At 38.6% G+C, this 1,153,433-nt stretch overlaps 7 protein-coding genes, 2 long non-coding RNA genes, 1 other non-coding gene and 3 pseudogenes across 37 annotated transcripts; 6 read left to right on the top strand and 7 right to left on the bottom strand.

Moving 5' to 3' along the window:
- Positions 1-7,946: 7,946 nt before the first annotated feature.
- LOC147915733 (serine/threonine-protein kinase MARK2 pseudogene) lies at positions 7,947-36,226 on the bottom strand (annotated as a pseudogene).
- Positions 36,227-36,302: 76 nt separating this feature from the next.
- COL21A1 (collagen type XXI alpha 1 chain) lies at positions 36,303-201,421 on the bottom strand. Its single transcript, XM_087438735.1, has 30 exons — positions 201,384-201,421; positions 153,631-153,756; positions 149,713-150,264; positions 135,293-135,461; positions 134,986-135,202; positions 133,875-134,048; positions 132,709-132,786; positions 130,973-130,981; positions 130,574-130,657; positions 123,628-123,690; positions 110,516-110,569; positions 110,371-110,424; positions 95,434-95,487; positions 94,905-94,959; positions 94,235-94,287; positions 94,058-94,111; positions 76,042-76,095; positions 58,028-58,072; positions 55,790-55,843; positions 54,027-54,080; positions 50,959-51,012; positions 49,272-49,343; positions 47,291-47,326; positions 44,659-44,703; positions 41,380-41,412; positions 40,646-40,792; positions 40,503-40,557; positions 39,766-39,966; positions 38,904-38,981; positions 36,303-37,571 (listed from the first exon to the last, which is right to left on the bottom strand). Exons 2-30 carry the CDS (start codon positions 153,716-153,718, stop codon positions 37,384-37,386), a joined length of 2,874 nt encoding a protein of 957 aa, XP_087294861.1. The 5' UTR covers positions 153,719-153,756; positions 201,384-201,421; the 3' UTR covers positions 36,303-37,383.
- Positions 65,142-65,309, bottom strand: LOC147915734 (U1 spliceosomal RNA). Its single transcript, XR_015554180.1, has one exon. It is a non-coding gene; the product is annotated as a U1 spliceosomal RNA (small nuclear RNA).
- A 13,804-nt stretch (positions 201,422-215,225) lies between the features above and the next one.
- On the top strand, positions 215,226-223,623 carry LOC147915735 (uncharacterized). The gene is made up of 2 exons (XR_015554164.1): positions 215,226-215,774; positions 223,417-223,623. It is a non-coding gene; the product is annotated as an uncharacterized LOC147915735 (long non-coding RNA).
- A 182,629-nt stretch (positions 223,624-406,252) lies between these two features.
- DST (dystonin) lies at positions 406,253-838,601 on the bottom strand. 21 transcript variants are annotated; one of them, XM_087438737.1, is made up of 103 exons: positions 838,228-838,575; positions 837,608-837,642; positions 792,913-793,113; positions 753,630-753,837; positions 657,949-658,010; positions 624,705-624,794; positions 622,356-622,433; positions 620,620-620,712; positions 597,484-597,650; positions 579,521-579,633; positions 579,319-579,425; positions 576,995-577,114; positions 574,313-574,408; positions 574,098-574,225; positions 570,863-570,956; positions 570,404-570,558; positions 568,936-569,398; positions 568,722-568,850; positions 568,490-568,567; positions 568,245-568,406; positions 568,052-568,156; positions 565,623-565,718; positions 564,891-565,016; positions 564,095-564,247; positions 563,752-563,906; positions 563,435-563,561; positions 562,758-562,941; positions 561,428-561,585; positions 560,765-560,943; positions 560,095-560,233; positions 558,858-559,051; positions 557,058-557,220; positions 556,269-556,352; positions 555,675-555,782; positions 555,061-555,159; positions 548,384-551,116; positions 544,727-544,855; positions 542,376-542,464; positions 541,222-541,357; positions 534,620-540,130; positions 534,320-534,469; positions 533,960-534,175; positions 533,624-533,773; positions 532,517-532,750; positions 531,242-531,394; positions 529,105-529,338; positions 528,379-528,645; positions 525,183-525,731; positions 524,001-524,177; positions 517,228-517,351; positions 512,841-513,049; positions 511,889-512,206; positions 511,228-511,394; positions 509,245-509,401; positions 508,208-508,334; positions 506,084-506,146; positions 505,247-505,488; positions 504,228-504,357; positions 501,053-501,252; positions 499,122-499,617; positions 496,134-497,605; positions 481,653-481,814; positions 479,976-480,146; positions 478,263-478,429; positions 475,867-476,026; positions 475,335-475,661; positions 474,742-474,826; positions 473,071-473,312; positions 471,907-472,113; positions 461,745-461,864; positions 461,447-461,554; positions 459,528-459,746; positions 455,462-455,665; positions 453,975-454,206; positions 452,855-453,081; positions 451,356-451,478; positions 451,117-451,218; positions 448,933-449,034; positions 446,816-446,989; positions 446,314-446,469; positions 443,051-443,248; positions 442,570-442,698; positions 439,703-439,873; positions 438,707-438,862; positions 438,296-438,502; positions 435,605-435,724; positions 432,743-432,912; positions 431,338-431,497; positions 428,714-428,908; positions 428,093-428,221; positions 424,932-425,075; positions 424,061-424,249; positions 422,395-422,524; positions 420,578-420,741; positions 419,618-419,780; positions 418,153-418,307; positions 417,905-417,979; positions 416,993-417,010; positions 414,120-414,237; positions 411,788-411,987; positions 411,274-411,384; positions 408,380-408,503; positions 406,253-407,519 (listed from the first exon to the last, which is right to left on the bottom strand). In XM_087438737.1, exons 1-103 carry the CDS (start codon positions 838,406-838,408, stop codon positions 407,257-407,259), a joined length of 26,040 nt encoding a protein of 8,679 aa, XP_087294863.1. In that variant the 5' UTR covers positions 838,409-838,575; the 3' UTR covers positions 406,253-407,256. The 21 variants fall into 21 exon arrangements, with proteins under 21 accessions (XP_087294863.1, XP_087294877.1, XP_087294865.1 ...); XM_087438751.1 differs by lacking the exon at positions 548,384-551,116 and adding an exon at positions 624,072-624,170 and having other exon boundaries at positions 838,228-838,567; XM_087438739.1 differs by lacking the exon at positions 411,274-411,384 and having other exon boundaries at positions 838,228-838,576.
- Positions 838,602-839,018: 417 nt separating this feature from the next.
- BEND6 (BEN domain containing 6) lies at positions 839,019-889,255 on the top strand. 3 transcript variants are annotated; one of them, XR_015554165.1, is made up of 8 exons: positions 839,019-839,277; positions 859,111-859,330; positions 865,067-865,244; positions 879,580-879,800; positions 881,377-881,569; positions 882,728-882,864; positions 887,576-887,688; positions 888,001-889,255. XR_015554165.1 is itself a non-coding variant. In XM_087438758.1 (7 exons), exons 2-7 carry the CDS (start codon positions 859,211-859,213, stop codon positions 888,028-888,030), a joined length of 879 nt encoding a protein of 292 aa, XP_087294884.1. In that variant the 5' UTR covers positions 839,019-839,277; positions 859,111-859,210; the 3' UTR covers positions 888,031-889,255. The 3 variants fall into 3 exon arrangements, 2 of the variants coding, with proteins under 2 accessions (XP_087294884.1, XP_014638073.2); XM_087438758.1 differs by lacking the exon at positions 887,576-887,688; XM_014782587.2 differs by lacking the exons at positions 887,576-887,688; positions 888,001-889,255 and having other exon boundaries at positions 882,728-882,992.
- On the top strand, positions 859,889-860,412 carry LOC106800856 (large ribosomal subunit protein eL34 pseudogene; annotated as a pseudogene).
- Positions 879,382-896,062, bottom strand: LOC147915736 (uncharacterized). Its single transcript, XR_015554166.1, has 4 exons — positions 895,917-896,062; positions 885,602-885,678; positions 880,600-880,771; positions 879,382-879,829 (listed from the first exon to the last, which is right to left on the bottom strand). It is a non-coding gene; the product is annotated as an uncharacterized LOC147915736 (long non-coding RNA).
- A 4,079-nt stretch (positions 896,063-900,141) lies between these two features.
- Positions 900,142-901,187, bottom strand: LOC101392340 (ras-related GTP-binding protein D pseudogene; annotated as a pseudogene).
- A 5,197-nt stretch (positions 901,188-906,384) lies between these two features.
- Positions 906,385-913,845, top strand: KIAA1586 (KIAA1586 ortholog). Of its 2 annotated transcripts, XM_087438756.1 has the most exons (4): positions 906,385-906,644; positions 907,149-907,232; positions 910,351-910,431; positions 911,333-913,845. In XM_087438756.1, exons 1-4 carry the CDS (start codon positions 906,624-906,626, stop codon positions 913,496-913,498), a joined length of 2,352 nt encoding a protein of 783 aa, XP_087294882.1. In that variant the 5' UTR covers positions 906,385-906,623; the 3' UTR covers positions 913,499-913,845. The 2 variants fall into 2 exon arrangements, with proteins under 2 accessions (XP_087294882.1, XP_087294883.1); XM_087438757.1 differs by lacking the exons at positions 906,385-906,644; positions 907,149-907,232 and adding an exon at positions 907,239-908,877.
- A 42,226-nt stretch (positions 913,846-956,071) lies between these two features.
- Positions 956,072-1,050,162, top strand: ZNF451 (zinc finger protein 451). Of its 5 annotated transcripts, XM_087438759.1 has the most exons (15): positions 956,075-956,264; positions 956,769-956,852; positions 964,476-964,556; positions 992,818-992,943; positions 998,251-998,362; positions 1,002,078-1,002,228; positions 1,003,456-1,003,582; positions 1,012,164-1,012,317; positions 1,012,811-1,012,958; positions 1,016,305-1,017,914; positions 1,020,494-1,020,637; positions 1,021,686-1,021,816; positions 1,022,730-1,022,916; positions 1,030,677-1,030,742; positions 1,048,368-1,050,162. In XM_087438759.1, exons 1-15 carry the CDS (start codon positions 956,244-956,246, stop codon positions 1,048,412-1,048,414), a joined length of 3,189 nt encoding a protein of 1,062 aa, XP_087294885.1. In that variant the 5' UTR covers positions 956,075-956,243; the 3' UTR covers positions 1,048,415-1,050,162. The 5 variants fall into 5 exon arrangements, 4 of the variants coding, with proteins under 4 accessions (XP_087294888.1, XP_087294887.1, XP_087294886.1 ...); XM_087438760.1 differs by lacking the exon at positions 1,030,677-1,030,742 and having other exon boundaries at positions 956,074-956,264; XR_015554167.1 differs by lacking the exons at positions 998,251-998,362; positions 1,002,078-1,002,228; positions 1,003,456-1,003,582; ... (6 more) ...; positions 1,030,677-1,030,742; positions 1,048,368-1,050,162 and adding an exon at positions 966,052-968,449 and having other exon boundaries at positions 956,072-956,264; positions 992,818-992,944.
- Positions 1,050,163-1,052,714: 2,552 nt separating this feature from the next.
- On the top strand, positions 1,052,715-1,066,082 carry BAG2 (BAG cochaperone 2). Its single transcript, XM_004423995.3, has 3 exons — positions 1,052,715-1,052,893; positions 1,061,400-1,061,509; positions 1,064,629-1,066,082. Exons 1-3 carry the CDS (start codon positions 1,052,781-1,052,783, stop codon positions 1,065,039-1,065,041), a joined length of 636 nt encoding a protein of 211 aa, XP_004424052.1. The 5' UTR covers positions 1,052,715-1,052,780; the 3' UTR covers positions 1,065,042-1,066,082.
- Positions 1,066,083-1,069,004: 2,922 nt separating this feature from the next.
- RAB23 (RAB23, member RAS oncogene family) lies at positions 1,069,005-1,102,145 on the bottom strand. Its single transcript, XM_087438763.1, has 7 exons — positions 1,101,904-1,102,145; positions 1,091,697-1,091,916; positions 1,089,693-1,089,778; positions 1,078,076-1,078,232; positions 1,076,133-1,076,215; positions 1,074,896-1,074,985; positions 1,069,005-1,072,585 (listed from the first exon to the last, which is right to left on the bottom strand). The coding sequence occupies exons 2-7, from the start codon at positions 1,091,849-1,091,851 to the stop codon at positions 1,072,446-1,072,448; spliced, it is 711 nt and encodes a 236-aa protein (XP_087294889.1). The 5' UTR covers positions 1,091,852-1,091,916; positions 1,101,904-1,102,145; the 3' UTR covers positions 1,069,005-1,072,445.
- Positions 1,102,146-1,153,433: the final 51,288 nt, after the last annotated feature.

The raw sequence follows: 1,153,433 nt of genomic DNA on the forward strand, positions 1-1,153,433 counted from the left end.
TAAAGTTTTCCCAGAAAAATAAAAATATGTAACAAATATTAATATTTTTCATATAATATCCTAGGCCTTGTGAAACTCCTGTAGTTTATCCAAGCACCAGAGGCCATAGACTTCAGGTTAGAAATCCCTGATTATATAGCTTTGATGTTCTATAGTTTTGGGGCCAGAAGAAATCGTAGGTTATTGTAAATTTTATAGAATTGAAAGGTCATATTTTGAGAAAATCAGAATATACTCTAATTCTGTTGACTATAAACCCTAATCTATTTGTAAACATACCAAAATATTCCATAGAGTAAACATAAATGAATGTATTAAGCATTTGTAATACATGAGAATTTAAAACTCATTTAATCTACCCTGAGTTATACTTCATTTTCAGAAATACTGGTTGAGCCATCTCAACAAAAATGTTCTTTAGACTGAAGCAAGTTTGCTAAACTGCTTTTGAACTTTTAACTCATTGATTGGGCCTATGAGAACAACAAAACACCTGGTGGTCAAGCAGTGTGACTTCTGTTTCTTTTAAAAAATCTTGCCAGATCTGTCAGACTATGAGACTTCACATTCTCCATTAAAAGACAGAGAAGACTGTAATAATACTGAAATGAAAAATAAAAGAAGTATTGTTTCATTTCTGTTTTGAAAGAACGGAAAAGAAAACAAATCAAGAACAAGAAATACCCAAAAAGGCCAAAGAGTAAATTATTTCTGTTTAGGACACAATTTTATCCGTCTCAATTTATAGGTGAGATCTGTATTGCTGAAGTTTATACTGATAATCATTACAAAGCACATGAAAATAGATGAGAAAATACTTTAGCTTAAGAAAAGAATATTATTTTCTTGTTTGTAATATTTAGTTAGATTCGGATAGTTTGAAAATTACAATTTTGGATTTAAAAACAATAAAAATATACCACATAAATTTTCTTAGGGTTTTTTTAGAACAAGGCAGGAAGCAAATAAATAAGACACAATAAGATGACTGAATGACACTGTAGTAATCAGAGTCCCAACATTCAAAATAGAAAAATTCTAGGAGCGTTTATTTACAAAGGAACTATTTTCAAAAGCGTAGGCAGCGTGTAGGGGAAGCCCAGGAATACCACAACACTTAGAGTTAGCAACAGCAGAGCTTTACGGCGTCGAGGCTCAAACGACAGGTGAGAGCCATTAATGCAACGCAAAAGAGAGTCTTGTAGAGAAATCTGTCTGGAGAAGAGCAAGGACCTCTGATGGAAAGACATGTGATTCCCAAGACGACCCCCTAGGGAGGAAGGGATCAACACCCTGACCTTACTCTCCTGCCTCCCTCTGATCTGCTGGGGCTTCCCATCAGTAAAACATAGCTTGAAGAAGCCAGAAATCAAGGAAACCATTTGATGCTGGGAGTGGATCTCAAGGGGCAAATAGGAGGAATCTGGCCCAAATACGTAAGCACAGAATTGGATGATTTTGAGAAAATTAAATAATATGATCATATGAGTGGATTATACTCTAGATATCTTTTAATTGCAAAATAGCATGAAGTCTTGTTTCATCATTATTTTCCTCTACTCCTCTCATAGGGGAGAGGGAGGGGTGAAGAGGGGGAACAAATGTTCTCAGAGACTTCTACTCTCCATGGTCTATAAATTCCTTGCAGCAGGATGCCACATCTTATAAACCTTTCTATCCTAAGCACCTAGCATGTATTTAGCACACAATAAATATTTATTGATTAAATTGAACAAATATGTGAATGAATCACTTAAATGAGAAGGGATTGATGCAAATAAATCCCAACGGTAAAAATGAAAATCTATATAAAGCAGATCGTTAATCATAAATGTAACTCCCCGGGGGGTTTCTCGTAAATCGGTGTGAAACTGAGATGCTTTTAATTCTGTAACACTTTGGCCTAGGTTTCAAAATTATTCCTTTAGGTAACCTCATACAATTCTCTGCATATCTAAACATATGACAGGCCCTATGTTTTCAATTTATTTCATGGTAAGATGGTTCTCAAAATATTACTAATTCCTCCAGTTTTCTTTGGGTGTTATATTGTAACATATTAATCTCTAATTGAAAACAGGACGATCTGTTGGAATGAATCAGTGCTTACTTAGGCCACCCCAGAGAAATAAATCTCAACACTTTCAGGAGAGCCAGGGGAGCCTTGTTCTTTTGGCCTCAACTTGGCTCACGAGAGAGTGATCATCTTTAAATAGCATACGTCAAAATCAAAGTCCCTTAGAGACTTAAAATGTGTAGCTAAATCCATTTCCAAGTGAGTTTTCACTTGACTGAAAACACTGCTCCCCACGCAATTCACACTCTGAAAGCCTATATCCTCACGCTAATTACGAAGTCATTCTTCTCTGTCCTTTCCTTTCCTTCTTCTATACCAGGAGACATCTATAAAACATTCCCTGGTGACATAGGCAACTATGCGGAAAAGGAGGAGGGCCACAAGTATACGTATAATTTGCCAACTTCTTTTTTTTTTTTTTTGAGGAAGATCAGCCCTGAGCTAACATCTATGCCAATCCTCCTCTTTTTGCTGAGGAAGACTGGCTCTGAGCTAACATCTATTGCCAATCCTCCTCCTTTTTTTCCCCAAAGCCCCAGTAGACAGCTATATTTCATAGTTGCACATCCTTCTAGTTGCTGTATGTGCGACACGGCCTCAGCATGGCTGGAGAAGCCGTGCATCGGTGCACGCCCGGGATGCGAACCCAGCCGCCAGTAGCGGAGTGCGCGCACCCAACCGCTAAGCCGTGGGGCCAGCCCGCCAACTTCTTTATATACTCTATGATAGAAGCTGAGGGGTATTTTTGTTCAAAGTTTGTACATTCTGCCTTGAACATAGGCATGACAAAAATATCACAGATATAATAGATGGTGGAGGAAGAAACTGAAGAAAGAGGCAGAGGACAAAGGGAGGAAAGAAGGAAGGGAAGGAGAGAGAGAGGGAGAGGGAATTTTCTTCTACTTATCCATTCATAATTCTTCAATCAAATTCTTTACATCAAAGTAACAAAGAAAAAATGGAGAAAATGTGTAAGAGAAACAATAGGTGTCACCCCAAATCTTCCAGATCCTTAAATAGATCATGGTCACAGTCTGATGGCCTCTAAAGTAGAAAGGAAAAGGGGCTTTTATAATTCAATAATATCTTATTGACTTGGGTGAACTTTAAGATAAAGACAAAGGGATTTAGGGAAAAAGACGTAAACGCCATACAAAAGAAAGGTCATTGGAGTCAGAATATGTAGGTTTCTGTTGCGGCTATGACTCCAAATGCATCTTTTGACTAATAAAACCAGGATTCTGATCAGTTACACAATTAATTGTACATAAGATGAGCTAAAAACAATTACTGGAGAGAAGCCTCTCTTGGAACTAAGAGAATTTCTTCCGTGGTTGCTCAGTAAGAAGACATTATGTGATGCAGAAAAGAAAAAAAAAACTAAACAATAAATAAATGAGATTGGTATACATAACCTATAAGGTTCCTTCCAGCTCCTCCAGAGTGTTCCAAGCACCCTGAAGTCTAGTTGAGTTACTTCTTTAAATCAAAACATTAATCTTCGGAAGGCTGCTTTCAACAATCAACCAGCATGCAGCTAACAGTCCTATAAAGCAATTCGGTGCAGTTCATTATTTAAGGGTACATTTTTACAACTAGTTTATCTTTGTGGTCACAATATGAAATTATGTTGTTTAAAGATAAGACATTCTTTGGATGGTTGAGATTTTAATGGGAATTTAATGATATAATTTTTTAACTTTTTAAAAAATCTTTTCAAACATACACGTATTGTAGGATTGGTCAGATGCTAAGATGGGTAAAGCATAGTGGAAAAATGGGAGAAACACAAGATGAGAATGTCAAAGCGGGAAAAGACAGATAACACAGGTCCTGTTGAGCCATGTTAAGAAACTGTACTTAGTCTCACAGCAACAGGAAGCAATTAAAAAGTTTTAAGCAGAGGAATATGTGATCTGAGCTATTATTTCTACATTGTTTTAAGAGTCTATTGACTCATGTACTAGACGACAAATATTTTATAAGGGCAGGAATCTTGTCTTTTTTTTTTAATCCCCAATTATCCAGCATAGTGCCTGATACATGGTACCTGGTGAACTAACTAAAATGCCTTTATGGTTGACTAACAGTGCTTATGAGGTGTGCGGCAGGCACCACCCTTCAATGATCCCTCTCTCCTAGTATTCACACCCTTGTGTAATCCTCTCCCTTTAAGTGTAGACAGAACCTGTGACTGGCTTCTAACCAACAAAATATGCCAAATGTGATGGAATATCATTGCCATGATTAAGTGAGATAAGATTATAACTTGCATCTTGCTATCAGACTCCCTATGTTGCCTTCTTGGCTTGCACACTTTGATGAAGCAAGATGCCATGTTGGAGAGATCCACATGGCAAGTTATAGCCAACGGTCAGCTCAGAACTGAGGATTTCAACCCAACAGCTCTTTAAAAAATTAATTCTGTTAGTTTTTCCAGTTGAAGGTAAATCCGCCGTCAGTCGAGCCTTTGGATGAGACACCAGCCCTGGCCAACATCCTGACTGCAGCCTCATGAGAGACCCTGAAGCAGAGGACCCAGCAAAGCCACGCCCAGACTCTTGGCCCACAGAAACTATATAATAATGACTGTATGTTGTTTTAAGCCACTACATTTGTAGCAACTTATTACATAGCAAAATATGATAAGTAGTATTTCAAGGAGGGGATGCTCACTTCACTCTAATTCATTCTTCTCTGAGAATGAATTTTACATAGAGGTATAGGTGTTTGGGCTAAGATAGCGGGCACCCTGGTCACACTATTAATTAATCCATAGGTAGTCTCCTGACATGAACTGGCCATTCAGAATCTGTCTCTCAATAATGTAACTCTTGGAAAAGAGAGAGAATGGGGTGGAAGTAATTCACATTACTAGCGTCACTCTAGAAAAAAGGTTGAAGAACTCCTAATGCTGAGGGTACAAGTCAACAAACCATATTTCTGGCAATGGCAATGGCAAAGTTGGTATATTTCAAAGAATCTCTTACAGATTTAGATAAAAAACTAGAATTTATCTATACAACCTTTTAGATCACAACTCAGGTTATGGTTATAGTCCTATAACCATAGCCCTTCCTTTGTATATTAAGAGAAAAGTTGAGTTAAATTTGCAGACAATGATTTTTTTTATTGACAGTTTTCATCGTGGACAATGAAATTTGGGGATATAGGACGTACATTGCTGATCATGGAACCATGGTTAAAGAAAGTAAAGAGTGAAAAGAGTTTAAGTTGGAAGTGGAAGATGATTGAAAGTACTTATAATTTTGAGAGAATAATATGAAAAATGCAGAGGTACCTTCTTTCTTCCAAGAGATGGAAAATAAGGGAAGGATAAGATGTAATAAAAATCCATTCCTCTATTTGTAAAATAAATAGATTAGACAGAATATATTCCTAACCTCCCTTGAAGTTATAACTTTTTATGACCCTACAAAGAACTCTCTATAAGGAAAACAAAAGAAAACTGAAAAAACAGAAGCAAGAAAACTTCCATATCTATGCTGCTTCCACTCCATCCTCCTCCAGAAGAAGGCAGCACGAAGGAAGAGGATGGAAGACACGACTCAGTAGGCCTTTTAAGTGGTTGGAAATCCAGTTACAGTGAATATTATAAATAAACCAGGTTAAAGAAAGAGATGCTTGGATTAAAGAATAACTCAGATAAAACATTTAGAAATCTATTTTTTTGGCATAATACAAAACCATAAGCTTGAATTATTATTTACTATGATTTATGATTAATCCTGCATCATTCATCAACACAATTGCTAGTACACAAAAATCACCAACAATCTAATGGAGACTTAATATCAGTTTCCTTTCTAAAAGAAGTAGTATTCTTGGTTCACAGTTAGGCATAAAATGATACTCAAAACATCAATGCTAATTCAAGGCACCAGGAGGCAGCAGTCACTCTGCATCTAGAGTTTGTAATCTCATTAGCACGGCATTCCTTGCTGGGTGGTGAGAGCATGGAAATTTGAATGGCCACTTTCCCTGTCTTAAATGTGTATGCATTATCACAAGAGATGGAGAAACTGACTTGTAAAGTTGAAATAAGATGCAAGATTGTTTTTTTGTGTGGTCTTTCTTCTTGAAGTCTAATTCCAACTATTTACAAAATCTACCAAAAAAAGCAAAGAACAATGGTGGAACTCTGAATTATTTCAAGCCCTGCTTTTTTCACCCCTCAGGCTGTACACAGACATAATCACCCAGACCTAAATTGTGCCCTTAATTGTAGAGAGGATGCCTTAGAGAAAGTCTCATGTGTGGGTTTATGGTAGAATTTGGCCCAATATCCTGTCTTAGGCGGATCCAGTTTTGTCTGTTTGTCACATTTTTCTGGTTCAACAGCCATTACCTTAACTGTCCTTTGTTAGTGTGTCTGTTAGAAAATTCTGAAAAAGAATAAAATTATGCAAAGCATTCTGAAAATAGGAGATATTAAGAATTTATTCAGTTCAGGGACATTTTTTATAGTGTATGGGTGTGTATGTATTTTAATCATCAATATCTATGTTTATGCAAATACATTTTACATGTAGGTAAAGATTTTAGGATATCCACTTATTTAAGGGATCCATTGTTAAAATAACTCAAGAAGAGAAAAATAATGCAAGAACAAAATAATTCAAGTGTAATAGAATTCAAGTGTAAAAATTGCGAGGCAGAATTCTGAAATTTATGACTGCTACTTAAGAAAAAAATTAAAATTTCTATCAATGAAATAATTGTGCTTTGGAAAAGTATGAACAGCTGGCTATAGAGATACAACAAAAGTAGTTTGATTTATATAAAAAGTTCATAGACTCTGCACTGAAATAAAATATCTAAATAATTTGTATAACAGTGAAAATTACAGTATAGTAAACATAAAGATACCAGACTAGAATTCAAGAGACAAAGAATTAACCTAGGACTGCAAACAGCTTCAACTCAAGTATCAATTCCAAATAACAAGACCTACCTAGAACACTTTGTTGAGAATGAGTTATGGATCATAGTCAGGTTCAGCAGGAAAAATACTAATAGCAATTTTTACCATAGATAGGTATGAAAAGAAGTGTGTTTGGTGGAGGAAGGGAGTGGTGAATATGCGGTATCCTTGTCCTAAGTAATATTGCCTACAGCTTCAGCTATGTGATTTTTTCCACAAGTCCTTTTTATGCTTCATTATTTGTAAAAACAACAAGGCTGGACTATATCATATCTAAGACTGTTTTCAGTTTTATCATTTTAGATCTGTGCAAATTATACTCAAGCATTTTAGGAATAAACACAAGATTATTGATAACATGCAAACATTGCAAATATGTAATTCAATTGATAATTTTTGTAGAAAAATTGAGTGAAGAGACATAATTCAGGATTGTCATAAAATCTGATTCAAAAGCCTGTTAGGAGTTGTGCTTACTGGGTAACATCACCACTATAATCCACATATGGATTTACTAAAACAAAATGTCAAAGTGTTTCAAGAAGAAATCATTGTTTATTGTTTTCACACTAGTAGCTAGAATAATTCCATAGAGAAGTCTGATGACATTAACAACATGAAACTCTGAGCACAGTTTAGAGAACTGCCTAAGAAGGGTCTACCTACTCCTCAACTGTTAAGGACTACATACTAAGTGTAACAATTTGGAAGGCACTATTAACAACAGATGATTTTTAAAATCTAAATCCATCAATATCTTGTCTATGTTCAACCTTAAAAAGGAGAAAGAAGATGTTATCAAGATAAGAAAGGAAAGAAAAGCTGCAGTGATTATGGCAAGACATCTTAATATGGATTGTTCTAAACCAAACCGAAATCCTTGCTATTGATCTGTGTTAACCCAAACCTGAAATTATGACTCCAACTTAAGTCCCAACCTATTACTAGGCGAATTGGGGGTGGGGGTGTGGGGGGTGGGAACTCTATTACTTTGATCTTCTTTTTCCTGGCTCTTTTATAGCTGAAAAGAGCAGAGTATGTGGAAATAACCACATTTTTCTACCTAAAAACTGTTTTATTCATAACTGGTTTTAATATTCCAAGAGAAATCCAAAAATGTTGAAAGAGAAATCTGTGCTGAATGCACAAACTAATTTGTAAAACAGCTAGAATTCTGCTTCAGCAAACCGTTGCTTTTATTTAAGCATGGACAGGAATAAGGATTAGTTAGTTGGAGGGAATAATTTAGGCACACCGTTGCCAAGGTAACCTTTTCCTAATTTGGGGGAAGATCTTCACAAGTTCTAACACATACAAAGGAACTAATTTTCCCTTTTCTTCATTATTTGTTATGAGAAGACAAGTGAGAACATGCAATTGAAAGGTGAATTTAAAACCAAGCCAAACAGAGCAGAGAAAGACTTGTGCAGCAGAGAAGTAAGTGTCCTCATAGCGAGCGTTAGTAAATAATCGCAAGAGATCCAAGGAGGAGAATTACGAAAGCTCTTAATTATTTTCCACTTAAGTCGTAAGTTATTTCTCACATAAAGTCCTTGAGCCCACTAAGAGCCAGACAAGGCATATTCTCACAAGTTATTCTGACTTGAAGATTCAGAATTTTACCTCTCAAGTAAGATTAAAAGGTAACCAATAATATTTGTAGATTTGCGAACCGGAAGAAAATTGTACATAGGTATTTATGTCTTATTAAATCATGCTTTATACAAAGTTTTCATAAAGTTCCTTCGGAAAAGACTATTAGTTTTTATCAAAATCCATTTCCTTTCTTTCACAGCAAGAAAGTTGTAGCTGGACACATCATCTGGCTGGAAAGACACCTGCCAGCCACTCTTACAGCCTGGTCTGGCCATGAGTATCAGTTCTCTCCACTGCAAAGTGAACAAAAGTGATGTGAGCCACTTCCTGGTCTCAGGCTTGCTTTAACCTTGGACATGCATGATCTTTTCTCCCTTCCCATGAGCTGAAACGCACACACTTGTGACCCAGTTTGTACTATGCACGTGAAGACAATGCCCTTGGTGAAGATGAAGTAATAAGGGAGTTGGAGATCTGGGTCCCTGAATGACCGTACGGAGCAGAGATATCCAACAACCTGGATTGTTTCCTTAAGCATTCTTATGTGAGAGAGGAATAAATTAATGTTTCTTTAAGCCACACTATTCGGGAGGCCCACTGTAGCAGCTAAAGTTTTGCACTAAAAGATTTTCTGCAGGTATTTTTATATATATACATACAAACATATATATATATATATATACACATGATAAAACAGTGACTATCATAAATGTATATATATGATAAAACAGTGATTACCCCTGTACCCTTCACTCATAATAAATAAAACATTACCAATATGGTTATGGTTCCTGTGTACTCTTTACCAATCAAAATTCTTCCTTTCCCCAACCTCCCAAGTAACTATCAGGTAATCCCGAATTTGATGTTTCTTATTCCTAGACATGTTTTTATAGTTTTACTAAATATGTATGTTTCCTTAAACAATATATAGCTTTATTTGCATGTTTTATTATATTATATAAATGGTATCTTTATCAGCTGGGAATTTTGGTTGCAAATGCAAAAAAAAATCTACTTTGGTTAGTTTAAGCAGAAAAGGAATTTATTATAGAATATGAAGTAGTTCATAGAATCTCCAGAATTCTCAAAAAGGCAGAGTCTGAAACTACATAGTTCAACCACATCACACAAGCTTCTTTAATGAAAACGTCAATGCTTCTAATCAACAACTGTGATGCTGTGGGATGTAGAGAAAATATTTTTGTGTTTCTGCACCATTTGGGCTTTCTGAATAAATTTCGCTGAAAACTTGGGACCTTGGAAAAAGATGGTGAGAGGATTCCAGAGAGATTTACCTAACTCTGAAGGTATGTGTTTACATTTCAAGAGAAAATGAGAGCCAGAACCTTGGAGACATCTGTATGTCATAAAAAGCCAGAGAGATACACAAGGCTTATGGGGCCCCTGGAAAGAAGTGTGTACATTCCAAAAGGTTAGAGTGAGAACCTAGGATCCTTTCCATCCCATCTACACGGAGCAAAGGTTTTTCTCCCTCATTCCAGGAGAGGAAAGAGGAGGCAGCTGTCCTGTATGTAAGGAAAGAATCAATTTTTCTCTGTCCCTCACCTGGAGTGAGTGTCCAGCTGCATATGCAGGAGATTTTTCCATCTGGCTTTTATCACATCACCTCAGGGGTAAGAACTCAGGTGAGGGGGAATCACACACTTATTAATTAAAAGGTAATAAATACGAAATCTGTCTCTGATCCAGAACGCCTCTTGTACACATTCAGAATGAAATTAATAAAGATGAATGTTAAAATCCCAACAAATGCCTGGGACTAGATGCTAGAAATTCCAACACTACTTCCCCCAAAACACTGTACACCACCACTGTACTAACCAGATGCCTTGTCAGCTTACTGGGGGCACAGGCCCTGAGGCAGAGACTTCTATGGAGGAAGATGATCAAGAATACTCTCAGGAACAACACCTATAAGAGAGTGAGGAAGAAACACTGGGTGGAAGGAGAAGTTGAACTGTCATAAAATTGTAACAGAGGCCTCCGTCAATCCCTTAGGGAGCTCTGGACATTTAAGTTGTCCCAAATTTAGACCAAGAGTTTAGACCTCTAGAATCGACCAATCATTGCATACAAGCTGTCTCTGGGGAGGGGCCAGAGGCAGCTCCCTCTGGCTGCCCTCCAAGGGCAATGCTTAGAGACAGACTCAACTGAGAGCTCTCAGCAGCAACTTCTTGGCAACTTCGACATGAGTGCTTTAGTCTTAAAGGGGAGCTCGGAGCAGTGCACCATGCCACCTGCCACCGATCGCTTCCTCCAAAGGTAGCCACTTCTTTACATTGGTCACTTCTGAATCCAAGGCCTACATGGATGTATCTGACAGGAGGAAACTTTCAGAAGTGTGGTGGTCAGGAAGGCCTTGGATCTATATCCAAGTGTGTGTTCCATTCAGGAGAGGCAAAGTGCTTTCTTATCCATGACGGAAGGTGTCCATTATACTCAACCTGACATCAGTTGGCTGCCAGTCCTCCATAGTACGCAGCTGCATTTTGGCAGGGCAGAGGTGGGGGGGGGGCGGGTGTGTCATGGTTGGGTGCTGCTGCTGGAAATTTAGGCACTTAGCAGTGGTAGTGGCTTGTTCAACTTTATGAAGGAACATGGGTGTTGAGCTACGAACCATATTAGCAAATATTAATAGTCATTTCAGATTGATGGTGAAAGCAGACAGACATGATGTAGGGATGTAAAATAAAGTAAGGTTTACTTATCTTACTATAGAAAGAAGTTAGTGCAATCAGAATATTGCAAATAAGAATATTGCCATCAGAATATTGGAAAAATAAACAACATTATCCTTCAACAGATTTCGTATGAATTTCCATGTTTTCCTAATAAAGGGAATAATCGCAGGTGAAAAATCTGATTGAAAGTTATATCAAACTTTCTGGAAGCTCAAATGCTCTACTTATAGCCCAATGTCATATATTTAAATCTGGAAAAGTTCTTCACACAGGCTAATCCGGATATGTGCCAGTAACTGCATCATGTGAGCCAAGTAGATTTCATCAATCCAGGTGCTATACAACATAAAATAGGATAACGGAATAGAGTACAATTCAATTAAAGGGCTCATTATCAAGGGTTCATTTATCACCTGGTTTAAGTGCTCTCCTGAAACGAGAGCTAAGAAACTGGGGCAACGATTACATCTGGGAGTCGTGCTAACAGATCCCATTCCTCTTGACCCTGAAGGTGTACTGCTGTCTCTGGTCCAATTATTGAAATGAGGGGGAGAGAGATGTATTTTCCAGATCAAAGTGCCATATGGAGTACCAGAGGCTGTGTCGATTTGCTCTAGTAAAAAGACTATGTCTTCCATGGAGTCATCACTTTATTAAGCTTTCTTTCATAACCCTTCTTCTCGAAGGCCCAAGTGCAACAGGTAAGGTAAATAAGCCTGTGATAAGGATAGCCCCATCTCTATCTTTCAAGTCTTTGATAGTGCATCTAATCTCTATGATTTCCTAGGGATACAGTATTTCTTTGGCTTATAGTTTGGTAGACTCTAGACTCTTCTCCCATGATAGTCTTCATACCGTTCTGGAAATTAGCTGAGTATGTCTAATGCAATAATATGCTTAGGGAATACAATGAACAATGGGAAGGCTGTGTTTTCACATCTGATAGGCCCACTGTGACATGGTCTTGAGCCAAAATTCCGTGTACCACCTAACCTCAACTCCCCTTAAGCCCACCATGACTGGTGAACCACAAAAGTGTTCTGGGTATCGGTATCAGTTTTCTCATGCTGATGTGACAAATTACTACATATTTAGAGGCTTCAAAGAATGCCCACTTATTATCTTACAGTTCAGTAAGTTAGAATTCCAACAGGGGTCTCACCAGGCTAAAATAAAGATGTTGCTTCCAGGCTCAATCCAGTTGTTGATAGAATTTAGTTCCACACATTTATTGGACTGAGGTCCCCACTTGCTTGCTGGCTTTCATCCAGGGGTCATTTTCAGCTTCTAGAGGCCACCTGCATTTTCTGGCTCATGACTCCCTTCATCTTCAAAGCCAGTAATGGCTGATCAACTCCTTATGCTATGAATCTCTCTGATTTTCCCTTCTCATTCATCTCTCTTCTGTCTTCCTCTTATGATGGTCTTGCAGTGTACTTTCTCAAAGATATCTAATCTTTTTTCATGCAAGACACTCTGAGTTTGTGAGCTAACTATGGGTTGGGAAATTGGTAAGATGCCAAGCCTACATTATGTGGCCAAAAAGAAGTTAGACTGTTGGAAAGTGACATAAAATAAACTTGGCTTAAACAAATCTCTAATCCTAACGAAGTTTTTAAACATCAGCTCCCTGTAATGAAGTAATATCTCAAATAATGTTTATAATTTATAGTAACTTAACTTAATTGCACACTTTAATTGTCTTACATGGGGGTTGTATGGTATCAAATAGAGAAAGATAAGACTATATATAAGCTATTTTACATTTTGATGCATATATGTGTGATACTCTATGATGTGTGTGTATGTGTGTGTGTGTATGTGAGATAACATGAATAACAAGCTATAGGTACTACAGTGGACACAGAAAATGTGTTTAGCGTCATACGCAAACTAAATAAAATAATGACCTGTATTGAAAATATGCACATTTATTGTGGCACTTCATATAAAAATACAGTATGGTTCACATAAAAGAATAATTAGTATTATTTGTATATTGACAAACTGAATATTTTAGTAGTTAACTTGATGTTTATTAGATAGAATATAGATTCAGTAGGATATAATAGATTTCTAAACTAAGCTAGAAATTTATTTCTCTGTCTTATAACAGTCTAGCCATGAATGATCCAGGGCTGGTGTGAAGAATCTGCTCCACCAAGTCATCTTGTTGGTCTGCCGTCCCTAGCATATTGCCCTTATCTACATGGTCTAAGAGGACTTGCTACCATGTCCACAGTCCAAGAAGCAGAATCGAGGAAGGGGACAAGAGAGGACATGTTCTCTCCCTCTGTGAGCACAACCTATAAATGGCCACATCACTTCTGACCACATCCCATTGGGCAGAACTTAGTCACATGACCACACAGAGCTGCAAGAATGCCTGTGGCATATAGTCAACACTAAGATAGATTGCATCTATTAAGCACCTATTTAGTTACTGTACTTGATGTAGAGGTTCGATTATTTTCATTTATCTTCACAACTAATATTAGGCCTAAATGTATTACAATTGACTTGTCTGAAGTCACAAAGTTGGAAAACTAGGACCAGAACTCAAGTTTCCCAATTCCCAGTTCTTTTCTCTTTTCACTCTATCATGCATTAGTGATAATATGATGACTTCTGAGCCTAGGGCAGAAGGGACATAGACATGGAATATGAAGTAGTCTTAAGTACCAGAAAAGCCAAAATGAAATCATGTCTTTTCCAACAATTGCTTTAGGCAGAACACTCTTTTAGATGTCTTTAGACTCTTCCATTGAGAAGAATAGAAATGGGAGGCCCCTCGATGGGAGGCCATCTATAAATGAATCTGTCTGAAGATTTTTGCAACTAAATTCCACACATGAGAATGAGCATCTCTAAATTTCATGACTAGATGTAGACTTGATGATGCCAACTGCAACTGTGCCTTTTCCATCTCTGTCTGGGGCTTCCTACCCAGCACAACAGGTACTTGCAAGCTCCCTTCTGGGAACATTTACCCCAAAGATTTCCCTCCTCAGTGCAAAATAAAGTTCCACTTAAGCAGCTCTATTTTGGTTGGGATGTTTAACGACAACAACAACAAATACTTTCTTAGCAAGTATCTTGTAATAAAGAAAGAACTATGGTACAGAAAGACACGTCATTTATGGGAAGCATGGAGTAGTTCAGGAGTTGAAATGGGACAGAGATGACAGTTTATAAAAAGTGATAATGGATTTTAAATATCTTTAAAAAAAATCAACTTGAGCAACAGCAATTTGCTAACCTTGTATCTTTCATGAGAACAGAAAATTTAGCCAAACAGCAAGGGTCAAAAACTCACCCAGGAAAACTTGGTAGAAGAGAAATAGAAAATTCCTGGCTCTGAGTAGGAAATCTGACGTTAGAAACACATTCAAAAGCAGACCATTCTGGTAATAGAGCCCTATCATCTTAGATTCTGTATCATCATACAGAAATGATTCCATATTTCCAAGGGGCTCCATTCTCCACTTTTAAAAAGAGAAGAGAGCGGGCCAGCCCTGGGGGCCTAGTGGTTAAGTTCAGCACACTCTGCTTCAGTGGCCTGGGTTCGGACCCCAGGTGAGGACCTACACGACTCTTCTATTAGTGGCCATGCTGTGGTGGCAGCTAATAGGAAAAAGGAAAAAAAGAGGAAGATAGTCAATGGATGTTAGCTCAGGGTGAATCTTCCTCAGCAAAAAATAAAAATAAAAAAAATGAAAGATAAAAAGAGAAGAGAGAAAGGAATGGCAAACTTCTATGCAAGCTGGGACAAATTCCTTTCCTGTGAAGGAACGGTTGCCATGTGACATCTCATTGCAACTTTAGTGGCCCTTAGCTCTCATGGCAGAAGGGAATGTAACTAGAAGCAAAAACAAAATTTCTACTGCTGTAGCTACTCGTCACTCCATTTCGTGGGAGCAATTCTCTCTTTTACAGCACTTCACCCTCAAGTAGTAATCATAAAAAGTGGTGCATGGGGTTAAAAATTCATCCAGGGACACAAAGAGCTTGATCTGAGCACAAAAGCCTTCTAGAATGAAATGGAAAATGGAACATTTCATGCCCCTGGCTCGTCAGAGTTTATTGGCTTCTTGTGTAAGAGGCAGAAATAGACTGAAGAGATTTTGTGGTCTCTAACACAAGGTCCAACAGTTTTTAAGAGAGGAAAAAAAGGGGGCTGATTTTGTCATGAGCAGAGCATGCTGGAAATCTTTAGATACACAAACGGCTACTCAAAATCCTTGCGTATTGTGATTTCACATTTTGAATTATAATGTAAGTTCAGAATTCATCTTCAGAGGACGGGCATGATCTTCATCCCACACTTCCGTGGCAAACGTTCTTCAGTGGAGAGCAGCTGTGTGGGCAAATGGTGAAGTGGTAAAAGGCAAGACACTGTGATATTATGGAGATATTTCTTATTCCTGTGCCTCCTTTCTTCTGAGGAAGTAGGAGACCCTTTTCTCTGGCAATGACTAGGTGAATCATTTTGTCATGAAGAACCATCTCCCCTTCTGGGACAAACACAGAAGAAAAGAGGGAGAAGGGCAGTGGGAGTGCAGGGGAGGGGGGCCAACGTGGGGAGAGCATGCCAGGAGAAACACACCAGTTGTTTAGTTGCCGCGACTTCACTCAGGTCGGGGTGGAGTGGCCAGCAGGCAGCTAGGCCTCCTCTTGTCTCGGAGGCGGCCCATGGCAGCCTTAGAAAGCTGACGTTCTTGGTTATTTTGGAAGCAATGCTTTTCAAGGCTATGGCGATGCTGATACTCACTTAAATTGAACCGGGTTGAGAGACCTTCGTGGCAGTTTTCACACCTCTTCCACTGCAGGAGGTCCTCTTGGCCCCGTGCACCGTGCATGCACAGCTGCACACATTTCTGTTTCAGCTCACACTGGCAGCTGTCTGCTTCCAGCACCTGGCCGATCTCCCACATCTTTTCATTGGGCTCCAAGAGCTGGTGATCTTCATATTCCACGTAAAGTGTAGTGAGCACAGCTAGCCTCTGGAAATTCTTTTTTATCACTGTCTTGGCTGCCCATGATGTGAGGTTGGAGCATCTCCAATCAGTGTTTCCTTTCAGGTTCATTCAGGTTCCTTCTGGCAAACCTGAAACACAGATTTCTGTGTCCAAACTTGAAGCTTAACTTGTTGAAGAAGCTCCCAATGGCCCCCTGCCAGCCCTGGCTGTTGCCAGAGGGAGAGGCGGGGGTCGCACCATAGGGCAAACCCTGCTGGTCACGCACGTGTCCCAGCTGCCAAGCGTGGAAAGAGTTTCCTTTGAAAATACCCACGTGGAAGTTGGTTCCACCTGGGCCTCTATCACTGCTGCTGATGTGGTGGAAGGGGAGGCACAGGGGCACCCACGGGGCCCCAGCCCAGAGGCCTGGCTAGGCTGCATGAGGCTGATTTGGATTCCTGGTGCAGGTGGGCTGGGCCTGGGGGACTGTGGGGGCAGCAGAAGCCATGGAAGCCTCAGACCCTGGCACAGCTAGGCTGTCTTTGCTGTTCTGGCTGGAGGTCTGGCCAAGGCTGACCCTCTCCAAAAGCAGGGATTTCCTGCTTTGATTTGTGCTAGTGGAAAGGTCACTGTCCCTAGAGGGAAGAGAGGTGGACTTCTCCTCCTCCAGGCTGGGTAGGGGACTGGTAGGTACATTGGCTGTGCTCCTGGCCTTCCATCCAGACTCTTCAGACCGCTTATTTTCTACATTACTACTCTGAGTAGTCTCAGAGTAGGAAGTAGAAGTGAGAACAGTAGGCCGGCTGAAATTCCGATGCTTGGAGTTGGCAGAGACACTCTACTGTACCTCGTGGGATGGGAAGGAGTGAGCTTCAGGGTGATGGCAGTCCTCCGGTTCAGATCTCTTATAGCCCAGGAGCGGAATAGCGGCCATCATCTTCTTGTACTTCTGGCTCCTCAGCCAGTCCTGGATATCTTCCTATGTATAACCCATGGACACCATCAACTCAGTCTGCCCGGGGTGCTTGTAGTCAAGGAGTGGCTCCATGTAAGTCTTTAGTTCCTCATTTTCATGACCCACATTCATCTATGGATCTTTCGTGATTTGCTCTAAAGTGCCTCTTTTGCTGGGATTGAGAACAAGAAATTTCTAGAGCAGCTTTTCCCACTCCACTGACATGCAGAATGGAATATGGTATTTTTCTGTTCAGTACTGGCTCTTGTAGCTTCTTGAAATTCTGTCCATCAAAAGGCAGGGATCTGCTGACCAGTGTATATATGATGACTTCGAAGCAACACATATCTGCCGGGAGTGCAGCATCCTACTTTTGGCCCTGGAAGAGTTCTGAGGAACCATAACGGGGACGGCCACAGGAGTGGCATCTTGTTGCCAAAGGCGAATTTCTTGCTAAAGACAAAATCTACAATCTTGATGTTCATGTTAGCATCCAAGAGCAGGTTTTCTGCCTTTAAGTGTCTATGAACAATAGACTTCTGGTGACAGTACTGCACAGTAGACACTATCTGGTGGAATTTGGCTCAGGTCTCTTTTTCTGTCCTATTGCTGTGAGCCAGTAGGTACTCAAACACCTCTCCTCCACCAGCATACTCAATGACAAGGTAGAGTGCTTCCTCAGTCTCCACCACCTCAAATAATTTCCCTGTGTCTGGATGATTCAAAGCCTTCATGATTCTTACTTTATGGGATAGTTTCTGGAGGCTGAGTTCTGCTGAGTCTTGTCAATGATCTTCAAAGCTACCTCTTTCCCAGTCAGAACATGCTGGGCCAACTTCACCTTGGCAAAATTACCCTTGATGAGGTTACCCTCAGCAGTGTTCTTAAGACTCCGGTAGCTGCCAATATGGGTCTTTTCCTCAGTAGATATGGAGGCTGAGAGGCACTGCAGCATATGAAACTTACTGCCGGGCTTTGAGTCAAGATGCCCCAAAGTCAGCTTAAAATCTGGAAAAGCTGGTAAGAAACTTGACCCGAACCACCTCAAAAGAAAATCACTTTCAAAGCCCACCTGAAGAACTGATCTTTATAATGGAATCAAAAGAATGCCAGACCAAAACAAAAAAACAAAAGAACAAAAAAAACTACCAGCAAACTAAGTTTTTAAAATAAAAAAATAAATAAAAAATGAGAAAAAGAACAAAGAAAAAGAATAGAGAAAAATTTTAAAGAGTAAAGAAAAAAACAAAAACACAAAAATAATAATAAAAAAAACAAAATAGGCAAGAAACTCACAATGCCAAGGCAGAAACAAGCTAATTTTAATCCAAGTCCCTCAGGTCACTCAAAACCAGCTTCAAATCCAGAAGGACAACAAACCTAGGCCTAACCAAGGACTCAACGGGGGGGCTTAGAATTCCATATCATTGGCATAACAGTGAGGAAGGAATGGACCTATCAAGGATGAGGATAATCCACAGTGGTTTTCTCACATTTTGGTCCTGAGAACCCTTTACTCTTTCAAAAAAGAGTAACCCAAAGAGCTTTGTGTTTATGTGAGTTCTAGCCATAGATATTTACTTTATTGTGAATTAAAATCTGTAGGATGCTTCGTGGCATTTTCATTTCTGGTAGGAAAAGCTGTAATAATTTTTGGCTTTTAAAGAGCTTATAATGCCTACACTTAAAATATACAATTCTTTTTTCTTTAAACTCTGAGTGAGTGATCTCAAAATGATGCTGACATTTAGCTGGCAGCATGATGCTATACAAAAACGTTCTATTGCATAAGACACAATAAGGTACATTATTAACATCCATAAAGCTGAGGGTAAGATGGCTTTCATCATATTTTCATTCCTTATTTATAGTTTTGCCCAGTTGCTTTGGAGTAGATTTCTCCTTTCCATGAGCCAAAGAACTGGCTATGTATGTAAATTTCAGTATCTTTAAATACAGAGGTTACAGCTGTAGGTTGAGAAAGCAAGTCTTCTACTCTTTCTTTTTTAAACCAGTAATCCATTGCGATCCATGTCCCATTTATTCAGCATGGGTAGCGGGGTCTGGGTGCTTGACGTGGCATCAGTACCTCGGGGGTGGGAACCAAGATGCTCCTACTTGTGTTTTAAAAAACTGCTTAGTGAAGCATAATCTAGATTCAGAACACGCACAAATCATCAGTGTACAGTTTGGAGGCTGTACCCAAATTGAGCTCCGTATTTAACTAGCATCCAGATCAAGAATCAGAACATTGCCAGCTCCCCAACATCCCCCATCCTCCTCTCCAGTCACTTCCTCCCCAAGTGTAGACTATTCTGTCTTCTAAGAGTAAAGATTAGTTTTGCTTGTTTTTGAACTTTACATAAATAGAATCATACAGTAGTAAGTCCTTTGTGTCTCCTTCCTTTGTTCAATATTTTGTGAGATTTAGCTATATTGTTTACTTTGTTATTCTAAATGCTATACAGTAGTCCATTGTGTGATTATAACACAATTTGTGTATCCACTTAACTATTACAGAGCATTTGGGTAGTTCTCAGTTTTTGGATGTTTAAGAATACTACTGCTCTAAACATTCTTGTTCAGCTCTTTCAGTGAGCACGTATACACTTTTTTGTTGGACATATACCTAGAAATGGAATTTCTGGTTATAAGGCATGCATATTTTGAATTTTATAGATACTGCAGTTTGTACCAATTTACACACCCAACACCAGTGTATAAGAGTTCTGTTTCCTCTCTAATACCTAGTATTGCCTGCCTTTTAAATTTTAACCTTTCTGTGGGTGTACAGCGGTGTAGCATTGTGGTTTTAATTTGCATTTCTCTGATGTCTAATGAAGTAGAGTGCCTTTTCATACTGTTATCGGCCATTTCCTTTCTGCGATGTGCCTGTTCCAGTCTTCTGCCCATTTTTCTATTGGGCTGCCTACTTTTATCTTATTGGCTTGGAGATACGCTTTATATTTTTTGGATATGAACTCTTTGTTGTATATGGTCCTGCATGTTTCCTCTTCCCTCCACCCATCATCGTTAACTCTCTCACACCACCTCCTACTATTTTACCCATTGCTCATTCCTTTCCAGCCATTGGACTTCTTGTTCCTTGAAGATGAGAGGCACCCTCCCACCTCAGGGTGCTGTGCTAGCTCCCACTTCTGCCTAGAACATTCTTCCCCAGAGATCCACAAAGCTCTGTCATTCAAATCTTGGCTCTGATGTCACTTTCTTAGTGAGGCCTCCCCTGGTCTCCCTATTTGGTCTTGGAACACCTCTTACACATCCTATCCATCACCCCTATTCATTGCTTTCTATTTTTTTAAAAAGCTTTGGATTGTGGAAATTTTCGAACATATACAAAATTAGAAAGAATAATATAAAGACTCTGCCTCATGTATCTATTATCCAACATCAATAATTATCAACATTGTTGTAATCCTTTTTATTTAATCCATAAATACTTTATTCTGCATCTTTAAATAAGTACTTTTTTTTTTGAAACACAGACACCATGCCATCATTAAATTTAACAAATAACAGTATCATATAATCCAGCCCGTATTCAAATTTCCCAGTGGTCTCAAAGTTTTTTTGTTTCAGTTGATATGTTTGAATAAAAGGCCAAACAAGATTTGAAAAAGTAATAGATTATTACTTTTTATTCTAGCCTTCAAGCTCTATTCATAGTATCTTTTAATTTTGTTTCAAAAACCTGAGGAATTATATGCATTTCAGAGGAATTGTGAATACATGTTCTGTAAAAGCAGAAGCCAAAGTAAAATTACTTCCAAATATGATCTTCCTTCAATACCGTGATTATTCAGATTATTTATTGGAAAGCAGAGCTAGACAGATGACGAGCCAAGATTCTCATATCTTGAAAATCCAAGTAAAAATATATTTGTAATCCCCAGAGTGCATAGCTTCAAAGTTCATACAAATGTACTACATTATCAAAAATATGTCAATAAAAATAATCAAATATGCTCTAATCCTCATATTAAGAATATAATAAAGTTCACAATTGGGAAACATGATTATTTCAAGAAATCAACTTGCATACCAACCTATTAAAAGAAACGTATTAAATTCTTATTGTTAAAATCCAGTGTCTATAATATGTGTTGCAGTTATTCAAAGGCTATTAAAACTAAAATGTTTATTGATATTATCTTAGACTCCAATGTCCACATAGATTTAAGCAGAAGTTTTTAAGGGTTTTTTGACGTGGGCATAGAATGAGGCAGCAGAGTTGAGAAGAAAATATATTGCACTGAGAATTAAGAGATAAAAGTTCTGGTATATTCTCTATTTTTAACTGGATACTTGATATTGAGGAAGTCAACAATTCTTTGCTTCAGTATCCTTCTCTAAAATAAGATAAAAATACTTGTCCTATTTAGCTCATAGGGTTGTGAGCTTTCTTTGTAAAGTGAGACTTCTCTAAAAATACCAATAACATTCTTCTCCCAAACAAACCATCTTTTTGACAGGCTGTTTTCAACAAATATAAGTGTTTTATAACTTACTCTTTTCCTGCGCAGAAATTATAGACATACACATTTAATGTTGAATTTAAAATAAAGCAATTGTATTCTGAAGCTCATCAGGTTGAGTTTTCAGTGCATGATGAATTTGGTGGCTATAAACATTGAGGGAGCCGTGGTCTTCTACAATGGACTAAGGTCATTCTTTCCAGTCACAGCCACATCCAAGTGCATTTCACCACTCCCTCCACACACTGATTGAAATGTCATGGTGCTTGCAGCAACTTTAGAGACACCCACTGTCCTCATTTCAAAGTTCAGCCAACTCCTGTGCTCTTTACCGAAGTCCACAAATAGGATGGTACTTAACTTGACTCTTAAAAGTGCTTCCATGTAAATCTTACTCTCTCCCCCTTTTCTTTCACAATCAATTTTCTCTCTCCTCTCTCTCTCCTCTCTTTCTCTCAAAATAGCTATATGAAAACAAACAGCTGGCTCTTCTACAGTCCTCTTGGAAGTGTCCTGAAGGACACTGTGGAAGGACAGGGTTGTATCTGATTATTCTCGTGTCCCTTTACAATTCCATCTTTCTTTGAAATTTTGTTTTCACTATGCACCATCACGTTGGGGTAATGGTTTTTGTAGGTTTATAACCTGCTATGTAGTGTGATACCATATTTGCTTTCATTCAGTCAAAAACCATCTCTTCTTCAAATGAGGAGATGAGTTTTGCTAGAAGTAGGCACAGAGACTATGAAAACTTAGCCAGGCTACGATTTGGGGTAGCTGAACCAGAAACTGGGCTGGAATGGAGTGCAGATTCAAGGGAAGGAGGGCATTTGAAAATTCAGCTGCCAGGGCTGGCTAATTTGGTGTGATGCTGTCACCTGCTTATACAACAAATCCAGGGGTCATTTCAGAGGAAACTCTGAGAGCTTTCCTTCACATTGTTCAAAGAGTCAGCTGAGTCTCTCTGCTACTTCCTTTTCACTCCTGACTGTCCACTTTACAAACACCACCATCAAGGAGTCTTACTGGGTTTGGTATCAGATTTCACAGTTTAATATATACAGGGAAAGTTTTCCTGATCCTTGTAGACTCTCTTAGATTCCTCTTTGTTTCTTTAATTTAGGATTGCAACAGCCTTATGCTTTGTGAGCTTCTCTAGCTCTTATTAATATAAGCTGTTAGTCATTTAAACAATATTTTATTATTGCTTTTCCGTCGTTGCTTTGCTATGTTTAAGTTTTTATTTGCTACCAACTGTGTTTACTAAATAGTCAATAACATATTTTGAAACTGTAAGCTTGCTGCTCGTTTTTTTCCCTAATATCTACTTTTTAATTTTTCTAAAATCAAATAACTATAAAATGAATTCGACTTTTTTTACTTTAAGTAAACTAAAGAATATCAGTTTTTAAAAAAAGGTAGTGTATATACAGACAAATACATTCTTTATGAAGTGAACACGATATAGAAACTAGGCTTTTTTTTGGCTTAACAAAAGAGAAATACAGATAAGTGTATGTTGTAAACCCTAGAGGTACTACTACAAAAATAAAATACATAAGTACAGTTAGTAACTCAATAATGGAGATAAGATGGAATATCAAAATATACTTAATCCAGTAGAGAAAGGCATAAACACAAAAATAGTAAAGAATAGATGAAACAAACTGAAAACAAGTAGAAAGATGGTATACACTCGACCAGATTAATAATTACTTTAAATTTAAATGGTCCAAACCAGGGGTAGGCAAACTATGGCCTATGGGCCAATTCGAGCCTGCCTCCCGTTTATGTAAATAAAGTTTTATTGGAACACAGCCGTCCTCATCCGTTTATGCATTGTCTATGTATGCTTTCACACTACACTGACAGAGTTGAGGAGATGTGCGCAGAGACTGTACAGCCTGCAAAACTTAAAATATTTACTATTTGGCTCTTTACAGAAAAGGTTTGCTGACCTCTGGTCTAAACATTTCAATTGAAAACAGAAATTGCCAGACTGGATAAAAAGCAAGACCCAACTATACCCTGCCTACAAGAAATCTTTACACTTTTGATGCAAAGATGCAGATAAGATAAAAGTCAAAAGATGAAAAAAGTATCATCATGCAAATTCTTTTCAAAAGAATGCTGGGTGTCTATAGTAATGTCAGACAAAGTATATTTCAGAACAAGGACTATTAACATGGATAAAGATGAGTATTTATAACAAAAAAGAGATCAATTCATCGAGAAGACATAACATTCCTTAATGTGTATGCACCACGTAAGAGAGCTACAAAATACATGAAGCAAAAACCCACAGAACTAAAAAGAAAGACAAATCCACAATTATGGTTGGAGATTTCTATATTCTTCTTTCAGCAACTGAGAGAACAAATAGGCAGAAAATCATTAACAGAGGAAACTTGAACAATGCTATTATGGCTTATTGCATTATGGCTTAATTTATAGAACACTCCATCTGATGACAGCACAATATACATTCTTTTCAAGTGCAAATGGTATATTTCCAGAATAGAACCTATGCTGCTCCATAAACTAAGTCTCATTAAACTTAAAAGAATTGATAGAGTATTTCTGACAATAAAATTAAAGTAGAAATCAATAACAAAAATAAATCTGAAAAAATATCCAAATATACAGAAATTAAATAACACAGTTTAAATAACCCATCTATCAAAAAAGGAATCACAAGAGGAATTAGAAAATATCTTGAACTTAATGAAAATTAAAAACAGCATATCAAAATTTTAGGATGCAGCTAAAGCAATGCTGAAGGGAAACTGATAGCTCTACATGCTTATTAGAAAATAAGAAAGGTCTAAAGTCAATTAAACAGTGTATACCTTAAAAATCTAGAAAACAAAGAGCAAATTGAATCCATAGTAAGTCACAGAAGGAAACAATAAAGAGCAGAAATTCATGAAATGGAAAATGGAGAAAAAGTACAGAAAATTTATGTAACTTACATCTGGTTCTTCGAAATTGTAACAAATTTACAGAAAAGCTACTTGAACTAATAATAACAAGTACCTTTAGTAATGTCCCTGAATAAAAGGTCAGTATACCAAAGTCAACGGTATTTCTATAAACTATATTAGCAAGGAACAAATGGACATTGACTTTTAAAACATTGCATTTACAATAGCATCCAAAAACACGAATTACTTACAGATAAATTTTGCTAAATAACGTGTATAAGATCTGTACAATGAAAACCACAAAACGCTTCAGAGAGAAGCAAAATAGAGAGATAATTAAATGGAGAAATATACCATGCTCAGGGATGGGAAGACTAAATATATTTTAAATGTCAATTTTCCCCAAAGTAGCCAGTAGATTCATTGCAATCCCAATCAAAATCCCAGCAGGCTTTTTTGTAGAAATTGACAAGTAGTTTCTAAAATTTTATGAAAATGCAAAGGATTTAAAATAGCCAAAACAACTTTGGAAAAGAAAAATAAAATTGGAAGACTCATACTATCTGACTTCAAGTCTTGCCCTAAAGTTAAGTAATCATGGTAGTATGGTCTTGGCCTAAGGATAAACATAACATCAGTGGAACAGAACATACCCTACATTTATGGTCAATTGATTTCTGACAAAAGTGATTTAATGGGGAAATGACAGTCTTTTCAACAGTGCTTTACAGCACTTTTGGGGAAAAATGTATCTTAAACCTCACCTCACACTTTATATAAGACTTAAAGTAGATCATAACTTGCCTGAACCTAAAAATATAAAAACTTCTAGACCCATGGTGTCCAGTATAGTAGCCACTAGACACATGTGGCTACTTAAATTTAAATCAATTCAAATTAAATTAAAAATTTAGTTCTTTAGCTGCAGTAGGCACATTTCAAATGCCCAGTAGCCATATGTGGCTAGTGGCTACAGTGCAGATATAGAAGTTTTCCACCATTGCAGAAATTTGTATAGGACAGTGCTATTATAGCAGAAAACAAGAAAAAAAATCTTTATGATCTCAGGATAGGCAAAGGTTTCTTAGATGGAACACAAAAAGTACAAACTATAAAAAAATTAATAAATAAAATTGTACTTCCTAAAAATTTGAAACTTCTACTCTTTGAAGAACTATATTTAGAAAATAAAAATGCAAGCCACAAACTTGAAGTAAATATTTGCAATATATATCAAAGGACTTATATCCAGAAAATACAGTCGCTTACAAAGTTAAGAATATAATAACAATACAATCCAGTAAGTCTACTCCTAACACCCAAGAGAAATGGAAAGATATCTCCATACAGAGTTGTAAATGAGTGTTCATAGAGGTTTTATTCAGAATAGTCCCACACTAGAATTAACCCAACTTTCCATAAATAGGTGAATGAATAATCAAATTGAAATACAGTCATACAAAGTAATACTATTCAGCAACAAAAAGGAATAAACTATTGATAGACACAACATCATGGATGAATCTCAAAAACACGCTGAATGAAAGAAGCCAGAAACAAAAGATTACATAATGTATGATTCCATTTATATGGAACTCAAAAAGAAAATTCTAATCTATAGTGACAGAAAGCAGATCAGGAGTTGCCTGGAGCTGGAAGAGGGATAAATTATCCAGAAAAGGCACAAGAAAACTATTTGAAGGTGATGGAAATATTCTATATCTTAATTGTGGTGGTGGTTTCATGGGCACATACATTTGTCAAAACCCATCAAAATATGGATGCATTTTACTGTATGTAAATTATGCCTCAACAAATTTGGTTTTTGTTTTAAAGTTAGCCAATTACATCTAATAAATATATTAGATTTATTTAGAATAGCCCCACACTAGAAGACAGTAAACAAAATCAAGTTTTAGTTTATATTTTGGGCTTTATGTAGGCAAAAAGGAAGGAAAAGAGAGCAAAGAGAAAGGCAGGATATAGAACAAACAGAACACAAACCCATTTCAGGCTATTTCAAAATTGTGAAGTGAGGAGGGAGAAATAGTTATTTGATTTATTTGGACTTATTTATTTTTACTTGAAGTACCTTTTGTGTAATCAGAAGTACAAAACCACTGCAATTATTTTTGCCCTCAGAATTTTTTCCCCTGAGTAACATTATGTACAAATTTCATTTCATAGGCGTTTAGACAAATCTTCATGTAAATACATATTTGGGAAAGAATGTTTCCTTGCCAATTTCCAATGCAGAAATTAGATAATACTAGGCATAAAAAGTTATGTGGTTGAATACTTTTCTTTAATTCCCATGCCAAAAGACCAGAATCTCTAATATTCAACAAGCTCTTCCAATTTCATCGGCAGTTAGTCTTGTGGAATACAGAAATTGGCACCAGAAAACCACATTATTCCACTGACAATTAGATAATGTGGTGATGTCCTTAGAAAGCACCAATATTAAACTAGTGGAACATCAGAAAAAAAGAAACTGTGAATTATGATTTTCCTTAGCAACATATGTATTTTTTTCCTATTACCCACTCCCCTCACTTTTCCCCTAAACTGACTAATTTTCTATCTAGTGTTTAGTGTTTTCAAAGCATTAAATTAGCTTGAATGCTTAAAATTCTTCAAAGTCTTATTTTCCTATTTACTATACAACAATATGAGATTTAGGGTTGTTAAAAAAGACATCACAGTGCTTCTTGTTTTTCACAAATTTTAAAATGGTAAAAAATATGTTTGAATACATCATTTGCTATATAGACACAGTAAGTTTCATTCAAATAATAAAAATCAGTTTTGCCAGAATCACAGAAGAAAGTAAATACTTTCACTTATCTCCAAAGAGTTAATGAATGAGTTTAATGAGTGAATAGATAAAATAGGAGTAATAATTTACAAAATATACCCCAAAAAGTACTAAAAATTCACCACTAGTTGCAGTTCTCAGCAACAATGAGGCTTTATTCCACACACTCTTAGTCAAGTCAAATGGATTTATTCACATATCACATATGTCAAGGAGCAGAGGAACTATGCAACACTCCCTACTGGCACTGCTAATCCCAACCATAGAAGCCACAATCTAGATTGCAGGCAGCCTGTTTAGTTAACGTAAAAGGACGGTAGTTTCCTAGCTGATCTGGGGTTACTGTGGCGCTGCCAGTGGTGATGATGGCATTAAAGTAGCAAGGACGAAAATACTGAATCCTACTTTACACATCCACAGTGAAGTGATGGTAGGATATTCCAGCAAAGAGCCTTCATTAACTCTGTTATATGGAAGATCAGAGAAAGAGTTAGGATCAAAGTTTGAGATGAGATCTGGTAATTGTCTGTATGGATCAAACTTGTCCATACTTTAGCAATTAGCCACAAATGACAAGTTGGTGACTAGCCTGAGACCTCCAGCTCCACTGGTAATTGTAACAGTTCACCTCTAATGGGTGCCTACCCTGTGTCGGGGCCTTGTTCTGTATTTGAAAATTATCACATTTAAAAACAATTCCCTGAAATATTATCACTGTTCTCTTTTCAGAGATGAGAATATTGGTACTATCATGACTAAGTTTAAGGGCACACAGTTACAAAATGGTAGCAGCTCTGTCCAAAACCTGTGCTACTAAAGAACTTGCTGGTTCCCTGTGTGGTTCTTCTCCTCATTGGGGGAAGTTTAATAGAAGCCAATCATCAGAAAGTTGTAATGATGATAGCTAATAGTTATTGAATACGTATTGTGTTCCAGGTACTCTACTAAGAATTTTGCTCAACTCAGCTTATAAAGGCACCACCATTACCCTCCTTTATATGATCTTTACACTAACAAATATAGTTCAAAAGAATTTCAAATCAAGCCTTGGCAAGAGCTGTACTTGAAAACATATTTTCAAACACTGCATGAAGCTTGCCCTTAAGAAGCACACAGACTCATGAGGGATAGTGACAAAAAACAACTGCAAAACAGAGCTAAAAATAGAAATGCCCTCATGGGAGGATGCTTAGGATGTTAGTGGAACACTTGAGAGAGGTCCCAACATTGACCTGAGATAGTCACTCTGAATGAAACCTGCAAATGACATTCCAAAGGACAGAAAAAAAAGGCAGTACAATGCCTTCCAAATGAACTAGATAAATTGTAGGCAGTGAAAAATTCTACCAGATGAACACAGCAGTAGAATGATTAGATGGGCTCCAATCACCAACTAGGCATTGCATTGCAACGTGGACTATATAGAAAGCACATTTTAGTTATATTAAGACTGAAAACATGAACTTTGGAGCCTGGCAGATCTGGGTTTGAATCTTGGATTCATCACTGCTAGTCATATGAAGCTCAGTGTTTTCATGTATAAAATGAAAATAGTATTGCCTACTCCTAAGGGAGCTGTGAACACTAAAGGAGGGACGTTTTTGAAGTCACTGAAGCAATAGTAGCTGCTGTTATGAATGTCTCTCTTCTGGCTTCCTACTGTGACTGTCGACAGAACTCAAGAACTCAGCAGGTCTCCTTTTGGCTCCTAGGACTCTAAAACCTGCCTGGGGCCATTAACATTTCACAGGGACAGACAATAGCATTCATCTTTTACTCTCCGGTGTTACTGGCGACAGCGATCATTTCTTATGTGAGCTAATGCCTCTAAAATTTTAACGAGTTTGCCTTAAAATGAACAATGGGATCGTGGTGTGATGTGGCATAGAACTAACCAGACTCAACTGTCTTTTTTCCCTATTTTTCCTTCATGGATGCCGCTTATTCCTATGAAGACTTAAAAATTTCCCCAACTTCCCATTTCTTAACGCATGAAGGAGTCTTCGTCAGTTAAATGAAAGCCAGAATAGCTGTTGACACTTCAATTTAGAGAAGCTGAGAAGGAAAAGTAAGTTTTCTTAGGTGAACTTAAATATATTGTTATCAAAGGGATCCCTGGGCAGGTAGATTAGAAACAAAGAATCTTAGATGTTTCTGAAATTTTAAAGAAAATAAATTCAGAAAATGTCTGACCGATTCTTAACATTCTTTCCTTTTATCCACAACAAACACCATCTTTAACCAAAGACTTTTTCTTCTGCATTACTCATTTGTATAAACAAAATGCTAATTAGCATTAACATTTTGCATCTAAAAATGGTAAGTTAACTCACAAGATCTGTGATGAAAGCAATCCTCCAACATTACATTCTGCTCCTTTCCCTTCGTTATTCCTCCAATTTTTTTTAAACTAGACCCATTGTTTCCCTGGACCCATAATTACAGAAGCAAAACATGAGAATATTAACTATATTTCAATCTTTTCACTTATGTGGGCATCAGGAGGTCTATCCTTTGAACACATGCGAGTCCACTGCTATGAGGAAAACCTCTTCTCCATGGCAAGGCCATCCCCGCCCCAGTCTCTACCGTTGCGTTCTCACGGGTTCCTGTCTGAATACTATCTGAAGTATACTTCCTGACTACAGTGAAGCCTCGCCTGAGCTACCTTTGAGGATGTGCCCTTTCTACTGAGCCACATCCCACCAAGCAAGCTTCCCCCTTTCCATTTTGCCTCAGTCTGTGCAAGGACCAAACGATTCCTTTTTTTCCAGAGCGCTAAGCAATCCTCAAAGGCTCAATTGTCCAGTGAATTCTGTCTAGTACAGAAGTTTAATGAGTCTCCGAGAAAAGACAATACATTTCTGACGGCATTTCTGAAATTACATCTAAATACTCCTGATTTTCTTAGTTTCTATCACTTCTTCACATGTCATTTAGAATGAGTTATTAAATACATTTCTTAAGCTCTGGATCTGGAAATATTTGTTTTATTGCATATTGCCAGAGAAAGAGGTTTCTAGTAGGAGCCTTCCAGGGTAACCACTGCTCAACTACTTAAACAGGGAGGCCATTAGACTGAGGCGGCTTTAAGGCCTTAGCAGCTACATAAGCAAACCCAAACCTAAGCCTGTAGCGCCTCCAGGTTAAGAAATTGAAACCTAAGGACAACCGATCACAAACAGCCAACTAAACTTCCCCAATGAGGCAACTGCTTAAGCTGTAGCCAATCAAATACTTCCCTTGCTTTGCTTCTGCCTCTTCTCTATAAAAGTCTCTCCCGCTCCTGTCGGTGGAGCGCTCCTAACCACGCCCCGTTTTGGCACCTGTAGGGTTAGAATTTATTTTTCCTCAAGTAAACTCTCAAAATTTTTACTATGCCTCAGTTTACCTTTTAACACCACAAACGACTGACAAATGAGTTAGACACTGTGGCCCAAGCTCCTCCTTTTTAATAATTTTTAAGGAAAGTTCAGAACTTAATTTTAACGATTTCTGTTATAAAATTCATCATGAGGAGAAATAGAGGAAATCCCTTAAATGGGGAGTAAAAGATATAACATCCTACTTTGTTTTCAGTTCTCACAGGAGAGGACAATGCGATGGAACGTGGCCTAGTCTCTGGAGACAGAAGGATTTAGGTTTGGACTCTTACTGTTCCCCTAATTCCTGTGTAACCGTGAAAAATCTGCACCTGAATTTCTTTAATATGTAAAATACATACAAGTTACATACTTCATACAGTTAATTCCAAGATGAATAAAGCTATTATTAAAGTTTACAGAATCAAGTTTGTTGCTGGAAAATCCCTAGGAGAGGTCACAGATGGAAAATAGTTTCAAATTGATTTCCCTCTAAATCCAACCCACATGCTCAGATCCTCGCTTTCCCTGTCTACTCCCCATCCCCTTAATCTCACCACTTCAGTCTAAGGCAAAGAAAATCACATCTAAATTAGATTTCACATTCCTCCCGGCAATCATTAACAATCGCTGGGATTTGGCTCTAAAAACTTTTATTCATCATTTCTGATTTAAGGGCTTCTTCCCCTTAAAGATGTTTCGTCCTAGAATTTAGGCCAACTGCAGACGATCTGGGGAGACTGGGGTATATCCTTTTATTTAATCAGCTAATTTGATTTATTGAGCGTTTCCAAACAAGAGGACACCCATTTCATAGACTTTTAGCTCCTCATCAAACATGGTCTGCTTTACCTCAGTGTCCACGTCATATAATTAAAACTTACCCATCACGTTCTTACACCTGTGCAGGTGACAAATGCCCATTGCATTTATACCATCAGATGTTCTTAAAGGATCACAGCACGAGTAAAACGATATTTTTTTGAATCTTAGGCATGGGGAAATTAATAAACAGAAACCTCATTAAATTGGAGTTCCGACGCCAAAACGGGGGGAGCTCTGGCCCACTACACTGAAACCAGAGCTCAGTGGAGGAAGAAAGACTTCCTCTTCTTGACGGGCAAGAAGCTCAGCCAATGACACTGTGACAATTCAGCCAATGAAAAGCCACTACACATATGTTCCTCCAATGGACACTTTGTTTACCATAGCCCTTCCCACTTCCTCTTTCCCTCTATAAAACAGTTTCTCCTTCCTTCCTGTTGGGGGACTTGCGTGTGGCTTCCCGTGCTTGCAGCGCTGAAGTTGCAATTCCTGGCTAATCCTGAATAAACTCATTCTTGCTAGAGAAATAACTGGCTATTTAAGGTCAGCAGGCATCAGCGAGAAAGAAAAACAGATACATTTCATAGTTGTTATTAGTAAAAGGCTGGTGTGAATAAGACTTGGCAGTGGAGATTTCTGGTTACTATCGGAGCTAGCATCAAAAAACAGGCTGGCATGCTTTGCCCCAGAGGAAGCCTGAAATAAATACCTTCCCGTTTGCATTCCAGACCACGGTTCTCAGGATGACCATACCAACATTTTCAAGAGAGGCCCCTTGAAGACACAGCCATGAGCCCTGCACAAGCTCATCCTGTGTGCAACAACCAGGTGGAAGCCTAAAACGTTTGGTTCATACTTTATCTCACACTCTAACAGTAAGCCCTCACCTTCCTGGAGCCACTGAGGACACTGCGGGTACATTCTGGAAGTTATCCATGATTTTAGTAGAATCAATAGGTGGTCCTTTATTTTCCTATCCCTTCTGCCTCTGTCCTATCCTCTTATATCTTCACCTTCAACCTCAGTGCCACTGTAATGACACTTAGCTTCTCCACTTCCAATCTTGCCTGGTTTCATCTATGCTCACTGTAGCCAGACTGATCTATCTGCAGGGCAAATCTCTTCCTGCTATTCCCTCCTTCAAATCCTGTAAGATTCTTGGATATCTCCTCATTCCATCTCCATCCCTTTTCCCATTCCAAATATCTCTACCCTTATCTTTTGCCACCCTCTACGACCAGCTTTCTAAAACCTAAAAATATAGAATTACTTTCACTTCCATTGAGCTGTGTTCTCTGGCTAAAGGCCTTTGTATAGCTATTTTCTCTGCCTCTAAGGCAAGCCAAGCACACCAGAATCTGTGGTGGAGCCCAAGCAAGGGAATGTTTTTAAAGCTCCCTCGTGATTCTAATGTACAGCCAGGGTGGAAAAACACAGTAACTTAAACCCTTTTGTTTAGAGATAAAGAAACAAATTCAGAGACGTTATCAGATTCATCCAAGGTCACATGTCACATGACTCTACCTTTTTTGTTGTAAAAAAAATTTCAAAATTTCATTTTGAATTTCACTCTATAAGAGCTGTAGACACTTTTCAAATTTTATTTTTTAACACTATTTTGAAATGGCAACTGAACTGGGGGCATGATGGAAAAGCACTGTCACTGTTTCTCAGTTCTGCCTTATTCAAAATGACTCTAGTGAGCTATTTCAAGTTGTCATTTTCATCTAAGATATCAATCCGAGACTTTTGAAATCTATTTATTCAAAATTCCTCTGTGAAACCTACTTTGGGGAAGGCAGAACCCAGAAATACTTTAGTGAGTAGGAACAGTAATATTCCTTAATTCAAATGTGCTATTTGGGTCAAAATTAAATTTTTCTATTTACCTTTTAAAGATAAAGTTTTGTTAAAACATTCCAGAGAAAGCTTTGCAGCTCAATTTAACTAAAGTATGGGTTTATTTCTGGTCTTTTCTCTTAAAACTAGACGGACTCAACATGAGTTTCCCTCTGTGCTCCCATCGTGCCCTGCAGCCCTCAAGTATTAGGCTCTCAGTGCTTTAGCCAGAGAGCTGCTAATCTCTTGTGTTGACATTTTATACAATCAACTGTCCCAGGATGATAGGATGTGTGGTGTGACTCTTCACTGTCATCTCTAGGTAATGATAAGGACAGCTTTCTGCCTCCCAGAGGCACAACACAGCCAAAATACCAACAGGCCAGATCAGTAACTGAGGAAGACCAGGAGTGAGCTTCAAACCTCTCCTTTGACAATAAATTTATTAATCTGAAGAATTAATCAAAGCTTCTAGCCAGAGCACTTTAATTAAACAAACTGAACTATTTAAAGATAAAGCTGATAGGCAAGACATCAAAATATAAATGGCTTCATTAACTGGGGTTTAGGAGTTCAACTTATGAAAACCATGTTTTTTTTCTTCTTTGGAACAATTAAGTTTTAAGGATCTAAGTCTAACCATACTTACAAAACTGACAAAATGTTCAGGCTAAATACATATAGTGATAGTTTATATGATTAATGTAATGAGAAAAAGGTTACCAAAGCTTCTTTGTGTGTGTTTGTGTGTGTGTGTGTGTGTGTGCGCGTGTGTGTGTGTGTCTGTGTATTTTGCTGCCCCCTACTGGGGATCAAAGAATGATTTGTAGCTCCATCCCAACTGAAAACTTCTTCAGATTGGAAATTTACTAATTACCTGGTAAAGTTCTAAGAACCAGGGATAAAATATAGTTAATAAAATAAATACAGATAATAAAATACCCCAAGACTATAAATCCCAAGGATTTGTTAGTTTTTTTCCCTAAATTGTTTCTACTTTACATTTTAGACCAAGATGATCAAAATCTGGCAAAGACTGCCTTTACTAAGAATTGTTTTTGCCCTTAAAACAGAGTTTCATTCTGAATGGCAATCAACCAGATTAAGTTCATCAGTATTAGTTATACAGATATATAGTGTTTTAAATAAGTTTTTTTAAATATTTCATCTCAAGATTCACTAATCCCATATTTTCCGTGTGGCTCTGGTAAACTGATTTTATTCCACTGATTAATTTTTTTGTTTCATCTCATTTAATCCTCATAATACTATTAAGTACTATTAATATTCCCCATTTAACATATGAAGAAATTTAGGCACAAAGGTAAATAAATGTTCTGAAGACTTATAACTAGAAAAGGAAAGTGGGGATTTGAAGCCAGGCAACCTTGCTACAGAGGCCGTGCTCTTATGAGTCCACTAAAAGGCCTTGCCTGTCACATGGTGCTAATGTGCCACTATGGTGCAAAATGTGCTCACAGGACAAAATCATTCACCTCTTCATTCTGAAAAATCAGTGGATTATGGGTTAGTCTCAAATTTGTCTAAGGCAAAAGTATGTGAGGACGTAACATACTGTGATAAATTATAGAAATATTTCATCTTGAGATACCAATTTTAAAAGCAAGGACACTGAAAATAAACATGGTTTATATTCCAGAGGTTTGTTTTTCTTGGAATTTTCCATGCTTTTTCTCACCCCCCCCCCAAGCTTTGCTCATTTTCATTATCTTGACATGACTTAGTTATGCTAATGCCTCCTACCCTTTCAAATCTCAGTTTATGATCTTTCAGGAAACGTTCCCTACCCTCATCTGTTCTGTCAGCTCAGTCTGTTATAACAAAGTATCCTAGATTGAGTGGCCTAAACAAAAAAAATTTATTTTCTCAAAGTTCCAGAGGCTGAAGTCCATCAGGGTGAGCTCTCTTCCTGGCTTATAGACAGTAGCCTTATCACTGTGTATTCACACGGCTATTCCTGCATGCAGGTGGAGAGAGAGAGATCTCCTTCTTCCTCTTTTTATAAGGTCACCAATCCTATCAGGTTAGGCCCCTGCCTTTATGACCTCATTTAACCTTAATTCCCCCCTAAAAGCCCTATCTCCAAATATGGTCACATGGGTTAGGGCTTCAACAGATGGATTTGGGAGCAACACAGTTCAGTCCACAGCATTACCCTATACATTTCTATAGCACTTTCTCCTTTCTTAGAATGGATGTAATGGAATCACCTGTTTACTTACCTGTGCCTCATTAGACACGAGTTCGCTCAGGCCAGAATCTGTAACTATATTGCTGTTATCTTCCTGGCACAGTCCTGGCACTTAATGGCCATGGGTCAATGCTGATTGAATGAATGAAGAAATGATACCAACTACTCCATTCTGCTCCTTTACCGGCTCTTAACAGCAAATACCATAATTAGCAGGGGCAGTATTCTTATGCCTAAGCAGATACCTGGGGCCTGCTGGAGATAGAACATCAAACTAGGCCTTCTGCTAATTCCGCTACTAGACGTCATGGACTTCAGTCTCCTCCAAGATCCTCATCAAAGTGGTAGAATGGCATATGCCAATAAAGCTAAACACTGATCAACAGCCATTCCTGGGCCAGGAAGCAGGCACTGCACCTGTCTAGCTGAGTAGCACACCAACTGAATTTCTAAATTCTTATTTCATATGAACCTGTTATTTAAGAATAGGGTAAATAATTTACTAAATTATATCCATTGAATAAATGACGATGTGATATGGATAATACACTCAACAATCAGTTAAAATTAAATATAAAAAGACACTGCAATCAGGCCTGTACAAAACTTTATTGTACTTTGAATAACAAGCATGTAACAAAATTTAGAGCATACGGATGAAATATCTCAAATTATGCTCCTTATAAAAGCATTAAGTACAGTACACAGAAACTGTTCATAATATTTTAAAGTCTGCTAAAAGTATCAAGACATAATAGGATCTGTGTAGTTACCTTTCCTTTCAACTAGAGCATTTATTCCCATTAGCTTTGCTACAATGAAAGATAACATATATGAACATACACATATAATAAATGAAATGGAAAATGAAGGCACACAACAAACATTCCAATTACTAAGCAAGTATGAAGAAAAACGTCTTTTTAGTACCTCTGAACTTGCACTTCCTTCAAACATATTGACCGGGTACAATGAAACTTTTTTCCAAAATGTTTTTAATGTTATATAATTTTGACCATTCTCAATGTAATCAATACTCTTCCTTCGCATCATCATTAATCAAATTTGAGAATTTGCAAATGTAATAAGAAACCCATTAATCTCATTCAGAGGTGATTATTCAAAGCATTGAACAACTAGCAGTCCATTGCCCCTATACAACAAGCACAGATACTGGAGTAAATGATATGGCAAACAGTCTGTCCCAGCTGAATATCAGCCCTGATCTTATTTCCAATGACCAGATCCATGTTTTGGCTAATGTAGAAGCATAAGCTATGAGATATGAGACATGAAATTCACACAGACATGAAACTGAACTCAAATACTCTGCTGCATGGAGGCTGAATGTGAAATATTTCACAGTGACTGAAATTGGCTAACAGGCAATGGTGGTTTTTTTATATCCAACTTTGATTAAAACAAATGGACTTACAAGAAACCCTTGAGATTTAGTTAATGCTACTAATCTAAAGGTTCTGAATTACTGAGGAGCCTTTAAAATCAGTACATGTGACCTTTTATATATTTTTCCTTAAGGAAAAAAATAATAATAAAAACACCGAGGTACTTTAGTTTCTTTTCAAGGGATTACTGTTATCATCTTCCTGAGATGCAAAAGACCACAGAAGAAAAGCACCATGCCTAGGTTGCTGAATGAGGCATCAGACACTAATAGTTTGGTCCTTTTCTGAATGGATCCCTTCCGACAATTACACTAAAACATAGTGATGGATCACAGATGCCAGGGGGGCCTGGTTGCCCTTGAATTCCAGGTTTTCCATGATCTCCATCTTTGCCTGGGAGACCTGGGTCTCCTGGAGGACCTTCTTTGCTTATTCCAGGAGGGCCCTCCGGACCTAAGAAGGGACATTAGCAATATATGAACAGAGGAGTTTGGTTTTTGATGGTGATATAGTTGATTCCATAAGAAATTTAAACTGAAAAAAAAAATCTCTTGAAAATTTTACATATTTGTACTAATGTGAAAACAAGAGGCAATCTCTTGGTTATTCTGTATACCTTCCATTTGGAAAAGAACTATTCAAAAGTAATCAGTAAATTTTGTAAAACGAGTCTAAGCTATATTAATATAGCAATCATGCTGCTGATTAAGACAACGAGCTAACATTCTAAAATTTCAGTTTTTTGGTTGTCCAAACTTATTTCTTCCTTTCGGTATATTTTTTTGCCAATATTATTATAAATTAACAGGTGATACATCAGTAAGCTAAAACTCTAATGAAGTCATTTTTGTGCCATATTTGTAGTAAAAATGACTATTTCCATTATACATATTTTTTAGTTTCCACATCTAAATACATTGTCATTACCATAGTATAATAGTGATCAACACATAAAGGTGTTATAGCACTAATTTGTGAACCATTGCACAGTTAGTTCAATTAGCATGCTCAAAGAAAGGAGAGTTAACTTAGGATACTAGCCTTTAAAAGTTGATTACTCAAAATCACAAAAACAAAACATTCAGGTTTGGGATGGAGCAGAGTGGTTTGGGGCACTTCCTACTATTAATACTTTCACTACTACTACTACTAAACATTTATTTAGCACGTTACTACAACTGTAGGCATTGTTCTAAGTGTTTTACATAAACAATATTAAATCGCTTGATCTACCCAAAAGCCTCATGAGGTAATAAGATCTAAAACAATAATAATAGTACATCTTTATTGAAAACATAACTATGATTGTCATGCACTGTTCTGAAAGTGCTACATGTATTAACTCATTTAATCTTCCCATAATGTCACGATGCAGATAACATCTCATCACCATTTGAAAAACGAGGAAACTAAGGCACGGCAAAGTTAAATAACACAGCTGGCAGATGTTGACTTAAGAGTCTGTTTCAGCATTATTCTGCTTCCCTGAGAATCGTGAAGATGAAACAGTGACATCCACTAGATAAGCATGGGTGACTAACACCATTCGAGAACTATTCTAAGGGGTAGTATTCTAAGTCTAAATGATAAGCCAAAGAGAATCATGAAGGACTCATCAATATAATATAGGAAAAAAATTCTAGTAGTTAGAGCTCAATGTGTTGAATGTGAATCACTCAAAAAAGGAAACAAATGTCTTGGTTTCAAATTTTTTGACGTAGATTTATAGTGATTTTCTTAAAGCAACCCGTGCAGCAACACTTCTGAGCATAGACCAGCTCTTACCTGGGGGACCAGGAGGACCTTGCTCTCCAGGGTACCCAAACCCTTGGTTCCCCTTTGCCCCATTTCTTCCGGGTAGGCCTGCAGAGCGTCAAAGATGGGAGTAAGCTTACTTTTTCTATAAAATCACTTCCTCTCAGATTGTTTCTTTCAAAGATGTTAATACACACACTGAAAGAAAAGTAAATCTTTTGACACCTATTTATTATTACTTATGGGAAACAGAATTTTTGAAGCAAAAATTTCTAAAATTATCAGTGGTCTACAAAGATTTAATGGGGATTAAATATCAAAAAAGGAAAATTGTTTGGGATTATTAGCCCTTTCTTTTAATCGTATTTGTTCTTTTATTACTTCATGAAACATCTAAATTGCTTATATAATATTAAATAAAAAGGGAAGAATTACCAACTAACATTTCACATAAACATTCAAAGGCAAAGAGAAGTAAGTTGTGGGCTATTTAGAAGTTCGGCCACAAAACATAATTTTTCCTATAACATAAACAAAAAATTGAATAAGGTAACAGAATTTACCCAGGCAAAATAAAGGAAATGGTGTCTGTAATTTTCTGTTTAACGACCTTATTGGACTCAAGCAAAGTTTCTAAATGCATTATCAACATTTTCTAATTTGTAACTTCACATGCTTCACAACTTTGACTTTTATTTTAGAATATTGTTTCAAGAAAATAGAATAATTGCTCTTTAACTCAGTTGACAAATTATTTAAAGGCATGGGATACAAAAATTTTTTGTCAACATGAAAATAAAGATAAACTCTTGCCTATGAAATCAATGTAGGGTGTGAACACAAAAAATATTCTTTTTTGTTGTTCATTTTCTTTTGCACACAAATTAAGTACCTTTGAACCCTCTGGCACCTGGGCGTCCAGGAGCACCCACTAATCCAGGAACACCATCTCTTCCTGGCAGACCAGGAAATCCTCGGGGACCTTCTGGGCCTATGGGACCGGGTGGCCCAGGAATACCAGGGGAACCATGTTGGGACTGGCAATGATCACAATTATGAATCCTTCCACTCTGAAGTAAGACTGGTAGCTGGGCTTAAAAACAAAGAAACCCCATCCCTTATGTTTAAATGGTGACTGGGTATTAATAATATCTTTAATATTTTTTTTCAATGTACAGGTGCATACTATTGGCCAATAATTTCACTTCTAGGAATTTAACTGTGGAAATATTCATTCATTCATTTCCATAACTATGGAAATATTCTGTGCAATAATTTTATTGTAGCAATTGCTTAAAATAGGGGGGGAAAGTAAAAGTACCCCCCAAAAAGAAATTGGTAAATTATAGACATCCATATTTATGAATTAAATTATCAGAATTATGTCAGAAAAGAAAATTTAATTAATGGTGAAATAATTATAAATTGCTTTATTAAAAAGATTACAAAAGGGTATGTATATATTTCATTTTTATAAAAATACTCATCTAGGAAAAAAAGATAGGGTTTTATAAATGCCCTTTATTTTCTTCTTTATCTTAAACTACATCTTTTATAATTTCTACCAAGAATTTGTATTACTTTTGTAATTTGAAAAAAGTTATTAAAGTCTCTATGTTTGAGACTTACCTCTTAATACATCAGTGCAAACTTGTCGGATAAACTGTTCTGAAAATTCTCTCCCCTGCATCAAAGTATTAGGAGTTATAACATGTACATACTAAGAAAAAGCAATGCAAATCTGAAAACTATGAAAGAAGCAGAATACCTACAGGCTTCCCATCCAATCCCGGAGGACCCTGAGGACCTGTTTCCCCAGGTTGCCCCTGGGGACCTGCAGGCCCCATCAGGCCATCCACTCCAGATTCTCCTTTTGGTCCAATGGCACCTCTGACACCAGGTTCTCCCTTTTCACCGCTCTAAAACCAAAAGAAGTCTTCAAAAGTTCTATTTAAATATTTCAGAAGGTAACATTGCATCATTAAAGTGCTTTAGGATATACATATGTATATACGTAAGTTATATAGGAAACAGATGGGAAATATTGTTATTGATCAGGAGGAAAATTTCTTATCATATTAAACTGTCACTTATCCATCGATCCATCCATCCATCCAATCCTACAAATATTCCCTATTTATTGAGTATATCGCATAGGCAATATGTATAGTGCCAGAGATACAACAATGAACATGACACAGTCCTTTTCTCAAGGATTCTAAATTCTAGAGATAGACAAATACGGAAACACACAATATTCTTCATGGAAAAATGTGTAGAAAAAGCTTAGCTCCTAATCTAGAAGAAAAGCCAATAATAATGGCAAATTCATAACATTTCATAGCTAATTCAATGAATCTACATAGTCTGGAAATCATTATTTAAGAACTACTGAAGAACATGAAAGACATTTCTGTTTGCGATGTCAATAGCTAGATTTGCACAGTATTGAAAATTCAAGCAATAAACACTGAACAGAGGGAGCATAACACGTGCAGAAACATACCTCTCCTTTTGCACCATGATGCCCTGGAATTCCCTTTGAAAATTAAGAGCAAAAAAAAACTATAATAAATGTGCAAGCTACAGTACTAGTAATGTGGCATGCACCTTTTCCCACATATTTAATTGAACTTTAATTTTCAGTTTGGAAAATATTGATAGAATAGTGACAGAATTACACATACAAGAGACCTTCTTTTGCCTTTTTAAAGGAGAGTAATGACTAGACAATATGCTAACTGGTCATATAAAAATGTTAATTTTTTTTTTTTTTTGTGAGTGTTGATAGAGATAGAGTTGATAGAGAGCCAAGAGGGAGAAATGAATATGGAAATAATATACGATTATTAGGTTTATTTTTAAAAAAACAGGGGCTGTATGGTAGTAAATATTAGAAGGTTATTGCTAAATAGAAAAGTAGTTAAGACATTTATAAAAATCTGAGCAAAAATCAAACTGCGAAAAAATGAAGACGTGGTCCCTAGGAAGTACTGGCTGGAGGTCCAGGGGATTGCTTAAGGCTGGTACTGAAGCCACAATAGCCAGCACTTTAAAAATGTTAATTTACATAACTGTTTCATTCTTAGATATGAATAGTTTCATACGCTGCAGGTCAAATATATAGGTTCGAATGAGATTCTATCTGAATTCTATTTAAATTCTCTTCTGAATTTGAAATATATTACTATTTTAATGAAAATTAAAACTGAAATCAGGTAAGATAAGGCATTTTATTCTTTTATTCTATGATTAATATAAGTATTCTATTTTCCCAAGTCTATGTTCTGAAAATTAAATTTTGATTGAGTACTATTGATAAAAGATGAGTGAAAGCAAAGATACCATTAAAAGTGATTAATAGGGAAGAAAAACCTATTTGTCCTATGCCTAAACCACTCGCTGCTGGTAATTCAGAGATCAGAGAAGCAGTATGATGTACAGCATCATATTTTTTTTCCAGTGATATAAATACTAGGGAGCCCATACATGAAGATCGCTTGTCATTACAATCACAGGATACATCTGGATGGTTCTATTAAATTATTTCCCTCGTCTCTTTTACATATGCATTCCAATGACATATATTAGAGATGATAAAAACTTTCAGGAAAGGCATTAAAAGTTTGTATTTTTGAAATTCATGGTACACTCAGACTCTAAGATCAGTTCAGGAAAGATTATAGCTCTCACAACACTGGTAGGATTTCATTATTCAAATTTAAAATTTAAAATTGATGTTCTGCAGTTCAGTATGAATTTAGTGTATAACATGTCACACAATGAAGTTTGAGTATTTATTTTGATTTATTTCCAGGTTCCTTAAACATAGATATCCAAATTAGACAGAAGGGAAGAAAAATTAGGTAAAATCATTGCATGGCACAGAGAAAGGTAGATTCTCAAAATTGGAGCATCAAAACACTAACTTAGTTTTCATATAAAAATCTATTAATGAGGAAAACACTCTCTGTAAGCCCATTCTTTAAATATTAAGGTTTCTGAAGAAACGCAGGAGTGTTTCCTAGCAGACATAATCCTACAACTGGAGCCAGTGTAAGAGGAAAGATAAAATAGTAAGTTCTCTGGACTAGGACTGAATTAGAGCTGAAACTGAAAACAGCTGTCATCTGAGAATCCACCAAGATCATTTCGTGAGAGAAACAGTGACTTGGACTCCATTCACAACATGCAGGCCAACAAGTTACACACGTGCAGGACTTGGTAGGATGATAGGTAACGAAGACTTTGTTTACTGAAAGAGCTTGGCATGACTATTCAGCTGCCGAAAAGCAACAGCTGCTCTGCTCCCCAGGTACTCAGTACAGGCTTGGTTCCTGGGGTGGGGGTGAGGGGGCGGGGTGGGAATGAAGCTTCCAACAAATCTAGGGCAGAAGCTTTCCAGGGAACCCAAGGGAGCAGACTCACTATTTTGCTTGAGAAGTGAGAAAAAAAACAAGGGAATCTTGGAAAGAGTGTCTTCTGCAAGCCAGTGAGCTAGCTAAGTCGTGACTCAAATTCCAAAGGAAATATCCTTCTTTTCAGAGAGTTGCGAGTTAACAATTTTTGGTGAAAGGCCTGGGTTGTGGAGGTTGAATGGATGAAAGGGTGAAGGTCCTCCTATGAGAACAGCCATTTATAGATATTGTGTGATTAACTTAGGGCAACAGAGGGGGTCAGTCTGTGTTGCCAGGGCGGGGAACAGGGACAGAGTTGGTTGTGTCATCGAGTGGGTTTGAGTTGAGTGGAGGAGCACAAAAATTAAAAGACTTTTTTTATTGAGCATAATTGTACACAGGCAAACTCAGTCCAATTCTTCTCTCAGTTACTTCTACTCTCATTGTTAGCTTCTAAATTGTCAACTTCTTAATATGTAGCACTCAACTTCCATCCTACAGACAACCTTGGGCTTTCAAACACTCTCCCCCGTGGTTTCTCAGATTCCTCCACGTGAGGGACACAGAGACCCCTGTCCTTGGAGATGTCACTACACAATCTTATCCCATCTCCAGAGTTGGTGTAATTACTGAATCTTTCTCCCACCCACACTAGAAAGAGATCTACCCCATGGGAGGACTCGTATGTACAGCCTGCCCTCTCCGTGCAGGCCAAGTTGGAACTGAGTTTAACTATAGGCAGTGCAGCAGCAAACACGCTACATACGCACTAATCACTATGCGTTTTTTGGTCCAATTTGGCTCTGACTGAACTTACATGCCACATGGCAATCCCAGTGAAACTCTACTTCACGAGGAGAGTTTAATCAGGGAAGAAGCAAAATAATCTTATTATGTATCTGTTCCATAACACAGTCCCTCAAGATAGCATTTTAATAAGTCTCTGGCATAGTAACTTATATCTCTGAACAAACTAGAGGAAAACAAGCACATTCCTCCTCTACATATGGCCTCAACTGCTCACATTTCAAGAAGAAAATCAAGACCAAACAGTAGGTATGGAGATGCTGCAGTGTACAGCTGCCTTTGGCAAATAACTACTCCAAGAGATGAGTAGAATTTTCCACCTTCAGTCATTTACTTGGCAAGAAAAAAGCATTGAAAAGCAAGTTTCATGGCCACTAATAGTATCAGTATGGGAAAACAAAATTACAAAACAATTAAAGCAAACTATTATCACTACCACCACCTCGCATTTTCATCCTTGTATGCTTAAATGCACATTACATCTACCCTTCTCTCCACCCATTTTTACTTGCAAGTAACCCTCTCTCAGCATGTCCAGTTATGTGATTCATTATTTCATTTTCCATCAAAGAAAAAAATACCTGTTGCCCTGGAATTCCTTGTCTTCCATTTTCTCCCTTTTGACCCTTTAAAATTTAATAAATGTTATTAATTAGTTTGCACACCTAATATGCAATCACATATACAACACAAACTCTGTATTGTCCTGTAGTCTAGAAGAAATGTCACAAAAGCAGTGACGCAAATATGTAAAATGATGTAAGAGATGAAGAAGTTAGTTTCTCAGAGAAAAAAAAAGTGACAGGAAAGTCAACCTAATTTTATAGTGAAAATGGATAGAGACAAGAAACAAACTACTAACTTTGGGAGAACATGTAAATAATTCTAGGTTGTTGAGGACATTCTGCTGAGTCCACATTAACAGCATAAAAATAATTTAAAAATCCAATGGCTGTGGACATTTTATTAATTTCAATAACATAATTATGTTCAGTGTTGACTACACACATGTGAGGACAAGAAGATCTCTTTAAAGGAATTTTTAAAAATTAAATATATACTATGAAAAACATTGTGAATGATCTTTAAATCAGGACAAATAAGAAGAGAGAAAAATAAATAAACACCATTTTTCCATTCAGTAAATAGTTTTGGATATCCACCATATATAAGATATTGTGCTAGACCCTGAAGAACTACTTCACCCTTGTGTTGAACAAGATAATTAGCATTTTCTAGGAAAACATACGCCTAGATAATATAATCCATTAAAGATTTAGTGACTAAAATTTCCAACCACTCTTGCATAGTGATTTGTTCCTTTACTTACATAAGTGAATTCTCAATACTTATTGAGAGGCCCCTATTTGCTGCCACTTAGGGACACTGAAACAAAGATACCATTGTTGCCTTCAAGTTGCTTCCTGCGTGGTGGGAAAGATAAGCAACTAAATCAAGAATGATGAAAATACTATCCGATAAGTGTACAACGTATAATTAAACATGTGGGCTCGATACTGTTGGAGCATAGGAAGGGGCGTCTGACAGAGAGGGTAGAGAAAATGACTCAACCTTGAGTGCAGCCTTTAGGGATGAGTAAGAGGTAGCCAACTGGAGAAAAGATAGGAGGGTGTACCAGAGAGAACAGACACTGGACAAAGGCAAATAATTCCTCTTGGCTAAAGCAGCAGGGCAGGAGTGGATAATAGTGAGCAGAGTGGCAAGAGCTAAGACTGACGAAGATTCAGTCAAACCAGGAGGCATTTTATGGGACAGACTTTATCTTGAAATGTGTGGGGCATCTTGAAGGATTCCTAAGCAGTGAGTAGCTTAGTTACTGCCTGCTGGTAAAAGTGTGGAGGGAAGGGAGTAGACTGGACTCAAGGACATAAGTTAGGAGGATATTGCAGTAATCCAGGACCCAGGACAAGAAATTATTAGAACAGTGGGGACAGAGAGAACGGGCCAAATTCAAAAAACATTTAGATGTGAAATTGGATGTGAAGAGAGAGGAAGAGATCGAGGTTTAGGATAGCTTCCAAGATTTTTTTCTTTTAAGTGATTGTGTGGTGGTACCAATTACCATGACAAAGAATCCATGAGTAGAAGATGGCTTATGGGGAAAGATGACAAATTCTGTTTTGGACATGTTGAGGCTCACAGGAAACATCCAAATGCAATACCGAGACGGAAATTGGAATATAGGGGTCTAGCCATCACAGACCTTCCTTACTTAAAATTTACTTCACTCCTAATTTCAAAATTACTTCAAGGAATCATAATAATACTGTAATATCTTCAGTAAAAAAATTGTGTGAAAAACTGTTCAGACTTGACCTGAGCAGATTTTGACTCTATTGTTACTTGGTTTGAAATTTCCTTTTATGCCTCCAGAAATTCTAGAGCTTTCAAAATTCTGTGAAATTTTGCAAGGTATTTTTCTTTTTATGTTACGCTTATTCTACATAGCGAAACTCAGCCACTATAACTGAGCTTTGTAATCTTAAAAACATTGTTCAAGTACTATCTGGACACTAGATTTGTAATTTATGGTTGGAAAAGTCTTATATTTCTAAAACTTAAAAGATTGAAAGACCAACAGATATCATTTATTCCAGATAAGTATATCATTGATTCAGCTAGTGGCATCCTATTCAGAGTCAGGGTTCAGTTAACGAAAAAACCCCTTTGACAGCCTCTTAAATTGAGGTGGAACTGTCCTCGTCTCCCATAGTCATAGCCTCTTTGCCTTTGTTGCTAAGACACCTAAAACCAAATGTCCTTCTAAATCACCCTAGATTTCCTCAGCCTGGTATAATTCTTCTTCCCTTTATTAGTTTGAATGTGTTTGATATTTGGTGTTAAGGTTTCTTATCAAATTTATTTGTGCCATAAGCCATTTCAAATCATTTTTGGAAAAATACACACTATAAATATACAAATAAATAGATATTACAAGTATAAAATAAAATCTCTCTCTTTATTTTGTTGAATTACTTGGTTCCCAAGTTTTCTACAACAGTGAAGTGGGGAAGAATCTTAAAGTTAGATTTGATGTGGTCTTAGAAGTTTAGTAGCAAAAGGAGAAAGCTGAGATTTAACGATTAGATGTTGATGGTGAAACAAAAAGGAGCTACAAAAGCAATACAAGAATTAAAAAGAACAAAGTCCTGATTTTATTGCCAAGCAAAAAAAAAAAAGCTAGGAACATACCTGAATGCCTTTTTCACCTTGATTTCCTTTGTCCCCCTGCAAAAAGGCAGTTTAATATGTATCATAATCTAGTATATCCTGTATTCTTTCAAATAAACATGTTTTTCTTCCAGAAAAATATATGGTCTCATGCAAATTCTATAAGTGCCTTATCTATAGAAGTTGACTCTAACACAATATTTGGGAAGAGAATAAAACCACATTATGTCAAAATGGTGTTCTAAATGAACACTTTCTTGTGCTGTTACATTTGAAAGAAAACTTACTAATTTCTCTTTTACCAGGAAGAAAACTTTTCTATATTGATCACAATCTGAGGTTAAACAAACAAAAGAGGACTTATTTTCACAAATGTTGTTTTATGAAATGAAACTGAAAATCTTCCATTAAGCTAATAGTAGCCACAAATTTATAGGAAATAATGAAGTAAAACATAATATTGAAATGATATTTTAGAAAACATTTGCTTCAAAAATGAACTCTTGGGGGAAATTCATATTGCATAATAATAAGTTTCCTAAAATTTCTCAGCTAGAAGAGACATTTGAGACCAACAAGTTCAAGGTCCTCCTCGTTTTTATAGATAATGAACCTGCAGATCAGGGAAGGTAAGCACTTGCCCAAGGTTGCATTTGGACACTTGTTTCCAAATTTCTTTTCTACCTCACCATGCTGTCTAAACAGAGAGATTACTCTGCTTACAGCAAACAAAATATAGATTTTCTTTTTGGTTTTTTTTGTGTGTGAGGAAGATCAGCCCTGAGCTAACATCCATGCCAATCCTCTTCTTTTTGCTGAGGAAGACTGGCCCTGAGCTAACATCCGTGCCCATCTTCCTCTACTTTATATGGGACGCTGCCACAGCATGGCCTGACAAGCAGTACATCGGTGCATGCCCAGGATCCGAACCTGGGCCACCAGCAGCGGAGCGCGCGCACTTAACCGCTATGCTACGGGGGTGGCCCTAGATTTTCTTTTAAATGGCAAGTTTTTGAACAAGGAAATTCTCTAAATCCAAACATATATTCACAGTAGATTTACTTAACTTTCACTAAGGGTCTAACATCTAATTGCTGCTCTGAGGGTCATCCCTGTGTCTGCAAGTGCTGCCCACTGCTCATCGGAACAGAAAGGTCAAGAATCATACTGGATATGACAATCGACGGGCCAAGTAGATAATACATGAGGGATAGAAACATGTAATGGTAGAGGAACTGAAACAGCAAGAGAATGATGATGGATCCTTTCCAGAATAAAAGCCAGTGTATTTACTTTTAACCTGAAATGTATATATTTGCAGTGGCATGGACTTCTTTGACAAATGGACAGTCAGTTGTTGCTTAAAACCTACAAACCAATAATAACACTTATACAAATATAGCTCAGGGTTCCTTTACTTGATGAGAGAGAGAAAGAGAGAGACACAGAGAGAGAATCCAAAGTGTTGCTGTCTTGTCTCGCCAAAACTTTTTATATGAGTATATGTGATTTGTATTTTAAACTCCTTAAATTAATTTTAAATGAACTTCTATGTAATATAATTGTTTCATACATAGGAACTTCATGGTAAAATGTTCTGGTTGTAATTTTTCTCCTTTCAGACTTTTGTCCCAGTTTTGATAAAAGTGATATTCATATTTTGGTAAGAGTGTCTGACATTGAATACTTTTCCTAAAAAATTCTTGACTCACCTGGATTGACTGCAAAACAATCTTAATTTACAGGATACTCCTTAATTGTACATTTTTACTTTCTGATGTGCATGCCTCATCCAAGGCCCTCATCTAGGAGACAGTAGTCATGCAGGGACATGCAAGATGCCACAGTTATTAGCACAGGGTTGAACACATTATACACACACTAAATATATAGGTCGGCTTATTAAAAGCATAAGCAGTCCTACTATGCTACTTTCACAAAGAGAAAACTTACATGATAGTATCTGATTAAAAGTGAATTCTGTCTCCTCAACAATGCATACCTTTTTTCCTTGAATTCCAGGTAAACCCAGGTATCCTGGTTCTCCTGGGGGACCCACTGCTCCTTGGTCTCCCTAGGTAACAGAAATTACATCAAGATTGCAGACCTACTGTTTTTATCTTTACATACATCTCAAATTTAAAATTGATGGTTAGAAAATTTGTTGACATTTAGAGTTATAACTACAGAAATAGTAAAGAATGAAAAGTTTACTGGAGTCCCAATAAAACTTCTTATATTTTTTCCTATCTTCGCTAGTTAAGAAGTTCTGATAGCATATCATATTTTAAAATTTTATAAATATTTGGTATTTTTATTCTATTTTATAACTTCAACAATAAAGTAAGTAATAAAGTAGTGAAAATAATAAACATAGGTGTCTCTTTTTTAGTTACTAACACTTTCTCTTCCTCCTTAAAACTTTTTTCTCATAGTGCTACTTTAAAAGCTTATCTTATTTTTACAAAACTGGTAAGTAAATGGAAGTAATAAAAATTATTAAAAATCTCGTTACCCACTATTTTTATTTTGTTATATATTTTCTACCTCTCACAAACACACACACACAACTTAGTTACTAAAATGTGCGATGTATGCATAATTTTATATTACTTTTACTTCAAAATATAATAATATTGTGAAGTTCTTTATATGTCATTAAATTTTTTTAACATGATTTTTAATTACAGAATAGTATTCAGGTATATTGATTTACTATATTTTACTTAATAAAATTCCTATTGTTAAACATTAGTTTTCACAATTTTTATTTTTATAAACAATATAGAGATGAACATCCTTGTAGTTAAATTGTATGCATATTTATATTTTTTCTTTATACATATAGAACATTATTTTTTTAGTAGTAAATTCTTGGGTTGTTTTCAGTATAAGAAATATTCTATGAGTTATCTTAACTCAATTTTTCTACTCTCTGTCATCTCATAAAAATTATTTCCTTTCTTTTAAAAGTCTTAAATAAGGAAGTTCTCTGAAAGTATATAGTGAAGATGTACCAACAATACTTAGGTTAAAACCGTAAGAGACGGGATGTGAATCTGAACATGCTTCTTGGGGTTTTGTTTTATGTTTTACCATTAGCCTGAAACTCTGTGACATTAACTAAAGACCACTCTCTTTTGTGGACACAGGTTTGGTCTCTTTGCTCACTTGCCCACTCCTGAGCTGTTGAGATATTACTCTAGATTTTTTAAGGCTGGAAGAAAGTTGAAAATCTCATTGAAATAAACATCAACCGTTTGGTTTGGAGGAAGCTGGGCAAGGCAGCTGTGAGGCCCCACAACGGAAATAATGTCCCATCAATCAGGAAACAAAGGAACGGCCCCGCTTACGGATTCGCACAATCTTGTTTTCAGCTGTGTAAGAACGTGATATTCTCTGGACCAGAGAGTATGTTCATACTAGCAAACAACTTTCACATTTCTAGAAAAAATCAAGCCAAAGCATATTTCACCTCTTTATTACCTAAACTATGATCAAGTATCCAAAAAACAGATAGAAATTGGCCCACTTTGGCCTTTTCCTGTCATGGACCTTAATTTTGTGATGGGGTAATCCTTAATTTCATGCATCTTTTCTTAAGGGAAATAAAATGTGAATCTCATCAAATAATGAGGACAACTTATAATTCTTTGAAAATATTCCCAAATTCATCAAATCATAATTACCTTGAGCCCAGAAGCCCCAGGCATCCCTTGAAGGCCAGGTTCACCTTTGTTGCCCTGTCAAGGCATCAAACCATTTAAATTTTTTTTTAAAAAAACGTAGTCACGATATATCTGATATAGACACTTAAGGGAATATATGTAAAATAATTTTTACATTTTCAGCTTTCCAATTGTTTGAAACATAGACTCTGTACATTAAGCCTACTTATTAAGAAAAACCCTTATAAGCAAGTGAGCCTGCATATTTATAAAGCTTCCTAAAAGCATATTGTAAAGCTGGCAGCTCCAAGTAGGGGAAGAGATCCAAATCTTTAGGGACCAGCACTAATTAGCTAGGTCTCCGTACTGCACAGGCCAGAGCCACGTATTTTCACAGCATCCTCTGGGCTGAGATGCTCCGTCTTCGCCCTGTTTCACTTTCTCAGTATGACTCACCTGCAGTATGCAATTGAAAGAAAGAAAATTAGCCTCAAATGTCCAGTGGCTTTTTTGAAGAAGTATGAACCAGAAAATGTTTTGTTTGTGCTTTTTTTTGGGATTCCAGTACCATTCTTTCTAAGAGACAGAAGAGCAAGCATGAGTTGACAGAGCAACACGTGTAAGAGAGGAAAAGAGGACTGGATACAGAGAGAGAGAACACACCTGCTGGTTCACAGGAAGACACTGTCACAGGTAGTTCTGGTTTTTAAATAGCCTTTGATTCCTGAAATCACAACCCAGTCGATGTCTGGCAAAAAGCCCTAATTAAACGGCTGGTGTGACACCTGGAAGGGGAGGGCAGTGATCACCCAGAGCCAAGTTGGGTTCACTAATAAATAAAGGGAACCAACTTCATTTTTATCTTTTGAAAAGTTTTCCAGGCTGCTCATGCTGAGAAACATGTGCACCTAGCATTTGGATTTAATTAAAATTTTTAGCACATAACATATCTATTAGGCAACTAACAGAGGTTCTCTCAGAGAAGTCCTGAGGTCTCTGTGCTCAAAAATCACCCCACCACCACGGCCTGGCCTGCCTCCTCTCCTTCCTCTCAACCTCCTTATCCTGCTTTCTTCTTTTTCTTTTCATGTGTCACCATCTACCATATTCCATGTTTTCTTTCCCCTCTTGTTAGGACGTTTGCTACATGAAAACATAGTATGGTAAAATAGACTTACAATAATTCTAAAGCTATTTTAAAAAGAGGCATTATAATCTGAATTAGAAGTTTGCTAAAGATCTACCACAGAGTTTCAGCCTCATCTCTACCCTCTTTGATATAGCTTTTTGTCCCACCCTAGAACTTCCACCAATGGTATTGAAGGCATAGTCCACAAACACATAGTTGACAAAACTGGCAGAGGTAAGCTAATATAGAAGTCAGTAAACTCTGGCTTATGGGTTAAATTCAGTCCAACGCATGTTTTTGTAAACAAAGTTTTTACCGGAACACAGGCAAATCCCACACAGTTTATGTTTGTCCATGGCTGCTTTTGCATTACAATAGCAGAGTTGAATAGTTGCAACAGAGACTATATGGCCCTCAAAGACCAAAATATTTGCTATTTGGCCCCTTGCAGAAAAAGCTTCCAACACTTGAGCTGATATACTGCATGAAAAGAAGTTGAAATGTTTCATTGAAAAGATTACATCAATAGGTATAATTTTAACATCTTGAATCTATTTTTAACAAAATAATTACACAAGTACAAGATGAAGGAAGCCAAACTTTATAGTAATTCACGTAAAAATAAACAAACTGTGATGCTGGAAACAGCCACTTGCCTCCCCAGCCAAATCAGCGGAATCTACTCAAGTGGTGCATGCCACAAATACATTGTTCTAAAATCCTTTATGGAAAATCCAGCAGATTTAATTGACAGCTCAGTGTAAGCCAACAATGTGAAGTGGCTAATTAAAAAAAGCTGATGGAATCTTAGGCTGCATTCTTAAGAATTTGAGCATCCAGAACAACATGGGAGAGTCCATTGTACCCCAGTTACTTAAGGAGTACACAACTATTCTATATCTTCTTATAAAATGACCTTGAGAACTTATGGAGAACCTCCACTTGGCAAGCCTGGTCATTCAAGGGTTTTATACCAACTCTGTGGACATTTACTACTAGGACACATAATACTCCTACAGAGGGTGATGGTACACAAGGGTCCACCACAGGTGAAGGGGCAGCTACTGGTGTCCCATGACATTTTATCCTGTCTTTTTCTTTAAGTACTTTAGAAATTAAAAGTAGAATAGATTAGCTCATCTACTCATCTACTCATTTTGTATGCCAGAACAAAGTCTAGCTAAAGATCGAATGCTTCCAAAACAGCAATTCCATCACTTCCTTTTGACAGGATGTTCTAGAATCTACTCATTAAATAATTGAAAGTAATTTCCTGAGTCTAGCCAGAATATACTTGACTTGATCCTCTAATTAACCAAGAAAAAAAGATAATTCTCTTAGGAAAGGATTCTATACACCTAGAAAATGGTCAAACCATGGTATTAAATGAGTTTCAGTTCTACCTTGAGAACATCCTAACCTGACATTCTGAATATATTTGTCATGTCTGCCTCATTTATTTTTTTTAATCTGAAAGTAAAAATGTAAAGATAATATGCTATCCTACTCACAGTCCTGAGGGAGGGAATGCCAAATAAAACTCACAAGGCATTTTACAAATAAAAATTCCATATGCATTCCACTGAATAAAAATACCAAGAACAGGACCTGGAAGTTGGTAAAAGTTATCCTCAAACATAACTGCTAATGCTCTAGATCGGTGGTATTGGCACCAGGCTCCATAGAACTCTACACATTCCTCAGTGCCCCCTGAGATGCCAAAAGGAAGAGGGGGCCAAATAGTGAGGGATTCTGGACTCTTTCCAGCTTAAACCAGACCTGCTTTACACTATGCTGTTTTAGATGCTTAGTTTTTGCCTAAGATTTCATTCTTACAAGTGACTGTTGATAGAATTAAAACCATATTCAAATAAAATCAATAAAGTTAACACTTTTACTAGAGTACATAAATGGTCATTTTGCACAAAGTTCTCAATCTTATTAATTTCATTTTACTTACCTTAGAACCTGGTGTTCCAGGCTGACCCGGTGAGCCAACACTTCCCATCAAACCCTACATTTTTAAGTGGGAAGTTCAAGAATAATTTAGAGAAGAATACTAAAAATATTAAATCCATTTCCAAGTTATATAGTTTCATAATAACCAATCCACTAAAATATAATGCAATATATGGGAAATTTCCCCCTACACATCCAAATAAAAGATAATAAAGCAAAGAATCTAACTTTGCAAGATGGCACGAAGGCCAGCAAAGCCCTTATAACCTGGTTTCTCAAATAACCTACAAAGGGAATAAATTACTGGAGTGCTAGTAAAAAATAAATGTAAAGAAAAGTTTATTTTTTCTACCCTCTTCATTTTCTTCCTTTTGTCATGATAGCTAAGAATTAGGTTTCTTCATAGATGTTACCTGGGTCAACATTTCTTACAATTTCTGTTTTCTTGAACAATATTTTGAAGTAGCTACAATCTTATGAATTCTCTGAACATAATAATCTCTCTTCAAGTTACAAAATGGCCATATTTGTAACTAACCATATGCTTCAAAATAAGACAACAATAACTACTCCAGCAAGAAGGAGCTGATTTAATTTAGATTCTTCTTTAAATACCATTATGTATATTAAAAACACTTGCTTTCTCTTAACCAGGGCAAAGGAAATGTGATGAGCAAAAAAAATTCAATTAATATCACCAGAAAACATAATCTCAGTATAGTCATATTGAAAATACCATGTTATCACTACTCTGTTTTGCTGTCAATTTAGGGTGTTATTACAACTATAAAATGTAAAATATACTAGTTCATAGCATAGTGTATAAAATATTAGAAACTTTAAATATAGGTATTCTTCAATTTCAATAAAGTTCTATTCAACACCCTCATTTTCTCCATTTTTAACTTAGATATTGACAAATATCCAAGTTTATCATTTCAGTGAACAAATAATTTGGTGGTGACGGTGGAGGTGGAGGAACAGTATTCCATTTTAAAAGGAAGAGTCTTCTCTTAAATCTCTCCAAAAGTTGAATTCATATTTAACAAACAATATTTTTCCTATTTACTCTGACATGCAAAAATTCACCAAATGTTTCACCAAGCACTGAGTAAAATATGTTTTAACTTACATAATTAAATGAATAGTCATAAACTGTCAAACATGAAAGTGATGTTTTACTTAAGGAAAGAGCTATTACAGGCAATTTTATTTATAGATTAAAGTCAACATCACTTCTGTTAATAAACTTAGACATTTTTATGGAATATTGCGCACACATGATAGGATTTTCATAATTTCTAATATCAAACTCATATGTCCCTTCCACTCCCCAAACTTCCAAAATAATTTGTTCACTAATTTAGGATCTTCCCATACTACTTCTTCTGAATGTATTCTCCCTCATTAGTGTAATAAATTTGTAATTTTTTTAAAAAATAAAAAAATGGACATTCATTAAGTTTTAGACTTTTTTATGGTACTTAGAATTTTTAATGAACAGCTAGAATGTTTGTTTGCTGGTTTATCTACAGTAAGGGTTCTTGATCTTTATTTAGGTGGCCAACTTTTTGAGGATCTGAAGAAATCTTGACTCCTCTAGAAAAATGGACATAAACATATTTTTTTATACAAATGGATGGAATTTGTAGACCCAAAAGATCTCATGGCTAGATCTCCTCAGTTTTGTAATCTCCAGAATAAGGACTCCTGGTATGTAGCAACAATGTTTCAAACATTCTCCTAATAATGACATTAACATACAGGTATCCCCGGAGCTCCTTTTTTTCCTAGTGGTCCTGGATGCCCAGTTTCTCCCTAAAAATCAAATACAGATCAATTTTAAAATAATAATAAATTATCAATTCATTTCCAGGAATTTCCTACTAAAGCATTATGGAATAAAAAGTCAATACCAACCAGCCCAATCTGTCTGCCTTTGCTTCCCCTACTGTGAGACAGGGGCCATGCAAGGGGGAAAACTCAGGAGTCTAACTCCTTAAACACTGGGCCCAGGGTCTGTGGAATTACTATTTCAAATCTTTTCATTAGGAAATCAGGAGTGACACTTGCCATTCTTTCAAAGGAAGACCTAACAGTTCACGCAGAGTTGGTGAGGTGAGACCATAGGGGAAAAAAATCAAGACAAAATGTTCTTATTTATCATAGAGTTTAAGAGCTATGATAGTAAACACAAATTAATAAAGAAAAATTAGGGCACAGAACAACAGCACTTAGATTTCAACTTCTAGGACTGTGGCTGACTAGGTGCTCCAAGGGATTCTCTGAATCCAGAACCAAAAACACTGGAAAGAACATCCTTTGCAAGAGAGTGCTAGTCTTATAGGAAGTAGGGGAGATCTTCAAAGATCCCTCATTTTAATAAAATATACTCTGGGTTGGGGCTATAATTATGAGGATTTGGAACTGTGCAGAAACCTTCCCAGAGGTAGAGATGCAGGAGCCAAGAGGGCTGGAGTGTCTGAGGGTACATGCTCAGCTCTTAGGAAACTGAACTTTGGGCCAGCCATGGGAAGAGGGCAGGAATCTTCAATACCTATGGTGACCTAGGACTCGCAAAGGGGGCTGAGATAGTACCCATGGCTATCAGCAGGAGGAAGCTCTCCATGCCCCAACTGGGCTGATAGGACTCCCACCAACTGAGATGAAGCAATGGGCTCCCCATCAACAAGAAAGAAAGAGGAGGCAGCAAGTCACAAGACTGAGAGGCAGCAGGAATATCAACGAACTACAGATACTGAAATTGTTGGAAATGGAATTTAGAACTATATATGAAATCTTTACAAATTAAAGAACGGAATCATGAAAGACTATTAGGACTGAAAATAGAACACGAGACTATCAAGAATAAAAAGATGTTATTAAAAATTAGAACTTCTAGAAATGAAAAATATGATTTTTTAATTTAAAAAAATCAACCGATGGTTTAAACAGCAGATTAGGCAGAGTAAAGAAAAAATAAGGACACTGGAAAATACACCCAAAAAATTTAACCAGATGTAAGATAGAATTAAGGATACAAAAATAAGAAGCTATTTACAGATAGAGAGGACAAAATTGAAGGAATAAAATATATCTAACTAAAATTCCAGACAGAGTGTATAGAGAGGATGGAATAGAGGTAATATGCAGCTAATGGCTGACGTCTTCCAGAGTTAATGGAAATAATTCTACAGAGCCAAGAAGCAAACTGAACACTCACCAGGATGGACAAAGAGAAATCCATATCTAGATACATCATAGTGAGTTTTAAGAACACTAAAAATGAATAAATTATCTTAAAAGAATCCAAAGGGAAGGGACAGCTATTATTTTGACCTTATGAATTAGTTTTTCGTTTTGTTGTTGTTTCATACAGATAATATTTGGATTTACATGCACCTTTCCATTTTACTTGGCTTTTTTTCCATCTTGTGCTCTTAGACCATCCTTTTTGGGATAATTTTATGCTTACTAAAGCATAATTAAAATGAGAGCAGATTTTTCATGGTTAACAATGGAAGCCAGGAGACAATAGAAGAAAATCCTCAAGATGTTACGAGAAAATAATCATCAACCTTGAGTTGTATATCCTAAAAAATTTTCTCAAAAACAATACCAAAATAAAGACATTTATAATTAAATAAAAACTGAAAGTTTATTACCAAGAAATCTGTACTAAAGGAACTTCTGAAGATATAGTTCAGGAAGCAGTAAAATTATCCCAAAAAGGATGGTCTAAGAGCACAAGATGGAAAAAAAGCCAAGTAAAATGGAAAGGTGCATGTAAATCCAAATATTATCTGTATGAAACAACAACAAAACGAAAAACTAATTCATAAGGTCAAAATAATAGCTTCTGAAATTATATTATAGTTAAACAGTTAACTGTTGCCATGAATGTGGTAGAAACATATTCCACGTGAAGACGATGCATCGACCACCCTGCCCTTTTAATAAGCAGCTCCAGGCCCAAATCTTTCCATTTTTGTTAATACTCACCTTTTGTCCCATTAATCCTTGGTTTCCAGGAAATCCTGGAATTCCCTAAAAATAAATAAAATAGATTTTTAATTAAAAAATTTGTAGACTATATCATTAAAGAAGAATCAATCATAATTGGATTTTTAACTTATGAATAATGCATAATTTCAAACATGTCATCCATATTACGGTATAACAGTGCTACTTAAAATAATCCAATTTTGGAGAAGAGAAAATTTAGGAGATTCGCTATTATGTAAATATCTACTGATATTTAAAGTTTTAAATAAAGGCTTTCAAAAAGGGAAGCTATGAAGATATTAACCTTGGTTCTTTCAGACCAACATAAGTGATAAAATAAGAAAGATATTTTGTTTGAACACATTCCTATATTACTTGTAATAAATAATGTAAGAAAAACTGTCAAATGACAGGAATCCAGATTCAGCACAATAGTTCCAAAGTTCCTCACAGTCTCACAACCTTAATTAAAAATTGATAAAAGTAAATAATTTCCTCCAAACCAGGCCTTGAAACAGCCAAGTTGAGACACCTAACTACTTGTGTAAAAGATGGTAATCTTTCTCCTGGTGATTCCCTTGCTGATAAAATCATGAAGAATATGCAGAACACAGTTTACGGAGAGACAAAGAAACACAGAGACCTCTTTCACATGGCTCAACCCAAATTGACAAGTTCTCTAGCAAAATTCAGAGAAAATTAATGTTAATTCTATAAATTTGAGAATAGTGTTAGCACATTTACTGATGGGAAAGCAGTTCTGTCGTCAGCCATTCAATATACTTACCAAAATGATCATTTATCACCCAAAACAAAAAGGGATGGTACTAATCAACTTTTATTTCCTATGCATTTTTCTTAGCTGCTTTCTTGATGACACCTCAGTTGAAACAATTATGTATATGTATATGTATATGTATATGTATATGTATATGTATATGTACATGTACATGTACATGTACATGTATATGTATATGTATATGTATATGTACATGTATATGTATATTGACTCTGGCAGAAAAGCGAATTTGAAAGACAAGGAAATTGGGGCCCATCAGTATTACTCTGAAAGCTCTCTGCATCACCAGGGCTTTCAAAGAATAGCAGTACTGGTAAATCAGGGCGGGTGGTAGAGACGCCACTATCGATAAGATCAAATATCTTCTATTCCAGGGAAAGTCTGCCATTATTTTGATTTTCACATCTTGAGTTTATTAATACAACACTGATCAATGTGTTAGCCACAATTATAGTGCAAGACACAAGCACACAGTTCTAGTTTTAAAATCCAAACTTGAATCATAAATTGGAAATCAATTTGATTTTATTCAGCTCAGTTCAGTTTGCCACACTGCTACGCCCTTTGCAGAGAACAAAAGTTGTATGTGAGCAATGACTATCAATAAGGATCACGGTCTAGTTGAAAACACAAGCCTTTATAAACATACTAACTAGAGAATAATATAAAACAATATAAATTTTTAAAGTAACATTATAAAACACGAGCACAGGATACCCTATAAACACTCTAAAACATAAAGCAAAAGTAAAATCATTGAGTTATGAGTATAAAGAAAACAGAGTGATACAAATTGTATCCTTCTAAGGCAGGAAGTGCATATTCTCAATGCTATCAATTAAGATCAATAGTGTTCAAAATAAAGGCCTCCATTTCAATACACCATGATTTGGTATGAAACCGCTCATAACCTCTTCCCAGTCACACACACACACACACACTCACGATAAGTTTAGATTAAGTTCTAAATTTAAATAAAATCTGTCTGTAAAATCTCATCAGGTGCAAGGTGGCCATACATTGTTCTATGCTGAAACTGGTGCAGCTGTGTCAGTGCAGTGTCCCTTGGCCCCAAGAATCCCTACAGGGGTCATGTAATTGCCCACGATACTGTCAGACTGGAGAAGCTGAATTTCTTGCTGCACAGAGTCCTTTCTTGCTTAGGGTTACATCACTATTCAAGTCCCTACGCCCTTACACAATCTATGATGTTAGTAGGAATCAGTTACAGATAGCCTGACTCTACTCCCATTTCTGAGGACAATCCCAGTGTCAGCAGTGCTACCTCCTGACTCGGGAGAAAACCGGACTTATGCCCAGGCATTCCTGAGCTGTACCCTGGCCTCCACCTCCCCAGAGTCCGTGAGAGCCGCCACAGCTCACAACCTGGATCTGATCTGACACCCTTTTTTCTGAGTAACTGTAATATTGAGCTTGGTCCATATAAGAAATAGTCACAAATCTTACATTATTTCAACATATCAGATATTGAGAGTATTTTGGAGAGATTCCAGATTAGAGGAAAAACGATTCCTTTTCCTATTGTCTGTCCTCTTAAATTAGTAAAAAATTAAAATACATTTCATAGATATGAAAGGAAATCGTAATATCTTCCATGTCCAATAATACCAAGAATTATTAAATACTTACTTTATAAATACCAAGCAAAAATATATAAAACTATATAATATTTAAAAACAAAATGTGAAACTGATTTATAAAAGCAATTCTTGGCAAAACTAATATAACACCATGAGCACACATGGAATAAAAGACTGTGGAGAGAGAGGTTAACCAGAAGAACTGAAATCACTCAGAGCTATATTAGCTAATAAAATTCTCCTAGATAATATTTTCCTGGGCTCCCAATACGTTTATTGAAATTGACTGAATTTTGCCAATTTTACATTAGCAGAAATAGCATTCAAAACCATTTGCAAGTTACCAGTTTGTTGATCCAAAAGTATTTAGTAACAATTACTTCATAAGCAATATTTTTCCAAGCAAACTATTTTATATTTCACTTTCGGCCTGTGGTTTGGGTTCAGGCAACTGTGAAAATGTATAAGTAAAGGCAGAAATGAGTATTTTATTTGGTAAGAGTAAATGGACATATTTCCTCCCCTTCTGTGATTTCAGTTTGGGTTTGAGGAAGAGCAGAAAGTCAATTGGAAAATCCTGCATAATGTTGTGGTGAAAGAATGTTGACATAAAAAATATTCTAGAAGCTTCTCTGTAACCATTAAACCATTGCTGTGTAACAAAAAAGTCGTTCAGAATAGAAATACATAATTTAGAATAAAGGGTTTGGCCCCTATTTCCTAGAGACCACTGTATAATGAAGGAAATGTGTCCATGATTCATTACTTAGAAAAAGCAAAATATCACATTCTACTTTCCCACATGCAGTGAACGCACATACATTACCCCTGAAATTAGAGCATCTTGGATCAAATCTGCTTTTAAGTAATGTCATATTTCAACGTACTAAAAACAGATCTAATTCGTTAATGGTATTTTTAAGTCAAAATTTTCAAGCTTTCTACATAGTGGTAGAGATACTTCATGTCACACAGTTATCAAAATATTAGAAGCATATTGTGTTTTTTTCTATTGTATCAAGAAGTGATTTGTTCATTCATAAAGAGTTAATGAAGGAAAAACATTTATGAAAATATCATTCTTATTAGTTACAAAGGTTACAGTGATTATTAATAAAGAGCATAGTGGAAGAAGTAAGAAGCAGTTCAAAGTTTAGATGCTGGAGTCAGCCAGCCTATTATCTAGAGGCGAATTGACTCCAGGCCAGTTATTTAAACTGTGAAATCTCAGCATCCCCATTTCATAAGTGGGGAAAATAGCAGAACCTACCTCACTGAGTTGGTACATTGTATCAATTAACTCTTACAAGTGCTTACCTCAATGCTGGCACTATAATGAACAAATATCCATGACTGTCTTTTCATAGCTCCTTCCTGCCCTTGGAAAGCTGTGAAGTAGATGAAGCCAATTGTCTTCCATGACTCAAAATTTGTCCTCTTTCTCCGTTTTGAGGATGTCTTTTTTTCTTGTCTTTCCACCTTGCATTTCTCTATGCTCATTCCCCAAGTTTCTGCTGTATCCAAGATGACGCTGGCAGTCTAAGACTTCCCACTAGGGGGAGCCAATAAGTTGGCATTGCCCCTCATTCATTACCTTGGCGTTTTCATGTTTGGCTGACTTGGATTATAGAAAACTATAATGACTTCCGCTTTTTAAACATTTTAAATATATTTCATCACTATCTTTTTACAAAGATATGACCAAACCTTCAAATATATTTGCAGTTGAACCCCACAATGTTTTTCAATCCTTTTAAATTCCACCCTGACGGACAGATCATTACGAACAGTCAACAAAAGATTACTCTGTGGTAAGATAATTCTGAAGAGAAGTAACTCACAATTACAGCTGCCAGACCTACAAGAAACCAAAATACAAGTACTTGCAATAAACCCTTAATAAGTAAATTACCAGTTTTACTACTCCGTTTAGGACTTGAATACATTTTTACTACTCCCTTTAATCTTTAAAGGGAATAAAAAGTAACCTAAGTAACATTGCATGAATTTTTCTCCCTAGCTTACAGACCAGGACCCACATGGGGCTGACCCAAATTTCCCAGAGATAAATCATTTCAATAGAAAATGCTTTGGTAAGTATTTTTGGGCTACTCATGTTTATATACAACAGAAAATGTCACCAGTTAGATATAATAAGTTACAGAAAGAGACTAAGGATATCACAGGAAGGAAAGGCTATCTGGGAGCCCTCTGCAAAGCTGCTTCATGTTACTGGCATTTCTTTTCAACACCTAAAGGTATTTCTACATTATTTTAAAGCCAAGAAGATATTTTAAACAATTCTACTGTTGTAAAAGTGTCATTTTCAGGACAAGAAAAAAAATACAAATGTTTAGCAAATTAAAATAGGATACCTGAAAACCCAAAGGAGGAGGAGAACAGGATTAAGAGACCCGGGGACGATCTCTGCCCTGCCACATCAAGGAAAAGTCATGTCATCGCCCTGAATCCAAACATCCAGAAAAATAACCTGCCCCTTTCTATCAGTGAGTAAAGTGAGGTCATGCATGTGACATACATCAGTGAGTTTAAAGGAACATATACATATAGACATATGTAAACTGAAACCAATTCCATTTGAAGGAAAGTTCCACAATAGTACCAGAGTTGTTCTAAAATGAGCTCTGATCCTCTGAAAACCTAAAAAGTGCAGACCATACTTTTTGGGTACATGGAATGTCATTGTATAACTCAAAACAAATGGTGGTGAATTTCTTATTAAGGAGAAAACTGAAACTATAGATGACTGAGCTGCTGAGTAGAAGTTACACACTATTTTCCAGAGAAATATGAAAATTGTATTTTTTTTGAAATTTCATATATGACAGAAGTCATCAAAGAAAAATATTTTAAAACACCAAATCAAAGGTGAAGCTAGTTTGATGAAGAAAACAAATGAATGAAGTTTTTTAATCTTAGCTAATTTATTTGGTAAAAAGTAACCAAATATTTGAAAATTATATCTAATTTGTTATCTTCTGTGTCATCTTTTATTTATAACCTCATATTTTTAAAATATTATGTATATACATCTAAATCACTGTATTATTTATCATGTAACTTAGCCCATTGTGAATTTTGTTATGTTTGTATAATGTATTGCATCATTTTTCTTATTAAAACATAATGAGATGATAGACTAATAAGCATTCACTAAAGGAAAAGATGTAAAGGAAATTACATTAGTTTTCTATTGACCCATGACAAATTACCACACACTTAGTGGCTTAAAACAACACAAATGTATTATCTTATAGTTCTGTAGGTCAGAAGTCCAGCATGGGCCTCACTGGGCTTAATTCAAGGAACCGGCAAGGCTACAGTCCTTTCTGGAGTCTCTAGGGAAGAATCCATTTCCTGCTTATTCAGGATACTGGCAGAATTGAATTCCTCGCAGTTGTTGGACCAAGGTCTCTGTTTTCTCGCTGGCTGTAAGCTGAAGGCCACTCCCAGCTTCTAGAGGCCACCACATTCTTTAGCTCATGGCCCCCTCCTCCATCTTCAATACCAGCAAAGGCCAGTCAAGTCCTTCTCGAGTCAAATCTTTTTGACCCATTCCTCATCCATCTTCTTCCACTTTTAATTACTCGTGATTAGATTGGATCCACCCAGATAATCCAGGATAATATTCCCATCTCAAAGTCATTAACCTTAATCACATCTGCAAAGTCTCTTTACCATGTAAAGTAACATATTCACAGGTTCTGGAGGTTGAGATGTGGATAACTTTTGAGGGGATGGAGAAGTCATTATTTTGCCTACCACAGAAATATTATCTAATATTAAAGGACAAGATAGCTTCTATGTTATTTAAACTTATCCAGGGCATTAAAAAAGATGGAGATCATCTAAATTCAAATTATGAGGACATCATAATCCTAATAACAAAACTAGTCAAGAATAATACCTAAAAAAAGAAATCTAGGGCCAGCCCTGGTGACCTAGTGGTTAAGTTTGGCAGCCTCCGCTTCTGCAGCCAGTGTTCAGTTCCCAGGCACGGACCTACACCACTCGTCTGTCAGTGGCCATGCTGTCAGAGTGGCTCACATACAAAAAAAAAAAGAGGAAGATTGGCAACAGATGTTAGCTCAGTCAATAGATGTAGCTCAGAGCAAATCTTCCTCAGCAAAAAAAAAAAGTCTACAAGCTAATCTAATTTGTTAATACAAATGCAAATGGCTTTATTATAATGTTAGTAAATCAAATTTAGCAGTACATTAGAACAAAAGTACAGCATGATTAAATAGGGCTTATTTCAGAATGCAATGAGTGCCCAACATTGAGAAATCTATCCATATATGTTCATGTAAGTTACTATATTAATAGTTTAGAGGAGCAACAATATAAAATGATCTCAAAAGATACTAAAATGCATTCTGTAAAATTTATCATGTATTATTTATTTAAAACTCTTACTAATCTAGGACTAGAACTCTGTAAACCTAAATCTGAATCAATCAGAAACTAACCGTAAACATCATATTTGGTGAAACACTAGACATTTCTGCTTAAAATCAGGAATAAAGCATAGGCTTTATTTTTCAAGTAGTAATTCCACCTACTGGAATACATCCTTCCCAAAAAATATTGCAGGAATATATGTAACATCAATAGGAGAGGTTAGATGAAATACATTCATGGTATAAATAAAATGAAATGAGATAGATTTTATATTTATTTACTTTTTTGCCAGGGGAGAGCACGAATGCAGTCCCCCACTGCCACAAATTATGCAGTCGAGTTTCCCACATTTGGGAAAATTGCAGGGGTCAGCACATTTGGAGTGCAACGGATAAGCCTCACCCTGCGAAAACCACCTTCGTGAGTGATCATGGTGTCTCCCCTGCCAGTTAAGTATATATATTCTCTTGTATAACCAGAAATGGCAAAATATCCATAATATTGTGAAGTTAAATAAAGTTTCAATGGACATGACTTTTATTTTAAAAATGTATATGTATTTTGTTTACGTATTTGTAAATGCAAAGATAAAGTTTGGAAAGAATCTCATTGAATGAATAACAGTTATTATCTTGGGGGATGGGAATGGGATTTGGGTAAGTGAAGGGAAATTTTCAAATTTACAACACAACTTCTATATTTTTTGCCTGTTTAAGAGAAGTTAAATAAAAATATATAATAAATAATATAAATAATGAATAAAAATAGGCATAAATAAATAATAAAATAGAGTTAAAATGTGCAATAAATAATAAATTAAAAGTTAGCCCTTGAATTTTTATATTCCAAAAAATTCTCAGAAAAAAAATCTAAGATGTTTTTCCTCACATTTAACTTATCCGAGGAGCTATTGTTAAACACTGGTTTTTCAAAATAAAAAAGTAAAGATATTAATGATCATGGCTATCATTTGGTTGGAATAAAACCCCCTACAATAGCAAGAAAGAAGTACACTGCAGGGCCGGCTCCGTGGCTTAGCGGTTAAGTGCGCGCGCTCTGATGCTGGCGGCCCGGGTTCGGATCCCGGGAGCGCCCGAGGCACCACTTCTCCGTCCAACGCGAGGCCGAGTCCCACGTACAGCAACTAGAAGGATGTGAACCTATGACATACAACTCTCTACTGGGGCTTTGGGGGGAAAAAACTGAATAAATGAAATCTTTAAAAAAAAAAAAAAAAAAAAAAAAGAAGTACACTGCAAACTCAGAGATCACCACTGGAAGGATCTTATGATGACCTACTGCTGGGCCCTCAGAGAGTAACAGATGCGCTTGGTTTTCCTGACTTGGTAGGTTATTCTCACAGATAATTTTCCACGTGTTGCCAAGGATACACTGTTAGACAAAGGCATCAATATTTCTTAGGGACGGACAATACTGTGTTTAAGAAGCAATTTCTTTGATAAAAGAGCTAGAAATTTGGTATTTGACAAGATTAGCCTTACCTGGGAGCATTTCTCTCATTTTCCCACAGTAATAGAACTTTTCTAAAATAAAAATGGTAATACATCTGATCTAAAGATTGTTTTATTTTTAAATACTATTATGTCTTTTTTTTTTCTTTGCTGAGGAAGATTAGCCCTGAGCTAACATCTGTGCCCAACTTCCTCTATTTTGTATGTGGGACGCCTGCCACAGCATGGCTTAATGAGCGGCGTATAAGTCTGCACCCAGGGTTCGAACCTGCGAACCCTGGGCCGCTGGAGTGTGCAATCTTAACCACTACACCACGGGGTTAGCCCCACCATTACATCTTTAAGGTAAATTTCCAGGAAAATTAATAACCTAAACATTTCACGTAAAATTTAAGATATAATAAAACAAAGAAATTTAAATGACCGAATTCCTATCTTTGTGAAGATCTATCTATCTTCATATAAACAAGTTTAGTTTTGTCAATTGCGTATAGATGCATCTTTGTTTTACAAGATAGATTTTTTTCTCAAATTTTGTCAAAAATTAATAAAGTATTTTAAATACACCAAGAGAACTGAATCCATTCAGAAATACACTTTCATATTATCATACATAGAAATATTAAATCTTATTTAGCCAGAGGAAGGTATTAAAAAGCACATATGGCCTAAAGGATGACAGGATGTCATACTTCTCTTTTCCTTTACCAATGTCACTAAAATTAATCGTTCTCCTCCAGTAGGTAACTTCTTACTACTACTTTCATATTCCTCTGTTTTATCAACCTGCATCATAGCCTCTATATCACTAGTTATCAAACTTTAGTTACCAGACTTACAAGGGGCAGCCATCGAAAATACCCTTTCCTGGGCTTCAGTCTCTCTGATTCATCAAGATGGGCCCAGGAAATTGCATTTTAACAAGCATCTCTGGTGATTCTGATTAAGGTACTTTGTGGATCACAGTTGGAAGAACAGTGCTCTATATGAGGGGAAAAAAAGAAGAAGACTGTCTTAAAAATTATCTGTATTGGGGGTGTTAAGCTGGGGCAAGTCATTAGGAAGTTTTTAATTTGATTTATGATTATCTACCAATTACATTTTCATATAATCCATTTTATGCCTCTCTGCTTAAAAACTACGATATAGAGATTATTTTCCCACCAATCTTTAACCCTTGATCAAAATTCTCAGTACTCTGCCTTTTATGATTAACTTCACTTGTCTTTAATGGCTTTTAAAAGTCTTAACCCACCACAAGATTTTTATATACACCTTCGTAGAGTATGTTTCTTGAGTGAATTTCCTATTTTCCTAACTGGAGAATAAATGTACCATTTAAAACCACCTAGCACAATGTTTACACTCCATGATTGCTCAGCAAATATTAGCACCCATGTTTGCATCTCAGTCAGAATCTGTAACAATTCCAAAGCTCTCTAATGGAGGTTTCTCATTTTGTGTGATTAGTCATTCCATTTTTTAAATATTGTTCAGAAGTTTTTCATGTTTCACCTAAATCCATCAAGTGCTTTCTTTCTTTATGTAGACAGCAGAAAGGAAGAAAATTCTATCACAAAAAAGAAATTATTCATAGTTTTCAGAACTAATAAATCATCATAAGACTCCTTTGCCCTGATTTAATCTTAATATTCATTTATCAAATTACTCTTTATACTTCATTCATTTGGAAGACAGAGATTTTCATCGGAAAAGCCTAGTCCCTAGGTTTTAATAAAATTATTAAAAGAAATTTATATTCTAATATCCTGTGTGTAATTATTTCCATAGGATTAAATTCATTGCAAACAATTTGATTAGTCCATGACTTCTGGAATGTATTCATAAATAGTAGTCTACTCATGATTAATATAATCTTTTGTCAAAACATACCCTGTGTTTTTTTTCCTACAACCTCCAAAGTGTGCATCTATGCCAAAAGCATTTCAAAGCCACAATCTTTTAAAGAAACAAAATTAAAACAGAGCATAAGCAGCTAACTGTGACTACACTAGGCATATCTATTTCAAACAACGGAACACTTCAGTATTCAAAATTACAAAAATCATTTTTATAAACCATTTAGGTACCTAGAACTATTGGAAATCAATTACCTAATTATTAGATGCTTAACTGATTATCAAAAATAAAAAAGCATACTGATATAAACAAAATAAATATTTTCAAGAGGTCTTTCTCAGATCTTCCTTATCTGTGTTTTAACATCCCTTAAACACACCCAGAACATAAATGATTTTCTGGTGTTAATTCTCAGAGGTATCAAACATTTGCCTAGTGTTCAACGTGGTGACCACATTCAAGCACTTCGAAAATATTTCTTAAACATAAAAAACAAGAAAGAGATCTTTAGAATGAAATAATCTAGTTACCGAAGTGTGTACTCTGGATCACATAAAAAAAGTAGTTGTTTCCATGCTCATTAAAAGTAGGATGAATGTAAACCTTTTTCACTTCATCTGCTAAAACAGCAGTTTATATGGATCATGAACTCAGTATTAAAGTAAATATGCCTTGTCCGGAACAACACTGTTTTGTTAATTCTGTATTCTTCATGATTTGAAACTGGAGAATGTATTTGGACTAATTCAAGAATCTCACATGAGTACCTCTTAGATCTCAAAGGTTTTTTAAGGAAAAGTATACAAAACCACCCCTGGGCCCCAGATAACTAAAGAATATATAATTTTCTTTTATTTGTTTATTTTTTGTGAGGAAGATCAGCCCTGAGCTAACATCCATGCTAATCCTCCTCTTTTTGCTGAGGAAGACCGGCTCTGAGCTAACATCTATTGCCAATCCTCGTCCTTTTTTTTTTCCCCAAAGCCCCAGTAGATAGTTGTGTGTCATAGTTGCACATCGTTCTAGTTGCTGTATGTGGGACGCGGCCTCAGCATGGCCAGAGAAGTGGTGCGTCGGCGCGCGCCCGGGATCCGAACCGGGGGCGCCAGTAGCCTAGCGTGTGCATTTAACCACGAAGCCACGGGGCCGGCCCCAAGAATACATAATTTTAAAGTCAAAGTCTTGAAAGCCTTGAAATCTAGACTCAATATCTTGTATAGATGGTGATGTCAGTTTCCTCGCACCCATTCTTTTCACAGCAGAGATGGATAGTCAATCCCCCTGCCAGTGAGAATACTGAGCCTACATAAGCAACAATGAGATTCTATTTACTCAGAGGATGTTACCCATTCTGAGAATTAATCACGCATCATTTCACTTGTCCAATTGCATTTATTGCTCTTGTCATTTCAGGGCTCAATAAAGCCTCTTTCTCCAAATTATAAAGATACGAATAAAGAAGAAGAAAATTCAAATAAATATATTTTATTTGAATATCAATCTTACAATGACCATATATAAAAAGATTTCTTCAGAACAATAACAACAAAAATGATCAGTACCATAGGCACAGAGCTTCTAAATTTAAGATCCTCAATGTTGCTCTATAAAGTTTTTTGATGGTGGTCTGGCTTTACCATGCCAATGATAATAGGAAAGAATCAAAGAGATCCATGATTAAACCTGGTGGGACTTTATTAACTACCTTGTATAGATTAAAGGCCAACATTTGCTTTGTAAAGTTAAAATATATATATAATATTTTCACAGTCATTACAATGCCAAATGCTATATTTAGGGAAACCAAAATGTTGTAGATATTGCTTACAAATTTAATCTTTCCTATATATAAATCAGCCATTTACATTATTTAATTTAGATAAAACCTACTTCAAAATGCATTCTAAGAGTAATTCTCAATCAGGTTTTAAAACATAACCTTGGAACTAGCAGAAGATTATTACAATAATAGATAAAACTGAATTTTCAAAATTTTCTGAATTGTTCAATGTGCGTAGCCTTCACACTAAAAGTCCTGTGTGAGATTCTTAACAGCAGATATCAGGTTAAAGTTGTTTGTCTCAACACATACCAAGGATGTGCCACTCCTGGTCCCTGAAAGATCAGTGCAAAAAAGTGTTACACATCTGTACAGAAGACTTTAAAAAGTTTACTATACAATTGCAAATCAAATAAGAACAACAGAACTAGTGGAGTTTTTTCCTCTTACCTTTCTTTTCAGGCTAAACAAAAAATGCAGTCAAGTGGGCAAACAAAGACACCTCCATATTACTGGTATAATAAGGTGGATTATTCCACATGGGAAACCACCATAGCAGTTCAACATTAACTTTCCCCAAGAATTTTATGCATGTCTTTGGCCTCTATGCATAAAAATGACATGTCAAATAATCACACCACAGAAAAGGTGATTAAACAAAAGACCTACTTGTCTCTTAAGTAAATGATGACTTGGACTGGCTCAGCATTTAACATTACACCATCAAGACAAGCATAACATGTGGTTAACAAGAATTCGAAAGGCATGAGGAAAGGAAATAACAAAAGCCTCTATAAGCCAATGTCCTCAAATAGTACAGTGATCCCCATGTCTTCATCCCTGGAAAAATGATACAGCAAACACGTCCAGAATAAAAGATTTAAGATATCCTTAACTAAGAAATAGTTGCTCACCTCCATGGATCCAGAAAATGTGGCATCCTTTCTCTCATCCTCATGGAGTTCCTGGGATCTCAGCTCAGAGTGGAACAAAAGTACTGCCCACAAATCTTTACCATGAGCTGTAGGCTCCCTGTGCATAATGGGCTGGCTGGTGTGCAAAAAACCACAAGCAAATGGCTCAAACTGCCTGGGGAAAATGTTACACTAAATCCAAGATGTAATCGGGATTGAGCACAAGAATAGCTATGACGAAGAAGCAAGGGAAACAAAGATAGTGCAGGAGATTTGGTCAGCGAGAACTGGCCAAAGCAAAGTAGCTGGTCAACATGATAATTTGGTCTAAAAGCTGATTTGGTCGAAAATGAATGTGTCCAGTTATCATTTTTCAACAACTAGTAAATTTGGTGAGCTGCCCCTGTTCTGCCGTGTCCCCAACTCCAGCTAACTGCCAAGATAAAATCAGAGGGATTTTGTGAGAACTTAGGAAAACACATTTCCAACAATTGAGAATTCCTTGAAGCAATCTGATTGTTCTTCATTCCTCGGCACAAAAATGAAAATGCAGTCTGACAAGCCTAACATCTTTTAAAAAGAAACACTGCAAGACACTCAGAAGCCAGGCTTAATTTCGGAAGGAAAATAAAATACAGACAAGCAAAAATGGAACATAACAGACATCAAAAACCAACCTGGGGGAAAAAATAAGCAAAGTAACCAAAACATGATTAAACCATGGTTACCAGGAAGATCCTTTCTTATGCATATATATATTCATATAGTATATTTTTAAACTGTGGTTTATATACATAATACATTAAGTATCAGACATTTAAGTTGTTCCAACTTTGCAATATGATGACTAGTACAGAGAAGACATATGGGCTAAAAGTTGCTAAATAGAAAAACTCAAAAACATAGAAAAATGAGAAGTGGACAAAAGTTTTTAAAAACACATTTAACAAAGTTTAACAAAATTGATGAATCTGAAAATGTTAGTGACTGAAGAGCCTTGCTTTTAACCAAATTGTTATTTAAACCTGTCTGTCTATTTGCTTTAAGCCCAAATGTTTTTGATGAATACATGTGCTACCAAGAGTTTGACAGATATCAGTATGTACTCACATGACTTTTTACACAGGTTCATTATATAAATGATTGTTAAGGATTAGACTGGATGAAAAGCCCACACTGTACTAGTTTCTCATGGCTGCTGCAAAAGAAATTACTACAAACGTGGTAGTGTAAAGCAACAGAATTTTATTCTCCACAGTTTTGGAGGCCAGATATCTGAAGTCACAGTCTTGACAGGGCTGCACTCCCCCCAGAGGCTCTAGGGGAGAATCCATTCCTCGCTTCTTCCAACTCCTGGTAGCTGCCAGCATTCCTTGACTTGTAGCGTCATCACTCCAGTCTCAGCCACCATGTTCTCACGGTCTCCTCTGAGAAATTCAGCTCTGCTCTTAAGGCCTTTCAGCTAACTAGATCAGCCTCCCCCGAGATAGTCCAGGATAATTTCCCCATCACAAGAGTCTTAATTTAATCACAGCTGCAAAGATCTTTGTTCAAATAAGATAACATTTACAGGTTTCAGGTATTAGGATCTGATATCTTGGGGGGAAGCATATTTCAACCTACTACACTTAGTAGTCAGAGAAATTCTTCTAAAATTTTCTTGAGTCTGACCTACTATTTCTTATTAGAACTGTATTAGTCCTCATTTTTACATGTCTATTCCAATTACCCAAAGCACAGGCTTTCTATTTAAATGCCTTTGCTGTTACCTAGATACGTCCCATTTGAAAATATTTTAGGATTACCCTTAAGACTGAATTACTCTTAGGATTGACCAATACTAGCCTTTAAATTTCAAAGTATTGGCATGTAAATGCAATTGTACCTTAAAGCAATAATCATTTCCCAATGAAATATAGCTTTTGTCCTTAATTTGAATTCCAGGAGTTAGTGTTCATATTTATCAATCTGCTTAAAGGGATGAATCATCATCCAGTTGCTGTAAGCTGTGTTTAATTAGCTTTAAAGCATTTTTTCTAAGAGCTTTTGTCCTTCCAACTTAAGCTCCATTAATTTTCTTGGCTTCCACATTACAGAACAAATAAAGTGAACATGCCGTTTTTAGTGGGGCCAAATCATTCATTATAAATACTTAAAACCAGCATCCACATGCAACGGAAAAGTCTTCATTTCTTTGTCTCACCAAATATATAAACTTTCATTTTTTTCCTGTTTTCAAAGCTTTTCCACAAACGGTAAAGATCAGTCTTCACAGGATGATATTTTTAACAACCAAGTTTTCATTAATCATCAAAATAACAGAATAGTTTGTAATAATATATGTTCTCAATTGGAAGAGAATAGAGACAAGAATTATATCTAGATAACATGGGCAAATTTTAGATGCGTGATCTATTAATTGCTTTGCTACCACAGTATGTTTCCTCTCTACCATTTAGCAGGAAAGAGAGAGGAGAGGGAGAGAAGGGGTAAGGGATGCTTTCTTGCCTTCCCTGATCTGTTACTATACGGTGGGGGAGGGGCTGAAGAGTCTCACTCGGTAACTCCCAGTTTTCTAACTGGCTGGTTTAGGAGGAGAGATTACATCTAAATAACCTCCAATATCCCTGGGTCATTATTCCCTGCCTCAGCACCTTGCTTGTCCTTTTCTAGAACTTGGTAATTTAGTTTCTTTTCTTATCCTTTTATTGTCTATCTCCCCCACGAGGCTGTAAACCTCTCCGGGGCATCCCTGTGTTTCTCCCCTCACTAAACTCCATGCTTTACACATTCTAGGAATGCAATCAATGTTGGGAGGAAGGGAGAACAGAAAGAAAAGGTTGAAATCTGAAAGGCCCTGCTGCCTGGGATGGACATTTATGCTGGTGCAGAAGCTCTAAGCCTTAAAAAAGTAGGAGTGGGCAGGTGCAGATGTAAATCAGTGTCAGCTTGCGGCTGACAGTAAGGAACAGGCAGCCTGGGGAGAGAAAACATCCCCTTCAAGCCCTCTTCACTCCCTACTTATTCTTTTCTTTGTTTGGTTTTATTAACAGGATCGCAGTAGCAGTATTTTCAAAGTAAATGTATGTTGCTTATATTGTATTATGGTTTACATAGACTTGCCGGTCAGCGTGCCCTTTATAACATTGTTTCTATGGAAAAATGAGTCACAAATTTCAGTAACTGACTAACAAGCATTAAGAACACAATCCACTCAAATTATAACCTGGCTCTCATGTCCATTATCTCTTATTTCCCTCTTCCTGTTCTTCCTTCTCTCTTCTCTTCCCTTTCAGCTTTCTCTCTCCTTCTCACTTCTCTGTCTTCCCCTCCCCAATGCCTATCCCTGTTTGTGTGCACACGTGTGTCATGCGCACACACACACACACACACACACACACTTTACATTATTTCCGAAACAAGAACATAAACAAACACACCTAGTCGCACATCCAGTTACCAAGTCCTAGAATTCTCCTTTAATAAAAAATTATGGGTCAGATATATTCAGCTCATACCATCCCTATTGAATTATCTTCATTCCAATTAACATTCTAGTTAAGGCCTTATTCACCCATGCCTGGTCTGTCAAAACAGCTAGTTAATTAGTACCCTGATTCCAGTCTCTTCTCCTTTCCATCCATTCTGCATATAACACTAGCTTATAACTGTCTCTAAAGCACTTCTTTTTATCATGTTACTTTTCTTTTTTACAAAACTTCAATGGCAAGTGAATAAAGTTTACTTCCCAAATTCATAGTCAAGGATCTCCATATGAGGACCCTAACCACCTTCTCCACTTTACTTCCTACCACCCAACAAGGACCCTTCACTGCAGCCCTAGGACCTCATTAACATCATTTCATTATTTCTTGGGCCCACCCTTAACCATCCCACCTGTGGGTCTTCACTGATATTAGTTCTCTCTTGTCTTCTTTTCGTTCCCAGTCATCCTTGCATGACCAGATCTATCCCCAAATCCTTGGTAAAAACTTCTCAGTCACCTCATGATACAAGATTCCTTTCCTCTACTTCTCCAGCACTTAGGATAACCCCACACATTTGTGCAATGTTTTCACATTTCCTATGTAAGCCTCACAACAACCCTATGGAGTAGGCATTATAAGTACGTACACTTTTCAGATGAAGAGAAAGGTTTTCAGAGATGTTATTTATCTAAGCTCATACAGCTGGAATATGGCAGAGACTACCTTCAAACCTTGGACTTCTGACTCCATGTTAAATTCATGTTTGGCATTTACTATAAAATGTCCCAGATTGGTAATTATTTGTATCAATTTTTGCTGATTTTCAAACTAGATTATAAGCTCCTTGAAGCAGTCCTTATGTAGAGAACTTGCCCCAGTGCCCCATCATAATATACAAGATGAGAATTCAATGAATATTTGATTGAGTGATTCTAAGAATAGTTGAATTCCCCACCCCATTAAAGAAGCCTCAGTGATTCCTCTCTCCTTCTTACCCCCAATATTTAGATTCTGAGCACCCAACTGAACACTTTGTGATAAACTGCAATATACCATGGCTATGATTTAATTTCTTGACTTCATTCCCCCCAAAACAAATTGCAACTTCCCTGAAGATAACTTACCTTGGACGAATAAAACCTGCTGGTATTTAAATGTTGGCCAATGTTGGCCATGAGTTGTACGAATAAAAGGTGGGGAAATTATTTCCAAAACTCATCTGAAGTTGAGTCATCTAGCATGCTTTCTAAAAATACATATATCCAGGATTCAAATTCAGTACCTTCTCAATCATATATTTTACTCCAATTTTTATTGAACACATGATCCCAGAGAGCATACTACCAAACAATGAACAAGCGACAAGGCGACATTGACTAAAGGCTTAGCAAAAGACGATGTTATTTGTGTTAACCACTTGCTTGTGTGGGCATGAGTGCTTGTGACTATAATTCATACCACACATAAATCTCCTGCTAACAAAATTCTTCCTGGTTTGCAAAAGAGGACTAAATATTTTAATATTTTACAGCATTCTAGAAAGAGCTTCAACATCTGCCAAATCTGGAAGTCACTGAACAAGAAGAGGGCATCTAGGAGGAGAACTTAAATAGTCAAAGGATTTCATGACGGAAAAGAACTTCATCCTTTGGAACGGAATCGAGAAGGTACTCACAGGCTCTCCCCGTGATCCATCCTGCCCCGGCGCCCCTGGAGGTCCTGCTTCTCCCTTTTAATGATAAAAAGAAAGAGAATTCCATTTTCAGGTATGCTTACTAAAATAATACTATATATTATAACATCACATATTAAAACACATTAGATACAAACAGAAAAATAAAAATTATTTCTGGATTATTGATATTAACTTTTCCTGACATCAAATAACGTATTCCGAAATTCACAAAGTGACTATATAAATATCAAATCTACACAGGACAGCACATAACTGAGTTAAGTTATAAAATAACTGTGGTACTGTATACTCATTCATATGAGAATAGAACATCATTCTTACCTTCAAAGTAAATGTGAGCAAGGTTTATATCAATTCTTTTCATATTTATTTTTACTTTAAAGTTGATCATCTTATTGGACCTAATTCGACCTTGCCTCCCAAAAGTTGTATTTTAAAACCAAAATAAAGCTTTCATTAAGAACGGAGTTATTTATACATTATTACTTGAAATTATTTGGCACTTTAGTATCTACATATTTAAAATAAACATCTAGAATGTATATTTGTAGGTAGCTGTCAAAATTATAATAGTTTTCAATTATATATCTTTAAATTACTTTGCTCAAATTATTTAAGCATCTTATTTTATATCCACCTTTTAGCATCCTAAAAGTTTTTCCCAAATGAATCAATTACTAGCGTACACAAAAGTATCTGACACTATATTTACTAACAATAAATATTAGCTGAATTTAATCCTAAAATGTATAATATCCACAGATCAATACAGCTATTAAACTGCACAGACAATAATAAAGAGCAGTGGGGGAGAGCCTCTTGAAATACACAGACACACCTTCAAACATTTAGCCTTTTTGAAACCTAACAGTCATTAAGAGCCTTGATTTTGTTTCTGTTTAGCAAAGTGCGGGGTCATAACAAGTCAAGTTCTTTGCAAACCAGAGAGAACATTTCTTCCTACACGAGAGCAAGAGAGAAAGTAAAACAAAAGCACTTTTCTGGTAAATACCTCAAATATCTGAGTTGAAATAGGTTTAAGGGGAAAGAGTCTCAGAATATATGCACTGAAGCATATGCCAACACTGTTTTCCACAGATTCACATTCTAATGATTTTCCAAAAACTGTAGAAAATGAACCACAGAGGGAAAAACCAATAAAACTTGGCTAACATAGCACTTAGAAAAAAATTCAACCATATCACATTATATAAACATTGATTCTCCTCCTTTTATGAATTCTTGCATTTCATCAGCACAGTGAAATACCAACTAAAGCCAAATATTTCATCTGTTCCAATTTTATTTACAAACACTAGATGACAGTTGAGGATAGAAGGAACAAAGAAGGTTTTCCTATAAATTAACCAAATTAGGGGGAGGGGAGGTCTGCTCACCCAATGGTTCTACAGAAAAGCTTATGAAAATATCAAAGAGAAACAAAGAAGTATGTTAGATCCCCAAAAGCTATAGTTTAAAAAGTCTCACCAGGGCCAGCCCCATGGCCTAGTGGTTAAGTTGAGTATGCTTTGCTTCGGCAGCCCAGGTTTGGTTCCCAAGCATGGACCTACACCACTCGTTGGTGGCCATGCTGAGGCAGCAACCCACATACAAAATAGATCAAGATTCACACGATGTTAGCTCAGGGCTAATCTTCCTCAAGCAAAAAGAGGAAGATTGGCAACAGATGTTAGCTCAGGGCGACCCTCCCTCAGCAAAAAATTTTTAAAAGTCTGACCAATTAGAGAAAAGGGACATGTCAGGTCATAATACAACAGGGAAATAATGCAGTAACTATACCTGAACACAACACTCATGTCAATAGTCAGGAGCCATACAAGTCAGCGGTTCTCAAGTGTGGCCCCCTCACCAGCCAGATCAGCTTCACTTGGGAACTTCTTCAAAATACAAAATTTCAGGCCCTACTGCAGACCTACTGGATCAGAAACTTTGGGTGGGGGAGCCCAGCAATCTGTTTAATAGGTCTCCAGCTAATTTTGATAATTTGAAAACCATGGCACAGCTCTAAGTCATTAGGCCACTTCCCCTCACTCCAGGTACCATCGTATGTGACTTGTTAAACAAATGTGTAGTTGAGATCTTCTGTGTATAAAATAAAGGGGGGAGGGCAGTTGTCAAATACATAGTAGAAACAACTAACTTGGGATTACATGACCACTTTGGTTGGTAAAAAATCTCTCCTTTTACTTCTCTGACCATTGACCCAATCTTATTATTTTATTGTAATTAGGAGGAGATTTTTTAAAAACGAATGAACCATCAGCAAGGTTTATCAATAATGAAGTCCCACAATCATTTGAGGATTTAGTTTATTCTTATTTTTCCTACTTCTTGTTAGCACAGATAGTCAGAATGATACAGAATTACATGAACAAAATATCACCTATTCTTTATAATCCACAGGAGTGATGATTTTACCTGTATCAGATGTATCTGGAGGGTTTGTTAGACTGCAGATTGTGGACCCCACCCCAGAGTTTCTGACTCAATAGGTCTGAGGTAGATCCCAAGAATTTGCATTTCTAACAAGTTCCCAGGAGGTGCAGAAACTGCTGGTCTTGGGACCACACTTTGAAAACCACTGCTCTAGGCCAGATCTCAAGAGAGATTCACACACCCTTCCCGCTCTTACCAATCCCTCTCTGGGTGAACTACAAGGCACTGTATAGCTTCAACTGGCACTGAGTTTTATGATGGCCAGGTTGATCAGCAGGTGTCTTATTTATGTAGGTGTTGTTTTCCTGACTTGCACATTCTTTAAAGGCAGGAAACATATCTTACTTGAGTCTTTCTTGTCACCTAGAATACTTAAAATAGTGCTGAACATAATGTAAGACTATCTGTAAGACAATATGTTCCCTTCTTTACAACCATTGGAGCATATCATGGAAGGAGGAATGGACTATTTATTCTTAAATGCTGGATTTTGAGAGGATAAAAGAAATGGGAAAAACATTTGTGGATAGGCATATGCTTTTGGAATATTATACAGGTTAGTTACCACAAGAAGATGGCAAGTAATCTTTACGTAAGAATGTTCTCTTTATTCTTTTAATAATGGTTCATTGGAAGATGAAAGGATGATTTCTGGTTATTTTCCATAAAACAACCAAATGCAATACACATCTAGACTATGAAATTCAGTACTGGTAACCAGAACTTAACCTAATCACTTGTTTTCTTTCACGACCTGGAGACCCTGTCTATTTGGCTGGGGAAAAAAGGCATACAGTATGCCTCTACCTCTAATTTATCACTTCGCTATTCTGTTATTAACCTCCTTCTTGGTATAAAATAATTGAGAAAATGTCATGCTAAACATTATTCCTCAATCCAATTTCTATAGCTAATGTCAAAGATGATTTATTCTACAACAAACCAGTTATTTTAATAAAAGGAAATTTAACCAAAAACAGACATATGAAACTTGCATTGCATGCGTATTTCCTTGCATGCTGTGGTCTTTGGTACTTACCCACAGAAAATAAAAGGATGGAGAGGAATTTAGTTTGCAGCCATAGCAACCCTCAAAATCAGGTGGAAGGTGTGTGACCATTAAAATATAATTTAATCTTGAGGAAGATCCTTACTTTGTTATTAAACACTTTATTTTGACTTTGATCTTACTGCATGGTTTATTCTGTGTATGTAAACAAATCTCTAGCATGCTAGAGGATATAGAAGACGTAAGACTGGGGAAGCTTCTCTCGGCTGACCAAACAGACAAACAAGAAGTTTGGAAGGCATCATACCTAGAGGGAATCACCCGAACTGGGCCTGGAATTCTAGCTCTGCCATGTAACTGCACTTTTCGGTAAACTCTTTAATCTCTTTTAATCTGATTTTAATGTCTAAATGACATTAATACTCCCAACTTCATAGATTTTTCTTTTTAGGAAAATAAAATAAGAGCCTTAGTGAAAGTGCCTTGCACAGCTCTAGGCACAGAAGGAAAGACCCATAAAAGTTAGCTACTCCACTGCCACCAAAAACGTTGGGGTTTTAACAATCTCTTATTCTTATGATTTGTTTTAGGCCACATTCTTTTCAAATAATCTGTTATTTTTATATTTGTACTGCTATGGCTTGACATTATAATTTAGGCAATAAGTCTTCTAAAAAATAAGGTCAATTTTTATTTTAATCTACTTAAAATGTCATATAAACAGTGGAGTCAATAGTTTCATCACCACTTTCTATATTTGGGAAAGATTATTTGGGTATAACATGATATTTCAACAATTTGGTGAAAGAAATTTTCATTGGTTATTAAATTATGGCTACATGATCTTGGACAAATGACTTAGTCTCTCATCCCTCAGTTTCCTCATTTGTAAAAGGGTAAATTTTTTTTTTTTTTTTTTTGTGAGAAGATCAGCCCTGTGCTAACATCTGCCAATCCTCCTCTTTTTTTGCCGAGGAAGACTGGCTGTGGGCTAACATCTGTGCCCATCTTGCTCCACTTTATATGGGATGCCACCACAGCATGGCTTGCCAAGCAGTGTGTCGGTGTGCGCCCAGGATCCAAACCGGCGAATCCCGGGCCACCGCAGCAGAGCGCGTGCACTTAACCGCTTGTGCCACCAGGCCAGCCCCCTAAAATTGTTTTTACTTGTAACTCATAATGATTTATAAGATTAACGTGAGAATGCACATAAAGTGCTGAGAAGGGAGCCTAGCACATAGTAAGCATCCAATAAATTATGTCTTTTGTTATAATCTGTCCTCTCCTGTGTTCACTTCTTTTCATATCCAGTTTAAACATCACCTTTCAGTATTTCAACTGCCCTCTAACTAAAACTCTTACTCCTTTACCTCACCATTCATCCACTGCACTTGGTTATGCAAACGCCAATACTGAGCAAGTCAAACTGAAAGCCTCCTCAAGCCCATGCTTGGGCTTCTAAGTAGGGCTATGGGAGGGAAAAAAATAGTACCATTGGGCCAGCCCCGCTGCCTAGTGGTTAAGTTCGGTGCACTCCGCTTCAATGGCCTGGGTTAGGTTCCTGGGCATGGACCTACACCACTCATTTCGGGCGATGCTGTGGCGCAACTCACATACAAAATACAGGAAGATTGGCACCGATGTTAGCTCAGGGTGAATCCTCCTCAAGCAAAAAGAGGAAGATTGGCAACAGACGTTAGCTCAGGGCCAATCTTCCTCACATGCACAAAAAAATAGTTCCATAGTCATACAGATTATAACTTCCAGCTTCAACAAGACTTCAATGAAGCTTCTGGATTTCCTTGATCTCCTCGTTGTCACATTTTCCACACAGCTATATAAAAAGTTCTAGAATCAACAAAAACTGCCTTTTCCCCCCCTTTCTCAACAGATGACAATTCCCACGTCCTTAGAGAAAACAGGTCGAAGATCCTGCCACCAAACCAACATATTTACCTGCATTTGCATCTATCCATTGCTAGCTTGTTTGTTTTTACACTGAAACAGGTGTCCTTCTTAAAACCTAAGATAATCCCCTCCAACTCTGTTCAGTCTCCCCTGCCTTCCCCTCTCCAAATGAGATGGAGCTCCTTATCTGGATCTAACTACTTGCCTGACATCTACTCCCGGGTGTGCCACAGGAATTTTTTTTTTTTTTTCGGTGAGGAAGATTCTCCCTGAGCTAACATCCGTTGCCAATCTTCCTGTTTTTTTTGCTTGAGGAAGATTAGCCTTGAGCTAACATCTGTGCCAGTCTTCCTCTACTTTGTATGTGGGACACCACCACAGCATGGCTGATGAGTGGAGTAGGTCCACACCTGGCATCCAAACCCATGAACCTAGGCTGCCAAAGCGGAGCACACAGAACTTTAACCACTTGGCCATGGGGACAGCCCCAGGAATCTTAAATGAACTTTATACTTCTCACTTCTCCACGTCTCCAACAATAGACATACTAAACTCTTCCCAATAAGTCATTCCATTAATTAAAGAAACATCTAATTTCACTAGACCTTAAAAAGGAGACACTCTAGCACTAAGAAGCCTAGTAAGCCGCTCAACTTTTACAACTCCGCCTATTATTGTAGATCTAAATATATATAAGACATTTCAAACTGAAAAAGAATTGGCAGACAATATCCAAACAAAACTACTAAAAGAAAAAACAGAAAATGAGAATCAAAACATTTCAGTAAATTTCCCTCACACAAAAATAAACATGAAGCAGAAGAAAACTGCAAATAAACGCTGTAACCTAGATCAACATTATACAGGTCGTTTCAGGTGTAAAAAAGGAAGACATGAAATAAGAATTAATTCAGGGAAAAAAAAGACAAAATCATCTCAGATATTATGATTAAATTACTAGAAAACAAGGGAGAATAGATTTAACTTATAATTTTAAAAGGCTGTGAGAAGAAAACGAAACATAACCAATAAAAATGAAATTTTAAAAAAGATAAAAAGGATCAAAAAGTGATAGAGGTAGAAGACAGTCAAGGAAGTTGCAACATATCTATAACTGGAGTCCTTAGATATAAACCAAAACAATACAAACAGAACTTCTATTTAAAACTACAATCCAAGAGAACATTCCAGAATTAAACGAAGACCTGGATCTACTGGTAACTGGAATTCTTAATTCTGAGACATAAATTATGCTACTAGACTTTAAACATTAAGGGGTTTTTTTTGACCCCCTGGGCTTCCATACAAAAAGACAAAGCCACTTACAAAGGAAAGACAATTAGGTTGGCATCAGCAATATACATGACAGCAGTGCAGTAACATTTCAAAGAAATTCAAAGAAAAACAGTGACAAGGGGTGAGACAAGGGTTTATAATAACGGTGACAAGAGAGCGACAGCCAAGCTGTCATTCAAGTAACAAGAATATAGAAAAACATGTTAAAATACAAGAATTCAGAGAATACTATATTCACAAGGAATATACTGGAGGAGAAGCTTCATCAAACCCAAATGACGAGTATGGAATATTGGTAAAGGGACTGGTGATGAACACTGAATATATTTAATTGCAGATTTGAAACAAAAGTGGAGAAAGAGTGGAAAAATAGTTTATAAATATTATATGATCTGAAAAGGTAGAAGTAATATTATTAAACAAATAAGAAGAGAAGGAGGAAGGAAAGGGGAAAATAGAATAAATTAATTGCCACAGAGATGAAAGGGTATCATTTAAAGTTAACAAAACAATCAATCAATGCCTAAGTAAGGCAAAGGGGGACTAAAGGAATTCTGAAATGTATTTTTATAGACTACTAAAGGTATTAGTATAAAACCATTAGTAGTTAACACAGCTTATGGTATACTTGAAAGTTGTTACGAGAGTAGATTCTAAGAGTTCTTATCACAAGGAAAAAAATTTCTTTCTCTCTTTTTTTTTTTTGTATCTATATGAGATGATGGATGTTAACCAAACTTAATGTGGTAATCATTTCACAACATGTGTGAGTCAAATCATTATGCTGTACACCTTAAACTTACAGAGTGCTGTATGTCAATTATCTCAATAAAACTGGAAGAAAAAAAGCCCCCTAGAAAAAAATACATAAATCTTACTAAATCCCAAAGAAAATGAAAGCAAAAAAGAAAAAAACAACAGACCACACTGAGAAAGAAGCCTAGTAAGTATAGCATAATGCACATAGTAAGTATAACAAACTTATAACACAGCATTATAACAGAGGTAAGACCAAACCTATCAGTCAATGAATAAAAATACACTTAATCTCTTTAAAAAAATTTAGATTACTTTAAAAAGCGAAGACCAACTCTACGCTTGATATGAGAGAAACAATTAAAACAAAAGTGGTTCAGAAAGCTGAAGCTAAAGAATAGAAGGATGGGCAAAGGTATAACAAACAAATAAAAATAATCAGAGAGCAGGGATGTAATCCTGACGTAAGACAAGGTAAAATTCAAGATAAAAACTATTGAAGGAGACAAAAAATGACATTTATAATGGTGAAGCAACAATTCAAAATGAAGATGTAACAGCTGTGAATATCTATGCAACGAATAACATAAAAACCACCTTCATAAAACAGAAGGTGGAAGCAAAAGTAGATAAAAACACACTAAGAAGCCACTAGCACATCACTCTCTGTCCAAGACAAGTGAAACAAATCAAAAATTAGGTATACAGAAGATCTAAACAAGAGATTCAGTAAAGTAGATCCTATGAATGTATGTTGAGTTTCACACTCTCAAAATAGAGATTTACCTTCTCATAGGTGCAGGGAACAATCCTGAAAGTTGAACATATGATAAGTCAAAAAAAAAATATTCAATAAATCCCATAAGGAAGAAATTATACAAATAACATTCATAAAACCAGAAATTGACAAGAGAATCAAAACAAAAGGCCTTTCAACCTAAAAAATTTTTTAATCTTTTAAACAACTCTTAGGAAAAAGAGAAATAAAACCAAAATTGCAGAATTCTTAAAAAATAGTATTAACGGAAACATTGCACATTAAAATCGAGGAGATATAATTGAAGCACTAATCAGAAAAATATAATTTAAATACTAGGAGCAAAAAATGGTAAAAGAATGAAAATAAATGAATTCAACTCCCAATTGTAAAATCTAGAAAAAATTTAGGAGAAAAGAAAGGAGGAAGGAAGTAATACAGATAAAAGTAAAACAAACAGAAAAATCAATGAAGTTAATTAAATTACAAGGTTGGATCTTTGAATAAAAACCAACATAATAGAGAAACCAAAAGCTCACATAATCAAACAAAAAACAGTAGAAAGCATAAATATTCAAAGTAATGACAGAGAGAATAATCATCGAAACAGAGACAACTTTTTTAAAAATCATGAGAGAAATTTGCACAATTCTATACAAGTCACTTGAAAAATCTAGATGGAACGGCTGATTTCCTAAGAGAATAAATTTTACTGTTATTGACTCTATGAGAGACAGGATGCTTAAGTCAGCCAGTTTTCATGTAAGAAATAAGAGAAAGTTATCAAGGAACTACTCAACAAAAAAAGCACCAGGCCCAGATGACAAACGAAAAGATGAGGAAAAACCCTGTGGTGTTTGATTTCAATTGAAACTAGCAATAATAAATTATTATTACAAAATATATAACATCAGGAATGAAAAATGGGACATTAAAAATCCTACATTAAAAGGAGAAGAATAATGCAATATTCTAAATAAAATATACCAACAAACTTGAAGATTAAATAAAATGGACAAATTCCTTGAAAGGCACAAATCACCAATACTTACTCAGGAAGAAAGAGAAATTCTAAATAGCCCGATATTTAGTAAAGGAATTTAATTAGTAATTAAAATCCTCCTCACACCTACAAAGCCCACGTCCAGATTGCTTCACTGGTAAATTCTACCAAATAAGGAAGAAAAGGTACCAATTCTACACAAAGTCTTTCAGAAAATAGAAGCTAGTATTACTTTGATACCAAAGCCATACAAAAATATCATAAAAAAAGAAAACTGCTGATCTATATCCCTCATGAACATAAACACAATGTCCTTAATAAAATATTTCCAAATCGAATCCAGCAATATACAAAAAGAATAACATAAGATGACCAATTGGGGTCTATTCCCATAATGTAAGATCAGTGCAACATACAAAAATCAATTAATGTTATACATCATATTAAGGAAATAAGGGAAGAAAACAATACAATCAACTCAATACATGCAGAAAAAGTTTTTGACAAAATTTAACACCTAATCTTCACTAAAAAGAGAAAAAACTCTCTGGGCTGGCCCCGTGGCTTAGCGGTTAAGTGTGCGCACTCCGATACTGGCGGCCTGAGTTCGGATCCCCGGAGCGCACCAACGCACCACTTCTCTGGCCACGCTGAGGCCGCGTCCCACATACAGCAACTAAAAGGATGTGCAGCTATGACGTACAACTATCTACTGGGGTTTTGGGGGGAAAAAAATTTAAAAAAAAAAGAGAAAAAACTCTCAAAAGAGTAGTAATAAAAAGGAATTTCTTCAACCTGATGAAAGATGTCTGTGTAAAACCAACAACAAATACTTACTGGTGAAAGACTGAATGCTCTCTACCTAAGATCAGACACAAGGCAAGAATGCACATTGTCACCATTTCTATTCAATATTGTATTGGAGACCCTGGTCAGTACAATAAAACTAATAAAATAAAGAAAAGTTATATAAATTAGTATAGAAGAAGAAAATCATCTTTATTTGCAGACAATATGATCATTCATGCAGAAAAACGTAAGGAATTTACAGAGAAAGTTGCGGGAACCAATAACTGAATTTAGCAACATTGAAGGATATAAGATTAACACACTAAAACTAATTGTATTTTTCACATACTAGCAACAACAACAAAAATTTTTTTAATCTATTCACAAGAGTATTAAAAAAAATAAAATACTTGGGTATGAATTTAACAAAAGACATACAAGATCTGTACACTGAAAACTACAAAACATTGCTGAGATAAATTAAAGAAAACCTACGTAAGTGAAATGATATACCATGTTCACGGATTGGAAGACTCAATATCGTTACAACTACAATTCTCCCCCAATAAATGTAAAGATATGTATATACTCTCTCCTCTAAGAGTTGGAGCTTAATCCCACCCTCCACCCCTCCATCTTGAGTAGGGGTTGGACTTGGTGACTCACTTCCAAAGAGAAGGTGGAAAGAAAAAAGTAATAACTTCACAGTGGAGAAACCTGACAAATACTACCATAACCAAGGGATCAAGGTTAATATAACCAATGATAAGCCATGCGGATAGTATATACTCTCTGATATAATGAAAAGGGCACTTCACCTCTGTGTTATCCTCCCCCCCCTACAAAAAAACCATAATTCCAATCTAATCATGAGGAAAACATCAGACAAACCGAAATTGAGTGATATTCTACGAAATACGTAATCAACCCTCTTCGAAACTGGCTAAGTCATGAAAAACAAGACTGATAAATTATCACAGATTAGAGGAAACTAAGGAGACACGATTTAAAAAAATGCAATGTCATATATCCTGGATTGGATCCTGGAACAGAAAAAGGACATTAGTGGAAAAACTAATGAAACCCAAATAAAGTATAGAGTTCAGTTTACAGAAATGTGCCAATATTGATTTCGCAGTCTTGACAAAATATTATAGTAATATAAGATGTTAACATCAGGAAAAACTGGGTAAAGCATACAAGGGAACTCTCTCAAATAGATCTACAACTTTTTTGTAAATGTAAAATTATTCCAAACTAAAAAGTTTATTTAACAAACCTAAGACAGCTTTCTGTAAAAATTTCCAGACTGATACTAAAGCTTATATGGACTTTATAGGTAACTAGACTATCCATTACAACTTAAAAAAAGAAAAACAAGTTTAGATACTGACACTACCTGATTTCAAGACTTATTTTAAAGCTATGGTAATCAGGAGAGTGTGTTGTTGATGAAAGGACAGAGGTATAGATTAGCGGAACAGAATAGAGGGTCCAAAAATAGTTTCACAAATATATTGATCAATTGAAATTTGGCAAAAATGCTCATGTAATTCAATGGGAAATGACAGTCTTTTCAATAAATGGTGCTGGAATAACTGGGTCTCCAAATAGAAAAAAAAAAAAAAAAATGAACCTTGACTTTTACCTCACACCATACATAGAAATTAAAATCATCAAAATGGATCATAGACCTAAATTTGTAAGCTAAGATGATAAAATTTTAGAGAGTATAATGTTCTAAATATGTGTTTGGAAAAGTTAAATTTTTTTTCTTTTAGAAGAAAAGGTGGGAGAAAAATCTTATAACCTGAAGTTAGGGAAAGATTCTTAAATAGGACACAAAAGGCATGAACCATAAAAAAGTTTAAGAAATTGGACTTCATCCAGATTAAAAACTTTTTCCTTTCAAAACACACACCATTAAGAAAATGAAAAGGCAATCCAAAGACTGGAAGAAAATACTTGCAAACACATATCTGATAAAGGACTTATATCCAGAATATATAAAGAACTCTTCCAACTCATTAATAAGAAGACAAACAACCCAATTTTTTTAAATGGTCAAATGTTTTGAATAGACACTTCACAAAAGTACACATACAAATGGCCAACAAGGCCATCAAAAGATGTCAACACTGTCAGTCATCAGAGAAGGCAAAATTAAAACCACAATGAGATAAACATTACACACCAACTAAAATAGCTAAAATATAAAAAAAGGTGATAACATTCACTGTTGGCAGGATGTGATAAAACTGGAATTCTCCGGAATTACTGATGGAAATAGAGAAGAATGCAACCACTTTGGAAAATAGTTTGGTAGTTTTTTAAGAAGTTAAATATACACTCCCCATACAGTCCAGTGATTCTACTAGGTATCAATCCAAGAGAAATGAAAATATGTCCAACTCGGATGTGTATGAGAATATTCATATCAACATTATTCATAAATGCCAAATATAGGAAACAATTCAAATGTTCATCAACTGATGAATGAAAAAACCAACTGTCATATATCCAATGACTAAATACTGTATGATTATATTTAATTGAAATTATAAGACTGGCAAAACTATAGTGACAGAAAGCAGACTCTCCATAATTGCGCAAGACAATTCATTCGAATGAATGAATCTCAATGTCTCTCTCTCTCTCTCTCTCTCTATATATATATATACCCGTAAAATATATACACACACAAAAATATAAATATTTATATATTTGATATATGTGATACATATAAATATATTTTTATATTTGACATATATATTATAAATACTATATATAAGCACACAAACACACACACGTCCATGCATCCTATTGGTTTTGTTTCCCTAGAGAACCCTAACACACCACCAAATGCAATGCACAAATCTTGATAGTATCCAGGTGTTTAGAACAATAGCTATTTAGGACATTTTTTGTACAATTGAAAAAATTTGAATACGGGCTCATATTAGAAAACATTATTGTATTGATATTAAATCTCTTGGGTGTCATAATACAATATAAAGAATTCTTAGGAGATACAGCTTAAGGGTTGAGGAGAGAAATGCACAGTGTCTACAATTTACTTCCCAGTAGTTTGACAAAAAAAACATTATAGAAATAAATATTCATATATTTATGTAATTCAATTTTCTGTAGGATTTAAAAACTTTAAAACAGAAAGCTGGATAGGAAGAAGAAAATAGGTTTTAAAAAGGTCAGAAAAAAATCAAGTATGATTCATTATTCAAAGATTCCAAAAAGGAAATATAAACTGGAATATTCAGACAAAAGAATATTATTCAGTACTAAAAAGAAATGAGCTTTCAAGCCACGAAAAGACATGGAGGAACCTTAAAAGCATATTACTAAGTTAAAGAAGCCAATCTGAAAAGACTACATACTGTATGATTCCAACTATATGACATTCTGGAAAAGTAAATACTATGAAGATAGTAAAATAATCGGGGTTTCCAGAGGTTAGGTGGAAGGAAGGCTGAATATGCAGAGCACAGAGGATTTTTAGGGCAGTGAAACTATTCTGTATGATACTATAATGGTGGATACATATCATTATATATTTGTCCAAACCCACAGAATGTACAATACCAAAAGCAAACCCTAATGTAAACTATAGACTTTGAGTGATAATGATGCATCAACTCTGGTTCATTAATTGTAACACGCGTACCACTCTGGTGTGGGAAGTTGATCGTAGGGGAAGCTGTGTTGGGGGTGGGGCAGGGGGTATACGGAAACACTCTGTACTTTCCACTTGGTTTTACTGTCAATCTAAAACTGCTCTAAAAAATAAAGTCTATTTTTAAAAAAAAATTAACTAGGCTTTTTAAAAAATTGCAAATGATTCCAGCAAAAAATTACAAATAGACAAGAAAGAATGAATCTAATTATTTTTAGGAGACCCACACTAATTAGAACGTGGGAGACATAACCAAGGTTAAATATGAAGGGTAGTATGAACCTATCAAGAAAGCAAATATCAAGGTGAAATGACCTTAAAATATTAAACATCGTTTTTGTTTTTTTTTTTTTAATTTTTTTTGTGAGGAAGATCAGCCCTGAGCTAACATCCATGCTAATCCTCCTCATTTTGCTGAGGAAGACCGGCTCTGAGCTAACATCTATTGCCAATCTTCCTCCTTTTTTTGTTCCCCAAAGCCCCAGTAGATAGTTGTATGTCATAGTTGCACATCCGTTTAGTTGCTGTATGTGGGCCGTGGCCTCAGCATGGCCGGGGAAGCGGTGCATCAGTGCGCGCCCGGGATCCGAACCCGGGCCACCAGTAGTGGAGCGCACACACTTAACCACTAAGCCACGGGCCGGCCCCTATTAAACATAGTTAGATGCTCCAGCAAATCCACTACTAGGAATATACCCAAGAGAAATAAAAACATATACGTTCATGCAAAACTTGTACACAAATATTCATAACAGCACTATGTATAACAGCCAAAGAATATAAACAACACAAATGTCCATCAACTGAGGAATGAATAAATAAAATGTGACATTTTCATACAATGAAATATTATCAGCAATAAAAAGGAGTAAAGCACTGATACAGGCCAAAACATAGATGAACCTCAAAAATGTTGTGGTAAGTAAAAGAGGTTAGCTATGAAAGACCACATATTTTATGATTCTATTTATATGAAATGTCCAGAATGGGTAAATCCTTAGAAACAAAAAAGTAGATTAGAAGTTGGGTAGGGCCGGAAGCTGAGGGATAGTGGCTGGGAGGAAATAGGGAGTGACTGCTAATGGGTACAGGGTTTCTTTTTGAGGTAATGAAAATGTTCTACAATTAGATTGCAGTGATGGTTGAATAACTCTTTTAGTAAATATACTAAAAACCATTGAATTGTACTCATTAAGTGGGTAAACTTATCAATAAAGCTGTTAAAAAGGAGTGAACTCAGGTTTATACTTGTGGGTATGTGCATGCGAACATGCTACCCAGATTAATATCAAAAAGAGCAAGGAACTAGAAAAAGAAGAACCAACTAAGTCCAAAGTTAACAGAAGGAAGGAAATAATTAAGATTAGAGCAAAAATAAATGGAGAATAGAAAAAATAGACAAAGCTAGAGTTGGTTCTTTGACAAGATAAAAAAAAAATGGACAAATCCTTAGCTAGGCTAACTAAGAAGAAAAGAGAGAAGACTCAAATAAATAAAATCAGAAACAAAAGAGGAGACATTACAATTGATGCCACAGAAATTTTTAAAAAAGATCATAAGGAGCTATTATGAATAATTACATGCCAACAAATTGGACAAACTGGAAGAAATGGATAAATTCCCAAAAACATAAAACCTACCAAGACCGAATTCAGAAGAAACTGAAAGCCTGAACAGATCAATAACAAATAAGGAGATTGAAACAGTAATCAAAAACCTCCCAATAAAGTCCCAGGACCAGATGACTTCACAGGTAAATTCCACCAAACATTTAAAAAAGAATTAATGCCAATCGTTCTTAAAAGTCTTCCAAAAAATAGAAGAAAAGAGAACACTTCCAAACTCATTTTATGAGGCCAGTATCAGCCTGATATTAAAGCCAAACAAAACACCACAAGAAAAGAAAACTACAGGCTGATATCCTTGTTGAACATACATGCAAAAATCAACAAATACCAGCAAACTAAATTCAATAGCAGATTAAAAGGATCACATACAATGATCAAGTGGGATTTATTCCTGGGATGCAAAGATGGTTCAATATATGCAAATCAATGTGACACACCACCTTAACAGAATGAAGATAAAAATCACATGATCATCTCAATAGATGCAGAAAAAGCATTTGACAAAATTCAACACCATTTCATGATTAAAACTCTCAAAAAATTAGGTATAGAAGGAACTTACCTCAACCCAATAAAGACCACACAGCCCACAGCTAACATCACACTAAATGGTGGAAAACTGAAAGCTTTTCCTCTAAGATCAGGAATAAACCAAGGATGCCCACTCTTGCCACTTCTATTCAACATAGTACTGGAAGTATCAGTCAGAGCAATTAATCAAGAAAAAGAAATAAAAGACATCCAAACTGGAAAGGAAGAAGTCAAATTGTCTCTGTTTATATGTGACATGTTCTTATACATGGAAACCCTCAAGACTCCACCAAAAATCTGTTAAAACTAATAAATGAATTCAGTAAAGTTGCCAGATACAAACTGAATATACAAAAATCAGTTGCAGTTTTATATGCTAACAACAAACTATCAAAAAAAGAAATTAAGAAAAAAATCCTATTTCTAATAGCATCAAAAATAATAAAATACTTCGGGGCCAGTCCTGTGACCCAGCGGTTAAGTTCCGCATGCTCTGCTCCGGCGACCCATGTCCCGGGCATGGACCCACACCACTTGTTGGTGGCCACACTGTGGCAGCGACCCACATACAAAATAGAGGAAGATTGGCACAGAAGTTAGCTCAGGGTGAATCTTCCTCAGCAATAATAATAATGATAATGATGATAATAATAATAAAATACTCATGAATAAACTAAACCAAGGAAGTAAAAACTACAAAACACTGATGAAAGAAATTAAAGAAGAAACAAATAAATGGAAAGACATCCCTAATTCATGGATTGGAACACTTTACATTGTTAAAATTTCCATACTACCCAAAATGATCTACAGATTCAATGTAATCCCTACCAAAATCTCAGTGGCATTTTTACATAAATAGAAAAAACAATCCTAAAATTCATTCATTCAACCCATGAACCAAAAGCACAGGCAACAAAAGCAAAAGTAGACAAGTGGGACTACATCAAACTTAAAAGCTTCTGCACAACAAAGGAAACCGTCAACAAAATGAAAAGGCAACCTAGAGAATGGGAGAAAATATTTGCAAGCCATATATCTGTTAAAAGGTTAAAATCCAAAACATATAAGGAACTCCTACAACTCAATAGCAAAAAACCAAACAACCCAATTTAAAAAATGGGCAAAGGAACTGAATAGTCATTTCTCCAAGAAAACATACAAATGACCAACAAATATACGATAGAAAAGGTGCTTGACATCACTAATCATCAGGAAATGCAAGTCAAAACCACAGTGAGATATCACCTCACACCTACTAGGGGCTATCATCAAATAAAAAAATAAAGACAGCAAGTGTTGGTGAGGATGTGCAGAAATTGGAACGCTCGTGCACTGTTGGTAGGAATGTAAATTGGTGCAGCCACTATGGAGATTCCTCAAAAAATTAAAAATAGAATTACTATATGATCCAGAAATCCCACTTCTGGGTATATATCCAAAGGAATGGAAATCAGGATCTTGAAGAAATATCTGCACTCCCATGTTCATTGCAGTATTATCCACAATAGCCAAGACATGAAAGCAACTTAGATGAATATGGACAGATGAATGAATAAAGTGTGAGATATAGATAGTTATAGATACACACGCACAGTAATATTATTCAGCCTCAAAAAAGAAGGAAATCTTGGCATTTGCAACAAAATGGATGAAGCTGCTAAGTGAAATAAGCCAAACACAGAATGACAAATACTACATGATCCCACTTATATGAGGAATCTGAAATAGTCAAACTCACAGAAGCAGAGTAGAGGTGGTGAATGATTGGCACTTTGCAGTTCCCCTTGCTCTAATTCTCTCATACCACACAACTGATAAAGAAGTTGTCAAGCTTAAGGGCACAGCTCCCTCCCACCAAAAACCTTAATTCCTTGGGAGACAGAGCTAAGTACATTTGCCCCTAACCCACCAAACAAACCCATCTGAATGGCTTATCAAAGAAGCTCAACTTCTAATATCCTGGGATTTTATTTCTAACACATAAGAATCAAAAATAGACTCAAAAGAAATTTAGTATCATTTTTAAATTACACTAAAACAACTCTTAGCTCTTTAATTTGAGGCCAATGCCATAATATCCAGACTCTAATATCAGTACATTTTTCTAACTTTCACTCACAAGTTACAGAAATCTTTTTTGTTGTTTGTTTTTTTTTTTTGTAAATACCTTGTAACCAGGACTACCCATTAATCCATCCTTTCCATGTCTTCCTGGTTCTCCCTGAAAAATAAATACATGTATTTTAATACATTTTTTGCACTCATTTTTCTTTTTAAAGGAAGGCAGTATAAGATAATTTTTATTTAAAGTAAAATACTCAAGAACTTTTTCTATCAAACTCACAGCACGTCCAGGAAGGCCAGGAAAACCAGCATTCCCCTTTTCACCTTTTGCGCCCTGTATTAAAAAACGAACATTTAAAAAGCAATCCTTACAATAATGTTTTAAAATTCCAACACAAACTCAAAGAGGCAAGTAAGTTAACCTCATCACGTAGTGACAGAATTCATGGAATTACAGCTGGTGTTGGCTCTGCAACTTTTGGCAAAGCATTATTTTACCAGGGAAGTAGACACAACATAAGACATTGAAAATATTGACGGATGCAGAATTATTACAAGCATCGAAACACAGACACTGCATCTTGGCAAAATTAAAAAGCAATGAGTATTTTAAATATACAGAGAGTATAATCTTCCTTCAAGGTGAAGAATTAGGAAGGCCCAAGACATCAATTCTCAATAGACAAGCCGTTAAGCAGCTACCACTCCCAAGGAATCTCTCTCTGTACATATTTTACAAGTTCAGAATGATCAATAACACAGTGTATTCTTATAGAATACCATGCATAACAGTCACCAGTTATTTTTCCATTTTTTCATTGTTCTGAATAACTCTGAGAAACACGAACAAAGTTAATTGTTATAATGGTGGGCTGGGACTGAAATGCAAGTTTTCTATTTCCATTACATTGAAAGTTCAATGTAATGCTTTGTTTTGTGATCCATACTTTCCTTTTTGCCATAAAATCCAGGTGATCCTTTTTCTCCATGGGGGCCCATTTCACCCTAAAAGACAAAATATAAATATTGAATTTTAGAGAAATATGAATATTTCTCTTATAGATTAAAGAAAAACAATACCAATTATAACCAATGGAGTTTAATATACCAACACCAAAATAAAATAGAAATTAAAAAGTTTGTTTACAAAAGTCCTATTTTCCAGACTTAACAAGGAAAAATAAGGACAGTTAGTACTATAACAGGGTCTATAGTATAGAGCTCATAGTTAAGAGAATTTCTATACCATAAAATGTACTCATCAATTTTTAAATATTACAAGATTTATGACTGAAAATTTTAAAGGAAATTTGTAAGAGCTTTATGTAAACTATGATATTAATCTTAATCCAATCATTACTTTAATATACTTTAATTTACATATGAGCATTTATTTATAACACATTTGTAACATAAAGTACTTTCAATTTGAAATAAAATATGACATTGCTGAATTTAAAAAGACCAGATTTCTTCAACCTTTGATCCTGGCATTCCATGAAGCCCAGGAAAACCGGGAAGTCCGCGGTCACCCTGAAAATAAAACTGAAATTAATTAAAGAAAACACAATTCAGCCTAACCAATATCATCATATATTCTTCAACCTCACGCTTGTCAAAATCCATTGAAATAAATCTGCAAATAGTTAAAAGCAGATCTACATTAAAACCTTATCTCTGTGAAAGATTAATCCTCATTTATTAGGGTTTCATTGGTGATCAGAGAAGGAAAGTATCTGGGGCCTAGGGGAGTCTCATCAGCGATCCTGATCGCAGACTTAGAGAGCAGCACCTATTCTGAAAATCTTTAGGCTCTTACAGTGGCAAGACATAGGAGTTAATAGAAATGACTTAGTGTCAACATTCTCTGGAGAGAGTCATCCTCTGAGGTCCCATCCAGCTCAGTAAAGACAGACCTTGAACTAAAAGTCTCAAAACACTCTAGGACTCCATGGAACCTTTTTTTTCTATTGCTGACCTTAAGAATTGTTCATAGTTAGGTATCTATTCAGATGTGTCTATGAAGATGAAAGGCGTTATCTCCAAAAGAGGAGAGATGAAAAAGAATCGCAACAGCTTGATATTTAGTGGACATAGTTTTAATACTTAGTTCTGTGGGAAATGTTGGGTGCTGTTGTCTTAGCTTCAAAATCTTAATTGTGAAGACACAGTTAAGAGAGGACCAATGGCTGGCATGGCAAAATTTGGGTCGATTCACTTTGATTTGGACAAATTAAAACACTACATACAAACAATTCATTATACTCTTAGCTTGTCTGGTAGGGAAAAAAGAGGATGTGACCAGTTATTTATGATTGATGTAATTCTTAAAATTCTTAACTTTTGTAAAGGTTATTTATTCACATGTTTTAAAGAGGGACATAGATTTAAGGCATAGAACCCCCCAAAGGCAACTATTTTTACTTTAAGCATCCATATCTCTATGAGTTCAAATCACGAAACCACATGGTTACATTACTACCACATTTTCAGTTTCTAGCATAATCTATTGCCTTCCCACTGTGAAAGAAGAGGATTAACCCCTCACAGCACCCAACACCCTCTTCCCATCTCCACTTCTAAGAAGGACAAATCCCCTTAACCTTCTGTTACAGCTTTGATTAAATCAGTAGTCAGTATTTATAATGTTAAGATTCGCAGCTAAGCCATAAATATGCTGATTGCCTGCCTTTTCCTGTCCAAACGTTTGTTTTCCCTAGAGTTAAAAATTGCTTGTGGGCCGGCCCCGTGGCTTGGTGGTTAAGTGCGTGCGCTCCGATGCTGGTGGCCCGGGTTTGGATCCCGGGCACGCACCGAGGCACCACTTCTCCGTCCATCCTGAGGCCGAGTCCCACATACAGCAACTAGAAGGATGTGCAACTATGACATACAACTATCTACTGGGGCTTTGGGGGGAAAAAATAAATAAATAAAATCTTTAAAAAAAAAAAATTGCTTGTGGTTTTTTTTTCAGGGCCGGGGGGGTGGGGGGGGGTGTTGACTGCTTAGTTTCCTATAACTTATTGCAATATTGAGCTCCAAATTATCTCCAATTGTAAAAATCACTTCTAAATATACTCAAATAAATTCAAAATTTCAGATTCCTTAATGTCTCTTTTCTAGAGCCTTCTCATTTGTCTCAGTAAAGACTTATTGTTCTTTACATCTGTGTTTATTCCCTTATTTAGGGGAACACACCACCCAATAGCTTCCTAAGAAACTTCAGTTCACCTCCACTTTCAGAAATGCTTGATATTACTATTTCCTGAGATTTTAGAGTGTGTGCATATGTGTGTGCATGTCTGTGTACACGTGAGTGTGTGTGTAAAGGCAGGGTCTCTCATATAAATCATATCACTTTTCATTTTAGGATTCAGCTTCCTTGGATCTTTTCAGCTTCTAAAAATGTGGAGCTGTTATCTTCTCTTTCATTCTCTGTGTCACGTTAGGTTTTATATTGTTATTATTCCCTTAATTGTTACTTTAATGGGAATTTAAGAGAGAGAGAAACTTAATGTGTGTTTTCAACCCTTCATCTTCGTCAAGCGAATTATTGATGCTTCAATAGTAACATCGAGGGCATCTTGTCCACTAGGGAGGTGGGTTCACAACAGTCCATTATCACAGGAGACAGCAGGACAGACACAAGAGAAGGAAGATACAAACTGAGAAGGTACACGCATGGTGTATAATCTCCAATTGTCCCTGTAGACACTTTCCAATGGGAGGCTTTTAACCTGCTGGACAGGGTTACTGTGACCTCTAGAGTAGGCGCCCAATATTCATGACCTGCTCTGTATTATGCTGAACCAAATTCATTCCTGATTCACTCTGGTTGATTGCAGGAAAATCTGAGAATGCACTTATCTGACTAGACCAATAAACTACTGGCCTTCTTAGTTTAAAAAAACTTTTGAGGCCAGCCCGGTGGCCTAGTGGTTAAGTTCATGTGCGCTACTTCAGCGGCCCAGGGTTCATGGGTTCGGATCCCAGGCACAGACCTACATACCGCTCATCAAGCCATGCTGTGGCAGCATCCCACATACAAAATAGAGGAAGATTGGCACAGATGTTAGCTCAGGGACAATCTTCCTCACCAAAGGTAAAAAAAAAAGAAAAAAACTTTAAATTTTAACACTGACCTATTCCATAGATAGAAATACTCCTTGATTTTCCATTAGTGAAAGAATAGCAGCCATTATAAGATAAATTTTCACAGAGAATGAAGTAAGGCCAAAAGTCCAGGAATTCCCTAATATTCTCCCACAAAAACCAATGGCAAATAAGAAACAAAAATTATATCATATTTCAGATCTATCTGTATTATTTTTGATTCCTTTAATTGATCTATAAGGCTATCTGGTATAAAAGTTATGCTAGATTGATGGTTATATCCAAAAATCTGTTTACTTTTTACCACCACAGAAAAGACTTTTATCTGGGCAGATAGCTGCCCAACTAGAGACTATATTTCCCAGTCTCTTTTGCAGTTAGGCATGGCCATGCAACTAGGTTTTTGCTAGCAGAATGTTTGTGGGACAATGGTGTGCAATTTCCACATCGTTGATTAATAGGTAAGTTATTGCTATGACTTCTCTTTCCTCCATCCCATCAGATTAGAATGCAGAAAAGATAGTGACTAGTGAGTAGTGATGTTGCCCTGACTATGTAGAAGAGAACAACACTCTATGGAAGACTAAAACAACAAAAGGGAAAAACATGAGTTCCCGAATGAGTTTGCAGACAACCTATTACATGAGAAAAATAAGCGTTTTTCTCATTTATGCCACTGCCTTTGGGGGTCAATTTGTTTCCAGTCTTAATAGGAATAATATTTTTATAGCTTACAATGAATGTCCTTCTCAAGAATAATAGCTTCCCCTTGACTACCTTAATTTTCCACTAAGGATTAAAACCAATCTGGGGTGCATGTGTGTGACAGAGAGAGAGAGAAGACCCACTAAAAGTTCACACATTCTGGGGTTTTTATCTCCAAAGTTCAACAATTTAACCAAACAGAGGATAAAAGAAAAAAACTAAGATTTAGGGAGAGATCAAGAAACACAACAAGACAACTAGATGATTTTCTTTCCTCTACTGTGTGGACTCTAATATAAGAACCAAAACTACCTTTTGAATATATTTTTTCCCTTTTGCTTGGGGCAGGAGGCAGTGGTAACAGTTCCTAGAGAGAGAAAAGGGATTAAAGTTAAGAGAAGAATCTGAGCTAACTCTTTAGAAGACTGAATTGAGATAATCAGTTGAAGGCTAGGCAAGGCTAAGATCCACTCTTGTTAAGATGGTATTTACTGGGCAATGACTACTTGACAAAACTACAGAAGAAAGGAGCAAACCAGGATTCCCTATTAAGGTTAAGCCAAGTCTCAGCTAAGACTTCCATTCTCTGGCTACAGGTTATAGAGGACACAATCTTCAAACTTTAATTTACTGGAGATGATGAACAAATCTCAGATGATGTGAGAAGACGACCAGGAATATTCACCCGTATTGGGACAAAAAAATACATAAAATCTGGACAAAGCTACCCTCAAGTGCATAAGCAAGATTTTTAAGTAAAATAAAAATGCGTGGCATCCATGTTAACATACAGCAGTTAAGGGGAGGGGGGAGCAGAGAAACTTAGTGAGCAAAATGGTTGGGAAATACTAAGACAATATCTACAAAATACAGATCACAAGAAACTGTGATCCAAACACATTATACTTGTCCAAGTTATGTCCAAGATCTTAAAGTAACGGGTAGCAAAGAAGTGGAAAGTTAAGCCAAAGTCTATCCACAAAGTGCACGTAACGTGAAAGACAAATAAACGCTCTTGTATTGGCCACTGAGCTATTAGGTCATCTCTTACTTTTCTACAGCTTAGCCTAAGTTAACTGATACAAAAATTGGTATACTAGAAACAGGAGGCTGCCATAACAACAATATTAAAAGATATACATGGCATTGGCTTTGAGGCTGAGTAGTGAGCAGTGAAAATCAATCATTGGAGGTTGGAAAAATGGTGATTCATATAACGCAGTGGTGAATATTTGATAAAAACTTTGCTTGTCATAACTTGCAAAGGCAAATAATGCATCAAATCAACTTATAGTTAGAGGTAAAGAATTGAAAAAACAGAATGTTGGTATCATGAATTGATTGGTATTGGCTATATTTGAGAAGTAACTATAAAAGAGATGAGCTCAGAAAAGAATTAGCCAGTCTGCAAGTAGTAATTAAAAGGAATAGACCAAGTCCAAAAATACTGGGATTGGAAATACAACTTTTTTCTCATCTCTAACAGGTAAACAATGAAACTGGAGAAGGCCTTTAAAAGAAGTTCCATTAAAACTCAGCCTCTGGGAAAGTCCAAATCAAGGGTGTGGCCATAAACATCATTCTTAAATCTTCTGAATCAATTAAGGTGGATCCAATAAATCCTTTTAAACTGGACATAACGGCTCAAGAAAAAGAAACTAAGAGTGTAGTGGATGTCTGATAAATTAATATCACTTATTATTAATAATTAATTAATGTAGAAAGGGCCATGACTAAAACAGGATTGTAGATGCTGCTATTGGCTGGAATCAAAAGTCAAAGATGTGAAATTACAAATATATATTTGCTGTTGAGAGAGTTATACTACCAAAAGAGCCACAAACCCAGACTAAAAGAGACTGTGATAGTTTGAAACTTAAAAGAAAACAAAGTTGCCCAGCATCACCAGTATTTTTAAAGTTTTTCTAGCCAGTTTTGACTAACTCATGAATCTAGACAAAATATATAAATAAGAGAGGTAAAAACTAGAAGGGAGAATACAAATCATCTTTATTTATAAATATACATCTAATATGCCAATATACCTAATATCTTACAATAATTAATAAATCAGTTAATTGCTTTTTTAAAAAATTAATATACAAAAATAGTTTTTTATATGTAAACAATAACCAATATAAAAATATATTGATGATAAAGTTCCAATTATAATAGGAATAAAAGAGGTAAAAATGCCTACATATATATGGGGCCGGCCCCCTGGCGGAGCGGTTGAGTGTGCGCGCTCCGGGCCTGGCGGCCCGCATTCCCATCCCAGGCGCGCACCAATGCACCGCCTGTCAGGCCATGCTGTGGTGGCATCCCACATAAAGTGGAGGAAGATGGGTATGGATGTTAGCTCAGGGCCAGTCTTCCTCAGCAAAAATAGGAGGATTGGCATGGATGTTAGCTCAGGGCTGATCTTCCTCACAAAAAAAAAAAAAATGCCTACATATAAACTTAGGTAATATTATGGACCAATACAAAAAAAAAACCTTTATTATTCCATTGAGTTTCAAGCCTGAAATAAAATAAAAAGATAAATCCTTGAAAAGGAAAACTCAGGATTGAAATTATGTCAATGATTCTAAAATTAACCCATAAATTCAAAGCAATCCTAATTAAAATATGAATAGGAACTTCTAAAAAATTGAAGAAAAGACACTGAGCTTTATCTGGAAAAAGAAGCACACAAGAATAGCCAGGAAAATTTTGATTATAAAGCATAATGGGGAAGGACCAGCCCTGCCAATATTAAATCATATTATGAAGTGACAATAATTAAAACAATTTGGCAGTGGAGAGGATGTAGACAGATAAATGGAACAAAATGGAAAGCCAAAAACACCAGACCCAAATAAAAATGGAAATTTAGCAATAATGATGGTTTTTCAATTAAATGGAGAAAAAAGTGATATTCCATATTGTTGTGGCAACTGGCTATCCATTTAGGAAAGGAGAGGGAAAAATATGAATGCTCATCTAACTTTACTCCAAACATCAAAATTTTAAAGGTTAAAATACAAAATAATAAAATTCTAAAAATAAAATCACAAGTAATTATATTCAAAGTGTTAGAATGTAGAAACTTTCTGTACAGACACAAACATAGGAGGAAAAAAAATCTATGTATACATAAAAATTTAAATTTTCTGTATGGCCAGAATTCCAAAAACCAAGTCAAAACACATAAGCTAGAAATAATATTTTGACACAATTTATGAAATGCATATAAAAATCAATTTTTAAAAGATGAACAGCCCAGTGGGAAAAAAAAGAATATAAATAAAAAGCAAATTACAGAGAAAATCCAATGTGCCCAAAAATCACATGACAAGGTACTTCACCTTACTCACTAACAAAGAAATGCAAATAAAACAAATACCATTTTTAACTTATACTAGTGAAAATTAGAAACTTGAATGCAACTCAGCACTGATAAGAGTGTGAGAAAAGATATTTTCACACACTTGTAGGGGGAGTACAAACTTTCTGGAAGGTAAATAGGCGATTTGTATCAAAGTTGAATTATGAATTTAACTCTTTGATCCTATAATCAATTCTACTTCTGGGAAATTTTCCTACGGATATATTCAGAAAAATTTACTGAGAAATATATACTGAGATGTTCATTACAGTCTTCTTGATAATACACACACACACAAAGGATAATAAAGAACCACAACATCCCTAAGTTACAGATTTCTTAAATTGGACAGGAATAGCATCTATACTGTGTAGCTTGATTAACTTCCTGCTGACAGTTTCTTTCACGAAGTCTTTTTGAATTTCCAACTTTTCGTTAAACTCCTAAAGAATTTTATTCAACTCTCTTCTTTGGCACTTAATAATGACTATCTTGAAATACAGTTACTTTGTATGTGTTATGTGCTTTATTAGATCCCAACCTCTTTGAGGAAAAAAATCCATTCTTGATTCATTCCTATTTTTCTTAGTAGATATGACCACTATTTATCAATATCCAGATTCTCTCTACTTCCAAGCATTTGGGGGAATCACACTTTCCTGACTCTTGAAGTTGATGTGGTTTATAAAATTTGCTCTGGTTAACTAAAGATGAATGGAAGTGATTTAATGGAAGCCACTGTTTGATTCTCCATGCACCTGCTACTCTAATCCGTTATAATCTAGATGGTGAAACTTCTGTTAGCCTGAGTCTCCATGTGAGGACAATGGGGGACCCCTCACTGCTGCTCACAAATGTGTAGTTTGATGAGCAATAAAGCTTTTCTGTTTTAAGCCATAGGCATTTGGAATATGTTTGCTATTGCAGCATAACCTACTCTATCCCAGCTGATACCTTGCTTGTGATTAATGATAATTTGCTGAATATACAAAATATTTTTATTTTCTAAAATATGATAAATATTCATGAGTCCTCCAAGAAAATTTCAATAAAACAATTATTTTGAGGAGTCACATTCTTGGTTCCATCCAAGCTTACAAGAGATTAGAATCAAAGACAATTCAAGATTTACAGTAAAATGGTTCCATTTCCCACAAGATGCCTCCAAAGCTTTCATGACTGATGAATATGCCTTTGATGAACCTGTCTATCTCATAAATTGATCTAGAGTCATAGTCTCCAAAGTCAGGTCAAGATTATTTATTTGAGTAGAGAGAGAGAATAAAAACTAGTATTTTTAAATCTTATTCTTTTAAAATTTCTTGGTGTACATGCTTTAAATGCACATAATGCTTTGTTCAGTAGCATAGGCATATAATTCATTCATATGCATGGGACTACATGCCCCAAAGTCTTTTACAGCAAAGATTTTGCAATTTAAAAGTTTTATGATCTATGATCTATAGTGAAGTATCCCACTTCCCTTGAGAGAGATGGAGACCCTGAATCCTCTCTCACAGCGTAATCAGCACAACCTAAAGTCATTCATCCAGCTCTCTCCTCCTCCTACCTACTTGGTTACTGACAGGCATTCAGGGATTCTTCTCACAGTGCAGGCAATAGAGTGAAAGAGGAACAAATCACACTGTTAAAAACTATTCTGGCCAAAGCAAAAAACTATAGTGAAAAGAAAGCCAGACTGAGATCAAGACAGTTTATTTCAACCCCCTGATCCTTAAGTAACTTAAGACAAATGATTTAAATTCTTCATTTCTCAGTTTTCCAAACTGTAAAATAGGGATAATTTATTTCACAATTAATGTAAAATAGGCATAGTATGACTTACTCTACTAAGCTCATTGGCCTTTTTGTGAGAACTGTATGTGATAAGGAATGCATATGGATAATACTGATGCACAATGTCTAAAAATAAAACAGAAAAATGTACACACAATAGTAAAAGCCTTCAAGCAGCCAATACATCAAAAGCCTTACACATCTTAGTTGTTTCTTCTCTCAGATAAAAACAAATGCTAAGTCTTACTCAGGCTCAGGCAGTAATGACTCATTGGGAACTGTTTAAATCTATTAAAATGGTTCCTCACTGTAACACAATGATGGGCAACCCCCTTGGCTTTGGGGATCACCACTGGACTACTCAGGCCTAGGAACACGGTAGATTCCTGACCTTCTACTACAGAGCCACCGGCATAGCTTCTCAGTGACCACAGAACAGAGTACACCCAAAGTGAAGATGAGACATAGAGATCAGAACCAAGAAAAGATGAAGCACTCCGTAAAAATTCAATAAAAGTTGTAAGTTTCCCAATAATGCCAGTAGGGAAAAAGAAAACAAGACAGAAAGAGGCATAGCAGCCAATAAATGAGGCGGGACATGGAAATAATGGTTCTTTATAATAAACCAAGATGCTGAATCCAGTACAAAGTCTTAAAAGAGAAGAGGCTGAAAGATCAGGAAACAATCAAGACTTTGCAAAAGTATCTACAGAAGTAGTGAAAACATGAGCACACATCAGTCAGCACCGTATGTACAGGAGGGACACTCAACAAACCCTGACTTCAGAGAATATTTAGGGAGGGCACAGCTAGTGCTGCTTTGGAAGAAAAGCCTCTGAGGAAAGGATGTAGGAAAGAAGGAAAATGTGGTACCACTCCTTCCATAAAATGTAGAACCCCTGGTTGTAACAACAATTCCACAGTTTCTCCAGATACAGATGAAGCAAAATATTTTATTAGAAAACAAAGTATCTATATACGTGTTGCTAAAAAAAGAGACAACAGGCCCCAAATTGAGTCACTTACGGTAGGCCCCATGGCAGCAAACCAAGACCTAATACCTAACCTAATTACAATTTCAACCTTCCCCAGGAATGTGACCTTGAACCAGCCAACTTGGAATTTCCTGGTCAGCACTAGGAGGCCATCCACTGATAGATCCCTTCTGTTCCACTTCGGAGGGCAATCTTGCCTAGAACAATGCATTCTTTGATAATAATTTCCTTTTTTCCACTCCCTCTCTGCAGCTCGACGGAGCTCCTTTCTGCTCACTAGATGCGATGCTGCCTGATTCATGAACCATTCAATAAAGGCAATTAGATCTTTAAAATTTACTTAGTTGAATTTTTGTTATTTAACAGTGTGTACTTATTTATTAATGTATTTGTAATATGTATTTATTTAATAATATTTTATTATTTATTAATTGTAACTATAAATATATTAATCATTGCTATACTCACCACCAATATGTATATTTACATATTTAATACATAAATTTATATTCATATAAGTTTATATTTAATACTATGATAATATAGACTCTATTAAGGACTCATTTGTGTCAAATGCTGCTGAGACATACAGCAAGATAAGCAGAGATAAACAAAAAACATTGACTACTGGATTTCAAAGATGGTAGCCATTGGTGATCTCAATATGCAGCAGAAAGTTGGGATGGACGTCCTACTGAAGTGGGTTAAAGAAACAGAGAAGTGAGAAAATGCAGAGAGAGTAAAGGCAGATTTATACTGTGATGGAAACAGAAATGGGGGGGTAGCTAAAAAGGCTATAAGGTGGGGGAAGGGGGTTTAGTTTGGTTGGCTTCGGATGAGTCATCCTGTAGGCTACTGGGAAAATTTAACCAGCAAAGAAAACACTAATGATACAGAAGAGAAGAGCTAATTAATAACACAAAGTAATGGAGAAGGATGGGCTCTACAGCACAAGAGGAGGGTTGGGCATTATATATGGACAGTTCATCCACATTAACAGGAGAGAAGGCAGAATATAGGTACATACACAGGTAAGAGGGTAGACGTAGTGGGAAGAAGTTTAGGGAATTCCTGTCTGATTGCTTCAGATGGGGCACTTCAATATTTAGAGAAATGATAAAGGATAAACCCACCGTATTTCCAAAACTTTTACCCTAGGTAACCAGCAGAATGGTGGTCCCAATAAGCAAATCATCACCATCATGATCATCGTTAATTTATAGTGCTCAATTTTGGCCAAGCACATGCCTGGCCTCATTTAATCTTCACAAAAAGGCTATGAAGTAATACTATAGTCCCACTTTCCAGATTTTGAAAACCAGGTTTAAAGAGATTAAGAGGCATGACTAGGGAGTTAAGCAGTCTGAACTCAGAGCCCAGCCTGTAACCTGTAACAGCTTAAGCCTCCCTCTCCCCTCCCTGCAACACACACACACACACACATACACACACACCCCGGTGTTTGGGCTGTGGTGCTGTCAGAAAGCTACCTGGGTGATGACTCTCCCTTTTTGAGAAAGCAGAAAAAAGTGGCAACTTTGCTAAGCCAGTTCTATTTCTCCTTCCTATGTCACTATTGGCTTTGTTTTAATTTTTTAAACTGTTTTTTGACTTCAGGAACACTGCAAGAAGTAAAACCACTAACACATTAAGTTTTAACATATTATTCCATAACACCCCTTTTAGCTTGGTCCTTTGTTACTGTTCTCTCAACATATACACCGTCATGTTCCACATAACAACGTTTTGGTCAACAATGGACCGTACACACAATGGTGGTCCCATAAGATTAGTGCCATATAGCCTAGGTGTGTAGTAGGCTATATTATCTAGGTGTGTGTAAGTACACTCTAGAATGTTTGCACGATGACGAAGTTGCCTAACAACGTATTTCTCAGAACGTATCCCCGTTGGTAAGCAGTGCATGACTGTATTGGAGTTTCTTGATTATGACTGATGTTATAATAGAAATCACTATAACATCACTTAGTCTTTTGACTTTGGAAGCCCAGATAATGAAAGTAAAGGACTTAGTTAAGTAGGAAGTCTCACTCGTCACGTGATACTCTGGAATGGATGCTGAGAACAATGGGAAAGTGAGGCCTTAAAAGAACCATTTAAATGTTACATGCTCTAACAAATAAATTAAACAAAATGTACAATTTGTTCCATAATGATATCTTAGATATAATAAACGTATTTCTTAAACCCAGAAAAACCAAGTGATGAGTTTGTACAAAGTCTGGATAGGTTAAAAAAATAAGTTATTAATACTTCCTACGTGTCCGAAATTGAATTTGCCATAAAAAAGTTTCATACACAATTCGAAAACCCGTAAATACATATCAATTAACTAACACAGCCTAATATAAGTTTTAACAAAATATATTTCTCCACACAATTTAAATATATTAGGTTTCCTTAAGGTTGAGGAAGTGTTTTGAGGCATTTAAAGTATTCTCAGATTCCCAAATAGCTTCAAAGCATGTTATAAAATGAGTTACTGATTGAAGACCATTTGGTGGATGTGTTCCTTTCGATTTTGTAAATTCAGAGAAAAAACCTGCAAAATCTACACACATTTGATTGCCTGAAGTGTGAAGAACAAATGTTCAAGTCAGCAAAAAAGTGCATCTAATTTTAATTATCTTAAGTGGAAACCCCTACTCTGAGAGTTGTCAGAGGAAATCTACCAAATGGAAATTATACCAGGAAAATATCCTAATGGAGAGCAATATTATATGGAACAGTCTCCCAAAGGCCACTGTGTAATACCTGCACTGCCACAAGTCAAGGCCATCTCAGGAGTATATTTTTTAACATTAACATTTCTGAAAATCAAGGAACCACATTGTAGAGAAATAACCAAAGGAAAGTCTTTAACTAACTTATTAAATTATTTTAACTCTAAATAAAGAATTCTCTGAAGTAACAGAGAATGTGAGGCAGGAACATAGATGGTAGCACATGGTGATTTTAGGCCCACAATGACTTATGCCCAAACAATGAATTTCAGAAAACAACCAATTCTGAACGAAATCATGACTGGACTAAAAACAGAGACCTTTGCATAAACATACATCTTCTTATCTTATCTTATTCAATAGAATGTATGGCTTTGTAAAATTCACATACATCTATTTCAAAGACAGCACAGTGACCCCAAACAATAGAGCAGTTAGTCTAAGATGTGATTAATAGAATTATTATTATTCCTTTATTTTTAAATAAGGCATGTTGGGGCTCAGAGCAGGCCACTGCAAAATATACCACAGTGACATATCGATTATTTTGAATTAAATTTACTTGAGAAAACACCTGGTGCAAAAAGGGCACTCTGACCCTCCTCTCTCTGTCTCCCTGAAAGGAGGAAATAAATCTTCCATGTGAAAGGTACCTTCCCTGTACCAGAAGGTAGAGAGACATCCTTATCACCAGAGACAGGGAATTCAGGGCCAAGAAGGCTGTGTAAATAAACCCTGCTTAGATTCTTCACTAATTAAGTACCCAAAGCCTAAGTTTCTCTGTCTTGTCTTCCTCACAAATTTATTGTTTGTCTAAAAAGTGTAAGACGCTTTGCTTTGGTCATTTCTTCAGGTCCCATTTCTATGAGACCTCTGTACATATGAACTAAATTTGTTTTTTTTTTCCTCTTGTTAATCTGTCTTGGGTCAATTTAAATATTAGATCAGCCAAAAGAACTTAGAAGTGTTCTTCCCCTGGCCCAACAGGCACATCTATTCCCAGGGAAATTTATTCCAGTTCTTTAAAAATGAATAAAAAGTTTCCTCTTCATATTTGGTCTCTAAAACCCAAGTAAAGTGAAAAATAAATAAATTTATTCATTCATCCATATTCACAGATACATTCATCCATACATGCATATTTTTATACATTCCCCCCACCCCAAAAATCAGGCTACTTGTAAGAATGTTAAAGAAACAGCAATAATCCTGTAAACTAGAATGTAAGTGAGGTGCCTGGCACATGGTCTCATCAGAACAGGTATGCTCACCTTCCCAGTGGAATCCCTCGTTCACCGGGAGGAGGTCAGGCTGTCTCTCATGACATCCCCAGAGCATGAAAATATAAGACATCTCCCATTCCTGTGGGCCTGGTCTGCTCCCTATCATTTTTTAAGATTCCTCCATCATTTAAAACAGGCAGAGATTGCTTAGCAGCTAAAAAGACTCATGGGGGCCCAGGACCACTCAGTAGACAAATGGATTTTATACTACTTCTTCAGGAATTGTATAGACTAGTGCTGCTGCTCTACTTCCTCTAACTCTCCCCGTATTATAAAGCTGCCCTGACCTATTCTATCTTCTCTGTTTCTTTTCCAGTCACTGACCCTCCTGTTTGCTCTGGTGACACTCTAATCCATGTCTTGCCATGACACATGCCAGCCCACCCTATGCTACATCTCAACTACAATCATGCTACTTGATGAACAAAACATAATAACAAAACAATAACCATTTATTTAAGAAAAATCATGTAACAGGAACCATATTATTTTGCATATATTAACTCATTTAATCTTCAAAATAAACCTATAAAGAAATCCCCATTGTGTCAATGAAGAAAATAAGTTTCACAGACATTAAGTAACTCGTCCAAGATCAAATAGCTTGAAAGCAACATTAGCAACCATAAAAACATAAAATGGATATAGTCTAGATCAGTGTTTCTCAGATGTAAATGCTGTGCACATTATTTTAAAAAGGTCATAGTTTTGCGAGGATCGTAGTTAAAAAATTAGTACAGGTTTTTTATCAGGAGCAAACAGCAAAATGCCTTCAAAGAACATTGTGCTTTAGGAATTAAGCTAACAGATCAACATGGGGAACTGAGAAAATACAAGTGGGCATCTTGGATGTGGACCAGGTATCAGGGCCAGTAGGCCTTGATTGGATCCATGGGGAGGTATTAACATATCGAGCATATTTAAAGAATATGTACTTCAACAGAAAGCTTGACAAATCTCAGAGCTGTGAAAAAGGAGAGTCAGCAATACAAACGTTGTCTCTACTCATTGAAGCCCTAAGGGAGAAGTCCAGTAATGCTAAGCCAATAGGCCAGCTGCCAGATAGGTATCTATTATGGAGACAGACCTGTGGGTATTGGGCTATCTGTGGCTAACACGGGGACACATTCCATTCACATAATTCTCTCCACTCTAAGAAGGTAGCTCCCCACAGAGTTTAGCCACAGGGAGAGAACACAGCATCAGGGCAATGCCAATATCTGTTCTATCTGCAGTATGACCACTTTCATCTGGTGATAAAAGACTTCTGTGAGCTTTATTAGCCAACCGCAATTGACAAATTTCTGAGCCGACATATCTTGGAATTCACCAAGATGAACACTATTGATATTATTGTTTGTCTTCTTCGAGTGACTAAAACAACTGAACACATTTTTGTTTTGTTTGTTTACCTTTTCACCATCTCTCCCTGGTTCTCCTTTGTAACCCGGTGGTCCTCGTGCTCCCTAAATTAACCACAAAATAAAATTCTGTTAATTATGTTTTTTCATTCACTAGAAAAGGTATTTCTAAAATGTGTATAAACGGATCACATACTTGTATTCCTGGGGATCCTGGAACACCTGGGGATCCTGCAATTCCCTGATATCCCTAAAGAAAAGAAAATAAGAAATAATTAATGTTTCATCATATTCACAAAGAACAGCCCTCCATTTCAGGATTTACTCCTGTCTCAAGTTTCTGACACCTAAGACTTCACTTAGTGACGGCTTAAGAAACCAAAAGAGCAAAGTGTCAAGTGCTTAATAAGGAACTCATATCCTTCAGTCTTTAGGAAATCCTTAAAAAAATGTATAGGGAAAAGGTCTTAAATATCTCTAGGCTAATAAAAATACCCAGAAACGCTTCAATTAAAAGGAAGGCTTGGGAATGGAAACTCAGAGCCAGTGTTCACAGCTCCTAAAGATATGTTCTGCACGTTAGAAACATATTCAACACGTGTGAGAGAAAAACACTAAGACTACAGGATTAAACAAATGTAAAACATTTTTAAACTACCTGATTAATGGCCATCCGAGTTAATCTCTGGAATAAATTAAACCTTGATGAATGTTACTCTCCAGAGTAAGCCTGTAACAGCCTTTGGATTGCTCATTTTAGAAAGCTGCTGATGTTAACCCCAAGAACGTGCCTGTGACGTGTCCCCCCACCTCCCAAGGCTAACCTGTCTGCTGAGCAGGGGGTCATTTTCATCTCCACTGCTTCTCACACATCCCTTCAGAAACTGGACTCTTGGGAAAAGAGCACAACTTTTTGCACAGAGGCAAACTATTCATTCTTCGCTCAGCACATGGCAACTAAACTCTAAAACAAACTTGCAGGCCCTGAACATTTATCTAGGTTTCCCAGGGTCAATGTCAGGTTGACTGGGACCACTCGGCACCTGCAAACACATTTACTTCTCTCATTCATATTCCATCTTTCTCTCACTCTATTCAGAGTCTGTCTTTCTGGGATCTTACTGTTTGGGTACAGTTGCTGTTGTCAACAGTATTAACACAGATCTCATTAATGTTTCCAATTACATCCTCATTCTAAAATCCAAAATCTTCATCTCCATGTGGCTATTCATGGATGTCTGCACTGGTCTTTGTTTTCACCCACTCACTTGTCATTACATTTTTAGCTGCAATTTTTAGAGACAGCATAATCCCCTGTTTTTCCACTTATATTTTCAAATATTCCTTTTACTATTCTTTGCTAGCTCTAATAGCGACCATGACAATAATAATGGTTGTCTCAGAAAGATGAGTTTTAGATTATTATTTTTCTCTTTTTACACGCACTTGCATTTCTTATTTTGTAAAATGCTCTGCTACTTCCAGAACGATGACTACATAATTTCTATCACCAACCATCACCCTTTCCTTCATACTCACCCCATTCAGTTCTTCACAGAGTGTACCATTATGCTTTCTCCAGGATTTCTCAAACTCAAATTTTTCTCTTGAGTCCTTTTGCCCAATCCTTAAACATTTTACTTCACTAATGAACGGGTCTCATAACCAACCTTTCCACATTCCATACAAAACAACCTGCAATTTTCAAACCCACCATATGTTCTCTGGGCTGGCACTGTCTCTGTGTCACTGGATTATGTGCCCCCTTGAGATAAAGGACCAGGTCTAATTCATTTCTATATCTCCAGCATTGAAGAGAGCATTTGGTACATTTTTTGTTGTTCAAAATTGGGAGAATTTATCTTCAAATCATCCATACTGCACACAAGTGTGAAAAATCTCTTTCCATAAAGAATCATTTTATGTTTGTGCTGCTTCCAGTGGCAAATTGAAACTTTTAGTAACACCATGTGGTTCATGTTCTCAAGATCAGTCAGCAGAAAGAAGAAAGTCAATCCACACAGTGTTTGCTCAGCCTTGTATCTCTACCACTCTAGTTATATCTGAATCTCCTTCCCCCAACCACTTTGGAATCAGATAGGCCTAAAGTTGCATTTCAACTCTGTCACTGCTAGCATATGCCTAAACAGAGCTAGATTACTCATAGATGCCACCACGAGGATGTCCTTTAGATCCTTCAAAACCCTGTATGCACTCTCTGGATATTCTGACGTGATTTATAACAGGCTATTGTAATTGGAAGAAATAATAATAGCAATGATTTCTATAGTACTTATCATGTTCCAGATTAAGTATTTCACATGTATTACTTCACTTAATCCTCACAACCACCCGTTAATGTAGGTTCTACATTATTCCCATTTTCAGATGGGGAAACCGAGGCACAGAAGGTTAAGTAACTTGCCCAAAGTTACATAGCTAGTAGGTTGACAGAGCCAGTGGAAACACCCTCTATCAGAAAATGCTTCATGGAAGATTAGATCTTATGTTTCTAGAATGATTAATCTGATTCAAAGAAGTCCATTTTGCCAGACTACTTTTAAACTGTTTAGAATTCTGAGTGCCCAGAGGAAAAGAATGTTCATAAAATTCCTCAAAAGAAAGTTACCACGAAGATTGGCTATTTATCAAAATGGTCGATCAGCTGCAAAGTTCACATTTTAAGGAATTACTTTTTTTTCACATTTTTTCAAAAGTTAAGCCAAATGTCCTATCTGCTTTATTACTTTTTTCAGAAAGTGAATCTTTTGTAGAAAATCAAAAGCTGTTGTGCTGTCTCTCCTCTTCAAAGAAGTAAGTTGATGTGATGCATTTGTTAGAGGGGACACATCGCATTTTAATGGATCAAAGCAACGTGGAGATGCCCCAGACTGTGTTCCCAGCTCACCTCTGACTCATAATCTGACCTCAGGCAGAGTCATCAAATCCCCAAATCCTGGGAGGCAACACAGTGAAGTGGAAAGACAATGAATTTTAAAATTGGAAAAGACCTCGGGCTGAATTTTTGCTCCTCCCCTTACTCTCTATGAGATTCTGGCTAAATCACTTTGCCTAGCTGAGCCTCAGTTTCCTACCATCATCTGGAATAATAATACCCACTTCACTTTTGAACAGAAACAAATGGAGTCACAGGTGAACACATCTGGCAGATGTTGGTAACTCAGTAAATAAGCGTTTCTTTCTTTTCTTCAGACTCAACGACACTGTTCAAAACCATGAGGACTCTTCTGCAGAGTGTTGTTCTGTGGCCTAAACGGCTACCATTAATGCATGAGGAATGGCAGGTCCAGTCATTATCATTATGACTTAACCCTTTTTCAGCATTCGTAGAGATCTAATGCTGAACACATGAACAAGGCCTCAGTGTATTCTATAATGGCCCTGTTTGTTTTGTTTTTGGAAGAACTATAATACAGGAATAACAAATGCTTCCACAATAGGATAACCAGGTTGTTGATGTTGTTTTTTCAACTTACAGTGAGAGGCATTCTTGATAACTTAGTTGTATAAAGAAATTCAAAGATTATTTTAGAAGCCAGAGGAAGCATGATTAGCAAAAAAATAAATAAAAACCAAAACCATATCTAGGCTGGGGGATCCCAGGGCAAATCACCAGAAGAAACTGGATGAAATTCAGAAAAACAAATTCTGGACAAAAAATCAGGAAAATAAAGGTTAACAGGAAGGAATATTACAATGCAGAACAATTTCCAAGAAGAACAAAAAATAAAACATTGGTTGAGTCATAGCAGGGTACATTAAAACAAGAAAAATGCCCTGAAACAGGAAAAATGATAAACTTTTCATATCACTTACTGAGTTTTTATTTTTCTGAATACACAAGTTTCTGCATTTTCTTATAGAACTGTAACTTTCACATAATCTTTGATGAATACTGTTCAACATTAATTTTGCCATTTTGCAATTATTAACAGATCCAAATATCCACCCAACCTCCATCTGCAAGATTTCTGACAGTATTTAGGTCTTTTCCATGTTCACAGAAAGTCTCTTTGTAAATGAGTCATTTTTTAGGAAAAAAATATTCTCACTGCCAAATTGCAGGGTTGAAGAATACAGAATCAATTTAATTTTCTTCCATGATTCATGGTTACAGTGCTCCAGGAAAGATGTATACCATTGAAATGGAAATTAAGGAAATAAAATCACCAAATGTGCAAGGGTCACAATCTCTTCTGAGGCCAATTCTAACCATACCATAAAACATTCTGCCAATCTAAATATATAGATTTTTTTAAGTAGTGAGGAGGATAGCGTAATTGGTTTCCTTTAAATACGCTAAACTTAAAAATGAGGGTAAAATCCAGAGAAATCATTTTGGATGTCACTCTTTTTAACATCTAAGAATGTGATTTAAAGGTTATTCTATTACATAATTTTCTTCAAAGTTTTCCAAAATTCCAACAGATACTCTTAGGTACACAGCCAGGGTAACCAGGTAACCAAAATCAAGTGTACATATACTTTTAATATCCACTGTGGATTCTTCTAGTCGTTGGCAGATTTTACAGCTCTATACAACTAAATTCTGAGAATATTCATAAATCTCTGTCTTTCCATATATAACTAATATATAGAAACTAGTTTGCCACCCAGCCCAACTATTAGTCAAGTAGTTTACATGCTTTAACTGATTGCTCAAATTACTTGATTAATAGATCACATTAATATATGTAAAACTATACCTGAGCTAAGGTCTAAGAAAGAACTGTGGTGCTATGGGAGGTGAAGAGTAGGCAGTCAGGGGAAGCTTTCTGAATAGACAAGCTCAAAGGAACACTAAAGGAAGCACAGTGCATCAGAGGACGCCCTTCAGTGTGCCATGCAGCATGACAGGATGAGCCTCACCTGTGGAGATGAAAGGGAAGAGAGCACAGGGAAGCATGCATCGAACCAAACCTGGAACGGTAGACGAGGTTACATGCACAGCTTGTGGGTCTTATGCAGGACTTTGGTCTTCATCCAAGTCACCCAGAGAGTCACATAATTAGACTTGAGCTTTGAAAAGCTCACTTGCTACACTGTGGAGGATAGATCAAAGGGGGCGAGGAAAAGCATGAAGACCATGTGGGAGGTCTCTGCACGGGAGAGAGAATGGTAGGTAGAACCTGATTCCACTCAAGGCGCATTTAGTCTAACCTGATGACGGGTTACAGGAGGTGAGGAATTTGGAGCTGTGGAATAACGCCCAGGTTTCTGGCTTGTGCAGCATGATGGCTGATGATATTACTAACCAAGCAAGGGACTCTGGAGGAAACAGAGTTTAATTGATTGCAAAATATGAAGTAGCACAAAGATTTTAAAAATATTTTCACGAAGTAAGACAAACAATTTATATTTGACAATGAGAAGTTATATGTTTCTGTGGGGAAAAAACTCCCACAGAATTTCTACTTCAAACTAAAGCAAACTATATTTACCATAAATGAAATTTCACCTAAATCTAATCCTCCTTCCCTTAGGTAAAGGTAGATAGGTGACAGATACAGAGCAACATCATGGCTTTCCTATAATAATCTGCCTTGAGCTAAGCACATGAAAGAGAAACACTGCCTGGCTTTGACATATCAACTCTGCAGATATAGCTCGGTTCTTAGATTCACAGAATTTAATTAAACTTAGGTAAACTGCCTCATTCCCTGAGTAAGGTTACATGTAAAGTTATACTAAGCTTATTTCAAAAGGAGAATGCATAGCTTTTTAAGGTAACTGATACCATTTTTAATAATTCTTACTTCCCAACCTAAATCTCAAGTAATTATGCTTTATATTCAAAGGGAGGTGACCAATAGCTAACCTGATTTCTTCTCTTGGGGAATCTGTCCTGTTATATTTTTCCATAGTACTTACTACCATCTGATATTATTTATTTATTATTATTATGGATTTATTATCTGTCTCTCCTCAGTGGAATGTGAGCTTCAAAACAGCAGGAGTTTCTGTTTATTTTGATCATTGCTTTAGTTTCTTAGCCTGGAAGAGTGCCAGGAACACAGCAAACACCCAACAAACACTGGGTATATGAGTGGATGAATGAAAGAATGAATAAATAAGCAAACAAACATATACATGTTCATTGAGTTCAACTAGTCACTACTACTGAGGGCTCTAAAAATAATAGTAGAAATAGCCTGTATTCGTACAGATTACAATCAAAAGGAAACACAATATAAGAGTGAATTTATCTTTAAAATCACAACTGCTAGATGTGTCACCAAATACTTCCTTGAGGAATTTAATATACAAATAACATTAGTACATATATAATGTCTATGCATACATTATCATTACTGTATATACTATTTATAATATATAAAATATAAAATCTATTTAAGAAACACATGAGACAAACATGGAAAGATCCATACATGAGATTTAAATAAGGGTAGTTATTTTTTTCAGAGAAAAATTAATTAGCTAGTCAACTAGGCTTTGTCTAGGAAAGCTTTATGGAAAAGACAAGTTTTAAATAACCTTTTGTTACAGTAAAGGAAGATAAACTGCCCAAGTATAGGATAGTTCATTCGAGGCAAATGGTCCATATTTTAGTTTATCACTGAGACTCTTGTGAGGGGTGTGTATGGTTTATGGAAGTGGGAAACAGTGAGACAATAAACTTTTTCCCTAAGGAACCCAAACTGAGGTGAAGTAAGAGTTCAGATAGAAACTGTTCTCTCTAGAAGGATGTTCATATGCTTCATAATTAAGCCACTTTTTGTAATTCTCTTTTCCAAGCTAACTAATAACCATTCCTTTGGCTGTTATCCTAATGTATCCCATTTTCCAGATCTTTAATCTTCATGGCACTTAGCCCCCAATTCCCCACAGCTCTTAAACTGTCGAGTCCACAGTTGGCACCATAAGCAATTACGAGTCTGAAAGGAGGGAAGCTTAAGAAGCTTGTCTCCTGGGGCCTATTGTTCTGCTACTAATTATTCACCCCCTGTCAAGCTTGTTCTACAAGCCTAGGTGCTAGTTTTTCCTCCCTTTCCTCCTGTTCTCTACCATCACTCTGGAGTATTTTCAAATAGCATCACTTGTGTGGATTACACCTGAAGTTCACTAAATCCTCCCCACAGGCTGTCTTCTGAATTCTTACTCTCTCCCAGTTACTCTCTTCTGAATGAATTCCAGATCCTACATATCCCTAAAGTGTAGTATGCTAAACCAAATCCAACACTTCAAAAGCAGGACTGTCATCTTTCTTAATATAGATATTATACATTTACTAACAATGCCAAAAATTGCATCAGCCTTTTAGGCAGCCTCATTACATATGTTGATCCCTTTTTCACCAAGGTTAAATTTAAACAACATCTCCCGGACAAGTAAGAGCCATATGTTTATTCCGGTTGAATTTCACTAGCTTACAACAGCCATTCTCCAAGTTCACCAAGTCTTTTTGGATCTTCATGTCACCACAAATGCCAAAATAAATTCCAAAAATGAAATCAAGAATTAAAAATTCTTAAAAATCATAACAAACTAAAAGAACATCTAGTAGAGTAATGCCCCAAAAAAGAACACTGGAAGAAATGACAAGAGAAAATATTTAATTGTGAGAAAATTTTACATTTCTAAAAATTAAAAACCAAATTATAAACCAAATAAATAGATAAGAAGAAATATTTACTACATATATATTAAAGGATTAATTCTCTTAATGCATAAGAAGCTCTTATTAATGGATAGGACAAACACCATCATCCCTAGAGAAAATGGGTAAAGGACAAGAAAGAACATTCACAGAAAGGGAGCTCACTCTGAAAGTCAGACTTCTTATTCTTAAATTTCTACTTGAACGTCTAATATAAAAATTTAACATATCCAAAATGAAACTCCCGATTTCCCTTGCCCTATTTTCTCTATCCCATCCTTCCACAGCTCATTGGAGTCTCCCTGGACTTCTCTCTCTCAAACTCACATTCAATACATCAGCAAATCCTGTCATCTCTAACTTCAAAACATCGCCAGAACATAAGCAGTTCTCTTCATCATCTCGCTGCCATCATCTCGCTTCTGGATTATTCCAAGAGACTCCTGACTGATCTCCCTGTATTTGTCCTCATGGCCCTAAAATACATTCTCAACTCAGAAATCAGAGTAATTTCTTTTAAAAATAAGTTACATTACATCAATCCTTACTCAAGACTCTCCAGTGGCTCCAGAGTCCACTCCAACTGAAAGTTATCACAATGACATAAAGAACTCTATTCCATTTCCCCTCCTTTCTCCTACACAACTTCATCTCCTACTAAGCTGTCCCTAGCCCTCCCTTTATTTGTGGTTTGATAAAGTCATGTAACTTTGAAATTCCCCATCTGTGCTGACGACCACTTCTGTAAGGTTTAACCCTCCATAGAAAGCTGGCCCCTTTCTGGAACCTCTAGACCACTCAAAGGCACACTGGGGGCGCAGGGACAGAGCGGGGCACTGCATCACTGAGTGTGACCCGTTGACCCATCCCCTCTTTTGTCTATTAGTAGCAGTGTGCTGTCAGTCTTCCTGAATCACTTCTTAAGGCCAATAAGGTGGAAAATCATCTCCACAACTCTACAGCTTAGTTTAGCTCACCTTTCTCTCTTAGCAAATGTGATGGCCTTCATGGAATCTTAGAAAATATGACAGAAAACAGACAGAAAGGAGCACTGTAAAAATATGAACTTCTATAAAATCATAAAATAGTCCTATTACATGTTTCCACATATGGCCTTCTTTAAAAAGATCAATTTCATATCAGTATAATGCCTTCAATAGCTGTACTACTCTGAATTACCTAGCAAGATATATAAATATTTCCCCTGCCTCTCTTTTTATAATGATAAAATAGTAAAATAATAATATGCTCAGATACTGTGCTGATATAAATTATAACTGATAGAGAAATGAGGAAGGATTTGAAAATAGCTCTTTAATTTTTGTTGAAGGCATTTTTCTTATGAAAATTAGTATTTCTCCAGAGTGGAATAATTTCCTATTTAAAGCTTCAGTTGACTTGGCCTGATTATAATGTGAAAGAGATTCAAAGTGCTTATTGAGAGGGGCCGCACAGGACCAAATCCAAACAAAGCAGAATTCCCTTCGAATTGTTCCATCCAAGTTTCCTTGGTCCAGATGGCTTCAATCGCCAGCCAGAGGCTCCACCCACACCTTCCCCCTCCCGCTGTGCGCTGGCCCTGGACACACACTAATGACCCTCAGCTGTTCTGGCTCCCAGGCTCACTTTCTCTTCCTGCATGGCCACCCAACCTCATATCTCCTGCAGAGAGAAAGAAACAGGGGGAAAAGGGGAAATTTAAGAAAAAATCAAAACTTTGGGTAAATAGGATTTGAGTTAATGTATCAGTTTCCTATTGCTGCCGTAACAAATTACCACAAACAAAGTTTAAAACAACACAAACTCATAGTTCTGGAGGTCAGAAGTCCAAAAAGGGTCTTAGGGAACTAAACTCATGGTGTCAGTTGGGGTGGCATTCCTTCTAGAGGCTCTAGGGCAGAATCTGTTCCTTCCCTTTTCCAACTTCTAGAGGCTGCCTACATTCTTTGCCTCAAGGCTGCCTCACTCTGATCTCTGCATGCATCATTGCATCTCCTTCTCTGACTCTGATAACTCCTGCCTCCCCCTTATGAGGACCCTTGTGATTATACTGGGCTACTCAGATAAACCAGATAATTTATGCATCTCAAGATCCTTAATTTAATCATGTGTGCAAAGTCCCTTTTGCCAAGAAAGGTAACATATTCACAGGTCTTGGAGTTTAGGACGTGGACATTATTCTGTCTACCACAGTTGGTTCGTTCTTTCTCTAATATCAGGTATCATTCAATATCATCTAACAACTAATATCAGACACTACATAGTTGTATCTATATCGATACATAAAATCACATACACATACAGAAAAACACACATAAACATGAGATGAGACAATAAGTTTATTATAGCTTAAATAAAGAGTCATAGAGTAATATCCATGATTATTGCATCAGGCTGATTATAACTAACTAAAGTACTTCATTCATGACAAGATAGTAACAAAGCAAAAAAAAAGCAAACCAGAGCTGATAGCCTGTGGAGGGCCAGCTCAGCACTCACCTCCAAACTCTGCCCAGGATTCTTCACCATGGAAAAAACAAAAGCCTGGATCACTGAGCAGTGCTGTCAGGGGAGCTCCATGTCATTATGAGGCACCAGCAGATGACACTTCAGCATGTGAAGTGTGTCTGCTATGGAGCTGGGACAGCACTGCAGCTACCACTAACACAAAGTGTACGTCCCAGGGAAGGGTCTCCACGCAGAAGAGGCTTCCATGTATAAAACTCATCCCACTCAGTGATTCGGGTAGAACTCACATAGGACCTCAGTCAGGCAGGATGTTCAGTGGGATTAAGGAGTTGCAGTGAAGGAATGCAACAAAGTCACATGACACTTTAAATTAAAGGGAGAAAGGGATGGATTATAAGAGAAACTACACAGCAAATGTTGGCACAGAACGGGAGTTAAGGATAAAGGCAAAAGGGGAGGTGTTAGGTTTGAAATCTATTCATTTCATTCAATTCAAATAGGACCAGTCTGATGACAAATTTCTCATCCTCTTTACTGCAAATACACTACCTACCTATTTCTGTACTGATTGGCTTGGTCCTTGAGCCCATATTAAAGGTTTAACTGCCCATACTCTCATCCAGGCCAAACTCTCTTCTTGCGACTACAATCAATGCCCTCCCACCTACCTAAGGATTTTCTTCCTGCAGATATCCCCCATCTCCAAATCATCCATTTTTTCCACATATGCCTCATTTTCATCATCATAAAAACTTGCTGTAACATCTCCTACCTTTAAAAAAAAGCCTCCTTTTATCCCACCCTCCCATGCTACTGCTTCATTTTTCTGCCCCCCATTATATCCCTCAGAAGAAGCATCTATGTTCACTGTCACCATTTTATCTCCTACTCTCTCTTGAATCCATGTCAATTCGGCTTTTGTACCCACCCTCCCTGAAACACCATTTATCAAGGTCCTCAATGACCTCCATATAGAAAATTCGATGTCCTAGGCATAGACCTCATTTTTCTCCACCTCTTAGCAACAATGACACAACTGATCACTTCCTTCTTGAAATGCTTTCTTTACTTGGCTTCTGGGATGCCACTCTCCTGGTCTTCCTCCTACTTCACTGATCATTCTCTCCCAGCTTCCTTAGCTGGATCCTCCTCCTCTTTTTTCTCCGTAAGGGAGACCTAAGCTCAGTCCACTGCCGCCTTCTCTTCTCCAGTTATCTGTACTTACTCTCTAAACGATCTCTCCACTCTGGTGCCTTTAGATACATCTACATGCTAAAGAGTCCCATCTGTGCATTTTCATTCTCAAACATATCCCTGAACTCAAGATTCCTATCTCTAGGATCCTGGGAGACCCTTCGGCACGTCCAAAAATGCATCCTCAATTTCCCCTACAAAGCATACATCTCTCTCAGTGTTGCCCAGCTCAGTAAAGACATCACAATTCACCCACTGGCTCAAGCTAAGACCCTCTGAGTCTTCCTTGACTCTTTCTCTCATGCCTCACATCTAATTTCACAGCAATTCTGGTCAGCTTTACATTAAAAAATAATCCAGAATCTGACCATTTCTCTTCCCTTCCACTACACTGCCCTAGTCCAAGCCACTTTTACTTCTCACTTCAAAACTTAACCTCCAAAATGGTCTCCTGCTTCCATTCTTGCCCGCATATAATCTACTCTCTAGATAAGATTCACATTCACCTTTCTAAATAGTAAGTCAGATCAAGTCACTTCCTTTCCCAAAATCCCCCAGTGGATTGCCATTCCACAGAATGAATCCCGGAGGGTCAGCTGAGCAGCACTGCCCCAGCTGCCCAGCAGCTCCTCAGCTCTCTGCAGCTCCCATTGGCCACCATTTTGTGACGTCTTCAGACACCCTTCTTCGACAATCTTTCTCCAGAGAGGTTAACCTGTAGAGTGAACCCCTTTCCCATGCAACACTGGTAGAAAAGGCCCCAGCACATCACTACTTCTTCAAAAGTTGGCTATATTTTTTTAATTAAATTTTCCAGCAAACCTCTCTCAGGGACATAACAAGCTCCTCTTCTGTCCTGATTGTTGGGATATTGATGGTTTAACATTAGGCCTGTGGTTCATTCATTCTCTGAACATTATTGACTCACAATACAAACCTTCCCAACCTTCATGGCAAGAGTTAATGTCTCATGATAAAGAAAGTCTCTTAGGAGATGCTTTTTTTGGTGACAATTATTTAACATTCAAAAGCTAATTCCTAACGTTTATTTACTGTTATAAACATGCTGACAGGAGACTTACCTGTAAATATTTGCCTAAAATGCTTTAAAGTGGATTTGCTTTACATCCTTAAAGTTCTCTTGAACCTTAGAGGATATTATTTTTTTAGTCAAATTATAAGTCTACTCCAGTGCATATATTCTTAGGAAAAGAGATCACCTTGAAAAAGATTTTTAACTTGAAATCTTCCATAGATGTGAAGTGAAGAGAAGAGATAGAAGGATTTCTGAACCTAGCTATTCACGGATACTGAGAACTCACTGGACAATTTTTTAAATGTAGCAAAGATGTACGCAATTTTGAAGTAAGAAATCTAAAATGTGACTAGAACATTGATTCCATTGACCATGCCAGCCTTCATGCTCCCCTCAGCCTGACTAAACTTTAGACAAGCTTCTTCCTGACTCTAGACCCCTCAGCTCCCTTCTCTTAGAGCATTTACTTTAGAAAATTTGTAATTGTAAATTCTTTCTCTGCCCCTTTCAGTCGTACATCTTTTTAAAAGCTTCTCGCTAGTTTTACAACTAACAAGGAATGTCCTTCTCAAGGACCTGAGAGCCATCCCTTTGAAATGTAATCATCAAGGAAGATAAGGACCCAGATCTCCCAGTCTCTGTGGGAGGGTAGGACCCTAACTTTGACATGTGCCAATTAGCAAACACAGATGGCCTAATCACAGAGGAAAAGAGCTGACAAACTCAGGATAACTCAATTTGCTCCATCTTATTGATCAACCTCCCCCTTAAAGTCCTCTAGTACTTTTCCATTAGCTCACCCCGGTGCTCAAGAACCCCCCCTCCCTTTGTTTCAGCTGAGTGGAGCTCAGTCTCTCTCCCTTATTACAATAGTCTTGAATAAAGTCTTCCTTGCCTAACTTTGCCCAGTGGAATTTTAACTTTGACACTAGAATCCCAGTACTGGAGATGACTAAGCTTCAGTACTCACAGGCTTACCATCTTGACCAGGCTGTCCAGGATAGCCAGGGTTCCCAGGCTGTCCGGGGTCACCCTAGAGAGGAAAAAAATTTCTCAGTGCAAAACAACCAACCATATTGGCACAGTCAGAGCCCATCCAGGTTAAAAGCCAATTCCATCATTTGCAGCTTTTTGTATAAAAAATAAACAGAACAGAAGTCCCAAAACAGGGTTAGAAAAATGATGCCACGTTTTAAATGCCTATCTTAACAAATAGAGGCTTTTTATTCTGTAAAACTTTCAATGATTGATTTCTGTGAGCACACCAAGTACAGCAAGTGAAGTACTTTTCACTGATGTAAAATGTCATTATTCACGGCAGGACTTATTTTTAGAATTCTGAACAAACTGTGAACTGTCATAGCAAATATGGATTCAGTGATAGCAATATTTCACTCATAAGTCTACAGACTTAATTCTATTCTAATTGTTACATTACAGATATCAACGACCTATGATATAATAATTCAATTCATAATTATTTATTTAAAAACACAGTCCACAGGCCATGTGATCTTATATATGGGACTCAAGTTGAAAGTTGCACAACAGCCATTTCTTTCAATCCAGTCAATCTGTCTCTTCGCCTGTATTTATAATCTCATTTTAACATGTTAAAATTCTAAAATTTGAATATTTTCATGAGAGCAAAGCCCAAGCCAAATAACTCTGCCCGAACCTGATAGTCCTTGAGTACATGTAATACCTAAGACGTGAAGAAATGTCATGTCTTTGTTCTCACAAACCAGAGATCTTCCAACATTATTCTCTACAACATGGCGATGAGCTCAGACACAGTCTATGGAACTCTAGTATGTTGCCCAATGGCCAGTAGTGACCATTCAGATGGTCACCACCCATGAAAAAAGCAATGAAAGCAACATTTTTGTGAAGTGAGGGTGCTTTGTAATTTAATTCTGAGAAATACTTCAAAAAATAATATTATATTCATCTATTATTGAGTCCATGAGGTCCATATGGGGCATCTTGCTGAAATACATGAATTCTCAGCCATCAGCATCAGTAACTCCTCCATAAAGGCAACTGATTTCATCTCATAATTCTTCATTATTTTTGTCAAGAAATCATTCACACAGGACCTCAGGGATTATACATTAACTAAACACCAATGCTAAGGATACATTCACAGAGCCAAATTTGCTGATCTGAAAGAATACTGCAGGCTACTGACTAGGGAGATTTGTTCCAGAAACATAACAGGAAAAATGGAAAGAACTATGTGAACTCAATTAAGGAGCCAATGAAGAAGGGATGGGCTTTTCACTTAGGAGCTGCCCAAGAGGCTTAGCATGAGGAAAAGCTGAGAAGAAGGCAAATGTCATTTTTAAAAGAGATAGAGAAAGAATAGCTGTAAATCCAGGGAGAAAAACAATGCTGGAACATGTAATGTCTTGCTGAAGAGATATAATTTGTAATTCTAATCCAAGGACTTCCAGTGTTAGCTGGGCATTAGGGAGCAACATTCTAGTTCTCTAGAGTGTTAGAATTTTTCTCTTCTTATTTTGAGAGGATCTACATTAATCTCTAGCCAACCTGCCATCCTTCTTTATCCGTGTTCAGATTGGACTTGCTATCTTTCAACAAATTCTTTTTTTCTCCTGGGAAGAAGATTTTCTTAGTTTCCATTTAAGAGTCAATATGACAAAATTTTCTATCACTGTACCTTCCTCACTACTTCATTTTATCCTGATGTCTTTTTCTATTGAAATGCTAAATGCCACTGATCACTTATTCATAACTAGAGTTTTCTTAAAGTTTTCCCTTGATTAGTTTTCATTTATTATTTCGATTGAGACTCCTTGAAAACATGGTCTATATTTTCTTTACCCTTTTTTTTTTCTTTTTTTTTTGGACAATGCTGGGTATCAAGTAGAGATTCAATAACTACTTGCTGATTGATTTATTTCAAATAAAATTATATCTCCTACTTATGCCCCCTTTACTTGCAGAATATTATTTATCAGCAAAATCTAGGACATCAAAAGGATCTGAGAGAGATTAACCACTACTGTGATGAGGCTGAAATAAAGCTTTGGCATAAGAAGAAACGGGATTTGTGTTTTCATGCTGCACAAAAGTACAAAACATACTTAACAACAACACTTTAAATGAATCAAAACTAAGTTTCCAGGGGAAAAACAATCACCCACAAGATAAATCCAATGTGACTTCATAAGGACCATAACACTGCTCAATAGCCCAGAGAGGGAAAATAATCTCTTTTGCAGGTTCTATTATTGCTCGTAGATTTTACTGGTTATTTCGACTATTGCCCTTCTGATTACTTGCAAAAGCTCAGGTAGGTTTGGTGTCATTTCCATAAAACTGGAAGAATAAAGTAAAACCCTAACTAATTTTGGAGAGAAGGCCAATTAAAATAAAAATTCTGGGCCAGCCCCATGGCGTAGAGGTTAAGTGTGCACATTCCGCTGCTGGTGGCCCGGGCTCAGATCCCAGGTGCACTGACGCACTGCTTTTCAGGCCCCGCTGTGGCAGCGTCCCATAAAGTGGAGGAAGATGGGCACAGGTGTTAGTCCAGGGCCAGTGTTCCTCAGCAAAAAGGGGAGGATTGGCACAGATGTTAGCTCAGGGCTGATCTTCCTCACAAAAAAATAAATAAATCAAAAATAAAATAAAATAAAAATTCAATTTTATTACTGCAATAAAAGCTGACACCCAATCTTAACAGTTTACTATATGCTAAGCACTGCTCTAAGAGATTTACACATATTAAACTACTTAATCTTCATAATAATCCAATGAAGCAAGTCATTTTATTATTCTTATTTTATATATGGGAAAACTGAGGTCCAGGAAGGTTTAGTAACTCGCCCGAGGTCACCCAGCAGTGGTGGAGATGGCATTCGAACTCAGCCAATTCAGCTCCAGAGTCCATGCTCCTCAACACTACTCTTCCTGCCCACATAAAATTGCATATGCTGATCAGAACCAGACCTGGAAATTGCTAGCAAATTTAACATGGAAAAAAATTTCCAAATACATTAAATTAAACATATGGCTTATTATTGTACAATTGTGATTATATTCCCAATCCACTTTCTTCTAATTTAGTTAAAATGTTTGCATATTTTGAATTTTAAAAAATATGTATTCAGCTGAAAAGCAATACTTACTTATGTTGAATTGAATTTGTGCCACAGGATTTTTGAGTTGTTGACAGGAGTGGAAATGTCATGGACTAAGCAAAAACATCTCTGAATATGGCCTCTCCAGTAGTGTAAATATGAATAATTAAAGTAAGAGACAGTTATGCTTGCAAAAGTAAGCTAATATTTTAAGTTGCTCATCTAAAACAAATTCTTCAGAACTCTTCACCTAGGCCCATATCCCACATTTTCAAGCCCTCTTCTCAAAATCCTTGTGCCCTCATGCTACCCTCTGAGCTACACAGGAGTATCTGACCTAAGACCTACTCCATTCTCCAAAATCAACGTCTTCCCTCCCTCAAAACTCAAACACCCACTCCTATGCTAGAAGGAATCCACTTAGCCTGGGAAAATTAACATAAAAATGTGAACACCCAGTGACCCCTGAAATTTTCCAAAGGCTTTTGTATTTTAGACAGAGGATACTTTGATCGTCCAGATGAATCTCTAATAGGTAGAATTATTAGGTTGAAGCAAAGGGGATCAACAGGAATATAGCTGTAGAGAGAGTGGTATTTCAGAACAAGGAATTATTAAGAAATTCTTCCTTCCTAAAAAAGAAAAGAAATACTTTCTTTCAGGGCCGGCCCTGTGGCTTAGCGGTTAAGTGCGTGCGCTCCGCTGCCGGCGGCCTGGGTTCGGATCCCAGGCGCGCACCCACGCACCGCTTCTCTGGCCATGCTGAGGCGGCGGCCCACGTACAGCAACTAGAAGGATGTGCAGCTACGACATACAACTATCTACTGGGGCTTTGGGGGAAAAAAATAAAATAAAAAAGAAAAGCAAAGTTCAAAAAAAAAAAAAGAAATTCTTTCCATTTCTGAACTAATAGATCTAACACCTAATAATTTAAGTTTAGATCAAATGTGGGGAGCTTGTCCCCACAAATCTTCCGATAGCTACTGAAGTAGAGGGAGAAGCTGCCATTTGCATGTATAGATCTTTTGAAAAGGAATTGTTTGTAAATTGGGGATTGCCTGGATCTTTCATATAGGTTAACTGAGAGGAGGGGTGAATCTTATTTTTTCAATGATTTCATAATTCATTAAATAAAAAATTATTACTATTAAGCACTATGGTAGACACTGGAGGTCCAAAGGAGAATTTGGTTTGTATTAACCTTCATTGTGAAGTGCTTGCATATAAAAATTATTCCAATAGTTTCATTAATTTAATCACTGCCTACTTTTGGCATTACGGATGCAAAATGAACAAGCTCTTCTTCAAGGGGATCACGGTCCAGTGACAGATATATTTTTCTACGCTTACTGAAGAGTTATAATGCCATAATAAGTCTAAGTGTGGGATACCATAGTTATTTTGATCTGGTTTGGCAATGGGGTTGTCATATTTTTCAGAAATTTAGAGCTTTGAACATATGACTTTATCTTAGAATAAGCACTTACCCACCTATCCACACAAGAATTTCTCCTCTGTTTCAGTCTCATGACTCAATACTCAGCTCCCAGAACTCTATTTCTGGCTAATAGAAAGACTAGATCTGTTCCTCACAGGTAACTCTGATGAACATCTGCAAAAACTTTCCACAGAGCATCTAACAAAAACGCCAAACAAATCTCAGTTGCATCTATAGTAAAATCGCCTCATCTGTTTTAGTTCAGGTTCTGTTCAACTAATTAAAACTCTATCGATTTTCCAAGCCAGAAATTCTGCAAATGCAGTACAACTCAGAGTGTTGCTAGGGATTCTATTTTTCACATACAGGTCCCTGATGTGGGTAAGGAACCACCTCCAGGGGAAAGAGTCCTAAAAGGATGGAAGAGTGTGTGTGTGTTCCTGTCCTTCTGCCAGATTTTCTGAAGAAAATGGAAAGCAGATCAAGAAGAGTCATGCCAACGTGAAGATTGGTGGAAAACTTCAATTTCACTTAAAGTAGTAGGTGGCAATGGGGTTAGATTATGACTAAGAAAAGACAGTGAAAATGAGGAACACATGAAACTTGGAAACATTGGAAATCAGAGGCTTTACTATATAAGACAAAGGGCGTGCTAAAAATTTGCTGTAGAAACATATGCAAATAAAAATTGCTGTCACTACAAGATGCCTAATGAACCACTAATGAAGAATCAGAAAATATCAGTGGCATCTCCCCAAAAGTGGACAGCCCGTTAAAGACTCTGGAGGTGGCCTGAACCTCACTGAGGGTCAGGGAAGCACTCTGGGCTTTGAGAGGTCAGACATCATGGGACTCTGATTTCCACATTATATCTCTTGAAGATCAAATCATTTTTATACATAATATTCCAAGTTGAATAAACTACATAAACATGTTTTAAAAAGAAGTCTTCTGGTAGGTCACACCAAGTTGTCTCACAAGGCATATTCTCCTAGGAGCAGCTTACATGTATTTTTCTCCTTTATGTCACCGCATCGTAAACAATATGCAGTTACTTTAAGTAAAGAACACTTGGATTAACTTTCCTAAATGCAATTTAAAATAGTTTAAACCCTAAATAGATCATAATGTGTTAAAGTCAAATTCCAAGCCAAATAGATTTACTTTGAATGAAATATTGAACGTATATTTTTATGCCTTAAGTTTCGTTTCTTTCTTGATTTTAAGAGCAAGGTTTAAAGCACGTCATGAACTAGCACATGAAAATGGATGGAAGAAACATGCACAAAAGATAGGAAGAATTAAATTATCTTAGATCAGCGTCCAAAAGCTAAAATTTTTCAGTCATGGTGATTGGAACACTGAGAAAATTCCATCTAAACAAACATTACAATTCATATTAACAAAAACTATTATGGTCACCTCAAGTAATAGATGATAAATCACAAAACATTCTTTTTAGCTAGGGAGTCATACTTGCTTTCAGTTTGACATTATTTTTATCTAGGTGATGTTTTAAAATAATATTAAATGAACAAGATTTATCTATAGCAGACAAACCACTTAACTTCTCAGTATCTTAGGCTGTGTCTAAGTGATGTCACAATAAGTATCAACTTACTTAAAAAGTTATTCATATTTAATAGCATAGGAACATATTCAGAATATTCCGTTGCGTAAAAAATAACTACTTACAAAATAGTATGCACATCATGGCTCCAATCATATAAAGATATGTATGCAAATAAATATGAAAATGTTTATACACACACACAAGTAATATATATATACATATACACCCACAAATAAATATATGCAACTGGAACATACGTACATATGAATATGACCAAAAGAATATACTCCCTAAAAGTAATTATTACATGATTAAGTGAAATAAACATACATGCCTCTATTTTTAGAATTAGACATCAACTACAACATTAAAATCAATTTTAAATTTTTTATTTCATTTTTCTATCTGAAAATCATTTTCCCAAATTAAAAATTTAGACATTTAAAAATTTAGAATATATCTTAACAAATGCCCTTTCTTCATTTTTTACCCGGCTGTAAGGAGATATCATTCTTGGGATCTAGCAGCAGTGTTTGGGGAGAAAACAGACAGATAAACAAGCAAACAAACTAACAACGTTCCTTCCCTTGACTGTAGGCTAGGGTGTCACCTTTAGTTTCAAAGGCAAGTACAGATTAGAATACGTTTTTTTTTAAATCACTAAAACTCAGGTTTTAAACTGTTCTAAGGCATTAGGTGGAAATTTCACAACAGGGTCAACGGTGATTAGGAATTTTGTGCGTTTGCTCAGCTCTTGTTTGCGTGTTTTAATAAAAATAGCATGTTAGGTATTACTCACTTTGGGGCCTTGTAATCCTGGTTTTCCTGGAGGGCAAATACAGGGAGCTAGAGTTGAACCTACATCGCTGGGTCCATTGAGGCACTACAGAGACAAAAATGGAAATCAACAACAAACATGGAAAGACGCATAGATACGTATATGTACATATACATATGCATGTGCATGTGTCTGTATGTTTGTGTGAAATGCCAAAGATATCTTACATTTACTTTCCAATTTTATTTAGCTTAACCCAGTAAGAAATTCTGAATCACAAAAAGCTATGAATACTAAACTAACCTAAACGACATAAAAATGGGTTCTGTTTGTCTAATATACTTACAGTTGATGGAAGGAAGCTAAACAGTCCTACAATGCAAATATTACCTTAAGGAGAATAATAGTATCCAGGCCTACCTCACCGTTCTGAAAGAAAAACAACAACAAATGTGTTTTAACACGTTTTTAATTAAATTTCTAAATTATCTTCCAAATTTAGAGGTATTTCATTGTCCAGGTTAGAGATACATAAAGTACCAAAACCAGCAAAAGCTAAAACATTTGCTTGCAACTATCCTAAAAAATGACTTATTTATATATGTTATTACTACATTTATAGTAGGATAAAGGAAGGAAATTAACAACGATGAAGAGTGGAAGGAGAAAATTAAAATGCCAAAGCTGCTTGATATAATTACCATGTAGGAACAAAAATACCTCTAAGTGGGATTTATATGCTCTCTCGAATTTACTGGAAACCATTTAAGAACCAGAGAGAAAAGCCAAAACACATCTAAGCAAGTCATAAACGGCATGCATTAACTTTTATGCACGACTTTAGGAGAGCTTCTCACTAAATCTATTTCTTATTGAATAACACAATTTTAAATAGGTTAAGAATCTTTCCAAACAATAACAAATTTGATCAGAAAATGAGACGGCAGGAGTGAAGGTACAAAAGGCAAACAAGCCACAGGCAGTCACAGCTGAGAGCGGGGAAACAGGCATAAAGACACAAAAAAGTGGTTGTAAGAGTTCAAAATCTGCCAAGGAATTCTGTGCTTTCATCATATGGGAGGGTAATGGTAACCGGCAGAATGTCGATGCAGAGATACCAATAAAGAAAGTATGTACAATGGATTCTCAAAATGCAATAATTAAATACTTTTAGGAGAGATTTATACCCCAAGTTATAAATATTTAAAATAAACGTTATAGTGTTTAAACAATTACCTACCTAGAAAACCCAGAATGAATTATTTCTAAGAGGTTCCATCTTTGATTTTATTATAGATCTTTTAAATGTGCTGCTCTATTGTCCTAAAGTTTTCAGAACATGTGGGTTCATAAGCTATTCAGTTTGATAGGAGTAAAGGAGATGATGATAGCATGACTATACAAACTAAAAGAACCAGGCAGGGTTCAAATATCACCGGTAAATGTACATTGCCATCAAGTTTTACAACATTCTACCTTATTTGCATTAGCAAACTATATACCATTAGCAACTATACCATTTTTTGCCCAGGGGAAAAGGAACTGATTGTACACCCACACGTGTATACAATCACACTGTAACATTTTAACTTGTAATCTTTTCCCTCTTAACACATTAATAAAAATAGCTAAATAAATAGGAATGTTGCTTCTATACTAGAAACATAAGAAAATCTTACTTACATAACAACAACAAGAAAAAACTATATGTTCATCATAGTTTGAGAAAACATGCTGGTGAACAGGAAAATGAACCATTACTCTTCAGAATTGTGCTGTGTGGGTATTCTGTCCACACATTTAATCAAGTACAGAAATATATTTTATACACTGGATTTTCAGACAAAGAATCCTGTTTTTCTAGAGCAGATCCAGTCCTCCTTCACTTGAGTATGGAACAATCATAATCCGAGATGATGTGGAAAAAATATTTCCTTGTGGTCTTTCATTCACAAATGCATAGTGACACATTATAATTTTATTTCAATCATGAACATCAAAATATGTTTCAATCTATGCAACTTTATTTCTACTGGCAATTGAAAAAACAAATTAACTCCATATATAAAGTTAAGGCTCATATATCATCTGCTTTTTATTTATTGCTTTGAAAGTACTGAAGCGACGCTCGGGAGAAAATAATCTATTCTACTTACAAATCCGGGAATCTCACAAGCCGTCTCTCGGTTGTTCTGTTCTGGGTCACAGTAGATTCTCAACTTTTGGACATCAAACTAGGAACATAAACCCAGTGGAGTTACAGTTGAGACACAATCTAATTGTTTTATGAAAGCCACTCAGATACACAGAAGCAGCCACTATAGTTAGCAATCGTGTAAGGTTTAGATCATGGCGTTTAGCTAACACAATAAAAATGCAAACTTTGAATACCTAACCTATGGTATAAAGATGTGATGCAACATAACTCCTCAGGAAAACTTCTCTAGCATCACAAACAAACCTCTGATTTCCTTCAGGAACACAGTGGAGCATTTGTAGTATCCCTCCAGCAAGAGCTAGTCTAGAGAGCATTCCCTAGGACACAAAAAAAAGCTTTCCCAGGATTTCTGTGTTTATTCTAAATCTCTACAACATTCCTGATTGCATCGGGTGGGCTCAAGAAGCCATCTTTAGTTTCAGAGATTTAGTTGCTGGCATGGAGTGTTGTGTGATGAACAGACCCAGCACCTGTTACCATTTAAATATTTACTACAATTTGACACGTAACATTAATATCAGAGACCATGTGTGTAATCACACACTCGAATGTTTCAGAGTCTTCCCTTAATAGAAACAGAGTGGGAAAGACATATCTTTCAAATAAAGGATTGTTCAAGAAATGGCTATCTTTCACATAGACACTTCTCAACACACCCATAGATACTCCAGTTTAAAGAAATATCAAAAAACTACAATTTTGTGCATGAAGAACCCTAACGTGCATTCATCTAATTTTATCCTCATAGCCGCAAAGAAATTTTTATAACCCCACTTATAGCTCTAATCCTATTCCCTTTTCCAAATTCATTATTTAATCTATTCCTCTCCTGAGAAATATGAAATTAATGTTTCACAGGAACGTAGAATTCAACCCTGAACCCAGTGGACCATTTTTCTAAGTATTTTTATAAAATAGATTAAGTCTAATTTTGCATGTTTATACATACGCACAATCACACTAACGAACCGACCATATTTTGATTACGTTTCTTAAAGGAATTCACAATTAAGTGAAACACAGTTAAACGTGGTAAATACTATAATGAAGGCCAGCAAAAGCTCCATTTTATACAAGGCAAAAAGCAAATCATTATTTATCCACCTGAACAGTTTCTTCTTTCCCAGAGTATTTTCCAATTTGGGTTTGCCCGCTGATGAAGATCCCTAAAACTGGATGTAAGGGCTTGTTTTCAATTTGTTGATCATCGATATACAGAGTTACATCTTGTTCTGTTACTAAGAGACGAATTTGATGCCAGCCTTCATCAAATAATATCTACAGGAAGAAAGTATAGAAGATTCATATATAAAATTCCTAACAATCTTGTATTTTCTTTGTTCCCATTCCTTTGCTGCCAACCATAAATCCACACCACACACACTGGTTGTATTATATACTAATTCATATTCATTGGTCATTTCTTATAGAACCTACCTCATTGCCTTTGGTCAAAATGGCAGACAACAAATTTTTTAAAAATTTAATCTGCTTACCAAGTGAAGAAAGTGTGTAAACGCATAATTTCATGTATGATCTTGTACATTTCCTTAATTATATAATATACTGTTAGACTATCACAATTACAATAATGATCAAAACTTAATTGCTTTTATCACTGCATCTGTATTCTGAACACATGACTTGGAAAGTACACTTTTATTTTTAGTTTATCGGTTTTATTACATATATATTCCTCTATAGGAAATAAAATGTCCTCCTAATTAACGTGAATTCTGCATCCATTATCTGCCTGCATTTAACGTTCTAACAAATAAGTCTTTATTTCAATATCCTGTAGGACAATGTAAAATAGACTAACATGGACTTTGAAATTGACCAGACCTAAATTCAACTCCTGATGTCACGGCTTGCTAGCTGTGTTACTTTGAGGGGGAACTTAATATCCTTGAACCTTGGTTTCTTTCTCTGTAAAATGGGAACAATGGCTTTTTCCTTGGGTGGTTATTATAACTAAATGTACCTCACACCTAGTAGCAGGCACTCAAAAAATGTAAATTCCCCTCACCCATTAATCCCATAAGAATTAAGAAACAATTTTCCTTCCTTTATTGCTTTTATTCAGTAAAGCAACATTAAAATATAAAGTCGATATCTTTTCAGTCATGTTAAAATCGTGGCTTTCTTCTCCCAACACACACAAACTTGATGGTGATTCCCCACAAATACCATAGTCATACCCAGGGGTCTTTACCTTAACTCGAGGGTCAGCAAAGGTGACCACTTGTGAGCCATTAATTATGCTGGTCGTCATAAACAATAACGTTTTATCTACACCATTTAAGGTAACTGCTATTTGTGGCCTTCCATCAATGGTTAAAATTCTCCATAAATCCCACATTTTCTTGACCTTAAATCTCTGAGTGGAGACAAATACATATGATGGTGGAAGACCTTCTGGGAACACATTGCTAGAAAAAGAAGAACACGCGTAAGCTTAAAGAATTCTCAACAAGTCTACAGACATACAAAAAAAAAGTTGTATAACACATAACATTTACCTTGTGAATTCTGATAAATCAACTTTTGATGTTACTTCATATCCTTTTATCTTTGTTGGTAAAAGCTGGATTCTTTTCTTAACCTTTTTCTTTACACCCAAGCCTAAAAGAATATCAAACCCCTTCTCATCGCGAGCTGCCACTGGAATTCGTGTTGGACAGACAGATTCTATAAATCAAAAGCAGAGGTAGTAAAAGTCGATTAACCATGGATTACTCCAACAAGAAAAGAAAATCAAGGGAGAAATATTAGACAATATAAGAATAATAACAGCTATATATGCACATAAATGTATATAAATCTATGTAAATGCATTTTCTGACAAAACATGTGGGAGTGTTTTTGGCATTTGAGAGTGAAGTCTCAATTGTCTTGTTTTCCCCTTAAAAGGGGATAAAAGTAAAACAGAAATGTAGGAGGAATATTTCTTAATGGATTGTTTCAAGAGCAACACTATGCTGAAGTTTATAATTCACTATTTTGAATAGGAGGCAACCGGGGCCTGGGGGATAGTAAAGCACTGGGACAGGATTCATGACTCTCATCCAGGATTTGCTATTAGTTACTCATGTGACCTTGGGTAACTCTCTTAAATTTCTTGGATCTAGAAGATAAACTCTAAGATTCCTTTCTTGCATTCCTAGCATTTTAGGGATAAAAATTAAGTGTTGTTCTTTATATTCTTTCCAGTTTCTAGCAGTTTATAATTCTACAGTTCAAATAACATTGGTTTTAGCACTCTGGAAAAAACTTAACCGTGAGCCTTTTCTGTTCATGAAAGTTCTTCAAATGGACCTATTATCTCACCTATGATTAATTATATTATATATTTATCATATTCTCCGTAAGAAGAATCATTAAGGTTTGCATTATCAGCCATCTACCCAAATTATAAAAATATGATATGCTTTTCACTTCACTTCTCTGGGAAACTAGTGTCTCAAATTATGTGGGAATTTTTATATGGTTGAAATGTTATTAAGCTGCTATACTGTAGAAATGTTGCAATATTTTCAGATTCTTCCAAGGCCCTCGTATAATATACACATCGTGCATGATTGCTTATATTTTACAAGGCAGCTAACAGAATAAAACAAGAACAAACTCCACTAAACACACTTTAAGATAATCACTTTCTTATATAACATTAAGGAAAGGGAAAGGTATCATATTTGTAGTACAATAAAAAGTAATGAGATGGATTTTATTAGTCCAACATGAACAGTCATAACTTATACCATAGAATATTGCAAATATAAAATAACGGTTTGATATAAATAAAATTAGATGTATTCCTGGGAAGGGAGGGGAATTTTTCTCTTCAGGTCTTAAGATGTTGAGTTTTGAAGGGACCCAATCAATTACATCCTTTTTCCTCTGGTAAGCCTGGAGCTAACTGATGGGGAGATATAGGAATCAGGCAAACAGAAGATGTTGGTTAGATGCATGGTCCAGTGAGTTTCATGAGACTGCACCCCATAAATAACCACACCCACACAACAATACAGGGCTGTTTTATTTCCCACCTGGAGCAGGTGACCACTAAGCTCATGCATGGTCTAAAGAGGAAACCAGAACACACCAGCTCCACAGACCTGCTGATCCAAAGAGAAAAAAGCCAAAAGCACTTTGCCAACCATGATCAGCTACTTTTATCAAACTTACTAATCTGAAAACCTATTTTTTCATTCAGCGGTAAGGAACGAGAGAAGGTGGAGCGAGAGATTAGAATAGTTAGTCTAGCTGAAGTCCCTCCACATGAAAACATGAGGAGCAGGAATAACTGTTCCCAGTAACACGATATTACACAATGTAAATCATAAGTCAATGAATAAAATTAAATCTTTCTGGTCTTATGATGTAGATTTCTTGTTTTTTTTTTATGGCAAGGCGTGTGGTATACAGCCATCTATGAAGCTTCAGTTCAAATGTATTTGATTTAAAACCACAAAAGAAAGAAGTTCAGATGAAAAGAAAACGTGTTAAATATTACATCATAAGGATATTCAGATTTGAATTGCTCCTTTGATTTGCTTTACAAAAGAAAAGTCATAAGATGTTAGACAAAGATCTCAGACTTAAGACAAGAACCTTAGGTTTAGACCCAAGCCTCTCTCTTAACCTCTTCTGAACCTCTGGATTCTCATCTCTGAAGTGAAAATAATGATCTCCTTCACAGGGCTTGTCTGCAGATCAGAACGGATGATGTATGTGAAGTGCTTTGTAACTCCAAAATGGCATGCAAGTGCAGGGGATAAAGCAAGGATTGTGTTCATCTTTTTTCTATAAAAAAATCCTTCACATTTATTCTAATCCCCCAAATTTCATAGGAAACAGGGTGGCACAGTTTGTGAAGTCAGGAATGCCAATTAATAGTCACAATATAGCCATATTTTCATTACTCCCAGCACATCTCATTAGAGATGATGTATTTAAATAATTATATTTTCTTGAAGGAATCATTTTTCTTCCCAATTTGCTCACCTACATGGAGAACAATAAGATATACTTACACATGGGAACTGAAAAGAAAAATGTAGTTACACTGCTGAAACACTGTTTGTTTGTTTGCATTACCTAGCCATAAGAAACAGGTAAAAGAGTTTCCTTATATAAAATGCTACTTTGATTACCAACAAACAATTTTTGCAAAAACTTCAGGGAAAACAGAGGTAAATAATTAACTTCCTCATTGTGTAGAAAAAGAAATATATGTATAAGCATACAACCACATCCAGAGAGGAGAATGGAAACCAGAAATAAAAACTGGAACTTGGAAGTTACCATTTTAAGTACCAGGAAAATCATATGCTAAGAGAGACTGAATTGGGAGCTTGCTATAACACCTACAACAGGTAAGTAGAACAATCTAGATAAACCAAGTTAGTTTCAAGGAGTGTATTCAGGAGCAAGGGAAAAACACAGAAGACTTAAGTTCACAAATGGTTTCCTACTCGGACTACAGTTATAATTTCATTTTATTCCAATATGTTCAGAGAGTACTTGGAATACGAATGCTTTCTGGGATGAGTCAAGATTATTCCATTTATTTTAAACACTGGGGTCCAGTAGTATTTGATTTTCTGTTAAATCTCTGGGCTTCCTAATAAAAGTAATTCAGTCTTATCAGGATCAAAAAAACGTGCTTTATTGAAAAACTTGCCATGGATGGGGACACAAAGTCCGTATATATCTTGAGTCTAGCCAGGGCAATGAAATGTGTCCAGCTACACCTTTCTAGTTATAAGTTAATATCAAGGGGCACTGATGAACGCATTATTCCAGAACATATCTAGCCTAGTTTATAAGTGCCTATTCAATCCAATTCCACATTGCCAGATAGTTTGTGTGTCACTCCTCTCCAGAAGTCACATATTTTATTGAGAACTGGGGAATTCTATCAAGGAGATTGTGGTCAGAGACCAAAAGTAATTTCACTAATCCAGACCTGATGGTCCAATAAAACAGAGTTGTCTATGGTGCCTCTGGTACAGCTCAGATCTGTGCAAGTCGACTTCTTCATACTCTCCTGGATTGAACTTGGTTTTAATGGTAAGGCAAACAGGAGTCTATGTGTCATTGATACAAACCCGTCAATGGTGTTCAGTGGCAATTTAATACATTTGCCTTCCTGAAGGTCCCTTATATCATCATGTAGTTTAACATCATGCACAAGTTCATCAAAAAAGAGGCACAGTCACCACTGTTTCAATTTAGTACTAAGATTGTGATAACTAAGACTCCATCACAACATACTGGAAATACAATAAAACAACAGTAGCAAAACCAAAATAAATTACCCAAGTAGAAATCCTCTTACCAAAGATTAAGTAAATAACAAAGGAAGCAGCCCCAACCTCACACAATTTCTTTTCTCATTACAGACTGAATGACCTCATCCTCATTTACCAGCAAGTAATCCCACTGTCTTGAAATCTAGGTTGATTTAGAGTCAACAGTCCTTCATCTGAGGAAGGTGTCTGCCAGATGCATGCTGACAGAGAACACGACATAGTAAGCATAGATTTCTGTAACATTCCATTCAGTGATAAGGCAATGGGAAACAAGACTCCAACTAGCCCTTAGTACAAGTTGTGCACAAACCAGAAAAGTCCAAATCTTTTGCACCAGTAACAGCCTCACTGATCATAGAATACATTATTTTTTGACAATAAGAAATATAAGAAATGGAACTCCATTTGGCTTAGAAAATAGTTAAGGAGAACGCAATTTTAAAGGCTTACAAGATTATAAAAATAACTGGTTTTGCCATTTTTCATTTTAAAAGCATTGATTATGTGATAAAACATTTTTGTTATTCTTTCTGGTGTTTGAATACTATAGATGGAGGAAAGGTAATGTGTTTTGCCTTTACAAGTATACAGACAATAGTATATGTCCAATTCCTTTACCTCATTCTTGTTTTTTTTTTTTTTCATTTTTCATTTGAATAGGAAGAACTCTGGTCAGATATTACAGTGATGTATCATTTAACATACAAACTCTATGGTTGTTTTTTTTTACCCAGACATCTAGGCATCTTAACATGTCCCTATGCTTCTTTAGCACCCTGATATTAACATTCATAAAATATAGTTTATATCACCAAGGTTGGAGTCAGTCACTTAGCCCAAGATCACACTTCAAGGAAGTGATGTTGAAAAGTCAGGAATCAAACCCAAATCTGGTCCTGACTCCAGAGATTGGGTGGGACCACCATACAATCTTATGGCCTCAGGTTGATAGAAAAAAACATTAGGAGATAGTGCTTTACTTTAATAGATATTGTGCTTACTGAATTTTTAAAACTTTTTTATTAAGCTACCTCCCATATTCAGTAAAATGTCCTAGTCTTAAGTATACAGCTCAATTGGCACATATGTGTACACTCATTTAACTAGCACCCAGACAAGACAAAGAACGTGTCTAACACCTTAGAAAGCCACTTCATGCTCTTTCACAATCACCACCACCACCAGAGGCCACCACTGTTATGATTTCTATCACCATTGATTAATTTAGTTTTGTCTGTTCTTGAACTTAATATAAATGAACCATACGGTATCTTTTTTCTTATTTGACTTTTCTTGCTAAACACAACGTCTGTGGAATTATCCATGTTGTGGCACATAACAGTGATTTGTTCTCTTTTTTTGCCATGTAGTATTCCATTGCACGAATTACACTATGATGAATTTATCCATTTTCCTGTGGGCAATCATTTGAGTTGTTTCCACTTTTGGGCTATATTTAATAAAACTGCTATGGACATTCTGGAATATGTGTTTTGCTGAATATATCAACTTATTTCTCATAGTCCAATATCTATGAGTAGAATTGCTATTTCACAGGGTAGCTGTATGCTTTGTCCCAGTAGATAGTGCCAAAAACATTTCCAAAGTGGTTGTACCAATTGTCATTCCTACTATCACTCCCCTTGCCACTTCAAAAGGACAGAGGTATTGTGAGAATAAAATATGTAATTAGATGATAGATATTATACATAATATTTCAGAGAGAGACAAAGGAGGGGAGAATGGGCTAGTCATACAATCTTTAAACATTCCAAATGAAAATTATTCTGAATGTTTTCTTGTATATTCCTTTCCTAGAAATAATTAACTTATACAGCTTCATATAGATCCAATCATAAACACTGACAGCAAGGTCTATACACTATAATTTGTGTATTTGCTGAATCATGCCATAGTCATTCTACTTTTTCCAATGAATACCTAAACATTGATTTTCATATAAAATACAAATATATCATGTTTCTTTATTTGAAACATAGTTCTAGCCTCTCTAATTAAATGAATGGAAAATTCATATTTTTGGATATACTACAAACCCCTGACAATGTAAATTGCCTTCAATTCAGATTAGATTCAAATTCTTTTAATCTGCAGGTAGAATACAGAGCAATTCCCCTGAATATTTGATGAGGTTTTATGAAATATCATACCAATCCTATCCCATCTGCCAAACTTCACCCCACTTCCCACCTCTCATTTCCCCCCACCCCACCACAGTGGTCGAGAACATATGCATATGTATACCAAGAGTGAAGAGGCAGAATGGAAGAGAATCGGTTTCCTGTGAGAGGAGATAAATTAATTACATATATGTTATGAAATCATGGAAGCTAAAATACTCACCACCTCCAAAAACATCTTGGTTGTCCTGGCCATGGCTCCTGATATGTTTACCCTTAACCTTTACCCTTACCCATTCCTATTGAAATGCAAGTTGAACTGAGTAGGGTAGGGTAATATGCCAGGCCATTATTACAAAGCATTATAAGGCTTGAATTAGATAGTCATATTATCTAGCAATCTCTAAGCAAAGAGTAGTACAAAGTATGAGTAATTTTAATGGGAGGAAAAGAAATTCAGGAGAAGTCCTGAACATCATTCCAAGTTAAAGTGCACCATGGTAGAAAGAACTGGAAGGAAAAAAGCTCCAAACTTTTTCAGGATGAAAGACACCAAAGTTCCACTCAGACAGGCAGTCTTTCTCTCTCCCTCTCTCAAAGAAGATAAGGCTAAGGTTGCACAACTAATTGCCTTCTGGTCTCTGGCTTTTAGCCCCTCTTGAGCAAGTCAACAGCATATACTCTTTTAAGAAATAGATAAATTTCCTGCTTCAACCAAAAGTCAAGATGGTGGAAAATGGAACAGTAAGAACACACAGGCAGTTTTCTAGATCCTGTTCTTTAACTACCCATACATGTGTGCAGGCAAGTTGAACACACCTGAATTAAAATATGAGTCCTGAAATCCAGTAATTCAAGCCACAGGCTGTTGGAAGCCCTTGAAAACACCTAAGGAAGGTATCTTCCAGGACACAAGCAGAAATTACTTTCTTTCTCCCTCCTAATTCTCTTGCACCAAGCCCATGCCTTGTTGACTCAAAAAAGGCACGCAAGAGTGATGTCAGCAAGACGGTGGAAGATGAAGTCCCAGCCCACATTCCGCTACTGAAATACTGATTTAACAATGATATATGGACCATCATACCTTTATAAGAATTCTAGATTCCAGTTAGGATGCTGAAGTACCCCATGTGAGCACAAAGCCAAGAACAGCCTCATTGAAACAGGTAATAAGAGTAATTTTACTTTACCCACATCAATCTCTCCCCCAAGCCTAGACAAATAAGCTTCAGGAGAGAATGCCCTAGCTTGTGATGTCTTCTCACAAAGAGAAGAGTGGAACATGCATCCAATGCTCCGGCTTTTCAGAGGGCTGCCCAAGAGACTGGTTTCTGTCTTGCCTCATTTGAAGCACTGAAGGAACTGGAATCATTTGGATGCCTGGAGACTTCTGAGAACAAATAAGAGTGGAGAGTAGCTTGTTGTGGCTGGTATGGCTCAGCATGATCAGAAGAAGACACACAACTTGAGGCTTCTCCTTCAGGAGGAAGAGAAAAGAGTGGAGCATGTATCCAGCATTTCAGCCTTTCAAAGGGCTGCCTGAGGGAATGATATTGGTCTTGTCTGACTAAGGATGCTGACAGGAAACCAGCATATTTTGGAAGCCTGGTCACCACTGAGAACAAGGGAGAGTGGGGAAGCTTGTGGTTACAGAACTAGAGAACGTGAAGGGCTGCAGACAGACACCAAAGGGAGTGAGATTATGAGCTCCTGAAAAAGAAACCACCAAGCCTCTCTAAGTAAGAAATTGCTATAACAGGCCCAAAGAGTTACATCCTCCCCAAAAAAGGTCTCAGAGGCCCCCATAATCTCAAGAAAGACTGACTGGTGAGGGATTTTCCCTGTACAAAGCCAGATGGTAAAGACTGGGAGAAGTAACTGTTTTTTCAAATGTGTGGATCCCAAAACAAAGCTATGAGATACACAAAGAAATAGGGAAACATGGCCCAATCAAAGGAACAAAATGACTCTCCAGATACTGATCCTAAAGAAAAGGAGATATATTATCTGACAAAGAATTCAAAATAACCATCATAAAGATGTTCTACAAGCTCAAGAAAATGATGCATGACCAAAATGAGAATATCAACAAAAAGAGAGAAAATATAAAGAAGAATGAAATCAAAATTTTGGATCTGAAGAACTACTGAAAAATTGACTAGAGGGGTTCAAAATCAGACTTGCTCAAGCAAAAGAAAGAATAAGCAGACTTGAAGATAGGTCATTTGAAATTATCCAGGCAGAAGTACAAAAATTTAAAAGAATGAGAAAGATTGAAGAAAGCCTAAATGACTTATGGGACATCATCTAGTAGACCAATGTACACATTATGGGAGTTGCAGAAGAAGGAGAGGAAAAGAGGCAGGATTTATTTAAAGAAATAATAGCCCAAAACTTCTCAAATCTAGGAAAGGAAATGGAGATACATATTCAAGTACTCCAAGAAATCCACATCAAGACACATTACAATCAAATTGTCAAAAACCAAAGACAAAGAGAGAATTTTGAAAGCACCAAGAGAAAAGCAACTCATTATATATATTATATGGTACCCCATAAGACTATCAGTAGATTTCTCAGTAGAAACCTTACAGGCCACAAGGGAATGCGATGATATATTCAAAGTGCTGGGGAAAAAAACTGCCAACCAAAAATACTATATCTGGCAAAATTGTTCTTCAAAAATGAAGGCGAAATAAACACCTCTCAGGTTTAAAAAAGCTGAAGGAGTTCATCACCACTAGGCCTGCCTTACAAGAAACACTAAGGAAGTCCTTCGAGTTGAAATGAAAGGACATTCAACAGCAACACAAAAGCATTGGAAAGTATAAAACTTCTAGTAAAAGTAAATATATAGACAAATTCAGAATACTGTAATACTGTAACAGTGATATATAAATCATATTTAATTCTGAAATAGAAGTTAAAAGACAAAAGTATAAACAATAACTATAACTGTAAAAGTATGTCGATGGATACACAAGATAAAATGATGTAATTTGTGACATCAATAACAAAGTAAAAGGGGGGCAGGGGGAAGCAAAAATGTAAAGTATTTGTATGTGATTGAAGTTAAGTTGTTATCAGCTTAAAATAGATTGTTATAACTATATGATGTTTTATGTAACCCCATGGTAATAACAGAGAAAATACTTATAGAAGATACACAAAAGAAAATGAGAAAGGAATCAAAGACGTCACTAAAAACTCAATGAAACACAAAAGAAGACAGCAAGAGAGAAAAGAAGGATAAACAAAGCTATAAGACAGAGAGAAAATAATTAATAAAACGGCAATATTAAATCCTTCCCTATCAGCAATTACTTCAAATATAAATGGATTAAACCCACCAATAAAAAAAAATAGAGTGGCTAAATGAATAAAAAACAAGATCCAACTATATACTATCTACAAGAGATGTACTTTAGAATTAAGGACACACACAGGCTAAAATTAAAGGGATGGAAAAAGATACTCCATGCAAATGGTAAGCAAAAGATAGCAAAGGTGGCAATACTTATACCAGACAAAATAGACTTTAAGTCAAAAACTGTCAAAAGAAACAAAAAAGGGGGGCTGGCCCAGTGGCATACTGATTAAGTTCATGTGCTCCACTTCTGGTGGCCTGGGGTTTGCAGGTTCAGATCCTGGGCATGGACTTAAGCACTGCTTATCAAGCCATGCTGTGGCAGGTGTCCCACATAAAATAGAGGACGATGGGGATGGATGTTAGCCCAGGGCCAGTCTTCCTCAGCAAAAAAAGGAGGATTGTCAACAGGCATTAGCTCAGGGCTAATCTTCCTCACAAAAAAAAAAAGGAAGAAACAAACAAACAAAAAAGGACATTATATAATGATAAAAGGGTCAATTCACCAGCAAGACATAATAATTATAAATATATACGCACCCAACATCATAGCACTCAAATATGCGAAGCAAACACTGACAGAACTGGAAGAAATAGAGAGCAACACAATAATAGTAAGGGATTTTAATACTCCATTTTCAGTAATGTGTAGAACACTCAGATGGAAGATCAAAAAGGAAACAGAGGACTTGAACAACACTATAGACCAAATGGATCTAACGGACATACACAGAACATTTCACCACATGGCAGCAGAAAACACATTGTTCTCAAGTGCAAACAAAACATTCTCCAGGATAGAGCACATGTTAGGTCAAAAAACAAGTCTTATCAAATTCAAGACGATTGAAATCATACCAAATATATTTTCCAACCACAAAGGAATGAAACTAGAAATTAATGGCAGGAGGAAAACTGGAAAAATCACAAATATGTGAAAATTAAACAACATGCTCTTGAACAACCATTGAGTCAAAAAAGAAATCAAAAGGGAGATTAGAAAATATCTTGAGACCAAAAAAAACTAAAAGACAACATAGCAAAACTTATGGGATACAGCAAAAATAGGACTAAGAAGAAAATTTATAACAATAAAAATTTCCATTAAAAAAGAATAAAGATCTCAAATAAGCGACCTAACTTGATGTGTCAGGGAACTAGAAAAAGAAAAACAAAGCCCAAAATTAGCAGAAGGCAGGAAATAATTAAAATTAGAGCAAAAATAAGTGAAATACAGAATAGTAAAACAACTCAACAAAATTGAGTTGGTTTTTTGAAAAGATCAATAAAACTGACAAACTTTTAGCTAGACTAAGAAAAAAGAGAGAAGATTCACATAAATAAAATTAGAAATAAAAGATGAGATATTACAACTGATACCACAGAAATACAAAGGATCATAAGAGACTACAAAAATTATACACTAACAAATTTGATAACCTAGAAGAAATGGATAATCTCTTAAAATATGCAACCTACCAAGACTGAATCATGAAGCAACAGAAAATCTGAACAGACATGTAACTAGTAAGAATATTGAATTAGTAATCAAAAACCTCCCAATAACAAAAAGCCCAGGACCAGATGTCTTCACTGGTGAATTCTACCAAACATTTAAAGAAGAATTAATGCCAATCCTTCTCAAATTCTTTCAAAAAATTGAAGGAGGGAATACTTCCAAACTCTTTTTACGAGGCATGCATCATCCTGATACCAAAACCAGAAAAATACACTACAAGGAAATAAAACTACAGGCCAATATTCCTGACTGACATACATGAAAAAATCCTCCACAAAATAACAGCAAATTAAATTGAACAGCATATCAAAAGGATCAAAAAGGATCACACATCATGACCAAGTGGGATTTATCCTTGTGATGAAAAGATGGTTCAACCTATGAAATCAACCAGTGTGATATACCACATTAACAGAATGAAGGATAAAAGTCACATGATAACCTCAATAGATGCAGAAAAGGTACTCGACAAAATTCAACATCCTTTCATGATAAAACACTAAAAAATAACCAACTACAGAAGAAACTGACCTCAACATAAGAAAGGTCATATATGAAAAGCCCATAGCCAACATCATACTCAACAGTTAAAAGCAGAAAGCTCTTCCTCTAAGATCAGGAACAACACAAGGATGCCTACCCTGGCCACTTCTATTCACATATTGGAAGTACTAGCCAGAGATTCAAAAATAATAAAATACTAAGGAATAAACTTAACAAAGGAGGTGAAAAGATTTGAATGCTGAAAACTACAAAAAAAAAGTTGCTGGAAGAAATTAAAGAAAATAACAAACAAATGAAAAGACAGCTCATGTTCATGGATTGGAAAACAATATTGTAAAAATGTCCATACCACACAAAGTGGTCTATAGATTCAACGCAATCTCTATCAAAATCCCAATGGCCAGTCACAGAAGGACAAATACTGCACGATTCCACCTCTATGAGGTATCTAAAGTAGTCAAACTCATAGAAACAGAAAGTAGAATGGTGGTTGCCAAGGTTGGCAGGAGGGATAAACGGGGAGTTGCTGTTCAATGGGCATATAGTTTCAGTCATGCAACATGAAAAATTTCTAGATATCTACAGTACAACATTGTACCTGTAGTTAACAATACTGTACTGTACACTTACAATGTGTTAAGAGGGTAGAGCTCATATTAGGTGTTTTTTACCACAATAAAAAAAAAAGAGAAAAATTAGACTCTCACACAGATGAAGAAAAAAATCATTGCCCATCACAAAAAGGTGGTCCTGAAATAAGAAATGTATTGCAGAAAACACCTCCAGGAAAATGGTCCATGAAGATGAAATAATCCACGTGGGAACAAAGAGGTAATAATATTTTGTTCATTGTGGATCAACCACAGTAGAGTATAAAAGTGAACAGTGATAGGAAACGGCAATCCTGCTAAGCACCTCACAGTAGAAGTTAACTATTAGTCAAAAAAAATGAATTTGTCAAATGATTCAAATACAAATTACATGATTTGAGGCTGCTGCAATATAGCAATGCATTAATTTAGTGCATTAATCACAATCTAATACAGTATAAAAAGTCAAGTGCAAAAATGTCCACATATTCCATAAGTACAATTTCAAAAACTACATTTTAAAAGATGGCCATTGTACAGCATATATGTGAACTGAATAGTCACAGACATCACTTATATTCTTTTTTTGGGTATGGATGAAGAAATATTTGGCAAGATTTCAAATTTGATTTTTCTTTTTTTTACAGATTGTATGTTTTAGATGAAAGAATTTTTTACCCTTTTTAAACACAGCTACTCTTTCTTGTGTAATTAGAATTTTTTAAATAGAGAGAATGCATTCACCAAAATACATGTGTACAGAAAAAGTCTCTGAAGCAAATACTGAACAAATGTATTCCACTAAATTTATATTTTAGGATAAAAATGAATGGTAAGTAAAATTTCACTATGAAAAGTCTATTTTAATAACGAAATATACCTAGCTTCAAAACCAAGGAATTCCAGCTAATTAGACTATTAAAAATCTAAATCCCTCTGCCTGTTCAAGATGACAAAAGTCAACACAGTCGTACTATTAGAGACATAAAAAGAGTGACTGTGATAACCATTTGTACTTGTTATAGTACCTTTTAAAAAGTTTAAAGAAAATGCTTAATTTTCTATGCTTTCTTAAATAAACAATCTAAAAAAACTTTAAAATGGTTTTCTCTTCCATAGCCCCTGAACAAATATGAAGAAAAGAGAGGAATTAATTTGCTTTCTAAGCCACAATCATTTGGAAATTTTTCTATCAAATGTGAATCAACCTATTTTTGGAGTTTTTGTAGGTAAACTAGGTAAAAGCCTTTCCATTTTACACGAATTTTTTTTTTAGGTATGTGGTAATATTAAATGCCTGTCATCTTTTTTTTTTTTTTTTTTTGGTGAGGACGATCAGCCCTGAGCTAACATCCACGCCAGTCCTCCTCTTTTTGCTGAGGGAGACTGGCCCTGGGCTAACATCCGTGCCCATTTTCCTCCGCTTTTTATGTGGGACGCCACCACAGCATGGTCTGACAAGCGGTACATTGGTGTGCGCCCGGGATCTGAACCCAGGCCGCCAGCAGCGGGGTGCACACACTTAACCGCTGCACCACGGGGCCGGCCCCAAAATGCCTGTCATCTTAAAACTAAAAGATATAAACAAATTACTCTCCCCCAAAATAATATGAACCTGAACATATCTATATCCTAACAGGATTAATGTTTACCAAAAATCAGAACTTTCCCACACCATGGAGTTACCATGAACGTGAAGTTAGATTTTATGGAATGATAGAAACATAAGTAATAGACTGGTAAGTACTATATTTTCAAATGTTCTCTCACAGCTAGTGGGAGTTTAAATCTCTCTCAAGTGCAATTGTTAACATTTTTCCAGAGCTTTAAAAATGTTAGTAATTTGACCTTTGTTTTCTGAAGGAATAATGAGAGATTCCCATTTAGAATTATGTCCAAGAATATTCATTTTATTTATATTAGAAAAACTTAGAAATGAACTGAACATACAAAAATAGGGAAATTATTAAAAGAATTATCTTAGGAGATTATCTGCTATCATGTTAAGAGTATGAAAATTATACACATAATAGAGTATACAATAATATGAAAATAGAGTATGAAATTACATATATAATATTATCCTTATGTAGGCACATGAGTAAACTCTCAGACACACAGAAATTAAAAAAAGACCAAATGAAAAAGACGGAAAAACTCATTAACAGGAATGGTATGATCATGTGTGGTTTACATATATTTTTATTCTTTATGTATCTTTATTTTCTACCATCTCCACTATAGACATGTTGTAATTGAAAGGAAAAAACAACAAATATAACAAAATATTATATTTTCCAATTGTAGATTTTATAAGAAAGTAATTGTTTCTAAAAACAAAATTTACCCAGAAAAAGTATAACAAAAATTTGTGCTCATCTCAATTCGAACATAATAAATAATTTGACATTAAATATAACTATCTACACCAGTGTAAATGAACATGTTATACCAAAATGTAAGAAAGTACAATTATTAATTATTTCCAAATTATTAAGGCTTACCTTCACAAAGTTTCTGCTTCATCACCTCCCTTATTTTGGATATTGCAATATAGTCTTCCACATAAAACACGTAAGTAGATGAAGGCTTGTTGGCAATAGCTCTAAGCTCCGCATCTTCTGTTTCTGAACCAACACCGATAGCAAACAACGTTATTTTACTGTCTCTTGCTGCTTCTGCTGCATCCTTGACTTCGTCTTGGGATTTACCATCCGTAAGTACCACTGCTATCTTAGTCAGAAATCGTGAGGACTTGGCAAAAAGGTAATCAAGTGCAAACTGGATGGCCTTTCCAGTCCTGGTGTTTCCTCCTAAGTAGTGTATGGATTCCATTGCTGCTATCAAATTCTCTCCAGAATGATGGCTGCCAAGGGGAATCTCCAGTACAGGGTAGTCACTATACTGGACCACTCCAACCTGAATAAACTTCGGTCCTATGTCAAAGTTTCTTGTGATATTGACAAGCCACTTCTTCACTATTTCAAAGTTTTCTGGGCCAACACTGTAAGAGCCATCTAAGATGAAAACTAAATCTGTCGGAGCAGTACGACAACCTAAGTGAAAAAGAAAACCATCAGAGCACATTTGTTGTATAAAACGCAAAAATTGGGAGGTTTTAAATGTATGATTTTTTAATTAACCAGATGGGGGGAATCTTTTCACAATGTATACCTATATCAAATCACCACAATGTATACTTTAAATATCTTACAATTTTTTATGTCAATTATACCTCAATAAAGCTTAAATTAAAAAAATAATAATAGTAACAAGTTCATAGGAGTTTTGTGAAGATTACATAAAATACACTACCCAGCTCATGAAAATTCTTTATAAATGACGACTATTATTTTTGTTGATATCCTTGAATTCTCTTGTCTTATTTTTAAGGATTAATGATTCAGCTTTAAAAGCAGGGATTAAAAAATGCATGCTGTATATGAATATGATATCTAGATATCTCTTTGTAGGGGCAGGTATTACCATAAAGCAACATTTTATTCTATTTCCCCACTGAGTAAATGAAAACACAAAAATTAAAAAAATAATAATAAATGTATGATTTTCAGCTATATACTAACATCGTTTCAAGTTATCAATGAAATATGTTTAGCTTAATGCTAACCTGAAATATTTACAAAAATATATATAAACCAATGAATGAGAGAAAGAATTAGAAACAAACTCTCTGCCAACTTCAGGACTCAACTAGCCAATAAAGACCCATATTCTTTGATATAGTTGATAAAAGTTAAATAAACCAAGATTGCCAAAGCAGTCACTCTTGCACTACACGCAACACAAGTTTTCAAAGGTCTGATCTCTCATCTTCAGCCAATAATGTGGTCAAAACATCAGCTTGGGATAAGTGAATCTATGTTCAAGGGTATAAAGCTATTTCTTTCTCCACAGAGATAAAGATTCTTGTTTCAAGATACCAGGAAACGTGTGATCAGCACATCATAGAGTTCTATTGGGAAAAAAGACTATCTTTGATGCAAGTTATACCTAGACAAGTTCTAAGCACTTGTAGAAAGAAAAAGAAACAAAATCTTCTTAACTCTTCCACTCCATTCTTTCAGTATATGTATATTGAACACCTACTCTGTGCCTGATATCATGCTAGGTACTGACTTCAAAGATAAATATCTCAAAACACTCACAGTCTAGCAGGACAGACAACTGGCTGGTTCGGGAAAGTATGAAGTATCATGAGAACACTTAGGAGGAGGTAGCAACTTAACTGTGGAAAGTCAGAGAAGGTTTTGTGGGAAAGCTGATGGGCAACCTGAGATGTGAAAGCAGAGCTTTAGCCAGGTGAAGAGGAGGACTCTAACAGCAAGTGCAAAGGTCCAGAGCTGAGAGACAGACACAGCCTACAAGACAAACTGGTTTGTTTGGGTAATTCCAACAGTTTGAAATGGCCAGCAGAGTGCACTGGAAGGAACAACTGTACTTGCCTTCTCTAACTCCTTCTCTAACTTCTCCACTCAAAGCAGGAAAAATACTACTCTTTATGGCCCATATGACAAGGATCACAGGTCCCTGGAGATGAAGAGTTGGAAGAGGACGAGATGAGTCAACGTAATATGATAAATTTTAAGTCTTGTGTTTTTACCCATATAAATGGTCTCTCTTAAGTAGTGATCAGATGCTCCATTTAAAGTTATAAAAAGGATGATGTATTTTCTGCATACATTGCAAATAAGATATCATAATTGCAAACAATAGCACTGGAGAAAAAACTGTTTAGTGACAATTAGTATTTCTGCATCTCCTTAGGAATCAATCAATCAATCTCTCTCTTCCTCTTCCTCACTTCCTCCTTTCCTCTCTATCCTTTTCCTTACCTTTGTCTACTTACATATCTGGGATGATAACAAGGCTCACATGAAGAGGCTTCAGTTTTACAGCTATCTCAACTCACCCATCACAGTAACCAGCAAAAATAAACACTATTGTCAGGAACATGTATAACAGTCAAGAGGTTACCAAAAAAAAAAATTGCCAAAACGTGGATTTATCTCAAAAATGTAACTTTGATTATGATGTTACTCCCAAGGTGCTATAGGGCAAGTGGTGATGAAGGGCAGAAGGACATGAGGGACACTATCCCAACAACCTCTGCCGTGGTGACCGCTGCCCGAGTTCACGGCAGGGAGAGCAGAAATGAAACTCTGCCCAGAGGCAAATTTTCTAACCCATGGGAATGCAGTTCTTCTGTTATGTTTGGAAGGTGGACTGGGATTCCAGGTCAGGCCTTTATTGGGGTTTTGTGGGAGAGACAAAAGGACAGGAAAGTTGTGTTTGCAACACTCCTCAGTGTTGCCCTTCCTAAATGCTATGAGACATATTATTGTCTGGACCTGCTAGTGTTTGTGTGCCACTTGATTCACTGGTTATAAACTTGTACAAGGTCATTTTTGCCCCTTCCTACCCCTTGCCAGAGCCATGGAGCACAGACTTCATAATTCAAGGTTAGACAAGAACATGGGTACAAAAGCAAGTATTGCCATTTATAAACCCCACACACAATACCACTCTAACAGACCTCCTCCTTAGAGAGAGAAATCACCAGCGTCATAGAAAAGGAATGGACTGAAGATCAAAAGCATAGTTCAAACACTAGTTACAGCTGTAACCAGCTATCTGACACTAGGTAAGCGTCCTACATTTTGTGAATCTCTTTTCCCACTCAAAGTACGGAGAAAAGAGTATTTACCTTGTAAACTGCTTAGGTGGATTAAACTATAAAAGAGTTATGCAAACATTAAATATCATTGGTTTAATAAAGTTTAAAGTTGAACCAAGTTGTCAAACCATCTGATTTAATTGTTATAGAAGCCATAATTAATTTATACTAGGGTGTTTATGAGTTTTAAAATATGAATATACCCAAACTTTTTTTAAAAAGTATGATATCCGTAAATGATGGCCTGGTAGCAAGTTTTTCTATAGGCAATCAGAATAATAGTGACATTTACTGAGATGTCATGGCACTAAGCCATTTACGTGCATTATCTCATTTACAAGGATTATCTCATTTTCTCTATGAGATAACCTATAGGATGGTTGTGATAACCATCCTATATCCTGATAACCATCCTATGAGGCAGGTACTTTATCTCCATATCATGAAGCTCATAAATGGCTGAACATGGACTCAGTACCAGACTGTTTATTTCAAAGCCTGATGGGTTAATAGAATAAACCATTACCATAGAGTTTTCTCAAAATTACCTCTGATAGAAGCTTTTCTTCTCAGTTAATGTGCAACATAGCAATTCATTTATTTTAGGGAATTACAGCATCAAAGACAATAAGAACAAGATTCTTAAAACCACTGCTTGAACTCCTCTAATTTGATTTCCACAATCAATTTGTTGGTAACAAAAAGGGACAATGCTGATAGTTCTTACTTGATCTTATTTCCCCATCTTCAGCTAATACAGAATTCTGAAGAAGCAGGACCAAAACTATCCAAAGAAATGTAATATGGTGAGCCATGTTTCTGTTTTCAATCTAATATTTTGGTCTTAGGATTCCTAAAAAGAAAAAAGAAAAAAGGAAAGTTAAATATATTAGAAAATAAGGACAAATACCTAGCCATTGTAAGTTTAAATTTTTAAATTGTAAAACCCATTTTGAGTACAGCTAATTTTTACTATCCTTAGAATTAAATTTATGTGTATAAAATGGCTACATTTTAAATATATTAACACAAGAGGACAAGGAATAGGAGCTGATAAAGACCATAAGTCTTTTAATTCATAATTATCTTGGAAAAATATAAAATTTTCTAAAACGTTGGGCTTTATGCAAAATACTTACTAGAATTCCTCCTTTTAGCATAGCCTGTAGAGCCTTATCAGATTCTTTTTATTAACTCAGTGGTAGTCAACATTCTTCTTTTAAATATGGATTTGCATTTAAGAAACACTCAAAGGGTATCTAGTAAAAATATATGCTAAAATTGAGGGATAGGATTTAATTTTTTTTCATGGGGTGTAATTATAAACATTAAGATCTATTTTACTTGATTCATAAGTACTCAGTTATATGACTTTAACGTCTTCTAAGTTAGTCCAAGGACTTCACTTCTGGTTAGAATGTGGAAAGTTACAAGAGACTATCACTCCCAACGATGAGAACAAGCCAGATAAACTATAAAACTGTAGTCTTTCTAAACCCAACAGAAAAGAAAGGATTTAAAAGAAACTAAATGAAATAAATTCCAAAAGTTATTAATCCTTTATAAGACAGAAAAGATTCAGGGCTGCTTTTGTCCCTAGCAGAGGAGGAATTTGCCACAGCACGGGAGAAACCAGTCAAAGCTGGTGTGACAGATTTAGAACCCTGAGGGGCCCAGCCACAGAGCAAGTATGCCCCCACCCATGCACTTAACTGAGTGCACCGGAGTAGACAAGTAATACAGAGAAAGTTGACAGCAGTATAGATATAGAAGAGCCTAAAGAGATCCACTACCACCCCCCACCCCCTCCCCCCATTCAAGTACCCAGGCAATTCCTCAAATACAAATCTTTGCCTTGCTAAAGGGGGAGAAGCAACAGAATGGAGAGAAGTCTCTCCAAGGCACTCCAGTCCTTCACTACAGTGAAGAGACATACCTCAAAAAGCAAAAAGCCAAAGGACAAAAGAGAAAAATAGACCTCAGAAATACAAAAAGCTGGAAACCATACTGCCAAGCTGAAAGAAATCTCCTATGGGTCTCCCAAGATATAAGAGCAAGAAAATTTAATTTCTGATCAGGAGAAAAACACTCAGTATAAGCAGATCCAGAGATGATCTAAATATCAGAAATATCCAACAGAGTTTGTAAAATGGCTATGATTAATATGTTAAAGGATCTAATGAATGAGATGGACAACAATGTGCAAAAACATGAGAAACTCCAGAAGAGAGATGGAAACTATAAAAAAAAGATACAAACCGAAATGCTTGTAATGAAAATATATCAAAAAAAGAAATTATGCAATGGGCTTACCTGCATAAATCAGAGGAAAATATCAGTAAACTTGAAGATAAATCAATAGAAATTATCCAAAATGAAATCCAAAGAGGGGTGGGGAAGAGTGACACAAGGAACAGAACATCTAAAATCTACGGGACAATATCAAGTGAGACTGATTCAGCATACAAGTAATTCACTCTTCAGATGGAAAGGAGAAAGTCAATGAAGAAATATTTGAAAATACAGTGGTCAAGAATTTTCCAAATTGACAAAAGCTACCAACAATCAGATCAAAGAAGTTCAATAAACCCTAAGCAAGATGCAAAGTAAGTCACACCTTGGTACATCATACTCAGTCAGTTGAAAATCAAAATAAAAGAGAAAATTCTTAAAACTAGCCAGAGATAAAAAGACATAATAAGAATTTTAGATGAAAATTTCATGGTAATAAAATGGGCAATGGATCAGAAATATATAAAAATCCTAAATGTGTAGACATCTGATAAAGCTTCAGGATATGCAAAGCAAAAACATTTTTAAAAAACTCAAAAAGGAAATAGATAAATTCAAATCATAATGTGAGATTTTAACATCCAGTTTTCAGTGCTTATTTGATTAGTCAAAAAAACTGGTAATGATACAGAAGGTTTGAAAAACATTATCAACCAACTTCACCTTGTTGACATTTATAGAACACTCCACCTAACAACAACAGAATATACATTCTTTTGTATTGCATATGAAATAGATCATATGCTAGAGAAAAAGCAAGCCTCAAATTCCAAAGAAATGAAATTACACAGATTATATTCTTTGACCTAAATGGTATTAAATTAGAAAAGAAAAATCCCAAAATACTTGGAAATTAAGCAACATACTTCTAAATAATACATGAGTTAAAAAAAAAAAAGAAGGAAAGAAATCAGAGGAGAAATTTAAAAGTATTTCAAACTGATCAATAATTTTTTTAAAAAAACAAAGTTTTATAATGCAGCTAAAGGACTGCTTAGAGAGAAAGTTTAGCTTAAAAAGCATATATCAGAGAAAAAAAATGAAAAATTAATATCTAAGCTTCCACCTCAAGAAGCTAGGGAAAGCACAACAAATTAAAACCAAAAAGTAAAAGAAAGAAAATAATAATCAGTGAAATAGAAACTTGAAAAACAATAAAAAATAAAGAGTTAATTAGTTGAACACATGAATATCAATCCTAGCAAGAATAATCAAGAAATAAGACAGAAAACAAATTTCTAAGTCAATATTGAAACAGGGGATGCCACTACAGATCCTACAGACATTAAGATGAAACTAAGTCTTAGAATACACTACTTTTTGAAACTGGTCTAAATTGAAATTACCTATTAAAGATATTGAATTTTTCACCAAAATTTTCCCCATAAAGAGAACTCTAGGTCTAGATGGTTTCACTGGTAATTTCTACGAAACATCCAAAGTAATCAAACTCTTTCATAAAATGAAATTAAAAGAAAATAGAGGAGGAATGAACTCTCCCCAAATTTTAGTAATGAGGCCAACATAACCGTAATAGAAAATGAGACAAACATATTACAAGATAAGAACATTACAGTCTATTACCCTTCCTGAATAAGGATATAAAAATCCATAATGAAATATTAGCAAATCAAATCCAGCAATATATAAAAGAGATCATGATCGACAGAGGTTTATCACAGAGATGCAAGATTGGTTTAAGATTCAAAACTCAACTGACATAATTTACTATATTAATAGACTAAAAGAGAAAAAAATCACATAAACATCTCGATTGATGTCACAAAGGCATTTAACAAAATTTGATACCCGTTCACGATAAAACTCAGCAAAGAATAGAAGGGAACTTCTTCAACCTGATGAATGCCATCTACGAAAAATCTACAGCTAACATCATAACGAATAATAAAAAACTGAATGCTTTTTCCCCAAAATCACTAAGAAGTTAAGGATATACTCTCATATCACTTCTATTCAAAAATGTACAGGAAGTCCTGGCCAGTGCCATATTCAAAATGAAAAATAAAAGAAAGACTACAAAGAAAGAAATAAAACTGTACTTATTTACAGACAACATGATTATCTACACAAAAAACTTTTTGAGGGGCCAGTCCCGTGGCATAGTGGTTAAGTGCACGTGCTCCACTGTGGCGGCCTAGGGTTCACAGGTTTGGATCCTGGGCGTGCCTGGACACACCGCTTGTCAAGCCATGCTGTGGCAGCGTTCCATATAAAGTAGAGGAAGATGGGCATGGATGGCAGCCCAGGGCCAATCTTTCTCAGCAAAAAGAGGAGGATTGGCATCAGATGTTAGCTCAGGACTGGTCTTCCTTGCAAAAAAAAAAAAAAAAACTTTTTGAAATCTACCAAAATACCAGCAGGACTAATAAGTGAATTTAGCAAGGTCACATGATGCAAGGTTAATAGTTATTTTTTAAATTGTATCTATATACTAGAAACAAAATTGGGGGGAAAATGTAATATCACATTCAGTAGTATCAAAATCATCATAAACCTAGAAATAAAGCTAATGAAAAATGTGAAATAACTCTATACTAAAACATATAATACATTGTTGAGAGAAATTAAAGAAAACAAATAAATGGAGAGATCTATATTCATGAATTAAAAGACTTAGTATTGGTTACATATCCATCCTCCTCAGATTGACCTATAGATTCAACACAATCCCAATCAAAATCCCAGCTGATTTTTTAAAGAAATTGACAAACATCCTAAAATTTATATAAAATGCAAATGATTTTGAATTAGAAGAACAATATTGAATAATGAATAATTTTGATTAAGAAGAGCTAATGGAGAATTTACACTATCTGATTTTGACTTACTATAAAGCTATAGTAATCAAGAAAATGTGCTATTGGTGTAAAGATAAACCTATAGAACGGAAGACAGTAGAGTTCAGAATTAGACCCACATTTACATGGTCAACTGATTTTCAATTAAAGTGTCAGGTAATTGAAGAGAAAAGGAAAGTCTTTTCAATAAATGGTGCTGAATCAACTGGATAAACAGAATAAAATGAACCTTGACCCCATTTCATTCAATATACAAAAACTTAGACGAAGCATAGATCTAAATGCTAAAGCTCACATTTAGCAAGGTTACAAGACACAAAGTTTCTAGAAAAAGACATGAGAAAATATATTTACAACCTTGAGATAAGGCAAATTTTCTTAGGACACAAAAACCACTAGCAATTTTAAAAATGGATACATTAGATTTCACCAAAATTAAACATTTCTGTTCCTCAAAAGACACCATTAAGAATACAAGCCTGGGGCTGCCCCGTGGCTTAGCGGTTAAGCGCACGCCGGGGATCTGAACCCTGGCCGCCCGTAGGGGAAGCACACCGACACACTGCTTGTCCGGCCATGCTGAGGCGGGGTCCCACATACAGCAACTAGAAGGATGTGCAACTATGACATACAACTATCTACTAGGGCTTTGGGGAGAAAAAGGAAAGAAAAAAAAAAAGAATACAAGCCAATATTCAGGATAAACTGCTTATGAAAAATGACTCATATCCAGAACATATATACTTTTGAAAAACTCCTACATATCAACAATAAAAAGGAAAACAATCCAAGTCCTAAACAGACACATTACATAAGAAGATACAGAAATGGCCGATAAGCATATTAAATGGTACTCATCATCATTAGAGAAATGTATGTTAAAACCACAATAAGATATCATTTTACACCACTAAAATGGCCAAAATTAAAAGAATGACAATATCAAATATTTATGAGGCTATGTGGAGAAATTGGAACACATACATTGTTGCTGAGAATGAAAGACGATGTAACCACTTTAGAGAACTGTTAGGTTCAGCTTCTTATAAAGTTCAACTACGACTAGCAATTCTTCTGCTAGGTATATAACCCAGAGATATGAAAACATGTCCCCACAAAAAGACTTGAATGATATTTATAGTAGTTTTATTCGTAATAGTTCCAAACTAAAAATAATTCAAATACTATTGACAGGAGAATGGGTAAACAAGTTGTGTGGTACATTCACATAATGGAATAATAATAGCAACAAAAAAATAATGAACTACTGTTACACCCAGCAACAGGAATAAATTTTAAATACGTTCTACTTAATGAAAGAAGCCAAACACAAAAGCATACACAAAGCATGATTCTAGTTATATGAAGTCCCAAAACGCAAAACTAATCCATGGTGTTAGAAATCAGGAAACATTTGCCTTTGATGGGAGGAGTCGACTGGAAAGTGGCACAAATAAACTTGCTGGTGATAAAAACATCCTACATTTGCAGTGATGATATTCAGGTAAATAAATTTGTCTAAGGCCGTTAAACTGAAGGATTGACAACTGTATAATTTGTTGTATACAAATTATAACTCAATGAAAAACAGTCTAATATCATTACTGTCATTTTTCAAATTAGGCTGGCCCCTCTGGACAAAGAGCTATAAAGGTCAAAAAATGTCAGTGAGAGGCATTTTTGGTGAGTCATCGCCAGGATGTGCTGTTTTATGGCAACAATGTGTACTAATTAAATATTGACTAACTCCCTCCCCAAAAACCTCAAAATTAAATTATTCTGTTCCTCTACCAAAAACTCCTCATTATTTCTATGTAGTACTTAATTTCTTCAGAACTATTGAGCCAGAGTTAATTGTCTGATTTTATTATATTCTTTTTGTGTGTGTGTGAGGAAGATCAGCCCTGAGCTGACATCTGTTGCCAATCCTCCTCTTTTTGCTGAGGAAGATTGGCCCTAGGCTAACATCCGTGCCCATCTTCCTCCACTTTATATGGGATGCCGCCACAGCATGGCTTGACAAGTGTTGCGACGTTCTAAGCCCAGGATCCAAACCTGCGAACCCCGGGCCTCCAAAGCGGAGCATGCGTACTTAACCGCTACACCACCAGGCCAGCCACTAATTTTAGTATATTCTTGACTGACAACCATTAGATGATATGAAACGAGCATGAAATACACATTACTACCATGTTATTTAACCATTGAAACATAACTGGTATGTTTCATAAATACATTTTGTAGCTATTTCCTCGTGTATATGCTTATGTACAACGCATATAAACCACAGCATATCAAGTTATAGCATTTGCTTCACTCACCTGGGGAGCTTGGTAAACATACAGATGCCCTAGCCCTATCCAATAGCTTCAGATTGTAAGGCAGAGGATCAAACATTAAAAAAAAAAAAAGATTCCCATATGCTAATGTACACCAAAGTCCTAGAAATTCTGGCATAAGGCAATGCAAAAATGATGAGGAAAAAAAAACTCCTATGCTTCCTATTCATCAGGTAGTGAAGTAAGTTAGCAACCCCAAAAAGAAAAACATAACTCAGAGAATCTCTACAAGCAAAAATTGCTAAAGATTTGCTACTCAAGGAGTGGTCACAGACCTTTAGCATTCTCATTTCTCAAATGTTGACACGCATACAAGTCCCTTAGAGCTCTTGGTAAACACGCAGATATTTTCCCCCTCTATTTGAGCTTTTTTTTTCCTTGAGGTAACATGGATTTATAACATTATATAAATTTCAGGTGTACATCATTATATTTTGACTTCTGCATAGACTATGCCATCCGAAGGCTAATTACCATCCATCATTGTACATGTTACCTATTACCCCTTTGGTCCTCCTCTCTCCCTTCTTCCCCTCTGATAACCAGCAATCTAATCTTTATACGTATGTGTGTGTTTGTTGTTGTTTTTATCTTCCACTTATGAGTGAAATCATCCAGTATTTGGCTTTCTCTGTCTGACTTATTTCGCTTAGCATAATATCCTCAAGGTCCATTCATGTTGTCACAAATGACAAGATTTCATCTTTTTTTACGGCTGAGTAGTACGCCGTTGTATATACACCACATCTTTATCCACTCATCCATTGATGAGCACTTAGGTTGTTTCCAAGTCTTGGCTACTGTGAATAATGCTGTAATGAACATAGGCGTGCAAATATCTTTTCAAATTAGTGTTTTTGTGTTCTTTGGATAAATACTCAGAAGTGGAATAGCTGGATCATATGGTAGTTCTATTCTTAATTTTTTGAGGAATCTCCATACTGTTTTCCATAGTGTCTGTACCACTTTACATTCCCCCCACCAGCTGTGTATGAGTGTTCCCTTTTCTCTACATCCTCTCCAAACTTGTTATTTCTTGTCTTTTTAATAACAACCATTCTGACAGGCATGAGGTGATATCTCATTGTAGTTCTGATTTGCATTTCCCTAATAATTAGTGTTGTTGAACATCTTTTCATACGCCTGTTGGCCATCTGTATATCTTTGGAAAAATGTGTGTTCAGATCCTTCGCCCATTTTTTAATTGGGTTTTTTGTTTTTTTGTTGTTGAGCTGAATGAGTTCTTTACCTAATTTTGGATATTAACCCCTTACCAGATACATAATTTGCAAATATCTTCTCCCAATTGTTGTCTTTTTGTTTTGTTGATGGTTTCCTTTGCTGTGCAGAAGCTTTTTAGCTTGATGAACTTCCATTTGTTTATTTTATTCTTTTGTTTCCCTTGCCTGGTGAGACATGGTATTCAAAAGGATACTTCTAAGACCAATGTCAAAGAGTGTATCGCCTATGTTTTCTTCTAGGAGTTTCATGGTTTCAGGTTTTACATTCAAGTCTTTAATCCATTTTGGGTTAATTTGTGTGTGTGGTGTAAGATAATGGTCTACTTTCATTTTTTTGCATGTGGCTGTCCAGTTTACCCAACACCATTTATTGAAGAGACTTTCCTTTCTCCATTGTATTTTCTTGGCTCCCTTGTCGAAAATTAGCTGTCCATAGATGCGTGGGTTTATTTCTGGGCTCTCGATTCTGTTCCGTTGATCTGTATGTCTGTTTTTGTGCCAATACTACGCTGTTTTTGGTTACTATAGCTTTGTAGTATATTTTGAAATCAGGGAGTGTCATACCTCCAGCTTTGCTCTTTTTTCTCAGGAGTTCTTTGGCTATTTGGGGTCTTTTATTGTTCCATATAAATTTTAGGATTGTTTGCTCTATTTCCAGGAAAAATGTCATTGGGACATTGACAGGGATTGCATTGAATCTGTAGATTGCTCTGGGAAGCATGGACATTTTAACTACGTTAATTCTTCTAATCCAAGAGCAAAGAATATCTTTCCATTTCTTTGCATCTTTTTTTGTTTCTTTCAACGTTCTGTAGTTTTTGGTGTACACGTCTTTCACCTCTTTGGTTAAATTTATTCCTAGGTATTTTATTCTTTTTGCTATGATTGTAAATGGGATTGTATTCTTAATTTCTCTTTCTGCTATTTCATTGTTAGCGTATAGAAACACAACTGATTTTTTTATGTTGATTTTGTATGCTGCAACTATACTGTATTTGTTTATTATTTCTAATAGTTTTCTGGTGGATTCTTTAGGGTTTTCTATATATAAAATCATATCATCTGCAAATAGTGACAGTTTTACTTCTTCCTTTCTGATCTGGATCCCTTTTATTTCTTTTTCTTGCCTGATTGCTCTGGCTAGGGCTTCCAGTACTATGTTAAATAAGAGTGGCAAAAGTGGGCATCCTTGTCTGGTTCCTGTTCTTAGTGGGACAGCTTTCAACTTTTCACTGTTGGGGATGATATTAGCTGTGGGTTTGTCATATATGGCCTTTAAAATGTAGATTCTGATTCAGTAGGTTTGGTTTATGACCTAAGAGTCTTCACTTCTACCAAGCTCCCCGAAGATGCTGATGTAGCATAAAGTCCATAGTTGCCTGCCTCACTGCTCGTGACTGGGCCTCTAAGGAATACAGGAATATACGGCACCTTTCAACATGGACAATTCTGTTTTGGAAAAATTTAACCTTTTAATGCTATATAAATAGTTCTTAATGGATCATGGAAAAAGAAGAAATTACTTTTAACAGAATGTAAGAATTTAAACTGAGCTAACCTGTTAATGTGGAATATACACTAGCCTAAATATACACCAGGCAATCCAGGTTATAGATTTAACACTGCCACTAACAATAACTTTTCTTTCTTACAGTGTTCTAATGTTCAAAAAAAAAAAGGAGGTAAAACTGGTGATGTGCAATTTTCCTTTCAACTACAAAAAAAATGACCCATACTCTCTGACCTCACAGGACTATTGTGCTAATGAAAATGTATAGTTTACAATGCTTGAGACACACTATTTCATTTAATCTTGAGAAGTGTTGAGGAAAATAAGTCTTCCTTAGGTAATATGGCTTGCCTGTCATATGCACTCTAATAAGCAACAGACCCAAAACATATTCAGGTTCTCTCAATCCAGAACTCTTTCCACTACATTCATTCAACAACAAATATTTATCAAGTGCCTATTATGTGGCAGATACTCTTTTAGGTGCTGGGAATTCAAACATGACCAAACTAGATAAGGAATCTGCTGTCATGTGGTTTATGTTCCAGAGACTAAATAACCAAGTGAGATAATTTCATAGTGGGAAGTGGTATAAAGAAATGAAAACAGTAGTGTATAACTTGGGGCCAGGAAGAGAGGAAGGGCTCATTTAGATTTGGAGGTCAGAGAAGGCCTCTGAAAAGGTGCCATTTGAGCTGACACTTGAGTAACGTGAAGGAGCCAACCTTGCCTGGAACTGAGGACGAACTTTCCCTTCTGCGGATGGAATAAGTTTGGCTTGTTCTAGGAACAGAAGGAAGAAGGAAGGCCAGTGAAGCATGAGTGTGGGAGCAAGAGGAGGAACGGCAGGCAGGAGCTAAAATGTAGTAGCGAGGACCACATGTAGTATATTCAATAGAGAACTCTTTCCCTAAATGCAAAGTGAATCCAATGGAGGGTTTTAACCATAGGTGCATGACGATCAGGTTTTCACACTAAATAGATCATCCCACTTTCAAAATCAAAGAGCTCTACAAAATCTAAGAATTATTTGATTCTCAGAGAAAGCAGGAGAGAGATCAATTGATCAATTATTATCCTCTCTTACTTTTCATAACTCTTCCATTTCCTTACCATATGTGTTGTATCATATTCCACTGTCATTGTCTCTAAAATTTTATTAAACTCAACATAAATACTTGTGAATAATTTCTAAGAATAGTGGATACAAATGAAAGCAAATTCCTTGTCTCTTTGCAATTAACATATCTTTCAGCGGATCTGCAGGAAAGGAATGGGAATTGGCATGAGGAACCATTAGAAATGTAATAAAAGCTTTCAAAATCAGGGACTGTCAGGAAAGATGCCATCTCAAAATGTGGTCACTGTGCTTGGCTGTAAAACCTTCAAATATAATTAAAGACTAAAAATAATCTCCTCGTGAGACACTAATACTCATGCTTATTTATAGGCTCTGTCTTTGAACTAAATTGTAAAACAGGAAAAGGTGGGGAAACTGAAATTCTGGTCCCCATGCTTTTATGCACACACACATATACACATATCTATTGTGTTCTATATTTCTGACATTAAGGTAGAAGGAAGCAACAATTGCGACAGATAGAATTTAGAAGAGCAAAATGCCGGCAAACTAGTAAAAGAATTAAGGATTAATTCATGTATAAATGTATGTATGTAGAGTTTGGTTTGAGTTATTATGAAAACAACAGAACTATAGGTATAACTTTTGGAATTTCATAGGTCAAATCATGCCCCCCAAGATATGCAACTAGTCAATGCCACCTTGATTGTGTATAACAATTAATGGTTAACTAAATAATTGACATTTGTTATCATATTTCTCTAAACAACAATCTAGTATGGTAGGCAGATGGGTATTTATAAATACCCATTTTATAGATAGGCTAACAGATTCAAAGCTATTATTTTACACATTGCAGAGTTTGATTTCTCATTGCAGAGTGGGTGACTGCTTTCTTGATTCATTTGTAGAGTACATTACATAGCATCCATTAAAGCCATGCAAGACAAAGTGAACTGCAGTAACTCGGCTGTCTGTAGCTTGGTGGAGTGGTTTAAAATCCCATCTGGCAATAGCAGCTTCTAAATATTCAAGCAGTAAAAGAATATACATGTCTGTATAATCATTCAAAATAAGACCAATAAAAGATAGCCAAGGAACATGGAGTACAGTGTATTTTATTTGCCTGTGCCGGAAATCCACTGAAACCATGCCATGGGATTCCATTGGTAATTTTAAGCTGTGTTTATAAATGTAGCCCCTTTTTTCCATCCCTAAATTCCTCTTACATTAACATATATTAGCCTAATTTTTATTTTTTTCTTAACTCAGCTCCAATTTTGACAGTAAAGTACCAGAAAAGTAAAGACACCAATTCCTAAGGGAAAGCTAATAAAATATTAAACATCTAACTCAGGTCAAACTGTTGTCAACCACCTAAACTTCCAATTCATCCATAATATGCCAAACGGGATGCTGGATAACAAGTCATGAGGTGTGAGTTGCAGTCTGAGATGTGCCTTGTTTGCCTAATTAGAAAATAAAATGTAAGCATATGCAAAGTTAAATAGCAATACCGGATAATAAATACAAAATAAATGGCTTAGACAAAGGAGGAACTAGGGTGAAAGGAAATGGGTGGAAATGAGCAATTTATGTTCAAGTGATAAGAGTACAGTCATCAATAAGCAACTCTAGCACCTCAACTGTGGTTTCTAAATACCATTTCTGGTTAAAAGGAAACAGGGCTTTTCTGAGCAAATGGCAGATTCCACATCTGGAGAATATGAGACATGAGACAAAGAAATCTTGTCATTCTGAAAATGAGGAAAGTCTCAAAAGCTACTGGGATTAGATCCAAAGTACCCAAGAGCTAAGCTGAGGGGCTCCCATTGGCTAAAGATGAAACCACCTGATCACTAAAAATAATAATAACTACAATGGATTGAAATATAACAATTTACTAAACCTATGAGTTCATAATGATAAGTATAAACAACACCATGGGTCATCTTTGGAGGTTGTTAGGGTACAAATAAAGAAAGAGAATCAGGCTTTTACCCTACTTTTCCTACATGGATGATATTGCAGGGTACTAAAACAGTTGATGAGGCAACAGTTAATAAATACCAGAATAATAATAGAATTAGAAAATCACATGTTGCAACTCCTAATGAAATAATGGATCTAGGCAAGTGCTGTTAATATTATTAGGTGAAAGGTTAGAGAGGAAATTAGGACAGATGTGTTAGGCTTGACTACACTGAACCCGCTCATCTCCTTTAGCATCACTAAAGTAGAATAAGACATATGTTCCTCCTGACATGACATAATAGGAGGAGCACGTTTCCATTGGTGAACTATTTTTGGCCAATAAAAAGTAAAACCTGAATTTACTCAACTCTCCATATCTACCCAACTATAAGCAATTTGGGAATGTGACACCAAAAGATGGAATCAGTGAAATCTAGAAAGTGAAAAATTATACAATTAATAAATAACTGGCATGAAAACAAAAGTAGGGGACTTAAGAGACACATCAATTAAATGCATTTGTGGCCTTTATTGGGATCTTGATTCAAACAACAAACTGTACACAGATATTTTTGAGACAATTAGAGAACACTGAACAGAGACTGGATATTAGATGATATTGACCATTTTAAAAAATTCATTGGGTGTGATAGTAGCATTGTCGCTGTGTTTGCTTTAGCTTAAGTACTCAAAGAAAAAAAAGATATAAAAATACAAGCCACACAGCAGGAGAAAATATTTGTAACACATATAATCAACAAAGAATTTGTATCCAGAACACAAATTTTCTATTCTTAATTTTTTCTAAGATGAATAGTACACCCAGTTTGTTTTGTCTGTCTTTTCCTTACTTTAAACCTTTTTAATTGCCAGGGTTTACTAAAAAATATGTCACAAACAAAATTCCTAGGTGTGGCTAACAGCCAGCAGTATATCCACAGAGCATGCGTGATATTAATGTAAACACTCATCTGGTTTGCAGGGTTTCTATTCTACACTAATTAACCAAATGAGGATGGAGCTCAAGGGTATGTGTGATATACATAATAATTAGTGCAATTATCCCTCCTTTTTTCAACAAATGCTATTTCACTGGGTCATTCTCTAAAAATTCAAACTACTTATTTTTCTTCATTAAGTTACCCCCCCTCACAGTTTCTAGTTTCAAATTAAACTAATTCAAAGCTGCCTAATAAATAAAATACCTGTATCTGTACCACTTGTATCAAAACCCAATGAATGCTCATGCCTATATCAGCAATTCTAAGCATGATGCTATATGAGTAGTTATTTTTCTGATTTTTCTAACCAAGTTTGATGAGTTTCAAAGATTGTGAAATTTTCAGGTGAGAACTGGAGAAAAAGATGGCACCAATTCAAATTTCTTGGAGAGTTTAAGACACTTGGTCTAACCTGAATAATTTACTCTTAAATCATTCTTAATTCTAAGAGGGCAAACAAAATTACTGCTAAGCATTTCATTAATATTTCTTATATTCAAATTGTAGCTATGAGACACTAGAGGGTTTCGTGGAAAAGCTTTATGGTACTTTCAGGCCTCATATAATTGATATGTACGGTGTACTTAAGTTCATTTTTAAAGGTTTGGATCATTATTTTCCTATTTTGAATTATCATGGCTCTATGATTCGATGCATGGCACTTACATGGAACTCAAGAGAAGATCTAGGGAAAAACTAAAATTTGGAGTCATTGACAAAGAACAAAATATCATCAAGGAAAAGGCAGAAAAAAGTAGGCAAAGGATGGATACAAAGCATCATTATCACCTAACTTAACAATGTACTTAAAGTTTTCAGTGATCTCTAAGAATATTTTGTACAAAGATGTGAAATGCATGGTTTCCACAGTAAGATATTTCTATAACAGCTTATGGAAGCATGAGAAAACAAATGATATATACTCAAAAATTATTAGAATTATTTTTATCCATTAATTATGTGTACTTATTTGCTACAAATCAATGAATGAAAGCATTATGTGGCTTAAGGAATATTAGACTGGGTGTTGGAGACTGTATTTAGCCTGATTCTGCTATCATATAAATTTAAACGAGAGAGAAAGAAAAACATCAGCTGGGACTGCTCCCTGGGACTTTTTTTCTTTTCTATAAAAAGAGAAGCGTTGACCAGTCTGACATTCTGTGAATCTATGATAATCAGCAAAACCAATCAACATGTATTCTCTTTGTTTTTTTAAACAAAAGTACAATTATGCCATTGTGTAGCTTGCTTTTTTAAAAAACAAATCCTAGACATTTAAGAAACAAGTCTAAGAGCCAAGACATTTTATTCCAGTGGATAAAATACAAATATGTAGTGGTGATTAGAAATACTGTATAGAGTTCATCAGATAGTAAATAGTGCTTTCGTTTACATTATCCACGATTACTCTCATCCACATAACCTTTCCTTGTCTGAACTCCTCACGACGAATAACATCTTCTACTTCGCTAATTGTTTTCTGTGTAGAACTCTCTCTCCAACTAATTAAGTGTACTTGTCAATGCAGGACGGGTATTCAAACCTTGGTCTACCAATCACTAGCCTGGGCAAGTTCTCAAACCTTGCTTAGCCACAGTTTCTTCATCTGAAAAATCAGTATAATACCACAGCCCTTCTATGACTATTGTGCAAGTCCTTTTACTAAGATGAAATGAGATAGTAAAGCTCTCGTTTATGTGAGGTTAAATAGTTAGTAGCAAGCACTTACATTTCATTCTTTACCCTTCCTAGATCCCTAATCACAAACAGGAAAGGATCTTATACACGTCTTTGGCATCCCACAGACCCCTTAAGGACGCCAAGCCCCCACAAGGCCCTGAAATATTTGTTGCATTATTGACTCAAACGTTGAGAATGAACTTGTGTCAGGCTTTGAGTAGTCATGGGGAGAAAATAAAAATGAAGAAGAATGTCACAGCTCTTTCACGGAATATTTTTAAATCAGCTAGATATCACATAATAAGGATTTTAGAAGTATGAAGTAATCTTAACATAACTTGGAATAATTGTGACTGGAGGTTGACCAAGGTATTTAAAAACACAAAACAAAAATAAGAAAAACACATAGTAGTACCTAAATAGGAAAGATTTTAGGCTATGGCCATTGTTTATCTCCCTGGATAAAAATGTCCCCTGGAATTAAACTTTAATGGGCAAAATGTGAATATTTGTCTAATTGAAAACCTGTTTTCTTTTTCTTGGATCAGGAATCACACAGGAAAAACACTGCAGAGATTCAAGTTCCATGATAAAGGAGAAAAAACAAAATGGGTGTTCATAGATAGGATGAAATCATGTTTCCATGGAAACCCTGAACTGGTTTGTTGCAGCCCAACTTACGTTGGCAATTTTGGCTAATTTCAACTATAAAAATAAATTTGGCAGCTTAAAAAAACTTATCCATCCTATCATGAATGTAATTTTCAAACGATAGCTTAATACATGCAAAGTATCTCTCTGGATTAAAGACATATTTTTAAATTTCTTTAATCATTACTAATTTCACCTGGCAAAGATATCATTTAAATTGGAAACAAATCGAACGAACTAAGTTGTGCCAGCATAAACAGAATCTAGAATATGGTTGTCCTCTGATTTTAATGTTGGAGCAGGAACCAGGACAAGGACTTCCTCTATTACAGACCAGCAGTCTGTGGGTTTAATGCTTTGATTGAATCATGATAACCAAAGATTCAACATCCTATCTCAAACAGGCAAGGCTACTTTTTTTTTCATTTAGATTTTTTTTCCCCCAAATTAGAGATCCATTTGATCACTGAAATTGTATCCATTTGATACAATTGTTAGACCACAGATAAGGTACCAAAATGTTTATGTTTTATAGTACCAATTTTAAAAATATTTTTGTCCTATGTTTTACATATATTAAAGGTTTTACCCCTATTTAAGGACCCCATTGTTATACAGGGCTTGGGTCTAGACTTTGAATTTGCTTCATATGAATTTCTTTTTGCATGACTTCATGCTTTTAGACACAACAAGAAGAGCCAAAGACCAGGCAAATATATACCTGAACAATCAACTCTGAATTAAAACCGTCCAGTCATACAACCTTGATCAGCTCATCACCACATCCAGTAACTATCTCACAATCACATTTAACTCAAGTGTAGCCTCCTATGATTTATCCACATGACAATTCCAAAACTGGGAAACTTACAATTAATTCTTAAAGGATCATTTTTCCCCTGACTCTTTTACTTGCACATTCCTTTCTCTCCTTCCCTTCCTGCCCAATATTCATGAGAGAGAGGTCTTCATTTGTCTTCCTCCATTGCCTCACCTCCTGCTAAAGCTTCATTCCACTGCAATCCAATGTCCGACTCTAGCACTCTACTGACATCGCTCTTGTTAAGGGCACCAGTGATTTCCTAATTGTCAAATTAAGTCAACTCTTTCTGGTCATCCTTCTTAACCTCCTTGCATTTGGCCCAAATAGATGGCTTTTTTCATCAAAACTTTCTCCCTAAGGCTTCCTTGACACCACTCTCCCTGGGAGTGACTTATTTTCAGACTTCTCTGCGAGTCCCTCCTACTGTCCTTTATCTGTTTAGGTTCCTGGGTTTTAGTCGGAGCCTCAACTTTTCCTATTCTGCAAACTCTCACTGGGAAACTTCATCCTCCCCTACAGCTTTAACTACCACTTTAATACAACCAAATCACAAATTTTTATCTCCAGAGCATACTTAACTCTTCTCTTTGAGAGTCCATTTTTAAATAATTATATCCAAAAGTCGGCTGAAAATCAACTTTTAAACAACCAGCATACATCTCAGTTTCAACAAATCTTGAAGTGAGCTCAAAATCTACTCCTAAAAAATTGCTATTCTTTCCACTCCCTATTGAAGTAAGGACACTACCATTTACCCAGCTATCCTGAATTAGAACCATGAGTGTCTTCCACAAGCTATTTTCTGTCCAACCTCTCTCCCAGCTAATAACAAAGTCCTCAAGATTCTATCTGTTTGCCCTACACTCACTGCCACTATCATAGGCTGGGTGGGGCGTCATCATCTCATACCCACCCATACTACTGAAACAGATGCAGAAGAAACATTTGATCATTTCAACACTCATCCATTACTTTGAAATATGCAACAATTCATTATTTCAAAATAAAAATACCTTTTTAATATGATAAACTAAAAATCTGTAGTAAATATAATAATTAATGGTGAAATGTTAGAAGAATTCTCTTTGAATAAAGCCAGAAATAATTCAAGGATGCCTGCATCAACACTGTTATTTAGCACTGTTATTTAGATACTCCAAGAAAACATAACAACAAAAATAAGGTGTGAGATTGAGAAAGGAATAAAATTATCCATATTATTAGGGACAATTATCTAAATTAAAAAACTACATAAAAATAATTCAAAATAATAACAGATTTCAGCAAAGTTGTTGCATACAAAACTAAGCTTTTAAAAATCAAATACCATTCCCTTATTCTAGCAGCAAGAAATTCAAAAATGTATTTTTAAAGATATCATTCACAAAGGCAATAAAAATAATGACGTCTAGGGTGAAGAGAACAAAATTATAATTGAAAGACCAAAAGTTCTAAATATACAGAAAAATAAATGCATTCATACGGCAAGACTTAATATCATAAAGGTGATAGATTTTTCTCAAATTAATCTATACATTCAATGCAATTTTCATCAAAACCCAGTTTTGAGTTTAAGTGTCGGTATGGAGGCAGAGAGAAGCCAAGACGGCGGCGTAGGCAGCTCTGAACTCACCTCCTCCTGCGGACACAGCCAATTTACAACTACTCGTGGAAAAATTACCCCTGAGACAGAACTGAAAACTGGATGAGAGGAACTCCTGCAACAACGGACAATCCTAATTGAGGGGTAAGAGGCAGAAACTCCCTTCTGGGGAGGAAAAACGCCGCCTTCACAAGCCGCCAGCTTCACGGCCTCCGGGAGCAGCTCACAGGTACAGGTACGCAGCCTCCCTGGAGGCGCGGGGCCCTGAGCCGGGAGCGCCCCTATTGTGGGCAATTCTGTGGACCCAGCACAATCGAGACCAGCGGCATAATATCTGACTGTGCCTGCTACTAAAGCATTGGGGAGCACCCCCAGAAAAGCTGGCTAACAAAGAAATTAAAACCGGCTCTTAAAGGGCCCACACACTAACTCACGCGTTTCAGAAAGCAACCTAAAATCACCACAAAGAAAGGTGCACAGTGCTTTGGTGAAAAGAGACTCACCTGATAGGCCCTGAGTGCATCTCGGTGAGGGGTGAGACCTCTCCAGGGACTGGGACATTGGCGGCGGCCATTGTTGTGGCCTGGTGTGGGCGTGCTGACACAGACGCCATTGGAGTTCTCCCTGAGGCCTGCTAGCCCAGGTCTGCCCCACCCGCTAGAGCACCGATTTAATCCAGCTCAGCCAGGGCAGGCAGCCCACCCTAGAGACTGGCCCCACCCGACAACAAGCCCTCAGGCAACTTGTGGGCCTGCATAGATTGGTGACTGGATTCTCTGCAGCCTGGCGACTGAGCCCACTTCGGTGGGGCAGGGTGTGCACAAGGAGCGGGTGGAGAGTGTGGGGTGGTGGCGGAGTGTGTGGGGCTCCCGCCATGGAGAGACTGGGTCCACTTCAGGAGGTCGGGGCACGTACACGGGGCAGGACTGTGTTGACTGTGTGTGTGGACCTGTGGGCGGCAGGGCTTGTCAGCTGCAGAAGACTTCTGCTTCTCAAAGACTCACATAGCGGGTTTGCCCCACCTTCCAAAGCCTGAAACAATTGGGTGCTCCTGTGCCTGAGGCCAGCCCCACCCAGCTGCAATCCTCAGAGACCTGACAAGAGACCTAAAGGCTGGAGGCTTACAGCAATTGTAAGCCCCTGAGTCTAACAACCTGCCACGCTGGGGGCCTACTCACTTAAAAGAAATACTGCAACAAAAATGTGGTATTAGAACTTGCAGCCAACTGTGCTGCGGCTCCCCACACCCAATAAAGAGACTGAAGGGCCCACAACAACTACAAACAGCTGAGCATTACAACAGCTGACCAGGAGCATAACTCAGCCTCCCTGGGCACCTACAGGGAGAGCAAACAGGCCACAACAGAAGGACACACGTAGCCCACATAGGGGTCACTCCTGGAACATTGAGAACTGAGGGAAGCACACTGTAGCCATCACTTACATAAGGTCACCTATCCAAGAGCAGGAGACGTAGCTGACCTACCTAATACGTAGACACAAGCACAGGGAAAGAGGCAGAATGAGAAGGAATACATTCCAAGTAAGGGAACAGGACAAAACCCCAGAAAAGGAACTAAATGAAACAGAAATGAGCAACCTGCCCAACAGAGAGTTCAAACAAAGAGTGTTAAGGATGCTCACTGATGTGGGGAGAAGAACAGATGAACTCAGTGAGAATGTCAACAAAGGAATGGAAGATATAAAAAAGAACCAATCAGAAATGAAGAATACAATACTGGAAATGAAAAATTCATTAGAGGGACTCAAAAGCAGAGTAGAGGATACAGAAGAATGGATCTGCGAGCTGGACGAAAGACTAGAAGAAATTACCCAAGCAGAACAGGTACAAGAAAAAAGAATTAAAAAGAGTGAGGACAGTCTAAGGGACCTCTGGGACAACATCAAGCGCATTAACATCCGTGTTATAGGTGTCCCGGAAGGAGTAGAGCGAGACAAGGGGGCAGAGAATCTATTTCAAGAAATAATAGATGAAAACTTCCCTAACCTAAGGAAGGAAGCAGACATCCAGGTACAGGAAGCACAGAGAGCACCAAACAAGATAAACCCAAAGAGGCCCACATCAAGACACATCATAATCAAAATGTCCAGAATTAAAGATAAAGAGAGAATCCTAAAAGCCGCCAGAGAAAGACAAGTTACATACAAAGGAAACCCCATAAGGCTATCAGCTGACTTCTCAGCAGAAACCTTACAGGCTAGAAGAGAGTGGCATGATATATTTAAAGTGCTAAAAGGAAAAACCTTACAGCCAAGAATACTCTACCTGGCAAGGTTATCATTCAAAATGGAAGGAGGGATAAAAAGTTTCCCAGACAAGCAAAAATTAAAGGAGATTGTCACCAAGAAACCAGTGCTACAAGAAATGTTAAAGGGACTGATTTAAGTGGAAAAGAGAAGACCACAAATAGGAAAAATTATCTATTTCCATGATAAGAGGGTAATGGATACAAATGCACAAAAAAGAGGTTAGATATGATATCAAAAACATAAAGTGAGGGAGGAAGGGAGTTAAAGAGTAGAGCTTTCAGACAGAGGTCAAACTAAAGAGACCATCAATTCTGTATAGAGGACTACTAAAACACTGAGAAAAAAAAGGTAAAAAATGGCAGTCAGTACATACTTATCAATAGCTACTTTAAACATCAATGGACTAAATGCTCCAACTAAAAGGCATAGGGTGGCTGATTGGATAAAAAAATAAGACCCATATATATGCTGCATACAAGAGACACACTTCAGACCTAAAGACACTCACAAACTGAAAGTGAAGGGATGGAAAAAGATACTCCACACAAATGGCAATGAAAAGAAAGCTGGGGTAGCAATACTCATATCAGACAAAATAGACTTTAAAACAAAAACTGTAAAAAGAGACAAAGAAGGGCATTACATAATGATCAAGGGAACAATCCAACAAGAGGATATAACACTTGTAAATATCTACGCACCCAATGTAGGTGCACCTAAATATACAGAGCAATTATTAACAGACATAAAAAGAGAAATAGACAGTAACACAATAATAGTAGGGGACTTTAACACTCCACTTACACCAATGGATAGAACATCCAAACAGAAGATCAATAAGGAAACATTGGCCTTAAATGACACAGTTGAACAGATGGACCTAGTAGATATATACAGAGCATTCCAACCAAAAACCGAAGAATACACGTTCTTTTCAAATGCACATGGAACATTCTCCAGGACTGATCACATATTAGGCCACAAAACAAGTCTCCATAAATTTAAGAAGATTGAATTAACACCGAGCATCTTTTCTGACCACAATGGTATGAAACTAGAAATCAACTATAGGAAGAAAATCAGAAAAGCAAAAAATACGTGGAGATTAAACAAAATGCTACTGAACAACAATTGGGTCAATGAAGAAATCAAAGGAGAAATCGAAAAATACCTGCAGACAAATGAAAATGAAAATACGACATGCCAGAATTTATGGGATACAGCAAAAGCGGTTCTAAGAGGGAAGTTTACAGCAATACAGGCCTATCTCAACAAACAAGAAAAATCCCAAATAAACAATCTAACAATGCACCTAAAGGAACTGGAAAAAGAAGAACAAACAAAGCCCAAAATCAGTAGAAGAAGGGAAATAATAAAAATCAGAGCAGAAGTAAATGGAGACTAAAAAAACAATAGACAAAATTAATAAAACCAAGATCTGGTTCTCTGAAAAGATAAACCAAATTGACAAACCTTTAGCTAGACTCACCAAGAAAAAAGAGAGAAGGTTCAAATAAGTAAAATCAGAAATGAAAGAGGAGAAATTACAACAGACTCCTCAGAAACACAAAAGATTATAAGAGAATACTATGAAAAGCTATATGCCAACAAATTCGACAATCTGGAAGAAACAGATAAATTCTTAGAATCATACAACCTTTCAAAACTGGATCAAGAAGAAATAGAGAATTTGAATAGACCAATCACCAGTAAGGAGATCAAAACAGTAATCAAAAACCTCTCCAAAAATAAAAGTCAAGGACCAGATGGCTTCCCTGGTGAATTCTACCAAACGTTCAAAGAAGACTTAACACCTATCCTTCTCAAACTCTTCCAAAAAACTGAGGAAGAGGGGAAGCCCCTAACTCATTCTACAAAGCCAAAATTACCCTGATATCAAAACCAGACAAAAAAAGAAAACTACAGGCCAATATCACTGATGAACATCGATGCAAAAATCCTCAACAAAATACTAGCAAATCGCATACAACAATACACTAAAAAGATTATACACCATGATCAAGTGGGATTTATTCCAGGTATGCAGGGATGGTTCAACATTCGCAAATCAATCAACGTAATACACCACATTAATAAAATGAAGAATAAAAATCACATGATCATCTTAATAGGTGCAGAGAAAGCATTTGACAAGATACAGCATCCATTTATGATTTTAAAAAACTGTGAATAAAATGGGTATAGAAGGAAAGTACCTCAACATAATAAAGGCCATATATGACAAATCCACAGCTAATATCATCCTCAATGGTGAAAAACTGAAAGCTATCCCTCTAATAACAGGAAACAGAAGGATGCCCACTCTCACCACTCCTATTTAACATAGTACTGCAAGTCCTAGCCAGAGCAATCAGGCAAGAAAAAGAAATAAAAGGGATATAAACTGGTAAGGAAGAAGTGAAACTCGCACTATTTACAGATGACATGATTTTATATATAGGAAACCCTAAAGAATCCACCAAAAAACTTTTAGAAGTAATAAACGAATCCGGTAAAGTTGCAGGATACAAAATCAACACACAAAAATCAGTTGCATTTCTATACACTAACAACGAAGTAGCAGAAAGAGAAATTAAGAATACAATCCCATTTACAACTGCAACAAAAGAATAAAATACCTAGGAATAAACTTAACCAAAGAGGTGAAAGATCTGTACGCTGAAAACTATAAAACATTTCTGAAAGAAATTGAAGACGACACAAAGAAATGGAAAGATATTCCGTGCTCTTGGATTGGAAGAATTAACATAGTTAAGATGTCCATACTTCCTAAAGCAATCTATAGATTCAATGCAATCCCTATCAAAGTTCCAACAACAATTTTCACAGAAATAGAACAAAGAATCCTAAAATTTATATGGAACAATAAAAGACCCCGAATAGCTAAAGGAATCCTGAGAAAAAAGAACAAAGCTGGAGGTATCACACTCCCTGATTTCAAAATACACTACAAAGCTATAGTAACCAAAACAGCATGGTACTGGCACAAAAACAGACACGCAGATCAATGGAATAGAATCAAAAGCCCAGAAATAAACCCACACATCTATGGACAGCTAGTCTTCAACAAAGGAGCCAAGAACATACAATGGAGAAAAGAAAGTCTTCAACAAATGGTGTTGGGAAAACTGGATAGCCACATGCAAAAAAATGAAAGTAGACCCTCACCTTACACCATACACAAAAATTAACTCAAAATGGATTAAAGACTTGAATGTAAGACCTGAAACTATGAAACTTCTAGAAGAAAACATAGGCAGGACACTCTTCAACATCGGTCTTAGCAACATATTTTCAAGCACCATGTTTGACCGGGCAAGAGAAACAATAGAAAAAATAAACAAATGGGAATACATCAAACTAAAAAGCTTCTGCACAGCAAAGGAAACCATCAACAAAACAAAAAGACAACCTAACAATTGGGAGAAGATATTTGCAAACCATACATCTGATAAGGGCTTAATCTCCAAAATATATAAAGAACTCATGCATCTCAACAACAAAAAAACTAACAACCCAATTAAAAAATGGGCAAAAGACCTGAACAGACATTTCTCCAAAAAAGATATACAGATGGCCAACAGACACATGAAAAGATGTTCAACATCATTAACTATCAGGGAAATGCAAATCAAAACTACAATGAGATATCACCTCACGCCCGTCAGAATGGCTGTAATTAACAAGACAGGAAACAAGTGTTGGAGAGGATGTGGAGAGAAGGGAACTCTCATACACTGCTGGTGGGAGTGCAAACTGGTGCAGCCACTATGGAAGGCAGTATGGAGATTCCTCAAAAAATCAAGGATAGAACTACCATATGATCCAGCTATTCCACTGCTGGGTATTTATCCAAAGAACTTGAAAACACCAATGGGTAAAGATACATGCACCCCTGTGTTCATTGCAGCATTATTCACAATAGCCAAGACTTGGAAGCAACCTAAGTACCCATCAAGGGACGAATGGATAAAGAAGATGTGGTATATATATGCAATGGAATACTACTCAGCTGTAAGAAACGATGAAATCCAGCCATTTGTGACAACATGGCTGGACACTGAGGGTATTATGCAAAGTGAAATAAGTCAGAGGGAGAAGGTCAAATACCGTATGCTCTCACTCATTAAGTAGTAGATAATAACAACAACAAACAAATACATAGAGACAGAGATTGGATTGGTGGTTACCAGAGGGGAAGGGGGAAGGGAGGAGGACGAAAGGGATAATTAGGCACATGTGTGTGGTGATGGGTTGTAATTAGTATTTGGGGGGTGAACACGATGTAATCTGTGCAGAAATAGATGTAAATGATGTACACCTGAAATTTATACAATGTTATAAACCAATGTTACTGCAGTAAATAAAAAATTTTTTTTAAAAAGTGTGGGTAGGGAACTTGATAAGCTGATCAAAAAATTCAAATAGAAGAAAAATGGGCCAAAATTAGCCAAGACAATTTTAAGGAAGAATAATAAGAAGGAATAGATTTATACTACCAGATATCAAGTTTTATTTAAAAACAATAGTAATTATAAAGATTCAATATAGACAAAAGCTTAGACTACAGGGGGTCTAAATAAAGATCCCAGAAACCAACCCACCTTTATATGGAAACTTGTTCTAGGAGAAGTGGCATTAGAAATGAGTTGGAAGAGATGGACTACTGAATAAATGTGCTTCGATAATTGGTAATCATATGGGGCAGGGGAAATATAGATAAAATTGTACCCCCATTCACACCATATACCAAAGCCAAGTACAGATGGATTCAAGACCTAAATGTGTAAAGCAAAACTTTAAAACTCTTAGACGAATATATTTTTAACATTAAGGAAGGAAGAAATTTATATTTTCATAACAAAGATCATCAAGTTAAAAGAAAAACCTAACCTGGAATAAAACATTTTCCATGTACATTTCTAACCAGAGATCGGTGCCTTGGATATATAAAGAAAGCCTATATTCAATAAGAAAAATATAAATAATCCAACAGGACATTGGGTAAAGATTATGAACAAGAAAATCAAATAAGAGGAATCCTAGAAGTCCAATATGAAAATATGAGCAATCTTGATAACAGGAAAATACAAACTAAAGCAGAATACTATTCACATTCACAAAAAATATGTTAACAACAAAAGCTAAAAAGGATATAGGAAAATAGGAATTCATGCTTCTAAAGAGATAAGACACTGGTACAGTCAATTGAAGAGCAATTTACAATGCTTAGTAAAGTCGAAAAAAGCATATCCTACAATCTCATGATTCTATTTCAAGGAGAACACTCTGAAAAGTATACCTATATACACAAGGAGACATATATATCACTGCAGCATATGTGTAACTGGAAAAAAAATGGAAACAGCCTAATTGTCCATCAATAAGAGAGTGAATTAACAAACCCTAGCTATTTCAAGACAGTAAAAATGGATGTTCTAGAGCTATGTGTACCAATATAATGTTAAGTGAAAACAGTAAGTTCTAGGAGGAAATAAACAATATGATGCCATCACATAAATTTTAAAATTTATAAAGTAATAATATATGTGGCTTGGGAGTACATATGTATATAGCAAAAGTACAAACGTATACACTGGAATAATATACAGCAACCTTCAGACAGTGACTATTTCTGGGTTTGAAGAGATAAAGAAAGACATGGGGGTAGATCTTGAGCTGTTTATCTGCAACTTCATTACTTTACAAAAGACAGAACTATCTAAAGTAAATAAATATGAGTGATGGGTTCACTGGTGTTTTGTATTATTTTTCTATGTGTTTACAATATTGTCTAGTTAAATTTTTTTAACTTAAATCTTTTAATGGCTTCCAGGACACAGCTCTAGCTGCTTCTGAAACAAGCCCGTTCATATGTGAGCCCCACCTACCACTGAAGAATCATCAGTGTTCACTCCTGCTAAACATCACAATCCTTGTGGAACCTTCCATGGTGCTATCTTTCCCACTGCCAGAGAGAATTAGGATTCTGTCTCACACTGAAACTTCAGAGGACCTCTGATGTAATAACTGCTTGTATACAGGTCCATCTTTTCTCACCAAAATGTGAGTTTCTTGAGCACGGGGATATTACCTGAATTTTCTCTCCCTCCCAGTGGGTTTCATGTTTTCATATATTAGAAATTCTATAAATGGGGGATGAATGGATATATATGCAGACATCCATTGCTGACTGTCAGCCTTATTTCCCACCAGCTTTTGGTTCTTGGAGAGATGTTCTTTGCCAGTAAAGTATTTGTCATAAACAAAAATTGTCCCACTCTGGGGTACTCGGAGAATCTGGCTGGCCTCTCTCTCTCCTCCTACAGGCTCACGTATCGCAGATTTCTAGTTTTCAAAGACCGGAGCTACCACTGACACTACACCTGTACTCTCTCTGGGCCTCCCATTCCTGACCCACAATCTCTACCTGCAGAAGTGTCCATCATCCTCACCTGGCAGTGCAATTACCCACAGATCAAGATGGAAACACTTTGGGAGATTTGCCCAAATCTAGGCACTTCTGTATTTTCCTGCACATACTGCTAGAAATCTAGTTGAAAGAGTACAGGCTTTCAGTTAAAACAGATTTAAATTCTTAATCTACCACTTACTGTGTGACACAAACAAGTTGCTTAATCTCTCTGAATCTTACCCTCCTCCTCTCTAAAATCAGGAAGAAATCTATCTACCTTGAACAGTTGTTGTGAATGCTAAACGAAATGGCATAAAAGCACCTTTAAAGTCTCTCACCCATTGTAAGAACTCAGCATTTTTTCTTTCCTTCTCCTTAAACTACTTAACACCAGGATTTGCACAAATATGAGTGGAAAAACAACTGATTGCTATGGTTGAAAAGAATCCCCCTTTCCTGAACACTCATAGTGCACTGTCTGCAAATTTTAAGCAGGCATCTACCACTCTCCTGTAAGGTAATGTACATTCATGTGTATGTGTGTATCTCCCAGTTGCCTGACTTGATGTGAGTTCCTAGAGGGCAGGGTTTAAAACCACTAATTTCCTGGGGCCGGCCCCGTGGCGTAGTGGTTAAGTGCACGCGCTCCGCTGCTGGCGGCCCGGGTTCAGATCCTGGGCGTGCACCGAGGCAGCCCTTCTCAGGCCATGCTGTGGCGGCCTCCCATATGAAGTGGAGGAAGATGGGCACAGGTGTTAGCCCAGGGTCAGTCTTCCTCAGCAAAAAAAGGAGGATTGGCATGGATGTTAGCTCAGGGCTGATCTTCCTCACCAAGGGGAAAAAAAAAAACACTAATCTCCTAAACCATGCTATGCTTTACGTGTTATAGGCAATCAATTAAATATTTTGATGGCTCACCTATCACTGGTAAGATATTCAGTTTTATGTTTTTAACAGTGGTGATAGATTTTTGCTAATCTATCTGCACTTTCCGAGATGACTTTTTTTGGGGTCACACATCAGTGGAATGATTGGCTAGGACAAAGTGTACAGAATGTAGTTGTGGAATGCTGTAAAGTCAAGGCAAATGGGACATATTCCCACACTAGTAGCCATGTTCCAACCAACCAACCAAGCCAGCCCAGATACCATCAAACCCCACATAGAAGACCAACATTATTATTTTTGGAGAAGAGTTTATTCTTAGAAAATCCATATTTTAGCTTGGAAATTGAGAACCAAGTAAAGACAACAGGTGATACAACCAAATACAAAAACAGCAAAAAGATATCCATCCCCTGCTCACACACAGAATTTCCTTTTTGGCCAAGGATGTCCTTTAAAGCCCAATCTACACTAGAATGACTCAAAGAGCGCTGAGAATCTCATTCTCTCTCCTTCTACTCTGTTCTCTGTTATCCAAATAATTCCCATTGCAATCATCAATAGAGCCTCTTGATTACGGCCAGCCTCACACAGAAGTGAGGCTCAACAGTTGTACACAGCCAATGCTAGGGCAGCATTATTCACTGCCTCTGACTAAGGGAAGACTCCAGTTCAATTCCTGTCCCTAATCACCTGTAGAGTCTTGGAGCTGTATTCTCTTAACACGTGTCCCTTTACCCAGGCCAAAACTTCTTAACACACGAGGGCTAAGCTGGGTTTTTCCACACCTGTTTGCATTTTTAAACAAACAATGAAAAAAATTATGAGATCCTTTGCCTCGACATCTTTCATATTTTTAAAATAACAAGATAATTACAGTTATTTCTTTCTGAAAATTAAGTACATGAGAAAATAAATTTGTATAGTTAGAAGGTGAGTCCTAATTACACATTCCAAAGCAACTTACAAGTATTTCCTGTATTAAGCAAACATATCATATTCAGTTGTACTCATATTCTTCAAATGTGTGAATTCTTATAAAAATATGGCCAGTCCATATTTTTAAGAAACTTTTTAAGGTGTTGAGTTTGAGTGCTACTTATAAAATATACTAAGTTTCAGGATAAGAAGAAATAATGTTGGAGAGTAATACTCTTAAATGTGATAAAAGTATGATACTAGCTTTTCAATTAAAATAAGATTTCTAAGAATGGACACTATCTGAGCTTCACTGAATGATGGCCTCTGTCTGGACGACTGGACCAGTGAATGAAGAGGACTCCACTTTGTGCGGTCCCACTGCTGGGTCATCTGAAGCCAAACTACCAGTTAAGTCAAGGTTTTATCTCACCAGGTTAGAACAGAAATCCAGTGCAACTGTGGGCTCCACAGTGGTGACAAGCAAGGATTGACTTTTCTCAGAGACTCAGAAGAGTATGCATTAAATACATTTAAAGAAAAAGAAACTCACTATGAAGAGAAAAATAAAGAGATTGGCCCTTAAGAAAAATGAACCAAATGACTGACAGGTACCAGAAAGTCCTTCCGACATAATTTCATTGTTTAAAAGATAAGAAGCTGGAGCCCAATGAGGTTAAATATTCTAACCAATATTAAATGCAGCGATAGAGCCAATATCAGAACCTAGGTCCACTGGTTTCCAAAGCAGTGTTCTCCCCAATCTACCATACTGCCTCCCTGAATGGGGAAAAAGGATTAATGTTATTGCTCTAGAAGCAACGTGTAGGGTCAGTCCATGGCTTAGAAATGAAGAAGGCTTCTATTCTCATGCAGTATCCCAGAAACCTCAAGAAAACTCCACCTGCTCCTCAACAGTGAGCAGAACCATCCTACTCCAGTCCCGGCTCTACAATGCATCAGATACATGATCTTCTTGGTCATTGGGCCCCTCTGAGAGCTGGAGGCCACACATGTATATAGGGATGGGAGGCCAACTCTAGTCCATCTCACTGTCATGAAGACCAAATGTGATAATGAAAGCTCAACAGTTTCACATACTGTGACATGCTATACAAAGTATTAAAAATTCTGTGTCCCCAAGAGAAGATACTCATTCCTTGATTTGTACTATAAAACCATCTGAATACAATTTAGTACCTTTTTCTTTAAAGAGGAATGCATTAAAAAATATTTATGGAACACTAGCTTGGTACAACATATTAGGACAGTACCCAAATTGTCTGAGGTACCTTGCTTTCAAAGTAAAAAGAAAAAGCATACTTGATGAATATTCTTATACTCCTACCTGTTCTCTAACAGTACTTTCAGGTGTAAAAGTAGTTCACTTCGTAAAAAAGAAACTATAAGAAAAACATCAGAATAACTTCATGAAAGTTGGGAATCATGTCATTATTTTGTTCTTAGTGCATTCCCCAACACTTCTTTTTTTTTTTTCTCCCTAAAGTCCCAGCCCACGGTTGTATATCCTAGTTGTAAGTCCTTCTATTTCTTTTTGTGTGTGTGTGTGGGGAAGATCAGCCCTGAGCTAACATCTGTCGCCAATCCTCCTTTTTTGCTGAGGAAGACTAGCCCTGGGCTAACATCCGTGTCCATCTTCCTCTACTATATACAGTACACCGCCACAGCATGGCTTGACAAGCGGTGCGTCAGTGTGCGCCCAGGATCCGAACCGGGCCACCAGCAGCAGAGCGCACGCACTTAACCGCTACACCATGGCTGGCCCCCTTCTAATTCTTCTATGTGAGCCACCGCCACAGCATGGCAACTGACAGACCAGTGGTGTGGTTCCACCACCAGAAATGAACCCGGGCCATGGAGGCAGAGAGTGCAGAACTTTAACCACTAGACCATCAGAGCTGGCTCCCCAAAACTTCATACAATCAAAAGCTTTTCCTTAACTGTGTAATAAAATAACCACGTGGATTGGCATTGCTGTAGATCTACAAAGCAACAGCTCCTCTTAGATGCAAATAAAATGCATCTGACATTCATTTCGATCACAGAGAAAACACCCAGTATATAGTACTCTGTAGTTCATATCACATGAACATGATGTTAAAATAATTTCTATTTTCCTTGTGTGAAATGAGGGTTATTACATAACTTCTTGAAATGCCTTCTAATTCTTGAAGTATTATGTCTCCTCTCTTTACATTTATATATTATAAAATATTAAACACACCTGTTTGGGGCTTTTGACTCAGATTTACTATTTCATATTTGTTTTTAAATCTTGGAATTGTATTATTTTCAGAAGTAAAACTAAAGGGATTCTCCTTCTTGTGCTGTCTTTATCTCAGACATAATTTTAGTATCTTTCTCTGTCCACATAAAGCAGGAAGAAAAAAAAATTAAATTGGTTTAAGTATATATTTAAGTATCCCAAGTGACTGACTAAATCAGTGATTAAGTTAATGCCACTGACACTTTACTCTTGGAGAAAAATTATTCTAGAAGGAGGTGGTCTGCATTATAATTTTGCATTGAAAAGCCAACTCACATGAGCAGAGTAATGCGAAGCTAAAGTGGTGAAAGCTGTTACAAATTAAAATTATTTAAAATGAAGAAAACTGATTTGGTTTACAAAAAATTAGCAAAAGTTGCAAAAAATGTCTACTGCTTTAACGAAGTATATCTATCCTTTGTGATATCATCAGGATAAATTCCATTTCATTACACAGTTAAGAGAGCATTTTGTCAAGCAGCTGATTTCTGTTGCAATGAGTAGTTTGCTGATCTAGCCACCAATGGCACTTTATTCATTTTTTGGAGCAAACACTTATTGAGTACCTAATTATTGAATACCTGATATTTATTAAATGCCTGATAAGCACTGAAGTATTACGAAGTAATTACATTTTAATCAGAGCACTTAATGTGTAGAGAAAGTTTACTATAAATATATCCTCTTTCTCCAATAAAACCAAGAGCTTTTAGGGTGTGAGTTGAAGATGTATTTTACATTTTTTGATTTTTAATAATAACTGTATTACTATATAATATATAGTAGGAGCTCAATTAATATTGCTTTCATTGTTAATATATTTGTCCATTTATTCATTCAAAGAACATTTATTGCCTGCCTGCCAAATGATATAATAGATGTACAGCACATTGCATGGCACCTGGCATACAGTGGTACTCAATAAATGTCATGCTAGAGAGAGAAATAGCTAGCCAGTCATGACTTGTATTAGGCAACGGGCACACAATATATGTACAAAGAATTTTGATGCTACAGACAGAAAATAGCCTTGGAGAATCCAAGCAAATTACTAACCCTGGTTAGCAGAGGGAACTAAGGGGACATGGATGCAAAAGAGTTAGAGTCAATGTCTTAGCATCAAAATACAAAGCAAGCTAAATATTACTGAAGAATATCAGTGTTATCTATGCTTACTTGATGTCAGCATTACCTAAAATTTTTTAGTTACTAAACGCTCAAAGAAAAGCATCAATCATTTATGTTTTATTTAGGAATGGTTTTGTATAACTAAGAAAGATGGAACTCATTTAAACATTTATTACAGAGTCGAAAGGAACTCAAGATGTTGTCCACACTCTGCTTAAACTTGTCCAAGAACAGGAAACTTGCTCTCTCCTAAACAAACCATCAGTCTTTAGACAGTTCTAATTGCTACAAGGCTCTTCCTGATAATACCCTGAATAATAGCTAACTTTTACTGCGATCCTATGTGAACCAGGCAATGGATTAAGCAATTACATACATTATTTCCTTTAATCCTATAAGCCCTTGAAGTAGCAACTATACCATTAGTTCTATTTTACAATAGCACAGTGAGGCTCAGAGAGATTTCAAGGAAGCTGGTCACACACAAAGGCAGAGCCAGAAGTTTTAGCAAAGTTCCTCTGAGGCCATATGACCCGTGCTTACTACTACACAATTCAGTGCTGGTCTTGAGGCAAAAATCTGCCTCCCATTAATTGATATTCTGTGGTTCTTCTTTATGCATTAAATGTACTACTGTGTATTTAGTCCAGGGTTTCTCAACTATTGACATTTGGGACCAGATAAGTCTTTATCATGGGGTCTGTCCCGCACATTTTAGGATGTTTGTGGCATCACTGGCCTCTACCCACTAGGTGCCAGCAGTACCTCCTTCCAGCTACGACAACAAAAATGTTCCCAGACATAGCTAGGGGGGACAAAATCAACCCACTGAAAATCACCAATTTAGTCAATAGAGGCTTGCCACAAGGATTGGCAATTAGAAAACTTTAATGAATGAAACCATATTTGAATTTTGTAAGTCTTAGATTTCATACTAGGAATCATGTGCCACGTTCATAGGCAATGAGGTAAAAAGTATTTGTTTAAAATATAAAAAGACTTGAATTTGTTGGTTAGCCTTTCTGTTTCAGACTTGACATAAGCTCTACTCTTTTACTATCAGTGTTTCTGAATTTTCAGAATCAAATGTTCTTGAAATAGTAGATTAGATATTTCCAAAAAAAATAATTTAAAGCAAATAAAAAACCTACCACAGGGGCTGGCCCGGTGGCATAGTGGTTAACCTCACATGTTCCACTTCGGCGGCCTGGGGTACACGGGTTCGGATCCTAGGTGCAGACCCACGCACCACTCATCAAGCCATGCTATGGCGGCATCCCATATACAAAATAGAGGAAGATTGGCACAGATGTTAGCTCAGGGCTAATCTTCCTCAAGCAAAAAGAGGAAGATCGGCAACAGATGTTAGCTCAGGGCCAATCGTCCTCACCAAAAAAAAAAAAAAAAGGCAAAAAAAAAGCAACCTACCACATACAATTTCATGGCTTGTACTTGCTTTTTATTCTTTGGCCATGAACAACAGAGTCATTTTAAAATTGAAAGTGTTTTCCTTCTATTTTATTCTGGTTTCACAGACAACTAATTATATAACGTTATAAGAATGTTGCCTATGAGGATTCTTATTACACTTGACTCACTCACAGGATAATGGTGGTTACATTTTTCATGTTTCTCAATCCACACATCTGCAGAGCTCTATCTCATACCTATAATTGTTATATTTTCTGAGTCTTCAGTACACTTGAAGAATATAATAAAAAAAAAGAGGGACTGCTTCTCTAGGGAGTACAGTTTAAGGCGTTTAATCCATCTCTACGATGAAATGCAGATTTCCCATTAGAAGACAAATCATTTCAGTAAGTTGAGCGGGATAGTACCAAAAGAAAATTCATCTGGTTACATTTAGGTTTCAGAAAAAATCATGTACAAAACGATTCTTTGGCTTTCGGCCTAGAGGATTTTCATGTGATTGTCAATCGGATATATTTTCATTCAGTTTAAGCTTATATTCTTCAAAAATGGACTCCCAGGGAGGTATTGGGAGAATTTCAAAGTGAATCACACAAATAGGAACTTCTTCATTCCAAAATATTAAGCCTACTTGATGACTTTGGCAATGGCAGGTGAGTGGGCTAACTCTATGTTGTTTACTTTTTCCATCCTTTACATTTTTGCTCTCATACCAAAGAGATTTCATGTGAGTGGTTCATATATTTATTTTTTAGTAAATGCTGAGAAGGTACATACTGAGAGAAGAAATATCCTTGGTCTCTTCAGAATAAAAGACTTCTGTAATCCCTGGCTAAGCTGTGATTGGACCAGTCACTTCTGGGATAAACAGTAGTCCTACCAAAGTTACTTTCCATGACAATCAGTCCATGTATTAGCTGTGTTCATCCAAGAAAGGCTGATAGTGACTAACAGTATTATCAGTAGAAACGAGGACATAACTTATTTTTCCTACATTCTTTGCTTCTTTAATTATTGTCTTTATTTTATCTTTCTTTCCATTGAAGAGTAAAAGTGTCCTCCATGAAGGCAATATGAAGAAAGTAAAGAAAAGGCCTTTACTTTCTTATTTCATATTTTTATTCTTTTTTTTTTTTTTTTTTTTTGCTGAGGAAGATTAGCCCTGAGCTAACATCTGTGCCACCCTTCCTCTACTTTATATGTGGGTCACCACCACAGCGTGGCTGATGAGTACTGTAGGTCCGTGCCTGGAATCGGAACCCACGAACCGGGCCGCCGAAGTGGCACATGTGGAATTTAACCACTATGCCATGCAGCTGGCCCCTTATTCATTCTTTATTTGGATGTCACAAGCAATATTCTTCATTCTATAACATGCCTCACAGATACACCAATTTATTTGCTTTTCCAAATAACTAAATCATTACATTTTAAAAATAAAAAATATATGAAATTCTTCTAAGAATTTAGGTACTAGGTTTATGTCATTTTCTATATATATTGGCAAAGTACATTAAAATTTTCTAGACGCCACCAGTTTCTGATGAACAATACAGTTATTACATTGGTTTTCCATAGGTGAAGGAATAATTTTAATTTAAAAACTATATGAAAAATTTAATCAGTGTAAAACTATATTTGCATTTGTGGTAAACTGCCTTTAAATCAAAGATGCTCAGGAATGGGATATAATTAGCTATTGCCATAGTAACAAAATACACCAAGGTTCCTCTTGAATCAACAAAAACGTTTCCACCTGATAAGAACTAAATTAATTGATATGCAATACATATTAAAATTTTGCATTCTAATTGATTTTTCAACTATCAAGTGTCGGAAGACAATTCTGCATGGAGTCTCTGTGCCTCTTAAATCAACTTTTGTTGTGGACTATTTCCCAGGATGCTGGGAGATATCCCAAACAGCCTTGAGAAACAGATAGTGTCTCCCTCCCAGAATGAGGGCAGATCTGTTTCCCAACTAGTGTAATAAAGATGATTTCTTCCGCTATTGCAAATGTTGCACAAGTTTGCTAACACCTTGTTCATAAAAGAGATTTCTTAAGCTCAGAGTTCCTCAGCTGTGACATAAACCACTGTGTTTGCAGCATCCACCTGGGTCCCTTAGCATCACCCTCATGGGACTTAGGGGGCAAGAGAAACCAAGGCAGATATGAAGCTCGTGCTGTCTGCTGTGTTGTGAGTAATAAAGTCCTTCATCTCTGACCCAAGAGTCTCCCGTCTGCCTGCCTAAAACTGTGGCAAACTAACTTGCTAGATTGCAAGTAGGGTAAAATCTCAGACCCTTCACAGTTCTTGACATAAACACAGTAGATGCATAATAAATGCAATAGATGTTAAATAAAGAGCCCAAGTCACTATATATAACTGAACTCCATTATTTATTATGTAGATTTACAATTTTCTTTAGCAAAAGTATACATTACAGTCTATACTTCGTGTTAGACACAACTAAAACAAAAAATACTGATTATTTTAGTATTTTCCATTCTGACATCTACATACCTTATTTCGATAAGTGACTGCTACTTAACAAGTCTCAATCTCCTTGGAACATGGTAGACATAAACAAAAAGTCATATTTAATACCCAAAAAAAGGATTGCATTTCTAAGAATCAGCAGATTTAACTGAATCAAAACATAAAAATAGTGACACTATGGGCTGTTGTTTTCCTGACATTGTTCTATTTTACCAAGTCCCTTCTGGAAAAAACACATCAATATGAGCCATTTGATGAAAATAATGACATATTAGATTTCATTTGGACAATCATCCTGAAATATTATAGTTGGAGAGTATCCCATTCTACGTAATCCCATTATTTAAATGTATTTAACAAAAAGCACTGCTTTAACTATCACAACTAGTGAACCAAATTACACCAACCACGTTTTCTAACTCTCTCGAAACTGATGATGACAGAGAAGAGCAAGGCTCTTGAGTAAGATACCACGCAATGTAAACTGTAACATAAAACAAATACTTAAGTCAATAAGCAGGAAAGAAAGACAAAATCCTGACCCTCCAGGAAAAAAAATCAGAAAGAGATTTCCCTTTTCTCAAAATTCTAAAAGTGATCACTCTAACCACTAAATTAGTTTCAACACCACTGACTCCTTCAAAGCCTCAATTTAAATTTTCCCCCCACAAAGCCCTTAAAATATTCCATTTTCCTTGAAAATTATGCAAGTTACAATAAGGCTTCTATCAAAGCAAACACCTTCCTCTGTACTAAACGGCCATTTCTTTAAATCATTTTGAGACCCATTTTGAGCTACCAGGAAACTAACCACTAGATCGACTGATCATCATTGATTCCAAACACCTGCTGCTGAGTGACGCAGTGACCCAAAATTTCTGAAACACATTACAGAGCTTCACTTTTAGTGGTTGCTACTGGTTCCTCAGTAAGGAAACTTGAAAGCTGTAAGTAACTAAGTTCTCTGCTCAAGTACAGAGGGAACCTACAGTCAGTGGTAGAATGACGGCAACCAAAACCTACTCTGACAGCAGAGACGTGGCATTTGGCTGCGTAAAGCTTGCCACTTGGGTGAGTTTTCAGCATATTCATGGCCAAAGGAAGTGCTGCTTTCAGGTACTCAACGAAAAAATAATCTACGTCATAAAAGAATCTGCTGAAGACTTTGGCACAAAAAGATCACTTTAAAGAAAAGGACTTCAAATGGCAAGGATGTGTCACTAACATGAATCACAGGCAAAATGTTGAAAATTTTAAATATATTCATGGCCTTTAATTTTTAAATATATTAATAATTTAACAGAGCATCTTATCTTTTATTTATTTTTTTTTTTGTGAGGAGATCATCCCTGTGCTAACATCTGCCAATCCTCCTCTTTTTTTGCTGAGGAAGACTGGCCCTGGGCTAACATCCATGCCCATCTTCCTCCACTTTATATGGGACGCCGCCACAGCATGGCTTGCCAAGCAGCGCGTCAGGGTGCGCCCAGGATCCGAACCTGCGAACCCCGGGCCGCCGCAGCAGAGCGCGTGCACTTAACCGCTTGCACCACCGGGCTGGCCCCTCTTATCTTTTTTAAGGTGCATATATTTATAGAAGTCACAATCAAGGGGGCTGGCCCGTGGCCTAGCGGTTAAGTGCACGCACTCCGCTGCTGGCGTCTGGGGGTTCGGATCCCAGGCGTGCACCGGCACACTGCTTGTCAGGCTATGCTGTGGCGGCATCCCATATAAAGCAGAGGAAGACCCGCACGGATGTTAGCTCAGGGCCAGTCTTCCCTCAGCAAAAAGAGGAGGATTGTCATGGATGTTAGCTCAGGGTTGATCTTCCACCGGCGCGTGCACATGCGCGCACATACACACACACTAAATAAATAAATATTAAAAAAAAAAAAGATGTCACAATCAGTATTATGCCTGCTAGTTTGTGATCTCCTTTTTTTTTTACCTTATTTCAAATACTCTTCCCAAGAATGAACAGAGTACAAACACTAAACAGAATTGTTTATAGAGTAAAAATGCTAAACAGAGTTGTTTAAAGAATCCATATGTCTTGAAGATTACTTTTAAAACCTAACATCAGAAATGTTACCAATGGTTAATTCATTCACTGAATAGAAAAATACTGAAACTATCAGGCATAACTGAATCCTCAGTCAGGTAGCTTTTACAGTCAAGTCTACAGTAAGATAAATCACTGTAATTTCCTCACTTGGAATGATAGGCACGCCATATTATTTCTTTCTAGAAAATAGAGAAAGGTAACTTTTTTACCAAATGTCCCTCAGCACTTAATTTACATAGATCCATCCACTAAATGATTCCACTTTTCAACAGAAAAGTTGAAAACTTCATAAGCCTGGAGGGAAAAGAAAACTACCATGAAATGTTTTAACTGCTTTTGGAATTAAAACAATATAAAATAAATCAGTTCTTCAATGATGTTAATATTATCTGGCTTTTTAGGATAGAATTCACTGGGGATGTTGAGAATATGAACAACACACCACAATGTCAGACTTCTAGTCTAACTAGCAGACTTGCTAACTACCAGGTTGCTTTGAGTCACACTGTGTTTGGAAAACCCCATTTTCCTAACTTAATTTAACTTGAATTGTTTTTGTGATGGTGTTGTTTGGTTTGCCTTGCTTTCATGGGACAATGTACTGCTTGGTATCTTCAGTATTGCAGTTTATATGAAAATCAGATGTTCCTCACTTTCATGAAGAACAGAAAAAGGTGACAAAACTAAATTAGGCAGGATTTAAGTTAGTATAAGAATGAAACTTTTGATGAGACTATCAGACATGAAAATGGATCATTGAGAAAAACTGGGAAACACTTTCTGTGGAGATTTTTTTTTTAAGTAGACAAGATTATCATCCCTGTGAGATGGCTTCTATAGGGGGAGCCCACAAACACTTGAATGGACTTTGAACCACTCAAGTGCTTTTGCAAGCCTATAATGGTGACTTGGAGGGTCTTCAAAGGAACTAAGAGCAACTTTCTCAATAAATAAAAGCAGAACACAGTTCCAGATCACCAAAACTCTGCAATGCTGGTTTTGTGACCTTGACTCAGAGTCACTGGGATGTACCAGGAAACCACAATTCTTGGCGGATGCACATTTTATGTGCAAACGTTTACCAGATGTGAAGTTCATATGATCTATGCTGCAACAGAAAAAATGAATTTGCTGTGTAATCTGACATGCCAGTTCATTCTGTGAGCCAGCAGGTAACAGGCCTGGTCTCATCTTTAGGCAGAGCCTATGAGGTAGGAATTTGTCGCAGAGAAAACTTCTTACACCTTACCCCCATCCCCAATTAAAGCCAATCCCATATGCTTGTTAAACCTGAAATTCCACCAAGAAAGATTTGTTTCTTTAGATTAAGAATTCTATCCCTGTTAAAATGCAAAGTCCCTTGGGAGACATAAACTGTTATCAGTTATTTATATTTCAGTGTAAATGATTTCAAGTCCTGTTTGACAGCTGGTTTTGATAAGAATATACGAAGCTTGGTTGTTTAGATTATAAGCGAGAGGGAAAAGTCTTCAAGAGATAAAAGTTAAGAAATGAATAACTACTTTACCACTATTATTTGTCTATTCATTCGACAATATTTATGACCACCTACTATTTTTCAAGCAATGTGCTACGTAAAGATGAAAAAGCATGTTAATGGCTTCAAGAAATGTAGGGGGGCCCGTCCAGTGGTGCAAGCAGTTAAGTGCACGCGCTCAGCTGCAGCGGCCCGGGATTCACCGGTTTGGATCCCAGTTGCGCACCAACGCACCACTTGGCAAGCCATGCTGTGGTGGCGTCCCATATGAAGTAGAAGAAGATGGGCACTGATGTTAGCCCAGGGCCAGTCTTCCTCAGCAAAAAGAGGAAGATTGGCATTGGATGTTAGCTCAGGGCTGGTCCTCCTCACAAAAAAAAAAAAAAAGAAACGTAGGGTCGGTGGAAAGATGTCCAACATGCAGTTACTATAGAAGAGCAGAGGTGGTCATGGAGGTGTGTGCAAGGTGCAAGGAAAGTTCAGAGAAATGAATACCCAAATCCACCTGGCAGAGAGGAGATGGGCGAGTTTTCCAAGAGGAGGTATAGTTTGACCTGCGACTTGCAGAAGAACCAGGGATTTGTGGGGAACCTTGGGCTAGGAAGATAGTACCTGATTTTGCCTGGAAACACTAAAGAGCAAGATGTGCTGAGTGAGACAGCATTTCTAAAGTAAAGATTTCTGGAGTGAAGTACCTGTGGGAGGTGAGGGGGGCAGTGTCTTAGCTCAGGCTGCCTTAACAAAATATCATAGACTGGGTGGCTTAAACAAAGGACATTTACTTTCTCACAGTTCTGGAGGCTGGAAGCCCTTGATCAGGTGCCAGAATGGTCGGTTTCTGGTGAGACCTCTCTGTAGGCGAGCCACCACCTTGCAAGCTGTGTCCTCATTAGGCCTCTTCTGTGTGTGTTGGGGGTGGTGCAGGGCAGCTCACTGGTATCTCTTCTTATAAGAACACCAATTCTATTGTATCAGAGCGCCACCCTTATAAACTCATTTAACCTTAATTATCTCCTTAGGGCTTAACACATGAATTTGGAGGAGACAATTCAGTCCATAGCAGGCAGTGAGGGAAATGAATGACAATGACACAGAGGGTACTAAAGAAACAAATCATGAAGAGCCTTTTAAGTCAAGTGAAGAGGAATGGACTTTGTCTTTAGAACTCATTCTAGGATTCCACAGAGGGCTTTTACGGAGGGAGTGTGACACATTCTGGTTCACATTTTAGAAAGCTCACAATGACAGCAAAAGGGAGAATGATGTACAGGAAATTAGAAAGATCACTCACTGACAGGCAGTGAGGGCCTGATGTAGGACAGAGGGAGTGGGAACAGAGTTGAGTTATTCAGGAGTTAAAACAGGCCAAGTTTGATTGATTATATTAGTGTGGAGGGGAGAAATGAGAATGACCCCGGCCTCTGGCTAATGCATCTAGTAGATGGCAATGTCCTTTCCTGAGGTAAAGAACTCAGAAGGAAAATCAAATTCGTTTGCTGGGAATGAAGGAGAGCAAATAAAAACTTCTTAGTTTTATAAAAATCAGTATAAGCTTCCTATGAGGTATGTACATATGGAACTGGTTATTTGGCAGCTGAATATATGGACCCACTATATGCCAGGAACGGGGTAATGGCGAGATGCAACTGATGCTTAGCAGAGTGAGTGGATGTGGATCCTACTCTGGCTTACTATTTGGTTTTGAGTGCCAAACACTGAGATTTCAGTCCATTAAAACTCTTTGTATTTGAACAAAACGTAAATGTCTAACAGTACAAGAGTAACTAAATAAATGCTGGTTCATCTATATGATGGAGACATGAAATTCATGTTACAAGAATATTTAATGACATAATGAAACAGAGACATGAAATTTATGTTACAAGAATATTTAATGACACAAAAAAACAGTAAGAGAAAAAGCGAAACACAAAACCATATAGCAAGCTCATTGTATAAAAATACATATCTTCCATATGTCAAAAATTGTTACCTCAGATAGTATTACAAATATGTAATATTTTCATTATGTTTTCCCAGTTTTTCTATAAACAGCACATATTGTTTTAAACTCAGATATAAACTTTTCTTTAAACTTGTACATGCTTTTAGGCAAAGCTAATATTTCAAAAGGAGGCTCTCTCCCACCACCATCAGAACACACAACTGAATTATCCTCCACCAATCAGGAGAAGTTAGGAGTATCAAATATATACAAAATTGTAGTGCCTTATAACAACAAAGGTTTATTTTTTGCTCTTACTATATGTCCACTATGGGCTGGCTAGGGCCTCTGCTCTACATTCCTCATTTTTGGACTCATTCTGAGAAGCGTGGCAACTTACCATGGCAGAAGTAAAGAGCTCTGGAGGGGGGGCCGGCCCTGTGGCTTAGCAGTTAAGTACGTGCGCTCCACTACTGGCAGCCCAGGTTTGGATCCTGGGCGCGCACTGACACACCGCTTGTCCAGCCATGCTGAGGCGGCGTCCCACATACAGCAACTAGAACGATGTGCAACTATGACATACAACTATCTACTGGGGCTTTGGGGAGAAAAAGGGGGGAAAAAAAAAAGGAGGAGGATTGAAAAAAAAAGAAATGCATATTGTCTCAGTTGGCAAAATGCTTACCACAACACGGCAGCAAATGTTCGTGAAGAATTAGCATTATAAAAAAAAAAAAAAGAGCTCTGGAGGGTCTCAAACCAGCAATTAAATGCTCTAGTCCAGAAACGTATGTCAATTTCCACATATGGTTCGAACTAACATGAGCCCAGGAAATGTAAACCTACCATGTGCCTGAAACGTATTTGGCAAACAGAGCTAATAATGATTACATATAACTACAAGTTCATCTCCTCCCCGCAAAAAAATTATGGAGGGATTTTTATGGCAGTGTTGTTCAAACCGCAAACCATGACTCATAAGTAGATTGTGAAACCGCTTTAATGGATCATGACCAGTGTTTTTTAAAAAATGGAATGGAAGGGGAAATGTCAGAACACAATGCATGTAGGAAAGGTTGTTATCATGCAACAATATTTAATATACATCTATCAAGTAAATGCAGACGTGTCACAATGTAAAATGTCTTCCTGTGGGTCCTGTAAAGAAATTTTGAAAGCCATTGTCCTATGGGAGCCCCAACTGAGCCAGATATATAGAAACATAACAATCTCCATACTGGGCTCTTCTAAGCCAATGATCTATGACATTCAAGACGGGAAAACTTGTCCTTCCTCTGCGGTATCAATCTCAAAGAACTGAGTCCAACTTTTACTCTTTCTTTAATATAATGCTCTCTCAATAATAAATCAATTAAGAAATATCATGAAGTCACTTATATGTTTAGCACCTGCCAAGTGTTAAGAGTTCCATGACTTTTTATCTCTCCTAAAATAAAAAATTTCAAGCTTCAAAAGATTTTCCTTAATTCTACAAAGCCTCATTTTATTGGTTTGTTAGGAACATACACAATTCTTAAGTTAATTTAAATGATATCCTTGACCAAGATGAATGGTAATAAAATTTTTTTTTTACTTTGTATTGCTATTAACTTATAAAACATTATCATGGATGATTTTTTATCAGGCTTACTTATGCTTCGATGTTTAAAGGAAGAATTCACATTTCAAAACAGCAAAATACCTATTGTATCCAACTCCTTGCTACAGATTTAACAGTCTCAATTTTCAATATTCTACTTTTTATCTTCAACTAAGAGAATACAAATCTCTTGAAATATGCACACTCTATACGTCTGTTTATGGGAAAAGTGCAATATTTATCAATCTCACTTTAAGCTTCTCATTTCCAAAATGAATTCATCTTAACTCTTAGTTTCTATCATCCATGTGAAATGTTTATAAGTGCTTACTTAAATGCAAGACTTTCAACCAATTTCAATGTTTTCTACCCTTCCCCCAAATACACTGCCATGCTTTTTCCTACCTACCCTTCATAGCACTGCCAGTTCAAAAGCCAGCCTTTTGTTTCTAGAGGGAAAATGCTTAGTAACAGCCAAGAACAACAAAATGTCTCATGTGGTACAATCCTCTTTTACCTTCCCGATGGCTCCACTGCCACTTACTAGGTATGCCAGAGAGGTTTCCTGAGGAAAGAGAGTCAATGTGAACTAATACAATCTACCACCCTGACATTCAACAGAACCAAATAAAACATGACTAACGGCATTTAAAAGAATGGAAAATGAAAAGACCATCCTCAAAAATAAACTAGTGTGCAATTTTTTACTATACAAAAGGAAGCTCTGGTATGGAAAAATGATGAACATCCTGCATTTGTTAATAAGGAAGCATTATATTCAGTTCAACAACAGTAACTTGTTTAAAAGTGATGAGTCACAATATTCAGTTCCTTCCTGGCCCTATTCCGCCCAAGGTGTGGGGAAAAGAGGATTGTACTGGCAGCTGGACCATCTCTGCCCCAGACCCAGCAAGGCCACGAAGATACTGTAGGAATCTGGGCAATAAAACAAGCCTGGCTGGACTTCAGCATCTCCTCTACAAAACCAGGGGGCGAGGAAATGAGTGAGTTGAAGGATCTCTTCCATTTCAAATTGGCTGCAGTTCTACTCTCTTAAATAATTTACCTAAAATTATTTATTCCATTAAATAGAGGTTACTAATTAGCTTCTTAAAACAAACCCAAAAAAAAAAGGGTCATTCTTTCCATTATTCCAAACCGGATCTACTAGATCTAATACCTTACGAATTTTCTATAAATTAACATTTTGTAATCAAAATTATCATACCTATAACATTTCTATTACATTCAAAGAGCTCCAAAGACATACACAGTATCATTCTGATCATTCTCTTTTCATGATAGTTTTTTTTAAATTGCCATCAGTCAAAAAATAACCCCTTGAAAATGCTCCTCCTTTTTAACAAATGACAAGCACTGCACAAATCTAACTGAATGCTTGCAGTATGGTTTTGATCCTAAAATGTAGGCTTCTAAAACTATTTTACATTGTTCTCCCCAACACACAAAAAAAATGCTAGCAAATAAATACCACAGTCAAATTTTGATTATCTGCCATCTGGGATGGCGAGAGAGAACCAGTACAGATATGCTTAAGTGGTGGAGAGTGGGGGAGGAAATGTACAATTGGGCATTGGAATCTGTTTTATTCTTATAGCTGAATAAAACTATGCCTGGCATTCTGGAAATTGACAATACTGTACTTCAAATTGAGTAAATAATGAAACTTTCCTAGGAAAAATCAACCCCAGAGAACTAGAAAATATTCTAGTTTGTAAATATTTGAGTTTACACCTTGGCAAATGAGAACATTGTGCAATGTTTAAAAAAGATATTTTTAAATCCCTGCTATGTGAGACTAGAGTGATAAAGAGTCTGAATTATAGGAGGTGACACTGTCATTAAATATTTATAAAAATTCTTGCAGAAAGGATCCCTAAAAGGGATCACAATAGTCAAACTCAACATAGTATTATTATTATCAAATTTGTCATCTATAATGCAAGAAACTCATGCGGTGGGAAACTCTCGTGCCTCATTATTCCCTCCAAAGTTGGTTGGTCACAGTCTCTCATACAGATTTTAAAATTCAATGATCTAAAGCAGAAACAGCTGCACTGGACTTTGTTCATGTTGGAAAACTGACATTGCTCTAGCAAGTGCCAAGTGCAATCTCAGAATTATACTGTGTCAGACTATATCCAAAAGGAGATGCTCTTATTTTCCTACATCGTCCAAATGCTGTTCAGAATAAATTGCAAACAAGATCCCTAAATCCATATTACCCCACAGCCCAGAGGAGCACTATGGCTGTCCACACATTGCTTGTCCAAAATGTTCACTTCATAGCAGAAGTAATCAAGCAGGCCCAAAATGACTTTTGTTCCTTTCTACCATTACAAGTGATTTTGAATATTGTTAGAGTAACACTGAACGTGATCCCTTCAAACTCCATGGCCTGTATAGCTGGAGAGGTCAGAGGAACAATATTACTCAGAGCTGGAAGACAAAGGATTCCCAGAGCAGGAGGAGAAAAGGACCCTGACAGAGGTAGATGCTCCTCAGACTGAGAGGGAAGTGGTTTGGTTTGCGCAAATGAGGAAGAACAGTGTCCTCTTGGACATTAAGCAACTCTTTTCCATTTGAATCCATGGAAGTCCATGAGTCTGGGCTCTTCGACTGGATGACAGAGCAGGTCTCAGGTAGGTTACCCACTGGTAAAACCCAAGAGGAACAGGAAGTAGCCACACCCAAAAGACGTATCACTAGTACATTTGCCCAACTCCACAATCATTAGGGGAAAGTTATGGTAAACAGAAAAAAAAGTCCATACAGCAGTAAGCATGAAATTGCAAACACAAAGATGTGAAGAAATACTCAATAAAAACCAGCATCATGGAGGAAGACCACAAACTTAGCAAACATGGTAACTAAAACCCATAGAAACAGAGTTAATAACAGTAAAAAGACTACTAGCTTAAATGTAATTAATATATTTAGAGATACATGTGAGAATATTTGAATATGGATATTAATATATTCAGACATATATGTGAGAATAGTTGAAGAGGGATGTAGCTAGATGGAAAACCAAGTTGTAGAATTCTACCAGATTACAACACAAAAGAACACAGATTTTAGGAAATATTAAAATAGAATTTTGAGAAGGAAAAAAATACCAATAGACATATGAAGAAATAATGGAAGAAAAGATAAAAGAAAAGCTTTCAGAGCTAAATAAAGATTTGAATCTTCAAATTGAAAGGGTCTCATAAGTACCAAATTGCTTGAATGGGAGGAAAAAGACCTCTGTTAGACAAATATTGGTGAAAAATCATAATTCAAAGGATAAAGCAAAAAATTCTAAGAGTTTCTATGGGGAAGGAGGGTGTGGGTGGGGATGGGGAGGATATCCAAAAGAAATACAATTCAGATTGTCTAGAGACTTGTTATCACAAAAGTGAAGCTAAAAGACAATGGATCAAAATCTTTAAAGTTCTGAAGGAAAATGGTTTTGGACCTAAGCAAAGAAATATTTATCTGTGAACATTTTGAATATTTGACCATGAAACAATTCAAAAGTTTACTCTCTATTCACTGTCCCCAAAAAAACTACTAGAAGATAAAACTAACAGCCAGTTGTGGGATGGAAATAAAAAAAAAAATCAACAAAATTTGTCACCTTCCCCTAACCATTCCTTCAAAATAAACTTCAGTCTAAAATTGTTACTGAAAAAACATAACATTCTAGAAGTGAAACAAAAGCTCTCAAACTAGGGATAGAGGGCAGTGAAGATGATACTAATGATGTAAATAGGATAAGTAAATTATCTTGAGAGGGATAGATACCAACTAGCTATTAGTAGGAAAATATAAGTTTTAACTGATATATAGAAATGTAATAGTAACCATTATTATATAAATAGGAATATAACTTCCAGAGATAACTGGCAGGGAAGAAAATTAAGCAAACTTAATTCCAAAAAAAGATGTAAAAATTAATAGTGACAATTATAAAAAAGAATAAGAGAGCATGATAAAAATAGAAAACACAGTAAAATGCAAAGAAAGAGTCTAAATATATTAGCAATCATAATAAAGTTTAATGGGTTAAATTTGTCTATTTAGAATTCAGAAATCTGTCAGATTGTGGGATCTTTTTTTTAAGTCCATCTATATGCTGCTTACGAGAAACCCACTTAAAACAGTGACAGCAAATATGGAAAATAAAGAGGCAGAAAAATCATTTACTAGGTAAATGCTAATAAAACAAAATAGGTACAGCATGTAGAATAGAATTCATGGCAAAGTATTAAATAGGACCAAGAAAGGAATATTTCATAATAAGTTAGGAAAATATATCCATTTTCCTTTGAATACTTTGACATGAACATTTTCCGTATATAGATTTATTTTCCACTTATTATATCTAAAGACATTTACTGTTAGATATCATTTTTAACACTGTTGCATAATCAATGCAAAATATCAACACTCTCTCTAGTATTGCACATTTAGGATGTGTTCAATAACTTACTTATACAAGTAGTATGATAATAAACACCTCCAGAGATATTCTCCCTAAAAATAGAAAGAATAGAGAGGCAGTGAAATTGATAACCCAAGTGACAGATCCACCAACCAACTGAACCTCAGACTCAGACCCTCAGACCATCAGACAGAAAGAGAAATTGATGCTGGGAGCATGGGAACTGAATGATCTTGTTTGGCTCAACACGGACACTTTTGAAGAGCTTAGAGCCTCAACATGCTCGACCAGTTAACACCTGCTTATGCTAGACACATGTTCTTCCCTGTTAAACGCATTATCTCTATTAACAAGTTGAAAACCTGAATAACGCATTACAAACCTTTGTCTTTCCTCTCAGGATTTCTTTTAATAAGAATACAAATTTGTAAAATAAACACGAGGCCCGTGTTAGGGGAAGAAAAGCACTCTAGCTCAGGTATTAAAGGCCATTAAGCGAGGTACGATGATAGGCTGCAACCATTCGTAAGGACTTATTTGAAATTCATAATAGTCCACAGAAAACTTTGTACAGCAATTCCAGTGGGTCTTTATACCCAGCCCCCTTTTTCCTTATGTTCAAAATCCCTTCCTTCACAGATTCAGAGATGGCCAGGATTGAATATTTTTAAAGTTGGAGGGGCACAAATTTTTGTACTTTTGCTTGGAGGATCTTCCACAAATTAATCAGTACTTTGGGGTTTTTTTTTTTTTGTTTTTTTTTTTAACAGTTTTATTTATTTATTTATTTATTTATTTATTTATTTATTTATTTATTTATTTATTTGTGAGGAAGATCAGCCCTGAGCTAACATCCATGCTAATCCTCCTCTTTTTACTGAGGAAGACCATTTCTGAGCTAACATCTATTGCCAATCCTCCTCCTTTTTTTCTTTTTCCCCAAAGCCCCAGTAGATAGTTGTATGTCATAGCTGCACATCCTTCTAGTTGCTGTATGTGGGACGCGGCCTCAGCATGGCCAGAGAAGCAGTGCGTTGGTGTTCGCCCAGGATCAGAACCTGGGCCGCCAGCAGTGGAGCATGCACACTTAACCGCTAAACCACGGGGCCAGCCCCTATCAGTACTTTGAATAATTGAGCTGCAATGGTTTTTCAAGCAAGGTATAGTACTTAAGGGGGAATTGTGCATTCACACTTAACATGTTAATTATTTTCTTTAAATCAAGGAATGTTTTCTAACAATGAAACTGTAATGATAACTAAAAAGGCAGAAAAGTTAAGTTTCTCTACTTAAATCTTCTGCCCCTTCTAGATTTTACCTTTTGTTTTCCATTGACCATACTTCCCAAGCAATTATTATATACCCCCTACAGCTTCAAAAGTTCATCATTCATTTTTTTCTAAAACTCAGTAAAATTGTACTTACATCTCCATCACCAAGGAAATACTCACCTGAATATTAATGACCTCTTTATTTCCCAAGAGAATAGCTTCCCTCACCCACACTGCCACACCCCTCTCCTTTATCTCCCTCTGCTTAAGATCATACTCTCCATGAGAATCATTCTTCTTTGAGACACTCTCCTTTTACAGTACACTTGGCAGTTTTTCTTCATTATCTCTTGAAAACTATCCCTTCTCTTGATTGATCTTCTTTTAGACTTGTTCTTTTTGGCCTGCTATTGACCACTGCCCCTCATTCAGAAAAGACCACATCCTCACTGCTTCAGTGACTGCTTCTATGTAAGGACTCCAGTTCCCATGTATCAAAATATCTTTTTTCTACCTCTCCACACACTAAATCCTCCATTCCCGTCAGGCAGGTCATATCGAGCCCTTCAAATAAGCCATACCCACTCCCAGATCTAAGCCTCTTTTCATGACATATCTTAATTCGTGAAATATAGACCAGTGCTCAGGGTCTGGTTAATAAACATCAGAAACCTACAGAAATTTGGTGTGGAGTTATCTGCATGTGCAAGACAGAAGGCAAATGAGAAAAGAAATAGCTCTGAAGATCAAGAGCATATACTCCTCTGGTAAACCCAAGGGTTGAGAGTTAAAAACAGTTGTGAACCCGGCCCATAACCAGCTGCCACAAAGCAGCATTGTTGTGCAGACATCTGTTCTGACCACGCCTGTGCCTGCTCTGGTTGGTTGATGCTCTGGGCTTTCTGGTTGTTAAATATTCTAAACCTCACTCCTGTTTGTGAGCACGTACAAAACTTACAAAAGGAATGAATCACTGAACACTATACAATGCTTGGTAAGTGCCAAGAGTAAATCACATAAAACTCACCTGTATTTCTTTGAAAGAGTACGAGGCTGCCATCAGGAGAATCCTATGCTCATGGTATTTCAAAAACAGAAACAGATCAGTATAATCTGGATATAAAACTAATTAAATGGCTCCCCAATGGAGAAGAGTACCTGATGCCAACCTGGTAGGTTTCTAGTGATATGTTTTAGAATTCTGCCCTTTGCCCTGTCCAGTTAATTGGTTATTCGTAATTTGAGTGAAGAAAATGATGACCTGCAAATCAAATTTCTAGACAAAGCAAAGAAATATTTCTGACTGAATGAATGAAAGACTTTGGATTTCAAAAGATCTCACCTGGATAAATAATGGGCCAACAGCAACAAGACAAAATTCAAAAGAAACACATGAAAATTGTTTCTGGATTGTAGAATGCTCAATAGGAATCAGTTGGCTTAACAGCAGGAGGTCTGAGTCGACAAAAAGGTCTCAGCTAATGGTAAACCACAGTCATTATTGTGAACTGGCTGCCAACAATTAGTTTGCTCTTGAACTACAGCGAGAAAAGAACACGGCTACACCCTTTCTAGTCAGCAATCAATGGCCAGAGAGAACCAAAACTGCAAGTGTCTGGAGAAGGCTGACCAGACTGGAGATGTAACTCCAAACTATTGTAAACGAAAAGAAGCAGTTTTAGAATATGATGTTCCACTTGTCTTTAAATCCTGGCAAGACTGCCACGTGGAAAAGAAATTTAGCTTGTCCCTGTCACTCCCAGAGTACAGAAATAGGACCAATGCCTGGAAATTCTAGGGAGGAAGTTTTCAGTTTAACTTAAGGAAAAAGTTTTTAATAAATGGAGATGTCCCTAAAGCTGAAAGTTTCCCATCACTGGAGGTATCTGGCATTGGGTAGTGTGCTCATTAGGTATGCTATAGGGAGAGGTGTGCTCATTAGGTATGTGATAGAGAGAGTTTAAGGCATCAGGTATTGTTGGTGCAAACAATATTTGTATTGTAAACAACACTTACCTGGAAGATAATTTCCAGCCGTATGATTTATGTTGACTAGAGTATGTGTCTAAACTGAACCATTTGTCCAGACTGAACCATGCTTCAGGAAGCAGGTTCAAGCCCCACCTTCTCTGTGAAGCAAATCATGACAAAAACAGACCCTATCTTCCACAGTGCCTACCTCCAGTATTAGACCATTTGGAGCTCAATTACAGAATTTTATTTTTCTTCCTAAAAATTAAATTTGAAATATTCCATCTCCCAACTGTATCATAAGCAACCTGGGGTCACAGTCAACTTCAATCTACTAGATACCCTGGTAGCCACTGAAATTAAACTTGCTGACTCATTGCTTCTCTTGGTTTTTTTCATATAGCACATATTGAATGTTTTTGTAGTTACCAACATCTCCCTGTTGTGAAAGAGAAGACACACACAGTAATGGCTTCCTTGGGAGTTCTGTGTCCCCCCTCCCCCCTTGATATATCAAAATTCCTGTATTTTTCCATTTAAAACTTCCCAACTCCCTAATGAGAATAATGATTCTTGCAGTTTCTACAGGTAATAAAACATGCCTTCTTCCTTTCTCCTTTAACTTTAGAACATAACAATAGATGGCTCTGAGAAAACAGAAATCCCAGGGGAAGAAAGATTTTGAAGGGAAAAAAGTCAAAATTTGAAATTCTCTAGTGTCTAGAGTAACAGACAGTAGCAAAGCCTTGCATCTAGAGAAGCAGGGGCGCATCTCCTCTCCACCGCAGTTTGGGAAGACTGCAGCTCTGTGTAAGTGGATTCCTTGAGGACACTGTCTTGGGTAAGATAGATTCGCCTTGCCTAAGGATTGGCAATACTAAAATAACCAAAGAAAGGAGACAGAACATTTTCTTCTGCAGCTAATTTGATGATAAATGCTCACTTTGGGGATAAACTGGAAAAGAGGATAAAGTAGAAAGCATGTACACATTTATTTATTTATTTATTTATTTTTGTGAGGAAGATCAACCCTGAGCTAACATCTGCCAAACCCCCTCTTTTTGCTGAGGAAGACTGGCCCTGGGCTAACATCTGTGCCCATCTTCCTCCACTTTATATGGGACGCCGCCGCAGCATGGCCTGACAAGTGGTGTGTAGGTGCGGACCCGGGATCCGAACCCGGGGCCGCCAGCAGCAGAGCGCGCACACTTAACGGCTACGCCATGGGGCCGGCCCCATACTTGTTTTTAAATTTAAGTCATTAGCATTCAAATCAAGTTTGAAAATGTGAAATTATAATTACTTCTCTAGTCTTACTTGGGCTGCTTTAGGCCCAAAGCTCAAAAACATGGCAGGTTACTAGAAGGGAGATTTGGAATTCAACTTGGCAGCCATATCCAAGATGATGTAGAAACATTTAAAATGCACAAACTCATTGCATTACTCAAGCTTAGCATGTAATAATGTAACAGGTCTGGCCAAAAAATGTCCAATGTGAAATTACACTATCCAGCTAAAAATTAAAAATATTTAGAGGCACAGTTAAGGAAACACAGAGGCACAAATAGCTCTAACTATCATATATCAGTAATTGGCCAGACTTAATTAACTAATTTAGAATGAATCAGAGATCAAAAATATTCACCCTTTTTTCCAGGGTTCTGACATGTGTAGTCTAAAAATAATTGATTCTGATTCTCCCAATGCTTGCATAAATCCCTTCTGTCAAGCCTTAGTCAATTCAATTCACTTCATCATGGTTCTTCGTTTGGTTTAGTTTTTGACTTAATAGACCACATGCTTCAACTAAATACTTTGTAGAAACTTACTGATGTACGTTACATATGTAGAACTCATCAGTTTTGAGGAGAATATAGATCCAACCACAGACCCTAAGAATAAATCTTCAGACTAGTGGGTATGGGGGCAATTAACATATGAACACAACAACAACAACCTTCCCAAAGCACTCTACTGTAAGCAGCAATGAATAGGGCTAGGAGCTTTGTGGTATGACAACTAACCCTGACATCTGGAGCATCCATGGGGAAATTCGCTAAGAGATTATGGGTTCTTGAGGACAGAAATCATGTCTTATTTATTGCTGCATCCCTAGGATTTAGTTTAACCTATAGAGAGTGCTGAAAAAATATTGTCTGAATGGATGAATTAATATCCTACACAGATGCACCAAAATCCAGGCTGCAGCAGCACAGAGGCACGTGGCTGAAGAGGCAAATGGATGCTGAAACCCAGGGCTGCCTCTGCCCAGAGAAAAGGCTATCTTCTGATTTTCACAAAGCCATGATATGGGTTATCTATGGCCCTACCCAAAGACATCTCTACAATTGCTAAATCCAGGAGCTCGTGACAAACCACCTGCAGCTGCAAGCAAGACCTGAGGATACCCTCAATCCCACCCAACAACCACAGCGACCTTCTGGAACCGTGCCACGTGGCAAAGGATGACAGCCTTGTGGGCTCCAGAATCAACATTTACAGTCACAAGGAATTGCTCTCAAAAGCCTGTTACTGCTGCTGGTGCATTGCTAGCTCCATGGGACACCCCTCCCCTGCAGCCACACTTTCCTCTCCCCCAGTGCAATGTGGATAATGGTGAAAATCTAGATTTGCCTCTTCTCCATGACCTAGGTCGTATGGAGGATATTCTCATCTAAAGAAGTAACACACTTTCCAAAAGATAGATATCCAAAGTGTCAAATCACAGTCACGAGTGTGAAAACGCTTAGAAGTAGGGAGAATATTATGCTTATGATAATAATAAATTTGAGCTAATTTGAGTACTTTTTATTAGCCAAGCACTATGCTAAAGTGTTTATTTGCATTATTCCATTTAACCTTCCTGACCACACTGTGAAGTAGGTTCTATGATCCTCACTTGACAGAAAGGCAAATTAAGCTTTAAAAGGTTAAATACCATGTACAAGGTCACGTAGATCCTAGTGTCTGGGCCATGACTACACAACACCCACAGTCTTAGCTATTATCTTATATGGCCTCAATGTATTAGAGTACACAATATTCTTTTGGCATTCGCAAGGAGTAATAAACTGATTTTCTGCTTTTAAAAAACTTTCTTGTGCCATTTCAGCCAAATTTTACTATCTGTAATTAGTGTGTCTGATATTTAAAAAGTACATCTGGCACAATATGTACTTTATGAATTACAGGAACATAATCACACTATAACATCATTATCTGTCATTTGTACAGGAATTCAAAACACAATTTCAAATGTTTCCAACTACAAAGCATGTAGTTATGCATTCATTTTTGCATTATAAAAGTAATCCATGTGTATTTAAAAAATAGAGAAAATAAAGAAAAGCAGGAAAGAAAATATTTATCATCCTACCACCCAAACACAACTGTTAATATTTTGGGAAACATACAATTTAGAGCTCAAAAATATAATTTGATTACTCATACAAACATGGTTTCCTTCTCAAAACTCAGAATTCAGAATCAGAAAAAAATTTTTCAAGTGTTAAGAAGACTAAGGAATATTTTTTATATAATTCCCACATGGAGGCCAAATAAAAATTTGTTTAGGCATCATGAAAAGGAATTTACAATTTTCTTGAAATAAAAAGATCTGTTATTTCATTATTCCTCATTTATAGTAACATTCATCTTCAGTGAACATTCAAGAAGTATTTGGATAGGAATTTTAGAAATGAATTCTACCTTTCTCAGTAGATAAATTTCCTAAAGAATGCTGCTCTACATTGACTTAAACTCTCTAAACTGCAATTCTTTACATGTTCCGTGATGGCCTCAAATGGTGATTTTAGCCAAGAAAGAGAAAAATACACCAACAGCAAAATTAAAGAAGACTTTACAATCACCCCTGACCAGCTCTCTCTTACTGCAGGCTTTTAAAAGCTACCAACTTTTCAGTAAGTTGGTGGCCTGCTGGGATGAGAAACCAGGTTTCCCAATTCCTGGTCTAGAGCCTTCTTGGAAATAATGAGAGTGTCTATTTATTTAGTACTTGATATATAAATATTATTATTGTTACTCAAATGGTACTATGGAAACAACATATAACTTAGATTGCAGGTACCTACTTGCTCACACTACACACTCACACACTTGCTGCCACTCCATATATAGGAGTTTGAATTAGGTTCCATGTGCTTCCGCTGCCCATCAAGACCTCTGAATCCCTCCTTCTCTTTTCATCCCTGCTTCCTCCACATTCCAAAGGGACCCAAGTAGGAACTCTGCTAAACCATTCTAGTTAAGACAGTTACCTTGTCATCCCTGCTCCCATAGTTTCTATTTCACTCTCTCTCATTTCAAACCCTATTCCAGGAGTGCGAGCTAACAAGCAATTTGAACGGAGAAAGAAGAGTCATGAACTGTGAAATGAGGAAAAGGCAGACTGCCAAAGGGAAGGGGTGAGTCTCGACAGGGAGTTGCCTGCCTTCTCAGGTCCTTGGGTGTTCACCTTCCCCCCAGGGCCTCTCTCTGGGATAACCTCTCCACCTCTTGCCAAGATAGAACTTCAAATCGTATTCAACCCTTTCTAAAGACTGATACATGGCATTATGCCAAGTGAGAATCAAAAATGGTTTGAGAAGAAACTAACACATCACGTGATGCTTGTTGATTTTTCTAAATTTAAATCAGGACTATTTTTGCCTTATACATTTTTTCACTTAAAGATATTTACAAAATATTACTTTTAGATAATAAACGGAAAGGGAGTTTTCCACTTAAAAAAAGAAAACTGCCAATTGGCTATTATTAGACTTACTAAACTGAGTTTAGCAAACTCTCTGAATCCCCCTGGGATAGCCAAGCCCTTGTAGGCACTTAATCGCTATTTGATGAAAGGCTGAATACTTACAAAGAATGTTCCTCCCTGTCTTTTCGTTAATATTCTATCTAATTCTGGGTACTACTGGAAAACACGTGCCTAGACACTCCCCATAAGGTGGAATCAAACTCTCTCTTCCTAATAAAGTTGCAAAATACATATATAAGGTCTAAACTTTTTTAAAATACATATTTCAATAAGTTGTTTCAATCATTGAATCACCTATGGATTTAAAAGTTACCATAAAAATATAATACATATGTTCTGAGTGTTTGTTTTTATTTACCCATTACAAAATAAAAACTTAAGACTAAATTTCCAAAGAATATTTTTAGAAGAACAAACTTTCTATGAAGCTCAAACTTCACTAGAACCTCTTTTTACTTTGAATTTAAAAAGGAAATTTTCTTAGTCCTTAAGCTTTTCTTCTTGACACCAATAACTGTAAAAACAAACAGTTAACGGGTAACATAACACTGCAGTCATGGCTAAATTGACCTAGATCAAAACAAGGCAAGTCAAAACAAAAACTAAACACTGAATCAAACGCACAAGCAAACTGGCAGGGTTCCCAGAAGGTCACCAAACTTGGACTGTAGAAAACTGTCGACGTTTCCTGAAATTTTCAAAGCTACCTCTGAGCTTTTCATTAGTAAAAACCACAATGCGAAAGAAACAACAAAGAGAAAAAACTAAATTGAATCCTTAGAAACGACAAACCTAGTGGAAAAAATCACCTTTCACAGTTGATAGCTATAGATTTATTTTCTTGGCATTGTGGATATGTGGTTTTTAGTGGTTTTTCATTAAGGAAATCTTTTTAATAAATAACCCTGCAATCAAACTGGGTATATGGGATAAACAGATCCACAATTCTCCAGTAGCACTCTGTCTCGAATTATGTGCCTCTGTCACATCATCTGCTTTTTCAGAAGGCAAGGTAGTTGAATGAAAAATGTACTGACTAGAACACAGGAAACCCGAGGTTCTCTGGTGCCACCACTAACTATTCAGGATGCCTGATGAGCCCTTAGCCAAGAATGATGTCTCCAACTCTCCATTTCCTCATTTATGTCAGACAAATTCTAGTATCCCTTATGGTTCTAAAAATTCTATGAGTACTTGTGAATCGCATGTCTATAATGTGTAATGTTACAGGGCCTCTCTTTATACAGGACATGATTACTCCTTTTCAAGATAAATTAACCCAACTGATTAATTTTTTAATCAGCTTGGCCGTGAACATTCTAAAAAACTGTTCTCAAGTGATTCCAATGTGCAGTCAATTTGGGAGCCAGTGGGTTAAAGCAGTGACTTGCAAAGTGTAGTCTCTGGCTAGCCTCCGTAGCAGCAGCTGGGAACTTTTAGAAATGTTAAAAATGTTGAATTATTTTCTGAAAAACTTGAAGTACTTCACTTATTCTGAAACAAATTCTCCCACCCCCTAAAACAGAAAACCATCAAATGAATATAACCTAAATGACTAATACTTTTTTAGGATCCAGTTTTTAGAGGTGAAAAGAGAAAAGAGAGCTTCAGTTTAAACCATTCATTAATGTCTCAGGTTAAAGAACAGCAAATACTTATGAAGCATTTACTCTGAGCCAGGCACTGAACTTTACATATGTTAACTCATTTACTCCTCACAACAACCCTGCTGAGGTAGGTACCACTACCCCAGTTCAACTAATGAGACAGAAGCAAAGAAAGGTTATGTAACTTGTCCAAGTTCAAACAACTAGTAAGTGACAAGAGTTAGGATTCAAGTCTAGGCAGTCTGGCTGAAGACTGTATGTCCTTAACCAGGAGATGGAGAAAGTTGGGAAACTCAGCCTTCATGGCTAAATCACTGAGTGAGACTGGACCACCTGCTAAAAATAAACATTTCAACTTTGTTTCTCGCAAGAATGATAGTGAATCAAGCTAAAGAATTACTATTGCATGCTGAGAAATATAACCCAAAGATAATAAATACAAAATAAAAACATGTATCCATTTCCTGTGATGTGTTTTATTCACAAGACTTTCAAGATTGGCCTTAATAGTAAAACCATCCACCTCAAAACGAACCTCAATGAATGCCAGGTAACTCTCATCAAAAACCTTCCTAAGTGAAGCCAGGTTACGTAAACAAGGGCAATTAAGCAAACTTCTTTACAATTCTCTCTCCTCCAGCCCTTACGCCTGTAAGTGGAGAATCATAAAATCACTGTGGGGCATTGCAATATTGATCATTCCTAATTAGCCACTCACTGCAAGCAGTGTTGCTACATCTTGTCACTGTGAATTGTGACATCACAGACTCTCTTAGCTCGTCAGTTAAATTATCCAGATCATATAATTTGATTACTGAGAGTTTGATTTTGCTTCCACATGCCTTCATTTTTTCCCATCAAGAGACGTGCCTCTGATCTCTCCTGTGCATCCCCACAGCTACTCCTCATTTCAAACACAGTGAGCCAAATAGAGAACTCCACTTACATTCAATTGTAATCACGTTTAATTTAATAACATTAATATTCAATTTAACAACATTAAATTGTAATTTCAAAAGTATTCTAATGAAGACCTGATTTCCTGAATGGAGAAGTTTCTAAAAGGCTTATATGCTGGAATGTGCATTATGTTTAGTTTTCTAGAAATCACATAAGATTGATAATAGACAGGGGATAACCTCTTGCATTTATAGATATAAGATGAGTCATAAAAAGGCACTCTAAGTTAAAAATCTAATGTTCAATTTATCATTGATTAAAGGAGAATCAAGACTAATTTCAAAGCACAGAATCATGTGGCATCCTTTTTGGAATTAATACCATAAATATTTTTTCACTAAAACTATTTGGTCCTAAGAGGATCATCCAAGATCAGTTCCAATCAAATAATGTAAAAGGAATTGCTTTTTTTTTTTTATGAGGAAGATCAGCCCTGAGCTAACATCCATGCCAATCCTCCTCTTTTTTTTTTTTTTTTTTTTGCTGAGGAAGACTGGCCCTGAGCTAATATCCATGCCAATCTTCCTCCACTTTATGTGGGACGTCGCCACAGCATGGCCGGACAAGCAGTGCGTCCATGCACACCCAGGATCCGAACCCGGGCCGCCAGCAGCAGAGCACGAGTACTTAACCACTACGCCATGGGGCTGGTCCCAGGAATTGCTTTTTGTATGTGGTTTGAAGCACTTTGAAATTTTTGCAGTTAAGGAGGAAAAAGATTCAAACTACCTCGCCCACCCTTTTTGCCAGTTTAGGTCTGTCCTTGCTGTGTGTGATCATTTTCCATTCTCTTATATTGTCTTGAACAAACCTTGATGCAACTGGATAAGGTTTCTTTTATTATCTCTCTCAAGAACCTAAGAAACACCAGATACTACTTCTCGACTGGTCGCTTGGAGGTCACAGCATGCCACTTTTAGATGTTCTCTCACCATTTGAATTTTCCTTTAAAAGGAATGATATTCTAGAGAGCCAAATTTTAAGGCTATTTAAATGTGAAAGTTAACAGACTATAAACTCCACCACATGGTGAAATCCTTCACCGTAGACAGTGAGTAGATAAAGACTAGGCTGTTGATTTGAAGCTAATCTACTAAAAAAAAAAATTCTAGAAAGTTCTATATAAAACGTGCAATAAAATTATGATGATAATTTGAGGCTGTCCATATGTTCACATTCTGGTAAAAAGCAAAACTGTAGGGGCTGGCCCAGTGGTGTAGTGGTTAAGTTTGCATGCTCTGCTTCCGTGGCCTGGAGTTCATGAGTTTGCATCCCGGGCGTGGACCTATGCACCACTCATCAAGCCACACTGTGGCAGCATCCCACATACAAAATAGAGGAAGATGGGCAACAGATATTAGCTCAGGGCCAATCGACCTCACCAAAAAAAAGAAAAAAAGCAAAACTGTAAATTCTAAGGGTGAGGTTGGCATGTAAATACAAAATCTGACCAGGTTATCAACATACTTTTCATTTCAAGGTGTTTGGGGATTAAGTTTTTGTTTTGTTTTTAGTTTGTACATGGGGTGTACATATTTTAAGCTAACAAATATTTAACTTACTATGCTAGACACTTTAGAAGCATTACTTCATTTAACTCTGACAGCAATATGAGAATTATGAAGTATGTATTGTATTACTACAGTCCCCATTTTACAGATGAGGAAAGTGAGGCTCGAAGAAGTTATGCAACCGTCCACCAGCACAGAGAAGCCGAAAAGCAGATCTTGAACCTGAGGACTGAGCCTCAGACCAAGGCTCTGTTCCTAACCACGACCTACATTTGCCCCAGTTCTCCAAACACGGGCTTAGTCACTGTCCCTTAACAACTCCATACACCTCAATCCCACATTGGCACAGAAAACAGCAGCTTGGAAAATAACCGTTCTCTGCACAGAAAGTCTTGGTACGGTCAGCACTGTGTACACCACAGAACATGTGTGCTGGGACTGGAGTCATGCCTAGTCCAGATTTTTATCCAACATCAGATTTTCTAATCCATTTAAGCCTATTTGCAAAGTCATTCTTTTCTGTACTAATGACTTAGAAACAGCTGGAATTTTTTTAGCCAAAGTTTTGAAATCTCAGATCTCTATGAAAAGAAACAAAAACGAGCCACTTCAGATAATCCAGAGACCTGCAATGCTGAATTCCTTTTCATTCTGGAGATTTGGCATGAATCCCTTAAACCTCCATTTGTTTAAAAAAAAAAAAAAATACTGCAAATGAGTCCTGTAACATGCACTGCTGACAGGGATGATCTGGGATCATCTCACTGGGGGCCAGAGATTCATGTTATTACAGCTTTTATGTACATTTCTCCTTTGGCTTCATTTCCACTCCAAAGAAAAAGAAAATTCCTATTCTCTCCTAAAGCAAGTATGCAAATTCTACTACATAAAAATTGGTCATGAGGATGGCTAAGTCTCTATCCTTCATAGGATCCTCCCAAGTCTATAGTATATATGTTTTTAATATGGGTAAAACCCTGGTGATGAATATCTAAGATTTTCTGAAAAGTGGTCTCTTCCTCCCCCTCTCTGGAGGGGAATTTGCAGTCTGCCTTTACCTAACTGAGGTCCAACCCACTACTAGCATCGCCTGGAGGGCTCATTAAAACACAGATGGCTGGGCCCTACTGAGCCAGGGCCCTAGAGGTTGCACTGCTGAAAGTTCCCAGGTGATGCTGATGCTGCTAACCAGAGACCACACATTGAGAACCACAGCTCTAACTCACTGGTTCCCAAACTACTCCACAGGGGAATCGCCTGAGAACAGTTCTTTTTTTAAAATGTGGATGCCCAAAGTCCCGCTCCAAGAGATTCTGATTTAATTGGCCTGAGGTGCTGCCCTAGCACCGGAATTTTTTAAAGCTCCCCGAGTGAGCTATCGTGCTGAAAGAACCTCTGATCCAGTCCTCACAGCCCACGGCCTGTGCGCTCCGGGGTGCGCCACGTGTGGACGCCCGCAGCCCCTTCCAAGAAGTCAGAGGCAGAGGAGGATGAGTTTAGGGGAGTAAATCACCGCACGTTATTCATTCTCAGGGCAGAAATCAGCCCCCAGCGAACCTCCCAAGATGCATTAACACCCAGTAACTTTGCAAGACAAACTCTGACATCCCAGCCTCCAGCCTGGGCGCGGAGATCACCTCACGGCTCACCAACCGCCCCCGCGCGCGGAGAAAACTGCACCCTCGGGACACCTCAGATGCCAAATTGCAGCCCCGGGAGGGCCAGCCCTGAAGCCCCTATTTGTCATTCTGTCAGGGAGAGAGGGGAAGGCGGTGTCACCTTACCTGGCGCGGCGTCCAGGGTCGGGGTTGCTGTCGCAACCAGCTGCGTGTTCCAGCAGGGGGCCGAGGGTGTCCCGAGCAGTGCCCAGCCCCAACCTGGACGGAATCTGGGCTGACACAGAGTCGGTCTCCCCGCAGCGGCCGGTGCAGCGCCGCGGCTGGGAAACGCGCTCCCAGCCCCCTGGAGGCGGAGCCCGGAGATAAGGTTCGCGCTCCCCACCCGCCCCCTTTCCGGGGCGAAGGCCAGAGGGTGGGTTTTGGATCTGGATCTCGAAGTGCGAACTGGTAGTGGAACCCTGGTAGAAACAGGCTCAGTTCAAATCCTGCAAGGCCCAGAAAATGCACGACCGGGCAGAGGCGGGATGAGGGACTACCCGGGACGCGGGAAAGATAGAGGTTGAAAGAGCAAGCACCAAGGGAGGCCAGGACTGGGGAGCGTCGCCTGCATGGATCAAGGGAGGCCTTCCTCCCTGTGCCCGTGAGAACGGCCCCCTCCCCGGGGCGCCAGGGTCAGTCCCCGTGGCCCGTCCAACCCCTGACTGATGCACCTGCCTTTGACCTAAGGTAAGAGCCGCTGGAAAGGCTGAGGGGAGTTCACTTTCAAATAGGTAGGCAGTTACCTCTGAGGACTTAGGAGTTATAGGGAAGTCCTGGAATAAGGTGACTGCCTTATGACAATAAAGGGATGCTCTGTGCTCTGCCCCTTTTAGTCCCTTACTCACAGCACAGCCAGAAAGCTATACCACATTTGTGTGCTTAGAACCCTGATGTGCTGTGGCCCCCAGCCACTCTCACCTGTCACTCTCCTCACTTCCCGAATATGGCGGGCTTGCCCTGCCTTATACACACCAGTGTCTTCTCCTCCCACTGGCTCTTCTGCCTCCAGAGCTCTGTCCCAGACCTCATCACAGTTGCCCACTTCTCCTCATTCAGGTCTCAAATGTCGCTTCCAGAGGGTCCTTCCTGCACACCCCATCCAAATGGAACTCCCACAACCATCCCCATCCCCTAAGGCCACTTCATTTTCAACAGATCACTTATTACTATTTGAAATTTTATTATTTGTGTGTTGTTCTTTTGTTTTGCATCCCTCTCAAGGTACAGAGGACAGAGAGTATGAGAGGTATGAGAACAGAAAATTGGGCTCATTCCCAGCTTTATCCTCTACGTCAGAACAATACCTGGAACATGGAAGGTGCTCAGTACATATCAGCTGAGTGAATGTGTAATTAATGTCTCCCCAGGGGAGAACCTTCACAAAGAAATGCCTTCCTTCAGTAACTGAATCCTACTGAATTCAGGTCAGATACAAACATCTTGGGATAATCATCGTTTCCCGCATTTCCTCATTCACTCATTCATTCATTCATACATACATGTTATGTATGTATGTATGTCCACCTGGGACCTACTATGTGACAGGCTCTGTGCTAAGCTTTTTACATATATTTTCTCATTTAATCCTCTCCCTAAATATGTGAGAAAGCTTAGCAACTTTTAACATTATTTCTCTGGTAATATTCATTGTCTGACGTACAAAGAACTGACATACAAACTTTTGACCCACAACCTCTTCACAAAATAGGGACGGCCTATACTAGCCCTGGAGCTCCGCTACCCTTGACAACTCTGCAACTTTGTTAGGACAGGAAACGGCTCTGTGAGCTGAGAGGCAGGATCCTCCTTGTGGGTCTCACTCAGCCCCCATACTCAGTCCTGTTGCATGAAAGAAAAAGCCCTGGTATGTGCCCAAGAGGAAAACATTCTCAGCTTCTCTCCCAGGTATTCTGAACTGGAAAATGAAAGACAAAGGTGTTAGAAATTTCTTCTCATTCCAATGCTATAGGTGGGTATGAAAACCCAGCCACCTTTAAGGGCAGACAGGTGACATAAGTGTTGTTATGCAAATATGTTTCTTCATGGGCCATATCAGTGAAAATATAATAATCCTTTTCCAATATGAAGACATAGACAGCAATTTCCTAATAATACTCTTGTTAATGAAGAGAATACATTCCAACTTCTCAGCAAATGGACTTCTCCCACTTTGCAGAGGAAATTGAAGCCTGACACATTCAAATCTATACCCAACTGTTTCTGCTTCGTATCTATTAGAATAGAAAAGGGGCCCCCCAACTTCTGCTCTGTGCCCCACCTCTTTCCGTCTCCTTAGGAACCACCCCATTCATGGTTCCATCTCCTCTTATATCTTGAACCTCTTCCTCTTAAATAACTTATTTGAACTTACTCCAGGCTCTCCTATCCCACATCATTACATTCTGGTATTCTTACCACTTCCTGAAACTGCTCCAGCCAAGTGCTAACAATCACCCATATTCAATGGACTAGGGGTACTATACCAGCTTCTGATTCAGGATGCCGGTGAGGGGGCCTAGGGATCTGTAGTTTGCAGAAGCTCCCCCCCAGGTTATTATAGTGCACACTTTCTGTTGAGAACAGTTCCAAAGGCTACATGTCAGTTCTTTCTTAATCTCTCAGTAGTTTTTGACCTGTTTGGCCCCATCCCTATCCTTCTTGAAATACTTTCTTCCCCTGCCCTTATTAACTTTTCCCCTACCTATCCACCTCTGCTACGGGTTCCTCTTCTTCTGCCCATCTCAAGGTGCCCATCCCTAAGCCTTCTCTTCTCCTAATGAATTCTCTTAAGCCATGTTATGCATTTCCATAGCTTCATTGATAGTTGAAGTTCTTAACCTGGGATCCACGTTTGGCCGTCAGGGAGTCTGTTAATCCCTAGAATTTCCATCCAGTATTCTGTGTACACATATATGTTAATTTTCCGGGGAGAGGTTTTTTAGGTTCTTTTAGATTATCAAAGCATGGCCCTCTGGCACCTCTTTTACTCACAAAAAAAGGTTAAGAGCCCTTCATGTACTCCCATTTCTACATCTCCAACCCAAGTCTCTTTCTCCAACTTTTGGCCAGTATCCCAGCTGTCCACTGGACCTCTTCACTCGTATGAATGACAGATACTTCAAATAAAATATGATCAAGCCCGAGCTTATTATCTTCCCGTCCCCTCCAAAAAAACCTGCTCCTCCTCTCTGCATTCTCTGTCTTTCCCAAAGTCACCACTGTTGATCCAATTGCTCAAGATGGGACTTTGCCACAGTCTTCACTCTAAAGTAAATCTGACCCTCTGCTGATTAAAACACCAACATGATTTTCTATTGCTCTTAAAATAAGCTCTGAACTCTTCAACACTTCTCCAATTCTCTTACCTGGCTTTACCTCTCCACCCTCAGGACGTAATACTGCCTCCCCACCTCCTCAGCCCCTTATCCTCTAAACACTAGCCATACTGAACTGCTGCTGCCCAGGCTTCCAACCTACAGCAGCTGCGAGACAATTAATTTGTGTTGTTTAAACTGCTAAATATGTGGTAATTTGCTACACAACAACGGAAAACTAGTACAGTGACCATAAGCCCAGCTGTTCTGGCAAGGTCTAAATTTCCTGAGCTATTTATTTAATAAATATAATATATTTTAACATGTAATTAATATTATTTAATTATTATATCCATCAATAAATATTTTATTAATCATTTAGCAAATTTAATATTCATTAAATATTTATTTAAGACTTGCATGTAAACATTTAAATTTAAAAATTAGTAAAGAAAATATGCTTGCCAAGTAAAATTTCCCAATTTTTGTTTTAGAACATTATTGTACCCCTAACTACAATATTGCCTCTTCCTCAACATCAGAGATCTAAGTCAGAGACCCCAAAACTAGAACAGAAGAGACCAAAAGAAACTTCATTTCCTTTACAGTCCTCCTCGTCTCATCTCAGCACCTGTGTTACAAAGGATTGCCTGTAATTAATATATTCCTCCCTTAGAAATGCCTTCTGCCTTGACTTTTCATGGCTCACTTCTGCTCAAGGTAATAATTCTTCCTCTTCTTCAGAAGAATAAGCCTATATTATTGCTATATTATTGCATTTTAAGTCTCAAATTCTCAACAACTAAAGTATGTTTAATCAATCCACCACTGCTGAGCCACACAGCTACAATTAAAAGTCAGTACCATTGAGAGCAAGTGCCATATCTCTATCGCTCACCATTCTATTCCCATGGTAACAATGAACAAATATTTATTGAATGAATGAATGAACCTAAGGTGACAAGACCAGAGGAGAATAACATCAATGTATATATACTGAATGCATTGATGTTATTCCAGGCACCAGGCTAGAATTTTGGGACATAGCTGTGAACAAAACAAGCCCCCGCCCTCCCTAAAATCCCTCTAAAATAATGCACCGTTCACAAAGGCAGGCAGTTCTCAAATGCTCTCTCTAGCATTGCAGGCAGCGTCATCCCAAGCAAATTTTATTGTTCTCACCATTTCCTCCAGTAGTGCTATGTAAGTGAAATGTAACTAAAATTTTAATCAAGGACATGTGTAAAGGAAGTGAGAAGTTACCTGGAAAGAGAAAGAATGAATTACCTGATGGCGTCAGAGCTGCAGACCACAGAAACCAACGCCGGATAAGTTCAGCAGCAAAAGAAAGTATTGGAATGATAGTGGCCACAGGCTTCATAGGAAGGCTAGAGAACCCGGCTGGGACAAAGACAGACTGGGTAGGGCCAGAGTCTCTGTAGCAGATACTGCTCGACAGTCTGGTAGAGGCACCGCAGCTCGAAAGAAAGGACTGCATCTATTTTTCCTGCCCTTGCAACACTCCACCCAAGACCCACGGTCCAGAGAGGGTCCAGTTAGCCCGGCTTCGGTTACATGCCCACTCCCTTATTAGGGGAGGGCAGGTCTGACCGTCCCAAAGCTGATGGCTGGGAAGTGTCTGACCAGAGAATACCACGTGACAACCAGGGACTGGGTATTATCTGATCAATCTGACCATAAAGTCAGCCCTTCCCAGTAGCACTCCTTCAAATACAGAGTGGACTTAAGTAGTTCCCGAAGTCATGAGGAAGTTACTTGACTAGGTGGCCAACCTTGAAGCAGTTCCCATGTGAGGGATATCCAGGATGCTGACTGCAGAGGCTTGGGTCACATGCTGCATCCTTGGAGCCAGGAGTGGAGCCCCACCCAGAGCCCACAGGCTGGAAGAGGGAGGTGGCAGTTCTTCAGATAGAAGCAAGGCTCTGTTAAACTAAAATGGAGGAAACAGACCTGAGAGATGGGGATATCAAAAAGCAACAAATGTTCACCATAGTTTGCACCTTTTGCTGTCCAGGTTCCAAGTACAATCTTTTCCCAAGTGAAAACCTCATCAGATTACTACATTCAGCTCCAAATCCAAGATGTGCATTTTTCTTGGTCAGGTTTAGATGGTCCAGCAACCTTTGGCTAAATGGTCAAATTAACCAGTATCAATATTGGAGAGAGAAAAAATAACTCAGTAAAGACCACCTACTTGGAAAAAGACAGAAAAATACACACCATCCCACTGCCATTGTCCATAATATATCCTGCTAAAAAGAGCCAAGACTAGTCCCTGGAAGAGAAGTGAGTGACCTGATCAGCCCACCGATAGCCCCTAATTCTGCCCTCCAGGAGGATCTCCTTTGACCATTGATCATAGGACATTTTTGACAAGGTTGAGGTTGTTACTGCCCAACATGGGGCCTTCTGCTTGCCGCAAGACATGCCAATATTCAAGAGGCAAGGTGGTAGAAGAAAAAGGACTTTTTTATTACAGCTTGCTAGCAAGAGGGAAGATGGCCAACTCATGTCCAAAAGAACCATCTTAAGGGGGCATGAAATCTTACAGCAGTTATATAGGCCATTGTGTTATTGGGGAGGGGGTTAGGAATGTTGACCTTCTGGTGTTACACACTGGGAGTGCCCCACCAGATCTTTCAGTTTTCACTGATGATAGCTATCAGCCTAGATTCTCTCTTTGGGGGTCATCACATTCCTAAGGAACTCAAAAAAACGAAATTGTCATCTTATCGCAACTGGGAGGTACATGCACAAGCAGGGGTCGGAACATCTACAGAGCAGGTAGATCTCCTGGAGGGTGCATATCCAGCTGGGTTAGTTAGTCAGAGGTCGTTCCAAGTTACAACAGAGTTTTTCTTTTCTACAATATGGCTTTCCTTATGTCAACCTTGTCTTGAGCCGGTATCAAGGTCTGTCTGAAAATATAATTCCTTTAAACCCTAGGAGGCTTCTGGTCAATTCCAGAGGCTAGAAACTAAAGACTGGTATCTTATCTAGTCATAGTCCTTGCATGCAGACATCTACTTGAGGATTCTGGTTTCCTGGCCGCAGTTTCATTGTTCTGCCCATTGCCCTAGCCTCTGCCTAGAGCAATTATAAACAGAGATGTGGGGTGGAGTGTCTCACCCAGTCTGACCTTTGACTCCAAACTATAGCCAAACTTCATTCTTGCAGTGAATTATCCTTGCAGTCATTATCCCCTTTGACAATCAGACACTGCATAACAACAGCTGCATGCAAGGGTACTGGGGAGTTGGCTTCTCCCGGAAAGCAATCTTATTTCTGTCTGTGGTTCCCACCTTCCTGCTTTTGATCACACTAACTTTATCACTAAGCAGAGAGCTTGACTCTTCCCAGCTATCCAAGGCTCCAGAGTACCAGGATTTAAGCTATCTCATTTTGCAGGCTGCAATCAGTGTCTCCAGAAAAGCCGTGTTTTGATTTTGTTTTTTTTCACTTTTCCTCTTTTCAAAATGAGCTTCAACTTAAGTGTATCAATTTCTTCTAGGGTCCTACTCAAGACTGCAAGATGTAGCCAAAAAAAGGTCAATACCTTCACTTTTTCCTTCTGCGTCTCTGAAAGACTCAAAGGGTCTGAGTCCCAAGTTCCTACAGGCTACAGCTTAACAAGCTTTCCCCTGTTATGTAACAATGATGGCCAACTGCCCAGTCCTGGATAGAGTTCCTTTTCTGCCCTCCATCCTCCCTCGCCTAGATAATTTTGCGTGTTAAGCTCTGTGACTCGTAGCACCCTACTCTGGCCCTGATTTCTATATCAATTAGGGCTCCTTGGTTGCAAGCACAGAAACTGTTTCTAATTTACACAGAAAATTAATCCTTTGGAAATATATGAGTAGCTCAGAGAAAGGCTGGAAAACTAAGTTTAGAAAAAGGAACCAGCTAAAGCTGCTGAGGTAGCAGGAACTACTTAGCATTCTTAAGAGGATATCACCAGTGGTAGAAATGAGCTACATTTTTTCCCCATTCATATATTAATCTACTCAATGTATAAGGACAGTGAGTTTCTTTGGCCTAGCTTAGGTCACCTACCAACCCCTTAGATTATGAGAGAACAAGGCATCCAATTGTGCTGGCCTGCTAAAACTGCCCACAATGGGGAAGAAGAAATCCTCAAAGGAAATCAGGATGCTGCTACCATAAAAAGGAGGAATAAATGCTGGGTGGGCAAAACAAAACAGAATAGCCACTACAGAGAGAGGAAAGCTATGCCATTTCCTTAGGGCTTCTTTAGATCCTACTGTAGGCGCCACCTCCTCTTTCCAACACCCACATCCTCGGATTGTACACGTACCTCCAGTTGATGGATAGATCCAAAAGGCCTAATATACAATAACTGTATTCTGTCTAAAAAGACATGGCAGGGCCGGCCCCGTGGCTTAGCGGTTAAGTGCTCGCACCCGGGTTTGGATCCCGGGAGCGCGCCGACACACCACTTCTCCGGCCATGCCGAGGAGGCGTCCCACATACAGCAACTAGAAGGATGTGCAACTATGACATACAACTATCTACCGGGGCTTTGGGGAAAAAAAAAGGAGGAGGATTGGCAATAGATGTTAGCTCAGAGCTGGTCTTCCTCAGCAAAAAGAGGAGGATTAGCACGGATGTTAGCTCAGGGCTGGTCTTCCTCACAAAAAAAAAAAAAAAAGTAAAAAGACATGGCATATAGTAGCCCTATCAGGGAAATAATTAGGAAGTACCTCAGATGCTCACTGCTAAACTATAGACCTTGGGCTGGTGTTTCCAGAAACATCACAGCCCAGAGGCCCATGATTTTGCAGGAGTGATTCTAGTGGTCCTTGGTTTTGGCTCCCATGATAACATCACTGGACCACTCAATCTGTAGAAGGCATCATCCACAAGGACTGGTTTAGGGATGGACACATGACCCAAATTGAGCTAGTAAGAGGTCTCTCTAGGACTTTGGAAGTGAGAGAAAGAGGGGTTTTTGATGGTTTTTGTTTTATTCTTAGATTTTTGAACTTCAAGATGTAAGCCTACATCTTCCTAGGAGAAACCCTGACTGAGAATGAAGCCAACACAGAGAAAAGCAAAACTACCGAAAGAGAACCATCTACTGACCTCATTTGAGTATCTACGTCCAGCCATTACTGAAACTAGGCCTACATCTGGATTTTTCCCTTACGTGAGCCAATAAATCCCTTTTTTATTTAAGCTTATTTGAATCGGGTTTCTGTTGTTCTCAATGAGAAGAGCCCTACATTGAACACCCAAAAGCAATTCTGAAGCTAAGACTCTTAAGAAAATAACATAAAATCCTTCAGTGTCTTAAATTCTTCTTAAATATATGGCTTTAAATGCTAAATATCAATGCTTAATATCATAGTTTGGCATCAATAATAAATATTTTTATAAGTCTCCTTAAAAGTCCAAAAGCGGAAGATAATTTGAGTTTATATTCTAATTTGGTTGGATGATATGCAGGTTTTATTTCTGAGGGAATGTTCTTAGATCCAAATGTGAGATCCCCCAAATTGGCAGGTAAAGATGAAAAAAATTACAAATATACATGAAAGTACAGTCAGAGAGATTTTGGAGATAATTCTTCCATTTCATAGCTTTTCTCTTTCTCAGTTTCAGAGTCCCAAATTCTTCTGGCCAAGAGAACACTGAATAAATTCAGGTTCCCCAGAGTTTGGGTCATATTTCTTATATTTTTTTCTTATGGCTGAAAGGCAAATTCAACTTTCCTCACATTTAAACCATAACATAAAAATGAGAACAGCCGATTTCTAACTAGCTGTAGTGATGATTTCTTATTAGGCTTCTTCCTACAGAAACTCTTCAAAAGATGCTTCATTATGGTTAGCCCAGCAAAGAGGGCAGACAAAAGGTGACTGGCCTTTCTGTTGAAGTCATTTATATACAGGCATCTTCAAAAGTAGAAGGAAGATATATTCATTGTTGGTTAATTCATTTATTATTGAAATATTGTATCTAAAGTGAAAGCACATATTCATACTAGTTTTCCTTTGAGTTACCGTTAAAAATTGGAAATAGAGTCCTATCAACAAAGATTCTACAAGTCCCTGAATTCTTTGTAGAAATGGTTAGTAACAGGCTGGGATAAATTAACAAGAGTCCAATTTTCATTAACTTTGAAGTTAACATATCAATACATATAACAAAATAATTGTTTCAAGTTCCTGTGTGTGTGTATGTATGTGTGAAAATGGGAAATATTTGAAGATATTAATATATTATATTAATTTAAATATATATATTTAATATATTTTTCTTAAAAAACAATACCAATTCCAGGTCTTTTAACTTTTCTTAAAAGTCATATCTTTATTCATCCAATAATTTTCTTAGCACTCCTCTGAGATTTCTTCAAGTGCTTCATAGGTCCCTGAGTAATAATAATTCTCACAGGAAATTGTCAGTGATCACCACTTGGAGAAGGCATGGCACAGTGTACTGCTTGCTTTAAAAAAGAAAATTCTATACTCTTTGGCTTCACAAGTTATGTTAATAATCTCTAGATTTTTTTCTGTCATAATAAGTCATTTATTATCCAACTTGCATTTTTTCCCCAAGTAAATGACTCAGCACTCATTTCCCTTAAACTTTTAATTCTGTTTAATTCCAAATACTTTTTTTAATATTAGCTGACAGGCAAAGGTCACTTTGACCAGATTTAAGAGATATTTCATCATATGTCCTATGAAAAATTAGGATGATGAGTGAAATCATGTCTATGATCCCTTTCATGTGCTTGAACCTCTGTGGGGACAGTCGAGTCACAGTTACAATCATACATTATAACCTGCATTTTTTTTCTTACTTCCCATGTTCTGTAATCATAGCTAATTAAATAAACTGTCTTCTTGATTCACAACTTTCTTTTCAATTCTGGGTATAAAATCTTTCTTTCCTAACCTTCTAGATTTATCATTGTCATCTTAAAAGGGAGAGACAGTGTGTGTGCACTTACTGTTTATATGGATTTTGCCCCAGTCTAACTGCATAGAACCCTGTGAAGCTAATCTTTTCTTAACAATGTATACAAGCCCTTTTTATGAGATGCTATTTCTAGAACTTGCCATCATAAATTAGGCCATCTGCCTGCATGATGTCCTGTTATAAGGAACAGGGAGAGAACTATCTCCCTTCTGCTCTGCCAAGGTTTTTCCCGGGCTTAAAGCATACTTGGGAAGCCTCATGGAGCAGCAAAGGGCGGGGATGAATGCCTCGCTGGCTGCACACCAGCCTTTCAAAGATGCCAAGCTATTCAAACAGAGCAGTCCCTTCACCGTGGCAGAGTCATCTCCCGGAATCCGTGTACAGTGGAGATGTGGCTTCCCCCTCGGCCCTTCCAAGAGCTCAAGTTGGATAAAGCCTTCAAGCCTGAATTTGAGCAAGATACAATGTACCTGATAAAAACAAGGTTTAATAAGGATCCAGCCCCACCTCTCACGACAGCTGGTCTCTGAGAGGAGAGACTGCACAGCATGATCTCTATAGGCTTCTTCCAAACCTGAACTGGGACAATTCTAGGAGGTCTGCTTGGCTCAGTTGAGATCCACATCCAAGGTTCTCATCTAGTGACTGCTGAACTCTAAGGATGTAAGAGGATACTTCTAGAGTCTCCCTATGAATTTTTCTGATTTTTTTTCCTAAGGAAAAGTTAAGACGCTCTAGACTATTTTTAGTAGAGACTTTAACCCATTAAATTATTGCTGAGTAAAGGAATGACGTTCTCTAGATGACAACTAGCCTAAAACCAGGCTAAAGTTATTAAACCGATTCAGTCTCATAACACTTTTCAGTCCCAGTTACTCGCACCTGCTCTTCTTTAAGAATCGGAAACACGTAACCTGAGGAGGATTTTATAAGGCTTCAGATCCAGCCCCTTTGTTTCTGGTGGATATAGCGAAGTACTCGTCTCATAAACAACCTTATGTTTTCCCTTCAAGTCCTAATAGAATGTATCTTAATTCCTGCACTTTCATTCTATGTGAAAATTTGTTTTGTGTCAGCAGAAGTTTCTTACTTAAAAATATATATATATTTTCTCTATGAATAGAAAAAAATAGAAAAGTTTTACATTACTGTCAAATTAGATCTTTGAAAACCTGACAAGCAAATATTCAGAATCAGGACCAAGGCATAACTTTTGTGCAGTATCAAAAGTAAAACTTCAAACAGGAAGAGATTCAAAACTGCATCCTCTGTAATGTAAGTTAGTTTCACATGAAGGAGGAGTAAAATCTAGACTTAAGATTTCAAAACCTAAATATCTATTCTCCCACTCCTCCAACCAAATAACATTAAGGTGAGGGGTACTAGGTGCTTTTCATGGGTACAGCTATATCCTTTTTAGTCCCACATGAGAGTGAAACTAACAATACTTCACTGTTCAGAAGGCAAATGTATTTATTAGTTGAAGCAGAAATGAGTGCGGGCAGGTTCAATTAGAGGTCGTCCTGCTGAATCTAAAATCAATCATGCAAAATACAGGTATACTCCTGTAGACAGGCAAAGGAGCCCTCATCTCAGACTCACACAGAATCAGGTGCAGACTCTGATGAATTTCATATTCTGCATAATATAGGGAGATATTTCTCCATAAACATGCCTATTTACAACGACTGAGGAGTAAGCAAGTTCTGTGAGGTCTCACAACAGGCTGCATTAAGAGGAGACGCTGCAAGATTCAGGGCTGTATTGAAAGAGAGAGAAAAATTATAAAGCGTGTAAAACTTTCTCCTCCAGCAAATCCTCATTACTAGCAAGATGGGACTTGATTAATAGTCTGTTTTATTATTAAATTTAAAATAGTTTAAGGCAGGATGGTCTGGAGAATATATTACCAAAAAGAAAATCTTTGTAGCTCCCCTGTGCTTCTTGTGGAAGTATAACTTAGTTTGAATTTTCTGGAAAGAAATCTGGCATTATGCATCAGGAGCCTTAAAATATTCATGTCCTTTGACACAGTAAATCTGTTTTTTGGAAAATACTCAAATAGAATATCAGAAAAGTAGGCAAAGATTTATGTGCAAAGGTATCAATTAAAACATTATTTATAATAGGCAACAGAATTTTTTAAAAAGCCCCCGAATTGTGGATTGGTTAAATCTGAGGTCAGCAAACATTTTCTGTAAAGGCCTGAATAGTAAATATCTTAGGCTTTGCAGACCAAGCTGTCTCTGTCACAACCACTGCTCTGCCCTTGTGGTGGAACAGCAGCACAGACGACAGTAAATAAGTGGGCGTGGCTGGGTTCCAGTAAAACTTTATTAATGGACACTGAAATTTGAATTCATAAAATTTTCAAATATCATGAAATATTATTCTTTTGATTCTTTTCAACAATTTAAAAATGTGAAAACCTTTCTGAGCTCATGGTTTTTACAAAAACAGGTGTCAGGCCAGATCTGCCAACCCCTGGATTAAATTATAGTATCATTAAAATTTTATGTTCATTATTTATTATCAGTCAAAATTATACAATTTGAGAGGGAGGGGGAGGAGAAAGGGAAGGTGGGGAGGGGAGACTGGAAGATAATATGTCAAAAGACTTATAGTAGTTATTTCTAGATTGAGCGATTATAGACAATATGGACAATTTTTCTGTTATTCTTTATTTTTAATATTTTTGGAGTTTTCTACAATAATATATGTTATTTTATAATAATGATATTTTAAGGAGCACTTTCTTAGCTAGAAAGATTCATTTCTTTCTTATTATTTAGACATTTCTCAGAAACTTTGGACTTTCTTGAAATTGGAATTTCTGAAAAGCTCACACTGTTTTTTAGCAATAATTTTTTTTTTCTTTTTTTTGCTGGGAAGGATTTGCCCTGAGCCAACATCTGTTGCCAATCTTCCTCTTTTTTTTTTTCTTCTCCCTAAAGCCCCAGTGCATGGTTGTATAACCTAGTTATAAGTCCTTCTAGTTCTTCTATGTGAGCCACCACCACAGCATGGCTACTGACAGACAGGTGGTGTGGTTCTAGGACCAGGCAGGAAGGGAACTCGCCGCCAAAGCAGTGAGAGCGCCAAACCTTAACCACTAAGCCATCAGGGCTGGCTCAGAAATAACTTTTAAACAACACCATTTTTTTAAACAGAAGCAAACAATTCGTTTATTTTCAGGGGCATATGGTTTTTAAAATGAAATACTTAGATCGTAGCCCCAAAGTCACAGTCTGTCTCCCTTGCTTTTTCAGTTCCCTCCCAGCTGGGTGCACCCTTCAGCCTCTCCCCAGCTACTTAGCAAGCGCATGCTGCCCCAGCTCCCCCGCGCTGGCATTGTAACACTGCCGACTACTTCACCTTACCTGCATCCAGCCACACGGCTCCAATGCACCCCTCGAACCCCAGAGGCTCACCACTCAAAGCCCACATGCACACTCCTCCTTCCCTCAGCTCCAGCTCACTTGTTAGTGGCTCACAGTCTGTTAACAAACAACCTCTTGCTTGCTGTGTCAGGGCTGTGGTGAGTACACCAGATAATGACTCACTCCGTAGGACCTCCAGAAATATCTTCATATTTATTTAAAAGGAGGTTTGGAATCTTAAAATCTTAACTCAATTGAATAATTAGCTGACAGGCAAATTTCAGGCATTCAACCCAGCATTTCCCAAACAGATTTCACAAACACTTGTCCTATGAGATATTGCAAGGGAAAAAAAAATAAGATCTGTGTTCAGATCATTTTGAGAGACGCTGCGTACAATATTCCACTTTTTAGACTCACGATTCATATTAGCATATATATATTAAAGGCTTTACAAAATCCAAAAGTAAAACTACCCATTTAATTTTGTTCAATTTATTGATCCTAAACTTATTTGCGGCCTCCCTCAGCAGCCCCCACACCCTGCTGCCCTTTGTTTTTATAGGAACACATAAATATCCAAAACATCCAGCAGAAGCAGTGTTCCCAAGGAACACTCTTGGGGATACCCTGACTTGGCCGATAGAAGAGCTTCTCTGGAAAGAGGGTGGGGGTGGAATAATATGCTCTAGCATCCCTCAAATCATTCTGCATTGGACTGTGATGGTCTCAGACTCTGAAGCTACCCATCTTGGCCTGGGGTCCACTGTATTCTCCCAGCGGCTTCAGCACTGCTGCCATTTGCATTTCTCCTTAGAGCACTGTGTGCCTTCAGCTCCCTCCTTCTCCTTCTCCGCTTGCTGCTTTTCTTTCTGTCAATCTCTCTGACTCCACACCACAAACACTATCACTCTAGTACGTTCCCATCATTGCAGAGTGCTCACTCACCAATTGTGTAATTAAATTTAAATTAAACTCACCATAACTTCCCTTGGCTGCTGCCAAAAACTAGCATATGTCTTCAGTATTTATGAGACACACACAGCTGACATTTTTAGAAAATTACATTCCATCTGGAAAAACATATGTATCCAACTGTGGTGAGATTAGATGTTCCCATATTTATTTTTCTAAGAATTGAGCACATTCAATATACAGTCTTCTCTGAATGCAGCTCATTGTTTCTTTTTTGGCAGTATCTTTCAAATATCCAATCACTAGGGACTGTTATCCACCAACCTTTAATTCAATTAATAGCTTCATAGAAAAACACATACTTTTCCCAAAAGCAAATTTCTACAGCCAATCTGCAAAGGATGTAGAATAGAATATTCCTGGTTTCACAAAATCAGTTATTTCAGATTGCAAATATGTGCCTCTTATAACAAGAGCTGAAAGAAACACACGGCCAGTTTAGTGTCTGTTGGTTTTCAAGCCACAACATGATATCCTGGATTTGTTCTGGGCATTTTCAGATAAGCCTCTTTATCAAGGAGCAAAAGCATGACATACTTTCTCACATTAACATCTGGATTCTAACCCAGACTATAGCATGACCCAGTACCACCTCACCACACACACAGCTTGTTTCAAATTCAACAACAGTAAAAAGTATAGAGAGTTGGAACCAAATAATGAGTCTGGTTTAACAGGAGAATATTATTCAGAAATCTAAGCTTAAGCTAAACTATTTTTTATCCTCCCTCAAGAAATGACTCTAAACTTGATAGAGTGGTTCTTCTGTAACCATGGACTTAACGTACAAGAAAGCCCCAGGTGGAAATAATTCAGTGAAAGTTGTGAGGTACTGTCATATTATTACAGACAACATGGAACCTCCAGTGAGGATCTTTTACAAAGTGGAAGTGGAAAACAATTTCTTTCTCAAAGAAGAAACTTTTTGGAGTACAATTTTGCTTTAAATAATAAAAGCAAGTTTTCAGTGTCTAAATGAGTTTTTTGGTTTGCTTGAAATTCCCTTGCCTTCACTCTATCAAAAATAAAGAGTTAACTATAGTTCCCTACAAACCAAAAGATCTTTCAATGGTCTCCGAAGCCACAACTCTCAGACCTCATCTTCCACCACTCTTCCTTCCACTCACTCTGCTTCTGTCATAACGTCATTCAACTTGCACAAACCTGGGAGTGACTGCCTCCTTTAGTTCTGCACCCCACGCACCTCTGTTGCCTCCCCTAGGTGTGAGCTTGATCCAGAAGCAAACATTGTAGTCAGGAAGATTAATCATTGTATTAGTAAGGATAAGCTAGGTTACGCTGCAATAACAAACCAATCCCCAAATTCTAGTAAGCTTAGCTCAACAAAGGATTATTTCTTGCTCTCACTACAGGCAGGTCAGCAGGAGCCTCTGCTCCACCTAGTTACTCAGGGAATTGGCCGATGGCAGGGGAACATATAGAAGGGACGGGGATGCAGAGCTGGCTGCAGCTTTGTGACAAGCTAGTGCTCACGGGAAATCAAGAGATACTCAGAGAGGCAGAAAAGTACTCTGAAAAGTGTCTCTAAAGAGTCCATCCCATCTCCATCTCTAATTAGACCAGCAGCAGCCACTCTGCGGGCTCCCAGGTCTGCGGTACTGGCCGCGGCCTGGCTGCGTGCCCAAGGAAAGAAGACACGCAGTCACAAGGACTCCAGCTAGACAGCAAGGCGAGGACACGGAGCTGGGAGTGTGCACAACCCGAAACCAAAAACATCTGGTTCAGGTGGGTGTGATTTATTTCCCATTTTCAGATGAACTAATGCACAGAAATATAAAAATTCGAACAAGAGTATACAGCTAGAAAGTAACATAAGCAGGATACAAACCCAGGAAAAATGGCCCCAAAACATGTGCTCTCAACCACTATACTGCCACAAGAATGCAAATTCCATAAAAGCAAGAACTGCTTTATCCCCAGCACCTATCACAAATATAGAGTCCAGCACACAGCAGACACCCAATAAATATTTATTGAATAAGTGAATACATTTTAAATAAGTGGTATTTCAAGAAAGGCTAAAGAAATCCAAAGGAAGGAGAGATTACGTTTTATTAGGGTGCTCTGGAATGGGTCCTACGGCAGAAGTGACATCTGAGCTAGATTTTCCAAAGATTTAGAGAAAAGTCTGACCCATGGCACAAAGGCCATATTTGGAGACTGCAGTTTTACTGAAGTGGAGGATTGAAACAGGGGAGTGGAGAGAAATAAGGCTTTAAAAGTACATTGGTATCAAATTGTGGAAGCTTTGCCATCCTCAATGTCAAGATGGTTAAGGCGGGGAGAAATTAAGAACTGTGCACATTCCAAAAACGCAGTCCCCCTTACAGCAATGACCACAGCCAGGAAAGCCAAGAGCATGCCTCGGAATACCCCCAAATCATGGTTCACTTAAGCCATGTTTTATTCTATACTCCAGGAACCCACCATTGTTCCATTTTGTTGTTACCCAAGTCTCCATGGCTTAAGATGAAGCTGTGTTCTTGTTTTCTAACAGGAGAAATGGAAAACAGCTGCTTAACATTATCTTTACAACAAGCTTCATACAATTCAGGAGGTTATTGAAACGTTTGCCTGATATTTGATCATTAACCCAGCACACAGTATAAGAGATACTATGAGAAATCTTAGAAGAAAGAACAAATGAAAACATTGGCTTTAGAAAGAGAACCACACACATATACACACACGAAGATTTTTAAAAATCCATAGAGAATGAAATTATATTCGTTTATAGGACAACTCTTCAGTTTATAATGTTTTCCTTATGATACATGAAGCATAAAGTCTTTATGACAAATGAAATCTCTCTGGAACTAATTATAACACACATGGGAAGCAAACTGCCGAAATAAATTTTTATTTAGCAACATGAACAGTTCAAATAAATCCACAAGAGTTTCATAATGCTTCCATTTGTATTTGCATTTCCATTTGGTTAATGTCCTCACGCCTCAGTAGGAGCAACGCAAATGGAATTAACTACAAGTCACTTCTGAGTTAAGCATCTTGTCCACCTTGAAAACCGTCTTCTGGTTTTCCTTCTACCTCTATGGCTGCTGCTTCTCAGTCTCCTTGGAATGCTTATTCCTATACACGCAACCATTAAATGTCAGAATTCCTCAAAGATCAATCCTAGATGCTCTCTTCTTTACATTCTATACTATCTCCCTAGAAGATTTTATTCACATGACTGACAAATTTATATCTGCTTCAAGACCTGGCCTCTGAAGTACATGTAACTAATTGCCAATGTGACATCTCCATTTGAATGCCTACACAGCACCTAGAACTCAACATATCAAAAACCGGATTTGTGATACATCAACCCCCAACCTGATCCTACTCTGCTGTTCTTTTCATTCTCATCTCCTTCTCCTTTACTCCCTACACCTAATCTAATACTATAATGATATAACCACCAAGCCCTGTAAATATTAACTCCTAAATATTTCTAATCTATCCACTTCTATCCTTCACCATCCAAGATGACCAAGCTACTGAAGCAGGATGTTGAGTGGGACTTTCTTGTTGCCCAGGAGTCATCAGTAGCTTTTGATGAAGTCTTTTCCCTTCTCTACCCACAGGGAAGGGAAGGATCTCCTTGCAATTCAGTGAAGGAGAGACTATAAAAGAACCCCTCAGAGATTTGAGATGCCTACACAAAGGGAACACTGGCATCTCATTCCACAGTGGATGTCTGCTTACACAGGGGTCTTGTGGATTTGCCCACAATTTGTGTTTATTTGGGCAAGAGGAAAAGACAGCTGGAGTGAGATAGAAGGGCTAAGATAGGGCTAGCAGTGAAATAGTCTACAAGCTGCTTGGAAAAATCAAGAATGTATGAGTTTGCCGTGGGTCAGGTGGATGTCCCACAACCACTGATGGGGCCCCCAGGCACAAGAGGCTTTAGAGTGGACTGCCCAGGGAAGATGCTAAGTGGGGAGTTGGAAGAGGTAATAGAATGCATACAAGTTCTTCAAAAGGAGCCAGAATTTGGATGAGTTTTTTGTACGAGTCACCAGAGATTAGCCAGTGTTAGCCTCAAAGAAAGCCGGAACCAGCAGCTCAAGGACTGCAACAGAGCCAACTAAGGAAGAGACACTGTCCCTTTCCCTTCCTTCTTCCCTACTCACCTACCACAAGGACAGACAATGATACTCCCCACCCCCACTGCAAAGTGAGTCTAAAGTCTAGTTCAAAAACATTTGTTACATAAACAAATGCTGGAGGTATCATAATTCCAAATCCTTTTACTTACAAAAGATTCTCTATCCCATGGTTCCCATATGTAGCAGATCATGCCATCTTATTTCAGTGGACAGTAGGCCTGCTTCCGCCTGTATCATTTAATTAGGTCTCTTTATGTGCACCTCTTCTGCGGGGTACACAGGGTTGTTTTCTATTTTTTAACTCTACTTGCTGATGACAACATTTTAGAAAACAATTTCCTCCTAGATAGTTTGAAAACATTAAATAAAATGATTGATGCTACTTGGAGTCTTACAGTGCAAAGCTTTTGAAGTAAGAAAATTAAATTCCATCTACCAGTGAGAAGAAAAATTAAGCAAATACACAATTAAATTTCATTTAAGACTGAATGTAATAAGAAAGGCTTTCAAACCCTCTTAGCAGTCACTGAAGCCTTTCTCCCAGGGCTTTTAATGAGGGAGTTTTGCTCTGAGGAACCAATACCCTTTACAGGCCTGTGATCTAACAAAACATGCCAACACAATTATGATTTATAGCTTCATTAATGCTGGTGACAAAAGACATAGTGAATTAGCCAATGTTATCTTAGGTCATGGTTATTCTTCCCACCAAAAATCAAAGTGACAGTAAAATTCCAAACTCCATAGAGACATCAGCTTCATAAATGTCTAAAACACGTAATACAAAATTAGAAAATATAGCCTTTTTAGAAAATACTGAACATTCTAGACCATGAGTCAGTAAGCTACAACACACAGACCAAATCTGTGTTGCTGCCTGTGTTTGTAAATAAAGTTTTATTGAACCCAGCCCCCATGATTTGTTTACACATTGTCTCAGCTGATTTCACACTAAAACAGCACAGCTGAATAGTTGTGACAGAGACTCTATGGCCTGCAAAGCCTAAAATATTTACTACCTGGCATTTTACAGAAAATGTTTGCTAACTCCTGCTCTATAGCTACAACATGGTATCTCTAGTTACGCTAGAATGGCTGCTCTCCTTTGAAAGAAAAGTACCTGAGTACCTGAACATTTTCTGGTAGGATCCATTTAGATAGATGATAGGTAGGTAGATGGATACATAGATACATATATACATACATACATATTTTCTGCCCTCATGTAACATTTTCATTCATAGCACTAATGGAAACGAAAGGAGAGCATTAGAAGTGCTTTACTTATTTTAAGAATTATTTTTGTTCTTTAAAGAATGTATTTGGTGAAAATTATCTACCTCAAACTATGTTCAAGGAAATAATTCCATTCTTATCCTTTGTGCAGTTAACTATTAATAGCTCATATTGACTCAGTCACATCTATATATTTTCCATAGCATACAGCTCAGGCCTGATTGTACATAGTTACTTTAAAAATCCGGTTAACTAAGCTTGACTTTAGTCTAAGGAAGAGGTTATAAGCATCCTCTTCAACTCCTCTTCCAAATAGGGGTCTGGATTATTAACCTTGATTCTCAGTATGGCACACATTTCACATCAGCTAAAATACAAGGAAGTTATGATAGCTGTACATTGACATTCAATATTATAATTTAAAAAATAATAATAATAGCCAACACTCATTGAGAGCTAACAATGTGATAGTGTAGCAGAGACTGTCTAGCTCTTCATCAAACCTGCTTCCTCCTCTTCCCAGGGACACAGCCTACTTTCTAACTAACAGATTGTTCCTGGTCCATAAAAACCGCCTGTGTTTGACTCTCCATGCTCTTTCCCTTTTCACTGATTTGATGGAGATGAGCCCAGCAACCTGGGAAACCACTGTTAACAAGGGGAGAGCCCCAAGATGGAAGAAATCTAGGTCCCCAGTCACAGGCTAAACGAGAGCCCCCATCAATCAAGATTCCTGTTTTGGACTGTGTGTGAGTGAGAAATTAACTTTTATAATACTTGACCCATTATACATTTGGAGACATGTTTGTTACCGCAGCTAGTGTCACTCTAACAGGTACTATCATTTAATCAAAACGTGTTTTTTATTATTTCTACTATGTATGTGTAATGTCTACTGTATACACTAGTCGTCTCTATTAAGATCAGCACAACAATTTATAAAAATATGACAACTCATGTAGATATTTTATAAATGTGCAGCAGATTCTTAAAATGTCCTGAAACTCCTTGATGTTAGAAATCCACATCGTATTTTTTATCACCTTTTAGGTAAGTCATTTCAGATGTTAAACATCCTTGTTAAAACCAGAGAACCCTGAATAAGTTACAGATAAGCATGTGAAATATAACATGCCAATAATGGTTTGCGAATTCAGAGGAGATGTGACGATAGTTAACAAGGCACAGACTCACAGTCACGAGTCGCTTAACAACTGGGATATGTTCTGAGAAAGGCCTCTCTGGGTGATTTCGTCATTGTGCGAACATCGTGGAGTGCACTTACACAAACCTAGATCATATACCCTGCTACACACCTAGGCTATACGGTACTTATCTTATGGGAACACTGTCACACATGCGGTCCATCATTGACTGAAATGTTGTTATGTGGCGCATGACTATACATTATATTCCTGACAAGGGAATGGTATTTGCACTAATTATACAAAGGCAACAGAGCTCTTACTTTAATTATTATTTGTTAATTCCCATAAGTTTTTATATAATTCTGCTCAAAATTAAAGATTTCTGGAGCATCTTTTATTTGTTGGAGCATGAAATAACAGTATTGTTCAACGTGGTAAATTATGTCCTTCGAATCTGGACTTTATTTCAAAACAATTTTGGATATTTTGTGCCACTTAGAATGCAGTTTCCTTTTGTGTATTTTCTATTTGGCAAGCACGGAATTAAACAAGCAGCAGAAACTCATCTTCCTTTTCCCATAGGAATTCCTATCACCACTATCCTCTCCCTTGAGCATTAGGTCCTCCTCATTCTGTTTATGTGAATAGGCTAAAACAAATGGTGGGATGTTTGAAAAACTCTGAAATAACTGCCTGGGGGTTACACTTAATGATCCCACAAAGCATTCCAGCTGACACAACCCTGTGTAGAAACCCAAAGCGAGCAGGAGGTTTGACAGTAGGGGCTTGGAGAGGGAGAAGAAAAGAAGTTCATTTTTGTAAGAACGTCATTCTTTGTCCTCTCATTCTCTCATTATGTGCTGCCTATTGACGGATCTGTAAACACAGCGCCCCCACCATCTCCCCCAGCGAACCCAACTCCTGATAATGGCCTGCAAGTCTTCACTCGCCCATTCCTTCTCCCCCTTCCTCCAGACATGCACAGTATAAAATATACACATTTGCGCATGCATACAGTGTCGTACATTTTACAAATGTAAAGCCCATTCACATCTGTTCTCACTGATCTCTAGGACAGCCCTGTGGCTGAACCGGAGCACAGTCACAATCCAAAAGAGGGAACTGAGGCTCAGGAATGGCAGCAACTTCCCCACATCGCACCAATCCTGGTGAATGACTGACCCTGCACGAGAACCTCCGCAGACCTTGCTAAACACCTTCCTGAACACCTAAATACTTCCATCTCCCTCAACACTTTCTCTCTTGAAAATAGTAATCCAATACTCTAATCTCCTAGTTCTTAGATAAATTATGCTCTTGCATGAGAACGAAGACGCTCGGCCCTGAGTTAGGAATGAGTAGTGGCAGAATGAGGCTGAAGCGGATTCAGTGACTTGTTTGTAGCAGTGTTGGCTGCTGGCGTCTTTGCCTGGGCCCCCTGCAGTTCCTGGAATCCTGATAGCAGTGGCCAGGAGTGTCTTTCTCTTGGCAGTGAAGCAGCAGCCACTCCTTTCTGATGAAGCCTTCATGAGAACCATTCAGATCTTATTGCCAGATTTGATAACTCCAGAGTTGTGCATGAAAAATACTGCAAATACTTAAGTGTGACTCACAAACCTCAGGTGCAAAATAAAAGCTGCATTCATTTAATTCCTTAAAAAATCAAAGGAGGTTCTTTTCTGAGTCCTGGTTTATGCGGGTTAGCAGTATTGTCTGCGAGCAGGTGAACCAGCAAGAGATATTAACAAGAACACTGAGATGCCCTTTCTTTCTCTGTCCACCAGGGTCAGACAGCTTTGTGTCAGATGAGAATTCTCCCTTGGTCTCCTTCAGTAATCTACATTAATGTTTAATAGCAATGAAAGGAAACTAAGCCTGATAAATCGTTCAATCCCTCAGAGGCTCATTGAAACACACTTTCCCTTTCTCCCCTTCCCTCCCCTCCCTTTCCCTTCTCTTTCTCTCTCTCTCTTTCTTTCTCTTTCGGTCATACAAGAACACACACACATACACAATGTAGGTGGCATACAAATGGTTACCACCTTCCACTACATACATTACCTTCCAAATAATGTTTTACTTTACTACCATCCATGAGTTAGTTGTATGTCTTGTATTTACTTAATTACTTTTTCATTGATTCAGTGAATATTTATTCAGTGCCCAGTACATGTCGAGCACGCAGCTAGGTCACCTAATCTCAATTCCGCATGCCTTTCCTGTGGCTCATTTACAAACGTTCCTATTAATATTATCAAGAGGTATTGACTAAGCCCTAAACCATCGAGGGATAAATTTGAGCAGGTGGCGCAAGACCAGGCTTTTATTGCTCTCTTCTACTTCCTTCCAAGTTTCTAAACTCATCTCCAAATTCCTGATATTATTGTGGCTTCTTTTGCACAATTGAATGCAGCTCAGTGTAACTGCCACTCACAGAGCCTCCAGTCTCTGCCAGGAACTGAACTGGTCAGTGGAGATGAAAAGTGAATGAGATGATCCCTGCCCTTGAAGTGCTCCCCAGTCTAGGAGGTGACTATACCATGCTGTGTGAATGGCTATCAGAGAAGCCCAATCAAAGGCTGTGAGCATATAAGGAAGGAGGAAGGAAACACTTGTGGCTTGAACACTGACTAGCCAGGAACCTAACACACATGACCTTGCATATGAAAGAGATTTTCTTATCATCTTTTATAGGTGAGGAAACTGAGGCTCAGAGGGGTAAAATAACTTACCCAAGTCTGTCTGCCTGCGAGGCAAAAGTTCTTTCCACCGCACCAAATTTCTCTCCTACGTCCTCGTAGCTCAACATCCCTGCCCTCTGTATTCCCTGCTGCTCTCATATCCCAGGTGTCTCAGTTGGGAAGACAGACTCAGGGCCACAGCCTGGACTATTGGGTCTGACATAAAGAAAGGAAACAGGAGCTTCTATGTGCTTTTGAAGATAGTTACCTTTTCATGGATAATGACAATATTAAATAATAGTTGTAAAGAATATCAAATAATAGTTGTAAAGTTACAGTTTACAAAGTCACTTCACATTTAATGCACACATGGTGAAAACTATGGGGTGGTACTAAGAAAGATTTTGGTTTTTTGTAAACAGTTAATGTCATAAGGAGAAAAAGCACAGAAGAAACTTAACCGCCAACCACCACCAATGTTGTCATCATCAACCCGGACAAGTACTCATGACATGTGTGACCTAGAAGGCAAGACTGCTTTCAGAATTTTACAAAAATAAAATTTCCAATTCTGCTGATGTTCCTCCTCATCATGGACCCAGTGAATGTTTTACCATTGCTGCATTAATTTATCCATCTCCCTCTTTACCCCAATTAACTTCATGCTGCTAATCTGGAGTGGCACCTCCAGGGCCTGTGAGTTGAGTGGTTGCCTCCAGACCTCAGGTTGAAAAATTAAGAGGTAAGAGATCTTTACCATTAAGGAAGTACCCGACCCTTGTATTAAGCACAGACTACATGGGAGGCTGAGCACAGGTGTGACTCAGATGTTGCCTAGATTTGAGAGATAGAGCCTATAACTGAATAACTCTAATACACTAAGAAAAGGTTAAGCATCATTAGAAAGATGTGGTAAAAAATAATCTGGGAATTCAAAAAGAAGAAATTTTGAAGTCTAGAAACTCTTAGAAAATCTTCTTCAATATACTGAATAACTTTGCTGCTGTTTTGGGAGATGACATGTCAAGAGTGGGTTTCTAGGACGGTTATTCTCTAAGTGGTAAGTTTCCATTCAAAATATTTTTGGAGGAATTCTAAAAGCCCTGGTGTCTTCGAATTACAGTTCCAAGCCTGTCAAATAAGCAACTGTCGACTGAGGTCATATACAAAAAGTCTGTGTTCCCAAGTAGAGAAGCCCCTCAGAAAGCCTTAGTATTATTTACCATCAAAATTGTACTACAAATGTAGGTATCAATGAGGATTTTGTTGGAACCTCGAAGGGAAGAAGAAAAAAGATGGAAAATTTTAAGCTGGAAAGGGTAAACAAGATATTACCTCCTGTTTCAGGATGGTGGTAAATTTCATTTTACAATAAGATTTTATCTTTTCTTACATGCATGGTTTTCCATAATAATAGAAAATAATTTTAGAGTAAATATTCCCAGAAAAAAAAAGAAATTACAAAAAAAGGTATACAGCCTAGAGGCATGTTTCTATTGTTCTATTATTACGAAACATGTGCAGTCAGAGAGAATAGCCCTGGATGCCAGACACGTGATATAAATGGTTCAAAGCCTGTCCAGCACAAGCTTACAATGGGAAAGCTCCTCTGTGGTCAGTCCAGAATGCAGAACATTGCACAGCGTGAAGACTTCTTCCAGATGCCTTGCTTGTGTTTTGGATTAAATAAACCAGATCCAGACCCTTGTTAGCCTCACACAATTTTCAATATAGAAAGGCTTCCCAAGAAATGTATAGGTTGATTTTAAATATCTTGCAGAGAAGGATGTTATCTCTGCACAAGTTACCTGGGTGATAGATTATGTTCCTCCAACAAAAATGATCTTTTCCTTACTCAGTAAGGAAGATTCCTTGCCATGCAAAACCATGTTGCAAACCTATTGCAGGGTCACTGAGTTAATGAACTCCAGTTCTTAAAAATTATTTGTCAATAATTCCTTTCATTACTATAAAATTAAAAAAAATAATATGTGGTATCCACTTACCAGGCTACATGATAGCCTATTTATGTTAACTTTCTTCCCACAGCTTCTTCAACATAGATGTACTTCTTTGGATTAATCCTTCTCATTTAAAAAAAATTTTGTTTTTTTTTTTGTGAGGAAGATCAGCCCTGAGCTAACATCCATGCTAATCCTCCTCTTTTTTGCTGAGGAAGACTGGCTCTGAGCTAACATCCATTGCCAATCCTCCTCCTTTTTTTTCCCCCCCCAAAGCCCCAGTAGATAGTTGTATGTCATAGTTGCCCATCCTTCTAGTTGCTGTATGTGGGATGCGGCCTCAGCATGGCCAGACAAGCGGTGCGTCGGTGCGCGCCCGGGATCCGAACCCAGGCCGCCAGTAGCGGAGCGCGCGCACTTAACTGCTAAGCCACGGGGCTGGCCCTAAAAAATGTTTTGATGTAGGTCAAAAGAAACTTCTTTTACAATTACGAAACTTTATAGAGATAAGCACAATACATTCTAACAATCAGTAAATATGCTCAAAATTTTTGAAAAGTAATTCATCAATCCATATAAAAGATCTGCAAAGATAAATACACTTTAACCCAGTAACCCCCTTTTAAGTATCTATCCTAAGGAAATCAGAACTTGTGTAAAAATTTATGAGCAAGGTTCTCAGTGTAGCATTATTTATAAAAGTGAAAAGAACAAAGTCCAACAAAGGAGCATAGTCAAAAAATTATTATGAATCTATTTATTGGAATAATATACAGTCATTAAAATGGTTTGTTGTTTGTTTTTTCTGAGGAAGAGTCGCCCTGAGCTAACATCTGTTGCCAATCTTCCTCTTTTTGCTTGAGGAAGATTGTCACTGAGCTAAGATCTGTGCCAATCTGCCTCTATTTTGTATGTGGGTCACCACCACAGCATGGCTTGATGAGTGGTGTAGGTCTGCACCCAGGATCTGAAGCTGCAAACCCGGGCCACCAAAGCAGGGTGCACAGAACTTAACCGCTACGACACTGGGCTGGTCTCCCTATTTTTTTTTAAACAAATATTTAATCATGTGGTGAAATTCTCATAATCCAAGGTTAAGAGAAAAAAAAGTAGATAAATAGAATAAAAATTTGTTGGGAAGCCATCTCGTAACTTTACAAATAAGTATAGGCATACTTGAAATATACCAAGATGCTAACAGTGTGAGAGAGCTCTCTTTTGAATAATCCTTTTTTTTTTTTTTTAAAGATTTTATTTATTTTATTTTTTCCCCCCAAAGCCCCAGTGGATAGTTGTATGTCGTAGCTGCACATCCTTCTAGTTGCTGTATGCGGGACTCGGCCTCAGGATGAACGGAGAAGTGGTGCCTCGATGCGCACCCGGGATCCGAACCCGGGCCACCAGCATCGCAGCGCGCGCACTTAACCACCAAGCCACAGGGCCGGCCCTCTTTTGAATAATCCTTAATCTCTTCTTCAGCTTTCTTACATTTGTAAGTATTTACAATGAACATGTACTATTTTTTTGTAAAGGACCACAAATAAGGAAATAAATCCTCTCTCCAGGAGAGGGAAGAAAACCACACAAAAATGTGAGTAGTTGGGGCTGGCCCCATGGCCTAGTGGTTAAGTATGCGCACTCCGCTGCTGGCGGCCCGGGTTCGGATCCCGGGAGTGCACCAATGCACCTCTTGCCAGGCCATGCTGTGGCGGCGTCCCACATAAAGTGGAGGAAGATAGGCACGGATGTTAGCTCAGGGGCCAGTCTTCCTCAGCAAAAAAGAGAGGAGGATTGGCATGGATGTTAGCTCAGGGCTGATCTTCCTCACAAAAAAAAAAAAAAAAAACAAATGTGAGTAGTCATCTGTAGGAGGAACCAATGTTTTAAATAAACCTTGCTGAAGAGTGTGCCACAACTCAAAAATTTCAATAGAAGTGATCCAGTCTCAGGAAGGCAGGGCAGGGACACACACACACACACACACACCCCTCCCCAGCTGGAGAGAGAGAGAGAGAGAGAGAGATCAAACAGTAAACAGAACAAGAGGGGCCAACCTGGAGCAAGCTTGCCAATTATTTTGATTTTTCTCTATCACCAGATACTAAAACTATAATTACTGGTATGTGGATGTCTAAAGTTTTTTAGTTGATCTTAAGTGATCTCTATACTTGAAAGCATAATCTGGAAAACTTAGTGCTATCTTGCAATCCTCTTTTTTTCCTCATCTAGCTCAGCCAATTGGTTAGCAAGACTATGTGAGTCTATCCCAGAAGTGTTGATTGAATATGGCTTTTCATCTCCATCCCCAGTGCCAAGGCCTTTATCGCCTGGACTAGTGCAATAGCCTCCTGGCAGTGGTGTCTTTCCCTCCCCAACAGTGAGCCCTATCCATTCCAGAATTATGATTCCAAAGTACAGATCTTATTATGTCCCTTCCTTACAGGTCTTTCTTAGCTCTCAAATGGATACAAATAAAATCCATCTCATTACTATGGCAACCCAGGCCTTCCGGAGCTGAACTCCACCAAACTGCCCATCTTCTGTCCAGAAGTGTCATCTTCTGGCTAAGGTCAGTTCACCCTACACTTTACCTACTCCACATCACTTATCCTTCTCCAGATATGCCTGGCTTTTCCAAGCTCCTGCGTCTGTGGGTATGGTTTTCCCTCCGCCCTTTTTCTTTGCCTTCAAACCAACTAAGGCAGACTCACTTAGGGTGGCATCTGGTCATTAGTATTTGTTTCAGTTCCCAGGTGATTCCAATGTGCAGCCAAATTTTGAGAACCACTTACCTAGTCTCTATTCATCTCTACTTTTGTGTCTGTCTCCCTAACGCCTTCCCTCACCCTCCCCCAACAAACTGAATCAATCAGTAGCAGGGACTTGTCCATTCATTCATTCATTCCTTCATCTAATGGATATTTATTATGTATGAGGCATTATTCATCTTTATATCTTACCTCCTTCTTCTCCTTCCTGCCCACCCAGCACCTAGCATATAGCCTGGCACCGAATAAGAACGCAATAAAAATGTGTTCTATTTCACTGAAATCACCTCTAGGGTTTTCCAGCTTTTAATCATGATCTTAAAGAGCTTCTTCTTAAAGAGCATCGGTTAGCAAAGGCAGCAGGCTCTTCTTTTTAACATTATACTAACTTTGTATATTTTAGTTCTGGAAAGGATCTTAAAATCCAATTTTCCTTAGGATAAAACTCTGAGGGTAGAGTTTGTTCTGAAGAGTCTACCTCATCCAACACAAGGAGTTCGTAGTTTCAAAATCTTTAGTTTCCAAATGGTTTTATTCTTGGTAAATGTGAGTAAGTACAACAATTCTTCCATAGAAGAATATATATACTTTAAAAGTGGAATGGAATCGTCTCATTTCTTTTTGGTTAGGACAAGAAGGCAACATGCCCAAAAAAGTGACATCTATTAAATTAGTGTAAAGTCTTCTCAAGTGCTCGTGTGATGCAATATTTAATAAAATGTTCTCAGCCACTACCCCCCTGAGGCTCCCTGTTGTCTATGGAGCAAATCCAAGTGCTCTTCCCCTCCTTAAACCCTCCTGCAGGGCTCTGCCACCCCTCCCCACCCTCCTTCCTCAGCCCACCTTCTCACTATCCTGAAGGCAGACTCTGCAATGTTTGCTAATCTCCCAAATGTGGTTGCCTTACTTTTTCCTTCCTGCCTACACATTATTCCCTTTTGACTCTCCCATGAAAAGGGAATAGTAATGCTGATTTTCTTTTTTTTTTGCCTTTGTCTAAGGCTTTTATACTAGCAGTTAATTAAATGTGGATTTCACTAGCTCAATCTGTTTCAGGAAACAGAAAAGTCAAAAACAGCAAAGGACTTAAAGTCTCCCTTGAGAAGTATTAATTAACTGGCCAATGAGAAATCATCCTAGTGTGAGGCTACTAACTAGGTGGTGTATCATTTTATGCTAAGTTTAAACAGGGCATGTTCCATACAAGTTAGAGAAAAGGACGTTCATAAAAGATGAATCGAGAAGAGGTCAGTTTGATTCAAAGCTACATGCGCTTGAGCACTCTGCTACCACTGACGTTCAGTTACACACACACATGCACACACACGCGCATGTGCACACACAAACACATGTGCACACATTAACACATGCACACATACATACACATGCCCCCATACACACGGAAGCACACATCCACATACCTGCACACACCTTGTATACACACATACACACACACACACACACTTACACATAGTTGCAAAGGCACAGATGCACACATTCATCCACACACACATATACAAACTCACACACACATGCACATGCCCACGAACAGTCATGCACCACAAAACAACAACGTTTTGGTCAATGAGGGACCGCTTATACAACAGTGGTCCCATAAGATATGTACCACAGAGCCTAGGTGTGTAGAAGGCTATACCATCTAGGTTTCTGTAAACACACTCTATGTTGTTCGCACAAGGACGCAATTGCTTAGCAATGCATTTCTCAGAATGTATCCACATTGTTAAGCGGTGCATGACTGTACATTCACATACACATATGCACACATACACACACTCACATCTTACCTCCCAAACAAGATCCTAAGTCCATGAGGCTAGTACCATGTCATCTACTTGTATATTCCCATAGCACTTGGCACTGGGCCGAGCCCATATTCAGTACTCAAGAAATACAAGTTTACTTAAAATGTTTACACAGTTTTCTACATTGCTAAATTTACTAGCCATCTGACTTCATTTAAATAACTTAATGTCTTATTTTTCCCAACTGAAAACTGTGAATAATAACCCCTACTTACCTCCTAGAGTTATAAGGAAGATCCTTGAGCACATGCACTTTGTAAAGGTGTATGCAAGTATGAGAAGGGTTCATAATCTCATAACATTCTCTGTAAAATAAGACTGGAGGTGAAAAGAACGTTCACAGAGAGAGATGGAATGATCTCAGGAGCAGAGAGTTTGGATTTTCTTTTCTGAAAAGAGTAGCCTTATTTTGTTTTCTTCTTGCTTTTATTTTGTTTAAAATTAATGCTGATTTACTTTAGTGTTCTGTGTTATGGTATCATACTAACTGGTCTCAGGGAGAGAATAAATAGAAAGTGGCAGGATTGCCACTGACCCTCAGTCCTGTGAATGGATTTCCACGTTAATAGAAACCAAAAACAATCCCCAGATTGAGGCTCAAAGACATGGGAGACATGGAGTTGAACCTGATCTATAAGCACTTCAAAGCTACTTGATATATTTGAGGCAGAATATTTTATGATAAGTCTGTATTTTTCAAACTCTTTTACATTGTGGCCCTGTGGTGGGAAGAATAATGACCCCCCAAAAATGTCTACATCCTAATATTCAGAACCTTGCATATGTTAGGTTAAACATCAAAGGGGAAATGGGTTCTAATCAGCTGACTTTGAGACAGGGAGACTATCCTGGATTATCCATGGGCCCAATATAATCACAGGGTCCTTAACAGTAGAAGAGGGAGGCAGGAGAGAGCTCAGAGTGATGTGCTGTGGGAAGGACTTGACTCACTGTTGTGCTCTGCAGATGGAGGAAGGGGCCACGAGCCAAGGAAAGTGGGCAGCCTCTGGAAGCCGGAAAAGGCAAGGATATGGATTCTTCCCTAGACTCTCCAGAAGGAACACAGCCGGCAGAATCTTGATTTTAGCCCAGTGAGACCCACGCTGGAGTTCTAACCTACAGAACTAAAAGGTAATAAGTTAGTGCTGTTTTAAGCCACGAAATTTTTGGCAGTGTGTTCCAGCAGCAATAGGAAACTAATACAAGTCCCATATACAAACATATTCATGAAGCAAAAGTTACATGAAATAACACTTACTGCATGGAATGCCCTCTGATATTTTTCATTCTATTCCAGTTTATTTCATTTAAACAAAAAAACAAAAAGGAAACGCTGGCCATTTGACTGCCTGGCCCACTAAGGGGTTTCACAGCCCTTCTGGTTAGGAAAACACTGCCACAGGGGGTGTAGGTAAGGATTGCCCTGGTAGACTTTAACTGGCAGTAAAGGAGAAAATTAGTTACGATTTTAGTGAAATCATCAAAATGGATGCTACAACCATGCTCAAGAGATGGATGAATTTTAAAATGTCTTAGCGTTTGCTGCCTTTGAAGACACGCTGCCTGTTTGCACACCACGCTCACTTGCCAAGGGCCAGCAGAACACAAGAGCCCGTGCAAGAGCCAAGAGAACAGCTGAGGAAGCAGATGCTCACCAGAGTCGCTCCGTCTCTGTTTTTGAGTTCAGTGTAATGTGCAAGCCAAGAGCTGAGTAAGCCTGAGGGAAAGCTATCTGAGAACCACTTAGTTCCTTCATGATCAGCCACCACCCACAGCTCCCAGACCCTGGGGATGTACGAAACAGAACCCTGTGCTAACAGTGCTGAGATAATGACACACACAGTCTAAAAGAGCAGTATCAGGACTCATTAGCCATCACTTTATAGCTCTGACATTTCTATCACAGTGCCTGCGTCATTGCAAATTACACAAAATCATGGTTGGGATGAAAATCCTTAGTGTTCTTAATGGAATGTATCTAGAGATATCTCTTTCTGAAGTGACAGAAATTCTGACTCTTATAAGCTATGTAAAATTGGCATGTTATTTACACTCTCTGAGTCTTGGTCCCACTAACTTTATAATAAAGTTAACAAATTTTCCCTCAAAGGATTAAAAATGATACATGTAAAGTATCTAACAAAGCCCCTGGCACATAGTACCAGCCCGGCCCATGGAAAGTACTACTCATTAGTGTGTACTCACTCATTCTTAATGAAGTTCACCAACCCCTCATTCTTGAGGACACGCATTGAGTACCATGCTAGCAGCTGAAAGGAGGCTCAGAGAAACATATCAGCTTTCTCTCTACTTTGGGCTGTCATTCTGGTTAGCAACCTCAAAGTTCCTGCCAACAATACACAGTAAGACAAAGTCATGACCTCTGTAGGGTTCTCGGAGAATACTAGTGAGCCTTGCTGTAGTTAACTTCCAGAACTTAAAATAAGTGACAAAGAAACAAAGCATGCGTCTTCACCCAACAAGCACATTATGGGACTATCTTCTCTTTCCTAAGGTTGTCTGATAATACTTGGCTTTCAAATCTTTTTGTAGCCTCCAACACCTAGAAAAGCCCATAGTAGATGTTTAATAAACATGTTTGAATAAGTAAATGAATACTTTTGAAAGCAAACAAATAAAGAGATGAACTGGGTTGAACTTGCCACATCTTCTAGATCAGGGCTTCTCAACCTTGGCACTATTGATATTTTGGGTGAAATAATCCTGTGTTGTGGGGGACTGTCTGTGCTTTATAAAATGCTTAGTAGCACCCCTGGCCTCTCCCCACTAGATGACAGTAGCACCCCACCCCCACCGCACACCCATACACACACCCCACACACACACACACACACTGTGAGAATCAAAAATGTCTCCAGACATTGCCAAATGTCCCCCTGGTGGAGGGGGGTCAAAATTGCCCCCAGTTAAGAACTACAGCTCTAGAACAGAGGTCCTCAGCTCTGGCTGCATATTAGAATCACTTAGGAAGACTTAAAAACCCAGTGCTTAGGCCACACTTCAAACCAACTAAATCAGACTCACTTGGGATGGCCCCTAGTCACTGGTATTTTCCTAAAGTTCGTAGGTGATTCAAATGTGCAGCCAAATGCTGAGAATCACTTCTCTATCTGATTGCTACTCAAACTGGTCCATGGACCGGTGGCTGGGCATCACCTTGAAGCTTGTCATAAATGCAGAATCTCAGGTCCTCTGCCCCCGCCCCCCAGCCCCGACTTACTGCATCAGTCAGAGTCCAGGCAGGACACAGAAACCACACCAATTATTTGAACAGTGAGAATTTAATATAAAGAATTGTTAACTAGGTATAAAGTTATTAACTAGGTGATTGAAAGGGTAAAAATAAAACTCTAATATATTAGGGAGATAGCAGCTGCAGAAAGTAGCTACCACTTGCAGAGTTAGAGGAATAAAGGAAAGAGGCTGGAACCCTCGACAGGGGAGTTGCTTGGCCAGTGCTGGGGTCTCTGAAGGGCTTCACGACGGTCTTTCTGAGAGTGATGGGAAAAAAGCAAACTTGAAGGAAAGAACTGCTTCTACTGGATGAAGAAGCATGGCTGGGGCAGGCCCACAGGAGCGGCTAGCAGACTGGTCCCTTCTCCCTCCTCTGGCTTTGCAGTCTCCCTTTAGCGCCCCCTATTGGAAAAGGCTAGCATAGAACTGGCAAAGCACAGACGTGGTTTGCAGAGTCCAGCCCGAGCCACACAAAGCCAGTTTGGCAGAGTGGGTTTGGAGTTGAGAGACAACAGCTTAAAGACGGGCACATCTACTGATTTAGAATCCGCATTTCAGCAAGATCCCCAGGGGATTCCCATGAACGTTATAGTGTGAGAAGTCCTGCTGTAGGGGCTGTCACTTTTATCTATCCTGACTTCTAAACAAGTTACCCCAAGTTAGTCAGTGGAGCAAGCCCTACTTTAAAATAATCACAATTCGCTCCCTAATGCCAAGGATACAAACCACTACTTTATTGTGGTTTATCGTCTTACATGTAAAGAGTATTTTCAGCGAGAGAAAGAAAAGAATTCAGTCTCTTAAAAGCTAAATATTTCCTTGGCTGCTTTTTCTCTTTTCTTTCAGAATATTAGAAACGAAAGCAAATTGTCATCCTTTTGTTTCTTCGTCCTTGCTGAAATGGCTGAGTAATTGAAAAACTGCAGTTGTGCAGTTCATATCGGCAAACAGGGACGCCTCAAGGAGACTCCGGGTCCGTGAACTCACCAGAGGACTCGTCGAGTCCGAGAACTCGGTGTTTCTTTCCCTCCCAGGCGCCTCAGCTTCTCCCAGAGAAAACCCTGTGGGCAGAGACTGGAGGGTCTCGCTCTCCCAGGCATCTGGCACATGTGCCTTGTTTGCCCTAAGGGACACGCGGTGGGAGAGCACGGGGGCTCAGTGCGCACACGTGGGCTCAGTGCGCACACGTGGACACAGCTGAGGACAGTAACTCGTCAGCAGGTGTCCTCGGAGCATCAGCGTGCGCTCCTCGGTAGCATCACCTTGGCACAGCCAGTACATTCCTAGGGCGGGGGCGCTGTTCGCGAAGGTTTCTGGTACGCTTCTGCCACCCAGTGGATGTCTCTAGCTCTTAAACTTAGACTTGAATGATCAAGTCTAGCATTTTGAATTTACTCAAAGCTTAAGTATAATTGTTCCTGAAAACTGCCAATCTCTTTAATAAATGTATTAAAAATTCATTTAAAATGGAGTACATTCACACGTGGGTTAGTATAAACTATATGAGCATACATATTCAATTTTATGTGAATTGGAAGTTCGTAGTATGCTTTTATAATGAGAACACAACTCACATGAAAGTGTAAATGAAAACAAAATGACCTTTTTTCAAATCTGGGGAGATTCTTCATAGTTTAAAGATACACTAAGAGGATCACAGTTTCCATATCTGTGTACATGTTCAGTTTTTGGTTCCAAACATATTATAAATCCTCTTTCAACGCTACATGAAGTAAAAAAATTAATTAACATAAAAAGTGTCAATGATTTAGAGTCAAAGGTTTGTATTTGTTTGTATTTGCATACAGACTTGCCAAAACAATTTAGTTTTCTAAGATTGTTTTGCTTGTGTATAGGATGATTTTCCTCGTAAGTTTTATCAGTCATCGATCTGAGGTTTTCAAGTTCTTTAAAATTATCCATGACATATGGCATCTAGGCATTCTTTTATTTGAGTATGGATGAGTAACTATGCTGATAAAAACATAACATTCTTCAGAGGACAAAAAAAGTGTAACTCAATAATCATATATTTACTATGTAAAAACTAGAAGAACATGTGCCCTATATAAAAAGGAAAACAATCCCAATGTTAAACCATCGTATAAATTTATTATTAATTTTTGATAATTATTGAAATAAAACATGCGATTATAGATAAAAACTCTTATGAAATTCTCATTCCCTTATGCAGCTCTGACTCAGTTGCTAACAAAAATATTATAGAAATCCTGGTCTTGATTTAAAAAGGAAAATTATCAGAGAAATCTAAGACTCATTAAGAAAAATTTAAGAAGAGAGAGAAAACACATGAAAGCCGATTATTTGGATTTTTAAATTTCATTAAAATAAATGAAAAGTTACATGACAATTTCCAAACAGTTGGCTAATTATACAAATGCATTCAGGCATGAGAAACTCTTATGAAACAGGGAAAGGTTTCTATTGTGTTAAGTTTCAACTGAACTTGAACTGTAACAGCTGAGGTGCACTGGCTGGCTCCTTTTGGAATTTATCCTGGTTCATCAGAAAGTGCATATGGTGAAATCTGCATGTGGTGAGTCAAACTCAATTAAAATAAAACCAGAAAATCGACTTGAAACGGCAACGTAGTTGAACCAGAACTAGACCTGAATTGTTTTGTCATTCTGCCAGCCATAATCATTCCAAACTCCCATCTTCACTTCACTAAACTAAATAAGGACATCATTACAATTATATTTTGATATTGAATCATACAAGAAGGCAAGATTAAGTAGCAAGTCTCTGCTACCTTTGTGAGTTTATTGCAGTGTGAGGGCTTAACTTTTTTGCTCTTTCAGTCAAAATAAAAAATCAATCAATAAATAAATTCCACCGAGCACAAACTTTTACAGGCTTGAGAAACAACGCATATCAGATGTATGGTTTGCAAATATTTTCTCCCATTCCATAGGCTGCCTTTTCAGTTATTTGCTTTTTTGCTATGGAGTTGTAGGAGATCCTTATATATTTTGTATGTTAAATGGGGAGTTGTTCAATGAGTGTAAAGTTTCAGTTATGCTAGATGAGTAAGCTAGAGATCTGCTGTACAACATAGTGCCTATCATACAGTATTGTGCACTTCAAAATTTGTTAGGAGGGTAGATCTCATGTTAAGTGTTCTGACCACAAAACAAAACAAAAAAAGGGACACAAGGAATCTCTGGGAGGTGTTGGATATGTCTATGACCTTGACTGCGGTGATGGAATCATGGTGTTTGCATGTGTCTGAACTCATCAAATTGTACACATTAAATATGTGCGGTTCTTTGTATATCAATTATACCTCAATAAATTGTTTTTTTTTAAATCCATAATATTCAGAAATTATATAATGCATTTTCAAATAGAAAGTAATTTTACATGCTTGCTTTTCACAGTTTTAGGTTTTTACAGAAAATTGAGCTCCAAGCACAGAGTTTCATCCACCTCCCTCCCCCTCCACACACACACACACAGTTTCCTCTGCATTAGTGTGCTACATTTGTTACAATTGATGCATTATTGATACATTATTACTAACTGGAGTCCATAGTTAACATTAAACTTCAGTCTTTGTGTTGTACATTCTATGAGTTTTGACAATTGTTTAACGAATGACATGTAGCCACCAGTACAGTATCATACAAATGACTTTCACCGCCCTAAAAAATCCTCTATATTCCACCTATTTATCCTTCCCTCCCTCCCCTTGAACTCCTAGAAATTACTAATCCTTTTACTGTCGCCATAGTTTTTCCTTTTCCCGAATGTCATGTAGTTGGAATCATGCAGTACGTTGCCTTTTCAGATTGGCCTCTTTTACTTTGCAATATGAATTTAAGGTCCCCCTATGTCTTTTTGTGGCTTGATAGCTCATTTCTTTTTATCACTGAATCATATTCTACTGCCTGGATGTACCACAGTTTATTTATCCACTCACCTACCGACAGACATCTTGGTGGCTTCCAAGTTTTGGCAATTATGAATAAAGCTGCTATAAATATCCATGTGCAGGTTTTTGTGTAGACATGAATTTTAATCTTTTTTGGGTAAATACCAAGAAGTGTGATTACTGGATCCCATGGTAAGAGTGTGTTGAATTTTGTGAGAAGCTGTCAAAGTTGCTGTGCCATTTTGCATTCCTGCCACCAATGAATCTGAGTTCCTGTTGCTCCTCACCAACATTTGATCTTGTCAGTGTTTTGGATTTTGGCCATTCTGATAGGTGTATTGAGGTATCTCATTGTTGCTTTAATTTACAGTTGTCTAAATGACAAATGATGTTGAGAATTTCCTCATTTGTTGATCTTCTCTGGTGAGGTGTTTGTTCAGCTCTATTGCTCATTTTTTAATTGGATTGTTTGTTTTCTTATTGTTGAGTTTTAAGAGTTCTTTGTGTATTTTGGATGCCAGGCCTTTATCAGATATGTGTTTTGCAAAATTTTCTCTCAGTCAGTGGCTTGTCTTTTCATTATCTTGAAAGTGTCTTTTGCAGAGAAGAAATTTTTAATTTTAATCAAGTCCAAACTTCTCACTTTTTTCTTTCATGGATCATGCCTTGGTATAGTATCTAAAAAGTCATTGCCAAAGCCATAGTTGCCTAGATTTTCTCCTATGTTATCTTCTGGGAGTTTTAGAGTTTCATGTTTTACATTGAGATCTATGATCCATTTTGAGTGAGTTTTTGTGAAAGTCTGTCTAGAATCCTTTTTTTTTTTTTTTTTTTTTTGCATGTGGGAGTCCAGTTGTTCCAGCACCATTTGTTGAAAAGACTATTTTTTCTCCAGTAAATTCTCTTTGCTCTTTTTTCAAAAATCAGTTGACTATATTTGTATGGCTCAATTTCTGAGCTCCCTCTTCTGTTCCACTTACCTATTTGTCTATTTTTTCACCAATACCCCATTGTCTTGATTACTGTAGCTTTATAGTAAATCTTGAAGTTTGATTGTGTCAAAACTCCAACTTTGTTTTTCTCCTTCAATATTTTATCGGCTATTCCAGGTCTTTGGCCTCTTCATATAAACTTTAGAATCAGTTTTTCAATATCTATACAATAACTTCCTGGCATTTTTGTTGGGCTTGTGTTGAATCTATAGATCAACTTGGGAAGAACAGACTTCTTAACAATATTGAGTCTTCCTAGCCATGTACATAGAATATCTCTCCATTTATTTAAATTCATTTATCACAGTTCTGTTGTTTTACACATCTAGATCTTGGACATATTTTGTTAGATTTATATGTATTTTTCTTTTCTTTTTTCCTTTTAGTGTAATATACATGGTATTGTGTTTTCAATTTCAAATTACAAATGTTCATGCTGGTATATAGGAAAGAAATTGCCTTTTGTATATTAACCTTGTATCCTGCAACATTGCTATAATTGCTTATTACTTCCAAGAATTTTTTTTTTATTATTTGGGATTTTCTACATAGACAATCATGCCATCTGTGAACAAAAATAGTCTTTTTCTTTTTTCCTAATTGATATACCTTTTATTTCCTTTTCTTGTCTTATTGAATTAGCTAGGACTTACAGTATGATGTTGCATAGGAGGAGTGAGAGAGACATCCTTGCCTGTTCCTGATCTTAGTGGCAAAGCATCCAGTTTCTCACCATTAAGTATGATGTTAGCTATTGATTTTTTGTAGATGTTCTTTACCAGGTTGAAGAAGTTTCCTTCTATTCCTAGTTTGCTGAGATCTTGATTTATTTTAATATGAATATTAGTATGTTTCAGCATTAAGCTAAATAAAGTCTGTCTTGAAACATGGTGGGTAATATGTCATCTTTTCTTGTCTAACCTAAAACTTTTAAAGCAACAGTATATCCAACATAAATCATATTTTTAAATGAAGATAAGAAATGCTCAATCCAAATAACTTCCAATGGGTCTAGTTAAGTAGCAATGGCATTTTCCAGTCTTCGATGAAAACTATATTTAAGCAAAATAACTCTCCAATCCTCCACTTCAAAATCACTTGTTTAAACTATTTTGTATACTAATGATTTTAAAATTTTGTCCATGGCACTTAGCTATGTCTCCAATTACCTCACCACACATAATGATATTTTAAAACTATTATTACATTCCCTCTAATTTTCTCTTGATACACACGTAGGTGCCACGTGTAATAAACATCCAAAGGCAATTTTGTAATTTGTTTCATTGCCTCTGGATTGTTGACAGATACACTGTATATTATGCCAAATTTCTCCTTGAGACAATATTTTGACCGTGTCTGCATTATGGTAAACCAACATTTGGGAAGGAATACTCCAACACATGGATGGGCAGATTGGAAAACTTCATGCAAAACTCCCATAATACTAACCACCAAGAAGAGTCTCTCTGGAACAAGAAACTACTTTTATATTTTGTCATCCGAAAAGCATTCGTAAGTGTCCATAGAATGCTTGAGAAATGCTTTACCTCAGGCACTAAATATACAAAACAGATTACAGGAATGAAAATATGGTATATTTTATCAAAGTGAGGATGGGTTTCCAAAATTATTTACTATCCTTAGGCTTTTGGTCACTGATGTGTCTAGAAATCTGAGGAAGGCTCAACCTAGGCTATTACCATCCATGAGACATCTGAGGCCCCTTCGACTATGCACTCACTTCTTGAATTTTCAGTCAGCAGAACTCTCGCTGTAGCTTTACAATATAAGCCACTGCCATATTAAATTGCTAATCTTCCATAAAGATCCAATATGGACTTCAGGTATTTTCTAATTTTTAAAGAGAGAGGGGCATTAAAAAGAAGCAAAATGACAACATACTCTGAAAGAAAAATTACTGAATACAGATCAAGTTACAATGAACTTGAGTTATGCAGAACGAATAAAACTTTGAACAACTGAAAACTGGTTTCTGTCATTCTCTGCCCCTCAAAGTAACCTCAGTAAATTCCCCACAAAACCTGCATATCTCAGGATTTCTTTCTACGTATTTAATTGTTTTGTTCACTCTCTTCAGCTTAAATCAGGTGAAACTTGAGATTACTTTTCACTGACCTTAAAATTTGATGAGTAGCCATCTGGCCTTACAAAGATGGGCAGGTCCCTGTACCTGGGCCAACATATATATTTTTACTTTGCTTAATGTTCTGTCATATCGCAAAATAATTCCAAGCTAGGAAAAGAGTAGTCAAGAATAGTTAAGATACTTACTATGTTCTTTCATTGATTGGAATTTCTTTTTATTTGACTCCAAGGGCAACTGATTGTTATAACTCTGACCAAAGAATAACTTTGTTTTTCATTTATGGCAATCTGAAAATTAATGTCCTTAAAAAGCAAGCATGATTATAATGATAATAAAATGACATATTGGAAAGTAGAAACAAGTTACTCACATTGAATTTATGGTTCTCAGAAGGTCACAACACTGTAGACTGATGGTATCTAAATGTCATTATTATGACTCAGAATTTGTCCTTTGAACAGCTGAACGTTATGTTACAGTTCGGGTTTAAAAGGTGAGAGCCTTCTATCATTTTATCTTGTGGTTAGGCCTCAGTTCTGCACTGTTTATTCTTCAGGGACGCACACATCTCCAGACCTGCAGAAGGGGTATCTGGAAGTTAGCAGAACCCTGGTAAAGAGTGTGAATATCTGGCTCTAACACTCAAGAGTTGTGTTAGTGTAACCTCAGTTTTCCTGAGGTTCAGTTTCTATTATGGAAGCAATATAGATGCTAAAAGAAAAAACACCTTACCCATGGTTGTCACCAATCAGATAAATAGATTGCACCTTTCCCTGTGAGCGTGAGCATAGGACGCGGAGGAGATTTGACAGTGGGATGATGGAGGGGTGGGAGGTGGGAACAGTCGAGTTTCTTGTGCCTCTAGAAAACCTACACGTACACTTGAAAGCTGGACATATGGTCCGAGGATGGAGGAGAAACGATCCGAAAATAGTAATGGAGAGTGAAAAGGACACCACCCCTCCCTCATCCCTCATCCCTGGTGGTACATTCAAGGTAGAACCAAGTTTTAATTAAGGCAAGCAGGTGGAGGAAGTCTTCAGGAAAAAGCGGAGGTTGTGGAGAAATTGCTGTTATTAGAACTCTTTTGCTCAGCACAACTATAAACATACCATCACCTTCACTCATACTAACAACAAAGACCAGAAGCAGATTCCTAACCCTCTCTTCTTTCCTCTATTTATATTTGATCTTATATTTATATTTGGAAATATTTGGCATAGTTTTATTAGATTAGTTTACACAAAAATATAGTGTTCAATCTTTAAAAATGCAAACCAGGACCTCTTCTTATAAATTCATCATCTTAGAGCTTGAAGAGACCTTAAATAACCACATAACTTCTTGAAACAACTTGTATTCAAAGTCATATTATTAAAGTACAGATTTCTATACTATCATAGTTAACAAAAGCAAATAATTTTCTTCATTTGTCATTTGAGATAAAAACTTCATCTTTTTGTAATATCTGGGAGGGGAGCACCATCCTGGAAGGCAAGGAAGTTAATTTCTTGTCTCTGAATTGGCACAAAAGTGTTAATTGGCACAATTAACTGTGTGACCTTTAGCAATTCATTTAATCCAGAGACCTCAGGGCCAAAACATGGAGCCGAATTAGATCATTTCATATATTCTATTCAACCAAGAATCTTTATGAGTCTATGAAAGGAACAATTACATAGAAACTTGCTGCTTTGAAACCGCGGCGTACAAGGAATTTCAGCTTGATGAATTTTACAATGCTAGATTTGGATTCGAAAAATTAGAGAATGATTTTACTTGTTCCTCCAAATATTCAATTTGTATCCTTATGAATAAAGTACTGTGACTCAGGCTCATTGAACGGATAAATTAACTCTGGTTCTTGGTAGTAGAACACAAGAAGACAGACAGAAAGAAATGGCAGAAAGACAGAGGCAACTGTAAATGATATGTGATTTTTTTTGTGAGGAAGATCAGCCCTGAGCTAACATCCAATGCCAATCCTCCTCTTTTTGCTGAGGAAGACTGGCCCTGGGCTAACATCCGTGCCCATCTTCCTCCACTTTATACGGGACGCCGCTACAGCATGGCTCGACAAGCAATGCGTTGGTGCGCCCGGGATCCGAACCAGCAAACCCCGGGCCCCTGCAGTGGAGCGCGCGCACTCAACCGCTTGTGCCACCGGGGTGGCCCCCAAAATGTGATTTTTAAATAATAAAATCATCATCTTCCTCCAGCACAGCCAACCCTGATAATGTGCTCTTTTGTTGACATATTTAATATATTGAGGAAGGTCATTTACAATCACTGTATACAGATGTATATGAAAAGATAGTATTTTAGTGCCCAAAAGAAACATTTCATATTTTCATATTTTATGAAACCATATTTTATATGGCTTCATATTTTCTGACCAGACTTTCATCTTCGACAATATCTTATTTATCAATTCTAGTTTTGACTTCACTTAATTATTCCTAAGAGAAACTTTCCCTCAGAATGTCCCTGAATCCTGGAAGTTCTGTATGCTCCTCCTCAAACTGGATTATATATGTCTTACCTTAATGTTATTTAATATGTTCCTAAAATAAAAGGGAGTAGAGCTTGGGTTTTTATTCATATTTCCCCTGTGGTTAAAAGTTCTCCTTTCTCCCCCTAAATAAAAATGCAAATATTGTTTTAACTCTACTTGCAATCTCATGTATTTCCACTTGGTAAGCTACTTTCTAAAACATGAATTGAAGTAATAGGAAAATTAAACAAGGCCGGCCAGCTTAGCATTTTCTATATTTAGTTGTTATGTTTTGTCCTTCAGGACAAAATACCACATAAGGTAAAGAAAAGACAGTAAACGACAGACAGATTATGGAGCAGCCAAAACGTGCAGGAAGCCAACATGAATATGAGGAAATTCAATAATAAATCTGCCCAAATGTGTTTATAAATGATTACATTTGTAGATAAAATGATATGATTCTGGGATTTGCTTGAAAATAATCAGGGTTGGGGTGGAAGTGGGAGGGGAGTATAGATGAAACGACACAGGCCATGGGAGGGTAGCTGTTTAAGCTGGATGATGGGTGCATGGGGCTTGTTATACGATCCTTTCTACTTTTGTCTAAGTTTAAGTTTTGTAGAGTAAGATGTCATTAAATGCTTAATTTATAAATAACTAAACTGGACATTGTCTATCCTGGAATGTCCTTTAAAAGAAAAAACTAGAGCAAATTGTTCACTCATTAGATATAAATGCTTAATAAAGTAATCATATAGATTTTCATATACTAACTTCCTTCATCAGATAATGTATTAATCTTAAAATGTTCTGGTGATGTTGTGGAATGCATTCATGAGACATAGGCCATTCATTGTCATTCCCCTCCTTTTTTGTTCTTGACTTAATTCCTAGAGAATCACGTAAATAGACTTTGGCTTTCATTGCTTGCATTAGCCCAAGACACATAATTAGACAAAATCAACAGACCAGGGTATAATTATTCAGTCTATATTTGATTGGTGATTGATAAATACTACTCCAAAATCTGTTCTATGGCTTGATCGATCGATTGGCTGATGAATATTTCCATCCATGAAGATGCTCAAAATCAATTTGCTGCATCAGGACCCACCTTGGTGCTTCATTTACTCAGTCAGCATCCATCAAATACTCTCTCTTCTTTTATTTCCTCTAATCAACTCACTCCAACAAATATATTTTGAGCACCTAGGGTGTAAAAGCCACAGCTTTAACTTAGGGATTAAAATCATTAAGACTCACTTGCTGCTCTCAAGCAGGAGGATAGAAAAGCACATGGGAAGCTTTAAGACAAGGCAGAATATTGGGGTACACTGAATAATGGCTCCCCATAGATGGCCACATCCTAATCCTGGAACCTGTGAATATGTTATCCCGCATAGCAAAAGGCACTTTGAAGACATGAGTAAATTAAAGATTTTGAGATGAGGTGGTTATCTGATTATCCAGGTGGGCCCAATGTAATCAAAAGGGGCATTATAAGTGAAAGAGGGAGTCAGAAATGTCACAGCCAGAGAGAGATTTGAAGATGCTCTGCTGCTGGCTTTGAAGATGGAGGAAGGGGCCACTAGCCAAGGAACACAGGTAACCTCTAGAAGATGGAAAAGACAAGAAAACAGATTCACTCCTAGAGCCTCCAGAAGGAACACGGCCTTGCCAACACCTGATTTTAGCCTCGTAAGACCCAGTTTGGATTTCTGATCTCCAGAAGTTAAGATCATAAATATATGTTCTTTTAAGCCACTAAGTTTGTGTGATTTGTTCTGCAGCAGGAGGAAACACACAGGTAGGAACAAGATTACATGTGCCTAGAGACATCAAGAACTGCTTTCTGGAGGAGATTAAATGGAAATACAACAGAGGTCACCACTTCTGCATCCTTTAGCTCTGTGCTGTCTAGGAGAGTAGTCACTAACCACATGTGGCTATTTAAATTCAAACTTTAACTACAAAGAATTTAAAATTCAGTTTCTCGGTTGCACTAGCCACATGTCAAGTGCTCAATAGCCTTGTGTGGCTGGTGGGTACTCTATCGGCCAAGGTAGGTATAGAACATTTCCATCACTGCAGAAAATTGTTTGGGGCAGCCTGGCTTCAGAGCCTTAAGAGTGGCACTAATTTCTGTTATTCCCTGGGATGTGATACGGTTTTGATTTACTATCTTGGCCAAGGTGGAGGGCAGAGGGACAGGGGAGATGCAGATGTTTCCATCTGACTTTTAATTGCTTGTTAATCACGCTCAGCCTTTTACTTTCAATCCTGACTGCACATTAAAATGCACTGGGGAACTTTTAAAAATATTAATGCCTAAGGCCATCCAAATCAATTGAGTTAGAATCTCTAGGAGAAGAGTTTGTGTATCAGTATTTTTAATGCTCCCCAGATGACGCTAATATCCATCCAAGATTCAGAAACACTGTCTTAAAGGCATACCAATGCCTGACAAGTAGGGAGGCCTGTGGAATAGAAATAAATTCACCATTGCTGAAACTATGCCCCATTATTATTTAATATCAATATCACTGACGAATAATTTTATTTAAATGTATGTGTTCTGGTATTGGAAAGGTCTTTCTCTTTATTCTCATAAAAATCACTTGAAGGCCATTTACAAATACATAAATGCAGCCAGAATAACTTGTCTGACTAGTTAAGTAAGTCTTATGGCAAAAGCCTGACCGTCCAATGCCAAGGAGTATGTCCAGAACAAGTGAAGAAATATTAATTCATTAATATATTTATGTACTTAATGTTAATATTTATAATATTATTATAGAATATTCAAAATATACTATGTAAACATATATTTATATTAGTATCTACATTAATGTATTTTTTTTCTTTCACCTGAAATCTGTTTGACTGTTTGGCCCATGAGCACACTTTAGGAATAGACAGTTAAAACATGAGTTTTAATCCCTGGCACAGATGTAGCAAATTAACAGATACTTAACTCACAAAAGCCAGGAATAATAAACAGCTATTGGTTTTAAAAAGATATGACACAGGTTTAACAATGAAATGCCAAAGTATTTTAAAAGCACCGTTTCCCTAAGGAGAAAACTTCTAAAACTCCTAATGCTAACCCATCAGACACTAGCTCTACAGAATACAATGACTCTTTTCCCGGCCAAGAGGAACGCACAAAGATCATGATTAAAAATAATAAAGCAGAGAATACAATTCTTGGATTAGTGAGCAGAAACTAGTTCCAGGATATGAGTTGTTACATTAGAACATTTGTTTGAAAACATGTGTTGCTGATACCACAATGGGAGCGGTCCAGATCGGAGCCCCTGGCAAGGAGTCAGTTGAGTCCCTGCAGTGCCACCCTACTTATTTTAATGCCTTCTCCAGTTCCTTATCAGATAAACATGAAAAGGAGAAAGAACACTGAGAAGAATGCTACTGGAACCCTTTACAGTGGGGGATAAAGAAAAATTACAATCCATATTTTCATGAGAGGATTGGACCTTGACAAAGTAATTTTCCTTCAAATGGATCTATAGGCTAGCTCTAGATGTTGATAACAGGTTTCCTCTACCTTTGAAGACAGCAGTTACTTAACACAGTTATAGCTGTATAAATATATACATTATATATACACATATGTATATATTAATACAATTAATTATATAATACAATGAACAATTATAATTTCTATAATATATACATATATATCTGTAAAAATAAATAGTGGGCCACAAGATATTGAAACTGAAGGCTTTGATTTAAAAAAAAACTTGTCCTTAAAAAATTTCAGTTTAACAAACACTGATTAGGACCCATTAAGCATTGGGCTGAGCCCTGATCCCACTCCCTTTGAGGAATGAATAAGGAAGACAGACCTGTAACTACAAAGTAGTAGACCCGATGGCAGGGGAATATTCAGGATTCTATGTTAGCATAAAGAAAGGACACCCAGCCTAATGCGATATCAAGAAGACTTCTTGGAGAGGATGACATCTCAACTGTGTCATGGAAAAATGAGTCGTTACAGGCATTATTCTTGCTGAGAGAGGATGAGGGCTGAGGATTTGAAAGAGTGGTGAGCTATGGACAGAGGAAAGAGCATAATGAACTGACAACAGAATTAAGTGAACAGGGAACTATAAAAAAATTAGCAAACCTGGAATCTGATATATGCTGTAAAGGTAAGTGGAGATGAGGCTGGAAAGAAAGGCAGTGACTATAAGGACTGTATGCACCTTTTTTAAGAGGCTGAACTTTCTCCTTTGAAACTGGTCATATTTGCATTTTATATTATTCAATCTAGCTGTAGTATGAGATTTAAGTGGATCAATAACGGAAGCAGAGAGATGAGTTAGAAAGTTAACGCGAGTAATAAAGGGATTGTAAACTAGGTAAAGGCAGTAGAAAAGGGGAGAAAGGATGGAGTCTGGGATTGTTTCAATGATAAAATAGACAGACTTGGATGATTGATGGATAAGGGAGAAGGGGTAGAAGAAAGAATTGAAACAGATTCCCAGCTTTCCTGCTTGGGTGGCAGGAAATATGTTGGTATTTCTGGGTTAGGGAATGATAAGTCTGAGTAAGAACATTCAATGAGTGAAAACTTCTAATTTCAGACGTATAATTTGCTTTGAAGTATCTGTCAGAGATTCAGATAAAAATATCCAGTAGCTACTAGGATACATGGATCTGAAGCTCAGCAGAGACTGCAGAACAGAAAAGAAAGAAGGAGAAAGCTACTTGGAAGCTCTAATAGAGGTGGTGGTAAAAAACAAAATAATACACAGGATACGAGATTGCAAAAGAAAAAGCATTGAGTGAGAACAATAGACAGACACCGTTTGGGACACACCAATGCCACAAAAGTGCATGTGGAGGAAAGAGTGCCCTTGAGGGGACAAGGAAGGAAGAGTGAGATAGGAAAGAAGACAGCCAATACAAACTGATATCACAGAAACCAAGGAAAGAGGAAAGAGAGCTTTATAAAGAGGGGATGGTCCGCAGTGGCAAAATCATCAGAGAAGTCAATAAGGAGGTGAAATCCACAGCCTCCTGTACCTGGAAGACTGGCCACGCAGCACATGTCTTTAATTGTTGTGACTACTAAACCATGCTTGGTAAAGGGGAGGAGGGTGCAGCTTGCAGGCAGCTGGTAAGGAACCGAAATGTCCAAAGCAGAGTGTGGTGGAATGACCTCGGGTTTCAGAATCACACAAACCTTGGTTTGATTTGTTGTTCCACTACTTACAAAGATGGTAAGTTACTCTCTGAGCCTTAGTTTCCAAAATTTGCAACATTAAAATGAAATAACGAAAGCAAGTGTGTAGCACAGTGACTACCATAAAGTCGGTGCTTATCTGGTAAGGGGCCAGGTATAGATTACCTGGTAAAGGGGGCACTGAAGAATCGACTCCTATGATCTCTCTCTACTGCTTCCAGATTGTGATAAAAACAACTCAAAATGAAAGCAACCACTTATCTGGAGATCCAAGCAGAGGAGCTTAATTCATCATATACTCCGCACAGAGCAGTCCTCCCTTATTTCTAAGAGTGATCCAATAAGGAGAGAGGTGGAGCAGTCAGAGAAGAGAACCACTACATAGCCTGTCTTCGTCAGCTTGAGATGCCATAACAAAATATCATGGACTGGGTGGCTTAAACAACAGAAATTTATTTTCTCACTGTTCTGGAGGCTGGACGACTGAGATCAGGGTGCCAGCTTGGTTGGGTTCTGGTGAGAGCTCGCTTCCAGGATTGCAGATGGCACCTTCTCACTGTGTCCTCTTCCTCTCCTTCTAAGGCCACAGTCCTATCAGATTAAGGCCCCATCCTTATGACCTCAATTAACCTTAATTATATCCTTGTAGCCCTATCTTCAAATATAATCACATTGGGGTTAAGGCTTCAACATGTGGATTTGGGGGGACACAATTTAGGCCACCCCATAGCCATTCAGATCCCTGATAGAAAGGGAACGGATGTTCCAGCCAAATCACCCTCAAAACCTATGCCTTGAGTAAAAAAGAGCACCTGAGGTCGGAAACAGAGAGAGGCACCCCTACAGACCCTCCCCCACTTGCCTCTGCCCTATTCAGCCTATTTTCTCCTCTCTCCTGCTTTGCCTAGAAGTAATGCTCTAGAATCAACAAAGAGGATAATGTTTTTTGTTTTGTTTTGTTTTGTGAGGAACATCAGCCCTGAGCTAACATCCATGCCAATCCTCCTCTTTTTGCTGAGGAGGACCCGCCCTGAGCTAACATCTATTGCCAGTCCTCCTCCTTTTTCTCCCCAAAGTAGATAGTTGTTTGTCATAGTTGCACATCCTTCTAGTTGCTGTATGTGGGACGCCGCCTCAGCATGGCCGGGCAAGCGGTGTGGCGGTGCGTCAGTGCGCACCCAGATCCGAACCCGGGCCGCCAGTAGCAGAGCGTGTGCACTTAACCGCTAAGCCACAGGGCCAGCCCCAGATAATGTTTTTAAATGTATTATTTTCCTAAAAGAGAAAGACCACGTATCCCCCCTTCCTTCAAAAAATTGATAGATAAATTTTCCTTTATAAGATATCACACCTCTTCTCTTGATAACAGCCCGGACTTTGGGGCCTCTCCCCACTGAATCATGTAATTGTAATATGTGGGTTTTGGGAAGGAAAGATTCCCTGCCTAGGAGTCAGGAAACTTGGATTCTAGGCTCAGTTTTACTGTAAATTATCTGCAGCACCTTGACCAAGATATTTCAATCTTGCAGCTTGTTTTCTCAACTGTAAAATGACTGGGCTGGATTCAGTGGTCTTAAACTTTGTTCCATTCCTAACATTATATAATTCTAACATTGAAGAGCTTGTAAGGTTCAAAACGCCCAGCTCCCATAGTCTCCATAGATCCAACTCAGGATCTTCTACTAGAGTTTGATGGGCCTGGTTTATGATTTTCCCATGATAAGAAATAGATAAATATTGTGATATTATGGCTCTTAGTGCATTCTTTAAGTGGAACAGAAGCAAAGAGTTTCCCTTATAACTTAGAATTAGTGCAGAAGGTTGCTTTCTACATATGGCAGTTCAATAATGTAAACCCAAGAGTAAACCACTAGAGGGCAGCACAGTAACATAGCTTCTCTGGTACTGTACTTGGGGATTTCACCCTAGAGTGGATCACCTGTAGACATGATGTAGTCACCGGACTATGTGAGCACTAGCTGTGTTATGTGGTGTCACTGCAAACACAGACTATCTGACAACAACAAAAATTCAATGCAACTGGGAATTATTTAATGACAACATGATAAATGTTGTAGACATTTTGACTGCCTATAAACAAGACAAATTCATAAATGTAAACTCAAATAACTGACTTTCTTTTCACCCAGACATCTGATTATACAATACAGGACAGTTACGGGATATCTTTTTTAAGGGATATTGCTTCACAAAAGGGCCCTGACTAGTTCCCTGAGCAGGGTGCTTGTGTCCTCCACCTGTGAGGGCCCTCCCCCCTCCTTAGGCCTACCCTCTTGCCCCTTGATTGGATCCCGCAAGGGGAGCTAACCCATAGACTGGCCAACCACCTACAAGGTAGCTTGATAAAAAATGCTCTGTGCAAACATGGCCAAGGATAACTGGTTGCACCAATAAGAGTCTCTCATGCTGAGATTTAAGTTTAGAACTATGGAGAGAATCAGTCTGTTAATTGCAGGAATATATATAAGAAGAAAATAAAAAGTGGTGATCTCTGATCCCTTCTCCTGAGAAACCATTAGAAAGGCCTGTCTTTAGATCTGGATAGAATCTTGAATCTTTCCCATTTCCAGACTACAATTCCTGTTCTCTCAAGGCTGCTCCTAGCTTCCTTGGAGATTCCTCTCTCCCTCCCTCTCTACCTTCCTCCCTTCTGCCCTCCCTTCCTTCTCTTCCCTTCTCTCTCTCCTCTTCCCTCCCTCACTCTCTATTCTTGTACATGGATCTTTCCAGTTACCCCTGAGTTAGGCTAATTGAGTCCTTGTCCTTTCTCCCTGAAAAAGTAGCTTAAAAGCACACTCATGGTAATTGTTATGTCACAGCTAACCCATTCTCTTTTTGCAGGTGGTACTTAATGTGTTACTATATTGCAATTGCATGAGCATATCCTTGAACTGCCATGGAGTCAAACTGCAACTTGATTACATGCTTGCTAAGAAAAACTACAATTAAAAATACACATTTTCAAGCAAATTATTCTTATTTTTTTTAAAGAATTATAGTTTTATAAAAATACTCTGTGAGATTTGACATTAAAAATTATGAGCAGCAGACTGCATTATAGGGCGTCCAAATTTCAAGCCCAGTCTACTCAGGGAGGCACATTACTTCTCCAGAAGTGTCATTTAGGACATGGAGACTGCAGCCCCCAGAAGTTTCTCACTTTCATTCTAGTCCACCCTCAACCTCCGGCAATTCTTCACAATTATCATTTAAGTGTTCCTACCAGTTTATGGCTCTGGGAGCTTCTGTTCCAGATGAGCTGATCTCAGCTGTGACTGTCTGAATTCACTCACCTGTGAATGTCTGAATTCACCTCTCTCCAGATCTCAGGTTGGTGTTTGCTCCACAACATCAATTCTCTGATGGGTCAAGAAAGGTAAGGATGGGTGTGAGGACTTCCAAGCTCTTTATGTGTCAGAACTAAATCTGGAAGATCAAAAATGATTTCTTGAGTGCTTACTGTATGCCTGGCACCATGCAAATGTTTTATAAGCTTCCACACCTTTAATTCTCCCAACAACACTATGGCTCTCTCCTGCAAACCCCTGGACCACCACAACGGCTCCTTGTTGCAATAAGCAACACACCCCTAGGTGATTCCTCCTCATTCTGTGAAGATTTTAGTTCCTTATATTCTAATTACTCCTGTCATAACTTTTAGAAATGTCAAAATCCGTGCATATAACTCTTCCAATATTCCAGACTCTTAATTCCTTGACCTCCCTTCTCTCCACAGTTGACCCATCCTTCACCCTATCTCAGTCCCCTACTCCCATGGTCATATCAATGGCATATTTGCCATTACAAATATGAATCTCTCCATAATCTCAAACACTGCATTTTCTGACGACCACCTCTTATCTCTCCAGCTCACTCTCTTTAGTTCTTCTTCCCCCTAGGTACCTCCATGACACACACGTACAATCCATTAATTCTGCTTTTCACTGTCCCTTGCCGCCTTCATGATCCACCTCGCTCCATATCCATGGTCCATCATTATAATTACTCCCTTGCATACAGCCTCAATCTCTTGCCTTCTTCATTATACTCTCTTAGTACGACTCCCACTCTGGTTAAATCCAGCTCCACCTAATCCTAACCCTGTACCTGTGAAGCTAAACATGAGTAAAGAAAACTACTCAGCTGTGCTGACTGATCTTCAGTTAAATGTGTCCACTAACCCTTAGCGCTTCCTGGAAACCCAACCATACTTCCTAGTACCTTCCCTCTCCCATTCTCCTAAACTCTCCCTCACAACTTTTCTCTCCTTGAACCTTCAACACCTTCACCCCGCTCCTTACTCTCAGTTGATGACTACACTTCCTATTTCTATTTCAGGAAACAAGAGAAACTATCAGGAGAAAATTTCCTTGCTCTCTCACAACCACCTCTACCCACTTATGCTGCATCTGTGCCCGTGTTCTCTGCCTTCAATCCTGTTACAATCCATCTTGTATCTAACTAAGGACAGTCTTCCCATGTATGTAATGATCCTTTCCCTCTTACCTTCTCATTGAAAAATGGATGATTTTTCCTTCTCTAACAGGTTATTCCCATCAACATACAAACTTGCTGTAAATTCTCCCATCTTAAAAAAAAGTATATATCCAATATTGACCCCACTAACTACTGTTCCATTTCTTTGGGCCTATTTTTCAACAAAATTTCTTGAAATTTTCTGTACCTATTGTCTGAAATTCCCCATTCCATCCCCCTACCCCACCCCCATTATCTCTTGAACCCACTTCATTGACGGTTTTGCCTCATCATCAAAGCTGCTCTTGTCATGGTCACCACCAACCACAATGTTGTTTAATCAAATAGTCAGTTCTCAGTCACCATCTCCCTTGGCTTTTCAGCAGTACTGCACATGGTTGATCTCACCCTCTCTCTCAGAATTCTTTCTTTACTTGGTTTCTGGGACACTCACAACTGTTTTAGTGGCTCTTCTCTTCTCTTCACCGTCAGTGAATAACTCAGAGATATTTAGATAGCTATGTGGCACTCTATCTATCTAGTTTTTTTGTTTGTTTGTTTGTTTTTTTGCGAGGAGGACTAGCCCCGAGCTAACATCTGATGCCAATCCTCTCCTTTTTTCTTGAGGAAGATTCGCCCTGAGCTAACATCCGTAGCCATCTTCCTCTACTTTATATGGGATGCCGCCACAGCATGGCTTAGCAAGAGGTCCGTCGGTGCGCGCTGGGGATCCGAACCTGCGAACCCCGGGCCACCTCAGTGGAGCACATTCACTTAACTGCTTGCGCCACCGGGCCGGCCCCTCTCTCTAGTTATTTTGCATGCAGAAGTTTTCACACATGTCTGGTGGGCAGAGTCAAGAAAGGGGATAGAGGGCTGGAAAAAAATGCAAGTATTCTGGGACAGTGGATCTTTTTACACAGTTTTGGGTAAAATGATTAGTTGGCAGATAGCATGAGATCATCCTGGGCATTATGTCTTTGAAGAAGCTGACAGAGAGCCGTTTTCAGTTGTTTGTGGATTCTCCATGAAACCTTGGGAGTGTAGCCACGGAGCACACCTGACAGGCTGTCTCAGATAATGTCTGTCGGGATCCTCAGCCAGTCCACCTTAATTAGACCAGGTCCGCACTATTTCCCTATTTGAATGTGCCCATATCCCTAAGCTTTGGAGCATCTCAGGGATCAGTCATTAGACTTCTTCTCTTTTTATCTAGTTACTACTGGTTTCCTCTGGCCTCACAGCTTTAAATACCATCTAGATACTTACAACTCCAAGTTCCCGTGTCTAACCATCCACTCAACACCTCCACTTGGATGCATAATAAGCCTCTCAAAGTAACACATATCCAAAACTGTTATCTTACTTTCCCTCTAAAATTGTTTCTCCTGTAGACTTCCACATTGCAACAAATGCTAACTCCATCCTTCCAAGTGCACGGTCCAAAACCCTAGAATCGCCCTTGAGTCTTTTCTTCCCCTCGTACTCTATATCTAATTCTTCAGTAAATCCTGTTCACTTTACCTTCAAAATACATCTAAACTTTAATCACTTCTCTTCGTCTTGTTCTAAGTCACCATCAGCTCTCTCCTAGATTAGTGCCATAGCCTCCTAAACGATCTCCCAGCTTCTTCTCTTGTAACTTCTCCACCAGGGTATTTTCAACCTATGATCTTATTTTAAAATAAGGCCATGGCACTTCTTAGCTCAAAGCCCTCCAATGAGTTCCTATCTCATCCAGAGTATATCTCAAAGTTCCTATGACAACCCCCAAGGTCCGACATAATCCACCTGCACACGCACGCGCACGCGCGCACACAGGCATGCACACACACACACACACACACGCACACCACTGTCTAACGTTATCTTCCACTTCTCTGCTCCTCACTCCCACCACACCAGACATAGGACCTCCATGCTGTTCTACAACTCATCAATCAGGACCTGCCTCAGGGTTTCACATTTTCTGTTTCCTTTGCCTGGAAATCTCTTTTCTTTAATATCCACATTGCGTATACCTTCGCTTGTTTCAGACTTCTGTTCAATTGTCATCTTATCAGAAAAGCCTAAAAAACTTTTCTAAAATAGAAACACACTCTCCCCCAACATTCTACCCAGGACTCTCTTCCCCTCTTCTCTGCTTTGTTTTATATTTTTCCAGAGCATTAAAATCTTTAAATCACTAATACTTTTTAAATTATCAGTATAAAAACAGTAAAATGTAAACTCCATAAGAGCAGGGACTTTTGTCTGCTTTATTTACTGCTGTATTCCAAATGCCCAGAACAGTGCTTGGACATGGGGAGCATTCAATAAATATTAGCTGAAAGAAGACTAAATTTTACAGGTGAAGAAACCAAATTTTACAGATAGCACATTAAACGGCTCATCCACTGGTAGTACAGAATTGATAGAAATTGCAAAACTTCTAATTAAACACAGACCTTCATCACAACATAGGTAGGAATCAATTCTCCAGTCCAATCATTCTCCAGTCTCTCATGTTTCTGTGCATTTTACAAGCAGAAGCACTGACTACCCTTTGTCCCAGACTATATGTTCAGGGATATTTGTATACTGATTAGTCCTAGAAATTAGCGATAGTATCGTCCTCCAGAACAAAGGGCAGGCATGCTTGCTGCCCATTATAAAAAATTTGGTTTTCCTGAGTTCAGGGTCTCTCTCCTGTAATGAAACCTCCCACCTGTGTAGGCACCAATCTTGACCCAACACATTGCCCCCATGGAACTTCAGGCAAGGGGCACCAACACAAACATGCTGCTTGCTGTGCCATGAGTAGTAAAGTCCTTTGTCTCTGACTCAGAAGTCATGTCGTCTGCCATCATCAAAACTGGGGCAAGCTGACTTGTGAACTTGCGAGTACAGAAGAATTTAGACCCTTCATAGTTCTTGAAAGACACTATACTACTGTTCCCAAGTGCACCAAGTGAATCCTAGCAGTTTCTACCCCTGATTCTTAGAAATCCTAAATTTACCAAAGATATTCCATTTAGTTATCCCTTACTTGAGTCTCTGTGTAACTTATGTAATTGGCTATAGAGGAAAGGTTTGATCTTTGTGTATGTTTATATTTAATCCAAGGTGCCAGGTGAATCCTAAGCAACGTGTGAGGCACAGATGATGCAATTCCTGCTGGACAAGCCAAGACAACACACAGGCTGCTCACTGGACTGCAACAAGATGGGAAGTGGGCACTGACCTGGTGTTTGTGCCTGTGGTGGCTGGAGACCTCTTGTCCTCACTCTGCTCCGTGCTAGGTGGCTTCTCTCCTCTACTCTACTAGCCTGTGATCTCTGTTATCTAGCCTGGGGCAGGAAAAGCTTGCTTTGAAAGTTTGCCTCAGAGTCCCTCCATCATACTATGCTGAGCACTCAAGAAGTTGCCACCTTTGTTTTCTGTCTCACACTTTCCTTAAAGCTGTGGGGACTGAACACTGACCATCTGGGTTAAAAGAAAACCCTCAGAGATTAAATGATCATGAACTTAGGGTTTTCTCCTTTAACCCAAACAGTCAGCGTCCAGTCCCTAAAATGGAGCAGAGTGAGGACGACACGTTGCTCAGCATCCCCCTAAGAGGGCAATCTCTCCATTCACGGGCCCTGAGCATGAGGTGGAAGAGGATCCTGGACACCTGAACAGGAAGGTGGCAGAAGCATGGGAGAGAGAACCTTCCATGGGCTCAAGGGGAACAAGGCAGCACCAGCTGTCCCTCTTCATCTGGGCAGCCATGGTACTGCACCCCATCTACTTCTATCAAATTTAGACACTCTATATGACTGTATCATTCTTCCAACAGACATTTAATTAACATCAGTTGTGATAACTGATTAAGAATTTTCACGCAAAGCAAGAGCAATCTGGGGAAACACATGGTTCTATTTTAATCTATTTGATGAGACACGTTGTCTTTCATTATCACAGTTCTTTACACACTTAATTAGGTGCATACATGCAAAATGAAAAGAGAATTAAGTTTTGAAGCTCTTTTGATCTTTCTGAAAGTAATCGATGGCAGTATGAATAATTGGATTCTTCAATTAGCTTAAATTTATTAGGTTAAAAATATAATTTATAATTTACATATATTAATTCAAACAAGCAGGGAAATTATAAAAATGTATTGAGTTAGAAGCAACAGGATACTCACAATTCCCCATTTCAAAAAGTAGCTGCAATGTAGGCTCTAGCACACACATCTTGTCTCCCTTATGTAAAACTACCTTCTTCCTAATTTCATTAGGCTCTCAAATCTTGCCAGAGGAAAGATTCTAAAAACTAATCTAATTGTGATTTAATGATATTGCATCACAATAATGTGATACAGTGTCACAAATCAAAATGACAGCACTGTTTTCCTCTCTGGTTGGCAATCTTACATGGTGATCAGTTGCAACAGTTCTTAGAATTCTTCAAAACATTTATTGCCAGCGAAGTAACTATTTTGATTGTTAGAGAAGAAATTCTGAAAAATCCTTAATAAAATAACTATTAATTCAATTCATCTGTTCAGTTAAAAGCACATATTCATTTCTATCTTGACTTGATTGGGAATGATGGTACGCAAGACAGGAAGGAGTTAGTTTCAATTGAGACTGGACACGCACACCTAAATCCATCCCTAAAAGTTACTTCCACTGGGTACCTGGACTCGATAAGAGGGAAATCTTAACAGAAAAGGGGAAATCTTTACACTCCAATTTCATATTTAGGAAATGATTTGTGGAGACACATGCACCTTCAGAATGGACTTTTTTTCCTTTTTTATATAAGCCAGTATGAGCAAGTTAACATTCTAATTTGCAATAGATGATATAAAACTTTGTTACTGTGATTTAATCCTTTTTTGTGAACCTCTCCTAATATTATGTATTATCTTCAAATGCTCTAAAACTCTATAAATATTTTAAAAATCCAACAACTTGGTTTTACATGAGCTCTAGATTTCAGAAATTTGGCCTTACATGTGAGCAGAAATGAAGAATTATTATCTCATTTCATTAAATAAAAGTAAATAAAAATGTGAGACTCATGCCACATGGTCTATAGCGAATTTTGACAATAAGAACAAAACAATTCAGCCTAAAGAATGGAAGAGACTAAGGTAATGGATTCAGAAATAAGGAAATGGGCATTTTTCCAGAAGCCTACACATGGTGACGGGGAAGATGAAGCATAAGAAAAATTATCAGATGACAGGTCAGCAGCTAGAAGCCCCCAAGTAGAGGAGTCCAAGGCAGGACAGGGGTGGTCTGAAGTCAATGAGGCACTTAGGAAACTCCAGAGAATTGTACCCACCTTGGCATAGTGGTTGAGAATGGGAACTCAACAAATCAAATCCTGGCTCCACCAGTTAGTAACTAGATACTCTTGGGCAAGTTACTGTCCTAGGAGCTTCAATTTCTTCAAATTTTAAATGGAGATGTTCACAGTACTTATCTCCTAGGACTATTGTGAGGAATAGTGAGACAATCCCCATAAAATTCACTTAAGCGCAAGGCCTGGCTATGAAACCATCTCAAACTGGGACTAACCCAGCTCCTGCAGCTGAAAAGAATCACGTTGGGAAGATGTAAGTTGGTAATCAGAACCAACTTGTTATCTTATGGAATATAAGTAAGACAGGGTACAAAGTCACTATCTTATGGACTATAAGTAAGGCAGGGTACAAAGTTGCTATCTTACGGACTATAAGTAAGATAGGGTACACAGTTGCTATCTTATGGAATATAAGTAAGACAGGGTGCAAACTCATAAATGTGGGGTCAGGCTGCCCATTGTGCAGTAGAGTTGGGTCATTTGCTACATGCATTAAAATGCACATTTTCCCATTTTACAAGAGGCAAGAGACAGCAAAAGTGACTTGAAAAATCAACCCAATGGTTGTTGACAATATAGAAATTTGTCCAACCCACTTTCTGGTTATATTCACATCATTACTCCAATAATTCATTTTCCATAACTCATAATCCCATAGGTTTTAGAAAATGACTGAAGAATTAGTGTGAGTCATCTTTTCTAACAGCCCAAACTTTGTATAATGTCTTTAAATCCTGCTTTGTCTAAACTACGCAGACTCATTGCTTTCCAAATGTCACAACCCTTCCTCCACCAAAGGCCTGAACATTTTCTCATTAGATCCTTAATTCTCTGCAAACTGCCCAGCATGAGTCATGCCGTTTAATAACTTCTCATCTAGAGAGACAATCAGGCCTTTTTCAATACAGATTAGGCTCAGCTCAATATCAAACTTTGCAAAATGCTCCTCTTTATCTTCTACATGTGAAAACTACCCTTTTCTCTCTTATCCCTCAACTTTCAACATCAAATATGGAAAATAATTAATTGAATAGCTGCAGACACTTGGCATTCTGATGAAAAGTATAGCCCATGTTTTGACTTTAGGAACAAACATTTTAAATATTTGTGTTTTGAGGGACTCATGATTTGCTATCCCAAATTCTTGAATTATTTCTCAGATCTTTAATGACATGAGTCAAAATAAATTGATAGTTTTATAACCAAGTATATAAATTTGTCTTCACAGTAACAGCTGCAAATAATTTTAAGGTCAACTATCTTTAAAATGTGAGTCCTTGGGCCGGCCCGGTGACTTAGTGGTTAAGTGTGCGCGCTCCGCTGCTGGCGGCCCGGATTCGGATCCCGGGCGCACACCGACTCACTGCTTCTCCCGCCATGCTGAGGCCGTGTCCCACATACAGCAACTAGAAGGATGTGCAACTATGACATGCAACTATCTACTGGGGCTTTGGGGGGAAAAATAAATAAATAAATAAAATTTAAAAAAATAAAATATGAGTTCTTTTTGATTAAAAACTCGTAAACGTCTTTAAATCTATCCCAATTCATTTATTTATTTATTTATTTTGGTGAGGATGATTGGCCCTGAGCTAACATCTGTTGCCAATCCTCCTCTTTTTGCTTGAGGAAGATTGTCACTGAGCTAACATTTGTGCCAATATCCCTCTTTTTTTTTTTTTTTTTTTGGTGTGTGGGATGCCACCACAGCACGGCTTAATGAGCTGTGTGTAATGATCCAAACCCGTGAACTCCAGGCCGCTGAAGTGGAGCATGCAAACTTAACCACTATGCCACCGGGTGGGCCCCCACAATTCAAATTTGATATGACAATATGCATACTGAACTCTAGGTATGACACAGAACAGTTTTTGTATACCAAAGCCAGTGTATAATTGTCTCTTCATTTGCCATTAGTTTTAAGACATATTCCCAATCACAAGAGTGGTACAGGGGCCGGCCCTGTGGCTTAGTGGTTAAGTGCGGGCATTCCGCTGCTGGCGGCCTGGGTTCAGATCCTGGGCGCGCACCATGCACCGCTTCTCCGGCCATGCTGAGACCGTGTCCCACCTATAGCAACTAGAAGGATGTGCAGCTATGACATACAACTATCTACTGGGGCTTTGGGGGAAAAATAAATAAAAATTATAAAAAAAACAACAAGAGTGGTACAGCATAAGACAGCACTTCATCTATACTAAACAACTGAAAACAATTCATCAAGTATTTGCCGATCATATATCTGTCTTTTGCACTGGATATAAATCAAGTAGAGACTCTGCTTGTCATGTTTTCCACAAAATCCCCAAAGCCCAGGAAATACCGTTGAATAAATAAGTCATATTGAAACATCAATATGAGTCACAGAAAGACCAAACTTCTTCTAAGCTGATGAAAGCTATATGTTTGCAAACATGTCAATGGCAGAAACACTTTAGATCCAACAAAATCATCTTGCAGAATTGATGACAACTATAAAAAGCTTTGTTTCCTCAAAGAACATTTTCAAATTCTTGAGAGAAAGGAATTACTTCGTCAATATTGATCTCTACTATTACAGTATGTTTTCCCACCTACTATTTTAAAGTACATACCTGAAAAGCACACTATCAAATGGGAAGTAGGGAGGAAAATGCTAACCAGCAAACTCTGCCTGTGTCTGTGAGGGTACAGCTGCTTCACCAAGGTCACTTGGCCGGCTGAATCCAAATCCTCCAGCAGCAGCACGACTCCTGCTTCATGCAGACAATTCTGAAAAGGAAAGGCTATATAGTTCAGAGTCTAGGTTTAGAACAAACCTGGGTTCAAATCCCAGCTTGGCCACCTACTAGCCGGGTGACCTAGAGCATGTGATGTAAACTCTCTAATCTCAACTTTCTCATCTTTAACATGAGAAAAGCAATATCTGTTTGCAAATTGCTTATAACAGCATGAGCCACGTAGTAAAGGCTAAAAGTGATAGCTATTAACATTAACATTATTACATGGCATGTATCTGCTGCTATGTTGAGTTTAACGTTTCTTTAACTTTAAGGACTACCTTATTAAATATTTTGTGTGTGCATATAATCATACACACACACACTCTCTCTCTCTCACACACACACACACACACACTTGATGATTATGAGCACCACCCTCACCAGTACCCTGGTTTTCAGAGCTCTACCCCAGATGAAGGGCTGTGGGGAGATAAAGGGAGATGGAGGAAGTCAGGGGTGGAGGAAGTCAGGAAACATAGTTCACATTTGTAACTAGTCAAAAGCCAAATCTGTATAACCACACTGGACCATTTCCTATCTTGATTTTTATATTACTGCCTGAATAATATAAGGCAGCTGAATTTTTTTTCTCTTTATAACAGTTTAGTTCAGAGGTGAGAGGAAATGAAAAGGGTTGTTTGTCAGGAAATAAGTTCTCTTTATTCAGCTGAGAACATGCGCCCAATAACAGCTGTTTTATGTAGCAATATGTCTATCTAGTTCCACAAACTTAAGTCACAGGTTTGGGTAGTGCTGCCACAAATTCAGAATGCACAAGAGTCTCAGAGGATGCTCAGACAGTCTCCTTCTGTCTTATCATGGGTATGGCACGTAGTCTCAGATTTCTGAGCTAAGCTTAATAAAGGTTTCACATTTCAGCCTGTGATTCTTAGGACAGTCTAGACCACTGTAATTCCAGCATGGAGAAGATATGGCATAACACATAGAAAATGCAGTCTTAACCACAAATTTAATTTTGTACAAGGCTAGAACCTTTTAAGAATCTTACTAATGAAACTTCTCCATAGATCATTTGACTATCAAACACCACAGCAAAATAATTTCATAAATTAAAAATTACTATCTTCGTTTTTAAAAGTTTTCATTCAATATAACCTTTTATTATATCTTAAAATCATTGGAAGTCTAGAAGGATATTTGGTTTGCTATATTTTAAAAACAAGTCAATTCTTTTGAATATATGCATGTATTGATCTCAAAATATACCATTCATGTTTAAGAAAATATAATTCATTTAAATTTAATATTAAAATTTAAAATTATTAGAAATAATTTGGAATTATTTGGGATTATTGCCAATAAATTTGGAAGTCATTAAGCTGGATTTTTAGTATAAACCCAGTTAACTACTGCATTGGGGAAAAAAGTGGCAATAAAGCTCTTTGCAAATGGACACAGAGAGAATACAGTGATAACATTTCTAAAACACTAAAAAAAGCATCCATTAGTAGTAACTATATAACTCATCAAGAAAAATAATATTCGGATAGCAATTATTCCTTCAGTTTTAGAAAACAAGCTCTTAGTTGGGATGGACAACACCAGAGGATCACTAATATGGTGGAATATTCAGAAGAAAGTTCAAAAAATCATTTAGTTATGGTTGAATTTATCTGCAAATTGAGTAAAATTTTTTTCCTCTATTAGAGTTATTTTCTTAGGATATATTACCGGTGTTGAATTTCTAGCTCAAGGGATTTTAATACATGCCACCAAATTGCTCTCCAAGACAGCTGCTTCTTTGCCATTCCATGAGCGGAGCAGGATAGGAGGTGTCTGTCCCTCTATCACCATTTTCAACATTGGGTTACATCAATTTTTAAAAGTCCATGCTAATTTACTTGGTAGAGAGTGACATCTCCTCGCTTAGTTTTAATTTGCATTTATGTGATTATGATGAGTGAAATTTTCTCAATGTTTCTTAACCATTTGTATTTTTCCTTTTACAAATTGCCTATTCATGTCCTTTGCTCCTTAATCAATTGATATGTTCTCAGTTATCTAATTACTTTGTAAAAACTCTTTATACCTTAAAAATTTTAAGGACATATGCCTGGACATATTGGTCAATATTTTGCCAAATTGTCATTTGCCCTTTAATTTTCTTTATGTTGTTTTTCCCTTAATAAGTTTTAAAGTTTCACGTAGTTAAATCTTTTAATCTTTTCTTTCCTTTATGGTACTTTTTTGTACTTATGCTTAAGAAGGTCTTCCCACTCTGAAATCAGAAATTGCCATACTTTCCCCAGGTTATTTTATGGTTTCCTTTTTTTAATTTTTTGAAATAGCTTTGTTGAGGTATAACTGACACACAGTTAACTGCACATGTTTAAATTGTGCAATTTGATAAGTTTTGACAAATTTTTACACCTGTGACACCATCACCACATCAAGATAATGAATCCATCTACCACTCCCAAAAGCTCCGTGTGGCCTTTTAATCCTTTATTTCCGATCCTCTTTGCCCCCTCCTCCTCCCATTCCAGGCAACCTCTGATCTGCTCTCTGTCACCAGATTATTTTGTACTTTCTAAGAACTTTATACAAGTGAACTCATACAGTAGGTACTCTTTTCTTACCTGGATTCTTTCATTCAGCATAAATATTTTGAGATTCGTCCATACTGTAGTTTATATCAATAGTTCATTCATTGCTTATTATTTATTGAGTCATATTCCATTATACGAATATACCACAAGGCATCTATCCATTTACTTGTTGATGGATATTTGGGTTGTTCTGGTTTGGGGCTATTACCGATACAGCTGCTGTGAACATTCATGTACAATTCCTTGCATGGACCTATGCTTTTTTTTCTCTTGGGTAAATACCTAGAAATAGAATGGCTGAATCTTGTATATTCAATTTCTTAAGAAACTGTCCATCTGTTTTCCAAAGTGTTGGTACCAATTTACTTTCCCACCAGCAGCATGTGAGAGTTCCAGTTCCTCTGTATCTTTGCCATTACTTGGTATTCTCAGTCTTTAACTAAGCCATTGTAACAAGTGTGTGGTAGGATCTTATTGTGGTTTTAATTCGCAATTCCCTAATGGTTAATGATGTTGAGCATCTCTTCATGTACTTATTTTCCATTTGTATATCTTCTTTGGTACACCGTTTGTTCAAAACTTTTGCCCATTTTTTATTGTGTTATTTTGAGAGTTCTTTATATATTCTGGTTACATGTCTTTTATCAGATAGATACATATGCTTTGCAAGTATTATATGACAGTGTGTGGCCTGTCTTTTCATCCTCTTAGCAGGGTCTTTTGAAGAGGGAGAAGTTTTAGGTTTGACGAAGTCTGTTTATTAATTTGTCTTTTTATGAATTATGCTTTTGATGTCAAATCTAAAAAAACTTGCCTAAGGTCACAAAGGCTTTCTCTTATTTTTCTTCTAGAAGCTTTATAGTTTTAGGTTGCAATTTTTTAGTTTATATTCCATTTTGAGGTAGTTTGTTGTATATAGTGAAAACAGTGGATGGAAGTTTAATGGCTTTGTTTTCGTTTTGTTTTTTGCATGTGGATATCCAATTGTTCCAGCACCATTTGTTGAAAAGAATATTATTTCTCCACTGAATTGTCTTTGAAACTTTGTAAAAACTCAGTTGTTCCTATAAGTGTGAGTTTATTTCTGAGCTTTTTTCTCATCATTGATCTATTTGTCAATCTTGACACAAACCCAGTCTTGATTTTGTTCTTTTATAAAATTGTTTGGGTATTCTAGGTTCTTTGCATTTCTATATGAATTTTAGAATCAGTTTGTCCATTTCTAAAAAAGGCCTGCTTGGATTTTGATAGGAATGATGTTGAATGTATAACATATATAATGTATAATTTGGGGACAATTGTCATCTTAGCACTATTGAGTCTTCTAACCCATAGACACATCTTTTCATTTACTTTAGTCTTTAATTTCTCTCATCAGTGTTTTGTAGTTTTCAGTATAGAGGACTTTCACATCTTTTGTCAAATTTATTCCTAAGTTATATTTTGATGCTATTTTAAATTGTATTGTTTACTATTTATTCAAAATCAATTTTTGATTTTTCATTGCTACTATATAAAAATATAATTGATTTTTATATCTTGACTTTGTATCCTACAATCTTACTGAAATCACTTATTAGTTCTAGCACCTTTTTTGTACATTCCATTGGACTTCCTACATAGACAATCATGTTGTCTTCAAATAATGATAGTTTTACTACTTAAACTCCAATCTAGATGTCTTTTATTTCTTTTCCTCGCACTGTTGCACTAGGTAGAACAGTACCATTTTGAATAAAGTAGTGAAAGTGAACATCCTTGGCTTACTACTGATCTCAGGGGTAAATCATTCAATCTTTCTTTATTTAATAGTATGTTAATTGTGTTTTCATAGATGTACTTTATCAGATTTACAGAATTCCATTCTATTTCTATTTTTTGAGAATTTTTATCAGGCATAGATGTTGGATTTTGTCAAATGCTTTTTCTGCATCTTTTGAGATGATAATATGGTTTTTCTTTTTCAGCGTATTAATTTGGTGTATTACACTGATCAGTTTTCTAATGTTCAACTACTTAGTCATGATACATTATCCTTTTTATAAATTGTTGGGTTTAATTTTTTAAAATCTTGTATAAAATGTTTACTTCTATGTCTATGAAGGATATTAGTTTGTAGTTTTCTTTTCTTGTTTTGGTTTTGGTATCAGGGTAATTCTGAATGAATTGAGATACATTAACTCCTCTTCTAAACAGAAGTTGTGTAAAATTAGTATTATTTCTTCCTTAAAAGTTTGCTAGGGGGCCGGCCCAGTGGCGTAGTGATTAAGTTTGCACGTTCCACTTTGGCAGGCTGGGGTTCACGGGTTCAGATCCCAGCGTGGGCCTACACCATTCATCAAGCCATGTTGTGTTGGCGACCCACATACAAAATGGAGGAAGATTGGCACAGATGTTAGCTCAGGGACAATCTTCCTTAAGCAAAAACAGGAAGATTGGCAACAGATGTTAGCTCAGGGACAATCTTCCTCACCAAAAAAAAAAGTTTGCTAGAACTCATTAGTGAAACCATATGGACCTGGAGTTTTAAGTGTAGGTAAGTTTTTAACTATTAGTTCAATGCTTTAGTAGATATAAGGCTATTCAGGGTATCTATTTCTTAAGTGACCTTCGGTAGTTTGTTTCAGAGAATCTGTGCATTTCATTCAAGTTGTTGAATTTAATTGGCACAAAGTTGGTCATAATATCCCCTTATATCCTTTTAGTATCTGTAGTCTGTAGTCTCTAAAGTGATGTCACATCTCTTATTCTTGACATTGGTCATTTATGTCTCCTTTCTTTTTTTTCTGATCAGTCTGGCTAGAGCTTTATCAATTTTATTAAACTTCTCAAAGAATCAGTGTTGGTTGCTATTCACTTTCCTTATTGTTTTACTATTTTCTATTTCACTGATTTCTGCTCTGATATTTATTATTTCCTCTTTTCTACTTAATTTGGGTTTAATTTGCTCTTCTTTTTTAGTTTCTTAAGGTGGAAGCTGAGGTCATAGATTTGAGACCTTCCTTCTTTTCTAATATATGCACTTAGTGCTACAAGTTTCACCACTAAGTACCGCTTTGGCAGTATCCCATAAATTTTGATATGCTATGTTTTTATTTTCATTTAATCCAAAACACTGTATAATCTCTCTTTTTATTTTATCTTTGACTCATGAATTATTTAAAATGTTTTATTTCATTTTTAAATATTTAGGGACTTCTGAGAGATATTATGTTATTAATTTATAATTTAATTCTGTTGTGGTTAGATAACATACTTTGTATGACTCAAATCTTTTTAAATTTACTGAGACTTCTTTTATGGCCCAGAATATGGTCTATCTTGGCAAATGTTCTGTATGCACTTGAAAATAGCACGTATCCTGCTGTTGTTGGATAGAGTGTTCTATACATGTCACTTGGGTCAAGTTAGTTGATAGTCTTGTTTAAGTCTTTTCTATTCTTTTCTGTTTACTTGTACTATCAATTACTGAGAGAGAGGTATGAACATCTTCAATAAAAATTGTGGATTTGTCTTTTTTTCTTTGCAGTTCTATCACTTGTATTTTGAAGCTCTGTTATTAGGTGAATAAACGTTTAGGATTATTATGTCCTCTTGATTAATTAACCACTTTATTATTAAGAAATGACTTTATTTATCTCTGGTAATATTCTTTGCTATGAAAAACTACTTTGTCTCATATTAATATAGCTACTCCCAATTTTTTAGATTACTGTTAACATAGTATATCTTTTTTCCATCCTTTTACTTGTAACTTATTTGTGTCCTTATATTTAAAATATATTTCTTTTAGGTAGCATACAGTTGGACCTTGCTTTTTATCTAATCTGCCAATCTCTGCCTTTTAACTAGGCTATTTAGATAATTTACATTTAATATAATTATTGAAATGGTTAAGTTTAAGTCTGTTATCTTGCCATTTATTTTCTCTTTGTCCCATCTATTCTTTGTTCCTGATTTCCTCTTTTTCTGCCTTCTTTTATTTTTTTTTTTTTTTTTTTTTTTTTTTAAAGATTTTTTTATTTATTCATTTTTTCCCCCCAAAGCCCCAGTAGACAGTTGTATGTCGTAGGTTCACATCCTTCTAGTTGCTGTACGCGGGACTCGGCCTCGGGTTGGACGGAGATGCGGTGCCTCGGGGCGCACCCGGGATCCGAACCCGGGCCGCCAGCATCAGAGCGCGCACACTTAACCGCCAAGCCACGGAGCCGGCCCTCTGCCTTCTTTTAAATTAATTAAATATTTTCTTGTGGTTCCATTTTCTTTTTTGTTTGTTTATTAGCTAAATGATTTTAAAATTATTTTAGCATTTGCTTAGCATTTATAGTATACCCCTTTAACTTATTACAGTCTATATTCAAATGACATTATACCACATATTATGTAAGAACCTTAAAATAGTATACTTCCATTTCAACCTTCTCAACCTTTGTACTACTATTAATGTATATTTTACTTTCACATATGTTATAAGCCTCATCATACATTATTTTATTGTTGTCTAACTAATCAATTTTCTCTTAAAGATATTTCATAAATAAGAAAAATATATATTTAGCCCTTAAGAGCTAAATGAGTTCAAATTCACTTAGATATTCCACAGGTATTTAAAAACAAATGATGGCTTCCCCACAAAAACCTGTTCCTTCTCCTTAATGTTTTCGATTTCAGTAAATGGTGTCACAATCAACTAGTTTCTTAAGTTAGAAATCATAGAATTAACTTAAGACACTCCATCTTACACCTCTTTTCTCCCCATGTTGTGCCATATGTAATTGAATACAGTCTTACCCATTCTTTTATGAATTATCTACAGCTGCCTCGACACCACAACAATATAGTAGAGTAGTTGCAACAGAGACCATATGTGGCCTGCAAAGCCGAAAACATTTACTATCTGGCCCTTTACAGAAACAGTTTGCCAACTCCTAACCTGAACTATTACAACAGCCACTCAACTTCCAAGCCTTCAGGCTCTTCTCATTCTAAATCACCCTATACACTCCTGCCAGAGTTACATAGCCTAGACTTCATGCCATTCTCTTCGTTAAAATGTTTATTTGGCTCCTTTGCCTACAAGGCCCTCCACAACAGGACCTCTTCCTGTCTCTCCAGGGCAGTGTCCAGTTGACTCCTCTCTAGCTGCCCTCCCTGCACTGTCCACGTCCTCACTGTGCTCTCCACACAGCTGATGTTTTCATGCTATTGACTTTTTGCCCAACATACCTTTTCCTCAACAACCCTCCCCAAACCACCCTGCTTCTCTCTTTTAGGAAAGGTCTTACTCATTCTTTAAGGCACAGATAAAATCTCACTCTCTCACCCACTGTGCTTTGGTGTATTTGTTGTTGTATGCTATTTATTTGTTTCATTTCCATCTCCCCAAAATAATGTGAACTCCCTGGGGAGAGGAATCATTTATTATTCATATTTCTAGCCTTCCCACCTATTAAACGTGTGGCATATAGTGGGTACTAAATTGACTTTTTTTTTTTTTTTTGTGAGGAAGATCAGCCCTGAGCTAACATCCATGCTAATCCTCCTCCTTTTACTGAGGAAGACCGGCTCTGAGCTAACATCTATTGCCAATCCTCCTCCTTTTTTTTCCCCTCCCAAAGCCCCAGTAGATAGTTGTATGTCATAGTTGCACATCCTTCTAGTTGCTGTATGTGGGACGCGGCCTCAGCATGGCGGAGAAGTGGTGCGTCGGTGTGCGCCCAGGATCCGAACCCGGGCTGCCAGTAGCGGAGCGCGCACACTTAACTGCTAAGCCACCAGGCCAGCCCTAAATTGACGGAGTAAATTTGTATAAATAAATTAATTCACAAATTAATGGATTCCACCCAGGGAAACACTGTAAATAAATCGTGTATACAAAAAGGCACTTGGGAGAAAAAAGTGTAGACCAGTTCCTAAAGAAAAGACTCACGCTGAGGCGTAATCAAAATGTTAGAGAGATAAATTGGGACAAAAATTAAAAACACCTTGAATGGTATCCTGCAATCAAAAGAGAATCTTTTTTAAAAAAAATTTACTGATATTACATCAGATGCTATTTCTCAGGGCAACTTTGGATGATAAGCTAAACATTAACTCTAACTCAGGAAAAGGTCACCATAAAAATATATAGTCATGGTAAGAATAAATGAATAATTATTTATTAGGTAACTACTTTGTGCTCAGAAATTCTTCTAGACTTTGCTTACCAATTTTTCTCTAATTCTTTTTTCAAGCTTTGTTCCCTGTTCTTCTTCCTCAGTATCAGAAGACCTTGACTCAGAATTCACTGAAAAAGGGGTCTTTCACATACGAGATCTTGCAGTTTCAACCCCCTCCCCACACTTCCAAACATATCCTAAACTATCCCTGGCCTTTCCTTCTTCTATCCTCATCTAGGTAAAAAAGTTGAACTTTCTCCTGTCCAAAAATAACCTCTCTACTCGTGTCTTAAATCCTAATTCTTCTCACCTCTTCAGGAATCTTCCTCTAGCAATCACGTGTTTTGTCTCCTGGATCTTCAACCTCTTCAATTCTGGATTCCACATGGTAAGTGCAAGTTGATGAAAAGACACCGTGTGTTTGGAAGTGTGGGACAGATGGGATGTAAAATGGAGATTTGGAAATAGAGATTTGAAAGCTTCATTTAAAATCACTGAAATGGAAAAGGAGTTTAGTTAATGTAACATGGAACCAAGAACTTAGAGCAGATCCTAGTGGGTACTCACTGTTAGGGAATAGGGTATAAAGACAGAGGAAAATGTAAAAGACGTAAAACACAATGAGTCAGGTGCAACATCATAAAATCCAATGGTAGAGAGAGTTTCAAGGGGGCTAGTCAATAACGCCAAACACTATAGAGAGATTTAAAAGGACAGAAATCCAGACAACACTTGAAAAAAGATTATTTGTGTCTACGGATCCTGAGAACATTCAAATGTAGAACCCAGTTTTAAATTCCTCAGTGTCATGAGTCCCTTCTGTTAGTTACCCTTTCATAAACGTTTTTAAAAGTGCCAGGAAATCATCACTAAGTTTTGAAAGCCCGGTGTCAGTAAAGTGTCAGCAGATCTCAAAGGGCTACAGAAAGAAGGAGTGGATAGAAAGTCACTTATTCAGAGAGGCCTTTCCCTGACGGCCCAATCAAAGTTGGATCCTCTCTGTTGTTTGCAGAATTCATGACAATTTCTAATTATATACAGACTTGTCTAGAACACTGGTCTCAAAGTTGGCCTCCCAGACCAGCAGCATCAACACCACCTGTGAACTTAGAAACCCAAGTTCTCAGACTGCATCAACCCAGACCTGCTGAGTCAGAAACTCATTAGTGTGGTAATGATACTACCCACCTATGACACTGTGTTTTACAATAAGAAATACATGTCTGTACTTCATCTCCATTTCTGGCACAAAGCTCCTAAAACCTTTAGAATTTCCTAAGTGATGAGAGCAGTAAAGGTGTCTCTTATTGTGTTAATGAGGTGACTTGTGGAAAGCACTTAAGGATGGGGGCTGGTGGCCCATGAGAACCCACTATGTGATTAGAGGGTTGGAACTTTCAGTTCCACTCCCTGACCTCCAGGGAGAAAGGAGGGGCTGGAGGTTGAATCAATTGCCGGTGGTCAATGATTTAATCAATCATGCCTATGTAATGAAGTCTCCATAAAACCCAAAAGAATGGGGTTCAGAGTTGGCGTACACATGGAGATTTGGGGAGAGTGGTGCCTGGAGAGACTATGGAAGCTCTGCACCCTTACCCCATACCTTGCCCTATGCATCTCTTCCATCTGGCTATTTCTGAGTTATATCCTTTTATAACAAACCAGTAATATAGTAAGTAAAATGTTTCCCTGAGTTCTGTGAGCTGCTCTAGCAAATTAATCGGATCTGAGGAGGAGGTTGTGGGAACCTCTGATTTATAGCCAGTTGGTCAGAAGCACAGGTAACAATCTGGGCTTGCAACTGGCATCTGGAGTAGGTGGGGAGAGGCTGTCTTGTAGGAATGGAACCTTAACCTGTGGGATATGAGGCTATCTCTAGGTAGATAGTGTCAGAATTGAGTTAAATTGTAGGACACTCAGCTGGTGTTCCTAGAATTGCTTATTAGTGTGGGGAAACCCAGCCCCCCATTCATGTTGGAAATGAGCGATCAAACCATTTACCCCCTTATAGCATTGCTGTGGAGATTAAGTGTAATGACATAAAGTATGTAAAGTACTTTTGTACACGTTAACCTGGCACACATGGAAAACACAATAATTTTGAATTATAATTGGCATTATTACTTCTAGACCCTGGTATGGTAGCTTGAAGGAGCTGTACAGAGCAAGACAATCATAAGTTAAACATAAATTAAAATGAAGTTGGGTTGTTGCCCATGAAAGAATGGCTGCATGGCCAACAAGAAGCTTGTCGAGTGGCATAAACTTATAACTTAGTAAATTATAGACTCTGTTCCTTGGTTTTGGTTGGCTCAGTCTTGGTTTGCTAGCGTGCCAAGAGTGGGTCATTTCCTTGGATAGACTAACGCTAACTCGGCTCACAAGAAACTAATGCAGAAGTGACCCAATTTGCAAGATGTGATAAAGTTTATAAGTGCAACATGGATCAAATCACTAGTCAGTGCCCTCGGAGCTTCCTCTCCTAGACTGTCTCTGCTCTGCAAGTGACTGGATATAAAAATGAACCCTAGCCAGACCATACATAAAAACTGAACTTTGACCCACAACCTGCAGCAATCTGCCCAGGAAACCAATCCCCTTATCTACAATAAACAACCCAGGAAGCCAGCCTGCTATAAATCAGACTTTCAGGAAGGAGATTGCTATCTCTAGTGACAATCCGGAAAGCTAAACAATACTTTCTGTAACAATCAGCCCCGAGTGGCCAGGATGTGTTTAATAACTGACAGCTTCCAGTTTAGGAACAATGAAAGAAAGCCAAATATGCACCAAATAGGCACCAATCACATAGGATGCCCCACTTCTAGTGAGCCCGCCTACAGCTTCCCCAGGCTAACAGCCTCCAATCAGGGCACACCTGAAGCCTTTCTGTTTTTCCACCATAAAGTTTTCCCACTCCTCTGTCTGCCTATGAGTCTCTGCTAAAACCAAGTAATGGTGGCTGACTCCCTTGCTACAGCAAAGTCAGAATAAATAGCCTTTGCTTTTCTCATCTGGTTAGTCTTGGTTTATTTCCACAGCTGTGTGGGTACCAGCCAGGCAAAGCTGCCCACAGGGAGGCCTGCCATGGATACCTGGTTTAGTATGTTCTGTGATAATTGCTCAGTAATGCTGAAAAACACCTCCATTCTGTGTTAATTTTATTATTTTAACCCTGAGAGTTTGGAAACTGCCTTGCTATTGACACATTTCACTATCATCTATTTGATGAGGAGGAGGAGGAGGAAGATGACAGGGATAACAGTTAACATTTATTGAGCACTTGCAGTGTGGTGGGTCCTCTGATAAGCACTTTAGGTACATAGTTATCTCACTGAATACCCCCAGACTTCTCAAAGTTTATCAGCCTCCCCTGAGGACTTTTAGAAATGCAAACTCTGTCCCCTCCCCCACCTACTCACTCACCCTCTAGGTGATTCTGATGCAGCTGGAACCCTGTGAATTCATTTTAATTCTTATCATTTTAAGATAAGAACATTGAGACACAGGGCAGCTATAGGAAAAGTTTCCAGTTTTCTTTTTTTGAGAAAGATTAGCCCTGAGCTAACATCTGTTGCCAATCCTCCACTTTTTTGCTGGGGAAGATTGGCCCTGCGCTAACATTCGTTCCCATCTCCCTCTATTTTTGTATGTGGGACACCACCACAGCATGGCTTTGATAAGCGGTGCATAGGTCCGCACCCGGGATCCGAACCAGCGAACCCTGGGCTGCCGAAGCAGAGCGCACAAACTTAACCACTACACCACCGGGCTGGCTCCAGTTTTCTTTATCTAATTAGTCTATGTAGATGCTATTCACTTCATGATATTTTAAGTAATTAAAATAGCAGAACAATAAACGAGAGGAAAATATTCTGATATTAAAGATTTTTTCCCCCAGAGCCCTGAAGAAGGGCCAGCCTTATGGATTGTATAAATTTCCAAGATTAACTATTTTCCCAGTAACCATTTTTTCCTCAAGGCTATGTAATAGTGAATTACCAAAAAACACAAATTGAAATCAGTCTCAATCAAATGAGATCACTTATGTGAAAATACTTTTTAAGGAATTATACAAATTCAAGTGACTGCCATTATTGTTAACTAGAACCAATAAAAGTATCTGTAAAATGATCTCCTTGGGACCTCTCCCTGCCCTGTGATTTGGGTTGTGTCTACTCAATGCCAAAATTTCTGTCAATGCAGGCGGAGAAAGAAATCTGTCAAACCAGTTATTTGGTTCTGTCTAGTCCAAAACAATGGGTGGATCGTTTTTCATCCAGTTATTTTGGTAAAACCAATATGGCCTCAGTTGCTTTGTTTTGACTAAGTAAATGCTTTCTATGCCTTTTTCCACATTTTTCCTCCCGTGATCCTTAATTGTTTCATGGAACTGTTCTTAGCTCAGACCTTAGCTTACTTTTCCAAGAAATTTGTCTCATTTCTTTTTCTCTTTTAAACATGCTCTGCAAACTCACTCTTCCTGGATGCTTTTCGTGATCCACAAATGTAACAACCATGAGTGGACATGACAATATTGGACATCCCCGGTTTTAAAAATTTCCTGGGCAATGAATCTCTTTGTTATTTAGAAGGCGTTTCTCGAGGGCTCCACTACATAATAATAAACATAATAATAGCAATAACAACTGCTATCAGTTATTGAAGGCCTGAGATGTTCCAAGATCTTCCAGCCCTCATTTCTACCCTGCAAGGCTGGAGGATGGAAGGATATATTCCTCTGAAAATAAATGATTTCTTCCAGGAGACCTGCCTATAAACAGCCCCTAGGTTTATGTGAAAGTGTTACACCACACTAAGAATTACGATTATCACAATGCTTTACCTTTGTGATTTTTGACTCTCATTCTCAATCACCAATCAGGATTCTGGTTAGGCCTCAGCTCGGGAGTCACACGTCCCACATTCTGCCAGGGAACCTGGGGCCTCTCTCTGTGCCTCAGTTTTAATATCTGTGAAATGGAGACAATATCTACCTCCCAGAGTTGTAGTGAGGATAAAATGGGTGAATGCCTGTGTAACCAGCTTATTGATGGGTCTAAACTCAGTGGGATACAAACATGAAATGGTTTTCTTTTTATCCGGGTGCAGCCTTCATAGTGCGCTACATAAACCTGCCTTTAACTTCATTTCAGAGATATCCCATCGATTTGGGATCATTTGCGGGTATTAAAATTAAAAAGTCCCATCTAGTCCAGACCAAATTAAAATTACAGTCTCACATTCACTTCAATGCCCACTTCTTCCCCTGAAGTGTCATGAACAGTCACCGGCTTTTAAAATGGTCATCTTCCGTCCCCTGTTCCAAACAGCATATGACTGAGTCCCACTGTGCACATTTAACGCCAAACAAAGTCCACTCTGGTTTGGAAGTTCTACATATACATTCTAAACTGTTGTTCTAGCTTTTGCAAGTAAAAACTTAAGGAAAGGAATAACTTGGTTTCTGCTGTACTTTGGGGAAGGAGAGAGGAAGTCAGGAGCAGGCAAACGTCTGCGAAAGTAAAAGTTTGATTCCAGACATGTATATACATGGTTTGTATTAGAAGAGCTACTGTAAGCATCCTGGATTATTATTACTGTGTAATTGAGTTTCATCTAGACCATCTAAGCATTTCTTAATTGACTTCCACTCATCCTAACGCCCATATTACTTCTTGTTGCAGGAATCCCATTGACCTGAGTATGAAACTCAGTCATCAAACTGCAGTTAACTGCTCCAAGGAAGTAAGCAAAAGAATCCTGAGGAAGAGGGCAGCTGAGTTGCATGCTGACTGCCCGGACATTACACTGACAAGACAAAATTGATGTGTGCACCTCACTTTAAACTTTATAAAACATTTTCACATATATCAGAATTTTACCATCTGGCATATATATCGGTTCTACTTTCATTTTACAGATAGGAAAATACTCTACCGTGTTTTGCCCAAAGTAGTTTGGCTAGTGAATCCTGGAGCTGGAAAACAGAAATTTTACACTAGCATTGTTATCTCCTAATAATGGTTTTAAAACGAAATGGACACACAGCAACTTTGTAAATCTCAAGTCACTCTGCAAGTTAATGAGACAAGTGGAACCACAATCTGAATCTCCTTTCTTCCATGTGCATCCTTTTGCCAACACATCACACTGAAAAGTCTGTGCCGATGGGGTTTTCCGTTCTCAGTTCTTAGCACTTGCAGGGTGGGAATCCTGCAGAACATGACCAACTAGAACTCTCCTGGGACCTAGTCAGTTCCTCAGCAAGAAAGAGATTCTCCTGGTGCTCAGGACTGTGGGACCCGCTGCTGACAACTCACAGCTGATCAATTCAAATGAAATTTTAAGGTGAAAAATTGCTAAAGGCAGGACTCCCTTGCCCATACAGGGACAGAACCTTGGATTGTCTCTCAAGACAGCCCCAGGAAAGTGACGCCCACCTTCCTGTGGACCCCCTGTGAAACAGCCCCAGGTGAGAGGAAGGATTTCCTTTAAAAGTAATCACCCTCAGGGCCACTCAGAGAGACAAGGCAGGCCTGTGCATAAGCAACTCAATGTCTGTGTCTGGATTTTGAAAAGGTCCACAATTCTGTGAGTTATATTTTGCTTTCTGCCTTAAGGAGCAGCAGTTCACTAACCCAAGTGAAGACTTGCCTCTCCAGTCCCATTGCCTGAGAAGCCATCCCCCTGCCTTCCTAGTCTGTCATTGTAATAATCTCCAGAATCCCCAATGATAATTAATGCCAAGCTTTTAAAAAATGCATTTTTTTGGCATGTGGAAACAAAACTGTCAACTTCCATCACGATTTAAATGCTGAAACTTCCTCTATTTTTGACCACGTTGCTCTTTCTTGTTGGGGGAGCCTCGCTGATCTGCTTTCGCTGTGGCTCCTTACGCATTTGCTGGGATGGAGGTGGGGGTTATTTTGCCTGGTCTCAGACACCTCCCTCTGCTTTAGAAGCAAGGTCACCTTCACAAAAAACAATTGTAAAGCAATGGGAAGATGAGAGAGTGGTGGATAATCATATTTGACTGTTGATTTCAGCCAGTTTTCATGGTGAAAACCAACTCCAATTTCAGAGCTCAAATTTGCCTTCAAGGTTTTCCTACATTCTATTTCTGTGGCTAAAGTTATTCAATAAAATACACTGCTAAATATCATACATATAAAAGGAAAAATTGTTTTTCCTATAGTCATTGACATGGGGCAACTGAATTCATTATCTTTCTTGTGTATTTCACCAAGGACATATTCCCACAATGCGCCTGCCTTCATACAATAGCAATAATTTTCTTAAAACTTACTATTATAATAAAAATACCAAAAAACTCTATGTACAGAGTTAATGTTTCCAATAGAATTACAATTTCCCTATTCTCTTTCATGACAATGCTATGCAAATAAGAAAAAGAAGAGAGATGTTTCACAAGGTTTTCATTTTATAAAATGCCACATTAAAAAAATTTCATAAAACTAAATTCTTCAGATATATAAGTAAAAATTTAAGAAACACCCATCCAACTACAAAACAACCTTTTCTGAACATTAATGAGTAACCATGTGTTATCATATGTATTTACATAACAGATTAAGGTTCCCATAGTTTGTTTATAATAAGTTGTCCTAGAGACCAATTATTAAGCAGCTTTCAAACTCATTTATTCATTTATCCCACAGATATTTCTTGAACATCTATCCTATGCCAGGCACTATCCTGAATCTGGGGATACAGCTGTGAACAAGTAGAGAAAAATCCTCCCTCAGGAAGCTTAGTCCATAGGAGGGTATTTTCTAATGTTTTCTTTTCTTTTTTAATTTCTAGTCTCCTTATTCCAACCCAAAAGCCCCTCCAAAGCTGGCCTTTCAAGGCCCCTTAGTGGGCCGCTTTGTTACACAACTCAAGAGGGCATACATACTCAGATGCCAACAAAACCTCCGTGGTTGTCCTTCACAACAGTCCTGCGAGTGGAATCAAATGCAGTACATTCCCCCGTCCTGCTGGAAGCATATGGAATGGATTCTAACTAATCTCTACTGCCAGAATATGGTGCCCACTTCCAAAACGGCTCTAATGACCCTCGCTTCATGGTGTTCATGCCCTCGTGTGGTCTGCTTTCACATTGAATCAGGGCAGCTTTCTGTGATCAGTAGAAAACGGGGGAAATGATGCTGTGGGACTTCGAAGGCTAGGTCATAAAAGTACAGCTTCTGCCTTGTTTCTTGAATTGCTCACTCTAGGAAGCCAATTGCCATACTGTGAGGACACTCAAGCAGCCCTGTGGAAAGGCCAACGTGGAGAGAACTGAGGTCTTCCCTAACAGCCAGGACTAACTCGACAGCCATGAGCACCTTGAAAGTGGAACCTCTAGCCCCACTCAAGCTTTCAGATGACCTCAGCCCCATCTGACACCTAATTGTATTTCATGAGAGACCCCAAGTCAGAACTACACAGCGAAGCTGCTCTGAAATTCTTGGCTATCATTGTCTGTAGGACATAATATGTGATTTACTGTTGTGTTCAACCACTGAGTTTGGGGGAGATTTTTACACAGCAAGAGATAGCTAACACACAGGGTTAGTATCAGCCAAAATCTTGTCAGTCCCCAGACACTACCATCTTCTCCCATAAAGTATCTGTTGGAATATCCTCTTCCTAACCTGAAGAAATGCTCTCCGTTAGTTAATAAGCAGTTGATATGAAAACTGTTAGAGATTACTGTGTAAAACATTGCAAATATGTTAATAGTATATATTCTCTCTGCTAAAACATTTGTATTTTTAAAGAATCTTTCAAGTTAATAAACATTAGGTGTTTTCCCATATAAGTCACTGGGCTGGACCCTCTGTGGAGTGCCCAGGTGAAGAGAAAAAGAACTCTTTCTTTAACACCTTATAAAGTAACAAGGGAAACAAAAGGCAAAATATGATTTGAGGCAGATAGCGTTTGAGTTGGGAATAGAATTTTGTTGTTAATGCCTGTCGAGTCAATTCTGACTCAAAGCCATCCTATGTACAGCAGAGCAGAACCCTGCCCGGTCTTTCTGAGCCATCCTCTGTCATCCTCTCACCTCCAGACAATGCTCCACTGCTACTCAAAGTGTTTTCATGGCCAATTTTTTCAGAAGTGGGTGGCCAGTCTTTCTTTCTAGTCTGTCTTATTCTGGAAGCTCCGCTGAAACCTGCCCACCATGGGTGACCCTGCTGGTATTTGAAATCCCTGTGGCATAGCTTTCAGCATCACAGCAACATGCAGCCGCCACAGTATGACAACCCACAGATGGTGTGGTGTGGTTCCCTGACTGGGGAAATGAACGCGGGCCGCAGCGGTGAGAGCATGGAATTTAGCCATGAGACCACCAGGACTGGCCTGGGAGTAGAAAGAGGAAGAGAATTCCAGAAGAACTCAACTGTGTGAACTAAGGTCCATGACTGATGGTGATTTTTCGGCAGGTGGCCTTTTGCTATCCTTTACTAACAATAATAATAAGTCCTCATTTGTTGAGAGTCTATCCAAGCACCTATAGAAGATCTAATTTCATCTTCGTAGCACATTTTGTAAAAAGTTATCGTCTTTTCCTTTCCACAGGTAAAGAAACAAAGTTCTGAAAGATCAAGCGGCTTTCCCAAGATCACCCGGACAGGAAACGGTGAAGTTGGGTGCTGAACTCACACCTTTTTGACGTCGAAATCAAGGCTCTTCCCCCCCACCACGACGAAAAGGAGCAGTTTTCCCAAGGACTCAGAGCGTACACATGCGTGATCCCCGCGTCTTCCAAAACCACTTACGTCACCAACCTTCCCTCCAAAAAAATGCCATTAGGATGTGTTGACAGCTTAGTTTTGATTTTAAAGGAGCCAGCATGTCTTTAGACAAATCAATTCCAGGAGGAGAGTTTTGGAAAAATGCTGTGGGAACATACTGGCATCTAAAGATTTCCAAGGGAGAGAAAGAAGTTGTCAGAGGAGGCCCAGGGGCCTTTTGGTGAAAACACATTTTCCTCATTGCTCACGTCTAAACCTTCTGTCTTCTCACTCTACTATTCCAGAGGCCTGAGTCAGCCTCTGGCGAATCTAAGCAACATATATATTTTTATCTGGCACCATCCACTTTTCAACACTTGGCTTTATATTCTGACAATTTAGCCCAAGTCTTCGGGTGAAAAATGAGTAAGATTGTTTTCTTCATTTACCCCCTACTTTTTTTAGTACTTTTTGAATTATAATTTATATGCAATAAAATATGTAACTCTTAAGTGGACAACTCAATGACGTTTTACACATGTATACATCTACATGTCCACCAGCCAGATTAACATATAGAATACATCCATCACCCCAGAAAGTTTCCTCATGCCCTTCCAGTCAATAACACCATCTGCACCCCAGAGATTGCCACTATCCTGACATCTATCACCATCAATTGTTTTGATTATTCCTCAGATTCATATTAATGGATTGATACGGTACACATTCTTTTGGGTCTGGCTTCTCTTGTTCATTGTTTTTGCATTTCATTCATGTCATTGTATGTATCCACAGTTTCTTTTTTATCATTGAGCACTATGACATTGTACTGAAAGCTAATCTATATGAAATAGTACTGAGAAATTTATAATTTTTCCCCCCAAAGCCCCAGTAGATAGTTGTATGTCATAGCTGCACATCCTTCTAGTTGCTGTACGTGGGATGCGGCCTCAGCATGGCTAGAGAAGCATGCGTCAGTGCACACCCGGGATCCAAACCCGGGCCACCAGCAGCGGAGCACGCGCACTTAACCACTAAGCCACCGGCCTGGCCCAGTAGTGAGAAATTTAGATCTACTTGGTCAATATCTGAGTTCATCCTTTATATTATTTGTCATCTCAAAAATTTATACATCAGAACCCAGACATATAAGAAACACAACTTTATTATCTATAATTGTTCTCATCTTGCCCTCCTGTTCCTACTTTCACTGGTAGCAGAAGAAAAACATGGATATGACAATTAAAAATAACTCAGTTTCTTCTGGCTTAAAACAGTATTTATTGGTTTAAATTGAAGTGAAATGAATATTAATTCAACTCAAAGTTCCAACTCCCAATGAGGGCTATTGCATCTTCTCAGAGTCATGGCTGGATGGAGGGGAAGGTGTTCCTACCCTCAGGATAGTGGGAGATGGAGTTTCAGACAAGAACCACCCTCCAGGTTTTTGCTCGTCTGTCGCCTACTGAGGGAGCCTGGTTCCTCCTGGTCTCTTGTTTATCATGATGCCACTCACTGTCGAACTCAGTAGTCCCTGCCAGAGCCTCTTGCAAGAGGTTCCTCACTTGGCAGTCTCCCCATCTCAAACTTGGGCCTATCTAATCAACCTGTTCTGTTGCTACTTCTGCATCCCCCTCGGGTACCAGGAACTCGCAGTCACCTTGGCTGCACCAAACTGAAGGGTGATGGGCTTTTCAGGGCTTCCTTCTGGCCCACACATTTAGTCACATTCCTAAAAGATCATTTGACAACCTCATGCTCAGCACCATGTTGAATACAAGGCTTCCCTACGTGGCTTGGGATTCTCCTGTGAAACATCTGAGAAGCTCTGACAAAGGCCCACACCAGGCATACCCCAACCTTTCTTGGTGTTCCTACCATCCCTTGCCTACCCCATGCCAGCGTTCAGCCCTCAGGAGGGAGTCATATCATTCCTGTCTGACCTGTTTGCCTTGCTCTCCTACTTTTCCCTCTCCTGTGCAATAAGGTCTTGCCATAAGTCATATCATCCAGCCTTCAAACATACACTTTACAGAAGCATTCACAACTCGACTGCAAGTTAGAATCACCTGGGAAACATTTTTTTTTTTTTTTGAGGAAGATCAGCCCTGAGCTAACATCTGCCAATCCTCCTCTTTTTGCTGAGGAAGACTGGCCCTGGGCTAACAACATCCATGCCCATCTTCCTCCACTATATATGAGACGCCGCCACAGCATGGCCTGACAAGCGGTGCTTCGGTGCCACACCGGGGATCCAAACCGGCGAACCCCCGGCCGCCACAGTGGAGCGCACACACTTAACCGCTTGTGCCACCAGGCCGGTCCCCAAGGGAAACATTTTTTTATAACAGTAGTACTTGAACTCTATCTTAGATCAAATAATTGAATCAGAGTCTCCAGAAATGGGACCCGGGCATTACTAGTTATTTAAGGCTCCCCAAGTGATTCTACTCTGCAACCATGGTCAGAACACACTGGTGACAATAAAACTCTTTGATTTGGGTCAGCCAGGCTTAACTCTTGATGAGTAAAGGGAAACTTCCGGGATTTAGAAAATCTCATTGTGATGATAAGACATTGTATTGCTCAAGACCAAAGAATGTCAGCTGAGAACAAAAACGAATAAATGACTTCTCTGCTGTAAGTTAAGAATATCTATTATTTCCCTAAAATAACAAAACCCATTGATTCCATGTTTGGGGAGCTGAGGGGCATTATAAATTAAGGGAATTTAAAAAAACACGAGTTTGCTCTTTTCAAAATATCATCCTCATATTTGAAATTCATGTTTTTTTTATTCATTCATTCACTAACTGTGGCCCACATCATTCCACAGAGGAGTGGTGGGGACCAGCTCTATCTAGAGGAGGAATGAACAGTCACTTGCATGTTATGATTGGAGCGACAGGAGAAGGTCGTATTCATTTATTCATTTGTTGAACAAATATTTAGTGAGTGCTTACTCGGGGTCATGCACTTTAGCACATAGAAAGGACAGAGTGGAGAAACCCGCTCTCTTCCCTTAAGAAGCTTAGAGTCCAGAGGGGAAGGCGACAATATTGAACTAGGGACCTAAGGATGCACAACTGTGGCTGGGTGAGTAGAGGAAGGGTTCTCAGTGACAGTCCTGAAATGAGATATGGGAACCAGCGGGGGGCACACCCCACATTGCCTCTCCCTCTCTTCCATTTCACTTTCCCCAATACCCCCACTCCTGCTCCAGGGCACAATTTCCACATGACTACTGTGTGGGAGCCCTTGCCTCAGTCACTGAAATGTTTCCAGCCAAAGAAAGATTTCTGGTAGAATGAGGATAAGGAGGGAGAGATCATTTTTCAGCAGGGGAGAGTGAGCTGGGTGGAACTCCAGGGCGGTGAGAGAGGCCAGTGGGAAAGGCCAGCTCGCCGGGGGACCAGGAAGTGTCGATCACTGAAGACAGCCAAGAATCGCAGTCAGAAAGATGACAAATGTGGTCTTCCTTACAGCCCAGGGCCAGCCTCCCTCTGGACACTTTGGGATTAGATTACAGGGAAATTTCCCTCCTTTGGGAAGACGGGGGGGTGGTCTTTTACATCCTATAATTTCTTCTTTTGTGGACTTTTCTTGTTTGAATCAGAATTTACCATAAGAATTCTCACATCATGTATCTATGAATTTCAGAAAGGCAAAAGGAACCGGTGTTTTCACTTAATTTACAGAGGATGGGGCAACGTAAGGGATACAAAGTCAATGTGAAAGTTTAGACCGGTTAAGTCAGAAGATAAAGCTGTGACATACATTTCTATCACTAAGAGAGAAAGGGGAATAGACTTTCATTTACAGAGTGTCCTGCAGGGGAAAAATGTCCTTAAAGCAGAGAAAAGAGCAAAGAATAGATTCTGAAGAAGAGAGATTAAAAAGACTTTCTTTCTAATGCTTGGCTAGGGCACTAAGAAAATAAGCCTTGACAATAATCCACGACACTGATAATGATCAGTTTAGTGAGACAGGTGTTTTGTTGCACAACTTAATACTAAACACCGCAGAGAAAGTAAAATAAATTGAGGTAAGAAATGGAACTATAATTCCTTTAATTTCATGCTTTTTGGAGACAGAGCTTGGTAGTTCACAAAGACCCCTGCCCCTCTCCCAAAGAAGTTAACCACGTGGACTGAGGAGCTGAGTCATCATAAATCAAAATAACCTTGAGAAAACAAACTCAGCACACAGAGCCATAATTACCAAGTTGCATTATTGCCGGCAAGCAGTTTTTGACCAAAGATATTGGAGATGCTAAGAGCTAACACCAAAGTGGCAGTAGATATCCCTTCATGATTAAATTTTTAAAAATCACCAATCAGAAATAAAATAACCAAAAATTTCAGGACACTAATTTTAACTTTTATTCTTAGAAACGTGAGGAGGGGGAGCGTAGCATGGCTGAAATCTGAGAAAAGGAACCTTAATTCTGTACACAGCGACACAAGCCCTAGGATCACTCTCAAGCTACACGTGCATGTAATACACTCAGAGAAGCAGAGCAAAGGCACTGAGAACTGAACTATGACATCATAGACCATCACTCAGTGCCAGACTAACCCTGGGTGTCCAGGGGCAGACCTCAGAGCATGGCAAAGCCTTTGAATCTTCACCGACAGTGGAACCACCACCAAAAGAAGGTGGGACAGAATTTGCAGTCTGACCCTCACCAGGCAGATTGCCTGCCAACACAAAATAAAACAAACAAACAAAATCCACATTCTCCAGATGATTTTAACAGGACGCAGAGTCTTGCAATATAATATTCAAAATGTCAAGGCTGGGACTAGGGTGAGGTAAATGAGGCACTCACTCCAGGTACAAAATTCGAAGAAGGGGAGCCGAAAACTCAGTAATCAAGATGAATGATATTTTAACACAATCTTAAAAAGTCAAAATTGATGCAAAAAAATTCCACAATGAACAAAATATCAAAATTTTAAATAAAGTCAAAATCAGTATTACTGACTTTTCCTCTTGTATCAAGCTCTAACACGGCTCAGCACAGCACGGTTACTGATGCTGGAAGCAGAACATAGGGAGCCCAGAGTGTAATCCATACAGTCAGCCTCCCAAGACCCTGAGCAGGGTAGAGAGAAATGGAAAGTAAATCCAGAGAGGCAAACAGAAGATCGCCAGGACACCTAGAAAGACTCAAGATTTGCAGGCACCAAGCATCACAAAGGAGGACAGGTGTACGTCTAAAAATGGGGATGTGTTTACATGGAGCAGTTAGATGCCCTGGCTCCACCCAGCAGGAGACCAGAGCTCCCAGGGAATTTGAATTAAGAGAATGGGGCTAAAGAAAAACAAATGCATTTGAAGAAGGGAGGATTAAATGAAAATCTGTATCCTGGATCATGGGACACTCAGACAAGCAAACTACAATCTCCTTTCCTTCCGCACCCTGGTCTAAGAATGCCGGCAGACAGGCATGTCCAACGCTTACCTACCTCGCATCCTCACCCGTAGATGGGAGAACTCGTCTGAGGAAGGACCCAAGAGTCCTAAAGAAAAGACCTGCAGATATTAACTGTGGCGGCTTTAAAACACATCTTCAAGTTATTTGGCATGCATCCCATCAAGAAATGGAGTCTCATTCCCCTCCCTTTGAATACGGACTGGCCTTAGTGGCTCACTCCTAGTGACTACAGTGCTGTAGAAGTGACCTTGCATCATTTCCCAGGCTAGGTCAGAAGAGGCCATTTCTACAGCTTCCGTCTCACTCTCTCTATCTTGAGACACATGCCTTTGCAACTCTGAGCAGCCATGTATAAAGTCCAACTACTCTGCAGCTGCCACGCTGGAGAGACCGCAGAGAGATGGAGAAGCGTCTGAAGAGCCCCAGAAGTTCCAGCCTCCAGCTATTTGAGTCTTCCTAGCCCAGGACTAGACATGTGAATGCAGAAGCTTCTAGATGACCCAGCCCCAGACACTGACAGCAACAGCGTGAGACCATGTGAGAGACCCTGAATGAGAACCACCTATCTGAATCCATCTAGTCCCCAGAATCATGAGACACAGTAATAATAAATGATAATAAATGAATATTGTTGTTTTATGCCACTGAGTTTGGAGTGGTTTGTTACGAAGCAATTAGGTAATCAGATCCCTGATATTTGGAGTCCTCCCAATTAAAAATGTGAATTTTCATACAGTTATCCAACAGCTGCTTCCAAATGGCTGGTTAATCCTTACATTTATATACGAAAACCCAGAGTCACAAATCACCTCAGGAAAGCCTATAAAATAAAAGGCAAAGGCCAGAACAATCAGATAAAAGGAACCATGAGCAAACAGAGACAATGCAGGGAACGGAATAAAACTTCAACATAAAGTTGGGAAAACATACCAAAAAGTACAACAAAAAACTTAAAACATGAGGAATGCAGGAGAAAAGAATTAAAAAGGTAGAGAATTGGTCCAAGAGGTCCAACCTTTTGATATTAGAGAATCACTTCACACAACAACATAGATGAATTTCACAAACAAAACACTGGGTGAAAGAAACCAGACATCAAAGAAAACTTACTGGATGATTTTATTTATACAAAGTCAAAAGCAGACAAAATGAAGTCTATGGGGCTAGAAGCCAGGCAGTGGTTCCCTGAAGGGGTGATGACTGGGAAGAGCCAAGGCATGCTGATAATTTTCTGATTCCTGATCTGGGCACTGGCACACAGGTATGTTCACCTCATAAGAAGCTGAGCTGCACATTCATGAATCGTGCATTTTTTTATACACATGTTACACATCAATAAAAAGTATATTTTAAAAACTGAGAGACAATCAATCCATACATTTATATTACATGGTAACACTAATGATAATAGTGTGCATTTTAGAAAGGAAGTCAAATAGCTGTCTACGTTTCTTTTTTCAAAAGACTCAAGAGCTAACTGGAATAGGTTCCCACCGGCCACAGATGTGACACCTTGACTTGAGCACAAAGGATAATAGGAATAATAAACACAATGGAATAAAACATATCCGGCACGTTTAAGTCCGTGATAATAAAAAGCAGTCCTCATTGATCACCACTGGACAATGATGGGAAACTAATCCATTATTTTAAATGAAGGGAAAGAATCAGGCCTTCATGCTGCCATTCCCGTACAAATTAAACTTCAGAGGGACTTAAGAGCTGATGAGGAAATTTCTCTTTATAGATCCCTCCAGCTAATCAATTAAGAAGGAATGATAGAATTAAAATGTCACCACTTTGCAATCCCTAATAAATTAATGGCATCATGTTTACTAAGATCACAAAACGAGAGACAGGTAGTCATTATGGGCTCATGATGGAAGCACCCACCGCCACCTATGGAATGATCCTGCAGCGGGTACTGAACCTGGATCTGATCACACCTCTAAATATAACCGCCAATTTCCAGAAACACAGTGGACAGAGAAGCTCATCAATACCACAGGGATGCAATCAGCAAAATCCAGACTGTGGGAAACTCTACAGAACAAAAAACCAAATTTTCAATGAAAAAAATTGCAAGGAAAAAAGAAGAGAGAGAGATGAAAGGGGAGCCTACAGATTAAAAGAGACTTAAGAGGCATATCAAACAATTGTAATGCATGGACTTTCTTTGAATCCTGACTCCCCCCAAATAATTGTAAAATTAGATAGATGATAGATAGAGATAAATGAATGAATGAATGAGGCAATCAGACAAATGTAAACCCTGTCTGGCTATTAGATGTTATTAATTATTGCTCATGTTTTAGACATGATAATGGTATTGTGATTTTTTTTGAGCGTCCTCATCTTTCAGAGAGCACACAAAGTTCAGATAAAATTTGCTTCGGCGTGATGGGTAAAGACGGATGAAGAGGATGGTGATATGAATGATGCGGTATAAACCAAGAGCTGATGGTGGTTGAAGTTGTGATGGGTCCAAACGGATTATTATACTACCCTCCCTACTATCATTTGTAATTTTCCATTTTAATATAAAGGACTTTTCTCATCTCATGTATTATATTTATGAAGGAAAAAACAAGTGATTAACCTCCTAAACCTACAAGCCATCAGCTGAGGCTTTGGCATCAAGTTTCAGCTCCCAAAAGTAGAAGAGCAGGGATGTAGAAGCTAAGGGAGAGAAGGATGCAGAGGGCTCTGCATAATGATCCGTCTCCCTCCTTCCCTGGCCTATTGGCACCAGGCTCCATAGTCTCGAAAAATTACATCAAAGCCAAAGTGAAATGGAAATTGTGTAAGACTAAGTAATACTAACTAAAATGTCTACAATTTTATTAATATTATTTATACTTAGTAAGCGGTCTTTATTTTTTATTTTAATAAATAATAGCTTCCGAGTTATTAAGTTTCTTTCTCCAAAGTCACATGGGTAATAAGCAGTAAAGAGACACAGTCAACTACGATAGCTGTATTTTTGTCTCTCTATCATGCTTTCTTATCTCCCTTCTTCCACTTCCTTCAAGAAACTCCTCTGTGACTCTTGTGGCTACTGGTGGGCTGTCATTCACATACTCAGTTTATATCACAAGAGTGGTCATGAAATGCAGATGCACCAGTCAGAAGTTCCTATGCTCCTAACCACAGGAATTGATCAATGTTGGGCTGTTGACCCGAGAAAAGTCAATTTGAGTCTTTTCAGTTACTGACACATGCGACAGTTCTCTTTGTCATGGCTACACTGGGAAGGTGTGAGTCTAGGGCTTCCTGTGGTCATCTTTCCCAATACATGGAGAGAGTCTGCAAACAGAATTAGGCCAAGCAAAGACAGAGTATAGATTGTTCGAGATCCTGAATCCAGTTGTGCCTGCAGCTATCTCCAGACTTTGGAGTTACATGAGCCAAAATGTGTCTGTTACAGTTAAACTAACTTGAGTAGCGTTTTAGCCATTTTTGGCCAAAGACCTCCAATTAATAGAAGACTTCCTTTAAACACAGGCTTCCCAAGCAACCATACCACCTCTTATCAGAAATTTCATTTCACATTAAAAGTAGAGGTCCCTGGAGGCTATTCTAAGTAGCTCGGCACATTTTACCTTCCTCTGGGCTTTTCCATGTTCAGTCACTAAACAGACCATCACTGAGCATCTACCATGTTCCAGGGCAATGGACACCTATGTTTTGTCTGCTCGGTACTCCTCATTTTCCAGGAACTGCTCCTGCTCTTAGCTTTATCCACAGTGGATTAGTTCAGGGTGGACAACTGACCCAAGGTAGCCAATGAGGGAACCTAGCCTTTCCCGAGAATTTTTGAACTAGAGGCCCCAAAAGATGGGCCTATTCCTCTTCAGGGGAGGCAGCCACGAGACTGAACACTCAGGAGCTGTCCACGGCGCGGAGGACTAACGGTCACACAGAGAGAAGCAGAGACAGGAGACAGAGACAGAGCCTTGCCAGCTTTCGTCGGTTCCTGTCATTCCTGAACTCCCACTATCTCCCCGACTTGGGTGAAGTTGGGTTTTTCAGCGTTTCCTGGGATTCTTTATTTTGCCTAAGCTAGCTCTAATTGGATTGCTGTCATTTTTTTTGCAATCAACTTAATGTCCTCAGGCACAATGCCAGTTTCCAAGGGCAGAATGTGACCAAAACACAGTCCCTGTCCTCAAGGAGCTTAAGGCATAATGTGAAGACAGGTAAGAAAATGGAGTTGCTTTCAGAACAGAGTATGAGCACTGGGAAGGTAGTGAGCACAGAGCACTGTGTAGCCCACGGAAGAAGCACCCAGAAAGGCTTTCTAGAAGAGATGCTATTTGTGCTATTAGGGGCTAGGCCAAAGAATCTCGACCTCAGCACTATTGACATTTGGGACCCGATAATTCTTTGTTGTGTGGGGTTTCCCTCTGACTTGTAGGATATTTAGCAGCATCCCTGGCCTCTACCCACGAGCACCACCACCACCTGGCGTGCAAATCAAAAATGTCCACAAATACCACCAGATGTCTCCTAGGGGACAAAAAGATATCCCTTCTACCCAATGTCTTCAGAATAACAACAGAGGAGTCCCAACATAAAATAAGGATGGCCTCATGGAATAACAGTGTGATTTCTTCAGAAAAGGTATCCTTTGCCGCCAGATGTTGACAGCCTGTAAGCAGCTTAAATTCCTAAGCAGTACCTTGGAGCACATCTTGGGAAATTTGCTGACACGTTCTTGTTTCAATAGGATGAATCCCTTAGCCACCAAGTCCTGCCATGAATCACTTCCTTCTCAGGGGGCTTTTGCGTCTTTGTTGAAGATGATTAAAATCTCTCCACGGAGGATCCCTGTTGCCCATTTACAAAAATAACATTAGTCTCCATGATCCTGAAGCAAACATGGCAGCTTCAATGATTTTGGTTAGGGATATGATGCAAAAATATTATGGAATGCCTCTTCATTTTTCAGAAATCACAGCCAAAGACCACTTAGATTTTATCAGAGCTTTTGCAAATTCTGCAGGGTCCTGTGAATTTTTTTCTGGGTCCTCTGAACACGACATACATAATAAGCTTGCTTCTTTGTAAATAGGGTACCTGATGCCAGGTAACATGAACTGCTACAACCAGTTTCCATTTCTTCTAGTTATGAAAGGACGCACTCGAGGCAGCCATCCCGCTTGCAAAGTCTGCTTTCTGTAATCTTGAATCTTTCTTCAGTTCTACAGTTTCACTGAATGCTCTGTCAAGTAGAAAACAAGACCCGCCCCACAGGGTTATAACGGAAATTAAATTAAAGGATGACACACCACACTTCACAGATTTGAAAAAGCATGTTCCCCCACATCTGAGCATCACCAGAAGGGGCATGCATCTCACAATCTACTGCATCTTAAATCACCTTCTGTGAGGGAGAAGCCATAACCCAGCTGCCATCGCCTGCCCACGCACACACTTGTTAACCCTGGTGGCATGACGGACAACTCCTCAACTTTCAGTCGACACACAATTTCAGAACCAGTTGAGGAAGGAGTGTGGGTCCTGGCTGTCTGAAAACCTTCTGCTGACACCTGAAGAAAGCACCACACAGAACCTTCCAGAATAGGTGTCAGCAGCGTGGAAGGAAATCCCAGCAGTCACGAGGGAGCCTCTTCTAAGAAACGCTGTGTTATCTACATTCTCAAAGGTACAGAAGACGATATTGGGTAGAGAAATGAGAACCTCAAGAACACTGACTCAAAAAGTGATTCAATAAAGACAGACTAAATGCAAAAAAAAATCTTTTAGGAATTCTTTAACCAATTGAATTTGCTTCTGTTTTCCTTCCTATATATGCACAAGAATACTAAATGATGAAAAAGACCAACATGTAGCTAAGTCCAAAACAGTTCTTTCCATCTGTACAGAACAAAAAGTCTGTGTGATAATAAGGCATTTAGTAGTACTTTAATGGCACATTTTCTTTCTTCCTTAGTGATACATAAAATGATGGTGTACTTCACTTTTGTTTTAGATTTGAGGGAATATAATATAGAGAAGACCAAGTTCAGTGGCTCCCACCTCGTCGGCTCTCAATAAACTGTAGATGTTCTTGTTGTGAGGACTTTATTGTTGTCAAATCTGGTTCAATCAACAAGCAACATTTGAGGATAATCTGCAAATTCAATATGTAAAAAAAAAAATCCCCCAAATCATCTGTGACAGATGATGCTACATTATAACTTAGACATCAATGTCCTCTGTAAGCTATGGATTTCATTTCCAAATTTGAATCCGCACATTGACCGCAAACTATAATTTGAATCACATCCTCCCTTTTCTTCTTTCTTTGGATGTCTTGTCTCTGTGGTAGAGTGCCCAGCAGCATGAGGAGGCAGGCAGAGCAAAAGAACTAGAAATTGAAACAGCTCTAACCCACTGGCTCACACACCCATAACTCAATCCTGAAGCTTCTAGCACTTTTGATTAAATCTCACTGGAACTTAAAGGAATTCAGAAGAAAGGAATAGCACCTGAGTATGAATTTCACTAAACATGGCCCAAGTCAGGAAACATAATCAAAGAACATAAATTAAAGAAGAAAAGATCTAAAATCTCCAAATATTCCGGGGGGGGGGGGAAATCACATTTATTAATAACATTTTAAATTGCATGAAAATACCTGTTACGGCCAAATGGATAAACAGAAGTATAGGAAGGTTCGTGGAACCTCTGTTTTATACAAATAGTAAAACGTGGAGTATTTTCCCTTCTGAATGGCAAATGACTTCCATTTAACAGATGTTTACCTAAATCAAAGCACATTTTATACTCTTTCGATATTAAGTTTTCTTCCTATAGTATACTGAATAATTTTTCTTAAAACTTTCATAGAATTTAACAAGAATTGTAACTATTAATTCAATTCCAAAACAAACCTTTTTGTCAAAAGTTATCAGAGAATACATAAGGTCGTTGTGCATCAGAGTTACTCTGCAGAAGAATTTTCCTGATAATGGCTATTTTCTGAAAGCTAGTTCGGCTATATGAATGTATATATAAACATTCAGAAACCTTAATAAGAAGGCTTCAGGTTAGACCGCTGCGGGATTATGTATGGTTCCCTGCACTCTGGGCCGGTCACAGGACCCCACGGGCTCGGTTTCCTTCCCTACGAAGCTTGAGGATGGGAACAGTTGGCCAAGGCCCCTTCAAAACGAGCCGCTAAACCTCGTCTGTGTCGTTGAGATGATTAACCGCCAGAGGGCAGCAAAGCACCTCATAATATCTTTTCTTCAGCTTTTAGTTCACCAAGTCATGGAATTAGGGTGCGTTTGGTTTTTCTTTTTTTTTTTTCTGTTTATGTCTTGCAAGTCTTTTATTATATTAATTAATGAAGTTACATTTTTAAAACATGAAAATATGAGGTATTAGGACATTTGTCATCGATTTTTCTAAAAGATATGTCTGAGCACACCCCCAAATTTCTCTTCATGAGTAATGTTCCCATTTTGTTAAGAGTGCTTAGGATTGACGTAATACTGTAGGATGGAAGATAAAGACTTCCAGTCTTAACCAAGTAGCCTATTAAATTAGACCGGGTGATTTTGGCAGAAGGGTCCTTTGCAAGATTGATGTTCCATTATGTGAGGCTGAAAAGCAAGACAAAGGAGAATTGCTGGCACCTCTGAAGTCCCATCCAAGTCCTCCATCAAAGGAAATGAAACCTACTCCTTAATCTGATTTGTGATCCTCTTTAAGTATAGTCATTGCAAACCGAGGAACAATAAACTAGAGAGATATCATGTGCTCAGAGTCCTACTGAATAATAACTTTATTTGCACTACAATCACGTAAATAAAAGAACGTTTATTGATTATCTTAAAAAGAATGACAGACAGTGTTATTGTAGCACTGATTCTCTTTCATAGGATTTTACATCATTCTTCCAGAATTGGAAGTCCTTATAGATACAATGGTGGTGAGAAAGCAGAGGGCAGAGACTAATAAAAGCGACGAGGGAGAGGAGAGAGGATGTGCGTTACATGCACAAAAAGGAAATAAAGCGGTTGCATTGTGCCACGGCATCTGTTTCGGCTACACACTGGGGTGGTGCCGTGGACCACTTTGAAGGTTACAATAGTGGAATTCAAAATTGCAATGTCGGGGAGAACAGATGCTGTAGACCTAGGGATGTGCATGAGATTATTGCAACCTGATGAAAGACATGAAAAGGTCCTTTTATTAAATGCAAAAAAAAAAAAAAAAAAAAAATCCCTGCCACAATAAGTATTGTGAACCTGAGAACTAATAGAGGTGATATGGCGGCACGAGTTCACAGAACTAGAAATAAAAATAGCAAGAGATGGGACAATGCGATAGCAACAGTTAAAAATGTCTTGGCAGAAAGTTGGCAGCATGAATTTAAAAGGCATTTAAAGGTTTAAAATAAAAATGATGTAGGTGGAAGAGAGCAAATACCATGGTACCTTCTCAGGGTACCAATTCTCAGAAATAAGTGGAAACGTATTTGAATAACAAAAACATATTTCTCTAAGCCTCAGGTAGATGGAATGCTGGAATTATTAGCAGCAACCCCCACCTTATTCTTCTCTTATTTATTTAATTTTTAGATCTAAGAATATTGAATTTCAACATTAACCAGATAAAAGATATAAGACAGGAAGTCAGAGAGCAGGAGCTTGTATAATTTGCTTCTTCAGTGATTGGGACAGGCAGTTTAGCTTTACTCACTCTCAATTTCCTACAGTGTAAAATAAGAGGTTGGACTGAACTACATCCTTCAAAAGCAGAGCAGGCCAGCTCCTGAGTTTCCTCCATTTATGCCCTGTCTCATACATGAATAACCAGAGCATTCATTACTCACGATTTTGTTTGCAGGTTATACAATTATTTGCTTACCTTTATTTTTTTTTTATTTATTTTTTTTTTGTGAGGAGATCAGCCCTGTGCTAACAACTGCCAATCCTCCTCTTTTTTTTGCTGAGGAAGACTGGCCCTGGGCTAACATCCGTGCCCATCTTCCCCCACTTTATATGGGACACCGCCCCAGCACGGCTTGCCAAGCAGTGTGTCGGTGTGCGCCCAGGATCCGAACCGGCGAACCCCAGGCCACCGCAGCGGAGCGCGTGCACTTAACCGCTTGTGCCACCAGGCGGGTCCCTGCTTACCTTTATTTTTAATACGATAAACATTATTTGAAAACAAGTCTAAAGTTGGAAATAAGCTAAATGCTCAATGACAGGATATTATTTCTCATTATTATGATACATTCAATGGACTAGCATGTATCCATATGAAATGATGGAGAAGATTATCCAGTGGTTGGAGGAAAATGCTTGTGCTGGTTTGTTATGGGAAGCAGAAGAAGCTGTAAAACAGAATGATCACACTTTTGTTTTAAAAAATAATGACACCTAAATACTAACAATGTTTATCTCTGGTTGGTAGGATTATTTTTAAATAAGAAGGAAAGATTAAAGCACAACAATAAAGAAGTTAACAGCAGTTATTTCTGATTTGTGGGATTATGGGTGGTTTTGATGTCTTTTTTGTGTGTGGGCGTGCTTTTCTACAACATAAACAACACAAAGACAACCAACATCGTTTTGAAGACTCCAAAAGTCCCATTTCTCCTGAAGCCAGTGACGGACCCAAAGCTCAGAGCGCCGAGGGTCGTCCACGGGGACACTGAGCATTGTTTTCAAGCAGACATAACCTTTTCCCTTAGCTCACTGGCCGATTGACCTCCCATCGAGAACAACCACCTTCCTGGTCACTGACAGGATATGAATCAGGACTCCCGGTTAACAGGACACAATGAGCTCTTGACCCTGGAAACCCTCGCCTGACCCGTCCACCACCTCACACACCACACAGAGGCCTCCTCGGATTTGACCAGATGACAAAACACTGACAAGTGGCGAATTCACCCAAACTAGAAAGATGCTCACAGTCTAGCAAGTGAAAAAACAAGTATATACAACGAGATCTCATTTTTTTTATTTTAAAAATTTATAGTAACAGTAATAACATTGAAAGGAAATTCACCAAAATGTTAATCATGCTTATCTCTAGGTGGTGGGGCTGGGAGTGCCTTAAATTTTCTTATTTTCACTTATCTCTGTTTTCTAAATTTTCTAAAATAAATAGCATTATTTTGTGATTTTAAATAAAATGAGTGAGTTATTTTGTCAATTTAATCAAGCCAATATTTTGGGATCACATATTTGTAAATAGACCAATATAGGTAATAGATCTCTAAAGGACTGAATGGTTTAAAATATTGTCATTTTTACTAAATTTAGTCAAATCAATTTTACCTAATTTATTCAAAGTAGCAGTGGCCCTGTGTTTAATGGTGGCCAGGTTTGGCTTTAACCCACCGGCAACCCATCCGGGGCCTTTCCTTGAAGAAAATGCTCCTCCTCCCATTCACCCACCACCAAGACACGCTTCTCTACTTTCCATTTGGGGTCCAGCTCCTCCCCAACTTTTATATGTGATGTTCATGGATTGACCCTCCCCACTCCCAGCCCCCAGCCCCCAGATTCCTAGCCCTTCCATGAAGGACCACGGCAGCCTTCCCTTGTTGCTGTGCAAGTCCCTAGGTGTTTGCATGTTTAAACAAAGACCCCAGATCAGTGCCTATAGGGAAGCTTTATGATTCTTCCACTTGGCAGAACAGCCTCGAAACTCACCCTGCCCTATATTACGCCTTGAGTCCCTAGGGCTTATTACAGCTCTCTCTCTCTCTCTCTCGTTACAGCTATGTCTTTCTCCCAACTCCTTTGAAACATCTTTGCCCTGAATCTCTATGAGGGCCAGGCATGACCGAAGGCCAGAGGAGACTATCAGTGGCTCATTAACTTCTTTGGGGCATTGTTTCATGAAATATGAATGGCTGACATCTGTTATTTGTAGCCCTGAACGGAGAAACAAATTGTCATCCCTAAACTAATAAATGAACACATGCTTTGGGAAACCAAAGACTCACTTCCTTGACCTTCTGGGGACCAGGCTTAGGCCTCTTTTCCTTAAGTGTCCAAGACAGCAGAAGCATCCGGCCATGTGGACATAATGGGTGTCATGTATATAGAGCTTTCTTATCGCAAAGTGATCACACTCATCTTCTACTTTAATGCTCATAGCTGTGGGAGGTAGGCATTTATACCTTGATTTTACTGTTCTGGAAACTGAGGCTTACAGAGGTTAAGCACCCAGCAGAGGTTACTCCACTGGCAAATATTAGAGGGAGACTTAAGTACAGGTCTTTTGATTTAATACTGGCTGGTCTCCGTTGTACCATTGTTCATTGTGGGAGCTGTTTTGAGGTTGGTTACCTGTGGCATTACCACAGGAGATTTGCTTCAGATGGAGACAAGTGGAATTCTTAGAAAGAGCCAACCTGGGTCTGAGAGATAGAGATCAGGCAATATTTCTCAATTTGTACTCACCTTGGACATTTTGAGTGAGGCAGTCCTTCACTGGATGGGTCCATCCTACATGTTTCAGGATGTTTAGCATCCCTGATCCCTGCCTACTAAAATCTGATTGGGACAATCCAAAATGCCCCCACACATTTCCAAACACCTCTGGGGGAACTGTGCCTTCCCAGCGTGAGAACTACTGCAGGAATCTAAGAACCTCTGATTTAAAAGCAATGCCTATATTGCTAATAGGTGACAACTCAGAACAATAATTATATCAATAGGAAGATAATTACTGCACAGGGCAGATAATGTGAACTGGAGTGACCTGGACTAACTCAGAATTTGTACTGAACATCGGATTTGATGGTTGATGTAATCAACAAGCATTCAATAGGTTGGCTGCCAAGATAAATGCATTATGAGCATAATGAGTGTTGTATGATTTCATTAAAACGGAAAAAACAAATATCTACGTCTTTGACGGAGTATGTGTCTCTCTCAGTTGTTCCTTGAGTTGGTGATGATGACCTCTTTAGTGTCCCAGACCCTCATTAATGTTAAATTCTTTCTAATTGGCAAAGGGAGCCATCGAGACGATACTAATGGATCCTGGCAGAAGTTAGCCATGTCAGGTGCTGTAAATGAGAAAATCTAGGCAGCGACCTTTCAGAATCCAGGCAGACAAGAATTAGAAGTCTCGATGGTTCCTCCGCCTCCATGGAAACAAGTAGTTTCTTTTACCAGCACACAATGCTTTTTCATAGATACCATCTTCAAGGGCCATTTTCTCCTGGATGATGTTAACAGATGAATGAGCTTTCCTGTTTGACTAGGAGAGGGGATTGTGTGCTAGACTCTTTGGGGAGACCCCTCCCATAAATCCAACTTATCTCCATCCATAGCAAACCGTCTGACTCACACAAGCAGCTGGTGAAAAGGGCTTTGTGATGTGCGGCTTTTCCCATCACAAGCCTTCCCTGGTTCTCAGACAGATGAACTTGGTGTCTTTCATTTTCTCTCGGATGGCTTTAGGGCTACAATTTGCTTTTCCCTGAGTAAAGATTACATGGCAAGAGCAGCTCTGATCTTATTTTACCCAGTTTGCTAGATGTTATCTCTCTCTTTAAAGACCCCAGAAACAAAAGATTTAGAAATTCAAGCAGTCTGCTCTCTCACACAGAGGGACACAATCATTTGCCATAGCTATTATTGGGCACGTTTGCAGGCTTCTACAAGAGAGGCTATACAAGTTTCGAGAAAGTATTTTGATTCTATTTTTGTTTCTGAGTCACTGGTGAACTGAATACGTCAAAAGCCCTGTGAGCTTGTGTAAAATCCTTTCCCCCACGGGGGATGCTGGGGTGCTCGTGTTATCTCTCCAGAATCTTGCTTCCTATGTAGTGATTCCAGAAAGCATATTTTTTGAGGTTCTTAAAATAGATTCAGGTACCTCCTTTAATCTCAGGAATCCTAAACAGTCAGGAGTGAGATTTATCAGGAGAAACCAATTACAGCTCACCACAAACCGCTATCTCCCCAACCTTCTCAAATCTCTAATAATTTTAGCTATCTACATTTGACTAAAATGACTCACCGGTAACAAATCCTCTTATCTTCTGTATTGTTCAATGTTCCCCATATAAAAACCTACATGATGGACTCCTTCCTGAGTTGAGAGCTAGGATTTTTTTTTCTCTCCTAAGGGATGGAGAAAGAAGATAATGAGACCTGTGAATCCGTCAACCATCTCTTGAATCTAAGGTCAGCGCTAAGTTTTATGCTCCAAAGAATAGTTTAATATAAATAATTTCCTGGTATAAAACTACTCTTACCATTTAACTTCTTGGTTCTTGAATCTTTTTTTTTTCTCTTGTTGTAATGCTTTGCTATTTTATTGCTTGAGATGTTTTAATGTAAGCAGCCTCCCCTCTGCTTTGGCTTTCGGTAGGATATACATATGGTATTTAGGATTTTCTAAGATATTCCTAATCTCAAATTTATTCCCAATAGTCTAGTTCACCAAAGCCAGAAGAGTACCAAGTTTATAAGACCATGAGTTCCAATGAGGCGGTAAAATGTTCTCACAGTTCTCATTTGTCAAAGCCTCACAGACGGGGAGGGTGGTGAGCTGGTTTGCCACTGAGTAGTTTCACTGAACTGATGGATTTGACTCCGAACCTTTATATCGTCTGTAACAATCATCTCTGTCCAAGTCTGTTTTCATTTCCCCGCATCTCCCTCTCTTACAGTAGGAAGACACCTCAGTATATGGGAGGATATTAAGGTCCCCAGGAAGAATTCCAACTCCTAAAAAAAGAAAGCAGGAAAGTAAGAAAACCTTTCTTATTGGCTTTTGTTGAAGACTAAAATGTCACAACTAGAAATGTATCCTTTGACTTATAGATTTGTCACTTGAAAATTCAAGGGAAAGATTAATGCAAATGTGTCTCTAACCTTATAGCATTTACCCTTGTACGTTACTGAGTTTATTGGACTCCTTTTCTGAGACCACATTTTGATAGGAGGAAAGGGATAAAAAAGGATGCAGATACAAAAGCTGCAATGGGCGGCAACACGGAAGTGCAAAAAGGACTACAAGATGAGACAGTCTGGCTCGACAGAGAATCCCTTATTACTGCACAGGCTTGCGGAGGCTGAGCCTACAGGAGGCTCACATTCCTCCCAGGACACCTCTCTCTGCAAGTCAGGGAGACGCTGGACCTGTACAGGGGCAGGCTTGTAGCTCTGACGGCCAAGTCTTACAACAGGAAAATCTTACGAGTGTCTGGTTGAGATCATGTCAATTCTCAGAAGCTGAGTATCAGGAGTGCGAATGGGCCTCTCCCACTTGAAAAGAAATATGTTTTTAAAAATGCAGCAACATCCAAATGTATAATCAAGCAGTGCCAAAAAAGCAACTAACCAGGAGGAGGATGTCATGTAAAGTCATATTTCTCTCTCTTCTTGCAAGCCGTATATCTTGTGGAGCTCTGCCCCTCTGTCAGGTTGCAAACAAAGGGAGAATTCTTCACTCCTGAGGCCGTGTGGCAGGAACAATTAGGTTGATGGGATTTGGTTTGAACTCTAGGCCAACACTTCACAAAAGGACAAACACAGGTTTCTTCCAGATGAGAATTTCCACAGTACCACAAGCGGAAAATTGTTTCATGGCTAGAAAAAGAGCCCAGTGATTTCAGCAACTGATGAAGCAACAGCTTGTAAGAGGTTTCATTCCCACTGGGCCAATCTGTGTTTGGAGGGAGAACTGGTCAACCACGGAAGACTAATGGCACTTCTAAGGTTTTGGGGTATTCTCTGTTTTATTAAAAACACAGCTGTATACACTCTAGCTTAATTTAATTAACAAAAAATATAATCTCCTCAAAGTTGCACCTAGTTTAGACGTTTAAAATTTCAAGAATATGTAAAGTCTGTGTGATCTTACATATAAATACAAATTTTAATAGCACATCAGAAACATGTAAAATTAGCAGCTTTCCCTTCTTACTTAAAATCAATATTAAAATAATAGAAATATTTAAAATATTTAGGCACTTTAGAATTGATTAAAAATGGCTTTATGCATTGATGACTCTGCATGGATGATATATGGGAAATCACTCTCTAATGCTGGTTGTTCATTTAATAGTCTCCTCCTTCCTTCTTGCTGGTAGAATCCCAATTTCATTTGCTTGTTCATCACTTTCCCATGTGACTCAGAGAGTAAATCCTGATTAGTCTAAACCCACAATGGTCATTTTATTTCCCTTGCCAGTGATTAGTTTAAGAGTGAGTATGTGGCCCAGATCTGGCTAATGAGATGTGAAGCGAAGTCTTCTGGGGACTTCTGGAAAAAATTTCCTCCCTCTCAAAAAACAGAAATAAAAGAGAACAGTCACATTTTCCTAAAGGATAATTTTCTGTCTGAAAATGATGCTTTGAGACAATGAGAAGAGATGACCAATCCCTCACAATGCCTTGAGATTGCCAGAGCAGACAGAAAGAATCCAGATGATCAAGCCAATGAATTAGCGTGCTCTGGAGCATCTACCTCTGGACTTCTTGTTACATGAGATAATAAATATCCTCATGGTTTAAGCCCATTCATCTAGAGTTTTCTACTACTAGGAAGTGAAATAATTCTTATAGGTACATCATAATTACTCATAAGCACTTGAGTACAATTGCTTCAGTTATAAAACTATACAATGAAATCAAGTATTTCAAATTTGTACTAATCTCAACACTCTAATCAAGAATTGCTCAACAATCTCTCCTTTAACTCAACAAGGTGGGGATTGCAGAGGATTTGTATTTTTGCATTTTATAAATGATTCTAAAAATTAAGATAAATAAATTATTCTAGAAGAACTCTACCCCTTTTCAATTATTCCCTCATTTGTTGATCTATAATTTATAATTCATGGACTAGACAAAAATAAAAATTTAAATCTCTTCATCTATAGACTTTAAAGGCATGTTCTTTAGGTATGTGAATTAATCAGGAAGAAATAAAAGCATTTTTTCATAGTGATTTTAGATGGATGATGAAATACACGACTTGACTCATTGTAGTGGAAAAAACCTAAATACTAAATGGTTTGATTTTTCTGTAGCTGAAAGGAAATCTAGGTTAAGAGTGCAGAAGTGGACATGCAGGGCACTGATCACTTTGTTACTTGATTAAAACTCCAGTTGGTCATACTTGGAACCAGGTCCTCACTCCACACTCTCTTCTTCTCACTCCCATTAAATTCATTTACACTTTCCTTTGTTTTGGATCAGTTGCCAGGGAAAGTTTGTTTATAATTCTTGAGAGTGAAGCTTCAAGGTCACTTCCTACCATTAATTCCCTGTCAGCAAGTGTCACTGGGGGCATTTCCTGTCCCTATTCGCAATAGTGCTGAGGAAGAGAAATTCTCAGTGGTCTCTAAGTTTTAATCCTCCACCATAGTCTTCAAATATGTGCTGGTAGACCGTTCATTTCACTTAACTGTGATTATTTGGTAGAAAAATTTCAACATAATTTCTCTAGGGTAGATCTAGTATGTTCCTTGCTGAGACTCTATCTGTAGAATGGGCAGCACAGTATTTTCTTCCATCTTTGGAAACAAATGAGATTGAGTACAGATTGCTTAGAAATCAATGCAAATAAGCACTACGTATGAATCCAGAATATCTACTCTTAGCTGAATATCAATAAACAATTGCTTTGGTGATCTTTATTAACTAAAGCCAATATATTCTTTGATTCAATTGAAAACATTCAATTAAGTAAAAACAATTATTTTAATTATTGATGGCTTTGTAAAGAAGGAATACTCAGTTAATAGAATGATTGTTTTCTCTTTCTGACTGGATACGCAAGAGCATAAGGTGAAAACTTATTGAAATTTTCCAGTAAACACATATTAGATTATAGAGAGCTTTAAATATCTGATCTTTTTTTCCCCCCAAAGCCCCAGTAGATAGTTGTATGTCATAGTTGCACATCCTTCTAGTTGCTGTATGTGGGACGCGGCCTCAGCATGGCCGGAGAAGCGGTGCGTCGGTGCGCGCCCAGGATCTGAACCCGGGCCGCCAGCAGCGGAGCGCGAGCACTTAACCGCTAAACCACGGGGCCGGCCCTAAATATCTAATCTTGTTTGACATATTTTATAAAAAGAAAAATCTTCTAAAACTCCTCATTTGACATTATTCAGATATTAGAAATAACTCTTCTCTACTCTACGAGTGCTCAGAATATCTCAATAGTGCATGAGTGGCCTGTAGAATAGGAAAGTATCAGCTATTGTGTTTTAGTTTCATCCAAAGTTGATTTTTCTTCTAAACACAAAATCAAGCTGTTTTTCCCCCCCACAATCTTACCTGTGTTAAGACTCTGGTGAGAAAAACTACAAAATATCAAGGAAGAATATAAAAACTATTTAAATAAATGGAGAGAAACATTATGTTCCTGAAGGAGAAAATTTTCCAAAGGAAATTTGACAAAATGATTCTAAAGTTTATAAAAAAAAAAAAAAAAAACCCAAACAACTAGATTGGTATAAATAGCCAAGCAAATTCTGAAACAATAGTAAAAAAGAGGGAAGACTTCTCCTCGGATATGAAGGCATGTTATGAAGTTATAACAGTTCCATCACTGTGGTTATGGCATGAGAATAGACATAAATCAACTTAAAACAGAAAAGAACACTCAACAAATGCAAGGACAATTAAAAACCAGCCTGCACATCACACAGCAGAAGAAATTCCAGATGTAAGAGGGAGTTAAATGTAAAACTGTGTCCATGAAAGAACGGGAAAAAAACAGAGGTGAAAAGTACATGACCTTGGGACCCAGATACTTTTCTGGGCATATAAGTAGAAGAAAACATAAAGAAAAAAATTGATGTATGCGACTGCGTAAGAATGTAAGTCTTACTATCTTAATTAAAAAATTCTGGGGCCGGCCCGGTGGCACAAACGGGTAAGTGCGCACGCTCCACTGCGGCGGCCCGGGTTCACAGGTTCGGATCCCGGGCGCGCACCGATGCTCTGCTTGTCAGGCCATGCTGTGGCAGCGTCCCATATAAAGTAGAGGAAGATGGGCACGGATGTTAGCCCAGGGCCAGTCTTCCTCAGCAAAAAAAGAGGAGGATTGGCAGATGTTAGCTCAGGGCTAGTCCTCCTCACACACACAAAAAATTCCTGAACAAAATAAGAAGGCAAACAACTGTGAAATAGGTATTATTATTATGTATATATACATAAACAGAGACATCTTTCCAGCCAATTAGGATGAATTCAATGCCCCTTCCACCTAATAGAAATATGGGCAAAGGACATGAATAGGTAATTCACCAAAGAGGAATTATATAAATGGCCATAAATATATATTTAAAAAATTGCTCAACCTCAATGATGTTCAAATTAACACAAATTAAAACAACCACAGTATATATTTACACAAAACCTTCTAATATTCAGAGTGATTGCAGAGCTGTTAAATGTAATTATATCTAGTCACTAAAACTTGTTTCCTTGGAATTAATTGCAAGGGAAATACTCATGATATATTTTAATTGAAAAAGTATCTCACAGAACAGTTTAGTTGAATATTTATAATTATTCAAAAATAAATATTATGTGTAAATATATGCAGAGAAAAAGAATTGAAGGCTCACAGGAATTATCTCTAGGTAGTGGGATACTAGGCTATTCTAAATTTCTTTTCATGCTTTTCTGTATTTGTCTTTTACTGTATTAATCAAAAAACAGAAACAACAAACGCCCCTCATGGAGTCTGATTTCAGACTCTCTCTTGCCTGCGCTGACTCTCCTAGCATCGGCCACTCCAGGATACTTCTGCTCCTGGTCTGCCTGATTCAGACCCAGATCTGAAAAAGAAACAAAAAAAAACCCCATCTCTGTTCCCAGCCTTCTTCACAGGGTTCAACTTCCCTGGCTTTACGTCCCTCACTGAGCACATACAGTGAGAACTAATCAGAGTCTTTCTATAAAATGTGAGATTTGTCAAATATATGAAAACTAAGCAGTAAAATTTGACACACCAGCTAAATATAGGTGGTGCTAACATCCAGTTTAAAATAACTTCGGTCCTTCGGATGAGGGCACTGCACATGATTAACACAGAACTTTACCCGATGGCTGATGTTAGTCCTGCATTTTTCAAATGCTTTTACTTGGACCTTTTCAAAATAAACCGTAGAATTAGGCTTTATGTGCTTATATGGCAAGGTTGCTCCCTGTGACATCGTCACAAGGCTGAAGCATAAAATCTAGTTCAGAGTTCTTGCCAAAACATGAATCAGTTGCAGCACAGTATTCTGAACTCTGTTCTTCTTTTTTTCCATTCTCTAATATTTCTTCACATCGAAGCCCAAACAATCGCTCATAATTAAACTGAGTGAAGGAGCAGGCCCTGGCAGGAAATGGACTTGGCAAGGATCCCATAGCACTTCATTGTCTTCCACACAGAACAATTACATCAGTTCCTTCCATTTCCAGAGAAAGAACGGATTTTGCAGAGCAACAGATGAAAATAAGAGGAAGGAGGTAGCTTATTTACATATTCCTAATCAAGTTAATATATAATTTTTTATTGTAAAAGGAAATGCCTTAAAGAATTGAACAGTCATTTTAAAAACCCACTTTCACTTCCTCCAGGATCTACACCACAGGCTGATCACTACCTCTGCTCACCAGTTACTCAGGTCTGCTGAAAACCTCCAGGTTCAAAGGGAAATCCAGCCAACAAGTGTGATATATTCCAGAGTCTGGAAGCTGCAAGAGAAGTTAAATGCCATCCATGTTTGAAAAGTTAAAAATGTATCGTCACCCAGCTCTTCAACATCTGCTATTTACAACGTAGATTCACTGCAAATCTTAAGGCAGAGAGAGGATTTAGAGTCTAAATGTGTACACTGTGATCGGGCAAGATAAGGGGTGTCTTAAGAGCTGTTTGGCTTCAGCTCAGCTGAATGACAGAGCATCAGAGTCAACCTGCTGCATCCTGATAACGAATGTCTTATCGGCTTACAGGCATTACAGGGGTCAGGCGCCCCACCCACCTCAGGGTCTACCAGGTGAAGAGAGGTCAGGTTCAGTCTAGGTTTACCCCACCCACCTGATGGTGCTTTCCTCTTCTGCCTGTTTACCAGCTCTTGGCAGCCTGGAATTTATCACAGTTCCCTAGGAAAGGGCGATTTGGGTTGAGAGGCCAGTTCTCACAAACCCAAGTGCCAGAAACATGCAGAATCTGAGGTCCAGCCTCCCAATGAGATCAGATGAGAGAATCATGATTTCCATAGGAGTGTCTCAGACATTCAGGAGGAATGAGTACCTTTTGGGAGGCCAAAAAGATATTAGATTTCCCTTTCTTCCATTCCTTCAATTCCTGACTCCTCACTCATTTCTCCTGGGCTAAAGCCCCAAAGGCCCCAGGCCCCCTGGGCCATCAGAGAAGAGATCAGACAAGCAGGAAGGAGTGTCCAGCACCCACCCTCAGGTCCCTGCTCCACAGACCTGGGGTGAATCTCCCTGTGACCAGAGTGAGCCCATGAAATAGGGAGGCCAGAGAGTGAGGGGAGATAACACAACAAGCGCTCTGCTCTGGGAATTGAGAGGACAACTCAAAGGTATTCATTCCTCCCGAGGATAAATCCTCCACCAGAAAACTAATTCCATGGATCCCCAGATATGCCAGTTCCTGGAGGGAAAGGATTCAATGCCTGATCCTGTGCTTACAAACAGATTCCTGTACAAATCCAAAAATTTTAGAGACAAAGTGGACATCTTGACCTTGCAATTGGACACAGAGCTGGCTCTCACAGTCTCTCCAGCTGAGAACAATACTCTTTAAAATACAGGAACAGGAGCAAAATTAGAGAAAAGCTGGGGGGTTTTATCTGAAGGGGCATGGGCACAGGATAAGGCAGAGGCTGGCCCACCTACAAGGCTGGCAGACAGGCCTGGTGGTTCTTTCCCTCCTCACCCAGGTTTGTCCACTTGCCAACAAGTCAAGAGAATTCAGAAAGTACTGGCAGAGGAAACTCAGTAAAAATGCCCCAATAAAGAAGCAAGAATATGATTTCAACACTAATAATGAAAGCAGCACCATATAAGGCAGGAGTCTCTTGTTTACAAGTGACAGATGCTCAACTCAAAAGGGAGTTTGTAAAGTAAGCCAAAAGGGGAATTTATCAGCTTACATAAATAGACCAGGGTTTAAAAAAACAGCTCAGGCACATCTAGATTCAGAGGCTTCACTAATATCATCTGGATTTTGTCTGTCTCTCCATTTCTTGGCTTTTCTTCCCTCTCTACCTTGGCTTAATTCTGCAGACCGGTTCTCCCATGACTAGGGAAGGTAGCTGTTGTAATGGTATTGGTCACTCTTTTGTTCCGTAGCATCTGGAACTCCTCTCTCTGTTTAGGGAATTTCCCACCTCATAAGTCTTGGTGGAGCACATGCCCTCCCATTGCAGAAGCTGGAAATGTCAGAGGCTTGATTTCCCAAACTCCTCTGCAGCGGGGCATGTAATCCAGACAACACCAACCAAACACAAAGGGCCTAAGTTTGGAACTAGACACAGATAAAGCAAAGAAAAAGAAAAAGAAGCAGGAATTTGGAGGCCTTCTCCCTGATGAGCTCACATTCCTGGGGTGGCGGTGGCAGTGGCGGTGGCAGCACTGTGTGGGATCCCGGTTCTGTGCTCACAGTGTCAGCTCTGTAGGCTGGAGAGCTTGGCGCTCAGCCACCATGACAATGTTGTCCTCATTGGACCTGTCCCAGGGCATAATTGGGGCCATATTCCCATTGTTGAACATAGTACCTGGTTGTCTGGCCACCCTAGGGAGTCCTTCTATTACCCAGTAACATTTTCATAAATTTCTTTTCTGCTTAAGTCATCCAGAGTGGGTTTCTATTGCTTGCAAATAAGAACCTGACTGCAAACATCTGCCCCAGAGTCACACCATCCCAGCTTAATAACCCCAGATGAAGAGGAACATCTCTCTTCTAAGTGTGTATATCAATCCAGGCAGGGATTCTTATTGATCTTTGGGGGCTCACATGCCCACCCGTACCCCAATTATGTTGCTAGAGGAAGGAGCCTTGATGATTGGCCCAACCTTTGTGAAATGTCCATTTCTATGGCCAAGGACTGTGGAACTCATGGAAGACAGCCTCACAAGGACCTTATGGAACAGAGGAGGTGACATTTCCCAAAGGAAATAGCTGTCTCTGATAAACGCTTTCCTTTTATATGGAATTTTCCCTAATTATTCACCAGTCTTAAAACTCACAAATATCAAACTGCAAAGAATTGAAAGAACAAGGCATGTTTGCTAGTTTCGTCTCCTCAGAAGAACAAAATAGGATACCTTAAGTGAAGAAACCAAGAAACATGGTAAGTAGAAGGGATCCTGTGTGTGGAATTTCTCAAAAGAAGATATTTTGTTTTCTTGTCTCCAAACTTTGGAAAGTCTGTAGAAAAGATTTTCAGTAACATCTAAACACTATTAGGAAATCACAGCTTCTAAACAGAATTCCCACCCCACTCTCTCCTAATTACTATCCGTTTCTGGTCACCTAGCACATAATGAGATTCTTCAGAGTCTTATGAGAAAATGATTCCCCTGGTGAAAGTTTACCAGGAAACCAGTCTTTGCTGAGGGAAGTAAATAGCTTCAACCATTACATAGTGTCACTGTGCCCCAGAGAGCAGGAACCCCACCACATGCTGAGGAGAGTCGAGCACGATGCCAAAACTCTTGGGAAGTACGGGCTCAGCCAGAGGCAGAAAGCCAGTTTAGAAGAAAAGTGGGAGAAAACCAGAGCCAAAGAGAACGAGATAGAAAGAATGCTAAAGAATGAGAAAGGGAACATGTATAAATTGCATAAAGGTCAGCAAAACCCTAATATAAATAGTAACAGCCGTGTGCTGAGTCCCTGCAGAAGGAGTCTGTGCCGGATATTTTCCCTTTGGCTCTCCAGATTGTTCTCCATGCTTCTCCACTTTGCTCACTGACAGAAGCCTGAGCTACTTGGACTGCATCAAAGGGCTCTCTGTCTGCAAGCCCCCAGTCGGGTTCAGCCAGTGGGAAGGCCCAGTGGAAGACAGAAGAGTAGGAGGAAAGTGAGGTCTGAGATTTTACTTCCCTGCTTCCCTCCCCAGAGCGCACAGCTCCCATCAGGCAGTCTTTTCTCTACAGTCCCTCTCTCCAGGTCCTGCTCGCTGCCCCTTCCCTGCGCCCTTTCAGGACCAAGATGGAAGGCACTCTCTTCTGTTCTAGCCCCAGTGCACTGCTCCATCCCTTGCTAGTTTCCCTAAACCATGCCCACACTTAGTGGGCACGGTTTTTGAACCCGTGTCTTAGTCACATCTTTTGAACGTGCCATCAGTTTCCTGCTGGGACCACGACTGATGCAAAATCAAAACATTCTTTGAAAGATTTAATCATTGACCACATGTGGCTTGGGGTGGGTGGGTAGGGGGAACAAATGGATAAATTCAAAGGCAGGAAGAGAGCAAGCAGAATGGGAATGAGGATAGGAGAGGTGTTGCATTCAGATCAGACATGCTCCCACATTGCATCCAAGCAGAGATATCAAATATGCCTGTGCCTGGGGGTGGAGGATTCACTTTTGGAGATGGAGGTTTAGGAGTTACTCACATGTAGGTAGTTAATAAAAGTAGGAAAATAGATGATGTTGTACAAGGAACAACAACAGGGTGAGAAGACATGATTGCCACTTAAAAATACTAATGAAAGCCTCAAAGAGCTTAAACTTCTAATGGGTAACAGAAAACCCTACATTTCATTTATCAACTTTTATAACCGAAATCCCTATAAATGTTATGTACTGTTTCTTTGAACCAGGGAAGTGCTTTGTCAGAGGACTTCTGGTCTACTTATACATAAGCATGCATTTCTACAGAAATATTCATCGTTGCTGCCACCAGAAGGACAAAATGGCCCAGAGACAAAAATTGCCTCTGCAGGAAAAGATTACATATTCTTAATTAGAAGCAATTTCCTTTGGGAAAGAAGTCATTAAGAACCCAAATTTTTTTTTTTTTTTGTGAGGGAGATCGGCCCTGAGCTAACGTCCGACGCCAATCCTCCTCTTATTTTTGCTGAAGAAGACTGGCCCTGAGCTAACATCTGTGCCCGTCTTCCTCTACTTTATACGGGATGCCACCACAGCATGGCTTGACAAGCAGTGCATAGGTGTGCGCCCGGGATCCGAACCTGCAAACCCTGGGCCGCCGCAGCAGAACACGCGCCCTTAACCACTTGCGCCACTGGGCTGGCCCCAAGAACCCAAATTTTTTAAAAATCCCAAATAATTCTACTTAAATATACATGTCCTTTATATACTTTTAATCGTATTTTCATTTTCCTGTAGTATATAGAGAAACTATATATCCAAGCAGTATAGTAAATGACAAAAGATGAATGAAAGTTAGTTTTAAGGACATGAAACAATTGGCAGGTGGCACTAAGAACAAGATTTGGTGAAAAAACATCACAACGGCGTTTAGAAAAAGCAAATTTCCATCAAAAGATGAATGGACAAACAAAATGTGATATATCCACACAATGAAGTAGCTCTCCACAATAAAGAGAAACCAACCGACGATATACTCACAAACGTTACAAATCAAAACATCATGCTGAGTGAAAGTAGCCAGAAACAAAGAGTCCGTAGTGTATGATTCTATTTATATAGAATTCTAGAAATTGCAAACTACTCTATAGTCACAAAATGGAGATTTCTTTGGTTGCTAGAGTCAGGGATCGGATGGAGGGATAGAGAGAAATGGAAACCATGGGTCTGATGGAATTATTCTGCATCAGGATTATAGTGGTGGATTCATGAATGTATACATTTGTCAAAATTCTCTGAGGTGTCCCTTCAAGAAGATACCACTTATTGTACAAAACTTATATCTCAACAAAGATGATTCTAAAGGGAAAAAAAACCAGGGCGAGAATTGCTGTGGGCAGCTGATGTATTCCCCAGAACACAAGTGTTTAACGGCTAAAAGGAAAAATGGCTACTGACAAGGAGCAGTCAAGAAGCGGGAAAAAAACCAGTAGAGTAACGTCACGCAAGAAGCAGGAGTAGGGGTTTTTAGAAGAAAGAATTGGCTGGTTAATTCTCAGAGGAGATCTCTTAAGATAATGACTGAAACTTATCCGTGGGCTGCAACGTTTCAAGAGACATTTACAACCTTTGGCAGAGCAGTTTCCAAAGTGCGTGACAGTGGCCTCCAGTTGCCTGGGAATCCCACAGTGAAGAGGGAAGGGAGGAGGTGGAGGCAGGATGAAGAGACTTGTGTTTAGGCATCTTGGATGAGAAAAGGAGACAGAGTGAGATACGGCAGTTACGGGGGGGAAAAGGGTAAGGGGAGAGAATTTTTTTAAAGACAGAAAAGTGAGGATCTGTATACGCAGAGGGAAATAAATCAGCAGAGAGGGAGAGTTTTGACTTATAAGAAGCCAAGGAGAGTCAGGTTCCAGAAAGCTGAGCTTGAGTAGAATGGACCTCGTCCCTCACATATAATGGGGGAAAGTAAGGATGAGCGGATGTGCAGACAAATCTTTTAGAGAGGGAGAAGGAGTTGAGACATTTTATACCTTATAGCTTCAAATTTCTCAATAAGCTAAGAGGCATAGGAATGTGATGCGAGGCATTGAAATAAGATAGGGGTCTTAGGAGATTTTGACTAGTTACAGAGTAGAAAAGGAGGGGTATCTGGAAATACTCTGAGGCTGGTCTAAAAGGGGGATGAAGCATCACCTAGATTTTTTATAATTAAAGACCCAGGAGGAGGAGCGTGTGGTGTCCAGTAGCAGGAAGAAAGAATTAAATATAGATAAGATATAGATGAATAGAGACAATACATAGATAAGTAGGCAAAGGCAAGATACTGCCTCCTCATCAATCTCCTACCTTCTCTCCGCCCTACTCTCCTGCCCAGGAATTTATATTCATAAAAGTTAAAACTATCAGTTTAGAGGAAGAGAGGACGGGGAAAAGAGTTCTCCAGTAGCTCAAATACCCAGATGTGATCATGTAATAGTGTACCTGACCTTGACTAAAATAAAATAAACTGGAGGTCAGAAGAATGCTAAACTTTGTATGTGATTTAGACTGTAAACACATACACATATGCACACACAGTGATAACATAGTTTTTTAATTCAATACATCTCAATGAGCTTTCTCATTCTGTTATACAACAACATTTCATACTCTGGATGTATCATCATCCCGTTAACCACAGAGTTATTGATGGACGTTGAGATTGTTATCAAGACTTTTGCCTTTATAAATAATGCTGCAGTGAATAACGTTGTATGTATATCATTTTGCATGGATACAAATATGTCTCTGGAATGAATTCCTGAAAATGGAATGCTAGGTGAAAGGGCATGTGATTTAGTATTTAATATCATATCATTTTACATTCCCGCAGGTAAAACATGAGAGTGTCTATTTCCTCACAACCGATCCAACACGATATTTTAACAAAATTTTCTATCTTCACTAATCTGATAGGTTTTAAAATGGCAACTCAATGTAATTTTAATTTAATTTGTATTTCTCTTAATATGAGAGAGGTTGAGCATCTTTTCATATATTTAGAAGTCATTTGTGTTTCCTCTTCTGAGATCTGTCTATTCATTGCCTTTGCTCATCTTTCTACTGGGCAGCTGGTCTTTTTCTTATTGATTTTTATAAACTCTTTAGATATACAGTAGATCCTGATTATTCACAAATTTCATATTTGTGAATTCACCCATTTGCTAAAATTTATTTGTAATCCCCATACCAATCCTTGCAGTGCTTTTGTGATCATTCACAGATACGCACAGAGAGGTGAGGAATGTGAGTCACCCAACATGCACATTCCCAGCTGAGGTCAAACAAGACCACACTCTGCCTTCTTTCAGCTCCCAAACTGTAAACAACCGTCCTTTTCATGCCTACTTAGTGCCACATTTTTCACACTTTTGTGGTTTTTTATTGGTGATTTGGCTATTTAAAATGGTCCCCTAAGAGTAGTGCTGCAGTGCTGTCTGGTGCTCCTAAGAGCAAGAAAGGTGTGATTTGCCTTATGGAAAAAATACGTGTGTTTGGAAAGCTTTGTTCAGGCATGAGTTACAGTGCTGTTGGCTGTGAGTATATTAAAGTGTCTTTAAACAGAAATACACATAAAACAAAGTTAGGTACTGACTTGTTGACAAAAATGTTGTGACCAAAGGCTGGCAGGAAACTACCCCTGTATTTCCCCTAGAAGCAATGGTTCAGTATTTGCTAATGCAGTGTGCTTGGTGACTTTATAGAACATAACTACTGCAAATAATGACAACTGTTCAGGAAATTAGCTCCTTGTGATATACGTTGCAATTATTGTGTCCAGCTTGTCATTTGTCTTTTAATTTCACTTTTTCTTTGGTTATTGTGATTTAGTTAAAAAGGGAAAAAATGAATGAGTGGAATAAACACCTGAATCCAGGTATTACCTGCCATCTGGTCTGGGACCTCTGCCTAAGCAGAAACAAGCTCTCTCTCCATCTGCTCAAATAAAGCCCACCTGACAGAGAGGAAAAGAGAGATTATATGACTGTCACTTCAAAGGGGAGCAATTAGAATCCCAGGGGTACTATTTCACTTTATCCTTGAAATATTAATTTGGGGATGGCATAAGGCTATGGCCTCAGTTACATGCATGAAAACTTTCACTTCTAGTTCTACAAAATTTGCAATAGGACTATTGTTATATTTTTAGAGTCACATTAACCTTCACCCAGCATAAGCTATAAGAGTCGCTTTGGGCAATCACAATAAAATGTCTCCTTTAATCAATTTTGATGGGGATTATCCCCCAAAAGAATGAAGAACTACCTTCTAGCAAAGTGAAGAATATTCTGTCAATTGTCAGCTAAGAGAGTCCACAAGTTGTATTTTAACAAAGCTGAAAGTGACAAACTGACTCTAAATTGGAAGTCACACTTCCGGCACCTCAGCTTGTCAAATCTCAGGTGATGGCTGATTTCAGACTCTGATAGCAACACCCTTACACAATGGCATCGTGCAAAAGCTTCCTCTTGCCCACAGTCCTCTTTGCCAGTAATTTGACTTCAGCAACAGATACGAATCTGTGACCTACACGCAAATTATTCCTAATGACGTGGATACGGAACTGTGAAAAGGAGACTAACAAAAGCATCTGATTTGACAAGCAGTCAAGTTTACCACCACTGAGGCAGTAAGCAGGCCACACCGGTCTGAGCTAGGAAGTTTGTTGTGCATGATCTGCACAGTAGTACCACTGAACGCATTTTAGCACCCTAGAACTGCATTTGGAATGCCCAGGGCCTCCCTTCTAATTCATGGTTGGTTATTCCAAAATATTTGTCTGTTGTGTGAAACAAAAGCACTGCATTGTCTCTACATTCCCATAATTCCACAGAAAAAATCAAGTGGATTGATTGTTGCTGTTCTTAAAGAAGACAGCCTTATAAAGAAGTAGGTATTGCTGGAGGTGAAGTTGGGAGATAGCTTCTCTGCCCACCCTCCCACCCTCCTTCCCTCTCTGCCTGCAATAAACTGAATTGTGTCCCCTCCCTCAAAACTCATATATTGAAGCCCTAACCCCCAAGCTGACAGTATTTGGAGATGGGGCTTTCAGGAGGCAATTAAGGTTAAACGAGGTCACAAGGATGGGGTCCTAATCGAATAGGATTAGTGGCCTTATAGGAAGAGGAAGAGCTCACTCACTCTCACTGTCTTGCTCTCTCTCCATGCACATGCACCGAGAAAAGACCACATACCACACATCGAAATGGCAGGTATCTGCAAGCCAGGAGGCGAGCTCTCACCAGAACCAGACCGTAGCACCCTGATCTCCGACTTCCAGACTCCGGAACTGTGAGAATATCAGTGTCTGTTGTTTAAGCTCCCCAGTCCGTAGTATTTTGTTACAGCAGCCGGAGCTGACTATGACACTGCCTCTCTTTGACTCAAGGGGCTGGTGCTTCCATGTTGGTTCTGAGCAGCCTGTGTGCAGCCACACATTTCCCCACACAGTCCTCACCTTTCCAGAAACTTCCTCTTCCTCCCAATTAGTCAAAATCTCTCCCTTCTGACTACTGTTCCCTTGGAGCACTGTTGTCTTAGGTGACTGGATAATCTGATAAACTACTCCACGCTACAGTGTCAATGTAGCATGTCTGGTAATAATCTCATGTCACATTCTTTTCTCCCCTCTCTCCGCACCCAGGTTTCTAGAGGCAGAACACACCTCCTGAAATCTGCCCAGGTTCCTCCCACAGATTGTGATAAGGGCAGAACAAGCGTGACAGCCCTGAGCTTATTCTGGAGCTGGGCAGAGGCAGGGGGCCAAAGAAGTTCCATCCGAAGGGTTAATATCAAGGTAAACCACTTCCTTCATAATCGTGTCTCATGCTCTTGGGAAATGGCCCAAGTCTTGGGCTTTGTATTTAACAGTCCTTCTAGGATACACTGTTGCTTTCCTCAGTGACTTTATGACAATAGTAATATTTAAAAAGCTAGAAGGTGATAATTTCAGACGCTGAAACAGGTTGCCAGAAGAGATATTAGAGGGCAAGGGGATGTTTTAGACTACCTCCCTGTAGCTCGATGCTTTTATTCTATTTATCCATATTTGAGTATGAATCTTAGTCCACAAATTCAAATATGCAAGAAACATCCTTTTTAAAATGCTTTTCCTTAGATTAAACTAAATACAACTCCTAGCCCCTTTCCTGCTAGGGACTGTGGGGCATCAGTCCCTCCATAGCCACTTCCCATCATGCATTCACACCAGAATCCATAGGCTATGTAGTGCATGGAAATTGGAGGAAAAATCCTTAATGATCAGTTTCTCCTAGGTGCCTCTGATTTCTCACTGGTGAGCCCACAGAGCTTCCTTGAGCAGGCATCTCTCTGCGTCTGCAGCCAGGGTGGGGTACAGCACCTAAGGCACAACCTCCACTTTCACCCCACTTCTCTTCTTTGACCTTTTGATTTGATCTAAGAAAAAAAAGCTCTTCTCTGATTGTCCTTAAAAGAGCTTTGCATGAACTTGTCAAAGCTGAGGCTTTAGAAAAACAAAAGACAGGAAGAGAAATATCTCACTGACAACTTCTGCTTCCCGCCCAATAACAAAAACCTCCTGTAAGCCAAATGAACATCAAAGGCCTTGGTTACACTTGTGGAACTGGGAAAGGGAAAATACAGAGAGAAAAAGTAACATTTTCCCAATTATCCTGGTCTGCAAACAACAGGTCCTGAATAGAAATATCTGATACAACTACAGGTAAGTTCTCCTTGCTGAATATTACAAGCAGGTCGTAACAGCACTAGCCTGGGAAGAAGACTCACTCCCAGTTCTGTCAATAATTCCCTATAAGCCACCTCACCTCTCTGGTCTAAATTTTGTCCATTTATGCATTCAACAAACCTTTATAAGCGCTACTCCCTGCAGGAATTTGGGGAGAATGTGGTATAGGTCTTGGGCTCACTGATATGCCTTGACGTCAAGTGGCAGATAATCAGTACATAAGCCAAAGGATGCAACTGCAAGAATAGAGACATGTCCAAGATGTTATGAGACTACCAAGGAAGGGACCTTAACGTGGTCTGGAGGGAGCAGTCTGAACTGAGTCTTGCAGAATTAGATGATTCCCAGGCCAAGTGTGCTGGAAGGGTAGCACTAGCAATAGGAGTGATGTATGAGGCTCCTGGAGAGGTTGGCAGGGATCAGATCTTAGTGCAGCTTACTTTCCATGGTGAAGAGCTTATATTGTCTCCTAATAGCAATGAAGCATCTTGGATGAACATTGAGGGAAGGGGTTATATGCTAAGATTTTTTTTTTTTTCTAGCAGCTTATACAATACAAATTTATTATCTTACAGTTCTGTAGGTCAGAAGTCTGACACAGGTCTCACTGGGCTAAAATCAATGTGTGGGTAGGGCTGAGTTCCTTTCTGGAAGTTCTAGAGGAGAACCCACTTCCTTGACTTTTCCAGCTTCGAGAAGCTGGCCACATTCTTCAACTCATGACTCACTTCCTCCATCTTCAAAGCTAGCAAAGGCAGCATGAGTCCTTCTCACATTGCTTCTCTCTGACCTCTTTTTCTGCCTCCCTCATCCACTTATTTTTTTCATTTTCTTAGAGGTGAAATTTACATAACATAAAATTAATCATTTTAAAGTGCGTAATTCAGTGGCGTTTAGTACATTGACAGTGGTGTGCAACCACCATCTATATCAATTCCAAAACATTTTAATCACCTCAAAAGAAAACTTTGCAGCCACTAAGCAGTCAGTCCCCTCCACTCCAGCTCCTGGCAACCACTAATCTGCTGTCTGTCTCTAGATTTACCTATTCTGGATATTTTATATAAATGGAATTGTAGAAATTAATAAAAGAAACTTTAAGTAAATTGGGGTTGAGAAGGCCTGTAAGGGGAGCTCTCACACCCTATCACATATTGTCAATTACACCAACCAGATCTACCTTGCATCTTCCACAGGGAATAAAACTACTTTACTACTGAAGGAAGATTTCTCTCCCCACCCAGCAACAGCCCAGCCCATGAGAAATGCCACAGCTCAGCCAATGAGAAGCCATTGCTGCTCTGAGCTTTTACTTTCCTCTAATGTACTCTCATTTAGAACTGCCCCTCCCTGCTCCTCCCTTTTCTCTATGAAACCAGTTCCCCTCCTTTGTTTTCTGGATTTGCCTGTGGTTCACCATAGCGTGCATATCCCGAATTGCAATTCTTTGGGGCTATTCCTGAATAAAATCTTTTTGAGGATGAAATAACAGGCAAATTTGCTTTTTAAGTTGACAGAATCATACAATATGTGACTTTTGTATTTGGCTTCTTTCACTTAGCATAATGTTTTTGAGGTTCATCCATGTTGTAGCATCTATCAGTATTTCATTCCTTTTTATAGCTGAATAATATTCCATTGTATAAATATGCCACATTTTACCTATCCATTCATATTTTGATGAACGTTTGGGTTGTTACCACTTTTAGCTAATGTGAACAGTGCTACTATGAACATTTGTGTACAAGTGTTTGTTTGAGTGCCAGTTTTCTGTTTTTTTGAGTATATACTTAGGAGTGGAATTGCTAGGTCATATGGTAACTGAATGTTTAACTTTTTAAGAAACCATCAGTCTGTTTTCCCCAGCAGTTTCACCATTTTTTATTCCCACCAGGAATGCATGAGGGTTCTATTTTTCCACATCCTGTCAACACTTGTTATTTTCTGTTTTTGTCAGTTTGTGTGTGTGAATGTATCACAGCTAGCCTAGTAGGTATGAGGTGGTATCTTATTGTAGTTTTGATTTGCATTTCCCTAATGAATAATGATGCTGAGTATCTTTTCAAGATTTAGTTTTTAAATAAAGTAAAATGGTCAGAATTTGGGGACCATTTGAATGTGGGGGTTGGAGGAAGGGGAGAAGTCAAATCATCCTCATCCATAAAATGAAAGGGTTAGGCCAGAGGACCCACAGTGCTTCCCAGAGCTAACACTCTTTCTCAGAATGACCTTACCTTGCAAATATCAAAGAGGTTTATGTGGTGAAATTTATTCAGGGCTCCTTAAAATTGACGTTGCAAACATACGTTTCCTGCTGCTAAGAATAAGCCCTTCTCATTGTGGGGACAGCTGAGATGGGATGAAATTTAAATCGAAACAACTTAATTATTAAAAAATTAATTGTTAATTAATTTAAACCAATGTAGCCTCTAAATATCAGTCATTGTGTTTTATATAACATTCTACAAGTCAAGTGCCAGGGATTTGTCACCCTGAGTAAGCCAATTGCTCTAACAAAATGGGAATATGGATCCTACTGGGAATTATTTTTTAAAGTCTGTGCAATGAAAATGTCAGTGCTCCAATTCCCAATCACAGGTGTAAAAGTTTTATTTAAAAATAGCATAACTCCCTGTTAAGAAGGGCCAATGTTATATTACGATTAGCAGATTTTATAATGGCAATTTCCTTGATTTGGGTTCTGGTTTTCTCCATTCTTACAGAAAAATGCCAAAGTTGGCACACTTCAAAACCTACCACAGACATGACTTGATTAGAGAAAAAACAGTTTCAGTAAGACTACTTCTTCAAAGTGTAGGGAAGCAGAATTTGCCACTTCAACATGTGTCTCCTTGGCATGAGGATTATTTTTGCTGATTATTTTTTTAAAAACTGCAGACATGAGAGAAGCTCTGAAAGCCAAGTAGAAGTTACCCTTTGTAAGAGACATTTACATTTGTAAGAGAAATCTCCATTTGTAAAGATGTCTCCCTCTCTGTACCAGGAAGAGGGTGTATGACCTCATCTCTAGAAACTCTTATCAATGCAGAAGGCAAGGACTTAAATCTGCATAATAACCTTAGTCTTGTTTACTGTGCTTTTCTGGTCATCTCCCATAACTGACTCCCTCCACCCCAACATCTTTAGCTAAAGATGCTATTTAAGGTGGCAGTTTTGGCCATTCTGGTAAGTTACTCAGTTTTCCTGGGCTTCTTCTGTGTACACATGTTATTAAACTTGTTTGATTTTTCTCCTGTTATTCTAACTCATGTCAATTTAAATCATAGCCCAGCCAGAAGGACTTAGAGTGGGTAGAGGAATTGTCTTCCTCCCCTACAAAAGCTATAAATAAATTCAGAGAATATTGTTCATTATACAATTCTTGTCTTAAAAATTTAGGAACAAAGCTAATTCATAAAATAAATTTAAGTGCTATAATCTCAACAAGCAAGAACTGCACCTATTTTTAAAAGTTAAAAGTAATAATTTTATCATATGTGTTAATGCTAAATAAATACAATTCGATAGTGCTATGGGGGACACATGAGATTACACCCTAAAACTCACTATAAAACTGTCTTTTTTGAAAGATTGATGAATCCTTTGGTTTTATTATCACCAGGTCATTAAGATAGCAAAAGAATTGAAGGATGTGGCCCTTCATAAATTATATTAAAACATCTTTCATTTTCTCCAATGCTTTTCTCCCATTTGTTCACAGTTCTTCATCATTTCTTTTTCTCAGCTTAGCCGTCTTCAAGGCACACATTCCATTCAACCATTAAATTGAATTACCATCCTACTGAGTAATTTATATTCTCTCAGTCTTATTCCTAATAATATATAAAATGCACATTTTTCTATGACTCGACCTGATCATGAAATCATTTCCACTGAGAGTTTATAGGGGGGCCATGATGAAAGTTAAAGGTGACACTGAGGATTGTGAGGAAAGGAATTAGAGGAACTGGCTTCTTCCCCTGATCTTGTCTTCCCCAGCTCATATCCCTGCAACTTTTTCACCCTAATGGGCCCTGCTCATATTAAGGCCTGCCGCATTCCCTGAACCAATCCTACAGGGGTAAGCAAGCACCTTAACTTCTCACCCCCCACCCCCACCCCACCCCTGTCTTCCCAGCCACCAATTCCTCTTGGCAGAGTATTAGGGAACTATAAAATGTCCCTCTTTGTCTCTAGCAACATTCTTGTCTTAGAGGCTATTTTGTCTCATCTTAGTATAACTACTCCAGCTCTCTTATGGTTGCTGTTTGCACGGAATATATTTTTCCATCTGTGATATAATAAAAAATAAATATTAGGTCTTCGTCCCTGGTCCCTGGCACAGCTCACTTAAAACCCTTGGAATTTACTGTCTTTTGTATGCTGATGAGATGATTCAGGTAGGGGGGCTCTAAATAGCTTCAGAATGGGGGCTGGTTGCCAGAAAACCATATCATATGGTTGATATGATTAGGCAGTTGGAACTTTTAGCCCTAACCCCCAACCTCCTGGGAAGGGAGAGGAGCTGGAGATGGAATTCAATCACCAATGGTCAATGACTTAATCAATCATGCCTATGATACTGGCTCAAGACAAGGTTGACATGAGGGAATCCATATTGTAGAAAAGAAGCCCCATTGTAACTTTGTTTTTTCTTTTTTTTAATTTTTAATTAATTAATTTTTTTATTGCAGTAACATTGGTTTATAACATTGTATAAATTTCAGGCATACAGCATTATATTTCTATTTCTGCAATGATTACTTCATGTTCACCACCCAAATACTAATTACAATCCATCACCACACACATGTGCCTAATCATCACTATTGTAACTTTGAATGACCTCCGACAAACTAACCCAGCTGGATACGCACCCTCCAGGAGATCTAACTGCTCTGTAGATGTTCCGACCCCTGCTTGTGCATGTACCTCCCAGCTGCGATAAGACCATAACTTTGTTCTTTTGAGTTCCTTAGGAATGTGATGACCTCCGAACAGAGAGTCTATGCTGATAGCCATCCTCAGTGAAAACTGAAAGATCTGGTGTGGTGCTCCCAGTCTGTAACACCAGAGGGTCAACGTTCCTAACCCCCTCCCCAATGACCCAATGGCCTATGTAACTGCTGTAAGATTTTGTGCCCCCTGAAGATGGTTCTTTGAGACATTAGTCAGCTATCTTCCCCCTTGCTAGCAAGCTGTAATAAAACGCCCTTTGTTTTCCACCATCTTGCCTCTTGATGACTGGCTTTTGTCTCAGGGTGAGCAGATCCTGCCCTTTGTGGGGTAACACCTACATAATGAAATCTCTGTAAAACTCCCTAAATGATGGGTTTTGGAGAGCTTCTGAATTGGTGAACGTGTACATCCACATGCCAGGAGGGTGGCGCACACTCAACTCCATAGGGACAAAAGCTCCTGTGCTTGGGACCCTTCCAGACCCTACTTTATGTTCCTCTTCCTCTGGCAGTTTAGTTGTATCCTTTATAATAAACTGTAATGATATGTGAGCACTTTCGTAAGTTCCATGAGTTGTTCTAGCAAATTATTGAACCTGAGGTGGGGGTCATTGGAACCCCCAAATTTGTTGTCAGCTAGACAGAAGTGTGGGTTATCTGGGAATTCCACTTGCAGCTGGTGTTTGACTTGGGGGCAGTCTTGTGGGACTAAGCCCTTTAACTTGAGGGATCTACCACTAACTCCAGGTAGATAGCCTCAGAATAGGATTGAATTGTTGGACACCCAATTGGTGTAAAAGAATTAGAGAACTGGTGTGGAAAAACAACACATATTTGGTGTAAAAAAATGCACACTATCCTTTAATTTCAACCTAGTTGTATCTTTCAACCTAAAGCATGTCTCTTGTAGACAGCAGATAGTTAATCTTGTTTTTTATCAGTCAGACAATCAATACCTTTTGACTGGATTGTTTTATTCCTTCACATTTAATAATATTACCAATATAGTTGGAATTATGTCTCATTTTGCTTTTTAGTTTCTATATGTCTCACGTCATTTTTGTCCCCCTATTTTTCCTTTACTGGGTTCATTTTGTACTAAGTGGACATTTGCTTGTGTATGATTTTAATTCCTTTAATAATTTTTTAGATTTTTTGAGTTATTTTATTAATGTTTGCTCTAGAGTTAGTAATATCTTAACTTATTAGAATCTATTTCAGATTTATACCAACTTAATTCCTATAAGATATAGAACTTTGCTATAATATAGCTCCATTCTCACTTCCTACTTTTTGTGTTATTATTGTCAAATATATTAAAGTTATGTATCTTACAAACTCAAGAATACAGTGCTATAGTTATTATTTTATATATCAGTTTCTGTATAGACTGCATTATGCTCACCACCAGTAGTCTAATTTTTATCCATCACCATATGTATGTGCCCCTATACCCCTTTTAACCACCCCCACTCCCTTCCCCTCTGGTAACCACTAATATGTTCTCTCTATCCACATGTTTGTTTATCTTCCACATATGAGTGAAATCATATGGTGTTTGTCTTTCTCTGTCTGGCTTATTTTGCTTAACATAATACCCTCACAGTCCATCCATGTTGTTGTTAAGTGGGACGATTTTGCCTTTTTTATGGCTGAGTAGTATTCCATCCTATATATATACCTCATCTGTATCCATTCATCCATTGACTGGCACTTGAGTTGCTTCCATGTCTTGGCTATTGTGAATAATGCTGCAATGAATATAGGGGTACATGTATCTTTACGCATTGATGTTTTCATGTTCTTTGGATAAATACCCAGTAGTGGGATAGCTGGATCATATGGTATTTCTATTTTTAATTTTTTGAGAAATCTCCATACTGTTTTCCATAGTGGCTGCACCAGTTTGCATTGCCACCAGCAGAGTAAGAGGCTTCCCTTTTCTCCACATCCTCTCCAACACTTATTATTTCTTGTCTTGTTAATTATAGCCATTCTGACAGGTGTAAGGTGATATCTCATTGTAGTTTTGATTTGCATTTCCCTAATAATTAGTGATGTTGAACATCTTTTCATGTGCCTGTTGGCCATCTGTATATCTTCTTTGGAAAAATGTTTATTCATATCCTCTGCCCATGTTTTGATTGGGTTGTTTGTCTTTTTGTTGCTGAATTGTATGTGTTCTTTATATATTTTGTAAATTAACCCCTTGTCCAATATAAGATTTTGCAAATATTTTCTCCCAGTTGGTAGGTTGTCTTTTCATTTTGTTCATGGTTTCCTTTGCCTTGCAGAAGCTTTTAGTCCGATGTAGTCCCATTTGTTAATTTTTTCTTTTGTTTCCCTTGCCTGAGTAGACATGGTATTCAAAAAGATGCTGCTAAGACCAATGTCAAAGAGTGTACTGCCTACATTTTCTTCTAGGAGTTTTATGGTTTCAGGTATTACTTTCAAGTCTTTAATCCATTTTCAATTAATTTTTGTGTATGGTATAAGATAATGGTCTACTTTCATTCTTTTACATGTGGCTGTCCAGTTTTCCCAATACCATTTATTGAAGAGACTTTCCTTTCTCCATTGTATGTTCTTGGCTCCCTTGTCGAAGATTAACAGTCCATAGGTGTGTGGTTTTATTTCTGGGCTTTCAATTCCGTTCCATTGATCTGTGTGTCTGTTTGTGTGCCAGTACCCTGCTGTTTTGATTACTATAGCTTTGTAATATATTTTGAAGTCAGGGACTGTGATGCCTTCAGCTTTGTTCTTTTTCCTCAGGATTCTTTTTGCTATTCAGGGTCTTTTGTTGTTTCGTATAAATTTTAGAATTCTTTGTGCTTTTTTCTGTGAAGAATGTCATTGGGATTCTGATTGAGATAGCATTGAATCTGTAGATTGCTTTAGGGACGTTTTAACTATGTTTAGTCTTCCAATCCATAAGCATCGAATATCTTTCCATTTCTTTATGTCTTCTCCAATTTCTTTCAATAATGTCTTATAGGTTTCAGTGTATAGGTCTTTCACTTCCTTGGTTAAATTTACTCCTAGATATTTTGTTCTTTTTGTTGCAATTGTAAATGAGATTGTCTTCTTGAGTTCTCTTTCCATTAGTTCGTTGTTGGTATATAGAAACGCAACTGATTTCTGTAAGTTGATTTTGTACCCTGCCACTTGGCTGTAGCTGTTGATCATTTCTAATAGTTTTCCAATGGATTCTTTAGGGTTTTCTATGTATAAGATCATGTCATCTGCAAACAACAAGTGTTTCACTTCTTTGTTGCCTATTTGGATTCCTTTTATTCCTTTTTCTTGCCTAATTGCTCTGGCCAAAACCTCCAGTACTATGTTGAATAGGAGTGGCAAGAGTGGGCACCCTTATCTTGTTCCTGTTCTCAGAGGGATGGCTTTCAGTTTTTCACCATTAAGTATGACATTCACTGTGGCTTTGTCATATATAGCCTTTATTATGTTGAGGTACTTTCCTCCTATACCCATTTTATTGAGAGTTTTTATCATAAATAGCATTTTTGTCAAATGCCTTCTCTGTATTTATTGAGTTGATCATGTGATTTTTATTCCTCCTTTTGTTAATGTGGTGTATCACGTTGATTGATCTGTGGATGTTGAACCATCCCTGTGTCCCTGGTATAAATCCCACTTGATCAGGTGTATGATCCTTTTGTTTTGTTTTGTTTTTTTGTTAAGGAAGATTGGCCCTGAGGTAACATCTGTGCCCATCTTCCTCTATTTTGTATGTGGGATGCTGCCACAGCATGACTTGATGTGCAGTGTGTAGGTGCAAGCCCAGGATCTGAACCTGTAAACCCTAGGCCACCAAAGCGGAGCACACGAACTTAACCACTACGTGCCACCAGGCTAGCCCTGAGGTATATGATCCTTTTGTATTGCTGTATTCAATTTGCCAATATTTTATTGAGGATTTTTGCATCTATGTTCATCAGCGATATTGGCTATAATTTTCCTTCTTTGTGTTGTCCTTGTCTGGTTTTGGTATCAGGGTAATTTTGGCATCATAGAATGAGTTAGGAAGTGTCCCATCTTCTTCAATTTTTTGTAATACTTTGAGAAGGATATATATTAAGTCTTCTTTGAATGTTTGGTAGGATTCTCCAGAGAAGCCATCTGGTCCTGGACTTCTGTTTTTTGAGAGGTTTTTGATTACTGTTTCAATCTCTTTACTTGTGATTGGTGTATTCAGATTCTCTCTTTCTTCTTGATTCAGTTTTGGGAGGTTGTATGTCTAAGAATTTATCCATTTCTTCTAGGTTATCCAATTTGTCGGCATACAGTTTTTTGTAGTATTCTCTTATAATCCTTTCTATTTCTGTGGTATCCATTGTAATTTCTCCTCTTTCATTTTTAATTTTATCTATTTGAGCCCTCTCTCTTTTTTTCTCAGTGAGTATGGCTAAGGGTTTGTCAATTTTGTTTATCTTCTCAAAGAACTAGCTCTTAGTTTTATTCATCTTTTCTTTGTTTTTGTTTTTTTAGTCTCTATTTCATTTATTTCTGCTCTAATTTTTATTTCCTTCCTTCTGCTGACTTTGGGCTCTGTTTTTTCTTTCTCTAGTTCTGTTAGGTGTAATTTAAGATTGCTTATTTGAGAGTTTTCTTATTTGTTGAGGTGGGCCTGTATTGCTATAAATTTCCCTCTTAGTACAGCTTTTGTTGCATCCCATAAGAGTTAGTATGTTGTATTTTCATTTTCATTTGTCTCCAGGTATTTTTTGACTTCTCCTTTTATTTCTTCATCCATCCAATGGTTGTTCAGTAGCATGTTGTTTAGTCGTCACATATTTGTGAATTTCCCAGCCTTTTTCTTATAGTTGATTCCTAGTTTCACAGCATTGTGGTTGGAAAAGATGCTTGATATGATTCCAGTCTTCTTAAATTTATTGAGGCTTGTCTTGTTTCCCAGAATATGGTCTATCTTTGAGAACGTTCCATGTGCACTTGAGAAGAATGTGTATTCTGCTGTTTTGGGATGGATTGTTCTATATACATCTATTAAGTCCATCTGGTCTAGTGTTTCATTTAAGGCTACTGTTTCCTTTTTAATGTTCTGTCTAGATGATCTGTCCATTGATGTCAGTGGGATGTTGAGGTCCCCTACTATTATTGTGTTCTTGTTAATTTCTCCCTTTAGATCTGTCAATAGTTGCTTTATATACTTTGGTGTCCCTGTGTTAGGTTCATATATATTCATAAGTGTTATGTCCTCTTGGTGGAATGTCCCTTTTATCATTATATACTGCTCCTCTTTGTCTCTCATTGTTTTTTTACCTTTAAGTCTGCTTTGTCTGATATAAGTATGGAAACACCTGCTTTCTTTTGCTTGCCATTTGCTTGGAGTATTATCTTCCATCCCTTCACTCTGAGCCTACGTTTGTCATTAGAGGTGAGATGCATTTCCTGGAGACAGCATATTGTTGAGTCTTGTTTTTTAATCCATCCAGCCACTCTGTGTGTTTTGATTAGAGAATTCAATCTATTTAGAGTGATTATTGATATATGAGGGCTTAATATTACCATTTAATCTCTTGTTTTCTGGTTGTTCTATATTTCCATTGTTTCTTTTCCCTTGTATTTCTGACTGCCATTTCAGTTTGGTGGTTTTCTGTGATGGTTTTCTGAATTTTCTCTTTAGTCATGATTTTGTACTCTACTCTGATTTTTTGTTTCATGGTTACCATGAGGTTTGTATAAAAGATCTCATAGATGAGATAGTCCATTTTCTGATAGCCTCTTATCTCCTTTAGCCTAAGCAGGCTCCATCCCTTTCTTCTTCCTCTTCTGAGTTATTGTTGTCACAAATTATTCTTTTTTGTGTTGTGAGTTTGTGACTAAATCGAAGTATTCATAGTTATTTTTCATGCTTTCCTTCCCTTTATCTTTTATAATTAAGTGTTACTAAACTATTACTATAGAGAGCTGCAATTTTTTTATTGCATCTGTCTATTTATCTCCTTGCTCAAGGTTTTGTAAACCTTTGCTTTTTAGTTTCAGATAGGAAGGCTCCTTTCAATGTTTCTTGCAAGACAGGCCTAGTGGCGATGAACTCCCTCAGCTTTTGTTTATCTGAGAAAGCTTTTATTTCTCCATTGTATCTATGGGTAGTTTCACTGGATAGAGTATTCTTGGCTGAAAGTTTTTATCTTTCAGTATTTTGAATATATCATTCCACTTTCTCTCAGCCTGTAAGAGTCCTGCTGAGATATCCACTGAAAGCTGATAGGGGTTTCTTTGTAGGTTATTTTCTTCTGCCTTGCTGCCCTTAATATTTTTCTTTGTCATTGACTTTTTCCAGCTTTAGTATTATATGTCTTGGAGAAGGTCTTTTGGCATTGATGTAATTAGGGGTTCTATTGGCTTTATGTAATTGTAAATCCAGTTCCTTCTCCAGGTTTGGGAAGTTCTCAGCTATTATTTCTTTGAACAAGCTGTCCACTCCTTTCTCCCTTGCTTCTCCCTCTGGATACCTATAATCCTTATGTTGCTTTTCCTTATTGAGTTGGATATTTCTTGAAGAATTTCTTCATTTTTTTTAAATCTTAGTTCTCTCTCCTCCTCCACTTGAAGTATTTCTATATTTCTATCCTCTCAATCACTAATTCTATCCTCCATAACATCAGCTCAATTTTTTATGGTTTCTAGATTATTTTTTATCTCATTAATTATGTTCTTCATATCCAGAATTTCTGTTTGGCTTTTTTAGAGATCGAATCTTTTTGGTGAAGTATTCCTTATGCTCATTGATTTTATTCCTGAGCTCATTGAGCTGTCTTTCTGAGTTTTCTTATAACTTGTTGAATTTCTTTATGACAACTATTTTGAACTCTCTGTCATTTCGATTGTAAATTTCTGTGACTTCAGGATTGGTTTCTAGAGACTTGTAATTTTCCTTCTGCTCTGAAGTGTTACTGTAGTTCTTCATGATGTTTGATGAATTAATCCTTTGCCGGCACATTTGCGGTAGTATCAGGCTGCAGATTCCACCTGCCACAGCTGGGGTGGAGGGGGCCGCAGCTGTGTTTTCTGATCCTGCCCCATCTGCTGGAAATTTTTTGGCAGGGCTGCTCTGCATTTGCACTGGCTAGCTGTAGCCACTAGGCAGGTCACATACACACAAGCAGGCAGGGCCTCTGTTCTCCGCTGGTTGGTCACTCTCAAGCAGGCAGGACTACTGTGCTTGGCAGGGGACCAGCTGAGCTGCTGCACTAGGCAGGAGGGGAGGGGTGCTTTCTTTCAAGCATGGGCTAGCTCTGCACTCATGGGCAATTTGGCTGAGCTGCTTCACCTGGCGTGTGGGGCTCCTTTGCAGATGCTGAGCTGCCACCACTCAGGGAGGTGTTCCCATGGGTGGGGCCACCATGGCACAGTGGGTGCTCTCACAGGCTGAGCTACCACTCCAAAAGCATTCACACACAGGCTGGGATGCACCCGCCTCCTCTTACAGTCATGCCAGCAGCTGTGTGAGGACCCACGACCTGGATCACTGCTGCCAGGGAGAGGGAGGGGTCTGCTCACCTGGTTCTACTGTATCCCAGGGATCCAGTCCAGCCACCTTAAGATGTATGGCTATGTGGATCTCTCAGGTGTCCTGTCATGCTATGTAGGGAATCCTCAGTTGGTGAATGAATGTCCATTTAGTTGTAGCTTAGAGGAGAGAGACAAAGGGAATAACTTACTCTGTCATGTTGTTGTTGTGAGAATTAAAGGAGGTAAGAAAGAAGAAAATGGGATAACATATTCAATGTGCTAAAAGAAAAAATTTTGTCAGCCAAGAATCCTATATGCAACAAAACTATCTTTCAAAAGTGAAGGCAAAATAAAGACTTCCCAGATAAGCAAACTGACATAACTCATTGCTAGCAGACTTGGCTTCCAAGAAATACTAAAAGAAGTTTTTGATGCTGAAAAGAAATTAAACCAGAGAGTAATTTGAATTCACATTTTTTTAAAAGGTGTTTTTTATATCAACCATCTTATTTACCAGTTCCATTACTTCATTTCTTCCTGTGGATTTGAGTTACCATCTGATTTCATTTCCTTACTCCAATATAGTTTCATTCCCTCTCCCCTTCCTTGTGATGTTACTGTCAAACACATTACACCTCTATGTGTTATAGGTCTGACAATAAAATGTCATAGATAATGTTCTATGTGATTTTTAAATAAGTTGAGAAGGAATACGAAATCATACTTTTCTTTATAGTTACCTACATAATTACCTTTACTGGCACACCTTGTTTTTTTTAATGTGAATTCAAATTACTCTCTGGTTTAATTTCTTTTCTGCATCAAAAACTTCTTTTAGTATTTCTTGTAAGTCAAGTCTGCTAGTAATGAATTATCTCAGTTTTTTTTAGCCGGAAATTCTTTGTTTTGCCTTCATTTTTGAAAGATAGTTTTATTGCATATAGGATTCTTGGCTAACCAAATTTTTTCTTTCAGCACATTGAATATGTTATTCCACTTTCTTCTGGACTCCACTGTTTCTGACAAAAAATCAGCTGTTAACCTTATTGGGATTCACTTGTACGTTTAGAGTCATTTTTCTCTTACTGCTTTCAAGATTTTCTCTTTTTGTTTGACTATTATGTGTCTGAGTGTGCATACTTTGTGCTTAACCTTCTTGGAGTTCATTGAGCTTTTTGAAGAATAGGTTAATTATTTTTTAAATCAAGTTTGAGAGATTTTCAGCCATTATTTCTTTGAATATATTTTCTGCTTCCTCTTTCTCCTCTCCTTCTAGTGTTCCCATTACACATATTTTGGTGCAATTATTGCTGTCCCACATTTCTCTGAAACCCTTTTTTTTTCATCATTTTTTTCTGTTTTGCAGATTGCATAGTCTCTCTTGATCTAGCTTCAAGTCTGCTTATTTTTCCTCCTACTAGCAAAAATATACTGTTGAATCCCTCTATTAGATTTCTATAAGAATAATTCTTGGGATCATTTCCTGATAATTCATTTTCCTAAACCCAGAAATTCAATTCTGCCTTCCAAAGGTGACCCAAGTCTGATTCCCAATTTCTGCCTCCTGAGAGGTTTCAGGACCTTGTCTCTACCAACTTTCATGGAAGTTTAGTCAGCATTATTGGATTCATGCTACCACCACCTACTGTCTGTAAGGCAAATGCCATCATTCCTTTTTTAAATAAATGATAAAATTTAAACCCATCATTGAGGAGTAATTTGTCCAGAAAATGAAGGAGTAGAACCTAGGTCTTCAGAATTTTAACCAAACTAGTTATTGAATGTATATAAGAATCACCTAGGGATTTGTTAAAAATTCAGATTCCTGGTTCCAACCATTCTGACTCAAAACAATTGAGGAGAAACTCAGGAATTTGAATTTGTAACAGCACTCCAGATGATTCTCGTATAGCGAATCTGAGAGGAGTAATACAATAGGCAACTAGTTACAGGTTCAAAAGCACTTGGGAGAGAACAGCTTAGCCAGGCAAATCCAAACATGGAAAATAAAAAGATAAAACATCCTCATTTTGTAACAGAGAGACTGTTACAAGATTGGAGTCAAGAGCAAGGACTCCAAGCCAGGACTTAGTGATCAGATAGTTCTCACCCTTAATAACAACTAAGTAAGAATATTATCCTGAATGTGACTAAGTTTCCCAACTCCAAATAGTTTTAAATAAAATTCTGACCTTTAGAACATTTTAAGCCTTTAGCAGAAATGAGAGTTTCAAAGCAATATCTTTATAACACAACTGGAATTGGACAATTTCCCTAATTATTATTTGTAAAAATTTTAAACTTCATCTTATTCCAATAAAGTTTAAGATTGTTTCTTGAATTTATTTTGGTACAAAATTTTATCAAGTGTCTATTACAGCAGGCTCTTTTATATAAAGGAATAGAACAAGGCCCTGCCCTCAATGACTCAGCAAACAGAAAGATGAGCACATTGACTCAAACATAGTTTGTGGAATCAGGCAGCCTTAGGTCTGCATCCCAGCTCCTTTCCTTATTAAGTGAAACTTCACATTGTTATTTGACCTCTTTAATCCTCAGGTTCTTTGTATAACAGAGAAAACAACATTATCTTCTTCACTGGATTTTGTGGGCATTAAATAGTATCATTCTCAAAATGTGAAAAACATAACTATCCTTCAAACCTATAGTGAACATGAAACAAAGAGTTATTTAACTCATTAATGAGTAAACCAGCAGGATGACAAAGCTGACTCACAGGAGATGGGAGAGACTGTTATGCATAATAAATGAAAGAAAGTGCTGAAATAAGAATACTAAATTATTTATAAAACTGGTTACTATCCTATTGGCTAATAAAATTTAACATTTGGGGTTAGCTTTTCTATAGAAATTATTTGCATCTCTATGATCCAAAAATTATTTGAAATGTATCAATCTGCTACAAGTTGGCATCTAATTCTATCTGGGTCTGAATCAATGGTAAATAGAAAGTCAAACAAAGATGCATCCTAGAGAATTAGATAATCCTTGGGTGGTCCTGTTACACAACGCTCCAGCGTGAAAAGACATGCAGTCATCATTTTGCCTTATTTCCAAGTTTCGGATAATTTTTCTTAATACTCATAAAGTGTTTAGCACCGAGCCTGCTACATAATAAGTGCTGAAAATATGATAGCATATTTATTACTTTTATCATTTATAATCCTAGCTCTGCTGCATACTAGCAGAGTGATCTGAGGCAGTATTCTCTCTTTGCTTTAGTTTTCTCATCTGTAAAACAGAGATAATGGTATTTTCTACCTCACAGGGCTATCATGAGGATTAAGTAAGGCTTTAATATGTATAAAGCACTTAGTGTCTGGCACATGGTAATCACTAAATAAGTGGACATGAATGCTGTCATTCCCCAGGACACTTGATGTCACACTACAGCCAATATTTTCACAGTATAAGGAAATGAAAGGGGGGAAAAAAGCATTGCTGTGATGTCAAAAGGGTGGGCACAGCTGGTCAGAAGACACCCAAAGACAATTTGCAGCTTGAACTTAGATTCAAGAACAAGCTATTTATAGCTGGGCTGGGAAACCAGCTCACCCTTGCCTCAAACATTATTAAAATGGACACATTCCAGGGTTCTGAAAGCAAAGATAAATTTTATAATCTTGTTTGTCTACTTTTTGCCCTCATCTTGACACAGTAATAATATGCAACACACTTCCACAGTTACTACAAGGACTGCCTAATGTTTCTAGACCAAATCTAGGCCTATTGTGTCCATGACATCCTTCCCCGGGGATGAAAATGTTAACTATTTTTTACTAAGAGCAGATTCCCCAGCATGTTTGCCTTATTTGATGTGGAAATAGAAAGCAAATGTCATCACCAACAAGACACTCTACACAATCACAGCCCAAATAGCCAAGAAGCTATGGCTATTTTCATATTTTCCCCTCTATGCAAGGAGCATCTGAAATTCCTGTAGAGAAGACTAATTATTATCTTCCCAGCGATCTTCTTCCGGCATTGGTATGCTGGGGAATGCACTTGAGACCAATGATCAGATTATGCTGACATAAATAAGACATCCTCTGAGCTTTGTGAACTTCTCTTTTCCGTGAGTCACTATACGAAGGATAAAGAGCATGATTATAAATACCCAGAACCCAGACAGTCCAGCTATTTTTTCAGAACACTAATATTGATGAAAATAAGTTTGATGGCAGTTCTGGTGGATACAAGTTACTGGGCGGCCACCTGGAGTAGTGTCTCTCTCCTCCCAGGTCATGTTTCCTAAGTTGAGGACGCAGCATCCATGAAACCAGAGAGTTTAACACACTGTGATTGTCACAGAAGACATGCATTTTAACAAGTATCTTTCAAGAGTGACATGGAATATAATGTGTCACCCTGTAAGCAGGTGATTAGTGTTAAAAGGTTACCACAGCCTTTTCAGAAGTGATTCATCATCCTTCCCTATTTATTTATTAAACCATCCACTTATTGATTTACTCTCTGATCATAGAAGTCACAAATATATTACTAATTTCAGATAATCTGCATATCATAGAAAAGAACAAAGGAATAGCCAAAAATTCTGTGTAATTTCACTACCCAAATGAAATCCTATCAGCATGTTCTTGTTTTATGTACTTCTAGTGTCTTTTCATGAGAGAGAGAGAGGGAGAGAGATCATACGTTTGTACATTTGTACATACGTTTGTAACTTGCCTACCAGGTAAGGGTTTGTTCCAGTTATCTAAGTCTGCATAACAAACCATCTCCAAACTTGGTGGCTTTAAAAACAGTGACAGTTATTTTGCTCACAAATCCGCAGTTTGGGCAGGGCTTGATGGGGACAGCTTGTCTTTGCTCTACTCAGCATCAGCCAGGGCAGCTCAAAGGCTGGGGCTGGCGTTATCTGAAGGCTCCCTCACTGGCGTGCCTGGTGCCTAGGCTAGAAGACTGAAACTGCTAGGGCTGGACAACTGGGTGTCCTCGGGCATCTCTTATTTTCTGTGTGCTCTGTCCTCATGGAGTCTCCAGCATGATAACTTCAGGTGAGCTGGACATTTTATATGTCAACTTGGGGTTCCCAAGTCTTGTGTACTGCTGGTGGAGGGCAGCGGGAGATGGATTGTATCACCTTTTATGACTTAGCCTTGGAGGTACACAGCAACACTTCCACCACATTCTATTTCTTAGAAACAAGTCACTAGAGCCAGGCCATATTCATGGGAAGGGTGAACTAGAATCCACCTTCTTGGGGTGGGATGGGGCAAAGAGTTTCTGAAGATGTTTTAAAACCACCAGGGAACTTAGCAATTAAATGAATAGTTGAATAAATAAATAAGGAAGGATGAATCACCTCTGAGAAAGGTTGTGAAAATCTTGTAACGCTAATCACCTTTTTCTACTGTGTCATATTATAGCCCATCTTATTCTTGAAATATACCTATTAAAGAAAATGCATACCTTTGTGGTAGTAAACATTTGTTGGCTGAATGAATTTAGCAAGTCATGAGTATTTTCCTGTATCAATGAATATTTTTACAGCATGTATTTTAATTGTTGCATTGTAGATATATCAAAATTTATTTAATCAATTTCCAATTACTCAATACTGATATGCATTTAGACTGTTTACTTTGTTGTATAGATAACTCTATGATTAACATCCCAGAAGTCTCTATTTTCTTTCAATAAATTCATGGACATAGAATTTCTGGGTGAAAAGGATATATATTTTTAAGGTTTTAGGTAGCTACATAAAAAATGCCCTGGTTTTTTTTAATAGACTTTATTTTTTAGAGTTGTTTTAGGTTCACAGCAAAATTGAAAGTAGAGATTTCCCATATACTTCCTATCCCCAAACATGCATAGCCTCCCCCACTATTAACATCCCCCATGAGAGTGATATATTTGTTACAATTGATAAACCTACACTGACACATCGTTATCACCCAGAGTCCATAGTTTACACTAGGGTTCACTCATTGTGTTGTATATTCTATGGGTTTGGACAAATGTATAATGACTTGTATCCATCATTGTGGTATCTTACAGAGTAGTTTCACTGCCCTTAAAATCCTCTGTGCTCCACCTATTCTCCTTCCCTCTTCTTTTTCTAGTTTCCTAAGGTGGAAACTTAGATGACTGATTTTAGATCTTTCTTCTGTTCTAATATATGCATTCCATGCTACAAATTTCCCTCTAGTCCTTTTGCTGCATCCCAGAGATTTGAAAAGTTGTGTTTTCATTTTCATTTGGTTCAAAATATATTTTAATTTCTCTTGAGATTTTTCTTTGACCCATGTGTATGTCATTTAAGTATACATCTTAATCTTCACATGTTTTAGGATGTTCCAATTATCTTTCTGTTATTGATTTCTAGTTTAATTCCATTGTGGTCTGAGAGCAGACATTGTATGATTTTCTAAAATTTTTTAAGGTGTGTTTTATGGCCCATACTGTGGTCTATCTTGGGGAATGTTCCACATGAACTTGAGAAGAATGTGTATTCTGCTGTTGTTGAATGTAGTCTCTAGATGTTCATTATATCCAGTTGATTGATAGCGTTGTTGAGATTAACTATGTCCTTACTGATTTTCTGCCTGCTATACCTGTCCATTTCTGATAGTGGCTGTTGAAATCTCCAACTGTAATAGTAGATCCATCTATTTCTCCCTGCAGTTCTATCCATTTTTGCCTCATGTAGTTTGACACTTTGTTGTTAAGAGCTTACATGATAAGGATTGTTATGTCTTCTTGGAGAATTGACCACTTCATCATTATGTAATGCCCCTCTTTATCCTTAATAACTTTCCTTGGTCTAAAGTCTGCTCTGTCTGAAATTTCTTTTGATTAGTGTTAGCATGGTCTGTCTTTCTCCACACTTTTACTTTTAATCTACATGTGTCTATATTTAAAATGAGTTTCTTGTAGACAACATGTTTTTTGATCCACTCTGGCAATCTCTGTCTTTTAATTGGTGCATTTAGACCAGTGACGTTAAAAGTAATTATTGATAAAGTTGGATTAATATTTACCATATTTGTTACTGTTTTCTATTTGTTGCCCTTGTTCTTTGTTCCTATTTTTGGCTTCCACTCTTTTTCTGCCTTTTGTGGCTTTAATTGAGCATTTTATGTGATTCCATTTTCTCTCGTTCCTTAGTATAGCTATACTTCTTTTTTTTCACTTTTTATAGTGGTTGCCCTAGAGTTTGCAGTACATTTACAACTACTCCAAGTTCACTTTCAAATAACACTATACCACTTCATGGGTAGTGCAAGTACCTTATAATAACAAAATTGTCCTAATTCCTCCTTCCCATCTTTGTAACATTTCTATCATTCATTTCATTTATACATAAGTATATAATATATATATGTATATAGACACACACACGTAATTGAATACATTGTTAATATTATTATTTTGAACAATCTATTATATTTTAGATTATTTAAAAATAAGAAAAATAAGTTTTTAGTTTACTTTCACTTAATCCTTCTTTGATGCTCTTCCTTACTTTATGTAAATCTGAGTTTCCGACCTATATCATTCTCCTTCTCACTAAAGAACTTTTAACATTTCTTGCAAGGAAATATACTGGCAACAAGTTCCCTCAAGTTTTGTTTGTCTTTATTTCTCCTTCACTTTTGAAGTGATAATTTCAATAATAATCCTTTTGAAGGATAATTTCAAAGGGTACAGAATTCTAGGTTGCTGGGTTTTTTTTTTTCTCTCAACACTTTAAATATTTCACTCTTCTCACTTTCCCGGTTTCTGAGAAGTCAGATGTAATTCTTATCTTTGCTTCTCTATAGGTAAGATCTTTTTTTCTGGCTTCTGTCAGGAATTTTTCTTTACCTTTGGTTTTTTGTAGTTTGAAAATGATATGCCCAGTTGTAGTTTTTTGGGTGTTTACCCTGATTGGTATTTTCTGAGCTTCCCAGATCTGTGGTTTGGTGTCCAACATTAACTTGGGGAAGTTCTCAGTCATTATTACTTCAGATATTTCTTCCCTTCCTTTCCCTCTTCTCCTTCTGGTATTCCATACACATATGTTATACCTTTTGTAGTTGTCCCACATTTCTTGGATATTCTGTTCTGTTTTTTTTTCAGTCTTTGTTCTCTTTGCTTTTTGGTTTTTGAGCATTATAATGATATGTCCTCAAGCTCAGAGATTATTTTGTCAGCTGTGCCCAGTCTGCTAATAAGCCCATCAAAGACATTCTTCATTTATGTTACAGTGTTTTTTATCTCTAGTGTTTCTTTTTGATTCTTTCTGAGAATTTCCATCTCTCTGCTTACATTCCCCATCTGTTCTTACATCATGCTGTCTGCTTTATCCATTAGCACCCTTAGCATATTAATAATAGTTGTTTTAAATTCCCAGTGTGATATTCCAACATCCCTGCCATATCTGAGTCTAGTTCTGAAGCTTGTTCTGTCTCTTCAAACTGTGTTTATTGCCTTTCGATATGCCTTGTTATTTTTTCTTGATAGCCAAGCATGATGTACTGGGTAAAAAGAATTTTTGTAAATAGGCCTTTAGTAATGTGGTGGTGAAGTGTGGGGGAAGGAGAAGCATTTTATAGTCCTATAATTAGGTCTCAGTCTTATGTTTGCCTGGATTATGATTACAATCTGATATCTAATGCTAAAACTGCAGAAAATATAATTTAAAAATAACTTAGGGCCGGCTCCGTGGCTTAGCGGTTAAGTGCGCGCGCTCTGATGCTGGCGGCCCGGGTTCGGATCCCGGGAGCACCCCGAGGCACCACTTCTCCATCCAACGTGAGGCCGAGTCCCACGTGCAGCAACTGGAAGGATGTGAGCCTATGACATGCAGCTGTCTGCTGGGGCTTTGGGGGGAAAAAACTGAATAAATAAAAAAAAAAATCTTTAAAAAAAAAAAAATAACTTAGAAGCACAGAGCCATGTCAAAATGATGTTTGTTCTGACAGTATTTCATATAAGTCATGCTTCTCAATTTAGCAATATTTAATTCCTTTCTCTATTAACTCCTTTGCTATGGACAATTTTTTTTAATTGTTTGCAATAATATCTCTTAACTACATTTGAATGATTATATAATTTTATCCTGTGTCTCTCAATCTGCTTCCATTCTTTGGAATGAACTCCTTTCTATTGATCTATTTCTGATTTTGTTTAAAATTATGGCCTATTCTTAATATGCAGTGTAAATGGTTTTTGTTGGAACCGGAAACTGTGCTTCCTAATCCCAGCTTTCCTCAAGCTCTGCTTTCAATTAAAGTTCAATTTCACCCTATTGTTGGCCATATTATGAGATGCATTATGTAAAATCTAATTTGCATATACTGAAACATTAGAGGCACACCAGAGGCACTTTTTAGTTATTAAATTCTAAAATTATTCCCTTACCCCACATCTGGTGGAATCATGTAATGTTCACTTTTTCTTATCCTTTGAAATTCCCCTGTGAGCTGTTAGCATTAGATGAAATCATCCTCAAAGGCTCTGAAAAGAACTTTATCAAAGATTTGTACCTCTAGAATTATGCTTTCTTGTTTTATTCACATATAAAAAGTCCACATTCACATAAACAATTAGGCTTTACTTACTTATAAAAGCATAATGGCGTTACATTTATACTTAAGAAAATGAGCAGGATCAATGATTCTTTTGGAATTCTCTCTCTCTCTCTCATATACACACACACACACATACACACAAGGCCTTGCATCTACTCTACTTTGGTTATGACTCCTGTGGTTGCATGTAGCAGAAACCCAACACAAACTAGTTTAAAAAAAATTTATTGGCTCAAGTAATCAAACAGTGCAAGGGCAGATTTTCAGGCATTGATAGATCTAGGTGCTCCAGCAGGAAGCAACATCATCAGTCCTCAGTCTCAATATCTTCTCTCTCTTTTTCTATCTCTCCCTCTCTCTCTCTCTTTCTCTTCATTCTCACACAGGAATTTGCCTACATGGGGGCAGGATGACCATCAACACCTTTGGCCTTACAGCCTACCAGCATAGTGACCACAGTGAGAAAGATCATTTCTGCCTACGGAGTTCCAATGAAAGTTCTGGACAATGCTACATTGGATAGATCTGGATCAAGTGCTCATTCCCAAACCAACCACTGTGGCCAGAGGGTGACACCTGCCTGTTGAACCAGCCAGGTCATGTATATTGCCCAGATCCAGGCCCATCCAAACACTTGGACAGAGTGAGGGAGGGGTAGTTCCCAATGGAAAAATCAAACTGATTGCCAGAAAATGGTGGCATGTAATGAGCAGGTACACAAAATAAATATCCACTACACTCCCTAGAGAGTTTGGAGAATCAAATGTCCCTCCAACCCAGATCTGACTCTCACCTTCTTACTCAACTACTGTACTTAAATAAACCATATGATTCAGTCAGCAACTCAGGTCAGTGAAAAACATTTGGAAACTTGCAGTGTGTTGAAATACAGAGACTTTAAGTATTTCTCTTTTCCAACAGTATGTTGTCATCATGCACACCAATGCAGTAGCTGCTGTAGTCATCAAAATGATAACAAGGTCAACACCACTGAAAAGAAGGGTTAATAATTCCAGTTAAAGTTAAAGAACCATATTTATCTCATGTATCTTCCAAAAGCCAACTAAAATGATGGTAAAAAAAAAATTTTTTTAAGCATAAACCCAGTAGCACAAAAAGAATCATAGCAGAGATGATAGAAAAAAGATTTTGGAATGTGGAAAGCAGATGGACAAGACTTGTGAAAGCTGGAAACTGGGCCAGCAGGGGGTGTGGGACCCAGAAGCAAGCCAAATCAAAGCAGAATGGATGAGAAGTTAGGGGCATTGAGCGGAGTTCAGGTGGGGCTGGAAGCAGAAGCATCTGATAAAAGCTGGGTGGAGGAGTAAAAAGACATCCAGACCTGCCTCCTGATCCAGAGTAGCCTGAAGATTAGCCTTACAGCACTCAGGGAGGTTGCAGGCTGGAGGTGCAGTCTCTGGACAGGTTGAAGGAGAGACACTCTGAATATGGGGACACCAGGCAGGGCTGAGTGTAGGGACATAGTTCTGAAAAACATGTGAACCTTAGTAGAGGTCTGTACTGAAAGTTGAGTCCCCAGTCCCCTTCCCCTAAGAATTCTAAATTTGATTTTTTTTATTGAGATAAAATTGACATATAACATTGTGTAAGTTTAACGTATACAACGTGTGGATATGATACATTTATGTATTGCAATATGATTACCACTGTCAATTTGAGCCTGGCTTTCCAAGTTATTATGAAGGTATAGTTGTCAAGGTAGAAGGATAGAACCTAGTGTATTGACAATTTGTTATGTTTATTTATGCCGTCAAGTTGATTCTGACTCCTAGCCACCCTATGTACAGCAGAGCAGAACCCCGCCCAGTCTTTTGAGCCATCCTCTCACTTTCCAGCACTGTAGCAGACAATGTTCCATTCATAGTGTTTTCATGGCCAACTTTTTTGGAAGTGGGTGGCCAGAGCCGTCTTCCTGGTCTGTCTTAGTCTGGAACCTCCACTGAAACCCGTCCACCAAGGATGACCCTGCTGGTGTTTGAAATCCCAGTGGCACAGCTTTCAGCATCACAGCAAGAAGTAGCCGCCATAGCATGACAACTGACAGACAATTTGTTAGTCTACTTATAATTTTTATGTTTATAGACCTGTAGTATGTGGGCCTCCATTTGTACTCTTGCCTCAGGTTCTGCAAATCTGAATTCCAAACAAACAAACAGGAAAAAGGAACCTTGAATAACACAGACAGTGCAGGGCACAGAAACAAACAAACAAACAAACAACAACAAGCCACACTACAAATGATATTCACATACAGACATGAGGAGATACTGCCAAGAGGTCTAACGGAGCTGGATTTCCTCCCAGGGACCCTGCTTCTCCCCTGGCCTACACAGCACCATTGGCTTGAGTGAACAGGGCTCCCTCAGAGTTTCTTGTGCTCCTGTAAGACCGTCCCCTTCTTGAGTGACTTCACATGTTCCCACTGGCACCACCTTCCGTACCACTGTGGATGGGACTGAAGAAGGGTCCCACAGACCTCTGCATGTTCATGGCAGAAACTGCCTTCCTCACATTCCACCACCTTTAGACCTGAGCCTGTGTCCCTTGGTCACTGAGAAGAACAAGATAAGATTCTCAGCCCAATGGCTCTGTATTCCCTTAAATTGGCCCAATCACACTCCGTTCCCTAGCCCCAAACCTCCACTGTGACCTCCAGAACATAGCATCAGACACAAACTCAATCACCAGCACAAGCCCTACATTCTCAACTTCTTTTCTGAAAATTCCCTTCACTTTCTCATCCTCAAAGAGACTTGGCTTTTCCTGAAGGTATAGCTTCCCAGGTACACTAAGCAAGTGGTGGCTGTTTTATCTCCCACGTCCCACGTCCCACAGGGCCTGGAAGAAAGGAGGTCACGTCTCTCTCTTTATCACCATTTCCATTTCTATCTGTTCCTCCCCCTAACACTCCTCTGAAGTTCCACTGAAGCTCAAGAGTATGCACACTCCATTATCCACCATCTTTATTAGACTTCTCTACATGTCTAGGTCACTTCCCCTCATTCCATGAAGATCTTAACATCTAGCTTGTGGTCACTTTCTCCAACATTACCCCAGTTATAACACTTGGCAATGTCAATATGTAGATGATCTATCTGATACCCTGGCTGCTCAGTTCCTTGAATTTCCCTCCTCCAATGATCCTTTCCTCAGCCCACCCGCCCCCAGAGTCCTTTATTACTATTTTGCACACACGATCATCTCTCTCACCTTGCCGTACTCTCTTAACCAAACCCCAATTCTGCCCACTCCACACATGCACCTATGCATTTGAACATGGCTGGAAAAAAATCAGGCAAGCATGCTGACTGGCTTTACTTTAAATTTGTGATCAGTGACCTCAAATGGGCCTTTAGTACTGATCTGCAACACCAAACACTTCTTTTCTCACTCCTCCTCTCCTAGTTGAATATTTCGTACCTTCTCCTTTCTCCTTAAATCTGCAACATCTCTATCCCCAGCCTTACCCTCAGTGGATGTCCTTGCTTCTCATTTCATAAAGTAAATAGACACAGTCAGAAGAGAGCTTCCACATGCTACTACCACCAAATATCCTGGTCTGCCTGCATCTGTACCCTCGTACTCTGCCTTTACTCCCATTAAAAATGGATGAGTGGTCCTAGCTCCACTCCAAGGCCAACTCCTTCAATGTTTACTGGATTCCACCAGTATCCCCACCTACTCAAGAACTGACATGCTACAATAGCCCATTCCCTGTACAGCATCATCAATTGTCTCTCTCAAGTGAATCTTTCCTATTGGCACTCCCATTAAGAGGGAGGAGGAGGAAGGGGAGGAAGAGGGAGACAAGTTGCTTAAACTAGTGTCTGTCTCTAACTTTCACTGCATCATTCTGCCAGCCTTTCAGCAAAACCCACAAAAGAACATCTCTCCTAGCTGTATCCAATTCCTCTCCTTCATTCCCCCTTGAATCCACTGCAATCAGACTCATCTGCCCTCATCACTCAATCAGAACAGATTTTTCTGTTTCAATGCAATGGTAAATTCTAGTCTTCATTTTACTCAATCTAGCAGCAGCATTTGACGGTTAATCCCTCCCTTTCTCCAGAAACACTCTTTTCTCTTGGTTTCTACAACACCCTCTCTCAGTTCTCCTCCTACCTTGCCACTCTTCATCAGTTTCCTTTGCTGTTTCCTTTTCATCTTCCCAATCTCTGAATGTTGAAGTATACCAGGATGCAGTCCTTGGAGCTCTTTTCTTTCCTTCTCTTTAAATGTCATAGGATATTGATCACTCCTAATTGATACCATTGGCCCAGACCTTTCCTTTGAAATCCAGACTCATATATACAACTGCCTTCTTGATAAGTAAACTTGGATCTCTAACATGTATCTCAAACTTATGATTAAAATGGAATTTTTGATTTCCCTCGCAACCTGGCTCTTCCTATATTGTCCTCATCACAGTAAATGGCAACGATACCCTTCCTGTGCTTGGTCCTAAAATCTTGGATTCGTTCTTGAACCCTCAATTTCCTCAGCAACTCTTGTCAGCTCTCCTTTTAAAATATATTCAGAATCTGACCACTTCTGACTCTATTACTCAGGTCCGAGTCACTGTTACCTCTCACCCGCAGTATTGCAAGAGCCTCCCAACTATTCTATTTCCACCGTTGCCCTCCTGTTGTCTACTTTCCACAGGGCAGCAGAGTGATATTTTCAAAGTGTAAGTCAGATCGTGCTATCCCTCTGCTCAAAACCCAACAGACCTCGCACCCCTGCTCCGTCTCTGACTTCATCTCTGACCACTCTCCCCTGCTCACTCTGCTCCGGCCATGGTGGTCTCCTTCATTTTCCTTAAACTTCCCAAATCCCTGCCTCAAGGCCTTTGTACTTTCCATTTCCTCTGCCGGAAAAGCTCTTCCTCCATATCACATCTGACTCCCTCACTTCTTTCTAGTCTGTTCACAGATATCACCTTGTCATTGAAGCCTTTCCTAACTCCCCCATGTTACACAGCAGTCCCTCTTCTGGTCACTCTCAGCCCTCCTTCACTCTGCTTTGTATTTCTTCACAGACTTATCACCACCTAACTGACACATTGAGTATGTTTTTGATTGTGAGGACTGAGATTTTATCTCTTTATTCACTGCCATTTCTGCAGTGCTTAGAATAATACCTAGGACATAATAATTGGTGCTCAGTTAATATTTGTTGAATGAATGATTGATTGAAATTAAGTTGAATCCCAAAAATAAGAACAGAGGGCTATAAAAGAGAGCATTTAGAAAATCAAGCCAAAATGCCTTTTCTAGCCTGGTGAGGGGTTTGTGTACGTAAGTTTGGGGTTCCTGACTGGAGTGCAAAGGTCTGGGTGGGGTTGGAGGATGGGTCTGTGTGGGAGAATGCTGAGACATATGAGGATGACATTATTGAAGAGAACACATTATCTACCACTGTTGAATTTATCAGATGTGTCGCTTTTAGCAAAACAAGATTTCCAGCAGATGTCCAGATGTTTGAAGACCCACATTATACCATTATTCTTTTTGTAAGCAGTGAATATGACAGCTGTGGCATAGTAGTTAAGTTTGGTGCATTCTGCTTAGGCGGCCTGGGTTCGCGGGTTTGGATCCTGGGTGTGGACATTAACCACTTGTCAGCCACACTGTGGTGGTGACCCACATATAAAGTAGAGGAAAATTGGCACAGATGTTAGCTCAGGGCTAATCTTTCTCAAGCAAAAAAAACAAAAACAAAAACAAAAAAAACAAGGAAGATTGGCAATGGATGTTAGCTCAGGGCTAATCTTCCTCAGCAAAAAATATAAAAACAGAGGGGCCGCCCAGTGGTGCAAGTGGTTAAGTGTACATGCTCCACTGCAGCGGCCCAGGGTTCACAGGTTCAGATCCCGGGCGCGCACCAACGCACCGCTTGGCAAGCCATGCTGTGGCGGCATCCCATATAAAGTGGAGGAAGACGGGCATGGATGTTAGCCCAGGGCCAGTCTTCCTCAGCAAAAAGAGGAGGACTGGCAGATGTTAGCTCAGGGCCGATCTTCCTCACACACACAAAATATATATATATAGAGAGAGAATAAAATAAACAAGAAAAAAATAATTTAGGAGACAGGTTTGAAGATAAAGTGGAGAAAATTCTCCCAGAAAATAAAAGGGAAAGTCAAAGAGATGGAAAACAAGAGAGAAAAGATAACAAAATTAAAGCATCAGACTGGAAGGGAAAATATCAAAATACTGGAAATTCCAGAAAGTGAGATAAAAGAAGAGAGAGGGAAAAAATGATCAAAGAAAGAATCCAATAAATTTTGCATAACTGAAAAACATGTGTTTCCAGATTAATGTTTGCGCCAAGGGAATTCAAAATTACATAACACTCATGTAAAGATATTGGGTTATATCTAGCAAAATATAAATGCATTTACCATTAGACCAAGCAATCCCACTCTAGGACTCTATCCAAAAGAGATACTTGCAAATATGCCAAATGACATATACACAAGGATATTTATTATAGTTATTTATAACAATAAAACACTGAAAACAATCCAGATGTCTATCAATAGGAGAATGATTGAATAAACTATGTGATCCAGTTGTAAGTAAAGTTTCTGAGCAATAGAAAAAATGAGACTATGAATGGAAAATTGGATAATATTAAGGCATTGTTATTTATTTTTATAGAGGTAATGATATCATAAATACAGTAAAAGAAAATTCATCTCTTAGAGGTACATATTGAAAGACATGTGGGTGAAATAATAGATGTCTTGTATTACTTTTAAAATATTTCATGGGCCAGCTCCGTGGCTTAGCAGTTAAGTGCGCACACTCCACTGCTGGCGGCTGGGGTTCGGATCCCGGGCGTGCACTGACGCACCGCTTCTCCGGCCATGCTGAGGCCGCGTCCCACATACAGCAACTAGAAGGATGTGCAGCTATGACATACAACTATCTACTGGGGCTTTGGGGGAAAATAAATAAATAAAATTATAAAATACTTCAGAAAAAATTTTGAAAAGGGGGATGGATGAAACAAGGCTGGCAAAATGTTTATAATTGTTTAATCTACAGTATTAAACATAATTTTATGTGGGTATTCCCTACACTATTGTCTTTACTTTTGCATAGATTTGGAGATTATCATAATAAAAAAATTTATCATCAAATACAATGAATGTTTTATTACTGTTATTAATGTACATTTTCCAGAAACTGGTCTACACTAAAGACAAAATGAAAGTCCTAAAGGCTGAGAGAGAGAGAGTGAGAAAATAGGTCTCATATAAAGGATCAAGAATTACAGTGGCCCTGGACTCCTCAATAGCAAACTTGATCCCAGAGGACAATGAAAAAGTACCTTCAAAATTTTGAGGAAACAACACATAGAATGGGAGAAAATATTTTCAAATTATGTAACTGATAAGAGACTTGTATCCAAAATATAAAAATAATTTTTACAATTCAACAATAAAAAGATAACCCAATTAAAATATCAGCAAAGAATTTGAATAGACATTTCTCCAAAGAAGATTTACAAACTGCCAATAAGCACATGAAAAGATGCCCAACATCGTTAGTCATTAGGGGATGCAAATCAAAACACTATGTCACATCCACTAGGATGGCTATAATAAAAAAGACAGACAATAACATGTGTTAGCAAGGCTGTAAAGAAATTGGAACCCTCATACATTATTGGTGGGATTGTAAAATGGTGCAGGCCCTTTGGAAAACAGTGTCAATTTCTCAAACTATTAAACATAGAATTATCATATGACCCACAATCCTACTCCTAGGTATACACCCAAGAGAATTGAAAACAAATAGCCACATAAAAATGTGTACTAAAATGCTCATAGCAGCATTATTTGTAATAGCCAAAAAGTGGAAATAATCCAAATGTTCATTAACTGATGAATGAGTAGACAAAATTGTTATATCTTTACAATGGAATATTATTTAGCCATAAAAAGAAAGAAGTAGTGATATTACAACATGAATGAACCTTTAAAATATTATGCTAAGTGAAAGAAGCCAGTCACAAAAAAGTTCATACTGCATGACTCCTCTTACATGAAATGTCTAGAATCGGCAAATTCATACAAATGTAAAGATGGTTTGTGGTTTCTAGGGGTAGGGGAAATGAGAAATGACTGCTAATGGTTCAAGGTTTCTTTTGAGGGTAATGAAAATAATTAGGAATTAGATAGTGATCATGACTGCATAACTCTGTGAATATACTAAAAAACACCCAACTGTGTATTCTAAATGAGTGAACTTTATGGTGTTTGAATTATATCTGAATGAAGTTGTTATTTAAAAAATTTTGAAGGCATGACTACGGATGCTGTGTGGGGTCTATGGCTCAGTCAGTTGGCACCCCCTCTTTGTCTTGTCTGCTGATTGACCAAACTTCATGAAAGATGTTCAAGCAACGTGCTTAATTTACTAATCCAGAAAAGACTGGCTGTTTTAGACTTGCAAATCTTCCCAGTCAAGTCTAGTAAAAATGCTTTCTGAGTTCATACTAATGATTGGAAAGCCATGCTCATAGACAGCCTCTTCATGACTGATCTCCAACTCAAAATAATTTTACATGACAGAGAGAAAATTGAAAAAACAGTCCAAATTGAGGCTTTAGAGTTAAGATTAAAGAGAAAGAGTCTAACTGTGACTTATAGCAGCAGTTACACCAAGATATGGTGATGTAATCAACTGCACAGTTTGTTTCAGTATTATCTCTGATATTAATGAGCAGTTTGAATGATATCTGCATGATGAAAATGGTTTGAACAGGTGGTCATATCACAGAGAACACAATGCATTATTGTTTTTACTCTATTTCACTTTTTGAGCATGAAATCCTTAGAAGCTAACTTTATGAAGATAATACACATTAAGATGAATTATTGCATCTGTAATTGCAAAAGTTGACAACCTGGCTCTGATGAAATGACAGCAATTGAAGAAATAGATTCTTGATGAAATTGAAAAACAACGTCAAAGTTTGACACTGTTTATCAAAGTTTATCAAAGTTTATCACTTACCTGAAGAAGAATCAGATGAAGATGAAGAGTTTAAAGATCAGACTGGGCCCTCTCAAGTTTAGGATTCCAGTTTTTGTGGTGGGTTCCAATTTATTGATGGAAGTGAATGGCAAGGGATTAGAAGTGATCTTTCTCCATGGGGCTTTGTGGGGGTGAAGACTCCAGAACAAAACGACTATGGCTGAAGACAGCACTCATCACTCACTTGCAGAGCTTGAGTGGGTAACCCAGGACTTTCATTATGAAAACTTTTACTCGGAAAGACTTAAAAAAGAAACAACAATGAAGCGAAAAGTAAAGATGTGAATAAAGAGCACATCTTACCGGAAAGGCTTGTCGTGTGCAAGAGATGAAAGTGCATGAATGACACGAATGCAGGCGTAGATGCAGATGCAAATGCAGGGCAGAAATGGAGACGGCAGTGTCCACCAGCACCTGTGTAAGAGAACATGCCAGAACAGGAACCCGATCCTGTGGTTTTCATAAGATTGTTGGAAGAATGCCCATCCTTTTAACAGTTCCCGTGGAATTTAATTTTGGTTTTATCTTTATAATTTTATTTATTTATTTATTTTTACCCCAAAGCCCCAGTAGATAGTTGTACGTCATAGCTGCAGGTCCTTCTAGTTGCTGTATGTGGGACGCGGCCTCAGCATGGCCGGAGAAGCAGTGCATCGGTGCGCGCCTCGGATCCGAACCCGGGCCGCCAGCAGCGGAGCGCGCTCACTTAACCGCTAAGCCATGGGGCCGGCCCTGGTTTTATCTTTACAAATCAGTTTTCATTGACTGCTCAGCAAGTATCATTAATAATGAATTTCTTTGAGGTCAACAGGCCTAACTAGCTAATCATTGATTAGGACTATTGATTTATACCAACAAAAAAATTCATTTTTCCCTAAGATGCTTTTGAGTGGTAGGACATCTACCTATTAATACAGAAAGACTAGCTGATGGGGCCAATGAGGAGGACGTTGCTTAGCACGCAGTCCCACTTTAAGTCTCTCACTTCCTTGTTCTTGTGGTGTACGTTTGAGCACAACACTTAAAACCAGTTTGCTGGTACCATTCAGTATAGATAATTTACTTATCTGCTTACCAAATAAAACAGTGGAAAATGATATGAGATATATGGTCATACTCAAATAGCTTTTTATTTATTTATTTGTCTATTTATTTATTTATCTTGTGAGCAAGATCAGCCTTGTGCTAACATCTGCCCATCCTCTTCTGTTTTTCACTGAGGAAGACTGGCCCTGGGCTAACATCTGTGCCCATCTACCTCCACTTTATATGGGACGCCGCCACAGCATGGCTTGCCAAGCGGTGCGTCGGTACACGCCCGGGATCTGAACCAGCGAACCCGGGGCCACCAAAGCAGAGCACGTGCACTTAACTGCTTGCGCCACCGGGCGGACCCCTCAAATAGCTTTTTAGAAAAACAACAGAGGCTTCTAGCAGGTAATTTTTTAAAGTCCTCTGGATTCTGATGCCAAATAACTTTAAAAGTTAAAGCAATTGCAGCAAACTCATTATAAACCATTTTTAGCTTAGAGTCTTCTCCCCAACGTTTATTCCTAGAAAGTTAACATTGGTTGCACTGTGCTACAGAGAAAGATCAAAATAGCCTATAAGATCCAATTGTTGGATTTTAAGTAAGATTCTTACCTATAAAATGAGAGAGTCAATAAGACTAAATTTTTACTAACTAAATTTGAAAATAATGTTTTCTCTTTTTCAAGATAATTTTAAAAGCCTTAATAGACCTGTTCAAATCCACTTTTAAAGATCAGCCTCAGCAAAAAAATCAGGTTCATTTGGGGATGGAGTCTTTGAGATCCCAGACCCGGGATTTGCTTGTGGCTTTGGCCAAATGGAGCCCTAGTACCTACCGGGCCTTCCTAACTTTGTTTCCTTTTTAGGGAACAGTTTTCTGATGGAATGTGGTTAGTAACGATAGCTGTATTGTGTTTAGATCATCTTATCCATTGTCATTCCCTTCATTTTGAGTAATACAAATTTTTTCATGGTGTACAAGAATAAAATGTATTTGAAATCAATGCCAACTGAAGGTGACGATCAATAGGTGTCAAAGGTCAAAGTTACTCATGTTCACCTATTGTGTGCAAAATGTGGCCTTTCTCCTCACTTTCTCCTTTCTAATGTATCGAATATTAATATGAGAGTTGATGTTCAAAGTGTTTGCTTTTTTTCAACATTTCTACTGACGCTTTGAAGTTAGTCCCCCAAAATTGCTATAGTAAAGGAACCCAATGGGAGAAAAGAGAGCAGGGGGCATTGGTTTATTTGTATTTTCATTTTCATCAATGGGAGGTATAGATATTGGAAAGAAGTTTAATTTAAAGATGAGGTGGGGTTTCTGTTTTATATTTGGTCAGACCAAAGAAGAATTAGTAAGTTAAAAAAAATTAGTTTTGAAGATATACCACTTCAAAAAATACTCAAGTTTCTCAATAATACTGTGCCTTTTCCGTTGAATGACTATGAATGGTCAAATAGGATACAGCTTGCTTTTAAGGCACATTTTTATCATTTACCTTTAGGAATTCTATTAATATGTTACATTTGAGTTATTCACATTCTTACCAGGAATTCTATTCACATTCTTACCAAGAAAGTATTCTATGACTTCAGTACATTATATAGAAGGTCAATTATTTTAATTATCTTGACAATTGTTAATTGTACAGGAGAAAACTATTTTAAAACATCTAGTTGTAAATTACCACTACAAACTAAGCCCTGTGATGTTTGAGTAAAATTATTACTCAGTGGTAGTTAACATTTAATAATGTTAATGGCAGGGGGGACCTATACTTTTTATATTACCTTTTGTTTTGTTGCCTAGATTTAGAAAAATGGTTTGGTAATGATATTTTTTATGTTATTTTACCAAGAGATTACTAATCTCTATCTATAAAAGTATATTTTGGAAACACTTGTTTTATACAATAATTTTACATCCACCAAACCAATTTGTTATCAATAAAACACTATTGTTTAGATATTTTCAAAAATTCTGAGTGAAAATTATTTTCAACCTGGAATTTTATAACAAGCCAAACTGTCAATCAATTGTGAGGGTAGGATTAAGACATTTTTGAACATGCAAATTCTCAAAACACTTATTACTCATGCAACCTTTCTTGGGAAGTTATCAAAGAATATGTTCTAATAAAATGAGGGAGCAAACCAAGATAGAGGAAAGCATAAATCCATCAAGAAGGCCTCAGGAGTTATTCTCAAAGAAATGATGAGAGTGACAGATAGCCTGATAGGTAAGGACATTTAAGAGAAGATCTACATCTCTGGAAGAGAGTTTGGGGATAAATTAGAAAAAGACACACCAAAAAATTATTTTAGGGGTATTCTTCTAGAACACTAAAAAAAAATTTATTAGCTCCAAGAGGAATAAAAGTTACATAAAATAAGAAATGTAATCATAGTACACTATGTGACCCAGCTCTGAATAAAATTTACTGGGGATAATAATGTGAGCAATGAATATTAAACTAACCAAATATTATTATATAAACATATTGGGGGAATAGAGAAGGGAAGTTGTGTGAGTGTGTGTATACCTGCATGTGTAAACCCCTGCAGTATCTCTGGCCTATTTGGGAGGGAGTTATGAGAGCTACAGCCTCTTCTCTAAATGGGAAGTCAATAGATAATAGCTAACACTGCAAAAACCAAGACTTGCAATATAATCATGTTATTTAGAAATATGGAGGTAAACTCCGAAAGAAATAGCTGAGAAAGTTTAAGTGGTTGCCTATATGAAGCAGAAATGGGGTGCAGGAGAGCTGTGTTTGTATAATAAGCATTGTGGAACCGTTTGACTATGAAAATATGTACAACTTTGATTAAAATGTAAAATTTTTTTTAAAAGACAGAAATGTAAGAAAAAAATATGCAGAATTCACTTAATTCTAGCTGGTATTCAATATTCAACTCTTCACAAGGACAGAGAAACCTTAAAACAGATGCTCAAGGTGTCATGAAAATAAGTCTTTAAGAAGTGGTAATTAATTTTTGAGGATGATCAGTGACTCCTTTCAGAATCTGATGCAAATTAAGATCTCTCTACCAAGAAAACTGAACTGAAAATTCCAGAGAGTTCCACAGACTTCCTGAAGCTCATTCTTGGATCCTCTGGACATCTTCATATCATGATTTAAGAACGCTTATAATGGAGAAAATAATAAATATGCAGACATAATGTCAAAGCCTTGAAATGAGCCACATGAAAGGGTTTCTTTACTCACCCAAGCGGCATTCATAAAATTGGCTGTGATCATGGCAAGGAGCGAGCCATTACCTCTTTTCATACAGGTCTACTGTTCCAAGTAGATCTCAAATAGAGCCAGACTTTGAGCTTCTGAAATTATTTCCTGCTCTCAGTGGTTTTAAGACCATAGGGCAGTGTTTCTCTCATGCATTAAATAGATCTCTTTGTTTCAAGAGTAAAAGAAAACATACCTTGGAGATTTGATTGCACAGGATCGCCAAACATTTCCTCTCCATTAGCAATGCTTTGTTTAGTTGGAAAGTGTAGGTCCACGGTTTCATCTTCTGGACCCAATTTGGCTGTAGAAGATTAAAGAAACCAAAACCGGATTCTTTTCACATTAAAAATGATGAAGGCCCCATGGAATTTGGTATATGAATGTTTGCACTTAGCATAGAAAGTCTTCAAAACACTACTGAGGCAAACCAGAATTGGCCAGGAAAGCATATTTTCCAGATTTTGAGTCATTTGCAGGGGTCCATTTTAGGGTTTTTGAGACATATTATAGAAGACATGCACAGGAAAAAAAAAAAAAGCTAAATTAAGAAGCATTAGGTAAAGTACTAGTTTGGAATGGCTTTGAACCAGTGAGTTTTCACAGTTGTACAATGACTATCTGTTGAGTAAGACTTTACACCAATCATTCCCTTCATTAAGTAACACACGGCCTGCTGCCAAATTAGAAGGATGCCAAATAACGTTAGTTGCAAAATGCAGAAGAAATTTAAGGCGCTCTTTTTCGCGTGCTGGCAGGCCTCCCCACCTGAAAGAAAGAAATTAAGTAAGATTTTGCCAGACACTCACACAAAAGAGAAGAAAGAAACGTCACTTATTTTTCAGCCTTTTTAGAACTGGTCAATTGCAAAGCTATCCTCTCTTCCCCAGCTGTTTTTTTTTTGAAAAGTATAAAAATCTACCCCAGAAAGTACTAATTTTCCATATTTGGGCCTGTATTCAATTGAATTTCACCAAAGCTCTCTCAGTTTCTTTGCTCTTTCCAAAAAAGGCCCTTGTGATCAGGAATATTTAATGAAATTATATTTCACTGTCAGTGAAGAGGTTTCCCTTACATGTTTTCCTACATTAAATAAAAAAATCCCAAAGGAATTAAAAAACAAGAATTAAGAATAAAATCAGAAAAAAAAGTATATATTAATCACATGCAGTGAGTCATAGGGATATGATAAAAGATCTAATAGTTTAGCACTGAAGAGGTGACTTCTCCAACAGCAGTTTGGAGGAGAGGACTTGAAGCAGCCCCCTCACCTGTAATCGACATGACCTCCAGAACTACAGGTCAGTGTCCAGCCATGCCGTATCCCCAGCCCACAGCCCACTTGCTCTTAATCAGAGGCAAACTAGAAGTGCATTTTTGATTCTATCAGTCATCTTTTAACTGATCTACCTCACTGGCCAGAACAGGATAATTTGCAAGTGGGTATTTAACAATACTTTCAGCTAACAACCATTGCCAATCCTCCTCTTTTTGCTGAGGAAGATTGGCCCTGGGCTAACATCCATGCCCATCTTCCTCTACTTTGTATGAGACGCTGCCACAACATGGCTTGACAAGCAGTGCATTGGTCCGTGCCTGGGATCCGAACCTATGAAGCCCGGACCGCTGAAGCAGAGTGCACAAACTTAACCACTACAACACCGGGCCAAGCCCTTTAACAATACTTTTTAAATAGTGGAGAACGGTGATAGGAAAAGTAAATGAAATCTTCCACGACCTCAGAAGCTCAATTTGCACTATTGTCGTTGGTGCCCCCAACCACCATAGATTTTCCCCTGCTCATCTCATTTACTGTTATGCTAACCTTTTAGAGTTAGAACTCTCTCCTGGATGACATGACCAAGAATACAAATTTATTTCAGCTCTGTAACCCCAATGCTTTAGTGTCTTGCCTAATTCCTCTTTACTTCAAATATTTAAGAGACTGCTTTGTGCCTTTTGGATCCATACACACACAACTGGAACAAGTTAAGAACTCGGTTTACGTTTCTTGCCTTACGAGAGTCTTCCCTCTATTTCCCTCCAAGGGCACAGCTGAAGTTCTTGGTTGCTGACACTAAATCCTGATTTTATCTGGATAATCTGCTTCCTCCAAAAAGCCAAGGCTTCACCAACCTGCCCCAGCAAACCCACCCTCCTTGCTATTGATTAGTTTAGGAGTAGTTCTATGATGCGATTTTGGCCCTTCACTCACCAAGAGAGGTCCCCTGGGGGTTACATGGGACGGATATGCCTTTAAAAGGACAGGCAGGAAAAAAAAAAGACCCACACTCTCTCTGAGAACATTGTCATGTCTGGAGGTGATACCCAGGTAATTGTTGCAGCCTCTCATTACCAGCCCAGGAATAAAGCCAACACTCAATGGATGGTAGGGCCAAGGAGTCACAGAGAAGCAAAGACAGAGCCTAACAAATTGTGCCTGAAACCTGCTCTCCCTCAGGATGTCTTGTAATGTGAATTAATGAATCCTCTCATTGTTCAAGCCGGTTGGATCCAGGTTTTCTGATCCTTTCAGCAGACAGCAGCCTAAATTTTCATAGGGTAAATCCCAACGACCTTCACCCAGAGGATATTCCCATTTGGTCTCTGCTCTGTTCTTTCCTGTATTCTCACAATTCCCACCCCCAGAGTGTAGTAAGTAGTTAAATAAACCAAAGGGAAAAATATCTCTGGGCCAGAACACTCATAAAATTTCCCTTAACATTATCTGAAATAGGCCAGATTTCCTGAAAAATCTCAAGACATATCTTTGGGAAAAGCTTGGAAACTAAGTTATAATAATTACTAATGATATAGAATAGTATCCTTACAGAGTAAGCTTGTGGGCAATAACCATTTGATCAATTATTTCCATTCACATTGAGGATTTAAAGGAAAAAAAATGACAATTAATTCTTAAAACAAACAAACAAAAAAAGACCTATCCAGAAGTCATAGAAATAAGGATAAAATAGGGAGGTATAAATTGAAGAAGCAAAGCAAAGCAAATGTAACACAAAGATATGGTTCTCCCCAACTAAAGGACGTTAATATAGTTTGCTTGAGAGATTTCACTTCTAAATAAATCATATTTTAAAATCACCAGTGGATAAGGGTAATAAACAACTTTATCACCAGTTGTATATTATTGGCATTAAAATCTACAATTCATCCTTCTTTAAGTGGGCTACTGAACATTGTAGGGATATCTACAGAGAGCTAGATCTCCTCAGCTTACCCTGATGACAAGGTTTTTAATGTGAACGAAACACGGACTAGGAGCCCAACATTCAGGTAGTGTGGGGCTGTTGTGAGCTCTAGCTAGTTGCTGGGGTAACACTCAACACGTCAAGCGAGGAATAGAGGACGGAGATCCAACTAGTTCCCTGCCCTTCTCTGGAACATCTGGTTGAGTGTCATTCTGCTTTCTTTCAAACAGACACAATTGGCTCTTCAGGTGGAATTGATAGAAAGTGAAAGACTGAGTCTAATGTGGTAAGAAGCTGTTAAAAGATTAGTATTGGCTTTTGGTGGAAAAACAATTATGCTGAATTACAAACACATCTGCCACACGCTCAGCAAACTATCAGAGAAGACAGATTTTCCTCACATCTTACTTCTTGGACCCTTTTCAATTTTCAAATAGAATACAGTTCTCTAGTTATTGCTTACACGCATTTTCTTTAAATAAACTCAGAACAAACTTAGAAAGCCTGATATTGTTTCCTATAGAACTTTTTTTTTTCCCAATCACTTACCCAGCAAGAAATAAAAGTTACACCCTCTGTTTCTGCAGCACTTGACAGTTTTCAAAATTCTTTAATAGGAATTCATTTGATAAAGAACATTAATTCATTTGATTAAAGAAACAAACTTAAGCTTCTTACAGCTCTGCTTAGAGCAATTCTACAAAGATAAAATGGTGTGCGTTCGTGTCTGCTGTTTCATTCACTCGTTCAATAAATATTTATTGCCTACTATGTGCAAGACATTGTTCTAAACTCTGGGAATACAGCAGTGAGAAAAAGAAATGGAAAAAATCCCCGCCCTTGTGGCACCTATGTCCTCATAAACACAATATAACTGTTTTACATATTTCCAATCAGTTATGCGTCCATCAACAGCAAATAGTTTAGTGTTTCTGTGCTGCATTAAGTATGGAAGGAGGTTTAAATAACTATTCGAAGGAGCAAGACCTGAAAACTAATAAACTAAGATAAGCTGCTGCTTAACAGTATGGAGAAAGTTTATTAATTCATGAAGGAAAAAAATCAGGCTCCTTTGAAGTATTTCTCAAGGAAGAGAGTGGATTTTCCATCCACCATAGACCCAGCGGAGAACAGCGAACGTCACAGTTCCTCTTATACCCACTTATCACACGCAAATTCACTATGTACTGCACCCATTACATTTGTTTTCACTTGAATACTTACATCAACTCTTAGATGTTAGCAAAATTATCTAAATCTTCCAGATTAAAACACACACACACACACACTCACATCTCAGAGAAGTGAAGTAACGAGACTAACGTTAAGTTTGTTGTGAGGTTTCAGTAAGTAAATAGATAAGACAGGCTTAAAACAGTGCCTGACAGAGTAAGCATTCAATAAATGCTATGTATTACTATTATTTCACCAATTTTAACAATGAGAAAACAATGAGGTGACTTGCCCAAGGCACACAGCTGGTTGCTGATTGGCTCCTTCCTCAGAGTGATTGAAGAGGGACCAGGGCCTGATCTGCCCTCTCTGGGGTTTGTCGTGTCCAGTTCATTCTGCACACCACGGACTTAGCCAGCCAGCACTAGAGTGCTGTCTCCGTATCATGTGAGAATACACTGAACTTGGGTAACAAAACTGGAGTAAGGTAATCCAGCACCCACTAGTCAGAGCCTGGCTACTTCCTACTTTAAAAACAGGAGAATAGGGTTCTGAAAATATTGGTCACCAGATGATCCTTTTATGGGGGAAGGGACAAGGTCACAGTGACAGCCAGGCCTGGGTAGGCTGAAGTTCTCCCCCTCACCGGGGCCTGGGAAACACCCAAGACAAACGTGCCTAATTTATAATTTGCCTGGAGTTTTCACTTTTTTTTTTAACTTACCAGACGTACTTCCTGGGTAGGAGACAAGGACAGGAGAACCCTCACAGCCACGTAACTCCTGATGGTCCGGTCCCCTTCTTGTGCACAGGTACCTGAAAGCTATATGTGAACCGGTCTATGGTGATGGGGCACAGCTGAGGCCGAGGGAGAAAGGAAGGGAAATGAGAGTCCTCTCTCCCGGAGAAAAACCTGTCCTTATCTAGGTCAATTCAACTTAGTAATCTAAAAAGTTAATTAACTTTAGCATTCTTCTCACCCTTCATATGCCTCACACTGCAAAATGTTTGTCAAAATGCTGATCCTACACAAGTCCGTTCTGCCAGGTTCGCTTTAATTACTAAAACATTTACCCAGGTAATAGAGTCGTGGTTAGCGTTATTGCTTCTTTAGACTGACCCTGCTAGATGATATAAGGGAGCTTTTTGGAGGCATTTTAATTTAAAGGCATCCCTTTCCAGGCTCAGCAACAGAGTTTTCATGGATGCTCCAAGAACAGAGCATATCCATATTTGCAGAAGCCCTCTGTGCTACAACCGTCCCCTCCAGAAGGTCTATGGAGAGAATGGACTACCTTGTCCATAGCGGGCTCTGGGGGTTACAGATGGAAATGATGGGAATCTTCTTAGTCTGTTAATTAAAAGATGCAAACACATTTAGCACCTTTCACATGATAAAAGCGTATAGAAAAGTTTAAGAGATTCTATTGCCCTTTGTCTCTAAGTCCACCCATGACTCCAGGGAAACTTTTGAACTCTTGAGAGGACTGTGTCTGGCTAATAACCCTCTGTGGATATGAGGCGACAGATGCACTCAAAACTCAAGAACCATTTTCCCCCAACAGCCAGGAATCACGGAATAACAGAGCCGTCCGAGGCAACCTTGGCAAAGACACGCAAGTCACGCTGGTCGCCGAGTTCAAGAGGAGGTCAAGAGTCGTGCAGTGCACACCACCCAATTACGGTCTATTTGTAGAAAGCTTAATGTGTATTTTCGTTCAAGGACGACCATATGCTGAGGAGAGTTAAGTCGGCAGTCTGGTGTTTAAAGGATCCGTATCATAAACAAATAAAGTAAGTGGAAAAGGAAAATTTCAGAAACAAATATTTGGCTCAAAGGGGGATGAGCTGAGATGACAGCTGAAAATGAACTATATATAGCAGTTAGGTCAAAGGGCCCAAGGTGACAGAAAAGTCACACGGCTTTCTTAAATGGACAGGCCCTGAAAACCAAGCCCCTGCTCAAGCAATTCATTTACTTTCCAGCCCACCAGAAACTTACCCAGTAAGCCATGAAATTGCTTCTCGAGGCACACTGCCGCCAGGCCCAGGAAGGCAATTCATCACTTTCTGGAATAGCTTTTAAAAATTAAAAATAGGAAAGAAAGACTCTCCAGGAAAACCTAGATGCTTCATTGTGTGACCAGTCTCACTGGACTAAGAAAATAGCACCATTTAATTTTCTATTTATAGAAGCATTGAAATGAGGATTATCTTAAAGGACCTCCAAAAGTAAGTTGAGACCCTTTTCCTTGATGTTTTCAGACTATGGTTTTGTGCAGCAAGAGGCCAGCCAGTAAGTGACTGAAGCATTGTGCAGTGATGTTCCTGTACCTTCTAGAGAGGAATTATACCCAGTCATAGAATGACCTCTGCTTCCTGACATCATCTAATCCAGAATAAAACCCTACTTCCTTGAACTCTCACCAAAGTCACTAGCACAAGCCCGAATCAAGTTACATTGAAAATCGGCTCCAGGGCGCCTAGGTTTTGCCCACACTCTAGCTCCCGTCCTCACCTCCCCCGCCAACCGTCTTATGTTTGCATCCACTATGGCACCCAGAGAGGGAGAGGCAGAACGGCCTACAACATCAGGCTGCTGCCATTTTTTAATTGTCAGGTCTGTCTCCCCTACTGAAATGTGGATTCCTTGAGAGTACTGGCTGGACCCTACTTATTTCATCCCTAGTAGGCAGCGGTGCCCAGCACAGGGTCATCACTCAGCATAGTTTTTTTATCAAGTGCCATCCCCTTGTTCTAGCATCACCACCAAACTGTCACTGACAGGGCATCGTTAACAGACCCACAGTAACTCAGCCAGCCTTGTCTGCTCCTGAACACTTCTGCCGCTTCTCTCTTTTCTTCTCCAATTCAGACCCTCTTTTAGAATAATGATAATTAAAGCTGTTTATGTACTGAGGCCTTTATATTCATTATTTACACTAATTCTCACAACAATTCTGTGATGTGGGCATTATTTTTCCCATTTTAAAGTTAGAAGTCTGAGGCTTGGAGAGGTTTCATGATGTGCCTAGGACACAGCTAGTAAGTAATGAAAGGAGGCCCTGAAACACAGGCCTTTTCGGGTTTCAGACTCTTTATTATTGTGCCATGAAGAACAAACTAGATCTCATGCAAAGCCCTTCAGTCGGGCCCTACCCTGTGTTATCAGACTTATTTCCCACCACCTCCCTGAACTCCAGCTCAACAGCACCACCAGAATTCTCTTCACGTGTCCCCACGACTTCGCTCTGCTGTTGCCTCCTCCTGAAGCCCCCTCTCATGTGACACTCTGTTCTACCCACCCATCCATGACACTCAAGTGTCTCCTCTATCATAAGGTCATCTCTGCTTTCTCTACCCCTCCACTGGATGTGATCTTGCTTCTCTTTCACATTTAGTTTGAACTTCTCTTATAACACATATTATATTCTGTCTCAAATTAGAGGGATTCTGATGCACATCTTTTGCTTTATCCTCCTTTCCCTTCCCAACAAGGCATAATAATAGCAAACACATCGAGCACTTACTAGGTGTCTGGGAGTAGTCTAAGCACTTAACATATATGAAGTAACTGAATCCTTATAATAACTCCATATGGTATGTACTATGGCACAGAGAGGTCAGTAAACTTGCCTGGGGTCACAAAGTCAACAAGTAGCAGCGACAAGGCTTGACCCAGGCACTCTAGCACTATTCCCAGGCCATGAACCATTGAGACAGGCCACTTGCACATAGCAAGATCACAGTAAGTGTTTGCTGAGTCAAAGAATGAATGAATATACAACTGAATGAATGCAAGGCCACCAATTCAGCATAAAAATAACCAAGCCAGTCACAGTATTGCATTTATTTGACATCCAGTTGCCTCAAATTCGTAGCATTAGAAAGAATGTTTATGTATTCATTATTCACTTTCTTCATTCATCCAACAAAAATTTTCTGCAGACGAGGTGCCAGGCCCAGGGCTAGAAGCTACCTGAGTTTGTACCCTCAAGAGCACACAATGATCCAGTGAGAGGAGCTGGCAGGTGTCCACCATTTGCATTGGGGTTGGTTGTGTAGAAATGCGATATCTGAGCCTTTATAACTACTTGGCTTTCTTCCCGGTGTGAACCGTGGACTAAAGCAGTGGTTCAACCTAGGATGATTCTCCCCTCCCCATTTGGCACCATCTGGAGACATTTTTGGCGTCACAACTGGAGGTGTGGGCGTTACTGGCATCAGGTGGGTAGAGTCCAGGGATGCTGCTAAACATCCTACCAAGCACAGGACAGGACAGCCCCCCACGACAAAAAGTTATACTGCCCCAAATGTCCATAGTGCTGAGGTTGAGACACCCTGTACCAAAAATGTAAAGGAAAAAAGCCTGTACCAAAAATCAAAGGCGCAACTAGTAGATAAATAAGTCCTGGAAACCTAATACACAGCAGTACAGTGATGACAGACAACAAAACTGTATTATAAACATTAAACTTGCTGAGAGACTAGATCGTAATTGCGCCAATACTAGAAGAAATGATAATTATGTGCCGTGATAGTGATACCAAACCAAGTGGGCTCAACTCCTGGTGAGTTAAATAAGACTCTACACCAGTGGAAGTTGTCTCACAAAGTGAAGTGTATTTGCAGCAAATAGGAGGCCATGAGGAATCATTTCCAAAATCATGGCGTCCCTGAACAAAGGAAAGCAGGAACTTTTATTTGGTTGGGGAATGAATTATCAAAAGGGAGAGGAGAGTATTCGCTCGCACAGGCTGAACTGGAAAACACGATTCCACACAATGAGGCCTAAGTTCCTCCTGGAGAGATCTTTGCATTAAAAATAAGACAAGGTTCAGGGGCATAGCTCTTGCGGTGAGGCTTGGTCAGTTTCAGGATGGCTGGTGGTTACATCTCCCTTGAGTGCCTCCCTTGGTCAGTTTCAGGATGGCTGGTGGTTGCATCTCCTTAATACACAAAAGGAAAAGAAACAACTTGGAAAAACAGTTAATTGCTTCCAAACCCACCTTTGAGTTTCTCGAGGCACCTAGTGGATGACAATAGACGTGTCAGCTAACACTACAATGGCAACCATATTGCAATGTAAATGTATCAAATCAATGTGTTGTATACCTTAAACTTACACAATGTTGTATGTCAAATACAACTCAATTTATAAAAATCAAAGATGGACAAAAAGGCTCTCATTTAGGGGGTTCCTTTCAGACTCCTCAGGGAAAAGGCCTGTGTAAAATGGAGAAAAATAATTAAACCAGAGCACTGATAAGGAAATAAACAAAGCATACACAGCAAAATAAAATCAAGTTGAAAATACTCCTTGAATCTGCAGTACTGGCAAATTAATCTAATTACCGGGAATTTTGCAAATGCTGTCTGGGGTGCTGGTGTGCTGGAAGGAGGAAGATTCAATTTCCATCCTCCTCCAGAAATTCTCTTAGGAAAATTTGTTAATGAGCTGTCCTTGTGTGCTACAGGACTGAGGTTCTAGAATGAGAAACTCCTTTGTCTGAGATAGAAGATGACTTCTCTGAGGTAGACAGGATGCCTGGCTCAGGAATACCCATTCTATTTTAGAGGTTAAATATGGACCCAGAGACCATCTCCTGCAGACCAGGTCTCCAGAGAGAGGGTGAGATGGCAACCCCTGTCCTGGCTGCGCAGAGACCCCAGCCTGTGCTGCTCTTGGACTCTTAAGGAGCTCATAAGAGGGGTCCTTTCCCCAAAATACTCCTACGCAACCCTAAGGGAGATGAAGCTCTCACTCATAGAGGACAAAAGGAAGTAAAAAACGTAGAATAGCACAAGAATGCCTGTATTCAAATCCCAGTTCTACTGTTTATTAGCTGTGTGATCTCAGATAAATTACTAGACCTCTCAGTGCCTCAGTTTTGTCATCTGTAAAACGGGGGACGATAACCCCCCCATTGGATTCTTGGGGGAATGAAATAAGTTAAAACAGGTAAAGCACTTAGAATAATTCCTTGCACACGAGAAGTGCCATATAGACCTTGGTTATTGTTAGAGTGTGAGCCCATTGAAGGAAGAGGCTGCACCTCATTTCCATGGATTTCCCTGGGCTTAGCGTAGCTTGACTGTGCTACTCCCAGAATACGTTACACTGATTCAATTCCCAAACCATTCAGCTTCGGTTTGACAGCAATATTTTATTCAAGGGGCTCTCTCAGCACTGTTAATATAATTTTGAGTTTTTGCCAAGTCACTAGATTATCTGAGGACTTTTTTGGTTAAAGTCTTATTTAGGGTTAAATAATTTAGGATTAAATTTTAGAACTTATTTAGGGTTAAAATCAAAGGGAATTCTCACAGAAACTTAGATTTAGTACTTTAAATGCTTTTAAAAAATGTTCTGGTCAGTACAGAAAAAAGGAACTGACAAGCGTCCACCTGGGGTTGGGGTTCGGGAGTGGGAGGTGGGAAAAGGAGAACAAATATCAAAATACTTTCTCATTTCCATTGAGATTTCTTTTTCACGCATTTGTTAATTTTTACTTCTACATTTTTACTGAGTAAAAAGCCCTAAACTAAGTGTAGAACATGATGAGTTGTACATATGCATAAACGCTTATAACCACCAAATCGTGATCGGGAACAAACATTTCTAGCACCCCAGAGGGGCCCCAGCACCTTCGTAATCCGCAGGCCCCTAAAGTAACCACTCTCCAACTTATATCACTATCAATCAGTTTTGTGAGTTCTTGAGTTTCACAAAAATAAAGATTTTTCTGTTCTTTTTTCTGGAAGCTTAATTGTTTTACTTTTCATGCTTAAGTCTATGATCCATTTCAAACACATTTTTGTGTATGGAGTGAACTACAGGTCAAAGTTTTTTTTTTCCTATACAAATATCCAATTGCTCCATTACTACTTATTGACGAGACTGTCATTTCCCCACTGAGTTGCAGAGATACCTTTGTTATAAAACAGCGGATCCTCTATGTGAGGCTCTGTTTCTGGACTCTATTCTGTTCCTTTGGTATATTTGATTATCCTTTGTCAATACCACTGTGAATTAATTACAACAGTTTTATAGTTTGATAAGTTTTGAAACGTGGTAGTGTATAAGTCCTCCAATTCCGTTCTTCAAATTGTCTTGGGATTCTAGGTTTTTTGCATTTCCATATAACTTTAAATTCAACTTGTACATTTCTACCAAAAAAAAAAAAACCCTTTGTTGAGATTTTGACTAGGATTGATGAATCTATAGATCAGTTGGGGAAAGTTGGGATAATAACCATATTTAGTCTTTAATGTACGAGCATGGTATATCTCTCCATTTACATACAACTTTCTTGAATTTTTCTCGGCAACATTTGGTAGTTTTGATGTAGAGATCTTGCGCATCTTTCATTAGTTTATTCCTAAGTATTTAATGTTTATTTGATGCTATTGTAAAAGGTACTTTTTTAAAATTTCATTTTCCAATTGTTTAGTCTAGTATATAGAAATGAAATCAGTTTTTGTGTATTGACTTTGTATCCAATAAACATAATAAATTTGTTAATTAAATCTAATAATGTGTAGATTCTTTTGAATTTTCTATGTAAACAATCGTGTCATGTGTGAATAATATGAATTTTACTTGTTCATTTCCTATTTTTATATCTTTTATTTCCTTTTCTTACCTTATTCCCCTGAATAAACCCTATGGAACAATGTTAAATGGAAGTAGAAGTAGGCATGATCTATTTCTTGTTCCTAACCTCTAGAGGAAAGCATTCAATATGTCACCATTAAATAAGACATTAGCTGTAGAGTTCTTGTAGACCTCCTATAAGTTTTAGGTTTTATCCCAGTCTTGCTGAGAATCTTTACCGTGAAGAGATATTGAATTTTATCAAATGTTGACTTTTCGACATTTATTAAGATGCTCATGCAGTTTTTCTCCTTTTAGCTGTTATTGTAGAGTACATTGATTCATATTTTTTAATAGTAAAACAACCTCTATCTCATAGAATAAACACCATTTGGTCATGATGCATTATCATGGGTCTCATTTGCTAATATTCTGTTTAGGATATTTTCTCTATGTTTCTGAGCTATATTAGCCTATAATTTTCCTTTCTTTTTTTTTTCCTGTATCAGCTTTTGGTCTCATTGTTACACTGTCCTCATAAAGTAAGTTGGGAAGTGTTCGCTCTTCCTCTGTTTTCTAAAAGATTATGCTTAGTATTGATATTATTTCTTCCTTAAATATTTTGAAGAATTCATCAGCAAAGCCATCTAGACCTGGAGTTTTCTCTGTGGGAATATTTTAATTATGGATTTAACTACTTTAATATATGTAGGATTATTGAGAGTGGCTATTTCTTGTTGGGTAGTTTTGATAAATCTTGTTTTCTGTCTTCTTTCTTTCTTTCTTTCTTTGATCAGTCTTCTTTAGGGGTTTATCAAATTTATTAATCTTTTCAGAGAACAACTTTTAATTTTGTTGATTTTCTCCGTTTACAAATGCTTTCTATTTTACTGATTCTTCTTTTATCTTTATTGTTATTATTATTAATGATTTTGTTACTTCTACTTTCTTTGGGCTTAAATTTGCTATTCTTTATCAAACATTTTTGAGATGGAAGCTTAGACTGTTAATTTTCAATCTTTCTTCTTTTCTAATATTGTGTTTGAAGCTTTAAATTTCCCTCTAAGCACTGTTTTACCTGCATTCGACATGTTATGGTATGTCATATTTTCACTATCATTCACTTCAAAATGTCTTCCAATTTTTATTATGATTTCTTCTTTGACTCATGAGTTAATTAGAAATATGCTGGGGGGGGGCGGCCCCATGGTTTAGCAGTTAAGTGCGCACGCTCGCTACTGGCAGCCCAGGTTCGGAACCCCGGGCGTGCACCCACGCACTGCTTGTCTGGTCATGCTGAGGCGGCGTCCCACATACAGCAACTAGAAGGATGTGCAACTATGACATACAACTATCTACTGGGGCTTTGGGGAGAAAAAGGGGAAAGAAAAAGGAGGAGGATTGGCAATAGATGTTAGCTCAGGGCTGGTCTTCCTCAGCAAAAAGAGGAGGATTAGCATGGATGTTAGCTCAGGGCTGATCTTCCTCACAAAAATAAAAAAAAGAAAGAAATATGTTGCCTAATTTCCAAAAAATTGGAGGTTTTCAAGTTATCTTTCTGTTTTTGCTTCTAGTTTAATTCCATTCTGGTCAGAGAATATATTGTGTATTATTTCAATCCTTTGTAATTGGTTGAAACTTGCTTTTTATTCCAGCATATGGTCTATTTTGGTAACTGTTCCACCATATGCATCGAAAAAGAGTTTTGAAATACTACAGTTTTGGAATACTGACTTTTTGTCTTCTTATTTTATTAGTCACCAAGAGTGGTGTTTTTAAATCCACATCTATGATTATGGATTTGTATAGTTCTTTTATTTTTGCTTTATATATTTTAAGTATATATTATTAGATACATATACATTTAGAATTACATTTTCCTGTTGAATTGACCCTTGTATCATTAGCAAATGTCCCTCTTTATGTCCCTGGTAATGTGCCTTGTCTTAAAGTGTATACTTTGTCTGACAGACATGGCCATGCCAGTTTTCTCTTGGTTAGTGTTAGCATAGTGTATCTTTACTATTCTTTTACTTTCACCCTATCTGTATACTTATGTTTAACGTGTAAATTACAAACAAGAAATATTTGGGATAATTTTTAAAATCCAGTCTGGCAATCTTGGTCTGTCAATCATAGCATTTAGTCAACAAATGTTTAATGTAATTACTAACATTTTGGGGTATAAGTCTACTGTATTGTTTTTTGTTTCTATTTAACCATCTGTTTTTTTGTTCCTTTGTTCCTGCTTTCTAAACTTCTGTGTAATTAATCAAATATTTTTCAGTATTCCAATTTATCTTTTCTGTTAGCTTTTATTTAAACATTTTTATGTTATTCTTTTAGTGGTTGCTCTAAAGATTATAAAATGCATCTCCTTCTTGACTAAGTACAAGCTACCTTAAATTAGTACCTTCACCACTTAATGAATAATGCGAAACAGTTTAACTCCATTTACCTTTCTCCTGCCTTTATATTATTGTTTTTGAGTTTTACTTTCACAAATGTTGTAAACCCCACAAGACATTACTACTGTTGTTGCTTTAAGTTGCAAATATTTTTTCCACATTTACTTCCAGTTACTCTTTCTGGGGATCATTTTTCCTTCTAGCAGATTCTTGGGATCATTTTCTTTCACCCTGAAGAACTTCCTTTAGGGTTTCTTGTATTGAAGCTCTGCTCGTTACAACTTTGCTCAACCTTTGCCTGAAAATGTCTTTATTTTGCTGTAATTTTTGAAGGATTTTTTTTCAGGATACAGAATTCTAGATTGGTAGTTGTTTTTTTCCTTCAGCACTTTAAAAATATTATTCCACTGACTTCTACTTCCATAACTTTTGTTGACAAGTTAGCTATTTGTCTGTGTTGTTCTTTGAAGAAGATCTAGTCTTCTTACATGTCTATATTTTCCATCTCCCTCCATCGCATAATATAAGCTTCTTGATGGCAGGGACCATGTTTGACTTGTTCATTCCCAGCAGCTAGAATTGTGCCTTGCACCTCTATAGTCAATGCATAACTTTCAAAAGAATTTATAAATGAACGAATGAATTGCATATCGTGAGTATGGTGCAATGCCTAACACAAGGTAGCTGCTTCACAAAGAGTAAATGAATTAAGTCATTGTTCCTTGATAAGATCCATACTCTTATTTCTCAGTTGACAACACCGTTCAAACTTTGCACAGACCTCTAGATTAAATTAAATGTCACCACTGCATAAAAATTTTCTGAACCATGTTAGTAGTTTTGATACACTCTATTTCTATATTATATATCCGGATAATAACAACTGAAAATAAGACATTTGTAGAGGTAAGATTCTTTTTAGATTATTTATTATATTAAAGATAAGCCAAGCCAAAATGTGTTCTTTTGGAATTAGCTTTCAGATAAACTGACTTCATAATGTAATTGCCAAAGAATGGAGATTTATTAGACACAGAGTTAAAAGAGGTTACAGGTGGTTTTAAGCAAATAAAGATGGTGCTCATTCTCAGAAATCATCGGCCTTAGCAACCAGCAAAGCCAGACCTACAGATGGAGAAATTTCTTCTCCTTGCCAAAGCAAAGGAAGACTCTCGTTTTTAAAGCAAATTGGTCTTGCAGTTTACTCTCAGCTACTTTTTGCAGACAAGCACATTCAGTCTTCTTCTCTGTTACAAATGGTGCAAAATCAAAATAAGTTACACCTAACCGATTAGTTAATGACTTCAAGATTTCCTCTACATCACTTTACAACACAGAAGGAAAGCCTTTGAAGTTCAAATGCTTATCCAACCTCTAGTTCTTTCATGGAAGGATGAAACAGATAAGCTGTGCATTAGTCAGAGGAACTATTGCTGTGCCATATCCAATAGAGGGTGTAGAAAGGAGTGGGGAAATGGAAAAACTGACCATTTATCTGAGTCAACTACGTGATCTTTGGATAATCCACACTCAGGAACTTCTCTATTAATAAGAAGAGCTGAGACCTGGCTATCTTTGTATTTTGAAACATTCATCTGGAACCAAGCTTTCTTAAAATCAGGAATGGCAATGGATATATTACTTATTGGTTCATTTAACAAAAATTTGCTGGACACCTATTATGTGCTTAGGTGCTTGGGATAGAGTGGTGAATAATATAGTCAAAATCCTGATGGTCAAGTAGCTGGCACTCAGTGAGAGAGTCTAAGAGGAAGAGTGACAGAGCCAGGAGAGTGTGAAAGTGCTGTGATCAGGAAAGGGCAGGATGCAAAGCTGGTAAGAATGGGATGCACAGGAGTTGACCAGATGATGGTGGGGAGGAGATGAAGAAGGTAGGGTGGAGATGAGGAACTCAGGAGTATTCATAATGAGGCAAGTGATTTTCTAGGTACTATAAACATGGAGATATCAGAACTTTCTGACTATGAACACGTTCCCCAGTGTGATGGACACCATGTGAGGCAGACAAGTGCCTATAGAGAGAACTGTTTTAGCCAAAGCTTTCAAGGAATTCCCGTAGAGCTGCTGTTAGTGGTAATTTTTTCTTACAAGTACCTATTAATATGGTAATAGCTGCAACTATTTGCTGCATTGCAAATATCAGGCATTGCACTGAGGACTGTGGAGGCTGCCTCACCTCCTCCTCTACTAACCGAATGGTGTGGACACTTTTTTATCCATATTATAGATATGGCCACAAAGACTTGGAAAGGATATTTTGCTCCAGCGCACAGAATAATAAATTGTGGAGCCACGGTTTTAACCTGGATTTGTTAGATGGCAGAACTATGGTGGTAGGTGGAGGTCAGAATATGTGACTCAATATCTAGACTTATTTAACAAGTATTTATCAAGTACCCACCATGGGCCGGAAACTGCACTAAAATTATAGAACGAAGTGGCCTTACACACCTCTGGCCCAATCCTCTCATTTTAGGTGTGAGAAAACTGAGGCTCACAGAAGTTGAGTGATTTTTATAATAAAGTGCCATGTTATCTTTGTCAACTATGAATGGGAGACAAAAGCTAAAAAGAATAATAGAAGCGATAGATTTACATATTTTTATTTTAAAACATTTAGGTAGTGACATCACCAAGATGGCAAAGAAGCAGGCCTCAACCTCTAGACCCCAACAAAAGATCAACAGTTAGACAGCTATCCGTGAACAAAAATAGCTCTGAGAGAGCACAGGAGTCCACTTAAGAAGGCGCCACTACCGTGCGCACGCCCCTGAGGAGATCCTGCAGCCACAGGAGTGCATGCAGCCAGCCAAGGCCCCTGCAGCTGCTCCTGGGCCTGGGTTCGGCCCTATCTCCTATCACTGGTCTGTATGGCTGGGCATGCTTGCAACTAGCCCCATCAGCTATGCAGCTGCAGTCTGTTGGCCTAACTCCCATCACCAGCCTCTACTGCAGTGTGTGCACCAGTGCCAAGACTCTGCAGCCACAGGGCCCCCTGCCCTGCAGCTTTCAGTGTGCTCAAATCAGAATGAAAAAGGAAGAAGTAAAATTGTCTCTGTTTGCTGATGACATGATCTTGTATATAGAAAATCCAAAAGATTCACCAAAAAACTGTTACAACTTATATTCAGTAAAGTTTCAGGATATAAAATCAACGTACAAAAAATCAGTTGCATTTCTGTACACTAACAATGAACTTTCTGAAAAAGAAATAATCCCATTTACAATAGCACCAAAAACAGTAAAATACTTAGGAATAAATTTAACCAAGGAACTACAAGACAAAAACTATAAGACGTTGATGGAAGAAATTGAAGAAGACACAAATAAATGGAAAGATATCTCATGTTCACGGATCAGAAGAACTAATATCGTTAAAATGTCCATACTACCAAAAGTAATCTACAGATTCAATGCAATCCCTATCAAAATTCCACTGGTAGTTTTCACAGAAATAGAAAAAACAATCCTAAAATTCATATGGAACTACAAAAGACCCCAAATAGCCAAAGAAATCCTGAGAAAGAAGGACAAAGCCAGAGGCACCACGCTTTGTGATTTCAAACCATACTACAAAGCTATGATACCACAAAGATATGATAATCAAAAAAATATGGTAACAGCATAAAAACAGACACATAGACCAATAGAACAGAATCGAGAGCCCAAAAATAAACCTTTGCATATATGGTCAACTAATACTTGACAAGGGAGCCAAGAATATACAATGGGGAAAGGCTAGTCTCTTCAATAGATGGTGCTAGGAAAACTGGATATTCACATGCAAAAGAATGAAATTGGACCCCTATCTTACACCACTTATGAAAATTAAATGTGAAAATTTAAACTGTAAACTGCCTAGAAGAAAACAGGAAAATAGCTCCTTGACATTGGTCTTGGCAATGATTATTTTGATATGACACCAAAAGCACAAGCAATAAAAGCAATAATCAAATGGTATTACATCAAACTAAAAAGCTTCTGCACAGCAAAAGAAACAATCAACAAAATGAAAAGGCAACCTACAGAATGGGAGAAAATATTTATCAATCATACATTTAATAAAGGTTTAAGATCCAAAATATATAAGGAACTCAAACAACTCAATAGCATAAAAACAAACCAATTAAAAATTGGGCAGAGAACTTGAGTAGACATTTCTCCAAAGAAGACATAAAAATGGCAGACAGGTACAGGTACATGAAAAGGTGCTCAACATCACTAATCATCAGGGAAACGCAAATCAAAACCACAATGAGGTATCACCTCACACCTGCTAGTATGGGTACTATCGAAAAGACAAGAGATAACAAATGCCAGTGAGGGTGTGGAGAAAAGGGAGCCCTCGTGCTTTGTTGGTGAGAATATAAACTGGAAAACAGTATGGAGGTTCCTCAAAAAATTATTAAAAATAGAACTAACATGTGATCCAGCAACTCCACTTCTAGGTATATATCCAAAGGAAATGAAATCACTATCTTGACGAAAAATCTGCACTCTCATGTTTATTGCAGCATTATACACAATAGCCAAGATACGGAAACAAGCTAAGTCTCTATCAATGGATGAATAGGTAAAGAAGATGAGATATATATACATATATGTGTGTATATATATACACACACACAGTTGCACATTATTCATCTATGAGAAAGAAGGAAATCCTGACATTTGTGATAACGGGGATGAACCTTGGAGGTATTATGCTAAGTGAAATAAGTCAGCCAGAGAAAGACAAATACTGTATGATTTCAATTATATGTGGAATCTAAAAAGATTGAACTCATACAAACAGAGAGTAGAATGGTGGTTGCCAGGCATCAAGAAGTTGGGGAAGTGTAGAGATGTTGGTCAACTGGTATAAACTTTCAGTTATAAAATAAACAATTTCCGGGGATCTAAGGTACAGCATTGTCACTATAGTTAACAATATTGTGTTGTGTACTTGAAAGTTGCTATGATGGTAGAGATTGTGTTCTCGCCATAACAACAACAAAATGATAATTATGTGAGGTGATGGAAGTGTTAACTAACCTTATCATGGAAAACATTTTGCAATATATATGTCTATCTAATCATCACATTGTACACCTTAAACTTAATGTGATTTTATATGTCAATGACTAAGTTCTGGGGATCTAATGTACAACGTGGTGATTATATTTAACAATACTGTATTATATATTGAAAGTTGCTTAGAGAGTAAATCTTAAATGTTCTCACCACAAAAAGAAATGGTGATCATGTGAGGCGATAGAGGTGTTAACTAACCATACAGTGGTAATCATTTTGCAATACATAAGTGTGTCAAATCAACACGTTGTACACCTTAAACTTACACAATGTTATATGTCAATTATATCTCAATAAAATTGGAAAAAAATTTAAAGATTAGACACGTAAACATTCCTTCCAAGTTACTCCCCTACTGTTCAGTTAGTCACTTAGAACAAAGATGAATTGACGGAAAATTTGAATCAAAAAAAATTAAGTGGCATTAATTATTTTCCCCCCAAAAAGTGCCTGCAGGGTGTGGCTTATATGCTTTTCTGTCTTGGCACTGTCACAGTATGCTGTTATGTACCTTTCCTGGAATTATCCTTCAAAGTGTTTATAATGACTTTTCTTAGACTGCTGGAGACTGGTCTAATTAAATATGGCAAACGAAAGAAGCAGGACCTCCCCAACGCAGGACACATGGCTTTTAACTGGAGTCAGGAAAACTTGAAACATTCCCCACTTTCGCCCACCAAAAACTTGGCATTTGCCATTGCCATGGCATCACACGAGATGCATTCACTGAATTAACATCTGGGTATGGTTATCAGTTGGTTTTCATAGGGAATATTCATTTTTAAAGTTTGGTCCATGCTTGCCATTTATTTTTCACAAGGTATATAAGATTCCAAATACTTGAAGTAACCTGTGGAAGGCGTCAACCTGGCTCAATTCTTGGAAAGGACTAGGAACAGAAAAACCTCTCTGAGCTAAGCCACACCCAAATAATTTGGGCAAATTGCCGTGGGAAGGGAGATGAGGCTGATGCTAATTACTTAGCAAGGGTATTCTTTATATAAACCACAAAGGTAATCTGGTTCCAGGAATTCTCATCGATTTCTGTGTGATGTAGTCTGACTAACAAGCCCCCATTTATGTGAGGGCTGTGGCCAGGATGATTCTCATCTTTGGCCAGTAAGAAACCAATACTCGTGAGAATGAGCAGCCATTCTCAAAACACATTCCACAGAAAGTTGATAGGAAATTAACGTGGAAAAAAATAACATTAAAAAAAGGTCTCGTAAGCAAATAGGTTTGGTAAATGACAGAAACTTTCGGTTTAATCTAAGGTAGATGAGTTTTTCTACTGATGATATTTTAGAATGTCCAATGGTCTATTGTGCCTCTCCAAACTTATTTGAAGACAGCAGACTATCTCCCCTTCATCTTTTCCTTGCTGTGTGTCCTCATGTTTCAGGCCTGGTCACTAACCACTCTAATATTCAGCTTTTTCATTTTCAAAATAGAATAACACTTCATACCATGGGGTTAATATGAGGATTAAGTAAAAGTTTATATACATGTATAATTGCCTTAGACATAACAAAGTATTATACAAATAGCTGTTTTTTAGGCATGTGCATAACTCTGGCAGTAATGATTAATATACGTGTCTCTTCACACTTTTTTGCTCTATTTAGACATGTCTATAGCCCTTCACAGCTTAAAAAGCATGAAAATTTTGTCTTTCTTGAGCAACCTCACCTATGATTATACTACTTTGACCTCTGTTTCTTAAAATTCTATCCACAGCCTCATTCTTACATCTCTCACTCCCAATGCTAATACATACACATACACAGCATTTTCCAAAATGTGAATTTGGGGGGAAACACAGGATTAGATAATGTTTAACAGATGTGACATGTTTCATTTCAGCAGGATGTCTCAGAGCCTTAGTTATGCATAACATTATGAATCTCCAAGAGGAAACTATAACTTGCAGTATATTTTCCAAATTTATTTTACTATGGAACGCCTCTTTTCCTGGAGTATCTATGGGTCCCAAAGGTCTGCAGAACACATGTTTGGAAATGCTACTGTATAGCCATGGTGGAAAAGAAATGGCTTCACTGCCGAAGACAAGGAGCATCTCAGGGACTGTATCCCCTGTAATCTCACACGGTCGTTTGATATTGATCTGTAGTTTAAGAATGACACTTAAACCTAGGTACAAAATTCTGGGAGCTAAATGTGTCTATTGCCCCCAGTTTAATTACATGATCATAAAAACGCTTGACAATGTCATAGCTAAACAACTTCATAGACAGCAAAATCTCAAATAACCAAAATTTCCAAGGTATGAAGTACCTGAATATATTTATTTCTTGTTAATTCAAGTTAATTTAGGCTAAAAATATTTATAAAATCTACAGGTATACTTTTTAGGCTTTTTCATTCAATAAATAAACCTAATTGCTAGCATGTTTTGATGATTTGCATTCTTTATTTGTGCAGGATGTTTATTTTATTTAGTGATAATTATACCACCCTACAGAAAAGTAGAGGGCTCTGGGAGTCTGGCTTGCATCTTTCCTGATCCCCAACATATCCTAGAAGCTCTTTTTTTTTTTAATCAACAAAATCTTGTTGTCTGGACATTCGTGTCACATCTCAGGGTTTCAGCCATGCCAATAATTAGCTTAACATCCATATCCTATTATTAATGAAGCTGCAGCATTGAAAGTCTTTGGACAGGACAATTCTCTGCACCTATGACCCTCGGTCTCTCCCACTCCACCCCAAGACCGTAGCCACAGATGATTGGACTTGGCTAGACAGCTGACCCAGGCTTGGCCCTTCAGATTCCTTTTCATTGGAGGCTGGAAATGGAAACCAAAAGTTCGAGTCAGTTGGATGATGGTGAGCACCTGCACTTAAAGGTAATATTTACTTGAGGCCAAGGGAGACCAAAGCTGCACAAGCCAATGAGAGAAAATGATTCATCTATGAGGACACAGATTCAACCACTTAATAAAGACAAAAATGAAATGTCTTAAACAAGATAGGAGACCTTGTTTTTCTCTTCCAGGTAATAGTCTGAACAGAAACAGTCTAGACTTGATATAACAATTCCTCAGGGCTGGGGGCCCAGGCTCCTTTGATCTTGTGGCCTATCCATCCTTAAAGGTGCATGGTCCACAATAGTTCACTCCTATAGCCATATTCCAGGCAGGAGGATGGAGAAAGGAGCATGCTCTTTCCTATAATCACAAAGTTGCATACAATGCTTCCACATCAAACCAGAACTCGGTCATGCAGCCACACCCAGCAGCAACAGAGCCCGGAAAATATCATCTTAGCTGGGAGCCCATGTGTCCAGCTCAATGGTAGGGTTCTGTTGTTAAAAGAAAAAAGGGAGAATGGGTATTGGAGAACAACTGTCTCTGTCACAGGTTGTGAGTAAGCTGAGAAAGGAGGTGCTCAAAGAGAATCAGTGGAAAGAAATCAACATGCAGCAAGAAGCAGAAATGACACACAGACAGAGAGAGGCAGAGACAGAATCAGAGACCAAGGGAGTGGTTATCCGTGACTTCCCAGTTCCTGGACACCCATCTGTCCTTACTGCAATAGAAACTGGGTTCTGTGAAATTCTGCAGCCTTTCAACGAGCCCCGTGGCTTCTAGAGCTAGATTGATCAGTTTACGTTACTTGCAATAGACCTAATGCAGATAACAGGTATTGCCTTTACTGAGCACTGGTGATGTGCCAAGCATTGTGCCAAGGGCTTTTGCGGATTGTCTCATTTAAACCTTGTAGCAATTCTATCAGGTAATTATCGTTCTTTCTCAATTTTTGCACCTGAGGAAAATGAGACTTGGGAAGGTCTCACAGATAGCAGGTGGCAGAGCATAATTTGAACTTGAATCCTAAAGCCTTGCTCCACATTGATGTTGTTCATCACCACCAAGGACAGGCATGAGCATGTGCACCTACAGCAGGATGAGGCCAGGGCAAGGCTGGGGACGGGGACTGGGCCTGGGCTGACTCGCTAAAACGAGGCGGGTACTGAGGAGCCACACACAGCTATGTGACTTGGGAAGAAGCTTAGCTGGAGGCAGAAACTCAGTGTTTGGGACACACAGGTAAGCAGTTGAGTATGTCTGACCTCAATTGACCTAGTGTCCACTAGGTATAGTGATGATGGATTCATGAGTAGGCAGGAAGGCTGGCACATGGACAGCAGTGGATAAGCTTATTAATAGGATTCCTAGACGCTGACGAGGTTAGAGCACAGAGAAGGGCTGTTATAGATCCATGTTTGTGTCCTCCCAAAATTCATATGTTGAAACCCTGGTCCCCAATGTGATGGTATCAGGAGATGGGGCCTTTGGGAGGTAATTAGATCATGAGAGTGGAGCCCTCATGATGGGATTCGTGCTCTTATAAGAAAAGACACGAGAGACTTTGCTTCTCTGCTCTCTGCTAGGTGAGGACACAGGAGAAGACAACTGTCTGTAGACCAGGAAGTGGGCCCTCACCAAGAACCAAACCTGCCGACACCTTGATCTTGAACTTCCCAGCCTTCTGAACTATGAGAAATAAGTGTCCATTGTTTAGGCCACCAGTCTATGGTTATTTGTTATAGCAGCCTAAGCAGACTAAGACAAGGGCCTCACAAAGACATGGCAGAGACTAGACAATCCTTTATTCCTTCCAGGGAAAGGTGGTTGAAGGGCTCCAGTTAGCAAACTAATTGCATCTTGGTTAATTGTGGTTTTTCACTGAACCATGCTGACCTCTGACTCCTGGGAGAGGTCTGTCCCAATGACTTGTTGCCTAGAGGCTTGTCTACCATGACAGCTTCTGTCCTTGTATGGCCCACATAGCATGAACCAGTGCTGCTGTTGGGACTTACAGCAAAGACAACTTCCACAAATCAGCTCATGTGACTGCAGAGGAGAAGCCATTGGAGAAGTCATTGGAGAAGCCATTGGTCTTCCCTGGCTCTTACCAGTAAGCAGATCAACACACACCCTAATTAACATCAAGGAAAAAATGTGTAATGTGCTTACTTCTTCACAGTGGAATAATCGCATGACTTACAACAACATCTTGACTTTAAGGAATGAGAGTTCCACCAGTCACCGATTCTAGAGGTGGTATACCTGAGGGCGATCACGCGAATTGACCTAAGAGCAGAAAATTCTGAAGTTTCCAAAGAGAGATAAATCGGCTTAGTTTCAAAGTGTTCAGGTTACCAATCTTCCTCACATATTATTTCTACCCATTTTTCAGCTAAACTCAGAAGTTTCTCGGCTTTCCAGCTGCATATGTATCTTTAACATAGCAGATGCCAGCTGGAAATATTTAGAAATAGGCAACTTCTAGTAGAATTCTAGAATCATAGAAATTATGCTCCAGAGATTTTCCAACAAGCCTTGAACCTCATATTTGTCAATGTATATTCCTGCCTGTAAGAGGGGTTCAGGATCGGGTAGGGAAGATGTTTTCTCTTCATTCCTGACAGGCTAGAGAGATATGAAAGATAAAAGTAAGCACGCTCCTTTTACAGTTGGAATTAGGAAAGGGGACTTGTGATTGGATCATAGAGGAAGCCTGGGATGCAAAAGATAATTAACAGAGGATGAAACCTCAGGGAGGTGACTATGGTAACTCCCCAAAAAGAGCCTGATCTAGGATCCTATTGAAAGATACAGTTAATAAGATTTATTAATAACATTCATTAGTAGGATTAATTAATTATTCATAAAATTTAGGTCAGTAGTTCTCTGCATGTTAGAACCCTGACTGCACATTAGAATCCCAATGCCCAGGCTACAATTAGACCAATTAAGTAGAAGCCTCCGGGGGTGGAACCCAGATATCAGTCGTTTAAAAATCTCCCCAGCTGATTCCAATGTGCAGCCAAAATTGAGAACCACTAATTTAGGCAGACTTGAGAAAGAAAGATTGAGAAGATGAGCTCCTGTTATTTTGAGCATTATTAGATGAGTTTCAGAGGGCAAGAGTTGGGGAGAGTGAAAATATTGATCATCTCAAGGGAACATGCCCAGGTGCAGGTGAGACCTGGCAGACAGGAAGCAGCAGGATAACAAGAGATCTAGGCCTGAGGGGTGGAAATCTCTTCAGTCCACAGGGTTCATGTGAACAGAGGTTTTCAGTAGACCCAGAGTGTATTGACTTCATCTCTTCCCCCACTACGATGCGTGCATAGTGCAGAATCCGGAGGAATGTGTCAGAAAGAACGTAAAGAGTTAAAGTAATGAGGACACCATGATTCAGCTAGTAGAGAAGGGCAAGAACTAACCTTAGAAGCAGATGAAGATTTTAAACATTCAGCTGAAAGGAGTAGAGAAATGAAACGTTATGGGATATCCCACTACTACAGAGAAAGATGGGGCCCAAAGAAAGTGGCCCAACTGTTTCTGTTGCCACTGAAGTTGGTAAGTTATTCAAGGCCTGGAATAGTCAAAAGCTCAGACAAAAGGGCCAATAAGCACAAGAAAATGTGCTCAAGATCACTGATCATTAGGGAAGTGCCGATCAAAACCACAATGAAATATCACCTCACACCCATTAGGATGGCTACTATCAAGAACAAAACAGAAAATAACAAGCGTTGACAAGGATGTGGAGGAATTGTAACCTTTGTACACTGCAGGTGGGAATGTGAAAGGTGCAGCCACCGCGGAAAACAGTATGGTAGTTCCTCAAAAAATTAAAACTAGAACTACAATATGATCCAGCAACTTCACTTCTGGGTATATAATCAAAAAAATTGAAAGCAGGGTCTTGGAGTGAGATTTGTATAGCGATGTTCAGAGCAGTATTATTCACAATAGCCAAAAGGTAGAAGCAACTCAAATGTCCATTGATGGATGAATGGAAAGACAAAATGTGGTACATACATGCAATAGAATACTATTCAACCATAAAAAGGAAGGAAATTCTGACATAATCTACAACACGGATGAGCCTTGAGAACATTATGCCAAGTGAAATAAGCCAGTCACAAAAAGACAAATATTGTATGATTCCACTTAGATGAGGTACCTAGAGCAGTCAAACTCATAGAAACAGAAAGTAAAATGGAATTTGCCAGGGATTGAGGGACAGGGGAAATGGAGAGCTGCTTAATGGGTACACAATTTCAGTTTTGCAAGACGAAAAGAGTTCTGGAGATTGGTTGCCCAACAATGTGAATGTACTTAAACCTACTGAACTGTAGGCTTAAAAATGGTTAAGCTGGTAAATTTTATGTTATATGTATTTTGCCACAATTGAAAATAAAAATGTATATATAACCAGATACTTTTAGGTGAAAAAAGCCAGATATAGTACAGTTTATGTCATATGCAAATATTTTTGGCTAAGAAAAGGGGATAAAAGTTTGCATAGTCTCTTTTATGGCTTGCTTTATTCGTGTGTATATATAGGTGTGTTTGTATATATTTATATGTATAGACATACACATTCATATCAAGAACTGTTGGAAGAATAAACAGGAAATTAATAAAATGGATGGAGGGAGTGAAACCGAGACTTCTTGGGTACACCTTTTTATAGTTTTGACTTTTGAATTATGTAAATGTATTGCCTATTAAAAATAAAATTAAGACGTTAAAAAAAAAGCTGGGAACAGAGAAGGGCAGTGGAGCAAGGCTTAATCCCCCCTGGGCTTCTTGGGGCCTCAGATTTAACGGACATATCAACAGTGGCTTCATTCCAAGTGTCTGCAGTGCCCATTTGTCTCCGGCTGAAACAAATGTGAGATTAAAGGGAAATGCTCCTAGGAGACAGAGTGCAAAGGCCTAAGAATTCCAGAGCAGGAGGCAGTGGAGTGCCACCCTGCACGGGGCTCCATGAGGCCCAGCGTCTTGCCGAGGATGGAGGAATACAGAGAGTTGGGGGACTGGATTGCATGTTACATGTGAAGGGAACCACAGTCCCAGGAGGGAGTGGAAGCCATGTCACCCTGGAGGAGCAGGGAACCTAGGGATCAAACGAGAAAGAGCAAAAAGAAGCTTTCAGTATTAGATGAGATTCAAAGGGGAAGAATCCTGGAGTGTCTCAACTGCCACTCTTTGCAAGAGGAGTTAGTGTAGATTGGGGTCCTCTCTCTCCATATGGAAATGTAGTGTCCCCAGCTAATGCCTTGATGGACTGGCTCTCTCTATGGAGATTCTATTTACAAACTCTATAGTCGCTCTAGACTCCAGCTCAAGCATCTTGGCAGGCTTAAAATCAAGGATGTGTTCCCTCTCCTCGGTGTTTCCCTCTCCTTCTCCCCCAGGCAATGCTAATTCACCACTTGGGTCTTTGGCCAGCAAAGCGAGGTGAATCTGGTGAGGGGAATATTATTTTTCCTGGAAATTGTTCTAGGGTAGCACACGTTCTTGTTGGATACATTTCCAGAACTAGTATTCCTGTCAAAGGGTATGTGCACTTAACACTGAAAGATATTGCCAAATTGTCTCCTAAAGAGGCCACTTCAATTTTCATTCTCGGCAACAGTGTGTATGAGGGTCTGCTCTGCCACCTTCTCACCAACACCGTGCACGGTCAGACTTTTCTGTATTTGCCAAACTACTGCGGGAGAAAGCGATCTCATAGCTCTTAAATTTAAGTAGAGCTAGCCATTTATATTCTTCTAATGTGAATTGTATTTTCACGTCCATTAAGAAAATTTTATCCTGTGCGTTATAATGTTTCCCCCAGTTTGTCTTTTGACTTTCTGGTAGTTTTTGATGGCCAGGCATTTATCCATCTTTCCACCATGGTTCCTGTATTTTGTGTCTTGCTTAGAAAAGCTATCCCTACTCAAAAATTATAGTTTTAAAAATTCTCTCTTGTATTGTCAGACTTGTTCAGTTTTGGTCTGGGTAGGGAACATTAACAGAATCTTATTTTGAGGAAAGGTAGGTTTCCACCAGTCAAAATACTGAAAATATTTCATAAAACTGGGTATTTTTCTTATATATTGGTTTCCCAAAGACATCATGGCTCTGGTCTCTGCCTTCTAGGGGCATTTTTAAGTATTACTCATAATTGTATCCTAAAAATATAGCTATAGGAAAAAAAAAGCATATGCGTAACTGATTTTTTATGCCTTGGGCAGCCTGCATTCTGGTCTGGCACCCAGACAGAGATTGTTTTTACACTCTTAACAACAGTCTCCAGTAAACAGATCACACTGCGTGGGAGAACCAAATTTGAAAGGGGCCTCAGTTAAACTTCCATTATTTGTCAATTATCAGCATGAAACTACTTAAAGATTTCATGTGACAGGTTGTTAATACCCTGGGCTATAAGATAACCATTAAGGAAGAATTCTCTTAAAGGGTTTTATTCAGAAACATTAAGAAATGTTTCCAAAGAGATGGTTTCATCAGCTTCAAAATAGGGCCAACTTTTAACTTATCTTCTTATGTGATTTAGAGGGTCTGCCAAAAGTTATTTATCCTAATCCCCACTCCTTTGGGAACAAAATAGAAAATATATTAGACATGCTGCATCTTGGTGGTGAAAATTCCAGAATTCCTGATAGGAACACAATCCTCCCTCTGTACAGTTGTGTTTCCAAGGATCTCCACCACTAAAACAGTTCAAGAAATATTAATAAGGAGCAAAATGTTTTACTCTTTTGCACTCTCCACTGTTCCCTGTACCTACCAGGAGCTAGAAAACAGTGAGATGATCCTGGCAAAGGAATAATAAAGAAAATGGAAAGACCATAAAAAGTCACTGTTCCTCAAAGTCTTGAACTGTAGAGTCATTTGGTTCTTCTCCAACACCTAGCCCAGCTCTGGACTCAAAGGAAACACTCAAGAAGGTGATGAGATCTGGACCCCACTCTCCATACAACCCCACTCGACTCCTTCTGACTCTCAGATCCTCAACACCACATCTCTATGTAACCGTTAGTGTTTTAATCTCCAGCACCTGGAAACACAATCTAGCCAGATTTAGCAAATAAGAATACAGGATGCTCAGTTAAATTTGAATTTCAAATAAACAATGAATAATATTTAATGTTAGAATGTCCTATACAGTATTTGGGACTTATACTAAAATAAATTTTCAGCATTATCTGAAATTCAAATTTAGCTGGTGTCCTGTATTTTATCCAGCAGCTCTACTCCCAAGGCAGCCACCTTAGGACACCTGTCATGAATAAGAACTTCTTTCTGACGATGAAATAAAAATCCATCTTCTATGCATTGGTGGTCCTTCAGATATTTAAAGAAAGCTATAGAAGCAGTAAAGTCAGACAGACTTGGTTTTAGTTCTGTTACTTCGTGACCTTGGGCAGTTTATTTAACCTCTCTGTTTTCTCATCTCTAAAATGAGATATTATTACCTGCCTTACAGGGAAACCATTATTATTATAGTTCTTATAAGCCCCAAATAATGTCATTCAGCCTAATTAAAGGGGTAGTTGTAATCAGACACAGTTCTGAATAATGTTAATGGAAATCTGGAAAAAACTGTTGTCACAAGGGTAAATACTAAGATTGCTGTTTCCCCTTTCTTGGGGGATGGGGTGGAATATCAGAGAAATGGTTAGAGGATGTTTACCTGCGGATTAATCTACATATATTCTGTATCTAGTCATCATGGAGTTGGGTTCCTAAGGCTGTTGTCTCAAACTTACTTAGAGGATTTAATAGTTATTTCTCAATGACAGTAACTGTAACCTTGAGACTATGTTTGTTCGTTATAGAGAATAAATGTTAGCTGTTGCAAAATCATTTTTGTTAGTTCACTTACAAGTTTAAGTGAATTTTTTCACCAAAGCTGTGATAAGTAGCCTGTTAACTGATTTCACTGATCTATTATAATTAAAGTAAGCAGTACACAAACTGTGCAGATTCTCTTGCAAAATACATTTCTAAGAAATAAATAACTTCAGAATAAATAACACATAACATAAAATCTTCTTCTTCTACACTATGATGTCCATGTCCAATATGGTTCTGAGCTGCATCCTGGTCCCTTACCTGTCGAAGCTGGCTAGTTGCCCACATCTTATAATGAGGGACCACAGTGGAACAGAACTTTCTCCTCCTCCCTTGTGCTGGGCACTATATTTCTATTAATGCAGCTCAAGATCATTTGACACATCACCAATGTACTTCCCTTGAGCTGTCAATTGCAACTACTCTTTTTTCTTATATGTGCTATGGATAAATTTCTGATATCCTGCATTTGGTTTCCTCATTCCCAAATTTATAAAACTTGTTAAACTTTAGCTTTTATTTGTAGGTTGTCAACCCAACATATCCAGATTGTTTTTGTACTCTTCTAAATCTTCATCTACCATCTATTTGTTTTTAAGATACTTCTTGATTTAGAAACTCAAGTTTTGAGACAAGATGACTGAGAAATCTTGGGTTTAACAACTAAAAGAGACCCCCATCTGTGCAGTGTTATATCAGAGTGAGGGGTTTTTCTTACCACCAATGGCTTGGTAACCATCATTCAGGTCAATTAACAGACAACATGGGTGACCAGATGGGAATTACTCTAGTGAATCTACCTTACAGGGATGTCGTGGAGGAAAGGTAATTGACAAAGATGATAGCAGGTCTTTGCAGTATTCTGAGCTCAGCAGAAAAATAGATAAGCTTTATTTAGCATTTTCAAACGTGTGTTCTAGAATGCGTACTAGAATCAGGTGATCATTCTTCCCTAAAATTTTTCCACAGACCTCTTGATAGTTGCATGTCACATAATGTTATAGTTCTGGCATTTATAGTCATACATCTAGGTTTGGAGCAGCTTTCCATCTGGCAGTGGGGAAGAAAAAGGCACTTCACTCCAAGGGCCATCTTTGATCTTAAGAGACCTCAGCACTACATGTCAAAGAGATAAGAGGCAACGATGAGCCAAGATTCTTGGCACAGAATATGGACTCCTCCACCAGTTGGAGCCATAATTCAGCCTAATCCTAAACGGTGTTTACATATTATCCTCTAAAGCCAAGGATTTCCCCACAAAGCTGAGCACAAATCAATGGTGCATTTTGAATATACATCAAAATGTCCAAGACCCATATTGCTTGTTGCTTCCCAACTGGCATTTTAAATCCTTCTGCCTCTCTCTTCCTAATCTCGACCCACATTTAGCTCTCAGATAAGTAATGTTTGTATAAACTAGGTGAATTCTATTTTTTTAAATATGTGCTTTATTTCACCTTTTATGTGGGAGGGAGAAGCAGGATGGGGAAGAACGTATTTTTAGGGTTTTTAAGTTGCTAAAGCACTCAGATTAGGAACAAACAAAGCAAGAAACTCATCAGTAAAATGTGGGCCAGGAGGCAAAACAATAAATCTAAAAAAATAACTGCTCACACAAGTAGCATGGTACAGTAGGAAGACCATGGGCTTGTAAACATGGATTCCTCTACCTGTTAACTGGGTGACCTTGAGCATGTAATTCTCAGAGCCTCGGTTTCATAAATTTCTTCCCAGCAATTTGGGATAACTGCTATCTCAAAGGGTTGGATGAGAATTAAGAAAACATGGTTCCTGGCACAGAGAGACCTGCGAGAGTCCCGGTTCCTTTCATCCTTTCACTATCTGTCAACAGTATGTGTGGGAGTGGAGGGATGGGGTAAGTCAAACTCTCCAAAATGGCTCCAGTATTCTTTTGGCTTTTCTCTAGAAGTAATAAAAACTAGAAAACAGCTCTGTCCCCTGAAAGCTGATGTATGTATATGATATGAAAAGTGCTATCTCAATTGCTTATGGATTGTTTAACAATAATTTATAGGCAAGCTGGCTAGTGGCTGCTGCAAAAAAAAACTGAAAGTAGTATTTCTTCTTTATACATAAAATTTCTTGGATTTTTTGTGATCATGAGGTGTTTTGTGCACTTCAGTTTTCTAGAGAACACGGTGAAGCAGTTCCTCTGAATATGAAATAATCTCACCGGCACAAACCAAATATCTAACCACACTGGGTACAAGGAGGGAGGGCCCATAGGAGTGTGTTTTATCTGTTGCCAAACTTATTTCCCCTGCTTCCCAAAAGAGTATGGGTCTTTTAAAATGCATGTGCTGCAAATGTGAGATTCCTTAGAAGAAAATTTGAATGATAAATTAGCCCTAACCAGCTAGTTAATTCCTGGGAGCTCCTAGGCCAGAACAGGAGCATTTAGGTGCCAATGACAACAAGCACATATCCCAGCCATGAAAATCAGGTGTTCCCTAATGGAGAAAATCTAATATTTCCATATAACAGCAACCTACGGCCTCCAAGGTTACAAAGGGAAGGGAGTTAAGAGAAGAATGAAGCAAGGCAACGTTTAACCAAGATGGGTTGAGGTGGGTTCCAGTGAGTTCCCAACCCACAGTCTTCACCTCATCAGTCCTCTCACTGTATTTGAAGAATGTTTGTTCATTGACTTCCCTGTGCCTCTCCATCATCCCTATTAGGGAGTTATTGATGCCTATTTGTACTCTAACCTGTTTGTTGTTTTGAATGTCAGACAACACTCCTGTGGCTTGGGATAGACAATCTTTGCTTGGATGTTACTCATTTCCCAATATTATAAGTAACTTTTTAGTAAAGTGAAGTTTTGAAGAAAGATTCCTTTTCCAATCTAGATTGTGTTGAACTAGGAATTGAATTTTGAAGTGTCATGCTTTTCATGTGGTGAAAAGGACTTTGAGATTTTTTAGAGATTTTTAAGCCCAGTTTCTTCATTACATAAAGAAGCTAAGGGATTAGAATACAGCTTTTCTGACTTAGTATTGTGGTAGTCAGCTTTCAAAGATGGCCCTCAATGATCCCTGCCTCCTGGTAATCATGCCCTTGTGTAATCCCCTGTCGTTGAGTGTAGGCTGGACCTAGCGATTTGTGCTAATAGAATAAGGCAAAAGTGATAGGGTGTCATTTCCGTGCTTAGGTTATGAAGATTGTGACTTTATCTTGTTGGACTCTTGGTTTGCACACTTTGATGAAGCAAGCTGCCATGCTGGAGGGGCCCACATGGCAAGGAACTGAGAGTGGCCTCCAGGAAACAGCCAGTAAGGAACTGAGGCCCTTTGTCCAACAGTCCACAATGAATGAAATCTTGACAACCAACCAACCAATGAGTGAACTTGAAAGTGGATCCTGCCCCAAATAAACTGTGACACAAATGACTGTGGCCCCAGCTGGTAATTCATTGTAGCCTTGTAAAAGACCCTGAAGCAGAGGACCCAGCTACGGCTTGTCCAGATTCCTGATCACAGAAACTGCGAGATAACTCATTTGAAATCACCAAGTTTTAGGGCAATTGTTGTCCAACAATGGAAAACAATACAAGCATCCTCCTATTTCCAGTTTTAAACTAAAATAACTACAGATAAATAACTTACAGTATCTTTGGCTTTTTTTAGTTTAAACATGTAATTGGAGATAACTAAATAAAATTACAGTATGACATAAAAAATTTAAAAATAACAATCACCCCAAAAATTTATCAATGATTTATTCTGAGTAGTGGGGTGAAGAGTGATTTATTTCCCTCTTTGTACTTTCTTATATTTACTAAATTTTGTACAATGAACAAGTGTAGTTTTATAATCAGAAATTGATAATAAAATGTATTACTGAATGTATAAAATATCCCTCATACACTGCTGGTGGGAATGTAAACTAGTGCGGCCACTACGGAAAATAGTATGGAGAGTCCTTAAACAATTAAGAATAAAACTACCATACAATCAGTTATTCTACTTCTGGGTATTTATGCAAAGAAACAAAAACACCAATGGGAAAAGATATTTGCATCCTTATGTTCACTGCAGCATTGTTCACAATAGCCTAAACTTGGAAACAACCTAAGTGCCCATCAAGGGATGAACGGATAAAGAAGATGTGATATATATACACAGTGGAATACTACTCAGCCATAAAAAGATGAAATCTTGCTATTTGCAACAATATGGATGGACCTTGAGGGTATTATGCTAAGCGAAATGTCAGGTGGAGAAAGTTGAATACCATATGATTTCAGTCATAAGTGGAAGATAACAACAACAACAACAAACCTGTAGATACAGAGATTAGATTGGTGGTTACCAGAGGGGAGGGGGGGTGAGGAGGGCAAAAGGGGTGACTGGGCACATGTGTACGGTGATGGATGGTAATTAGTCTTTGGGTGGGAACACAATGTAGTCTATACAGAAATTGAAATATAATGATGTACACCTGAAATTTATATAATGTTATAAACCAATGTTACCTCAATTAAAAGAAAAATTCCCACTCCCAAAATGCAGTCAATATGAAAGAAAGGAATGTACTAAATAAAATTTCTTCACTGAATTAACCACCTGTCAAGCATGGTTTGACAAAAGCAAATGATTCTGACACTGATACATTAAACTGATATTTAAAAGACATATTTTCAGTGCGAGAGTGAGCAAAAGAACACATGCATGAGAGTACTAAGATAATTTGAAATATATTTGAGTGAATAGAATCAGAATAAATGCCTAGGACCACCTTGTAAAGCACTGTAGTCAAACTGACCAAAAACGGAGCAGGAAAATCTCAATGTACATCATTCTTTATATATCCTTATTAGATATTTTTTGGTTAGGTCACATTATATACATCTCCACACTTGGAATAAATTTTTGAAAAACATTTGATTTGAAAATAACACACCATGACATAGTCAACGAAGAGTTCCAACATTTATTCTCGTATACTGTCAAGGAACTTAAGCAGAAGGTAGAATGTTCAAAAGTCTAATTCAGGTAAGTCATTTAGGATACCTACTTGGCAGCATGGGGAATCAGGACTCTTTGGTAGTTAAATGATATAGCAACTTTACAGAGGAACTCATTATGCATCTTGTAATGGTTGGAGGGAGGAAGGGTGTTAAATATTAGCCGCCTCAAATCAGACCATCTTACTCAGCAAACCAATTTTAAAAGGTTGCTACTTTTTTGAACTAGATAATTTGATGAGACACGAAACAAAGGAAAATTAGTCTAGTGATGAAACATATGGCATTGCCAACACTCCAAAGAAGAGTCTAAAACTATCTTAAGATGAAATTTGCTGCTCTGGAATATCCAATTGTGGTATGGTTTCTGATAGAGGTCACGATCATATCCTCTTCATGAAGTTACCACCTTTAGAAAAGAATGAGTAGGCTCCAGTATAACGGTGAGATGGAGTGGAACGATTATTGGTCTTGATACCAGCTCAACACAAAGTTGACATGAGGGAAGCCATATTGTAGAAAAGAAGCCCTGTTGTAACTTTGAATGACCTCTGACAAACTAACCCAGCTGGATATGCACCCTACAGGAGATCTAACTGCTCTGTAGATGTTACGACCCCTGCCTGTGCATATACCACCTAGCTGCAATGAGATGATAACTTTGTTCTTTTGAGTTCCTTAGGAATGTGATGACCCCCAGAGAGTCTATGCTGATAGCCATCTTCAATGAAAACTGAAAGATCTGGTGTGGCTCTCCCAGTCCGTAACATCAGAAAGTCAACATTCCTAACCCCCTCCCCTACAACCCACCGGCCTACATAACTGCTGTAAGATTTTGTGCCCCCTTAAGATGGTTCTTTGAGACGTTAGTCAGCCATCTTCCCCGCTGCTAGCAAGCTGTAATAAACTGCTCTTTCTTTTCCACCATCTTGCCTCTTGACGATTGGCTTTTGTCTTGCGGTGAGCAGATCATGCCCTTTGTGCAGTAACAATATCAGCATGAAAAGATCTACAGTCATTTTCTAGTTGTGTGAGCTTGGACAAATTACAACTTCTTTAGCTTCATTTAAAAATTCAAATAATACTTATCTACTATTTCAATGTCTGGTGAATTGGAAAATCTCAGTTTTCCACCTTCTGTTTCTTTCTCCTGTATAGGGAAAAACTCAGTTCTTCCCTACTGTGTGTTTCTTCCCTGTGAGTCTCCTTTACTACTCACACAAAACACTTCACTTTTGGTCACCAAATGTGTGGAGGCTTTTCCCCACACCAAGCTATCCTACGACACCAGCTAGCTGTCCTACGTTTTAACTCAATTCTGACACTATCCTCTTGAGATTGCGTCAGATCCCACAGGTTAAGGGCTCAGTCCCATAAAAATGCCCCCCTAAACAAACACTGCAGATGCCAGGCACAAGCCCAGGTTATTACCTGTGCTTCTGACCAACCAACTATAGATCAGAGGTTCCAGTGACTCCCCTCCTGCCCCCGGGTTCAATTAATTTGCTAGAATGGCTCACAGAACTCATGGAAACACATTTACCAGTTTATTAAAGAATATGATAAAGGATACAGATGAACAGTCAGATGACGACAGACATAGAGCAAGGTCTGGGAGGGTCCCGAGTGCAGGAGCTTGTGTCCCTGTGGAGTTCGGATGTGTCACCCACCCAGTGTGATTTGTTTTCCAACTTGGAAGCTCCTCGAACCCTGTATATTGGCATTTGATGGAGGCTGCCTCACATACGCATGATTAATTAACTCCATTTGCAGCCCCTCTCCCCTCTCTGGAGGATTCTCTTGGAATCCTCTCTGAGCATTCCAAGCTTCTAATTATAGCTTGGTCTTTCTGGTGACCAGCTCCCATCCTGCAGCCATCCAGGAGCCCACCCAGAGTCGTCTCAAAAGAACAAGAGATGCTCCTAGTGCTCTTATCGCTTAGGAATTTACACGAGTTTTACAAGCCCTGTGTCAGGGACAGGGTCAAAGACAAATACCAGAACAAGAGGTGCTCCTAGCGCTCTCATCACCTAGGAAATTATAACGGTTTCAGGGTCTCTGTGCCAGGAACCAGGCATTTATCCATGTCAAGCTGGGTGAATTTACAAAACAATCTTTACAAACTCCGGCTTAAATGGACCCCTGCAAAGAAACCATGGATTTAAGACACTTAAAATGCAAGAAACAAATAAGAAAATGGCAGAGATGATACTTCTAGGACAAGCCCTTCATCAGCCACATCGTAAGTTACATCAAGGAGGATCTCATCAGATTTGATAAGAATGTGGCCAAAAAACTTAAGACGATTTGAAATACACATGTACACCTGCACCAATGTTGTTAAAGATAAATCTCAGAGCCTTGAGAAATCAGCTGACAATAAAATATTTGCAAATAACATCTTAGAAGAAATTAATATACTTACATTGGAAGTGTTTGCTCAAAAAACTTTTATTGATGGAAATACACCACCAAAGAAGTCTAGAGACCACTGCATAGAAATCAGATTCTAAGGCTGATTTCCTAGTCTTTGCCCAGGGGCAAAAGTAGCTATACTTTAAGATTAGTAACGTTCTAAAATAATGTTTTGTCTTTATTCGAGAATAACTTTGGAAAACTTCTTAATCTATTTTATTCTCATCTCCTATGCAGTCTTTAATTTCCGATAAAGGAGTACAACAAAAGTGTGGGTATACTGACACGAAATTCCTTTGAACACATTTTGCTTTACGTATATTTTTTGTTTGTTTTTGGTTTTTTTTTTTTTTTTTGGTGAGGAAGATCAGCCCTGAACTAACATCCATGCTAATCCTCCTCTTTTTGCTGAGGAAGACTGGCTCTGAGCTAACATCTATTGCCAACCCTCCTCCTGTTTTTCCCCAAAGCCCCAGTAGATAGTTGTATGTCATAGTTGCACATCCTTCTAGTTGCTGTATGTGGGTCGCGGCCTCAGCATGGCCGGAGAAGCGGTGCGTCAGTGCGCGCCCGGGATCCGAACCCGGGCCGCCAGTAGCGGAGCACGCGCACTTAACTGCTAAGCCACGGGGCCGGCCCGCTTTATGTATATTCTTAATTTAGCACATTAGAGGTAGAAGCAAGGAAGAAAAACTCCCCATCTCTGTTGTCCTTCATCCTAACTAGATATTCAACATCTCCACAGACACAGGAATTACATAAAATCAGCCAAAGTCGTACAATTCAGTAGGTCAAGTCAGATATTTTAAATAGTCATCCAAACTATCTGTTGCACAAACATCTCACCCCTGACTCTTCATTTCCACGTAGATTTTGGTAACCATCAAGTCAATCCCTAACATGACTCAAGGGAACTTTTTGGTTACTAAAATACTAAAAGACAAAGTTAAAATGTCCTTGCCCTCTTTGTGGGACCCCAAGGGTAAGTTCACAGCCAGGTGGCAGTGTCATTAGACAGACTTAGTTTGGGCACTTGCAAACCTCCTGTTGGGTGGTATCAGATCACCCATTTGACAATAAAGCACATGCATTTCAAAGCACCTTGTCAAAAAGAGTAAGTAACTGCACCTCATTACAATTTCTCTTGCTGCAAATATTTAAAGCAAGTTTTAAAGTGATCAAAAAAAGGAAACGAGATCCTGTCCCAGGCTCTCTTTCATTTTTACAGGTCAATCCCCACCGGCCAATAGGGCACTTCCCAAGTCCTTCCACCCATATTTGCCATAAAAGGAGCCAGATCTGAGATTGGGCCAGGCCCATCTACTTCCGCACTGATATCAAAGACAATGATATTCATTTATTTCAAAAGAACCTGAGAATTCATGTTCAAAAGAACCTGAGAATTAGTAGTTTTGATTTTTAAGGCCAAAGAAGTCTACTCCATGATTCAGGTTTGCTAATGCTTAAGAACTGTTAAATTAAATGAAACAAGGAGGCTGTCAGTCTGAGGCGGCTCTAACGCTGTGGCTGCCTACCTAAGCAACCCAAAATCTCTACCTGTAAATGCCACACCTTAGGAAATCAAAACGCTACGGACAACCAATCACAAGCAGCCAACTAGGCTTTAGGCTGTAGCCAATCAGTACTTTCCTTGCTTTGCTTCCCCCTCTTCTCTATGAAGTCTCCCCCAGCTCCTGTCGGTGAAGGGCTCCTAACCACTTCCCGATTGGCGCTGCCCAATTCAAATCAACTTTTGCTCAAATAAACCCTTAAAATGTGTGATATGTCTCAGTTTGTCTTTTAACAGAACCAATCTTTCCATTAAGATTTTTAGAGCTGAGATTCATTCCAATGTCCTGTTTTTTAAAGAAAAAGAAGCAAAGAAGAAAACAAAAAAAGAGAAAAAGAAAAGGAAAAAACAAGGAATGTGTGTAGGGGAAGAGGTGTGTCTGTTGATTCCCTGAAATGTACAGGAGGACGCCTTACAAGTCAGCCTGAGGCTTAGGACTGTTAAAGAGGAAACAAATATCAGGCATCAAGGTTCGAAAAGCTCCCCATGAGGGCAGTTGCTGATAACTAGGAGCAGTTCCTTAAGACTTCTCTGAAATATTTTAAACCACTTATCTTTCTCCAAAAGCTTATTTTACTACTCAAAAAAAGCAAAATCTCTAGCTCTTTAACAGGGGTGGCATTCAAACAGGCTGAGACAAAATCACTCCCTTAAATTTGCCTTTGAAGTGGAAATGCGATCACATGCAAAGCACTGAAGGAGTAACAACCATTTCAATTGCCTCTCAGATGACATGTTTATAATCAAATGCGTGAATTAGAACCTGTGATGTCTTAGGTTTGAAGAGCCCTTTCCATCAAGGGCTCCCACCTGAGACGCATGTTGTGAGAAGGAAGGAATTTCTATCACTTCAAAGTGGCACTGAATTTCTGTCAGTGGAAACTCCAGACTCTTCCGTGTTGGCTTCCATGAAAAAGGCCACGCATGGAAAACATCATACTATCCCACTGAACCTGAATCCCACCACTGCCGTTCGCTGAAATCAATTTACAGTGTTATGGGGCAAGTCATGACCCGTCATGCCCAGAGTATCAATCTGCCATCCTTCTAATTACATTTCATGTCATTTTTACATTTAGGAAAATTCTATCATTTGATTCTTAAATGTACACAGGCCAGAAGGATATCACTCTATTACTTTAATAAAAATCAGTCACCCTGTCACACATCCCCTGGTTTCAGTTTATGTCTTTTAGTGACCTGTTTATTTGTTTACTATCTGTTTCCCCCTTGACTATAAGAGGGCAGGGACACTGTAGCCTCAGGGTCACTGACAGTGGCTGGCACATAGTACTTATTAAAGATATTTGTAGAATGGGTGGTTAACGTTATTTTTATTATATATTTCTTATATATTATATTCCTGTGTTTGATGTCTCCCAAACTTAGCCTGTCACACTATTAGTAAAAATGTATCATACACACAACCTTTATTTAAAACAAATAAGAGAACAGGTTCACTGTAAATAATCAGGTATTCCATATGTTCAAGTGAATATGTTTTATTAAATGCATACTAATCTTTCTATAGGATGTGAGTATACATAATAAATTAAAATGTATATATTTATTAAATATAGATATAATATAATACCAGAACACGATTATTTCAGATGAGAAATCAAAATAAACCCATTTTTAAGTATCTTTTGGTCACTCCAAATTGATATTGCTCATAAAAAAATACACTGATTTTTCCCTGGGGAAAAAAATTAATTCCATAGCAATGTAGTTAAGGGACATATTTTATTTCATAGCTTTCTGCAAGCAAAATTGCTTTGATACAAAATGAGTTCAATGATACAGGTGCTACTGTCCACTCAAGCAAAAGAAAACCTCACATTTATATGAATGCACTTTATAATTATATTCTTAAGTATAATAGGTCTAACACCCAGGACGCCTCTGGCTTCATGTGAAGCCATGGCACAGAAATGCTGCATGGTTCTTGAATATCAGAGCACTGGCGAGTGCTTAAAGGAACTTCCGGTGAACTATCTGGTTCTTAAAGAACTGTGTGTGGATGTATTTGTCTTTCTGCCCTCCGTCTTTTAGTTTACATTTAAAGCATCTTGGAATCTATCCCCTGTGTGTGTCTTTCGGCTTTTCAGAGTTTCCACAAGAGCAAGAGAATGTCATGAGGTATCCTTAACATTAGTTCTCAATGTAGTGCTGTGGCTGTCAGAGAGGATGTGGACTTACCTGTAGGTACAGTAACTGATTTTAGTGTGTACTCCACACGTTACAGTGCAGAAATGTTAGTGCATGTTAAACTCTTTCTTCCCCCTCACATACGAGGTGACGTTAATCCCAGAATATCTGACAAAAAATTATACAGAGAAAATAAAAAGACAAATACACAAATAAGGCCATCTGCAGGATTTTAAACTCACCTCTGCAATATTTCACAATAATTTCTACATTATATTTTACATCTTTCAAACTTAAATAATAAATGCTCAAGGAAGGGCCTTGGTGGAACCAACTGCACTATCTCTTTGAGGACTTGTCCAATTTTCTGGCAGGGGATTTCCTCTGGGGTGTGGGGATTTTGGAAGGCTTGGCTGTGGATGGCCGAGAACCTGCTCGGGGTGTAGGCCTGTGCGTCTGGGGGACAGTCTCCACGTCTGAGCACACGGACTGGATTTCTGAAATGTCAAAGTCTGATGCATCGCTGCCTCGGCGGCTGCTGGCCCTGCTGCCAGCTTTGCTTCCGGGTCGGCTTCCGGGTCGGCTGGGAGTCCTCTTGGCATCTGAGGAAAGAGGGCAGAGAGGGGTCACTCATTACTGGGTCCATCTGCAACAGAGTCTCGAAACCTAATGCCACCTTAAGTTCAATGATTTTTCCTGACACCTAGTAGACACTCAGAAGATACTTGCGGATTCATGGCCTTCCTCCATTCCACAAGGGTACGTAGCCTCACTCTAAGTAGACATACGATATGAAAAGCTAGATTTACAAACAAAGGGTAGGCTTGGGCTTACCCCACTTAAAACAGGATTCCATTTACTACAAATAGACATGGGGGATGTACCTATAATTTAAGATTAGGCTTTCCAAGGGTTACCATGTGTACCCAGGGATGTGGGCAGGGCAAACACGGAGCAAACTCTTATGTGTAAGTTTTGCCCGAGGATAAGTAATTCAAAGCATATAGGAATTTAAAAGATAAGACTTGAAACTTTCAAGAAGCTTCCTGCTTGCCAAGACCAGAACCCCAGGGGTTAGGTTCACTAATCTGTGAAGAAGTGTGACAAGCACTGGTATAAGGCCCAGTCTGGCTGGATTTTTCCAACCACCCAAAATAGAGCCCAGTGTAATTTCTAAGCAGGCAGAAGAGCCAAGACCTCCCAGCTTGAAGGGGCAGGATGCTGCTGTAGTTTTTCTTCTGTTCTACAGTCATTCGCTCATCTTTCTTTGGTACTTTCCAAAAGAGATTTTCTAGTGACTCATTTATCCCCTACCTTTGTTGGAGGACTTGGAGCTACGTGCGACTTAAAAAGAATACAGCATCGTCAATTTGTAATTTCTTCCCCAAAGAGGAAGAAAAAGGACTTTAATCTTCAGATCAGACTGCAAAAGCCATTAGAGAAAGAAATGCACCACACTCACCAGCAAATTGTGTTCGGACTCTGGCGGCTGCCGTTGTTATCAAGCCACTGTCATCCCCAGAGTGGAAGCCTTTCCCTGACAAATATCCTGGAAGTCGAAGCTTGCTTCCTTGTATTGGTGTTCCCTGTATTTAATCAGTGAAAGGACATGTCAAGACGATGCTCCTGTTCCATGATATTCCACCCACACCACTTTACAGAGGGGTGGAAACCCTCTGCTAGACCCTCTTCAGAAGGTGGAGAAACTTTCCCATGGAATGAGACATGGCGCTCTCACTCTCTCTTCTCCACTAATTTCTTATTCTCTCCCTGAATTCAAAGAGAATCTTCTAAAGAAAATGACTCCATGTTGAGGACAAAACACAAAAATGGAGATCCCCAGATGATGACAAGGAAAAAAAGACAAACTAAACTGTGAGTACATTAGTATCTTTCAGATTGTCAGTGAATATTACAGAGGCAAGAGAGTATTGCCAAAAAGATGGCGGCTGCATGGGATAGAGAAAAGACAGGGCCCTGAAAAATTGTGCTCGGATATTCTGCTGCTGGCCATGCTTCTAGGGAACTAAATAGAAATAAATAAACAGAAATAGAAAATACGTAAATAAGTGATGCCTAGATAGCCATCATTTAAACAAACTTAACTGCAAAAAAAAAAAAGAGAGACATTTTATAACCTGGTAAAATGTCACTTCATTTCTTGGCTCTATCACCTTTTATGGGCCTTATACACAAGACACCTAGGCAATGCTTGGGGATAATTCTTCTAAAATTCTTATAGGAGTTCGTAGAGAATGTCTCAAGCAATCACAACTATGAAATTTTGTTATAAGTCTAAAATCATTGCATTTTTCCAGATCACTACAACATTTTGAAAATTCTCCCACAGTTGAAAAAATAAACACATCTCCTGAGAAGTACAAGGGATGTCATTTTCCTCAATGAACTCAGTCAGAGATTTGGAGGAAATTAATCTGTATAAATTACACGTGCATTTTTTTTAAATTAATTTTTCCCTTATTAAACAGTTTTAAATGTTTAATCTAGCATATGTAAGACCTTTCGATACTTCAGAGTTGCAATATATTAATATTAATATAACACTGACAATTTTTTCACATAGGTATTCTACATATATATTTAAGGATAGAATTTATATATGATTTGTATGCATATAATACTTAAGTTTTCAAAGTACTTTCACACATATAACTACAATAATCCTCACTCGTACTTAATAACAACTTTTTTGCAAATGTGAAAAATAAGGGTCTGAGGAGGGAAGTGATTTGCTCAAGATCTGACAACTCTGATCTAGTTAAATTCCCAAAAATCTCAACAATCCATGAGACAGTGAGAATCCACAAATCATGAAATATATCACTCGAAGGTGACAGAATTCATTACCACGAAAGACCAAAATCATTCTTCTCAGAAAGCCTTGATTATTTTGATTTTATTGTCACAAACCCTACCTAGGACTTTAAAGACCCTTCCACAGAAGTATACTGTTGTTTTGTTTGTTGGTTGGTTTTTATCTGATGAGACTATTTGAAATAAAACATAGTTTTGTATTAGTCAAAATAACACACTTAGATTTTAATTTTGGGGAGTCTCTACTTTTAAAAAATTTGAACTAACATAGCAGCATAACCCTAAATATTTAAAACAAACGTGTCGCTTGAGGTTCTTTTAACCGTTCTCAGTTTTTGCTACAATAGATCCATCATAAGTGACAGACATCTCTAGATGTCGTATATAATACTAACATCTCCCACTTGAAGGAAGGGGTGGAAATGAGGAAGAGTTGAAGAATGGGTTGTTTCTGCCACTATCAGCAATAGTATTTCCAACTGAGTCATGAGAGTAATGAAATTTTCTCTGCCTACCTCTTATTATCGGTGTGAGGATTAAACGAGATAAGAAAGTGTTTTGAAAAGGGCTTTTTAAAGATACTATATCACTTTTATACAAGGATCCTGGCCTTTAACATACAATACTGCCTTCATTTCAAGAAAAGTTATTTAGGGATTTTCCCCCCCTAATTATTGTGATTCTAATGAAATATGTGATTATGTGGTGCCTGTATTTGTTATTTTACAGAGAAGTTTCTTTAAAAGATATATGGTTGACTTTCAACTGAATGTAAAGGAGTTAATCTTGGCAAATTTATATCACCTAAATATCTTGTCTCTACATATCATGCCATATTAAAAAGCTCGAGTATGCTTGAATAATAATATCATTAAAGTCTAATAAAGATACATACCTTTTGAAAATGACAGATAACTTTTTGCATATCTATGCCCCCAAGCCCCTGCTCTGATAAATCAAAGCCTTATACGTCTCACCCACCCAATGTTCTGGGGCAGAAATAAATGTAACCGACATTCAGAAGAACCTTACCCATAGAGAACACTCAATGAACATTCTTTTTAATTTGACTGATTCTCTTGCAAATGGTATCGCTTCTCACCTAAAGGGGTTTGTTGCATTTCTTGCCCAGATTATGTCTAGAAGCAAAAGCATACCACTGGCTTTAAAAAAAACTTTACTTCAGTCTAGATATAATCTCCTCCCTGTATTCCACTCTCCCAAGAGAGCAGAGTAAAATTATGTATGAATAAGAAAACAAAAACACACAGGAGGCACGGAGCCTGCAGGTGTGACTCCCTTAACCTGACACCAGTCAAGGAGCTATCAACTGTCTTTTCTGTTAACCCCTTACTCTCACGTCTTCCTGGAAATACTGGCTTGATGCTTATTTTATAGAAGTCCATAAAAAAACATAGTATTACCAAAAGCACATCTATGAAGGGAGAGGTGAAGCAGTGTTAGTGGGTGATGTTTCAGTGAAAGAAGACTGTTAGACTGGGATCTGGGGCCTTACAATACCTCTGCAGATGGCACGGACAAGTCTGAGCACTCTGCTGGCTTACAAGGAGTTGACATTTTGCTGTTTGTCAACCATGGTTTACCATAATTGCGTGTTAAAGGATGGAGAATCTGTATGGAACAATGGCAAATCAAACGTAAAAGACAGCAGATAAAAAACAAAGCCACAAAAAGAGATATTCACAGCAAGGAATCACATTTCACAGAAAGAATGATAATACTTAAAAATAAGTGGGAAGATTTGATGGCAAATCATATGCATCAAAAAAATGAATGAAGCTTTAAAAAGAAAAACCAATCTGAAACCAAGCCCCTAAATAGATAGCCTCTATATGGGCCACAAGGCAAAAGCATATATATTTAAAAGAAAAAAATCCTTCATTCACCATATTGTGAGAAGGGACACAAATGGAGAAAGGTGGTCCTACAAATTCTAGGGTCCTAAAACACTCCAAAGTACACTAAGGATATTGATTGCACAGGAGGAGGAAAACGTTTCATGCTCGAGTCCTACCTTGGGTGTGCTGGTGGCAGGGACCTGTGGGGAGGCCGCCTGGCCAGCCTGACTGGACACGGACGTTGATCGGTTGGGTGAAGCTCCTCGCGATGAAGGCCGCGATCTTCGGCCCCGGGGTCGGAAAGCAGCCATGCCCTGGCTGGCACCATCTGCTAAAATGAACTTCTCCCGAAGTTCCATGTTCGTCCTTCCTTTGGCTGCATCACATAACACACAACAATGGACACCAACAAAAGAGGGAGGAAAAAAAGAGGTGTTCAATCGTTTATAGGGAGAACAACCACCTGGCAGCACAGATCACGTTGAGGATTTCAAGAACAGCTTTTTGCCATGCCAACTCCAACTCCAACTCAGCATAACAAAAAGCTAAATGCATTCCTTTACAATGCATTCCTTTTGGATACAGGTAAGTTTGGGAAAGAAAAAAAAAAGTGTGTTTATTCTAACACTAGACACCAGCAAGAATAATCACTATTAAAGAAAGAGTCAGCATGAAAATGGAAAGCTCATGCTAAAATATTGTTAATCCACCAGCTACTGATGCCCACATGGTTTCAACAACCTCTCCCCACACCGAGAAGACAAGCCAGGAAGGCAGGGACTGTGTCTTTTGCATGTACTATTGAGGTAGGAAGAATGCCGATATTTTAACATCAGGATTAATTAAACAATAGAATTACACAGAATGAGAGATGGCTTGTTAATCATGACAACACATAAACTTTCAGGTTTTTCACTTAAATGAGGCAGCTAGTATTTTTTATTTTATGCCTTGAAAAACTCTGTTTTACCAACATGCAGTAATGAACACCAGACCCAAGGATACGTAAGGTCATCGGTGATGCGACACTCATACAAACACAAATGCAAATGGAGAACACGCCAGCAGAACCCGATGAGCAACGTGTTAGCATGTGTCCAATCACTTACACAACCCTACATTTGCCACACACTGGAGTGTGTCAAATTTTCACAATTTCAATTTGGCAGCACCAGCTCAGTTGGATATGGGTTAAGCCATACGCAATGGATGAAGCGTGTTATTTGAAAACAAATAATGAAAGCAAGAATGTAAAAGTAGGAAAGAGAAAATGTAAGAGAGGAGAGGCAAAGAGAGGGGTTGCCAACCTATAGGAGGCTGAGTAGTAGTAATTGAAGAGTTTGATTCCGAACGTAACATTTTACTCCCATGATGATGAACTAGAAAAAATGACACAGGATACCAATCACATTCAAGAATACTGTTAGCAGGAGAAGAAACAAAGTACAGTAGTTGAATATGCAAAGGGCGCTCAGATTGGGCCTTCAGCACACATTTTAGAAGAAAAGTTGCATCGGGAAAAGAAGCAGTCAAGGGTTTGACTCAATAAAAAAAACGTATTTGGAAGACTTGGCCACAGTCACGCTAACTTTTCTAAGCAACCCAACAGAACACTACATGTCCTAATTTCTTTATTTCATAAATGGAGCTACATTACCTGAGGCTGCATTATTTTCGAAATATAAAACACAAAGGGAGCTCTTGTTATTTTACTCCTTCCGCGGGCGTATTTTTGGCTTGCAGAGAGCAGAGCCACTGTGCACGGTTGTGTAGCAACCCATGGTGGCTGCATCAGAGAGGCCTGCTGATGGCACAGGAACTCACTCCGATGGACCTGTGTACTCAGACGCCAGCACTGAACAAAGGGGCCCCACTGGAGGAACCCTGGGCTCCCTCCCAGTTGGTGGCCTAATAATGCCAGCACAAAATTTGTTGCTGTCTCTGTTTACAAGGATTAAAATGAGCTCACAGGTTAAAGAAAATCACAAAAATTTTATTGTTTTTTTCAAAGAAAAATGGACTTACTGAGTAAATGGGACCTACCTAGAAAATTGCAATCAAATGACCAAGGTAAGGTAAATCAAGTAAGAATTTAAATACTGACTACAGGATCTGAAAAATAAGGGAAATTAAAAGCGAACCAAGAGAGAGCTCTTTCCTCTTACTTTGCGATGAGTAAGAATGAGAGATGAAATCCTTTCCTTGGTTGGTATAATTACTCGTTTTGAAAATTACAGATGGGAGCATCTCATCAAGAAAATCTATCCTAGTATTTCCTGCCTACCAGTCTCATATTTATCCAGGAGAAGTAAAAAAACAATGAGAAGAACATGGTTTACATGACTGCCACAAGTTCTTTGAGAACTTGAGGCTGAGAGACCAATGTGGAACATTCACTTTTGTATTAAATGACCAAAATTATACCCAGTATGATTTTGATGCTGGAAAATAATACAAAAATTGATATACTCTCAGGGTGTCATTATCCTGACACCAGCATCTCCTTACCCCTGCAAGGATCATTTTTCACTAAGAACTCATCAAGGGCCATCCATCCGCCTCCGACGCGCACCATCACAGTACTTCTCAAGATTCGAACAAGTCGCAGTTGCTGGGAGTCTCCAAACTGTGAAGATGAAGAAAGAAGCACCTCTAATTGTCAGAATGTAGGATGCAGTAACTCTACAGGAAAGGATGATGTGCAACCTGCAGCAGCTTAAGCAACCAACTTGAACGTCTTGCTTAGTTCACAGCGATTAGTAAAATCTCAGAAAAAGGGGTGTGTAATGATCTGCGTTAGACAGCTGCATGCTGATTTAGCCCAAAGGACATAGTATGAAAAAAGATAACAAAGGTTATCAAGTATAATATTGAAGCTTTCCTCTAAGAAATGACTTTTATTTCTTATGACAGAAACAACATTAGTGAGGCGGTAACTGAAAAATGTTTCTAGAAATTAAACACAGCCATGAAAATAACTCCTGGCCCACTTGCCCAGGGCTTACACAAAATCAGACGATTCTAAAGAAACTTTAATAAACTCTGATTCTTCTTCATTAAAACTTCCTCTTACACTAAAACTGTTTTCTACTGAAATCTGTGGGAGAAATCTTCACAAACTCATTTTGTTTTCTCTAAGAACAGTTTTGACTTAGGGAGATGAGGTAGTAAATGCACATAACCAATAAAAATTTCACAGTCAAATAAAATTTCTGTATCACTAATGATCTGGTAAACCAATTTGTTAAAGGCTGGATTAATCTGCCATTTTAGATTACTATAATATTAGAATAGTCGCTGACACATTATTAATGATACAGCTTTCAAATCTGAAAGACTTTCTCCTAAAGCTCTTTGTACCATAACTGCTGACACTCATAAGCAATCGTCTTTCTCTTGCCCTTTCAATGAATCTCCAATCTCTTGGATACGCTACAAATTCTGCAAGCCCTGAATAAATGTCTAGACTACAGGTAGTTTCTGATCATAAAGTTTATTTGTTTTGAAAGCCCATGAGAAATGACTTTATACTTTTAAATCATTTCTAATAGGCTCATGTCCAACTTATAAAATCCACCATACTGAATTTCACGGTTGCCAACTCAGCAGATACCACAGCTAAATGAACAGTCAATTAAACATAAATAGCTTCTTTTTAAGGCAAGTAAGATATAATTGTGACTTTGTCTGGGTCCATGATGGATAAACAGAAAACTGTATTTTAAGTAGAAACAATCTGCTACTTTTCAATAAGCTTCACCACTGAGTTTCAGGAAGAGAACCCTAAAACAAAGCCAACCATTCAAGACCCCGAAACTCAGAAGGACCTATAAAGCATGTAAAATGCACCAGCAGGAACTCATGCGTTTTACATCAAACCTTTTCATATTGCTATTTCCAAGGCCATTTTTAAGCCTTGAGATTTCAACTTCCCTATAATTGAATCTGTTCCTAAAATGTAAATTAAAATTTAAAAATCAAAATATATACTTATTTTGTTAGAAAAAAATTGGTGCTGCTAATAAGCAAAGGGAAAGGAGGGGATTTAAAGAAAATTACCCTTAAGGAACCAGATAATTAGACCAGACACTTTTGGTCCAAGATTATGTTCAAAACAAAAGTTTAAAGAAATAGCTAAAGTATATTATAGAGAAGATATTTCCATTCTAATAAATAGGAATGATTTTAAATTTTATTTTGAGAAGGATTCTCTAGACAACTAATACTGCCTTCAGAATTCTCTAATTTTCCCAAGAGCTAAACTGTGAGACAAGAAAAACAGACTAATGTTGTTCTTTGTTCTTTCAGTGAATAAAACCTTTTGAGGTGAGTATTTCATCCTTTCCACAAATAAAAGATGCTATCTCAGTTGCTGACTCAGAAAATAACAAGAAAGGAAAAGTTACCTTTTATGTCTTATAACAAATGTAAGGTTTAAAAACATTTATTCAAAGTAACTGAAAATTTCTATTTGAAAAAATTATGTGATTGCAATAAATGGGGATAATAGGTAATTTGAAACTTAAGATGTAATATGGCTTAAAAACTGAGTGGTAGAGTTTAATATCTAATATGATATGGTCAGGTACTATAAATAACACAGTTCTTTCCAAAAGCATACAGTAAAAAACTCTTCTTGTTTAAATCAAAACACGATTTCTCTTGTCTTTGGTTCTAAAATCTAATCAGGATGCGATGCCTCTGGACAGTTTATATGGACTTAAGTGTGAGGTCAAAATGGCATGAAGTGTGACTTTCAGATTTTGTGTAAGTTAAAAGAGATATATTTCCTTAAAAGGAATGACATCATTTAAAACCTCCAGAGTTAAAATTTCTACCCAAAGGATGCAAAGCCCTAAATCAATGACTCAGGACAAATGGACAACAGCAGCTTTGGAGAGAAGACATTACTTGTGGCTGAGTGCCACCGAGACCTCTCACTGCTCTGTCTTCCCATGTCATCCCCCGATGCTGATCCTTCTCTAGCTACCGGATACCATACATCCTCAATAGTTAATCACCAACGAGGCTAGACAGAGATGGAGAATCAAATTTGTGTTCCAACAAGTACTTGCGTAAAATATTGCAAACAGTATTATTAAAAATGGGATCTGAAAATTGCATTTGTAACACTGTAACCAGCCAAGCTACAATTCATTATCTGGTTTGCTTAAAGGTAATCTCCTCATTTGAGACACAAGGCAAAAAGCAATCCTGGATCAAGGACCCTTATAGCGTCGACAGAAACACCACGCCAACCAACAATGAGTAGCTAGGGGGACAGCATGGGAAAGACTGGCCATGGCAAGCTTTAATGATTATGAATTAAAGTTAAAAGAAAAATCATTGGGAACTTGAGAATACATTCCACTGGTTTATACCTGATTTCCCAGGAAGAACTGATGAAAAAAAAATGAAAAATGGAAGAAAGACACAATTAGTCCAAGAGGAAACTTACTATATGGCTCTAGAACACACACACACACACTCTGACACTCTGGGCTCCTGGATATAGTATCTAGTTTAGAGATGTGCAAGTACCCACTTGTCCCAACTTCAAACCAAATAATCAGAAAATTTGCTATACAAATTTTTTTGAAAATCTTTGGGTTTCAAATTTAAGTTAAAGATTCAAATGTGAGGATGAATATTTTTCAATGTGGAAATACAAAAAAATAAAAATGAATAATGTTTCATTTGTAAGGAACATACCGTATTAGGGAAACTCAGCACATTTCCCATCTAGTTACTACATGTAAGTGATGCTCCCAAAAAGAGAAAACAGAAAGAGTGACGAAGTCACATTGGTCTTCCAGTAACTGTTTTGAAGAAGGTGAACTGAATTACTGAGATTTTGAACAAAAGGAAAAATTACTATACAAGTGGAAAACATTGCCTTTTTTTCATATTTATAAAAATTAGTCAACATTTTTAACTTGTTGGTTCTGGCTTGGAATAGATTTGTTATTGGAAATGTGAAAACTTACCTCTAATCATAATAAAGTATATTACAAAGTAATATGAAGCTATCTAAATATATGATGTGTTTTCCTGTGAATATTTTTCCCCTTAAAAGTAATGTACATGTTGTACATGTCAAAGACATGTCCTCATATACAAAATGCAGGCTATTTTTATATAATTTAAAATGACAAGAGTTGGAATTTCATATACAATTAAATTTTCATGAGGTAAAAATAATTAGCATTCCTCGAAAACAATGCAGATCAAACTGCATACAAATTTTAATCTTTATCCTTTAAAAGAACTACAAAGTTATTTTGAAAACTTACCCTGTATTTGTTATCTCCAATCTGTTCAACTTGAAATCGTTTTGCACATTTACACTTAGCTACCTGCCTTGTTACCTGCCAAAAACAATGATGAAATAACCACTTTAATGTTATTGTTACATATTGGAATCCTTAAAACCTTGACACAACTACTAAACAAGGAAATAAATAAAATGGCTGCATGAATTGGGCATGATGTCCTGGCAGAACACTACTATTGCTGTAGGTGGTGGAAAGACAATGAGTACCTCATCTTCGATTTTGTCAGCATCGGTGATAGGCTTATATGCATCTTTATTTGGGTGAAGGGCTGCTACGAATTCATAGTAGTCAATATACCCATCGCCATCTCTGTCAAAGATGTCTGCAACCGCACTCATCTCCAGGCGACTGGTCGGGAACTCTAAAATTTTCAAAACAATAGTAAGCAGCATTATTGAGGTATAATTGACAAAATTGCAAGGTATTTAAAGCACACGCTGTAATAATTTGATACATGTATACATTGTGACAGGATTCCTTTCTAGTTAATTAACACATCCATCACCTGACATATTTATCTTTTTTTTGTGAGAACACTTCAGTTCTACTCTCTTAGCAAATTTCAATTATACAATACAGTGTTATCAACTACAGTTACCATGTTTTGCATTAGATCCTCAGACCTTATTCATCTTATAGCTGAAAGTTTGTACCCTTTTACCAACCTCAACCTCCCCCTATTTCCCCCATCCCCACCCCTGGCAACCACTTTTCTACTCTCTGTTTCTGCAAGTTTGACTGTTTATTCAGATTCCACACATAAGTGATAAGATACTCTCAGTATAAGGCATATTACATTCCCAATGAAAGTTGATAAGACCTGCCACTTACAATAAAATATTACAAAAAGATTTATGTCTCTAAAAAAAAAAAGTAAGTAGCATAACTTGTTAATTCTGCCTCAAGACATTCTTAATTGTATGTTTTAATTAATGTGGCTGATTAAATTATTAGGGTCATCAAATATATGAAAATCCTTTAAAAAAACTGATTTACATCATAAACGAAACCACTATATATGTGACCTAACTTTAATTACTACTAGGGTAAATCTTTTGAAATTGCTGTGTTTCTACATTGAAAATTGTTTAATATTAGCAAATTTCATATGGTTCAATCACCACTTTACTTAAGGAGTATATGATTTTTATTATATATGAATTCATACATATTCATATATGAAATTTACTTTATGAATGAGTTCTAGTAATATCGTCCAGAGAAATCATATCCACATGACTGAACCACCAAACAAGAAAGTGACACACACCTTAAGAATTTTTATAGAGTTCTAATTTCCTACTAATGACAACCTTAAATCAGAGTGTGAATTAGAACAACAAAGAAAGAGACTGACTTACATTTATTGACTTCCCATTTTATGCCGGGCAACACCAACAATCTAAGAATCAAATACTATTAATTTTATTATACTAGTGAGGACACAGATTCAGGGAGTGAAGGAATATATCTATGGTCACACACAGTAAGAGTGCCTGACTCCAAAGCCAAAAATTTCACCAAGGACACTTTTTTTTGAGGGTGGTGACTTCACAGCCAAGTTTAAAGGCAATGCATTATTGGTAAGACAAGATTCCCGGCTCCACAATTTCAAACTAGGCTCATTTTCTTTAAAAACGACATCAGTTACAGTCACCTCTTGAGACTTACTTGAGGAAAGAATTCCATCAATAAATTCTTGTCGGGTTATTTTTCCATCCTGATCTTTATCAATTCTCCTGAAGAAGTCCATCACTCGAGATTTCTTGTGATTCATCCATCGCATGTATTTTTTGCGCCAGATATCAAAATCAAAGTTAGCAAATTCCCTCAGCTGAAAAGGGCAAAAAGGTATTTTGGTTGAGCTTATGCTGTGTTCAAATTATATCTTATGCTATATGAATAATGTTATTTTTAATGATCCTCTAGATAATACACATGTCTTGCCCACTACAAAGAAAGGTATGATCTTGCAAAGGGGACTCAGAAAGATTTTTGCTGTAAAGTTTATTTCATTACTGTCACTGGTTTTTCTTTACAAATAGAGGAAACAAATAAAACTCCTCAAAAAGTCAAACTGAAAATTTCTGATAATGCCAAAATCACAAAGGTGGTCTACCCCAAAGTAACACCACTAGTAAGTTCTATGCCCACTGGGTAGCAGGCCCAGCTCAACAGGATTTATCCTCCCTGTCTCTGCTATCTGCCACTCTAAGTCCCCTAGATTTCTAAAAATTTCCCAGGTTCAGAATCTGAAACTCTAAATCTGAGATCACAGAATACATATAATTAAAATATCTGATGATAAATGGTTATATTTGCCAGGTAATACCACCAAGCAAACATATGGCAAGCTAGATGTTTTCTTAAGGAGTCAGCTTCTGATTATGTTAAAACATATTAGTTTTTCACTTTACTGATTTCCTAAATCCAAGCCCCATATATCAGATTTTCTTTTTATCCACAAAAATGTACATACTTGTGGTATTAATTTTAGAAGTAAAATATGCACTCAAATAGAAAGAGTTTGCTTATCTATTATCAGAAGACTTGAAAAATCAACATTTTGGCAATGTGTTATGGTGAATAGGGTGAATAGCGATATGGTACTGAATATATGAGTTTTCTGACCTCCTCTAGTCTGTCCAAGGCGTCATTAAGCTTCCTCCTCCTTTCCAGTGCGAGGAGCCAGACTTGCTGCCATTTGCTCACCAATAAGTTGACCCTGGGATTCTTAGTTTCGATTTGTGTCTGTGATCCAGAAGGATACAAGCTTGACGCTGGGAAGCGTTTTCCTGTTAAAACACAACTTCAGTTAGGATGGCAGTTTCCAGGGTTCTGAAACACAGTAAGGCTTGGCCTTTATTGTTCCTAGCTAAGACTGAATCTACTTAATTACTGGGTATTACAAATAGAAATATGCTTTTTAGATGATGCATAATGCCAAGGTCCAAATCTGTTTTACTTATTAAGGATCACATACTCTTTATGTAAATTAGAGAAATAGATCTTGACAGGGTCGTTTAAATACTGGAAAGCTCTCTCAATAAATTTATGCTTAAAACATTTTCCAGCTTAAAATTCGTGCCATTTCAGTGACAATGAAGTACCTGTGATCCTCCTCTTTGTTAAGGCATGATAAAAGAAATCTCCCAGGCCAGTGAGAGTATCTTAGATCAGTTACAGAAAACCCAGCTGCCCTTCTTAGAGAACAAGGCTGAAAGGAAGGCAGGAGACACTGGGCATTCATGAGAGTCAGAGCAAGATACTTTATAAATTCCAACCAAATATGGAAGTGTGTGGAGGATCCCAGCGTTCATCCAAGCCCGTCTTCCATTGAGACTGTGTTTCCTGTGCATAGTCTTACACCCCAATTTACTGCCTTACTCAAGTTTTCTCCCTCTTTCTGGCTATTTTTCACAAGTTTCTATAACTTGACAGAACAATTATCTCAATGCATTTTCCTCATCTAACTAAATAGTTAAATGAGGCCTAGAAAAATTACTGGCCTAAGGTTACGTAGGAAGTTAGCATCCAAGCCGGAATTTGCCCAGAATTCCTAATTCCCATAGGGCTACACAAAAATATCAACGGCTAATATTTATTGAGCATTTACCTATACGCCAGGAGGTATGCTAAGCACTTCATACACATTAGCTCATTTAATCCTCACCACAGTCCAACGAGGTTATAATTATCCCCTTTTATAGATGACGAAATTGGGGCTCAGAGAGTTTAAGCAACTTGTCCAAGGTTATGTTTCCCAGTCGGTAAGACAGCCAAGAAGTCTGTCTCCAGGTTTCTTAATCACTTTGTTACCTTGTCTCCTTGTGCAATACAGTAACTACAACAGATCTGAAACCATTTTTTTTATTAAGGCATCGTTCAGAAATATATAAAATGTATGATATAAATTGTGCTTCTTCTAAATCTTCTCCAAGCTAGCTGTTATTGTTTTTAATGACATTTGGTTGGGTCAAGGCAGTCTGAGAAGTAAGTAAATAGAGCCTGAAGTCATATGAACACAGGCAAAATCTATGAGATTGCTGGTCACTAATGAACAGTTAGGTCGTGAACTTTCTCCAGGTCATCATCATTTTAGTTATATTCTACTCCAAGGTTATTTATATAATAGAAGCAAAATGAGACAATTCAAAGGGGGTGATGATTTCCATTCCTGTTGCAAATTCTTCCAATTTCTTCTAGCTAATCTGAAAGATACACCTCAAGCAAACAAAGTTACATATAGAGACCTGGATATATCTTTTTCTTTATTTTTAAATAAGTTGCTACAATACTTGAGCCCACGTATTCTTTCAAGAAAAACTTCTATGACAGAGAGCTCACATAGAATCACCAATTGCTCCAAAATTTCAAATGATAACTCAAAAGAACACTAACTTCCTTGCTTAACCATCCTCATTTTAAAGAAATTGGCCACTGCTTACTTCCCGCTCGTCCCTTATCCAAGACGGGAATATGGGACTGTAACGAGGAAGGATCGGCTGCTCTCCTCTTATAGGTCTTGGTAACTTTATCCACATCAGGCTGTTTTCTGGTCATTTCCTCCATGAAGGTCTGAAATGAAAGAAATGATGTCAATTAAAAACAAGTATACCAGAGAAAACCACCTTCAGAAATGAACTAAAAACAAAAAGACAAAAGGACTATGTTAGTATTTCGGAACCAACAAACAAAACAAACCATCGCGTTTTACCTTTAGGGGAAAAGAACTCTACACCATCATAATACAGCACTTACTCATTTCTAAAGAATACACAATGTCATAGCTGGTATGTAACTACAGCATTACAAAAGTAATTTGTTTCAGATTGAAGACCGCATATGGGAGCAGCCGTATGAGTGACACAACCTGTCTGTGCACCAACCAGAATCAAGCTTCCAAGGGCTTCCTGAAGAACCTTAAAGCAAGCATTTGTCTGCACAGGAACTCGTTAACTGGGGTGGTCCCTAGGACTTTTCTGTGGCACATTTCACCTACATATTTCAAATATTTAATATTTAATAATTTGAAATATTAAATAAAAGCTATTTAATCAATAACTTTGATATACTGCAACATAAAGCATCCATGTTAAATGTGTTTATATTTTAAATATTCCTGTCAATAAATATACTCTGCCAAGGAGGGTAGAAGTTATTCAGGTTAAAGTTCATGTTTAAAAGCTTTGACTATCTTGCCATTTCTTATCTTGTCTCCTTAGGCTTATCGTTCTTGCTGACCAGGTACCCCTGTATCTGGAATACGAGGCAAAGGGTGAAAAGTGACAGGGAAAGGAGGAGGAGGCAGATAAGACTGAAAAGTGAAGGAAAACATTTCTGGAATATTTGTCACGCTGGAGAACGCTGATCACTTTAATACCTCTGATCACAGAGAACATGGCCTGAGACACTTCAGGGTGATCACAGACATTGATATCTTATACTTCTATTCACGTTTTATAGTATTGTTAACTGCTGAACCAACGAATCTGACACTTAATGTTTCCCTTCGTAAATGTATATTAAACAAACTAACAAGCAAATAAATAAATCAGAGCTGGCACAACTCCCATCATTTCAGAGTTTACAACAGGTAGTATAAACAGGAGAATTTTTTTGAGCAAGACGACATGTTCTCTTGTAGATATGATGTATCTGAAATACCGAGGGTCCTCTCGGCAGATGTTGAGCAGCAGACAGTAAAAAATGCAAACACAGAGCAATAAAACAAGGGAGGGTGAGATCACCAAGAAAGAGCAGAATGTAAAGAGTGGAGAGCTGAGGATAAGATGTAAGGAGAGTGGATATTTAGAAAGCAAGAGGTAGGGCGGGAGCCAATCCGAGCCAGTGCTGCATGAGTGTAACTCCACAGAGGCCAAAAGGGAAGGAGTTTTGGGAAGGTCACAGAGGGAGAGGAGAGACCATCCGAATTAAGTAACTGTGAAGAGAGATGTGTCAGGGCAGGGGCAGAATTAGAAATGCAGTTGGAAGGAGTTGAGGAGTGTGTCTGAGTATGTGATGGTAACAAGCACAAAGCAATCTTCTGAGAAGAACAGCGGGGAAAGAAAGAAAATATCCAACAAGACAGGGTTAGGACGACCTTTACCTTACCTGGTGTTCTGCAATGAGGGCTTTCACCTCTTCAATCTCCTGGGGGATGACTTCTTTATCCTTCTCAGTAAGTGTAGTTTCAGCCCACTGCAACCAAGCCAGCAAAGCCTCCAGCAATTCCTGTTTAGCAATGATCCCAGCCAGAGCACTTGCTAGTCTCTGCTGATGCTGCTTCGCCCAGGCCAGCACCTGTGGGAGAAACAGAAATTTCTCTGAATTTCTTCCATCTTAGTGAATAATTTAATTGATGTAAAAGACAGAAAATTTAAAAGCAAATTAGGATCATCCTGAGCTAGACCCATAACGCTTCTGGACTTTTTAGATCCCGTTAGTGGTACCGAGACCTAGGTTGTATATAGGAGCCCCCTATGATGTCTGTCGCCTTCAGAAGTTTAGAGATGATCATCAATCACCCAGGCTTTCTTTTGCTTTCTAATTTAAGTTCAAATATGCATTTTCTGAAGGATCAAGTATGCTTACTCCATGCAGCACAGAGTAGAAATATAAACAGCTAAGATCTTAAATAAAGAATTAACTCACTTCGTGTATGCAATTCATTCCACAAGCATATTATTCGACTGCCTCATTATTCAACAGACACGATGTGGAAGTGGGACAGAAAGTTATACAGTGAACCAAATATTTGCCTTTTCAAGTTTCAGGGACATAGCTGCAAAATTCCTTTAACGTTTGAAAGAAACGTGGGTTGCAGAGACAGGTAATACACACAGGAAGGGTATTTTAAGGAACTCTTTTTCTCTGCAGAGGCCTCATGTTCACACGGCCATAAGTGCATCTTAATTGCTGAGGTTTCCACACCCCCGACTCTCAAAGCCACTGCCGCTCTGAAGATCATCTGAGATGCACTGACCTCCTCAAACCTGGCCCGGATGATTGTGATCCAGTGCTTGATGGTGGTGATGGAGTCAGGGTGGCAGATGGCCAAAACGGCGTCCCCCATGCTGGTGGCTTTATTTAGAGCAGCTCGCTTTTCTTCCAGTTTCTTCATGAACTCCTACAGCAGCAAGAGAGACTTCAATTAGCTGTTGGCACTGGCTGAAAACAAAACTCTGGTGACGTTCACTTGACTGTCAGAGTTAAACAAACAAGAACTTCAATTGGTTTATTCACAGCTGGAAATACTCCACTAATTGGGGAATAAAGAAGGAGAGGGAAGAAAAATAGAAAACAAAGTACTTTCTAACATGTATTTCAAAACAGAAGTAAAGGATAATCTCTCACGCTTTACAAAATACCTTATACAAAAAACACACTCTCCTAAATTTGGATATACTATAATTATATTAATGGAGAATAGGATTGGGATAGTAATATCGAGATGGAAATAATATTGATTGCAAAACAAAAAATGTTCTAACAATTAAGACAAGGAGGTTAGTACTAAAACATAGTATTAACTGTGCCAAGAATGATAGGAATATACCCTAAAGAGGTGCCAAGGAAGAGAGAAAGCTGAGTGAGGAGCTATAAATGTTTAGGGGTGTGGGATACAGGACCCAAATGTCCAGGCAGGAAGGAGTCAGGGGGAGGCTGGAGGGAGTGGGCCTGACAGTGGGCCAGCCTGTGTGAGAACTGTCCCTTGCAAAGGCCAATAAGGGCCATTCTCTGCCCCGGCAGGATGAATAAGTCTCTACAGGCTTCCAAAGGCTTTCAAGTCAACCTTTTACAAATGTTTCACATACATAACTTTCTACCACCATGTGGTTAAAAAATGAGGACCTTTGCCCTACAAACGGTGACATGCTCCCAAAATCTCACGCTGAAATGTCAAGCATCCACCAGCACTCCAGTCTATCCGGACCCCCATGTTAAGAGGGATTCCTTAATCACAATGACCCGGGGTGCAAGAGGCTGCGGACACAGCTGACATGCGTGCTACTCCTGCCATGAGACCAGGGTGACCACTGGAAAACAAGGCGTTTACCGTAACGTCCAGTGACCTTTTGTTTTTAACCTCTCTGAAGCTGCTCTGTCACATACCTCAATACCTCCTACTCTGGCATTTTGCTATGTTAAAATAATTTGTCTACATACATATCTACCAGACGTTAAGGTCCACAAGACCAAAGGACTGTGTCTTACTCAACTTTGTGTCTTTGAATTAGTGCTATTTAACCTTTTGTTTGCACTTTTTTACTGCTGTGGAGTCAAGGTTCAATTAATCATATACTCTGCCAACATGACCTACTTTTTAAATATCATGACCTACCATTAAAAATATTAATTTCCCCAATATAGACCCCCTTAAATGAAAGAAAAAAACTTTGCTAGGAAGAGAAAACCAGAGGTAAGAACAGCTAGCTATGCTTTTCCAGAAGACAGGCGGTCCAATCACATTCTTCTAATCTCTCCTCTACTTGGATGAGCCAGGGTCCCACCCAGAAGGTTGTGGACTGACTATCGACTCCCCACTGCCTTCTGTGCTCCTCCAATCTCGTTGGAGTGCTAATTTGTGGTTTGTGAGCACAGGGGAAAGCTTGCCATTTTTAGAAACTGGATTATACTGAGAAGTCTCTAGTCCTGGGGCTAAGAAATTAAATTAGATATTCTGTTTTTCTTCTATTGGTGAATGTGTGAAGGGAAGCAGAGGAAATGAAAAAGAATAAATAAGGTTACTGCAAAATATTATTAGTAAGAAGCCCTTTATAAAATTACACGTAATTTTATGCTATTTAAAAATATTTAAAGATGATTTGTTATAAAACCCACTACTCCTGCTCTGGATACCTGCTTCCTGAAGTTTCTGGGAGTTTTCTGGTCCTGCTGTGAGGGTGGTGATACCACAAGTGTGCTTCTTTCTGTGGCATGTTAGATATGACCCTAGGCTTCAAGGGGCTACTCTGAGACCCAAAACCAAGTATGTTAGTGGAACTCAATGCTGGCTGATGGTCAGCCCACAGTAATATAATATAAACCAGATTTTCAAAATATTAAACTGAATCAAAAAAGAACAATAAATGTGATGTAATTTTCCTACTCTTACATTCTAGCTTCAACTTTAAATGGTATACGCAGCATTTCACTCCTCTAGATAACGCTATGCAAGCTTGCATCACTTACTAACGACAAGGCAATATTTCACTGCTATAGATTAGGCAACCCATCATTGAGAGAACACGGTAATTAAAATAAGAAGTCTCCATAGATGATGTAATCCAAGCTACACTGGAATTAATGATGTATTTCCAACTTGACCTTGAGGTTATTCAGTGGTGTTAAACAGATCTTTTAAAGTTAATAGGAAATACTACATTGAGTGTTAGCCACTGCAAATTCCTGAATTTTAGAGTCAAAGTTTTAAAACATCTGTTAAGAACTATCTGGATAACTCTCTTAAACGGTTTTGCCAGTTCTATGCATTGTCACAGGAAAGATCTTGACCTGAAAACTCAATTGCCAGATTTTTACTTGGTTCATTATTCAATAGTATATCTACTTCTTAAATTCATGTTTTAAATTTATAATTTATACAATGGGTTGCTTCTCAAAAGAATTTAGGTGGCTCTTGAGTAAAAACAGAATTGGCAGAGGCTTAAAAATAAAATTTGAAGACCATTTATTAAATTACTTGTCTTGGTTACAAAGGTCAAAATTACTAATTTACAATTTGAATGGTATAATTTTATAAATGCCAAACTGCTCATGAAAGAAGTTGAAATGCACATAGAAGTGCAACATTTAAAACTGAACAATTTTGGTCAGAAGCCAAATAACACCCTAGAAAAATCAACAAGCTTTCTAGAGATAGGAAACAGAGGGACTAATTTTAGACTAACCACCTTCTAGGTAACACAAAAACATAAAAATGTAACTACACATATGTGTGTGTAGGTGCACGGGACACACCTATGTAAGCAAGGAGGTTACAGGTAAATTCTCCAATGTACCATATCTTTAATTACTTCTCAGGAAGGAAAATATTCATGCAGTTGATATTTGCCATCATGAGTCTATTTTCTCTACTTTGTTTGATTTTCTCAGTTAGTTTTACTTAGCATTTATATAACTCACTTTATGCTGATCAATGAGAGTCCGAAGAGCATCTTCATCGTCTGGGAGAACGCCATGGAAACGAAGGGTTTGCTCCGCCTCAGCTAGCCACTCCAAGAGCGCATGAACCACCGAGTGAAATTCCTCTGCCTAACAGTTCACACACACACACACAAGATTCCCAAATATGCTTGTTAGTATAGCAGATTCTTCCTCTCAATGAAAAAATGGGCCTTAAATTTATATTAATTATACACACTATTCCCACTAAAAAGATAAAGATATATGCTGCTGCATTTTACAAATACAAGAAAACATCTACTACATCAAAAAGGCCCATATGAAGAATAATTCACCATTTTAACAATCCGATTTTAGATGTTATACATTATACATTCAAGCTGAAAAATTACTCAAGCAGTATTTTTTATGTGACAATTAGAAAACCTCCCTCTGTGAGTAATTTAAATTCTTGGGAGAGGAACTGGCAGGTGGAGGGACCAAGGCAATGATGCTATAAGAATTTCCTTCTCCATCACTATCTTGGTTAAGGAACGAGGAGCTTCACAACTCTTCACAAGAGCCTTCTTGAGGCTTCGAAACCTTCCTCACTATTCCCAGCTATAATTTACATGACTGTACCTGACGCAGAGCTGCTTCTAATCGTGTTTGCTTTGATACAGAAAGTGCACACACGGTCTCCCAGCGAGTGCTTAATTCCTGCATCTGGACCTTGACCCAGGAAGAGTCGTCTCGGCTGCCCTCTATGAGCTCTCGGGCTGAGCGCTTCAGGGCCTGCACGCTGCTGGTCCTCTTCCCCAATTCTTTTTGGAAGGCCTAAGAAAACCATATTTTTATAAAAATTAATTTTTAATTACAAAACCAAAACAGTAAAACATACTGTTTGAAATATATATGTGTACATACATCATGTACAGATCCCTAAGACCTACAGTTTAATGACTCATATTTTTCACAGAATCTTCAGAAGATAGGACATGACATACTGCTCCGCTTACAGCACTGTTAAGAACAAACACAGTCTTGTATAAACTTGTTCAATCTTGTAACTTTCTCCTGAGAAAATAACTGCATTTTTTAAATGACATGTTGGATTTAAATAATGGTAGCCACTCTTCTTTATTTCAATTTCACAAAAAAATGCATCAAATTCCTTTTGTTTCTGTGATTCTTTAATATGGTGTCCCAATTCCTCTCAAATCATTAGTGTGAGTGCCAAGTGTGTGCTGGCTACTACACTATTCTTCATTAGTAAATATATCTAACAGACTAACAAATAACTAAGCAGTCCCGGGGTACTTCGTGGGGTCTTAGAGATAACGGCAGGGAATCCCATAGGGAGTTGGCATGTAGTCTTTTTTGCCTATAACTTGCCTTCATCTTTCACAGCATCCTGAGTACTAACCTGTAACGTCAAATTTTAGTGGCTTACATGCTTATCTATTACCTTAGAGGAAAAACTTTTTTTTTCTCTCGTCTAATTTTGATAAACTTTGACTTGATGTGCCAGGAGTTAAAATGGCTTCTTTTGGCCACAGCCTTAATGTAAGAAATGACCCCAGGGTACTTCATTTCTGATCCAACAGTCTCTATAGGCAACTAGATCTTTCAAATAACCAACCCTATGTATAGAATAAAATTAACTTATTTTTCTAAAAAATCATCACAAACGAATATTACCAAGCACATTTTATAATTTTGGCTATATCCATGAGTTTTTATTCTGATAATCAGATCATTCATAAAAGTGAGCCCATTGCAAACAATGCAAACATAGTGTGATGAATCCTTTGCTGATTTCACTCTAATAGTGTTAAATGAGATGTGCCTGCAGACAGACAGATACCTACACACACACAGACACACACACACACACACACGCATGGAAGGTACAGTGTCTAAATATTCTATTTGTGATAAGACTGGTACAATAGTTCTGAGTAGACTTTCCAATGTACTCTGTATGCTTAAACTTCTTTTTGGGCCTTCCAATTGTATTACTAATGCTAAATGATTAATTCATTCTTGATGACCTTTAATATATAAAAAACCTGGCAAGTACCTAGGGGAGTAAATATTTAGACAGTGAGCTTATAAAAATGGCATTTATGTAAAAAGCAACATTACACTATTCATTACACGTTGAATGAACGCCAGGGAATGGAAAAGTCTATATTAATCATGCACAAAATATTTGTTTCAATATAGGCAAAGCAACATAATTTTTAAAGTTTTTAAATTTTTGTAGGCCTGATCAACGTTCTTCATTTATTCTTTTATTTTCTGTTAATATTCAAATGTAACAAACTCTCTTTTATGGATATAATGAGATAACAGAACCAAGAAAGGAGAAATAAATATGCAAAAGGACCAACTATTTAAAAAAGGATAGGTAAGATCAAAATAGCATCACCAGGGAAGTATAAAGAGAACACTGTAAAATGAAATAAATTTTCTGAACTCAAAACCTAGAGAGCGGAAATGCAACCTGAATTCAAGTACAGTGCTGTAAGGTATCTGTACATAAAGTCAACTCTGATACAGCCATTCTACATTAGTACTGTGCCTCATGTTGTTTTCAGGGTTCTTTAAGCTGTAATATGGCATTTGATCATAATTTAGGACCTGACACTCAGTATCAGCTGGACGTCTCAAATATTACCTTTGATTTGCACAGTAGTTTAACGTATGTATCAGGAGATTGCAAGGAAACCAGTTTTCTTGAAGTAATACTCAAATCCCTCCTAGAGTATGCTGTTGTCTCATGAACTTCTATAGTTCAAGGGGCAAAGTTAAAACAGTTTTTAAAAAAAGAAAAGTAGCAGATCATGACCCCCATAGATCATATCACACATCTATACACTTATACACTGACCTGGTTTCAGGTCACCGAATGAATGATTTTAAATTATACTACATAGTTATTTAAATGAATAACAAAAGATAGTAAAACATTCTTGAAACATGTTTTAAAGCACCAGAGAATGAAATCACTTTCCAAGTTCTAAAGGTTTTAGATCTGAAAATTTAAAACAAAACTATTGCTACTAAAGTAATTTTCCTGCATCACTTTTAAAGCTGGCTTCCTGATTCTGCTCAAATGTACACGTATTTCACTATTAAAGAATGTTATGTAGTATGATACACAGTCTCTAGATTTTAAAAGGCTAAAATAAGTGGTTATAGACCCCTCTACCCTCAGAATAATCAAATGAGATAAAATAAAATGTCCCAGATAACAATACCTTGTGATTATCGATCAGATTCATCACTAAATCAATGTCTCCATGGACTGGCTGGTCTTCTGCCAGCTGGGGTTCAACTCTATACAACCAATCAATGAGGGCTTGCAGGGCATCTGTGAATTGTCCAGAAAATAACAGGGCTTCTTCCAATTTGTTTTGTCTGGGGAAAAAGGTGGAAAAATCGATCTGAGCAACAAAAAAGCCACCCTAGATGCAAACATCTAAAATTCATTTATGAAGGTTGAGCAGCACTCAAGAGGAAAAACAATATATTGGTATTCACTGCTCTTTCTTTGCTTTCCTTAGAAAATAACAAAACTTTTCTCAAATTTTCTCTTTTCTTCCTTAAAAGGCATTGGTTCCAGGAAAATTCCCTCATCATCACCTTTGGAAATCAGTGACCCTTTGGTTTCTTCACAAAAATATGCATTTTTAATCAAAAAAAATTTTTTTTAATTTGTTTTAAATTATTATACAGTAAACTTGACTTTTTTGGGTATATAGTTCTATGAATTCTAACACATGGATAGATTCATGTAACCATCATCATAATCGAGACACATAACAGTTCCATCGTCCCCAAAATCTCCCTCATGTTGTCTCTTTACAGTCATAGCCTGTCCCCATCTCTAACACCCGGCATTCACGGATCTGTTTGCCATCACTGATTTTTTTGTCTTTTCAATAATGTCAGATAAATGAAACCATTTATAAACTAACACTAAAAAAAACTTACTGTGAAGTTCCCCAGAATTGAATATAATATTCTATTTAACCTTGATACTGACAAAAGTAACGGACTAAGGATCAATGGAAAATTTGAAAACATTTCTAAGATATTTGAACTCTTCTACTGCTACTGTACTTTCTTAAACACTTAAAAATTTTGAAGTACGTTTTGGGCCTTCCTGGTTGAAGTGTAATGAGAAAGAGGGAGATTGGAAAGGGGCGGACGGAAGTTGGAAGGGAATGCCAGGGTCAGATCAGTGGGACCTTTGCATGCCACATAAAGAGCCTATATTTTAGTCCCCACCCAATAGTGGTCCCTAAATGGTATGAATCAGGGAATGACAGGTAGTTGTCATGATGTATGTAGAATCTGGATTACAGAGACAACAGGAGACCTGCGAGACCAGTCAGAAGGCAGTTGCTGTGGTCAGGTGTGAGATGACAAAGGGCTGGAGAATGATATCACTTTTGAATGAATTGAGTAGTTAAAAATAAATAATAATAAACAGCAAAGCCTTTTCAGTCAGGCACTGTGTAAGTGGGGTACTAAGGACCAGCAGAAGTTCCCCAGGCAAAGGAGGTGTTTAAAGTTCCTAAAATGTCCCCGCAAATCACCCCTACTGTCTAGTTGAAAGAAGTCCACCACGTAACCAAACTGCCTTAAAGACCACTTTACCTTTCCACCGATTTTCCACAGATCGTGTCCCACTTGTCTCTGAGCTCACTCAGCATGTCATCCAGTTTCAGGTTGTCGTCAGCCAGGGAGGTTTTCTCCTTCAGAGAACGTCCAGTCCTGTTGGTGGTGTCATAGACAGCATGCTTGGCTCCCAGTGATTTCTGGAACTCCTATATATTTAACAAGAAAACAATGTTCATTTCTACTTGAGACTAATAAACAAATAGGTAAGAGCCATTAAAAGAGGCATCCCTAATAAATGAAGTCTAAACACAGGAAGACATCAGCAAGTCAGAGAGTGCAGTGCTGTACTCGACACAGGAACACACCAGAGTGGAAGAGAATCTTTCCATTTTCAACGTGAAGGATTTATTTTTCTCAGGGGTCTCTGAGCATAGCTACCGTTATCAAGAAAGTAATTTCAAAGCAAAACAAATCCTGAATCTTTTGTAGCTATGAACCACAAACAGTATACCAGTTATGATAAAATGGAATTGCTAAAAAACTACTGAAAAACCCAAGAGTTTGGAGAGGAAAATGTAGTCAACACTTTGAGTAACTATGGGTCCAGCATGGTCACAGAGTGACTCAATAATGTATAAATTTACTACAGTTTTTTTTTTTTGGTCAAACATTTATTGTCACACATTTTGGACATTCACAATAATGTTACATGTAATTTTATCTGAGCCAGGACGAGGGACAAATAAGAACACCATCTCTAAATTCCTATGTTTGGACCCACTGCTCATTCTATTCACACCACTTAGGAAGCCCACACCCCTCCTCTCCACCTCTATGATGCCCCACCAAAGTCCCAAAGGACCTACAGATTATTTTTCCAGTACCAAATAGCTATATTGCTAACATGACATCTATACTTTGCTACTTTACATTGTTAATCCTCATGTTTGTGTATGTATGTGCGTATGTGTGGGAGGGGAGAATTATATTCTTTCTACACAACTCAATTATAAGCTCTTCTAGAGCAGGGATATTGCCTTTGTAGGCCTCTCATTATCATTTTATATGTTGTGCGTGTTTATAAGTAGGTAATAGAAACAATGAGACAACTACTATTGAATACATAATCTCAGGGACAAGAAGAAAGAAAGGCCAACTTAACGGGCCACTTACAAGGTCATAAAATATCATGGAAACACTAATAAAGTGATTTTCGATTCTGGTAGCACATTAGAATCACCCCAGATTAGAAAATGCTATGCAAATGCATACTTTTCCAAAACAACCTCAGTCACAGTTATCTAATAAGTTTTTATTGCCTTTAAAAGCTAGATACTTCAAGTGTCTTAATATGACTAAGATATTTATTTTGTCTTGTAATAGGAGGCAACTACCTCTGGGAAATTTTTAGCAATAAACACTACTACAATATCACACTATTTCTGCAGTTTGTTTTCTGTAACTTTCATTTTTTCATGTTATTCTAAGCAGAATGCTAGTTTTAGAATCATGGTATTGACAGATTTCCCTCACACAGCAGACACATCATAAATGTTACAGCTGAATACAGCATAGATGAAAACTTTTTAAGGACAAAAAGTACCCAAATGATAAATAGAAAAGACTTCTTTTAAAATTGGCTTAATGTATCTTGTATCTTTATCTCAGAGAAATGGTGTCTTTGGCAATAGGTCACACTAGGAAAAATAGAGAATCTAACAAGGTTCTTCTCATATTCTTATTTCTGGGATTCTCTAACTTAAATATGCAATATATTTTCATAAGACCACATGACAGAACATCTATGTCCAAGTTCAAATGAGGCATACTATTTTGAGAAGGAGGCTCTCATGTTCCCATCAGAGGGGAAGGCAGGAAGGTCCTGCCCACTGTGACTGCGCTGCCAGTACTGGATGTAGCAGCTCACGAGCAGAGGGAGCCGGCAGACCAAGCCGTTCATAAGCCCTCATCTAGCCAAAGGACAGGTGCTTAGTATGTTTCCTTCCATCCTCCCAGGATCATGAAAGATTAGTTAGAACCACCAATGGAAGCAACCAACCTGTATGAAGATGATGGCTAGAATTTTCTGATGATGACAACCTGCATCCCCCAATTTTTTCCAGCCTTTTAAAAATTATCATGTTTCAAGCAACGATTTATGTGTCAATGCCTAAAATTGTAAAACTGTTTGCAGGAACCACTCTCCTTTTACCCACATCCTCACCCTGAGGGCTGATAATCACTTTACAAACAGAATGATAGAAAGACCCAAATTCTAAAGAGTTGAGGAGGACTGGGGGGGAATGGTCTTTGAATGCCATGTAGCTGGAATATAAAAAGAATATAAAGTACAACGTTTCTACATCTTATAGAATACACAAGAAAGCCAGTAACTATGTGTCTTTGAGAGTAAGGATGGAATTTCATATACCCACAATAAAATACCATTCAGGCAGAGGCAACCAATTTTTCCCACTGCACTGTTTAAAAGAACCTATATGGCAAAACCTGTATTACTTTTTACTATAGAATTATCTTTTATATGGCATTTGCTTATGAAAGAAATTACAAGACAAGACAGCTGTGAAAAATTGAAATGCCAATGTTCAAAGCCCTACAAATCCTTCATATGTTTTAGATTATAGAAGACTTCCAGTTTTAATTTTGTGCGTTTTCTTTTAACAGTTAACCCTGGAATCACAAAGGAACGTCACTGGAGAGTAAAGATACTACTGCCATTTGACTAATGTGAAGGGCGATTGGTTTTAAATTTAATGTCAGTCCACATTAGACAGCCTTTCTTCTCTAGTGATGAATACACACACAATCAAGTAAGAATTTAAAAGTGATCTTGAGATACAGAATGACACAATATGCTTTTCTTAATTGTATACCCACCTTATGCTGTGCAAGTTGTGTTTTTATTTTGTCTGGATCATTGGCGATTTCCAGTTCAGAATCCAAAGATTTTTCTGACTCTTGTAGCCACTCCATAAGTTTACTCCAAGCTTCATGGAACTGTAAAAGAAATTCACATCTTCGTCCAGAAAATTTTCTGGTATACTCACTATATTGGAAACCGAGTATATTTTTAAAACAGAAATTGATATTAATGGAAATCTGGAAAATTATTAATTCAGAATTTCCCATGAAAAGAAAAAAGTAATGGTTTCCTCAGTAGATTACAAAATGCCTTGTTAACGCTTGGCTTTTGTGGTCATGCCCCATGGTCACTTTGTTATAACTCTTCAAACACATAAACTTTAACAAAAATAAAAATGAGCCCAGAAACAGGTAGGGAGCACCAGCAAGAACTTCCCTCCCTTTCCTTTTGCTTAATAATTAACATTAATTCTCAGAATTTTATTTGCCCACTGCTGTCTCTTCACAGATATCGGTTTACTTCTAAGGTGTTTAATTCCTAAGTTAAGAACAAGGAACAAAAAGGGAGAGAGGGAATGATAGAGTTCACAAATTGGTTTTAAAAAGTAATGAGAACAAAAAAGAGGCCATTACATTCCTATTTAATGCAACTATAGTTCAATATTTTTACTGTTGCTATCGAAATCCTCAAATTAAGGCCTGTGCCTCACATATTGGTTTTATATGTAAGAGCACCCACAACGCTTGAGTTCTAACAAAATATAACTCTCTTTGGCGTCTACGACCTTGAGATGTTCTGGTGCTACGTAGACTTGATTTTAGCCACAGTCTCTTTTCTGTTTATCATGGAGAACTAGTAGGTACTATTTTTGGATACTAAATTGTTAAATTGGTTATAAATTATTTCTCATAATAAACTTAAGGGAAAGGATACATAACAAAAACTTAAGTAATCAAAATAAAATCTGTTTCCTATCAAAGCACATTAATAATGAAATAATGAAAAGATATTTAATAACAAGCACAATAAGAGCATGCATGGAATCACAAAGCTGCAAGGGCCCACTAGAGATCATCTCATTGTGAACCTCCTCTCCCTACACATTTCCCCCACAACTCTAATCAATTTAAACATGCAAACATGGAGGCCAGAACAGACACACTGCCAAAGTCAGAGAACTATAACGAACATCTGAGCCAAAAACTGAGATATTAGAATAAAAAGAAATAAAGAAACAGCTAGCCACTGTGCTAGGTGGTTTACTACAAATAACATAGGCTGCAACAGTTGGAGAGTAAATTTAAGATATAAACGCACAGGGTCTAAGGCTGGTCCTGTTTTCAAAACTATTTTTAAGCCATACAAATAGACGAAAGGCTATACTTTTGCACCAAAAACAGTAGGAAATCCTTATAAAGTTAATTAAACAAATTGAGGAATAAAATTGATTAAATGGAGAAAGGAGGAAGAGGGTGGGCAACCGGCTACTGGCACCCAAGACACTTCTATAAATTAGATGTTCATAACTCGAACACGCCTAGACCACAGATGACACTGCTACATACATGGAGACACAAACGTCAGGCTCAGCACTAACACTGCCTTAAAAAACATTATGGACCAATTCTATTTCAGAGACTCACTTATAACACTGAACATATCATATTTCCTACTCAAAAAGAGATTTATGACATGTAATCCTATAACAACGCAATTTGTCATTTCTGAAGCCTTTAGAAAATTTATGCTAACAGCTTTAAACACTGGAACACTTGCCTCCCATGACATCTTTTGCATCACCCAACTGAGCCTAGCTCTCCAAAACAATGGAGTCCAACATCAATGATAGAAAAATGCAACTGAATGGGGCAAAAAGAGTCATTATAAAATTCAGCCTCAATATTACACTAAGTTTCTAGGAAAAATTAAAGATCTATGCCGAGCAAGGTGGTGCATCCCTTTCCTCCCTGGAGTAAAGAGACACATAATTTCATTTCTTCTCTGTGTTTAGTCTAGAATGGAATATTAATAGCAAGGGAAGGGAGTAAGGAAAGTTCCTGTGAGATTCGTGACAGTCTCTAGATTAAAATAAAAACAAACAAAGCAGCCCCACAAGATTTAAAGAATTAACGTAAAAGTGGAACGGAGCTGTGTCAAACTATTAAGAGAAGACACGAGGGCTTGCCAACAAGTTGTAGAAATTCAGAGAGGTGAGAAGTACCAACCAAGCCAGACACAGAACCTGCCCTTTCAGAAAGCTGTCTGGAGGGCTGTCTGGCTCTCCGCTCGGACAGTTTATGAAGGAAGTTTGGCTTAGGAACTAAACAAAAGGTAGCAATATATAAAGCACGAGATCTCACTGAGTATGAGAGTGGAGGTTGAAAGGACAAAGAAGAAACAAACAAATCCAGTAACAAAAATTTTGAGCCTCTTTTTGGGCCTTAATGATAACAGTCTGTCTACAAAGTCAAGCTATAATCAGTCTTTTCAAGATGAGTCCCCGGGGCCTGAAGTCGCCGCCAGGTCAAAAAGTGATGTCACCATTCAAACTCAGGCCACGGCCCTTCTGGGAAACAAACACCGTGGCTTCATGCCAAGATTGTTACACCTAGTACAGTGTGCAAAGTACTTTAATAACGTAACATATCGTTCAACAGCTACAACTCACTTCTTGCCACGTTCAGAGAATTTTTATAAAGGTTTACCTGCTTGGCCCTCTTCCTTGCCTCATCCAAAGATCGTCCTCGTTCCACTAGCCGCTGAACCACTTTTTCCCACCGACTCTGTACACTGATCAGGAGATTCTTAATTAGGACAACATCTTGTTTCTGACTAAAATATTTCAGGTGGGTTCCAGTTTTGTCCAGCTCTATTATCTGCTCACGGTGAGAATTTACTTCATTGGCAAAGACCTTTCCCAAAAAAAAAAAGGGTATAATTAGAAACAAATGAAAAACTGACGTATCTTAAAGATGCTACTGGGGTCATAAGCTGAAACTGTTTCAAAGGATAGAGGAAAGTTTGCAAACTAGCAAATTCATGCTTTTGACATTAAAACAGTCTGTTGTTTAAAAAGATCTGAAACGAGAATGCTATCCATCTGCATTACAACATACCTTGTGTTCATCGATTTGAAACAAGACTGTGTCCAAGATAAGACTTGGCCGAGAAGCAACATTTAGGGTCTGTTCAGCCTGGGTAAGCCAGTTGATGAAGTCTTGGAGAGAATTGTGGAACTCCATTGCCAAGTTGAGGGCCTCTTCCAGTTTCGTCTGCGAAGACAGATTATTTAGTATTTGATGATATTTAAGGAGTTTGTTTTGTTCCCCAGTTTAACTACTCTCTGACAGATTTCCTTCCCATCCACTCTTTATTTACGCATAACCTATATTACCTAAACAGTTTATGAATGTAATGGGCCTTTGCTAAAATACTGGCAAACCAAACCCCTTTACATATAGTGAGAAGCATATCACTGCAGCTAAAAATGTTTTAATATACACTAGAATTGTGGTTTTGGGACAATAATCACAGAATACAATTACTAAGCAAAATCTGTAAAAAGAAAACTTGACATTCAGACAATTAATTTGGGGGGGTCAATACACTGTGAAATATACATTACACTCTGTCAGTGAGGGCATACAATCTAGTGTTCCTAGCTTATGATTTCTCTTATAGCATGAAACAGTAATATTTTTAATCCCTTCTCATGGACTTTTGTTATATAAGTGCTTATTATATATACAATTATCTCACTCCCTAGGTCTCCCTCCCTGCTACATACAGCCCTTTGCTTAACAAGTGTGATCAGAATAGAATTATTTAACAAACCCGAATTTGAGTGGCTCACAAATTAAAAAATACACCTAGTAACACTTGATCTATGATATATCTTTACCTATGTTTGAACAGATTCCTTGAACTCTGTTCTCCGGTGTTAAGACGGAATACTATTTTCAAATGACCCCATGAAACCTCCAAATGGATACCAAGAAAATTTAAATGTGGATTATTAAAAGTTCCACTGAAATTCTACTCAGAGATAAGGTAAAACCTATGAGATAAAACATCCGAAACCTTCATTCCATTATATTAACGGAGGCACATACTTTCCTTTCGTGGAGTTTGGCTTCCACTGATTCCCATTTTTCTTTCAAGTTGTTTATGTCTTGGTCGATATTTGTCTCTGCAGATTTGGGGCATCTTGCAAGCATCTGCTGGCCCTTCTGCATCAGGCTCTTATATGTTTCTTCTTTAACATCAAAGGCAGCACAGATTTCCTAAATTGAAATATCCCCCCCAAGTTACATCATTTTTAAGAGAATAAAATCTAAGAGTTCTTCCAGGTCATCAATCCCAAGCCCCTTACCACATATTCAGGACACATTCAAACGCCTCACTGCATTGAAGTGACACCATACCCTGTCTACCGAGAAATCTCAGAAACGGTGCTACCATTATCGACCCATTCCAGCAGGCTAAGGGTGTGAGCAATGTTTTAAATGTTCTCAAGAAAGGTTTTACTATACAGTAACCAATCAGCTTGACCTTGGGCAAGTCATTTAACCTCCCTGAACCTTAATTTCCTCCTCTGTAAAATGGGTTCTCTAAGCCTCTCCTCAGACTATGATATAATGACTGTAGTATTTTTTGGTATAATTTAATTCTGTGCTCAGAAGACATACAGTGGCTAGCAAGCAAAGACCCAGCAGAGTAAGCTATTTAATTTGATTATTCAGACTTTGGAATCACAAAAGCCAAATCTGTGGGTACTATGAATATTATTCTCATTTACATCATTTTTCAAGCTTCCAACTGGAATGCAGTTTTCTTCTATAGAGAATATAAAAAAATATTGCTTAAACAAATTCACAATTTAAGATCAATGAAACAACAGTTATAGTCATGTAAAAAATTAAGACCAGTTCTATTCCAATGATTCAATTATAATGTGGGTCAAATCATAGCTCCCACTGAAAAATTATATATTCTATGTCTAATATTTTCAACTTTATAATTTTTAAAATTGAGATATAGTTCATAAAATTCGCAATTTTAAAGTGTACAATTCAGTGTTTTTCATTATATTCACATCCAGGATTTGCAACCATCAATACTAATTTCAGAACATTTCATTACCTCAAGACTTTGTAATTTCTTAAGCCTTAAAAAAAAAAAAAAAAAAAAAAAACCCTTTCTAAACATATTTACAATGTCATCTACTAAAAGCTTTCAATCCCAAAGCAAAACTTTCAAATGTAGCTAAATCTCAGGGAACTGTAATATTCTAGGTTTTCTAGTTTCCTTCATTTCTAACACAACCAAATCAAAAGAACATTACTAAAACAATATTACAAATATCAATAACTCTTTAGAATTCCCTAAATCATGGAATTTCTATACTCTGGTAAATTACATCAGGATATACAGCAAATTCATTTTAAACACCCCACCCAGGCCAAATAAGCTGATAATGTAATATTTTTCTAAAATTAAAATATTTTAAAGATAAGGTCTTTGATTTCCAACTTTTTACTTAAATTCTTCTAAATTAACATTTAAAAAATATGTTATTAGAGAATAATCCCAAGCATGTATGTTCAAGAATTCATTCAACTTATACTTAATGGACACTGTAATAGCTATGCAGGTACTTTCAGGAAAGTAATGAAGTCTCTGGAAGTCAGCCAGGTTTCATGGAAAAGGAAGACAAGCACTCCCAAGCTATTATTTAATTACTTTTTCAGTGAAACAAATGGCTCTCTTGTGGCACCAAAAAAAACAACAGTAACAACAACAACAAAACCACACATGAAATAATTTTTTTAAATGATGAATATATATTAAAGGTTTCTAGAAAATTTTACATTGGATCAACAGGATTTATTTTAACTGCTCATGGCAATTGTGAAATGAATAAGATGTTACCTCTGTTGTACTTCTTCACAACACCTAAAAGACGGTTACTTCCTCACCAAATTACCAAACACAAAATTATTTCCAAATAAGTGCGGTTTTAATATGATCTTACAACAACATTAAACATCTACTAAAGAGTACAGACTTCAATGCACAATGGACCATTTATTTTGCCAAATCCCTAAGAACCTCTATTTTTATTTCCTAAGATACTAATTATCAGCATTTAAAGATCAAAAAAAATTTTCTGATGCAAATTCACAAGTGTAAAAATTAGAGGAATACGTTTCAAAATCTGAAACAGATTGTTTTCTCTTAGAACTTTTAGAGCTGAATTATAGTGGGAAATGAATAGGAAATGTCAACAAATCACAGATAGTCTATTTGTCAGTCCCTATTTCTAAGAAAGAAAGCCAGAGTCTCAAGTATCATTATTTTTTCTTCCTTAGCCTTAAGAGTTGACAGTGTCACAGAGTCTGGGTGGACCGGCCGGCAGGCATGATGCTCCAGACTGGACAATTAAACAGAAGCCTCCTCCTGTCCACACCTGTGTAGGTGTGGAGTTGAAGATATAGCCCTAGCACCATTAAGACAAATAAACATGTAACTCCATTTTACTAGAACAAGAATATATTTTCCAGCCTTCCATGTAACTGAGTGGGAATATCATACTTACAGCAATAATTTTTAAGTGAATTCTGATTGCTTCAGGGATTTTTCTTTTCACTCAAGGCACAACAGTTTATAATTTACACAATGTTACATTACTATCCATACAGGTTTATCACTTTATGGGAGAAGGTTTGCTTCTAAAAGATGTCTAGACATCTAAAACCTCTTTTCATATACTGTCATACTAACCTTTGAAATAAAGAACAGGTTCTGACTTGGAAAATTTAGTCAATAAATGGTGTTTCTAGCATGTATCCCTAGAGATTTCTGCTGTAAAACTGTATATCCTTTAAACCTTCTCCCACGGTTTATTTATCATCAGGGCCCACAGCAAACGGTCAGTTTCTTAATCTGAGGCTACAGCTGTCGGAAATAATATACTTACCATGTGGGCATTAAGCTGCTCCCTGGCTGTTTCTGGTAAACCTCCCAGGGGTCTGGATGCTAAGAGATGACGCTCCGTGTCAGTCAGCCACTGCTGCAAATCCTCAATTTCTCCATGGAATCCTTTGGCCTGCAGTCATAGAGAAGTTTTAAGTTTGGCCCACAGACACTGCCACTTTAAAGCAGAAGACGAGGTTTAAACAACCCCAGCCTGCTAAGCCTTTCTATGCATTCTCAAGAACGGCCAGGTGCCAAGCAGATTTCCCTTGTCTTTCTTCATCAGGAAAGCGCTAGCAGATAAGACTATTACACTAAGAACTGGAGAGCTGCCTTCTCATCAGCTCTGCTCTTTATCCCACTTGTTTTTACCCATCTCCTTGAGGTATAAAACTTAAACAGGGGTCTGTAAACCAATGAAAGAATTCCATGCTATCTTGGTCTTGAAGGCTATAGAAAGTTTCAGAATTTATTCTCTTATTCACCTGGCGCAAGGCACCATCCAGCTGCTGCTTCCTTTGTTCTGTTTTTTCCAAAACATTTTGCCAGCGTTGATTTAAAGCCTCGAGCTTGTTCTGAAGGTTGCTTGCTTCTTCTCCTGCACTTGATTCAATTAGATCATTTCCTGCTTTATTAACGGCTTCCACTGTGGACTGATGGGCTAATACATCATTTTGGAGCACCTGAAAATATTAAGATAACACTGTTAGCTTGTTTGTAACATGTTAACATTGCTTTTAATGCAATTGTTTTATTTCCTGGTTATGAAACATTCTGAAACGAAAACATATACATAGCATTGTAACACTAACGAAGTTTTAAAATGATGGAGTTATTTTCCCTTAACTTTGCAGCTTTCCTGGATCACCACCAGTCTACCAACACCCCCTGAAATGATTATGTGAGAACACTGGTAGTTCTTCCCATTAGAACAGCTTTGCAACTGACGATATTAAGTATCTACAGATGATAACTAAAAGGCTCTAAAAGCATTCAATCGATTCAAGCTTATTTTAATTGAACTTAATCTTCATGTCTTAAGGAAATCTAAAAGATATTTATTTCTATATATTCATTTTCAAATATAAAATTATTACATTTCTAGGATATACAGTGCCATGTTTTACAACTAGCACTCGAAAAGGGAAAAAATTTATCATAGAATATTCTTTTATCTTCTCTTGTTGGAAGGGTGTTAGAATTAACTGCTAAGTTGACAGGACTCTCGGGAGGCCTCAACACCAAAGGGAAAGAGATTTCACCGTATATCAGAGATCCTCAAGCCCAGCGTTCAAAGTTTAGCTGTTCTTTTACTAGAAAATACACATATGGAATGCTTACTACACATCCCACTAAATAATGCCTTCCTCTTCTCCTACACAGTGGAAATGAAATAACAGATTAACAAGACTCGCATGCACTGACACGGGGCAAGAGTGGTACGTGCAGAAAGCAACCACAAGGCTAAAAAAATCAATTTCTCATACTGAAAAGAATTACACTTTAAAGAACAAATATAGCTTAGTAATAGTTTCCTTTCAAGACTGGTCACGTTTTTAGAAACCAGGAGAAAGCTTCCTCTGATGTTAGTAAGAGTCCATGATAATCCTTCTCTACACTCACTGACTCGGGGTTGGCAATGGGAAAGAAGAGGAACATCATCTCTCACCCCGTGTAAAACATCCCACATCTGGAGGGAAATCCAGACCGGGGTGGTGGGTGCGGGTGGGGGGTCTTCAGTGAAGAGCACTAACCATCTGTCATCCCTGTTTCTCTGACTGTACTGGCTCATTTTCTGAGGCATCTGGTGAGGGAGTGTTTTTCAAAGGCTATAAAATCAACTGAGTAAGGAATGATCTTTACAAAAAGCATGGACTTTGATATGTTAACAGTGGGAATCACATGCAAAAGGAAAGAGTTAAATATTCTCATGGTCGAAATATAAAAGATAATTCTATAAAATTCATTCTTTTAAACGGTCCGAGTCCCGCAATAGAAGCCCCAGCCTGGGAGCTGGAGAAGCAGGCAGGAGAGGGCTGGAAACATTCCCTCCCTTCCTTCAGCAGCTGTGGTGGCAATTCCAAGTCCTTTAACTTTTGATCTTTGAGGAATGGAGGGAGAAAAGGAGCCATTTCTAACTGCTCAAAGATAAATAAATAGAAATAAAAGGTCCCTAACTCATCCCCCACAAAAATAACTGGATCAGGGTACCTCGTTTTCCCACCTCTTATGCATTCTACAAAGTTTCTGTCACTCAGGTATGTGACTTGTAGGACAACTGCTAAGTTTATGAAAACGTAAATGCTATCAACTCACACCACGAGATAAACATATTTTGTTTCTGTGCAGAGTTAGTCTGAACAGTCATTATTGCTCTTAGGAAAGGTTTAACGTAGACATTAAATAATGAAAAATATTAATGATGCAAAATAAGTTCTAATTGCTTAATCAGGTACGGTTGGGCAATGACTATAAATATATACAGAATGAGGTGAAAGAGGAAGAAAAATTTAAATTAGGAAACAATTACTGTGGGGAAAAGTATGGAAGAAGAACAAAATCAAGAATAGTCAAAACCTGTGTATCATGATCTTAAAGAGCTACAAGTCTACCTTTTATTTTAAAATGCTATTAAACATGTAAAATAATCAACATGTTTCTATTTGATAATCAAAGAAAACTTATTTAAGGTTGGATTTAGAACCTAATCATAAATAAGATGCCACTGTTACTGTGAATGTTAAAGTTCTACGATTGACAGCTGAACGCCAGGATAAACTCTACTGAGCATAACCTTTTACTCATTAAGCCTAGGGACTTAAGAGATAGAGAATTTTCTATTAAGAATTATCAACGAAGTGTCACAGAGATGACAACAACATAAAATTGTTTTGCATATATCTCAAAATTTTCAATTTATAAGCTTGAAATCAAGTACATGGCATATAAAAACTCATTTAAATATAACAAATGTTTTTTAAAACTAATTCAGAAAGAAAAGGATTAAGACACAAAAAGCCAGTGAAAAGTAAGAGGGAGACAGAGACAGCAGGACACACCCCAACATAATGAGAGACAGACAAACATACGTTAGACATGCCAAGAAGCAGCAATGACAGACACATGGAGATAAGGGTGACCAGAGAAAACACACACACACCTGCCGGGGAACAACACTTTGAGTCTATGACTTCTCAGACTATCCCCAACATCTTTTAAAACTCTGCTACATTAATCCAATGACAGGTATAATCAGGGATTTAAACCTTCAGCGTTGGCCATGCAGGCCTAATAAAATTTAGCCAGAAATTTCCCACCCTTGCTTTTTTTTTTTTTTTTTTTAAAGATTTTATTTATTCAGTTTTTTACCCCCAAAGCCCCAGTAGATAGTTGTATGTCATAGGTTCACATCCTTCTAGTTGCTGTACGTGGGACTCGGCCTCGCGTTGGATCCGAACCCGGACCGCCAGCATCAGAGTGCGCGCACTTAACCGCTAAGCCACGGAGCCGGCCCCCACCCTTGCTGTTTTTGATAATAACTGCCTTAAACAACGAGCAAAGTATTTTGATTATAATCTTTTAAGAAGTGTGTTTTAAGTAGTTTAAACTTTAGTTACCATCGTTAAATATGACCTTGTGTTAAAATCATAAACTTGAAAAACGCATAAAGAAGAAACATACCAGAAGAAATTTGATGACACTAGAAATGAACAGAGAAGGAACATAATATACAATAACAGCTACGTACATGATGCTTGGCAAGTTCAATTTCGATGACCTTGGGGTCTCCTCCAACAGGTTTCTGCTCACTTAGCAAGCCCTCGGTGTGTGTCAGCCACGCCAAGAGCTCATCCAGAGCGTGCTGGAACTGGCCCAGTGCTAAGAGAGCACCCTCCAGCTTATGCTACAGAAAGAGTGGAGAGGAGGAAAATCCACTTACATATTCAATATTAGGAACGACAAACACTTATAAATCAACGGCAAAAAATAAACTGTTTCATGCTGCATAAGTCAGTAAGCACATCCAAAGAAGCCCAATCATCATATTCTTCTAGATTTTAAGTTTGAAACTCTTTCTGGTTATAAAATAGCATGTGAGAAGCAGGATAAATTCCAATGAAATAAGAGAATTTAGGGGCTTCAAAAGTTTATGTACATAATCACCTAATTTTACTTTCCTTAATAATTATTTTACATTAATATATGAAACTGCAATTTTATAATTTCTGAACAAAAATCCTGGCATTTACCTGTCTGTTGATAATTCTCTCATCCAGACTGTCCCATATCAATTTCAGTTCCATTAATGGGTCTTGAACAGTGTGTTTGTCGCTTTCTTCTGTTACTTTCTTCAGCAAAAGCTCTGCTTGATGGTTCAGTCTTTCCATTTCTATCTGTTGTTGATAGGCCTCTGTCTTAAATTGCTATTTTTTAAAAAAAAGATATACAAGGCAAATTTTTTATAAATCAGTAACTTTAAACAAAAAAAAAATTCTATGGATTAGATCTTTATTCGAATTCACACTTCTTACGGGGGAGGGGGGTGAAGAGGAATTAAAATCTAACAGGGTCAACGATGAAAGAATTATAGATCAAAAAAGATAAGGAAAATCTTTTCTCTTTATTCAATGTTTTCTGAAAGATGTTTCTATTTATAATTTTGATACTTCACTTTTGGTCTCTATAATAAAAAAATTAACAAATTTGAAGGGTGAACTTATTCCAATGTCTAATTACATATATTCAATAAATGAGTTTTGACGTTATAGGAAAGAAGAAAATAAAATATATATTGACATATATGAAACCCAGAAAAAATATCGCTAAGAAACTCAATTTAATATTTCCTGCATCTACTGAACATTTTATGTTTTTTGTAGCTGTACTGTGTTCATTAATACTTAGTTATTCCTATGCCTCACCCACTGCTGACTCAGAATAACATATTCTCTCTCCCAGTGCTTAATGAAATATATTTAATAATCCTGGCATTGCCAACACACACAGGTTAGTGGATGATTGCCTGTAATAGGAAACTGCCCTTTCATGAAATATTTATTTTAATCTGCAATAGCAAATAATTAAATAGTAAATAAATAACGGCTAAGCAGTCCCTTAATTTTTCAAACGTATGAAAACAATAATTAAAAAATAAATAACTAAGGTATAGTGAACACTTGCTATATTCAAACTACTCTCAAAACACTTAAAGAAAAGAATTTTATCCAGTGTAACTAAGGACACAGAAGTGAGACCAGTTAGGTAACTTTCCTGAGGTCATCTGGCTAGGAGGTGGGTGAACCGGGACGTAATCGCAGACAACCTGTTTCAGAGAGAGCACTCCTGACCAGCCTGCCATATAAAAACCACAGAGATAGATGCAAACATCCTAAATAAATTCTCCACATCTGCGATTGTACATAAAGTATGTCATGTGTTTACTACATGATCAGATAAAATTTTAAACAAATCACAATCTAATGTTGGTAACAGTAAAATTCTCAAAAAGAAACATTTTTTTTCTAAATGAAATATTCTCTATCATACTTAGAGATGAAAATGCCATAGTTTCAAAGCCAGGTAATAATTTTATATAAAAATCTAGTAGAGTTCATTGAAAACAGTGTGTTGTCTCTGTGGATGGAGACTTAAAATTAGGAAGGAAACAGCTGACCCCACTTTGATAAATGATCATCAGCACAGAGGAATACTTTGAAGAGGACACAGTCCAGCATCTTCACAGCTGGAGATCAAGAACCATCAAAGAAAAAATTACAGAGGAAAGCAGATGGAAAACAACAAACATTTATAAGACAAACATTTTGGGAAACAGCATTATACCATGGATGCTTCTTTAGCCTGTTAGACTAAATGAATTACTCTGCACACAATGAAGAAAACAAAAACATTGCTGTATGTGTATTGATGACAATACTACACTACTGATTAAGAAAGCTATAAAAATCCTTACAGTATGATCTACACGTGTATAACACATACACACATACACACACCCCATACCTCATCCTGCCCCAACATAAGGATATAAAGAGTGGTTGCCTATGGGTATGTAACATTTTGGGTGGCTTTAAAAAAGCCACCTTTTCACTTATTTGTATTTTCTGATTTTTCTATAATGAACAGATACTGATTTAATAAGAAAACTACTAGTATTTTATGTCCTTTATTTAATGAGCACTTATATACTGCTTATTTCATGTAGGCACTATATTGAACCAGTTTCATAATCCAAATGTATACTTCAATTATAATTATGTAAAATAAATAGATTTGTGTAAAGAATCTCATGAATCAAGAATTTAAAAATGCAAAGGTCTCTGATAAATTAGTTAGCCCCCACCCATACCTTCAGCTCTTCAATCTGCTGCTTGACAGTTTCAAGATCTGTTCCGATTGGAGACATTGAAGCTAATTTACCACCTGCAATATCTACCCAGTCGAATATTGCCTGAAAAACACATTAGTCTATGTTATTATAACGGTACATCTGAAATTGCTACATCTCAAGTGTTATAGTAAAGTACAATCATAAATCTATAAAGATATTATGTAATGAGCCTATTTTACAAATAATTAAGATGGTTCACTTCAATAAGTAAAAGCAGTAATATACTGAAAAATTGTCCCAAATATGAAATGGATGGAACCTCCAATTCTGCATCCAAGTTTGCAAAAGAAGTTCTATCTTGAATAGAATCTGAGAATACTAAAAACTTTAAAAAAAAGTCCATTTGAAAAAAAATTTTATAAATTCAATCACATGAAATAAAATCTCCATGTTCTCTTACGCCCTCCTAAAAGACAGACTGTGTAAATATAATGAAAAAAAATATTTGAACCTATCTGTTTATTCAATTAATCAAGAAGTTGATTGTTTGACACTTGAGGAAAATATCTGGCTCAACTAAACTTTTACGTATTATTTAGATTAACACTAAAATCTTGCACATATGATGACTAATATTAAGGCCATTATTGCAATACAGACTTCAAAATCTCACTTGTTTCTTGTTCTTTTTAGGTAATATAAACATTCTAAAAAGGCTCAACTCTCATTTTTTTCAGGTACTAAACACACAAAATTATTTTTGCACTTTAATGAAGTTGCCAGACCATACAGTAGGGGGCAAAAAACCTTGGAAAGTATCTGGTATTTTAAAGTTAGCATGAGCAAACCCTAAGAACTTAAGCAGCAACCTCGGAAATAAAATTTATTTTACTTTACAATCAAACCTTGAAACCCCTGGAGCTTTTGACATCTAGCCACAGCTATTTAATACATCAAGTTGCCCTTCACTCCCAAAGGTGATGCTGCTAATCTAGCAGTGGTAAGGAGACTGTTTAAGTCACGGTGTCTAACCTGTGACCTCCTATGGTTAGTGTGGCTCCTGAGGTCCAATAGCTGCAGGTGGTGGCAGTACCATCTCTAGCCATGGAAGAGGGCACCACTCAATGACTCACCACAGGTACACGGAAATCATGATCTGGCCTCACAGACTGAGGGCTGGAGCCTAATTAAATATTGGCCACTGCTACCTAACCAATAAATTACCACTTTGGGTAAAAAAAAAAAAAAAAAAGGAGAGGGGTGAAGGGGGAGAGTTATAATAAGGTGTTATTTGTAGTGAATTTTTTCATATATTTCCAAAGTTCAAAACACTTTTCAGCTGGCATAATGCTTGGCTTGTGATATTTATTTTTATAAATATAGAAATGGAGTGGTATAATAAAAAGGAAAGATGTTCTCATCTGAGCTTTAAACATAATATTCACTTGGTGTTATGGAAATACTCAGAAAGGCTTTTTCCATATGGTAGGAGGGATGAAAGATTAAACTCTTGCCAGCCTGTTAGGAAATGGAATCAAGTTAAGGAAGGTAGGGAGAGAAATATTCCTGAGTTGGCCTCAACTAACAAGAAAATTTTTAATATTTAAAAAAAAGAAACAAAAAATGGTTAACGAACTGAATGAGAACCTTCAGGGATGTAAAAAACAACTATTAAAAGCAATTATATATATGGAAAAGAAGAAAATACTTTTTACACACCAGATTATGACCTAATAAAATAAAAATCTATTTTAGTTCATGGGGAACACTGGCTTCAAATCAAATTTCTTTACCTCTGACTTTAGTTAAACTCAGTGATATTTTTAGATAATGTTTACTCCTTTCATCCTATTCCACTCAGCTTGAGAACAGAACCCAGATTCAGTTCCATTTCACTGTCTGGTATTGAGCCATTTATGAAAAATACTGTGTGGGAATATTTATTTTCACTTAAAAAAAATTAAAATATTTCTTTTCAAATTAAATTTCACTGAATGTGTGTATAAAAATGTATTTATATGTGTACATATATCTACACACATCTCATGTGCCAGATATACATTCTAAAAGGCAAAACATGAATCGAGGGAGGTGAGGTAATTGCATACACACTTGTAGCCCTTGGGTGACACCACTGCATAAATCTGTAGACATCAAAGAGCATGATTCTTCCTTCCAGCAGACATGCCGTAATCCCCTTACCTGCAGTCCATCCTGGTACTGAACCGCAGCCTGCATCGCCTCCTCCAGTCTGTCCACCCGGTCTTTCCAAGCTTTATTGAGAGAATCCCATGCTGAATTTAACTATAATATAAATATTAGAACTCTTTTAGTGTCATATACTAAATTTTCAACTATTTCTATCAACTATGCTTTAGTTAAAGAAATCTTAAAAAAAAAACAACACGTTCTGAAGAGAGTAGAAAAGATGCTAGTTGTACCTCATCTATACTCTTCTTGACAATGGGTTTATCCGGTTCCCCACAGGCGGCGATGAGTTCGGAACCCAGGTTAATAACGATATCCAGCTCTTCCTGTAGTCCATCTATGTCCTCTCGTATGGCCTAGAATAAGAAATGGCAGCCTTAGAATTTTAAGCAAAATCACACCAATACTAAAAAGAGACACACAGACATTAATGGTAGCTATTTCTAGTTATGATCAATTATTATTTTCTTCTTTCTGTTTTCTAAGTTTCTGCAATAAATTTTTTCAACAAGGAAAGAGAACAGAAGAAATATTTTAAAGAAAAAACAGTGTCCTTTGAGTAACAAACATCAAATGTTTATTATAAAGATACTATTTAAGAAATAATTCTATGTAACAAATATGTTATTTTAAAAATAACAATACTGAAATGAATAGAAAGGCATTTTGTTTTTCAAACCAACTAGTTTGGCAATACACATTTAAAACAGACATAAGTAAAATATGAGTTCAAAGACTTCACACAAATTAATGTATTCATTTAGTAGATTCAGGATAATCCAGCTCTGCATTTACATTTTTACCCTAGGACATGTAAACTACCAAAAAACTACGACAGAAACGCAGTATTCTACCTTTGCTTTCACCTTATTGGTTAAATACATTTATGCATTCAAGAAGCATTTACGAAGCATGAACCAAGCCCTAAACCAGGCACTGCGGATACAAAGAAAAACAGACACGACTATTCTGCTCAAGGGGCTCTGAGACATTAGCAAAGACAGAGGGGTATTAATGGTAAGTCATACTGTGTGTAGAGTCCTTTACATGAGGAAAGTATTATGAGAACACAGACAGACGAACTCTGTTAAGAATATAGGAAAAGATTTTACATGGAGGGTAACAATCTACAGGAAGGACATTCTAGGGTGACGGAATAAAATCTGCAGAGATACAGATGCTAGAGACAAGAGCACAGCAGTTTTGGGGAAAGTCACTTTGTATCACCAGCAGAGGAGGAGCTTGGTAAAGGAGTGGCAGAAAAACATAGCTGGCAACAGAGACATGGGCGAGGCTAGGCTGGAAAGGGCCAGCCCTGGTCTGGGGAGTGTGGACTTGATGCAGTTGGCAGCGGGTGCCTTTGGGGGCTTTAAGCAGCATCACAACAAGAGCAGATCTAGAGAGACGACCAGCAGCACAAGGTTAGAGGCGTGGCAAGGAAAGAGACTCTGGAGCAAGGACCTCACTTTGGATTACTTTAGAAACCAAAAAGAAAAAAAAGAGATAACAAGGCCCTGAAGTAAGGCAGAGGCAGTGGGGATGAAGAGAATCTTTTAAAATATACACTCTCTGAGTGCATTTTGTGGGCGTACTCCATCTCCTATTATATATCACTATGCAGTCCACTTTCGGATATAAGTTTTCACAGACTAATTCTGAATATTTACCAAAGGAACCAGTTTTCATCATACTACAACTTATTTTTTAACTTTCATTGAGATATTCTGCTTACCTCTGCTGCTTCTTGCTGTTGTTTTACTACTGAGGGATCAATTCCAGGATCCTCCAGATCCCGGATGAAATCTTGAGTATCTTTAGTGGTGACCACCAATGACATGTGATCACACCAGAACTTTTCCGCTAATTCCATTACATCCAGTAGTTTGGCCTCCCTTTCTTCCACCAGCGTGTGTATGTTCTCCCAAATGAAAACCATTTGGTCAAGCTTATCCTGAACAGCTATGAAGCAAAACAATATCAAAAAGGCAATATGTTAGCCCCATTTAAGCAATAAACCAGAACACTCTAGTTCACACAGAAACAGTGATTCAATTAGTTAAGTATCTAACACTGGACCAAATTTTGGTTGACCCCAGTCCAGTGGATATCACTGGGCCCAACGACCTATTCCAGACAAATGCAAGATCTGAGGGTGTCCTGCTCCTCTTGAACCAAGGCTCTTCCAGACAAAAGTGGAAGCCCAAAGGCAAGCGAGCTCAGAGTAGACCTAAGTTCACCAGTTTCAAGTTCACCAAGGCTGGCCTCAATTCCAAAGAAAGTGAAATAACCATCTAAGTATATTCTCTGTACTCTCCAAATCAAGAATAAAGATGTCTCTTCAGTTCCAGGAATATAACAATGTAGGATATGTATTTTGGGCTTGTTTCTAGAGTACCCTTATCATAAATTTCCACTAACCTATGTGCACACTCTTCCTTTTGACCTCCAGCTCATATCTTTAAGATGGCTGGCTGTGGTCACGGCTGCCATTTCTGTGGCTATGGGATAGAGTACCCATTATGTAAGGTAGTGTAGTCAGTAATGAGGAAAAAAACATCCCTAGGTTTGGTTTTATTAGCATCATGCTTTAAGCAACTGGTTTAAAAGGCCTGGAGAACGTGTGGTTTTTGTAAAATGGCACACTTTGTATTTAACCGATTGATTTCACAAACACAGCAAGACATTAACAAGGGATTTATGTACACAGCCCTTCAACCCCAAACATGTCATATTTGTAATACCTTTTCTAAAATCCAGGATATTGATATGCAATTGGACTTAGTAAACAGCATGAACATTTAGAATTGTTTTAAAAGTCAAGTTCAATTCTTTCCTTATCCTGAAATTAATACCTTTGGCAGATACGTCTTTATCAGTGCCCCCGGAGCGAGCAATCATTTCCTCTCCCCTCTGTTTAAGAGTTTCATACAACGGTTGTAGCTTCTCCATGTCTACTGACACATTCTTGTTTTCACTGATCTGCTCCTTAATCTTTTCCACCTCAGCAGAGATAGAAGGCGGCTGCCTCAAACGCTCCACGATGCGTTCCAGGCTCTCAAGGATCTGGTCTATCTTGTCATGGAACTAACAGTAAAACAAGGGGATCACTTATGAGGAAAAGATCTGTGACACCAAATGTGAAATTCAAACAGAAAAACATCTACTTAATGTCATAGTCAAGAACTAACTCTTAGCCCTTTTGTTAACATATCCATTCAAAGAGTGATAGCCAGGTGGTGTATGAAGACATTCCTAAACCATGACTTATATGCCCCTCTCTGCCTCACACTACTGGTGTAGACTAGACTCTTTTTTGCAAATAATTGAGTGTATTCATTAAGATATGGTATATGTTACTCTATAATTGGACCACCTGACAGCAGCATCATACTTATTAATTTTGTTATTATAATTCAAATTAATTTTAAAAATTAAGTTCAATATAATCTGGGTGTTTGTCTATCAAAATGATTGTTTTACTCACTTTTACTGATTATTTTGGCATCCTAAAAAAGTTATACTACTAAATGTGAAATTCATGGGCAGTTTCGATTAGATTAAAGGGATTTCTTAAGTTATGAGTTTCCTGAACTGAAAAATATTAAAAAAATTAAACAAAACAAAAACTTCCTCCATGTTGTAACAGAAGTTTGTATTTAATTCGCGGCCAAACACATAACCAGATTCATGAAAGGATTTTACACTTTTGTTTGCGAAGGTACCACAGACAACGCAGCAAAGTTATGAAAACTTGTTCATTCATAGATTATACATTCTCCTCAACATTAAAGGAATCACTGGGGATTACAGAAAATGAACCACTCCAATGTCGGTGTATCTAATGACAAAAGCCAAACCTTGAAAATGGAAAATCTGTAGGTAATTTCAAATTCAACTTCTTGAAAAAAGATATTTTCTAAAAATGAAAGAAATCAATTTCCAACTTTGTATTTTTTCCTTCTTATTCAGTCCATCTTTCACAGTGTTTCTTTTTATTGCCTTCTTGGGAGTGTTCTATTAATAATAACACTTTCTTTTCTCTCTCTCCATGGCAAATACTGCATTCTACTCTGGATGGATACATTTAAATATTTGGACAATGATGACAACTGCATGTTCTTAAGTCATTGAAAATTATTTTTTATTGTATCTACAAGCAGGCAGAAATATAAGGACTGGACACAAGCAAATATCACCTCTGAGAGACAAAGACATCAATACTCAGAGTTAATATAGTGAAACAATTTTAGCTGAAATTTAATCAGGAGATCCAGGAAAACATCTCTCCATGCTCTGCAGTTCAGAAGAACCCAATCACATTTCTGGTGTAAACAATTACCTGAGTAGATTGAGAAATGGCTTCATCCAGCGCCACCGCTCGCTTTTTGACATCTTCTTTGATTTGACTGTAAAGGGTGTCAGCTGCCACATACTTCTCTTGGATAGAAAAGCCTTCCCCTGGGCTCAATTCCAGTAACTGCGGCCCAGTTTTGTTCATCTTATCTATATGAGGCTTGTGTTCGGCGATCAACTCTCGCAGTTGCTATAACAAACCAAACAGCTTCTCAGGATCTCAGGGTCACACCTCCGTATTACAGCTGTCTACACCCCTAAAGCATCCAGCTGGCAAGAAACTCCAAACAAACACCCTCCCCATCACCAGGCATTTAACACATGATGGCTCATACAATGCATTGCCAGGAAGAGATGCCCCTGACACAAAGATTAAACAACAGTCTGGTCATGTCAAAGTTCCTTTAAGGGTATACACAAAAATGCTGATTGAGTGAAATAACGAATCCCAGTTCATCACGCATTTCATACCCAGAGCAGTATATTTTAACAAGAGTATTAGCCAAGGGTCATGAACTCACTACGTCCCCAACCTACAGAGACCAAGCCATAATTCTTGGTGTCTCTTTCTGCACACTCATGATATATACAAAAATTATTTAAAAAGAAAGAAGGAACAAGGAAGGAAGGAAGGAAGGAAGAAAAAGGAAGGAAGCTCAGTAGAAGGACGACACAATGCTGAGAGAAAAAAACTATAGCTAAAGCTAAGTTAACAGGAATGTAAGCCCACAAGACGTTGTAATTATATTATATGTAAACCAATTAAAACATGTACGTATATATTAAGTTATATATGTATGTATGAATCTATTCTATGTACATATATATGATATGAATCTATTTATATTTATTTTAAAATGTTAAAGGCTACAAGGGTCATCAATCTATCAAATGCACAGCTATATACTGAGCACTATTTGTAAGGTGTATTTAAGGAAAAATATGTGACATATGAATATTTTACATAATATCATCTAATCAAGAGTTACAATGATATTTATACTAATGAATGAGTGTGGAATCCAAGTGGAGCTCCATCCCTTCCAGGGAGAAGAAAAATCTGGGCTATCTACCCGCCATGAAATCCAGAGCCTCCACTGAGAGTTTTTCATGGGCCAAATCCAAAAACCAGTCCTGGGGGGAGATCTGTCTTTGCCTGCAGGTTTGAGGCCGGCCTCCATGCAGCACTGAGGAGCCTTCCATTTGCACCACATTATTCACTAGGGTCCCCGATCAGCAGTTCCTTGTCCTCATCATTCCGAGGTACATCTCCAAACTGTTTGCTATTCAGCCCCTAATAAAAGCTTCTCTTATATCAGGAAATTATATTCAGGAAAGAAGGTTTGGAGAAAGGCTACCAATCTTTTCCAGAAAATATTTTAATTTCTATCATTCATCAAGAAGAATCACCAGGAAGGCTGCATACCTGGATTTTTATTGAAAGTGCCCACTAAAATAAGTCATATAAATTATTTTGAAAACTGTTGAGGAAATTGGTTCATTACATCATTAACAATCCCCAATATAATATACTAATTTTGAAGTTTTTCTGAAGGTTGTCTCAAAACTCTTTTGGAAAAGAGCTAAAAAAACACAAATTTGGGGCCAGCCCGGTGGCATAGTGATTAAGTTCGTGCTCCGCTTCGGTGGCCCACGGTCCTAAGGTTTGGATCTCAGGCACGGATCAACACGTGGCTTATCAAGCCATGCTGTGGCAGGTGTCCCACGTATAAACTAGAGGAAGTGGGCACGGATGTTAGCCCAGGGCCATTCTCCCTCACCAAAAAACAAAAGCAAAAACAAAAAACCCCCACAAATTCAACTCAGAAAAAAAAGAAGAGTCTAATCTAACATGCTGCACATAAGAACACGGGAGGGTCACTCTGCAATCTAGCTCCCGGGTGGTCCAGACTGAGATCTTCTTATTTTTGTTTCATATTATTAGATCATATCTTCAGACTGCTTCACAGAATGGAGGTGGTGATGGTGATATCAGCTAATACACAATCTCATGAAAAAGAAACATGTTAGACATGGTCTGGTTTCAATATTCTATAAGGCATGTTTATAAGACAACCTCACATTTTGAGTTATCAAGAGACTCTCGTGTAAAACGACAGATCTCTGCTGAGATTTCTTGAGTTGCCGGAGTCAGAGTAGATTTCATCTGTGCAGCAGCACCACCACGAGACACCTCGCCTTGGGAGGTGGTGAGAGACGCCTCTTTACACCTTTCCAGCACAGACAAAAGAACACCTACTCGACGCCTACTTGGGCGTGTGGGCATGGAGAAAGGGCCCCATAGGAGATGTCTCTTGCCTCAAATGTAACAAAACGATTCTTGGCAACATTACTGTCATGAGTCTAGTCATGCTGGAGATACTTCGTGTGACTTCAAGGTATCTACCATTTGGTAACATGGCTCTTGGAGCCATTTTTCATTCCTGGCTAGAATGAACTAGAAGAGGTTCCCCAAAACAGCTGAAGAGGACATTGTACAGCTGCAGAAGAATGCCATTCTAGAAGATTGCAAATATTCTGAACAATTTAGTTCGAACAATTTGAAGACTTGGCTATAAGTTTTTGTAGTTCCCTTTATATATAAAAGCATAAATTTGTTTTGAGAGCTGAAAGATTATGCAAAAAAAGAAAATTAACTTTATTTTATTATCTATCCAAAATTATTTATTAATTATATTATATTATTAAATTAATTTATATATTTTATTAATTAAAATAAAATTAATTTTGAAATTTTCAGTTCAATAATGATCCTTTCCATACTATTTGATGTTATGCCAGAAACATAGCTACTCAAATCTCACCTCAGAGAAGAAAAAAATCCATGAAACATTTTACATATTATATTCAGTGGGTAAGCACCAGGACTTCTGCCATAAATAAACATTTATACCAAAATTAAATTCAATTCTACCTAGTTTGTAAATCTTTCTCTTGCTGAATGACTTACATAGAACTCCATAAAATTTCCATTTTGCATTAAAGTGTTCTCCAAAACTCCTTTCTAAATAAGTACTTCAGTTAGAGATATTCTTCAATGTCAATACATCAAAAAGTAAACAAACAAGATTAATAAGTATGTCACATACTTCAAACAATGATGCAATTTACCCTGAGTTAAACCACACACACACACGTGCGCGTGTGTGCGTGCGCTTAGTCTCAGAGTACATCTTGTACAGATCTGGGAGAGTAATTAGGTTCACAAGTTCATAAATAGCAAGAACTCCAGATTTTTTTCTGACAGTCTTGAACCCTCTCTCACTCAAATCCTTGCAAAATTTTAAGCTACATTAACATTTAAGTGACTGCTGAAAGGAGGGCTTCATAATGCCATTTTAGATATGTTTAAAATATGATATATTTGTAGATGTAAAAATACTCTCTAGTTCACTCATATACGCTTATAGGAACAGGGAACTTCAAGAGTTCCATGGACATAAAGTGAAAAAAAAAAAGCGAAACCATTTGTCTTTATATTTCAGCATTTTTGCTTTTCATTGAGTTAGCTTTCATCATATTGCTGTTTTGATGTATTTGTTATATTGCATATTTTATCCAAGCTCAATGGCCTTGTCTGTACAATGTCGTTTCCATATATTTCTACTCTTCGCTTATACTTTAGACGGCTCTAACCACTACATATAAAGTACAAAACAGTCAGTACGTGTAAACTGAAAGCAATTCAACATGCATAAATTGAAAGTACTTTGAAAGCTTACTTCTCTAATGTTTTAAAATGGGAATTTTGTTTTTGTACCCCGACGGTTTATACGGCATACTATTCTATAAAAGCTGTGATGTAACTGATGACACACACAATATGGTCTGTCCATACCAGTCTTCTCACTGGGCACACTTCTCACTGTAACCCCGGGTAACAGGTAAGCAACTATGAGGGAAGCAAACTGTACAGACCAGAACACAATGTCCTAATCATGTAAGGTGTCTAACTGCATTCAAAAAAAATCAGAAAAATCATGATTCTCTTTTAATGGGAAATACAACATTCTCTTTGACACTGAGCTTACCCGATGTTCTTCCTGCTGCTGTCTTAGAGTTTCATATTCCAGGGCTGGGGCAGGAAGCTCAGAGATGATTCTTTGCGTTTCTGTCAGCCATGGCCACAGTTCTTCATATGTTTCCCAGAACTGGTTAACCAGGGACTGTGCCCGTTCTAGCTGCAGATACCTCTCTGAGTTTATCTGGCAGATGGTGTCATAGTTCTTCAACACCTTGTCCAGTTTTTTCTGGAAATTAAGATGATGAAATGGGTTTAACTGGTCAGGCAGGCCAAACAGCACATGCCCTCCAGAATGTTTTATCCAGCCCAATACACCTGGTGCAGAGTAGACACTCAAACGTATGTTAAATGCATAAATCAATAAAGGTTACTTAGATTTTAACTGTTTCTATGTACAAAAAAGTTCTTTTTAAATTAAAGAAAGGGCCTCCAGATTCATTCACGTTGTCGCATACGGCAGGATTGCCTTCCTTTTTAAGGCTGAATAATATCCCACTGTACGCTAATGTTAAGTGTTCTTACCGCAATAAAAAAAAAAATTATCTATACGTAAAAAATAGCAAAAATGTGGAAACATCTTAAAAGTACAACAATTGGAGATCAGGCTAATAAATTATGATATATTCATATGATGGAATTCTATGCAGTCATCAAAAATCATGGAATTTAATGACACAGAGAACTTCTCAAAAGAAAAATATTAGGTGACAAAAACTGAAACATAAATAAATAAGCAAGGTCTCAAGTTTTTATGAGTAAGACACTGAGCTCTCCAAAAATAATAAGAAAAATTCTCCAGCCATTCTCATAAGGTCTTCTTTGAAAACAAATCTCATATATGGAGTCTAGCAACATTTACATTACTTTCACGAAAAAACAAAGACTACCTTTCGCTAATGAAATCGTAAGAGGAAGTGCTAGTCAACAAAACTAATTATATATATATATTAGAATCAAAGTAGAATATTATGCTGTCCACTGATTTTATGGGTGGTCACAGTCATCTAGATTATGGTATAAATTCACATCATAAACTAATAGCAGAAGATAAAGCACAATAGTAATCTAATAAACCACAGAGTGACACAGATTATTTCATGGTGATCTGTATTTTTCATGTCAGAATCTTTGCAAAAATAATAAAGAAAAAACTGAATTATGAACAAGTAAATTGCCATTGTAGAGTGTAAATAAAAGAGGGAAAGTATCAATATATAGTGTACACTCAATTTCTTTGTCTATGGCATACCTTAAAAGCAGTGCATACCCTTTAAAACGTGATCTTAGGCATAGACATTTGTATAATGTCTTTTGCCATGGGGATATTTTCCTACCAGAAGCATTAATATACATTAATTTCTTTAGGCTGCTCAGATGTCTGAATATGAATTGAACTAAACATTTTTACTGTGGCTGGTTTTCTATCAATTTAAAGGATCATTAAAACTACATAAACTGGAGGCTTCCTTAATTACTCAGCTCATTTTTTTCCTATACAACTTACTTCATACAGAATGGATTTCAGCATTAGCGAGAACCACATATTTTGGTTTCTGTGTCAGTTCAAGAGGCCAAAATGTTCCTGAAGCATATAAACAACAGTTGACACACACAATAACAATTTATACTGATATTAATGGCAATAATACAGTTACCATTAATTGAATGCTTAATATGTGCCAGTTAGTCAAGGGCTCAAGCCTTAATAGCTTTTCTATTAAGAAAATTGTCCCCAGGATGATTCCCTTAAGGAATATTCCTTTCACTGTCATTCTGTAAGCTTGAAAAATGCCTTATTTAAGACTAACAATTTAGCTGTTTAAATGGCAGCTGTGGATAAAGGAAAAGTGCTTTTCTAGGGCTGAAAGCTCAACACATGGCATTCGTTCAAGAGTCGCACTACCAGTCACACAGACAAGATGATACCTTCATTGATTGCTTTTCCTCTTCACTGCATGTGGTCATGATTTTATGTCCAGATTTAACGAGTTCATCAATAATATCCTTGTGTCTCAAAATCTCCATGGTGAATGTCTGTGATTTACCAAAATAAAGATTAAAAAAAAAGAGAGTGTATGACTAAAATGAAAACAATTAGGCAAAGTAGTTAAAAATACCAAATTACACGAGAGGGGTCTTGCAAAGTAAATCACGCAAGCACATTTTCTAGACTTGGACTGCACTAGCAAATCATTTAGATGCAATTGGAAATGTACTTCTTCACCTTTTGAACCTGCAGCTGAGCAGAGGTCTGGTCTTGCTCAAGCCTGATGTCACCCAGAGACATCAATTTTTTTTCTGTTTCGGTAATCCAGGATAACTCAGCATCGGCCGCTTGGTCAAACTAAACAAAAGATAAATAATTAGGTCAGCAAGTTCCTGTAACTGGTGCCAGAAAAATACCTATCTAGGATTCTTTTAAATATCCTTATTACACAAGTGGAAAATCTGAGCTTATCTCTTCATAGCATCCTGAAATCATTCATGATAATGATTGAAGTTATAAAGAAAGGAGGACTTTCCACAGAGTAATTAAATACAAGCTCTTAAAACATGTTAAATCCATAAGACTGCATTAATGATTTGAGGACAGCTAACACTGTTGCCTTCTTTTTGGTAGTCATAAGAATTTTCTCCTTAGAAGTCCTAACCAAATCGAACAGCTATGAAAGTCAGTAGCTGGATACCATGTTTCATTAATTTCCTCCATCACTTTAACCTGTATGATATGCAGGTAGCATTCTGCTATCAAAGCACACAATTCCTAGCAAAAAGAATGAAATATTCCCTTTATTATACTAAGTGTGTATAAGTGTATGTATAAAATATGTCTCTAGGTAGGCAGAGAATACCCCCACCAAATGACTCACATATAATTTTTTTACATCTCAGTTAATAATAGCAGGAAACATTTTCAAGAGCATTCTTAAATATTTTGAGAGATTTTATTTTCCTGATCATAACAGTAATTCATGGTGGAAATTCATAAAGTACAGAAAAATATACAGAAGAAAATTAAAACCTGGAGTCAATACTGTTGGTATTTTAGTGCATTTTCTTCCAGAAGCTGAGAAAGATTTATAAAGGTCTGGGATAATACTGTATAAACAGTTTCATATCCTGCTTTTTCATTTATTATGAATGTTTCCCATGTCATATTCTTTTCAATGTGATTTTTAAATAACATCATTGTATTCTAGCATACCTGGATATTTTCATTTCAGCTCTCTGCATTTTTTTGCCATTATATAAGCAATCCTGTAATGAATATTCTTGTATATAAATCTCCGTTGGCATCTCTAATGAGTTCCTTAGGGTAGATTCCTAGAAGTTGACTACCAAGTCAAAGAGCATGAACATTTTCAATATTTTGCATCACATAAACACCAATGCCTTCCAGGGCCAAGCAGTTATCAGAAATGAATCAAGTGGGCAAGTGACACCACAAGCACCAGTGATAAATGGTAACCAACAATGACCTCAGCTGGAAGATTTAATGGGGAATTGCAATTGTGAGTATTCAAGTCCTGTACTGCCAGAACTTCTGATTCTTCAAGAGAATCTGGAAATCTAGATGAGGGTGGGGGAATAACTAGGTGAGGGGAGGGAAAGGTAGAGATAAAAAACTGGACTGTAAAATAATTCATACGTTCTGCAACACTATGCAGACTCATGGGAAGATGGAACAGACATACTTCTCCCTGTTCCTCATAAGTACATTTAAAAAACCCTGAGCATTGTGTATAAAACATACATTAGAAGACTCTGAAAGGAGAGAGGAGAGAGCAGAACTGTTGTGGACCCTGGATTCCCAGGAACAACACAGTGGTGAGTTCTCTGGGTTTTCTTCTTGCCTCACATACCCTAGACTGGATACTGGAGAACTGGCTACTCAGAAACACCAAGAGGAAGAGACAAAGCCCTAAGCAAAGCCAGCTCTCTCTAGCCAAAGGACCAGGAAAGGGGCAGCCTGGCAAGACGGAAAACTTTTAGACAATAACCGCCCTGTTCTAACCAAACACAACAGAAAAAAGCTGTGGTCCCACCCATGCCAAGCAAGGCCAAATGTGGAGCCTAGATTTCCACCCTCGTGAGCCTATAACAAGGTGCCTACACCCCTGCCAGGTTGACGTCAGAGAGGTCAAGTAGGGAGCCAGAATTTTCATTCCCACTGGCCAACACTAAGGCCCCTGCTCACAGTGTCAATAGAGACCATGCTGGGAGCCTGGACTTGCACTGCCACCCAGCAGCAATGAGTTGCCCCTCCTCTCCTGAGGGGTGGTGTCAGAGAAGGCTTAGTGGAGAGTCAGAATTTTCACCATCGCTCAGTGGTAATGTAGCCACCTTCACCGTGGTGTCAGTAGAGACCACCTGGAGAGCTGGAACTCCCACTCCCAACCCAGCAGAAATGAGCAGCACCCCGCTTAGGTGTCATGAGAAGTTTCGTGGGGAACCGGGACCTCTACTTCCACCTGGTAGCACCCTCGCTTCTTCTGCCAGAGTGGTGTCAGAGAAATCCAGTTAAAACAGAAAGTTTAAGACCCAAGACCCATAACATAACACCAACAACCAAGAAGATCTCAAACTGAACTAAAAAGAGATAATCAATAGACGTCGATACCTAGATAACAGAGATGTTACAATTACCCGACAAAGATTTTAAATCAGCCATGATAAAAATGCCTCAATGAGCAATTTCAAACACAGTTGAAGCAAATGAAAAATCAGAAGGCCTCAGCAACAAAATAGTAAGTTTCAGCAAAAAAACAGAATATATAAAGAAGAACCAAATGGAAATTTTAGAACTTAAAAATATAATAACAAATAAAAAGTTCAGTGGATGAGATCAACAAAGGGGACAGAGGAAATAATCAGTGAAGTAGAAGATAGAACAACACAAATTGGCCAATCTGAATAACAGAAAATAGACTGGAAAAAAAAAAAATCAACAGAGCCTCAAGGGCCTGTGGAACTACAATAAAAGATTCAACATTCACATCAGTGGCGTCCCAGAAGGAGAGGAGAAGGCGGTTCTGGCTGAAAAGTACTCAACCATTCTTGAAATGATAAAATTACAGAAATGGAGACCAGATTTGTGGTTGCCACAAGTTAAGGAGGGAGGAGAGGTAGGAGGGAATAGACGTGGTATGGTCCTATAAGATTAGTACCATATAGCCTAGGTGTGTAGTAGGCTATACCGATTAGGTTTGTGTAAGTACACGCTATTACGTTCGCACAGCGACAAAGTCGCCTAACAACGCATTTCTCAGAATGCAGCCCCATTGTTAAGCAACGCATGACTGTATAATTTAGCAAGATGTTACCATTGGGGAACCTGAGTAAAGGGTACAGTGGGATCTCTCCGTATTATTTCTTCCAATTATATGTGAATCTACAATTATCTTAAAACAAGTTAATTAACCAACAACAACTCTGTGTGGGTAACCTCTCATCTGTAAGATCCTATTCGCATTTTCTCTTTTAGATATATACTGCCAAGGTGTCCTGCAGATAGGATGTACTAATTATATTCCCGTAAGCAGAGTTTTGCTGTACCCTCATCACCACGGGATATAATTTATTTTTTTACTAACATTTGTCAAGCTTATCAGTGGACTTTCCTTAATTAAAGGAAATAACCTGCCAGCAGGAATCTGGCACAAACATTAAGAGCTCTGATTTAAGAGTATTGTTATGGTTTCAATCTCACAAATAAAAAATAACAAATTATGGAAATGAAAAATACATAATAATATTAAATTATTATGAAAATTTTTTTCTATATATCATGAACCCACTTGCTTTTACTTTTACTAAATGATGAATGAAAACAAACATTGAAGCTATCTGCAGGTCAATTTCTTTTAGTCAACAGTTTAGATAGAAAAAAAAATTAGATAATCATCTAAATAATGGGCCCAAATCAGAAATATAATAGGAGTTAAACTAATAATCTTACATTTACCTTTAACAACTCAATTGCATAAGGATATGAAAGGGAAGATATGGCTTAACAGACCTTGACCTAACAATCTCGACAAGTGCTACCTGAACAAAATCTGAATATACACCAACATCACCAAAAAACGATGCAAAGTCAGGCTGCTTTAAGACTACTACGCAGTCACAGAATCATATATGCTGATTAGCACACATCTGTCACCCTAGGCTCTCCTTCGACTGTCACGTTTAAGAGGATCACTGACATGCTAACGTTGTTCCAGATAGAAATTCAGAGTTTTAGTCATTAGAGTGGGTGAGCTCCCATATAAGGGCAGTACTTCTAAAGTGACTGTGTGAACATTTATATATTCCAGCAGGACTACTTATTTTTCCTATATTTCCCATAACATTATTTTTTAGTGAAGGCACATTTTTCAAAAAACTTATCAAAGAGGCTCATGGCTTGCACACAGTAGAGTTAATAAATGTTTTGTTCACTGATTCACTACTTTTTCTGCTATTGGGACAAATCAGAAAAATGTGGACTACAGAGGGAATCTTGACAAACCATCTGAAAAATTCTACTTGATCTGGTTCAATAATTTTTATGATGTTACCTAGTTTCAAACGGAACTACTCGTTTGCAATTATTAATCAATGTGAAAAAGAAAAAAACATTTCATCAACTAATTCAGCAGCTTCAGATGTGGAAAAAAAAATCTATATGAAAAACAAGGGGCAAAGTCTTTTATGTATGGGTATTAGCTTTCAAGCTGTATATGTACAACGAACCATCAAGGCAGAACTTCATTATGTGATTCACTTAAAGAGCACAAAACAGAAAAGCAGTCCAGGCCCTTCTACCTGAGTGTAAATGCTGCAAGATATCAGAATAAAATTTAACAGCAATGTTTTTTTCTTCTATTGGTCCTTGAAAGAAGAAAGTGACGCACCACCCCTCTTGTTTGTGTTCAGGCTATTTTTAGTATTTATATGACAGTCCTAATAAAGAAAGTCAGGCTCTTAGTGTTAATATTAGTTTAATACTATGTCTCCTTCTCTCTAAAAAAAAGTAACCAATGAAAAACAGCAGGATGATACCATCTAAGTTGCCAAAATGGAAAGCTGAAACTCAAACATTGTTTCTTTAACCAAGGCAAATATTTGCTCTGCTAAAAGAAAACAAGACTTCAAGCAGAAATTTCCCTTCTGTCTTTTAAGAAATTTTTTTATTAAATTAGCAAATATTTATTGTTCAGCAACAAAGGGAATAGCCACAGGGTCTACATTAAGCAATCTACAGTAAAGCAAGGCATTTATTTAGGTCTATGACTCTTTCGAATGACTATTTAATGTGTGTATCTCTAACGGGCCATGAAAACTGCTTATTTTACATGTGAGCAACATGGACAGCAAGTTTAGTAGACCAAATTTTAATAAACTTGTTTACTGCTCATACAAGTAGGAAAGACTGACTTCAAATACATTGTAGATAATCTGAACATCCATAACTGCATTCTGGGAAATATTTCAATAGGTATCATCAGCGGGGTCTAACTATCAACCTTAGCTACCGTAACTCCTATTATAGTTGACCTAGCGTTTCAGAAATTTCCTACAAGTTAGTGAAAGACATTTTAATTGGCTAGCTCTAAATATTCCTGAAAAACACTCTCTAAAACAGTAACAGCCAGCATTCTACTGAAAACACTGGTCTAAGCGCTTAACACGCACTATCTCCTTTCGTCCTGACATCAACTGTATAATGTGGGTATTACCATTAGCTCCATTTACAGCCGAGAAAACCGAGGCAGACAGAAGTTAACTGATTCACCAGAGATTACCCAGCTAGTAAATGTTGGATCTGAGATTTCAATCTGACCCCAAGACTGCACTCCTAATTACCATGTTGTATCACTTGTGCTTGTACACAATTTGGGCTTCATGAACTCAAAATATTTATGTGATTTCACCAAAAATGGCTCGAATACCACAACAGTCAATAAGTAGCAGGTTTTAACTTACTACTTAAACACTTCTCCGATCTCTGACAAATTGCTTTGGTACTTATCTAGAAAGTTTCTCTTAAGTGGAAATAGAGGTTGAAGAAAGACAGAGTGATAAGCAAACCTTAATCTCAAGGACATCCTTTTACTCCCTTCCCCTGGCGGGGATCTTATCACTTGCTTTTGATTAGCATTTCCTTCCATTTTGCTTTGCATTACTCGTAACACAACCCGTATTTTCCCACCCCCAACACCTGGAGGGTCTGAACAAATCTCACTTCTGCGGGGGAGGTTTCCTCCTAGTTCATTAAAAGAAATAAACAGGTGTTATTTTTCTCCACAGCTGATTCCCAATGACCCAATGAGCTGTTTATATTAACTGCACCCAAACCACTAATTCATGTGCCTTTACAACGGGATCATTACGGCCTGCTAAAATAAGCCAAGTGATCAGAACTGCCAAACAGTGCCTAGGATTCCCAGACTCAGTGAGATACACACATTCTAGCAGTTTCCAACAACTGTACATTTATAAGAGGCAAAGGATAGTGAACTGCTCCCAGGTTTAATGACAGTGGTCTGAGTTCAGGCTACAAGTCTGTACATCTTTTCTTTTTTGTGTGTGAGAAAGATTGGCCCTGGGCTAACATCTGTGCCCATCTTCCTCTACTTAATACGGGACGCCGCCACAGCATGGCTTGCCAAGCGGTGCGTCGGTGCACGCCTGGCATCAGAACCTGTGAATCCCAGGCCTCTGAAGTGGAGCGCATGCATTTAACCGCTATGCCACCAGGCTGGCCCCACAAGTCTGTACATCTTTTAAGTAAGAGTGCCTTTCCCCATTGCCACACAATCCACTTGGATCAATTTGCAATTAGAGAAAAAAGCAACAAAGATCTGTTACTTTGTGTCAGTTTAACATGCAAAATTATGTACAGTTTCTAACTCAGAGAATGGCACGTACTGTGAGGAGGCAGTCATTTTGTTCTGTTTTTTAATAAAATTCACTATCTCTATTTACACTAAGCTGCCTTGCTCCACTCAGATTTCTCCTAAAAGTAATGAATGGGCCCAATTCTTTCAAAAAAGAAGATCTTCTTCAGAATATCGATGGCTGCAAATCTGTAAAATCAGATTCAGGGGCTTCTGACTGGTAGCACTGAATGCATATAGCCCTCACTCATTTGCCCATCACTGAGGCTGTTCAATTATTTCCCAAATAATAATAAACATCAGACAAATTTACACAGGGCTCTTGGCCCTATGATTTAAAAATTCAATGGCACATCTTTTTAAGACTGTTATTGTGATATAGGATTAATACGAAAAATCTAACCATGACAAATCAGAACTTTTTTAAAAACTAAATTTTTGTGTGTGTGTGTGTGTGTGTGTGAGGAAGATCAGCCCTGAGCTAACATCCATGCCAATCCTCCTCTTTTTGCTGAGGAAGTCCGGCCCTGAGCTAACATCTATTGCCAATCCTCCTCCTTTTTCTCCCCAAAGCCCCAGTAGATAGTTGTACGCCATAGTTGTGCATCCTTCTAGTTGCTGTATGTGGGACGTGGCCTCAGCATGGCCAGAGAAGCAGTGCGTCGGTGCACGCCCGGGATCCGAACCCTGGTCGCCAGTAGCGGAGCGCGCGCGCACTCAACCGCTAAGCCACGGGGCCAGCCCCTAAAAACTAAATTTTTACAGGGTGGTTACAAAGTACATGCTAATTAGAAGATATCTGTATGCTCCCTTCCCTTCTCTCTTCAAACTTTAATTCTTTTTCACGTCTTCCTGGAATCTTTCACGTCAATACACTCTGTGATACTGGCCTGAGAGTCCACACAGTCCCAGGCATTTGTTGAATTCCGAAAAGCAGGTGATCACATTATAAAGGAGGTAGATCTGTATATAAACAACCTTAATGCTGGGCAAAAGACAAAACATCTTAAGAGAAATTTGCTTGGAAAACACAACATTCAGTTATTTAAAATCTAGTTTAATTTAGCCAGGTTATTCAGGGACAAGGCATTAAATCTATAAGTTTAAAAATTACCCAGTCATGTCCAAGGCACACATCCTCACCCCGTCACTTGTGGGTGTGGGTGTGTTGGGGGTAGGGATCCAGGAAGAAGCAGCTGTCAATAAAACAAATTGTTGTGACTAATGGTATGTCTAAAACGATGGACTGTGGTCAGATCCTGCCCATGTTTCAGGTGGAGAAAAGACACAGAATGGTCCACGACTTGTTTATACAACATAAAACAGATAGTACAAAATATGTGGCTAACATCTAGGTCTAAAGATTTTTCTTGCATCATTCCTTTTATATTGCATTCCCATGTCTCATAGTCCTTAAAGTTGGAAATACTCTCATTACATACTTCTATTTTGCTGCAATAATGCACCTTCCTTCAGATTATTGAAAGAGATTAGAAAAAAAATAAATCACCCCTCAGTATTTTTCCTCTCTACGTAATTTATAAGGAAGCACTAGAGTGAGGCAGAATGGGATCTGGATTAAATTCGGGCTGCAACTCCACCACGTCCTAGCGGTGGGACCACAGGCAAGTCACCTCCCCACACACTGCACATGTTCCTCCTGGCTCTAAATTGCATGTCTGTTTAGCCTTACTAGAGATATTTCTTTTCTTTTTGACGGCTTAAGTGCATTTTATTGGTTTTCTTTATTACTGGAGGTATTTCATTGGAAGACTTGCAGGCATTTCAAAGGAATGCACATATAAATACAGACTAAATACTCATGAACAACCAGAAGATATTAATGGCACTAATATTAGCTGTTTGGCCTACTGGTAGTAAGATACTTTTACTACACACGTTTTCTCACTCTCTCTCTCTCTTTCAAAAGGAACCTGGAAGGATAGAGACCACATTGTTTACTCATCCTTTCTTCCATGAGTTTTTATATATTCTTTCAGAAAATCTTGAAATTTTCTATAACGAATGATTTTATCAGGGAAAAAACCCACAATAATTGTTATTTTCCTAAAAGAGATATGTTCTGGGTTCTAGAAGATATACACTGACCTGGCTATGTTTTTTTTTTAACTTTAGAAAACATCTGCAAAACCTTCAATAGAACTGGGCTACAGTTAACGATCTTGGCACAGGCCAGAGCTTACTAACCCAAACGAGCTAACCTGTCACTCTGACATTATTACTGTCCTACTTCACTGAACTAACCAAACAGAGTCAACTTCTCAAGAAAAACCTTACTCCCAAGGGTGTAGAATATCTGTCTTGCTATTTAGAGAAGTCTCCAGTGCCAATTCTGAAATGTTGAAGTAAATCTTGGTAAAAAAAATTCAGTATTTTCATATAGTTGAATAAACTTCACCAAAAAACACACTATTTTCCTATAATAAGGAGGCATACAAATTCCTCCAAACTTTGAAAACAGAGTCATGTAAATACATTCCTCAGGCATGAACGCCCTCCTTCGCAAAAATTTCTTAGGCAGGGCTTCTGCGATCACTGTATTTCATTAGCTTTTGTGATGCTAGAGAACAACACTGAAATGAGGAAGGGAGCGTTTTGCTTTAGAACGATATAAATTATACTTTTACGGCAACCTTGGAAAATTAATTTTGGATGCTCCCACACGGTCTGCTTGATTTGTGTTTCTAGCTCTTGGCGTGTATTAGTAAAAGCTTAGTCACATACCTTCCCAAGCTCTGCTCTATAGGACAAGGCAATACTACACTAACCCTGCTACTGAAAGTCTGCAGCAAGAGTCTGATGACTTAATGTAAACAGTCAGAGATTTCAATAAAAGTTAATCAGAACATGTATCATAAACTTCATTTCCAGGACCCCACTCACTGCCCAGTTTTCTGAGGGAGCTGTGGCCAAGGGCTGGGTGCCCATAAGATTCTCTGGAACCATAAACTTTGTATGAGTCGCAGACAGGTCAAAAACTATCATTTTTTTCCCCTTCAGTCATCTTCAGAAAAAACTCTATATCACCAACACAACTGTTCCCTTTTTAGAAAGAACACAGCCTCTCTTTGCCATAGTTATATGTAAATGAACAGTTAATACTGACTTACATGATAACTCCAAATATTTACCCACGTACAGATTAGACTTAGCTAAGGCATCAAATTAACATTAGCAATATGCATATATGCAGACAAAAGGCAGTTTGTTAGGAAAGCAGGGTTGATCTTCCCAGTGGCCGATTTGGTGAGGATAAGTCTGGGAAACCAGGAGGCAGATGGCTGCTAACAATGTCCAGATTAGCCTTGCCCGAGCTCTCAAATGTCAAAGTAACCCAGTCAGATTCTTTTCAAATCTCCCCTTTCATTTCTGAAGCATAACAAATGAATGGAAACACTATTAACAGAAATCTTTGTTCAGGTAAAGGCTCTGGGAATAACTGGAGAAAATTTATTGCCTAGACAACAAACCACTTGCCCCTACCTGCTGTGATCTCAGAATGGCGGCGTCGATCTCCTCTACCTTCTGAGTGATGGTGTCGCTCACTAATCGGTAGCGCTCATTGTCCTCGGCCACCATTTTTTCAAGTCCTTCCCTCGCCCTCCAGGGCACCAGCTCCAGTAGAGCGCTGCTCACTTCATTAAGGGAGTCCAATAAGGCTTTGCTGTTCTTAGCTTCCTTCTTCAGTTCCTGAAAACAGAATTAAGAAAACATACAAACCTGTGGGCAATGCTCAAGAGTTTGAACAGGCTTTTCCTTTAACTGTCCTTGGAGCTAAAGTCTTTTGCAGGCCAATAATGTGAGGCATTGGCCCCCTTAGTTTCAGTTAAGTTCTATAAACCTTTGTTATTTAAAGCCATTTTGTAAAAAGGAAAGTGCTTCCTGAGAAGTTCCAAAGAACAATTCACTTCTCAACATGGCAAGATGTTATCTTTGAAATTTAATATAAATGTTTAAAATTTGGGAAATAAAACTAAGTTTAATAAATACTAGTTAATATGTATTATTCTTTGCTTTCTGGACCTCTAAGTAGTCAGGTACCAGAAAAGTTAAAGAAAGAGGAAAGTCCAAGCCAGAACTAAGTGACCCTCAAAATGAGGACATACTGGCTTTAAATCATCCCAGTTGAATCATTACAGGCTCCGTGAGCCTGATCTCATCAACTCCCCTTTACCCACATGTGGTCATACTTCAGGGATGATACAAACAGAGGCTGAAATCTCTGAACAGAAGAACAATTAGCATGGTAGAATACCACTTTTGCAATGTAATTTGAAAAGCCACCTCTATATATAGATGCTACACATCTATCTTATAAACATATCGTTATTCTAACCAAATTATGTGTATCTCTGAAACAATGATCATGTCCCCTTTTTTTCCTGTTTTCATCATTCTATCTCTTGTGTAATAAACTATACTCTCAATCATAAGACTCTGGATACAAATTATAATACACTGTTTTCATCTCTGGGCTCCTAAAAGTTTAAACAATTGATCTACTGCCAATTTCTGTTGGGTCCCCACCCACCAAGGCACCCTTCAGCACATTAGTAACGATACGAGATAAACATCATTTCATTCCTGTATGAATAAGGCTTCCTAAAAGATAACAAATCGATCCAAAATGTATAAATCAGAGCATACTTTTTGTCTCCCTTGTGCTTGGCTTGCTGCTTCTCCTTTCAGAACCTGAGTTTCATATGAAAGTAATTCCACCTCCACTTTGTCCAGCCAGGTGCAGAGCTCCTCGTGTGTGGAGTGCAGCCGCCTCGCCAGCTGCAGGGCTTGTTCCAGGGTCTTGGCTACATCCGTGCTCAATTTAGTAATGTCTTTGTACCTTGCTTTAATGGCTTCCAATTTATCTTGAATTATTAAAACTTCATCACCTAAAATTTCAAAGGCATGTTATATCTCATGAAAGGAAAGAAAAGGTCGGGGGAGGGTTTCTTCAGATATTAATGTGCACTGATGAGATATTCTGGGGGAAAAAAAAAAGGGAAATATTTTTCTAAAGATGATCTGACCCAAGAGAAGCCCTTTTCTAGGTTATAATCTTTCCCAGGATTTCTGGCAAATCTAAACAGCTCTGAAAATGCAAAGATAAAGACCGGAAAGGGCTCTGGTGCCCTCAGTTATGTGGAAAGCATCCCCTTTGCATCTATCTATATGGTGCTTTCAGTTTTCAAGCATAGGGTTAATAACTGCCTAGGGTCAAATACTGACTTCAGGGCTTGTTATCTTTCACAGGATACTTAGCCTCTCTGTTCCCCTGGTTACTCCTCATTACACGGGAATAAGAATAGAACCTACTTCATAAGGCTGTGATAAAAATCCAATGAGTTTATATTTGCTATGTATTTAGAATAGTGCTTGGCATATGTGTATGTATGTATATTGTGTGTGTGTGTGTGTGTGTGGTGTGTGTGCATACACTAAAAATAACAAACTCGGGGCCAGCCCCATGGCATAGTGGTTGGGTTTGGCGTGCTCCACTTTGGCGGCCTGGATTCACAGGTTCGCATCCCGGGTATGGACCTATACCACTCCTCAGCCATGCTGGGGTGGCAACTCATCCAAAATAGAGGAAGACTGGCACAGACGTTAGCTCAGGGTGAATCTTCCTCACCAAAAAATAATAAAAACAATAAACTCATCTACACTATTCCAGCAGATCCTTACTTTCCTCTATCTTATTTTCAGACACACAGAGAAACTGTGTCCTGGGTTTCAGACTTCTAGTTCAAGGTTCTAGATACTATATTGAATTCCTCCAACTCATAATGAATTGTACTTCCCCTCACCACATACGTAGGCTGAACTGGATATAGGTACAGTGAAACTTTCCTATGGCCAAAGGAATTACTAAAACAAGTTAGTTTGTATCTGTTTTCCTAGTGATTTCAAGCATGGAGAAACGAAGCCTGGTATAGCCACAATATGTGTCACTGAATGCAATCTATCTTAAAATTTAAAAAATTTGTCTACAACCTACGTGCTCATCTAGAACAACTGCCTTCCACAAGTGGAAAACTAATGTAATCCCGCCGCGGGTTTCTCTGTCCCTCTCCTGCACCACAGCGCTCTGTGTTATGAGTAATACACACAACTTCCATTAAGAACTCAAGTGAGATCATGAGAAAAAAGTGAGATCATATTCCCAAACACCCTTGATCGGTCTTTAAAGCATTCTCCAGAATGAAGTCTTGGAGTGGCCCCAAAATTATAAACTGTTTTGCTTTTCCCCCATCCCTAAAATATTTTGAAAGCAACGCAAAATGTTGACAGCATGATTATGTGATTTGAAAGGTGTCTCACCTGTTGTCTGCTTAAGAAGTTCTAAACCATTTAGTAATGCCTGATCGACATTTTGTTTTCTGAGGAGGATGTCCTCTTGCAGAATCTAAAACATAGGCACCATTTTTGTGGGGGAAAAAAAATTTAAATAAGGATTAGCATTAGTTAATCTTAGAGAATTTTAATTGGGTTTCATAGAGATATACCTGAGTGAACACCTCACATTTTCAAATACTCATTATTATTCCCATGTTTACCCCTCCTTTAGCCCTTGTGGCCATGTCCCATGTTCACCCACCATAATTTACAGGACACTCCCTTTCAGAAAATGGGCTATGTGGGGACATTGGAGGACTGGTTAATTATGGGTCTCTGTACACAACAATAAGATAACAAAGTGAAAAGTGAAAAATCTAGCTATTGAATAAATTCAATCTCTTTTAAAAGTGACTTCATTAAAAGTAATCGGTATACACAGGCCAAGTCTTTTTTGAGTCTAGCAATTCACCTAAATCATAACAAACATAAAATAATACAGAAATAAGGAAGACTGAGAAAAGAACAACAACTGAAACAAAAAAAAAAATAAAACAAAATAAAATAAATCAAAATACCCGAAGTTCAGCCTGCTGCTTCCACAGCCCCTCGGGGCTGTAATCCTGGACTGAGAGCTTGCTCAGTCTGTCGTGCACTTCGTTCAGCCAATTCATCAGCTCAACTTCATCTTCCCCAAAAATCTTAGCATTACATAAGGCCTGCTGGAGGAGCTCAGACCTGCTGTGACTTTTCTCTTGAATCTCAATGTACCACACTTGAGAGAAGTCTAATTTATTCTGCACCATATCTTTATCCTCCCTGGAGCTCAAAACCTTTAAGGATTGGCCAATGCTAACAGCCTGGTGTAAATGTTTATTGTGACTGATGATGTCATCTTCTAAGGCCTAAATAAAGTTTAAAAAAAAAAGAGAAACAGAAAGAATGGACAAATAAAAATGAAAACATAAATAGAACGAAAGGATGACATTTGGAATGGGTTTAGTCTGCAATCATGCATAACATAACAATAGCACATAACTCAAATTTATGTCATAAAACCACAAAGTAAATGGAAAACTGAATCTTACTAATGTGTGACTAGGATCTTACTTTGTGCTGTGCAATTTGTTCCTCAAGTTTAGACGCTTGGGTTCCTACGGGCTCACAATTCGCCAGCCTCTTTTCTATGGTTGTAAGCCACTCATTCAGCGGTTCTAAGGTTTCATGAAATTGCTGTGCCACCACTGAGATACCTTCCAACTGACGATTCCTATAAACGTGCCAAGATAAAGGTCATTTAGGGATGAACAATGTGTGAAATATTCAACAATCTTCACTCATGCTCCTGCATTCTATTCTAAACATTTTTGTGGAAAACATCTAAGGTTAAAACTAAAATTTCTAACATTTATAGGACATGTTAAAATAGTTCTATTAAATAAAATGACAGATGAACAACAGACCAATCTCTAGTGCCTGAATCGGATGAAAGTCTTAAGTAACTTGGTTATGATACTTAGAATAATAACAATTATAATAATAGTAATGGTATTACAACAATAGCAGCAATAATAATAATAGGTAATACTTACTGAATATATATTCTGTGTCGGGCCCTGTTCTAAGTGCTTTATAACACATATCTAAGTGCTGTTGACACATATATTAATTAACTTCAATCAGAGAACTAGTTACTGAGATTGCTTTAATCAAATGGTCAAAATTGAATTCAAATTTTGAAGAACATCCATAGCTTTCCCCACAGTAGAATTAACAGCAATTCCTACTTCAAAAAGTACAGTGTCAGGTATTATGTTCCAAAAGCAACAGTTGATATGCTATGGATTAAAATATCATGAACAGGGAAGAAATATTCCTTGGACTTCTATTTGTAATATAGTTTGAAACGCTTTTAGAAAACACACTGCGTCCTCAGTTGAAAAGGTACCACTTAAGTTAAAACCTCCTTCCACTGTCCTCAGTTTTTATCTAAGTCAAGTGACTGTGCTGGTCTGTATATAGAGCACTTGATTCAGTATCAAATCCTATAAACCACTTCTGCTGGGACCAAGAGTTATTGTTGTCTTAACTTCTTATCATGTTTAATTCTTAGGGAATTACAGGATTTGAGAAATAAGCTTTCCATGGGACAAAAGCCATTATGGAAAATTGGCACATGCTACTGAATATAATTTCTGTATCACATCACAAACTATATATCATACATTTTTCAAAACTTTTAGGAGAAACACATTTGATCTTTAAAAAAATGAATAAAATTACTACATTATTTTTAACTTCTGGATTTTCACTACCTATGACTTTTTTTCTAAATTCAAATATCAATCATCCAGAATCAGCAGAAATAATGACTTTGTGATTGGGTTTAGTTTACTATGATTTAAATTGTGAGTGAATTTATTTATCCCTGTGTGAGTCATAATATGACCAATACCCTTCCATTTAACACCACTGTGAGGAAAGTTTAGGAAAAGAAGGCCGATTACGTAGTAAAGCAGAGACCTAGATGTGCATTCATTTATTTTTAAAAAAGTACTGAGAGTATCTCCCGTGGCAGCCAGGGCACAATTTCCTGAGGCGTTACACAGAAGGCTGATCTGTTGACAAATACTGAAGGACACCACGAAACTTTTAGCTCCTTAGGAGCACCTTATTCTATGGTCCTAGAACTATAATTCATTCTATTCCATAATCCAAGATTAGACGAATCCTTCTCTTCACCATTCTAGTTCCAGAGGAGGTAGGAATTTATGGAACATACTCATTCTGTTCAGTGGTTCATCTGTTTTCAACCCAACCAGTCTGTGTGGCTACACTTCAATGTAACTATTACTCAACATCGATCAGTGTGGTGCCAGTGCAGGCAACGAAGAAACCTAACACAGAAACGTGGAGTGCAAAAGCCCAGTGGAGCCACGCTCCAGGCTTCCTGGCCTTCATAAACCTTATAGCACCCTTCCACCTGCCTCATTTCCTAGCTAACTCCTACCCTTCCTTTAAAACATAGCTTAACTGTCACTTCCCTGCCTCCAGACTAGGTTCTTTCTATTATATGCTCTATTATATGCTTTCTCTTATGTTTGCTTTGAAACATCACATTTGTATTACTTTTCAATGGCTATAAAACCCTACTAGATTGTACTCTATCTGAGGGCAGAGATGATCTGTCCAGTTCATCCCTGTAAGCCAAGGCCTAGCTCTGTGCCTGATGCATGGTAGGCAGGCAATAACTATGTAATAGACAAATGAATGAATTACCCTCAAGGGAAACGCTTTCCTTAAAACAAAGAGCTGGGATACATCTGGTGACTACAAGACACTACTTGTGGTGTCTTGAATGAGGAGAGAGGTACCACAGTCCTTGCTGCCTGTGTTCCCATACATGATGAATACAAGAAAACAACAAGGAAAGTATTACCAAAATACAAAATGTCAGCATTAAAGCCATTGCTACTCTTTCAAAAGACTGGAAGTACTTCTGCTACCTTGTTTCAGCTTTATTAAGCAACGCCTCCCATCTGCTATCCAAGAGACTCAGTTGTTTCAAAATCTTCACTTTATCTGCAGGTTCTGCTGTTGCAGCAATTTTTTCCCCTTCTCGTTTGATCACCTCCACAGTAGATCTGCGGTCATCCAACAACCTTTGGAGAAGCTTGAGACAAAACGTTAAATTAAAAAAAAAACAAAAAACCAAAGGAATAATTGTATCAACATAAAGGAGAACATTCTAAGTACTTTCGATATGTGACAAAAATATATATTTTGTATGGATTCACACACAAAAGGATCTGAGAAGCAGGACTTTTTAAAAAACCCATTTTTTTTTTTTAATGATTCATTACTATTGAGTCAGACATTGTGGTAGGGGCTTTTCATAGTAGATAAAACTAATATTGATAAGGCCACTAAACCCATTCATTATTAATTCTTTAAAATAATGGGGTAGAAGGTTGTGCTCAGGATAACTCCACTGCTTAGCATAACTCCACCGTGCTGAGAGTACAAAATCCCCCTTATTGTACTGAAATGGGAATGCCCTAAACATTCAACGATTATCTGTCCCATTGAGACAAAAACGATTGTTATAAACCATTGCTGTTTTCAAAACCTTTTCCCATGTTAAACAATCTATTATAGACAGGGAAGTTGAGACTCAGACCAAGTTCAAAGCTAGTGAGGCTAAAACAAGAGGCCCTTGGCTCCTTTTACTAGGTTATGTTTCTTTAATCCTTACCTTTAAATCTATTTCTAAGAGGTCAATTTCCCAATATACTAACATCTTCAAAGAATTTTTAGAGAGATAGTACTGAATGTCAAAATTAAATTAAGCCTCTTAATTCATTCCCTTCTTTTTCAAGTTCCACACAGGAGAAACCTTACCAATATCCTGTGTGCTAGGCCCCTCCCACATGTCATTTAAAGCCATGGTTGACAAATTAGTACTGAAGACATCACTAAATGCTTTGTAACTGAACACCACCATCAGGACACAAAAATTGTCCATGCGGTTCCAAGTAGTTATCATCTTTCTAACAAGTCTGTCTTTCCAACCTGGTCCTGTATTGGTAGTGTCAAAAGACATAACAGCATGTTCCTTGGCATATATGAATCAAATATTTGCCTCTTTAGTATAGGCTGAACCATAAGAAACCACCCGTATTTAATCTATTAAAAGGGCAATTTCATATGGATCAACGTAATATAATAAGAGAACGATGATATTTCTGTCCAAAGTCACCTTCTCAGTGAGGAAGTTCTTCCTTGACTACTCTACTTAAAATTGCACACACACACCCATCCATTCTAGCACTTTCTGTTCCCATCCTTGCTCTGTCATTTCCCGATTCTTATCTCCCATCCTTGCTTTATGGATCACTTGCTAACATCATAATTTACTTATTTACTTGGTTTATTGTCTTGCTCTCCCTGTTCCTCCCTTCCCACTAAACCTTAAACTCAATGAGGAACTTTTGTCTTTCTTACTCAGTGGTGTGTCTCCAGTACCTGGAACAATGCCCGACCCACAGCAGATGTTCAATATATATTTGTTGAATGACTAACAAAGTAATGTCTAGACCACTAATAATCAGTTAACTACAATATTCTATTAATACAAATAAAGAGAGTCACAAGGTAAAGTTTTGCTCTCATTATTAAGATTTAACATGAAACACAATACAAAAGCATGACTAACTTACCTTTTGCTCTTGTATCTGGGCCTTCACCACTTTGAACTCGGCCGATGGGGGCTTCTGATTGGCCACAAGCTCCTCGGTGTCCAGCATCCAGCTGAGCAGGGACTCCAGGGCATCCTGGAACCTCCCACAGTGCAGCAGGGCCTCCTGCAGCTGGCCTGCTCGTTGAGCCACCTGCAGAGGCCCAGTTGTTCCAACTTATTTACTCGTTCCATAAAAACATGAAATTTGCCCACCAGCCACCACTTTTCATGCTTATATTTTCTTTTCCTTTCCACTTAAAATTTACCCAAAGCATTGATAGCGGGCAGGAAAGGGGTGAAAAAGAGTCAAACTCTAGCAAGTAAGCCAAGCAGATAAGGTTACCATCCCAAACAGTCAAGGTAAAAGATGAAATCTTTGAAATTTTGAAAATATTCAAAACATAATGATTCAAATGTTTTACGGTTACTGAAACAATGCTGTGGTCATTTTTATCATTATCCCTGAGATTCATTTATTTCCTACTGATGAATATCAGGGACAATGATAAAAAGACTAAGATTAAAAAAAAAAAAAAAAAAAACTATTACAGCAGAGAGAACCAGAATTATGTTTTGCTAGGCAAAACAACTATAAAGTATCCAATTAAATTCTGTGAGCTCCAAGCTCTAGAGTCCTTTTCTCACAGAGCAGGGCCTTTATCTTCTAGTAAATGGAGTCTCTGTCCTACCCAGTGATATCCTATTGCTCTCCTCATAGATCTTTCCCTTTTGGACTGAAAAAGTAGTTGGCAAGGTATTTTAAGCTCTATGGAATATAACTACACCTGACCCTCTATGGAATATAATTACACCTGACACTGCATTCCATTTGTGTCTAAAGAGCACTACAATATGAATCAGACTTTAAAGAATGATAAACGTAGTTCTGAGACCTGGCAGTGCCTAAGATTTCAATGCGGGGAAGAGGACAAGCACTATAGCCACCACCTCCACAGAAGCATCCAGTACCAATTTTCTGACGATCTATGTCATGTGAAGAGCCGCCATTGTGTGTCAGCATTACCTCCTTAAGAAAGCTGAGCATTATTCTCCAGTGTTTTCCCTCAAGGACATGTAGAAAAAGGTGGGATCTACATCTCACAAGTGGACTAGTACTTGGAGTTAATGGTCTATAGTGAGGGTGGCAAACCCATAGTCCAGGGCTGACAGAGAGACACAGTTGCTTTCACTTACTGACCTATTACACGGTGTGAAATTAGTTGCCGACATTTGAAAATGAGAAGATTTCACATAAAAAATGAGATTTCCGGGTTCTTTGGAAAGTAAGTAGACTATCCGGCAACAGTGAGCCTAGACCCCTCCATGGCAACGACCTGCTGGAGCCAAGGAGCTCCCGTCCCCTTAGACGTGCGCGTTCTCAGCACAGGCCACGGATGATGGCCACCTGCACCACTGTGTCTCCATCCAAGTCAAGACAACGACAGGGAGAGGCCCTCTTTCACCTGGCTCGCTTCTTTCACATAAGCTCCCTACCAAGCTCCTATGGGCACCTGAGTTTGGGCCGTGCAGTTTATAGCGATATCAAAAAGTAGACATGCTCAGGGGATTTGCCTACTATAAATACGATTAGTGGTCACAACAAACGCTAGTGAATGATAATCGACAAAAATGACAACAGAAGGGATGAGAAAATTACCTTCTTATTGAGCGTCTTCCACCGTGCATTGACATCATCCAGGTCATGCTCCAAAGCCTGGGTGCTGGTGTCTTTAGCAGCACTCTGAATGAGGCCTTGACCTAACCAGTTCACATCTTGCTGTTTAACCTGCAAGGGTTCGATCTCTTCTTTTTGGAATACCTGCCGTTGGAAGAGCACTAATTATATGAATTATATTATCTAACAAACACAAAATATAATCATGTATTCAATTGTCAGGTATTAATTATTAGAGCTAAAGATAATTTTTGCTGCCTATTCATAGGTCATAGCTACCTTGTAAGTAATAGTAAAGAAATAAACTAAATATAAATTCATAGTATTTATCAAAACCACTCAGGAATATTGAGGAATGATATTCTAAGTACATTTACTCAGATTAACTGTAAAACCAAGAAAAGAGTATATGTGTCCTCTCTATTGCTTCATTATCACTGCACTAGAAATTCCCTATCGTTCCAACTTAACTCCAGCAAAAAAATGTATGGAAAATGCCAAGGAACAAAATGATAAGAGCAGCCTCAGATGAGTCTTACTGGGCAAGGATCCTTAAAGCTCTTCTAAGGATGGCTGCTGTTGGCTGGTAATTGAAGTTTGAGAGTCATGTTGGAAATGAGAATCACTGACAAGAAGATGAGGTGAGCCAGGAGGCCAATTTACAACTGGCCAGAGTGGCCAAAATACAGGGATGGGAAAAGGAAAAGATACAGACAGGAGCTGCAAAAGTAGGAATCCACACATCTAGCCCCCTCAATGCCTATCAAGATGCCGATGGGCTTGCAAGACCATGGATCTGATCCCACACATTGCCAACACAGCAACTCTGGTCACTTGTGGGCTCTGCACTGCCAGTGGTTTCCCAACACTTTTCCCCCAACTCCCCATCCCATCCAACCTATGGTCCCCCAGTTGCCTGTGACTGGCAAAAAAGCTAACATGTTAGATGAAAATGCAAGTTCCACAAATGCAGAAATTTCTGTTTTCCTTATGGTAGTTCCATGCCCTGGACCTACCACAGTACCTAGCACGTAATATGTAATAAGTCATTATTTGCCAAATGAGTATCAGTATAGAAAAATTATATTTATATCTTGAGGTGGATAACATCAACCCCTCAACAGATAATACTGGGCATAGATATATCAACTCTCTCATAGACAATACAAATATTTTTAATATAGGGCTTGAAGGATGCCACGAAGAAAATAAACTAAGGAAGGAAACTTTCAGCTAGATATTAAGGTAAGACAAGGTTTGAGGTTCAGAGCCAGTGTATTATAAGGCTCTATATAAATATATCAACAGTCCAAGTGAATGTGCAGTTAACAGAATATATGAAATATTTCCCTAAAAAAGGCAAATATCAAAATAGCACTTTAGAAAAAATTACAGGCACCGTATGGAAAATAATTTTGAAAGATGTAGAGGCTGCGAGAGACAAACTCTCCAGACTCTGGCCCAAGGCCTAGCAGGCAGAGTACTCCCGTGTTATTGTATAAATGAGTAAATTAAGGAACAGCAAACAAACAAATGATCATTTCCTGTAAAAGTCCCCTCCTAGCGAGCAGCCCAAGTTTCTTCTATAGAAAACCCATATAGATAATTTCCACATGGCTAATTATCTCTATAAAACAATACTAAATATAAAAAAAATTACACATGACCAAAGAAATTATAAGAATTCCCCCAATCGGTGAGGAAAAAACATAAGTTTTTATAATTTTTTTAAAAGGCATTAATTTACCTAATAAGTCAACAGAAAGTTGCAGCCAGGTGGTGAAAACAGAATTTGGTTCTATGATTCTACTTCTCTTCTGTCCCACTCTCTCAGTCACTACCTGTAGGAACTAACAGTGGTGGATGTGCCTTACTACTTACAAAGAAAGGAGAGGATAGGAAAACTACCCCATTCTTCATTCCAGGCACTTACCTGGTATACAAGGATTCAGGCAAAAGTTTTATTCACCCCCCTCAGCTAACTTTCAAGACAAAAAACCTAATGAAATGTTCCAGTAAATTGCCTTAACTTCCGATCTTGGTTTTAAAGAAATTAATTTTAGGATTGGATATCAAAGTAGGTCCAAGTGAGCCTGTAGTAATTTTCTAAAGTGCTCCAAAAAATATACTAAAGGTTAAAAAAGATAAGTACTAAAGAATCTATATACTCCTAACAGCTTAATTACTTTCTACAAATAAACTGCAAAATCCTTTAGGTAAAAAAAAGTACTTTGCTAAGCTTTTAAACTCACACGCCATTTAATGCATGTTCAAGGGCAGGGCATTGCTGACCAGAGCCTACTTCACAGACCGAGAAGAGGAACTTTTCTGATATTGTCCAAATTCCTTATCTCTCAGTGGTAACAAAATACCTATGATGACAGACTCTCCCCCTAATCTAACCCATAAGCACACAAACACAAAGAGAAGCTTAAAATAAAATAAAATTACCTCTGAGACAAAGTTTACCAGAAGAGCTTAGTAAAGTACCAAAATAGCTGAACTTCAATCTGAGTGGGAAGAAAAAAATTACAGGCTTGACAAACAACGTCTACTTATGTGACAGGGCTGCAGCCTTTACTTTCTTACCTCATTCACCACTCACAGCAAATTGGGAGCTATAAGGACTGCAAAATACAGCACAATCACGTCTCTGCTTCCACATGCAGAGCTACTGAGAGAACATTTTCAGCACATTGAAAAAGTCCTTAATTTGAGTAGATTCCCTCTCAGGCCACAACAATATAACACTGTGTTTACACCTTCATGACTAAGCCTGTCCAGGCTTAATAAATCCAATATAACTGCCCTTAAATGGCAGTGTCTTAAACCACAAGTTGTGTAAAAGCCTAACGTTAACAGCAATTCAGAGTGGTGGCCTTCTAAATGATGGGGAACAGCCACCAGCTGTACAATCAATAGCAGGGCTCTAAGCAGCTGGGAGTGATCATTCTTCTCAAAAACGGCCCCTAATTAATTTGTTATAAGGATCAACTTATCAATATCTGGCATCTTGTGGGGTACCAGTCAAACCCCCAAAATAAAAGACTGGATTTGATTATTATTAGAAACACTAGTGACCACGTTAAACCAGAACCCACAAACTTTTGGCACTGCAGAGTTTCATATTTCCATTAATTACCTGAACTGAGTGAAAGCCATTACAGACTGTGTCCAATATTCCTGCCTGGGCCCTTGTTTTTCTGGGAGCTGCTTTCTTTCTCACTGGTATAAATTTCGGGGAGCACTTCTTAGGGATCACCTCCATCTCCTGGGCAGAAAAGGGAGCCTCCACTTCCTCCTTAGATGCTATGATGGATTCTTCTGAACCATATCGTGTCAATAGTGGCACATTTTCTACTAAACTTGTGCTGCCACAATTGACACCATTTCCCCCCAGATCTGTGTGAGAGAGATCCAAATCCTCCGAAGAATCTTCCATAAATTCCCTACTCTGTGCTGTGATTTGGGATTCTCCTGCTCCGTGTGTTTTTCCTTCTTCTCCAGGGTAAGGGAAGTTCCCCCCATCTCTTGGCATAATTAATGGGTCACACTTAACAGTGCTCTCTTTCAAATCATCCTGCAGGCAGCAGTCCTCACCATGGATTTCCCTTTGACCATCTACACATCTTCTCTCCTCCAGAGGAGGAACATCATGTAAAATCATTTTGAAGTTTTCATCGGGGTGGGCACTTCTACATGAAAGCAATGGAATTTTCTGTTCGCTAATGGAATTAGAAAAAAATGGTCTACATTGTTCTGCTATATGAATATCTTCAGCAGAAGACAAGCTTCGGATTTGTGACTGGTCTCCAGCTAAAACGCCCTGCTTTTCTTCCCTCTCTGCTGGAGGGCTGCACAAGCCAGAGTCATCCTCCTCCGACGTGAGAGAATTAGTGCCCCACCTGCACTTGCTGCCCTTGGCAATGGCTTCTGACATATCAGTAGGTTCAACAAAAGAGCTTTCACTTTTGTTTGCATAATCCATAAAATTGGCTGGCACAAACATTCGCCATGACCGTCTATGCTCTTTCTTTTCTGCATGAGATTTGGCCCTGGGTAATCCTGTGGTTCGAATGATATCACTATTTAGTTTGAGGGCATCAAAGATCATCTTTTCATCTAGTTTGTTAGCTTCACGACCTCTCAGCTCAAACACACTGGAAGAAGCAAGGGCACCGTTGGAGCATAAAGAACTAACATCCAGTGTTCTGTGACTGTAGGGTAAAGTCCGATCTGTAAAATGCCTGGAAGACAGGCTACCTTTCGACCCAGAGTCTATCTGTTCATTTAGTCTAACAGTGTCATAGATGGACCGCTGTGGGACGTAACAGTCTTCGATATTTAGGTCCTCCTCCTCTTCACCCTTCCCCACACACGGGGGGTTCTGACGTAAACAGTCTGGTCTGCTGAGTGGCTTCCCCATTTTGTAGACAGTTAAAACAAATATTGCAGCTCTTGACACAGAAAATAAGAAATAAGCTAAAGCATCTTTCAAAAAAGTATACTTCTGAACAGAACTATAAAGTGTCTTCAGCATAAAGACACATGCTCAAATAATAGACGTCATAATATATGAGGTCTTTAAGGTCATCGTCAGTGTATCAGTCTAAATGCAACTATCCTTTCACCTGGTTGTTTTTAGAATAAGTCTAAAAAATAAAGTGCATCAAGACAGAGAACAGAAATCTCGTTCCTCCCCCTCCCCCAGCCCCCAAAGTTCCCTTTCGAACACTCCAAAACACAGAAAAAAACAAACACACTTAACAGTGGCTCAAACACTCAGAACCTTCCACTGTCAGTCCATTTCCCTTTTTAGTCTAATTTTGCATCTGAGATTTCCAGATTAAAATTTCCAAATGAGCAAGCATTTTAACAGGCTGAATGCTAATTTCGGCAAAGCTCTGGTTAACTGTAATCCACTTAAAGAAGGCTTGCAAAAACTCCATCTCCTTTATAAATAAACCTTGCTTTAGAAACTTAAAAGACCAACACAGGGACCATGTATTGTTCAGATCAAGGCACAGAACGAATCTTCAGAGAAAAATAAGTTAAGTCTAATGCTGTAAGAAAGTTAAAATTTCCTTGTACTTTTTTTGGGAGTAGCTATAAATAATCTTGATTCAAAAGGCAGTTTTTCTTCCCTTATTAAGCGTCTTCGAGGCTATTCAGAACTACCCAAAGGAAAAAAAAAATAGACTTCTGGACAGCCAGGCCAGTACAATCCAGCAACCTTTTAAAGTAAACAGAAAGCATGATGCACTATAAACTCTCCTTTAAAAAAAAAAAATAAAAAGCCATTTCCAAAGAGTCTTATCTGATCCTCCTTAAGAAGGCTTATTCCACCTGAGGCAAATTGCAGCAAAGAAGAGCTCCGGTCTCCTCTAAGGCACAGGCAGCGTAATTCACATTCAGCTGAAAACCGAGACCACGCTAGCCTTGGAAACTGACCAACGGTGGCCGCAGCTTGGCTTTCATTTTAGCAGCTGGAGAGAGGCAGAGGTGGCGGCGGCGGAGGCAGAAAAGGAACTCCGGCGGGGACCTCCTGCGCTGTGCCCGGCTGCTCAGGGCAGCACGGTCCCCGGCAGGCATCCTCCGGAGCCAGGGCGCTCCCAGCACCGCCCTCTCTCCTTCGGCAGCACCAGCTCCGTCCCGCCGCCCGGGGCGCTCGGGCGCGCAGCTCTGTCGCTCCCGCTGCTACGCCCTCCCGTGACTCAACTTCGCAGGCATCTTTTCTTTGACTCCTTGCTCTTCTCGGAGCCCGCGAGCTGTTTCAGGGGGAGGTACCTACAGGCCGAGAGGCTGCGATACAGCAGCGTGGTGGTGACATCAGCGCAAATCGACCCACTCCTGGAACCGGAGAGAGGGGCAGCTCGGGTTCAGAGATCGCGGAGAGCCCACCACCTGGTTCAAAACGGGGAGGGAGCCGACGCGCGCGCAGAGGCAGGACCTGACACCGGGAGCTCCGCGAAGAAATCATTCTGTGAACATCCGGCGACCGCGCTCGTCTGAATATTTAACGAGGGAAAGAAGAGCTGCCCAGGTCCCTATCCTTCAGTTGAAACCACGCTCTCAGGCACTGCAGCTGCCGACTCTGTTTAAGGAGGATCTGTGATGCCAAGTGCGGATCACTGTGAAGGAGGCCAGTGTTGTGTCCTTCCTTTTTAAAGCCCAAGTTCAAGTCTACCTGTTCTCCAGAGTAAATTATTCCCGTGGGAAGGGAGCCCTGAGCACCACTGACATGAATACTAGTAGTTACTAATAACCATGCGGTCCTCTTGAGGTTAATGCAAGGCCCAGGCAGAGATCAAAGGCAGCAGGGACTCTGGATATTTAATAAACAAAGTCACATCCACAGATTTTTATCTATTGAACAAACACTCTTAAAAATAAATTCAGCAAGCCAAACCTTAGCCTTTGTAGGAAAGATTAAGTTTTATTTAAATAAAATGAAATCTATCCATTCTTTATTTTACGAAAAAAGCAACATCGCCAGAGTAGCAGGGTTACAAATGAAGGCAGACTGTCTTTTCTCAGCCTCAAAAAACAATAATCATTTGAACATAAATAAAATTGCACTGACCCCAAGTGAAGAAGGCAGTTCTAGTAAAAACAACCTTATACTTTCTCTGATTAAAATGTGGGAGGGAACTTTTATACATTTAATGAGAAAACATTCCAAAATTATTTTTATAAACCTAAGAATTGAATCTTTAAAAACAAAAATCTACCCATAACCAGAACTCCATAGGCAACACATCCATTCAACAATTATTAGATGCAACTCAGTATCAATGCCCATTTTTCATAGTCAAGAAGTGAAATACTTCAACAAGCTAGCTGATCCTGTGGTGTTCAAGTACACAGGCTGTTCTGAGGTGCTGATAAGAGGAAGAAAATCGTGCACACAGTTACCACGTCTGAACAGTGGGCTGGGCCCTAGGCCAGGCATTAGCAGAGACTAAGGGTTTTACTCCCAACTGCCACTATCTTGATATGTAAACCTGGAAAGCTACTTATTCATGGCAATATTAATAACAAAGTGTCTATGAAATGTGGAAGGAGTGCCTTTCTCTAAACATTCTGAGATCCTCACAGAACTCTTCATAAGAAAGAATGGCCCTAATTTGGTCCACCTCAGCCTCTAACCCTGAATCATTATTAGCACAGTATTATTCTAGCCTTAGGTAAGCTAAGAAGAGCAATGCGTAACCTCACATTTGAGGTGGATAGTACATTTTTAAAACTACAAAGCTAATTCATTCATAAATTCAACCATTCATCAAACAGTGCTCACCATCTGCCAAATTCCACCGCCAGCACCGGCGGCACGCTGGTACACAGAGATGCTATGCCGCTGTCCTCACACACCTTACACTACAGTAGAGAATGGGGAGGAGAAAATGGGCCTGGTGCAGTCTGGAAGTGGGGAGTGCCCTGGGAAATGTCCTCTAGTTGGTTATGTCTGAGTACATGCCATTTATTTAATAACTGAATTCCTATTTCATTAAACTGATCTCAATTAATTCTATAGATGAAGATCCTAATACATTCTGATTCAAGTTAAAATTTGTACTATTACTATTATATTGGGATTTATGACAATAACTTATATATCTTTGTTACTTGAAATCATATTCCAAAGATGTATCTGGATAACATAAAAGAACTTATACTTAGAGCAGAACTGGACCGGTTTATCTTTTCCTCCCAAATTTGGTTTGTACAGCTTCTTTAAATGTTATAGTCTCTGATGTTAATAAAATCAAGATATATTAAACTGGGTCAAATATTAATCATATCTAGCTCTCTCACAATTTCATAAGAGAGAAATACACAATGAATAAAATGAGCAAAGTTTTTCTGGAAAATGGTCAACACCATTATTTCATACATACAGAAATCACAATGTTAAATGTCCTCAAAACCTAACTGTATTTCATTTCCATAGCCTACTAGATGTGATCTGGCGAAAGTATCTTCGAAAGGCAGGTGATTTTGGAAAAGTGCACAAATGCTAACGGAATTATAAGCAAAATAGTACCACTGTCTCATTTTATATTGCTGAAGTTAAATTAAATCTTTAAAAAGGAAAGTTCCTGAACTATCTTGCCACTAAGTGCAATAATCCACTTCATAGAAAAGTTAAAAGGTTAATTTTATCAACTGAAACACGTAGTTTTTAGAGCTGAAAGATTGGAGATATTCAGAAATTCAATGTGCAATAAGTGGGAAAACGTCTGTGTGAATAAATGCAATATTGTCCATGAAAACTGACAAAAGTATCCTCCTGGCCCAATAGCTCCTGAAATCTGGATTAGAAACCAAAAGAGAGAGAGAGATGTGCATTTTTTTGCTGTAAGTACAAAAATAGGCTTTAGGAGCAACAATTTCTATTATTCTTTCGAAAACAAACAGGCCATTAGCCAATGAAAACTGAAAGCATCCTATGTTTTTAGTTTTCAAACTAATAAACTTCTTCACATAAATGGCTAAAGGGTTTTTTCCGAGGATATTCATCAGATGAATATGCAGAGCTGTTTATCTCAGTGGAAAATAGTTTATATTTAAAAGAAAGTAGGCTATTCAGATCCCACCACAAAAGCAAACAAAAACACTTAATAGATTCACTATCTGATCTTGATGGGAAATATCTTTAATAGGCACTTGCTATTCTTCCTGTAAGTTACTACAATACTAAGAATAATTTTCCCCCATGTTTGATGTGGTGTTCACGTGACAGCAGATAAAAAATATCGCATGTAGCAGAAAATGATTCTATATGTAAACATTAAATGATATATATGCATATATGTTTAACTTCTAAAAGTTCAGATTTTTCTTAAAAAGCCATCCAGCAAGCAAAACCAATGCACGTTAATGACCCCATTCAATTTCCTTCAGAGAAACAAAAACCAAAAACCAAACAAAACCTGAAAACATCTTTCATATCAAAACTCTGACAAAAAAAATAAAGTAATCTTGAAATTAAGACAATTACAGATACGTAAGCACAGACACTTTCTTGGGGTATCCTGGGTCTTGAATAGCTCCAAAAGATTTTCACTTAATTTACAATCACAGCATTTACCTATCAGTGGCTCTTATTTAATGAATGATTAGAGACTTAGATAAACGTTTAAAAAATATTTACCAGTCCAATTTTCTTATCAGAAAACCAATGTATATTTTCATAACAACAAAGCAAATTCTTCTCTCTGTCTCTGTCTCTCTCACACACAGACACAAACACACCTAAAGCAATTTTCCATGAGTTAAATAAATTATGTAGGTCTTCTTTTATCCAAGGGAGGCCTATGATAATGACAGTTGATGCTACATTTTGGTGTTTTAGGGATGAATTTAAAATGGTAATACAGGATTGTCCTGCTGACAAAAAAACAATTTAAAAAAACCCCCTGGTATAAAATTTCCAGCTGGAACTGCCCTCAGAACCCCTACTTTTAGTCCTCAATCTTAAATGAGGCAATAGAAGTTTCGAGAGGCTATGCAACATAGAGTCAGAGCATTAGCTAGCAGCAAAGGTGAAAAAGAACCCTCACTGTCAAGTTCCCTTTTGACAGCGCTTTCAGAGCAGTATATGTTGTGTGATGTAGCAAAGAGGGCACCAATCTGTCATGCCTCGTCTGTGTGGGTGACGAGAGGAGGTATTACTAACACCACGGGGCAGATCAGCTCCAGCTCTTAGGAGCTTGGCGTGGTCCTCGCTTCGGTGGGGCTTCTCTCTTGCCCAGCACATGTGATATTCTTTCTTCCTAAAATCCTAAATACCACTTTGATGTAGCTGAGTAAATAATGTGACCTTCCTATAAAGCCCATGCAGCAAGTTACAGTTTCTATAGTGAAAATATTTTCACCTTTAAAAAAACCAGAGGAAGGGGGATCAGGCAACCTCCTTGATCATACAGTCTCATTAACAAAAATCCAGTTAAGTAAGAATTTTTCCCTAACAAAAACCTCTTCTGCAACAGCTTTATTTAATTTCCCCGTTCTCAACAAAAATGGAGAATGATTCCTTATCGACCTCTATATAACAATATTGGTACACTTAAAAACCACTATTGAAGCATTCTTGGGACAGTTTAATTTTATCTTTAAAAATATGGTGACATCACAGAAGTTGTTTTAGGATCATTTAATAAATATCTTAATAAGATATTTGCAAAGTGATTAATTTCACCAATACTATTTATAAATAGTGCTCAAACTGCCTGGCTTCTCTAGCCTCATGATACCTGGCATTGTAGTTCACCCAACAGTCAAACGATGATGCCTGGTTAAACAATGCCTTCAGCTGGACTACAGAAAGGGTATCACAGTCTAATTAGGCACACGTTCTGGTCTCTGTCTCTGGTTCTGACTTGGCTTAAAAATTCTCTGCTCTATGTAATGCTATTTCCATTTAAAAAAATAAAAGAAATCTTCGGTTCAGAGAGACTTGTACCAGTGATGTGTTCACTTGTGGGAACAAACTGAATTACAATTGAGACAGCACCAGAGTGGCCAGAAATAAACAGTGAGCGGGTTCCGAGGTAAGACTTTTTACCACAGCCTAGAGGTGGGGAGGGGTATATATTTAGCTAGGATGTGACTGTATATGTTCATTACAACATCAAGTTTCTTTGATCTTCACTGAAATTAAATCAACTCAATATGGTGATAATGATTACTTCAGGATGATCACAAGATCTGATTGGCTGTTGATGGCATCATAGGAACTGCTGGGACATGTTCCCTGTAGATAGTTGGTCACATATGTCTTTGATAAATAAAAATGTGGAAACGTTAGTATTACTTAATAATGTAGTTTAGATTTGAAGACAATCTTGAGCTAGGAATCTTCAACAGGAGGTAGGAACAGGGGGACACCAAAGGGACTTTTCTCCTTTCTGTCTAGGGATTTGTGACAGTATGCATAGAATTTAACGTAATAATAGAGAAGTATAGGTAGAAAAATGGTACTTTGAGTTATCAACAGTAATAGAAAACGCCTCACTCTGCAGACATTGTAGCCCAATGTCTAATATTTAGAAGTAGGAAAACATACGGTAAACGGAACTTACACCATCAAAATAGCTCAAAAACTTTAAGCTAACACAAAAGGTAATACCTGTCTATTCTCAAAAACTTGAAATAGCTTTCACTGACAGTGAATTAGGACACTTAGTTCACAACAGTATTTGCTTTTAATCATCATGTTTGGGTTGGTACCTTAAACAGGAATTAATTTTGTTCTTTCAAGGATATTAACTGCTATTTCTTAGGTTAAGCTTTAGAGAAAAAAAAAATGGAAGCAGAGAAATCTGTCTACCTAGTTTAAATAATCCATTACACTCCCAGTAGACATAAGGCACCCCTACTGAGTAACTGGGTAATAGCTATTAAGTTTCATTCCTACTCTGAAAACAGTTTCTCTTATAGTATGAAAAACTGTTATAAGATTTCATTCAGACACTAGGTTAGACTAAATTTACCAGACAGAGCACATCAAACTGGATTATACTTCAAGGTCTATAATGAAAATAGACCCAATACTTCACGGTTTTTCTGTTTCATTTTTAGAAATTATAATAACTAGTAGTTTGCTATTTTTAGCAAACTATTAGTTTTTCACTCAACACAAATTATTCCACTTAAAAAATTTAAAAGATATTCCTAAAATGTTATGTCAAAATTAATTTCAACAAAAGCCTAATAATACCCAACAAAAACTAAACTAAGATCTGAATTGTAAACAAATTAACTTACCACTTCAATCAAGAAAGAAATAATCACTAAGACAATGAAATGTCTGGTTCCATCTCAGTAGTAGTAGTGGTGGTAATCACCATTACCATCACCATCACCATCACCACCATCACCATCACCAGCACCATCATCACCACCACCACCATCATCATCAAAGCATCCTCATATCAGTTTCTAAAACAATTTCACACACATTTATCTCATGTTTCTCATAGCAGCCAGTTTTATAGAACACCATGTTCCTCGTGTTTGGATTAAAATGAACAATGGCTGGTTACTCAGGGCACCCAAACTAGGCTACAGCAAAGATAATTTGAAAATTTCCCAGACAAAATATCAGATGTGCAATGTGATGAATAAAGTTGACACAAAACACCGCATTATTTCCACCAAAACCTCCAAGTTCTGATGCTTACTGCCTGTGGGACCCCTAATAAGACAGACATAATAACAACATCCACCTCTCACGACTGTTAACAGGATTAAAGACAGAGAGTTCAGAGGAGTGCTTGACACACAGTAAGCTCACAACAGACATTAATTGCTGTAATTGCTATTTTTTTAGAACACACACACAAATAAACAGAATTAGTGATTGTGTAAGCTACCATCTTTATTTACCGTAATAACGTTCTTGGTGTTTTTTACCTGCGGCACTGGAATATATCAAACGCAGAGGATTTGTCCACTTGGAAACTTATTTTAGTCACTGGGTCTCAAGACATTGAAGGTATGTCATGATATTCTTTATCACTGAATTTCACTAAAATCAATCAACTCCCTCCAAAGTAATCAGAAAATGCACAAACACAGCATGCTAAGTGGTTTATCTTAGAAGACATGATCACTTTATTTTTTTTCACAATCAAATAAAACAATCTCTGTAACCATTAATGGTAATGATGCGTATTTACTGTTTTCCAGTTTGCAGAACACTTTCAACACAATGGTGAGGGAGCTCCTCCTATCTCTTGCTTTCTCTTAGTTGGAAAAGAATTCTCCACACGGAGAGCCACATTTTCTACTGTACTCCTGCCTGCGACACAGAGCGGGGGGCCTCTGCAAGCAGCAGCACCTATATTATTACTTTTGCTCATTTTCTTACAAGTAGTTGAAGTAGTGAAGAGAAATGAAGGCCTACTCTTTTTTACTACACAAATTCACAGAAATCCTGGAGAAACGGTAATGTTTCACAAAGGCACTGAACATGCTTAAATTTCATTAGTAAAAAGACTACTTGATGACTGTCATTAAAGCTTTCAAATTTTGTCAGGGTTCTACAGAAAATTCCAGAGTTTTCTGTCTGAGTTTCTGTCTCAAGCTCTCCTCCACTCTTTGAAGCAGTAATTGCCACAGAACTTTGTTTTTCTAAAGAGAATTCTCACATATGAAATCTTTATTTTGCAACCAGAAATATGAAAGTTTGACAGAGTAATGAAGGAAGTAAAGTCAACAATAAAGAAGTTTCCTTCACCTTCAAGAATCAAGACCTAAATATAGAACCACAGATTTCTAAGCCCTGAAGGAACTAGACTTCAAAGGTACTTTATAAACAGCAACTAATCATAGTAGTAATAAGAAGAAGAAGAAAAAGAAGTTATCTTGAAGTTATTTTTCAAAATTCAGTCACTTAATGTTATTAAGGATGAGCAAAAATCCTATATCAAATATAACAGCACAGAATTTGGAATTACATTTGATTTATATTCATTTCTCTTGGGAAACAATTTGGCTTTGCAAATTCTGTTTTTATTTGATCTTATTTTATCCTTTATGCGCTAACGGTGCGATGTATCGTCATCACACTAGTCGTCACAGGAAAGTAAAACACACCTCATGAATAGAACAGGACCCATGGCAACTGCAAAAATTCATGCCAGTTCCCTGCAGCACATGTTTGATATTTAGGACCCTCTCTGTGCAGGATGAACCTATCTCTGTCCCCTGACAAGATGCGACTTCTGCTTTCACTATTGTAAGAGTCCACATCCAACGACACTGAACCTGGCCCACCATTTCTATCTAACGCCCCATTCACCACGCATCACTGAGTGCCATCAAGTGGCCGACATTTCTTGGTCCTGAGGAGCTTACAGTCCAATCAAAAATAATGTACTCCTAATCCTCTGGGGCATGAGCCCAAGATCTTTGCTTTATAAAACCAGAATGACAACATGGAATTCCACTCTGCCTTTAAAAACATGAACTTTTGGAAGAAAAAAAGTTTACAAAAGAAATTAAATTAAGAAGGATAAGAAGAGTACAAGAGGGAAAGAGCAGGAAAAGGCTATAATTCACCATTAAAGAAAATGCTGGGAGACGAACATGAAGAGAACAAGATTTTTATGTTATGAGCTGGCCCCGCAGCCAAGTTCAAAACACGGCTCTGGTCACCGCAGATGTTGTGAAGGACATCAGAAACAGACTCCATGATGTCAGTTTCAGGCTTGCCTGCAACTTTTCAAGCACCTTTTTGACCTCTTAACATCATCTCAGGCCTTATCCCATGAGGGCCCAAATCCCTAGTAAGCTTGGAACTGCCCCACATGCCTGGATATTACCCCCATATATGCTCATTCAAGCTCAAACACTGTGGGACAATCGTATGAGAAGGTGCTACAAAATAGGCAAAATTACCAATTAGTAATTTCTTTTAATAATAAAAATGATCAGTAAAAATGAAGAATTCCCTACCTTGAACACATCCAGCTGTTGGTTAATTGTCTCCGTTTCCATACCAACAGGACCTTGAGACTCTTCATGCTCTTCAGCCTCCTGAAGCAGAGTAGAAAATTCCTTCAACTTGCCGTAGAATTCTTCAAGACGCTCAATTGTCCCTTCTACCTGCTCTTCTCTGGCTTGTGCTCGGTCTAGTAACTTGTTGCACTGTTTGCTTAAAGCCTCCAAGTCCCTCTTGATTCCAACAAGATCAGGAGAAGTTTCTTCTGTGGCCAGCATCATCTTGCAGGTTTTATTGGCATTGTCGATGCTTGCTATGAGGGCTTCCAGTTTCTTCAGAAAGCCTTTAATAGCCTCCTTTTGCTTTTGCAGTGTTTCTACATCTCTCCCCACAGGGGCCATGCTGTCCAGTTCATCATCAAACTCGGCAAACTGAGAAAACATTTCTCGGATGGTGTTCTGGAAATGCCCAATGCCCTGAAGCTTCGTTTCTAAGAATGAACACTTTTCATCCACCTGCTGACTTAGTGCACTGTGCTCTTGAGCTAAGCTTTCTGTTTGTAATAAAACATCAGAGGTTCCCTTTGAGTCTGAGGCTTCCACCACAAGGTCCTGTGCAAGTCCTTTGGCCAAATCTACCTGATGCTTCAAGGTCTGAAGTGATTTCTGCTGACTCTGCAACATAGTCAGGTACTTGTTACTGTAAGCCTGGGGGCCTAGGGAATCATGGACATCCAGCTGTTCCTTTGCACACTGAAGCTGCCTTTGAGCTTCTCTGGACACTTCTTGAAATTCTTTAAACTTCTGGGCCATGTTCTCCAGGGAAAGTTTCTTACGGTGAAGTTGTTCAGTGACCATGTCTACCTTTTGGATCAGTGATTTAGTCTCATCTGTAACAACCTCTTTATCTGTCTCACAGACATTGAGCAAGCTATTGGCTGCGTTGTTGAGCAATTCTACCATCCCAAAGTGTTGGTCCATTTCCTTCTGCAGAGACTTTAACTTGGCAACGGAATTCTCTGTTTCAGCAGGATCCAAGCAAAACTTTATTTCCTCCAGGTTATTCTGACATTTGTCTATCCACGGCCGGAGAGTCTCTACATGTTCTCTATACTTGAGGGCTTTTTCCAATGAATCTTTTACCTGGTCCTCTCTTTCTCTCACTTGCTTATTAAATCCATCCCAGTTGGTTTTAATCGTGTTAAGTTGTAACTGTAAGGCTGCCTTCTCAGAGCCTTGTGTTTTTAATAACAGATTTTCACCTTCTGCAATGGTTTTTTCATAAATATTAGACTGAGCACCCAAAGTTTTACTAAAGTCTTTCTGATCTTTAATTAATGACTCCAAGACATCGACTCTGGCTGATATTGGGTGAGACTTGCTGTGCTCTTCTTTCTTTGTATCCAGCCAAGCCTGAAAATCTTGAGACATTTTCTGAAATTGGTGGGAGCTGGCACATGCTGACTGAAGGTGCTGGACATGATTCTCTAAAAATGAAATCACAGATGTGTTTATATTACATCAAAATGTTGATTTAATCTATGACAAGCCAAAAGAAAAACCACCAAATAAATGTACGGAACCGTCTAAAAGCAAGGGCTGTTAACACTGACTATAAGAACTACACTGACTATAAGAGCTGAAGTTATTGACAAAAGGGGAAAAAGGAGCAAGAGGCAGGCACCACAGCAAGAACAGAGACAAGGCTGGATGCCAGAGTCATCTGTATTCTGGTACGGGGAAGCGACAGCCGTTCAAAGTTCTAGGTTATGCTGATAAATAATCCATTTCTTATCAAATATGACTTTTCCACTTCCATGATTTTTATATACCATGGAGGCAGTGTAATATAGCACAAAGGATCTGCATGGGTTTGGACCCCGGTTCAACCCCTCAAGAGCTGGAAGACCGGGGGCAACGATTAAACCTCTAAGCCTCATTTCTCCAAACATAAATTGGCAACATTAATAGAAGCTGTTGTGGCAATAAAATGACCGTACGTGTAAAGTTCTCAGCTCAATGCCTGTCACATAAAAGTGTTCCTAAGAGTAATCATAATAGCTAATATTTATTACCGATATCATGTCAAAATAAAGGAGTAAGACTGAAATGGTTGCTATGATCAGTAAACAAATCCAATCAATTAAAAAACATAAACTGAGTATTGACCAGGGGCAAGGCACCTAGTGATACTTTCCAAATAGAATAAACTCAGCAGCCAAACGTCCTCGTCCTTGGCCGGCCCTTCTGAAGTCCAATAACTTACTGCTACTGCCTGTGACCAACAGTGGCACATCCGTCACCAAATTATGGCCAGAGTAGGTGAGAGAGGCAAGTACCAAATGCTCCTCTTTCACACATTTCTCTAGAAAACCTTTCTATGACAGAAGCAGAGTAACTGCAGATGAGAAAATGATGCAAAGCCTTTTTAATAACTGTTTACATCTATTCTTCTGGTGCAATAAGGCTGTCACAGAGCAAAAACACTGACATCTTTTTTTTTTTTTTTTTTTTTAAAGATTTTATTTATTTATTTTTTCCCCCCAAAGCCCCAGTAGATAGTTGCGTGTCATAGCTGCACATCCTTCTAGTTGCTGTATGTGGGACGCGGCCTCAGCATGGCCAGAGAAGCAGCGCGTCGGTGCGAGCCCGGGATCCGAACCCGGGTCGCCAGCAGTGGAGCGCGCTCACTCAACCACCAAGCCACGGGGCCGGCCCAACACTGACATCTTTTAAAAACCAATTTGGAACACCTGGAAATTTTAATGGGCCCTCATTGAGTGGATTTTGCCCACGGACCGTCTCTCTCCTATCTGTGCAGAATTAGCCTAACACCGCGTGCGCACATGAACACCACTGCCCTCTGCTCTCCTGGGAGGGCCCCCTCTTCATTTCTGCCCTCAATGGGGGCAGATTCTCTGTAGGGTCCTGGATTCCCGGCAATAGCTTGGAAATAGGCAATACAGGATCTCTATTTCCAGGAAATACAGAAGACAGACACACCTGCTTTCTGTTCAATATCCTTCGATAATTTTAAGATGGCTTCCAGCTGCCTGCTAAGTTCTGCTTTCAAGTACTCTTCCTTCACCAGTGCTGACAGCTCCTCACAGAGTGCCTGGGCCGCTCGGATCTGCCTCGTCTCCCGCTCTATCTCCTGCTTCATCTTCTGGGCTGTTTCCAGCTGCTGGGTCATGGCATCAGGGTGTGAGCCCCCGGCCACACTGCTACTGAGCTGCCTGTCCAGGCCACTCAGTTTATCGGTGAGGCTCCTCAGCAGGCTTTGATACTGAGTGCTTTTAACGATGGCTTGGTCGATCCAGTCACATCTGTCACTCAGTTGCCCTGTGAGGCTGTCCCATTTGTGAGTCACAGCCGCCAGCTGCTCCTTCACAATGCCATGGAAGGAAGGGTGCTCCCCAGGCCTGCTCAGAAGGCCTTGACCAGCTGCTCTCAGCTGCTCGTACTGGGGTTTCCGAGTATCGAATTCTTGTAGCAGAATCTAAGGCAAAGAGGTAACGAGGGTAAATAAACGCACAGATTATCGGATAATTAATTACAGAACACACAGCTTTAAGTTTCTCAACAGACGGAAATGGCACTTATTTATCTCTTTCTTGTTTTTGTTCCTGCTTTCCTAGCTTTTATTTCCAGGGCAGAGCAATCATCTTAAATTAATCCAAAGAGCAATGGTGCTTCACAGAGATAACATTTTGTCTAAAATAACACCCCCCGAAGGGGAAAAAGAAGAGGATAAATATTTTTGGTAGCCTGGGCAAAACGAACAACAATTCACGTATAATTTTTCATATACAAAGGAAAGCACTGCTATTGGACAAGTTCACATCACAGTAACACCACATTTGTTTTTTCCTACTTGCATTTCTCTCTTTGTAGGATTTCTAAAATATTCTACAGCATTTTACACCAAAGGAAATGCACAGTGACAACAGTGTTAGAATACATTAACTCAAAGTGCATTGATTTACCAAGGTTCTTTTTTTTAACTTAAGATTTATTGACGTTCATAGTCTTTATTATAAAGATTTTAGCTAATAAATCATGTTGCTCGGAATGTGCAGGCTCAATACTGGCTCTCATTATAAAATGAATGATCCAAAAACGTCCTTCTTTTAGTCCAATATTTTATTCTCTCTGGGAGACTACCAAGACTAGGGGCAATTATTTTTACCCAAATGTTTATTTATACCTTTTGTTTTCATTCTCTTCAGATTAAGAACATACATGAACCAGGACATGTGACTCTAAACTACCGATCTGTATTTTCAGAGCACAGGACCAGTCTCCCTGCTCTAATTCACCACTCACACAGAAATAAAGCTACCTAAACCACCACGGAGCTTCCGCTCTGACATCTGACTTAAATTGTATGGATTTCTTTTCCCATTGTGGATTTATCCGCTTAGAATCAGACTAGTCTAACCAACCCACTGGGTTTCAAGGTTCCCTCTCTGCTCGCCTTATTCCTTCTCCTCTTCTTATTCTGTCTCTTCCCCCTCAGGGCTGTACTGCATGAGTTTTACAAGTTTCATTATCTCCTACCACAATCAAAATAAATAAAACTTCAAAGGAATAATTTCTAAACAATAAAAAGCATATACTAGCTTCTCATAAAAATGTTATTATTTATATGATCATGGTAATACTTCAAAGAAGGCCCTTTTTAACAGGGTCTGCACAAACCACGATAGGACTGAGATGATCCAGGGACTTGACCCACTGGGTAGGCTCAGGAGGCTACTCTGGGATGCCTCACGGCTTTACTTCTCCAGGGGGTTTCCCACTAACCTCAGGACAGCATCTTCTGGACATCGGAGACATTACAAACACACTCCAAGGCAGTTAAAGCACATACCGTCCAATGCTAATGTATTCGTCATGAAAACACCTGTCTTGTTAAGTCAAGGAATACTCACCTGCACCTGCTGCCTTTGTGTGTTCAGCATGTTTGGGTCAATTGACAAGGGCCCAAGAACACTGACCATCAGTTCTTTTTCTACAAGCCACTGTCTTAACTGAGCCTCTACAGTCTGGAACTGGGTCAGATTACTGGAAGATTCTTCTAGTTTCTGTTGTCTATCAACTGTTAATTGATTGAGTTCTTCCCACCTAGAAGCTAAAAGAAGAAGATAAAGAGTGAAACTGGTGTTCGATTTTTATACCTTTAGTGTGACTATATCTATGAAAACTACAGGATATGACTCAAAATGATATATAATATTATGGCTATCATTCCACCTTTATGACTCTTCTTACGTAGTTTATTCAAGTCTAACCTAAGAGAGTTAATTGGTAACCTAAGATTGTTAATTTAATGCTACAGATTTTATGGTCGTGATGGTTGTGTGTCAAGTGACATATAAGAAAAATACATCTGAATCTGATTTTAGAAGATAATGTAGAATATGGAATATTCTTTAAAGCAACCAGGATCCTGAGATCCCTCATTCCTTCTAGAAGTCCTGTAGAGTCTGTTAATTCAACTACATCTGACCTACTAGAACAATAAACATTAATCCTTTTCTTTAATATCAAATCTTCAATGATCAGTTCTAGGCAAATGACTGTCAAATTGGTATATCTATGCCCAATCATTCTCTTCTATTCAAATCCCACATTAGCAACCAGCTGCTTGAAAGTTACACTAGGAAATCTCGCGAACCCTTTAAACGCCACATTAAAAAATAAAACATTATATTCCTATCAAAACTGGGGTATTTTTTTGACTTTTAGATTTTGTTCAAAAGTTATTCTCTCTCCCATGTCACTGAGATGTAATAATCCATAATGTTCTTGCATGACTCTCCTAACTCTCCTACAACCTTGATCATAAAACCTTAAACCCATCCTTTATATTCCCAATGTCCTAACTCCATTTTTGTCCTCATCATGGTTTGCCTAGACCAATGGTTCTCAAACTTTAGCTGCATTAGAATCACCTGGAGGGAGTGTTAACACAGGCTGCTGGGCCCCAATCCCAGAGTTACTGATTCAGTAGGTCTGAAGTGGGGCCTGAAATTTTGCATTTCTAACAAGTTCCCAGGTATGGCTCCCGGGAGCACCCTTTTGAGAACCACAACCTAGACTACCAGTCTTCTGACCAGTTTCCCTGTTATTAGTGTTTCTCAGCTGCAATCCATTTGATTCCAACATAATTTCCCTAAAAAAAAATCACTTTTAAATAGTGATTTTTATATTTTTATTTTATTTAAATAGGATTTGAGCAGGGAGTGAGCACTCCCCTGCTCAAATCCTTCAATAACTAACTGCTCACCAACTAGATGATAAAATCTGAAGACTTCTGCTTGACATTCAGGGCCTCCTGTCAACTGGCCCTAAGAGGGTTTGCACTCTGAAATGAATCCTCTAATCTACCTCTGCTGATCTTACCATTATCATCCAAACAGGCTTTAGCTCATACAGGCCCCATACCTGACATCTCTACTCCTACTTTCTCTTCACAACTCCACTGGATCTCACCCTCTGCCAGGAATCCTTTCCTGCTCTCCCCACCCTCACGCCAACATGCTCCCTGAAGCCAAGCGCTACTGACCAGCATTTGAGCACACTGGTCACTCAACATTCACTGATGGGTGTGATTGGTTCATCCGATAGATTCTTTTCACTTAGCACAATACACTAAGGGCTGACTTCAACAGAACCCAATCCCTGAAACCTTATCGAATGTTCTAGTCAAACACATCTGATGACAAAATAACACAATCAAAGCAATAAATTGAGAGGGAGAAATATCAAAATCTTATCAGGGGGGCCGGCCTAGTGGCACAAGTGGTTAAGTGCGCGCTGCGCTATGGCAGCCTGGGGCTCGCCAGTTCGGATCCTGGGCGGGCACCAAGGCACCGCTTGGCAAGCCATGCTGTGGCAGCGTCCCATATAAAGTGGAGGAAGATGGGCACGGATGTTAGCCCAGGGCTAGTCTTCCTCAGCAAAAAAAGAGGAGGATTCACAGATGTTAGCACAGGGCTGATCTTCCTCACATAAAAAAAAAAAAATCTCATCAGAAATTTTTTTGAAATACACATTCCTCATTCCTACCCCTGGTCTAAAATGTCTTCATAATATTCCTCCAAGTAATTCTAATATCTCAGGTGAGAACCACTGAATTAGGGACAAATTAATTACAATGCAATGGGAGTCTCTCTAATTGGATTAAATATACCTTTGAACATTAAGATCCCTTAGGATTACCTTTTTCAAACTAAAATACGCTTACAGATTTCTAAATTTATCACAGCATATCTGACTGTAAAGAAAGGACAATATTTAGCTCAATAAAATATAATAATTCCAAGTAAAACAACTCTTATTATAATTATAGGAAACACACAGCAAATACTACATGCCAGGTACTGTTCATCCAAGCTGTACACACACTGGCTCGTTGAATTCACCAAACAATACCATGAAGTAGGGAAAACTATTATCATTGTCTTACACTCATTTTCCATATCATTATAATAACGAAAAGGGGTGAAAATAGGGCTTTTGAAGAAAATTCTGTACCTATGAGGAACAGTGTGTACAGGGATAGGATTGGGATATGGGATAACTCGGGATAAAAACCCAAACCAGCAGACTTCTGTGGGGAGCTGCTTTTTAATACTGGTTGGGGAGGAGAAGAAGAGCATAAAGCATGGAGCTGGAGGAGCCCCAGAAGTAACTCCGTGAAGGAGAAGGAAGCCTACCTTTTCCAGACAAATAAATGAAAAGGAATATTTAAACTGAAATATACCCAAGCATAAAAAAATTAGAAGCACCAAAAAGCTAGTAAAAAATAAAAATAATGAAAACAATGTTACTCAATGCACAGCATTTTATTAACTAGTATCTATCTTCTTCATAAAAATAAATTGAGTCACTGTGTTTAGCAATAAAAACAAAAGACATGCCAAGTCTCAGCACAATACAATTTGAAATGACACTTTTATATACACAGAAATAGATTCCAAACATGAAGCAAATCCAGAAATAAGCGAGGCTGTTGGATAAATGTTTTCTGATAAAGATTATGATTTTAAGAAATGATGGCGCTTCTGTTCACGGACTCTGGTGTAAGAAATTGTAACATACCTATTTCTGTCAACATCTGTTTCCATTTGGGGGCCTCCGGAGTATCTGGGTTCTCCTCCAACAGCTCTGTCAGTTTGTCTTTCAACTCCTGCACTTTGTTTACATTTTGCTTCAGTTCTGCCTCAAATGACTAACAAGGGAAAAAAAGTAAAGTAACTACATTAAAGTATGTCAACATCAAAAGACAAAAACACATTTATGATAGAGCATTTTTTTCTCTAGCAGGACCAAAAAGGGGAAAAAATCCACTGTTAAACGCTGAAGTGGGTGAGGAGCCTGGATTCAGCAGTTAATTATTTTCTCTTCCTCTCCTTAACTAATCTTCAACATCTGATAAAAGAATCCCAAAGAGGAATACTATAACTATGGAGATAATGACTCTCATCACCACTATTACCTAGGAAGAATTTCATATTATTCTCAAACAAATCCCTTTGGAAAAAAGAAGGATGACATTAATAAGACTATAATTAATAAGAAAATCAGTCTTGACAAAGGCTGCCAGATATGAGAATCTACTAGTGACTAAGCACTTTTCCAGACAACACATTATAGAGTTCAAATATAGGTTAGCAATTTGTAGACATTTTTACCATCATTGTCACAATGTAAAACCATTTTCCCAACCATGACAGTTGTAGAAAGAAATATCATCTATTAAAGAAAGGGAGGGCATGAGCTACCCTATTTTATACTAGACAGACCAGATCCCTAATACACTTAGCCTTAAATAAATCTTTTCCAGTAGTTGACTTGTTAAAATCTCAGACTTAAACTGATTTAAAGGTGGCAAAGTTGCTTACGTCCAATAGTTCACTCAACTTTATCAGGTCTGCATGCAAAAAATAGGTGAGTATTATCATCAATCTCTAGAGAAAGGCACATAAACAAAACTGGCAAATTATTTGCTGATGGGTGTAGAGCTAGAAATCAGAACAGGCTCCTGACCACCAGGGCTCAGCTCTGAATGCTCATCTGTTCTCTTTCACGTCTTCAGTAAATGGACCCACAGAAGATACCTTATTCTGCTCAACTTGCGTCTTGACAGCTTCAGTGTCTGTCGGTGTGGGTGCCTGATGCCATGCTGTTGCCGTTTCGTTCATCTTTTCTAGCCACAACATCATTGCACTGGATTCTTCCTGAGCCTTCTCTAATTTGGTGAGTTTAGTATTCAGTTCAGCTATTTTGTCCTTAAGCAAGAGGCCAAGATCTTCATAACCATGGCTTATGTCAGTCATCTCCTTTTTAATGGATGTTAATCCTAAGAGTAAGAAAAAAAAATTTTACTGACACATTTTCAGTGTGTTTAGAGTAGAGCTCTGGAAACAAAAGTTTGCTTTACATGATATTCCCTTCTATTTTGTCAATATTAAGCCTACTATGATAAAGTCATAGAATTTTTAAAACTAAAAGGTTAGATCATCTTATAATGCTATTTAATGACAAATAATTTAGGAACATTGCATAACACAAGTGAAATGAAATAGATATATCTTAAATGGAATAAAAAAACAAAACCATGAAATGTTAGTTAATAATTCTTCAGGCATCAAACTCAAAAAAATAGCTCAAATAATGTTATCCCAAATGACAAAATATCTCAAATTAACCAAAAAGAAGGAAACATAACCAAATGCCAAACTGAACTACTGGATTTTACTAATTTCAGATGAACAAAATTATACAAAATGTCATATTAATATATTTATGGAGAATGTGATTACTATATTAATACCATTTTAATTCAAACTTGAAATTTCAATATATACCTACTGTTTATCTCTAGAAAGATATTCTCTCAAAAAAATAAATAGCCAAGTTACTTTAATCACTAAGCACCTCAAGTTACTATTTACCTTTATTTGCCAAAATTTCCTGAGTATCTGTGGCTGTTCCTTCACCATTTAATATTACTCCACCTGCAAAAATGTTAACACTGAAGTAATCAGAGATTTCCATAGTATTTCTATACATTATAGTAGATGGGATTAAATCAAGCCCCGTAAACAGTAATCATGTAAACATGTTATTACTATTTGAAAATGTAAAATATTGATTCAATTTCAAAATCAAATGAAGGTCCAAAATTTAAGGATCAAGCTATATCCTCTCTTCTATATAAAATTTATTCTTTAAGTAGTAACACAATCACAAACACTAAAGCTTCAGTAAATTTAGATTATATACATCACTCATTAAATATTAATTTATAAAACAGTTTTGTGATAAAGTTGCTTTATTGTTAAAGTTATTTTAGTGATAAAGTCTCTGAAGCTCAGAAGGGGCCCAATATGTAAGTGTGTTGCACGAGCATAAATGACTGACAGACAAAATTGTCTGGTGTAGTTACACAGCGTTATCATGGGTTTAATGGAGGCAGAAGGATGTAAGAAGACATGAAAGGAAAGTTAAAAGTGAAAAAAAAAAAAACCCTATTACTAAACCCACATCAGGTCAACACAGAGAGAGGAGAGCCCAATGGATAGAAGAGCCTGGCTTTGGTATATGACTCACTTAATTTAAACCCCAGCCCCACTAATTACCAGCTGTGTGACTGGATAAATTAATCACCACCCCACCAAACGGATGAGGATAATAATACCTATCTTGCGAGACCACTGTGGGAATTAAAGACAGTTAAACTATTGTCTAGTCAATAGGAACCACTCAGTGAGTAGTAATGACTATTTCTCTTTAATTATGTAAACATCTAGCATTGCCTTTGTCATAATCAGAATATTAAAAAATCAGTTAGACTTTCTCATGTTAGTATGCACTGGCTCCCAATCCAAAACACAAAGACATTTCCCTGAATCAACCAAATAAGTCTAAGCAAACAAAAACAATTCAATATCTGATTCTTAATCTAAGTTTTGTCCCTTTAAAAAAAAAACACACACACACACAATGGCATTTCAGATGGAAGTGAAAATATCCTGAAGATACTCAAGATTAATTCTTACCATGCTTGGTAGTTAGAAAAACGAGGAAAAAAAATACTTCTTACTTATTGCAAATATAAAGTGGACACCAAGAACTAAAATAAAACACAATAGAATTCCTTTTCTTAAAAAAAAAAAAAAAAAAAAACTTGACATTTCATGAAATCTGATTAGGAGAGAAGAGAGATCATCACACCATTGACAGAATGAGTACTCCCTGAAATGGGATTAATAGAGCGGAATGAATGGGTGGTTGAGAGAGGCCCAGCTGGAACATCAGTCTCACAATAGGGGCAGCTGGGGGGCTGGGCAGAACAGATAAGCCACAGAGGACACTCAGACACCCTCAGAATGAACATATGAGATGTGCCTTCTGTCTATTCTTGAATTTGTTTTTTAAAAACCTGATATTGACAACAATATAAATATGTTTTGAATTTACAACTATATCCACAACCTAACTTTGGAATCATTATTTATACGTGACTCTCCCTTGTGGCTCAACCATGATTAAGATTGTGATTTGGATATGCTGGCGAACATCCTATATAATTGTTTTCTTTGGGAACAGTACAAGGAATAAACTAGATGGGACTAAAACACGAGACATCCACTCTATAGAAAAGAACCTGTTTTCTTCTCTCACTTCTTCCCCAGGAGACTAGACTCATTTCTTTATCAGATATTTCAAATGGAATTTCAACATCTCCATTAATTAAGGTAAAAACCAAACACATTTGGAATCTGATCTTTCCCCTTCCTTACTATAATGCTCCTTATTCTTACATATTAGTTTGGCTACATCTTAACTATAGTCTTTAATAAAATGAAAGTAAGAGGGATCTGAAATTTAACTAGTACAGATACTTTTCCATGGCAGTTTTTGGTGTGTTAATAGATACCATCTTTCTTGTCACTTTCCCTTCATATTTCTGAGGTTATTTTATGCATTAATTTAAAAAAACACACACAAATAAAGCTAACATGGGTGGACCCAATTCTGATGGTTTTTGCTATGAGCGTAAATAAAGCACATACCTGATTTAACTGCTGCTATTGCCTTTGCAGGGGTGGTCACAGCACTTATTAGGTTACATAGTGAGATTCCACTGTTGTTTACTTTCTGAATCTCTTGTGTTTTTAAACTCCACTTTTCTTGTAATTTCTTAAGATATAAAAACACATTATTTTTCAGTCTTCCCAATATTTTCAAAGTTACACATTATAATTCAATTTCTTAAACAGATCTTAAAACAATGATGATTGTGGCTCCTGATTTGTGGGGGAGTGGATGGAAGAAAAAGGCACCATCCCTATTTGTTCCAACAGCCCAGGTGTCTGTTAACACTGTTAGCAGTGAGAAGTGGGGTACCATCCATCCTGCATTCTGCTCCTAGCCACGGTGGAAGTCAAACTATTCCTAGCTGCCTTGGGTTCCAAAGTAACTGTCAACTGTAAGTCTGGAAAACTGTACTTGGTAACAGCCAAGTTACAAGAAGAAATGTATTAGAAATAATAAAAAAAATGGGAATTCAGAATTCCATTAATAGTGACTTTTAATCATCAAAATTTCAATGACTTTTTAAAAACACACACCTCCACAAATTGAGTGGAAGAATTGCCATAACTGGTCATAGGTTTTATGACTTGAGTCAGAGGACTTGTATACTATTTGTATTAGAGATTCAAATAGCTTCTGTCTTCAAATACTGGTTCTAGTGATATATCCATGCTTGAGTAAAATGCTGAGCTGAAGAGAAGGATCTTTTATTTAAAATTATGAGAAATGGTATGAAAAAATAATTGAAACTAAGTAGAGATTTGGTGGGGAAGGAAATCTGAGAACAGTCAGCAACTCACTAATATGTTTCTTAAAAAAAAAAGCAAATTAACTGAAAGTTTGTGTCCTTCCTCAAAAGGATCTATTAACCCTATGTCATGATTTCCAAATATCACCAAAATATACTGCACATACATGAGGATTTAACTTATGTAATATTAGATAAAAGGAAACCACTATTAGTCTTCTAACCTCTCAGGCAAATGAGAAATTAGGATTAGATACAATGATTCACCTTAGTTTCTTCCAAAGATTTTCTTAAATCCTCTGCACCAAAAGAAGGCTGCATGATGAGAACGCTTTCCGTTGTTTCTTTTATCCATGACTTTAAGGATTTAACAAGGACTTGGAAAGTATCCATCTGTTCTTGACAAGAAGATACAGCTTCTTTCCTAGATAACAAAAATCATTGAAGAATTTAAGCCACAGAAAGAAGATGCTCCAAAGGACTAATTACTAATCAACAATCATCCCCATATCAGGCTTAATATTAAGGAAAAATCTTCCCCCACGCACACTCTAACCCTTTGATACAGGAGGAAAGGTTTCACAGGTGGTAAGTGAAATCAACTAAATAACTATTTGTCTATTCCTCAGAGGCAAGGTCCATAGATAAAGATAGGAGCAGTAAAGATATGTGTAACCCATATGTAATGGCACTCTACAAGGCTACATAAACTCTGAGGCTATATAAACAGTTTTAACATTATTTAGATTCAGTGAGCTTTGGTCTGTCCACTTTATATGGTGCTTAATGCCAGCAGGCACAGACCCAGAAGGGAAACATTTACGAATCACTGATATGGGGAAAACATAACGCCATCTAGTGGTTTCTGCCTTTACTACAGTCACTTTAGCGGATGGATCAACTGAGTGCTTTACCAAGCACAGATTTCAGTCACCAAAAACGAGGTGAGACCTAGGGACTGAAGAGTTTTAACGAGTGCCTCCCCGATAGACACTCAGGAAGCTCCACGGTGAACTACATGGATCTTTCTGGACACTCAGCACCTGGAGGGAGGGCACATGCCCAGCACAGGAACAGCTGTGAGGACAGTCGCATCAGGTACGCAGATGACACATGCACATGTGCAAGTGTGTGGAATACTGGCACGTAAGAGTCCCCGCAGCTGGACTAACTACTGATGACTACATGGTTTTACAATTGGACCCATTTGAAGATTTTATTTATTTTATTTTTTCCCCCCAAAGCCCCAGTGGGTAGTTGTATGTCGTAGCTGCACATCCTTCTAGTTGCTGTATGTGGGACTCGGCCCCAGGATGAACGGAGAAGTGGTGCCTCGATGCGCACCCGGGATCCGAACCCGGGCCACCAGCATCGCAGCGTGTGCACTTAACCACCAAGCCACAGGGCCGGCCCACAATTGGACCCATTTGAAAGAAGAAACAACCTAGTGTTTACCGAGGAAAATCAAGAATATTTCTTCTGTGCAATGTGAATTAAATATCATATGACCAGATGAAAATATAGCTCTGTTAGTACAGACAGCACTCAAAACTTTTAGGCGGAGAATTCTGAAGAAATAAAGAATAGTTGAAAGAGAAATAACTGTTTTCTATCTTTTTGGGGCCTTTTGTATAAACTTGAGCAAAACCAGATGTATATTCTAACCTAACATGAGATCAGAAATATAAAAGTTCAGTCACAAGGCTTATCGTTGCACAGCTTTTTAGCTCAACTTAGGTTCATTCTCTTGTTTCTTATCTTGTTTGTTCATGGGGTCATGTCTTATCTACAACTCTTTAAAAAGTAAACTATTTTACAAAAAAAAAGGCCATGAAGAACTATACTGAATTTGCGCAAAGCTTCTGAATTGAGCCCAGAAAGCAATAAACCACCAGCTATCTTTCAAAGTCATTTCTGCCTTTGCAAATAAAAATGTGGTATTTACCAAAGGCGTCAGAGACTATAGCGAGCTCAGATTATTTTCAGTAATACACTACCACCACCATTTTTTCTTACATAGTGCCTTCTATTTTTATGTAAGAAGTATTGAATTTCTCTCCTAAATATTTTAACAAAAATATACTTCATGTTAATAGCAAAAAAAATTATCAATGTAAAAGCACTTATAAAGTAGCCCTATGCTTATTCTCAAGTTTTCAAAATTTTACGTATCTATATAAGTAAATAAAAATAATTCATTCTAATCAGTTATCAAGTAGAATAAAATCCAGTTTCTTAAGCGGTGCTTACTTTTCTTTGATGGTATCCTCTGTTTCCTTGAATTTCTTTGACAAATTATTTGTTTTTTCAAAAACCAGAGCCTTATCGCCTGGCAAGCCATGGCTGGATATCTCCGTCAAGAGACTCTGCAAAACTTCAAGATCTTTCTTGTGTTCTAAGAATTCAGAAGTTGATTCCTACAAAGCATTCAGATATTCAATCAATATAAGACATTGTTAGATCTTCAACTGGGATTCCATCAAGAGGTATGTATGGGGCCAGAATGGCTCTCTGCAGAATTTCACAGAAGAATGATCCTGCCTATAGTCAGTACTCCACATATAAATAAACATGCAGGCAGGCTGTTTGAAAGAGAACACAGTAAACTTTAATTTAAAAATTCACTCTTTACATTCTGTCTCTTTGTGGGTTCTGGTACATAAGATACCTAAATCATCTATGATATGTGGAAAGTGCATGTGTGAGAAATGATGTTCATTTCTAATCAATGAGCAAAGGCTTCAAGGATAAGATGGGGTTTGAGATTTTTAAAGGAGGAAAGCATAGATCCTTACTAATCCATCAGCAATTAAAATGATGATGGCTAATTATAATTCTGCCAATAAATGTCTGAGCTTGTCTGAACTGTTAATATACTTGATCTGCCTTGTGACTATTACGGAAGACCTACCTGCATATACTGAGACAACTCAGTAACATCTTTTCCAGGCACATCCATCTCAGTAAGAGCCTGCGTTTTTGTGTCTAAAAACGTTTGGAGCTTTTCTGAGAGGTTCTCAAAGAGTTCTACTTTGGTTTTTAGCTCCTCCATTTTGGCAAGTTTTTCTTTGTGTTTATGACTTGCTTCTGAAAAGCGAGCAGACAAGTCCTTCATTTTGGCTTGCAGTGAGGATGCGGTGGATGGGTCCGTTGTTTCCATAAATTTCTTCACTTTCTCATTCACGGCATTTATACTGCCCTGACGACCTGCAATATCCTGTTCCAGCATCTGGAATGAACCAAATATCACATATGTTTTATAATGATGTCTACAAATAATGTCACTGAGTTTTTGAAAATTACTTTTCACAAAAACATCAGCTTGAACAACCTGTGACTAAGTAAGGTTAACGGTGGGGACTGACTGACAAGTTTGATCTGTCCTTTGAGGAATCCCACCCCAAATCTCTTCAAGGGAGAGTGGAGAACAGCTGGCAAGTTGCCCAAGCGAGACAGGAGGTGGCTGCTACTCAGCAACCCCTGGGATCTGAGGGAGCCTAGGGATTATCCATGGTCCTAATTTTTAAAAGGCTAGACAACAAGAAGACTGATCTGATTAACCTCATGTGCAGCTGGCTGAAGCCACGATAAACCAGATAGAACCCGGGGCATGTGTAAGCCCTCTATAATGAATAATATTCACAGAAAAGTATACAAAGCTCTTTCCATAGTCCTTCACAGAAAACTTGTCTTACGCATTTGTCTCTGTGCAAGCACTGCTTTCCACAGTCATTTTCAGGAAATGTCTCTTTTTCTATATCCTCAAATTTATCTTAAATCTACCCATCCCTGGAGCTTATTAAACAACTGGGTTTTTTCATCTAACAGTGTTATTTTTTTTTTCTTTTCACAATGTCACTTACAATGTTTTTACTGATGATATCCTGAAGAGCAGCAGAGTTTAAGGGCACTTGAGCTTGTTCTTTCAGAGAACTTTCCACACCTCCCATCCAGTCCAGCATCTCGTCCAGGCCGTCCTGCACGCTCAGGGAGCGGGTCAGGGTTATCTGGAGTTTCTCATTTCGATCGTTAACAGACTTGGACAGATCATCGTATCTCCCAACAATGTCATCTAGGCCAAAAAGATCAGGAAGTGGTAACCACAAAGTTCTCTTTGCCCTATTCCTTTTCAAAAACACACTAAGGTGAATCACGAAATTTTCACACCAAAATGGGAAAAACAAAAAAAGTCTAAATGATGAATTCACAATGTGTAATCAGAACACCAGCAAAACCTCAAAAAAGAAAAAAGAAAAGATCCCAGTGGAAAATAAAAAACTGAATTTTTTAATAAATAGTTAATAGATACACATCAGCTGCATTTGAAAGATTTTTGGATGCATAAACATTTGAATTGTCCCAGAGAAATAAAAGTAGTCCAAACAGCCAATCTTTTGAATAAATATTGGTTCCCAACCTGACACTACAAATTAGCCATACTTGATAATCATATGGAAAAAGGCGAGAGTCATACCCAGCTATTCTCAAGGAACAATACACAGTTATAAAGATTTATCAAGAATTAACCTTTACATATAAAAATTATCTCTCTCTCCCTTGCTGTCTCTCATATACACACATACACACATTAAGTTTTTGTCATCCTTCACATCATAAGCAAAGTACTCAAATGCACAGGAATCCGCAGATGCAAATGTATTGAGAAAATAGACAACAATGAAAAGTCACTTGAAGGGTGTGATTATGCTTATAGAATATACATAAATAGAATTTTATTTGCAAAGTTTAATAGCAGACAAAGGGAAAAATAAACAAGGTGAACAGGTTGATCTATCTCAGATGAGATTAACTTTACTTTCAATGCTAAAGACTTAAGGTGCTAAAAAAAAAACTTTCTGGCATAGTTCCCACTCGATATAAAGCTCTATATTTTAACATCCCACATTCTATACTGCAGACTGATACTGTCTCAACACAAGGTTGACATGAGGGAAGCCATATTGTAGAAAAGAAACCATACTGTAACTCTGAATGACCTCTGACTGACTAACCCAGCTGGATATGCACCCTCTAGGAGATCTAACTGCTCTGTAGATTTTATGACCCCTGCTTGTGTATGTACCTCCCAGCTGTGATAAGACGATAACTTTGTTCTTTTGAGTTCCTTAGGAATGTGATGACCCCTAACAGAGAGTCTATCTGGTGTGGTGACTCCAAGTCTGTAACATTAGAGGGTCAACATTCCTAACTCCCATCCCTATAACTGTCCTATATAACTGCTTCAAGATGCTGTGCCCCCCTTGAGATGGTTCTTTAGAACACTAGTCTACCATCTTCCAATTTGCTAGCTTATCGCTTAATAAAATGCTCTTTCTCTGCCACCATCTTGCCTCTTGACGGATTGGCTTTTGTCTCACAGTGAGATTGTGCCCTTTGCGTGGTAACAAGACCAATGAGAAGTTCAAAGAACAACTGTTTTTAATGTATTCGTCTCTCCCCCCCGCCGGAAAACAATCTATTTTTAATCATCAATTTCTCACTTATCAATAATTTGAAAAGCATCTAATTATTTCTGAATGCTTTAGTCTGAGATACATTGCCAAATGCTTCAGCAGGAGAAAATTTTGCCCTGAAACGTCTATCTAGAAATGAAATATCTTACATGCTTGTGTTTGGCCCATGGAACATAATCCATATAAACAAACAATACTTCTCTTTGATTGTTCTAATATTATATCATGAGAAAACAGTTTGACAAATTTTCACCGAATTGAGAGGTTAAGTTTAGATGATGTAAAGAGACAATCATACTCTTGTCACTAAAAGACGACGAAGCCCCCTAGAACGCTGATGGGGGAGGAGGACAGCACTGAACATGTGCATGTGCACCAAGATGCTGTCAGCAGAGGAAACAAGCAGCAGGGTCAAATATGAGCCTGAGCATGAAAGTCACAAGAGCAGAGACTCTGAATTGCGGGTTGTGATTGGCAGGTGAGAGTGATTTCCCATACAAAGTCAGCTTTTTTAATAAAATTAACACATTTTGAGTGTTTCTGTTTATTTTTGGACTACTCAGTGATAAAATATTGTCACTAAAGTGTTTCTTGATTTTAGTAACTAAAAAATCATTTTAGAAAAAGGTACAAAACACACTTTACTATAAGCATGTTATTTAAGTGCTTGGTTTTCTTAGAAGTCAGACAGATCTTAGAGAAACTCCTTTGTATCTTAAATATATTTTCACATATTTCTAGAAAATTATGGCAGAGAGAAGTTTTACAGTCTTCAAATAACATAGCAGGGGCCGGCCCCGTGGCTTAGTGGTTGGGTGCGCGCGCTCCGCTGCTGGCGGCCCGGGTTCGGATCCCGGGCACGCACCAACGCACCGCTTCTCCAGCCATGCTGGGGCCGCGTCCCACATACAGCAACTAGAAGGCTGTGCAACTGTGACATACAACTATCTACTGGGGCTTTGGGGGAAAAAATAAATAAATAAAAATCTAAAAAAATCATTTAAAATAACATAGCATATGGATTTTATTTTATTATTTTTTTTTTTGAGGAAGATCAGCCCTGAGCTAACATCTGCCAATCCTCCTCTTTTTTTTTTGCTGAGGAAGACTGGCCCTGAGCTTACATCCATGCCCATCTTCCTCTACTTTATATGGGACGCTGCCACAGCATGGCTTGACAAGCGGTGCGTTGGTGTGCACCCAGGATCTGAACCGGCAAACCCTGGGTCACCGCAGCGGAGCGCGGGCACTTAACTGCTTGCACCACCAGGCCGGCCCCAGCATATGGATTTTAAACAAACAAAAGCAAAATTATGTACAATTAACAATGGGAAAAATGTCAAAATGCCTCTCTAAATAATAGAGATACATATAGTCTTTCTTACTCCTCCAAATCCCTACACTCAAGTCCTTACCGCAGTGGTTGCCAATGTGGGGTGTCAAGACAGTGCAATGGGGTACAGGAACAAAATGTTAGAACTTCCAGTCATTTTTATCTTACACTTAAAAATTTTATATTTTGTGTGTTTTATAATTATACATAATTTGATAAGATAGTACTATGTGTATGTAATTTATAAATATACGTGCATCTATGAGGGGACATGCTAAACATCACTTGATGGGGTGCATGATCAAAAAAGTTTCAATGTCTCTAAGAATGAAAAATTTCCCTTCTACAGAATGGCTTTAGAAGAGCCAAATTTCATCTTTCTCTTTATCTAAAATTTCTACTCAGATTTAAATTCATGCTCTCTTTGGGGTGAAACATATGTCTAATCATCTGCTGTGTTAAGTTGTTTTATTTCACACACAGAGATACACAATCACCTCAAACCACACATTAAATATTGTGAAAAGCAGCAAAGTCAAAACAAAAAATGCAATATGACAGTAAACAACATTTATTGATAATCCATGGTGCATTTAGTGTAAACTAAACACTGTGAGTACACACAGCAATCAGCAACAGCTCTTCTCTCAAGAAATGCCCCACACACATGTGAGAGGGCACAAAGGCACCACTGTGACTGGATCTGGTATCACTAAAGAACTGGAGTAATCAGAACCCTGTGAGACGAAAGAGTTCTAGAAAACGGAGAAGTGGGAACACTGTTTTAAAGCGCGGCTCTTATCCTCTTAAACCCATGCTCTTGCTTTTGATAAAGTCAGAGAGTCTAATTTGTGTGTGTGTGTGTGTGAGGAAGACTGGCCCCAAGCTAACACCTATTGCCACTCTCCCTCTTTTTGCCTGAGGAAGATTGTCGCTGAGCTAACATCTGTGCCAATCTTCCTCTATTTTGTGTGTGGGACACCACCACAACATGGCTGGATAAGCGGTGTGTAGGTCTGCACCTGGGACTCGAACCCACAAAACCTGGGCCGCCTAAGTGGAGCCCCTGAACTTGACCACTACGCCACTGGGCTGGCCCCTCAGAGAGTCTATTTTGGCCACAGGTTGAGAGTCTAGCTCTGCTCAGTTCAATCAACCACATGAATCTTAAGTTCTGCAGTAAATATTACATAAATAAGGAGCGTTTGTTACACTGTCAAAATATTAAATTAAAATTTAAATATACTCTTCTGAAACGACACAGCCCTCTCTCCCAAGATTCTAATACACCTGTCAAAGAAGGCGTGCCTTCTTCTGGGTTGAGAGGCACCATTTCACAGTGAAAAGACAGAAGTAACACACTATACACCAGTGAACGTTTTCTGTCTATGCCTTCATTTAGAATTTAGCTGTGACACAGGAAACAACGAAATGATCACTCACCCAGTGTTTTCTGGATATCATTCTTGGCTGGAAGTAAAGATCCCCTGGCATCCAAAAGCACTTCAGCTGTTTTTTTCAGTTTCTCTACAGCAACCTGCTGACTTGATATCTGTCCTTGCAGAGCCTGGAGGATTGAATGCTTCAATTATACTCAGGAGGACTAAATAATAGATTTCCAATATGAAAAAAAAATTTATTTACAGTAAAATAAAGTTGAATTGGACAGAGTAAATTTTTCGTCATTATAAACTTACTCCAGAGTTCTTAGAACAAGGCCAATTACAGTGACATTAGCAAAAGCATCAGCCACTCAGGATAATACAAATTCAGTGTCGAAAGAAATCCTTAAGCGTATGTTCATGATAACTGGCCTGATTCTGATCCTGCAACCCTCTACCCTTATCCTGAGTTCCCCCCTAACGCCCCCTTCTAGGCTTTGCATGATACCCCCACTACCACCAGAAAACAAAAACAAATAAACAAACAACAAAAAACCTTTGCGACCATTTCTGACTCTAGGTCAGGAGATAATTAAGGACTTCCCTTTCAGTAGATCCTGACTGAACACTAGTCATATTTATTTCTCTTAATTCAATAAATGTTACTTAACGTCCAACAAATTAAAAAAATCTTGCTACGTTTTGTGAAAATACAAAAATCAAACAGACACGAAGTTTACCCACAGGGACCTTACAGTCTAAGGCAGGAAGTGATAAGCACCAAAGGTGAGTAAGAAAAAGTGTTGCTGGGAGTTGAGAGGAGGAAAAACGGGATGAAAAGGAGGGCCACCTCGAAGGGGTGGCGTTGAGTTGGGTCCTGAAGAAAGTGTGGATTTGGCACACAGAAGTAGAGAGAGAGACATTTCCCTGCAGAATGAACAGAAGGAACCAAGATGAGGACAGACACACGAGAGGAGCAGGGGAGGTCCCCTCCGGTCTGAGGATGTGTATGGGTGAGTAAACAGCAATAGGACTGGAAAGGCCTCAAATGCCGGGCGAAGGGGTTTACATTCGTCCTGCAGCAATGGGGAGTTGTTCAAGGCTTCTGAGGAAGGGGCTGATGTGCTCAGAGCTGTCTTATGGGAAGGCTGAATCCGTAGCAGAGTGTGGGATCAATTAAATGGGGAAGAAATGAAGCAGGTAACGCCAGTTCAGGGGCAACTGTAGCAGGAAGAAAGTAGAGAGGACCTGTCTGGGCTGGGAAAGCAGAATTGGTTACAGAGTTGGGAAGAGTCCACAGGACTTGATCACTGGTTATCTCAAGCTGTGCTGTCCAATATGCTAGCCACTAACTACATGGGGCTTTTTAGATTTAAATTAATTGAAATCAAATAAAATTAAAAACTCAAATCCTCAGTGGTACTAGCCCTATTTCAAGTGCTAAGTAGCCAGATGTGACTAGTGGTTACCATGTTGGATGGAGCAGATTACAGAGAATTTCCATCATCATTGAATGTTCTACTGGACACCACGCTTGAGAAGGCAGGAACTAATGAAAGAGGAGATAAGAGAAGTATCCAAACTTTTTGAGCCTAGGTAATTAATGGAATTCGTAAGCAAAAGTGGGAGCAAGTTTAGAAGCAAAAGAGAGTCTGTCTGGGAATTCATGACTTTAAAGTGCTTTTACGATCCCCACAGAGAAAGAAACAGCAAAGCTGGAAATGGAGGAGACGGAACACAGGCTGGAACTAGACATAAAGCAGTGGAAGTCAAGATCCATGATGAGGCTGCTAATGCAGAAAGCACAGAAATACCCAGGAAGGAGGCCATATAGAATCACGGCGAGCACTTAGAGGTGAGTGAGGCGGAGAGGAAACCAAATGCGATCGTGGATGGAAATCGCCCAGAATTAGTCTGTCCCCAAAGTTTAAAGGAAAAGAGAAAGTGGAAAGGCTAACAGAATCATCTGCTTCAGAAAGGATAATATAACCTTGAATTTGCTGAACAGAGGCTCCTGCATTTCTCTGAGGAAGCAGATGCAGTTCAATGAGGAAAAAGGGGGTAGAGGCAGACACCACGGCTAAGTCTTCCAGAAGTTTGGCCCTGCGTTCCTAACACCTCTGACACATCTCTGTCCAAATGTGCTGACTGGCCACGTGGCCCCACGCTTGGCTTTCTTTTTACTTGAGGTACGCAAGCTCCTCTTCTAGTCTTGCATTTGGATTTCAAATGCAAATTCCCATATGCCCAACTGTCGATGAACTCATCCCTGGCCGTGGGCCCAGGTTTCCAAACGCCTCTTGAATGTTTCCATCTGGGTGTACACAGTCACCTCAAATGCAAAAACCTACACCTGTACATCCTCCGTGGTTGCATCTTATTACCCAAGTACTAAACCCCAGGCTCCTCCTAGACTCTCTCTCACCCTCCTTTCCACATGCAAATCAACCATCAAGCCCTGACTATTTTACCTGAGTCATATAATTTTTTAAATAGGACCTTTGCTCTGTATTTCTGGATGACTGCAGGATAATCTCTTGTTCACCCAAAAAAAGCATCCCGTATTCCCTGACTCCAATCTCTTCTCTGATATAGCCTCACAATGTGTTTTATCTAAAATACCTATCTGACTATATCATCCCCCTCTTCAAATTCTTGCAGTAGCTTCCCATTGCCTTCATAATAAAGGCGAAGACTTGAGCATGCTATAAAAGGTCCAGTGAAATCTATTCCTTAACTCTATCTTCAATCTCATCTTTCTCCACCACCTGTTCTAGAAATGTCCAACAACACAGCTATTTCTTAGCTATTTGCTCATGCTAGACCCAATGTCTTAATATCTCTACACACCAACCTTCTCATGCAACCTATCCCCTCACCCTGAGCCTGGCTCTTATTCACCCCTTAATATTCAGCTGGAAGCCTTCTACCTTTCTCCTCATCCCTAGTTGAAAGTATTCCCCTCAAGAGCTCCCATAAATACCCTGTGAATATCACTGGATTTATCTGCCTCTTCTATCAAACTGTAACCTCCTTGAGAACTAGGAATTCATCTGTTATCACTGCCTAGCACAGTGCTTGGCACATAGGAGGCCCCGACAAAAGTTTCTGAAATAAATGAATGAATGAAAAAGTAAATAAATGAAGATATTAGGTGTAAGATCTAAAAAGTATCTCTTCTATTTCAGCCTTCATTTCAAACTAAAACAAATGCCTAAAGCCAATGGCAAAAATTCCCACAACTGACTTTCATATCCAAGAAACTGTGATGATATCCAGGCAGTGTGTATATGTCAAAAGGCCCCCAAACTATGGTCAACATGGGATCTGTGATCTGGATACTAGATCCTACAGTTGTTCCAAGAGGCCAAAGCATCTGCATCAGAATGGATCTGTTTGGGAAATTCTCCCAGAGGTTTAGTTACAGAAACTATAAGAAATTCCTCAAGACAGAAACTTTGCCTAGAAGCAGACTGAAGTCTAAGCCACAGGGACAGCTTACTTACATTTCACGGTTATTTAGGAGATGAAAGGTTAAGGGCACCTCCAAAAAAAACATTTTTTTAGAATGTGAGTTCCCCAAGGGTAGATGCAGGGTTTTAACACCTTGGTGTCTTCACAAAACCTAACAATGGGCCGAATACATAAATGTCTACCGAATGAATAAATATATATATAAAAGTTATCATGGTTCTATAAAAACATCCAATACCAAAGATGGCCCTACCTACCATCTTAAAACTTAGAATAGATTATAAAAGAAGCATCTCTTCTTTACCTCTTCTCTTCGAAACAGCCCATGCCTTTTCTCTCCATAATTATGTTTAAGAGAGTCACCAGTTTTAATTCCTAACACATATCAGATGATAATTTAGCTATAGTAGTGGTATCTAGCACTACCTTGGAATAAAACTGTAAAGTATTCAAATGGGTACCATATACTGTTTTTAATGGATTTCAATGAAATTAAAACATGCAAGAAGCATTTGTGACAGAGCATACTGCAAGATGATGACCTTGGCCTCCTTGCCTGGACCAGAAGAGGGTGAAGTTTATAAAGCCGTGGGCACTTGTCCGGCTGATAAAAGTTTCCTGACTTAACCCCACTCCAGAGATCAGCGCAAGCCTGCAAGGTCGACATGTTGGTCAACATGTTGGTCAACAGGATCCAGCCCACGCCTAGTGCCACACCCACGCCTCTAGACTGGCCCCAGAATCTTGTCTTTCTGTGCCTCACAGGGGGCTAAAATCTTGTTTTCTCCACTGATTTCCCTGGAAGCAGATCTTGAAGAGTTTCATCATGGCTCAGTGGTCTCAGACTGCTGACAACATAGCTAACAGTTCTTCGAATAATAAACATGCTGTTGGAAAGAAATATTTCAAATGAAATAATTGGGTACCCCCAAAATTGCATATATTATACAAGAGAACATAAGTAGAAGTTAGCATTGTAAATGTAGAAAAGACTGATTTTTTTTGTGGTAGTCTTATGTGCTTATACTATCGTTAAAAGAAAAATAATTGTAAAATGTTAATAAAAAATGAAGGAAATGGAGACTACCTAATCCTCGTAAAAATTTACCTTCACCACAAGCTGAGATCATCTGCAAGGAAAATACGTACATACGCCAGGAACAACTTTAATTGCACATTTAACTTTTTAAATTATGCTGTGGCTTAATTAGAATTCACTCTCCTTTGAGACTTTGCTCTCTTTTTTACATTTCTTTGGCTGCCTTAGGACTAGAGGAGTCTTCTTGTGCAGCACATACCAAGTAAGCATTCCTCTGTTTACAATTAACCCATGTGTCTGTTTAATTAAAAAAACCACAGCATTCTTTTGGGTTTGTTTTTTTTTTTTTGGTTCTAGTTCCATAAAGATTACTTTCACACAAGATGTAATCAGTTTCCTAATATAGATATAACTTAAAATGTGCTATTTCTATTTTATATACTTTCCTATATTAAAAATACCTAACTTCCTAATTAAATGTAATAGAAGCGTACCTCGTTTTACTGCGTTTTCCTTTATCACGCCTCGCAGATATTGCATTTTTTATAAGACTCTCCCCCAGCAAAAGGATTATGACTTGCTGAAGGCTCAAATGATGGTTAGCATTTTTTAGCAATAAAGTATTTTTTACTTAAGGTACGTACATTGGTTTTTAAGACATAATGCTATTGCATACTTAATAGACTACCATATAGTGTAAACATAACTTTTATGTGCACAGGGAAACCAAATTTTGTGTGTCTCACTTCAGTGTGAAATTCACTTTACTGCAGTGGTCTGGAACGGAATCTGTGATATCTCTGAGGTGTGCACCTGTATAAGTCATCTTGATCAAGATTTTAAGCTATTGGCATTTCCTACCAAAATAATGGCCTAATTTATGTCACAGCCTCCCTTCTGCCCCTACCACATATACTGTTCTTGGACAAGGAATCAAGTGGGAACTGAAAACTTAAGTCAGATGTGTTCTTGTGCTTGTGGAAAAGAGAGAAAAAAAAACAAACAAAAAAACCCAGGACTGAAAATGCACACCCAGAGGAAGGAGGCAACCCCTGGGAGGCTGCATCAATCTAGGGATGCTGACCTGGCCCAGGACATCTGCCTGATACCTAAGGCAGGGATAGGCAAACTGTCCAGCCCCGGAAAGAAGCAGTGCCCTCCATCCTCTTCACCTCCCCACCTGTCTCCTCCTTCCTCTCATCCTACACTTCCATCCCATGCTTCCATCCCCCTTCTCTCTGCCTGGGTCTTAACCTGCCACATTTCACCCCAGGGTATGATTTAGCTTTCTTTCAGGCGGAAGTCTCCACTCTCAGGCAATACCTAACATTAAGCTCACCCAATAGAGTTTTCCTTGTTAACAACACAGTAATGATTTTTGACTCTGTAACTAACAGATGCAACTGAATTCTGAGAGGCAGTTGTTTAACTACCAATACAGTGTTTACTTTCTAGCTCTGGCAGCAATAAGCTACGCTACCCATATGCTAAAAGGAATCACAGAAGAGATTTATGAAACTTTCAAACTCAAAATTATTGGTCATACGGAATAAGAATAAAATATGCCAAAAATTATCTCCCCTTACCTTAGGATTTTAAAATATGCTTCAATTTAAGAAATAGAATAGAGACTCTCTCTGCCACTGTGGGTATGGCTGAGACTTCCACAACTATGTAATTCCCACATTATGCCTGCACTTTGGTAAGATCTGGTAGACTTCCTGAGAACTGTGCTGGGTAATAACTGCAGTTTGTATCTCTAAGAATCACGGGGATACTCAATAGGAACACCAATCCTGGTCCTCAGCCCTGAATGTGACAGCGACAACCCTTCTGCCCTTCCTCCTGTCCATTCTTGAATGAGTATTTACGAGTACCTACTATGGTCCAGGTACTGCTCTAGGCACTGGGATACAGCAATGAACAAAACAGACAAAAACATCTGCCCTCCCAGAGCTTAATTCTAATGGAGGAGAAAGACAACAAACGAAATAAGTAAGTGTAAAGATAAACGAGTGATCCAGACAACATTGGTTCTTGTTTGGGAGGAAGGAGCGGTGGGACGCAGGTAAGAGCCATAACAGCAACGTCAACCAGTTACACATCAGTGGAAAAAACCATCTCATTAGAAAGAGAAATGAATAGACTGTGGAGAACTAGATTCGTAACTCCCTCTAGAGAGAGAGTGCACCTGTCCCATCCTCTGTTCCCCTTCCCTGGGTGAAACTATAACAGAAGTGTGGGTAAGCGGAAGGGTTTCAGTAAGACTACTGAAGGGCTGGATGGATCTCTCTCTTTTCTCCTTTTTTTTTTATTTTTACCTTGGTCTCTTCTAATTGCCTTTGCAGATTTTTAGGGTCCACAGCAATGGGTTCAGATAAGTGTCTGCTCGCTGTGACTTCGAAGGCCTGGAGCCCAGAAAGAAGTCCACAGGAAGCATCTTCATAGTGTTGATATTTATCCACCAGATCTTTAAGATTATTCCCAAGCACATTGCACTAAAAAAAAAAAAAAAAAAAAATCAAAACAGGAAAAGGGTAGAGGATTAAAATCCATGATTTTTATATGTGTTAAATAACCTTAGCACCTATGAGTGATATAACTTAGAAAACACCAGACTTCAACCAAAGTTCATGAAATAAACTATAGGGCTAAGATTTTCTCCTTTCTATGAAGAAGCATCCTCTAACAAGCCAAAACTCACCATAAAAATGAAGAGACAGTGCTAGATTTCTCCCAATTCAAAAACATATTTACAAGGGCTAAGTCTTAATCCAGAATGAAGGATTTAGGTATCAATCATCAGAGGAGGCTGACCTATGTATTTGATGGAAAGGTTTTCGAGGTGCTTAAGACTATATGCTGCACAAGCTTGATTAACACAAGCAGGGCAAATCCTCTAGGTCAGAACAACGCAAAGGCCAAGAGCCAGTGATGCTCTTCAAGTGATCTGTGCAACCCGGTCGGTCTGTTTAGCTTATATTTTAAACAGAGAAGTGTTTTCTTAACTTTGTTTCTTTTTTTAAACAAAACTCTTTTACTTGTCCACAAGAATAACAGAAGCTGAGACAGTCTGTTAGCCACTAAATATTAAAATAATACACTGATCAAACAAATCTGTAAAACAAACACTTGTATATTTGTGTAGGGAATTATCTGAGATGAAACTTCAGTTCTCAAGCTGAGAGGCTGCAAATTAGCAAGCACTCTTTCCGCTTAGAGCCGAAACAGAAACGCCACCTGCTGGTCAAATTGGGTTTGAGAGCTAGGGTGGCCGGGAAATCACCCTCCAACTAAATAACTTTAGGCTCCTAATCTTTAAACACATTTTTCAGAAGTTAAGCAGATGAATAAGACTGAAAGAAGTAGGATGAAACTACCTTATTTTCTCTGCTTCAGTTTTTAGATATCTTGCTTCTAACTCCAAAACAAAAGTTAAAAGGACAGAGTGAAAACTATAACAACAGATTCACCTTCCTCTTAAAAATTAAAAATAAAATTACCTTGGTGTAGAGAGACCTGAACCGATCGGTAGCATGATCCAGTTTGCTCTGGACTTCTCTGTGGGTGGCAGAAGTGTCGATATCATCCCGGCCGGCCTTGCCTCCACCATCTCTCCTGCTGCAAGATTTGGCTGCTTCTAACACTCTGTTTCCAGAAATGGTGATGTACCTCAAGTCTCCTTTGTGAGAAATTACATCTTCTGAGAAACTCTTCTGCCTCTTCAACTTGTCCATTAAACCAGCAACGTCATCTGCACCCGCCTCCAGGTTCTCGAGTTCTTGCTCTGACTGCTGCAGCCAGTGTTCAAACTCGCTGTAATCAGCGTCAAACTTCTCCAACTCCTCCTGCAGAGAATGCGTCAACTTCATCTTCTTCTCCGACGCAGCCAGCGCGGTTTCATAATGCGCCTTCAGTTCTTCCATGTTCTTTTGGAGTTTCTCCTTTTCCTCGGGAGAGAGATAGTGGCCTTGCTTCTCCAGCAAGGCTTGGGCAGACTGAGTGGCCACGAGGACGGCTTGGTGCTGAGAGACGATCTTCTCATGCTGGGCCTATGTGAAGACAAACGGACCGTGACGTTACAGCAGTGGTGGGGTTGCCCTGAGGCTGTAGGCGCTCCTGTAGCCTCAGGACCCACAGACCTACAGGATCCACAGCCGGACAACCTGCCTCTCCGTCACTTTTTCAAGGTACACAGTATTTCCCTTTTATAGGCGAATTTCAGAATCACAAAAGCTGCATTTTGAGCACTAATTTTTAAGGAGATTTCCAATCTCCTCTAGGAAGTACGTAGATAATCACATAGGACAAGGACTGTTTTGAGAAGTTTGGAAAAAAGGTCACGAATCTCTCTTCCAATTCTAAAATAAGCATCTACAGTCTGATCTCATTTTACTCAGTGCTTCCTCACAACCACCCTAAAGGGATGGCTAATGTCTTTACCTAATTAGGGATCAAACAAGCACAATATTTTTTAGTAGGAAATGATCCTGAAAACATATTTAATAAGAAAAAAAGAATTTGTAATTTTAAAATTATAAAAACACTATGACAATAATTAAGCAAGAATAACACACATTCAGAGAAGCCCAGGGGAAGTCAGAGGAACACATATAATAAAGGAGAATATTGCAGCCGTGTAGCTCCCCTGGGCCTCAGCTTCCAGCATGTGGAAAATGGAGACCTGGTCCTCTCCCACCGCACGCCAGGCACCACGGCCTCCCTCAGCTCCCTCCGCCCCACCTTGTCAGGCACTTCGGGACCTTTTTCTCCAGTTGTTCTCTAGTCTGGTAACTCCTCCCTCAGATATCTGCTTGGCAGCTCCCCATCCCCTCTAAGTCTCTGCAGGAACCTCATCTTCTCCGTGTTACCTACTCTGACCATCCTACTTTAACAGTGAAAAGTGGCCTCCAACTCCACACTCAGCCAGCCCCACCCAACTCATTTCTCTTAGCAAAAAGTTTCTACCTCTAACGTCCCACAGAATTGAGTTACTTATTGCCAGCCCTATCATCCTCACCCCCTAGTAAGCACGCACCAGGACAGGGAATTTATTTTGCTCACTGGGGAATCCCAAGTACCTAGAACAGTCTTGGCACACAGGGGCTGAAAAAATATAAGTATACGCTACGAAGAGAAAAGGACGGAGAAGCAGGGCTGTAGGGCGACTGTTCACTTATAAGTCTGATCCCAAGGAGTCACCTGAGAACAGACTCATTAATATTTGTATCCTCACTGTCTAGAACAAACCCCGCCACACTGTGGGCACATGGTAAATATGTTGTCTAAATAAGCTTTCTCCACAGCCTGTGTCTTTGGTATTTGAATTATATTCATATGCTGCCCTCCAGTAGGTCTTCCGCACATAGGAGGGTGGACAGACATATATAATACCTCATAAATTATCTGATCAATCCCCTTCCTTTTACAGATGAGGAAGCTCAGGCTGCAGGAGGAGAATCCACTGTCCAGACATGTGGCACAAACAGAAAGAGCTAGAAACAGAACCCTGATCATCTCTTGACCCTTGGGCCATCTCTCCACTCTACCAGGAGATGTGGAATTTCTAAAGCACTTTCAGATTCTCATATTCTTAGAAGTGAAGAGACTAGAAGGCAAATGTCATGCTGTGGCTGAAAACAAGGGCTTTCCTGTGAGGCATCTTGACATTGGAGTCCACCCACTGGCACTTTACACAAAGGGAATTTCAAGGTCAAGTCACTAACCTTTCCTGACTTCTTTGTAACTGACTCATATGGTTCCTTTACGAATTCATTAGCTTTTTCATTTAAGGACAACTACAATAAGGATCTGTAACAGGCCCTTGAATTGTGATATAATCAACACTTCCACTCTTCTCCTGGTTTAATTTGTATTACCCATAACGTAAGAAGCTCATAGAGAGCACTCCATTCCGAAGACAAAGACTTGGAGGAAAACAAATCGACCCATAAAAGTTCCTAAAGTCCAGTCATCTGACCACTAAAAGCCAAACGCTGAAATAAAATGATCAATTATGGGACACTTTAAAAATGGTTTTTCAAAAGCTGCCTTTGCTCCTACGGTGGCTTTAATGTTAGCTTTAATTCCCTTCAGGCAGTGGATTTTTAGAAGGGCTTTCATTCCTCTTCTCAACAATGGCCTTGACTGTAGAGTTGAGCTGTGGCTCAGAGAGAACCTGAGAGAGCCCGGGCCTGCATAGCACGCTGGGCTACGGACACGCACTAGACTGTAGCAGAGCGACTGAGTTCATGGCCCAGTTTCAAATCCACACTCCAACCCTGACGAGATGTGTAGCCTGGGGCAAGTTACTTCACTTCTGTATGTTACAATTTCCCCATCTATAAAATGAGAATCATAACCCCAGAGAGTAGTTGAGAGGACTAAGTGAGTTAAGATGGGAAATGCCTGTAAGAGCACCTGGCCGACTATAATTGCTCTATAAATATTAGTTATGATTATTTCTATTAATTCCTTATAACTCTGCTTCACTCATAAGAATGCCATATCTAATGATTTCTCATTGTTTTTGACTGGCTTAGAATAACGTATATCTGACATAACAATGAACCTAGAAAACATGACTTCACTCTCAATGGACATTAAAGTTTGAAAAGATAACTCACGTGCTAAGTTGTTCCTATCTTTACAGACCTGAAAATAGAATTCCAGAAGATCATCATGTTTAAAAGAGCTAACCTTAACTTTCTGGTATTGCTGGTTCAGATTTTCCTCAGTGGTTCCAACTCGACCGTCAACATCAGTTTCCAACAGATTACCATTAACTTCGTCCTCTTCTCCAATCGCCAACTTGCCATCACCTTCTTGAAAATGAGTCCCGTTCTGTTCAATTACCTGTTTCTCTTGTATCCCTGCCCTTTCTGAGTCTTTGTCAACATTTGACAACCAGTCCAAAAGGTTTTCTATTTTGGTTTTGCTCTCTTCCAGCTGCTTCACAGCTGCAACCTGGGCAGGGAAAGTTCACAATGGGTATTCTGAATACAGGCCAAGGCATTAGTTTTAAGACATTCCAAAATTAAATATTCAGATCATTTAAAATTAGAGGGGGGAGACTGAAAACTGACACACACTGACAACTGAACACACTGAAATTAAACCTTAGAGAAACAGGCAGTTACTTCGAAGTGTCCACTGTTCTTAAAAATACATTCCAAAATTTTAACTATAATTGATGAGTCCTCACACATTTCACAAATAGAAAGTCTCACAATCCCACTTAAATCTTCTTAGAAGTTAAGCAAAGGCAACTCTTCTAACCTTTTGTAGTATTTGGTCAATTACATACCTGGAAATCCAGAATTCTAGTCCCTGATACTAATCATTGCTTACTACCACCCAATATCACTTAATAAATCAAGAAGCTATTACACAAAGCAATAGTGTACCACATATGTGAATAAGGACCTTTTCAGTTTCTTCCTTGATTGCTGTCTTCACAACTTTATCGAGCTCCTTTTTCGACTGTTCTGCCTTTAAATTAAGCTGTTCACACTTTATCTTGGCTTCATTAAGTTTCTGTTCAATCAAAGTCTTATCTTCTAGTGACAGCTTTTCGCCATTCTCTTTTAAGAAGTTCTCTGTGTTTTTCACTATTTCTGCCAATGCCTGTGCACTTCCTTGCATATCTTTCTGTAATTCCTTATAAAACAAAAGAAAAAAATATCTTATTAAATTACTACCTATGTAATTCTTCCAGAATTGTAATTCTAAAAGAGGTAGTGAGCAGAGAAGGAGAATCTAGCATGGATAGGTTGAAAAAGCATATTCAATATGTCAATTTGAGTTGGTTTATTTAAATCGCAATATTTAACATAATTTGAAATCTCAAACAGCATTAAAGAAAAATATGAGAATTTTATGTTTAACAAAGGGATATGGTTTGTAAACCACTGAAAACAATGAAGTATTCAGTATATAATCTATACTAATTTGCACATACCAGATTTTTTTGTTATGTGAGCAAAGTTACAAAAGCTTTTTTTTTTTTTTTTTAAAGATTTTATTTATTTTATTTTTCCCCCCAAAGCCCCAGTGGATAGTTGTATGTCGTAGCTGCACATCCTTCTAGTTGCTGTATGCGGGACTCGGCCTCAGGATGAACGGAGAAGTGGTGCCTCGATGCGCACCCAGGATCCGAACCCGGGCCACCAGCATTGCAGCGCGCGCACTTAACCACCAAGCCACAGGGCCGGCCCTACAAAAGCTTTTAAATGCATAGTAATATTATTTATTCTGTTTCTAAACAATTAGTTCTCTAAATTATGTGCTAAGTTGTTCCTAAAATAATTTCTATGCTAACATAATTTCTTCTTCTAAACGCTAGAGCTCTATAATATGTAATGTTTGCTTCTGTGCCTTGGCTGCTAGGAAGCTCAAGATTAAGACCTCTCCTGAGCAGTTATAGCTTTCCTCTGTCTCAATTTCTCTATGTAATTTCTGCTCTTCTCTTCCTCCTTTACTTTGCATTTTTATTCTCTATACCGTACTGTGTTTGAACTTCCGTATTATTTTTCCTTACTTTTATTTTAAGCCTCTTCAAATTTGTCAGAGAAGTATTTGAATTGAAAGAGATGCTACTGGACCGGCTGCGTGGCTTAGTAGTTAAGTGCGCGCACTCCGCTACTGGCGGCCTGGGTTCGGATCCTGCGCGTAACATGGCTTCTCCAGCCATGCTGAAGCCGCGTCCCACATACAGCAACTAGAAGGAAGTGCAACTATGACATACAACTATCTACTGGGGCTTTGGGGGGCAAAAAAAGGAGGAGGATTGGCAATAGATGTTAGCTCAGAGCCGGTCTTCCTCAGCAAAAAGACGAGGATTAGCACGGATGTTAGCTCAGGGCTGATCTTCCTCACACACACACAAAAAATTTAGAAAGAGATGCTACTTAGTGAGCCACTACTATGTGACATTAACTGTGCTAGTGACTTAACACACAATATTTACTTAACTCTTACAGTAACATAGCAATGGAAGTATGACCAATGAAGCAACTGAGGCTCAAACAGATTAAGTAATAAAGCTAACAATGTGCAGAGTCTGGGATCTGGACCAAGAGCTATCTAGTTACAATGAGAATGTTCTTTCTTCTGACACCAAAATAAAGATATCTTTATCGATACTGTGTGTTCCTTCATTGAAAAGGAATAAATTGCAGAGAAAGATGAAAGGAATAAGAAGAAATTAAGGAAGAGAAAGACCCCAAACGGATAGCTATTTCACCTGACTTGTGAGTGAATGGGTTGGCCTTAAATGGATCCAAGTTTTAACTCATCACACCTGGTATTTCCATTATCAAACCCCCTTTATATCTCCTCCACTCAATATCTCACCAAAAGCAGCCAAGATTACTCGGCTTGCTTGAAGTTGGAAATGTAACTCCTAGCATAAAGTTTAAAGCTCAGGCCTTGGGCATGTAGGTATGCCTTGCCTCAGAAAGCTAAAATGATTGCTGTTTTTCAATAATCCTGACTGCTTTCCAAATAATAGTAACTGAACTTAACATCAACATAGACCTGCTGATGCAAAACTGAATTCTACCTCTTGCTTGGACTGGTACTTCTGTAACTCCACCGTGCCATCTCCGATCACGAAGGCCTCCTGGTGCCCAATCAGGCGGTTTTCAGTCTGGGTGAGGACATCACATATCCCTTGGAGTTTCTCTTTGTACTCCCGCTGGCGCTCGGCCACAATCTAAAGCAGAGCGAAAACAAAGCATCTTACACGGGCGGTCATAAACTCACTACTGCGAGAGCTCCTTATTAGAACACATTTCACAAGTTTTCCCTAAATAAGCTTTCCTAAGTATGCTGTAAACATGATAGCAGTGGGGTACAAACTGAGCAAGGTGACACAGAAAGGAAGAGCATGTCCCGTATATAAGGAAACAGATGGTGTTTGGATGAAACTGCCCAAGAGAATACTGGCCATGCACATGTGTAAGAGATGGAACTTCTGACCGACAGGAAGAAGCATTCCATTTTCCCAAGCTCTTGAAACCTGCGACACACACAGTTAATTCTGTAAAAGGATATCAAAACAGAAGTTAGTCGTGATTTGTCTGTTAACACGTTTGAGATGTGTATACAGGTTATCATGCTAGAGACAATGCCTAGGTGCTTCAAGAAATAATAAAAGGAACATTGCATGCGATATTTTTACTTAATCACTTTGTCTAATTCCATTCCCATCTCTTTGTTCATTACTGCTAATTACTTGCATCTTTCATTTTCCTATTACATATACACAGTTTTTCATCTCACAGGCCTAGATCATGTTTACTAGGAGCCTAACGCATCCTTGACAAGGTACTGAGTGTTTTCTATTCACTCTTTTATCAATGCTCAGAATACTACCAGGTGAGCATTGCGACCATTTCCAATTTACCAATGAGAAAACTGTGCTTAAGTGACTTGGCCTGGGTCCCTCCAGGAGGCAATCTGGCTCCAGAGCCTCTGCTCACAACTGCTGTGCCACACCGCCCCCTAGAGGAAAATGATACCCTAAATCTTCCTTATCCATATGTTCATCAATTTATCGCTTGAAATTTATGAATGCATCCCTACTTCCCACTCCTAGAAAAAAAATCAAGACTCTCATCTGAAAATAGTAGCTTAAGGGAGTCATGAAAATTTAAATAAAACGATTACAGTGTTATTATGGAAAACAATATTGTTATACATTGTAGGATCTCTACATTATACCCTATTGTGCCCAACCTTTCCTATTGTGCCATAATCCCTGGGTATCTACATTCCAAGTTCCACACTGAAGAACTAAAAACAAAGAATTCCAACTCCACAAAGAAAGGCACACCTTCTGATCATCAAGATCCTGTTCTAGCTGTAACTGAGTCTCTAAATGTTCCACCTGGGTGGTTACTGAGTCCTGGACATCAAGAAAACACTTCTGAGTTGTATTTAAGAGCCTCAGCAGTTGTTTGCTTTGGTTGGGAGGCAGATCTTGTGCATATTCAGATATGAAGAATTGCACATCAAAGGCGGTCGTCTCCAGCTGCATTTTGGTGTGTCCAAGGTCTTTTAACACATTCTGTGAACAAAGTAGTACAAGTTACCAACAGGGAGTTAAGCCATAACACGAAGTTCAACTTAACAATAATATGTATTTTTAAAATATGCTTCTTATATCAGGGACTCAAGGTTTTATGGACATTTTTTCGTTATTCATTTAGTCAAAAATCTATTCGTCATCTAATAATAGATGGTAATGATGAAATTATTTAAATACTATTGTAATTAATATTATATAAAAAGATAACCCCTCTAAGAATATTTTAACCTTGACCGCCACATCACACTTAAAATGTAACTCTGACAAAAGGTAAAGATCCAACTTATGTACATTTAGCACATTGAAGGGGAACATTAACATTAAAATACTGTTTGCTAATGTTGTTGTATCCATGTAATTGTGGTAGCACATAAATGACACCATGGGAAATTTGAAATATAAATTAAATGGGCCAGAATTTTAGTTTTGTGACTCCGAAGCCAAGAGCCTAACCACCATTCATGAGGTATGCTGTTCAAATTAAGAACTTGCGGGGGGGGGGGAAGGCATGACAAAAATGACTAGTACATAAATACTACTTAGATGTATTTATATGACTAATTTATACTATTATGGATTTGACTAATACATAAATAAATACACAAATACAAATCTCAACATGTCAGTGGTAGGAAGAGTTTGATAAGGTAGCTGGGACAGCATCAGAATGACATCTCCAACAGTGTGATTATTTTATGGTTGTGTCAACTATGAACAAACATCTCATAGAGATAAAGAAAGGAAATAATCTCTTATATCTTTAGTAAAGTCATATTTGTTCCAAACATTTGTCATATTAAATCCACAGGTTTTTAAATGTACTTGGTTGTATTTATTTATTTCGATACTTGCCTTGAGAAACTCCAAACTTTCCTTTACATGTTCAGTATCTCGAACATTCACGATCTCCATATCCTTCACAGCTTTGCTCTTCTCTGATATCCAATGTGAGAACGACTTAAGTTTATGCAGAAACTCTTCATGGGAAACTGCTAGTTTAGACTAGAAAACAAAATTGTGTGTTTATTTCTGTCTGTCTCCAAGTCTCAAATTCCTACAAATAATGATTCTGTTTTAAGGGCTTAATAGTCTGAAAATAAAGTATTTCATCTGATGACTAAATTTTCAAATAATCAAATTTTCTTCAAAACTCAAATTTGACTCAGTGTGAAACATTCTGATGCCTACCATTTCACAGTCAATGGCAAGCATGATGTGCTTCATTCTCTCTGAAGACGCGTTGCTGAGGGAAGAGAAGGCGGTCTGCAAACTTTGGTGGCTTATACTCAGTTCCTCAAGATGTCCTCTGGGGAAGTTACTGGGAAGAGACTCTAAAAATTCTTCAGCCAACTTCATGTCTTTTCTTAAAATAACAGCAATTGGAGCCAATCCCAATTCAAATGTCTACAAAAAATACATATTTGAGATCTATTTAGTGAGAAACACAAATATTACCAATATTCAAAACATAGAAGTAAAGAGCTCTGCTTATTTTTCCAGTTAATGCCAGCTTACAACCATCCTTAACAGGCGGCGGACAATTCTCACCTCTAACTGTTTAAGCTGGTTCTTCAAAGCTTCTAGATTGTTATCCAGAGACTCCTGGTTGTCTAAGGGGGGCTTCATATCCTGAAGCAAAGCCAAATACTCTTGCATTTTTGACGTGTGCTGTAAACACTGCTGTAACTCGTTGGAAAACTAAACATAAATTTGGACATTTTAATTCAATATTAAATTAATTCAATAAAAACCTTTATGTAGGTTTTTAAAGCAAAAAAAAATGCATGGGATTATTCCCAATGGTTCATGCAGCTACTGTCACATAAAATGTACAGTAAGTCAGCTTACCTGTTCCACTGAGCTATCTCCAGAAGTCACTTCTTTTGACCCTGAAATACATTCCAAATGGTTTGGGAAATCAGAGCACAGCTCCTCCAGCTTCTCCTCTCTTGGCAATGCTGATGCACACACAGTAGACTTTTCTAGTCCAATTTCTTTTATATTTTGTAAATTAAGGGAACAGTGGTTTCCTTCTTTGCTTTTAAGATCTTCACGAATGTGCGGCTGTTCATCCACCATCTCAGAAGTAGTAGATGATTTTTGATTCAAGTCTCCAACCTGTTCTACTTTCTCTGAATATCCATCAGCAAGCAGCTTATAGAAAGCATTTTCAAGTTGCAGTGGAAGTACTTTAGATGTAACACCTCTTTTTTCTAGATCACACTCCATCTGAGTTAATTCCTTCATCAATTCAAATGCTCCTGTAATTTTTTGACTATATTGATTTTGCTTAAGTATATTGAGGAGAAGCTCAGACTTAAGATTTGCAATACAGAATGGCTCATTTCCACTCTCTGCTTTTAGTTCTGGTGAGTTATTCATGGGGGAAACTCCAGAAAAGTTGCAGATTTTAGAGTCACTGGGCACAGCGGATGCTTCATTTACCAACTGTGATGTTGCAACCCTTTTAATTAAGTTGTACATTAGGATTTTAATGTCTGCACAGGCTGAAGGTTCTTTAACCTCCTGAGGATTCATATGACCTTCTTTCAAACTACTTTTTAAGATATCTTTTACATCCTCAGCATATACCCGAGATAATTCAGGAATCTGAACCTCCTTTTCTTGGAGTCCTGGAGACAAGCCGCCTTCTTTTTGTGGTTGTTGCTCAATTACTTTCTTATTGTTAATTTCTAACAATGAGTAGTCAGTGCTCAAAGTGTTACTGGAGTTATCGTTTCTTATTCCATTTGTACCGAGTTCTGACTGCACAAAATCAATATTTTTCCCCAGGTCTTCCACATTTCTAAGAGGTAAGATTGAAAGTGTGCTTTCATTTCTTTCTGGTGTGAACTGAGGAATTTCTGTTCCTCCTTCTGAGACACTTTCTTTAGTACAAAGATCATTATGTTGGACCATCTCATTCAGAGGTGAGTCTTCTCGGGCAAGGGCTGCCTTCTCTTCTGCATTATTAACTCCTAATTGCAAGTGTTCTTTCACAGGAGGGGAAGCTATTAGAGGAGACCTTGGAATATCTTCATGTGGTTTTAGTACATCTTTTGCTTTTATATTTTTAGCACAATGTTTTAAATAAGTAAACAGATCAAGCTCTTTCTCAGGTCCATCAGTGAATGAATCTTTCTCAATACTTCTATTCCCTTCAGACAATATAATGTCTGAAGTAATGTTATCACTGATCACTTTGGAAACTGATGAGTCAAATATTTCGTCAAGATTCTCAAACTGAACGGGACTTTCACTAACCACCGTTTGTTGATTCTTTGGTTCATCTTTAAGAGTTACAGTTGCTTTTTCAAGGCTTCCTTTCTGATTATGTTCTTCATTCTTCATGATTTGTGGAAACGGAAACTGATTATTAATTAAATCAAGACTCTCCCCCGTACTTTTACTAGGCAAAAGTTTGAGATATTTATTATCTTCTACTAGACCTTCTATAAGCACTTCTCCTTTACCTGGGCACATTTTTTGAATTAATGTTTCATCTTCTATTAGTATATTGTTTTTATCATCTCTCTTTTTCATTAGATCTCTTCCACTTCCTTGATGACCTTTGTCAGTTACAGAGGCTATAGATGACAAATGGCTTTCCTCAGCAGGTTTTCCTATTACATCATGCTCAGAACAAATGATTTTATCAAAAGATGAGTCGACTGGAAGCGTCACATTCTCAAAATATTGATCTCTGCCTTTCACAGAGTCAGCAGATTCCAGCCCTTGAATCAACTTGACCTTTGTGTTCGTTAGATCATTATCTAATTCAGCAGTTGAACTGATATCAGTATTGTGTAAAATACCTACAGGGCCAAAGGTGTTTTCTGATTCAGTGTCTTTAATGACAGGCAGCAATATATCCTGAAGGGCCATCTCATGATTCAAGAGGTTTTCTTTGCTTTTTCCAACAACCTCAGTTGTATATTCTGGAAGGTTGCTTCTTTCAGTAACTAAACTACTTTTACTACTTGATTCTAGCTGTAAAACATTTACACTTGGCTGTTTTTCTAAAGACACGTCATTGTGCTTTTCATCCAGGAGAATCATTTTCTTAACACTTTGATTTTCATGACTGTTTTCCTTTTCATTTATGGTGGTAGCACACAACTGGATATCTACATCTTCAGCCTCATCTTGGCGCATGGGCTTTTCTGTCTCATCTCCTACTCCTTCTTCTTCATCATCACCATCAACATCATCATCATCATCATCATCCTGATCATTACTGTCACATATAGAATCTCCATAACTTTCTTCATTATGCATAGAATCTAAACGGTCAGTATCAGATTTCAATTCTTGTCCAGTTACATACTCTTCTTTTCTCCCTCTCCAACAGCCAGTATCATCAAATTTTAACGAAGCACGGAACCTCTCTTTCCTTCCTACAATTTCATAATCAGTCAATGAGTCAGACTGCTCGCCTTTAAGGTTATTTAAGCTTTCCCTTTCCGACAAAGTTTCCAGCAGTTGTCCATTAACTTTGTATAAGCCAACTGAATTTAAATGTGTTCTTTTACCAGAATCTAATTCAGCTTTCTCCATACCTATGTGAAAATCCTGAAGAGACTGCACTTTTCCCCTCACACTTAAGCTATCAACTAGTCCCCCCTGGGTCACCATAGAATTTTCATTCTCTTTCGGAACATCATAAAAAACATCGCCAGGAGAAACAGCCCCATCGTCTTCCTCCTGCAGTGTGTCATAGTCCTCAGGTTGCAGACAATCACAATCATCACCTTCAAGAAGCAGAAGAGAATCATGGTCATCATCTTCAAACAAGGGAGTATCGTAAAAATCATCATCGCTATCAGTGTCTGTTTCTGTGTCAGTCTGCTGATCATCCAGTAGTGATGTTTCATAGTCTCCAGCACTGACAGTTTCTTCAAGCAATGGTGTACCACAGATAGGAGATGCGCTGACATTATCAGTATCACCCCTTGGAGTCACAGTACAGGAGTATTCTCCCATTTTGGACTCATTTTGCTTGTCTTCAGGTTTCTGCTGAGAAGCAGTGTGCATTTTTTCATCATCATCATAAGTATCTGAAATATATTTATCACAGTGATATTGTACTGGAGGATCACTATAACCAATATTTAAAGATTTTTGTCGAGAGTGTTCTCCCTGTAAACTGATATTAATAGCTGCAATTCCTAGAAACTGGTCTTGAAATTTTTCTCCCATTCTTTGACCAGATGACGTGGTTTGGTCATTGAATGGCAATGCAGAGGCTTCACATTTATTTCCATTGCTCTCTGCGGCGTGTACCTCACTAAAATTTCCCTGGTGGTTCCTCAATTTATCATGACTTAACAAGGCACTTAACCTGGGGGAATAGTCAAAGAGAGTTGAATTCTTGTTTATATTATCTTCATTCTCCGTTTCATTCAAATCACAGATTCTACTAGTTTTTGATTTCACAATAGGATTCATTATCAAATCACTTGCAAAGTCTTGAATGTTTTCAGAATGACTACATTCATCTGTGTGGTCATTTGTTTTAACTTGACTTTGATTTTCACAGTTTTTAAGTATGTTTCCAGAGTCTTGTCTAGGCATGCTACCTTCTGCAAGTCCAGGCTGTATTAAATGTGGTACAGAATTGGGAATACATATACTGGATGAATTCGTAACTTTATGATCAGTTGCTATTATATCTGCCAGGTTTTCTGAGTGGTAAAATTCACTACTGAAAACATTATTTCCCATTTCATTAAACTCTTCATCTATGGCATGCTTTCTATTTTCAGGGATTTCTTTATGTTCAGGTTCTCTGCAATGATATTTATCAAAACTACTTGGCGAAGCTAAACTTGCATCCTTTTCTTTACTTCGAACATTATTCAGAAATAGACCAGGGAGTCTTAAGACATCAAGACATTCTTCTATCGGTGTGTCCTCATCCAGTTCTGCACTACAGTCTTCCAGGAGCATACCAACAGCCTCGTTCAAGTCTCCATCATACAGCAAAAGCCTTTGCCCTGTGTTTGCATCCATATAGCTATTTATCATCAAATAAGACAGGAATAATTTTTTAGTTTGTTCTGAGCTCTGGGTTGCCACTGGCTCTTCTCCATCAAAAACATCCTCTTCTTGTCTGTAATCACTGACTGTAGATGGCTGGAATTTACAAAAAGAGAGCCATCTTCTAGCATTTTTACAGGCTTCTAAATCTCCCAAATCTGGCATTTTATCAGGCAGTATTATATTTTTTAAAATCAATGCTGTGTTATTATCTATAATTCCTAGCTGCTTAGCAACATCCAAACCAATGACCTGAGAAGTTTCTGGGATATAAAGAGCAGCTATTTTCTGCCTACCATTTAGGATTTTGTATGCCAATTCATTTGTGATCAGATCTTGCTGCAAGGAAGAAGATGTGGGAAATATTTCACCAGAGTGAGGCCAAATGAGTCCAACGTAGCCTCGCTGAGCCTCTAGCACCAAAAGAGCACTGGTGGAAGTGATTAAATCACACTGGACTGCTTCATCTACCGTTAAACGTTTAGCAGGGTTTGAGTGGATGATTCCACCTGTTTGAACCTGGTACGTGAGAATACTGTTGGCAGTGTCTCTGTCAATCAACCCTTCCGCCATAGCTTCTTCAAGGGTCATTCTTTGACCAGAGTTGCAATTGATCAGACCTCCAGAAAGAAGCTGTGCACCCAATAACCTAAACATGGTTTCCCGGTCTATGAGACCTTCATGAGCTGCCCGTAAAATGCTGATGTTTCTCCCACATTTTAATGTTATTCTGCCTCCTTCTTGTGGTCTCACAGGTAGAAGCCGCATTCCAGTGCTTTCCTGTAAAATACTTCTTTGTATAATATCTATTAAAGACACCTTCTCAGAGGTGCAGGGGTCAATAAGATCTTTGCACATATTTTGCTTTTCCAGGACTTTAGAAAATAATGCTGAGGAAACCAAGTTCTGTTGGAAAGCCTTCTGTAGGGTCAATTGTTCTCCTGTGGCTGGAATAACTAGAAAGCCTGTGGAAAGCAGTATCTCGAGAACTCTGATGGCCATAGACTCTGATATTATGCCTTGAGCCAGAGCATCTAACACTGGAATTGTGGTAGCTGATACACTAGAAATAATCTCCTTTGCTTGATTTAGTTCTCTGAGTTGGTACAGAACTTGCTGATCAATAAGACCATGACTTTCGGCATCTTTGAGATCAAAGCACTTTCTTAATTCTGGTGCAATTAGACCTGAAATCATTAGCTGTGTCTCGAGCAACCTGATTCCTGTGTCATAGTCAACGAGGCCTCTTAAAACTGCCTGAAAGACTGAAAGGATTTCTCCAGTTGTCTGATCAATGGTGCCTGCAATCACCTTATCCAGCTGAAAGGAAAACAACATTCTCAGGTCAGTCTGACGCAAAGGGGGGCAGAGTTTCATGAAACTTAGTTTGCTTTTTTTAAAATGAATAATATACTTCAACATAAAAATCCTCTACTTACCAAGGTGCAGCAAGGCTGTGAATGTTAGGCAGCTCAAATGCACAAGTGATCTATGTCAGTGATCTATTCAACAGCACAGGATGTGATAAAAGCTTTGAAAACAACATGCATCTGTGAACTGAAAACTTAATATCGTGTACATTAACAAGGTTAGTGAGGACACCACAGAGCAAATGATGACAGTGAGAAAACAGAACACATACCTAGAAGGCAAATCATGCTTTCTGAAATTGGATGAGATTAGTCTACTGACACGAAAGAGAGTATCAGACCCCATGCTACTGATGTTTACAGCATACAGACTCCTTCACAGACAGTTGAAAACTAACGAACCAGGAAAATTGTTACATACCCTCAAAATGCGACAAATTGTGTGTAAAGTACTCCGGGGAGTAAGGGAGTTGAATATAAAGATAACTCTTTGAATACTGACTATTGTGTTAAATATTATGAATAAGTATTGTCAAGTTTTAAAAGTTTAAGGAAAGGCCAAATTTTAAGTGATTCCTGTTATATTTTAAGAAGATACTAGGGCATCCTCGCTATAGCATATGGCCTAGTATTACTCAAATAAATCTCATGGATATCTCTGAAAATCAAACAAATCCCATAACACTCCAATGTCACCTTGAGAGATGACCTGCAGGCTATTTTATAACATCATAGTCGTTATATAGTAAAATACCTAATATAGCAGAAGAATGGCTTTTAAAGAGAAGAGTTAGAAAAATGAATGATTCTTTTCTTTTACCATGCAAGGCAGAGATTAAGATGTCACAGAAACTGATGACAGCAAGTGTAAGATTGCATTTAATAACACTGAAATCTCCAAATATGTAAATAAACTCCATCCATGTTTTTTCCATGTACACAATTCAAGGTTATTTCTTTATTACTGACATATATATCTACAATCATGCAATAAAACTAATAATCTTGAAACCGTTTCATGGTTTAAATAAACAGTATTACCTTCTCCTCTACCTTTACATCTCCTAAGGTTTGTGATTCTTGTAGTTGTTTCAGAGATTCGCTAGACAATAAATTATAACTTTCTTGAAGAGTTTTCATTTGTTTTTCCAATTCATTTCTTTCTTCATCTGTCATTCTAAAAAAACCAGAAAGTATGAGAAGAGGAATGCAAGTCTTCAAGTGATAAAGACGACATATTAGGCTCAATGACTTCGGAAAGTAGAATACTCTTCTAAATAAGCCCATGATTATAAAATATAACCTCACACACAGATTGCTCAGGTCTTAGAAGGGCTGTATATGAAAATTAAGGATGGCCCTAAAACATCCAGGAATCCTTCTCTCACCTGAAAAAGGTACTGAAGGGTGTAAACTAATGTATCAGCACCTTTCTAGCATGTACAAACTTCTAAAATAACAACTGCTATTATCTGATAGAGGGAAAGATCCCATTGTTAGTCCCAACACGGAGAAGGGACAGCAAGGTGCCATTACTTAAGATGAAACTTGTCTAAGCCGAAGGATGAACAAACAAGAAATTTACAAGGCAATTGACCTGATTCTCTAAAGTACAATACAAAATCACTTTGGAATAATCCTAAAGAGTACAGTCAAACAGGGTTTAAGAAAAGGGTAGATTCCTTTACTGCCTGAGGCATTAGCTAAAATATATGAAGTGCCTTGTTGCAAAAAGTAGGACCAAAATATGAGAAATCAGGTTGCCGCAGGTCTCAGCTAAGAAAATGAAGAACATATTGACACACCTTTTCCAAAAGGTAAGTCTCAGAGAGTGCCACTTAGAATGAAGACTTGGCTTGGAGTCTCTACAACTCACTAGCTATTGATCCTTAACCTCTCTACGTCTGTTTTCTCATCAGTAATATACGGGGATAATAAGTACATTATAGGGTTTTGGTAAAGACTAAAAGTGACAATTAATTAAGTTGCTAAATTTATAATCTTATGTTAAGTAAATTAAGTAAAATTAAGTAAATTTATAATCTTATATTAAGTAATTATGTTATACTAAGTAAATTTGCAATTGAGTTCCATTTTTTAAAATCTCAATAAAAATTTACCACCTTCTAGCTTGCTGAACGTTTTTAAGACTACTTTCCTACTTTCAATAAAAGAGCTAATGAAGACCAGCATACTTGTCTCCATGTTTAGCCAAAAATAGCTGCATGGTTTGAAGGGCTTCAGATAATTGTTCCTTCTTGGCTGAGATTTCTTCACTGGAAATCTGCAAGGTAAAGAAAATACATTCAAATTCAAATTCTCCCCTCACAAAGACTAGACAACAGTAATTTTTAAAAAACTAAGTTTTCATCAAGACCCAGATGATGGGTCTATTTTCTGGGTGACCCAAGGCAATAACCCATCAGTTATTACCAGCGTATAGCCCTGATAAAAAGAGCACTTTATTTAGAATGCGTGATTAAGGAAAGCCCCTCTCTCTAATCATACTGCCATTGTTTTCACTAGGAAATAATAATACAGCATTATATGGTTCTTGCATTTGTTCCAACCCAACCACGAATAAAGGCTGCCTTAACATCCCAGATGGCCAGAGGTTTAGCACTGGCCCAATGTCGTCCTTGAACATCGCAGAGCTCAGAAAGATCCGTGAACGTGGAACACCACTCCAAACAAGTACCTTCCTTCCCCCGAGCTCCTGGACACAATGCTCCTTTCGGAAAAATTTTGGTGGAAGTATTAATCTGTAAGTCTGAAGATCAAGACTAAGCAATTTCTATTGCTGACTTTCACTTGCAAAAGTCACCTGTGATGGTCAGAGGAATAAAACTGATCTGTTTGAGGAAAAGCAAGAGGTTGCAACACTTTCTCCTAATTCCTCAGTATATTTTTTCTGAATACCTAGTATCAGAAATTAATTGCCGTTCTTTTAAAAGAGCAGAAATGAGAGGAATTGATGAAAATATATTTTCCCCCAATCTATTCAATTCAGAGTCAATTTAAAGTCTATTTTTCATGGTTATAGGTAATCATGAGGCCATATTGATTTTTTGAAAGACATTTATTACTCCCACCAAATTACCTTAATTTTCCTTTAGCAGAGAGACCATCAATTATTACTAGAGATTTATAATATAGGCTACGATCTGCACTAAAAAGTATCTACTTTTATGTCTACTCAGTCTAAAACTGATCTAGTGAAATTTTGGAGAATTTAAAACTACAGAATGAGAAAATACCAAGGGTTTATAATCCACATTTCCCAGAAGAAACTTGTTCTCCCAAGAAATCCTTGCTAAGGTTTATGCCCGTGTTAGTTCTTTTTCCTATTTGACAGGGGGAAAAAACGAGAAAAAATTTTAAACTAAAGATTTGCATAAAATTACTTTGAAGGTTTTGGGTTTAAAACACCAAACGTTAATTGCTTTCCAGTGTCTTATTTCTACCACACAATATGAAATATAGTACACAAGACTATGAGTTAACATGGCTTTATTTGAATTCAATAATAATTAGGTCTGTAACCTTCTCCAAGGGGGAACCCCAGATACGGCACATCTGCCTCCTATCATAGGCAAAATTAGACAAGACACTGAAGTTTTCCCCTTTTTAATTAAGTCAACAATGTCTATTTCAACAGATGGCGAGTGAATACCAATGCAGAACTAAAAGGGAAGGTAATGATAGCCCCTATAATCTCCAAAGTCAGGCAGGGCTCTGCAGGAGGGCAATGAAAGAAAAGTATTCGAGAAAAATGCTGCTTAACTTAGCGGAAATCTATTTTTAAAAATACAGGAGCAATTCCAGTGCTATCACCAGCGGCAGCAATACTGGAATTGACACCTTAACTACTAATGCCCTAAGAGCTTCAAGCAGGGCAGTCCAACAGACACCATGGAGCCCTATCATCCTGCGAGCTGCAGCTACCTGACTATCGCCAAGGAGATGGGATACAGAAGACAGCCCACAGAACTAAAGAATTCATTTAGGTAAGGGAAAGGATCTGGAATTTCTGGTGATTGACTGGAGAGCACTTTGTAAAAAACAGAAAAGATCCAGAAAAGCACAACTAAATTCAATCCTCAAAAATATTAATATCCTAGTTGGTAGTTTTTTTGTTCTTGAAACTTTTTGTTTGTATCCGTAAGAATGAGACTGCATATCTTTATGATATGGAGCATATGGATCTACTCTGGGCACAAAACAGGACGACTCTGCTCTTCAAGAATTCTCATCATCATAATCAAGAAGCAGATCCAACTATTAGGAAAAGCAGTACAACTTATTAGTTTACTAACAGTAAGACTAATATATATACATAGTTCAAGCTCTGGAAGCAGAGACCCCTTCTTCTGCCACATACTGGGATTCCTTGGGGAAGTTACTTAACCTCTCTGATCCTCGTTATAATTGCTTATAAAAGTGGGAAAAATTAAGATACAGAATTAAAATATTTTTAGGTAGACTGTATCAACTCAGTAAATTCTACCCACTACTATGATGATGAAACCAGGACCTCGATGAATACCTTTTGCTTAGAGAAGGTAGACTTTCCAGCCTTCTCACCATCTCTCAATGTCTTGCTGATATTTGATACCCATTTCTGTAATTCTTTGGCTTTTTCAACATGCTCTTTCTTTTCTTCTTCCAGTGACTTCTGACAGGTGGGAGTGGTAAAAAAAAGATATATTCCAGTAAATGACTGAGCTGTTTAACCGACTTCTTCATAGAAAACAAGAATGTAGAAATATTTTTACATCACACACAGGTTACTGAGATATTTTATTCATTCACTTAACCATGTTCATCATGTCACATAGCAGATGTACTTTCAAAATGTTTATGGTAGCAAAGGAAGCTGTGACGAGCACTCTTTAATGATCAGTCTGACCTCCCAGCTGGTCAATCAATGTGACAAATAAAAAAATTCAACTTTATTCATGAAGCACTAGAAGATCTTTGTAGTGCTGCCTTTGCATTAGCAATACAATCACAATCGTCTTGACAGAAAAGTATTAAACGACGGAAAGCTGAAAGAATATAGAATGTCTACACACATATGAAAAATACACAGAATGAAGAAAAATCTTTCCCCCTCCTCCAACACACAATGCATTCATAATGCTACTTTTAATTACAAAGTCTTAACTAGAAATGAGAGACTGTGGTAAACATTTAATATGTAAAGAAGGTTAGCACATACAGAAAAACAAGTTTTTCACTTTTCAAGGTGATCTGAAACACTATAGCCTCATGGATGTGGGAACGAATTTTACACCTTTCTCTTTGATTCCCTGGTGCTTTCTGAAGCTCTTTCAGTGAGTGCACTGGATCATTTAATACACAAGAACCCTAACATCAGGATGGATCTATTCAGTGACGAAGAATTCTGAAGAGAGGATGCTGTAAACTTGCTGGAGTTCATCCAACTTATCCCATATTCGAGGTAAAATACTTTTATTTTAGTGTGGGCAAGATTCAAAAAGAGAATCTCAAAGCTGAATGGAACCATTATTAACAGCAGTAAATCTTCTGCTGTTTTCAATTTAAGAACTATTCTCTGTTCTGAGCAGTCAGCCATTTCCAGCCCTCAAGAAATAGGTAGTGATTCAAGTATGTGACACAATTACTAGGCTGTCTAATTAACTGATACCATCACGCTCTGGATAGGTCGCATGAACCAGACAGCATCACCCCCACGCAAAGTTATTTAAACACGTCCTATTATGAAGAATAGTAGAGGCTAGAAATTCCTGTCATCAAGGGTTCAGATACCTCTAAGAGTTTAAGCCCTGTGTGGAAATCGAAATCAGCTTTTTCTAAGGCTTCTTTATATGTCAACTTTCTTTTTGTTTGGGGACATATTATATTTCTGACATACGACTTCTGATCTTTGAGTTTGGTAGCAATGAAGACATCTATAATACCGACTTGGAGAGCCTCTTCTATTGACAACCGGGACTGAACCTGTGGCTCGATCAAGCCCCCTGTCAAGTACTGAAATTCCAAACATCGGATTCCCATTTCCTTACTGATGATATTTGCATTCACAGCTTCCACCACTGACATCATTTTGTTAGTGATGGGATGGCCAATCCCTGTGATCACCAGTTCACACTGTCGCAGCTGCTGGGCAAACCCCTCATCAACCAGGCCTCTACGCAAAGCTTCTGCCACCCGGTACTTTTTGCCAGTAAGAGGATCAATTATGCCCCCTGTACTGACTTGGGCTTCAAGGCATCTGAGGGCAGTAATCCGATCGACCAAATTTCTACGGGAGGCTTTGAGGACAGAGATCCTTTCCCCACTAGTAGTCAGCCAATACCCTGCAATAGGACTATGCAAATCCTTCTTGGGAACTAACCGGCTCAGCAAGGAATCGGCAAGTTCTGTAAGGGTGATGAGGCGTTCCTGATACTTTTTGACCACGGCTCTGTCAACTGTTCCCTGCTCTACAGCCTCACTAAGATTGAACTGTAATCCTGTTATAGTATCAGTCAGCATATGAGAAGGATGCCCAAAGGATTCAAAAAATGTGGCTTCCTTCCACTGATACTGCTGCCCTGAAAGCTCAAGATATGTACTCTTTTCGATTAGGTTTCTCTGGAAAGCCTCATACGCAGTCAGCTCTGCTCCTGTCTTAACGTCTACTACAGAAATCCTATGAGTTTTTGCTACATTGAGATTGGAAATGTTCCTCTCCCCAAATGGAAACAGAAAGCACTGGCAATCTACATCAAATACACACATTCGCAGTAATTCTGAGTAATACAGAGCTTGCTTGTTATTGGGATTAGGAAAAACTCTTGTGTTGCTGGATGGCTCGTGTAAAAATTGTAGGATGGCATTATTTAACAACCCTTGCTGCAGAGCAATTTCTGGAGGAACTCGAATGCCCCTCACAGGGTCAATGACGCCCCCACTGGCGATCTGGGCCTCCAAGATATGTTTACCTTTTTGTCTGTCAAGCATTCTATTTTCCATAGCTTGAAACACTGACAATGTCTTAGAAGAATATGAATATCCCAGGGCTGCCTTCTCTGCCTCAAGGAGTCTAATTTTGAATTCGGGGTCAATAACTCCTTTAAGGACTGCATCTTCAACAGAATATGTCTGACCTGAAATGGGATCAATTATAAAACCTGTTGCAGCTTGAGCCTCTAACAATGCTAAAGCCATCATTTTGTCTATTATGATTTTCTTGGCTGCTGAGGCAAATGAAACCTTTTCTTTCGTGGATTCTAGGTAAAGCCCTGCAATTGAGGTGGCTTTCGTCAAAAACTTGCTAAGAGCTTTCTGAACTTCTTCAACAGTCTTAAGACCAAGTCGCAGCTGCTCAATTGTTTTCATATCCAGAAGCTTAGCTTCAGCCAACTGCCGGGCAGTCACGGTGTGCCGGAGCCCTTGGAATTTAAATTCATCATCCCTAACTGAACATGCATGATCGCCATCAAAGTTCTGGAAGGTCTCTGGTTCTAAGCCTTTTTTAAGAAAATCTCTCTTGAGTCCACTGGATGCTCTGCACCCTTCAAGCATCCATTCTTCAGCACTGGGGACTGGGTTCTTTTCTTGTTTTAATGTCGTGACTTCTGTATGCATATCATACTGCGTGTTCTTAGCTATCTGTAACAGGAATTTATAAGATGTTAAAAGTCACCTAAAGAACATTATGTCACTTCACCCATTCTTAATCCAAATATAATTCCTAGAATAACAAAGATGAGATAAGTAAAGAGAAGAAAAATTTCAAACCAAAGAGGTTTCAGGAACAAGAAATATTATTTTGAGTCTGAAATTTACCTTAGATGACAATTAAGGTATTAAAATGGTATGTTTAAAAAAGACTGAGATGAAATTTGTCCACAGAACACGTTAGAAATTAAAGTTGACTGCTCGGTTTTTCTAGCTTTTTTTATGGTGACATTTTTCATAATATAATCCCATAGATATAACAGTATAACCACTACATCCATGTGTTTAATCTCAAACACCTAAAAATTAAAGAACGGTAATTTGTAGTAAAGATTCAAAGTAAATCACCAGAATATTACAGCATTATTTTCTGTCAGAACTAAGAGACAATTACATCCAACACTGTTAAAAAAATTTAGTCTAGCAGAGAAAAGAAACGAGAGAGGAAGCTTGACACTAGGTAGCTGATAAGATCTCAGAATCCAGAGTATACCTCTAAGGGTGCGAAAAGCTTCACCAGGTCCATTTCACATGCGTCATCTTGATACCTAACAGGTGGTCTGGAATTGTGCAAAGCTTGATCTCTTATCTTCTCTATTTCTGATAGTCTTGTAATAGGGTCTGTCTCATCAAAAGTTATCTGTAATTGGGTGCTTGTTTGAGAAAAATACTCTGAGTAACACTGCTGGCTTTGCTCTCTCTCAAGTGGAGCCCCTGAGGGCCAGAACTGGACTTCCTTTGGTTTTTGTTCAACAACTCGATGTTGCCACTTTTCTTCCGACGGCTGTGGTTCCTGAGTCCATCTCGGCAGAGGAGATCTGGCCGTAGGGTGAAGCTGTCCTGTGTTCCTAGAGGAGAGGTCTCCAGAGTGTTGATGCTCCTTCACTGCCACCTCAAAATCTGGTTTCAAGGTACAGTCTTTGGCTGGGTTCTTTTTCTGGATTTCACACTGGAGCAACACCAACTGATGTTCCTGTTCCTTTATCTGTTGATCCATTTTCTGCTTCAGGTGTTCAACTTCACGTTTCTGGGCCACCAGCTCATCTTCAAGTTTCCGACACTTTTGGTAATGATTTGCTTCCACGTCCTGCCCTGGCTGCATTTGCTCACGATACTGCTGAAGCTGTCTTTCAAGTTCTCTAATTCTCGTTTCACAGAGCCTGGCATTCTCTTGAGCTCTGCAGTTTTCTCGCTGAAGAGACACAAAATCAAGCTTGATGCCTGAAATGTCATTTTCGGTGATAACTTTGGAGTCCATTAATCTTTCCATCTTTTTCCGAAACTCCTCTGCCGAACGTTTGAATTTATCAGATTCTTCCTGGAACAGAACCATCTTTCTGTGGGTCACCTGCTCCTCGATGGTCTTTAAGTGCAGTTCGTCTTGTACCTTTTTCAACCTGTTATTTAACTCCTGCACCTGAGCCTGCTGTAGCTGGACCTTCTGCTCTCCCAGCCGCTTTTCCTCTTTGGAAGCATTCAGCTCAGCGTTCAGATTTCTAACCTCTTTCTCAGTATTCTGGATGATAATGTTCTGCTGGTCACACTTGTGCTTAAATTCACTGACTAAATTTTGACTCTTGGCCAGGTCTTCTTCTAGGCATTTAATTTTCCTATGGAAGTCCTGTTCTGATTTTGTCTGTTTGTGCAAGTGTTCATTTGTGTTGCGTAGCTGATCTTTAAAACCATCTGCCTGAATTTTCAGAGCCTCACATCTTTGCTGGATAGCTTGTTTCTCTAAAACCACATTTGCCGATTCTGTCTGAATTCTCTGCATCATTAATTTGGTTTCATTATTCTGCCTGGTAAGCTGATCTACCTTTTGTTTTAGCATTTCTGCACACTCATTACTCTTCTCCAATTCTTCTTTAAGCTTTTGGATTCTATCATTATTTTCTTTTTCAGCTTTAATATTCTGAAGCAACTGAGCATGGCTTTTCTCAAACTGTTCTTTTAGATGATCTGATTTTCTCTGGCAGGATCGTATTCTTTCCTTAGAGAATTCCTTCTCGTCCTGAAAAGAATTAACTTGTGAATTTAAATGCTGGATATTCCTCTCAGTGATTGCCTGGGTCCTAGTGATCCTGTCTACTTCTCTTTGCAGTTTCCCTTTCTCCTGCTGAAGAGACTCTAATTCTACCTCATAATTGTGCTTTATTTTCTTCAGGTCATTAGCTTCTTGCATGACTTCTTCAGCTTTGTCTGTGGTTTGGTTCAACTGCCTCCCCAGTTCCTGGAGCTGTTGAGAGTACCCTTCCTCTACCTGATCCTTCCTTTCCAACTCTAACTTAAGGCACTTCAGTGTGTCATTTGTTTCATCCAGTTTTTCCTTTAGCAAACGAGCCTTCTCCTCAGATGAAGTTTTCTCCAGCTGAAGGGCGTTCAGTTCATACTTCAGCTCTCGCACGTCTTTTTCAGCCTGTCTGTTGGCGAGTGTCAGCTCGTCTACCTGCTGTCTGAGTTCCTCTGCTCTCTGTCTGTCCTGCTCTTTCTGAAGACCTCCCACTCCGCATGCTGTCGCCTGGGATGTCGCACCTGTTGGCAACGTATTTTCTCTACACGAGTACTGAATTTCACTTATTTTTCTTCTTGCTTCCAGTTCAATTTTCTGCTTTTCTTTCAACTGTTTCTCGGCTATCTGTTTTTGGAATGTTAGGTCTTTTTCCATCTGCTTTACCATCTTCAACAGTTCTTCCTCATTGTCTCTCTTTCTTCTTAATTCTTCCATTAACTTATTTTTTTGCTGCTCCAAGTCATTGAGACTTGAATCTTTTCTTTTAAGGTGATCTTCCAGGGTTCTTCTGGTAAAGGTGTTCTCCTCCAGCTGGTTGCGGAAATTCAGGAGGTTTTCCTCCACTGCCGCCCTCTTGGCCTCAGCCTCGGCCGTGAGCTGCCTCACCCGCTCCAGCTCGCGTTCCGCGGCTTCCTTCTCCCTCACGATGGTCTCCAGTTCCCAGCGGTACTTCTTGGCTTCACTCTCTGCCCTGATTTTCTGCAGAGCAATGTCTTCAACGTTTCTCTGCTGCTTTCTCAATTCATTTTCTGCGGCCTCCTTGACCTTTGGAAGTTCTTCCTCGACCCGGGACTTTTGTTTCTTTAGTTCAGCTACCATTTTCTCCAATTCACTTATCTTTCCTGTCAGTTTGCTATTCTCAATCATGGTTGCCTTCTGACGCTGAAGCAGATCGGAATATGCCCCTCGTTCAGAAGTCTCCTTACACCTTTTAATCTACGAGAGACGTGTAAAAGCATCAAACCTGTTCTATTCAAATTTATCTTAAAAAATCTGAAGCAATGCTCATAAAAGTACTCACAAAAACAAGTGCAACCAAACGCAGAACCACCACCACCACCACCACCACCACCTTCTCCAGAGAGGAAGCTTCAGACAGTCAGCGAGAGTTGAGAAGACAAAAACCCTTCATGTCAGGTTTTCTAAACCAAAGAACCTTTTTTTGTCTCTCAGGAATAATTTTGTTCTACAAATTAGCTAGCTTAAGATTTTATAGCAAAAAAGAACCTTATAAAACATAGCGCATCACCCCAAGCTTTTACAGATGAGGAAAGTGAGGTCATGACCCCAAGCTTTTACAGATGAGGAAAGTGAGGTCATGACCCCAAGCTTTTACAGATGAGGAAAGTGAGGTCATGACCCCAACCTTTTACAGATGAGGAAAGTGAGGTCATGACCCCAACCTTTTACAGATGGGGAAAGTGAGGTACAGGGAGGTTAAGTAATTTTGAAAACTCACACAGCAGGTGAGAGACGGAGCTCACAGTGCTCCTCTTGCTCTCGCACACACCTCAGTCCTACAAGCTAAGAAGAACGTACAGGAACCGAATGACATTCAAGAATCTAGTTTTCAATATCTAGCCCACTGGAAATTAAAAATGATGTTTACATCCCCGTTTTATGATTAAAGAAACAAGACAGAACTTGGAAACAGAGAGCCAAATCAGGAGATAATACTTAAGATGAGGAAGGAGGAAAATTTTATAAAAATTTGTCATTTCCAATGTCAAATTCCTTACCTATTTGTATTTGCCATATTATGACAATTATAATAATCAGAGTTGCTAATGCAAAGGCTGCTTTAGTCCCTGGTGTCTTTAGAAAAGATGTGCTTCATATACTCACAGATTTGTTGTTGTTAATGACATGCCTCATATGAATCCACATGGACAAGTACCTTCAGATACTCCATAAATATAAAGATATTTGTTAAATATAATTGCTTTTAAAAATAAACTTAGGGATTCAGCTCCAATGCATAGAATAGAAAATTTTGTTACTTGACTGAAAATAGAATCAATCTCAGCTGGGAGGGGTATACTTTGTGTTGACTACAGAACTACATGATCAGGCTATAATTTGTACTTATACTTTAATTTCTCTTTCTTAATACCATAAGGTTGTTAGTTTCATATCATCAACTCAAAATCATCATAATTAGAAATAATTTAAACAGAAGTAGAGAAATTATTCCACATAGCAGGTTTTTTTTTTTTCATTGAGAAGCTTTGGGAAATCTCAAGAATTTATGTTATAGACCATACATCTTATTTTGCTTCCCCTAATTCCTTAATCCCCAATAATTTTTTTTTTTTTTTTTTGTGAGGAAGATCAGCCCCGAGCTAACATCCATGCCAATCCTCTTCTTTTTGCTGAGGAAGACTGGCCCTGGACTAACATCCAGTCCATCTTCCTCTATTTTATACGGGACGCCACCACAGCATGGCTTGACAAGTGGTGTGTCGGCACCCACCTGGGATCCAAACCTGCAAACCTGCGAACCCCGGGCCGCCACAGTGGAGCACGCACACTTAACTGCTGCGCCACCGGGCCAGCCCCTTGATCCCCAATAATTTTGACGAGAACTTCAGTTGTTTCCTTTGCTAACAAATATGATTTTTAATAAGAATTCATATAAAAACAAATCTCATCACAGGCTGCAATACTTAGTACTCTACTTATCTTCTTATCAGGGTCAACTCCTAGTGACACTGAAGCATTTTATCTGCTTCAACCACTAAGTTTTCAATGCCTTTTGAGCAGATGATTTCTAAAAGGGTGTTTCTCAATTCTTTATCAAACCTCCTTTAAAACTGAGCTGTTGCTGAGAAGCTTTGAGTCCTTTTTTTCCCTTGGCCATGTTCTGAGGTTTAAAAAAAAATGAAAATTCTCTCAGAAAAAAATGTTTATTGTTGAACGCTCAGTGTTATTTAGAGTCATTTAAGTGACTGTTAATAACCTCATGTTGTCTAGATATTCCAAATTTTTTAGCAAATACTAGAAAAATTACTAGAAATAATTTAGTCCCACTGCTGATTTGCTTCTTATAGATCTCCAACTTATTCACATAAAAATAACTTACTCAAGTTTTCTTTAAAAATGTTCTCCAAGGAGACATGCTGTCCTTTACTCTCAGCAAGTAATATTTCATGTATTTTGCTGTCAACATAGACTGGAAAAACCTCTTTATCCACCTACTATCCACTACAGATACTCTATTAACATTTCTCTAACTAATTTGGTATTATCTTCTGAAATTAATTTGCAACTCTCTTTGATTTTGTGTTTATTATGGAAAATTCTGCTCTCTGACCAGGATTTCTCATGTGGGTCTTCACAGACTCAGTCTCAGAAACACTACTCTTTGGAGTCTTAAAACTGAGCTATATATCTTTTATAAGACATTCCATTAATGTGATCCTTGAGTGGTGAATTTTTAATCAGGAATTTTTTTTTAATCTATTTTAAATTATAGTCTTTGCATGGTCTTCCATAAACAATATTGTTTTGACTTTTAATTCAATACAAATCTTTCATATTTCAGATGATAAGCCTAATGTGTATATAGTTCAGGCTTTCTGAAATATCTTTTGGTTCCATCAGCTTCTAGTATTCTACCTCATCAGATAAACTGAGCAAAGCGGCTCGTATATCTGCCATCAGATATACACTATAAAAAAAGAAAAGGACTTAAATTATTTTATTTTACATTTAACTACTAAATATACAATTTAGAAGATCTGCATAACATTTAAAATGGAATCATCTCCCTCAAAAACTAAAAATGTAAAAAAAATTATGGACTTTCATAAATGAGAGGTCAAAATATTCTGGTTCTCTTTTGCAAGTACAAAAGAAGCTAGTTATAAAGACCTGCATTAGCTATGTTAGTGATTTAGTTGCAGAAAACTGTTAACTCTGAACAGACTAAAATAGTTTATAAAAGCAGTGACACTTTTAGAAACTACGAAAATAGCAACTAGTAGACATTTACTACTGTTTTGGTTCTCTCAGTATATGAACGGAGTCACACGAAGTATAATCATTTTTAGAATTTCAACATCAGTCTAATTTAAAAGGGCTAATGCCTCATAATTTACTTACTGTAGCATTTAGTCTACTATTTTTGTCTGTTCTGAGGTTAGGAATAGGAAGCATATCAAGACAATAGAGCAGAGCATAATACCTTCAAAATTAGATACAGTAGTCTTTTATGAAAATACATTTTCATAAATAACTCCTTACTCTATTTCTGAATATACTGTTTAAACGCAGAATCAAAGCTGCTGAAGTCCTTCAAATAAAAATGGTACTTAAATAGTCCATACACCATACACCCTATCTTTTTGTCAAAAATATAAAAAATATAAACAAAAACGAAAAAAAAAACCCAGAATTCTTAAAAAGTACTATCATTTTGTACAAACACCTGCTACTTCTAAATTAATGGCTTTTACGTTTTAAATCTTTGAACATATAAATTAATTGAAAATGCATAAAGCAAATGTGTTTATATAGCATTTCTGTAGACAACACAACAGCAGTAACTATACTTCAAAGAAGTCTACTTCTCAAATGTGAGAAAACTGAACATAATTCTGCCACACTGCCAACATTTCATAATTTAAATAGAACCATTTAATACATTAACCCTATCGTATTAGAGTCCTAGAATGAACATAAAAATGTTTTTCTATTTGAGAGAATCTTAAAAAGAAACTAAAAAAATCTTAGGCCTCTACTCTTTTTCACTATGATTTTATAATTAAATAATTACTTTTATATCCGCTATCAACCACGTAAACCTATCATGAGACCTTTTTTTTCCCCCAACCACACTGTAGTGCCTTTTTAGTTAGCTCTTCATAGCTGATGGTTACCTCCTCCTCTTCCAGCCTCTTCAATGAATCACCAGCAAATTTAATATACTGTGTCATGAGGGTGACCAGGGCAGTATACCGGGTTCTTAGGTCCATGAACTGCAAGTAAGGAAAAAAATAATAAAAACATCAGCTCCAGTTTTCCTAAATGAGTTGAATAAACATTGATTACTAATTAAAATATTAACTAGGCTTTGCAACAGTAAAGTACGCAACTCTCCAATAACGGTAACTGCGAAGGAATGAGCTTATTACTGTGCACAAACAATACTAAATGACAATTCTCTTCTAAATTTAATCATGAAGTACATTTATTATTCTACACAATTAGTCATTAATCTTGAATAAGGATTTTCAAAGGGTTTTTTAAAACCCTTAATAAAATGAACTGTCATAGGTAGAGAGTTTCTATTTGCAACGAAAAGTTCTGGGAATGGATAGTGGTCAACGTTGCACAACATTATGAATGTACTGAATGACACTGAATTATACACTTGAAAATGGTTAAAATGGTAAACTTTCTATTATGTATATTTACAATACAAATATATAAATACAAAACTTTTAAAGTACTATTTTTCTCTTTTTTACCCCCCACCTTGTACTTTTATTACCTCTTGAATGATGAGATCTGCTGAGCTCTGCATTCTTCGGCGTTTCACTGGAGATTTTTGTTGTGAATCCACCATGGCCCGGTAGGTCATTGTTTGTAATTCATAGTCCTGGAGGAAGGAGTCAATAAGATTAAATTAATTAAAGCAAAGCACTAATGCTTCATTCTACAGTGATTTGACGTAGAAGAACGGAACCTAGTTTCACTGAATAACTTTAAAGAAAATATTGCAAAACTACATTTTTAGGAATCTATCCAATCTTGAGCTGCTTCCAAGGTGGTAATAAATATCAGAAACACTTAGGGTGGTCAGGAAAGTTCCTAAGTCTCTTCAGAAACTCATGGAAACATTCAGTTACAATATGCTAGTTATATTCAGCCTCCCCAGCATGTGTGGGACATAAGAGAGAGAATGAATGAACCAGGGGCTGTCATGTGACTCACATTTCACAAAGAATTATTAGATAAGTATCAAAAAGGGTCAAATGAAGATTCTCTGTTTTCACTTTTTAACAGAGTGAAATGACTTGCAAAGCCTTTAAAAGTATATTGTACAATTACATACTTACATATGCAAGTAACTGAATCTTCTTACCTTCACTGTAGTTGAGTACTGTTCGGCATATTTTTGACATTCATCCATTTTGCTCTGTTTCATTTCTATTTCAGACACCAGCATCTATAAACACACACGGTTTAGAAGAAAAAGGACAAGGAACTCTATGCTCTTCAACTACTCAAGATGCTCAGGAACTAAGAAATAGCCACACTCTTTAATAGTATAGCTCATTAGCCCTTTGCACCTAATATGTAATTTGCCATAGGGGGTTAATTACAAATTTTCAGCTTAAGTCACGTGTGACCCATCCTCGTGGGGCTTCCAAAGCAGAAATTACGAAACTCTGTAGGAATTATCCAAAAGTAGACTTGAAGCCCTTGGCCCCCATCTATTCCTGATCGAAACAGAGCTAGAAATTACTGGCCCCTTGAGACGGAACAAAAATTTCAAAGCCTTCAACTCTCTGTCAAATGTGGCTGTTTAATTTTCTACCATTAATCATTTTATTTAGGATCCCACAAAACTATTGTGGCCAGCAAAGTACCATAGAGATTTCCATACCATTATGATTAAATGATCATTAGAAATTTGAAAACTGTCCCAACATGCTACTCTCTTATTCCTTAAGCCTTCAATAATGACTTCCAAGAAATCAAAGGAACTGATGAATGTAGGTTTGGGTGCAGGATTTTAATATTTATAATTTATTCCCCGCCTTCCTCCCAATAGTTGCTGACTTTTTCTTTCCACAAGAGAAGGGAAGATAAAGGTCATGACTGACCAAATGCAGACACAACCTTTGTACAAGGAACTGTTTTTACATACCTTCTGTTGATTCAGCTGTGTGGCTAGGGTTTTACTATTTTCAGGCTGACTTTCCTGAATCTTTTTCTGAGTAGTTTCAACTTGCTGGATCCAATCATCTAGAGGGTGATAGGCATCTCTGTAGTACTTCAGTGATTTGCCAATGCCTTCTAAGTCCCGTAACCTAAGAGAACAACAGAATAGTCAGTTTCCAACAGTATCCATTAGGAGGGTGGAAGGTATAGAAAAGAAAGGAGAGATAAAATAACTGTACTACAACGCACTAAGCACAACAGAGGTACACCTAAAGAATTTAAGGCTACAGGGGCCGGCCAGGTGGCGCAAGCGGTTAAGTACGCGCACTCCACTGTGGTGGCCCGGGGTTCGCTGGTTCAGATCCCGGGTGCACACCAACGCACCGCTTGGCAAGTCATGCTGTGGCGGCGTCCCATATAAAGTGGAGGAAGATGGGCATGGATGTTAGCCCAGGGCCAGTCTTCCTCAGCAAAAAGAGGAGGATTGGCAGATGTTAGTTCAGGGCCGATCTTCCTCACAAAAAAAAAAAGAAGAAGAATTATTCAAGGCTACAGCACCCTGAGGCTTATCTCCAAGTGCACTCCATACTGGCTTAGGTTGAATGTAAGTATTTTGCTCCTGAAGTTGTGCAAATTAGCAGTACTGATTATTCTAGGGACAAGCTCAAGAGACTAAAGCTACAAAGCAGGAAAACTGGAAACTTAACCATAATTATTATCAAATAGCATGTCCTGAATACCCAAAGCTTGCATCAAATGGCAGGTTACTTTTGAAACAATGACATGGTAGTGCAATGAATGGTTCAACATGGACTCAGAGACTGCGATTAAATACTTTTCTATGATCTTAAAACCACTGCATTAAATCTATATCACATATTTCACAGATTAGATATTATATATTTGAACATAATTTTACTTATCAAGAATGGCATTGAAAGAAACATGAAAATGAATGAGAAAGGACATTATTCCATTTCTTTTTTTTTTTTTTGAGGAAGATCAGCCCTGAGCTAACATCTGCCAATCCTCCTCTTTTTGCTGAGGAAGACTGGCCGTGGGCTAACATCCATGCCCATGTTCCTCCACTTTATATGGGACGCCGCCACAGCATGGCTTGACAAGCGGTGCGTCGGTGAGCATCCAGGATCCGAACCGGCGAACCCCGGGCCACCGCAGCGGAGCACGCACACTTAACTGCTTGCGCCACTGGGCCGGCCCCCATTGTTCCATTTCTTTTAAGATGAGTCCTAAAACCATCCCATTGCCTTTCACTTTTTAATTTTAGTCACTAGGCAAATAATTTCAACTTTCTTGTATCTTCAATTAAAATAAACATCAGGTCATTTCAATTTCTTTATACCTCTTAGGTCTAGTAGAGATAGCTACATACAACCCCATGAAACACATGATCCATGCTCTTACTAAGTCTTGGTTACTTGCATATTGTTTAAGTTGGTAATAATTAGAGAACTGTATTGTTTTTCCCTTCAAAAAAGGCAAGTAGATCAACTATACAAATGCCAGAGTACATCAATAGTTTTAATAACATAGTTGAAAAATACTTATTTTGAAGTTAAATATCTTGCTCAAGTCCACTATATAAGAAAGACATATAATTAGGTAGAGCTCTTGCAATTAACACAATTCACTATACATGATAGTTAACCATGTGAAATTAACTATATATGGAAGTTTAAAAAACAGCCTAGTAAGCTTAGATTTTACCTAGAAATCAAGGATAGACGTTAAATTTGTGCTAAAACAGAACAAAAAGGATACCAACCTGTTGTCAATCTGAACATGAACATTTTGCCACCTTTCAACTAATTGATCTGCTTTTTCCTTGTGCCAGTCAAAATCAAGGTCCCGTTCTTTATATGTTTTAAACATCTCATCACTGATGGCTTTAGCTTTCTGCAACTCATCCTCTAATGCATGGAATACCGCTCTCTTTTCATCCACTTCAGATCTCCATCGCTAAAATACATTAATTGGTGAGAATTATAAAAATGTATCAACATTTACCGGGTAAACACATTATTTACCTAATTTTACAATTTATTTACAAATGACAAATAAAATCAGATAAACGCCAAAATATCTTTGATATACAAAAATAATATATTAGGTTGAACCTTACAAAATTGCCAATATTTGACTGTATTTTTGATTTTTTAAAAACACTGACAATTTTGTAAAGTTCGGCCTAATAGAATTTGCATATCAATAAAACATACTCCATAAGCAAGTCTGCTATCTCAATAAGTCCTTTTCATTGTTTATTTTTAAATATCTACTATGCTCATTGTTTAAAAATGCATACATGCATTAAAAATCACTGCGATAACTTCTCACACCTGTTTTGAAATAGCTTTACTCAGCGCTTTATAACAAGAAGAGATACAGATGAGTACAACTACCAGTCTTTTTCCTTTCTTAAATTAACTCCTCCACTTTCCTTCTTTTTTTTTTAAATAATTTTATTTATTTATTTTTCCCCCCAAAGCCCCAGTAGATAGTTGTATGTCATAGCTGCACATCCTTCTAGCTGCTGTATGTGGGACACGGCCTCAGCACGGCCTGAGAAGCAGTGCGTCGGTGCGCGCCCGGGATCCGAACCCGGGCCGCCAGTAGCGGAGCACGCGCACTTAACCGCTAAGCCACGGGGCCGGCCCTTCCACTTTCCCTCTTGATTTCTGAAAATAACTACCTCTTTTAGCAAGAGAATTTATCACAAATAATTTAATTTTTAGCTTCGACTCCTCTTGCTGACAACATGAAATGACTATAAAAAGCTCCTGTCAGAAAGAGTCCAACTTCAAGGAGAAGAAATCTCCTCAAACTAAAAATGACTGAACATACTTATTTATAGTAAGCTATGGTATCAGAGACATAAGAAATGGAATGAATATAAATGTATTCAAATTAAGATATTTAATGCTTGATGTTGGAAGATCTAAGTACTAGAGAAATCCTTTTAGAATAGGATCTTGAAAAATAGCCCACAGTGAGACCCATACCTTTAAAGTACTTATTAGATTCTCAATATTATTCTTGTCGGCTATAACTGTTTCTTCTTCACACAGTTTAGTTTCATAGAGTTTTACAAGGGCTTCTGCGGCTTGAGTGTTTTTTAACACCAAATTGACAGTTTTCAGCCTAAAAAAGAGAATTAAACAATAGCCTCTACTGGTAAATGTTTTTTTCCAATAACGCAGTCCTGAAGCACCATTATGACACACGATATAGCATGTTCTTCATCTTGGAACACTGACGCATTTACTACAAGATTAACACTCAGCTGACTCTCTTCTTAACGGACAGCATGTGCTCCAACCTATGCCCTGCCCCACAAGTGGTATGTAGCAAGAGATCCCAACATAAGACGGTCTTCTTTCAAATCTTGTTGAGACGAGCTTGAGAGGAAAATCCTACAGGCTACAACAGCTGGCTACCAAAACCACAGGCAAAACGTGGGAAGATCACACATTATGCCCTAATCTCTGAGGCACATTCCCTTTCAACATGAAGAAGCATCCTAAATCCATAGAAATGTTTAAGACATTTGTTATTAAGACAAAAAAGTGTGTATTTATATTCATAAAAATGAATATTTTTAAATGAACAGCATATATATAAAAATAAGACAGTTGTATGAAGCCGATTTACGTTAAGACAGTGGTTACATACTTATCTATGTAAGTGGAAGACATAGAATAGACTTGGTTCATGTTCTGAACGACCACACTGAGCTCAGATCGTAAGGTAGGAACTGATGGAGAGGCTGCCGCTTGACTGAAAAATTCTTCACATTTATTTGTGATTGTTCCCAAATCATCTTTAAGTCGCTCCAGCTCTTTCTTTAGTTTCTATAAAACAGAGAATAAACATATGCATTAGGCTATCACTCCAGATGGAGCATCTTTCTTAAAACAGTTTAAAAACACACATTTTACATTATGATCATCGACTTAAAATCTATGTATTCTTTACAAGGAAACTAAGTCATAGCATCCAAGTTTTATAATCAGTAATTCCCTTACTGCCCATCCCCTCAGGTCCAAACATCTACCTTGGTGCTTTTCAACACTAACATCAACAAACATAAAGACTTCACTATGAGAAGCCCTTACAGCCTCCATCATAACAGATAAGAGGTTTACCTGAGTCAGAGGTAGAAATGAATTATAGAATCCTAGTTTACAATGAGCACTAAATACATAATCAGATCTCACAAAGTGACCACTGGGCAAAGCTGAGCAGGTAAGAAGTCATAGGAGCTGACAATGAAAGTCATGAAGAGAGTAATCTATTTTAAGTTAATTTTTGTCCCAACACATTTATAAATCTCACCTCCTGCTCTGTGATTCTGAACACGCTTTCATGCAAATCGTCTCTTTCCAGTGGAGTTCGGATCTGTCTAATCAACCGATCTTCACAGTTCTCTAGCCGAAGTCGAACGTTTCGAACTTCAGAGATGTAGAGATTATACACCGATTCTTCTTGCTCCTCTGTGACAGGAAATATAATGTTTAGAAAATACCTTGTTTTCTTCTTTTTTTTTATTTTTATTTTTTTTTTATTTTTCCCCCAAAGCCCCAGTAGATAGTTGTATGTCATAGTTGCACATCCTTCTAGTTGCTGTATGTGGGACACAGCCTCAGCATGGCCAGAGAAGTGGTGCGTGGGTGCGCACCCAGGATCCAAACCCGGGCCGCCAGCAGCGGAGCGCGCACACTTAACCACTAAGCCACGGGGCTGGCCTGAAAATATCTTGTTTTCTATCTTTTGGATGCTCTTGTTCATGTTTTAATGTGGCAGTTTTACTACTACTGGGTATAGCTAGTCAAACTCATGTTACCAGTTACCATCACAATCCCACCCCAAGGATATAAACCTTAAAAGAGTGAACACTACAATTTATGAAGAGTTAATAAAAATTCCCTAATGCCATTCCAAGTATCAATTTCTGATTTATGATGTCCAAGGAAAGTAATATATTGCACTGTTTTATGTTCACAAAAATGTTAATTATATTATCTGCAAATTAATTTTAAAAATTAAAATCCTTAAAAATGAAAAGTAGGTAAAGAATGTGTTCATGTTTAACAGTTTTTAAAAATAGAACACTTTTTAGAAACAGAAAGTTTTTGTCTCTAAGTAATATCAAAAGAGTTCAGAATAAAATTTATATTTAACCAAAGTTAACTAGACAAAATCTTTTCCTTTAACCTCTATATAAAAATCCAAGCTTGGTTATGGGAAATCTCTTGTACTTTCCTCTCAATTTTGCTGTGAATCTAAAGCTGTTCTAAAAAATAAACTCTTTAAAAAGAATCCAAGTTTGGTACATGGGAAAATAATTGAATCTTTCCAAAAACTAAAAGATCATCATTCTGAACATTAAATGACAAAATAGTAAAAACTCTGAAAAGTAGATGCATTAAGAATTCACTGTTTGTCATATTATTGTCGCTATCTTTTTATTAATTCATCATTTAGAAATAAATGAATCCCTCCTTGCATCTTCCTACTTCAAACAGGCTTTTATTGCTCCTGCAATCATGTCTACCTATCACAGGCTGAGTGACATAACACACCTAAGACTGAGATTCCCACTGAGGACAGAAAATTCCCGGACTAAACACCTATGGGGAAAAAGACAAGGATTTCCATGCTTTACCTCTTTCTGCAGATTTAAGAAGTTCTTGATAATACTGCTTACACACATTAACCTCCTTTTCCAGTTGTGTTATATCTGAGCCTGAAAATATTTGCGATTCCTGGCTATCTTCCAGAAAATCTTCAAAACGAGATTGTAGATTACTCAGAACTTGCTGATGTTCACCAGGTAACATTGTCTTTATCTAAAGAAGACAAACGATCCATGTAATTAAGTGATTGCAGTACTGAGAGCTAAATTTAAATGGGACCGATCTCTAGTTAGGCTCTCAAGGTTTATGCCAGTTCATACTAATAGTCATAAATAGAAGAATGATTTGAAATTAATTTTCTTCTTCATTAACAATTTTAGGCTTTAAAAGATAAGGAAAAACAAGACTATAAAATTCAATAAACGAAATCAAACTATATCCATCTCCGTAAGTCCAAACACTATTTCCTGTCTCCCCATCAAAATGTAATAAGCACTGAATGAAGCAAGTGATTTCCAGATTTCCCCAATTCTTAGACAGTGCCTTACATACAGCAGGTATATAAGAATTACTCATTGAGTGAATGAATATTAGCATGGATCTGCTGGGCTCCATCCTATTCTAGAGCAAATACAAACTCCACCCCTCACAAGAAGGTGCCTCACATTTTCCCACAGATCAGCTTGATATGTAGACTTATACTTACTGAAGCTACATTGCTAGCTCGAATTCTGTCAATTTCATTGATGAGATAATGCCAGGACACAACACTCTTCATGTCTATGTGAGACTCATGCCAAAGAGTCAGGACATTCTGATACTGTTGCTCAATTCTGAAATATATGAAAGAAAACACTCCCTCTAAAAACATGCTACAATTTTTCTTTTTGTTTGTGAACTATCTCATGTTTACTAGTTCTAGATCCTTCTGATCCTGTGGGCCTTGACAAAGAATTAACTGTTTCTTTAACCTTCAGAGAGCCTCCAAAACCAGCTCTACGTATTTAGCTACTGCACACAAACCTGTTTGCAAAGTCGATGGCTTCTTTGTTGGGTGGAGGAACTGTGAAACACACAGATGGGACCATTGCCTCATTCCCAGTAGGGCTGATGACCTTCCATTTAGCACGATGAGAGTTGTTGGCCAAAACACATTCATCATCTTTGTAAATGGTTATCTGTTTTAAACAAAGAACACAAAAAGCAAATGAAGTCACCGTTGACTAACCTTTTTCCAGACCCAATCTTGGGATTTTTTTTGTTTTTCCGAGTTAGAAAATTTTACCACCAGTAAGCAATGTAAACCTCATTTTTAAAATATATGAATAATGGCAGAAACTGGTTTATTTCTGGGAGTTACAAGTACCTCAATTTGTCTGTAGTCACAGATAGCTTTGATCGGAATGGAAGTTTTGAGCGGACAGTCAGAATTCCTTGGTTTCAGCTGAATTATTGTTTTTGCTCTCCCCATCAGGCTTGCCACTGTGCTTTTATACTGCAAAAGTTCTTCTTTCTCTTCCTAAGGAATGAATAAGATGGATTTTAAAACGTAAAAGACTCGTACTCTCTGTTCTTTCAGGGCTTTACACAAAATGAACCTTCATCAGAAAAGTCTTCCTGACCACCTGGTCTAAACTTCCAATCCCTCCCCACCTCATCTTGCATCTCTCTTCCCTTGTTTTGTTTGTTTGGTTGTTTTTTTCCTCTTTAGCATTCACCACTATCTAACGTACTATGTATATTTTACTATCTATCGTGTTTATCGTCTACTCCCCCCACAGCACGTAAGCAACAGGAGGGTGGGGATTCTTGTCTGTTCTGTCCACTATTCTGTCTCCAGCACCTAAAACAGTGCCTGGGATATAGAAAGTGCTTAAAAAGTATTTGTGAAACGAATGACTAAACACACACACACATACATACACACAGAACATTGTTAAAGCATTTTAAAATATCTAATCATCAATCACATAAAAAACACTTTTGTTGTATTTGCTACCAAAAAATACTAAAAGTGAATGTTTAAATGCTTGAGTGAGTGAGGTGGAAATATCAAGAGTACCAATAAAAGACTAAGTTCTGCATGTATAAAAATATAATACACACTAATCTAATCTCTATTATACATTATGGACGGAACACATAGGTTTTCATCTGAGTACCATTGACTCCTGAACAAGGTCTTCCAGCTTGTGAATGCTGCTGGATCTATCACAGCTATACTTCCGCTGAATGGCATCCTTTAGATTCCTTAAGTAATCAGTAGCTTCTTTGGCATCATTGAAAAACTATGGAAAAATGAAAACTGGCAGTTAAAGTATATTAAATGCCCAGTAAAGCACAGAGTTGTCAAGTTGTGTGTACTCCTCATAAGTGAGAACAGAATAAAATCACAGGACAACTTAATAGCCACATCCTCCCTGGAACCAAACAACTCTTAAACTTGGACAATTGTGAATGAATGCTAAGTGTCCAAAGTTTATGTCTATGCTGTGTTTGGCCCTATATTATTTTCACTGAAGGTCTACTTTACTTTAGGGTCCAAACAATTTTTAAGAAGGGGTGAAATTCCAAGAATATTTTAAAACTTCTGAAGAAAAGAAAAAAGAGCTCTCTGTAATGAGTCTCTGTAATGACATATTTCCTTAATAAGAGATACATCTACAAAATAAAGATTTTTCTGCCATTTTAGGAGGTTTTTAAAGGATTTCCTCCTTCATAGAAAGCTTAATAGAATGCTATCCTATAGGACATACACCCCATATATCCTACAAAGAAAATATTTCTGTTTATTTCCCCTACATGTTACATACATGTATCTATATGAAGACATTTTCTGAAAGACAGCCACAATCACAGTACCATCTCCTGACGTCATGATTCCACTCACATACCTCAAAATAGGCGGTGTTCTCCTTTATGTGCTGCTCCACACACTGGCAGAGCTGTAAGATCCAGCTCCACTGCGTCTGCATGGCTGCTCGGTAGGCCTTAAACATAAAACACAGCCACCAGTGACTGGCTGGGGAGTAACAACGCGCAGACACAACAATGCTTTTAAAAGATGAAAGACTCTACTATCTGAACAGATGATGAGATCGTTTTCACAGACTAAGACTGGAAAATCAGGGTAGTGAAATGTCTCACTAATATGAGTTCCCATTTGCACAAAGCCAGTCCTAAAAGTTTAAATATAAATTTCTAAACCAGTCCAGTCAATCTCTTTCAAATTTTAAACTTCTTGAAATTTCTTCTTAAAATATATGGAAAAAGCTAACTCTGGCTATTTTTACATGAAAAAAATATTTAACATTTGAAAGGGATGCAGGCTATTCCTGCTGTTTAGAAAACCAACCCTTTACTCCTTCCCACCAACCCTTACACCAACTTTGTGGAATCCTCAAATATGCCTTCCTTCATGACACTTCCCCTTCATCTCTCTTTTCTCTGATTTTTTATATTACTGAGTCATAAAATACACCTTCTGACACAGAAATACGTGGCTCTGTAGTTTTCTCTTTGTTTTTGCTTCTAAAACTAGGCTAGAAGCTCCTGGTGTGGGGTAACTTATGTGTTTGTTTTTGCCAGGGAAAGGATTGGGGAGAGTACAATCCCATATCAGTGTAATTTCCAGAATACTAATAATTATAATACTAGGAATTTTTATTAAAAATATTTATTTACTTAAATGTTTATTTAATACAAATTGTATCTTTCATGAGGGCAAAAATATTGCATAAAGGACAGCTACATTATGGAAACAAAAACAACACCCTTTTACATTTAAGATGCAAGTAACTGACTCCCAGAAGAGGGCAGTCTAGATGCTTTAGTGACCATCTTAAGTCAGCCTGTCATCTTCCTCCTTTTGGAAAATCTCATTCCTGCTGAGCTATGCTCTGGCAGGCTTTCTGAATGGAATGTACAAGACAGCACTGGAAATCTGGCAACATATCATGGTCATAGTATGTGCTCCCTCAAATTAAGCTGCTTTGAGTAAACTGGCTATAAAAGACCTATCATTGTGCATTGTTAGATTATTAGTTTCCTTTTTCATATAACATATGAAATAGTGTTGATAATTAACTAAACATTATCCATGTACCCCCAAGACACCGGAGAGGCCAACGGAATCATAAAGATGACTAAGCCTTAATTTATCCCTCAAGAAACTTTTAGTTAATTAGATTAACATTTCTATATAAAAGTGGTCAGGTTCACACTCACATTTTCCAGTCCCATCAAAATTCTTAACTTATATTTCCTAACAGTTTTCATCTCCACCCTAAGGAATACTCTATTTTTAGTTTACCATCATACAAAAGTACATCCAGACCCATCATTATTCTAATTTCCTTCCCTGGAGCTCTCACTACTCTCCTATGTCTCTAACATTCCTACGTGGCATTTCGTGTGGATGCCAAACCATATTTTTATATGGAAGGTCAAATCTAACATTCCAAAAACTTCCTAATGAGGTGTAAATTTTACTGATCTTTCGTGTCATGACGATTTCAGTGAAAAAAGACTAGCAGACACCCTTCCTCAACTGTGTTGTTTGAAGCATGTCACATTTTAAGCACAGCTTCATTTTTCTCCTCTGGCAATATACCGAATTTGTCCATGTTTGAGCTCCTCGCCCTCTTATATGACCTCCCTTCAAAATTAGAAAGTCACTAACTCTAACTAGTATATATTAGGCCTAAAAACTAAACACACCACCACCACCCATACCACTGATAAATCCCATGTCAATTCTCCATTTCTGGATTAGAAATGTGTGTACTACACCATGAGGCCTCGCCAGGATGTTGTTCCAATCCACCTCACAAAACCAGATCATGAATAAAATTATTAAATCAAATAATAATAACAAATACTTCTTGAAAACAAACTAAGTAAGAATACACTATTCCTCTCATTCTCACCACAACTCTATGGCTCAGAAGCAATCTCCTCCATTTTAGGTAGTGAATGAGGCTTAGCAAGGTCACATCGCTTATGCAATGTCACACAATCAGGAATAAATAAAACATCAGGACTTGTAAAGTCAAGGTCCTTCATATTTACTGTAACGCATCTCTTCAGCCACAGGGACTGACAGAGGTACCTCTATTCTAAGTGATGGGCGGGTAACACACATAGAGAAAGCAAGAGAACTGAAGGCAAGAATCAGTATGATTTGTCAGAAACATTACTTTTGAGACAACTTGCAATAAAAGTTTGATAGTTTATATTTTTTGATTTATCAGCAATAAAGGAATCCGAAGAGTAATAATCAAGTGTCAATATTCAGCCATGACTGTGTCACTTTCTGATTTACCTCGATAGTTAATCGGGCTGGGTGATTTTCCAGAAGTAGCTGCTCTGCTATCTCCTGAACTGATTTAATATTTTCTTCCTTTTGATCCAGTTCTCTCATTAATTCCTAATTTAAGAAAGAATTAAGACGTGAGTTAGAAAAAGATTTAAACTTGAAACACCACTTTGGTGTCAATTACAAAGGTCGTCCTTACAGCATGGTACTCTTTTTTCCGAGCTATGTTGGTATTTCTTTCGCTCCAGTCATAAGCAACTTCCTCCTCTTCTTTTTCATTCAGCCAAATAAGTTCATTAGTTGCACGAGTTACAAAATTATGGAGTGTATCAAGGTGCCGCTCCTGATTCCTAGAGGTATTCTTTATAAGGAAAGTCATTATAAGAATCATGTCTTTACCAAATAAAGATAAAGGAAACAGAAAGTTAAAAAAAAAAAACTTACCAAGAGTTTTGCATACTGACTCTCCAATCTGTGCAACTTGTCTGCATAAGTTAGTTTAAGAGGTGCCGTCATTTGGATCTATAAGACGGGATAAAAAGACATCAGAGTTAGGAATCTTAAGGAATTCTGACTCATATTCAATGTATCTATTATTTTGTTACAAGATCTTTATATAAAGAGCAAAACAACCGTAAGCTAAAATAAAATATACACAGATTCTAAATTCACATACCTCACTGATTTTAGCTTCTTTAAGGCTAGATTCAAATTCTTCAATAGCTCGGTGAACATTCTTATGATTTTCTAAATGGCTTTCAACACTTGGCAAATCTGATCCCCATTCAGTGCGGTCCAGCTGCACCTTTAATCAGAAAGACACCAGGTTTAAAAAAGAAATTGACAGCAATAAAGACTGAAACTTTCAGATAAAGTAAACATTTTTTTACCTGCATCTCATCAACCCAATTCAAAAGATCCTGAACAAATTTCATGTTGATTTCCTCTTCTGTTAAATTCTGATCCAGCAAAGAAGACTTTAGAAGGGGCTTTCGGATCTGCATCAACTTCAGAGTTTGCAATGAATTTGTCTCTACTCCTGAACTGAAACTTGGAACTAATCCTGATGGGAAACCAGGTGTATAAGCAGGAGTGACGGACGGCGTCAGGCGGGAAGTCAGACCTGACGACAGGCCCGATGTCACACTGGAAGGGGTCATGGAAGGCGTTAAACTCTGGGTCAGCCCTGAGTTCAGATTGGGGTGTAAAGTCTGTGCAAATCCTGAGTTTAAACTTTGAGTAATTCCCGATATCATGAGCTTTGTCTGTTCCGTTGTCAACAGGCGTCCTTTGCTGTACACTGAGGAACACTCATTCCTTAAGGCCATAATTTCATCGCGCAGTTTTGCAACCCTGAAAAGAAAATCAATAGGGATAAACCATAATATAAAGGGCATTTTTCACAGAGTGACCCCTAATGTAAACTATGGGCTTTAGTTAACAATAATGTATCATCAATATTGGCTTATCAACTGTAACAAACGTATCACACTAATGCAAGATGTTCATAATGGAGGAACCTGATGTAAGGGGCCGTAGGGGAACTCTACTTTCCACTCAATTTTTCTGTAAACCTGCTCAAAAAAATAAAGTTTACTTTTTAAGAAGTCATATATTGATGAAATTTTGCAGCAGAATTGTTTTCAGTGAACGTTGTGCTATAAGAACTTTCCTATTATCACAGTCTTTATAACTATCATTTATAATGGATATAATTACTATTCTATAATGTGATAATTCTCCTATTATTTGACAGGTAGGGTATTTCCAAATTTTTGTCACTATAAAATATTTCTGATATAAACAAAAAGCTTTTTTTCTATATTTATTTATATATTTTCTATATTTAGAATTACTATAGATTCCTAAAAGTGGAATTACTGGGTCAAAGCATCATTTATAATTTTTGCTTTATATACTAGTATACAATCTGAAGGTTACATCCCTATCCCCAAACCACTTCTCAGAGATACAGATTTTTATACACATATATTTTTTCCAACATTTTATTATGAACATTTTCATGATAGGATAAACAGAAAATTGAAAAATTGAGTTAAAAAGATACTCTTCTTATATTTTCCTTTTTTAAATGTCACACAAATATTTTAATTCTAAATATGTTAATTACTATAATATTAAATATTATATGTAGAATAAAATTTTTTTTCTATTACTTGTCTTTGAAGAACAAATACCGACTTAACACACCAAAATATACCAGAATAAATTTGATACACATTTGCAACTGAAAAGAACATAAGAAATATATTTCATAAAACCGTCACATTCTACATTCCTATCGTGAGTGCCCATGAAACGGTTATACGAAAGGACGGGATGGATAAGCACTCTTACCTCTGTACCAATTGATCTGCCTGGTAGTATTTTCCATCAATAAGAATCTGTACGTCAATTACATGCTGGCGTAAAAGGTTCTCACATTCAAGTATATACCCGGCAATTTCTGCTTCATTCTGAAACTGCACCCCTGATTCTAATCTTTTAGAATCCTGTATTTTAAAAGAAATCAATATTAATTCTATGAAATAAGTTTCAAAACTAGCCTCAAATATAAAACTCGGAATACTGGAACAGAAGGCTTCTTGGGTTTTCTCTGTTTTCCCTTTGGTTCAAAAATATGTTTTCCCTTGCTTATCATCCCTCAAGAGAGCAAACAATGATGATAATCAACACACTTTAAGTTTTGGTAGACAATAATACCAAGAATCGACCAAATGTTACACAAACGTTTTAGTGCATTCAAACGCACAGACCCCTCTACCACAATCCCAATGGCTCCTAAAATCAACTTACAGCCTGGAGAGCATTTCGGGCAAGTATTAATTTGTCTTCACAGACAACACTGTCCCTCTGAACTCGGTTAGCAATCTGCTGCAACATTTCCAATCTAAAAAGAAGGCACAAAATAAAATAAAGTTTCTCCCTTTGAAGTCACAGAGTTCCCCGTCCCTGAAAAATGCTGCCCACCAAGAAGCCCACACCAAAGACTCAATACCTGTGTCCATCAAATGATTCATTGCCGAAGCTAATGCAGGAGTTGATCAGGGTCGGACCACAATTAACCGACAGAAAATTTTCATTTGAATCAAGACTCGTTCGAGTGCTGGTAGTGTTACTAAAGACAGAATCACTGCTACGGTAACTATAACTACTACTGTGCATTTTTTCCCCGAAATGATGTTCTTTCTTTGACCATTAAAAGTAGACTAAAAGGGAGAAGGCCTGCAAAAGGCTCTACTTCTAATGGTGAAAAGTGGCAGCTCAATGTTTCAGCTTTAATGGCTCCTTAAATATGCTCCAACATGCATATTCAACACGCAGCAAATAATATGCTGATAACTATTCAGAACAATCATGCCTAAAGCCACAGGTTTGCTAGCTGAGGTTTGCCTTTTGTAGCTTGCATTAAAACCCTACAAGTACAGACAAGGCCGGCTGATTGGGGCGTCACTGAAACAGATCTGCCAAATATTTTCACCGAGAGTCATCCAACTGCAACCACCTAAAAAACAACTCAGATGCCTCACCGAAGCCCAGGTACGATTAGTAAAAGTTATTCTGACAATACCAATCATCACCTAAGAGAACACAATATTCAGTCATAGCCTAACTTTTGTCAAGGGCCTGGTCTGCACTGAAAAACACAAGGTTTAAAAGCCGGCACTTAGAAGCTCATATAAACAAATGAGTTTGATGAGAAACAAAGGACGTTTCCATTTTAACCACCATGTCATTGGTTTATAAGGTTAAATTAACTGGAAAATTATCCATTTACCTATCTCTATATGATGTGATCTCAGGAATGTTACCTCTAATCTTATTACAGTTACTTTATATTTTTAAAAGCCAAAGTGCTAAGTAGAATATCGATGCAATGCTTGCAAATTTAATTTGTCTGTGCTTGTTTTTCCTTCTATAGGTTATTACCTGGCATAAGAACGTCAGCTCTTTCTCATTTGTCTTTTACACACTCCCGTGCCACATAGCTATTATTTGCAATTAAGTTAATGGCCAAAAAACCTGTTGCATCAAGAAAAATGAAGGCATCTATCCAACCAAGCTCCTAAATATTTTCCTAGTCCAACATTACAAAGCCAAATTGTTGGTTCTCCATCCTAAAGGTAGGTATTTTTCTTTTCAGAAGGCAAGAAAGGGGAAATTTGTGAGTGTTGTATCTAATACAGTCAGTAAACAGAAAAGCTCAAAATAATAATAATAGCACCTAACATTTATTAAGCGATTATTACCTGCCAGGAAATTAATCTTTTTACATACATGACCTCATCTCAGACTGAGAGGCACCAAATGTGGTAGATACTATTACATCCTGTTTACAAACGAGGAAACTGAGACTCAGAGAGGTTTATGAACTTGCCTAAGATTACACGGCCTGCAAGTTGAGCTAATAGTCTAACCCAGGACTGACTGGCTCCTGGACCTTGAACTCTTACCAAGTGCCTTTTTATTAACATACATTAAAATCCAGCTACTCTTCTGATGACTAAAAATCCACTCTGCATCCCCTCTCTGGCACGTTTTTCCATTACTTCACATGATTAGCTTAGTATCTCATTTTAATTACCCAGAATTATCTGCTCCATAAAAGTCCATCCCGGGTATTTCAAGCTTGTTTTGGATCTAGATCCAGTTATAAAGATATGATATTATGCTTTAACAAGAGTGTAATCAGTAATCCAATAAAGGACTGATAAGTCAGACATGCTCTCAGATCTTCGACACACTATTCCATGTTTCAACAACGCTGCAGTCACGTGCAGGACACAGAGCACACAAGCACACCGAGCAGCTCGTGCACACCAGGGATGTGTCAAGCACTGGCAACACAAGGAACGGCAAAGACAAGGGTTTGTCTCCACGTTCTTGGAGCTCGTGACTGTGGAACAGGCAGCCCCTAATCAAACGATCATAGAAATAAATATAAAATTCAGCCACGATAAGTGTTATGAAGGAACAATGCATGTAAATACGAGAGTTAAAACCAAGACACCACAACTAGCCTGGGAGACCACGGAAAGTTTCCTGAGGAAGTAACATTGAGCTGAGATCTGAGAACGATCAGGAGTAAAGAGAGACAGGGAGGATCAAACAGATGTCCCTGCCAAAGGAACAGATGGTGCAAAGATCCTGTGTATGGAGGCAGGCGGGACCTTGACAAATCAGAGCTCCTGAGAGGCAGCCAGTGTGGCCACAAGGCAGAGGGTAAGGAGGGTGTGGTGCAAGAAGGCCTGAGAGGTGCCTGACGGGACAGGCCTACACTGAAGGCCCAGCCCCTATGGCGCTCACAGCTAATGAGGAATAGAGCCCACAATCACCATGCACCACGAGCCAGGCTGGATGGTAAGGACTATGTGGAGACAAATCCATTCAACAAATGCCTCCTGAGGACTAAGCAATACTTTCCCAGGCTAACGCGCGTAGTGGGAGAGCCAGAATGATAAAGAGTCAATGATGAGTTCTTGGAACAAATGCATTTGTAGAAGTGGGGCAGAAGGGAACTTGAACCAGCATTTACTGAGTGTTTTCTGGAGGCCACCTCACTGCCCTTTAAATGGAGGCCAACTAGACTGGTTTCCATTGCTGCGCAGAAAGAGGGCCATAGCCAAAAATACAACAAGAAACAAAATAAGTTAACTGGCGACCTATGTATGAGCTTTTGGATCCAGGCCCTGGGGACTTAAAAGCCGCTGTGGGAAATTCTCACGGGTAACTCTGATTGGCTTTAAAACTGTAACCACCTTCTTAGATGAGACCTCACACACCAACGCAGCCTATCAGATACGTTTTAAACATCACTTCACTGATTTACTCCTCAAACCTCTTGGAAGAGTTTCTAGATAAGAAAACGGATGATCAGAAAGACTAAGTGACTTACACAAGGTCACAAAGCCAAGGAAATGGAAAAGCTAAGTGTGGGTCCCCAGTCTGCATAGCTCCAAAACTTAGGTTCTTTTCATGAGAAGTTTCCTCCCCCACCTGATACCCCTGGCAGAAAACCTCTCCAGCCTACCTTTCTACTTCCGGACGAAGTGCCTTCTCCCTCTCGAGCATGGCAATAATGAGCTTCCCCCACTCTTTTTCTATGTCATTTGGATGATAACCTTGAAGGAGTTTGATGCGGCCAAATTCTATCCAAATCTTGAGAAAACAAAAAAATTTAACATGAAGCAAAGAGGTAAGAAAATAAAGATTATGCCTGACAATACCAAGGAAGTTTCTGCTTACCTCTAATAATTTATATAGACGTTTAATTTTTGATTTTTCTGTCTCTTTCGGTGGAATTTCTGTTTCTTTAAACTGTAAATATTGATTATAAAGCGCCTAAAATGAAAGAGAAAATGAATGAAGGGCCAAACTTCAAAGACCTATTTTCATTATCACATAACGTTACCACTTCAAATGCTATTTACTGTGTCACGTGCATTCAGTGGAGTTTCTTTACAAAACTGACGCTCAGGGACAATTCCGACGCCCAGCTAGTTGGTGACCAGGTTATACGTGATTTGATGAGGGTGTAAGTACTGACGGGAGCCATGATTCAATGTGTTTCGTCACACAGGGATCTGGATAATCACAACCACAGCAGTGTTTACTATGGTTCTACTAGAAATCGCTCATCATACAAATAAGAAAACACATCCTTTAAAAGAGGCACTTTCCAAATGCTGCACTTTAGCTTTTAGTTTTTGAAAAAATAATCTGATGCAATTCACACAAAGGAAAAAAAAAACGGTTCTCTTCTATATCATGGATCTAACCTTGAAAATAGAATTCTTATCAGATAGATAAGACTAAAATTTGGTTTCAATGTCCCATTGGCCAAGTTAAACAGATATTCTAGCAAACAAAGACAGATGCTATTGGTTGCTGCCATTATTACAGAAGTGTCAACCATAAAATTAAATTATCTAGTTTATAGATATTAATTTTAGAATCTCTTAAATATAATTTATTTATTATATTTACTAAAAAGGACCTTCATAAAAATTATGTAGATAAAACAGCTCCACATTTAATAAGTTTATACCAATTACTTCATTTTAATTCACGCAGGGTGTTGTGTTTTTTTTGTTTTTTTTTTTTGGTGAGGAAGATTTACCCTGAGCTTACATCCATTGCCAATCTTCCTCTTTCTTTGCTTGAGGAAGATTAGCCCTGAACTAATATCTGCGCCGATCTTCCTCTATTTTGTATGTGGGATGCCTCCACAGCATGGCTGACAAGTGGAGTAGGGCCTCCGAACCTGCAAACCCCGGCCACGGAAGTGGAGCGCACAGAACTATTACCACTCGACCACAGGGCCAGCCCCAATTCATGCTGTTTTGTTTTTTTTTCCCTGAGGAAGATTGGCCTTGACCTAACATCTGCCAATCCTCCTCTTTTTGCTGAGGAAGACTGGCCCTGGGCTAACATCTGTGCCCATCTTCCTCTACTTTATATGGGACGCCACCAAAGCATGGCTTGGCAAGCGGTGCGTCGGTGTGCGCCCAGGATCCAAACCGGCGAACCCCGGGCCGCCGCAGCAGAGCGCGGGCACTTAACCACTTGCGCCACCGGGCCAGCCCCCATGCTGTTTTTTAAAAAGTCCCCTGTAAATCTTCAGACAGCCACATTTCTGAAGTTTTGCTGGCTAATGAAATCTCCTCATGATATATTCTCTTTCCTGTATTATGTCCTATCGTAGGCACCAGCACGGCATCTGTGCAGTCACTCAAACTTCTTTCAAAACTTCAAGAATCTACATAAATCAGAAGCCAGTACAAATTTGCCCAAGTGTCTGAACAATAGGAATCCATTTGGAAGTAAGTTGAACTGGAAATCTGAAAATTGTTTTGAACTCAAAACGCAATGTTTCAGGACATCCATCAGTGAAATAAGCACAGAATGCCAGTATGTGCTAAACACGGTTCATGGTAGACGCGGTAACAGAAGGGGAAATCTTTCTTGCCCTGGAAAGGTTTACATCCACATAGGGAGACATCACAAAAACAACTTTAAGAACACTTAAAAAGCATCGTATCAACATATGCCAAGTAACTTCAGGCCAAGGACAAAGACCCCTGTGGCAATATGAACAAGAATTGTTCCACAGATGTTCTGTGCAGACGCATGAACATAACGAAAACTTCAAAAGGGCCCACCCTGGGTTATTATAGCTTTTGTGATTCCAGTTTGATCACGGAAACAAAGCCTACAATTCAATGAATTAGACTTTGTTGTTAATATTCACATTATCAACTTCTTGAAATAAAGCAGACTATTTTGCTATTACAAATCCAAATATACAAAATGAGACAACTTATTTTCAATATGTTTACATAGCTATAATGTCTTTTATATTTCTATAATGTTTTGCCTCAAAGAGTTGGACCTGTTTTGAGGTAGTAGCTAATGTTTTACTAAACCACGAATTCATTTATACTGAGGTCAGGTACGTATTTTCAAATTCATGGTGAAATAGAGTACGTACCTGTTGCTACACAAAAGAAGCCTCTGAAACAGTTTTCAACAGGATGCGACCACAGGCACACTCCCCTACCCCGTCACACTTGTGCAGGCTTCCCAGAACCCCTCCTGCCCCAGACGTCTGAGGGGCTGCAAGTGTTTCCCAAGCACCAAAAACAACTTGGCTCTGGCGTATCCAGAGTCTCTCTCAACTTATACCTTAAAACTCTCAACAATTCAAAGCCAAAGGGCTATGAATTTCTTTAAGATGTTGTTGCTATTATGTTTTAATTATTAATGTTTATCTCCATTTTCTTTGTATAATAGGAGATGAGTAAATAAAAAATTTGCCTACTTATTAGTAGCTTGCCAAGAGCAATTTATCTGAACTTCTAAAATTATGGAACTATTACAGTATTATTTAAAAGTTTAATAATTCAATCCTACTGTAGTGATACAGACCTTTAGTTCTACAGGATTATTCGGAAATGTTCTCTCCGACATTGTGGTCACATGGTGTCTAATCCACTGGATGAGGTAGTTCACCATATTCTGGTATTCAATCCATTTGACTTCGACATCCTGGAACAATCAAATGACAGAAAAGGTTCATGTCTGCAGATAACAACATTCACATCTGACATGATTTAGTCAGAGGTCATTTTGTGAATTTACATGTCTTTAAGCCTGACAGAGAGCGCCAGCTAAATGTTTTCTTACTTTCCACCCAGTCCCAATCCCTCCCACGTAAACGGCTTTAAAAACATGCTATCAACATTTGACCACTAAGACGCCTAATGAGAGCCAATTCTGATCCTGAGACGGTGGCTGCTGGAGCACTGTGTTGAGAAGCCTTCTGAGGCTGCACCAAAAGCCGCAAAAAAAAACCACTGTGATCAATTTGGGGTATTTTCCAGGCCCTTAAAAAGGAGAAGTAATAAACTTGCATAAACTAGGTGAGTTGCCATCTCTGCCAACCTTTCTAGATCTAAGTCCACTAAAATTCGAAGAGCTCTACAATATGTAGAAACCAGACAGGAATGAAAATTATAGGAAATGTAAATGGTGGGATTACTTGAGCAATCATTAAGCAAACTTTTTGAAAATGGAGGAAACTAGAAGGTTATCAACCGCTATGCTCAGTTAACTATTTGATGAGTGTTTATCATATTGAAAGCACTGTGCTAAGTGTTTTATAAAATATAATACTTTAAGACATGATACCTTTTATCAAAGAGCTACTGTCTAGATGGGGAGGCAAGAAAGAGTCATAACATAAACAGTTAAGCAAAATGAAAAGCAGTATTTAATTAAGTGTTGAAATAACCGAAACAAGGAGCACATACTAGGGGTCGAGATAAGAATCAGGTGACATAAATGTGCCTCAAAACAGTCACTAAGGACTTCTTGGGAGAAGCAGTCCCTGAGCAGTTCTGCAACGACCAGTAAGTAACTGTTGGGGGGTGTGGGGGGGTGGAGAGCAGAAAAAAGGCAGAGGAATCCCAAGTGAGTTAGGACTCTGAAATCGAAATGCCCTGGTTACCAACAGTTTGTGTTTGGACTTTATAGCTAACAATGCAGGTAAGCAGAACTAATGGATGCAGAATTTTGAATGTCAGAATATCTAGACTGGATTTAACCCTGCAAGCTATATGTTGCCACTGAAAGTTTTCAAGCTAAAGACATCAGGTTTTAGGAAGATTAATTTGGCAACAGTGTGCAGAGCTGATGGGAAGAGAAAAATAACAGAGACGGAAAACCTAAGAAAGACGTCATCCTAGTTCTAGTGTGAAGGGTAAGAGTCACGAATGGGGTGGAGGAAGTGAGAAGAAAAGCAAGGAATGGCCACGAGAACCATTCTGCAGCAACACTCAACACGGAATCATGGCAGACACGAGAGGAGAGATGAGCATGTGAGCAGGTTACTCAGGGATCAAAAGAGGAGAAACCTCAGAGAGAAAGAAAAGAGGAAGAGAATGGAAACAAGTCTAGAAACAACAGCACACAGAAGTGAAGGAAGAGACCAGAAAACAGAGCTCACCAGGATGAGCTCCTAAATCTTCCAGTAAAACAGAAAAAAAGGCATCTGCAAGGAGGAGAGAGAAGCCCAGGGCGAGGGGGACCATCCCCAAATGCATCACACGTGCAGGGTCTCCTGCTCCCTTCCAGAAATGCATAAGCACTTGTTAGCACGACCACTACAGAATGAAGACTGACCTGATTACATAAACCTCTGGGAAACAGCGGACTAACAAAGAGCCGGAAGCCATGCGTCAGAGACCTTGCCCTGCTTACGAAGCAGCTCTGTGAATTTGGCAAAATCAAACAACCTTCCTCTAGGGATCACTTTTAAATCAGAAAAACAATACCTAGCCAACTTACCTCATGGGATTATATGAGTTAATAAACTTGAAAAGTGATTTCAAAAGTGAGATATTCTACACATATAGAAGGATATCAAATAGAGCAGTTGTAAAACAGTAGCAAGTTAAAAATGAAAATCTCCAAAATTCAGTGGTTTACAGCTTTTATTTATAAAATGACATGTAACTCTGAATAGCCTACTTTATGTATGACAGAACAAATTTTTTTTGAGTTATACTTTAATTTTAATGGCGGAATGGTGCCACGAAAATGCATATATATTGGTTTACTAAATAGCATATTAACTCAAATTCTTTAAAACATATTTAGTATTTAAAAACTGTAAAAAGCGCTATCAAAGAATTCAGCCAACTGGTCATTACTGACTCAGCTGCTTCTAGCGTGGAAAAATCAGTACTCACGTTTGCACTGATGCCTTCGCCACCTTCCGGGACTTTGGGAAATGCATCATAGAGAGATGACACATAAGTTATTACTGATTTTTCATCAGGTGAGGAGACATCAACATCTAAAAACAGCAACATAAATTATTTCAAAATGTTGATAGATTACTTCTGATCTGACTCTCAGGTCAGTCTACACCTAGTCAAGACAACAACTCACCTTCGGGATCCAGAAGTCTTATAACACCAATTTTTTCTGCTACATAAAAAGCGTGCTCTAAATTTGCAAGGTTGCTTTGAACAGCAACAGTATTCATGTCTATCAGGTCCGGCCTAGGGAAAAATTCACTGCGTTAGTTAAGTTTTCTCACGTGTCAATTCAACATTATATTTACAGGTGTATCTATTTACATAACAATTTCTGCAAATATTAATACTAAGCCTGTGTTGAAATACAGATTTTCATCCAACATTTAACACTGCTTACTTCTCTCAGAAACTTTTGTGTGCCAAAAGCAAGTATAGCAAGGAAAATATAAAAATTTGAACATACGTAACTTTCAACAAAGTCTACAAATTCCTCGTAAGCAGAATATATATGAACATCTGTCCCATTCAACCTATTTAAGCTCCACAACTCCAAAAGCATCCCTCCAATCCAGCTAGCATCCTCTCAAGGTTTCCCCCTAAACAGGAAAATCTTATGCTTAGTTCAATGCCATGTCCATGGCAACCCCCATCCAGAATGCCCCTTCCTGTCATTGTTTCCTCACCACGCATCCTCGAGAGCAGAGTTCAAGCCCCATCTCCTCTGTGGATCCCTCACTAATATTCCCAGCCCTCATTTTCCTCTGTTCCCTGAACTCCTTATACTCCAGGGCCTGTGCCAATCAACCTGGCACTTAGAATAATCCTATACTCCTTGCCCTATTAACTCACTGTTTAACGTGCATGCACATCTTGTTTCTCCCAACTGGTCAACTCCAAGACAGCAAGAACCATGTATTAATAAACTTTTCTATTTTAGCCTTCCGCTGAGATAGAGTGGCATATACTTAGTAGATACTCAATAACTATCTACAGATAAGTTGGTAAGTTGGTTGGTTAGTTAGTAATTTGGATCATAAATGAATAACTAAAATAAGCATTAGTTTATATTTTCAGAAGCATGCATGTAAACACACACACACTCTCTACACCAGACTTCACCTCTTTCTAATTTGTGAGACTTACATGATACTCTAAACAACAGGCATACTTTGACGCTGGTTCTTTCTACATAAGACAAGAAAAGACTCTCAAATACTCCTTATATAGAATGTGGCAAAATATGGTAGTTGGAAACTTGACTCAAGGCCAGAAGCCAGTCAGGAAACTTTCATCTCAAAAATAAAGCATCAAAAAAATGCAGAAACAAATGTGAAACAGTAAAGCCTTCAAAACGAGTGGCACCCAAAATCACTGAGTAAGAACTTGTTTACCAGCTTCTAAGGAGAGGCTCTCTACAATCTCCACAGGCATTCTGGTTTGCTTAAAATAATCATTTGGGGATCAGTTGAAAGAATGAAGGGCTCAGAGGTAGTGCGGGAGGAATGGAATGCAAATTACTTTGAATACTATTTGGAAGGCTGTTTACATGAGCAACTCTTTGAAAATACATCATTTAAGAAGATAAACAGCAATCTGTACTCTTATTTTTATCCGATGAGAAAGCAGACTTCCAAAGACATCTACTTATAGTTTTATAGCACTTTGAAGTGTTCATAACCTTGAGATGTAGCTACCATTACCTACTATTTCTCAGGAAATTCTTTACTGTTTTTCACATGCCACCAATACGATCACCGAAAAGTGATCCTACCTTTATTATAAGAACAATAAATCCACTGACAACAATAGAGGTAAATGACATACCTCTAAAAATAACATTTTTTACTCATATTTTGAAGAATCTGCCAACTTCGAAATTACTAAACAGGTGTGTATAACAGTCTAGACAAAAACAAATATCTAAAGTTCAAAAAATTGTTTTGTTTCCACGAAGTTCACACATTTTGAAGAAATAAAAACCAGCCTTTCTGAGTTTGCCAAATCTCCCAACAAGAAAGGGCATGCTGTTAGCGAACCCTGCCATTAGCAAAGAAAGTAAACACTGAGTAATCCCAGAGAGAATGAATAAAGTCATTGAAGAACCAAGGTTTTGACTAAGAGAATAAAACATAGAACTTCCTTCAGAATGACATAGTCATTTCAGCACAAAAGCAGCTGTATAATACACCAAGTTTGGATAAGTCACCACCTTTATCATGAATTTAACACTTTAATGGAACAAAAACTGAAATGGTTTTCCTCCATTAAAAGACTGCAGTAGACAAAGAAAATTCATTAAGCAAAAAGTGACAAGGGAAAAAAACTTTAAAACCACTATGAAAAAGGAACAACCTGAAAATTTTCAAAATTCTAATCCCTCCCTAGCTCATCTCCTAACCGCTTGGTCATTTTCAGTCTTCCATTCTGCTTTTCCTCCATTTGGCTCGAGCTTCCAGAAGAGGCACATGCTGTCTACCCTCCTTCTTTCTTCCTAGTCTCACGGGGATAATATAACTTTTAAAAACTTCAGCTATTTCCCACATACAGGGATTTTTACTTTCATTCCAAAGGTTTCATTTCACTGTAACATCTCTTTTTTGTGGAACATTAACAAGAAATTTCATTCCCAAGGTAAGGTTTCCTAAGACATGTTTTTTAGATGTTCCTTAGATACTCCTAAGATAGGTTTGCCTAACCAAAGACTATACTCTACTGTAACTATGCAGACGCAGCAAACATGTTCCTGTATCATAGTTGAGATAGTTAAGCATTAACTATTCTAATTTCCCCATTTTCTGGAAATCTTTAAAAATCATATAATCTTCTGCCACCTAAAATAATATATATTAGTCTTTTTATGGAAAAGAGGCCATTCTAACTCTTACTTGTGTTACTATTCTACAATAATGTAACCTTTTCTGAATGACTCAGCTATCATGGATAGCAATTTTCTAAAACATATATTTATATCCCACTTTTTCCCACAAATGACTAAAAACAACTTACAAAGAAATAAAAACACAAGAAGATAACACAAATTTTAAACTGAAGTATAAAACCAAGATAAGGCCATAAGATGAAGCTGAAAGTGAGGCCAAAAAGTGCAAACCACTTACATGCATGCTTAGTGCCCATAATTTGTTCAAAAAATATATGACAAAAAGGTATCAAACAAAATGGCTATTGCCATAATACAAAATAATACTGGATAAAAGTAATGTTTATCTTTCATATGACACCCATCTTAAAAGAGCATTCTCCCTAGACAAAATAGATATATATATCCACCTGTATATATATATATATATATATATATATAAAAGAGGGCCGGCTCCGTGGCTTAGTGGTTAAGTGCGTGCGCTCCGCTGCTGGCGGCCCGGGTTCAGATCCCAGGTGCACACCGACACACCACTTCTCTGGCCATGCTGAGGCCGTGTCCCACATGCAGCAACTAGAAGGATGTGCAACTATGACATGCAACTATCTACTGGGGCTTTGGGGGGAAAAATAAATAAAGTTTAAAAAATATATATATATTTTAAAAAATACATATATATGTATATATGAACGGGCATTTATGTATGCATAGGTATGTATGTGGATATATATACATATATGTAACATAAAGATATTGCCATCTACACTAACAGATAGTCAAACTAGTGGAACATTAAAATTGTATAAAAGATTTGTTTGGTACAGACACCCCAAAGTAATTTTCCAGCCCTCAAACACTTTATTAATATATTAGCTCACACAAGAATTAGATAGGATTCTGAGAGAAAATGTGACTTATACAGTGTTACAAATAGCTGAAGATTAGCACGAGAGACTACCTAAGGCTTCCACATTACATCACGCCACATACCAACAAGCTCAACTACAAGGAACAGGAAACAAAGTCCAAATACCCGGAAAGAAAAGTACTTAGAAATGGCCATTGGAAAATACTAGAGGGGGCAGTGACGAAAGTTAGCTAAGAGAAGAGTACATTGTGCAGACTCAAGATGACCAGATCCAGAACCAAATATGTGACAACAGCTGAAAGGACAGATATAAGAAATATCAATAGTCAAAGCCAAATCAGGAATTGCATTCCAAAGTATGAAAAAACTGACTTAAATTCATATAGTTTGTTGGGTTGTACTGGCTCTCAATTGCCACTCAGTAATTATGTATTGAGTGGATACAGACTTACGTTTTGGCTACACAGCATCTGAACCCTCACCCTATGTTTGAGAAATTTCCCTTTCAGGAGTCATGAGAGAAGGAAAAGAGCAGAGTCCAGTTCCCAATACAAAACATTATCACATCGGGTTTTTCTTGCCTCTTTCCTTTGCTCAAGACATGCCCGCTGTGTCCCTCAGCCCCACACATCACACTACCTAGTCAACTCAAATTCTTCCTCGAACACTTGGTTCCACCATTGTCTCCTCCAGGAAATACTTTTCTCTGTTCTCAAATGCTCTCTGCTATCTTCATTTCTGTATTTTCCACAATTTGTTACAACTATGCATTTACCTGTCTTTCACATTGGACTGTGGGCTCCCTGAAGGCAGAGCCTGTGTTTTATCCGTGTTTATTTATATCTTCAATATCTAGTGTAACACCCAGCACATGAATGTTTGAGGAGTGAATGAGGTTTGGGGACTGGAAGGTACCATCGATTCATTATTTCTGGAGACATTTTTCCATCCTAGGTTTGTTCCTTTTCTTTTCACTTATTTCTACAGACAAAGCCACCATCTATGGCTTCCAACCGGCTTCCAACTAGGATTTCAAATCCTTGTCAAAATCCACATGGAACAGGATACAGTGTCATAGCTCCTTCATAACCTAAACAAACACACATCTTTTTGAAGTTTCTTAAAGGCTTTTGTCTGCTGAAAACAATCTGGAAAATAGGCATGGAGTGAAAACTACGAGTAAGGGATAAATTATAAAGTTTCAAAAAGCATAAATTACTGCTTTTAGGTTCTGAATCCTCCCTTCTTATGTTCTCATGTGCCCTCAACTTCAGCTTTTGATAAAGTTGCCAGTTGGGATGTCTTATAAAATAATAATCATAACAAAACAACAGGGATTAATATGTATTGATACCTACTATGCGGCAGGCAATGCATTGAGAGCTTTAACGGCATTATCTCACTGAATCCTCTCACCAACCATAAGCAGTAGGTTGTGTCATCACCCTGAATTCACAGATGAAAAAACTGAAGCTTAAGGAGGTTACATAACTTGAACAAGAGCCCAATCTGACAAGAGGCAGTCAGGATTTCAACCCGGGTCTGTCTCAATCCAAAGCCTGAGCAATTCGCTACACTACACTGGCATTATAACCTGAGAACTAATTAAACGGTAACATCCAATATGAAGCTGAAAAATCAAAATAAATAAATCACAGAAGAACTTATACTTCTGCTACTGGGGAAAACGATAATGATGATGGTAATACCCATAAAGAAACATAAGAAAGTGTGTATAGGAGTGCATGTGTGCGTATTGGCATACTCAGAAAAATAAATTATAAGAAGTAAGATGCAGTACCAGATTGTTACCAAACAGCACTCATCACTATTTACTATACCATTGTATCCCACCCTGGGAGTGGTTTTAGGGCCCTAATCCAGACTGATGGAATATAGAGAAAGGCCCGGTCATCTGCATTTTAACAAGGTTCTCCCTCTCCCCCGGGCAAGTCTGGGAATGAAACCAACTTCTCAAACCATTTTCTCTCAAAATTATTAACATTTTGTAATGGCAAAAAAAAAAAAAAAAATCCACAATACTATCAGATAATTACGTATAAAACAACACAAAGCACATACAAACACAAGCATGCCCACTGCCTGACACCCTCAGTAGGAGACAGCGAACCTTTTCACTCTTCTCCAGTATTGAGTTTTATTGCTTAAATCTAGAGGAAAAGAATACATTTAGGACAGGACAGGGCATGGGCAGGGGGATGTGGACAGTTCATGCTGGCCTAACTCTGGAATACACTGTAAAATGATGAAGTCTGGAAAAGACAGCATTTGGTAACAGATTTATTTTTATCAAAATCAAAAATGACTTAAATAAACTTTGTGATTGGAGCTATCTGATCATCTGAAAGGACACTGAGCAACCATTTTCTTTCTCAATTAAAAAAAAAAGAAGGGGCCGGCCCAGTGGCGCAAGCGGTTAAGTGTGCGCGCTCCGCTGCGGCAGCCTGGGGTTTGCCAGTTCGGATCCCGGGCATGCACCAAGGCACCACTTGTTAAGCCATGCTGTGGTGGCGTCCCATATAAAGTAGAGGAAGATGGGCACGGATGTTGGCCCAGGGCCCGTCTTCCTCAGCAAAAAAAAGAGGGGGATTGGCATTGGATGTTAGCTCAGGGCTGGTCTTCCTCACAAAAAACAAAAAAGAAAAAAGAAAGTAGAAAGGTGGTCGCCAGGAGTGGGGAGAGGGAGAATGGGGTGTTGTTTAATGGGGACCAAATTTCAGTTTTGTAAGATGAAAAGAGTTCTGGAGATGGATGGTGGTGATGGTTGTAGAACAATGTGAATGTATTTAATATCAATGAACTATATACTCAAAAAGGTTAATATGGAAAATTTTACATTATGTATATTTCACCAGCATTTTTAAAGCTTTTAAAATTTTTTAAAAGACAATTTTTATGTATTTGAGAGAAAAGGCTATATTGAGGTGGAAAAAAGTAACAGGGCTGTGATTCAGTCCTAACTCGCTCTCTGTTTGACCTTGAACACACATCCAGAAACCGGTGTCTCAGTTCCCTTCTACAAAAAATGAAAATCAGGAATTACAGAAAATCAGGAATCACAAGAATCAGCTCGAATTCCAGTTATCCTTAAGGAGCATCTGGAGATGGGAGGGGGGGGTGGAGGGAGGGCATTTGGGGCTGCTCCTGCCATAAGGTTTGAAGAACCCAACCGATTTGCCCTAAGTCTCAAGAGAGGATTCACATGAAAGTACTTGTGAATCTGAGTATAAAGAGAGAGGTACACAGGTTATTATATCTACTGGCATACCAAAAAATGTAATAAAAATGTAATCAGAGAAGCCATAACTTGGTACTTTGGTATGCTAATTATAAATAATTCTTCCCAGCCAACAAATTAGCAAGTTCATTCATTCACTCAATATTTAATAAGCATCTCCCATGTGCCTGGCAGCGAGGCACTAAGAACATAGGCCCTGTGTATATGGAAAGCACAGAGCTCCAAAGGGAGCTGGGGAGTAAACCAGGAGAAAATCTGGTGGAAAGGGGAACCCCGGTATAGGGAAACAGCACGTGAGTGCTCTGTGCCTGGAGGTAGTGCAAGCACAAGGAGACAGTGCATGGGCGAGTAGCCAGCAGCAAGGGGAACATGGCGAGAAATGAGGCTGGATGGATGGCAGGGGCCAAGACGATGCAGAATCTCATGAACTTCTTAAAGGATTTTGAACATTTTTCTAAGAACTAAGGAAAACCATTAAAATGCATTAAGGCAGATTATAAAAGATTAAGTGATCAGATCTGAGGTCAGACAGAGAAAAAATTTAAAGTGGTGAAAGTACTCCCACAGAATCCAGGTAGGAGACGATGGTGACTTGCAAAGAATGTGGCAGCAGTGGGGAGAAGTGGGCAGGCCAGGAGATATTGAAAAGGTCAAATCCACAGAACTTGGTTTTATACACTGGCTACAGTAATTAGGGGTGTAGGCATGGATGAGAGTCAACACAGAGAGAAAGAAGAAAGTCGAACAGCAACCTTGAAAAATTCCACCTTTACTGGCCTTGTGAAAGAGGCTGAAAAGGGAACTGAGCAGGAGCGGCCCAAAAAACACGGGAAAAAACAGGGACGTGCAGTGCCATAAAGCTAAAGAAAAAGAGTATTTCAAGAAGAAAAGAATGGGCAATGGGGTCAAACACTGAGGAGTACGAAACATGCGGCCTGAAAAATGTCCTCTGGATTTAGCCACACAGAAGGCACTTATGACCATATAAGAAGTGTTTTGGTGGATTATGAGGCCAGAAGCCAGATTAGAGCAGATTGAGGAATAAGTAGGGAGTAAAGAAATAAAAACGGAGGGTAAGACAGCTCTTCTGAGAAGTCTGGCCTTGAAGGAAGGAATGATATAAGGCAGCAAATGGAAAAAAGCATGAGGCGAAGGGAGAGTTTTTTTTTTTATTGTTTGTTGTTTTATTAAGGAAGAGGCTTCAGCATGCTTAAAATCCAATAAGAAAGATCTGTTGAGAGAGAAAATCTTAATATAATGAGAAAGAAGGTTTCTGAGGCAATGCTTGAGACAGGATCCAGAGCACAGGAGGAGGGGGACAGGCCTTGGATAGGTGGAGAGGGGATCCCTCTGTTAAACAGGAGCAAAGATAGCCTGGCTAGGATGCATGCAAATAAAGGTAGGTCTGTATCTTTGGTAGCAAAAAGAAAGACTTTCCACTTGCTGGCTCCAATTTCCTCTGAGAGCAGAAGTTGAGATCATCAGTTAACAGTGAGGGAAGAGAGGAGGTGTGAGACAGGCGGTGAAGTAACACAGATAGAAAAAGACTGCTGATCAGAACCATCTGATCAGGCTGGCGATCATGACATTACAGTGAAACTCATCCAGCCTGAAGTGTGACTTTCTCCGGTGCGCTTCACTGCTCTGGTACATGCATAGACAACCAGATAGCTTGGGTTCGCACAGGGTAAGGTTTTGCTGGAAAACTAGTATGCACCCAGCAGCACGCATGGAACTCAAAGGGATTCTGTGAAAGTTAAAAAACAAACAAAAAAACCCCACTCCATCTACCTAGAGACCAGTCTTAGAACCACCTCTGTACTCCAGAACACAACTCGCCAACTCACACACAGATGCACAAAGCCACATACGTATGTCATTTACATCTGCTCTTCAACAGATCACACAGTAAGAATATGCATTAAATAGGCCTCACTTATCCTACGATGGCAGAGCAGTTACCGTAACAAATTCCTGAAGATGAGTGTTTGGATTAAATCATGTTCAGGCTTCGCATATTCTTACCACTCTGATTGGTGCAAAAAGCATCTCACCTCGGCCCCCTCCCCTCAGGGAGTAAAAAAAGATGCATAATATGGCCGTCCCCTCTCCCTCAGCAAATAAATGTGAACATGCGGGAGACCCACCCACAGTTTCGTAATTGGGTGTGGACATTCCTTTATGCTCATATTTGGGCAGAAACCGTTGAAAGAAACAAAGCCAAGAACTCTGAGATGGCAACAAGCGATGACGGTAATTTTCCCTTTTCTCAAAACTAGATGTCTGACTTTAATTCAAATATTCTATTTTTTTCCTATCAAGTGACTCTCTCCTAAGAACAACACAGAAAACAACAAGAAACACTATAATTTATAGCAAGCTTTGTCAGCACTTCAAGACTGGAATCTAACAACCTCAGAAATTAAAAGATACCTAATGAGTTATGACTTTCACTTCACAAAGAAAAATTAACCCCATAACAGCCTCACAGACTTTAATAAATAAAGAGAATAGTATTGATTTTGATAGAGTAGCAACTCCTTCAGTACCTGTATTTTAGAGAACTTATGAGAGTAAATTGTAAGTAAACCTGAGTGACTAGGAGATAAATACCACTCTCCCCCCTCCCCAAAATAGTGGATGGATCAATTTATCTTTCACTCTGGTAGAACATAAAATACTAAGCTACTTCATATCACAGAATAACATAAGAATACGAATCTATAAACAAGTCCAAACAAAAGAAGTGGTGTTAAATAGATGGATCTGTCAAAGAAAAACAGGTGGAACAAACACACGCCGGCCGTTCCAGCAATGTAAGAGAGATGAGAATGCAAGAGAAAGGGAAGATGCTGAAGAGAAACGTGATGAAGGAAGATAAGTCAGGTTTCACAGTAACAGGAGTCTTTAATCGATGCCCATCTTCTCTTGGGCTTTACAGTCACGTGCCCCAATTAGTGGATCAGCAGCAACGTACAAGAGGGATGTAAACTGCCATTTCTTACATACTTCCTAAATCTCCGGCAATGTTATCTCAAGACAGCCCCCACTGCTGCTATTCTAACTTCTTAGATGATCATATCACTCTGAAATGTGCCAACTTATTTGGTCATTTTTTCCCCTAAACTCTAACACGTGCATGTTTAGACTAATAGCTTGCACACCAAAAGATACGTGGGCCTGCAATTTCAGCTCTGGCACACACTTTAAAAGCTGAAGACAGGGCCGGCCCTGTGGCTTAGCGGTTAAGTGCGTGCTCTCTGATGCTGGCGGCCCGGGTTCGGATCCCGGGCGCACACCGACGCACCGCTTCTCCGGCTACGCTGAGGCCGCGTCCCACATACGGCAACTAGAAGGCTGTGCAACTATGACATACAACTATCTACTGGGGCTTTGGGGCGAAAATAAATAAATAAATCTTTAAAAGCTGAAGACAAATAATTTTATGAATAAAAGTGTAAATTAAAAAAAGAAGAGAAAAAAATGAATGGGGTTTAGAGCTGCCAGAATGCAATTAACAAAGGAAATGTTTCTGTCTCAAAGGCATCACAAAGGGGAAACAGTGCAGAGGGGTACGTATCAATGGCACCCTTTTTGGCAGACAATTCAAATACATGTCTTAAAATTTTAAATGTATTACCGCTTGACCTAGAAATTCTACTTCTAGGACCTGGATCCTACAGACATAGTCACACATCTGCACATAGACACATACAAAGTCCAATACAACATTGTTTTAATAGCAAAAAACATAATGTCCACCAATAAGATGCTATTGAATAAATTGTTACATCCATACAATAGAACACCATGCAGCATTTAAAAGAATAAGGTAAACCTATTTGTGCTGATACAGAAAGATGTCCAAAATAAATTAAGGGGAAAAAAAGAAAAATGTGAAATAACATATATATATATATATATATATATATATATATATATATATATATATATACTATCCTCTCATTTGTGTCTTAGAAAAAAGATTATATACATGTTCAAGATTAGGTGCTTATGTAAATTATAACTCAATAAAGCTGACCCTTCCCCCTAAAAAGAAAAATAGGTGTTTGTAAATGCACAGAAAATTTCTGGAAGCATATGAAGGAAACTTAACAGTGCTGGTCTCTGGGGAAAGGTACTGGGAATCTGGGGAAAGAAATCACATTTCAATACAAATCTTTTTATTCTATTTGAATGTTTCATTATATTAATGTCTTGAGTTTCTGGTTAGTTGCTTTTTTTTTTTTTAAATCACAGATACAAGAAAAAGTAGGACTCTGGTAAAGAGTGCCTACTGTAGAAAGTGCTACCAAATTTACCAGGCTTTTGAGAGGGGACTGCCAGGTGAGTCTTCTTTCCATTACGGCTGTGTCACTTTTTCAGTGATCTGACTCAAAAACGGAACTAGGAGAATTTCAGCTATGACTTACTTCATGTCTATAAGGATCTGTTTCATAGAATAATGGAAGGCTTAGTACGTATTATAGAGAATTTCTGTAAATTAATCTGAGCAAGAGGGCCAGGAAGATAGAAAGAAGGTAACATAAGCAGATACTTCCTCTAAATATTTACACACCAAATCATTTCCCCAACAGTGCATGTAAAAATACACAGATACATGAAAAATGGTCACTGGACGTGGACACTAACTCATATACCTCACCTGGACGCAGATGTATTACAAGCAGTGCATGCAAGCTTTCCAAGGATTTAAAAATGTGATGATGGTTAGAAGTCACCCATTTACACCCTCCGAGTTCAACCGTTTTGAGTTTGTCTGGTAAGGTAAGTAAGCAATTTGATTTTGCCTCACAAACTGAAATACTCGTGACTTTAAAATTAATAACCTTCAGGGCTCTGTGTCTGAGCCCAGCCTGTGGCCACATAAACCAGGCCCACGCCTGGGTGTGTACACACACACATACACACACCCATACCTCTGGGTTCTGCAGCCTGAGGGCACACCAGCTTCTGAGGGAAAAGAATCATCTAGTCAACATGAATCCAATTTCCTATGGGAACATTTCAAACCCTAAAGGGCCTCCTCCCTGCATTAAACCAGTCCAATCCGGTTTAGCTTGTAAAGTATGACTGAAGCCGAGCATGGGGCTGAATCACAGGCCTCCAGGTCATACTATTCAACAGGATGACTGTGACCACAGCCTTACAGTCCAACCTTCCCAATTACAGCATCTTTAAACACTTAATATAATGAAAATGATGGCCCATTAAATTCTAATTCAAAATGCAAACAATGAACAAAATAGTTGCTACTCAACTACACACTGAGATAAATGAAAAATTCCTGGCTGCCTAATTAGAAACATTTAAATGGCATGCTCCTGAATACAACCTATTTCAAAAATATTGAGTCTTCCTCAGGTAATATATTTAAAACAGGCTTATAGAAAGAATGCCAGGGGCCTTAAAAGGAGATTTAAATAAATGAAGGGGATAAATTAGAAACAAGACTAGGACAAGCAGCAACTAGCAAGCAGAAACAATCTCTCTTCAAAACACACCCCCCCATACCCCAGCATTTTAGTCTTGACGTACTGAGTATCTCCCCCATATCGCCACCTTAGGTTGGCCCAGGCCTGCTGCACACTTGCATTGTTCTTTCTGGCTGTAGGCACACATTCATGTTCATGCCTGCTCAGGCAGACGTGTTTTCATGCTGAGTGACGCTGGGCCTGCTGTTTTGGGACACAGCTTTCATCAGTGTTCTAGGGCAGATATTGATTTGGAGAGACTGATAAAATCAGACAAGTCAGGGGCTGAACTGCAAGCTGCAAGTCAGAGCTTTATTTCCCTCAGAAAGAAAAAGTCAGTTTTACTGTGATCCCCAAGCACACTCACAAATAGGCACACAGAACCATCCATCGAACCCTCTGTTATAACAGCTACCTCTGAAGAACATGTACCACTGACAGGAATGTTACTCCTCTGTATCCATCTTAGCTCCTGGTGACTTATTCATCCACTAGTGTTTAGAGGACACTCCTAGAGTCCCTTGGCCACTGCTTCTCAGTTAATTCTACTTCATCTTCTCTTGCTACTAAGCTGCTTGCTCATCAGATGCTTTTGTGACAACCTTTCAATCTAAGTCCATCAAATCCAGTCTTTCTCGTTATTTCTTTTGAATGAAAATTAAGGTTAGGGGCAAGAGTGAGGCTTATTTACCTAAGATCTCTTACCAGTTGTGGTTTTCAGTGAAAAGATTTTAATATGCTTTCAAGAAAATTTCAACTATTCTAACAAATGAGCCGAAACTAATACAGATATATAGTATTTTTATTATTTGAACCCTTTCCATAAAACTAAACATAACAAATAGACGTTCCTAGAAGGAACTAGGAACAGAATTTCCTAAGGCAGAATTAATAGAAAAATATAATGTATTTATCAGTGACCTATTTAAATAGAACATATAGAACCATCCCTCGTAATCACTTCCATTAAATCATATTACTTTATCATTCTTATTACCCACACATAATCCAGGCTGTTTATCCTCTTTAGGATAACACGACATACTAGGACTAAAGAACAGTTCATTTTCAATTTTGCTCTTACTTATGCTAAGTGTTTTAACGTTCTCTTTTTATCTATAATTTCCCTCACTATATTACGAGTTGTGGCTGACGATATTTTTATAAATAGCTAATTCTAAGTTAAGCAATTAATGTTGTCCCTCATCAATTTCTTACAAGGGACAAAAATCTTAAGTGACAGTTATATATGGTACTGCTCTTTATTTAGTCATTTCTTAATCATTTCTTAAATTCATCAAGAATTTTCACATATCTTTGCTGAATATCATTAGTCTTCAAGGTTGCACTATCACAACTGTTTTGGTCAACAGTTCCATTTCTTGAGATCTAGTTTGCCTACAGGAAATTACCTAAATAGTTACACAGAAGTACATGAGAATCCAGAGCAATTTCCTCCATTATTTAAAAGGTATGCGATGTTGAGCATGTTAGTTACCTTTTGAGCCTCAGTTTCTTTGATAATTTAATAAATTGATAAAAATGGAAATAGTACCATCTGTTTCACAGGATTGTGATAATTTTAAAAGCTACCATATATAAAAAACAGCTAGGACAGAAACTGATACATGGGCAACATTCTGCATATATTTCTTCGGTACCTATGTGACAATCACTTTCTTTTTACCTTCATGGATCATTTTTATTGCATAACATCTATAAATTAGTCTTACTATATAAAAATCTCTTCATTTTTATTTCATATAATAGTTCTTTCAAAAAATGGAAATACTAGTAAATTAAGTTTTCTATGGAACATTTTAGAATAACTGAACAGTTAGTAAAGTATTGCTTATTGGGGTTAAACATTCTCTCTACTTTCAAGTCATATTCTATGTTAGAACGCTAATAAAAATATGCTAGACAATCCAAATTAATCTACTTGATTAATAAATTTTGGTAGTATTTACATTAATACGAAATCTGAAGGATGCTTTGTTCCCATTTCAGATCAATATTTCCAAATCTTTAAGATATTAGGTACATAAAAATCTGACTAAATCACTTATTACAAATAATACTCATTTACTTTACATGACACATATTATTTATTTTCCTTCTAATCCCCAGAGACATCTTTCATATCCTATCCAGGGCATGCAAACTTGCTGCACATCAGCATCACCATCCCTCCTTCCATCCCTGCAGCAATCACAAGGTTGTTTCCTGCCAAGCCCTTACTCTCTCCTAAGATCGTTCTCAAGAAAGCATTCCACATGGTCAGACTTGGTAATTGAGTAGAAGTTAAACCCATGTGCCATCTCAGATAATCCTTATTACAGAAGTCAAATAAAATTCATATAAATAATATAACTTTTAATCTAAAAAACTACCAAAAAAGCCCAATTAAGTGGATATATTTCCACAGCAAATCCAAATACATCACAAAATTTATGGGAATCATTACCAAGTAAAAACAACTGTTAAATAAGACATTACCCTCTACATGTGATTACTATCGTCCAATCTCCAAAAATCTGCTTATAGTGATTTTTCAATTGCTTATAACTTTGTCTCTTCTGTGTTTAGAGTAAATCAAGGCATTCAACAGCAAAAACCATGTGTAGTTCAACCCCATCCGTTTAATTCTTACTCATGCTAGAAGAAAAGTATTCAATTGTTTTTTAAGTAAAAAGAAAGGCCCAAGGACTTGAACTAAAAATACAATTCTACAGATGAAAGGTTTCTTCTAGTGAAAGAAACCACAATGATATTTTATGACACACAGGATAACTTAACAAAACTTCAGCAACAAAGAAATCTTATAAGCATTTAAACCAGATACTCGGTATTTTTCCATGAATTCTAACAAAGGAAAACAAAGCTGTAAGTCAGCATAAGTGAGGCCATCTTGTTACGCTAAATGGCCCCAGCCCCTCCTGTGTGACTACTCGCTGCTCTGCACATACTCTAAAAAATTCGCATGCTCTCCTGATTTATGGCCTCTGCTTACATATGTACTCCCAAATAGCTTGATAAATTAAAATTTTGTTCTATGAGTTTCTCTCCAGGAACAGGTTGACCACAGATGGGAAACACAACTACAAGGTAGGTCCATCACAGCTGACAGGAGAATGGAACAATGTGATGTCTGGAGCCCCACATGCCTGGAGACCAATATCCCTGGACTCTCTCCTCACTGCCCATTTTCCCTACATAACTGCGTCAAGATTCTGTAATCCTTGAAGATGGTTTTTTGAGACAGTAGTTTGCCGTCTTCCCAATTATGCCAGCTAATCAAATTAAAACTTCCTTTCTCGATCCCTAACTTGTTGTGATTAATTGGCTCAGATCACGGTGAGCAGAGCGAGCCCAATGGTGGGTAACAAAGCCAACCAGGAAACTGAAGTTTATAGTTAAAGCTAAACACATTTCTGAAATGATCACTCTGCCAAAATAAAATTCAAAACAAGTAACATTCACAAGATTCAAATTCTCTCCCAAAGCAATATAAGCTTTGTAACATTAAACTTCCCTTGGAAATTTTAGGATCTCTGACACACACAGCAACTTATTTAAGAACTTAGGAGAAAAGTGCACAGTATGTATATATCAATTCGTACTTATACTCCTTCATAAGTATTGAAGAGACAAAGCCTAGAGACCGTTGTTTTTTTTTGTTTTTTTTTTTAAAGTTTTTTTTTTTTTTTAAAGATTTTTATTTATTTATTTTTCCCCCAAAGCCCCAGTACATAGTTGTCTGTCATAGCTGCACATCCTTCTAGTTGCTGTATGTGGGACGCGGCCTCAGCATGGCTGGAGGAGTGGTGCCTCGGTGCGCACCCGGGATCCGAACCCGGGCCGCCGGCAGCAGAGCGCACGCACTTAACCGCTAAGCCACGGGGCCGGCCCGAGACCGTTGTTTTTAAAAGTCAATTATTTTGGAAGAATAACGGGCTTCTAAATGTTTTGCTTCTATCCATAAATCTTCAAAGAAGAGGGCAGAGCACACCCTCAAAGATGCATCCTGACATAAATCCTTGAGGGATAACAACCCAAATATTTTTATTCAAAGGCCAAGAAGATCTTATCATCCCAGGTATAGAATGTGTCCAGCTACACAGCCTTCTGCCAGCCTCGTGTTTTAAGTCACATGGGAAGTGCAGCATGATAATCGCCATGTCTGTAACCACTAAACCCTCTTGGCACCGTGTTACTCAAGATCTGGTGCTTTACTTTGGACAAGTGTAGGCAAGTTGATCTTGGTTTTTCTTTTTAATTCAGTAACTTACATCTACCTCTATTGAAATGGTGGTCCATAAAGGAAGGAGACCATTGTAGTGTTTAAAGGGGGCTCTTGGGTGTGGATACATGGGAGATTCATTATAGTTTTGCAGACATTGAAATTTCCAAAATAAAAAGGAAGAGAGAGAGGAAGAGGAGAGAAAGAAAAAGAAGAAAAGGAAGGGAGAGGAGAGAGAGAACAGGATTTCAAGTCAAACAGACCAGGATTAGAATCTTAGCTGGGTAACTTATTAGCAGTGTGACCTTGGTGATCCCCAGTTCCTCATCTATAAAAGTGGGAGAATAACAGTTCCTGCTTTATGCGACTATTGAGAGATCTGAAGGAGACAACGTTTGGAAAGCACTTAACAGAATGCTTCACATGTAGAACATTTTCAAAATATTAACTATTCCATATAATTATTATTTTTATTGTAATCAAATAAGTTTGTTAGTTTAATGAGTTTATAGCTTAGGCTTAGTCTGTTGAGGAATACATTCAGTTCCTCAACAACATGATATAATTTTTGCAAAACTAACAAAAATAACTGAGATCAAAAAATACATCATTTTCAATAAATATTTTCTGGGGATTTAGCTTCTTTAAGGCAGTAAGAGCACGGACTCAAGAGCCAGAGTGTCTGTGTTTGAATCTTAAGTCTGCCACTCGCTGGTTGTGTGACTTTAAGCAAGTATGTACTCTGAGTCTCAGTTTCTGTCTATTAACTGTGGATGACAATATCCCCTTAGAGATGTTGTGAGGATTAAATAAATTAATATATTTACTGCTTAGGATGATGCCTGGCACTTAGTAAGTGCAATGTAAGAGTTAATGGGGATTTAGTTGTTAATAATTCTCACTGGGAAACTGTTTACCACCCCAAAATAGACCATTGTAAACCCAGCTACTCACCAGAGTAACTAGACTAGGAAATTATGATTGGAGACTTGTGAGCTCCAAGTCTGAACTAAACTCTTACCTTACTACTTACCAGTTCTCTATATACACAATCTTGGTCATCTACCTGTGGATTCTACACATCAGAACTAGCTATCTGCTAAGTAACTGGCAAAATCCAGAGACATAGTATAGCTATGTGTGGCTACACATGTGCACGAAAGCTTAGAGTGACAATCTCTGAGTGGTGGGAATAGGATGTTTTTATTTTTACTTGTCTGTATTTTCTAATTTTTTGCCATGCACATGTATTACTTCCATAATAATAAAAAGTTATTTTGAGATTTAGAAACGAAAGAAACATGTCTCGTATTTGTCTAAAGAAAAAAACAAACCCCACAAACTCCATACCTGTATTTATGAATGATGGCATTAAATAGTTTTCCATCTCTCCAGCAGGTAGTGAAATTTTCACACCGTATTCCAGCATAACCCTCTGTTGCCTGCTGTGTCCACAGCAGCAATCTCTCTTTTGCAGACATGTCCTCTGACTCTCCAGTAACATGGATATCCGATATCTAAATACAACAGAAAGTGTGAAACCATCAGGAAGGAAGGAAGGTAGCTCAGATTATGAACCCACTATGCGCCAAGCACTTTATAAGTGCTACTTTAATTAATCTTCATAACTCTCACCTGTAAGCCAGGTATATTTTCCCCATTTTACATCCAGGAAAACTAAGTTTCAAAGAGGTTAACAGATTGAAAAAGTCAGATTTAACCCAAGCATCTAATTTTTTTTATTATACCAAAACATCACAGCATCAAAAATTCTACATTCCTCTTTAGCAATCAGATTTGTTATAAACAACATAAGCAATGTTTTTCCAAGTTCAAGTGGATGACAAGTAAAACCTACAAAGTAATCTATATTACCACCGACAGAGCAGAATTTGATCCGACAGGTATTCTGTGTAAAAAACAAAGGAGAACAGTACCCTCTCCAATTAACTACATTACATAACAATCTGGCCAAAGTCTCTTCCATTTTCTCATGAGTCTACTCAGCTTGCTCAACACAAAACCTTTATCAACTGATTTTTTCCCTATACTTTGTTTTCATTAAATTTTCTAAAAGTCTTTTCCATTAAATAATAATAAAACAGGTCACCAGTTCACACGATTTACATTTCCTTAAGAAGCTCCTTGAAAAGGTCCTACTTAATCTACTGATAATGATATTAAGGCACAAAGTAACTTTACCAGGGGTCACACTAATTCCAAAGGCGGAATTAACACAAACAACTGTTCCCTCAATCGGTGCAGGACACAAAGCCAAGGGATCAAGAAGACAGGCGGCAAGCCAGGATCAGGAGGCAAATAAGAGGCTGGAAGCAAGACACAGGGAGGGACCAGGCATTTTGTAACAGGACGAAAATCACTGAAATCATGAGATGGGCTTCCAGTCCCGGCCACTAGTCCCATAGTTTTGGACAGTTCACTTCATGTCTGTGAGTGAACTTCCTCCTCTACAAAATGAGGAGGGAGGAGGCAGAAGCAGATACCGTTCAAGGCTCTTTTCAGTCTAAAGTCTTACTATGGGACTGTAAATATGACACAGATGTCAGATGTCAAAACCGGCAGAATCAAGCAACTGAAAGTAGAGAATAATAGGGCCCAGACTAAACACAGCCTTTTACATGTGGCAATGCCAGGCTCAAAGAGGAAGCCCTTTATTCCTCCCAGCTGCCCCAAGAGCCACAGGCATGGCCAATCCAGGGACCTGGGGCAGGAACACTGCAGCAGTCAAAGCCACCCCAGGCCTGGCAGCCCAACACGGCGTGGAGATGTCAGCCACACACACCCTTTCTGCAGGATTCAGCAGAGGCAGCTGTGCACTGTGGAGCTCCCCTCTCAGCCACTGTCTGAGACACTCTCCTTGACAAAGGCCAGGATTTGAAAGTGGAGCAAAGTGTCTCAATTTATCATCTTTCCTAGGAATCTGTGCTAATCTCTGTTGCATGGAAGAGAACTATATTTATGAACACATTATCGTGTATGTATAGGCGGGATTTCTCTTTTTTTGTTTTTAATGTGGACAAAAAGAGCTGAAAAATCACCAGTATTCTTCCACCCAACTTCCAAACGATATTTCTGGCCTAAGATTACGCCAGAGAGCCTTCCTGGCAAATCCTGTGAGTTTAAATCACATCTCTACCACGTACATGCTCAAGTAACTTAACTGCTGTAAGACTGTTCCCTTCCTTGTAAAATAATGATGATGGTAATTATTACACTGTGTGGTAAGAATCCAACAACACGAGCACAGTGTAATGCCTGCCCCACAGTAAGTGCAAACTCAGGATGTCCGCTGTTTTATTGTTGTGGCTATTATTATTCCTTTTGACAAAGGGAGAGGCAAAAACTTGGCTTCGTTATTCTCCCAATTCTCTTCCCGTAAAGAAGAGTTAAATATAAAGTTTTAAAATTTGCTGCCTGAAACTAATCCAAATCTATGAAACAAGCCTTCAGAGAAACTAACCCAGGAAACTCTGTAAATGGAAAAGTTGAACCTCTAGGTAAAAGTTCACAACGTGTTCCTTTTTAGCCTTTACAAATTATAAAATCAACTGCTTTCGGGAACTCTCATAACACAGGAGCTATAACGGGTGGCATTTATAGCTATATAAAGAAAAGGAAGGGAGCTGGGAGAGGGGTTCTGCTGGATGAAGAACATTCCATGCCAGGCCAGTCAGAAAATTACCCATTAACAAGGGAAGTCAGTAAATTTCAACTACAAGGTACCAGTTTAAGTTTAATAGGTTTGAGTGCTACACAGCATTTTACCCGAGGAAGGATACTAAAGAAGAGGAGTTTAGAGGTCTGAAAAAGGAGTAATATCATCCAAGAGAAAATAATATATTCTCATTAGATAAGTTTCTAATAGGTGAATTTCAGATTATTACACACACAACACTATTTCAGGCTATTACACATGCCTACACTATTTCAAAAGCCACAGTTCAAAAATGCACATTCAAATATGTCACGAACCAAACTTTAACACAACAAACACTACTAACACATTACTCATTTTCAGCTTCTCCTGCTATTTCCAATTAACTGAATATTATCCCCACATGGAAATTTAAGATATTTTAAAAAATATACTGTTACCATTAGCCACTATCTGAGTATATGAGACTTTTCATGACACTGTGCAACCAAAAGTAAAAAAAATAAATTAATTAAATGCTAAAATCACAAGTCTACAGTTGTCATTCTTAACCCCTGATTTGAAACCCTTGCATTCAGCCAAACAGGCTGAATCCTCCATCAATAACAAGTCAATGATGGTTCCACATTCAGGTCGGATTCTAGGACGTAATCAAGCCTCCTCCCTTCAATTCCTGGAGGCAACACAGTAATGATCAGAGAGGGTTTCAATTCATGCTGCCTGGGTTCAAATCCCAACCCTAACAGTAATGCGATTATGATCCAGAGCTATTCACATAATCTCTCTAAAATCTATTTTCCTCATTTTAAAAACTTAAATGATGACATAATTTCTACCTCCATGAGTGGTTCTAAAGATTAGATAAAATAATCCACATCAAGTGCTTAGCACAGTGCTCCGCATGTAGAACACTCTAGAAATGTTAGCTTCTCCCATCACAATTATATTACTGGTATTTGCTGCTTAAAGCTTCTCACCAACAAGCTTGTCAGCTAGCATCAAAAACAAACAAAATACTTTATACCAGAGTTCCCTAGTTCCTTTTGGAAACTTGAAGCCCTCATGCCTCACATCCAGGTCATTGTTGGCTACCACCCAAATTCAAGTTCTTCCTGTCACTGAGCCTCTCATGCCCGCATTTCATCTCTGCTTCATCTCTCTTGACCCGGCTTGCCACCATTCCCAAACTTCCCAGAAATACCTATTCCACGGTAAACAAATCTCTTACATCTTCAGTACCTTACACCGCTTCTACCTTTTTACTGAACCCCAGGTCTCCATCACTGCATTAAGTCCCAGACACCATTAGCCCCAGAGGCAAGGCAAAGGTATTTTAACACCCCCAATAATGCAAACCAAATGGTTTTCAAACCATTACCCGTGGGTACAAAGACCTCATTTTGCACATTGTAGGCTGATCTTCTTCCTCTCCTCAAAAATGATCGTTGCATCCCCCAGAGGTTTGGCACCTGGCTGAGCATGTGTCTGTCTCCATCCAGCACCTCATCTTCACAGTCCTTTGTCTCCTCTGATCTCCCCATCTTGAGCTGGAACTACTCCACCTCAGATATTTAACTTCTGACAGCAGTTTCCCGCTCCCCCAGCACTTTCATTCTCTAACTCCACCTAAACCAAGTTCCAGCTTCACCAACATCTCATGTTCCTTGACTCGCCCAATTTTATCACAGTCTATGAGCCTCTTCTATCCTTACCTCCTTCTCTACCTGGTCATGACCCCCCACTTCAACCAATATCCTCAACTCCCTCACTCCTTTCTCTTTACCCTGCAACCACCCAGCCAAATCTTAATTCTGATCAAGACAGCTGTATGTCTTCTCTGCTCTTGCCCCAAGCTAGAAAGCTCTAATAGAGAAAACCCGACCACCATGTGGACTGCTGCCACCACAAATTCCAGGTCTGCAATCTCAGCTAGGCACGCCAGGAAACACGGCAATTCTTCTTGGTGTCTTAATTGGCCAGTTTTCACCCCTCACAGTAGTATGTCTTTCAGTTCTTCACCGTTTGCCTAAAACTCCCTACCCCGCCACCTCTTTTTTATGTTTAGCAATCACTTTTCCTCTCCTTCTCTACATAGAAAACAGTGACATGAGTAAAAACTCCCTCACTTCCTGCCCTGTTACCCACAAACTTTGCTTCCACAGGACCTGCTTTCCTCCTGTGCTCTGAATCCTTCCACCTCCCGCCTCCTGGGGGTCTCACTCTATCAATTATCCCCTCTCATCTGGGTCTCTGCTCTCAGCATTTAAAATGCCCAAGTCTCCTCCATCCTAAAATAAATAAACAAACAACCTTCATAAACTCAACTGCCTCTTATCACTGTCTCTCTCTTCAGTAAAGCAACTGGAAAAAAGCATTCTATATTTTTTAATCTTTGTTATCTTTACTCCTCAACCTGTTGTGATTTGGCTTCCACCCCAATCACTCCACTGCAACTAAGTAGAAATGACCAGACAAGGAAGTGACGGAGTTCTTGCTCGTGACTCTATTTTCCCAGTAAAGAAGGAAATTTGATAGTCTGCAAAACACAACAGAGGAAGTGGTGGGCACAGGAGGAGAGCAGGTCATGTGGAAACTGAAGAGTTGTAAGAATTCTGAGGGATCATCTATCAACCTCCTCTCTGATCATCTCACTTATTGAGCAGGCCCTCATAAATGTCTGCTTGTATCATTACCATCATCCTCACGGAGCTTACAGTCTAAGGAGAGAAAAACAACATGAAGAAGAGCTCATGGGTTTTTTTCCAATCCCTCCATTTTCTGGTTTGTTTTTTTTTTTGAGGAATATTGGCCCTGAGCTAACATCTGTTGCCAATCATCCTCCTTTTTTCCTTTTTTTCTCCCCAAAGCCCCAGTAGATAGTTGTATGTCATAGCTGTACATCCTTCTAGTTGCTCTATGTGGGACACCGCCACAGCATGGCTTGATGAGTGGTGGGTAGGTCTGCACCCAGGATCCAAACCAGCGAACCCCAGGCCGCTGAAGCAGAGCACGAGAACTTAACCGCTAAACCACCAGGCCAGTCCCTGCATTTTCTAATCCTGCTCTCTCTGAGGCATCTGTCATTGGCAATCTTTCCTTCCTGGCTTCCTTGATGTCGTTCCTTCCTGATTTTCCTCCTGCCTCTCCGGTCAGTCCTTCTCAGTCTTCACTAGCGGCTCCTCTGCTACCCATCCTTTAATGATGCTCCCCAGAGCTAGGTCCTCAGTCCTCTCATCTTCTCACTCTCCCTGGATAATCTCATCTACTACAATGGCTTCAACTATCCCCTCCACACTGATGACTTCCAAATCCCTATATCCCACCCAAACCTTACCCCTGAACTCAAGATCTGTAAATTCCAACTCTCTAGTGAACAGCTCTGTTGAAAGAGCAAAATCAACCATTTATTGAGCACTTAAATGAGCCAGACATTGTGCTTAAGCACTTTACAAATATTATCTCTTATAATCCTCACAACATACAATCTCATTTTATAAATGATAAAGAGGCACAAAGTGGTTACATGACTTACTCAAGTTCACGCAACTACCAACAAGTAGAAGTAAAATTTGAATTTGAACCTATCCAGCTCCAAAGCTGCTACTCTAAACCACCATGCTATATCTTGCAATCTTCTCAAACTCACTTTATTGAAAACTGAATTTCTCTTTCTCCATCCTGCTCTTCCTTCTGTATTCCTAGCTCAGAGGATGGCCCCATCATTCACCCAGTTGCCCCAAAATCAAAAACTCTGAACTCATTCTTGATGCCTTTTTCTCTGTCTGCACCTACATTCAGTTGGTCACACAGTCCTATGCAGCCTCATCTCTCCTCCCTCCCCTTTAACACCCACCCCAAAATACTCCTCACGCTCCAGCCACATTGAACTACGTCTAGTTCCCTCACATTTCCACAGGACATTATGCATTTATAGGTGCCACTGTCTACCTGCAGAATGCCCTCACCAGCCTCCACCCCTCTAGCCCTTCACCCATCCTTCTGCTTAAGGAAGCTCCAGCTGATTCCTCCTCCAGGGTCTGTGTGAGACGTCCCACCATCTCTGCTTCCACAGCATCCATGCATCTGCTATGACAGCAGTATATGTTGTGCATCATTATTATCTCTTGATATCTCTTCTCTCCCTCTAACACATGAGCAAACATATTCAAAAGAACAATGTCTTATTCATCTTAGTATTACAGCGCCTCACTCAGTCAGGGCTCGGCACATAGACACTCCATCAACGCCCAATGGACATGACTTTCTGCTTGGGTTAGGCACCTTTGGAATCCGCATTAATTCATTCAGGCAACCACCACGATATCCTTGATCACTTCTGTTTTATCATATACTTCAAGGTCCCACACAGGAAGGAGAAGCCTTATTGGCTATGGTGGATGCTCAATGGCCAACCAACAAAACTGATCTACCCATAAAAATGTCACTCAACTAACTAGGTTTTCGTTTACTCATTATTTACACAATAGAAATGACACATTTGACAACATTTTTCAAAAAATTTATTTTGGCAATGTGTAAAAACAACCAAAATCTAGTATTTGTCCTCCAAGTTCAAGGAGAGTATGATGGGAAGAGGTCAACATGCTTGAATTAGAAGGTCTTTATGTCCTAAGTCCAAGTGAACTCCAATGTGTCTCAAAAGTATCTTTTAGGACACAATTATGATAGGACTGAAATGATATTGGCATTTCAGCATATCAGCAAAGCTTCCATCTTCTGCTAGAACTGAGTCTCACTGTTGGATACCTGAGGTTTGTATGAACTGCCCGTGTCTTGGTCTGCATCTCAGGAGCTTTCTATTTTACTTATAATCAAAATAACTCTTTTGGCTGATTTTAACTTTTCAACTAACTACGCAACTTCACTGACCTTTTTTCTGGCTCATCTGCTTTAGATGTGAAAAATCAGTAAATAGATTATCACAGATTCTGCTTCAGTATACTTTTATTATCGTCAGATATAATTAACTCAACTCCCACATGAAAATGGTACTGAATTGGTTAAAACAAATTAACAGAAGAACACCCAATCTTCATATACTTTTTGCTATATACATAGACATTGAATAGGCCCAATCTTTATTTCACTTAAATTACAGAGGAAATGTTATTTCCTCCCCATTTACCACTGCTCTACTTATGTGTGTTCCTCTTCCAAGACTGCCCAAGGCTAAAGCAGAAAGAAGAACCTGCAAGATTTTTGTGTCAAGTGCAAATATCTTCCAGAGCCCTGACGAAAGCTGGTTTACAGAGAACGGTTCTGGGCTATAAAAACACTCACCATAAGGCATTCTCAAAAACTGCCGGGTCATGTTAGAAAGCAAGTTCTCCAAATGCGGATTCTAAAAGTATTGTTCCTACTAGTAATAAATGCTCAGAAAATCTAACCATTTAAACAAGGGGTCCCCAAATCCATTTGAATTGGAAATTTGGCTGGTGGCTATATATTTAACAAAATTAATTTGAGCCCTGTAGGGCATTAAAAAAAAAGAATCCAGATACCCTATATATAAAGCCATTTTCATAGTTCAGGATTCTGGGCCTTGAGAATAAAGAAGTCACCATTTCTGTCTTATCTTTTCATGCCATATAAGCAAAACCAAGAACAAATGAAAAAACTGAAAACCAATCTCAGCCTTAAAAAAAAAAAAAATCACCACCACAACAAAAAACCTTCGCATTCTTTCCTGCGCCTACCTCTCTTTTTCCCACATTACCTCTACCTCACACACAACACTGATACTTGACTACATATTGTCCCTTCTCCCTCTTAGCAGAGCTGAGACAACTTCCAATGACTGAAACCCTAATAATTGGAACTAAAAGAAGAAGGTGCAGGGGGCTGTGGGAGAGGCTCTGGGAGGTAAAGGGATGTGGACAGGGAGAATTCAAACACAAGAAATAAGGCCTGACCCCAGTTCACAAAGGCATTCTCAAACAGTTCTACCTGTGGCATAACCAGACACACGCCTGCTCAGTGCAGGTCTGACAAAGTACCTCACAGAACACAGCCAGGCAACGTGAACCCCCGTCTCAAGAAACAGCTAAACAACATGAGAAAACCCCCAAAACAAGCAGATTGTTTTGCTTCTACAACCTAGGAGCCAAAGAAACCAGTGCTAGAACTCTCAAAACATAAAAGGATGAGTTACTCCAACTCTGAAACCTCCTCATGTGTACTGACTCATCCTGCCAACTACTCACTCGACTGCTAGGGAAGATATATGCACCTAATAATATGCATATATTAGCTGTCCCAAAACTGCTTTGAAGGGAGAAGAGGGTCTTATATCCCCATTTCCTCTCTTTCCTCACTACCGACTATTGAGTTGAAGTAACTATTTTCTCTAGTCTGGACTACTACCTCTAGGCTCCAATGTCAATACCGACATCTTTTAAGACACAGTCATGATAGACCTAGGATAATATTGGGCTCAAGAGAGCTTCTAGCTTCTTCTGGAACTAAGCCTCAGTGTCTGGACTAGTAACAGCCTACTAACTAGTCTCAGTGCACCAAGTCTTGCCCTACTTTCACATCCCAGTCTAGTTTGTTCTTGACTCTGCAGCCACAGTAATCAAATTCAGTCTTTGCTGATCTCTCCAGACTCAAGCCATTCTCCTTCTAGTCTATGATCAAACCATATGAACTTTATACCGTATGAACCACATGCTTCCTCTCTCCTAGGGTCCTCTGCTCAAGCTACTTCTCCCTTTGGAATATTCTCCCATACTCTGCCCAACATGGCACATATTAGGTCCTCAATAACTATCTGCTGAATAAGAGAGGAAAGGAGGGAGGAGAAGGGAGAGAGGGAGCGAACAGAGGAAGGAGGGAAGGAAGGAAAGAAAAAAAGTATGAAAGACTAGAAACACGTTTCATGTTTTCATTTGGTATGAATGAGTTTTAACCTGTCACGCAAACCTTGTCATTTTAGAAAAGTAAATGGTTTCCAATCAACCTCACTTCCCAATAATAACAGAACACCCTGAGCCCTGCACAAAAGTGCCCAGCAGTGAGCACAAGCCCAGAGACTACTCAAAGAGAACCCAACAACAAGTAGTGAACCTAAGCTTCATCTGAATCATTTTTCTAAAACAACTTCATAAACTTGACACAGTGTATAGCCTCGAAATGCCTTTTCAATGAAAGAAAACAAGTCAACATATCTCATCTCACAGCACACTCTGATTTCATTCACAGCTTACTGCGAAATGACTCACTTACTGCTAAATGAATTGCAACAGCCTCACTGTGCTGGTCAGCTGAGGCTGTAAATGTGAAAGTCCTCTGAGCAAAGTCAACGCCACCAGACAACTGGGCAACAGGAACACCCTATTTTTACAGATGTTGTCATGGTTCTGGCATGCACTGAGTACACAAGAACAGCCAACTTCCAAAGTTGAGTCAGATACTCCCTAAAAGATTACTCACATTTAAAAAAAAAAGTACATAATTTGTTATCCTATACAAACGTTTTAACCAATTATAATTTTTTGAAAAGATTAAAAAGTTTAATCAAATTTACTATTGAAATAATTTATGTGTAACACTGGAAAATGCAACATCTCTAAAGTTAAGAGAATGAAGATATTTGGCTTAGAGAAGGCTATAAATAGTAGTGAAGGATAAGGAATCAGGGAACTCAAATTGAAAGGACGCAGAGCCATTTGGCAGACTCGCTCGTCTCACCAGTGAACAAGCTGAGACCAAAAGAGGTGAAGTGACTTTTCCAGGGTCACACAGCATCTAGTAGGAGGCCTAGGGTATAGACCTAGGTCTCCTTAACTCCAGTTCAGAATCTGCAAGAGGAGAGTGAAATTTCTCCTTCATATTTAGAAAAGAGCTCTCTCCTTACAACTCGGACTAACTTTTCCTCCGTGTCAGCAGCCACAGTGGTGCCTCCTTCCCGTGCAGCCACTGCTGGGAAAAGGGCTGCACACACACAGGTCATGAAAGCACATCTCCTAGCTTTGCCTCGACCCCTAAAGTCAAGACCCTTTTCACTAGAGATTCTCAGCCTCTATATTGGCAAAGCAGCTGAAACACAGACCACCACACATTTTCAGAGGAAGATATACCCCTGGATCTCTCACATGAACTGAACATCACGGTTCATAGAAATTTCCTCACTAGACACACGGCCTTAACTGACAGCCTTTGCCCACAGAGAAGAGCAGATTTGCCTCTGGCATTATATTCTCTTTCCCTCTCCTACCAGAGCTACTAATGGATCTGTACTAAGGTGTAAATAACCAAGATTAGCTTCAAGAATTGGTCCCTCCAAGGGGTTATTTCTGTTCCAACAGGTTGACAAAATTTTAAGCTAATTATGGAATTAGAGGAAGATAGTCAGCATACTGTCTGACACATAATAGGTAGACCTGGATTAAATTTAAGTCTTCTGACTCAAGATCTCATAAGTTCTCTTTCTTCACTATACCAAGTCTATAGTACTGACTCCCTACAACATTCTAGGAAGAGCTTTATCTATCGATGAACCATCTCATTTTATAGAAGCAAAAACTGACTTAAGAGACACAATGGATACAGAAATGACAGCTAGGCAAATGTTCTTCCCCGTGGAACATGAAATGCCTACTGGTTCAGAGGATTAGACAAAAGAGTGTTATCAAAGGAAATTCAATTCCTTCATATATTTTTGCTAAAATTAAAAAATAGAGTTTATACTCTATTTGAGAGAGTTCAGGTATTAATAAGAATGAAAGCAGCAAGTTGGAAAAGTGGATCTCAAGATTCTTCTACCTCACGAGTCTCTTAACATAATTATTTCAAGGGTAAAAGTTTACCATTGGGAGGAAGACTGGTGCAGAGCTGTGGAGAGTGGTGACCGGGGTTCAATTCCTGACCCCACCACTTACTGGCCCCATGACTCCTCTGGGCCTCAGCCTTCTCTCATGTAAAGCATCTCCTCACAGAGTTGTTAAGACACTAAGACGACATACACACACATGGTTCAGAACAGTGCCTGCCCCATGGTGAGCTGAGGTAACTGCACCAGGGTGAGTTTTATTGTTAAACTCCTTTATTCATACTACTTGACACTGTAGTCAGGCAAAATTAAATTCCATATTGAATTTGTCAACACCAGCAAATGTTCCCAAGCCAAGATGTTTGCTTCCAAAGACAATCTCTTCAAAGATGTTTTAACTATTTTGGCAGAAACAAATGTAATCAACACATTTTTAATATCTGCTTCCAAGTTTCAAAAATGTGTGAAAATGCTCCACAAAATATTTTTAACTGCAAAAATGGCACAAATATTTTGAAAATTCTATCTGGTTAAAAATTGTCTCCCTAAAACGAAGAGTTAACTAGAAGATAAAAGCAGAAAGTTGACAAAGTTCAAGTGCTAATGCTCTAAATTGACAGCTTCTTTTAGCAAATGCTCATTTATTTCTTATTCAAATATGAGGGAAAACTAACATAGATATAACTATTTTTCTTGTACAGCAGGGGATCTTCAACTTTGGCTTCTCCTTCATATAAGTGAAAAGGTAGAGGCATTATGATGCTGGTAGAGACTCAAATTCTATGCAACTATTTTATAACTAGATTTTCACAAACTGCTTATGAAATCCAAATAACTGGAAATAGTAAAAAAAAAAGGGGCCAGCCCCGTGGCTTGGCGGTTAAGTGCGCGCGCTCCGCTGCTGGCGGCCCGGGTTCGGATCCCGGGCGAGCACCGACGCACCGCTTCTCTGGCCATGCTGAGGCCGCGTCCCACATACAGCAACTAGAATGGATGTGCAACTACGACATACAGCTATCTACTGGGGCTTTGGGTGAAAAATAAATAAATAAAATCTTTAAAAAAAAAAAAAGTATTAAAAAAAAAATCAATGAATGCATTTTCATTAAAAATGATGAAATGGTTCAGAAAGAAATGAGTTAATTAGTCAACTATAAACCAAATGACCTTTGGTTTCAAGATCTGTAGAGCAGAGCTACCATACGAAAGGAGAAACGTTTAGATTCTATCCTAGTCCTTGAATTCTAAGTAAGATAGCCTAACGTTCATAAAAGACTTGGTTAAAGAAATAAATATTATACTTCAGTGACCTTGAATATTAACGTATAGTTATGTCAGTTAACGACACGGATACGTTCTGAAAAATGCACGGTTGGGCAATTTCATCATTGTGCGAACATCATAGAGTGCACTTACACAAACCTAGATCGTATAGCCTACTACAGACCCAGGCTGTCTGGTACTAATATTATGGGACTACCATTATACATGTGGTCTATCATTGACTGAAAGTCATTATGCAGCACACAACTGTATTCTAACATTTTGAGATAGTTCTCAATTTTTTCAAAGTTTTTATAATATAAAAGTCAATTAATAAACATTTTCAACTCTTCATTATTCAGATACTAATAATATAATTTGTACAATATCCACACTCCTTCTCATCCTTCTCTCCTCGGCTTCCTTCTTTTAGGTCACTGCACTATTCATTGGCAATTTACCAAAGGATGAAAAGAAACATAAAATGGTTCAGTTTTCACGAGTTAATACAGCTACATAGTATGGCGGAAAGTTAAAATTATTCATCATCATCATCCCAGAAGCCTTACTTTCAGGTGACTACGTTTACAGCCACAGGCCCTGCCATTTGTTCTGAACAAACAATGGGATATAATGCATGCAAAAAAGGGCTATATTTTCTTTCCCTCAGAGTATCTAATTTTGGTTCAATATATAACAAGTACATAACATATGTCTGGTAGAGAAATGAAGGGAAGGATGGAGAAAGGGGTGAAAACACTAAACAAACAAAAAGGTAGGCAGTTATACACATGGATTCATAGAAACTCAAAACTGAAAGAGATGTATATGGAAAAGGTGGGTAACAGTTGGGTTAAGAGTTAAGAGTTCAGCTTGGTAGATCATTTTGGGTGAAAGCCAAGGTCTTCCACTTACTGACTGAGTGACCTGAGCATGTTATTTAACTTTCCTGAGGCTCAGTTTCCTCCTCTGTAAATGGATTAATAATAGAACCCTTTCATAGGCTTGCTCTGAAGCTTAAATAGCATAATGGTGGAGTCTCTGGCATATAGTAGGACTCAATAAATAGCATTATTATTAATAGTAATATCACGATCTAGTTCAATATGCTCTTTGTCTAGAAAATGAAACCGAGACCCAGAGAAATGAAGAAGGCCGTCCAAGTCACAGAGCTCTCTGGTGGCAAAGCCTGACTAGAACTCTAATCCCCTGCCTTCCAGGCCCCAAATCTACACTGCTTATCAGAAAACCTACGTTGAGAAGAGAACGAGATGGCAAATGCTAAGCTAGGGTGATGCTGGTTCTCAAAATTTAGTGTGTCTTTAAGAAACAGCTGAGAGGGTTCCTAAAACATGACATCTCTCATGTCCCACCAGGAAATATTCTGATCAAGTTAAATCTGGGGTACAGCATTTTCCACAAGCATTCCAGATGATTCTACTGCAGGGACCCTGGGGTCACACTTTGAAAAGCACTGCTGTAGAATAAGAAGAGTAACAAGCTCCCTATCCATAGTCTTGACCATTAGAATCACCTGTGAAGCCTCACCCTGATCTATGACATTAGGATCACTGGGTGACATCCAGGCATCTGTGGGGGTTTTTTTGTTTGTTTTTTTTTTGGTGAGGAAGACTGGCCCTGAACTAACATCCACTGCCAATCTTCCTCTTTTTGCTGAGGAACATTAGCCCTGAGCTAACATCTGTGCCCATTTTCCTCTATTTTGTACATAGGATGCCACCACAGTATAGTTTGATAAGCAGTACGTAGGTCCGCACCCAGAATCCGAACCTGCGAATCTGGGGCCGCAGAAGTGAAGCACGCGAACTTAACCACTAGGCTACCGGGCCGGCCCCGGGGCAAGCATGTGTGGTTTTTAAAAGCTCCTCAGGTGACACCTACACATGTGGTCAGTGAGAGAACCAATGGCCTATAAACAGAGAAAACAACCATCTTTGCTGAGATCAATATAACAAGACTGGGAAGAGGTGGGATTTGTGAAACCAAAGTAATAAGAAAGCGTTGTGGGAAAAGGTCAAGGGCAAAGGTAGGAGACCTTGTCACAAGGTACAGAGAGCATGTGAGTCTTAGACAAATAAGGGATCCCTGAAGAAGGTGCGGACAATGAGCCCGTTACTCCCTGTCTCCAAACATGGCCCTGCCTTTGCCACCTCTGTTTATAGCACTCATCCTTCACAGACGAACATCAACTCCTGTAAATTCAATCCCTGCTCTGAGCTCACAACAGTCTCCTTCAGAACTCTGACAACTAACCAGAGTAGGATGCTGTGCCATAGTTGAACTCAGCTACTGCCATTTACTGTGTTGCCTTCAGGACATTATTTAACCTCTCTGAGTTTCCAATTCTTCATTCTATAAAAGAGGAATTGTCTACTTTGCCTATTTCATACAGTTGTTAGGATACTCCAAAGACACAATGTGTCTGAAAACATTTTTCCAATTCCAAAGCAATATACAAATCTAAGATACTCCTTTTTTTAATTTACATCTCCTTATCCTACTAAAGATGTAACATGCTTATGAGATTTATATTCAGTAGGCACTCAAGGAGGGGCTGTCTGAGCCACACCCAGGGCACCTCTGAGCCTGGGAGGTCACTCTAGGTCAGCGCATGATTGCAAGGATTTAAAAAGGAGATAGGCTGGTCACCTGTCCTAAGAATGACAAATTTCAAAGGACCAGGGAAGTTCAAGTCAGAGGCTTGAGCTAAATCTAAGGTTAAGATAACTTCAAAGAAATGCACACTATTGTAGTTGGAGGTTAACTCAAAAGTCATGGAGCCCAACCCTGCATACAACTAACTAAGAGTAAGAATGGATCAAACAGGGAAGATATGAAAAAGATCTTGAAGGAACAAATAAAAGGAATGCTGGCTAACAGGCCATTTCTGGGATGTAATATGTATCAAGGAAGGGATCTGCATCTCATTTTCCAATGAAAAATGTAAAATCCAATGCAAGATAAAGAGTTCTGTGCACTGTTCTAACCAAAGATAATTAAGCAAACACAGTCAAATATCTCCAAGATAACAGGAAGAATGTCCTAAGAGAAGTGGCTAAGCTGTTGGTTCTGACTCTTTGCATGCCACAGAATAAATAGTCTCTATCTGGACCACAGGGAAGTGAGAAGGCAAACTCCTCAGATAAATCATGAGTACCCCATTCAGCTTTTGCCTAGAAAACCTGAGGCTTTGTTAAGTATCTCCTCATCACAATTATTTACTGAATCTGATTGGCAGGTTTATGACTTATTTTCACATATATTTTCCATTGAAGTTTCAAAAATCACTAGATACACAAAGCAGAAAGAAGGATAAAATCCTTGGCATGAGGACAATAAAAGGGGATAAAGGGCTTATATAGCACTTAGGAAACAGATTTTAAGAATTTCCATTAACGAAAAAATGTAAGGCTTACTTGAAGCCAAATTATGCAAAAAACAGTTGGAAAACATATGTGCGCAAAGTTGTGGTTACACTCAGCACGCAGCAGCCAAAGAGTTTCTCTCTGCACTGACCTTTATGCCAGCCCTACGTGGAAAACAACTCAGACTAGATGCTTTCCTTTTAAAATGTAACCACTGTAAAATGTAAATAGAACGGATGACATAATATTGGCAAGGTGTGGTGGCGAATATAAACAGGAACACCTTCAGGGGAACTCAGCAGCTAAGGCCAACGAGGCTCGTGCACACTAACTCTAATAAAACCTCATTCTGTGACTGTGCAAACGATCTCTGCCCAATGATACAATGACCCTGCCAAGAATGTGTAACACACATATACCATTTATGTCCAGATGTTTTGTTAAAAGACAAAGTCAGGAACAGCTTAAAGAAAAGTTCCCAACTAGTAACATGTAGAGGTTGAATGGATAAGGCACTTCTCAAGCAAGGAAAAAAATATTCATTTACATTTGACAGACAAGTACACTCCAAGAGAAGTAACTTCTCTAAAGGTAATTACCAGTGTTAGGAATAAAGATCTCAACTTCCCGGCAGTCTGTGTCATATCCAAATTCCTATGACATGCTGCCAAGATGATTTCTGATTTTAGACTAGGGCCGGGGAATAATTCACACAACAAAGAGACAGGATAGATGTGGGCAATTTCATCTGTACCACCCACCCCCAACATACACACACACACACAGAATTGAAAGCAATTATGTTGGTGTTCTTGTGCATGAAAACTGATAGAGGACAGGCTTTGGCTTTTCAAACCTGTCAATCAGCAAGTCAGCACTGTCTGATAATTGTATCATATCATCCCGACATTTGTCGTGAAGCTGTTGTCCTGTCGTGACTGTTTTCTGACTTAACTTTTACCTACAGTGCAGCTAAGTTTCCAAAAACTATTCCATAGGAAAAGTTAAGAAACATAAACTAGAGAAATTCAAAAGATGTGCATTCTCTTAAAGCAATGTTTTTCTAAGTCTCACAACAATATAAAAATGTATGGGGTTTTAAAATTAAAGTGTGATTAAAGAATGTGGCTATCACAAAAAATAAAACCATAAAAATCAAATCTAAGGCTACTAATAAAGTGAAGCAAGAACTCTACAGCTTTCACATAAACTAAGATGAAAATAACTTTTAAAAAGATAAATTACAGAGCCTCAGTCAGAGGTAGGCACCTGGAGTTCTTATTTACACCTTAAACTCAGTCTCCACATTTCACTTACCTCATTCCCATTTGTGTCCTTGGAAGCAGGGGACACATCAGTACAGAGGGAGTGACATCTCTTTTTTTCAAACTGAAAATGGTATATTGCCTGAGGGCAAAATCTCTCAGTATTTCGCTTTTCTTGAATATTGCTATAACTTTTTGATGGGTCTTCAGAAAACCCACTTTTTTCAAGTGATCTCTCTGCACCATAGTGAATGGAACTCAAGCTGGCTGCCTTTCGTAAAGAAAAAACATCAGTTTTTCTTTGGAATGTTATTTCTCTTGTGTTGACATCATCTAAAAGTTTCTTCCTCTTTGCACAACATGGAGTGCTGTCTTTTTCTGAAATCCTTGCATCCAATGCACTAACTTTTACTTCTGTTTCACTGTCATAAGCAGGAGAAATGTTCACATGGTGAGACCAACTGCTCGCAGCACTCGGCAGAAGTTTCTGTTTAACACCGTCAACTCCCACTTCTGTCTTCTCTCGCTGACTACCACCTTCCAGGGCGAGGTTTGGGCTAATAGATTCCTCCCATGCCAGGCCCCTGGATAAAAGAGCTGGCTGTCCTTTGGAGAGCTGAATGTTGATTTTCTTGCCTTCATTTTCATTGTTTGGCTCTGCTGACTCCGCATCACCTACAATTTGCTTGATCGGTTTTCTTCTGAAATATTTTCTTCTGGGAGAACGTTTTTCAGGGCTGAAAGGAGTTTTGGCAGGATCTAAATACTGTTCTTCCTTCTCAGCTCGTACACATCCACAGACATTCCCCATTTGATTTGCAGGAAATCACAGTTCCATAGATTCACTCATTTCAAAATCCAGGGCTTACTTAGATCTCTATTAAGCCCAAAAATTCCACTCTGATCTCTAATTCCTCAGACTCTGTGACCATCCTCTTCCGCATGAGGCCATGTTGCTTATGAGAAAGGCACACGCAAGAAATGCCATGGCACCTTGCCCAGCTGGGTCCCTGTGTCTCATTAGACACTGTGGCTTATTTCTGGCCACCAATCCTCTTAGACAAACAGTACTGCTCACTGTCAAATTACAACACTGATGAGCTTTCAAGGCAAACCCTTAGCTTTACTGTACGAGAAGATTCTGACTCTCGCTTTAACTTTCAGTTTTCTGAAATGCAGTTACACTACCAAAGTTTGCATTAACCTTTGAAACTATTGGTGGCTCAACAAATCTGAGAGCAAACAGAGAGCAAATACCAGTCAGGAGACATGGAGCAAAGTGCCTTTCAGATTCAGTGTCAAAGTGCCTTTCAAGTTTAGTTTCAGAGAGTCCCTACCATATAACTTTTTTCTTAAACACCAACTAATTTCAGTACTTGAAAAAAAGAGGCTCAAAAATCTCTGTAAATTATACTAAGGCTCTCACTCAAAAGAGCAGCCATAAAAAATAACAGGATGATTCAATAGCTGAAGGAGAGATAATAAACGCTAAATGCCTAAAATACTGCATTAAAATTGCTTCTAAAATCAATCTTTTAAAATAGTTTGGGGCCAGCCCCGTGGCTTAGCAGTTAAGTGAGCGCGCTCCGCTGCTGGCGGCCCGGGGTTCGGATCCCGGGCGTGCACCGACGCACTGCTTCTCTGGCCATGCTGAGGCCGCATCCCACATACAGCAACTAGAAGGACGTGCAACTATGAAGCTATGACATACAACTATCTACCGGGGCTTTGGAGGGAAAATAAATAAATAAATAAAATTAAATAAATAAATAAATAAGTAAAATAGTTTGTAATATTTTTCATATGACATTAATTTCCAAGGCATTTCCATTATGTGATCCTTAGGATTTTCATATAAGCAAACAGATAAATTTTATGATTTAAAGCATGGAACGCTTAGCCAAAAGAAACACCTGTGCATTCTTATACATGAATTAAGGCAGTTAAACTTTACATGTAACTTTTATAATTGTACCCTAGTTAAATATTATACAGTTTTACTAGGGCCTTGCTGTAAAAATAATAAATCAGTATGGAACCTGATTGTCTGAGGTGTGCATACTGCCAACACTGAGTCACAGATATGGTAAAATAGAAATTAGCATGGCACGACTGGACTTACACGTAAGCAGAATCATTTAACTAATTTTTTAAAAATTGACAATTGCCTTTCTCTAAGTAGTCCTTAGATTGATCAAAAGATGGAACTTACTATATTTTTCTAAACAAGAATATTCAATCAAACAGTCAAGTTTGCAATGTTGCTGATATTTGTCAATAACAGGCCTGCATGGTGAGGTTTTCCTTAATCATTTAAAGAGAAAATTAAAGAATATCCTAAAAGACAAGCTGGCAAAAATAAAGCCTTGAGTTTGTTTGCTTGCTTGTTTTTAATTTGATTTTCAATGTTTTCAATGGCAATGGAAGATCACTCAAAAGAATTTACAAGTATAACGGCCGGCATCTGTACTGACGTGATAGAGGGGCAACCAGTGATTTTCACTCCACCCGCCCTTCCTTCCAGCCCAAACTGAGCACCTGTCCACTTTCAGGCCATTGCACACTGGTCCCTCTCCCAGAAATGGCTCAACTTGAGTCTCTATCTGGTAGCCGGCATTCATCTTGCAAAGCTCGTCTCTAACATCAGTGAAAATTTCCCTTATTCTCTAACACCTTCCTCATCCTACCACAACACTCCCTCCTCTCCATCCCTGTGTTTCTTTATATGGCCATAGACTCATCTCCCTGGATTACAGTCGGTTTTATGAACATTCTCCCAACAGACAGAACAACAGACTTCATTATCTTAGTATCTCCAGGTCTGGCATATGGTGGCCAGTGATACAGGATTGCCGTGTTCATAATGCTGACCTTCAGACAGCCTGACTGGAAAAGAGAATCAATTTGTGATGCTCACCACAAATATGATTAAAAAAATAAATAAATTGGTCTTCTGAAATTACTTCATTTATGTAAAGTATAGAGGGAAAAAAGAAAAAAAGCCCAGCTACTTTGAGTGAGAATGATTATCACTGCTATAAAGAGCCTTATATCTTGGCATAACCAGTAAAATGATTCTGATCTTACATTATCCTAGTACTAAGAAAAGTTATTTCGCTTAAATAAGAAAGAAATTTCCGGGGACACCCCCGTGGCCTAGTGGTTAAGTTCGGCACACTCCACTTTGGCGGCCCGGGGTTCACGGGTTCAGATCCTGGGCGCAGACCTACACCACTGGTAGGCAGCCATGCTGGTGTGGTGACCCACATACAAAATAGAGGAAGATTGGCACAGATGTTAGCTCAGGGCAAATCTTCCTCATCAAAAAGAAAGACATTTCCATTTACCAAAACACTGGTGTACACCATATTAAACAGATCTCGGTCTAAATTCTTAAATATTGGAGATAATTTAACAGTCACAATATCTTATAATTCAGGTCCGAAAATACACTGGATTCCATAATATATGCCACAGGATCGTATTAGAAGCAAAACTTCTTTTGGTACTTCTGTGGCTGGTCCTCCTCTGTCCTCCAACGACACCTCAACCCCAAACAGCTTTCTTAATATATAATTCTTTTTGAATGAACTTTTGCTTTAAATTTCTTCAAACTTAGGGTCTCAGTATATTGTTTCTCACAGTTCGGTCTGTTCTTTTCTGGTTTCTGCTCCCAGGAGGCTGGGAGTGTTTTCTCCAAGGTCTCCAATGTCTCCTTCTAGACAAAACTATTGACCTGTCCTCAGTCTGAATTTTCTCAAGTTCTCCAGTGCCATTTCATACTGCTCACCAATCCTTTCCACTTGAAATTCTCTTCCCTTGGCTTCATCAACACTACATTTTCTTGTTGCTTCATCCATCTCTCCAAATGTTCCTTTTCTGTTTGCCCAGATAGATCTTCTTCTTCCTGCACCCTAATCATGGGCTTTCCCCAAATTTCTGTCCTTAGCTCTTGGCTCTTCTCCACATATGCTCTTCTCTGGAATCCCCTGAAGATCCCTTCTCTCTGAGAGATTCAATGACCACTTGTATATTGATAACTCTCAAGTTTATTATCTGTACCTCTGACTTCACAGCTCTGCTCACGTACTTCCAACCGTCTAGTAGACAGATGCACAGGCTATCCCACTATGCTCACCAAACCTACCCAGAAAGTCATTAGTTTTCCCCTTACCATCACCCTCGTTCCTCTAGGTAGTCTACTGGTTTTTTATCTCCCAGGCCAACAGTTTCAGGTCATCTTTAATCCCTCTCCTTCATCCTCTGTGCCGTCGCTAAGTCCCTTCCTTTCTTCCTTCAAAATGTCATCTCTTGAATTCAATTTTCATCCCATCTGAGTCCCGGTTTTTATCACTCCACTCTGACATCACCACCTCAGCTTCTTAGCTTATCTCCCTGACTATGGACTCTGCTCATTTCAATTAAGAGATTCAGTTTCCTAAAACATTACCTTTCAAGCTCCGAGTGGTTAAGTGATTTACCCAACGCCCTCACAGCCATAAATAGAAGAGCCAACAATGAAACTCAGCCCTGCCTCCCTCCAAAGCCTGAGTGCTCTCCCCCTACCCCAGAGAGACACTGACTCCGCCATTCAAATCCAGACCCCGCCTGTGTGCTCCCCAGCTCTGTCGGTAGTAATGTGGTTAGAGGCCCTGCTCCAACAGGCCTCTAACCGTCCCACATGGGGTTCTTGCAGTTCCAACCTTACCAAAAGTTCTGGGGCCTGATCCACTTGGGGCTAAGTCAAGGACACCCGAGAATGCTGCTGAGGCCCTCCACAGGAAGTCTGCTTTTTGGCCAGTTCTACTTAGTCTTTACCCAATTCTGATAGCAAAGTCGGGGTCTGTGCCCGAATCCCTGCCTTGGTTAGTGCTCAGTACCCCAGGCCCCTAAGGATGAAGTCCTCTAGTAATGGGGACCCTCAGACCCTCAGGGTCCTGCCACCAGTTCTTGTTACTGGATCTCCCAACAGCAACAGCCCAGCTGAGTGGACATTCACCTGTATTAGCTGCCCTGTGGTCTGGCTGGTTGACACCTGGTTACCTGGGTCTCCTGGTACCTAGGTCTGCTTACCTGGGTCTCCTCTGATTTCTTACTTCTGCAACTTTGCTCAACTGCTATCCAGGTCCTGGAACCTACCTAGCCTCCAATTCCTGTAGCTCTCCATACCTGTCATATTTATCCTGTTCCCAAATGAGCCCCAGACACATTATTGTCCACCATTCCCCTACAAAGCTATATCCCAGGCAAATTTTTAAAAAATAAGAAATAAGTCCTATTCCTCTCAAGATTTGGTTCAAAACCCCAGCTCCTTTCTGAAGCTGGCAAGCTATCTCTTCCTCCTTTGAGCTCCAAGTGCACAGCAGTCAATCAGTAAGATGTGCTATGCATCCACTATGGGTCAGGCTCTGGGCTGCATACAGAACACTGTGTAAGCAGGCAAATGGCTAATAAACCAAAGCAAGTTTCAAAGTTAGGACTCACCTTGAATCAAATGAAGACGATTTTTTCAAAATGCATCATTTTACAAAAAATAAAATTAAAATCAGCCCTAAATTGGCACAGATTTATTAGATAATTCACAGTTAATAAATCTGCATTTACTCTCCTCAAATCTAGTTTGAGAAAGTGCAGCTCTACACAAAATATGGAGACTTTTAATTCAGATCTCTGTATGATAATTACACTGCCATCTAGTGTCTATCAATAGGAGAAAATAGTCTGCATAGTTGACAAACTATAATATCAAGAAAAACCATTCTAAAGAAGGACTGAGTCACAAAATTTTCATGTATCTAAATCAAGTAATACTGTCCAATAAACAAAAGAAATGTGTATACATTCAATAAAAAGAAATCTTTATCTTCTGAGATTACAAGCACTGTCCTAAAAACATTTAAGCATATGGACACCAGGGAATGGGGTGCCAGGTTCATATGCAGCATGTTACTTGAAAGGAACAATTCAAATTGTTGAAGAAAAGAAGCCTGAAATTTATTTTCTTCCACAAGACACAAACACATATGAATCACCCTTCTTATGAACCACTTGAAAACTGGCGATGAGAGACTAAAAGAAATGACAATTAAGAAAAATTGGGCTTACCTGAAAGTGCAAAATTATTGTCCATATTAATCCCAAAGTCAACTTGGGATTTCCATCTGTTATATCATCATTTCTAATATTCACTAATTTCACCTGTTATACATGAAGAAGAGATAAAAGCAAACTGTTTTTCAAACCAGCACAAGTTATCTTTACCTACATAAAAGCAATTCTAAATTACACAAAGAAAAAAATGTGTGATTTAAAAAACCAGTAATCCTCAAAATACTGTCTTATCCCCTATCTCCACTCATCTTAGATTGCAAATTATAGAGGAAAAACAGGTATTATTCTGGTGTTGTCTTCTAGAGCAAGTATTAAAAGCACTCACTTGTCAACACAAAAAGTACAATTCAAACTGAGAAGTCCTGAATATTTGAGATTTTAAAATTAAATTTTACTCTTACAATTAAGTAAGAAACTGTTCTGAATCACAAAATAGTTTTAACATCTTTCTCGTACTTCCATCAGAAAGGGTAAAAAACAACCACCTAGCATTATTTTTCTATTTGTCTACCATAAATTGTTACCAAGATAAGTAAATATCTAAGTCACTGGATATTTGGAAGGCTGCTCAAATATAAAAAATATATATGTAATACTCAGACTTAAAGCTTATCAACTGCCAGGTAAATAAATGTAACGATGATATCTAATGTTTACTTCCTGGACAAAAGAATTAAATATCATGAATTAAATACCAAAAATTAAATACAATGATATCTAACATTTTACTTCCTAGACAGAACGCTGTCAAAAACATTTCAGACAATGAAATATAATGAACCATTAATCCTTCTGGAAACTTTCATTAGAATTCGGAATAATAAGGCAAATACAAATAACATTTAAATTATTTAAGCACTGTTTATTAAAACTCAATAAATAAAAGTATTTTAATGTTCATAATAAACTAAATAAATGAATAATAAAAGATAGTGCTTCTCTCTCTCCCTTTCCCTCTCTTTTTTCCTACTCCATTAACGTGGAAAATTGTTGCCACTTCTGATTTCTCATTGTTTTCAGCAACTTTCAATTCTCCTGAATTTCTTTTTATCCTTTTTTCTACTAATTGAAAAATTAGCAATACTTTGGCTTATACCACTATAACATACAATGCCACCAAATCAAGATCATATCCAATATGGTATACATTCTTTTCCTTGATTTCTTCTAAAACCTCAAGCTACTCGGGGATTGCTGTCAGAAATCTTGTTTTATTTTTAACCCCTTATAAATTATCCAATATTATCTACTTATAAAAAATAAAATACTGCCTCATCACTACTAAGTAAATGCTTACACTAATTTTTTAAAAGTATTATATAAACCATTTTTTATAAAAATAAAATAATTTTATATACTAAGCATAAAAAAATAAAAGTATTGCCTCCTCACTGCTAAGAACTGTTCATGGGCATTCTTAACATTCTGTTGCTACTAAAATGTCATTAACTTCCTAGGCAAAAGCATTCCAATTCTAACAGAAGGAAAATCAGTACTAGCTCTTATTCAGATGGAAATGTCGCCACTTATAATTCCTCTGGGCTTACTTAACTTCCTTTTCTTTGGAGCAAATGTTTAAAAACATTTTTAAATATTTGTCTCACAAAAGCACATGTTTAATGATTATAATTTACAGTCAAATTTAACCTTCTCATTCCCTGACATGTTTCTATGTATATTTACTCAGTCACATACGTTTATATGATTATGGTCTTTGAAAAACATCATACCTGGCGTCTTTTCAAATAGTCAAGTGCAATTTGTACATTCTGTAGTCTGTGAAAACGCATCCGACCTTTTTCTCTGGGCTAAGAATAGAAAAATGCAAGGTATAAAAAACACTATAGTTTCTGATACCACTGACCATGCTAAATATACTTATGCTAAATATACTATATAAATATACTTTATGCTCATCTTAATATGTCAAGACAGTATTTGTTTGGGTAAACTCATTACATTTTTTAAAGATATTTTTAATTTTTTTGTATTATCTGGAATTGAATGGAAACTACTAGGGATTTTTCTGAATATTTTTTATTTAAACATATAGTTTATTCCAAATGTTTTTTTAAACAAAAGGCAAAGAGAAAATACCATAGAACACATAAGAACACATAGACTTTTTATATTCCCTATACTACAATTCTAGCCTACAGTTATTTAGCTATGGATGTCCAAAAAGAATTAAATACCACTCCCCATTTTGCCTTCTTAATAAACTCTATTATCAAGAGAGTTATTCTAATTATGTATGGCATGTTAATGAAAATGAGGTAAAGTCACATGCAGTTAGTATAAAAATCACCAAGAAGGAGAAAGACACTGGAGTTTTACTTAGCCATGATAGAGGAAGAGAGAAAAGCAATTAAAACCATATAATATATTTCCTCTTTATTTTATTTTAGCTTTTTCACAAAATCAGTTGGACTCTGTAACAGTTTTACACTGCTTGAGGATGGACATGATTATCTACTGTCTCAGGAAAACTGACAAACCATATTTCTTTTCCTTGATGTCGTTTCTCTTAAGAAACGTTACAAGGTAGCAGAAGGAAAACATAAGGAAACAGAGCTGAGAAAATGTTTAACAAAAATACAAAGAATGGAGATGAAATTTACCACATAAAATCTTCCAAAGGGAAAAAAAGATAAAAGAAAACTGACAGCTTAGCTTCTTCAATATGCATAGGTGGCTGAAGCCAAAGGCACCATAATAAAACAGACAGCAGACTACAAAATGGAAAAATAGGGAGAAATGATGTTGATCAATTCACCCACTGGATCCAAAAATGGCACAATTTCCAATGAAATCAGGGGGCGCTAGGGATGTAGATGACAAAAGCAGCACATGTGTCTTGCAAAGGTGGGCTGACGTCAACTAAGGCACGGAGATGAAACAGCTCTGTGCATTCTATCAGGACTCTAGATTTTAAAACCTTCCTCCCTTCTAAATAAAACGAGACACGCAAGATAAGTAAAGAATGTCCATCAAATACCTATTGCCAACAGGTATGATTTAAAGCATAAGCTTAAATATTAAATAAATTTCCATAAGTTCTTTCAAATAAAGCAACCAATAGTTGCCATGTTTGAAATTTAAATTCCAGAAGTGAATAAATTTGCATAAAAATTAGCAGGCTAGTTGTAAGATTTCCGTATTTATATAAAATATATATAAAATTCTTTAGCTAAAATACCACCAACATAATTTAAGTGCATATGTTTAATTACCATGCAGTGTACAGTAACGTATAAATAAATTTAAAGAGAAAATATTTCCTTTGTCCAATTTTTTGGTACACACACATCCCCCTCACTATGCGTTTTGGTCCTTTCTATAGTTTTCTACAAAGGAGCCTGAACCTGTGGATTACTTCTCTACCACGTTAGCGCTCACCGCACTCTAACAGCTAGGTTAGTCGAGTTATGGGGGCCGACACCTACCCCCTTATCCTCATCCTCCACATCCTCATGCTGTTCATATTCGCATGCTTCTGTTGCACTCACCAATCGTAAGGTCTTCAAAAAATCTCGCTCCCTTGGCTAATGAATACAACAGACAGAAGATAGGACAGCAAAGACACAAGACAGACCAGAAATGAAAAGAAGAGCATGAACAGAACAGAATGAAGGAGAACAAGTAACCAAGGAGGGGACATAATGTCCACAAAAAAATAAATGACACCTGTGGAATGGGTTAGACCATTTTTCAGAAAGCGATGTTTATTTCCTTGCTATTTGTGAGTCTTTTAATATGTGGTTATATTATGCATCCAACTTCTGCTAACCAAAAAAGCCCAAAGGTAAAAAAAAAAAAAAGCAAGAATAAAAATAGTATTTTAATTATAGGATTGATTATACAAGCAGGGTAATCAAAGTGCTTCATTCTCCCAAATTCACATCACTTGAAGTCTGAAAATGATTAGGAATCTAACCAGAGCTTTCTTTTTCAGACAGAACTCACAGCTCAAAAGATGAATGTTGCAAAAATCTGAATAGTCTGTGCTGAAAACATACTGGTCATATATAGAGAGGATTATATGTTCTTCAAAGTAAATTAGGAAATTTAAAACTTACCAAGGTGTCTCCTGAAAGAACTTCTAAAAGAGAGATCAAATTGTGTCCATCTCTCAAGTCTTCATAGAGGTCGTTCACGTGTTTTCGAACCTACACAGAGAAAAGCAATTTAAAACTTTTAGTCCTAGAACCCAGGATCGTCCTTAAAACTGAAACAAGAGAGGGGCCAAGTGGAAAACACTCCTCATATGGTGTTCATTCACGCAGCGATTTTTAAATTTTGATTCTCTCATTACTTAAAAACTAAATTTAAAAACTAAAAACTAAAAACAAGTAAATTGCAAATTAATAATTCAAGACAAACAGAATTATTACATCTTTAACATGCTAGAATAAATATAAGCCTGGACAATGACATGGGATTATAATTTTTTAAATACAGGCAATGGCAATGACCCTGCTCACAATTCCTGACAGAGCAACCCGAGCCGCCTTAGCAAGAGGGGCAAGATTTTCACCCCAGTTTCTCTTTCTACTCTTTGTGCCACAAGATCCAGGATGCCAGACAGACACACTCCACACTTTTAAAACCCATAGACAATGTTAGCTCAGAGCCGGTCTTCCTCAGCAAAAAGAGGAGGATTACCATGGATGTTAGCTCAGGGCTGATCTTCCTCACAAAAAAATTTAAAAAAATAAATAAATAAAACCCATAGACATAAGCTGGGGGAAGTGTACATGAGACTCGCTGCACTATTTTTGAAACTTCCTGTGAGTCTATAGTTACTTCAAAATTTAAAAATTCGTATACATCAGGTTAGAAGAGCTCTGCCCAAACCTCCCTCTGTACAACATAAGTCTTCTTGTGGAGGAGGGTTTTCACAACCACGTTAACACTAGCACAAAGTTAACACTCAGCCTATAACAGCATCTTCCTCCATTCCACAGGCCTGATTTAAGCAGGCGATTTTAGAGCTCAAACCACCAAAGATCTCCCAAAAGCTTTGTTCAGTCGGCCAAGTAGGAATATCTCCTGCACATACTTGGCCTCCTGTGAGGTTTGTGCTAGACAGACAAAAGTCAAAGCAGGCTAGTAAGATGGCTGCTCCTCGGTGGGTTGGCACATTTCCATTTTCTCATCCTTTGGTGATTCTGGGCTGCATTGCTTTGTGTGCTCTCATGAAAGGAGCCACAGAAGTGGTCCAGAAAGAGGCACAGACCAGAAGCCTACCTACAGCACACGTGGGTCACAAGCCATACACGCTTGTCACTCTGTGGAGTAAACTCTGAAGGTTTTGTACGTTATGAGTCAATCTTCTTTGCACTTCCAAAATGGCAAATGAATGCACAGCACAACGTAATAAAAAGATCTAAAATAGGATCAAAACTATCTGACTACATAACAATAAGCAAGAAAAGGACTAATGTAAATGGGAAGCAAATCTCTGATGGTTAAGTCTTTCATTCTAAAAAAGTAGTTTAAATGCCATTAAACTTGATTCTCTTAGTTGATTATATACATACTTTGCAGTATCTTTTATTAGTATCAGAAAATATTTTTGATTAATGAAGAAAAAATTCCCTTAAGAGCGTCAAATCAAATTTACCGGCTCCTATACCCAGTGTTTTGGGACTTTTTGTCTAAGTCACAGAACCTTCTAATATTCAATTATCCATCTATGCATCATCAACTACAAATAATATAAGTAGTAAACTTAGGCTCAGTAGCTCTAAGTAACTGCTAATGTCAATAGTACCTATAAAATGGCCAGTAAAACTGAAAGTGAGTCAAAAATTTCTTTAACCAAGTGTCCCCATCTTCACGAAGTGACATCTTATTTTGATTTCCTAATTCCCAAGGAATATCAGTTAAATCTTTGGTGATACAAGATAATTATACAACAGTAAAAGAAAGCTTAAAAAATACTTCATTTTTTTTAAAAAAAAGAGCATATCGTAAAACATTTTAGGCAATCCTTATTTAGAAAATCTATAAATATCCAAATAAGTTACGAAAGGATTACTCCTTCCATTAGAATGTTTACCTTGGGATACCATTAAATGATAATCCTCTCAAGGCTTCAACTGTATTTCAGAGATGAATCAATTTTCAAAGATCTTTTCAGGAATACACCTACTACTATTATATCCAGGCAGATAAGCAACTTTTAGAAATGAGCACTAATACTTAATTTTAAATTCACGTATGAGAGCCCTGTAAGAATTCACTTAACCCTTTCCAGGCCGTGAGTTTAATTCATAAGGCTAAGGCCCTACTTAAAAACAAGGCAAAAGAGCTCAGCATGTGAATTCCATGCACATCAATGCACCTAAATCTCTGTACTTGTCTGTGCATCTCCAGTGTAACCAGAAAGCAGCCTAACTCTCAAAGAGCCTGAACGGGAACATAAGAGATCCCATTTATATAAACAATATTATGTAGTTCCTGGTCCTCAGCCAACTGCTTAATCTCTCAAAATAAATGACTTTATTGTGAGGGTCTGACATCCTCAGCACAGAAGGGGCAGTGGAAGACAAGCACCGATCAGGAAGAGGCCTCCCATTTCAGTAACTAACACACAGTGCTGAGAATTCCGAGCTCTCTGGTCTGCTATACCCACCCACAACCTGCCAGAGTCACATTTCACTCCATATCCACTTCCTATGTCATTCTCACTCGAGGACGGTTAAAGATGGAGTGTGATTCTGAACACTTATTTCATAGGAAGGCAATTTCACAACTTTGCCAGCCTGAACTAAACCTTCTGCATCAGGGCAACTTTCTAAAACCACATGTCATTTTTCACCATCATATTTATGCAACAATAAAGAAAAATTAAATTAGGCATGTTTAGAGAAGGAGAATAATAATATTATGCCACGCAAAACCAAGTTAAGAAAAGAGAAAACATGATATGAGGGAAAAAGAATTAGGAGACCTGCGTTTTAGTCTTGCTTCTGCCACGGGTCTCATAAACTAGCACCAGCTGCCTAAACTCTCTAGGCCTCCATTTTCTCACCTGCAAAATCAACATTTGAAAACAGCCTCTAGCTCAAACTAGAGAATAAAAATTCTATGATCTGAAAATAAAATCATCATTTTTTAAAATCAACGTGTCAACTTAAAAGAAAATGCATAAAATGGAAAGCTACTCTTAAGCCTTGTGGCTTAATTTCTTTAAAATTTTAGAAGAAAATACAGAAATAGACTAATTTAACTTCTGCAATGCTTGAAAAAACCCTGAGGCAATGGTTATCATGTAATCCTGCCTATTTGTCCTATTTTAGGTGATTATTCTGAGGGTCCACAGAAGTACTCCATATGAAAAATGCTACATAAATATAAGATATCATTATCATCATCTTCAGAATTCTATGTAAAACAAATGTCACCATTATTAACAATAATAAAAATACATACACGATGAGTTATTACTAGGTACGTGACCCAGTGCTAAGTGATTTATAAATATTGGCTCATTTTCCTCACCACAAAAGAATGGGATAAAAGAGAATGTTGATTAAAAATCAAAAATCAAGATTATGGGGAAGGAGTGGTAGTGGATAAGCCGAGTGGAAATAATTGGGGTTCTAGAAAAATATCTGACCAAGTGATCAATTTAGGGGAAAGAGAAGAAGGAATTAAACAGTTAAGCTGACACAGAAAAGCTTTTTATTTTGTCCTAAGTCTGAGTCACCGACGTTCGGCCTGCAACTGTCTTTCACAGATGACTACACTAACCGCCCACAGTCGTCACCTTCCATTTTCAATTTTTAATAAAACATTCTTTCTTCTCATTTTGGATATTTTCTCCCGGTGGGACAAAACACTGTCAGAATACATAGTGCCAGAGGAAGTGATGAGCAGGGTGATAGCACTCTGAGATACTCTGGGACTAGATTATATAACTTGAATTACATAATAAGGATGAAGCATCATTTCTGGCATGTCATACAATTGTCCCAGAATTTTGCAGTGCTTTTTAAGATGTGTCGACTACACTGCGCCTGCAGTTCACCCCTAGAGGGCACTAATCTTTTGCTTAAGAGAGTATCCTAAGGAAGGAAAAAGCAGAAAAAGGGGACGGGGATTCTAAACAAGGCGCGGGTGACAACGACATAGGCAATATTTCAAATTTATTTGTGAGAGAGAATAGAGTAGATTCTGCCAGGTCTGTATCATCTAAATGGCTTAAATGATCAAAAATACTACTCTAAAAGTTTTATTTTGTTAACTTATAATTGCTTGGTTTTCATGGGCTAAATCGAATTCAGCTTTGAAGGTAAGATCATCATATGGTTTATTTAGCGTTCAACACTGCCTTTTTCAAAAGCCTGACTTTGTAGCGGTGGATATTAATCTAGACAAATTCCACAAAAATTTTACTTCCCATATTTAAACTTACTGCTACCATGCAGCTGCAGTTCAATTCAGGTCACTAAATATTGAGCATCCATTATATGCCAGGGTATCATTGAACTTCTAAAGGTACACAGATGAATAACAAGAGTGTGCCGGCTCTTGAAGCCTGCAGTCTGAGATGACAGAAACAGAGAGGACCTTTAACCGAGTCTGGAGTCTAAGAAGTCCTCCCAGCAAAGAAGACAGGAATATTCCAAGGGGAGGGAAGACAAGAACAACAACAAAAAAACGCAAGGATGCAACTGTACGGTGAGTTCCAAGGAAGAAAGCAGTCCATGAAATCAGGGAAATGGGAGGTGGGAGGTGAGGGAGGACAGGTGGGCTGGGAGACATGGCGGCTTCACGAGCCACTTGAAGAAGCTTTGACGTTTCCTAAGCAAAGAGAACCGCTGCAGGCTTTTAAGCAGAACAAGGACACAGCGTCTCTGACCAACATAAAAACCTCCTCCCCATTATCTTGAGCAAACCCGAAAGACAGATAAAGACACCGGGGGTCCAATCTGCACACAATAATGGAGGAAAGGTCCCTCAGGAAAAAGCAAATAGAGAGGACATTCAATCAGCCAGTCCTGGGCAGAAGGCTCACACCCCAGCACACGGTAAGGAGCAAAATGTCTGCCACAAGAAGGAGTCACAGTCCTCTTAAAGAAGTCCTACATCTAAAGGATACGGTGTTCTGGAAAACAACCAGCTATCTTTAGAAAGGAACATAAATAATAAAAGAAGGCTTGTCTCAGATGAGATCATCTCACTGTCTTGTACAGGCATACCTCGTTTGATTGTGCTTTGCTGATAACTTTGTGTGTTTTACAAATTGAAGGTTTGTGGCAATCCTGCATCGAGCAAGTCTATCGGCACCATTTTTCCAACAGCACTTACTCACTTTGTGTCTGTCACTTTTTTTTTTTTTTTGGTGAGGAAGATCAGCCCTGAGCTAACATCCATGCTAATCCTCCTCTTTTTGCTGAGGAAGACCGGCTCTGAGCTAACATCTATTGCCAATCCTCCTTTTTGCCCCCAAAGTCCCAGTAGATAGTTGTATGTCATAGTTGCACATCCTTCTAGTTGCTGTATGTGGGACGCGGCCTCAGCATGGCTGGAGAAGCGGTGCGTCGGTGCGTGCCCAGGATCCGAACCCGGGCCACCAGTAGCGGAGCGCGTGCACTTAACCGCTAAGCCACGGGGCCGGCCCCTGTGTCTGTCACATTTTGGCAATTCTGCCAATATTTCAAACTTTTTCATTACAGCCATCCTTCACTTAACGATGAGGATACATTCTGAGAAATGCGTCATTAGGCAATTTCGTCATTGTGCGAACATCATAGAGTGCACTTACACAAACCTAGATGGTAGATACAGCCTACTACACACCCAGGCTGTAGGGTACTGGTCTCATGGGACCACCATCATATATGTGGTCTGCCGTTGACCAAAATGTCTTTATGCAGCGTGTAACTGCATTATTATATTTGTTATGGTGATCTGTGATCAGTGAGCTTTGATGTTACTATTGTAATTGTCTTGGGGCCCCACAAACCACGCCCATATAAGATGGTGAACTTAATCGATAAATATTGTATATGTTCTGACTGCTCTATGGACTGGCCGTTTCCCCATCTCTCTCCCTCTCCTCGTACCTCCCTATTCTCTGAGACAACAATACTGAATCTAGGCCAGTTAATAACCCTATAATGGCCTCTAAATGTTCAAGTGACAGGAAGAGTTGCACATCTCTCACTTTAAATCAAAAGGTAGAAATGATTAAGCTTAGTGAGGAAGGCATGTCAAAAGAGCCCAGATAGGCCAAAAGCTAGACCTCTTGAGCCAAACAGTTAGCCAAGATGTAAATGCAAAGGAAAAGTTCTTGAAGGAAGTTAAAAGCGCTTCCAGTGAGCACACGAATGATAAGAAAGTGAAACAGCCTTCTTGCTGATGTGGAGAAGGTTCTAGTGGTCTGGATAGAAGACCAAACCAGCCACAACATTCCCTTATGCCAAAGCCTAATCAGGAGCAAGGCCCTAACTCTCTTCAATTCTATGAAGGCTGAGAGAGGTGAGGAAGCTGCAGAAGGAAAGTCTGGAACTAGCAGAGGTTGCTTCATGAGGTTTAAGGAGAGAAGCCATCTCCATAACATAACAGTGTAAAGTGAGGCAGCAAGTGCTGATGTAGAAGCTGCAGCAAGTTCTCCATAAGATCTAGCTGAGATAATGAATGAAGGTGGCTACACTAGACAACAGATTTACAATGTAGACAAAACAGCCTCATATTGGAGGAAGATGCCATCTAGGACTTTGACAGCTGGAGAGGAGAAGTCAATGCCTGGCTTCAAAGCTTCAAAGGACAGGCTGACTCTCTTGTTAGGGGCTAATGCAGCTGGGGACTTTAAGTTGAAGCCAATGCTCATTTACCATTCTGAAAATCCAACGGTCCTTAAGAATTATGCTAAATCTACTCTGCCTGTGCTCTATAAATACTACAAAGCCTGGATGACAGCATATCTGTTTACAACATGGTTTACTGAATATTTTAAGCCCACTCTTCAGACGTACCGCTCAGAAAAAAAGATTCCTTTCAAAATCGGGGCCAGCCCGGTGGCATAGTGGTTAAGTTTCCGTGCTCTGCTTCAGCGGTCCAGGGTTCGTGGGTTTGGATCCCAGGCACAGACCTACACACCGCTCATCAAGCTGTGCTGTGGCAGCGTCCCATATAAAGTAGAGGAAGATAGGCACAGATATTAGCCCAGGGCCAATCTTCCTCAGCAAAAAGAGGAGGATTTGCAAGAGATGTTAGCTCAGGGCTAATCTTCCTCTCACACACACACACACACAAAATATTACTGCTCATTGACAATGCACCTGGTCACCCAAGAGCTCCGATGGAGATGTAAAACCAGATTAATGTTGTTTTCATGCATCCTAATACAACATCCATTCTGCAGCCCGTAGATCAAAGAGTAATTTCAATTCTTGACTCTTATTATTCAGGAAATACACTTCATAAGGCTATAGATGCCATAGATAGTGATTCCTCTGATGGATCTGGTTAAAGTAGACTGAAAACGTTCTGGAAAGGATTCACCATTCTAGATGCCATTAAGAACATTCACGATTGACGGGAAGGGGTCAAAATATCAACATTAACAGGAGTTTGGAAGAAGCTGATTCCAACCCTCCTGGATGACTTGGAGGAGTTCAGGACTTGAGTGGAGGAAGTAACTGCAGATGTGGTAGAAACGGCAAGAGAATTAGAATTAGAAGCGAAGCCTGAAGATGTGACTGAATTGCTGCAATCTCGTAACAAAACTTCAATGCATGAGGAGTTGCTTCTTATGGATGAGCAAAGAAAGCAGTTTCTTGAGATAGAATCTACTCCTGGTGAAGATACTTTGAAGATTGTGGAAATGACAAAAATTTAGATTTAGAATATTACATAAACTTAGCTGATGAAGCAGCAGCAGGGTTTGAGAGGACTAACTCCAATTTTGAAAGTTCTACTGTAGGTAAAATGCTATCAAACAGCATTGCATGCTACAGAGAAATCCTTCATGAAAGGAAGAGTCATTTGACACAGCAAACTTCATTGTCGTCTTATTTTAAAAAATTGCCACAGCCACCCCACCTGCAGCAACCACCAGGCTCATCAGTCAGCAGCCATCAACATCAAGGCAAGACCCTCCACCAGCAAAAAGATTACGACTCGCTGAAGGCTCAGATGACCGTTAGCATTTTTTACCAATAAAGTATTTTTTAATTAATGTATGCACACTGTTGTAATGCTATTACACACTTAATAGACTATAATATAGTATAAACGTAACTTTTCTATGCACTGGGAAACCAAAAATTTGTGTGACTTGCTTTATTGCAGTGGGCTGGAACCAAACCCACATCATCTCCAAGGTGTATGCCTGCACTAATAGGGTGAAGAGAAGGAAGACAGTCAGCTTCAGTGACAACTATGAATTAAAATGTTTTTTAATGCAATTTTTTTACTTCAAACAAATAGACTCATGAAAACTAAGCTACCACATTCTCCTGCAAGAGCTTCTGAGAAGTCCTACTTCAAAAAATAAATAAAAATAATCTATCAATATATTACCATATCAATTATTGGTAGTAAATTGATGCTTTTAAAATACATACAAATGCTTAAAAACAATGTATTCTCTTAGGTAGTTCCCTCATCTGAACAGTTTTGTTTATTACAAATTTATTTCAGTACTATTTCTTCAAGAGTTGTGAAAGAATAAATCTACAGCTCAGATTCTACCTAAATTACCATGAATTCTAAATTGGTACAGGTAAGTATAATGGGGACACATCCTTATCTGATATAATAGAAAGGTCGTTATGCTTTTTTTTAGGCAATATGTTAGGTCAGCATTAAGGCCATACATAATCCATCTCCCTTACTGTCTTTTTAAACTATAAAATAAAGATATTTGTCATACATCTTAAGGTATTGGTGAATAAAGTAACGCAGACTTTTAAACAAATCAGTGTTGGCCCTGGGCAGTACAAATAATCTGCCTACTTCACACTGGATCCGATTAGTTCTTTAACAAAAAAGATTTCTCTTCTAAATTTTCAGGTTGACAACCTACAATCAATTTAAAACACAAGCAAAAACAAAAAGTCTTCTCTAGTCTTGCATTACAAGGCGGAACTCTAGGTGGTCAAATAAAATAAAAGCATTTATATTACCGATAAACATTTTAAGATTTGGGGGCATTTCAGTCATGGTTTCACCTAGATAATTTCTACATTCTCTTCTGGACGGTTGCATCACGGTCGTAGGAACATTTTTAAAAGGCTGTTTCAATTTGAAAAATTTTTAAAGTATGTAACTCTTTTCTGTAGCAATTTGTTTTGGATTTGGGTTTGAATCCTCTCTCTCCTTCTAGTTCTTCCCTTTTGTCAAGGAAGACAGACAAAAATCTATTTTTGCATGGGTTTTCCCTCTAGCCTGTAGATCTTTATCACTCGCAGAGCTGTACAGGTCTTGGTGCTGAGCAGTTATAAATAATGTAACTGAAAGAGAAAAATAAATTCAGAAATCAATTACTCTGCATGTTAATTATTTTGTGACTACCCACTGTTTTTTGGAGTTAATTTTTATTAAAGATGTGGTCTAGACAACCTCCATACTACAGTGTCAAACAAATGAGCACTGGTCTATAAAGACATCAGCATCATCCATTTCATGGAGTCTTTACAAAAGGGGGTGAGGGATTTTAGGTGAGACTGAAGGATGTTTCTGTCCAGTATTCCGTCACTGAGGGTAAAACCCAGCGACGTTTGGCAGGAGGAGATGAGTCTCACCTTTTAAAAGGTTTTCAAAGATCCTCCTAGCTCATTACTTATATAAATCTTTCAACCATTTATCAGTTCAAAAGATCATGCAAGTGCCCTCTATCAAGAGTAGTTTTCAATAAGGGCGTACGGAAAAGAGAAGGAAACAATCACTAGCATTTTTATGCTCACCCTTTTTCTCTTTCTGCTTACCTTCTTACCATTTGGGCAACAAAGAGAAAAAGCTGGGAAAGGGGGCATTATAATCACTTTACGCCTCTAACCAAATTTGATACAAATGTAAATATGTGGCTATAGCAATATAACAAGACAAATCACGACAACTAAGAATACTATTATATTAGCTAAGTACTACATGAGTTCATTTGTGCCAAATCCTAAGAAACGTATCTAGACATAAAACAAGCCTGTTCGACACAAGTGGTCCATACCTACAGCATCAAATGCCATCCTTTATCACCAACATTGTAAACAGATTCCACTGCATTTTCAAATTCTAGCTTTTACTGAAAAAGTTTTGAAACAGAATAGTGCACATTTTTCAACAAAAATGATGTAAAATTACTTTAAATAATTTTAAATTAGCTTTATTTAAATTATAGTCATAACCAAAATTTACAACTAGTTCAAAATAATGTGTATTTCCTCACTAAATCCCCACTAATGACTCTCTGGTAAGGTTATACCTACACATCATAAGTCAGGTTCAGATTAACTTTAAGAAATTGGAGATGCACTCAGGTAAATACACTCAGTTCCTGTATGAAAATAAATATAGCTCCTGGGATAGAGCAACCTATAAGTCACTTGCCACTGAATGCCAGGTCACTTGATCAGACTAATTTTCTTCTTAACATCTATTACCGAGAAACCTTAATCATGGTTGGCAATAAGATGGAATAATTTTTTTGGAGGGCGGGTGGTTTGAAGGAGGCTCTGCAGTGCAGGGCATGGTAGGATTCCAGAGCAAAAGCTTTTAACACGGAGCAGCTGGTGAGTGGGGTGAGAAGAGCCCAGGAAAGGGATAGGAAAGCGACAAACAAAAATTTCAACTACGTACTTCACAGTTCTGATTCAAGTGCTGGTTGTGGCAACTGCTTACTGAATACTTCTGAGCTGAATTACCTCCTTTGGGGCTTTCGTCAAATATGCTATAGGTTGTCAATGCGTGACCTGTTATACAGTGATTCAACAAGTAAGTGGATACTTGCCCCAAATAAGAACTGTTCTCTCTCCTTTTGGCACCATTTAAAATGCCTTTAACAACATAGCTGTTTATAGGAAAAAAATAGCTACAATCTCGGTGCACCCAAAAAATCAAAGAACTAGCCGAGCCCTCAAAAAGTCACTCCATCTACTTCATGTATGATGTCTAGCATGGCTCCACCAGCCCTCAACCCAAGGGCGAGCCACTGGCTGGAAAGGTCATAATGTGAGTCAGGCTCCAGGCTGCGGAGGAAGCGAGGCCCGCAGAGAGAGGGGCGAGTGCTAGACAAGTAATAAAATCCACCCGGGAACAAGGCTCCAGGGGAGGCGGAGCTGGCAAGTGCCGATATCTTCTGGTCACTCCGCCACGGGCACTTCCTGGTGTCCCTTTCAGAGCATTATTGGCCAGAGCAACAGACAACCGAGGGAGGGGACGACACAAGTGGTTGCTTCATCTCTTTCTAACTCCCAAGGATTAGAAAATGTGCAGGTCTCTCAATAGCATATTTTATAGTTTTAAGGCTTTTATAATACTCTTGATACTCTCTAGCACTTTATACGCAAACTAATTCACTCTTCTTTAAACATAAGCCCATTTCCTCAATTCCTTACAAATATACAACTGAGAACAACTGGTTGCATCCTCTTCCCTAAACCTTTGATATAACCCAGGATTATTATCAAGACAACTGTCACAGGGAGATGAACACCGAAACTATTTTTAAAGACATTCCCAGATGATGAGATTCCACTGCCTCTGCTAGAATCCATGCTGATGCTTAGCACCTCTTCCCTGTTAAAAAAATGTTTCCTTAAATCCAGATGAAAATCCAAGTCCCCGGTACCATGACTTATATTTTCCAAAATAAAACCTCTATAAAACATATCTGGGAAACTGATATGTTTGGATAAAATTATAAATACAGATTTATTCCATTCATTACTTAATGAAAAAAAATTAACAGATGTTATATATGCTAATGTTAAAATTAATCTCTGCAACAGAATTATACCTTCTGTTGGAGGATTAAAACGTTTCAAGATGCTACCAATTTCTTCAAAGTGATTACTTCCTAAATAACATTATAATTTTGCCAGATTTCCAGATTCCAGTCTACTCAGTAGAGATCTGCGGACCACAAATGCTCAACAGCTAGTCCTCCCAGTTATACACCACCAAGTCACAGAGGAGATGCCACGTTTGAGTCTCATACTAAAGCCTAAAACCTAAGTGGAAGTTATGTTCTCTCCATCCCCTGTTCTGAGCACCCTCTCTTTTGAATCGATGTTTCACCAAAAGTAGGCTTGAGCCAGGTACCACCTAGCAAATCAGAGGCCACATTTCTGGAGCTGGACCACAGGACACAGCTGTGGATATACTGCAAGATCCATAGGTCCCAGCACCCTAACAGTAGAGTTTCACTTCCAATCCCAAAGGCTAAGAGAATTTGAAAGAAGGTCAGCTGAAGAGTTGAGGTCACATTCTAAAACCACCACTGACATATTCTCTGCCTGCACTCAGTGTAATCCTTTTACCTGAAATGCTGTTCTGTTCAGACTCTTCCTCTGGCTAGTGAAACCTTACTTTTCCTTTAAGGTCAGAAATGTCATCCAGGCTGTGGCTTCCCTCTTCCGCACTCCCATATTCCTTGGTTTATACCAGGACACCAATCATCATTTTCCTTATAGAATAGTTTTATGTCCATGATACACATAAACATAAGCCCCCTATAAAAGGACAGGGCCCTGTCTTAGGTCCTCATTGTAAACGCCTTATGCTTTGCACAGTACCTTTCAGACAGTAGATATTCAAAGATTTGTTCAGTAAATAAAAGATTAGTGACCTTAGCCACGCCCTCAGCTGTGAGCCCTTGAGTGCCTGCCCACTTATGAGGAGAAAAGAGAAACTCAGGAAATAGATTCATCAACTCCATCAAGCCACTTCCTAGCAAGGGATTTCTCTTTGCCCCCACGGCCCATCGTGGCATCTGTAAGAGTTGGTACCTGGCATCATGTCCTATCACATAGTTGGAACTAAATATATGCTGCCGAATGACTGACACACAGATGTGAAACGTCCATCTCTGCATGCCAAACCTCCTAAGCATTTCCCCTCAACCAGCTAAATTAGTTTCATAAATGACTGACAGGAAGGTGTTCAGAGAAATCAAATTTCAAGACTTAATAATGAATCGAAATATTTTTAATAAAAATAGACATATGGATCGATAAAACAATAGAGTCCAAAAATAGATCATACATTTATGGACAACAGGTTTTTGACAAAAGAACAAAGGCAATTCAGTGCAAAAAGGATGGTCTTTTCAACAAATGGTGCTGGGAAACTGAATATCCACATGCAAAAGGATTCATTTGAACCTTTTCCTTAAAATGGAACAAAGATTTAAACATAAGAGCTAAAGCTATACAATTGTTAAATGTAAACATAGGAGTAAATCTTTGTGACCTTGGGTTAGGCAAAGATTTCTTATGTATGACACCAAAAGCATAAGTGAGAAAAGAAAACTCAATAATAAGAGGGCATACAACCCAATTTAAAAATAGGCAAAGATCTGAATAGACATTCGCCAAAGAAGATATGCAAATGGTCAATAAGCGTAATAAAAAGGCTCAACGTCATCAGTCATTAGAGAAATACAAAGCAAAATCACAATGAGATAGCATTTCACTCCCACTAGGATAGCTAAAATCAAAAAGACAGACAATAACAAGTATCAGCAAGGATTTAGAGAAAGTGGAACCCTCACACATTGCTAGTTGAAATATAAAATGGTAGGACCACTTTGGAAAACATTTTGGTAGTTTCTTAAAATGTTAAACTAGATTTACCATATGACCTGGCAATTCCACTCCTAGATAAATATCCAAGAGAAATGAAAGCATATGTCCATACAAAGACTTGTATATTTATATTTATAGCAGCATTGTTCATAATAGCAAAAAAGTGGAAACCGAATGCCAATCAACCGTTAAGTGGATAAACAAAATGTGATATATCCATAGACTATATCCTTGGGCAATAAAAAGGAGTGAAGACACATGCTGTAACATGGATAAACCTCAAAAACATAATGCTAAGTGGAAGAAGCCAGACACAAGAAGATATATTATATGATCCTATTTATGTGAAAGATCCAGAAAAGGCAAATCTATTGAGACAGAAAGTATATCAGTGGTTGCCTAGGCTGGAGGGAGAGAAGGAAACAGGGCAAACGGGCACAAGGTTTCTTTTTGGAGTGATGGAAGTATTCTAAAATTAGACTGTGGTAATAGTTGCACAACTCTGTAAATTTACTAAAGTTCATTCAACTATACACTTAAAACAAGTGAATTTTATGGTGTGCAAATCATAAGTCAATAAAGCTGTTAAAAACATTTTAATCACACTCCCTTTAAGATATTGAGTGGTGGCAATGTTTGCACAGGGAAACATCACAATTCAACAAGAATTAATAACAGTGCCCAGAATATAGGACAGGATGTTAGACTGTTCTAATATGGGCCAGTACACACAAGTGAAATACATTTAAAAGGATGCATGACTTGTATCTATTAAAAAATAGTTCCAAAGATAGTTAACTAACACTTAATTAAACAAAAGGACCGATCATAATACTAATAAAGCTGGAAAAGCTGGTAAGGCCAACCCACTAGAAAAGCTTCAATCTAGATCAAAAAGAAGGTATATTTTAAGAGAGTGAAAAGCAAACAGAAGAGAATATTTAAAGGGTTACCAAGTGACCTCGTTAGGAAACAGATCCAGTGTGAGTGACAGAGGAAGTATTTCCTCAGCTTTACATCAGCATCACGTACTTATTGAACACTTATTTGAAGTGGCGTTTGCTATGAGTATATCTTTCATGACTACAGCTTGACTCAACGAGAATTATCACAGAAATAAAATTTTGCCTATGTAGGAAAGCAATATACTGAGGTGGCCTTTTCAAATACCATTTTGTGAAATAAATCAGAGGGAAGCTCATTCAGAAAAGCAGCTATGATATAAAATTGTATTCACAGAACCAGAGCTGGCCTTCCACACAGGAAAGGAAAGCCATCTTCACAAATGGATTCAGGGGGAACACAAGAGGTCACTCCTCACCACTAAGTGAATGTACACAAAACTTTACCCTAAATTTATACAAAACCTGACCCTGAGACAGTCAGCCAATTTTTTCTGTAAAGAGCCAGATTGTAAATATTTTTGGCTTTAAGGGTCACATGGCACCACAACACATAAGTGAATGGGAGTAGCTGGGTTCAGGACAACTTTATTTATGGACACTGAATTCTGAATTTCATATAATTTTCATGTGTCCCAAAATATTCTTCTTTTGATGTTTTCAATTCTTTAAAAATGTAAAAACAATTCTTAGCTCATGGGCTGTACCAAAAAACAGACCGTGGCAGGATTTGGCCCTCAGGCCATACATATTTGTAAGACCCCCTCCAAGAGTCCTTGATTGAAACACAAATACCCTTAGGAGTAGCAGTACATTAGTCATTATCAGCCCTTCACTCCCGGAAAGATGAATTATCCAGTTGCCTTTCCTTGCTATAGCAAGTTAAGAATGGAAAAGAGTACGTTTTTATAAAATAACATTATCTTGTTCTTATCTGATAATAAAAGCAATACACGTTCCTTGTAAAAAAACCGGAAAATAGTTAAGATGAAAATAAGTTATCTTACGACACAGGAAAAAACACTGTAAAGGTAAGCAAATAGGTAAACAGGTCAACTTGTACAAAGGCAGGGAGGTGAAAGGCAGGTAGATAATGTAAACAGAGCTGAGACCACACCGTAGATAACTTTGCCCACGCCCTTGTTACAGCTCTGATAATCTAGGAGACCGCCTTCAACGCACTATCTGCCTTCAATTCAACAATCTTAAAAATTTCAAATGTAAAAACAAAAAGAGAACATGCTAGAAAAAGAAATGTATAATATAAAAACTGTATCACATGAAAATGAAATAAAGTAAATGGAAGTATCTGATTGATAAGAAAATTTTTTTAAAAGGTACAAAATAGTTTCTCCAGATATTTAAGGGCTGCCATATGTCTTTTATATCATTCTGGGAGGCTGGCCCAAGATAAGCACGTTCCAGAGGGTTCATGATCTATCTGGATAATTTTAAGCAAATTCTAGACAATGAAAGAAATAGTTCAGTTACAACTCAAGTAGACCAAAAGTATAAGTTGTCCACAAATTAGAAAATCAATGACCCACAAGAAAGGCTGTGAGAACACATTCCTGCAATGACAACCAAATGAACTAGATCCTGTCCAAATCTGTAACTAGAATTAACACAAAATTATTTATATTTGCTTAAAAGCAGTCACTCTAAAACTCTCCTGCAGGATTTCCCAAAGGGATGTTAACAGAAATTCTTTGATAAAAGGAATCCATGACCCAGTGAATTTGTGAAACACTGGATTAAACAGCGTTCTTTACCACAGTTCTCAGACTTCAATATGCTAATGTGTACTGTAAATCTCTTCCACCAGAGCAGGCTGCTTTCCAAACCCTTCTGGCAATGGAAACCTTTTTTTTTCCAGGGCATCTCACAATGCTGGTGTTCCTGGGAAACTGATCTGAAAAATGCTGCTCCTCTGCAAAAAATGTTCCTATTTGATCTTGTCAACTATGGGAAATTAATTTTAAAATTCAGCAGGAAAGCACTAATCAGAAATTAAATTTACAAGACAAAACTTTGGAATTGAACAACCCAGAAGAAGCATTAAAATTGCTCTATCATATACAATACTCAGTAAAATCAAAGTATCTGCAAATATGGTTTCTGATGTTTTTTAAGTTTATGTAAAATAAAAGATGTTTAAACATTTGGGAACAATAACAAATTGTTAGGTAAAAGAAGGATAACGTTAAAATTCATTAACTCAGACAACAGATCTATAGGAAACATGTCCACTTTTAGAACTTGTCAGGGCACCTTTCTGGTATAACTGTACTTAAATCTGAGAAATGAGATTTTTACACTACTCTTCAAGAATTCTGTAAGCTGTACGGTTTTTTGGAGATTTTAAAGCTGTACTGTTTTTGGAGATTTTCAAGTATCAGGGTTTTTGTGTTTTTTTTTAAATACTGTTCTTTTAGAAAACATAAGTGCCAGTTCTCTGCTCAGGCAGAAGGTTGAAATGCTATGTTGTGTTAGTAGCTCTCCTGGGCTACTGCTCTGTGAATTATTTTACCTAGGCTAAACTCAACCAGTGATGGGATGGCTCACAAATAATCCAGCCAGCTGCCAAACACTCAGAGCATCTCACCTCAAACTGTCATACCCATGGGAGGAAAAAAAAGGTGTTAGTGTGAACCTTGGCTAGACCACGAGAAACACGTTCCTTTCTTCAGAGTTCACCATTTAACTGGCATCCATTACTGTAATATTATTACAAAACCACTACAGCTGCACATTACGGGCAGCCTCCTCTTTTCAACAGATAGGCAATATTATGAGTCAAACCCATAAAAGCGCAAACAACAAGATCACAACTGCCACTGGTATGGAAGACAGGAGGACAAACCTGAAGCTTGTTAATGATCTTAAGGATCTATAGATATAAAGAGGACACTATTCTCCCTGTTTTACAGATGAGAAAACAAAGGCTTAGAAAGGTTCAAGGTCACACCTCCAGTAAATAGTCGAGGGGAGACGTGAGTCCAAACAGCTTGGTCCAGAGGCTGTGCTCTCAACCACCTTCCTTGAGTTCCCAAGTACAGTGAGGGAACATGCTGCAAAAAGCAGGCACAGCTTAGAAAAACTAACCACCGGGGCAGACTCCAGGCATGACTAGCTTACTTCCCTGCTGGCCTTCCTACTCACAACTGATTTTTTTTTCTTGGACCTGTCTGAAATTCCACCAGAGATTTATTTTCCAGCAGGATGGCAAGCGTGCGCTATCATTTATGGACTGTGGTAAGTTAGGTTCCCATCAGTCCTGCCCATCAGGCTTTCCTCCTGACCTTAGCTTGAGACCACCTGCCCTGAGAGTCCAAGATGGAACATGAACACTCTGGAAAAGAGAGTATCTTAGGAGGATACATACATGCACTGGGACCCTGGAGGAAAAAGAGGGCAATTCTAAGGAATGGACAGAGAAATAGAGTAAGGTTTGAAACTTAAATCTATTTGGGGATGGGGACAGGGGACCACTCTTTCTCTTCTAGTGTATTACAGCTCCTCGATCTCAGGACCTCAGCTCTTACCTGTAAAATAGGATGTACACTAGATAAGCTCTAGTGGGCTAGCCTAAGAGCAAGACCAGCATTACAACGTATTTCAACCATATAGGGAAATGCAGGCCTCTACAAATGACTTATAAAAGTCCTCATTCATATGATAAGGACTCTGTAAATACTTTGTATCAAAAACTAATCTTACAATGAATGCCATGGTCTCCTTAAATTTTATTTGAAAACTAGTAATATATTTCCATGAGTCCTTTTTTAATCACAAACAAGAGTATTTGAACAATTTTTATAAGAAATCTTTAAGCAAACATCAGTGTCAGAATATGTTAGCACGCTGTAAATCAACAGTTCAGTGCCATCAGGCATTGATTTCAGCATTTTTAGAAATATGCAATAGTTTTCTCAGCTTCAACAGCTTCCCTTCAGTCATCCCACTTTCCCCTTTTCACAACACAGAAATTTCTTCTTTATTAATCAAATGACTCTATTATGTGGGCAAAATTCCCAGACTCCTAGGCAAGTCCACTTTGACCAACTGCTATCTTTCACACTCTGACCACTTTCATTATCAAATTCTCTCCCTGCAGAGCACAGCCCTCTCATCCCTCCCTGATTACTGCCTTCACCTCCCTTGCTACTTGGCTTCCTCTGTCAGCCCCTTTAAAACTAGTTTCTGAATTCTCCTTCAGATTTGTAGTACAGCAAACCCTGACTAGGGCCTGGAAACAGCGTTTTCTACTTGATTCTATGGAAAGGAATATCTTAGACCTTCAAAGAAACCCAACTACATCCACATCACGGGGTCCAGGACAAGCATCCCCAAAATATAGGATCTTGGCATATCGAATATTTTAAGCTGAAGGAATTTGAGAAAGAACAGGTGCTGGAAGGACTCTCTGACTCCCCTCCCCTCCTTCTCCCCGGAAGCAGGTCATAAGACCTTCACGTGAGAGGTGCCCTCCCCGTACCTGGAGGAACAGAGCAGCCTTATCTCTGAAGACACAGGGACATGGAGAAGAATCTGAACACAGGCCTTGCTAAGTGTCCCCAGTTTATTACTCTTGGCTCACACCCTTTGGTCCTATCACATTTTTCCATGACTTTCCACTTTTCATCAAATCTAGTATAAAAACACTCAGGTTTAACCATGTCTTCTGGTCTTCATTTCCTTACGAAGGCTCCCGTATCACATAAAACTCTTTTGTGTGTGAGGAAGATCAGCTCTGAGCTAACATCTGCCAATCCTCCTCTTTTTTTTTTTTTTTTTTTTTTGCTGAGGAAGACTGGCCCTGGGCTAACATCCATGCCCATCTTCCTCCATTTTATACGGGACGCCGCCACAGCATGGCCTGACAAGCAATGCGTCGGTGCGCGCCCGGGATCCAAACCGGCGAACTCCAAGCCACCGCAGCAGAGCGCGTGCACTTAACCGCTTGCACCACCAGGCCGGCCCCCATAAAACTTTTATTAAACACATTTGTATGTTTTTCTTTCATTTATCTTTTGTTATAGAGCCAAGCCAAGAACCTAGAAGGGTAGAAGGAAAAGATTTTTTCCCTCCCCTACAGGCAATAAGACTACAGAGAATCTACTAATTCTATCAATATATTATTGGAGGATTTCCAAGGAATCTAGCTCGAGCTAATATTCTTCTAAATTCTAAACTGATAAAAATAAAATAATAGTGGATAAGCATGGCAAAGCTAATTAGTAACCTCTGATAAATGAATTAATCTCATCTATGAAGATGCGTAAACTTCCTACCTAGCCACAAATGGAAAAACTGAATTACACAGTGGAAAGAACATGGAAAGCGTTCAGAAGAATGATTCTTAAGTCTGGCCCTGCTGAGCATGACCTGTTTCGGGCTTCAGTTTCTACAACTACAAGGAAATAGGTCTATTCAGCTTTAAAAGAAGGAAATCATCATAAATTTATTTTCCTCCAGACTAATTTTTATCTCATTCCCACCAAAACAACCCTTTCACTTCCCCATCATAGTAGTTATAGTTCTACATTATAAACTAGAGGGGATGTTTCATTTGGTTTTACATTTGTTCATTAAGCAACAAATTCCTCAGTATGGTCTGAGAAAAACAGAAGTGTGTCAGACACCATGCTAGGTTCTGGGATACACTCTTTAATAAGACAGACACGGCCCTGTCCTCATGCAGCCTAGAGTCTAGCACTAAATTACAAATGTCTCCTGCTTTAATCCACCTGCTACAGAATGCACAAGCTTCTCCTGACGTGAAGGCCTCTACAACATGATTTAGAATGTTAGCACCACTGATCAAAGTGTACTTTTTTTCTTCTTCGAAAATGCCTTAGTCAGTACCCTTCCCCAGCTAAAACAACAACCTTCAGGAATGCAGCTCAGCTTCTTCTATACTTTTATCTATATCTCTAAATTCTTGTAAAGTATACTGATTAGAGAAGAATGCAAATAAAAATTTATGGCCATATAAATAGGCCAAGCTGTAACAGCAAAGACTTCAAGTATGCAGGGAAATGCTGAGAGAAATGAGAGCTGAGTAAAGAGGCCATATATCCAGGTACACAGCTATTTTTCACCCCCTACTTCTTTTTCATTTCTTCTTGACCATTCCTTAACGCTGTGTCTTTCTATTGTGGCATGATGGGGTGGTCTGATGTAGCTTTTTCTATAGAGTCAGAAGGACCAAGTCTCAGCTCTGACATATTCTAGCTACTTCATGCTGGGCAGATAACTTATCCTCCCTGAGCCTCCGTTTCGTCACTGATAAAACAAAGATTAAATCAGATCACATGTTATGTAGCTAGTCCAGGATCTGGCACACAGTAAGCATTCAATAAATGGTAGTGATGGGGATGGAAGTAATAACAATAATAAGAAATACAGAAATCAAGAAAAACAAAAATTATAATTGAGCACACAATGGACTAAAGTTATTTGATGAAATTACTGAGTAAAATTTTAGTGTTTTTAATTGACAAAGTAGTTCACTATTTTATCAACAAATACTAAAATCACTTGTGATTGTCTAAATGACTCTCATAGGGAAAAAGAAAAAGTCTGTCTTCTTGTCATAAAATAACTTTAAGTTCAAAGTGTATTTTGCTATTAATTCATCTTCCATTCTATATAAATAAACCCCTGTTCGATATTCTTCAAAAATGTTAATGTCATAAAAGTCTGTAAAAAGGCTGGAAAACTGTTCCCAGTTAAAGCAGATTAAAGAGACAGGACAACTAAATGCAATACTTGACCATGAACTGGATCCTGCCCCAGGGGAAAATAGTATAAAACATCAACAAAACTGGAATATGGGCAAGAGATTAAAGTGTTATATCAATGTAAATGTAAGAAGTTGATAACTGCATGGTTATAAAGGAGAATATCCCTATTCTTGGGAAATACATACTGAAGTATTTAGGAGTAAGGGCCATGGTGTACATATAACTTACCCTCAAATGGTCCAGGTTAAAAAGTATAGAAATACACACACATGGTGTGGGGGAAATGATATAGCAAACAGAGTAAACGTTAACAAGAGGTCAATCTGGGTAAAGCCTATACCAGTGTTCCTTGCACTATCTTTATTTTTGCAACTTTTTTGTGTGTGTATGAGAGGAAGTTGAGCCCTGAGTAACATCCGTCGCCAATCCTCCTCTTTTTGCCGAGGAAGACTGGCCCTGGGCTAACACCCATGCCCATCTTCCTCCACTTTATATGGGACGCCCCCACAGCATGGCTTGACAAGCGGTGCGTTGGTGCACGCCTGGGATCCGAACCTGCGAACCCCGGGCCACCGAAGTAGAGCACGTGCACTTAATCGCTGCGCCACCAGGCTGGCCCCTATTTTTGCAACTTTGTAGAGTTTAAAATTATTTCCAAACAAACAGTTTAAAAATATAAAAATAAATCTCTGGTCTATCCCTATTAACTAGTATTTCACACAATTTGTCATCTAAAAGAGTCATTTAATTTTATAATCTTGGTCTTGGAAAGTATCTTAGATATCACCTAGTTCACCCACCTACTAAAACACTAATTATTTCTATTCCATCTCTGATAGACTCTAACTAGATCTCCATAAGATTTTGGTGGAAATTTGGTAATGCCTGAGGAGGGTCTGTCCCATGAAGCCATAGGTGGTTTCATATCAGGCAGTTTTAATCGTTCATACATGTAGCAGGCTGAATGGTAGTCCCGAAGACATCAGTCCTAATCTCTGGAAACTATGAACATTGCCTTATTTGGAAAAGAGTCTTTGCAGATGTGTTAGGAATTTTGTGATGGGGAGATTACCCTGGATTATCCCAGTGGGCCATAAATCCAATCACAAGTGTCCTTATAAAAAAGAGGCAGGAGCCGGCCTGGTGGCATAGCCGTTAAGTTTGCACACTCCACTTCGGCAGCCCAGGGTTTGCAGCTTCATATCCCAGGTGCGGATGGACACACGGCTTATCAAGCCACGCTGTGGCAGGCGTCCCACATATAAACTAGAGGAAGATGGGCACAGAGGTTAGCTCAGGGCTAAACTTCCTCACCAGAAAAAAAAAAAAAAGAGAAGCAGAGGGAAACTTGACACACACAGAATAGGAGGAGGCAATGTGACCACTAGAGGCAGACTAGAATGGTGCGGCTACAAGTCAGGGAATGCCGGCAGCCACTAGAAGCTGAAAAAAGCAAGGAAAGGATTCTCCTTTAGATCCTCTGGAGGGAGCATGCTTTGCTAACACCTTGATTTCAGCCCAGAAAATCTGATTTCAGACTTCCAACCTCCAGAACTGCGAGAGAACAGATTTCATTGCTATAAGTCACCAAGTTTGTGTAATCTGTTACAATAGCCATAGGAAACTAATAATATACCCTCAGATCAAAACACAATTAAGTGTCTATTACTGGTCACTGAGGATGTTTAGAGATATTTTTTACATTGAGTTTAAGTCAGTTTAATTTCAAGTTTAATTTTTTTTTTTTTAAAGATTTATTTATTTATTTTCGCCCCAAAGCCCCAGTAGATAGTTGTATGTCATAGTTGCACAGCTTTCCAGTTGCCGTATGTGGGACACGGCCTCAGCGTGGCCAGAGAAGCGGTGCGTCTGTGTGCGCCCGGGATCCGAACCCGGGCCGCCAGCATCAGAGAGCACGCACTTAACCGCTAAGCCACAGGGCCGGCCCTCAAGTTTAATTTTTCAAGGTTTAATTTCAATTTAATTTCAAACCTGAAATTACCCAGCAATCTTCCCTTTGGATTAAATAAACTCATAACAGCACCCTTTCTCATATTATGCCCTGTCAATATCTGAAAACACCCATCACATTTCTCCTTAATACTCTCTTCTCAAAGCTAATTTCCCCACTTGTTGCCATCATCCCTCATCCGAGAGATGGTTTCCAGGCCCTCACCATCACGGTTGCCTCCTTCCAGACACTTTCCCGTTGACTATCCCTTAAAATGCATTGTCATGAACTGAACAAAATACTCTGGATGTGGCCTAAGCAGAGAACAGTACTAAAGAGCTGTGCAGGCTCAGCTCTATGAAGACAGCCTGAGACTGCATCCAGGTACACCACTGTTGTAAATGTGAGGTCAACAAACCCCCCAGGTCTTATCACATGAATTACTGCTACACCAGACCTTCTATATCCTACAGGTGGATATTTCAATCTTTGAGCAGAACTTTTCATTTTTCACTGTTAAATTTTCTCTTTTGATGAGACAGAGGTCCAGCCTTCTTGATCTATTACACGGAGTATTCCTCTCATCTACAGATCTGATCAGCAGGCCTTCTCTGACTTCATCCAACTACCTGCTACAAAGAAAAGGGGAAAATCAAGAAAGTCCCCTAGGGTGAGCCAGTAGTCACCTCTCTGTAGGTACACTCATTCAGCAGACACAGAGCTATTACGTGAAGACAAAGTCAACTGTGTCATGGAACTCACAGTATAGTTACATTTAGTTCCTTAATGCCTGTGTATAAAATGCAAGGTTCTTCCTAAAATGTCGGTTATATTTTGTTGCTCTTGTCCTCAAAAACTTCCAACAACGTCCTTGGCTAACCAATCACATCTGCTTCTTAGCTGGCTTTACCATTTTCTATCCAAACTGATCTCCTTCCAACAAACCCTAGCCGTCCAGTACATCAGGCTCACTGTGTCCCCCCAGCTCCACTCCTCCTCTGTACCCAGCTTAAGTCAATTCCCTGCCCTGGCACAGTCCCTGACTACTCAGAGCCACCCCAAGTCTCCCAGATCTGATCTCATAAAACCCTTATTTTTTTTTTTTAAGATTTTATTTATTTCCCCCCCAACGCCCCAGTAGATAGTTGTATGTCATAGCTGCACATCCTTCTAGGTGCTGTATGTGGGACGCGGCCTCAGCATGGCCGGAGAAGCAGTGTGTCAGTGCGTGCCCGGGATCCGAACCCGGGCCGCCAGCAGCAGAGCGCACGCACTTAACCGCTAAGCCACCGGCCGGCCCTCATAAAACCCTTATTGATGGCCACTCATTCTGGCACTTTATCCTCTGCTGCCCTGCGTAACTGTTTAACGATTTTACACACGTGTATTTAATATCTCCAACAAAACAGCAACCTGCATGAAAACAGAGTACTTCCTAAATTGTATTTCAAATACAGCCCTGATTATACTAAAAGTTCAATAGAGCCCATTGAAAGTAAACATAGCGTTATTCTGGACTTTTTTTATCGATGAGGAATTTATCACCAAGAAATCATTATTCTTCATGATGAGAAAACATTCATAATTTCTCAATATCAAACTACTATTCATTTTCATGGAACCATTTCACACTCTTCCATGTATCTCTTACTATCTTGAAATTGTCAAGGTTACCAAAACATCTATTTTTTCACATTATAAAAACCTGATTTGCTTCCAAATTCTACACTTTGGGCCTTTAACCAGACATGTCCCCCAAAAGCTTTCAATCTTCCTCTACTACCTACACTGTTTTCTCTTATACCACAACAGAAATAACTCAAATGTCAAGTAGTATTTGTAAAGAAATCAGACCAATGTCCAAAAGTCAAGCTTGGCTTCCTCCCTTTAGCTTTAATCACTCAACTATAAATTCATCCTTAAGAATTCAGTATATTAGAGAGCAAAAGATCTGGGGTCAGGCAGACTGGGGTGTAATTTTCACTTCCTCCTTAGACTGTTGGCCAACCAACAGAAGATTACGTAATCTCTCTTCGCCTTATTTTCCACACAAGTCCTGAGAATTACTAGCTTTATGACCTTGAGAAATTACAGAACTTCTCTGTGCATCAGTTTCATCATCTGTAACACAGGGATAATAATCGTCAGGACCTGTCTATAAGGACTGTTATAAGAATTAAATACATTAAGATGTGCAAGAGCCAGAACTTGACACGTGGTTACCTCTCAAATAATATTAGCAGCTATTATTACTATTAATATTGTAAAGTGTGGTTCAATAAAAGATAGCTACTATCATTTTCTAAACAATATTAGAATATTGTTGGTTTTATCAAATGGAACTCATGGTTAACTATAATATTTATCCATTTATCTATGACATGGTTTCTCAAAGAGTGGCCCCAGTTCAACAGCATCAGCATTTTGGTAGAAACACAAATTCCTGGAACTTAGAAATGGAAATTTTCAGGCCCCACCCCAGATCTAGTGAATCAGGAGCTCTTGGGTGGGGCCCAGCAATCTATTTTAACAAGCCCTCGAAGTGAGCCTGATGTAGCTCAAGTTTAAGAACCACTCATATAAGCCTAAAGTCTTTAAAAAATATATCTTATTTGCAGACTTTGCAAATGGAAACACTGCATTATACTTTCAGAAGAGGTATTCTTCATTAGCCCTTTGTAAAGTCAATGCTTCAAAAATTCTCCTTTCTCATCTGTGCCCACAGATGTCAGATTACTCAATAAGTACGCAATGGTCAAGAACACAGAACAAATAGAGCTTTTTTCCTACTCCCTAAAAGTTATCACTGTGTTCTCAGTTTGGGGATTTACATTTCCTCCCAGCCACCAAATCAGAAAATAAAGAACAGTGTGATTGATTCAGTGGAACCATGAAGTCGTTGACTTTACAACGTGAGCAAAGGGTATCTATGCCCTGAGTAAATTAAGCTTTCCAAAGACATGATGGAACAGAGATAAAAATCTGATAGTCAGTTGGGTGTCTCCCATGTGGTAACCAAGCAGATTACTAACAGACAGGGTGTGGTTCAATACTGGAATCCAGGGCCTCTTCCTCTCCAAATGCATTTACATATCAATAAATTAAAATTTAGACCCAATATCTTACTACACAATGTTAAGGAATAAATTTATAGTATAGCTAACCAGTGCTGAAGAACATATCTCCATGATAAACTGCCAGTTAGATGGATCCAAGGTAAGGAAAGCACATTATATGGACTTCTTCAGGCTTGAATCTTCTCCTAAAAAATCATTCATCCCTTTAAATTGCTCCTCTTCAATACAGTGTGGGAGATCAAAATTGACCACCCTAAAATATGTCTCTTTACCTTGATTATTTTTTCTGATGGACATTTGACCTCTCCCAAACTGCCTTAAGAATTTAACATAGAAGACCTTTTCCAGGAAGGAGCCACTACCATATGATGGCTGTAATATAATGTAAAATAGATGTTACAATAAGAAAGGCACCACCAAGCCCATCCTATCAAAGATTCTGTCTCTCCCAGGCCACATTCTCTAGGTGGTCCTGCAAAGGGTTATCAGACAAACATTTACATTTATAAGGGAAATCTCCATTTGTAAAGGTATCTCCTTTTCTATACTGGGAAGAGGGGGGATGACTTCATCTCTAACAACTTACCCATGTGGAAGGTGAGGCCTTAAATCTGCATAATAACATTACTCTTGTTTACTGTGCTTTTCTGGTAATCTCCCATAACTGACTCCCCCCATCCCCAACATCCTCCCTTGTCTTTAGCTGAAGACAGTATTTAAGATGAGAACCTCCACCATTTTGTTGAGAAACTCAGTTTCCCTGGTTTCTCCCATGTATACATGTTATTAAACTTGGTATTATTTTCTCCTGCTAACCTGTCTTTTAATTATTTGGCCAGCCATAAGAACCTTAAGGGAAAGCGCAGAAGGGAATTCGCCCTCTTCCCTAACAACAGCCTCTCAATCATGGCTCAAGCTCTAATTCTGGGTCCAAGTAAACAATTAAAAAGGAATTTTCTAATCTTTGATAGCTGTTAAGTGCTTCAGAAAATAAAGGGCTTCCTTTTTTCTCTTGTTCCCCCTGAGCCACAAGCAAGGCAAAAGCTAAATCATCAGTACTTAAATCCTAGGTGCCGTTTCTTACACTACTGCCTTATAAATTTCTAGACAGCAAGACAGAACTGCATGTGATCAGTAACAACAAAAACTAAGCAGTAATATAAGACTCTCTAGCTTACAAAGTGCCATATGGACACATGGACATAAATAAACACTGTAAATAATAAAAGAACGTCATCAATTTTATATTTTAGAACCATTCTCTGGGTGAAATTTAGCTAACAAGTCACAGGTATTTTTTTTTTTAATAAAATTTTTTTTCATTTTATTTATTTATTTTTTCCCCCAAAGCCCCAGCAGATAGTTGTAGGTCATAGCTGCACATCCTTCTAGTTGCTATATGTGGGACGTGGCCTCAGCATGCCTGGAGAAGCGGTGCGTCGGTGCGTGCCCGGGAACGAACCTGGGCCACCAGCAGTGGAGCGCACGCACTTAACCGCTAAGCCACCGGGCCGGCCCATCACAGGTATTTTTGATAAGAACCAGCTCATGTATTAGTACTATAATTAAAAGTATGCTAAAGAATAATACACAAAGTTACTGACACCAATCATTTACCTACAAACCATAATTTGCAAGGTTGATAATCCAGTCTGCTCAGTGTGTGAAGAGACTTGTAGAGGCAGCAGACTTGAATATGTTAACTGGACTTTATTCTTAAAAGTACTCTGAAGGACGATGAATCAAAAAGAAGACATTCTTGCCAGAACAGTCAGTTTAAGGATAGGCTTAGTCATACAAGTGAAATACCAGAACCCTAAAATTGAAATACATTTGGAAAAAAGCCAGAGACGCCTGCTCACCAACAAATATAAGTTTTAATTAAGCAATCTGTTTACTTTAAACAAATGTAATTTTGGCTCCGATGAATATAAAATAACACTATATTAATTTTTTCTGGAGAAAAAGCTATATTAAAAAATTCTAACCAAATATTTTAAGGAAAAAATGTTTACACATATGGATGTAATAGTAACTTAAGCAATCATTTAAAAGCTCCACGATGTTTAACTTTTCTCAATCATATAAACTTTTAAAAATCGAACATGCCAGAATCACCCCCTAGGCACTGGGTATATGCTATTTTACAGCTGCATAAATCATAACTTCCTAAATCACAGGGAGTAATTAGTGAATAGTTGGAACTATAAGGGAGGGAAAAGTAAACACAACCTCATAGCCAAGGGGAACCTGCTGGCAGATGTGCAACATATCACAGTGCACAAAGAAATCAAACACTGGACACAGCCTCTCCTTCTAACTCATGTTCTCGTTTCATGACTTCCAGTGCAGCTCCACCAGCAAGTAGCTGCAGCCACTTTCCTCTTCTGTTAACTGAGGAAAGCGAAACGGAAGGATTGGGAAGAAGCCCTTCAAGTGTGAATCTAAATGAAATTAGGACTGAGGACCAAAAATTACCAATCTCTCAGAAGTATGATGAGTCTTCATCGACTCCCTTTCTGTGAGGAGAGTGTGTGGGAGGAGAAAAAAAGAGGAGTGAAAATAGGGCTTTGGGCCCCAAGATCAACCCATAAACAACTGGGGAAAGGTGTGTAAGGAGGGGGGAAGGTAGAGCAAACAGGGTTACCTCAAGTTAGTGATTCTTCAGTGTCCCAGCAGGGTGCTAAGGCAAGGAGGCAACAGGCCAATCTATTTCCTCAAGACATTCTGAATGTGAAACCCCAGGCTTCTCTAAAATGAGCAGACCAAAAGGGAAAGTACTCGAGGTAACAAAAGGGATTTGGATGAGAGGTAGAAGGGCTCCAAAGGTAGTTTACACAACATCCCAAGTATCAAGCTTTATGCTTAGATGGATTATCTCATTTAAATCCTCACACGAATCTATCATTGTCACCACTTTACAGACGAGAGCATAAGAAGGTTAGGTCAAACACATAATAATAAATTGCAAAGCCTGGACACAACTCCGTCTGCCTGACCTCTTGCCGCCTACCATCTTTGGCTTACATGTCACAGACTGACAACCTTGTAGGAAACATTCTTCTTTCATACAATTTTTTCTAAGTTAGCAGAATATACTATTTATAAAATAAAAAATCCAGTGAAGAAAGGTCTGTTCTTGGACTAACCTCTCAATCACCTCATTGCCCCAAGGAGCAGAACTACCAAGAATGGTTCTCTTTGCAGCCATAACTGAAGTGAAGAGAACAGGGTAAAATAATTGCATAATATTAAACTAAAATAAACAAATAAAATAATAATTTAGAAACAGCAGAGCCGGTCCCGTGGCTTAGCGGTTGGGTGCGAGCGCTCCGCTACTGGCGACCCAGGTTCGGATCCTGGGTGCACACCAACACACCGCTTTTCCGGCCATGCTGAGGCTGCATCCCACATACAGCAACTAGAAGGATGTGCAACTATGACATACAACTATCTACTGGGGCTTTGGGGAAAAAAAAAAGGAAGAGGATTGGCAATAGATGTTAGCTCAGAGCCGGTCTTCCTCAGCAAAAAGAGGAGGATTAGCATGGATGTTAGCTTAGGGATGATCTTCCTCACAAAAAAAAAAAAAAAAGAAAGGGCAAAATTTTTAAGAATTATTTCAAAAGATGGGGAACACATCCCTAGCCTCAGTCAGCACTCCACGGAAGCCAAGCCAAGGGCAAGTGCAGAGTCTCCAGCCCCTGGGCCCCTTAGGGCCGTCCCAACGCACAACCCCGGGGCCACAAGGGAGCACCCTTAGTGCACAGGCAGCATTCCTCCCACCTCCTCCTCCCTTTAACCTCCTTCCTTTAACTCGCTCCTTCTTCTCTCTTTTCTCCTCTAACTCCTCCTCTGCCCCCTTCCTTCTCCACTGTTTAAGGACTACCGGTGACTACAGTTAAAACGGACAATACAGAGAATACACATAGAATTATTCAAATTTTATCTATATGATTTAATTCCCACTTTTTTTCTCTCCTTGTTCATCAATTACTCTTTGATTTTACTGACTGATTTCTCATGGTCACCCTTTCCCTTAACATTTACATAACATGATCCATTTTATTAAAAACTCTTCAAATAACATACTTTTCATTAATTGAAGAGGAATATGGTAAGGCAAGAGAGATACGGATCTGCTTCTCTCCTTTCCCTGTTTCTCTCTGAATATGGTCAATATTTCAAGTAAAGAACATAAGAAAATCAATACAGAAGAAATATTTCTTTCTAATACTATGATTTTTTTAACCCAAAATTCTTATATTTCCCACTAATTGTATTATGACAAAAGAACCATCTACAACAAAAGTGTCCAATATTCCTTTTAGAGACAAAATGAGGCTGACTAAATGGCACAACACGCCTTTTTCATCACTTGGGTCAAACATGGAAAACATCACAGAAAGGCTGAATTTTCTCTGGTTAACTAATAACAAACAGAAACGTTAACAGCTTGGTACCTCAAAATGTTTTGAGATATTTAATTATGTTTCTTCACGTGAGGTTAATGCTGTAACATCTAGACATAAAAGAATGAAAGATTTAAAAAACTATGTTCTCACATATTTGAGTTTTGTGTCAGAAATTTCAGTGTACAACTCTTAGGATTATAAAGAAAGGCTACTTTGAGCTGACACGAGAACAAAACAGAACAAGCATGTAAGCAGCTGACAGTGGGAGTTCGTCAAGACTTTACTGTGTAGCTCTCCCCTCCCTAAAGTGGCTCCTCATTTAGTAAAAGCTAATATTAAATTCTGACCTATAACAGACTTCGAGAAAAAAATTAGCTAATTTGATTACAACCCTAATCAGTTGGACTGGCACCTATGTATTGGCTGTTGTGCAAAAATGTTTATTTTCCTAATTCTTACTGTGGTGAAGCAGAGTTAATTAAGCTTTAAATCTTTGAGATTTGCCATTTTATCAAAAAAAGAGGTCACATATTCCAGATAAATCAGAATTTGAACCCTTGCTGTTAGACTCGGAAGGCTGTGTGTGTGTAACCACTAAATTAAACCACCTTGGAGGATTGTTAGAAGGATTAAATGATGTAGTGTATGCCGTGCATATGACATACAGTGAGAATAGTTTCACCAGGCACTGTGATGGGCCCTAGGAATGAATAATACAGCCTTTGTCGTCAAACAGCTCAACTAGTGTTTTGACATTTTTAGCAAAGGCAGCCTCCTTATACTCAATCACCCAATTTATGAACCACTCATAAGATGAATGGCCCAGTCCAACATGCCTGGCACATAGTAGGCCCCCAAAAGATATCTGTTTAGTGCCAGTGCTATAGTTCCCATGGGGTCATCCTCATTTATGCTTCTACTTCTCTCCAGTGCCCCCTGCCAGCAGTTGTGACTTGATTACCAACCTGGAACCAGAGCAGCTGCACTCCAGAAGACATGGGGCAACCCTCAGTGCTCCCCGACATGTCCACCCCCAGACAGCCACAGATGCAAAGATCGCCAGGCCAGCAGCCATCAAACGGGCACTTCTTCATCAGAACCCTTGTTTCACTTGGATTCACCTCAGAAATGGGAAAATCTTGCCAGAGCCTTCAGCTCCAAAGTTCCACAGCCCACCCCTCACCTCAGCCCGTCTCAGCCTCAGCCTGCAGAAGAGAGTCCCCCTCACACTACGTGCAGGGTACATGCAGGATGGGACAACAGCTTGGAAGAGGGTAGGTGAACTGCTGGTGTCCTTTACTAGAATTCACAATATATTTCCTCACAGAAGCATCATAAAGCAGAGGGTCTCAACCTTTTATTTCTTGCCAACACACCAGAGGATTCAGCTCCCAGCAGTAACAGATGCTCCCTACAGAAGTGATTCTTAACTGGGGAGTGGGTGACATGCCCCCCCTGAAGGACACATCAGAATACGGGAAAAGGATTTTGTCAATGGGTGCTGAGAGAGAGGGGACTAAAATGCCTCTTGGGTAAGTCTGATATACTCCCTGAAATAAGAATCACTTTTATAGAGGGCTATTACATGCTGTTACATTATTGATACCACTGCAATGCTACATGATGGTTTAAACAGGATTTTTAGGACAGCTTAAGAATATGACCACATTTAAAATAATGTTTCTATGTGACAAAACTCTTTCCAAGTCCCAAACAACATCACCTATTTCCAATTTAGGGTTGTCCATAAAAGGTGCAAAATGTGACTAATAGTTCATTGTGAAATCCTAAGGGTTCTTTAGCTGAGATTTATGGAAGGGCTTGAGTGGGATCCAATAACTCCATGAAATTGTATGCAAATTTTGTATCCACGTGTATTTTTCTGGAGAGCTTATGTCAGATTCTCAAGTGACCCATGGCACACAGATAAATACTGATTTAAGACCCAGCTCTATTAACTAACCGCTTCGTAGATAGAGAAACCGGACATAAGCACCAATCTGTGGGTCATACTAACCACAAGAAGTGAAATGAATCTAGACTTCTGTCTCTACAGCCCATCTTCACTCTCATCTAACCCTCTGCCACCCACATAAATCTGATGCCGGAACTTAGTTTGAATCTTGAGAGAAAAAAAATCTTACTGAGAATTGAAGCTTTTCCACGCCCTAAAATATAAATATTTACATATTTCTTAAACTGCCAAGATTTTTTAGAGTCCCATAATAATACGTTTTGCTAATGTCACAGAATACACTGTAATCACTGGGTACTTATCTTCCCACCTCCATCATTACCCACAGGCCACACACCAAACAATTACAGACGCTTAAAATGCATGTGAAATGCTCTAGAATTCAAACTTCCAAGTTGATACTGAAAAGCTGTGCTTCAGAGCTACAGAATCAATTATTGCACAATAAATTACACAAAACAATTCCAAGATATAAAAGAAATATAAATTCACCTTCATGAGATGCTGATTTATCCATTTTGTAAATGTTTTCTTTTGAACTTTGTCCCGTTCATCTGGAAGGGGAAAAAAAGATATAAAATAAGGTTGGTAAAATCAATGAATAGGAGAGTATACTTATTATTATGCATATAAAACAAACATAAGGTATTCAACAGATACTGTTTAGTGCATTTGAATTTTCTTGTTAACTCTCGGCAACTTTAGGCTATCTATAAGAAAGTGTTAAAGAGCTCTCCGTCAGACTGGTCTCTTCCCGGTGCTGTATTCACCAACATTACTCCCTTAAACAGATGCCCTCTGCACGTTCTCTCGCATCACCTCCCATATCACCACTTCTACCACCAGCATGTTGTCTAACCTAAACTTTACAAGCTTCAGGGGAGCCCTTGCACACTTCCCACAGCACTTGACCACATTTTACATCCCATTTGGTCTTCACAACCATCAGAGAGAGGGTAGGTAGTTTCATTCCCCTTTTATAGGAGATGAAACTAAGACTTAGAGAGGTTAGAACACTTGTCCATGATTATTCAGCAAATAGTTTAAAGTTGTGAGGAAAGGCAGGACTTACATTCAGGCCCTTTGGCTTGAAGCAGACTCTGGTTTAATTACTAACCATGCAGCTTCTCTCCTAGATTCCCCATTTTGAACTGTCTGGCAAAAAAGAAATGTCCCAACTAGGATCCTTGCTATAGAGAGTGATGCTGCCCCAGTTACTACAGACACAGTGCAGAGACGGGTGAGGGAAGGCTTCTTACGATTTAAGGAGAAAGAATACTGGAATATTCTGGTTCATCGAGTTATTATTTCAAAGGAGAATCATAATCTTCCAACGTCTAGAGCTAACCTTCAAAGCTACAATACTTTCTTCCTTCCCCTGCTTCTAGGCCGCAATTTCCTACTTTCTTGCCTCCTTCCTCCCTCCTCTCTCCATCTGGGGATAGCTCTTTCTTTTTCATTGGTGTTCTTTCCTCTCCCATCACAATTCTCCATCCTTTCCCTGGGGGTAAGACATGTCTCACTCTCTTCATCTCTCTTCTTCCTCATTCTTTATCCCTGAACTCTCTTAAACTATTTTAATGGAACTAAAGTTTCTTAGACAATGCTGTCCTATTTATTACAAGTATTTATACAATTTACAATAATTTAAATATGAAAATAAATCAACTGGGAAAAATATCTATGAGACAAAGGTTACCAATAACAATATAAACAAAGAGAAAGAAAAAGATGAACTTCTTAATATGTAACTGTGCAAAAGCAGACAGGTAGTCCATTGAAAAAAAATTAATGCTAATGGCTAACATATTGGACAGTACAGATATAGAACATTCCCATAATCACAGAAATTTCTATTGGACAGGACCACTCTAGGACAAAGTTCTACCAGACAGCACTGCTCCAGAACAATTTGCCAATAAATATCAAAAGCCTTAAAAATATACTACACTCTTTCACAGCAAGTCTACTTCTAAAATTTATTCTAAAGCTACAATCATGGTTGTGCACAAAATGTATCTATGAGAATATAAATCAGAGTATTTACAATAGCAAAACAAAATTTTTGGAAAAAACATAAATGTTCAAAGATAAGGAAACGGTTAAATAAATTTTAATAAAGCAATCCAATGGGTTTGGATTCGATTCTTTGCCAAGCTACTCAACGATGGCATATTACTTAGAGTTCTCATACACTTTAATGCCAACATGAAAGGGCAGGGGCGGGGACCATGTAACCTAGTTTGTATTTCATAAGCATTTCTTCTCCAAAGTACCTCCTTGAAATCCTTTCCATTTCCTATCATCATCTGGGAAAAACAAAAAGGCACATAAACATAGCCTCCCATTTGATCTGTCCATAACAAATTCCTTTCAGTGCCCCCAACTTCTAGTCTACTTCCTGACTTAACATTGGTATCAAAAAACTAGAGAAAAGGTTGCAGAGAGCAGACCTAGAAAACAGAGGCTTGCTAAATCTGAATATAAATGCTCAGAATTTATGCTAAAATTGTTAAATTTGCCTGAGTCCCAATATAAAATCCCCAGGCACTTTGCTTATAACTACTCTGCCAAGAACATTAATAATTGTTAACCAGGGCCGGCTCTGTGGCTTGGTGGTTAAGTGCGCGCGCTGCAATGCTGGCGGCCTGGGTGGCACCACTTCTCCGTCCATCCTGAGGCCGAGTCCCACATACAGCAACTAGAAGGATGTGCAGCTATGACATACAACTATCTGCTGGGGCTTTGGGGGGAAAAATAAAATAAATAAAATCTTTAAAAAAAAAAATAATAATAATTGTTAACCAACATTATCATCCACAAAATATTTATTAATTCCTCTGTTGGCCCTTTTGGGACATCATCTACACCTCACTCATCTTTGTCCACCCCATAGAAAATGCTATAACGCCTTTATGCACTCAACAAATAAATGTCATGATGTCAATTAATTATGTTTCAAAAAGGACAATCCAACTCAGAATAACAACGTCTAATTACTTATATACTTACAAACAGTGGTATACACCACCATACATCTTAAAGCAATATGTGGTGTCTTACACGTCTTTCAGCCCTGCTATTCCTAAAGAGTTCAGAATGAACCTAAATTACTAATTAGTACGTAAGGCAAGAACAAAGAAAGAGACGCAGTCTACTAGTCCTCCTGACTGATAAAATGCAGATTCTACACTTCCCCCCTTTACTCAGTCATTCACTCCAGCATCGATCAGGTCCTCTGATGAGCCCAGTGCCATGGTGGTACTGGTACCACCAGGCTGGACAGAAAGAGCACCGGCCCTTGCTGTCTGGAGCCCACCACCTAGAGAGGGCACCTGACATGAAGGTACTGTGATAAGCATGCCAACTGAACGAAGCATGTGGCACCTACCATGTAAGCACGCACAAAGGAGAGAAAGACCAACCCTGAGCATGGCAGTTGGGTGGGGCTTGAAGGAAAGGAAGCAGAATAGCAAGACAAAAGTTAGCCATGGGCAGACTTCTCCATCAAATAGAAACCCTGATTTAATCATTTCAGATTGAAAGAGCATAGCTAGAACCCAAGCGTTGTGATTCCTTCTAGAGTTGCTTCCACTACCCAAGATACTGTCACCTTTCAAATGGAAGTGCTGAACACACCTCAGTCACAGACAGGGTGCTGGGGAATCTGGCCCTGCTGAGCGATGTGAACTTTGGACCAGTGAACGCAAACAACGGAACCTCTGCGCCAAAGTCTAGTACTCATATCACACTTTCAGCAGTGCTTTCCTAAGCCTCCAGTAACAAGAAAACAGAACAGGGAAACAAAAAGAAAAGACTACTTCCTAGGCAATACCCATATTATTCTGTCCAATTAATAACCTAGGACCCTAATGTTAAATCGTCAAGAAAAACATTGCAATGTATTATTAATTAAAAATCCTTATAATTCAAGAATAGACAGCTTCCACACTGAGTTACAAAATATGAGATTAAGTCATTCCTGTAACTATCCCCCCAAATTTTATTAATTTCTTGAATCATCACACAGTAATATGAACTGTAACAAATTTACTCTGTCCCATTAAATTTAACATATTATGTGTATTGTATCAACTCCTCTCTTCTTGGTACATGATGGTTAATAAAATCTAGTTCTTATTTTCTAAAGTAAAAAAAACTAGTCCTATATTTGAAGGAACATAAAGAAGTAGAATACACGTTCTAAAGACCAATCCCTCCTGGTTAATTTCTTACCCATGCGGTATATCAAGAAAGCTGATTTAATCGAATAATTCACCTCCAAGTACAGATGAGAGATTCACTTAAATAATACAACCATAAAAGGTTACTGCGATCACTGAGGTTTTATTGCGGCAGCTGATACTAGATGCTCAAAAGCATGGCTGAAAATGTAAATGCGTGCTCAATATTTGGCACGTAATACTGAGGTACTATCCAGGGATTATGATCTACAACTAAAGTATATGAGTAACATACAAAAAATAAAGTTAACTAAATAAGAGACAAAATTCGTAAATTCTGATACTGTTTTCTCACAGTAACAACCTGAATCTTTTCTTTTACACCATCATGAACCCAGATGAGTCCCATCAAGTACACCAGGGAAGTTCTTTGACACTAGAAGGCTCCCACAATGCTCCAATAATGAGAAAATAGTTACTGTGGCCTTTAAGCGTCTCAACTTTCTTCAGGAAAGCAACTCACAATCAGGGAATAATTTTAGTCTGGGGAGACTGTGATTTTACCACTTTCCATACACATTATTTCAGAAGGGAGTTATTTCAAAAGGGACTTTTCCGGATTACACCATCTAATTTTCCAATTACAAGTCTTATAATGGTTCTTTATTTCATTTCAGTGAGGGATGTCTAACACTGAGATTTATATTTAGGGCAATGTTGCTATGATAACAAAAAGGGAAAATCATTCCTGAGATTTTAACCAATTCTCTTGGTTTTACAGACTACCCAGTTATTTTTCTGAATGAAGTTTTATAACATTCCTCTGTTGGAAAGTTATTTCATTTACAGATAAGTTTTAAATGAAAAAACATACTTACGATCACCTTATAAAGTACAACATGGCTGAAAATACATCATGACAAAGAATGCAAAGAATAATAGAATCTGGAAACAAAAAAATTAAGTGTGGGGGCCGGCCCGGTGGCGCAAGCGGTTAAGTGTGTGCGCTCCGCTGCGGCGGCCCGGGGTTCGTCGGCTCGGATCCCGGGCGGGCACTGACACACTGCTTGGCAAGCCATGCTGTGGTGGCGTCCCATATAAAGTGGAGGAGGATGGGCACGGATGTTAGCCCAGGGCCAGTCTTCCTCAGCGAAAAGAGAGGAGGACTGGCAGATGTTAGCTCAGGGCTGATCTACTGACCAAAACAAAAAAAATTAAGTGTGAAAAAAGAGCACTGATTATTACAACCTACACTGACTGGTTTTCAGTAAAATCCAATCAAAGCTAAACCCACTTAGTATCACACACATAATAAATACTGAGATCATTTAAACACATATCCTATGCACAGCAACATGGGGGAAGGTTCCCTCCAGGGAGCCTCAGGCGTTGTTGTGCAAACCCGTGCAGATTTCTGAAAGGTGCCCCACAGTCTGCTCAACCCCCACCCAGCAAACCTGCACAGGTAGAGCGACCTTCCGTTCTCAGTTCTGAAAACATGGAAGTGACATTGTAGGGGATCCTACTAACCCATACAGCACATCAGCCCCACGAGCTTTGCGTTCCAGTCTTGATCATTTTTCTCGAGCTGCCCCATCGTTCTGCGGGAAATCTGTCCAATGATTCCTTAAACTCTTTCCGTACAAACTCTGTGTGTCGGAGTCCTGTTCACTTTCTATGTAGCAAGGAAAACACTAACTAGACACTCCCACTTCCGAGCTGAAAACTAGTCAACTCCCCCTTTTAAACAAACATTAACAAAGCCAGCCTCCTCCACTAGTTTGTAGGAGACAATACAACTGTTACTAAAAAGAAACCAAATTATTTACGTCTCTTTTTAATCTTTAAGCTGTTCATACGAAGTCACTTAAAAAGAAAGTTTTGATTCTCTTTTTTGCCATGGGGCAAGCCAATAGGATGTTAGATTTCACTGCTGAACTAGCTCATCACATTCTCTCCTCTAACACCCCAGGCAGGATTCCCCTGCAATTAAAAACAACACCCAGCCTAACTTGTTCAACTCACCCCTGATAAGTGTGCTGCAAAGGTGATTTGGAAAGCTCAACCTTACAGGCTGGACACGTATCCTTCAAGGGCAATACCACCACCAAGGATCTCCTTATATATACTTCACATACATTTTCACTTGAATCTCCCAACAATTCTTTGAGTTGGATGGTATGTCCTCATCTTAAAAGATGTAAAAACCAAGGTTTCAAGAGATTAAGAAACTAGTCTAAAATTCCACAGCCTAAGGGCCATCTTAAATCTCATTCCAAAACCCACTTCTTTTCTTTGTCATCAAACAATAGGACCCCTAATCTAATATTGCAGGAAAAACAAGGAGTCTCCAATTTATGAGAACTTCACTTCTGAGCAAGAAGAAATGAAAAAAATGTCAAGAAATGAGAACGCTTGTTCTAAAGAAGCAACAGATCGAGTATCTTCAACACTCCCTGTTTGTCTGAAACACTACACAAATAGAGCTGCCTGAAGAGAAACTGTACAACAGTAACTCCAAAACAACAAAAAAAGACCACTACTTACTTTCAGCAATAGGGAACCAGCAAATTCCATCACGCCAAGGGAAAAGACACTGCTGGATTAATAATTGCCAATATGCTTTGAAAGATCCATGTACAATTTCTAACTCCATTCTAAATACATTATAAATGAAAAAGCTGTACCAACTTCTGCAGAGCAATTTAAAGTTTCTGCTTAGTATCCTTCAATTCCTTTCTCTCCCTTTCCAATTGTCTTTTAGAGCCCCTGCCTCCTCTACAGAAGAGCCTGAGCCTACCTATTTCACTGAAAGATTATATAGCAAACACTTTGGGAGCACATAGTAAATACGTACCAGGTATTATTCTCAGCTACACACATCGAACACACATATACTGCATATTAACCTCTCAACAGCCCTGAAAGATTATGCCCATTTACAGAAGAAACTGAGGCCCTAGAGGTTAAACAACTTGCCCAGGATCACACAGCTACTGAGAGCACAGAGTGGGGTGAGGATGTAGTTTGCAAAAGCCTAGTCAATATTATAATTTCATACTTGGAAAACAAATGCTAACTTTTAAAAATTAAGTTAAACAGCAAAAAGTAAAAAGTGAGGCTGGGCTAAATCTTCAGTGGTGGGGATACACAAAAGATGGAATTCACCTTCTGCAGGTCAGTGATTCTAAAGAGTGGAACAAAGGTCATCACAGGGCTTTACTAAGAGGCCATATCAGAATTTAGGGCGAGGATGAGATGTCTGTGTTTATTAATAAGGACCAGGTGTGAATTTTAAAAGACGATTGGGAAACACTTTGCAAAAGGCTTTATCAAAAAAAGAAAGCAAGAAAATATAAAGTGGTGGAGTTGTGTGGCAAAAACAAGGGCGGAAGGGAAGACAGGGAACTGGTCAGTTTCCCCACCACGGCCAGAAACGGCTCTGTAGTACAATGCAGTAAAAACAGCAAGGGAAAAGCTATGAGATTGCTGCCAGTACAGAAGAAGTGGCCGGAAGAAACAGCTGGGATTAGTGCCAAGACCAGCTCCTGAAACTGAGGGACAATGAATAGTTGGAGACCAGGGAGCTGGGAGAGAGAGGATCAGACCTGGTGCACACACCACCCCTCCCCATGTCGAGTCCCACCTGGCCACCTGTGAGCTAGCAGCCCTCACCCAATCATCACCCAGGGGCTCTGCCCCTCATCCTAGTAACACCTCCCTTGCCCTCACCCACAGTGGCCTCAGCCAACACCGCTCGTGACTAGAGGTAGGTGAAAGGTTCAATGCTTCACGGCTTAAACAGAATTCTTTCTCTTCTATCAGAATTGACAGCATAAAAAGGTTCCAAGGTTGTCCCTTTCTTATTACTGTCTTTATCAATTTAAATTCCCAATGTTGATGATTTTCTTAGCTTTTGGTTTTTTATCACTATTATTTGTTAGAATTTGAATCTAAATAAAATTGACATCGATTTCTGTAGCAGTCTTTCCTTGACCAGAGCATAATCAATCCACAGCTTCTGTGCATGTATTCTAAGTATGGCTAAAAACTACATTTTAAAAGGAGTTATTAGCATATCTAAATTATAATCTTCATAAAGAAGCTCTTCACGCTTTCAAAAACCCTTAATCCTTCTGCCAAGGAAATGAAGACAGGACAGCTTAAAAAGGAGGTATTTCAAGACAGGCATGGAACTGACAGTGCATTTCAAACATAAAGCTATTACAGTAAAATCTTCAGATTTATACCACTTGACAGTACTTGAAGAAATTACACAATATTAGAAACGAGACTGAGAAATTTTTAAAAACAAAACCATTAGAAGAAAATATAGAAAACTCTGTTTTAAAAATAGTTGGGTAGGTAGAGTGTTTCAAAACAAGTTACAAAACCCAAAAGAAACTGGACATATAAAGGCTGACAAATTTGACAGAGCACTGATGTAAGAGCAGACAATATAAATGAAGTTAAAATTAAAAAATGACTCACTGAAAGAAAATACCTGCTACATACATAATACACACCACGAATAACTAAAATAGATGAATAACTCCTATTAATCAGCTCCTCCCCAATTACAAATGATGTGAGCATACAATTCACAGAAGAAGGAATGCAAATGGCCAGTAAAGATATGGGGAAATGCTGCATCACCCTCCTAATCAGGAAATGCAAATGAAGCAAACGATTTCATACTGGCATAAATTTGTAAGAATGATAATTACTAATGCAAAGAAACAGATAATCCCAAACATTGGTGGATGTGTACAATGGCAGAAACGTTTTTGAGGGCAATTTGGCAGTATCTATTATAAATTCAAATGCATATAACGTTCTGAAGCAATTCCACCTGTAGGGAATACTAAAGAAATACTTGCATATATGTGATTAGGATGTTTACTGTAGCAAAATATTTGACACCATTTAAATGTCAGTCAGTAGGAGACGAGATGAATGAATTATACTTCACCCATCCTATAGACTATTAATAAGGGAAAACCTGCACAGAGTAACATGAAAAAGATCCCAAGATAGACAGTTAAGCAAAAAAATGCAAAATAATAAATAGATATAAAAGATGCACATCAAATTGAGAAAGAGCAGTTTCAACAGAGGAGAGTGAAAGCTGGAAGGAAAGGGGATTGGTGTGATATATTTCATATTTCATTCTGCATACTTCTAGACCGAGTGTTGGAATCTTTTACAAGGAAGGTGCATTTGTGTATTACCATTAATAGTAACTATGAGAAAAAAAGTTTCAAATTCTTTTCTTCATTTATGTATTCAATACTTTGGTAGACTCTACAGAGGACACAGGAAAAAAGACTAAGACACAGGCCAGAGTACCCCCCTGAAGAGAGCTCAACACTTCAGGTGTGGTTAGGTTTGCTGATGGGCTGCTGGCTACAGAAGACAAGGGAGAGTGCAGGGCACAGGGGAGGAGGAAGGGGAGGAGCCAGAGGTTGGGAGAAGAGGCGGAGGCACCACGGGTGACACCTTTTCAGAGGATGGTGGCCCAGGCTGGGATACAAAATGATGAGGCTGTACAAAGTCTCTGAAAGGAAATCAAAACTGAGAATATATTCCGAAATCACCCTGCTTGGAGGGCATCCTTCTTGGAAGTTTAACTGCCACAGAATAAACGCAGTATGGTTTTGCCCTCATTTGTCAGGAATCCAGAAACAGGACAAAGATAGAATGTGCTAAGTAAGCTGAGGCATAAATGATGCAGAACAATGGATGCCATAAATCTCTCCCCACAAATGCCTTTTTGTGTCCTCCTCGCCTGCTGCCACCAACCCCTGGCCTCCCCCCGCCCCAATCAACTATCAGATCCCGGGCCTTCCTGTCAGCGCAGAGGCTGTGGATCAACAGTATCGTGGCTGGGAACAAAGAGGCACCGGGTTCTGCACTGAAGAAGAATTGACCGGTATCTGTTCTCACGACTGGCCGAGAATTGGAATATAAAACCCCTAGAATCTGCTTTTAATCTCCTCTCTCCTACCTGAGCATCCTAAAAACATATGAACATAAAGAACGGCCAAGAATTGGAATATAAAACCCCCAGAACCTGCTTTTAATCTCCTCTCTCCTACCTGAGCATCCTAAAAACATATGAACATAAAGAACGTCCAATTACAGTTATACTGCTAGAACATTTATGTATCGTATATGATCTAACTGCTGCCTTTCTGAGTCACTGTTAAGGACAGAAAGTTTCTGCAATTCTACACTAACTTAAAGAAATTAGAGTTCTTTTAGGGTTTTCTATCTTAGCCTTTCTTTCCAGATTCGGAGATCTGGTTAAGAATATATCCCAAAGTGCACAGATATTATATAAATTGATGAACACAAATTAAATAAATATCATTTCCATGTTATTTAAAGATAAATCTATTGTGTTTATGGATACCATAGGTAATTTGAGGTTTTAAAGTCTTTGGTTTTAAAAACTTTTACAATTATAAGTACTACATATAAGGAAAACAGAACTGTTTGCTTTAAAATACAAATTAATCCAAGATACCCTCAAAAATTATTGAAGTAGGACCTTCAGTAGCTCAGATAAAAATATAAACCACAATTACAGTGAATGCATAGAGTTTCTCAGATTTATTTGAAATTTTATGACTTGCCGCTTTCTGAAAGGATCAGATCTCCTCTTACGTTTACGCTGTTTCCTGTCCCAACCAATACCCTATTTAGATGATACACGCCTACATAAGTTCAGTAAGTAATTAGGTGCTGTTAGACCTTAACACACAAAAAGAATTCCCCTCTTTGTAGTTCATTATCTACGTGCTCCACTCGGTGGGCTATGGGAGAGAGCTGTGGTGGGGATGGAGAACTGATTTAGGAGTCAGTATGAGGATAAAGGACCTACATAAACTTGAGTCCAAATCCTGGCATCAACACTGCTAGCAATTTCAGCTTAGGAAAATGATTTAACTTCTTTGAAACTCAAGATTCCTTATCTGTGAAACAGAGTCACCATCTTCAGATACCTTCCTAGATACCGACCACACAGTAGTATCATAAGCAATAAATAAAATGATATAGTACAAATATGATATATTCGGCCCTCAACAAACACTACTGGCTTCCTAGTCACTTCAATTAGCAAACAGGCATTGAGCACCTACAAAGAACCTCAAAGTCACTATGCCACACACTACAGAATTTCACATCATCTCATGACAGTCCCACCAGGACTATATTTATGTATCACAGTCCTCATTTTACTGAATAAAAATCAATAAATAAATTTCAAAGAACTTAATCTAGCCCAAGGTTTCTCTAAGCAAGGAAGCATCAGAGCTGGGATGTGACCCAGATTTTCCTTCTATTATACAGGAACCAGGCACGGGGTGACTCAAACCCATACACTCTCCAAAATCAAGGAACCTAGGAAGGGGCAGAAGATAAATAGTGCTTTCACGTCTTACCGTACCAATTCCAGAAAAAGAAAAACCAAAATACAACGTCCTCGGCTACTGAGGAAATGATCCCTTCACTAAATAAACTGCATAAAATTCCTCTATATTGTAAATTAGAGAAAGGTATAGAGAAATTCTTCATTCTGCTAAGGTGATAGAGTAAATCAATACAGGGCCAAAAATAAGAACCCAGGAGTTCTCACCTCTCTCTAGTACCAGACTCTGTAGGTTACTGCACAATGGAATGTTCTTTTTCTGTTTACCTTGAATGTTAATCAGAGTCTTTCTGGATAAGCAGTAACTGGTACCATGAATCTGTCACTGTGGCCCAAGGAACAAAACCAAATACACCGTAATACATGGTCTAATATTCATCTAACAAATTTCATTCTTCATGAAAGAGTGACCTAGAATTCTTTTTTTTTTCAATTGAGGTATAATTGACATCTAGAATTCTTAGTAACTCCTTTCATACAGCTGTGGTCTCTTTTATTCTGATCAATGGTTTAAGAGGTTTTTTTCAGATTGTGAGGCCGCACTTCTCAAGTCAATGTAAATTATAGGGTGAGTCACACGCACAACACTTTTCACGCCTATAAGACAAGAGGCCAGTCACAGAGTGAGTTAGCAGCAGGGACAAAGGGTGGGGAACACCAAAGACGACTGCTCGCACAACTGGGGAAAAATTTCAGCCTGGGCTTGTTTCATAATGAGATTACCTCCCACCCAAAGTTTTTTATTTAAATGTGGTTTACAGCTTGAGGGGCAACTGCTTCAATTACAGGATCCCCATGCATGCCCCAGTGGGCTTCAGAGGCCACACACCAGGTGACCCAAACCCATCCCAGAGGGGCTCTGCCACCGCCGCACCCCTGCCCCAGCTGCACGCAGGAGCTCTGATGAGCCAGGAAAGGCACTAGTAAGCGTCTGGGTGCCAGAAGCCTTCTCCCTGAGGCTTATTTCCTCTTGGGGGCAAAGATCTTCAAACCTGTTTTAGCCAGGGACGCATTCTCCCAACCACAGCTTACCCAGAACATAAAAGGTAAAACAGATGGAGATCAGAGAGCTCGGACTGCAGTCAGAGGAGAAAAGAGCTTCTCCCTAAGTCACCCACTGGAGAATATCACCTTGGGTTGATCATTTCCACGCCTCAACTTTCTAGAGAACTCTTGCCTTGTCCACTTGCTGTTTTTTCTAGAAAACCAATGGCAAGTTTTGAAGAAGTGGATACTCAGATATCCTTCCAGGTATTTTAAAAATACTCTATGCACCTTTGTTGTCTACTATTAGAACAGTGGTCTCAAACTTCCAAATTTCATGGCCCCTTCCACCTATCTTCATAAGAAAGTTACATGTCATATACTAGCCCCTAAAAAAAAATGGAGAAAATATATATAAGAAAAGAATAGTCAATGCATTTTTTCTGTTTCCATACTTTGATTAATGAGTAGATGAATTATATAATGAAAATCAGGGCTAGCAGAGTGAAGAAGAGAAACTGAACAACAACATGCAAATAACAGATGCATATAAGGAAGTTTTGCTAATAGCTTATTCTGTAGGGTAAGAATAGGCACCCTGAGAAAGTGTTGATGGGAGACTCCACTGGAATAATCTTTGGGGAATTTAGCAATACTGATAAAGAAGTTTTTAAAGTGTTCATAATATGCATGTGTGCTGACACAGTAAGTACAGTGCTTGACATGTATATGGTAATTATCATGTACCAGGCCCTGAACTAAGGATTTTATATCTTCACAGTGGATGCCTGTAATCATTCTTAATTTACAGATGAGGAAACCGAGGCACTGAGAAGTTAAGTGATTCGTTCAAGGTCAGAAAATTGATAAGTGGAGAATCTGGGATTCAAACCAAGGCAGTTGGCCCCACAATCCACACTCTTAACCCTGCTGCTCCACTACCTCTGGAATAGAGTCTATGGAAAATCCAAACATCAGACTACGATTTATATAAGAAAATACTCATTTCAGCCTTAAATGCAATTCTCGTCTGACAATAAAACTCAATATTTATAAAAGTATTATTAATGACTACCAAATAATAGAAAAATGTTAAATAATCTAAATATCCAAAGACAGAAAAATGATTAAGTCAGTTATGATGCAGCCACAAAAATGATTCGCTATGCATTCATTAAATACTGAAGAGTTTCAGTGACATGAAAAATGCCTATTATAATATCAACATTTTCTTCCAATTTTTCTTCATGGAAAATATATATTATTTTTTACAATTGGAAGGGCGGGTTGCACAGCAGGGATTCTTGTGAGATTTTTGTTTTAGAACCTCTTGATTTGTAGAATACTTTTTAAAAAAATGTCTTATACCTTACCTTCCTGGCTGCTACGTGTCATCTTGAACATGTGAGGCTAACAGTGAAATACCAGACTCAGGCAGCCATTTACAATGCTGAGAATTTTTCCCAAGAGACAAGCCACTGAGAGAACAGGGCACCACCATGTAGCCCATTAGCTATAAACCAACCCCGCATTCAGCAACCTCTGCTTGGCTACTGAAATGAAATTTGCAAAGTAAAATTTATTTCAATAAGGAAGTACTTTCAGGGCCCCACAGGCCAGAGGTGTGACTCAGGCATTTGCTCCAGCCCAAACCTAGTCCAAAAGAAAAATGAGGGGATGGTGTAGAGAAATGAGGTCAATTTAAACTTCAGACATCACCTGACATCTAGTACTAAAAAACTCAAAGCAAATCACTAAAAACATACAAACTCAGTCTCCATTTTTTTGTATACAAATCTCTATGACTAACTAAATTAATAATGGCTTGAATTGCATCTCCCATGAAACAAAGGTTTACATGTTCCTAAAGATCGTATTAAACATCTTACTGGGGCCACCACTATTTCCAAACCCACATTTTTTTCCCCCATAAGGTAGCATTCCATTCATTCAACAAGCATCTCTTGAGAACCCACCACGTGCCAGGCAAGAGCTCAGCACGGGAATACAAAATGGAATGAGTCACACAGCTGCCTCAGTCCAGTGGGAAGGGACTTGGAAGCCAGAAGTTGCAAAACTGCGTGATAAGGGCTATGACAGAACTATGCAAAAGGAGCTTAGCCTGACTGAATTTTTTTATTTTTTATCTCAAGGTTTAACTAACAAAATAACACAATACTAAGTGTTCAGTTCAAAGAGTTTTGACAACTGTTTGCATCCTACACCCAGCACCCAAAACAAGACATACAACACTTCCACCCCCTTGTGTGTCTTTGCAGTCCATCCCACACCCCTCCCACGGGCAATCCAATTTCTATCACTATAGATTAGTTTTGCTTGTTCTAAAATTTCACATAAATAGAATCTGCGTCGAGCTTTTTCCACTCAGCATAAGATTTTTTAGACTCATCCATGTGGCTGCATGTATCAGTGATTTGTTGCTGTGATTACTCAGGTACTTCACACTGTACGCATGTACCAGTCTGATTACTCACCCGCCTGCTGATGGATGTTGGGCACTTTCCAGTACATAGCAATTTGTGCTACTATGAATAAGGCTGAGTTTAATCAGTTTTGTTTCATTTCTTTGATTTGTATTTGTGTGTGTTTTTAGTGTAGGGGCAGGGAAGGTGGAGAGTACAAGGTAGGAATGAATAGGGTGTGCAAAGAAAGTAGACACGGGAGAAGGCAAAGTCACGAGAACATTACAGGTGACCAGGCATGGATGAAGCATGGGACGCATATAGAACAATCAAGGGTGGTTAGGCCAGAATAAAAGGCCTAAAAAGATATGTCAGGCTAAGAAGCTGGGACTCTATCAGAAAGGCAACAGAGAACAGTGAACAGAACTTTCAAATAGCGGCACAGAAGCATTTTCCTTACAGCCTCAGTGAGGCAGCTTAGAGCCAGCAACTCTGAAGGCAGAAAGACTCACCTCAAACTCCCACTCTGCCATTAACTCAAGGGCTGGAGCAAGTTAGTAAAACTCCCTAAGATTTATTTTCTTCATCTGTAAAGTGGAGAAAATACTAGCCATTTCAGAGACGTGTAGACAGGCAGAAAAGAAATAGTGGATGTTATGCAGCTAAAAGAACACTTAGCATAAAATGGTAGCTCCTCTTAATGTTGTTGGATGGATTTAAACGCACTCATCACAAACATTTCCGGGAATCTAAGTAATGGCAACATTAGAAGCATCCTTGATGGCTTCTGCTAATCTACATTACTTCAGTAACCGCAGACTTATCAATGGGACCTCTAGAAACCCATTTTTGAATTAAGTTAACCCATTTTCTCTGGAGAAGATGTTTAGGAAGACAGGAAAAGAGTAAGCACAAGTTAACAAAATGAGGTTTGGAGGGAGGAACAGGGCATGTCTCATGGCTACACATTAAACTAGACACTTGCTCACTGATTACTGCTACCCTAAAAACCAAGTCTGATTATCCACTTACACGAAAGCCAGTTAAATGCCCAGAGATCCAAAATGCAGCCTAGGGCAAAGAACACAGTACTGCTTCTTCCAACAGAACTTTTTGTTTACATGAACCACTTCAGAAATCTGCTCAATACTACTGAGAATGAAATTTTTAAATATAAAAGAAGTAAGACTTGCCGTTTCTTTTAGCAACAGGAATGAGAAAGAAACTAAAGTATTACACAGTGATATATGCCACTTCAAGTGACCTCTGGAGGAAGCACAGTAACTTCTACGAAGTGAAACTTTTTAAAGGAAATTAACTAATACAACAGAAGAAATATAAAGTTTATTTGCAGATGCTGATCTTTTAAAAGGTGTGAGCAAAATACACTGACCTTTACAGTGAAGGTAAATTTTTGTCTGACTTTGTATAATTTTTTTTTTTAATTCTATTTCTGCAGATAGGGCCTGCATGACTCATTCGTTTTAGATTCTGTGCTCTTAACTGAGAGAGTCAGACTTAATTTAATTTACTTAGCATGTCATCTACCACAGGGCCTTAAGAGTGAATGTGCTCAATGATTCTGAATATGGACCATCTCCTTTATCGCTAGTTTTGCTCTCCTGGAAGTTTCATGAATATTTATTAACTAAATATAAATGAAATCTGAGATGGTTTAATTACAGCAACTGAAGATACAGCCCTTAAGAAGATCCAAGAGCTATCTATGTAAACATGGCCGCCAAAATCAAAATGTCACATATATTAGATGTTGGATTCAAACAAACCAACTGTAAAAAATATCTTTGAGCCATGAATATGTGAGTGTGATAAAAAGAAATGACTTCATAGTTCCAAGATAAATTTCTAAAATTTAAAAATATTTTCTAACAGTCAAAACTACATATGGATAAAGTATTTAAATTAAAACATATGTTCTCTATTTCATAAGTCCTGACTAATTTCAGCTAGTTACAAGTTATTCAGAGGTTAGGTACTTTTCAAAACCAGAAGGGGCTCAGGTAGGAAGTAGGATTATAAAGTAAATATAACCGGATTATCCTTTCTATTTCACTGGCTTATAGTAATACCAACCAATGCCTACTTTTTTCGGCTCCAAAGTCTCCAGGACTATAGAAAATACCCCCAAAAAGCATGAAATATATAAGATGTGGAGACGACTAGCTAAAATGAGCATGTGATATAAGGATGTTGTGGGATAGAATATAGGTATATAAAATACAGCTCCTGCCATCTAAGCATTTGAAATCCAAGGGGAAATAAAACAAAAAATGAGATTTTTGACACAAAATGGGAAGCCCATTGACCACACGTACAACAGGAACTGAGAGCAGCATGACCAGTGCCATCCTGAGTATTAACAACAGGCTGTGGGCCTGGAGGAGGAGCTGTGCACTCCAGGTGGACAGGACAATAGCAGAAGGACATACACGGGAACGAGCGTGAGATGGGGAAACTAGTATTAATATAATCCCACTGCACTCCAGAGTTTGCAGGGTGCTTCACAAAACCTTCCTACTTTATATTCACATATACTTGTGAGGTAGATACTTACATTTAAAGATGAAAAAACTGAGGCGCTAACAGATGAGAGCAATTTATCCAGCATCACCTCGCTGGTAACCAGGACCTGAACACAGGTCTTTGGCTCACAAAATCCCATATTCTTACTATACACTACCAGCAAAGACACTGACTTAGATGACGGCAAGTTCTAAGAAGACTAAAATTTTCACACACCTTAAAAGCAAGTGTAATAAGAATATTTTGAAAATTATTCACATGTTCTCTTTTGCCTTTTGGCATAAAATGTTCACCAGACTAAAAAAAACAGATTATAGAAATGCTACAAAAAGATGGATAATCACTTCTGACTTGCAAAATAGGATTATTCAGCAATGCTATATAACTTTGCTAGCCATACTGTTATCTAGAGAGAATTTTACAAATTGCTTTCTTTCTTCCCTGCTCCCCCGCCTCCTTTTAATCAGTGACCTCATGAAGCTCACAGAATTCTCCCCCAGAGTAGAAAAGATACCCCTTCCAGCAGCTGTAACAACAGAGCCACAGCACTAGCTAGAAGGAATATATAGGGATCTGTGGGGTATGAAATAGGTATACTGTGGGACAAAAGAGGGAGTCAAGAAGCTAGATCAATTTCCCTTGTCCAGACTTTGGCCCTGAGAGAGGCAGGTGCACTCCGTGAGTGAGGGGTGATGTGGGAGGCACAGGGGATCCTGGCCCTACTCTGTATTGGGACCCTGGGAAGGAGGCCATCCTTGGTTCTACTTGGTAGAGACTAGACACAGAAGTACCTGTGGGTCTGGCTGGGGCAGTGGCCAGGGAGGTCACTGGGCAAAGAGAAGGGGCTCTGAAGCAAGGGCTGTAGAGCAGATCACATGGGCCAGGATCCCACTGAGCATCCCAGCCAGACCTCAGATGGGTTTGTACACCAGCCAGAACCAAGGTGAAGTCAAGTCAGTGAAGGACGTGGCCTGAGCCACAAGAACGGGCCCCAAGTTCACTGGCTGCTGACTTGGAAATCAGTGACCTACAGGGTGCCAGGCATGAGGCAGAGAAGGGGCATCACCCAGAGGCAGAGGTACTAAAAAGGAGTAAAAACACTGGCAGGTGCGAGCACCTCACCTCCCCAGAAACACAAGGTCGCAGAAGCCAATCTCTCCTCCTAGATGCCCAGAGTAAAAGAGAGGGAGGGAGCCTACCGCCAGAACCAAGCCTTTTTATCCAGGAGAGTCAGACCAGCAAAGAGACTGTTCAAACCACCACATCAGACTAAGCTTTAACACAGAACCAACTTGAGTACCTTTTCTCTACTAATCAGAAGGTTCCACCTCCTCATGAAGACAACCAGAGCAGCTATAAAATGAAAAAAATACTTTCTCTGCATTTCCAAGTTTAATCATGAATTAAATCTTTCAACCCTACTTCACAGGGCAGAAAAGTTGCTTTACATGGAGCACAGCAAAGAGTCACGGTATGTCCTTCAGGGAGGCGTTAACAAGACAAAAGCTCTACAGCAACTGTACGCGGTACAGGATGAATCAGAGCCTCACAACTAGTTCAGTCTTGCACCAGAAATGGCTAAAATATTCATTCAGACAATTTCAAGTCTAAAACAAAAGGAAAAATTCCTTCCAGGGAGCCAAAAAAGAGTACACTTTTAGAAAAGCAGAAGCTCAAACAATGCAACTTTGGACTACTGAGAAATGGTGACAGACGGCCCTATTATGTATGTACTACAGACGGGATTGTTCTTTTTCAGGAAAGACTTTGAGGGTTGAGGCTAAAACAGTGACAGTCTGTACACAGCCATGTGTCGTCTGTCAGTAAACATCAGATGTGCCTACAAACCCAAGCGCTTATAACAATGGGGAAGGAACAGCTGAGAGTCTTATGCGAACACAAATGTAGATCAAAATGTTCCTAAACTTACTGCGCATTTTCTAACCTTTTTCTGTCTGTGTTGCAATATATAATGTGGCCCAAGTTCCAGCAAAGCGAACAGTTCTTTTCCAGTTGACAGTACGTAGGACAGCCTGCTGATGATTCTCGCCATATTCCTTAGTAATAGAAACCCTGATTTTGATGGGGTCACGTATTTGCCTGGAATAAAAACCACACTTCCCAGCATTACTTTCAGCAGGCATGGCCAAATGACAGAATTCTGGGCAATGAAATGAAAGCAGAAGTGCCGTGTGGCAACGTCTAGGAATTTTCTATGAAAGACATCTGGTGCTCCCCTTATCTCTTCTACCCTCTGTCCTCTGTTCCACTGGCTGGGAAGCTCACCTGACGGATGACGTTCAAGCAGCCATCTTGCACCACACGGCAGCACCCTAAGGCTGCTCCAGAACAAGGCAAAACTGATGCCGGAGGCATTAACCAGTATTCGCGTGGCCAGTGCTTAGCCCGCCCTGGACTGCCTCCTGCTGGACTTCTTTCACGCAACAGAGAAGTAAATTTCATTCTCTTTAGGTAGTTGTTTTGCTTTAATTTGCAAAATAGGAATTAATATTAAACTGATTGTAATCCCAACCAAATAGTGTTTTCCAGCAAACCTGCTACTGAGAACTCTTTGAAATGGAAAATTTCCCAGGAGAGAAATAGATATCACTTACAAAGTACTAAGTAAAGAATTTAGTCTAATCAAGCCAACACAACTCTATCAGATATTACAACTTTCTCCCACATCCATGTATCTTTCTCTCTCAAAGAAAGAGATCCCCCTCATTTCCAGCTAGGTGCACGGCGGCAGGAATAAATACACATTTCCCAGTCTTCTTGAGTTAGATGTGGCCATGTTCTGGCTAAGTTCTGGCCAACGAGATGCGAGCAGAAGTGACTGTGCTACTTCTGGGAAGTGTCCTTAAAGAGAAAGGCAGCATCTATTTCTGTACCTCCTCAGTCAAATGGCTGGGACGCAGATGTGGTGGCCAAACATCTAAGAACCATGTGAGGGTAACAACCTAGGCTGGCAAAGCAGGACGACAGAGGGAACAGGGGTCCCCGCTCCAGTCACTACTGCTGTGAACAAACCACTCCAAAATGCAGCCATGTAAACAATCATTCTATTGTGTTCATGAATTCTATAGGTCAGAAATTCAAACTGGGCACAAAGGGACATCTTGTCTCTGTTCCACAACGTCTGGGCCTCAGCTGGTAAAACTCAACAGCTAGAATGGCTTGCAGTTGGAGGCTGGAATCATTGGAGGCATCTTCACTCATACACCTAGTGGTAGATGCTAACTATTAGCTGTGATCTCGTTTGGGGCAGTCGGCCAGATCACTCACAGGTGGCCTCTACATGTGGCCTGGCAGAATGGTGACCTTAGGGTAGTCAAACATTGTTGCAGTAATTCAGGGTGCCAAAAGCAAGTGTCCCAGAGAACAAGGCAAAAGCTATATCACCTTTTCTGACCTAACTTCAGAAGTTATGTAACATTGCTAACCCCAAACTCTACTGGTTACAAGTGAGCCAGGTGCCCAACCAGATTCAAGGGGAGAAGACAAAGACTCCGACCTCCCAATGGCAAAAGCAGCAAAGAAACCCAACACGGTTTAAAACACCACAGTCCATGACCCTGAGCATCACACCAGCCCTGGCAGAACTCATGGAGGTAAGCTGCCTACCATCCTGGACTCCCCACCTCTGGACTGCTACCTGAGCAGAAATAAAAGTTGATCATTTTCAAGCGACTGTTAGCGAGGATCTCTGTAGCAAACTTTTAAAAAATACTTATGCACCCCAGTATTTAAAAATAAATCATCAAACACAAGTAGCAACAATGTCTATATCAAGAAACTAATTTTATAACTACTAGAATGACCTGTATTTCTAATTTATTTTATATTATCAGCTATTGCCATATTTTCTCCATTCAAAATTATTGATGAACATTAGAAACCCCTAATACAGGGCAATCCTTTTGTCACTCGCTCACTGCCAATTTCCCTTCCTGGTTTGGTGCACTAAGGGGTTTGTGAGCCCAGACAATAAAGATGCTGACACAGCCAAGAAACTGCAGCCCGAAAAACAAAGAGTTCCAGGTGCCTGTGCGAATGTGACCGAACGCGCCCCAAAGCCCCTCCCCATCACAGCTACTCCCCAAAGACCCCACGCTGGGCCAAGGAAAGCACTCATTCCACCGGCCCTTCCTGCCATCTACTCATAACCAAGCAAAGCAAATCCTTGAAGAGTCTAATAGCTTCACAGAAACATTTCATATTCCAATCATTTAGTATACACTGGATAATATCATTATCCTTTTATTCTTTTAACCAACAGACAATAGGATTTCCACCTCCTCAAAGCAAAGCATGTAAAAGGATCATTGGTTCCTTCATGGAAAGAAACAAAACAAAACAAAAAAGAAAACCAATTTTGAGAGCATACTAATTTAATAGAAAATTGTAAAAGTCTGATCATTTCAAAATACATTCAAAAGTACATATTATCTTGAAATAGGTACCTAGAGGAGAATACTTCAATATCAAAATCTATGAATGCAGAATTCAGAAAAATAAAGGCTTTTGAAACAGATTAAAATCAAGTTCCACAACTTACCAGCTGGGTGACCAGAGGGAAGTTACTCACCCTCCCTGAGCCTGAGTGCACAAAGGTCTGTAAAATGGAAGCAACAGCTGAGAAACACAAGGATTAAACACAGACATTCAGTGTGTGTCAGATCCTCTTCAATTCAAGGACAACTCTCTCCCTAAATGACCGTGCATACCACCTAATCTCTCCACAGTTTTCTCTCCGGATCCCAAAATATTCTCTCTCACTTCCAAAAAGTTGTACAAAACTGTGCTGGGGTTTTAACAAACAGAGAATACAGGCAAGATTTACTTAAAGAGAAAAACCACAAATTCTCTTTGATACAACGGCACTATAATTAGGCCATTTCATGAGCTGCTGCCGCTGGATGAGAGACTCTATCCATCCCAAGAGAAGGCTAACAGCTGTGTTCTCTTTCTTGTCTCTGTCAGCCACTGCCAGGACCAACAGGATAGGATGCCACTCATCTGTACACTGGCGTGGTCCTTGAAGGGTCACGCAGAGCTTTCTACTGAGCAGACCGGTGACAGGACAGTGGTCAGGTGATGTCAACGGTGCTTTCCCCCCAGGGCTTTGGGGTCCATCTTTCTCCCAGGTTTCCACTGGTATTTATTTAGCAACTGAGATTAAGAGTTGTGTTCGTGGGTTGTGAAACACAAGTCTATTACCTAATTTCCAGGAGACCTCACCTGCGAGATGGATCTCTGTACATTTAGCTGCCTGTGAAAGGTCTGAATATTACTTTTTTAAAGAAATTTTTATTACAGAAAAATTCTAACAAAAATATTGAGAAGAGTATAATGAGCTGCCATCTATCCATCTTGCAGCTTCGACAATTATCAACTCACAGACAACTTTGTTCCACCTATATCCCCACCCACTCTTTTCCCACCATGAATTATTTTAAAGTACATCTCAGACAGCATATCATTTCATCCATGAATATTTCAGCATGTGTTTCTAAACAGTAAAAACTTCCTTAATATCATGAAACGAAGTGTTCAAATTTCCACGATAATCTGTTATTTTCTTTTTACAGTTTCTTTGATTCAGGATCTCAATGAGTTAAATACATTGTAGCTGACTGATATGTCTCCTTAATCTCTTTCAATCTATAGATTCTCCCTCCTTCTCTTATCTTTATTTCCTTGCGATTTGTTTGTTGAAGTAACTGGACCATTGATTGGTCCTGTGGTTTCCCAGTTTGAATTTTGGTGACTGCATCCCCATCGTGCCACTTTGCATGTTCCTAATATTTCCTGTAAATCAGAAGTTATATCTAGATGATTGATAAAATTCAAGCACATCACACCTGGTTGTCTCTTTTTTTTAAGTTAGCGGCCATTAATGACCATTGCCTAGATTGCACTAGGTGTTGTAAAACAGTAGCATTCTAACTATCATTCATTCTTCATTCAAAAGCTAAATTATTTCTATAAAGAGAATCTTCTTTTCATTACATATTTGTTTACCCTGAGGTAGAGGCAGAGTTCATATAAGTAAATGCTTGATTCTTTCCCTTTATTTCAAGTTTTCAAAGTAATGACTTGGTTCCCTAGACTCTTCCAGGACTAGGTGGCTGATAAGACAAATAGGGGCGGGGAGAAGGGGGAAAGCTTTACATTTCCACACTTCTAGATTTTGATGAGCCATGTCTTGAGTTAAGGAAAACACGAAAAGAGAAAAGGTTAATAGGGAAGAAGATGCTCCATTTGGAACACAGCAAGTTAAGCAATTGGATACACTAATCTAAATTTCTCTTATATTTTAGCTTTTTGGTTCTGGTATAAATTCTTTGGTTTATAGTTAGCAAATCTTTCTGGTAAACCAGATGCTAGCTGCTAAAGGAAAATCTGACAAACTTGAGAAAAAACCTAAAAGATTTTTTGCCTTTTAGGAAATAATGTGCTGGCTTTTCCTTTCCCCTGTAAGTGGTAATGCAGAAAAAGTATGATCTTATTTCTCAAAAAAAAAAAGAAAAGTGTAAATACATGTTTCATGTTTTATGAGAAAAGACAGGAAGAATGTACAATAAAGTGTTAATACTAGTTATCACAGGAAAGGCAAAATGGGCAGAGAGGGGAAGCGACATTGTACTGGTCTGCTTGTTGCAACAAATCTGTGCTGCTTTCATAACTTGAAGGCTGATGATTGACAGCTATAATATATAAGTTAAACAACTTTCAGAGTCCAAGAATGAGAGGGGATTCCTTTACTCCTAGATGCTGAAAGACCATCAATGACACGATGAGCCAGCAATGAAGAGACAAAGGAGGATCAGAGCACCCTGTGGGCACTGCTGATGGACTGACTGCTGAGATGTAACAAAAGACTACAAAACCACTTCATAAACCAGGAGTAGGACAGGGGAGGGTAAGCGATAAGCTATACCTTTTATTTCGCATTAGAGGAATCCTCAAAGGAAGAACTGACTATGTTTTCGGGAAGACAACAGGCCCTAGGTACCAAAAAGGTATGCACCATAGCTTTGAAATTCTCTGTTTACTTTCTTAACTAGTATTACAAAGACTTAAATTACTAAATTGTTTGGTATTTAAATAAGGATTTTTTTTTTTAATTTTTAAGAAATAACGCAATTCATGGCTATTTATCTAAAGGGCTTAACCAGCAAACTACTCTCAGTTGGCTTTGAATCACTGAAGGATTTAGAGAAAGTTACAGAACAGACGACAATAAACAAGCCAGAAGCTGTGCCGCACGAGAGCTCAAGCCCCCAGCCACCCTCCAGGCTCAGGACCCAGAACAAGGTGGGAAACGACTGAAGACCACAGCCTTCAGATCTTCCTTTCAGTTACGATATAACAGATTCAAAAGGAACCTTACTCTAACAGAAAAAAATCAAGAGAATATTAATTCTGAACCTTTGAAGGTGAAAACTTTAAATGAAAATGAACCACATAAACATTTCAAATGCAAACACAGCCTGCAGAAATAGAATTTGGATACAGATTAATCTGAAGTCTATCTACCAGGTAAATAAATGCCAGTATAATGCAAACTGTAACTACCTTTCTAAGAAAAAAAGATTCAAATAACTGTAATTATTCCAAGATGTCTAAAGAAATCAAAGGATGGTTCTCCTACATACAGGGAGCATCATCTCAGAGGTTATCTGCAAATCATGCCTTGCTGGATCCCCGGTCTTTCCATCATAGCAACAGTCTTTCATTGAAGGACCAACCTTTGTAGAAGCCACAGTGCTAACAGTTGGGTCTTGTGGACCAATCGGCCCTGTTCCATAGAAAATAAAGATAGAAGAAGCCAGTTAGGGCCGGCCCTGTGGCTTGGTGGTTAAGTGCGCGCGCTGCGATGCTGGTGGCCCGGGTTCGGATCCCGGGTGCGCATCGAGGCACCACTTCTCCGTTCATCCTGAGGCCGAGTCCCACATACAGCAACTAGAAGGATGTGCAGCTACGACACACAACTATCCACTGGGGCTTTGGGGGGAAAAATAAAATAAATAAAATCTTTAAAAAAAAAAAAAAAAAAAAAGAAGCCAGTTATACAAGGCCACATACTGTACAATTCCATTCACACGAAATGTCCAGAAGAGACAAATGTATAGATACAGAAAGTAGGTTAGTGGTTGTCAGGGGCCAGGGCAGATGGAGAGAATAGGGACTGACTGCTAAAGGGTGCGGAGTTTCTTTCTAGGGTGATAAAAATGTTCTAAATTTGAATACAGTGATGGTTGCATAATTATGTGAATATTCTAAGAACCACTGAATTGTATACTTTAAATGGGTGAGTTGTATGGTACGTGAATCTCAATAAAGCTATCATCAAAAAAAAAAAACTGGGGGTAGTTCATTCTCTATAAACACACACTCCTTACAAAATTCAGACATAGAATAATTTATGCTTAAAATGAGACTTTTGACTATAAAAAGACGAAACTTCCAAACAAGACTATAGAAAAAGGACTTAATTAATGAGTTCAGTACATATAGAAAGGTCAATTGTCTTAATTTCTTAATTAGGGAAAGTGACAGGCTCTCATTTTTAAAACACAAGAAACAATAACATTCCCTAAATTCAAGTAAAATCCATCCTAACCCATGAAGATTTGCAATTATTGTATATTACAAATCTACCTATAGATACTATATTTGCAATTTTGATTTTTTTTAACTTTTTATTTTGAAATAATATCAGACTTACAAAAAAGTCACAAAAATAGTACAAAGAATCTCCACGCACCCTTCACCCACATTCTCCACATGGTAAGATCTTGCTCCATTATAATATTGGCAACTCACTCTTTCTGCCTAAAATGACATAACAGAAGCAGCTAAAAAATTAAAAAAGAAAGAAATATTTCCATTTCCATAAATTACAACCTTTCTTGGGGGCACGGAGAGATTAAGAAGTTGACATGGTCCTTAATGGCAACAGACTCTTTTAATGGTTTCTCCTGGCTAATTACTAAATGGGAAATCCAGCGGCACATGCAGGTCAATGTGGCTGTCAGGCATTGATCAGAAGATGTCTTGAAGTAGGTACTGCAGTCCAGGGAGTTAAACCTCACTGCTGTACGAGCGACATGATACTTGCTGTTATTCATAACCACCCTGGCACCAAATGCCCTAACCATGGCCTGATCAGCTTGCTTTCTACCTAACCAAATTTTGGCCAAAAGATGTGAACTAAAAGCTCAGAACTGTCTGAGAGCTGACACACATTAGAGTTTAAAAATGAAGAAGATTAAGCATAATTACACAACTGGTCATACTTGGGATTTAGTAGGAAATCAAGATGGAGCTACATACAAAGAATAAAGCAGGATCAAGAGAGGCTAACAACCAATTTTAAATAAAATATACTGCATTTCTGATATACTAAATAGTGTGTTCTAATTATTCATGGTCAAAGTTGCATAATACCCTTACATTATACTAAAAACACATCCTTCAACTTCCCTTATTCTCTCATACAGGAATGACTACCATGAATACTATTAAATATATATTAAAAGTAATAAAAGGTAGCATTTACTGAAAACTTACTATATGTCAGAAACTGTATTGAGCACTTTTCATGTATGAAGTCATCAAATCCTTCAATAACTACATGAAGTGGTATTATAATTTAATCTCCTTTTATGTATGAGGGGACTGAGATAAAAAAGAGTTTAATAAATTGTACAACTTGAATGGTGGTTTTAAAATATGTCCACAAATTGACACTTCTCTTCAAAAAGTGGAGTTAATTCCAATCCCCATGAGTGTGGGGACTCTGGTTAACGGAACCTACCTGAAATAGCAGTGTTAGACTTCTGAGACTAGCTCACAAAAAGCAACACGGCTTCCTTCTTGCTCTCGCTAGGATCACTCACTCTAGGGGAAGCCAGCTGCCCTGTCTTGAAGACACTTAAACAGCACTACAGAGAGGCCCACATGGCAAGGAACTGAGGCCTCCTGCCGACAGCCAGCGAGTGAGCCATCTTGGAAGGATCCTCCAACCCCAGGCAGGCTTTTGTTAATACTTCAGATGACCACAGCCCTGGGCAACATCTTAACTTCAATTCACTCAATCCATTCCCGAATTCCTGGCCCACAGAAAAAGTTAAATAAAAATTTATTGTTTAGGCTGCTAAGTTTGGAGGAAATTCATTATGCAGCTATAGGTAACTAACACAGCTCTTAGCTGTGTTAGTGATTAAGCCAGGATCACACCCAGGCAGTCTAGTACCTAAGGCTGCTACTAGTTCAGGTAAATGCATACCATATAGTTAGGAATTTAACCAAACTGCAATTTTCCAAAACAGCACAAATGCTTCCAAATCCCAATTACACAAATTGGACAGGCATGGTAGACTAGCTCTCAGCCCTGCTGAACATTAAAATCATTTGTGCTTGCAACCACAATGAGATATCACCTCACACCCACTGCAGTGACTATTATCAAAAAGACAAGAGATAACCAGTGTTGGAGAGGACGTGGAGAAAAGGGAACCCTCATACACTACTGGTGGGAATGTAAATCAGTGCAGCCACTATGGAAAACAGTTTGGAGGTTTCTCAAAAAATTAAAAACAGAACTGCCATATGATCCAGCAATCCCACTTCTGGGTATATATGCAAAGGAAATGAAAACAGGAGCTCGAAGAGATATCTGCACTCCCAAGTTCACTGCAGCATTGTTCACAATAGCCAAGATATGGAAACAACCTAAGTGTCTGTCAGTGGAGGATAATGTGATACACACATACACATACACACACACACACACACACACACACACACACATATATACATGCACATATATACGGCACATATATACACACACATATACATGTGCATATGATGGAATATTACTCAGCCATAAGAAAGAAGGAAATCTTGCCATTTGCAACAACATGGATGAACCTTGAGGGCACTGTGCTAAGTGAAGAAAGTCAGACAGAGAAAGACAAATACTGTATAATTTCACTTATAGGTGGAATCTGAAAAAGCCAAATTCATAGAAACAAAGACTAGAGTGGTGGTCACCAGGGACTGGGGAGTGAGGGAAACAGGAAGATGTTGGTCAAAAGGTACAAACTTCCAGTTATGAGATGAGTAAGTTCTAGGGACCTAATAGCATGGTGATTATAGTTAATAATTCTGTATTGTATACGTACTTAAAAGTCGCTGAGAGTAGATCTTAAATATTCTCACCACAAAAAAGAAATGGTAATCATGTGACCTGATAGCTAGGAGGTATTAGCTAATGCTATAGTGGTAATCATTCTGCAATATATAAACGTATCAAATCAACACATGATACACCTTAAATTTACACAAAGTTATATGTCAGTTATATCTCAATAAAGCTGGAAAAAAATCATTTGTGCCACTTTTAAAAAACACAGATGCCTCGGCTTCACCCTCAAAGCTTCACATAAGCCTGGGGCTGCATCTTGGCATCTGAACCCCAGGTTAAAAACCTGTGAAAAAAATAAGCTTGAACACTCACAACGGCTGAAACTTCCTTCTGACAACTGAGATAAGGATTCATCCAGGGTTCACTCACTGACACTTCCAATCAAGAAATAAGGTCTTACAGCACAATCACTTTTTACCAAATGATTATATGCAGAAACTTGACTTATGAACCTGAATACAGCTTTTGCATTCAGCCACTCATGTAATATACCTTACAGCTGAGCATCCCAAACCCCAAAGAAATTTCTGTTAGCTCACCAGTCTTCTGCCTAGTCACGGCACAGGTGTCAACCTCAAGCAATAGTGTGGAAATTTTAAAACAGACTCAACTTGAGAGTGAGAAGGGGCTTCAGAACCCTTCTATGTGGCCTGCTTGCCCTCCCCGAGCCCCAGCAAAGACTCAGCCAGCAGAGACAGGCTTTAAAGGCAGCTCCTCCGGACGCCAGCACCAGAGCTGCCATCTGCAAACCTTGAACACGGTTACCTCCACCCTACTTAGTACCGCAACCCTTAATACTATTTGATCACTTCAGTCTCCCTCTCTTGATTGTCAACTTCTTTCAAGACAGGAATCCTGCCTCAACTCCTTGTATCCCCCTTCTCCAGTATCTATCACAGTCTCATTCAAGAGTCACCCCATAAAGGCCTGCTTAACAAAACATTGCTAAATACTTGCACAACTACTTCCCCCTCACCTTTTTCTTTTTTTTGCCTTTATACCTATTTTTAGGTAAAAAAAAGAGATTTTTTCTTGACTAGTTGTTTGCATTCATTCAACAAGCACTTCTTTTAACACCTACTATGCACTATGCATAGGTAAAACAGATTTATGAGAACGACCCCTTTAAAGAAAGCAGTTCCTCCTCGGTTCTTGGGGACGTGGCCTCTGTGGCCATGAGTTCTAATTTCTCCTTCCATGTTCCAGGCCTATCGCTGAAGCAGTAAGGCACACCTCATCCTCCTCACCTCTCACCTAACCGTCAGAGAGCCCTTTCTCTCAGCCTCGATCAAGTCAACACAGCCTCACTTTTCTCTATGATCAATTAATCGAGGGGGGGAGAGAGCAAGAGCTAAAGGGTTCACCTCGTAAACTACCATTTACCTCAAGACATACCGGTCCACTCTCAAGAGGAACTCCAGTGCTCTATCACCTACATTTGCTACTGTTCGAGAATGTACTTAGATTAAGCACACAATTACCTCAGGTTTGGAAATATTTTTGTTATCTAATACGGAAGTTCCCCTCTAACGTAACTGAACACTAGAAGTATATAGATTAATAATAAATAATTAATAACAATCCAACCTACCAGTAGTTACAGTTCAATAACATTAAGTCTCCAGCCAAAATCTACCTACCTGTGCCTGAGTGCCCTTTCTCATAGCCAAAAGCTTTTCCCAGCACACACACTCACACTCACACACACAGAGTCCCAGATGCCCTGAGAGGAGATCCCAGTTCTGGTCTGACCACTTCTACCTGGACAGGAGCCTCTCCGGACGTCCCTGCCCAGTTTTCCTGCGCCCCCCAGTGGATAAGCTGATAAGTGCAAGTCACCAACAAAGCAACAAGCGCCTTCTCCAAGTGGTTGGTCAAACCACTTTGACAGTAAATGACATTTGCTATTCTGCTTGGGGGGCAGCCTTTTCGTCCAACTCTGTTGGTCACTGTCAATATTCTGTAACTCTGGTGCCCCATCGCATGCTACTTGCCCTTCTTTGCCCTTCTGCCCCAGTGGCAGGGGTCAGGTCTGTTCACAAGTCTGGCTCCTTCACTACTCCTGGTGCAATTTGAGAGCAATGACCTCGTTTCATTTACCTTTGTATTCCCAGCAACGAGCACACTGCCTAAGAAAGAAGATATTCAAATACTTGTGGAAAGAAGGAAGAAACTTAGGAACAGAAGGAGTTAGGAAAGAAAGATGGTAGAAAGGAGGTAGGGAAAGGAAGAAGCAAAAGACACTAAATTCAGACTCAGTGAATCTGCATACGATGTCCTGCCACCAGCCAGCTATATGAGCAGGGGCGACTTATTCATTGGGCCCAATTTCCTCATCTGACAGATTACTTGTCTACTGTCTGATGTCTGAGCTCTGGACCACTACATTCTAATATCTTACTGCCTTATACAAAACAAAGGCTTATCACGCTTGTAAAGGTCACCAAAGGAAACACCCATTTTTAAGATTTCTGAAAGCAAAGCCTCTACCAACTTAACTACTTGACATCTCTGAGGATGTCATTTTCCCCCTAATTTTCTATTTAAAAATATTTTTAGTTTCACGATAGACAGGGATGCTGATATGTAATAATGTAGAACTTCTGAGTTGACCTGCAAATTACCATTATAGAATTATGATAAGAAGTCACTGCAGGAAGAAGTCAGGTGGGAACTAGAACTATCAACAAAGAGAATGAATTCCAACCAACCATTTGGTAGAAATAGTATAGGAAACCTATGCATGCCAGGACATCATAAAGGGGAAGGTGACAGAATAAAGGTGCGTGCAGAAGGCAGATATGCAAACGAGGTGGCAGGGCTAGTGTCTGGAAGTTACTAGAGTCTGGAGGAGCCTCCAAGGATTTGAGTGAGACTTCAGTTCTTGTTCCCTGACAACTACCAGGAGGAAACTTTCCAGGGGTGGACACACAACAGCCTCCTCTTCAACCTTCCGAAGCAGGAAAGAAGAAATCTCTCCCTTCAAAAACGCCTAAACTCTATGCGGCCCCATGCCCTAGTGGTTAAGTTCAGAGCGCTCTGCTTCGGTGTCCTGAGTTCAGTTCCCAGGCGCAGACCTACACCACTTGTCAGCGGCCATGCTGTGGTGGCTCACATACAAAATAGAGCAAGATTGGCACAGATGTTAGCTCAGGGTGAATCTTCCTCAAGCAAAAAAAAAAAAACCCACCTGAACTCCTAAACTCTAAACACTCTATAAACACCTGAAGAACATTTCCTCTTAGGACTACTTGGCAAATTTGGTTTGGGCTTCGCTGTGTTTACATGAACTGCACGTGGGCAAAGGAAATCTGGGTAAAGCGATCTGTCTGCTCAACTCTGCACACGAACAACCTGGCCTTCTTCCACTACAGTTTCCTGGAACCAAAAACCCAACCCATCCACGCTCACTGTGAAAGGTGAACCTTGTCTCCCAAAGACTCATTAATTTAAGTATGGCGGCACACTTGGTGAAAACCTACTTGCCTGAGACTTGAAGTCAAAGAAAACTTAATCCAATTTCTATGACGAAGTATGAAAAGCATTTTCTTATAAAACCAAAGCACATGGATATCATCACCCCCATGGTTCATGACATTTCCAGATCCCGGATGTCACTGCGATTCACTGACAATGCATTGTCTCTTACAATATTCATTCTTTCAACAAACACTTACTGAGCACCTACGCCATGCCAGGTACCAGCCAGGATAGGTACTGGGATACAAAGGTGGTAAAACAGATCTGGCCTTGAAATCCTGGCTGCCATGTTGTTTAGGAAGACAGCATTGCTGGCTTTCTTACAGCTTGCAGTCTCTCATCTCAGAAACACAAGGCCTCTCTCTGCAATTGCTGCAGCATCATTCATAGTCCTGATTGTACAGGGATATCCCGATTCTCTTAACCGAGAAACACAAGTAGACAACTTGTGTTTTAAAAATCTGATGAGTCAGTGGTTTTTCTTCTATTTTGACCTGGCTGATGCCCTTAAGCTACTGATAAATAACACAGTAAGGAAAACCTATTAATATCACCACAAGCAGCTGCACCTTGTCAGAAATGAATAAATTTTCTCAAATGTTATCTTGGTTTGGTTTAAATTTTGACTTTATCAAGGATAAAGTCAAAGGATAAGGATCAGGTAAGACCAAATGAACTGGCACCCAGCATCCTTTCACATAACTAATGCCCTATCAGTCACCAAATCATTCACTCATTCACTTTTGAAAATTAATATTTATTGAAAACCTACTACGTTTTATGAGTTGAAGACACATGGGTCAACAAAACAAAGAGCTCTGCCATTTGAAATTAAATTCTAGCAGAAAGAGAGAGATGATAAGCAATAACAATTAACATAAATAAGTATACGGGATGTTAAAAGTGATGATGGCTATGAAAAAAAAGTAGAGCAGGACAAGAGATTGAGAGTGTAGAGGCTGAGGGAGAGGGGAGGGAAGCTAGAATTTCAGATAAAATGATCAGAGTCCTCATTGGGAAGGTGGCATTTGAATAAGACTTGAAAGAGATGAAGGAGTTAACCATGCAGATCTCTTGGAGAAAGACATTCAAGGCAGAGGCAACAGCCATTGCTAAGGCCCTAAGACAGGGCCTACCTGGTGTGTTCAAGCAAGATCAAGGAGGCCATTGTGTCTAAAAGGAAGACAAAGAGAGAGTATTAAGAGATGGGGTTTGAGAGTCAGCAGAAGAGTCGGGTACTAGAGGACCATGTGAGTCATTTCAGGGACCTTCAATCTGACTCTCACTGAAATGGGAAGCCAGTGGAGGAATTCTGGGCAGAAGAATTACAGATCTGACTTATGTTTTAAAAGATCACTATAGTTGCTATATTTAAAAAAGATTCTCAACACAGAATATTTACCAAGTGCTTACTCCTGAGGTATAAAAAATTATTCCAACCCAGAACCGGCCACACAATACTGAAGAATAACGAAGTCGAAGGACTGATACTACCCGACTTTAAGTCTTACTATAAAGCTACAATAATCAAGACAGTGTGGTACTGGCAAAAGAAGAGACAAATAGATCAATGGAACAGAACAGAGAGCCCAGAAATAGACCAACACAAATCTAGTCAACTGATCTTTGACAAAGAAGCAAAGGCAATTCAACAGAGAAAGGATAATCTTTTCAACAAATGGTGCTGGAACAACTGGACATTCGCACGCAAAAAAATGAATCTAGGCACAGACCTTTCACAAAAATTAACTCAAAATAAATCATAGACGTAAATGTACAATGTAAAACTGTAAAATTTCTAGAAGATAACGTAGGAGAAAATAGAGGTAACTTTGGATGTGGTGACTTTTTAAATACAATACCAATAACACAATCCATGAAAGAGAAAAGTGATGTTGGACTTCATTAAAAATAAAAACTTCTGCTCTGCAAAAGACACTATTAAAAGAACTAAAAGCCAAGCCAAAGACTGAGAGAAAATATTTGCAAAACACATATCTGAAAAAGGACTATTACCCAAAATATACAAAGCACTCTTAAAATTCAACAATAAGACAACAACCCAATTGAAAAGTGGGCACAGATCTAAACAGACACCTCACTAAAGGAGTATACAGATGGTATATAAGCATCGGAAAAGATGCTCTACATCATATGCCATTAGGGAACTGCAAATTAAAACAACAATGAAATACCACTACACACCTATTAGAATGGCTGAAATCTAAAACACCTGGCAACACCAAAAGCTGGCAAGGATGTGGAGCAACAGAAACTCTCATACATTGCTGACAGAAACGCAAAATGGTACAGCCTCTCTGGGAGACAGCTTAGCAGTTTTTTACAAAGCTAAACATAGTCTTACCATACAATCCATTAATCACACTCAGATATTTACTCAAAAGAACTGAAAACTTATGTCCACACAACAATCTGCACATGAATGTTTATAGCAGCTTTATTCATAATTGACAAAAATTGAAAGCAACCAACATGTCCTTCAAAAGGTGAGTGGAATAAACAAACTCTGATACATCCAGACAATGGAATATTATTCAGCAATAAGAAAAAATGAGCTATCAAACCACAGGACAATATGGAGGAACCTTAATAACATATTGCTAAGTGAAAGAAGCCAGTCTGAAAAGGCTACATACTGTATGATACCAACTAGAGGACGTTCTGGAAAAGGCAAAACTATAGAGACAGCAAAAAGATCAGTGGTTTCCAGGGGGTTCAAGGGGGGAGGAAAAGAAGGATAAACAGATGGAGCACGGAGGATTTTTAGGGCAGTGAAATTCACCTGTATGATACTCTTATGGTGAATGTTAAGACACTAAGCATTTCTCAAAACCCATAGAGCTGTACAGCACCCTAATGTAAACTATGGATTCTAGTTAATAATGTATCAATATTGGTTCATCCATTATAATCAATGTACCACACTAATGCAAAATTTTAATTTAACATAAGGGAAACCGTGGAGGAGAACGAGTATATGGGAACTCGCTGTACTTTATGCCCAATTTTTCTGTAAACCTAAAACTGCTCTGAAAGTCTATTAATAAAAAAAAAATTCCTGTCCTCAAAATGCTTATTCTCTCATTATTTTATTATCCATATCCTGCCCCCTTCCAAAATGGAGTTAAGATGACACACAGAAAAAGGATACTAAAGGTAGAATAAAATATCAAAAACTACGTGTAAGGCATGCAATACAACTATACCAAAATTTTAAGCTAAAGAGTTACTTTTGAATATTCCTTCACTGACTTACCTCCGTCAGACCCCATTATATTCTCTCATTGCTCCATGAACCTGCCCTTCACAGCACCTACTCCAATGATAAATTTACAGGTATGTGTGTGACAATTTCATCAATGTCTGCCCCCACATTATGCTACTTAAAAGCAGATAAAGGAGTTTAATGATAGAATAATAATCAGGAAACCATAAATTTGGTAAAGAAACTGAGGTACAGAGAAGTTAAATAACGAAAGATTCCAGATTAAAAATGGCATAGCCAGGATTTCAACACCTGGACGGTTTGACTCCAAGGCCTCACAGTCATGGCGCTACACCATAAAGTATGATATCATGTTTGTACTGTATGTTACATTCAAGCTGTCAAGGTAGTGATTCAATAAGCATAACGTACCGGTTAAGCTGGAAATCAGCCTAACAATCAAGAAAGATCGTAACTGCTCCTAATTTCAAACCCTACTCATAAATTAAAACCTGGAGTGTGAGATGCCCTATTTTATTCCATACATCTGCCGAGAGCTGGGGGCTCAGGTCCATTCCTGATACATAATTCTGCCATGCTCAATTTATTTGAGTCCTACAAAGTATTAAGGGTTGGAAAAGATGAACTAGAATTTTCCCCAGACTAGTTTTTGCTACACCTTTAAAATGTGACTCACAGTAAAACCTGCTGCCTTCAAATATGTAAACAAAGAAATAACCAACCAGGAACCTAAATTATCAAGGGATAAGGTAGGAGTTGGAAAAAGGGAAAGCTCTATTTATAAAAGTCTCTCTTCTGGACAATAGATACACAGACTTAGAGATACCACAGCCCAGAATAACTTATCTTTAAAATAACTCTGACCATACAATTATCAGGAGATATCTTAACTACATTCCTGTTAGATAATCGAGTCTCTTCAGAAGGGAATAGAATCATAAACATTACCTAAGAAACTGGGTCTTACTTTAGAAGTTCATACATTCTTTTACAGAGGGCCCCCCAATTTAGGCTAATGCTAATCCTCACACTGGTATGTGACTAAAATTGTCTGCAAAGAGCAGTTGTCCAACTGACATTCTGGCTCTGGCTGTAATGTAATAGTTAAAGAATGTGGTGTCACTTAAGGAGACACTAGAATTTCCTGTACTGAATATAGAGTATTAAAATGTTTGTAAAACATTAAACAATGAAAATTACTACTTCTAACAATTCTAAATGCATAAATAATCATCAAATAAGTACAAAAGCCTTGGATCAAAATATTCAGGTATATGGTTTTGTTTCTGAACATTTATGGACAAAATGCTGAGACTCCATTTTCCTATCCAAAAAATTAGAAATATCTGTACACTGTCTGCCATAAACACAAACGTACATAAGAGCAAAATTAATCACAACCACAGGATGAAATTGCATCAACCACTAAGAGTCATGAGCAGTTTTTGGATCACAGGTCCTTCAAGAATCTGATGAACCTGTGGGCTTTCTTCCAAACACACAGTACACGCACTTGAACACAAAATTTTACCTACCAATTTAGGGAGTGCCTGACCTTTAACCTCAGCTTAAAAACTGGAGAAGAACTCCATTGCAAGATGGCATCAGAGTCACCAGACTTGTGCTCTGGTCTGTAAGACACTGGCACAGAGACTTACTGTAAAACGTGAATACTCCAGTGAGAAAATAAAAAAATATAGCATTATTAACAAAATGCACTCTGCGAGAGAAAGGGCAATGCAGTAGTGAACTAGCACCCTGCCACGTGGGGTCCAGGCTATTTTAAATATTCAGATTGAGCAAGGCGAAGAAAGCTGACCTATCAAAATCTCCACTTTGAAAGCAGGTACAATTTTAGACTTTTTCTTAGCCATGAAACTGTTATATAAGCACTTTATCATTCAGTAAAATCAAATGTCAAATTTACACATTAAAAAATACAGAGCAAATTTTCAATATAACATCTGAAATGCTTCACATGATGGAAAATAATAAAAATATATCTTATTTATTAGCTGAATCATAAGAATAATTTTCTTAAAAGTGACATTACTACTGTAAGGATACTCTCTGTACTAGAAGAGCATGGGTAAGAGGCTGCATGGCAGAAACAACATGCTACCACAAGTCGGATATCTTCAATCCAGTCCCTGAACTGAAACTGATCAGTCATGTGACTCTGATCAAGTCATTACCTTTCAGTATCCCCATTCTAAAAAACTATGAAATTAAGAGAATGAACTATATGATCTTTAAAACCCCTAATTACTTGTATTCTAAATTTATGAGTATATCAAAAGTAAACAATCAGAGTCAGGGCCATTTAGTAGGTCAGAACAATTAGAATTACAAGTAATTTTATTACAGGGTGCTGTAAAGTCACATTTCATGCAGGAGCTATATCCCTCAGACACGCTGCTGCCACAAATATTTTGGTCCCTCAGCATCATTGTGCTAACCAGCCTCCAGGATGAACCCCAATAATCCCGCCTTCTGTTATTCACACCCTTATGTAGTCTCGTCTCACACGCAACCAGGGTTGTTTATGTGACCCATCGCCTACGGCAGAATACATCACTTCTAAGATTAGGTTATAAACGACAGTCTTCCTCTTGGAGGCCCGCTCTCTCTCCCTTGCTCTTGGATGGCTGGCTCTGGGGAAAGCAAGCTGCCATGTTGTTAGCATGCTGTGGCTTCCAGCCAACGCAAGCAAAGAAGCGAGGCCTGCCAAGGAGCAGGTGAGAGTGCCTGGAAGCAGGTTCCCTCTCCCCAGCTGAGCCCTGAGATGACTCAACAGCTTGTCTGCGGCCTACTGGGAGACCCTGGGCCAGAAACACCCAGCTAAGTAAGCTACGCCCCAGCTTCCCCCACCCTCAGAAACTGGATGAGACGGTAAACACTCGCTATCTTAAGCTACTAGGTTTTGGGGCAATTTGTTATACAGCAACAAATAACTGATACAGTTATCTTCATATTCTTTTATTTTTTGAGCCTCTTGGCCATCATAAATAATTGGTCACTAGGTTTAGTTTTCTTTGTCCCTGTCTCTTGTATAACTATCCCCTATACATGTACTTTTTCATTTCCTCTACAACCACCCAGATTTGGGTCCCTTGTAGATTACTTTTACAAATAACACAAAAGCCTACAGTCTATACACCTCTGAATCAAGGATCCTGAATTCAAATATATACAGGAAATACTCAGGCAGTGTCAATGACTCAGGTCAAGTGGACTAAATATAAGAAGATGTGGGGAACAATGGTGGACATTAGGGTGTGTGAGCCTTCCTAAGGGGGCAGTCTTCTGCTCAGCTCCAGCCAGCTGTTGTCATTTGAGTATGTGGGCCCAGTGTTACCAGACTGCCTGCTTTTTCAAGAGGAGCCTGAACTCTGACCTTTTAAATGAAATTTCCCAATTTTGAAACACTGGTTTAGAAATTTTACTATAATATATGAGATAAAACATACCTACAGTCTAGATTCAGCCTGTGAGCCCCAACTTCCAACCTCTACTCTAGATTAGTCTTTCCAGAATGTCTCTCTGATCTTGATTCCCCTGCTCAAAACCTTCAATGTTTACCCATGACCTACCGAATTGAGAGCAAACTACTTAACCTTCACATACCTCTTCACGCACCTCTTCAATATGACCCAACTTACCTTTCCAGCCTTCCAGTCTCCACTGGGATGTCCTGTCACAGCAGACTGGTTTAGCCAACATCCTCTGAAAAGGCCTCGTATTTCCCACTCACAACGTTCCAGCCAACTTGCCCCATCCCACTCACATCTTTTTTTTTTTCAATGTATCTTTACTTTGGAATAATTTTAGATGTATAGAAAAGTCACAAAGATAATACATAGAGAGTTCCCATATATTACTAACTCAGTTTCCTCTAAATGTTAACATCTTCCATTAGCATAGTACATTCGTCAAACACTGCTACATTATTACTAACTAAACTCCATACTTTATGTGGATTTCACCACTTTTTCTATACATGTCCTTTTTCTCTCCCAGGATCCAACCCAGGTACCATATTGTATTTGTTCATCATGTCTCCTTAGTCTCCTCTGGTCTGTGATAATTTCTCAGTGTTCTCTTGTTTTTCATTACCCTGACAGTTTTGAGGAGTACTTGTCAGATATTTGTAGGATATCCCTCAATCTGGGTTTGTCTGATGTTTTTTCCGTGATTAGACTGGGGTTGTGGGTTTTGGGAAAGAATACCACAGAGGTGAAGAGTCCCCACCACATCGTATCATAGGCACATGATACCAACAAGACTTGTTGCTGGGATTATCCATATCTTAAAATCAAACCAAGTGTCACTTTCTCGGGCAAAGCTTCCCTGATTGCCTCGGCCACTCACTGAAGTCCTGCAACAAATAACTGTCAAGACATTCAGTCAACCAGTAGCCATGGATCAGTGCAGCGAGTCTTCTACTACCATCTTGAACCTTTATTTGAATCTGGTACATTCATTTAGCTTTTCAACATTTATACTGTTCACTGACTATTCTGTAATACTGAATCGATGATAGCTGAATTCCGTTCACTCACAAACCATAACACCCAGAAATCATCATTTACTTTCCTCTCTCTGTGCCAAAGATTATACAAAGATGAGATACACCCCCTGACCTCAAAGAACTTACAGATTCTTGGGAAAGCAAGATGCAAACAGCTTCAACAGGACAGTGTGGTAAGTGTTGAGGAAGAAAGATGCAACAGTGACTGAACTCTTCCAAGACTGAGAGAAAGAACTAGAAGGAAGAGGCCAGAGTGGAGCTGGGTAGGAAGAACAAAATGGTTCAGCGAAATAAAGAAGCCTCTGCCCACCCTCTTCAGCCAAGAGGGATCCTCTAAACGACTCTGGAGTCACTGTCCACTCTGCAAGCGCATTCACTGCCAGCATCACTCATACTCACATATTTTGAAGCTGCTTTATTGACTTACCCTCCCAGTCACAGGGAGTGTGTACCCTGCGGTGGGAGAGCCTGTCCCTGTAAAACTTACAGCATGGTGGAAGAGGCTAAGCTATATGGGCAGCTTGTTCATTAGAGACCAGGGGAAAAGAGGTGGGCCACGTATGCCAGCTTTCTCATTTCAAACTCACCAATCAGACCAAGTCGCCTCTACTCCCCTGAGAGGGTCCGGGAAGGCCTAAGTGCTACACTAATGGAATCTCCACCACATGAGCACAACATCCGGGATGGGGAGGAGGCATTTCCCCTTCAAGGGAACAGTGAAACAACCAACATTTATTCTGTTGTGCCATGTTGGGTATTATAAGGAATGTTTAAAAATGCAAAAGAATGTCAAACAAAATTTAATTATGCATATTCCTTGGCTTCACTATTTCACTGTTGCAAATTTATTCTACGGATATAAAAGCACAAAGACTGAGTAAATCTAAGAAGTACTTGGATTCCGAGGAATTGGACTCCAAGGAATTGGGAGCCTTTCATTTATCTCTGTCTCCCCTAAGCAATACCATGAATTAAGATAAAAATAAAACAAAATTGTCCAGGGTATCATTGAGCAGAACTGAGGCAAGAATATAATAAAAGGACTACAGATCTGGGGGCCTACAGGTGTCCAGAGTCTTCCTTATTTTTGATTTTGTTCTTAATTTTGTTTCCTTATATCTGAAGGAAACTGAACAGCTACAGCAATACCTTCATCTATCTATATTCACACATCATATTACCATTCTATTACACTATTGTTGTATTAGAGTTAACTCTCTGAATCATCCTCTCATCCTTAGGACTCACCTTGGTGCCTGTCATACACGAGTTAAAATAAGAGTGTGTGGGTCTTAAATTTTGTAAAAGCAAAACAAGAGCTGCTTGCAGGACATGATCCATTCCCCACCTCCAAGACTTGGACCCACAACAGGATGTAGTCCTTATAACTTTCAGGTTCACCCCATTTCTTAGTGACCCCTTGCATTTGATAAATGCGTGTTTGTTCTACTAGCAGACAGTACGACCGAATTCTTCAGAATTTAACACGAATCTTGTCTGATCTTGCTCCAATTTTGAGTTCCTGATCAGTACATAACGAGAGCCAAAGACCTGCTCGCTGACTTCTATGTGTTTATCACATAGCCCTGCAGTTCCTGATCATTCCTTCCCTTGATATCATGCTCCTAGCAACCCAGTCCTAGTACATATTTAACCCAAGATGTACCTAAGAATAAGCAAGCATCCCATGCACCCACACCATGGGTCCATCAGCGATGGGACAGAACATCACTCATCGCCTGAGTGTGGGCCTGTTTTAAATTCATGCACGAGCAGATCAGACAGCACTTTCCATGCCCACAAATAGCTGAGAAAATGGGTTGATAAAGACTCTATCAGAATATTCAAGCAATAACAGTTATGCCTAAATTTTCAACTCCAAGGTCAGACAAAATCCTAATTATTAGCAATCTTCTACTTCTTCTGATCTTAGCCTGCTTCAATGGGCTATTAGTTCCCTGGAAAAGCAGAATCTAAGTTGATGACTAGGCAAAGTGCCATTTCCTGGAAACCATGATTTGCTACATAGTAAAAAATACCAGCCAATGTGTAAGTTCTCATTTATTGAAACATTAAAAGTTTTAAGTTACCAACTGCTATCACAGACCCTGAACTAAGATAGTAACAGTTAGATTCAGTGCATTATTGAGTTACTATATGTCAAGCACTGGTCCAAGAAATTTACATGCAATAAGTCATTTCATCTCACAATAACCCTATGAAGTGGGTACAACCCTGTTCCCATTTTATAAATGAAGACCTGAGGCACAACAATGTTCAAACTGTCAGAGCACGAGATGGTGGAAGGGACTCTGCATCTGGGCCTGTATGATGAAACACCCCTACAGTAAATGAGCCTGGAATGAATAATGTTCTGTTCACAAAAATTAAGTATGTATCTATTATCATCTCTGCTTTTATTTCAGATGAGTAAATCGATGCCCAGAGAGATAAAGGAATTTAATCAAGGCCACTTAAACCCAGACTTGACTTGGAAGTTCAGGATTTCTAAAACAAACTAGACTAAATATTCTGCATTCCTAGACACGGTACAAAACGATACGAAATAGCCTGAGGTATTTTATGGGCTGAAGTACTTCATTATCTAAGACGGGCTGCAATTCTCACCAGGGTTAGCACGGAAAAATATGAAACACTGTAAGCTACACCACAAAAGATAACATCATACTTCCATCACTTCAGAATTAAAATCAAAGCTTACAGAGAAGCATATTAATTACCCAGGATATTTCTTGGTCATCATATTTGGGGATTATTAATGACCAAATAAATGCCAGACTCTGTTAAAAATGAAAAAGGCGGATGCAGCAGCATGGCTATTAAGAGATTCTAACATGGAATCGTTCAATAACTTTCTCTGCACAAGTGAGTACTGTAATGTTAACTTGATAAAATGAATATTAGGAAAGAACAAAGACAAAACTTTCATGAAATATACAACCTCTTAAAAATAAGACTCTGAATATTTAAATTTAACTATGACAGTTATAAGAGAAATGCTCTAGGTTCTTCCTCATGAAATATTTTGAGGAGCAAAAGCTTATGAAATATTTAATTGTATAAGATACATTTCTATTAGTTGGTACGCAGCTTTTGAAAAGGCTAGGATAATTTGCAGAATCAAGAGAAACCCTCTCTGTTATGATGGCTATGGTACAAGATGTAGCATTAAAAAACAAGTTCTGGGCCGGCCCACTGGCGCAAGCGGTTAAGTGCGCGCGCTCCGCTGCGGCGGCCCGGGGTTCGCAGGTTCAGATCCCGGGAGTGCACCGACGCAGCGCTTGTCAAGCCATGCTGTGGAGGCGTCCCATATAAAGCAGAGGAAGATGGGCACAGATGTTAGCTCAGGGCGAGTCTTCCTCAGCAAAAAGAGGAGGATTGGCAGATGTTAGCTCAGGGCCGATCTTCCTCACGAAAAAAAAAAAAGGAAGAAGGGAACCAGTTCTGTCATTTATATGTGGAACCTACATTTTTTCAAGCATTAACAGTCAAAATATTTTTCAATGTCAAGATATATTTGTGCAACACTCTATTCCAGTGAAATGACAGATGCACCGTAATCTATTTAACCAGTTCCCCAATACTGAGAGATAATAATTGCTTCCAACTTTTCATTATTATTATAAATAGTGCTGTAACGAACACCCTTGTTAAACCTTTGTGCATACTTATCTTTCCCTGGCAATAAATTCTTAACAGTGAAATTTCAGAGTTAATATGAATGTGTATTTTGTCCTGCAGAAAGACTGTATCATTTTTAGTCTTAGCAGAAATACTGTTTGAAATAGCACAATATAAACCCATATAAGTCTACACTAATTTGTAAATATTTATATTTTATAACCATACACACACACACAACACCTCTATTTTACAAAGAGTATCTTTTCAAATACTGTGCTTATTTTTTAAATATTTTTTAATGTGGTAAAAAAATGTATAACATAAAATTTGCCATCTTAACTATCTTTTTCTGTGTGAGGAGATCAGCCCTCTGCTAACATCTGCCAATCCTCCTCTTTTTTTGCTGAGGAAGAAGGGCCCTGGGCTAACATCCGTGCCCATCCTCCTCCACTTTATATGGGATGCCGCCACAGCATGGCTTGCCAAGCAGTGCGTCGGTGCGCGCCCGGGATCCGAACCGGCGAACCCCGGGCCGCCGCAGCAGAGCGTGCACACTTAACCGCTTGCACCACCGGGCCGGCCCCCATCTTAACTATTTTTAAGTGTACAGTTCATTGGTACTAAGTACATTCACACTATTGTACAACTAATCCCCAGAACTTGATCATCTTACAAAATTGAAATTCTAGGTCGGCCCGGTGGCAGAGTGGTTAAGTTCGTGTGTCCCGCTTCAGCGGCCCAGGGTTCACAGGTTTGGATCCTGGCCGCAGACCTACACACCACTCATCAAGCCCATCAAGCCATGCTGTGGTGGCGTCATACAAAAAGCAGAGGAAGATTGGCACAGATGTTAGGTCAGGGACAATCTTCCTCAAGAAAAAAAAAAAAAATGAAACTCTGTACCTATTAAACAAGTCCTCTTCCATTCCTGCCCCCTACACACCATCCCTGGTAACCATCATTCTACTTTCTGTTTCTATGAACTTGACTACTCTAGATACCACATGTTATAAATGGGATCATACAGAATTTGTCTTTGTGTGACCGGCTTATTTCACTTAGCATAAGGTCCTCAGGGTCCATCCCTGTTGTGGCATGTGTCACTATGGAGCACAGTGACACAGTGCTACCATGTAGAATACTGTGCTTATTTACAAACATTCATAAACACAGCAAAACCCTACCTTAGGAGTCCTTGGCACAAAGAACTCCAATTATTCCATTAAGGAGAAAGGGTAATTCCACTTTACATGGTTTGCAAGTTCATCCTACTAGTGAGACCAGAACTTGCCACTTATGAGCACATTCAACACATTTTAGAAAGAAATTGCACACTAGACAAGAAAACTTATTAAACATTATATCCACTGGGGGGAGGTGATGGGAAAATGCACCCCCTCCACCTCTCAGCCCCTCTAGCTCCCACATTGAGCACAGATTCACTCCGAGTCACCAGTGGGAGCAGGAACTCTTCCTCTCCTGACCTTATGAGGTATCAGGCGCCAGCCTCTACGACATAGGGTCCCAGTGGTCCACCTCCAGCTAGGGATGCTCTCATCTCTCTTCACACATAGCTGCTCCCTGGTGTTCGGATCACACTTCTTGGAGACTATCCCTCTGCTACGCTTCCTGGCCATGCTTTCACTTGCTAACATTGGGGACTTTTCCATTATTTCTCCAGAACTGGGATTTCTGACTTGCCAGAGAGTAAAGTTAAAGACATTTTTCTTTCCAACCCTCCCTTATTTCTCACTTATAGTTAGTACCTACTATGGTAGATAGCAGGTGTTACGATGCCTGTTTTACAAAAGACAAAACTGAGGCTCAGACCACATTAATCATTTACCCAATGTTACCAAGTCTGAATGAGCCAAGCCAAATTTGGAACTTAAGTCTGTAAAATTTAAAGCTTATGTTCTCGTCACCATTTAATGCTACGGTTCTACAAATTCTCTTATTAATCCTCAGTCACTAACACCTATGGCAGATACAAACCACTATTCTTCTCAAAACATCAAGTTTATACACTTTGGGCACTTTCCCTTTTTATTCAGAAATTGAGGGCGAAGACACACCTTTTTCCTCCTCTGGGGCCCCCTCTAAGACTATGTCATCAATAGCTACATATATCTGCCCTATGAATTGACTTTCACTTGTTCAGAAAGAGACCACAGTTTGCTGGTTGGCAAGCTAGATACTAAACACGTTTTCCTACCTTATTTTCCAAATTACTCATGAGCCTAAAACACACCACTAACCACACTTCGGGGTGGAAAAATCTACAACTATACTAAGAAAAATGGAAACCAGTTTGTACTAGTTCATGAAACCTGAAAGTGCCCAATGATTACACTGACCAAACAAAGGAAAGCAGCCAGGTACTTTCAACAAAAGAAACCCCCACTGCCCTGCCCCCGGCCAATGAATGGTACCAACAGTACTGATCACGAGCTGCCCAACGGGAATGTTACTTATTAGAGGGTGAACAATAACCTAATAAATCCCTCCACACTTGGGAAGGCTGAAGGTGAGAGATGAGAAGCAGAGGCACCTAGACTGAAAAAGCAATGCCAATCAAGGGCAAGAGGGCAGGTGGATAGAAACAGCTAACGCCAAAAGCTGCCTTAGATTCGGGCCACTTAATTAATTCTTAGACTAAATCCTTTCTCCTTTGATCTTTTTTCAGTAGCCTGAGTGAATCTCTGTATCTTGAAACCAAATAAGACTGGTAAGGCTGTAGGTGTAGTAACTGAGAAACTATTTTGTATATATTGTAGGAGACAGCAATTAGGGAAACACATTGTTGCTGGGAACCAGGGAGACAGAAGAGGAGGCGGTAAAGAAGAACCCCGTGGTATCAGATTCGAATAGGGAATATCAGTAATACACTTATGATTTAAAAAATAGATATCCACTTCCCAGCTATTTCCATTAAAAAGGCCTCGAAGCAGCAATAACTAGATAGCAACAAGCACATGTAGGCCCAGATCCTGATTTCTGAATATGAATCCCCAATGAAATAAAGTAGGACTCCTTAGAGAAATAACTGATTCCAGATCCAGGGCAGGGAAAGTACAAAGTGAGCCCAAAACATCTTGTTGTGCCAAAAAGCAAAAAAAATTCTTAAAGATTAATAAGAACATGGTAAAAACACAGAAGCCAGCTTCAAGGGGCTCCCACAAGCCAAACCTGGGACAATTAAGCATCAAAAAGAATAGCAAGGCTAATGGATTGTAACACACTGAATTAAAAAGGAATCCAGGAGTCAACAGTGATATTTAAAAAAAGGAAGAGGGGAGGATGAAGGAAGGTTCTTCCTTAGAGAAGAATGACAGCTAATAAGTGAGAAAGAAATGATCACCACTTTTACAATTAAATAACTGAATCAAGCAAGGATCAAGGGATACTAATCATCGGGTAAAATGCACAAATTACTCACAGATAACGCACTAATTACAAGAGAGAAAAAGGACCAAAAAAAGGAACTTTTATAATGGAGAGATCCAGCAGATACCACCTTAATTAAGTGATCAGATCGAACCACCATTAAGAGGAGACACTGACATGTGCCTCCCGATAAGATGCAATAAGAAATATACACATCACTTCAGTAACATTTTTGCCAAAAATGTTTAACCTGAAGAGGAAATAAGAAGAAAAATCCAGATTGTGGGACATGCTGTTAGACAACTGGTGAGGAGTGGGGCTTTTCTAGAATAAATGAGACTAAAGAAAAATACCAATCAAATGCAGCATATGATGCCTATTTGGATCTTGCAGTCCTGGGGAGTGGAGGAGAGCCGGGGGCTAAAGGCTGGGGAAAATCAGGGACAAATACATATTATATATCAGATGGTTTCATAGACTCGTTTCTTAAGGATGAAAATAGTATCAAAATTATGGAAGAAATTAACTATTAATTAATTACTAATTATCTCGGAACAAAGTGTCATGATGTGTAAATTTAATTTTTAATGGTTCAGTAAAAATTAAAAATATAGAGACAGAGCACAAACGCACCAAAATGTTAACAATCAATGAACCTAGGTGAAGGGCATACACAGTGTTCATTTAACTGTTCTTTCCACTTTTCTATAGATTTTAAGTTTTTCAAAATAAAACAGTAGAGGGAAAGCAAATCACCCACAGAGAACTCTAATAACAAAAGAGGTTCTGAGATAGACAAAGACATTGTCCTTGTGAAGAGGAGAAAAATATTTACCAAAAAAAGGAGTAGTTTCATTAAAAGTCCCTTAAGATGCTAGGTTATTAATTCCCTAGATGAAGAAAAAGGTCTTAGAACGAAAGATTACATCATAGAGTTTGTATTTTAAAACTACAATAAAAGAATAGAAATGAGTTGTTACTCCTAAATTTGCTTTGTGACATTTGGTTGAGGCACACATGGCATTGAGAAAACAGAATGTTTAAAATGCTAATATAGTCAAGGACGGATTTAAGGAGAAAATTCAGGCTCTTTGGGTTGAAACCAACAGCGTTTTTAGAGTTTCTAAACTAAACATTTTATTTTAATCCAGGCTGTCAACCTGCATTGCAGAAGAAGAGTTTAAATAACTTTTCCAAATTTAACTTTCAGTCCAACTAATTGCAGCATGATCCACCACCGGAGAACACCAAACACGAGCCACTGCCAGATTCTGCAGACATGACATGCACCATGGAATCCGCCTGAAATCCAGAGCTGACACACAAAATGGACTCATTATGACAGTCTAAGGCCTTTTACCATCTCCTTATATTTCACTTATCATAATCACATTATTCCATTCTGATTAACAGACAGACTGAACCCACAGCTCACCTCTACTCTCTCCTGAAAACACATTACATTGACAGTAATGGGATTTTTTTTTTCAGTATACACCCCTACAAACAAGGAGAAAGGAAAAGGAGTTAAGAACATTTGGGAGCTAGAATCAAAAGAACCAGTAGTAGTTGACCTAACAGAGGGCTGAATCCTAGCCCAGTCATGAGGAAAGCCGAGAGAAGCAAGCTGATTCACACGTTGAAACCCCCAAAATCCCCACCAAAAAACTGATGGTACCAAGTAGCTCTGGAAGTTGGGGCAGCGGGGGGAGGACTTGAAATGGAAAGGCAAAGTCTCAGAAGCAGATTTCCCTGCCTCAGATGATTGCTCAATTCCCCCAAAGGGTGGAGGTTTACACTCTGGAAAGAGTAAAACAGAGACAGGGTCTCCAATCTGCATGACAAGAGATACACACACGGGAGAAAGGCCATTCAGTGTGAGTTCACATGCTAAAACTGAACACCCTCCAACAATCTTCCACCTACTCAGCTCCCTCAGCTGGAGCTGAAAACAGTATTCTCTGAGGAATCTGACCAGCCCAAGAGAAAAGACCTTAAGACACTGATAGCAAGGGTTCCCCAGCTGCAGTGGCCCAGGCAGATGATCCTACAGCAAAGGCTAAAGTTGACAAGGCCTCCACACAGACAGAGCTCCCATAATCAGCTTTTAAACATGAGTACGTAGGAAAACTTCTGAGGAAAGCCTCTACTACGAAAGGAAGGGACTAAAACAAATGATAGATTTTCAAAAAGTAATTTAGAGGAAACAGAGCTGGGAAGGGAGATAAAAACTTAAGAAAAACTTATTAATATCCTTAGAAAGGAGAGAAGATATCGCATCCATATAATAAGAATAAGAGGCTACACCAATAGATACGTGAAAAGGTGCTCAACATCATTAATTATCAGGGAAAAGCAAATCAAAACCACAATGAGGTATCACCTCACACCTGTTAGAATGGCTATTATGAAAAAGACAAGAGATAAATGTTGGTGAGGATGTGGAGAAAAGGGAACCCTTGTGCACTACTGGTGGGAATGTAAATTGGTACAGTCCTTATGGAAAAAAGTATGGAGGCTCCTCAAAAAATTAATAATAGAACTACCATACGATCCAGCAATCCCACTTCTGGGAATATACCTGAAGGAAATGAAATCACTATCTTGAAAAGATATCTGCACCCCCATGTTCACGGCAGCATTATTCGCAAGAGGCAGGACATGGAAACAACCTAAGTGTTCATCAACAGATGAATGGATAAAGAAAATGTGTATATTTATACAATGGTATATTATTTAGCATGAGAAAGAAGGAAATCCTGTCATTTGTAACAACATGGAGGGACCTTGAGGACATTATGCTAGGTGAAATAAGTCAGGCAAACAAAGACAAATACTATATGATCTCACTTATGTGGAATCTAAAAAAAGCTGAACTCATAGAAACAGAGAGTAGAGTGGCAGTAACCAGGGATTAGGGGTTGGGGAAACGGGGAGATGTTGCTCAAAGGGTACAGATCTCCAGTTATAAAATGAATAAATTCTGAAGACCTAATGTACAACATGGTAACTATAGTTAACACATAATTCTGTATTATATACTTGAAAGTTGCTGAGAGAGTAGATCTTAAATGTTCTCACCATAAAAAAAGAAATGGTAATTATGTGACATGATAGAGGTATTAGCTAACGCTATGGTGGCAGTCATTTTGCAATACATACATGCATCAAATCAACATATTGTACAACATAAACTTACACAATGGTATATGTCAACTATATTTCAATAAAGCTGGGGTTAAAAAAGAATAGGAGTCCATAAAAATAGAATAATCAGAGCACAAAAAATAAATTCTTGGAAAATAAAAATATGCTAAGAGAAAAAGAAAAGTCAATAGAAGATCAAACTGAGGAAATCACTTACAAACCAAACAAAAGGAAAAAGTTATAGAAAACAGAAGAGACAAGCAGAGGACCTACAAACAACTGAACAGGAGAACTTGAGGGAAGGAAATCGAAAACTTCCCCAAATTAAAGGACATAAATTTCCAGAGTAATGGGATAATCAAATGCCCAGTGTGATGGACGAAAAGAGACCCACATCACAGCATAATCGTCATGAAGTTTCAGCGTACTGGAGACAAAGATGCTAAAATAGTGGTTCTCAACTCTGGCTGTGTACTAGAATTACTTAGGGAGCTTTTCAGAAGTACCCTATGTTGGGGCTCCACTCAAGACCAATTATTTCAAAATCTCTCATACAAGGATTTGCTCAAAGTTCCAGATGATTCTACAGAGCCAGAGTTGGGAATCACTGTCCTAAAACTGCCCAGAAAGGAAGAAAAAATAGAGAGAGAGACAGAGGGAGAATGATTTTGAGATTTCTTAACAGCAATAGGGAAAGTCCACAAAACAACAGATCAGGACTTTCAAAATTCTGAAGGAAAACTTATTTTCAACCTAGATATCATCATTTAAGTGTAAGCGCACAACAAGAACTTTTCCAGAACACTGAAGTCTCACAAAACTTATCTTCCCTGCACCTTTCCTCAACGGATGACTGGAGAAGGTAGTTCACCAAAACAAGGTTGTAAACCAAGACAGAGGAGGGCACGGGATGCAGCAAACAGGATCTCACACAGGGAATAATGATGGTTAAGTGCCCCTGGGATAGAGGACAGTGGATCCAGAATGGAACGAGCTGAAAAGATTCTGTGAGAACAATGTCCGAAAAGATAAAATACCTGATGTATTTGAATGCATTGAGAGAAAATTTTAACAACTGAGGGACAATCTGGGGAGGGATTTGTGATAAATACATAGAAAACTAAGCAAAGATGCAAGACAGTTTTTAACTCCAGAGAACACAAGAAGTTGTATAAGACAGGAAAAGTCATCACATTTTATTCCGTGCCTCAGCTGTGAACAGCATTTACTAAATCACAATAACGTGAACACAGAACATTGATGGAGACGAATGATGTAACTACACTGGGAGGACAGAGGATGGAAAGTGCGACGTCTGACGGTGGAAGCGGGGAGAGTAGGCTAAATGCCCACCTTCCAGAGAAGGAATCCAATAGATAACGCATGAAACAGAAAATCAAGGAGTCGATCTAAAAACATGCTATTTAGTGATACGACTTAAATACCAAAGAAACAGCCAAAAGTCTGAAGTACTTGTCTCTGGGTGCAGACAATGGTTGGGGGTGGTGGGGGTGAGTGGTTATGGAAGGGACTGCTGATTTTTTTAATAAGCTTTGTGGAACTATTTCACATTTAAACTATGTGCATTAACAATTTTGATAAAAATTAAAACTAAATTACAAAAAAAGTATTCTTTAAGCAGGATAAATCTTCACCTATCATAACAGGAATAGAAAATATCTACAGTTTGTATATTTTTTAAAATAGCAACATAAACATTTTATTTAGAGACATGGAAGTAACCACCAGAAAAACTAAAACACAATTCCAAATGGCTTTTAGGGACAGGGAAAGAAAAGGGAAGAAGTGGAGCTGAAACTACTCTTTTTCATTATAAATCCTGTTCCATTTGATTTGGAACCATGTGCATACAGTATAATGTTTAAATTAAGAAAGTGTTTAAAAAATTATTCAAAGAAAAAGGGTTTTTTTATTTGATAACCTGCTTTATTAACTGACTAACATTAAGAGTTAACTCTGTTGATACAATTATAGTTCACTTTTCTAACTGATACGTAGTACTGCCCAATTATATAATCATTTATTTATCCATTACAATATTGACAGGTATTTAGGTTATTTACAAAGTTTCTCTATTAAAAGCAACAGTATGATAAAAACTCTTACATCTACTTGCACACATGCAAGATTTTCATCTGCTCAGTTGTCTTCAAACTTTTTGTCTTGTGTTCCCCAAAGAATTTTTAACTCCTTACACATTTTTTAAAAACTAAACTCCAGACTTTACTTGGATTTCACTAGTTTTTCCATTAATGTTCTCTTTTTCTTCCAGGATCCCCTCCAGAGCACAACGACACATTTATTCAGTTGTCATGTTTCCCTAGTCTCAAGGGCTGTTTTTCACTTATATGCAGAAGAAACTTGTTTAAGCAATGTCAATTGTTAAACTTCAGCAAATCATTTTAACCTCTGTGAGCCTCAGGTTCCTTTGCTATAAAATGAGAAAATATCATTATTTGAGAATATCTAATAAGATAATGATATGAAAGGGCCCTATAAACTTCATTTTCCATATTGGGAGTGTATATTTGCTTAATATGTATTATTCACCAGCTAGACAAGGATTAGAAATGTCTTCTCTTATAAAATGTCCAGAAAAGACGGAAACCGTTCCTTTTCTCCCAGAAGATACAACTTCACCTTTATAATTACCTGTTCATACAGGACTTGTATATAATAAAATTTTTAAACTCTAGGGGGAAAAAATCATAAGGATAAGTCTAAATAAATAATAATGTAAAACTCACTAAATATTCTAATCTTAAATAAACAATCATGTAAAACTTACTAAATATTCTAATCTTACTGATACATGTCACATAACAAATCTTAAGGGGGAAACTAAAGCTAATTTCTTAATATCTACTCCCATTTCTACCTTTTGATTGTTTTTTCATTTATCTATTTATCTTTTATATTTAAGGAATAATCAGAAAATGGGTTTGAAAAGTGAGCATTATAAATAGAACAAATTATGACATAATGAGAAATATATTTAAATTTTAGAATATAATTCTATAAATAATTAGAATTACATATTCTGATCTCCATGGACAATGAGCAAAAATTTTCTTAACTTTATGGATTCAAGTACACTTATCTTAAAACTCTTGGGAAAAAGATTTAAATCAATCTTTTAAATTTGCTAACAAGAATAAACCCCTTTGCAAATACCACTTTAACCAGGTGTAACATGTAAGATTTTAATTAATGTTTTTGTTTGGGCTTTAATACCACTAGTTTTTGACAAACTCAGAACATCCCAGTAACATTCAATCACTGAGAATTATACCAAATATTGACTCTTTATTGCTAGCTAGACTCTAAGGACCTCAAGACAAAGACATCTTTTAGGACAACCATGAGCTCATGGGAACACTAATTTATCTCATATACCACATTGCCCTACTTTTTAGTGGCAAGACCTTTCCCTTGCTCTACACACATAACACCCATTGATTTCCATGGTAGCTTGATGCAAGGAAGGAGCACCATGTGGCCTCTTGTAAAGGGAAAAATTTATGTCTGCTTTTGAATGCTTGCCACCTGGCTCCCAGCCAATCCAATATAAACATCACCATTCATGAAGTGTTGGATAATTCCTTGTCTTCAGTGAATTCCAGACTTTTGAAAAGGTCAAAATTCAATTTGAAAAGAGGAAAAGCATTATATTTAAGAAGGCTCAGAACACAGAAAGAATATCATACAGTATTGTACAAAAACTGACAAGTGATCCAAAATACTCTACTCTAGCTGACATGAAAATCTATGCAATAATAGCTGCTGTTTTGGGCTGTTTATTCTGTGCTAAGCACGAAGCTAAATGCTTTACATATATCATCTCATTTCATTCTCACAAAACTCCTGTAAGTGGATATTATCCACATCTTACAGGTGAGGAAAGTGAAACAGAGAGAGAACCTGGCCGAGCCAAGATTGTAAAACCTCTTGTGCTCTTAAAATACACTGGAAACTCTACCATAAACTCTAGAACACGGGAACATGAACCAAGTACTTGCAAATAGCCTATTCCTTTGGAAATCACTTTTTAAATTTATGCTACAATCTTATTGGATACTTTGTTTTTCAGGGGAGGTTTTTTTTCCTTCCTTAATCTCCATAATACCCACCACTTACAGACCTTCAGTCTCTTAAGTGTGTTCAGGAGACTGCAAGATATAATAAAGAACAACGTACAGGACAGTCTTGCACAGAGCAATCTGAGTGCAAGCATCTTCTACTTACATTCACCACCGCCATTTTCTTTTGATATAGTTATCAAATGCTCACCAGCCATTTTCCTGACTCTCAGAGGAAGAACTCCCTTTCAATGAGAAAGCTGTGAGAAAATGCTGTTCCATCTCCCATAGCCCCTAATACGAATCTTACAAGCAGACCAAGCTGGCCAGCAAGTCAACACCCATCCTAACAGAACAAGAGCTCCAACACTGTTTAACAGTGTGTGACTTGGACTTGAAGACTATTACAAGATGTCACCCTCCTCTTGTTAAAGCTCTAAGACAACTCCCTAGGATGCAGGGCCACAGGAACTTCTGTGGTTCAAAGGGAATCTGGACAGCACAGATACAAATTCTTCGTAACCCACTCCCTAAAGTGGGAATCATGGTGTCAGAAACAAAGGCGGTTTTCCCATCACACAAATGCAAAGAACAAAGGTCAAGGGTCATGATCCCATTTCACTGAATCTCCTAGAGTCTTAAATACCAAACATATGACCCAATCCAGTCTTCCAAATTACAGCAATTTAGCTGTTTTCTTTACTGCATGAAACTGAACATACTTAAATTACAGATTTCATTCATGAAATCAAGCGATCAAGATACAGGCTACACTGGGGCTGGCCCAGTGGCGTAGTGATGAAGTTCGCTCGCTCCGCTTCAGCGGCCTGGGGTTCACAGGTTCGGATCCCAGCCATGGACCTATGCACTGCTTGTCAAGCCAGGCTGTGGGGGCGTCCCATATAAAGTAGGGGAAGATGGGCACAGATGTTAGTCCAGGGCCAATTTTTCTCAGTAGAAAGAGGGGGATTGGCAACGGATGTTAGCTCAGGGCTAATCTTCCTCTCACACACACAAAAAAAAGATACAAGCTACACTAATGTATAGCTTAATGAATAATTAAGTATCAAAACACACCAAAGGCTCTAACTACAAATAGTTTTCACCTTGAAAATTGGATGGTAATCAGATAGACCATCTGTGACTCTACAATCTGAAGGATTTAGACAATTTCTAAATTCTGAACACCAGATTATTACAGTTACTTTGAAATCTAGTCCTGGGAAAAGGTGTCATTAAATAAGATAAAAAATAAATGTTAAAAAAAAACAAACTTTACGGTAGCTTTAAGGCAGTTATGGCCTTAATTACACAGAGATAAATGTTTTGGCACCACTGAAATTCCCATTGATATACTCATTTAAAAGAGAAGGGGAAAATATGAACCATTACATTGCTTACTCCAAAAAAATTCTCAATGTCCTGGGGCTTTTAAATATATATCAACTCTTTTGACAATTAAAATTTGAAAAGGTAAAATACAGATTTTCCTGAAATTCCACTGCAATCATACATTTCTCAAGGACCATATCACAGACGAGATAGTGCTGGAATGACCACACTGAAGTAGCTCCATTTAATACATTTTCACAGAGGAGATGAGCATGACTGTATTAAACCAAACTTTGATCCTCCACAGATCTTGTCAGAGGAAGCCTTTTAATCTGGTGATCATAATTATCAGTAATCTCTTACAAATAAGAACACTTTTTCCCCATGACTGACTCATAAAAAGTAGAATCAGCAACTTTGTTACTATATTTTTGCATATGAAAACTGAATTTTGGTTTCTACTTTAATATTCCCTTTTTACTTTTTCTTTGTGGAATATTTTTTCCCAGCAGTATTTTATGTTGTTAATTTTTTTTAAAGTGCCATGGTCCTGAATGAACGTCTCTCATGTCATCGTGTCTAACTGACATTATTGGGGTGGTTGTCAGACTTTAAGCCAGAACTATCATTTCAAGGTGAAACCGCTTACCTGATTTTGAATGCACTGTACAAAAATGTAGAAATGATACTGATCTCTTTGAATGCTGAATTCTTTGCCACCAAATTGCCTTTGGGGTACAAAATTTGGAGGGTTTTGATTATATAAAGATCATTTCCATATTTTTAATTTTATATTTTGTCTTTAAATAAATATATACTATTCATAAGTGAGCATTCATTCATTGAAATTTCTCAGATTATTTTTTAAGTCTTTAAAACAAGTTCCAAACAATTGAGAGAGCTCTTAAGCTAACTTGACATGTAATTCATAAATCACATGGATCATGCAGTTTCTAAGGAAACTGAATCACCTGGGACGGGGGCAACAAACTGGGAGCCAGCGTTTTGATTTCCTATGTGGCTGTCAGCAAACCAAATACCTTCCTTGTGACTCAGTTAGTTTATGTAGAAACAAGGTAAAACACAGGATCTTTGGAAAATCAGCTTTGATATTTGAAGATAACATTTCCATGTTATTTTAAAAAATAAAACTGAACTTGCTGTCACCTATTATTTGAAAATAATATCACCATGGAGTCAAAAGACTGTCTCTGAGCTACAGCAGCAGTTATACCAGTTCATAAGGAAAAACAAGTACACTCACATTAAAAAAAAAAAAAAACCCTCAGTATTTTCTATTTAAGCAGGATGATTAAAGAATGAAACAACTGGTTGGTTAAATCATCAATCTGGCTAAATGATTTTTACTAAACAAATTAATTAAGCATAGGATGTCACTCTTCAAAGAACTAGAATAAAATGGGCTGCTAACATTTATTGAGTACCTACCAAGTTCCAGCACTGTTCTGACAGTTTAACTTTAAAATTCAATCCTCAACACAGATAGGTACTAAGTCCCACTTGATTCCTCTTTTAGAGATAAGGAAACTGAGGCACCGATAGGAAACACATATTGCCCAGAATTACATGGTTAGGAAGTGGCATATTTTCTTCTCAATATAATACTGAATAAAATGTAGCAATATTTAACAATTCAGAAAAGAGTAGACTACTTAGTGCCAAACACAGAATACTCTTTCTGAAGCTAAATCATGACTGTACAAAAATGTAGACACTGTGTAGACATAAGACAGACGTCCCAAATCTTCCCATGAGAAAGAAGGAGAGCATTCAGCAGCAAACCTCGTGGGACAGGGGAAAGAATAAAGGTTCTGATTTCCAAACAATGGACCTTCTGAATTCATAAGACTGGGAGTAACATTACACCTATGAGTGATTTTGACAATATCAAATTATTTTCTAGTACAACACTCACATCTTTAAAACATTTTAAATAAAAATTAATAAAAATCTCACCCTATTTTTCCCCACTTTTCCATAAATGAGGCAAAATTTACAAATACATATCCTATGTCAACATTTAAAATATGCCATCCTAATAAACTTAAGTTATTGCACAACCTACAAAATGCTCAAATAAAAACTGGGGTGACTGTGAGGCCACCCCAAAACTCTAAAAGTTAAACTCATTAAACAAACATATAATAGGAGAGTCCAGCAGCACAGTCGGGAGAGAAGAACACTTAGGGCAAAGTCTTGTGAGCACAAGAGAAAGCGAGGTTGGAAAATTGGAAAAAGACTGGACTGAACGCAAAGGAAAGTTGTGGTCTGAGCAATGGTATTAATATAATCCCAAGAAAGAATATGAAACAGCTACAGCTGGAAAATGTCAGTGCGGCACAGAGAAAGAGAAGCCCAAAGAGCAAGAGTTTGGCAGTGTTCATTAGCCATGTTGACGAGAAAGGGAGCCCTGAGCAGCTGCTACGAACCGTCTGTCTCTGGGCAAGAATAAATATTTGGCAGAGATGGCTGTACCAGGCTATCATGAGTTGATGGTAAAGACAACAACATTGACAATGATGACAAGAACAAACTTTTATTGTGCACTTAACTTTCTGCCAAGTGCAATGCTAGGCCCTTTACATACATTATTTTATTTAACCCTTACACAAAACCAATGAGCTATTATTACCCCTGTTTTATAGATGAAGAAACTGAGGCTCAAAGAAGCTTAGTAACTTGCCCGAGGTCACTTACAATAGTAATTGGCAGGGCCAGGATTTGAACTCAGATCTGAGTCCCCAGTCTATGCTCTACTAATCATTAAAATAATAAACCTAATAAAGATTGCTGAGAGAAATTAAAGGAGATCTACATAAAAACCGTGTTCATGGATTGGAAGACTCGATATTATTAACATTCAATTTTCCCCAACTGATCTATAGATTCAATACACTCACAATCAAAATCACAACAAATTTTTTTATAGAAATCAATAAGCTGATTAAAAAAATTATATGGAAATAGGAACAGAAAAGCCAAAACAATTTTGTAAAACAACAAAACTGTAGGACTCGCACTACCTGATTTCAACACTTAAACCTATAATCGTCAACATGGTGGGGTAACAGCATAAAATTAGACACATGGGTCAATGGAACAGAATAGGGTCCAAAAAGACCCAGCCATATATGATCAATACATTCTTAATAAAGATGCCAAGGTAATTCAAAGAGATAGGAACAGTCTTTTCAACAAATGGTGCTGGAACAACTAGACATTCACATGCAATCAGCATATGTACCTGGCACCATGTACAAAAATTAATTCAAAATGGATCATAGTCCTAAATGTAAGAGACAAGTCATAAAAATTCCAGAAGAAAATATAGGTGAAAATCTTTATGATCTTGGGTTAGGCAAAGATTTCCTAGATATGACACCAAAAACAGGAACCACAAAAGAAAAAACTGATAAATTGGACTTCATCAAAATAAAGAAATTTTTGCTCTTCAAAATCATCTATGGAATTCCCACTTCCATGCACACCATGGCTTCTCCCTTAGCATTTCTGATGGGGAGAACGCACGAGTCTCCCATCCAGCACAAATGACCAATCCACTTGGCAGTTGTATTCTTTTCACCATATGTTAATAAAATCAGTGTCCTGAGAGTTTGTTTACCTAGAATGGGTCAGTCTCCCTGAGTGGGGCGCATGAACAAGACTCAGTTTCTACACCTACAAAACTAAAAACCAGGCCCTGGGCTATGATGACTTCATCCAAGTAAGATCCCAGTGGGGCCTAGACCACCCACCCAAACCCTAGCAAAGTCTCTCTCCCCCTACCTACTTTTTAACTATAACAAACAGTACTTTTGAAAACCACTCCTCTGTTTAAGAAATCAATTGAGATTCCCCTCACTGATTTTCTTTTTCCAAAGACACAAAAGTTTGCTTCAGTCTATTGGAATAACAAACATTTGCTTCTAAATGCTCCAGCCAAGGGCAAAGAGACATGAATGGTTTGAAATGAAACAAAGGAAACTACAGTCATGAATTAACAAAATCTGATACAGTGGGGGAAAAATGACTTAAAATTCATGTTTTCCATTATTGTAAAGAAAAAAATCATGGACAAAAATGAAGGGAAAAATTGTCTACCATTTACTTAATATCTTGTGATCAGTTCCTAAACTTAATGAGATTATACATAACTGAGTCTAACATTTTTTTGATAAAGAAAACCATGGACGTGGCCACTTAGAATAAGCATTCTATTTACTAACTGCTATTCAAATTAAACTGATTTCCCACAAACAGTAAGAAATAGTCTACAATATGTTTGCCCTTGGTAAGCTTTGTTTGAAAGGTTAAAAAAAATGAACCACTGATATTTTTATAACTAGCAGATGGAGCACAATCTAATAATAGAAACTGGACAACATTTTCTACCACCTGCTGGTAGTCTGTGTTTATTAGTCGTGATGAGGATTTCAACAATTTCCGAATAATGGTTAGTTGGCAGATTTGCTGTATGAGGCCTAACATGATGGCAGATGCCGGACTCTGGAGCCCAAGGTGCTGAACAGCCTTCTGATCACCCACCGCCCTCGCGGCTGCCTAGAACTTCAAATCTCTCAGCATCCGTTAGCAAACAGAACAGCTGGGAGGCAGGACTGCGCGAGGACTACCTACACCACTGGCTCGCTCCTCCCAAATCTCCCCACCCTCTTTTGAAAGGCACTAAGCCCTCTTTTGCCCCCAGGATTTGCTGCTTTGCGCTCTCCCTTAAGCCTCCATGACACCACCCCACCCCAGACTCCTTCCATCTCTCCCACTCCAAGTCAGTCTCATCAGTCACAAGTATCCAAGGAATGGGGCTGGTCTCAGGAACGAACCTCAACTGCCCCTCCCTGAGTGAAGCCCAACTTCTGGGCGGCTCCTAACATCTTTTTCCATGGGGTGTTGGGGTGCTGTCCAGAGTCTGAAAAGGGGTATACAAACCTCTCAATACTATAGTAAACAACCTTGTTTCACAACCTAGCCATTTGGGTGGGAGCATAAATTAAATTTTAAAATATTGCCACCTGCTAAATAATTTATTATGTAGTAAAACACTAGAAGCCCAACAAATTAGAGCCACCAATATATTATCCCTCATAGCTCTCTACTTGAAAGAAAAAATGCAAATAATTAAAATATAAATTGATTGTTGGCTGGTGTTTACACACGTTTAGCTTAACCGCCCACCTTCCACACGGACAGCTGGTACAATCACAGTAAATGTCCCCACTGATGACTCACTCTGTGGCGACACACTTAAAGCTTCAGTTGCGTCTCCCACCTCGAACCAAGACCACAAAAGAGACCAATATATTTTAGATAGATTTTCAATCACAAGAGTGCAACTTTTAAAAATCTTTTTTTCTGCTTCACTTAGACATGAGAAATTCCATGAACCATTTAAATTTTGCAAATTTTTAGGAATTTTAAATATGGCATTTTCATTTATCAGTATTACTTGACTTTCTTATATGTTTGTTTCCCAGTAGCACTTAACGTGTTAAGCTATAGAAAATGACAATCTGTACTTTCAGTAAACAGCTATAAGAGCACATTTTAGGTATAATGTTAATATCATATTTCTGTGCACCATGATACCACCCCCACCAGACATCATGGCATTTCATTAGTAATACTCTGAGATCACAACATCAGTTATTTGTAATATACTCAACTCTAAACAACCTAATTCCAAGGAGTTTCTTGTTCACCCATGGGTAAAAGTTGGTGTGTTCTATGTAGAAAATCCTGTTTTCCTGTCTTTTAAGAACCTAATCATTTGTAAACCCCCTTTTGAAATACGTGATCACTGCATATAATGTTAAATCAGGAAGGGACATTAGAGGTAACCTAACACAACCTACTCACCAGATACACTAAAGTACCACCACCAGAAAAAAAGAGTGAAGTGATTTGCCCAAGGTCTCACAGTAACGAAAGGGCAGCATCAGGCTCACGCCAGGTACCCTGATCCACATGGTCTCTCTCTCCATCATGTTGTCTTCATTAAACAGAACAAGAGGCAGCCTCCCTCAGGCTGGAAAGCCTCAGGTTTACAAGGGACCCTGCCCAGCAGGAAGCCCTGCCTCCCCCTGCAGCTGCTGGGGGGACAGGGCAGAGCTGCCCCCCTGCTATGGGGGGAAGCAGGATGGGAGCGCGTTCTCAGCCCCGACCTGAGAGACGATGCAGGAAGCACCAGGCCCCAGGCGGGGTGTAAAGGGGGAAGCCAAGAGTCTCCGTTGACACCAGGAAGGGATCCAGAGCGAAGCCAGCTCTTCTCCCTATGCGACCAGAAGGAAATGTGCTGGCTGGGCAGAGTTGAAGGAAGGGTCAGACGCCCAGGTGTCTGACTTTCTGAACGGAACTGAGGGATATATTTTTCCCATGGAAACCACGGGATGTTGTAGCACCATCAATACGGTGCCTGGGCTTCCTATGGGCACCTCAGGAAACATGTGCTAGAGGTCCAGAAAGCCAATTTAAAAAGAAACTTTGAAACAAGTCCACTTGTAATTAGATACTGACTGTTCTCCTTTTAAAATGGAGAAGAAAAAAATGTGAACTACCAGCTGATAATGAAACTGTGTCCACTTCATTTTCCCATTTGCCTGGTGAACACAGGGCCCTGTCAAAGGTCTCCCTTATTTTCAGCAAGCAAGAATGTGACAGAGGAGTGTCAAGGCTGTGTTGAAAACAAGGGACTGCACTCTCTACTAACAGATAATGTGATAAGGAATACAAACTCCTTGGTAAGAAAACAACAAATATCTTGTACTTCTTAATGATTATGGTAATTAACAAATCTAACAAAAGTTCTCAGCAGGTATATAATGTGGGTGGCATGTCTTTTTAAACAATTTAATTTTAAATTAGGCTTTTCTTTTTCATTGCTTGTTTGAAACTAAAATGACTCTCAAAAAAAATCTCAAATGGTTTTTACCTGCTTAAAAAGACAAAAGTAGAAGATTGTAACTAATTCTAATTAAGAGGAGAATTTACTAAGAAATCTAAAATAAAATTTTTTTCAGAAAAAAAAGTCTCAAAATAGAAGAAAATATAAACCAGATTCCAAAAAAAAAAAAAAAATATCCAGAGGTAAGTCCTGTAAGGGCAAAATTTTTCAAAGAGCAGATCTAAACTAACATCTATTTGCCAAAAAAAAAAAAAAACTTTTAATATTCTAAAACATTTATGCTAAATAAAATGGATTAATGTTTTAAATGTGGGACTTTATCAAAAACCTCACATTCCGCCATAAAACATGGATTAAAACAATCACAACACGTTAGAGTGTCTTCAAATCTCAGAATAATATATATTTAAACAACCCTTGATGCAACACTATCCTCATTTTATTTGAGACATTCACTTAGGAAGCAAATATTTTTTTAAATTCTATTTTAATATATTTAATTCTTATGCTTGAATACATATTTGCCTAAACAAACTACATATAAATACTAAAAATATTCCAGCTCTTTTATCCCCCAACAGCCAATCTTTTACATTAAAAATGAAATCGGTATCTTTCATTATTCACGTTTAAAAATGACTGAGCTTTAACATGCTGGTTACATCACCAACTCAAAATAAGCTGATTCCCAAAGAGAAAATATTTAAGAAGAAGAATGCAATAATTGTTATGTACCAAGATACAGCCTAAATTACTCATTATTTATTATTGCGTTTATTATACAAATATAAATTTATAAAGGGAAGGTGTGCTTCTATACGACCTCATTTTTAAAATACAAAACCCACATATCCAGAAAATAAGCAAAGAAAACAATCTATTTCACTTTGTTATATTTTATTTTTACCATTACACCAGGTATTTTTATATGAAATAGGACGCTGTGTCTCACTAAATAAACGAGAAGCAAAAAACACTCTTTGATCAAAATCTTTCCACAAACAGAATGATGGAGAGAAGGACAGAATGCTTCTATTTGGGGATGTCGCTGCATTAAAAATTAGCAGGGACCATCCTGGTGACAGAAACAGCACCTGCCACTAACAGTCCGTCAGAGCAGGATCTGACCTCCTATTACGTCTATGAGAGGCTGAACCAAGCACTGCGTTGAAGCCTCTCTCTTCAACACTGCTCACAGCGCAGCAGTCCCCTCCAACGGCATTGGTCACAGCCACAGTTACAGCTGTGCTTCTACAGAAAGAAACCCTATTTGCACCACACAGCAGAATGATCAAAAGCAAACCCTGAAAAATGGAAAACAAATTCTCCACTCTTAAGACATTTGCCAGATGACGAGAGGACTGCAAAGCTAATTCTAGAGGTGTATTTTGGTCAGGGTATCTCATGATATCTTAGAAGTTTAATTGCTCAATCAAAATATTATTGAACAAAAATAGTTAGAGGCAAAATATACGCTGAAGGGTTTTATCTATTTATTGGTACTCTCACCAAGTTCCAAAAAAGACCTGAAGTTATCTACAAAACTACAGCAAGATACTATTAATCAGAAGTGGGACTGCGGCTGAGACAGCACAGTGTAGATGGAGATAAGGGGTCACAGGCTGCAAGCCCAACAGCCTGGGTTTGAATCACAGCTTAGCCATTCACTATAACCCCTGTCTGACCTTGGTGACCCTGGGCAAATCACCTAACCTCTCTGTGAATCCATTTCCACATCTGTAAAATGGGGATGATGACATTTAACCTCATGGGGATGTTATGTGGATTAACTTACGTAAAGCATTCAGAACAGTACCAGACAAGCAGTAAATTTTATAGAACGGTTGGCCTAAATGGGAAAGGTGGGGAGGGGAATAGGATAGGAATAGAAAATGGATCCGTAAATGAGGCCAATGCACACAGTCCCCTATAATGTGTTACATATACAAGACTTGTTTTTATTTCATCCACTTCATGGGTAACATCACACCAAAGTATAAAAATTCAAATTCTAAATTTTGGGCATTTATACCCATTCTATTTTTACAGAACAAGACAGCTTTAGTATATGGTGTCTACATAATCAATTAAGCAGGGTATTTCTCTTGCATGAGTTTGCCACATCTTTCCAAAAAGGAATATGACCAAATCAGGCAATTTTTACAGCCCAGAAGGGCTCCACTTTTAGAAGTAGGTGGAAGATCTGTGCATACGCCCTTTAAAGATGATGCCCACAAGGGAATGGAAGATACATCTGAAGCCCGAATCCCAGCACCTCTGCCTCTCCTAAGCTTAGGGCTTGAGGCCATTTCAGAGGACAAGAGGGGTGCAAATGAGGTTAAACTGGAACAGCTAACCTGCAAGTAAATTATAAAATATTGTACACATCTGATTTCCCATTCTTTCTAATTTAAGTATTTTAGCCAATGATGACTCAAACAATATTATCAATTATATTTAAATAAAAAGCACTGCAAAATCGTTATATAAAATGTATTTTCATCTACTATTAACAAATGATTTGCTAACATCTAAATAGATACAGACATTTAGGACACAACACTTCATCCATATAATTTAGGTATTTGATAATAAAATGATGGAACTTTATGAATTCACGCCTCAACTCCAAATAGTCAGGATTGAGTAATTTATCTCGCTTTTCTTTCTTCCTCTGCTTTTCATGAGACCTTACGGTTCTAATAATAAAATGTCTGTACAACATCCCGGAGGCAACCCTGAGTTTTGATCAAGGGGCAATTTTAGGGTAGAAAAATAAACACCCCAAAGGAGTACTCTCCCGATCTCATTCACATCATGGCCCCCCCCTTCTCCCTAAAACTGCCTGCGGACTCAGCTCCAGTTTTATACCCCCGTTTAACGAATCCAGTTCCGAACACGAGGTGAACCCAAAGTCCCAGGGAGTGAGGTGTTAACGAACTGATGAAAATTTACAAACCTTGGGAAACTGCTCACCCGATATTGTTTAGCTTCCTGTAACGCCAAACTAATGCAAAAAGTCATTCGATACTCCTTCAGGAGAACAAGGAGGCCTATGTTTCCACCACCTCCTTGATATAGCCCTGTTTGCAAGGAGAGGAGGCTGCATCCACTTCACAGGCTCAGGCAAGTAGAGAGAGATAGCAGAGCACCCAAGAGCTGTGGCAGGTGCAAGTACACTGATCTTGGTCCCTAAAGTATCACTATAGGCCTACGGTTCAAATGCATAGCAACAGCACTCTATTGTAACTGCTCTGGTTGTTCATTATGAGTGCCCTGGCAATTTACTAACAGGCCTTATCTATGCAATAAACAGTACCAAAGGAATCCCCTCTCCTCATGCACGGCTGAGGTGTTGAGAGTTGGCAGGAAACACCTGAGAAGCCTCCTAGTTCCCAGTCAGATGAGTCTATGCCTCCCTTAATTCCAAATTCCATACATCCAGAAACATGTTCTAAGTAGGAGAAACTATTTTAAATAGACAATTTTTTGTTCTTTATATACTTTTCAGGGTCTTTCCACTATATAGAAAGTATAGCTTATTAGCAATAATGTTCATATTTAATTTTAAAATTCTCTCCTACAAAGATCTTTGTAGTCTCTGTTCAGTTCTAATTTCACACTGTTCTAAAAACCAAAACAAACGCAGCCTTGTGAGAACACAGGCAGAGAACCCACCTGCCAAGCAATGCCCAGACTCCTGACCCATGGAAACTGTGAACTAATAAAGGGGTGTTGTTTTAAGCCACTTAAAGAAAAAAAAAGTACAATGAATTAAATAGATATTGGAAAAAAAATGAGGAAAAAAAATAAGAAAAAGAAGAGAGGCCTAAAAAATACTTATAAAAAAACTTCAATGAAGACAATCACTTTTCACTTTGGCATCCTCCTCTCTAAAGACAGCTTCTCTTCAGGTAACCTTACTCACGTAATCATTTCCTTGGATGAATAAGAATCTAAATAGTTCTAAAGGCAACTTCACAACTTCAACCAACTGAGAAAATAACACAGCCCTTCCAAGAGAATCTAAGGGCCATTTGATTTTATTTTCCTTTTCAGATGAAGACAAAAGATGTTCTTTATATACGCAAGTTGGATATTTGAAAAGCAATTTGTGAAAATAAGACTTTTGATGGGGTACTGTGGGATAAATGTGTTTTTTTTTTTGCAAAAGCCTTAGTATTTTATTACTAAACCCCATGGCAGAATATCAAGTCATATTTCCTTTGAATATTTTCCCCTATTTTTACTCAAAACAGCATAATACAACTCAGCCAAACTTGTCATATTTTATTTTTTATTAAATCATATTTTTATGTGTTAAAGGAAATCACGATGATTTTTCTAAGGCTTAGCGGACACCATCTCTGGTCTCCATTATGACCAACTAATATACGAAAGGTTGTGCTATCTGGTATTTCACCAGAGAGTTCTAAAAATTTCTGTGGCAGGCAGAATAACAGTCCCCCAAGAACGTCTACATCCTAATCTGCAGAACCTATAAATACGGTACTTTACATGGCAAAGTGACCTTGCAAATGTGATTACCTTAAGGATCCTGAGATGGGGAGACTATCCTGGATTACCCAGGTAGACCCAATGTAACCACCAGGTCCTCACAGAAGGAAGCAGGAGCGTCAGGTGAGAGAAGATGTGACAAAGAAGCAGAGGTAAAAGTGATGTGGTCACGAGCCAAGGAACGAGGGCAGTTTCTAGAAGCCAAAAAGGCAAAGAAATGGATTCTCCCCTACAACCCCCAGAAGGAAGAGTGCTGCTGACACTTTGGTTTTAGCCCATAAGACCCACTTTGGACTTCTGAACTCCAGACCTGTAAGATCATAAATCTGTGTGATTTAAGCCACTAAGTTTGCAGTAGGAAACTAATATGATTTCCTTCTGAAGCAAATCATCGCTTTTTTTTAAACAAGAACCACTGCCATTATGAAAGGAAGGATGGGAGGGAGGGAAAGTAAGGGCAGGAAGGAAGGGTTTCTGCCCCCTGGAGGCTCAGCAAAGGAAACATGCACAGGAGTAACCTGCAGTTTTTATCGTTCAATGGATCCATCTGTGGCACCATGAGGAGTCATCAGACAGACCAAATGGAGCAACTATCACCAACCTCTCAGTATTCAACACCCCTTTTACTCCATCTAGTGTCCCACCCTTCACGAGTCCCATGATCTGAAGAGGGTGTTGTGCCATCTCCCAAATGAACTACATTTAATAAATAATAATTAATTTTCCTTTTTAATTAGACATACTGCATTGTCAATCAGATATTGTCAATCAACATGAAACTCAGACTAAGTTAATATAACCTAAGCCAAAAACAAAAGAACTTGATAATCTGGCCAACCTTATTTGGGATCTTTTTGGAATACAGAGAAGGGTCCTGATCCCAAGAGGTTTCAAGACTGATATATAACCATGGACACATAGCAATATGATTATCTTTTTGTGATCCACATATTTTCGAAAGGACCCAGTTCCCTGCCACCTCCCCCAACCTCACTTTCCCAAATGTTGAAGAAAGCTTTTACTTTTTAATGACGATGCATAGAGACACAGCACTGGATCTGACCCTGGGTCATCATTCACTCAACATTTGTCCCTTTTTTCCCTTCTCCTTCCCCTTTACTGCCTTTTCCACCTTCAGAAGGAAGTACCACAGCATGTGCCTGATTACCCACACCAAGAGATGACAAGCCTATTGACATAACTAAAACACTTCTTTCAAACCAATTCAGAAATCTCAAATTCCTAATCTCCAAAATTCAGCTCTCAGCAGGAAAAACATTATTCTGATATGTTTCATCATTTCTCAAAGTAATTCACAACATCCACCAGAAGTATATGTGAGCTCTGAGACAGCCAAAACATCTACAAGAGAGAAAGAAGGGATGGGAAGCCGGGAAAATCCACGCAGTGAATCAGTCTCTAAACAGTCCAGGGTACACTGCACATTCCTCAAAAAGGTGTGTAGATAAACAGCTCAAGGCACTAAAACATCACTACTTTTAATTGAAAGCTTCTAGAAAATACAAAGCAATTTCTCATAATTCCATTAGGTCTCTGAAATTTAGGAATAATTACATAAAACAGCATATATTGATTCTTAATTATAATTAATAAAAAAATAATTTATTAGGCCTCTTCATCCTTGTTTGAACTTAGGGCTTTTTAGTAATAAAATGCCTCGAACAATACAATCAGAAACATTTTTTTTAATTTCAATTCTTTAATTAAGGCAACCTTAGAAAATAGCTTTGTATTAGCAAATAGTCAAGAAATCTTTATATATGCTTCTTTAAGACATGTAAAAAATTGACAAGTACTAAAATAATAGCAACGGAGCCCTGCTAGGTGTCAGGCACTCTGCAAGGGCTGGGTTAATACTGCAATGAACAAATGGACACTGTCCTTGCCGTCAGCGTTTACAGACCATTGTTAGTTTCTATGAACCTCCTATTGAAGTCTCTGGTCTGTTTTTCTACAGAAGAGAATATCATTTTTCTCGCCAATTTATATAAACATTTCATACATTAAGGATAATAACACGATCAGAAATAAAAATTTGAATACATTACAATCTAAACAATTAATTGAAATAAGTCATAAAAATAATTCTGAAGCATGAGTAATTTACTTAAAACTTATCATAGCTACTGCCGCATTCAAGAGTATCGAACCTCAAGAGACAGTATTGCAAGGTGGTTCTGAGTACAAGGTCTAGTGACAGGTGACCTGGTTTTGAACCCCAGCTCTGCCACTTCCAAACTGTGACTTTGGGCAAGTTATTTAACCTCTATATGCCTCAACTTTATCAACTTTAAAACAGAGATAATTTAAGCACCTACTTCACACGGTTACTTTCAGGATGACATAATTCTTGCAAAACACTTAGACTATGCCTGGCAGACAGTATGCCCTCAGTGTAAGTATTACCTATTTTCAGCAGTATGCTAGTGCCAGCTCATAAGAGCTTGAGTGAGCTGATTGTTGCATTTTCAGAATTTTGTTAGCCAGTTGTTAAACCATGCCATCATTAAAAATTAAATTATATAAAACTACAATTAAATAAACTATATTAAAGACAAAATAAATATTCAAAACTCGTCACTTACTAATTGTTACTACATTTTACTATTATCTATGCTCTTGATTTTATTCACATCTATTGCATCCGTACAGTGGAAGTACCATATAAGGATGTGCTACTATGCATCCCTTTCCAACTCTGCATTCAGTGATGTCAAGTCGGTAGCTTGAAATCGACCATGGTGAAAATATTTACCCCATGGAAAAGAGCAAATGCTACAAATCAAGACTTTTTCCCCAGAAGAATTGGTTGCCAAATATTTACCAGCACACCACTGTCTGTTATTATAACGATTATTATAATAAATCATCATTAATTTCTTTCTTTTTCATAGGAAAAAAAGAAAGGGTGGCAAATCAAAATGCTAGTTATTCTAGTCTACTTCTTGTCCCTATGTGGTACTGTGTATACAAACTTGACTGTCAAGCTCAGGCTCCTTTTCACAACTGTGTCCCTGAAGGACCACATATGTTTGTCTATAACTGCACCAGACAGGGGCCTTGCCTTTTCTGCACCACCAAAGCCAGACAGATTCAGTATTCTTTAAAACCAACAAGGCTAATCTGCCATGGTTCAATATGGAGGCCACCTTAAGAAGATAAAAGCTAAGTGTCAAACTGTCATCAGATACAGTCCACGCGTCTCTTGAAGTTGTTCTGACCTTCTGACATTACTTAGCAACTCAAGTCAATATCAAACAGGCCCACACTCTAGCTGAAACACAAATATTAACTTTCAAAATAACGGTCAAGTATTCAACTGCCTTCCAATTGCTCCTTGCATGTCTTGTGTTAGGACCCAATGCAATACGTATACAAATAACGTGTTTAAAGGGACCAACTAAGTGTTTCAATTCATGTCAAAAGTGTGGAAGTGTTTACACAGCACAGAATGAAGCCTGCAAGGAAATAGGCTGACTGGGCCCTCAAGACTTACCCTACTTGGTCAGGACCAGGAGGAAGAGGAAGGACAGCACATGCATTTGGGTGCTTAAGTAGCACAAGGACTTTCTTACGGCAACATGATTAAGTGAAAAATGCATTAAACTAGAAATTAGAATACCAGGCTCCAGTTCCAACTCTGGTGCTAACTCGTTCTATGAGCTTAATATCTCTGAGCATAATTCTTCTCAGAATAAAATACAGGAGCTAAATTATACAATCACAGCTCTATGATGCTGCTCTATTATTCAGAACAAATGTGCTGTCACTCTACAGAAAGAATCTCTCCTCCTCGCCTGCTCTACTATAACATAGTTTTATTAAACTGACTCAATTTTAAATATCATATAAATAGAAACATTTGCATTAATACGAAAATACAGAAATCTTACGTATCATATCTTAATTCTCCAGCTACACAATGTTTACGTTTTTAGGGTTATACTAAGACAAAGGCAAACGCATGAACAAGGACCAAAGTTTTTTCCTTTCCATACTTTCACCAAGCTGAGTCCAGAGCTTCCATCAAAAAGAAAGAATTTAATAAACATGTGGATAAAAAAAAAATAAATAAATAAACATGTGGATAAAACTGTGTATTAAGACCTTGAGGATTTTAAGTCTACAACATTCCTATAGTCTATCTAATTATAAGAAAAGAAAATTAATGCAAAATTTATATGCATGTAGGCCTCATTTAGAGAGAAAAGGAGGACCTTCCACCTCTGGGCATGAAGGAGTAACAGGACTGGATTTACTCTTCCACCTTACACAACTATTTTTGTCTCTAAAAAGAAAGACAAAATTTACAAAACCAGCTTCTGGACATTAGACAAGGGACAGAATAGATGACGACGAGCTATGACAAAAGAGAAACAAACAAGGTGAGCCCTACTATCACCCCAGCTTACTGCCGGGAGTGTTTCCAGGCTACAGTGGTGGGGGGGGGCAGGAAGGAGATGGACGAGACTGCGGATGGGGAGGAGGTGGGTAGGACTGGCAGGCTCCCTCAGTTGAGGAGAGAGAGTTAATTTGAGGAGGTCAAGACAACTATAATTTGCAGGGCACAGAAACAGAAAGAGCTGCACAAGAGCAAACTCTAGCGATCTGCAAGAGGTTGTATCTTTATCTGAGTACAGTATACATTATGCGTAAGGAAACTATCAGAAGCCAGGTAAAGAACCACCAGAAAGGAGCAGGCAGAACACAGCAGGGTATTGCTTCAGTAGTGGGGAAAAAGTAGCCCTACGCTAAAGCCTGCTCTGGTCCTGCATAACAGCACCTAAAAAGCAAAGCTTGAAAGAATCAATCTATTCTAAGTACTTAATTGCATCACAAAAGAAAACTCAAAAACACTTAAAAGAACACATTAAAAAAAATTCAGCAGCCAACTAAATACAAGTAACAATGTCTAGCATCTACATAAAAAATTACCAAGCATGCAATGAAGCTGGAATATATGACATCTACTGAGGAGAAAAAGTGATCAAGGAACAGATCCAGAAATGACACAGATAATAGAAACAGTAGACAAACATATTAAAAGAGCTATTATTAATATACTCCATGTTGAAAAGATAGAGGAATGCATGAGCATGTTAAGGAGAGAAACAGGAAACACAGAAATTTTTTTAAAAGACTCAAACTGAACTTCTAGAGATGAAAAATACACTGAATGGAATCAACAGCAGATGAGACACTACAAAAGAAAAGATTAGTGAACCTGAAGACAGAGTTAGCATAGTTAGCGCGGTTAAGAAACTGAATTGAGAAAATCTTAAAGCCCAAAACCCTCAGTAGAAATTCATTCCTTCAACCATTTAAAAACAAAATAACTATTAAACATCTACAATATGCCAAGTACAATGATAAGCACTGGAAAAATTTAAAAGACTTAAATAAAAAATATTTTCTATGGTTTCCCAACTTGGTTTTGCAAACCTCAAAAGTATTCAATACGGGGCCGGCCCAGTGGCATAGTGGTTAAGTTCATGCTTCGGTGGCCCCGGGGTTCGCAGCTTTGGATCCTGGGCACAGACCTACACACCGCTCATCAGGCCATGCTGTGGCGGCGTCCCACATACAAAACAGAAGAAGATTGGCACAGATGTTAGCTCAGCGACAATCTTCCTCAAGCAAAAAAGAGGAAGACTGGCAACAGATGTTACCTCAAGGCCAATCTTCCTCACTAAAAAAAAAATATATTCAATATTCCCTTATCTGATGATCCTATAAACAAATATGCAATTTATTTTCCTTAATCTCCCTACTGTATTTCCACATCATCATTAAGTAGTAGGTACTTCCTTATAATCCTGGGGTCACTTTATAGTCCAATCCACCAAAAAAGAAGCTGTACTATAATAGGGCTCTACTATAATTTCCTTACTCCTACTTGTTGGGGACATAAAACAAGGTAAGGGATTCAGGACACACTGGCCTCACCATGTAAAGGGTGTAAGAAAGTTACTCATAGGACACTTCACTCATACTGAATGTACAGTACCTTACTTGTTCCATAATTCATCTTGCTGGTTATCCACAACAGACTGAGATCTCCTAAAGGAAAGCAACATCATCTTTTTCATCTGTGTGTATGTCACGGGCACCCAATAAATTTTTATATAATTTGTTAAATAAATAAATGAAAAACTGAAGTCAGATAAGAAACAAAAGACACAGGAACTCTGGCCGGATTGGCGCTCCTTAGAGACCATTATCACATTTGTCTGACCTATTCAAGTCAGTGCCTTCTCGCCCCACTGGACTGGCCCTAAAAAGACAGCCTGTGTATGGATGATCGAATCAGACGCTGAAAATGATAGCTGAGGTCACAATGAACTACCGCAGCCATAAACGACCACACAAACCATAAGCCTGTAAATTGTTTATGAAAGTGACAGATGGTCTATTAAGTCAATGTCACGTAATACCCACAGTCTTGCTCATAAATTATACCCATCAGAATCACATGAAGGAAGCTTTTCTCAGAAGCAGGACTGTTTCACCGTACACACGCAAATATTTAATAATTTTCTTCTTTTAAACTTCCTGCTTTATTTGTGGTGGTATTTACCTGTATTACAGAAGTAAAAGATACTTTTTTAAAATGTCAAATATGGAGATGGGAAAAAAAAATCTCACTCCCTAGACTTAACCACTATTAACAGTTTGATTTCTATCTTTCATGCCTCTCCCTATGTTTCAACATAGAACTTTTTCTTTTTTTTATAAAAATGCCATACACATTAGTCGTCTGCCTTTTAATTTTCTTTAACAATATATCAGGTAAATGTTATAGGTCAATACTTAGAGATCTAACTCATATTTTTTCACTAGGTGTTTAACATTCCAAGGTATGGAAGTATCAAAATTTATTTAACTATCCCCAACTGACAGTCATTCAAGTTGCTTCCAGTATTTTGCAATTATAAACAATCACGATAAATATCTTAAATTCTACCTGTAGGAAAGATTCTGAAATTCTGGTGGGTCAAAGAGTATATATACCTTCAGCAGCAACCTCCTTTCCCCAAAAGATGGTAACAAATCACATGTCACGAGCAATACATGAGAGTACTGTTTCCCCACATTCTTGCCAGCACTGGATGTCATACTAAATGCTTTCAGATGATGATAAGAATAAAAGTTACTAACTTAAAAAAATACTATTTCTAATGTTTTTCTAAAATCCTTTAAATTTCTCTATAGACTTGCCCACTGTCAAAAATTTGCCATTTGCCTTCAATTAACCAATGTGCTATCAAAATTTACTTGTGAGTTCCAAACAAACAACTTAAAAAACATTTTCTCTTAAAAATGCTGTTTAAATGAAGATTAGATAATGCAGGTTAATGCAAAGCTAAATTTTTAATTTAAAAAACGGGAAAACAACATCATCATCAATGTACAATAGACATCAACATTTTGTTGTCAATCTGGAATAATAATAAAAATATGTAACATTGGAGCTATAAAAAAAAAGTCTAGGGACCAGCCCAGTGGCGTAGCAGTTAGGTTCACGTGCTCCGCTTTGGAGGTCCAGGGTTCACGGGTTCAGATCCCTGGCAGAGACCTACGTATCGCTCATCAAACCATGCTGTGGCAGCGTCCCACATACAAAATAGAGGAAGACTGGCACAGATGTTATCTCAGGGACAACCTTCCTCAAGAAAAAAGAGGAAGACCAGCAACAGATGTTAGCTCAGGGCCAATCTTCCTTACCAAACAAAAAAAAAAAATAAAGCCTAATAAATACATACAACAAGCATGTTCCTATTGGAAACACACTTTCCAAGCACATCCTTCCCAACCACAGACTTACCTGCTACTATCATAGGGGAAATGAGGAGACTGGACAGCCAGAAGAAACACAACTGAGCAGTGAAGGGGGTGTAAAACGTATGTATGGAGACCCAAAAGATGAAGAATGGAGCCAGGCCACCACTCACTAAAAATCTCCCAACTTCCCAGAAACACCAAGAGATAAGCTCCCTTTCCTCTTTTCTGTGCCCTCTCCTTCTCCACAGCCCCCGCCCCCGCCCCACACACATACCATAAGCTCGTCTGAGGTGTGAGCAAATCTAAACTTTCCATCCCTTCCACCGCCGCTTCTGCTCTCTAAGGGTGTTAGAATTGAGGTCACGTAGCATCATATTCTCCTCTATTCAGTCCTGATCCACAGCAGAAAGGAAGGCTCCAGACTCCAGCAGATCCTCAGAATGCAGGCCAGGGAGAAGAGGTGAAGTATGGAGGTGATCAGCGGTCCAGATCTGCCTGCCTGGAGCCCGCATCCTGTAGTTAACTAGAAAACAGCCACACATCCACACGCTGATCCACAGCTGCAGCCAAACTGTCACTGAACCTTTCAAGGTGGAGGAATATTTTCATTGCATGTTCTGATTCCAATTGATATCAAGCCGAACCCTTTTTTTTTTTTTTTTTTTTTGGTGAGGAAGATTGTCCCTGAGCTAACATCTGTGCCAATCTTCCCCTATTTTGTACGTGGGACACCGCCACAGCATGGCTTGATGAGCAGTGCATCAGTCCATGCCCCAGATTTGAACCTGTGAACCTTGGGCCACCGAAGCAGAGCGTGCGAACTTAACCGTTACGCCACCAGGCCAGCCCCACAAGTCTAACCTATTTCTTAAAGCACCAGAACACTGATGAGCCTGCTGCATGCAATTTATCATCATTGGCATAATGCTGGTCCCTAAAATACATAAACATCAAATGCAACACTGAAAACTCTGCATTGCTCTCATTGCATCTCTAGACTAATACTACCATCACCATGGCTGTCTTTGCTGTTGCTTCACTTTTTCCACTCATTTCTTCTATGTTATTTTCCTTACTAATTCTTTAGTAAGCCATGGCTTTTTCGTTAAGTGACTTAGATATGGCCAATAAAATCACCCCTTCTATCTACCAGTAAGTAAAACAGATGACTGAGCAATGTAGAGAACCGGAAATCAGGAGACCTCAGTTTAGATCTTGCTTTTCCCTCTGCTGACCCCACTTCTCTGGACTTCAGTTTTCCCAAGTATAAAATGAAAGGACTGACGATCAGCACATTCAATGTTTCCATCTTTTCCCTGCATCAACCACAAGCAATGATAATTCTCCAAGATGGGCAGGGCGGAGACCAGAATCAGGGTCAGATGCAGAACTATCCCAGAGTTTGGTTACTTGTGGGGGAATGTGCGGGTAGGGATAAGTGAAGAGAAAAACAAACGGAAACAGCTTAAGCAATCCCCCAGAATGAAGCCCCCTCAAAACCGAAGACCACAATCCCCAGTCCTGAGGCCATAGCTCCACCTCAGACCCAAAGAATGGCCAATCAGGAATGTTTGTTCATGTTCATTGCTTAAGTGAAGAATTAAAAGTACCACGAAAGAAATCTTCCATTAACCAGAGATGGCAGGAGGAGGCTCAGAGGGGCCAACATTCAGGCCTTTTCTCAAGTTGTATATGGTCGTCCTCTAACCAAACACAAAAGAAACACAGACCTAGACATGCAAGAACAACACAAAGTGATAAGATGGATAATCCTTTAAAAACTTCCAAAAAGAGGTCATTTGCACACACTCGAAGGCACAAGTTTTCATATCATTAATGCTGTGATGAGAGTGGAAAACTTGTAAAAATATGAATTTCTTCCAAAGTTCTACTTCAATCAATGTTCCATATAAACCTAATCTTCCAAAGTACTGCTTAATTCAGCACCATTAATGAATAACACAGTCTTGAAGACGAGCACAAGTAATGAAATACAAATGCAATCAATGATTTCAACCTGTATCAAAAGCCTGGAAGGCATTTTAAAAAGGTTTTCAAAAGGAATCAATAATAGTTTCAGAAAAAAATTAAAACCACGAATATGGTGATCATTTCAAAAATAAAAAATGAGGTGGATGCCATAAAGAGTAAATGGAAAGTATATCAGAAAGTGATGTCACAGATAACCAGACAGATTATATCAAGTATAAAGTGATATGGTCACAACTCAACAGAAAACATGAAAGATCACTAACTTTCTCATGTCTATCACCCTAAGGATCTAACACACTTGCTGACACACAAGAAACACTCAACAAATATTTTCTAACTGAATAAATGATGAATTAAGGCAAGTATCATAGGATGATTAGGAACCTTGGCAATCATTCATTTCAACTTACAAGCCCATCCAAGACTAGCTAGTTAGCATAAGAGCCAGGAATGGAAACCAGATTTCCTGATTATTAGTCATTGCTTCCTTTATTGTTGAATTTCTAGAATTCAGAGTGATTAGAATTTTTTAATTAGATATATAACTCAAAAATCTACTCAATCATGAATTAGGCAGTATCTTATAAACAGTTAATTATTAAGTGGCTTATATAATCCATATGCTTTCTTTCTTATCTTGAAAACTTACATTTCTGAAGTTTGTAATAAGATCAAAAGATACCAATGTAATAATATTAGCCAAAACCCATCAGGATACAAAACTGCTTAAATGGTTTCATGACATTAATTATCACCACTTCCTAACAAAATACATGCATTAGCCATTAGAAATGTTTTAAAATAATAGTTAACAGCATTAGAAAATGCCATGATATATTAAGTGAATAAGCAGGATAGAGAACTTTATACACAGTGGTCCAAGTTTTTAAATGTTACATATTAAGGAAAAAAGAGAAATGGAAAACAAAAAGAAAATATGTCAGAATATTAATTAGCATATTTGGATAACGAAACTACAGATTATTTTTTGTTCCTATTTTGTACATTTCTTTATTTTCCAAAATGTTAGTGAGTCTGTGTCTTGGATTTTTCTTCTCACATGCCCCCAAGTACTTACATAGTTCCTCCTTTTCCACTGAGTAACACAGAAATTACATCTTTAGTCAATGGGATAGTTTTTCTGTCTAAATGTAAAACCCTATAATTTTAAGATCTGCCTCAATTAACAATGGAAATAAAAGATAATGGGGTTTTTCCCTCAAGTAACTAAATCCTCAATAGCCAGCAACAGAATTTTTCACTAAAGTTTATGGATTATGGATAGCCCAAGCTACATTAAACAAAAAGCAAACCACACTTTCTTCTTTCCTAAATACGGACCTCTACCAATAATTCCAGAACATATTCAACGACTCTTTACTTAAACTGAGACTATTCACCTCCCTTCACATATATTACTTACAATCTATACTATTAATAATAACTCTGAATGCATATAAAGATGGGCCACAATTATCTACAGTAGAGTTCTCTCCAGACTGGCTGTCAAAAGACCAGGATTCTCGTCTCCAGTCAGCCACCACGTCAGTGCAATCATGGAAGCCTGGTTTCCTTGGTTATAAAATAAGGGCACTGGTTCTCATGGTATTTGTCTCAGAGAGTTGTTATAAGAATCACATTGTATTATATATATAAAAATATGATAAATACAAACATTATGATCATCAATCTAATTCAGAGTTTCCTACACCATGTTGAGTGTTAATCTTTACATTTGGTGAACCACACCCAAAAGTTATTTCTCACTACCAAATCCTCAGATTTGATAACAGATTCATGGCATTAGCAGAGTTCTTAAAAACGGAGGATAAAATTTTCACCTCAGCATTGATTATCTATAAACAAAATTTGTCCGGTTTACATTAAAGTATTGATTAAATCATTATGATAATACTTTTCCTACAATGCAATGAAATGCAAGGTCAGATTGTCCAGATGAAATGGTAAGGGCAAGAAAACCCTCTGCCCACGCCACGCACCCACACAAACAGCAGAAAGCCTTCTCCCCCCACTGAAACTCTGCCTTCCCTCAAATGCCAACCCTGCTTGTGAAACTCGAGGATGCTCAGATTACTCCTCTGCTGTAGCACTCACTCACAAGGAGTGCAGCTGGTCCCCCTTCCTCACCAAACTGTGCTCTTTGGGAGGCTACAGCCCTGCAGCCCTGTGCTCCTCTTCGTTCCTCAGGCCTAGCTCCTCTGCACATTTTTCAAGCATAGGATCAATAAGTAATTAGAATTAAACCATATATTCCAATTCGGTGAAGATCAATTTCTCCTGGCCCCAAGTGCCTCATCTCTTCCTGGTTTTTCTACGGAAATACTGAATACAAAATGTGATGGAGGCTGGGGGAGAGTCTACACTACATGGTAATTCGTTTACCTGAAGCATGTAATCAATTAATTTCTGACTAGAAACATGAGAAATATGAACTTGGGAACAATGCTGCTTGAATGTTTTCAAAGAAATGCTAATTACAAAAGTATTTCATTCTATTTATCATTTTAATTCTACTGAAACACAAATTAAAATTTCTATATAGTTTTCCAAAGGGAAAAGCACAGATATTAAGCATATCTCTGTTTTTTCACAAGAAAACTAAAGTATTCTTGCATTTTGCTTTCTATAACTTGCTTCAATCCTTCTTGGGACCCTCCAAAATTTTTCAAAGAAAAAGTATAAAGACTACAAATGATCTATAGTAGCTAAGCTGTCACAGCTTCTGAGATTGTTTGAAGGACACATTGAAATAACACTGCAAAGACCTTTAAACCATAAGCCATCACTTAAAGAGATTATAAAATTCACACTACATACGCAAAATCAAATTCTGATTTTCGTTCACTCAGCTTTTTATCTACTAAGTATTTTCAGTATTCTCTGGTTTCTATTATGTCAAGTTATCACAAAGATCACAAAACGAACAACCAAATAATCCTTTACTCATTCCGTTTTATTCCTAGCAAAGGCAGTCATTGCGTCCCAGCATTCATGAGTATTCCCAGGCTGTGGCTCTTCTAAAATACACTAAAAGAAAAATTAGGTAATCGAGCTCTACCTCTTAACTCATAACCTTAAAACTCAAACACGATCATTTACATAAAGCGCTGTCTTAACTCTAAGGGGCAAGAGTAAAACTTTGTGTTCTTAGATATTACATACATACAGCACTACACGCAGGCTGTAATCAAATCACCCTAACAAAAACTTCCTAAAAAATTAAAACAAACTACTTTCTACCTAACCCTACTTCTGACTACATTTTAAAAGGAGTAACTCAATATCCTAAGAGTTTAACTTTCACATGTTGTGTATGACACGGACTACTAATTTCAGTCTCTCCTTAAAATAGAACAGTTCAACTAATTTAAGACTCAAGTGTTATACAGCATCATAGTTGCCAACTAACTGGATACCTGAATTGCAGCGGCAGCATACGTCAATGTACTAAACAAACTGTCAGATTGCTGAACTCTGAGCCACCCATGCAATTCTATGAAGTATGTACAATACACAATGTATGTACCCAAAGCAAAACAGTACTTAAGAACAAATGACCCTATGAAAGGAAATAATCAGGGCCTTATTTTTTTAAATAATATCTATAACATGCAATGGTTCAAAAGTGTCAAAAGGAGGTAACAGTATAAAAAGGCTACTAACCATTTCCAAAACACATATCTGATAAAGGACTGTTATCTAACATATACAAAGAACTCTTAAAACTCAACAGTAAGAAAACAATCCAATTAAAAAGTGGGCAAAAGATCTGAACAAACACCTCACCAGAGGAGAGATACAGATGTTAAATAAGCATAGGAAAAGATGTTCCACATCATATGTCATTAGGGAATTGCAAATTAAAACAATTCAATACCACTACACACCTACTGGAATGGCTAACATCCAAAACACTGACAACACCAAATGCTGGTGAGGATGGGAAGCAACAGGAACTCTCATTCACTGCTGCTGGGGATGCAAAATAGTACAGCCACTTTGGAAGATGGTTGAGCAGTTCATTACAAGATAAACACAGACTTATCATATGATCCAGCAGTTATACTCCTAGGTGTGTATCCAAATAAGTTGGAAACTTATGTCCACACAAAAACCTGCACACAAATGTTCCTAGCAGTTTTATTCACAATTGAAAAAATTGAAAGCAACCAAAATGTCCTTCAATAGGTGAGTGGATAAACAAACTGGTACATCCAGACAGTGGAATATTATTCAGCAATACAAAGAAATGAGCTATAAAACCACAAAGAGACATGGAGGAAAACTTAAATGCATATTACTAAGTGAAAGAAGCCAGTCTGAAAAGGCTACATACTATATGATTCCAACTATATTACATTCTGGAAATGGCAAAACTATGGAGACAATAAAAAGATCAGTGGTTGCCAGAGGTTCAGGGGTGGGGAGGGATGAACAGGCAGAGCACAGAGGATTCTTGGGGCAGTGAAACTATTCTGTCTTATACTGTAATGGTAGACACATGATATGCATCTGTCAAATCCCACAGAACTACACAACACAGTGAACCCTAATATTAACTATGGATCTTAGTTCATAATAATCTATCAATATTGGTTCACCAATTATAACAAATGTACCACACCAACCCAAGATATCAAAAGGGGAAACTGGGAGGGAGCACGGTGAAGGAGTCTATGGGAATCTCTGTACTTTCCGCCCACTTTTTCTGTAAACCTGAAACTGCTCTAAAAAGTATTCCATTGGGGGAAAAAAAAAAAAAAGGCTACTGGCCTAGGAGGAGCCAGAGGACTTAAGTTCTTAGGTCTACCTCATTCATTGACTGTTTATGTAACCTCTACTGCTCAAATATTTCATACGCCCTATCTTATCCCACCTTTGCTAACCTAGTGAGGTAGACCTGCCACATCTACTTTACTGGGTTAATAAAGGTAGGATAAAATAAGCCACCAAGTAGTAGTATTTCACACCAAAAATCAAGAATACAAATTGTCACACTGGCATGGCCAGCATGGAGAACTGTGACACTGAACATAGGGGCATTTTTTAATTCACTGGGACAATAGTATCATTGTAGAATGTCTGTAATACCAGGATTCAGTGGGAAATATTTTCACCCACTGGAGAAAAATCAGGACTTTGTCAACTCCCTTTGACGATTCTTTCCAGGACACATTTCAGGCATGTATCAAAGCAGCCACATTCACTGGTGACATTTACAAAACTTAATTCTTTTCAAAATCTCCTCAACCTAAATACACACTGGAAATGCTCATATATTTTATTTTCCTTTCATGGATATCTAATCATTAGAATTTATAATCCAGCTAAGATACAACAGTTCAAGCTCCAAAGTCTATTTAATATTTCAAGTGAAATAAATCTCTGTGAATTTTTAAACTATCAATTTTTATTTCATGAATCCATTTACACACCTCAGAAAGTTCTAGCATTAATCAAAATCATAATCCTAATAAAAATTTCTCATAAAAACTATTTCCGCAACATTTCCCAGTCAACGTAACGAAATTCAAAATATACCATATAGTTTATGTCAAATATACACTTGATGTTCAAATGCCACTGCTACCACTTATAGCTATATGATTTTAGGAAAATTAACTTCTCTAAACCTCAATTTCCATATTGGTAATAGAAGTAGTTGTAGCCAAGATAAAGAATTACGAGAATTATATACATACAATTCATTTGCAATACCCAGTACTATGCCTGCCATATAAGTAGATAGACATATAAATGGTAGCTATTACTTTTACCATTTTAAGTTAAAAATTAAAGGCTTAACACATTAATTCAAGAATGGCTTAGAACTTGTATTAAATGATCATATAACCATTGCTTCTTATATACCAAACAAAACCGACTCTACAAATCTGCTGAAGTTTACATAGAAAACAAAAACATTAAGAGGCTTTTTGAAATAAAACCAAATAAAAAAATTGCTAAAATATATTGCAAGATTTGTTTTTTAATCATCTATAGTTACTTCTAAAAAGGATCTGAAACCAACAATTTTATTTGCTTACAGAAAACAGATTCAATGCTCTAAGACACTACAAATCATGCTCAGAGGATTCCTAGAAAGCAGACTGATAAAGTATTACTTAAGGAGCCCTACATTAAACAGAACATTCCAGTTTTCTAGGTCACACTGGTTGCTGTATTTCCAAGGTCAAGGAAAACAGCATTCACTACCAAGGAAGGTCTAATCACGATTAATATTAAAATTTGTTTCAAAAACATATTTTCTAATGAACACATAATACAAATTTTTTTTTCACAAATTAAAAAGAAAACACTCCAGCCTCCTTCAAATTTAACTCCAACAATGGGAGTTGTTACGCCTCTTCCTGTCCCCACATACAGAACCAACCAGGCAGCCACCCTGTCATCTCTGAAATTTCTCTCGAATCAGCCTTCCATTCCAACCATCATCATTTTTCGGGGGCCTCCTAACCTGTCTCCCTGCTTCCTGGGTCTTCCTTTCCACTCAATCCTCCACACTGTTACCAGAGTCATCTCTCTAAAACCTATCTCATTGGTAACATCCTGCTGAAGATCATCAGGGTTCCTCTCCCTGCCTACAGAATGAAGCCCAGACGTGGTCCTGTGTGTGGCATTCAAGGCCCTTTTTCAATCTGGCCCAACGTAACTCTCCCTATTCATCAATTTCCATCTTCCTATAGCCTCTCTCCAATCCCATCCCTAAAACCTACTGTGCACTTTAGCCCAACATACAAATTGGATTCTGCAGTTATGCTACTGAAATGGAATGGTCATGCCAGCCTCTCCTCTTGGAGTTTTCCTCCCTAGTACCTTCACCTCTCACAGGGTAAACCCCATTTGACCCTAAGTAGAAAGCTTTCCCTAACACCCAACCCAAGCAGAATTATTTGCTTCCCCTTCTGAGACAGACGAAAGTAGGCTGGAAAATAGCAAATACAATTGCATTAAAGGGATGGACCAAAAAATAAATAAATAAAAGCCTATCTGATCACTTACAGAAATAATGATATACTTCAACAGAGAGATAGCCGCCTGAAATCCCTCTTTGCAAGTGGGTAGAATGTGATCCCTAAATTACTAAGAGCTGAAAAACGGACACGGAAGTCTTTTTTCAAAAGCTGTTATAGAGAGAAGAGTCCATATTACAGAAGCATCTAAGTTTCTTTTTAAATTAATAGGACATACTAAACATTCTAAATTACGAATCTTCTCGCTCAATTCGTTCATCAGGCTTATAGGGTCAGATGATCTTGGTTCGTTTTTATACTCAGTCATGGAACTAAAACAGGAAGGAACACATAACAGCCTAGATACTCCATCTTTTCATCCTCTCTATAGCTTCAGATGTTTTTACAATCTCCAATCTCAAGAAGACGATCTGGGGGCCGCCCTGTAGCTTAGCGGTTAAGTGCGCGCGCTCCACTACTGGTGGCCCGGGTTCGGATCCCGGGCGCGCACCGACGCACCGCTTCTCCAGCCATGCTGAGGCCGCGTCCCACATACAGCAACTAGAAGGACGTACAACTATCTACTGGGGCTTTGGGGAAAAAAAAAGGAGGAGGATTGGCAATAGATGTTAGCTCAGAGCCGGTCTTCCTCAGCAAAAAGAGGAGGATTAGCACAGATGTTAGCTCAGGGCTGATCCTCCTCACGAAAAAAAAAAAAAACAAATCAGGAAGACGCTCTGGTCAAACACTCCAGCTCCCCACGGAGCCAGGCTCCTGGGTACACACAACCCAAAGGCAGAAACACAAAGGCTTCTTTGCCTGTCTATGGAATAACAGTAAGACAATAAATTGTTCTCACCACCTCTCATTGCATCTCAATTATTACCTATCATTGAGCCAGAAAATAAGTACCTCCAAATTGCTCAAATAAAAAGTTTTTAAAAGCATAAAGCTTTTTTAAAAGTCCCTAAGTAAATGTTGAGATAACTGTATAAGGCGAAGTCAGAACAAAAGAAACTCAAGGAGCAGCAGTATGATATTTTGGGTTCAAAGTTAAATTCACTAACAATATCTCATAACTGCTTTATTCCTGAACTGATGTGTGCTCACACCTTACGGTGTGAGGCAATGAACAAGTTCTTTGGCCAATTTAAAGCCTAATTATCTGGTAGAAATTACTTTTCACATCCATGTTACAACATTATAAAACATTAAATTGTGTCATTTTGAAAATCCTCAGAGAAGTCAATGGAGCTCTCAGATATTCTCTCAAACTGCAGCAAAGTCAAATAGTCAAACATAGTCAAATATATTGTGTTATGCTTGTTAACACATATCCAAACTTTAAGTTTCCAATTTCAGGACAGACACTTCACCCTCTGCATGCCAGACGCTGCTGGTTGCAAACCCAATATCCATTCTTAACTTATTCTTTACGAACAGAACTTCAGTTTTGTTCAGGGCACTAAACGGAGCCAGCTTCAAAATCTATATTTTCCTGGTCTGCCTTGCAGATAGCAATGGCCCCTATAACAGTTCTGGCCAATGAGATACAAGTGAAAGTTGCTAAGCAGGCTTCTAAAAAGGCTCCTTAAAAGGAGGTTGAATCAGCTAGTTTGCATCTTTTGTCCTCTGTCCCTGCACTTCCCCTTATTCCCATCTGGAATTGAGACACAAGGGCTAGAAGAGGAACAGCCATCTTGTGACGACAGAATGGCCACATGATACACTCCAAGGGGCTGAGCAGCAACATAGGAGTCTGGGTCCTACTGGCCAATAGAGGTACCCTACAGTCCTGGCCTGCCTACCTTGGGCTCTCAGTACTTGAGAAAAAGAAAACATTATTTTGGTTAAGCACTATCACCTGTTTTCTGTTACAAACAGCTGAACACAATCTTTACTAACACTTATTACCAGATTAAGCCTATTTCATTTTTTAAAAGAAAAGAAAAAGCCTGGACTAATACTGTTATCACCAGCTACAAGATAAGACTATCAACATGCAGCACAGTTAAAGTTCATTTATTACACAACTGACTACTAAGCCATGAGCACAGCATGAGAGATGAAATCGGAAATCAAGACTTTGCAGAATCCTGGAAGTCAACTGAAAACCACTGAGCAAGATCCTCAAAGGCTACACTACATGAAGAGAAGAAATTACCAGAAACCTTTATACTCCACCTTGCGATTCAACTGGCACCAGAGTTGGTTTACCGAGTTAAAAGACAGGATTTTTATCAATCACATATCTACGTAGCCCGTAAAACTGAACTGAAAATGAAAACTATAGCTGGAGTAGCTCTCAGTTCCTTCAGTCACCATGCACACAGGCAAAATTATATAGCCCTGATGAGAGAAGAGACTCAAGCGATTGCTCAAAGTTTTCATGAAAAACAGAAAATTTTGCCGTTTTTCTGAATAATGGAAGAGGGTTTTTTAGTAATGTTATAGACAAGTAACAAATCTGCCATTCAGCTTTCATAGAAAATGATAATGAAACACATTTTTTCAGTTGTCTGGGGATAACATTAATTTCCAGGTCAATGGAAAAATATCCATTTTGTTGGACCAAAATAACTTACCTTCTTCTTTAATTAAGTCTAAAATGTACAGAAGAAAATTTGTTGGGTTCACATTAATGAACTCATTTTCACACTTAACATCATATTTTAAAAAGTAACAATGTGTTAAGAAAATAAAATCTTCCAAAGACAGACTCAGCAGAATTTCATAAAGTGACAGCTAATTAATAGTAATAATATAATAATATGTAGTAATTAATTATAGTAACAGTATATAGGTTAGTTTCCTTATACTGATGGGAAAGACAAGAGGGACTATTCTGTATCTTTTATGCTAAGCTACTAAAAAGATTTTATATTATATAGTAAATTACATTACATAGTAAATACACTGGATAATTTACTATAGATATAAAAGAAAGCCACTGACGAGCAATTTCTAGCATAAATAATAATAGAGAAATGTTTTATTTGTAAACAAATGCCTTTATTCATCCTGACTGTGGTATCAGCTGAAGTAATGTGATTTTTTTTAATCAGATGTCCTGAATATTCTGGCTATGGATGTGTTTTATAAGTAAAAGAACTAGAACACGAATCAGAACACCACACACTTCTCTGTAGCAAACAGCTCTTTCCGTGTTATTCTAATTCCACAAACAGTTGCCTATTTTCACTCAGGAGTAAAGGACCAATGCAAAACACAAGAATAGACCACACCATAAATAATTAGGCCTCTCTCACTGGCCACTCCTCTTGTTTTTCTACAGAGGGCTAGGTCTGAAGTCCTTCCAAGGCTGTCTGAGGACTAAGCCTAACAAAACTCTCAACCTCTAAATCTAACACTCATAATTCCTAACGCTATAGATTATTATAATCCTACATTTCTGACAACAGACAGATTCTGCATTTTTTCCAGCTGACTCCACCACTTACACTATTCAACAGCTGGGGCATATGATAACTCGGCAACCTGAGAATACTCTAGCTGAGTGCAAACTCACTCTGTAACCAAGGAACCTCATCAGAAAGAACAATCAAAATAACTTCACTTAAGTTCAAATGGGAATGTAAAATGTTTTGAACAGTGCATGGTTTCAGAAAATGAGCAACTGTACTTTGAGAGTTTAGTGAACTGACACTCCCTATTCACAGCCTACAATTCTTTTCTGATTAGATCAGCCCCCATAGCAAGTCATCAGGATAATAAGCACTGTAGTGAAGTCATCGTATTGGATACTGATGGGAAATCAGAATCAGAACAGGCTTCAAAACACATTGGGAAACAACGAGTTTTCCAGGTCTCCAGCTTTTCATGGAATACACTGCCCAATACTCTTACTTTCCTTCCCAAAACTAAATGAAGCATAGAACATCCATAAAGCCAAGTACAAATGGATGACCTAAGCATTTTAAAACCACAAATGAAACAATCCTCATTTTTTCCATGAAATTTTGGACTATATGTTTGGAAAAAGTGTGTAAGTGCAATACTCATCATTAGATTATAATTAAAATGAAAGGTAGGGACAATTTCCTTTTATTTCCATAGACAAATAGAGACAAGCTTTTAAGTAATGTCTGCTTCCTCAAGAACAAGTCAAATCAGCACTTTAAGTATTTCTGTTTTCAGAGTCACCTGAAACCTACCACATGTCACTGAGGTAAAACGTGATGGGACAAAAATTCATACAGCTATAATTTTTTTCAAAAGTATAAAATGTATATACTTTAGAACTTTCAGATTTTTTTCTTTCTGACTTTAAAGAGCACAGGTGTATGTCTTCAATAAAGTTTACTAGTCTACATTGCAATATTTCTCATTTTTAAATTTCTGGAAACAATTGATTAGGAACCTTATTTTAAAACGGAAAAATGGATGTACACATGAGTATATTACACGCACACACACACAAATACTACAAATGCTCTTTAGACTAAAATATCATTGCACTTGCTCAGTGGCAGTATTATACACAATAGTCTTGGCACAAAGGAATTCTGATTGTCTGTGCTGTTTACAAAATTCTATATGGATTAAAAGAATGTCAGTAATAAAATATGTTCTAGAAAGAGATTAAACATAATTGTGGGGTGGATTTTGAGCCTTTCAGCAATTTGGAATTTATTTATTCAGTTCCGGATTTTACATTTCTACTTTGTAGTAGAAAACTATTAATACATGCATTTTTAGCCATATAATCCCCATTCAATTTACAGAAATTGAGTTTCTTAAACCCAAAGCAAATATTCAAAAGATACAAAACCATCTGATTCCAACCTAAGAAACAGGCTGTTATTCACTATTACTATATTAAGGCTCTGTGAGCCACCCCGGGCCCACAGTGAGTGAGGTTTTAGGAGCCACAGTGAGGAGACCAGTCTACACACTGAAAAATAATTTCCAGAGACAAAAAGATCCTTTAAGATGAGAAGATGCACTTTGCCTAACATTATATTTAACTATAAAGTCAAGGTAAACGTAATACTAAAATAGTAATATTGATCAGGTTGGCATAAAATTTTCCCAACATAAAGGATAGGCAGAAAAACATCTCAAAATACACTCCTTTAAATTTACAACAGACTCACTAAAGTCTTTCATCTATCACACTATCAAATGATTTTTATGATGCATAAGAACGGGTATATAGTCACAAACCAGAAACTTCTTTCAAATAAGATCATTTTAAGAAAAATGGCGTAGTGATGCTCAGTGGTGACACAGTCCATTTATTTAAGAAACCAAGAACCTTTTCACAGGGCTAACCAATACCCCACGCCCAGCAAAAGCAGCGATGCCTTAGTAATCCCATGGAGAATTCATCGGTACCCACCCTCCCAAGAAGAATTATGATTATGCGTAGTGCTTAAGAGCTTTTACGAGAGAGAGAAAATGCTATGTGCTTCTTGGAAACCAAACCCCTTCCCCCTACTCTATCGCCCATCCAAGGGCGTCTCCAGACCGTCGCCCACCCCACCACCCTCCCTGCGTGGCGGGCACTGAATCCCATCCACAAAGACCAGGCCCATTCCCAAGACTGGTCCAGACACCTGTTCACTTATGCCCAAGCAGTGGTGGCTCTGGTTAAGCAAAGGTAACGGTCATCCCGCTGGTCCGTGCCAAGCCCCGCAGCCCGAGCGCAGGGGACCACATACCTTTGTACCTCTCCAGGACATCCTCGTAGGCCTGGAGGTACTCCTGCTCCTCCACGTACAGGTAAGCGGCTGGGGAGAGGTACCCCGCCATGCCCAAGTTTATCTAAGCGATGAGTGGCCACTTCCCCCTCTCCCCCTCGTAACCCGGGGACAGGCTCGCAGTCAGCAAGACGCAGCCTTGGGAATTGGAAAAGCGGAAGGAGCGGCAGGCTGGGGGAGAGCGCCGGGGCCGGAGACGCAGAGCCCGGGCGCGAGGGGGCGGCGGGCGGCGGGCGCCGGGGCCGGCCGAGGAAACGCCCAAGCCCCCTGGCGGACCGCGGGTGCCCGGCCGCCGGGCTCCCGGGGAGCCAGAGCCCCGCTCGGGTTTCAGCAGCGGCAAATCTCGGCGAGCCCGGGGGCGGCGACCAGCAGCGCCACGCCACGCGGAGGAGCCGGGAGCAGGGCGGGGACGCGCGGGGGGTGGCCGGCGCCGGGACCCTCTGCGGCCCACGCGGCCGCCCCCCTGGCCCTGCGCTCGGCGCCTGCTCCGGGCCGGACCCAGGCGGCGGCGGCGGTGCGGGAGGACGGGCGCGCTGCCTCCGCTCGGGATGCTGCGCGGCGCGTCTGCGGCATTTCCCGGCCGCCGCGCCGCAGACACTCGCCCGCGCCCCCGGAGAGAGGGAGGGAGGAGGGCGGAAGGGAGGGGGCGAGCGCGGCGGTCAGCGCCCCGGCTGGCGCGGCTCCGACCCCGGCGCCTCCCGGCCCCTCCCTTCCATGCGGAGCCGCGGCGCCCCGGGCCCCCTCCCCCGGCCCGCCCACCGGGGTTGATCGCGCGGCCAAGCACGCCCACCCCCGGACACTGGCTGGCGGGCCCCGGATCCCCGAGAGCGAGGTTTCTATTTGGGACCCACAACAGGTGCCTGGGAAACAAAGCCGCGGCTCGCGGCCACCGACGTGCGCAGCCCCCTGCCGAGGGGCCAGCGGCTCTCCCCGGGGAAGGGGTGGCGGGGAGAATAGGAAATACTTTTTTCCACCCGGCTTATGGCACAGGATTCAGGTCACTCTGTGACCGCGCGGGCGGCAAGGGCACCGGGGGCCGCGCCCAGGGCATGTCGCGGGGCGGGGCGGGGCGGCCTCTGCAGGTGGCCCCGCGCATCAGGGCCTGACAGCCGAGACGCGCCTGCGCCTGCGCGCCCGGCGCCCCGCAGCGGCCACAGGACCAGCCCGCGGTCCCTCCCTTCCGCCCCCCAGAGCCGGCCCGCGCATCTGCCGCTGCGCTCCGGGGCCTCTGCCCCTGTCCGTTCACAACAGCGCCAGCTTACTTTGTCACCTCCCTCCTCTCTCCCCAGGATTCACTCCACACACTGAACCTGAGTACAATGGGTACAATTCCCTCAACTTGAGCATATCATATACTACCAAAGTGGGTGAGTTTAAGGGTCCAGTGGAGGAACCAGGTGGTACCCAGGCAAGTAAATGGATGTGTTGAAGAGAACTGACTGAAGTCAGGCTGCCTTGGATGGCATCCTGGCTCCTTTATAACTGTGTAGCACTGCAAATTACTTATCCTCTCTCAGCCCCTCTTCATCAGTCAATGGGGAGGATAACAGTGCCTACCCCATAAAGCTGTGACGTTAAATAGCTTTATAAGTGTTGGCTATTATCATTATTAGATAAACCAGCTCACTGGTGGCCATCTGACTTAGGACAACTCCCCCTCCTGCCCACATCTTCCCTCCCTATCTCTTCCTTTCATATGTACAGATCGTTTCTTTTTTTTTTTTAAATTTGTTTATTGCAGTAACATTGGTTTATAACATTGTATAAATTTCAGGTGTACATCATTATACTTCTATTTCTGCATAGATTACATCATGTTCACCACCCAAATACTAATTACAACCCATCACCACACACATGTGCCGAATTATCCCTTTCGCCCTCCTCCCTCCCCCTCCCCTCTGGTAACCACCAATCTAATCTCTGTCTCTATGTACAGATCTTTTCTCCTTGGTGTTTTTTCTTTCTTTCTTTATGGGTGTTGTGACTCTGGACCATTTTCCATTAATTCTTAGATGGGGATGAGTACACTTGGAAAAAAACTGTATACCCTTAAAAAAAAACTTATTTGAGTTTGAATTGGAGAGCTTTACTTCTCCTCAGCAATTGGCCTACTCTGTTACTCCAAACAAAGCAAGGCCACATCCCTCTTTTCTATCCTGACCACTGGCTTATAATCTGAATTTGACCCCATGTCCCACTAGGCCTTTAGGATCGCTAGGGTTTTCTTGCACCTTGGCATGCATTTATGTACACATTAATTCATGAAGGAACAAACATGTATCCTACAGGACACCCCGAAATAAAAGGGTTAGCAATTAGATTTCTGAGAGTCCTTCCATTTACAGACCTCACATGTGCAGATATAGATCTCAAAACTGTCTTGTCTTCCTCACAATGATTAAGGTCACTGAGGGCACAGTCTGAGTCTTCATCAGAGACTGACACCCAGTAGCACCCCGTTTTATGAATATAAGCAGTGCACACAAGTGATTTTTTAACTGTCCATTTAAGGAGCCAGTCAAAATGAACAGAAGCAGCATTTGGGATTGTCTGTAAAAATAGATTTTGCCCCATGCATTCTTGGAATGGTAATATTGGGTCAATCTGTTAATAATAATAGTGTATTCCACAGGGAAGCAGCAAAAGAACAGCAGTGAAGAGCCTGGCCTCTGGAGTCAAAACTGCCTGAATTCAGATCCTAGCTCTACCACTTCCTAGCTGTGTGACCTTGGGAAGAGTCTCCCTTTCGCAACAGATTTCTGAACTGAATAATGGAGAAAATAATAGTACCTACTTCATAGGGTCGTTAGGAGGCCTAAATGAGATAACACATTGAGTGCTCATAAGAGCATCTGGCCATCAGTAAACTGTCATTTATAGAGCATTTTCTATGTGCCAAGGAATCTGAAAAATGGTTTGCATTCACTACTTGATTTAATCACCACAACCATGACCCTTTGGTAGAGAAAATGAAGCTGAGAAAAGTTCAGTAAATTGTCCAAGAAAACACAACTGGTTAGTGATAAAGGAGGAATTAAAATCCACGTTTGCCTGAGTCTAAGGTCTAACTCTGCTTAGACCTTTCAATTCCAGCCTCAAAGAATTCATATGGGACAAAAATTCATATGTTAAAATAGCACTGTCACTGACAAACCATGTACCTTTACAGGCACTTCAAGATGGAAAACCCAACTTACAACATCCTGTAGCTAAGAACGACAGATCTGTATTGTTCTTAGGTAAAAGACATTTATACAATGGGTATTACAAAGCCCCTTTCCTTACATTTTGTCATTTTAGTCTCACATTGACCCTGAGAGATGGGAAGGATATATATTATAGTCTCAGATTTTAAAATGAAGAAACTACTATAAATGCAAAGCACTTTTAAAAATATAACGTGTCAGACATGTGACACCATCACCAGTAAGACTTTCTGAAATGTACATGTAATGATGTCATTGCACTGCTCAAAAATCTTTCAGTGATTCCCCCACTGACAGCATGGAGTCCAGTCTCCTCAGTACTGCACGCAAGCACCGTGACAGTTTCTGCTCTTGCCCACCAAATCCTATGCTTCAGCTACCCATGTTACTTGCAGTTCCCATTTAAACACGTCTCCCTGCCTTTGTTCTCGTAGTTCCCTCCCTCTGAAGTGGCCTTCCCTTTCACCCTAATTCCATCAAGCTCTTAACTCTCACCTCAAGTGGCACTTCCTCTCAGAAACCTTTCAGGAACCTCCAACGCCTCCCCTCTCCATCCAAGTTAATTACACTCTCCTCTGGGCTTTTCATAGGTACTCACAGCCATTACAACTCATCTCTCACACCGAGTTGTAACTAACAACATCCATATTTCTCGTGTTAGACTATGACTTCTTTAAAGGCAGAACTGTGTGTGCCTTTGTGGAATCAACACTTCATTTGATTCCAGGGGCTCAATAAATATTTTATTAAATATGAATGAATTAAGGTATCCCACAGACCATAGGGTCTTTTGGCTCTAGACATTTTCATAGTCAATTCTTTTTTTATGACCTTTAAAACATTAAATATTAAACTTTCAACTCTTTTACTACTAAGTAGTAGTAATTGTTAAACTTTCAACTCTTTTACTACTAAGTAATGACCATTGTGGACATCCTCACACCATTTCTGAACCTCACCCCCTCTCTTAATAAATTCAGAGAGGGGGTGAGTTTCAGGCAGAGTGTGAAAATGTCTAATAAAATTAGAAGTTGAAATTTTAATGGTATGTTTTCAAACTAGCCACAGCACCAAATTCCTTCAGATATCGTTCCCTTATCCTTACACTGGGTGATCAGTGGCCAATTTAACAGATACTATATCTGAATCTCATAATTTAGCCACATTATGATTAAACAGGTATTTGATATTAGTGGACCAGCCCCTGAATCTATGCTGCATATATGATTATGGATTATGATTTGTGTAGCTAACAGCCAATTTACCAACATTTATTTAAAACACAGTAGTACACTTCCATACTGGGGCGCTTATACTGTCATCGTTTTATGTTGTTTTGTGCTGTTTTTAAAGAATTAGTATAATCTTAGTATGTGACTTTGAGGTCTCCAGTGCATCAACTGCCACCAACATCATAACTATCCCCACAAATCACTCAAGAAACGTTTTACGACGAATAAGACATGGCCCCTGCACTCACACAGTCAACAGTCTACGAATACAAGCATCTGCTGGTCCTCCGCATCCCATTAGAACCCCCAGTTCTTCCATTTCTTCCCCACCTACAGTGTACATTGATGATGACTACCATCAACCTCTCATGATGTCCTGCCTAGTAGAGTCTTTCCCAATTTATATAATCTCATCCCCCCCAACAAACATCTGCCCGGTCCTTCTCTCATAACCCCTTCCTTCACTACCGAAAACAAAATGTCCATCTCTGCCATCACTATCAAAACTCTCAGGCCAGAAGCACCTTCTACCTTCCATAAAAATGCACAGAATACAGGTGTCTCGTCTGATGCCCCAGGCTTTCCACAAAGCCCCAAGAGCTTCTCACACGCCCTCCTGTCACCTGTCTTCCCTTTCTGCATGGCACTGTCTCCTCCTCTCCTTGTGCCTGAGACCTGCTTGGGGGTGAGGGGTGCTGGTTCTCAACAAGGCAAGGAGTCAGGCCTCAGTGACTAAACACTTTTTGGTACTCAAGGAGGGTGGTGAGAGCCAGGTCTGGCCCGGCTCCCCCGGGCCACCCCATTCACTCTCACTTGGCTCCCAAACAGTCTCCATCCTCGACCCTATGTCTTCCTCCCCTTGCCGCTCCACCTCTCCTCTTCAAAGGCCTGGGTGAGACCAGCCAGCATCTCACAACAGAAGCCAGAGGAAGCTCAAGGCTGTTGCCCCAGAAACCCAGACTAGAGAATGGCTGGCTAGGCGCTGTTTGTTTTTCCCGTAATCAGAAAATCCCACAGGGGGGACACTAGGGGGACTCTCAGCAGCCACAGTGGCTGGGATCTGGGCTAGTCCCCTCCAGCCCCCTCGGAGGAAGATAAAGTGCCAACTTTGCATTATAGTGGGAGGCAAAAGAAACTGAGGGGGAGGAGACCCCAGAGTTTGGTGGGGTTGGGGGGAGGCCTGATCTGCTGGTGGCAACTCGGAAACCAACTCAGAAAAACACCTGGCCTTTGGCCTTTGCAAGAGAGCCCTAAGGCCTTACTCCATCCTACCCCAATGACCATGTCTCAGAAAGAAAAAAATTACTAAGGGAATGGAGAACAACCAGCCCAAGAAGCACCCCTCCTGCACAGAACACATACACTCAAACCACACAGGCACTGCCAGGTTGGAGGATGGATTTCCACCTTGTTCTCAGTTTTCAGCCAGGTAAAACAAGCCATCACTTCTGGTTGGACTTTTATGGCCAATGCAAGGGAACACCAGTAACACAGAACAGAGACATTGGCACCTCCCACATATTAATTACTCGGGAACGTAGAATGGCTAAACCTGAAAAGCACTAGGGCCAGAAAGCTGCTCTGGACACATGATGCTGGCAGAGATACTACATTAAATAAAAGGAGTGGCATCCAAGTTGCTGGAATAGCCTCTGCAATCTTGGGTACCAAAACCCAGGAATCCACCCCAGTTCAATCTGCGTAGCTCAGTGCCCCTGGGCAAAAATGAAAATGAAGGCTGCTCTCTCGCAGCTTCTAGCAAATACAGGAGGAATCACTGGGGTTAATACTTTCAGATTGTCACGGTGGCTACTGCAAGTAAACAGGAAAGTTTAATGCCGATGTCTGTAAATATCTCCTTGCATTTCAAAGATATCGATTCATCCAACCAAAAGACAGGGCCAAACAGCTTAGTCACCAGCAGGCAGGGCAAATCGCTCTCTCGAAAAATCGGGGCATAAAGTAAACATGGTCATCCTCCTCCCCCACCTTGAGCACAAATCTCTGCCCAGTGCCTCAGCTCCCAGATATGGCCCCCGGGGAGCAGCTGGGTGAATTTCCGCAACTCTTAACCGGGCTCCATCCCCTTGCCGGATGCTCTTACCTGCTATTCTAAGCACTGCCCTCTCCGCGGGGTCCAGCACCGAGCCCCCGTGAATCTTTCTTTTTGATCTCTCATGTTTAGGTAAATTCCAGGGTAAGGTGTCTCCCGGAGCTGGAGATGCCGAGCCAGATTTCTGGCTGAAATCATCCTCATCGGAAAAATCCGCAGAGGAAGACATGGAGCAGCGATAGGACGCGTTCCCGGAACTCTACAGAGGATGACACAGAAAAAAAGCATTAACAGCCAAACACTCACATAGGCTCATCGATTTCAACAGCCCCCCTCCCTGCCCCCAAACGGAGTCTGGCATCCTGCACCATCCTCAACGCTGAGGGGATACACAAACAAGAAATGAAACCCCGGGCTCACCATCTTTTCTTGGCCGCGTCTCTGACGGGAGAAACAATACTCAGGCAGTCCCAATACATGGAAGATTTGCCCAGAAGTGTGTGGCCTGCGGTCCGGCCACCAGCTCACAAATGACTGGCCCAACAATGAAGCCAGAATCAACAGCCTTCCTGTTACAAATCTATAGTATTTGGCTCCCCCATCAGGACAGGAGAGACATTTTCCATTACTAGACTGCTGGTTAATTCATTACTGCAACTAACTCAAAGTTTCAAAAACAAAGCACAAATGCAGGATGTTGAGTCCCCGTTCCTTTCCGTTTCAAGTCGCCTCACCACTGGAGTCTCCTTTCTGACCAGTTTTGAGCCCCTCGTCCTCTTTATTTAATTTTCTTCATGAGACCGAAGCAGGTTCCCAGAAAAGAGCTAGCAGGGAGGAAGGGCCGATTCTGAGAAGAGCCTTCTCTTAAGACTGGGAGAACACAAAAGGCTGTTTTCAAAAGCCTAAGGCAGCTCCAATAAACAAACATCTGAACTCAACGTAGAGTTCTTGAGATAATTTAAACTTCGAGCAAACTAACAGCTGCCAATAATGGAAATGAGAATGATGCAGCACAGAGACAGGAAACAGCCCTTCTCGACTCCTGGTCATTACACAGTGAAATGAGAAACATGATGCTTTTACCAAAGCACTTTGCCTGAAGGGTTAGTCTTCCCTTCGCCCAGCAGGAGCAAATCTGCAGGGTCATATCTTGCGTAAAAGGGTTATAGCTTCCATACAGGGAAAAGGCACAAGATGTTATTCCTTCCTTCTTTATTGGGTTAAGTTAGTGATTATTTAGAGAGCCACCACCTTACTATCAAAACAAGGATGCTGGCTCTCTGTGCTGTGAACAGGGTTATAAAGCAAAGAAAGTATCAAAGGGAAATTTTCACTTTCCCATCTAGAATTCCACTTTGCTGAGGCTCATGGTGAGGATACAAAAGTGGTGTAACTCGAATTTCTAAAATGTAACTTGCAGCCACAGATTCCTAAGAAGCAAGTAGCAGGCAGGAATCAATGAGGCATGCTCCAATTGGAGCAAAAACACTGGACTGCTCACAAAAGCAGTGGCAACTGCAGTAAAAACAGGCTGTGTGAGCAACATCCCCAAACACTCGCCCAAAGCATGTGAAATAAGCTGTAAGTGAATCAAGACGATGACCTTACCTCTGTCTACATAGGCATGTGGCTACACCATCATTTTACAAGTACACATAATATTTCCCGCAAAGTAAAGCATGTAAGATTTATCTGTAGCTCTGTTCTTTCCCAAAAAAAGCAGTCTTCTATTTTCTTTTACATGAAATTTCATCACCTTGGCTAATTTAATTTATTTATTTAGATTTCATATGTTTTCCTAGTGGCAATAATGTAGTAGGCAAACTTGAGGCAAATAAATAAACGGATTTTCTGTCTCGTAGCTAGAGTCCATAGAGAGTTGTGAGTGGCATTAAGTCAGTCACAGAATGCTATTATCAACCTAATTTATTTTCCATGCTTTTCTGAAAATTCATCTTGAGCTCTCTGAGGTTGTGTTGTTGGCTGGGTCCGTGAAAAAGGGTGACATTCTTAAAGATTTTCAAAAGGGTATTGGGTTTCTTTGGTGGTCTTCTGTCTTCCTTAAAATGGCTTCCTACCTGTCCTTACTTAAGGTCATCCTTTATCCGTGAGAGTCTATTTCTTGTTGTTGACTGCACTATTTCAGTGAATATAGTAATTTGATTGTTTATCTTTACAGACAGAGTTGGGGAATAACTGTTAAAGAACTGCTCCTTTCCAAAAGCCACTGGTTATTGATTTCTGTAGAATAAATTTTTTTAATGGCCAGAGTCTCAGCTGATTGAACAGCACAATGTGATTTATGCCATGACATAAACACCATTAATCACATGTAACCAGATGGGAACAGCTACTACCCCTGGACCCTAGGGTGTTGACGGGTGCAGCCTCTAATCTGGTGGTGTCATTGGTAAACAGATAAGAAAAAAAGGAAGAAACAATGATCAGCAACACTTCTTTCAGCAATATATCACAGGGAAATATAGAGACACACACAGACCGAGGGAAATCCTACAGATTTCTATATGCTAAAGTCTCTCCCAGGCTACATGAGTCAAGCGTTTTAACAATTAAAGTATTAGATTTTTTTTCACAATAATTTTCATAAACACTTCTAAAAATATAAAGTAAACTATATATAATTAGGCCCATTTGAACCTTGAAAATTGAAAATGGATTTAAATGAAGCTGCTCTGAAGTCAATCGATCCTAGAAAAATATTATATTCTTTATTGATTTGAAATGACTTGCCAATTCATGTCACTATCTTGGGGGTTAGAGGGAAGGGTGTAAGAGCGCAGTTCTCTTTTCTGTTAGAAAAAGCAAATGTTCTCTGACTGAAGTCCAGGGCCCAACCTTTGATGTGGAGCTTGGAAGATCAGACAGAGGAAGAAGGCTTGTGTGACCAAGTTCCTATCTCTTGTTCTACTCTTGCGGCCTAAGGTTTGATTCCTGTTAAAATACAAGTATCTGTGTCCATCAGTAGGAACTGGTTAAATAAATTACAGTATATTCATCCAATGGGCTAGTCTGCAGCAATTAAACGAAAATGTTATTGATCTACATTTAGCAAAGTGGAAAGAGTTTGTATAGAATGATTCCTTAAAAAAATGTGTGCATGTATGTGTATGTGTGTAGATGGACAGAGAGATGATCGACAAATAGGTAGACAGATGATAGGCAGATAGATAGATAACTATTTACCACAGAGATAGATAACTATTTATTAGTATATAAACAGTGGTTATCTCTGGGTGATGATTAATATTATGAATGGATTTTATTTTACTCCTTATAATGTTTTAATCTAAAATAAATACACAAAAAGATTACTAAAGAGAAAAAGATACTATGTCAGAGAAAATATCAAAGGCCCTAGGAAGAAACTATTGAAGCCAGTGCTTTTAACCATTTGGGGCTCATGGATACCCCTGAAAAGTTGATGAAATCTATGGAAACCTCTCTCCAGAACAAAGCACGTAAGCAAATAGACCCAAAGTTTGCATATTATTTTATGGGATTCACTGGCCCACTGACCTCAGGTTAAGACCCCAATTTACGCCATCATCTGTCATCACCATTTGGCACGCGTGTTGAGAATGAGAGAAAGAAGAAAGAGCTGTGGATTGTCTGGAAAGAGCGGAGAGCATAATCAGGGCAGTAAAGACAAAGTTGGCCTGGGGTCAGAATATTTTTAATATTTGGCCTTTTCTTAATAAAGGACCATAAGCCTCCTCAGGACTGATGGTAGAGCTCTACAACCAAAAGAACACTAGGTTGTGAGAAACCAAAAAACCCTGTACTGTGTCTTATTACAACCTAGTTATTACAGCAGTTTTAACAATTGAATTAGATCACCAAAAGCTTTAAAATGACTTTCCTAATAGCCAGTTCATTCACATGGTATAAACAACCCAAATCTCCTAAAGCCAGGATAATTACATCATGCCACATTTTTAGAAGGGGAACTAAACAATAACTTCTCTAATTGAAACCCCGGTGGGGGATCTGAGATAAGTACAAGGGAACTGCCTACACTGGAAGCCGCCCCGCCTTAGCACCCTGATCTGTAGGAAAGTGCCAGGACATTGTCTCTGCACCAGGCATTCTCTCAATGCAACGGAGAAACAAGGGCAGAGACAAGGGTTTGTCTCAGCCAGACTTTTAGGATCCTGGAGACTGGAAAGGTAACTTTCACAAACCTCTATACTTATGATTTATGCACATTTCTGTAAGTAGATTTCCAAAAGTTTACAAAATTGTTTTTAAAAAGCACGTGAGGAAACAATTAGACAAATCCAGATTGTGGGGCATTCTACAAGATAATAAGTGCACTCTTCAAAAAGGTCAATGTCATGAAACATACACACCAAAAAAGCAGGGACTGTTCTGTCTTTAAAAAGACGAAGCATAACAACAAATTCATAAACCTTGATTGGATTCTGGTTTGTTGTGTTGTGTTTTGTTTTGTTTTTTAAGCTAAAAAGACATCTTAGGGACAACTGGGAAAATCTGAACATGGATCATGGATTGTTTATTAGATGATACAGTTGGCCCTCTGCATCCGCCGTTCTGCATCAACCAACCGCCGCACATTCAACTAACCACTGACAGAAAGGCCTACGATGCTTGTACTGAACTTGTACTGAACATGTACAGATTTTTTTTTCTTGTTATTATTCCCTAAACAATACAGTATAACAACTATTTATATAGCATTTACATTGTGTTACATTTACATTGTATTAGGTACTATAAGTAATCTAGATTTTGGTCCTGGAACCAATCCCCCAGAGATACCGAGGGATGACTGTATTATGAAATTATTGTTAATTTTCTAAAGTGTGATAATGGTATTGAGGTTACGTAGGAAAGTGTCCTTAACCTAGGAGATGCTGGCTGAAGAAACTCATGATGTCTGCACTTATTTCAGTTGTTGCAATAATTCTCTGCAAAAACAGAGAATTAGTAAGTGTGGCAATAGGTTAACAACAAGTATTCATTGTACCACTCTTAACTTTTCTGTAAATTTGAATATTTTCAAAATGAAGTGTTAGGGGGAAACACATAGCAAGGCCTTTTTCGGTTTTTTAAGTATTCCTTAGTCTAGGCCTCTTCTCACAAGATCAAGATCCCCAGTTGCAAGTACACAGTGATAGCATTCATCTAAGTAATTTCTCATAGCACGTCCTCATGTCCTCTTAGAGAAGCACCGAAACAGCAGCCCATGTCAATAAGACACCAGAGAGAGGGGATCCGCTTGCCTCAGTCCTAAGCATACTTTTAGATGGATGGATATAAAAGAAACTCCTCTGTTTTTCATCTAATACACAGTTTGGCAAACACAAAGTTGGTTCAGTATCATATAATCTTTTATATTTTATATAAATAAAAAAAGACAACAAAATTTTGAAAAAGCGGAGCTCCAATTTTGTTTAAAATCCCTTGATTAGGTAAGTACAAACACCGACTTCTTACATGTTGTATAAAAATACATAGTATAGCCCAAGACTATCCTTATATACTAGTTTTTTATTTGGAAATAAGTCAAAAAGCCAGAGCACATTATCTGATTTTAGAGATCCCACAGAAAACCATCTCTACCACAAAGAGATAGAGGAAAACAGTTAAGGAAAATGTAGGAAAGTATATTTCGGTCCTTGAAGGCAAAATGAGTTATGGTAAACTTTGGGGACTGTATACTTGTTTTAGTTTACATTTTTTTCAAAACTAGTTGAACAATACTCTCTCATCTAATAAATAGCTCTTAATTGGCCTCCCAACTAGAAACCACCTTTAAATAGTAAGAGGGAGGGGCCCTCTGGGTTGGTGAGGCCTCAACTGGCTCTCACCCTCTCCTTTTAGGGGAGATTTGTGGGAGCTTAACCCAGAGAGGAGGAAGAGCCTGGGTGGAGCTAAAGAGGAAAGGGAGGTCAGAGGGAGGGGAAGTTGGAAGGTTCTTGGATCTGACTCAAGGGAGGAGGGTTTGGGCAAAGAGTTAAGGAAGCCAAAGGTTTCTTTCTAGGTGGAGAGGCCCAGCTCATCAGCCTGTGAAAGAAGACCACTGGATTCAGGACACAAACTCTTCCTAGGGAATAAAGATGGTGCATTGGTTAGAGTGTTCCGTGGTATTATATTTCTGGGGAAACTGAGCTCGCTGATGGGACACAGGAAGGAGGAAATTTTCAACATCATTTTCCTCTAGCTGTGTAAGAAGCTCTACAAGGTAAGCATCAAAGACTCATTTCCAGGACGAGCATGGCTTCAGATTCTATGCAGTCTTGGCTTAGCACTAAGACATTCTGCAGGACTTCCTTCCTTTCAATTTAACCAGCATGTTCTAACTATACACATCTTTTATTGAGTGTCTGTAATCAGAGACTGGACTAAGCATTTTCACTCACTACCTTATTTAATACTCACTGTAACCCAATAGGAAAGCGATGCTCAGGGAGGTTAAGTAACTTGCCCACAGTCATTTTGACAATACAAGGTGGAGCCAGGATTTCCATCTGGGTCCTTTTGACCCTGAAGCCTGTGCTCTCAAACACGTGTTATTAAGTGCCCTAAAATGTGGTCCCAGGCACTGGGAGGAACACGTAACATGCTCACAGCCCTCAAAGATCTTACCATGTACTTATTTGGAGAGTTCAAAAGGATTACACTTGTCTGTGGTCAGTACTAGCCCCAAAGCACGGAAATGACCAGGAGACAGGTGTCAGTTCACAAGAAAGAAAAACCACCCAAAAATACACAGCTACTCAAAAGAGCAAAGGACCGCTTTGTGTGGTGTGAGCACCATCCTACTCCAAGGGACCAAGCCCTCACTGAGTGGAACGTTGAATTTACTCTCTGGTCTCTTCCACTTCTAAGATTCTTTGGTCCTATGTGCTCTTGTACCTCCACAAACCCTCTCCCCAAATCGATTACAAATAAAAGAAAATCCATGTTAGTTATCAAAATACCAAATTTTTCTAAAATTATAAAAATCTTTCAAAAATAGCACAGACATCTTTTTTCTTTGAAGTCCAGCTTAATTGAATTGTATTAAAATTATAGAAATAGAGACATCAAGAACCAGTTTGCATTTGAGCATTTGCAAATAGTCTTTCCAAACTGAGAAAGGACATTTCAAATAATCTGCCTAAAAGAAAAGCAAACACAACTCTGAAAACAGTCCCACAAAACAGAAGCCCATTAGGAAGATAAACTCAAATACTGAAAACATCTCTTTAAATAGAGAATACCTAACCTTATATTTTAAATGGATGTTTATTTATATCAATCAATTAAAAATATGTCTTAAGCACCCCTAGGCTTCTGCCCCGGAGGAGCTTAACATCTAACTGGGAGACTGGAGAAGATAAAATAGCCAACTTACAATTAAATATTATCATCTTATCTTTATGTATTAAGCTGAAAAATATGTCTTCCAGTGGAATAATGTAAATATATACCTAAATTGTGGTTTATAGTATAAAGTCAATTAGGAGAGAGAGGCTGACTCAGGAAACAGACTGGAGCATCTACAGGCCCTTCAGAAGCGAGGATGGAGATACAGGTGTTCCCCACCACCTTCACTCCTCCAAGAGTGTCCTACCCAAGACTGTCAACTGCTGACAGAGCCATCCTGTAGATGCACTGCGGTTGGCCTACCCACTTTTAAAAACTAATTAATGGCAAACACTAAAACTGGGAAATTTCATATGAAAATGCAGATGTAGAACATTGAGTCCAGTAGTAGTTTCCCCTTTTTAGAAAGGACATGTGTGTTCCAGTCTGACAAAGTCCTTACCTGGCCTCCTTTATTCATTTATGATACCTGGTCCCTAGAGGCATATGAGTTTGGGACGCCTGGCATAAATTAAGGGATGGGTGACACTGTTGCCTTCAGAGAGTAAAGGAATGACAGATGGAAAAAAGTAGGGATAATGATAATCAATAAAAAGGGGATGACAGTTTAAAAAGTAAGAAAACTGGAGAGGAGGGAACAAAACAAAAAGAAGAGGGCTACCAAAATATCTCAGTTGAATAGTAACAAACAGAAATAGGTGACACCATGTTCCTACTGACATCCAAGCACTGACTCTCATTCTGCTCCATCTCCAAGAACCCTGGTTAATATTTCAAATGCCCAGGAAATGGAGCCAAACTCTACGACTCAGTAAATGCTGGCTCATGAACTCCATGTTTCTGGCTGGACCACCCACCCATCTCCACTGCTGCTGATTCCCGCTGTTTTTCGCTCCTGCCTCTACCCATAGTCAACCCTGCTTCCCACATGTTTCTCCTAACCTTGTCTAGGTCATGGAGGAGGCTTTGATGCCAAGTACTTCAGAGAACCAGGATATGGCTCTGACTTCACTCATGTGGGGCCCTAAGATATAAACACAGGATGTTTGCAGAGACCAAACTCCAACTACCATCTATGCTGTCTAGTCACAAAGCTAAAGATATGTGCATGTCATGCCAAAGACCGAATGTTGGGTAAAAGCTATATGACCTAGGGAAAACTCGGCCTCTCTGGGCTTTGGTTTTCTCCTCTAAGAAATGGGAAACATAATAGCACATAAGACATAGGGTTGTTGTGGAGAATAAATCATACCTGAAAAGTGCTAAGAGCAATGCCCAACATGTAGAAAGCATTAAGTAAATTTTAGTATTAAGTGACGCTACCTATTCACACTCGTGTGATCCATCCAGGGGGAGATGACTAACTCCAGTTGAGCCCATATGACTGTCACTCCAGGAAATTTGAAACAACAAACAGAGACACAGAGACTGAAAGTTACTGGAACTAGGTCACATTCATAGCAGCTCTCAGGAGATAAGGTCCAGGTAGTTCCCATATCTATCCTTCCCAAGCTTGGTTACTGAACCTTCAATTCTTTGAGATACGCTTTATCTTTCCAATACATTCCTCCTTTTTTTCTTTTAAATTCTGTTGTTTTTTGTCTTTTAAATTCATTGTCTCCATTGTTGGAGACAACAACAAAAACTTAGACAAACACATTATATAAAAAAAGCAATTATATTCAATTCTTCCCTGTTGAAATATAAGCAGTTATGTCTTTATACCTTCATTTTCATTACCTGTCTTCATTAATGAGACTTCAGAAAATTGCTTTTGATAATAGCTTTTATATAGTTATTCTCTCACTTCAGTTACCACTTCAATTAAGTGGAAGAATTACTTTTTCATTAAAAAAAAAAGCTTTTATTACTGCCCTGAAGCCAAGTTCCTGAAACTTTAGGTGCCTGGCACTTCTGGTTCCCCCCTCTGTGGAACACAGGGCTTGTTCCATGTGTGCTAAGTGAAAATAACCCTGCTACCATAAGCCATACCTGATTGGGACCAGGGGGCAGTACCTGGACACAAGGAGGTCCACTGCCTCTGAGCTGGCTTGGTGGAAAACTCTGCCCAATTGGGGTGCTTCATACCAGATGGTGGCAACCCAGCCTAATCACAGCCTCCTCTCTGGGGAATAAAAGCTAACTGCATTCCAAATGCCCTTGACTAATATTTTGGTTTTCCCTAAGATGTGCTGTACATCCCAGTCTTAGAACACTTGAGATCCATCCAGAACAACTATGTGGCCCAAAGCCCCTACGTCGACACTAAGGGCTACCTCGGGTTTCATTTTGTCTTTGTAATAGATCTCTCTTTCAGAAGGTAATCTGGGCCTGTCCCTTCCTTGCTGCATCCCTAGGGGAAGCTACGTGCCAGGGCAGGAAGCAGAAACAGCCGCCAAGCATACTTGGCTTTTACTTTCCACAAACCTAAATCTGTTGAGGCTAAGGTTATAGAAAAGGGAGAGGGCTCTGGAGAAAAAGACTTTCCCTAGCCTAAAAAGAGGCCCCCTTTGGCTAGAGGGAGCATCTGTGGATCCTAGAGCAGGAGACTTCTTGAATCCCAGAAGAAAACCCAGACAGAGATGGCTGCCTGGTATGTCCAGAGGGACAGATCACATGGTTAACCTTGCCAAAGATCCCCGTGTCCTGAGAGTAACCCAGAGCAGCCTGAAGGGCCCTATGGGGCAGTCACGGGGGTGTGTCAGCATCACCTGGAGGTACAAATGCTCCCTCCTATTTGGGGACACTTTGGCATCTTATAAGAACCCAGAACCTTAACACAACTCCTGGGTGTAGGGAGTGGGAAGCACCAGGCCCAGCAAAGTGGGAGACTGGGAGTCAGAACCTAAGCTGAGATGAAAAAAAAAGAAAGTGATATATCTTACACCAGAGTTTCTAGACTAAGATTCCCACTCACTGTGTGGGCTGTGACTGTTTGTTTACTTTAGAAGCCCAGTTCTCGGGAGTGGACCCCTGATGACGGTCTGTTGAATGAATCCACTGGCTTGGCAGCTTGGCTTCAGCAGCTGGGTCCCGTGTGAGCAGAGAGTCAGAGAGGAAGCTCTGCCAACTAGAGCTGGAAATGCCCTGAGTACTGTCTGTCTGTCTGTCCCTCTTTCTCTCTCTCTCTCACACACACACACACACACACAGAGCCCACTAACAAGCTCACCACAGCAGCTACCTCCTCCTCCATCTCCTTCTTCCTCCAGCATCATTTCTCATTTTAAGGCTACTCTGAATTGCTCCAGAACCAGAGAAGAAAGGAATGTACTTGCTTGCTTGCTTACTGCCACCTTATTCCAAAATGAGTATTAAGACAACTAAGAAGGGGCTGGCCCGGTGGCGCAAGCAGTTAAGTGCGCGCGCTCCGCTGAGGCGGCCCGGGTTCACCGGTTCGGATCGCCGGCGTGCACCGACGCACCGCCTGTCAGGCCGTGCTGTGGCGGCGTCCCATATAAAGTGGAGGAAGATGGGCACGGATGTTGGCCCAGGGCCAGTCTCCCTCAGCAAAAAGAGGAGGATTGGCATGGATGTTAGCTCAGGGCTGGTCTTCCTCACAAAAAAAAAAAAAAAAAAGATAACTAAGAAGAAGACAATAAGGAGAGGGGAGAAGGATGTTGAGACCTAGGAGTCACCTAAGCAGCACCCCAGAATGAGATGTGGGAAAAGCATACGGCGCTCAGAAAGCCGAAGGTGGAAGCGGCAGCAGATGGGGTGGGGGGTGCGGGGCAGGCGGCAGACGGAGATCACCGAGGGCCTCGCGTGCAGTGCTGGAGCTGGGACTTGATCTTGTGGGAGCCGGGTTGTTGCTGAAGGGTTATAAGTAGCTTATGCTGATAGACGGTGACTCTGACAGCCCTGGAGAGAATGGACCAGAGAGGGGTCAACCTCAGACAAGACTAGTTGGTAGTTATTGTAATAGTCCAATAAATGATGACAGCTTGAACTAAATCTCAACTATTAGGGACAGAAAGGAGAGGATGAATGCGAGAAATATTTAGAGACTAGAAAACAAGCAGGCAAAAGGGAGGCTGGGCTGTGGCTGATAAGGTAAGAAGCTAAGGTAGTTGATCCAGGAGTGAGAAGAAGGCCGCAAGTCAGGCATCAGCATCAACGTTAACAGTGGTGAGCCAGAGAAGGGCAGTAGAAAAACGGGTGGGTCCCAGACAAGTCATACGAGGAGGCTCAAGATGTCCAGTCTCTCTGATAAGCCACCGAGTGCGTGGTGACTCAGGCTGGTTAAGGCAAAAGCCTGGCTCGTCACCAACGTCCAAGAGACCTGCATTTCCCTCCAGCTCCCACCCTGGCCCCCGGCACTGCAGTGAGTGACTGCGGAGACCTGCCTGGAGAGAAGCTGTAGCCAGTCGGTGTCACGCAAGGGTGGCCTGAGAGGGTGGCATGCGGGACCAAAGCATCACTGAGCCACTCAGTTCTTCATCTGTCCTTTTTATCATACACAGATGGAACAAGAGTGGAGAAACCATCTCCTGCATTGTCCCCTTTCACACAGCAGTTGTACTAGAGAACACAATAGACATGCCATTTGCAAGTATTTCTTGTAACATTTTATGAGCCATGATATTATGCTCCTTAAACACACAAAAATAGCAATGCCCATATTTTTATGACTTCTAATTGTCTATAACAAGCAAATAGGTAAACTCTTCCCACTGTGCTTATAAAGCAAATTCATTCACTCCTTCCCAGTGCCCAGTGCAGGCTCTCTTATGAGTTAAGACCCTGTGCTCTGGCTCTGCGGCCCCACCCTGTCCTCCCTAAGTCACACTGTACACTTAGGATTTGTGTGAATTCCAATCCCCTGACCTTCCTCCCCTGCCCAGCTGCACACTTGACCCTGAAATATTGCTTGAGGATTTTTTTCTCCTCCCTTTCTCAACTGGTGCTTTCCCAGCCAGTCTGAGAGATTCCTCCAACAGCAACATAAAACCTAGAAGAATTTTTTTGAAATGTATATCCGTGTCAGAAAACAATATGATGAATTCTATCCAAAACACATACACACACACACACACACAGTATGGAATAAACGAATAGCTGTTCCCTTGTGCCCACTTCATTTCCTCCTTAACTGGTCCTGTGTAAGTACCACTGCACAGGAACCAGGTGGAAAGTTAGCAACTAAAGAATCCAGGTACCTTCAAAAATCCACTCAATGAAAATCATTGTTTATTGGTGTGATAGCTAATTTTAAGTGTCAACTTGGCTAGGCCATGGCACCCAGGTTTTGGCAAAACACCAGTCTAGATGTTGCTGTGAAGGTATTTTTTTGGATGTGATTTCGAGTAAAACAAATTACCCTCCACAGTGTGGGTGGGCCTCATCCAAGCAGTTGAAGGCCTTAAGAGTAAAGACTAAGATTTCTTGAAGAAGAAGGAATTTTCCTCAAGATGGCAACCCTACCTGAGTTTTCAGACTGATGCTCTGAGGAATTTGGACTCAAGACTATGACATTGGGGCCAGCCCGGTGGCACAGCAGTTAAGTTCGAGCATTCCGCTTCAGCAGCCTGGGGTTCGCCAGTTCGGATCCTGGGCGTGGACCTACTCACCACTCATCAAGCCATGCTGAGGCAGCATCCCATACAGAAGAGCTACAACTCTACATCTATGATATACAACTATGTACTGGGGCTTTGGGGAGAAAAAAGAAAAAAGAGGAGGATTGGCAACAGATGTTAGCACAGGACCAATCTTCCTCAAAACAAAAAAAAACTGCAACATCAACTCTTAACTGAATTTCTAGCCTGCCGACCTGCCCTACAGATTTTGCATTTGCCAGCCCCACAATCACATGAGCCAATTCCTTAACATAAATGTGTGTGTGTGCATGTATCCCACTAGTTCTGTTTCTCTGGAAAACCCTAATACAATTGGCTACAATATTGCTTTATAAAAGTTTTATGACTCACCTTTACTACATCAGGGAAGTAGACACATCTGCTATAACGCACATTTTACAATTTTAACTATTAAAACTATTTTAACTGTTTAGACTGCTGGAGTTTTATAGGCTGAGTTAGGAGGCCACAGAGCTTCCTCCAGCTCCATTCCTCACCACCCACACTACCATAAGAAAGTCATAGAAGCTCTCTGACTTGCCCATATTCAAAATGTGGACAATCACACCTACTTGATTGGATGTTAGATAGTATTAACATGAGATAATGTGTGTAAAACATCTAATATGATGCTTGCCTAGCACATAATACTCAACACATTTTTATAGCATTTCATTCTAAGATGAAAAGATAAAATGAACATGATGTAATGTATGCAGAAATAGAAGTATAATGATGTACACCTGAAATTTATATAATGTTATAAACCAATGTTACCACAATAAAAAAAAAAGATAAAATGAAAACCAGGTAAAAAGTACTTAGATTTTAGTTATATTACCAAAAAGTCTACTAGTTAGAGGGCTTTAAAAAATTTTTTCACCTTCACATCACTTGCACACTGATGCCTAAAATTCCAATAATAAAAATTCATTTTTTTCACTTTAAAGCTCTTTATTTCTAACCAAGCTTCTCACAGATAGAAAACATTACATGATATCAGTCATTTATAGTTTAGCGTGAATAACGGCATCACACTACATCCTGACAAAATGTTCTAACAAAAGGAAGAGGGAGCACTGAGGCTCCTAGAAGTAAAGCAAGATAAACTTTGCCTCCCTCACAATTTTTCCTGGACTAGTTCTGACTATCACAGAGTGGAGATGCAAGGAGCCAAATGAATCTCTGCACTAACAGAAACACAGCCTGGCCCTAAATCACAACACTAATCAAGAGAAATACTGCCTGGTGAGCATGCTTTAATTTAAATGTGACAATCCACTCCTGTTCCCCTAGTTCACAGTAGAGGCTCATGGTGACCGCTCTGGTGAGTCATCCAGACAGATGGCCTTATCTTCTCACCTGCCTTCCTGATTCTCCTGGGAGAACATAATCTTTCATGTGATCTGATGGAGTCAGAAGATCTGCTCCGAAAACTGGTGCCACAGTGTCTGAAATCCTCCCATTAGAGATGCACTCCAGCCTTCCCCTCCCCATGACAGGCTTGTAAAACACACATACTCACAGGAGGGATAATAAAAGATATGAAGGCATCCTAAGCTATCTCTAACTGATCAGGCAATTTGCTCCAAAAAAGGATGGTGTAGATCACCTGAAATGAATCGAAACCAAGCGGAAAAAAGGCAGACAGGTGAAGCAGAGTAAAATTGTCCACAATTTTCTGAATTCTTTGTCTTACCATAATTAAGTGGGAGGCCCACACATCAGGGCTTCAATTCCCAGTTCTGCCACTTCAGCTGCGTGGCCTTGGTGTAAGCATTAAGTCACAGCTTCTGTGAACCTAGGATTCCTCGTTTGCAAATGGGAACAGTACCCACCTCTGGGAGTTGCTCAATAAGAATCATATATTCAAGGCACTTGGGACTAAATCTAGCCTACAAGACGACACCCTCAATGGCAGCTGTCCTTTTAAGTCTGTGCCAAAACGTCAATGTTGAGTTCCTGTAGTCATAGCTGTGTGGCCCTAGGTAAATTTGTAAGCCACTGGGCGCTTTTTAGTCCCATCATCTGCTGCACAGAGATAATTTAATTCAACTGGATTACTGAAATGATTAGAAGTGATAAACATCAAGTGCAGAGTAGGCACTGAATAAATGAGAGCTCTGCTGCTCCTTGTCCGTCCACAGTCCATTCTCCAGACAGAAGACGGAGAGAGTCTTTAAAAGCACACGTCAGAGTATACCAGGCCTGTGCTCAGAATCCTCCAGCAACTTCCCACTTCCCTCAGGGTAAAACCGACAGCCTGTACCATGGCCTGCAAGGCCTCAAGATCTGTCTTAGATTTCTGCTCACATGTCACCTTTTTAAAGAAAGTTCTTCCCGAACAACCTTATATAACGTTACCCTCCCTCTCCGCCATCACGCTCCACCCCGGAACCTGCTTCAACTTTCCCCACAGCCCTTATCACCACTGACATGTTATACATTTACTTGTTACTCTGTGCCTCGTCTGTCTCCCCCACTGGAAACTAGGCTGTGGGAATACAGGGATGTTGTTTTGTTCGTGGTTGTCTCCCCGTTTCTGACCACAGCGACAAACCCACAGCCAAGCGCTCAGTAAATATTTGTGGAACGGAAAAATGAACAGTGAGTGAATTTTGCCAAAGCCTCTGTACTGCCTAACGCACAGTAAGTACTCAGTAAACACGGATTTCCTGCAATCAATATTAGTTCCTTCTTACTTACCCTCTTTCTCCCCACAATCTCTGCCTGTCATACTTGCCCTGAAGCTGGTCTTGGTAAAAGAGCCTTAAAGCATAACATCGTCTCACGACCCAGAGTAAAACTTTCCTAACCAGACGCCAGAAATGAAACTGTTCTCAGCCAGCTAACTGGGGCGAGAACAGAGGACTGAAGTTAGACGGGGCCCTGGAGTCGGCCCTGCCTCCTGGCCTGGCTTCACCACTTACAAGCTGTGCAACTGTGGACGAGCTTCAGTTCTCTAACCTGTGAAGAAAATCTACTTCCCAGGGCTGCTGTTGGGATGAAGTGAGCTCATGCCCACTGCCCCGCACAGCGCTGGCTCACGGGAAGCCCTCCAACGCCAGCTCCCGCTATTATCATTAACCAGCAGCAATAAAAATGCTGTTGACGGGAAACGTCTGTGTGTCTTTATAACTTCTTTTCTTGTACAGTTTCACTTATTTACGGTTATCTCTGGAGCTACAGAGAGCCCACGACGTTCCAGAACAGTTTTTAATGGGATTAAAAAAGAGGAAATAATGATAGTTATTTGTTTATAAAAAGCAGCATTCTTCTCATTTCAGAAGCAGCTATTTTTCACTTCCCTAGTATCCTGAAATGTCTCCATCTCAGACTTCCTGATTCTTTTGCTCTAAGAAAGAGACAAGTTTGCCTGGAGTCATGGTGATTACACGTATTCTAGAAACAAACTTAAGAAGTCTGTGTTGACTGCTTAATACTCCCATAAATTCCAAAGATTATTATATAGATATTTTTTAAATGTAAAATGTCTGGGTTTTCTAAATTAAGTTTAAATGTGGGGGAGTCAGTTTATTTTACAAAACATATCAATATTTTTTTTTAATTTATAAATACAAAAAATTTGAAATGGTTGTTAAACATGGCATATGAGCAGGGAAACAATACAGCACAGAACCAAGTGTGTTCAACTAGAAGGTCCTGTTTCCAGTTGTGACTCTGAAAGTAACAGGATATATGGTGTTTGGCATCTCAGGTCACTTTTCTTTCTTTTTTTTTTTTTGTGAGGAAGATCAGCCCTGAGCTAACATTCATGCCAATCTTCCTCTTTTTGCTGAGGAAGACTGGCCCTGGGCTAACATCTCTGCCCATCTTCCTCCACTTTATGTGGGACGCTGCCACAGCATGGCCTGACAAGCGGTGCGTCGGTGCAAACCCGGGATCCCAACCCGGGCCACCAGCAGCGGAGCGCGCACACTTAACCGCTACGCCGCAGGGCCGGCCCCTCAGGTCACGTTTCTAGGCCTCATTTCCTCAAAGTGACAACCCAGGCTAGATGATTTTTGAGGTTCCTAAATTATCAACCACTCCATCATCTCTGAAGTTCTTTTGAAGCCCAAATTCCAATATCTTTAATGTTTTGTCTTCAAACTTACACGGAGCCTGTTTATATATTTATCCTGAACTAAGTTTAACAGCTAATGAATCAGAGATCTCATGTACTAAGAATCACACATAAGAAAGAAAATAGAAAATATCCTCTCTTAATCCCATAACTCATCCTCCCCTTTAAAAAAAGTGTATTTTGGACTAAGATATTTTTTTAGAAAGATGTTAATTACCAAAAACAATAAAGAAAAATGAATAAATAAAATAACTTGACAACCACAATTGCTATTTCATCATTTATCTGGATTTTTTCTCATAAAAATATTACATCGGGGCTGGCCCAGTGGCGTAGTGGTTAAGTTCACGTGCTCCACTTCGGCAGCCCAGGGTTCGCTGGTTCGGATCCGGGGACGGACCTATGCACTGCTTATCACGCCATGCTGTGGCAGGCATCCCACATATAAAGTAGAGGAAGATGGGCACAGATGTTAGCCCAGGGCCAATCTTCCTCAGCAAAAAGAGGAGGATTGGCAACAGATGTTAGCTCAGGGCTAATCTTCCTCACCAAAAAAAAAAATAAAAAATATTACATCAATATTTTCTCTATTTGAGGTTTTATGTTCAACTCCAAATTCTAACAAAACATTGTTCAATTAGTAAGCTGATTTGGCTTAAGTGAAATGACAAATATGTACTGGAATTTGAGACTTGAAAATGAGTGAGTCACCACCAGAGTGGTTCTCAATGCCCCGGGTGAGCATGAACTCTACTGTCTTCGGGAAAAGAAGGTGCTGTGTCATCGTCTTCAGACTAAGAGATGAGAAGCAACTGGCTCAATGTACTGCAGAGCCCGAAGCAGAAAAGAAATTATACTAGAAATGAGAGTTAAAAGTCACATCTTGGCCCCCTGGCTGCGGGGGCGGGAGTGTACTTTGACGATGATGTCCAGATTTTGTAACTTTCGATGGCTCCAGGGATGCAAGCTAGAACTTTGGGGTACACACAGCTCTGAGAGGACCCATTGTGGGGAACCCCTTTAGTTACACAAAAACAAGACAAGGGTGTCTCAGATATATTGCAGACTTGACATCCTAACAAGCCTTCCCACTACATAATACCTAAAAATGCTGGGTAAAATAACAATACATTTTAGCATCAGGGAGTAGGCAGGAAAGTAAAGGAAATCCTCAGAAGCCAGAGAGACAGAGAGCAGAAGCGCAAACACGGAGATGATACGCTGATCCCTGTGACCTAAAGCGTCACTTTGACAGCCAAGCACCTGGGCAGCGACAGAGGACGAAGACAAGGACGTCTGACTGGAACATTCCCAAGTAAAGCCAGGGACAGTATGAATTAGGAAAACAAAACAAAATACCCAGGGGTAGCCAACACACTCGCCTGTCTCAAGCCTGAGGCTGGACAGAGTAGGAAAAACATTTTCAGAACCACAAGCTGGTTCTCATGTGTGTTCTGCGGCCCACGACACCACCTATGCAGCATGAAAAGCTCTGGCGCTGAGCATTTATTTTTAGATTTCCCACGCTCAATAGAGCCTGGCAGAAACAAAAGAAAATGCTCTCTGGAGAAATGTACCTTCAATCTGAGCCTGAGAAATTACCACCAAGTTCCAGCAACCGAAAGCTTATGATAAAAAGTTGCAAAACAGGAGTGGGGGGTGGATGAATGGGTGAAGGGAATCACCAGGTACAAACTTCCAGTTATAAAATAAATAAGTCCTGGGGAAATAATGCACAGCATGGTGACTATGGCTAATAACTCTGTATTACATATTTGAAAGTTGCTAAGAATAAATCTTAAAAGTTCTCACCACAAGAAGAAAAATTCTGTACCTATGTATGATGATGGATGTTAACTAGACTTATTGTGGTGATCACTTCACAATATATACAAATATCGAATCATTATGTTGTATACCCGAAACTTACAGAATGTTGTACTGCAATTATACCTTGATTAAAAAGAAAGTTGCAAAACAGATAATAAAACAAAGCCCCACTGGTGGGAGCACAGAAACAACAGACAGACACAAACCCATAGACAAAAACTTCAGGTATATTAATTATCAGATATTAAATATAAAATAAATGTATTTTATATGCTTAAAGAAAGGGTAAAAGACATCAAAAGTAGGAGTGGGGAACAAGAGATTATCAAAAATAACCAAGCAATGAAAAATATAATAATCTAAATTCAAACCCAGTGAACAGAAATATACAAAGAATGCCTACAAATCAACGACAGAAGCACAAAAAAACGAGGAAAGGGACAAATGAAATGGACAGACATTTTGCAGGAGAGGAAACACATATGGCTGATAAACTCATGAAAGGTGTTGGGCATCATTAGTGATGAGAGCAAAGCAAATCAAACTCACAGCGAGATAACATATTACATGTCTTCAACTGGCAAACATTGTTAGTCTAATATTACTATGTGCTGAAAAGAACATGGCTCCTCACACTCGCTTACACTTGGCTGCTGGAAGGATACATGGTGCAAGTACTTTGAAAAACAGTGTGGCATTATTTCCTAGAGTTTAACTTTCATGCATACTCTAAGATGTAGAAATTCCACTAAGCATATACCCAAGAAAAACTCTGGCACATGCAGAGTAAGAGTCATGGACAAGACAACTTGGAGTAGCACTCAAATGAGTAAAGGCCTGGAAAAAAATGCCCATTTACAAGAGAGTGAACGAACAATCAAACTGTGGAACATTCACACAAAAGTCGAAATGATTATACGGCAGTGATATGCAACAATATATATGGCTGAATACTAGCAATGTAACATTAAGTGAAAAAAGTGAGTACCAAATAATTACATAAAATACGATCATCTTTTTTATTAAGTTAAAAACAACTAAAATTTTAAAATATAAACTTTTTAGGAATACAAAGAGATGCAATAAACTCTGTGAAAAGGGAAACAATAGAAGGATCAATGTGTTTCAGAATGATGGTTACCTTGAGTAGGGAGAGTCAGGTGGCTGGAAGGGAGACACCATATGGTTAGATGTAGGTTACTGCCAAGATCCTAGCTTTTCTTTTGAATGATGGATTGTGGGTGCCTGACAGATAGATAGATAGATACATACATACATACATACATATATACATGATAGATAGATAGATAGATAAATGGATGGATGGATGGTAGGTAGGTAGGTAGATAGATAGATAGATAGATAGATAGACCGACCAACCAACCAGGCCGGGCATGAGCCAACGATGAGACTGTATCACGCATCAGCCATCTTACTTTCTTTTCATCTCTCTTTATCACCATCCAGCCACCTAAAACCGCTGTCAATCACAACTACCTTTGTGCGGCATTTTATAGCTCATAAAACCTTGTCAAAATATTGTCTCGTTTAATGCTGCCACAATCCTATGAGGTATATATTGCTACTATTCTCATTCTACATCAAAGAAAACTATGGCTCAAAGAGATGAAGTAATTGTTCTAATTTAAATCTAGGTCTTAAAACTCCAAATTCTGTATTCTTTCCTACATAAGCCTGAAGAATACCTGTCCTTTCTAATCCTTCCCACCCCCCCATTTCAAATCATAATATTTAAGAGATCTCGAAGAAAGAATAAAATTAGGTCTCCAAATCACCAAAGGCAGATGCCAAAACTAATGCTCCTGAGAGAGAAGATTCCTCAGAATACTGGATCCCCTTCCCAACCACCTGAAGAGGGCCATATTGGAGGCCTGGTTGTCTTTACCAACACCATTTTCAATTGCACACTAACACCTTCTGAACAACAACTCACTGAGGTTCTATTTGGAACCCAAGCCAGAGATGTTTGGAGATGTTCTCAGGGTCCTAGGCACTCTTTTACAGGCTCTATCCATATCACATCAGACATATGATAGACACATTTAATATATTTTTCCATTAAATGCTTAAAAGAGCTTTATTATTTAAATCAGTTTTGTTAAAATAACTTTTTTGTAATTTTAAATTACAATTATGCACAATTATATAAAAGTTGAATTGCAAATGCCAAGTTGAAATGATGATACATTTTGCAGTCATTTAATTAAAGACTGTTTTTTAGAGTTCAAGTTCCAAACTTCTTACTTCAGAATCAATAATAAATATAGGTCTCAGTCATTCCTAAAGGCCTTTGAGGAGCTCACACTCAAAGAACAGCCAAGGGCTGCCTCTGGCTCCCCTGAAGACCATCCCTAGAGCTGCTGAGATCTCAGAACAAGTGAACTCACTCACCGCACTGCTCATCCTTGGCTACTGCCCCAAATTCAAGCCCCATGAGCAACTCTCCTCTCAAAGATTCTCATCCTCCTGCCATCTATACCTCCTCCATCACTGCCCTCCTTACCAATGTTTTCTAGGTGCCCTTTGGAACCTTCACTTCACTGTCAACAAGCTTTACTTCCTCACAGTAAGTGCCATCTCCACTGCTTGTCTTACCTTAATCATTTATCAAGGGCCTGCTCTCTGCACCCTGCATTCCTCCACCAGAGGTTGCTCCTTCTCCCATGCGTCCCATCAAAAGCCTGCCCTTCTTTGAAGGCCAAGCCATCATCCAATGCCACACTCTTCTCCTTTCTGAATTGTCTGACCTCTGGCCACACCCCCTCATTCACTGAGGACTCTGGCATCTGACTCACTGCTTATTCTCAACAGTGATGATGTTGTCATCATCCAGGAAGATTTCCACATCATTTGAATGAGCCATCCAACACCTCAGCCATAAAAGTTCCTAACCTCCTGAACTCAAATAATCTTCACCTTCTCCCCTCTTCTGCCCCTTGGCCCCATTCGGGATGACGACATCACCTGGAACTGAACCAACTCTGAAACCTCTCATTCTAATCCAAAAACGTGACCTCAAATTCCTGGCTCTCCAACTCGCTCGCTGCTTTTCAAGCTAATCAGACCTCCACTCCTCTTTGTTCCTGTCGGATCCATTACTGCCTTTGTGATTTCCTGTTCTTCCTCATCTGGTCACATGATGCATCATTTCAAGCATTCTCTTGACATCAATATCTCAGCCTTCTTCTCTAGAGCTATCAATTCCACCCTCCATCTTGAATCAACTGAAACATTCACCTTAGCTCCTAATCCTAAATTGCTGAAATCTGCTTTGAAAACTGTTCAACCAGTCAGTTTGACCCCTCGACAAATGTAAAAGTATCTAACATCAACTAGGCCCTCAGTGCTATGCTGACTTAACCTCCATCAATCTCCAAAAGTATCTATCTCACCCCCACCTTCATTCTGTCCAGCCCTGGGGAAGCCTCCCCTTTCTTCTCTCCAAAACATCTCAAATGTCTCCGATCTTAAGAAAGACCTTTCTGAATCCTACATCCTCCCTAGCTTACAGCCTAAATTCCCCATTCCCTTCTTAGGCAAACGTCTTTCAAGAGTAATCTACAAACACTGTCTCCATGCCCTCATCTCCCATTCAGTTTTCCCCATTCGTTTTTTTTTTTAAATTTTATTTATTTATTTATTTTTACCCCAAAGCCCCAGTAGATAGTTGTATGTCATAGTTGCACATCCTTCTAGTTGCTGTATGTGGGACGCAGCCTCAGCATGGCCGGAGAAGCGGTGCATCAGTGCACACCTGGGATCCGAACCCGGGCCACCAGCAGCAGAGCGCACGCACTTAACCGCTAAGCCACGGGGCCGGCCCTCCCCATTCATTTTTAAATTGACCTTTATTTTTATCAAAGTAAGATATGCCCATAAGTTAAGATGCAAATAATGCTAAAAGGCATTTGGCCTAAAAGGCTCTTACCCAGAAACATGGTTCTGTCACTGACACAGGTCTCTGATCAAATGTCACCTTATCAAGGAATGGTCCCCGACCATGTAATATAAAACTTCAGCCCACCGTTCCACACCAGTTTTCTCTTCCCCCTTACCTCAAGCATTTTTCTTCATACCACTTATCATTTCCTAACATAATATATATTTAGTTATTCATTTATCCCTCTCCACTTTCTAGAATAGAAGCTCTGTTTTTATAGGATCTGTGTCACAAAGCAGACACGTAATAAATATAAGTGGAATTAATGAAGATATATTATAATTATAACAGGATATTAAACTAGAAAAACTTTTTTGGTCTGTTTTAGCTGATGCCCCAAAGGCCAGGAATGATAGAAGTGGTGCTACTATCCCTCAGTCCTAAAGGGATCCTAAAGGAAAATGCTAGAACAGCACAACTCGAAATATGCCAATGGACTGGTGCCAGTCTGAGAACTGTTTTTACTGATTTGCTACAAGGTAAATACAGAAATCAAGAGTATTGATAAACTTTTAGAATAATTTGACATAGCCCTGGAAACGAAAATGGTCAGTAGACTTGCCTTGCTGAACAGACCATTTTGGGTACTGTTGAACATGTCATGTGGTGAGTAACCCATGACGTGAGCTGAAGACCAGTCATGCATTAAAAGACCATGTGTAGATCTTCAGTGGACTGGAAATTTTAAAAAAACCTTCCCCACAAATGTGTGAAAAGTGCTGTGCTAGATCATCTCTGAAGGCCACGTTATGTCACTATAACCCCAATTAGAGCAAAGAGCCCATCACCTACTCCAAGAGAGGTGGATGAAGCCAGAACTAAGAGAAGGATTGCTTTGGAGAAAACTATGGCTGCCTCGAGCATTTCCTCCTGGAAGAGGGGTTGGCGCGCTTACCCTGTGCCTTAAACCAAGGAAGACAGCTTCAAGGAGACCTCCTGAATTCAGGGCAAAACATGTCTCCCCTGAGGTTAGGGAATGTACGGCTAGAAAAGGACTCATAGTGAAGCTAAAGAACTTGATGCCCAAAGGCCCTGAACTAGTTAAGTGCTGAAGCCAGAATTCACACTCACGTAGATTGAGTGGCTCCAGAACGCACACTCTTAGCCATTCTGCTTCTATTTGCTGAAAAGGTTAAGTCTTAGCTCAAGTAAAATTAAACTGGGTCCAGCCCATTAATAAACCAAGAGCTACTGCAGCATATGATAAAAAATTTTTAAATTCCTGTTCCCAGATTGAATAGATAACTTTCAAAAGAGAATCAAGAAAGGTACTTTTGGATATATAAAATACAATCAAACTGAGCAATTTGCCACCATCACTGAGCCAATGATTTTCCCTTTCTCCATTCCTCCTCACTCTGATTTCTCACCTTACAACTTTCTCTTATTCCATGATGACTAAGCAATAACTATTCAGAAAAAAAAGCAGACCAGAGATTCATCATTAAAAATTTATTGAAATCCCACAATTCCCTCAGGCTAACGTTTAGAACACAAAGCATAGTCTCTTTCTTCTAAGGTGACATAATTCTTCTCATTAGTAAAGTGAGAACAAGAGATAGAACTACAATGAAGAAATGACTTTGGAAAAACAATTTTAGTATGTTTCTAAGAAAGCAGTGCTGTTCTGTTTTTCAACTTATCTGGCTCCACAATTAGTGAAAGAAATATTTAAAAATATCAACTAAAGAAATACTTCTACAATGCCTAGTAATATAAAATACTCTCTTACTCAGTTATATATATCTAGGGAAATAAAAAGAACCAGTGAAAATAACTAAGAATATAAAGCAAACACTAAGTAATTAGCAAAAGAATCAGACAATGCCTGACATCCAGCTGACACATCTTCCCACTCCACCTCCTACCTTCAGACCCAACGGTTTATATTTATATCAAAAAAAGAACTATCCAGGTTTGTAGGAGCAGGCCACGGGCCACAGAATTCTAAAACTCTCCAACCATACCTAGTCTTTTACTCCTGAGAATAGATAATAACACAACTCAAAAGCAGACCAGGCATCAGATATTTAATCCAAGTGGTTTTTCTTTATTGATGAAAAACACGAATTTTTATAATCTGTTATCAGTGGAAGAAATGTAGTCTAGTTCACACTTTATTAAACGGGAGGCTAATCGTCTGTTTCACAGAGACACACATGCAAAAAAGCACCAAATAGATGGAAAAAGATGCCAAGAATCTTGGCTGATGACTTTCCTGACATATCTTCTTTAAGATGAGCACATGGAACTCCACTTTAAAGTAGATGTTGAGGTTGAATGTATGATGTTTGCCCTTCTGAACTCTTGGGACAAAGGTTTATGCTCAATAATGTTTAACCTTCTCAGAATGCAGACGGAGGCAGAAAGGCTGAAAGTGATATGTCACAACTGATTATAATCACAGTTCAAGGGAAATGGTTACTCTGACAGCTGAGCAAAAGGAGCTCATTTTCAACACTTACACTGGCTACTTAAAAAATAATAATAATTATTTTTCTGCATCTGCAAGTTATTAAAATTAATAGCATGAAAGCACGTGTCCCGTCAGGACCCCATTGCTTCTTACAGATCCACGCCTAGCTATCCAGTTTTAGCGAAGGTAAGCAGAGTATTTTTTTTGCGTTTGGCAAAGCAGCTAAAAATTATAATCTGTTCTCAATTATCCACGTCCATTTCTAATAGGGCTAACACATAAAAAAAATTCACAGATAATTCTAAAGGACCCTAACCAATGATAGTTTCAAGTTTTCTTAAGGAAGCTTTAAACAGAGCTAAAAATGTGTAAATCATCAGCTCACCTCCCTATTTCGCAACAGAAAAGGAGAAGAATGAGCAGCAAAATGAAAGCAAATGATCTACCTCTGGAAACCCACCTTCTGAACAGACAGTTACATAATGGAATGTGATGTCAATATTAAAGATTAACTCAAATCGATTAGGCAACTCAATAGCATGCACGTCAGCCATCATCAAAATTTTATGAACTCTGTGAGAAGATACAAGTGTAATTTGCTGAAGTAAAGTAATACTGGAATGGAAGAATTCTACTTACTATGAAAAAAATTGTAAGACTAGGTTTCATTTGAGTTTGAGCAAGACAAAGTCAAGCAACGTGATGGCATGTTGCCTTTTGAGTCAGTTTTGTTTCAATAATAATTCTATTTTCTTATCAATACATCTACAAGGAACAAAAATGGCAATCTCAGAGAAAAATCAGCTTTTAGATATCAAACTGGAAGAAAATGCCTATATAATTCCTTGTCTGTTTTACATTAGTTGTTTAAATTTTAAATAATAAGCATATTTTTACACCATTCATCAACATGGTACTATAAAATGTTCTAAGCAAAAAGCTGACAAATAAGCAAGTAGTCTTCTGTTAAAAGAAAAAAACTAAATAAAAAGCATCAAAAGACAGCCATGGGATTATTAGTCCCTTCTGCCTTTCTAAAAACCTTCTAATAGTAAATATCTGAAATCTGGAAATGTTATTAACAAAAATTTAGGCTCACTTTATGGAAAAGAATAGCCACAAGAGGGACTTGATGAAGCAAAGTGTTGATAACGTAAATTTCAAATAGAGATGTGTTACTTTTCTTTTAATGTCTTAAACCTTTTGTTATGGAAATTTTCAAGCTTATACAACAATAGAAAAATATAAAGAACTACCATTTGCACATCACCCAGCTTCCAGAATTACCAACTCCTGGTCAGTGTTGTTTGGACTAGATCCCCACCCACATTTCCTCCTCCACCTCCCTGGATTATTTTGAAGCAAATCCCAGGGATTTTATTATTTCATTACTAAATATTTTAGTACGTATCTCTAAAAGTTAAGGACTATTTTTAACAAAATCACAATACCATTACCAATCTAAAATATTAAATATAAATTTCTTAATATCATCAAATATCCAGTCAGTCCCCAATTTTCTCAAGAATTCTTTTTTTACCTTTGGTTTGTTCATCCAAACAAGGCCTATATGGTACATTTGGTTGGTAGGTCTCTTAAATCTCTTTTAATCTATAGATTACCTTTCCTGCTTTTTATTTTCTTACAACTTATTTGTTGTAATTAGAGTGTTTGCCCTAAAGTTTCCCACAGTCTGGATTGTGCTAACTGTATCTTGAACATATCCCTTAACATATTCCTCTGTCCTCTGTATTTTGTGTGAATCTGTAGTTAGAACTAGCAGTTTGAACCGATGTAGGTTCAATGTTTTTGGCAAGAATATTTCATAGGGCTGGCCCCGTGGCTTAGCGGTCAAGTGTACACGCTCCGCTGCTGGCGGCCCAGGTTCGGATCCCGGGCACGCACCGACGCACCGCTTGTCCAGCCATGCTGAGGCCGTGTCCCACATACAGCAACTAGAAGGCTGTGCAACTATGACATACAACTATCTACTGGGGCTTTGGGGAAAAAATAAATAAAATTAAAAAAAAGAATATTTCATAAGTGTTATGACATACTTTCATCAGGAGACACGTAATGTGTGGTTGTCTCTCTTGTCATTGACGATCAATGTCCAGGTTCACTATTTCATTAGGGTTTGCAAAATGGTGACATTCTAATTTCACCACTCCTTCTTCCCTCAATAGCTATTTGGTTACCGTGCAGAATAATTCTTACAGCAAAGACAGAATAACGCTTGATTCTTTCCCTTTACCATTTTCAGGAAAGTGAGTTGGTTCATTTAGCATTCTCCAAAGGTCAATGAGATGTTTTTTTAAAAATACCATAGGGGCTGGCCCGCTGGCGCAAGCAGTTGAGTGTGCGCGCTCCGCTGCGGCGGCCCGGGGTTCGCAAGTTCAGATCCCAGGCGCACACCGACGCACCGCTTGTCAGGCCATGCTGTGGCGGCGTCCCATATAAAGCAGAGGAAGATGCGCATGGATGTTAGCCCAGGGCCAGTCTTCCTCAGCAAAAAGAGGAGGATTGGCAGATGTTAGCTCAGGGCCGATCTTCCTCACAAAAAATAAAAATAAAAATAAATAAATAAATAAAAATACCATAAAGTCATGGATTTTAAATATACTGATGTGTTTCAATCCACTGTTATCATTATTCTTATTCATTGGATAGCAAGAGCCTCTCCAAGTTTAATCCCGGTCCTTCTGACAAGACCACAGTAATCTTTGGTGCTTCCTTGCTTTCTGGTTTGACAAGATGCGCTCGGCTCATTCTACATCTCTCTTCCAGATCTGGAATCAGCCATTTCTCCAAGGAGTCTGCGACAGCTGCCGTGGGTGCCTCAACCGGACCCCAGTGTTGACCGCTAATGGCTCACAGCTGCCCCTTCTTCAAAGAACTCCTCTGAGCTAAACCGAGCTCCCTCCCACTCCCACCTCAGTAGCCCATGGCCAATGACTAACTGAGGTGGGGGACAAAAGGCTTGCTGCAAGTGGAAACTAACTGTAGTGCAATTTGTGCCCCAGAGCCCAACTAGGACCAGGCTGAAGCTAGTTCCCAGCCACGCCCACATTCTTGCTTTTTAGCTTTTGCCCCCTATGCTATCCTGCTTCCCTTATTCTCCTTCTGAGAGCTCTCCCTCAATAAATCACTCTCACAAGAATGCCCCCTCTCTGGTTCTGCTTAAGGAACCCAACCAAAGACACAGCCTTAGTTTGCTTCAATCAGAAATGATATTAGGATACCATAATATGGGCATTACTAGTGGACTGGTCATTGTTTCTGGATCTGTTCAGTGGACAGAGCTAGGAAATACTTTTTTTTTTCTTTTGTAAGGAAGATTAGCCCCGAGATAACACCTGTTGCCAATCCTCCTCTTTTTCGCTGAGGAAGACTGGCCCTGGGCTAACATTCATGCCCATGTTCCTCTACTTTATGTGGGATGCCTGCCACAGCGTGGCTTGAGGAGCGGTGCGTAGGTCTGAAACCAGGATCCAAACCTGCAAACCCCAGGTCCCCAGAAGCGGAGCATGCGAACTTAACCACTACGCCACCAGGCTGTCCCCAGGAAATACTTTTTTTAATGAAAAAAGTTATCATCAGTTAAAATTGGTATTTCCAATTCAATTTTAGGATTATGGGGATTTACTTAACTTCTCTGATTTTACACCTGCATCTCTTCTCTCTCCCACTGAAAATCCTGGCTCCTGATGACATCAACATAGCTATTTATTTGCTAAATAAAGTTTCTGAAGTTTTTTGACACAAGACACAAATTGATCATGAAATAATAAAATCTTTTGAATTAATATGCAAGTTAACATTGTTTTAGATCAATATTGTTTATTCTGAGTATAATGTTTTAACTGATATGCAAATATATATACAATAGCCCTTAAAACCTCAACTAAGAGTTAACATTCTAAATAGTTTCTCTTTTTTAAGAATAATGATACCGACTGTCATTTCATTCATATGAAACAACATGTCTTGCCATCTGACATTCAATCCACAGTCATGACCACACTGGGCATAAAATGACACGTCCTCCAATTAGTAATTCAGTCCTTTTCTTAGCATTTCCTACTTGTAATTACCTCTTGTTTACCTTGTGTCTCTCATACTTCATGAGAGTTTCATTTAAAATAAGCTAAATGTATATCTTCTCCAATGTCCTTATCATTTGGACCCTTATTCTATGAACCTTTACTGTTATTCTTCTGCCTCCTTGCCTGCAGTTGCTGTTTAAACTCAATTTCTTTTTAATTTTGGTAAAATGCACAAAACATAAAATTTACCATATCAACCTTTTTTTATTTTTGGTGAGCAAGATTGGCCCTGAGCTAACACCTGTTGCCAATCTTCCTCTTTTTGCTTGAGGAAGACTGGCCCTGAGCTAACATCTGTGCCAGTCTTCCCCTATTTTGCACATGGGACGCCTTCACAGCACGGCTTGATGAGTGGTCTCTAGGTCCACGCCCGGGATCCAAACCTGCAAACCCCGTGCCACCGAAGTGGAGCATGCAAACTTAACCACTACGCCACCAGGCCAGCCCCATCTTAATCTTTTTTAGGTGTGTAGTTCAGTAGTAGTAAGTACATTCACATTGTTGTGCAACCAGTGTCCAGAACTCTTTACATCTTGCAAAACTAAAACTCTATACTCATTAAACGACTCCCCATTCCCTCCTCCCCCAGCCCCTGGAACCACCTTTCTTCCTTCCATCTCTAAGATTTTGCTACTCTAGGTACCCGATAGAAGTAAAGTCATACAATATTTGTCTTTTTGTGACTGGCTTATTTCACTCGGTATAATGTCCTCAAGGTTCATCCATGTTGTAGCAGGTGTCAGAATTTCCTTCCTTTTTAAGACTGAATAATATTCCCCTGTATGTATAGACCACATTTTGTTTATTCATTCATCTGTCAATGGACACTTGGGTTGCTTCTACCTTTTGGCTATTGTGAATAATGCTGTTATGAACATGGGTATACAAATATCTCTTCAAGACCCTGCTTTCAATTCTTTTGGATATATATCCAAAAGTAGGATTGCTGGATCTTATGGTAGTTCTATTTTCAATTTTTTGAGGAACTGCCATACTGTTTTCCATAGTGGCTGCACCATTTTCCATTCCCAGTAACAGTGCACACAAGTATTTAAAACTAATTTAAAATGTAAACCTAATTTTAACTTAGGTCTCTGATCTTCATCGATCTTAGTGATGCTGAGCTGCACGTAGTGGGTGTCAGTGCTAACAAATCAGTGATATTCCTCAGCATCAGAGTAGATTACCTGCTTTACCATTTGATAACTGAGCAGGATGTACGGAGGCTGGATGTAGTATTAGATCAAAGTGGACTTGCCAATACCTTGGTACCCTAGGGTGGCCAGTACAGCTAACGCAGGCTGTGAGCAGACTCTCAAAGATACATTGCTACTCCCCGGGAATGAGTCAGGTTGAGAAAAAGAGTAGTTCCTCCAGTATACTGGCATCTATATTCTTGTCCCTGGAACTTCAACCCCAACTCATCAAGTGTTATCTGGGTGAGAGCTCTCTGCAAGGATGAACAATGTCAGCCTCTATCTAGACTTGTGACCTCGGATCAGTGCTTTACCCTCTGAGACTCACTTTCATCAAATTGGGTTAATAACATATACCCTACTCAATGCACAAGTTGGATGTGCAGAGAAAATGAGATAATGAATATGAACATGCTTTCAAAAATATGAAGTACTACTTAACTACAAAGAGCTACCACAAAGTAATAATTTTCCTGAAACATTACTGTCATTTCCAGAACTGACCTCTCCTCTCCCAAGGCACAAACTAAATTCTGTCTGGATATGTTCAATTTCCATAGTTTGATTTTCTCGAACCACACTCATTACTTCACGACAACAATGACAACAAAATGGCACTATTGAGAGAAATCAGATGGATCCTTTCCACTCACTAGGAGGTGGCTTAGACAAACGCAACAAAGGTGATATTTGGGAAGAATCAGAATTAGATCTAGGAGAAAAGGTCCAGACAGACAGAACCCTGAGCCTAGAAAGGAAACAGCTTTTTTTTTTTTTTTTTGTAAGGAAGATCAGTCCTGAGCTAATATCTGCCAGTCCTCCTCTTTTTGCTGAGGAAGCCTGGCCCTGGGCTAACATCTGTGCCCATCCTCCTCCACTTTATATGGGACACCACCACAGCACGGCTTGACAAGCGGTGCGTCGGTGCGCGCCCAGGATCCAAACCCCGGGGCCGCCGCAGCAGAGCACGCACACTTAACCACTACGCCACTAGGCCAGCCCCGGAAACAGCTTTTTGATTCTCAAGTACAATTAACTTGCTACTAATTAGAGTATCTAACAATGGGAGATCCCATCCCTAAAAGTAAGGGAGAATCTAGCATCAGGAGAACCATTGAAGCAGATAAGCTCCAAGATCCCCTCAGACTTGAACACCTGATTTCACAAGGGCTGATGGTAACAGAGCAGCAGGTGGGCCATGCTTCACCCTCTTCAAAGATGATACAACAGGAAATGGTCTTAAATTGTAACCCATGGGATTTATGGCCAAGATCAAGGAGTCATCTCAGGCTAAGACGGCTGTTAAATGTCAAACAGAATTCCAAGGGAAGCTACGACTGTGTCCTTTAAAAAAAAGGAATTTATACCCACCTTCCCAGAACAACTTAAAGATTGTTCTGGTTGGAGGTAAAGTAATAAACTAGACCATCTTTGAAGGGGCTTTCTTTTCAGTCCTTTGATCCACGGTTGTCCATGAAAACTCTGAAAGTATAAGTGGCTATCTAAAAGTTTTCTTTAAGTTTCCTTTGCTTGGAGCTTAAAGAATTTAAGGTTTTTAAGACAAAGGGTGACCCTGAGTACAAGAAACACAAAAAGAACAGCAACAGGCCTTGCTGCCGTCATAATGCTGACCCCGAAGAGAATCTAAGATAGAAAGATGTGCTGATTTTTGTCCAAGCAGAGCACCTGAATCCCTTCACCAAGTTCACCTTGGTTTCATGCACTGTTTGAGAAACCAAACTCTATCTATATTAGCGCTGTTCATTTAATATAGTCCGCCTACCTTGCCTGCTCCTGTGCACCAATTATTCTTATACCTACTTACAGAAAATTTATAATAAATGAAATCTTTTGTAAGATTCCTTACGGGAGGCACAGCAGAGTGTGTATACACAGCGTAGCAGAGATTCTGTAAGCTGAATGGGCATCATTCAATAAAATCCTTCTAAGGCCATTAGCAAAAGAAATTTGACTTTATTAATTCAATTCATTCTCTAAATTCCAAAGAGGAAAAGGAAACAGATATTTCCTTCAGAAGCTTTGTGTTCGCTGCTTAATTAAGCCAAAGTAAGGTATGAGCTTAGCATAGTCAGGCCTTCCACAGAAAGGGAAGTGTCCTGAGGTTATGCAAATAAAGCTTCCTGGTCCTACATGTTTGAAAAGGAAAGGGAAAGGGAAGACCGTTTAATGATCTAAGCAGGAAAGGAACAGAGAAACATCCCACTATATTTTCAATGAGATCAAGAATGTATGGTTAGTCTTCTCTATACTGGAGCAAGCTTCCAACTGCAAAGATGACCTAAAATCCTGTAAGTATTAATTTTAAAAAACACAAACTATTCAATGTTCCAAAATATCTTGCAGCCGTACAAGTGAAAATTTCCCCAAGACTTGAAAACAGAAACCCAACCAGAGAAGGAACAGACGGTGTGGTCAAGGAAGGGGTTTAGCAGGGGAAAGAGCAGGGAGGGCAGGGAGAAATCAGTCCGTTTGGGAAATCCTTTTCTGGTAGTTTCTCTAGTTTCTACCTGAGTTGCATTTCCTGGCCTAAGTTGAATATCCTTAAATGAAAGTCAAGAGCCCTGGATCCATCTCTGCTTAAGGCATCTGTATTTCTGAGGGAAGAGCTGGAAGTTTTAGGGGAACCTCAGTTCTCCTCCCAGCCTCTCAACTTTGGAGGACCCCAAGGCTCAGTCCTCAACTCTCTATCAATATTCACTTCTTGGGTCAACCCATCCAGTCTCATGGATTTAACAACATCTGTGTACTAATGACTCTCAAATCCAGGCTCACGTCTTCCATGAAATCCAGACACTAAGATACCTATTAGCTATTTCAAACTTAACATATCCAAAGTGGAAATCAGATTTCCACCCCTCAACCCAAACCTGCTTCTTTCTCAGTGTTCACCATTTCAGAAAGCAAGACCACCAATCATCTGTGCTAAGCCTGTCTGTCCTCCAACACCTGAGTCAAAATTATCAGGCTCAACAATCCAGTTTCTTACGGCGGGAGCCCCCAAGTGAGAGGACAGACGCTCAGGGGCCAAGGTTTTGGCAGCAGTGGAGCAAGCTACAGCTTGGCCGACGACTTGGGAGCACTAGCAATGATTAATAGGATATTCTTTCAACTCTGTGAGAAAAGTCTCAGAGATTCTATGTGGCGAGGAAACAGGCGATGCTGTTGTAGTGTGCACAAAACTGGAATCAGTGAAATGCAACAGGAATAGAGTCAGAGTGCCTGATTATTTTCAAGTACTCTCAAATTTTTATGTCCTGTATCACACCCCCAACACCAAACACATGAATACTTCTTGGGCCTGAGAGTTTTTACACACTAACAGGTTCATGTGAGTGGGCAATAGGGTAGAAAGACTCTTGCTTCTTCCTAGGTGATCTGCCACAGAAAGAGAAGATCAATAAAATGCACGTCAAAAATGAGGTTTGGAGGGGCCGGCCTGGTGGCATAATGGTTAAATTCGCGAGCTCTGCTCTGGCGGCCCAGGGTTCACAGGTTCAGATCCCGGGTGCCAACCGACACACCACTTGTCAGGCCATGCTGTGGCGGCATCCCATATAAAGTGGAGGAAGATGGGCACGGATGTTAGCCCAGGGCCAGTCTTCTTCAGCAAAAAGGAAGATTGGCATTGGATGTTAGCTTAGGGCTAATCTTCCTCACCAAAAAAAAAAAAAAAGAAAAAAGAAAATGAGGTTTGGGGTTTATCTAAGGTTTTCAACACCATTTAAAAATAGGTTTTGGTTGATGTAATAGTTAAAATACACAAAGATCTCATTTGTATCCACCATCTATGCAGGTAGGAAAACTGAGACTCAAAGAGATTAAAATACTTTAGGAGGGTTGACTAAGAAAAACATCCAGCACGAGAAATGGGCCCTCTCCATTCTCAAACTGCTCAAGTCAGAAGGCATGGGTTTAAATCTTAATACCATCCTCTACCAGCTGTGTGATCTTGATCAGTTTCCCCCTCTGGAAAGTGAGCACCAACCCCAGAGAAGTGCTGGGAAGATTAAGTGAGAAAAAAACCGAGAAGCACGCAGAGAACAATGCCCACGTGTTGCCAATTGTGGTGAGCACGCAGTGAATGTGAGAGCTCTTGTGATGATGATGATGATGATGTTTAAAATCTCTAGGATTCAGACACCAAAAAATGCTCTGTAATGTCAAAATACTGAAGAACAAATGGAGATCTAGATCTAATTATGTTTTCTGTGCCAAGGTGGGAGAAAACTCCTAATTGTTCCAGTGACATGTCTTAACATAAGTCCCGAGACATATTCACTAAAGGAAAATCAGGATAAATTTTCAGCTAACTCATCCTTAGAAACATTCCAAAGGACTGAAATAAAAAACACCTACATTATTAAGTTTCTATTAGTGATCTCCATTACAAATTCTTATAGGCACATTTGAGTATAAATTATGAATTCACAATAAGTAAACAGGTTAGAGCAGCCAAAGATGCTACAGTAGAACGCATCCCACGTGGCATGTGGCCCACGTCACCAAGAGGAGAGTCCTACTGAAAGCTGGCGGAAACTGCACTGTCACATTTTCTGATTCATCTCCTTCACAGTTACATCCTGTTTCAGTCTTGCTCACTCATGGGCCTGCTTCTTATTCAGATTGCCACTAGAAATGCCTGCAGTTCTTCACATCAAGTCATTCAAATAATCCTGAGTCACCAAAGCTGATTTATTTTTATTGCAGCCCCAAACCACAGTCAGAGCTGCCTTCCTGGCAACATGCGGTAACACTGATTTTCTCCAAATGTGTAAATTAAAAAAGGCACAGGCTTTTTTAATTTTGAACATGTTGTACAGGGTGGTCCTAGCAGGCACTACTGACTACGCCTAACCAAACCCAGAAGAGAACACAAGGCCTTGGCCCAAGTCCACATAAAAACAGGGAAAGGTCAGCAGAGGCCATAAGGTTCCAGAAGGCTGAGCAGGAATCATGTGAGACCAGGAGCCAACGGCCTCCTCACTACCCATTCTGACAATTTCCAGTCTCCCAGACGACCCCTAGGAGATGCAGACAGATGGAGAAGGTGAACTTACCTGCCCCAAGAACACTGCCCAGACTGTGTTTATTGACCCAAACCACAGAGGAGCCTCCACTGCTATTTCCTGCTCTCTAATCTCTCTCTCTTCCAATTGATCCTTCTGAGGAGAGAGGGCAAAGGCCATCCTCGGATTCCGCAACAGCGCTGATCACCAGATGCCGGCAGAGAGCGCCATGGGTTAAGCCGAGTTCAGGTCCTGTTCACGGCAACCTAGACTCTGCAGTGGCTGCTTACCTGGCCCCTGTCCTGCTCCCCTCTGACTTACCCTGCTCACGTTTAATCTTCCCAAAATCGTGCTTCGATCATGCTACTCACCTCTTCCAGGGTCTCCAGGAGGTACAGAAAATGAAGTTTAAATGGAGCGGCCATCTGGAATGTCTCCTGGCCCCACCCTCTTCTTCCAGCTCCAACTTGCACTCCTCTCACACAAATCCCCACAGCCAGCCAAACGCTTCTCATACTGTCGCTGACTCCACTTCCCAGACCTACAGCGGCCGTCTATCCAATTCCCGTCCATATGTTAAAGCCCAACTCAGTCCCATCTCTTCCATGAACTAGTTATCCCCTAACCACTCTATTTGGGGGATTAAAAAAAAAAAATCTCTTCATTCTCTGAATTCCTATAGTGCATAAGCAATATTCATGTATAAGTATCATTCATTCCTTTATTCAATAAAATGCATTCAGATGCCATATGCCAGGAGATATTCTAGACCACAAGATATGGCCCCCAAAGAAGTCAAGGTCTAGGGGAGGAAAGGAAAGGAAGGAATTACCATTTATTGTTTATCTAAGCAGGTCACCATGCCATCTATTTCCATACGTCAGCTCAGCTCACCCTCCCAACTCAATGAGGTTGCTCTATCTCATAATAACAACAATGAGGTTGTTATTATCACTTTACAGTAAGAAAGCTGAGTCTCAAAGAGTTGAACAATGTAGCAAAGACTACTTCATATGTTTTCCATTCTCCACTATCCCTGTCCCCTCTCAGACTCTCTGCCCGTCTCTGCTCTGCTCTGTCCTTGGGATGCCGATCTCTATAATCCGCATCACCTGCTGGCTTCCACTTAGGTTGGGTCAATGGAAAGCACCAGAAGGAGCAAAGAGGGCGGTACATTTACTCCCCCTTCTCCCTTCCTGACTCACTGGGTCCTGGCGTGGCTGCACTCCTCAGCCAGAGCTTCTGTGGAGGGTTCTATGGCTCCAGCTCTCCTTACCAAGATCCAGTGAGACCACTGCCTTCTGCTGCCCCTTCAGGCTAGGAGTGTGATAGGTAGGTTCCCCCTGCAGGCTGGTGAAGCACCTTAGCCCTGCCCACACCTCTGTAAAGAGTCCTTTCATTTAACTCGCTTCAGTTAAACTCCCTTAGTGTGCCAACTGTTTTCTGTCAGATACACAGAGCAGGATTTGAACGCAGGTCTATCTTACTCTGCAGCCTGCCTTTTCCACTTGGATAACAGCTATGTTTGAGATCTGTGCAGAGTGCTGAGGATCAAAACAAAAGGCACCTCACTCTGATAGGAAGGATTAGAAAAGATTTTTCTGAAGAAGTACTTGATCATGGGTTAAGGTGAACTGAAATTCACCAGACAAATGAAGAATGAGGATAGGCAATAAAGGACAAAGTAAGTTCAATGTCACAGAGCCATGAGGAACATGTCTTATTACCCATGTACACTGCTCATGAGAGAACAACAGTGGTGGAGGGTTTCTAAACTTTGATGATAATCACTTACTTCTCCATCTTGATCCACACAGGGAGATTAGAAGAAGCAAAGAATTCGCTAGATTCTGAGCAAGAGAACCAATGTGCCTATTCCCTACCTTCAACAGGTCCGCATCACAGGAGATAAACCCAACTATTCAGCATAATAGATAATCCCTTAATGATCAGGCCCTGCCTGACCCACACAGTCTCATCTACCAGCAGCACCTCGAACTGTCCCCTGAGTATGCCATACCCTTTCATGCCTCTGTGCTTTTGTACATGCTCTGCTCATCAGAGATATCCACCTCCACTTTCCACCTGATAAACTCCTTGTCTTTCAGGACTCATCTCAGGTGTCTGCTTCTCTGTAAATATTGCTGGCCCTCCAAGATGTTTCCATAGTGCCTTGTGCAAAACTCTACAATAGCGTTTCATAACACAGACATGCTTTATGTTTACTTGTCTGCATGTCTGTCCATTGACTCAACTGTGAGTTCCTGGAGACCGGGTACTATAGGAGGGTAGCAGACGGCAGAGGGAAGTGCTTGGGCTCTGGAGGCTGGCTGCCTAGATCCAAATCTTAGACTCCGCCCCAAACAACTAGGTAAACTTAGGCAAGTTATTTACCCTTTCCGGGCCTCAGTTTCAACACCCATAAAAGTGGAATGATAACAACATCTACCTCATAGGGTTGTTAAGTGAGTTACACAGAACAATTCCTGTCACGGAGTAAGCCCTCAGTAACTGTTAGTAATTAATATATACCTGTGAATCCCTTATTTCCTGTTAAAAAAACTCACGTTTGTTGAATGAATAAGTTTTCCCACTATTTAATATTGCTCCACATAGATACCAAATTCTACCTACCCTTTGTTTTATTAAATCATGAAAAGAAGACTCTCATCTCTAAATATGTGCTTATTTTACAACTGGTTAAAGATAAACGAGACATTTTCCGTAAAGGAATTCAGCTTCTTGCCATTGTCGTCGGCCTGGTCACTGAGTCAGACATTCTCTTGGCCTTCTAGCAATTTCCACATGTGCCTGCTACATGGTTACCCCTACAGAATGGTATTTCTGTTTTAATAATTTACAAAGCCTTATTACCAAGTCAAATCTTGATGGCTCCCCTAGGTTGGCATGAGTAATGACAATAATAGGCCCGCCACAGCATAACGGTGAACCAGAGGAAAACATGCTTTAATGCTAAACCAATGTAAAAACAGTCATGAGATACTTTTTTAAAAGTTTCAACGTGCCATGTTCTAAGCCTCAAATCCTTAACCATCACAGCCTTGGTAAAAAGTCCATGCGTGAGAACCTCAACCAAGAAAAAAAATCCAAGCACATAGAACAATGTGCTTCGGAGGTAAGCAGGAAGTGGATGGGGACCAGCTCCCAGGGGAGCCCCGAATATCCCAGGTAAGGCAGCACTGCAGCCAATAGAGACACAGGGCACTGGGTTAGCAAAGGACAAGGAACAATAGAAAGGCCACACCTGAAAAAGCCAGCACCCTTACAGAGTCACCCTGGCCGGCTGCAGGGGGCAGCGCAGGCCTGACTGGCCCAAGAGCCCCCGGGAGTGGTTCAGCTGCCAGCGCAGACTCTAGCCTCACCCTCCCTCCACGCTTCTCCCACCCTGATACTGGCTTTGTGGTCGCCTCTCTTCCCCAGCTCTGATCTCGCCAGCACCGCACCTCAGCTTATTAACTCTATGGCGCCCATCCTCGTTCTAGACCCCGGCTCTAAGGGGGCTCAGAATTCACCAGTTTTTAGATCCATCTGTCTGCCAGTGACTAACTCTGGATTCTTCGACAACTCTCTGCCCCCGCACTTTCTGTGAAACCACATTCCTTGCTGGAACGCACGTGAGCACACTGCCACGTGCTGGGGATAACAACAGCATGACCTAAATATTTCAAGTTAATCTGATAATTTTTTAAAATTCAAAGAATGACCACACCATTTGACACTGTATTTAACATTGTTATAAAAGACAGTTCTCTACTTACAGGCCTTCTGGTCAAAGCACCTTGAACGGAGTGATAAAATTCTGGCTGGACTCGGCTGTTTTTCTTGATTCTTCGTTTCCTCACTGAAAGTTCCTGCTCACTCTGATGGTGAACTTCCACCACAGGCTTGGCTTCTTCCAGACGGGCGGCCGCAGCCGCTGCAGCTCGTCTCCGAATATGCCGAGGGCTCGCTCTGAATCCCTGTGGCAGAGAACACAACCGAACAAATCCAGAGTTATACTGAGTTAGTTTGGAAATTTTCTGGGGCTAGTTACACAAAAGGCTCAAAAAGTCACCCAGCTTACTGGAATCGTTTACATTCCCAAAGTGAGCACGGAGAAGGAGGCTCGGCATGCCAGCAAGATTGGTGTGTTCTGAAAAGCACTCAGTGTTTCAGGGCCCAGAGTTATTCAACATTAAGAAATGTTTTTAATCCAGTAGAGCCAGTCCGGAAAAAAAAAAAAAGAAGGCAGGTGGGCACTTTGCTTCACTTATGTGTATATAAATCGGACTATGGTGAAGAAGGCTATTTCCCCTTGGGCGTGAAGCTGGGTATGCGGAGAAGGAGTGAGTACTATTCCAGGGAGAGGTGCCACTCGACATTCCTGACAGCAGACTCTTGAAGGAAGGAAAGCAGGAATGCAAAGCATCATTATAAAACACCGTAATGTGAACATCTACAACCAAATGGAGGCAACACAGTGGAGTGAAGAGTAAGGGTTTTGGGGTCAGATGGGCCTGGGTCCAAATGCTGACCTGTTAATTATAGCTACACATTGATTAAACATTATGAGTCTAACTTTTCTAATCTAAGACATGGATAACATTCTACTCACAGGGTTTTTAAGTTTTAAATAAGGTAACATATGTAAAATTCTAAGCACAGTATCTGGCAAACAGCAGGTGCTCAATAACATATTAATTTTCCTTCTCTTTTAGAGCAAGGTGAGAATAAGGACAACTCGCTAGCCAATGGAAACAAGTTGATTTAAGCCATGTTATGCATTTGGGAATGTGCCAATGATTTTGGAAAACATTAGAGAATTACATAAAATAATCTCTGTCCTCATGTAGCTTTCAATTTACCGGAGAGCAGATGTCTAGAGAGCTCATGAACACACTGGAATGTGTAATTAAGGGGTAACGTGGGCAGCTGAGGACTCTCAGTGCTCACAGATCTTGGAGAAGGAATCAGTGAATGAAGGTGAGAATAGTCTATCTCTGGCTTAGTTGACGGGACAGCATTTGAAGGATGAATAGAATTTATATTCCACGCAAGGGAAAAAAGAATGGGTGAATAAGTAAAATGATAGATGGATAGATAGATATTTATGTAGCGACAAGAACCACTATTTGATGGCGTGCCAGGATGAGAGTACAAGCTACACATGAGTGTGGGGGGAAATGAGAGGGGCCGAGGGGACAAACGCTCCAAGGAGGGCTTCTTTGAGGTGTGGGTCTTACGAATTTTAAAAGATGTATGAAAACTTAAAGAATGCAGTAGAGGCATAAAGAATGGAGAGTAAGAATTTCAGGGGGGGAAGCAGGATGAGAAGAGGCCTGGGCGTGGTTCTCCAGGACACTGAGAGATTGATGTGCACGGGGGCGTTCTCACTGAGGGACACGGAGAAGGGCTGGAGTCTGATGGTGGAGACCTGAATACCAGGCTGAAGGATACAAAGAAGGAGAAAAAAGACAAAAGTGGGGGGTGACCCACAGAGTCAGAGGTGGCACTGAGGTCAACAGAAATCAATAAGGAGGAGATACAAATGGATTTGGCAAAACTGAGGTCATAGTTTGGGCACTTCCTTCTCATCCCCTAATGCATTAGCCTGTTCCCTCCCTCCTCTGTGTGCGAGCTCAGCTGCATCCTCTTCAACCCAAAATAGTCGCAGAAGATCCCCGCAGCTCCCACATAATCCAAGAGCCACGACAGCAGCTGCCGGTGACAAGGATTAAGAGGATGGAGTTGAGCCCATTGTTAAGCTGTGTTCTAGAGCCGAGTTAGGACCAAACGGGTCAGAACCAACAACCACGGGCTGCTTTTTAAATATGCAGGCTCCTGGACACCTTCCCCCTACAACACACACACACACACACACACACACACACACACAAACACTCTCTCTCTCTCCCCCTCTCCTTCCTTCTGAATTAGACTCGCTAGGGGTGAGGCCAAGAATCTCATTTTTTACCAAGCTCCTCTGGTAATTTTCAGCACTTTGAACACTGCCAACCTCTAAGAGCAGAGTTGAGTCTAACCACTAGGTGGCATTAATTTCCACAGCCCCCGCATTCTTTCTAGTTCAGAAACATGAGCGCTGGTAGAATTAACAAAGTATTTGATAATCCACTAGCTTCTGTCATAGTGTGGTGAGTTGAGAATATTTCTTTGGTAAGAATGCAGATTCTCCTTCTCTTATAAGTAATAAGCAACCAAATTCTGCTTAACTTGTATTATTACGGATAGCCCTAAGTGGCCTACAAATTCTAGGAGCACTTAGGAAAAAAACTACATAAAACTCCCTTGAAGTGACTAAAAAAAAAAAATTAAAACATGTTGGTACAGTCATCCTGGAGAGCAATAACCCAGTAAATCCACATCCCTGTATACTCTAGAGAAATTCTACCAAGTATGTCCAGGAAGATATTCAAGCATTACTTATAATAAAAGTTAGAAGCAGTTTAAATCAGTCTTTCCTAAACTTCAGTCATTTTCACCCCATCTTCACATTTTTTTCAAGATCTGAGCACCAACATGTAGGCCTCTGTAATTTCTCTTATATTTAAATAACGTGGTTTTTTTTAGGAAGATTGGCCCCGAGCTAACATCTGTTGCCAATCTTCTTCGTCTTCTTTTTTCTCCCCAAAGCCCCAGTACATAGTTGTATATCCTAATTGTAGGTCCTTCTAGTTCTTCCACGTGGGACGCCACCTCAGCATGGCTTGATGAGCGATGAGTAGGTCCACGCCCAGGATCTGAACCAGTAAACCCCGGGCCGCCGAACCAGAACACGCGAACCTAACCGCTATGCAACTGCGCCGGCCCCTAAATAACTTTTTATCAGCTTTTATATTTAAATAACTTTTTATCAGCACTATAGTATGGTACACAGACTGCAGCCAGACTATCTGGATTCACATACTGCTTCTGTCACATCCCAGTTGTGTGATCTTGGATAGTTACTTAACCATTTCCTCAGCAGTAAAATGGAGATTAAAAATAGTAGTTATCTCATAGGGATGTTGGGAAGAAGAAAAGAATTAATGTAAGTAAAGTACTTAGAAGAGTGCCTGGCACATAGGGATATATAAGAGTTGGCTATGATTATTATGTACGTTACTACTGTGAATGAAAGATATTCTTAAAGACAGAAGTGTGTTATTAATCAGATGTAAACAGGACAATGAATCACCCTGCAGGTGTGCCTGCTGACAGACACACGGGAGAGACAACCACCCTACTCATTAGGAGAGCTCTTCGCTCCAGAGGAGAGCCCCAGGCACTTACTCTTCAGGGAGGCAAACTACCTAGGCTCAAACACCAGCTCGCTCACTTGCTACGTGTGCGGTCCTGGTCAAGTTACTTCTCTGTGCCTCAGTTTCTTCATCTGTCAAATGCATATAATAGCTCTGTCACAGAGTTATGATGGGGTTTAAACGAGATAATACACATTAGGTGCTTAGAAAAGTACACAGATTACAATAAATAGTCAATAAATTATCGCCATCGTTATTACTATTTCACTTCCTGGATGTTGCAGCAGCAATTCACATGGCAGCATTCAGAGCTACGACTGCAAACACCATAAACAACATGGAGTCATCACTGAGCAGTCATCTGTTTTATTTCCCTAAACCACTGCACAGAATTATAGGTCCATCGTTTCTTACACTTGCTTGTTCCAAATACTATAAAAAATAAGCCACGACTTTTAACAGCAGGAATTTTATTTTAAAACAGTAGGTGGTGCTATAAGCTCTTAGAGGTGCTGACAGGATTTGATGGTGTCAGTGTCAAGTCCATTTCTCTCTCTATTCATTTGATCTTGCCTGGATACCCTTTAACCAGTAGGTGATAGACACTTGGAACTCTCTCGGTAGTGGACTTCTGCCATTTTTAGGCCACCCCATTTTATCAGCACCTTTTGGGTAATGACTTCTCGAGATGTGCAGTCTTGATAGAGAGCTAAGGAAGGGCTCCGCAGCCCACTCTAGATCTTGCATCTTAATAACCCGGTGCAGTTCACCAGGAGGCACATGGCCAAGGCTCAACCAATCGAAGTCTCTACTTGGACGTTGAATATTAAGTGGAGGGATGTCAAGACTGAAAAAATCAGTAGGAATTCATTAGTCTGGTGGCTGTACCAAAGACCTTCCGAAGCTGCCTACTTTTGTCTATTCTAACCAGACTTTCAGTCTCGACTGTGAGTTCCACCATATATTTGTAACAAATTCTCTTCTGGCTTAAGTCATACGGCGTTGCTTGCAAACAAAAAACCCCAGTGCCTCCTCTTTCTGTTATGCTTTCACCTGGTTAGCTGTTCTCCTCACAGGCTGAACACACAGACTTAACCAGGCTGTTGCGCTGTAGAGACTGCCATAAAAAGAGAGAAGATATTAATAGCCATAATTTACTAAGCACCATTTAGGTGCTAAGCCGATTGTATCCACTTCAAGCAGGACTGAGACTTCTCAGGGTAAAGTAACCTATCTAAGGCAAAAACTTGCCATCAGAAAAGCCCAGATGAGAAGCCAGGTCTCTAACTCCAAACCAGTGCCCTCACCACTCTGCTCTTAGGCAGGGAGATGATAAGGCAGTAACACATTCAAGGCTAATCTTCTACATATAGTCACAGGCCTGAGCAAGGAACATACGCTGACTGATTAAAACAAGAAAAGGTCTATAAATAATTTAGATAAGTGAGGAAGAAATTGAAAAAGTTAACATTTTCAGGTAAGAATTATTGTTATATAAGATCAAACTACCATCAAGTTTACTGATGAAGCATCTGAACAAATGGAAACTTAACGCGTTGAATCATTGAGCATTCATATGGAATTGCTTTTGTGTATTGCTATACCTGAAAAACTAGGTTTACCGGTATATAAGATACAAATTTACCGTTTTCAAATATTTTGAAGCTCAATAAGCTCATGTTTATAAAGTATATAATACCCTGTAAAAATTCGATGATTCTCTTCATCCAAGGCTAAAACTAAATGAATAACAGAAGTTCTTGGATCCACAGATAAAATTCAAGGGAGACAGGGAGGGTGGTCAATCATCTTGGATGGGGAAAATTTATGTCTTTATTTTCACTAACCTCTAATTGAAATTCAGCATATTGCTCAATCATGAATGTAGGTCATACACCCGGTATCATTAGCAGTACCTGTAACTTTTGCCACCAAAAGAAATCACAGATATTTAAATCTTAAATTATAGTAGCTGCAGATATCTTGAAATATCATTTATACTTCTCGTTACTTCAAAATCACAGTAGTTGGTAAATCTACCACTAGATCTTGTTATTTAATGCATTAATAAAGAAATACATATATTGCTTTATCAAAAACATTTTTAATAATTTATAATTGTATTTCAATATAATTGGCTTCCTTCGTAATTCTATGTTTATTATTTTATGCATCTAAAAACATTGAGAATGAGTCGATGAGCTTCACCAGACTGTCAAAGGGGTTTATGGCATAAACTAGGTCCAGAATATAGAAAATCTCAGAAATTTCCATAAAGAGTTTATGACAGAGACTGCTAGCTGCTCACCAAAATTCATGTTGGCCTCTTTTTCATGGGCACAAGCTAGACTACATTTCCCAGCTTCCCGTGCAGTTAGGTAGGGCCATGTGACTAAGATATAGCCAAAGGAATGTGGACATAAGTAATGCGTGCCATTTCTGGATCTAGCCCATAAACACTTCCCACAGCCACTTCCCCAAGCTCTTCTCTTTTAGCTGAGATGACCTTCAGAATAACCTTGAAAGTCACATATTAAAGGTGGCAGCGCCTTCATCAGCCTGGGTCCCTGAATAACTGCATGAAGGAGGCCACTCTGCCAACCTGTTTACCCACCTATACCTTCAAGTGAGCAACAAATATATTTCTATTTTGTTTGAGCCATTGAACCATTATACACTGAAGTGTATATTTGCTATAGAAGTTTGCTTTACCCTAATCAGTGGTTCTCAAACTTGATCAAGCATCAGAGCCACCAGGAAGGCTGATTAAAGTACAGATTGCTGGGCAGCACCCTTAGGGCTTCCAATGGACAAAGCTGGGATGGGGGCTAAGAATTTGCATTTCCAATGAGTCCTCAGGTGATGCTGAGGCTGCCATTCTGTGACTATAGTCTGAGAATCCCTGCTCTCACTAATACCAGCTCCTACTCTTACTGTGTGGTTAGTGAGTAATTTTAGTCATAAATGCACTGTTCCCCATTGTGCTGTGTACAGCGGGACCTCAAGATTAAAGCAACTTTGCCCCTTGTGGTTTTAATAATCCTACATTAAAAGAATGGCCATGGAAGCCACTCTGTCAGCAAGATAAGAAAATAATGTATCTAGAGCTATCTGTTTTCAGAGAGAATGTATTCCCTGACAAATAAGGGACAATGGGGCAAAATATTACCTTTTTAGAGTCTTATTTTCTAATAATTAATCATCCTTTGACATAGATCACTGGGTCGTGGAGGTATGATGACAGCAAAAAGTCTATTTTTAATCTTTGCAAAGTCTAAGGAATTGGACACTTATTTTAGATAAGACTTCACAGGTTAGTAATATAGCATCTCTTTTATATTGACTGAAATTATATCAACTAGTTATTAGTTCCTGTTGATCAGAAGCTCTGACTAGCAGAGACCCCTGACGTTTTTTCAAATTGCAAATTTATTACAACTTAAATGCAGTTTTGTAATTAGAAATCTTTTAAAATCTCTTACTGATGTCAATCATTCCCTTCTTGGACATATGCCCCACCCACTGTCCCTGCTGCCTGGGGGAGGAGGGTGTTTTGTACCATGGCACCTCACCTCTCAGGTCATGGTTCCTGGGTCTTGATCCTTGGGCAGAGTCCCTCCCTTGAGAGTTTGTCAGAGAAATACCAAGAGCCTGGGCTACTTAGTACAGAAGTTGAAACCGAAAAAACAAATCATTCAGTAGACCGGTGCTTCTCAAACTTTGCTATATATTTGAGTAGCCTAGGATTCTTATTAAAATGCAGATTGTGGGGCCTGAGATTCTGATTTTCTAACTAGCTGCCAAGGGATCCCAATGTTGCTGGTCTGCAGACTAAACTTTGGGTAACAAGGCTATAGAAGACCTGACGGAAGCTGTGTGGCCCTTGTGTAGGCTGAGGGTAACCGGGTACAGAAACAACGGCAAGGAGAGAAAACCAACTGACAGCACACGGAAAAGCAGCAGCTGGTGGAGTGAATCTGAGTCACACCTCTGGCGTTTCACCACAGGGAGGAGGGCTGCAATCCACAACCAGCTCTCAACTCTCGTCTCTGTGAAGCCAGACCCTCTTATGGGTCTTTTTCTTAAATTCCATTAAATTATACATATATCCATACAACATGCCCTAAAATACAGTAGGTCTCTGATTCTGCACCCATATGAGTTTTGTGTCTTAGACACAAAACATGGCCTCCACAGAGGGGGTGGGGAAAAGAATAAAAGGAGACCTTGAGGTTGAAGCCACTTGAGATACAGCATCTTCTCCTTTAAGGAGCTTAAAGTACTTTTTAATTATAACTGTTAGATTAACCTAAGCAAGGATCATAGGGTACACTCAGCAAACTAACTATACTGTCTCTCCTGGCTGTCCTTCAAACTCACGATAAGGGGTTAGTTTTCTCTCAACCCTACACAAAATTTTGGGTAGATCCTATAATTTTTCTAGTCATTCTCAGATAATTAAAAAGTTCTCTAGCCACTTCTGGTCACAAAAACAGTGCTATTCCAATGAGGTCATCTCACTTCTCCTGGCTCCCTCTTGGACAGGGTTTAAAGTGACTCAGGGCTCTTTCTCCCATGAGATCCATAAGAAATACTCATGCGTCCTGTGCCGCAACACATTCTGGGAGAGCAAGCTGTTTCCAGTGCAGCCACCTCTGCTCGCTCCATCATTAGAGCAGCTGCCAGCCACGGTCTCTGGTCCTTCAGAACTATCCCACATGGTCTGGCACACAGACTCTGAGGACACAAGTCAAGCTTTCCCAGTGGTCTACTTAAAGTTGCTCTCACTAGGCTTAAGGGCGTGAGACTTGGGGGTCTCACTTGGGGTGAGACTCAGTGTACTGCTAAGAAATTTCCAGTCTCTAACCCTGAGCCATCCAATAGGGTAGCCTCCAGCCACATGTGGCCATTTGCATTTAAATTTTAATTAATTAAAATTAAACTAAAAATTCAGTTCCTCAGGCATACTAGCCACATTCCAAGTGCTCAATACCACAGGGGGCTGCTGGTTACTGCATTAGATGATGCAGATAAAACACTTCTATTATCACAGAAAGTTCTATGGAACAAACACTGCTCTAACCTCTCTAACTGGATCCTTAGCCTTCATCCATATAACCTAAACTTGGTGAGGGCTGACTATAAATGTCAGTGTAGGCTAACTGCTGTAGCAAGCAACACCAAAATCTCAGTATCTCAACACAATAAAAGTTTACATCTCACTCATGGCACAGTCACACATGGATCAGCAAGTGGGATAGGTGCTCTGCTCCATACAGTCACTTAGGGCTTCAGGCACCTTCCATCTTGTGACTCTCTAGGTCCTCAATGTCCTTTCCACTCTGCTAGTTTATGGAAAAAGAGCCAGGATTGTGTGTGGATGGCTTCAATGGGCCAGGCCTTCAGAGAGCACACATCACTTCTCCTTACGTTTCATAAACTACAAGTCACTTACATGGCCATCACCTAACTACAAGGGAAACCAAGAAATGTAGTTAGGCCACATGCCCGGAAGAAGAGAACATAGATATCAGTGAGCCAACAGCAGACTCTGCACAGAGTTGGTGGCAAAACCGGTTTTATAGCCACCTCCTTTGCAAATCCTGTAGAGTGGTCTAGCTCTTCTCTCCAGCAATGTGATCCTCACTAACTACAACTCGTAGAGCCTCAGACAAAACTAAGACAAAGAGAGTTCCATTTACACATCTTATTACATAGCCAAACACAATTCGAGACCATTTATCTAACAGTTTTCCAACATTGTGCAGCTGGGTAACTACATCCAACTCTCTCTAACTCTTTACAGTTGTATAAATCATAATAATTTCTAGTTATCAAGCACTTCCTATGTGCCAAACACTGTGGATGCATGATCTCATTATTTCTGGTAGTATTCCTAAGAAGTAAACGCTATTTTAATGCCCATTTTACAGGTAAGAAAATGGACAATTAGACGTTTGCCTAAGACTTAGTAAGTATCTGCTCTAGAATTGAAATTCAGGCCACCTGACATGTGCTCTCCATCATGGGTCAGCAAACTATGGCCTTCAGGCCAAATCTGACCCACTATTTATTTTTTCAAAGTTTTATTGGAACACAGCCATGTCCATTCATGTATGTAACGTGTATGGCTACTTCTCTGCTACAAAAGCAGAGTTGAGTAGTTTAAACAGAGTTCACATGACCTGCAAAGTCAAAAATCTAGACTAGGTGGCCCTTTACAGAAAATCTTTGCTAATCCCTGCTCTACAGTATCCTGTAGGGCTGTGAGCACTCTGCTTCTATCACAGATTAAAAAGTAATTTTGATTCGGTGTTTTGGTCTGTTAATCTGTGCTCTCCACAACAACCTGGTCTGTGAAATATAACGTTAGTCTAATTTCCTCCCAGCAGCCACGTCTACTCCATCTGTTTATAGTTTCACAGGCAGATTAAACAACATCTGTTATGTTGTTTCATCAAACACACAGATGATATTACCAAAGGATGCACTTGCATTATTTTCCTAATAATAATTATGCCTACTCCCTGGATATTTTTTATATTTGGACTGTACCTACCAAAAAACAGGTTTGCACAAATTTATCAACCTTACTGCTTTTGGTACAACAGGTTTCAACTTTTCACCCTTCCCATCTCCTGCTTTGGTTTTTAGAGATAAAGCCATCAGCACAAAGTGACAGTGCATTTTATGGGAGTGACTGTCCAGTAAGGCAGGATTCATTCCACTGAAACTGCCTATACTCTATTTTTTCTTAGATGAAATTCATCAACATCATGTTTTTTTACCAAACGAAACCATAAAAAAATATGCTTGGCTTTGAAGAGACTCTCAGAATATGGAACCCACGTTGCATTCATATTAAAATCAAGTTAAAAGTAGGGTAGAAATTGCACATACTATATGCAAAACTATACCAAGAACATTTTAGTGGATGCTCTGGGGCCCCACCCAAATGCCTCCTCCATGAGCCAGGCACTCATTTTCCCAGCTGCTAGGAGTGGTGGCTGCTCCTGGCTTTTAGCTGAATCCCTATGTGGGAACTGCCCTCAGCCTGAGAGCTAGCTATCTGGCCCAGGGTCACACCCCTTCCCCAGGGCCAATGCAGGTCAGTGGAAAGGGGCGTGCTTGCCTCAATTAGGGACAACTCTGAAGGGCCTCTCAGCTCCAGAACGTCTCTGGGGTTAGCTGAGGCCTCAGTTGCATATGCATCACAATTCAGCTTCTCCCTCTGCCAATCCTGCTTCCCTCTCTCCCTTTAAGTGTCGTTCCTGAGGGCACTCCCCAGTCAATCTCCCGCACACAATCTCCATCTCAAAGTCTATTTCCCTGGGAGACTGACCTGCACCAAACACGAAGTCTGATTTCCTAAACCAAGCCATTAATAATTTACGAGCCATATCTAACATTCAATGACAGGAAAGAATCAGCAATAAAGAGCTTCTAGGAGACATCAAGTCCATCAGTACAGAAAACGAGAGTAACAGCAAAACAGTGGGCAGAACAGACATGGAAAACAGGCAGCATCAGGATAGAGAAGCAGCAGCCGTCTGGGAAGCAGACAGTTGTAGAGCGAAGCGGAGGCTCCACTCAGAGCTAAGGAGGGCAAGAGAGGGAGGCCGCCTGAGAAACGGGAGCAGCCGTCAGTACAATCTGCTCTCACGGCAGCCAGAGCGCGCGCCTGTCGGCAATGAGGCTCTCAGCCCCTGGCAGACAGTCATGCGCACTGACAGGCTCCATAAATAGCAGAGCAACCAGCAAATCCTAACCCAGCCTCATAATTACAGACCAAAGGGTCTACAGACGATGCTGTAAATGTGAGCACAATCTGTCTGCATGCAGCTCTTTTCTGAGATACCCACTGACAGACAATATGAGTAGCGACCAGATCTACAGAAAAAAAAGTGTCACAGTCTAAAATATGAATGTGTCAGAGACAATATCCTTTTCAAGATAAGCAGCTAGGAAATATAAAATAAGGAAGCATGTTTTAAGGGGTATTTACAACTTCCCAATCGCAAATGCTGAGAAGCCAAACAGCAGCCAAACAGCAAGATTTCTGAAGTGGTAAACAGTCACTCTAAGCAAAGGCCACAAAGACCAGTCATGAGAGAGAAGGCAGCAGAGAGGGGTGTGATGAGAAAAAAGGGGCCACAGAAAGAATGCAGGAGGAAAGGCAAGGGAGACAGCTGAGGCCATGCAGCCTCTTGAGTGCTGAAGAAAATGTGAGGGTGGGAGGGGTGAAGATGGGAAGGAGAGAAAGACAGAAAACAAGGGGAAAATAAGAAAGGGGAAAAAACGACTTCTGCTAATCTGCAGCAAGTCACAGCAAAGTCCTAACACGTGGTCACTAAGTCTTTTTCAAGGGCATCCTTAAGTGCCTTTCAAGACCATTACAAATCAGTCTTTCAGAGACTAAAGTCAATTTATCCGACAGTGCATCAGAAACAACTCAAGACACAGGAGAGGACAAGGGACTAAGACCAAGAGCACAAAATAAAGACCTAAACATATATGCAAATTGAACAGCCAACACTCTAAACAAAGGAAGAATGGGTGGTTAAACTAACTTTACAACTACAGCCGTATCAATAGCATCCCCAACAAGCTATTCTCAACTAACAGCTTAGTCTTAAGGTCTAACTTAATTCCAATAAGTTACTGTTTCTATGAGAAATTCCTAAATTGAGGCCAACTTTATCAGGACTCAGGCCCACTAAGCCACAAGACAGACAGGGGTGGCAGACAGATGATAGGGGCAAGTAGCAAGCCAGGCCTGCTAAGGGTCCTGAGTGTGTCCAGGCAAGAGCCAGTGGGTCGGCACAGCCACGAGAGACTTCAGGCATCAAATACTCAAAGCCAGGCGTGCAGGAGCGTTAGGGCACCAGGTGATTAGTTCAGGCAGAGCAGGACCTGGGCAGCCCCAAGGGGTAGAGGCCCCAAGACCCCTGAGTGTCCCCCCTGTTACCCACCTCCCTCCCACTCTGAACTCCTGAACTCTCCCCAGGATCTAGCAACTAAAAGGCATCAGCCCCTCAGTTGGCACCTGTTCTGATTTGTCAGCGCCTACTTTCTACTGGTTGTTAAATATTTTGAACATCACCCTTGCCACCATAAAAAGTTAACAAAAGCTATTCAGACTTTTGGGCCGGAGTCCAGGGCAGGATTTCAAGTCCCAAAGGTGAGCTACAGCACTGAAACAGGAAAGCGGGGTAGTCATTTACGGAGCCCCCAGGCCAGGAGTTGGGGATGGACGCTTGCCAAACCCACTATCGAGCCCCAGGCCAATACCTGTGAAACAAGACTAAAAAGATGACGGGCAGAGGCTGTCAGCACACACTGCTCTGATCAGAAACGTCTCAGAAACATTGACAGCCCCCACTGAGGATGCACAGAGCAGGAAGGACTGACCACTCCTGCCCACGGTCTGAAGGCTGAACATCTGCCCCTGAAGAAACTAACTGAATATGTATTTGGTCTGTGTTCAAGTCTTTTTTTTTTTTAATTTTATTTATTTATTTTTCCCCCAAAGCCCCAGTAGATAGTTGCATGTCATAGTTGCACATCCTTCTAGTTGCTGCATGTGGGACGCGGCCTCAGCGTGGCCGGAGAAGCGATGCGTCGGTGCACGCCCGGGATCCGAACCCGGGGCCGCCAGTAGCAGAGCACGCACACTTAAATGCTAAGCCACAGGGCCGGCCCTGTGTTCAAGTCTTAAATGCTCTTCTGGCAGCACATTCTCTTTCAAAATCTGCTTACTCTGAAGACATACTTATCAGCGAAGAGAAAAAAAAATGTTCTCATGACCTAAAATCTTCTGATAATTTATACTAAGTAAAGAGAGAGGGAAAAAGGAGCAGAGAGAGCTTACAGGACCAAGACAGTTCATCAGAGGTTTGTGAGAAATGTTTGTGGCTTGTCCATTTTGGAGGTAGTAGTTATGGCATCTTTTACTGTTCATTTCTGCTCTCTCTTTGACGTACATCACATGGACATCAGCAAAATCTCTGCATTAGAAGTCACCTTGTACTCACTCTTTTTCCTAAGATGACATTATTGAATAGTAGCTTAAAGCTTTAAAGAGAGTTTGTTACCCTCTCTTTTGCTTTATTTAGGTGAGAGCTATGAACTTTTCAACCTAGATCATATGATCCTGTTGACTTTCCCCAGTAGATTGATTTAAGTGGTGTATTTCAAAGCGGCTTTCTTACAGCATTTATCACAGTTTGACTTATCTACAATGTATTCATGGATATGAGGGCAGAGACATGCTTCTTTTTCCTTTGTATCCTTCATTCTTCCTACTCATATATGGCACAAAGTCGACTCTCAATACGTTTTGGTTTTGATTTTCTTTTTTAAAGATCTATTTGTCTAAAAATTTCCAAAAAGAACAAATTAGAAACTTAAACCCACCAAAAAGAGTAGAACACACTCTTTTTGAACGATATAAATAAATGAACGTCCCTGTCCCTCCAAACACATCCCTCCAGAGTAATAACTGTATAGTTAGTAAATATCATCCTGATTTTTTCCTACGCTTATACAGACATTTATAGATACATAAATATGGGACCTTGCTATACATATTGTTTTGCACTTTGCTCTTTTTATGTAACAACAATATAAATAGCATTTCAGATGTACATTCTCTTTTTTTTTATTTTTTTATTTTTTTTAAAGATTTTATTTATTTATTTTTGCCCCCCAAAGCCACAGTAGATAGTTGTATGTCATAGCTGCACATCCTTCTAGTTGCTGTATGTGGGACGCGGCCTCAGCATGGCCGGAGAAGCGGCGTGTCGGTGTGCGCCCAGGTTCCGAACCCGGGCCGCCAGCAGCGGAGCGCGCGCACTTAACCACTAAGCCACAGGGCCGGCCCTACATTCTCTTTAACAACTGAATAATCTTCTAGTATATAGGTGTGCCATACTTTAGTTAGCTACTCTCCTACTGATTAAAATTTAGGATATTTCCATTTTTTCCTATTATAAACAGTGCAATAAACAAGACATATATGTATCTTTAACTAAATCTTTATTTACAAGTATAATTGCCAGGCAATAGAAAAATACTTTCTAAAGATATTAGCAAATTTGTCTCGAAAACAAATCACATTGTTGAACCAAATTATATTTCTAGCAATGCTATGAAAATGCCTGTTTAATCCTATCCCCATCAACACTGGATATTATCAATCTTTTTATTTGTTGCCAGTCTGATGGCCAAAAAACTAGTCTTAATTTGCACTTTTTATTAGTAAGGTTGGAAATCTTTTCATATTTTTATACGCCATTTTTTTGTTTTCTTCTTTGAATTGTCTGTTCACATCCTTTGCTCATTTTCTTACAAGTTATATGTATTTGTCATATTGATTTTGTGAAAGCTTTTTATATACTATGAAAACAATCATGTGCTATATACACTTGCCTAGATTGCAACCTGTATTTTAAGCTTATTGTACAGAAGTTTACAATTATTTTATTCAAAATTGACAATATTTTCCTTCAGGACTTCTAAACTTTGTTTTTTCCTAAAAAGCTTCTCCCAACTGCAAGATTATAAAATGTTCCCCTATATCTTCTTATATTCCTTAAGTCCTTTAAAGGTACATTTACAATCCATCTGGAATTAATTACAAGCATATTTTTAATCCATCTGAAATTAATTTTTGACTATAGTGTAAGGTATAGACAAATTTTATTTCCACCCTAACATCCTCCACTGAACTATCTATTCTTTCTCCAAAAAGTTTATTTTATTCATTTTTTATTTTTTAATATGTGTTTATTTTATTAATACAGAAAATTTCAAAATTTAAAAAAGGTAAAAGAGTATAAAGAACTCTAAGTCCCCATTACCCAGCTTCAACAACTATTGATCCATCTCTATTGATTTAAAATGCCATTTTTATCACTTGATAAACCTCCACATATACTTGGATACATATGTGAACACTCTGCTCTGTTCTACTTTAATCAATGTGGTTATTTTTATAATGATATATAAACACATGAAAACTTTTATAAAAACGATAGAAATATACTCTTTATACTGCACTATAATGAGATGAAAAGTATAGTAAAATACAGGCCAACTACTATAACAAATAAATCCAAAAATATGGTGATTCAAACAAGATAGAAATGCATTTTTCTTGTGGCTAGTTCATGGTTGATAGGTGGCTCTGATCCATCAGGTCATCCAAGGACCCAGGATCCTACTCCATCACTGCTCTGCCTTCCCCTCAGGTATTTCTTGTCCACCATAGTTGAAACTGGCTCACCACCACCACAATTCCTTTCCCGGTATGTGAAGAAAGAAAGGGACTATGGGAGACAAGCAGCGACCTTCTAAGGACTTGACCTAGAACATGCATACATCACTTCCACTTACATCCAATTGGCCAGAACTTATAACTGCAAAGGGGGCTGAGAAACAGAGACTCTAGCTAGTTTGCCATATGCCCAGTTATAACTAGGGTATTTATATTACAAAAACAAGGAAACAGGGCCGGCCTGTGGCTTAGCGGTTGAGTGCGCATGCTCCACTACTGGCGGCCCAGGTTTGGATCCCGGGCGCGCACCGACGCACCGCTTCTCCAGCCATGCTGAGGCCGCGTCCCACATACAGCAACTAGAAGGATGTGCAACTACGACATACAACTATCTACTGGGGCTTTGGGGGGAAAAAAAAAAAGGAGGAGGATTGGCAATAGATGTTAGCTCAGAGCCAGTCTTCCTCAGCAAAAAGAGGAGGATTAGCATGGATGTTAGCTCAGGGCTGATCTTCCTCACAAAAATAAATAAATAAATAAGGGAACAATAAATTTTGAGGGAAAATTCATAGTCTTTACTATAAAAGTGAGTGTAAAAAATTTTGTACCACAGAGTTTTATTGATTACCTTTAAAGGCACTTAAAAGAGTTGTCAAATTTAAAAGTAAATTATGCTGTTTTATATTACAGAAAGACAAGAATTCCAAAATTGCTAACTTTCAGTGATGACAAGAGGCCATCAGTAGCATACATTTTCAAACAAATCAAACAGATAAAGGTGATGTTTGAACAATGAATAAGAAAGTAACTGCTCTTTTAAATCTGTGCAGTAGAGTGTTTTAAAAATGGGTCTTTGAATATATTTCTACTAACACATGATTTTGTTCCCCTAAAAACCATGTAAGTTCATTATCTAGAAAAGCTCTAATTTTATAGATTTTAAACTCTGAAAATAGAGCTCTTTAATCTGTTTAAAAACCACCCAAATGAAGATTTTCAGTGAGTTGTGGAACCATTTGTTAAAAATATAAAAATTAATTCCTTCAGATTAGTGCATAAGAAAACCAGTTGATATCAGCAAAAATGAAAACTTACTAGTAAATTTTATTTTAAAATAATTTTGGGGCCGGCCCCGTGGCTTGGTGGTTAAGTGAGCGCGCTCCACTGCTGGCGACCCGGGTTCGGATCCCGGGCTCGCACCGACGCGCTGCTTCTCTGGCCATGCTGAGGCCGCGTCCCACATACAGCAACTAGAAGGATGTGCAACTATGACACACAACTATCTACTGAGGCTTTGGGGGGAAAAAAATAAATAAATAAAATCTAAAAAAAAAAAATAATAATAATAATTTTGCATAATCAATAGATGAAATTGAAAAATGAATGTCACGATTAGTAAAAGCAGTTATCAATGCACTTTTTCCATTTGAATCTACTTTTTTAAGTTATCTTTTTCAACTATAACAATGGCTAAAACCAAATATCAAAATAAATTGAGTTTAAAATAATTGACACTTGAATTACTAAATCACATAGTGTTAAGCAAAGATTTTTTTAGAAATTAAGCATGTTTAACTATATTTTTCTCAGAGTGAAATTTGTTAGACGTAAAACATTAATTTAGGGGTATATGTACGTAATTTATAAATAAATACTATATATCAAGTGTCCATGCTCATATTTTACCAGTGGGGTATACAATCAAAACCATGAGCACTACTGGTAGAAAAGGACTTTCATTATTTCGTTATTATTCATCTTTAACATATAAAAGAGGACGAAAAACCTAAATGGACCAACGATCATAGAGATACTAAAGAAGAGAGAAGAAAGCTCTAAATGAAGAAAGGTTCTAGGCACAACGACTTTTACACAAATAGCACCCAATTTAATGCCACCCACACAGCACTGAATTATTATACTATGGTTTGTTTCTGAAACAATTTCCTTAAATACATACATATACATACACATATATATCTTTTTACATATATAAAGGGATATATTTGTATGTATTTAAGGAAATTATTTATTACTAATTATAATTTTATTATTATATATTATATATATATCCCTTTAAAAATATATATATAAGTTCCTATTGCCATTAGCAATTAAAATTTCTGTGTTTTCCCATATGCTATATGCCAGCATAGCTCCCAGGCAATAAATATGCTCCAAGCTAATAAGTACCAGTGACTTTAGCACCAACTCCCCTCGTCAAAGAGCATTTTGGTGCATACAGAGCATATGCTGCAACATATAATGATTACTCCAACCTGGACTGTCATTTTTTTTGTGCTCTGGCTAAAAGTTTTAACCCACAATTACTGATAAAAACCTGTGCCAGTGATAGTTCCAGACCTGTAAGCCAAAGAGAAACAAAAGCAGCAGGATACACTGAGTGACAAAAGATAAGTTTTACAATGGCTCAAGACAACTTCAAAGAAACGATCGGAGAAACAGAGGACAAAGATCTGAAACTAACTGCAACTTGATGGCTATCTTCAGAGAAGGACTGACCAACAGTCTGATGAACCACAGCTCGAAGAAAGGCTAGAGAAATGCTTTATTCCACCGAATCTGAAGAGAACAGGAGAATGACTGTCAATTTATAGTGGCAGGAAACACAGCCCAACAGCACTGATTCAGTTAGCACTCCCATTCCCAGGAGCACATACTTTATTTTTAAAAGAGCTATGCATGTATCATCAAGTTCTATCTAACCTTACAATAGATAATTATTATATTATTCAAATTATTCCAAGGAATAGAAAAAGATGAAAAATTTCTCAATTCATTTCAAAATGCTAACACAGCCTGAAAACTTGATAAATTCAAAAGAAAAAACAACCATAGACCAATCTAACATATGAATATAAATAAAAAGATCCTAAATAAAATCTCACCAAAACCATAGCAGTAAGCTAAAATAATAATATTCCAAGACTAAATAAAGTTTATTCCAATAATTAGAGGCTGATTCAACAAAAGGAACCCATCACCATAATTTATTACAGTTACGTGACAGGAAAAATAATTATATCAATAGGTGCATCAAAAATTCAATTAAATTCAAGAGTAATTATTGATTAAAAAACTGAGTAAAACATAAGGAAACTTCGTAAATTTTAAAAAGACTATCAGGACTCAACAGCAAACATCATGATAAATGTGAAATATTAAAGGCATCACCTTAAAGTAAACTCAAACCAAGAGTACTCACTATCACAATTATTTAAAAAATTTTAGGAGGCTACAGCTAACAGACTAGGACAGAAAAAATAAGTAGTATAAGTATTAGGGAAAAAGTCAGTTATTTACAAATGTGACTTAATATCTAGAAAAATCTAAGCAATCAATTAAAAAATGTAAGAAATAATTGACTTGGGTAAGATAAATGGATACAAATAAATATACAAAATTCAATAAACCTTTTTTTTCTTTCGTTTTTTTTTGGAAAGGAAGATCAGCCCTGAGCTAACATCCATGCCAATCCTCCTCTTCTTGCTGAGGAAGAACGGCCTTGAGCTAACATCTATTGCCAATCCTCCTTTTTTAACCCCTTTTCTCCCCAAGGCCCCAGTAGATAGTTGTACGCCATAGTTGCACATCTCTCTAGTTACTGTATGTGGGACACTGCCTCAGCATGGCCAGACAAGCGGTGCGTCGGTGGGTGCCCGGATCCGAACCCAGGCTGCCAGTATCGGAGCACACACTTAACCGCTAAGCCACAGGCCGGCCCCTCAATAAACATTTGACAGAAACATTAACTGTCTTATTGTTACAGTCCTGTTTTCCAATAAACATTCTTGTAAATAGTAAGTGCTTATTTGGGAGTCTTTGATTTTCTTCCTAGACTAGACGGAACAGCAGGGTGCTTGTAAACTGGCTCTCTGGGGGGGGGGGGGGGGTGCTGTGATATAGTGTTTGCCCATTTCCATAGTGTAAATATTCCCATCACGGCCATGATGTCACTGAACGCAGAACTGGAAAGAGATGCATACAGGTGGCTCTCCTCAGCTGATAGGAGCCAGCTCCAGACTACCACTGGATGGAGATGGGTTTTATATATTTTTTAATATTTATATGTTTATATATATGTGTACATATACACACACAATTCCAGTTTTTCTGTGTTCAAGGATGGCCTGAGGACATTCTTAATATGCTTAAAACAAGAAAATCTGAGAGGATGGTGTCTTGCTGACACAATTTATATTGTTTCTTCTCACCTTCGGTCATCTTAGGTTTCTACTAATATTCTTTCATGGTGGAGGATATTTGATGAAGGCAATAAATTAAACATATCTAGAGAGCCAGACTTTTAGCACTGAAAATGTACAGTCATCCTTTCTAGTTTTCAAACATATATGTTGCTTATTTTAATTTAATCATCAGAAGTCTGAGCTACCTCCATGGTGCAGGAAAGGTCTCTCATTTCACTATATCTTATGTACCCTAAAATGTTCCTAAATAACTTCTCATTCATAGTAAAAGAAAAGTCAAAGTAGGCTAAAAGGAGAGGCTATGTACTTGCACGATGGAAATGGACTTGATTCTGTTTACCCCTTTTGTGGTCAGAACCCCACCAACGTAAGAGTGAAAACTACATTTCCATGAGCATTGTAGGAAACATATCAAGGGGGCTATCAAGTTCTATATGTGGCCATTTGAGTTTAAAGAAAAATCCAAAGTACAAATACTTGCTTTAAAAAAAAAGAAGTATTTCTTTAATTTTATGAGATGGGAGAAGGGGGACCATGACATTCCATTTCATGCTAAACTTTGGTTGAATTGGCTAATATTATATTTGTGTCCACTTTGTTTTCACAGGGATCAAGGATAAGTGATTGGGGTACCTTCCTGGTTGGCTTATTTAAAAAGCTTTCTTAGCATAGTAATGCTGGGCCAACAGGTCACAAAAAATATACAGTCCAAATAGCATTAAACAGGGAGAGTGTAACTTTCTCATCTAGACTCTGCAGAGACTGGCAAAGCCAGCAGTCACGCGTCAGAGTCCACCCTACCCCTCTCAGAGATAGCAGAAAAGGAGACAGGGGCCGACCTTCACAGGATCCCTGATGCTGCGGGGTTGGGGAATAGGAGGAGGGGGTAACAAAGTTTGGGGCAGAGAAACAAGTAAAGAAAACTCCTCTGCTTAGGATGTAGAGAGACCAAGAGAAAACAGAAGAGTTAAAGGATAAAAGAGATCTAAAGGCTGGGGCCATGAGGCCTGGCTTGGCCCTTGACAGAGCCTTGGCCCTCCCCCGTCACCACCTCCAGAGTTTTGGAGCATTAGCTAAACACTATACTGCTAGAACTTTACCGGGATCCGGTGGGCATTTATTTCAAGGAAAGGAGGCCGCAGTGGTCTCCAATTGTGTACCCTCGGGAGAAGAGGAGCATGTCCCTGGGAGGGATACTCCAGCTGGAGAACCTATGCCCCTCAGTTTCTATCCTGCACCCACATTCCCCACCCCACAAAGGAAGACAGAAAGGAGCTCTGTGGGACAGAAATGAAGACACTCATATTGATTTACAGGTAAGAATTCACCTTCTTATATCACAGTTGATAAAACCAAATTGTCTTACCAAAAGGAATAACACTTCTGAAGTAAGGTTATAAAATCAGCAAATTTATACTGTCACCATCAAACAATTTTTCCTCACTTTGGGGTAATACTAAACTCTTTAAAAAGATTAATTTTAGCTATTAATGCAATTCAATAATAAGCACAGATATATATGTAAATCTTCTCCAAAACTATCCCTACACAATTCAACGTGACTAAACCTAATTTAATACATCGATAAGAATGAGAAAACTAGAACATAAAACATCTACCTAGAGATTACAGAATAAAGAATACATAATAAATACATTCGGATGTACTTTGCGCAGGTTAACGTAGTGGATAAGGATAACAGTGCTTTTATATTCCTGAAAAATTTCGGTGGCTAACATGGGTCAAAAGAATTCTAAATCCTCCCTTTGCCATCCACGCACAGATTGCCAATTAAAATTTTTCCAGCAGCGCAAGATGGGAAAACATTCAGGCTAAACATAATCCCATGCTCTATTTATATTTATACTCTCCAGGTGGAGGCATCATGGGAAGAGCTTTTATTTCCCTCAAACCCCTCAATTTAATCCTCATCTCATCTCCCAGCAGAGCTATTTTTAGCTTCCATATTATGCCCTTTGATTCCCTTGTCTCTACTATCATCATTTCCCGAAGCAGGACAAAATTTCCTGATGCAAGAAAGATAAACACAAATTTCCTGATACAAAAGGTGAATTGTTATAAAGCTATCAGAGGATTTCAGACTTTCATAGCCTTTAAAACTGTCTTTCTCACTTATTCTGATAAATATCTGAGTAAGCGTATTTAGAAAGTGTGCTGCCAGAAAAGCATCCACAATGTAAACATGAACCAAATATAAATTAAATTCACTCTAAACAAAAACATTATGTTTACTTTCATACAGTGCAAGTGGATTATTAAAAACCCACCTTTTAGCGTTTGGCGCATGGTACTGAAGTCACTTCTGAGCCCACTTACCCATTTGCTATTTATCTTTCTTTTTCTCCACTTTTACTTAGGTTTCATTTATTCAATAATTCAACCAATATTTTTGGAGGCTACTACATGTGCAGCACTGTACTAAGTGCTGGAAACACAAACAAAGAGACACAGAACATACCCTCAGGAGCAACCAGTCCAGTGAGGGGCACAGACTTAAAAGCAAGTAATGCAATGGAGGTGGTATGCTCGGGAGACATTATGGGACAACGGAGGAGGTGGTCAGCTCATGGGGGGTAGGGAGGACCACTGTGAGAGAAGCCAGGGTCACAGCTTCAAAAATGAGTGAGGACTTAACAGGGTCAAGGCAAGGAAAGGCCTGCTGGTCTGAAAGGAGGATGCGGCCTTGAAAATAAATGGTGAGCTAGGAGGCTAGAGGTGAGATCACAATCTTGAAGGAGGTGCTATTCCATCTTTTCCTTTACTCACTCCAAGGCAGTCAGGTGGTGACCTTGATTTTTTTTTTTAAAGAAGGCTGGAGACTCTCTAAGGTTCCTGAATGGAAAGCTTATGAAATCTGTTTAACCAAGTCAATGAGAGGGTAAACTCTCCTCAATCTGGCACACTTACGCCTCACCTCAGACATAAGTGTACTCGGGGAACTTGAACAAGAAGACAGAGGGGACACAAAACATAAAGGACCCGGACCCAAGATTCTGTCATGACCATATTCATGATTTTGCTATTAAAATGCAAATAGTCTGTGCAGGGTCATATCTCACAAACTGTATCAGTTCGTAGCAGGTAACCTCAGCAGGGACTGGCATCAGAATAGGATGGAAAAGACATCAGGTAAAAGAATTACTTTGAGACACAAGTATAATAATTATGGGATTAAAAGGGCACCAGAGACACACTGCCTATTTCACAGTTTGGTTTGGACCAGCCCAGGTACCCACAAAAGCTTTTCTCAACTAGCCCAGTCAATGCAGCATCCAACATGATTTTTTGTGTTAGTCATTCTGGATTCATTTAATGAAACAGATCTCCCATTATATGATACCAAACTAGCACCAGTCCCAGAGAATCTCATAAAGGAATGCCACCAAACCTTAGGAAATAAGAACAAGATAAAACAACAACAGAAATCTGAAAAGGTTAAGGTTAAATGCTATTTGATCTGTTCCAGAGCTTAGGAAAAAAACAGAGGAAACCCAAAATCTTTATCAAGCAAATACATCATTGAAATAAAAACCTGATATAGATTACTCAAAAAGAGAAAACTTCAGACCAATCTCATGTATAAATATTAATGCAAAAATCCTAATGAAAACATCAGCAAGCAGAGTCAGCAGCCCATTAAAAGAATACAACATAGATGAAGAGGGATTTATTATAGAAATTCAAGAAGAGTCCAGTGTTAGAAAATCCATTATTATATCTCATAGGTCTAAAGAGAAAAACCACATAATCACCCCCACTGGCACCAAAAAAGCACTGGGGAAAAAAATTCAGGGAACAATCTTGATAAAAGCATTCGATAAAATAGGAATAGATGAGTCATCAGACTGGGTGCTTTCAGGAAAGCAGAAAGCTCATCAGCTATTTCAACAGAGGGGATTTAATAAAAGGAATTGGTGAAACGGGGGTTGGAGGACTGGAACAGCAAAAAGGGGACACTCAAGTAACCTAGAGATAATAAATGCAGGAAGCACCTACCATCTATTGAACTGGGCGGGGGCCGGGGGCTGCAAAAGCGAAGAGATTAGGTTATAAGAATGTGGGGGCTCAAAGGAGAGACCCCACAAAGCTGGAGCTCAGACCTGTGAGATGGGTACATTGCTCAAGGGCTGTTAGTTCTTCAGGAGCTCAGAGGAGGGACGTGCCTCTGAATTGGGGCTCATACCTCTGAGGAGGGGGCACTGCCTGGCTGCTGCTGGTGCCTATGAGGGGAAGTAATGGCGTTGGTTCTGGGAGTCCAGAGAAAAAGCTGGAGACTGAGGTGCGATACCTCTAGTTGGGCACCTCTGACAGGAACAGCAAGAAACATTAAGTGCTTCTCCCTGCTCTCACCTTCCAGACTCCCTCTAGTGCCCCCTATTGACAGATCCCAATGGGAAGCAGCTGTCAAAGGCATCTGGGAAATGCAGTCTGCAGAGTCCCAGCTCCAACACCAAAGAGTATACAATATAAGGGCAAGGCGAAGCTGAGAGACCAAGGGTAAATGACCAGTACAGACGGATACTTCTGAAACATAACCAAATGTATTTATCTCACCCCAAAACCCAGCTTATGCTTAACAGGGAAACACAGAGACATTCCCAGTAAAGTCAGGAACAGGAAAAGGATACCTACTCCTATTACTACTATTTAACATCTTACTGGATGTCCTAGCCAATACAAACACACAAGTGAAATAAGTAAGAAATGTAAAAGTTGGAAAAGAGGATGTACAATAATTTCTACTTGCAGATGATGTGTTTGTATACTTGGAAAACCTAAGAGATTCCACTGAAAAGTACTACAAACAGTAAAGTAATTAAGTTAGCAGATTACAAGAGTAAGATAATGAAACCAATAGTTTTCATGTATAGAAACTACAAACAGAAGATATAATGGGGAAAAAAGACCCACTTTTAATTGCAACCAAAAAGACAAAATACTAGAAATAATCTTAACAAGAAAAGTGGAAGAACTAAAAGAATAGTTGAACTAATAGAAAAGCATATCAATTATTAGATAGGAAAACTCAAAATCATGAAGATTCAATTCTCCTTTAACAAAATTCACATTTAACATGGTCTCAATAAAAATACTAATTTTTTTAGAATTAGACAACCTGCTTCTAATATTCATATGAAAGAAAAAAAAAGAATAGCCAAGCAAAAGAGTATCCCAATAAGAGAAGTCTATAACATATTATGAAGCCTCAATAAGTAAAACAGACCATGATGGAGGGCCATATGATAATATTTATCAAAACTGAAATATATAAACTTTTGACTCCATAATTCTACCTCTGGGAGTTCATCCTACAGATAACATTTGCACACATGCAAAAAGCACTGCTTATAATAATAAAAAATTAGAAAATTATCAAATGTCATTAACAGGGGGATGTTAACTAAATTATATTCACGCATCCAATGGAATACTATGCAACTAAAAAGAAGTACAGTGCTTTCTATGGAAAGCTCCCCAAGATATATTAAGTGAGTAAAAGAAGAGGCAAAACAGTCTATATAGTACATTACTATCCATATAAAAAAGGAGAAAAACAAAATATATTTTTATTTCTTTGTATATAGAAAAATAAATAAAGGATTCACAAGAAACTAAGAATAGTAACTATATAGGAGATTTCCTTAAAAAGGAGGAACAGGGATGGGCCCCGTGGCATAATGGTTAAGTTCGGTGCGCTCCGCTTCGGCAGCCCGGGTTCGCGGGTTGGGATCCCAGGCACGGACCTACATCACTTGTCAGCCATGCTGTGGCAGTGAACGACGTATAAAGTAGAGGAAGACTGACACGGATATTAGCTCAGGGCTAATCTTCTTCAGCAAAAAAGAATTTTTTAAACGAGGAACAAAAATGGAATAAAGAATTCTCACTGATATATTCTTATATGTTTTAATTTTCTAATCATATGAATGTTTTACCTATGCAAAAATTAAACTAAAATCAAAATAAATAAGCAATAACAGCAAATGCTGACAAACTAAATCTTTAATCTCTACAGGGAACAGATCCCAGCACACAAAAGTTTTCCTGTTACCTTGCTCCATTCCCCCAATCGCTTTACTAAAATCTTATATATAGAGCCAGAAAAAACAAATAAATAATAACAAACCCAACCTACCCTCTGATTCTACACACAAGAAATAGAAACTCTCAGGAAAATGCAGGTATAGTCAAAGAAGAGGAGAAAGGAAGTATCAACACCAACTTCAATGAATGACAAATTCTTATCTGATCATACCTCACTGTAAGAAAAAGGAAAGAGAAAGAGAGCTCCTCAAAGGTAGGGGCAGGTCTTATTCAACCTGATTTTATTCCATTTAAAGCTTCGGATCGAAAGGCCTCTCTCAGTCAGCTGGGTTCACTCTTCTGGGAAGATGAGCCCTTCAGAACTAATGACCCAGCGTAAGCTGCCCTCCAGGCTCTGGTAGTTCTGGATGGGTAAGGCAAGTGGTGGTTTGCAGAGCCTCCGGCCTCATCTTGCAGGTCTCAATACGAAGCCCAGCGGCCTGTGCCATATCCTGGTTTTGCAGGGCCCTGACCGTGGGATCTACTAAAGTGGTTACAGCAAAGGTATTAGCTAGATTCCAGCTGTCAGAAAGATTTCGAGCAAAAGTTAATAACACGGGAGAGCGGGCAGCTTGAAGAAAACCCATGCATACCTTCCTCACCTGTCACAGGTGGCCCCTCCTCTGTATAAAACGTTCTCAAGAAAGAAATGCAACGTGCATAAGACGCCTGAGAGACTTAGGTTTCAGGCCCAGAAACTAAAATATAAGATAAAAAATCTTTAGTTATAGCTGCCCTTTCGTATACAATCTTTAAGGACAGAGTGGTTAAGTCTGTCCACACAGGCTTCTTGCTTTTGCTTTTTTCCCTATGTGATAAAAGACTATAGATGAGCTTAAATTCAGGGAGCATCCACTTGAGACTAAGAACTGACTCTCTTGCCTCACCTGATGATTCGTATATCTGTGTGTGAAGTGCATTAGCTGTATGAGACCTAATTTCCTCATCACTAGCATTAGCAGTCATTTTTCTAATGTTCATTCATTTATATAAAAAAAGATACAAAAAAGCAATAAAATATTCAAATAATTGCACAAATGCTGCTGAACAAAGATAGGAATGTTGCTGAAACTGGTTACAGGCAGGCAGCTCTCAAAATATTCCTTTGTCATGATTGAATAACAGAATCCAAAATCCTGGCATGAAAACCTGTTTAGAGATGACGTTAATATACTGATGAAAGGGAAGACAATATACAGTCAGAAATCCCAACAGGCGAGCAAACCCTATATTGTGGAATTCAAATATCAGGCACTTCTGCTGCCTCCCTGTCAGTCTTTTATAACCTGAATGAATTACGTTGAAGCGATTATCCTCTAATTATATCTAGCTGCATTCTTTGGGATAGAAATGGCATTCTGAAGGGAGTTGAGGGTAGAAGTTTGGGGAAGAAAGGCAAAGGGGATTTTAGAAGTTCAAGGTCACGTAGGGGCAGGGCAAGCCTAGGTAGACCCTGGGGAAGGTGTTCTGGAACCCAGAAACCAGGCACGAGAGCCGTGGACACCTAGAGGAGCAAGAGAAGAATGAGAAAGAGGGAGGAGGAAAAACCACAGAACCAAATTTCAACTATTCTATATTTTCTCAGATACACCCTAGTGACTTCGATTATTTCACCCACTTAATTCCACTCACCCATTCATCAAATATTTACCAAACATCAAATATTCAACAAATTGTATGTACCCATTCCATGCCAGAAGCCACACAAGGTTATGGAGACAAGATAAAAACTACACAGTACCTGCCTTGGGAAGACAGATGTGTAAATCCCTACATCTGGTTCCCTATCCAGTCCCAGAGAGGAGAAGGCTTGGGAGGATTAAGGGAGGATTGTGAGATAAAGGGAGGAAAAAAGTGCTGTTTAATCCTCGTTTTGAAGTAATGGGAGTTAGCAACACACACACACACACACACACAGAGGAGTAGAGGAATTCCAGCACTGGGAACAGCATGAAAACACAGAAGGGGACGGTGAACCTTGAGCAGCTGGGCCTTGTGTGAGTTTAGGGTATGTATTCATTGGAGGTAGGTTAGAGCTGAGAGTGAGAAAAGGTATACAATCCTGGAAGCAATGGGAAGGCATTAAGCAAAATGAGTGGAAGATCAGCTCTGATTACAGATAGCTAACGCTGCCAGTGGTATAATAAAAGGTGAACTGGAAGCCAAAGCCAAAGAGACTGGATAACAGACTATTGTAGGAGCCAGTTCCTACACTGTCTCTGGCTTATGAGCTTTATGTTTGTCACTATTACATTTTATTTCATTAGATGCTACTCATCTTTCCAGCTATAGCCCTTACGGGGTAACTATACAATTTATCCTCCAAAGAGGTGCACTTTTAAGAGTGAATGGGGGCACTAATCAGACAGGATGCTAAAACAATAGGCATAAACTCAAATTCTCCCTGGCAAAGGGGGTGATAAAATCTCCCGATCACTGGGGGTTGTTAGCATAACACATATTTTGATCTGAGACAAAGGGCAACTCTTGCTTTTCCGTTTAGTTATTGTTTTTTAAATTACTTTTTGGTATGCTCTGAGCATGTTGGCTGTAAATGGTTCAGCTCAAAAGGAGAACAGTTCACTAATCTGTTGATAATCAGCCCACCCATGCATTTTACTGAGGCATATATATAGTCTCCATTATCAACATGGAAAGATCATCCATTTTGTGACCACCCCAGGTTGGCTGCCCTCTGCCACTGAGGATGCCTCCAGGCTGGCCCTTCAACTGTCAGTTAATGTGTACTCAGGAAACAAATTAACTTGAATATTAACCTTAAAAAACATCATTAGAAAACTGTATTTTCTTTAAAAAATATTATATTCCAAAGCCAAATACTATATCCACTAAAAGAGTTTCCTACAGTTTCTTTAAACAATATAGATAACAAAGAGTTACCAAATATATCTAAAAAGAAATATTTTTTTTTAGTTTTCTGGATTACTCCCATACATTCTCCCTATCAGCTGGCAGTATCTCTCTGTTTTTCTAAGCTACACACACTACTTCAGCTTTAATTAAAAGGCCCGTTGCCATAGTTTCTCAGAGAACAGCTCAAGGCATGCTTGAGTCCATTATTTTCTTGAGGTTTCTAGTGAAATTGTAATACAGCAGTAGCCAGCCAAAATTTCCCAATTTTACCTCCCACACAGTACAGCATATGATTCAGACATATAGCTAGGTATTCCAAATATTTTAAGAGAGTCTCAACAACTAGGAATGTTATTTAAAAATTAGCCTTTGGTTTATTCTGTTCCGCCACATCAGTAACGTAACCAGCAGACTGAAGCCTAGGCAAAGACTGCAGACCGAGGCGGAATTCAGCCTAACAAACACTCTGACTGCATCTGTGGAAAACACCAGTACATTTTTCTTTCTAATAGTAACGGAGAAATGCATCTAATAGTAACGGAGAAATGCACTTGTTATTTACATGTTATATTTACATGTTATAATAATCACATTGCTTCATATTTTCTAATAACTCAGAAATGGAAATTCCAATATGCTTGAAACAGGAACTCTCAGAAAATAGATTAAATAATGGAAATTTGTTTCTTTAAGAATTTCAATAATTAAAAAGTGGGGCTCAGGGCCGGCCCGGTGGCGCAAGCGGCTAAGTGCGCGCGCTCCACTGCAGCGGCCCGGGGTTCACCGGTTCAGATCCCGGGCGTGCACCGACGCACCGCTTGGCAAGCCATGCTGTGGCGGCGTCCCATATAAAGTGGAGGAAGATGGGCACGGATGTTAGCCCAGGGCCAGTCTTCCTCAGCAAAAAAAAAAAAAAGAGGAGGATTGGCAGATGTTAGCACAGGGCTGATCTTCCTCAGAAAAAAAAAAAAAGCGGGGCTCAGAGAACCTTACTTCTTAAAGCTAAAACTTGATTCCATCTGAGTCCCTCTCTGCTTTCAGATGGCAATTACCACTATCTCTAAGTCCTGAAGAGCAAGCTCAAAGGTTATTCTGAGCTTTCAAGGTTAAAGAACGTGAATTAACACTGATCCCTACGAACCTCAGAAAAGGCAAATGCCAGCTCAGCTCGCAATTCAGCCCCACTTTTCTGCTTCTAGGCAGTTATGAGCAAGGACTGTGCAGGTAGAAGGAGCAGGGTTGGAATTTCAGCTCTGGCAGTCATGTGACCTTGGGCAAGTGATGCTTAAATGAGATAGGACATAGGTAAAGGTAGGAAAGCTCCCAGAAAATGCCAGCTATTATCATTTCCCCATAAGTAGGTCATCTCCAGGACAGGATATGGGGCAGGATGAGATCTCACTATTTTCAGAAGAGCCTATAATCATTTGCTCCCTTCGACTATCATTTTAAGAGCTAATATAAACTACTCAGTTACTGATCTTCCCAACTTAAAAAATATACAAATCATTTGACTTCATTCTGAATCACTAAACTTTCTTTATTCTCTCTTTTCTGTACAAGATGAAGAGATTCTAACAAGTATTTGAGAGAGTGAAGGGCCATATTCCCAACCGGAAGCATAGGGAAATTAAAGATGCCTGTGCATGTGAGTGTGTAGGGTTTTACTAACGAATAAATGCATGGGGAATGAAAGATCTATTCTGTCAGAACTATTATGCTCTGTGTCCCTTTATCTTTCAATTCCATAGGCTTACGTATAAAAAAAATGACACATTATTTTCACTGATTCTCACAATGTCCTGTAAAAAGATAGAACAGGTATTATTATTTCCAGTTCACCAAAAGAGAAAGTAAATCTCAGCAATGTTAAGTGGCTTACCCAAGGTAAGCTAAGGAACAGGGCTTGACCTCAGGTCTTTTAACACCTAAGTCAGGATCCTCTGCACCATACCTCTCCAATGGGTCAGGATCCTCTCCACCACACCACTCAGCTTCTCACGCCGCCCTATCACTGAAGCACAGTGAAGGGAGGCTGAGAAACATCTCCCTAGGGAGTTTCTGTAGCCGCCCCGTATATTCCTGACTATGCACTTCTTCACTATTAAAACAAACAAATAGCTTGGAGCACATCAGCCTGAGGGGTACCACCTACCTCTATGCTTCAGGAAAAAGATCTGAGCTGGAATTTCAAGTTGTAAACTGTGGATTAGGGACGACTTCGTGAATGACTGTTTTTCCAAGTATCACAGGTAATTTACAGAAAGTTATCTATAACATCTCACACCTGAACCGGACAAGCAGTACATCGGTGCGCGCCCGGGATCCGAACCCCGGGCCGCCAGCAGTGGAGCACGCGCACCTAACCACCAAGCCATGGGGCCGGCCGCCAAATGATGATGACTTTGATGATGAGGAAGCTGAAGAAAAAGCCCCAGTAAAGAAACCTACATAAGATACTCCAGCCAAAGATGCACAAAAATCAAACCAGAATGGAAAAGACTCAAAACCATCAACACCAAGATCAAAAGGTCAAGAATCCTTGAAAAAACAGGAAACAACTCCTAAAACACAGACAGGACCTAGTTCTGTAGAAGGCATTAAAGCAAAAATGCAAGTATAGAAAAGGGTGGTTATCTTCCCAAAGCGGAAGCCAAGATCATCAATTACGTGAAGAATTGCTCCACATGACAGACCAGGAGGCTATTCAAGATCTCTAGCAGTCCAGGAACTCTCTTTAAGAAAATAATTTAAACAATTTGTTAAAATTTTCCATCTTATTTCATTTCTGTAACAGTTGCTATCTGGCTGTCCTTTTTATAATGCAGCGTGAGAACTTTCCCTACTGTGTCTGATAAATGTTGTCCAGGTTCCGTTGCCAAGAATGTGTTGTCCAAAATGCCTGTTTCGTTTTTAAAGATGGAACTCCACCCTTTGCTTGGTTTTAAGTATGTATGGAATGTTATGATAGGACAGAGTAGGAATGGTAGTCAGACAAATGGAAATGGTGAGGAGGCAAAAATGTACATGTGAAATCAACTCAGTATTTTAACAATGTAAAAAAAATAAAATAAAATGAAAATGGGCAAAGATTTGAAGATTTCACCAAAGATCTATGAACTACTAATAAGCACACGAAGAAATGCTCAAAATCATTAATCATTAGGGAAAGGCAAATTAAAACTACAGAGATACCATTTCAGAGCCCCTAGAATAGCTATAATCAAAAAGACAGACACTAGCAAGTACTGCAAAAGATATGCAGAAACCCTCATATATTGCTGCTGACAATATTAAATTGTACACTACTTTGGAAAACAGTCTGACAATTTCTAAAAAAATTAAATACAAACTTACCATACAAGCTAGCAATTCTACTTCTAGGTATCTGCCAAAGATAAATGAAAATATATGTTCACACAAGGATTTTAAGCAATTGAAATTTTGCGTTATTTAATATAGCTAAAAATTGGGGGGAAAATCCAGCATCTATCAACCGGTGATTGATAGTGGATAGTGGATAAAGTGGATAGTGGATAAAGAAAGTGTGGTATACTCATAGAATGGAACACTGTTCAGCAATAAAAATGAACAAATTGCTGATACATGCTACAACCTGATACACATTAAAACATGGATGAACCTCGGAAACATTAACCTACATGAAAGAAGCCAGGTGCAAAAGACTACATATTATATGATTCCACTTACACGCAACTCCTGAAAAGGCAAATCTATAGATACCGAAAGCAGATTAGTGGTTTTGTGGGGCTAAGGGTAGGAACAGGGATTGACTGCAAACAGGCATGAGAAATCCTTCTGGGGTGATGGAAAGTATTCTAAAACTGGAAATTATAACTCAAAAAATGTTGAAAAATTAAGTCAGGCCCAGAAATTTCAGGTGCAAGTAATTTCCATATATACGAAAGCCACGATATTGGAAAAGACTGTCCAGGGAAAACAAAGAAAAGGCTTAAAATGAGTGCTTTGGGGAGACCAGACAGCAGCAAACTAGAGATAAATCAAAAGATTACAGTAGACTGCAAAAGAAGTCTCAACACTACGCAGCTCCTCCCATCAGGACTCTATTGCCCCCACTCTCTGTGACTTGCTTTGGCCAAGACAATGTGTGAGCAGAGGCACTGGACAAGTTCAGAGCCTAGACCTCAAGAGGCCTCACATACTTCTACTTTTGCTGCTTTTGGAACCCAAATCTAACCACATGTGAACCAACCTGGGTTGGCTCGCTGGAAAAGGAGAGACCTGTAGAGGAAAACTGTCAGTTTCCCAAAAGCAGGTCAAAGACACATGAGTGAGTTCCAGCTGTGATGAGCCAAGCCTGACTCAGGCTGGAAGAACTGCCCAGCTGGGCACAGCTCAAAGTGCCAATCCCCAGAATTGTGAGCTAAATAGTTAATGTTTTAAGCGGTTTGTTACACAGCAGAAGCTAAGTGATACACTAAAAAGGAGCAGACTGCTAGATAACACAATGAACCAAATGGCTGGGTTTTGTGCAGATGTCAATAAGGATAGGCCTCCTAGGCACAAGAACAGAAAAGCAGTCAATAAAATTGACTCTCATCTGGGAACTGTCAAAGTCACCGTGGCAGTGGAACTAACTGCAAGAGCAAAGTGAGAATAACAGTAAAAGCTTCTCTATACAGTTGATTAAGGGTCTACACTGAGCAGAAAGGCAAGTGAAGTTACATCAGAAAGAACTGACAGGCTGAAACCTAGGGAAGATTTAGGACTAGAGGTCCTGATGACAAGAAGGAAACTCACTAGGAGAACATGATGAAGTACAGAGACAGGTAGGTGTCGGGTCAAAGAGAAATATTTCAGAATTCAAGATCTGGGAGTTAGAGCAGTTCTAAGACATGATGAAATATGCACAGGTTGGATGGATGGTTGGATGGATGGATGGATGGATGGATAATTAGAGGGCTATAGATAGATATTTGTCCATTTCATCTAAGTTGTCAAAATATTTGGCATAAAGTTGTACAGAATATTCTCTTATTTTTTCAACGTCTGTGGGTTCTATAAACTCTCTTCCATGTATCATACCAGTGATTTTTGTTTTTTCTTGATTAGTCTAGCTAGATATTTACAAACTTTGTTGATCTTTTCAAAGAACTAATTTTGACTTTGTTAATTTTCTCTATTGCATGTTTTTTCTCCATTTCATCAATGTTTGTTCTTATCTTTATTTCTTTCCTTCTACTCACTTTGTGTTTACTTTGCCTTTTTTATCCTCTAGCTTCTTCAAGTTGAAGATTTGTTAGATGTTAGACTTTTCTTCTTTTCTAATATAAGCAGTTAAAGCTATATGTTTTCCTCTGAGTACTGCTTTGGCTGCATCCCACAATTTTGAGATACTGTGTTTTCATTATCGTTTAGTTCAAAATATTTCCTAATTTCCCTTATGGTTTCTTTTTTGACGCATGGATTATTTAGAAGCATGTTGTTTAATTTCCAAATATTTGAAAGTTTTCTTCTTGTTGTTATTATTGATTCCTAATTTGATTATGTTATGATCAGAGAACATACTCTACATGATTTCGATCCTTTTAAACTTAAATCTATTATGACTTGTTTTATGGCCCAGAATATAGTCTTTCTTTGTGAATAAGTCATGTGAGTATAGTGTTCCATAAATACCAATTAGGTCAAGATAGTTGATGGGGTTAGGTCAAGATAGTTGATGGGGTTATTGAAATCACCTATACTTTTACTGATTTTCTATATGGATATCCTATCAATTGCTGCGAGAAAGATGTTAAAATCATCAACCATGATTATAAAATTGTCTATTTCTCCCTTTAATTTTGACAATGTAAACTCCATGCATTCTGAGGCTCTGTTATTAGGTATATACATATTTATGATTATGTTTTTCTGCACAATTATTCCTTTTATCATTTTGGAATATCCCTCTTTATCTCTGTTAATACTATTTGCCTTGATATCTATTTCATCTGATATTAATATAGCCATTCTAATCTCCTTATGCTTGTTGTTTGCATCATTTATGTTTTCTCATCATTTACTTTCAATCTAACTGGGTCTTTCAGTGCATCTCTTGTAACTAGCATATAGTCAGGTCTTACTATCTATCCATATTGATAATCTCTGTCTCTTAATTGGAGCATTTAGTCCATTAACATTTAATGTAATCAATTAATTAATTGATATGGTTGGATTTAGGTCTACCATCTTATTATTTATTTTCAGTCTCTCCCCTCTGTTTTTTGTTCCTTTGTTCCTTCATTCCTTCCTCCTTTGGATCATTTGGATATTTTTTTAGAATTCAATTTGGGTTTATCTATTGGCTTTGCATTATTTTTTATTGGTTGCTGTGTGGATTAAAATACTCATCCTTAACTTTTCATTCTACTTAGAGTTAATACACTACTTCATATAAAATGTAGAAACCTTCCAATCATATATAGAGTCCATTTACTCTCCTGTACTTCTCTACACCATAGTTGTCAAATCTCTACATACATCATAAACCCCACAAGACAATGTTATAATTTGTGATTTAAACAATTATATATATTTAAAAGAAATTAAGAGGAATAAAATACTATTTTATATTTATCTTGATATTTGGTATTTCTTTTGCTCTTTATTCCAATTTACCACCACATTTCTCAAAACTAGTTGAACAAAGGTTACCAAAGCATACCCTTTGGCCCTCACCTGGCATGAACACATAAATCATACATTAAAATTGACCCTGATCTTTTCTCTTAAGATAATGACAGTTAAAACAGTACCACTTGGAGCCAATGTGATTGTAAACAAAACATAAATTCAGGCACTAGAATTGGGTGACAATACTGGTGATAAGGTACATTGGTTACAAGATAATTCAGAATATACTTAAATTGATTTTTCAGATTATAAATTGAAATGAAAACATTAAATTTAAAAATTTTGTTCAAAACTCGCAAATCAAAGTATGAAATCTCTTTAATAATGAATAAAAATGTCAGGGAATATTTTCAAAAGTGCCTGAATTTGTGTATTTTCAAAGTAAACAAAGGATGTTAACTAAGGCATAACTGTGAGTGTGTCTGAAATAAAAAATGAAAAGCATCTGTCTCTTTCCCTTTAAGTCAAAGAGGGATATAAGAATATTTGGAAAGTTACAGAATCCAGGAGAATTGAGAATTAAACTGACTTGTAGAAAATGTCAAATATTCAGTCATTCAGCAAACATCTACTGAGCTGTACTCTGTGCCAGACACTGAGCTAAGAACTAGGGATTTAGACTACCTTCAAGATACAATCTTATAGGAGAGACAAACAAAAAACTCAATTATTATTATGAGGAGGGAGCTAAGAAAGTTTCCTGGAGGAGATGACCTATGAACTGGGTTTTGAAGGAAGGGCAGAAGTTAGCCTTTTGTGCTTGAGTATTTTTGTTTTTGTTGGGGGTGGGTGGGCAATGAGAAGAAAGGAGAGAAAGAGAGGCTTTCTCAGTTGGGAATAACATGGATAAAAACAATAATTCTCAAAGGCCCTGGTCCGTTTGGGGAATTATAAGAAGTGTGGACAAGTGGTTTGACTAGAACTATCACAAGGACATAAGTACAGGGATTCCTCTGATGTTACATTAAAAAGGTTGAGCTCCGGGGGCTGGGCCGGTGGCGCCAGCGGTTAGGTGTGCGTGCTCCACTGCGGTGGCCTGGGGTTCGCTGGTTCGGATCCCGGGCGCTCACCGACGTGCCACTTGTTAGGCCATGCTGTGGCGGCATCCCATGTAAAGCAGAGGAGGATGGGCACAGATGTTAGCCCAGGGCCAGTCTTCCTCAGCTAAAAGGAGGAGGATTGGCATTGGATGTTAGCTCAGGGCTGGTCTTCCTCACCAAAAAAAAAAAAAAAAGTTGAACTCTGTTACCTTGAAGGAAGTGGGAAGCCACCGAAAGATTTTAAGTAGAGGAGGAATATGGCTTACCCAACCTGTTCTCCCCTGCCTACCTCTACTATAGAAGCTAGGAAAAATAAAAGCTCATATCCCAAGCTTCCCTTGCAGTGAGACATGGCCTTGTGGCACAGTTCTGACCAGTGAAGTATAAGAAGAAATCTAACTGGAAAGGCTTCTGGCAAAGATTTTGATTTCCTGATGAACATCCTTCCTTGGCTGGTTCTGCCCCTTCCCCTCCTTCCTTCCTTGAATTTGGGCATGATGTCTGAAGCTGTGCCAGCCATTCCACAACCATGAGGGAAAGGCCAGGATTATCCCAAACACCACCAGCGATGACACAGTAGAGCTGCTCAAGCAAAGCTTGCAGCATCTCTAGACTTCTTGCTATGAGAGAACAGAAATCCCTGTTTATTAATAACCCATTTTATGTTGAGATTACTTGAATCTGAATGTCTCACTGACTAATAAATGATCCTTATTAAATTAGCGTGTTGGGGATGAGGAGGCCTGAACCACGGCAAACACAATGGGGATAATAAAGAACAGAGATATTTACAAGAGAACAGGTTGGATAAGGAAGGGTCGTCATACCTTCTAGATTTCTAGTTTGAGCAACTGCAGGGGGCAGGGGTGAGATAGCACCACTCTCCAAAACGGGGACAGATCTGGAGAGAGATTGATGAGTTCAGTGTTCAGTTTGAGATTCCCATGGTACCTCCGTGTGAAGATGAGGAAAAGGCAGTTGACTCTCTGTATCTAGAGGTCAAGAGTGAAGTTGAATTTGAGATACAGATTTCAGAGTAAGCATTATATGGGGGTAAACTACAAAGTATGGTGAGATCCTACAAGTAAAGTTTGAATAGGATGAGCAAAAATGAGGCCCAGCAAATCTATTAAGACAACAAGATTAGTGGTTGCCTAGGGTTGGGGGGTGAAGGTAGGAGGGGAATGAGGAGTGACTGCTAACATATATGGGGTTTCTTTCAGGGGTAATGAAAATGTTCTAAAATTAAATTGTGTGATGGTTGCACAACCTTGTGAATATACTAAAAACCACTGAATTGTACATTTTAAATGGGTGAACTGTATAGAGTGTGAATTATATCTCAATAAAGCTGTCAAAAAGATAGGTCCAAGCTGCCTTGGGAACATCAACATATAAGCAGGAAGAGGATCCAGTGCAGGAACAGAGGGAGCCATGGCCAGAAAAGGCAGGGACGGGGGCTGGGGCATGGAGATCAAGAGAGTATTGTCCAAAAACCTGGAAGAAAGAGTTTCAAGAAGGGATCAGTGGCCAACAGTGTCAAATACAATATAGGTCAATTAAGTAAAAGGCTGAAATATTTGATTTAATAATTTGGGAATCATTGGTGAGCTAAGTGTGAGTGATTTTAAGCAGCAGCAGCAGAAGCCAGACTAGACTAAGTTGAGGAATAAATGAGAGATGAGGAAGAGGAGGTGACAAATAAAGAACCTTTTTCAGGAAACTTTTCTCACCAAGAGAAGAGCTGGTGATACAGGGAGGTTTGTATTGTTGTTTTCAAAAGGAAGCACATTTGACGTTCACATGTAAGGGAAAGGAGCTAGCAGAGAGGAAGCAACAGAAGACAAACGAGGGGCATGACTAATGGAATATCCCCCAAGAGATGGGAAGAAAAGGAATTCACAACGTAAGCATAACACATTAGTCTGGAGGACTATTTTCCACTGGACTGGGAGGGAGGTTAAGACGCTACTTAGTTTGTAGGGGCAGGAAACTCAGGGTGCTATTACTTGATGGCACCGACGTTCTCTGTGAGTTAGGAGACAAAAGTCACTGGCTGAGGGGAAAGGAGTAGGCTCAAGGATTTGAGGAGGACGTAAACATTTAGAATAATTATTAGGGGAGAGGGATTTTCAAGGAAGAAGTTTAAAAGCAACGACACATTTCAAATACTTCTAAAAACTGTAATATATTTCATAGCTGATAAAAATGGCCCTGTACATAATGAATTACCTGCAAATTTATTATACTTTGCATTAGGATTTGTAATGACCACCCTGAACGCGTGAGCAGGCTGTCACAAATCCCTGGACATATGGCGTCTGCAGTCAAAATATAACCCAGTGATGCTTGAGCATTGGACCTAAAAAACATGGCACCCTGCAAACACAGCATCAGGGTGACCAGAAAGCCCACAGCCAGTCATCTTCCCAGGCCCTCTGCAGCAGAGGCCACGCCTCCGTATTCTCCAGGAGAGCGAAAAAAGAATGACTGGGCTGTTCTGCTATATTTGCCAGAACAGAAATCAAAAGGCACTTTTTTGCCTCTTGAGAGGGCTCACAGCAGGCGCCCTCCTAAGGCGATCAAATACAATAACATTATGTCAAAGGCCTTTGTCAACCATCAAGTAGTATACAAAAATTATTTCTATTGTAGCTGGCACCGACTTATATTTCCACCTCTATTTCCTTTATGCAATCTCAAGAACCCTTTGTTCTAATCCTGTTGGTGTATCGTGAGCTCTGAAAACAGCCATGTGCCTTCCTGAATTTTTGCCTATTCTCTTGCCGCTCTGCTAGCTTGCGGCTCTTCTCTCTTTCCCTCTCTGTCTAGCCAGGTGTTACACGACCTACATGCTTCAGCAAAAATACCACCTCCTCCTGGAAGGCTTCTCTGATCACCCCAGCTTGAAGCAATCATTTCATCAGAACTAGTCCAACCACTCCTTTTCTATACATAATTTGTTAATTGGTATTTATGCTAATTATATCTTTATCTTTACCTGCCTTAAGCTCCTAGGAGGCAGGAATCATGTTTCACACGATGCCTTTTTAGCATGATGCTTTGCACATAGCAGAAGCCTGGCCTGTTACTTCTGGAAGCGGCTTCGGAGGTCATCTTCATGTTACCAGTGAGAACACCAAGTCTCAGTCTCAGAGACGCTAAGACACTTGACCAAGATCACACAGTGGCAGAGCTGGAACCCCAAACCAGGATTTTGAACACTTATTCCTTTATTGCTTTCATTAAATCAATACTTGTTGCTATTAGCCTGGTTCTATTTTGTAATTCAAATCTCAAAAAGAGTACTTCTTGAGCCTTAACGTTAGACAAAGATTCAAACTTCTCTGGAAAAGCTTTTGTTTCAACTTCCACCCAGACTGCATTTAATTGGCTTGAACACATGGAAAAAAAAGCGGGATTTTTCCTTTGTTTTTTTGCTTTCAGCATTCTGTTTTGTTGCCATGTAGCTAAAGTAAGGGTAAATTACATGGCAGAGGTGACTGGTGTAATAACGCTCTATGACTAGGATGAATTTGTCTTTTTTACAAATGTATTGGCTGTACTTGTACATCTCGGCCTCTGGTGCTCTCATCACATTTGTGATTCATAGTTGGAAACAGCTCAGCAGTTCAGTTACTGTAACAGAAGAAACCAGTAACTATAAAATTTCAGCACTGATATTGAGAGTGACCTAGAAGTAATCGTCACGGGCAGGGGCTATTCCTCAGACCTTTTGTTAGCCCTACTATCTTACATCATACCTCATACCTGAAATGAAAACATAAATGTGTTTATTTGCAAATAATTGGGTGATGCTAAATGAACATTATGTCATGTGTAGAGTTCAACTGAAGACTGATTTAAGTAGTATAAATTAATTGCAACCTAGAATTTAACTCTAGGCAGAAAAATTTATTTATAAAGTAATTATAAAAGATCGCTAAATAATAAACTATCATTTTCTCTAACCCACTAAGTTGGGTAATTCTTAATGAAAGATGACAATTTAATGAGAAACTGTGAAATACTGTTATTTTGTTGACCATTCTTCCATGGTTTGGTACAGGGACACTGGGAACATAATGAGGCCAAGAGGGTTGTGTGGACCATCCTTTCATCCAGGATAATTTGGATAATCACCGGAAAAACCTAAAGGATTTGCCTATTCAGCTTTATAAGAAATGTCCGCTAAAAATTCACTCAACTTAGGTTCTCTCTTTCCTTGAGAATTTGGGGAATATTATTCTCTGAGCTGTGAGTGACACAGTTCACCACCACAAGGCAGACAAAATGCAACCAGGGAGTTCTTGTCTCACTCGTCCTTATCTTGCTATGTGACTCTTCGGGAACTGCTTAACTTGAGTTAACTCTTTTGGTGCCTTTACCTGAAACAGGAAGGGAAGGTATTTACTCAAATCCTGATAGACATAAAACCCACTCTTCCCCCTCCTTACATCAAACAAGGCTTCCCTTATTCCACGGAGCTGATGAATAGGGATCATTTACCACTGTTCACTCTGGGTATTCTCAAGGGGCATTATAATTGTCTTCATTCTACTGAAGTACTCCCAAGACTCTTTCTCGTAATCTAATGGTACCTCAATTACCCATATCACTTTCTGAAATTTCCTTAAAATCAGGATTGTCAGTGCCTGATTTTCACCACAGGAGTCTAGAGTAACAGTTAACCATTGTGTAAAGTCACAGCATAAAACATTATAAATCCTCAGGAAAAGTACACTTCTTAGATACCCAGAATGAACCCATTGTTTCTAGCCTGTGTCCTAAATCAATGTGAAATCTCTTCCCTTCATTAGCTGTTAATGACAAAAACACTGCACAAGTTCTTTATATTCATACACAAAGCACATATTTCTATCTATCTAATTGGGCCTTTTCATCTGTCTGTCAATTGGGGTTATATGATTCAGCCCTTGCTGGATGGATTAATAATTTCTTATTCTCATATGCTATTATTAAAATTTAGAGGACTATTAAGCCAGTAAAGATGAGTTTGCAAGTACGTGAAAATAAAAAGGATTGATGGTGGTTATGGTTCCAGAACATCTTCTAAACATCTATATTATTTATTTCTAGCCTCATGAGGAAGAAACTGAGTTGAAGAACTCCTCAGGTGAGAGCTGCGGCTTTCTTCTTTGCTGCAGAACTTCCCCAAAGCAAATAGGGTCCTCACACCATGGTTTTCCCCCAGGGAGAAGTATTACTCCAACCACCTGGGAAGGAACATCCTGAAATTCCCATCCAATTAGACTCCTGCCTGGGCGTGTGGGTGGCAGAAGCAATATCCTCTGCCAAGTAAAGCAGGGAAGTGCTAACTGAACTTCTTCATGTGTTCCAGAGCTTTCCCAAAGCTTTCACATTTCAAAATGAGTCAGCAAATCCTAAACCCATTTTCCTCATTTGACCACTACAGAAATGCTGGAAGTGAATTAAATACTTACTGAGATTGGAATGAGAAGCAGAAGACACTACCTTCTTAGTTCAATATGATTATGACTTGTCAGAAAATCAAATTTTTTTTTGATAATTAATTGTTTTGTAGCAGCTACTGCTAAAAAGCAACAACAAGACTATCCACTATGCTACTCAAATTCTAATTTTTTAATACACTAGAATCCAAAAAATTCAGAGGTCTTTCTCAAGGAGAAAATCCTGCAGGAAAGGGCATTTTGATAGAAAGGGAGAATAAAAAATAATTCCCTGCATTTTAAGGTAAGATGTCTTATTTGTGGTAAACATAAAACAGTGATGAAATACGACATTCTCATGAAACACAGTCTCAGGATTTTCACTCATAAAACAACATTCTTCGAGCAGTTTATCAAAGGAACTTGGTACAAAAAGGAATAAAGGTAGCCCAACCACAAATTCAGCTAATACTGCATTTAATTTTCCGAGGAAAAAAAAAGATTCCAACCAAATCTATTTTGTTATAATTAGTGACTTACATTTTTAACACAAACTCCAGGGCAATTTTTAAAAGCCTAGAAATATAAAATAAGAGGTGAGATTCAGCAAATGTTGAATTTAGAGCAATATCCTGAGAATGTGGTTTTTTTTTTCTGCCCAACTCTAAGTGCTAGTTGCCCAGTTACAAGAACTGGCACCCACTGAGGGATTTTTCACTCATTCAATAAACATTTATGATGAACCCTTTATATACCAGGCAGTGGGATACAGCCCTAAATAAGAGAGACGTGGTCTCACCCTCAAGGAGCTCATAGGCTGGCAGATCAGGCAAATATGAAGTACAGGCAGGATGTCACACTGTGCCAGGAATCTTGTGAACTGAGTTAAGGCATCAGACAACTGCTCCCAGCTTTCCCAACCAAATGCAAGCTCAGGGCAGATGCTTAACTGAGAGAGAACTAAACAAGACATAGTCCTATCTCGTTTTTTCTGTTTGTGCTTTAGCTGAAATGCCTGAGGGCTAATGTAATAATCTATCACAAGATTATTATTCTGGTTCTCATTTATGTGTATGGAACTGGTCATTTCTTTTTTTCAAATCAGAATCCTAAGTTTTGATGTTTGCACCCTGACCATTATTTATTTTTTGTCACATCTAAATGAGTTATTCTATTAAATTAATTAAATATTCAAAAAGTGTTGCTTCGTAATAGACACAGTTTATGCTGTTTCCCATACACTTGAATTAATTAATTTAATGAAGACTTTAAATTTGGCAAACATATCTTTTATTTTTACACATTTTTAAATTCAATTTTACAAAATGTAATGATAGCGACCCAGTACTGAATACCTACTGCGAACTAAGTGGGGTTTTTTACATAATTACTTGTAAACCCGCCCTCCCACTACAACCCTGCAAGGTAGTATTGGTCCTATCTCATAGACAGGGAAACTGAGGTGCTGAGAAGTTAGGCGAGTTTCCCAGCACCGCACAGCCAGTTAGCACAAACCAAGGAATGGAACCTCTGATTATCTGACTGGTTAATTTATTCTCTTAAGCATCCTAAATTGAGCACAGAGTCCTCACCCTCCAGGGTGCATGCAATAGAATTACTCATTGTGCAACATTATAATGATGTTATAATAATGCAGTTAAAGCTTTCAAGCAACCAGAGCCCAATAAAACGTCTACGGTGCAATAAAACATCCGATTAACCAGTGAAATGAAATGTGAAATAACTTCTCAGGTAAATGGCAAGTAAACGGAGGGTGTCTAACTATGAAGTCTTTGCTAAGATGAGTAAACCGCATCAAGCATTGGTACCAGTAACCTCCAAGCCCAGCTGTATGCAACTCTCCAAAAAGAGGGAAAATTATCTCAAACTAAGTGGGGGTGGGCCTGGAAACTCATAAAGGAATGCTGGGGTCAGGGAGAGCTGTGTTTTGTGTGCTGTTCTATCTTCAGTGGAGCTGGACCTACAGCAGTCCCACCTCATCACTGCCCCCAGGTCACCCGCTCAGAGGGATGGTCCAATTCTAAGAGGAGAGACTAACACATATGATCAGATAAAGCCGCATCACTACCACAATCACTTTGCAAAAATCATCAGATGGCCTCAATAAAACATGGAGAGCTTTATGAGTGAACAGGAAGGTAACCTTGAAAGTCTAAAATGAAATGCATACGGATCCAATTTCTCTGCACTGACTTCCTAAAAGCTCTCCTCTTTGTTGCATATCCAAGTGAACAACCACAGCCAGCTGACAGCACCCAGAAAGCTCCCACCGGCAAGCTGCAGACTGTAAACGAAACTGAGATCCACCCGGTGACTAAGTTTCCTAAGGTGTCTAGCGCTCTTAGGGGCTGTCACTCCCCTTCTAGTGCAGCGGCGACACAATACAAGAAATTTGCTAAAACCGTTCGCTGGGCACTAATGTTGGGGAATCGCTTAAAAAGAAACGTCACTTTCGGCTTGGGGGCAGCATGCTCGCCATTCAATGCCCTACTGGTTCCTTAACGCGCCTATGATTAATATTGGTACTCAGGAAAGAGAACTTCTTCTGACCTTGAGCGTGCGCGCTAAATAAATTACCTCAGAACGAACGTGGTGAGATCTCATAACAGCATCTGGGGAGAAAAGAGAAAAACGAGACTTCATTTAACTCCTTGTTCTTCACCTGCCGAGTCACTAGTGACTCACCTGGGGGACAAGGGTCGGGAAGGCACATTCCAGACGCCTTGAATTCAGTGGGGACACCCTGTAGGGCAGGGAAGTTACTAGGCCATCAGTCTCTAGGTGATTTCTCCGCGAGAAGTTTCGGGGAAAGTTCTGGCGTAGTTGGGGAGCCCCGAACTCTCCACGCCTTACTTTCCTCCCCTAAGCTCCAGCGATGGAGGGGTGACGGAAGGCTGCCGCAGCCCGGGACTCTGCTCAATTACCCTTCGGGCTTTAGGAAACTGACACTAAGAATTTGTACCCCTTCCTCCCCTCCCTGCTCTCTGCATCGCCGTGGTTATCCCGACCCGGGAGACTGGAGGAAGAGGGTGAGGGCAAAAAGGCCAAGGGACGTTAAATACACAAACGCATCAGCTTGGGGAGCGGGCAACGAGGGCGCAGGGGCGGCAGCGCAGACGGGAGCGAGCCGCGCTTCACTCTCCAAATCCGCTTAACCTCCATCCGAGCCCGAGGAAGCCCGTCGCGGCGTGTCTTACCTCGGCTCCTTGAACGACCCGAAAAGACCGATTTCATCGGATGCCTCCCTTTCTGGAGATTGCGGTGCCAGCAGCAGAAGAAGACGATGGTGGCGATGGTGCCCAGCAGAAGCAACAAGAGGAAGAGGGCACATTGGATGCTGTAGGGTCTCAGCAGGACGAGGAACGCCGCGGCGATCATGGTGCGGGCGAGGCGGGGGCGGCTCGGCGGCGGGGCTGGAGGGCGGCGGCACAGGCACCCGCGCGGGGCGCACGCCGGAGCGGCGGGCACGGGCGAGCGCGGCTCAGCGCGTCATGCCCGGCGCTCGCGGCCCTGCGCCCAGCCCAATGGCTGCGCACCCCGCGCCACCCGCGCTAAAAGAGTGATCCGGGCTGCGGGGAGCGCTGGCCATGACTCAGCAGACGGCGACGAGGCAGGGACTTGGCGGCGGGGAGCCACCCCCTCCCTCCCCACGGCCCCCGCCCCCGTCTGTGCGCAGCCCCTGGGCGCAGCCCCGCCGGGGACGCGGCGGGCGGGGTGGAGCAGCGCTGCCGCGGAGGCCACCTGGGCCCCGCGCATCGTCCCGCGGCCGCCGCCGGCCTCAGCATCCCGGAGTCGGGCGCACGTGGGGCGGGGCGGGGCCGCGGCGCCCGGGCGGCGGCGGCGGGGGCGGCCGCGGGGGGCGGAATGGGGCGCCGCGGCGGGGGCTCGGTGGATGACATCACGGCCGGGCTGCGGCGGCGCGGGCGCGCGGACATGGCTGCGGCGGCTCCGGCGGCGGCCACGGGCTGCGCTCGGGCCTGAGCGCCCAGCGCCCACCCGCGGGGCCGCCCGCCCGTCCGCGCCGTCCGCGGGTGCGCGGGCCGGGCGCCTCTCCGCGCCCCGACACCTGGGGCTTCCACCTTTCCAGCCTCCCTTGGCCGAATTGCGGGGCAGCCCGGCGTCAGGGGGCGCCCAGGAGCCGGGGGGAAAACCGTAAGGCGCTGGCGGGAGCCTCCAGGCGGTGTATCCCCAACCTCCCACCTCCCCGCGCCCCGCCCCGAGGTCGGGGCTTTGGAAGATGCAGCCGGGTGAGCTATTGCTTGCGGGGGGGTTCCTCGCACGCTGAACCGTGAACACCGGGAAGGGCCTTCCCTGGGAATGGGGGTCCTCCAGGCTGGGAGGCCCACCCGTCTCCAAGCCCCTGTAAACTGGGAGCGCTCCCCAATAGGACGCTCGGCTCTGCAGACGTGAACTGGTCCACCCGCAAACTTGGTGCTGTTTCGCAGCCGAGACATGGGCACTTTCGACCTCTTGTATCGCTGCGTTTACCGTGAAACCTTGACTCGTTCAGATTTAGGGAACTGGCAGATGAAGGAATTTGGGGGTTGGCTTGTAAATATTTTGAGAAGAAATTTTTTAGGGAGTACGAGGAAAGAATGCTTTGTCACACTTCGAATGCACACACTCCCTCTTGTCTCCCTCGCATTTCTTCATAACCAGCAAAAAGTATAGTAGAGTTGATGGCCGGGAGGCGTTACAGTGGTCGCTGGTGCAACGCCAGAGCGGAAGGTATGGCGGGAGCGCTGCAGTGCGCCTTTCTGCGGACGGCCAGGGCCGCCTGGCCGGGAAGCCGCGCGCCTGCTGCAGTCTGCCGCATCTTGCGGCCTTGGCCGGCCGGCCGGTACCCTACAGCGTTAGGCTGCTCCCGGGGCAATGCTGGCTTTCCCTGTGTGGGGCTGTTTTGTTTGTTTTGTTTTATTTACTCGCATAAGGAAACTGCGATTATGGTGACAAGGTAACACATTACTGCGTTTTGGAGTTTCTGATAACTACTAAGGTGGACTCTTACTTTGGAGTATTTAAGAAACTGAAGCACTTGTGTCATAAAGTAATTTGTCATATTTTGAGAAGCAGAGAATCGATGACAATACTTAAGTTTTGTTATTTGCTTGCAGGATCTCAAGATGAGTGTTGCTTTCTAACTATACAAAATCAACTGTACAGCTCGGCATCAAAGCTTAACCATTGATGTTCTTCAGGCCTTTAACATATTACTGTGTGTCAGTGTTAAAGGAGACTCAGAAAGGCATTGCCTAATGCACCTTAAACGCCAGATTCAGAAACAATGGATGAAGTTTTCTTCTGTACAACTTGTTTCCTGAAACAAAAGAAACATTCAAGTCGTTGACATGTTGCATCTTAGTTGGTTGTTTTGGGTTGAAGATGCAGGGACCTTGCTTGCAGACGCCACTTATAAAGTGGGAATGTTGAATGTCAGAAGGTAGGCTGCGCTACAAGTCAGGATAGGCTTCATAGGTCCCTGGCACTGAGGGCAGACAGGTAGCACTGCATCTTGTGCACAGTGCTCAGAGGTTTCCTGGTACCGCAGCCCACTGCAGTGAGAGACTGTATTCCTGTCGCTTGTGCAGGGGTTATTAAAGAGAATCCTTAGAGCCTGCAGTGTGTGGCACATCAGGAAAGGAAGAATTCTTTACCGCATCGACTCACAGTGGCCCGGTGGAATAATTTAAAACAACAAAACTGAATTAACCTTTTGCAGACATTGGGAGAAATGACTAATATAATTTAGGAAGATCATCTTTACTTTCTAATTCTCAATGACTAAAATTTATGAGGGAGCTGAAATGGCCTAAATATCCTTGAAACATGTCTAAGACCACAAACACAGCATAGTAACCAATTTGCCCCAAACTCTGCATTTTTAACAACAAAAAGCAACTAAGTAGCAATTATGGTTTTCTGAGCTATTACTTTAGCACAATTGTTATCACCCAAAGTCTTGCTGCAGCCATTTATAAGTTTCAAGTGCACACAAGAACATTGTTTATCTCTCTTGGCAGGCAAATGCTTAACTGCCATGCAGTAGAATTATAGATATTTCTTTTTAGATGCATTCATGCCTGTTCTTTGCATCAGTTATCTCAAGGATACTAATAATAAGCAAAACAAATCATTGAAAGAATTTCATATTTAGGTTCCATTGTTATTTTCTGATTTTTGTTGCTAATTTATCATTTCCTTCTCCAAATAATGGCATGTTATTAATTGCTTCTTTCTGTGTGTTTCTATGATGCCTACTGCATTGCAGAATTCAATAAATATTAAATCAGCCAATCAATTCTTTTTGGAAGTTAATTTAGTAGAATTCATACCTTTTCTTTCTGCTAGGTTTTCATTAAAAATGAATAATTGACATTGTATCAAAGTCACAAAAAAATTTAAAGTTTGGGTTTAGAAATGGAGGAGGAAGGCCCATGGCCAAATCTTTCATACTAAGAAATGAAAAATCAAAATGGAAAAGTATATATAATTTTGACTTTTTATGATGGCGAGTTAGCACTGTCACCCAAGAGAAGACAAATGAGTTGGGAAAAATAGTTGAGAGTTTTGTATCAGGTGTCTAGAAGATCCGTCATGCAGCCCTTCTTCCCTTTAGATTCTTAACCAAATTGAGAACACACACAAGGAACCAAAGGAAATTAAAATATTAACTTTATTCAGGGTAAAGTCAGATTGAAGAACATGGCTTAGACCCAAGGCCAAAATGGGGCATCTTATTCCTTTTTCTTTGACTCAGCGTGCCCACTCAGTCACAGATAAAGAACCGTAGGCCTTCCCAGCACTAGGTCAGGAAGGAACCGTACTTGTACTGCTTCTTACCTGGAGACCAGAGGATAAAAGAGCCTGACACTCTCCAATCCACAGGGCATGCAGCATGAGTGAGCAAGAGGCAGGACCGCGTGTGAGAAGGGACCTTTTATACATCAGCCCTGCCCATTAGAAGCTGGCAGTCCCCCCCCAGTTTCCCTCATCACTAAGTCGTTCCACCTCCCAATGATAAGAGTGAGTAAGGGGCTTTAATGAAATGGCAGAAACATCTTCTGCAGTACCTCCCTAGAGGTAGGTAGGAAGTTGTGACACAAATTCCTAATTTATGGATCAGGCTGAAATGTCAGGAAGAAGAGACGGCTCTACCCTAAGCTGTGTAGCAACCAACTGAGGGAGAGGGAGGAATGGAAGATGACTCAAGTTTTGAGCTAGGGGAGAGGAACAGTTTTGAAGGAGAAGATGACAAACTGAGTGTTACTCGCATTGAGGTGGAGGTGTCAGAAAGACATCCATGTGAAATTATCCAGAAAACTCGTGAAATGTGGGTGGAGAGGTCAGAGCCAGAGGTGGACTGGAAGTCATCGTCATAAATTATAGTTGAAGTCATGGAAACGGATGAAATGACTAAAGAAGAGAAACTAGAGAGAGAACTGGAATCAGAACTCTGGAGATGGCTTCCATCTGTGGTTTAGAGAAGGAGAGCAGAAGGCAAGACTGTGGAAGCCAAGTGGGAGGTGTTCCAGCTGAGTGGCTTGCTAGAACAGTTGCACAAATGGGAGGTTAAAGAGGACAAAGATGGAGGACTGGTGACTAGGAGACCTCTGAAAACCTTCCAGAGGACTGATTCATTGTAGTGGGACGTTAATGGGTCGAAGAGGGAGTGGGAGGTAAAGAAGAGGAGAGAGCCCTTGTCTACAATCTTCGGAGAAATTTAACTCTAAAAGGGATGAGTAGAAATGCAGTTAAAGCCCAAGTAAAGGCCAATAAAGGTCCTTTTGTCAGGATGGGGTACTTGAACAAGTTTGTAGGGAACTTTGGAGATGAAGCCAGCAGTGGGAGAGAAATTAAGAGTCGAAGAGGAGAGAAGACAGCATTCTTCTGGGCATTTGTGGTTTGGCTATTTGTTTTAACATTCCTTGAGTCCTCCAGACTGGTTCTTTCTGCTCTCAGGCTGCTTTTGATTCTGCAGAGTTAAAACTGACCCTGACTAATCCTGATGGCTCCCTGCCCGTGGTCTCCTCCCCACCAGCCTTGGCTACTCAGGCTCAGACTCAAAGAATGATTTTTTAGGGAAAGATAAGGAATGCCTTGGAAATTAGCCCAGGTTGTCTGTAAGTTTTTATTACAACCCTATATGGAAGTGAGTAAGTTACCCAACTGGTAATCACACAAGGACATTACATTGAAATATTACATTGAAGTATTTTACCTAAACTTTTTGTTTAGATAAAAATGGCTCTAGCAATAAATTATTAGAAATAAATTATACTGATTTAGGGACTGGTACTTGTTCCTAGGTGAAGTTTTTTACTTTCAGAATTAAATGGCATGAGAGGAATCTGAGGAAATGTGCTGTGTGGGCTGTTTATTCCCAAATGGTTTTCATGACAATCTGAGACCAGGACCTGTGTCAACAATATGCATGTTCTTGTATTGGAAGGGAAAGGAGCTACATCATCTGGAAGAACTTACATCATCTAATGTAGTCTAGGAAGCGATTTCCAGCCACCAGAATTAGGGGAACCATCATGTGGATGGATCACTATTGTCTTTTTAAATTTTGAATTTTTGAAGGAAAAAAAATTGTTATTTGTAGTAATATCAAATATTTTCAGCAAATATTCCCTGGGAAAGACTTTATATTCATTTTACCATAGTAAAAACTTTAAAGATAACTTTAAAGGCATCCTTGTAAGAGGAAATGTTTCACATGGAATCATTCCAAATTGTTCTTTTAACATTTTAGAATTTTAGAGCCTAATTAGGATTTGTTGTCCTATGGGTTGTAGAATCCATGATAATGTTGTGGGGGAAAAAAATGTTCTATTTTGTGAACATACGTATTTCTCTAAAAAGTCTGCTGAGTTTGGGAGTTTAAAAACGTCAATATAATTGAATTCATTTATTCTATAATGCTTTGCAGACAGTTTTTGGAAAGTAATCATTTACTATCCACAAGCAAATAGAATTCATTTATATAGGTTCCACAGTGAGTGTGGGCTTAGTCATGCAGCAAGATACTGAGTCATTGGGCCAGAAAATTTACTCATAGTTGTATGAACTGCCGATGGAAAATTTGAGAGCTGTTCATAAATCAAATTATAAAGATCTCAGAGTTATAAATCACTGAGCAGCATTGTTCATTATTATTCAGATGGTGTAAAATATTTCCACCATTTCTAAGAATGGGCAATTTACAAAGCAAGTTTGAAAGCTGAAGTTATTGCTTCTAGATCCAAGATAAGAGTTGCTATATAAGTTACAAGCATTTCTACATTCTTAAGTGAAAAAAGAAAAAGTAGGAGGTTTATAGTTGCATAGTAAATACGTTATAAGATGAGTAAAATCTTAATTAACTGATGTTTATGAATTAAATTTCAGATTGCCTTCATAAAACGACAGCAACATTTAATAGCTAAATTTTCTCCATTTATTACAATAATTCTTTGGGAACTTTTGCATTAAATATTTTGTGCTAATATATTTGTATGCAGACGCATCAGCGTGCTGATAGCCTGAAAGGATAATGTCACTAAGGGAACAGAGGTAGCAAGTGTACTAAGAAGGATGGAGAATTGTGATGAGTAACTAATGATTAGTAAAAGATGTTTCAAAAACACACAGTTCCAGAGATTATTGAAATTATCCCAGTGTAATGACATCCCTTGGATCTAGGAACAGAAAGAAAACTACATCTTAAAATGTTTTTGTAGCCCCAAATGCTTTGTGGAGTCAAACAGAGAAACAACAACAAACACTAAATTAGAATATAGTAGAGTTTAAGTTTCAAAGAAGAAAATCAAAAACCTAAAGCCTATTCTTCCTGGTCCTATCTGTGCTGGAGGAGTTCTTAACCTGGAATTCATAGACAGGTTCTAGGGATCTGAAATGATAAGTAAAAAGTGGGTCTCTTTTGGGGGACATGATCCGTAGTTTTCATCAGATTTTTAAGGAGTTATTACCAAAAAAAGAGAATCATCAGAACTGTACAAATCCACAGAGAACTGTACAAATCCAAGGTTTCTGAATTCAGTATCAAATCATTCTCTCATTCTGTCACAGCATGAGGCTGGTTATGTCATCATGTGACTTGCTCACTCCGGTGAGCAGGTCCAGTTTCCAGGGGTGTCCTCCAAGTTCCATTCTGACCCTCCGGGCTGTGAGGCATCTGGTGGCACAACCTTCGTGCATTCCACACGGAGACAGACTTTGAACCAACACCATGCCCTAAATCCCTCAGACCTCTCTGGGCCTAGCATGCACTATTCTGGGCACAATTTCGTTGTGTGGCTGTTTGTAATGAGGCAGGAATCCACCTTGAGAAGACACTGCAAGACTGCAAGACTAGACCCCCTGCTACACTAATTGGTGGTCTACCATCTGCTGAGCTGTTGAAGTCTAGGTCTTAGTGCCTGCGTTAAAGGGCACCAGCAGCACCCTGGGAGTTGCTTGGTACAATCATGATTCTCCTCTCCCCCTCTCCCAAAGGGCATGGGACAACATGTCCTGGGCTTCCTCTTACCTTGGTGTGGACAATCTCATTGTTTTTAGTAGTTGCGTATATACTCTCTGCCAAGCTTCTGCTAAATGCTTTACATCCATTTGCTCATTTAATCCTCACAGCAACTGTGGGTAGGTCCTACTCTTATCCCTGTTTCATAGATGAGGACCCTGGGACACAGAGATGTAAGGAATTCCCCCAAGATCACACAGCAAGCAAGTGATGTAAGGATTCTCCAGCACTCCAAAAACCATGCAATTTCTGTTGCCTGCTTTACGTTTGCACGGCCTCCCCCTCCGCAGCCCCTCCCCTAAAGGAACTCCTCTCAGCTGGGGTTTGCTGGGCAGCTATCCTTCCTCTTTTATGACTGTCCTTAGGCTACCCCTGCCCAGGCGAATGAGGGCCAGCCCGACACCCCAGCTTATATCGGCTGTTTCCTGGCACACAAGAGAGCTGGTCCTCTCCTTTGGATCACCTCCTCTAATCCTTCAGTCCAACAAGACTCCTTTTATTTAAAAAAATTATACATCCACTCTTACGATTTCATTGCCATGCCCCCGTCATTATCACTTGGGTATATTCAACCCAGCACCCCCAGGAAGCTAAACAAGCTTGGGAGGCCAGGCAGATGCCCACTTTGGAAAAAGGCCTCTCTTGGAGACCACCTGGCTGTCCTTTATAAAAGGGATAGCTCTAATAATTTTTTTTTATATTTTTAAGTAAGATAGAGGTTTGTCTAATATAGCATCATAGGCATCCGGGTTAATTAACTATGCTTCTTGATACCCCCCATTTTGATCTAAGCTTGTATGAGGAAGATCTGGGTCTATTTTCTTCAGTTAATAAAAATACTACACCTAACATATCAACTCATAATGGGGTACTGTAATTGTCACCATTTCACAGATGGGGAAACAGAGGCACAGAAATGTCACATGAGTGGTAAATATTGGATCTAGAGTTATGGATCCAGACAGTTTGGTTTTACAGCCTGTGTTTGTAACCAGTTATGTGACCCTGGTTCATCATCTAATATATTTGGAAGAGATTCAGACTGGAAGACTATCTCGAACTAACTACATAGCAAGACTTTGCCTCTACAAAAAAAATATATGTATATATTTCACTAAGTTTTCTATGCCTTGGTGGAAGGAGAAGTTTACCCTTCCCATCTTCCTGTGAACAGGATGTATGTTGGCCTGAGGTTCTGTCTCCTCCTGCTGTTTGAGCAATTTCTCCAAATAGAATCTACTCAAGAATCACAGGCTCACAACCTTGTCGCCAAATACCACCACTGCTGAGTCCCCTGTTCCTCTGTCTTTGACACTCCTGAACCTTGAGGTTGGCTTCCATACTTTGAACTCACTATACCCATCTATCCTTCCTTGCTTTTATATAACTTCCTGGGCCTCAGCTGGATTACATAGATCCATTCCATTTTCTTGGGCTTCTTTCTTTGATCAGTATGTGCATTCTCTACCCTTAACTAGCTTCTCAGTTCTGACTTGCCCTACAGCTGCCAGGCTTGGCAACACAGGTAACAGAGAGAAAATGGCCTCTTACATTCCCTTCCATGTTATTATTCTATGAATTTACTGATAGAAAAGTACTGTCACTCATATATAAATATATTTTTCTAATGACCTATATGTAGGAGGTAGAGAAATAACTTGATAAAAATGTGAAATGTAGCTGATCATTGTTTTTTTTTTATTTTAATATTGCTTCAACGTAGTATGAAAGAATATTAGAGCAAGAAGAGAAAATTATTGGTAGTAGATTAGAGGGCAAATCACTTAAGATGATTTATTAAGTAAATATGTGATTCAGCACATTGATTATGTTTAGACCTAAATTTCTGAGACTATAAAAGTACAAAATTAATAGAGACATTGGTAAATGTTAACCAGTTATTTCATTAATATATGATATTAATATAGGGTATAACAGGGTAAATATTTCAAAGAGAAATTAACTTGTCCTTTCATGTTATAGTGGTAAGATAGATTAATATTTGAAAGTTGAATCACTCCTGATTTTTATGCATAGGCATTGATTCTTGCATCAGAATTATTACATTTTATGAATTTTAAAAATTGGTCTAAATGTGTTCATGTTCTAGAATATGACTACTTAAAGCAAAAAGCATAATGACCTCATCTTGCTCTCAACTTTCAAGATGAATAGAATGTTCTACATTAATCCAAAAAATGTGAAGTGGAAGATGATTTACATGACTTACAGTTATCCTAAAATAGAACTGTTAATTGATTCTTATGCTTCCTTAGGCTTAACTCTGCGTCTGTGTTTCTGATAAATGGGGAGAAGGCATGTAAACATCAGGGAGGTTGGGGAGGGGACGGGAAAGGTGGTGACAGAAGAGTCTGCAAGGAGAAAATACTCACAGAAACTGGGATTTCTTAGAAAAGATTTTAGAGGCCCTAGAACCATAGGAAGACCTGTCCAGAGTCTCTCTGAGTCTGCATATACTTTCTTGTGCACTCTTTCAGCCATTGCATTCGTGGCTGCAGGCTTTTCTTAGACAATTGATGGGGATAAGTGACACTGTGGAGCAAGTGAAGGTTGTCTTCCACCGTTGCCGGCCTGATTTCTGTGCTATTACCTCTCTGCCATAGAAGTCTCCCTGAACACATCAAGATGAAAGTAAGCCAGTCACACTGTCTAATTACAGAGAAGACAGAGGCTGGGTCATTGACCACCTGCCTCTCTTGCCAGATCAGGAGCAACAGAGAGATTCTGGTACAGATGATGAAGCTAACGTGTGTGGCTGGGGTCTTAGTCTGTTCGGGCTACTGTAACAAAATACCAGAGACTGAGTAGCTTATAAACAGAAGTTTACTTCTCACAGTTCTGGAGGCTGGAAGTCCAGATCAGGGTGCCAGCATGGTTGGATTCTGGCGAAGGCCCTCTTTCAGGCTTCAGACTGCTGACTTCTCGCTGCGTCCTCGCATGGTGGAAGGGGCTGAGGGTCTCTCTGGAGCCTCTGATGATAGCACTAATCCCATTCATGAGGGCTCCCCCATCATGACCTAATCAGTTCCCAAAGTTCCCACCACCTGATACTGTCACCTTTGAGGGTTAGGATTTCAACATATGGATTTGAGGGGAGACACATTCAGACCATAGCAGCCAGGTAGAGGGAAACCATTAGGAACAGTGCCGTGTGTCAGGGGGCGTCATAGTGGAAATGTTACCAGCTCTAGACTCAAAGGGAGAGGGAAAAAGGAGCCAGGAGGATAAAGTCTCCTAACTCACTGTCCTCCCTCCCTCTGATCTCCTGCCCGGACACCCCCTTGGCTGAACCCAGCTGGAAACAGGGCAAGGGAGCCCAATCAGGTCAACCTCCAGGCTTAGGGAGCAGAACAGAGATGACTGGAGAAGGGGTCTGGAGGAGCAAAGAGAGGATCTCCCGCACTCATGTCTGAACAGGACTGCAGTCCTAAGAAGAACTTGGTGAGCAGTTCAAGACTTCAGGCTCTGGGGGAAGAGACTACAGGCAGAAACTTAGGCAAGGAGAGCCCTGTAAGGGACTTAGTCAAGCAAAGAAAGCAAAAACTTAGTTACTGGAATTGACAGAGTCTGTTGCAAAGCTGACTTGATGATTAGTTTCCAAGCTCTGACTCCAGAGTCCTTCTGTAGCCTGCCTATGGGTTAGCAACTGGGAGTGGTTGCCAGGGTCCACTGGGGACCCCAGATCCCTCATTTGTAAAGTATGAATAATAACTGTACCTACCCCAGAGAGCGACTGTGATAATTAAATGAGTTAGTACAGGTTACAGTCTCAGAACTGTACCTTATATATAGTAAGCACTTAATAAAGGCTAGCTATATTTTTATCCTTATTAAGTGAAGGAGACAAGAGTGGAAAGATCTGAGGAGGTCACATAGGGCAGTATATGGAGCTAAATGATGTCCTTTCCTAGATACAGGTTACATACATGACAATGCATGATATCACTGCTTGTTAGCTAAATTAGCTCCAGCAAAATTACATCCACAAACTCCAGCCAGATAGGAATGTTTTTCTTTCCTTTCCCATCATGGAAAGTTGAAAATGATTCAGGTCTGTAGTCTCTCAGACATACTTAACATTTCTTAGACTCATGCATAGTCTCCAAACCAGTCTAAGTACAGGCACAAACGACAGGGATACATCAGAGAGCCGCGTCGTTAGGCAGTTTATCATTGTGAAAACATCACAGAGTGTTCTGAAGGGGAACAAAATCTGGCCCCCCAAAATGTCTCTTTAACATGAGGATTATTTTAGGCTGATTATTTTTAAGAAACAAAAGACTCAGAAACTTTTCCTTATTACCTCCCCCTTAACTGCCTAAAAGAGTTCAGGAAAAAACTTGTCTCAGGAGGCGAGCTGTCATCTTAGCATCACACGAACTAGGTGGTAGACAGGGAGGGACCTAGAAAAGCCTGTTTGTTGGGCTCCCCTCTGTGTGCTTCTGTTTCTTTGTTGGCCAAACACTGTTTTCCAACTGTTTATTCCTTTTCCTCTACCTGTGAATTGCCTTCCTTCCCTTTGAAGTCCCTGACTCTCCCCAGCCCCAACATCTTCTTTGTCTTTATCTAAGGATGATATTTAAGGTGAGGGCTGTGGCCATTTTGGTGAGTTACTTGGTTTTCCTGGGTTTCTCCCATGTATACGTGTTATTAAATTTTTGTTTTTCTCCTATTGGTCTGTCTCACGTCAATTTAATTCTTAGACCAGCTAGAAGAACCTAGAAAGGTAGAGGAAAATTTCTTCCTCCTCTACAGAAGTTACACAAATCTAGATGGTATAGCCTACCACACACCTAGGTTATATGGTAGTAATCTTATGGGGCCACCATCATATATGTGGTCCATCGTTGACAGAAACATCATTATGTTCACATGACTATAATTCGATCACAGTTTGGCAGCATTGTTGAGCCATCCTAAAGTATATTGGTTGTCTTTTTAATTGAGATATTAGTGGAACAACTTGGAAATTGAAAATGTGTTTGATGTCATTTGGAAATGGAGGGAGTAAAAAGAGTGAGTTGAAATGCTCCCTGATGGACATTGGTAAAACCTAGTAATTTCTATCCCAGAGTCAGGAACACTTTGATGAGAAAGCCATCCAAGAGCTTGCTTTGCTCAGCAGAGTGCTGTGGGTACTGCAGGAGAAGGCACCCAATCATTAGAGCCATTCTGATCTTGATTTCTCTTCCTCTAGTATATACATAATTTTTAAAAAATAATATGGACATCTCCCTCCCCCCTGTCCCACCTTGTTAGAAATAGGCTGAAACTAGTAGTAGTCCATTTCACAGAGAACATTAAAACAGCCACTGAATATTTAGAATTACATTGGCACTATTTTCCTGGCACTTTAGAACCCATTTAAAGGGAAGTCTTCAGTTCATATTCTGACCCGAGTACTGCAAGGAACGTTTTATTACTATACATTACAAAACTGATATGTATAGAAAACAATCACAAACTTTTGAAAATTGTGAAAGGGGGCTTAATTTTTATTGTGCTGCTGTACTTGCCTTTCACAATTTTTATTTGATTCATAATAGAGAACTTATATTTAAATCCAAAAGCAGCTGAGACAGCTGAACTATATTTTGACATTCATTTGGTTTCCTTAAGTTTGGTGGCTTTTGTTTCTTAGACTTTCAGACGTGGCTTTTGCATTTTTGAATTCCTGCATTAATTGTATCATTGATTTATTAAAGTAAACCTAAATGCATTAAGAATTTATATTTTTAGCAACTTCATTTGCTTTCATTAGTTACCCTTTCTCTATGTTTTATTTCTTAGATACTGTTTTTAATAATTTGGATGTTGTTTAGAACATTGTTTTTCAAACTGTGAATTATAACCTATTAGTGAGTTATGAAATCAGTTTAATGTGCTGTGACCAGCATTTTTAAAAATGAAATAAAATACAGGAGATAGAATAGAAACTGAGAGAGTGTGTCATATGTAGTAAGGGTGAGTATTTCGTGAAATTTTGTTTTAGTTTTTTGTCTGTGTGTTTTGTGGATCAAAACATAAACATATATTTACCTGTGAGCTGCAGTCAATAAAAAGATTGAAAGCCATTGGCTTATATTATTCATCCACCCACATGTCTTGGGTGTTCTCATGGCTGTGGTTATGTTCAGTCTCACCCCCTACAACTATCTGGGGAATTAATGAAATGCTTTCTGTTGGCAAAAAATAAAAATAAAAAATAAAGAGGGCAGATAACTACATGGTGAATTTTTTACTATCAGGAACGAGTAGTGTTTAATATATAGCTATACTCCTAATATCCCTTCTGAATTTGCTAATTGACAGGTAGTAACATATACATTGAATCACGTGTCTGTGGATGTTAGTATAACGGACTGGAATCCACTGAACAGTAGTCATTCTAAAAGAGGTCTGATGTCCATTCTAGTTGATCTTGATTAAATTGTGTGTTTGAGGATTTGCTCTTCAACCAAATCATATCTGCAGGAGAAATTTTTAGTACAGTTAAGGGTGTTACAAAAACTATCTTTTCATAAACTAATTTTTTTCCCATTTTTTTTATTGTGGTAAAAACACATCTCATAAAATTTACCATTTAACCATTTTTAAGTGTACAGTTCAAGGACATAAAGTACACTCACAGTGTGGTGCAGCCATCACCGCCATCCATCTCCAGAACTCTTTTCGTCTTGCAAAACTAAAACTCTACACCCGTTAAACAATACCTCCGCATTCCCCCTCCCCAACCAGCAACCCCTGTGAACCAGGACTCTGGCATATGTCACCATCACCAAATCATACTTAACAGGTTCCTATCCATTAAATCTGGCAAAATTCCGTATTATCAAATAATAACAATTTGCTGTAGGATCTTACAGGCTATATATTGTGTCTCTCAAGTAGTGTTCTCAATTTATTAGTAACAATGTGCAGTGAAGTAAGGCCCTGGGGAGAAAGTTAAAGCAGCTGGCCTGCTCTCTAGGAAAAGAAAGGAAGACGAAAGAAAAGAAAGCAGATGATACAGTTTAAACTCCTTTTAAATATGATAACTGAGTCCTTCGGTAAGGGTTCAGCAAATTACTGCTCATCTGCCTGCCAACTGTTTTCGTACAGCCTGTAAGCTAAGAATATTTTTTACAGTTTTCAGTAGTTGAAAAAAATCAATATCAGAATAACATATCATGATATGTGAAAATTATGTAAAATTCAAGTTTCAGTGTCCATAAATAAAGTTTTATTGGAACACATCCACACTTCTGTGTTTCCATATTGCCTGTGGCTGCTTTCATGCAGAGTGGAGCAGTTGGGACAGAGACCCTCTGGGGCAGTCTCATCGCTTTGCACTGCTTCTCAGTGCAGCACAAATTACAGGGATGCAGCTATAAAAACTTGACAGTGTTTTAGTGTCATGCCTATTGTCATACCATGGCATTGTATTTTATTTTTTTATTACATGGCAATCATGTCAAAACAAGAGAAAACTGGACTTAGAGCTTTTAAAGCAGAGTGGAGCGTGGATTATTTTGTTATCAAATTAGGTGGCAAAGCATTGCGTTTATTATACAGTGACACTCTAGCTGTGCTAAAAGAACACGATACAGGTCAACATCACCAAACCAAGCACTCATCACGATATTTGCAACTCACAGGACAGCAACAGTCAGAAAAATTAGAAAATTTAAAATGAAATACCTCATCACAGCAGAATTTCTCCACAAAAATAAAATATGAAAACAAGTCTGCAACCAACATAAGTTTCTGAGTGGTTCATTTGTTAGCCAAGCAAGGAAAGCCATTTACCGATAGTGAGTTAATTAAATCCTGCTTGGTTGCAGTAAGCTCAAGACATGTGCCCAGGAAAAAAATTAACTTACTTAAGACTATTAGCCTTTCAGCTAAAACAGTTGCTCAAAGAATTGAGGATATTGGGAGCAACATAATAATCAATTAAAAAACAAGGCAAATGACTGAGTTTTTCTTGGCTCTTGGTGAGTCAACAGATGTTACTGATACTGCTGAGCTCTTGTTTATTTGGGGAGTAATTGCTGAGTTTAGAGTGACTGACGAATTAACCTCTATAAATAGTCTTTGTGAAACAAGTAGGTGAGAGAATATCTTCAAAGTTGAGAAAACAGTAATTCAGTACAACCTGAGGTGGAATCTACTAAGATGTGTTACAACTGATGGTGGTAAAATGCGTGTGGAGCCAAAAATGCTGTTGGACAAATTTACAGAACTTGTGAAAATATAAGGTGTTTAAAGCCTACAGTTATTCATTTTACTATTCATCAGTAGATACTTTGCAGAAAATATTTGAACCTATTATATTTTTAAATAGTTTATTGAAATATTATTCATATACCATGCAATTCACCCATTTGGAGTATACAATTCAATGTTTTTTTGTATATTCACAGGGTTGTGTAACCATCACCACAATCCAATTTTTAAAAAACATTTGTGTCCCCTCTAAAAGAAACCCTATACCCATTAGCAGTCATTCCTCCCCCCACACCCAAACAACCTCTCATCCCTAAGAAACCACTAATCTGTTTTTTGTCTCTATAAATTTGACTATTCTTGACATTTCGTATAAATGGAATCACACAATGTATGGTCTTCTGTGACTAGTGTCTTCCACTTAGCGTAACATTTCAAGGCTCATTCATGCTGTAGCATGTATCAGAACTTCATTTCTTCTCATTGCTGAATAGTATTTCACTGTAGGCATATACTACAGTTTATTTATCTATTCATGAATGGATAGACATTTGGGTTTTTCCACTTTTTAGCTATTATGAATAATACTCCTATGAACATTTGTGTACAAGTTTTTGTATGGATATATGTTTTCATTTCTCTTGGGTAGATACTTAGGAGTGGAATGTGTCATATGGTGACTCAATGTTTAACTTTTTGAGGAACTGCCAGACTGTTTTCCAAAATGCCTGCACCATTTTACAATCCCACCAGCAATGTATAAGCGTTCCAAATTCCCCACATCTTTACCAACACTTGTTATTTTCTGTCTTTTTTTATTATAGCCATCTTAGTGGATATGAAGTGGCATCTCATCATAGTTTTTATGTACACTTCTGTAGTGAATAGTGATGTTGAGCATCTTTTCATGTGCTTGTTGGCTATTTGTATGTCTTCTCTGGAGTATATCTTTTTTGTTTAAATCCTTTGCCCATTTAAAAGATTGGATTGTCTTTTTATTATTGTGTTGTAAGTGTTCTTTATATATCCTGTATACAAGTCCCTTATGAGATCTATTTTCAAATATTTTCTTCCAGTATGTGGGTTGTCTTTTTACTTTCTTGATAGTATCATTCGTGAAAATAATGTTTTTGTTGTCATATCTTTAAAATCATTGCCTAACCCAAAGTCACAAAATTTACTTGTATGTTTTCTTCTAAGAGTTTATAGTTTTAGTTCTTACATTTAGATCTATGGTCTAAATGTAAATTTTGAGTTAATTTGTGTGTAGAGTGTGAAGTAGGATTCATTCTTTTGCATATGACTATTCAGTTGTTCCAGCACCATCTGTGAAGACCTTTCTTTCCTCATTTAATTGTCATCCTTGTCAAAAATCAATTGACCATAGATATAAAGGTTTATTATTTATCTCAATTCTATTCCAATGATTTATATGTCTATCCTTATGCCACTACCACACTGTCTTGATTACTGTAGCTTTGTAGTAAGGTTTGAAATTGGGAAGGGTGAGTTTTCCAAGTTTCTTTTTCAAGATTGTTTTAGCCATTCTGAATCTCTGGCATTTCCTTATAAATTTTAAGATCACCTTGGCAATTTCTTAAAATATCATGTATTATTGAACCAGTAGAGTCAATGGTGAACTTCATTCTTGTGGACTTGACCACCATCAGTTCCATGAATATTTTCAGAAATAGAATTTGAATATTCTAACTTGCCCTGCTGTACAGCATTTTTGATAACTCAGCAGTGGTGAAGTTTCACTGCAAATGTTTGAGCTTGGAGCCAAGACTGTAATTTTTATGAGAACTGCCCTCAACTGCTCTTATGGAACAATGAATGGCTGTGAAAATTGGCTTTTGCTGCAGACTTGATGTTTCTTAGTGACTTCATTAACAAATTATGAGAAAAAATTATAAGACCAAACAAGTACTTACATGCAAAACTTTCACTGAGGTAAAGTCATTTCAATAATAACTAATGTGTGGCTCATAAGTAATATCAACCTGCTTTATACACTTCCCCTGCTGTCAAAAGTTAAAACAAGAAATGAGATGTTCATCCCTACTCAGATTTGCACTGGATATATTGTTCAAGTTCAAATTACAGTTCCAGCACTTTCTTTCAGACTTCAATGCAAATGCAAAGGAAATTTCTATATTTCAAAATACATTCAACTGTGCAGGTGAAGAGCTTCCACCTAACTTTTAATTGGAAGTAATTAATCTGCAATGTAATAGCACACTAAAAGGGGATATCAAAAAAATTTAACAGAATTCTATAAAAGTCTACTAAGAGATGAATATGCTCAATTAAAATTATAAGCGCAGGGCCGGCCCCGCGGCTTAGCGGTTACATGCATGCGCTCCGCTGCTGGCGGCCCGGGTTCGGATCCCGGGCGCGCACCGACGCACCGCTTCTCCGGCCATGCTGAGGCCACATCCCACATACAGCAACTAGAAGGATGTGCAGCTATGACATACAACTATCTACTGGGGCTTTGGGGGAAAAAATAAATGAATAAATAAAATTTAAAAAAAATTATAAGCTCATATTGGGAGGTGTGGACTCTTTTGGCGATGGTTGTACGATGTTGTGAATATACTAAAAAACCACTGAACATGCACTTAAAATGGTTAAAATGGTAATTTTTATGTTATGTGATTATCTCAATTAATAAAATTATAAGGTCATGGATTAATATCAGTATATGACAGTATCTCAGTATGAAACATTTTCAAAGATGAAATACGTAAAATCTCATTGCAGGTTAGCATTAACAATGAGCATTTGCAATTGATTTTGATGTAGGGAACACTTTTGAACCCCAATTAAACAAGATGTTATTTTGCTTTTAATTCCATTCTCGTTAGTAGACTTGTCTTACAAAAAATTGTACTCAATTATTATTAGTCTATTTTCAATTTTATGAATAAAAATTTTGTGAAAGTTTATTTTCTCTCTAGCTACCTATATATATACCTATATATATATATATTTCTATACACCTATATATATTATACGTACCTACATAATATCCTCAATTTTGCCTCTTGGCTTACAAAGCCTAAAATATTTACTATCTGACCCTTTACAGAAAATGTTTGTCAACCTTGCTCTGGGTAAGTAGACTAATGATATTTGCTAGGAGTGGAGTTTTTAATCTGTGGAGTGCTCTTAATTGTATATCCCTGATTTAGGACTGCTTTTGACACACATACCGAGAATCTATGGATTTATAACTCCTTAGAGAAGGTCATGCATGCTATACAACTCTGAGGTATAAAATGGAGATGTCATAACTTAAACACCCCTCACTATGTGAGGTGACCCTCAAACTTCATTTAGAGACCTCAGCTATTATCCTAAACTGTGGAGTACCTATATGATGTGAGAAGTGTCAACTTAAAAAGCAAATTTGCTTGGTATTTTATCCTCAAAACGAGTTTATTCGGGACTAGCCAAAAGAATTGCAATTTGGGATGTGCATGCTATAGCAAACCACAGGCAAATCTAGAAAACAAAGGAGGGGAGCTGCTTTTATAGAGAAAGGGGGGAAATAAGGAGGGCTGTTCTAGATGAAAGTCCATTGAGGGAAAGTAACAGTTCAGGGTGTCAATGGCTTCTCATTGGCTGGACTGTTGCCAGGTGGGGAGAGAAGTCTTCCTTCAGTAGTAAAGTAGTTTTACTCCCCGTGGAAGACGCAAACATCTAGCCTCTTCCTGTTTGGTGTCATGGACGTCCTGTGATAGAGCATGAGAGCTCCCCCTACAGGCCTTCCCCATTCCAATTTAGTTAAGGTTTCTTTTATTAATTTCCACAGAAGGAAGAACCCACAAAGCCAGCAGGATGTCCTAGACCTCTCCCTACTCTGCCTGTGCCTCTTGATTGCTTGTAGCTTTGAAATTATTACTAAAGCTTGATACTAGATAAGATCTCTGATGTTTATGAGTCAGATATGGCAGACCAGTCCCAGGCGTTAGCTCAAGTACTATTCATGTATTTGAAAACCTAAAGTAAGTTTTTGAAGAGTCACATGAGCAATATTGGCAAGACCATCCCAAATATTATTTTATGCTTGGAGTAGAGAATAATGAGTTTCTCTTAAAACAGGTAAAAGAACTATATTTTCTAAAGGAATTACTTAGTCTAATTTGCAAAGGAACATACGTTACCTTCTGCTCAACAGTCCACATATTTCTTGAAGTCCCTTTAAGCTCATTCCTTTCTATAGTTAAAGTTTTATTATATATAATTAAATATCTTTTTATGAAAGCAAACCAATATATGCAAGTAATACAGATGCTAAGACCAAATCAGCTGCATCATGTGTATATAGCAAAAGTTAAATTTGATCATTTCAACCCTATTCTACCCAAGAACTATCATCTGCTTTATCAGATTTTGAAAAATGATTATCCCTGGGGGCCGGCCTCGTGGCTTAGCGGTTAAGCGCACGTGCTCTGCTACTGGCTGCCCGGGTTCAGATCCCGGGCGCACACCAACGCACCGCTTGTCTGGCCGTGCTGAGGCTCCATCCCACATATAGCAACTAGAAGGATGTGCAACTATGACATACAACTATCTACTGGGGCTTCGGAGAGAAAAGGGGGAAAAAACAGGAGGAGGATTAGCAATAGATGTTAGCTCAGGGCCAGTCTTCCTCAGCAAAAAGAGGAGGATTGGCTTGGATGTTAGCTCAGGGCTGATCTTCCTCACAAAAAAAAAAAAAAGAAAAGAAAAAGAAAAATGATTATCCCTTAAAATTTTTATGAAATGTATTATTGCATTTTAGATATTTTTTCCCATTCTTTATGGTACAATTCCTAAGTTTACACTAAGGAAAATCTTCCATCTCAAAACTTTAGAGTTTTCAGAAAAAACAAAAACTTTTAAGCAATTCTTATTGATCTCCCTTGGAATATTTTGTTCCTGATGAGATCTATCATTATTAATGTCTTTTTCCTAAAGATATATAATTTCAGTCCTCTAAAATAGTTTGCATAAATTTATAATGTTTCTACTTTGTTTTTTAGACTCCTCATAACTGATTGACAAGAAAAAAATTGTGAAGATGGAAACATTTTACACTATTTGATTTTATAAGTGACAATTCAGTGCATATCACACCATGGAAACATGACATCCTTGTGATGATGATGAAATTGAAAGACTTTTTGAATCAAATGAAAATGTGTACTAAGTTGGTCAGTGGCAGAAAGAATGATAGGAAGGTTTAGTGAAAGTAGTTTACTTGAGTGGCTAGTGCCCTTATGAAACATACAGTTGTAAATATATTATGTATCCCTTTTTTTTGTTTTTGTTTTATAAGGAAAAACATTAACTTTTGAGCTACATCAAGAATAGCATCATCTACATGGGCATTCCCTCCTCCTACAATTTCAGAAAACCTTTGGTAACTAATTGAGAAAATGCAGAAGATCTTGCAAACAGATGAAATTACCGATACCCAAGCTCTCAGAACAGGGAAGAGGAAAAGGACGGAGACAATGGACTCAGAGAATGCAAATAGTGACATGGATAAAGGACAGGTGGGTGTTCTGTTACCTTGATATAATTTTATGATCTAGCTCCACCATAATCCCATAATTCCTTTCCTAATTTATTAGTGCTTTCCCTTCTTCTATTAATTTACTTTTCCCTTCAATTCTTTATTCAACTGAGAGAATAAAATTTCATATTCTCTTTTTAATGTTGAACAAGTTGAGTTAGAAACATACTCAAAAGACATTTCACCTGCTTCTATTTAAGTGTGGCCAATTATGCCATTGTTCAAACTTTCCTTGAAATTCTGGGAAATTAAAGATCAGCAAACTGTCATAAAATATGTTTTCCTCTCAACAAGCACTGGAGACACTGGAATACCTCTTCTTTAAGATTTTCTTTTGCTTTTTCTTTTTTGACTCCAGTTTGTGGGCTATCTTCATCACTGGTTTGGTCAGGGCCTCTCTCCTATTTTTATTTATTCATTTATTCCTTTTTGATCTGAATTCCCCACTCCCATTCTCCTCCTGCACTCTGGACAACCTATCAATGTGTTTATTCTGTATCTTTTTATTTGTGTGTCTTTGTAATATATGTAGTGTTTTATGGGCATGTCTTCTTAGTTAATTTTTTAAATACATACTACGCATTCTCATGGTTTAAAATATTTTTTAATCTTCTGGGGACGGTGTCTAGAGGCATTCAGATTGGTCCAGGATTTGGCATATTGTCACAGGCTAGCCTACAATACGGCTTCTAACAAAATAGGCTATTCTGAACCCCTGGTAATAGAATTATTTTATACCATTATACCAAGAAAGTTGGGAAAGCACCAAAATCTGCATGTGGAGTGTGCCCAGGCCGACTTTAAGGAATTCGTGCTGTGAGACCTAAAGTTCTTATGAGGTTGTCTAAAAGACAAAAACACATCAGCAGTGCCCACGGTGGTTCCATGGGTGCTAAACGTGTCTGTGACAGGATCAAGCGTGCTTTGCTTCTTGAGGAGCAGAATATCGTTGTGAAAGTGTTGAAGGCACAAGCACTGAATCAGAAAGGTAAATTTAAAAATGAGGCTTTCTTGAGTAATAAAAAAAATCAAGTCTGCTATAGATATATATATATTTTATAAGGTAAACAGTGAAAAGTCTCCTTCTCATCCCTGTCTTGCATCCACCCTGTTCCCACCTCCCACCCACCTACTACAGGTAACCAAGTTTATTGCTTTCTTATTTATCCTGCTAGTGCTTCTTTGTTAAAATAAAGCAAATATGAATGTAGATATTCTCATCCCCTCTTTTGACAAAAAGTAACTTTTCAGATATGTTCCTTTGTATTTTGCTTTTTTCTTGATGTATTTTGAAGATCTTTCCACTAGTATATAGAGAATTTTCTCTTTCGCAGCTCCATATTATTCCACTGTGTGTATATACTGTTCTTTATTTAACCAGTCTCCTATGACAGATATGGCTTGTTTCCAATCCTCTTCTTCTTTTTTTTTTTTTTTTTTTTTTGTGAAGAGGACCAGCCCTGTGCTAACATCTGCCAATCTTCCTCTTTTTTGCTGAGGAAGACTGGCCCTGGGCTAACATCCGTGCCCATCTTCCTCCACTTTATATGGGACGCCGCCACAGCATGGCTTGACAAGCAGTGTGTCGGTGTGCGCCCAGGATCCGAACCGGCGAACCCTGGGCCGCCACAGCGGAGCACACACGCTTAACAGCTTGCACCACCGGCCGGCCCCCAATCTTCTTCTTTTTACAGATCACACTGCACTGTACAACTTTATGGAGACATCATTTAGTAGTATGTTGGTATCATAATATACACCTCAATCTGTTTCTGATTTTTCTGTCAGCACTGTTTTGACATCTATCTATATTGCTATTATACATCTGATCCATTGTGTCTAACTACTGCATAGCACCATATTTTATTATCCTCTCCTCCAGTGATGAACACCAGCATCTTGCTACTACAAATCATGACAAAATAAATATTCTCATGCATGTCCTTTTAAGACACAGTGTGAGAATTTCCCTGGAATAAACACATAGGAGGGTAATTTATGGCTTATAAGTTATATGTTTATTTCTAGTTCATTTGACTAAATACTATAAGATTGCTTTCCAGAATGTCCACATCAGTCTACCTGCCCAGCAGCAGTGCAGGAATGGTTCCTATATTTGTACTTCCCTACCAATGCTTAGCATTTATATCCGTATTTCATATTTTCAGCAATTGATGGGAGAAAATGATATCTTGCTTCAATTTGCTGGTGCAGGTTTGGGGGGCCCAGTGATTCCTAGAGGGGTAAAATAGTCACGTGCTCTTGCAGGCCAGTATTGATTTCTTTAGCAATTTGTTTTCCTCAAAAACGTAATAGCTTTCCAAATTGTTTATTTCTCTTTGGTTCCATTGCAAGTAACTACAGCCAGCGATCTTATTTGGTCATAAAGAAGCCTGACAACTCTTCTCTTTTATTGTGGCATCTGTGCTCAGCCTCTTTTCTCTCCAACTTATGGCAGTTACCTAGTGGCCGTATGAAACAAAAAGCTTGAAGGCAACACACTGAATCTGACGCTTACTACTGGGACCCATCTCAATATCCAGCAGAGAACACTTAAAGAGAAGCTCTTGAGAAAGCCTGGAGGTCACAGTCTTACCTCCTGCTATTTAGATGTAGAAGTACATAATTGGCTTTTTCAAACCTTGAAGATTTAACATTACTGGACTCTCAGTCAACTTAGATTGCAGGCTGCATTCTAAATGCAGATGGAAAGAGAAAACCTTCCATCTCTGCAAACTGGCTAGCACCGACAAGCAGTTGCTGATACACACCAACATTCTTTCTTTTTCCAGGCTCAGTAAGCACATGGTCTGCCTTCCATCTGACAGTTTTACCAAATGTGTCACCAAGAGCTAACAGGAGTCAGTCAGTGGCTTTCCAGCATGTCGTACCTGTGGTCTTTCTGCCCACAACCTGTCCTCTAAGTAACTCAAACAAATGTCAAGTTTGGGAGATCCTGCTTCTGGGTGCCAAAATCTGCATTAGTTATCATGTATGTTGCAAAAGCTGTAACAAAGACCCAGTATAACAGTGGATTAGATAAGATGGAAGTTTATTTCCCTTTCACATAATAGCAAGAGCAGTCCAGGGTTGCAATGGCAGCCCGTCAAAGTTGAGGATCTCTCTTATCTTGTTGATCTACCTTCCTCAACATACAGCCTCTATCTCTGGGTCTAAGGTGACTAATCCAGCTCCCCCCATCGGGCCTTCTTCTCTGCCAACAGAAAAAGGAGAATACGGGCAGGAGAAGGCATGCCCATTCCTTTTAAGATCATGATCCAGTAGTGGTACACATGGCTTGTACTCATATTTTATTGGCAGAAACTTAGTCACATAGCCACGCTGAGCTGCAAGGGAGTCTGGGAAATGTAATCTTTAGCTGACAGCTACCTGCCCAGCTAAAATCTATTACTGCAGAAGAATGGGAGAACAAATACCTGCAGATAGCCAGCAGTCACTGCACTGCCCATTTTTCTATTGGGTTCTTATCTTTTCTGTTGGGTGTCTTAGTCTATTCTGGGGGGTTTTCTATTCTATTCTTATTGATTTGCACAAATACCTTATCTATTTTAGAAATTAGTCTTGTGGTTTTAGATTTTGCAAATATCTTCTCCCAATCTGGTATTTGTCTGTTAACTTTATGTCTTCCATTGATGCTTACAAATGGATTAGCTTTTGCTTGATTTCATTTATTTCTTGTAGAAGTTGTTAAAAGTGGCAAGAACTAGACCATACATTCTAATTTCTTCCCAATTACTCTCCATAGAACTATGATCTCAATAGGCATTCTTCAGTTTTTTAAAAAAAATCCTTCATTTCTATTTAATCAAATCCATCATTTTTTTCTTTACAGTTTACATATTTAATGTGAATACATTAGTTACTTGGCCACATATGATAATAATTTTCATTACCATTATGTATATTATATATTTCACATACACACATAGATATAATAATGAAATGTACACACTGATACATATATTTTTATGTTTATAAAATAAGGAGTGAGGTTGAATATATACATTACAAATCATATAAAAATGTAATTGTATTTTCTACAACAGATCTCATCTGGCTTTCAATTCTCCATCCCTGCTTGATAAGAAAAAAAAAAAAAGCTTAACCTTGTCCATTCACAGTGAACTACAGTTAGAGCGTCCTAGTTTTTAAAAGTCCCTTTGAGCTATCAGTGTAATTTCAGTCACTTCAGGATTTAAGCCTCAGTGGATGCTTGATTCTTATCCTCCCCACTTTCATTTTTTTCCTGGCAAGTGCTCCAGGTTTTCAGGAGTCTTACATAGCCTTCCAGCCTCTGGGGAGGGATAGCTGGTCTTCTGCTGAGGTTCTGACTTTCCTGCCTGGTTGCTAGGTGTCCAGTAGTGTCACTGTTGAGGTACTGCCCATCCTTCCAGGTCCTTTGGGAGTTCTGTGGGCAGCAGCTGCTAGAGTTTGCCACCCTACACCCACTGCCATCTTCTATACAGTTCTGGCACCCCGTGGCCTCTCTGTCTACATACTAAACTATTTCTGTTTCCCCCGTTCCCTCAGCACTTACCTATTTCCTGACCAGGACACAGGGACCACTTGGATTCTCTAAGTGCTTTGCATGAGCTCTGGGGGGTCTTGATGCTGTTTCCAGTCCATTTGTCTAGACAACAATTTTGGCCATTTCTGAGCTATCGCCCAGAGAGGCACCATGTTGCCCTGATGTTATGCTGGACGTGGGGCCTCGTTAGGGAGTTTATAATGCACTGAGAAGCAAGGAGCCAGCCCTGCTCCTCTGGGATTGCCCTTCATTTCTCTGGATGTTTCTATCATGTACCCCTAACCCTGTAGTCCGTCTCCCTTCCTCCCAAAGGGCTGGGGCAGGAAGAACAAAGACACTTAAGCCTTATTTCCTGCCATTCCATTTCCTCATTCCCCAGGCTCCTCCTCCTGGCACCAGAATGTCTTTTCCCTCCTGTGCAGCAGGATCTGTCTTTATGTCTTGTCTTTATCTCTTCTACTCTAAGGTTTATTTTTAAAAACTTTATACTTCAGGGTTCTAGGTTTAGATCTTTATAAATTCCTTTCTATGCTCTAATTATCCAGATTTGGATTTATATATACATATAAAGGCCAGCTTGTTAATTTGAGAAAATTCTTTTCTGTCTCAACACAGCCTGGATTTTACATCTCAAACGCATACATTTTCAGACTATTGTCTTGTCATTGACCTTAAAAACTATTTTTTAAAACTAAAAGGTAAACATGAATGCTTTGTTCTAGGTTAATCTTCTCTCTACTTTCTCTCGTGCAATAAACCCTAAAATTGGCCTCATGGCTTAGTCTCAACAGAGAGGCTGTGAATGAGGAGTCAGGGGAGAAATGGAAAGTGGGGATGATTTACAAAGATTTGAATGGTGGATTGGTTGATTCTACTCTCTTATACTATCTTCCTTTGTATTTTTCACTGTAGCTAGGAGAAAGTCAGAATCCTGATTTCCGCTTCGCGAGAGACACTGATGTCTCCCTTATTCTGAGTTCCCCTGGATAGCGGAAGACAAAGCTGGGGCTAGATCACTAGTTGGGCCCGGCTCCTCTCCTGGAGCAGGAAGTGCCTAGGAGAGCAGGAATTTGTGGGTCTGATTCAGTCCCTTCAGCATACAGAACATGGGGTAAACCATTAAAGTCGCTTTGAAGCTTCTTTTGTTGTGCCTGCCTTGTATTTTAGAGAGACCCATTTTCGGGAAATGCCTTTCTGCCCGGTGAGAGCTCCAGTGAGGATGAAGAGCCTTTAACAGAATTGTCAAAGGAGGAATTGTGCACGAAAATAAAAAGCCTGAAACAAAAACTAACAAACACCAGGAAAGAAAACAGCCGACTTCGACAGTCTTTGGTCATGCTTCAAGGTAAACTTTGAGAAAACTGACATTTTTAGATGAAAGGGAAAATGCATGATGAGTGAAAAATATTGCAAATCAGCTGTCAAAAATGAAAAAGGAAATCAGCACCTTAGAGAAAAAATTAAAAAATCACATTTTAAGAAAGTCTATGATTACATAATTTAATACAGAAGCACTCTGTTGAAGCCTCTAGTTTATTGCTTAGAAAATTTTAGATTCTTCCTACAAAATACCAAATGTTGTATTCACTTAATAATGTTCAATGGATATTTATTGAGCATTTAATATAGGTCACTCCCTGTGCTAGGCTCTAGAGAGAAAAGATTAGTGAAACAGAACAAAGACATTAAGGTGTTCATGATGTGCTTATCTCATTCCGCTGCTAGGGAAAGCACTGGAAAATGGGACCTGTTGTGATCCAGTATAGAACCACCAGAATTAAAGATTGCATATATTAAATTTTAGTTTTGGGGTTGAGAGGAGTAGTGGTTTGGGAAAATAATCACATTCCATTGAAGACTTACAAAGGAGAAAGATCAGCCTAAGCAAATTAAAAACCACTTGGCATAATGCCTTTTTGTAGGATCCTATATTATGTTTAAGTGTTTATTTTTCAAAAGTTATGTTTTCCATTTGTAGTTAAGCACATGCACTATTTCATACAGCTGAATACTTGGCAATTATTTCCTGTGTTGTGCAGCATTCTGTTGTAAGACAGTAAATATGCAGAACATTTTGACAATAAATCTCTCTGGCTGCTGTGTACAGCATGAATACAAGTGACACAAGAAAGAAAGCTGGGAAGAACCACTTTTGAAAGGTACTGCAGTCATCCAGACTAATGTGATGGCAGCCTAGCCTAGGGCTATGGCTATGGAAAGAAAGGACAGTTCCACGATATTGCTGGAAGCAGAAATGATAGGAGACAGATAGAACATGGTGAGAGATAGATTGACAGAGAAATGGCTGACATGCTTTCCTAAGAATATTTATTCAAGTGAAGGCTTCATAGTTTTAAGTAGAAACAGCCACATGTGAATGGAAATAAGATGTTTATTCCATCAACAATCCATTTTCTCTTTATTTTTTCCACTTTTTTTTTTTTTTGGTGAGGAAGATTTGCCCTGAGCTAGCATCCATTGCCAATCTTCTTCTTTTTTTGCTTGAGGAAGACTAGCACTGAGCTAACATCTGTGCCAATATCCTCTACTTTATGTATGGGTCGCTGCCTCACCCATGGCTGATGGGTGATGTAGGTCCGTGCCCAGGATTTGAACCCACGAACCCGGGCCACTGAAGCAGAGTGTGCCAAACTCTTAACCACTACACCCCGGGGCTGGCCCCATATTTTTTCCACTTTAAATATTGCATTTTTATGATTGATGGTTTTTCCTGGTGAGGTTTTTGTGATTTTCAAAGAACAGATAATTCTCATTTATATATAATCTGTTCCAGAACTTAGAGTAAGACAAAAAGCTAGTTTATAAAGTTAGCATAAATTGCCTGTTAAAGTATTGATTTTGAAGTTACAGACCTTGGTTTGAATCCCAATTCTGCTTACTAGCTATATACCTTTGGCCATGTCACTTTACTGTGCCCTCAGCCCCAGCCTCAATTTCCTCATCTATAAAATGGGGACAATCTATCATGTCCTTGTTGCTATGGGGATTAAATGAGATCACTGGAAGAAATGCTTTACCCAGCGTCTGGTACATGACCAGTGCTCAGTAATGGTAGTTATTATTATTGTCTCTGTTTCATTGACACCTGAAAAAGAAAATTATTAGACCAATTTTTGTTATAAATTTAGATGAGGAAATCCTAAATGAAAGAGTAGAAAATTAGTTTCAATAGTATATGAAAAGAATCACTTACTATGACCAGTTTCTTCTCTCTCCCACACTGCTGGATTGCCATTTCATTTTCTCCTCTCTCTGCCAACTTCCCACACCTCCTCCCATAACCTTACCTCAGTTGATGACTTTGCTTCCTACTTCACTGAGAAATTGGAGAATGAGAAGAGACTGTCATCTCCGTGCACCTGTGCTGTATGCCCCTCTCCTGTCACTCATGACCGGAGAATGACCTATCCTCTTGTCTAGCCCAAAGGCAGTAAATATCTCCAGCTCTGCATCAGATCCCATCCTCTTTCGCCTAATCAAGGACTTAGCTCCAGAGATTCTGTCCCCCCACCCCCGCAAGATCAATTTTCCTTCTCTAATGCATTATTCCCATTAGCATCAGACATACTATTATTTCTCCCATTTAAAAAAAAAAAAAAACTCTTTCAGGCCATTTGCTTTTCTGCCCTCCACCCTATTTCTCTCCTTCCCTTTATAGGAAAACTCCTTAAATGACTTGACTGTACACACTGTGTTCCATTGTTCCCCTTTTATTCTCTCTCGGTCCTACTTCAGTTAGGCCCTTATTATCCCATTGTAACTTCTCTTCTCATGACCACTAATAACCTCTGTATATTAGTTTGCTAGGGCTGCAGTGACAAAGTACCACAGATTGGGTGGTTTAAACAACAGAAATTTATTATCTCTCAGTTCTGGAGGCTAGAATTCCAAAATCAAGGTGTCAGCAGGGCCATGCTCCCTCTGAAGGCGCTAGGGAAGGCCTCTCTCTTAGCTTCTGATTGTTCCTCGACTTGAGGCAGCTAAACGCCAATCTGCACGTGGCATTCTCCCTGTGTGCTTGTCTCTCTGTGTCCAAACTTCCTCCTTTTTTTTTTTTTTTTTTAAGAGGGAGGGAAAGCATTTTTTTGGGATTAAAGAATTGCAGTTCAGGGAGCACAGATTTAGGTAGAAACCCAAACAGCATCCCGCTCGGGAGTAAAAGTCAGGAGCTTTTAAAGGCCAAGAAGGGAGGTCGTATTACAAAGAATTTTAATTGGAGTTGGAGGCAGAGAGCTAGTTTTGGCTAAACATTGATTGACTATTGCAAACTTCCTCGTTGTTATATGGACACCAGTCATGTTGGATTAGAATCCACCCTAAAGATCTCATTTTAACTTGATTACATCTGTAAAGACCCTATTTCCAAATAAGGAAATTCTGAGGTACAGGGGGTTAGGACTCCAACATATCTTTTTGGAGGGACACAATTCAACTCAGAGCATTCCATATTGCTAACCCCAAAGGTCATTTCTCAATGGTCATCTTAAATGCCCTGTTACCAACATTTGACACATCTGGCTATCTCTCCCTCTTTGAAAAGTTTCTCCATTTGGCCTCTAGGGCACCGCATTCACTGGTTTTCCTCCTACACTGCTGATCTTTCCATCTCAGTCTATTTGGCTGATTCATTTCATCATCTTAACCTCTAAATATTTGGTGATGCCCCAGGCTCAGTCCTTGGACTTCTTTCCTTTCTATCTGCATTCACTCCAGAGGTGATTACACCTAATTATATGGTGTTAAATCCATCAATAAGCTATGACTCTCAGATTTATATCTTCAGCCTGGACTTCTCCCTTTAACTCCAGACTCGTTGTCCAACTGTGTACCTGACGTGGCTGATAGGCATCTCAGACTAACATGTCCCAAACCACATTCCTGACCTCTCCCTCAACCTTTTCTCTCTTCTTCATCTTGGTTAACGCTAACTTCATTGTTCCAGTTTCTCAAACCAAAAACCATGATGTTATCTTATATTTCTATATTTCTTTTACACCCTCACTCGGTCCATTGGCAAATCCTACTGGCTTTACCTTCAAAGTATTTCTGGAATACAATCCTTTTTACCACCCCCACTACTGCCACTCTGGTCCGAGCCACCATTATCTCTCACCTAGATTATTATGGCAGCTTCCTAACTGGTGTCACTACTTCCGCTCTTGCTCCTCTGCAGTCTATTCTCAACACAGCAACAAGAATGAGACTATTAAACATAAGTCAGTTCATGTTCCTCTTCTCTTCAAAACCCTTCAGTGCATCTCCACTTCACTCAGGGTAAAACTGAAGTCATTTTTATGATCTTTGAGTCCTTACATGATCTGGCCACTTCCCCTCCACTTACCTCTCTGGCCGTATTTTCTATATGTTCTACTACTCTCTCCCTCCTTCTCTGTGACCCAGCCACACTCGACCACTTGCTTTCCCTCTGAAGACATCAGGCATGATCTTACTTCAGTGTCTTTGCACTGGCCATTCCCTCAGCCTGGAATGTTCTTCCCCCAGATAACTACTTGGTTTGCACCCTCACTTACTTCAAGTCCTTGCTCTACATTCCTCTTTTCCCTGACCTCCTCCCTCCATCTAAAATTTCAACCTCTCTCCGCCATAGTGTTTTTTATCCTCTCCCCTGCTTCGTTTCCTCTTGGCACTTACAACTCTTTACAATCTATTATGTATTTAATATTGTCTGCCCCTTCCATACACACACACTAGAATGTACCCCTAGAAACCAAGTAGTGAGGTTGGCTATTGACTGGACTTCAGGCAACAGGAAAAGTCAGGAACTGCCAACTGCAGCTACAGTATTCCTGCATGCACTTATTCACTCAGTAAATATTTATAAAATCCTACCTATATGTCAGGCACTGTTCTAAGAACCTAGAAAAATCCAGTAAAAAAAGCAGACATAGATCCTTGCTCTCATGGAGCATCCATTCTAGTGGGGCAAGACAGTCAAAAACCATGAAAAATAATAATTAAGCAAATTATCTAATGTGTTAGCCGATGATAGTGCTAGGGAAAAAACAGGGGATTTGAGGGAGAGAAAGTGTTTTACAGTTTTAAATAGCATGGGCATAGTACGTCTCCTTGTGAAGCTACAGTTGGGAACTAGGAAGATACCAGAAAGTTGAAATTTCATGTATAATCCAAATAAGAAAAAAGTATGAGAGAAGAGTACAGAGTGGTTATTTATCTTTTGCTCAGTAATGTTCCTATAATTCTTTGAACTAAGAATCAGGGCTGTTTCTCTGTTTATAAAGCCTACTAACTAAGAAAAATGGCAGAATATATATGCCACTCTAGACATTCAGAATGGCAAAGGGGTGTGTGCTATATGTGTATGTGTTAAGCACTTGAAACATATCTTGTGGGCCACAACTGACCAGCACAATAAGATGTGAAAGGAAAAAGGTTATATATCTACTGTATAGAAGGGTATTAAATTGTAATTATTTATAGAGAATGAAAGTGTACCTAAGAAACACAAAGGATCCATTGAAAACTCAGCCATAGTGACTAATGAGATTTCAGTAAAGAATCAAAAATCAATTAAGTTTTGCCCAGGTTCACTTAAATATGGCAGAAAGCTTAAGTTAAATATGTGTGAATCTCCCTCCTTTCTTGAAACCCTACAAAAAATAAACTTAAAATGTGTAAAAGCACAAGGACCAAGAAAACTCAAGACCACAGCGAAAAGGCCAATAAAATTTTAGAAGCTGAAAAGCAGATGGATGAGTGGTGACTGATTAAACACGGAGAAATTTTAAAGCTCAGGGTTTATGATGGGGGTGGGGAGGGGATAGAGGTAGAGAAATTAAAAAGAAATAAGCCAAATCACACCACAGAACTACTAAAGGTTTAGGAATTGTACCTGTGAAAGGGAGAAAACTGGAGGAGTCATTGAAACACCTACATAAAGACCATTTCGGGCCACAAAGCCACACATTCTTCCCATGTAGCCTTCAACTCCAACTCTTCACCACAGCAGAAGGTCGAGGTTTTCTCTCAGGAGAGCTGTGAACTCAGGGATGCTGGGCACAGCTGAGGGAAGGGGTGATTATTTGAGGAAATCCTTCAACAGGGAACACAGAGATCAAGACAAGCAAAGAGAAAAATAAGGCCAAAGGAAACAGACAATGAAGGGAGGAGAAAAAAGCTCCATGAAACAAGAACAAGGTAGTTTAAGAAAGGAATAGTCAAAGAACAAGGGCAAGGAGGAACCTAGACATTCAGATAAAATGTCTGGAAGTTAAAGTTGAGAAAATCTTGTAGATACTGGAACAAGAAGACAAAGCAAAGGAAGATAGAAAAGATTAGGAAAAGTAGAGAATTAGTCCAGGAAGTTGAACATCCAAAGACAAGAGGTCCTAAAAGTGAGAAGAGAGAAGAGGGAGAAGTTACAAAAAACAAATAATACAATAAATTTCTAGAACTGAAGGACACAAATTTCTAGATTACAAGATACCACCAAAAGCAAAAAGACTTGTCAAAGGCATAACATTGTGAAATTTCAGAACACCAGAAGTAAACGGAAGATCCACAAGCTTTCAGGGAGAACAAGCATGTCACATGCTAAGGACTAGGAATCAGAATGGCATTGGACTTTTCACCAGCAACACTGGAAGCTCCAAAATAATTCAGCAAGGCCTTCAAAATTCTGAAGGGAAATGACTTAAACCTTGACTTCTATACCCAGTGAAATTATCAACCAAGTCTGAGGGTATAATAATAATATTTTTACACTTACGAATTCTCAATAGTGTACTTCCCATGCTTTCTTTTTCAAAAGCTAATGGAGGATGTGCTCCTCCAAAATGAGAGAGTAAATCTGGAACGAGAAAGAAGTGGTATCCAGAAAACAGGTGGTCCCATTCTGGAGAGAGACAGGAGGAGCCACAGAATGATAGTGAAGGGATCTCCAGAGTGACAAGTGTACAGCGGCCTAGAAGCAGTTAGTCCAGATTGTGGAGGTGTACAGATGGTTCCAGAAGAGACAGCTCCAAGAAAAATATGAAGTTGATAGATGACATGATGAACCCAAAAATACTGAAAGGGGATTTTACACCTGTGGTAGGAAGTTTAGAGATGTGTGAGAGAAACAGTAAATAATAGTAATAATAATAATAATAATAATAATAATAATAATAATATGCAAACTAAAAAAATGAGATAATTATTAAGTCTAGGGAAAAAATCATGTTTTAAAGGAAAGGAATTGTGAATAGTATTTACATCACTATAATAATGTAAACACACTATTTATTGAACTAACAATTGTGTTACCACTATACTGAAATGATGGAAAAGGAGAAGAGTGTGTATATGTGTGCACGTGGGTACTATGTGTGTGTGTTTCCCTGTGGCTTGGGCAGGAGTTGAAAGAAAGAGCCACACTGTCATATTACATGGTTGAAAGTCAACAAATAACTGTATGAATCTGGAAAAAAAATCAAGAAATAGTTGTATATGCATATTATTATTTAAGACTATGAAGGTAACCACCAGAAGAAACAGGTAAATGGACTGGAAGTGATAGCCTGGGTAGTGAGTAATAGAGCAGAGGACTGCTGTTTTTCATTATAAGCCTTATGTTATTTAAAAAATAATAAATACCTGGTACATAATAGATTCCCAAAATTAGTAGCTACCATATTTTTTAAAATCAGTAATTTCCATATAGATAGAAAATTGCCAGTTATATTCCTAAAAGAAAGAAAAAAGAATCTACTCACATTAATTACAGACAACTATAAAATATCTACTAATTAACAAGAAATGTGTGGGATCTATGAAGAAAAATAAAAATTCTCAGTGGAGAAGTAAAGAATCCTAAATAAATGGAGAGATGTCACATTCATAGATGAGAAGAGAAGATCCCAATTTATCCCAAAATAATGAATTGTTTGAATGGCATCCCAATCAAATACCAATGATTGTTTTGTTTTGGTTTGTTTTTGGTAATTTTAGAATAATTATTCTAAAGTTAACCTGAAAGAATAAATAGGTAAAATCAATTAAAACATTTTGGAAAAAAATATGAAGTCATGGGGCTGGCCTGGTGGCGCAAGCGGTTAAGTGTGTGCACTCCACTGGGGCGGCCCAGGGTTCGCCGGTTCGGATCCCGGGCACGCACCTACGCACCGCTTGTCAAGCCATGCTGCAGCGGCGTCCCGTATAAAGTGGAGGAAGATGGGCACGGATGTTAGCCCAGGGCCAGTCTTCCTCAGCAAAAAAAAAAAAAGGGTGGGGGAGGATTGGCAAATGTTAGCTCAGGGCTGATCTTCCTCACACACAAAAAAAAATATGAAGTCATAACTTGTCAACATTAAATCACACAATAATTAAAAGCAACTTGCTAGTGGTAGCGTCAGCAGATCAATGGAACAGAATGCATATCCCCAAAACAGAACCTCACCGATGACAAAGAAACTATCCTAGAGGCACTGTGGCAGAGAGGTAAAGAGAATGGATTGAGAGAGGCCGAACCACCTGGGTTCAAACCCTGGCTCTGCTACCTAATCGCTGTGTAACCTTGTGCAGGTTGTTTAATCACTCTGTGCCTCAGTTTCCTCATCTCTAAAAGGAAATAATAAAAGTACTTAGTGGGTGACATGTAAAGCATTCAGAACTGAGCCTGGCAATAGCAAGTGCTGTATGAGTAGTCGCTGTTACGGTGTCACTGTCAAGAGTTACCAGGGCCAGCTTCGTGGGTGTGTGACCTGCACAGTCACATAGGGCCCTGCACTTAGAAAGCCCCCACATACTAGTTAAAGGCTCTGCCGTCACCATATTAAAATTCTTAAGAAGTTTTGAACAAGGAGTCCTGCTTGTTGGCTGCTTCTAGAACTTGCATGGGAAATGTACAAGATAAGCCTTGTCAGGAGCCTTGAACAGGAAATATAGATGAAAATCTTTTCAGACCAGAAAGCAAGGAAGTTAGCAAAGACTATATGGACGTGTCAACTAGAAGAGGTTCCCGCTGGGCAAAGATGGGCCACTTTGAGCATCAATAAGAATGATAACTGCAATAGGTTATCGTATATATTTAAATGCATGAGTTCATAATGGTATTCAAAAAAGGAAAAACTTAATGGCCATCTGAAAGAACCAACTCATTATTTTGAAAACTGGCAAATACAGACCAAAAAATCATGCATTTATCCTGCCATTATTATGTGAAATGAACCTCAGGGTAACCCAATAGTTGATGAGACGAAGTTTCCCTTTGTAGAAGAATTCTAGCTAATAAATGAAGAAGAAAATAATTAGAATATCACCATTTTTCAACCTCTTACGATGTATTGAATCTAAGCATGATCATCAGTGACTGCTAATATCACAAAAAGAGCTAATTATGCATTAAATGCCACCTGATGGAAGTTAAAACACTACCTAAATCTGATCAAGCCTTTAGATCTAACTACCAATTTACTGCAAATACAGTGAACAGGAGGATATGTTAAACATCACCTTAGGGATGCAATCAGCAAAATCCAGACTATGGAAAACCCTGCAGGACAAATGACCCAGTTTCTTCAACTAATAAGTTGCAAGGAAAAAAAACTAGAAGAGGGAGAGGAAACCTAGAGTTTGTATGAAAGAGACAGCAACTAATTGTAATGTATGGACCTTATATGGGTCCTGATTCAAACAAACTAAAAACAATCACCACAAGGAGACAATCAGATAAATTTGAACATTTACTAGGTTTTTTTTAATTTTTAATGATATTAAAGAACTATTGTTAGGTATTTCTGGCTACGACAATGGTGTTATGGTTATATTTTTTAAATTTCTTATTTTTAGAGATACATACAGAAATATTTACAGATTAAATGAGATGATGCCCGTGATTTGCTTGAAGTAATCTTGGGGATGGAGAGAAAGGGGGTAGGGGTATAGATGTAACAAGATTGGCCATGAGTTGAAACTGGGGTATGGGGTATATGGAAGTTTACTATTTTTGTTTGTGTTTAAGATTTTCCATGAAAAGTTAGAAAATATATATCCAGGCAGAAAAAAGCTTACGTATAAAAAGATGTTTAAACTATACAAAATATATGAGTGAATATATGGCTGATCTGAATTGTGAGTGACTTTCTAAGCATAAAATAAATGAGTAATATACTAAAGACTGCCACTTTAACTAAAATAAAGACTAAAAATGTGTGTATGCTTTAAAAATATCATAAAATTAAAAGATAAACGCTCTAAGAAAAATACTTGCAACTTATGACAAATAAAAGATGAAAATGCTTAGTATATAAGGGAGTTAATAGTAGCTAACACATTGTGCTTATAATACACTAGGCACTCTTATAAGCACTACAAAAACCATTTAAGTTATTATAAAATAGAAAAAGTACTAATATTCCATGGCCTTACAGATAATTCATGAAAGAATTTCAACTAATCAATAAACAAATAAATATATATTTAACTTCACAATACTCAAATAATTGCAATTTAAATTATACTAAGATTTTAACGTACCAAAATAGTGAAGATTTGTATTAATGATAAACATCTGTTGTTGATGGTGCAGTGAAATGGCTGACTTCTTACATTGCTGGTGGGTGTGTAAGTTGGAAGAATCTTTCTAGAGAGGAATTCAGCAATATTAATTGAGTCTTGAAAACAATTATACCTTTGACCCTATTATTATGCTTTCAGGAATGTATAGCATTGACATGATCAGAGATGCATATGAAGATGTATGTGCTGGGCAGCTCATAAGAGTTTTGTTTGTAATACAGAAAAATTGGAAGCAACCTAAATTCCAAAAAGAAAAAAAAAGGAGCAGTTAAATAAATTATGGAACATCAATACCTTGGAATATTAGGGAACCCTTAAAGTCGTGTTTTCAAGTGGAAGCTAACCCATCAACAGGTGAATGGATACTGTAATTGCGGGGTATCCGTACAATGAGATATTATTCAGCAATAGAAAGAAATGGATAACTGATACACACAACAAAGTAAATGAATGTCAAAACATTATGCAGATTTATATGGTGACTGACAAATAATGTACAACTGAAAACACAATGTTATAAACTATTATGACATCAATAAAAAAAATTTTTTAAAAACACTATGCAGAGCAAAAAAACAAGTCAGACAGAAAAAAGGAGACTACACTAAGTCCATTTATATGGAATTCTAGAATAGGCAAAACATATCTCTGGCTAAAGAAGTCAGATTAGTGGTCGCCTCTGAGGCAAGTCTGGAGATTGACTTAGTGGGGACATGAGACAAGTTTCTGGGAGGATGGAAATGTTCCGTATCTTGATGGGTGTGCGTTAACTGGGGATTCCTTTTGTCAAACTCATCTCCCTTACCTACTCAATTTCTGCTCAGACTTCATGTAAGATCTAGCCTTTGACTCTATGTAAATTAGACCCCAAAAGATCACATTTTCCAAGAAGACAATGAAATAGACAAAATATTCAATTTACAGCATGGCTTGACAATAGGTGTGTCAGTGCATGCCCAGGATCCAAACCGGGAGACCCCGGGCCGCCGCAGCGGAGTGCACACACTTAACCGCTTGCGCCACGGGGCCAGCCCCCTCAATTTACAGTCTTAATTGGAAAAAAGAACCATGATACCATGCTATGTATATAGTATGGTCCTAATTATGTAAAAGAAAATACATGAATGTAGATAAGATACACAGATAGAAATGACAAGAAGGATATATTCCAATGAACATGTACAACTTTGATTATTAGAAAAAACAGTAAATATTCTTGAAACTTCACTTTATACCAAATTCTCTTTTTCTCTTTACATTCTAGCTTTGGCCTTCTTGCAGTTCCTCAAATACAGAACTTGTGTCTCCTATGCCTCTGATGACCTCCTCATTCCCTCCAGCTTTTTATTTCCTGCTCAGCCTTCAGCTCTCAGATCAATCTTCACCTCCCTAGAGAAGTTCTCTGTGCCCTCCCCTCCCCTCCCCTCCCCTCCCCTCCCCTTCCCAGCCTGGGTCAAGCACATTATGCCTTTCCTTTATGGCACTTAACAATCGTAATTTTTCATTTCTTTGCATATACCTTGAGTTAGCCAAACTGCAAGGTTAAGGGCATTGTCCAATAGGTGCCAGGGCATTGTCCAATAAGTGCCAAGTCTCCCTAAGACTTCTGATACCAACTGCAAGTTTGGGGATTTTCCAAAACCACCCTCAGTTTCAATAATTTGCTGGAGAAACTCACAACTCACTGAAACCTATTATACTCATGGCTACATTTATTACAGGGGAAGAATGCAAATTAGAACCAGCCAAAGTTGGAGAGACACATAGGGGAGAGTCTGGGCAGTTCGCAACTGTGAAGCTTCTCTTGGCCTCAGGATGCATTACCCTCCTAGCATTTAAGTGTTACAATATGCCCGGAGTATTATCCATCCAGGAAGCTCACCTGAGCACCAGAGTCAAAAGGTTTTATTGAGGGTTCATTGCATAGGCATGATTGATTGATTGATTGCCCACATGGTTGAACTCAATCTCTAAATCTTTCTGGCTTTCTGGCTGTGGCCAGCTTCTGTCCTAAGACTATTGGGTGTGATTGTCCCCACCCTGAGAAACTCCTTAGCATAAACTATCAGGTGTGATATGAGGGTCTCACAATGAATAACAAAGACACTCCTTTCACTCTTGGGAAATTCCAAGGGTTTAGAGGTTACTTCCCAGGAACTGGGGCGGGGGGATGGGAGGCGTGCAGGGAGGACGCACCAGACCTCTCTTTGAGCTGGCCAAATTCTTTTTTTTTTTTTTTTAAAGATTTTATTTATTTATTTTTTCCCCCAAAGCCCCAGTAGACAGTTGTATGTCATAGCTGCACATCCTTTTAGTTGCTGTATGTGGGACACGGCCCCATCATGGCCGGAGAAGCGGTGCGTCAGTGTGCGCCCGGGATCCGAACCCGGGCCACCAGCAGCGGAGCACACGCACTTAACCGCTAAGCCACGGGGCCGGCCCTGAGCTGGCCAAAGTCTTGCTATACAGCATGGTTATGTAAATAATGCCCCCTACCCTTCTCAGTTCCAAAAGGCTTGGATCTCATCTGGTTTTGCTCCCCGTCTCATCCCTAGCACCTAACATGGTGGTTGGCAAACACTGAGAGTCTGCATAAGATAGTAATTTATAGCATGGCATTGGCAGAGTCTGAATTTGAATCTTAACTCTTCGTTTCACTGACTGGGTTGACCCTGGACAGGTTATTTAACTTCTCACTGCCTAACTGTCCTCATCTGCAAATTGGGGGCGATGATCATACCTATCTCAGTGAGTTGCAAGGAGGATTAAATGAATGACTATCAGTGAAGTTCTCAGAATAGCGCCTGGCACAGAGTAAAAGCTAGATAAATGTTTAATATTATTAAATGATCAATAAATAATTGTTGATTGAATAAGTGCCTAGCACATGAGAGGTGCTTAGTAAATATTAATTGAAAGAATATCAAATAAGATCTTCTTTAGTGGCTTTTCCTATCTTTCTATTAGTATTGTATCAGATGTATTGATTTGGACGTGTCATCAATATGCCTGATTTTCAGCTCTCAAATCAAATATTGTTCTAAAGATTATAGCTCTATAATATGCTTAAGAAAAGTACAAAAAAAGTTTCAGAGTCTTTTCGCCTCTCCAGCAAGCGGTACCCTCAACCATAGAGTGAGGGGTTGACTTAGATAGGGTCCAAGGTGTCTTCCAACGCCAACGAAATGTTATTTGTCCTTAGGAAACAAACTAGATATAACAACAGAGAAGACCATTTTACATGGAGGCATGAAACCTTTGACTGTGTAAGTTTCCATTAAAAAAAAGGAACCAAGGAACATTCGGTCGATTACCAAAATTCATCTTTAATATGTGAAAACATAGGTTTGAATTGTGGCAATGAAATTTTATTAATTTGATGGAATTCGACTCCCCCGCGAACCACACACAAAGGTCATAGAAAATTTATTTTAACCTGTGAGAAATGGTTTATTTTATCTTGTCACTTAAACTGGCCTAATGTGAGTGTCTGGAAGGTGATTGATAATAGAATCAGTGACGTCTCCAAGCAAGAGATTAAACACCTTCAAATAATACTATTAGCAATTAGAAAAAAGAAGCAACTTTTTAAAACATTCATTTTAGTTATGAAGTAATGCATATCCATTTAAATACAATAACCAAATGTTTTTAAATTGATGTATTATTATTCACCAGTTATGAAATTTTTTGTGTGTGTGTGTGAGGAAGACCAGCCCTGAGCTAACATCCGATGCCAATCCTCCTCTTTTTTGCTGAGGAAGACTGGCCTTGGGCTAACATCCGTGCCCATCTTCCTCTACTTTATATGGGATGCCGCCACAGCATGGCTTGAGAAGCGGTGCGTCGGTGCTCGCCCAGGATCCGAACCTTTGAACCCCGGGCCGCCACAGTGGAGCGCGCACACTTAACCGCTTGCGCCACCGGCCAGACCCATTAAATTATTTAATAACAAAAAGTAAATATGTTCCAACCACTCTTCTTACCATGTTTATTTTCCAAAGATAGCAAATGTTAACAATTTGTTCCACATATTTCTATGCATATACACACAATAAAAAATATGTATGTATGCCCATTATTAAAAGTATTTATAAAGTGTTACTTTTTTGTTGCCATTTTAGTGTTACCACAGGCAGTCACCCAGTTTGAAGAATTGGTTGGCATGGCGGAGTCTCTGCTTAAGGGTGGAGGAACCATGGCTACATCAGCGTCCACCCTCTGGAGAGCAACGAACAACTCCTCACCAGATTCATTTGCCTCAACGTGGAGTAATTCTAATTCTAATTCCAGTTCACCAATTTCCTTGAAAGCTGATGAAGAGCATCATGCCGGTGAGCAACAGGTCTGTCGAAATACTTGCCCTACCTTTCTCTAGGATACAGTTAAATATAAAAATTAAAATAAGAGTACAAAATGATCGTTCTTTTATCAGATAACTTTAGGTAACTTTAGGTCACAACCATAACATTCCAATTGCATAAAACAATTTTTTTTTACAATAAATCTAATATTTGTAAAACAAATTTCCAGTTTAGAAAACTAAAGTCAAATTGTGGACAACGATGAAGTTATTAAACTAGAAAATTCTTCAACCAATGACAGAAGGATAACTATGCATTAAGGGTTTTAAAATTATAACCCTGAGAGAAGGTAAATTTCAGCCTCTGCATGCTGGCTGAACACAATTCTTTTTCTACTTTCCCAATTTCTCTTAATCAAGAAACAGAGGCTAAAAAGGCAAGAGTTTTGTTAAAATCAGGTATCAGCCTCGGAAAATATGCCTTCAAGACCAATAATTAAATAATAACAATCTAACATTCAAAATATTTGAATCTTGGGCCGGCCCTGTGGCTTAGCGGTTTAGTGCGTGCGCTCCGCTGCTGGCGGCCGGGGTTCGGATCCCAGGTGGGCACCGACGCACCGCTTCTCCGGCCACGCTGAGGCCGCGTCCCACATACAGCAACTAGAAGGATGTGCAACTATGACATACAACTATCTACTGGGGCTTTGGGGAAAAAAAATAAAAAAATAAAAATTATATTAAAAAAAACAAAAAAAAAAATATTTGAATTTTAGTGTGTCCGCTTCCGTGTAACAGATTACCACAAATTTAGTGATTTATAATAATACAAATTTATTACCTCAGAGTTCTGTAGGTCAGAAGTGCGATCAAACAAAGGTGTCCTCCTTTCTGGAGGCTCTCTGGAGGAATCTGTTTCCTGCTCATTTGGGTTGTTGTAGAATTCAGTTTCTTGTGGTTGTAGAACTGAGTTCCCTGTTTTCTTGCTGATTGTAAACTGAAGGCCATTCCTGCTTCAGAGGCAAGCACATTCCTTGGTTTGTGGTCCACTTCTGCCATCTTCAAAGCCAGCCATGGCAGGCAAAATCCCTCTCTTCTAATCTGTCCTCCTTCTGTGTCTTTTTTCTGACCCACTCCTATGCCTCCCTCTTTTACGTTTAAGGGCTCCTGTGATTAGATGGGGCCCACCTGGATAATCCAGGATAATTACCCCATCTCAAGGTACTTAACTCTTAATCACACCTCCAAAGTTGTTTGTCCCATATAAGGTAACATATTCACAGTTCCAGGGATTAGGATGTGGCTATCTTCAGTGAGACGTTATTCTGCCTACCACACTGAGTAGGAAGTGTTGAGGATGGGACTAATCCTTAAAGCACCAAATCCAGATTACATGACAAGAATTTGTATATACTCTGGAACAAATACCTCATAAATGTTGGGAATTATCTCAAAGATAACATTTAACTCTAACCCCTGAAATGTAAAATATATATTAAAAGTATAATATGTCACCTTAAAAAATGGTTTTGTTTTCTGATATGTCTTAATTAGTAACATATTTCTCCAGGTATTACTTCTCTTTTCTTTTTCTAATTTGAGTTTTTTTTTTTTTTAGTTCAAGATTGAAAAATGGCAGATTGCCCGTTGTAACAAGAGCAAACCTCAGAAGTTTATTAATGATTTAATGCAAGTACTTTACACAAATGAATACATGGCCACACACAGTCTGACAGGGGCAAAATCCTCTACTTCAAGGGACAAAGCCGTAAAACCAGCTATGAATCAGAATGAAGTCCAAGAAATCATAGGTGATAATATGATTGCATTATATTGTCACATGAATTTGAAATTATTTTACCACTCAAGGTTGTTATCTTTTCATGGCCTTTGTTTTTTCTAATTTATTTTTCAATGAAAGAAAAATATCAGGATAGTCTAAATCTCTTATTAAATATGGAAAATTTTGTAGAAAAACTTTACATTAAAAGTTATTATTGGACCAGCCCAGTGGCGTAAGCAGTTAAGTGCGTGCGCTCCACTGCGGCGGCCCAGGGTTCGCCGGTTCGGATCCTGGGCGCGCGCCGACGCACCGCTTGTTGAGCCATGCTGTGGCGGCGTCCCATGTAAAGCAGAGGAAGATGGGCACAGATGTTAGCTCAGGGCCAGTCTTCCTTAGAAAAAAGAGGAGGATTGGCATCGGATGTTAGCTCAGGGGTGATCTTCCTCACCAAAAAAAAAAAAAAAGTTATTTTTAAAATGAAACCAAATTTTATATCACTGAAAAATTTGGATTCATAAAATTCATAGCTTTAGGAATGTAAATTTTCAAAATCCTTTGAAACAAAATTTCAATAATAGTTTGCATCTTATTTTCTCTTTCTGATCTTGGTTATATCCCTTATCTTTTATTCTAAAAAAATAGAAGTTAATTTGACTATCCTGTTTATGGTTTTTAAGTTATTGAATCTCCTAAAATATACTAATCTAGATTATCAAATAATTTTTTTTGCAACTATCCAACAAATTTAGGGAATCCCTGAATCCCAGCTCTCCAAATGTCAATAGTATGTCATTTCTTAGTTGGAAAGGGGTCAGTCAGAATCTAATTGTTTCAGCTGATGTTGGGAATGGATAAAAATAAATTCCTAACATTTTGGAGCAAGGGGACTTGCTCCAAAGAGCAAGAAGAGTTCAGAGCAAGTAGCAAGGTTCAAGTTGAGTGGTACCGCAGGAAGACAAATATGTATGCTCTCAGTTTATAACATAGACCTTCCTCATCTCTTGCTTTGCTCTGAAAAACCTGCCTATATATTCATCTATTTAAATATCTCAGGGGTGTTTGGGCTGCTTTTGCAAAATAGAGACAAAATTATAATGCGGATTGTTTGATGTTCTATCTCAGTTCATACTTACAGATGCAAAGGCCTCATTAAGTGTTTTGTGTGTTATTGTTGTTGTTTTCACAGGAGTCACAAAACAGTTATTCCCCAACACAGATGATGTTTCTATCAGGAGAATGATAGGGCAAAAGCTGAACAACTGTACCAAGAAGCCAAATTTAAGCAAAAATCTGAACTCTCAGGATATTAGGCAGATCCTTTTGGTAAGTCTTCTAAATCTTCACAATCTTTTCAAGGTGGCACGGAGATGTAATACTTCTATCCCTGGAATAGCATTTTCTGAACTCTCTACTAGAGAGTACTCATGGCCTGTAAATTGCTAATAGGTGTTCCTGAGGGTGACAGTGGGACAGGAAGGGGATGTAAATTTGGGAAATGCTGAGTTCAGATTTTCCTTTCCCAGAACCTCTCAGATATTTTGATACCCATGCACACCAGAAATCTCTAAGAAGGGGGTATAGTATGTAGTGTTTTCCAGAAGAACTTTTTCTTCTTTATAGAGCATTTGGTAACCTGTGGGTAAAGGTAGAAAGGAGCCAAAGGAGGGACACAGGACAATTTAGAAGTGTTTCTCCAGAACAGGGGAGATGCAGACCCTTGGGAAATCTCTGAGGTGCGTCAAGGGGACTGAACTTCAACTCTACACAGCTTTGACCTGTGTACAAACTACTGGCTGGAAGTATTGAGGGGTCTCCTCCACCATCCTCCGTTCTGCTTCTCATTGTCTTGAAGTCTTTAAATCTGTTGTTATAGTTTGTATTTGTTTGATAAGGATTTTTACCAAGATGTTTCTATTGTACTAAGAAAAGGAATTACTTGTTTTTAGTGAGTTCTGAAGGAAATCACTCGATAGTCAGGCCCTGCCCTGGGCAAAACTGTGACTTGGAATTTTGTGTTTGCTTTAGCAACCCAGTGTCCTGGGCATTTCACCCATGCTCACCCTTCCTCTCCATTATTTTGATGGAAAATATGTGAAAAATATGCATTATTGTGTTATTAATATTTTAATTGATAAGAGCTATATGGTAAACACATGAGGGCAGGGTTTTCCCCATTTTCTTTACTTCTCTCTTTGACTTCCACTTTGCCTGTTTTGCGCCTAACTATAGCCACCTCTGAGACCATTTTACGTCTCTCTTTCTTCTGACCATGTTTTAAACGGATGTGGAACTGCATATAATGCCGTAATTCCCCCACCCACACTGTACCCATTGCTGACTATCACCCCTATCCTCCTTGAGGGTCCCTTACTATTTTGCTAGACAACTAAGGTAAGCTCGATGAGGGTCGACAATAGTCTCTCTTCCCAAAAAAAGAACAACTTATAACAACTGCAGGGGGATTATTTCCCTTGGCTCATATATACTGGTAGACTGACTTGAAGATTTATAAAAGATAAAGATACTGTATCCTTTTTCTCCCCAAGTGATTAAAAATTTCAGTAGATTGTGAATCTCACAACTTCCCAGTTGGGAGATAATTGCTTAAATGAGCACTTAGAACTTGTCATTTTGACATGAGGCTACCCAGTTATCCTGGGGTATGATGGCCAAGTTCCCATAAATGCTGTGAAACCAGACCTCCAAGTTATAGAGCTATCTTTTGGAGCACATTATTGTACGTCAGAGCTCTGCAAAGCATTTTAATATCCTAACTTCTGCCTTTTTAATATCTCAGACTGCCAAGGGTAGGCACAAAACTCATATCAGTCAGCAGATTGCTGAAGATATTAAAGTTAAAAGGTTTTCATATCAGTTTTGCTTGTACTTGCCAGTAGTAGTATTATTAAGTCACCTGGCTGTGGCATTAATTAAAATTGAAGAAAGGAACAAATCTTTTGCTATGAACACAATACGTTCTGGGCCCAAGCCTTGCTTTGTTGCCAAGTTGCTTAGAACAGAAATGCATATATTTGAACAGAAGTAGAGTTTAACACTAGAATGTGAAAAGAAATCTTTAACTGGCAGATATCTTTCATTTAAAGTATGGCTAAATCCACATTATTTCCAAAAGACTGAGAAAATATCCTGGGAAAGACAGGGTCACATAAAACCGAATTTAGCCATGCTTGATGAATTAGATATAGCACCATCTAGTGGAATGCTTCTGTATTTTTCTCTTGGTTATTTAACTAACAGGAGCCTGAAGGTGACTACACTTATTCAAGCAAACCATACCTCCTCCTCACTCTGCCCCAAAAAGTATTCTTTGGAAAAATAACTTTCCTCGTATTACTATGACGGAGACAATATGTGCTGCAAAATCATGTAGACTTCTACGAATTCCTGTACATCCAGGAAGCCTGGCCACTCCCACCCATGGGCCCTGTGGTGCACTGTGCCCTCCACCCAGTACTGAACTCAAGGTTGCCCCTAGTGGCTTGGATTTGAAAGGACAGTCATTTCCCAGCCAAGACTCATTTCTGTGAGGATAAGCACTGAATTCCATCCTTCCCCCTTTCTCATCTATTCTCTCTCACTCCTGTGACTGCCCTCAAGTTCCTTCAGCTAACACTTTCCCAAGAGCTCAATGTTGCCAATCTTTCTCGCCTTTCTCCATGTTTTGCTTCTTTCTTACAGGAGCTGAGGAAAATTTTATTTACAAGAATTACACAATATTAGACTATCACTGCCATAACACCCCACTAAGTGGTCAAGCAGCCTTCTCCTGAAATTTCCAAAGCTGCCTCAGTGTATATAATCTCTACCATAGTATCACATATGCATATATTATAACTTAAAGATGATCTAATTCAGAGTGCTCAAATGGGGTGGGAGGGATTTTGTCCCCTGCCCCTCAACCGGGGAATATTTGAAAATGTCTGGAGATATTTTTGGTTGTCACAACTGGGTGATACTACTGGCATCTAGTGGACAGAAGCCAGGGATGCTGCGAAACACCTCACAATGCATAGGACAGCCCCCCACAACAAAGAATTACCCAGTCCAAAATGTCAGTTGTGCCGAGGTTGAGAAATCTTGGTCTAAAATGATTTCCTCAGGGCCAATCTTCCTGACCTAAATAAATAAATAAATAGTAAATGAATAAATAAATAGATAGATAGATAGACAGATAAATAAATAAATAAATAAATAATGATTTCCTTATTTTGGAGATAATGAAACTATAGTCTGAAGAGGTTAAGTGAATTGCCAAGGTCATACGACTACTAACTAGTGGAGAGGCAATACTGGCATATAGTTCTTTGTACTTCTTATTGCATTAGTCATGGTTCTCCAGAGAAACAGAATCAATAGGATGTTAACAGAGAGAGATTTATTTTAAGGAATTGGCACACACAATTGTGGGGACTGGTAAGTCTGAAATCTACAGGACAGGACAGCAGGCTGGAGCCCCAGGGAAGAGTTGATGTTGCAGTCTTGAGTTCAAAGGCTGTCTGGAGGCGGAATTCCTCCTTTCTCAGAGGACCTCAGTCTTTTCTTTTAAGGCCTTCAACTGATTGGGTGAGACCCACCCACATTATGGAGGGTAATCTGCTTTACTGAAAATGTACTGATTTAAATGTTAATCTTATCTAAAAAATACTTTCACAGCAATGTCTAGACTGGTGTTTGACCCAACAACTGGGTACCATAGCCTCGCCAAGTTGACACATAAAATTAAATGTTTTAGGGTCAGAAAGTCTAGTTGTGAAGCCTGCACCACCTCTTAATAACTGTCTGGCCTTTGGAAAGTCACTTGACCTCTCTGAACTTTAATTTAAACAGGGATAATAGTACTATCTACCTCAAGAATGGATCCAGGATTTGTGGAACCTGAAGCTTAACAGAATTTGGGGAACTCTCTTTAGGAAAAGAAACACAAAATTACGAATACACAATCAGTTACAATTCTACATAATAATTTTGAATAAATAAATAATTAAAACTACATAATGTTTAAAAGTTAACAAATTTCTCAAATATCACATAATATAGGGAAAATTACAAAATATTTTTATCAACAGCTCTATAATACTTTTACCCTACTTTTTTTTGGTTGCATACATGTTGATTGCCTCTTCATTTGACAATGATTTTGTAATAGCCTTTTCTATAGAAAGAATAGATAAATAATTTATATTATCCTCTAGCACCGCTAATGGAAAATTGCTTTTTTTTCTTTTTGAGAGTTTACAGAGGTTTCTTTCAAATTCTCAACTCTTTATTAGCAATGTAATTTTTAGCATTGTTGTCAAATTTGGGGAAACCTGTACTGAGTCTCTTTGATATCTGAGCTATAAGATTTCAGGGCACTTCAAGTTTTCTATGAGTGAGTGCTCTTAAATATTCTTTGAATTGACCATATTTATAGGATTCGTAGAAGATATGGCAAACTAGACTGGCCAGCAATAATGTAACTATATATGGAAGGGATTGCAAAGCACAAAAATATATCCCAATACTTAACAAAATCTCAGAAATGCCCACTGCCACTCCAGGCTTACAATCAGAGGAGAAAATATGACTGAGGGGCAATTGAAATGAAGACAGTGGTCTTAACCGATTATGGTTGAAATATCTAATTTTGGCAAATTTAACAAAAATATATAAACATATGAAGATATTGCTAGGGTCCCTTTTTTGTCTGTGTGTGAGAAAGATTGGCCCTGAGCCAACATCTGCCAATCCTCTTTTTGCGGAGGAAGACCAGGCGTGGGCTAACATCCATGCCCATCTTCCTCCACTTTACATGGGACGCTGCCACAGCATGGCTTGCCAAGCGGTGCATCAATGCGCGCCCAGGATGGGAACCAGCAAACCCTGGGCCGCCACGGCAGGGCGCGCGCACCTAACCCCTTGCACCACCAGGCCAGCCCCTAGGGTCCCTTTTTTGGAAGGTACTCATGCAAGTAAGCTTTATTAGCTTCACAGTAATTCTACCTCTGACCTAGCGCATTTGATTTTTTTTTAGTTTTGAAAGAGCTAAAGCAGATTTGGGAAGTTGCCTGATGTTTAAACAATCAATAAATGTTACTGAAGAATGACCAAACAGAATTGTTGATAATTTTTTAAGATGGTTGATGGGTAAGTGGGGATGGTTCATTTTACTTTGTGTGTTTGAAATTTTATCTAATTAAAAAGTTTTTTAAAAGTCATTTGAGATAAAAATATATATTAAATATTTTAACTGTTTTCTGTGCTGGAATTCCTCTAAATAGATCATAAAATGATTTCTAAGTCATCTCAATAGTAATAGTTCTTATGAGCAATTGGTACTTTTAAGCAAAAATTTGTGGTCAACACAAAAATAAATAACTCATACAACTCAAAAATACTATAAGAACTCTAACATAAATTTGCTCTGTTTTTTGAAATTTGATTTTTTTGGTATTATAGGTACCTGAAACAAAGCACCTTCAGTTCTAAATCTAACATTGGGTTTTGTTGGAGAATCTGCAGCCTCCCTGGCCGTGCACACAGAGAGACCTGGTGACAGGCTATGGGACATGTGTACACGGATGGGCTCTCCTGATGCACCAACAAGCTCGCTGAGGAAGCTGCATGAAGATTCCACCCTAAATACCAGTGATGCATCAAACCAGAGAATTTCTAGCAGCCAAATAAGCATGCAATATGGTTTCTTGGAAATATGCATTTTCCCATCCCAAAATGCTTCTCTGTACAGCTAACTTAACAGGATAGTCGGAGCTCTTATCATAACAACAAAGACTTCAACCCCTAAGATTCATCATCATCTGAATCAATTGCTGTACCTTTGTTATTACCATACCTTTCCACTTTAGTTTTTGGATCTTTAGCATAAGCACATGTTTGGAAAGGTAAACAGTGAAGTAATCCATGTTCACAAACATGAGAGCAGCAAAGCCAGCCTAAAATCTTATAATCATATCTAACCAGGTAATCGTGTTTTAGCAATAAAATTACAGGATTATTCTGTTACCTAAAAATGTATAAAATGGGAATCTGAAAAAAATGACAGCAGCAAGACCTTTTTATTTTAATATGAAACTATTCCACTGTACTCGAAAAAGAAATAAACCCACGTTTTTGTGACTGTTAAAACAATACATCAACTTTCAGAAAAACTCTTTTTATGCTTCTTTGTTTACATGCTTCTAACTTTTTATTGCCCAAAGTATATTAAATACAGATGTGTCACATAAAACATCAGTATCATCTAAAACATCCTATATAAAATATAACATCCTGTGTGTCTAGTTGGTTATATTGCTACACTGCTTAGTTTTAACTGGTCTGTTTTCATAGTATCAGAAGAAAAAAGAATTGAAAACAAAATCGTATGGGTTTGATAATCACACAAAAAGACAAATACCATTTTGTAAATGAATGAAAGATAAAACATTCTTCATCAAGAGGCTTCTCCTCTGATGTCAAGTTGTCACACGTGACAACTCTATAATGCCAAACCATGCTTCTTCAGTGCACAAGGTCATGTTTAAACTTGGAAAAGAGGATGTGTAGCATAGTTAGAAACTTCAGTACTGTGGACCCAGGGAACGTCCCATAAATGTTGCTTGATAACAATGTGGTTGTACAAAATAAATATTCTTAAGGAAATAACTTATGTTAACATTTGCTACTTTTACCTAAATATAAATAAATCCCATTGAGAACATAAAAAGTATTTGGTTGTTTCTTATTAATATAAAATCCAGGGGAAATATCCTATTCTAGGCCGATGGCTTCTTTACCTATATATTGAGGCATTTCCATTATAACTGGAGTATGTGGCTCTGGCTTGTTTGTCTTTTATTTATTTTTTTTTTTTATTTATTTTTTTTTTTTAATTTTTTGTTTATTGCAGTAACATTGGTTTATAACATTGTAAAAATTTCAGGTGTACATCATTGTACCTCTTTCTGCATAGATTACATCATGTTCACCACCAAAATACTAATTACAACCCATCACCACACACATGTACCCAATTATCCCTTTCACCCTCCTCCCTCCCCCCTTCCCCTCTGGTAACCACCAATCCAATCTCTGTCCCTATGTGTTTGTTTATTGTTATTATTATCTACTACTTACTGAAGGAAATCATACGGTATTTGACCTTCTCCCTCTGACTTATTTCACTTTGCATCAGGCCCTCAATGTCCATCCATGTTGTCACAAATGGCTGGATTTCATCAAGTTTCTTATGGCTGAGTAGTATTCCATTGTGTATATATCCCACAGCTTTTTTATCCATTCGTCCCTTGATGGGCACTTAGGTTGCTTCCAAGTCTTGGCTATCGTGAATAAGGCTGCAATGAACACAGGGGTGCATGTACCTTTGCAAATTGGTGTTTTCAAGTTCTTTGGATAAATACCCAACAGTGGAATAGCTGGATCATATGGTAGTTCTATCGTTGATTTTTTGAGGAATCTCCATACTGTTTTCCATAGTGGCTGCACCAGTTTGCACTCCCACCAGCAGTGTATGAGAGTTCCCTTCTCTCCACAACCTCTCCAACACATGTTGTTTCCTGTCTTGTTAATTATAGCCATTCTGACGGGCGTGAGGTGATATCTCATTGTAGTTTTGATTTGCATTTCCTGATAGTTAGTGATTTTGAACATCTTTTCATGTGTCTGTTGGCCATCTGTATATCTTCTTTGGAGAAATGTCTGTTCAGGTCTTTTGCCCATTTTTAATTGGGTTGGTAGTTTTTTTGTTGTTGAGATGCATGAGTTCTTTATATATTTTGGAGATTAAGCCCTTATCAGATGTATGGTTTGCAAATATCTTCTCCCAATTGTTAGGTTGTCTTTTTCGTTTTGTTGATGGTTTCCTTTGCTGTGCAGAAGCTTTTAGTTTGATGTAGTCCCATTTGTTTATTTTTCTATTGTTTCTCTTGCCCGGTCAGATGTGGTGTTTGAAAAGATGTTGCTAAGACCGATGTCGAAGAGCGTACTGCCTATGTTTTCTTCTAGAACTTTCACAGTTTCAGGTCTTACATTCAAGTCTTTAATCCATTTGGAGTTAATTTTTGTGTATGGTGTAAGGTAAGAGTCTACTTTCATTTTTTTGCATATGGCTATCCAGTTTTCCCAACACCATTTGTTGAAGAGACTTTCTTTTCCCCATTGTATGTTCTTGGCTTCTTTGTCAAAGATTAGCTGTCCATAGATGTGTGGGTTTATTTCTGGGCTTTCGATTCTATTCCATTGATCTGTGTGTCTGTTTTTGTGCCAGTACCATGCTGTTTTGGTTACTATAGCTTTGTAGTATATTTTGAAATCAGGGAGTGTGATACCTCCAGCTTTGTTCTTTTTTCTCAGGATTCCTTTAGCTATTCGGGGTCTTTTGTTGTTCCATATAAATTTTAGGATTCTTTGTTCTATTTCTGTGAAAAATGTTGTTGGAACTTTGATAGGGATTGCATTGAATCTATAGATGGCTTTAGGAAGTATGGACATCTTAACTATGTTAATTCTTCCAATCCAAGAGCACGGAATATCTTTCCATTTCTTTGTGTCTTCTTCAATTTCTTTCAGAAATGTTTTATAGTTTTCGTGTACAGATCTTTCACCTCTTTGGTTAAGTTTATTCCTAGGTATTTTATTCTTTTTGTTGCAATTGTAAATGGGATGGTATTCTTAATTTCTCTTTCTGCTACTTCGTTGTTAGTGTACAGAAATGCAACTGATTTTTGTATGTTGATTTTGTATCCTGCAACTTTACCATATTCGTTTATTACTTCTAAAAGTTTTCTGGTGGATTCTTTAGGGTTTTCTATATATAAAATCATGTCATCTGCAAATAGTGACAGTTTCACTTCTTCCTTTCCAATTTGGATCCCTTTTATTTCTTTCTCTTGCCTGATTGCTCTGGCTAGGACTTCCAATACTATGTTAAATAGGAGTGGTGACAGTGGGCATCCTTGTCTGGTTCCTGTTCTTAGAGGGATAGCTTTCAGTTTTTCACCATTGAGGATGATATTAGCTGTGGGTTTCTCATATATGGTCTTTATTATGTTGAGGTACTTTCCTTCTATACCCATTTTATTCAGAGTTTTTATCATAAATGGATGCTGGATCTTGTCAAATGCTTTCTCTGCATCTATTGAGATGATCATGTGATTTTTGTTCTTCATTTTATTAATGTGGTGTATTACGTTGATTGATTTGCGAATGTTAAACCATCCCTGCATACCTGGAATAAATCCCACTTGATCATGGTGTATAATCTTTTTAACGTATTGTTGTATGCGATTTGCTAGTATTTTGTTGAGGATTTTCGCATCGATGTTCATCAGTGATATTGGCCTGTAATTTTCTTTTTTTGTGTTGTCCTTGTCTGGTTTTGGTATCAGGGTAATGTCAGCTTCGTAGAATGAGTTAGGGAGCTTCCCCCCCTCCTCAATTTTTTGGAAGAGTTTGAGAAGGATAGGTATTAAGTCTTCTTTGACTGTTTGGTAGAATTCACCAGGGAAGCCGTCTGGTCCTGGACTTTTATTTTTGGGGAGGTTTTTGATTACTGTTTTGATCTCCTTACTGGTGATTGGTCTGTTCAAATTCTCTACTTCTTCTTGATCCAGTTTTGGAAGATTGTATGATTCTAAGAACTTATCCATTTCTTCCAGATTGTCGAATTGGTTGGCATATAGTTTTTCATAGTATTCTCTTATAATCTTTTGTATTTCTGAGGTGTCTGTTGTAACCTCTCCTCTTTCATTTCTGATTTTACTTATTTGTGCCTTCTCTCTTTTTTTCTTGGTGAGTCTAGCTAAAGGTTTGTCTATTTTGTTGATCTTTTCAAAGAACCAGCTCTTGGTTTTATTAATTTTTTCTATTGTTTTTTTGGTCTCTATTTCATTTATTTCTGCTCTGATTTTTATTATTTCCCTTCTTCTACTGATTTTGGGCTTTGTTTGTTCTTCTTTTTCCAGTTCCTTTAGGTGCATTGTTAGATTGTTTATTTGAGATTTTTCTTGTTTGTTGAGATAGGCCTGTATTGCTATAAACTTCCCTCTTAGAACCGCTTTTGCTGTATCCCATAAATTCTGGCATGTCGTATTTTCATTTTCATTTGTCTCCAGGTATTTTTTGATTTCTTCTTTGATTTCTTCATTAACCCAGTCGTTGTTCAGTAGCATTTTGTTTAATCTCCATGTATTTGTGGCTTTTCTGATTTTCTTCCTATAGTTGATTTCTAGTTTCATGCCTTTGTGGTCAGAAAAGATGCTTGGTATTATTTCAATCTTCTTAAATTTATGGAGACTTGTTTTGTGGCCTAATATGTGATCAATCCTGGAGAACGTTCCATGTGCATTTGAAAAGAACGTGTATTCTTCGGTTTTTGGATGGAATGCTCTGTATATATCTACTAGGTCCATCTGTTCTAGTGTGTCGTTTAAGGCCAATGTTTCCTTATTGATCTTCTGTTTGGATGATCTATCCGTTGGTGTAAGTGGAGTGTTAAAGTCCCCTACTATTATTGTGTTACTGTCTATTTCTGTTTTTATGTCTGTTAATAATTGCTTTATATATTTAGGTGCACCTACATTGGGTGCGTAGATATTTACAAGTGTTATATCCTCTTGTTGGATTGTTCCCTTGATCATTATGTAATGCCCTTCTTTGTCTCGTTTTACAGTTTTTGTTTTAAAGTCTATTTTGTCTGATATGAGTACTGCTACCCCAGCTTTCTTTTCATTGCCATTTGCATGGAGTATCTTTTTCCATCCCTTCACTTTCAGTTTGTGAGTGTCTTTAGGTCTGAAGTGTGTCTCTTGTATGCAGCATATATATGGGTCTTGTTTTTTATCCAGTCAGCCACCCTATGCCTTTTAATTGGAGCATTTAGTCCATTGACGTTTAAAGTAGCTATTGATAAGTATGTACTTACTGCCATTTTTTAACTTTTTTTTTTCCTCAGTGTTTTAGTAGTCCTTCTCTGTTCCTTTCTTCTTCTATACAGGATTGATGGTCACTTTAGTTTGACCTCTGTCTGAAAGCTGTACTCTTTAACTACCCTCCTCCCTCCTTTTATGTTTTTGATATCATATCCAACCTCTTTTTGTGCATTTGTATCCATTACGTTCTAATCGTGGAAATAGATAATTTTTCCTATTTGTGGTCTTCTCTTTTCCCTCAAATCAGTCCCTTTAACATTTCTTGTAACACTGGTTTCTTGGTGACAAACTCCTTTAATTTTTGCTTATCTGGGAAAATTTTGATCTCTCCTTCCATTTTGAACGATAACCTTGCTGGGTAGAGTATTCTTGGCTGTAAGTTTTTTCCTTTTAGCACTTTAAATATATCATGCCATTCTCTTCTAGCCTGTAAGGTTTCTGCTGAGAAGTCAGCTGATAGCCTTATGGGGTTTCCTTTGTATGTAACTTGACATTCTCTTGCGGCTTTTAGGATTCTCTCTTTATCTTTAATTCTGGACATTCTGATTATGATGTGTCTTGGTGTGGGCCTCTTTGGGTTTATCTTGTTTGGGGCTCTCTGTGCCTCCTGTACCTGGATGTCTGTTTCCTTCCTTAGGTTAGGGAAGTTTTCATCTATTATTTCTTGAAATAGATTCTCTGCCCCTTGTCTCGCTCTTCTCCTTCCGGGACACCTATAACACGGATGTTAGTGCGCCTGATGTTGTCCCAGAGGTCCCTTAGACTGTCCTCACTCTTTTAATTCTTTTCTCTTTTACCTGTTCACCTTGGGTAATTTCTTCTAGTCTTTCTTCCAGCTCACAGATCCGTTCTTCTGTATCCTCTACTCTGCTTTTGAGTCCCTCTAATGAGTTTTTCATTTCCAGTATTGTATTCTTCATTTCTGCTTGGTTCCTTTTTATATCTTCCATTTCTTTGTTGACATTCTCACTGAGTCCATCTATTCTTCTCCCCAGATCAGTGAGCATCCTTAACACTCTTAGTTTGAACTCTCTGTCAGGTAGGTTGCTCATTTCTGTTTCACTAAGTTCCTTTTCTGGGGTTTTGTCCTGTTCCCTTACTTGGAATGTATTCTTTTGCCTCTTCATTTTGCCTCTTTCCCTGTGCTTGTGTCTACGTATTAGGTAGGTCAGCTACGTCTCCTGCTCTTGGATAGGTGACCTTATGTAAGTGATGGCTTAGGAGGCTTCCAGTGTGCTTCCCTCAGTTCTCAATGTTCCAGGGGTGACCCCTAAGTGGGCTATGTGTATCCTTCTGCTGTGGCCTGTTTGCTCTCCCTGTAGGCACCCAGGGAGGCTGAGTTATGCTCCTGGCCAGCTGTTGTAATGCTCAGCTGCTTGTAGTTGTTGTGGGCCCTTCAGTCTCTTTATCAGCTGTGGGGAGCCCCAGCACAGTTGGCTGCAAGTTCTAATACCACATTTGTGTTGCAGTATTTCTTTTAAGTGAGTAGGCCCCCACCGTGGCAGGTTGTTAGGCTCAGGGCCTTACAATTGCTGTAAGCCTCTAGCCTATTAGGTCTCTTGTCAGCTCTCTGAGGATTGCAGCTGGGTGGGGCTGGCCTCAGGCACAGGAACACCCAATTGTTTCAGGTTTTGGAAGGTGGAGCAAACCTCCTATGTGGGTCTTTGAGAAGTACAAGTCTTCTGTGGCTGAGAAGCCCTGCCGCCCACAGGTCCACACACACAGTCAACACAGTCCTGCCCCGTGTGAGCGCCCCGACCTCCCCAAGTGGACCCAGTCTCTCCACGGCGGGAGCCCCACACACTCTGCCACCGCCCCACACTCTCCACCCGCTCCTTATGCACACCCTGCCCCGCTCAAGTCAGCTCAGTTGCCAGGCTGCAGAGAATCCAGTCACCAATCTATGCAGGCCCACACGTTGCCTGAGGGCTTGTTGTTGGGTGGGGCTAGTCTCTAGGGCGGGCTGCCTGCCCTGGCTGAGCTGGATTAAATCGGTGCTCTGGGGGGTGGGGGGCAGACCCTGGGCTAGCAGGTCTCAGGGAGAACTCCAATGGCGTCTGTGTCAGCACGCTCACACCAGGCCACAACAATGGCGGCCGCCAATGTCCCAGTCCCTGGAGAGGTCTCACCCCTCACCGAGATGCACTCAGGGCCTATTAGGTGAGTCTCTTGTCACCGAAGCACCGTGCACCTTTCTTTCTGGTGATTTTAGGATGCTTTCTGGAACGGGTGAGTTTGTGCGCGGGCCCTTTAAGAGCCAGTTTTAGTTTCTTTGTGAACCGGGTTTTCTGGGGGTGCTACCCAATGCTTTAGTAGCAGGCAAAGTCAGATATTATGCTGCTGGTCTCAATTGTGCTGGGTCCACAAAATGCCCACAGCGGGGGCGCTCCCGGCTCAGGGCCCCGCGCCTCCAGGGAGGCTGCGTACCTGTGAGCTGCTCCCGGCGGCCGTGAAGCTGGCGGCTTGTGAAGGTGGCGTTTTTCCTCTCCAGAAGGGAGTCTCTGCCTCTTCTACCCCAGTTAGGATTGTCCGTTGTTGCAGGAGTTCCTCTTATCCAGTTTTCAGTTCTGTCTCAGGGGTAATTTTTCCACGAGTAGTTGTAAATTGGCTGTGTCCACGGGAGGAGGTGAGTTCAGAGTCTGCCTACGCCGCCATCTTGACTCCCAAGCTCTGTTTGTCTTTTAAAAAGCTATGCTGTGTAGGAGATATAGACAATACCCATGGTGAGCGTCCACGCTCTAGAGGATACACACACAATGTCCAGGGAGGTTAATACTTTTTTTGAAAAAGGATAATATTACTAAGATATATGCTTTTTCCTTAACAAAAACTACTTGGTAACATAAATTTGTCTACTAAATATAAATAAAATTGCCTTCGCAAAACATAACTGTTATTCAACTGGAACTTCTATGGTCCTTCCTTAAAGTATTGTGAGATGTGTCGATATTTTTATAGATAATAGAGTATATGTATTCTTTTCAATTCAGCTTTATATATTGGTTCTAAACGAGTTATAAATTAAGAAAACTAATGAAACTGCGTAGAGTGCCCAGAAAGCAATTATTATACATGTATGTGCATATGTATGCATATATTATGTATTGAGATATATAAGAATTTAGAATATGATTAAAGTAGAACCTTTAATAAGTAGGGAAAGGAAGGTTTATTCAATAAATGATACTGAGACAACTGGTGAATGAAATTAAGTTATATTTCTACTTCATACCATAGTCCATAAAGAATTCCAGATTAATTAAAAGTAAAAATTGGGCTCAGATGAAAAAAAAAATACATGAATATTGTTACATTCTCTGAAAGGGAAGGACTTTCTAAGTCGACAGTTAGTGCAGCAAACATGTCAAAGAAAACTTACTAATGTAAGAGTGCCTGCACGCGTGTTCTGTGGTCTTCCTATATGGAGACGACAGCTTCAGTGAGATTTTTACCCTGTGGGGGAACGTGTGGCCAGCATCTTCATCTGTCCCGTGACATTTTTCTGTGACTGTCTTTCATGCCTTTGTCAATTGTGCAGCTCTTTTTGACATTTTTTCTTACAAAATCTTCGTCCTGATGTTGTGGCATAGCCTTTCTTCAGCACTTGTTTTTGAATGACACGGTTTTTCCGGGTCCAGCTATTTGCAAGTGGGTCCAGCATGGAGGGTGGAAGGGGCCAGGGCTCCCTTCCAGGGGTGACACCTTTCACAGGCCCTCTCTCTGCTGTCACAGAGACCACTGATTCTGGCAGTACGGCCCCTCTGAGACATCTTTTGTGTGGCCCTGCTCCCTCTGGTTCTCTGCCCCCAGCTGAGTCTGGGAGGATTTCTGTCAGCAGCACCGCATCCCAGGCCCTTCAGCAGCAGCAGAAGCAGAGGACAGACGGAGCCCCTGCACTTCCGGAGGGGCCTTCACCTTCAGGGAGCGTTTCAGGATGGAGTAGCATCCAGTAATATTATCTCTCGTGATATTTGGGATATACTTACACTGAATAATTACTCATTCATCTTCACTTCAAATTTATCTGGATGTCCTATATTTTTATTTGCTAAACCTGGCCACCCTATGCTATCAAGAGCCTAATGTAATTCTTTTTTTTTTTTTTCTTTCCCCCCAAAGCCCTAGTAGATAGTTGTTATGTCATAGCTGCACGTCCTTCTAGTTGCTGTATGTGGGACTCGGCCTCAGCATGGCCGGAGAAGCAGTGCGTCAGTGCGCGCCCGGGATCCGAACTCAGGCTGCCAGCAGCGGAGCGTACTCACTTAACCGCTAAGCCACAGGGCCGGCCGCCTAATGTAATTCTAATTCTCATTCTTTTTTTCAGGATGTGTTTCCCCATCCTCCCTGAGGCTCTTTTGATTTTCACTTTCCCTGATGTACTAGAATTTCATGAAAATATGCCTTGTTGTGTATTCTTTTTCATTCATTGTGCCGGGTATATGATGGACCCTTTCAATCTGGATACCTGTAGCCTTTAATTCTAGAAAATATATATGAGAGCTATTATACATAAAGTATATAGTTATATATAATATCTATATAAAGTATATATAGCAAGTATATATAATACTTCACAAATAATATTTTTATATTACTTTAATTATGGGAAATATATATGGGATATATGAAATACACAGTAAATATGTATATATAATATATAAAGTATATATAATAAGTATATTATATATTGTATAATATGTAATGCTATTATATCATATCCATATTATTTGTATTATACTAAATAGTGTTACAAAAGCCCTCAGTGTCCCCGATGGTCCTGGTTATAACGATTCTGTTGATGATGGTGGAGATGATAGAGGCCTCTCCCTCCTTCCACCCCAACTCTTCTTGCATTACTGTCCTTTGGGATTTATTCATTTCTTTATATTCCTTTAGCAAGGAATCAGGAGAAAAGTGGAGTATCACTCAGTGTTCTTTCTTTTTCACAAATTTCCTATTTTCATAATAGTCACAAATGTATTCCTCCAGATGAATTTTTAAATCCTCTGCCAACTTCCCACTCTCAAAAAAAATCTTGCTGGGGCCAGCCCCATGGTGTAATGGTTAAGTTTGGCACACTCTGCTTCGGCAGGCAGGGTTCGGATCCGGGCGCGGACCTACACCACTCATCAGCCATGCTGTGGCGGTGACCCACATGAGGAAGGAATTGGCACAGATGTTAGCTCAGGGCAAATCTTCCTCAGGAAAAAAAAGAAACAAACAAACAAAAATCTTGCTGAAATTTTTGTTGGAATTATACTTAAGTAATTTTCTAATCTGGGGAGAATTTATCTTTACAAAACTGATTCTTCCTATCTAAGCACAAGGTCAGCATTAAATTTTAGTTTTTCTATTCCTCAGTAAACATTTACATTTTTCCATATAGATCCTACACATTTCTTGTTATTTTAATGCCTAGGTATTTTATGTTTATTGTTACTATATAATTGATCACTATTATATAGAAAAACTGATGTTTGTGTATCTTTCTTTTTTAAGCACCTATTTTACTGTACTTTTAAGCATCTACCTTACTCTATTTTTTTCTTTTCTCTTGGTTTTCCTGGCCAAAGAAAAATTCTTCAAACAATGATAGTTTTGCTTTCTCTTTTTAAAACTTTTTGCTATTTTCTCTTCCTTATTTCATTGCATTGCTTATAATTCCCAAAACAATGTTAAATGATAGCAGTGATAGGAGGCATTTTCATTTTATCCCTCTCTTGGTCTCTGTCAATATGATAGGGGATGAATGCTATCTATCTCATTATAGTTTAATTTGCATTTCTCTATTTACAGATGTTTAAGGGGGAAATCATTTGGCCTCTGATGTTACTCTAACCAAGTGGCAGCTACAGAAAAGCCTCCAGAAACCCTGCAACTTAGTGACATTCTTATTTCTCTCCAGCGACAGGCACCATTTTGGAACTCTGGTCCCAAAGGTTCTAATGAACAGTAACGCAGCAAAAAGAAATAACCTCTCTGTATAAAATGAACATAGAGAAGTGTGTTGAGGTAAAGAGCTTCATAAAAACTGTCGAGTACGGAAGCACTGCCACGGCTATAGAAGGTTTTAGATAAGTTTGCTGCTAATATTATTCTACAAAACTCTTGTTCACACCACCTATAAACAGGGGACAGATCGTGCGGCTCCTGGAGCTTGCCACTCCATCTGTTCCTGCTCCACTGGACAATGGTTTTTCTCAATGGTTGGTAGCCAAGGTTCCCAATGACTTATAGAAAGCCATTGCCAATGAATCGCTTTTTGCTTAATTTCTGACTGCCATATAGATATGGACTATATTATGCATGTCCTTGACACCAATACAGAAAAAAGCTTAGAAAAAGTTGTTTTATTCAAGTTCAGTTCAATGAGAAAAAACATGAAAAAGTGCAAAATATACACAGTCCTGGCAGTTGTCATATGGCATTTTTCTGACTACGGGACCACAGAAGTCTACATTTGTGTAACAAAATTACAATGGATTTCATTTCATTGTTAATATACACGTTTTTGGTTCAAAGTGCTTACTTTATTTAACAAAGAGAAGATCAAGAGGGTTGCAGGATTTTTTTTTTTTTTACAACAAATCCATGTCACAGGTCCTAATTTCTTTCTTCACCTTCCTTTAGTGCAATGCAGGGAGCAGCCTCATCAAAAAGGTCTGATTTCAGAAGATGTTCCTGAAACCTCACCTAGAGCAGCACTCTGGGGACTCATTAGGGGTGGCTCCTTTTTCCTTCGAGATGTTACCATTTTCATTCTTACCTCAAAAACTTCATAGATAGCCTTTCAGAAGCAATGAAAATTATAATCAATAAGCCCTTTTCTCTCAAAGATTTCCTCTCCAACAAAGCAAGCAAGAGCCAGAAATACTATCATTTCTTTTAAATAAAGAAGCATTGTAATATTCAGCTTTATAATGACTGTTGATTCGTTGTCATGGGGGGTTCCTGCTCCACCTTCTTTGAGACCATAAATTCTAGAGATATCAATAACCACGCCTATCATATCACGGCAGAGCTCATAGCTTTGCTGGGGTAGTACCAGCCACAATATAAAATCTACTGACCACATGAAAGAGAAATGCCTTACCAATTCCAGAATTTGACAGAAAGATGTTCAGCAAATTCTCCACAGTTGGGAGATATGGAATCAATTCTGAGCTACTTTGCTAAAAGCTTCAAACATTGAAGGATCATATACGGTTGTCAGATAAAAGCTGAGGTGAATTTTTTCTAATTCAGCATCTGCAATGTCATTGTTGGCTCTGTGGTGAATATCTCTTTGGGTTTCAATTTTGTGGTCATCTGACAGACCATCCACTTTGTGAATAAACACCTCAAATTTGATATTGGTGTTTACTTTGTAGGCCCTGGTTACCATGAGATGGAGCTTGGCCAGGGCTTCCATGTAATCATCCTAGGGGTCAACAACAAATATCAGCGTTCCTGTTCCCCTGAAGATCATGTCAGAGTGGGGTCAAAAACGTCAACGTGTCCTGCGAAGTCCCAAATCTGAACATTAACAAAGGAGCAGTTGGAAACATTTTCCTGGCATATCTTGTTGGTGCTCCCCAAGAACAGTGTTTGATTGGGAGACATTTTGTGAAAGACAACTTTCTGAATAGACCACTTGCTCCTTCTACTCAGGCCCAAGAGCAGGTTTCTGGGCTTCATCTCAGTGCTAAAGGGTGGGGGTCAAGCTTCCTTGCCCACCACTTGCAACCTATTTCTGAATTGAGGCTTTGTCTGGAGCTTCACGTGAGCCCTGGAGGCATGGGCCAGGCAATGGGTTCATAGTGTGTCCGGAACTCCCTCCCCCATCCCACATGCCTGCCCATGGAGAAGTCAGCCAGAGTGCCTAATGTACATTCCTGATGTAAAAAACAAAACAAAACAAAAAAACCTCTCAGAAAATTAGGAATCCCAGAAACATTTCTCAAGCCAATGAAGGGCATCCATGAAAAATCTACAGCTAACATCATACTTAATGATGAAAAACTGAATGCTCTCCCTCTAAAATCAGAAAGAAATCAAGAACGTTCACTCTCACCACATATATTCAAAATTGCTGTGGAGCTTCTAACTAGCGCAATAAGCCAAGAAAAGAAATAAAAGGCATCAAGGTTGGAAAGGAAGAAAACTGTCTTTGTTCACAGATGACAGGTTTATCTATGTAGAAGATCTAATAGAATCTCCAAAAGATTATAACTAATAAACGAGTTCAGCAAAGCTGCAAGATACAAGATCAATATACAAAAATCAACTGTATTTCAGTTGTTGGGTCAGTAAGATGGCAGAATAGTTTTCCACCATTATCTCCACTCATGATGACAGTGTCTTTGTGGGAGTCCGGGAATCTAGTGGAGAAGCTCCAGCACACCATTGAAGCAAAAAAAAAAAAAACCTGAGAATAAACGGATCAAAGAGGGTAAAAACAGTTTCACTTTACCCACATCACCATTTTCCTGAGGTGGCATGGCTCAGTGCCCAGAGAAACCTCCTTGGTCCATGATTTCTCCCACGGGGGTAAGTAAGAGGTAGTGAATGAGCGCTCACCTTCCCCAGCCATGCCAAATGCTGCCTAGGAGGCCCATTTCTTTCTTGCCCAGTCAGAATACTGAGAAAATTGGCATGGCTGAGTGCTTGGGAGAGGCTGGGAGCAGGGAGGAGAGACAGGGACTCACAGTAACCAGAGCTTGGAACTTACAGAGGGCCAAAGATCCTACTAAGTGATTGACAGCCTCCATAAGGAGGCCTGCCCACCAGCAGCTTGGGACACCTCACATGTGGACCTCCCCAAATGGCTCATGGACACCCTGAATGGTCTGTTCATGGATTGGAAGAATAATATTGTTAAAATGTCCATACTACCCCAAGTGATCTACAGACTCAATTGCAATCTCTATCAAAATTCCAACAGCATTTTTCACAGAAATAGAACAAACAATCCTAAAATTCTTATGGAACCACAAAATACTCTCCAGTCGATCTTCAGAAAGAAGAACAAATCTGGAGGCATCACAATTTCGGATTTCAAATCGTTTTACAAAGGTATAGTAACCAAAACAGCATGGTATTGGCATAAACGCAACCATACAGACCAATAGAACAGAATAGAGAGCCCCAAAATAAAACCACTCATATACTGTCAACTAAACTTTGACATGGACACTAAAAATACACACACACAAAGGATAGTCTCTTCAATAAATGGTGTTGGGAAAACTGGATATTCACATGCAAAAAGATGAAATTGGACCCTTATCTTACACAATACACAAAAATTAATTCAATCTAGATTAAAGACTTAAATGTAAGTCCTAAAACTGTAAAACTAATAGAAAAAAACATAGGGGAAAAGGTCATTGACATTAGTTTTGGCAATGACTTTTTGGATATAACACCAAGAGCACAGACAACAGAAGCAAAAATAAACAAGTAAACTACATCAAACTAAAAAGCTTATGCACAGCAAAGGAAACCGTCAACAAAATGAAAGGGCAACCTACAGAATGACAGAAAATATTTGCAAACCACATATCAGTAAGAGGTTAATATTCAAATATATAAGGAACTCATACAACTCAATAGCGAAAAAACAAATAACAATTAAAAAATGAGCAAAGGACCTGAATAGACACTTTTCCAAAGAAGATGTACAAATGGCCAAAAATTATATGAAAAGGTGCTCAACATCATTAATTACCAGGGAATGCAGATCGAAACCACAATGAGATATCACTTCACACCTGTTAAGATGGGTATTATCAAAAATTCAAAAGATGACAAGTGTTGGCCAGGATGTGGAGAAAAGAGAACCCTTGTACACTGTTGGTGGGAACGTAAATTAGTACAGCCATTATGGAAAACAGTATGGAAGTTTCTCAAAAAATTAAAAATAGAACTATGATATGATCCAGAAGTGGGATTTCCTCATATATATGTGAAGGAAATGAAATCAGTATCTTGAAGAGATAGCTGCACTCCCATATTCGTTGCACCATTGTTCACAATAACCAAGATATGGAAACAATCCACATATCTGTCGATAGATGACTAGACAAAGACAACATGGTACAGATACACAGTGGAATACTATTCAGCCTTAAAAAAGAAGGAAATCCTGCCATTTACAGCAACATGGATGAACCTGGAGGACACTATGCTAAGTAAAATAAGTCACACACAGAAAGACAAATACTGCATAATCTCATATGTGGAATCTAAAAAAGTTGGACTAATGGAAACAAAGAGTAGAATGGTGGTTATCAGGGGCTGTGGAGGTGGGGGAAATGGGGAGACGTGGTCTAAGGGTGCAAACTTTTAGTTATACGATGAATAAGTTCTGTATAGCACGGTGACTATAGTTAATAATAATGTATTATATACTTGAAATTTTCTAAGAGAACAGATCTTAAGAGTTATTACCATACACACAAAAAATGATAACTATGTGAGGTGATGGATATGTTAATTAGCTTGACTGTGATAATCATTTCACAATGTATAATAATATCAAAACATCATGCTGTACACCTAAATATACACAATTTTTATTTGTCAATTATACCTCAATAAAGCTAGGGGAAAAAATCAGTTTTATTTCTGTAATACCAATAACAATCAGAAATTGAAATTTGAAAAACCATACCAATTACAATAGCATCAGAAAATACAAAATAGCAACTAAACTGACAAGATACGTGATTCAGTGTATGTATCTGTACACTGAAAACTACAAAAAGTTGCTGAGAGAAATCAAAGAAGCCCTACAACAATTTGAAACAAAAGATAAAGCTGGAAGACTAACACTACTTGATTTCAAGACATTGTAAAGCTACAGTAATCAAGACAGTATGGTACTGGTGTCAAGATAAATAAATTCATCAATAGGACATAATAGAAAGTACAGAAATATGCCCACACATAAATGCACAATTGGTATTTGACAAAGGTGCAAAGGCAATTCAGAGGAAAAACGATAGTCTTCTCAATAATTGGTGCTGGAACAATTGTATATCCATACGCAAAAGCATGAACTTCAATCCATACCTCACACCATATACAAAAATGAACTTTAAATGAATCACAGACCTAAAATTAACACTTAATTCTAAAATTTCTAGGAGAAAATATTTGTAACCTTGCTTAGACAAAGATTTTTTAGGTACACTACCAAAAGCATGATCCAGAAGAGAAAAAATTGACAAATCAGACTTCATCAAATGTAAGAAATTCTCTTTGAAAGAATATTTTAAGAAAATGAAAAGACAAGCCACAGACTGAGAAAATATTTGCAAATCACATATCTGTTAAGGACTTGTATCTAGAACAAGTAAACAACTTTCAAAATTCAATTAAAAAAATCCATTTAAATAATGTACAGAAGATCTTAGACACTACCAATGAAGATATATGGATGTCAAATGAACACATAAAAAGATGCTCAACGTTATTAGTCATTAGGTTAATGCAAATTAAAATCACAGTGCAATATCACTACACACCTATTAGAATATCTAAAATGAAAAATACTATCCCCACAGCAATTATTGAATTGCAGGGTTTGAGCATATTTGGGTTCTAGCCACACAATTACTGCTTGTTTTCCAAGAGCTTAAGTGAATGATTCCCATCTGCAACCTATCAAAGTACATGTTCCACTGAACTCGCACCAGCACATTAGGTACATCTTTTAAATGCAAATCTCTCCTAGACATTTAAGGGATTTAGAAATGGTTAATTTACATGCAGCTTTTGGGATGATCATTGTGGCAGGTCCCTCTTGCTCTCAGCTTTCCTCCACGAGTACCAAACTTACTTTGTACAAATGTACCTGTAGTTTTAGTGCACTTTTGTGGAAATGCAAAAAATAGAACAGATGCATCAAATCTAGCTACGTAATTACATGCCATATTCTCATTTAGACTGGCAAAAGCAAGCCTTCTACTGAGGAAGTAAATACCTGCTAGGCTCAAATAACATACGTAACGCCAGCTGAAAAATTAACAAGAGACAACATTTCTCCCAAAGAAATACTGGATTTGCAGAGTCAAGGTGACTTGGGTGACTTCTTTCTTATTCAATGAGAAACTTTGTTCTCTAAAATCTCAAGAGTACCAGACACTTTGTTGTTTGAAAATGTATTGTAAGAATGAAATATCCCTTTCTTGGCTGGTCACTTGAGATAGAGACAGCTTCATATTCCAAACCTGGTGCAGGGCTACAGATAAGGGGGTTTGGGGCACAATACATAAAATCTACGTTAACTTTGTGGTTTCCAAGTTAATAGGACTGCGGGTCCACTTTGCAGTCCAGATGTGATGTTGAACTCTTACACACCCCTAATTGGCTTGGAACGTATCAAAACACTGTTTCACTTAAATTTCACCTACCTCTACTCTTCCGTAAAATCTTATAACTCTACTCTTTCCTCTAGTGAGATGCCTCGTAGTTCCTCTGTTGTAGGATCTCGCTCATTGTAGGCCAGGGTCGAAGTCATAAAGGTGATTTTTGTGGGACTACAGATTTTTCAGACTACAGGCTGATAAGGCTAGGAGAAAAAGCTTTAAAAGAATGTTCTCAGTTACCAATCGTTTGTGTGCAAATACGTATTGAAAAGAAAAAGGTCCGCCACTATTTTAGTAAGGCATATCTGAGCAAACCACACAAAAGCATTTTAACACGATTGACCTACTGTTTAGACCAATATCTGACTGTTAAAAAAAGAGAGAAATTGAGAGAACGCCACATATTATTCTGTTTTAGTAGAGCAACAACCTACAAGAACGTACGCCGTAGCTCAGAAGCCTTTTCCACTCTGAGACGCGCGGGGCGGTCTGGGCCAGAACTACAATTCCCGGCATCCTGCGCGCGCGGGGAAGGCGAGCCGGGAGCGTGCGGAGGCGGCTCCGGGGATAGCTGCCGGAGCGGGCCGCTCCTCCCTTTGAAGCGGTTTTGCACCTCTTTCCGCCCGCGGCGTCGGCGCTCACGCAGGGGCGGGTCACAGCGGCGCGGAGCGGCGCGGAGCGGGGCGGGCGGGAAGGGACGTCGTGGCGGCGGTGGCGGCAGGTCCAGCGGTGGCGGCGCGGCCGGCAGGAGCGGGGTGCTGGCGGTCAGGCCGTGGGAGACATGGGAGAGCCGGGGCCGGAGGTGAGCAGTCGGGCGGGCGCCGCGGGGTCCTCACCGGGCCGCGAGGGCCCGCCTTCCGTCGGGGCTGAAGCCTGGCGCTCGGCCGCGGCGGCGGCGCGATGCCCTCGGCGTCCCGGCCTGATGCGGGGCCGCGCGGGGGCCGGAGCAACAATGGCCGCCCCCGGCCCTGCCCCGGCGCCGGGCCCGTGGTGCCGCTGCCCTGCCGGGGAGCGACGCTGTGAGGCGGGCCTGCTCCTCGGTGGTGAGCGTGCGGCCTCCTCCCCGGGGCGACGGGGAGTCGGGGGCCGGGGGCTCGTTGTGGGGCGCGGTCCCCCAGCCCCACGCCCGCGGCGCGACCCGACCCCGCCGAGTCCCGTCCTCAGCCGGGCTCGCGGGGCGTTGTGCTCGCTCGCTGCGCTCGAGAGCTTTCTGTCCCAGAAGCTCTGCCTTTTTGGTTGCTTTGGAAGAAGCTCTTCCCGCCGGTGTGTGGCTGTATAGATAAGCGTGTTCTGGCTTATTTTATAGATCGTAGAGTCTGTCCCTCCAGCGGGGCCTGAGGCGTCGCAGTCGACGACGGAGGAAAACGAAGATGACATTCAGTTTGTTAGTGTAAGTAGCGGCGGTGTTCGGGTTTTCCGAGTGGAAGACTGTGTGGTTGGTAAACCGTTGTGATCCCGCCTCACCTGTTCGTCCATCGCTCCGCAGACGTGTGTGAGTGTGGTGGGTACCAGACTCCGTGGAGCGTGGCCTAGGAATAGGGCACTGCCGGCAGAGGTCTCGGAGCGACCACGGAGCCACCACAAAGACTGTGGCCTGCAGGACACGTACGCGCAGTCACGCTCCTCCTGCCTTCGCTTAGAGCCGTTTTATGTTTAATCTGCAGGGGGTTCTGGGCGCTCAAGACCGTGTTTTGAAATGGGGCAAGAGTAACTGCTAAGAGATGACACCCAGCGTAGGGAGAAGGGAAGGCTGATGATGAAGAAGGAGGTAGAGAAGAAGGGTTGCGAGAACTCGGAATGTGAGCATTATGTATCTTCATAGCGTGAAGGCAGATAGCTAGAAGACTTCACTAATCTCTGCGATCATCACGTTACAGCATAGCACAAGTGATGTTCATAATGAAGATCCTGCATCACCAGGAACATACTGTATTTTTCTGAGTTTATTCCCTTTGGGACAGTAGTTGTCAAGCAATAAAGTGTGAATGTGCAGATTCCTGTACCCCACTCCAGACCTGTTGAGTGAAAATTTCAAGGTGCAGCCTAGGAATCTTCATTTTGGCACAAACACAGGGATATATGAGTCTCTGAACACACTTGGTAAAGTATTGGTTTTGAAAACCAAAGGGAGTGTTATGATACATTTTGGGATGATTTTCACCCCAAATTCTTCAAGTTTTACAAAGCCACCATTTAAAGTGGTTTCTTAGGGGGGCTGGCCCCGTGGCTTAGCGGTTGAGTGCGCGCACTCCGCTGCTGGCGGCCCGGGTTCGGATCCCGGGCGTGCGCCGGCGCGCCGCTTCTCCGGCCATGCTGAGGCCGCGTCCCACATGCAGCAACTGGAAGGATGTGCAGCTGTGACATGCAACTATGTACTGGGGCTTTGGGGGAAAAATAAATAAATAAAATTAAAGTGGTTTCTTAGCTATGTAAAAACACTTCTACCCCAAACCACTCTTCTGATTTCTGTGATTAGCTGAGTTTGCTATTAAAGCTGTATAATTTTTCTTTAAATGAGTGCCTGTTTAATGATTTTTTAATATTGCTATAGTAGGTTTAAGGCAACCATGTAAATCACTTACTTTTAAAATCAAACAAAATTCTCTCCCTAAACATTGTAGTGTTGACGTTGTTGTTCTGGTAGGATTGTATAGTAATTCTTTACAAGATCTTTTCCTTGACATTCTTCCCCATTAATAATGCATGTAGTAGTCTTTTCTTGACACTTCAAGTTGTAGAAATGTAGGGGTACCAAGAGGGGTTGTGTGCTGACGCTGCCTCCCCTATGGTGAGAAGTAAGTGATGTATGGAAATTGAACAGCCAGTGTTTGTTTTTTGTCCTGAAAAACATTTGGAAAGAGGATTCCTTGGGTCTAGGAAAAATAATTTTGGTTCCTCCTGACAGTGGTATGAAGACAAGCGAATGGGACCCCGATCTTGATGGTGTTTTGTGCACCTGTAATGAGGAGTGACACATGTATTTATGATCTGTGTGCCTTACTTTGAGAAACGCAGGAGGAATCTACAAAACTAAGGTTGGAAAAATAAATAGGTATAAATTTGTGTAATACTCTGAGGAATAAATAATTGTAAATTCTAACTGAATTAATATATCAGCTTGTATTCAGCTGAGGTTTAAAACTCTTAATTTAACTTTTATTTTATATAGAGAGAATCTTTTGTATCTTTGCATCCAGAGATTTGTACATCCAGCTTGATAGAATCTCTTATATTTAGCCTTGTTTCCAAATAGAGGATGAAAGATGTGACAGCTCCATGAGGAGAAGTGAATTGTATGCTCTAAGTGGAATTGCAGTACCAGAAAGAACTTAGTAAAAATATTCCTATTGCCTTTAAATGGTGCTATATAAAAAACAATGATAATATAATTCTACTTTAAAACACATTCAGAGACGGAATTTACTTCTTCTATAACCCCATCCTATGCTGGGCTCCACCAGGCTATACTTATTTCTCTGTGTTTTTTGTAGTACCGTCCAGTAAAGATGAAATGCTGCTGGGTACATTCTCTGCTTGAGAGTTCTTCAGATACAAAAAGAACATTTTGTGTTGTTTTTATATCTTTTATCAACAAGTATATTACTACTTGATGTATTCAGATTTGGATTCCTTAGTCTTTTTGTATAAATCTCATTTTCCAGCCTTTAGTCTGCATTATGGCACAGCATCCTCTTTGTGTTCTGCCATATACATAGCCCCAAACTAAACACAATATGCTGGAAGAAAGGAATAATAAAAATTTGGGGGTACAAAAAGAGCCCTTATCTTTGGTATAAATTTCATTGAAGTATAGTATACATACAGAAGAGTATACTTCCTCGTTGTTCTCCTTGCCTTCACTCTGTTTTTGTATTACATTACCATTTGTCTGGGTCGATTATCTTGTTACTAGTCTTCCCACGCTTTATATTCTCCCGATCTTCTTGCAACACAGCTCTAATTTTGTTCCCGTCTCAACACTATATTGATTCCTTTGCCTACAGAATAAAATCTAGGTTTTTGACCAGGTATTTAAGGCCTGGTTTATGTTGAAGGTAGTATGTGTGTAAAGAAAGGATTGAGAAGATTCAGGGTTTGATGTTTGGTTGTATAAGGATGTGGAGGATGAAGCCAAGCTGTCAAAGAACTCCATGATTTCAAGTTTAGATATCTAAAAGATTATTGATAACTATCCCAGTTAAAAAATATTGTACCATGGTATCTGAGTCTTTTTAACATTATCCCTGTACTATTTCCCATTTCAGAATCTACATGGCTTTATTCCTTTATATAGATTTAGGCTCTTTTTGGGTTTTGTCATCATTACATATTCATCTACTCTGAATCATTTTTGTGCTGCTTTTGTTTCTAATTATTCTGTGCCACCTGCAAGGCTTCTGACACAAGAATTCTTGCTATTCCAACAAAAAACAACCCCACTGATTGTAAATGCAAGTTCGGTTTGAGTGATTGTTCATGACTTGTAAATTTGCTCACTTCATTTTTAGGAAGGACCATCAAGACCTATTGTTGAATACATTGATTTGGTCTGTGGTGATGATGAAGAGCCTAGTACTTATCATAGTGATGTAAGTATATTATGTTTGTGTTTTTCCAATTTTGTAATTAAGTGCAGTAGTGTGCTTGCTTATAAGAACCAATTGTTAAATTTTTAAGAATTTTGTGAGCTGCATTGTTAAATATAGCCATTATTAAAAATTAAAGTATATAAACTTAGAAGTAAATAAATTATCATTACATTTGAGGTAATAACTACTCAAAACTCCCCATATCCTAATATCTATGCACTTGAAGTTGTTTACATCTGTTATATCTGTTTGGTGAGAATACTATATAACAGTGTGCTCCTGCAGCATGATGGAAGTATTTACACCAAGGTAATCGGCAAACAACAAATCAGGGCTTGATTTATTACTTGTTGATTGTCTAAACTAAAAGTGATAGTTAAAATGTTAATGCGGATTAAGTCTAACAATGTGATATGTCTCTAACTGCTAGACTGTGTGCTATGTGAAAAATTGAGGAAATCGTGCATTATTTGAAAACCCTTCATTGATTCAACAAAAAGGTTGATGTCATTGATGAATGAGTGGAGTGCTGATATACATCTTCATTTTTTCACTTTCATCTTATTCATTAATGGAAGTGAAAATATCAAACACTCTTCACATTGGAACTATATTCATTTATAAATTATATGAGCAACTTCTTTGTTGAATTGCATGATAAACATTCAGTCAGATTTTGTGACATTATTATTGGCTATAGAATTTTAAAAAGTGATAGTGGGTTTTTCAAGAAATAGCAAGTTGTATTGAAGTTATAGGTATAAACTGAAAATCAAGGTAAGTATTTTAGTTTAAAATTTATTTCTAAAAGTGTTTAAAGAAATCATTAATATAACTTTTTTACATTAACCCTTAAAGTATTGTTATGAATTTTACTTACATATGTAAAATTATTTTTCAGATTGTGTTCCCTAAAATGCCAAAACGACAGGGTGATTTTTTGCATTTTTTAAATGTGAAGAAGGTGAAAACAGACACAGAAAGTAATAATAGGAACAAAAATCACTGTGGATTGTGTGAATCAAAGTTTGAATATATTGAACAACCAGTCATTGAAGAAAAACCATCATGTTCATCAAAAGAAGAAATAGATAATCATGTGCTTCCAGATTGTTGGAATGAAAAACAAGCATTTATGTTTACAGAACAGTACAAATGGCTTGAAATAAAAGAAGGTAAATTAGGATGTAAGGATTGCTCAACAGTTCGGCATTTGGGATCGAAAGCGGAGAAGCATGTCCATGTGTCCAAGGAATGGATTGCGTATTTAATAACTCCTAATGGCAGTAATAAAACTACTAGACAGGCTTCTCTGCGGAAAAAAATTAGGGAACACGATGTTTCTAAAGCGCATGGTAAAATTCAGGATTTGTTAAAGGAATCAGTTAATGACTCAATTTCTAATTTAGTGCATAAACAAAGTAATAAAAATATTGATGCTACTGTAAAAGTTTTCAATACTGTTTACAGTTTAGTAAAACATAATAGACCTTTATCTGATATTGAAGGGGCAATAGAGTTACAAGAGAAAAATGGAGAGGTCAATTGTTTAAATACGCGATACAGTGCAACAAGAATAGCAGAACATATTGCAAAAGAAATGAAGATGAAGATATTTAAGAATATTATAGAAGAGAATGCCAAAATCTGTATTATAATTGATGACGCATCTACAGTTTCGAAGAAAAGCACTCTAGTGATTTATCTCCAGTGCACAGTTCAGTCAGCTCCTGCACCAGTTATGTTATTTGTTGCTTTAAAAGAATTGGTGTCAACCACAGCAGAGTGTATTTTCAATACATTATTGAGTACTTTAAATGATTGTGGCTTTACTAATGAATATTTGAAAGCAAATTTAATTGCATTTTGTTCTGATGGTGCTAATACAATGCTGGGAAGAAAGTCTGGAGTAACTACAAAGTTGTTAGAAAGTTTTCCTGAAATCATTATTTGGAACTGTTTAAACCATCGATTGCAGTTGTCACTTGATGATTCAATATCTGAAATAAAACAAGTTAATCATTTAAAAATATTTCTTGATAAAATTTATTCCATTTATCATCAATCTAATAGAAATCAAAAGAAGCTTTTAGAAACTGTAGCTAAAGATCTTGAAGTGGAAATTGTTAAAATTGGCCGGGTAATGGGACCAAGATGGGCAGCGTGCAGGTTACAAGCTGCTACTGCTGTGTGGCACGCCTATCCTGTGTTATATATGCATTTTTCTCATTCTTATTCTGGTTTGGCAAAGAGATTAGCTAACATTAATTTCTTGCAAGACCTTGCTTTAATGATTGACATTCTTGAAGAATTTTCACTACTTTCAACTGCATTACAGTCAAGATCAACTAACATTCAGAAAGCACAGAAGTTTATCAAACGTACCATAAGAGCTTTGGAAAATTTAAAAATTGGTACTGGGAAGCATGAGTCACAAATTGAAGGTTTGATTAAGTCAGATAAGTTTAAAGGTATTCCATTTAACAAAAGTAATAAATTTAATGCCCTTCCTAGGAGTATGTTACTAGAAAATGTAATTCGACACATGAACTTACGTCTTTTATCTGACAGGAACCATGATGAAAGTATTTTTAATTATTTTGATTTGCTAGAACCTTCTACATGGCCCTATGAAGAAATAACTTCACCATGGATAGCTGGTGAAAAAAAATTATTTCATCTATGTGAAATTTTAAAATACGAGATTGATTTGAGTGATTTTCGGGAATTTGTCAATAATAATATAAAATCAAACAATGTTTCAATTCCTGCAAGTATACAAAAAGCTAAAAAGATAGTTAGCACTATTGCAATCAATAGCACTGCAGCTGAAAGAGGTTTCAATTTAATGAACATAATTTGTACAAGGGTGAGAAATAGTTTAACAATAGATCACATATCAGATTTGATGACAATAAATTTGTTGGGGAAAGAGTTAGCAGATTGGGATGCAACTCCGTTTGTAAAATCCTGGTCAAATTGCAACCATAGGTTGGCTACAGATACAAGAGTTCGGCAAAAATCAAAAACCTATGAGAATCGGTTGGCTGTATGGAACTTACAATAAAGAGTATTGTGTATGCTTTTATCATTTGTAAATTGTATGCTACCCATCTTTTATATACATAAATTTTTTTTTTTAAAGCCAGTAGTTAAACTTTTATCAGCACGTTGCTGTTTAAAAGGGATTCTCCAAAGAGGTAAAGTTGATTGCTTTTAGGAGCTATAGTTTTTTAGAGGTTGCCCCGTGTCTGCTAGAGTGAGCCATAACATGTTCCAAGGAGTGCTGTACAGAACATCCAACCATTTCCACTTTTGCTTTGTTTTACTTTAGTAAAGATGCAAGAGAATAGCAGAACCCAGATAAGATCTAAGCTGGAAATTATATCAAATAAAAGAGAAGTGGAATTAAAACTGCAAGCCTTTTGGCTCTTATCTTTCTCATATCCATATCTGCACTATCTAATACAATAGCCACTAGTGACATGTGACTACTAAGCACTTGAAGTCAAGTTCAGTAGGACTGAGAAAGTAAATTTTTTTTTTAAATAATTTTATTTACTTATTTTTCCCCCCAAAGCCCCAGTAGATAGTTGTATGTCATAGCTGCACATCCTTCTAGTTGCTGTATGTGGAACGGCGGCCTCAGCATGGCCGGAGAAGTGGTGCATCGGTGAGCACCCGGGACCCGAACCCGGGCTGCCAGCAGTGGAGCACACGCACCTAACTGCTAAGCCATGGGGCTGGCCCTGAGAAAGTAAATTTTTTATTTAATTTTAATTAAACTAAAGCAGTGTAAAATATTTTGAACTCAACTTTCGTCTTTTCAGAAATATATTTGTTACCTTGCTTAAGTTATGATTGTTGTAGTGTGTCAAATCCGTGTGTCATGTCTAGTATCATATAAACACATCACTGATTGAGTTGGTGTCAACAGATGGATTCAATGCAAATTATTTTTTTCATGAATCAATGTAACTTGATGGCATGTTTATCTGAATATTTTATACAAACAGGAATAACAGTGAAACTTATATAAACCATAATTGGTAATTAAATTGAAATATTTAAATTGTTTTTCTAGTTTAGACATAATATGAACAAATTTTCAAATTCAAAATGAAGGCATACTGAAAAAGAAGTAGAGATGCAGAAGCTATACCACAACTGGAACAGTAAACAAAAAAGACTGGAGGAAGATGTGTTGCAGAGTTCATGATGGATGACAATTGCAGTTTACAGTGGCAGAGAAAAACAAGCTGTTACTTAAAAAAGACAGTAAAGTGGACAATATTGAGACAGTTTCAGCAATTGCATAATGAATGAATGAAGCTATCTTTCAAAGGTCAAAAAAGAATTGAAATTTAATCACCTGAAGTCAGTATTAAATGGCCAACAAAAATTATTTTTTAACAATTTTGAAAAGAACTGAGCTTGTAAGTTTGGCCAGATATAAAATACTTGGATTCTTGTATGAAAAAGAACTAGTTTTAGATGGATAGATATTAAAATAAGTTATATCAGTTATAGAAATTCTTATAAAATTATGAGTTAAAGCTTCAAAATATCTTATTAAAAAAGTGCCAAGTCTTTAGTTAAAGTCACCAAACATTGCTTGTAGAATACAGGACCATTCTAACAGTATCAAAGATTAATTGGTTGAAAATCTGAAAAATTACAAGTACTTTTCTTTAGCTTTAAGTGAGTTATGTAATATGAAATGGTGCCCAAGTAATACTTGGAGTACATTTTATCTCATAAGACTTAAACATTTATGAAGAAATCATTTCAATTCATGGCCTAAAAAATCAAACGTGTAGTTATTTTTTAATCTTATATTTGTCAGAAGAGTTTCAGCTAGATGAGAAAATATTCTGTGACAATAAATAGCATTTCAGCTAGGTTAGGTAGAAAGTTCGATTTCACTGGAATTTTTAAATGAGCCTGATGTTTTTCTTATTTCTTCATTCCACTGTATGATACAGTTTGAAAATATTTGTGCTCAGTTTTCCAAAATGGTCTTTATGACAGGTATCATGGGTACATTTGTTAAGTGTTCGTTATATGAGTGCAAATGCAATGAGTCAACATCAGCTGATAGGATTGCTGTAAGAATTAAAAGACAATGAATTTAGTGATTTTCTGTACTCTGCCAGTTGGTTGAATTGTGGAAGAGTTCTACAAAATATACTGTACTGTTAACACCAGTTCAAGATTTTCTTTTTTTTTTTTTTTTATAATTTTATTTATTTATTTTTTCCCCCAAAGCCCCAGTAGATAGTTGTATGTCATAGTTGCATATCCTTCTAGTTGCTGTATGTGGGACGCAGCCTCAGCATGGCCGGAGAAGCGGTGCGTCGGTGCGCGCCCGGGATCCGAACCCGGGCCGCCAGCAGCGGAGCGCGCGCACTTAACCACTAAGCCACGGGGCTGGCCCTCAAGATTTTCTTGCAACAGAAATCCTAGCCAAATATTTTAATAATCAAAGAAAAGATGGCAGTTTGTTTTCTCCCCAATATCACCTGAGATATGAATGATCTAAATTTGAAGCTCCAAGGAAAGAGCCTACTTGTGCCCCACCTAGACAAGTACTAGAATTTATTTTGAAATTGAAACTTTTAAAAATAAATATCAGAACAATTTTACACATTTTTCTCATATGAATCAGTATGCATGAGATTTTAACTGTATTTGACAGTTATGTAAATTTACTACAAAAATTACAAAAAAATTTTGAAAAATGTTTATTGATAAATTTACAGTTGCTTTTTGATTTACTCAGTAACTGAATTCAATGTTAACAATACTGAGCTACAAAAGATTTGTCCAATTTAAGTAAATTTAATAAATGTAATTTTCAAACTGATATGCTTTTGCTCTGAAGGCAAATCAATTATTTTTAAAAAGATGGGATTTTTTTCAGTGTGGATATAAATAATAAAGGAGAATGATTTTCTTTCACCTATCAGAAAACTTAACTGTTTGGAACAATTTGGGTATATGAATCTACTTTTTCAACTGTAAATTTTATGAAATTTATATACAAATCAAGTATTTGTGATAAAGGCATTCAGATAAGTTGAGATGTGCTTTAAGTGTAAAATACACATCAGATTTTAAAGACTTAGTGTGTAAATTATCACATTAATAACTTTATATTGATAATATGTTGAAATAATATTTTGGATATATTGAGTTAAATAAAAATATTAAAATTAATTTCATCTGTTTATTTCTACTTTAGAATTACATATGTGGCTTACATTATACTTCTATTGGACAGTACTACCCTATATATTGGTTACTCTCAAAGCTGGGTTTCTCCAATCCAGACCTCATTCTCGACTTAAAGATCCATAGTCAACTGCTTTCTCGTCATTTTCACGTCATTGTTCCATACGTCTCTCAAACTGAATACATCCACAGCTGAATTCATCAATCCCTCACCATATCTGTTTTGGAGAACGGCACTGCCCCTCACCTTGTTGGTCAAACTAGAAATTTAGACATTTGAAACCTGTCTTCATCTTCTTGCCCTGTCTTTTCCACCTTTTAATTTTCCTCACTATCCCCACTGCAGTTATCTTGGTTCAGGCCATTATTTTTCTTGCTAAGAGTACTATAATAACTTCCTTATAAGTCTCCCTACCTGCATTCTTGTCACTTCCTACTCCAACCTCCACACTAACTCAGAAATGGCCATTCTAAAACACTTGTTTATAATCTTGAATAACAAGAAATGTGGAGATGGCTGTAGGCTTTGCTTGAGTAGCTCAATGGTGTCACTGCTGTGTTATCTGGGATGCTATTGGTCTTTCTCTTAGGGTTACAGGATGGCTGGCACAGTTTTAGACATGCTGGATTTGAGGCAAGAAGGCAAGGGGTTGAGCAAGCCCTGGATATTCATCAGGAAATCAAAAGCTGTGACAGCGGCATTTTCTAGTAAATTTACATTTCACTGGCCAGAACTGTGTCAACATGGTCATCTCTCACTGCAGGGGAGGCTTGGAATGTGAGCTTTTACCTTTTCTAGCTTCTATAGTAAAGGTAGGCAAGGAAGAAAAGGCAATGGTGGGTTAGTCAGTCGATGAGGTTTACCATATTTCTCTTCTACTGAAAATCCTTCACTGGTTCTTCATGTTCTTCAAGATAGTAGAATTCAACTTTTCGAGTTCCCTTCTAATAAGAGTTCAATTTTTTGCCTTATTCCCCTACTAGATAGTGAGTTTCTTGAAAAGAGTCTATAGCTCTGGTTATTAACAGTGTCTAACACATAGTAGAAGTTGAGTAAATGGTTTCTTAGTATTTAAAGTTTCCTACATGTCAATTCATTTTTGTGAATTGTTTACATCTTCAAATATTCCTATTTCCCAGTGGACTTCTAAGGGAAATAAGATACTCTTCAGTTTTTAATTTGAGACATATACCTTAGTTAACTTATGTTTACTTTGAAGACATATTGAGGTATTCTCAAAAATGAGCTGAAAATATGTCCTGTTTAATATTGTAGAGATGTTCATGGTTTGGACAAAGAATTTTCAACAAGAATTTTAATATTTAACTTTTTTAAAAAATTGCAATTGATAATGTGATAAAAAAAAAAACACAAACATCATCTTATAACCAACTTACCTTATAATCAACACTGCCCCCCAGTTTCATTGCTTAAATATGTGTTTTAGTTTACAAGCATATTGGAGCCAAAGGATACTTCTTTACTTGTCATGAGTTAATGAGAAAGGTCAGAAACAGTCTTAATATGTAATTTGTGTGTTCATCCACATAAGGGGAAAATGGTACACTTTGGTAATCTTCAAGTTCAAGTAGTTTTGAGAAATAGTGCAAATTTGACCAAAAAGCATGAGAAATGGTAAATAGGCAAATATAAGCAGCCATTTTTTCTTGTTAATTTCTTTAAAGCTAAAGTTATGACATTGTTTTGTGATATGTACTGGACGCTTAACAACTAGAGCATAAAAGAGTGGGGGGGGGCGTGGTATAGGGAAGTGTATGGTTGCAAGATTTCTATGTATTACGTGAAGTGGTACAATATTAACTAAGTAGAAAGAAAGTTAAGAATGTATGTTTTATTTCTTAGAACAACAATTTAAAGAAGAATGCAAAGAGTTATAGCTAACAATGAGATAAGTAAAATGGAATTTTAAAAAATGTTCAAATAGCCCCTCCTCAAAAAAAGGTAGCAAAAGGTACAGAAGAACAAAGAACAAGAGAGGACAAAAAAACTAAAACGATTGTAGATTTAAATATAGTCATAGCAATAGTTACATTAAATACTAATGGTCTAAACACACCAACTAATAAGGCAGAGATTACTAAAATGAATAAGTAGTAAGATTCAACTATGTCTGTCTACAAGAAATAGATTTTAGATATAAAACCACAAGTTGAAAGTAAATCAATGGAGAAATATACTTCACCCTATTCTTCCTGCTATGTACTACTAAAAACACTAAACATATATAAACAAACATAAAACTGAAAGACGGAGAGAAGGCAGACCAGCTGAGGACCTTAGAAGTCAGGGAATGACAGAGTGGTGAATTTCTTGAGTTTTCTTTTCCCTCATATAGCTCAGGCTTGGAGCTGAAGAAGCTAGCAAGCTGGAAATGACAATGGATGCACAGAGGAAGAAAAGCCCTGCAAAAAGCCTGCCCTCTCCAGATGAAAAGATGTTTAACATCACTAATCATCAGGGAAATGCCAATCAAAACTACACTAAGATATCACCTTACACCCGTTAGAATGGCTATAATCACCAAGACAAAAAAATAACAAATGTTGGAGAGGATGTGGAGAAAAGGGAACCCTCATACACTGCTGGTGGGAATGCAAACTGGTACAGCCACTATGGAAAACAGTATGGAGATTTCTCAAAAAATTAAAAATAAAAATACCATATGACTCAGCTATGTCTCTACTGGGTATTTATCCAAAGAACTTGAAATCAACAATTCAAAGAGACTTAGGCACCACTATGATCATTGCAGCATTATTCCCTATAGCCAAAAAGTGGAAGCAACCCAAGTGCCCATTGACTGATGATTGGATAAAGATATGGTGTGTGTGTGTATATATATATATATATAAATATAAACACATACATAATGGAATACTACTCAGTCATACAAAAGACAAAATCATCCCATTCACAACAACATGGATGGACCATGAGGGTATTATCTTAAGTGAAATAAGTCAGACAGAAAGACAAACACCATATGAATTCACTAATATGTGGAAGACAAACTAACATGTGGACAAAGAGAAGAGTTTAGTGGTTACCAGAGGGGAAGGGGGTTGGGGGTGGGCACAAGGGGTGAAGGGGCACATATATATGTTGACTGACAGATAATAATGTACAACTGAAATTTCATAATGTTATAAACTATCATGACCTCAAAAAAAAAAAAAAAAGAAGCCTGCCCTCTCTAGTCAAAGGATCAGGAAAGAGTAGGCTAGCAAGACAGAAAATACATTATTTTACACAATAACCTCTCTACTTCAGCCAAATACTACAGAAACCTGTAGCTGCATCACTACCCAAACCAGCAAGGGCCGAGTGGGGAGCCTGGACTTCCATCCTTGCCAGTTTATAATTAAGTACACCTGACTCTGAATCCTACCCCTCTGGGGTGGTGTCAGAGAAGGCCTAATAGACTCCAAACTTTTACCTTTGCCCAGCAGTAAGGAACCTCCCCCCACCTCAGGTGTTATCAGAAGCTAACTAGGGAGCATGGATTTTTTCGCTATCTGGGAGTAACAAGGCAGAAACATTCCCCTTTCTGCTCCTAATATGGTGTCTGAAGAAACTAAAGCAGAAAGTTTAAGATCTAGAGTCTCATAACACAATAACCAATATGTCTAGGTTGCAATAAAAAAATCACGTCATTCCAAGAACCCAGAATATCTTGAATGAAAAAAGACAATCAATAGATGCCAACACTCAGTTGACAGAGATGTTAGAATTACTTGACAAAGATTTTTAAAAGACCATTATTAAATGCTTCAATAAGGGGGCTGGCCCAGTGGCACAAGTGGTTAAGTACATGTGCTCTACTGTGGCGGCCGGGGGTTTGCCAGCTCAGATCCCAAGGGCGCACTGACGCACCGCTTCTCCAGCCATGCTGAGGCCGTGTCCCACATACAGCAACTAGAAGGATGTGCAACTATGACATACAACTATCTACTGGGGCTTTGGGAAGAAAAAAAAAAGGAGGATTGGCAATAGATGTTAGCTCAGAGTCAGTCTTCCTCAGCAAAAAAGAGGAGGACTAGCATAGGTGTTAGCTTAGGGCTGATCTTCCTCAGAAAAAATAAATAAATAAACAAAAATATATATAAAAAAATAGAAAGGGTCAATGAAACTAAGAGGTAGTTCTTGGAGAAGATAAACAAAATTGACAAACCCTTAGCCAGATTCACCAAGAAAAAAAAGAGAGAAGTCTCAAAGAAATAAAATTAAAAATGAATGAGGAAAAATTACAATGGATACTATAGAAATAAAAAGGATTATAAGAGAATACTATGAAAAACTATATGCCAGAAAACTGGACAACCCAGAAGAAATGGATAAATTCTTAGACTCATACCACCTCCCAAAACTGAATCAAGAAGAAATAGAGAATCTGAATAGACCAATCATAAGTAAAGAGATTGAAACAGTAATCGAAAACCTCACAAAAACCAAAAATACAGGACCAGATGGCTTCTCTGGAGAGTTCTACCAAAGATTCAAAGATTTAATAGCTAACTATCTCAAACTACTCCAAAAAATTGAAGAAGATGGAACACTTCCTAACTCAGGCTATGAGGCCAACGACACCCTGATACCAAAACCAGACAAGGACAACACAAAGAAAGAAAATTACAGGCCAATATCACTGATGAATATAGATGCAAAAATCCTCAACAAAATATTGGCAAACCGAATACAGCAATACATTAAAAAGATCATACACCATGATCAAGTGGGATTTATACCAGGGACACAGAGATGGTTCAACATCCACAAATCAATCAATGTGATATACCACATTAACAAAACAAGGAATAAAACTCACATGATCATCTCAACAAATGCAGAGAAAGTATTTAACAAGATCCAACATCCATTTATGATAAAAACTCTCAATAAAATGGATATATAAGGAAATTACCTCAATATAACAAAGGCCATATATGACAAACCCACAGCCAACATCATGCTTAACAGTGAAAAACTGAAAGCCATTCCTCTGAGAATGGGAACAAGACAAGGGTGCCCACTCTCCCCATTCCTATTCAACATAGTACTGGAGGTTTTGGCCATAGAAATTAGGTAAGAAAATGATAAAAAAGGTATCCAAATTGGACAGGAAGAAGTAACACTCTCACTGTTTTTGGATGACTGATTCTATATATAGAAAACCCTAAAGAATCCACCAGAAAGCTATTAGAAATGATTAACAACTATAGCGAAGTGGCAGGGTACAAAATCAACATTAAAAAATTAGTTGCATTTCAATACGCTAATAATGAACTAGCAGAAAGAGAAGTCAAGAATATAGTCCCATTTACAATCACATAAAAAGACTAAAAAAAGGACTAAAATATCTAGGAATAAATTTAACCAAGGAACTGAAAGACCTATACACTGAAAAATATGACACATTATTGAGAGAAGTCAGAGAAGACATAAAGAAATGGAAAGAGGAGTGACATCAGCATCATGGCGGAGTGAGCTTCCCCCATTGAACTCTCCCCCTATAAGACACAACAAAAAGGACATTCATATTCCAACAGAAGCTATTCACACAACACAGGGGGCATCTGAGGCACCCAGGCAGCCATACACCTGAGGAATGAGGTGCTAGAATCCCCAGCGTACGTGGAAGGAGGTAGGAAGAGCTCCCTTCCTTCCCCAAGGACTGCCACGCAGAGACTGAGACCACGCAGCTCTGGGCCAGGCAGGGGGGGTGGGTGAGGGTGGTGGGGGGACTCGTCGTGGGAAAACCGCCACTCTCCAAGATCCCTCACAGCCTGTGGGGATCCCCCTACATAGGGAAAGGAACTGTTGCCAGGGTAGTTTCAACAAGCTAGCCGCTCAGGAGAGCAGAGAGCAACAGTGAGGTGAGAAACCTCTGAGATCGGGGAGGTGAAAGTAAGAGCCCCACCCCCACCCATCTGCCCGACTGGTGCTTCAGCACAGCAGCACTTCAGCTCAGCCCCATCCCCAGAGGCAGCAGCCCCCAGGTGCCCGGGCCCCACCAGCAGGGGCAGCATAACTGCACCCCACCCCCACAGGCAGCAGCCCCCAGGTGCCCGGGCCCAACTAGCAGCAGGGCGAGCCTGCGACCCCGCACCAGAGGCAGCAGCAGCTCAGGCACCACCACACCACAGCCCTAGCTTCTCCAGCTGGACCAAGCCACGGCCCCAGCTTGCCTGGCTCCAACATGCCACAGCCCCAGCTCCATCTGCTGGACTGTGCCTCACCCCCAACTCCCTCGGCTTCACCGTCCCCCCTCCCCATGGCTCCAGCTGCTTTGGCTGGTCCTGTGCTCAGGCTTCAGCTGACTTGGCGCCAGCAACTTCAGCTCAGTGCACTCCAGTTTCAACTTCTTTGGCCCAGCAGCACTCTAGCTCCTCCTTCTTCAGCCCAGTGCACTCCAGTTCCAGCTTCTTTGGCCCAGCAGCACTCCAGTTGTTACTTCTTCAGCCCAGCACACTCTAGTTCCAGTTTCTTTGGTCCAGCGGCACTTCAGCTGCAGCTGCTTCAACCCATTCCCACCCAAGCCCTAGCTGCTTTGGCCTAGCTGCGCTCTGGTCTCAGGTGTTCCCACGCTCCAGATCCAGCTGTTCCCATGCTTCCCCCCCAGCAGCCTCCACTCAGCCATGCCTCAGATCAGTCAGGGGCCAAAGAGAGTGCCCATGGATTGAGGTGGGCCAGAATACACAGCCCTTGACCGCCCCCAGCGGCAGCAAGAGGAAACTATGGCCATACATTTTCACTATGAGGAAAAGTAAGCCAACACCAACAGGCACCATGCAAAATATATTAAATCTCCAGACCAAGAGGAAAATGACAAGAACCCAGAAGTCAACCCAGAAAGCACAGAATTGTATAACCTTAAAGACAGAGAATTCAAAATAGCCATCATAAAAAAGCTTAATGAAATACAAGAAAACACAGACAGACAATTCAATGAAATCAGGAGTTCCTTCACAAAAGAGATTGAAACCATAAAAACAAAATCAGAAATCTTAGAGATGAAAAACACAATAGAGGAGATAAAGACAAATATGGAAGCCTTAACCATTAGAGCTGACAATATGGAGGAAATAATTAGCAATATTGAGGACAGCAATGCAGAAATGCTCCAGATGGAGGAGGAAAGAGAACTAAGACTAAAAAGAAATGAAGAAACTCTCCAAGAAATATACGACTCAATTAGGAAATGCAACATAAGGATTATATGTATTCCAGAGGGAGAAGAGAGGGAAAAAGAAGCAGAGAACTTGTTCAAAGAAATAATATCTGAGAACTTCCCAAACCTGGGGAAGGAGCTGGAAATACCAGTGAATGAAAAAAATAGATCTCCTAAATATATCAACACAAAAAGACCCACTCCAAGGCATATAGTAATAAAGCTGGCAAAAGTCAATGACAAAGAAGAAATATTATAGCAGCTAGACAAAAAACAAATAATATACAAAGGATTTCCTATCAGGCTCTCAGCCAATTTCTCGACAGAAACTTTACACGCTAGGAAAGAGTGGAAAGATATATTCCAAATTCTGAAGCACAAAAACTTTCAGCCAAGAATACTCTATCCAGCAGAAATATCCTTCAGATATTATGGAGAAATAATAACTATCCCAGATAAACAAAAGCTAAGGGAGTTCATGGCCACAAGACCCCCACTATAAGAAGTGCTCAAGAGGGCCCTCCTCCCCGACAGAAAAAAGAGAAAGAGGATTCAAAGTTTTGAACAAGGAGGAAAATAGGTTGACAAAATCAGAAAAATTGCAGTCCTCTATCAAAATAGATTAGCAAACACTTAAGTATAAAACCAAAGATCAAGGGAAGGTAAGCACCAAGCATAAATATAACCTTATGATGTTAAACATGAACTCACAACACAAGAAGGAATAAGATGTGACAGCAATAACTTAGAAGGGGAAGGAGAAAGGGATCGAATCAACTTAGTCTAAGGGAATAAGAGGCCATCAAAAAATGGACTATCACATCCAGGATATTTTTTTATACAAACCTCATGGTAACCACTAACCAAATAATCAGAACAGAATCACAGAAGATAAAGAAAGAGAAAACTAAGAGAACCCCCATACAGAACTACCAAACTGAATTGCTAGTCCGAAACACACAGGATGAGAAACAAAAGAAATGCAAAAGAACCGGAAAAAGGGTGATAAAATAACAACAACAAGCCCACAATATCAATAATTACCCTAAATGTAAATGGACTGAACTCTCCAATCAAAAGACACAAAGTGGTGGGATGGATTAAAAAACAAGACCCAACAACATGCTGCCTCCAGGAAACACATCTCAGCTCTAAAGACAATCATAGGCTCAGAGTGAAAGAATGGAAGACAATACTCCAAGATAATGGCAAACAAAAGAAAGCAGGTGTTGCCATACTTATATCAGACAAAGTTGACTTCAAGATAAAACAGGTAATGAGACACAAAGAGGGGCAACATATAATGATAAAAGGGACACTCCACCAAGAAGACATATCACTTTTAAATATATAGGCACCCAATACAGGAGCACCAAGGTACATAAAGCAACTATTAACAAACCTAAAAGGAGATACTAACAAGAACACAATAATAGTAGGGGATCTTAACACCCCACTCTCCTCAATGGACAGATCATCCAGACAGAAAATAAATAAGGAAATAATGGACCTAAATGGAAAACTAGGTGAGATGGACTTAATAGACATATACAGAGCACTCCATCCAAACACAGCCGATTACACATTCTTCTCAAGCACCCATGGAACATTCTCAAGAATAGACCAGATGTTGGGAAACAAGGCATGCTTATATAAATTTAAGAAGACTGAAATCATAAATCGCATCTTTTCAGACCATAATGCCATGAAGTTAGAAATCAACTACAAGGAAAAAACTGGGAAAATGACAAAGATGTGGAGACTCAACAACATGTTACTAAACAACCAATGGATCATTGATGAAATTAAAGGAGAAATCAAAGCATATCTGGATACAAATGAAAATGAAAATATACCATACCAACTCATATGGGATGCAGCAAAAGCGGTCCTGAGAGGGAAATTCATAGCAATACAGGCCCACCTTAACAAACAAGAAAAAGCCCAAATAAGCAACCTCAAACTATGCCTAACAGAATTAGAAAAAGAAGAACAAACAAAGCCTAAAGTCAGCAGAAGGAGGGAAATAATAAAAATCAGAGCAGAAATAAATGAAATTGAAATTAAAAAAACAGTAGAAAGGATCAATGAAACAAAGAGCTGGTTCTTTGAGATGATAAACAAAATTGACAAACCCTTAGCCAGACTCACCAAGAAAAAAAGAGAGAAGCCTCAAATAAATAAAATTAGAAAAGAAAAAGGAGAAATTACAACAGATACCACAGAAATACAAAAGATTATAAGAGAATATTATGGAAAAACTATATGCCTACTAATTGGACAATCTAGAAGAAATGGATAAATTCGTAGACTTATACAACCTCCCAAAACTGAATCAAGAAGAAATAGAGAACCTGAATAGACCAATCAAGAGTAAAGAGATTGAAACAGTAATCAAAAACCTCCCAAAAAATAAAAGTCCAGGACCAGATGGCTTCTCTGGAGAATTTTACCAAACATTCAAAGAATATTTAATACCCATCCTTCTCAAACTATTCCAAAAAATAGAGGAAGATGGAACACTTCCCAACACATTCTATGAGGCCAACATCACCCTGATACCAAAGCCAGGCAAAGACGATACTGAGAAGGAAAACTACAGACCAATATCCCTGATGAACACAGATGCAAAAATCCTCAACAAAATATTGGCAAACTCAATACAGCAATACATTAAAAAGATCATACACCATGATCAAGTGGGATTTATACTAGGGACACAGGGATGGTTCAACATCCTCAAATCAATCAATATGATACACCATATTAACAAAACGAGGAATAAAAACCATGTGATCATCTCAATAGATGCAGAGAAGGCTTTTGACAAGATCCAACATCCATTCATGATAAAAACTCTCAACAAAATGGGTATAGAAGGAAAGTACCTTAACATAATAAAGGCCATATATGACAAACCCACAGCCAGCATCATACTCAATAGGGAAAAACTGAAAGCCACCCCTCTGAAAGACAAGGGTGCCAACTCTCACCACTCTTATTCAACACAGTACTGGAGGTTGTGAACAGAGCAATTAGGCAAGAAAAAGGAATAAAAGTAATCCAAATAGGCAACAAAGAAATGAAACTCTCGCTGTTTGCAGATGACATGATCTTCTATATAGAAAACCCTAAAGAATCCATTGGAAAACTATTAGAAATAATCAACAACTACAGCCAAGTGGCAGGGTACAAAATCAACTTACAGAATCAGTTGCATTTCTATATACCAACAATGAACTAACAGAAAGAGAACTCAAGGAGACAATCCCATTTACAATTGCAACAAAAAGAAAAAAATATCTAGGAGTAAATTTAACCAAGGAAGTGAAAGACCTATACAATCAAAACTATAAGACATTATTGAGTGAAATCAATGATGACATAAAGAAATGGAAAAATACTCCATGATCTTGGATTGGAAGAATAAACATAGTTAAAATGTCCATACTACCTAAAGCAATCTACAGATTCAATGCAATCCTAATCAGAATCCCAAGGACATTCTTTACAGAAATAGAACAAAGAATACTAACATTCATATGGGGCAACAAAAGACCCCATATAGCTAAAGCAATCCTGAAAAAGAAGAACAAGGCTGGAGGAATCACAATCCCTGACTTCAAAACATACTACAAAGAGATAGTAATTAAAACAGCATGGTACTGGTACAAAAACAGACACACATATCAATGGAACAGAATTGAAAGTCCAGAAATAAAACCTCATATCTATGGGCAGCTAATCTTTGACAAAGGAGCTAAGGACATACAGTGGAGAAAGGAAAGTCTCTTCAATAAGTGGTGCTGGGAAAACTGGACAGCCACTTGCAAAAGAATGAAAGTAGACCATCTTCTTTCACCATACACAAAAATTAACTTAAAATGGATCAAAGATCTGAAGGTGAGACCTGAAACTATAAAACTCCTGGAGGAAACTATAGGTAGTACACTATTCATCATCAGCCATAAAGGGATCTTTTTGAATTCCATGTCTACTCAGACAAGGGAAACAGAAGAAAAAATAAACAAGTGGGACTTCATCAGATTAAAGAGCTTCTACAAGGCAAATGAAACCAGAATCAAAATGAATAGGGAACCCACCAGCTGGGAAAAAATATTTGCAAACCATATATCTGACAAGGGATTAATCTCCATAATATATAAAGAACTCCCACAACTGAATAACAAAAAAAACAAACAACCCAATCAAAAAATGGGCAGAGGAAACGGACACCTCTCCAAAGAAGATATTACAGATGGCCAATAAGCACATGAAAAGATGCTCAACATCACTAATCATCAGGGAAATGCAAATCAAAACCACACTAAGATATCACCTGACACCCATCAGAATGGCTATAATCACCAAGACAAAAAGCAACAAATGCTGGAGAGACTATGGAGAAATGGGAACCCTAATCCACTGCTGGTGGGAATGCAAACTGGTGCAGCCTCTATGGAAAACAGTATGGAGATTCCTCAAAAAATTAAAAATAGAAATACCTTATGATCCAGCTATCTCACTACTAGGTATCTACCCAATGAACCTGAAATCAACAATCCAAAGAGGCTTATGCATCCCTATGTTCACTGCAGCATTATTCACTATAGCCAAGACATGGAAGCAACCCAAGTATCCCTTGACTGATGATTGGATAAAGAAGATGTGGTATATATATACCATGGAATACTACTCAGCCATAAAAAACACAAAATAGTCCCATTTGCAACAACATAGATGGTCCTGGAGACTATTATGTTAAGTGAAATAAGCCAGGAAGAGAAAGACAAACAGTGCATGATTTCACTCATATGTGGAAGATAAACCAACACACGGACAGATAGAACTGTTTAGTGGCTACCAGGGGCTAGAGGGGTGGGGGGTGGGCACAAGGGGTGGAGGGATGCACTTATATGGTGACTGATAAACAATAATGTACAACAAAAATTTCACAATTAAAAAAAAAACACGAAAGGTAAAGATATTTCATGCTCATGGATTGAAAGAATAAACATAGTTAAAATGTCCTGGGGCCAGCCCGGTCACATAGTGGTTAAATTCACGTGCTGCGCTTTGGCAACCTGGGATTCACAGGTTTGGATCCTGGGCACAGACCTACGCACCACTCATAAAGCCATGCTGTGGTGGCATCCTACATACAAAATAGAGAAAGATGGGCAGAGATGTTAGCTCAGGGCCAATCTTCCTCAGTAAAAAGAGGAAGACTGAGGGGCTGGCCCAGTGGTGTAGTGGTTAAGTTGGCGTGCTCTGTTTCAGCAGCCCGGGGGTTCGCTGGTTTGGATCCTAGACATGAACCTACACACTACTCATCAAGCCTTGCTGAGGCGATGTCCCACACAGAGCAACTAGAAGGATGTACTACTATGACATACAACTATCTACTGGGACTTTGGGGAGAAAAAGGAGGAAGATTGGCAACAGATGTGAGCTCAGGGCCAATCTTCCTCATCAAAAAAAAGAAAAAAAAGTCCATATTACCTAAAGCAATCTATAGATTCAATGCAATCCCAATTAGAATCCCAATGACTTTCCTCATGGAAATATAACAAAGAATCCTAAAATTTCTGTGGAATAATAAAAGACCCTGAATAGCCAAAGCAATCCTGAGTAAAAAGAACAAAGCCGGAGACATCACAGTCCCTGACTTTAAAATATACTACAAAGCTATAGTAATCAAAACATCACCGTACTGGTACAAAAACAGACACACAGATCAATGGAATAGAATGAAAGCCCCAAAATAAAACCACACTTTTACGGACAGCTAATCTTCAACAAAGGAGCCAAGAACATACAATCGAGAAAGGAAAGTCTCTTCAAGAAATGATGTTGGAAAAACTGGGCAGCTATGTGCAAAAGAATGGAAGTAGACTGTTACTTGTCCCATACACCAAAATTAACTCAAAATGGATTAAAAACTTGAAGGTAAGACATGAAACCATAAAACTCCCAGAAGAAAATATAGGCAGTATACTCGGTCTTAGCAGCATCTTTTTGAATACTATGTCTACTCTGGCAAGGGAAACAAAAGGAAAAATAAATACATGGGACTACATCAGACTAAATAGCTTCTGTAAGGCAAAGGAAACCAGGAAAAAAATGAAAAGACAACCCACCAACTGGGAGAAAATATTTACAAATCATATATCTGGCAACAGGTTAATTTCCAAAATATATAAAGAACTCATACAACTCAACAACAAAAAGACAAACAACCTGATCAAAAAATGGGCAGAGGATATAAACAGACATTTTTCCAAAGAAGATACACAGATGGCCAACAGGCATATGAAAACATGTTCAACATCACTAATTATTAGGGAAATGCAAATAAAAACTACAATGAGATATCACCTCAGACACATCAGAACGGCTATAATTAATAGGACGTGAAATAATAAGTGTTGGAGAGGTTGTGGAGAAAAGGGAACCCTCATACACTGCTGGTGGGAATACAAACTGGTGGAGCCACTATGGAAAACAGTATGGAGATTTCTCAAAAAATTAAAAATAGAAATACCATACAATCCAGCTATCCCACTACTGGGTATTTATCCAAAGAATGTGAAATCAACAATACAAAGAGATCTATGCACTCCTATGTTCATTGCAGCATTATTCACAATAGCCAAGATGTGGAAGCAACCCAAGTGCCCATCACCGGATGAATAGATAAAGAAGATGTATATATATATATATACACACACACAATGGAATACTACTCAGCCATTAAAAAAGACAAAATCTTTCCATTTGCAACAACATGGATGGACCTTGATGATATTATTTTAAGCAAAATAAGCCAGACAGAGAAAGACAAACACCATATGATTTCACTCATATGTGGAAGATAAACATATGGGTAAAGCGAACAGATTAGTGGTTACCAGAGGGGAAGGGGGCGGGGGGGGGTGGGCAAAAGGAGTAAAGGGCACAAATGTATGGTGACAGATAAAAACTAGACTATTGGTGGTGAGCACGATGCAGTCTATACAGAAACTGATGTATAATAACGTACACCCAAAATTACACAATGTTATAAACCAATAGGACCTCAATAAAATTTTTTAAAAAGACTTTAATGTAAAATAAAAAAAGACCTATAAAACTCTGATGAAACAAATCAAAGAAGATCTAAATAAATGGAGAGATATTCCAGGTTCATGGATAGCAAGACTCAATATTGTTAAGATGTCAGTTCTTCCAACCTGATTTATAGATTCAATGCAATCCCAATCAAAATCCCAAGAAGTTACTTTGTGGATATCAACAGACTGATTCTAAGGTTTATATGGAAAGGCAAAGACCCAGAATAGCCAACAGAATATTGAAGAAAAAGAACAAAGTCAGAGGATTGACTACCCGACATCAAGACTTACCATAAAGTTGGGCCGGCCCTGTGGCTTGGTGGTTAAGTGCGTGCACTCCGATGCTGGTGGCCGGGGTTCGGATCCCGGGCGTGCACCGAGGCACCACTTCTCCGTCCATCCTGAGGCCGAGTCCCACATACAGCAACTGGAAGGATGTGCAGCTGTGACATACAACTATCTACTGGGGCTTTGGGGGGAAAAAATAAATAAAATCTTTAAAAAAAAAAAAGACTTACCATAAAGTGACAATAATCAAGACAGTTTGGCATTGACAAAAGAATAGACAGATCAACGGAACAGAATAGAGAGCAGAAATAGACCTACAAACATACAATTAACTGATCTTTGACACAAGAGCAAAACAATTCAATGGAGAAAGGATCATCTTTTCAACAAATGGTGCTGGAACAATTGAACATCCACACGCACAAAAATGCTGTGGTGCATCTATAGCATAGAATACTACTCAGCAATAAAAAGGAACAAACTTAAAACAACTTAGACGAACCTCTAGACAATTATCCTGAGTGAAAAAAGCGAATCTCAAATGATACCATAGTGTATGATTCCATTTGTTTAACATTCTTGAAGTGACAAAATTTTACAAATGGAGAACAGAATGGTGGTAGCCAGGGGTTAAGGAGGTGCGGATGGGAGGCAAGTGAGCGTGACTATAAAAGGCAACCCTAGGGATTTTGTGGCGATGCAAATATTCTGCAGCTTGACTGTATCATTGTCAATATCCTGATTGTGATATTGTATTACAGGTTTGCAAGATTTACCGAGGGGAAATTGAGATTTACCATGGTATTTGTGTATTATTTCTCACAACTGCGTGTAAATCTACAATTATCTCAAAAGAAAAATTTAATTAAAAAAAAACCCCTCATCTAGACATGCTTAATGAGTTAGTCAGATGAAGCACTGCCCAGTAGTATACTGCTATATATTTTTCTCTTCTCCTAGGTTGGTTTACTCAGCAGAAACCTGAGAGTGATTATATTTATTCACCCCTATATATTCTTTCGGGGTGAGGGAGGATTTTCCTCGAGTCATTATTAGCAAAGCAATATATACTACAAATCACCAGATTTCTACAAATTTTAATGCGTCCAAGAGGCCTAGCAACCCTATCCCACGCCCTGTGATAGACTGTGCCCTCTACCCGGTATTAAGTTTAAGGTAGCTGCCATTGGCCTAGTTTTGAAGGGGCAGCTTAAAGATGATCTAGTAGGATCTCTTGTTTTTGTCCACAGTGAAATCGAAGTTTCAAGAGGTTCAGTGAATCGCTATGGACATGTAGTTTGTCATGAATAGATAACCAACACTATGGTATAGTTCTTTGTATTTACTACCCAATATTTTGGGGACTGAAAATGTGATTTTAAATCATGTTCCACCTTTTAATATGTATGTAACCTTGGAGAATTGATCTCTCTGAGCTTCAACTCACTCATCTTTCGACAAGGATCATATAACCACCTCATAAATGGTTCCAGGTTTTGTGGGGCCTATTGTTTATTGAATTTGGCAAACTCTATTTAAGAAAAAACCCGACAAAATTATGAATACACTGTTAGATACAATTTGAGATATTTATTTAGACCAAGAAAAGCATACATGTTGATTGTCTCTTCATTTGACAACTTTGTAATATAATATCCTTTTCTATAGGAGGAACAGGAAGCTAATTTAGAGTATCTTCTAACACAGTTGATGGAAATTTGCTTTTTCTTTTTGACTGTTTACAGAGGTTTCTTTCAAAATCTCAATTCTTTATTCATCATGCAATGTAACTTTCACGATTGTTGTCAAATTTGAGGAAACCTCTACTGAGTTTCTCTGATATCTGAGCTATAAGATTTCAGGGAATTTCAAATTTTCTCTGGAGTGAGTGCTCTTAAATATTCTTTGAATTGACCCATTCAGAGTATTTCTAGAAGACATCTCAAAGTGAGATGGCCAGCAATAATGTAATTATACATGGAAGGGATTGCAAAGCACAAAAATATATCCCAGTCAATCACTAACAAAATCTCAGAAATGCCCACTGCCACTCTATGGCCACAACAGACGGGGAAAGTAGAAACGACGGGCAGCTGAAGTGGAAAGAGATAGCGATCTTAACTGATTATGGTTGAAATGTTTAATTTTTGCAAATTTTACAAAAAATATAAATATGTGAAGATAGTTCTATGGCCCCTTTATTGGAAGGTATCCATGCAAGTAAACTTTATTGGCGTCACACTAATTCTGCCATTGACCTAGTTCATTGGGGTGTTTTTTGGGTTTTGAATGAGATAAGGCAGGCTTGGGAAATTTCCAGACACTTAACAAGAAATCAATAAATGTTACCTGAAGAAAGACAGGTTGATAATTTTTTAAAGATGGTTGTTAAGTATGTGTGTAGGGAGGGGTTCATTTTACTTTGTGTTTTAATACTTCCCTAATCAATTTTTTTTAAGTCACTTGAGATAAAAATAAATGTAAAATACTTTGTTTTCTATGCAGGAATTCCTCTGAATACATTATACAATTCCTAACTCCACTCATGAATAATAGCTATTAACAATTTATATTTTTAAACAAAAAAATGTAGTAGTAAAAACAAAAATAACATACAACTATTAGAAGTATTATTAAACAATGCCATAAATTTTCCCTATATTTAAAAATTTGCTTTTTTATAGGTATTATATCGGTACCTGAAATAAAGCACCTTCACTTCTAAATCTAACATTGGGTTTTGTTGGAGAATCTGCAGCCTCCCTGGCCGTGCGCACAGAGAGACCTGGTGACAGGCTATGGGACATGTGTACACGGATGGGCTCTCCTGATGGACCAACAAGCTCGCTGAGGAAGCTGCATGTAGATTCCACCCTAAATACCAGTGAAGCAACAAACCAGAGAATTTCTAGCAGCCAAAGAAGCATGAAGTATATTTTCTTTGGAAATATACATTTCCCCATCCCAAAATAAAATTGATATATGCAAAAAATTTAAGTTATATTCCCACTTCAAACCAAATTCCAGGGCCAGCCCCGTGGCTTAGCGGTTAAGTGCGTGGGCTCTGCTGCTGGTGGTCCGTGTTCGGATCCTGGGCGCGCACCGACGCACCGCTTCTCCGGCCATGCTGAGGCCGCGTCCCACATACAGCAACTAGAAGGTTGTGCAGCTATGACAGACAACTATCTACTGGGGCTTTGGGGGAAAAAAATAAATAAATCAAACCAAATTCCAGAAAAAAGTTAAAAAGGGAGTAAAGAGTTACAATTGAAGCCATAAAAGAAAAATAAACATTGATGAATATTTTTATGTTCTCTAAAGGAAAATGACATTCTCAATATAAAAGTAATGCAGCAAAAGCACCAAAGAAAAAACTAATGTACGAGTTCCTGCTTGCGTGTCCTGTGGTCTTCCTACATGGCGATGATAGTTTCATTAATATTTTTACCCTGTGGGGGAACGTGTGACCAGCATCTTCATCTGTTCCATGCCAACATTTTCTTGTGACTGTCTTTCATGCCTTTGTCAATTGTGCAGCTCTTTTTCACATTTTTTCTTACAAAATCTTCGTCCTCATGTGGCATAGCCTTTCTTCAGCACTTTTTTTTTTTTTTTTGGTGAGGAAGATTAGCCCTGAGCTAACATCTGTTGCCAATCTTCCTCTTTTTTTGCTGAGGAAGACTGGCCCTGGGCTAACATCTGTGCCCGTCTTCCTCTACTTTATATGCTTTATATGTGGGACGCCTGCCACAGCATGGCTGGATAAGCGGTGCGTAGGTCCACTCCTGGGATCTGAACCTGCGAACCCCCAGCCGCGGAAGCTAAGTGCCCGAACTTAACCACTACCCACCAGGCCGGCCTCTCTTCAACACTTGTTTTTGAATGAGATGTTTTTTCCGGGTCCAGCTATTTGCAGGTGGGGTCATGGAGGGTGGAAGGGGCCAGGGCTCCCTTCCAGGGGTGCCACCTTTCACAGGCCCTCTCTCTGCTGTCACAGAGACCACTGATTCTGGTGGTATGGCCCCTCTGAGACATCTTTTGTGTGGCCCTGCTCCCTCTGGTTCTCTGCCCCGAGCTGAGTCTGGGAGGATTTCTGTCAGCAGCACCGCATCCCAGGCCCTTCAGCAGCAGCAGAAACAGAGGACGGACGGAGCCCCTGCACTTCCGGAGGGGCCTTCACCTTCAGGGAGCGTTTTCTCTTGATCTTTCTGAGATCTGCTGTGAGGAGCCCTCTAGATGCTCTTCCGGCCTCTTCCCTCTGTATCCCGACCCCCACCTCGTGACTTCTGTGAAGGTGGGCTTGCCTCCCCCATGGTTGTTAGATGTATAGGTCATGGATTTTGCATTTCTGGATGAGTTTCTCCTTTTCAGGAAGTATACTTTGCTGGTACTTTCTGAGACCAGCCTCTCATAAGGTGCCTTGATGTTCTCTTTGCATTTTCTGTTTAATTTTAATTGCTTTTCTTTGGGGTTCTGCAGACTTTGTCTGTGACCTATCTGCTGAAAAAGTGGGGCAATGTCTTTTTAATCTTTGTTTTGTTGTTTCTAATTTTTCCTTGTTGCTTTGTTTGCTTTCCCAGAGGAGGAGGAGAAAGATGGTGAGGTTATCGATATGTTCATACCAGAGTTATGTCCCGTGTTGCTATTCAGAAGCCTAATGCAACTCTGATTCTCATTCTTTTGTTCAGAACCTCTCTCCTCCTACTCCTTGAGGCTTTTTTAATCTTTTGCTCTGAGATACTAGAATTGGATGAAAAATGTGCCCGTTGTGTATCTTTTTTTATTCATTGTGCTGGGTACATGATGGACCCTTTCAATCTGGATATTTGCATCCTTCAATTCTGGGAGAATTTATTTTGTTACTTTTTATATAATTTCTAAATAATGTTTTCCTCCTTATTCTTTGTTTTCTCTCTTTCTGGAATTCCAGTTACCCTGGGAATCCAATTATCATGGACTTAATCTCTATGTCTCCTATCTTTTCTCTACAATTTTTTTTTAAGTCTCTGGGCTTCTTTCTTTTTTCTGTTTCTGGGACATTTCCTTGACCGTATAACTTCCAGCCACCTACTGAATTTTTAATTTCAGCTGTCAAAATTCTAATTTCCAAAACCTGTTCCTTGTTCTCTGATTGTTCCTTTTTCGTTAAAATACTGTGCTTATTTCTGGATGCCCTTTATTTATCCCTCTGGAAAAAAAATTTTTAAAAAAATATTGTTTTCTGGGCATTGTTTCACCCAAGATCCCTTAATCTTGTTATCTTAAATTTATTTTCCCCACCCCCAGGGCCTTTCTATTTGATCCTTGGATGCTCTTTCATATGTAATATGTTACCTGGGGAGCTTCACTTCTGAGTCACTGGGTGGAAAGCCGTCTGCTTTGGGAGGTATCCTACATAGCAAGACTGGTATACTGCGTCTTTTGGTTGGTGCTGATTGCTCTCCAGAAGATCCCTTGGTTCTCCTGGCTGCTAATATTTTGCGTATAGGACAGGGAAAAGGGGCTGGAAGTGACAATGTCCCCAACACAGACGTTCAATGAATTCTCTCTTCAGATTTCAGTCATATGCCACAACTACACCTGGTGTCCTGGGCCCTGGACGCCTCCTTTCAACTTAATGCAGAGAATGTCTCGGGAGTAGATATGTGGAAAGGTGTAGGAGGAGGGGTGTACAGTTCCTGTAAGCAGTCTTCAACCTCTCTGTCCTGTGCAACCTTATCTCCATCATCCCTTCTACATGGTGTCAGTTCTGAGCCCCTCCTGGGTTTCTGGGCCAAACTAGTTTGCTTCCTGTGCCTGGTGAAGTCAGTTACTGTTCCGTCTATTTTCTGTTTCCCAAAGTTTTCTCAACTGTCTAATGGAGCTAATACCAGATAATATCTCATAAGGTTGTTGTATACATGACGCAGCCCCTGGCATGTAGCAGTCATTCTATAAATGGTAGTTATCAGTGTTATATAACCTCTCAAAATCCCAGGGAGTCCTAGTCATATTAATTCCCTAGATGATGGTGTCCAAAAAAATCTCCTCTCTTGCTGTCTTTGTGGACTTATTAATTTCTTCACATTCATTTTAGAAAAAAAATTGGGAGAGAAATGAAATAAGTTCATGCTTTCATTCTGCCATTTCAATGTCTTAATTGCTAGAAATTTGTAAATTATAACATCTGATAGTTAATTATAACTCAATATTCTTTCTTTTTAAAGAATATTTTGACTATTTTCATAAATTTATTAATCCAGATAAGTTTTAAAATCATCTTGATTGGTCTTTCTCAACCCCCTTTTCCCCCAAAATATTCTTGAAATTTTGATTGGAATGACACAAGTTATTTTTGAATCTGGGAAGACGTTATATCTTGACAAAACTGACTCTTCCTGTTGAGGAACAAAGTCAGCTTAATTTATAGTTTTTCTTTTCCTCAGTAAATATTTGCATTTTTTTCATATAGGTCCTACACACTTAACGAATTTAATTCCTATATATTTTATATTTTTATATTTTATATGTTGCTACTCTAAGTGGAACATTTTTATTTTTGTAATTGGTCGTTGCTGTATAGAAAAATAGTGATATTTATATGTTCTCCTTTTAAGTCTCCACATTACTCTTTTGATTCAAATGGGTTTTCCTGGAGGCACAAAAAAGTTTCTTTTTCAAATAATGGTCATTTTACCTCCTCTTCCTAATACTTTTTGCTACTTTCTTTTCCTTATCCTATAGCATTGCTTATGACTTCCAGAAATAACAGTCGTGGTAACAGACGTGTTTATTTATCCCTCTCTTGTATAGGAATGTCTTCAGTGTTGTTATGTCTGATTATTTGTTTTTGGTTGGAGGTAAGACATTCTTTAACAAAAGTCCCACTGACTTGTATTTTGCTTTTGCTGCTTTAAGCAAGAATGTACCAGAAAGTACACACACACACCTCACACGTATACTCATTAAAGGAAAACAATTATTTGGGATTCTAATATCTGGGATCTTTGTGGTAGATAATCAGAGAAAAAATGGACCATTTTGTATCTGAGAGTGGCAGGACTCACAGGCAAAAAGGAGGGGAAAGGAAAAGACAGGGCTCTACCTAGCTCCTTGGAGCCACCTGTCACACGATGCTGGTACCACTTCCAGGGTCGTGTGCTTCCCACATGATTCCACTTCATGATCACAGTAGTCACACACACTTCATTGTGTGTGAAGACTGTACTTCATCATTTCTCAAGTAATCTGTTTGGCCTTATTTTATTCTATCATTATGAATTAAGCTGAACGTGTGAAGAGCAATTGCTATATCGTAAGTTCAATAGTATTGAATAGATAGGGCTGTTTGCTCCTAAACCAAATAATCCTGATTGTATTACTTCTTTGGGTTACTTCATCTCTGTTTTTTGTAATTTTTGACTACCGCTCACTTTCCGGCTGTTATCTTTTCCTGCAACTTTCAGTATGTTTCCCTCTAGTAAGCCTTTTCTATGTCCGGTGATCTGCTGCTTCTGATCATCTTGCACTCAAGAATGCAGAAAACTTGCTTAATGTAATTTTTTTTTTTCTTTTGTGAGAAAGATCAGCCCTGAGCTAACATCCATGCCAAACCTCCTCTTTTTACCGAGGAAGACTGGCCCTGAGCTAACATCTGTACCGATCTTCCTCTACTTTATGTGGGACGCCGCCACAGCATGGCCTAATTAAGTCTAAAGAGTACATAGGCTATGACATAGGGTCTGAAGATAACACCCAGGATTAATGTAGAATAAATTTTATGTAGTGGCAAATTTATTTTGGGCCCTAGGGGGCTAATAAAAATGAACTATTTAAATTAATAAATTATATTAATTTTGAATGAGTAATACATGCACATGGTAAAATATTTTAAAGATCCAAAAGGTTACATACTGAAAAATATCTTGTACCACACACATTGCCAGAGGCAACCACTTCTACCATTTTTTACCTATATTTCCAAATTGTCTATACATATACAACTGTATACATATATTTTTCACAAATGGTAGGATTTTATATACACTCTTCTGAACTTTTTTTTTAGTTAACAATATACTTTAAAGATCATTGCATATAAGTCTACATAAAGCTGCTTTATTCATTTAAATTTTTTTCTTGAAGTATAACATATATACAAAACAATGCATGAATTATTAGTGTACAGTGTGATGATTTTCCACAAAATGAACAGACCTGTGTAACCAGAACCCAGATCAAAGAAGTTAACGTTACCAGCACCCCGAAGATTCTCTGGTGCCCCTTCAAGTCACTATTTAGTCACTATTTCCCAAACATAACCACCATCCTAATTTCTAATAGCCAATTTTGTATGGTTGCAAATGTTTCTACTCTATGGATGTATCCTATTTTATTTGAAAGTCCCTTAATGATGGACATTCAGGTTGTTTCCAATTTTTTATTGTTATAAACAATGCTACTGGGAATATCCCTGTACATGTGCCACTTCAAACATTTGTGAGTACATCTGAAAAGAGTATTAAATTATAAATTTTTATATTACCAAATTGCATTTCATTAATGTACAAATTTATAATTCTGCTAGCAATCTGTTAAGATGCCTCTTTCCCCACATATTCGCTTGCACACCATATTATTAAATTTCTTTTTATGTGTGTGCAGAAGATCAGCCCTGAGCTAACATCCAATGCCAATCCTCCTCTTTTTCTTTTTGGCTGAGGAAGATTGGCCCTGGGCTAACATCTGTGTTCATCTTCCTCCACTTTATGTAGGACGCCGCCACAGCATGGCTTGCCAAGCGGTGCATTGGTGCATCGATGCGTGCGCGTTCTGCGAACCCTGGGCCGCCGAAGCAGAGCGTGTGCACTTAACCACTGCCCCACCGGCGGGCCCCTAAAATATTTGATCTTTACCATATGTATAGGTGAAAAATAGTATCTCTATAGTTTTAGTTTGCATGTCTCCTTTTATGGTTAAGTCTAAGCATTTGTTTTATATGTTTAAGAGGCGTTTGTATTACTTTTCTTGTGAACAGTCTGTTCATATCCTTTACTTTTTAACTTACTTAAAGTCAGAGGATGTTAAGAGTAGAAAGGAATCTATGTCTTCATTTTACAAATATGGCAATTAATCCAGGCAAAGCTATGTGTCAAGATGTTATTGTGTTTCAGGTATTAATGGCTACCAGAATCATTACCTCTAGATAAATGAGGTGTGCCTATACATGAAAACTCAAAGTGAGGCAATAGGTGAATTAGGGGATTGAGAAATAAGCCAATGTCCCCTTGAAGATCTTAACTCATAAACTAGAATAACAGATCCAAGCCCCAAGTATCCCCTTAAGGATCTTAACTCAAGCCACAATAATAGACTCAAAGTCCAAGTAAAGCCACAGAAACATTTCCCTCCGGTTAAAAAATGTTGCTTTGAGCTTGAACCAATCAGTAAATGCCCTCACTTCTCCAACTCTACCTATTCCAATCAGTTACCCCCCTTATAGGACCTGCATTAAAACCACTCAACACGAGTACTAACACCCACAAAAGCCCTTCCTAACTTCCTTAGATTAAGATTCTCCTAAACTTTGCCAATGAGGCGTCCTCCCTTGATGTAGCAAGCTAAATATACTTGGCTTATTGTGACTTATGCACGTCACTGTTGGTCTTCCATTGGTGGGCTTTGACAATTTAGAGTTCCCACAGAGACTCTGTTGAGATCCCTCTTACCATAGACCAGGATCCTCAACATGGTAATTGTGTTCACATCTGAGACTGCTTAAGTCCACCCTGCCCATAATGAAGAGGTACTTTCAACTGAATCTGAGCCCTAACCCTTCATGGTGCCCCTCAACATAGGTTTATTTTTTTACTCCTAGGATTAAGAATAAAATGTTGGATTCTGATCAGGTGTATTATTTTGTCTTTTGGTTAAATTTGGCTTGTATCCACCGTCTCCTGTTCCTTTTTACCTTTCATTTTGATGTCTTCTATGTTGTTTTTCTGTAAAGAAAAGTCTTGGAGGAAAGGGGAGGCACAGGTCTGATTAGCCTGTGATTTGAGTTGGCCCCAATAACTAATCAACAGAAAGTCTTGTTGGAACGTTATCTTTTCAACAAACTTTGCCTTGAGTCATCTCTCAAAATATTATAAAAACTCTCCTCAGTAATGTTTTTGTGTCCCTTAGAACTGACTTGATTATCTTCACCTGTTTGAACTGGGACTACTGGTTGTCAGGCCTACAGTTAACGATAGCCAGCCATTAGTTAGAATGTGGAGACAAAAAGTGCAAAAACAACACTGTATCTGTCTCAGTTTTTGTGGGTTAGTCTACCTTCCACTGGGATGGACACTTGCTTCTTATATGTTTTGTCATTACTATCCTAACTAATGCTCCTATCTTTCCAAATGGCACAATTTCACCAAGGAGTGGTCACTTTGAGGAACCTTCAATTACAACTAAAATTGTACATTTCAGAGACACATTTGATAAGAAATTTTGAATCAATCTAGGGACTTAAAATCTTAGCTTCCCTGAATTATACCAATTAGCATATTTGTTAGTATGCCCCTCAGGAATTAAGGTTTCGTTAGAAAAGATGGACATAGGAAAGCCCAAAAAATGACCTAAATACTAAATATTTCTGAGGTCCAAAGAACTCCAGCAAAACATCGCCCACGCCAGCAAAGGCTGAGTGGGGAGCCTAGACTTCGACCTTCATCAGCCCGTAAGGAGGTGTCTTCATCTCCAGCCCTCCACCGCCAGGCTAAAGAAGAAAAATTACATTATACTATCAGTTGACACGGAAAAAGCATTTGACAAAATTCAGCACTCCTTTGTGATAAAAACTTACAAAAAACTACAAAAAACCTATAGTCAACGTTATTCTTAATAGTATAAGAGTGAATGCTTTTCCCCTAAGATCAGGAACAAGTCGAGGATGTCCATTCTCACCACTCTTATGCAACATAGTGCTGGACATTCTAGCCAGTACATGAAGGCAAGAAAAGGAAAAAAAGGTACACAGTTTGGAAATAAAAACTGTCCCTATTTGCAGATAATTGACTACATAGATAATCTGAAGGAATCGACAACAACAACAACAAAAGACCCTTCAAAAACTAATAAGTGAGTTCAGCAAGGTCACAAGATACAAGATCAATACACAAAACTCAACTGTATTTCTATATATAGCAATGATCATATAGACACCAAAGGTAAAAATACAATACTATTTACTATTGCTTAAAAATTTTTTTTTCAAAAAAGTTTTTTTAAGTATAAATCTAACAAAACATGTACAGGAATGTATATGCTGAAAACTACACAATGCTGTTGAAGGAAATCACAGAAGATCTAAATAAATGGAGAAATGTGCTATGTTCATGAATTTAAATACCCAACATAGTAAAAATGTCAATTCTTACCAAATTACATATAGCAATTAATGCAATGCCAATCAAAATCCTGCAAGATTTTTGTAGATTTAGACAACATTATTCTGAAGAAATTTATATGGTAAGGCAAAGGAACTAGAATAGCTACAACAATTTTGAAAAAGAAGAATAATGTGGGAGTAATCAGTCTATTCGATTTCAAGACTTATTATATAGCTACAATAATCAAGACTGTGTGGTATTGGTGGAGGGATAGACATAGATCAATGGAACAGAATAGGAAACCCAGAAATAGACCCACACAAATAACTCCAGCTGAGTTTTGACAAAGGTGCAAAAACAGTAGAGGAAAAATAGGTTTTTCAACAAATACTGCTGAGCAAATGGGCATCCGTAGTCCAAAAAAAAAGAACCTCAACCTAAACCTCACACCTTCTAAAAAATTAATTCAGAATGAATCATGAACTGACATGTAAAATGCGAAACCACAAATCTTTTAGAAAAAACATAAGGGTTAAAGTCTTTGGGATCTAAGGCTAGACAAAGAGTTCTTAGAGTTAACACCAAAAGTATGATCCACAGAAGGAAAAATTGATAAAATGGACCGCATCAAAATTAAAAGTTTTTCTCTGTGAAATACACTATTGAGAAGATGAAAGACAAGCCACAGACCGTGAGAAAATATTTACAGACCACATGCGCAATGAGGGACTAGTATCTAGAATATACAAAGAGCTCTCAAACTCAATACGGGAAAAAAAATCCAATTAAAAAATGGGCAAAAGACATGAAGAGACATTTCAACATGCAGAATATACAGATGGCAAGCATATGAAAAGATGGTCAATATCATTTATCATTAGGAAAATACAAATTAAACATACAATGTGACATCACTACGTACTTATCAGAATGGCAAAAACAAAAAGTAGTGACAACACCAAATACTGGCAAGAATGTGGAGAAACTTGATCACTCATATATTGCTGGTGGGAATGTAAAATGGTAGAGCAAGTCTGGAAAACAGTTTGGCAGTTTCTGAAAAAAAGTAAACACGCTAAACCATTATGACCCAGAAATTGCACTCTTGGGCATTTATCCCAGAAAAATAAAAACTTATGTTCACATAAAAACCTGTACAGAAATGTTCATAGCAGCTGTATTTGTGACAGCTAAAAGCTGGAGCAACCCAGATGTCCTTCAACATGTGAATGGCCAAACTGTGGTACATCCATACCATGGAATACTACTCAGCAATTAAAAGGAAGAAAGTATTGATACACGAAACAACTTGGAAGAATCTCCAGAAAATTATTCTGAGTGGAAAAAGCCAATCCCAAAGGTTATAGTGTATAGTTCCATTTATGCAACATTCTTGAAATGACAAAATTATATAAATGGAGAACAGACTAGTGGTTGCCAGGGGTTAAGGGGGAAGTGGGGCTGGGAGGGAGGAGGATATGGCTATAAAAGGGCAACAGGAGGAATCCTTGTGGTAATAGAAATATTCTGCATCTTGACTGTATCACTGTCAATATCCTAGTTGTGATACTGTACTATAGTTTTGCAAGATGTTACTATTGGGGGAAACGGGGGAAAAGGTACATGATATCTCTCTATATTCTTTCTTTCTTGTTTTAAACAGCTTTATTGAGAAATAATTCACATACTAAACAATTCACCCATTTAAGGTGTATAATTCAATGTTTTTTAGTATATTCACAGATATGTACAACTATCACTACAGTCAGTTTTAGGCTGTAAGATTTTATCCATACATCCCTTTCTCCAGCCCTAAGCAACCACTAATCTACTTTATTTCTCTGTAGATTTCCCTGTTATGGGCATTTAATATGAATGGAATATATAATATGTTGTATTTTGTGACTGCCTTCTTTCACTTAGCATAATGTTTTGAAGGTTCATCCATGTTGTAGCATGTATCAATAATTCATTCTTTTTATGAGTTAATCATATTCCATTGTGTATGAATATACTACATTTTATTTATCCTTTCACGTGTTGATGAATATTTGTGTTGTTTCCGCCTCTTGGCTATTATGAATAGCGCTGCTATAAACATTCTTGGACATGTTTTTGTACGGATATATGTTTTCAGTTCTCCTGGGTATATATCTAGGAGTGGAATTGCTGGGTCATATAGAAACTCTTATGTTTAATTATTTGAGGAACTGTCACACTACTTTCCAAAGTGGCTGCAAAATTTTACATTCCCACTAGCAGTGTATGAGGGTTACTATTTGTCCACATCCTTATCAACTCTTGTTATTATCTGACTTTTTGATCTTAGCCATCCTAGTAGGTGTAAAGTGGTATCTCATCATGGTTTTGATTTGCACTTAACCTGATGCCTAATGATGTTGGGCATATTTTCATGTGCTTATTGGTTATTGTATATCTGTTTATATCTTTGTATTTCTTTATATATCTTTGTCTATCTTTACATTCTGGATACAAGTCTCTTATCACATGTATGATTTGCAAATATTTTCTCCCATTCCTTGGGTCGTCTTTTCACTTTCTTGATGGTGTCCTTTGAAGCACAAAAGTTTTTAATTTTGATGAAGTCCAATTTATCTGGTGAGTTTTTCAAAATTTCACTTATTGTACTTGCCAACTCCAGGATTTCCACTTTTTCCCTATAATCTCGATCTCTTTATGGATATTCTCTGTTTGATGTGACATCATCATCATACTTTCTTTTACTTTTTTAAAATAATTTTATTTATTTATTTTTTCCCCCAAAGCCCCAGTAGATAGTTGTATGTCATAGCTGCACATCCTTCTAGTTGCTGTATGTGGGATGCGGCTTCAGCATGGCCGGAGAAGCGGTGAGTTTGTGCGCGCCCGGGATTGGAACCCTGGCGGCCAGTAGCAGAGCGTGCGCACTTAACCGCTAAGCCACTGGGCCAGCCCTTCTTTTACTTCTTAATTGTGTTTTCCTTTAGTTCTGTGAACATGTGTGTAATGTCCAATTTGAAGTCTTTTTTTGACAAATCCATTCTCACAGGCAGTTTCTGTTGCCTGCTTTTTTCCCGTGTATGGGTTATACTTTCCTGTTTCTTTGCTTGCCTTTTAATATTTAGTTGGACACTGGACATTTTAGATAATATATTGTAGCAGCTCTGTGTACCGGTGTCCCCGTCCCTCCAGGACTTGTTATTCTTATTTGCTTGTTGTTTAGTGATTGGCTGGATTATTTCAGTGGCGTCTACTCCCTCCCCCTCCCCCAGTATACAGCCTCTCTGTTCTTTTCAGGGAGATGCAGCATCCCACAGTCACCAAGGAATGACACTGGTTTTGGAAAGGCTCTCTTCCTCTTTCCCTGAGCATTCCCAACAGTTAAATGCACTAATTGCTGCTGGTTGCTTTATTGTTTTCAACAATGCCCTGGGGATAAATTGCTGTACAAAGTAATCCAACCAAATTCTGTCTCCTTTGAAGGAATAGTTTCTGAGATCAGTGTTTGATATTTATTTAGTCCCTTAGCTATCTTACTCCATGGTTTTCATGAAAACTAGGCAGCCTACAGTTTATCCTGTATCTTTAATGTCCTCCCAATTGCCTTTGACCACAATTTCCACTGTTCTTGAGAGCATCTATGGGGTTGAACTTCTCCATCATCTGTTACAAATGAAGTCAGCTCCTTTGTGAAGAGATTAGGAGCTATCTGTTTTACAGACTGTTCTCCTCCCAGGCAAAATCTCTAAATCAGGGCTCTGGAGCTAGGGGTGGGGACAATGGCAAGCTTCTCTTTCAGTGACATCCCATTCTAGGAGCTCAACACTTGGTAGAGAAGTGGAGGCATCAGCTTGAGGTCCTCTGGTCTTGCCTCTCTTGGCATAGAACGATCCTCTTAGCAGGTAGGGCAAGGGTAATAAAGGCCCCAATATTCTCAGTGCGCTGTGTTCAAGGTAGAACCTCTGTTTCATGAGTGTTAGTTGTACAGAAAAGGAGAGCCCCTACCTCTCACTGCACTCACCCGAGACTTAGCCTCAGCAACAGGTAGCTGGGGGCAGGATGAGAAATGCTGATGTCCTGCTCCTTCCAGGAAAGGAGCTCTCTGCCTGGGAGCTGGAGGTGAGGGAGTGCAGAGAGAGCTCTTTGTTCTTGGCTGCAGCAGTCTGGAGGGGAGTCTCTGAGTTACTGATCTGGGAGGGGGGTGGGAGGAAGTGGTCCTGGTTCAAATACCACAAACTCTTGCCTTTGTTACAGAATTTTCATAGATTTTCTTCAATAGATATTTCTTCATTTGCTTTTTGTCCTTGATACGGAACCTCTTAATCTCAAATTCATATGCTTGATGTGCAATAAGCCAATCATCTCCACTGCTTGGAGATGGAGAAAGGTTTATTTGAATTGGCTAAAACAAGAAGGCTAGAGGATAGGTTCTCTCAAATCTGCCTTCACAAAAGAAGAAAGCAAGGGGTTTTATAGAGCTAAGGGGCTTGGGAGGATGAGTTTCAGAGAAGCAAAGGGGAAACTCCTGTTTCTTTCACTCGTGATAAGCCCTTGGGCAATCAGACTTCTGGGAGTCAATGGCAGCTGAGGGCTGGTTATCTGGTGATGGTAACTTCCTTGAAGGCATTCTTTTTTTTCTGCAAAACAAGCTCCTAAATCCTTGAGTCATCTCTTAGGTTAAACAAGAAAACAGCAAATTAACAAGATTAACTTCTTTTCATCTGTGGCTGTGTTGGAACAAGGTCAAAGGGTAATCATGTTCTTACTGAATATTTACAGTAATCCTCAGGTACCCAGCTTCATCCTCAGGACTACTTCATTGGCTTTAAATATTTTTTAAATATAATTTTCACCAGTTTCACTTGGGAGCAGGTCAGCATAGCTCCTCACACTGTTATGCCAGAAGTAATCTATTATTTTTCATAACTGCATGTGAATGTAAAATTATCTCAAAAGAAAAATAACTAATCAGAATATAAATACATAGCATGGCTGAACTACATATAAGACAAGTGTTATAGGTCTTGTCGGGGAAGAGGGAGAATCTCCCTCTGCCCTTTCCCTTAAGGTTCTTCTGGCTGGCCAAATAATCAACAAGACAGGTTAGCAGGAGAAAATAATACCAAGTTTAATAACATGTATACATGGGAGAAACTCAGAAATGAGCAACTCGTCCCTCTGTCTAAGCTGCTTGCTTAAGTATTGCAGCTAAAGGCGAAGGAACGTGTTGGGGTGGGTAGTGGCCTGGGACTTCAGAGGGCAGGAGGACAATTCTTTTCAGGGTCATCTATTGATAATGTGGTCAGGGAGAGATAGAGTTTTTTGATAAAAGGGCTTGGTGCCCCTCCCATTGTAACATCTATTTTACATTATCTTTATAGCCATCATGATAGAAGATCTGTTCCAGGAATGAGCCACCATGTCAGATTCTTTAGGCAGTTAGTGGGGGAGGTCAAATGTCCTTATTGTCTTCAGCTGGAAATAATCCGCATACCAGAGTGGTGCTTCCTGGGGCAGCTTGCCCTGAGCACCATCAGTCTCATGGTAGAAAAAGTAGATCCACAAGAAAAGTTGTTAATTTTCTCTGATATTCTGAACCTCTAATACCTACAAAATGAGTACCAGGTAACACGCAATGAAGGCTCTTTTTTTTTTTTTTTTTAGCTGAGGAAGGTTTGCCCTGGGCTAACATCTGTTGCCAATCTTCCTCTTTTGAATGTGAACTGCTGCCACAGCATGGCCACCGACACACAAGCGGTGTAGGTCCATGCCCAGGAACTGAACCTGGGCCGCCAAAGTGCAGCACACTGAAATTAACGACTAGGCCACCGGGGCTGGCCCACCATGAAGGCTCTAGACATGATTCTAAGTATCTGCATTCTCTGTACAAACGTCAAAAAATCAGGTAATGAATCAAAACTACAATGAGATATCACCTTACATCTGTTAGAATGGCTATAATTACCAAGACAAAAAATAATAAATGTTGGAGAGGATGTGGAGAAAAGGGAACCCTCACACACTGCTGGTAGGAATGCAAACTGGTGGAGCCACTATGGAAAACAGTATGGAAATTTCTCAAAAAATTAAAAATAGAAATACCATACAACCCAGCTATCCACTACTGGGTATTTATCCAAAGAACTTGAAATCAACAATTCAAAGAGACTTAGGCACCCCTATATTCATTGCAGCATTATTCATAATGGCCAAGACGTGGAAGCAACCCAAGTGCCCATCAACTGATGAATGGATAAAGAAGATGTGTTATATATATACAATGGAATACTACTCAGTCATAAAAAAAAGACAAAATTGTCCTATTTGCCACAACATGGTTGGACCTTGAGGGCATTATGTTAAGCAAAATAAGCCAGACAAAGACAAACACTGCATGATTTTACTCATATGTGGAAGATAAAAAAACACATAGATAAAGAGAACAGATTAGTGGTTACCAGAGGGGAAGGGGTTTGCGGGGTGGGCATAAGGGATGAAGGGGCACATATATATGGTGACTGACAAATAATAATGTACAACTGAAATTTCACAATGTTATAAACTATTATGACCTCAATAAAATAATGGGGAAAAAATTATGTAATGAAAGGTTAAGAAAAAAAAAAGGAAATCAATGAGTTCATACTTACAATAAAATTTTTAAAAAGAGAGAAGTTAAGACTCTTTGTTACAGAAAAATACCAATTGAAAAAAGTTGAGAAGAAAGTAGAGTTGGAATATCACCATTTTGTAACCATCATAGTAAAGGTTGGTATAGGCAAAAATCATCAGAATATGCTATATATAAGGGAATCAATTTCATGAGGAGTGTGATGTTTGCATGGTCTGAGAGTATATCCCTATAGATTGCTAACTAGTAAGAGGAAAAATCACATAGTGGTGATACTGGATGACACTCTGACCAGATGATTAAAATTAATATCCTCAGTGAGGGGCAGACAGCCATCATGTGCCTCTAGATGTGATAATCTAAAACACTTCAACAGCACTTATAGTACTTTGTCTGGTAATGCATAACTTGAATCTAATCATGAGGAAACATCTGAAATACCAAAACTGAGGAACATTGTATAAAATAATTGGCCTTGGGACTTCAAAAATAGCAATATCTTGAAAGACAAAGGCTGAAAAATTACTCCGAATTAAAGAAAGTAAAGAGACATAACTCAACACATTATGTGATCGTGGACTGGACAATTGATAAAACGTGATAGAGACGTTTTAGATCAGAAAAAGTATCATATCTGGGGGCCGGCCTGGTGTGGCGCAAGCGGTTAAGTGTGTGCGCTCCGCTGTGGCGGCCTGGGGTTCACTGGTTTGCATCCGCTTTGCAAGCCCTGCTGTGGCGGCCTCCCATATAAAGTGGAGGAAGATGGGCATGGATGTTAGCCCAGGGCCAGTCTTCCTCAGCAAAAAAAAAAAAAAAAAAGGAGGATTGGCAGATGTTAGCACAGGGCTGATCTCCTCACAAAAAAAAAAAAGAAAGAAAAAGTATCATATCAGTGTTAAGTTTGCATTTTTTGATAATAGCACTGTTACACACTGCGTGTTTGTGTCCTCCCCCCGCCAATTCATTCTTGAAACCCTAGTCCCCAGTGGGATGGTATTTGGAGATGAGGCCTTTGGGAGGTCATTAGGTCACGAGGATGGAGCCCTCATGATGGGATTAGTTTCCTCATAAAAAAGACACAAAAGAGCTTGCTTCTCTTTCTGCTCTCCATCACGTGAAGATACAAGACGACTGTCTGCAAACCAGGAAGACTGCCCTCACCAAGAACTGGTTCTGCCGGCACTTTCATCTTGGACTTCCCGGCCTCTAGACTGTGAGAGATAAATTGTTGTTTAAGTCACCCAGTCTATGGTAAATTGTTATAGCAGCCCAAGCTGATTAAAACAAGTACTATGATTATGTCAAACAAAATTTTATTTCTTAGGAAATGCACACCGAGATATTAAGGGATAAGGAGGCATGATACATGCAACCTACTCTCCAATGATTCAGAAAAAACTATATGTATACATATGCCTCTGTGTGTACAGCTAGATAGAGATAGAGAATATGATAAATTTATTTATTTATTTAGTGTGTTTGTGTGTGTGTGAGGAAGATCTGCCCTGAGCTAACATTCACGCCAATCCTCCTCTTTTTGCTGAGAAAGACCAGCCCTGAGCTAACATCCGTGCCAATGTTCCTCCACTTTATATGGGACGCTGCCTCAGCATGGCCCGACAAGCGGTGTGTCGGTGCACGCCCGGGATCCAAACCCGGGCCACCAGCAGCGGAGGGCGCGCACTTAACCGCTAAGCCACGGGGCCGGCCCCTAGAGAATATGACAAAACAAATGTTATTATTGCAATTTTTCTGTAAGTGTAAAATCATACAGAGATGTCTGGCTTGTGCTTAGGATTCTTCACCCATCAGCTTGTGGGAAGAAACAAATATTAGATATACCTACCTTAAATTCCTTCACAGTTGCTCTTCAGTAAATATATTTTGACAACTATTCTAACATGTAGATTATCATAAAAGAGGATAGATCTTAATACTTATGACCTGCCAGCAAGATTGTTACAATTATACCTACACTTAAACTGTGCAACAGACCAATTCCTTTAACGAATACAAATCAGTTCTAATACTTTCGGTTCTCTGTAATGTTTTCAAAATCCTTGTGGCCCACTAAAAGTTGAACCATCAGAATTTTTGTTCAGTGGCCTTACATGGAGGAATAGTATTACTATAAGGCAAATGATCCTGCACATATTTCTAGAAAGGGAAGTTTTGCAAATTACTCACCACGTGTAATAATAGCACCAAAAACTACTGTCATCAGTTTACTCACAGGGCAAATACATTATTGCTTGGAGGGGAGAATGTCCATTATTGCTTAGAGGGGAGAATGTCTCACTTGCTCTAATGAGAAAAGTGACTTGTACTTATGAACCAACCATAGAAATGAAATCCTCTCTTTTTGTCCTGGGCTCCAACAGGATACTTTTCCTTATGTGCAACCCTTGTACAGAATTCTAGACCTGAGAGGAACACAGAAATTGCACTACTGACCAATGGGCTAGTCTTTTACACTCTTTCAGAACCAAATGCTCTTTCTTCTTCTTCCATTACTCCCAGGAAATGACTATGACAACCAGTTCCGTAGTATCCTAAGAACCATCTCCTTCCTTGAAGAATACTCTGTTTTGGAATCAATGCCTATAAATCTATTTCTTACTTTATCAGAAATTGTTAAAGAGACCACTCCAGTTGCCAGGTGTTAAAACCAGCACATTTAATCCAAACCAAATATGGTTCTTAATAATAGAATTACATCAGAAGTATTTGTGCTTTTAGTAAAGCATAATAAGATTTGGTGCTGTGTATACAGGAACTCTTTTGCCCAAGGTGAACTCTCCTTAAATAAATTACAGGCTCATGCTAGCCATACTTTCCCTTTTTTGAGATTTATGAATATTGGATAATGATTCTTAATGAGAGTTTGAGCCTTACTTATGCATTTAATTAACCTCTTGGTGGCATTCCCTTAGTCAAGAACCAGGTCTCCACAATGTTAAATGCTGCTGTGCAGCCAACCTTCAGACAGATGGTTCTATAAATAATGATTGAACAAAATCAGCAAGAAAGTCAATAGAAAACTGATGAAAACAAAAACTAAAGTTGAAGCCTGTACTTCTTTTGTGACCAGACACCAGGCAAGGAAAGGGTTAATGAAAATCTGATCCATAACTATACATAGTCTGTCAAATGTTTTCCAGACAAGGAGAAACTAAATGTGCCATTTTTCAGAGTTGCTGTTCTCCATTTTGCAGATGTTGCCATCCTACAGTGAAACTGACACGGTTGCAGCAGGATCCCTGCAAATTGCTCCAGCTCTAAATGGCATGTGGCATTGAATCTGTTACCTAATGGCCTTGGACTCCTTATGTAATGAGCCCTGATTAGGCCCAGTTGTTACACAGTTGTAACATATCCTCTACACTCTGATGTATAAAACCTCCACCTGCACTAAGCTGTGGTGGTGGGGGGGAGGGGCACTGCTTTGGGAGGTATCCTCTGTGTTCTCCATTGCTTGTGCAAGCAATAAAAACCTTTTTTTAATCCACTTCAGCCTCGATTGTGCTTTTCCAATCCGCCAGTGAGACTGACCCCTTGAGTTGGGTTACACTTTGTTACATAATGAGTTGAAGGAAGACTATCAACATAATGTATTATAATGCTGCTTAGGACAAAGCCTAAGAGAACTAAGTTAGAGGTGTTATCAAACCCAATAAGGGGTTCCCTTCAAGATCTTAACTCATAAAGCAAAACAATGGATCCACAGCCCAAGTAAAACATAAAAAACATCTCTCCATAGTTAAGTCTTCATTTTGAACCCTGAACCAATCAGCAAACAACAATGCTTCTTCTAACTCTAACCAGTTCCCTACTTCACACTTGGCCTTAAAATCACCCAACCCAATCTCTTTTTAATTTCCTAAGATTGAAATTAAACTCCGAAGCTTTGCCTGTGGTTTGTTCTCCTTTGCTACACCAAGCTAAACAGACCTGGCTTGTGGAAACCACAGCCATGTCTCTAATAATCTTCTGTTAGTGGGTTTCAAATGATTTTCCTATAAACACATAGTCCAGCTACCCAAAGAAAATTACTATTAATATTTAAGTAGGTTTCCCATTTCAGGCATCGTTTGCTTGGTGGTTTGACACGGTTCTGATCATATTATACATATCTTGCATTTTTGAAAAATATGCTTTTAGAAATTTAAGCTGAACATTTTTTGTGTGTGTGTGAGGAAGATCAGCCCTGAACTAACGTCTGCCACTCCTCCTCTTTTTGCTGAGGAAGACTGGCCCTGGGCTAACATCCATGCCCATCTTCCTCCACTTTATATGGGACGCCGCCACAGCATGGCTTAGATAAGTGGGGCATCGGTGTGTGCCCGGGGGCTGAACCAGTGAACCCTGGGCCACCGCAGCGGAGCGCACGCACTTAACTGCTTGTGCCACCGGGCGGGCCCCATTAGCTAAACATTTTCAAGGGAGGTAAAAACACTCTTATGGATAGTGTTATGTTGGTAGAGTACATGCCAAAGTTTAACCACTCCATTCCCTCATCATTAGATATTTAGACGTTTTCCAATTTTTGCTGTTACAAACAAATCTGTGATAAATAATATTTTGGGGCCGGCCCTGTGGCTTGGTGGTTAAGTGCGTGCGCTGCGATGCTGGTGGCCCGGGTTCGGATCCCGGGTGCACATCGAGGCACCACTTCTCCGTCCATCCTGAGGCCGAGTCCCACATACAGCAACTAGAAGGATGTGCAGCTATGACATACAACTATCTACTGGAGCTTTGGGGGGAAAAAATAAAATAAATAAAATCTTTAAAAAAAAAAAAAAAAAGAAAAGGTTTATTGCTTGTACAAACCATGGAGAACACTGCCAATAGCTCCCAAAGCAGTGCTCTCACTTCCCCCAGCTTCGTGCAGGTGGAGGTTTTATACACCAGAGTGCACAGGATATGTTACAACTGTGTAACAACTGGGCCTGATGAAGGCACATGTGCAGGCCATTACATAACCAAGGCCATTACACGACAGATTCAATGCAACACGCCATTTAAAGCTGGAGCAATTTGCAGGGATCCTGCTGCAACCGTGTCAATCTCACTGTAGGATGGCAACATCTGCAAAACCGAGGACGTCATCTTCTAATGCATGGCACATTTAGTTTCCTCTTTGTGTGGAAAACATTTGACAGACTATGTATAGTTATGGATCAGATTTTCATTAACCCTTTCCTTGCCTGGTTTCTGGTCACACACCCAGTTAAAGTTAATATTCCACTGAACTCTCACCAGCACATTAGGAGAATCTTACATACAAGTTTTGCCTAGACATTTAAAAGTTTTAGAAATATTTACATACAGCTTTCTTTTTTTTTTTTTGTGAGGAGATCAGCCCTGAGCTAACATCCGCCAATCCTCCTCTTTTTTTGCTGAGGAAGACGGCCCTGGGCTAACATCCGTGCCCATCTTCCTCCACTTTATAGGGGACACCGCCACAGCATGGCTTGCCAAGCAGTGCGTCGGTGCGCGCCCGGGATCCGAACCAGCGAACCCGGGCCGCCACAGCGGAGCGCGCGCACTTAACCGCTTGCGCCACCGGGCCGGCCCCACATACAGCTTTTAAGGAACACAACAGGCAGGTCTCTCATTCTCAATTGGCCTCTACATTTCTCAAACTTACTAGGTAGAAAAGCAACTGAAGTCATAAAGCACTTGGTGGAAACACAGGAAATATCAAATATTAAGCAGTAATTACAAGCAGAGGTAATCAGATGGTAGTTTTGCATATAGACAGGCAAAAACAGGCATCTATTAAAATAATTTTCTGACTTAAAATTCTTTTTCTTTTCTTGGTGAGGAAGATTGTCCCTGAGCTAACATCTGTGCCAAGCTTCCTCTATTTTATATGTGCGATGCAGCCACACCATGGCCTGATGAGCAGTGTGTAGGTCTGTGCCTAGGATCCTAACCTGCGAACGCTCGCTGAGCCACAGAAGCAGAGTGCACGAACTTAACCACCATGCCACTGGGCTGGCCCCCCAACTTAAATTCTTTATAAAACCTTTATTGACAATTGTTGCTGTGTAAAGAAAAAAAAAGGCTGAGGTTTTTTTGTAAGACATTAAGTGTGAAAAAATTAAAAAGCATAGTTGAACATAAGTGAATTATTTATAGACTACTTTTTGAGTGCGAACACCAAGAAAAGGTCAACTATACTATTTTAGTAAGGTAATATCTGAGAGCATTTTTAAAAAGTGCATTTTAATACCACTGGTCTGGGTCTTAGTGATAAAGTCAGCTAGGCCTCAGCTGCCTGTCCTATTGGTCCTTGACTCTCTAGCTTCGCCAGCTTTCTTCGGGCTAGCCTGGAGAGCTCTGGTCCTCGATTTTCTTCCTCGCGTGTATTAATACATGCTGCGGCTGGGAGCGCGAGACTGAGGAACACGTGAATAATGAAAGGACACCTCAGATTTCCTTCCTGATCCTAGAATTCAGCTAAACCTCCATATGTCTGGCCCTACGCAAAAAAAAAAAAAAAAAAGGAAAACCGAGAAATTAGTTCCTATCACTCGCTTTTAGGGCTAAAACTGAAATCGGTGAGCCTCGCTCCCACCACCACACGACTCAACCTGGCCCCCACACGAATCTGCGGACGCTCAGCTGACATTAGCCTGGCGGAGCGCACGCGCTGTACCTTGGGGTCCTTTTCCGTTCTTTTCCGCCGAAGCGCGGGGCGGTCTGGACCAGGACTACAATTCCCGGCATCCTGCGCGCGCGGGGAAGGCGAGCCGGGAGCGTGCGGAGGCGGCTCCGGGGATAGCTGCCGGAGCGGGCCGCTCCTCCCTTTGAAGTGGTTTTGCACCTCTTTCCGCCCGCGGCGTCGGCGCTCACGCAGGGGCGGGTCACAGCGGCGCGGAGCGGCGCGGAGCGGGGCGGGCGGGAAGGGACGTCGTGGCGGCGGTGGCGGCAGGTCCAGCGGTGGCGGCGCGGCCGGCAGGAGCGGGGTGCTGGCGGTCAGGCCGTGGGAGACATGGGAGAGCCGGGGCCGGAGGTGAGCAGTCGGGCGGGCGCCGCGGGGTCCTCACCGGGCCGCGAGGGCCCGCCTTCCGTCGGGGCTGAAGCCTGGCGCTCGGCCGCGGCGGCGGCGCGATGCCCTCGGCGTCCCGGCCTGATGCGGGGCCGCGCGGGGGCCGGAGCAACAATGGCCGCCCCCGGCCCTGCCCCGGCGCCGGGCCCGTGGTGCCGCTGCCCTGCCGGGGAGCGACGCTGTGAGGCGGGCCTGCTCCTCGGTGGTGAGCGTGCGGCCTCCTCCCCGGGGCGACGGGGAGTCGGGGGCCGGGGGCTCGTTGTGGGGCGCGGTCCCCCAGCCCCACGCCCGCGGCGCGACCCGACCCCGCCGAGTCCCGTCCTCAGCCGGGCTCGCGGGGCGTTGTGCTCGCTCGCTGCGCTCGAGAGCTTTCTGTCCCAGAAGCTCTGCCTTTTTGGTTGCTTTGGAAGAAGCTCTTCCCGCCGGTGTGTGGCTGTATAGATAAGCGTGTTCTGGCTTATTTTATAGATCGTAGAGTCTGTCCCTCCAGCGGGGCCTGAGGCGTCGCAGTCGACGACGGAGGAAAACGAAGATGACATTCAGTTTGTTAGTGTAAGTAGCGGCGGTGTTCGGGTTTTCCGAGTGGAAGACTGTGTGGTTGGTAAACCGTTGTGATCCCGCCTCACCTGTTCGTCCATCGCTCCGCAGACGTGTGTGAGTGTGGTGGGTACCAGACTCCGTGGAGCGTGGCCTAGGAATAGGGCACTGCCGGCAGAGGTCTCGGAGCGACCACGGAGCCACCACAAAGACTGTGGCCTGCAGGACACGTACGCGCAGTCACGCTCCTCCTGCCTTCGCTTAGAGCCGTTTTATGTTTAATCTGCAGGGGGTTCTGGGCGCTCAAGACCGTGTTTTGAAATGGGGCAAGAGTAACTGCTAAGAGATGACACCCAGCGTAGGGAGAGGGGAAGGCTGATGATGAAGAAGGAGATAGAAAAGAAGAAGGGTTGCAAGGACTCGGAATCTGCCGGGCCCAACCCCGTGGCGTAGTGGTTAAGTTTCCTGCGCTCTCCTTCTGCCGCCAGGTTTGCAGGTTCCGATCCCAGGCTGGGATGTATGCCGCCTGTCAGCCGTGCTGTGGCTATGACCCACGTACAGAATGGAGGAAGATTGGCACAGATGTTACTCAGGGTAGATCTTCCTCAGCAAAGAAAAAAAACACCTCAGAATCTGAGCATTATGTAGCTTCATAGCCTGCAGGCAGATAGCTGGAAGACTTAGCTAACCTCTGAGGTCATCACGTTACAGCGTAGCACAAGTGATGTTCATAATGAAGATCTTGCGTTGCCAGGAACATACTATATATTTCTGAATTGATTCCCTTGCGGAGAGTGGTTTTCAAACATTAGTAAGTGTAAATGTGCAGATTCCTGGACCCCCACTCCAAACCTATTGAATGAAAATTTCATGATGTGGCCTAAGAGTCTTAATTTTGGCACAAATGCAGGGGTAAACGAATCTCTGAACTACACTTTGTAAAGCATTGGCTTTGGGAAAGAAAGGGTATGACGTATTTTGAGATGATTTTCACCCTGTAAAACTGTTCAAGTTTTACAAAGGCTCTGCTTAAAGTAGTGTCTTAGCTGGAGAATACCTATACTCTAAACTACTCTTTTTGAATATTGTAGTTAGTTGTGATTTGGCGTTGAAGCTGTATGATTTTTCTTTACTAGAGTGTGTGTTGTGTATTTGTTGCTGTTGGGCAACTTTGTAACGCTAGTTATTAAAAACTGTCTTTTATGTACCCCAACTTGAGGGCCATGGTGGTGATTGGTTGTGTATTGTGGGGTTTTTTTCTTTTCTTTTTTTTTTTTTTTTGGTGAGGAAGAGTAGCCCTGAGCTAACATCTGTTGCTGATCCTCCTCTTTTTGCTGAGGAAGACTGCCCTGGGCTAACATCCGTGCCCGTCTTCCTGTACTTTATATGTGGGTCACTTGCCACAGCATGGCTTGATAGGCGATGTGTAGGTTGGCACCTGGGGTTGGACGGGCCAATGAAGCAGGGCGTGCGAGCTTAACCACTATGCCACCAGGCTGGCCCCAGTGTATTGTGTTTTAATGGGTTTGTTTAGGAATCATGCGCAAGATCATTTTCTTGACTCTCTTTGCCACTGCCAGTGTATATGGTACTCTGTCCTTCTCGTTTTAAACTTTTAAGGATTTTGGGTGTTCAGGGGGTTGATGAGTTGTATCTTGCCCCTTCCTTCACTGTGGACTGAAATATGTTTGATAACAGGATTCCATGGCTCTTTAGGACAGATATTTCAGGTTCTTCCTGAATATTGGTATATTTGTGAATGGAGAATATTTATCTTGATATTTTGTGCAAATGAAAGTAAGAATGACGCTCTTCTTTATGAACTGTGGGCCTTACTTTGACAATCACAGGTGGAATCTACACAAATAAGATTTGAAAAATATTTTTTTGGTGCCCTGTGGAATGAAGAATTGTAGTGTAGCTTGTGACTAATTAATATAAGCTTGTATTAAGCTGAAGTTTAAAAATACTCCTTTAGTTTCAGTTTTATTTTAAATGTAGAAAATATCTTTTTGCATCAAGAATAAATTATACACAATCAGTGTGTCATGTATCCATCTTGATCCAACATCTTATGTTTATCCGTTTCCAACTATAAATTCAAAGATTTGCTAGTTCCAAATGGAGAAGTGAATTGTATATATTAAGTGCAATTACAATACTAGAAGAAACCTGTTAAAAACATTCCCTTTGCCTTTTTAGTGATAACACTTAAATGACAATTCATGATACCTTAATTCTATTTAAAATATATTTGGAGACAGAATCTTGTACTTCTCTCTGTAACCAGTCTTACACTTGACTCCTCTGGGTAATGCTTATTCAGTACAGATAGTAAGTAGTTCTCTGCTTAAAATTTCTTGAGATACAAAAAGAGCTTTATGATGTCATTTCGTGGTATTCTCTGGTTTGGATTTCTTACTTTGCTCTTATCTAATTTCCCCATCTTCTCCGCATGGCGGCACACCAGTCTTTCTGTGGTTTGCAAAATGTAGAGCCCCAAACTAAACATAGCATGCTGAAGGAAAAGAATGATATAAATGTGGAGGTGCAAAATGAGCTCTTTCATTTAAATTTTATTGAAATGTACCATACATACAGCAAAGTACACAATTCATAAGTGTACTATTTGATTTTTGCGGAGCCAGTACTCCTGTGTAAACAGTGCTCAAATCAAGAAACAGAATGTTACCATAACAAAAATTTTTTATTTTAATCTTTTGCTCTCATTTTCTGTTTAGTTTAGTAATAGGATCCCTTATTCAGCCGCCATCTTGATGTCTTTCTTTGAATCTGCAGGTACTTTAGTGAACTTACTCCTGGAAAACTGTTTTAGCTAAGAGCTGCTGACATGATTTTTCATAGTGCTAGACTAGATACAAAGGTATAAAAACCGTTGAGGCAGCCTATGTAATCTTGATAATGGCATGGGAGATTTAGGGTCCAGCCAAGATTATTGGTATAATGTGGAATCGTTAGTGGAATTAGTAATGGAAATTAATTCATTTCCATTACTAGGGAAATAGTAAAGGAAATGAAAGTATAATTTTATATATAATTTCAGGAGCACATAGGTCAATGTTAATACTTTAGCTACAGTAGAAGGGGGTCATGGGCAAAAAATGAGAGAATCTTTCGGCTGAGTGTTTTGTGGCTGTAATTAGCTCAATAAATAAAAATAATGTTGGAGCTCCTAATATGTGAAGTCATGAATTAAGTACCTTAGAGCTCAAAGATTCATTGGTAATACATTCTATGCATAAGTGTCAGTATTTCAATGTGAGAGATGAGATAGGAGATGAGAACTGTGTAAATAGTTCTAGTTGAAAGTTCTTTTATAAGAAGTACTTGGTGCTATCAAAAAAAAAGACGTAAGACTTTCAGTTTACTACTTTGGCATAGGTAATATTTAGTATTTGTGTTTAAAAGCACATTTTGAGAAGAAATAAGAAAAGGTATGAAAATGGGAAAGCAAAGAAGATTATGTGTATATCTGGAGGATAAGGTATTTTTTAAAATGAGAGAGGGAAGGATGGGCCAGATAGTGTAGATTTTGAATTGTGAACTAAATTTGAACTTAAAGTAGGCAGTTGAGAACCGTTTGAAATTTTTGAACTGGGCAGAACTGCAGAAGTAAACTCTGTCCCTAACTTCTCTTTATGGGGAAAAAAAAACATGAATTGATTAGGTTTTTAAATTAGAGTTTTACATCTATGCTCAAATTTATATTCCTTGTTTTAGACTAAGGTAAACTGCTTTTTTTATAGACCATACGTTAGTGTATTAACATCACTTTCCAGTTAGAAGGTAATTGGTGTTTTGACCTTGTATGAGAATCAGTTTTCTAATAACCAAAATGAAAGCTTTTTATTTCATTAAAATATGTATATATTTTTAACTTAGAATATTACTTTGGCTGTGTCCCTAAACTATTTTGCTTATGCCTGTGCTCCTGCCCCTAAATTGTTTGGCCTTGGGAGAATGGGATGAGAATGGTGGTTTACTAGTTGATGGATGGTGCACATTCAAATAAAATACCTCGTAATTGAAGGACCACATGTCTTTATACTTGTTAAGGATATAAGCAGTCATTATAAACATTATAAAAAATTACTTTTTTGTGTGTGTGTGTGTGTGAGGAAGATCAGCCCTGAGCTAACATCTGCCAGTCCTCCTCTTTTTGCTGAGGAAGATTGGCCCTGGGCTAACATCTATGTCCATCTTCCTCCACTTTATATGGGACGCAACCACAGCATGGCTTGACAAATGGTGCGTTGGTGCGTGCCCAGGATCTGAACCCTGGGCCACCGCAGTGGAGCTCGCGCGCTTAACCGCTATGCCACTGGGCCGGCCCAAAGTTACTTTTTCTTAACATTTGTGTTATAAACATTACTTCTTTTGGGGAATTAATAACTTATTTTTTGGTCAGTGTTAGGAGTTATTCAGAGCTGGGGGCAATAGCAGGTAGTCCTTTTTCTTTTATTGAAGGAAGAGAAAGTATCTTATCTCAGAAACTTAGGTGATAAGATTGATTTGAAAATAGTATGTATATTTTGAACTACCTCAGAATTATACTGACCACACAGCTAATTACGTGTTTAGAGAATTAGGTGTACCTCACTTAGTTTTCTTGTTTGTTAAGTGGGATAATAGTAATAATTCAGTTTCTTACCTTGTAAAGTAATTGTGGGGATTAAATGAAATAATGTCTATGAGAAGTTGAGGCCTGTACAGGGCTCAATGACATGTTATTGATTAGTAGTAAAATAAATGGAGTGCTAAAATGTTTTGATTCCTAAAGTTCGTTGTGGTGAAAGGTTTTCCATATCCACTGTGAAAATTAGCTCAAGTATAGGGTATTTGTTTACAAGTAATCTTTTCATTTGAGATACTTCTCTTTCCTTATTTTTCCACTCAGCCTTTTTGCCAGTCTCAGACATATATTATCTTCTACTTCTACTACTATATCACTTACAATTCCATAATTATTTGTTGAGTGAATGAATAAATATTCTAAATGACTCCGCTTTTTCTCATTTTTGATTTCTTATCCTTATTCTTTGTATTCTTCTTAGTGTGAATCATATGAAGTTGTCCTTGTTTAGTAGTTCAAAAATGGTTGCATATCAGTCTAACGATTCACCCTGATGGTACATTTCTGGTAGTCTTCTCTCATATATCCATACCTTCTGCCGTTTCTGCTGTTGCTGCAGCTACCTTTTAATCCTATTTGTGACTATTTTCCTTTTCTGTTTTTTCCTGCACATTCTGCTTTTTGCTTTGTGCCCCGTTACCTTCTTTTATCTCCCCTTTTTCTTTGCCTACGATCTGTTCATGGAAGCTCTGCCCCTACCTCTGAGTATTTCTGGTAACCTGGGGACTTTCTTGGTGTAATGTTTCTGTGGGTATGTGATAAAAGTTACTAATGTACATTTCTTGAAGAGAGCAAACTAAGGTGATTATATGAACAGGAGAAGCTATTGTATTTTTATTTTCTCTACTTCCTTCTTGGATTGAATGTATGATTTTGATAATCTTTTTTTTTTTTTTTGAGGAAAATCAGCCCTGAGCTAACATCCATGCTAATCCTCCTCTTTTTGCTGAGGAAGACCAGCTCTGAGCTAACGTCTGTTGCCAATCCTCCTCCTTTTTTTTTTCCCCAAAGCCCCAGAAGATAGTTGTATGTCATAGTTGCACATCCTTCTAGTTGCTGTATGTGGGACGCGGCCTCAGCATGCCTGGAGAAGCGGTGGGTTGGTGCGCGCCCGGGATCTGAACCCGGGCCGCCAGTAGCGGAGCGCGCGCACTTAACCGCTAAGCCATGGGGCCGGCCCCTTAATACCAGTCTTAAAGTAGATGATTCATCTCTGTTGACCATACATTGGAGAAGATCTGTCCCTCTTTTGCTCTTTTTTAAACTTCCATTTTTCCAGCTTAGGCAAAAATCCTTATTACTTTCTTACGTGATGCCTGCTCAGAAGTTTTGCTGTCTGATTTTCTTAGTGGCTGGATCACTACCTGCAGGGATAGCAGTTTCCTACTTGGGGAGTTGTTGTACCTAGGGGAGAAACAAACTGTCTTTGAGACTGGATGCCTCTTCCCAGGAAGAGGATCTATAACTAGATCTTAGCTTCTGTCTCCTGACTCTTGGGTCTTTTTCTGTTAGTTTTTTCACTGAATGTATCACTTTGACTTGCCAACAGTCAACTTTTCCCATCCTAAGAAATTTTTCGCTCAGCCATATTCTCCTGTGTTCCTTTCTCTTGTTCTCAACATACTAGATTTTTTTTTAAAGAATAGTCTTTACTGCCTCATTTTCTACTTAAGTTTTTAGAGCCAGGCTTCTGTGCTTACTACTTTCTTGAGAGTTGCTCTTTCAAAGACATTTTTAAATCTCCTTGTTGTCAAATTCAGTGGCATTTTTTTAGTGCTTAATGTTTTTGGCCACATTTAGCGTTGACAACTTTTCATTGAGGTTTTCTCTATCTTTAGTGTTTTTGAATTTATGCATTCCTGATTCTTCTCTGATCTCTGACTACCTACTTGGCTTTTCTTCCTGAGTCCTAAAATTCTAGCATTTCCTCCAGAGCCTCCTTAAATCTCTTCTTTCTCCTCTTTGTTTTCTTCCTTGGCGATATCATAGTTTCACTTTAGTTCTAGAGTCTTTTGGGGGGCAACTCCCAAATTTCTGTTTCCAGTTACGTTCGTATATCCAGATTACAGGCCTGCATTTCCAGCTGTCTGCCAGATACCTCTGTGTACCACTGACATATCAACCTATTGTCCAAAAGAGTGTCAGCTTTCTGTATTCTAAATTTATACTAATGGCATTAGTATCCTTCTAGTTGTCCATGCTTGAAACCTTAGGGACCACATTGAGTCCTTATTATTGTTGGAGTTTTGTTTTTTATAGCCCATCATTTTTTGGTCTGTTATGCCCATGTATTTTCTTGTATGTGCACCACGACACTGTTTCCCTTACCATCACCACTATTTTATTTCTGCGTTGTTATGTGCCTGGACTGTTTAATTATCCTACTTTCCCCGCTCTCCATACTTCTCTATTGATTAATCTTCTTAAAGCACAGGTCTTAAAATGTCAGTGTTCATTGATTCCCATTTGCCTATAGAATAAAATCTAGGCTTTTAATCCTTACATTCGAGGCCTGGTCTATGATGGAGTCAGAATGGATGGAAAGAAAGGATGGAGCAGAATCAGGTTTGATGTTTGACTCTAAGGGAGTGGGAGATAAAGCCAAGGTCTTAGTCAAAGAACACCATGTTTTTGAGCTTGGATATCTAATAGACCGTTGATACTCATCCCATTTGAAAAGCATTGGGTCATAGTATCTGTATCCTTGTAGCACTATTTTTGTATTAATAAGCCTTCCCCAAGGAATCGACACAGTCCTAATACTTTATCCAGGTTTAGGCTCTTCCTTTTAGGTTTTGTCATCATTTCTTATTCATGTACTCTGAATATTTTCCTCTGCATTTGAAGTGGTTATTTTCTGCCAACCGGGAAGGCTTCCTTTTCAGAGGAATTCTTGGCAATCCCAACAAAAAAACATTATTTTAAATGCTAATTTAGTTTGAATAGCTGTTCATGACTTGTTAATTTGCTCAATTCTTTTATAGGAAGGACCATTGAGACCTGTTCTTGAATACATTGATCTGGTCAGCAGTGATGATGAAGAGCCTAGCACCTCTCATAGTGATGTAAGTACATTATATTTGATTTGCATTTCTTCACTTCTGTCATTTCAGAGGCATTCTTGAAAGAGAGTTATCAAGTCAATGATGGCTGTGTTTAGGAGCTATAGTGCTTTAGAGAAGAGCCCATTTCTGTTAGAATGGGCCGTAAAAGGTAGTCCAAGGAGTCCTTTGCCCAGAAAATCTCCTACTTCCAGTTTTATTCCTTTGCTTTCAGTGAGGATGTGAAAGGATAACATGACACAGGAAAGTTCTAAGCCTTGGAGGTAATACCTGGTAAAAGGAAAATGGAATAAAAATCGCAAGCTTTGTGGCTCCTTGTGTCCTTCTCCTTTCCTATCTCTCCTCAGGTGCCCTATAGAACTGGATCCTTTTCTTCCAGAACTATGTGGCCACAGAAAATTTGTTTTGTCTTGGAAGAAAGGATATGTGAAGATCCTTTAGGAAATGGCATGTGAGGAAGGGTTATAGGTGACATATTACTTCAGTCGTCATTCCTTTTAACCTCCTCTGTCCCCCATATATTTGGAGTTTTTTCTCTTACCTGTGATTTACTGGTTGTCGGTTTGACCCTTAAACTAATACTTCCCTTACTTGGAGAGCCAAACTAGCTAAGCCCTTTGTACCAATCTTGTCTTTTATTTGTCTTAGTCCAAATTTCTGTTAATGGGCTATTTTCTTGATGGATTAGAGAACTCCTGGCTCTTGTTCAAGGTGGCCAGAAAACTTCTTGCTCTATGATACAGGAGATTGAGACTTGGAATCAAAATACCTAAGTTTTGGTCTCAGGTTTACTCCTTATTAAGTCTCTGACTTTGGATAATTAAGTATCCTTTTAACCTTAGTTTTCTTTATCAAATAAAAATAATACCTACCTCACAGGGTTGTTGTGAGGATGAAATGAGGTAACAAATATATGTGTAAGCTCCTTGAAAAGTACAAACCATAAAGTAGGACTATGCAACTGGGAAGTTTGTTATTCATGGAGAGTGAATGAGAGAAAATTTTTAAAGAGGCTTAAAAGTGATTCTGCAATTGGAGACTTTCAGAAATTTTTTTTCTTCTCTTTAGAACTTTTCCCAGGTTCTCTCTGCCATTATTAGCTTCTACTTGTTGACTTACGTATGATGAATGAGCTTTTTTTTTCCAATTGTTATCATCAGCAGTCTCACCACTTCTTCTTATCCTAGCATGGGACCAAACAACAGGCTAGGATGGCACCATTTGAACTGGGCTTGTTTCTTATTTTTCTTTTTTCATAGATAGAGTGCCAGATTAATGCCAGTAGTTGATATTGGGCCTTTGGGGTTATGAAGCTTGTGGATTTGACTTCTGTGATCCCCTTGCTGACCTGTAGTGGATTGCATCTTTCATTGTTAATTATAATAATTTTAAAAATTGAGTTCTACTTACTGGACATGCATCTCTGCACTTGAAAGTTAACATATTAAAAGCATATTTTTTTTCTTCCTTGGTTTTCTTGTTCATGTGGATAACCCAGAGAATGCCTGAGTCTAAGGTGCCATCCTCTGAGAATCATCGCCCAGAAATGTGCTCTAGCTGCAGTGTTCCTCTTCTCATTGGAGACAGCAGCTCCTTCTCTGGGAGTTGCACCAGCAGTCCACAAAGGATAGTTTCTCAGTCTTCTCCTGTTGAGAACCCAGTGGAGAACCAGAAAAATGATCAAAATAATTCAGATTTTAAGATCTCTGAGACAGAGACACTTAAACCATCACAGAATTATCATACTCTGTCTTCATCTCCACTTCTGGTCCCCCAGGAATCTCTTGCCTCTTCAGAGGTCAAGGGGAATTTATCTATAGAGTCTTCTTCAGCTTCACAGCATGGACAGGATGCCATCCTCTATCTCCAGACACAAGTGGCTGAGATGTCCCGAGTGATACGTGATCTGCAGTCCAGAAGCTGTTTTAGATTTCATCATTCTAGGCCAAGTGAGAACTCCTCAGTTCCTTGGGACGTCTCCACCTCCAGGGAAGAAAATTTATCCACAGTTGACGAAGAAGCTGACTGCAAATCTCCCTCAACTGATGGCAAAGGGCAGCCAACTGACCCCAGTCAATCTAGTTTTACAGGTCTTTTGAAGAGAATGGAACAAAGAGGTGTTATAAAGAGAGTAACATTACAATCTGAAGCAGAATCTTGTGAAGGGAAGCCTGATTATGTGACCTCTAAGAAACGTTTGGTTCCTCCATTGCATCCTCTTCTCAGAATTGCCACCACTGAGGTTTTTAAAGACCCTGCTGATTGCCATCCTTCTTCCTTCATGGGACACAGGGTATATCCTGTGGCCAGAGATACCTCTCCTTTCCAGCCAAATCCGCCAGCTGAGGGCCCCATTGTAGAAGCGTTAGAGCACAGCAAAAGAGGAAGCACAACATCTCCTCTAGATTCTACCTCAAAAGAAATGGAGGTCATGGGTTGTAGATTCTACCATGCTGCTTCTATCGCAGCCCGAGCTGCTAGCTACATGGCCTATATGACTCAATATCAGCGTAAACTCTGGGAAGACATGGAGGATCTGGTCCATGACCCAGAGTTTGATCGTGGAAAAGCAAGATGTATAATATCTGACGGTATGGATGCGGGCCTTTGGCAGCTTTGTACTACTAGGGACATAATGGACTCTGTAGTCAGAGTTATGGCCATGGCAATAGACTACAGAAGGCAAGCCTGGCTCCGACTTACATCTCTCAGTAAGAAAACCCAGGAGAAGATCTCACACTTGCCCTTTGATGGTACTTCCCTCTTTGGACAAGATGTGAATGCTGTTGTTGCAGAAGAAAACAGTATAAGGGAAAGTGACTATAAAGACCACAACAAATACTATAACCAACATCGATACTTTTATAGTCATGATCAGAAAGCACATTATCACAATAGAGGATACACTAAAGGGGATTGGTACAAACCCCGAAACCACCCGTATAGATATAGAAAAAAGGGAGAATCTCCAGAACGCCATGGGTACAAGAATTAATAACCTGTTCATGTTCAGCAGCATAGTTATCCAAGATCCTGTTTTACTTGCTCCTCCTCACTCAAACAGGATCTACAGGTAGAAAGTCACCTCAAAAACTGAATGTATGTCTGGAATTATCACAGCTGACATTTGAATTCTAGACTTTTGGAATGAAGTATATAATAAAGGACTCATGCTTTATTGGCTAAATGAACAGTAGAGACTGTAATCTAAGTAGGGGTGGACAAAGATTTACCCATTATTTCTGGTCCAAAATAAGTTCAGAGGAAGGTACTCAGGAATCTGAATCCTCTTGCGATTAAAGAAAAATATAAAGATTTGTCCCTCAGGAAAATAATACTGGTAAACTGAGGGCTAGCAGATTTTAGATCTGGAAATAACCTACTACTAAATCTCTGTTTACTAACACCAGAGGCAAATCCTTCGTTTTTAGGTTATCAGTGCTTCTTTGTTCAGGCTTCAGCTTGTCGGATCTTCACAAAATGATAAATCTGTTATAATCTGTTTATGTCGGGATGATCACCTCATCAAGAGTCAATACCACTCTCAAGCTCTGTGAGACTTCAAAATCAACCGTGAAGCTGTATGTCGAGAACTGGAATTCAAATCAAATTTTGCCAAATCCAGTTTGCCTTCAATGAGGTAGCTGGATGTCACAGGTCTGCTGTGGACACCAGCTGGAAGACTTTCCTACCTGTAATATCGCTGTAGAAATTTTCACAGTGACTATCTTCGTTAAGACTGGTGGCTACTGTATCATCACTGCTCAAAGCTGCGTTTGAGAGAATTCTTTGTTGTCATTACTCTTAAATCTTTGACCTGTCAAGCTGTCATGTATCAACAAGCTGTGAGACCCAGTCATGGTGTTCTCTCAGGATAATCTGGGCCTTTCACCAAGGTGACCTTCTGAACAGTTAACTTTTTTGAGCTTGATGATTCATCATACTCTAAAGACAAAAAAGATATGCACATTAGTGCCCTGGAAATAAAGGATGTTACGCTGTCCAGGCATGCAAATCTGAACTCTCAAAAGAGCAAGAATTCCAAACATGCCTGACAATCTGGTCCTCTTACTGTAATAAAGAGAGATGCCATCAATCTAGATGTTATTGAGAAATCCTTAAGATTTAGAGTATAACTGTGGATGTAGTAAAGAGAATATCTCACACAGTTCTGTTTCTGGATAACTATTAAAATGATGATATCCATTATTGATTTCTTGAAAGTTTCAAATCAAGACTTCAGTGACATGTTCTTGGTTTATTGGTCCCTTAATCTAGTCAGACTCTTTCCAAGAGAGAACTACTTATCTTTTTGCTCCCTATTGGTTCCATTAATAGTTCTCTTCCATTCTAGAACTGGCAGCAGATACCTCAGTTATAATGTCTCACAGTATCTTTTTAATCTCAAGGCAGTGGCCGTGTGGTATACCAGCCCTTAGATCCTTGCCTTTGCAGCATGACTTCAGAAATGGAGAAAATGTGAAATTTGAGGGGTCTCAAGACGTCACCTAGTATTTGCTTGGTGGCCAAAAAATTTTTTTTTAATTACGGACTTACAATTTTGTAACTTCTTGGTTTGTCAGACATCTGCATTTTCTCATCTGCTTGATCAGAGTATTTTAAGTCTACTGTTACTAGAATTAACACTGTTTTAGGGTTCATGTGGTTTCTCTTTGTTGCCATAGTTCTTGCACAGTGGTAATGGACATTTTCCCTGGAGCCCCACTTTTTAATAGTTTATTGAAAGCTCATTCCCCCTCCGCATCATGACCATGTTCAGCACCCTTTTTATCTACTTTTCTTCCTCTCCCTATTAGTGCTATGGAGGTTGAAGATGCAAATTTCTGCACTTGGAAGAAGTTATTTTATTTTGTTAGGTAATTTCAGGGTACTGTATTGGTCCTGTTTGTAGATTGAGCCTAAACTACAGTCTTGATAGAGAAGATCATCTTTCACATTTGGTCAAGTCATATCTAGAGTTAACATTTACCTTTATTTTTCTATATTTTCTGCAAAGTTTTATTTCTGCTTTTTTAGGTCCATGCCAGTCCTCTCGAAACTGTCTTTCAAATTGAACTCTGAGAGCACTGATTACCTGAAAGGAAACAAGGTGCTCAGAAACCATGCAAAGGTTCTTATAGTTCATGGCATACTTGAATGATGATGGTGTTATAAAACTAAAAATGGGGACTTGGTCTAGAGAGACAACCTTAATAGCATATGGAACTGATAATTAGTCAAATAATGTTTTCGTATTGTGCCTGCTGTGTGCAGAGCCTGCAACAAAGTTCTCCATTAAGCCAACCTCATGTTTAAATACCTATAAGTTTATTTGGAGGCCTTGGAATAATTGCAAGTTTAATGATTCGGTATTCTCAAAAAGGGATGCATCTAATGATCCTTTTTCTTCAAAATGTTATTTCTTAACTAGACAAAATGTATGTGGAGACAACATGATTTCTTGTAGTTAATGTGTACAGAGAAATACTGTTTTCATTAATTGTTATATGAAGTGCCTTTTTAAATTTCACCTAATTGTTTAAAACTTAACATTTTGATGTCTTGCATATGTTGCTGGTGATATTTATGTGAATTCTGTACAGTGATTTTAATCTTGTAGTTTATTCATCATCTGTACAATTGCACTATCTACTCTCCTTCTGAACGTTAATTTGTTTTCTTTATAGCACTCTTGATCCATTTCAGAAGATTGTAGAGTATGCCCCTCCCCCGTTATTTAAATAACTTCACAGTAGTTCTTTTTACTTACTAGTGATTGGCTCAGTTTTCTGGGCATTAAGGCAGCTTTGTTTTCTATCTGTAGGTTCTGGGTTTTCTGATTGAGTCATTTGTCTCATATCTAACCTTGTTCTTGACCATGGTAACACACCTTATATTTGATGAGTGGATGTGTTTACTTGGTAAGAAGAAACAAGGATATTAGGAGAAAGCAGTAAATTTGCTGACACTTTATATATATATATATTTTAGACTGTGTGATAGCTTATCAGTGTAATTGCATTTAAATTTTTTTTTTTTTTTTTTTTTTTTTACTGTGTGGCAGCTTCTTTATCAGTATAGTTCCATTTATTTACTTAGCCCTCAAAATGGTATTTTGAGGGGAGCGTAAACTCTTTCAGGCTACTTGGATTCAATTTAGTATATTATATTAGTACTATGCTAATAATTTACTGAATGATACCTAAGTGACCTGATTGATAATGTCCTTAAGGGCCCAGTATACCCAGGATAACCTCTCAGGTACTATAAACAAGGAGGTTGGAATAGACATAGTCCAGAATCCCTTCTAGTATAAAATTGGGTAGAGTTAAATGACATGGATGAACAGAGTTAAATGCCACATTCAGTATTCTTGAGGATCTAATTAATTGACTGGGATTCTGATGAAGGTTAGAAATTACGGTTGAGATCTTTGTAGAAATACTTTAAAGATTGCAATAACTGAAAACCTTTTTTTTTTTTTTAAATGTGAGGCATATTTTTTGCCCCAGACTTGCACTGTTTAGGTTCCCTTTTGAAATTTACTGTTCTTAATGTTAGCGGCTAGTCCAATAATTGATTTTCATATCTGTATGCATCGTATGCATGTCATTCAGTTAGCCAGATCCATTTTATATGGTTTTTCCTTAGTGGATACACAAACCACTCAGTTTTTCACTTTTCACTTAAGAATATTTACAAGTGGAAGTTATCAGTAAACTGATGATGATCACTATTGAATGCAAATCTTTTAGTTATTTTTCCAGATATAACAAGTTTTGTAAGCCATTAAAATATTCTTTTGTGGAATTTCCCTTGCTGGATGAATGATGAGAATATTGTTTTATTAAATCTTTTTTTCTCTTATTGATTAGTGGGATGATATTTTTGTACTACTTTGTCTTTTTGTTTGCTTGACTTTATAGTTTGAAAATTTGTATAGTAGTGTTTGGTACCATTGAGATATCTTATTACTTGGAAATTATGTTTGCTTCCAGTGGGATATATCTGGAAGTGGTCACAGTCCAACCATGTCCTTTTGATGTTAGCATATCAGTTATTTTATTCTTTGTATTGATCTTTTCTTCCCCTTTATATATCACCTCTTTGTAGAAGGATGTCTGATCTTCCCTTAATCTCTTTGATGTAGATTATATTTTTTATTCTACCAGTATATACTGCCCAGGATTTTGATGTGGCTTTGTATTTGTATATTTAAATACAATGCCTTCAGCGTTATTGTAAGAGATTTTCTAGTTTTCTCTTATAAATGTTCTCTTTAAAAAAAAGTAGTAGCCAGTCCAGTCTCTCAAACTGTTACCTGGCTATTGAACTTTCTTCAATTTTTAATGCCTTCTTATTTAGAGGTAGTATTATTTTCTCGTTTCTACGTATTCTTCACACAAATGTATCATTACGTGCAGTTTATGGTGAGTTGCATCTATTCTCTCTCAGAAAAATTTAAGCCCATCACCGTGAATTTATAGTACAGCTCTAACATATACCGTATCTTAAAAGTTAACCAGTTTTCTCTAAGTCTTAAGGACTTCACTGGGTTTGTTGAGGTAACTTTATATTTCAAATGGTCTTTTGGATTTTCTGATGCCTTGTCAGAATTCAACAAGAGTTCTCAAGTTGTCTGTACTTTCTTTTAGGCCTTTGGAGATCTCTCAAGTATTGAGTTTGCTAATATTCCTGAGTTATATTCTTTGGTAGGAGTAAAAGTAAATAGGGTTTTTATCTGGTGATATTTAAAAAAATTCTCCTTTGACCTTTAATGCTTCAGGTGTCATTATGTTATGAGTTCCATTAGTAGTCACTTTATAAGTCTAACTTTCATATGCTATTTTTTTCCCATGAGCTATCATATGCTTTCTGTTTTCTTTCGTTATCCATAAGAGAGGTTTGATCACAGCATTTAATTTTAAGGGCTACAATTAGACTTCTAGTTAACGCCCACTTTTATCTGTGATGGCTGTGTTTCATACTACCTTGAGTTATAGTGTAGTAATATGCTAAAATAACTGTCATGTTTGTGGTCCCTTCATACCACTTCTAATGAGTGAGGCAACAATGATGTGGCTGATGGGGAAAAAAAAACGTTTTCTGACTCACTAAAAACAGTTTCAAATTTTCAGTTCCATTTTTTTAAAACATACTTAATTACATTAAGTTTCCTGCTGTTAGATGTGCCACCCATTCCTTTCTGCCTTGGGTAGAATATAGTTCATTTATAATTAGTCTCACATAGATGTTTAGCACAGAGTTGCATGTGTGTTGGTCTTTATTTACTGGCTTATAACAGTTCCTATTTTCTTTTAGTTTTGGCAAAAACATATTTTGACAGATCTTGGAAGCACCTTGATAGCCTTGGGTCTAATTGTCATTTTCCTGTCCTGGGAAAGAAGTAGAAGAGAGAAGTTTTGTTTATAGGGCTTGTGTTTTCTAGGCTCTGTGCTAGTTGCAGGGCACTCTTGAAGGAGAAATTCACCCTTATTTTGCAGATGAAGAAATGAAACTTATCATTAAGCAACCTGCTCAGGTGGTGGAACTGAGCTTTGAATATAGACCTTTCCTGCAGAGTCTCAATTCACCATTGTACTGGGCTGCCTCCGTGTGTTTTTCAAGGCCCTGCTCAAGTCTTACCTCTCTGATAATCTAATTTGACGTATACTAATCTTTTTCTTCCCTGAACTTTGTGTTTATGGCTGTACTCTCATCCCTTAATACTTGATGTCCTATATTAACTAATTCCTGGTTATGTCACTCGTCAGATCAGAAACCCTAACCTCTTAGTTCTCCCATTGAGGTTTCACTGTGCTGAACTAGGATTATTCTTGATGTGTAGTCGTTGGTTTCTGTTTCATATATTGCTTATTTGTATTCCATTCATTTTCAGCTCTGATCGTTTTAGTCATGGTTCTTATTGCTTCTTTTTTCCTTTGTTCTACCTTTTTTGTTTGTTTCACCCATTTTGTTTCAGATATACACTTAAAACATTTCTTTTTACTGGCATCCTGAGGGTATTGGCTTAATGGAAGGAAGGTCGAATGATGCCAAACACATGGTATTTGAATTCCAAAGACCTTGATCTGAGTATTAGCAAGTCACTTATTCTCTGAGCCTTAGTTTTCCTACTTTCAAATGAGGTAATGACCAGAAGAACTTTGAAAACTTGAAAGCCCGATATAGATTTCCTTTCTTTAGTAGTTGTGCTGTTTCTATCCATATTCGTAGGTTTCTTATAACGGGGGGGATGGTATTGGATGTAAATACAGATAGATTTTAAGATGTATTTAAAAGCATGTAATAGTTCATTTCATGTCATCAGATCATGTTCCCCTTGTTTACAATTTTTTTTAAGGCTGAACCATTAAGTATGTTACAAGCCCAATAATGGAATAAGTAATTGAAAGACAAATAAAATAGTCTCTTTTTTCAAGTACATGCTAAGAAATGCTTATAATAAACAATAAAAAAAAGAATGTAGAATGAAGAGCTAGGATGTATAGGTATGTGTATACGATATTGATGGATGGTATTTTGTCATTTTGTGTCTGTGTTGGAAAGGATAATCTTTTCATTTGTCAAACTTCTTTTTCAATACTTGCTATGTGCAGACAAGCGCTGGGGAAGGTCTGGGGGAACTGGGAGTTAGTAAGAGAGAGTATATTCTCTTATGAAGAGAGAGAAATACCAATACAATGTAATTGTCCTATTTAGAGAAATGCTTATGATTAGGTTGGGACAAAAGAGAGAGGGCCATCTCGAGGGGTCAAGGAAGCTTTTCTTGCTTACCAAATACGTGAGCTGAGGTTTGGAGCATGATTAGAGAAGAGTTAGTTGAACTAGGGGAGAAACAGGAGCCAGGCATTCAGGTGAAGGAATCAGTGTGTGCAAAGGTGTGGGGAACATCATGTTTCTGGTTTCAGAATTGTAAGGAACAGCCTTTGTGGGAACAGAATTGGAGGAGATTAAGCTGAGCAAAAAGGGTAAATTACCCGTGAAAATGTATTGGTTCCTACCTATTCAAAGTGCACTAAGTTTGTGTAGCCATTACTTGTAAGGTTGTAGAGGTAGTCTGTCTACGAGTTGGTTTGTACCATAGTCCACTAATGGACGTCTAGAGCAATTCTTTTTCTTCCCTGAACTGAGCCAAAGGAGGGCTCTCAATCAGTGCACCTCTAGCCCCAGGGACAGCTCAGGCAGTGAAAAAGAACTGAGGCACTGATAGAGACGCTACTTTGAAGATGAACAGGATGATATCACTGAAGTGGAATGTGACATCCCATTATGGATATACAGTTGCATACTTCAAGACCACCACTAGCAGTGTCCTCAGTGTGGCTAAATATCTCAATGTGGCTGATTTCGCTGTGTGTTGGCTTACAGATAATTTGAGGGTGAACTTGGGGAAAATGAAGTTATTTCTAAGAACGTTGCTTCATTGGAGTTTGGAGTTGTATTGAAGAAGGACCCGTGAACCTTGTGCCAGTGGTATCTCCAGCAGCACTCAAAACAAGTTTTGTCAACTTTCTTTTCTTTTTTTCTCTGGTTTGAGTTACTTTCCTTGCTGTTGTTGCCACTTTTGCCTTTTCTCTCTCCATAATTCATCCTTTTTCTTTCTGTGCCAGAGGTAGAGCAGTGGCACTCAGGGTTAAAAAGTTGTAACTCCCCCTTGCTTTGTCACAACTTCATATTCAGAGATATTTAAAAATTTTCTTAAGTTCCAAGGTTGCATAATAGTAATAATTATTTTTTTTGATCCTGTGCTGAAGGAGAATCAAAGTCATTCTTCCTAGGAGGGCATTTTTATAAATATAGATATTGTCAGTTTACCCAAAGACAATACAGGAAGACTCTTCTTTCACAGGTTTGGTGGTACTAGCCTTCTTAACTGAGTAAAGTACTTTACAGAATGAGGTATGTCTGTATGTGTTTTTAAATTTGTTCATATAAAGCAGATGTGCCGTGTACTTTGTGTTTGTAAACAATAACCAGTTGGGGCTGGGAAGGAGATTGCTTTGTACAAAAGGATTGTTTCCTGGTTCCAAAGCTTTGCTGCTGGAGATGGTAAATAAATATTGTACTGCTTTGCTGTGTTTATCTCTTCTGCTCCATCTGTATTTGAATATAAAATTCTTGAGAAAAATTGTTGCTTTTCAAAATGTTATTTGGGGTGTGGTTTGAATTATAAGTTGGGCAGAAGGGGCATCTGGCAAACAGAACTTCTGGGAAGTGCAAACTTCAGACCAAACTATGGACCAAAGCTTTAGGATAGGCAGTAATAAGCAGGCTTTGAAATTTGAGTTCATATGAAGTAATGCAATTGTTTCAGGATTTCTGTTCAAACCAAGTGCACTGGTCAGATGGATAATATGATGATTCGCAAAATTAATTTATTCTGCTCTTGCAGTTTGTTGCTCCTTTGAGCTCTCTTTGAACTCGGCATCACTTTTGTTTTTAGTGCTGTTGAGTTGATTTCGACTCCTAGTGACTCTGTGTACAGCAGAGTGGAACCCTGCGCGGTCTTTTGCGCCATCCTCCACCTTCCAGTGCTGTATCAGACAGTGCTCCCCTGCTGTTCATAGGGTTTTCATAGCCAGTTTTTTTGGAAGCGGGTCCTTCCTAGACTGTCAGTTTCGCTGAAACCTGTCCACCAAGAGAACCCTGCTAGTATTTGAAATACCTGTGGCAGAGCTTTCAGCATCACAGCAATAAGCAGATTCCACAGTATGACAACTGACAGGTGGGTGATGTGGTTCTCTGACTTGGAAACGGGCCTGGGCCATGGTGAGAGCGCTGGATCATAACCACTAGACCACCAGGTGTGGTGAACCCTTATTACATAGGAGACAAAGATGATGGAGGGAATAGTCATCCTCCAGTTGGTGCCCCGCTGACTAATCAGTGGCAGCTGACATTCAGGAGGATATAACAACAATAAATAAACCTCTGCCTTGAATTGTTCTATTCTGTATCACCCTCCCACCTCCTACAAATTTTTTTTTCCTTATTACTGGGATTTTCAGTAGCCAAAAACTGCCTTTGTTGAGTCAGATAGGAAACTGAGTTGTTGTGATCACTTCTCTGGATAATAACTATTTTTACAGAGTGCTTTCTCCTGGATTTACATAACCTTGTGTGGGAACATGGAGCAAAATTATTTCCTTTCACAGAGAGGTCCAGTGACTATATTTCATATTTCCATTAAAAAAGTAATTTTGTAGAAAATGCCAGATTTGATAATTTTTGTTACTCTAAAGTGCTTTTTAAAGATTAGTAATAATGATTTTAAAATATAAGTCATTTGCTCATCATAAAAAAGCCAAAAAATGGTACAATGCCACAAGCTATTGGAAAAGGATAATTTCTTCTGTGAAGCCCTGCTTTTCAGTGTTGTGTTTGTAGAAATTGCTTTACAAAAGCAGAATTCCTGCTTTAATTCTGCATTTCTTTTGACCTGATCTTGACAAATGTTTCTAGAAAACTGATTTAGCTAGTTATGGTGGTAAGAAGTGACTTAGAGGCTCAACTTGTACGTGAGCAGATGAGTGAAGAGTAAAGTGAAAGATCTACCTGTATTTAATATTTGAGAAAATTTACTCATGAGACCTTCTTAGAAAAGTGTTATAACATTTATAGCCAGTTTTTTCAGCATTCAATACCAAGGCCAGCTGTTTACTAAGGAGGAGTTGGCAAGCATATGGCACTTAGCTTCCTAAGCTGTATGAGAGTGAATGGTTCAAGAAACAGGCATTTGTAGAAGTCCACCTGTGAAGTCATTTAAGTTTTCGTTCATCTGAGACTAGTCGGATGAACAGAAATTCAGGTTCTAGTAAAAATTTCTTTTGGGACATAATTAGCTTCCTTTTGAATAAATCTGTTAAACATTGAGAAATAACCTTTGTGATTGGAAAAGCTAAGAATCTTGCTTTCTATATTTATATTACAAACAAGAAAAGAGGAAGGTCAGGTCTAAGCTGAATAAGCTAATATTTTTTAGTTTCAACTTTTAATTTCACTAAATGTACTTTTAATATTTTAAATGCATTTTAAAATACAAATCAGTACATGTGCTTTGAGTTTTTTTAAGCATATATGTAATTAATGAAAAACACAAATTTATAAGTATGTTTTTGCTAAATGCTGTTTGCTTTAAAGTGGTAGTGGTGTTTGACATTAAAACTGCATAAAAATCTTTTCCCAGTAGCCATTAAGCCTGTTGAACTGAAAATAACTTGCCTTAATTTTTTTTTTTTAATTTTTGTTTATTGCAGTAACATTGGTTTATAACATTGTATAAATTTCAGGTGTACATCATTATACTTCTATTTCGGCATAGATTACATCATGTTCACCACTCAAATACCAGTTACAACCCATCACCACACACATGTGCTGAATTATCCCTTTCGCCCTCTTCCCACCCCCGTCCCCTCTGGTAACCACCAATCCAATCTCTGTCTCTATGTGTTTGTTTATTGTTGTTATTATCTACTACTTAATGAAGGAAATCATACGGTATTTGACCTTCTCCCTCTGACATATTTCACTTTGCATAATACCCTCAATGTCCATCCATGTTGTCACAAATGGCTGGATTTCTTATGGCTGAGTAGTATTCCATTGTGTATATATACCACATCTTCTTTATCCATTCGTCCCTTGATGGGCACTTAGGTTGCTTCCAAGTCTTGGCTATTGTGAATAACGCTGCAGTGAACACAGGGGTGCATGTATCTTTACACATTGGTGTTTTCAAGTTCTTTGGATAAATACCCAGCAGTGGAATAGCTGGATCATATGGTAGTTCTATCCTTGATTTTTTGAGGAATCTCCATACTGTTTTCCATAGTGGCTGCACCAGTTTGCACTCTCACCAGCAGTGTATGAGAGTTCCCTTCTCTCCACATCCTCTCCAACACATGTTGTTTCCTGTCTTGTTAATTACAGCCATTCTGACGGGCGTGAGGTGATACCTCATGGTAGTTTTGATTTGCATTTCCCTGGTAGTTACTGATTTTGAACATCTTTTCATGTGTCTGTTGGCCATCTGTATATCTTCTTTGGAGAAATGTCTCTTCAGGTCTTTTGCCCGTTTTTTAATTGGGTTGGTAGTTTTTTTGTTGTTGAGATGCATGAGTTCTTTATACATTTTGGAGATTAAGCCCTTATCAGATGTATGGTTTGCAAATATCTTCTCCCAATTGTTAGGTTGTCTTTTCGTCTTGTTGATGGTTTCCTTTGCTGTGCAGAAGGTTTTTAGTTTGATGTAGTCCCATTTGTTTATTTTTTCTATTGTTTCTTGCCTTAATTCCTGATTAATATCTGTTTCTGTTAAGTTTGGAAAGTACTATAATCTCATCATTACACTTCCAGAGACAAATCTGGAGGAAAAAAAGTTAAATATGGGGCCAGCCCAGTGGCGTAGTGGTTTAAGTTCATGTGCTCCACTTCAGCAGCCCAGGGTTTGTGGATTCAGATTCTGGGCGTGGATGTATCCACTGTGCTTCAAGCCATGCTGAGGCGGTGTCCTACATCCAAAATAGAGGAAGATTGGCATGGATGTTAGCTCAGGGCCAATCTTCCTCACCAAAAAAGAAAAAAAGTTAAATAAAATTTACTAATAGATTGTATTCCTTCTAGATACAAAATTTACATCTATCTTTATGTAGGATAGATGTTAAACTTATATTTTTATAAGGCATAAATTAGTGATTTAAACCAAGTTCATTACATTCCCAGACAAAAGATGGAACTCATCAGTACTTTTTGTGTTTATACAGTCTTATTCATTAATAATTGAAATTTCATTAAGAATTTAATTACATATACTGACTGTAGAAATATTAGGAAATAGAGATAAAAAAAGGAAAAAACTCCAGAGATAACTGCTGTTAACATTTTAATTTATAACCTTCTAGGTTTTACTCATATATTAAAAAGTGGGATCATTTTCACTTAAAAAGAAATACAAATGATAGGGAAAAAAGACATTGAAAAATATACAGATTATAGCTTCATTGATTAGTGGAATTTTCTGCCATGTTTTCATTAATTTGCCTATTTAATGATTTTGTATGCTTTATTTTATGGTTCACATAGCAGGTTACAACAGTGTTAGAAATTTTTTTTTTTTAAATTTTTAATTTATTTTTTTCCCCCAAAGCCCCAGTAGATAATTGTATGTCACAGCTGCACATCCTTCCAGTTGCCGTACGTGGGACGCGGCCTCAGCACGGCCGGAGAAGCCGTGCGTCGGTGCACGCCCAGGATCCGAACCCGGGCCGCCAGCAGCGGAGCGCGCGCACCCAACCGCCAAGCCACGGGGCCGGCCCCAGTGTTAGAAATTTTAATAGTTTCCAGGAAATCTTTGTTAGCTCATTAAACTTGATTAGTAAATGAAAGTATTAACGTGGTGAAAATTTTGTCTAAATAGTGGAATTCTCATTGGATGTGACTTTCGATGATCTTTTATGATCACGATTGTGAGTTCATGGTAAGAACTGATTTCAAGTTCCACTGAACTTATTCAGGTTTGAAGTGGGTGTTGGTCTGTAGCAAAAAGAGATAAATCAAGACAGTGCAGCTAGTTTTTCATAAGGCTAAATTTGTTCAATATGAGACTGCTAGGGGAAACTTAAAAGTATTAGCTTGAGATTGTGTCTTACTCTTAAGAAATGATGGTGACCATTGGTATTAGTTCCTTTTTTAAAATGCCCTTACTTGACAAAATAAGAGAATCCTATGTTAGGCTTTCCTTTTTTTTTTCCCCCAATTATATTCACCCACTGAATCCCCCTGTTTCAGATTAGATGTCATAAGACAGGCCTCTTCCTTTCCTGCCCAAGTTACACCTTATTTCTAGACTTGAAATTTTTGCTGTAACTCTACTGCAATACATAAAAGATACACATCGTCTTGGAGAAAAAAGAATTGTTTTTGCTTCCTTTCACTTGTATATGCTTCCTTTTCATGAGTATGTGCATTCAGATTTAACCAGTATTCTTAATCTGACTGCCTTTTCGAGGACACAGCCCAAATTTCCTTTGTATATGTGTTATGTCAAGTTTTAAATAAAAATGTAGAGAGTTGAGAATATAAGAATTTCCTAGTGTTCAGGGGTGTGCGGGTGAGCATAGACAGGATCGCAGGGGCAGGCCATATTAGCCTGGCTTCTGAGGTTCTGGAACAGCTTTTCTTCCTGTACCCGGTGTGACCCTCATTTTGTAACCTTCAAACTCCTGATCACCCATGGGGTTTTTGTATCAGACTACGTCATTGTAACCATACCTTGGGTTCCCATTAAAAAAACCATCATTTTAGTTTAAAAAACAAAAAAAGAAAAGAAAAGAATGTCATAGTGACTGAATCAGAATCTGCCTTTTAACCTTTCTGGCATTACAACTTTTTCCTTAATTCTGTTAAGACCTCACACAGCTTCCCCAATGGGAGGGGAGTGGGTATAGAAGAAAAACTGCTGGAGAGAGTGATCTAAAATACAGGCAAATAGAGACCCTTCCCTCCTCAGTATATTTCTTAAGAGTTTCTTATGCTTATCCCCAAAAATGAATGAATAGCATTTTCTTGCTGATCGTTTGCTATCATTGTGGACTTGAATATTACTCTTTAATAGTATCTAGTATAGAAGTCCAGGGTGACCACAGCAAGTGTTTCAAGAAGGATGACTCTGAAGATCCTGTAGCTGCTGACGTTCTACGTGAAACTTAAAGCCCATTATTCTTACCATTGAAAGCTGGTTCCACTTCTAGCTTGAGAAGTTACATATCTGAAAGCCTGAAGTTTCTTAGAAAAGCTCCAAGGATCTAAATATTTATTTAAGCTATAGGCTTTCGGGGAGATTGGCAAATCCAGCCTAAGAAGAGTCATGGAATTTTGTGATTTCGCATTAAATTACAATTCAGCATTTTGGCATTAATGGAATTGTGGAAATTCCCAAACCTGAGAACGTAGTGGCTGCTTTTCATCTTAGTTCTACAGGAAACATTTAAGACACTTCCATCTAGCCTGGAATCAGTTCACTTTCTGCCCACGTTCCTGACAAATAATACCATAGCTTTGGTTCTGCAGTTGGATCAGAAACAAGGTGGCCTGCAGTAAATTTTTTCCCCCTTGCATTCTTTTTTTTTTTTTTTTTTTTTTCCCCCAAAGCCCCAGTAGATAGTTGTATGTCATAGCTGCGCATCCTTCTAGTTGCTGTATGTGGGACGCGGCCTCAGCATGGCCAGAGAAGCAGTGCGTCGGGGCGCACCCGGGATCCGAACCCGGGCTGCCAGCAGCGGAGCGCACGCACTTAACCGCTAAGCCACGGGGCCAGCCCCCCACTTGCATTCTGATAAGTTAAAATTTGTGTTTCTGAAAGTATTGATTCTTTGAATTACCTGTTGTACTTAACGTGCAAAATAAGGCCTCTGCGACCTAATGGGTAAAATCCCTAACATGCATTTTAATATCAGTGATCCCTCTGTTTTTTCCAATGCCAATGTGTTCTTCTGTGTTCAGTGTACACAGAAGAGTGTAATTCACTAAGGTCTAGGGGCCACCGCTCATCTTGGATCACTAACAATGGACGTCCAAGGGACTTGGCTTTCTGGAGAAAGTGAGTGTTCATAGATAACCTATTACTTATGTCTGGCTAAAACCAGCAACCTTGATCCCAAGTTTGTGATGAGAAAACATCATATGAATATCATACCCTGCCTCGTATACTTAATTTTTCTCCCAGTTTAAGAGAAAAGATTTTTAAGTACTTCATTTTTTAAATGGCAAAGGTTTCAAAGTTGAAGTTTTTCTTTTTTCTAGCTACCGTTCCCTTTCCTCTACTCCCAGGAGATTGTCTCCCAAATCTACTTACCTGCCTTCAATATAGGTAGCCAGAGTTCTTCCTCTTTTTTTTTGGAAGAAAATAGAAACTTTTCCCTTGGAGGGGAAGGAGAAGGAGAACAAACTCAATTCTAAATGTCTTTTTTATTTCAGCATCAGAGGCTGTTAGGTCTTTTCAGCCCTTCAAAGTCATGAAAGATAGATCAGCAAAATTAGCTGGAAATAACAGAAATAATCTTTTTATTGACATAACCATATTAGTTAAATAAAATATAACATAGGCTACTGATAGAAATAGAAGAAAAATAATTTTAGCAAACAACTTAAATATCAGTAAGATTTACTTATTTGATCTTCAAAAGGTAATGTTGTAGAACTAGAGATCAATCTTAGAGGGAAGCTGAAGCCGTCTAAACGTTTAAATGTTGGTTAAAGGGCTTAATGATTTATCTTCCTAGTATATGAGTATAGTTTGAAGGGAGTCAGGTTTTAGGAACATACTTATATTTCATGACTAGTGGATTACTAAAAAATTTTCCCATTGGATATATAATCGCTGTATTTCTGACTTTAATTTTCATTTAGCTTTGCATCCAGAGTATATCTATAATTTCTAATGTAAGTCCGAGAATCATTAATTGTGCTTTAAAGTAAACCTTAAGAGGAATAAGTACTATGTGTAAAGTCTTCCTAAATGAGTATAGTTTTAGAAGTAATTCAGAATGCTTATGATGCTGTGGCCTAGGAAAAAGTAAGATAATAGTGGAACCATCAATTCAAGGATAGCTCTTCCTGGATTAGGATTACTTTAATTAATCCAAAACGTGGCCTTCCTGTCCCCATAATATTCACGTTGTTGTGACATAATAACATATTTTATAGGTAAACCTAATTTATACCTTGTCAACCTCCCCCATATGTTAATATGACCCTCGTTTACCTGGCCTTCCAAGCATGATTTTTGTTAGAGTTTAGAACCAAAAAATGTTACCTCTGTCAGGAAAATAACACACTCTAGGCCTATGTTTAAATGTTATTAACTTCCTTAAATTAAAAATTCTTGTAGGATCTACTCTAAATTTCTTTCTCAGAGTAGTGGCTGCGTTTTAAATAAAGAGATACTTTTTTGTCTTTCCAAGGAGTATATTTAATTTGCTTTTAAGACAAAGATAAATCTTGCCTCAACTAAAGGATCAGAACTCAGATAAATAACTTTTTGTGACTGTCATTTCTAATAAACTGCGTTGTCCTCTGACTTGTAAAAGGACATTTTGAAGTTAGTTGAATGTCATGTACTACCTGGTGCAGGGGTGTAGGCTGGCCAAATGGTCAGAAAGTCTACCCAAAGTGATCCTGTGAGCATTCCTTACTGCAAAGATGTAGCCTCATACTGAAAATGCCCATTTGGCCTTTGTTATATGCTCAGTTTAATGTAATTTCTGTGTACTTGCAAAGTCACACCTGCTGTGTGATTGATGCAACTCTGTCCTACTTTAGATAAAATTTGGGTTGTTCTTGTACAACTGATTTGCCTGAAGAGTGATATTTTAGTATCTCAATCTTTCTAGTAGAAAAAAATTTTTTTGTATTTTTTTTACTGATGTCATAATCGTTTATAACATTGTAAAATTTTAGTTGTACGTTATTGTTTGTCAGTCACCATGTAAATACATCCCTTCGCCCCTCTTGCCCACGCCCCAACCCTCTTCCCCCTGGTAACCACCAAACTGTTCTCTGTGTCCGTGTGTTAGTTTATCTTCCACATATGAATGAAATCATGTGTTGTTTGTCTTTGTCTGGCTTATTTCACTTAACATAATACCCTCCAGGTCCATCCATGCTGTTGCAAATGGGATGATCTTGTCATTTTTTTATGGCTGAGTAGTATACCATTGTATATGTATACCACATCTTCTTTATTCAGTCATCAGTTGAGGGACAGCTGGGTTGGCTCCACTTCTTGACTGTAGTGAATAATGCTGCAATGAGATAGGGGGGCATAAGCCTCTTTGGATTGTTGATTTCAAGTTCTTTGGATAAATACCCAATAGTGGGATAGCTGGATCATAAGGTATTTCTAGTTTTAATTTTTTGAGGAATCTCCATACTGTTTTCCACAGAGGCTACACCAGTTTGCATTCTCTCAAGCAGTGAATTAGGGTTCACATTTCTCCACAACATCTCCAACATTTATTTTTTGTCTTGGTCATTATGGCCATTCTAACGGGTATAAGGTGATATCTTAGTGTAGTTTTGATTTGCATTTCCCTGATGATTAGTGATGTTGAACATCTTTTCATGCACCTGTTGGCCATCTGTGTATCTTCCTTGGAAAAATGTCTGTTCATATCCTCTGCCCATTTTTTGACTGGGTTGTTTTTTTGTTGTTGTTCAGTTGTGTGAGTTCTTTATATATTATGGAGATTAACACCTTGTCTGATATACGATTTGCAGATGGTTTCTCCCAGCTGGCGAGTTGTCTTTTCATTTTGATCCTAGTTTCATTTGCCTTGCAGAAGCTCTTTAGTCTGATGAAGGCTCACCTGTTTATTTTCTCTTTTGTTTCCCTTGTCCGAGTAGATGTGGAATTCGAAGAGATCTGTCTGTGACTGATGTCAAAGAGTGTACTGCCTATGTTTTCTTACAGCAGTTTTATAGTTTCAGGTCTTACCTTCAAGTCTTTGATCCATTTCAGGTTAATTTTTGTGTATGGCGAAACAAAATAGTCTACTTTCAATATTTGCATGTGGCTGTCCAGTTTTCCCAGCACTGTTTGTTGAAGAGACTTTCCTTTCTCCGTTGTATGTTCTTAGCTCCTTTATCGAAGATTAGCTGTCCATAGATGTGTGGTTTTATTTCTGGGCTTTCAATTCTGTTCCATTGATAGGTGTGTCTGTTTTTGTACCAGTACTATGCTTTTTTAATTATTATAGCTTTGTAGTATATTTTGAAGTGAGGGATTGTGATGCCTCCACCTTTGTTCTTTTTTCTCAGAATTGCTTTAGCTATTTGGGGTCTCTTGTTGCCCCATATGAATTTTAGTATTCTTTGTTCTATTTCCGTGAAGAATGTAATTGAATCTGTAGATTGCTTTAGGTAGTATGGACATTTTAACTATTTTAATTCTTCCAATCCATGTGCATGGGATATTTTTCCATTTCTTTATGTCATCATTGATTTCGTTCAATAATGTCTTATAGTTTTCATTGTATAGGGCTTTCACCTCCTTGGTTGAATTTATTCCTAGATGTTATTCTTTTTCTTGCGATTGTAGATGAGTTGTGTTCTTGAGTTCTTTCTCTGTTAGTTCATTATTAGAGTATAGAAATGCAACTGATTTTTGTAAGTTGATTTTGTACCCAGCAACTTTGCTGTAGTTGTTGATTATTTCCAATAGTTTTCTGGTGGATTCTTTAGGGTTTTCTATATATAAAATCATGTCACCTGCACAGAGCGAGTTTCACTTCTTTGTTGCCTATTTAGATTCCTCTTATTCGTTTTTCTTGCCTAATTACTCTGACCAAAACCTCCAGTACTATGTTGATTAAGAGTGGTGAGAGTGGGCACCCTTGTCTTGTTTCTTTTCTCAGAGGGATGGCTTTCAGTTTTTCTCCATTGAGTATGATGTTGGCTGTGGGTTTGTCATATATGGCCTTCATTATGTTGAGGTACTTTCCTTCTATACCCATTTTGTTGAGAGTTTTTATCATAAATGGATGTTGGATCCTGTCACATGCTTTCTCTGCATCTATTGAGATGATCATGTGGTTTTTATTCCTCGTTTTGTTAATGTGGTGTATCACATTGATTGATTTGCGGATGTTGAACCATCCCTGTGTCCCTGGTATAAATCCCACTTGATCACGGTGTATGATCTTTTTAATGTATTGCTATGTTCAGTTTGCCAATACTTTGTTGAGGATTTTTGCATCTATGTTCATGAGCAATATTGGCCTGTAATTTTCCTGCTTTGTATTATCCTTATCTGGCTTTGATATCAGGGTGGTGTTGGCCTCGTAGAATGTGTTAGGAAGTGTTACATCTTCCTCTATTTTTGGAATAGTTTGGGAAAGATAGGTATTAAATCTTCTTTGAATGTTTGGTAAAATTCTCCAGAGAAGCCATCTGGTCCTGGACTTTTATTTTTTGGGAGGTTTTTGATCACTGTTTCAATCTCTTTACTTAGGATTGGTCTGTTCAGATTCTCTATTTTTTCTTGATTCAGTTTTGGGAGGTGGTATGAGTCTAAGAATTTATCCATTTCTTCTAGTTTGTCCAATTTGTTGGCATATAGTTTTTCATAGTATTCTCTTATAATCCTTTATTTTTCTGTGGTATCCCTTGTAATTTCTCCTCTTTCATTTCTAATTTTATTTACTTGAGCCTTTTGTTTTTTTTTTCTTAGTGAGTCTGGCAAAAGTTTTGTCAATTTTGTTTATCTTCTCAAAGAATCAGCTCTTTGTTTCATTGATCCTTTCTACTGTTTTTTTGGTTTCAGTTTCATTTGTTTCTGCTCTGATTTTTATTATTTCCCTCCTTCTGCTGACTTTGGGCTTTGTTTGTTCTTCTTTTTCTAATTCTGTTAGGTGTAGTTTAAGATTGCTTATTTGGGATTTTTCTTGTTTGTTAAGGTGGGCCTGCATTGCTATGAGTTTCTCTTTCAGGACCACTTTAGCTGCATCCCATATGAGTTGGTATGGTGTATTTTCATTTTCATTTGTCTCCAGATATTTTTTGATTTCTCCTTTAATTTCTTCAGTGATCCATTGGTTGTTCAGTAGCATGTTGTTTAGTCTCTAGATCTTTGTCACTTTCCCCATTTTTTTCTTGTAGTTGATTCCCAGTTTCATAGCATTATGGTCAGAAAAGATGCTTGTTATGATTTCAGTCTTCTTAAATTTATAGAGGCTTTCTTTGTTTCCCGACATATGGTCTATCCTTGAGAATGTTCCATGGGTGCTTGAGAAGAATGTGTAATCTGCTGTTTTTGGATGGAGTGCTCTGTATATAATCTAGTCCATCTTGCCTCGTTTTTCATTTAAGTCCACTATTTCCTTATTGACTTTCTGTCTGGATGAAGTGGGGTGTTAAGATCCCCTACTATTATTGTGTTGTTTTAATATCTCCTTTCAGGTTTGTTAATAATTGCTTTATGTACTTTGGTGCTCCTGTGTTGGGTGTATATATATTTATAAGTGATATGTCTTCTTAGTGTAGTGTCCCTTTTATCATTATATATTGCCCCTCTTTGTCTCTCATTACCTGTTTTATCTTGAAGTCTGCTTTGTCTGATATAAGTATGTCTGATATAAGCTGCTTTCTTTTGTTTGCTATTAGCTTGGAGTATTGTCTTGTGTTCTTTCACTCTGAGCCTGTGTTTGTCTTTAGAGCTGAGATGTGTTTCCTGGAGGCAGCATACTGTTGGATCTTGGTTTTTAATCCATCCTGCCACTATCTGTCTTTTGATTGTAAATGTAAAAGGATTGAATTCTCCAGTGATTATTGATATATGAGGGCTTAATGTTGCTATTTTATCGCTCATTTTCCAGTTCTTTTGCATTTCCTTTGTTTCTCATCCCATGTGTTTCAGACTACCAATTCAGTTTGGTAGTTCTGTATGATGGTTTTCTTAGTTTTCTCTTTATTTATCGTATGTGTCTCTGTTCTGATTATTTGTTTAGTAGTTACCATGAGGTTTGTATTAAAAATCTCTTAGATGAGGTAGTCCGTTTTCTGGTGTCCTCTTATTTCCTTAGACTAAGTCGATTCCATCCCTTTCCTCTTCCCCTCTAAGTCATTATTGTCACAACTTATTCCATCTTGTGTTGTGAGTTTGTGTTTAAAGTGATGAGATTATATTTATTTTTGGTGTTTTCCTTCCCTTAATCTTTGCTGTTATAATTAAGTGTTAGCTAACGTATTCTGATAGAGAGCTGCAATTTTTCTGATTTTGTCTACCTATTTTTCTCTTTACTCAAAGCTTTATATCCCCCTTTTTCTTTTTTTTTCAGGCCTGAGGGCCTTCTTGAACATTTCTTGTAGTGGGTTCTTGGGGCAATGAACTCCCTTAGCTTTTGTTTATCTGGGATTGTTATTATTTCTCCATCATATCTGAAGGATATTTTTGCTGGATAGAGTATTCTTGGCTGAAAGTTTTTGTCTTTCAGAATTTTGAATATAGCATTCCACTCTCTCCTAGCCTGTGAAGTTCCTGCTGAGAAATCGGCTGAGAGCCTGATAGGAATTCTTTGTATGTTATTTTTTTTTGTCTTGCTGCCCTTAATATTTTTTCTTTGTCATTGTCTTTTTGCCAGCTTTACTACTGTATGACTTGGAGACGGTCTTTTTATGATGGTATATTTAGGAGGTCTGTTGACTTCATTTACTTGTATTTCCAGCTCCTTCCCCAGTTCTCAGCTGTTGTTTCTTTGAACAAGCTCTCTGCTCCTTTTTCACTCTCTTCTCCCTCTGGAATACCTATAATCCTTATGTTGCATTTCCTAATTGAGTTGGATATTTCTCGGAGAGTTTCCTCATTTCTTTTTAGTCTTAATTCTCTCTCCTCCTCCATCTGGATCATTTCTGTTGTCAGCTCTGTTCTTTAAAGATTCCAGATTTTTCTTTATCTCTTCCATTGTGTTTTTCATCTCCAACATTTCTGATTGGTTTTTCTTTATAGTTTCCATCTCTTTTGTGAAAAAGTTCCTTGTTTCATTGAATTGTCTATCTGTGTTTTCATGTAGTTCGTTGACCTTTTTTATGATAGCTATTTTGAATTCTGTTATTTAGGTTATAAATCTCTGTGCCTTCAGGATTGATTTTTTGGTGCTTGTCATTTGCCTTCTGGTCTGGAGATTTGATATATTTTTGCGTAGTGCTTGAGGGCGTGGGCTTATTTTTCCTCATTCTGAAGATATCTAGTTGCAGCTTCCACCTGCCGCCACTGGGTGGGCGTCAAGACCTGTGTATTCTGAGCCTGTTGTGGTCTGCAGGCTCTCTGGCCGACAGGCTGAGCTGGTGCTTCGGGCAGAAGGAGAGGTCTTTCTTTGCCTACCTGATCCCAAGGGCTTCTTATTCTTCTCTCACTTTCTGCTCTCCTGGGTTGCTGGCTTGATGAAGGCACCCCCACAACAGTTCAGTCCTCTGTATATGGGAATTTTCCACAGGCTGTGAGAGAACTTGGAGAGTGATAGTTTTCTCGTGGAGGGCCACCCCTCCCTCTTTCTCTGAGAGCCGCACGGTTCCGGAAGGGAAGGGCTCTTTCTTTCGCCTGCCTGATCCCAGGGGCTTCTCATTCTTCCCTCACTATCTGCTCTCCTGTGGTGCTAGCTTGATGAAGACATTCCCTCAACAGTTCAGTCCCCTTGGTATCGGAGTTTCCCATAGGCTGTGAGAGAACTTGGAGAGTGACGGTTTTCCTGCAGAGGGCCGCCCCTCTACCCACCCCCCCCACCAGAGAGCCGTGCAGTCCTGGTCCCAGGGTCGCTGTCGTTGGGGAAGGAGGGAAGTTCTCCTTACCTCCTTCCACTCCTGGTGGTACCAGCACCTCCACCTTCAGTTGTAAGGCTACCTGGGTCTCTCAGATGTCTTTTGTGTTGTGTGAATGTCCCCTGTTGGTATTTGAATGTCCTTTTCATCGTATCTTAGCGGGGGAGAGTGTAAGGGGGAAGCTCACTCGGCCATGATGCTGACATCACTCTGAAAAAATTTTTAATAGACTATTTTTTTAGAGAAGTTTTAGGTTCACAGCAAAATTGAGAGGAAGGTACAGAGATTCCCATATACCTCATACCTCTACACAGGCATAGCTTCCCTTGTTATCAGTATCCCCCAACATAGTGGTACATTTGTTATAATAAATGAACCTGCATTGATACATCATCATCACTCAAAGTCCATAGTTTACATTAGGGTTCACTCTTGGCATTGTACAAACTTGTGAGTTTGGGCAAATATATAATGATGGGTATCCATGTTTATAGTATCATACAGAATAGTTTTGCTGCCCAGAAATCCTCTGTACTCTACCACTTCATCCCCCTCCGATTCCCCAGCCCCTGTCAACCACTGATCTTTTTTATCGTCACCATAGTTTTGCCTTTTCCAGGATGTCATTTACGTAGAATAATGCAGTATGTAGCCTTTTCAGATTGGCTTCTTTCACTTAGAAATATGCATTTAAGATCCCTCCATGTCTTTTTGTGGCTTGATAGCTCATTTGTTTTTATAAATGAATAATGTCCCGTCGTCTGGATGTACCACAGTTTATCCATTCATCTACTAAAGGACATCTTGATTGCCTCCAAGTTTTGGCAATTATTAGTAAAGCTGCTATAAATATCTAATTACGTATATCTAGTTACTTCACCCCTAACCAATGTTTATTTGCATGTTGTTTTTCTTAGGAAGAACATATCACCTGTGAACAAAGAGGGTTTTGTTTCTTCCTAGATTTGTGGTTTGGTGTCTGACATTGATTTAGGGAAATTCTTCATCATTATTGCTTCAAATATTTCTTCTGTTCCTTTCTCTCTTTCTTCTCCCTCTGGTATTCCCATTATGCTTATGTTACATCTTTTGTAACAGTTCTTGGATATTCTGTTTTATTTTTTTTCAGTCTTTTTTCTCTTTGTTTTTCAGTTTTGGAAGTTTCTGTTGACATATCCTCAAGCATGGAGATTCTTTCCTCAGTGGTGTGCAGTCTACTAATGAGCCCATCAAAGGCATTCTTCATTTCTGTTACAGTGCTTTTGATCTCTACAATTCTTTTTGATTCTTTCTTAGGATTTCCATCTCTCTTAATTATGTTACACATCTATTCTTGCATGTTGCCCAGTTTTTCGTCAGAGCCCTTAGCATATTAATCATGTTTTAAATTCCTGATCTGATAATTCCAACTTCCCTGCCATATCTGCCATTCCATGCTTGCTGTGACTCTTCAAACTGTGTCTTTTGCCTTTTAGTATGCCTTGTAATTTTTTGTCGAAAGGTGGACATGATGTACTAGGTAAAAGGAACTGTGGTAAATAGACCTTTACTAATGTAGTGGTAAGGTATGGGGGAAGTGGTAGCATTCTATAGTCCTGTAATTAGGTCTCAGTCTTGGTGAACCTGTGCCCCTGAACTCTGAACTTCAACAGTGCTTCTCAGTCCCTCCCCTCAAGTGGGACAGGATAGCTAGAGGGGCCTAGAATTGGGTATTTTCCTTCTCCCGGGTTAGTTAGGCTCTAATAAAACTCCAGCCTCTGGAAAAATAGTTTCCCTTGAGGGCAGGCCCTGTTAAGAAGAACAGAATGCTCTGGAATATTTCAAAATGCTTACTTTTCCTCTCCCGCTGCCGGAAGCATGAGGGGATTTTTCTCCAGTCTTCACTGTGAGAAACTGGTGGAACTCCTGGAGGTAAACTCACAGAAGTGTGATGCCCCCATGACTGGGTCCCCGTGGAGTTCTTAACTCTTAGACTTGCCCACACTGAGCCTCCAGCTATTTGTTAATTACAGTTCAGGTTTTCCTACCCAGTAGTGATTCTTGCTGAGGGTTCTACTCGTGGGTTTCTGCTCCACTAAGTTGTGATTCTCTGTAGCTGCTCCTATGTCTCTCTTATTTTGGGGGCAGTGGTGTGCACTGTGACCTCACCTCTCTGGTGGATCTAAGAAGAGTTGTTGACTTTTCAGTTTGTTCAGCTTTTTATTTGTTGTTAGGAGTGGAAACTTCTAAGCTTCTTACATTTTGGACCAGAAGTTAGATCTATTCTTTTTCATCAATAATTTCTCTTAAGTAAATTCTGTCTTGGCATTGCTAAAAAACCAGAGCCAAGGATGTTTGTTCTGTTAGACCTTTCAGAGGGTGGACTAATGGCTTGATGGCATTACCTTTAGACTCAGAGCAAAGCAATGCCAAACTTTTCAATATCCAGATGATTATAAAGTAAATAAAGACAGTAAATGTCCTAGCACCTAGTTTATCTAACTTTTTGAAAACCAAAGATGCTGCTGAATGATTGGCTGACCTACAAAATACCACATAAAATATAAAATACACAAAACAGATTCTTAGAAATTTGATGATGATAAAAGTAGATGGTTCTTTTATAAAAAGTAAGTGGTATACTGGGCCGGCCCCGTGGCTTAGTGGTTAAGTGAGCGTGCTCCACTGCTGGCGACCCGGGTTTGGATCCCGGGCTCGCACCGACGCGCTGCTTCTCCGGCCATGCTGAGGCCGCGTCCCACATACAGCAACTAGAAGGATGTGCAGCTATGACACACAACTATCTACTGGGGCTTTGGTGGGAAAAAATAAATAAATAAAATCTTAAAAAAAAAAAAGTAAGTGGTATAATAACTCTTTGGTAAATGGATATAGGTTATCTCAAAGCTAATTTTCTTAAAAGGAATGAAAATTGTTTTTTCAATTACAGGATAATGTTAAGCATAAAGACTATATTGACCATCAGAAGGATAAAGTTGCTTTAACTCTGGCTCGTCTAGCCCGCCATGTTGAAGTGGAGAAACAGCAGAAAGAAGAGAAGAATAGAGCATTCAGGGTATGTGGCTGTTTTAATTGGTGTTTTACTGAATTATAGAATTGTTTGTAATAAAGTTATGAAGAGAAACTTGTAATCAAACAATGTATAATTGAATCCTATTTCAGCAAGGACTCTAAATAGGTCATCAATTAATAGCAATTCATGATGGCTTTTTACATCTCTGGTTATAGTTTGTGGGATTCTGATCATTTATGTATACAGAAAAAAAAAGAAAACAGATCTAAGTGAGTGGACTTTATTCTTGAGCATTAAAAACCATGGGATTTATCAAAGCAGATGAACAATTAACAGTTTCTGGTTACTTTATCACAAGAGTGAAAAGATTTTATCAGGGCCTTTGTAGATTAAGCTGTTGAAATGTTATTTTCTACTAAATAGAGCCAGACCGCTTTCTCAAACTTCAACCTGTTCCTTCAGATTAAATCTATTACTAAGAGGAAGAAATTTGAATCAGGGTTGTAGAAGAGCTGCGATGTGGAGAATGAAGCCTATTTTAGGATCTCACAGGTGCTGGCCTGGTGGTGTAGCGGTTAAGTGCATGCCCTCCACTGCAGCGGCCCAGGGTTCGCAGGTTCGGATCCCAGGCGCCCACGGATGCACCGCTTGTCAAGCCATGCTATGGTGGCGTCCCATATAAAGTAGAGGGAGATGGGCACAGGTGTTAGCTCAGGGCCCATCTTCCTCAGCAAAAAGAGGAGGATTGGCATCAGATGTTAGCTCAGGGCTAATCTTCCTCACACACAAAAAAGAATCTCACATGATATAAATCTTTTCCTTGACTGGTTTTAGAATGCCTCAAATGAAATTACTTAAAGAACTTCCTCAATACTGACAAATGTCTATTAGGAGTAGAAAGTTGATGAGTTGGGTTAAAAAAAAAAGTTCATACTAGGAGTTTAAAAATGAAATTGAATTCAGGGTTCTGCCAGCAGCTGTTTGGATTTCAGTAGGTCACTTAGCTTTTACAGACTTGGGGCTTCAGTCTGTAGAGGGACAGAATTGGAGATGATCTCCTAGGTTGGGATAAGCACTATGATTTTATAAATTTAACGTCTGTGTTTTTGATTCCTTTGTTATTTATGCATTGGTTATTGTAAAGGAATTTATGTTTCTGTAGCCTCCATTTTAGTATCTCCTAATCGGGTGTAGATAAATTAATCTTTTTTAAATTTAGAAGTAGATTTGTTTGGAAATTTGAACTTCATAATGTAATACCAATTAAACTAGAGCATAGTATTCTAATTCTATGTTTAAAATGCTTAATGCGTAGAGATATTTAAAAAAAAATAGGATTATTTCTTTCCTGGCAGAAACACTATTCAATTTTAAGGAAGATTCTTTCCCAAAACTATGTTAAGTCTGTTGTTTATGGGTCATAGGGAAAATCTCTTTTAAAGAGGAGTGGTTTGCAAGCTGTTCTCCTTTTCTGCAGATTTCCTGAGTGATACCAGCTTCTTTTCCCAGGCAGTGTTAATGGCCACATAGATAATAAAGCTTTTGTGATGAGTTCAGAATCTTATAGTCACTATGACAACTAGGGTTTTTCTCAAGGGTAGTTTCAGCTTTCACCCATGTAAATCTTCATTCATTGTATGTATTAAAGATTTTACCTTAGTGTTGAAGAAAGTTTTTTGAAATGTTGAAATTCTTGTTTAACCAGTTGTAGAGAATAAATTTATCTAGATTTCATTCTTTTCTAAGGGAAAAATTTACTCACACAGAAGCTTTGGTTTATTGCTTGCTATCCATTCATGATTTTTTGTTGTGTGTGAGGAAGATCAGCCCTGTGCTAACATCTGCCAATCCTCCTGTTTTTTTTGCTGAGGAAAACTGGCCCTGGGCTAACATCCATGCCCATCTTCCTCCAACTTCATATGGGACGCCGCCACAGCATGTCTTGCCAAGTGGTGCATTGGTGCGCGCCCAGGATCCGAACCGGAGAACCCCGGGCTGCCGCAGTGGAGCGTGCACACTTAACCGCTTACGCCACTGGGCCGGCCCCCCATTCCTGATTTTTTAAATTTGATTCTTTTCATAGATAACTTGTTTTGTAAAACTAAATACAGAAAACAATAGCAGAAACAAAACTACGCAGAAAGGGAGATAATGAAACTGAAATAAAAGTAATTCTTGAGGAATTCTAGTGGGTGATAACTCTGACTAAAAATAGATATAGCAGAAAATGTCTTCCAACTATTCTAGGCCTTTGTGAGTTGTTGGTGTCTCACTATTAAAGTGGATTGTCCAGCTTTTGTGATAGAGAAGTTTTAAAGAAAAAAAAGAAAATTCATTAAAATCTTCACTGGATAAATCACTTTCAGAGATAATGTGTTGTGTTGACTAGTTGACCAACTACCAGCTTTGCTTATTGATATTCCAGGAGTTAAGATGACTTGCAAGGCAGTATGTAACCCTAAGGTTTGTGGAAGTAGTTTTGTAACATAGGAAAGGGTGGCTAATTTGGGGATGATTTCAGCCAGCAAATGTTTTTTGAGCATTGATTATGTATGGCCACAGAGTTCAAATTCTATTGTAAGAAATGCCAGAGAAATTTTTTTTTTTTTTTGGTGAGGAAGATCAGCCCTGAGCTAACTTCTGATGCCAATCCTCCTCTTTTTCTTTTTTTCTGAGGAAGGCTGGCCCTGAGCTAACATCTGTGCCCATCTTCCTCTACAGAGAACTTTTTAAAAAAATCTATTTATTTATTTTTTTTATAATTTTATTTATTTTTTCCCCCAAAGCCCCAGTAGATAGTTGTCTGTCATAGCTGCACAACCTTCTAGTTGCTCTATGTGGGACGCGGCCTCAGCATGGCTGGAGAAGCGGTGCATCGGTGCGCACCCAGGATCCCAACCCGGGCCGCCAGCAGCGGAGTGCACGCACTTAACCGCTAAGCCACTGGGCCGGCCCAAAAAAAATGTTTATTTTTAATTGTTGGCAGTTGTTTAAAATAAGTAGGGTATTAGCTGGCATGTAGTAACATTTGATCTCAATTATGTTAATTTAAGAGTCTTTGTTGTGATATGGTTTTCTAAGGAACCTTGATAAGTGATTTGATTTTGTACATAAGAAAATGTCTTTATAGTCTACCAGAGGCTTGCCATATTACTTTCTTTGGATAAACTAACTTTGTTTCCCATAGCATGTTATCCAGAACACTGATCCTGTAGGATACACTTTGAAAAAAAAAAAAGTATTTTTTTTTGTGTGTGTGAGGAAGATCAGCCCTGAGCTAACATCCGATGCTGATCCTCCTCTTTTTTTGCTGAGAAAGATTGGACCTGAGCTAACATCTGTGCCCATCTTCCTCTGCTTTATGTGGCATGCTGCCACAGCATGGTGTGACAAGCGGTTCGTTGGTGTGTGCCCGGGATCCAAACCCACAAACCCCAGGCTGCTGAAGTGGAGTGCACGCACGCACTTAACCACTTGCGCCACCGGGCAGGCCCCCAAAAAAAGTATTTAGTGATTTATTAAGTTGGCATACTGCATACTCTATGGAAAATCACGTGAACATTAGCACTTTAAGGCTTTGTGCACTAAAGGAACCTTTTAAACTTTGTATTAAAACTAGTGTTTCTATACTTAATTTGATTACAGAGAATTTTAAAAAATGTATATAATGGATATTAACGTCTTTGAGAATTAGTATTCTATAGCCATACTTTGAACAATGTTGTGTAGAAGATTTTTTTCAGATTAAAATCTTGAATCTGTCTATCCCCCTACTTACCTTTCCTGTTAGAAGATCCTGTTATATTGCTGACTAGGCCATTCATTATTCTGACTTGTATCTTGCAAATCCAGCGTGTGTGACTTTGTGATTTCTTATAAGAACATACAACCTTTTTGAGACTTAAGTATATGAAGTACTGGTTAAGTGCATGGATTCTAGAATCAGATTGTGAGAGTTTAAATCCTGGCATTGTTATTTATCCTTGGGCAATTTATTTGACCTTTCTGTGCCTCAGCTTTCCCATCATAAAATGAGAGCAATAATAGTACCAATCTCATAGTTATTGTGAGAATTAAATCTAAAATGCTTTTAGAACAGTGCCTGGCACATGGTAAGTGATTAATAAGTATTAATTGTTAGATACAGGATGATTAGAGAGTATGCAAATAGATTTATAGATAAGATAGCTAGAAAGATTTAGAGACTTTAACAGTGCAAAGCATCTAGCTTAGTGGTTGGCACTGGCCTGCTGCCTCTTTTTGTAAATAAATTTTTATTGGAACATAGCCACACCCATTTGCTTACATATTATTGATGACTGCTCTCATGCTACAGTGGCATGAGTTGAGTAGTTACAAGAGAGACTATATGGGCTACAAAGCCTAAAATATTTACTGTCTGGCTCTTTATGGAAAAAGCTTGCTAACCCTTGATCTAGATGGCAAAAAGTGCTTTATACTGGCACATATTAAGTACTAATGAATGTCTGCTCTTATTAATAGTATTCACTGAACAAATATTTAGTAGGCTTCTGTACACTTCAGACTATATATGGGAAATTTGAAAAAAAATATATGAAAGTTTAAAAATGGGGCCCGGCCCAGGGACCCAGTAATTCAGGTTCCACGTGCTCCCCTTTGGTGGCCCTGGTTCACAGGTCAGATCCCGGGCATGGACCTACCACTCACTAGTCCTGCTGTGGCAGTGTCCCACATGTAAAGTAGAGGAAGACTGGCACAGATGTTAGCTCAGGGCTAATCTCCCTCAAGCAAAGAGAGGAAGATTGGCAACGGATGTTAGCTCAGGGTGAATCTTCCTCAGCAAACAAACAAACAAAAAAGTTTAAAAATGAAAGTAATCATTTATATTTCCATTCCCAGAGATAGCCATTGAAATTTAATACATTAATTTTCAGCCTTTTTTCCTCCTCTGCAGATATAGTTACATATAGCTTGAAATTAATCTTTGTTTATATTTGGCCTCATTTGTTTAATACTTTTTGGTGACCTATTTGATATCAAAAGTATGTTCCTACTTCATTGAAAAAGTTTGGTTAGTGTTTCTAATGACTTTCATGAAATATACATACCATAATTTACTTAAACAGTACCTTATTATTGGAGATGTAGGTTGTAGCAAACTTTGTGCAAATATAGATACATTGGGATGAACATCTTAGAGCATGAACCTTTGTTTTGATTTATCTCTTTGGGATAGATTTCTAGATGTGGAGTTACAGGAATAAAGGATAATCAGTATTTCCTGATCACTGATATGTCAAAATCTTTTTCTCAAGGAAACCAGGTTAGTAATCATAGGTTAATTGAGTTTTTTCTTAATATCTTTAGGAAAAAGTCGATTTTCAGCATGCTCATGGCTTACAAGAATTGGAATTTATTCGAGGACGTTCTGATACAGAAGCAGCAAGACTCTGTGTGGACCAGTGGCTAAAAATGCCAGGTATTCTTTAGAGATGAGAATGGAACACTAAGGTTACCGAGCTTCTCTAAAGTCTTAAGGCATTATGTCTGTTTTATTCATTTGCTAATAAGTATATAAAGTATTGAAATTTAGTTTCAGTGATACTTAATAATGGCCTACTTTACTAGTTGTCTTCCTGCTTTGGCAAAGTGTATTTGATAGGTCATCCTTGAGCTCATTAGATATTGCTCATTTATTCATTCATGTATTTCATAGTTATTACATGAAATAGTACATGTGTCTATAGGAGGAAATTTAAGCTGAGATCTAAAGGCTTAGTGTTTACTTACTTATGTAGCCTGTGTAGATGTTTTGTAAGGAAGTGTCCACATGGGAGGCTCGTCTAAAGCACTGGGTAGCTTCTTCATTACTAACTCTTTGCAGACCTGAGATTCCCGGAAGAGTCACCCTGAAACATGTTCCCCCACCAGATAATTTGACGGAATTTTTAAGAGCCATTAGGATAGTCTCACCGTGGCAACTTTTCTAGCCTGTCTTGTAGAAGATCCATGGAGCCTTAAAGGCTTGGGATAGTCACAGAAACCTTAGCTGTGGATTTAATCCAGCAGAAAGTTTAATTGCAGAAAGTCATTAGAAATATCTATTCGTGCACTGCTCAACTTTGAACCTACTTATCTTGTTCTAAAGTTAGTTTTCAGAGGGCCTCTCTTCAAATAGAATCAAATTACCACGTATAAACTAATTCCAATAATTTGTAGACATTTTGACACTTGGCCACCCCCTGAAACTATGTTTCCTTCTTATCTCCCAATCTGTGCCTGGTAAACTCCTACCTCCCACCATCCTCCCTTTTAATACTTTTTCTTCTTAGCCCTGTGAGATTAGCCCCACAGATAATAACTCAACACTAGAGTTTGCTGGGTTTATTTATTCTGCATAAGTTTGGTTGCTGATTCTTCTTTGATCTCACAGTGCTTTATTCATTTCTCTAGTATAGTTTTTACCCTGTTATATGGGATTGATATGTTTACATATCTCTCTTCTACCAGACTGTATGCTCTGTGGGGATGGAGACCAAAGTTTATTAATCCTTTTTAGTGTCAGTACCTAAAAAAATGCTCAGCATAGAGATGCTCAATAAATGTTCGTTGAATATTATATACCAAAGTGGGCTATAAACATTCGCATATGAACACAGAAAAGAAGCCTAGAACTTGGGTTCCAAATGTGACTGTCATTCAACTAAACAAAAGAATTCTTTGGCATTCCAGACCTACTTTGGCAAAAGATACTTATAAATTATAGTGAATGATTTTGCCTCTTAGGGTGTTCTTTTAAGGCTTATAAAAAATCCATCTTGATATACATTCAGTTCTCAGTGAAAGTTAATGACTAGCTCAGTAGTTTCACGTTAGCAGCATCAGAATCACCTGGGACCTTTTAAATACATGCCTGGGCCTCACCTCCAGAGATAATTCTAGGGCATCTGTAGTTTTGGGAAGATTCCTAGGTGATTTTGGTAGGGAAATGGACTAGAACTATAAAGCTTTCTCATCTCTAAGATCTCTTCTAAAAATTGTTTATCTCATATGTATCTAACACTTTCAAGTCCTGTCTAGAATGGTGGTTGTGCCAGTAATATGCCCCTTTAGGCCCAATCCCTGGGCTCCAGATTGTCGGAATATTTTAATTCATTGTAAATTGAATTCATGAGCATCTGTTTATGTTTTTCTGTGAGCAGGCCAAGTGGGAACAAATGAGTCATTTAGCTATGTCTTTATGATTCTTGGCAAGACTTGGTATTTTATATATCTTCAGGTCCCACCTGGTTCATCAGTGGCTGATAAGCTTGAGCCTGGAGTTAAGGTCTTTAATTATGCTCTTTTTATGTGATTGTTTTATCTTTTTGCTTGGTCCCTGCAACACTGTAAAACTGAAGTTTAGGATCTGTTGCTAGAACAGCTACTTTTAACATTGGGCTGTATTTGGTATTGTGCTATTTCATAAATAGGCATTAGAGACTGCTGAGATCTTTGAAGAGGACATAGCTGGGGAAAACAGAGATGAGTCATTGTTCTCTTTAGGTATAAAAGGTGAGATTCTACTTCTCAGTAGCATTAAGGAGCTCATTCAATCTATTTGGAAGTATCCAGCTATTATAATTCAGTTCTTTGATTAGAAGTAGTTGAAGTACTTTATTTATAATTACTCTTAACTTTGGAAATCCATCTTTTATAGACTTTTACAGTTAGGCCAGTGTGCATACATTTGAATACTTAGTAACTTAAAAACTACACTCTCTATACTGTTTAAGGAAAAGAGCCGTTTAAATCTCTCTGCATTTTGCATTTCCATGGTAAAGGTTATTTTCTTTCAATTGGTTGTTTACTCCAATTTTATTTTTATCCAGAGCCTTTATTTGGCTAAATAAAGGTCTTCATGGGTGACATCTGGAATGTGGATGGACAATACATAAAAATTGTCATAATTCTGACTGCATTAAAAAATTGAAGATAAAATGGTATAGTCAGTTAAGGGCTCTTTAAGATTAAAATATGATTAATACTATACTGTTCGTTGTTTGTTGGCAGAAAACATTTGTAAGCATTCTGGCAGAGTGAGAATGTCTTTTGATAGAGGCGTTCCCTCCGTAAAGACTGAAACAGCATAAAAGCAGTTGAAACCTTAAGCATATATAACCATTTGGGGATCTTAAAACTAGATGATGTTAAAGAAATAATATTCTATTCTAGTTAAATGCTTAGGGGCTTTCTAGAAACTGCCACAAGGATAAATACCCAGTTTTCTGTTGTATGAAATATTCAAGGCATTTGTTTGAAACAATCCACAAGAATTAAAGAGAGACAGCATTCAAACTATCTGTATATCAGAATCCTACTGGCAGTTTTGTATTTCTTTCTTTCTATAACATCACTCTAAATTTTCCATTGTGTATCAAGTATTGAGAGATTCCCTGAGAACAAAATTTGGCTAGAGATATTAGTCCACAAGAGTTGTATGACTGTAAGACCAAGATTATAAAGAAAGAAAAGGGATGAAGAATGGACCAGGATAAAAGGGGATTAGTTAACAAAAGGTAATGATGGCCGAACTATTTTCTAATTGGCTTTGAAAGGAGAAAAAGAGAAGGGACAAAATAGGATAAATAGAAAGGAGAGAGCTAACCATAAGTAAATCTCTGCTTTGTGTTCTGTAAAGTAAGCAGGAAGTATCAGAAGGTATCACTCTTATTCTTTTTGCCTCCCTGCCCTCCTAGTTACGTTGTTTAACATAATTTTCATAGAACCCAAATCCTCTCTAATATAGCTAAACCTTATAATGTGCTTAAGATAGGTAAAAGAGAAAATAAGAATTTGAAGAAAAGACCTTTGCCAATTTATATAAATGAAAAGAAGGGAGGTGGGGATTCTTTATAGCAATGGATTTTCTAGTGTATTTGATCTTGGGCATTTTTTGGCTGTTGAACTTAAGGAAACATTTTTTTTCCTCAAGAGAATGTTACTTGGAGATGTTAATGGCTTTCCTTGTCCCAAATAACTATTTACTTTTAGGTTATTATATCTTTTATATGAAAGCTTGTAAACAATTACAATTAGGATCACCTAGTTGATGCTGTATCATAATTTTCATTGCTTTGTCATAATTTTGATTACCAGTCCAAAGGACAAGTATCTGAAATAGGAACTTAAGAATTTATGTTCCAATGATGCAGGACTCAAAACAGGCACAATTAATTCTGGAACAAAAAGTTCATTCCGAAGAGGAGGCCACATGCGGGTATCTGGGAAACCAATTTCATGTCCCATAATGCACTGTAACAAGGAATTTGATAATGGGCACCTTCTTTTAGGACATTTGAAAAGGTAAGTATGATATTCAGAGTGATGGGTGCTAAAGATCAAATGAGTTACAAAGTGATTTCATAAAATTGAAAGCGTGAGACGCACCTCTGTCATTGTGATTACAGCTTTATATTCCAAACTCAAATTGTTTTGTGTTATTATGACATAATTATTTCTAATTTACAGTTCTTAGGTTTCGAAGTCAGAGTTTTCTAGTGATATTCTATCTTTAAAGGCATGTAGCCTTTAAATATGTATTTATTTCTACTATGTCTCATAAAATTCTGAACAGACTTTTTGCGTTGATATGTAGTTGAATCAGTCTTAGAGAAATCTAGCCCATAAATGCAAATTTCAAGACATGCAAAGCACTTACACATATTTGGTCTAGCCTAAAGAAAGCTAATATGGCATTACAAAATAAATGCTAAAGGTAAACCAAATGTAGCAAAATTAACTAAAGTATTCTCTTTATGGAACCCATTTTATTCATTTACTGAATGTTTGAATAGTAGAGCTTGAGAAAGTAAATATCATGGGAAGGCAGCATTAAAGGCATTAAACATTTTTACCTTCACAGTCTCCCCTTCTAATAGTTTGAAGATGGGAATTGAGAGTTTGGAGCTCTAAGCCATTATCTTTTTCAGATGTCTCACCCTACTTATGCCTTACCCTACCGATAGAGGCTTCTAGAGGGAGCTTCAGCATTCTACAAATAACTGGGTGGCATACTGTAGCTTAAGTATTTTAAAAAGTCTTTGAGGCAGTTTAAAATGACACAAAATTGTTCAATGGTTAGAATGAACATTAAAAGGATTAAAGGACATTTTTAGGAACAGGTGTGTGCCAGAAATCTTGGTATGAGGTTGTTATTCCAATGGTTCATTTCAAATTATTTGTGAGTTTTATGATAAATAAGGCAAGAAGGAAAAGATGATGGCTCTATAATTTTTAAACTGGAAGTTTACCAGTTTGGCAAGACATGCTTAAATCCATTTTATTGAATCTTGAGAACTTTTATGAAATCTTGAGCTAACTGTTGTTGGTCACTGTTAGAAGGAATTGCATAGCATATGGGAACCACTTGATATTTCTTGAATATGAAGGACATTACTTAATATTTCAGTGGAAAAGTGTCAAGTTCTGAATGTGTGTGGGTGTATGTTTGTTTGGCTTAACAAATGACACAACATAGTTCTGCCCCTAGAACTTGGACTTTTCTAATGTTACCTCTCTTTTGCTGAATAGGTTTGATCACTCTCCATGTGATCCAACAATTACACTACATGGACCTTTCTTCAGTTCCTTTGCTTGTATAGTATGTTATGAAAATTTTGTTACTAAACAGCAATATAAAGATCACCTTTTTGCTAAGGTAAGAGCTTCTCTTAACTTAAGAGTAGCTATTCTTTTTCTAGAGAACCATGGAGTTGGAAATAGGTGTTTTCTTGCTGCCGTTAAGCTTGCTGTGCCCAACGATGCACATAAGGATCAAAATTATGATTGTGGGGGCCGCCCAGTGGCTTAGTGGTTAAGTGGTTAACTTCGGTAGCCCAGGTTCGCAGGTTTAGATCCCTGGTACGGATCCCAGGTTCAGATCCCAGGTGTGAACTTACACACCACTCATCAAGCCATGCTGTCGAGGCATCCCACATACAAAATGGAGGAGGATGAGCACAGATGTTAGCTCAGGGCCAGTCTTCCTCAAGCAAAAAGAGGAAGATTGGCAACAGATGTTAGCTCAGGGCCAATCTTCCTCACCAAAAAAAAAAAGAAAAAAATTGTGATTGTCTATGGAGAGTAAAATGACTTGGAACATTAAATTATTGCAGGCAAGTAAACTTGATAGCTGAAAGTCAGCAGTTCTAAAGATTATTATAGAAACCCTTCCTGGGCCGGCTCCATGGCTTAGCGGTTAAGTGCGCGCGCTCTGATGCTGGCGGCCCGGGTTCGGATCCCGGGCGCGCCCCGAGGCACCACTTCTCCGTCCAACGCGAGGCCGAGTCCCACGTACAGCAACTAGAAGGATGTGAACCTATGACATGCAACTATCTACTGGGGCTTTGGGGGGAAAAAAATGAATAAATAAAATCTTTAAAAAAAAAAAAAAAAAGAAACCCTTCCTTTTATTGAGTTGCTCTATGAAATTACCTTACCTTGTTCAAGATGCTCTGTAGGTTAGTCACATGATGAGAACCAGAACCTAATTCGTAAGTCCATTGCCTTTCACTGCCTGTTTAAATGTTGGAGCCAAGTAGTAAATAACAGTTATTAGTCCTAGTATTAAGAAATAGATCTAGTATTTAAAAGGCTGTGTTATTTTAACTTTCATTTAGTGTTAAATCTCTAGGAGTATGAATTGATTCATGATATTTGCAAATCCATGTAATGTAGAACTCTGTATACCATATTTGAGATCAGATATCTTTAATGCCTTATTAATATTACAAAATGTTAATTGTGTGATATGTTCACTGTGGAAAATTTTAAAAATACTAACAAAGAAAATAAATCATTCTTAATCTCACAGAGATAACCACTATTAACATTTTTGTATATATATTTCTACTATATCTCCATATGTAAATATTTTTACATGGGATAAAGTATCTAAATTGTTTTGTAATTAAGAAAAGCAGTGTGTTGTAAACATAAATGCCTAAATATTTGTTGAATCAGTGCATACATTTAAAATCAGTGAATAGCATTCGACTGTATAAATATATTTCATGTAATTTCCTATTAGATGTGTTAATTGTTTAAATTTCTCTATTATTAAAAACAATGCCACATTAAATATCCTAGTAGCTAAAAACCTATGAAAAGATCCGTATTTTGGTGTATTTGCTTAGTGATATTAGGTTTTGAAATTGTAAAATGCTAGTGTCCTGAGAGCAGTAGTTTTTCTTTACATCATGTTTTCAAAATTTGTTTATATCTAGACCTATACTTGAAAAGTAACATAGGTAATAACTTGGATTCTGTATAGGTCCACGGCAGAGAATTAAAGCTTGCACTCTCCCGTATATCTGATTGAGTTCTACAGTCTTCTTACCCCCTGCTCTGGCACCAGAGAGCATTCCCATAATAAATGTGTATCTTGAAGCAGATTTTGTTATACACTAAGTCGCCAAGTCATAGTGTTGGGGAGCCTGTTTTTTATTTTATTCAATTAAAAAAAATAACAGTTCACTCATTTCTCCCACCCCCGAACCCCTGTCTCTTGCAACCACCAATCTGTTCTCTGTATCTGTGAGCTTGTTTTTTCTTTTAGATTCTACATAAAAGAGTGATCATATGGTGTTTGTCTTTCTCTGTCTGACTTATTTCACTTAGCGTAATGCCCTCAAGGTCCATCCATATTGTCACAAATGGCAAGATTTCATTCTTTCTTATGACTGAATGATGTTCCATTGTGTATGTATATATATATACACCACAATTCCTTTATTCATTCATCCATCGTTGGAAACTTAGGTTGTTTCCTTATCTTGGCTATTGTAAATCATGCTGCACTGAACGTGGAGGTGCATATATCTTTTCAAATTAGTGTTTTCATTTTCTTTGGATAAATACCCAGAAGTGGAATTGCTAGATCATATGGTAGTTCTATTTTTAATTTTTTGAGGAACCTTTATACTGTTTTCCATAGTGGTTGCACCAATATACATTTCCACCAACAGTGCATGAGGGTTCCCTTTTCTCCACATCCTTGCCGACACTTGTTATTTGTTGTCTTTTTGATAATAGCTGTTCTAACAGGTGTGAGGTAATATCTCTTTATAGTTTTGATTTGCATTTCCCTGATGATTAATGATGTTGAGCATCTTCTCCTGTACCTGTTGGCCATCTGTAGGTCTTCTTTGGAAAAATGTTTATATTCAGATCTTCTGCCCATTTTTTTTTTTTTTTTTTATTGGTGTTTTAATGGTTTCTAACATTGTGAAATTTTGGGTTGTACATTTTTGTTTGTCCATCACCACATATATGACTCCCTTCACCCCTTGTGCCCACCCCCCACCCCCCACCCCCACTGCCCTGGTAACCACAGTCTAGTTTTCTCTGTCCATGTGTTGGTTTATATTCCACATATGAGTGAGATCATGCAGTGTTTGTCTTTCTCTTTCTGGCTTATTTCACTTAACATAATACACTCCAGGCCCATCCATGTTGTTGCAAATGGGACGATTTTGTCTTTTTTTATGGCTGAGTAGTATTCCATTGTATATATATACCACATTTTCTTAATCCAATCGTCAGTCGAGGGACACTTAGGTTGCTTCCACTTCTTGGCTATGGTGAATAATGCTGCAATGAACATAGGGGTGCATAAGCCTTTTTGGATTGTTGATTTCAGATGCGTTGGATAGATTCCCAGTAGTGGGATGGCTGGATCATAGGGCATCTCTATTTTTAATTCTTTGAGGAATCTCCATACCGTTTTCCATAGAGGCTGCACCAATTTGCATTCCCACCAGCTGTGTATGAGGGTTCCTGTTTCTCCACATCCTCTCCAACATTTGTTGTTTTTTGTCTTGGTGATTATAGCCATTCTAACGGGCGTGAGGTGGTATCTTAGTGTTGTTTTGATTTGCATTTCCCTGATGATTAGTGATGTTGAGCATCTTTTCATGTGCCTATTGGCCATCTGTATATCTTCCTTGGAGAAGTGTCTGTTCATTTCCTCTGCCCATTTTTTGATCGGGTTGTTTGTTTTTGTTGTTCAGTTGTGTGAGTTCTTTATATATTATGGAGATCAACCCCTTGTCAGATGTATGTTTTGCAAATATTCTCTCCCAGCTGGTTGGTTGTTTGTTCATCTTGATTCTGGTTTCATTTGTCTTATAAAAGCTCTTTAATCTGATAAAGTCCCACTTGTTTATTTTTTCTTTAGTTTCCCTAGTCTGGGTAGGCATGTCATCCGAAAAGATTCCTTTAAAACCAATGTCAAATAGTGTGTTGCCTATATTTTCTTCTATGAGTTTTATAGTTTCAGGTCTCACCTTCAGGTCTTTGATCCATTTTGAGTTAATTTTTGTGAATGGCGATAGCACATGGTCCACTTTCATTCTTTTGCATGTGGCTGTCCAGTTTTCCCAACACCATTTATTGAAGAGACTTTCCTTTCTCCATTGCATGTTCTTAGCACCTTTGTCGAAAATTAGCTGTCCGTATATGTGTGGTTTTATTTCTGTCTTCTGCCCATTTTTTAATTGGATTGTTTTGTTTTTTTGCTTTTGGGTTGTATGAGTTCCTTATATATTTTGGATATTAGCCCCTTATCAGATATATGATTTGCAATTATTTTCTTGTTCAGCACTGACTAATCACTGTAGTCTAAGAGAAATCAACTGTAGTTCTTACCCACAGGGAGCTTGTGCTCTAGAATGAATGTACATTAGTGGTACATCATAAAGTGAAATAGGAGTTCAGAGAAAGGGAAGAGAGGTATTGAGAGAAATTGACAAAGCATTATGGAAGAGAAGAGGTCCTCAAGGATTCAATTTTGATAAATGGAAAGTAAAAGTAATAGAATTCTAGGAAAATTTGACAAGTCTAAACAGAGTAGTGAATTTGGGAATAGGTAGTGTGCAGAAAAGAGTTAGCAGACCTGAGACTGCTATCCTTAGACAGGCTTGCTTGCCAAGGTGGCCCGTGGCTGGTGTCTGGGAACTTGGATTTTGGAGGGTTCCTACATTCTCTGCTATGAGTTGCTCACTGTGCCTAAACTGTTCGTGCAAACCATGTGGTTTATGCTGAACACCTGCTTTCCTTCTGGGAGTCTGGAATTCTAGTATGTACTAGGCAAATGTGACCAGCTCCCAATGAAAACCCCAGGCACTGAGTTTCTAATAAACTTCCCTAGTAGACCAGAGTTCACATGTGTTGTCACCGTTCATTGCTGGAGGAATTAAGTGTGTCCTGTGTGAGAGGACCCTTGGAGTCTTATACCTGGTTTCCTTTGGATTTCATCCAGTGTGCCTTTTCCCCCTGCTGATTTTGCTTTGATCACTTTGGTGTAATAAATCATAGCAATGAGTACAACTATATGCTGAGTCATGTAAGTCCTAACAAACCAGCAAAGCTGGAGACTCCCGATTGTAAAGGCACAGGATTTAAACTTGATATTGGCAAGTGGTTACTATCATAGGTCAGTGACGTGATGAAAATAATACTTTACACCTTTAGAGCTAGAAGGACTTTTTATTCTAGAACCCAATTCCTTCCCCCTTTTTAGGGAGACCAGAGAGATTGAGGGTATTACAATGGCAGTGGTGTTCAGGGTGGATTCAAGGACGTGGACAAGGAGATCAGTTTAGGTGATTTTTGCAGTAATTTAGCTTTGAGATGAGAAAAGGGTTTACTTATGTAATGGTATTTAGAATAATGACCTTCAAGTGAAGCCAAAAGACATTGAAGAAAGAAATAGAGCTGTCTATTGCTGTAACAAAGATTTGGTGAGAGAAGGGAAAAAGGGTACAGGAGGACTTCATTCTGTAATTTTTTTACTGATTGCAGTAGATCACTAATAGTCCACCTTTTTCAGAACTAGAGTTCTTTTAGGGCATGTTTCCCCATACCATGCTGTAAGTGTTTTGTCTATTATAATGAGCATATTTATCTTTTTTTTAAAAATAAATCTGAATAGGTATTTTAACGTTAAAATTAATTAATACTCCCTTTGGTGTTTTCCCAAATTTCATTACTTTGTTCCCTTTTTTTGTGGGAATCACTCATTCTGTGCTGTTTTGCCCCCCTTTGCCTTCTCTCCAGGAAGTAAATTTATGATATTCAGCTTTCTGAGAAGCAGTATGGTGAAATAGAGCAAAGGATTTGGTGTCAGACAGACCTGCATTCCACTGTCACTTTTATTAGCTGTATGTTCTTAGCAAGTTACTGAACATCTGTGAGCTTAGTTCTTCATCTCTAAAATGGAATTGTTATGCTTACATATAAGATGGTTGAGAAAAAATATAATATTGTATAAAGCACTTAGGGCCTGACATATAGCTCTCTGTAAATACTCCTTATTCTTTGGAGTGTCTTTCACAAGGACTCTAAAGGAAACTAATATGCATTACATTGTAATTGCGTCTCTTAAATCAGCCAGAAGAGGTCGCTATGAGATCGTATACCTATGAATTCTTCAGTGAAAGAGAGGGATGTTATCCACAATTTGCATTGTTTACCGTGCTTCCCTCTTCTTTTCCTTTCATCTCCAATTTCTTCTCTCTAGATTTGTGCTTCTCAAACTTTAATGCGCACATGAATCACTTGGGAATCTTGTTAAAATGCAGGTTCTGGGCTGGCCCCGTGGCTTAGCGGTTAAGTGCGCGCGCTCTGCTACTGGCGGCCTGGGTTCAGATCCTGGGAGCGCACCGACGCACCGCTTCTCCAGCCATGCTGAGGCCGCGTCCCACATACAGCAACTAGAAGGATGTGCAACTATGACATACAACTATCTACTGGGGCTTTGGGGAGAAAAAGGAGGAGGATTGGCAATAGATGTTAGCTCAGAGCCGGTCTTCTTCAGCAAAAAAAGAAAAAAAAAACAGGTTCTGACTCAGTAGATCTGAGTTGGGGCCTTAGATTCAGTATTTCCAACCGGCTTCTAGGTCGTGTCAGTGCTGCTGGTCCTTGGGTCACACTTTGAGCAGCAGGTGTCTTGTGTTTTTTGACATTAAAGCCATCCAGTGGGTATATCAGCAGATAACTTCCTGCTTTTCTCCCTTTTTGGTGGTGGTGGTGGAGGAGGAGGTCATACTGCAAGCTCCAGCGTGCCTCAGTGTCACTTGTCAGTCAATAGGTGCTGCCACTCTTTCTGTTCCTAGGGCTTTTCTATCATTGACGGTGATTTTTCCCTCTTGCTAGCCCATCCTCTCCAGCCCTAGGCGATCAGTTCAACTACTTTCTGTCTCTGTGGTTTTGCCTTTTCTGGACAATGCATATAAATGGAATCCTACAACATGTGGCCTTTTGTGACAAGATGTTTCACTTACTATAATGTTTTCAAGGCTCATCAGTGTTGTAGCATGAATCAGTACTTCATTCCTTTTTGTTGCCAAGTAATGTTCCATTGCATGGAGACGCTTATTATCTGTCTTTTCAAATAACCATCCTAGTGAATACAAAGTGGTATCTTATTGTTCTACTGTTTTTTATTTATATAAATTTGTATGGTTTATTTTATTTTCAAGTAACCAGAAATATGATGGTAAAAAGGAATTGAGTGCTTTAACTTACCAGACATCCTGTTTCCCACTCCTTCCCCCAATTTGTAGAAGGTATTTGCTAATATGCTATACTTTTGCAATAGGTATATTCCAATAAAGTTTTATGTAGAGTCACATTTTTGTTCTATTGAGTAAATAGTGTGAACAAGCTTTATATTAAATCCATTTAAACTCACAATTGAACTAAAAATTGTTTTCTTAGTTTAGAGTTCTTCAAGTAGGGGACATTCGTATAAATTAGTGGTTTGTAAATGCCTTTCGTGCTCTTATTTAGAACCTTCTAATTGGAATGTAAAATATCTTCCTGGATGTTATCTTCTGTTTGGCACTCAGCAATTTAAAATAGGATGAGAGTGGTGGAAAGAGCATAGAATTTATAACCAATGATGTAAACCTGGGTTTGAATGGTACCTTTGTCTCTTCTAAGGGTACAGCTTGGTTGGAGGGGAATGGTAATTTTGTTGACTTATCTAAATTTCACTTTTCGCATTTGCAAATAATGAAAATACGACTTCATGGGGTTATTATAAGGATTAAATGGAAAAGCACATTTTGAACCCTAGTGTGGTGCTTGACATGTGCTCAATGTAAATGTATATTTTCTGTCCCTCCTCCTGTTGCATCTCATAAGCACTATACAAACTATTCTGGTATCCATAGTGTTAATGATAGTAAATTTAAGAAGACACAGTACAACTTTTAAGGCTGTTACTCTAGCCTAGTTAACAAGAAGTTAAATTATATTTTTATACAAGCACACATATATACATAAATATTTCCAGTTTTGGCATAGAGGAGGCTCTTAACCAAGTTTGGAAACCTAGGCTCTAGAAAAGAAGGGGAGAAAACAAAAACGATTGAAACATGAGGCTAAAGGATATGAATAAGCAATCCACAGAATTTGGAATATCCACAGAATTGTATGAATAAATGTTCAAACTCACTAGTAGGCAAGAAATGCGAATTAAATTAACAGTATCATGACATCGGTCAGACTGCAAAAATGAAAAAAAGATCTGTAATAGCTATTGTGCCAGGCTCACTCAGTGCTGAGATACGTGAATTAGTAGAGCCTTTTTGAAAAGCTATCATACAGTATCTTTTAATATTCAAATAATAAACCTTTTAACCCAATAGAGCTACTACTGATAATGAGAGAAAAGCACCTCTAAATAAGGATATATATTCAAGGATGTTTACAATGTCATTGTTTATAGTGGCAAAAAAAAAAAAGCACCTGAAAATGAATAGTTGACTAAATCTTAGTAAATCCACACCATGGAGTAGTTTGCAATCATTAAGAAGAATGAATTAGAGTGATACCAGTTGATTTTTAGGGATTTCCATTAGATATTGTGGAATAAGAAAATTAAGGAGCAGAAGAGTCTCTACGATGACAATATTTGATAAAACAATGGTAATCCACCTTGTATGTTTATTTGTGTATATTTTTGTAAATGATTAAGCATGGAGAAATTTATAGAAGGATACAACATAGGTTATATTGCAGATTAGAGGGAACAAAGCAAAATTAAGGAAAAAAATTAAAAATTTTACATATGGCACCTCAAAAAGTCCACAGTTCACACTCGGAAGAAAAGTTTCATGTTAAAAACTAATAAAGAATATTCCAAATAATAAATAGGAAATTTTGAAAGTTGATTTTAAGAAATTGAATATTGATTTTAGTTGTCTATAATACAGCTTTGCCTTATATTTTAGGAAGCTGCAGATGATGGACATAAAAACAACCTTCTTCCTCAGATTATTCAGTGTTTTGCGTGTCCAAGTTGCTTCCTTCTTTTTAGCAGCAAGGATGAGTGTTTGAAGCATATGTCTGGAAAGAATCATTTCCATCAGAGGTTTAAAATGGGTGGTATGTTAATACTCTCTTCCACTGAAAATTATTTAGCTACTTTAATCTTTGCTGATTTACCATTCTTCTCAGATAATTTTTGAGGTAACATCCTCACATTTGTTTGAGAACCATGAAAGTGAAAGATTTTTATCTTATTTTCAAAAAAGATTCTCAATATTTATCTGTACCTAAGAGTAAGGTTTCCTTACTTTGAGGAATGAAGAGAAACTTAGGAAGAAAACATTTATTCAGGATAATGTTTTTGTATATCCATGATATCTGGGAAGTTAGTTGGGTGTTTCTCTGCATTAAAGACTCAAATTTTAATTTGAGTGTGAGTTCAGCATCCTTTGGACTTAAGGCTAGAAAATGACTTCCCTTAGATTTTTAATCACATAAATAACTAGTTTCTTCTACTTACTCCAACCCGTGTTGAAAAAGGCAAAGGGGAGGACGGTTGGGTCACTCTCTATTCAAATCTTTGCAAGTTATAGTTTATTTTGTCTTTCAGATGACAAGGGAATAGCACATCCAATATCATTTCCATCTTTTGCAAAGAAACTTTTGATCTCTCTGTGCAAAGATGTTCCATTTCAAGTTAACTGTGTGGCCTGCCACCAGACACTGCGTTCCCACATGGAGATCACTGCCCATTTCAGGTTTGTACAGGTCTAGTTTTGGGCTGCAGGGGAATCTTGTCCAATAAGCTCTTCACCAGTGGGAGGATTCAATGAATACTTTCTATTCCATGTTTCTTCTTTTAAAATGAGAATGTACATTTGCCTGGAGATTGAATTTAGCATAGAGAGAAGTTAGAGCTGTGGAAAAAGTGGATATATTGATAATGCTGTGAATGTAAAACAAGCTAACAGTTCTAAGTTCTGTGTGTGTCTTTCTGTGTGTGTTCTATGAGTGTGTGTATAGGGGAGGAGAGGGTTAAAATAGAACCTTGGCTTTACGTCAGCCAGAATAGAAAGTATCATATGCATGTGAGAGATTAAATTTCAATGAAAGGCCAAATTTATCACATTATCAAGTATGATTTTTTTTGTCTTTACAATGGAAATTATCAAGCAATATACAAAAGTATGAGAATAGTATAGCGAACCCCATGTACCTTTCACCCAACTTCAGTAGTTATCAACATATGACAGTCGTGTTTCATTTATACTGTCACCCCCTGCAAGTTACTATTTTGAAGCAAATCATATCATTTTATCTGTAAATACTTCAGTATGTATCTATAAATGATAAGGACTCTTCTCTTTTTAAAAAAATAACTGTAATACCATTATCACACCTTAAAAAACTAGTAGGTTTTTAATATCAAATACCTAGTCAATTATTAAATTTCCCTGAGTATCTCATGAAGTTTTTTTACATTTGGTTTGTTGGAATTATGATTCAAAGTCTGTACTTTGCATTTAGATGCTTTTTTTCCTGTTAATTCTTTAAAATGCTTTAAAAGTTTGTATCTACTAAATGATAAAATTGCATTTGTTTGAATAGAACAGTTGTTTTCACAAACCTTCAAGTAAAATATGCTGTTAATAAAATTGAGGTGGCGGAGTATAATTATGTTGTATATACTCAGTATAATTAGTGAGGTTAATAGTCCTGGTTCTGACTTGTATTTCATGAGTTCAAATCCTGATTCTGCCTTTTATTTTTATTTTTAATTTTTTATTATGGAAAATTTCAACTATTTGAAGTCAACAGGTAGTATAATGAGCCTCTGTTTACCCATCACTCAGCTTCAATAATAATCAATACTGCCGTTCTTGTTTTATTTATACATCTGTATGCTCCTTTCTCCACTTAATTATTTTTTAAAGTTGTTTTTGAGATACAATTTAAATTCATTCAAGTGCACAGGTCTTAAATTTCATGATTTTGACAAATGGATACATTAGTTAATCCACATTTATAATATATTACCTCTCCATGAAAAGTTCATTGTGTCCCTTACCAGTCATTTCCCATCCTCTCACCCCCAGGTGATCTCTATTCTGATATTTTTTCCACCTTACATTGGTTTTTATCTCCTCTAGAACTTCACGTAAATGGAATCATACAGTAGGCTCTCTTTTGTGTTTGTCATAGTATCTGTGCAATTCATCTATATTGTTTAGTACGTTGTTCCTTTTTATTGGTGAGTAGTATTCTATTGTATTAATATAGCACAATTTGTTCATTTTCACGTTGGTGAACATTTGGATTGTTTGCTATTTTTAGCTATTGTGAATAAAGCTATGTCCATTTTGTACAAGTCTTTTTATAGACATATGTTTTCATTCTCTTGGATGAATATCTAGGAATGGAATTGCTGGGTCAAAGAGTAGGTATATATTCAATTTTATAAGACACTACTAAACATTTTTCCGAAGTCTTTGTACCAGTATACAAGGTATGAGAGTTCCAGTTACTCTCCATCCTGCCAAGGTTTGGAGCTGCCAGTCTTTTCTTTCTAGCTATTCTTTTGAGTGTCTCATCATAGTTTTAATCTGCATTTCCCTGATGAACAACGATGATGGGTACTTTTTCATATGTTTGTGGGCCATTCATTTATCTTTGTTCGTTAAATGTCTGTTCAAGTCTTTTGCCTATTTTAAAAATTAGATTATTTGCCTTTTTAGTAGTGAGTTTGGGGTTCTTAATATATTCTAGGTACAGGTCTTTTGTCAGATGTATATACTGTGAATATATTCTCTCCTGGTCTATACTTTGCATGTTCATATTGTCTTTTGGTGAACAGAAGCTTTTAATCTCATTAAGTGTAATTTATTGATTTTTTTTTTCTTTTATGGTTATGCTTTCTCTGTCCTGTCTGTGAAACCTTTGCTTATTCTTGCTTCAGAAATATATTTTGTTTACTTCATTTTTTTTTTAATTCAGGTTTTTTTTAGCTTTTATCTTTATTTCTGTAATCTATCTCAAAAAATTTTTGTTGATCTTTAAAACAACAAGCATCTGATTTCATTGATGATTCTCTGTTGTTTGCCCATTTTTTTAGTTTGTTGATTTCTTTCTAAACTTTGGGTTTAATTTGCTTATCTTTTTCTAGCTTCTTTAAGTAGAAGCTTAGATTGACTTTGTGCCTTCTTTTTCTATATAGACATTTAAAGTTATAAATTTCCCTCTAAGCATTGCTTTACCTGCATCCCTCAGATTTTGATAAGTTGTCTTCATTTTTATTCAGTTAAAAATATTTTGTTTTCCCTTTTGACTTATTTGACCTATAGATTTGTTAGAAATGTGTTATTTAACTTCTAAGGATTTAGAAATTTAATTTCCAAATATTTAGAGACTTTTATTATTATTTCTTGTTTCCAATTTAATTCCACTATAATTAAAGACCATACTTTGTATAATTTCTATCTATAAATACATAGATAGAATGGTAGCAGGTTTGTTCTCTTTGGAGTTTGGTAAAGGGAAGAGAGTTGAAGCGCAGTTGTTCCATTTTTCTTTTCCTCTAGAGAAGTTGATTTATTTTGAGTCAACTTTTGGAATAGTGTGTGGTCTTAATTGGGCCTGGTTCTTTAGTATAAAAGCAACTATGGGCGTGGCATCTTCCTGACATAAAATTAATCAGTTCTTAAAGAGTAGGTACCACCAGGTTATCGAGAATCTTACCCTGGTGTTCTTCCGTATAGTTTAAGTACCATAGAGATGTTCATAATTTGCTTGTCTGATAAGGTTCTGTCTCAGTGCATTTGATACTGTTTTTAGTTTTCTAAAGTTTCTCTGAATTTTTAAAAAATCTTTTGATTCTAGTTTTACTCTTTTGTGTGTGGATTAGGAACAGACAAAAATGTAGGTAATACATTTTTTGAGATGTATTTTGAGATGATAGAATAATATTATATCATCTGCATCTTTGTTGAAAAATGTGTGTTAGTGCTTATATTTATATTGTTTATTTTATAATTCCTACAATGAAAAAGCAGAGATACTGTATTTAGAAAATACTTCTGAGTTTAATTTTTTTTTTATCCAATTTAGAGTTCGTTGTCGAAATGCTGGTCCTGTAGCTGTAGCTGAGAAAAGCATTGCCCAGGTTGCAGAGAAATTCATATTGCGAGGTTATTGTCCAAATTGCAACCAAGGCTTTGTGGATGAAACCAGTATCCGAAATCACAAGCAGAATTCAGGACACAAAGTCCGAGTTATTAAGTCAATGGAAGAATCAGTCTTACTTTATTGCCACAGCAGTGAACGGGACAAACCTCCTTCTAACTTGCATCTATTGCTAGATCAATCAAAATTTTCGTCACTTAAAAGAACTATGTCTATTCAAGAATCTAGCTCACAAGATCGCAGCACCATTCCAAAAAAGAAGATGAATTTAGGAGATAAAAGCCATGAAGATAAGGTTTGTGTCCAGAAAGAAAAGTCAGTTGTTAAAACCTGGTTTTGTGAATGCCATCAAAAATTCCCCAGTGAAGATGCAGTAGAAAAGCATGTTTTCTCAGCAAACACAATGTGTTATAAGTGTGTGGTCTGTGGAAAGGTCTGTGAAGATTCAGGGGTCATCCGTTTGCATATGAGCCGGATTCATGGAGGGGCACATTTAAATAACTTTCTTTTCTGGTGTCGGACGTGCAAAAAGGAGTTAACAAGGAAAGAGACTATCATGGCACATGTGACTGAATTTCATAATGGACACAGATATTTTTATGAGATGGATGAGGTACAAGGTGATACTTTGCCATCATCCTCTACAACGCTGGTGAGTAATTTGACGGCTAAGAATCCTTCTTCAGCTATTACTATTATCGATCATTCCCCAGTGAACAGTCCTCCAAGGGGTAAATGGCAATGCCGAATTTGTGAAGATATGTTTGATTCCCAAGAATGTGTAAAACAGCACTGCATGTCTTTAGCAAGTCACCAGTTTCATAGATACAGCTGTGCCCATTGCAAAAAGACTTTTCACAAGATAGAAACACTATATCGACATTGCCAAGATGAGCATGACAATGAGATAAAGATTAAGTACTTTTGTGGGCTCTGTGATCTTATCTTTAATGTGGAAGAAGCATTTTTGAATCATTACAGGGAGCACCACAGCATAGATTATATTTTTGTGTCAGAAAAAACTGAAACTTCAATTAAAACTGAGACTGATTTTCCGGTAGTCGAGACCAGCAACCTGTTAACCTGTGGTTGCCATGAGAGTTACATCTGTAAAGTCAACAGAAAGGAAGATTATAGTAGATGTCTCCAAATCATGCTAGATAAAGGTACACTGTGGTTTCGCTGCAGTTTATGTTCTGCAACAGCACAGAACGTAGCCGACATGAATGCTCATATCCATCAAGTGCACAGAGAAGAAAAGAGTGAGAAGGAGGAGAAGCAGCAGTATGTAATCAAGTGTGGCACCTGCACCAAAACATTTCATGACCCTGAGAGTGCTCAGCAGCACTTCCATGGAAAACACTGCTTCTTACAGAAACCCAGTATGGCTCATTTTGGATCTGAAAAAACAAGCCCATACAAGTTTGCTGCCAGTACCTCACGTATAGAGAGAAAACCGAAACAGGCAGTAAGCTATCCAAAAGATTCAGATGTGGAGAAAGGAGCCGAGAATGACCTAAGCTCTCAGAATATAGGTATGGCTTTATAACTCGAATGCAAATTCCACATATGGATATAGAAGGACACATGTATTGTGGCCATCATGTTTATGAAAGCTAATTATGATTCAGTTTTGAAGCAAAAAACTTGATAGGATGATACATTAGTCAGTTAATTACTGTAGCATATACTTTTTAGGGATTTGTATATATTAGCTTTAAATAATAATGTTTTAGGTAACATTTTCTTTTCTTTTAAAGACATGAGAATTTTGAGAGGAGGAAGGAAATTGATAGTCTTTCTGAAAGTCAGATTCGAAAGTTATTCTGTACGTTATTGTCATTTAGATTTTTCTTTTCATTTAGATTTAGGTTCATTAAAAAGATAAATCAGGGCCGGCCCCACATAGTAGCGGTTAAGTGCGTGCGTTCCACTGCTGGCGGCCCAGCTTTGGATCCCCGGCGTGCAACGCACCGCTTGTCAGACCATGCTGTCGCGGTGTCCCATATAAAGTGGAGGAAGATGGGCACGGATGTTAGCTCAGGGCCAGTCTTCCTCAGCAAAAAGAGGAGGATTGGCCTGGATGTTAGCTCAGGGCTGATCTTCCTCACAAAAATAAAATAAAATAAAAATAAAAATATTAAAAAGATAAGTCAATTCTTTTTGTTTCTATTTTGGCCTTATTCTCTGAGTACGAGAAATTTTAAAAGTCACTTCAGAATTTGTATTTTTTTGTTATAATTTTTTTTAGAAGCAAAGCTTTTTCTTACAGTTAAAATAGCAATTAGATGTAGAGTTACAAGTGGTAGCAAGAAACGAGGGAGAAAATTGAGGTATGAATCCCCTTGTTTGTACTTACTCTAAACTTTACTTCTTCCATATAATAAGATTAAGTCTAAAAGACTACAGTGTTTTGATTTTGTTTAGAAGTATAATTTGTTTAGAGTATAATTTTAAGTATATTTTTTTAAAATATTAACTCTTGGTAAGTTATACAATGTGGAGAGACAATGAAGATATGTGAAAATTTCTGCTAATAAAATATTTTTATGAACCATTGACTTTTTACAGGCTTGCTCAATAGCCTATGTAGATTCCAGCATCACCTTTAGTCATGTTAGCATGTTTTATGTAAGAAATGATTAAATGACATACTACAGACCCATTCAGCTTTACTTCCAACAGTGAAACAGTAGTCACACTGTTTTATGTTCTCTTGTGCTTTTCTTTGCTCTTCTGATTGCTTTTTGGGATTTGTGTTGGTCTGTGTTTGATAGAAGATAATTGTAGTATCTAAATCTACAATTACTGAGGGCCGGCCCTGCGGCTTAGCGGTTAAGTGCGTGTGCTCCGCTGCTGACGGCCCCAGTTCGGATCCTGGGCGCGCACCGACGCACCGTTTCTCCGGCCATGCTGAGGCCGCGTCCCACATACAGCAACTAGAAGGATGTGCAGCTATGACATACAACTATCTACTGGGGCTTTGAGGGGAAAATAAATAAATAAATAAAATCTTAAAAAAAAATAAAATAAAATAAATCTACAATTACTGAGAATTTTAAGAAAAGATATAAGAAGATAGGTGGCTTGGAAATGGAGGGGGATGGCAATAGTATATTTGAGGGCATCTCTCTTTGGTGGAGTAGAAGCTATTTATTTTAAAAATAATTACAAATTTTGAGATTTGCATTGCTACCGCTAGAAAAGGTGGAAAAGTATGAAAGAAGATAAACGGAGGGAGAAGAAGAGTTGGAGAATCGTGGATGATGAAAGAACCTGAGAGAGCCAAGAAAGATGTGTTTATGGTGGGAGGTGCTGATGTGCTACCGGTACTTACTATGCACCACTTTATGGCAGCAGGATTGTAGGTTATCTCATTCTGCTCTTTAGGGTGTTTAATCACAGAGCCAGAGAGCTACTAATAAATCAGTCTAGATGAGGAAAAGAATGAAATTCTGGTGGGGAGAAAGTTCTTAGCAGGTAACCTTGAAGTTTTATTTTGATGGATGGTGCAAGTTTTTGGTAATTTAGCCTTAAAACTTAGTCTTCTAGTTCTTCCAGTACATTATTTAAAAAATTCTATTTATAAATGGCTTTTAAAGGAAGCCTTAGGAATAATGGCACATATTTATAGAAAGGATAATCAAATTTCTGAAACACTTAGAAAAAGTTTTATCTGATGTAAATATACTATGTCATGTACAGGTTTGGATTTCACGAAAAGGTTTAGATAGAAATGAATAATGTGGGGCCAGCCCAGTGGCGCAAGCGGTTAAGTGCGCGCGCTCTGCTGCGGCGGCCCGGGGTTCGCTGGTTCGGATCCCGGGCGCGCACCGACGCACTGCTTGGTAAGCCATGCTGTGGCGGCATCCCATATAAAGTGGAGGAAGATAGGCACAGATGTTAGCCCAGGGCCGTCTTCCTCAGCAAAAAAAGAGGAGGATTGGCGGATGTTAGCTCAGGGCTGATCTCCTCACAAAAAAAAAAAAAAAAAGAAATGAATAATGTGCAAGATTAGTATTTTTGCATATTAGTTCTCTAATATCTTTTCAACTTGATAAAATGTTTTTAGCTAATTCTTACCAAACTCATGTTAATGTTTTTCTCTTCTCAGATGAAGAAGAGGTTGAACTTCCAGATTTGGATTACCTGCGAACCATGACTCATATAGTCTTTGTAGATTTTGATAACTGGTCAAACTTTTTTGGTCATCTACCAGGGCATCTTAACCAAGGAACATTTATTTGGGGCTTTCAAGGTATGGTTAGTAAGGAAAACATTTGACACAACTCCTTTTTTTTTTTTCTCTTAGAATATGGTTCACTATAAGGACTCCTCTTGAACTTTCCTGCATAGAACATAGGAACATAATTGGGATATTGTCGCTTTGTGTTATAGTTATTCTGCTAGAATGTTTTTCTCTCACATTTCTCTGGGGTAAATGTTAGCTCTGTTTGGTTACCCAGAGTTTGTGGATCCTTAAGTACAGATTGAAAAAGCCTTTATTCAGCACCTTCAATATGCCAGGAACTGTACTTGGTGCTAACACACGCTTCCTGATTATTGTTGTTATCTCGATTTTAAGATATAAGGAAATAGGCTGAGAAGTTTATTTTTTCCAAAGTATAAAACTAATAAAGAGTAGAGTTAGCCTTTGAACTTGGGCTTTATGGCTACAAGACTAGTATTATTTTCAACATTCCCTAACTGCCCCTTCACTTCATCCTTACTATTCATAATGTACACTTTCATCTAAATCTCTTTACAAATCATTGACCAAACCTGGGAGAGAGACTTGATTTATGGAAGTTTAGTTGGGGGAGCATCTGATATACTTCATGTTTGATAGGAAAAAACATATAAAGAGGAGGATTGGGATTTAAGATAGAAACATACTGACCTGGATAAGTTAGCCAGTACAACCTTTTAGTAAGTCTATCCTTGCTGATTGCCCATCATTTCTATCCACTGAACAGCCTTGACATATATGTAGAAAACTGCTAATGCTTACGTTTGTATAGAATGGTACCATTCAAAGTATTTTCACACCTATTAGTTTTGATTCTGCTTAACATCCTTGTGAGTTATCATGAATAGGCAGATTCAGGGATTCCCAAGGTTGTAAAGCAACAAGGTGGTGATACCTGCGCTAGAACTAAGTTGTTCTGTATTCTAATCTAGTACTTCCCCTCTAGAAAAGTTTTTTTCTAGTGTATGTTTTTCCTTGATAGAATTTTCAGTTGTATCTAGTGTTCTGTTCTTTTCCCCTGTTTGACTATCATTTATGCCTTTTCTAAAAATAATAGGAGGAAACACCAATTGGAAGCCTCCACTCAACTGTAAGATCTATAATTACCTGAATAGAATTGGATGCTTCTTCCTTCATCCTCGCTGTAGTAAAAGAAAAGATGCTGCTGATTTTGCCATATGTATGCATGTGAGTCATTGTTTTATTCAAAATCTAATGTAAATCTAGGACCTATTTGGATTTTTTTCCCCACTTGAATCATAATGACACTGTAGATCAGTCTTCAGTGCTACATTTTTGTATAAAATCTTCTGCATGAGGTTCCACTTATGACTAATGAGGCCAGGGGCCCATAGCAAACTTATTTACTGCTTTATCCCCAATTTCTAGCAGACTCTCACTTAACACGTACTAGACCCTCAACTATTTGTGGAATAAATGATCAAAAGATGACACTGTACTTGATCTGTGTTCCAACTCTCTCACATTTTAACATCTCTGAAATTGGGAGGCACCTTCACAATCACTGTTGTCCAGATGGGATTTGCATTTGCTTCTGTCTCTGCCAGTCACCTGGAGGAACTACCAAACTGAGATGTAGTTTAAATTAAATTCTCTGCTTAAGGGTTTATGTGTCACACTGATAACATGAATTTACTCTGAAAACCTGTTGACTGCTGCTTGTTTTAAACTACAAGGCATTTCTTTTTCTGTCTGTCCAGTGCTAAGATTGAGTCATGTGAATGACCTTGCTTACCTTTTCTCTATGGCAGATCGATTTGTGACTTACCGTGAGATTGAGTGTGTAGCCCTTTCAGCATTCCAGCTTTGTGTGGGGACCTCCTATTTAACTCCTTTTGGCTTTTTTTTTCTTTCTTTCTTAGTGGTACATAAAATAGCTTATCATATAATTGATGGCATTTTATATTTGATTAAGTGTGGTATATTTCATTTGTGAAGATCTTTATATCATACTTTGGTGGGAGCTAGGGAACAAGCTAAATATATCTTCCTACATGTGTCTTCATTCTGAAATAGATGTAACTTGATTTAAAACTCAAATGCTGATTTTTATCAACATGTGCCATTTGTTCCAACATAGGCTGGCCGTCTAGATGAACAACTACCCAAGCAAATTCCTTTCACCATCCTCTCAGGAGATCAAGGATTTCTGGAGCTAGAGAATCAATTTAAGAAGACTCAGAGGCCAGCACATATACTAAACCCTCACCACTTAGAGGGAGATATGATGTGTGCCTTGTTAAATAGCATATCTGATACCACCAAAGGTACGCAGCTGCAGCCACAGTGCAAACCGCCCAAGAGGAGGAGACTTCACTGCTGAGAGAAACCAATAAACTGCTGTCCACTAGTGAACTGTGGCCTGCTCACTAAACCGTCATGCTCTCATACTTCTCTCTTGTCTTTCCTTATCTCACTCTCATTCTTTAGTGTTTTAGAAGAAGGATGAATTCATAATTTTCTGGAGCCTTTTTTGATCTAATAGATAAAATCTATATTCATGTATATAAAATATATATTCATGGTTTGAAATATGTTAATACAGTTTTGCAAAGCTCAGAATCCAGAACTTTACTTTGTTTCTGAAATTCCAAATTTATCTTCAATTTTTCAGAAAGCAAAAAATAATAATATGGCATACCAAAAGAAAAGATTTAAGAGGTTGACAGTGACAAAATGAAGCCCTGAGAGATCTTCAGTTCCTTGGAAGGGATAGGTGCCTCCTGTCTTATTCCTGGGGCTTACGCTGTCTTCTCTACCTCTGTGAGATTGTTCAGTGAAAGGGTGTGCTGATGTCCAATTTCACCAACCGGTATTTAAGAAAGGATGTAATTTTAGGGATTCAGATAGGTTTTTTTTTTTTCCCCCCATAATTTCTGAAATAAACGTGGATGGAAGAAGAGAATAAAAGAATAATTTTTAAATATCTTAATTTGCAGCCATGAATAAGATTTTGAAGGTATTGATGAATGACCTCAAGGAAAAACTGTCTGCTTTTGGGCGTTTTTATTATATGCCTTTAAATTTTCCAACTCTGCTCTCCTCCTAGCTGTTTTTTTCTTTCAACATTTGGAGCCACATTTTGAGGGAAAACCCATTCTGAAGAATTTTGCTCCAATTACTCATTACAATGGATCAGTTCACTTCTGCAAAGTTAGGAATCATTGATTTGCTAGCCCAACTGTGCTCTTGAAAGGAGACTCAACTCTGTTTTGCATATTTATGTCATGCCTTAGTGCTGAATTTTGTCTTCCTATTTATTTTGTAATTTTTGTTTCCATCCACTTGCTTTTTCTATCTTTGGCTTCTTTTCTTTCTTTTTTCTTTTAATCTCTTTTTCTTCTACTTTTTTGCCTTCCTTTCCCGATCCTTAACAATATCTACTTAATACTTAAATTTTTACCTTTGCCACCCTAGGCCAACCCCCTTTTCCTTCTCCTATGCTGCTGCTTTTGGGAGCATTTCTTCTGTAATGGAAACCTGTTATGGATTTGCCTTTCTTTCAACTTTATTTGGAATGAGAGCTGCATATGAGTAGGTCTGCATGGGTATATTAGGGTTAGAGGTAAGATCTATGTAGGTTATTGTTATGTGCTGATTGTTCCCTTCTGAAGGCCTCTTAGGCTCTAGGTATTTTTGTTATCATTCATTCGTAATCAGTGCTCTTTTGAACTTACTGCTCTTAGAGGGCACATGTGTACTTTGTTCTGAATTTTTGTGAAATGCAAAGATCGTGCAGTGCATAAAGAAGGGCATGGGCTTTGGTTCAAATGCTAACTTTGCTGCTTCATAGCTGTGTGACTTCAGGCAAGTTACTCAACTTTTTCTGAGCCTCATTTTTGATATCTATAAGGTTGGAAGAACCAATGATATATGTAAAGTGTCTAGCACAGCATATTAAGCACTGTAGGTGCTTAATAAATAGCAGCTATTTTTATTACTACTATAAAAATAAAAGATAATTCCTACCCACTAGATTTTTTTTTTTTTTTTAGTTTTCCAGTCTTTTTTATTGTGATAAAATGTACATAAGATTTACCACCTCAACCATTCTAAAGTGTACATTTCAGTGGTATTAACTACATTTACACTGTCGTGCAGCCATCACCACCATCCATCCCCAGAACTCTTTTTTATCTTGCAAAACTGAAACTCTACCCGTTAAACACTAACTCCTCATTCCGCTTCCCCCAGCCCCTGGCAACTGCCATTCTACTTTCTGTCTCTGATTTTGACTAAGTACTTCATATAAGTGAAATCATTACGGCATTTGTCTTTTTGTGACTGGCATATTTCATTTAGCATAGTGTCTTCAAGGTTCATCCGTGTTATAGCATATTTCAGAATTTCATTTCTTTTTAAGGCTGAATTAATATTCCATTGTATGTGTATACCCTGTTTTGCTTATCCATCTGTCTGTTGATGGACATTTGGATTGCATCCATGTTTTAGCCATTGAATAATGGTGCTATGAACATGGATGTACAAATATCTCTGAGATGCTGCTTTGAATTCTTTTGAGTATATACCCAGAGTGGAATTGCTGGATCATATGGTAATTCTATTTTTAATTTTTTGAGACACTTTCATACTGTTTTCCACAGAGACTGTACCATTTTACATTCCCACCAGCATTGCACAAGGGTTCCAATTTCTCTGCATCCTTGTCAACACCTGTTATTTTCTGGAGTTTGTTTGTTTTTGATAGTAATCATCCTAATGGATGTGAAGGACTATCTCATTGTGCTTTTTTTGTGTGTGTGTGTGAGGAAGATCAGCCCTGAGCTAACATCCATGCCAGTCCTCCTCTTTTTGCTGAGGAAGACCGGCCCTGAGCTAACATCTATTGCCAATCCTCCTCCTTTTTTTTTTTTTTTTTCCCTTTTTCTCCCCAAAGCCCCAGTAGATAGTTGTATGTCATAGTTGCACATCCTTCTAGTTGCTATATGTGGGATGCCGCCTCAGCATGGCTGGATAAGCGGTGCGTAGGTGCGCGTCCGGGATCCGAACCCAGGCTGCCAGTAGTGGAACGTATGCACTTAACCGCTAAGCCACGGGGCCAGCCCCTCATTGTGCTTTTGATATCTATTTCCCTAATGATTAGTGATGCTGAATGTTTTTTCATGTGCTGTAGCCACTACATTTGAAAAGTAATGAAAATTATTAAAATTAAGTGGCCAAAGAAGTGTAGAGTCCTTAAATCAAGATATTTCGTTTAGATCTAGATTTAAAGATGCTTTTGTAACTCAAAAATTCAAAAAAATAAGTTGTACTGAATCACAGTGTGTTCAGTTTGATTTAAGACAAAATTTTTTTCTTCTTGGAAGACTTAAAGGCACCAAGTTGTCTGGTAGTGAATTTTATAATAAGAAAATCAAAGAACAATTGCTTTCTCAGATAACTTTATTCCATCACGTTTCCTAACAAATAGCTTTGTGAATAATAGAGAGTTTTTGTTAATAAATGATATTTAATATGTAGTGGGACTTAGAAAACCTCTCAGTATCCACAACTACTGTAATTCCTGTTGAGCCTTTAGGGTAATTTTGGATACCACAAGAATGCAGGATAACTCCTTTCATTTAGCTTAGCACAGTGTTCCTATCTTCAGATTTGACAACCAGACAGTTTTTAAGGCAGTGTGGTTTTGGGGTGGAGTCAGTGGATCTTTTTGAGAATCTGACAAAAGCTTTCTATACCTCTTTCCCCAAAAATGAACATGTATATGTAATTTCAGGGGATTTGTGGTCTCAAGGGTTCTAGTTACCAACCCACAAAACTCTCTTATTTTTAGGATATGACAAAAGTTCATACTGTAAGTAACATACAGTGAGACGTTCTCTCATATTTATCATTATTTTATAAGTAGTCTGGTGATTTTTCAGGTTTTTAAAGTTTCCACTATGGCATAGACAAACGATATAACTTTGAACCTCTTATTTCTTTCCAACTTTTCAGAAATTTTTCATTATTAGGACCAGAAAATGATTTTATTAGACTGGGACTTCCTATATAAACAGGAAGAATCTGTTAATAGTGTCATGAGAATCAATGATCATATGTTATGTTATACTTAGTCTTTGCCAATTTTTTAGTTAATTGAAAGCCTTTTCAGGAGTTATCTCATTAAAAGTGAGATGTTCAGAGTTGCTCGTTCCATATATGAATGTTCAGTCATTTGGCCATAAGGTAACACTTTTTTGCTTGGTAGGGAGGGGACAGGTAAGTAGCTTTACTACTGGTACTTTTTTTTGTTTTGTTTTTGTGAGGAAGATCAGCCCTGAGCTAACATCCATGCCAATCCTCCTCTTTTTGCTGAGAAAGGTTGGCCCTGAGCTAACATCCTTGCCTATCTTCCTCCACTTTACATGGGACGCCGCCACAGCATGGCTCGGCCAGCGGTGCATCGGTGCGCGCCCGGGATCCGAACCAGCGAACCCCGGGCTGCTGCAGCGGAGTGCGCGCACTTAACTGCTTGCGCCACCGGGCCAGCTCCACTACTGGTACTGTTTTAGATCTCTGACTTGGTCAGTTAGGGTAAATCAGTTACTCTTTGTAGCAATGTGAGTCTTTAGACTAAGTCTGAGATTTGAATGTGTCATAGTTTTTACCCTATACATTCTTGCTCCTTCTAAGCATCAGGCTTCCAGCACCAGCATTTTGATTACAGCTATGATATATGTATAAATCCCTGTAGAGATTTAAAAATATCTATTAATGTGTCCTTAATTGACACCCTTGGCCCCCTTATCCTTCATCAATTCTATTTTATATTGTACTCATCCTCACTTTTTTAAAACTTGCTAAGATAACATGGATCTTTTCTAGTAATCCTAATCTGAGGGGCCAGATAGACTTTCTCTTCTTCTAGACCTTTTAGCATTTTATTCAGAAATATATATTCAGGGCCAGCCCTGTGGCTTGGTGGTTAAGTGCGCGCGCTGCGATGCTGGCGGCCCGGGTTCGGATCCCGGGTGCGCATCGAGGCACCACTTCTCTGTCCATCCTGAGGCCGAGTCCCACATACAGCAACTGGAAGGGTGTGCAGCTGTGACATACAACTATCTACTGGGGCTTTGGGGGCAAAAAAAAAAAAATCTTAAAAAAAAAAAAAAAGAAATATATATTCATTCTAACTCAAGCCTCGTGTTTTAAAGATGCAGATATAACTTGTCACTTAAATGTTGTTTTAAAGAAGAGAAAGGGAACTAACCTTTATTGGAGGCCCACTATATGACAGCCACCATGCTAGCTGCCTTTTATATTGGTGGTGTTTGAAGATGTTTAAACATGTTGAAAGAACTTCTTCCACATGTTTTTTAATCTTCTTTGCAACACTGTGAAGTAGGATATATTAGATTACCCCATTTTATAGATGAGGGAGCAAAGGTTCAGAAAGGTTAAAATAAGCTACCTGTGGCCACACAGCAAGTATTTTTCTCTTTATCAGTATCGCCTGCTAAGGCTGAGGCTTTCACTGACACAAATACCTGATTTTATGATGTGGAGAATCCAGTGTGAATTACTGGCTCTAACCATATCCTTGGAAAATGAAGATAATGAGAGATGTTCCGCTGCTTTCTAAGGACATTGCAGAGTGTATGTAAAGATACCAAATATGAAAGTGTTTTATAAAATAACGTTTAGGAAGATGCATTTTTTTTGGCAGAAGATAAAAAGATTTGATTGTGGGTTCCGATACTTAAAAAATAAGCTGATTATATGTCCAACATAGCCAAGGAAAGTGATTAGCATTGTAAGTTCCCTAGGATCTTTTGTCTCATCATTAAACAAACAAGCCCCATTTTCTTTCCTGAGACTGCAAAGATGTAATGTCAATGTGATGAGCACATGCTGAGTCAAGGGACCGCGCCAGCACCACGTTTCATTCACTCTATGTGACGTGCACCTGCTTGTAGTACACTCTCCATCAGATAAAGTAACTATGCTACTTGTTTTTACTACACTGAGCATACATTTTAAGGATTTTGATTGTTTTTACTTCCCAAAGTATTGGATTATTGCACCTACCTCAACTACACTTCTTGATGACTGAATTTCTGAGTTACCATTTTCCACTATTAGATTGGTGATGACCATTGCTTATATGAAAAATTTTGTGGGCTGTTAGAGATCTGTTTATGTAATAGAACCTGACCATGTTTTGTAGCTTAGTTGAAGAACATTGACTTGATTTATGTAAGGTTTTCCTTTCAAAAACAGTTGTATATTCATTCGTTTATAGTTCTTAAGTAAGTAAACGTCTTCCTTGCAGTTTTACGTGAAATATTAACTTACCTAGAATATTTTTTCTTAGGTAATGTATGGATGAACTTGAGCATAGGCTGTTATGAATTAGTGAATTCAAATTTACTGTGCTTCAAGATAATTTTTTTTGAATTTTGAACACTCTCCTTGGACTGTCTCGTTTATGAGCCTAGGCCTTTGTTGTATCTCTTTGGTTTGTGTCTTCTTTTCGGAATGAATGGGATGGAGACATTAAGTATGGTTGGTATCTATAGAGGCATACCAATTACATAGATTTTTAAAGCTTTCTTAAAAATTGAACATAGAAGTTCACCCATGCTGAGAAAGTGTAGATGACTGAAGCAGCATCATGCTCTATCAGATAGGTGTTATATAAAACGATTAACTTAATTCTAAAAGTCTGTCTACCTCGTTTTCTCAGCCTGTTAGTGAGATTATACTTTGTTGCTTTGCACACTATCCAAAAAAATCTATATGATGCAATTCTGTGCAAGGTAATGAAAATAGGAGAGAATACTGATGATTTTCTCTGTTCTACAGGTGGGGCTGAATGAGGCAAAGGAAACTTTTAGATTTTTGCAGCCTAATGTCAAACTAATCCTTGTGATTCAAACCTATAGTTTCCCTTAGGCCTTGTGAGTAGTGATGAATCAGTTAGGCCAGTTAAGACATGCTGCTTTTGACTGGCCTTGACCTCGAATTGTAGTAAAAGAAACGTTGGGTATTTTCTCTTTGTTCCTAATGTTTTAAGACTTAATTTATTGTTCTTCAAATTGTAAATGTAATGTTTTATTTCCCTAAAACATTGCTTGAAATATTTGAAGTAGTAGACATATATACAGATGTAGGAAAAGCAACAGTGTATTTGCTGGAATGGCAAAAGATGACTTGTAATAACAAATTTTTGCAGCAAAGAAATATAAGGGAAATGTAGTGATTTTTATTTAAAAACAATTATAAATCTTTAATTTTTAAATGTATATTTTAAGTTTTTACATAGTTTCACAGAAGCAAATATGTCCATATAACTTGTATTCAGTTATTTAAATCCTGATTCAATCACTATGGTATATACACACACACACACACACACACTGATTTAAATATATTTAAAGTGATAAGCCAAATATTAGGTCACTGATAGTACCGTGGTTCAATTTTAAGTGAATTTTGCAATATCTGGTCACTTATGTCATTTTTATAAAGGCTTAGGTCTCATTAGGAAAGCATATGAGACATCAGATAAGTGAGTTTGTGCCATGCAGGGGCATTGTTAATTTAAACCTGTGGTCTCTATAGAGATGAATGCATATGACTTGCAAAATACAGGAGAATTTTATCTGTCACCATTGTTAAAAATTTTAAGATGATTTCATGCAAATGAAACTTTGCAGTTTATTTGCTAGATCCAAATAAACATACTAGCTTTTTTAAATTTCTAGTTTTTTTAAATACTAGAACTTTATATTTCCTCAATAGTTATGTTAGAAGGAACTTTTTCAAAAAAATTTTTTGAATATAGAGCTAAAATTGAATTGCCTATTTTATTAGTTTTTATTTTTTTTCTTAACTTTAATATTATTTGGTAAGCTTTTGGAAAAAACAAAGCTTTAGGGAAAGTGATGTAATACTAATGAATTGTAGTTAGTAAGCTTGGGTATGGAGAAGTCATTGAAAATAATATTGTTTGCGAATACATAAATTATGGCCCAATAACTTTTTCAGAAATACATTTGCATTTATTGATTCTGCCTTACAGAATGTGACAGTGATGATAACCTGAGTAATAAAAGTACTTCAGTAGAAGAATTCAGATCCACAGAAGGTAACCTAATGGAGTTAATCCTTTCCCTATTTGATTGTATCTGTATGTTTTTTAAATTTCTCCCTCTCTCACACCTTCATTCCCCCTACTCCCTCCTACCCCTGAGTTTAAAAAAAGTTATTTCCTTGTTTAAAGGGTAATGTCCATTTTCTCTTGTAAGATGATTTAGGGCCAATACTAGTTTAGAAAGCTAGAACAGGAATCAGCCAATTATGGCCCTTGGACCAAATCCAGTCCACCACTTGGTTTTATAAATAAAGTTTTATTGGAACACAGCCACACTGTTTTATTTAAGAATTGTCTGTGCTGCTGCTTTCACACTACAAAAGCAAGGTTGAGTAGTTGTGACACAAACAGTATAGACTCCTTTCCCCCCAAAAATTCTAAAATAATTATTTTCTGACCCTTTGCAGGAAAAGTTTGCTCACCCCTGGGCTAGGAGATTTTGGTTTCCTAATTTTTATTTATTTTGAGTAGTATTAAATTAAGAATATTAAAAGTTATGCAGTAGAACCATGAAAGCAAGCACTTACATCTAAATATTAATGGACTGTTTCTATAAATTAAAAATTTTTTCCCCCTTCTTAGAGGAAAAGTTATTTCTTTCCGTAGGTTTAAGAGAACTTTTTATATTACTTCACATCAGATCATTTGATGGCTTACTACTATTTGGTTGTGTCATATGCTCATTTTTTACTTTGGTTTTCCCATAACAGACTGTGCTTTTTAATAACCATTGGGGAAAAATGGAACAACAGATTTTAGAAAGTACTTTAAACTTCATTGAAGAAGTTGAAACTATTCTATTGGCATCTTTGACATTAAAGGACAACAGTAGGCATCTTAATATACATTTCAATTTGTATTTGTTGTTGGAGATTTGAGAGTGGGAATGTGGTGACTAGAAAGTAGGGAAATGTGGCTAAATAAGCACAAACACAATGGCCCAGCTGATTTGTTTTCTGTGTATTTGCTTGACCTCTCATATAATGCAATTAGTTTGACTAAGAGCATGCTAGAGCTTTGTGCTATTAGGAGTTTGGGAATTTGAGTCTAGCAGTGGAATTGGTTCATCCATTCAATGTAGTAGAAAACTCTAATCTTTCTCTCTTATAGCCAAAATTCACTGGTTAAACAAAGTTGGCAGTAAATCTACAGCCTAATTGGAAGCAAGTTTTTTGACCAACTTGTTTTTCCAACATGGTCTTGCAAGGTCTAGCTCAGTGCTTAAGCAGCCGCATAATGATGAGTTAAACAAATGAAAGAACTTTCATGAGTTTTAAACAAAACTGCCAGCTGGGTTGTTTATCATATCATTAAAAGACAAACACCACTGAGCATCTAAGTAGTTCAGACTTTGCAACCTTTGTTTGCTACCCATGACTAATCCCATGGAAAATGCCAGACAAAATTAGAACTTTTAAAAAACCACACTTGGGAAGCCTTCACAGTTTTGTGGGCTCCTGAGTAACCCAGGAAATCTGAGATGTGTAATAAATGAATATGTACCAGAATTTCTAGCATTTTATTATCTACATAATACATTTTATGGTTTGGAGATTTGGAGAGTTTTTACATTTTTGTGATTCTTTAGTTTGGAAAAAATATTACTGTTAAAGGAGTCAAGAAAAGATACTTTAAACTTTTAACTGGTTGTCAAATGAGGTAGGGACATAATGCTCCAATTCCAAGAAAAATCAGAGGGGTGTTATGTGTGTGGTGTTTTTTTTTTTCATTTCCTGATGCTTTATATAAAATAAGTGTGAGAAGCACACAGTGTTCCATGTAAGTTAAGGAGTATGGACTCCTTTGCACTTTCCTCTAATACCCTTCCTTTCCTCCCTCCTTTTCTCCTAACAAGAACTAGCTCAAATATCATCTCTTAGGTTGAACCATATATAATTGTCATTTCATAGACAATTTTGTATGGTCAGTGCCTCTTCTAGATTTTTCATCTTTAGAGAAGACTAACCACTGCCTCCTCTAGGCCCCCTCTGTACCATACCAAGTGGATTTAAAAAATTTCTGTCTGCATCTCTCATCCCCACTAGACTGTGAGCTCCTTGAGGGCGAGGATCATGTTTTATTTGTCTTTATTTCAGTAGCACCTAGCACAGTGTTTGGCAGTAATGATTGTTTGTTGAATTAATAAATTTATAACAAACCTAAAACATGTTAGAGCTACCAGGACCCATCTCCCCATAACTAGAAAAGGGAAATTAACACAGAGGCTATTTGGCTGGGAGAATAGTGGCTGATTTTCTTGACCCTGCACCATAGAAGCCAAGTGATGGTCTAGTCCAGACCTGGTAGCAAAACTCAAAAAAGTTTAACTTCTCAACTTTCTTCTTATTTCTTCCCTTCCCAACACAACACTGTAAATGCCTGACAGATGGTGGCAAAAGGCAGGATAAATTTGCTTGTGGTCTTTTGCCTTGGGGAAAAGGCAGTTTTCCTATTCATCCCCCTTCCCTCCACCGTGATTTGTCTCATTCTTTGTTGTTCTCTGTAGACGAATCAGACTGTGACTATCCAGGCCAATTGTAAAGATCCCATGTAAATTATTTTATATACCAGACAGGGGAACTAGAGTCCACATAGCGTAGAGGTGAATAGTGTAGACTTTGGATTTGGACTGCCTGGATTAAAACTCAGCTCTGCCACTTACAAGTTGTACTATTGGGCAAGTCACTTAACTTCACTGTGTGTCACTTTTCTCATTTTAAAAATGGGAATACTAGTGTACTTATCTTACTAGAATAACCTGGCAGATAAGAAGCAGTGTAGGTATTGGTTGCTGCTGCTGTTATTGTGATTTTGATCATCATCATTATCATTATTCACTGTTACCTGCATCTAAGATCTGCTCTGGAGGTTATGCCTACTTAGCAGGTATTGTGACTCAAATCACTAGGAAAGAAAAGAGGGCAGCATTATGTGGATGGTTGCCATTGCAAAACCATCTTTCCATAAATGTCAGCAGTTTGCCTTAGAGTTCCTTTAATTAATAGCAATCAATATAATTATTAATATTATAGTATAATGTAAACAGTAAAACTCCATATTGTGGCCAGTTTAAAAAACAGGATAAGAGAGATTAGTATGGTCATTTTTTACTTTAGTTAATGTTTATGAAAAATCTAATATTTTCAAAGCTGCTCTTAATCATAACTTGTGAGAGTCAGAATATTCTCTCATTTTATGTAAAAACTTAGTTTTCTAAACATTAAGTAATTTGCCTCCCTATTCACAGCCTCAAAATGACTGCGGCATGATTTGTGTATAGGTCTTCTAACTCCTAGTACTGCCATAATTACCTCTCCTTCAAAGAAAATGAAATTAAGGACAAGAGAAAGGAGAGTAAGAGAAACATAGACTTAGCCATATAAAAGAAAAACAGAGACATCCTTCCCGCAAATGTTCTTTATTTCTTCACATTCATATTTCTTCATGTTCTTTGAGTTACTGTCTAATGTCCTTTCATTTCAACCTGAAGGAGTCTCTTTAGCATTTCTTGTAGGGCAGGTCTACTAGTAAGAAACTCCCTTAGCTTTTGTTTATCTGGGAATATCTTAATTTCTCCTCCATTCTTGATGAATAGTTTCTCTGGATATACAATTCTTGATTGACAGTATTTTTTTTCTTTCAGCACTTGAAATATGTCATCTCACTGCCTTCTGACCTCCGTGGTTTTTGGAGAGAAATAAGCTATTAATCTTATTGAGAATCTTTTATATGTGATGAGTTGCTTCTCTCTTGCTGCTTTTGTTGTTTTGGCTTTTGACGGTTTGACTATAGTGTGTCTCAGTGTAGATCTCTTTGAGGTTCTCTCGCCTGGAGATTGTTGAGCTTCATGTATCTTTCATCACATTTGGGACATTTTTCAGCCATTATTCTTCAAATATTTTTTCTGCCCCTTCTCCTTCTGAGACTCCCATAATATGTGTCTTAGTCCATTTGATGGTACCCCTCAGGTCCCTTAGGTTCTGCTTGCTTTTCTTCATTTTTCTTTGTTCTTCCAACTGGATAAATTGTGCTATCTTCAAGTTTGTTGATTCTTTTTTCTATCTGCTTAAATTTGTTAAACTCCTGTAATTAACTTTTCATTTTAGTTGCACTTTTCAGCGCCAGAATTTCTGTTTGGTGGCATTTCATAATTTCTATCTCTTTATCGGTATTTTTATTTTGTTCATATATTGTTTTCCTGGTTTCCTTTAGTTCTTTGTTCATGGTTTACTTTTGCTCTTAGAACGTATTTAAGACAGTTGGTTTAAAGTCTTTGTCTAGTGAGTCCAATGTCTAGGCTTTCTCAGGGACTATTTAACTCTATATTTTTCCTTTCAATGTGCCATACTTTCATGTTTCTGTGTATTCATTGTGTTTTTGTTGAAAACTAGCTATGCAAATATCATAGTGCAGTACCTCTGGAAATCAGATTCTGTCTCTTCCCCAGAGTTTGCTGTTCTTGATTGTTGAAGGCTTCAGTTGTCCTTTTGTTTAGTTACTTTTCCAAACTATTTTTGTAAAAACTATAGTCCTCGTCATGTCTGGTCACTGAGGTCTGTTCCTTTAGCTTGTGTTGAGCTAGTGTTTTGACAGAGACTTCCTTAAATACTATGAGCTAAAAAAAACAAAAAAAAAAAACAAAAAAAACAACCTCTCCCAGTGTTTGCAGATGGGCTGTGTACTGGGGCCCTCAACATTTAGCTAGGCTAGCACTGAGCCTACAGAACAGCCAGTGGTGAAAGCTTAGAGATGTCTCAGGTATTTTCTGAGCGTGCATCCTGTCCTGGGCATGTGCATGGCTTTCTAAATTCTCTAGTACACATAGATGCCTTTTTGTTTTCTTTGCTGAGGAAGATACACCCTGAGCTAACATCTGATGCCAATCTTCCTCTTTTTTTTTTTGTTTTCTTTTCTGTATGTGAGCTGCTGCCACAGCGTGGCCACTGGTAGACAAGTGGTGTGGTTCCATGCCTGGGAACTGAACCCAGGCCCCCAAAGTGGAGCGCACCAGACTCTAACTACTAGGCCATCGGGGCTGGCCCCACATAGATGCTTTTGAATGTTCTACTTTCCCAAAGAAATTCTCTTCATGGCTTTTCTTCCCAGGAATTAGGCAGTCTATTATATGTTTCAACCATAATCTTTTGCCCCAGTCTGTAGGTTTTTTATTTGCCTTACAATGTTTTTGACCAATGCCGCTGCCTTTCTGTCCTGAGTGGGTTCCAAGCTAGGCAAAACAGAAACAAATGCTTTGTGTCAGTCTTTAGGGTAGCCCCCAGACAGATTAGAACAGACCAACACAATAATTTGTAGTTCTGCTCTGCTCCATGTGGACCAGGGTCCCATACTAGCAATATGGGCTCCTGCCTTCAAGACTGCTGCCGAATCAGGGAGGTGATGGGGAAAGGGCCAGTAAAAATACCACAAGGCTTTCCTACTGTTTTTATATTTTCTTTTTCTTGATTCAGTGTTTGCTTGGTTGCTGTGAACCTTTGAATGTTTTTCAGACTTTTGACAAAGTTGTTTCTGATGGTTTCTGCTTGTGTTTCCTTATTTCTGTGGAAGGACAGGAGTTGCCTACTCCACCATTTTGTTGAATTCACTCCAAGACTGATTTTATTTCTTCTTTAAATATTTCAGAGAATTCACTAGTAAGACTCTCTGGGCCTGGAGTTTTCTTTCTGGGAAGTCTTTTGATAATAAATTCATTTTCTTTAATATATATAAGTATTTGGGTTTTGTTTCTTTTTGTGTCAGTTTTGGAGAATTGTGTTTTTAAAGTCGTTTGCTCATTTTACCTAGATTGTCAAATGTACCAATGTAAAGTTCATAATAATATTCCGTTATTATGTATTTTTTTTTTTTCCTGTATGATCTGTGGTAATATCTCATTTGTTCCTGATACTGGTAATTTTTGTTTTTCTCTAATCTTTTTTTTTTTTTTTTTGCTGAGGAAGATTAGCCCTGAGGTAGCATCCATTGCCAACCTTACTCGGTTTTTGCTTGAGGAAGATTAACCCTGAGCTAACATCTGTACCAGTCTTCCTCTACTTTATATGTGGGTCACTGCCACAGCGTGGTTGATGAGTGCTGTAGGCCTGTGCCTGGGATCCGAACCCCTGAACCGGGGCTTGCCAAAGCAGAATGCACCAAACTTAACCACTACTCTGTAGGACCTGCCCCTGTTTTTCTCTCTTCTTGATTAGTCTCACTAGAAGTTTATCAATTTATTTGATCTTTTCAAGGAATGAACTTTTTGTAGTTGATAATTTCTCTCTTTTTAGTCTGCTTTCAATTTCATTGATTTCTGCTCTTTATTATTTCCTTCCTTCTACTTTGGGTTTAATTTGCTGATCTTTTATAGCTTCTTAGTGTGACACTTAGATTGTTAACTTAAAGCTTTTCTTGTTTTTTTAATATAAACATGTAAAAGTATATATTTTACTCTAAGCAAGCTTTTTCTATAAAACACCAGGTAGTAAATATTTGAGGCTTTGTGGGTCCTATGGTTTCTGTTACGATTACTCAACTCTGCTTTATAGCATGAAAGCAGCCATACACAATACATAAGCAAATGAGTGTGGATGTGCCCAATAAAAGTTTATTTATAAAAATTGCCCGTGGACTGGATTCTGTTCACAAACTATAGTCAACCCTCTACTTTTGCTGTGTTCCACAAATTTTCATATCTTGTATTTTTGCTATCAATCAGTTTGAAATATTTTCTAATTTTCCTTGTACTTTCTTCTCTGACCTGTTGGCTTTTTAGAAGTACATTGTTTAATTTCCAAATATTTGAATGTTTTATTATTCATTTCTAATTTTATTTTGTTGTTATAAGAGAATATATTGTGTAAAATTTAAATCTTTTGAAATTTATTGAGATTTTTGTGGCCCAATATGTGATCTGTCTTGGTGAACATTCCGTATGCACTTGAAAAAAACGTGTTTTCTGGGACTGGCCCGGTGGCATAGTGGTTAAGTTCATGCACTCTGCTTTGGTGGCCTAGGGTTCACAGGTTTGGATCCTGGGTGCACACCTACGCACTGCTTATCAAGCCATACTGTGGCAGGCATCCCACGTAAAATAGAAGAAAATGGGCACAGATGTTAGCTCGGGGCCAATCTTCCTCAGCAAAAAGAGGAGGATTGGCGACAGATGTTATCTCAGGACTAATCTTCTCACAAGAAAATAAAAATAAAGAATGTGTTTTCTCTATTTATTGGGTAAAATACTTTATAAATATCAATTAGGTCAACATGGTTGATAATATCAGATCTTCTTTATCCTTTCTGATTTTTTTATCTGGTTGGTCTATTGATTACTGCAGTAGGGACAATGAACTCTTCATCACTGATTGTGGGTTTATTTTTTCTCTTTAGTTTTGTTAGTTTATACTTTTGTATTTTGAAGTTCTGTTTTTAATTGCATATATATTTCTGATGTCTTCCTTTTTTTTTTTTTAAATTCCTCTTTTTTTAATATATATAATTTTATTTATTTATTTATTTCCCCCCCAAAGCCCCAGTAGATAGTTGTATGTCATAGCTGCACATCCTTCTAGTTGCTGTATGTGGGACATGGCCTCAGCTTGGCCGGAGAAGTGCTGTGTCGGTGCGTGCCTGGGATCCGAACCCGGGCCGCCAGCAGTGGAGCACGTGCACTTAACCGCTAAGCCACAGGGCCGGCCCTCTGATGTGTCTTCCTAATGAACTGGCCCATTGATCATTATGAAATATTCTTTATCTCTGTTAATACCTTTTATCATGAAATCTTTTTTATCTGATTTTAATGTAGCCACTCAAGCCTTCTTTTTATTTTTTAAGTATTTTAGGAGGTCATATTGGTTTATAACATTGTGTAATTTCAGGTCTACATTATTATATATCAGTTGCTGTATGGACTGCATTGTGCTCACCACCAATAGTCTAGTTTCTATTCATCACCATACATATGTGCCCGTTTACCCCTTTCACCTATCCCCCAACCCCTTTCCCTCTGTAACCACTAGCCTGTTCTCTTTATCCATGTGTTTATCTTCCACATATGAGTGGAATCATATGGCATTCGTCTTTGGCTTATTTTGCTTAACATAATACTCTCAAGGTCTATACATGTTGTTGCAAATGGGATGATTTTGGCCTTTTTTATGGCTGAGCAGTATTCTGTTGCATATATATATATATATATACACACCACATCTTTATCCATTCATCAGTTGATGGGCACTTGGGTTGCTTCCACATCTTGGCTATTGTGAATGATGCTGCAATGAACATAGGGGTGCATAAATCTCTTTGTATAGTTGATTTCATGTTCTTTGGATAAATACCCAGTAGTGGGATAACTGGGTCTTATGGTATTTCTATTTTTAATTTTTTGAAAAATCTCCATACTGTTTTCCACAGTGGCTGCACCAGTCTGCACTCCCACCAGCAGTGTATGAGGGTTCCCTTTACTCCACATCCTCTCCAACATTTGTTATTTTTTGTCTTGGTGATTATACCTATTCTAACTGGTATAAGGTGATATCTCATTGTAGTTTTGATTTGCATTTCCCTAAAAATTAGTGACATTGAACATCTTTTCATATGCCTGTTGGCAAACTGTATATCCTCTGGAAAAATGTCTGTTCATATCCTCTGCCCATTTTTTTAATCAGTTTTATTTTTTTGTTCTTGAGCTGTATGAATTCTTTATATATTTTGGAAATTAACTCTTGTTGGATATATGATTTGTAAGTATTTTCTTCTAGTTGGTGGGTTGTTTTTTTCATTTTGTTCATGATTTCCTTTGCCTTGCAGAAGCTCTTTAGTCTGATGTAGTCCCATTTGTTTATTTATTCTTTTGTTTCCCTTGCCTGAGTAGACATGGTATTCAAAAAGATGCTGCTAAGACCGAGTGTACTGCCTATATTTTCTTCTAGGAGTTTTATGGTTTCAAGTCTTACATTCAAGTCTTTAATCCATTTTGAGTTAATTTTTACGTATAGTATAAGATAATGGTCTACACTATTTCGCATGTGGCTGTCCAATTTTCTCAACACCATTTCTTGAAGCGACTTTCCTTTCTTGATTGTATGTTCTTGGCTCCTTTGTTGAAGATTAGCTGTCCATAGATGTCTGGTTTTATTTCTGGGCTTTCAATTCTGTTCCATTGGTCTGTGTGTCTGTTTTTCTGCCAGTACCATGCTGTTTTGATTACTGTAGCTTTGTAGTATATTTCAAAGTCAGGGATTGTGATGCCTCCAGCTTGGTTCTTTTTTCTCAGGATTGCTTTGGCTATTGAGGGTCTTTTGTTGATCCATATAAATTTTAGGGTTCTTTGTTCTATTTTCATGAAGAACGTCATTGGGATTCTGATTGGGATTGCATTGAATCTGTAGATTGCTTTAGGTAGTATGGACATTTTAACTATGCTTATTCTTCCAATCCATGTGCATGGGGTATCTTTCCATTTCTTTACATCTTCTTCGATTTCTTTCAATAATGTATTATAGTGTTCAGTGTATAGGTCTTTCACCTCCTTGGTTGAATTTATTCCCAGATATTTTATTCTTTTTGTTGCGATTGTAAATGGGATTGTATTCTTGACTTCTCTTTCTGCTAGTTTGTTATTAGTGTATAGAAATGCAACTGATTTTTTTTTTTTTTTTTTGTGAGGAAGATCAGCCCTGAGCTAACATCCATGCTAATCCCCCTCTTTTTGCTGAGGAAGACCGGCTCTGAGCTAACATCTATTGCCAATCCTCCTCCTTTTTTTTTACCCAAAGCCCCAGCAGGTAGTTGTATGTCATAGTTGTACATCCTCCTAGTTGCTGTATGTGGGACGCGGCCTCAGCATGGCTGGAGAAGCGGTGCGTCGGTGCGCGCCCAGGATCTGAACCCAGGCCGCCAGTAGCGGAGCGTGCGCACCCAACCGCTAAGCCACGGGGCCGGCCTGCACCTGATTTTTGTAAGTTGACTTTGTACCTTGCAACTTTGCTGTAGTTGTTGATTATTTCTGATAGTTTTCTGGTGGATTCTTAGGGTTTTCTATATATAGAATCATGTCGTCCGCAAACAGAGTTTTTTTTTTTCCTCTCCAATTTTGATACCTTTCATTTCTTTTTCTTGCCTAATTGGTCTGGCAAAAACCTCCAATAGTGTGTTGAATACGAGTGGCGACAGTGGGCACTGTTGTCTTGTTCTTGTTCTCACAGGAATGGCTTTCAGTTTTTCCCCATTGAGTATGATGTTGGCTGTGGGTTTATCGTATATGGCCTTTATGATGTTGAGGTACTTTCCTTCTATACCCATTTATCATAAATGGATGTTGGATCTTGTCAAATGGTTTCTCTGCATCTATGGAGATGATCATGTGGTTTTTGTTCCTCATTTTGTTAATGTAGTATATCACATTGATTGATTTGTGTATGTTGAACCATTCCTGTGTCCCTGGTATAAATCCCACTTGATCATGGTGTATGATCCTTCTAATGTATTGCTGTATTCAATTTGCCAATATTTTGTTGAGGATTTTTGCATCTTTGTTTATCAGTAATATTGACCTATAATTTTCCTTCTTTGTGTTATCCTTGTCTGGTTTTGGTATCAGGGTGATGTTGGCCTCGAGGAATGAGTTAGGAAGCATTCCATCTTCTTCAATTTTTTGTAATAGTTTGAGAAGGATAGGTATTAACTCTTCTTTGAATGTTTGGTAGAATTCTCCAGAGATGCCATCTGGTCCTGGACTTTTGATTTTGGGGAGGTTTTTGATTCCTGTTTCAATCTCTTTGCTTGTGATTGGTCTATTCAGATTCTCTGTTTCTTCCTGTTTCAGTTTTGAGAGGTTGTATGAGTCTAAGAATTTATCCATTTCTTCTACGTCCAATTTGTTGGCATATACACTCAGGCTATCTTATGTTTAATGTTTACATGGTATATATTTTTCCATCCTTTTACTTTCAATCTATGTGTGTGTTTATATTGAAAGTACATCTCATATGGACACCATAAAGTTCGATGTTACTTTTTTTGTGTGTGTGAGGAAGATCAGCCCCGAGCTAACATCTGATTCTGATCTTCCTCTTTTTACTGAGGAAGATCGGCCCCGAGCTAACATCCATGCCCATCTTCCTCTGCTTTATATAGGACGCCACCACAGGATGGCTCGACAAGCAGTGCATCGGTGCGCACCTAGGATCCAAAACTGATGTACCCCGGGCCGCTGCAGCGGAGCGCACACACTTAACTGCTTGCGCCACCGGGCCGGCCCCTCCATCTTACTTTCTGATTTACTCTAACAATCTCTACTTTTTAATAATGGATTGTTCAGTCCATTAACATTTAATGTAATTTCTTACGTGGTTGGATGCTTGTTTGCCATTTTGTTTTCTCTTTGTTCCCTCTCTTGCCTCTTAGTTCCTCCTTTGTTGCCCTCTTTTGGATTGTTATAATCTTTACGTTTTACTCTTATATTAATTTAATGTTTACCATTTTAATATATCTAGTGTCTTTTTAGCCCCTTGCACCTATTTTTATGGTTGCTCTAAAAATTACAATATATATATATTTTTCTTTTTACATTATACTGAGTGCTACCATACTCCACTTCATCTAAAATGTAGAAACCTTGCAATACTATAGGTCAGTTTACCTCCTGCCTCCAATGCCCTATGCGATAATTGTCTTGTGTATTACATCTACATGTGTTATAAACGCTACAAGAAAATGTTATTTTTTGCTTTAAACAGTGCTGTGAATTTTAAAGAAGGAGAAGAAATACATAGTCTTTTATATTTACCTACATAGTTAACCATTTCCAGTGATCTTCATTTTTTCCAGTAGATTAGAGTTTCCATCTGGTGTTATTTTCGAGAACAGCCTCGAGAACTTCCTTTCTTCCATTAAAAAATGTGATGCATTTGTGTGTGTGTGTGTGTGTGTGTGAGTGTGTGAGGAAGGTTAACCCTGAGCTAACATCTGTTGCCAATCCTCCTCTTTTTTTGCTGAGGAAGACTGCCCTGGGCTAACATCTGTGCCCATCTTCCTCTACTTTATATGTGGCGCACCTGCCACAGCATGGCTTGATAAGCGATGCTTAGGTCCACACTCAGGACCTGAACCTGTGAACCCCGGGGTGCCAAAGCAGAGTGCATGAACTTAACCACTGTGTCACCAGGCTGGCCCCAAAATGTAATGCATTTTTGTTAGTGATGAATATTCTGTTTTTGTTTATATGAAAATATCTTTAGTTTTCCTTTAATTTTGAAGGATATTTTCTCTGGCTTTCGAATTCTGGTTGACTAATATATTTTCCCTTCAGCACTTTAAAGATGTCATTCCATTGTCTTGTGGCCTCCATTGTTTGTTACCATAAGTCACCATAATTTATATTATTGTTCCTCTATATATAAAGTGTCATTTTTTTTCCTCTTGTTGCCTTCAGTATTTCTTCTTTGTCTTTGGATTTTAGCAGTTTTTGGTAATGTCCCTATATGTGGTTGTCTTTGTTATTTATCCTGTTGTAGTTTTCTTAGCTCCTTGTATCTGTAAGTTGATAGGTTTCTCCCAGTTTTAGAAATTTCCAGCTATTGTTTCTTGACAATTTTTTTGCCCCACTTTCTGTTTCTTTTCTTTTCTTTTGGAATTCCAATTATACATATGTTAGGCAGCTTAAATTTATCCTCAGGTTTGTTCTTTTTTTTCCCAATCTTTTTTCTCTATTCTTCATATTGGATAACTTCTATTGTTCAACCTTCAAGTATATTGATGCTTTTTTCTGCTGCCTCCAATGTTAAGCTCACCTAGTGAATTTTCCCTTTCAAATATTGTATTTCTCAGTTCTAGAATTTCCATTTAGTTGTTATTTTATAGCTTTCATATCTCTTCATATCTTTGTTGAGTTTTCCTATCGACTCCTCCTTAAAGTCCTTGAAAATATTTATAACTTTTCTAAAGTCCTTTTCTGCTAATTCTAACACCTTGATTATCTTGGGGGTTAGTTTCTATTGACTACTCTTCCTCTTGACTGTGGGTCACATTTCTTGTTTCTTTGCAAGTCAAGTGAGTTTTGATGTATACTGGATGTTGTGGATGTATATTACAGATTCTCTGGATTCTGTTATCTTCATCTGAGGAACGTTGGTTGTTTTTTTCCCTTGTAGGCAGTTAACTTGCTAGACTCAGCCTCCAAACTCTGCTTCCTCCACAGCCGGCAACAGCTAAAATTACTTTTAGCTTTCCAACTGTTGCTTTTCACTGAGAATCTTGGATCCTCTTCTGTGTGTGCACAGTTCAGAAGTCAACCAAGGATTTGTGGATTTGGGGGATCCCCTTCCTGTTGCTTTCTTGTTTTTGTTGGGATCTTCTTCTTTCCCTTGGACCACCCCCATCCCACCCCAACTCCACTTTCCAGCTTCTCTGACAGACCTAAACTCTGTCTTTGGCTCCTCAAGCCACAAAGAGGTTGGCTTTCTGGGTGAAGTTCTTCCATCTTGTTCCATAGGGATTGGGGAATGCCCTAAAGCAAAAATCTATAAAGCTGCAAATTTAACCTTGTGCAATTTGCTTCTTTCGGTGATGAACTTCTGAGCCCTTTCTACCTGATTTTTTTGCTCTCCAGTGCTTTAAAATAGTTTGTAATTGTTATCTGTGGGAAGGTTAATCCAATATAAGCTACTCCACTATTATTGAAAGTGGAACCATTTAGTTGATTTTTTGTTTTTATCGAGTCTTTTAACAGGCAAGTTTAATTCATATAAGCTCACTGTAGATATTAATATTTTTATATTTATTTCTGCTATTTCATTCTTAGCTTCCTCTTTTTATTTTTTTAATTGGTTTGTTAAGTTGTATACTTTGTTTCTACTCTTTTGTAGTTCCCTCTGCATTGTACCACATTTTTTATATATAACTTAAAAGACTAAAGTATATCTACATGTTGTCTGCCTCTATACAATAATAAAAGGAGAACACTTTGACTCTGATCATCTTCCCCCAACTTACATGCTGGTATTCTCCAGTATTTTGGTTCTGTGTGTATATGTGTATAGTATAATGCACATAAAAATTGTACAAAACATCACAAAGCAGATAACCATCCCTCAGGTTAAAAAAATAGAACATCACCAATGTATTAATTTCTTCGGGCTGCTGTAACTAAGTACCACAAACTAGGTGGCTTAAAACAACAGAAATTTATTGTCTCGCAGTTCTAGAAGTCAAGCTGTCTGTAGGGCCGTGGTCCCTCTCCTAGCTTTTGGCAATTGTAGGCATCCCTTGGCTTGTAGATGTATCACTCCAGTCTCTGCCTCCATCATCATGTTGCCATCTTCTTCCTGTTTGTCTGCTTCACGTGGTATTTTCTTCTTATAAGGGCACCAGTCCTGTTGGATTAGGGCTCTCCCTAGTGACATCATTTTAACTTGATTACACCTGTGAAGACCCTATTTCCAAATTAGGTCACATTCAGAGGTACCAGGGGTTAGGACATATATTTTGGGGACACAATTCAACCCATAACAACCAGTACCTCAGAAGTGTTCCCTGCATTCCTTCCTACTGCCTCCCCTGCACTCATTCCCAAAGGTCAGTAACCACTATCATGTCGTAAAACACTGGTTTAGTAGTGCTTGATTTTGAACTTATCTAAATGGGATCATCTAGACCATCACTGTCTGGTAGAATTTTCAGTGATAATGAAAATGTTCTAATAGTCATGTGTTTATTAATAAGCACTTGAATTGTGGCTTACCTGAGGAACTGAATCTTAAATTTGATTTAGTTTTAATTAATTTAAATATAAATAGCCACCTATGGTCAGTGTCCATCATATTGGACAGCACAGGCATAGTCTATATTCTTTTGTGTCTGGATGCCTTCATTCAACATTGTTTTACAGATTTATGCAGGTGTTAGCATGTAGCTTTGGTTTGTTCATTTCTAATACCTGTATAATAGTCTATTTTATGTATATATCATAATTCATCTATTATTTATAGACATTTGATTTGTACCTTTTGGCTATTACAAATAATGCTACTGTGAACATTCTCATACATGTCTCTTGGTGCACATATGTCCATATTTCTGGGAACATATACCTAGGAGTGGAATTGCTTTTGTTCAACTTTAGTAGGTAATGCCAAATTGTTTTTCCAAAATGGTTGTGCCAATTTCTTTTGTCCCAGTAGTGTATATGAGTTCCCATTGATCTGCATCTTCACTAATCATTGAAATTATTTAGTCTTTTTAAGTATAGCTAGTGATGGGTATGTACTAGTATTTCTTTGTGGTTTTTTTGTGTGTGTGTATGAGGAAGATTGGCCCTGAGCTAACATTTGTTGCCAGTCCTCCTCTTTTTGCTGAGGAACATTGGCCCTGGGCTAACATCTGTGCCCATCTTCCTCTGCTTTATATGTGGGATGCCTGCCACGGCATGGCTTGATGAGCAGTGCGTAGGTCCACGCCAGGGATTCAAACCTGCGAACCCTGGGCCGCCGAAGCGGAGCGCGCAAACTTAACCCCTACACCACCGGACCGGCCCCTCTTTGTGGTTTTAATTTACATTTTTCTGATGAGTAATGTTTATTGACCGTTTTGACATAATCTTTTGTCAATCTTTTCTTGACAGTTTTTTTGGATCATCTTTTTATTGATTTTTCTGGGTTGAAAATCTTTCAGTTCTTTCTGGGTACAAGTTCCATGTATTTTCTCCCACTCTATGTTTGCCTTTTTACTCATTGAATGGTATCTTTTGATGGATAAAAGTAATTTTAGGGCCGGCCCCATGGCTTAGTGGTTAAGTGTGTGCGCTCCGCTGCTGGCAGCCCGGGTTCAGATCCCGGGCACACACCGACACACTGCTTCTCTGGCCATGCTGAGGCCGCGTCCCACATACAGCAACTAGAAGGACGTGCAGCTATGACATACAACTATCTACTGGGGCTTTGGGGAGAAAAATAAATAAATAAAATTATAAAAAAAATAAATAATTTTAATACATTCTAAATTAGCATTCTTTCCCATAATGTTTTTTGAATTCTATTTAATAAATCTTTCCCCACACTAAGGTCATGAAGATACTCCCTTGTATTTTCTAGAAGCTCTGTTATTTTGCCTTTCACAATCATATATACAGTAAATCTGAAATTTATTTTTATATATTCCATAAGGTAGGGGTAAAATTCTGTTTTGTTTGTCCATAGGCCTATCAGTTGTGACCCACTGCCATTTATTAAAAAGACCATCTTTTCCCACCATTCTGCAGTGCCACTTTTGTCATAAATCAAGTTTCCATATATGCATGGGTCTGTTTCTGAGCTCTCTATGCTGTTCCTTTGGTCTGTTCATCTATTCTTGCTCTGGTACCAACCACACTCTTCATTACTGCAACTTTATATTTGAGATATTTTCATATCTCTTACAAGTCTTGTCATTCTTGTTGTTCTTTGCTGGGAGCGTCTTGGCTTTTCTTTGCATTTCCTCATCCCTTTGAATTCATCTTAGGGCAACTCACTGACCTTGAATCTAGCATTAACTTCACACACAGTGTATGTTAACTGACAGCATTTTAAATTACAGACATCATAACACCAGTGCCCCAGCTCAGAGGAAGGTACAGCTGCATCTTAGAGGGATCACTGGCGCCTGTGAACCAAGTAGGCTCTGAGAGACTGGATAGGATGAGATAATTCTGGTCTGAGAAGCTAGTGAAGGCCAAGAAATTGGCACCTAATTCCACCCTTATTGGCTTTAGCACCCATCTCAGGGAGAAAAATGGAGAAAGACCTGTGAGCCCAAGAATGTCTGTCTTGTTTACTATTACATTCCTGTGCCTAGTGTACAGTGGGCATTCAATAAGTGTTACATGAGTGCATATGTGTATATAATATATGCTTCTCAGAAGACATCATATAGCCATGAGTTTCACTCTGCCTTAGATGCTGGAAAACTTTAAACTTTTAATAGCCTGTGAGATTTTGTCATTTCATGGTTTTACCTATTTCTTTCTTTTTTTTTTCTTTATTGATGTAACATTGGTTTATATAAATTTCAGGTGTACATCGTTGTATTTCAGTTTCTGTGTAGACTACATCACATTCACCACCCAGGGACTAATTACCATCTGTCGCTGTACGCATGTGCCCCTTGACCCTTTCGCCCTCCTCCCATCCTCCCTTACCAATCTAATCTGTATCTGTGTGTTTGTTGTTGTTGGTGTTTTTATCTTCCACTTGTGAGTGAATACCTGTTTCTATTTTAAGTCTTAATTACCTCAAGTCTTTTTGGAAATAAGTGCATAGATTTTTTTTTTTTTAATATTGAATCTAGTGATTACTTGTTAGTGATTCTAGCAGTTAGTTGACTTTCTACATCTCTAAATGGAAATAACTTGCAAGTTACTTAACACATTAAGCTCATTTATAATATAATTCAGTTTGAGATTATATCCAGATTCTCATTTTTAAAATACGCAAATTTTATGATGGAGAAACTGCCAAGTTATCCTAAGTTTCTCCAGTTTGTATTTCCTTTCCTTCTTGAAAAGACAGACGTAGTTGATGAGACTTACATAAAGCACATGTTAATTAGTTTTCTGCCCTAAATATTAAAATTCTCTGTTTTTTAATGCAGATGTGGAATTAGAAGAAGCTATTAGAAGAAGTCTTGAGGAAATGTAATTAAAGATATTACTGTACAACGTCAAGTGACCTTGAAGAGACTCAGGATAATGAATTCTTGAGTTTGTTTTCTAAAGGAGACCAGAAATCTACTAGTACAAATGTATTTGAAAAATGCTTTTTTGCTTTTACATGTTGAAAATATGTTTGCTTTGTATTTTTGTGCTATTTTGCAAAAATGTACAGAGGAATAAAATACATGTTAATGCAAATATAAATCATGTATTCTGTGTCACAGTTTCCCAGTTAACATTGAATTCGTATATTTAGATTAAAAGAATTTAAAAAAAATAGAAAAGCTCTTGACTATTGTTTGTATGTTTCCCGAATGGCATTAGTTCTTTAATTTTGTTTGTACTGTACAGATGATTCTGTTTTATTTTTTTAGGAGTGAAAATGAATATAAATAAAGCTGTCATACCCCAGTTTTTCTGTCAATGCCACTTATCGTGGCACTAATAATATATAATACTTCTGAGATCTTTGTCTATGATGATTAGAAGAAAGTAATGGAAACTGATCATGAAACAGATTAAAAATTTTACCAGCAGAGTTCTTGGTGGATTTCACTCAGATGTATAGTCCTGCTTTAATTAGAGCAGCACATTGCTGGAATAAAAAAAAACAACAACAAAACCCTAACTTCTTTGAAATTATTAAAAAGAAACCTTTTCCATTCCTTTTACCTGCTTAGACTTTTATGTGACTTGTATTATCTACTGTTGAAAGAGAATCATGTGAAAATATTTGCATAGAATTAAACTTATTTTTAATAATGTTGGTCCTTTTTTATATATATTTGTGTAAATGTAATATTCTTCGAAAAATAATGTAGACAGTCTACTCAGGAGTAATCTTCCTTAACCCTTTACAATTTTTATTTCATATGGAAGTATCTTCACTTTAGTTATTCATTAAATTATCAGTTTCCTACATTTAGTGTTACATATGTAATTTTTAAAAGTTGAGGCCCCCATTGTGACTAATAAAAAATACCACATAATTAGAAGACTAAGAAGGGCTTGTCAAACTATTTTTGTGTATATGTTTCATGTTATTTGACCAGAAATGTCATCCCTAAAATTTTGAGTGGTAATTACTTACCAAACTTAAAATTTTCTATAAATATAAATTTTTCTTTAAGACAAAAAAAATCATGGCTAGGATTTTGTTTTCTCTGCAACTAGATATTTTAGTGTGAAATAGCATTACTGTTTTTTTTATTACTATAGTCTTTTCAGTTCACATTAGAAACCATTTTGTGTGTTTATTTCTTAAGATGTCAGTTCTGTACTACCTGCTTGCATTTTTTTTAAGTTGACCTCACGCTTTGAGAATTTACCAGTCATTTTTCCGAAATGACCACATTGTACCTTTAATTTGTATGTTAAAGTGGTCAAGCAAGGCTTTAGGAGGTAGTCACTAAGCCAGACCTTCAAGACATCTGCAGAAGCTTCCTCAGCAGTGAGGAGCAGAAAGGATGTTCCAGAAAGAAGAGTGCTTAAGCAGATGTAGGGAAGAGGAAACAACACGTCTTTGCCAGAGGTGCCACACATAGGTGTGATGTACACTGACATTCTGTTAAGCTTTTGTAGTGTAGAGAGTAACTGAAGCTTTTCATTTGACAGGAAAGGAATATTTCATCGTGACCTTTAAAAAAAGGTAATTGGGTTGTTTAATGTTTTACTTAATAATTGTCACTGATTGTATTTCTACTTGTTAAGCAATTAAAAATCATTTTTAAATTACTTCATAATTTGAACTTAATTTAGACACAAGGGGGAGAGGTAATCAGTGGATGATATTACAGAAAGTTATATGGATTATTAAATTATCAAAGTAAATGTTTTGAACATTGACAAAGGTGCTTATCTTTTTGTTGCTTCATTCATTCATTTATTCATTCATTCACTCACAAAGTATTTACTATTTACCATGTGCCAACGACTGTGTAAGCACTTGAGATATACCAAGCCCGTACTCCTCTATGGAGCATACACGTGGCGGGGGAGTGGGGTGTGTGTGCGTGCGGAGATAGAATGATAGAAAAGAAGCAAGTATATCTGATAGTGATAAGTGTAATGAAGGAAAATAGGGAAGGGAAAGATAAATAGTGCTATTTTTAATATGGTGGTCAGAAAGGATGACCAGGTGAACTTGAGCAAAGACCTAAAGAAGGTGAGGGGTGAGCCATACAAATATGTATGGGGAAGAGAATTCCAGGTAGAGGGTGAAAAGGTCTAGAAGTCAGCTTGATCTGTTCATGGAAAAGCAAGAAGGCTAGTATGGCTGAGCAGGATGAATTAGGAGGTTAACAGAAGTTCTTGAGGACTTTCTGAGGATGTAGGTTGGCTTTTACTCTGAAATGAGGAGTCTGAAGGTTTCTGAGAATAAGTCATGTGATCTGCCTTATCTAGAAGGATACTGTAGTCACTGTACTGAGAACATACATGAGAGGCAAGAGTAGAGGCATTAAGACCAGATAGGAGGGTAGTGAAGTAAGCCAGGTGAGAATTGATGGGGGCTGGGACCAGAGTGGTGGCACTAGAATTGGAGAGAAGAATCTGGATATAGTCTGAAGGTAGAGCTGACAGGATTTACTTATGGATTGGATCTAGGATATGAGAGACAGAGAGTCCAGGATGATTCCAAAATTACTTGATAGACTTTCAAACCATTGACAAAATGTCTTTGGATTCCGAGTTTGCTTCGTGATATGACAAAATATGTTTGATGAGGTCAAATAATCCCCTACACCAATAGTTTATTAGTATTTAGATTGAATTCAGAGCTGTTGACAGAGGAAAAATTCACTGAATTCAAACAGCAGATATTTATTTGGGCAATTAGAATTGCAATTTAGGGAGCACAGATCCAGGTAGAAACCCAAATAGTGTCCCGATTACAGGAGAGGCACTTGGGTTTTATAGGGAAAAGGGAGGAAGATGAGGTAAGTTGTATTAAGGAACAATTTATTAGTGCTAGATGAGGTAAGGCTAGGTTTGTACTTCATAATTGGTTAGCCATTTGGTCATCAGCAAAGTCCAATTTCATCAGTCCCTACAAACGGGATATTTTTGTCCTTACTGACTTCTTGGAATGTTGGCAGTTTGGTCCAGTTTGGAAGCTAAAACAAGACTGCAAGGCAATTCCTCTGAAATGGCTGCTCTGGCTCTATTTTAATATGGCTCCACTCATGTCATCTTTCACAGAGGGAATCAGTATCCAGGCTTAAGGGCCTCATCTCTGTTCAAGCATATAAATAACTTTGATCTCAGATTAAAGGTTGTGATTCACCTTAAACCATTATTATGTATCATTTTATGTGCCTTGTACATGCTCATCCTTGCAGTATGAGGCATGTAGTTATAATGAGATGGGAGCAAAGCACAAGTTTTTAAGTAGATAATCTTTGTACTCCCAGCCGTTTTCCACTTCTGCTGACCTTTATGGTGTCTGACCTAGTGGTCTACTGCATCTTTTCATTCTTAACAGATTTAAATAAATTGGGTGTGAAATGGCCTTAATACCAATTATTTCACTCAAATGCCAACAGGAATAATTTTTTAATAGGAAAAGTCAAAAACCCCTTCAGTAGAATAGGTGGAAATAAGGGAAATTCACCTTGCTTCCTACTACATCCGGATAGAGCAAGATGGGGTAGTTTTTCCTTTTTTCCTCTATAAGCTGCGGTGGGGTGGTGTCCAGGTTTCATTCTTCTCATCTCAGGAAAGTGACAAACAGGACAGGTCAGGCGAGTTTAGACTGCCTAGGAGCGGTCCTCAAATGCCACCTGTTCCACAAAGGGACCTCTTCTCCCCACATCAAAGGACTTGAACGTTTCTGTCTGCTGTGAATTACTGGTGCCGGGAGAAACCGTGGGAAGGCGTCTCTGAGTAACACACCCACCCTAGCGTTGGCACCTTCGCGCGGGGGGAGCTGGTGGCATCAGAGGGCCGCGGCCTCACGGGGCAGGGATGGGGGGTGTTCTGTGGGTCTCCGCATCGGTTTCAGTTGTGCCAGGGCCGGAGAGAAGGATCCGGCGCCACGCTGGGTCCTCCCCTTTGTGCGCCCGTCCCGCCAGGTGCCTCGGAGGCCCCCTGGCTTCGCTCCTCAGGCCCCGGGCCCTGGCGGCCCATCCCGAGCCCCCCTGGCCGGCGAGCTGCCCCGGCCCCGCGGCCGGCGCGCCTGCCCTTGTTTGGCCACGCGGCGGCGGCGGAGTCGGCGCGTCCTCGGGCCGCCCCCCGCGGGCGTCAGAGGGGCGGGCGCCCCGCGCGGTGACGGCGACGCCTGCGGCCGCCGAGCTCGCCACTCGCGCCGCCGGAGAGCCCGGTGACCTCTCGGCCGCCCCGCCTCGGAGGCTCCGATGGCTCAGGCGAAGATCAACGCGAAAGCCAACGAGGGGCGCTTCTGCCGCTCCTCCTCCATGGCCGACCGCTCCAGCCGCCTGCTGGAGAGCCTCGACCAGCTGGAGCTCAGGTGAGCGGCGGCCCGGGCCGCGCCCGGCGTGGGGGTCCCGGCGGCTGGGCGGCTTGACACGTGCTCTCGGTGGAGACGGGGCGCTCTGCTCTGCGTCCCGGGCTCTCTGCTCGGCTCGGCTCGGCTCAGAGCGCGCTCGGTTTAAGCCACACCTGCGCGCGCGTTCCTGTGGCCACGCTCTCGGGCAGGACCTGAGCGTTTGGGGGCCGAGAACAATCAGAACATGCAAGTTCTGGTGACGTTGGTTCGGATTAGGGACTGTGACACTCCAGGTCTCCAGAACTTCTAGAACCTTCTGTGTGCCGGTATATGGTCTTCCCAGATGTTTTTAACTTACTCTTTTCCTATTAGGCATTTTTAAGAGAGGCAGCAGCTTAGTGGTCCCTGATGTGAATGATCCGTTTCTTTGCTCCAGAACACTTAAGAGCAAAAATTAAAAATCCAGGAATCCATCTGATGGCAAGGATTAGAGAGGAGGAGGGCAAACGAGGGGCTGCGGGGGTCGGCAGCTGGGTGCTTTGTGGAAGGAAGACCCTGCAGCTTCCGTGTCGCCTAACCCCGCATGCGGTGCTCAGCCCTTCCGTTAGCCTCACGGTGGATTGTGCGCCTCCGTGCACAGGAGACTCTGTGCCGCCACCTTCTTGAAAGTGCCAGTCACTGGCCTGAAAGCACAAGATAGTCACAGGTTCCCCCCCCAACTCATTAAGATTTTATTAAGTAATTAATATAGTCGTAGGCTTGTATGGAACTTCTAAATAATGTATGATAAATTTTGGAAACACTTTTCCTTTTACAGGGTATGGAAACTTTTATGTACTTTCTGTAAACATTTATGTCACTAAAGTTGTGTAAATGTGTGCAGGTGTTGTTAAATGAAAATCTTATTAAGGCACCCACAATCCCCTGAAACTGCACAGAATTTTTTTCCATAGTTTTTACCGGCTTCTGGGTGAGCAAAGGAGTGTGTAAACCAACAATTTCAAGAAGCAATGCATATATGCCTTTATCCCCCTCAATTAGTGTACCAGAAGAAGAAGAGGTGTCTATTTGCCGGGAAAGAGCATTAATAACCACAGTGTATCTCAGCAAATGAGGCATTTATTATTATCATTACCCCGAGGAAAGAGTCAGAAAATGAGAAATTCTCCCTCCACAATGATTTCATGGATGGCAACAGATAGAGAAACCAGAGCCAAAACCACGTTCTGGGGTTCTGCTCAGAATGAGACACATGGAACAGCAGCAGAAAATTGCTTCCCCGTGGTTGAGCCTGGTGCATTCCACCCCCAGAAAAAGCAGGAGCAGAACTAGAGGTCCTGCCCTCAACTGTTTAACTTCCCTCTGAATGATAATATTTTCCTTTCTGTAGCAGCATAAGAGGTAACTCACACGTCTCCCCCAAGGCACGTCTCCCCCAGGGCTTTACAACTTTGAGGGCATGTTCTCCACCATTTCAGGAGTCTCTCTCCTCTCAGCAGAAAAAAAGGATTTTTTTCTTAAAGGAATGAGGAGGATGTTGCCCCTCCTTCCTTCAAGCTGAGTCATTGTCCTCAAACTTGGATTAATTTCTCACATGTGGTAGGTACAAAAACAGTCAAGTGCTCATCTTGAAAAGAAAGCCTCTGGTTTTGAGTATTTATTATAGTCTAATGTTCGACTAATGTCAAATGAATTCTGATTATTGTGTACAAGTGATTAAATTATAATTTGCTTAACTAACCCTTGACCTGAGGAGTATCAACTTACAAAAACAAAACCCAGTTTACGAGGCAAAGCATTTATTTGGGATTGAAGAATTGCAATTCTGGTAGCACGGATCCAGGTAGAAACCCAAATAGTGTCCTGATTACAGGAGAGGGGCTCAGGGCTTTTATGGGAAAAGGGAGGAGGACTGGTGCGTTGTATTAAGGAAGAGTTCACTGATGCTAGATGAGGGAAGGCTAGGATTGTACTTCAGAGGTTGGCTCGAGATTCGGTCATCAGGCAGAAGGCTAGACTTGTGCTTCATTGATTGGTTAGTGATTCGGTCATCGGCAAAGTCCAGTTTCATCAGTCCCTACAAACGGGATATTCTCGTCCACACTGACTTCTTGGAATGTTGGCGGTGTGGTCCAGTTTGGAAGATGAAGAAAACAAGACCGGTGCCAGGCAATTTCTCTGAAATGGCTGCTCTGCCTCCATTTTAATATGGCTCCACTCACGTCGTCTTCCACATTAGGAAGGACTGATCAATATGTGTCTAATTGGTCATTTTAAGGACTTTTCTAGTAATTTTAGACTTTTGTAAGCTTTGTTTCTTCCTTTAAAAAAAGTAATACTGACTGGAAACTAAGGAAGTGTTTCAGAAGGCAAGCAAAAATAGAGAAAAGGCTAATGCTGATCCATTCAAGTCTGTTTGAAACCACAGGGGCAGTGTCCCAGAGCGGTACACTGTTCAAGACTAGAGTCAGGCCTAGAACATCAATATTTAAAAGAAAACATGATATTTGTCTGTAATTTTGCTCTAATAGTTTAACTTCATGTTACGGACGGCTGATCATGCCGCATACGGGGTAGAGTCAGCCGGTGCAGTTGGCACTTAGGGGCTTGCATTTACTGCTCCCCAGCCACACTAGTTTTGTCAGCTGTGGTGAAAACTTCTTCCATATGAAACTGAAAACAGAATTATGCTAAATGCTTTATGACCCGGCCTGTGAACTGGTGTACCTGATGTTTAAAATGCTTTAAAATGTTTGGCAGCATTCTACAGATCGTTAAAGAAATTCCATTTGTTTCTAAACTTTACGACACTAGCCTTTCTTTTTTGACTCCAACCCATCTGCCTTTTTGCTTCCTCCTAAAAAGGCGATCCTTCCTCTCCTGGTTTTCATGGCCACTTCTAAATGGTGTCTGATTTCTGCATTCCTCAGTGGTTCAAGTTGTTACTTTTTTTAACAGTTATAATTTATAAATAATACATGCTACCCTATATTCATTTAATGGGCACCAACTATATGCCAGCCCCCATGCCTTTGTGGAAGTTACTTTTACCTCCATTCTCCTGATGGGAAATTGGGGCTTAGGAAGTTCAGTGACTTGTCCACGGTCACGCAGCTAGAACCCAGGAAGACTGGCTATAGAGCTTAATACTTTCTGCCTGAATTTTCTTAAATATGTCATGTTTCAAAATGTACAAGTAGTATATGGATAAATATATGATTTTACTGAAAGAGGTGAACATTCCATTTAAGCTGGTGTTTAATTCAGTAAATATTGAACACCCAATTTGTGCCAGTTCTTGACTGACTCCTGGAAGGCTCTGGATGGTGAATGGCAGAAGGGAAAATGACAGGACTGGGAGACTGGCTGTTCACAGATTTCTCAAAACTGATCATATTGTTCCTCCTTCCCCCTGCCATCAGCCATTTGCTTACACAGCAGCCGGGGAATGAAGGGTTGGGGCAGGGGGTGATGTGGCTCATTTGGCTGAAAGCTTCCTGTTGCTTACAGTTTCTTGAGATGTGCCAGTGTCCCAGGAGTCATGAAACAAGATGGCATCATAGTTAATATTGTATAACAGCTTCTAATTTAAAAGAGCACTTTTCATATACATTGTCATTTGAACCTTTAAGGTAGGAGGGGGACACATTATCTCTTCTAGAAATGAAGGAACTGAGGTCAGGAGGGATTGAGTGGCTTGCCTAAGGCCACACGACTGATGAGTAGCTCCTAACAGTAAACACCAGTCCCTTTTTCACATCAAAGTGTCTCAAGAGTGAAGGTAGGCCGGCCCGGTGGCGCAAGCGGTTGGGTGCGCGCGCTTCGCTGCAGCGGCCCGGGGTTCGCCGGTTCGGAGCCCGGGCGCGCACCGACGTGCCTCTGGTTAAGCCATGCTATGGCGGCATCCCATATAAAGTGGAGGAAGATGGGCATGGATGTTAGCCCAGGGCCAGTCTTCCTCAGCAAAAAGAGGGAGATTGGCAGATGTTAGCTCAGGGCTGGTCTTCCTCACAAAAAGAAAAAAAAAAGAGTGAAGGTAACTTAATATTTTGGTGATGATTAGGGAAACCCTTCAAGATTTACATTGTGTAAAATATAAGTGATCACTGTAGTATTCTTTTGATAGAAGAGTATTGAATAAGAGACAGGACTATGATTTTAAGAGCCTGTTTTAGAAATTATTTCTTTCAAATAAATCCACACTGGAAGCATTTGCCATTTCCCCTCCTTTTTTTGAAAGCAAAAATTCTTATTATTTTATAAGCCTTCATAATGGTAAGGACATAATGAATACCATGCAGCTGAGGTTTGCCAGCACCAATTCTAGGCACATTACACATATGAACTCATAATTTTTTTAGTCGATGCCGTCAGTCACTGTGTTGAACTCTTTACCTGCTTTACTTGATTCAGTCACGATCACCATCTCATTATTCCTGTTTCATCAATGAGGAGACTGAGGCAAAGAGAGCTGAAGTAATTACTCAAGGTCACCCAGCTAGTAAGCGGCAGCAGTGGTTTGCACAGGTGGACGGAACAGTCCCTGCAGTTTCGCCTGCCTGCTGTGTTAGCCGACAGATCCATGGTGGCCACAGGCTGCTGAGATGGCTGTTGGGCCTCTCCTAAGTCTCTCAGCAATTGTCCTTTAGATACCAGGCTCCCGAGACTGTGGGATGTGGAGACCTGGAGACTAGCTGGGGATGTGTGCACTTGAGTTTTGTCCTCAGAAGAATATTCTGACTAGAATTTCTTTTTATTCATGCCTGTTTAGTCGTGATTTCATGCCGAGAGTTTTCCAGGAGCACAGCCCAGGCCAGCCTTGGTGTGAGGATAAGTTCTTTCCCAATTTGGACATGTAGCCCTTCCAGGATCTGTTAGTAAAAACAGAACTGCCCTCTCCGCCAAGAGAAGTGTTGTCAAATGCCGTGTTAAGAAACATGAAGGATAAAGTGAGATGGTCCGACACTTGTCTAACCAGAGTTTCAGAAGGAAATAATAGAATGGAGAACAGGGAATATTTGAAGACATGACGGCTAACAGTTTTCTAGAACTAATGGAAAGGTTGTAGACAAAAAGATTTATATATGAGTTGAATTTAAGGGTATCAGCTGATAAACAGTACAAATATTACTTAAATTAAGTAGAGATCTAGGTTCAGCTTTTTAAAAGGAAAAATTAAAATTTGATATAGTCCCTATACTAGACAGACGTAGAGTGCTAAGGGAGGCACTGATTGCCTCAAGGGAGAGGAAGCAGTTCCTGCCAAAAAGGATTGGCTTGTGAAAAAGGATCACCCTGTAGACAAGGGTCAGGGATAAAGAATGTTCAGGAAGAGGGAACAGCAAACGAAGGGTCCATGATGCCAAAAAAACCCTTGGAATCTTTACATTCTGAACAGTGACATTCTACCTTTGCTATGAAATGAAACAGGTATACATGAAAACATATATAAAAAGTTCTGTAAAAGATGAAATCTGTTTTTCACAGAGAAAATGCCCTGGCGATTTCTAGCCTTGTGGGAAAAAACCCACAAAACTTAAAGGTTCCATCTAATTTTCTCTATATTTGGTCTCATTTGATGACAAAATATCTTCTTCATGTGACAGATTTATTATATTTTTTTCCAGACTGTTTCCTTTTAAACCATTTTCCTGTTAACAACTCCGTGAACTTATGGTTGTAACTTGTTGTTGTAAATGAAGCCTTCCTTTTTAGAATAACATTCAGTTCTCTATCATCTTATATTTGAATACAAACTGGAGAGTGTTGAAAAATTAATCCCTTCTTTCAACATCTCTTTTACCAATTGGATGATTCATCTGTGTCATTGTTTGTGTTTGTAGCATAAATATTGTGTGTAAGTGCCAACTCTCTCTCACATCTACTGGGCCCTAGTTTATCTGTCTGCGAGTTTGCTAATGTAAAATGTGTGAGGACATAATGAATGGTACTGGAAGAGGGCCTGATATTGTATTATTACTATTTTAAAGAAGATTGTTTTTAATTGTGTTTTCCAGCCAAATTTGTCACGTAAGATTCTTACCAGCTCTTTGCTTTTACTGGCTCGTATAAACACAAAGTCCAACGTATATTTAGTATCTTGATGAATAAAGAGACCCTGTGACTTGACAGTGTATCAGTGCTATTTTGGGGGGTAACAGGTGGGTGCCCTGTTGGGGAAAAGGCATATGTGTGGCTGGGGTGGGGAGGGGGGTCCTTATATGGAAAGGACACGTGCTAAGACCTTGGTGAAGTGGTTCCTTCTGTGCCCACGTAAGGCAACAACCAGGATTAGGTCTTCCATGATCTTGTGTTTCTACGACCATCTGAATACTGGGGATAGGTCTGTCACTATTTATTTTGCAAAAGTTGGCAACTTCGTTAGTTTCAGTGTAATATATAACAAGCAAGTGCCCTGGAAACAGAGCGCTTAAAATATACAGGATTTTTTTTCTCTTGCTCTCCTGATTCCACAGCCTAGTAAAGTGACTGGGTGTGCTCCTGTGTGTGTGTGGTAAGTGCATGTGTGTGTACAGTTGGGGAAAGTAGTGCTTCTAGAGTTGGATCAGGGCTTTGTACCAAAAACCTACAGAGGCATTCCCTTTAAATTCAGGAACAGACAACAACACCCTTTCTCACCACCACTGTTTAATAATACAGTACCGAAGGACTTTAGTCAATATTATAAAGAAAGAAAATAGGAGCTAATAGGATTGAAAAGGAAGAGATAGATAACTGTCCTTTTTTGCAGATAATATGATCATCAATCTACAAGAACCAACAGAATCAAAAGACAAACCATTAAAATTAATAAGTGTAAACCACAGTTGCCAGTTACAAGATGAATCTACAAAAACAGCATTTCTCTAACCAGCAATAACCAACTAGAAAATGTAATTAAAAATATATTATTCACAATAGCAAGAATATCCACAAAGTATCAAAACACTCAAAAGAGTCCACAAGACTACCATTAAGAATACTTCAAAAAGTATAAAGAATAGAGAAGAGGATCTGAATAAATGGAGAGACATATCATGCCTTTAGATGGAATGACAATATTCTAGAGATGTCAGATTTACCCCAGGTTTTTGAGAAACCCAATAAACTTACTTTAGCGTGTATATGACGGAATGAAAGTTCCATCATAGCTAAGTTAAATAGCTAAGTTGTCTTTGAAGAAGATTCCATATTACAAGGATGGTGCTATTTTTAAAAAAATGGGTGTTGGTTTAAGAAAAATCAAATATAGTAATGGCTGGAATAGAGATTTTGGAGGTAGACAATCTACAAATCATTGGGGGAAAGATGGATTTTTGGTGGATAATGTTGGGGAAAATGGTTCACTATTTGGAGAAAAATAAAATCTTACCTAACCACATACAGGGGTGCATTCTAGATGGATTAAGACATAAATATGAGAAAGGTACAGCGATAACATTAATGTAGTAAAATATCTTATGACCTAGGGATGAGGAAGACCCTGAAACAAAACTTCAGAAGCATAAACCATAAGGCAAAACAAAACCAAGAAAAGATGAATTTGTTCACTTCAAAATAAGGATCTTTGTCCATGAGGTACATCCCGGAGTAAGTTCATGTGTGACAGGATGGGAGAAGATGGCTGCAGTGTCTGGAACCAACAAGGGATTAATACCTTGAGTATGCAGGTCAATAAGAGGACAGTGAGCCCTGGTTAAAAACGAAAAACCAAATAGGCAAAGGCTATGAACAGGCTAACAAAGATGTAAGGAGATGGCCAAAATGATTAGTAATGAACGCAATGCAAATTAAGTCCTGCATACCACTGTACACTTATTAGACTGGCAGCAAATAGTTGGAAAATGCTGCACATTGGTAGGGTTGTGGGGACACAGGCTGTGGGGACCCCTATGCTTTGCTGCCGGGAACAGGGCCTAGTACGGCCATTCTGGAGAACAATGCTAGTCCTGAGTCAAATTGAGGGTCGGCATACCCTGTGTCTCTGCATTCTGCCCTGGGATGTATCCTAAGGAGATTCTCTTTCAGGTCCATAGGGGACATGTATTCACTGGTGTTATTTGTGGTGACGAAAGGTGGGGGACAAGGTGAGTGTCTCCACGGAGGAGTGGAGGTAAGATCAGGTGCATATACATGTGGAGTATTTATCATGCAGCAGTTAGAAGCTACTGATTAGATGTACACATAGGGACCTGCATGGTTCTTAATAAAATAATGCTGAGTGAAAAAAGAAACAGTGAGAGATAAGTAAGTTAAAAATAGACGAATAAGGAAGTACAGATTTTGGAAGAACAAATACAAATAGATAAACACTAAGTAGAAGATTGCCCTATGAGTGGGAGGAAAATGGGAGCTGGGTAAGTGGATTAAAAACAATAGAAAAATTCAAGAATAAAAAATAAAAAGGAATAAAGAATTTTTGAAAAATGTTCCTGATGATCTTTAAACTTGAGTTGGATTGAAGAGAGAGAGATGAGGAAAACTAATCTTCCATATTGTAACTGTTTTGTTTTCCCAATCTATGAAGGGTGGAAGCTCTGAGAGAAGCAGCCACTGCTGTTGAGCAGGAGAAAGAAATCCTCCTGGAAATGATCCACAGTATCCAGAATAGCCAGGACATGAGACAGATCAGCGACGGTAAGGCTGTTTCCTCAGGAGGGGGCTCGTCTTTTTACACTCACTCCTTTAAGGGGTTTCAAGTGTGGCTCAGGTCTTGCTTGACTTGAGTATGAGTACACGAGGCCTCAGCATTTGGTGTGAGCAGCAGAGAGCAGCTGTGGCTGTCAGTTATTACAGGAGCCACAACCGAGACCATTCTTGGGGCTGGAAGTGATAGAGAAAGGCCTGCAGGCTCCCGAAGAGCTGGCCCCAAGCGGAAAGGCCCTGCCCTTGACCTCAGGTTCCCCCTAACTTCAATTCTTTAGTTACTGGACTGTAGAAGATGTAGAAGCAGAGGGAAAAGGTGAGAGATTGGAAGCAGAGACGACAAAAGGAGATGAATTGAGGTGTAACTTAAAGAGATGAAGGGGAGAAAATGCAGAGAAAATAAATTACGGATTCAGTAAAACCCCATTAATGTAAAAATGTGCAATCATTTTTGTATGAAAAGCAGGACTGCCCATGGAGGAACAGGTCACCTGTGATTTTCTTTCACTGCAGTGGTCTCCCTAATTTGGCTCCTTTGGTGCCTCCCAGACAAGCTGGTGGGCCAGGTAGCTGGTGGGGCACGTGTGCAGTCTAACTCCAGACCAGAGCTGTTCCACATCCACAGCGGGGTCAAGATCTAGTCTGTCTCGTCACCATCCTGGCCAAAGATGAATGAATTAGGAAGGAAGTTACAGAGCAGTTCAAATAGTGTTACCGCCCAGTGTGGGGCCTTCTGCTCGCTGCAAGACATGCCAATAGTCAAGAGGCAAGGTGGTAGGAGAGAAAGGACTTTTTTATTACAGCTTGCTAACAAGAGGGAAGATGGCCGACTCATGTCTGAAAAAAACCATCCTGAGGGGGCACAAATCTTATAGCAGTTATGTAGGCTGGTGGGTTATAGGGGAGGGGGTTAGGAATGTTGACCCTCTGGTGTTACAGACTGGAATTGCCACACCACATCTTTCAGTTTTCATTGATGATGGCTATCAGCATAGACTTTCTGTTTGGGGGTCATCACATTCCTAAGAAACTCAAAAAAACAAAGTTATCATCTTATCGCAGCTGGGAGGTACACGCACAAGCAGGGGTCGTAACATCTACAGAGCAGGTAGATCTGCTGGAGGGTGCATATCCAGCTGGGTTAGTTTGTCAGAGGTCATTCAAAGTTACAACAGAGTTTTTCTTTTCTACAATATGGCTTCCCTCGTGTCAACCTTGTCTTCAGCTGGTATCAATAGGAGATTGCTGACTTTTTCATATAAATGAAATGTTGATACGGTGTTCTGTGGGGGAGGAAGAATATTCCTCTACCCACTAGGTCCATCTGGCTGATCTAAGAATTAAATTGACAATGAGACAGAATAACAGGAGAAAATCAAACAAAGTTTAATAACATGTATACACCAGAGAAACCCAGGAAAACTGAGTAACTCTCCAAAATGGCCAAAGCCACCACCTTAAATACCATCTTCAGCTAAAGACAAAGGAGAATGTTGGGGGTAGTGGTTTGGGACTTCAAAGGGGAGGAAGGCAATTCACATGAAGATGGGAAAGCAAATGTTTGGTAAACAAATGTTTGCTGGGCCCTCTATAGACAATGAGAGAGAACTTTGGTAAAAATGGGCCTTGCTAGGCGCCTTCCTGTCTACCACACCTAGAGTTATCTACAGTGTTAGCTCCTTCCTGGGACAGGCCTTCTATCTTAAATTCTTTTAGGCAATTAGGGGAGAAGGTCAAAGTTTCTTTCTGAGTCTTTTGTTCTTAAAAATAATCAAGCCAAAGAGACACATTTCAGGGTGGCAGATTCTGATCTCCCACAGCCCCTTTCCCACCATTGCCTCTTTGTGCCGGCCAGGACTTAGCCCATGGCCTGTTTAATTTTGTCTGCAAGGGATGAAGTCAGTGTCTCATTTGGAGGCCAGCTTTTCCTCCACTATCATGGCTATGTTTTCTTAGCTAAAATCGAGGCATTGGATTCTGATACACAGGCAGAATACACCACCCCCAAACATGCCTCTTGGGCATAAGGATTATTTTGAGCTGATTATTTTTGAGAAACTGCAGACACAAGAGAATCTCTGAAAATGGAGTAGAAATTACCCTTTTGTAAGAGACATTTACATTTATAAAGGAAATTTCCATTTCTAAGGATATCTCCCTTTCTGTACCAGGAAGAGAAGGATGACTCTGAATCAGAAAACTCTTATCAACAGAGAAGCCACCTACTACTAAATTTGCATAACAACCTGACCCTTGTTTATCCAGCTTTTCCTGGTCACCTCCCATAACTGGTCTCCCTCCCTCCCCAACATCTTTGTGTTTCGCTGAAGATGGTCTTTAAGGTGGTGGCTTGGACCATCTGGGAATCTCCAGTGTATATGTGAGGTACACATGTTAAGAAACTTCTGTTTTTTTCTTGTTAATCTGTCTTTTATCACAGGGGTTCTCAGCCAAGAACTCGGAAAGGTAGAGGGAAAATTATGTTTCCTCCTTACATGCACGTCCTTATGGAGAGACCCAGGACATCTGATCTCCACACTCAAACCACACAAAACCCTAGTTATGCTCACTGTTCACTCTGTTCTAACTTGATCTCCATTCCAGTGACAACTGCACACCTGCCCAAACGTTTGAAACATGTATAAAGACTTTCAGATTACTCTCTGTAATCTAATACACTTCAGCAGTTAATCTTATACGCTATAGTTTTAACTTTTACCTTTAAAAAATGTATTGCAGGGGCTGGCCTGGTGGCGTAGAGGTTAAGTTCATGCGTTCCGCTTCAGCGGCCCGGGGTTCGCCAGTTCAGATCCTGGGCGTGGACCTACTCACCGCTCATCAAGCCATGCTGAGGCGGTGTCCCACATAGAAGAGCTACAACTCTACAACTATGATACACAACTATGTACTGGGGCTTTGGGGAGAAAAAAGAAAAAGAGGAAGATTGGCAGCAGATGTTAGCTCAGGGCCAATCTTTCTAAAAAAAAAAAAAATTTATACCAGTGGTAAGCTTACAGAAAATAGATTTAGCCACAAATGAATGCTTTAGTGTTCTTGACATAGATAAGTTTGTCTCATACTGATTGATATTTCAAACTTTTTATGTTTAGGAGAGAGAGAAGAATTAAATCTGACGGCAAACCGTTTGATGGGACGAACCCTCACCGTTGAAGTTTCAGTAGAAACCATTAGAAACCCCCAGCAGCAAGAATCCCTAAAGCATGCCACAAGGATTATTGACGAGGTGGTCAGTAAGTTTCTGGATGATCTGGGAAACGCCAGGAGTCACTTAATGTCACTCTATAGTGCATGTTCATCTGAGGTGCCCCCTGGGCCAGTTGATCAGAAGTTTCAATCCATCGTAATTGGCTGTGCTCTTGAAGATCAGAAGAAAATTAAGAGAAGATTGGAGACTCTGCTTAGAAATATTGAAAACTCTGACAAGGCCATCAAGCTGTTAGAGCATTCTAAAGGAGCTGGTTCCAAAACTCTGCAACCAAATGCTGAAAGCAGATTTAATTAGTTTTCGAATCTAAGAGCACTTATAAATAATGACGTAAAAATGATAAAATACTATTTTAAGTGATAACTAGTTCTTTGTTAGGCATAACAACTCATTTGATACTGACAGTTGTTTCGGAAAAGGAAAATATTCCAGTGTTATCAGTTTTGTGAATAACAGTTAAAACCAGAAATATTTTAATTATCTTTCTAGAATTTTTAGATTGAATTCTTGTCTTGTACTAGGATCTAGCACGTAATACATATATTTTTTTATTATTCTGTGGGAAAAGTAAGTGCTCGGCTGGGGGCGAAAGCGTCACTGTTCCTTCCTTGGCTTATCTGGCTCAGAGACACACGGGCACACGGGCATTTGGCTGACGAGCAATGCTTTACCTTAAGCAGCACATACTTCCTACACATCCATAGTTAACCAAGCGGTGTGCTTAGAGGGATAAAAGGAAGCACAAAGTAAGAACCCTTCCCTACATCTTCTTTCACTCAGTAGGTTTTTTAGACATCTGTATCAAATTATTTTCAACTTAAAGATTTATGCCTCTCATAATGTAAATGTATTTCTTGATATACATGAAAACATGACATAAAATGCGAAAGAATTACCTCTAATTTTACCACTGTGAACAACTATATAGCCAGTTCATCTTTTTCCAAATGCATCATTTCTCTAAATTTTTAATCATTACAGAAATACGATGATGTACCTTGCCTTTAAAAAAAGTTAAATGCAACTATAAAGTCTGTTTAATTGTCAGCTTTAAAACTTCCATTCTGGGTAGTTGTACAGTTTACTTACCCATTCTCCTTACTGGACATATAGGTTGTTTCCAATTTGTTGCTTATTACTGCAACATATTTATGTACATAGAGCTTTTCCCTTCTTTTGTTTCTGATTTTCTTTGTATAAATTCCCAGCAGTGGGATTTACTGGGTCAAAGGGTATATACAACATTTTCATGGCTTGACATACTACCAAATTTTTTTTGTATGAGTTATATCAATTTATACTGTCTTCAATAATTAAAATGTAGCTATTTCACTGAAAGCTTTCCAGCATTGAGCATTATTTTTTTCTAATAGCCATGGAACAACTTACTTTAGTCTGCATTTTGTTTACTAACAAGGTAGACCAGTGTATTGATTATTCCTTTATCTGTGCTAATTGAAGCAACTATAGAACACTTTTATTTGTTCAAAGTAACTAGTGCTATTGATACACAAAATCTCAACTTCCCCCAAAACTACTTCAAAATGAATACATCAAACTCAATTTTCATTAGAATGTAGCTATTCTTTCACACTGGAAAAAAAAGTCAAGATCCAGATTGATTTTATATATTTATATCTCTCAATGCAAACAACATTGAGCTTCATTTTCTGGACAAAAATGCCAAATTAGTCTCTCTTCATAAAAAGCAATTACAATCTGAGGACATTCATGGTTGTTTTGGTTGCCAGCCCCAAGTCTGCCTCATTTAAATCTTTCCATTTTGTGGGAAACAGTCTCTGTGATAACTGGGGCAAAGCCTCTTGATTTGTCAGTAGACGCTAATTTGCTATCATCAGGCTCCCTGTCAGATAAAGACTTTGTGTGTGCCATCTTTTTATGTCTTTTGAAAATAAGGAGGCAATCAAGTTTTCCTCAAGTTCTCAAGGACTGTCAGCATCTGTAAATCCCTTCCACTCTTCCCCTTCACTCCATGTTAGCCTAAGACTTTTCCTAACACAAAACATCCCGGCTCTGTCTCCTCAACCTTTGTATTCTTCGCAATTTCTTAACCATTTTTTGTGATAGAGGTTTACTGGAGGCCATTCATTATCACAGACTTGAAAGGCTGTGATCTACATTCTCCAAGCAGCTGTAGTCCAGGTCTGCAGCGTCTCCACCCTCTACCTCCAGCTTGAGCCACATTCCAAGGTGGGGCCCTCAAGGTGTTGATTCTTAACATTTATTTTATTTATAAGAATGGGAATGTATTATTTTCAAATGATGAAACTCCCAAGAGTCACATTTTTACCTTCACTTAAACTGTCATGTTTTATCTAGATAACAAATTGGGACTACAAGGGACTTCAGAGTAGATGTTTTGCCTTATGTTGATACATTGCCTGACAGCCCTGTTCAAATTCCATACCATTCCTAGAATGTAGCAGTCTTAGGATAGCCCTTCTGCATCCCTCATGAGCACTGCATCCCAGCAGTGTTCCCATCCCCATTGTGGCTCCTCTCCTGGTGTGTGTGTAGCCAGCAGGACCTGCAGGGGAGTTGACAGAGGAGCACTCAATGTTCACCAATTGAGGACAGACTGACCACGCTGCCTGGTTAAAACTCTGCCAGATGTAGAACTGACCCTTCTGGTATTTTAATATAGGAACTCCTGACATTGGAAAAATCCCTAAAGCTTTCAGAGGGATGGGAAGGGGAGAGCTAACAGGAAAGAATGTGAACTGGTGGCTTCCAGCTGGCCATGCTTCACTCTCAGTACAGCACTGCGTCCCCCAGGGGGCACTATCCACACTATCCCACAAGCACAGTGTCCTCCCTTTAATTTAATGAGACATTAGCCAAGTGAGGTATCATGCAGAGGGACACGAGTGCAGGCACGGTCCTTTGTATTAAAGGAGCTCCGTCTAGCGCCCTGACTCAAAATGCTTGGAATTCACCTAAAGAGGTGATTACTAATTAGAGAACTCTGCTTCGACATTTTAAAATTGGAAAACATGAAAGAATTTACCAACCACAGAAAGTAGCAGAGTAAGGATGTGGCAAACTAAATTACATGTAATGATTTTTAACTAGGAAACATGCAGGCATTTGTCCCTTTCAAAGGACTGATGGTAACAGATGCTGATATACTTGGAGTACATTTATGTGATGATGCTATTTTTGATGGCTGGATTTTACAATTATTCAAAGACAAAAATGAAAGTAAAACCTGAGAATTCTGGAAAAGAAAGGCAACAAGGACATCAGTGAGCTTGAAATTCTTTGTGTGTGTGTCTCCTCATACAACAAGCAAGCCAACTGACACAGACCTTCTGTTTAGGGACATGACCACATTTGGAAGTTTTTGAAAATCATGAAGCAAGAGTAAACAATTTGAACTGGACCACACAAATCTTATTAATTATCCACCTCAAACCACTAAATACTATAGCAAACACACTTCCCTTGCATATAGTGGGCATTCAGATCACCGTGGCGTTCACTCACGTGTGTTTGTGAGGGCTGATTTCAGTCTCTAGTCCAGCTTTAAGATGCAATATTCCAGCGTAACCAGAACAGTTGGTAAGTTGGGCACAGTTTGTGCAGGAATTTGACAAAGGGGTCAGAAAAGACTGAAAAACCTGGAAACTGACCTAGCATTGGGATCCAGGGAGTATTAAAAACACATCTGCAAATATAACCGTCAGACCTCAGGTCTGAAGATGATACAGGCCCTGGGACAGAACACAGCACACACACAGGCTTAATTAAGCTCTGCTGCAGGAAGAGGCGGTGGGAGCTCCCCACCCCAGGTCTTACCAGCAGAGGGCCCGGGCACAGCCCTGCCCTCCCAGCCGTAAATAGCTGTGATAAGGCTCCTGAGTTATGAACTTTAAATGACATATAGCACGCAAGGTGCTCAGCCTGGTGGCTAACACAGAAAGCGCTCGTTAAATAAATGTGAACTACATCAAGACAACGTAAATGTACGGGGGGGGGGGTGGGGGCAAGAGCCTCAAAACAAGACAAAACAAGTTTTCTTTAAAACAGACTGATACTGATAGAATTGGAAAAGAAACAAGTTTCCAAGGCAAAATTATTTTAACCCCAGTGCTACTAAATTGCATTAAATATCCACCATCAATAAAAAGAGTATGCTAAATATTGGCAGAGTATCTGAAATATGAACTATTTTTAGGTTGTTTTGATTTTTAAAGAAGTCACATCGTACCTTTTACTGTTTGGTTCCACACTGGGGATACATCACACATATCACACAAAATTCTAGCTTTGAAATACATTTATTTTTGATTATTGGATTTCATCTTTCATGAAATTGTTATTAAGCAATATATTTTAAATTAAGCTCAGGGGCATAACTGCAACCCAACAGCAATACATACAAGTGGTTTTCCATTCAAATTTACAAAAGCATTACTTAGTAGTAACAAAAATATAGAAGGGGTTCAGTTTTCCTTTTAATCCAAAGTTTTTATTTTTATAAGCCCATTTGCCAACATCCACTGTAGATATTTCCAGAGAGGGAAGAAAAGGATCCTTGCCTATACTGGTGATTACAGCCAAATCACCAGATACTGGGGAGGGAGGCCACTGGGTATGTCCGAGTCCACTGTGGTTTTACATATTTTCTGTTAGCAAATAAATTCACTTCTATGATGGGCTTACATGTTTTAAGGTGAAAACCTAAAGAGTGACAACAGTACACATGATATTTGTAACTAACAGTTAAAACCAAACACATCCACTGCTGTTTAGGTGACTGTGCGGCATGGGACAAAGCTTCACCCCGTCAGTTCATTCTGTTTCCAGAGAAACAGACCCGAATGAGACGGTAATGGGAGCACGTCAGCAAGTTACCAGTAACCATTTTAAAGGGTTTGAAGAGGATGCTAACAATTAACAATATTTTACATTAAAGTAGGTCACTTCAAGTTGGGACATTAGGTCCTGAGGCCAGTTCTCGATTCTAAGATCTTCAGAGAAGGTCCCAGTCCCTAAAAGTCCCAGGCACAATGGAGCACATTGACGAGAGTTCTTTCTAAGCCAACTTCTGAAACCACCATCCAACTTCGGTCCACAATGACGAGTGTTCATCCTCTTTTTGGTAGTGTTAGTTTTACTTGACTTTGATAAAGTACACGTGTGCTATCAACTTTGGGCACATAAAAAGGAAACCATTTAGCCCATTTATGTAATTTAACTATATTGCCTTATATGGGCTATTCTGCATGCTATATTTAATTTGATAGGCAGACTGAAAGAGGGCAAGGAAACCTGAGGAACCCTGAAATATGGTGATTATTCCACAGCTATGTCTGTATGCTAATAATGAGCCATAATGTACACAAGGACATCAGAGCCCAAATGCACAACATCCTGGAGTCTTAGAGGAGTTTTCCTCTAGCATCCATGGTTCATTAGAAATTAATAGTCAAGTCATTTAAAAGATTTAAGGATCTCTGGGGGGAAAATTAATGCCAATTTTGAAGGTTTTACAGTTAATTAGAGAAAGTAACATATTACTTGTGGGCTGATTTTCAGGCCTACTTAATTATTTAAAATGACTAATTATGGTTAGGTTTAAAATACAGAAGTGCAAATTAACAATTCAAATGTGTAACAAAGATCTCTCTTGGGTTCTTGTAAAAAGAAAAAAAGAACATAACTATGTAAAATTATATCACAAATATCAAGGGAACTGCAACCATCATCAGAGATTACATTTTTTATATAGAAAAGTAACAAACTTTTACCCACAATTTAATTAATATGAAATAGAACTACAACATATTACAGAACGTGATTTTTCTGCTACAAAGACCATAAGACTACTCGCTGCAAAATATATTTTGTGCAGAAATTAAAGAGACTTTCCAGAGAGTAGAAAAGGGAGAGGAATCACTAGCAGGTCTCCACGGTTAGGAACTGAGCTTGTCCCCCACACCTATCCCACTGCCGGCAATGGGAGGAGTGACAACTGGTGACATAAAAATAAACATTTTATATTACTTTGAAATAGATAATGCCAGATTATTTCAATATTATGAAAAGCAAACATTCACTCTCGACCACTTAATGAAGACATGCCCCAGAAATTTCTCTTACATTCTCAACATGAATCTGGACAGGGGGATGGGAATGGTATAGATGGAAGACTTAAAAAAACAGAAAGAAAGAGAAAGCATACAAAAGAATATATAAAACATTATGCATTTAGTACAAATAATGAAAAATGACTTTATGACATTTTCCAAGAAAAGTTATTTTTACATATTTTGAAAGCCTGTAAAAATCAGGTATATTGCAAGGGGTTAAAAACAAAGTCACTGATGAATGATAATCAGTTTTAACAGAGTTCATGCAATTACCTTAGTTGGAAAGCTACTGTCCCAAGTCAGAAAATTTATGCTCTGCCACATGATTACATATCAAAATTATTTCTTAAAAGAAATTCTTTTGTATTTGGTGCTGACAGAGCTCTTGAGAAAGTGCTATACAAACCGAAGGTTATAGAAACTTTTAAGTGATAATCTTAAAATACTATACAAAAATGTGTAAACAAAAAGATGCTTTAGAATTGCAGGCATTATAAAATCCATAATGTGGATTAAGACAAAAGATCATCTCTTGTGCATTTTTAAAAATTGTTAGTATAATCCTAAAAGTTCAAAATTACATTTTCAGTCAGCAGCAAAAGGTGCCAGAGGCACCGTCGCACTTCACGGGACGCAGGGACTAACCGCAGACGGGCTGTGGATCGTCGTCACCACACCTACGGTTGGACGTACGAAAAAGATCTGCAACAAGTCTCACCTGGGAGATGCTCTAGCATTAAATCATTTATAATCCTCTTTTATGTAATCTGTCAGAGAGGAAAACTGCTTTTAAAAGATACTATAAACAATATAAATTCTGATAGTAAAGCACTGTAAAAATTAGGTATGATATTTTTGGCACAAAGCACTTTTTAAATCTGAGCTCCTTTTGCAAAATATATGTCTGGAATTTCTTATTTGAAAATAAAATTTTTAACATACACACTATGTGTAAATGGTTTTATGAATCAATGAATTAGATTCTATGTTCCCTTAAATACTGCACATCCTTTCAGCTTATTTCAGTACCAGATATCTGCATGCATACCTCCACATTCCGCGTTATACAGATATTGCACAAGTAACGTTGCTCAAGTACACACTAATGCAGTCTGGCAAGATTTAGGGTTTACCTTTCAATATTATTGTTTTGTAAGTATTCGGATTCAATACTATTTTCCAGAAAAGCTAGATGACCGATTTCAGAAAAAGAATGCTTGCTATCTTCCCTTGACCCATAATATTAAAATCTGTACCAATATATTTAGGCATTTCATTTATGTTTTCCAGCATTTAAAATTCGGCAAAACCTGTTTTTGACATTTCTTATACAGCATTCCTTCAAAAACAGGAGAAGCCTCGTCTAATGTAAAAAAATTAAAATGAGTCCACAGGGCAGTCATTCGTCCAGCACAGATCTCACTCCATTCTGAAAAGCAGCGCAGAACAATACTTACGTCTGGCGCCTTTCAGAGAGCCATTAGGTGCAAAGTCTGCTAAAACACTTGCAACATACCGTGACAGCTGAATGGATTTCTTACTGAATTGCACAATACAACTCAATCTTTTTCCTCCCTAAAATGTTTTAGGGTATGCTACAGCTGCTAAAAGGATTTCTGTTTTTCTTGGTCCTCTGTTTGTTGGGTCTAAGATTGATGACATCTCCACCATTAAGGGTACTTGAATTCCGACCCGAGTGACCGCCACCAGATGTATTAAAGACACCTGTATAAATTGATGGAAAACAGAGATTGACACTGATACACCTCAGGGTTACCTATTGCAGACTGTACATCCAGCTTCTTAGTAAATCAGTAATATTTGCAAGTATTTACAATTTTAAGCTTTTGTTTTGATTTCATTTATTTTTAATAGCAAATACACGTGGTTCAAAGTTCAAAGGGTACAAAAGGGGCCACAGTGAAGTCTCCCTTCCACCCTAATAGCCTCATCGCCAGTTTCCCTCCCCTAAGGCACATGTGTTCTATCAGTTTTCCTGTGATATTTCCTATGATACCAGTTTCCCAGGATACTTCACGCATATGTCAGCAAAAATGAATATATATTCTTTTCTCCCCCCTTTGCTACCCAAATGGTGACATACTCTATACACTGTTCTGCATCTTTTCACTAACAATCTATTTTTAAAATTTGGAATCAGTAAATTTGATAATTTTAATAACTTCACTTATTAACTTTACATCATATACGTTCCTCAAGAATCCCTGATTTGTAGCTAACAACAGTATTTGTAAGATTTTATATTAATAAAAACACTGCATATGTAAAAGCTGGTAGTAGTGTAGGATTTTCCAACAACAACAAAATGTGCTACAAATCATCAAAGTGATGAGCAGATAAAAGGGACGAATGAAAGAAAAACTTTTAACGATTATAGTTTCCTCTTTGAACTGTGCTGGTCTTACAATGTAATCTCCAATCTATGAACTATTTATCATCCATGAGACACGAAACTCTGGGCCAGAGACACTACCGGCAATACAAAGATGACTGAGACCAATTCCTGCCCACAAGAAGATTACAATCTAACAAGTGAGGTGAGGTGGTAAGTAATGCTGTAAGACACTATTTGTCAAGTGTCACAAAAGAAACACAAGATCCCAGAGATGGTTCAAAGGACCAGGTACATCTACTTCCTAACAAAGGACAAACTGGAGACCCGGCAATGCCCTGGACTTAGATTTTTGCTTGGTTAGCAGAAAAGCTTGGAGGCTGTGGCTTCAGCCAGATACACAGCTGAGAGAGCTTTCCAGATAGTCCTTGAGGAATGAACAGTTCCTTTGACAGAAGATGGGAAAAGGAGGTCATTCTTGGTGGAAGAACCAAAGGAGCAAAAAGGAAGAAGAAAGACAGCACTGGGCACGCTTAAGAAAGAGCAAGACCTCTGGTGGAACCGGTAATCAGCATACATCCGTAACAGTGGGGCACGAGCCCGCACAGGAAGGATGGACAAAACTGTCTTGAAATGCTGGAATGAAGAGAGCCTGGGGGCCGGCTCCGTGGCTTGGCGGTTAAGTGCGTGCGCTCTGATGCTGGCAGCCTGGGTTCGGATCCCGGGCGCGCCCCGAGGCACCACATCTCCGTCCAACCCGAGGCCGAGTCCCGCGTACAGCAACTGGAAGGATGTGAACCTACGACATACAACTATCTACTGGGGCTTTGGGGGGAAAAAATGAATAAATAAAATCTTTAAAAAAAAAAAAAAAAGAGAGCCTGCATTTAATGTACCATAATGAGAATCTATCAAAGGGCTTTAATCAGATGATGGCAAGAGGCCAAGAGCAGGGCCCAGGAGACCAGACCAGATGGAAGCTTATTACCACTGACCTCTTGTTTTGCAAAGCATTTGAGGTGTCTGATGGTAGGAACACATGCAATAAAAATGGCAAAATAATAAAAAAGAAGCCAGAACCAAGGAAAAATATAAGTTAAAACAGGTCAAGAAAATGATGTGCATGTTTGTGTCTGTAGCGAGGGGGGATGCAATACAGATATGAAGTCCTTAAGAGATTACACAGAAGCTTGAGAAACAGAACATTTGGTTCTCATATTCCTGGAAGTCAAAGCAAAAAGCAAGAGAAGACAACACACTTGTTCTTTAGGGAATGCTGAACTTTGCTGGCATTTAGCATAAAAAAATATCGATAACAGGTAATGAGCAAGGTGGCAGGAGGGAAAAGGTATGGAGCTAATACAAGTATGGAGTCAGAAGACCAAGTGTGAAAGGTCCTTTACATAAAGGTCAGACCTTTAGATAAAGCCTTTATCTCTGCGGTCTTAATATAGCAAATGGGTTTAGAAAATTCAATAGTTAAAAAAATCTTTAAACTCAAAATACCTTTTAATAAGAGGCTTGATACTCCTAAGTTTAATAATCACTGATCTGATACTTTCTAATCACATTTCTTAAAGAAATGAGCATATATTGTATTTAAAAAAATAGTAAATATGATAATAATGAATGGAGAATAAATGTGCAGGGTAAACATGGACTAAAACTTCTTGGGAACTTACCAATTTTGTTACTACTTGAATGCATTAATTCTGGATCCTCAGCTATTTGTTTGAGTTTTTGAAGATATTTTTCAGCCAAATATTTAAAAACTAGAATAAAAGCAAAAACAAAAACCCTACCAGGTCAGTATAATTTATGCATGTAATATCTGTTATTTCACATCACTTAACTATAATATTTGCACTTACTAAGCAAATTTAAAATTAAGTTAGAAGTATACAATGTAATTGAAAAAATTAAACTTTTACAAATTATTTGAGCATTCCCTAAGTACACTGGTAACACTGATAAATATATAGTGGCATTTTACTAGTAAAGGAACGAAATAACTCTTTAGTTCCTCCACTCTTTAGTTGTAAGTACTTGAACAGTGATTGATACTCAGCGATACTAAATGACGCAGTCTTGAAAAGGTGTCTCCATTCTTCAGGTGAAAAAAACTATCCAGAAGACACCGGACCAACAACTGAGGTGCAATTTAACAAAACAAGTAGCACTTCTGGAATGAGAAAAATAACAATCTTCTTTCTCTAATCTCACTTTCTTCAACTAGGAAATATTAATAAACAAATTAAGGTCACTGGAACTACCTAGTGGAATATCCACTACTGTGGAGTTCTAAAAGGTCTGCATGGAAAACATACATGCATACACATTCACACATACACAGTTTTTATATATATATTTTTGTGAGGAAGATCAGCCCTGAGCTAACATCCATGCCAATCATCCTCTTTTTGCTGAGGAAGACGAGCCGGGAGCTAACATCTATTGTCAATCCTCCTCCTTTTTTTTTCCCCCCTTTTTCTCCCCAAAGCCCCAGTAGATAGTTGTACGTCATAGTTGCCCATCCCTCTAGTTGCTGTGTGTGGGACGCGGCCTCAGCATGGCTGGACAAGCAGTGTGTCGGTGCACGCCCGGGACCCGAACCCGGGCCACAAGCAGCAGAGCACGCGCACTTAACTGCTAAGCCACAGGGCCGGCCCCTAAATATATATTTTTAAAGATAAAAAACAAAACAAAACCCCCCAGAGTTTTGCAGAGTAACCAGTATTCAAAGTGATCAGTAAACAGTTAAGGACTTGAACTCAAAGGAACATCACATGCCTGTAAATTTTACTTACTGACAGGTGACGCTGAGAAAATTCTGTTCTCATTTCTATACAACACAATAGAAAAAGCATAGGAAGAATGAAACACACTTGTGCTGTTAACTGTTTTGCAAAGGCGGTTTACCTTCGTTCACGTTGAGGTCCTCCTTCACCGACGCCCTGTAGAACCTCAGCTTCAACCTTCTGGCGAGAGCCTCAGCTTCCTCGCTGGACAGCAAGCAAGAAAACGCTTACAAGGTACTTTCTGAGAGCTTGTTTTAAAGAATCACTGCTATCACATTTACTGAAAACAGCTTGTGGAGGGGAGGGGAGACCTTCCAGAGCAGCGGAAAGCTGCGTTCTCAGTGCTCACACAGGATGTTGAGTTTTCACTACTCTCGGGGGATAAACACCAACCATTATCACTGTAACTGGGACCAGACACTTTGCTATGAAGTCACTAAACTCTAGCCTTAAAATGACTAAATATCACTTTTCTTTGTATAATACTTTAATTTTCTCTCTTCTGTTTTTAAAAACATTTGAATTTAATTACACCCTGAAAATCTTATACTGCATTACAGTCACTCCTTGGTATCCTCGGAGGATTCGTTCCAGGATCCCTGGGGGTATCAAAATACACGGATGCTCAAGTCTCTTATATAAAATGGCACAGTATTTCCATGTAACCTACATGCATCCTCCCGTATACTTTAAATCATCTCTAGATTAGTTATAATACCTAATACAATGTACATGCTATGTAAATAGTTGTTATACTGTACTGTTTAGGGAACAACGACACGAAAAAAAGTCTGTTCACGTTCAGTACAGACGCAACCATGATAGGCCTTTTGATCCAAGGTTGGCTGATTCCGAGGATGTGGAACCCATAGATACGGAGGGCTGACTGTACTTACTTTACTCTTACTGGCTATGAAACTACTTTGCTGCCAAAGCCAAAGGCAGTATATTAATGATTGTGTCTACAAGAGTGGACTCCTAATTTTAGTTTTATTGAGACTGTAGTAGCTATGCTCTAAAATGGTTCCCAATGATTCTAAACCCCTGCCCACCCCCGGTCTTGTGTAATCTCCTCCCACATTGTAATCAAGGTTGGTCTGTGTCATCAATAATATACAGCAGAAGTGACAGTATGTGACTTCTGGGACTAGGTCATAAGGGACAGAGTGTCCGCTTTGCTCTCTCTTGGATCACCTGGTTGGGGGAAGCCAGCTGCCATGTTGTGAAGACACTCAGACACCACTAGGGAGAGGTCTACATGGCAAGGAACTAAGGCCTCCTGCCAACAGCCAAGTGAGGGAACCATCCTGGAAGCAGACCCTCCAGCCCCAGCCAAGCCTGTATGTGACTACAGGCCTAGGTGACATCTTGACTGCAACCTCATAAAAAACTCTGAACCAGAACCACCCGGCTAAGCCACTTCCAAATTCCCGATTCACAGAAACTGTGAAATAATGAATACTTGTTGATTTAAGCCCCTCACTTTGGGGCTAATTTGTTATATGGCAACAAATAACTAATATTAAGAACATATTAAAAAATAAGGTAAAAATTAAGCAAAGCTTTTCAAAGCTAGCAAAATGTTAACAATGCAATGAGCAAATACTTATAGACAGAAATTGTCTGGATGCTAAACTCTGTTCACAAATTTGAGCATAATCGTTCTGAATATACAAAACAATATGAAATCTCAACTATTTATCCAGGTAAACTCATCAACATAGTATAGCTACTTACTCTAGATATTAAAACATCTAAGTATGTTTTTCTTAACATTCTTACTATACCTAGATTTGACTTAACATGAAGAATTGGATTTGTGTGCAAGGACCTAAGACTGGAATTCTAAAAGGGCTTTCAAATTTATTCCTTTAGTTTTCTCTACTTATGATTCAGTGTGAACATTTTTTAACCCAAACCAATCACACAGAATAGCTCACAGAAATTTTAAGTATAAAGCATCCTTTATAAAAACTTTCCTAAAGTTTGCAAGTTTATGCAAAAATTAAAATAGGTCTTCACTTTATAGAATTGCCACCACCCCTTCAAAAGTAGCCGTCTTACTTCTTTATACAAGAATCGTCCAAGAGATCAATCTTGTTTTGTACAAGGACAGTTGGCACGTCTCCAACTTCGGCCACTACTTTCTCTCTCCAACTGGAAATTGCTTCAAAAGATTCCCTGTCTGTGGTGGAAAATACAAGCACACAAGCCTGGGCTCCTGTGAGGTCACAAGACAAAAGCGTTATTCACATTAAGGAAACAATCCGATGCAGGGTGAGGGCAACTTCTGCCTATTCAAACCAATTTTTATGTAAACAATGTTGAACTCATGTTTGTAACACTCTGCTTATTTTTTAACATATAAACTTTATTTTCTAATTTAAAGAACCAATTTTTACTAAGAACAGTGGTTCTCAAACTTGTACAAGTGTCAAAGTTCCCTCAAAGCTATACACACTGTTTTCGGAACTCCACCAAATACTCATGTACCTACTTAATCACATGATAAGAGCTGGAGAGAATCATAAACTGAGCAGGAAGGATAGGCTGTTGCCAAGTTCTTCCTGTTAATATTTGTCACTTGCTTCTCATTTTCTTTTAGCACATTTAAGAAAGATCTATGAGGAAAAAAATCATCAATTTTCTCATTCTTTTTTACAAAAAATCTACATTACTTTATTTTAGTAGGAGAATACCAGTGATGCTAAGGAATAATTTAAGAACCTGTGCCGAAAGTCAAAAACATATACATAATAGAGAGGAAAAAGTTTAATTTAGTTTTTGACCCTGTTCAACTGCTAATAGCCATACTATACACTCACTGACAATATTTTAACTATCAACTATCACATTAGGTAGATAATATCTAAGATCGAAAATAAGCAGCAACCTTCTGGAAGAAGTCCTTTTACAAATGATTAGCTGTTGAATCAGCTTGAATCAGGCAGCCTGGTGACAAAGGGAGGTGTGTGCTCGACCAGGGAGAACCATCCCAAGGTCAAGAGGACTTGTCACGGCAGGATTTCTCCCCACTACTCCTTCCTTCCAGATCCCTCAGGTCTAAGAGTTTCCTACTGAGACTCAAGACACACATACCTGGGCTAAGACTCTAAGGCCAAAGAGGTGTGTGTACTCCCAGAGGAGATACTGTGGAAAGCAAAAGAGCGCGTAATGAAAGAGAAAAGCAGCAGATTACTGGTACTGCAAAAGCAGAAGCTTCACCTGGGAAAAGCTTCCCTACTCCAGAACAGGTTTAACTCAAGAATAAATTAAATTAACTATACAAAATTCAGGGGTTGGGGAGAGACCCTGAGACTTTCTCAGAATTTAAGGAGAAATAAAACTGAAGAGATCACACTAGTGTATTGGTAAATAAATTTATATTTACTTGAACTCTAGTATTACTTAAACTACAAATAAAACATTATTTAATGATACTTTAAGAAATTGTTCTTATGAAACTCTATTTGTTAGCTTAAACCCAGAATTTTATACCCAGTCAACTGTCATTTAAATTTGAGGGCCCAATAGGGTATTTTCAGGTATACAAGGTCTTAGACACTTAAAAAAACCCAAAATACAGAAAAAAAAAACCCTAAGCAGATGATGCCAGAGATACAAGCAGGAGGAATGCTTAACTAAGAAAAGCACAGCATGGTTTAAACAATCAAGGATCAAAGGACAAAAGAAATATGTCATAACGTTACTGAACAAAAAGTGGGTTCGCCTTCTGATGAGTTACAGACTCAACCGGAAGCAGCTGTCACACAAAGAGAAGTTATTTGCAGCAAATAGGAGGCCACGCAGAATCATTTCCAAAGTCATGGCATCCCTGAGCATGGGACAGCAGGGGCCTTTTATTCCGGATGGGGAGTGAATATTCAAAAGGGAGAGGTGGGCATTCGCTTGCGCAGGCTCAGCTGGAAAAGCGCTTCCACACACACTGCAGGTTACGGTCATAAGGCCTAAGCTCCTGCCAGAGAGGAGACCTTAGCACTAAAATGAGGCAAAGGTCATAGGCCTCGCTCTTGTGGTGACACCTGGTCTGGTTCAGGGTGGTTGGTGATTGCATCTCTTAAACAGTTAAATGCTTCTGAACCCACCCTTGAGTTCCTTGGGGCAATTAGTCAGTGACAATAATGACACCATAATTATTTAGGGGGGACTGAGTGGGGAGAGACCAAAGGAAGGCGGGACTTTGCTAAAGGGCCTGTCCCAGAGGAGGAAGATGGAATATTGGTATGTTGAAGAAATCAAGGGAGGTCAGTGAACAGACACATGTGTGGCAGACCCCCGAGGCCCTGCGCTCATCCCTTGTCCCTCATCCCTCAGCCCCTGGTTTCACGGCAGCTGGGGGACAGTTCCTGCCTGGTGCCAAGATCCTACCCAGCATATGCTGCAGGGGGCTCTCTGCTTTTCTGCCTCAGGACTTTTTCTGATGCTTCAGAAGGACTCTTGGTTTAGAGCATCATTTAGGGGGAACTGATGCCTCTGGAGGGAGCTTCAGCTCATGGGGGATAGAATAAACACCTCAGTCACACTTTGGTGGGACCATCCTGAGGCGAGTCTACATAGTTCCTCACAGGGATTCGTCCTCACTTGCCTACAGTAATAACTAGCTCATTAATGAATCCTCTACAGGTTGTTCTCCCTTCTTTCCCTAGTCTCGCTACTTCCTGGGATCACCTCCCAAATAAACCACTCCCACTCAGCTGTGCTAAGAACTGCTCTGCGTGTGTGCTGGGGGAGAGGCTCAAACTAAGAAAGTGTTGTAAGTTAAAGGCAATCCCGTAACATAGAGAGAGAACGTGTGAGTACTAAACCACAGGAGAAAAGTAGATTCATCCAATGTCAAGGAGGAAAGAAAATTCTAAAAAAAGAGAAAGAACTACAGAAAATATAAAACCTGAACTAAGGTGACAGAAATAAGTCATAACAAGAGTAACTGCAATCTCCTGAAAGAATGGTACACAATCTCTGAAGCAGATGGGTCACCCGAGACTAAGCCTTCAGAGGGGATGCTGCAACCACCTCATCTTGTTCAACCTAAATGTACTACCAAAATGAAAAAAAAAACGGACAACCTGGATTAATTTATGGTTATAATAATTTTGACAAATGTTGGGCAACTACTCGTTTTAATTTCCCCTAACTAAATATTATTATCTATCCATAGAGATAAAATAATCTGTCAAATTGTGATATGTGATGGTTCTTTTATGTTTAGGAAAACCCTAAAAAGTTAAAAAAAAAAAAAAAAAGCCCTTTCTAATATACATTAAAAAAAGTTAAAAGAGGACTCTTTCAACAAAATTTTGACTAAGGTACCAATAAAACAGATAACAAATACCAGATTCCAAAAGGTGTGCAAGATAGATCACTATCTGCAGAATTTACACAGGAAATGGCTACAAATCTGTTATACAATTCTGGAACTTCCTCAAGCACTTCCAGAATTTTTTTTTTTTAAGAATTGAGAAGATGGGGAAGGAAGGGGATTTGTAAAGAATTTCTTTAGAGAAAGTATTGCCCACTCCAAGTGTTCTCTCTCTTTCAGGAAGGTGGGGTGGGATGGGGAGTACTGCCATTACCTCCTTACCTCAGCCTGGAAGGAGTGACTTCAGCAAGACCACTCACGGAACATGACGTGTGTCCCCAGCAACTGGGGGACACTCTGGACTGATGGTGCCCTGATTCAAGCCTGAGCAAGAGGCAGTGGTTGGGAGGAAGGGAAAGGCAGGACCAACAGACAACAACATGCGAAGTGCATTTGGGAAGTAACTGTGCTCCCACCGACGGCAAGACAAAGAATGCCCACAAATTTCATACGGGCAGAGGTGAACCACAAGAGCAGCCAGCATGGGGGCATTTTATATCACGTCGAATAGGGCCACTTGGCAAGTGATGGGAGCGTGGTGTAAGGGAAGATGGAGGTGGAATGCTTGACTCCCACAAAGGAGCTGAGCAACTGCCAGAACCAAGCCCACGTTTGCCCAGAAGAAATATCCCCAAAGCTGGGAACCCTGGAGGAATCCAGGATGAAACCTAGAGAAAGAAGCATCTGTAAACATCTGCCATCCAGAGGGCCTAACATCAGACAATAGCACCTGCCACCGAGCTCCTGCCTCCCAACTCCCTCTCTCCTAGGCCTGACCCAGGAGAAAGAAGAAACATCTCTAGCAAGCTAGGGAAGACACTGGGAGAGGGAGGGACGCAACCAACATTCCCTTTCCAGACCACAAGGACTGGCCTGCCGAAACCCCAGAGGACGGGAGATTTAATGCTAAATTACATTTGGAGTTTTGATTACTACACAGGACTACTATTCTAATCACCAGGGTGAGACTATCAAGTTTATGACTAGAAATAACTCTGAGGCAGTTGAGAAAAAGTACTTGGGAGTGCCTAGAAAAGACATGAGCCGCGGGGAGTGTTCATTTAGGGTCAAGGAAAGGACTTCTCCTCCTCCTGCCTAATCAAATGTGAAGGGACAGTGAGAGACTGAAACGGAAGTTGCATTTTGGTAAGTTCATAAGCTGTGCCTGTTCATCATACCAATTACTTTAAATATTCTTAATTCAAAAGTGACCCTACACTATTATCCGTTCTTTTTCTCCCTTTGACCTCAAGTTGTTGGTATGTCATCTTTAGGAAAATTAATCATGTTTTTAATTTCTCTGTTGCAGTCATTTGGACATACTTAACCTAATATTTAAAGGCAGTTAGTGTTTCCTATCCCTATATTTTAAAAAGACCTTTATTTTCCTCCCATTCAATCTTCCTTCGATACTACCTACTCTGCGGATCACGCTGTTGGGAAAGTTACTTCTTCATCACAGCTAACAGTAAACCACCCACAAATGAATCCCTTCTAACAGTACTCCACCCCACTTATCCAAACATCAGGAATACAGAGTCTGAAGAAGTTTTTGGCGTCAATTATAAGATCACCAATAGCAAATATTTATTCCTAATTAAGAAGATCATTCAAAAAAAGTTACTATTTCTGAAGGCACTTCAGAAAATACTCCCCAAGACACACAATGTGTAGAGAGTAATTCTGTCCTCAAATCACTGAAAAACCCTACAAGGTGGTCTCTAGACTTGTTCTGCATGTGGCTGAGGACCAGCATCAGTGTCACCTGGGAGCTTGTGGAAACGCAGAATCACAGAGCCACCCACAGGTCTACTGAATTGGAGTCTGCATTTTAACGAGCTCCCCAGGGGTTCATGTGCACATTGAAGTGTAAGAAACACTGCTCTGGAGTACACAGCATAAAATCTGACACAGGCCAAGGCCAAAGAGAAACACACGGCTTTATACACTATTATAGAAATTACTCTGGACTTAAAATGCTTGTCCTTATTCTTTTTGACACTCCATATAATCTAAAGCACACACTATTATTCAATGAACAACCTATCGCAGATTCCACGCTCACACAATTTCAAAATAAATAAATCTGAGACTCTTGCATAGTCTAGTTCTGTTGCCCTTAATTCTTGCATTTACAATCGGACACTTCCTTCTTGTCCAAAGCTATTTCATTTCCAACAATTTACATTCACGTATGTTTGTAAAAGAAAGTACTTTTTAGAAAAATAAGGGTTTCCTTCTATTTATGTGCAAAATCTCAGACAACAGGTCTCAAGTCTGTAGCTTCATTTCCACATACCGCCAGTGAGAAGCATTTTTGTCTCAGAACCAAATCACCATAAAAAACTATAATGAAAATCTATTTAACGTTGTATATAACTTTGTGTACTAACTAAGCACGGTTTCTACTGCCCAGGGTGAACTTACGAGTTTAAGAGGAGTCATTGTAATTAGTATTTTGGTGGTGAACATGATGTAATCTATGCAGAAATAGAAGTACAATGATGTACACCTGAAATTTTTACAATGTTATAAACCAATGTTACTGCAATAAACAAAAAATTAAAAAAAAAAAAAAAAGAGGAGTCATTTGGGATCCCAAAAGGCTTCCTCCTATGATCTGTGCTCCATTCTAACCTATTTACAATTGAGGTCATGTTTCAACATGTCTCACTGTACAATTAAGCCAGTATTCCAACAACATAATAATGCCTTTGAGCAATGGTTTCTGATATAATAGGTCTTTTAAATGAATTACGATAAAATTTTTCTTTTTAAAATTTTAATTTTTAAATTTTTATGCATCTTGAATAATATACTTCTAGGACATAAATCAGTAAGTCATATTTTTATAAAGCATAGTGTTTCTATCACTAAATCTATATCTTACTTAACTCTTCTTCCCAGCCCGTACCTTCTCTTCCTAGTCTCTATTTCTATTTAATTATATCATCATCTGAATCTATATTAGTAGCGGATACTACCTGGTTGCCTAGCTGGCATCCAGTTCCTCTCCTTTCCAGAGAACACCTCTCCTCCATTGTATAGTAGCCAAGTGGATAAGGCAGGCTAAACCTACTCTTTGCTCTGGAGGCAGCACCCAGCCCATTAGGATAATCACATTCCTCCAACTGCTGACTGCAATCTGCTCAAGGGTGGTCTAATCAGATAAAAGCTGAGGGCTTTTGATGTACTGTTGTAGGAAGTAACCCTCTCTTGTCAACATGTGAACAAAGCACGTGGCTCCCACTGCTAATGGCAGCAATCTTGCAACCAAGAGGAAAATCAGCCTGAGGGGGACCCCCACACAAGGAGGGAGGCAGGCAGGCCAGGGGAATCAATGAGGTTACAGTTGGAACACACCACAAATGAAAGCTATACTACTTCCAAACTTTTATATGAAACAAGTCAATAAACCTTTGTGGTTTAAGCCAGTTTGAAATTGCTTTTCTGTTGTCAGCAACCAAAAGCATTCTGATGGAACCCCAAAGGAAGGCCTAAAAGAATGTTCACTATGCCATTTCGCAAATTTATCTGTAACTGTCACTGTTGGTTTCTTAATTCAAATTGTGTTGTGATATATGTTTATTCCTACAGCTTGGAAAAACAAGAAGCTGAAACTGAAGGCCTGTCTCAGCATCCCACCCTCTGTGCTATTTTAACACAGTTGGCTAAAAAGAGTTGCATTTTAAGATAAGCTTTCAAAAGACATCTATGTGCTTAAGATCACTTTAAGTTAAAATGTTAAATACAGGGACAAAAGCTATTTAAAGCCTTTCAGTCCAAATGAAACACAGTGGAAAGTAATTTAAACATCACCCATAGTAAATTAAGATGTAAATACTGATAATTATGGGCTCTCTTTTTGGCTTCTGCCAAAGAATGGTCTTTGTAGACATATTAAAGAGAAACAGTATGATCTGTGGACACCTCAAAAGTCCTCAACTATAATACAAAGTACACAACAAACTGATGAGCCAAATAAAAAAAAACTGAAAGGTAATAACGTTGGACATAGGCTTACGGCAAAAACTAGAGAAAGCATTAATACCTCAACGACAGAGGAAAATTAAAATATTCTTAGCTACCTGGTCTTTTTTTCTTTCAAATCAAGGACACAAATGATCTACTTAACTATATGGTTCCAACATCTTCTTTTTATTTATATACAAATCAAATCATTTTCCCCATTTGACCAGTTCTGCAATTTTTAAAATTAAACTTTGAGATCATTTTATACTCACACAATTTTGCCTTTTTAAATTATAGATACACAATGGTAAATACATTCTCCAAAAATAACCATACTGGTTAAATAGTAATACTGTCATATTAAATTGTCAAAAGCTTAAAAAGAAATAACACAACCATTTTTTTCCTCACAAAAAGAACATATATTTCAGGCAGAGAATTTAGAAAGCAAAAAAGCTAGATAGGTAACAAGAAAATAATGAAAATCTCATGTAATTCCACTACTTTTTGGTGTTTCCATCTAAGTTTTTTGTTTGCTTTATTTTTTCCTGTGTGTGAGGGGGCTGTGGTGGTAATAACCCCACTCAAAAAATACAAATAACCTTTCCTCAAAAACAAAAGGTACATTTAGGACCTGTTAACCAACAGCATCAATGCTGAAGAAATTCATAATTTGATAAAAATACCATCTATTCTAAGAAGAGCTTTGGGTAGTTAGAACCTAACTCCCATCTCACACCATGATACAGGTGCTCAAGATCCAAACTGGCATCCACAGGAAAGTGACAATCAAAGCGTTGTGGACGCGAAGCCTTTCAGGACACAGCAAATGGAGTGAGCGGTAACTGGTGGTAGTGCTATTAGGATGACACCTGAGGGGTGTACCTCTCTTAGTTTCTCAAGGAACTGAAATGTTTTCTTAGAGCAGGCAGTGGAAGTCAAGCTTCCTTGGTAGGGATTTAGAAAGGTAACTTGTTTGGTTGCTTATATGTTAGTGAAATTATGTTTTCATTAGATCTCAGTTGCCATTATTACAATAAATCCCACATTTTCAAAAGTGGAAAAAACAAGATGTTTGAATTCATCCTATTCCTCAAGTATATATATTTTATATAATATAGGTATAAATTTGCAAATAAACTAGGTAGCAAGCTACTTAAAATCAGTGGAAAATTCTGTATAAAGTAGAAAAGTTTATGTGTTTATATGAAACTGTAACAAAAATTCATTAGCATTGTCAAGTAAAACTTTTATATATATAGGTTTCTTCAAGAGAAGTATACTGGTACACTGCTATTTCAATACACCTATTCAGTATTTTCAAATACTGCTTCTCAGATGATCCAGGACATACATATATTCCCTCTCAAGTTGTATAAGGTGACATATCAAAGAAGTTAAGACCTCCATGAAGAAGTAGAATAATTTCCATTATATACAACTATTATTTCAGTTTCATTAAAGCAGTGTCTTCTAAGGGAGGAGGTTGAATGAGACTTTGAACAAATAATTCATTACTGCCCCCATATCTCTGGTCTTCAGGACTGTTTAGTATTGAATGCTATCCCTCTACTTACTAAGATAGAAGGTGTTTTAAGCTCTATGGTACTAATGAGTGGATTAAAAAAGAGAAAAAGAGATTTAAGATGTGAAAAAGCATTACCTTTAAGGAAACGTCTCAGATATACTTCCAAAAAATGTTAATACATGAATATAAGCACAGGCCAAGATAAAGAAACTGGGGCAAGATTCACAATGCCTGTTATGTGCCTAAAACATAACAGCCATTCAAGAGTCAATATACATTTGTTGCATGAGCCTTCAAGTCTTGAGAAGCAGGCATGGGGCATCCACAAATAAGACAGATACAATCCTGCTCTCTTGAGGCTCTCAGTCTAGAGAACAAATACCTTTAAATAAAATAATGTTTATAAAGGTATGTTAATATTTTCATCTGTAACTTAGACTATGAACTTGCAAAATCTGATAAGTAAAATGAGGCTGTGGAATGTATCCAGAACTTCACTTTTTTAAAAAAATTAACCAAAATGATACTGCCTCCTAAAGGGCAACTGAATTCACTTTAGCCAACAGGTACTGTGCGAATGGCTGGGGAGACAAAGACCAAAAAACTCACAACTTTTCATAAGGATAAGTAATCTCAAGGAACTCACAATGTATTAGGAAAGATAAATATGCAAACATTACATAGTGTGATAAATGCATAAATGTACAGAAGTAGGTCAAAAGAAAGTGACTAACGTTTTTAGATGTAGGGGTCAGAGGTTTCACAGATTTATAAGTTAGACTTTAAGGTAAAAGCTTAGTAGAAAGACCAAACAGGACAAGAAAGCATTCCAGGCACAGTGTATAAGGGAAAGAAATAAGGCGGGGATTTCTCAAGAGTCAGTACAACAGGAGACGAGGCCAGACAAGGACGCCAGGCTAAAATGCCTGGACTTCTTGCTCCAGCAAGAGCAAGTGACTCGAGAGTCTTAACCAAGGAAGTGATCTGGTAACGAGAAGGAAGCATTTCCATCTGATTGCATCTATTTTCTGAAAGAAGAATGAAGCAAGGACATCAGCTGAGAGTGGGAGGAGGAAAGGGTCCTGAAGGTGAAGGCAAGAGATCTCTTTGCCATTTTGGAAAATGCAAGGAGACTTCAGTACAGCAGCATATGCAGACTGTCTGGCAGCACTTAGTACTCACTCAAGTTCAGTGATCTTCACGTCAAAGTTCAGTCAGAATGGTTCTGTCTCATATTCTCTAATAAGGTCCAGGGGCTTGGACGCACATACAGAACAGGCGGATACTTGGGTTTAATTGGGTGGGGTATTTTGCTGTGCAAGTATTATGCAGAGAGCAAAGGGCAGGGAGTTAAGGGTGTTTACAAGGAAATGTTTACAGGACTGGAAAAACCAAGCTGAGGAAGGAGAGAAAGCCATGCAGAAGGTCACAGTAAAAAAGGGTAGGTCAGTGAGCAGCAGACTTGGATGGGTTCAAGAACAAAGTGTGGGTATTACTGTCAGCAAGCTGGAATCACAGGAAGTGGTGGTCAGAGAGTAGGACACTACAGAGGTTGAGATCGAGAGGTGACGAAAAAATTACTGGCCTTGAGAAGGACAAGCAAATGAACAACAGGCTCAATTTACAGAAAGTATAATCTGAACAACTGTGGAAAGGAAAACTAGACAGATGCCAATGTTGTCAAGGAAGGAGGCGTGAAGGAAATTGATGGACCTTGGCAACCACGAGGGGGTTAGTGGGAGGGAAAAGACTCAGGACTTGGGCTTTCCAGGTGCTGAGGTTTTTGAAGAAGAAGGAAGAGCAACGGTTTGGAAGCAGCAATAGGAAACACAGAAGACATGCCCCTGCCCGATATTCTTCAGGTCTTAAAGAATATGAGGATAGGGGGATGTGGGTAACAAGATCACCACTTGAGAGAGTTGCAGGGGAAGCAGTGTCTTTAGGAAACAATCAAGTTTTAGTTACAGCAAGAAAGTGAAAAGTTCGGAGAAGGGGAGATGTCACAGAGGGACCAATTTGTATGTCAAATGTGCCTTTCTGTCTCCCACAGCCTCTGGGAAATGCAGAGGACTAAACACTTGTTGACATGAATTATCAGTTAATATTTACTTGGCGTCCCCAGGCTATAATGACACCTGATTGACATGACCAGATCAAGCTTTCAGTTATTCTGCTCTCTCATTACAATCACCACTGGCAGTGAGGCCGAGAAACACTACAAATGCTGTTCAAAATTCCAAAGAAAAGAACAAAATTTTATAGGAAAATGTTAACGGAAACTTTAAGTTGCGTTTGGAAATCTAAGCTTTTCTTGAGTAATTTGATCCCCTATGTTAGAGCCTCAAATCCTGTAGTTGTGGTTCCTTCTTTTCACACGTGTCTCACACCGTCTCTGAACTCCGACGGTGCTGGGAAGGCTTTACCAACGCCATTTCATGTGTTGTAACAAAATGTCCTCTTATTTGCAGGGGTTTATTTTTTCATGTTAGTTTTTGTTCTCTGACTATGCAGTCACTTCCTTGGAGTCAAAAGCAGGCATTTAACAGTTTCTGACTGATTCAGTCTGGGAACGACTATATGAGACATGTAATTCTAAGGCAGAGACCAACTGTCTACAGTACGAAGTATTATTTACCACTCAACGAGATCTTTAGAAGAAGAATGACCTGGGGTTAAAAAAATACTCTGAAATTATTTTAACTATTCTTAAAGAGAAACTTTTCTATGGAAACAAAAAAAGCAAAGTTCTTTGTTTAGCCAAAAGAATACGCCCAAACAAAAAAGTAAATCCTACAGTTTACCTCGATAGTAGGCCTTTGTTATTGCATCAAATTCCTCTTGACCTGCCGTATCCCATAACATTAATCTGACATCTTCATCATTAACTCTGAAACAAGAGATGGATGTATTTCATATGTAAGGGAAATGTCTTTAGCAATATAGCTTTGTGTATATTTTTATTTTTCAAACCTGGAGGTACTAAAACTACATTGTCAGCTTCACTCTGAAAAAGTCTGAGTACCCTTGAATGTTGATACCGTTACCCACAGTGAAGGAAAGGTGGAAAGACACTCCCCCAAAGCTGTAACTTGACACATGGTTTGGATTCACCTATCATGTTTTTCCTCCGACAACAGTCACAGACAGTGGTGGCTCTGAGACCAGCAGGACTGGGAAAGGGGGTTCCCTTAGGTCAGTGCCCCTCTCCCCTCACTGCACATTCTAAGGGGTGCTGGTGCACAAGTGATGGAATAAGAGTAAGAAAGAAGCAGCTTACCTGTGTTCTTGCCCTTTAACTCAAAAATTTATTCTATTTTGTCATGCAATCCATTGTCTTATTCACAGGAGTTATGTTCTATAAAGTCACTGCAGACACGGAATTAGCGAGTACTGAACCATGCTCCTGGGGAAACACAGGGCTAGGTTCCTGCAAGCCCCTGGTTATGTTTTCATCCACCAATAAATACACAACCTTGTTTTAGGTGTGCTTTTCTACAAAGACACCTGGTTTAATATTTATTGTTAATTCATCAACACTGAACTGCCTTATCTAACACATAAATTTTCTCCGTAAGGCACGTCCCAGCCTTCTTACACTTGGGAACACTAGACGGCACTTCAGTACTGTGTGTGGGAGCCATCTTAAACAGCAAAGTCACTAACAAAAAGCACAAAAATAGAACACAAAAAGAACACTTGTTTGTGGTATGAGAGAGGAAACAAGAGGGAAAAGGGTCGCCTTGTTCGACCTAAGCTGGGAACGTACGTGCGGGGTGCCTCAAATTTTCTGCTGCTCTGTGCATGTCCACAAATGATAACCAAAGCACTGCGAGTACTGATTCTGGGGTTACAAATAAATTTTAGCAAATAGGTTAATTTGCAAATACAAATCTATGAATAATAGGGATCAACTGTATACTTAAAATATTAATTTGGTTCAGATAACAAGTACAAAAAATAAACATCAAGACTTAAAATGAATCCTCTTAAAATATCTAAGAAAGGAAGCAAATACAGAAGTGTTAAAAAAAAAAAAAGAAGGTAACAGAATACAGATTAGAACTTCAACAATCTTTAAAAGAATGAACACAACTGTCTTTGATGCTAATGTCTGGGCTAGTTAGGTCAGATTGGTTTAACGTTACTTGTTTCTGTAATATATTTTAGTTTGTTTCCTGTCCTTAAAATATCCTTAAAAGTTCTCAGGACTAACGACAAAAGTGTTGCTCTGATGTGTTTCAGTATCCAATTGGATTTCCTGAAATAAGATTTCCTTTTCATAGGAGTATTTAATCCTCCCAAATCTGCTTTCTCTTATTTCCTTAAAGTAAAAAAAAAATTATTAATTCTTTAACTTCTACACAGTCTTGACCAGTTTCAAAAGGAGAAGAGACATTCTAAACAAAAGGATCCCGTAATATATGAAATGAAAACTATTCTGAGAGACAGGTAACTTTCCTTCCAAATAAATAGTGGATGGAAATCCCATTACAGTCAAGCATCAGTTTGTGTTTTAGAAGTGCCCAAGGTGCCACCGATAAACATAAAACGGATAGAAGCAAGAAAAGGGGGGAGGGGGAGGGAAATAGGAAAAAAAGAAAAAACATGAGAGAGGAACAGGGGCAAAAGAGCAGGACAAAGCTACATACAGGACTGAGCAAGTGAAGATCACCACCGTCCCCTGGGCCACTACCACTAGATGCCTAACCCTGGCCTACACTGTCGTTAGTTACTAGCATTCTGAGGAAAGTCTTGGATACAGTTCACAAATCAAAACAAAGGGGATAAAATGGCCAAGTACATACTGGATTTGTCGCTCCAAAAAATCAACTCCAATGGTTTTCTTGTAGTCTTTTGTAAAAATGCCTTTGCAATATCGCTGAATCATACTTGATTTTCCAACTGCTCCATTCCCTACAACCACCATCTTGATGGCCACTTCCATATCTTCCTCCAACATTTTTGGAGTTGAAAAGGTTTCTGTACCAACTTTAATTGCAGGTGATCAGATCTTCTCTCTCAAATCTGAGGTTTAAAATAAAATTATTTTTTCATGACATAAAAATTGTACAAAATAAGCTACAATTGTTTTATCAAGAAATAATTATACTGTATTGAAAGAATTTGTTTCCATGATGGAGGCCCCCTCCCCACCCTGTTTAGATAATGTAAATTCTTTGAAAGGAGGGAAAATAACATCATTCATTTTTGAATCCTTATCAATAGCACAATCCAGGTATCAATAAACGCCTAGATTACCTAGTCCTACCTTCCATAGAGACTAAGACTAAGGGTGTTAGCTGCAGCCTGATTTCAAGTTGCCATTTCCTAGTTCTGTGCTGTTAGTGAAGCAACTGCTTAACCTCCTTAAGCTTCAATTTCCTGAGGATATTTACTTCACAGGACTGTTGATCAATGATACATATAAAGCACTGAGTAGAGTCAAAGTTAAGCATTCATAAATGGTAGTTTTATACAATATAATAAATGCTCTATAGTTACCACCAAACGGGCAACAAATACAAAATCTAAGGAAACTGCTTTTCAACCTCACAAGGAATAATTGATGTCCCTAGAAAAGCACCCCCAAGAAAGGTTGTGTGTAATAACGTACAACCGTGTGACAGCACTGGGCTCTTTGTTACGGGCTTCAGTGCTCAGGTTACAGTGAGTCCTCTACAAATAAGCTTATACCACGCGTTCTTTCTCTAGTCTCAGACTAGTTACAGCTATTGTACAATGAAAGTCACAGAATCTGCACTGTTTGCCTTTCAGACTGAAAAGAACAGAAAGTCAATTTCTTCTTAAAATTACTAGTTAAGTTCCTGCCTACTTAACTGTTATATTCCAGCTACCTTAACTGAAAATCCATCTATATAACCACTACACAAAACAAGTCTGAAATGTAAAGAACAGTCTTTTCTTTGTCCCTAATGGACTCTCAGTAATTGTCCCTAGGGATTCAAACTTGCATGATCCTAAGAATCATCTAGGAGCACTTGTTAAAGTATAGGCTCCAGGTCTCCACCTCAGACATAAGTAGATGATTTAAAAAAAAAAAAACTTAGACTATCAGAACAGAAAAAAGAACATAGTAAGAGCAAAAACATGGGTAAATACAACAGACTTCTCTTTTTTTTTATTTTTTTATTTTTTTAATTTATTTATTTATTTATTTATTTTTTTTTATTTTTTTAAATTTTTTGTTTATTGCAGTAACATTGGTTTATAACATTGTAAAAATTTCAGGTGTACATCATTGTACTTCTATTTCTGCATAGATTACATCATGTTCACCACCAAAATACTAATTACAACCCATCACCACACACATGTACCCAATTATCCCTTTCACCCTCCTCCCTCCCCCCTTCCCCTCTGGTAACCACCAATCCAATCTCTGTCCCTATGTGTTTGTTTATTGTTGTTATCATCTACTACTTAATGAAGGAAATCATACGGTATTTGACCTTCTCCATCTGACTTATGTCACTTTGCATCATGCCCTCAATGTCCATCCATGTTGTCACAAATGGCTGGATTTCATCGTTTCTTATGGCTGAGTAGTATTCCATTGTGTATATATACCATATATATATGGATATATATATATATATCCATTCGTCCCTTGATGGGCACTTAGGTTGCTTCCAAGTCTTGGCTATCGTGAATAAGGCTGCAATGAACACAGGGGTGCATGTACCTTTGCAAATTGGTGTTTTCAAGTTCTTTGGATAAATACCCAACAGTGGAATAGCTGGATCATATGGTAGTTCTATCGTTGATTTTTTGAGGAATCTCCATACTGTTTTCCATAGTGGCTGCACCAGTTTGCACTCCCACCAGCAGTGTATGAGAGTTCCCTTCTCTCCACAACCTCTTCAACACATGTTGTTTCCTGTCTTGTTAATTATAGCCATTCTGACGGGCGTGAGGTGATATCTCATTGTAGTTTTGATTTGCATTTCCCTGATAGTTAGTGATTTTGAACATCTTTTCATGTGTCTGTTGGCCATCTGTATATCTTCTTTGGAGAAATGTCTGTTCAGGTCTTTTGCCCATTTTTAATTGGGTTGGTAGTTTTTGTTGTTGAGATGCATGAGTTCTTTATATATTTTGAAGATTAAGCCCTTATCAGATGTATGGTTTGCAAATATCTTCTCCCAATTGTTAGGTTGTCTTTTCGCTTTGTTGATGGTTTCCTTTGCTGTGCAGAAGCTTTTTAGTTTGATGTAGTCCCATTTGTTTATTTTTTCTATTGTTTCTCTTGCCCGGTCAGATGTGGTGTTTGAAAAGATGTTGCTAAGACTGATGTCGAAGAGCGTACTGCCTATGTTTTCTTCTAGAACTTTCACAGTTTCAGGTCTTACATTCAAGTCTTTAATCCATTTGGAGTTAATTTTTGTGTATGGTGTAAGGTAAGAGTCTACTTTCATTTTTTTGCATATGGCTATCCAGTTTTCCCAACACCATTTGTTGAAGAGACTTTCTTTTCCCCATTGTATGTTCTTGGCTCCTTTGTCAAAGATTAGCTGTCCATAGATGTGTGGGTTTATTTCTGGGCTTTCGATTCTATTCCATTGATCTGTGTGTCTGTTTTTGTGCCAGTACCATGCTGTTTTGGTTACTACAGCTTTGTAGTATATTTTGAAATCAGGGAGTGTGATACCTCCAGCTTTGTTCTTTTTTCTCAGGATTTCTTTAGCTATTCGGGGTCTTTTGTTGTTCCATATAAATTTTAGGATTCTTTGTTCTATTTCTGTGAAAAATGTTGTTGGAACTTTGATAGGGATTGCATTGAATCTATAGATGGCTTTGGGAAGTATGGACATCTTAACTATGTTAATTCTTCCAATCCAAGAGCACGGAATATCTTTCCATTTCTTTGTGTCTTCTTCAATTTCTTTCAGAAATGTTTTATAGTTTTCGGTGTACAGATCTTTCACCTCTTTGGTTAAGTTTATTCCTAGGTATTTTATTCTTTTTGTTGCAATTGTAAATGGGATGGTATTCTTAATTTCTCTTTCTGCTACTTCGTTGTTAGTGTACAGAAATGCAACTGATTTTTGTATGTTGATTTTGTATCCTGCAACTTTCCCATATTCGTTTATTACTTCTAAAAGTTTTCTGGTGGATTCTTTAGGGTTTTCTATATATAAAATCATGTCATCTGCAAATAGTGACAGTTTCACTTCTTCCTTTCCAATTTGGATCCCTTTTATTTCTTTCTCTTGCCTGATTGCTCTGGCTAGGACTTCCAATACTATGTTAAATAGGAGTGGTGACAGTGGGCATCCTTGTCTGGTTCCTGTTCTTAGAGGGATAGATTTCAGTTTTTCACCATTGAGGATGATATTAGCTGTGGGTTTCTCATATATGGTCTTTATTATGTTGAGGTACTTTCCTTCTATACCCATTTTATTCAGAGTTTTTATCATAAATGGATGCTGGATCTTGTCAAATGCTTTCTCTGCATCTATTGAGATGATCATGTGATTTTTGTTCTTCATTTTATTAATGTGGTGTATTACGTTGATTGATTTGCGAATGTTAAACCATCCCTGCATACCTGGAATAAATCCCACTTGATCATGGTGTATAATCTTTTTAACGTATTGTTGTATGCGATTTGCTAGTATTTTGTTGAGGATTTTTGCATCGATGTTCATCAGTGATATTGGCCTGTAATTTTCTTTTTGTGTTGTCCTTGTCTGGTTTTGGTATCAGGGTAATGTCAGCTTCAGTAGAATGAGTTAGGAGCTTCCCCCTCCTCAATTTTTGGAAGAGTTTGAGAAGGATAGGTATTAAGTCTTCTTTGAATGTTTGGTAGAATTCACCAGGGAAGCCGTCTGGTCCTGGACTTTTATTTTTGGGGAGGTTTTTGATTACTGTTTCGATCTCCTTACTGGTGATTGGTCTATTCAAATTCTCTACTTCTTCTTGATCCAGTTTTGGAAGGTTGTATGATTCTAAGAATTTATCCATTTCTTCCAGATTGTCGAATTGGTTGGCATATAGTTTTTCATAGTATTCTCTTATAATCTTTTGTATTTCTGAGGTGTCTGTTGTAACCACTCCTCTTTCATTTCTGATTTTACTTATTTGTGCCTTCTCTCTTTTTATTGGTGAGTCTAGCTAAAGGTTTGTCTATTTTGTTGATCTTTTCAAAGAACCAGCTCTTGGTTTTATTAATTTTTTCTATTGTTTTTTTGGTCTCTATTTCATTTATTTCTGCTCTGATTTTTATTATTTCCCTTCTTCTACTGATTTTGGGCTTTGTTTGTTCTTCTTTTTCCAGTTCCTTTAGGTGCATTGTTAGATTGTTTATTTGAGATTTTTCTTGTTTGTTGAGATAGGCCTGTATTGCTATAAACTTCCCTCTTAGAACCGCTTTTGCTGTATCCCATAAATTCTGGCATGTCGTATTTTCATTTTCATTTGTCTCCAGGCATTTTTGATTTCTTCTTTGATTTCTTCATTAACCCAGTCGTTGTTCAGTAGCATTTTGTTTAATCTCCATGTATTTGTGGCTTTTCTGATTTTCTTCCTATAGTTGATTTCTAGTTTCATACCTTTGTGGTCAGAAAAGATGCTTGGTATTATTTCAATCTTCTTAAATTTATGGAGACTTGTTTTGTGGCCTAATATGTGATCAATCCTGGAGAACGTTCCATGTGCATTTGAAAAGAACGTGTATTCTTCGGTTTTTGGATGGAATGCTCTGTATATATCTACTAGGTCCATCTGTTCTAGTGTGTCGTTTAAGGCCAATGTTTCCTTATTGATCTTCTGTTTGGATGATCTATCCGTTGGTGTAAGTGGAGTGTTAAAGTCCCCTACTATTATTGTGTTACTGTCTATTTCTGTTTTTATGTCTGTTAATAATTGCTTTATATATTTAGGTGCACCTACATTGGGTGCGTAGATATTTACAAGTGTTATATCCTCTTGTTGGATTGTTCCCTTGATCATTATGTAATGCCCTTCTTTGTCTCGTTTTACAGTTTTTGTTTTAAAGTCTATTTTGAACAGACTTCTCTTGAGCGTTCTAAATTACGTTTGGCAGGTGAGACAAAAATCATAACACTGTCCAATGTAGTTTTCAATATATGTAGAGAAAATATTTAAGACAATTAATTATAAATGGGAGAGATAAAAGGATATAAAGGGAGGTAAGGTTTCTATACTTCATGTGAACTGGTAAAATGCTGACATCAAGAGACTGTGATAAATTACATACATATAATGTAACACCCAGAGCAACCACTAAAGTTACACAAACAGATATACTCAAAAACCTACACATAAAACAAAATGAAATTCTAAGAACACAATAAAACTATCAGAATCTAATCAACATTTATAGAACTGTCCACACAACAACAGCAGAATATACTTCTTTTCAAACAGCCACTGAAAATATACCAAGATAGAACATATCCTAGGCCATAAAACAAGCCTCAACAAACTCAAAATAATGGGACCACAATGAAATCAAACTAGAAATCAGTAACAGAAAGATAATAGGAAAATCTCCCAACACTTGGAAACTAAAAACACAGACTTCTAAACAATCCGTGGGCCAAATAAGAAACTCGAGAGAAATTGAAAAAAATAATTGAACGAAAATGAAAATGCAACATGTCAAAATTTGTGAGACACATCTAATGAAGTGCTGAGAGGGAAAATTTACAGCACTAAAGGCTTACCTTACAAAAGAAGAAAAGTCTCAAATCAATAATCTAAGCTTCCACCTCAAGAAACTAGAAAAGAGCAAAATAAACCCAAAGCAAGGAAAAGGATGGAAATAATAAAGATAAGAGCAGAAATCAATGAAACTGAAAACAGAAAAATTGAGAAAATTATGAAACAAAACCTGGTGTTTTGAAAAGAGCAAAAAAATTGACAAACAGAAGAAAGAGAGAAGACAAATTACCAGTATCAGGAATGAAATAGGGGCTATCACTACAGACTGTGCAGACTCAACTGACAACACAACAAACAACTCTACACACATAAATTTGACAACTTAGATGAAATGGACCAATTCCTTGAAAAGCATTAACTTCAACAACTCACCCAATACGAAACAGACAATGTGAATAGCCTTAATTATTAAGGAAACTGAATTTGTAATTTAAAAACTCAAAAAGAAATCTCCAGGCTCAGGTGCTTTCACTGGAGAATTCTACTAAACTTTTCAAGAATTAACACCAATGATACACAATCTCTTCCAGAATACAGAACAGGAGGAAATGCTTCCCAACTTCTTTTATAAAGCCAGCATTATCTTGATACCAACACCACATAAAGACAATACAGAAAAGAAAACTACACAAACATCCCCTCATGAACACAAACACAAAAATCCTCAACAAAATATTAGTAAATTGAATCCAGCAATATATATATAAAGAATAACCAGGACCAAGTGGGCTTTATTCTGAGAATGCAAGGCTGGTTCAACACTCAAAAATGAATCAACGTAATCCACTATATTAACAGAGTGAAGAAGAAAAACCACATCACGTGTCAATTGAGGCAGAGGAAATATCTGACAAAATTCAGCATCCGTTTGTGAGAAAAACTCTCAGCAAACTAGAAACAGAAGAGAACTTCTTCACCCTGATAAATGGCATCTATTAAAAAACTCCACAACTAACATCATATTTAACTCTGAAAGACGGACTGCTTTCCCCCTTTAGACTGAGTCCACTCTCACTACTCTCATTTATCACACACAAAGTCGTAGCCAAGGCAAAAGACAACAAAAATAAATAAAACACTTACAGATTAGGGAAAAAGGAAATAAAACTGTCTCTATTGACAGATGACATGATTGTGTAGAAAACTCCAAGGAATCCCCCCCCAGAAAAAAATCCTGGAATAAGTGAGTTTAGTAAGGACACAGGACACAAGAGCAACACACAATACTAAATTGTGCATCTATATCCTAAGAATGCACAATTTGAAACCAAAAATTTTAAAACATTTACAACAGTTCCAGAAAAATTAAATACTTTGGTATAAATCTAACAAAACATGTACAGGATCTGTGTCCTGAAAACTACAAAACACTAATGAAACAAAGACCTAAATAAATGGAAACACATATCATGTTCATAGATTGGAAGACTCAACCAAGTAAAAAACAGCAACTCTCCCCAAACTGATCTATTGTTTAATGCAATTCCAAACTACTAGCAGGATGTTTTGAGTTAGAGACAAGCTGATTCTAAACTTTATATGGAAAGGTAAAGGAACCAGAATAGCTGAAACAATTTTGAAAAAGAATTGAAGGAAATCATACCACCCGATTTTAACACACTATAAAGCTACACAAATCATGAAAGTGTGATACTGGCAAAGAGAAAGATACATAAATCAATGGAACAGAAGAAAGGGTCCAAAAATAGACCCATACAAATACAGCCAATTAATTTTTGACAAAGGTGCAAAAACAACTCAATGGAGAAAAGACAATCTTTTCAACAAACAGTGATGGAACAACTGGACATTCATATGCAAAAAAGGAAACCTTCACGTCACACCTTATACAAATATTTCAAAATGGATCACAGATCTAAACGTAAAACTATACCATCTAGAAGAAAACTTTTAGAAGGTGATGGGGCCAGCCCCGTGGCTTAGTGGTTGAGTGTGCCCGCTCCGCTACTGGCGGCCTGGGTTCGGATCCTGGGCGCGCACCGACGCACCGCTTCTCTGGCCATGCTGAGGCCACGTCCCACATGCAGCAACTAGAAGGATGTGCAGCTATGACATACAACTATCTACTGGGGCTTTGGGGGGGGGGGAATAAATAAATAAATTAAATAAATAAACATGTTGCCTTTAAAAAAAAAAAAAAAAGGTGAAAATCTTCTTAACCTGGGTTAGGCAGAGTTCTTAGACATGATACCAAAGATCCACAAAAGGAAAAATTGATAAATTAGACTTCTTCAAAATTAAAAACATTTGCTCTGGGAAAGGCACCTGTAAAAGAATGACTGCAAGAAAATATTTGCAAAACACTTATCTAACAAATAACTTGTATCCAGAACATATGAAGAACCCTCAAAACTCAACACAAGAAGGCAAACAACCCAACTAAAAAATGGGCAAAACTCTTGGCCAGATACTGACCAAAGATTAAACATGTCAGATAAGCACATGCAAAGATAGTCAACATCTTTAGCCATGAGATAAAGACACATTAAAGCCACAAGATACCATTACATGCCTATTAGAAGGGCTAAATTTAAAATACTGACAATACGAAGTGCAAGGTAGGATGTGGAGCAACTGGTCTCTCACACCCTGCTGGTGAGAATGTGAAATGATACAGCCACTGTGGAAATCAGTGTGACAGCTTCTTATCAAGTTAGACATACTTTATATGACCCTGCAATCCCACTCCTAGCAATACCCTAGAGAAATGAAAACTTATGTTCCCACAAAAACCTGTACATGAATGTCTACAGCAGCTCTAATCGTAATCACCACAACCTGGAAACAATCCAACTGTCCCTCAGTGGGCGGATGCATAAACAAACTGTGGCACATCCATCTAACGGAATACTGCTCAGCAATAAAAAAAGAAGAAATTGTTGATACATGCAACAACTTGGAGGAATCTCAAAGGCATTATGCTGAGTAAAAGAAGTCAGCATCAAAAGGTTACATATTGTATGATTCCATTTATATGACGTTCTGGAAAAGATCAGTAATTGCCAGCGGTTAGCTAGCGCTAAGAGGAAGGATATAAAAGGATAGCGTGAGTTTCTTGGAGGTGATAGAACTGTTCTATAGGCTGATTGTCCTGGTCGTCACACGAACCTAAAATTCACAGAACTGCACACCCCCCACAAAGTCAATTTTACCATATGATAATTTAAAAAATAATAAAATTTAAAGAAAAAAGTGGAATCAGATTTTAACACCGGCAGTCTGACTTGCGATGATCACCCACCACTCTATAGATCTAAAGAAACATATCAAGACAATTAAGTTCTTAGAAAATAAGCGTAATTCTGAGTACGATAATTAAAAAGCTTGACAGTAACACTTTACATAAATGCTCTTTTCCCCAAATTTAATTTTAAAGATCTTGCCAACCAGTGCAGTCTAATAAATTAGAACAGGAACAGCCTGTACTTCAGTACAGGTAGCATTATATTTATAAAAATTCACCGAAAAACTTCTTGGGCTCAATGAAGTTATCTAGAAGCTGTTAGGAGTTATATAAAACGCAGAGAAGTAAACATCCCTTTTCAGACTCTACTGTCACTTCACTAGATCCTGATGTGAAGTTACCCCTGTGTCACACACACACCCTCAGGTCCCTGTGCCTGGGAGCTGCCGACGGCTCCTCGGATCTCCGAGTAAAGTAATTCCGTGGGAGCCAGAGTCAATGAAATAGTGCTGTCAGGCTCATTCATATTCTAGCGGTCTCCGAGCAAAAAACTAGGGAAGGGTGGGGCCCAGGGTAAGGAGGGGGCCCCGCCGCAGGGAGGAATGGGATCTGAAGGCCAGAGGAGAGCGTGGGACCCTCTTCCCCCTCACACCTAACACGGGCACTGGGCGCCCCTTGTTGGTATCTCGCCGGCCTGGGGGGTCCCCTCCCCATCTGCGGGTTGGGGGAGGCGAGAAGCCGGGCGCTCGCCCCCGCTCCCCCCGCTCCTTCCCGCCCAAGGGGCAATTCCAGGGAGCCAGCCCCAGGGCGAGCGGCCCGCCGGGAGCTGGCAGGGGGCGCGGGCGGGCGCCGCCGCCCACTCCTCCGGCTGGAACTCGGGCTCCGCGCTCGGAGGCGGGGGGCGGGCGCTTGGCGCCCGGCCGGGGGAGGGGAGCCCGGGGCCGGAGGCCCCCGCCCGACGCCCCTCCCCAGTCCCGGGGGACGGCGCACGCCGGGCCCCCGGGCAGAGGCGGCTCCCGCCCCGCGGAGCCGCAGGAGCCATCAGCCCCGGAGCGGCGCAGAGCGCACCTCGCCGCCCCGCGGCGCCAGCCGCTACTCACCGTCCCCGCCCGCCGCGGACCCGCCGCCCGGCGACCGGCTCCTCCTGGTCGCGGCGCAACCGCCGCCGCCGCCGCCTCCCGGCGCGCCAGGTCCCCCGGCGGGGCCGCCCGGCTGGCTCGCGCCCGCTCTCGCTCTTTTCAGAAGGACTCCGAATTTTTAATGAACTTGACTGGCAGCAGGGCTCCGAACAAGCGGCTCAGCGGCAGCTCCGCCGGGGGTGGCGGGAGACTCGACGCCCCTCAGCCGCGGACCCGCCGCGCTGCGGAGCATGCGCCGGGCTCGGTCTGCGCATGCTCCGCGCCGGCCCGGCCCCCGCCCGCTCCTCCCCTGTTCTGGCCGGTCGCGGAGGGCGGCAGCTCTGCGTTCCCCGCGCCTCCTGGCGGGAACCCGGGCGTGCAGTGGGGACACCGGGGGCGGGCAGGAGCTCCTGCTCCGTGGACTCGAGCAAAGAGAAATTGACCGAAGAAGGTCCGCCTAAGTTTCGCCTACACAGTGATCAGACTTCAGAGTGCTGGAAGGACGTGCCCCGCCTTGGGCACACACCTTATTTTCTGGACTGGATGGCATCCAGGCGGCGGGGTGAGCAAAGATGTCGAGCAAAGTCGAAAACGCACTCCCAGTCCGCACGTTGTGGCTGGACCGTGAGAAGCCTGAGATGGTTAATCATTCAGAGAACCAAACCACAAACGAAAAGGTCCCCCCAAAAGCAGTCTAAAGTTTGCTTCAGCGGTTTTTGTGTTTCAAAATAGAATAGAATAGGAGGGAAAAATGGAAAATACCCAAGTGTTGGCGAGGATGTGGAGTAACTGAATTCTTCTGCCCTGCTGCTGGAATGTAAACTGGAACAACTGTCTACTGAAGGAACATACCCTATGCCCCGACAGTTCCCCGTCTACGGATACAGCCGAGAAACGCGTCCTTACAGGGCACCCCCAGACAGGTGTCAGAATGCTCGCAGCGGCATCTGTTGTAACAGCCCCCAAGAGTGGAAATAACCCAAAGACCATCAACAGTAGAATAAATTAACAAATTCACAGTGTTTATATAATGGAATACTACATAGCAATGAGAAGAGCAATCTGCAACTACAGGCAACAACGTAGATGAACTGTAGAAACGTAAAATTGGGTATAAAAAAGACACAAAAGTACATACGGAGTAAGTCCGCCTTTACAAAGCACAAAAACAGGAAAAGTAGTCTGCTCAAGTTAGGATAATGGTTACTTGGTGAGGAGGGGATCGTGACTGGGCGAGGGGCTTCCAGGGTGCTAGTGCTTTGTTGATCTTGGTGCTGGTTACACGTGTGTGTCTATTTGTGAAAAATCACCAAACTGTATTCTTATGCACATTTTTCTGTGTGTGGATTGTACTTCACATGCAGTAATTTTTTATTTTAAATTTAAAAATTTAGAAATTGTTTTACTTGTATTAGCTATATAGTTTTGTAAATGTAAACATAGTGATTATTCACGAGAAATTTAATGTCAAGTAGTCAACGGATTTTATCTCTAGGATTTGGTTGGTAGTGTCTCTTGACTTAAACTTGAGTAACGTACTGACCCACTTTAAAAGAAAGGAAAAAAAAAAACAATTAAGAAATGAGCAAACCACTCCAATAGATGTTTCTCCAAAGAAGATATATGAATGGCAAATAAGTACATGAAAAGCGATATCACCAATCGTTAGGGAAATGCAAGTCAAAAGCACAGTGAGATACCACTTCACATCCATTAGGATGGCTGTTATAAAACAGAGAAACAACAGAGAATAACAATGTTGCTGAGGATGTTGAGAAATTGTAACCCTTGGCACTGTAGTGCCTTCTGCGAGAGGACTAGCCACTGGGGAACGCGCTGGAGAGACGACCTTGGAACCCGTCTGTATGGCTGCACATAGGTGTTCCCAATTAGCTAAGGCTACTTCAGACTGCTCCCACTTTTCCATTTCTCCCCTTTCCTTCCCTGAATTAGATACTGGATCACAAACTTGATGGGTTTTGAGGTACTCTTATTTTCCAAAAACCAAACCAAAATAAATGATGTGCCTGAAGACGTGATTCTCTGAAACTGCTTTGGCATGTCCACTGGGCATGCTCCTCCTTTTTAGTATTTTTATTTTTAATTGTGGTTTAAAAAAGACATAACATAAAAGTTACCGTCTTAACCATTTTAAGTGTACAGTTCAGTACTGTTAACTATATTTACACTATTTATGTGGCTCCTCCTTTCTTAAATATTTATAAAACAGCATTGTTATTCTCTTCCTCCTGTGTTATTCGTGTTGCTCAGTCATAAGATAAATAACATTGCTTTACCGTTCTCTAATTGATTCAAATTTGGGAAAAACTTCTTGAAGGGGACCCCCAAGAATCATTCCTTCTTTTCCCTCCTTCCTTTCCATTTCCATGGAATTGGTGGACGTTCTCAGTGCAATCTAGTCCACCTTTTGTTTGACTCAAGGACACTGCAGACATTCTGCTGCTCCTCCAGCGAGAGAACGAAAGCCTCCATGGAATCCTGGCCGTTTAAATCCTGCAGTTGTGCTGTAGCAACAACGGCAGTAGAATTAGTCTGAAGGGCTTTGAAGGAAATTTTACTTGCTGTGACTAGAAATGAGTTGCACAAAATTATTTTAGGGAAAACATTCTGAAATGTTATATTTTTAAGTTCTTTAGTGATTGTTTGAATTTCTAGCTTCACTGATCCAGCAAAGAGTGTCCATGTCCTTGGCTAGTTGTTTGACTGTGTCTGAATCTAATGAGCTAAATCCTTTTCAGGGATCACGAATTGTAGCTGAGCGGAAAGAAAAACTTGAAAGGAAAATTAGAACAAATTCATAAGGAAGAAATCCTTGAACATTTTACCACTTAGACCACAAGTCTGCAAACACAAGTGAATGCATTTGTGGGCGTCAGGAAAAGCCCTAGTAGAAACCACAGTGTTGGTCTAGACAGTAATAATCTAATAGTCTACAGAAGCAAACAGAGCATGCTGGAAAACAAGTTTAATACTTTCTAGTCAGACATCAGAATACTGTTCCAGTTCTTAAAAGTTGTTTCACCCTGGATCTATAATGTGGAGTTATCCACCTTACAGAGTAATTCATTCATTCAAAAACATGTTTATTGTGCCAAGTACTGTGCTGGGCACTGGGTATGCAGTGAGGGACAAAAGAGACATGATTTGTGCCTTTTTGGAGCTTATAGTCTGGTAAGGGAGACTAAAAAAAAAGTGTGTGTGCATATATATGTGTGTGTGTGTGTGTGTGTGTGTATACATACTCATAATTATATGAACGAAAATAACCAGTGTGGTAGAAGTGTATAAAAGGGGGCCCTAATTTAATTGGAGAGCCAAGAGACCTTTCTGACAATGACATTTAATCTGTTATCTGAAGGATGAGTGAGTTACCTAGGTAAAGACTAGGTAGAAAAAGATTTTAAGTAGAGAGAACAAGTACGATGGCCTGAGGCAGGAAATAACTTGGTGGGTTTCAAGAATCGAAAGGGAGCTAGTGTGCAGGAGTGAGGTGGAGAGTGGTATAAGACGAAGTAGTGAGGGAGGCAGGGCCAGATCATGAAGACCTTGTGGGTGACATTAGACAATTTGGGTTATATCTCAAGTATATTGGGAAGCCTTTGAAGGATTTTGAGCGCCGGGATAAGGAGATCCACTTGAAAGATCCCTCTGGCTGCTGTCTGATGAAAGCATGGAGTAGAGGAAAATGGGAATCAGTCGACGGCTGGGCCAGGTGAGAGATGATGGTCACTTACACTGAGCCGGTAACAAAGGTGATTCAAAAAACTGGATGAATTTGTTTTTGACTTTGGAGGCAGACTCTATAGGACTTGGCTGTGGAGCAGGAACAAGAGGGAATGTCAAGAATGACCCACAGGTTTCTTGAATGCTCACCTGAGATTCTGGCACCCAATTCTGACCTGTGGTTTTCTTACCCACACCGCCAAGCAATGCTCCACCATCACCTGGTGTCCTGGAATTCAACTCAATTCTGACACTATCTACCTGGAGAAATATAGATTCCAAAAGTCACCTCATTAACATAACAAAAGGCGCTTTTATGGCTCTGATCACTTAGGAAATTCCAAGGGTTTTAGGAGCTCTGCTTTAGGGATGAATCGGGACAAAGACTAAATATATATTCCTTATTATAAATCGTAATATCACACCAGCTTGCTGATAGTGGTTACTATGGAGCTACTTATAGCTTCTAGCCAGTGTGAGTCAGGGAATAGTCAATTCATTCTAGATTCTTTTTTGGTTTGTCACAGATTGTTCTTGTCTCACATGGGCTAGTCTGTACCATCATATACACTTTTGAATTTAGGGTGCTTAACCAATGAAGGAATTATTAGAACATAAACATCTTTGTTTTTTTTCTTCACTGCCCAAGACTTTCTCATATAAACATTTGCCTTTGTTGAAATAGTGTGCAGAGAGATCTCCTCTTTGAAAGTGCTGGGCTGTTTGGGCAACTCTCTGATTTTTGGAGACTTCACTGATGGTACATAAGACCGCATCTGTGTGAGTTCTTCCTTGTACGTCTACTGGAACGTTTGTTTAAGACATCACTCCAGTGATCTGGAAGTTAATGCGTTTTCAAGATCTTATTCACCATCAGCATTTTGTCATCCACTTCTTAATTTAAATTCTTCTTAGAGCTCTCATAAAATAAGTAGGGGAAGGTATGATTAACCCTATTTTTAGATGCAAATGAAGTAAATAGAGGTCACATGCCCTGCAGGTAGATTCAGCACAAGGATCCAGTTCTCTTGATGGCCAATTATGGATTCGAACTCATCCAGCTGTCCGTTCCCTGGATTTGCAATTATTAAGTTACATAATGTGGTGGGAAAATGTTCTACTTATGCTAACAATTAAATACTTGATGCCCCCAACAGAATATCTTTTCCTTTCAAGTATAGTCCTTTCTACATTAATCAGTGATTGGGGTTTCATGCCTGAAGCTACTTTAAAAATTGAATTGCTACCAACCTGAGAGACAAAAAGAAATGGATTCAGGGTGCGGTGGGTTGTAGGAATGAACAGAGAATTGATTCAAAGGGGAGATACACATGACAATGTTATACTGATACTTGGTGTGGTGTGGGAGGGTTCCAGATAGGAGTAGTACTAGTATTTGAAAGGCAGTATGGCAATGGAATGCACAGAAATATCTCCAAATGGATACATCTCTAGAAATGCCAATGGCATTGCCAATGATATACCTTTTTTCCTCTAGTTGCTTTTAAGAATTTTTCTTCATCTTTACTGTTCTTAGAGTTTGATTATGGATTGCTTTTATTTTACCTAGAGTATTTGGTGTGCTACTTCAATCATGTCTTTCTTCAATTCTGGAAAATTTTCAACTGTTATCTTTTCAAATATTGCCTCTAACCTATTCTTTCTATTTTCTTCTTCTAGAACACCTGTTAACAGAGTTGACCCTTAACCTCTCTTATATTTTCCATATCTTCATTTTTATGTCTTCATTATATGTGATGACAGTTTACTAATTTCCTCTCCAGCTGTTTCTATTCTGCAGTTTAAATTTGTTCATTGAACTTATAATTACGATGACTATCTTTTTTTCAATCTCCAGGTGTTCACTGTTTTGTTAAACAAAAACACTGTTTTGTTTTTGTGATCTCTATTCTTTTTTCCTAAAGTCAAATTATTTTATTTATTATGCTTTTTAATCTTTCTTGCATTGCTGTAAATATTTTGAACATTATTATTTTAGTTCCTTTTAGATTGTTCCATTATTTCTAATTCTCTTTCTTTGTTGCGTTTGATGATTCTCCCTCATCATGCATTCTTTTGTCATTTGTAATTTAGGAATGTGAACTCATCTTCACTGGGGCTGTGTTTTCTATGAGACTTTCATGAGCTCAGCCCCTGTACAGCAGTTTGATATTTGCTTTTGATGTTTGCTTTTTCCAAAGCCAGGACTTCAGAATGTTCACGGATCTGGGACCAGTATTTGTGTTAAATTCTCAGCTTGTAATTCCCACATCACACAGATAGTGTAAATTCATAAACCATACCCACCATGGGTTTGGTATGGGTTTGGGGGTTTGATTCTTCCCAGAAACTTTTTCTCCATTCAGAACCCTAGGGGATGGCAAGCTTCCTTGTTCCTTCTCTGTTCCACTGGATAGAATTTTTCCAGTTCCCTTTCAGAGCTTTGGTGGTTCTTCTAGTGTCTTGTCTTTATGTCAGTGTCTCACTTCCAGCTCCTTTCATCTAGATCAGGACACGTCTTCAGTCTCTCGGGGGCATTAAAACCTCTGTTTTGAGCCTCAGATGTGGCACTTTCCCAGACTGCCAAGGATCCTTTCTTTCTCTTGATTTAGGCTATGTGTTTTTTGTTGTTGTTGTTATATTTTAGCCAACTGCATATATTTATCTAAGCTTGTCAAGTCTATGTATATATAGTGGGAGGGTTGATATCAGCTCAGTTATAGGAACAGGAAGTCTTGCTTTATTTATTATATCAAATTAATTCTGGTCTGAGCCCTCACTTGCTAGGGTTGTAAGATACCCAATATCAGTCTTTAAATTAGGAGTTCCCTTCCCTTCTCTGTAGTTGCACAAGAGTTGTCAGAGGCTTGCACAGTTTGGAACTTGGGAAAAGACCTCTGGTATTCAGTCAATTGTCATCCTCACTGAGATATGCATTGCCTGAGTTCACTGAGTCTATTTGAATAAATCCACATCCTTTATGCCAGGTTTGGTCACAAGTATCTTCCATCAATCTTTAGGAAGCTAATTCAATCTTTTCTATTCTAAGGACCCACCTCTTGGTGAGAATGCTAGGGACATTTGAAAATGTGTAGGTGTATTTTTTTGGGTTATCTTAATGTCTACGGTATGCTATTGTTCTTCAGTGCCTAGAAACCAGGGATACCCAATGAAGCTTGCCCAAAAAGCCCGTCAGACTTCTCTCTGAGAAGCATTATCTAGTCCCTCCATCTCTGGGGTGGTCCAACTTAATCCCCTTTGAAGGACTGTACTTAAAAATTTTTGCTTCTTTTCTAGATGTCTTGGCTCAGGCTGCCACAGTGAAATACTGTAGACTGGGTGGCTTAAACAACAGGAATTTATTTCTCACAGTTCTGAGACTGGGAGGTCCAAAACATTTTGAATTGATATCTCTGGCAGGAATTTCTGATATATTCTGGTCTTATTGCAATTTTGTCTCAGGGAAATTTTCTGGGATAGCTTTACATAGATGGGCTATGCATTTTATGTTCCCCTTTTTCCTCATTTCTGAGAGTAAGAATGCTATGTTTATTTGTTCAGCCAACATTATGAGTGCCATAATGTACAAAACATTATGAGGGCTACAAAGATACACGAAACATTGTTCCTGAATATATTTAATCTTTGGGCTTTATGTAGACTATATACTATACTAAAAATTAAACTAGTTTTTATAATTTTGGAAGTACAACATGCATCTGGTAAAAATTCCAACTCTACACAACATGGGATAAAACAAACAGTAAGTGTCTGTTGTCTCCAAACACCCATGCCTGATTGCTGTTCCACTTAGAGCGTAACATCTGTTAGCAATGTCTTATGTATTCTTCCAGAATGTCTTGGTGTACAAATAAACACATAGGTAAGATTCTCTACCAAATGCCATACACATCTGTATAATGGTAAGGACTTCTCAATTTGAAGGATAGCGTAAATTTCATTCAAACACAGATGAATGATTCACTAAGCCAGGTTGGGGAGAAGGGCTGGTCTGAGGTCTCTGTAATGTATCTGGACTCCAAGAATTAGCTTGGTTAGCTTCCTATTGTTGCTGTAATAATTACTACAAGCCTAGTGTTTTAAAACAGGACATATTTGTTATCTTACCATTCTAGAGGTCAGAAATCCAAAATCAATCTCACTGGGCTAAAATCAAGATTTCAGCTGGGCTCGTTCTTTCTGGAGGTCTATACAAGAAGGGAAATAGAACTTTACATCCTGATTTTTTATTGTTTTTACCTCTTTACAAATTTTCAATACGTTTCATCATTGAAATTCTTGGAGTCCAGATTCAGTCTCTCGGGGGCATTAAAACCTCTGTTTTGAGCCTCAGATGTGGCACTTTCCCAGACTGCCAAGGATCCTTTCTTTCTCTTGATTTAGGCTATGTGTTTTTTGTTGTTGTTGTTGACATAACCAAGCTAATAGTTTCCTATGAAAACAACTATTTCTATTATTATTATTGCTCTAAGAATAAAATTAGTTGCCATTAATTTAACACTTATTCTATGGTAGTAACTATTTCAAGTTATGTCAATTATTAAATGCTAAAATCATCTAATGAAGGAAGTTGAGCAATCTCCATAAATGAAAATATTAAATAAAAAAATAGATTGTTATCTGTGCTGAATGCCAACTTGGATGCAGAGGTTGTCATAAAAAGCTTTTTTATTTTCCCAATTTCTTACATCTCTTAGAATTTAATTTTTAGTATACTTAAGTGACAGATTCACTTACTATTTTTTATTATTTTTAATTGGTTAAGAGAAATCAAAGGCTGAATCTGCTTTCCTTGCTTTTTGTATTGTACTATAACTCCTCTATAACTCTTATCACATTCCATCTTTGTGCTATTATTGAATGTGTACATATTTCATCTCTTATAATTAAAAATATTATTCAAATTTTCCTAAAACAGTAATGAGGCTACTTTGCTGCTCTAGTAGACTGTGAGGAAAAAAAATGTCTTACCATCTTGAAATTTCCTATTATGGCTTGTACACAGACTATAAATTACACTAATTACAGAAAACTATAAACAAAAATTTTAAATTAAAATATGTAATACTTATTGCTGAGAGAAATTAAAGAAGACTTAAATGGAGAGATATATTATGTACACGATTGGAACACTGAGTATTGTTTTGTTGTCAATTCTCTCCAAATTCGTCTATAGATTCAATGAACTTCCAATCAAAATCCAAGCAGGCTTTTCTGTTGAAAATTTCAAGCTGATCTAAAAGTTATGTGAAGAACCTAAGATAGCCAAAACAATTTTTTAAAAAGAACAAAATTGAAAAACAAAGACTCTCTGAATTTAAGACTTTCAATAAAGCTACAATAAACGAGACACATAGATCACTGAAACCAAATAGAATCCAGAAATAGACCCACACAACTATGGTCAATTGATTTTCAACAAAGACTCCAAAACATTTCAGTGGAGGAAGGGAAAATGGTGCTGGAATAACTGTATATCTATATGGAAAAAAAAATTTCAGGCCTTATCCCACACTATACTCAAAAAGTAATCTGTGATGGATTATTAACCTAAATGTAAAAGCTAAAACTCTAAGGCTTCTAGAAGAATACAGAAGAGACTATCTTCATGACTTTAGGGTTAGCAAATATTTCTTAGGACCCAGAAGGCACTGACTATAAAAGAAAATGTTGATAAACTGGACATAATACAAATTTAAAACTTCTACTCATCAAAAGACATGGTTAAGGAAATGAATAGACAAGTCACAGATTGGGAGACAATATTTGTAATAGTCACATCTGATGAAGAACTGATACCTGATGAAGGACATATATAAAAACACCTAAAACTCATTTATAAAAAGATAACCCAAGTAAAAATGGGCAAAATACTTTAACGAGCACCACAAAAGGAAACGTATATGAATGGGCAACAAGTACGTGAAAAAGTGCTCAATATCATTAGCCATCAGGGAAATGCAAATTAATACAACAATAAGATACCATCACACACCTCTAGGATGGCTAAAATTAATGACTGACAACACCAAATATAGATGCGGAGCAACTGGAACTCTGGTTCAACCACTTTGGAAAACTCTTTGACAATTTCTTGTAAAATTAAAGAGATGTCATTTCTATGACCCAGCAATTTACTTCTAGGTATTTACCCAAGAGAAATAAAATCTTATATGTATAAAAAGAGTTGTACAAGAGTGTCCATAGTAGCTTAATTTGTATTAACCCAAACTGGAAATAATCCGAATATCCACCAACAGGTGAATAGTTATACAAACTGTAGTATATTCATAAAATGAACTACTACTCATAATTAAAAGGAAGAAATTTTTAATATACAAAACAACATGAATGAATCTTAAAAGCTTTATGCTGAGTGAAAGAAGTCTGGCACAAAAGACTAGGTACTGTATAATGTCGTTTATGTGAAGTTCTGGAGGAGGCAACTCTAATCTAAGATGAAAAAATTCAGAACAGCGGTTGCCTCTGGGAGCGTGCATTGACAGGGAAAAGGCACAAGAGAATGGTCTTGGTGAGGGACAAATTTTTTATCTTTATATGGGTATGTGTTACACAGCTATATGCGTTTGTCAAAACTCATTGAATTATACACTTAAGATCTGTATATTTCACTGTACGTAAATTATACTTCAATAAAAAATTATAAAAATAATGTACTTCTTTTCTGGGAAACACCACTTTAGTAATATGAATTATAATTTAATTAATAATTCTTTGGGACTACTTCTAATAAGGGCGATGGCTTAAGCACTGATATTTGGATATCCTTTATGGAAACTGACCAAAATGGCCAATGGAATATAAAATCGAGGAACAGCTAGAGTAGTAAATCTCCAAATACAGCCCCCCAAATAATTCTGCCCCTCCCTATACGTGCATGCAGCTCCTTCCGTCAGAAGGGAAATGTTTTGTCTTCTCCTCTTTGATCTGGGGCTGTAACTGCTTTGTCCAGTTGAATGCAGAGAAGTAACATTCTAGGATCTCTCAGCTCAGGCATTAATAAGCCTTCTGCTTCCTCCCTCTGAAACCCAGGAGTCACGCTGTGAGGAAACTTAAGCAGTCAAGTGGAAAGGCCCATGTGGCAAAGAATAAAGGCCTCCAGCAAATAGGTCCTGCTGAGCTCCCATGTGACAGCCAGCATCAACCTGGGGCCATCTTGGAAATGGATCCCTCAGCCTCAGTCAAACCAACCTCACTAGAGCCACGTGGAGCAGAGATGAGCTGCCCCATTGAGTTCTGCCCAAACTGCAAAATCACAAGCAAGTAAATGAGTATTGTTTTAAGTTAATAAGTTTTGGGTTGTGTGTTACATAGCAATTGATAAAATAACTTACATTAGTACTGGGATATGAAGAAAAATTCCATCTACATGACACAAATTTCAAGGAATTTCTCTCAGATAGTATATATGGAACCAGATCAAAGGAAGACATGTAGCACTTGCTCATAATTCCTTTCCTGAGGAAAGAGTTCTGGGCTTCGAGATAAGTAGAGGAAATTCTGGTGAAATGCTCTATACAGTCCCTTTAGGATTTTGGTTGTGATTGCGTGAACGTTAGACATTTATTTGGGGCAAATTGTCATCTTTGTCATATTGAGTCTTCCTATTCAGAAACATCATAGTATTGCTTTATTTATTCAAGTCTTTCTGTGTGTGTGTGTGTGTGTGTGTGTGTGTATTTGTCAGTAAACTTTTTCAAATTCGTTAACTTTTCTGCTTGTTCATCCTAACAGAGAGTGTCTATATTGGTCCAGCATTGGGATTTGAGATGAGCCGTGTGGGAGATTATCTGGGTCCTTGGGAAATCTTTTGGTCCCATGGAAGAAAGGGTAAACGTTTATATTTTCTGTGGTGATTTTGCAGGATTTAGAGTATAAATAGCCTGTCTGAGGTGGGGAGAAAGCATCTCAGAGAATTTCACTGATGTGCCAGTTGGTTGCTTCTCAAGGTTAGTTCCTTGGCGCTGCCCGTGCCCCGCCTCCCCACACTCACCCTGCAACAGACATCAGTCCTCTCCTTAAAGTCCTTAGCATCCACCCTCTTTCTGCTCCACTTCACAAGAGCGGGCTTCATGGGCACTGTTCGGGGGGCGGGGGGGGGGTGCCTCCTGCTGACAGCCCTGCAGCTCTGCTGCTTCCACCCACAGTGCGGTGATTTGGGTTCTATAATGGACCCATGTACTTATTTCCTAAGCATATTTTTCCTTTTTCATTTATTGAATTGCAGGCTGCTCAATTTTTTCCCCAGTCTGGTCCTGTTTGCACGTTGTCTTGTAGAAATTTCTCTCGCCTATACCTTCTCTTTTTCAGTCCCTGAAACAAAATTGTTCCTATTTTTATATTACACTGGTCATTTCAATGGCATTTGAAAGGCTGGAAATTATCCTGAAATGGAAAGTTTCAGAATTATCTTTCTTAAGCAAATATCTGATTATAAACACATCTTAATGGCTCTCCATAAAATCCAAATGTCTCAGCTTAGCATTCAGAGTTCCCAAAAGTTTCACTCCAGCTCACCTTCTCACTATGTGCTTTCATGTGTCTGATATTTTGACCATTATCATTTTTAGAACATACCCACAGTTGATATCTTGGGCCTTTTATATTGATTTCCTGACCTGAAAAGTCCATTGATTTATCATAGAATTATTGAGTGCCTTCCATGTACCAAACATTGTAAATAGTAGCATTGTTTTTTAAACCAATCATGATTAAAACCTTGGAGGAAAATACTTTCTTTGATCAAAATTATATTTTATTTGTCTAGATGTTTAAAAATATCAAATTTTAAACTATGACAAAGTAATAGGCAAAGTCCATCTATTGACACATGAGCTGAGTTAGTGCCAATGGTTCACGTGCAAGGAAGCGAGCTAAACTGTCCTTCTGAACCAGATCATAATGCTCTGGGAGGTGAAGGCATAAGCAATGTCAGCTAACAGTAAGTTAAGAGTCAGGGCAATAACATCGAAGGAGTCTGTAGGTTTGTAATGAAGAATAATTCCGTAAATAATAACTGGCAACAGACAGCATGGCAAGAGATAATGGTGGATTCTGTCTTTGATCAATTATAGATGCCAGGTGCTATAGACTGAATGTTTGTGTCCTCTCCTAAATTCGTATGTTAAAATCCTAACCTCCAATGTGACGGTATTAGGAGGCGGGGCCTTTGGTAGGTGATTGGGTCATGTGAGCAAGGCCCTCATGAATGAGATTAGTGCCCTTATAAAAGAGACCCCAGAGAGCTCCTTTACCCTTTCTGCCATGTGAGGACACTGCAAGAAGATGACTGTCCAGAAGTCAGGAAGCGGGCTCTCACCACACACCAAATCTGCTGGTGTCTTGATCTTGGACTTCGCAGGCTCCAGAACTGTGAGAAGTAAATTTCTGTTGTTTAAAGCCATCCATTCTATAGTGTTTTGTTATGGCAGCTGGAAGGGACTATGATAGAAAATTGGTACCGAGAATTGGGGTGCTGCTGTAACAAATACGCAAAAATGTGGAAGTGCCTTTGGAAATGGGTAATGAGTAGAGGCTGGAAGAATCGTGAGGTGCATGCTACTCACTCTACATTGCTGTGAGTAGACTGTTAAGGGTGATTCTGGTGAGAGCTCAGGAAGAAGAGTGCTGTAGAGAAAGCCTCCATCTTCTTAGAGAATATCTAAATGGTCAGGAACAGAATGTTGGTAGAAATATGGACAGTAAAGGCCATTCTGGTGAGGTCTCAGATAGACATGAAGAATGTTATTGGAAACTGGAGGAAAGGCAATCCTTGTTATAAAGTGGCAAGAACTTGACTGAACTGTGTTCATGGTCTAGTGTTTTGTTCTACCTTCCACATTCCCAGCTGGTCTCCTTGCCTCTAGCCTCCACCTCTCATCCACCCTACACATTGCTTCCAGAATGATCTTTCTAAATTGTAAGACTTTTTCTGCTTAACAGCCTTGAATAACTCTTCATTGCCATATTATTGTCAAACTCTTTAGAATGACCTTGCCCTTGTCTTGCTCTCTAGTCTTCTCTCTCTCCATATCCCTCAGTGTATTCCCTGTTTTCTTGCTATATTGAGTAAGTGGTAGTTCCCAGAATGTATCTTGTTATTTAATGTCTCTGTGACTTTGATCATGCCATTTCCTCTCCTAGAATTCTCTTCCCCTCCTTTCTTGCCTTACTAACTTTTATGTTCTTTAAGAATTCATTTAAATGCTACCACCCTGAGAAAGTCCTCCCTTATCATCTCAGGCTGAATTAAGTGTCTTCACTTAATTCTATTTTTGCTAGAATTCTCTTCTAGTGCCATATTATATTTATTTATTTATTTATTTATTTATTTATTATTTTTTTGTGAGGAAGATCAGCCCTGAGCTAACATCCGTGCTAATCCTCCTCTTTTTGCTGAGGAAGACCGGCTCTGAGCTAACACCTATTGCCAATCTTCCTCCTTTTTTTTTTTTTCCCCCAAAGCCCCAGTAGATAGTTGTATGTCATAGTTGCACATCCTTCTAGTTGCTGTATGTGGGACGCGGCCTCAGCATGGCCGGAGAAGTGGTGCATCGGTGTGCGCCTGGGATCCGAACCTGGGCCGCCAGTAGCGGAGAGCGAGCACTTAACCGCTAAGCCATGGGGCCGGCCCATGCCATATTATATTTAAATCATACTACTTCTTAATCAGCTATGTAAATTTCGGTTTGCTTCAGAGCACCTACAAAGTATCAGTCACCACGCTAAGTCTAAGTGGCAAAGTGGTGATCAATAAAGACACAGTTCTTGCCCTTATGGAGCTCAGAGACTAAAGAGAAGACAGACATTAAGCAAGTAATTGTATGTGCTCCAAAAGAGAAGTATAAATTGTATGGTAAGTATAAAGGAAGACCTAACTGATCAGGAATCTTTAGGCTCAGACATTTCCATCTACTCCATTAGACCGTGAGCAGCTTGGGATCAGGGAGGAAACTGTGTTGGTCTTAGTGGGCACTTGATAGGGGTTTGTGAGTGAATACATGTGTTCTATGTTGGAAAGTTCTTTATTTCATGAGGCAGCAGGAATTTTTAGACTGTCATAATATTTTTTCTTTTATTAAGCTGAAAAATCTCTCTCTAAAATTTCTACTCATTGTTCCTAGATATGGTCTCTGAAGGAGCTCAGGATAAGTTTACTCTTTCTTCCATATGGTAGCCCTTCAAATATTTTAAGATAGGTTATATGGCATTTTGTATATCCTGTGTGGGGCAGAAGTGAGATGGGGTGGAATGGGGTGGTTAAATATTCCCATTCCTTCAAAGAAGAAAAAGCTTTTGCACTTACTTTATGACAACCTGTTAAAGATGGTGGATTGAACACAAGCATCCACCTTTGCTACCTCTCCAAATCCTGCTAAAATGACCTTAAAGGATTTTTAAAAGGCATGAATGTCTCATATCCAAGGAGAAAGAGGGTGAGGACAACAGCTAAAGATTTTGGAAGCTGGAGAGTAGACGGATGGGTGGTAAGTCCTCACCTGTCATAACCATAACCATATTCTATCAAAGAAAGCAGAACCATAAACAGGCAGTGGGGGAGTCTCAGAAGTGAGCTACCTTGCATCACAGACCTCCCTCACAGAGGCTCAGACATTGGCAGTACCAAGTCTATTAAGCATACTTTTTTATTCTGATGTTTTGATATCTGGGGTTTTACTGATGGTGGGGAAACCACACTTCCTATGGCTAGCCAATTCCTAGAGATAATAAAGACTCATGTGCGAACCAACCACGTGAGCCTACACCACTCCCCCTCTTCTATTAGGCTCTTACATTCTGGGCCAAAATTCCACTGCCCTAATCATCCCAGGGCCAAGTACCAGGAACCTAGGGGCAGCCCCTATGCCGCAGAGCCTGCTGAAATTATTCAAACTAGCCAATCCGGAGCCTGCTCACCTTGCTTCTCCCTTTCCTCCCATGAATACCACAATAAAGGCTCTTGCCCACATTTCCCCCTCACTCACTCTGCCTTCTGACCAACCCTGGTGCTGTCCCTGTGGTTCAGTGTTGGGTGGCATGCCTCCTCCTCTCAGGAACTGTGAATAACAAACTATCTTTTCAATGGCAGTCATCTCCTAATCTGTTGGCTTCACCATATAAGAATAATAATAAAACCTAAAATTTAAAACACCAGGAATCTCTGAAAAAGAAGAGTGAAAGAGGAAGATGGGTTGGAAGTTTGTATAAGAAGCAGTTAGAGACTCCAGATCTCCTTTGCTATTTCCGCCTGCCCCCATCCCTCACCCCGCTGCCTACCACCATGCATAGCTGGTCAACTGCCCCTCTCCCACTGGAGCAGAAACTTTGTTTACTTTCTGAATAAAAGTGAGCCGGAGAGAGTACCGGGCCAGCTGAGAGCAAGGGAGCCACACTGAAAACAAGAGTAGCAAGTGCAAGTCTACATACTGAAGGGAGAAACCCTAGATCCACTCAGCTCCAAGGTCAGTAGCAAACAGGCTCAGAGCCTCCAGGTAGAATACTGGACACATTTTCTCTGGAAATCTAAGAAGCCCAAAAGAAAAGGCCTTGAAGATACTGATAATTGGGGGTCTCTCCAAAAATCCCCTCAGTTAGATCAGTCTATAGTGAAGCCCACCAATTGACAAGTCCTGCCTGTGCACACAGAGCTTCAAGTCAGGTTTGAATGCTCACTCTTCCATATGAGTGAATAGTCAAGGATTCCCATACATTTCAGTAAACCCTCCAACATCAGAGACAAAATCCAAATGTAAGCTAGAATTTAGAGAAAATAGAAACAGAGGGAGAAGAAAAAGTTAAACAAACAAAAAAAAAACCTCAATAAAATCTACAGATAAGAAAAAAATAACACATCCATGAAATAAGAATAGATGAGTGAAAAGAGGGAAATGATAAGAACAAAAAAGAACTCTTGGAAACTTAAAATATAATAGTGGAAAATAAAAATCTCAATAGAAGGATTGAAAGATAAAGTTGAGGAAATGTCCCAGAAAGTAGAATAAAAATGGAAAGAGATATAAAATGGGAGGGAACAGATAAGAAAATCAGAGGATCCATGCAGGTTCAATCCAGCATCCATAAAACAAGTGTTCCAGAAAGACTAGAGAAAGAGACTAGAGGTGAAGAAATCACCAAAGAAATAACTCAAGAAAAATTTCCGGAATGGAAGGACCTGACATTACAAATTGAAAAGATCTACCATGTTCCCAGCATAATTGATGAGAAAAGACCTAAATCAAAGTCCATCATCATGAAATTTCAGAACGCTCAAGACAGAGAGATCTTAAAGGCTTTCAGAAAGAAAAATGTCACATAGAAAGGATCAGGGATGAGATTGCCTCAGGCTTCTCAGCAGTAACACAGGAAGTCAGACAACTATGGAGCAGGACCTTCAAACTTCTGAAGGTAAATGATTTCTGACTCAGAATTCTTCACCTAGCCAAACTATCTAATAAGTGTGAGGGTAGAATCAAAACATTTCAGACATGCAAGATCTCAAAAAATTATCTTCTATACACACTTGTTCAGGAAGCTACTGGAGAAGATACTTTATTGAAATGAAAGAGTAAACAAAGAAAGAAGAATACACGGGATTCAGGAAATGGGGGATCCAGCACAGGTGAGAGGTAAAGGAGAGTCCCAGGCCAGCAGCTGTGTAGGATCGGGAGAGCAGCAAGTAAGAATGGCTGTCCCAACAGACATGAGACTGATAGAATACATGACATGTTTGAAAAATATGTTGAGAGATTTACATTTCTAGGAGAGAGTTTAGGGTAAATTAATATAAGATACATAGAAAACTAAACAAATGACAAAACAAATACCAGGAGAACAAAAAGTTGTACAAGAAAGGAAATACAAGCATACTATACTACACGGCTCAACAATGAAGAAGGTTTCATGGTCATAGCAATGTAAATACTGACTATTGATCTAATCAAAAGATGAGACAAGAATATATTATGAGGAAGGAGAAGATATATAAGTGTATACGTGTGGATGTGGGTGTGAGGGGCAGTTAGTGTGTAAGAGAACCATAATAGGAAGTTGACAGATAATTGATAGATATGTAAAACTAAAAAAATTTAAAAACAGCAGTATTAACAAGTAGAGAAATATGGCTATAAATACTAAAAGAAACAGAGAAAAGGATTGAAAATTGGTCTTTTGGAAACGAGAATTAGAATGGAAGCACGTAAAGCTATTCGATTACTGCTTTTCGTAATAAACTTTGTGGTACTATTTAGTTTTTTAAACTATGAATATGTAAACACGATAAAATTACAATAAAATTTCTTTGTAAACCATAAAGAGACAGAAAGACTATCATTATTATTAACAGTAGTATTAACAATAGACTATTTCTTCAGTTAGTCTGGTACAACGTTTGTGCTAATTAAAGGAGATCATACACTTAGTGTCTAGAACACTGCTTGGCACATAGTGAATGCTCAATAAATAACGACTTCTTTATTCTAGTACCTCTAAATGAAAGTATCTAAAAACTTCCCTCATGTCAAATTATACTAAAAGCCTCTAATAACTCATTAAAAATTTTCTGCCAATAAAATATAATACTATATTGTGCTAACAAATAGAAACAAGTGAGATGTTTAAAATTTTTTTTTTGGTATACCAACAAATATTTCTTAAGGGAATTTTTATAATATAGATTAGGTGATTTTGAAGAACGATAATTTAATACTGAAAAAAAATTATCCTTCTGTAGCTGCAACATGGAAATCAAATAACTTACAATTGACTTAAATTGTTTCATGTTTTCCCAAACCAAGATGATGGTTACCAAATCAAACGAAAAAACATGTTAGTTAATCATAGTGTAAGCTTTTTTCCTAATATGGTATAAACAATTTTAAAAAGTTCTTACTGTATGACCTCTTAGGGTGTGTGTTTTCTTAACTCTCAGAGGAAGATTAGTAACGTATCATGTGCCTGTTTTTTTACCAAGTTGCTACCCAGACTTTATTTAGAGCCTTGAAAAGCCCAGGCTCCTTATATTATAATTAAGCAATGATGTAATCTGATCTGGATTTGTATCTGAAGTAATCACAGGCAATCTTACTGTGATGTTTGCCTTGAGTTTTATGTTTTAGGAATAAATTCTCATTGAAAAGAAGAACTTTCTAGAAATTCTGTTTTAACTGTCTTTTCTGAATTTCATAGATATTCTCAAACAGTATGGTATTATTTGTTCCAAAACCCGTGTTCCCCAATTTTGACGTCAACTATCAACCATCTACCAAGGCCAGCCACCTATAAAATATAAGAGGTCCTGAAAGCTCCTAATATTCAGTCTGCTCTCATCTGCGATCTACAACTCACCATTTCACGTATTCACACTTTCTGAGTGTCAATATTACATATCCTCTTAAGATGCAAATGGTGAAAAAATGCAAAAGGTGATGGTCATTCACTACCTAATATTTTCCCCATAATAACTGATTGGGATCAGGAAAAAGAAGCATTAGTGGGGAGATGAGAAGGATGAGGAGTGTGTGTGTGGATGTGGTGGGGGGTGGCTATGGAGGGTCTGAGTACAGAATGGGATGCTGTATGGGGGAAGGGGATAGAAGGATGTGGAAAGGAATGGTGCTGTTCCCTGAGATAAAGATTAAGAGGGTATGTTAACAGGAATATTGGCACAGATGAAGAGGATGAATTCTGTTTTAAAACTGAGTGTAAAGAATGAGGCCTTGACTCAGTGTTTAGGCCCACAATTTATTCCTTTCTACATCATTAGAATCTAACTAATATAAAGGGGAAACCGATACCTCAATTACCTAAGAAGGCCTTTCCTGACCTCCCTGATCCTCCCAATTATATCCTTTTCTTCCGAGTGTTTATTTAGGTGGAATTTTACACGTTTGTATGCTTCTTTTATTATTCTCACCCACTGCACTGTAAGTTCCCCAAGGAGAAGCAGCTTGTCTGTTCTGGCTCACAATTATATCCCCGTGTGGCAGTGTGCCTAGCACTTAGTAGATTCCCTCCGAATAGTTATTGAATGAATCCACAAGAAGACATTTTAATTGGAAAAGTCACCTCACCCCAACAGAAGTCACTTTCATGGAAAAATTTAAAAAGAAATAAAAAAGAATATTTTCTATCACTAAAAAGCCACCCAAGATGACTTTGGACTCCTTTGCCAAAAAGAATGTTTGCCACAGGGCAGAGAAGTGTGGCTTGTGGCTGGTGCACTTCAGTGAAATAACTGTGTTCAGGCTAATGAACGGCACTTGCTTGTTGCTCTAGAAATGGCACTAGGCCCATTGCCAAAGATGAAGGTGCTAAGTACCCCACATCCTGAAGAGAGTTTGCACAACTGGAGTGTGATATTTGCACCTCCAGGGCTTAGTAGGCATTGGCACAAAGACAACCAATTCCCCCACTTCACTCCAGTCCATACGAGCAGGAGGCTGGGGAGGAGGGAGAGGCACCTCAGGTCAAGGGTGGCAGCCTGGTGAGACTGAGGTTCACAGGGAGAGGGCACCCCTTCCATGGCAGGGAAGGTGCTCTTACCCTCTCTCCAAACCAGGAGATGGGAGTGCTAACAAAATGATTCAGAAAGATTGAGGGTGCCTGCACGGAGGGGAGGGCATGGCTGATCTGCCCTGTGCCTACTTCACTGAGGAAAGGGAAGTGAAGACGAGTTTGGGGGAGGAGAGAGGGAATGGCAGAGGTGCAGCCTGCACTCCTATCATTGGGTGTTGCAAGGATTCGTGAGTTTACAGCAGGTGAAGTGGACACTGCTTAAGATGGCTGGGCTAGAGCCACCTTGCTGGCACCCTGCACCCTGCACCACCCCCACCCCACCACCAGAAGGCGGCTTGTTGGTAAGGGGACTGTAGGAGCCAGAGGCTGGAGGGAATGTATAGTCAATGGTAGGAGATGGGGGCGGGGGTCGGGGAATGATACACTAGAGCCAGACCGCACACGTCACACATCTTCTGGGAATCCTGCAGCTAGAGGCTCCCTGAAACCTTACAAAGAACTCACCAGAGTGCCCTGCTACACTGATAAGATGCACAATGAGTCAGTGTTTTCTGAGAAACAAGTTATTAAAAATAATCCAGGCTCCCAATACCATATTCATATATCCTGAGAAGTAAGGTTGCGCAAACACACAAGCAATTGTGGAATAAGCTTCTTGCAAATATGACCTGCCCTAGACCACTCTGAGCTACTCCTCAGCATCTTTGTTGAGGAATTTATTACAAGGCAAACTGGATTAACCACGATGACCAGCCAAGATTCTGCCCTCACCCATTCCGGTGCAGCACCTGTACAGGTGTGCCTCGATCTTAGCTACAGTAGAACACATGAAAAACTGCTTGTAAATAAAATGTATTTAAATCATATTGTAATTTCAGTATAACATAGGAGTTTTTTATTTAATAGAAACCTATAATGAATTCATTGTTTATCGTGATCTATATGCTAATTTATTACCAAGGCTTGGATTTTCCTATATTTTAGGATTAGTAAGATACTCAGCACTGAGTGTGTGCTGCATTACTTCACAGCTGGTCACTGGACTGGGTTCTTGCAACTGTTTTACATTTCTCACCAATATTAGTGGAAAAGAAGTTGTGACTTGGGGATAAATTGCCCCGAGTCCTGTTTTAGATATTTTACATGAGGATTCTTAGCTGCGAGCAACAGATACTCTGGCTGAATTAAGAAGTCACTGGACTGGGTTCTTGCAACTGTTTTACATTTCTCACCAATATTAGTGGAAAAGAAGTTGTGACTTGGGGATAAATTGCCCCGAGTCCTGTTTTAGATATTTTACATGAGGATTCTTAGCTGTGAGCAACAGATACTCTGGCTGAATTAAGAAAAACAATTTATTAAACTAATATTAGGTAGGTAGAATGTCGGGGAGGGTGAGGAAGAAAGGTTTGGAGGCTACAAAGCCAGAAACAAAATCCTAAACTATGCTAACGTTCAGTGAAGATATCACTCCCTGCTGCTGGGCAGACACTGCAACCTCCACTGCCGATCTTCTCAGGACCCAGAAATGGGTGCTGCTTCAAGCCCTGTTGCCGCTGCTTACTTTAGCTTCCTGACCAACTGTGGCCACTGCTGCTGGAATTTTCAGTCACATAGGAATGATGCTGCTTTGTGCAACATTTTTCCCTTTATCTTGCAACACAAAGTGAAAGCATTCAATTAATACTGTGCTTTGCTAGCCAGGAGGGTAGTACTGAGAAACGATCTTTGAACAGCATGGCAGAAGACTGAGGAAAAATGACACGCTATTTAAATGGATTTTTTTCTTGTTTAATTAGAAAAAATAATGAAGCTTTTTGTCTTGTTTTATTTTATAGGCAACAACCACTGATATATTTGTCAAAAGGGCCACATTTATAATAAGAAGAGAATGAGGGAAAAGGGAAAGAATTCGTCCAATTAATATTAATAATTAAAATTAATGTAATTAATAAACCATGAAAATCTATTTTTTAGCTTTTTATCACTATGGATGGCCCACCCATTGAGTAAACATTTAGTTGATAAGGAGGGTTTCTCAAAGTTTTGGTGTTGGTTAATGCTTCAAAAATTATATATCTCCTTTTATAAGATAGAGGCATTTTCACTGAGGTTATTTGAAATAACATCCTCCAGAGGCTGGAGGGAGTACAAACATTCTGAGAATCAAAAAAGAGTGGATGGGGCCGGCCCCGCTACGCGCACTGCTTATCAAGCCATGCTGTGGTAGGCGTCCCACATATAAAGTAGAGGAAGATGGGCATGGATGTTAGCCCCGGGCCAATCTTCCTCAGCAAAAAGAGGAGGATTAGCAACAGATGTTAGCTCAGGGCTAATCTTCCTCACAAAACAAAACAAAAAAGAGTGGAAAATTAATATGCAGCACATACATCAAAAAGTAAATTTGCATAGAGACATTTTTTAAAGATTTATTTATTTATTTTCACCCCAAAGCCCCAGTAGATAGTTGTATGTCATAGTTGCACAGCTTTCTAGTTGCCGTATGTGGGACGCGGCCTCAGCGTAGCCAGAGAAGCGGTGCGTCGGTGTGCGCCCGGGATCCGAACCCGGGCCGCCAGCATCAGAGAGCACGCACTTAACCAGTAAGCCACAGGGCCGGCCCGAGACATTTTTTAAAGTTTCATAATTTACAGAATTTATTCTTTCATTTGGTTAGTTATTTCCTGCCTTATCTCACAAAGAATTGAGGTAGTTCTGAATTAAATGAAGATTGAAATATAAATAATTTAAAAATCTGGGTTAGCTAAAATGTAAATAAAAGGAGTGAGCCAAGACCTAGAAAAAAATGTACAGAATACAGAAATGAAGACAAAAGGGACAAATGGAGTTGTATTAGCTGAGCTTCGTCCACGTCTGGAAGTTGAATTCATGCTAGGGGGCTGGTCCATTTTCTCTAAGCTGTGGAGGAATATGCAGTCATAAAGGTTGCAGAGTGTTAGGCAAGTCCCTCGCCAGACTTACATCAGTGCTTTGCACTTTTGTAGACATTTAATAAATTCTTGCGGAATGGAGGTAAATTTTCAAGCTTTATACCTGACGTTTCTTAGAAGATAGAACCAGGCAATTATCAAGTCTTCACCTTATATAATGAACAGAGTTTTTTGTTTTGTTTAATTTAAATTTTTTTCTAATTTTAAATGTAGTTTGTTGTATATAATTATATACTTAGATATTAAAATTTTAAATCTCACATACCATCGACTCTAAAGGGAAATAACAGTTAAAGTCTATTTTTCTTTGTCAGCGCTCTCTGCCCCACCACCTACCCTTCTCTGTGAGGGAGGAGGAAGAAGATGGTGACGTGCCATAAAGAGCACTGAAAGAAGGTCAGAAAGCCTGTGTCCAGTCCGGGCACTGCTACCAGCTGGGCTCATCTACAGGTGTAAATAGGTTTCATCTTTAGGCCAGATCTCTCTGACTGGTAGATGCTGCCTGGAGGGCTCCAGTCGGGGGGTCCTGGCGTGACACCTGGATTCAGCAGGAAAGCATGCCATGACTGATGGGCAGTATTTGCCAGGGGCCACCCTGGAGCATATTATTAAACTTATGGTGGCGTTATTTACCTCAGCGTATAATGAATGGGTTGAACTAGATTATTTACGTAGTGTCTTTCAACTCCAATATCTTATTAGATAAAGAAAAATCATAGTGGTCGTTTTCAGGAATGTTTTAAAATGCAAATTTTATTATTATTTAGGTAGAGCAAAGCCAGTAGGTCAGGAGATGACTGCCATGGAAAAGAGAGTTTGTTAGATCCCAAGAGGAAGGGGCACGCCCCACCATGGGGGCCACACGGAGAGCATCTGGGTCAGTCAGGAGGCAGAGGGAGTAGGGGAAAATGTGGCGAGAACCTTTACTGTGGTTTCCACAGGAAGGAACAGGATGAGCAGCCTTAGGATTGGCTCATTTGAATACCTTCAGCGGGCTCTGGAGCACAGGGCTGTCCCCAGCTGTCTGGTAGCTGGCCCTGGCATGATTAGGGCCGAGAATAGTGGCCCTGACTGTGGCAGCAATGGAAGAGTTGGTTGGGGGTGTGGGCTCTGGATTGGTTGGTGTGCATTTAAAAGGTGTGCTGAAGGGTAAGTTGTTTACTGTCTCTAGGAATTGGCTAGTCCTGGGAGGGGCAGTCCCTCCAGGGTCAGCAAGGCCCCAGATTTCAAAGTATTAAAATACAGAAAAGACATGGTTAATACAAGGAATTTTTCAGAAAATTAATTCTCTTTTGCATTTCATTTGGATAACTACAGTGTCTCCTACTGCTACGAATCTCTTTTTGATTTAGGGGAGAAAAAGTAAGCAACCAGTAGTAAACTTCTCTTCCAAATGGGAGGTGCTCAGGCATCTGAAAGAGCTATCCCCCAAAAACTCGCATATTGTTTTGATTGTAATAACAGTCTTTTTGGCTAGTTGTCTACTGTTAACCACAAGTTATTGATTCTATTATCGAAAATTTTCAGAATATTACTCACAGTTTATTGCTGAGACTGCCAAGTCTAACCAATCAGTTTATGCCTGCCCATCTGGTGACTAGACATCATGATAATCTTCCCTAGAGGGAAAGACAGGCAATATCATACGTTGTTGTGTCTTATTTCTAGTTCTTTTATGACTTTTTTAAAAAAAGAGATTCCTTCTTCAACAAAATGGATGGACCCCGACGGTATTATGCTGAACAAAATAAGTCAGACAGAGAAAGACAAATACCATGAGATTTCACTCATGTGGAAGAAACAAACATATAGATGAGGAGAGTAGATTAGTGGTTACCAGAGCAGAAGGGGGTGGAGGGGGCAAAAGGGGTAAAGGGACACATTTGTGTGGTGATGGATAAAAACTGGACTGTTGGTGGTGAGCACAAGGCAACCTGTACAGAAGCTGAAATATAGTGATGTACACCTGAAATTTACACAACGCTGTGAGCCAATACGACCCCAATAAAATAAAATAAAAACCAAACATAAAAAGAAAGACATTCTTTGCAAAGAAAATCCATCACTGTTTAACATGGCATTTCTCTCCTTGTTTTTGTGAACAATCACGTGGAACAAGACCTTGTCCCTGTTCTGCTCTTCAGCTTCTTTAACGTCTCTCGGGATTCATATTCATGGTGTAACCACGGGCCTGCTAGGACCAGGTTGAACTGACCCCATCTTCTGAACAGAGTGTTTAAGAGTTGTTTTCCAGAGGCAGTGAGCAAAAAAATTGCAAGTTACATAGCCAGAGCATGCACAGAGGAGAAAATCTTGACCTGAAATAATCTCCAGAACCAAAGATTCTCCCCACTATGGAGCCAAAGGACCAAGACACAACCGGAGCTTGAGAGTCAGACTCTCATCAGAAGTGATGGGTCTGTTGTCTAGGAAGATCCAGTGTCAAAGCCCCTTGCACACCTTACCATAAATGTTTAAAGCCCTCCAATCAAACCCTGCCCTGCTGGTGCTTCCACATACCAACCTTTTCCCCCTAACCTCTTAAATTTTGCCGAAGCACGGATTCAAGAGCCTTGCCTCCCATCTCCTTACTGGTCAATCTTGCAATAAAGCCTTTTCTTTTCTCAAAAGCTGGTGGTGTAATTATTGGCTTTTTATGTACATTGGGCAAAGAACCCCCTTTTTGTGCAGTAACAGTGGTAGAGAACATTTGATTGGCTAGTTTGGCTCACCTTGTCCAACCACTGTGATCAGGAGGTGATGAAGAAATTAGCTTCTCTGTATACAACAAAGCATCATGTCACATACAGATTAATACAATTAAGATGAAAATGGAAATATTAAACACACAAAAGATTGGGGCTGGCTCGGTGGTGTAATGGTTAAGTGCGCGCACTCTGCTTTGGCAGCCCCAGGTTTGCGGGTTTGGATCCCAGGCGCAGACCTATGGGCCGCTTATCAAGCCATGCTGTGGCAGGCGTCCTACATATAAAATAGAGAAAGATGGGCTGTTGTTAGCTTAGGGCCAATCTTCCTCAGCAAAAAGAAGGTTGGCAACAGATGTTAGCTCAGGGCTAATCTTCCTGACAAAAAAAAAAATAACAATAAAAAAAACAGAAAAGATCAGGAAATATAGGAAACTGATATGGTTACTTGACGGAGCTTTAAATTAAGTACTGAGGTTTCTAGGATCCAACATAAGAAAGGAAAAAGAACAATTATTGACCCTTTTTTGATATTATGTTATATAATTAGTTTCAAATTCGTAGTAGCAAGAAAAAATTGACACTGAATAATTGTCCCTCCAGGGTGTCCTATCACCTAGTTTATTTATTGGTACTTGAAACTTAGGAAAGCTTAAGTAGGAGCTCCTGTGGTTCCTCATATCCACACGAAACCACGTGATATCCTAAATCCTGACCTCTACATCCTTTTAAGTATTTTTTAAACTTACCTTATATTTCACACATCTTTGACACGGTGACACTGAGTAAATATTTTGTTGAATTAAATAATTAAATGTAATATCTGTGGAAACCAAAGCATAATTGTCTTGATTAATTATACTTCCATATTTGGAATATTAGTTTGTGTTCTTTTCTAACCACAGATGTGAAGAAGGCCACCAGGAATGGAATTATGAATAAGCAGAGTGGGTGTTCAGTCACTTTTATGACGTAACATTAGAGACACTGTGAAGGCTTTTCCATTCCACCTCTTTTCAAAAGAAAAAAAAAATTACTCACATAGTTCTGGGATGATGTGGAAAACTAAATTGTGAGAGGTCCAATTCTTTGGTTTAATCCTTTCAGGATGGCTATGTAATTGGCAGGACTCAGTGCAAAATAAAACTATGAAACCGGGAGCCAACTTGCTTTAACTATACTCAGTTCACTGTTTGTAAAAGTAGTTAGATAATGCATTACTAAAACCCACCCTATAGATGACATCTCTGACACCTGGGTCACCATGGTAACAGGTGCTTGAGATTTTTGGGAACTGAGAGTCGACTCCTTGTCCAGTTCAGGCTGGTTAAGACCACCAACTGGGCCGGCCTGGTGGCTTAGCAGTTAAGTGCTCGCACTCCTCTACTGGCAGCCCGGGTTCGGATCCTGGGCGCGCACTGACCCGCACCACTTCTCGGGCCATGCTGAGACCACGTCCCACATACGGCAACCAGGAGGATGTGCAACTATGACATACAACTATCTACTGGGGCTTTGGGGAAAAAAAGGAGGAGGATTGGCAATAGATGTTAGCTCAGAGCTGGTCTTCCTCAGCAAAAAAAGAGGAGGATTAGCACGGATGTTAGCTCGGGGCTGATCTTCCTCACAAAAAAAAAAAAAAAAAAGACCACCAACTCATCAACTGGGCCTGGGCGGATGACTGGTAGGTGACCCTTTGATGCCAAGGAGTTGAAAACTCTCAGATCATGGTAACACCACCATTTTGTGAACATGAGTCCTGTGAAGAGCCCTGAAGCTTGAGTACAGTTGTGCAGATCATCAACTACTTCACTTCTTACCTCCAATCATCTATTCCCACCTCAGACCACTCTACCCCTTTATCCCATAAATATCCCTAATCCCTATTTGTAAGGAAGGCAGATTTGAGACTGGTTATCCCAATTCCTCGCTTGGCTGCCTTGTGATTAAACTCTTTCTCTTTGCAAACTCGTCGTCTTGGTGATTGGCATAATCATGTGGAGGGCAAAAGGAACCTGGTTTGGTAACAACTGCAGAACCCCTTGTTCAAAAAACAGGGGAAAAGTGCCATTAAAGGAACTAAAATATAAAGCTTTTTCATTTAAAAATGCTTTTATTATTTATGAAAGGTAATCAGGACAATAGTGATAACTAACAACATAACTTACAAATTGAAAAATAATATTTTTGATGTCATAGTTTTATTAATACAATAAATAATAATACTTGATTAATGTGATATCTTGATTGAGACTTTTCTGGCTTGAATTTCTGTAAATTAATTTATTAGATTGTCAAAATTTATACTTTTAGCAACTTTATTTTCAATTGATATAATTGAAAGTAATGTCAGGCACACTTGGCAAATGCAGGATCACACATGATTTTTTTATAATTTAAAATTTTGAGATCAGCTGATGCAACTGTTACTGGAACTCTTAAGAGTATTTTATAGGCTATGACAACATTGGGATAAATTTCTGATCAATTATTTTGAAATATAAATTTTAGTGCATCTAGACTAATGCTCATGGAACAATTCTTCTAGAAAGATTTAACTCTTAATACAAATCTCTATTGCATAAGTCTGAGTGTGAATTTATTTTTCAATGAAATTTATACAATGGCGTTTTAATGTTTCTTTTGAAATTTCCTTTAACTTGTGGAGGTCCTACAAAAACCTGCAAATGGCTTCATGATTTGTGTGTACGTAATTCAGTAGGCCCATTTATGCATTGTATTGCTGCATCTTCAATTACAAGGAAACCCTAATTTTAAAATTATCTTCCTCATTAATAATTGGTTCATCCAAAGCTTCATATGAGAATAGAGTTCTTTTCCATCACATATAACAATCTTTGCACTTAATTCCTATTTCTAAGCCTGAGGATCTTTGCTCTGCCACGTTGCAGCAGTTTTCAAAACCAAAGATTCTAAATTCATTGAAGAATTCTAATAATTCCCTGAAAATGCTTTATTGCAATGTCCGTGTATATTCCTTTTATTTTGTGGTCATTGCGGACAGAGTTTACTGGGTTTACCGCCTGAGCACCAGCAGTTCCTGTCCCAGCGCTCAGGTGGGAGGGTTAATATTTGTGCAGACGCCCCAGGAACCCGCTCTGGGGTGGAGGGGCTGTTGGAATGGAGGGATAGCCGCCCTCCCACCGCGGGGCACGGCACTGCCCCCAGGTGGAGCCCTCCTCTCCCCTCTGCTGCTTCTGCTACTGCCTTTGCCATGGCCAATGTCCAATCACCTTGGAGCCCCATGGCGCCCTGGACCGCCCCAAGGCACAGGTGCAGCCAGGTCACCAGGCCGTGCTGCTGATCTGATCTGAGCCTGCAGGTGTATGCTGCTGTCCACGTATCTCTGCTGCTGTGTGCGTGTTCCGTTGTCCCATCATTCCTCGAGTACAAAACACGAGTGCAAAGATAAATTATTAATCATTTCAAGACAGTGTAAGTCTTTCTTTCCGAAAGCTGGGCCCAGGTCACACACCCATGAAGCCCAGCCTGCCTACCTCTTACCGTCTGTATAGAATAATTTGTCTGTCCTCTCTGGAGGGTGCTGGTAAACTCACAGGGGACTTTGCCTTGGGCCTCGTAACCAAAGGACCTGGTAAGTCCAGGAAACTGCAACAAGGCTCCATTTTTCACCCTTTTGGGCCTTGCTCTCTTCCAGATCCCACTTCAGTTTTGCGGGTTTTTAGGCTCGATTCTCCTTCTCTGGTTCTGAGAGACTGGCCCATCTAGGTTCCTGGTTCAGCACAGCTGCTTGGATCTCAGAGCTCAGAGGGAGCAAACCAGAGCTCAGCGGGAACACGGTTATCAGGTCCCTCAGATGTCCAGCGCTGGGTGCCAGAGAGCAGAGGAGGGGACTGAGCGTGCACCTAAGCACTTAACTGTAGATGGGGGGACACTAAGCTTCCTGCTTTACACAATGCAGTGGAACAGAACACTGAATTTTTAATCCATAACTATAATTTTCAAATTGTTGCGAAAGACTAGATGATGATTTAGATTGTCACTCTAGTCATAGAAAAATACAAATCTGGTTCTGCTTTTGCGTCAGAGTCCCATTATTTCAGTGGTTCTCACTGTACCACATCTATTTCTATCTATCATATATCTCAACACTGTAAAAAATTTTAATTTCCTTCTAAATAAACTTTTATTTTCTCATATTCTAAGATGTCTTTCAGTAACTTATTTAAATGTTAAACTGTGTTATAGAAACTTGTGTTGTTTGTTCTACAGGCCATTTACGGGTGAAAGGGATTATACAAGTTTTCTTAGTCTGTGTTTCAATGGTATCAACTCTTTTTTCTCTTGTATAACTTCTTACATCGTCAAGTGAAAAACAATAGGAAATCATTTGATTGCCTTTCTCCCAGAGGCCAATAGAAAATGGCTGCAAAATAGAGATAATGCTATTCTACCTATGCTAGTTTCCTGGTTTCCTAAGATGTTAACTATTCGTAGCTGGAGAAATGCTTTACCTGAGAAGAAAAAGGAACTGGCTCCTTCCTCTTCTAGCCCCACTCTTACCAACAACTTCTCTCCAGTCTCTTCTCACCTCTCTGATACTTTGTTTTGGCCATGAGAGTGGAGCAGGAGTGAAAGATAGGATAGTGTTGCACCAGCTCAGAGACCAGCAGCACAAAGTTACCCCTAATGCACCGGCACTATGATGTGCTCAGCCTGTGCCCAGGTGGATGGGGAATGGCGAGAGGCAGCTTCTGCCCAAACCACCAGGCTGGAACAGGGAGGGCCGGCTCACCATGGCAAGGAGTGCTAGGCAGATGTGTACGGTAACCATTCCTGCTGATTCTCTCACTGCTAGTTTCTGCATCTGCCGTCATATTCTTGTGTGCTCCTTCCTGTCCAGTTGACATCCCTGGACGTGATTTCTTGATCACCTAGACCTAGAGTATCTATCATCTCTCCCACTTTGCTGGAAAACTACCTTTAGCCATTTCAGTCTGGCCCTCCTTCATTGGCGTCACATCCAGAGGTGACATTGATTGAGTTGTATAAGATTATTCATCACTTCTCTGGCCTGGGTGGATAGTAATAAGTTTTAAGACTTGTCAAATTTCAAGGATCTGTTTCATACCACACATATCATTGAGAATTTGAAAAGTACTTAATAATTATCCATCAATGAGTAAGCTTTGAAGGAAGATAAAAAGTATTATGAAATAAATGATAGAGTCATAATTGAGGCTTATTCAGAGCGAAATTATTTTTGGTATATTTTGAGCACCAGATAATGTCAAAGAAACCATGAGAAATAGCAAAAACTGCTGAAATAGCGTAAAATTCACATTTATAGCTGCTGCAGACAAAATGGAAATGTTCTCTACCTGGTTGGTCTATGTGAGAAAGTGTTTTACAGGACTGTCAAAATTCTGTCTTAGGCTGTCATTTTGGATACTAAAAATTTTCAAGTAGTGATTTGAAGTATCTTGAGTATTCTTTTTGAGTATTAAAGTATTCTTTTGACATGGCCTCGAAAACTTTGGCAACTAATTTCTGTATGACTCAAAGGATCTCCCTTAGCAGGGGAAGCCGACTATTTGAGCTTTTAAGAAATAATCTCTGCCACTCTGGATGCATTTGTAGCCCTGGCTAGTGAATGAGCATGAGATTATTTCTGAAATCCTTAGAGAATGGTGAGATTAAGGAAAAATCAAGATACTGGATTCAATAACACTACTCAACATAGCATGTAATTCAATCTATGCTTGGGAATTTTGAATTTAACCAAAAAGAATTGGATCCATTACAGGTGCCATTGGTCGGAAGGAGACCAAGTGGGGACTTAAGGAATGTACATAAAATCTTGGGTTATATCAATCATACATGTCATGTGGCATATCCAATCAAGTATCATACATGTCACGTGGCATAACCAAACGTATCCAAGTGTATTCACACGCGGCTCTAAATTGTAACTGCAGAGAGTTGGTCAGGAAGGACTAGTACCAGGCACTCCAAGAACTGACACTGGAAGCAGAAGGTAGGAGCAGTCTGAAGTTGAGCCAAGCTCTTTGGATTGCATGCGATCTTCAAATTCATTTAGCTATCCGTGCGGGGAGAGAAATCATGCCCATTAACTTACCTAATTATCCTCAGCTCGAAATATTAGGTTCAGCCTTGGACTCCTTTACCTTTCATTTAATAGCCATTTGAGATGGCATACAGTACCTCAAAAGATGCCTTACAGTGGGCTAGCGGTTTCTGTTCAATAGCCTTAAGTTATTACTTCAAAATATCAGAACTCATTGAATAGCACTCGTGGCAAGTTGCCCAGCATGTTGTTCTCTGAGGAACTGGTGGCTGCCACTCCCCTCCCCCACTTTTTTAAAGCCACATTAATATACTGGGGAAACAGACTCAGTCAGCGTTGAACAACAGTCAGGACAATCATGAAACATGTGAATCTGACGCCACAAATAAAAAAAACAAAATTGCCCTCCAAAAACGTTTGCAGCTTGAGTGTGACATGGTTGTTTCAGTGAACATTTTGTAAGGAGTGAAATATTCCAGGAAAATTTAAACTAGCTTTTCCTTTCCCTCCTCTGCTTCTGCAAAGAGCATATTTTTCCCCACATATTTGCTGAGCAATTGTTGTCTTTTACAAAAAATAGGTCAGCTGTGTAAGAAAGAAGTACTTTTCTGGTTGGATAACTTGTTTAGGAGCTAGGCCATCTTAGAATGAGAGTAAGAATAGCACAAGTCTGCCCAGTCAGAGTAGGGTCAGGTTTGCCAAGACAGGATATAGGTTCTCTAGTGAGAGATGGGAAATACCCAGGTTCATGTGCTGGCCAAAGGCTTGGCGACAAAAGGCTGAGCAGAGACTAGAATTGGCACACTGAGTTGAGAACCTAGACCCTTGGGGAAGTCTTGATGGAATATTGGTTACTGCTGGGGTGGGGTGTGGCTCTGTTATGACCCTGATGCCCCTGAGGCTATTACATCCTGCCTGGACTGGTTCTTGGCCTTCCTGGTATTAGGAAGACCAGTATCTAAAAGTCCTTTTTTCTCATTTCAGTGCAAGTTCCACTGTGGCAGATAGTTCATCTGGTGGTTTGGGGCAGAAGTCCTGAGAGATGAAGGAATGGAACTGTTTGTTTGGTGACGTACTCTGGTGTGCTGGACACCGCAGCAGACGGGTGATTTGTTTTTATTCCCTGACTAAGTCTTTAATGATTTGATTCTACAAATGTAGCAATTTCTTCAATATGTGAATAATGACTCAGATGATGTGTATCATTTCTCCTGTGTTTCAGATTAGAAATCTGGGAATGCATTCATTTGTTCATTTATTTATTCAGCAAGTAGTTATTGGGTATTTACTAGCGTCAGGTACTGTGTTGAGCATTGGGTACAAAAGAGTGAAATGAAAGAGACATGGCCACTATCTTCATGATACTTACAATCCAGGGGGACAGACTGACCTTAAATAAACACCTACAGATATATATAATTATAAATTAAATAGTAATTTGTAGTAAATACTATAAAAGAAAAAAAATCAGGGGAGTATGAAAGACGATAATGAGGAGGGGGGACATAATTTAGATTGAGGAGTCAAAGAAAACCTCTCTATGAAAGTGACATTTGAGCAGAGATCTGAGAATAGCTGAGAGTGAGTTAGCTACATGAAGAGAAAAGATAAGAAAATCCCAGGTAGAAGGAAGGGCATGTGTGAATATGCTGAGGTGGGAAACAGCTCAGTGTGTTGAAGGTACTGACAGACCACTGAAATATATATGGAGAGTGGTGCAAGATGAAGTAGTATTTGAGTCTTTCTTTCTTGTCTATCATACCCAATTAGTGTTTTAAAATGTAGGTTTTATCATTATTCAGGCATGGTGAAGCCAACAGATCCGGAAATGACCGTCGTTGAAAAGATAGGTTGTTACTCACAGTTCCCAGGGGAGGGGAACACTTGCCAAGCAGGGCCACACGGGGAAGCACCAGGGTTGGTTGGGAGGCAGAGGGAGTGAGGGGAGAGCAAGAGCCTTTATTGGGGTTTTTAAGAGAAGGAACAAGTGAGGCAGAGTGAGCAAGCTTAGGATTGATTAGTTTGAATAGTTTCACGAGCTCTGGGGACACAGGGGCTGTCTCTAATTGTCTGGTACCCGGCCTTTTGGTAATTAGGCCAAGTGGATAATGGTTCAGAGTGTGAGAGCCTTGTGAGAGCGCTATAAAGGAGGTAGTCAGAGTGTGGAGTCTGGATTGGTTGGTCTGCATATGAAAGGCACACTCACAGGCAGGTCTCTACAGTCTCTAGGAATTGGTTAGCCCTGTAGGGTTGGGGGAGGGCAGCCTCCCCAGGGACAGTAAGACCCCAGATGTCAAAGCATCAGAAACACAGGAAATAAAAAGGCATGATTAATACAATTAGTTATTTTGATTTCTCTCTTGTAATCTTCCTTTCAGCCATATCTTATTTTCTGTTTCTTCCGTATTCCCAAATTCAGGCCCCTATTACGTGGATTCTAAATTTCTGTGTTAGATTTATAACTGATCTCTGCCTCCATTTTATCCTCCCCTTTAAACCATCTTGCAGATCATCTATAGATTAGATTTTTTTAAAAACCTCACTTTCATTAAGAAATCTAAGAGTTCAAAGGGATGTTTAGAGGCGATATAGTCTAACTTACTGTATTAGTCAAGGTAGGTGAACCACTGTTACCAACAAGCCCCAAATCTTGGTGGTCTAACACAATACAGTAATGTGCATAATGACGTTTTGGTTAACAACAGACCAAGTATACGACAGTGGTGCCATAAGATTAGTACCATATAGTCTAGGCGTGCAGTAGGTGTATACCATCTAGGCTTGTGTAAGTACATGCTACGGTGTTCACATAAGGATGAAATTACCTAATGATGCATTTCTCAGAACATATTCCTGTCATTAAGTGATACATGAATATAAAGGTTTATTCCTTGCTGGGTCACAGTCTAATGAAGTTTGGCAGGGGAGTGCTCTGCCCCATGCAGTTATTTAGTGGTTCAGGTCACTTCCATTTAGTGGGTCAGTCACCCCCTAGGTTTTCAACTCCTCTGCTGGACCAATCTCAATTTTCCAGGAGAAGGCATCTGAATGTCTAGCTTGGATTAGATGCTTTCTTTGGTCCAATGAACTGAGGCCATGGGAGGGAGGTGGTTAAGTACTTCAAACATGGGTGCAGTGGTCATTTTTGTGGATTGGGACCATTTACACAGAAGGGGAAGTGAACTGAGCAGGTAGCATCAAACTATGTGTTATTCAGGCCGTTTTTACTTCTTTATATGATAGATCTTCGTATATTTGAAGAAAATTATCCAGTCATCTTCTTCCCCACCAACTTCATTCTTTCCTCATCAGAGTAAACATTGTCTGTTTTCTAGAGCCTACACAATCCAAGTTATTTACCTAGTTCATCAATTTCTCTCCTAAAATTTCAATTTTGAACTTCCTTAAAACTTTAGGAAGAGGTCTTTAATTAACTCTACTCCTTACTAATTATTCTCTAGTTTTCAATTCCTACATGGCTTGATCCACCCAATCAAGCAAACCTTAACCTTGCTTGTCCAGTTGCATAGCATTAATCTTTAGCTTTTTGAATTCCACATCGTGGCTTACACCCTTCACAAAAACTAACTCAAAATGGATCATAGATCTAAATGTAAAATGCAAAACTTTAAAACTCCTAGAAGATAACATAGGAGAAAACCTAGATGACCTTAGGTATTGTGATGCTTTTTTAGATACGATGCCAAAGGCACAATACATGAAAGAAATAATTGAGGAACTGGACTTCATTAAAATTAAAAATTTCTGCTTTGTGAAAGACAATATCAAAGGAATGAGACAATAAGCCACAGACTGGGAGAAAATATTTGCAAAAGACACATCTGATAAAAGACTGTTATCCAAAATATACAAAGAACTCAAAACTGAACAATAAGAAAACAAACAACCCAATTGAAAAACGGGCCAAGGGCCTTAACCGACACCACACCAAAGAAGATATACAGATGGCAAAGAAGCATATGAGAAGATGCTCCACATCATATGTCATGAGGACAATGCAAATTAAAACAACAATGAGATACCACTACACAACTATTAGAATGGCCGACATCTGGAACACTGACAACACCAAATGCTGGTGAGGCTGTGGAGCAACAGAATTCTCATTCATTGCTGGTGGGAATGTGAAATGGTACAGCTACTTTGGAAGATAGTTTGGCGATGTCTTACAAAACTAAACATATCCTTACCATATGATCCAGCAACTGAGCTCCTTGGTATTTACCCAAAGGAGGTGAAAACCTGTCCATACAAAAACCTGCACATGGTTGTCTATACAAGCTTTATTCATAATTTCCAAAACTTGGAAACAAGCAAGATGTCCTTCAGTAGGTGAATGGGTAAATAAACTGTGGTACATCCAGACAATGGAAATATTATTCAGTGCTAAAAAGAAATGAGCTATCAACCCATGAAAAGACATGGAGGAAACTTAAATACATATGGCTAAGTGAAAGAAGCCAATCTGAAAAGGCTACATACTGTATAATTCCAAATATAGGACATTCTGGAAAAGGCAAATCTATGGAGACAATAAAAAGATCAGCAGTTGCTAGGGGTGGGAGTGGGGAGAGATGACTAGGCAGAGCATAGAGAATTTTTAGGACAGTGAAAATACTCGGTATGATATTATAATGGTGGATGTATGTCATTATACTTTTGTCCAAATCCATAGAACGTACAACACCAAGAGTGAAACGTAAAGTAAACTACGGACTTTGGGTAATTATGATGTATCAATGTAGGCTCCTCCTTGGTAAAAAACATACCATTCTGGTGAGTGATGTTGATAATGGGGAGGCTATGCATGTATAGGGCAGGGAGTATATGGGAAATCTTTATACCTATCTCTCAATTTTGTTATAAACCTAAAACTTCTTTAAAAAAATAAAGTCTTAAAAAAATTCTATGTCTTGCCCTACTGAGGATGAAGACCATGTCTTCTTCTCCTTTTGGATTTATTACAACATAGTGCTGACTATATTCCTTCCTGAATGCTATTCAAAGACTTATTGATCTCTCCCTCCTCAGGAATATTTTTGTGTTTATAGAGCGCAATAAATACTCAACTATCATTTGATTCTGTATTGTGCATTGTCTTTTAATTGGTCTAAGGGATGGTGTAGTTTATTCATAAGAAATGCAATTTCCAAGCTACCATTTATTGAAATTCACATGTACTGGGAACTCTGCTGTTATCATTTAATCTTCACAGCAAGCCTATGAGCCTACTATTATTATTTCCAAGAGCACACAGCTAATAATAGCTTATCTAATTCTGGAACCCGAGTCTGTCTAGGTTTCCAAGCTCTCGCCTCAACCACAACTCTATACTGACACTCAATAAGTTGGCTAAGCTGGCATTCCCGTTGCAGCTCTGTACTTTCTCAGTCCTCCCACTGCTCACTGTGGGTGCCTCAGCCCACCTTCTTGCCCTGTCCACTGTGGGTTGTATTAATCAGAAAGGAGATCTATTTTCTTGAAGGAAAATAATGTAGTTGGTTTAGTAGTTACTAGAAATAGAATATGTTAGGTCAGTAAATTCAGGGGGACATTGAAAGTAACAGAAAGATAAAGAGGATGAAGTTCCCCAGTGTTTACATTCTTGTGACTCAAGAGTGCAGAGAGCCAAGAACAAAGCTGAAGTTCAGCCAGGAGGAGAAGAAGGTCCAACCATAATTGAACTATGCAGGCGCTGCTCCCAGTTGTCTGCATTTCAGGATCCCCTCCTCAATTTCTTAAGGAAAACAACATGTAAATGAAGTAAACAGTAGTTAGGAATGAAGTAACCTGTGTAATTAGGGCTGAAACAACCTGTGGTGTGGTTAGCTCCATTTGGAGAATGATCCAGGTGGTTTGGGAGTGGTTTGTATCACAGCAAAGGAGGAGCCCATAAGTACAAGACTTGGTGTATAAATCAGAAAGTTTGTACTAAATCCAGGAACTTAAGTGCTCTTAGGTACTGTGGGTTTGTTAACAGTCTGCTGGACTGATTTGGTTAGTTTGAGGATAAACTGAAAAATTGTTGGTCCATGTGGCCGTGTCTGTTTCATCTGATACTACAGTTGTGCAAACAGATGCTCCTGCCTTCAGCACTGGGAGACCACGCCGCTTGTCCTCCTGCTGGTTTTTGTGATTGAAACTGGATTAATAGGTACTAATTGTATGGAGTTATTAATAGTATAATTATGGTTATTATGAAACGTTGATGTTGTAGTTATTAATCCAGCTTTCCCCCTTGTCTTCTCCTGTCTCTAACTTCTATCAAGGATGGCTGAGCCCACACAAGGGCTTAGGGTAGGAAGAAGAGAGTCAACATTCAGGGCTGCCTCTGGAGCCCTTGTTCCATTGTAAATAAACTCCTCTACCCATCCAGCTTTTCTCCGTAATGCTCCCTCCAGTTCTTGGATTTAACTGAAATCTAAGTGACTAAAGAAATGGTTGTGATGGTAAATGATTTGGTGCTGACCTATCTTTCAGCCTTCTCCACAGCAACTTCTAAACCAGTGATTGTCAAACTTTAGCAAGCCTCAACATAATTTGGAGGGCTTGTTAAAACACAGATTTCTGAGCCCTCCCTCAGTTTCTGCTTCAGTAGGTCTGGAATGGAGCCTGGAATTTGCGTTTCTAGCAAGTTCCTGGGTGATGCTGGCACTGCTGGCTTAGGAACCACACTTGGAGAACCACTGTCAGAAATCATTACTCTTTCACCCCCGTGAAAATGTTCATCTTCCTTTGCTACCCTTGACATTAAGCTATACCATGCACTCTCCAACTTGTAGCTGTCGTCTACTGACATCTCAGTCACCCCATACACACAAAGCAAGATAATAGAAAAAATGTGTATTAGTCTCTGCCCCTGGTTCCTGGCACAGAGCTCCTAAGACCCTTGTAATTTCCTAAGTGATAAGAATACTAGGAGCATCTCTTGTTCTAATATTTGTCTTTGACCCTGTCCCTAACACAGGGCCCCTAAAACGCTTGTAAATTCCTAAGAGATAAGAGCACCAGGACCATCTTTTGTTCTATTGAGGAGACTCCAGGTGAGCTCCTGGATGACTCCTGATGGGGGCTGGTTGCCAGAAAGACTAAGCCGTGATTAGAAGCTTAGACTTTTTAGTTCTACCCCTCATCCTCCAGAGAGGGGAGAGGCTAGAAATGAAGTCAATAATTGATCATGCCTACATGAGGAAGCCTCCATAAAATCCCAATAGGAGGGGCTTCAGGAGCTTCCAGGTTGGTGAACACATTCACACCAGGAGGGTGACGTACCCCAACTCCATGGAGACAGAAGCTCCTGTGCTTGGGACCTTCCCAGACCTCGCCCTATGTATCTCTTCATCTGGCTGTTTATCTGTATCCTTTATTATATCCTTTAATAAACTGGCAAACATAAGTGTTTCCCTGGGTTCTGTGAGCTGTTTTAGCAAATTAATAAAGCCCAAGGAAGGGATTGTTGGGACCTCCGATTTATAGCCAGAAGCACAGGTGATAACTTGGGCTTGCATCTGGCGTCTGAAGTGTGTGTGTACGTGGAATCATTGCCACAACCTATCAATTCCATTTTTCAATGTATTGGTAGGGCTGATAAGGTATAAACATAAATAACCACAGTATGTAGCTGTGTCCCATAAAAATTATAAGCGTAATACAGAAATCCATGGACTTGTAAAGGTGGGAAAGAGTACGTCTAGTTACGATGATCAGAAAAAGCTTGAAGTCTATTATGGAAGATACAACTATGAATAAGACACTACTAGACTCTAAAGCTCTTTAAGCATAGGAATGGTGTAATTTATATTCATTTCACGGATAGTACCCAGCACGTTTTAGAAAGAGAATTAATGAATCGTGTCTCCTCTAGTGTGATTTTTTCTCCATTATGCAGTGCAGTGTGGAATACCCTAATGGTGCTCAAATAAATACATTTAACAAAGCGATTTATCATTCTATATGTGTGTGTAGATACACACATATATTTGTTGTATTAACATAGAAAAATCTGGGGAGGATAAATACTGCCTTGCTTTACCCGTCAGCATACTGTTTTCATTTGTGATGAGGTGAATGCTCCCCTTTGCAATTTAAACTTTTGCAGTACAGTTAAAAATATTATTTGGGGGAATAAGGAAATTAACTTGCTTTTGGTAAAAAGTAGTAGAAATAATAATACTTGTTATATTTCCTGAAGACCTACCATATATATGACATACATTGCATCATTTATCCCTCACCATCACCCTGCAAGACTGTATTATGTATTATCTTCATTTTGCAAATGGGACTTAGAGAAATTCTTGTAGTTAATCAATTCTAAGGTGAAGTTTTAAAAAACAATTTAAATCTTTGAAATGTGTATGAATCTTATAATTGGTGGTGTCGTAGATTTGATAAAATAAGTTGCACTATTATTAAGTATTACGTATAATGTTCTCATTCATAGTTGAATTGACTCTAAATCCTGTACTTTTTCCCCAGGAAATAGCACTATCTTTTCTAACAAAGGCAGGCTTTTTGCTTCTTCTCCAAATTTTCTTTCTCTCTCCCTCTTACACACACACACATATACACACACACACGCACACATTTTCTTCCTCTCTCTTTCTCACGTGTCCTTACATCTCAGTCCAAACTAAAAATATCCTGCTGACATAAAGCTCTGCCTTATGCCCAAGTTTATGCTTATTTTGAGTTTAACCGTGGTGAATTTCATCTGTCTAACTGACGTGTTAGTCTCCTTTCTCCTGCTAAATTACTGTTAATCTGTTTTATTCAATTCCATTTTACCCACAACCCTTTAGAATCAGTTGCCTTGACATTGGGGAAGAAACTAATTTTCTTTCTTATATATTTGGCTAATTGGAAAAATTAATTCTGACTGACACAATAAAGGTATTTTTATTTTTCTCGGGCAAGTTAGCTGCTCTGGGCCACTGCTTCTCAAACTGGGCATACTACCTCAAGTACTTGGTGTATCTTCTTGAAGCATCAAGATTTACTTGGAGGGGAAGTAGGACATTGAAAAATGTAGATGAAAATCTTTCAAAGAAGTTTTTGTCTTAAAGCAAATGTGAAAATGTTATGGAATAGAATGAAATATCCATATGTATTTTTAAGGTAAAATTTGAATGAAATTTTGAGCTGGTGGTAGACCACTTATGGCAAATTGTGGTTGAAACCATAGGCTTTGGAGCAAGACTTTGAGTCCTACCTCCACCTTTTTCTAGCTTTGTGTCCTTGGGCAAGTTGCTTAACCTCTTCGTGTCTCGGTTTCCTCATCTATAAAATGAGAATAATAATATCATCTGCCTCATAGGGTTATCATGAGAATAAACGACGAGTGTATGTTGTGTTAGAACAGTGGCTGGTACACAGTGAACTCTCACTAATATTGGCTATTTTCATTTTTATTTATACTTCCAGATGTCCCAGGGGCAATTCTTTTGTTAAGATGTCTTGGTGCAAAAGTTCAAGAAGACTTTCCCCAAGAGTTTCTTCAGTATGCTGCACTTGCTTCTCTTCCGTTGGTCTTTCGTAACGTTTTAGGAATGCACTGTTTTTCTTTCTCTTTTCTTTTTTTTACAGTACCATTAAAAACAAAGAGTAGCTGTTTTAGAAATTTGGGAAGTGAAGGGGAATGACTCTCAGTTTCACTCATGTTTAAAATGAAAAAACCTCATAATTGGGAATCCCACGCTGTAGTTAAGATTTTGGAAGTAGAGACGTGAGGAATTTCAGTCTCAACTCCCTTTGAAACAAAGGCCTGGGCCCACTCATCATAAAGTATGAAATCTGTACTTAAAACTTTCTCTGGTAAGACTTGGGATATGTGTAGTCTCATCTGGTTATGGCTCATTTGGGAACGAATTTTCTGACGCAAATGAGGTTTAAAAAAAATCATAGTGTCTCTTTATTTGGTTAACATTATTTCTGCACTTTGTTTTTCCTTGTCAGCTTTAAAAAGAAGAGAAAAAAAAAGTAAAGTGCTCTGCCAAAACTCAGCAGTAGGATTTCAGTGAGCAAAAATTCTCTGCCTACAGCAATATTTGAAGTGGGTGCACAGTGAGGGCCTCACAGGCTGTTCTTGATGCATCAGAACAACATGCTATGCCAACTTAAGAAAGCTCGAGAGACTGGAAGCCACAAAAAAAGACCAGTGTAGCACTAGAGGGCACCTGTCCCCTTTTCTTTGTAGCCTCTTCCTTCTGATGTTATCTTTGGCTCAATAGTCCAGAAATCAGAGGGCAGATACTCCGACTTACCAGTGACATTGCTGGACACTCTGCCATCCCCTCCCCTGCCACCACCTGAACACGAGGGCACAGGGCAGGATCAGGGCAGCCCAACAGATTGGAGAGCAGCGGGAACTGACCCGTCCTTTGCTATCCCCCTTCACCCACTAATATCTTCTAGGCTCATGATTTTTGCACCTAGAAATAGAAGACTATGAATATCAACCATGAGTCATAGTGATTGAGTGCCTCTAAGTTGCCATGTACCAGGCTAAACTCACAACAACATCATAGAGCAGACACTATTATTCTATATGAAGGGTGAAATTGAGGCTTAGAAGAAAAGACTGGGTAAAATGTTTAAGGTCATATGATCTTACATAGGTCTACATAGATCACTGTATTAGTCAGGGTTTTCCAGAAAAACAGTTCCAGTAGGATATTTATTTATTTATTTATTTATTTATTTATTATGAAGAATTGGCTCACACGATTATGGAGGCTGAGAAGTCCCTTGATCTGCTGTCTGGAGACCCAGGAAAGCCAGTGGTGTAATTCTGTCCAAGTCCAAAGGCCAGCAAACCAGAGGAGCCAATAGTATAAAGCCCAGTACAAGGTCAGAAGATGAGATGAGATGTCCCAGTTCAAGTGGTGAAGCAGGAAAAAAGGGACAAATTCCTCCTTCCTCTGCCTTTTGTTCTATTCAGGCCCTCAGTGGATTGGAGATACCATGCACACTGGGGAGGGCAATCTACTTTACTGAGTTTACTGATTCAAATGCTAATCCGGAAACACCCTCACAGACACACTCAGAAATAATGTTTAATCTGAGCACTCTGTGCCAGTCAAGTTGACACACAAAGTTAACCCTTGAAGCCAGAAGTACCGGGTATTGGAACAGATCTGACTCTTGGGTCAGAGCCTGTTATGTTGACTTGCTATCAATGTCTAACAAATCACATCATACAAAAGCAAGCATTTATTTCTACAGTGTCTATGGGTCCTCTTGCGGGTTGGCTGATCCAAGCTGGGCTTGGCTGGGTGGCAGGCTGGAATGGCTCTGCTCTACATGCCTCTCATCTTTCTTCTGAGACCAGCAGGTTAGCCTGGACATATATAAGAAGGCAATTGGAACTATGCAAGGTCTCTTAAGGCCTGGGTGTGGGACTGACACACTCACTTTTGCCTCATTCTATTGGTCAAGGCAAGTCACAAGGTCGAGCCCAATGTCAAGAAGCAAAGAGATATGCTCCGCCTCTCTGGGACATAGTGGATGCTGTGGTGCCCTCCTGATCCCTGTTCAGAACTAAGGCACTTGTTCCCTCAGCTGCTAGGAATATTGCTTGCCTCAATTCAAAACATTTCTGAAGGGCCATCCCAGCTCCAGAGCTTCCCATGGGATTGGCTGAGGCCTCGGTTGCAACTAAGTTAGTCCCATTTTCCTCTCTGCCCAACCTTGCTTCCCTCACTCTGTTAAAAGTGCTGTTCTCAAGAGCACTCTTCAATAATTACCACATACAAATCTCACTTTCAACATGGCAGGAATTCCAAAGACAATGGCAAAGGGCAAGTATCGAGTGTAGGAAAGAATCAGGACCAATAATGCGATTTACCTGTGCGTTTACCAAGTAGACTCAACTGTGTCCCAGCTTAGAACAAACATATGTGTTGGAGAAAACACCGAATCTCTGTCTGAAATGTCCTAATATGTATTTAAACCATTGATATTGGACCATCAGATGTATTAGATGGAACTCAGTTTGCACAGGCAGGTGGTCCTAAAGATTTGTGGGCAGATGGAAACTTTGCAAATTGAATTAAATTCCAAGTGTGTGGTGGGAGTTTGACATTCTAAAGGGAAAAATGCAGTGAATTGTTTTATGGATAATCACTCTAATAACATTGATTGTCTATGTAGGCTTGATATATCAGCAGTTTATCTCATTTTTATAAACCCATTCTACTTTTTTTTAATAATTCCATGTGTGAAATTATAGCATGTCATGAATTTATTTTTGATCTCTGATTCTTAGAGTATTTTCTTTGCATCAGTTTTAAACTGATATGATCCTTGATGTATTCAAGGGCCTCTGGGGAAAGATGTGGGTGCAGGATTGTTGGAAATGGGCACTGTGGCTATAATGAACAGAGCAGATGAACATCTCAGGAGAAGAAATTTGGCCACATAGTGTTTCTCCAGTAAAAAAGCAGGAACAGAGAAAGTGGAGAATTTGCTCTACTTGGGGATGGGTGTCCTTAAGATGGTTACAGCAGAAGGACGAATCAGCAAGAACATCAAGAGTTCTAATAGAATACTGCTTACCTGGCTGTTTGTGATCTCCAAGGGTATGAAGGGCAAGCCGGGCCAGAAAGCAGATCAGAACGCTGGTGGTTGAGGGACTGGAGGCCTCAATGCAAGGAAGAAACAGGCTCACAATGGTGATTCAACAGAAATCCATTCAGTACTTATGATATGCAAGTCATGTTTATATTCATTTTCCTCCTACTTTCCCTGGGAAGATTGAAGTTCTCTGATGTGAGTTTCTGATATCAGTCAAGGTCTAGGAAATATTCTTGATATTTTAAACAGAAGGAATTTAGTACAAGGAGTTGGTTACACAGGAGATGATAGAGCTAAGAAGCCTAAAGTGGGACAGTGCAACATCCCTTGAGATTATTAAGAGCTGGAAGCTCCTTCCACTGCCTAAAGCTTAAGGGACAAAAGGATCCAGGGTCACCAAGCAGAAGCTGGAAGCACAGAGGCCTTGCAGCAAGTTCTGGGTCCAAAGAAGAGACAGGCCTTGCCCTGGACAATGTCTGAAGCAGAAAGAGAAGGGGAGAAATATCCTGGCTTCTCCCTATCTGCCTCTCATCTTTCTTCAGGGCCTCGCGTTGGCTGAACTGATGCAGAAACCAGGGGGCAAAGAAAGCTGGGAAAAAAAATTCTCTGTGAACAGAACAGGGTAGAGTAGGGCAGGGAATAGATCCGAGAACAAAACAGGCCAAGACTAGCACATGACCTCAACTTCTCTTCTCTCTGTGGAACTATCTTCCTTCTCTTCCATCTCTATGATATCAGTCACAGAGACTCATCTCTATGAGTCTCTGATCCCTGCCACTTGCCTCTTCTAGGCTCCCCTGACAGCTGATTTCCAGTTTGGCACAGCTGGTGGGTGGCACCGGCAGGAGATTGGGAAGTGAGAGGAAAGGTCACTTTCCCATTCCCTCCCTGCTTTGGAGCCACATCTCTGGCAGGGGTGGTGTCCCTCCATGATTACAGATCCTGCTGGTGGCCTCTCCTCCATGGCTTCAGGTCTCACTAAGAGTGTAATGGCTTCCTTCTATTGCTGGCCTCTGGGTGTCTTAATATCCCTTGTTGATTCTCTTAATCCCACCCACAGCTATGTTAGTAGTATCTTTGTGAAAGTCTCTTCATTTGAACAACTTGAGTTGCATCCTGTTTCCTGCCAGGACCCTGGCTGATACCCTGACCTACTGCATTCTTTTTCAAACTCCTTGCAAGTGTCGTGCTTTCCCCTCTGCCTAGATCAACAGTGTGGTCTAGCAGAAAGAGCACTGGCCTTAGTGGTAGATGGACATGGTTTTATTTCTGATTCAGTCACTTACTGACTGGGTTACTGGCTGGGAAAGTTATTTAACTGAACCTCAATTTTCTTGCCTGTAAGGTGGGGATAAGGATGGGTTTCAGTTGGTTTAAATAGGAAAATCCGTGCCTGACCTGTGTGTTCCAGGCCTCATCAGCCTATTGTCACAAAACAAGTTCTCACATTCTTTTTATATTCTAATTTTTATGCCTTGAATCCCCATCCTACTTGACTGCAGGAAATTAACTCTCTTCAAAATGTTTCCAGTAATTTTTAGAAGTTCCCTTGCTAACCTGTCTTTCTTGTGCAGTTGCCATGGGCTTCTGCCCTGTAATTTTTCTTCTGCTCCAGCTCCCACATGTCCAGCATCTGCTTGCAAGGCCACTTGCTGAGGCTTTGCCAAAGCTGAAGTTTTCCAGGGTCACTGTCCATCATAAGAGCACAGCCTGCGCCAAAGTTGTTACTCTTAATGCTCTCAAAGAATCCAGTCATTGGGAGGCCTCCATGTGGAGAGGAGGGGAGAATGGCCTCCCCTGCCTCTGAGCCCTCTCAGCCCCAGCTATGCAGAGCCTCTCAGAGTCTCTTTGACTAGTTGCTCACCTAGTTTCACATGAAAACAAAATAGCTCATGGAGGTTCTGGAACTTGCTTCCACCCTGTCTTCTAGAGAGAGATCATGGCCAGGGCTAGAAGGGGAACAGATGCTTTGCCATCTGCTCCATCCTTCTCCCTATCCCCTCCATATCTCTCCCCAAACCTCAAGCCCTCCTTCCTCTTCCATTTACCAAACTGAAGCTTCTATACGTGTCTAACATTATGGGACGGAACAGGGAGGGACAATTAGGGAGGTGAGGTCTAGATGCCCTCTTATATGAGCCAGCGTCCACCCCAGTTGTGTGTGAATGATTTCCAGTACAACACTTGGCACATGGTGGATTCTCAATCAGCGGTAGTTGCTGTTATATAAACAGGAAATCCCATTCCCTACCATCAAGATGCTACAAATTCTTCAAGGTTCAATTTAGATGCCACTCCTTACAAGAAGCCTCATTGTAATCCGTTTAGTATGAAGGAATCTCTCCCTCTGTTATTAGTTTCCTAGGGCTGCAGTTATAAAGTACCCAAAATTGGGTGGTTTAAAACAACAGAAATTTATTCCCTCACAGTTCTGAAATCAAGGTGCCAGCAGAGCCATCCTCTCCCTGTGGGCTCTAGGGGAGAATGCTTCCTGCCCCTTCTTAGCTTCTGGTGGTTCTTGGCAATCCTTGGTGTTCTTTGGCTTATCACTGCATCACTCCAATCTCTGCTTCTGTTGTCTCATGGCCATCTTCTCCCTGTTTGTCTCCGTCTCCACATGGTGCCCTCTCTTATAAGGACACCAGTCATAATGGATCAGGGCCCACCCTAATGATCTCATTTTATCTTGATTATATTTGTAAAGACCCTATTTCCAAAAAAGGCCACATTATTGGGGGTCAGGTACTGGGGGTTAGCATTTCAACATATCTGTTGGGGGGACACAATTCAATCCACGACACTCCAATAATCTAAAATCTAATAGCAACAATCATTTCTCTTTCAATGTCTATCACATTCTAGCTTATTTTATGGTAATTTATCTTTTATCTCCCCTTATAACAGTGAACACTCCAATGACGAAATCTATTTCTGATTCACTTCTGTGTCCCTGACAATACCTGCCTGGCCATAATAGGCTTGACAGTTAATAAATGCCCAGACTTCTTTCCTGACTCATGACCGATCCATGAGACTAGAGCATGCTGGCACCTGCTTGGTAGGGGGGTTTCTGAGTTCCTCGTGTTTTCAGCTCTTTGGTTGATTTCTTTTCTTGAAAGAATAGAGATCAGGTGGATGGGTTTGGCTAGCTAAAATAGCTGGTTACAGCCTGCCTCAGGGGGTTAAATATTTATGTTTTCAGGGAGTGAATAGTGGGCTTCACTTTACCAGGGAAACAATCTTGTTTTTCCCCAATTTATGGCTCTTTTTTCTTCTTTTGCATTTTCAGCATCTTGATGATGTCCTTAGATATGGTTGCTATGGAAGTATTTTCGTGTTTCCTGCAGTGCTGGGTGGTGTGGTGCCCGGAGCCCTCTTTAGTGAGGGTTTATGATGACGCCCAAGCCATGGGTTTCATTTACTAGTTTTCTGGCCTAGTAACTGGTTGTCATCAGGGGAGTGATGTGTGTTTATTTTGGTCCCCTGATTTATCCTGTTGATTTTTTTTTCTTTTTCATTGGTGCTGGGGTGCTCATCATTTTCTTCAATACTCAACCCATTATTTTACAGAATATAATGGCAGAGCCAGCCCCGTCTGCTTGTCATTAAATAAATCAGTAAATAGATGCAGTCCCTCTGATACTAATGTGGTGAGGGGTGATCTAGGCTTATTAAAGTGCTTAAATCTTTTAAGGATGTAGAGTTTAAGGACTGAGACTCAATGGGTGGAGGAGAGAAAACTGGGCTATGTGGTGACTTGGACTCTGGTCTCTTTTGTAAAATGGGAAGAGAAATGATAACACATGTCCTACCTACTTGATGGGATTGTTATAAGGGTCACGTGATTAATGTATGTGAAAGAAATTTGTAAGCTATACAGTACTATAAATGCTCACAAATGTCATTGTGAATAACAACAACTACAGTCTTAAGAGTCTTGGCTCTGCCTTTGACCTGGGTGACCATGGGAAGCAACATAATCTTTAGTAAGGACCCGAGTTGGCCTCATCACTAAGCCACCTGGGCAAATGCTCAGGCCATTTTGCAGCATTTTCAAGGTCATCAGGTTCTGTGTGTTAACCTCTTCTCTTCTTCCTTTATCTTTTATTTTGGGGAGGGAAGGGATAATACGACATTAATTATCAGGTTGAAGAGGAGAAGGAATCTTGATTTTTTGGATATCTGTTTCAAGTTAGCTCTTTAACATATAGTCTCTGATGCATCTGTTGCTTGTTTGGCATGTTGGCATATGCCATTATAATTTTGCTCCTGCAAAAAGGTTTTTTTTTTTTTGGCATGTACTTTGGTTTAGGGTAGACACTCAGCCACTTACTAGAACACATTTAGGCATGTAGACTATGACAATTCTATGGAAAAGTTCTGAATGCATTTAGTGATTTGATTGATGTATTTTAGTTTTTAAAAATCTATGAATTTATTCTAGAGATGCTCCAGAAATTGATGTCATTGCAATTCAACAGAATTCTTTATAAAGAATTTCCTGCCTGACAACTCTAGATATATTTATTATGCAGCTTCTCTTGAAGCATTTTCAATTGCTCATTTGAAGCAAATTTTGTGTGCTGAATGCAGTTGGTTCCTAGACACTGACTCATTTTCCAGATATGAGTGCACTTTTTTTTTTTCCAATTGACTTTCTCCTGCCAGTACGTTGTCCAACTCTTTAATGTACTGTCAGATTGTGGTCAGCTCATCATTAACAGGAAACGGGCTTCTTGCCCACTCTTACGAAAGTAGAATGAAGTCAGATAATTTGATTTTTAAATTATAAGATAGGGAGAATGAAAAAAGAACAGTCAGAAACCTAACTAACTCAGGACTATTATCATAAGGAACTTGAACAAATGAGACATCCAGAAACAAAAGGAAAATTTGCAATTTGCATGGTTTTGAGTAGAAGGCAGCAAAATTTCCATTTCACTTTAAATATCAAGCAGCTGTAATGTGAGTCAACTTAAATGAATCAAGAAACTGAGTCTTCATGGAAGTCAACAGCAGTTTCACGTAGGTAGACCAGTGTTTAAGCATCTCCACACAAAAACTGGGCCATATGCTCTGGACTCTTTCTCTGTATTTAGTTTTTTGGTGCAAATTCCATCCCTGTCTCTAGAAAACAAACGCAGAAGGCTTACAAAGTCAAGCATGAAGAACTCATTTTACTAAAGTGCCAATAATTTCAGCTCTAAAAATATCAGAATTTTCAGTTTTACCCAATCGAATAATCACCTTGACAATTTTCGCAGCCACAGTTGCTTATGGGACTGACCAAAGTGACCATTTGTTTAAGATGCAGTCCACAGTTAGTCAAATGTATAATGTATAATGCAGATTTGATTCAACCATATGGATAATTCACCCCAAAAATGTTCATAAATTGCCAAGGAAAGGGATAATTTGTCGCTGTTGAGTTATCTGGTTACCTGCCCAGATCTTCCTCTTTACTTTGGATGTATGTGTAGACTTTATTAGAATAACATTTTATAGAGTAAAAATAGTTTATCCTACCACAGCTTCTCTCCATTTGCCAATTCAAATCTTTCTCTTTAATTTTTGATTGGTGCCAGTTGGGAACCAATCTTTTTAAGCCTCAATATCTACATTTGTGGAGTGGGTATAATTAACACCTCTAAAATAAGATAAAGTTGTTCAATGATTAGTGGAGTGGTGCAGAGCACTAAGCACAGGGGCTGGCATATAGTAAATATTCAATAAATCTTAACTATTTTTACTTTTACTCTTAAAGATGTGAACTTGGAAGTCACGAAACCTTTTGTAGCCTAGTTCTTTAGCTATGAAAGATGACATCTTGATATAAGCCTGAAAATACTCTTAAAATACAGTGCCACTACATGCAAGTGAAGTATAAAATTTAAGGAATTACCCTCATTAATTAATCAAGACATTGTTTTACCTTATTGGTTGACATATGCTTTGGAGTAGATGCACAAGACGCACAAGAGCAGATGCACAAAGTTTCACTTTGCTTGGATATTATTTTTATTACCCTTTTAACCATTTTGGGGGTATTCATTATTTGCTAGGATGTGATAAGAATTTGGGAGCAAGTAGTTTATTTGGGAGGTGATCCTAGCAAGTATGATCAGGGAATGGGAAAGTCAGACTGGCAAGAGAGGAATGCCATTTAAGGGTACCTTGGTAAGCAAGTGACTCTAGTGGGCAAGTGGGCTCAGTCCCACTGGGGTCCTTCTCAGAGACTTCAAAACATGTTGGCTTTGAGCAGCCTCAATCAGTTAGCCCAGCACTGTATAAATCTTATCACTTTCTATGAGTGTTACCATATGCAAAATTTGGGAAGCATTGCTATAAAGAATGGTTGAGAGAAATGCAGAGACTTACCCTCGAGAAAGGAAAATATGAGTTAAGCAGGGGGGTCAGAGGGTGTGAGGTCAGCAGTTGGAGGCTTACGGTCTTTGCGTACTTGGAAAACTGAAAAAGAGGAATTCAGATAACAACAGTGTCAACTGGTGGAAAACACAGGGAGGCAAATGAAAGTTTCTATTAGAGCCGTTTCAACGTAAAACGGACTGCTTGTAAAGGGCAGTACATTATCTCATTTAGTTTTCGTAACAATCATGTGGATTAGGATCTTTACTTTTTTTCCCAACCCCTAACTAAACTATTTTACAAATGAGAAAACTGAAGTTTCAGAGGTTTTGTTACTCACCCAAAATCACAAAGCCAGGATATGCAAGTTCCAGGAGTAGGACTTGAGTTTGTTTGATGGTGGAGCCCATTCTCTTTTCTGTATTTCAGGCTAAACTTGTTCTCTCCCCCAGGAAGTGTTCAAGCAGAGACTGGTTGACCACTTGGAAATTGTGGGAGGGATTCCTGTACGATGCTGAAGAACCAGAT

Source organism: Ceratotherium simum, chromosome 13 (assembly GCF_057802395.1).
Source record: "Ceratotherium simum simum isolate JZ-2026a chromosome 13, ASM5780239v1, whole genome shotgun sequence".
NCBI lineage: Eukaryota > Metazoa > Chordata > Mammalia > Perissodactyla > Rhinocerotidae > Ceratotherium > Ceratotherium simum.

What these genes read in the sequence shown, in the direction of transcription:
- COL21A1 (XM_087438735.1), bottom strand. Translation starts at nt 153,718, where the DNA reads ATGGCTCACCATATTACATTTCTTTGGATAGTTTTGGTCCTGCTTCTT. An exon ending in AGATGGGGAAATAAGATCAA is followed by an intron (nt 150,265 to 153,630) that starts GTAAGAACTATC and finishes TTTTTCACTTAG; the next exon opens with GTTGTCGTACTGCTCCGACA. An exon ending in AAGGAATTCCAGGGCAACAG is followed by an intron (nt 41,413 to 44,658) that starts GTATTTTTTTCT and finishes TAATTTTCAAAG; the next exon opens with GGAATTCCAGGGCATCATGG.
- DST (XM_087438737.1), bottom strand. Translation starts at nt 838,408, where the DNA reads ATGATCGCCGCGGCGTTCCTCGTCCTGCTGAGACCCTACAGCATCCAA. An exon ending in CCCAGATACAAGAGCAAAAG is followed by an intron (nt 478,430 to 479,975) that starts GTAAGTTAGTCA and finishes TTTTGTCTCAAG; the next exon opens with CTTCTCCAAAGGTTGTTGGA. An exon ending in TAGAAGCAGCTCTGCGTCAG is followed by an intron (nt 428,222 to 428,713) that starts GTACAGTCATGT and finishes GTGAACTGTTAG; the next exon opens with GCAGAGGAATTTCACTCGGT.
- BEND6 (XM_014782587.2), top strand. Translation starts at nt 859,211, where the DNA reads ATGCAGAAGATCTTGCAAACAGATGAAATTACCGATACCCAAGCTCTC. An exon ending in GTGACATGGATAAAGGACAG is followed by an intron (nt 859,331 to 865,066) that starts GTGGGTGTTCTG and finishes CTTGTATTTTAG; the next exon opens with AGAGACCCATTTTCGGGAAA. An exon ending in GTCTTTGGTCATGCTTCAAG is followed by an intron (nt 865,245 to 879,579) that starts GTAAACTTTGAG and finishes TTGCCATTTTAG; the next exon opens with TGTTACCACAGGCAGTCACC.
- KIAA1586 (XM_087438756.1), top strand. Translation starts at nt 906,624, where the DNA reads ATGGGAGAGCCGGGGCCGGAG. An exon ending in ATGACATTCAGTTTGTTAGT is followed by an intron (nt 907,233 to 910,350) that starts GTAAGTAGCGGC and finishes CTTCATTTTTAG; the next exon opens with GAAGGACCATCAAGACCTAT. An exon ending in CTAGTACTTATCATAGTGAT is followed by an intron (nt 910,432 to 911,332) that starts GTAAGTATATTA and finishes ATTATTTTTCAG; the next exon opens with ATTGTGTTCCCTAAAATGCC.
- ZNF451 (XM_087438759.1), top strand. Translation starts at nt 956,244, where the DNA reads ATGGGAGAGCCGGGGCCGGAG. An exon ending in CTAGCACCTCTCATAGTGAT is followed by an intron (nt 964,557 to 992,817) that starts GTAAGTACATTA and finishes TTTCAATTACAG; the next exon opens with GATAATGTTAAGCATAAAGA. An exon ending in AGAATTCAGATCCACAGAAG is followed by an intron (nt 1,030,743 to 1,048,367) that starts GTAACCTAATGG and finishes TTTTTAATGCAG; the next exon opens with ATGTGGAATTAGAAGAAGCT.
- BAG2 (XM_004423995.3), top strand. Translation starts at nt 1,052,781, where the DNA reads ATGGCTCAGGCGAAGATCAACGCGAAAGCCAACGAGGGGCGCTTCTGC. An exon ending in CTCGACCAGCTGGAGCTCAG is followed by an intron (nt 1,052,894 to 1,061,399) that starts GTGAGCGGCGGC and finishes CAATCTATGAAG; the next exon opens with GGTGGAAGCTCTGAGAGAAG. An exon ending in CATGAGACAGATCAGCGACG is followed by an intron (nt 1,061,510 to 1,064,628) that starts GTAAGGCTGTTT and finishes TTTTATGTTTAG; the next exon opens with GAGAGAGAGAAGAATTAAAT.
- RAB23 (XM_087438763.1), bottom strand. Translation starts at nt 1,091,851, where the DNA reads ATGTTGGAGGAAGATATGGAAGTGGCCATCAAGATGGTGGTTGTAGGG. An exon ending in TTTTTGGAGCGACAAATCCA is followed by an intron (nt 1,089,779 to 1,091,696) that starts GTATGTACTTGG and finishes CTCTTGTTTCAG; the next exon opens with AGTTAATGATGAAGATGTCA. An exon ending in GACGATTCTTGTATAAAGAA is followed by an intron (nt 1,076,216 to 1,078,075) that starts GTAAGACGGCTA and finishes CTTGCTGTCCAG; the next exon opens with CGAGGAAGCTGAGGCTCTCG.